Raw genomic sequence first — 1153433 nt, forward strand, 5'->3', positions numbered from 1 at the left:
ATTGTTGTTGTTGTTGTTTGTTCTCCAATTCATTATGTCTTAATGAGTACACATTGTTAAGCACAGCTTGCTGGGGACATAAATCATCAATTAATCTGGACCATCATTAGTTCATCCACTTTAGAATATGATGCTATTTGCACATTAAATGGAAACTAAAAGAAGAATATTAAATTCCAAATTTCTTGTTTAGTGAAAGAAGGAGAAAAGTGAGTACAGAAGAAAAGAAGGGCTAGAAGAAGGAAAGAAGAAAGAAAAGAAAGGAGAAAGGGAGGAAGAGGGGGCAAGACAACAGCTAATTAAGCTAATTGTGTTTGTATAGGAGGTTGATTGTGTCATTCTCCAAAACAACATACCATATGAAGCAGATGCACTAAAGTGGTGAATCGTGGATTTTAAAATTCTAGAAAATTATAGTTAGATAGTTTTTCATTTCTTCCTGAAGCAAATACGCCAGATCTTTAAATTTTACTGGACAATGCTCTTAAATTCTGGTCTAATAGAAAACTTGACCTGAAAAGCCCTGTTTCATTATAGGCTGGAGAAGGAGTGGTAAGTGAGCAGATTGCGGCAGGAAATTACAACAACTTCTAACCCAAATAATGATAGCTTAGTTATTATACTGAAGTCTTTTTTTTTTTTTTTTTTTAAATCCAGCACTTAATCCTTTCCCTTTTCCTATGAAGATGCTTAAATCTACTGCATTCTAAAAAAAACTATTTTCCTTTTTGCCTTCGTATCTTCCTCCCCAATAAACAGCCAACCTCTTACCAATGAACAACTCAATCCTTACCATCTCATCCCCTCACTTTCTTGCTTTCATTACCTTAAATCGGACCTTTCATTCCTGCCTGAATTCTTGGAATAATCTACCCATTGAACTCCATGTTTTCGGCCCTAAGTATTCCAAAACACCTTCCATACAGCTTTGGACCTTTAAACTTTTAATGTTAGTTAATTTTTTTTCAGTGATAATCCCTCCATTATCAGTAAGATAAAATTCACATCTATTGGCATAACATTCAAATATCATTATAAACCTGTTTCACTGATGCAATAAATATCATTACATGTTTATTTTATAAGGAAGAAACTTTGTTAGATTCTGTGGTTATAAGGATTAAAAGGCAGTTGCCACCTTCTTACAATAAACACCCAAGTGAAGACAGAAACGAAAATAATCAAAACTGATTGAGGTTATTTCTTAAACTTTAATAGCACTCGATGCCTCTTTGAGCAAGTCTTAGTCCAAAGAAAGAATGTTTTCTGTCATTTGTAATAATCTTTACATGTGTAATCATTCAGTAAGTATTTATTGAGTTCTTACTGTGTGCCAAGTACTGAGTTAAGGAATGGGAAATATATTTAGTACATGTTTGGTGAATGAATAAAGGAAGGAATTAATTATAGGTTAACTTCAAAAACATTTATATTTCATTGATGAATATACAGAAAGTTTTCAGAAGGCTGTGGTGCCATCTGATGTATCACCAGATACCCCATCAAGACTGATGGACATATTCCCCCAGCTACAAGTATTGCTTTCAGGCAGACAGCCCTCTACTGTGAGTCTTTTTGGAATTATCATGTTGGTGCAAAAGTAATTAGGTTGGTGTAAAAGTAATTACGGTTTTGCCATTTAAAAGTAACAGCCAAACCGCAATGATTTTTGCACCAGCCCAATACCCTGTCTAAAGAGAGTCGCCTCATCCAAGGGTTGCCCTCTTTCCAAAGCAGCCCATATCCAAGGACTAATCAATATGAGGAGAAAAAGCCTCAGTCCAGTTTCCTCAATTGAATGTCCGTCTTAGCCTCAACAGTTCACAGTGGAGTCAGCTGAGGACTTTGTTGAGACTGCACTGCAGCCCAACCTCTCCTTCTGCCCAGTTTCGCTTGTTTTCCTTTCCTGCCAGTGATGGTTATAACAAGAACATGTCCTAGTAAACCTCCTGTACATGCGTTTTTAACTCAGAATCTGTTTCTTATGGAAACCTACTTTCAACATAGGGACAACTCCTCCATTACCAATTATGAGTTTACCATTCAATGTGTACTTCAAATCCAGCAATGAGTTCGCAAAACTCTGAAGTGCCCCAAATAATATGACTCTGAATGGGCTAAAAGACGTAATTATGAAAATTTGAGTAATAGTTATTGAGGGTCGTCTTTATACATCTGATACCCCAAATTTAACTATATAGATGAGGACGACATAGCTGATGTTCATTGTGGTATACTGAAACTAGCCAATGAGATTTTAACAAAGTCATAAAGTCACTATTGTTTATGTCTTCCTTCGTAGTCAAATCACTAACAACTAGGTATTAGAAAATACAAATCTCTACAAATATAACAACTTAAATGTAAAAGTGTCATTGAATTTTAAAAGGTATGCAAACCATTTTTGTATATTCAAAATTACGAAGGCTACTGTAAATTCACAATGATTGAAATATTTGAAAAGCAAAGACAAATCAATACAGATATGTTTATGTGTTATATTTACTAATATTCATGCAAAACCACATAAAATGACTGCAGTAATATTCACTTACTGTGAAGTGTCTTTCCTTTTTGAAAAATAATATGTAATATTGAAAACTGTAGTGGGTAATGAAATACTACAAACTAAAATATATTCTATATTACAAAAAAACCTTAAGAAAAGTATGATGTGTTTATACTATTTTTTCGAACACGTTACTACTGTTCATGACACTTTTTATATGTATAAAATCATATAACTTTACATTAATCCCATTTAGATTCACAGTTTAAACCTTCACCAATAAAGATACTCATACATTTAATTACTGTTGCTACATTTTACTTACACAAATCTCCATGTTGTGTTTATTATACTGAAATTATATCGAAAAGGCAGATCTTTACTTTTCTGGATTATGTCTTTCTTTTTGTAAAAGTATTGCCAAAATTTAAAAATAATGTAAAAATTTGCCTCCTCTGGAGTATCTAAAAATTTTATTTTCAATTTGTTTTAAAATACTCTAAAATGTAATTTTTATAATATTTTAAGAAAGAAAAAAATTGCCTTGAGGCAGTCACCTATTAGTATTCTGCCTTACCTAAGTGGATTATGGGCTTTGAAACCAAACCTGAACACATCTTAAAACGGTGCTCAAGCTTAACTATCTTGTCCTGTAAATATGGAAGCCACTTTGACAATAATTGGGTCTCCCTAATACCCATATGGATTCAAATATTGCAGAAAGGAAATGGATTGTAAATTTTGGCAACTAAACTTAACTATATTTCCATCTGTATGCTTTACCAACCACAGGATTTGGAATTCGAACCGTTGTTACAAACCAATTTTGCTAATTAGAAGCGTCTTCATTTTTCACCTTCGCAAAAAATAGTTACAAGAAACTCAATGTTCGCCTTGCTTATCTCCAATTCCCATTTGGCAGGCACTGTAAAAGCTAACTCCCAAAGAGCTGTCATATGCCTGGAGTCTCCAACTTGGCGCGGCTACTAGCTTTGACCTCAGGGAATTTTCCTGTGTGAGTCTTCCGTGGTTTACCTCTGAGAGTTCTCTTTAAATTGAAAGGGAGCAAGAGAGATGGGTAAAAACAACAGCTCAACAAGCCAGGTTTATTTTAAGTGGTACACACAAACAATTCTCTTGCAGCACCAAACTGCTGCAACATGGTCTCAGGTAACTACTCTTTACAAAGTAATTCAGGAAGAGCAAGGCCAATTAACTTAACAATTAAAAGGTGTGCTAACAACAACACACACACACACACACACACACACACACTCATCCGAATTAACACCCACAAATGATTCTATAGACATCAACCAAAGTTACAAAATGTCGGTCCTGGAGACCGTGTCCTTGATTATCATCCCATGCCATACACCAGTTTAGCATCTGATCATTTCCTATTTCTGTTACAGTCATCATGGGAATTCTGTCTAACCTGCTTCTCTGTAAACAGGCCAAGATGACTGACTTGAACATAAAGGACATCTAAAATGCAGGATTTAACTATCATAAACTATTGATTGCATGTTTCGAGATGCCAGCTGGATCTCAATATTTGAGCTGTGTAATATATTCTTTCCATAAATTTTTCTGTAATGTTTCAGTTATTGCTGAATGTGTCGTATTTTCTGTTTTCATTGTGGGGGGCGTGCAGAGCTGGAATTATGTAAGTAAGCTTCCTGCTTACTTTCTGCCAGCTCTACCATCTACTAACTTTGGAAAATAGAATTAACCATTTGTGTGAACATTTGCCTATTTGTCCTCAGATTCATTTCCTAGTCTGCTCTTAGTCTGCTTTTCTACTGCAGAAAGCTATGTTTTTTTTTAGGCTCCTCTATTTTCTGTTTCCTGGGTAAGCGCAGCCAGCAGAAGAAATGGTAGAAAACCAGAGGACAGAATGAAGGGGGGAAAGGATGGTATTTCTCTCCCTTCCTCCCTCTCTCACATGGGCCTTCTGGCAGATTCTTCCTTGGATAGCCACGTTTTCATTGGGCATCCACAGGATAGACCCACTGTGGTTCTGCCTTCTGCAAGATGGCTCCAGACATAGACAAAGGTACTCTCTTCCTTTGTATCTCTAGACTTGAAGATTGTTCTTAGTTCTCTTATCATTTAGGTAATTAATTTCCTATATTAAAATTCCTTCTTTTTGCAATACATCCAGATTCTTGCTTCCCTGATTGGACATTGACAGTTGCACTTCCACACCACTGTTTCATGTCCTCATCTGTCAGATGCAGTTAATAATAATACTGAACATATAGAGTAATGCAAGGATGTTTAATGCAGCTGTTCTTAAGCTTCAAGGTGCATCCAAATTATCCGGAGAGCTTGCTACAGCGCAGATTTTATGGCGTTACCGTCAGAGTATCTCATTCATTAGGTGAAAAGTGCGACCCAATAATTTGCATTTCCAACAACTTCCCAGGTGTTTTGGGTGTTGCCAGTCCACAGACCATACTTTGAGAACCACTAAGTAAAGTGTTACACTCATTATAAGTATTCTATAAATAAAGTAATAAGAATTAATGTTCATTGTCATCCTATAATTTTCTTTTGTCTTTCTTAATTATGGTTGTACCCAGGATTTGAAGGAATTCTCAAATTCAGAATAGACAAAGGTATGTGAATATAACTGGGGATTTGGGTGTAAATGTGTTTGTGTCATTTTATGCAGGATAGAATTAGTTGTCCACATATTTCACACTGAATGTGGCAAACATATGTATATATCTCTATGTAGGCAGGTAGCTAGATAGCTAAAGGTAGATATATAGAGATACAAATATACACACATATATTTCTGTTCCTACTTACTGAACATGATTGGTAAATTCTTATAGTTAATAGAGTCCTTTTGGAGAAATTAAAACAGGCATTTGAGTTATATCCAAGAAGTAACTTTTTCTTTCCTATTAGGGAGAGTTTAACTGAATGCAAAGAAGAAAGAGGAGAGAGTGGAAGAGGTGGAGGGGCAGGAGTTATAGAGCGAGGAAGAGAAGGGTGATGTTATGTTGTTGTTGTTGTTGTTGTTATTATTATTATTTTGGAATCTTGCTCTGTCGGCTGGAGTGCAATGGCACGATCTCTCGGCTCACTGCAACCTCCGCCTCCTGGGTTCAAGCAATTCTCCTGCCTCAGCCTCCCCAGTAGCTGGGATTACAGGCATACACTACCACGCTCGACCAATTTTTGTATTTTTAGTAAAGACAGGGTTTCACCATGTTGGTTACGCTGGTCTCAAACTCCTGACCTCAGGTGATCCACCCACCTCAGCCTCCCAAAGTGCTGGGATTGCAGGTGTGAGCCACTGCGCCTGGGCAGTGATGTTATTTTATATGTGGCATTTAATATATAAAATAGCCTATCACTTTAAAAGGTTTCTTAATATATTAATAACAAATGCTACACAACTCACCACTGTACAGATATGCTGAAATGGATTATCCAGGCTTGGGAAGCTGAGCATATCTTGAACCTTGAACCTAGAACTCTAGTTTCAAACACAAAACAGCGGTCTTAACTTGTATTTCTATAAATATTGAAAGTGCTTTTACAAAAAATTGAATCTCCCTTATACCCATATAGCTAATAAAATAAAATTGATTGAAATGAGGAAACATAAAAAGATATATCTCTATATATACATATATATAAATCTGTATTGATATCTATATATGTCTATCTATATCATTAGAATGCAAAGAGGAATGTAAGGGCAGGAGAGCATATTTCATTCTAAATTCCTTCTAGATTTGGGGAATTTTTCTCCCATCCTAATCTTTACAGCTGACTCATCTATAATTAATATGACAGAAAGTCTCTTAACCTAAATTCTACCTCAAATAAAATTTTTACCTACAATTTTACTTAAAGTAGTTTTCACTAGAATCAAAATTTTATCCACAATAGTCTGTTTTTCATAGAAACAACTATTCGCTGATTTATGCTTTCATGTTTGTTGGATTTATATAACAAAGTAAAAAAGCATAAACAGCACTGGAAACAAATGTAACTGATCTTCATCACTCACACAACTCAATTGGAGGGAACCCAATGGTATGAATTTAATAACATGTGATCTAGCCACCAGTGTTTGTAGCTGTATTAGTTTTCTATTACCGTGTAACAAATTACCACACATTAAGCAGGTTATATCAGCATATAAGTATTATCTCACAGGCTTCACTGGTCAGGAGTCTGGTACAATTTAGTTGGATCTTCTGCTCAGGGTTCTAAAAGCCAAAATCAAGACATTGGCCAGCTACACTCTCATCTGGAGGCTCCACAAAGGAAAGATCTGATTCGAAGCTCATTGTGTGTTGGGAGAACTTGTTTTCTTGTGACTGTGAGACTGAGTTCACTGTTTTCCTATTAGCTGTCACCAGGCACTGCTCTCAACTCCTAAGACCATACTGAACCCCGTGCTACTGGGCTGCCTCCAAAGGTGATTTGCAACATGGCTCCTTGCTTCTGCAAAGCCAGCAGGAGAACCTCTCCCATCAGGAAGGCCCAGTTCCTTTTAAAGGTTCACCTGATTAGGCCTCAGTCTTACCCAGAATAATCTCTCTTTTAATTAACTAAAAGTCAACTCATATGGGGCCTCAACTGCATCTGCAAAATCACTTCACTTTTGTCATATGTCATAACGTAGTCACTGGAGTGAAATCCATTATAGTCATAGTTCTACTCATACAGAAAGGGAAAGGACTGCATAGGACATATTTATCAGGGGCTTACAATCTTGAGGATCATCTCAGAATTCTGCCTACCACAGTGCTTGTGAACATGATTTAGTTTGATTTACAGAGCTATTAGAGAGTGAGATTATAAAGGTGGTTAAGACAGCTTGCATTCTAGTGACATTTAGAAGGTATTGTTGACTTCGTCTGGGATACTGACAGATGTTATATGGATAACCATTTATAATAGTTCAGGAACTACAGAAAAACTCCAACAGGACATATTTTTATGTTAAAATGTTATTTTAAAGATTATGAAACAGCTAAAATTATTGTTTAAAGGGGAAGTAAAGTGCCAGTGAAGGAAAATATAAGTTGGCTAATAAATATAGATATTAAGAGGAGTACTTTGTTCTCAGTTATCTATATATTTATTATTTAATTATTAATGTAGCCATTCATTATTATTTTTTCTTTGTGTAGGTAAATTAGAGAATATTCTGAACCAAGGCTAGAAATCTTTTACTGTCCTCCATACTGAGATCTCAAGAGTTAAAAATCACACTTATCTCCGAGACCATTGAATCAGAAGAATCTTCTGCTTCTTCTAAAGAAAATAAATGGCAGAATCTCTAATTCAGGTAACAAGTTTGAAAAATCAACAGGTCTCTCTCTCTCTCTCTCTGTCTCTCTCTCATTCTCGCTCTCGCTCTTTCTCTCACTTGCTCACTCTCTCTAGCTCATGATTCTTACTACGTAAGAAAAATTTTATCCATGACTCCTTTGCCATCCCCAAGCTTGGACTTGTTTTGATGATGACCTTAATTTTTTATCCTACATCTATACTTGCATCTACAACTTAAGGAATGATCTTCACAAACATTTGGAGAAAAATGAATTGAGCAGCTGCAAATCTCAGACAGGGGAAAACCTGTGAAGGGTATGAGACGGACCTGGCTTCACATTTCAGCATCACTAATTTAATTGACCTTAAACAATTTACTCAATTTTTCCGAATTTCAGTGCAAAGATAATTAGATCTAACAGTAATATATTGTAAGTGCCTATCAAATATTGAATAAACAAACAAGATTTATTACTACTTTTTCAATCAACTTCAATTTTAATGGAGCCTATTTCTACTAAATCTTAATCTTAATGAAATCTTAATGAAAACAATTATTTTTTTCTACATTTTAAAATATTTCCCAGAGCATGTTTCTTGAGCCATTGGGCCCATGTGATGCTACTGGAGGAGAAAAGAAAAACAATAGTAAACGGCAAAAGGAAGTACACTGAACAGGGCTGGAAGAGTCACAATGAGCATTATCATAATAAAGGCTCTGACATGTCCCACATAAATGAAAATGCTTACTATTTTTCTAAAATTTGCTGAAATTACGTTGGATAAGCTGAGGGAAATGTGGTTTTAATGCTTTTAATACCTAAAGTCTAATAGAAATTTGTTTGTAATCACCAGAACTAAGAAAAGATACATAAAGATATCTACGAGAAAGAATACTACCACTACAGTGAAAAACAAAAAAGAAGTAGCATTGATTTGCTTTTATGGTAGCAGATGATCACTGTTACTGCCATTCAGCAATATTATTAATAATATCACAGATGACATTAAGATTCATCTATTACTGAAGAAAAATAAATTGTGGTTGCTGTTATTTAAACTAGGTGATACGTTGCAACATGTTATGGCCCAATCTTACTGTAGAAAATGTCTTAAGAATCAGGCCCTATGGAGTAAACAAGGGAGGGCAAAGATCTCCACCTCCAACACTGAAACCAAGAAGAAAATTCTAAAGATATTTTTGACTATGTTATCATCATGCTTTAGAGATCAACGGATAAGAATGCTAGCAGAAATATAGAAAAATAAAATCTCAGTTCCATAATAGAAGAGCAAGGCTGGTGAAAACTTCAAGAGTGGTCAGAAGGAGTTGAAAGGTAACATTAAGAAAAAAAAAAAAAAAAAAAGACCTTGTTTTTGATGTCCAGAGCTGTCCTCTGGGGTACAATCAATCAATATGTCAGTCTTCAACCACTTCAGATAGGCATGACACATGAATGTAGAAAGTTAGAACAAAAAGCACTGACTTAGCTTATGCTAGAATAACTTTAATTCCTAGCACTTTCCCTGTGATGCCCTAGAAAAAAATGGTGAGACACCGCTTCTCTCTTCATTCACACTTTGGGCTTCTTGTTGCCTGATGGGAAGTGGCAAGGTAAAGTAAAATTAGCAATAAGCAGTAATCGTTGGAGTGATTGTCTAGAGCTTTTTAACTTTCCAGAGCCATGGTTTTCCATCTGGCAAAAGAGTATTAAATGTTTCTTTTAAGGAATTTGTAAACTCAAATGTACAAAATATATACATTATTCCAAGTTCGACAAATTTCAATGTTTGACTTAACTAGTCGCACCCACTGATTTTGGGCTTTCTTGGGAAACTGCTTACACCATTGGTCAAACCGATCTGCTAAGACCTGAGACAAAATGTATTGGATGGATGATTGCCCCAAATAAATAACATATAATGTAGTTTTTTGGTTTGAAGAAACTGAGTTTTAGAGAGATGAACTATCATTCCCAACTCAGTGGTCCATCTAATACATGATGACTTAAAGCTTAGGTCTTCCGATGAAGTAGCTTATGTGCTTTCCATTGTACCACTGCTTAAGTAGGAGTCAATATTGATAAATACCAATAAGTTAGGTGAAGCCCTTTGACAGCATATTACAGAAGAGATAGGTTAGTATGTTAGTGTAGAGCTGAAGGAAATGGAAATGAAACTGGGCTTGCAAGAATGATATGCCACAAGGAAGAGAAAAGAAGATATTTATTGAAATTAATAGACCTTTAACAGAGGAATGTTTTAAGAGATTATCTTCACAGGATTCGTCTTTAGAAGTGGTAGAAAATCATGTTAAAGAATTAGGAGTATTAATAGTCCTTGCTATATGTCAAGTATTATATATGTATTATTTCATTTAATCCTCTCAATAACCCTTGAGGGAGGAATTATATGTTGATCTTACTTGCAAGGAAACAGATTCAGAGAGGCTCAATATCATACCGGGAAGGACTTTGCTGAAACAAATACATTAACACTACTATACACTTGAAGCTATTCTAAGCTGTTTGCAAATACTAATTTAAGCTTTGTAGTAGAGTTAGGAGGTAAGTATTATTATTTTTAGTTTACAGAGGCATTTCCATCAGGTGGCAGAGTAGGCGTCTAGGTGCCTCACCACTATGCCATGCTGCCCGGTAAGTAGTGGAGCTGGAATTCACATTGGCCTCAGTATGATCCCAGTGCAGATACTTCTAAGAACTAAGCATTTTTTCTTCCTCAGCTTCAACAGTCTTTACAGACAAGGAAATCTAGTCAAAGAAGAGGAAGGCGCCTGACTTTGATGGTGCATGATCGGAAGACACAGGTAGGCAAATGACAAAATATTTTTGTGATGTTATGTGAAACAGAAATTAAATGGTCACAAATGAAATCCATCTAGTCTTGCCACCTTGGTCTTCATGCCATAATAGTAGTAAAAATAATAATGAACCATTATTGTATGCTTACCAGGTTTTAGGTACCATAAAAATATTTTCGTGTTTTTCTTCAATTAATTCACCCAACCTAGAATAAGCACAACTCTCACCATTTTCTGGGTGAGGAAACTAAGATAAAGGGAGATTAAGTAACTTGCTCAAGGTCAAGCAGTTATTATCCTCTAGATTTACGTTTAAACCCAGGCAGGGTGACTCCAAAACCTGGATCCCTAATCCTTAACCTAGATTACCACCCCCAAAGCTTCAGGCTCCTTGTCTGTATGCATTGCAGCCCCAAAAGTGGCTTGTGTTTCCTCTCACCCTAGTACACACAGACTTTCCTTTAATTAGTGTGGTTTTTTTTCTGCAAATGACTCCTCATGATTTTTTTTTATTCAAAGTACATGAAAAAGATTCAACCAGTAGGAAAAAATGAAAAGTTTTATATATAATGTGAATGAAACTATGAGCATTTTCTAGCTTAGAATTGAAATTCCAGAAAACAATCATAAAGAAAGCAATGTTTTGCAATTCAAGTATTAATTAGCACAGCATTATATATTTTCCGAGTCTTAAAGGAATGTAGAATCATAGTCCTTTTGTATTAGAATGCATTTTTGAAAGTGTTAGCCAGGCCAGTCCTTTTATATTAGAATGTATTTTGAAAGTGTTAGCCAGGCCAGTGGTATAAATTGGCTATACGTTTTTTCTAGTATAGTTATTCTGGAGCAGTTTTCTAATTTCTATGTCCAGATAGTGACCAAACCTAATACTACTAAAGATCATAAGAGCAAAGAGAAAGTTATAATTAATCGAGCTTTGTTAAAGGTAAAGCGCAAATTCTCCATTTCTACTCACATATGCCTCTTTTTTTGAGTATGATTGTATGCTCTTTTGAACACTCAGTCAATGCAACTTTCATTTTAGGTCTAACAATAGCTCTATATGCAACTTTGCCAGGTTAGCTCAGAATACATACATAAGAAGAGCATTAGTTTCTCTTAGCTTCCTAAATCAAGTATTGCAATGGTCAAGGGAACTGATCACTCTTTGAACAGATGGCTCCCTTGTATGCCCCCCATTGTCTCTAATACATGTTAATTTCTAGAAATTCTGTTCCATATGAAGAAGGAAATTTAGGGAGTTGTTAAGGGAAAAGACCAAGAAAAGAAACTGAAGGTTAGCGGTGGCTCAAGCCTGTAATCCCAGCACTTTGGGAGGCCGAGACGGGCGGATCACGAGGTCAGGAGATCGAGACCATCCTGGCTAACACAGTGAAACCCCATCTCTACTAAAAATACAAAAAATTAACCGGGCGAGGTGGCGGCGCCTGTAGTCCCAGCTACTCGGGAGGCTGAGGCAGGAGAATGGCGTAAACCCGGGAGGCGGAGCTTGCAGTGAGCCGAGATCGCGCCACTGCACTCCAGCCTGGGCGACAGAGCGAGACTCCGCCTCAAAAAAAAAAAAAAAAAAAAAACAACAACAACAACAAAGAAGATGATGAGAGCTGATGAATGGAGAGACCAGGTAATCAACTCTGCAACTGAAGAACAGAGAACACTCTGGTAGCAGAGGAAATCACAAGAACATGAAATGAAAATAAGCTTAAATAAAATACGTTTTTTTCCCCCCCAAAGCAGGAGCTATTTTAAAAGAAAATCCATAAACTTGGAAATTTGGGTGGAAGTGTTAAAGATTTATTTTTAAAATTACCTTCTCTATATTCTTGTTTATTTCCACTTTCTTCTGTACAACAGGCTCAATAAACTTTTTACAGAGTAAGTTTTTTTCTAATATAAAAATACAATAATCCAGCAACACAACAAGACTGATGAGCTGTCACCAGACAGGAGTCTCTCCTCCCCCTTGCTCCTGGGATTTAAACCTATTAGACGCCCCCAGCGACCAGTCCTGCCCAGCAATCAGGTTCCATCCTGGTGTGGAATCTGATACCTTAATATATTAAAAAGTCAATTCCATTCACGAAAGTTGTCTTCTTAATTGGTAATGTGTCTTATGTGGCATAAATTATCAGTGCTTATCATGAATTCGTAGCCTAGAAAGAAAAATTAACAAGTTTTTCATTTCTTTTCATCAAATTTCATCTTGATAGATTCAGACACTTTAGGTAAAGTAATTTCCATTATCAGATCACTAGAACATTTATTTTTATTAAAAACAAACAAATTGATAGTCCAGGGTTTCATGTATTTCCAGAGCTGAGGTCTTGCGCACATTTGGAGACTGTGTGCACGACATTGGCTGGGGACCCGGGCAGCTGCTGCATTCTATCAGCAAAGCAATCTTACTGCCTCTGTTTCTGTAACTTGAAAGTATGGCCCTTGTGAGACATTCTGACACCATGAATTTGAAGTCTTCTTGTACTGTGACTGCCAGAAAGTTTAAAATGTTAAATAATCTCTCAAACTTGCCCTAGAAAGTGAAGTTGGCTTATTAAAGTTTTTTTTTCCCTGTTTGAAAAACTTCTTTGTTTCACTAACGGCAGGTCTCCTGTGTTTTGTAATGTTGTTATTGAACAAGTTTAATGATTTGCTGAGGACCTCATCTAGAGGCATTACCAAGCAGCTCGAGATTAGAAACGTATGGTGGTGGAGGCTCTCCTAGAATAAATGAAAATATTTTATTCAGCTACCGAGAAGGGTCTCCAGAGATCAAATTAGAAGCTAGCTGTGAAGGGAGATGTTTAGGCATGCTCTGGAATTATTTATCAGCATTTTCTGCTTGTGTGAGAATAAGCAGACATTAAGTTTAAATTAAACAAAGGGGTAAAGAAAACAAGTTTTTTCAGTAATTTGACTGCTAATGATATTTCTGAATTATTCTCAGCTTAATAGTTTAAGTAATTTGCAATGATAATAATTGTTCCTGCTAAAGCTCCAATAGCATCGATGTTTTTTTTTTTTTTCTTTTTGCCAAGATTAACCTCCTTTAAAATCTTTAATGGACATGTAATTGCAAATTTATTGTGGACTTTGTTAATTTTTAAATTTGTTTTCTTCTTGACATTTCTTTTAATTTAATTTTATTTTATTACATTCATCAACAATTTGAGAAACTCTCTTAAAAGTCCATTAAAAAGGAATAAATGTTCTTTATGTTGCACTTGTTTGTCTTTATTTATAATGAGGCTAAGCTTGTAGATAGAATAAAGGCCGTTTAATTATTACTTTCAACATTAATGTGCTTTTCTCATGTACTCATTCAAAATAAGTATGCTTTTAGGGTTTGTTGGAGTGAAGTAAACTGTTAACATGGGGTTGCAATTGGTCCTTAAATAATTAAATAAAAGACTAGACCGTATTCCACATTAACACACAGGTCTGTCTTTTAAATAATATCTAGGTGGTGAAGTTGTGCTAAAAGCCATTAAATTTTGTTCTTAAAGGCACACTGCATGTTATCACAAATGATTATAATTTAAAACATTTTTGTGTGAAATTCAGCAGGTTAATAAACTAGAAACTAAAACCCTAAGTGTTCTAGCTGCTTTTCATATTGAGGAAATGTAAATATATAACTCGACATTTTGTCAGCCAGTAAATCATCTTTCAAGTCACTATATTAATCATGCCTAGAGAAAGGACCAAGTCGGCTAAAACTTCCCTTGACACTCACTGTTTCAAAGGTGAAATACTTGGTGGAAATAATATTGTTCTTAGAAATTCATGTTGCGTATTTGAATATTCTTCATTCATATTAACTATTTTTAAAAGGATTTGGTTATCTATTCTCAAATAATTTCCATTAACTTATTCCATTGTGATTTAGAATTAAATTGTACCTTAGATTTTTAAAAGGAGTGAAAATAAAAGGGAAAAGAAAAAAGCGAGATGAGGTGAACTGAGGACTCAATAAAAGCATAATCCTTCTCTGGCCAGAGGAAAAATAATGCTTTTTAAAAACTGAATAAATTTATGTGTATACACATAAATACACACATACACATATACACACGAATTTTCTGTTTGTGTGATTTGAGAAGAGTGTTAATTTGCTGTAATTTTTTCTCTTAATCTGAAATGCCACAAATGTGAACAACTTTCAAACACTTTGCAGTGACATTGTCAACCCTCTGCTAATACTCTTTCAGTGCTTGGGAACCAAATAATTACGAGATGAGGCATTTAAAAAGTCAAGAAGGTGATACAATGCTGTGAATTAAAGTGAGAAAAAGAATTCAGCACCTCTATAAAAGAAGAGAACAATTCAAATAGATATTTTAGTAGAAATATAGCAAATGCCTTAATATTCGTTTCTTTAAAAGTATTCTTAAGTATTGTTTACATATGTATCTGCTTGATTTTTTCCCAAATTGCTTAATTTTCTGAAATGCCAGATGTTGATTTTTTCATGTCGTATCTAGTAGTGACAGAAGTGTCTCAGATTCTCCTCCCCCCAGCAAAATACCTATTTGTAATATATTGGATATCTTTTCCATAACTAAGTAGTTAGTGTGTTATCTCTTTCAAATGTATAAGGTAAAAGCATAGTAAAAGGCAGTTGCTTTTCAGTATTCTCACAGGTAGTGACAACTGCTTTCAAATATTTCTTGTCTATTTCTTCTATAAGCATTGTGTGGCTTTCTCTTTGTCTCTTTCCTTATCATGAGTCCTGCTACTCCAATCAGGGTACAGAAATTCCAACAAGAGTACATTCTCATCATTCATGATATAATTGATGAACCGGTATGGGTAACCACCATTAAATGCTTTGTGACTGCCTTGTTCTAACTGCTTATCTAAGTTTTTTAGTAAATACTCAAATTCTCCTTCAATGCAAATAATTGATGTCTTTCTGAGGAGTTATTTTTAGATAGCCCACATGGTATACTCAAAAAGAAAATAAAAATGTAAAGCTTGAAACCTGACACCAACAAATTCAAATATTAACACCACATTTGGATATAATAATTAAAACTGATGATCAGATATTAAAAATGAAAAATTTTCTAGAAAAAAGTCCTTTCAATATGACTCAACCTTTTTAGGAAGAAATTTTAAGGAAAGAAAAGGTTTTATACTCAACCTTTTACACTGTGGTGCAGTATAATTATATCTAGAGGTGGTTGCATATTATAGTAGATTTTTTTAGTTCTACTAGAATAAGAACTTGTATTATTTACTTCAGGTCTCTCTCGCTTAGCCTAGTTCCTAATGCATCATGAACATTTCAGAAATCAAAAAACCTGTAACTCAATTAATATAGAGAGAGGCATTGCCCTTATTGAAAATATATATATATTACATATTACATTATATACATTCACATAATTGTATGCATTAACATATATACATTATAAAAGTGTGCATCACTTTGATGTGATTGGGAATGTAATTATTTTCATATTATGTGATAAAAAGTATGAGTTATAGTTTTATAGTATTTACATCCAGGGAGAGCAAAGATGGACAGTACTGTTGAAGGATGGGCTTGAAAACCCATTGCAGATAAGGTAATTTTCTACATGAAAATCTTCCTAATACACATGTCTGTGCATCTAATACATGAGCTGCCAATCCTCTCTTCTTCCCTCTCTATATTTTCTGGTCTACATCTTCAACCATCTCTTGTCAGTACTTTTCATTCCTTTCATCATGCCTGCCTGGTGAAAGCCCTCCCTGTTCCAGTCCCACTATTCATTTCATACCTACCTGCACCTGTGATGCTGAGGATTACAGGGGAAGACATAACCACACAATCCAGTTGATTGGTCATTCTGAATTATATTGGCTTCAGACTCTAATAGGCCTTTCTTTCATATTTTCTTGCTTCAGTTTAAATCTTCTCTGCTTTCCTCAAGTATTTGGGCCCATGACTTCTCCCCTTATTTTGTCAGATGAGTAGATTCCTACTCCAAAGACATTTTCCCTAAGGAATGGTCTCTACATCTCATTACTAAATAGCAAGATTTCCTTTTTTCTTCCTTCCTGTTACAAATGAGGATGTGTCTTCCCTTGAGTTGATGCTAATCTCTCTGTATCTACTCTAGATACCACCTTTCCTGCCTGCTCAGAAAACTGAATCTCTTCCAGTTCTATTAGCTCCTTCCCTTAAGCATTTAAATATATTGAGGACTCTTTCATCTTACAAAACATACAGAAAAGAAAACAAACTAAAATCTTCCTCTATCTCAAGTTCCCCCAGCTACAATTTATCTTTTCTCCTGGAAATATCTTCATATGGTTCTCCTTTACAAACTATCTCCACTTCCTCCTCTTCCATTCACTCCTCCAAATGCTGCAACACTCTCAATACTTCAGAAAATATCCCCTTACCCAAATCCCCAGTGATGGCTTTGTGCTGAATTTTATGAATATTTATCGGTCCTCATTCAACTTTATCTTTTGACACCACTTAACAGCCTTGACTACTTTCTCCTTAATCAAACAACCTCTTCTCTTTGTCCTCCTGATACTGTGTTTCAGAGGTTGGCAAATTATAGCTCACAGGCCAAATCTAGTTCATTCCCCATGTTTGTAAATAAAGTTTTATTGGGACACAATCACACATACTCATTTATGCATTGTCTGTGGTTGCTTTTGGAGTCTATGACAGAATTGTGTAGTAGGGACAGAGATCATATGACCCACAAAACCTAAAATATTCACTATCTTACCTTCTACAGAAAAAGTTTGTCAATCTTCCTTAGATTTTCTAACTCCTTTAAATATATATATATATATATATATTATAATATATATTATATATATATATTAAATAGATATATATATATATCTTTAGCTACTGCAAATCAGTCTCCTTACTAGGACCTTCTTACCAAATCTTTTCAATGTTCATGTTTATCCAAGTTACACCCTAACATATTTCCTTTTTTTCAACCCACACAGTCTCTCTGAAAGTTTCTTTGGGTATGTATGACATCTTCACATACTATAACTCCCCAGTGTATTTTTCCAGCCCAGATATCTGTTCTGAGCTTCTGCTAGTCTCTTTTTACTTAGATAGCTCCTCAACTTCTAAAATTCAACAAATCCCAAACTGAACATACCATTTCACCCACTCTACAATCTGCTCTTCCTTTATCTTCTCACTGATTGGCCCCACTCAGTTATCTGCGCCATCCAACACATTTTTACAGTGACTCCCTCTTGCCTTTCACATGTTATCCACAGAATATGTTTCTAGTTGTCACCATACCCCAGGTTATCATCAATATCTCTAACCTGCATTACTTCAAATGCCAACCAATGTTCTCTTTGTCCAATCTTACCAATCTCAGCTATGTTCATAACTCAGCCTACACTCTCCTTTTTCTCCACTCCTACCCACATCCCCCTACCCTAAACACACACACACACACACACACACACACACACACACACACACACTTCAGTTGGCTAATTTGTGATACAGGCTTCCGTTTTCCCCCCTCAAAGGTTTTACTATCCCCAATATGACTATGACTATACTATCCCCACTCTAGACTGTGTTACTGTCTTTTTTTTAACATCACCCAATTTCCCTATGCTTTCCCTTGTCAGTATTTTTCACAATTTATTCCCTTCACTATAATGAAAGTTCAAAACAGACAAAAATTGTATTTACCTTCTTCAACAAGATCTACTCAGCAAGTTGCACAGTAGCTGGCTCAAGGTAAACACATAATAATCTAAACCGTATGAATGAATTGCAAAGTTTTGCCAATTTGAAAAATCATTCATCTTAAAATGCTTTCTGAAATAGCTAATAAATTTTTAAATAACTTGATTTCATGAATAGCCTTCATTTTAATTCTTACCTTTTGTTTTAAAAATACATAAGTCTGTGTGTCATCTGGTGCCACTATTAAAATGGCCAATATTGAACATAAGCAATGCTGATCTGTGTATCTTACAAAAGACATGACTTTATCCATGGATCCTTTTATTTTTGTAAGGACTTGCATATGGGCTTTAGATGTACAATATGATGCTGTGACCAAAAAAAAAAAAAAAAAAAGAAAAGTTAGCAACTGTAAATTTGAAGTCATTAAATCTCCATTTTCCAAATGCAGCTTGTATATGTGTGTAATCACCATGTTTTCTATCTTTAAATATTGTTGCCTTTAATTAATATATGTTTGATTAATGAAACATCATTTTATGAATTGTACAAGCATAATCAACCAATTATCTTACAGTAGGAGTTAAAGTGATGAGAAATATTTAATTAAAAATAATTTACTTTGAAGTTATTATTTTATAAGTATTTTAAAAATATTTTTAATCAAGCATAATGGTAAACAGCAATGGATTTTTTTCTCCACATAGGAAACCTATATTGTCATATTATCACTTGTCTGCTGAATGTATTTCTTTGAAGCAGAAAATATTCTAGACCATAAAAGCCTTTGCTTTTCACTGGAAAAATGCAGGCCATTTCAAGGCACAGAAACATAAGACAAAAACAACTTCATTTTTCCAATTTATATAGTTTATTCAATGTTCATGTCTAAATTTAAAACTTGAAGAAAGAAGGACATGTAATAAAAATTGGGGCAGACTCCTAACAGTAACCAAGTGAATAGATCTCCTGTACAGCTTCCTATTGATAATGAATTCTCCATTTACTAAGGGAGACAGAGTGAAGCAATGCTTGGCAAATTATATTCTCTTCTGCGCTGCTGCCAAATGAAATACTTGAACAAGTGTAATTCTGCATCCTGCACTTGATGCGAGTCTAATGTCATTATATTTGGAATGAAACATTGTGAAAAGTTGGTAGCATAAGTGTTTTTGTTTTTAACAGATCTTAAGTGATTCTCTTCTCCCTCATCTTTTGAAATAATAAGCATCAGTTTCTTATAGAAAGTGTTTCTCTTCTCCTCATTTTTTGAAATAATGAGCATTAGTTTCTTATAGGAAGAATCTGAGGAGGATTATTTATGATTTCTCTGTCATCTTCATCTGTGAGCAACCAGATTAGAGAGGTAGCTCCTCACAAAATGCCCATGCCCTGAAACATATTTTGTTATCCTTTTCATTCATAAAATACATCTCAAGAAATGTTTTCTATCCTGATGACAGAGAAAAGGAAATAAGAATCCTCCATGGCTTTGAGGCCATCTCTTCGCACAGCCACTGAATCGGGAAGCATTTACCGATGCTTGGAAGAGTCCAGATTCCGTAGATGCGCCAAGAGATAGTCTCAAAAAAGTGATGTTCACGTATTTATGGCCACACTAACTTTTCTTGTACACTGATTTTATCATACCAGTCTTCACTTCAGAAAACAGCATCTCTTCTTCATTCCTGTTACAGAAAAAAAAAAAAAAAAATTCTCCTGCTTGGGTTTTGGAGCTCCTGTGATCCTCCTTAATGTACGCCTTTCTTCAGCCCCATGGACCTCCTCAGTGTCCCAAGAACTCGTTATGCATTTATGGCAGAGGAGGCCAATGTAAAAGGGAGATATGAATAAAGTAAATGTGGTACCTAACCATAACAGGAAAAGCATGCACATAGGAAACAGAGAAAGTTGAGTTTAATCCCAGCCCAACCATTTAGTAGGATTAACTTTTGCTTAAGTAGACAGCGTAACTTTGGAGATGACAAGACTTAGCTGAGGTAGATGACATTTCAAAATAAGTTAACACCCTTTCCAATCCCTTTACTTACAGGATTTACTATAGGATGTTACAGGCACTAAACACTCCCTTTCCCAGATGCCTTTGTAGCCAGAGATGGCTATGTAAACAGAGCTGGCCAATAAACTATAAATAGGCTGGATGAGGTGGCTCACACCTGTAATCCCAGCACTTTGGGAGACTGAGCAGGGCAGATCATGAGGTCAAGAGATCGAGACCATCCTGAGCAACATGGTGAAACCCGGTCTCCACTAAAAATACAAAAATTAACTGGGTGTGGTGGTGCACGCCTGTAGTCCCAGCTACTCTGGAGGCTGAAACAAGAGAATTGCTTGAACCCGGGAGGCGGAGGTTGCAGTGAGCCGAGATTGTGCCCCTGCACTCCAGCCTGGCGACAGAGTGAGACTTCATCTCAAAACAAAAACAAAAACAAAAACAAAAGCTATAAATAGAAATCTGCTGGGCAGCCAATGGCAAAGCCTTTGTTTTCCTTATCATAGCGATAGATGTCATTGGCCTTTCCTTTTCTACTTACTCTTGCTTTGAACATGGATATAATACCCAGAGCAGAAGCAGTCACATTTCGACACTGAAATCATGAGACAGCATGCTAAGCCTGGGGTTAAACAGAGACAGCATTTAATATCTTATTGAACTGCTGCAACAGCACTGAACTGCTTACCTCCAGACTTTAAGAAACATGAAAAAATAATTACTTTTGTTTAATTCCCACAATTTAGAATCCATTACTTGTAACCAAAGTATTACTACTAACTGACATACTAACACAAATATTCTCCATTGAAGGCATTTAGTATTTGTCACAGCACTCCTAGGCCAAAAGTAATATTTAATACATTCCATTTATTAGCTAGTTAAGTCCAAAACTTAATACATACTTAGATCCTAACAACTTAGTGGCCTGTTGGTCATAGCACAACTTCTCAAATATTAGAATCAAACAGGACACTGCCACCATCATTTCTTGTTCCATATGGATTTTTGTGTGGCATTTTATTTTTAATATAGTAATTGCAGAAAACCCAGCTTCCCAAAGATACGATGTTATTGTAGCACTCTGATGTCAAAACTGTGAACTACTTTGAGATACAGATTTGTGCTTTGACATTCCCTGAAGAATACTCCTTCACCTTTTTGATTTTGCCTTGATGCACCATTTGAAAACAACAGCCCTAACTTTCAAAAACATTATGCTGATAAAGAGATAATAAATGTAAATAATACATGCCAGTAGCTAGTATATAATAGATGATCAATACATTATAGATGTAATTAGAAGTATAGTTTTGTGAATTTTTGAAAACACTTTAAAGAGTACCTCCCTATAAACAATTTCTATTTCTGAAAATAGGAAATACACTGTTCTTGTTCTTATGTGTCATAAACAATATATAGCATCACATTAGAAGCACCGTATTTAATGGATTCCACTGCACACACCTACACATATATGCACATTAATGTAAAACTGAAAGCAGGCACTGGGATCAGATGCTCAATATGGCAAACAAAAATACAATACCACAAAGATATTATTACCCCAAGCTAACTTGCCACTTAATTTTAAGAGGCTTTAGATAGAGAAATATATAAATGTATAGAACATTTCTTGCTTCTAACTCATAGTCAGATTTGCCATTGTGCAATTATTATTTCATTTTTCTTTCTTTTCTGCTTCTTGATCTTCCTCGTACATTACTCTCCCATCAGAAACACTCTCCTAATAGAATGCTTTAATTCTTACCCACCCTGTAAGGATTTACCCTGTAAATCTGAGCAAAGATTACTCCCAGTACAGCAAAACTCTAAAGGTCCTATCCACTCTCTATTTAGTGTGAACAGTGTTCCCTTTAATTTGTTTGTTCCACTTCAGTTTGATGAGCAATCACTTTCTCAGAAAATGCATTTTTTCTAACATCAGGAACTGGAATACAAGCCCTTGTTTTCCCGAGCTAAATTTTTGCTGCTGTCAGCTGGACAAGATGTACCAGTCACCCACATACCTCAAGCTTAGTGACTACAGAAAATAGCAGTCTATCTCACCCAAAAGGGCTTAAAAATCACTGAATACTTAACGTGAACTGGTCGATTTCTTTGAAGGCATGAGATGAAGGAAAAAATAAATCTCTATTTGCTGTGGTTTCTGTTTGCATGGAGAACTTTCAGACTTTCCGGATATAATGGGAGAAAAGTTAGACCATTTCCCAAAACACACTCCAGAACCACTGCTTTGAAGACTGTTTAAAAAGATCATGACAGGCAACAAAGTCATTTGCTTTTGGAAAGCAAAAGCATCAGAAAGCCCAATGGGATACATAGCAATGAGCAAAAGATCGCTCCTGTTTATGAGAAAGTATTGGGTAAGCTATGAAGCCCAAAACAGGGACCAACAATCTGGGTGATTGTAAACTACAAACATGCTCCTACCCATGTAGGAAACATACCTAACCTAGTAGGAAGTACTCTAGAAATTGGAGACACATTCAGGCCCACAAAATGCAATCACCTTTGCAGCATTTTCAAATGTAAATAATAATAGCTCTATATGAACTGACCATCTTCAGTCCTCAATTTCCTCAGACAGGTAAATTATTGTCCCACTTGAGATTAATAGGTTAAATGGGTGTAGCAAGTAATTCAAGCAGGGTAAAAATAGAAGTCATTCAATTCTTCCTTCTTTTATCTTTTAGTTTTTTTCTTTACTCCCATTTACTCTTACTCTCTTTAATGTTATTTATTCTCCATAACTTAGGAATAAAAATGCTGAAAATGGGAGTATTAAAATGTATCACTCAATTTGCTAAAATATATCATTTGATTTGCAATTTGCAAATCCTACCATGTCAAAAGGAATACCACACATAATTCTGCACAACAAAATTTCTCAAGGTAATTTGTCTCAATGGCTTGAATACTGCAAGGGGTGAGATTTTTGTCAATTTATGATCTTAAATTTTAAAACTACATTATTTGATACTGGGCCAAATAACACATTGACCATTTTTTTTTTTAATTCCTACAATTAGAAAAAAGTGTAATTAGTTGATTAAAATTCACACAAAGAAGAGTTAGTGAACACATCAAACCATATTAGTAGCTTAGAAATCCTGGACATCCATATGTTTTAAACTCATCCTATGGTTGGACTGAACCTATGTCTTCTATTTCTCCCTCTGTGAGCTAGCAAAATAACCCCTTTCACGTACCTGCTTTAAAGTGAGGAGTAATGAGACAAAATTTGTAATCGGATCAAAGTGTGCTAAATACGTACTCTAATTCTCAGGGAAAACATTATGGGTATTTATATCATATACAGTAGTGAAAATGGAAATTATTTACTCTGGGGACTCTGGCCACATTATCATTAAATTATTTGCATCCTGATAAATGATTTGCATGCTAATGAGAACGCATTCCCAGAACAGACTTTCCAAATGTTTCTCTATAGTTCTACTATCAGGTATATATGATACCATGTGATACAAAGATATAAAACCTCAAAAGGTCTGTGAAGTAAATTATCCTTTTTTCCCTTGTAATATGCTTTTGGGGGATTAGTGAATGTTTTATTTTAAATTTGCCAGCTTATTGCTAATGAGTTTTCCTTAATTCTATGGGATTTTTCACCGGCTTATATATTTATTTATTTTATTGCTTCCAAGATTACACCACAGTCACCTTCCTTGGTGTGAGCCAAAAGTCCTTTCTATCTTTGCTGGAATGGATAAAGATTCAGTCCCCTGATAGATGGTAAACAAAAAAAAAAGTACTCTAAATCAGAATTATTTTCCCACTCTAATGTTTTGCATTTGACTTTTATCCATATGCAACCAAAAAGGAAAATAGAAAAGAAAACTCTTCTTTAGATTGCAAATAAGGTTTTGCCTATTTGAGTGAATTTTAATTCATCTGCTCTTGTCTCAAGTAACACTCATTATTCTTATCTCCCTAGAGATGATATTCCCAGTGTCTACCTAGATTCGGCTACTGCAGTGAGAGCACACATTTGATCTGAGATTCTGTAGATATATATTGCAAATAAAAATAAGTTGATCCTCTCAAGGGTGTTCTTACACTAGCTAAAATATAACTTGAAAGGTTAGTGGGGAAGAGGTTAGTTCCCCAAGGGAAAGGCTGTTTCCCCACACTTGCTTGTTGGAGGATGAATACGCTAATTGGAAAACTAGAAGTTCTGGGGATTTGCAAGTGGAACAGGTGAAAATGTAACTGGTGATAATTAAAGGCTAATTATCTTCAACCCACAATTGGCCACAGGAGGTTCTTCTGAGCCACGTAAAAAAAGAGCCTCAGAGGGAAAATAAAAAAAAGACATACAGAAGAACCTACAATTCTTTTATACACCTGTGCTATTAACTATAGCCAGGAATTGAACCTGCGTACACTGATACCTGATGTCTGCCTTCCCCTACTATCACCTTCCCTCCCAAATCCGACCAAAGGATTTCTACATGTAACTCATATCATCAGCATTAGAATTTGTCCACTTTAAGTCTTTCTGGTGATTAGAAAGTAGATATTCCTGTGAAATCCCAAAGAAGACAATTTCTGACATGCGGAGTCATTGTACTAACTCTCCCAGAAAGCTTAGGGATGGAAACTGCTTTTATGGATTTCCTCTTTAACAATAGTTTATGCAGCATGAAGGGCAGAAAAACAGGCCCTTTTCACATTTCAGGCTGTGTCTGGTTTTATTTGGACATGTGTTAGGAGAGATTCCAGGAAACTTTCTCCTAGAGGTTTCATAGTTGTGCTGGGAGGAATAAGAGGACCGGCCATAGGCCAAGAGAAATGCATTGGCAGAATCATCATTCAAGGAGTGATGGCCTAGTAAGTATTTTTTCTGGGAAAGTGGGGGTACATGATGTATCTTACACTATAGCTTACACTTCTACTTCCTCATCAGCATCTAAATGTGCCAAGTAGCCTGCCCATCCTCTTTTTTGGAGCCTCTCCCTCCATACATGAACTTGCCCTCTCAAAGCTAACAAGTTCATGCCTAACTCCACTCCTAATTTGACTGGAGCTGAGCGATCCAGAAATAAGCACTGATGCAAGCCAGTGATATCGGGGAGCTTCCCTAGGATTTTATACCTGGATCTGAGTGACAGAGGTGATCTCTCTCAGGTGGCAGAATTTTATGGCATAAAACTCAGAACCTGCTGGCCACTGCATTTTCCATCACATAGAGAAAGCTGGTCTACAGTGAGAGAACATCATGTGGAAAGTAGCTAGGACTGGAGAAGAGAACACCTTGCTACCTTTTCAGTCCCTAGTACTTTTGGTTCCAAATGCAGCTATCCTCCTGTGATTTGGTCATCCAACCCTTCCTTGGATAGTGAGCCAAAAACTTCCCTTTTTAACTAAAATAATTTGTGTTAGGATTTTGACATTTAGAACTGAAAGACTTCCAAATGAAGGAACACATCATGGGATACAGTTTTTTAGTGTTGTCACTGCCAATCCACAGGCCTCTCATCATCAACAGAGAGCACAGCATCCTCCCTTTTGGCTGAGCCTGGGTTTAGAGAGACGGGAACAAACAGCAAATGGATCTGGAGAGGTTCAAGAACAATGGAGGCTTATTTCTTGCCACCTGGTAATGTCTGAGATGGCACCAGGACTTACGGAGGAGGCTCTGGGTAGTGTAGCTATTCAGAAAACAGTGTGACAATTCTGTGTGAAATTAAATGAACATATACTCCACTACCCAGCAATCTGATTCCTGAGTATAACATATAAACCACATCCACAAGTATGCTAATAGATGCATTGCCATGGTTGCAAACAATTGGCCACAGCCTATTTTTCTGTCCCTAGGGAAATGAGTAAGTTTAAGTTGGACCATATGAAATTGTGAATTTTTGTCCATTTTTTTACTACAAAAAAAGTCAATTTCATATAGTTCAACCTAATGCAACGTGGTAGATCTATACTATGTAGCAGAAACAAACAAACAAAAATCAAGATCTTCCTACGGCAACATGGATATATCTTAAAACTTAAAGTAAAAATATGTATATATAATATATATGAGTTTCATTTAAACAAAGTAAAAACATACACAAAAATATACTGCATATCTTACCAGGATAGATGCATATATAAGGATATGTGTCAAACACAATTAATGGGACAACTATTAAAAGAAGGAAAATTGGAGTGGGAATCAAGATGAAAGAGAAAAAACAACTATCCAATAGAGATGCTTTGCATGGCCTGCTGATGATGATAATATGCCACAAACTTGGGAGCAATAAACCCATTATTTTGCACCTGAGGGATAAGAAGAGTGGGACAGCCAGAAAGTCAAAGAGAAAGGAGGAAGAAAGCTTCCTGTATCAGCATGAGTCCTCAACAGAAGGCAGAAACAAGAGGGAACGTATTTAGAAGAGAGGATCTGAAACAATTCCCCAAGTTTTCCATAGCTTCAGACAAAAGCCCTTGATTTGTCAGAATGTTTCCAGGCCTTCTAGAGGTCTAGAAGGAACTAGAATTAGCTAAGAGAGAGGGTTGCCACACAATACAAAGTCTGTTTGTGGTGACTGAGGGACATTGTTAGTGTATGTGGCCTGGACCATATAAGTTAGGGCTATGGTCTACTGGGAATGGAGGTAACTGATGCTGTAGGAAATGAAACTCATAATCAAACACCTGACATCATGATTTATGTCTCTGCAGAGTCTTGAAGAGGCCAATGGGTGCTCATGGTCAAGACTGCATTATTGCCATTCACGGCCCCGCCGAGACATGTGGTTTGCACTTAGACCTACTTAAGTGCAATCTGGGTTTAAGAGAGGGATGTTCTTTGAGTAAAAACCAGAAATTTCTAAGTAATACTAATTCAACTGAGTTTACTTGGTAGAAACTTACATGAATTGAAAATACAGACTCAAATTATAAATTATGTTTAGTAACAGAAAAACGATGAAAGTTCAATTTGTACTTCCATGTTGCTGAGTCAAATTTGTACCATATATACATGTATATATGAACACCACTTGCTATCTATAACTCATTTCAACTATTTGAAATTATCTGTCTATAAGTTCATGTTCAATAAAGCATGTGATTCTCGGCTTTGAATACCATGTTTTCACATGGAGAGATATGGGTATGCTAGAAACAGAGTTGGAGGTTTCAGTTTAATAGACACTCTATTGGTATTTTAAAATAAATAACACATTCGTTAGAAACTGGTATGTCAAAAAGCTAATTACTATTCTTGGCTGATTCTTCACACAGGCAGATTTTTTTGTTGTTGTTTAGTTTTTGGAGTGTGCTTTGTTGCTGGAGACCAGTAGCTTTGCAATTGTGGGTAATACATTAAAGACAAAAGGGGCCTTCTTTTAATTAACGGCACAGCTCTAACTTGATCTAACCAGAGCAGTATCAGGAAGAGCCAGCAATGTCACCCCTCCTTATATTCGACAGCGTCTGTCTACCTCTTACAACATTTTCTCAGGAGAATTCATCCTGGAGGATAGGGATTCTGAGCCAAATGCAGACACTTAAAGCCTTGAACTAAGGAAAAATTCAGTGCCAAGTGGAAAGTATGGCTCATCGAGTGTAGTATTTGAAAAAGTAGATTTGAATAGAAAAACAAAACAAAGAGGCATCCCTAGAGCTACATTATTGGTTGACAAAATTATATTCAGCAGTAGAATCCAATTCAATCAAAATTCAGAAAACTCTAGTAAAGAGAACAGATAACTTCAGATTTTCTTTTTTCTTTTTTTTTTTTTTTCACTCTTGTTCTTCAGGCTGGAGTGTAATGGCACTATCTTGGCTCACCACAACCTCTACTTCTCGGGTTCGAGCGATTCTCCTGCCTCAGTCTCCCTAGTAGCTGGGATTACAGTCATGAGCCACCATGCCCAGCTAACTTTATATATATGTATTTTTTTTTTTTTTAGTAGAGACGGAGTTTCTCCATGTTGGTCAGGCTGGTCTCGAACTCCCAACCTCAGGTGATCCACCCACCTCGACCTCCCAAAGTGTGGGATTACAGACATGAGCCACTGCACCCGGCCGACGTCAGAGTTTTTCTAGCCGAAGTTATTTTGGAGGGTAATCAGGAGCCATGGTATTCAGACTCAAAGGCAGAGGAAGCCCCCAAAATGACACACTAGGACTTTCCCAAGCACACTTTAAGATGACTGAGTAGAGGTAGCTATAAAAATATAATAATAAAAGCAAAACTAATACCAAAAACTAATTTTTATTTACATCTTACTGTGTGCTAAACCCTAAAATCCTATCACCATCATTCTAGCAGCCAAATCCCCAAGTTACAGCTAAGCAAATTATGGTTCCAATAGGTTAAATCAGTTGCCAATATTACTAAGCTAATTATCGACAAAGTTGGGATAGAAACACAGGCGGTCTGAGTCTAGAAATCTGAGCTATTAATCACTTACACTGTAGACATTTACATTGGTTGACTTCTTGATCAGTGTCAAGATGCTGATAGAATGGAAAAGAAACTAAGGAAAGCAAAGATTTATTTGGAAGGGAAGTGGAGGTTAATAGTGCTTTAATTCAGGACACATTACGTGTGAAGTAATTGTGGGATTTCCAGATGGACTTGAGTAAGCGCTCGGACACATGAAACTAGCATACAAGAGAAAAGTGGAAGACACAGATTTTAAAGCAACGTATAGGAGACAGTTGAAGGCAAGAACGATATTACATACAAATATAGTACATAGGGAGAAAAATGTTAATAAAACCTCAGAGAACATTAGTATTTAAAGAATGTTTGCAGGAAGGAGAGAAACTGAAGGAAATCAGAAGAAGAATTTTCAGAAATCTAGGAGGAAGAATATGTAAGCACCATAAAGTAAGTGATTTTTTCCTTTTTTTTTTTTTGGTTCATTAATATATCTCAAGCACCAGAAATAATTTCTAGTATATAGTAGAGGTTTAAAAATAGTTGTATGCATCAAGTACTAAATAGAGGAGATTTGTTTTTGCAGTTGAAATGCTCAGGGTCCATATCCAGATAGGGTCTCTCAAATATTCTTATTTATTTATTTATTTAGCTTGAGACGGAGTTTCACTCTTGTTGCCCAGGCTGGAGTGCAATGGCGTGATCTCGGCTCACTGCAACCTTCGCCTCCCAGGTTAAAGCAATTTTCCTGCCTTAGTCTCCCAAGTAGCTGGGATTACAGGCATACACCACCACGCTCGACCAATTTTTGTATTTTTAGTAGAGATGGGGTTTCACCATGTTGACTAGGCTGGTCTCAAACTCCTGGCCTCAAGTGATCTGCTGGCCATGACCTCCCAAAGTGCTGGGATTACAGGCATGAGTCACCACGCCCAACTTCAAATATCCTTAAAACACTCATTTCCCAAACCTATATTGAACATTGTCTATATGCTTAAAAAATTTTAACCAGTTTTAAAAAGATAGAGAGGGTTAATCATATAATTTTCTATGATTAAAAAATGCTAAATATCTCTTTATGCTTAGATATTTTCAAACTAGTCTTTTTAATTAGATAATTGTATAGCTTCCTACGACTAACGAATTCTAATCATTACAGAAATTTCTTAACTAAAAATTTACTTCCCAATGAGACCAATGGTGGAGTTAACTAATTTTTGAAGAAATAAAAGGCTTGAGAGTTGTATTTGTTTTTAGCCTTAGATTTGCCTGTTTTAAACACACCTACATGTGAGAACGTTCTCATTAATTTTTCAGTTGGCCTATGATTTATGAAGCAGTTAATATGAATTTAGGAATTATCTTCCAAAAATGCATCATAATTTGTGTCTAAGTAACAACTGTTTCAAAAAAGAAAGCCACAGTCATCACTTGGTTGTGTTGGCTGACAAACCTGGAGTAATTAATCTTTGTTTTCAGTGAATATTTTATTAAATTAATTTTCAAAAATATGTGCAAATTACCATTTTAAGAGAAGCTTTTATGTGTGACAGTCAAATGTAATGAAATGACTCAGGCCCAGACAAAAGCCCCCGCCAAGATTTGAAAAATGATATACTTATATATATATACACACACACACACACACACACATATATATATTTTTTTTAACCCAAAGAAATCCAGGGGACTAGGAATTTACCAAATGAATACACATAGGCACATGTTTGTTATTATATACCCGAGCATATATTCACTTTTCAACTGAATTTGCTGATGGCATAAGATACTCAGGCTTTGAAGAGAGACAGACCTAGGTTTGGATCCTGTCTTTGCCATTTCCTAACAATATGACCTTGAACTAGTTATTTCACTTCTCTGAGCTCTTATTCATCCTAAATTAGGGCAACTTAGATACCCATTGCAAGGTGATTGTAAGTTCCAGGATGGTATAAACTAAATCTTTCTTGTCCAGTATCATATATCTGACTCCTGGCATAGTAAGAGTTTGAAAAATACTGGTCTTGTTTGGTGAATGTGCAGGATAACATATGCACTGCCTGGCATACAGAGAGTACTCAACAAACGCTACTTCACTTTCCTTTTTCCACCTACACAATTATTTGCATCAGCCCATCTCTCCCCAAATATTTCTGTTATTGGAACAAATGTGCATTCTAAGCTTGGATTGTCAGAATAATCACGTCAATCCCCTCATGGCTCTTTCCCTTTGGAGGTACCAGATCTCCTACACTGAAAATATTATCATTAGTCACAATTTAATGCACTAACATATGCTACCCAAATTCTGTCCCCAACTCCTCCATACTAGCAGGAATTACTTTCTTCATTTTCATTCATTTACATGACATTCATAATTTCAGAGTTTAATTATCATAATAGAGTTGAATTTTACCCGCATTTTGGTTAAATAAATGACAAGACATGTCAGGCATCCTGCTTTTGGTTGACATGCAAACATATGCCTCCTCCGCTGTAAATTCTATTGATGGTTCTGGTGTCCACAGCAAGTGGTGTAATGAAATACACGCTTATTGTTATTGAAATTAGGACAACCCACAAGAAAGATTCCAAAGCAAGTTTATTATTTATTGTACATTAGAACTATTATGAAATTGAAGCAGTGACATGATTCCATTTAGCTTTGCATAGAACTATTGATCTTGATTTTTGCACAAAGAAGTCCTTTTGGGCTAAAGCTCTACACAGAAAATCAATTTGCTTAAAATTCTTCCCTTTTACACATAATAGCTTACTCATCGAGGACTGAAATTCTGCATGTGAATAACACTGCAGTCTCCTTCTTGCCAATCACTAGAAGCACTATGTAAATTATAATTGGAATATTATGGCAAAAACCTAGAGGCCACAATCTTTCCACAAGATAATTGAATGTCAATAATGATCCAGAAAAACATTTAAAGCTGCACCTCAGCATGAGTATAAATGTCTTCAAATTTAACTTTTAAAAAGTGTTTCTGTTCATTGTGCACTGAAGATTTGTCCGAGTATGGAGAAATACAAGCAAGCAACTACACCTTGGAAACACTTTGGTCCATGTACAAGATAGCGACAAGGTTAGAAGTAAAATTCTAGTTCCAAAGGTGTCACTAACAATTAGATTTTTTTGTGTGGCTAGCTATTCAACCTCCCTGAATCTGAGGTTTTTTTATTTATGAAAATTACTCCCACATCTAAAGTGTTTCAACTTCATCAATAACTAAATAAACATTTTTTACTTTGAAACCATATTATTTAAATGTTGTTAGAAATGAGTAAAATACAAAAGTGGTGTACTAGAACTTCCAAAACAAGGCAGCAAAACAAGAATTAGGGGGTCTACATAGATAGGATTATCTCAAGCTTTTTTAAAATGTATCTTGTTTCATGTGAATTCATAAAAATATTTCTAATTTAAAACAGAAATAGTGATATAAGATCCTACATAATATTTCCATGTGATTTAATAAACGATGTATTAAATAGATGTCAGATTTCCAGAATGTGGCAAAGAAGACTTTTTTCTATATTGGTCTGTATCTGTCTCATATGAACTTTAGGCTATTAATATACATTCACTATTTTCTCTTTTAAGGTTTATATATAAATCTGATAAATAGAGGTATGACATTTCTGTTATAAAAAAACTTCCTATTGTGATGAAAATATGTTTCCATGATGTTTTTAGTTCATCTAGTATAGACCTAACTTTCCAAAACATGTCACACAAATTATATTCTAACTCTAAGGGAGACAACTCAGATTCCTTGAACAGATATAAAATATACTTGTTAATACTATGCTGGAGTGTTACAATTTGCCTATGATCTGCTTCCGTTCAATTTTCTTAAAGCTAATTTCAAAATCATTCTCCCGTAAAGATTTAATTGGGAGTGTCTCTCCACTACAGATCTAATTATTTCCTACTATACCATGAACACGACATACTTCCGGCCTCATATACCCTAAAGGATTTCAATTAATTCCAGCTATTGTGAAACATTAGGAAAGTAATTCCTAGACATTGTGCAATATGCCTAATTTGTACATATCTAAAGAAATGTGATCTAATATAATAATATTTTACTGGAGGCCAAATAAAGGACATAAATGTGTTATTGAAAGGCAAATCTTATATGATTGAAATTTGTTTTTCCTCCAGAGCACAATTTCTTCAAAAATTGTCAGAAACAAGGATTATTCCATTTTCTTATGCATAAGGGGGAGCAACTAATCTTTTTAACTATAGCAAATAATGATGCACTTTAATAAGGCTTTAAAATCTGCAATTAGCATAACATCAAAAAGAAATTAGACATTTTTTCATTAACTACATGTAATAACTTATTAATGAGAAAGTACATTTTTCTAAACATTTATTATTTTCTAAATAAATCAATAACTTGGTAAACAAATTAACATAGTCTAATAGTTTAGTTTAGTTCATACTTAACGATATCTGCTAAATTTTCAAAATACATTTGAATCAGTGTGTAGAATATTGGCTGAGAATATGGTCTCTAGAGTGACCTGCTTACTTGCTATGGCGATTTGGGTAAAATTTTGATCTCCAAAATCTTAATATCTTCAACTGTAAAGTGCCAATTGAAGTAATACCTTCTTCATCTTCCTTCCTAGATTTATTATAATGATTAAATAAGATAATGCATGTAATATTGTTTAAAAAGCACTTAGACTTACTCTGTAACACCGAGGTCAACAATGAGTAACTCTTATTCCACACTCAGCTATCCTAGAAGCCTTCCTGGTTTGCAGAGAAATTTGTACAAAGTGAGCATAATAGCATTAGCCCTTGACTGGGTCAAGTTAGTCTCTTGTGGGCTTGAAAGGTTTGAGGCAATCCCAAAACTAAATTCATCTCATGGCCATAATACTACGAGGCCCCACACTCTCATTTGTTCTCCATTCCGGTGGATGGGGGTTTTAACCAGATTCCCACGGCACACCTGGCTCACAAGCTCAACAATGAAATTCCTGCTTAATCATTGTTTCGCTGTATCTTGTACCCTTGGGTTCTATTCAGTATTACTTTGTCCCATAAAATTTTATTTTGATGCTTAACATTCCTCTCCAGCAGGAAATTATTCTCTATAATTAACCCCACTTTCCTGATGCAATTATTTGCTCTCTTCTTTAAAATTGATCTGGATAAACTGGTCAGCATCCTTGACATAAGAAGCTTTTATACATAAACACTAACATTAAGGATGCAACAGCAAACTTTCACAGAGTTCAACCTTAAGTAATTTTGGCATAGCTAAAAACACAATGGGAGTCTTATTCTACCCTTAATAATTCTCCAGACAAAGCCAGAAAAAGATATCCAACAAGTATCTCAAAATTCTCTTCGTTAGAAAGTTTTAACTTGCATACAATTTAAATCTCTTTGTCTGCAATGTAAGCCTATTTTCTCTGGTTTTGTTCTCGACAGATATGGAGAACAGCTACTCATTGTTTTGCCAGTAGTTTTTATCCTTCTGTAAGTTATTCCTCTTTTCTCAAAATCCCTTTTATCCTCATCTTCTAAAAGAGCTATTTGCCTTCTTTAAATTTGTCTATCTTTATAAAAGCTCCAAAAAGACACATGTAAGTCTGGATGCACTTTTTTTTAAATCTAATAAAAATACTGCAAGCAGATAGTACCTGTGTTGTTTCTCATTGTCTATAGCTAGTTGCTATTATACATCAAGAATTAGCTGTATACATATACTTGCTTAGCATTATGTTAAACACCGTTCATTTTGAGTTGATGATAACAACAAACTCACTTTATTTTTATGTTCTTCAACTGTTTCCTGAAATCATTTCTAATTTATTTACAACACATTATTAGCTTGATCAGTTTTATTCTTATAGCTTAAAAATATTTCCTTACATGTTGTGATATATATCCTTTAGAATATACTCTTTAGCAAAGAATAAAAGGACATCATTTGTTTTCCTTAACAGACAAAATTAAATCCCCTTGTAGCTCCAGTCTCCTGTGGTCTTTTTAGAAATAGAAGCATCAGGACTCAGTTCCACCTAATTAACCTTCCTTCACCCCTGACACCTGTTAACTCTACTCACACCTACCACACACCCCATTTTCCTTCATTTTCTGTAGTTGTCTCTATTTTCTGGAGATTCGTCTACACTATTTGTTTCTACAAGTAAACAGAAGACAAGCTGATCGATATCTGTCCCTCGAGTGTTTACTTTCAATTGAGTATTATACTCTTGCTCTCAGTCACTTTGAATTGGAATTCACATAGCCAGTAGCCCAGGTGATAATCAACCAAATCAACACCAACGTAGAAAATCAGAAGTATTCACTTTTCCTTTCATTTATCCTTTTATGCTAATCTTCCTTAATTCAAAAAGCATCCTCATTCTTTTATCAACCTTCCAAGAAAAGCCTTTAAAATTATTTTCTCCGCCTTGCTGTGCTTTACCATCAAATCCACTTAGATACCAAAAGCTGTTTTACTGTTGTTGTTATCTATTCTAAATACTTGTATTGTTTTTCTCCTTTCTTTCCATTTCTGCATTTCTAGTGTTCATACAGGCTTTGATCTTCCATCTAAGTAAGTGTACAACGAATATTGAAATGTTAATTAATATAAAGCCCTCCCCTGAATATGTTAACTTTCCAATGGTTTATTTTTGCACCATTGAACACACTTATACTTTTTTGAACAAAATTACTTACCTTGAAATTGTGTCCTTCAGCTGAGCTTTTCAAATAATGCAACTAGCTTTTCATCAATGCAACTATTATTTTTTCTACCTTTTTTCACTGTTTAGTTTTTTTGCTATATTATTTCTACATTGAAAGAATGTAAAACTTGTCAAAGAAAAAATTATCAAAAAAATTGATTTTCAAAGATCTAATTGACTTTTATTAGTGATTCATGAACTGGACAGCATCCAATTTACAAAATAGGAAGGAACTCCAATTCGTGGGTGAGTTTTTTAAGAAGAAAAAAGTGGAGAAAAGCAGGAATAAAGAAAAAAACAGCAGTTTGATAGTTTCAAAGCTACTGTCCTTATTTGAATATAAGTAAAATTTTGTTAACTTAATAGAATTTGCCTATCATTTCTCTCTTGATTTCTGGGAAGTTCAGATCTTGTAAGTAAACAACTTTGGTATCAGTTTGGTAATACAGAAACTTACCATGAGTGACTCTATTTGGATCTCTCTTTCTGTTTTTAAAACACAATTTTCCTTTCTTTTTCATTCTAATGTCTACATTTGCTTTAATTCAGTTCCATAGTTAAATATACTCTGTGCTCACCACCCATCATTTTCCTATCTACTCCCAGTCATTTATTGGTTGACAGTGGTTAATACATTGATTGATTGATTCTTTATGATACTGTGGTGAAACAATATTATCTGAATTCTTGTATATTTAATATTGGCATTTTTATAATTTATCCACTTGAAGGCCACTTGACAGGTTAAAAATTCTTGGCTTTACTTTGTTTGCTAGAATGTCTTGAGTATTTTATTCTATTTTTACTCAAATGTGTGTTCCTTTGTAGAAATCTTAGACCAACATAACGTTTTATTCTTAAAAGGGACAACCTGTAATCCCAGGACTTTGGGAGGCCGAGGCGGGTGGATCATGAGGTCAGGAGTTGAAGACCAGCATGGTCAAGATGGTGAAACCCTGTCTCTACTAAAAAACAAAAACAAAAACAAAAACAAAAATTGGCCAGGCATAGTGACAGGTGCCTGTAAACCCAGCCACTCAGGAGGGTGAGGCAGAGAATTGCTTAAACCCAGGAGGTAGTGGTTGCAGTGAGCCAAGGTCATGCCACTGCACTCCAGCGTGGGCCACAGAGCAAGACTCATCTCAAAAAAAAAAAAAAAAAAAGTGACAACAAATATTTCCAAATAATATATCTGATAATAGGTTTATAACCCTACTATATAAAGAACTTCTATCAACAATAACAGAAACATGATTTTAAATGAGCAAGAAAATTGAAAAAATATTTCTCCAAAAAATGCACAAATGGCCAATAAGTACATAAAACGATGTACAACATCACTATCATGAAGGAAATACCAATGAAAACTATAATAAGATACCACTTCAGACCATTTGTGCACCGATGTTCATAGCAGTATTATTACAATAGCCAAAAGGTAGAATCAACCCAAGTATCTATCAATGAATGACATACAGTGGAATATTATTCAGTCTTAAGAAGAATATTCTGACACATGCTACAACATGCATAAGCCTTGAAGGCATCACTCTAAATGAAATAATCCAGTCACAAAAAGACAATCACTGTATGATTCCATTTATATGAGGTATCTACTGTAGTCAAAGTCATAAAAACGGAAAGTAGATTGATGATCTCCAGGGACTGGATGGAGGGAGGAATGGGGAGTTTTGGTTTAATGGGTACAGAGTTTCAGTTTGCAGAATTAAAAAAAAAATTCTGGATATGGATGGTGGTAATGGTTGCACAACAATGTGAATATACTTAATGCCACCGAATTGAACAGTTAAAAGTAGTTAAAATGTCAATTTTTATTTCAAATTTTATAAAATATTATTTTTTAAAAGTATGCTGATGTTTTAAATTGGAACTTAATATTTTCTAATTAAATAATTCACTTCTAGTAACTGATAATAAAATTATTCACTCTAGGAAAATAGAGGAAAGGGACTCGACACACCTATTAGAATGCTAAAATTTAAAAATATTGACCAAATACCAAATGATGTCAAAATGTGATTCAGTTGCTACTCTTTCATATCCCCACCATGCTGGTGGGAGGTTAAAATAGCAGCCACTTTGGGAAAGGGGTGATGCTATCTTAAAGTAAAACGTGTACATAGCCTGTGACCCATCAAGTCCATTCTGAAGTCTTTACCTAAGAACAGGAAAGAGATGTACAAGAATACTCATGAAAATTTTATTCATATTAGCCCAAATCTAAAAGCAACGTAATATATATCAACAGGGGAACAAATAAACTAATTTGATATCTTTATACAATGGAATGCCACTTAGCAATGCCACAACTTGGATAAACCTCCAATATAATATCTTGAGTAAAAAATATCTGCCACAAAATAGTACATGCGGTATAAATCCATTATATGAAGTGCTATATGGTGATTAAAAATAAGAACAGTACTTGTTGTGGATGCTATTGACTAGAAAGAGGCATGAGAAAATTTTAGGTTGTAATATTCTATGTCTTGATTGGGGTGGTGATTGCAGGTGTATGAACTTGTCAAACATTATCAGATGGTACACATAAATTATCTGCATTTTATAGTGTATGAGTTTTACTTCGATTACAAGGTTAGGCACAAAACAAGAGATGATGATCTTTTGCCATGTTTGTTTAAATGACTCTTTTAATCTTAGAAATAGTTACTATTTTAAAGTATATTTGTATTAAAAGCCAGTATCAAATATGTTCTTCATAATGTGATGTGCTCATTTATTATGTAGATGCAATTATTTTTAATTTTAGAAAGATTTCATGAATTGCACATTTAAATATGTGATCTATTTCTTTTTGTTGGGTTTCTTCTTCAGAGACTTTGAACATGACTATGCTGTTATTTTTTCTAACTTAAAAAACTATATTTTTTAAAAATTATTTTGAACACATGACTCCTTCGATCAGACATACACAATTATTCCACTGAGATAGCTTTAGATAAAATTATAATAACTTTAATATCACCAGATCTAATGGATATTTGGTTTTTATCTAAATTGATCTGCATTTTTACCTCATTTTGGAATTAGTATCTTCCTCTTAGCTTCCTGAATAATGCACACTTTCAACTGTTCTCTGACCTTTCTGGCTTGTTTGTATCTGGGTCTTTTCAGGCTGATCATTCTCTAGCCAGTGATGAAATACAGAGCAAACTGAAGACTTTTCCTTAGTCCTATTCTTTCCTCATTCCATATCCTCTTCCTAGACGATCTCATCTATACACAACTTTACTTACCACTTATATTCAGACAACTCCAAAATTTATACCTCTAATCCAGACCTCCCCTCTAAATTGTGGACCTCAACTGCATTGTTGTACTCTCCATTTGGGAAAAATGAAAGGTAACTTAGAATTCATATTTCCAAAACCAAACCAGAGATGGACTTTCTTCCCCAATTCTTATTACTGCAATGAATGACTCCATCTTCCATCAAATTAAATAGGCCGAAACCTACGAAACATCCTTGATTTTACATAATCCACCCACCATAACAAATCTACTAAAAGAATTTGTTAGTTTTACCTATACATTTCTCGAGTTTATTTTTTTGTCTTTAAAACCATAGCAACTACATAACCATAGTAAGTATTCTAGTGTATACTCATTGTCTCTAGTCTGAGCTACAAATGCACTATACATATCCATTCTTGTTTATCTAGTCTATTTGTATAGAAGTCATAGTCATGTTGATACACACACACACACACATATATATATATTAGAGTCTCACTCTGTCACCCAGTCTATAGTGCAGTGGCACAATCATAGCTCACTGTAGTTCACTGGACTCCTGAGCTCAAGCAATCCTGAGTAGCTGGGCCTAGGGGCACATATTACCACACCCAGCTAATTTTTTTTTAATGTTTGGTAGAGATGGAGTCTTGCTACATTGTTCAGGCTTGTCTTGACCTCCTGGCCTCAAGTGATCCTCTTGCCTTGGCCTCCCAAAGTGCCGGGACTACAGGCACTTTGTGTGGTGTGTGTGTATGTATGTTTAGTCAAGTTACGTTATACATCATAGCAACACAAGAAATAGAGGGATGGAAAAATTTTCCATGGGTACATTATTCAAAAAAAGCTAGCCTACACTACAGTGTTAATTTTAGACACAACATACTCTAACAGTGAATGCAATGATAGAAATAAAGTGGATGTTAATACTGAAAACTGTAATAATACATCAGGAAGAAATAATAAGCATTAATTTGAATATGCATAAAGGATATACTGGAAGAAGCACTATAAAACAGTGATTTAAAAATGAATATTGACAAATATGCCATTATACTTGGAGATTTTAAAAAACCTCTATCAAAAACTGATACATCAAGCAGAATGTTAAGCACTAACAAAATATTTGCAAAATTTATGGACGGGCACGGCAGCTCATGCCTGTAATCCCAGCACTTTGGGAGGTCGAGGTGGGTGGATCATTTGAGGTCAAGAGTTCAAGACCAGTCTGGCCAACATGGTGAAACCCCATCTCTACTGAAAACAAAAATTAGCTGGTTGTGGTTGCGCTTACCTGTAATCCCAGCTACACGGGAGACGGAGGCAGGAGAATCGCTTAAACCCGGGAAGCGCAGGTTGAAGTGAACTAAGTGAACTAAGTGAACTAAGATGGTGCCACTGCATACCAGACTGGGCGACACAGTGTGACTCTGGTTTATATATATATATATATATATATATATGCAAAAAAATAGATCACTTAGTTGTTTACAAAAGAAATCTCAAAAATTGTTAGAATCAATATGATAGTCACCACCTTTTCTGACTACAATAAAATTTCACTTGAAATCAATTAATTAGAAGATCAATAAACCATATTCTAAAACTTATAAAATATTTAGACCTAGACAACACAAAATTTACTATATGGTAAAAGTTGTAGGATGAAGCTAAGGTGAATATAAGAAAACTGGAGCTTTAGTTTGTTATGTCCCACCCCCAAAAAGATCCTAAAACTAAATAAGCTAAATATTAAACTTCAAAATCCAGAAAAACAGTGCAATAAAGCAGACTTATGAAATTATGATAAAAGAAGGTAATAAAGGTAATGCCAGAAATTAAATAAATAGGAAAAAAAGATGCTCCATTAACTTAAGGGTTGATTCCCAGAAGGATTATAAAATAAATGAGCCTCAGGCAAAACTAATTTTATAAAATAGAAAGAAGGTATAAATATCGCTATCGAAAACAGAAACATAACTACAAACATATAATAGAAGAAAACTGAATATAAATATTTGCTAGAAAATGAAAATAAGAATTAATTGAACAATTTTGTAGAAGATATGAATTTTAAAATTGACAGGTAATAAATAGAAAACTAGTATAAATTAGTAACTATTAAAGATATTATACTAGTAATCCAACATCACTAATCTAACTCCCAACGAGCTTAAATTGCTTTGAAGAAAAGGTTTGTCAAATTCTAAAGAGCAAATTTTCTTAGCATATAGTAGTGTTCCAAAAGAAAAAATATATTTGAAATATCAACCAATTTCTTTCTTTTTTTTTTTTGTTTTTTTTTTTTTGAGACGGAGTCTCGCTCTGTCGCCCAGGCTGGAGTGCAGCAGCCGGATCTCAGCTCACTGCAAGCTCCGCCTCCCGGGTTCACGCCATTCTCCTGCCTCAGCCTCCCGAGTAGCTGGGACTACAGGCGCCCACCACCTCGCCCGGCTAATTTTTTTTGTATTTTTTTAGTAGAGACGGGGTTTCACAGTGTTAGCCAGGATGGTCTCGATCTCCTGACCTCGTGATCCACCCGTCTCGGCCTCCCAAAGTGTTGGGACTACAGGCTTGAGCCACCGCGCCCGGCCCCAATTTCTTTAATGAAATGAAATTATCTCGAAATTAAACTGGAAAATCATATTAAAGTTATTAATCAATTTTACTCTATAGGTCAAAAATCCCAAATAAATTTAACAAATAAAATAATGAATTGAAAAAGAATAATAACAGTAATACTGAATTTTAACCAGTGAGTTTTATCTCAGAAATGAAAGAATATATAAACCTCAGAAATGAAAGAATATATAAACATCATAAATGTGTTATTGCAATTCATCCTAAAGAAGAGAACATACCGGCTGGGCGCGGTGGCTCACGCCTGTAATTTCAGGACTTTGGTCGGCCGAGGCGGGCGGATCACCTGAGGTCAGGAGTTTGAGTCAAGACTGGTCAACATGGCGAAATTCTGTCTCTTCTAAAAATACAAAAATTAGCCGGGCATGGTGGCACGCACATCTAATCCCAGCTACTCGGAAGGCTGAGGCAGGAGAATCGCTTGAACCTGGGAGGCGGAGGTTGCAGTGAGCTGAGATCATGCCACTGCACTCCAGCCTGGGTGACAGAGCAAGACTCCCTCTCAAAAAACAACAACAACAAAAAGAACATACCATTTTGCTAACATTTAAAAAAATTAACTAATTAATTGGGGGGAGAAATAACTCTTAGAAGCCCAGGAATAAACGATTAACAACAAAATCAGACGATACCATATTTAATAGTAAACTATACATTGGAACAGGAGAAAGATTCCAGATATTAATGATAATGTTTAATATATTTCTGGAATTTTCAGCCAGTGTATTGAGACCAGAAAAATCAATACAAGTTATAAAGATTAGAAATGATGCTGTGGTTATTTTTATGAACAAAATTAAAATAAAGTAATTTTCTATATATCAAATCCAACAGAATCTACTGGCATATTTTATGACAGTTCCACCCTCGTTTTCAGAAAGAAAATTAATGCAGAAATATTAGAGCATTCCTGTTTACCCATATTAACTATGTGAAAATATAGTGGAAAACATGGTATTTAAATAACAGCAAAAGTTTTTTAGTACTTCAGTATAAATGTAATGAAAGATGTATAAAACTTTAAAAAATATGTAATATTTCTGAAGGATGCAAAGGAAGATTTGAATAAATAGAAAAGTTTATCATATTTATGACAGGGAAGGCATAATATCAAAGACATGTCAAATTTTACAAAATTAATCTATAAATTTCTTGCAGTTCCAATAGAAATCCACTGAAGATTTTTTATACTTGAAAAATTGATTCTAAAAATCATATATAAAAGCAAAGTGTCAAAATAACAATAAAAAATATGCAATACCAATACAAGGAAGATAATTTTTGCTGCTTGATATGAAGATTTTTATAAAGTTATAATAATTAAGACAATTTTATATTTGCATAGATGTAGAAAAATGATAAATGGGACAAAATCAGCAATCAAGAAGCAGAGCAAAATATGTATGGGACTGTGGCAGGCCACTGAAAATCTTTAGGAAAAATATAGCTGAGCAATTTGTTTACACATGAAAATATTAAATTTTGCTTTTCAAAACAGAAGCAAAAACAACTCTAGACAAGTTAAAGTATTAAATGAGAAAAAGAAACATTAAACACATTAAGAGAAATATAGCATATCTTTGTGCCATGAATGCATAGAATTACTTCAACACACACACACACACACACAAAATTACTATAAGACTAATAATATGAGTAAAATTAGTTTTTGGAAAAGTAAAACAAATAATGGTAGTAGCTTTGACTATGTTTTCTAAAGTAATATTTGGATTCTGTCAAATAAATAGCTTATTATTCAAAGTAAGTTTTTTAACTCCTAAATATTTGTAAGAAAAAGGCAAATGGCTCATTTGAAAAAAATAGCTGCAAACTGAACAGGCAAATAACAGAAATAGCAATGTAATGGTCAATAAACAGGGTGTTAATCCTACTACTAATTAAGAATATGCAAAGTAAAATAACAATAAATATTGTCTTCAATCCATCAAATTGGCAAATATTTTATAATTTGATGATAGGGAGAGTTTATGAAGACATAAAAAAAGATAATCTTTTGTATTTTTAAACCAACAAAAGATATTTTAGCCCACCAAACATAAGCTATGTATATTAAGCAACAACATAAAGCGTGGTTCACTTATTTTTACTCCTATAAATGCTGTGATCAATTATGCGCCATCGTAGATCTTCATTGTGTCCCTTTATCTTTCTTGTCTCTACCAGATAAAGGCCACCCGATGGCCCCTCCTCTTCATGATTAATCTCCCACCATTATATCCAGCCTAAGACAGCCTCCAAAAGCCTATAGAGGATAATGGTGGTGTTTTCTCCAGAGTTTTTCTTTATTATTATTATTATTATTATTATTATTATGCTTTATACTTTAAGTTCTGGGGTACATGTGCAGAACGTGCAGGTTTATTACATAGGCATACACGTGCCACGATGGTTTGCTGCATCCATCAACCCGTCATCTACATTAGGCATTAGGTATTTCTCCTAATTCTGTCCCTCCCCTAGCCCCCCACCCCACAACAGGCCTCAGTGTGTGATGTTCCCCTCTCTGTGTCCATGTGTTCTCACTGTACAACTCCCAATTATGAGTGAGAACATGCAGTGTTCGGTTTTCTGTTCCTGTGTTAGTTTGCTAAGAATGATGGTTTCCAGCTTCATCCACATCCCTGCAAAGGACATGAACTCATCCTTTCTCATGGCTGCATAGTATTCCATGCTGTATATGTGCCACATTTTCTTTATCCAGTCTATCATTGATGGACATTTGGGTTGGTTCCAACTCTTTGCTATTGTGAACAGTGCTGCAATAAATATATGTGTGCAGGTGTCTTTATAGTAGAATTATTTATAATCCTTTGGATATATATACCCAGTAATGGAATTGCTGGGTCAAATGGCATTTCTGGTTCTAGATCCTTGAGGAATTGCCACGCTGTCTTCCACAATGAGCTTAAACTAGTTCACACTCCCACCAACAGTGTAAACGCGTTCCTATTTCTCCACATCCTCTCCAGCATCTGTTGTTTCCTGACTTTTTAAATGATTGCCATCACAGGTCATTAGAGAAATGCAAATCAAAACCACAATGAGATGCCATCTCTTGCCAGTTAGAATGGCGATCCAAGGCCTTTCTTAAAACCTTTGGAGAGGAAATGTTCTCTGGGACATCTTAGGGAAATGTGATTTGGGATAGATGAAAATAAAATGTTTCCCTCCAAAATTGATATCTCCCAAAGCTTTCAGGCTTTTCCTTCTAAAACAAGGGTACGAAACCATTTTCTGTAAATGGTCAGATAGTAAGTATTTTAGGCTTTGCTGGCCACATACAGCCTCTTTCCCATCTAGTCTATTTTCTTGTTTGTTAGTATCCTGTAAACACAGAACAATCATTCTGTTTTATGGCTGTAAAATACACACACAAACAAAACCAGGCTGTGGGCTAAAGATTGACTCAGTGGTCATAGTTTGCTGACCCTGCTCTATGGCAGAAGAAGGAAGTTCTAGCAACTCAGCCTCAATTTGTGTATTTCTAGGAATTTGTCCATATCATCTAGGTTATCTAATTTGTTTGTAGTATTTTCTTAGCATCCTTTTTATTTCTTTGGTGTCTATAGTAGTGTTCTCAAATTCATTTATTTTAGTTATTTGTTTCTTCTCTATTTTTCTTCATCAGTCTAGCTAAAGGTTTCTAAATGTCATTGATTCAAAAAGACCAACTTTTGTTTTCATTAGTCTATTGCTATTACTTTTCTATTCCCTATTGTGCTTATCTCCACTCTAAATTTATTGTTATTTTCTTTCTACTAGCTTTTGGTTTAGTTAGCTCTTTTTCTATTTCCCTAAGGTACAAATTTCACTTATTGAATTGAGATTTTTCTTCCTATTTTTAATGTTGGCATTTATTGATATAAAATGTTCTCTAAGCACTACCTTTGCTGCATTCCATAAGCTTTAATATGTTGTGCTTTTTATCTTTCATCTCTATTTCGTAATTTTCTTTGTATTTTTTCTTTGAGACTTTGTGTTGTTTAATTTCTACATGTTAATTAATTTTTCAGTTTCAATTCTTCTATAAATTTTCAGCTTCATTTCACTGTGATTAGAGAGATATTCTGTATGATTTCAATCTTTAAAAAATGTATATGGCTTCATTTTAGATACATCAACTATATAGTATCGAGATTTTTGTAGCAAACTTTAGTAAACCATAGTCTATGGAATCAGAAACAGAAGAACAAAAATATGGTAATAGAATTGTTCTCTTATTAGAGATTAGCTAAAATGATATCCAGGGAGAATTAGGAAGAATACAGAAATGAAAGGATACTAACAGACTGGGGTTATCAAAGGGAGTCAAGAGATCACAGGTCATAAATGCATAAGATTGAAAGAGAAGAAAAACTGAGAAGTAAAGAAATTGGGGTAAAGAAGGGGTAGAATATGAGATGACAAACGAATGCTAGGATGATTTCAAGTGAGACTAAGTTCCTTCCAGCTCTGAAAAGAGTACTATAGTTAGATCACTTTGGATTTTAAACCTCTGGATTTGAGGACACATAAAAAATTCTACAGAGGTCTTCCATTTTCAGTCAAGATGGGATGATTGAAACCAGATTTATCCTATGACCTAAATTTTTAAAAAAACAGACAGAATACATGAAATGACAGTTTTCAGATGTTAGACAGTAGAGAGTGCCGAACAAGATTTCTAAGAGAAAGAACAACATTGAGAAGAGCTCTGTGATTGTCATTAGAAAGAGCATCTAGGTTGCAGCAAAGAGATGAAAAACCGACGTGTTGCTGACCATCATCCTGCCCCGAGGAGACAGAACAAGGAGGCTGAGAGTCCAAAGAAGCTAGAGTTGTGAAGCAGTTTACCACAGAGGAGGTTACTGAATACACAGAGAGAAAAACTCTAGAAATCTGCAGGTGCTCTAACTTTAGTCTTCAGCTGACTCAACACATGTATATGAGGACAGTACCTATGCTCAGGAGAACTACCCCAAAAGAAGAGAGGAAAAAATGTATAGATTCACAGGGATGTGAACAGTCTGTGTTCTCACTAAATCACAGTGGGAAACATCCTAATTCCCAGGGTGTAGGGTGGCATAGTCAGGAGATTCCCTCAGAAATCTGCCAAAAAAAACCAGCTGTACATTAAAGTTTACTGTGTTCTAACCATTTTAAACTAAAAAAAAAAAAAAAAAAAAAAAAAAAGCCTCAAAAGGCTCAGTTTCCAAAGTTGGAGGACAGGCACTATCTGATTTTGAGATCTTTTAAAACTCTACAGTAATCAAGACAGTGTAGTACTGGCATAAAACTAGATAAATAAGTTAATAGAACATAATAGACAGTCCAGAAATAGACCCACACATATATATGCAATTGATTTTTGACAAAAATGCCAATGGCAGTTCAATGGAAAAAGATCATCTTTTCAAGAAATAATGTGGGAACAATTGAAGAGTTACAAAAAATAAAAAACATTGACCCTGGCCTTCTACCATATACAAAATATTAACTTGGAATGGTCTTAGACAGGATGTAAGAGCTGAAACTATAAAACTTCTAGAAGGAAACGTAGGAGCAAATCTTATTGACCTTAGATTTGGCAAAGATTTCCTAAATACACCAAAATGCTTACTATAAAAGAAAAAAAATTGACAAATAGGACTTCATCAAAATGAAACACTTTTGCCACTTGAAAGACAATGTTAAGATATTGTTATGAAAAAGAATAAACAAGCCAAAGATAAAAATATTTGCAAAACATCACATATATCCAACATAAGATATGCAGCTAGAATATAAAAGAACACATATTTCAGTTAAAAGACAACGCAATGAAAAAATGAGCAAAATTACTGAGCAGCAACTTCACCAAAAAACTGTGTAAATGTTAGTGAGCACATGAAAATATGTTCAATACCATTGTCATCAGGGAAGTATAAATTTAAGCCACTATTGGATGTCACTATGTATACACCAACATAGCTGAAGTTAAATGTATGAACATACAAAGTGTTGCAACTGGAACTCTCATGAACGGCTGGTGGAACTGTAAAATGCCACAAACATTTTGAAAACAGTTAAGCAATTTCTTAAAATATTAAACATACCCAATCCTATAACCCAGGCTATGTATTTACCCCCCAAAAATGAAAGCATATGTCTATACAAACACTTATATGTGAATGTTCATAGTAGTTTCATTTGTAGTGAACAAAAATTAGAAACAACCAAATGTCCATCAGCAGATAAATGGAAAACAAATTGTCACCTATCCATACAATGAAATAATACTAAGCAATAGAATGAAGTAAACTATTGTTCTTACCATAATATAGATGAATCTCAAAGTTATTATGTTGAGTGAAAAGAAGCAGGCCAAAAAAGGAGAGAGAAAAAGAGAATGCATACTGCGTGATTTAATTCTGTAGGATTCTAGAAAGTGCAAATTGATCTATAGTTACAGATTGGTGGTTGTCTTGAGTGATGGGAGCAAGGAAGGGGAGCATAGTATTCCAAAGAGGCACAAGGAGACTTTTGGGCTTGATGAATGCAATATATTCATTATCGTGATTGTGACAGTTTCACAAATATATACATGTCAACATTCATCAAATAATACACTTTATATATGTGCATTTTAATGTGCATCAATTGTACTTCAATAAAGCTATAATAAAAAACAAACTGTATTTTGATGATAATCACTAATTTAAGTGCTGTAGTTGTACAGAGTATGGCAAGAACTGGACTGGGGAAGAAAAATATACATTTGTGTCCTATGAAGGCTAAAGTCATCCAGTAAAGTGGGATTACATCTGAGAGATCATTGGAAAACATTGAAAATAAAAATAAAAGGCCAGGCGCGGTGGCTCAAGCCTGTAATCCCAACACTATGGGAGGCCAAGGCGGGCGGATCACAAGATCAGGAAATCAAAACTATCCTGGCTAACACGGTGAAATCCCATCTCTACTAAAAATACAAAAAAAAAATTGGCTGGGCATGGTGGTGGGTACCTGTAGTCCCAGTTACTCGGGAGGCTGAGGGAGGAGAATGGCGTGAACCTGGAAGTCAGAGCTTGCAGTGAGCCGAGATCGCGCCACTGCACTCCAGCCTGGGTGACAGAGCGAGACTCCATCTCAAAAAAATAAAAAATGAAAGAAAAAGAAAGAAAAAAAGAAAAAGAAACAGAAAGAAAGAAAGAGAGAGAAAGAGAGAGAGAAAGGGAGGGAGGGAGGGAGTGGAAGGAAGGAAGGAAGGAAGGATGGAAGGAAGGAAGGAAGGAAGGAAGGAGGGAAGGAGGATTATTTCATCAAAGGAAAGTATGGAAGAGAGTTTTTGAAATATATTGGCAAATGTGAAAGAAAGAAGGGGCAATAAAAGGCATACAGATTTCACTAGTTCATTACTTAGGAAATGGACAGAAATCTTTCATTTTCTTACCTGAAAATGGATTAATAGCTACACTATACCTTTTGTTAAAATTAGTTAACATGAATATTTAACAGCTCATTACATTATAATCATGAAAGGCAAATGTTGTCACCATCTAACATGAGTGCATCCTTTATATAAAAATATTTGCTGTGTTTGTTATTTTATGCATTTATTCAGTTGTTTATACAGGTTAACTGTTATAAATACTTACTTTGTTTAGTGTCAGATTTACCAACCAAAATAATCTTAGTAGTAAACAATTTATTTTTGTAATCAACCATGTTTTTGAAGAGTTCTTATCATTCAAAAAAAGTGAATTTAAAACAATGTCAGTAATTCCTGCCTGATTACTTAACCTTAACAGCAGATTCTTTCAATGAAGTGCTAAGAAACTAGTATCTCATTTTATCAGTTAGATAGTCATATCAAGAAACACATTGCTGTCAAAACTATTTTTGGAGCATATTCAAAGATTATCTTTGTCTCAACAATGGGGTCCCTCTGACTCTCCTAACATGTATATTCTTTATTATGAAGCAAAGATATAGTTCGTGTGGTTGCATAAATACTCAAGTCCCACAAAACAGCTTGCATTAAAATAAAATACAGCTACGAAATAAGGTAGCAATTGCACCTTAATAAAATAAAATAAAACCAAATACAAGCATATACAAAAGAAGGCAGGAATTACACCTTAATAAAAAACATACTCAAACTACGAATAATAGAGAAAAGAGCAACTTTAAGACAATGAAAAGAATATAATTAATGAATAATTTAGCAAATATGTTTCAGGCACTTTACTTGACAATTGGGATAAATCAGCAGGAAAGAAAAGGGGTAGATTCCTGCTTTGAAGGAGTTATATTTTAACAGGCTGTGACTGATCAAAAAAACAATAACTATATTAATAAGCAAAATATAAAATATGCTAGAAGTTTATAAGTTCTGTAGGAAAAAAAATGGAGCAGGAAAAGGGGAACCACGAGGACAAGGAAGGATATGGAGACTGACATTTTGAATAGGATGAGTAAGGTAAGCGCTTTGAGAAGGTGACATTTGAGTAAAATCTTGAATGGAGTGAGGGATTTAGCCATACAGATCTTCAGACAGAGTGCAAAGACTCTAAAGCACCTGCAGTATTCACTCAGAGAATGGAGGCAGGATGGCTGAAGAAGAGGGAGCCATGAAGAGAACAGTATGTGGAAAGGTCAGAGAGGTTATGGGCAAGATAAGGTAGACCTTTGTGTGCCATTGACTTTTTACACTGAGTGAAATAGAAGCTGTTGATGGTTTTGAAAAAGGCACAATGTGATCTAATTTCCATTTCAAGAGAATAATTCTGGCTGCACTATTGAGAATAGAGTGTGGAGGGACAGAGATAGAAGTAGCAAGACAGGGGACCATTGTATAATCGTAATACAAGTGAGATTTTATGAGGTTGAGACTACAGTGAATGTCATAAGGAGTTGGATTCTGAATGTAATGAGGAGGGTTGTACGGGAGTTGCGTGTAGAATTGAGTATTTTATAATAGAGAGGTTGTGGGGTGTGAGGGAAAGATGGTAGTTAAGGATAAAGCCACAGGTTTTTGCCGAAGTGTCTGTAGAAGGATGGAGTTGCTATTAATTGAGATATGGGAGACTGGACGGAGCAGATTTTGGCGGACATACATTAGGAAGTCCAGCACGTGAAAATTTCCACTCTATAAAGTGGGTACTATATGGCTTGCACAGTTCCAAGTGATAGGTGCATGAGCATGAACAAAGCGTAGTTCCAGTCCCCCAAGGAGTTAACAGTTAGGTGGGCCAATTAATAAACCAGACTGGGGTTGCTCCAGCCCTAAAGGAATTGTCTAGGAAGGGTTTATGCCTAACTTCTAGAACATCATCAAATCTTGGAATACTAAAATGTAAAGAGTAAACTATAGAGTTAAATCTCAAACTAACTAGACCTCTTGACCCAATCGGTAGCATACTGATGAAGCTAATACAATCATTACTAATATTAAATAACAAGATAGTATAACATGAAACTATGTACTAAATATTCCCAATGGTTTTGTATCTTTATTTTATATATTTAAGTATTAGTGCAAGCTAAAACGATCATTTCCCAAAATGTTTAAATAAATGCACCATGCAAAATAAACATAATAATAAGTGAAATTAATACTTTGAGAAAATATTATATTCTTTTGATGTTGATTAAGCTCAGCAACCACGTCCATATTTTCTGAGGATGTTAGATTGAATGAAATATTGGTTTGACAACAATTACTGTCTTCTAGACCAAAATATTTTCTTTTGATTATGGAAGAAATTGAATGTTATAATAAACATTTCAGAATATAAAGAAAAACACAAAGAATAGCAAAATAGTAAAAAAATAATAATAATAATAATCCCCTTTTTCAGGGTTAAACACTGTTAACTGCTAACATTTTGGTATTCGTCCTAAGACAACATTAAAAAAACGCATATTTTAAGATAAATGTAAACATACACATTTACATTAACATTTACCAATTTCCCTCAGAAAGGATTTGGGAGAAAAGAAAGATTGATCTGTTTACAAGTTATAATAACAAGTCTTAGTTAAGGCAAAAATAAACATTCTAAAATAAAAGAATGCTATGGTCAAAAACACATTGTAGAGGAAAGCATATCTTTAAGATCAAAAGTTGATAATTCAGTGAAGAAAAGATTCACTATAGTAATATTTTTTTTCTACAAACTTTTGGGCACACCTACATCAAGTGAAATTTAAATTCAGTGTTTTATATAGGTCTTATCAGCATTGACTTTTTACATTGCAAGATCTTAGGATGCATGCTTTACATTGATAACAGCCATTTTCATCTAATTAAATTGTCATGATTTTATACCTGTATATATGCATGTATGTGTTTATATATTATGTATATATTCACATATTCACATGTTGACTACTTTATTCAGTCACTGGTTAATAGTAAGCAAAGGGTGACATAAGAAAATGCTTATTACAGTGAACATTATATAAAGCTTAACATGAGCTAGCACTATTCTAAGTGCTTCCTTACTTATCAACTAGCATCAACCTCACAACACCTCATTGAGCTAAGTACTATTAAGGTCTGAGCTAACTACAAAAGTACTAAGTACTATTGTTCCACCACTTTACTGATGAGAAGAAACAAGTAACAGAGAGGTAGAATACCCTATTTTTGCTTACTCTAGGTAACGCTGATGTGAAGTGGCACTGGGTTACACACCCTGGCTATTGGGCTCAAAATTTGTGCCCTTAACAGCTGTATTCTACAGCTTTGTGAACAATCATCCAGTCAGTTTCTGCTTTTCTAGATATATAGCTATTTAAAAAATTATTTTGGATAAATATACGTAATTGTGAATAATCACTATTACTTTTAATTTAAAAATTTAGATGTTTAGCCTGAATGTTCTCTGTGAACTTTTTCTCAGGCAATTTATATTTACCAATTGCATTTTACAATTATTCAGCCAATTTACATTTCTAATTTTTTTCCTAAGATCACAGAAACTTTTCTTAGACTCAGCACCTCCCATTATTTTCCAGTATTTTTATATATATATATATATATGTGATTTTTTCCCTCAGGCTTGAAAAAATAGTTTATTTGTAATTCAGCTTTTCTGGTAGCAATGAACAAGTCCCTACACTAGTTGGCCTGGTTCTATTGTTTCTTAGGGGACTACTATGTGCCTACACTGTACTTGATATTTAAATAAATCAATGACATGGATCTTTCCCTGGAAGAATTTATAGTCTAATTGAAAAGTAGACACTATATCCTTCACAAACAAAACTGCCATATCAGCGTTTCTTGGCTTTCTATCACCATGAAAAACATGGTGCAATTTCTCCTGGCCATACACTCCAATGAATAAACACTGTGGGTGATGTACAACTCATGTTTATTCACTAAAAAACATGACATTCTTTTTTTTTCAATTTGAGAGCAGGTACTGTTTCTTAACTGACCAGCTTAGAAAAATAATCATGGTAGACACCTTAGTTCATTCTTCTAAAAAACCTGTTGATCTGGTCCTCTCTGTTGCCAGCATCTCCACCTTCTACAAAATGGGTGGTCTTTTTCTTCATTCCGCCTCGTGGAGAAGATAATTCAAAGGGCCACAGAAAGTTATTTGCTTCTTTGAAGTGCTTTCCAACAGTATAGATCTCATGAATCAGATCCTCCATGCATATGATGCCATATTTACCAAGAGATCGAGCAATCCAAACGTTGTCTGTCAAAGCAATTCTCTTCCTATTGATTTTGTCATAACCACACTTGTAGATTCGTTCATTTACTGACTTCAGAGTTGGGTACCCCCATACAATATATGGTTCTACGATCCTCAGCATGTTAACTGAAGCTTTGTTGAGCTTCACAAAAGTTCCACTGAAGATTTGACGAAGGCGAAGAAGCTGCAACACCTTTCGGACATTTTGGCCACACCGTTGATACCCATGATCCTGACAACAAACACTGATTTGGGTTCTGCAGGTATATAGAAGTTGCCAACTTTTCTTGCCATCCTCACCATTCAAATTTCGCTGTACATCTGCCTATATTTCTTGTGATAGTGCTTCGCTTTTTCACAGATAAGCTTCCTCCTTGCCTTTCGAAGCATCTTTTGGACAAACTTTTCTCAGGTGCTTGATCTTCGGCTCTGCGAAATTCCTTCGCTTTTACTTAAGGATTTCTGGCACAGCAGGAACATTCTTTTTCTTCTCTTCAACGCCTAACACCTTCTACGGTTCCAGCCAGAAAAGAGTTTTTTTTTGTTTTTTGTTTTTTGACATGGAGTCTCGCTCAGCCGCCCCCAGGCTGGAGTGCAGTGGCGCCATCTTGGCTCACTGCAACCACCATCTCCCGGGTTCAAGTGATTCTCCCGGCTCAACCTCCCGAGTAGCTGGGATTATAGGAGTAGCTGAGATTCAGGTCCCGGTCATGTCTGGCTAATTTTTGTATTTTAGTAGAGTCAGGGTTTCACCATGTTGGCCAGGCTGCTCTTGAACTCCTGACCTCAGGTGATCCACCTGCCTCGGCCTCCCAGAGTTCTGGGATTACAGGCGTGAGCCACCGGGCCCGGCCTTTTTTAAAAATAATAAAGTTATCATATGACCAAATGGGAGCATTGTCAGTACAGAAATAGATTCAGATCTCTCATAGATTTTTCTTCTTAAAGTGTATCATGTTAAGGTTTCTTGATTTTTGTCATTAGTAACAAATTATTTACAACTATTGACCTTTCAATTTAAAATAACTTTTTGCATCTTATATAGTTTTTGAGGGCTTGTGTAGTTATGGAAGAGTTTACTGAGAAGATGAACCTTGAAGGATGTGTATTATTGACTGAAAAGATATCTTTAAGTTACTATGGCTTATCTTTTACTTAAATAAATTAATCTTCTTGAAATCTGTTGTTTTCTTGAGCAACAACAAAACAATACAAACTGCATTCAAGTTCACTGAGAGGATCCATTGGACTGGTTGTGTAGCTCCATAACCAAAATTGTATTGTATTAAATTTGTGTTTTATGGTTTAACTGGAATGCCTAGAATCAAATTTAGTTCTTCTAATGAGGTCTCATATCTAATTGGACAATATATTGGTCTTTATTTTTGCTACAAAATAATGGAAAAATGTATGTCCTCTGTTCCACTTCCCATATCTTATCTATCAGCATCTACAAAGGTTCTCACTCTCTATTGACAAGTAATTATTGGCCACCAAAAAAAACAATTTTAGGATAGTTTTCATGAAGAAACACTTATTTTAAAAAGAGGTAAATAGTTAAAACATTTTATCAATTCTAACTATCCCGGCTTTTAACTAAGACGTTTGTTTATATTATAAAACAAGCATTTGCAAATTACAAATTTCTAGAAAAAAAAATTATCTTTTCTAATGAAAGAAAATATTTTGAATGATGAAAATAGCAAGTAGAGAAGCATATCTACAGATTTCATATCTATACTGTGGTTTTCTTATATTTTGCAATGTATAGTCAAACACAAATTAGAAAACCAGCTGGATATGGTCCAAAGATTTTTTTTCTACAATAACCTAAAACCTGATTCTGAAATCTTTCACTGATAATTACACTTGTGTTTAAGGCAGTGTTTCCCTGTTGCTTAGTGATATGGTTTGGCTGTGTCCCCACCCAAATCTCATTTTGAATTGTAGTTCCCATAGTCCCCATGAGTTCTAGGAGAGACCCAGTGGGAGGTAATTGAATAGTGGAGGCAGTTCCCCTATGCTGCTGTTCTCATAATAGTGAGTCAGTTCTCAGAAGATCTGATGGTTTTATAAGGAGATTTTCCCTCTTTTGCTTGGTACTTCTTCTTGCTTCCACCATGTGAGGAAGAACGTGTTTGTTTCCCCTTCCTCCATGATTGTAAGTTTTCTGAGGCCTTCCCAGCCATGCTGAACTGTGAGTCAATTAAACCTCTTCCTTTTATAAATTTCCCAGGCTCGGGTATATCCTTATTAGCAGTGTGAGAATGGACTAATACATTTGGTCCTCATGGCATATTTTTTAATCTAGAATTTTCCATGGACTTTAAAGAATGCTAACCAAGCTAACAATGTTTCATACAGTACATTCATCACAATGGCTCAACAGTACTGTACTCTGTACTGTCATATCCAGGGCACCATTCACTAGGTTGAACTTCAGCTCAAAGACCTTGTTTGAATTGTTACTAACTTGCCTGGTCCTTAGGAGGCAATCATCGAATCTTTCTTCCTGTGGGGGCTCAATGTTATATAACCCTCCTATCTCTTATTCTCAATTGGTTATACCTTTCTTCTCAGCAACTCTTATGACCTGTTTGGCCCAATACTATAATATTCTTATATTTTCTGCAGCTGTAGTAAAAGTACATTCTAAACATTGATCAATTTGGCAGCATATTTATTAAATATTATAGCCTTTGAAAGGTGTAACATGGGGAATATGATGTTTCCTTAAACAGTTAGTTTTGTGGACAATTAGAGTTCACCCTATAAACATATCCAGTCCAAATATATTTTGAATATCCCTCATAAGTCTATTTTTTAATGTCCTAATTAAGTTTTCATTTTACCCAGTTTACGTTTTCCCCAGTGTTGAAATGTAAAGACCAGATGAAAGATTATTTTGTGGCTAATACTACCAACATTTATAAATTTGTGATACAAAGATCTGAATCCTAATTTAATAGAAAATAAGCCCTTGATCTTGGTGCTATGCTAGGCAAGAATCCAGTATCAAAATTTATGTAGGCCTGTGTAAATGATTTGAGGATAATAAAACACAGTTTCAAATTTTCATGAGAGTCATAGGAAAACAACAAGAACAAAAGATTTTTATAATGTTTAATGGTCCTCCTTATATGATGATATCCAAAATCAATATTATCTTTTCATTATTAATGCAGAATATATATCATTAAACTAATGAAATAATGCAATTATTGAAGAATGTTTTATTCCTCCAAGTCTCTGACCTTATGTTTTCATTGGCAATGAGTAACATAGTAGTTTCAAGTACCTCCATGATAATGAGAAAGTATACTACAGTTGTTGGTTAATGTACTTCAATTCATCTCAATAAATAGTTTTCAAGTATCTCTCACATACAATCTAGGTATATTAGATTACACAGAATAAAATGCTGGATAAAATCAAACTTTCCCCTCTAGGACTTAACACTATTCTAAAGACTGTAGGCCTAGGTAGTAGAACAAAGTTAGAATGTATCCTGTCTGTATTTATAGCTAAATTTCATATGCTTAATCTAAAATTGAACTTCTACTTATACATCAATCATGATTATGTAAGATAATATAAATTTTGGTTGTATCAATGATGATATATGAAAATACAAATCTTTCATGATTTCATGAAGATAATAGTTAATCTCCCCGAGAGAAGCAGGGTTGCCTTCATGAAGGTAAAGGCATTTAGGGTAGACGTTTGAAAAGGATTTCCCATTATGGAAAAATATAGCAAGAACAAAAGAAATAGAAGTGGGAAAGTATGGCATCTTACCATATAAGTAGTTATATTTTCCTAGAGATGATAGTACATAAACAGAGCAATGAAACAAAAAACAAAAAAAAAAAAAAAGAGAAAGAGTTTAAAGTTATGTGAAAGAAATATTGCTTTATTATTGAATTTAAACTTGGAAACAAAATTGGTATTTAATTCCATAGAATACAGACACCAAATTAGGTTTGAAAAGGGAAATGCTAGAATTAGAGTTGGGTTTAGAAACAAAATTAGTCTTGTAATAGTAACTATGCTCTTCTAGATTGAGGCAGTATGGTCATGGAGGAGAACTGCCAAGAGATTATTTTAATGATCCAGAAGATAAATAATGAAGGCTTAAACTAGCCTTATGTCGGTAGGACTGAAAAGAAAGGAATAGATTTTTATAAATAAAATAGGTGGAATCTATAGACATGTACCTAAATGTTGTAAGGCAAGATAGAATGAAGACTTAAAGATAAACATGAGGCACTTAATAGTATGTAACTGAGAGAATTCTGCTACTATTACAGAACCTAGGAAGTCAGGTGCAGAAACAGGTTGTAGGAACAAGATTGGCCCAGTTGATTTTAAGGGCTGACAAGTATCCAAGAAGAATTGCAATGTAAACTTTTAGAAATGCAGACGCTGATGCTATGGGGAGAGATAAGTGCAAGCAGTTAGATTCAGGAGTCACCTCCACAAGGGTCTCCTGTTGGGCATCTACCTGCTTACTGCCAAGCCTAGATTCAGTATTCGAAAAAAAACTCCCTCTGTCGGTGAATTTATTACAGAGCACCCCACTTATTTTCTTAGTGAAGTTTTAGCTATGATTTAAAACAGAAATTCCAATATCTCTGTTAGTTTGGTGAATGTTGCAGTATCTTTGTCAACAGTCTTAAAATAGGGAAAATACTACCCTTTCCTCAAATTGTTAGAAGCTCAGGAGATTGCATGAATCTCAGGAACATGTTTTCAGTCCCTGTGCTTACCCCACTAGCACAAGTAGCATGATTCTGAGTAGGTTGTTTCAGCTCCTTTTTAATTTATAAAATTGAGTAGTAGAGTAATAATTTCTACCTTGCCTACCTCATAAATGTGCATTATTATGAAATAAGACAAGATTAAGGCAATGATCAAATGTAAGGAGTGATTATTGAGTTCTTCCTTCACATCTTCCTTCATTCCCATGTGAAAAATTCAGTCAACTGGATGGTAAGGACATTGTATGTCAGCTTCCAGGCTGTGAACAGGCTATCTCAGAGTTTGGCGAATCAGGAAAATAGAAATCAAGTCTAGATATAAGGCATGGTGATGTGTCTGTGGGAATGGGCTCTGAGACTTAGTGTAATGTAACACTCACAATGCACCTCAGTTTCCTCTTCCGTAAAACTGGCATGGTAAGAGAAACTCTTAGATTAGATTGTTGTTAGTACTAAGTGTTTAGACACATTAGCAATAAAATATTATTGTAATAGGTACAGATTCTCAGTCCCAAGCTTGGATTTACAAAAATGTAATATTTCCTTGCCTGTAAGTATTAATTAAAAAGAAATACAGACAGGATCTTGCTGTTTTGCCCAGGCTGGTCTCCAACTCCTGGTCTCAAGTGATCCTCCCACGGTGACCTCCCAAGTAGCTGTGATTACAGGCATAAGCCCCTGCACCTGGCCCTAAAAATTAAAATTAACATAACTCTGAAGTCTCTATTTCAGCTATAGTCAAATGGCTCATCAATTCAATTGTCATTTCTGGTTTTACTGAGTTCAGTTCAGGATTTTGACTGAGTTAATTAAGGTTTTCACTCCTGTTCCTTTTGCATACCCTCATCTCTAGTGCTTAATTATAGTCCTAGCATCAGGAGAGAGGAGTCTGGCCCCCATACCCATATCCTCTAACCTTGCTGCTCTCCACGGTTGTCAACATGCTAATCCTGGCATGCATCATCATGCTCTGGCAATTGCTGCTGACATCCATGATCTTTGTGGCCTGTGACCAAGAAGTTCACAGTGTGCTTTTGTTGCACACATCTCTATTAACCAGCTAAGTTATGATACACTAAGAACACTCAACTCATACTTGTTTATAACAACAAATACTTACTTCTTGTTCTCACTGCATATTCATTGAAGTTCAGAAGCAGTTCTATTCAACATCAACCTTTTTAAAGCCTTTTAAAAATTAATTTCAATTTTATTTTAGATACAGGGGGTATGTACAGGTTTGTTACATGGCTATATTGCATGAAACTGAGGTATGGGGTACAGATTCTGTCAGCCAGCGAGTGAGCATAGTACCCAATAGGTCGTTTTTCCACCCACAACTTTTTTCCTTCCTTCTCCATCTAGTAATCTGCTGTATCTCTTGTTCCCATCTTTATCTTCATGTGTACTCAATGTTTAGCTCTCACTTATAAGTAAGAACACGCAGTATTTATTTTTCTGTTCCTGCATTATTTCATTTACCATTATGGTGTCCAGTTGCATCCATGTTGCTGCACAGGACAAGATTTAATTCGTTTTATGGCTGCCTAGTATTCCATGGTGTGTCTGTACTGTTTGCTTTATCCAGTCAACCACTGATGAGCACCTGGGTTGATTCCATGTCTTTGCTGTTGTGAATAGTGCTGAAATGAACATACGAGTAAGTGCATGTGTCTTTTCACTAGGATAATCTGTTTTCTTTTGGGTATATACTCAGTAATGTAATTGCTGGGGTGAATGGTAGTTCTATTTTAAGTTCTTTGAGAAATCTCCAAACTGCTTTCTATAGCAGTTGAACTAATTACATTCCCACTAGCAGTGTATGTGTTCCCTTTTCTCCACAGATCCTCCAGCATCTGTTGTTTTTGACTTTTTAATAGCCATTCTGACTGATGTGAGATGATATCTTATTGTGGTTCTGATTTGCATTTCTCTAATGATTAGTGATGTTAAGCATTTTCTTATATGCTTGTTGGTGGCATGTATGTCTTTTTTTGAAAAATGTCTATTCATAAACTTTGCCCATTTTTAAATGGAGTTGTTTTGTTTTTGCTTGTTAATTTAAGTTCCTTATGAATTTTGTATATTACACCTTTGTCAGTTGCATACTTTGCAAATATCTTCTCTCATTATGTAGGATGTCTGTTTACTCTGTTGATGGTTCTCTGTGCAGAAGCTCCTTAGTCTAATTAGGTCCAATTTGTCAACTTTTGTCTTGTTGCAATTGTTTTTGGTGTCTTCATCATAAAATATTTGCCAGGTCCTATGTACAGAATGGTATTGCCTAGGTTTTCTTCAATGATTTTTATAGTTTTAGTTTTACGTTTAAGTGTTTAATCCTTCTTTAGTTGTTTTTTCTATGTGGTGGAAGGAAGGGGTACAGTTTCAATTTTCTGCATATGGCCAGGCTGCTATCCAGGTACCATTTATTGAATAGAAAGTCCTCTTCCTGTTGCTTGTTTTTGTCAACTTTGTTGAAGATCAAATGGTTGTAGGTGTGCAGCTTTATTTCTGAGCTCTCCACTTTGTTTCATTGGTCTATGTGTCTGTTTATGTATGAGTACCATGCTGTTTTGGTTAACGTAGCCCTGTAGTGTAGTTTGAAGTCAGTAGTATGATGCCTCCCGCTTTGTACTTTTTGTTTAAAATTCCTTTGGCTATTCAGACTCTTTTTTGGTTAAACATGAATTTTACAATAGTTTTTTTCTAAATCTGTGGAAAATGATGTTGGTAGTTTGAAAGAACCATTTTAATGATATTGATTCTTCCAGTTCATGAGAATGAAATGTTTTTCCACTTACTTGTGTAATATCTCATTTCTTTCAGCAGAGTTTTATATTTGTTCTTGTAGAGATCTTTCACCTCCTTGATTATCTGTATTCTTAGCTATTTCATTTTTGTGGCTATTGTAAATGGAATTGTGCTCTTGATTTGAGTCTCTGCTTGAATGTTATTGATGTATAGAGATGCTACCATCTTTTGCATTAACACATTTATTTTATACCCGGAAACTTTGCTAAAGTTATTTATCATTTCTAGAAACATCTTGCCAGAGTCTTTAGGATTTTTTAGATATAGAATCATATAATCAAGAAAGAGAGATAATTTCACTTCTTCTTTTCCTATTTGGATATATTTTATATCTTTCTGTTGCCTGATTGCCTGGCTAGGACTTCCAATACTATATTGAACAGGATTGATGAATGTGGGCCTCCTGGTTTTATTCCAGTTCTCAATGGGGATGGTTCCAGCTTTTGACCATTCAGTATTATGTTGGTTTTGGGTTTGCCGTAGATGGTTTTTATTATTTTGAGATCTGTTCCTTTGAGGCCTAGTCTGTTAAAGTTATTTATCATGAAAGGATGTTGGATTTTGTTGAAAACTTTTTCTCCATCTATTGAGATAATCATATGGGTTTTTTGCCATTCACCATTGCTTATGTGGTAAATCAGTTTGATGTGCGTATATTGAATCAGCCTTGCACCCCAGGATTGTGGTGTATTCACTTGTTTTTTTTTTCAGTTTGTTTGTTTGTTTTTTCTTTATTTCTTTTTTTTTTTTTTTTTTTTTTTTTTTTTTTTTTTTTTTTTTTTTTTTTTTTTTTTTTTTTTTTGTTGGTGACAGGGTCTCTATCTGTCACCCAGGCTGGAGTGCGGTGGCGTGAACACAGCTCTCTACAGCCTCAACCTCCTGGGCTCAAATGGTCGTCTTACCTAAGCCTCCTGAGTAACTGGGACTACAGGCACACCCCACCATGATCAGCTAATTTTTTAAATTTTGGTAGAGACAAGGTCTCACTATATTGCCCAAGTCAGTCTCGAAAAGCTGGGCTCAGGTGATCCTCCTAGCATTCACCTCCCAAAGCGCTAGGATTGTAGGTGTGAGTCACTGCATCCAGCCTATATTAACTTTTTAACATGCTGTGGATTCAGTTTGCTAGTATTTTGTTGAAGATTTTTACATCTATGTTGGCCGGGAATATGGGCCTGAAGTTTTCTTTTTCCACTGTGTCTCTGCCAGAGTTTGGTATCAGGCTGGTGCTAGCTTCACAGAATAAGCTAGAGAGGAGCCCATCCTCCTCAATTCTTTTAGAATAGTTTCATTAGGACTGGTACCTGTTCTTCTTTGTGTGTCTGGTAAAATTTGATTGTGAATCTATCTGTTCCAGGCCTTTTTTGACAGTAAATATTTTATTACTGATTCCATTGCAGGACTTGTTTTTCATCTGTTCAAGTTTTTACTTTCTTCCTGGTTCATTCATGGGAGATTGTGATTTTCCTAGAATTTATCCATTTCCCCTACATTTTCTAATTTGTGTACATAGAGTTATTCATAATAGTCTCTGTGGATTTTTTGGTATTTCTGTGAGATTGGTTACAATGTCATCTTTGCCATTTCTGATTGTACTTATATGGATCCTCATTTTTTCTTTATTAATCTAACTAGCAGTCTCTGAATCATATTTATTCCCCCCAAAATGCCAACTTTTAGTTGATCTTTTGTATGAATTTTTGCATCTTAATTTAATTTCATTCTTCTGTAATTTTAGTTACTTCTATTCTTCTAGCTTTGAGGTTGTTCTTTTTTTTCTTTTTTTCTACTTCCCAAGATTTTTCTAACTTCTTGATGAAGGTATTTGGAGCTATAAACTATAAACCTTCCTCTTAATACTGCTTTGGGCTGCATCCCAAAACTTCGGTAAGTTGTGTCCCTGTTTTCATTAATTTCAAATTTTTTTATTTCTGTCTTAATTTCATTGCACACCAAGAGTTATTCAGGAGCAAGTTATTTAATTTTCACTTGTAATTTTAAGAGATTTTCTTGATACTGATTTCTATTTTTAATATACTCTGGTCCAAGAGTGTACTTGGTATGATGCCAACTTTTTAAAATTTGTGATTCAGCATGTCATTTCACTATGGTTAAGAACCATTGCTGGGGAGCTAGTGGGTTTGTTTGGAGGTAAGGGGACATTCTGGCTTTATTGCCAGGGATCTTGCATTAATCCTTTCTCATCTGAAAGGGTTGGTGTTCCTTTAGTGTAGCAAAAGTTGACAATAGTCAGTTGGCTTCATTTCTGGATGTTTTCAGAGGGTTAAGGGTCTGTACATAATCTGGATTTGTGGCTAGTGCTTGTCTGTGGTTCCACAGGGGTGTATATTAGCAGAATCAGAATATTTTTTGGTATTGTAGTTTGGGATTCAATCCAGTAGATGATGCTTAAGAGTAATGGCTAGTAGATAGGTTCTTAGCCATGCAGCTCTTTTGTACTTCCTCACATTCACAGGCGTGTTCTGCGGTGTAAGGGAAAGAGATGACCCCCTCACCAAGTTCATTCCTGGGCTTCAGGTGAGCTCCCTCCAATCACTGCTGGTGTGCTCACATTTCTTTTTTCTTTTTTTTCCCAAGAAGAAGTCTCGCTCTGTCACCCAGGTTGGAGTACAGTGGCGTGATCTTGGCTCACTGCAACCTCCAACTCCGAGGTTCAAGCAATTCTCCTGTCTCAGCCTCTCAAGTAGCTTGGGATTACTGGTGCCCACCACCACATCTGGCTAATTGTTGTATTTTTTTAGAAGAGATGGGGTTTCACCATGTTGGCCAGGCTGATCTCGACCTCCTGACCTCATGATCCGCCCGCCTCGGCCTCCCAAAGTGCTGGGATTACAGGTGTGAGCCACTGCACCCGGCAGGCATGCCCACATTTCTCTGTTAGGTGTTCCAGGATGTGGGGCTTCCTTGGATAGAGGCCACGGCAGGGAAACAAGCCACATTCTTTCCAGACCAGCCCTTCAGAGAGAAGCACGTTCCACTTCCATACCAGCCCATGAACCCCTGTGTGTCACCCCTCTCAGTGCCCTGAGAGTGTGGGACTCTACCCTGCTTAAGTGCTGAGCACAGATCTTGGCTTGGCATTCCTAAGCTTTGTGCCATAGCCCTGGAGCACAGGGATCAGCCCGCAGCTTGGGGTAGAGCTCCAGCTGCACTGGGGTATCCTAAGTGCTCCCAGGTTTCTGGGAAACTACGCAGGTGGAGCAAAGCACGCAGGCTGGGCAGTGGAGGCTGCACTGTGCACCACTCCTGCAGGACAGCCAGGCAGGGACCCTGAAGAGCTGGCAAGCAGGAGGGCCTACAGAAAAATATACCCCGTCCCGCAGGGCAGCCAGCCCCACTGTCTCCTAGCCCAGCAGTCAGCTGGGAGTTAGAGCTTCTCAGAGGGAAATGGGAAGCCATGGAGGGTGAGTGCCTATGTGTGCATCCCACCAGAGCTGTCTACACACAAAAGTCCCTGGGCATGGTCCACACTGGCTGAAACTCTGTCTCTACCTACTCTCTGGGTAGAGCCCCCTACCAGCTCAAATGTCCATAGGGAATGTGGAGTCTCCTATAGTGAGGATCCCAGAAATACATGGTAAGAGTGAGCTGTGACTCAACCCCTTCACTCACCCCTTCCCCAGGAGCCATTTGGGGTTGGGAACTAGTCTTAGCATTTGAGTACTCCATACAGGGTTTCCAGCTTCCTCCTTCTTCAGCCCCAGAGTCTGCATTGCCTCTCCATCTACTCTCCGTTTTCTCTCTGAATATCTGCTCAAATTGTGTTGGTTTACTCAATATTTTTGTCTCCCTCAATGAGAGCAGCACTTCCTGGCTGCCTCTACTCAGCCATCTCGTCCCCTTCCCCTCAACATTGATTTGTATTCAAGGTTAGAGTCTGAAGGAGAGGCTCCTGTCAAGGATTGGCCAAGCTCATAGTAGAAGAAAAAGAGAGATGATGGAGCCACATAATGGATCTTAAAGTTTCTGCTAGAAAGTGCTTATGTCCCTTTAATTTACATCTCATTGACAGAAGTCACATGAACTTCCAAGTCTAATTTCAACGGGGTGAAATAGTATAATCTTTTCCCAAAGATAAACAGCAAATATTTTGAATAATGTAATCTACCCCCACCCCCCCGCAACACACCAGGCTTCTCTGGGTCCCCCAGATCACTCTCTGGCAGCAGCACGAACATTTCACATACACCACCTCATCAAGGTATGGTGAACAGACATAGTAAAGAGTTCCAGATTGGTGGAAGGACACACAGCTTCCTAATGACATATCTCCAAACACATTTCAAGCTCAATTCTTACAGTTCTAAGAGACCTCCCCCTAACATTTACAAGGCTAAGTCAAGAATACAAATGGAGGCTCACATATTATAAATTTAAATATTTAAAAGTTGTAAGACATGCAACCAAATAATTACATAAAATATGCTCTAACTTCCACCCTGACAAATAAGTCTTCATTAAGACTTGAAAGTTTAGTTCCTCATCAGAACATGACACAGCAGAGAGAGCTTCCCCAGGCCCAGGTCTCAGGCCAACTTTAATAGGTATTACCTTCCCACTGCTATCTTTCTGACACACTCAAAGATGCCCATGCTGATACATTAGGACTTTCTAGCCAGCCGTCTCATGTTTTATCCACATCTCCCACATCTAAGGCTACACTCACCAGCAATAGTCCATAGTGTGGGAAAAGGCACACACAGTATTTGGGGAGAAGTTCAAAAACACATGGGCTGGAAACTCAGGTGCTGTGGACCTTGTAGCATGGTTTAGAAGGATACACATAGGCTCCAGGTGAGCAGATCTCCTTGGACCCAGGACCCCTCACCAATGGGGAAGGTAACCCAAATAAATGCCAAAATGGAATGGGGGAGGGGGCCTCTCAACTATGATCTAAGAGTACTAAGTCAAAATAAACTTTGGAGGATATACACCTAAGTGACATATACATCAGAGTACAATTTCACAGGTTTGTGTATGTCAGTAATAGAACCTAGTCATAAAATGATTCTACAGGAGGCCAGGTGTGGTGGCTCAAGCCACTTTGGGAGGCTGAGGCAGGCGGATCACTTGAAGTCAGGAGTTTGAAACCAGCCTGGCCAACATGGTGAAATCCTGTTTCTACTAAAAATCCAAAAAATTAGCCGAGCATGGTGGCACATGCCTGTAATCCCAGCTAGTAGGGAGGTTGAGGAAGAGAATTGCTTGAACGCGGGAGGTGGAGGTTACAGTGAGCTGAGATCACACTGCTGCACTCCAGCCTGGGTGACAGAGCAAGACTCTGTCTAAAAAAAAAAAAAAAAAAAAAAATTCTACAGGTACAAATTTATAGTTAGATCAGAGGAATAATTTCTGGTGTTCTACCACACAGTAACAATATTGCTTTGTATATTTCAGGATAGCTAGAAGGGAGGATTTTGAATGTTCTCAACACAAAGAATTGATAAATATGAGGTGACAGATATGCTAAATATCCTGGTTTAAGTATTACACAATGTATACTTGTATCAAAACATACATTGTACCCCATACACTGTACCCCATAAATATGTGCAGTTATATGTTTATATGTCAATTAAAAACATTTTTAAATAAAAATCATTTTAAAGATTCTAAAATATGTTTTAAGGCTATCTTCTCTCTCACTTCTGTTCAACTGCAGACACTAACTTCATTCTTTATGACTGGCCTCGCCTTTGAGCTAAATTGACTCACTCGGGGTATTTTAAGCAACTCCTGTCCATTTTACAGAATATCTATTTCTGTGGGAAAGAATTTCCTGAAATTTCCATGTAAATAAATGTTTTCTTTAATATTTTTTAAAGAGCTTTATTAACAGAAGTGTTCCATCTTTTAAGACCTCGATATCTACTACTTAAAGTAACGTTTATTTGTCTTTGCAAATAACTCAACACAAATTCTGACTTTTGTCTAAGAACATCCTAACAGATCAGGATGTCCAGGTCAGTGTGATGAGTCACTAGTGACTTTTCTTCCGTCTTTGGCATGATAACCACCCTGTGATCAGGGAGTTGTTTTTGGTACATAACTGGCCAAGCTTGCTTTCTTATTAGCAAGACTCTGACTGTGGCTAATACAAAAATGTTTTTTCCTAGGTGAAATTAAATGAGACTCCATCTGTGACCTCACTAGTACCCAAACCTCAATTTCTCTGCCGCCAACATCACTTCCACAGAACATGTGCAAACTATGAATAAGTACTATATCTGGTGAGGCTGGCAAGTCCTCTTTAGAAAAACAAAGGAATTACTTTACAAATCTGACTTATGACATGTGAGTTAGAATTTTGCCTGGTATGAGAATATCCAATTTTAAGTTACTTGTCCCTCACTAGCTAGGCAGTTTTTAAGAAAACTACTAATTTGCTTTATTTCACATGTACTTAATTTTTTGATTCTCAAACAGGGAAAATGTGAAACAGAAAACCTCACATGTAACCAAGCTGAAACAAGAAAGACAATTACTTTTCCCTGATGAAATGTTCTATTTCCTTACTTTGCTGTTTCATTAATTGCCCAACTTTATTTTATGCTGATCTAGATTTTAGTAGATTTCCCTGAACACAACTTGAGCAAAAGACGTTTGAATTAATTCAAAAAAAAAAAAAAATATGTATCTGTGGTGTTAGAGGTATTTTCATGAGCTGGGCAATGGTAAAAGGCAATATCCACGTTTCTCTGTCACAGAACTTGTCATTTTAGAGCTGAAGTGGTGTGGGAAGATTAAAACAGGCAAAAGAATAAGAATTAAATATAGTGATACTTATGACAAAAAGACAGAATGACTGAGGGGCACATAACTTTTCAAAAGCCCTCTCTGAAGACATGAGATGTGAGCTGAGAACTTACAAGAAAGATGAAGCAACACATGTGGACATTTGGAGGGAGGCTTAGCCCCCAAAGTTAACATCAATCACAAATGCTCAAGAAAAGAACGAGTTTGGTGTGTTCCAGGACTGGAAGAAAGTCATTGTGATGAGAGCATTATTATCAAAGGGAAGAGTGATAGGAAATGAGGAAGATTGATTACCCAAGGGTTGAATTAACTAGGCAAGTACAAGGAAAGTTACATTTTATTTTTAGCAGGAAGTCACTGGTGGAATTTCAGCTGAGAAGCAATGTGATCCAATATACACTTTTAGGAAATGACTTTGGTTGCTGAGTGTAGAATATATCTTGAGCTAGGATATGAAGGAATGGGTGACAGTGTAGGAAGGAGAGATACCAGGGAACCAGTTAAAATACTGATATTTCTGACTTCGAGTCTTTACATATAGACAAATAAGACACCATCCATACTCTATGTTCACTGACTTTTCTTCTTGGCCTTTTATCTGGGTTCATAGTTTGTGTTCCCCTTATTTTTTCACCTCTTTTTCACTTTATTAAAATATGTCATGAAGTCCCTTACATTGGCAGCATTGTTCAGAGCTCATCCTTTCAACCCTTGTGCAGAAGAATTTGCAGAATTTTCCTCTGATAAAGGCACAGAACAGTTTCCTGGAATTACCAGACTCCTTTGTCCAGAGGGATGACAGTATTCAAAGAAGCTATGTACTGTTTTCCAGAGGTTGCTAGATATTATCTATAAGTCAGCAATTCTAGATAATAGTAAGATTAATTTATTTTTACCTCTTTTTGGCTTAGTCATTTTAAGTTCTTAAATTATAATTGATGAGAAAACCAACTTCATGGACATGGAAATTCCTTCAGGCTGTGAAAGAGCAAAAAAAGCCAGAAACAAATCTGATTTTTTTTATTGAAATTATTGGATACTGGCAGCTGGGTAGCATTAAGAGGATTAGAAACATGCATGGTCTTCTATTTAGTTCTCTGTCCTTATCATACATGTCCAGTCTAATTTCTGGAACATTACTTTTGTTGTCAGTTATTAATCTTTCTGAGGTGGAACAGTTTGCGGTTTTGGTTCAGTCAATAACTTCTTTGGTATTAAAATCCTCTCTAAAATGCAGTGACTCATGTGTGTTTTTTAATTGCATTTCTGGCTAGGTATTGCAAGCTTTACTTTGGTAAAGCTGTGGTAGGGACCAAATCCATGCTGTTCACAAAAAAAAAAAAAAAAAAAAAAAAAAAAAAAAAAATCTCTGGTTTTAGTAGATAGAGGAAGGTGTTTCCCATTGCTGGGAGGTGTTGGATGATATTTACATTTCTTTTCTCCAAAAATCTCATCATTGTGCTTTCTGTGCTTTCAAGGGATAGGTTTAACAACAGAAATGAGATAGTGGTTTAGACTGAAAAGAATCGTAAGTAGGAAGAATATTACCATGTTTTCGAACAGATACTTTCTCTGCATCAAAGATTGAGTCTACCAAATTATTGAAAGGAGCATTTGCAACACCAAGCCTCAGTAAAGAATAGAAGAAACAAACAAACAAACAAACAAACAACAACAACAACAACTCAGGGCAATGTTACCAGAGGAGGGCATCTAAGTTCCTGGAGGCTTGAACAAAGAATTGGACAAAACAAACAAATAAAGCAAAGGATGAAGCAGCAAAAGCAAAGATTTATTGAAAATGAAAGTACACTCCACAGGGTGGGAGTGGACCTGAGAGTATGGGCTCAAGAGGCTCATTACAGAATTTTCTGGGGTTTAAATATCGTATAGAAGTTTCCATTGGTTACTTGATATGCGCCCTATGTAAATGAAGAGGCTGAAGTAAAGTTACAAAGTCATTTACTCGGTTTGCACCCTCTGTAAATGGAGAGGATATTTGCTGTCGTAGCTGAAGTGTTTCCATTTGATTTAGTTCTAGGAAGTCAACGTGAATCGGCCTTATGTTTCTTGCCTCCAGACCCTATTCTCCTGCCTCAGTATCTTTTTGAAAGATTTTGTGAATTTCGTTAACTACTACAATCAGGTGGACAAATACTTTTACGAGGAAAATTTTTAAAGTGTGTAGAGATTTTCTTGGATCTCTGTCGCAGTAGCCTTCCTTTCTTAAGACAGCTCCCTTATTCTTGAGTCCAGAGAGCCAAGCACTCACTTTATCTTCTCTAGGAGCTACTATCCTTGCTTTCGATTTAGTCACAGGTAATTTGATATATGTCAGTTTATGTATTAGATGCAAACTATGAATGTTTAATCCTAGGCAGCCCATGTCATCTTTGTGCTTCAAGTTTCTTGACCAAATCTTAGGTCTAGAACAATGCAATCTATGGCTTCTATGGCTGAAGATGTAGAATTTAATGCAAACATTGTAATGGGAAAATTGTTGACTATATCCTGTTTTAATAAAATTGTTTCCCATTTTCCAAACTAATTAATGCAGTGGAAAAGTCTAGATACTAACTGTGGACTCTGGACCAATTTGCTTCTATCAATCAGTAACTCTAATTCAGTCCATGTTCAAATGACCTTAAGAAAAGAAAATCAGTACCTATATCTTGTCAAATGCAGGGTTTTTTTGGTAATGAGCTAGGATAGGCTAGGACTGTCCTGCAGTAACAAACAGCCCTAAAATGTTAATGTCATCAAACAAGAAGAGCTTCTTTCTTGTTCAGACTAAAAGGTCATTGAAAGCACGCAAGGGGTGTCTTGCTCATTATACACAATATGGGATTCAGGCTGAATGAAGAGCCACTATTTCCAGCAGTGCCACTTCCTGAGTCCATGGAAAAAGAGCTTCAGGGAGCAATTAAAATGTTCTAGCCTAGATATGACATACTGGTGGCTCACTGGCCAAAAGTAGTCACATGGCCTCAAGGGGCAGGGGGAGGGGGCTATGTGGATTGCATGCCAATTACAAGAAGTACAATTCTACATATGTCCTAGAGGAGGGAGAACCAGAAATACTTTGATGAACAACTTAGTGATGACCACAGCACTTCACTACTGGCCTGCCTGAAGGCTTTCTGTGGACTGCTTCATTGAGTTCCAAATGCCTGATTCCTTTCTAGCAACTTAGCCTAAGGAATCAATCCTTCCTGGAAGACTAGCAGACAAACGCTGCTGATCCAAGGAAGGAGAAGGTAGCACATCACGTTGTCTTTTTTATCTGAAGTTCTGATTAGTTAAGACATACAGGCTTGTATTGGTATCAGTCTCCTTCCCGACACATGCACAATAGCAACTCCATGAACTGACCTGCCAACATACATCCTAACACTGGTAGAGATGGTACTTTGGTGTCCTATGTCTCTGAGATTTCCCACAGGGAAACTAAGTGTTCCTGGTACTTTCCTGGCATCCTTGAACTTCTGCTTCTCTGTGAAATACTTCCACACCAGGAAATCACACACCATTAATATTGATTTGGAAGATGAAGCAGCTAGAAAACATTTTCTGAGTTGTGCCCTGGTTTTGCTCAAAGGGTTTCTATTGATCCTTTCCCAGATATTCTATTAGGTTCCTCAGATTTCACCTCAAAAAATGTAAACCTTAATCCGAACTTCACTGTCTAGTGGGTGGATATGTATACTTTCTTCTGGCAGCATGGAATTGCTGCAGTTCAGACATTCACCAGAGATAGAAGCTTGCATTATTTGCTACCTAAAATGATTATGAACTCAGCTAAGCCTTTTTCTTTCTACCTTCATTTGTTTTAAAAGCCTTTTGAGGTGTAATTTACATTCTATAAACTACACATATTTAAAATGTACAATTTTATGTGATTTGACTTATATAAACACCAGTCAAGTCATCAATACAGTCACAGAATGAACACATCCATCATTCTCAAAAGTTTCCTTTTTTGATTCCTTTCTTTGGTCCTCATCTTCACCTGTCCCCAGGTAATGCATGATGTGCTTTCTGTCACTGTAGATTAATGTTCATTTTCTAGATTTTATATAAAGAGAATCACAGTGTACGCACTTTCTTGTGTGGCTACTTTCATTCAAGCATAGCTATTTTGAGGTTTACCCGTGTTGTTACATGTACCAGGGATCGACTTCCTTTTACTGCTGAGTAGTATTCCATTGAATAAATAGATCACAGTGTGTTTATCAATTTAGTTGTTAATAGACATGTGTGTTTCCAGTTGTTTAATACTACAAATGATTCTACTATGGACATTTGTATAATGGTCTTTGTATGGATATATGCTTTCATTTTGCTGAATAAATACCTACAAGTAAAATGACTAGGTAATTTGGTAGAAGTATATTTTTTAAAACTGCCAAGCTGTTTTCCAAAGTCCCATATCATATATTTTCAAAAGCACTGTATGAAAGTTCCAGTTTCTATAATTTATCTTCCAACACTTGGCATTGCCAATCTTTTCCGTTTGATAACATTACAATACATATGTAGTCAGATTTCCATCTGGTTGTGATTTGCATTTCTCTAATGACTAATGAGGTCATCTTTTCATATGCTTATTTGCCACTCAGATACCATTTTTGGTAAAGTATCTCTTCAAATCTTTTGCCCATTTCTTTCAAATGTTTGTTTTCTTATTGAGACTTTATTTTTTTGTGTAAAATATTTAGATTTTGAGACAATCACAAACTTATACAACACTTTATAGAAGTATATATACAAAGACACAATTGTCCTCCCATTGGAGAGTAAGTAGTCAACCTGATTCTGCATCACCTCTTAATACATTAATGTGTATTTCCTACGGAAGAGATTATCACACATAACCACAGCACATCCATCAAATCCAGGAAATTAACATTTGTGTATTATCACCATTTACTATTCAGAACTTACCCAAGTAAGTTTGGCCAATTATTCCAATAATGCCTTATAAAGCAAAAAAATCCAACTCAGAATCACATGTAGCCGGGTATTATGTAATAGCCATGTATTTTTAGTTTCCTTAAATCTACAACATTTCTTCTTTCTTTTTCAGCCTTTAGGACCTTAAAACTTTTAAAGAAGGCAGGTCAATTATTTTGTAGGATGTCCTTCAGTTTAGGTTTCAATTCTGGTTATACGTTTTTGACAAGAATATAACAGAAATAATGCTGAAGTTTCATATTTATATATTATTGTTTTTTCAAAACACCTTTATTGAGGCATAATTGATAAACAATAAACTACTCACACTTAAAGTATTCATTAAACTTTAACCTATGCATACATTGTTACCAAAATCAAGATAATAAACATACCCTTGACTTTCCCAAAATGATCCTGGAGCCCTTTGTTATACCTCTGCTCGGGCCTTCTCTCCCAACCCCAAACAACAAATGATCTGTTATCTGTCACTGTATATTTGTTTGCATTTTCTATATAAATGAAATTATACATTATGCACTATTCTTTGAATTCTTTCACTTGGCATACTTATTTTGAGATTCATTCATGTTGTAACATGTATCAACATTTATTCCTCTTTTTTTATGAGGGAATATTCTATTGCATGGTATACCACAGTTGTTGGCACCTGTTGATGGACATTTGGGTGGTTTCCACATTTTTACTTTTAAAATAAAGCTGCTATGAACAGTCATGCATGACTTTGTGTGGACATATGCTTTTATTTTTCCTGGGAAAATACCTTGGCATGAAATAGCTGAATCATATGGTAAGTGTATGTTTAACATTTTAAGAAATTGCCAAATATTTTTCCAAAGTAGTTGTGCCATTTTACATCCACCAGCTGGGTGAGAGATCCAGTTTCTTAACTTCTTCACCAGCACTTGGGATGGTCAGACTTTTAAAGTTTAGCCATTCTAAAAGGTGAGCAGTGGATCCCTTCATGGTTCAGTTTGCATTTCCAAAAATTCTCTACATTGAGAATTTTTCTATGTGTTTATTTGTTATCCATAGATCATGAGCTGTTAACAAATCACTCAAAATATGCTTGTTAGAGAAATTTTAATATTATATTCATAAAGAAAATGTGTGGTTCTGTATCACAATTCCCTATGGCTTTTTTTTCTTTAGAGATCAGAGGAGTTCAAAATGTGTGTTTTCTTTTTTTTCGTTCCTTATCATCAGTGGTACATGCCTCTGCATTGAAGAGTTGAAAACCTAGAGCCCCTTTCTTTTGGAGCTCTTCAAAATTAGTTATTAAAATACAAAAAGACCTAGGTATCTCCCTCAAAGCATTTTTTATGGATGCTATGGTTTGTTGCTACTTATTTATTTACTTCAGTATGCAAAGTTTATGATTAAAAGCAGAGAAAGGTTCTCAGAAATACAAAAGTAAAGACATTTTCCACATACTCTGTTGGCTTTCTTTCTCAAATAGCAGGTTTTTTGTTTTTTTTAATTTTTATTTTCTTTTTCAGTCAAGGCTATCTTAATTTCCTCCAAGGCACTGAGTTTCATGATGCTAGGTGCAAGGAAGTGATTCTGGAAATTAAATATCTAACCAATGCTTTAGATACTTTGGGATACAAATAATAACATTCAGAATATGAACAAACCTGTTTCCTCTTTCTCCTTTGCACACAGCTAAACTAGAATCCCAATTGCCCTTTGTAGTTGGCAATGGTCATGTGGTTAAGTTTGGGCCAACTGAATAAAAATAGATATAATATGTGCCACTTCCAGATCTGCTCATAAAAATTCATCCATGTGATCCTCAGCATTCTTTGACCTTCCAGGATGATCTTGTTAAAAGCATTAAAAATTATAGGTCAGCAAGATGGAACAAGACTGAGCACCTGAATCATCATTTGGAGGCAAACCACACATGGATCAGGAAGACCGATTTGGTGGATTATGTGAATAATTTCCATTGTCTTAAATCGCTGAAATTTGGGAACTTGTTTGCACAGCCACTAGAGTTATCTTTACTAATGCAGAAGTCACTAGGGTCAGAAAGATACATCAGTAATAAAGTTTCTGCATTTTTCTATCGGTACTTCTTTCTCCTTTTTCGGACTTCAGGCTTCAAGCCCTTGATGGAATGCTGAAGTCCACTGAGACAACAGTGCTTAGAGTTTAATTGAAAGGCATAACTACTGTGCAACAGTCCTTTTAATCAAGATGTTAAAAGGAAACTTTATTAAACTGTGATTGAATATATAAAATTAAGATGTAATGCATTTTAAATATATTAGCTCAAATTGTAAAATATTAAATTAAGATTTAATATATTAAATTAAACACAGATTAAACTAGATTGAAAAAAATGCTTTTAAAATCTCAAATACACCAGAGAAATTATTAACCATTTTATTTAAAAGTGAAAATCTAGCAAGTACCAAGTGACAAAATGGGGAGTTTTCAAGGGAAACTGGTTGCACTGGGGACATAGTAGTTGCTCCCTGAGGTAAATGAGACTATTGAAAGACTAAAGCTGACATTTGATTCTGGATTAAAGAGAATAAAAGCAAAATGTAATGATATGTTGAATTCCACCAGATCCCGTGAGATACTAGTGGCAATGCCAACCCTGATGGTGAGCACGTGGCTCATCTATTTAGAATTATTCTCTTTTCCCACACCAAACATAAAAACCCCTTGAAAATGATTTTGTTGTTTGTGTTTATATTTTTGTGAGATAAGCTGGCTCTCTGCTGACACCAACCCTTAAGTCTAGCAGGAAACTTTTCACAGGGGGAAAAGAAAATGGAAAGAATGGTATTTAAAACTAAAAAAATGACATGATTGCATTTTTCCTGTTTAACCCTGAAGATAAATGAATGCAAATATACTTTTTTACTAAATAAGAATAAGTTCTGGTGCAACCCTTTAAATAGATGTTGCTTCATCCAATTTTTACAATGTTCCTGTAAGAAAATTATTATTTGTCCAATTATACAGATGAGGAAATTACAAATCAGAGAGGAGAAGACATTTTCCAAGAATAAAACAGCTAGAAAGTGATGTAACCCAACCCAAGGCTTTATTTTATTCCAAATTCCATGCTTTTTCCTCTTCCCATTAATGCAACACTGTGTGTGTGTGTGTGTGTGTGTGTGGTGTCTATGCTGGACTATGACAGTGATGTCTACGTTGGGCTACAACAGTGGTCTATATTATGGCTGAATTATATCTGTGAAGGAAGTAAGACAATATTCTCAGAGGGACAAGTAATAATCTGTGCATAATCACAGATTACAATAGTAAATAATAATTATAGCAGTTACTATTTATTAAACACTAAATGATGTGAGACACAATGATAAATACTTTGCAATACTTCATTCGATTATCTGAACAATTTATAAAATCGGAGAACAGCATGGGGGAAACTGCTCCCATGATCCAATTACTTCCACCTGGTCCTTCCCTTGACACTTGGGGATTATTATAATTCAAGGTGAGATTTGGGTGGGGAGACACAGCCAAACCATATTGGCATCTATCTTATAAAAAGGGCTTAAAAGTATTTGTTGAATAAATTAGTCAACCAAATAGTTATCAAATGTCACATTTGTGCTGAACATATATTCATGCTAAAAAAAAAAAATGCCTAAAAAAATAGAAGACATGGTGTCTATTTCAAGTGGCTTACAATCATCCAATTTAGTAGTAATATAGAATAGTATAAAGGCATAGAAATAGATTCGAATTTGTAATTCCACATTTGCCAGTACCAAAATTGTGAACGTCATAATTTTTTTGGTATATGTCTTCACAGCCTCCCAAAGCCAAAAGGTTAGATTATGTAATAAAAAGCTAACTTCCCACTCTTACAATCTGTCACTACCCTCAAAGTAAGTCAGTTCGTGATAGCACTATGCAGTTTATATGTGTAAATCACTGGCATTTAGCAGGAATTGGTTTGAAGGATTTGCAAATTACAACATATTCCACTTCAGGAAAAAGGCGTATAAATCTGTTAAGATTTTTGAATGGTTATAAATAGCAGAAAGGTTGATCTAGTCATTTTACTTTTGTGATTTTATTTAATCCTAAACTCCGAGTTTCAGTCTTCTCATCTTTATATTGGAGATTCTGTGCAGAAATAAAAAATCTTAACCAGAAATAAGCACATAGTAGATGCTAGGCAAATGTAATTTTCCTTTTCCTTTCTGCCTCCAATTATTTTCTTGTGCCATCTAAAGACATTTAAAAATAATCTTTGTCCCTCTAATCCATTACATACAGACTGATGTTCAAAACATTTAACAACCAATAGAGCATCAAAACTGACCAGTCAAAACAGGACCCTGCCTTCTTATCAGAGATTCAGTACCAATCAGTCTTCGGGGGCTGGACAGCTGTGTTCATCCACTTACCTCACTGTGACTGAGCAATGGTATGGTATAGTAGCAAAGCTTTGATATTCCATCCAAAACTCCAATTTTAAAATTCAGCATTATCCTTGAGCTTCACACTTTTCTCAACACCAACTTTTACTGTATTTATTTTCATTAGAAAATTGAAAAATAAAAAAAGAATATTTTCTCTTCATTGCAATCATGAAGATTTAGCCCAGCAACAAATACTGATCAAGTGCCTATATTGTACAAGGCAATATAAAATTGACTGCTGGTAGAAATGAGAACAACTGGCAAAAACGAACATTCAGAATCTGTAGCTTGATTCCACTATAGTAAAATGACAAATTTCATCATCTATAAATTACCATAGAAATATAATTTCATGAAATTTTAGGTAGTGATCAATGGTTCCCAACAATTTATCAGCATAGATTATTTAAGTTTTGGCCAACAGCTCTAAAATTTGAAGTATGAGCCAATTAAATTATTTAAATAAAAGTGTTTTAGCCATAACATGATCAAAGAGAGTCTTAAACATTGTGGGATATAATACTCTTGATTGAAGATTGTATGTGTGTGACCCCTTAGGTTTTATTGTCATCCCACCAAATATTGTTTCACAAATATTTAGACTAATTTATCCAGGATATTTTTGTCCTGCTCCTCTACTGAATAACATAAGACAAAAGTGTTGCTAAAGAAGTTAACAAAAGACCATTGCTGGTTATGACACAAAGGCATTTCATATTTCTTGAGGAAAGGGATGATAAAGGAAATAAGTCACTAGTTGATCATAACTTGGCAGAAACTTGCTAAGTATACAAATACTACTTAAGAACAGAGAAAAAAACCTTATTAATGAAATGTCACAAAATATCACAGTTCATTAGTCCTAACTTCCTGATGTCTGCTGAACTAACTATAGACTTTAAAATAATTTCTTTCATGCATACGTATTTTAAAATACCAAAAATCTTAATCATCAAATTCACTATGAAAATTAATAATTATTGAAAAAGCAATTTTAATATATCTTAAAGCTTCTTACTTGAAGATTATAATGAGCAAAATATCTAAATTCAACCAAATTAATTATTATGAAGCAGCTTTAAGCTTTAATTTTAATTCTTGGATTTACTGAACTCAAGAAAGTATTTGGCAACCTGTTTATGAGTTATGTATATTGTAATTAAAGCTGTAAATGTATTCATAAGCACATTTATAAAAATTGTAATGGTGTGTGTTTAGAATCTTTGATTTTGTTAACCTTAAAGTTGCAAGAAGAGTAAAAATCTCTTGAAAGTACCATATCTTTATAACTTCATTTTATTCTTTATTTCTTTGTAGTACTTAAGTAAGAATTTTCTTGGTCGGTGGTAGCAGGATTTTTCTTATTGCACAAGCTTCCATGTAGATGAGACCTTTTTTATTCCTTAAGTGTCTTATTCTTTTTTGAGCTATTATAATTCTGAGATAGGCATTAAAATTAAATAAAACAATGGAAATTGTGTGTGGAAATACCCACATTTGGTTACACCAACATATTTTCTTATTTTTGCTTAGAAACAAAGGGAAAATAACGTGTTAGATTCCCTCATTTTCTATGTCTCTTTCTAAACCCTGGGTCTCTAAGTCAGCTGAAATGAAATCAAATAATAAATAATATGGTTTGGCTCTGTGTCCCCACTCAAATCTCATCTGAATTGTAATCCCCATGCGTCAGGGGAGGCTGGTGGGAAGTGATTGCATAATAAGGGCGAATTTCTCCCTTGCTGTTCTAGTGGTAGTGCATAAGTTCTCTGATAGTTTAAAAGTGTGCAGTATTTTCCCTGATCTCTCTCTCTCCTTCCGCCATGCCTTGCTTCCCCTTCGTCTTCTGCCATGATTGTAAGTTTCCTGAAGCCTCCCCAGCCATGCAGAACTGTGAGTTAATTAAACCTCTTTTCTTTATAAATTACATAGTATCCGGTAGTTCCTTATGGCAGTGTGAAAACAGACTAACACAACCAATAAACATTCCTCTAACTATAAAATCAAACTAAAATTCTGATCTTATAAATTATTTTGAATTCTACCCCAGCAATATTATTTTCATTCTAACATATGTTAGAGAACTAAAATACATCATGAATAATATTTCCCTTGAGGATCTTTCTGCATCTACTTTTCATAATTATTTTCTTGCATTTACCCCTAGGGATCATCCTTCTCATAAGGTTTATAATTATGAGCATCTTGCCTATAAATATTATATTTAAAAGATTTAAGCCATGTCTATATCCCTTCTTACACCATGCAAATGTGCATGTACTCGAATATGAATATCACAGTTCGCTAGTTGCTCACTTAACTAAAATATTTCTGTTTAAAACAACATAAATCATATATTCAGAATTTAAGCCTAGAGTTCTATAACCCAATGTACAATTTAAGTAATAGAAATAAAACTTTTCACTTGGCTTTAATAGGAATGCTATTTTCAGTTGATGGCACAGCATTTGCTTAGCAACAACACTAGCTTCCATTTCATTTTAGAAGACTTGATCCAGTTTGAACATTATGCATGTATTTTGGCTGAAAGAAAAGTTATCACAGGTGTATGCCTTCAATTTGCAAGAGTGCTTGCAAAAGCAAGCTATCTGAACTAAGACCGCCATATCAGATAGTGAAGATATCATCAAAATGTTTCCTTTGTGTTATGTTCAAATGAAAATCATTCTACCTACTGAGCATAAGAACTGGAATCTTCACCAAAAGTTAAAGGGGTTTCAGCCTTCTGATATTCAGGTTTGGCTTGTGGGATTAAGAAAGTAACTGAGGCTCAACTAAATAATAAATTACTAATTCAAATGTCAGGCATCAATGGTCTGAAATAAATAGTGTTTACCAAGAAATTCCAAGGGAGAGGCTGACATCAGTAGATGTTCAATAAAAAGTTTCTTGAATAAATGGGTAAATAAATACTCAAGGTCACAGGAGACAAAGTTTCATTTTCACAGGATATTTGTCACTGCTCTCTTTTCACATCTTCACTGTGGGAGCTGCACAGTACCTATTGATGGATAGACTTACGAAGGAGGAGAGAAACCACAGGCTCACAAAGCTCCCAGTTATATAGAGTCAGAAGGGCTAAAAATGATCAGAGATTTTTATGTACACCTTCGCACTTTTTTTTTTTTTGTAAAAGCAAAGGGAAGTTGTTCAGATTGTCAATGGAATTTTGAGATGCAAAAATTAAAATATGGTGAAAGAATACTGTGAAGTATGCAGAATAAACATTGCCAGCTATTGTCTTGCCCCTTTGAAATTTGACATTCGCCACTGAAACCAAAAAAAAAGAAAAGGTAGAAGCATTGTACATAACTTTGAACAACCAATTTAAAGACAGCAGACACAGAATTAAAATGAAGAATAACTTCATTTTTTAAAAATAGCAGTAGTCTTTTTCACAGTTGGGAATTTGGTGTGGAGTTGAATGATGAATAAGATAACATATTAGAAAGTGAGTTTGCAAGAAGGTGAAAATAAAAAGTTTAGGGAATATCTGTAAATACATAAGTTTGGTGCACAAAATTTGTACAAGAATGACAAAAAAGGTAGTACTGGTTGTGTCTATTTTTTAAGTCCAAAATGTTATACATTTTAAAAAGTAGGTATTTTAATTATTTTGACCAAAAAAAAGTCACATAAAAATTGCTATCAAACACTGTGAAGCAACACTGTGCAAGAGTTTGAGACACAAAGAGAAGAGGAATATATACAGTTGAAACTGAAGAAGGAACTGAGATGACAGAAAATAATTATTCAAATTGGAGTCTGTCCAGGATACTGAAACTAGAACAAGAGCCATGTGGAGCTCATCATATAGAGTTTGAAGAAATTGTATACAGAGGCTTTGTATGGAATAACGGAGTCATATACACATGTATAAGTGCTATGGAACACTAACACACGTGTGTAATTCCACACAAGGAGGAGGTGATTCTGGAGTCTATTATATTTTGACTCAGAAACTAAATGATAGACCATTATAGTCGCAATCACTATTCAGTAACTAAGAGTCATCTGATAGTGACTCCCACTCATAAAACAAAGCCACTGGATATTTTGTGAGAGATTGAATTTTCTTACTGAATATCAAGTCCTGCCCCAAGCTGATCTCTTCTTGAGTAACCAAGTATACCATATAAGGGAAGGGAAAAGAAAAGGAGGACTAAAATAAAATGTTCTCAAAAAAGCAGTGTTTATTTTTTATTTTGAATTATTAAGTAAAAAGGAGATATGCCATAAAATAAGATTTGTATATATTTTTCAATATTTCAACTTATTTAGCAATTTTATGATCACAAAAGTTTTGTAATTCATCTTCAGTCTCCAGAAGATCCTTTGATGCCTATGGTTCATGTTCTAATGGTCTCATTACAATATCAAATCTATTAAGCCTCTTTAATATAAGATGGAAGGAAAAATGCTGAGGGCTTTGGAGGCAGGCACTCTGAGTTTTCATTCCAGTTTTGCCCACCACAGACATGCAATCCAACCTCTTTGACCTTGAGTCTCATCACCATGAATGTTGGAATAATAGCATTTAGCCCCATAGGGTTGTTTCAAAAATAAATCGGCTTATGGCAGGTGCTCAATAGATGCTATATTGTGTATTCAGTTAGCAAATTGTTACTGGTGATGGGAACAAAAAAGTAAAAACGCATCATGTTCCTGCCCTTGAGTGAAAATAACAAACAGACAGGCAATTACAACACAATGTAATAAATTCACCAATGCAGACTTGCCCCTAGTGCTTAAGGGGCCTGGATTCCAAAAGGAAACAAAAAATTCCCAAAACCTCTTCCCACCATTGAATATTCCACTCTTCCACTTCCTTGTCTAAAGTAGTGAAGTGATCACAGTAGCAATGAGACTATGTAAAAGTCAAATGAGCTAAAGGAAATCATAGCTCCTTTGGAGGCATGAGGACATGGAAAATCTCCATTCCCAAGAAGCTGTGAGATCATGTCTGATTTAAGTCCCAATCCTAAACAAACCAGGCCTCATGCTGGGTTTCATGTGTAGAATTTCATGTCCAATCCCTGTAATGAGGTGATAAGGCCTGTGTCACAGTTAGTCAGTAGCAGGCGATGGCAATTAACAGGATTGCACTAACCTGGAGATGCGCCAAGCTGGCAAAAAAAGGATTAGAAAGTAAATGAAGTGAACAACCACGAACCAGCAAATAGGGCTTAATGGACAGTACAAGTCAGTGAGGCAAGAATGGGCCAATTTGCTCTCATTGATTTTCACTGCCCACTGAGCTGCATTCCTTTTTTTGCTTTCTAATGCATTTATCTTGGCCTAGGCACGTTCTCTGGCTGTCATCCTGAGGACAATTCCATTGACCGCAACAACTCAGTGAATGACTGAGGGGGACCAAAGTATGATTTGACCTCCAGAGCTCTCTTTCAGGCATCATGATGCAATGTTGTGATGACTTGGAGAGTCAGAGACAGAAATTCCAATGGGGCCTCATATTAGACCCAGAAAATCATACGGTTAAGGAGACTTTCATGAGAAGAATGCAAGTACAAATAGCAGAGTTTCATTGTGTGTTCTACTTGATTTATAAATAATTCACAAAGTAATGAAAACACTCTAACCTGTCATTTTCCATGGTTCTAAGTAATCTCTAATGGAAGCACCAAATGAATTCTGCTATCCAGAATAACTAAATGTTGATGACAATTTGTTGTTCACTAATTATAATAAGAGGAAAGTCATGCAGCTATTTAAACTCTAAGAATACAGAAATTTTAAGTGCCAGCTTGGTTGGGATACTGAGAGTATTTCAGTATTTCGGTATCCTCTGTAATAAACCCTTATTCTACTCCTTCTACTCATATTCATATTATTTTTCTCATCTCCTCTTGTCTCCTGGCCATTTTCCTCTTTTTTATTTTTCTTTTGCTGTCTCTTCTCTCTCTCTACTTCCTCCCTACTGGATGCTTTTTTACTTTTTAATTCCCTTACTTTAAATGGAAATGTACTCCAAAGGTAAATAAGCTATCCACTACATTGCAAGCCAATCAGGAAAATTTGCATCTGTCCACTGGATTATTCAAGAATTATGTTCAGAGTAATTTCCCCATACCCTGCCATTTGTGCTTACTCTCAGAATAAAGTGGCTTCTGAGATTTTGAAATTTCATCAGTTGCTTATGGGAGAAAACAATCTCTATCCAAGTTGCAGTGAAACTGACTGACTTGTGAACCTGAGTCAAGTTTCATGTCTTTAAAAGACAAACAAGACAGAAAACATGTGTCTACCCAGAATAAGTGCTGTTCTTGTGTTAAGAACTAAAAGACTGCGCACAGATAACTGTGGTTTGTATTTACCTCAGTATGAATTTATCTGTGAAAGGAATCACATTGGTACCTTCAGCAATTCAGATTCTTTCATCATTACAGAGAGGTTTAGTATCCTCCAATGCTGCTTAAGGAAGCCTCTGAGTTTTTCCAGGATGTGCTGAAAGGTCAGACCTTACTTAGCTGGTAACAGTTAATGAGTTTCCAACCTGACAAGGAATGACTGCAGGCCTGAAAAAAAGATTTTCTTTTTCAAGCTAATTAACAGGTATTTTTTATAAGTCCGGTAAGATAATTTATTTCTCTAGTCACCTTTGTAAATAATGCCTTATTTGGCACTAGTACACACCAAGAAATGATTAGAGATAGTTAATAAATCTACTACTTGGTCATAAATATGAGATACCTTTGTTTTTTGTTTCATTTTGTTATAAGCAATTAACAAACATAGTGGGGGGGGGTGGATGCGAAGAAGAAGATATGGGTAAATCTTGAATGTTACAGGTTGATATGATTTTTGGATTTGTGTCCCTGCCCAAATCTCACGGGTAATTGTAATCCCCAGAGTTGGAGGAGGTACCTGGTGGGAGGGGACTGAATCACGGGGGTGGATTTCCCCCTTGCTGTTCTCGTGATAGGGAGTGTGTTTTCATGAGATCTGGTTGTTTAAAATTGTGTGGCACCTCCCCTTTCTCGCTCTTCCTCCTGCTTGGGCATGTAAGATGTGCGTGCTTCCCTTTCACCTTCCACCACGACTGAAAGTTTTCTGAGGCCTTCCCAGCCATGCTTCTTGTACAGCCTGTTAAACCTCTTTCTTTATAAATTACCCAGTCTCAGGTATTTCTTCGTACCACCGCGAGAACAAACGGATATACACGTCATATTGCATTTGGATATTAGTTTTCTCCTCGCTTATGCTTTGCCTCCCAGTGGACCACTTTTCTACCTTCCATAAAGTAGCTTTGCATTCCTTAAATGCATACTGGGAATTACATGGCCAGCTGCTATGATGTTTCTCTGGGGCTGCTGTTACTGCACCCAGTAGAAGAGATACTGGGAACATACCAAACTTCACGAAAGTGTTAACTGCAGCTGCTTAAGAAAGAAAAAAAAAAAGCTGTCTTAATCTAAGTTATGCATTACATGGCACGTGCATTTGATGTTTCCTTATATGTTTCCAAAGCAGCAAGTGCAACATATCACACTCAAACTGTCACCATCTGAAACACAGAGCAGCACACAGGCAAAACGTTCCAGTAAGACTATTGCACATATACGCCCCACCTGAGGCACCTGGAAATAACTAAACTTCTAAACATAATGTAGTTTGTAGTTTGCTTTAACAAAATAGAAAGCTTCTGTATTGAAATCAATTTAATTTTAACTGGGATTAATTTATCCTGGTATATACTTCTAATTATTTCATATTTCCCTTGGATTACTTCTAAATATTCTCTGAATGGTTCTTCAATTCTCTGTTTCCTCCCTACCTCCTATTCATTCTCTCAGATTTTCTTCCTAAAAATGCACATTTTTTCCATACATCACTCTTCTACTTAAAAACTGTCAATGGTTTCTCTATGCCAAAAATAAAGCTCAAATGCCTTAGCTTGACATTTAAAGTTCTCTGCCGTCTGGCCTCAACTTGCCTGTGGTTGTTGCCTAGTTCCCTGTACATCTAAACATAAATCCTCTGTTTCGAAGTGATCTAATTACTGCTACCCCCCACTCTATTTCCATAGCTGCCAGCAAAAAATTCCATGAGTTTTCTGAATGCTGATTATCATTCTCTGTAATTGAAATGACCACTATCCCCTTCCCCTTTTTGTCACGCTTTATTCCGTCAACCTTCCAGATTCCATTTGCTCTGGAAGGATTTCTCCACATCTGCATAGCTCCTGGAATTAATGGAGCCCCCCTCCGGGAAGTGTGGTTCTGGAGAGGAAAACAGGTAAAGTCTATAAACTAGAAAGAAAGACTGAATTTTTGTTCCAGCACTCTTAAACAGCAATAACATGACCTTGAATGAGTCACTTGACCCTCTGATCCTTCATTTCCTCGTTATTAAAATGAGATTAATAACTGCTTTCTATAACAATTTCAAAGTAATATGTCTAAAAAGGTACTTTGAAAATAATAAAGTTTATTTGAATGTAACATATGATAATTTTCTTCTGAACTAGCATTTCCCATGCAATTATAATATGCCAGGACTATTCTGTCTAATTCATAATAATATTATGGTTGTTAAGCACATTTTTTCCATACATCACTCCTCTACTTAAAATCTATCTCTCTACTGGACTAGAAATACCTTGAAGGCAGAAAACATTAATTCCATTTTTGAATTCTCAGTGTCTAGCATGTAGTTACTACTCATACTGTTGTACACATTTTATAGATAATAGAGCAGAAAGGTTAAGTTAATTGTCTGTGCTAAAACAATGGGCAAGAAGAACTGGGATTCAAACCAAAATAAGTGGACGCCAGAGGCTGCTTTTATCGCACTACATGACACTGCCTCTTATGCTATCTTGTAACTAATTATTAACATGTATTTAGTCTTATACACTTCTAGAGGACAATCACCACTACTCATCTTCTTTGTATATTTTATATGACCTCCACTGTCCAGAATGCTTGTCACACGGCTCATTTCCTCATCTCCTTCAGACGTTTGCTCAAATGACACCTTCTCCATGAGATTTTCCCTGACATCTACCCATATTTAGCATTTAAAATACATGAAATTATAGGCCACAGCCTTTCCTATTTACCTCATCCTCTTTATTTTCTCCATACCACTTATCATTTGACAACATCCATGTTTTACATATTTATTTGTTTTTAATTGTCTTGTTCTACTAGAATGTAAGCTCCATGAAGTCATGAATTTTTGTCTGTGTCATTTACTCCTGTAACCCCACTGCCTAAAACAGTTATTTTCCTATATTACAAACTCAATAAATATTTGATAATACATTAGTAATTCAGCTTAGTATGTGATTGATCAAGTGATTTGGGAGTTTTCTCAACTGAAGGTTACTGACCTTTGTATTCAGTTGTATAGAACAAGAATACACACAATATCTACAATTGTGACATTCTCTTTAGATGAATCCCTGGATACTGTCAATTGTATTAAGAGGTGCAATAGGCCGGGCACAGTGGCTCACGCCTGTAATCCCAGTCCTGTTGGAGTTCGAGAGAGGTGGATCACGACGTCAAGAGATAGAGACCATCCTGGCCAACATGGTGAAATCTCGTCTCTACTGGTGGGCGCCTGTAGTCCAAGCTACTTGGGAGGCTAAGTTAGGAGAATCCCTTGAACCCGGGAGGAGAAGGTTGCAGTGAGCCCAGATAGCGCCACTGCACTCCAGCCTGGCGACAGAGCAAGACTCTTTCTCAAAAAAAAAAAAAAAAAAAAGAGAGAGAGGTACAGTAAATGCACCACGATTCGGATAGGCATGTTGGAATTGTGCTTTTTTAAAACTGCAAATGTGGCAGGCATGGTGGCTCACGTCTGTAATCCCAGAACTTTGGGAGACAGAAGTGGGTGGATCACGAGGTCAGGAGATCCAGACCATTCTGGCTAACACAGTGAAACCTTGTTTCTACTAAAAATACAAAAAAATTAGCCGGGCTTGGTGGCGGACGTCTATAGTCCCAGCTCCTCGGGAGGCTGAGGCAGGAGAATGGCATGAACCTGGGAGGCAGAGCTTGCAGTGAGCCGAGATCATGCCACTGCACTCCAGCCTGGGCAACAAAGCGAGACTCCGTAAAAAAAAAAAAAAAGCTGCAAATGTGTTTCTGGTTTTTTTTTTTTTAGTTTATAAGTTTATGAAAGCATATTTTATGAGATAAAAGCATCACTATAGGATAAGCTTCTATATTCTATGAAGACTTTGTCCATCATAATATAAATATATCCATGTTGATCACAGGGTAAAATGTAAATTCCTAATCATGAGCTATAAGTCATTTCAGGATGTAGTCTCCACCTGCATATCTACTTTCATCCCTTATCAGTCCCATTTCAGAGGCAAAATAGCACAGCAGCTATACCACAAGCTTTGGAGGCAAGCTACCTGAGATTGCATCCCAGGCTTATCATTAACCTTCTTCATGCCTCATCTTCCTCCAGTAAAATAAAGATAGTTACATTCACTAATTCACAGGATTGTTATGGAGAGAAATGAAACAATCCACACAATACACTTAGAAAACTTTCTAACACAAAGTAAGTTTGTGGTTATTGCTATTTTTATTAATGTCATTTTACAGTCCAGCCACTTTAAGTTCCCTAGCCTTTCTCATGCATCTATGTCTCTTCTTCAGGTTAGAGAAAATATTCATCCCTAACTTATCCAACTGGCAAATTTCTTCTTACCTTTGAGATCTCAACTCAAATGCTGCTTTCTATGAGAAGTCTTTCCTGACTCTGCCATTCAGACTCAGGGATTACTCCTCCAAAGTTCAACATCATATTGTGCATAACTTGATTTTGACAGTTAACATCATGCTTTATTGGTTTGCTTGAAATTCTCTCCTCTACTGGACTAGAAATATCTTGAAGGCGGAAAACAATAATTCCATTTTTGAATTCCCAATGCCTAGCATGTAGTTAACACTCAATGAATATGATTTGACTATATAAATTAATGATTTGAGTTTTCATTTGTATTTTTATATGGACATTTATTTAGAAATACATGTATTTGTACTCTGCCTAGTTTAAGATTAAATTATTACTTAGATTTTGGACATAAAATGTGAGTGGCATCCATTTTGGGGAAGAAACATTTTTCCCTTATCATGATGTTTTCCTTCTATGTGAAGAAAGCTCTATTTATGCAAATTCTTGGCCCCTCCACCCCCTTATTTATTCCTCCTCACCTGCGAGTTCTTAATCAGACTGAAGAGTTTGGAATGAAAACTGATCCTCCTAGGCCAAGCCCCTCCTTCTCTCTTTCAAGAATGGACTACCCACAAAGAGAATGGGTTCTGGGTTGCTATGGTCAGATAGTCAGCTTGGCCATGAAAACCCAGTCCTCATGGTATAAATTGTATCTTGTGCTGAAAATTTTCCCCAATTTTGAATTTTGATATCAAGAAGCTGGTTTATCTTTAGATATAATCCACATTGGCAACTGAGAGCAATATTCACAATTAAGCAGATATTTTTTCTTCCAATTGCCTTTCCCTTTGGTCTTATTTCTCAAGTGATTTAGAATTCAGGCATGGAACAATGAAGCTCTTTACTGAACCCTTGAAACTATAAATATCTTTCATAATTTAACTATGTTTGCACTATGACATAAATGAAAATGTATTACTCAACACTCTTATCGTGTCTACAGTATTGCATGCATGTATCTCAAGCAATGTTGGTGGGTTAAGGGTCTGTACAAGGAAGATGCTCACTGTGATTATGAAAAAAAAAAATGAAATAAACCTTTTCAATCTACTATGACACCAAAAGTAGCATGATCTTTTTTACCAATAAAAAAAATCACTCTTCTGATGCTAAAAAATTTCTAGGAGAAAGGAAGCAGAAAATTCATTCATCTGATTGGTACTGTCTTAGAATCTTCAGATACTCCAGGCAACCTCTTGCTTACAAACTTCATTTTCACAGACCCTAACATGCCACTTATCTAGTGAGAATTTCATATCTATGCATGTTTCATGATTCACTTATTTCACTTTCCATTGAAAATAAATCTTTAATGAATAAAATGGTTTTTTTCCACTTTATTAAGTAAAACATTTAACATAATGCAAAACAATTTTAAGTTGAAGTATCATATTAGATTGTGTTGATTTGTTAATCAAACATGATGATAGGTGACAGAAGTGGTTTGCATTTGCATTTTATAACATTATAATACTATAAAATATAAGAATAAGAAACTAAACAAATTACAGTTATATTAAAATATATTTTCAGGGAGAGTGGGAAAAATAGTTTCTTATCATTATATATAATTACAGTTCTAAGATTTCACTAAGGAACTATCCCAGAGTTTCAACTTCTATTTGGTAGATTTCATTTTCATATTCATTTTTATACAGATTTTATATATCTCAGTCACATTTCAGCTTATTTTATCTGGAAAAATATGAGCCAACCATAAATGGTACATTATTACTCATTTCTTTAGTCATTTCTTTACGTTTAGCTAAAATATTTTTTGCTAATATGGGCTATGATTTCAAATTTTGACAGACATTCATAAACACTTTATATAAAAATTATATTTTTCTTCTTTAAACCTAGAGGAGGTAATATAATTGATGAAATACTTGTAAACATAGAGCTTATAACATCATCCCAATATATATTGGATGACTTATCTTTAGAAGGCATTGTCCTACATCTATGAAATTACATGAGCCATAGGCGAAATGCTTAGCTTTCATGAAGTTTTCTCAATACCTTCAAAAACTTTATTAATTCATCCAGTTAACTAAGATACTATTGTGGCTCCTTTATATTAATCAGTATTCTGCCCCAGTATAGATTAATGATATCTGTCCATGATATGTATGTATTAGAAAATCTTTTTAACTGAATAAAATGTCTTGAACATCTGTCTTGCTCACACTCTTTTTTCTGTGTATATTTTTATCTATAAAATATATGTAGCAGCTATTGTGTTGTACTAAACAAAAACTTCAGTACAAATCTTACTGCATTTACCTTTGCATGCTCAGTTTAATGATACTAAAAGTACAACAACAAACGTGGGAGTCTGAAATTTTTTTAATGTTTAAGGCTGTTATATTGGAAAAGATATGATACAAATGGTATAAATTAATCAACACTTATTAAAATGATACTTCATATTTAACTTAAACATCACTTTTCCTGCCTCAGGAGGCTTGGTAAGAAACTTGGGAATTTTGAAAAATCTGTACATTTACAACTGGAAGAAAAGAAGATGTCATTGAAAGAAACAAGATAATCCTCATTCACTGAAAAGCCTCGACAAATATTTATCCAAGGGCTTGTGATGTACCTCATATTGTATTTTAGGAAATTAACCCCAGATAATTCCTGATTCTTTTTCTATTTTGTAGAAGTGTTTGCACTAAGTTACAATGTTTGAGATTCCATCATTTTGAAATTCACCTAAGTTAAGCCACAGACTTCTGTATCAAGAATCTTTTGACTTCGAGTTAATGAAATATTTCTCAAACTCTCTGAGACAAATTGGCACTCACTTTCCATTCCCACTTCTTTCTTAGTGCATTTTCTTCTACAGTAATGACTGAAATGCTAAAAACTACGTTTCCCAGACTTCCACCTTAGCTTCTCTATGAGAAAAAGAGATTCTTCCAATTAGTAGTACTGAGAAGCTGCTGAGAAGATGGAAAGGAGAAAAAAAAAATCCATGTGTCTATTAACATTTGCTATTTTTGCTGGCCAGCAAGGTCACGAAGTAGAACTTTTCTGCCTCAGCATTCCACTATGTCACGGCTAGTGATGTGGGTGTTAGAAGGCAGTCGGATTGTGGCAGAATGAACAGCCTGACTCCAGTGTGCAGACTCCAGCTTTGATGATGTCAAAAGAAGATTCTGGAGCAAGAAGCTCCCTGATCCAGATTCCTATTCCTGGATTTGTAGTTTTTGCATTGTGTTGCTGAACACAATTCCTCTTTACGCCACACTTTCCTCCTTACGCCACACTTTCTGATGTACCCAGTGTTATAGCTTCCTTGGCAGGACAATTCTGTAGTGTTCTGGAAGTCAATTCTAGAAGCCCGGTCCTCCAGGATTTCCAATCATTTGGTAAATATTTAATTCACTCTTTTAAATTTTCTTCTGCTTAAAATATCTTGTGATTTTTCTTTCATGCAATGAACCCTAATATACTGATATAAACTACACTGAGTTGTAAAAGGAATTTACTGGCTAGCATAATTAAAACTCCCTTGTGTAAATGTGACTTCAGACAGAATGAGTCCAGAAACTCATAGACTTCAACAACATAGCCCAATGCAACTCTCTGCTTTGTCATTTATTATCTTGGCTGAATCCTCAAGTATGGTGGAAGATGGCTGTGGCAGCCCGGCTTCTCACATTCCCAGGCTCCAGTCCTGTGCTGAAGACCAGCTGCCTCTCCTTGGCAATACCCGCAGAAGATTCAATGAGTCCTATTGGCTCTGATTAGATAACATGCGCATCTCTGATGTAGTCATTAAGGCTAAAGCAATTTAAAAGTCCCATTTACCAAATTTGCGCACTGCGTGTTACTCTTAGAATTGAAGCAGTAAGAATGAACTCTATCCTAAACATAATCTACGAGAACTGAGACTTCTTCAAGGAAATTTAGGTGCCATTACCACAAGAAGAACCACGTGATTCAAAGCCAAACAACAAATGTCCACTGCATATTTTTCTTAAAATATAAGCACTTCCTGAAGGATTATAATTTTATCATTTGCATATTAGTAAAAATTTATTCAATCAGATTACTTACCTTTCCATTTTGATAAAGAATTGTTAAATAGAAGACATTAACTTTAAAATGCTTACCTAATTTCTACTATGATGTAGTCTCTAATCTCTGCCCTTATGAATCTTCCAAAGCAATAATAAGGCAATTGCATAATTCATTACAAGTAGAAAAAACAAAGCTACCAGAAGACGAGTAGAGATAAAGTGCTGTCGACACTCAGAAGAAGGATGAATTATTTCAGTTGGGAACATTGAGAAAAGCTTCATGGAACTCATAGAGATGAAAAGAGATCAGTACAGGTAAAAGAGAAATGGGGAGAGCACAAGAATTTATTGAGAAGTTTATTGAAAGCAGTGTAAGAAAGAATTTTCTAAGAACTGTAATAATCTTTTCATAATTACCTTTTTTTTTTTTTTTGTGCAAAGTTCATATAACGATAATGCCAGAGGAATAGGCAGAAAGAGATGTCCTCACAATTGTTGGAGAGGATGATTCTCCCGCACTTGTGATTGGATATTGTCTGTTTCATAATTTATTTGTACTTAATATTTTTTTTTTTTTTTTGAGATGGAGTTTCACTCTTGTTGCCCAGGCTAGAGCACAATGGTGCGATCTTGGCTCACTGCAACCTCCACCTCCCGAGTTCAAGCAATTCTCCTGCCTCAGCCCCACCAGTAGATGGGATTACAGGCATGCACCACCGCATCAGGCTAATTTTATGTTTTTAGTAGAGACAGGATTTCACCATGTTGGTCAGGCTGGTCTCGAACTCCTGACCTCAGGTGATCTGCCTGCCTCGGCCTCCCAAAGTGCTGGGATTACAGGCGTGAGCCACTACGCCCGTCCTTAACCTTATTTTTAAAAGGATTTGAGATGGCTGACCTAGCAATTAATTGGATATGCGGGCCAGTGAGAGAGAAGAGATAAAGATGACATTCGATAAATATATGTTGAAAAATGAATTAATTTACTGAGCCTTGGTAAACAGAAGATGGAAATATCACTATGAGAGTTGAGCAAGTCAGGAAGGAGTTAATTTGTAGAGGTAATGGGAATTGACAGCAAATATATTACAGCAGGCACTTCTTGTGTTTGTAACTACATGGATTGGTTGTACCAAAAATAAAAAATAAAAAAGAAGAAGAGGAAGAAGAAAGAAGACAATTTACTTGCCTTGTGGCAGTCTTCACAAGCTGTGAAACATGCCCCCACTGAACTTCAGTTGTGGTTAGAAAGCGTAGTATTGTGAATCTCTCCCTAAGTAGACAGACAGCAGGTGGAACTGACTTTGCTTGTGATATCATGGGACTCCCAAATAGTCCATCTTCTGCAGCAATTGGAAAATTGCAGCAATTGCAGTAATCGGAACTTTACTTAGAGCTACTTGGAGTCAGGGGGCTCACAATGCATTCTATAAAAAGTATCACACTATCCTTCCTTTTATCTTCTCTCAAAAGGTGCATGAATGGCACTTTTCATGACTGGCCACCCTAATAATATCAGTGCAAAGATTGTCCAGAGAGGAGAATTGGACTCCCCATTTCAGAAACAGCTGTTTCAAAACAGTCAAAGCAATGCATTCATATGTTGTTGAAGTGCAATAAATATTTCCAGTATTCTTGTAGCATATATAAAAGATAGATATCATCTTGACTCTGTAGATTAAAAACAAATGAAGGAAGGAAAAAGATTGAGATTTGCTCACACTAGCAGACCACTGTAATTAGAAGCATAAACCAGAACTGGATGCTGCCTAAAATCAATGCTTTCAGCTTTCCCCAGCATACTTCGTGCCCATGTTATTCCCATAAACAGCAATGGAGAAAAGGTATACCCTTCCTGCCCTCCTACAAACAAAACACTTGCTCAAGTGTAATTCTGTTTCACCAGTTTAATATAGACATCACATATCTAAATTCAAGTCTACAGGATTCAGACAGTTCTGGCTGTACACTTGGATAGGTGACCTAAGCCCTAGTTTTCTCATCTGCAAAATAGAGACAGCAATAATAATTTGTTCATATGATAACTATTGTTTTCAGAGTACATACTGGGTTAGGTGTTTAGTACAAAGTTTCAACCCCGTGTGTCCTCTGAAACCAATACTTTTATTCTTAAGAAGTTCCTTTTGCTGATAAAAGACATTTGTTTTTTCCTGATAAGTTTCCACTTATAAATGCATTGTTTGCTTGAAAATAATTAGTATATTTGCAATGTTCAGTTGTTCATTTTAAAAGGTAAAGAAACAAGAGACTTTTTAGCCCTATGAAACTATTTTGAGAGTAATCTCTTTAATAAAAACAACACTCTGTGTTTTAAATCTTTCATTATTCACTTGTGTATGGTGAACTGAGATGGATATTTCATCCTCCTTGGATCTGAAGACCAAAATATGCTCAGCTGCAGACCAATTATGATATTCAAGTATTTTCAAAACTCTGAATGGGATATGTTGAGCTGTGCTTGTGTGATTAGCTTCATTGATTTCTATAGAAAATGTAGTGCTTAACTTCAATCAGTATAGTAGTTGAGTAGTTCAAGGAAGTTTACTCTTCCTTTGAAATTCACAAGGAACATACAGTACAAAGCCAGCCGTGTAAGGGTCACAATGACAATTTACCAAAATTAGAGGTCTCAGGATCATCTATAATCTGTCCATTTGAACAGATTTGTGTTTCATCAGATGTGTGTTTGCAGTCTTACCTTACTTACAGATTACACGGTGCAATTACTTGCAAACAACTACTGATTACTTTAAAAATAAATAGGAATCCATTACATGGGAGTCTCCACTCTTTCTTTTGTTCAGAAATATTTTATTGTCTTCTAGTTGAAATAGTGATGTCTTGTGCCTGGAAAATGATCAGGCATTCACTGAAAAATATGAAGGCTTTTAACACAATGAAAACACTTAAGTGGAAAATTGGTGGTTAATGGATCCTCAACAATAACAGACATAAAACTTGGCGAGCTCTTAATCTATCTTTCCACCTATCCAACTAATTATTTCTATGACACCTATGATCAAAGTTACTTAGTTGAGCTGAGAGAGATATTAGAATTTCAACATAATACATGATGAAGATTTTCTCCTGTCTTTACTTGGCCGGAACCATATTGGGATGTATTAGGATTAGTGATACAATGTCTGTAACGTACCCTGAGCTCCTTGGAAGGGAGTCAGTACAGAATTTGAAAGCTTAAAATGTTATGCTTATCTCACCCACACTTTGGAGGGAGTCTTTCCTTGGCAACTCAGGTGATATTTGGCCTATCAGTTGTTGTTGACAATTTATTCGCCATCATGTTCAAGACTTGGCAGGTATTTTGATTATACAGAAGACCAGCAACTTCAGGATTGTTCTGCAGTCTTCCAGAGTCAAAGCAAAGCTCTTCATGGAGATAATAAAAGAAGGAAATTACATGATTCTAATTCTACTTCCACTTCTCACGAAGACCGTTATCTAAAGCAGAATGGCATCAAAAATAGCCTGCTCATCCCTTCTGCCAAGTCCAAAATCAGGAGGTTCATGATCAATAGTGTAGTGACAAAGGAACAGTTCTGATATATTTTGAAACACTGTTTTCAAATATTTGCACAGAACAATTTTGAAAATGTAGAATTCCTTATTCTCAAAACTCTTCTGATAAAATGTAGATTTATTTTGTAAGATGATATTTATTAAAAGTATTCAAGATATTGTCCTAGCTGCCAGTTGTTGTTTCTTTTGCTTTCTGCCCCGCGAACTCACTGAAAGCTGTTTGTCTTTAAGGACCTGCAGATAATTGAGCTATACATGCAAGGATGATGGTCAAATGGCAGGTCAAATGTATATCCTATGAAAGGGTTGGTGGCTTTCAGTGTTCAATCTCACCAGGTCGTTGTTACAGAAGTAGTAAAAAATATTCTTCAAATATAATCCTTTCACACCATTTAAATAGAGTCAGGAAAGCTTTCTCAGCTTTTTGCGAGGTTCCATCAAGTAGAATAAACATAATATTATATATATAGCCATTGCATAAGGATTTAGCTGCATGAACTTTGAAGGCAACATTGTTCCAATGTTCCATTTGAGAATAAAAGAATATACTTGATTGAATACTGCAGATGATGTCCATAGGAACACAGGTAAGTTATCTCATTCATTCAGTGAGTCACTCGTGCACTCAATGAACACATATTTGCATTCAACAAATCCATTACATATTCATCTATTCTGGTAACAAGGAAACATTTGTTCCAACAGGAGATTGAGTTTTTGTGAAAAGTTTAATTTATTCTTTTGTCAAATTCTTTGGATCTAGACAATCAAAACTGACATATAAAAAATTGTAATTTTAATAAATTTTATAATTGTGTAAGTGTCGGGCAGTCCCAAATCTTATTTCCATCAAAGGATTCTTTGCAAGTTGATTTGACTGGTGCTTTTCTTTTCTTTTTTTTAACTTGTCATCATAATGACATATTGGAAGACTATCATAAGTGGATACTACTAAAAACACGTTATTTTACTTTTGAATTCACCAGTGTTTTTCAGGTCAACAAATTATTGGCAGTAGTATTTGGTAACGTATTCATTGCAATAACAGTGGTCCCCAACATTTTGGCAGCAGGGACTGGTTTCATGGAAGACAATTTTTCCATGGAAGCTGGGGAACCATTCCACCTCAGATCATCAGGCATTAGATTCTCATAAGGAGTATGCAACCCAGATCCCTCTCATGAGGAGTTCAAAACAGTGCTCGGACTCCTATGAGAATTTAATGCCACCACTGACCTGCCAGGAGGCAGAGCTCAGGTGGCAATGCTCACTCACCAGCCGCTGCTACTGGTCTGTGGCCCAAGGGTTGGGGACTCCTGCACAGCACATTAAACCCTTTTATGCCCAGTGTTCCATTATTGGAACTCTAAGAATGTGGGAGTTGTTTATATCCTACTGCTCAAGGTCATTGCCAAGCGCTGATTGCAAAAATTCAAAAAATTGCAACTTCAGGCATAAATGGGTTAACTGTACCCAAGGAGGAGGTAGATGCTTTGGTTTAGGATCTTGTCCAATCTGCTTTAACTCTTATTTGAATGGTAGAAGCAAACGTTTTTCCAAATTCTCTTGTGTCAAGCGACAGCCAAATATCAAATGTCAAAGCATCAGCATAAACATACTTCACATATTGACAATAAGAGTAATACCTGTTTTGATATGAGATTATATTTTCAAGTCTGTTGACCTGGGCAATTCTCTTGTGCATAATATCAGGCAACCCTCAATGTCTACCTCAAAGTGTCCCTCTAGACAGTTATTTCTGGAATCTGTGAGATATGATCATATACATTGTAAAGTTGCCCATCGCACCCTCAAGTCACCTCAGGTGTCACTTGTAAACCCGCTTTCTAATCATCCTCTGTTCTCTTTTGTTGTTAATTGTTACTATCCATTTGTCACAGATGAAAATATTTCCATTGCATAAACTCAAGGAGGTTAAAATGTTAGCTTTCTGCCCTCAAAAAAAATTAATTAAAGAAATGTAATCTAGTTTAATAAAAAAAAATGTCAAGAAGGCATTGCAGAATGCTAAAGGAAAGATTGCTCATGAACTTCAGCTTAGCAATTGGTCTGTTGAATCTCTTTGAAAGAAAAATGTGAACAGAGAATTGCCCAGGCTAACAGGCCTGAGTAGGGATGGCTACAAATCCTTATTTTTTTTCTTACAAAGAAAATGGAAATTGATGTTTAGAAAGCATTGCCTTTCCATGAAAAAAATTAATAAAAATCATTTTATTACATGCAGCATGCTTTAGGGGCTAAAATCTAGGTGAAGTTAAAAGTGATCCTTTTCTTTCTTTTCTTTCTTTTTTTTTTTTTTTAATTGTAAAGGACACTAAGAAGCAAAGTTTTTCCTGTTCTTTAGTCAGGAGGTGGGGCAGAACTCTGGAATGTAAGATTGCTCAAAAACATCTGCACTTGCCAACAGTTAACTTATGGGAATAAAACCTTTTTTGTAGAAGTGATTAGATTCTCTGAGCTTCAAAGAGAGTTGCGGCATCTTAATTACATGGAATATAAGTACTCCAGTTAAAAACAAAATATTCAAGGTGAAAACACGGTAGAATTAAGCAGTATGATTTCAACCTTGAAACTGAAGCTTTATCTTATCACTGTGTTGCCCCATAATGGAAAACTGAACTTGAGTTAATCAGTATTCCTGATTACAAATAGGAAAATTGAGGGGATTTTTCAGAACCTTCTTTTTATTGTAAAAGAAATGTCATGACCATGATTTAGATGGAAACATTTTGCAGAAGATAAAAGGTTTTTAAAATTCTGATAAACACAGGCTAACTTCTGAGATTTATAACTTATTGAACTTTTTATGCATAAAACATTTAGATTAATTCATTTAAATAAACGATTAGATTGTTCTCCTGTCACTGCCTCAGATGTACCTACTTGGTCTTTCTTTTTCATAAAGTAAATTTAGTGATTAGCTGAGTACATTTAAATACAATTTGTCTTGAATAAGAAAAATGTGAGGATAAAGTAGCTGTAAACAACTAAATAAAGCTATAACAATGCAAAGAAGAGACACAAAGCTGAATAGATGAGAGAGTTGCAAGCATTGAATATTGATTGAGACTCTAGTTCACAGTAAGTGTATCTGCCTATCTTACTTGTTTGGTTCATATTTTTAACTAGGCTGGGAAAAAAACCAACAAGACTACACGAATACTTTATCATTTTACTGTATACTTGCTTCTGTGTCATTCTAGCAAACCTTGTTGCATGATAATGACAACCCAAGCTCAGAGCAATAGAGACACAGAGTTTATTCACCAATTCAGTACACACCAAGCAAAATGGGGCCCATATATCTAAATGCTAGGTTAATTTTATAGCTTGTGTGACCCCAGTGTACACCAGAGTTCTTCCACATTACTCAGTGGCAGAAAACACTCATAGTTCAGGGCAGTTGCAGACCATTTTAGGAATCCCACCTCCTCGGAGTTCCATTTCAAGGCAAATCATTGTTCTGATTTAACTCAAAGAAGTAAAACAAGAAATGAAATCTTTGCTCAAAATCATCATGCTTTCCAAAATTTCTTCAAAGTAAGAATTGTATTAGGTTTGACCCAGAATGGGACCCGTTTCCTCTCTGTGTGCTCCGAGCTACCCATTTCACTGAGAGCTCCAGCAACCAAAAAATCAGAGTGTATCCTGACAGTTTGTGATAAAGGCCATAAGAAAGCCCTGTACTCATAGTTACTCCTGTGGGAGTTTTCCTCTTATAACCTCTGTCATTCACGTCTTCTGGCTGAATATTCAGCATTTATAAATATCAATGTATTTCATCATTTTCAGCTGAATTAGAGAGAGATTTATACAAACTGGAGATAAACGAGAACATGAGAATTACAAGAATAGTGCACTATGGAGCAAAGTTCCTGAGAATTAAAAATAGAATTACTATAAATCTATGTATGTAGAAGACCAAAGAAAGCAGGTTTAAACCAAATCATGACCTGCATTAGCCTTTCATTTTTACCATTTTTCTCCAATATATTGTTTCCAAAAGAAAAAAAAAGTAAAAATAATTCTGACATGTTGGAATAGTGCTGGAGAAGCATTAAGATGATCCATTCACTTTTTGTTTATAGACAAAATGTATAAAGTGCTAAAGTGCTGACAAAGGGACTAGACGGGGCTCAGTCCTCTGAATTAGATTCTAGTCAAAAGCAGTCTTTTCTTTTGGCATCAGCCCTACTTACTTCCAAAGACAAAAAGGGTCACAATTTTTTTTCTTCTGGAGATTCTTTACTCCTTTCTGATGTTTTATCCTGTTGTCCCTCTCCCTTGCTGCTATTTTTGAGTTAGTTATGCAGCTTAATTTGATCCTGCTTAGCACAGTGAGAGATCAGACTCATCTTGTGTTCTCCTTTTGGATCATTTACTGCAAAATGTTCTAGATCTCACAAAATTGCAGGATTCCTCTGTCAACTGCACACATAAAAGCATCCTCCATATGTCTTTGTCTTTAAACTTTCTTCTAAATATTTGAGAGTGAAAACACAAAACACATGGACTGGGAGATCAAATGCTCTCTATGAAATATAATTTCATAGCTATGTGTCATAATTAATTCCCAGTCTTGTGACATAATGTTAAATATACTTTGGATAACTCATAAATCACCTAAAGATATACATAGACATATACATATACACACACACACATACAGAGAGAATAATCTCTTCTACTAAAAAAACTTTTAAGACTAACAATATAATGTTTTTTAATGTTCTGTGTTTTCATCTGTTAGATGACTCAATTTTCTCTGAAAATTTGTTCTGCAATTATATATAATTGACAAGATATATTTATATAAGTTGGTTTATTTGGCAAATGCCTGGGTATTTGAGTGTGTTGCATTTTTGTTTTTTATTTGTAGTATGTTTGATGCTTGTGGTGTGTGTGTGTTTGTGTGTGTGTGTTCTGTCTCCCCAGTGATTATACATCTTAGAATTCTTGAGAGTTATGTCTATTTGATGTATAACATCATTACTATGCAGTTTATGCTAGTGTAATTCTTCAAAACCATCACTAACTCAACATAGACCAAGATAAACATAACTTCTTAAGTTGAAATGTTTCAAACTTATTCTGGCCAATTTAAGTAGGGTAGAAAGTTCAATGTTACTGTATTTTTTACACACAAATTTCTTTTATTATGAGCTAATACCTATATCACAAAAGAAAAATATAGAGAAGAGATGATAAATAAAAATAGCTGAAATCCTTTGCTCATCACTGTCAGCATTTGGGGGTGTCTTTTTTCCCACCACTGCGTTTGAAAGCAGCTTTGCTAGATGTCTTTATTTGCAACTATTCTGGGCACATAATGGAAAGAAGAGTAATAACGCTCATTTATATAAGGAAACTCAGGCCTCTCATCATGAGTTTTGGTGCCCATATGTAAACTGGCACATGATATCATGTTACATGTATTTCCTAGTCTTGCTCTGTTAAGTCATCTTTCTATGCCCTTCCAATTTGCCTAAATTAACAACCAGTTCAACTGACAGACACTGTAGGGCATGATAGTTATGAGAGAAGACTAACAAGGAAGGCTTGTGTGTCTCATTCTCCAGGTAATGATGTGTATTTTAAAGGAGGTCTTCCAATGTTAATGTCTTTTCTAATGCCACCTGGAGCTAGGATTCCCTGCAGAATATCTCTAATCACATTATCAGTGTTTATTGAAATCCCACAGGGTATAAAACCCTGTGCTAGGATCCTGTGGCACTTACGAAAAATATTCATAGTCCTCGATTTTACCCAGATGTCAATTTAGTACTAAAATATTGTATGTATATGTCAGTAAAAAGACAAGGGTTGGAAGGGGCAGGCTGTAGTATGAAGAGCTGCAGAATCAAAGTCAAACATACTTGCATTTGAATTCAGCTTTATGACGTTGCTACTCTGGGAATATCAGAGGGCTACTGAGATTTTCAGAGGCTCAGTTTCCCATGTATGAGAAACAGAAGCAGTAGCATCATTATCATGATGGGTAATACTTATTGAATGATTATCATGTTCCAGGCATGCTCTGTAGTACTTTGCATATTTTAACTCAGTTATTCCTTATAACAAACCTGAGAGGCAAACATTATCTCCCCATTTACAAATGATAAAATTGAGGCCCAAGGTCACATTGCTAGGAGATGAAGGAGTCAGGATTTGATCCTGGGCAGTCTGAATCTAATATCTGAATTCTTAACCTCTATTCTACACTGCCTAATGAGACTTTTGTAAGAATTAAATAAAATAACAGATATCCACTATTAGCAATGTGCAAAGCCATAACTTGTAATAGCCTCTGATTCCCAGATGACCTGAGAAGTTTCTCAAAGAGAAAGGTTTACTTGAAGGAGCAACTTGACTTGTGACTTCACAGAGGAAAAAGTAATGAAAAGTTGCTCTTTTTTTTTTTTTTTTTTTTTTGAGATGCAAAGAACATTTACTTGAACTTTACTGCACTTCTCTGGGTGTGAAATTCTTCCCTCTCAAAAAACCTTAATTCTGTCCCCAAACAGAATTAAGAATAAAAAAACAGAATATTTTTATTTTAGCCTCCAAATTTTCTGCTGAGAGTTTCAAAGGTAAAATCAGAGGTAAGGTCATTCCTTAGAAATAGTATAGCTGTCATACATGGATTTCAACATAGATTTCAGAATACAGAGTTTTCTACAAAACATACAAGGACAAAAGTTATTATGCCCTTTTTAAGTCTATATTCATCAGGAATGTTTACTCATTCAATAAATGCATTTTCATTAAGGCAATCAACATAAGAATCTACTGTATATCAGACATAGTACCAGACCCTGAGATTACAAAGGCGATTTGTTCGTATTGCATCACCATTGGTACATTCATAGTTCTTATTACTTTGCATCCTCTTCCTTCTTAGTGCAAGATTACTCTGGTTTGGTAAGGAGAAACCAAGTCCTACTCCCAACTTAGTGTATGATCTTTGGCAGAATCTGGTATCAACTCCTGGGTTCAATTACATGGAGTCCTGGCCAAAATAGTTTGTTCAAATACTCTTACTCAATCTGATTGAACCTCGAGAGTTTGCTGAGAATTTTGAGACAAAGACATTGGTTCTTCACACTAAGCAGCATCATGTGACTATGAAGTCCTTAGAGCTTCCAGCAGGCATATTTCCATCTTGAGGACAGCTAGTCTTAAGGTGAAGAGAACCCCACAGATGCCAGAGTGTTCAGATGGGAAAAAATTACAATAAAAACAGGTTCTTGATGCCATCATTAAACTGCTGTATTAAGCCACCTCTAAAATTTGACACTTCCAGTTGTTTCAGTTATATGTGAACCAATAAATTCCCTTTATTAGTTAAACCAATTGAATGTGGACTTTATGTTCTTAGAAGTAACAGACTTGTGATTATTATAAATTCCTAGAGTCAATGCAATCTAAAGTTCTATTTTTCATAACCCTGAGAATCAGAGCCCTGAGATGCACTAGCAAAATGAATTGCCCTTCGTACCAAGTGTACCTGGCATACATTTTGAGCTCCTTGGATCTTACTGGTACTCGGCTACAGAGCCACAAATGATCAAATAGTTTGTTGATTTGCCAAAGTTTTTAGCTTGTTTTGTTTTGTTTGGTATGATTGCCTAAAAGAAATCCAACAATTGGACAAATATCAGAGTATCTTTATAACTTGCTGCAATGGTTCAAACATAGCCCTGAGATGCACTAGCAAAATGAGTTGCCCTTTTTACCAAATGTATCTGGCATACATTTTGAGCTCCCTGGATCTTACTGAGCCACAAAGGATTAAACAGTTTGTTGATTTGCCAAAGTTTTCAGCTTGTTTTGTTTTGTTTTGTTTTGTTTGGTGTGATTGTCTAAAAGAAATCCAACAACTGGACAAATATCAGAGCATCTTTATAACTTGTTGCAACGGTTCAACCTGATTTAGCACTTTTGATAACCAACGACTGAATAATAAGAAATTCCTGGACTAATGCCTATGAAAATACCTTTAAAGACATTGCACTAAATCTAATATTGTCAAAATGACCTATAAAACACTGCATAAATTAGGAAGAATAGTAAACATAAAGGTGCAAACAAGTATTATTTCTTTATGTCTTCCATCTTCTTTAAATTTTCTCCTCATTTGCTCTACCCCACCCAACTAAACATACTGCTCTTCTCCAAATATGCCAGACACAACTCCAACCTCTGAGCTTTTGTGTTGGCTTTTGCTTCTATCTAGTAAAAACTAGGTTGATATTACCTTCCTAAAGTCCTTATTCAAACATGTCTTTTCTATGAAGTTTTCCCTGCCTACTCCACTTAAAAATATAGATACTTCCCTACAGACCAGCAATTTCTACCCCTTTCCTGCCTTGTATTCTCTGTAGCACTTATCACCATTTAACAGCCTATGTGCTATATTTTTTTGTTTCCTGACTGTCTCCATCACTGGAATGTACCCTTCATGAGGACAGGTTTTTGTCTAATTTCTACAAGAGTCCCTGACACTCTTTAGCTAATAAATACATGTTTGCTAAACAGAGGAATCTGACCTTTTACCAAAATAAAATTATATCGGTATTCCCAGATGTCACATTCAAGAAGGTGTCTAAGAAGAGAAACAATTAAGGTAGATATAATTACAAATGAGAAAAGATGAAAATATGTAAGGCTGTGAGGGGTTATGATTAAAAAATAAAACACTAAGGAAATACACCTTGATGTTTGGAAAAAAAAAAAATAACCTGCATTATTTGGTGTGGATAAGAAATCAAGACTTTAGACAGTAGAGCTTAACACTGTGAAGAAGCGCCTGAAAGGTGTAATTCCTGGGTGAATAGAGAATAGTTTAATGGGAGAGAGCCTGAAGATTTGCATCTGCCTTAAACCTTTCCAATGGTGAGCCAGGAGCGCTCAAGGAGAAAAATTGCATATCACCTACTCTGTAAATGGCTCAGAGGAGAAGTGACATTGGATCGGCCCAGTCTTAAAAATAAAATTACAGGGCAAGATTCAAAGGGAAGTTTCCCATTCCTGCCTTCAGAAAAGAGTCATGAACCATCAACAAGGGAATAAGACTGTAAGAACTTTGTAAGCGTCTGTGACTTTCATCACTTTCCCACGTTTGTTATTTTTATCTCTTCAGTATTTTCCCCAGAGGAATTAGCAGTGAAACCCTTAAAACAAAAGAGGTCTGTGTGATTCTGTCAGAGGTAGGTAAATAAAAGGTCAAACTGGCAAGACTTCACAAGCTTCTGCCTTCCTTTTTGGTGGATAACGAAACCCCAAAAGATAGAATGGGCGGCAGTGGCTATCAAAAACAGAGGAAAACTGAACTGAATGAGTCTTGCCAGCCTACAGTGAGAAAGAAGTGAGGAAGAATCCAGTATGAGACGGGCCCTGTGGCTGGGTTGCAAAAATGCCTTCCAGCTTCGCAACATTTAGAAATGTATTTCTTCTAAAATATAAGAGTTCATATACAAGTGGGTTCAAAAACTGTTTTAAGTACATTTGTGGTGCAACTATTTTAAAATGGATATTTTAATCAAATGAGAGATGCTTGGGATTCCTTTGGAATGTGATGTTATGCAAAGCATTTTTAAAAGCTTCAAAATAGATCTAGGTGAGCATTGGAGGCCAAATCATAGACTGGCTAGATGATTAACCAGTTTGACCTATCATGGCACACATGACCTTCTATGATTATGTTGAATAACTGCTTTTAAATGAATGTGCCATGGAAATCTAGGCTAGTATATCCCTTGGTAGTAGAAACTGTTTCTAAATAGGGCAAAATATCAAATGCATTTGATAATGAACCAAAACTCTACAGCTTGCCTCTGAAAATGTTCAAAATGATATGACACATTAAAACTTCTACAATGTTATCACTACATCTTGCCAAATATACTGAGTGTGTTAATGATGATACATCCCTACATAATACTGATAGAACAATGGTTCTCGATTTGGAGCAACTTTACCTTCTTGGGGACACTTGGCAATGTCTGGAACATTCTGTCTTTCAAGACTGGAGCAGCTGTTACTAGAATCTGGAGAGTAGAGGCCAGGTGTGCTGCTAAACATCCTACAATTGCACAAAAATGTTCAATGTTGTGGGAGTAGTCTCCACAACAAAGAAATATGAAGTTCAAAATGTCAATAGTGCTAAGCTGGGTATGGTGGCATGCACCTCTAATCCTACTACTCTGGAAGCTGAAGTGGGAGGATCGCTTGAGCCCAGGAGTTTAAGTCCAGTCTGGGCAATACAGCGAGGCCCCATCTTTTATATAAAGAGATTTCAATAGTGCAATAGTGCTGCAGTTGAGAACACTACTCATAAAACATTAGGCAGTGAACTTAGCAAAAAGAAGTCAAAACAGAACAAAAATCTTATGTATAAATGTTATGTTTCTATTTTAATTTTTATCGTAATTTTTACCATCTAGAGAATTTTTCTTAGGATCACACCAGGCAAAGAATGCAGTTACTGTCAACCTATGACCTAATATTTAACAACTGTACTGGAATTAAGCACATTATACACCCCAAAAACACCGTTACTACATTTTCATCTTTCTCCCCATTAATAGACAAATGATTCTGACTCACTTGATAGCATTCAATTGTGTTCTATCACTTGGCATTTACATTTTAATAACACATTGTAGACGACCAACAGCCTGTAGGTCAAAATGTTGCTCTCCTGTAAGCTTATCAGCAAAGGATTTTGTTTACTGACTTCTTAGATGAAAAGTATCCCCCCCACCAAAAAAAAAGAGAGATAGCAAGAAGTAAAATGAATGAGCAAAGCCTCACCAGGAACTGGTGCTTTGTTTTGGAATAAGTCTTCCATAAAGTGATGAGATGTCCCGTATGGCCAGCCAGACACATTCCTTGAATGATGAGACAGGTCTCCAACAATAGTGAAGTGTTCTATCAATCCCTGAGTGATGTTACCATGTACACATGCAAACATTCCATCCCCAGGAGAGGATTTCTGGTAAAACAATTTGGCCCACTCTCCCAATTTAAACAACTGCAGATACATTCCACTGTGTCATTTTCAATAAAGACAGGTGGCCTGCTGGTTCTTCATACTGGAACTCTTTTCTGTGCTGTGAATGATATGTAAGCTGCAATTTAACCATACATGTGTATAGAGTATTTATGGTGACATAAATCAGAGGCTCTTCAACTGGCTTTACATCAAGCATTCCTATTCTCTGCACATTTCATAGAGTGATAAGGCAGCACCTCTTTTTTTCCTAGAGTATCAAGTATTAAAATATGAGTCAGCTACTGGCAAGAATGTTATGAACTTCCTCACTAGCAACTGAATTAAGTGACAGCATTAATACAGAGATAAGCTACCCTGTGTTCCATTCCAAGCCCGAATGATTCTTTTAATGTTTGTCATTTAATGTGGCACCACTTGTGCACCCATTGTCATGTTCTTGCAGTAATAATTCTATGCTAGTAGAAAGCTTCTAGAAATCCAAACAGCAGTAGTCAATGTACAGAGGAGTTGTGTGAGAGGCATTCAAAATGTATGGTTCTGTGGTGCTGTGGTATCTTCACTTCTGGATATTAAAAAAAGCTATTGGTGCCAAGTTCTCTTCAATGAGGTTTATTTTATTTTATTTTTATTTTATTTATTTTTGGGACAGGCTCTCACTCTGTTGCCCAAGCTGGAGTGCAGTGGTGCAATCTCAGCTCAGTGCAACCTCTGCCTCCCAGGCTCAAGCGATTCTCCTGCTTCAACCTCCCAAGTACCTGGGACTATAGGCATGCACCACCACGCTCAGCTAATTTTTGTATTTTTTGTAGAGATGGCTTTTGCCATTTTGCCCAGGCTGGTCTTGAACTCCTGGACACAAGGGATCTTCCCACTTTGGCCTCCCAAAATGCTGGGATTTCAAGCGTGAGCCACCATGCCCAGCCAAGGTTAATTTTATGTTAACTTTGCCAGCAGATAAAGATGAAATACTTACTACTCTATAAAACTCAAAAAGAATTATGATTTTATGGTCTTGAATGTGACTTGATTATAAAAAGCTTTTTGCTGAAGTAAATATAACAAGGTTCCAAGAGAGAGGCTTTGCTTCCAGGACCCATCTCCTGAGACGAACAGTTATTTGCAAGCCTATATGTTTGTGATACTAGAGGACTAGCATCAAAATAAATGGAATTAAAAAAAATAATAAAAATAAATTTTTGTTACAATTTTAAAGAAAATTCCAGTCCCTTCAGATTCTTCCCACCATTATATGTTCACATATATGCCTGAGCTCTCTGACCTGCATTGTATTAGGATGGTGCAAATGTAATTGCAGTTTTTGCATTGTTGGATTTTGACATTTGATATTGGAATACAATTTTAAATAAACGTGGTTATGTTATGCATCATTTTAATGCACATTTCTCACTTTATATTTTTCTGCTAATAACTTGTTACTTGCTGTTTATATTATGTTTATTTGAGACCATGGGAATGACATTAGACAAAAAGCAAATTCGAGCAATTTTCTTATTCAAGTTGAAAATGGGTAAAGCAGTGGAGACAACTCTCAACATCAACAGCACATATGGCCCAGGAACTGCTAATGAATGCAGAGTGCAGTGCTGGCTCAAGAAGTTTTGCAAAGAAGAAGAGAGCCTTGAAGATAGGGGACATAGTGGCCGGCCATCGGATGCTGACAACGACCAATTGAGAGCAATCATTGAAGCTGATCCTGTTACAACTACACAAGAAGTGGCCAAAGACCATTCATTCTACCATCGTTTAGCATTTGACGCAAATTGGAAAGGTGAAAAAACTCTGTAAGTGGGTGCTTCATGAGCTGACCGACCATAAATCAAAAGAATCATCGCTTTGAAGTGTGGTTTTTCTCTTAAGAAGACACAACAACAACGAACCATTTCTCAATCGGATTGTGACATGGGACAAAAACTGAATTTTATATGACAACCAGCAATGACCAGCTCAGTGGCTGGACTGAGAAGAAGCTTCAAAGCGCTTCCCAAAGCCAAACTTGCACCAAAAAAAAAGGTCATGGTCACTGGTCTGCTGCCAGTCTGATCTGCTAAATCTTTCTGACTCCCAGTAAAACCATTATGTCTGAGAAGTATGCTCAGCAAATCGATGAGATGCACCTAAAACTGCAACACCTTCAGCCTGCCTTGGTCAACAGACAGGGCCCAATTCTTCTCCAACAAAGCCCAACTGCATGTCACACAACAAATGCTTCAAAAGTTGAACAAACTGGGCTGTGAAGTTTTGCCTCATCCTCCATATTTACCTGACCTCTTGCCAACAGGCTACCACTTCTTCAAGCATTTCCACAACTTTTTGCAGGGAAAAGACTTCCACAACCAGTAGCAGGCAAAAAATGCTTTCCAAGAGTTCATTGAATCCAAAACATAGAGTTTTATGCTACAGGAATAAACAAACTTATTTCTCATTGGCAAAAATATGTTGATTATAATGGTTCCTATTTCGATTAATAAAGATGTTCTTGAGCCAAGTTATAATGGTTTAAAATTCATGGTCTAAAACCGCAGCTACTTTTGCACCAGCCCAATAACCCTTAGGAAATATCCAGAGGTTCTTACAGGATGTCAGTTCTATATGAACTGCTTTCTATGAACTCTCAATATAAACTTTGGGGACTGTAATAAAGAATCCTACTCAAAATACGTAATTTTCATGAACAGCTTATCACAAAGTCAATCAGGGAGGGGATATAAATATGTTTTCCTGAATTGTTGCTGTGAGCCATGCTGTATTAAATTCTGAAGCCTCAGCCCTTAAAGAGGGGAAGATATTCCCCAAATCTCTGGGCACTGTAACAATTATAACTCCACTGGAGCTGATTTAAAACATTGGTCATGCCTCTTCCCACCTCCATTTGTGATGCTGGGTTAGGGAAAGGAGATAAGGGAGAGAGGGCAAGTATCTTGGTATATAAAAGAGCAGAATGTTGCTATTTTTTGACCAGTATTGACTAGCAGTGTCTTCCTTGCCCTAACTGTCCCTATAACTGACTCTCAGAGGTTACAAGTGTGCCTTTTAGGCAGCCTGGTAGAGCTTCCTCAGTACTGAGCCCTGACTCAGCTTTGAGTTCAAAATGTCGGCTCCGCGGCCGGGCACGGTGGCTCAAGCCTGTAATCCCAGCACTTTGGGAGGCAGTGAGGTGGATCACGAGGTCCCAGGAGATGGAGACCATCCTGGCTAACATGGTGAAACCCGTCTCTACTAAAATACAAAAAAAATAGCGAGGGCAGGTGGCGAGCCTGTAGTCAAGCACTCGGGAGGCTGAGGCGGAGAATGGCGTGAACTTAGGAGGCGGAGCTGCAGTGAGCGAGATCCGCCACTGCACTCCAGCCTGGGCGACACAAGCGAGACTCCGTCTCAAAAAAAAAAAAAAAAAATGTCGGCTCCAGGAATAAGCTGGACTGTCTACACCCAGCATGGGAGGTGGCCTAACTTAGGTGGAAGAACAGCAAAGCAGCCTTAGCTCAGTTACTGTCTGCGATGCCCTAGACTAAAAGGGAATTCAAGTGCCAGTGCCCTTGCCATGTCAGACAGGGCTGGGTCTGGAATGAGAGACTACCTAGCACCTTTTCTTTTCAGCTTTGACTCTAACCTAGGTAAAAGAGTCAACAGTATCTAAAATGTAAGTAGAAAAATGCAGAAGACACTGTGTAAAGCTGCATCAAGTTGCCTGGGATGCTCCAGTTTACTTTCTGTGAGACCTTGACTAAGTCACCTAACACGTCTGAGCCTAGGTTTCCTCAACTGCAGAATGGGATAATAAGAGTCCCTACTTCAAGATTAGCTTATCTAAATGGCTTTGTCAGCTAAATGCATTTTTAAAATTGTATTTTAAAATCCAGATATCTGTTTATGTGTTACGACTGAAACATCAGCAATATTTTTTAAAAGAGAAAAGTTTTCTTTATTTCAGAAGTGATTTCACACCTAGATATTTTCTACCAAAGCTATTTGTTCTTCCCTGAATACCCTTCTAGTAGGCTTTTTCAAATACTTCTCATTTTCTTGGAAAAATCATAGTTTTGAAGATGATGTACGGACATCAACATTTTCTATATCTCTTAGTCTCAAGCTTTACCTTACTTGTGTATTATTCATAATCGTATTAAAATAAATTTTTCAAGGTAGAACCCTCAGATATCTGACTTAATAGAACTATGGTGGGGATCAGTATAATTATAACACACTCTGCTTCCCAAGAAATCTGACACAGGTGATCCACAGACCACACATAGAGAAACATTGTTTTAAGATGAATGTGAAAATCTTTTGCACTGACCAATTCCTGGGAATGTTTGCAGCTACGTGCACTGTAGTTTACAAGGAATGCCTTGCACTAGACAAACAGAAAAAACACAAGGACAATTTGTCTAATTTTAAGTTTTGATTTGATCATGTATTCTATACTTATAGAAATTAAGTTATATTTTGAAATAACTATAGCATTGTATACTTTTTATGCATGGGTGACTCTATGACCAAAAAAAAAAAAAAAATGCTTTTTAGAAGCATGGAAGAGGAAACTGACCTTGAAAGAATGCAGCACAGAATTATAACTATATCTATGGGGGAAATGTCAAATCTCTATTTTTGTTGCACAAATAATGAACATAATAAAAGAAGCAAAGTCTAAAAAAGCAAATGATTTTTCCTAAGCAATATCTTTCTTTCTTAGAATTTTTATTACATTTTACTTCTTTATCTAAAATAAGATGGCATAGTCAAAATCATGTAATAACAGGTGTCATGATAAATATTTTCCTGAAAATATTGTAGATTCCTGATTTAAATTTGCAAATTTCTTCCTCTGTCTCTGGCTAATGTTCTCCTATTCAGAGCATTTTCCTTATTACCAAGAGCTTCTGGAAAAATTTATTTAGCCTTTTGATGCAAATGATTTATTTTTCTTTTTGCTCCTACCCCACCTTTCACTGTCACCCACAGCATTGCCATTCCCCAACAGGTGCAAAGAATGCACTATCCCTGCTTTCATGCAAGAAATATATAGGACTAGTAAGTGGCAATAAACACACCAGTGATCATAATATTGGAATTTTTAAATAAAATGATAGATCTAACCACTTTTTATGCAGCAGAGCCATGACACCACAAATGAGTAGGCACTTCTTTTTTTAAAGTAAACATCTCCTGTCTCTAATTCAAGAGAGATCACTTCATCATCCAGTCTCCTCTGTGTGGGGTAAATGTGTAAGTGAAATTTTGTTGGAGGAATCTTCTTTGCTTATTCGGGTGCCTGCAACAATCCATGATTTTGCAACGAGGCTTGTTTTCATTTAAAGTAATTTTAGATCTAAACTAGAAAAGGTTTGCTGTCTAGACTCAGTACGAATTCCCATAGTACCTCAAATCTGTATTAGGAGCATTATATAAAGACAAATTTGTTCTTGTGTCTCTTCATGTACAAAGCGTAATTCAGCCCTGTAGTGAGCTCATCGCATTCAGACAACCATGTGTGAACCTTATGTTATTCTGCCCTTTTCCAATATTTAAAAACTGATATCTATCTCTTTAGAGGATAAGTGTTTTCCTAAGTTGAAAAAATTTAGTTCAGCCTTGGCCTGCATTAACTCTATGGAATTCTTCAAATGCATACCAGGTTAATGAAGGCTAAACCACGGTGGGCTAAATTTTTTGATAAATATCGAAGTCTTCTTTGATCCTGATAACCCACAAATGTTCAGCATGAGTGAGTTTTCACGGTCAGCATGCAGTGATTTTGATATTTAACTTAAGCTCTAGCCCAATGTGGTTTATTTTACTTATGTGGATGGTATGCTTAGAACTAAGGAGCAGGAAAAATTAGAAACAGCACAAGGGTACATGACATATAAAGCACTTTTCCCCATTTGGCTAAGAGTCTGCATCATTTACTTGTGGCTTCAAGGGCTCTCTCTTTGTATGTGAGTTCGTTTGAAGTAAAACAAACAAAAGCTTAGGGAATGCTTCTTTGCTTTATTTGACCAGCCCCTAGCTGCTTTCTTGTATGAATTCAGGTCTCCTTTTCCCATCATGACAAAGCCTCTGACCCTGAACAGAGGCTAGGTGTCTTTCCATCACCTCGCAACAGGAGGTCCGAGAAGGATGAAATAACAATTAAGTAACAGCAAGATCAAGAAAAACAATGCTTTCAATGCTTAAGTAGTCATCAATAACAATCCTCATAAAATGCACTGTAGACCCAAAGTTCTTCAATTTTCCATGAGTCAGATAAGTCCTAGCTCTGACTTTTAGGATTCAATAAAAGTTAGGATTCAAATGGAAAGAGAGAAGTGTCTATCTAAATTACATATAACGTATAAGCAACTTACTTTGTGATTCCATTTAGATGCCCTAAGAAATCAGGATCATGGTTACCTTGCGGGGATAGTGGGTGGAAAGGAGCTTGGGAGGTGGGGGGGGCTTCAGAGGTATTGATCATCTTGTTTTCCTTGATCTTGCTGCTACTTACACGGATGTATTCTGCTTTTGAAATGTATTTAATCTGTGTATTAATGTATTAACGTACGTAACCCAGGATTCCTTAACCGGCCCTAGGGACATTTTGGATCATATGATTATTTGTTATGGGCATTTTCCTGTGCATTGCAGGATGTTCAGACATATTCCTGACCTCTACCCACTAGTTGTCAGTCGTATCTCTCCTCTCTAGTTACAATAATCAAAAATATCTCCCAAATTGCTAAATATCTCCAGGAAACAAAGTCTCCTGAGAACCTCTAAAGTAATCTATCATTGTTAAAGACTATAAGTCAGATGCCTATAGGAAATAATTCTTTAAGATAGGATTATTGCATCATAACAATGAGTAACATTACCAGACTTGGAGAAAATTATGTGGGTTGGCATTACTTGAAATTCGCACTGTCTTCAAAATCATCAAAGTTTATTATAGTTTGGATACACCATGTTTCCCACTGCTTAACTTTCATGTGTAGCTTCTATAAATCAAACACAGTCAACTCAGAAATGCTTTTGACAGCTGATTGATTGATTAATCTCAGTTTTGAGCAGAATAATTGGCAAGAAAAGGGAACCCATTATAGGACTACATTATTTATAGAAACAAGGGGACTCAAAATTACCTGCAAGACCAATATATGAGACTATTCTCAGTCCTAATAACAAAACCTGACTTTACAAATGGCTGTTGAGGCAGACAAGTAACTAATTGAAAGGAATGGAAGTTGTCAGGTCTCGAGGCATGAATAATTACTAATGTAAGTTCAGATTTTTCACAACCGATAAAATTAGTAGCATCTGAGTTACTACAGAGACAAGACAAACAAGAAACTATAAGATAAAGTACTGTGGATAAAGAGTCAAACAAAAAGATGTTTAAAAAATGAACATTCACATTCTAGGCAAACATTTTAAAAGGCACCAGATTTACAAATACCAGCAAATCCTGGTAACTCTTTTTATTAGGACAAAATGCTTTCTGTTTAAAGGGCATCCAACATGTTTTTGTTTGGCTTTTGTTTTGGTTTTGGTTTTTTTGCTATGTGTATTTTTTCATGATGACTTGTGACTTGAAAAGAAAAATAACGCCATCTGAATTCAATGTTTTACCAAGAACTGTTTATCAGTGTTTCATTCTGTGCACTCAGAGCATAAACGCTTTCTTTTTTCCTGAAGCCAGATTTGGATCACTCACTTGAGCTGGGCCTGGGGGAGAAACACAGTGTGTATGATGAGCTGATTAATTACCAGAAATCAAATGCCTTGCAGTCCAGAGCTCTGTGTTGAAAGCAAGCACCAGGACTAGAGGAATGGTGAGATCCATATGCAGGCATGGAGAGACAGTAACACCTCGGGGATTAAGTTTCACTGTGGGCTGAAACAAAGGATTTAAGAATGATTGTTTATCCTTGACAATGTCACCTGTGCCAATCTTTTTTTAACAAGTGCTTTCAGCATATGACTTTTAAAGTCAAAGAAATCCTGTTAAATCAACCTCAAGAGTTTGTCATCTTTAAAAAATCATTGCTTTTTCACCCTTTATGCACTCCTTGAAACTTAGGTAGTAATTCATAATTAAAGGCTAGGAGATGTCTTATTTCAAGCCTTGTACACATAAATAGAATCTTTTGAGGCTATCTCTCTGGAAGGGCTTCTTATTTAAAGTGGTGCCTGTGTCTACAAGGGAGATATAAACAGAGAGAAAATAATATGAAATGTTGGGAACAATATACTGCCAAGCTCGGAAGTCTTGAAAGGTATTAATAATCATAGATGGGCAAGATCAGCTAGTTGACAGACTTTTCATGTCTTCAAAGATCATAGAAATATGGAACTTCTTCCTTCAATTCACACTGGAGGTTGGTTTCTTTTCCATGACTCATAGCCATAAAAGCCCCATTACCATTACAGATCCATTTGCATCAGTAGACTAAGGTCAAAGGACCCAGTATTAAATTCCTACACAGGCAAGTCTGCTTTTTTAAAAAATATTTTGTTGGTGGGGGTCATTTTTTCCCCAGAAATTGCTTGTGCAATTTACCCTTTTCCTCCAAGAAGCACCCAGCGATGGGATCCAGAGCTGTGATGCTGTGGCGCTACTTTACATGAAGGGCTATGTCTCAGAAACGTGTGTTGTACACTTAGAATCTGTGGCTCCAGCTTTGCCAGTTCAAATCACTGAAACACCTTAGCCCTTCTTTAAAACAGGTAGATTTAAAAAAAAAAAAAAAAAGAAATCAAAGTTATTGATTCAAAAGAACACTAGGCCAAACTCTTTTTTTTATTTTTATTTTTTTTCAGATGGGGTCTCACTCTATCACCCAGGCTGGAGTGTAGCGGTGCAATCTCAGCTTACTGCAACCTCCACCTTTTGGGCTCAAGCAATCCTCCTACTTCAGCTTCCTGAGTAGCTGGGATCACAGGTGTGGGCTATCATGCCTGGTTAATTTTTGTACCTTTTTTATAGAGACAGGATTTCATTGTGTTGCCCAGTCTGGTCTCGAACTCCTGGGACTCAAGGGATCCACCAGCCTCAGCCTCCCAAAGTGCTGAGATTACAGGCATGAGATACCATGCTCCTCCAAGGCCAAACTCTTTATAAACCACCCAAGTTTGTCTGTCCCGGAAAACAAATGGATGGTGAGCTCTAATAGTAAAACATAAAATTACTCTTTAGTATTGACTTTCTTCTCAGTTTGCCTCAGAAAGCCACGTGGTTTTATGTTAGCAGAGAAAGTGAGACGAGAGTTATTGAGGAAAGGGGAACAAGTCAACTCTGTAACTATAAATATTTTAAGATTAACCAGTGGCATTAGTGGAATTCATTTTTAAAACTACTTACACCAAGAGGAAATCAACACCAATAGGGGAAAATGTGGGATAGAAACGTTTAAAATGTTTAAAATTTGTGGACTTTATCTACCCTTGTCCAATGAGCATTTTGTGCTTTGTAATTACCATCTTCTCTTGGCCCAGGAAGCTAGCATCCTGTGGCTTAGCAGGGCATTGGGCAGAGGTGGGCACGTCAGCCTAGAGGTTAAAAATAGAATCACTCTTACTTGGCAAAGCACTTACTAAGATTCCAACCGCCCATGAGCAGAGCAAGTTGCCTAAATAGGGGCCTCTACTGGTTGTCCTCCCCACAGGAACACCAAATTTTAACAAAAAACTACACACAAAAAACACCATCATAAGAACCAAACATTAGGTGAGCAATTAAACTACCTGTTTTAAGTTCATATCACTAAAAGAGGCATTGAAGAGGGTAAGAAAGATAGTCTTGAATTGCTGACACCACCCCTCCCCATCCCCCAGCAGTGGCCACATGGCGCAGAGAGAGAATCTGTGCACTTGGGGGAAGGAGAGCACAACGACAGGCACTTGGCATTGAATTCAGTGCTGCCCTGTCATAGCAGAGAAAAAAGTCATACTGGGCTCAGCTAGCACCAACCCACAGAATGAGCATTAGGACCAGTCCTAGGCAGAGGGAAATCACTCATCCCAGCTGTTGGAAATCGAGTTTCTCAGCAAGCCTCATCACCATGGGCTAAAGTGCTCTGGAGTCCTAGGTAAGCTTGAGAGGCAGTCTAGGACACAAGGACTATAATTCCTAGGTAAGTCCTAGTGCTAGGTTGGACTTAGAGCCAGGACACGAGGGTGGCACATGACTTAGGAAGACATAAGCCAGAGCAGTTAAAGGAGAGCTTGTGCCATTCCTCCCCCAAACCCAGGCAGCATAGCTGACAGCAATTAAAGTGACTTCTTCCTTCTGCTTGAGAAGAGGAGAGCAAAGAGTAAAGATGACTTTGTCTCGCATTTTAGTACCAGGTCAGCCACAACAGGATGGGGCACTGGGAAGACTCAGGGGCCCTCATTCCAGGCACTAGCTCTTCAACATTTCTAGATGCACCCTGGACAAGAAGGGAACCTGCTGCTTTGAAGAGAAGGATCCAGTCCTAACAGAATCTATTACCTGCTGACTAAAGAGTGCTTGGGCCCCGAATAATCAACAGTGATACCCAGGTAGTACGTCATGGACCTTGGGTGAGATTCCGAGAAGTGCTGGCTTCACGTGATACCCAGCACAGTCCCAGGTGTTGTGTCTATAGTGAAAGATTTCTCCTGTTTGAGAAAAGCATAGGGAAATGTAAGGGGTATTTTGTATTGCACCTAGGTACAGCTCAACCACAGCTGGGTAGAGCACCTGGGAGGTTGAGGCTGCAGTGTGCTGTGATCACAGCACTGCACTCCAGCCTGGGTGAGAGAGTGACACCCTGTCTCTAAATAAATAAATAAACAAAATGCTTAAGTAAAACATCCTTTACCCTAAAATAGTATATTCAGTGAAAATATCCTTCAAGCATAAAGGAGAAATAATTTTTCAGACAAACAAAACCTGAGGCATTTCATCAACACCAGACATGTCCTACAAAAAATGTCAAAGGGACTTTGCCAATTTGAAAGAAAAGAAGATTAATGAGCAATAACAAAATTTTCTGAAGGCACAAAGCTCACTGGTAATAGTAAGTATACAGAAAAACAAAGAATATCATAACACCGTATGGTATGTAAACTACTCTTATCTTAAGTAGAAAGACTAAATAATGAACCAATCAAAAATAATAACTACAACTAGACTCTACAATAAGACATAAAAAGAAACAAAAACGACTTAAAAAGCAAAAAGTTAAAGCATAGAGGTTTTTTAGTTTTCTTTTTGCATATTTATGTGATCGGTCTTAAGTACATCAGTTTAAAATAATAGGTTATAAGAGACAGTATTTACAAGACTCATGATAACCTGAAATCAAATAATAGATACAAAAAAGCAAAATGTTACTTCATATTATTGGAGGAAATTACTCACACTAAAAGAAAGATAGGAAGGAAGGAAAGAAGAGAAGACTACAAAACAAATAACAAAATGGAAAAAGTAAGTTCTTACTTATCAATAATAATATAATCAAAAGACATAAACTGACTTACTGGATTTAAAAAACAAGACCCAATGATCTGTTGCAGGAACACAGTTCATCTATAAAGACATACACAGAATGAAAACAAAGGGATGGAAAAAGATATGCCATGCCAACAGAGACCAAAAAAGATCAGGAGTAGCTAAATTTATATCAGACAAAATAAATTTCAAGACAAAAACCTAAGAAGAGAAAAATAGGTTGTTATATAATGACAAAGGGATCAATTCAGCAAGATGATATAACAATTGTAAACATATATGCACCCAACACTGGTACATATTATTATTTTAATAATATTATTATTAATATCTGGAGATTTTACACCCCATTTTAAACATTGGACAGATCTTCCAGGCAGAAAATCAACGAAGAAACATTGAACTCAATTAGCACTATAAAATAAATGGACCTAATGGATATTTACAGAAAATTTAATCCAACAACTGCAGAATGCACATTCTTCTCTTCAGCACATGGATCATTCTCAAGAAGAGACCATATGTTAGGTCACAAAACAAGTCTTAAAACATTCCAAAAAAAATTGAGATAATATCAACCATATTCTCTTACCACAATGGAATAAAACCAAAAACCAATAACAAGAGGAATTTTAGAAACTATACAAATACAAGGAAATTAAAAAAACATGCTCCTAGATGACCATTGGGTCAATGAAGAAATTAAAAAGAAAATTGATAAAATTTTTGAAACAAATGATAATTGGAACATAACATACCAAAACCTATGGGATACAGCAAAAACAATACTAAGAGGCAAAGTTAGACCTATAAGTGCCTGTATCAAAAAAGAAGGAAAACTTAAAATAAATAACCAAATAATGTATCTTAATGAACTAGTGAAGCAAGAGCAAACCAAACTCAAAATTAGTAGAAGAAAAAAAAAGTAAAGATTGGAGAAGAAATAAATGAAATTGAATAAAGAAAAAAATACAAAAGATCAATGAAATGAAAAGTTAACTTTTGAGAAAAGATAAATTAAATTGAAAAACCTTTAGCCAGACTAAGAAAAAAACAGAAGACCCAAATAAATAAAATCAGAGATGATAATGGAGACATGATAGCTGATACTGCAGAAATTCAAAGGATCATTAGTGTTTACTATCAGCAACTATATGCCAATAATCAGAAAAATCTAGAGGAAATGGAGAAACTTCTATACACAAACAACTTATCAAGACTGAAACATGAAGAAATCCAAAACCTAAGCAGACCAGTAATAAGTAATAAGATCAAAGCCATAATAAAACTCTCCCAGTCAAGAAAAGCCTGGGACCTGGTGGCTTCACTGCTGAAATCTACCACACATTTAAAGAACTAATACCAATCCTACTCAAATTATTTCAAACCATGGAAGGGAGACTATACTTCCAAATTCGTTCTATAAGGCCAGTATTACCCTAATACCAGAATCAGCCAAAGACATGTCAAAAAAAATAAAAATAAACAAACACATGCCAAAATCTCTGGTGAATATTGATGTGAAAATCCTCAACTAATTACTAGCAAACCAAATTCAACAGTATATTAAAAAGATCCTTCATCATGACCAAGTGAGATTTATCCCCGCAATGTAAGGTTGGTTCAACATATGCAGATCAATCAATGTGATGCATCATATCGACAGAATGAAGAATAAAAACCATATGATATTTTCAATTGATGTTGAAAAAAGTATTTGATAAAATTCAGCATCCCTTCACGAAACTGGGTATAAAAGACACGTACTTCAACATAATAAAAGTCATATATGACAGACTCACAGGTAGTATTGTACCAAATGGGGGAAAACTGAAAGCCTTTCCTCTTAGCTCTGGAACACGACAAGTACTTCAACACAGTACTAGAAGTTCTAGCGAGAGCAATCACACAAGAGAAAGAAATAAAGGGCATCCAAATTGAAAAAGAAGACAAATTATCCTTGTTTGCACGTAACATAATCTTGTATTTGGAAAAACCTAAAGGCTTCAACAAAAAACTATTTGAACCAGCAAACAAATTCAGTAAAGTTGCAGGACACAAAGTCAACATACAATAATCAGTAGCATTTCTTATGTCTACAGCGAACAATCTGAAAAAGAAATCAGAATGTAATCCCATTTACAATAGCCACAAGTAAAATTAAATACCTAGGAATTAACCAAAGCAGTGAAAAATCTCTATAAAGACAACTGTAAAACACTAATGAAAGAAATTGAAGAGGACATAAAAAATTGAAAAGATATTCCATGTTCATTTATTGAATGAGTCAATATTGTTAAAATGTTCATACTACCCAAAGCAACCTACAGATTCAGTCCAATCCCTATCAAAATGCCAATGACATTCTTCACAGAAACAGGGAAAACAATTCTAAAATGTATATGGAACCACAAAAGACCCAGACTAGATTAAGCTATCTTGAGCAAAAAGAACAAAACTGGAGGAATCATATTACCTGGCTTCAAATTATACTACAGCACTATAGTAACAAAAACAGTACGGTACTGGCATAAAAACAGACTCACGGACCAATGAAACAGACAACCCAGAAACAAATGCATACATCTACAGTGAACTTATCTTCAACACAAGTGCCAAGAACATACACTGGGGAAAAGACACTCTGTTCCAAATAAATGGTGCTGAGAAAGCTGGATATTCATATGCAGAAGAAAAAAAAGTAGACCCCATCTCTTGCCATATACAAAGATCAAATCAAAATGGATTAAAGACTTAAACCTAAGACCTCTCACTATGAAACTACTACAAGAAAACATGGGTGAAATCCTGCAGGACATCAGTCTGGGCAAAAATTTCTTTAAGAATACCCCACGAGCACAAGCAACCAAAGCAAAAATGGACAGATGGAATCACATCAACTTAGAAAGCTTCTGCACAGCAAAGGAAACAATCAACAAAGTGACGAGACAACCCACAGAATGGGAGAAAATACTTGCAAATTACCCATCTGACAAGGGATTTGTAATCAGAATATATAAGGAGTTCCTAACAATTATATAGGAAAAAATCTAATAATCCAATTAAAAATAGGCAAAAGATCTGAATAGACATTTCTCAAATGAATACATACAAACAGCAAACAGGCATATGAATAAGTGGTCAACACAATTGATCATCAGAGAAATGCAAATCAAAACTACGAGATATCATCTCACCCCAATTAAATGGCTTATATTCAAAAGACAGGCAATAACAAATGCTGACAAGGAGCTAGAGAAAAGAGAATGCTTGTACACTGTTTGTGGGAATGTAAATTAGTACAACCACTATAGAGAACAGTTTGGAGGTTTCTCAAAAAACTAAAAACAGAGCTAGCTTATGATCCAGCAATTCCACTGCTAGGTATATACCCAAAAGAAAGGAAAGCAGTATAGCAAAGGGATATCTGCACTCCCACGTTTGTTGCCCCACTGTTCACAATAGCCAAGATTTAGAAGCAATCTAAATGTCCATCAACAGATGAATAGATAAAGAAAATGTGATATATATATAGATATATATACACACACACACACACAATGGAGTAGTATTCAGCCATTAAAAAAACAACGAATGCTGCAGAGGATGGATACCCTATTTATCATGTTGTGGTTATTACCCATTTCCTGCCTGTATCAAAATATCTCACGTATCCCATAAATATAAACATCTACTATGTACCACAAAAATTAAAAAATAAAGTATATATTTAAAATTCCAACTGTCATCTAGATTGGTAATCCTTTTGTTGCTAATCAGAAAATCATGCATCTCTCCCAGGCTTAAACTTCAGGACTAAGAACATATACAAGTATATGAATTAGAGAGACAACAGATAGAAACTAGTTTGACTACAAAATAGAAAAAAAGTAGAAAATAACCAAGAAAATCCCAAAGGCCTGAAAGTTTACAGGATTTTTTTTTTAAATTCCACCTTTTACAAAACTAAATAACATGGTTTTCAGTACTCATCCACCTGCACCTTTTTCTTTCTTCCGTTCCTTTTTATTTTTTCTTGTACTATACTACTGATTTCAGCCTTGTAGTAGTCCTTGCCTATCCTATCCTACCCTCCATTCTGCAGTGATTTTAATGAGTCTTTCTCCATTTGTTAAGGGAATATGATGATAAAAAAGGCAAACAGTTTCTTTCCTCAAGTAGCTCATGCTTACACTTTTGATGCCCAATTTTCAATATCTATTCATTAAATCATCCCACTGTTAAATTATAATTATTCTCCCTTTTTATCTTTTCTACATTTTTTCTTTCAGATTTTTATCTTATAGATATGAAATATTTATAGAGTTCTATATATTTACCTATGGTTTTGCAACTCACTGGTAAGTTGAAGGGGTTTGTTGAATATTTTACAAGAAAGTACAGTTTTGGGAGACTTAAAAATTTTTCTTCAAAACTGCTCTACTCACTGGACAAATGATAATAGTTTACAGGTGATATCTAACCCTAGGCTTCTTTGAGATAATATTTTACAGAAGTATAAGACATTTTTTTTTTTTTTACAAAAATTAGATTTGATTTCAAAGTGCATTTTGTAAGTTCCTCTCTTTTGGCAGAAAATTTACCCTCCTAATTATGTTTACCTTAGGCTAATATTAAAATTGGTTTGCATTCCTTGACATAAAAACTGCCTCAGGGAGAGGGCACAGAAAGAGGGACTTGACCCAGAAACATGCAGACAAGGGAGATATCTGCCCAGGGGTGCAGATTTAACCTAGATAGTACAGCAAGTGGATAAGCCACAAACATGTAACCAAGAACTTGTCTCTAAAAAGTGAACTAGAAATCTTATTAAAACTTTTCATTCCTGCTAATTTTTCCTATTATTTTATTGTTTATGCTTTTTCAGATAAAGATAACAAAAACTATTCCTTATTCTCAACTTTCTTATGTTATCATTTTCTCTTTGCCTCTTTAGAAAAATAATATATAAGTTTTTGGTAATTCTAAAGCAGAAATAATTTAGTTGGCTTTATTTTAGTAGGAATTTTAGTTTTATTCTCTTTTTCTCATTTTGCTTGTGTGTTTTGATTCTAGCCTAGATGCATTTATACATATCTTGGATGGCATATCTTCCTCCCCTCATCATCATTAACTCTCTCTAAAAAGTAATAACAATTGTAATCAAATGGTGCTTTATTCCAATGAGCTTCAAATGACTTATAGCCATTATTTTAGGTGTGGAAATACATATCTCTGTGAAGTAGGCAGGAGGCAAGTGGCAGTATTCTCATTTCACAGACGGGAAAGTTATCTCATAGCGAGATTAAATAAATTGCCCAAGGTCACATAGAAAGCTATTGAAAAAGGAAATTACTGTATATTCAAGCTACACAGCCCGTCTTCAGTTAGAACCTATTACTTGAGTATAAGCCATATTGTATCTTATTAGCAATATATTTCATTGCTAATGGCAGTTTGATAAAGACTTCCATGGAACAGGCTTCCAAATATGTGGAAGTCAATAGTTACCTAAAAAGATATACAAAGAAAGAAAATGTATTCTTCCTAGTATTTGAAAGATAATAGCAAGGACTTCATTGGGCTCCTATTATGTGTCAGTTACTATATTCACAGTGAGATGTAACTGTGAAGACTCAGACTCTGCCTCAAAGGACTAAAAATTTTTTAAATATAACTGATTTTTAAGAGATAATTACATTTATATATAAGAAAAGAAATATATAAGGCTGTGTGTTCATACACTAAAAGAGTTCAAAATACCATGCTCTTTGACTTCCCTGGTATATGTTCCAGAGCTTTCTGATTTTCCCCTTATTATCCAAGTCACATGGTTCACTAGTCATTGAAGTTACCTCTAACCTCTTTTTATGGTGGCTACTTTTAACCCTCTAAAATATTACATTAATTGAGAACTAAATGGTAAAGACTGTTCAAATTAAATATTTTATTTAAAAAACGATTTTATAATTCTTATGTAATATAATGGACATTTTTCATGGTAGACGAATAAGCTTTAGAGTTCAGATCTTTTTGACATCCAGTTTATAGACTTCAAGATGTTTCTGTTTGACTGTACTTCTGTCAACATCAAGAATATAGTCTGTCTTCTCAACAATTATATTTTTATTGTCGTATTCTAATACATTTGTCACCACATAAAGTGAGTATCTTCATCAATCTTAGCAATGTTACTTAAGTCTTTTGAAACATTCTTCGTTTCCCTAGTCACCACCCAACCACAGAGTAGCTTTCAGAAATCACTCACCTTCATTGGTACTGCAACTCACCATTTGGAGACACTGTCCCATATATTTTATGCATAAGAGTGGGAATATTGCATGTAGAAATCATTAAAGATATTTCAGGCTGGGCATGGTGGCTCCTGCCTATAATTCCAGCACTTTGGATGATGGTCAAGATGGGAAAATCACTTGATCCCAGGAGTTTAAAATCAGCTTGGATAACAAAACAAGATCCCATCTCTACAAAAAAAAAAAAAAAAAAAAGTTTTCAAAAATAGCTGGGTGTGGTGGCGCATACTTCTATTCCCAGCTACTTGGGAGGCTGAGCTGAGAGGATTGTGTTGAGTCCAGGAGGTTGAGGCTGCAGTAAGCTATGGTTGTGCGATTTCATTCCAGTTTCAGCAACAGAGAGAGACCCTGTCTCAAATATACACAGTTTAGGTAGCTAGGAAATCAGCACATTCCCACGGCCTAAAAGACATCAAATGTTTGAATATAAATCAAAATCTAAAAATATCTCTTCACTATTCCCTTGCTTTATAGTCATATGATTAGGAAGTGTATATTGGTTAGTGTGAAGTTGTTTACGTTTTTTTTCTATTTTTAAACAAATTTTATTGTGTATGCTCAGGGTGTACAACTTGATACTAAGGAATACATATAAATAGTAAAATTGTTACTATAGTGAGGCAAATTAATATATCCATCAACCCACATGCTTATCCATTTTATGGTTTCTTTTTGTACAGTTAAAGTCTAGTCTTTTGTAGGAATCTCAAATACAGTCATTGCCTATAGTCCTCATATTGTACATTAGCACTATGTTCATTCTATCTTCTACTTTGTATCCTCTTACCTAGACCAGTGTCCTGCAGAGAATCTCTGATGTTGTCTTGTAGTAGTTTCATAGTCTTAGATTTAAGTCTTTAATCCATATTGATTTGATTTTTGTGTATGGTGGGAGATAGGAGCCTACTTTTGTTCTTCTACATATGAATATCCAGTTTTCCCAGCACCATTTATTGAAGAGACTGTCTTTTACAGAGTGTATGTTTTCAGCCCTTGTGTTGAAAATAAGTTCACCGTAGATATATGTATTTATTTCTGGGTTGTCTGTTCCATTGGTCTGTGAGTCTGTTTTTATGCCAGTACCATACTGTTTTGGTTACTATAGTGCTGTCATATAATTTGAAGTCAGGTAATGTGATTCCTTCAGTTTTCTTCTTTTTTCTCAGGATAGCTTTGGCTATTCTGGGTCCTTTGTGGATCCATATACATTTTAGGATTGTTTTTCCTGTTTCTGTGAAGAATGTCATTGGCATTTTGATAGGGATAACAATATTAATTTTTTCAATGAAAGAATGTGGAGTATTTTTCAAATATTTTGTGTCCTCTTCAGTTTCTTTCATTAGTGTTTTATAGTTTTCATTATGGAGATCTTTTACTTCTTTGGCTAAGTTAATTCCTAGGTATTTAATTTTACTTGTAGCTATTGTAAATGGGATTCTTTTCTTTTCTTTCTTTTTTTTCTTTTTCTTTCTTTCTTTCTTTCTTTCTTTTTTTTTTTTTTGTGTGTGTGTGAGAGAGAGAGAGAGAGAGACAGGGTCTCACTTTGTCACCCAGGCTGAAGTTCCATGGCATGTTCTTGGCTCACTGCTGCAACGTTTGCCTCCCTGGTTCAAGGGATTCTCCTGTCTCAGTCTCCTGAGTAGCTGAGACTACAGGCCCACACCACCATACCTGGCTAACTTTTGTATTTTTTGGTGGAGATGGGATTTCACCATGTTGGCCAGGCTGGTCTTGAATTCTTGACCTCAATTGATCCACCCTTCTTGGTCTCCCAACATGCTGTGATTACAGGAATGGACCACCACGCCTGACCTGGGATTACTTTTTAAATTTCTTTTACAGATTGTTCACTGTTGGCATATAGAAATGCCACTGATTATTGTATGTTGATTTTGTGTCCTGCAACTTTACTAAATTTGTTTGCCAATTCAAATAGTTTTTTGTTGAAGTCTTCAGGTTTCTCCAAATATAAGACCATATCATGTGCAAACAAGGATAATTTGTCTTCTTCCTTTCCAATTTGGATGACCTTCATTTCTTTCTCTTGTGCAATTGCTCTAGCTAGAACTTCTAGTACTATGTTGAATAACAGTGGTGAAAGTGGGCATCCTTGTTGCATTCCAGTTTTTTGGCATTTGGTAAAATACTAACTGTGAGTCTGTCATATATGGCTTTTATTATGTTGAAATATATTTATTCTACACTCAGTTTTTTGAGGGTTTTTGTCATGGAGGGATGCTGAATTTTATGAGATGATTTTTCAGCATCAATTGAAATGATCACCTTTTTTTCCCCTTCATTCTGTTGAGACGATGTATCATATTGATTTCTTCTTTAACCCACTGGCTGTTCACAGAAGCATGTTACTGAATTTCCACATATTTGTGAATTTTCTACAACTCTTCCTGTTATTGATTTTGAGTTTGATACCATTGTGGTCTGAATTGACATGATTTCAATCTTCTTAAATTTACTGACTTGTTTTGTGGTCTAACAGATGGTTTATCCTGGAGAATGTTCCATATGTGCTAGAGAAAAAAGTGCATTCTGCTGCTTTTGGATGAAAAATTCTGTATATGTCTATTTAGGTCAATTTGGTCTAAAGTGCTATACAAGTCCAGTATTTTCTTATTAATTTTTCTGTCAGGTTGGTCTTTTAATTATTGAAAGTAGAGTACCGAATTCCCCTTACTATTATTATATTGCTGACTATTTCTCCCTTCATGTCCACTAATATTTGCTTTATGTATTTAGGTGCTCCCAAGTAGGTTACAGATACACTTACAAGTGTTATGTACTCTTGATGAATTGACTCCTTTATCATTAAATAAAACTTTTTTTGTCTCTTGTAACAGTTTTTGACTTAAAGTCTGTTTTATCATATGTAAGTCGAGCCACCCTGATCTCTTTTGGTTTCCAAATGCATGGAATGTCTTCTTCTATTTCTTCATTTCCAGCCTGTATCCTTAAAGCTAGAGTGGGTCTCTTATGGTCAGTATATAGTTGAATCTTGTTTTTGTAGCCATTCTGGTACTCAGTGTCTTTTAGCTGAAAAATTTAACCCATTTATATTTAAGGTTATTATCAATAGATAAGGAGGACTTACTGCTGCCATTTTGTTATTTGTTTTCTGGTTGTTTTGACGTTCCTTTGTTCCTTTCTTTTTCTCTTGTTGTCTGCCTTTGTGACTTGATAATATTCTGTAGTGGTAAGCTTTGATATCTTTGTTTTTATTATTTGTTTATCTGCTGTAGTTTTTTTGTTTCTTGGTTGCCATTTGGCTTATGTAAAACATCTTATACTTTTAATCAACTACTTGAAGCTGATATTGACTTAACTTCTGTTCCATACAAAAACTCTAGGCTTTTATTCACCCCTCCCCATTTATGTTTTTGATATTACAATTTACATTTTATAGTGTGTATTCCTTAAAAACTTATTATGACTTTCATTATTTTTGTCCATTTAACTTATAAGCTTTCCATATTGGAAGTGTGGATGATTTAAACACTGCTATGACAATATTAGAGTATTTTAGATGCGACTATGTATTTACCTCTACCAGTGCATTTTGCACTTTTACATTAGTTCAGAATAATAATTCTTATCCTTTCATTTCTGCTTAAAGAACTCCCTTAAGTAGTTCATGTAAGGTAGACCTAGTGGTGATGAATTCCCTCAGCTTTTTGCTTGTCTCAAAAAGACTTTATTTCTTCTCCATTTTGGAAGAACAGTTTTGTTGAGTATATTATTATTGACTAGCAATATTTTTCTTTCAGCACTTTGAATATATCATCCCATTCTCTCCTGGTTTGCAAGGTTTCTGCTGAGAAATCTGCTAATAGTCTAATAAGAATTCCCTTATATGTGACCTGACATTTCTGTCTTGCTGATTTAAAATTATTTCTCTGGCTTCAACTTTTTACGTCCTCTTTGGGGACCTTTGAACTTCATAATTTTGATGTCCATATCTCTTCCAATACATGGGAATTTTTTTCAAAAATTATTTTATTAAATATGTTTATGTCCCTTTCTGTGCCTTTTCTCCTTTTGGAACTCCAATAATACAAATATTTGTTTGCTTAATGGTGTTTTATAAGCTGCGTGTATTATCTTTACCCTTTTTCTTTCTTTTTGCCCCGCTACTGAGTCATTTAAAAAGACCTGCCTTCGGGCACAGTAGCTCATGTGATCCAAAGTAAGAGGATCACTTAAGGCCAGGAGTTCGAGGCCAGTCTGGCCAACATGGTGAAACCTCCTCTCTATTAGAAATATAAAAATTAGCCGGGCATAGTGGTGCATGCCTGTAATCCCAGCTACTCAGGTGCTGAGGCAGGAGAATCACTTGAAACTCGGAGGCAGAGGTTGCAGTGAGCCAAGAGTGAGCAACACTACACTCCAGCCTATGCAATACAGCAAGACTATTAAAAAAAAAAAAAAAAAAAAAAAAAACAACTCTGTCTTCAAGTTCACTGATTCTTACTTCTGCTTAATCTGGTCAGCTCTTGAAGCTCTCCACCGCATTTTTAAATTTTATTAACTGACTTATTCAAATGCAAGATTTCTGTCGTATTCTTTTTTATATCTATCTGTTCTCTGAATTTCTCATTAGATTATGAATTATTTTTCTAATTTCATTGAATTGTCTATCTGTATTCTCCTATATCACACTCAGTTTCCTTAAGATCATTATTTTCAGTTCTTTATCAGATAATTCATAGATATCTGTTTCTTTGGGATCAGTTGCTGGAGAATTATTGTGTTCCTTTAGTGGTGTCATGTTTTCTTACTCCTTTCCTATATCACGCTCAGTTTCCTCAAGATCAATATTTTCAGTTCTTTTTCAGACAATTCATAGATTTCTATTTCTTTGGGATACGTTACTGGAGAATTATTGTGTTCCTTCAATGGTGTCATGTTTTCCGACTTTTTCATGTTTTTGTGTGTGTCCCTATATTGATTGCGCATCTGGTGGAGCAGGCACATCTTCAAAACTGTACAGAGTAGCTTTTGTAGGGGAAGATTTTCACCTGCAGATGTGACTAAAGGTGCTGGCTGAGGAGGGTACGTGGCCTTCGGTTTGGGAATGAGCACAATGGTATAGTCTCCATGCAGCTTTTTTGGTTGTGATCAATGTCAGGGCTAGCCCCTGGGACTTGAGGTGCAGGTTTACTCTTCATGGCATAATTGGATTCATTTATCCCACAAAGCTCTGTTGCTCAACAGCCCAGGCCCAGGGAGCAGGGATTGACCTGTGGCTCTGACTCTGTGGGCCAGGACACTGGCGTGGCTCCAAGGATGGGTGCTCTGAAAGCTCAGGGCCTGGGGAGCATGGCACATGTCTTAGTTCATTTTGTGTTGCTATAACCTAAAACCACAGACAGTACAAAAATTTATTCTCTCACAGTTCTGGAAGCTGGGAAGTTTAAAATGAAGACACTAGCATCTGATGTGGACCTTCTTACTATGTCCTCTCATGGCAAAAGACAGAAATGAAAGAAAGGATGAACGCTAAGTCTTCAGTTGTCACAGTGGTAGAAAAGAGAGAACCCACTCCCACAAGTTCTTTTCATATCTGCAATAATAACCTAATTATAACCTAAACACCTTCCATTAGACCCTGACCTCTAAACACTGTTGTATCAGGGTTTAAGTTTCTACCACACGAATTTAGAGGGGATGCATTTAAGCCATAACAGTGCAACTGTAATGTAAGACCCAGAATCAACAGTGTATAGCATCAATTCAGGCCCTGGCAGATAAACTATCATGCAATTGTGACTCTGGCCCTGGGATGATGGGGTGTGGCAGTAGCCCAGGCTTTGTGAGGCCTGAACAGCAGCAACAAGAATCCAGGAATGGCAAGCTGCATCTGTGGCTTGCACCTCAGGGGACAGGGAGCCAGCCGCACAGAGATGACTCTACTTCCCAGGAGTGTGAAGCACCTCAGCAACTCAGATTCTGTGCAGGGTTGGTCCAGTTACAGGAAAGTGAGTAACTTTGACTGTTCAGCCTGACGGACAGAATGGCTCAGCTCAGCCAAGGCTCTCATTCCCTTCGACATCAGGTGCTGCATCTGCTCAGCCCCAGAAAGCATGGCTACACAGGTCAGTTGAGGCTCCACAGGAGGTGATGTGCCATAATGGCTTGAGCACCAGGGGTGTGGCTATTCTGGCGTACCAGGGGTGTGAGGTATAGAGGATGAGACACCATGTTGGCTGTGATAACAAGGGGATGACTGTTCCCATGTTCCAAGGTCTAGAGTCTCCCAAGTGGCAGAGTGCTGGGTCAACTCAAGCACTAGAGGGCATGACTGCTCTGGTGTGCCAGAAGCCTGAAGTCCCTGGGGGGCGTGACACTGTGTTGGTTTCAGCACCAGGGACACAACTGTTCCAATGTGTCAAGGCTCAGGACCCCAAGGAGGCAGGCTGCCAATTCAGCTTGAACCGCAGGGCGCAGGGCACACCAGCAAGGAATAGGAAGATGGAACGCTTCGCAGTGCTTAGACCCAGAGAGCAGGGCATAGCCTCAGTATGGCTCAGGGATGGCTCACTACCAGGGGGGCATGGTGCCATTGTGGCAAAGCCTCAGGGGTGCACCCTTAGGTATGTAAAGTCTACTTCACCCTGGAGCAGGACATGCTCTAGCAATGGTTCCAGCTCTAAGACAGCATCTCGGGCCATAGAGTGATGGGGTATAGTATCAGCTACTTCTCTGGGGATAGCACAATGTGTGGACTCTGGGGATGTCCTTCAGCTGGGTTCAGAGCCTGTGAGGACTGCAGAAGTCCCCTGTAGTGAAGTGTAGCGACGTGAAGACAGCAGGTGTCCACAGTAGTGATGGAGGCTGCTGGGTTCCTCTATTTACCTTTTCCCATAGGGAGAAATCTCTCCTGGTTCCAAGCTGATCCCAATTGGGGGAAGGGGTGGCAGAGGCAAGGTGGATTTTTCCCCTTTCCTGTACAGCCATCTGGATTTCTGTGCTTGGCAGGCTTTCTGCTGCTCCTTTGCTGTTCTCCTGTGCTCTCCTTTAGTTATTTTGGACAAAATGTAGTTCTCTATTTGTTGTTTGGGGATTTTTGTGTGTGTGACAGGGAGGATAGGTAGGAACTCCCAGGTTTTATGTTGCTCTAAAATGAAGAACATTTATCTATGTGCATATTCTGATACATAAGTAAAAATTCACACATTTACAAATACATATAAAAAGGTAGATTTTCAAGCATGGCTTTTCTTTAAAATCCATGTAACATCTATTTCACCTTTAGTTAATAAATGAATTCATCACCTGCCTCCACTTTTCTATTTTTTTTTTTTCAGTTTTGTTCTATAAATCTTTTTATCTATTTTTCTTTTGTTACTCCAAGGTTATAAAAATATACTACCTTCTAAATAGATAAAAATTATCTTTATTATTTTATTGTTGTCATTTTGGAAACAAAGACAGAGCATAGCAAAGAGATTTGAAAATTTGCTTTAGAATAAATCAAATGTTCTAAGGTAAACTGCAATGTCTGTATTGACTGCATTCATTAGTCAGTATCAATTTTGGACTCTATTTTGTCTATCCAAACCTAAACTTTGATATTTACAAAAGTTAAGGGTCATATTTGTATGCACTCTTTAGTCTTGCTTGTGATCAATAATGTCCTTGCTCCTTAGTTATTCAAAAATGAATGTTTCAGGACACTGGGGACAATGTACCTTGAAGTGAGATTTGACTATATGCCATTGTTCACAGCACCTCCACTGACAAGCGGTAACTTTCTTCTCTAAGATGAATACAAAAATATTTAGTCGTAGTAATACAGAAATATTATTTCAACTGCTTTCTCTCCTTGGGGGGAAAAATGTACCTAAACTATTATAACCAAACAATCTTCCTTCACTGAGCTTATAAAGTAATTAATTTGGCATGTAAATCTTAAAGAGAGAAAATGGAGATTAGAAAAGAATCCATGATTGTATTTACTAATCATACTCATTTTCACATTTTGTAATTATTAAATCTCCCTTAAGAATTTGTTCTCCAAAGGAGAGAAACATAAATTATCAACAATTCTAAAAACAGGTTTGTTAAATGTCAAAGTATTCTTACCATTTTTTTCTTAGTTGTTGCTCTTGTGGCTAACTGTTCTCTTATTAAGTACACAGATATGCTGGAAACATAATGAAGGCTGACCTTTCAGTTGTAGGTGTGCCTTAAAAAGATCAGGTCTACAGGGCCTGCCATCCATTTTCTGCATGGTTGTTGAAAAGGTGGCAAAAGTCTTATGCAGAACAAAATTCTTTTTATGCTTTCTTTTTCACATTGCTTCTTGCATGAAATAGCAAGGCAAAGAAGTGCAGACTTACAAATCTCATTCACTGGGTGTGATGTATACAATATATATTATGCACCTATCATATGCCTTCACCGTTTTGTACACTGTGGATACTATGGGGAATGAGGATTCTTGATATAATAGAGTGTGTATTTTGGGGAAATGCAGAAGTGAGATGGAAAATATAAGGATTTCACATAAAGGCATACCTCAGAGATAATGCGGGTTTGGCTGCAAACCATTGCAATAAACTGAATATCACAGTAAAGTGAGTAACACAATTGTGTTGGTTTCCCAGTGCATATTGAATTTGTGTTTACGCTACACTACAGTCTATTACATGTGCAGTAATAGCACTTTGCCTATGAGGTAAACATGTACAAAGGTCAGGGTGGAGGCATGACTAAAATAAGATGTTAAGAATGATATGAACTTGTCTTTGCTATTTCTGCCTAATGACTCAGTCTGATATAAAACCCTTTCTTCTGGTAAATGGTGGTATAGAGTATGGGATGGTGTGATAGCCAATTTGACTTTTTATTAATCACAAAATAAAAAATCTCTAGCTTAAGTTTGGAGATTTCTCAAAGTACTTAAACAGAACTGTCATTTGATGCAACAAATCCATTACTGTGTGTATACCCAAAGAAATATAAATTATTCTACCGTAGAAACTCATGCACGTGTAAGTTTGTCACAGCCCTTTTCACAATAACAAAATCATGGATTCAACCTAGATGCCCATCAACAGCAAGGACTTAAATGAGGGAGGAGGGTACTAAACATTGAGTACACATGGATACAAATAGGGGAATCACAGACACAAGGACTTACTTGAGGGTGGAAGGTGGGAGGAGAGTGAGGATCAAAAAACTACGTTCGGGTACCATGCTCACTAACTGGGTGATGAAATCATTTGTACACCAAACCCCAGCAACACGCAATTTACCCATGTAACAAATCTGCACATGTACCCCCGGATTCTAAAATAAAAGTTGGAAGAAAAAAAACTAAAATTAAAAATCTCTAGCTTAAAAAATTCTGATTATAATTTTAAAATATAGCTTACCAATTTTATAGCTGATACTTGGCTTTGCATTTGTTATTTTGATTTGAGTTTCTCTGATTATTAGTAAATATGAACATTTATTTACAGAGTAATTAGCTACTTCTATTTTCTTTTGTGAATTATATACAAGCATACCTAAGAAATATTGTGGGTTTGATTCCAGACCATTGCAATAAAGCAAATATTGCAATAAAGAAAGTCACATCTTTGTTTTTGGTTTCTCAGTAAGTGTGCAACAGCATTGTGTCTAAAACATGTATATACCTTAATTTTAACACACTTTGTTACTCAAAAATGCTAACAATCACCTGAGCCTTCATTTCAGCCTTTTGCTAGTAAAAGGTCTTGCCTTGATGTAGATAGCTGTTGATTGATCAGAGTGATGGCTTTTGAAGGCTGGGGTAGCTGTTCAATTTCTTAAAATAAGACAACAGTGAAGTGTGTCATATGAAGTGACTCTTCCTTTCACAAAAGGAAGTCTCAACATGCAGTGCTGTTTGAGAGCATTTTATTCACAGTATAACTTTTTTCAAAATTGGAATCCTCTCAAACTTTGTTGCTGTCTCATCAACTAAGTTTATATAACATTCTAAGTTCTTTATTGTAATTTCTACAAGGTTCACAATATCTCCATCAGGAGTAGAATTTTATCTTTTGAAAATACTTCCTTTGCTTATCCATAAGAAGCAACTACTCATCTATTCAAGTTTTATCATGAGATTATAGCAATTCAGACACCTCTTCAGTCTCCACTTCTAACTCTAGTTCTCTTGCTTGTTTCTACCACATATGCAGTTACTACCTTCACTAAAGTCTTGAACCCTCCAAAGTCATTTATGAGGGTTAAAGTTAACTTCTTCCAAATTCCTGTTAATGTCGTTTTTTACTTCCATAAATCACAAATGCTCTCAGTGGCATCTAGAATGGGAAATCTTTTCCATAATGTTTTTAATTTCTTTTGCCCAAATCCAACAGAGGAATAACCATCTATGACAGCTATAGCCTTATGAAACATATTTCTTAGATAATAAGACTTGAAAGTCAAAATTACTCCTGATCTATGAACTGCAGAATAGATATCATGTTAGGAGACATGAAAACAAAATAATTCCCTGTACCTCTAGATTAGAGGTCTTTGATGACTAGGTGCTTTGTCATTGAGCAGTAATACTTTGAAAAAAAATTTTTTTTTTTTTCTGATTTGTAGGTCTCAACAGTGGGCTTAAAACATTCAGTAAGCCATGCTGTAAACAGATGTGCTGTCATCTAGGCTCTGTTGTTCCATTTATATAGCACAGGAGCATAGGCAGACTGAATTTAGCATATTGTTAAGGGCCTTGGGATTTCAGAATGACAAATGATCATTAGCTTCAACTTAAAGTCACCAGCTGCATTAGCCCCTAACAAGAGAGTCAACCTGTTCTTTGAAGTCTGGCATTGATTTCTCCACTCTACCCATGAAAGACATAGCCAACATCTTCTTCTAATACAATACCATTTTGTCTACACTGAAAATCTGTTTTTATTGTAGCTACCTTCATCAATTATCTTTGCTAGATCTTCTACAGAACTTGCTACAGTTCACCTTGGAAAAGGTGCGGGAGACATCAACACTGGCTGCTTTACCTAGCACTTTTATGTTAGAAAGATGGCTTCTTTCCTTAAATCTCATGAAGCAAACTCTGCTAGTTTTAAACTTTCCATTTGCAGCTTCTTTACCTCTGTCAGCATTCATAGAATTGAAGAGTGTTAAGGCCTTGCTCTAAATTAGACTTTGACTTCAGGGAATTTTTTGACTAGTTTAATCTATCCACAACACTAAAACTTTCTCCATATCAGCGATAAAATTGTTTTGTTTTCATTCACGCATTCACTGGAGTAGAACTTTTAATTTTCTCCAAGAACGTTTTCTTTGCATTCACACCTTGGCTGTTTGGCACCTGAAACCTAACCGTTGGCCTGTCTCAGCTTTCAACATGCCATCATCAGTAAGCTTAACCATTTCTAGTGGTTGATTTAAAGTGAGAGACATAAGGTTATTAACTGGCCTAATTTCAATATTGTGTGTCTCCAGGAATAGGGAGGCCTGAGGAGAGGAAGACAAATGCTGGAATCACCATAGCAGATATAATAATAATAATAAAATTTAAAATAGTGTGAGAATTACCAAAACGTGACACAGAGACACGATGTGAGTACATGCTATTGGAAAAATGACGCCAATAGACTTGCTCAACTCAGGGTTGCCACAAACCTTCAGTTCATTAAAAAAAAAAATTATTTGCTAAGCACAATAAAGTAAAGTGCAATAAAGTGACTTATGCCTGTAGTGACCATTGCTACGAAGAAAATTGATAATAAAAATCAGATAGTGTTAGGCGTGGTGGCTCATGCCTGTAATCTCAGTACTTTGAGAGGCTGAGCAGGGCTGAATGGTTGAGCCCAGGAGTTTGAGAGCAGCCTGAGCATCGTGGCGAAACCCTGTCTCTACAAAAAATACAAAATTTAGCTGGGTGTGGGTGACACACACCTGTAGTCCCAGTTACTCAGGAGGCTGGGGAGGGAGAATCATGTGAGTCTGGGAGGTCGAGCCATGCAGTGAGCCATGATCAGACCACTACACTCCAGCCTGGGTGTCAGAGTAAGACCCTTTCTCAAAAAATTAATAATTAATTAGTTAAGTAATAATAATACTAGGATGCAGCTTGATTGGGTAGGAGAGGAATCCTACTTTAAAAAGGGAAGGTAACTGAAGATGTAACATTGAGGCTGTCATCTGAATAATGAGAATGAATTAGTCAGGCAAAGTTCTAGCAAAAGAGTTGTCCAGACCTAGGGAATCAAATGCAAAGGCTCAGAGGTAATAACAAGCTTATCATATGTGAAGAAAAGAAAGATGGGGAGAAAATTGACAAACTGCAAGACATGGAGAAAATGAAGCCAAAGAGTTAATTGGAAGCCAGATTAGAAGGGCTTGAAAACCTAAATTAGAAGATGAGATTTTATTCAATCCAAAAGTCTTTGTATGGTTTTAAGCCAAAAAAAGAAAAAAAAAATGCCATGGTAGGGTTTGTATATTTAAAATATCCATTTGTTGATATGTTGAAGTGGGACCTTAGGGAAATGAAACTAAAAGAAAGATCAAAAAACTACAGAAATAGTCCAAAAAAGAGATGACAGTAACTTTAACTTTGGTTAAGAATGAAAATCATGAGTAGTTTGTTCAGGAAATGCTTTGAGACAGAGTCCAAAGAACATGCTGATGTATTGTGTGTTAGAAGAGAGGGAAATAGAGGAATCAAGTATAGCTCCTGAGATTTGTATACAAGCAATTTGGTAGATGATAGACCCATTAACTGAAGTAGAAAACAGTGCAGGAGAGAGGTTTAGAAAGATGGGAAAATCAAGAGTTCTGCCTCTTGAAATGGGGTTGCCCTTTCCAATTTGAAGATGATGTAGGCATAAACCTCTAGCTATGCTGGATCAATTTTAGGAGAAAAAAAAATTCGCTACCTTTAAAGGAGTACTAAGCACACTATACGCCTAATCACAATTAATTCTCACAACATTGTTATGAGGAAACTGCTGTTATCATATTCTTTATACAGATGAGAAAATTAAGATTTAGAGAGGATACATGCATTGTGAAAAAAAATAAAAAATAAATCAGCAGTGAGCATTGAAAATCTACATCCAAATCTGGCTGACCCCAGAGCCCAAGCTCTGAAATACTATGTGTCAAGAAAAGGGCCCCAGTACAGAAAAAGTTTACCAAAATTCCAAGGAAGAAAGCCATTTCCAAGTCTCTGGGAATGGATCTGGATTCAGGAGGTTTTCATCATAAGAATAAAAATGGGATCTAGAAAGTCGATCCTATATCAAAGGCAGACTAGTACCAAATTGTCTTTTGGCTCATTCCCATAGCCATTAGACTAAGGAAGATAAATTTCCTTTCCCTGTGAAGACTGTTCCAAGGACCAGAGATAGCACATAATTTGCCACTTGGCTGTTAAGTGGTTCCGGTTGCACGGATTGGAAAGATTCTGGTTCAAGAATCGGTCAGTCAGTCTGAAGGCAATTTCCTCCTTTATACTAGTCATCACTGTTTGGGCAGGACATAAATAAGCTGTCCAAGCAATTGCTTCCATCCGACCCTCGCCAGCTCTAATCCTGGAGAGGATATTGAGAAAAAAATAGTTAAACCAGCCAGGCGCGGTGGCTTATGCCTGTAATCCCAACACTTTGGGAGGCCGAGGTGGGCGGATCACCCGAGGTTGAGAGTTTGAGACTAGCCTGACCAACACGGAGAAACCCTCTCTCTCCTAAAAATACAAAATTCCACGGGCATGGTGGCACAAGCCTGTAATCACAGCTACTCGAGAGGCTGAGGCAGGAGAATCGCTTGAACCCAGGAGGCTGAGGTTGCGGTGAGTCAAGATTGCGCCACAGAACTCCAGCCTGGGCAACAAGAGCAAAACTCCATCTCAAAAAAAAAAAAAAAAAAAAAAAAGAAAAAGAAAAAGAAAAAAGAAAAGAAATAGTTAAACCAAGTTATCTTAAGAGTTATGGTTGAAGGAACACATTCAGCATTTTTATATTGAAAATAGCCTTTCCATATTTCTCACCAATTGGTAGATTATTTCCTCTTTGGATAACCTTTAGAAAGAGATTTCCTTCTAAAAGGAGTTTAAAATATATCTTTTAGGCTGGGCGTCGTGGCTCACGCCTATAATCCCAGCACTTTGGGAGGCCGAGGAGGGTGAATCACCTGAGGTCACGAGTTTGAGACCAGCCTGATCAGCGTGGTAAAACTCTGTCTCTACTAAAAATACAAAAATAAGGTGGGCATGGTAGCGCATGCCTATAATCCTAGCTACTCAGGAGGCTGAGGCACAAGAATCATTTGGACCTGTGAGGCGGATATTGCACTGAGCTAAGATCACGCCACTGCACTCCAGCCTGGGTGACAGAGAGAGACTTTGCCTTAAAAAAGAAAAAAAAATTCCTTAAATTATGATAAAGTGGAGACTGGTAATCACTACATCAGGCTAGACAGAGCACTGAGATTTGAAAGATAAAAAATCAATTTTACGACTAATAAATAAGGCCACAAGACATTTCATAATACTTAGAAGAGTAATCTCAGCTACCCCATAAAAGTACTTAAGGTCCTATTCCAATTCCTTAAGCAGAAAGACTTAAAAATTTATATCTGGACCATATGCTATAATTTATCAATATGACATAATCAATTAATTACTTTTTTTATTAATCTGATACTAATTAGTTAATTCATTTCACAGGTAATACCTAATAAGACGCAGACACTGTGCCGGGTGCTGGATACAATGCTGGAGAAGCTTGTTGACCTCTTGGAGTACACAGTTCGATGAAGGAGGCAAACAATGTATAATTGCAAATACTGATAACTGAGAAGAAGAAAAGAATAAAACTCAGTGGGAGAGAGTAATGAGGAAGACCTAGTTTAGATTGGTTAATCTAGGCAGGTTTCTTTGCAAAGGACCCAACTGGGGAAGAAGGAATGAAATGCAGGCAGTTAGAACAGCTCATGCAAAAACCAAGAACCTGGTGAAATTCAAGGAATTGAAAATCATGGGTGTGGCTGGAGAGAAGTGAAGGTAGAACGAGATGGATTTGGAGAATAGGACACAGATCATGAAAGATCTCATTAAAACATGTGAGCATTTTAATTGCTTATTTCTAAATGCAAGAGAAATCAAGAATGCAGCACAACCTGACAGAGATTCTTAAAAGACCATGCTGGCTATTATGTCAATAGTGGATTAACAGAGAGCAAGATTAAAGCCAGACAGGACATGTGCTTAGGCTATATTTTATATGGGGAATCTTGATGGTGGCTTAGCCTAAGAAGTACAGTTGCAGTAGAGATGGGGAGAAAGGTATGGATTAGACATTCATTTTGAAGGTAAAATAAACAGAGCTCGGTGATGTATCACAGCTAAAGAGGAAGAAGTGGGTAAAAAAGAGCAATTTCCAATTTTTAGCCTTGAATCTATGGGTAGATGGAATACAAATAAAATTGACATTGCTTTTATTATATTGTTCAAATTCAGTTATTCTTGTTTAAATTTTTTACTGTTTTGCCAAATAAAATGAGAAAAGTTATTGATTTCATTTTTGGCTGAGAGAATGAGAAGCACTTTCTGCAATGACCTCAGATAAAGAAAGCAGCCAAGCTTTCTATCTCGGAAGACTTTTCCTCTTTGTCTTCCTGGGGAATTAGTAACAGAATTCTTGTCCCATTCTTCAAGCCCAGGCCTGCAGAGTGAGCCTGCTCACAAAAGAATATTCTGGGAGGATGGAGTGCAGAGGGATAGGGGACTAGCCTGAGCTAGGAGGAGTGGAATTGGATTCCTCAGGAGTTGAAGGGGTTCTTTTGACAATACTGACAGACTCCTATTCACCCAGTTCCAAAAACAAACAGAAACTTACTGCGGTTCTTAACGTCTATCCGTCCATTCATTGCGACAGCAAGTCCTAGAAAGCAGTCTTCAAATTAACATTTTAGCATAAATTTAAGTAAGTTTATTTCTGATAATAAGAAATAGAAAATATAAGATCCATAAGAGATTAAAGAAAAGGTAGTGTTTGGCCAAAATAAAAAATGACTCAGGCAGGGCGTGGTGGCTCACCCCTGTAATCCAGCACTTTGGGAGGCCTAGGCGGGCAGATCACCTGAGGTGGGGAGTTTTCGAGACCAGCCTGAGCAGCATGGCAAAACCTTGTCTCCATTAAAAATACAAAATCAGCCGGGCGTGGTGGCGCATGCCTGTAATCCCAGCTACTCTGGAGACTGAGGCGGAAGAATCGCTTGAACCGTGGAGGTGGAGGTTGTGGTGGACCGAGATTGCGCCATTGCACTCAAGCCTGGGCAACAAGAGCGAAACTCCGTCTCTAAATAGATAGATAGATAGATAGATAGATAGATAGATAGATAGATAGATAGATAGATACTCAACTCATGTTTGATAAAATAAGTTTTAAAAGCCACTGAATCTGAAAAAAGGCACAAACATTTATGAATAAACTTTTGTTGATGTATCTTGATAATTTTGATAGTCCCACAGAAGATTCCAGTTACAGTGAAAATAATTGACTCTAATCTCTGCGGCTTTGGCTGTTACAAGTTCAGAACATTCCCAAATGGGCCCTGAGATCCCGGTGCTAACATCAAGCTTAACTCTGAACAGAAATATTTTTAAGGTAGAGAAAAGTAGAAAGTCTTACAGTTTAAAATGCCTTGAATATTCACTAGATCTTTGAAACACCTGAGGTCTTTATATTGCAGGGTAAGGCATAATAGCAAATTATGATAAGGGATATGTGTTTCTCTTACAAAGTGAAAAAACTACTGTGTATTCAGATTTCTTCTCTGGATAATCAGTTCTGAAAAAGGATGTGTATGGAAGTTGAGGTTCTGAAAACTGACTCCCTTAAAAGTAGCTATGCATGCAGATCTCTTAGAAAGTTTATACTTTCCACCAGTTTGAAGACTTTTCCTGTAGACCACACTGTCTCTAGTACACAATCTTCATTGTTGCGTTCCCAAAGATTGAGAATTTGATGAACTTGAGCCTTAGTGGTACTGTATTGTTATTGTGCTCTCTCTCAAGCTGGGGTCTACCTTTGAAGGTAGATATATTGAGTAATATTGAGTAATTGAGTAATACTGAGTGAATATTGAGACATATTGAGTAATAACATGCGGAAATACTTTAAAGCTTTGGTGTGAAAGATAATATGCATGATACAGTACATAGTGTATGAATACAGTTGAGGCAATAAATAAGTTGAATAAATACAACAATGTATATTAATCTACATAAAATCCTCCTCAGTATTTTTGCACATAAAAATATACATGTAAAATATTAAGAAAAACAGTTCTCTGCAGTTTCAATGTTATGCATTTTATGAGTTTCCTCAGGTTTCAGGATCCTGTGGACATTTCTGATATAATACTTGCATTTTCAAGTAAAGTAAATAGCATTCTTTCTTTCTTTTCCATCCTATCTTTCTTTTTGTGTGTGTATGTAACTCAACAAGGCTGTCTTAGAGCTACCCAATTACCAAAAGAAGAAAGAAAGAGAAGGAAAAAAAGAAGATATTTTTAGCGTAGTTATTAAGAGAATGCCAAAAAAATCTGTTTTTTGTTTAACAGGTTTTAGATTCTTCAAGAGAAGAATATATTAGAGACACTAACATTATATGTATGTGTGCATACACGCATACATATATATTTTATATATATAATATTTTAGTTTTTCTTTTTTCTTTTTTTTTTTTTTTTGCTCTTTTAGAAATGAAAAAATGAGCTTGGGTCCTATGAGGTAGACTATGGTTATTAAAATATGCCCCTAAACTTAACTTACAGTTTTTCTCACTCTTCTATTAACCTGGTGAGTGTGAGTATGTGTGTGTGTAACTGTGAATCCTGACACATGCACTTAGACTAATTAGAGCAGAGTCATTTTTATGCTCTACATTCTGCCAATTTGAAACTAACTCTGAAGCTGTTCCTAAATGCAATATATCTGATCTAAGTGTTCCATACATATACTTATCAACTGATATAGATACTGAACTCAAATATAAGATACTTAAGTTCGGTAGGCTGTTTTGCATAATGACTTCAAAGAGCCTTCCTTCCACCCCTGAGTATCTGACTTGAATTGAAATTCAAATTTAGCTTTATTAGGAAGATTTTATAGGGAGGTTAATTAAGTTTTGACCCTCTTGAACCCTTATTCTGGGAAGATTCTGTAAAATATTACACTTATGAACAGTTGGTCAGCATATCAACAGCATTTATCGAGCATATTTATGAACAGAACACTAAGGGCTATAGCTAATTGTGAATAAAATAAAGAATTTAATTCCTTTCCATAAGAAAGTTATTATCTAATGAAAAAAATACAATATATATTCAACTAAATGTCTCCCGCTAATATAACAATAACCAGAAACCATACACACAAAATCAACATAGTAAGAAATCAAGAAAAGTAGAAATTGAAAGGATTTTAAAAAAAGACAAGAGAAAGTGCCCACAGCAGGGCGATAAATGTTGTTCATGGCCGGGCACTGTGGCTCACACCTGTAATCCCAGCACTTTGGGAGGCCTAGGCAGGGGGATCACAAGGTCAGGAGTTCGAGACCAGCCTGGCCAACATGGTGAAGTCCTCTCTCTACTAAAAATACAAAAATTAGCCAGGCATGATGGCAGGCGCCTGTAATCCCAGCTACTTGGGAGGCTGAGGCAGGAGAATCACTTGAAACCAGAAGGTGTAGGTTGCAGTGAGCTGAGATTTTGCCGAGACTGCACTCCAGCCTGGGTGAAAGAGTGAAACTCTATCTCAAAAAAGAAAAAAAAAAAAAAAAAAAACAATGCTGTTTGCCATCTGCTTTGTTAAACGTGGCTTATTGGATCAGTGCAGTTGAAATCGGAAGAAATTAGTCATAGAGCATGTAATGTGTTGGCAGGTCTCTATTTTATACTAAGGGTGTTAGAAGACATTTTTCCCAAATCATTTTCCCAAATTAGAAATATAGCTGTTTGGGCCGGGCGCGGTGGCTCAAGCCTGTAATCCCAGCACTTTGGGAGGCCGAGACGGGCGGATCACGAGGTCAGGAGATCGAGACCATCCTGGCTAACACAATGAAACCCCGTCTCTACTAAAAAATACAAAAAAAAACTAGCCAGGCGAGGTGGCGGGCGCCTGTAGTCCCAGCTACTCGGGAGGCTGAGGCAGGAGAATGGCGGGAACCCGGGAGGCGGAGCTTGCAGTGAGCTGAGATCCGGCCACTGCACTCCAGCCTGGGTGACAGAGCGAGACTCGGCCTCAAAAAAAAAAAAAAAAAAAAAGAAATATAGCTGTTTAAGATTTCTAGGTAAAATGCAGAAATAGTTTTCATCAAGTTCAGAGTACTTCTCAAGTTATTATGGTAAAAGCTGTTCATGGTGGTATTTAATTATAAGAGCCCAAAACAATTGTTTTCAGAATTATTAGGTTTTTAAAAATATTTCCCCAGCAATGACCACTACCACCCACTCTCATCCTTAGACACACAAACTTACCCACATTCTTCAGCCTTATTTATCTAAATTCTTGGAGTTCATTTTAACCATCCACTGTAGTCCAATCATCTAATTTCCATATTCATTGCTCAGTAAGGAGTCTGATCACATTAGATGTTATACAACCCTCTTGAGCATGGAGAAAATAACTTTTTGTGTCATGACACCTACTTGAACTTAACACTGTGGGAGACACTCAATAAGCATCCACTTATTTGACTGGTGGAAGGAGGAGTCTGGAGCTGTATCTGGAGGCAAAATTGCATATTCATCACTTTTCCAAATTTGGATATATAGATGAATTTCTCAGTGTTTAATTGTTCAGTGAAGCCTTCCCCCAAGATTCCTGTGGAGTGTAAATGATGAAAAGAGAATTAAAAGATATCTTAAGGCTGTAAGCTTCCCTTATCTGGTCCTTCGCTTTAGCCGAAACTCTGTTATATTCAGAAGACCCTCTTACCACTAAGTAGAAATGCTGGGAAATGTGGATGAGTATGGAGCAGCAAGCCTCTCCTTTGCATAATTTGAGGTATGCATAAAAGGCATTTCCATGCCAGAATCACCCTGCAATAAAAAAATACTAAAAGACAATGTTAAAAGTTCTTGTGCATAACCTTTTAATAGGTCTGGAGGTAAATATAGTAGTTTCTGATTGGTGTTTTAAGAAAATGAAATCAAATATAATGTTGTACTGCATTATTGATAGCGTCATATTTGATATTAACTGGGTTATTCTTTGTTGCTTTTTTTTTTGAGACGAAGTCTCACTTTTGTCCCCCAGGCTGAAGTGCAATGGTGCGATTTCAGCTCACTGCAACCTCTGCCTCCCGGGTTCAAGCGATACTCCTGCCTCAGCCTCCCGAGTAGCTGGTATTACAGGCACCTGCCACCACGCCTGGCTAATTTTTGTATTTTTGGTAGAGACAGGGTTTCCTCATGTTGGCTAGGCTGACCTCAAACTCCTGACCTCAGGTGATCCACCCGCCTCAGCCTCCCAAAGTGTTGGGATTACAGGTGTGAGCCACCGCCCCCGGCCTCTTTGTTGCATTTTGAAGGGTAAGTATTCTTTCATGAAACCCTAATTTTGGAAAAACACATGTATTTATTACCTCACAATGTAAAATATATTTTTAATCTGAGCAGAGATACTTATACTTTCAAAACCTTATTAGAATAAAGTATCATATCTTTGAAATTTTCTTGTGGAAAAAAAAATATGTTGCCTCACCTTGAACCAAGAATAATAATTACAGAGCACTTCCTAGTGAAAGAATGTCAAGGTGTGGAGATGTATCACGGAGGCAGGTCTATCAGGACACAGCACTGGAGGCCTCTGAAGTGATTTTGTCACAATAAGAGGGGTGAAAAGATTGATAAAGATTCTCAATCTCTTGGCAAAGTACTGCTCAAGGGCGTCCAACCTTTTGGGTTCCCTGGGACACATTGGAGGAAGAAGAATTTACTTGGGCCACACATAAAGTAGACTAACACTAACAATAGGTGATGAGCAAAAAAAAGGAAAAAAAAAATCTCATAATGTTTCCAGAAAGTTTACAAATTTGTGTTGAGCCACATTCAAAGCAGCCTTGGGCCACCTTCAGAATGTAAGACTCAGGTTGGACAAGCTTGGTCTACATGATAATTTTGCTCTGGACCAAGCCTGGAATGATGACACAAAGTAGTTGCTCAACAAATCTTTCTTGAACAAATGAATGGCTAAAACCCTGGAAGGTTGTATTTTGCCCACAATCTCTAGTGTTACTTCAAATCAAACTCAGAACTAAACCTAAGTAAACATTAGAATAAATTTAACCTAATCACTTGGATTGTGAGGCAATTTTCCCTAGAGCTCTACATCTCTACATTTTTAGTCTTTACCAGTTCTCAGGTAGAACTAACAACATTGGCCAATAAAAAAAATAATTTCCAGAAATTGAGTTGGGGAAATAAGACCAAATTACTTGAAATAGTCTTTTTTTTTTTTTGAGACGGAGTCTCACTCTGTCGCCCAGGCTGGAGTTCAGTGGCGCGATCTCGGCTCACTGCAAGCTCTGCCTCCTGGGTTCACACCACTCTTCTGCCTCAGCCTCCCGAGGAGCTAGGACTACAGGCGCCCGCCACCACACCTGGTTACTTTTTTGTATTTTTAGTTGAGATGGGGTTTCACGGTGTTAGCCAGGATGGTCTCGATCTCCTGACTTTGTGATCTGCCCGCCTCGGCCTCCCAAAGTGCTGGGATTACAGGCGTGAGCCACCATGCCTGACCTGAAATAGCTTTTAAAAAATTAATTAAAAAATATATGTTAATCTAGCAAATTAACATATATAAAAAGAAATGAAAACAATGAAGCAAAAAGAAATTTTAGTTGTTTATATTTGTATTGCATACAGAGTAAGTATATATATTTATGGAATATATGAGATGTTTTGATACAGGCATGCAGTGTGAAATAAGCACATAATGAAAAATTGTTTATAATTTTTAAGAGGATTTGGCCTAGCATACCAGATTAGATCATGATTCCAGTGTTACACTTATAATTGATACATTTTTGTGTTTTACATTATAATGCTGTTTATAATCAGCATTAGAACATTTCAGAAAACCTAATACTTTACTTGTTCATAAATTAACTCAATTTACAAGAATAACCTAAATACTTAAGGTATGTTTCTTAGTCAGACACTGAAATATTAATCAAAAGCCAACATTTACCTGGAAATAGATGGGGCTAGGGAAGTGAAAGGAAAAGCCTTTATTCATCAGGCATTGAAATTCTGTACTAATTCCTGTAAAGAAATTAAAAAGTGATGCAAAACAAAATGAAAACCTAACTTTAAAATATCTCTACTTTCCCCTCAGCCCAGCAGCCTCCACTTTCTGTTCCAGTTGTGCTTTTTGGATCTTTTTTCTTTCTTTCAATCAACAGATTCATTAATCAATGTACAAAATTGCCACAGTTGTGGCTGGAACACAAATATAAATACATAGATTGTGATCTCAAGAAGCCTATGTCTTGATTAATTGACCTAGTTGAGGAGAAAAGACATGAAGTACTAATAAAAAATAAATATAAAAATGCAAAAGATAATCTGATAAAGTACAGGCATATGATAAGACAAGCTCTGTAGGAGGTCAGAGGTGGAGGCAGATTTGGGAGGCACTACACAGTTTGGGCCTTGCAACACTGATAATAATCAGAACAGTTGAGTCATAAGGACAGATAAATTCCAGGCCAGAAAAATAGAGGGAGTAAAAACACTGATGTAGAAATGCATTCAACATATTCAGAGACTAATGAATATATCTGTCTGAAAACTGCAAAGGATTTGTATAATAGGTATAAAAAAAGGATAGAAAAGCAGGTGAAGGAAGATGGTAGCTATTGCATCTAGCATATTGCACCTTCTCAATCTATTCTACCTATGTCTTTTTAAAGGGATGGCTTTCACCGACCTTGTTTGCATAGGGTTACCCAAACCTGCCCTTCTGCCTTTCTCCACCTCCCTCACCTGATTGGATCAGGAGTGGATACCTGAAAAGACGTGAATGAATCAGATTATCTGCTCCAGAAACTTGGAACAGGAACATTATAAGACTGAGCCATTTATCTCTGGGAAGTAAAACAGCAAGAACATGGAACCAAAGTCAGTGCTGTGGCAAACTAAAGGCATGTGTAAACTGTAGTTATTATGGGAAAGCAGAAGGAAGTGTCCTGCAGAGGAAATCTAAATGAAGCGGGAAATGGAGCCAAACATACAGAGAAATACATGAGAATGTCTAAACGGGTAGTCTCTGAGACTAAGCCACCAGGAATCAATCCCAGCTCTTCCTTTAACAAGAAAGGTAATCTTGGGAAAGTTACTAAACCTCCATGTACAACAGAAGATAAAATACAAACAGTAATTACCTTTGCATTGTTGTGAGAACTAAATGATATAATGTGTAGAAAGTATACAGAACTAGGCCAGGTTCCTGGTAAGCAATGTTGCATGTTATTATCATTAAACCATCACTTTCCATTTTTGCCTATATTGCTTACATGGAGTCTTTGCGGTCTTAAAAATTAATTCTCCCCTCCAAACAAATCTTATTTGTTTGTTGAGCTAGTTTGATCAGTCCTATTTGCCTTACAACAAAGTACTTTCTAACCTGAATGACTTAAAAAAAAACTTGGATCAGACTAGGAAGATCTTGAGTATTAAATAAAGAAGTGTGAATCCAGAATACTGAAATGTTCTTCTTGGATACCTTTTTTCCTCAATCAACCCATTTCCCAGAATTTATCCAAGCACACTGAACTCCCACTTGTCCCAAACTTCCAATTTGGTGAAATATGGTAAAATAGAGACCATCTGCTTTTAAACATTTCATCAATTCCTTTTAGTAATACATTTTTGCTCTCGAAAAATGCAGTTTAAATTCTGGAATTTTGGTAAGCTCTTCCTGTAATTTTCAATGTGCTTAAAAATAGAAGAACTTATACTAGGAACACACTCAGCCTTTTCTATGGGATCATTGTCAAACCCCCGCTATTCAAGAAACCCAGTATAAATTTTCATTCCTAAAAACCTCTAAGAAACTCAAGTTTTCTGAAGTTATCTGTTCAGAGATTTGTGCATTTTTCAGTGATCTGTAACACTGTGTTTTTCTTCCCACCGTCTACTCCAGGTAGGTTCACAGGTGGAACCTGAAGAACAGTTTGGGATTTTACCATGCAATTTTTAATTATTTTATTAAAACAATCAGTTTTAACTAGCTGTAAAAAGATATTCCATTGTAAGTAGATATATTTGCAGTTATTTTGGAGGGAAAACTTTTCAAGACTAAATTAGTTTTTGAAAACCATCTTAGATTTTCATGTGAATTATATTCAGGAAAGAAAACAGTGACTTTTACATGACCATCTGTAACAGTTTGTGGGTAAAACTGAAGTCTACAAAGTTGATTATTTTTGAAGAATGAAAAAATAGTAAGTTACCATATTTCTAGTATTACAACTCGATCTGAATATGATAATCCTAATTGGGATGTTTTCTCACACGTATTTGAATTGAAGAACAGTTTTTAGCAAGGTACTTTAAATTTATTTCATAATACTAAAAACAGAGAATTATTATTTCAAAAAAGCAAATGATAAAAATAAAACTGTATTTACGTTCTATATTCTGTTTCTAAATCTAAATCAAACTATAAGTTAGTAAATTGATATTTCTAATACAACTTTCTTAAATTTTAATTTTGAAATAAGTTTAGATTCATGGAAAAGCAGCAAAGATAGCAAAATGAAGTCCCTATATACCTTTCACGCAGTTTTCCTAATGTTAATATCTTACATAACAATGTATGTATGTAATATCTTACATAACAATGTAACAGTTTCTGAAACTAAGAATTAACAGTGGTACAATACTATTAACTGAGTTAGACACTTCACCAGGTTTTCCACGAATGTCCTTTTCTGCTCATAGATCCAGTCCACTATGCTGTATTGTATTTAGTTATCATGTCTCTTTAAGTACCTCAAAACAGTGATGGTTTCTTGGTCTTTTGTCATTTTTCATTACCTTGACACTTTTGAAGAGTACAGGTCAAATATTTTGTAGGATGTTACTCTGTTGTCTGATGTTTTCTCATGATTAAACTGAGCTTATGAATTTGGAGAACAATGCACCATAATATCATGTACATGATAGCAAAATGACTTCTTTCTGGTAAATATTAACTTTTATTACTTGGTTAAGGTAGTGTCTACTAGGTCTCTCCACGATTTTTCCCTTTCTATTTGCTATTCTTTGGAAGCAAGTCACTAAATTCAGCCCCTACTCAAGGAATGAGGAAGTAAGCTCCCCCACCTGGAGGAAGGAGTATCAAATAACTTGCAATAATTATTAAATATTTGAAGGTAGACATTTTGAGGCTATGCAGATATCCTGTTTTTCTTTAAAGTTCTACCCACTAACTTTGGCATTCATCAGTAAATTTGCCTACTTTAAGGTATTGCCTACTCTATGGTATTGTAATTGTGATATTCTATTTTCCTAATTTATTGTATATTTAGTACTTGGAATTCTTCTGTGCAGAAGATGTATCCTTCTCTACCACATATGTGTTTATTGCTCATTTATATCAGTATGAATTTGTGAGTTCCTGCATCATAATCTATTTTAGTCTCTTTTGTGCTGCTATAACAAAATACTGTAGACTAGGTAGTTCATAAAAAAAGTGAAATTTATTTTCTCATAGTTCTGGGGGCTGGGAAGTCCAAGATCAAGGACTAGAAAGTTCAGTTGTCCGGTGAAGGGTACTCTTTGCTTCCAAAATAGTGCTTTGTTGCTGCATCTTCCAGAGAGGAGAAATGCTGTGTCTTCATATGGAGAAAGATGAAAGGACAACAGGGCTGAATAATGCATGAAGACTCTTCTATAAAAGTCTTAATCTCATTTATGAGGGAGGAGCCCTCATGGCCTAAACACCTCTAAAAGGTCCCATCTCTTAATACTATCATATTGGTCATTAAGTTTCAACACCTGAATTGTGAAGGGAATCCATTCAATCCCTAGCATATAATCCAATACTATCATTATTTGTTTATTGCCCACAATATTGCAGCTTTGGCCATTGGTGTCTCTTTTCGTTTGGCTCGAATGTCCTTTCGACAGTACCCTATTCTTTTTTTCTTCTTATGTACTTCCTTACTGCACCAGGCTCACCTTGTATATTCCCTGCTCTGTCCCTAGAATCAACTATTTCTTTAAGAAATTTTATCTCTTTTTATTAGAAAATGGTGTTTAGAAACCAAGATTAGGGTGCCAGGTGTGCTTATTGCTACTGGGGTGTCACTGCTTTGAGTACATCTCAGTGGACAGACCTAGAAAATATATGTGTGAATATTGACCTATGTCTGAAGTTATTTCTGTATTTATCTGCCTGTATATATTTAAAATATACATGAAATCAGTGTGATATCTCTGACTCTGACAACATTTCCACATGCAAATTTTAAGTCAGCACAGATTTCATTCTAATATTTGTACACTTAGACTTGAAGGATTTTTTGTTTAACTTTTAGTTGTTTATTATATATATTTAAAGAGAACAACATGATGTTTTGATATGCATCCTTTGATTCACTAAGATATTCAATCGAGTTCATTATTTAGAACATCTTAAATTTTATACTGCATTGAGCTTATTTAACATGATTAGCAAATGTTATATTGTACCCAGATAATTACCCTTAACTATACGTTCCTTCCACAAGCATTTACTTAACACTTATTTAGCACTGAGAGAAGCGGCAATAGTAAGACTTACAAGCCCTCTTCTCTCATAGAACTTATATTTACAGAGTAAATGCATTATGTGCATTATTTTAATTGCCTGTAATTTATTGAGTTTTGGTGTATGCTTTGTCACAAATGTAGCCTCAAAGTTCTTGCTCTCAGAATAGTAATGTCTAAGTGGGCAATACAAAGGTATTATAAAAGTTTTGCCTTCATCACATGAACATATAGCATATCCATGTAAAATCCAACTTTTTTAGGTTTAGGTTTTTTTTAATACTTTTTTTCCCAGTTTTATTTTCCACTTTTCTTATTAAGTCCTCAATAACTAATCAAATAAAAGTACTGAAATGTTTATTACAATAAATATTTATCATTTATGCCTTTAAAAACAGATCACAACTGTCATGGCAACTTGCATGATAACAGGACAAACAGACTTTTCAACAATCTCAGTTGGAAATGAAGCTCTGATACCTATATTTGCTGTATGTACTTGGCCCCTTGGCTGCCAAACCCATACCCATCTGTTTAGATGGCAGATTGCCTACTTATATGTTGGCTGCTCTCTTGTACTATGACATGAGTTCCAACCAATGACAGCTAACAAAATACTTCAGGAGGCAGCTCTTCTAACAGGAGGTCCTTTCTCATGCCAGAGTTAGAGAAGCAATTGGCATCCCACATCCATATAAATTTTGTTACACCTGTTGACACTTTCGTGCCAAAAGCAGACAATGCGACAAATGAACAACAGAAAGCACAAAGAACTTAATGAAGCTAAAAAATAACCCTTTTTACAAATAGATGCTCAATTTCACTGCTGATTACTTGCACAGTTGACATTTAATTAGTGGCAAATAAGGATTGCCTACTAAGTGACCAGAAAACACTGCACTAAGGTATCCCACATCTCTTGGATTTTGGCCTTTATCACTCCATATTGTATAATGCAATGAAAGTCAATAATAACACTGAATACCTCTTTTGTCTATCCTTTAAAAAATTGCAGACACATGTCAGTCAAAGAAGGTCCTTTTTAAGATAGCTTTCCTTTAATGGAGAATTAAGGTAATTATTCCAATGATTGAAACTCCCAAAAGCATTGGATTACTTAGATTGTCTCTTTCCTAGAACAGGTGAAAGCTATGGGTAGGAGATAAGGGAGACACATTGTAATACTGTCCCAGGACCTCATTTTAACAAACATCAGGTGACCATTAAAAACATATATATTCCAATAAAATGTATGTTCAAATATAATTAAAAATGTTTACTTATGATTATATGTGTTATTTGTCTTATTTTCATTGCTTGTCATTTTTAAATTTTGTTGTATATCTTATCACAAATACACGCCTAAAATATGTCTCTTGTGTTTTCAAAAAGTGCTTTAATTATAACGGTGCACAATTCTCCTCTTCCTCCTTGACTCTCAACTCTTCCTTAAACTGACATGAGGCCAGCATATCAATTTTCTATTCAATATCATGAATATGATGCTGGGAAACAAAAAAAAGTATTCATTTGTAATAATAATGATAGAAAAATAATTAAACTAGCAATAATAATGTCTCAAAGACTGTCAGGAGTGGATGGGTATCTAGTTCCCTGACATGGCTGCAAGAATCATAACGATCTTTTCCCTGTTTATTTCACAAGTCAAACAACAACAGCAACTAGTATTTATTAAGGACTTATTGTTTTTCAGACCCTATACCAATTTTCTTTAATTCATACCTTATTGAATATTCAAAACACCAAGTGAGGATTTCACAGATTTCACAGAGAAGTAAACTGAAGCACAGAGAGATTAAATAGCACACCCCAGTACAGTGATGAGCGAGTGGCATAGTGAGGCTTCGAATTCAAGCAGTCTGTCATTTGAGTCCCTAACCTTAACTTATATATAACTCCATCTCTTCTCTCACTACTTTTATTTTATACCTCACATCACACTGTATACTGAATTTTTAAAGGTCTTCCAGCATACCATTACTTGACCCACTGCTTTTGCCTAGACAAATGCCCCTCTCCCTATCCCATTCACCTCTCAAGGTTAACTTCCACTCAAAATTCCAAGATTACTATCACTCTCTTTCTTGGTTTGATATCACTGTCCTCCTTGATCCCTCAAGTTTAGGTTCACTGTTTCTTCTGAATGTTCCTGTTACACACTATTTCTAACAGCATTTTTAAAGTTGTATAGAAATTGAGAGAATTAATGTCTTTCTTCTGATCTAGATCCCAAATATTTTGAAAGAGAAGACTCTATCTATCTTGGTCACTTTGTATCCATAGCACCTATCAAGGTGAATAACACCTAATAGATTCTCAACAAGTATCTGTTCATTCAGTCAGTCATTCAACACACACTGTATAACCTGAAATATTCTATGTCCTGGGGATACAACAGTGAACATCACAGATAAAATGCTTGTCCCATGGCATTTACTTTCTTATTGAGTATTAGGCTAAGTAGTAAATAAATAGAATAAACTATGCTGTAGATGATGAAAAATGTGAAGGAGAAAAATGAGACAGTGAAGAGGGTTAGAAATTGTGGCAGGGTTAAGGACTTTACATGTGGTGGTTAAGGAAAGCGTCACAGGGAAGGTGACATTAGAGAAAAGACTGAAAGGAGTGTAATTATATCTGGGGGAAGAACTGTTCAAAGCAGAAAGAAATTGAAGGCAAATGTCCTAAGGTAGAACTATAAAGTGACTCTTGGATTTAGCGATATGGCATTCATTAGCAACCTTCACAAGAGCAACTTAGGGGTATAGATAGGAGTACCCTGACTGGAATGGAGACATGAAGCAGAAATAACAAGGAGCTTATCCATAAAGAACACCACAGAAATGGTAGTTGGAGGAGGAAGTGGGTTTGTGAGAAGATTTTTTTAAGAGAGTAGGAATAACAGCATGTTTGTATGATGGAGAAATTCTGACTGAGAGCAAAAACCTGATGATACAGAAGAGTGAATAGGATTACCACAGGTATGCACTTGAATAGGTAGAATAAAAAGATGGCTTTAGATAGAAGACCCCAATTAGCAGTTACTTTATGAAGATATTATAGAAGTGTATTTCTCTTTAATGTAACAGTCCAGATGGAACAGATCAGATCTACGATGTTGGGACCACAAGGTCAAGATCACTGGCTCGCACTGGTTTCTTTTTAACCACCATTAAGCTTGTTCTGATCTACTTTGTACAGAATGGCTCCTAACCACATTATAGCAAGTGGGAAATGAAAAAATGGGTAGAAGGGTGTATATGTGCATGCTCTTTCTCTTCAAGGTCAAGACCCAGAAGTGGCATACATTACACATTCCATGATCCTATGGCAAAACTGAAATGCAAGCCCATGTCTAATTCAAAGGCCATTGGAAAATGTAATTATTATTCTGGCCTATGTGAGTTACTTAAAATTTGTAATTTTTTCCCATAGCAGACGACAGTATGGATTTGGCAGGTGAGAAATTAGATTAACGATTGTCTCCACTTCATGAAGGAAAAGTGTAGTTTGCGCGCCCAGAGAAAGGGGACTTTTCGATGCCTCAGGAGGTAAAAAATTAATAGGGAAATGAAATCAAGTCTACATTAACCCCCAAGCCAATAAATCCCTAATTCTGTCAAAAAATATGTTTAGCTCTCATTCATGTCAAAATGTAATTGATTAAATTATTTTGATCGTGGAATAACTAAAGCATGGGTAAACAGATCCTGGTTGGACCCCAACTACTGCACTTACTATGTGTGTGACCTTAAACAAGCTACCTTACTGATTTAAGCTTTAGTTTCCTCCTGTAAGAAATAGGGTTAACAATAATATTGGCCTCATCTGGTTGTTAGAAGAACTGAATATAAAGTAGTTGGGCTAGCCATAGTAAGTACACGGAAATCATAGCTATTATTTCCTTAACCTGACAAAAAATTCAAATGTAAAATTGGAATCAGTGGTTTTTATTTTATTTGTTTGAATATCTACACAACAATGAAAATATTGAGTCTATCATGTACTTTCATTCCAAAATTATTGTAGTGTAAGTTACAAAGAAATGCTAAGATGTGACAGTAATAATAGTTGCCCAATCATTCTTCTATGAAAGCTTTCTGACTTTTCCAGCCCACTTAGTAGCCCCTTCCTGAACCCCTAAATTCATCTTCTTTGAGTTATTTATACTTTAAGTTATTAATGTAGTAATTATTAATTTCATGGTGATTTTTCTGTTTACCTGTGTTTTCCCATTAGAGACAAAGAAATATTCTTGAAAAATATTGACAAAAAAGATAGTTAGATAGGCAGACAGACAGACAGACAAACAGTATAGTCTGTAGAGCTGTATAAAATTCATTCAAATTCTGGTTCTATTTTACACAGATTTGTGACAAATTCACTCTGAGATTCATTTTATCCATTTGTAAAATGGGAATGTTGATACCATCTTGTAACTATGTTGTGATTTAGTGAAATAGCAAATAATAATTTCTTTATTAGAATCCTAACATAATGAATTTTTGTTTAACCTATATCTCCTTTCACATGATTATATACTCTGTGAGGGCAGAGACCTTGTATTACTAACCACTGAATTCCCAATGTACATCCCACTGCACAGTACCTGGAATCCTAGGCGTAAATAAATATCTGTGAATGAAGGCATAATGCCACTGATACGGTTTGGCTCTGTGTCCCCATCCAAATCTAATCTCAAATTGTAATCACCATAATCCCCATGTATCAAGGGAGGAACCCAGTGGTAGGTAATTGGATCATGAGGGCAGTTCCCCCATGCTGTTCTCCTGATAGTGAGTGAGTTTGCACAAGATCTGATGGTTTTATAAGGGACTCTTCCCCCTTTGCTCCTCACTCTTCTTTTTCCTGATGCCTTGTCAAGAAAGTGTTTTCTTCCCCTTCTGCCATGATTGTAAGTTTCCTGAGTCCTCCTTAGCCATGTGGAACCATGAGTCAATTAAACTTCTTTCTTTATAAATTACCCAGTCTTGGGTGGTATCTGTATAGCAGTGTGAAAATGGACTAATACAGTCATCAATGACAGTCTGAATTTTTTTTCAAATAGTATTAAAACAAGACACACAAGGGGTGGAGCAAGATGGCCGAATAGGAAGAGCTCCAGTCTCCAGCTCCCAGCGCAAGCGACACAGAAGACAGGTAATTTCTGGATTTTCAACTGAGGTACCAGGTTCATCTCACTAGGGAGTACCGGACAATCAGTGCTGGTCAGCTGCTGCAGCCCGACCAGCGAGAGCTGAAGCAGGGCAAGGCATCGCCTCACCTGGGAAGCGCAAGGGGGAAGGGAATCCCTTTTCCTAGCCAGGGCAACTGAGACACACAACACCTGGAAAATCAGGTAACTCCCACCCCAATACTGTGCGTTACCAAGGGTCTTAGCAAACGGCACACCAGGAGATTATATCCCACACCTGGCCACGAGGGTCCCACGCCCACGGAGCCTCCCTCATTGCTAGCACAGCAGTTTGTGATCTAGCTGCAGGGCGGCAGCGAGTCTCAGGGAGGGGCAACCGCCATTGCTGAGGCTTAAGTAGGTAAACAAACCCGCTGGGAAGCTCAAACTGGGTGGAGCCCACAGCAGCTCAAGGAGGCCTGCCTGTCTTTGTGGACTCCACCTCTGGGGATAGGGCACAGCTAAACAAAAAAAAGGCAGCAGAAACCTCTGCAGATGCAAAGGACCCTGTCTGACAGCTTTGAAGAGAGTGGTAGATCTCCCAACATGGAGGTTGAGATCTGAGAACGGACAGACTGCCTGCTCAAGTGGGTCCCTGACCCCTGAGTAGCCTAACTGGTAGACATCCCCCACTAGGGGCAGACCGACACCCCACACCTCACATGGTGGGGTACACCCCTGAGACGAAGCTTCCGAAGCAAGAATCAGACAGGTACATTCACTATTCAGCAATATTCTATCTTCTGCAGCCTCTGCTGCTGATACCCAGGCAAACAGGGTCTGGAGTGGACCTCAAGCAATCTCCAACAGACCTACAGCTGAGGGTCCTGACTGTTAGAAGGAAAACTAACAAACAGGAAGGACACCCACACCAAAACCCCATCAGTACGTCACCATCATCAAAGACCAAATGCGGATAAAACCACAAAGATGGGGAAAAATCAGGGCAGAAAAGCTGGAAATTCAAAAAATAAGAGCACATCTCCCCCTCCAAAGGAATGCAGCTCATCGCAAGCAACAGATGAAAGCTGGAGAGAGAATGACTTTGACGAGTTGAGAGAAGTCTTCAGTTCATCAGACTTCTTAGAGCTACAGGAGGAATTACGTACCCAGCACAAAGAAACTAAAAATCATGAAAAAAGAATGGAAGAATGGATAACTAGAATAATCAATGCAGAGAAGGCCATAAACGAACTGACAGATAAAAACCATGACACGAGAAATACGTGACAAATGCACAAGCTTCAGTAACCGACTCGATCAACTGGAAGAAAGAGTATCAGCGATTGAGGATCAAATGAATGAAATGAAGTGAGAAGAGAAATCTAAAGAAAAAAGAGGAAAAAGAAATGAACAAAGCCTGCAAGAAGTATGGGATTATGTGAAAAGACCAAATCTACATCTGATTGGGGTGCCTGAAAGTGAGGGGGAAAATGGAACCAAGTTGGAAAACACTCTTCAGGATATCATCCAGGAGAACTTCCCCAACCTAGTAAGGCAGGCCAATATTCAAATTCAGGAATAACAGAGAACACCACAAAGATACTCCTTGAGAAGAGCAACTCCAAGACACATAATTGTCAGATTCACCAAAGTTGAAATGAAGGAAAAACTGTTAAGGGCAGCCAGAGAGAAGGGTCAGGTTTCCCACAAGGGGAAGCCCATCAGACTAACAACAGATCTCTTGGCAGAAACTCTCCAAGCCAGAAGAGAGTGGGGGCCAATATTCACACTTTTACACTGTTGGTGGGATTGTAAACTAGTTCAACCATTATGGAAAACAGTATGGTAATTCCTCAAGGATCTAGAACTAGATGTACCATATGACCCAGCCATCCCATTACTGGGGATATACGCAAAGGATTATAAATTATGCTGCTATAAAGACACATTCACACGTATGTTTATTGCAGCACTATTCACAATAGCAAAGACTTGGAATCAACCCAAATGTCCATCAGTGACAGATTGGATTAAGAAAATGTGGCACATATACACCATGGAATACTATGCAGCCATAAAAAAGGATGAGTTTGCGTCCTTTGTAGGGACATGGATGCAGCTGGAAACCATCATTCTCAGCAAACTATCGCAAGAACAGAAAACCAAACACCGCATGTTCTCACTCATAGGTGGGAACTGAACAATGAGATCACTTGGACTCGGGAAGGGGAACATCACACACCGGGGCCTATCACAGGGAGGGGGGAGGGGAGAGGGATTGCAATGGGAGTTATACCTGATGTAAATGACGAGTTGATGGGTGCTGACGAGTTGATGGGTGCAGCACACCAACATGGCACAAGTATACATATGTAACAAACCTGCACGTTATGCATAAGTACCCTAGAACTTAAAGTATAATAATAAAAATAAATAAATAAATAAAACAAAAAAATAAGTTAAAAAAAGAGAAATAAGTAAAACAAAACCAGAAAAAAAAAAAGAAAAAAGAAAAACAAAACACACAGCCTGAAATCTTTTTACTTTCTATAATTCTGTTATGGGGTAGCATCTGCCATGATGCACACCCTCCACTTCATTATTTTGTGCTGAAAATGGGTGATCTCCTATCTTTGTTTATTTTATGTCAGGGTGACCTAACATATCCTTTACAGGCCATTTGTACCAATGCCACAGGGCTTCAAGGGGTGCTGTGCAAAATTCTTGTATGCCTTCTGCCCATTGTGCTTGAATAACTCAGCAATTATTCTTACTGCACAATAGCCAGCCCAGTGTATCTGTTTTAATCTGAATTGTAGTGTGTATTGGTTAAAGAGGAAGCCTGGTCAAGCACCACCTGTTTCATGCTGAGAAGCTTTTACAATGAAGAAGAAAGACACTGTGATGCTGATAAAAATAACAGAAGACTGAATGCTTTTGTCTATGACTCCACCAATAGACCAGCAGCACTAAAGGATGGAAACTACTGCTTCTCAGTGGACTATACACTTAACTTTTTGTAAATGTTCTATTTACATAATAGAAATAAATTATTTTATATTTAGCCTTCATTCCCTTTGCTTAATCAAGATACTACATTCCATTTTGTGAGATAATATCTGATTGCTAGTATTTCTGAAGTGATATGAGACATTAATCCAGTGGACTGAGAAGGTTTCAATTTTTCTTGTAAACTACTTGTAAAATTTGTCTTCCATTGCATATCCCTATCTCTATTCCTTTTACAGCTCTGTTTGAAAATTAACACTAATTTCTTAAATGGTATCATAAAAAGAACATATTTTACCTCCAAAAGAAGAATAAGATATAAAATAAATTTCAAGGAATCTTTCAGAAAAATATTACACAAGTTTTTTTTAATTCCCAGCAGTTATAAATTACCAGTACTGCATTATAGTTTGGTCTGCTCTAAAAGAAAGGAGGGAACAATAGAAATTGTTTATGATTTATGCTTAGGTTAGGAAAGAAACTATATTTTAACAGTGTGTGCATTCCACAAATTTCACTTTCACTAAACACTTCCTCCCTTTATGAATCAGGATAAATCTCACTTTTACCCTGAAGGGAAGCTTTATATGTCACAAAAAAAGAAACTAGCTGAAAACAAGTGTTCTCTGCAACAACAAAGTAGTCTGTATGTCTGAAGGCTTTTAGTTTTTTCAAAAACTTTTTTTTTTTTAAGATGGGAAAATTTACTGTCTTGGTGGAGGTTTTATAGGTATTTTTTAGTCCATATTTGTTACACTTTTGTTAGCTTCAAAAATAGTTACCATGGTAATAGTTCCATATATATCTAATCTTAGAGCTGAATTATAGAAAATCTTCCCACAGGGTTGCATACAATGCCATTGACGGGTTTCATCTAGCCTATTATTTAAAGTACGAATTATTTTAAATAATATCAAATTGTTACATTCTATTCAAGACTTTCTTTTGTAACTCTCAAGTTGGTGAAATCCTTTGGTGTGTAATTTTGGAAGAACTGTGTTTAATTTCAATTTGTATTTTTAATCATTTTTAACCGCTTTTCTTTTTATGAATGCTATATAAGCTTAGATATAGATGATAGTTTATTTTCTTTTATAAATAAATGCTCCTAAGGACTTACAAAAAAATAATTATTTTAACATAAAATCTGTAGTAGATCATAATATTGGCAACTTCTAAGAACCCTTAGATATAAGAAACTCATTTTCTCCAACAGGTACTCATAATATATGAACAAGAGTTATAAATAAATGAAACATGACCCTAGATCCACAGGCTTTAAAGGAACTTTGATAAGCCATCCAGTTTAGTCTCCCAACTCCAGTCTTAACAGTCTTAACAGAAAATTAAATCACCCAGTATAGCAGTTTTCTAGAGAATATTCTGTAAAGATGACTCCTCTGCCCTCCACGATACTATACTTCAATGTTTCGCAGCTCTTATTTTTCAGATAGCCTTCCCCGTATTTAACCACTTTGTATCTGGCTGCATTTTAACTACCCCTCCTACGGCTCTTTGCCATATTTGCTCACTAACATCTATAAGATACTCCTTAGTCATGGAAAGAACTCAGAACTCAGGAAGTCTCTAATATGTTTTAAATTAAAATTTTGTTAACAATAGCAACCTGAATATGAAGAAATGTAAAAATAACATGCACTGACAATTTGAGATTACGAAGAACACAAGGATAAGTCTACCTACTGAATAGTTATTAAAAATGTTGGTTTAAAAGACTATTTACAAATGCTGAAAAGTCTTTTGTACATTGTAAAATAAAAGAAAGAGACAATGAAATTGTAATATTGTAACATAGTGTGATTATAACCAGATCTAAAAACATGTGACTATAGAGGCTTAGAATGAAATACACCCATTGATTACTATGTTATGGTATTGAAATGTGAGTTTTTTATTCCATTTACCAATTTTTGGCAGTTTCTTATTATTTTATAATTTTTTAAGGGAAGAAAAATAAAATACATGCATCAAGTCATACATGAAGCTAAACCTACACCCATTTTCAACTTTTTCTCTCTTGTTTGCCTTCATCTTGGAGACTGAGGGAGCTCAACACAATTTAGAGCTTTTCTCTCCCAACCTCGAAAGCAGGAAGTATGACCATGGAAAGAGCTCTGGAAAATGAGACATATGCAGACATCTGCTGGGATATATCTGAGAAAACACACTTTCCTTCAGAAAAGAAAGACTGATAACTGTTGGTAGTCTTTATCTTCTGTTCACCCATCTATTTTTGCAGCCTTGAATGGAAACTTCATTCCTAAACTGCAACTTTTATCTAAGAACCATGATTGAAAGTCTAATGCTGCTCTTGATATAATTTAGCTACTCAGCCAACACCAGCAATTTTGAGACTTCTGTAATAAAAGTAAAATAAATCTGTATTTGTTTCAACCACTACTGCCCAAACAATCTGGGTATTATAGCCAGAATATTTTCTTTTTATCCAATAAGGACAATATTATTGTGAGTCTGGTATCTTTAAGTCACTATGAGAAACGGTTTCACAAATTTAATCTCATTCCTCAAATTGTTGGATTGCAGAGTAACTTGAAAACTTTTGTTTTTTAATATATTATAGGTATGTTATTTGCTATTTTTACTACACAAACTTAAAGGAAAGTTTTTCTTTTTTTTTCTTCAACTGAAAAGATTTGTGTTGTAATTAGATGTGAATTAATATGAAGATTTTGATGCTGAACAAATAAATGAATCCCATCAATGATTATGTTTCCCCTATTATACCACTTTGTTTTACATATTCAGAGAAATAGTCTTGGCAAAATACAATTTTAATTTACAAAGAAAGCACCTGCATTTGAGTTTTTCTTGTTTTTGATTAACGTTTAATAAGGTTCCAAGTCTGAAATCATCAGCAAGCCTGCTTTTCAAAAGAAATTTAAGTGACTGCATAGCTGTTGTAACTGGCATTTTCATAGAAAATATTCCTCCTGATTATGTGTGCCTTTTATGTATTACCGGCCCATGTTACCAAGTTAGCTAATGCTACCTTCAAGAATAAAATAATTAAGGTATTTTGTGCATTCATAGACGGATCAAAAGCAGAAAGAACATAAGCCAAGGAAATGTCCTCATCTTTATACAGTCCCTTTGAACTATATTAAAATTTAGGATTGCTATTTTTATTTTAACAAGTAAAAGGAGATGCTGTCAGAATGAAGATAAGATTAGGATTCTACACCAAATGAAGTATTTCTGACTCCTAGTTCCTGTTCCATTCTTTCTGCCAGAAAAGCAGCAAAGATACCACCCACATTGCTGCCTTACTGTTTTTCTGAAGGTCATTCAGGCAAAGGATTTCCAGTGGAATTCTCTCTAATATAAATCTATCTATGATCACATTGTTTTTCTTGGTGAAACCAAGGATTGTGTTTCTTCATTAGAAAAGGGTTGCTCTTCCACTGTTGCGCTTCACAGAAGCAATATCTTCCTCTCCTTTTGCATGTGACACCCACGGGAACACTGAAATCCACAATCTCTGGAAATGTACAGAAGTTAGATCCAAATGCTTCAAAATAAAGAATCTAAATTAAAAGGTCTGTTGGCGCAGGACGTATTTCCACTAATAATTTTGAAAACTGTATTAATACTCCTCTGATGCTATCTTTTTTCTTCACAAAAGAACCCATTTTTCTTTTCACTTGCCTCTCAGTGGGGGGAGTTTACCATTGAAAAGTGGTTTCTTAGCCAGGGTGTAATAAACTTAACACAAAGGAGAAGAAAAGGGAACTATTGGCTGGGTTTTGAATTTATGCTCACAGTTAACACTATGTAGTATTTAAAATAGCTTCATTTAAAATATCACCTTTTAAAAATATTACTTTATAATTATATATTTATAATCTTACTTTTATTAAAATAAACAAGTTTAGCAACTAAGATCCGTTAAAATCATCTTGGACTCAACTACAACTCTCAACATTTCTCATATGTTGAGAAAATAAGTGAAAATAAAACTAACCAAAAAAGTAGCACTGCACAGGCAACAAAAACAAATGGGATTACATCAAACTAAAAAGCTTCTGCACAGCAAAGGAAACCATCAACAGAGTGAACAGACAACTTACAGAATGGGGAAAAACAAATTTGCAAACCACATATTTGGTAAGAAGCTGACATCCAAAATATATAAGTAACTCAAACAACTCAATAGCAAGAAAACAACCCAATTAAACATGGGCAAAGGACCTAAATGGACATTTCTCAAAATAAAACATAAAAATGGCCAACAGGTATATGAAAAATGCATAACATCACTGATCAGCAGGGAAGTACAAATTAAAAGCACAGTGAGATACCTCCTTATACCCGTTAGAATGGCAATTGTCTAAAAGATGAAAAGTGTTGGATGGGAAGTAAAGGGAACCCTTTCACACTATTGACAGGAATGTAATTTGGTACAGTTATTGAGGAGAACAGTATGGACATTCCCCAAAAAATTAATACTATATCTGCCATATGATCCAGTAATTCCATTTCTGAGTAGATATTCAAAATAAACGAATCAGTATGTTAGGATACCTTCACTCTCATGTTTATTGCAGCATTATTCACAATAGCCGAGATATAGAAGATATACAAACAACCTAAGTGTCCATCAACAGATGAATGGATAAAGAAAATGTGGTATACACACACAATGGAATACTATTCAGCACTAAAAAAGAAGGAAATCCTGCAGGTGAGTTAGCCAAGTACAAAAGACAAATATCATATGATCTCTTCACATATGGAATCTAAAAACCTGAACTCATAGAAACAGATATTACAGTGGTGGTTACCAAAATCTGGAAGGTGGGAAATTGGGGAGTTGTTAGTTAAAAGGTAAAAAATCTCATTTAGGAGAAATAAGGTCAAGTTATCTACTGTACAATATAGTGACTACAGTAAATAACAATGTATTCTATTTTGAAAATCACTAAGAGAGTAGATTTTAAATATTCTCACCACAAAAGATGATAAGTATGTAAGTAATGCATGTGTTAATTAGCTGGATTGAACTATTCCACAATGCACACATATTTCAAAGCATCATATTGTACATGATAAATATATGCAATTTTTATTTGTCAATTTTTTTAAAGCAGCAACATTAAAGAAAGTGAGAGGAAAAGGCCGCATATATTAATATTACCTATTTAGGAATAAAAATTTTCCTTACAACTACAACAAATTTCAACAGCAGTATCTTCAAAGATGTTTGTTAAGTAGCTCATATATTATTTGAAACTGTCCTTTTCTTCTTAGTCCTTGCTACAGAAAATTTTCCCTGTACTATGTAACCTAGTGAAATAGTTATGCCTTAGTAGGCATAAATAAGCTAACATATGTATGTTTGTGTTTCAGTAGGGATTAATACACTAAACTGATTCATTCTCTCTGTAAGGTAGAAATTCTTTCTTAGAAACAATTGGTTAAGGAAATATTTGATCAATTTGGCACAGGTAATTCCAGACAAACAAGAAAATAATCTTATATGTTCTTGCGAACAGATAGTGATAGTTGCAAGATATGAATTAAGTAAATTTTAACAAGCAGGATAATTATTTCTGTTAGATAATCCTTAATCTCATCTACGAAATGGAAAGGAAAGAAATACCTTCCAATAACAGGAAGAGTGAGAGAGTAAGAGGTATAAAAAATTGAGATGTGTCTCTTTTCTGGTTAGCTCAGTGCGAGAAGCCATGAGCAGCAAAGTCTCTTGCCACACTGTGTACAAGGTGATGCAGGAAGTCCTGCAAGGAAACCAGCGCAAGGACCCCAAGTCTGGAGACAGCGGAGTTGCAGATTAGTTTGAGGAACTGTGACCCCCAGAAAGACAAGCGCCTCTCGGTCACCGTCAGGCTTAAGTCCACTCCCCGCCCCAAGTTATCCGTGTGTGTCCTGGGAGACCAGTAACACTGTGACGAGGCCAAGGCCGTGGATATCCCCCACATGGACATCGAGGCGCTGAACAAACTCAACAAAAATAAGAAACTGGTCAAGAAGCTAGCTAAGAAGTGTAAAGCATTTTTGGCCTTAGAGTCTCTGATAAAGCGGATCCCACAAATCCTGGGTCCAGGCCTAAATAAGGCAGGAAAGTTCCCCTCCCTGCTCACACACGATGAAAACATAGCGGCCAAAGTGGATGAGGAGAAGTCCACCAACAAGTTCCAAATGAAGAAGGTGTTATGTCTGGCTCTGGCTGTTGGCCACGTGAAAATGACAGACGATGAGCTTGTGTAGAATATTCACCTGGCTGTCAACTTCTTCGTGTCATTGCTCAAGAAAAACTGGCAGAATGTCCGGGCCTTATATATCGAGAGCACCATGGGCAAGCCTCAGCACCTATATTAAGGCACATTTGAATAAATTCTACTGCTACCAAAAAAAATTGTGATGCCTTTCAGCAAAATAATTTTAGCACCTGTGTCATCTCTGGCATTTTTCAACATACTAGCCACTGAGGTAAATTGGAGAGTAGGGTGTGATAGAAGGAAGAACAACTTAAATATTTCTAAATTTTAATTATTCTGATTTAAAAGATTACAAAGTTGAAGTAGGTCAAAATTAAAACTCTGGGGAAGAGTTCCCTTTTTTTCCATGTATGGGAAATGAAACAGCATCAGGTAAAATGGGGTTTACTATGTTTGCAAACTTTATTAGAAATTAGCTGTTTCTAGGGAGCTGAAACATTTCAACCAGTGCCAGGAGAGAAGGCAGGAACCTTGTATTTCGAAAGAATAATGAAACTAAAGAGTTGCAGCCAAATTTTGAAGGGGAATCCAAATGCTGTTTGGGGAAAAGATGACTAAATGAATTACCAGCGGCTGTTTGTCACCTCCCAAAGCTCTGTTGCAGGAAGACATTACTGAATAGCTTTTATAATCTTTTTTTCTTATCCTTTTCTTTCAAATCAAGTCAAGCAGAATATAGTTAAAGGCTTAATTTTCACTGGAATGTTCCGTGTGAAATTAGACCTTCTGAATCCAACTTTTCCCAGCAGCCTTTTTTTTTTTTTTTTAAGCAGTAAGTAATCAGTGTTTAATTACTTGACTTTTGCATGGTACAACCTTTGAGACCTTGCTGACTTAGTGAGACTTCAAGGTGTATTGTTCAGAATGTTCAAAGACCCTGTATGTCCTGTTAGCATTAACAATAGTAAGATTAGAAATAGAGAAAGTGGACTGTAACATGCTCTTTGGATACACCATTGCACACATGATAAAAGCCTCAGATTACTTAACTTTTGATGTTACCAGGCACAAGGTAGAAAAGGAAACATAATTCTGTGCTTATGTTTTTACTTATGATTTCAGTTTTGTCCCTAATGACTGGAGCTTGAGGCCTTCAGATGAAATCTTTGTGACTATAAAACAGAAAATGAAGGCAAGAGTTGGCAGAATTTTTTATTCTATGAGAACAGACAAATATATAATTCAGAACCATAATATGTGCTTTAGTGATTATTTATGAGCTCTATGTATGTTAAGTGTATTCCCTCTTTTAAGGTTTTGCAGATGGAGTCTGTAAGTGAGAGACTTTATGCTAACCCAAATTAAAACTCATACCACTTTAAAATTGTTTTACAGACTCGATCTATGTAAAAATTATCATATTAATACAGTTTATTTCTTAATTTTTAATCAAATGTTAAGACACCAAATACATTAATATAAGGAAGAAAATTATAGAGTGCTCCATTTATACCAGTAATAAATTAAAGACATCTGTGTGATACATGGAAAAAATTAATCCGATGACCTTGTGTCGTTTTAAGCATACGCCATTTCTACCCTACCTACACCAAAAAAATTGTAAAAGAATTTGAGATTCATTTCTGCTTAGTTTACTTGCTTGTGCTGCTGTGACAAAACACCACAAACTAGGTAATTTATAAATAATAGAAATTTATTTCTCAGTTTTAGAAACTGGGAAGTCCAAGATCAAGCCACCAGCAGGTTGGTGTCTGGAGAAGACCTGTTCCTCATAGATGGCACAGTCTAGGTGTCATGATATGGCAGAAGAGAACAAACTCACTTCCTTAAGATCGTTTATAAGAGCCCAATCCCATCCATGAGAGCTCTTCTCTCCTCTTAATCATTTCGTAAAACCTTTTTATGCCTAGTGTTCCATTATTGGAATACTAAGCATGTGGGAGTTATTTATATCCTACTGCTCAAGGTCATCACTAAGGTCTGATTACAAAAATTCAAAAAATTGCAACCTCAGGCCTAAATGGGTTAAAGACCCCCACCTCTAAATACTATCACATGGGCAATTAAGTTGCAGCATATGAATTTTGGGGAAAGCATTCAGATCACTCCAATTGCCCACAAGCACAAATACATATATAATAAAAAATCAAAGAGAAATTTAAATTAAAAATTCTCAGAAATAATGACTGTCTTGGCAAAGGCTTGCAAATATGGAGTTATTGGTCCCTTATTTTGATCTTTCATGTTTGATTATTATTTAGAATAAGTTACAATCTCTTTCTGGTGTTTGCTTTTTCAAAAAAATTTTTAGCTTCTAGGGGAACATGGTAGTAGCCCATCCTACCATAGCGACTAACTGCATTCATAGTAAGTAGACAGCGTTGCTTTTTTTTTTTTAAAGATAAACTGATAATTTTCTTCTTAGTCCTCGTCTATACCAACAAAGAGAACTAATGTACATTAGATATATTTGGGTGTTGTCATAATTTTATTCCATTTTGCATTCCTATATTTTCTGATTTTTTGCAATAATTATGTATTTCCTTATCATCAGAAAAAGCAATAAACGTGATTCATATAAATAATTTTAAACTTTTTAAAAAAGTTTTTTATTATACTTTAAGTTCTAGGGTACATGTACACAACGTGCAGGTTTGTTACATATGTATACGTGTGCCATGTTGGTGTGCTGCACCCATTTAACATGTCATTTACATTAGGTGTATCTCCTAATGCTATCCCTCCCCCTTCCCCTCACCACACGACAGGCCCCAGTGTGTGATGTTCCCCTTCCTTTGTAAAACTATTTAAAAAGGAACAATCCACAGAAAATACATTTGTTTTCACCTAGAATTAGGTTAATTTATGTGAATTGAGAAATTTTGAAAGAAAAAAGTGCAAATCAACTAAAAATGAGGGTTTGACCATGCATATCCCTTTTTTAGTGTGATTTTTATAGCACAACCATTGATACAATGATAGCCACTTCCATAGAGTTGCCATGAGGTTCAAGTGAGATAGAATGAATGCACCTAGCACTGAGATTGATGGGATTCAGCATCTGAAAGGGGGAACAGGAAGAGAAGGAAGAGAAGATGGAGGTGAAGACAGAGACAGAGTCAGAGACTGTGAAGGAGACAAAGACGAAGACACAGGCCCAGACCACCCAGACCAACCCTAAACTGTACTGCATTACATATTGCTGCTTTTCTTTCCCCTTGCAGCTGTAAGTTATGTATCTGAATGATATGTGCAATTTTGAGTGTTCTTTACTTTTTATATATGCTACTGCTACTATTTATAGCTGTCTCTGCCAGTTTAGGCCTTTTTCACAAAGAGAATCTCATTTAATCATTACAGGTGCCATGTGAGATGGACACTTTCTCCATTTTTAAGAAGAAGCTGAGATTCACAGAACTTGACTAATTTGCCAGCATTCACACAAAAAAAATCTTAAGATAATTTCTATTTTTCCTTTAAAATCTATCTTTTTGTTGTTCTCAGGGCTAAAGTAAAAATTTTAAAAACATATATATGAGGAAGTAATATGCACAGCAGCAAAAATCTTCATCTGAAACTGATGTTACAGAAACTGAAAAGTTACAGAAACTTTTTTTCAGGACACAGTACAAATGACTGCATAATGGGGCAATGAATTTCTTTTGTAATGATTTCACCTAAAATGAACAATTTTATTTTAGCCATACTCACTTTAAATATGGAAATTCTGGCCCCACTAAAACAATTCTTTCAATTCTTTTAAGAAGGACACTCTAGATTATTTCATTGTTATTGATTTTGAAATGTAAATAAAATCAGGACAATAATGAGCAAAGCAATCTACACTTTTTGTTCAGAATTTGTTAGTTTTATTAAATTTATATCAGATATATTCTTTTTTCATGACATTGGAAAAAATATTTCTTCTTTTCTGCACCCTTTTTTTGTACCCAAAAGAACCATTTTGGCTGCCTAGTTTATCTGTACTTGATGAATAAAAGAAAAAAAAAACTAATTTGTTGTTTAACAAAGGTAGTAAAGCATCATTTTGCCAGTAGAACTTTTTAAATTTATTGAACAATTCTTCCATACTTTATAAATTATTTTTATTGAATTGTAGCTGCATTTAAGTTAATTTAAAGCATTTTCTCAATAAAAATGTAGTATTTATATTTTTCTATTACTTCCAATTGTTTTGTATCAATTTGATAATTGATTAATCATCAAATTTGGCAAATTGTCATTTTATCTGGCAATTTTCTGGAAAAAAAAAACTCATGTTTTTTTTTCCTTTTTTAAACAAACAAATGCAACTGGTTTACTTTAGTTTGAAGCTTGACCTAACTTGGAAATAAACAACTGGCCTAATCATATATACAGTAGAGATATTTAATTAAAACCATATAAAGTCTGCCTTGATGGACTATGACATAGAAACACTCAGCTGTGTTCTTGTGCTCATGTAAGAAGTCACTGAGGCGACAGCACTTTACATTAACCATCCGCCTAACACTAGTCGATCCTTACGTCACAATCCAAATTGGTGATAGAGGTTGTGCAACAGGGGAAGTAAATTAAAACGTTCAAAATCTCTCCTTAGTTTGCATTTCCTTTTTAAGAATAGTTGGATTTTGACTGCTACCTATTGTTTTTGTTTTTCTGCAGGGTCTAAGAATTTCCCCTGGGGATGGGGAGAGAGTGGTTGGCGGAAAGCAAGGGAGGGTATATATTTACATTATGAACAAAAATGAAGACAGATACTCTTTTCTTTCTAAACTACAATAGAGAAATACATATATATCAATGACTTGGAGTGCCCTACCTGAATGACCAGAAACAAAAGTTACCTGTACCTTTGGGCTGTCAGGCTGTGATAAACTATAAAGGGTTTCTGTTCAAAGATGATTTAATACTGTTAACAGGGAAAGAAGGCAGCAGGGCATATCCTTTGGAGACTAATATTCTTCATATCTGAAATGCAGTTTTGGTTAAGGTCTCCAAAAGAGACTTTTAGAGATTGGGAACCTGCATGTTTTTGCAATGGAATTTGACAAGCGTGGCATTTCTTACATAGCAGGCATGCCAGGTAACATCTGTCAGAGAATCTTAGTTGCTTGTGGTATTTGCTAAATTGTAAGTTATTTGATATACATAATTGTTTCTAAATTTTAAGTTGATATATATTTTAAAGTGTGTGTGTGTGTGTGTGTGTGTGTGTGTGTGTGTTGGAGAGAAGGAGATTGACTTATAAATTGAACGCTTAGAAAATAGAAAGCAGTAAGACCTTTCTCTTTTTTCCCAAAGCAGCTTTTTAAAGTTAGTTGAAATATTCTTAAATCCTCACAATGTTACCAATAAATTCTGAGTATATGTCACGTAAATGAGAGTTTCTTTCTCCTCAGGATGAATTTCCAAAAAAAATGTTTTTTGGTATATCCTATTTTGAGTTTCCTAATTTGCTTCCCACTGGATAATTTATAAATTTGAACCCAGAGCTGCTCAGTTTTAATAGAAACTATTAACATTTGTCTTAGTCTAGAAATAATATTATTAAAATTTACATGTAATATATATGAGTATGTATATATGCTATACCAATCTTAATTTGTGAAGAATGTCTTTTCCTATGTGTATAGGAAAGGAAAATAATATACCTTTTCAAAGTTTGCAAAACACAATTTGATATTTTGGTGATAAAAAAATAAGACTGTGCTCAATCAAAAGATGGCTTCCTAAATAAGTGATTTAGCTAATAAAAACATCACTTACTTTTGCCCTAGTTAGATACATGTAAAGAAAAAGATCACTTCTCATGTGAATAGGCAAATACAATTGTATCAAGGATAATTAAAAATATATTTTTTATTCAAATATTTTTTAAATTTTTCCAGAGGTGAAAAAAATGTTATAAGACATACATGAAATAAAATGTTGTACTGGAATGTCTATTAACAGATTACTTAAATTGGCTGCATGCCAGCAAAGAAACATCTTGTCTTAAAACTTCTTTTGGATAGTAAGAAATTTGATTCAGAAATAACAGAAAATTACATTTGGCTAATCGTGTTCTAACATAAAGCAATGCCATTCACATCAGAATTTATTTTGTAATTTTGTAAAATATATTTTGCTTTTCAGGCCAGTTTTGTTTGTTGGTCAAGTTTTCTGACATAAAGGCATAGAGCATTGTCTTTGGAGGCATCAAATGATCAGTGTCTATGGAATCTCCTGCTTCTAAACTGAGGAAACTCAGACTCAAACTATTATGTTCAGTTATTAGTTTGCCAAGGACATAGTAAATGCTATATAAATATTAACCCTTTTTTTAAATATTATACTTTAAGTTCTAAGATATATGTGCACAATGTGCAGGCTTGTTACATATGTATACATGTGCCATGTTGGTGTGCTGCGCCCACTAACTTGTCATTTACATGAGGTATATCTCCTAATGCTATCCCTCCCCTCTCCCCGCACCCCGTAACAGGCCCTGGTGTATGATAGTTTGCTCAGAATGATGGTTTCCAGCTGCATCCATGTCCCTACAAAGGACATGAACTCGTCCTTTTTTATGGCTGCATAGTATTCCATGGTGTATATGTGCATTTTCTTAATCCAGTCTATTATTGATGGACATTTGGGTTGGTTCCAAGTCTTTGCTATTGTGAATAGTGCCGCAATAAACATATGTGTGCATGCATGTGTCTTTATAGCAGCATGATTTATAATCCTTTGGGTATACACTCAGTATTAACTCTTTTATCTGGAAGCATTTGTTTTATAAATGGGAAATACTAACATCTAAATTAAGTTTGTTTTTGTAAATTCCTATTATTTCTGCTTCTTAGTTGAAACATGACCCATTAATTTATGTTTGCCTTATTAAATGTATTAATTCTACATATAAAAATAAATATGTGTTAATGATTATTTATTATATGGGTATTAATAAATATAAGAAAAGGTTCAAGAGTTAAACGTTTGACTAGTTTTTGTTCCATTCCCCATTCATCTTTCCTGCTAATTTTTCAGTCCCTTTTAACTTTGGGAAGAACTAGTCGATGACTTTTACCATCTCTCTGTCTGTCCATCTATTATTTATCAGTCTATATCCAGGGTGCCTATTGTTGCTGCACTGATATTCTATCTAGTGCATATTGCAAACTTCAGAGAAGCAGGCGCAAAGAGCAAACTAGCAGAAGGCCTTGATTTAGCAGATCGAAAGGGAAAAAATTCTCAGGCATGAGGGCCTTTGTAGTCTAGTGAGATAACAGAACAAAGAAAACACATGAGCTGCAAAAGTTCTGAGAAATAGTAAGTAACAAAATAGGATACTTAAGTAGTGTTGTCAAATTTCTGAGTATAGAAAGAAAATTGATGTCACCTCTACAAACCAGGTAGTTTCCAAAGAAGTTGCTTCTAATCGAATCTTCACTGCATCCAAAAATGTCTTTCAAAGTAACGTTTTGCATTGGTAGAGGCATTTTATACTATGTGTTTGTAAAATATTTATTTTGGAAGTCTCACATTTGGGGAATTTCATAAAGATCCTTTCTACCTGAGCATTTTCCGTAAGAGGATATAGGTTTATTGGATTAATAAAGGTATTTTAAAGCAAAGTTGTAACCCTCATAAATTAACTTAGCAAATGTTTTACCTACTTACTGATCAAATCATTGACAAAAAATTGTATGAGTTAATTAAACTATAATGAATGAATGAATTCCAGGTAACTGAGGCTCGTGAAGCATAAATAACTATATGACAATCACAGCTAATATATGTTCCATGGGAAAGATTCAAGTGCAGATCTAAGGAGATAAGAACAAGTTACAAAATGTGTGTGGGTGTGTGTGTGTGTGCACACTCAGAAACATGCAGGGTTGCAGCAGAGGGAGGTTGGAGGAAGATCCAAACAGGCAGACATAACCCCAGGTAAAAAGAAGGTGGTGAACTTTTGAACCCTACTGGCATACAGAGCATACAATATTACCCACCCACCCAATTCTGCAGGCAATACAATCACAGTTCGCAGAGTAAATGTTTAATCCCATTGGTGTGCACTTCAAGTAAGAATTTTATTTCATTGGTATTAGTTCCTTATTTTTCCAGTTGTTTTTAAGTTGTTAGAATATTTGTTATTAACAATATTACTTTGGGCTTCTATGCTTTTAAAGCATAAGGACCAACAGTTTAATTTTGCAATGAAAAACCCCTACTAATATACCAAGAATGTAGAGTTGCCTAATATATGTTTTTTAATTATAATGGCATTTTCTGCTTCTATTCCCCAAATGTAAATAAAATGTTTGGTTATTTAATTTAATATGAATTAAGTAGTTTGTGTCAGCTGTTAATGATATAAAATTGAATAAAATAATTCTTTTTAGAGATAAAAAGCCTCTAAAGATAAATCATTCTTTTTAGAGATAAAAAGTTACTTTGTTACACCTTTTACTTCGTAGGGCACAACTGAAAGAGAAAAGCAAATCATGCATTGTACTTCTGATATTCTTTGTTCTCTCTAGGATAATGTGCATGTTCATTGTATTTTATAATTTTTAAAAAATCTTCAGTACCAGTTAAATTTGGCAACTTATACCCAAAAGTAGGATAATCATTTTCGAGAAATTGTGGCTTAAAGAACATCTACTTTTTCTCCTTGTCTTTGTCAATAATATTACTAGAGTGGAGGGAAAGAGTGCTCATTCAAAACATGTTAGGTACACTGGTAAAGAGTAACACCCACTAATAATGCTAGTGTGTATTAGTAATAATTAGTAATGATTAATAACAATTGCTTCTGACTTTCCAGAATTTGCTGTGGATGATTTAATTTCTCTTCTCTGTTTACCTTCCCATTTTACAACTGAGAAGAGAGGTAAAGAGAAGTCATCCAGCCAAGATAACAAAACTAGTAATTGTCATAGGTACAAGGCTTATAGGAGGCCACGTGACTTGACGTTGCCTTCGTCTGTGGAATGTAATTCTTTGTGATTTAAACCAGTAACAATTGCATTTTCTATCAGTGTTCTTTGTTTTCTGCTTAAATTATTTAAAAATCAGAAATAATAATAAGCAAAACTATTAAAATTATGAAGTAAATTGAAGGGTTTCTCTATAATGCATGGCAGTCTTTTTTTTGTCACATGACCTCCGATTTATATATATTTATAGATTTAATTGAGAGCACACTGTACAATACAAAGTTGAAAATAGTAACTTAGAGGAGAAACAGTCACAGATGAATTGTGGTAGAAGATACTATGCTTTATGTAGCTAAAAAATATTAAAATTTAACATATTAACATCCTCATATCGACTACATTTTGTGTTACATTTAAGAATATTGAAGAATATTCAGAAAGCACATTGGAAGATTCTTATAAAATATATTCATGCTTCTAGAAAACTAGGATAAATTAGTTATGCAACATACACATCAGTATGAAGCAATTTGTGAAAGCATTTAAGTTATATTTCTGGAAAATGTGTGGTTGCTTTCACACACACACACACACACATACACCCAGTATTTAATCCTATATAATACATATTATTTATATAAAGTGCAAGCACACAATACTTTGTATAAATATATTATCTTTATTATTATATTATCACTATATAGTTAAATTTATAGAATATATTTTAAATATATGATAAATGCATATACTATAAAACTGCATATTTTATTTAATTATGAGTTGCTTTGTTTTTCAATTTAAATGTGATACATATACATCATAATTCAATGTTATATATAATAATTTTAATTAAATACATTTTTGTAACTGATCATTTTTTAAATTACAATAAATAATTGTCCGATTTCAGCATTTTTACTAGGAATATTTGTTATTTCTAAGTATCTGAGAAAGATTTTTAAATATTCTAAAAGCCAATCACAATGCATTTGGGATTTTCTTCAATCTAGTAGAAAAAGAGAAAGATTTCATTTATAACATTGCAAATGTAATCCTTGTAGAAAGACTTTTGGTAACCCTTTTTTCACTGTGTTAGTGTGCAGAATTAGCTTGAGTTTGTTCAGCTAATTCCCAGCCATCATAAAATGTTCCAGCTCTTTCCAATTTCCATATAACTTCTTAATTTAGTGACTTTTACTGAAGAATTCCAAAGATTGAGTTATAGCATAAGCGAAGTTTTTTATTTTGAATTCTACTAAGCACAATACATATTTGTGCCATATTAGAAAATAAATGAATTTTTTAAAAAATTAAGTGAACAGCTTTTCATTTGGTTATCACCAGTAGTATTTTAAAAGTCTTTATCAAGTATAAACCTTTACTTTTGCATACTAGTACCTAGTACAGAACCTGCTTGTAGTAAATACATAATAAATATGTATTGAATAATTTATTTTATGTGGATATTAATTTTATTGGAACCCAGATACACAGAAAAGTCTATAGATAGAATGCCATTTTTACTCCTAATGTAAATCTAAATATGATTTGAAAAAGAAAAGGCAAAATTTTATAAGTAAATCAAATTACATTTTTTAATAAGCTTCTCCTTTACAAACTTCTAAAATAACTAATAAAGCAATTATGAATAATGTTAAATTTTTCAAGAAGTTCAGATCCTTTGCAGCTAAGTTTAAACCAAATTACTTCCCATGAAAGACATTAAGGAATCATTCCCAAGCTAATCACTATCCATGAAAAATAAAATCATAATTGAGTAATATAGTCCATTAACACAGGAATTTTCCTTTCTTAACTACAAATTGCTATTTACTGTTACTTTGTTGTATATAATATTTTGTCAGGAAATGCCAAATGTCAATTCTGCATCTATATAACCTCTCCTTTTATTCCATAATAAAATTAAATACACATTTTGAGTCAATATAATCCTTACAGTCAAATTTCTGCAACCATCAAACACTTGTAACCTGAATGTGTATACTTACACATGTCCCATTGCTAAATAAGACACTATTTTTTTTTCTATTTCAAAAGACATGAAAGCCAGAAGCAATTATCTAGGTTTCATGTTAAGCCTTTAGCTTAATCCACACATTATGTACTATTGGTAAAAATCAAAAAGGGACTGGTGTTTTGAGTAGGGGAAAATTACTACGCTTAAACATAATTCTTCGTATTACAAACTCTATTTCCCTCTTTTTATTTTTCTTGTTTGCTTTGGGAAAACATATTAATCTCTTTTTTAATTTTTAATTTTTATGGGTACATAATAGGTATATATATTATGTGTTACATGAGAGACTTTGATACAGGCATGCAATGTACAATAATCACATTAGCGTAAATGGAGTATCCATCACCTCTAGCACTTATTCTCTTCATACATATTAGAATAAATTACAATATTTTGCATAAACCAAAACTGTATATTTAAATGTTGCCCATCTCACATTTTGCAGTTGGGGTCCAAATTCTACCTATAAATTTCTAATAACAAGCCCACAAATTACTATCACAAAAATATAATCCCAATTAATGTATAAGTTAATAGTCCTTCCTTCATAAAAATGGCTGGGTTTGCTTTAAGTCTCCTTTTCCTATGTTATTTCTCAATGATAATGATGGCAGCAGTGGCCCCTCTGGAGTGGCCACTGCGAGGACACTGGCTGCAGCAGGAGAGATGCGGCAAGGGTTACACAATCCATGGGGCCCATGGGAGCCAGGAACAGGCAGGAGCCACCCAGTCATGGCTCCGGACCCAGGCGTCTCTGCACTCTCAGGGACATGGGAAGCTCCTGCCCTTGCAGGCTCCAAAGTGCTTGCTCCTGCTGTCTTGCCTCTCCTGACTCCCGGCACCCACTCCAGTGCAGAGCAAAGTTATGGCTGAGCCTGGGCACTGTTGTGACTCGGCTGGGTGTGTGCATGCTCGGGGTGGCACTGACAAGACAGCCCCCTGACTCCTTGGGGCACTCCCTCTGGACTTTGGGTGCTGACAAGTGTGGGAGGGAGGCCAGGGGTGGCTGAAGGTGGCTTGATGAGGGCCTGCAGACGCCCCTCAGCACTAACAGCCTGGGCTCCATGGACAGCATGTTGATGGTTGAAGGCAGATAGGTGCCTGAGCAGAAAGGGGCGAATCCCTGGTAAAACCCCACCTTCAAGCTAGGGAGCCTGAGGGCAAGGCTGCCAGTTACAGATGGAGTCCACTCCCCAGAATGAGAGCTTATGGTGCTTTTTCCAGGCCTGCCCATGGCTGCCCATGGACTAATCAGCATGCGCTTCCTCCCTTCTGAGCCCATAAAAAAGCCAGACTCAGCCAGACTCACACAGATGTCAGGACTACCAGCTTCCAGGAAGGAAGGAGCTACCCACTTCAGGTCTCCTGAACTCACTGGGACCACCTGCCTGCAGAAAGGAGTTATCCACCATGGGTCTCCTCAGGGATGTTCTGTTGCTTAATGAAGCTCCTCTCCACCTTGCTCACCCGCCAGGAATCTGCATACCTGATTCTTCCTGGATGTGAGACAAGACCTCAGGACCCACCTAATGGCAAGACTGAAACAACTGTAACACAAACAGCTCTGAAACATGACCCCACTTGCCCCACTGCCAGCAATGCAAAGGAGAGAAGAGAGAAGGAGCAAAGAACTGTGGCCCTTCAGAGAGCCCAGACCTAGGAGCTCCCCAAGCCAGGTCTACGACACCCTCTTTGGGGCTCTGTGGTTCCTGGCATCTCCAAGCTTCTGGACACCACCAGGTTTCCAGTGCTCACAGTGGAAGCTGCTCACAGTATGCCTGGTCCAGCTGCAGCCTCACAGGCAGTCAACACCTATGCTGGTGCCGCCATAGCCAGCACACCTGGCTATGCACAGTGTTCAAACCCTGCACTCACTCGCACACCCCTTGCCACTCCATACCTGGCTTGTCTTTCACAGATGCGGGATCTGGGCCAGTAGCATGAGCCAAGCACAGCCTGATGGACTGAGTGGGTGGAATGAGCCCAGCAGCCCAAACAAAACTCAGGCAAAGGTGCCACTGGACACAAGGATTCTGGCTGGAGAAGCGATACCCTAAGGATCCTGTTACAATAATATTTTATGTTATTTCTTAGAGTCTCTTAGAAAATATTATCTTGTATTCAGGCACTATTTTACAATGTTTTAGAAGTTCCAATGTTTAATACTTCATTGAACTTTTAAAAATGTGTTAAAATAACTCATTTAGCACTTTCTATGTGGCTACACCCTACATTGTCAAAGTAGACATAATAATAATTTGAAGAGTGTTATGATTATTAAACTGTATGCTACTTCTTTCAAGAGAAGTGAAATGACAGAAGTTCTCTAACAATTTATTTAAAATCGCATTTTTATTGACATTTGATGGGTGGTTTATGTTTTCAAATGAAGGAGATATCCACTCAATGTAAAGATAGACCATTACTTTTCAGAAGAAAAAGTAAATCAAAGTGATCCTTTTAGAGCCACATTTCTGCAATCATCAGGTATTTATGAACTGAAACGTCTATACTTGTGTCGGTCTCATTTTTGAACAGGATGTTATTCATATTCCATTACTGAATAGGATTTCTAATTGCAAAAGACATTAAACTTATAAAAAATTACTAAGTTTTTAAGTTGTCTTTAATTCAGAAATTAGATTTCTTCTCTTTTCTTAACTGCTTAATAAATTTAGAAAACAATACTTTCTCAAATACTTTGTTACCTTTTAGAAATTGTTAAGGTCATTTTCTGAAGCATTTTGTACTGACAGAAAGTAAATATCTTAGAGACAAAATAGTTTATGCAAATTTACTTATCTCAGTGTCTGAATATTTTTCACAACTTTTGGGAGTTAAACTATAAAGTATAATCATAAAGCTGGTGCTTTTAAAGGATGCTCAGAAGGATTTTCATTGCCATTGTGTGGACTAACCATTTTTGTAGATTTGGGGTTTTGGAATGTTAATACAACTTAGAGGAAATAAAATAATCAATAAGATACAGAATTGACTGGTAGAAACAACCACAAATAAAATTCTGAAAAGTTGAAAGACTCTACATTTTGAATGTTGATCACCTTCCTAAGTAAACATTTCTTTTATCTTGTTCTTTCATGATTGCTTTGCTTAATGACTAGTATTAACTCAAGCTATGAAGACCATTGAATAGTTGGTTGTCTCTGGTTGTGGTTGTCTCTAAAGGAGACTACTCCAGAATGGACCCTTTCACTTGGTTTGTGTGGCCTTTCACATATCTGGCAAACTGGCTGTTTCAATTAGTATTCATGGCACCTTTACACTCTGATAAATCTTCATGAGATGTGACTTTATAATGTCCTGTAATCTCTACTAAATTAAGTGTCAAATGTTGGCTTTAAAAGTATATATTGGCCGGGCACGGTGGCTCACACCTGTAATCCCAGCACTTTGGGAGGCCGAGGCGGGTGGATTACCTGAAGTCGGGAGATCGAGACCATCCTGGCTAACATGGTGAAACCCTGTCTCTACTAAATATACCAAAAAAAAAAAAAAATAGCTGGGTGGTGGCAGGCACCTGGAGTCCCAGCTACTCCAGAGGCTGAGGCAGGAGAATGGCATGAACTCGGGAGGCGGAGCTTGCAGTGAGTGGAGATCGCACCACTGCACTCTAGCTTGGGTGACAGAGCGAGACTCCATTTCAAAAAAAAAAAAAAAAGTATATATTTAAGGCCAGGCATGGTGGCTCACGTCTATAATCCCAGCACTTTTGGAAGGTTAGGTGGGTGGATGCTTGAGCTTAGGAATTCGAGACCGTCCTGGGCAACATGGTGAAACTCCATCTCTACCACAAATACAAAAAATTAGACAGGCACGGTGGCATGCACCTGTAGTCCCAGCTACTCAGGAGGCTGAGGTGCGAGGATTGCTTGAGATTGGGAGGTGGAGGTTGCAGTGAGCTGAGACTGTGCCACTGCACTCCTGGTTTTTTTGATATCTCAAAAAAAAAAAATAAACCAGGTATATATTTAGGAAGACCAGATTAAACTATTTCTCTAGCTTTCTCACAAAGTGTCTTCAACTTTTCGTATCACGTTTTCCAAAGTCTCTAAAGTTTTGTTTTGTTTTTGTTTTCAGAAACATCACTCCCAAATTATTGATTTAACTCCTTGAAAATGCTGTTGTTATCTAAAAGCATATATATTTTTTAACATATGATGTTACTAACTTCGGTGTTAGACAAGACAAGGTATTTTCAGAATAAAGTCAAAGCTTAATAACATGATTTGAAACCCTTGGTGATTTAGATGTTGCTTTAGGCTCATTTTTCATGACTTCATCTGGAATTATATTCTGTTCATTGCTTGGAAGTTGTCATTTGCCTCCTAACTTCCAGTGACCGAGAACGCTATTGTCTCTGCTTGAGACAGTAACACCCCTCCCACCCCACTCATATCCTCACACATGCTTTCACTTGGCAAACTCCAACTTAGCCTGAGCTGATAAGGTACTTCTTCACAAAGAGTTCGTTGACCTTAAAAAAGCATGGGTTTAGTTCCCACCAAATATATCAAAATAGAACAATACAATGAGCTCCCAAGTAACTGCCGACTAGATATACAGTTATCATTCTGCCATTCTTCATCTCAGTTTCATTACAATACATTTGAATTTACTATATATTGCCTGTATTACCCCTGGACTCTAACTTCAATGTTGTATGGGATCAAGTCAATCTAATTCACTATTTACACCTATTGCCTAGCCAACACAGTGCCTGGCACAAGGCGAATTCTTTCAATATTTTATGAATTCAGAGCTTTACATTTTCAGTAGGAACAGTCTCTAAAATATATTGATATAATTTGTATTTGAGACTGGAGGTGTCTCGAAAGTAGGTTTTTTATTTTTATTTTTTTGAGATCACTTAATACATATCTAAAATAATTGAAGATCATGAATCAAGAAAGAAAGCAATATGCTAAGGATGTAACTAATATAGATATTTTGAATGAACACCAAGATTAGCTCTGAGCTTCTTGATAAGCACAGCACAAAGGAGTTCCACATGATATATAATTCTAATTATCAGGAAGAAAGATTCCAGTTTTTCAAGAAAGACAATTTATTTGATTGAGGGAAAGAGTCCTAAACTATAAATGTGATTTAGCTCACAAACTTGATACAGAGGTATCTGAAAGCATCAGTAATGATATTTTCAAAAACATGTATTATGATTTATTACTGCCTATCAAAGTCGACAATATATATGGGGTATACCTATATATACATGATATGAACATTTTCTGTTTTATAATAAGAATAAAGAAAGCAAGCATAATGATAGAGGTTTTACTTTTAAGTAAATTAATAGACATATATTCGTTGAAATACATGGACATTCCGCATGATTTTTAATAGTATTGGACAGTTCCATAACCCACATATCTTAGCTTTTGATCTCTCTGATTAACTTGTCTATACAAGTCACGCTAATTACCCAAGACTGATAATTGGCATTCAAAAAGGTAGCAGAATGCACCTGCCACTCTGACCACTGCCGACCTTCACCACGAATTAACTGAAAAATCCATGTCAGGCAGCTAATTGAACGAAGCTGTAGACTTGTAAGTGGTAATGGTTATGATTAGTGTGTAACATACCACATAACGGTAATGATGTAATCTAGGTCTTGATAGGCTTCAAACCGAAGTCTAAGGAGTCATATTCTAGATGAATAGGAGAATAAATGACAATAAGAAAACTTTAAATAGACAGAGCGCCCTTGCCTCTGTCTCCAAAAAGAGAAATATTCAATTGGATTTAAAAGGTTGGTGCGTGTTATGCGGCATCCTTGTACTTGATAGCTCGTTAAGGTAGATAGGCCTGTCAGCACTTCTTTCATTTAGGCCTGAGGAGTTATTCTTCATTTGCAGCAGGGAGTGAGGAGTCAGATTGGAACTGCTGACTGCTGCCTTTCTTAGCAGCCGGTGAATTGCACATTTCAATGAGGTGCATGCTGAGCATGGCACGCGTATGTGGAGGGGCTTACCAGTTACTTATTTGTTGCATGTTTTCAGAGCCATTACAGTAATGAGATTAGTGATGCACAAGCTGATCATGCTTTCTTTACACATTACACTTTGTATACAAGTGACAAATATGAAGTGAGCAGCCAGAAAATGTCATTTGGTGAGAGAAAGCATGATGTGTGGGTGTTCTGGCTTAAGCACACACTGTGTGCAGGATGGAAGAGCTTTTGTGGACTAGATGAATCCTGCTGGGCTCTCAGCCCTAGTGCTCACAGATAAAAAAGAAAGCTTGTCCTGTGTGAAATTTGCTCCTGACTCCAGAGTCTATCCCATGCTTATTAGAATATATGACATCTTATAAATATCCTCAGCAAGACACGTTACTGAACCTCTAAATGAGAAAAATGAAGCCTTTCATAGCAAATGCATCAGCCCAATGACCAGCTTACTCATGAACAGAAACTGAACATGTGTCCAGAAATGCAAAGTGAGGTTTCAGAATGTGCTGTCAGTCCAGGATATTCTAAATGAGGTTGGTGCTTCTGTGATTCAACAGTATCCTGTGGTGTGTAAATGGGTTACACTTCTGGTATTTGTTTCCATAGATTCATGTATTTTCTGTGTAAATGATACTTGAAGTTAATGGTGACTAGGAAACTGCTTAATGGAGCTCAGGAGCAGATCTGAGAAATGGCATAGGTCTACCAATAGAGCTATTAGAATGGTCACAGATTTGCATCACAGATGCTACATTAACCTTGCAAGTGCATAAAGCCTGGTGTGTTTATACTGTATCCTGCCAGTAGGTTTGCAAGCTGTCTGCCATAAAACTGAAGTCATGGTATGGGACTATTAGGGGTGTAGCATATGTCTACTATGTGTAATCAGCATGAAGGGTAGATGGAATGTTCTTTTACTTTGGTAGATACAAGTTAGGCTAAGAAATATGTTTTCAGTTTGAGTACAGATATTGATAAACAAGGGAATTCAAGATCTTGCATTAGAGGATTAGGAATATGCACAATAAGCAAAAACTGGAAAAGAGCATTATGATTAAGGAAAATATTGTGAGATCAATGGTAATCTCATTAACTCACAATGCCAAACTTTGTTTCCAATATATGAGTTTGAATTTATATTAAATGCTTTTGAATTCAATAACTGGAAGCCAATTCAAATTACAGATTTACCCAGTATCTGGAATTTTAAAAGAAAAGGAAAGGTCATGACCTGAAAATGATTTTAAAATATTTCCTGAAAATAACTTCCTGGAATTTATAGTTGGTATTGTAATTATTGATTCCAATCCAAGGGATTGAACACATTTTTAAAATAAGAGCCTACTCTATTTCCTTAATTAGGGTATTAGGGTGAGGTTTATATGGAAAATTGTGTGTATACAAAATTTCTCCTCTAGCACAGTGTTTTTTAAATCATCTATTACTCATTTGATCAAAAACACTGAGAAATAAGATTTTTCTACTAAAAAAGAAAATGTCTTATCAGCATTTTACTTTCCAAAATTTTAAAATCAGAATTTACAGGAGTATACTCAGATATTATTTATACTGATTTTACCTCATTATATTTTTTTCTCTGTTCTGAATTCGTAATACACATTCGTAATACACTCTGGCATATGCATATGCATATATGTACATGTATAAATATACATATGTATGTAATGTCATTAGTCTTTAAGATAAAATTGTGACAGTAAACGTGAACCAAAATTGGATAAGTATTGCAACCAAATGTTTCCAAAAACAATTAGCTTTGGCATTATAGCAGATATTTGTCAGTGTTTCCAAACAATTCATAGAGTCAGTTTGACCATCTTTATTCATAAGACACTATTCAAAGTTTTAAAATGCTTGCAATATTATAGATCAATGTGAAATATACTGATCTAGATGCTTAAACAGAGAATATTATGTTAACTATTTGTGGTTTTAGATCCTTTCAATCGTCTTTTCACCTCATGGGCCACAAATGTAGTTTGAAAACTGCCAAAATATATCTACTATTGCATTTAACACATAAAATTAGCATCCTTTGAAGCTCCAATTATTGTAACACACCTAAAGAAGGTCAATATTTAAACCTAAAATTTAATTCCATCATTGACTCCACTTTACCTATAAATTTCAGAAACCTACATATGCATCCTGGGATAACATTCACACTAGTTGAGCTGCAATGTATTTTATACAGAATAGTGCAGTAAGAATGAAAGAATTGTCAGCTATCATTCTAATTTGCTTATTTCTCTGCAATGTGTTACATTCTTAACAGGTTTGATGAAGAGGAAAAATGTACACATGAAAACTCACAAAAAAAGTATTCTAAAGATGGGTGAGGATGAGGTAGAAGAGTTAAAAATCCAAAAGAATTTTTTAATAAAACATGGTATTAAAAAGTTTGTATAAATTTAAATCACCTATGTTAACACAGAAAGAAACCTAATCTTTTAAAGGTATAGCTACAATCAGTATTAAATCTAATAGGGGTAAGAAAACAATAAATACCAAAAAGGTGAAAATTTCCCCATCCAAATACACTTATCTTCTTATAGCAACTTATTTCCCTTATCAGGTTAATTTAAATTTAAGTTCTATCGAGAGAGTAAGACGTTTTATATTAAAGGTTAAGGGTGAAAAGCAACACCTTCCTTTTTGTAAAGATTGTTTCAGGAAAACACTTTATTTCTAAAAGAAAATGGATAGAAGTTACTGGTATAAATTAATATTTCAAAGGGTAATAAATGCCCACCACATTAGGAATGGTTTAAAAATTCATACCAGGGCTTTGGGAATATGTTTCCATAACCTGGATATAAATCTGTTTTTTAAATATTTCCCATCATATTTATTTGAAAGCTTTTTAAAATGTTGAGTGGATAAAAAAAAAGTTTGTCCTTAAACAACAGTTTTGTATATTCATAGATGCTTGCATTATTAAGTTAATTTTGTTAGCATTTCATGCACAAAGGATGAAACACCATCAGCCATTCTTCAGAGCACATTAATGTAAAACATTAGGAAACATAAGGAAGTCATAGAAAAGAATCCATTTAAGTTATCACCATGCACCTAATCAAAACAACAAGGAACCACAATCACATCATGGAGCCTGGTTGATCACAATCACATCTGCATGGGGGAGAGAGTGGCAGTGATGTACTTTAGTGACCGAATGTTTAGATGAGACAAATCTGGCCTATGTCAAATTTAGTTCCATTTCATATTATGCATGACAAAGGCAGTGATGCTAGTAAAAGATTTGTTCATGGACAGGCTCAGCGTCTACCACAGCATCACTGCTTTACTGTTATAATCCATTTAAATGAAATTACATGCATAAGTTTAATGATCTACTATTGTTTTTAGAAACATGTCTTCTAAGAGCTTTAGAAAACACCAAAAAGAATATAATCATAATTTTAAAGTGGGTAGGTATTAACTTTGAAAAACCATGAAGTTAAATGTTTGCACTTTAAATTTTGAGTGAAGAAACTAGAAATTTTGTGGGAAAGTATATTAATTCAATATACTTTAAAGTTCTTAAGGATCTTAATAATTTTGGCAATCAGTCTGTGTCTACTTGAAACCAAAGAAACTGATTATTCACTGAAGTAACCAGTTAAGCTGATCATCTTCTATGTAATTAAAAAAATAATTGTTTCATTTTATTATCCAAAACCAGAGAAATAATATGACTACGTCTACTTGCTGCTGAACATAGGTAAAAATAGAAAAAATCTATAGACAGTTGCCTATATATTGGGAATGCCTAAATTTCTCACAAGAATAATTAGTTCTTATTTCTGAATAAAATGTCGTTATTAAAAAAACGTGCTAAGGATTGAATTTTTCCATATTTTCTTAACAATTTAAAATCTATTTAAACTACAATAAACAAATTGAAAACAAACATTACAATTTCTATCTTTTTGATGGCAGCTTCCTTTTAAAAAGTTTATTTTTGAAAGAATAGAATGTATTGGATGGGATTTCAGACTCCTTAGCTAAGACTTCTTGTTGATTAAGATTATTTTGAACTGTCTTAAATTTAAGCTTGTATGCTTCCTGTATTTTCATTCAATCTCATCTACATTTTATATTTACAATTTTTTCATTGTGAATATATAACCATACTGTAGATAACAAGTTCAGGGAAAATTATCTGTTAATTGTGATTTAGAGTGTGTATACTTAACGTTTAATATGTGATTATAAAAAAAGGAAGAATCATTCTGATTTTACTGCTACCAATGTATAAATGTATTACAATCGTTGTATATAGTTAGTGTAAATTGTTGAAGTAAAATACATTCATCTAGGCCAGGCACGGTGGCTCACGCATGTAATCCCAGCCCTTTGGGAGGCCGAGGTGGGCGGATCACAAGGTCAGGAGATGGAGACCATCCTGGCCAACAAGGTAAAACCCCGTCTCTACTAAAAATACAAAAATTGACTGGGCGTGGTGTCGCACGCCTGTAATCCCAGCTACTTGGGAGGCTGAGGCAGGAGAATCTCTTGAAACTGGGAGGCAGAGGTTGCAGTGAGCAGAGATCGCACCACTGAACTCCAGCCTGGCGACGGAGCTAATCTCTGTCTAAAATATATATATTCATCTAATCTGCTCATCTATATTTTTTGTTTTTTATTGTTTGTTGTTGTTAGCCTATAAAGACACTGTATGCTGTTTATTTTTATAAGTTTTCTGTAAATTTGACTCAGTACTTATCTCAACGGGTCTCTTTGTTAAAACCGGCAAAGCTTTTCCTTTTGGTTTTCTGAATGCAGATGTATGTCCACAATTCAATTCACAAATTTAGAAAAATATCTATTTCATATGTTTATTCAAGGTGCCTAACACTGAAAAAGTACATGTCATTTATATTATTCTCAGCTCTTTCGGGTTTGAGCCATAGATTGCAAATTAGTTTTTCATAGTAAAACTGTAAAATAGACATCTCTTCATGCTTACCTGCTAACTATTCCCTGACTTACGACTTAAGCGTGCCATTGAGGTAAACACGATGATTTATTCTTAAATACTTATGTGGATGGTAACAAAAATGAAACAGGACATTGCTCAAAAAAGAGGGGAAGGGAGGAGAAAGAAAAGGATACTTCCCTACAATGCTGCTAGCCAGGCTTTATCTTTATGACACTAACGATAATCCCCTGTGTAATTAACTGTAGAGTGGTTATGCATGCAGCATGCAGCCCATGACAAGCCTCATAGAAAATACATCAGTATTAGCCACAGGTGAATTCGTTTAGAAAGATTAATGACTGCACCTGAATTTTAATGTCTGAAAAGGGATGGAACACTGAATCCTTAATTAAAAAGTTGAATGACTGGTATGGTTTGTTTAACATCACAAAATTTCAACGGGAGGGTTTTGTATTCAAATGAAGTATGCAAAAGGAAACTTTCCTTAGAAACCGGTGAAGTAGAGGTGAAGAGCAAAAATGTTTTATGTGCCTTACTTTATGTAAATCGATACATGGATCAGTTGCTTTGATATGGATCAAATGTGGTGTAATTATGGCTCTTTTCTGTTTACAGTGAATGTGAAGCAAAGAATTCTTACAGAATATGAGCCGGAATTACCCTCAAACCAAAAGAAAGTCAGAGTAGGGAAGCTGTAAAACCAACAAGTGATCTTCTTCTTTCCTTAATGGGAAGCAGTTTCTTCTTCATTATTATTTTACAGAGTTTTTTAATGAACAGAAAGTAACCTTGAAAAACAAGTTGGCAATGCCATTCCCAGAAGAGTTTACCTCTGCTTTGCAAACTGTTGTGCTGATTGTGTTAAAGCTTATCACAGACAGAAGATTTTCAATGACAATTTTAACCTCCTCTTTTAGGACTTAGATGGGGACAAGGGGAAAGATGGCTTGGGCATGCTTCTATCTGGAATAGGAGGAAACAACTGAGATTAATCATCTGCCCTTGGGGTAAGAATAGCTAAAAGCAGATGTCCTAAGCAAGAATGACCTAGAATATTACTTTAGCTACTGGGTTTACAACTTATACAGTTTTTAAATTATTTTTCTATTAATCAGAAACAGTTCATATGTTCTGGATCTTTAACAATACCTCATTTGACAAAAAAAAAAAAAAAAAAAGAAAAGAACATACAAATAAAAAGCTGGCATAATACCATTAATCTATCCAGAGCCTGTTGACATATTCAGTGTAAATATATATCCCCATTACTTTTTTTAAAAAAACAGCAAAAATAACATGTTTTATTGTTATAATGTGGGATTTCAGAAAAATGAAAGCAAGAATGTATCTGGCAGTTTTGTTCTAACCATAGTTTATATACAGTTGTCTGGATTTTCTGTTTGGTCTTTGCTTCAAAATGGAAATTCCATTGAAATTTTAGTTTAGAAGAAATCAAAGCACATGAAAATTCCTTTGCCTTTTTATTTTCTAGGTCAGAATGCTGCTCACATCCATGGCAAAGTAGATTTTGATGCTTCTTAGCTTCACACATTGCCTGCTGTACCACTTTTTCCGCCAAGTAAAAGCATGGCTTTTAGTTCTGCCCGCTTTCCAAGGGAACACATTTTTAATGAAATGTCATTTAAGAGTTTTTGTTACTTCCTGTAAAAGCTTCTTTCATGGTTTTGTGTGTGTGTGTGAAGAAAAAAAAAATCAGCCTCTTAAAATGTTGTAGTTGTAACTGTTCCCAGTACTTAGAACACTAGTGAGGGGGGAAGGAAACTCTCCAGTTCTCACAGATGTATCAGATGTTTTTAATAATGAATTGAAAAAGCGTGTGTTCCATGTACTGTTATTGTCACTGAGATACATTATCGAGCAAGTTGATTACTGCCGATTTCCATTAGTTATAATTACATGTGCTAGAGTGCTAGACAAAGTTATTGGCACATGAAGTGTAAACCTTTTTCAGAGATTGGATTTAGTTTTAAAGTAAACATTGATATCTTTGCATTAAGCCAATACTGAAATGTAAAGAAATGGTAAAGCTTTGGCAGCTCTCATCTCCTGAATTCAGTTAATCCATTAGAAGTCAATCTGTAGGATAATGTTTGAAGGGGCTTAAGAATTGGTATTGTTAATACCAGTTAAAATAATTTACAAAGGTGTCCATTAAATTTGTCAGCAAGGTGTTGACAGACAAAAACAGGGCTGGCACGGGATCCACCCAGAGCTATTCACATTAAATGTCAGTTAATAATGTCTGTTATAATTTTAGTAAATAAATGTCTGAAAGTTCAATATTAAAGCTTTCTCCCAGTAATGTACCTAAATCTTTTACCAAACCTATTTAAATCCTCATCACGAAAAGTTAAGCATATTCTCAATGGGTTCATAAGCTTTGCTGGAAGAGTACTTGTAATTTTCTGAAACTTCATGGGGTCATGTTCACTCTCCATCCATTAAACCAGAAAGAATAAGACAAGTTCAAGCTAAAAAAATTAAAATAAAAATAAAGGATTAAAACCAGGAAATGTTTAAAAGTGCCTCTTAAATATCATATTGCCATTACTTTAAAACAATCATTTAGAGTGATTGTTGAAGGGTCAATTATTTTTTTAAAAAATGTCATTCACTGAAAGACTGTATTTGGATTATATTGTGAACTAGGATGAAAACTTATATTCACAAGTAGGACTTTGTAATATACACACACACACACACACACACACACACACACACACACACACACACACATCATCTCCTAAATTCAGCAGGTCCTAATAACTCCAAAAGGTAGAATACAACCTACATGGTACATAGTAAATTCTTGCATCTTTGATATCTTACCTTGTTCCTAAACCTGTCATATCCAGTGTCTTGATAGATAGAATTTGAATCACTTTCCTTGCTGAATGAAAGGATAATATGTTTGCATGTGAATTTCCCTCCCTCTCTCTCTCTTCAAAGTGTAACAAGGATTTTTGACATTGCATCCTCATATGTACATTGATTCTCAACATAGTTTAGAGCTTTTATAATATTTATAATCAGAAAATATACCTATAAATTTAGGTGAAATAATGTAAACCCATATTTATATATGTATATACAATCCATGTAGTTACTTATTTTGTAGAAATGCAATATAAATACAGCAAATTGTCATTTTAACCTTTCTGAAAAATAAAGAGAATGGCACTAGGAAGGCAGTACTAATATTTATTGATTATTTATTATATGCCAGACACTATAATGGAGGCTTTAAATGTTTTATTTTATTTCAAGGTGAAAATATGCTTTTGATGGAAATTTTGTTATCCCCATTTTGCAGATAAGAAATCTGAAGTTTAGTGACCATTTTGGTTTTAAAGTGCTATGCTGTGCTAAACTCACAATCAAAGACCTTTTTATTATTTGTCATCTCTCTGCCTACTCTATTTAACTATCTCTCATTGGTTAAATTCAAAGCTATTAAGTCTTCACTCTAGAATTCTAGAGTGTTTGTCCTGGATTTAATTTGGAGATTTGTTATGCAACTTGTAGACAAGACAAATCTGTGGCAGCAAAGTCATAAATAAGCAATTGTAGAACATTGTAACTGCTATCTGTAACTGATTGTGATAGAACTGGATGTAATGTTTGCAGCACTTACAAGCCACCCTTTCAGGGCTGCACCTAGAAGATAACAGAAGGTTTTGGCGACATTTATGGAAACAAAACTAGACAGTAAATTAATCAACAAATGTCTATTTTATTTAAGAACACATACAAAGCACTGCCGTTTGCTTGATTTTGGTTTGGGTTGCTGTAAACAGACAGGACAGGGATTTCACTTTCTGTCAAGGCTTCATTCTCTCTCACTCCAAGTTTTTATTTCACTCCATGTCTGAAGTCCCCAGAGAATCAGGAAAAATTATAAATGATAGTTTTCTTCCTGTGGAAGGATTCCTTTTCATCACATAGTCTTCATGTTTGTGAAATAAAAGTACTTTAAAGATTACAAAATAACAAGCATGCTTTTTTTTTTTTTTTTTTTTTTTTTTTTTTTTTTTACATTTAGAAAGCTTAAGATACAAAATGGTAAAATTTAATGTTAGAATATCAGTAGTGGGCATATGAGTGTTTATTGTAAAATACTTTAACTTTTCTGTATATTTGAACATTTTTGCCAAATGCAGCGGTTCATACCTACAATCTCAGCACTTTGGGAGGCCAAGGTGGGCAGATTGCTTGAGCCCAGGAGTTTGAGACTAACCTAGGCAACATAGCAAGAACCTGTCTCTAAAAAACGTTTAAAAAACAAAAATTAGTCAGGCATGGTGGCGTGTACCTATGGTCCCAGCTACTCGGCGGCTGGGGTAAGAGGATCTCTTGAGCCCCGGAGTTTCAGGCTATGGTAAGCCATGATCATACCACTGTACTCTAGCCCCTGGGTGACAGAGCGAGACACTGTCTCAGGAAAAAAAAAAAAAAAAAAAAAGAAAGAAAGGAAAGGAAGGAAGGAAGGAAGGAAGGAAGGAAGGAAGGAAGGAAGGAAGGAAGGAAGGAAAGAAAGAAAAGAAAGAACACTACAACAAACACAGGGGCTTTAAAGCCACAATTAAGTACAGTCTAGTAATCACACACCAACTACTATTTGTTGCTGCCAAGGGTAGGAATTAAAAGGAAACTTTACTTCCTCAGATTTATTTCTATTTCATGCAAAAGCTTGTGATATCTGACAGGAAAAATTATTTCCATTTTCTATATGAAAGAGTATTTGTAGAAAACTTTACCAGTAAAACAGAAAATGGATCGCTGAACTGCTTTGAAATTCTGGATCTCCTCGACGAAGAACGAAAAGGAAAATTATGCCCATCATGTTGGTGAGGTTCTTTCTCTCCCTGGGTTGTCCTAGAGCAACAACTTTTTAAATTTCATTAGGATCCAAAAAATAGAAAATGTAAAGAACAATCACAGATAGGGTATTGAAACTCTATTACGTGCAGTACACTGTTGGAAACATAGGAAGAATATGTGTGTGTGTGTGTGTGTGTGTGTGTATTCACGTAACTTTTCACTATCTTCAATTTACAGGTGACTCAGTCAGAGAGACAAAACTAACATAATGAAAGAAGAGACAATTTAAAACCAAACCCTCACTAAATAAAAATTGAGAGAAGAGGACTTGAGTAGAGTGATCAGACAGAATTAATATATTTAAAGAAAACTGCAGGGAATGGCCTGAGAATTAAGAAATCCTCAAAAACATTTCAACACTTAGTCATAACCCATGTTAATTAAGATCAAGATCATATTGCGTAAGTGATTTTGAGTCCATTTTATAAATATTATATTACATGATAACTTATTAGTATTTTTCTAGCTATGACTTTTCATTGCTGCCAGGAATTCTATCATATGGGCATATATTATTCTATTTTTTCAATCCTTTCTTGTGGACAGTCATGTTTGGTCAGCATTTAACTAGCATTCAAATAATGTTGATGAATAATTCTTATATTGAATATTTTGATATTTTTATATAGTCGAATAAATCACTCGTCTTTAATTGTGGGTTCTTCCTTTGCTTTTATCTTTGAGGTCTGGAATAATGGATGATTTTTAGATCACAGATGAGGACAACAACAGGTGTTCTGATTTAAGGAAAAATCACATATGAAAATCAATTTCTACAAGAGATTAAACTGAACAAATTCTTCATTCTATATAACTGATTTCCCACAATATCTCTAACTACAGATGTGCTTAAGATATAATTCCATTTTTAACAATTTGTTGTGTACATTTTAGTGAATAAATTTGGATTGATAAGTACATTGAATTTGTTTCACCTTAAATTAGATACATTTTCTAAAGGTAAAATTAACTATCACAGATACTGTAAACATTTGAGTATTTTAAGTGGATTTTATTAATATGCTGCAGAATATTCTATATTAACATTATGTTTAAAAATTATTTTAAGAGTTTCCACAATGGCATCCACAGACCAGACTATTTGTATCCAGCATATCAGAAATTCTGATAAGGTTTTACTGAAAAATAAATTATTCTTATAAATACAGAGAGTATTTCCAGGGTGAAAATGGATTGCTGCCACGCTTTCTCTGGTAGTATAAGTATTCTGTTTCCTTTGAAGATTTAATATTTTTCCAAATGTAGCTGTATGAAAAAGCTGAAGTGCAGCACTTCCTGAGGAAGCATTTGTCACTTACCCACATTTACTGTGTTTACTGTCCTCTGTGTATTGCTAAACTTCACTTTTAATAGGAGAAAATTGGCCTTAAACGGGAAGCAGTATTTTACTGCTGAGCAAGAAACTATCTGTATTCCTCTTTCAAACCCTGCCTTAGAAGCATGTAGAATGCTTCTTGACCAAAGGAGATGGTATGAATATTCATGTGTTTTATGAATCACAGAGTTGAGGCCGTATGGTTTTCCCATTTATCAATTACCGGTTTAGGATTATCCAGCCGAGGAGTTGAACTGATTAACAACGCTCTTTTTGTTTGCTCAGTGTTGAGGTGAAACAGCCCAGTGACAACTGTATTATTTCTTGCCTCTTCAGCTGTCCACACTTGTGCAAGAAGCTTAACATCCTGTCAGGTTTCATCATGTATCCTCTTTATTACCACGTTGTGAGAATTTGTATAGTTGTAAATCAGAATGACTTTTTAAAGTTTAATTTCTCATTGCAGAAAAGACCCCATGGTTACTATGCCTAACAAGCATGGCCAATCATGCCCATCATAAATGATCTCAGGTATGCTTGGCATCTGACTGGAAAATTAAAATTTTAAAAGTTAATGCTACAAGCGGTGGAGAATAGCAGCTGCAGTGAGAACTCGGCTGTTATAGAGAACGTGGAATTAATCAGACAGACACAAACTCACCTTCATTGACGAAGCTAGCATATTTAGTTTGGTTTTGTTTTACATTTGTTGTTGTTTTTCTTTCATTTTTCCTCTAACAGCCTATCTTAATTCTTATTTAAAATGTCACTGGGAGATTTCTTCTGGGACTGCTACTACTGATATTAAAATTTAAAAACCAAACAACAACAACAACAAAAAAAAAACCCCAGCAAACGCAGAATCTTTTTGTGGTTTGAGAACTCTGCTTTGCAGAAATTCTAAATTCTAAACTCTCTTTGAAAAAAGAAAAAATGTACTAACAGGATTGATCTCTCTCTCCTCTCTCTCTCTTTCTCCCCTACTCCTGCCTTCATCTCCCCCATCTCCCCTTCCTTCATATTTACTTTCATTAGTATGCAGTGGTACCTTTTAATGGGATAGTGTGGAAATGAGCAAAGCTTGAAAGGGCTTTCTTAAGAATATTTTCACTTTAAATGCTTAAGTAGCAATCTTTTTCAAGGGAACAATGAGCCTGCTGGTCTGCTATTTAGCAGCTTAGATTTAGATCCAAACTTTTCTTTTGCACTGTTACATACTGATTCTCCCTTTATCCCTTCCTCTGTTTCTCTGTGGTTTAGTTTTCTGTCTTTGACTGAGGTCTTCTATTTCAGTTTGTGTGTATATAAACATGCCCATGCTTTGTTCTCCTTTTCAGTGATGGGCAGCCAGCTTCAAAGCCACAGAATGCTGCATTTTTAAGAATATTTCAGTTATTGCTACACTTTTCTTTTATTGTGAATACACAGGCTATCAAGCTGCCCCTACAATTTACTAAATATCTCAGTAAAGTCAACTCCCTGTCATTTAGTTCTTTCTTCACTGAATCCAACTTTTACTATTAACCTATTTGGAAAAGAGTCAGAAAGGAGAGAAAGAGGGACTGCCCTGCACTTCAGTTGTTTAAAACTAACACCTCTGCCCTAGTGTGGAAGCATCTAATTTTCTCTGTGAATCTCGACTACACAAGAGGCAAGTTAGCACTTCTAACAGTAAGGAATCTACAGTAAGGAATCTCTCAAACTGCTTTTGCTGACGGTCTGAGCGATTGAATCATTTATCCTACAAAACAAAACTGATGAAAAACAAATCTACATATTTTAAGTGGGTGTAAAAGAAGTCTATAGTTTGGGAAAACAAACTGAACTTTTGGGGTTGGGGAAGTTAATTTGCCATGTAGGATGCTATCACATCAAAACAGACTACGCTTTTAGATTTTTTTCTCTCAGATCCAAGCCTATCATTCCATGCAGAGAGCGTGACTTTGGCTGTCTGAGATTCTGAAAATTCTGTTTGTGAAGCAATGAACAGTGTCAAATTCTTTGTTCAACATTCTGAACACCAAGTCTCACATTGTAAATTCTGTTTTTCTGGTTTCTAAATCCTGAGTGGTTGCATGCAATATACATATGGATGGAGATTAGAAAGCTTCCGTCTGCATAAGTTCTTACTCTTTGCAAGGCGTGTGCTTTTTTCAGTGAGTGTGACTCAAGTATATCCATGCTCATTTTTTTTCTGATGAGTGAGTTAAATTGTTTGATTTACATTTTATCAAATACACTTTCAACATATACATTCTCGAAAACTCTAACACTGCATCTCATTCTGCTTTAGATTTGGTATATTCTAGATCACTACATAGCCCCCCAAAAATTATGTATTCATTACCAAAACAAACTGAACAAAAGACAAGAATAGATAAATGAATGTGTAAGAGAGAAAAATAATGCATTTTATCTTTCAATTTTATGTCTTCAATGCTAAGGTTGTTTTCCAATAAGGTGGATCTCTCACTTATTCTATCATCCTCCTTTCTCAAACACTTTAGTCTTCTGTTCATTTTCTTTCCATATTCCAGCTCACATGCAAAAATATCAATGACAAGAATTCTGTATAGCTATACTGCCATCTTTATAATTCAAAATCTTGTCAATTCCAGTCACTGATTCAGCTGCTTAGGCTGAAAAATAATGTATAATATTCTTAAATTTTTCTGCATGGTGATTGCAACTTTAGGGAAAGCTGCACTCAGCAGACAACCGACAGAAAAAGTTGGCTTAAGATTTTTAAGTTCACTAAGTTATAAATGCACAATCATCAACAGGCAAGTCATGACAAATGTGAAATCAACCTGAAGCATGAAACCAAACATCTAAAAATAATATAAATATGTTGTCCCTATTTGTACAAAATGAGTATTTACTCAATCCCTTTTTAAATAGACTTTAGTTTTTTAAAGCAATTTTACGTTTACAGCAAAATTGAGCAGAAAGTGCAGAAAGTTTCCATATGCCTCACTGTCCACAAACATCAACAGCCTGCACCAAAGTGGCACCTTTGTTACAGCATACCTTTGTATTTGTTAGTGAAAAGAGATGACTCCCAAGTGTTGAATCCTTTAACACCCTGGGTCAAAAATCCCATTTTTAGCTCAAGTCTCAAGTCTTGCTAGAATGCATTATTTCAAGAGACAAGTCATCTTTCAGTGCTGCTAAATACATAGTACTAAATTAGTTACTGAAAACATGCTGTGTTCAGTATATAACACAGAAGGGATGCTAAAAGTAACAACTCGGTGTCAACAGAAGCACTAGTTGATTTGTAGATGTAAACTGGCAAATACCTCACCGGGGGTAAATACTGGATATGCAGTACAGCCATCATTGAGACTTCTCCTCCGTCTACTCTTGGCAGTAGTTCCTACTTATAGGTAGACAAAATTCCAGATGTAATCATTTCAACTTTCAAGCCCTGCTTCCTCAATCTGCTTCCTAGTGAAACTATTGAAATTGAAGCACTACAGAGAAATTAAAATAGAACTTGTCATTTCGAAAGTCTTATAATGAATTAAACTGATTTTTAAGCCAAACAAATCCTAATATTCTAGTGTAATAAAATAAAAAGAGACTTAAGGGCAGACTAAATTATCTAAAAGAGATGCTAATTAGGAACAATAAATGCTTGAATAGCCTAGGCTTTTTTGGGCTATCATAAGATTATAGACATGCTGATTCTGTAAAGTCAAATGGTGGATCTTTCTAGTAGCAATTCCAGTATGAATACCAATTCTCAGTATTAAATGCAGTGTGTTGCAGACACTTGCTAAGCTCATGAATCAGTAAGATTTCTATCCTATTTGGCCATCCAGCTCTTGAATAGTAAATACAAAAGCCTTCAAAACCTGGGTTCCGCAAGCCTTCATTGTATTAGAGACAGATGTATTTCTTTTAACGAATCAGGACTATGAGTAATGATTCTATCAAAGAGTTCTGGGAACATTAACAGAAAAGAGATTTCTTATGACATCATGTCCCTCAGTGTAATGTTTATGTATAATCCATGTGGACCATGTATATTTTATACAATTATTGATGAGAAAAGGGATCCCTTTAAGCCTTTGCTCATTAAATGATGTTTCTCCGCCATTCTCTTATCTTGCTGCTCTGAGGCTTCTCTAAGTGGTTGCTGGTGGTGTATCTACTCTGCCTTTCTCTGCAAGCATCTTCTCTGCTTCAAGAATACTTCCCAAAGCCAGTTCTTATTGTGATTGCCTCGTCGCTTTTGCCAGTATAGCCCTCGGCAGCCTACCCCCACAAACTGTTTACAAATAATGGTTGTTTAAGAGTCAGTTAAGCATTCATCATGCTCTTGCTTTGCAGGAAAATAGGCAGTAAAGTAGAAAAGCTGAGGCCATCATCAAATATTATAACACACTTCTGATTGGAGTTTTCCATTTCAAGGCCAACAATATAGAGCTGAGAATAAGTTGTTACTTTTTGTACTTCTTGAAACTACTTCATCATTGTTCAATATTTATTGAGCACTAGTGTTATTGAAGTCAATTTTACAACAATTTATTTCTATCCATTTTTGTCTTAATCTTTTTTTAAATTTTGGATAGGAATGTTCACATTTCAATCCTGACACACAAAAATTACTTTATAAATATTTGGTGTGTGGGTGAATGAAGAAAAGGTTTCCTTTTGGCATTTGTGGTTTTCTCTTCACAATTAAAGTATTTAATGAAATGAGGAGGGAGCAGCATGACCAAATCCATATGCACAACATATTTGGGTGTTGCTATTCCTTTAAGCGTTGAATTTTTTTTTCTTCCAGTGTTTACAAAACAGTAACAGGTTTTTTATCTTGGCGTAATGTTATCAAAAAATAAAATACTGTGGAAAAGAAAAAGGGAGCCTTTTTTCGTAGTGATACCCTAACAGAAGGGATTGGTGGTTTCAATCTGTGTGCTACTCGATTAAAGGCAGACAGTTACTTAGGGAACATTACGTGTGGTTTGAATGGCTAAGAATAGATGTGTTCAAAGCACAGATATCAATGTCTTAAAAGCCACTCCTGGGATAGACAACAGCTTCTTCTTTAAGCCACTTAATTTTTTGTCTGGAAATTAATATTTCATTATTCCTTGGAGCACTTGACGTGGTCTTTATGGTTTGAAGATGTGCAGCAACCACCAAACAACCTAATATTAAGCTGTGTCTTCAAAACCCATAGAGAGAAGGTGCTGGAACTAAATGCTTTGGCACATGACTAAAGTAATTAACTGTGGTAGACAGATTTAATGCTATAATGGTTTATTTTAATCAAGAGCAAAAGTAGGGAGGGACAGGGCAGGAGAAGGGATGGCTGCAGTGGGAAAGTTAAAAATTAAATAAATAAATGTCAGAGTTGCCTATGTCAGGAACAGCGGCTCCCTGCTACTTTCTGAACTATCATGTGCAAAGATGTTGATTTAGGCTCCTGCTGGTAAACATGCTTTTTTATAACCTCAACTCATCCATATTTCACACAAGAGACTTCATAAAAGAGACAGATTTATAATTTTCTGTCACTGAATTCAAGATTACCAATTATTTCTTTATTGAAATTTTTGCATCCTTTACTAGAATAGGTATTCATAGTTTTATAGACTCAATTTAGATTTATGAAGCCTAAGAGTTTTCTCCTGCAGCAACTCACAAAAACATTCTACTTCAAATATGCAGTGCTTCAATCAATGTAATTATTTCCAGGAACAAGCCACAAGTTTTAGAATTTAAATGCTTTAATAATTCTATATTCTTGGATTGTGTAATGATTATGCATGAATGAAAAATAAGGATTTTTGAGGGCAAAATATATGGGAATATTTAAAGTTCACTTTGTAGATTAATTGGACATTCCTACTTAAAATTTTAACTTTTCTCTGTGTACCATTCAAGATTTAAAACTTTCCAAATTATATCAATAGCATACTTTCAGAACACTAATTATATTGAAGTATGAAGAAATGACAGAGGATATCAACCCAAATATTATGCAGTAAAACTGCAAAAATGAGGGTAGGAAAGTCTAGGAAATGTGTGTTATCTTTTGACCCCAAGAGCTTAGGGACAGGGACGTCAAAGGCATAAATGACATGTCATATTATCTACAGGTAATACACTCTATCGTGTTGATGTAGCTTTATCTCTATAGTAGTTCTTATATGGTGGAATTTGTGGGGGTGTTAGAAAAATATAATCAGGCAAATTTCCTGTATAATAGTCTGAGAAATGGCTAGAACATAGAGAAAAACTGTGTAACGTATGACCTGAAGAAGCTGGCATTTCCTAGAAGGTTAAGAATGATCCTCTTCAGCCTGAAGAGATAAGTAGGGATCCCAAAGGAAGAGAGACACAGGGTTAACCCACACTTTGACTTTTGAAGATTGAGAAAGAGTGATTAGTTCCAAGTAGACACAGCACCTCTCTGACCAGGGTACATGGGCCAAGAAGCAGAGTGGAGGCTGGATGTCATCCCTCCAGCCACCAGGAGCACTGTACCAGCACCCCCATGCAGAGCCATTTCATGCCACTCCTGCCTAGATCTCAGGAAGCTCAACAGCAAGGGCAGGTATAGAAAGTGAGACCCATATTCCTCTTTTTTTCAGACGCTACACCTGTTTCCCTGCACACACCTTGGCTGTGAACTCATCACTCAGAATGGTAATATTCAAAAAGGTTTACTGAACAAATAAATAAAATAGGAAAAGGTCTCTATAAAGGCTAAAGAGACACACATAACTCTCAGAATGGAGGAATATTCAGATTTAATTCTTTCTGTCTAGCTAAAGATTGCTTGTATAGTGTCTGTTCATATCCTTTGCCCACTTTTTGATTTTTTTTGTTTTTTTTTTTTTTTCTTGTAAATTTGTTTAAGTTCCTTGTAGATTCTGGATATTAGCCCTTTGTCAGATGGATAAATTGAAAAAAATTTATCCCATTCTGTAGGTTGCCTGTTCACTCTGATGATAGTTTCTTTTGCTGTGCAGAAGCTCTTTAGTTTAATTAGATCCCATTTATGTGGCCAACAAACATATGAAAAACAGCTCATCATCACTGGTCATTAGAGAAATGCAAATCACCAGTGGTCATTAGAGAAATGCAAACCACAATGAGATACCATCTCATGCTAGTTAGAATGGTGATCATTAAAAAGTCAGGAAACAACAGATGCTGGAGAGGATGTGGAGAAATAGGAACACTGTTACACTATTGGTGAGAGTGTAAATTAGTTCAAACTTTGTGGAAGACAGTGTGGTGATTCCTCAAGGATCTAGAACCAGAAATAACATTTGACCCAGCCATCCCATTACTGGATATATACCCAAAGGATTATAAATCATTCTACTATAAAGACACTTGCACACGTATATTTACTGCATCACTGTTCACAATAGCAAAGACTTGGAACCAACCCAAATGTTCATCAATGATAGATGGATAAAGAAAATGTGGCACATATACAGCATGGAATACTAAGCAGCCATAAAAAAGGATGAGTTCATGTCCTTTGCAGGGACATGGGTGAAGCTGAAAACCATCATTCTCAGCAAACACAGGAACAGAAAACCAAACACTGCATGTTCTCACTCATGAGTGGCAGCTGAACAATGAAAACACGTGGACACAGGGAGGGGAACATCACACACCAGGGCCTGTTGCGGGGTGGGAGGCTAGGGGAGGGATAGCATTAGGAGAAATACATAATGTAGATGACAGGTTGATGGATGCAGCAACCACTGTGGCACGTGTATACCTATGTAGCAAACCTGCACGTTCTGCACATGTATCCCAGAACTTAAAGTATAATAATTAAAAAAAGATTGTTTGTATATACTAAACATAATGTTTATAGTTTATGTTAATAGTGCTTGACACTTTCACTTTCAAGATTTTCATGTTGATCCTCACTAGAGCCCAGTAAGATAGATAAAGCCAGATATTTTTATACAAATTTTAGAAATTAATGAACAATATTTCAGAGAGGTTAAGTGGCTTGTCTAAAATTATACAGGTAGTTAGATATGACCATAAGCTGAACTCACCTTCTGAGTGCAAAAGGGAGACAGAAAGTACTGTTGAGATTAAAATGAGACAAATGACATACCTGGGATAAGGAGATTGTATTAAATGATTGCTTTTCTTTGAGAAGATATTTTGGGATGATTATTTCCAACTTTCGCTGAATATTGATGGATAGCAGAACTCATGGAAAATATAGAGAGATTTTCCACAGCTGGATGAAATATTTCTCTGGTTTTCTTTATCTTTCAGGTATTTTCAGAAAATGCAGCAACTCAGATTAATTTTCCCGTGTTTCTCAGTTAGTGCTGTTTGTGAGTGTGTGTGTATGTATGTGTGTGAAGGTATATGAGTCATTTGATATTGGATGCAAGAGTAACTGCAACCCATTCAAGGAGGTCCAGAAGAGGATACAAGGATAATGATTTAAAAATTGATTTTTTGTGTGTGAAAATTGAGGATAGGTAAGTATTCATTGAGCACTCTTCAGGAAATCAAAAACCAGATATGAAGGCGATCTGGTTGTGACATCTGTCACCCCATTGATCACCAACTTTGATTTGGATTGATGTGGCTGGCTAGGCGGGCATCCCTTTCCTCCCTACCATGTCCCATGCATCCCTCCTGAAGCTGCATGTTTGGTCAAAGAGGATGACATTCCCAGATAGAGGAAGACCATTATTCTTGTCAAGAGTAGCTGTGCTCCCCTGCAAGAACCTGCAAACAGCTCAAAATAAATAGATAGATAAATAAATAAATAAAAGTCTATAACATAAAGGACTCCAGGTTCATTCATTTTATTTCTCTTGTCTTTGTCTAAAATTTTAAAAATTACATGAAAATCCTAGGCTAGCTGGGGTGGTCATTAAGACTCCATATTTTGTTAAGATGTCATGAAATGCAAATGTTAAGCATTTTTGAGATTCTTTAAGTAGTATAAGAATTGTAAACATTCTGTTTTATGAGTGATGTAAGTGCACTGTATGAAATGTTGAAAAGTCACATTGCCAATGAGTTGAAATTGTGCAATTCTGAGTTTCTATTTATCCTCAAGAGCATATTGTTTTTATATTTTAAAAACATAAATATAACAAAGTATGGTATCAGAGGCACTTTATAGTCAGATTTAATGGTGCAAACACTGAGTTGCTGTAATACCAAAAGTACAGTATAATGTAAAGATAACAATATAGAAAACCAGAGCAAGAAAGTACATTTTATGTAAAATATTTTGACTCACAGTATCCTAAAGCGGGCAAAAATAAATGCTAGACTGTAACCTTCACATACTAGTGTTCATAAACATACCAACAGTAAGATCTGGGATTCACAAAGCCCGTCTTGGTCCATTTATTTTCCATCAATGTGTCTGTCTTTTAAGTGATACATTGAACAGAAGAGAGACATACAATCAGTGAAGTTTTCAGGATTCATTTTGATGGAAACAAAATGAAGTAAACTCATATTTTCTAATTGTGAGCTACACCATTTTCTCTTGATGCATTGATGTTTATCCCTTGTTAGTATGGGATCCATTTCTAAAAACACAGTTTGCAACTACTTCTAAAGCCCAGAAATCCCACATCTCAATTTGCATCTGTTTTAGTGGCTTAAGAATATGCAGCAATTTTTAAGCACTGTTGAAACGAAGCTCATAAGAATGTAAAATGAACAATGAATGAGAAATCTGGGTGGTAAGACTTTAAAATGTCAATAGATTAAGCCCTCCTTGGTTTCTAATGCTACATTTTCAGATTTCTTTTTGAGAAGAAATTTCTTTTTACTTTATTTGTTTCCCTTTTTTCATAAGATTTAAGAAATCCTCCCAAGATTTTCCAAGTTCCTTTTGGGGACTTTCCATAATGACAGCTGCAGGCTGTTGCTTCAGGTGACTGTGAAATCTTCTTCATAGAAGTCACTTGAAATTATGCTCGTAGTAATCATATTGAATTTACCCTGAAAATAGAGCAAATAAATATGTATAGGATCAATTTTTACATTCAATTAAATATTTGCATTTTATTCAAATAATTAACATGAGGATGAAAATTATCTTGTGAAGCACATTATACACATTTCTATAGCATGCATTACTTTACTGGAGTTAAAATATCACCATTATGCCTGATAGCACATGTGGAAGCAAATCCTAGGAATGAATCATTTATAGTAAACATCCATATGTTTTAGTAAACACAATTGCAGGTTTTCCAGAGTAAGCAAATGTGTGAATTCTTTAAATGATACTAAAGAATGAAAATAGTCCTACTTTCATATGCCAAAAGGAAAAAAAAACCACTATGTCGCATAATTTGAGATTGTAACAAAATCATAATGATGAAAATAGTAACAAGTACTTATTTGGGTTTGATACATATATTTTATATGTAACTGTGACACTAAACTTAAAATTGAAGCTCTATTTTCCTCTTATTTTATAGAAGGCTTGCCTTAGACTAGTAGGCAAGTCAGCAATTTGGGGGCGATAGACGTGGTAGAACTTAAGATTTAGTCTTAAAGAACTGGTCAATTATAATAATAGCTAACCCTCACATAGTATTTACCATGCTGAGGCACTGGGCACTTTTCTAAGTACTTTCCATATATTAACTCTTATAATCTACCTCATTTGGTTGATTCCATTATCGTCTTCATTTTACTGATGAGGAAACTGAGACACAGAGTGATAAAATAAGTTGCCAAAGGTCACACAGCTAGTAGAAAGCAGCGGAGATTCAAATGCAGGCATTCTAGCTCTGGAGTCTGCTTCATGAGGCTTCATCTTAGATGCAAGTTCTGCAGCTTAAATGGCTCAAAGCTGACCTGACTGATCTAATTAAATGATTCTGATAATTCTGATTCTCAAAGCTTTAATTTGTAAATAGTCAAACAAATTAGATGTCACAGGAATCTTTTTGCTTTGCTTCCCTTTCTGCAGTACCTGTAGTACACTGGGATTTCTAGTGGCACTAACGGTGGTGGCACTGCCCCCCTCTCTGACATAGGGACTTCATTGTCCTGAGACCCTTCACATTTTCAGAACTTCGTGATCACATGACTTTGCAGAAAAAATTTTAGCCTTTATTACAAAAGGTTTTATTTGTGTGTAGCTGCCCCCTAGGGAAAGTATATACGTTTATGATACCTTTTACGTTGTCTTTTCAAAAGAGACATTGTGGGAGGGAAAGGCGGTATATGAAACCATTACTATAAATAGTAATGTAAATACTTTCTATGAAAAATTCATAGGAATGATCTCTGATGGATCAAAGACAGTGAACTATACAGACTTGACTCCTTCCTAAATATCCTCCCACAGTCCTTCAAGACAGCAGCATTCCGAGGCTACAAATCAGGAGACTCAGGAATCAGGTAGCAATTCAGAAATATACCAGCAGGGCTCCAGCAATGCCTGTTCCAACCACATGACCAACACAGTTAGGACATGGACTATTGCCTAACCCTCAAGCCGATAATACCCGGGCCCATGGGGCATCACAAAACCAACCAATTCTGGTATTGTTGCACTTCATTTTACGTAAGTGTGGCTACATTTATTCACAGCTGTGTGAAGAGAACATCCTAAGTTTCTTGCAAGTCTTAGCTGAAGTAAGGGGCCAAAAGAAAGAAAATGGCCTCTGTTTTTTTTTTGTTTGTTTGTTTGTTTTTTGAGACGGAGTCTCGCTGTCGCCCAGGCTGAAGTGCAATGGCACAATCTCAGCTCACTGCGAGCTCTGCCTCCCGGGTTCACGCCGTTCCCCTGCCTCAGCCTCCCGAGTAGCTGGGACTACAGGTGCCCGCCACCTCGCCCGGCTAATTTTTTTGTATTTTTAGTAGAGACGGGGTTTCACCGTGTTAGCTAGGATGGTCTTGATCTCCTGACCTCGTGATCCGCCCGCCTCGGCATCCCAAAGTTCTGGGATTACAAGCGTGAGCCACCGCGCCCGGTGAAAATGGCCTTTTTAATATGAATGACCAGGTGTCCTAAAACCAACAGAGCCCAATCCTTTCGTCTCTGGGCTGGGTTTCACCTATTACTTTCAATTTATAGTTTCAGAAATGCATTTTACAACTAGTCTCACATCTCCTAGCACTGGTTCCTAACATAATCACTTCTAAAAACCTCAAAATTTATCTTTGTCATTGAAGTTCTATAATACGTTGAGCATTTTTTAGACTTATTAAGGTAAGACACTAATATTAGAAAATGACTACCTGATTTTTACCACAAAGAGCGATGTTTCACTGACAAATATGTGAGCCCCACATTAGAATAACACCAAGTGACATATTGAATTCTACATCACTTTACAACTATTGACTCATGCACCAAGCTGAGTTAATATTGTGTGCCCTGTTTAAAACCTTGTCCACATTTTGGAGGCTTTCTAGTTAGTGAACCCGCTGCTTAGGGATAAACATTGGGATTTCCTATCAGCATCCCTTTCTACCCTTATACTGACATTAGTGACCAAGCTGAGGACAAGCACTGTATTTGACAATCCAGGGGAGCAGAGAATAAGAAGAAACAATGTTAGGCAAAAATCATGGTCTTGTTTCCTTTCCAAGAGGACTTAAGAGAGTTGTGGGAGTTAGAGGAAAAACTGGACTTGGCAATAAGAAGAGTCAAGGCAATCTGGAACCCTCTTCGCCAACTTGGACCTTTCCACTCATCTCTGCCCTCCTGGTCCCATCTTGAAATTCATTGTCACATTGTAAGTGCCTAATAAAAAGTGAAAGTATTGTGGAAATGTTAATAATAATGTCTTTACGTACCAGGACTCAGGGACAAACAATCCATGTTCCCATTTCTTCGTTTTCTTTCCCTTCTATGCACTTTCCCAGACTCTCCTTACCTTGCCTGGCATTTTTTTCACCTTGGCGCTGCATTTCTTCACAGACAGTTGTTCACAGTCCTTCCATTCTTAGGGCAAATATGGTTCCCAGATTAGCATCACATTCCCCTTAGTACTTGATGTATGTTTTTTCTTTTCAGACAAGACTTCTGATCACGAAAAACAATCTTGCTCTTGGGTAATGTATTAGTCCATTCTCATCCTGCTAATAAAGACATGCCTGAGACTGGGTAATTTATAAAGAAAAAAGGTTTAATGGACTCACAGTTTCACATGGCTGGTGAAGTCTCACAATCACGGTGGAAAGTGAAAGAGGAGCAAAGTCATGTCTTACATGGTGGCAGGCAAGGGAGGGTGTGCAGGGGAACTGCCCTTTATCAAACTGTCAGATCTTGTGAAATTTATTCACTATCTCAAGAACAGTACAGGAAAACCCACTCCCATGATTCAATTACCTCACACCTGGTCCCACTCACAACATGTGGGGATTATGGGAGCTACACTTCAAGATGAGATTTGGGTGGGGACACAGACAAACCACATCAGGTAATTTGTATGAAAATAAGCTGGCAGTTATCAGATAATTGCCACATCTGTCAAAATTAATTATAGTCTCTTTTGCTTAAACAGGGAGAAAATAACCTTTCAAGTCAGTGTCTAACTAGGATATACTTATAGATTCATTTAGCCTTAACCATTTATATCTCCAGAAGTAAATGGCTTTTATTCCACTTAAAAAGATAAATTCTTAATGCAAAGTTTCATCTTTGGTCATTAGTACAGTCTCTCATATGAAAGAAGTCTCTGTAATTAATCTTATCACATATAATGGAAAGACACTCTACAATTCATGTTTTTCTACACCAGATCGATTCTTCATTCTTTACAACCAAAAGTGATGCTTTTGATAACAAGGTTCAAACTGTCAGTCTCACTAAAATTATTCTATTAGCATTGACAAGAACGATTTTTTTGGGGGGGGGATATCTCTGGCTCTGTCGCCAAGGCTGGAGTGTAGTGGCACCATCCCAGCTCACTGCAACCCTCTCCTGAGCCCAAGCCATCCTCCCACCTCAGCTTTCCAAGGAGCTGGGACTGCAGGTACATGCCACCACGCCTGGCTCATTTTTGTATTTTCTGTGGAGACGAGGTTTTACCATGTTGCCCAGTCTGTTCTTGTACTCGTGGTCTCAAGCAATCTACCCGCCTCTGTCTCCCAAAGTGCTGGTATTACAGGCATGAGTCACTGTGTCTGGCCCAACAAGAATGATTTTTAAATCATCTATAATTCCAATCTTTGCACCATAAATACTGGCTAACATTGTTATTATCATCTTCTCATTGATATATTTGTAAGGTACTTTAAATAGTCCCTGACTTGTCATAAAGTTCATTTATTCCATCACTATTATTATCATCTGATTCAGGCATCACAGCAGACTAATAAATTAGAAAATATTAAGATCCCAATTTACAGATGAAAAAATTGAGGCTATGAAGTTAGGTAACTTGTCAATGATTAAACAGCTAGTGATTGGGGCAGTCAAAACTTAATTGCAAACCTAGTTAACTCTAAATGAAGGATATGGACGATTCCCCAAATTTTGAATGTCTTTCTATTATGCTGCCTGTACATCTGGTTAATTGCAGAAGAAGAAAAAGTAAAACTTGTCAGTAATATGCCTCCTGACAATGAGGAAAAATTAGAAGAAATGAATATTTGAATATATACCAATAGCTTTTCAATTATTTGATCATATTATAGCAAAGACTTCATAATCTACCTATTCTACTTGATCACTTCTTCCAGTGGAAAAGGAATTCAGTAATATGATAAAGTGGCACTGCCTAAGCAAGTTGAGGAATGAAGAAAGGAAATTATGTAGACATCTGTTTTAGCAATAGGGGGGATGGATAATTCATATTCAAATTAAGTACACTGGGATTCAATGCTTTGGGGATATTACAATCCAGAAATAATATTGGGCCAAATATACATGGCTACACACTGTAAGCTTAGTGATACATCCCATAAGAAAATAAAATGGTAATAATTAAGCTAACCTAAAAGTAATTTATAATTAACAAGCAAGAATAATAGCAATTAAAATTCCTCACCAACACAGACGTTTCTGATTCACTAATAACAAATTGTCCTCCCCTAAAACTGAAGGAATATTGTCAAGCTTTGTGAAATATTTCTGGGTGCAAAACTGAATTAGTCTTCAGTATGCTCTAGAAGCTTGTTAATTTGGGTATATAAATAACAAATGTTAATGTCCTAGGTTACTAGTAAAACAAAACAAAACTCTCTTAGTAGTTAGTTGGATGTGGTGAAGTGCACCTGTAGTGCCATTTTCTAGGAAGACTGAGGCAGGGGAGGATTGCTTGTAAGCCAGAAGTTCAAAGCTGTGGTGCCCTATGATGGGTGCCTGTGAATAGCTCCCACGCTCCAGCCTGGGCAACATGCAAGACCCGGTCTCTGACAAAAAAAAAAAAAAAAAAAAAAATCTTAGTTATAGATAAAGATAAGAATAAGACAAGTCAATGGAATAAAACCCAACTTTTCCTTAAGAATAAAGGGGAACATCTGTATATTTGAATCAATTTGAGATTCTTCAGGGGATTGCTTAAAACCCATTAACAAGTCACAGGACAATTTTTGAGAATCACTGCTATAGAAAATATCATGCTCATCTCAAAGGGAATAAAATCTATCTTATCTCAAGTATGCTGTTTACAATAGAAATTATTTTTAATTTCTCAGAACTTGCAGACTTTACGGGGAACTTGAGAAGATCACATCTCTTTCTCACTCTGAGAAAATCTTCCCTGCACTCCAACTTCTTTCTTTCAATTCTGCATTCCTCATTTGGTAAAATGGCATCACCATTCACACAGCTAGTTTTGCACCAGTCCTCTCTCTCTCTCTCTCTCTTTTAATCCCACATCTCACATCCAATTCATGAACAAACACTGTCACCTCTACCTACAAAAATACATCTCAAAGTCGGTCACTGGGAAGTTAGTCCATGTCCTGGTCTCCCCTGGGTTTCTGCAATGGCTACCTGATTGGGCTTTCTATTTCCTCTTGTGCTTCCCTCCCCTCACTACTCTGCAACATAATCTTTCCAGAATGCAAATCAGATCATAACACTTTGATCGTCTCAGCTATCACTGGCTTCCCATGACACAGAAACCCAACATTCTTCCCAGCCTGTCCACTAACTGCCTCTCAGTCTCCTCTCCCTCTGGTTCTCTCCTCCCGCCCTCGGGGTAGTCACCTGGCCTTCTTTGCTCTTTTGAGAACACATCAGAAATGTTCCCACCTCGTGGACTTTACACTTGGAATTTTCTTCCCCTGGAACGCTTTCCTCAGGAATACATACATGGCGGCTTACATCTTTGCTGCATTTTTGTCTTGTTCTCGTGCCAATTCATCAGAGATCTCATCCCTAAACAGCGTTTCCAAAATGCACATTCTGTCACTCTGCATTCTTTTACCCTTTGTGTTTTTCTGCCTCACAGTTATCGCTGTGTAGCACTATATTACATTTTCAGTTGCTTAAATGTTTATTGGCTATCTTCACCACTGCAATGTAAGTTCTATGAGACAGGAACTTTTATTTATTTTGGAATCCCCCAGTCCCTATCAGAACTCCTAGTATATAGATCATGTTCACAAATATTTCTTAAGTGAATGAATGTCTACATTTGCATCTACACTTAGGTCATCTTTGGGACCCATTTAGAGGACTGCCTAATGCCACAACCAGGTGGTCAACTACTGGAGAGCTTCTCTAGAATTCGTCTTACTCATTCGAAGTACTCCTAATGCTTTCGTAGGCATCCTAAGACCCAGTGACAGTATTCTGATTTAGGCAAAAGCAGAAGAATGACAGGATTGATTTCAATTTTTCCCACTCACAGCTGGCTGAACATTTAACATTCCATATTTAATCTCTTGTTTCTAAAAAAGAGTTATCTTCTCACAATCTTCCCACCCTAGTCCCACTTTCAGAGAGATCTAAACCTTCAACCAAAGTGCCTGCTATTCATAATTCTACAACTATTGCAACCACACTCTGCCTCCTAATTTTGCACTCCCAGGGAAGGGAAAAAATGTTTAAGAGCCCAAAACTTTAACAAGCCTCTCCCTTTATTTCGTACGTCAGACTTCCTAGTTAGAAGGATTGCAAGTTGGAACCTAATTATATTTTAAATGAACTAAATACATTCCAATAAGGGGAAAATTATTTAAAAGATATATCCTGGCAACATTGTGAAAATCTAGTCGCAATAAGAACTTTTTTAACTTTTCAAAATAGAAGAAGTTGAATATTTTTAGAAGCCATAACTCAGCTATAATATTACTGAACATAGTGAATAATTAACATCAGACTATGATGTCATAATTGTTGGAAACATGATGTAGAAAATAAGGATATCTTGTATTTTTTGTATTAGTGATAAAAATAATAATTATAATACTATGTGACAGGCAATGTTACAAGCACTTTATATGTAGAAATTGCTGCCTTCAACCCTAATCCAAGCAACATAAAATCTTGCCTGGATTATTACAGTACTTCCTACCTGGTCTATCTGTTTCTGCCCTTCACCTCTTACAACCTATTTTCAGTACAACTGCTCAATTGTGGTTAAAAAGATAGGATATGCCCTATCACTTTCTTGATCAACACCTTTGGATAGCTTTCCCTCTGTCTTAGAGTAAACTGCAAAGATCTAACCATGTCCTGCCAGGCCCTCCATAAAGAAGCTCCAATGACCTCTCTCATAATACCTCCGACTTGCTCACACTGGTTTCCCTGCTGTTCTTTATACATTCCAGGCAGGCACAGTCCTTCCGCTGGGCCTTTGGGCCTGATTTTTTGTTTTTTTTTTAGACAGAGTCTCACTCTGTCGCCCAGGCTGTAGTGTAATGGCTCACTGCAACCTCCGCCTCCCAGGTTCAAGAGATTCCCCTGCCTCAGCCTCCTCCCCAGTAGCTGGGATTACAGGTGCCTACCACCACGTCAGGCTAATTTTTGTATTTTTAGTAGAGATGGAGTTTTGCCATGTTAGCCAGGCAGGTCTTGAACTCCTGACCTCAGGTGATCCACCTGCCTTGGCCTCCCAAAGTGCTGGGATTACATGTGTGAGCCACTGTGTCTGGCCTGCACCTGATATTTCCTCTACCTGCAACACTTCCATCAGATGTTTCCATGACTTCTTTCTTTCCTCCTTCAACCTTTCCTCAGATGTTGTCTTCTCAATGAAGCTTCTCTGACTACAAAATTTAAAATTCTAGCCCCACCCCAACCGTCTTCTTTCCTCCATTTTCTTCCATAATAACATATCACCATCTGATATATTATATATATTTACTCACTAATTTGTTTATTTCCAGATTCCACCTCATTAGAATACAAGCTTCATGGAAGGCATTTTTGACTGTTTCGTTCACTGTTGCAATCCCAGTCCTGAGAACATTGCCTGGTACATAAAAGCTGATAAATATTTGTTTATTAAACAAGATACCAGTCAAACAGTGAGATAACATTACATATCCATCGGTGACTAAAATCAAAAACACTGTCAACACCCAGTACTGGTGAGAATGTGGAGCAACAGGAACTCTCATTCACAGCTATGGGAATGCACACAGCACAGCCACTTTGGAAGAGACTTTGGCACTTTCTTACAAAGCTACACATAATCCTACCATATGATCCAGCAATTACATTCTGAGAAATTTGCCCAAATGAGTTGAAAACTTATGTCCACACAAAACCCTGCTCATAAATGTTTATAGCAGCTTTATTCATAATTGCTAAAAACTGCATGCAACCAAGATGTCCTTCAATAGGTGAATGGACTAACAAACTGTGGTATATCTATGCAATGGAATACTATTCAGTGATAAAAAGAAATGAGCTAACAAGCCATGAAAAGGCATGAAAACGCATAGAGGAAACTTAAATACACACACACACACACACACACACACACACATTGCTAAGTGAAAACAAAAATGCCAGTCTGAAAAGGCTAAAAACTCTATGATTCCAACTATGTGACACGCTGAAAAAGACAAAATTATGGAGAGAGTAAAAAGATCAGTGGTTGCCAGGAGTTTGCAGGGGAAGAGAAAGGGATGAATAGATGGAACACAGAAGATTTTTAGGCAGTGAAACTATTCTGTGTGATAATATACTAGGGAGTACATGACATTGTCCATTTGTCAAAACCCATAGAACTCTACAACACAAAAGATGAACCTTAATGTAAATTATGGACTTTAGTCAACAATAATGTATCAATATTGGTTTGTCAGCTTTAATAAATGTGCCATACTAGACGTTAATAATGAGAGAAATTATGTGTCTGTTTGGGGCCTGTGGGTGTAACAAAAAACTCTACTTCTGAAGCAAATTTTCTGTAACTTACAACTGCTCAAAAAAGTAATCTATTCATTTAAATAAGTAAATATGTTTAGCTACTAATTTGGTACTAGCTAAAATATTAGCCTTTGAATCCCATAAAAGCACTTTGATGTAATTTCTATCATTATCTTCATTTTGAAGATGGGGAAACTGACCCATCCATGTTGGGTGACTTTTCTAAGCTCACACAGCTACTACTTGAGAGCTGCAGGTGTGGAACCCAGAATGGATCATCTCCAGAAGCAGCACTCCCAATTATTATGCCATGTTACACACTCCAAAGACATTAAATGTACAAGGGATATAGGTTGATAAAAGAAGAGCTTCTGGTGGGGCACGGTGGCTCATGCCTGTAATCCTAGCACTTTGGGAGGCCAAGGCAGGCAGATCACCTGAGGTCAGGAGTTCAAGACCTGCCTGGACAACATGGTGAAACCACGTCTCTACTAAACATACAAAAATTAGCCAGGTATGGTGGCGCATGCCTGTAATCCCAGCTACCTGGGAGGCTGAGGCAGGAGAATTGCTTAAACCTGGGGGACGGAGGTTGCAGTGAGCCGAAATCAGGCCACTGCATGCCAGTCTGGACAGAGCAAGGCTCTGTCTTAAAACAAAAAAAAAAAAAAAAAAAAGAAGAGAGCTTCTTTTTATGATATATGGTGAGAGAGTGAATGCATCTATATGATAGTTGTGCTAAAAAGAAAATTACCATTCAAGAATGAAGTTAGTCTCAGGGTTTTGTTTGCTGTCATTGTTTACTATTTTTGTTGTTGCCTTTGAGGACAATTTAATCGCTGTTGACATACGTGGTCTTTTGGTGACAAACATGAACTTTTAAAACTGCTGCGCAGATTTCAATAAGGATAGGTACAAAAGCATGTCTTTTTTATTTTGCTTTTTAGTCTATTTGTAAGGCTATATGTTTGCTGTAGAGGGAAGAATTGATTGTCTAATTTCTGTAAAGGATTTTAAAATATATCTGAAGTGCCATTTATGTAAAGTTAGAGATATGGCAGGACAAGCCATTGAGTGTGAAACAGAAAATTCCAGTCAACTGATGAGCCCCCCAGGCACAACACAGAGGGCTTTACAATTTTCTTCTTTAAAGTAGTTTCTAGATATTCCGTTATCATGACAGTTTTTCCAAGTCTGGATCCTCAAAGTTACCTGCACTGCCCAAAATAGAAATTTCAGTTCATCCCTGCCTGCCTGTGGCAGGAATAAAGCAAACCCAATATTCAGTCTCTTCCCAGATTACACAGTCCATAATAGAATATCATCATAACTTCTTTCCAAAGCAGAATATTCATCCAATTAAACTTGGATATGTTTTAAGAATGCACACAATAAAAAAGATAATTGCATGGTTGTCAAAAATTATGACTAACAAGATACGGGAGAGCCTCATAAGATAATTCTTATAAAAAGATTAACATTTACCATGTACTACTAATGGAACATAATTGTAAGAGATTTAAAAATAAATAGTTGGAAAAATAATAAACATTCATTGCATGTAAAATATGGAACCAAAATGAACTTTAAAATGGTAGAAAAATACATTAACACAATAAATTTGCGTATTCAACATAGGGATATGGCCTACTATACAGAAATTAGTTTCTTTAAACACTTGTTTTAAAAAAAGAAACGTTTTTCTTTGGACTCTGTTGTGTCATGAGGTTATTCTATAAACAGGTTTCTATTGTAGACCCTCACTAAAGGTCAAAACTTTTAAGATACAGTCCTCGCACACACACATAAAAAAAAGTCAGAGAAAACCTTTCACACATCCCGAAATAGAGAAAATTGCTAAAGAAAGGAAAAAAAGCCCCCTTGACAGATAAGCAATAACTCTGCTTACACAGTAATTTATGGTAATATCAGAAAGCTTTTGATAAAACTTCACACATATTGCAGGGTAGGACACTGGAAAAGATTTAAAAAAAGAAAAGACCCAAAGAGATAGGGGAAATTAAACTATTTATAGAGGGGGAAGTATTTTGTAAAAGAAAATTTGGCAATTGGTTTTGATAGTCATAACAATTTATGTAATTTCTATGTGCATTGGGGACTTGCTGTCTGAAAAAGTAGCAAGCCAACATTTTTCTCCATTATTACAAAAAGTCATTTTTGAGAACAATAAATATGAGAAGGTTTAAAATATATATATTTGTGTGTGCATGTGTGTGTGTGTGTGTGTGCGTGTCATAAACTATACACATAGTAAGACATCTGTTAATATTTGTGAGCCAAATAAATTTCTATCATTTGTTTAGTTTAGATCTTTTAAACTCTCATTTTTATTTTATTTGATAGCAAATCAATTTTCCAATAAAATAATTTTGCCTTTGGGGTATTATAATGAAAAAACAATTTAAAATATATTTCTATAACTACTGAAAAGTACTTTCATGCTAGATATGCAGTAAATAAATGAAGAAATATTCACATGAGTTGCACTTCCTTTCTTGTTATCAAAAAAATAATGAGCCTTAATTTACATATTTCTCCATCAACCCCTTAAGCCCTTATTAAGGTCAAAGCTTGAATATATTTGTTATTCTACAGAATTTTATATTTTGAAGTTTAAAGTACTATTTAGTGCTCTGATTTCACTTTCTATATTAAAAAATATATAAATGAAACCAATGAAGACTTTTTAAATGAATTTCCTCATATTCTTCAGTGACCATTTTAAATAAACTGTCCCTGATTTCCTCTGAACTTCAATACATCTTTGGCCTGTCATTGTCATTCTTAATCATTGATGTCTCAATTCAGTCTCCGACAACAACCACTACGAAACTCTTCATTTCAGGAAACTGAAAACATTTTGTCATGCAAAAAGAGCATATTATGGGAACTCTAGTTACTTGTTTTTAAAGAAGACTGACAAGAAAATTTGGATAAAGAAATGCAAGTCTGTCTCTGTTCTCCCTAATAAATCTCACTTGAGGCAGAGCTTCAGTGAGTAGTTCTGGAAACTTCTTAAACAATATACATATATATCACTGACCTGGATGGTCAACCATTTCAAGCTGGCCAATGCTTTTCAATAAAGATAATATCAGAATCTGAAGGAACTGGTTTGAGTTTCTAAAGTATTTTGAGGAAATATTTTGTGAGAATGGGAAGCATATTTTAATGCCATTCACATGTTTCCCTGATAACGAAAGCTGATCTGCAAGGGCGTTGAAAGCATTACAGGCTAATTTCATTGCAATGTCGGGGTCTGAGAGGGAGGTGAGGAGAACCAGGAGTTGGGTGGGGGTTCAAGAGCATCGAGGTGAACATGGTTGACCCACTGGAAAATCACTAAGTGCTGGAACCGACTCTAAAAGGTTCATGTTTTGAGCCTTTATGGCAATTGTGCAGCTCTCTTGAAAATTTACACTGTCGTTTTATTTATAGCAGATGTCTCTTAAAGCAAACATTTTTACTTCATACTATACAAATATTACGGAACATTGCAAGCATAATGTGGAGTTTTGGTTGTGCCGTAGAAATCTACAGTATTTTCTATAATGGATTATGAGCAAGGGGAAAAAAACTGATACTGATCTAAGGCTGAAGGATAAGGGGTAATCAAAACAAGGCTTCTGCAGATACTTTTATGAAACTTGTTTTCAAAGAAAAGGCAAAAGTTGAAACTGTGGATTAAACCAACTAAATTAAACCATTGTGTATTCAAAATACATTCGGCACTTTAGAATAAAATGACCAGAAGCCAGGGTGAGGCAATTCCACTGTCTGAGCTATTCAAACAAAAGAGTGTTTATTTGGATTTTCCTAAACAAAACTTGTATTTGATTCTTGTGCACACCCAGTGGGAAAAAATATCTAAATATATATTTCATTATTCTACCAGTTCTGAATTGTAGTTCTCTTGTGAACTGATTTTGATATAGTGACTAAAATGTATGCTCTGTGGCTGCTCAGTAATTGCTGAACTGCCTGATGGAAAAGTTTTAGATCTGAAATTTAGCTCTTAATATAAAATAATATGAAATATAATGTGCAATTAAAGGAGAAAGTAAATTCTGTTTAGAAACAGAATTCAAAAATAGAGAATTACATAAACTTTGGAAATCAAAATCCATATAAGTAAAACCTGTATTTCTGAGAATTCGCTGTTTCTTAGGCATGATTTATAACAATACACATTTCAAAAAGGAAGTCATTAAAATAATGTGGCTGTTATGTTTTCACAGGCCTTTTTGAGAGTTTAACCAGTACAACAGAATAATCTCCCTGGACTCTAAAAACACAAATCCGTGACAAGGACATAAGATTGATGGAATTTGTAATCATATATTTTTACTTATGTAATAAATTTGTAATTTCAAGGACATTATTCAAAATGACCACACTGCATTACAATGTGTGGATTCCTGTGCTGTTTTGCATTAATGTGTGCAGAAAAATTTTACACTTAATCTGCCATTGGTGCTTCAGTGGGTTGCTTACCATGATAATTCTGGTCACAGATGAGGGTTAAAATATCTCTAACCTTTACAAATGTATTATGTGGCACCACTGACATAGCTTTCATTGCAGATAAAATCTATGGCAAATTTTCTGTATGACAAAAGAAGAACATGATTTCATATTAAATTCTGATGATAGAGACATATTTCTCTACTTGTACTTCTGAAATGTTTTGGATATAGTAACAATGGACAACACTTCCTTTTCGAGTACATCAATAAAAACCTCAAAATCCACTTCATTTTTATGGGTCCAGAGCTTCAGTAAATATTTCTTAAGCAGAACTAAAAAACAGTGTGAAAAATGTTCAGAATTCAGCTCACTTCTAACCTTGCTGATCAAAACAGACAAAACATTCAACTGGTTCAACATAATGAGAAGCAGAAAGAGGAAGCCACAAAAGAGACTGGAAATTGAGTGTTGCCATGAAGGTGTACAAGAGCTCGAGCAAAAGTTTCTCAAATATAAGCATCAAGATAATAGTAGGTCCCTCTGACAATCATTTAAAAGAAAGAATAACGCCTATTATAGTCAGTTTAAGGAGTTATAAAAGCACTTGAGTTTTCAGGGAGTCATAGACTTGTGAAATGTTTCTGACATTCCATCAAAAAACTGATGTGATGACATCATTATAATACATAATCATACAGGCAAGGAATGATTAGAAGTAAATTCATAAGAGCATTTTTTAAAAACAAATTTCACATTGCATTCCAGACATCTTCTTTCTTCCTTCTTCCCTTAGATTGAATGATCAAGAGAAAGGTAGATAGAATTGTCTCCTGATTTCTTTTCTGGACAATTTCTTAACAAATGAGAATTCTATTGGTCCGCATTTTTTTTCATGTTTTGTGATTGTCAAGAACTTTACATAAATCTATGTCTGATGATACAAAGTGTCTAATATTGTACTGAACCTCTTCAAAATTACCTATTCAGGGGAAAGTATCCCTTTAAACTGCCAGGATGCCTCACAGCTATCAGGGGCTGTGTGGACTGTGTTTAAGATTTTTGGGGATCTGCTGAAGTTGAGTCTTCATTTTTTGCTTTCTCTGCATGCCACTAGGGACTTCCCTAGACTATTTGAGGAATAGGCCTTTAATTGCAAGATTACCAGAAACCAGACCCAACGAGCTTGGAGTAGCAAACAGTCAAAATGCAACCCCCTACGCAATAAAAAAAAAAAAAAGAACAAAAAAAAAAGTGACATGTGGCTTTAATTTTATTTCATTTATTTATTCTTTCAATTTATTTTTAAAAATTCTTGTCCATTGCTTCAGCCTTTGAGCCCATGTGCATAATAAAAAACATTGCTGGGAATAAATAATACATATTAACTCTGTCTATTACGATTCCCCCCCTAAAAAGTCCATCAAAATGACTTATTTTATAGTAAGGAGTCTCAATTGCAAGTCTATTAGTAAAATAATTCTATTAAATTGTATGATATTTCTAACATCAATTAATTACATTTATATCTAGCTCTATAGTGTAATGACTCATAATATTAATTGTGATTTTAATTTAGAAAGAGAACTTGTAAAGTTTGCCTCGAGTTTTAGTGTTTAATGATTTTTCCACATTTAGACTGTGTCTACAAATTGAGACTTTTCCATTTTTCTAGTTAAACAACTGGTCATTTCAAAGCTTCGTGTTGATTATTTTTCTCCACTGAATTGACCAATTTAATTTGCTCAGGGGCAATAAAGAAACACAGTATAATAGACAAACTAAAAGTGACTACAAAATAATGTTTCACTTTGGCTATTTACTGTTCACTTTTGGCCATATGACCAGAATTTTATTTTCACAAATATTAGAATAGGAGTTTCCAGTGGCTGAAGCCAGAGAAGTCCCAGAATCCTATTTGAAAATAAAGTATTGTCATGCCTGACATTAGTTAATAAAACCGACTAAGATGTCTATACTGGATCAGCAGTAAGTTGATTCTTTCCCACAATCAACAAGTTTTACATTCTATCATTGCACCGCAGAAAGTAGCCTGGCTGCAAGGTGACCTTGGCCTGGATCTCAGCGCCTCCATAGGCAAGTCACATACTTCTTTGTAACTCCATTTCCTCATCTGTAAGACAAAGATTGATGATGAAATGAGGTAGTAGATATAAAGTGCTTAGAACAGAATCTTTCTCAAGTAATCAATAAATGTTTGCTATTATTATTATTGTCATTCAACCTAATATTGATATTCAGATTTTTCACTTTTAACATGTTATGCCACTTGCCTGAAATAACCTTCTCTTTCTGTGTTGCCTTTGTAAATTCAGTACTTTCTTCATAGTTCAGCTGAACACCAGCCCAAGGTGATCTCTCTTTTCTCTCAACTCATATTGACCTTTTTTCCCAAATCATAGTTTGAGACATGTGTATATTCTCCAAAGATTTCTTACTTCCACACACAAAAAAAGTACAAGTTGCTTGAAGAGGAGGACAGCTTGCTACATTTCTTGAGTCTAGATTTGGCATGTGATGCACGCTGCAACCACGTCACAATTAACTCACAGAATCCAAAGAGTTAACGAGCCAGAGCTTATGACATCCTTTATTTTTCCTGGTCAAGTTAGAGAACTACATTGTTTCAACAGAAACCTACTTTGTTTCTTTGAATTTTTGTTTGTTTGTTTTTGTGTTATTTTTGCTTAAACACAACAATTGATGTTCCTTTAACGGTGACTTTATATAATTCTGCCTTTGAATTACAAAACACATTTTTACTCACTAAAATTCTTTGGATTGAGTCCAACAAACTCCAGGATTATATAGTGTTTTCCTCTATACTGCAGCCTTTCCAAAACAGGTTTTATATCTTAATGTCGCATTGCAGAATATACACACAGATTCTTGAAAATGTCTGTCAGGCTCTTTCAATTCCCTGAAGCCAAAACAAATATGTCTACTATTATTGGCACAATTAAGAGTTACAATTATTAGGCATGGCATTTATATACATGCAATTCTTATTGTTAACAATGGGAATTTCAAATATTTAATATTTGCGTATGGATTTCATTTGAGCCCACTAAGTAAGTGGCTTGGAAAAAGAGAAATAGTTGTCTGAATTATTACATGTCTAGAAAATGATCTTTAAATTTTTTAATTGCCTCATATTAGTAAAAACAATCTGTTTGCATATTAAAATGAAGCCTCGAAGAATCTGATTTCATTGCTTATTTCATTTTGTTACTTTGCTAAAATCATAGCTCTTATCTAGTTATCATTCATTTCTTCTCATCATAAACCAGAGTCCTTTAATTCTTTCACTGTGTCATAAAAGATTCAATAAATTCTGATTTGCATTTCAAATTCAGCTCTTTTTCCAGAAGGACATCAGATTCAATGACAATTACATCACTAATCTCTTTAGCACTGACAGTGGGAAGCCAAGCTCAAGCTCCTTCTGACTGAAGTCCTAAAGATGGAAGGACATGGAATGTTCCTTCTCAGCAAGAGTGAATTTTTATTTTGGTAAAATCTTCATTTTATTTTCATTAATGAATATGTGCTCATTTAAGCCACTTGCTTTGGTTAAGCATTTCACACTATTTGTCTCTTTCTCCTTTCATGAACAAATGAGCATCTTATTATTTTTGCTAAAAAAAGAGGAAACTTACAGTGTTGATTAAGCACAGTAATCTGTTGTTCTTGTTATTGGTGTTATGTTGGAAATATTCAGGAAATTATATTCATATAATTTGGGGAAGTATTTTTCCATTTTGTTGTTGTTTAACCAATTGTAATGACATAAATGTAAGTGTTCATGTATGTATATGTGTGTATACGTATGTATGTGTAAATAGTATCTACAAATATTATGACACCTAGTTTCAGAGACAAAGATAAATCTACCTCTTAAATAAATGTATTGTGAATTAATTATTGTTCTTCTAGATTCTATATACAATTTCCTCTATCTTCAAAGACTTGTCACAATTGGAGTCAATAATACTGCACAAATTACACACAGTTGAAGCAACTGTATTTCTGGTACTTTATAAATGTTGCTATCTCTGTAAAGGAAGAAACAATTTAAAGTAAATAAACATTGAAGTCATTATAACAATTTAGTATAGACTTTAATGAAGTAATTATCAAATATTCCGATATGCACATAACATGGGTAATGAATAGAAACTAAAGAGAATTTTCAAAAAGAATATCAACTTCCAAACTATTTGGTTATGTTATACTGAATTAAAATAATTTTCTTTAATTTGTACAGTGGAGATTTTAATGTATAAAATTTTCTGGCTTTTAGCATATCAACTTATTTTAAATCCTAATTATTTTACCTATATCACAATTTTAAGCTGTATGCTATTCAGATAATAGCTACTAGCCAATAAGTATTTTTAAATTTCTTTTTACGAATAAGACATTTTGCGTTAAAAGTACATTTTAGAAAGCATAGGGGTAATGATAGGTGGCAAAGTACAAGATCACAAAAACCAAAAGAATACATGTTATTTCTGTATTTTTTAAATTAATAGATCTGTTTTGACTACACTGAACCTAGTTCAGTCAACCAACTATTATAAGCACTTATCTTTTCAAGTATAAAACAGGTACTGAATGAATGCTTATTAAATTAAATTAAGGAGAAAAAGAGTCAATAAGTGACTCAACTTGTAGTGACCAAGAAATTCTGTAACTATGACAGGATAAACTGGTCAATTAACCAAATGAATTGTTTGATTCCATCGTTATTTTTTAATTCAAACATAATGGAGTTACAATGGAAAATCTTAGAAAACCTAGTATCAAAAATACATTGAAATCTAAAATAAAATCTACAACAAAATATGGATATATTTCCAGGTTAATTTAGTGAAAATTAATTTCCAGGTTAATTTAGTGCAAAATGTCTAGTTAAGTTAAGGACTTGGAAGTACGTGTGGGCCCAAGCATTCAAATTTATTTAAGGCGTATACATCTTGTACAGGGGAGCCTTCAGAATGAAGCCTTCCTAGGTGGAAAGAAGGAAGGAAGGAGTGAAGGAAGGAAGGAATTTAAAAATTGATTAAACAAATAAATAAGTATTCATTTGTCAAAAATAGTGTGTTGGCTGAGCTTGGTGGCTCACGTCTGTAATCGAAGCACTTTGGGAGGCTGAGACAGGTGGATCGTTTGAGCTCAGGAGTCTGAGACCAGTCTGGAAACATGGTGAAACTCCATCTCTACTAAAAATACAAAAATTAGCCAGGCATGGTGGCCCATGCCTGTGGTCCCAGCTACTTGCGAAGCTGAGGTGGAAGGATCTCTTGAACCCAGGAGGCAGAAGTTACAGTGAGCCAAGATGGCACCACTGCACTCCAGCCTGGGTGACCCTGTCTCAAAAAAAAAAAAAAAAAAAAAAAAAGGTGTGTTGATACTAACAATGTAATAAATAGCAACTTTTCAAGTATAAGTTAGGTAAATATTTCTTTTGCCCCTCCCCTTTCTTATCTAAATCCATTACTTTGCACATTTTTTGAGAGAATAAAACATGAATTTTTTAATTACTATCTTGGTCTATTACTGCATAATAAAATAAATTTTTCTTAGGTTGTAAAAACTGAATCGTGAATTATCTGTATAACTCTATATATTCAGTATGTGTGTGTATATGTACACATAATTAAAGGTTTGTTAATTCTGGAAAACAGTACAAAAATGAACTTGTGTGCTAAACTGCAACTAATATTTTTATTTTCTATAATCTGATTATAGAAAAAATATCAGTAATGAGCTTAGAGTACATAAATTATTCTCTGGGTGTTAATTGCACTCACAAAGCTACATCTGCTGACACCAAAATTGCTAAACGGAAAAAAAAGATATCTGTATTATCACCCAAACAATGCCCGTTTATACAGATATTAAGAAACAGTTGTTTGTTACCTTCCAATTAAACATATCTAAATGTTTTGTGTCATAACCACCAAATAACTGAATGACTGACTAAATTCTCTAGCAGGATGTTTGTGCATTATGTAGACAGAACCAATGAATTACTGTACTTTTACAACGCCTGGATAAATTCTCAGAAGTTTTTTATATGCACAAAGACAATGCAGTTGTATATGACCTTGTTATTACATGTGAAGAATGTTAAGTCTAGGAGAGATGAAACGTTTTCTGATTTTCAGGAGATAAATGTGTAAACACATTTTTGTTCAAAAATGATCTCCTTTTGTTCAATATGCATAGTCACTGAGAGAGACCAGAAAATGTCTCCTAGTGGAAAAATAGGGCAATGGGAGGACATAGTTGGCAAGCGAGAGAGGAGATGGTTGACGGGGCATAAACAGAAAAGATCCCAGAGGCAAAAATTGTATGGGAACAGCTAGTCATGGATGAAGGGGCATATGGGGAGTATACAAACTTGGAGAAGACAAAATTGTGCTGAAACTGACCACTTCTAGTTCCTGAATCTAAAATCCACACATTCACCTGTCCTGATGCCCTGGAATTTCAATACTCCAGACATAGCTGTTACCATGCTGCTTTAAAAAAGTGCAGCGAGCTAATGCAGTGTGAGTTAACATTCACTGAATTAATCAAAAGTTTTTTCCTAAACAATTGCCATTAAGAGTTTAAGAAAACATCACTTCAGATGCATATTTTAGGTGGAGGCTAAAATGAAAAGGTAAGGTTTTGAATAAGATACTACAGGGTCAAAAAACTATTGTAATACAACCTCAGTTATTCACCCTGTAATTTTTACACACATGTATATTTCCACAGAAAAATAACTAGGGAAAAAGCAACTCCTTAGTTGTGTCTTTAAGAGAATTTAAGAAATTAGATTCAGAAATAGACTTGAATACACAGACCATCCTGGCAATTCCTGTTTTTTCAAGGAAGTGTGTTGCCATTATATACGTTACTGTCCACATTGTCTGTTTCACTCTGAAGAAATCTTTTAAAAGCCAGCGTTGCTGCAAATCCTGCTACAACTAACCATTAAGCTTTTTTTTCAAAAGTATTGCCATTGATTTGTACTTACCAAAGTCTATTATATATCTCATGGGTAAGGCCTTTAATTGTATGCAAATAATAAAGAAACATATTGGAAATATGAATAAAATAAAATATAACAAAGTTCTATTAGGCTGCCTATTATCCTCAGTGGCTTTCTCTAAAAAACAAACAAAAAAAAAAAAAAACAAACACTTAAGCTTTTCCCTTATTTTCTTAAAATCATATTTTCGTACTTATACACCTAGAGGAATTAGTAGAGTAGACAACTGAAGGCCTTAAATAACCCAGAGAGAAGAAAATACATGGGACTATTCCTGAAAACACTAGAAAAAATTCTGATAGGTGTGGTTTACTATAATATTCAATAGTATTAAAATAAATAACTTAGTTTTAAAAATAATAATAATATGAACATATTGAACTGACTTTTTAGAATAACAGTTTCAAATGATTTTAGCCAGGGACTTCTCTGACATTCAACTAAATTTGATAGACTTGGCTTCTTGTTTCTTTTGCCTTTCATACCCCAAGGCCAATACTTAAAATAACTCCAGATTCAGGTTCTCTATATTTTCCTCATCTGTGTTCCCCAGGATATTTCTTCTAGCCCTTACTCTGCCTGCATTTCTCATCTATCAAAAGAACTATCCATCTCGTTTTTCATTTGTACTACATTCTCACCATGCTATCCTTGAAATCCATTCTATGGGACCATGTTCTATGTGAAAGTGCTATAATTAGATCCTTCTGGGTCATTTGGTAATGAACCCATCTGGATTTGATCCAACATACACTAGTTTTATACCAAATCTGACCTATTATGGCTAGAATTACATTAAGGTTCCATTCTAAGTCCTTTCTTATTAAAATTGTGAACTGTCACCCTAGGATTTTAAGCAACAAACTATGAAAACTAAGTTTACATAAGGATAATTAAGTTAAAGTACACACTTTCAGGTGTGACTTTCTTAAGAGTGAGCCAGAGACAAAGACAAATAGCCAGATTTTGGATCCCCTGCTAATTAGAATGGTAGCTCTTAAACTATTTTAACCAATATCCATGTAAACATGGCAAATAACCCTAAAAATCACTAGGAATAGTCTCAATTTCCATTGGAAGTATTATTTCATAATAGCAATGAAACGTCACTCATTGTATGAATAAATTTGGGAGAAGAGGCTAGAGACAGATGATATAGATGATTCACATTTGATTCACAATACACATCTGAGACATCAATGATAAAATTAGAGGGTGGGCCAGACCCAGTGGTATAGACCTGTAATCCCACCACTAGCGAGGCTGAAGCAAAGGGTCACTTGAGTCCAAGTGTTTGAGACCAGCCTAGGCAACATAGCAAGACCTCCATCTCCATACACACACACACGAAAAATTTGTTTTGAATTAGCTGAATGTGCTGGCACACACCTGTAATCCCAGCTACCTGGGAGGCTGAGGTGAAAGCATCACTTGAGCCCGGTAAGTTGATTGTGCAGTGATCTATGAGTGTGCCACTGCATCTAGCTTGAGTAACAGAGGGAGACTCTGTCTCAAAAAAAAAAAAAAATTAGTGGTAAAATTAAGCATTGCTACCTACTATAGAGTTAAACAACACAAGACAAAATGGATTATGATGAGACTAAATGAGAAGAAAATTATAAATAAAAGCCAAAGATAGTAACAATTGAAAATCAGCTTCACAATATTCAAGCAGCCTTCCTGAGGATGGTGGAAGTGCCACTCACGTCTGCAAGCTTCTCAGCATCACCAAGCACCCTGTGGGAGCAAGTGTAAAGAAAGGAAGAAAGAAAATCCTACAAACCTAGGATTAACAAAATTTGCCTTATAAACATTAAATCATTGTAACTGTGAATAAATTACATAGTATTTTGCTAGCAACCAGACTTTAATTGGATACGAAGATAATATTCTGTGGAATTACATGTCATTGCTCCTAAAGAACCAAAGAAAGAATTTAGCACCACTGTGGCGATCACAGCCCATCGCTGGGCCAAGGGACAATTTTTCAAACATGTGCTTCAGTACTGAGCTCTTAAAAAATTAGATGTATGTTTGGTATGGTAGCCTAAAAGTTTGTCAATAATCACATTGCAGATTATCTGGATAACAACTCACGAACCAAATACTATCTATAACTCACTTCTGGCTCACAATACACATCTATGTTTAGGTTATCACTGGATCAAGCTGTGCCCCTTTATTGTCTAAGGCTAATGAGAAGTATATTTCTTAGATAAATGAGTGTACCTGATAAGTAAAGGCTAACCAATATCATTTGAAATCCTGATGAAGATTTCTCTATAGTTTGACGGTAGAAAATTCTGAGAGAATTGTCATAGCAAGTGACAAGATAGCTTTGGCATTACAAACTGAAAAGAGCCTGATTGCCATTTATGTGGTGAACAGCAATTTGATTTAGACAAAACAACTTCATCTGTCCATTAAATTAATGATCCTAATTTAAATTTTATTAGTTTTGTAGTTTTTATTGACTTGAACTTGTAAAATGGTTTTTCTTATACATAATTATATAAAGCCAATAAGCACAGAGTTTATACCTATTATGTTTAAACGTGTTTAAGTAATACTATAATAAGAATAATTAAGTGAAAGCTTAGGGTCATTAAGAAACTTTGCTCTTAAACGGAGCCTATATAATGAGTGCTCTAGTTTGTGGCATTGAGAAGCACCTCTTTGGCCTGGTTAATCCCCAAGAGAACAAAACCATAAATGAATGGGACAGGATGAATCTGAGGAGAAAACAGGTACACAGTGATCGGGAAAGAGATTAGGAGACATTTCTGCAGTCAGCTGAAAAGATTATAATAGGAAACTGCTTACCAAAAAGCTTCCTCCTGCCTTTTGAAGAGTTCTAGAATAATACTTGCTGGGAAACCCAGGCAACTGGAACTTTCTGGTTCTTCTAAAGAATTCTGTAACGGCCACAAAATATCTCCCTCAAACTTCCAGAAATTTTGCTAATTTTTGTTTTGTGTGTGTGTGCCTTTTTTTTTTTTTTTTTTTTAACTTCCATACTCTTCTTGACTCAGAACTGTCCTTATTGGATTTTTGCCACTGTTGCCAGAAACAATGATATGATTCCTCCCTTAGGGAACTTGAGGTAATTCTTTCAGTGGTTCTTCAATGTGAACTCTTTCCATTTCAATGCATTTTACACCTTGTTCAATATTCCTACAGGAAAGTTTGGATCGTTTTTTGTTGCCTGCTCTAAAAGCCATGAAGGTTCAACATTGTCTATTAAATTAGGCATTCAAGGCAATCATCCTGACCTTAATGATGTTTTCTTATCTGGCTTCAATCATTCTTCAGAGCATGCTCCCCAACACTTTCTAAACTTCAACAATGTTACTAGATGTTCGTACCTATCACTTTCTGCCTCTGTGACTTTACACAAGCTGTTCTCTTAACAGAAAATATATGTGCCTCCTACTCAGGTGTCATATGACAGGTTTCCTAAGACTCCTAGACTCTGAAGCATGTACACAGGGTTTAATTGGGTAGTGCTCTCTAGAGTGGTACTGAGAGAGTGTATTAGTCTTCTCAGGCTGCTATAACAAAATGTTAAAATCTGGATAGCTTTTATAAACAACAGAAATTTATTCCTCACGGTCCTGGAAGCTGAAAAGGTTAAGATCGAGGTGCCAGCAGGCACAGTGTCTGGTGAGGGCCCTTTTCCCGGTTTGTAGATGAAGCCTTCTAGCCGTATTCTCACTTGGTAGGAAGGGCAGAGCAGATCTGCTTTCATGATGTAATCACCCCTAAAAGACCCTACCTTGTAATACCCTTACCTTGGGGGTTAGGATCTCAACACACGAATTTGGAGGGGACACAAACTTTCATACCATAAGAGACAGTGAGCCCCAAAGACTGAACAAAACGGGATTGTTTGGGAAGGCATTAAAGTTGAACTCAGATAAAATTGCAACAGTGGACTCTACTGATTATGTTGAGAGCTCTGAAGCTGAGAAAACTTCTCAGAGATGCCTCCAATCCAGGTAAAGCAGTCAGACAGGTCTGTGTACCTCTGTATTGACCAGTCATTGGAGGCTGGCTGCCCTGGAAATGGGATATAACTTTTGACAAGACATCTTTCTTCAACTGGAGGTAGGAGACAGATGAAGAAAGCAATGAACAGTCACAAGTAGTTCAAATCAGGCAGGTTCTGAAAGCAGACCTGCACAGTACAACACATCCGCTTCAGCCAATCCCTTGTGCCACTCAAACCACTTGTTTCATAAAGTAGGTTCACCCACATTGGAGAAATTCCAGAATTCTGGCTGGTCTCTTTCCCTGGGGTCTCTCAGAAAAGGAAAGTTGTGGGACAAAGTACAGCTGAAGACTACAGCTGATACTCATTGTCTTTCCTCTGCTATCCATTTTTGATTCCCCTAACCCTAGTCTAACACCTCTGCTGTTGTAAGTAGTTTATAATGTACAGCAAATTAGATCCTAATTTCTGAGGATTCTGATCCCCGGGTCACCATCAATTTCTCAGATCATGACTGCTCTGTTTCCTTTTACTATCAAATTGTACAAGACAGTACCAAGAAATACTCCAGTGTCTCACCTGGGTGCCCACTGTGTTCTTCTGTGCCCCCAGTGTGTAACAGCAACCCTATCTTTTCCTGCTTATAAGGTTCAATTAGCCTACCAGGGTCACTATTGCTCTCCTTGCCTATTGGTCTCTTGTCAAAAGAATCTGATATAACTGGATGGGATCCATAACATAGTTTAATGGAACTCAGGATATATCCCTTGGGGTCACCATTCCTCATCTAAGAACATTTCTAGACATACAAAACCTAGAGTTACAAATGTAGGAAGCACAAATTCCCCAAGTGGGTCACTGCAAATGAAGGTGAGTGAGGCCTCCTCTGTTTCTACCCCGTATTTCTAGACTCATGAAATCTACCCACTAGGGATATAGCATCCTACTATAGTCATTTATTTGAGTATTGCATTCCATGGGCTGGCACCTATCCTCACAAATTAGCACCTCAGTTGTACCTTCAAGAGACTCTTCAACCAACAACCACTGGGGGGTGCAGTATGTGACAGAACCAGTGTATCCCATTATCACGCACCTGCCGTCATATCTCCATGGTTGTAAAGTGGCTTCTTTAATCCAAGAAAAAGCTAGACAAGATTCTATGCTGGTGGATCAAACACTGTCAGGCAGCGGTTCTAGCTGAGGCTCTATAAGCCAGAAGTGGAAACTCGTACCAGGAATACATGATGATTTCCATTAAAATCAATCACTGCCCTTTCCAGAGTAGGAGGAATCCAGTGAAAACAGCTTGCCACCAAGTTGGTGGCTGGTCTCCTCAAGAGCTGATGACATATCAGGGGCTCATCATTGGTTTGTATGCTGACATGATGAACATTAGGTAACAACATTAGCAAGATCAGTCTTGGTAAGGAAATAGTCATACATTGGAGCTCCTACACTCCATCATAACTACTCCGTTCACAAGCCCGTTTTGCCAGAATTCAAGTGGTTGAAAACAAAGGCTGACTGATGTCAACTCTATAAGTGATCTGTCTACTTGAGTGTTTAGTAACTTTCCCACAATGAGTGCTCTCTGGTGGAAATTAACATGCAAAGCAAAGTTTGCCCCACTCTGTGCACACTCCCATAGGTCTATTCACGTGCCTCTTCTCTAGGCATCCTTATCTGCATATTTTGTTCTTTGTCATTTTTATTCACCTAACCAACAAGTGTAACCACTTGACAGTGTCCAGGAGCCCATATATGTTCTTAGTTTGGGCCACTTCTCTTTCCACACAAAGGGCTTACTAGGTGTACTAAACAAAACTATGCTTAATGGAGGAATTTATCGGTATTACACTTTGTTGAGACAATTCCGGAGCTCTAGTGCATCTATACCCACGTTCCAAGCTAACCCACCTGTAAAACACATTCAACATTTTTACTATTCCATCACCTAATCATAAGCGACACTCCTTTCTGTGGCCATAGGTGTGAGCTAAGGGAAAGATTCCAGTGCAACACTGATATGCCAGAGCATGGTGTTCTGAGAAACCTGCTCAAGCCTCTTCCTCATACTCTGTGGTTCACCTCACACTCCATCTCAGATGAACCATTTCTATCTCATGATGGTCTGTGGCTGGGCCGCCCCAGTCTTATGATTCAGTGGGTCTGCCAGAACACAAGTCACAGTGGGCGTCTCAGACCCCACGACATTTGATGTTTCACAATCAGATTCTCCACCTCTACCAGAACTCAGTAACATACTGAGATAAAGAATATAATAAAGAAGCTGTTTATTTCAATATTGTATACCTCTGTGCTGCCAAGGGCATGAGTGATCCCATATCTATGTTGCAAATACTCTTTTTAGGGTTTTACCCACCATAGATACCTGTAATACCATAAAGTATTATATAACCCAAGTGGCAAGATGCCTGGAATTGTACCCTGGATTATACAAGAACATATTTCTTAAAGGTGACAGCCTTCTGTTCTGTGCCAGTCAGGGAATGGGTTGGAGCAATAATCCTTTGGTTTTTTTTGTTTTTTTTTTTTTGAGACGGAGTCTCACCCTTGTTGCCCAGGGTGGAGCGCAATGTCATGATCTTGGCTCACCGCAATCTCTGCCTCCCAGGTTCAAGCAATTCTCCTGCCTCAGCCTCCCAAGTAGCTAGGATTACAGGCATGGGCCACCTCACCCAGCTAATTTTGTATTGTTAGTAGAGACGGGGTTTCTCCATATTGGTCAGGCTGTTCGCAGGTGATCTGCCTGCCTCGGCCTTCCAAAGTGCTTGGATTACAAGCATGAGCCACCACGCCCGGCCAGGACAGAAATTCTTAATGTGGAATATGATGCCTCCAGAACCTGAAGAAGCCTACCGAACACTATATTTACTTCTTAGTTGTAGAAGTATGAGTTGCAATGACTTGTCCTCTACTTTGAAAGTGATGTTCTGGCATGCACTAGACTCCTAAAAATGTCACTGATTAGGCAGGTCCTTGAATCTTTGAAGATTTTTATCTTCACCTCTTTGGAGTACACATACGTACTAAGGCCTTCAGTGTACGTGCTACTTTTTGCTCAGCTGGTCTGATTAAAAACTTCATCAATATAGTGGTCCAATGAAATATATGTGGCATGTATATAAGGTCCAGATACCTTCCAATTATCTTTTGATAGCACAAGATATAGATCAAGACAATAAATGTACACTCTTTTCTACCTTATAATAACTCACTTTTTTAGATTCTTCCTTCTTGATGAAGATGGAAAAGAGTGCATGCTTCAACTCAGTGGTAACATGCCATGTGCGTGAAGCCTCATTAATCTTTTAAGTGAAAACAGCGTGTTCGGCATTACAGCTTCAACCGGTGCTACTCCTTGGTTGAGTCAGCAGAAGTCTGCTGTAATCATCTAGGCACCATCTGTGTTTCTATAGGCTGGAGAATTAAGCAGGAGATATTATGGAGACCATCTTTCCTGCATCCTTCCAGTATTTAATAATGGTACTAATATTTATCTTTTTTTTTCAGGATGCAGTATTGTTCTTGATTAACTATCTTGGCTGAATTTTGAGGGGAGCAGTTTCAAAGGCTTCTGCTAGGCTTTTCCTGATAGTTCTTTCTCACTGGGTGAAGAAACCAACGTAAGGATTTTACCAGATACCAAATATGTCTCTTCTCGGACTGTATACATGTCCACTCTAATACACTACCCTTGATACCAAGACCAACTGAAATCCTGTATCCAACAGCCCTCAAAAATGTCTGAGCAATCCCTTTTCCCAATTTAGAATGGCCCAGAAGTACCTTAGTGGGAAGAACTAGGGTAACAGTTGGTGTATTTTCTTGCTGTAATGTTGCAAGGTCTTAAACCCTGGAACTTCTTCTTTAGTCAATAATGAATTCAGATATGAACATAGTCTCAGTTACAGAAATGCAAATATTATTTATTTGTGGTAGTCACTCTTGGCCTCCTGTTTTTTAAAAATTATATAGATAAGCAATACACTTGATGGTTCCTCATTTACCTAGAAATAAGATATTCTATTAATTATCTCCATTGCTCTCAGCAAATCAACATTTCCCCACATCCTGATTGCCACTCCAAACTCTCCTCCATCACATCTTACCTTGCTTCTAAAGTGCCTACTACATTGGGATCCTACTATGCCAACTGTTGGTAGGGCACAGTTATTGCCCCCTCTTAGCAGGTTTGGCACTTATCTGCCTGATTTCTTGTTGTGATTTAACCTACTTTGTCATCTGGTGATGAGGGGGAATGTAGGATTAAATACAGATGTTCTGTATTTAATAGACAATACAGATATTCTGTATGGTCTCTTGCAGAACAGAGACCTCTGCATCATCTTTAAGCAGCAGCCTTTAACCAGGAAGGGTAGGCCACTTCTGCAATCCCAGTAAGTTCGGAGTATCTAAAGATTTGAGAATTTTAACACATAAACTTAGATGTCCTTAACCCATTTCTCACCTGGACGTGGTAGGTTTGCTAAGTTGGAAAATGCAACTTCCTCTGGAAATTTATTACTCGTATGACTAAGCGCTGGGCTGATGTCTGCTTTCCAACCACAAAAGACAAAAATCCTTTTTATGTTATCCAGTAGGCCCTCTGGCTTTCACACTTTGCTTGTTATTGGTGATTAATCTCAGCCTTCCATTGACTTTCTCCAGTGTATATAGGTTCCCCTTTGGCAATAGCCATCCAATGACATGACTTTTTTGTTTTGTTTTGTTTTGAGACAGGGTCTCACTCTGTCACCTAGGCTGGAATGTGGTGGTGCAATCTCGGTTCACTGCAACCTCCGCCTCCTAAGTTCAAGAGATTCTCCCACCTCAGCCTCCTGGGTAGTTAGGATTACAGGTGGGCACCACCACGTCCAGCTAATTTTTGTATTTTTTGGTAGAGAGGGGGTTTCAACGTGTTGCCCAGGCTGGTCTCGAACTCCTGACCTCAAGTGATCCTCCCACCTTGTCCTCCCCAAGTGCTGGGATTACAGGCATGAGCCACCACACCTGGCACACTATGACTCATAATTACAATTTTCCTCAAACATTTCAAACATCTGAGACACTGTTCCCAGCAGTATATTCCTTCCATCAGCATCCTATTCTAAGTCCAATTCCCCACTGGTAGAAGTTTTATCATTGCCTTGCTATGGCGTGTCAAGAGCTAGCCACATTCCAACCACTACCAGTGATGGTCATAGTCAGCTGATTGGTCCAGCTCCAAAATTCTATTTTATGGTCTTCTTCCTAGCACCACTCCCAGTACCATCTAGTTCAAGTTGGGCTCTCCCAATAAACAGATACTGAGATTGAGATTTGTGTGCAGAGGTTTATTGGGTAGTGCTCTTGGGAACAACTCTGAAAAAAGCAAGGGGAGAAGGATTGGAGGAAATTAAAATGTGATATAATTGTAAGTGTAGCCTTAGCTCATCCCATTGGAAGCTCTGAAGCTGAGATGATCCTTCAGAGGTAACCTAAATAAACACAAAGGACCAGATCTTTGTATTGCCACATTAACTACTCACTGGATGAGGGCTACCTCTGGGAGGAGGCACAAACTTGGAGGTGGCATGTTCCTTTATGTCAAAAAAAAAAAAGCCTTTATGGAGCCCTTAGCATCTTATGCTCACAGGATCTCAGAGAATGAATATCTCAATCATACTCAAAAGGAGATTTGTGTGGTACAACACGGTATCCACTACACTATCACTTAAAGCCTACATCAAATTCCACCTTTGTACTTCCAAGCTGAAAATAACCTCATTTTCCCTCTGAACTCCCATAAAACTTTGTTATACTTTTCTCATAATGCCGTCTTCAACTACATTTATAGATAAATCTAATCTTTCCTTTTATATTTAAAATTCCTTGGGTGCAGACTTTGTAATTTATCTTCAAGTTCCTTACTAAGCCTGTTTCTGTTCTTTCTCATTGTGTAATCAATAATTGTTTTATCTTACAAATTTCTATTCATCTTCAGATCTCAGCTTACAAACCATTTCTTCCAGAAACCTTTTCTAAACCCCCAGACTCAGGAAGATTATACATGCTCATAACACCTTGTACTTGTCTATCATTACATTAATTACAATTACATTTAATTTGTCACAAAAGTAGTTATTTAATAGGCTTCCACTGCTAGAATAAAAGTTCATGAAGTCAAGATCAAGGTCTCCCCTGTTCACTACTTTTCCTACAGAAATTAGTACAATGCCTGGTGCATAATTCACAGCTAAATAAATAGTTATTGAACAAAAGAATGGATGAACTAATGAATGAAAAGGAGAATCTCCTTCAGTATGGAAGTAAAGAATAAAAATTAACAGTCACTCAACTAGTGGCCTGAATTTTTTCATGAGCTTGCTTTCCTCCAAAGATCTTTCTGGGATGGCATCAAGGGGCTGCTTTCATGAGGAGATAAAAGGATCAAAGTATTTCAGGCATTTGGATTGCAGGACAGAGCCTAGTGAGACCCCAGAGGGGTTGGCCTTCTGGAAGACAACATGAGGACCTTGAGTTTCTGAGATTTAAGACAGGATACCGAGGTACTTCTATACAAATGACAAATTTGGATAGTAAATATTAGTGTTGAAGCCAAACTTTGTCTTGCTTGCTATCTGACCCCATCCATCACCAATGATCAGAGGACTGCATTTGGGCCATCTCAAGACCTTTATAACTAAGCCACCACACTCTGCTATTAGAAAACAAGAGAAGTAATGACTGCACTGGCCTTTTCTGTCAAGTTCCTTGAACAGATAACACTGAAGCCAGAAAGGATCGAAAGGACTCTCTTTCCTAACCTCATCATGAATTTTCTATGAGGGTTGGCTCATTTTATACACGGTTTTATATGTGGATAAACATGTTTATTCTATGTGTTCATGTACCAATATTTGTTATTTCATTTTAGTATTTTTTAAACTTCTTATTAAAGAGTTTGCGCTTTGGCATTAGGTTATATAAGTTCAAATCCTGTCCAATCAGCTATCTTCAAAAAATCAATTGGCCTCAGTTTCCCCTTTTTTTTTTTTTTTTCGAGACGATGTCTCGCTCTGTCACCCAGGCTGGGGTGCAGTGACCGGATCTCAACTCACTGCAAGCTCCGCCTCCCGGGTTTACGCCATTCTCCTGCCTCAGCTTTCCACGTAGCTGGGACTACAGGCGCCCGCTAGTTTTTTTTCGTATTTTTTAGTAGAGACGGGGTTTCACCGTGTTAGCCAGGATGGTCTCGATCTCCTGACCTCGTGATCCGCCCGTTTTGGCCTCCCAAAGTGCTGGGATTACAGGGTTGAGCCACCGCGCCCAGCCTAAGTTTCCCCATCTTTAAAACAAAAAATAACAGAAAAAGCTGCCTCAGTGTTATTGTAAAGAACAAATTAAGAAGTCAATACAAAAGCTCTTTGTATGTGGTAAATCCCCACTTCCATGATTAGCTATGGCAGTGACAGGCCATTCTCAATACAGGACGTTGTCAGGCATTTATGCCATGGTGGTGAGCTTCCTTCTGTTGACAGTTTATTTGAGGCAGGTAAAAATATCATAATAACTTACATGATTATTTTGTTCAACAAATGTGCTTCAGAAGGAAGCACCTTATATTAGCATGTGCTAGCAAAGGCACTCAATATTTGACTGCTAACTGGTTGATGTTCATGAAGATCAGGCAAAAATTTAGGAGAAATTTTCGGTTGTTATAAAGCTGGGTCATTATCAGATGTTACTTACCTTGCCTCATTTTTACACTGTGTATCAAGATTTAGGAAAATAACTGGCTAGTTATTTTCTCAGTCAAACTATATATTCAGACGTAGTTTTAGGTTTTTTTTTTTTTTTTAATTTCTTAAATTTTTTGTTTTGTTTTGTTTTGTTTAGAGACAGGGTCTTGCTATGTTTTCCAGGCTGGTCTTGAACTCCTGGCCTCGAGTGATCCCCCTAAGGCACAGGAATCACAGGCATAAGCCACTGCACCTGGCCCAGTTGGAGTTTTCTCATAGTCATATTATCTATATTTTTATGTCATTTATTTATGAAGAAGTTCTTACAGCCCACAGGCCTGATTGAGTTCCTGCTAAGGGAATCTTCTGAGTAACTTTGCCACCATAGGGAGCCCTTTGACTTTCTGACAGAAGAATTGAGTGGAACGCACAGGCCAGGCCTCGGCAAAGCTACTTCCTAGCCCAGCTTTTCCAGGTGGCGTTACGAGTCTGGACGTGCCACATCATAACAATCTGTGCCTGTGTCCTCATTTATAAAGTTAGGAATTTCAATTAACATTTATGGAGCCCTCACTACAATTAAGGAATTATGCAGAGGAGAGACAGTAATTCCAGATGGCTTTTGATGGTAGCACAGATGTAAATACCTATATCAGTGTTCCATTTGGAAACTTGGGGATGCTCCTTTCCACTCTCAACCCATGTTCTGCAGGTTTCTCCTTCTTGCATTTACTCTCTTGTACTATATGTGTACATGCCTCGTCTCTCACCCAAGTAAAAGCTCCTTGGAATGCAGGGACTCCATCATAACCTTTTTCTTCTTTGGACCTCCTATTCTTACCCTTAGCATTTGAGAAAGCACTTACACGTAATAGGTGCTAGATGAAATTTTAAGTATATGAGAATATTAACACTTATTATCAAAGGAAGGATTGGGTAAATGTCATCACAAAATTGTAAAGAATTTATTCTGTATAGTGTTTATTTAGCTTCTAATGTATCCCAGAAGGCAACCTCATAAGGTAACAAAATATCTCCATTTTGCATATAAAGAACTCAGACTCAGAGTAACCTAATAATTTGGAGAAGACTAGATTCAAACATAAGCCCATCCAATTCCGAATCCTGTATTTCTACATAGTCATTTCCCCCAAGCTATCACACATGAGAAAGAATGCATCCTAGACAGAAGGATTGGAAAAAATTTCCTAAAAGTGGTAATGTTTGAGATGGATCTTGAGACTGAATAGAACTCTGACAAAGAGAAATAGTAGAAACATGCCTGCAAAGAGAACATTAATATGAGCCAGAGGCTGAGGATCTTGGAACATGATTGGGTTGGTAACCCAGATCAGCTCTAGGTTATGGTATGTGGCTAATAATTAAAAATATTGTGATAATATAATGCAAAATTATGTATATACTCTTGCTATTTTAAAAATATATGTATCAGGCTGGGTGCAGTGGCTCATGCCTGTAATCCCAACAGTTTGGGAGGCCAACGTGGGAGGATCTCTTGAGGTCAGGAGTTAGAGACCAGCCTGGTCAACGTGGTGAAACCTCACCTTTACTAAAAATACAAAAATTAGCTGGGTATGGTGGCACACACCTGTAATCCCAGCTACTCACTGAGGTTGAGGCAAGAGAATAGCTTGAACCTAGGAGGTGGAGGTTGCAGTGAGCCAAGATCATACCACTGCATTCCAGCCTGGGTGACAAAGTGAGACTACCTCAAAAAAATAAGTATATATATATGTAAAACTTCTGGGTCTCGAACCCAGAAGTTCGAGACCATCCTGGGCAACAAAGTGAAATCCCATCTCTACAAAAAAATTAAAATTAAATTTTAAAAAATAGCCAGGCATGGTGGCATGTGTGTGTAGTCCCAGCTACTTGGGAGGCTGAGGCAGGAGGATTGCCTGAGCCTGGGAGGTCGAGGGTGCAGTGAGCCATGACAGCATCACTGCACTCCATCCTGGGCAACAGAGTGAGACCCTGTCTCAAAAATAAATACATAAATACATAAATAAATAAATAAATAAATAAATAAATAAATAAAATAAAATGAAGAATGGATTAAGAAGGACAGAGACAGTGGTGTGAAGGCCAATTGGAGGATTAGGACAATGATATAGATTTCTTAAAAGTGAGACCTAAGTCAGGTAGTAGGCAAATAGAAGGACAAGTGCAAGAGATATTTTGATCTAGAAATATATGAGACTGAAAATTGATTTCAAGGCAGTGAGTTAGGAGGTAAAAGTAGATTAAACTGAAGTTATGAATCTAGATGACTAGAAGAATGTTAATATCATCAATTAAAATGAGGAATAGTAATTATTCTCTGAACTTCCTATACAGATGTTCAGGAATTCTTCTCTGAACTTCCTATCCTCAATTTGGGATCAATCCACTATGACTTTACAATGAGTTTGTTGGGACATAATCCTGTTGTAGGTTAAGAAGCATCTGTATATTCACATATTTCATTTGGTTGTCATAAGTAGCAAATGATACATAAATATAGAAAATCCTTTGAAAAAGTTAAAAACGCTCAACAAAATGTAAATTATTTTCAAATTTTTATTTAAAAATTTCTAAGTGCAAAGCTAGAACAGGAGAGTACATTATGCTGTCTCAGTGAATGCTTAGCTTTAGGACAGCATTATAAAAGTTTTCATCTTTTCATCTCAGGTGCAAAACTTTAACAGTAATAAACAAATTTCTTTAGAAAGTGTACTGAGACCTCTGCTCTCCACATCAGTCTTGGGGTTATTAAATGGTCATTATTACTATTACTTAGTATCTAGCTGAGACTAACATGTATGCAACCTGCAGAACAAATGAAAGGTATTATCCTGGAGCAAAGTAATTTTTTATGGTCAAGAGTTTATCATTAGTATAATGTATATTTTATGCATTCACAGACTTTTTTATCATCTCAATTGTGGTTTATAAATATTAACCTATTGATCTTTGCTGCTCTTTCATCTGCTACAGAAGTTTCTGATAAACATCATCGCTTCCCTTTTTTTTATAAGTGAAGGACAAAGCTTATTGCTTTTAGGAAATCTCTAGTTATTTGATGACTGGACATGGTTGTAGAAAGATTCAGAATCCAAGGTTGTCTAACCACATAAATTCCTCACGCTTCCCTGGAGGCTAACATTCTAGCCTACCCATAAAATCCAAACTGATATGTTTCCTTTTAAATTAAAATGTAGAATGAATACAATAACACCATATATATAATTTACCCACTATTGTGACTTGTGACTTACATATGCTTTTTAAATTATCAAATAACATACTAAAAATTCAGTACTTGGTTTGTTTCACAAAAATCTACTGCCATTTATTTTCTTTTCTGTTTTCTTTTTCAAGTTTTGGCAGCAGCAATTTGTTAGGCAAGAGTTCCTGAATTCTTCCCAAGAAATGGGTCTTTTCATTCTTTTGGGAGTCCGTTACACCAAATATCAATATGATTTCATTTAGGTCATGAAGATCAGCTCTTGGGATGACCAAAATAATATACCCATAAAAATTATAAAAGAATACATTTAGAGGAGTCTAAGAAATCCATTACTTTTCTTAAACTTTTTTTTTTTTTTTTTTTTACTCAGTTTGTATAGGTTTCCTGGTGGGAAGCTTTATTTAGTCCATTATATCTTTAATTCATTTTGCGAAAGTAAACTCGATACAAGACTGGGGCCTAGGATGAGCCTTAGAGTTATATTTAATGAAAATTTAAAACACAAAAGCACTTTAATTATTCATCTTTCCTGATTTATGTGGAAAAGTGGGTGCACATATGTGTATTCCTTTGATAGGGTTCAAATTAACAGGGAGCTTTTAAAAATATGGTCCTTAGTAACTTCAACAAATGTCCTTTTACCAGCTTATCTTGAGCAAAACAGAGACTTTCAAATCAAACTTCTATTTCATCTATTTCTTTCTTTATTACTGAAATGAATAAAGTAATTTTGCATGGAAACGTAAATGCTTATCAAAATTGGAAAGTAATAAGTGCAACAATAAAATCATTTGTTAGAAGCTTCATATATTATTATATTATATTATTATGACTGGAGTGATACATTTGTCTTTTCATAGGGAGTTACATGAACTTCTTAAGCTGCAAACCCAGACATAAGTCATGTGTGTGCAAGACAAAGGAGCAAAAATTATGTCCAGTTAAATCCACAGACATTTGTTTATGCAAAGAAGCTTTAGAACTGGAAACCAAGAGCCCCCATTTCTCCACTTGCAACACAGAAAAGACTCTCAGTAACAGGTTTGACAAATCCACATTTAGTTCCATATGGTCATTTATCCTCCCTATGTCTTTGAAAGTAAAATACTGTGAAGGCAGCATTTGAGTTTTTGGTGACAAATTACTTTTCTCAATAGAATCAAAGGCTGTGGCCATCTGCAATAAAACAGATGAGCCACAGCTGGCTTTCATAATAATCAATCCTGATTGCAGAAGGATCGTGGCACTTCTGGATTGATTGTGAGGACCTGCCGTGACAAACAATACTGACCAATTCAGTCATGTTGACAACCAGCTATTTCTCATGTTTAGATACAGACTCTACCTCATGTCATCAGAAGGAAGGAAGGGGAGAGTTGAAAATTATCCAATATATTTAGACAATAGTAGAAAACTCTGAAAATTCAGAAAATCCTTAAACTAGATTTGGAGATCTAAATCACTTACATGATCCGTCAATACTGACTGAGACTGCATCTATATTATATCAGTAAAGCAGGGAATCAGTTTACTAGGAACATTTATCATTGCCTCCTCTACCTACACATACATCCTAAAGGAAACTGCCTTTCCACAACTCCTGCTGTGTGAAAAGTGGACCACTTGATTCCAAATTTCTTCTTATGTTCCCCCAGGTGTAACTCTCTCTGCCAGGGATGGATACCTGATGAAAAGGCAGTCACTCCATGGACATGGCAGTGGCTTAGGACTTGTGGCGTAACCCCCCAAAATATCCTTCTTTGGGAATTTGGAATTGAGCAACTAAAATACTGAGTTAGTTAGCTATGGAAAACTAAGCCTAAAAGTTCTATAATCTCCACGGCTGGTTTATTGCAGATGGTTTACTTTATAGACCAACATGAGTGTCATAAAAGTAAAAGTAACAATGGCTAACATATGTTGAATATTGACTCTATGTCAAACAGTATCCACTATGTATTTTAAACCTCATACCATTAACACTGTTGGTAGATACTGCTATTATCCAGACAAAATTGATGAAAAAAAATCTGAAATTTGGAAAGATAAATTAAATTCCCCCCATCATATAGATGTGAAATGAAGAGAGAACTGAAGCTCAGTTCTGCTGGACTCCTCTTGACTATTTAGCTATAAAACTGGGGATCAATTGTGGGAATTGGAGGAGAGAGAAAAAGACAGAGAAGCAGATAGAAATAGAGATGACCTCACTTCATTATGTATGCAACCCTAAGCACATAGCCTTCTCTCCTTAAAGCTTCTGAGCTACAGTTCCCATAGGTCTAAATATTCAATAATCTCTGTCCCCGAGGTCTCATGAGCTCCCGCTATGTCTCCAGGTTGGTGTAGAGTACACAATACTGTCTGTGGTTAGAGCTATCGAGATAACTAAAGCCAAGGTAATATTTATCTTCATTTCTTCATACATTTCTTTAATTGTTGGATAATTCACTTTGATTTCAGAGATTTGATGTTAGTATTGCATTTTTCAGGGTATGGGATATATAAACATCTAGTGACTATGAGTCAACATGAAATTCATTTTTTCAGCCAATTTGCTAATTTTAAATTTATAAGGACCATCCAAGAAAAAAAAACAGAAAATATTTATTTATTTATTTAGTATTAATCGCCATGATATTTGAATATGCATGTGCTTCTTCCCTGTAGAATCACTTCATATTCTGAGATTTAAATCTGTTTCAAATAATTAAGTCACTAATGGCTTCAGCCCATTATAATGCCTCAATCTCATAAACAAAACCCTGGATGGCAAAGCTGGCCCTCTGCCCCACTCTTCCAGCAGCTAGGTAAACAATTATTCAAAAAATGAGGTGTTGTGGGATTTATACCAGTATTAGTCCATCTTTGCACTGCTGACAGAGATACCAGAGACTGAGCAATTTACAAAAGAAAGAGGTTTAATAGACTTACAGTTCCATGTGGCTGGGGAGGACTCACAATCATGGTAGAAGGTAAAAGGCACGTCTCACATGGCAGCAAACAAGAGAGTTTGTGCGGGTAGATCAGATCTCATGAGACTTCTTCACTATCACGAGAACAGCACAAGAAAGACCCGTCCCTATGATTCAATTACCTCCCACCAGGTTCCTCCCATGACACGTGGGAATTGTGAGAGTTACATTCAAGATGAGGTTTGGGTGGGGACACAGCCAAACCATGTCAATACCCAACATTCTCTTCTAAAAACCCAAATAAAACTGGAAAAGATGAAGAAGGCCTGGATGATTCAGATAGGCCCACATTTCTGAACAATGCTACTTTCTTATGTAGAAGTGACATTCAAAGGATAATAAAAATTGTATATTATCTTACAGCTTACATTTGTGCATTTTGGTGTCCTGATTTTCTTTGTCCTAGGCTTTGTATAAAGGTGGCAGTTTAACTCCATTGCCAAGTTTGGCAAATTCAAACTTCAACTTGTCCACAGCCCCGTTTCTCCAGTGGCCCCATCCCTAAGCATGTGGCTCAGTCTGGACAGGGCCTCCATGTTGTTTGGGAATCCATCAACCTTGGTTTGTTCCACATTGCACAAGCAGACAGTACAATCAGCTTTTTCTTTTTCAGAGAGTCAACTACTGCTATGTTTGGCAGTAGTTAACTGTTTAAGCAAATCTAGGATACTGGAACAGCAATTTAAGATGTATAATAAGGCACAGAAATAGCTCCTTCGCATTTTCCATTACTTTCGTAATGCTTCACCAACATTCTCCCTAAAATTGTTTCTCTTTGTTTTTAAAGGGAGGTGGGAATAAAAGGTTATTTATTGCAAAAATATAAAGGCTCCTTTATTCTCTTTGATATTGTTCACAAATTCTGTGTCATTACAGACAAATTGTTGAAAAGATTTGCAGATAATCTTGTCTGAATTGCCTTAAACTCATTCCACTGTATTTTTCCCTTAGAATAATGCCCTAACTCTAATGGAATTTCAAATATATTAGCAGATATTGCCATTGATCTTTCTTCATGTTAAATAACTATTAAATCTATGTGTTGCATTTGTATAAACAAAATATATGAACACCATTAAAATATATACACATTTATATTTCACAGGATTCTACTCATTTCTATGGGATATTTTTAAGGATTAATGATCCATTTTGCATTTCTTTGACTTGTGGGGCTTTTGCCATGCCATAAAAAAGGCCTACCTCTTTAATGTGATGCAAATATAATATATAAATTATGCATTTAATGTATGTGCAGTGGAATATTAAGTATGACATTCTCTTTTTTTCTAGAGTTTTGTTCACTGCTCCAAAGGCTAAGATTAGCAGATGCTAGAACATCTATGCAGGATATTTTAAAATGGTTTAGTGACTACACCTTGAGGGCAGATATAAGTCAAGAAATTTATAGGGAAACTATTTCTTTGAAGACAGTTGCAGATGGGCCAAATGAAGGAAGCTCTCAATAGCTGTCCAAAACACCTGGCATGTTTCTTCTGGACATTGAGAACAGGCTTGAGGAAACGTCTAAAGGAAAGAGGTTGGCTTAGCAGAGCAGGAAGAGTAGTAGTGCCTTTGGAGAGAGATGGCTGCTCTTCCACCGAAGGAGTCGAGGGAAAGGGTGGGTGTAGGGCAAGAATAAAGACATGTTCTTCTGGGCCAAGTAGACCTGCAAAGGAAAGCTGGTCTTGAGTCAATTTAAGGACCTAAAGGGAAATCCAGAGAGAAAGTACCACTGCATGCAGAAGCTAATGAGGCATTTTAGGCATTCAGTCAGAGCTAAGGAATAGCCTAGTAGGAAACCCTCAGATGGAGCATTTCTGAAGAATCTACAGAAGTTCTCTTTGAAATAGTTAATACGTGGGCATCTGCCACACCCAGAGGGCTCCTTTTTCAGTTTACAGTGGCACCTAAAGAGCCAGCACAGAATGCTGCTGGGGAAGAAAAGAAGACGTAGAATGATAAGACAGAGAAAGCATGAAGAAGCCAGCCATAACCCTCTCCACATTGCCATTGACTCAGCCGAATCGGCCCCAAACTGGTGGTTCAGAAGAAGGTTTAAGATAGAGCAGCAAATGAAACTTTGAGAGTAAACTAAGTTAGACTTTAAAATCTGGAAATAATTGTGTTATTTAAAGACAGTGGGCTGGAATATAAGGAGATATGTCCAAGAGTTCATACAGTGGGAAGGAGAAGCAATTCAGAAGAGGCTGTTTAAAACAAAATTGAGGAAAATAATAAAATTGCAACTTAAAATCCCACAATGTCCAGCTTTTTCAATGTAACATACATTGAAATATCTAATCAGGAATAAACCAAGGTGCACTGGTAAAATACACACACACAAACACAAACTCATATTTAAGAAAATGTGGTCATGGAAATAATACTGTATATTCGCTTCAGATGTTTTCAGAAATATAAAATGTCTGATTGTGATAAATATAATAAAAATAACACAGAGTAAGGGAGCTTGAGAGTGATGAAGGCAGATTGCTATCAGAGAAAGTGTCTATAACAAGGCACCATTTTAGTAGACACTTGCCAAAACCGATGGAATGTACGTTCAGTTTGGAGGAAGATTATTCCAGGCAGAGGATGCAAGAAGTAGAGAAACCTGAGACCAGGACATGCTGATTGTATTCAAGGAGCAGTGAGGAGGGCAAAGGGCTGGAGTGGCTAGAAGCAGAAAAGGGTAGTAAGGGTATGATCAGAGAAGTACCAGTCCAAGGAGGGCCTCCAAGGCAATGGAAGAGCCTTACATTCTAGTCCGGGAGATATGGGAGGGCATTGAAGGGTTGTACGCAGAAGAGTAGCATGATCTGACGTATATGCCTAAAGGCTCACTCTCTCATGTTTTTTGTTTTGTTTTGTTTTTTTAATTACTGTGTCTATTTTTGGTTTGAGCAGGGCAGGCATGCACTCTTCAGTTGGCCATGGCTCACTATGCTGGCTCCACTGTCTAATACCAGGCCTACTTCACTCTTGCACTTTGCTTTCTTGGCTTCTGATGGCACTTGAATTTGTAACCTTTATTCCAGGCTCTTACAGTTTCTGTCTTTTGCCACACAATAGGAAAACCCTCTTAAAGTATAAGCTCAAGCTGCCATCCTTCACATTTCCTTTTTTCTTTTGATGCACAGGTCTTCCCAGACATTGCCTTGTTCACATTCTGAATTATAAAGCAGTTCTAAAACCTCCGAGTTTTCTGGGGCTTACTATGCCATTCAAAAGTTTAGACCTAACAAACCAGACCCTGCAAAGTTCTTGAGCTTGTTGCCAACGAAAGACCACATTGGTTCTGGAGATCTTTTTAATTTCTCCTGAAGAAGAACCAGGCTGTACTGGAAGAGTACTCACAGCTAGGCCAGGTCATCCCTACAGAATGAGGAGTCCAGCCACGACATGTCATAAAATGTACTCTTTGGCTCCAAAGTGTATTGCTATAGAAATAAAATCAGTTGAAAATTCACTTCCAAGGCAGACTTGAAGAGGGAAAGAAATCTCTGAGGAGCAGCCTAAATATGTTTAGAAGTGGAAAGAAAACAGCATCTATTTGTTCTATTAATGGCAGCATTGTGAGGGTTAAGTTACGAGGGGGAGAAAAGGACGTTGGGTTTCTTTTCCTTATAACATCTCCTCCCTTCAGTTGCCCCCTTGAGTACCAAGCATGGCAGGAGAGTTTAAAACTATCACTACCAAACACAGAATCTACTACATACCCCCATTTAACACTGCACAGAAGATCAAGTATGTCATATCTGGGCAGATACTTTACTCTCTTATGGAATTCCCAGTCCCTACTCAACAGTACTCCAGAATTGAGCTCACAGTGTCCATAACACTCCCCAAGCACATTTAATTATTATTTGCTCTGTTTAATATGCATTACCAGTTAGATTTATTAAGCATGTACTATGTGTCAAGCACTTTGGGCCCTGACTATTAGGCCTTGAGTATAATGAGATTAATAAGAACTATTCTGTCCTTGACGAATGCACTTTCCAGTAGAGTAGACAGAACTATAAACAGACAAATGGTGTTGCCATCTATTAAGTGTTATTACTGAGGTAAAAACAAAGTGTGAATGCACAGGGGACACTATCATGTAGAAGAGAGAGGATCACATACAGAACTGAGCATCTTGCATTTTATTTGTCACTTTATATTTTAACTTGTACTAGAATCCAGAAAATAATTGTATGTATAACAAATCATATAAGTTTGTAAAGGTAAGATCGTAGAAGGGCTTCAACAACAATTTTAAGACCTTGAACTGCATGCTGTAGCAGTGGGAATCCACTGAGGGTGTTTAAGCAGAGAGGGTACTTCATTATAATCACATTTCTTCATTTATATTGCTAGGCCAGGCTACTCTAAGTACCTGATTCCTGTATCCAACGACTTATGTTCCTTACATCTCCCCTTGGAGGTAACCATGAGTCTCGCAAGCATAACGTGTACAAAATTTCTCATTTCCTTCCAATCCAGTTCTTTGCCTATCCTTTCCTATCTCTGAAAGTTACATCATTTACCCATTGCTAAAGCCAGAAACTTAGAAGTCATTTTTGAGTCTTTCTTTTTCCTCATGGCCCATCACCATGTCCTTTTATTTTTCTACCTTCTACCACTCCTGTTTGTTTCCCTTACTACCCCGCTTTGTACTCCATCTTTCTGATGGTGGTGACCTCCTCATTGGTTTCCCCACTCTCACTAGTGCCTCAGTCCAGGCCATCCTCTGCAGCAGCTGAGAGGAATCGAAAAATGGAAATGAGACAAAGTTGCAGCACCTTACCCCTGCCCCATCCTGGAGCAATGTGCAAACCCCTCTAAAGTCTTTATATTCTCTTCAGAATCTTTATTGTGCCTCTGGATGCTTGAGTGCTCCCACAGTCTTGCCTCTCCAACTACACCTCCCTCCACTTCCTTCCTCCCTCTCTAAGTTCCAGCCCCAACCCTCTTTTTGTTCCTAAGTGTGCCAAATATTTTCCCAAACCAAGGTATCACACATGATGTTTCCCCTTCCTGCAATGTTATTTTCCTCATACCTCATACGGTGACTTTTTCTTACTCTTCTGTTTCCTGCTTCAATCTTAAATCTTCCTTGGCCACTCTCTGTGATATTCTCCAGCCCCCAACTCATTTATATCAGAGTACCCAAGTTGAATTCATCATAAAACATATTGCAGACTATAATTAGATAGATGGTAATGATAGATAGATGATAGATAGATAGATAGATAGATAGATAGATAGATACATAGATAGATACATAGATAGATACATAGATAGATATGCAGACTGATGACTGTTTTCCGTTTTAATGTCTGCATCCCCTATTAGACCATTTCACTGCAACCTCTCTGGGATTTGTTTTGTCCATTGTATTTTCAAAATCAAAGTGCTCAACACATTTTTAATGAATGCCGTATACTTTTCTCTTTTTGTCGCAACATTTCCTTGAAATTATGTAACAAATTTGCGTATATTTCCAAGTTATTTTACTTAAAAGTCTAAAATCCCCCTGCCCAGACCACTTTCTACTAGGTGAGAAAAGCGTGGAAGAGGCATTTCAACCCCCTTTTTTTTCACTGCAAAGCACTAAGAGAACAATACTGCAGGAAATTTTTTAATGCTACAATGTGTTTTTTAATTCTCATTGAATTCTTCATATTCTCATGTATGACCAATTTCCAGATTTACTGGAATTTTTATTTAAATGCTTATCTATTTATTACCTTTTGTCATCAAACTGAAGCATATAGATAAGTCTGCTTTTCTGTAGTATATGTCTTGAGAAAATAAAAAAATTCACTCAAACCTTGTTTTAATACATAAACTAGTGTAGGTAACTTTTATTGCAAGTACGCATAAACATTTTATGTTATTTCACTCCCAGCTTCTAGCCAAAACATTAAAAAAAAAGTGGGGGGTTTCTTGCAATCTTTGCAGAATTTCAAGCCTTAGTCAAAAAAGAAAGTCACAAGAATCTTTTCAGAAATCCTGTTTGGGCGCTATTCCCAGCCTAATTTTGCAAACCAAGATGTTTGGGCAGTGCTGGTATGCCAGGGATAAGCAGTTGAGGATTTTTATCTGAATCTAACCCAAACTCCAGCCCTAATTAAAATACCACAACATTGTAAACTCCTTTACTATGTTAGACTTCAGTTTAGTTGAACTAATTCCACTTCTGGAATACAGCCTCTCATTTATGTTCCTGCTCATTGCTTATAATTTCATTTCAGCTCTCCTCTTGCTTTTCAAAGGACAGAAGTATTGTCCCAGTTTTTGTTGCTACGCAGACATCCCTGAAGTTGCATACTAAAGCCAAATAGCCTGGATATGGTGACAGGAGCTTCTGAAGCTTTCTGTTTTATCCATTTTCCTCTTCTGATGACTGAGGATGGGGCAAAAGATGCCTTATAATGCTTTATTTATATTGTCTCGTCTATTTTGGAGAAATAGGTACATATATATATATGCATACTCTATATCTATATCTATATAGCTATTTTAATTGCCAAATACATTTGATGTTGGGCTTTTGGTTCATAGTCCCCTATATAGAAAGCATGAACTGTAAAGGTTAGTGCAAACTCTGTGTGTTTATACTCCACGCATATATGTAATGGAGGCTTAGAAGCTATCAATCTCTAAGAATATGCCCTAAATTCTTTGAAATCCCATCAAAGAAAATCAGCAAAGGACACAGGTTCTCTGTCCCTCATCCCAAGTCCACTTTACATGTGTATCCACCTTTTCATCCTGTTCCCTTCGAACCTTCTAAAAAGCTCCTAAATTTCAACTTGCATTACCTGTTGCTAGTGCTGCTGCTATTCCCTCATTACTATTTCACTCAGAGTTCTGGAACCTAGCATGAAGTCAAATGTAAAGTGACAAGTTAAAACCAAGGGGCTTCAAAGTACAAATTGTATATGATCCTCTTGCCATAACAGAATAGTGACATTGTCCTGTAAAATTAGAGCATCTGTGCTCTTTTACTCCAGAGAATTAGCAGCATGAGTTCGATTCAGTCATTAATGGGAATTCTAGAGAGATTTGGAAATGTTTCCCAGAAGAAGTAGAGAAAGTCAAGAGTTTCCAGATTCTCCATATAAATAATTTCCTTACATTGTAAACATATTACTTATTAAATTGAACAGTTATTCACTGGGCATCTATCCTAAATGCTGCATATAAAGCAGTGAGGAAAAGTCAAAGATATCTCTCTCATGGAGCTCAGATTTTAGTTGGGAAGACACTAAACAAATAAATGAATAAATAGAACATGTATTGGGTCAAAGGTGATGAGGTTTGTAAAGAGAAGTAAGGCAGAGAAGATGGAGAGGGCTGGGCAAAGGATGGAAATTAGTGGGCAATGGGTGGAATTTTAATGGGGTGTTCAGGGAGGTCTTCACTACATGAAAGACATTTTTGGGGAAAATTCTGAAAGAGTCAGACAGGTAGAATATCCAGGGGAAGACCATGCTAGGCAGAAGGAACAATAAACACAAAGGCCCTGAGAAGGCAGTGTACCTTATGTGATGGAGGAACAGTAAGAAGATCAGAGAGGCTCACACGCTGAGAGTAGGGAGAGGGCTCCATATGGTGTCAGAGAGGTCAGATGTAGGGGCAGGGAGTCCAGGCATGGCCTTATGAGCCAATCTTAGGACTTCAGTGGTTGTGTTTTACTCTGAAAGAGATGAGAAACTTTTGGAAGATGTATTCGTTTCCTGGAGCTGCCATAACAGATTCTTACAAAGTAAATGGCTCAAAACCACTGAAATGTATTCTCCCATAGTTCTTCTGGAGGGCAGAAGTCCAAACTCAAGACGTTAGTAGACCTGTGCTCCCTCCAAGGGCTCTAAGGGAGAATTCCTCCTTACCTCAACTGGCTTCCCATGGCTCCAGGCATTTCTTGGCTTGGGACTATGTCACTCCAATCTCTGCCTCTGTGTTCTGGTGGCCTTCTCCTCAGTGTCACTGCATCCTCTCCTTCTGTACCTTATAAGGACACTTGTCACTGGATTTAGAGCCCATCTGGGTAATACAAGATGATCTCATCTTAAGATCCTTAATTACATCTTCAAAGATTTTTTTTTTTCAAATAAGGTCACATTCACAGATTCCAGGGGATCTGGATATCTTCTGGGGTGGTCGGGACAATTCAACTCACTACAGAGGGTTTTCAGCAGAAGAATGACATATAACTTGTTGTTTAGCTGGCTTTTTCTAGTTTCTGTGGTGGAAGTAGACTACAGGGAAGCAGGAAGTCTTTCTTATCTCAGAGACCACAGGACATAAGGAGCTGATTCAGGTGAGTATGTGTTCTGTATCTGAAAAGTAGTAGTGGGGATAGTGAAAAATGGCTGGATCTTAGATATATTTGTAGATAAAAATGACAGAATTTACAGAGGATTTTATGTGAGAAGTAAAAGTAGAGTCAAGGGCAATTTCAAGGTTTTTGGCTTGAGTATCTGCAGTTATTCCTGATGTATGTGGTAGGAATGCCTTCTTTCCTATAAAGCTTTTACATCACTGAGGTCAAGGTCATTAGCTAGCTGACACTCTGGCTCCATCCATCTCAGGTTGAATGTCATTTCCTTCTGGCAGACTTCCCTGACATCAATAGATTGGATTAACATATCTCTGTGCTCTGTGCCCTAAGTTTATTCCTATCATAGCTCTTTTTGTCATTTGTGGTAGTTTGCTTTTGTAGATGCCCCCAAAAGTTAGTGACTTAACACCAAACCAAACTTAAAACAAACAAACAAACAAACAAAAACATGTATTTAGTTCATGATTTTGCAGATTGATGACTGGCTTTGACTGGCCACTAGGTTGGGCAAGCTCATGCATCTGCAATTTGCTAGGGGGGGGTCAGCAGGAACTGAATAATTTATGATGCCCCAATCTGAGATTTCTGAGATGACTGGGGTCTTTCACCATGTTGTCTCTCATCCTTCACAGGCTGGCTTGAGATTGTTTACGTAGCAGCCAAATTGTTCCAAGGGAGTGAGCAGACGTTGCAAGACCCTGGGAAGACAGGTACAATTTAACTTCTGTCAAATTCTTTTGGTCAAAATAAGTCACAAAACCAGTCCAGAATCAAGGGATGAGAAAATAGACTCCACTCCTCTATGGAAGTTATCAATTATTGTTGCAGGTTTTGCAATCTAGCATATTATTTAATATAGTTACTTATTCCTTGCTAGCTAATAAACCCCACAAGGAAAGGAAACAAGTCTCTCTTTGTTCACCACTGTATCCCCAGACAGCAGATATTGAATACATATTTACTAAAGAAATAAATGAATGAAAGAATTGATTGGAAGAGAAACTAAAATACAGCTCAGTCAGAAAATGCCGTGATCTCTTGGTCTTCCTCCATTCTCTTAACAAACGAATCAGAATCCTTACACACTTAGTGTCTGTAACCTGCATTTGCAGGTGGAGCAAACTATGGCTTCAAATCAAAGATTAGAATTAGGATGGGCATATGCAAGACATTGTCAAAATGAGCATTATTTTTAAAATTTTTTGAACATTATAAATATTTGGAGTAACTTTTTAAGGGTGTTGGATTCTTATTTACTTAACCTGGAACAACAAATTATTGCAATTTTACTTGGGATAGTTATATCTGTATATACAAGTTAATAATATGCTTACTTCTTGAGTGATAGCAGGTGTTATGGAGACCCATTTTTTAGGGTTCAGAGTTCAGGTAGATACCTTCTTCGCATAAGTCACTTGGCTTTCTAGCTTTCTTTAGGAATGGCTTGCAGACGCCAAAGTTTTTCAAAAGGATTATTTTCCTCCTTATTGACGTTCATCTTAGAATCTAAAATGCAAGGGATTCTGTAATAGTGATATGCCTTTATTGTTAAGCAATGTCATTGTCTGGGAAACAGGTAGTGTTTTACAAACGGAATACAACGGCAAGTTATTATCCTTTTTGCAATGGAAACATGTAAGTAGCTTGGTAGTAGAGCTAGGAATTGAATTTAAAATCCCAGTGCCCAATCATTTTCACTAACAACTTCATTCCTAAAGCTTCATCCATTTTCTCTGTCACTCTTTATATCACAAAGAATTCACACTACCTACCAGCAAGATCCTTTTAGATTCTCTTACATCTTTCAAACCCTCCTTAATGTGAACTTCTTTCCGCACTGAACCTGAATGTCTTCCAGAGCCTTATTGATCTAAGTATATCAACCTGTTGTTTGTGCTGCCTGTCTGTCTGTTGCAGTTAGTCTAATAAGTCTGTTGGGGTATTCAATTCTGTGTTTGGTAGAGTGACTATGTTTTGTACTCAGTACATCAGAGGTGTGGAAACAAAGAAGTAATCTGAGAACCCATTCAGTGGGAGCAAGTCCTGAAGAACTTTTACCTCTGCAAAGAATATTGTTTCAGAATTAAGAATATCTGGGAAGTAGACATGGCTGTGGAGCTGTCTAGGAGTCCTACGGATACATGAGAGCAAGAACCCAGTTCTGTGAACATTGAAGTGAAGGAATGAGAAAAAAGGGTTGGTTCTGCGTCACATAAAAAATTGTTAATCGTTAGGAACTTGTGTCTGCTGGGAAGCAAACACTGAAAGGGAACAGGGATGTAAGAGTCTTAAGAGTTTGATCAGGGACCCAAACCTCTGAAAATCAAAACAGGAAAAAGTCAGGGGTTGAGCAGGTAAGCCTCAGACCACAATGCTAAATCTGAGAGTCTTGACCAACCCAAAGGGAACTAGGAATAAAAGCTTCCCATGAGAGGAATCCTGCACTGGGCGGAAACAGACAGGCCGAAAGAACCCCATTAATCTTAGTCACTATCTAAGAACTACCTGATAAGGTGAATTCTGAAGGTGGAGTCTGTTAGCTAACTTCATTCCTTGCCGGAGAACCACAAGGTTTCTTATTGAAGGGAAACTCAAATAGCACACCTCCCTGGCTGCTATGGAACTTTAAATAGTTTTAAAATATTTGGGAAAGAATGGAATGTTGAATGAAACCACTCTTTCAACCTTCGTTGTAGCCAGTGGGGGTGAGGAGGGAGGGCTACAATCGAAAGATAATTTAAAATAATCCTAATATATTCAGTCATTCTGTTAATCAGCATACTTTTTTAATCATTTGTGGTTTGGGTGCCTAAAAAAAAGGAGGTTTTACTTGTCATTGTGTTTATGGGAAATTGACAGTTATTAATTGTTTTTAAGCTTGAACCAGTCCTTATTAGAATTCAAATGTATTTCCCACTACTGGGTCCAATATCTATGTAATCATTTATCTTAGAGTGAATTTTACTGTAAGCGTAATATTTACAAGAAGCAATTTGTCATTCCTGGGTTAAGTATAGAAACTTCAATATTTTGTGGATAAATATGTCAAAATAACTAAAATTCAAGCAATAGAAGAGAATGGGAAGCTTATAATATAGTGTCTTATATTAGACTTGGGAGGTTTGCTATTTGGTTTGACTCTGTTATCATTGTTTTATAAATATAATTTTCCAATTATTACCCACCATTAGTATTAATGGCATTAATGCTGGTAATCTGTCTCACTAAGGTTTTCAAAGTGCGATATTTTTTCTAAGCTAAATGAGTTCCAGGACTCCAGCAGCAATTCCCACCTTGATTTGCTGCACCCGAAGTCTCCAAATACAATTAATTTTAATTCATATAAGAATATACCCATTTTGGGTTAGGAAATGGAGTGGCAGATACTCACAAACAATTTTGGCACATTTCCACTCCCTAAATACTTAGATCTCTAATCTAATTGGCACCATATCCCCCTTTTTGTCACGGTAGACAGCACTCCTTGTCATTTAAACATTTCTCTATGTGTGTGTTCCCAGGTCTGGAAGCCTGGAAGAACACATGTGCAAGCCGAAGGCTGAGGCCCAGGAGGTACAAATGATCCATCATGCTTATGCCCAGTGTTTCTCCTTTCTGTGACCTGCTCCCCAGTCGTGCCCTAACATTCCAGTTGGTCTGTCTCCGTTTCCCGCTGATCCTCTACTCTATGCTCTGAGCATATGCCACTGATTGCCCCAGCTCGTGGCGCTCTCTCCTGCTGCCCTGTCTCTGTCCTCGTGTTCATTCACCCTGGCCTTCTCCTCCTGCATCCCTTACTTGCCCAAACAGCTTCTACTCTGTCATCAAGAGTCACATCACGCATCATCTAGCTTATAGAGAACTCCTTAATTACCCCCAACCGTGTTTTGCCTTCTTTGCTTTCTTTTCTCTGTTTGTTTTGTCTTTGTACAGTTGTTCAATATTAGTATCAATCTGTTTACATACCTGTTTCCATCACTTTTGCCAAAAACTGAAGGCAAGTATCATACATTTTCATATATATACCCTAGGTACTTGCTGACAAAACACCGCATTTTTATTGAATGAATGAATGAATCCCTCCTGTTCATTCTAGTGAACCAGGAGGCCACCTCCTTCACAGTCACCCTCTGAGTTCCTGCTGCAGGGTCCCTCCCACACTAGCAGCACAGGTGGGGCACCATCCTCATTACCCCTACACAGTGCCACATACGCCAAAGGAGCTTTCTCTCTACCTTAACTGAAATCTGACCTTTCCTTGGCATGCTGATCTTCAACCTTGTTACTACAAAAAAGTATCTCTGATAGAATAATTAGAACTACTGTGAATTCATGTGTCACTCTAAGTGTAAATTCGTTCACGTGTTAATTTTGCCAGTAGTGAGTGAATTGAAAAAGAGACTGGGAAACCAGTAAAACATAGAAATGAACCCCTAATGGTGACATTTCAGGAAATAGGAGAAGACAGATGGGAAGATATTTCTGGACCAGAGTGCTTCTGGGTGCCCTTCACATGTACCACACAAGCCATTTCCATTCCTGTACAGAAGGTTGGATCTGCTGCTACGACACTTTCTGGTTCTCCTGGGAACAGTATTTCTATTTTTGTCTTTTATGAAAAGGTAAAAACACCTGTCTTTCTGGTTGTCAGTGAACAGGAAGGAGCCCCCTCTCATGTAGTGACCAGAAAAAGCCAATAACAAGCAGTCATCTTTTTTCTACATTCAGTAGACACCATAATAACACTTCGCAGTTTAGAGATAGACAATGAAGTTCAATGGAAACAGATTTGTAATAATTATAATTATACCTTACACTGATTAAGTGTTTACCCAGGTGCTATGCTAAGCCTTTTCCTTTATTTCTTACACCAACCATATAAGTAAGGTTATTTTATTATCCACATTTTATAAGGAAGTTACTTAACTTGCCCAGGGTCGAACAGATAAATGTCTGAGTCACAAAACTGGTGCCCAGAAAGTTGTGACTCATACCACTAAATATGCCATCTGGAAAGCATCCCCTGGTTTAAAGAAGGGGCGCCTAAATTATGTTTACATGTCGATATACAATCTAGCACTACTGGTACTATTATCACTTGCTTTATATGACAAGATATTTATATTTACCTTTCCTTTTCTATTCATGAGAGTACAGAAGACATCATAATTTCTGAATCCAATTTTTACCTTAAATGACAGGTATAGGAAATATAAACACTTTGCTGTTATTTTCAATATTTGTTCGGCAAAAATTTATGAAATATCTACAATAGGTAAAGGACAATTTCAAAATATTTAGGGAGATATTTTAGAGGAAATCATATGGTCCCTGATTCAAAAGTGTTTACAACCTGAAAAGTAATATTAAGACCTCAGTAATATTACAAGTCCAACCTGCGTACAAGCTGTATCCAAATAGATAGAAAAAAGCCTGAGAAGTCACCCATCCACTTAGAGAGCAATCAGACTATTGGATGTCAGAGACATAAAATAACTATTGTCTCCACCCTCTTACTTTCAGGCAATTGTTTCCTAAACACTGTTAAAGTCACTAAGTTTGCATACTTCAGAAACTCCAGATCTTCAGTAAATCTCATGGAAGTGTGTGTTGGCATTTTCCTTGAGATTTCTTTTAAAGTATCACTTCTGTCCATCAAGTCAGAGTTCTTACAAGTGTAGTGTATTTAAATTTTTTTTATCTTTCCTGACAGTCTGTAGAGTCCCAATAGCAGCAAAAATCTAACTGAACTCCTACTACTCTCTGCAAATATGCTCATATGTTTATGTTGAGAGTTTTAATGCCATTTGTTGAAATATATTTAACCTATACCACTTGGTTCACACCACATTAATGCCAGCTCCTACGAGGCTATAAGCAATGCAGCCAACTAGTTGGTTTGACTGATTTTTCCTTTGAATTCACCTAATTGCCAGGCTTTTTAAGTATCTGCAGACACCTTTACACAAAGAGAAGGCAGGCTTCACATTAGCTAGCTAAAAGAGGGTTATTATTTTCTTCTGAGATCTGCTATGGACCTATATTGAGTGGCTGTTGGCAAGAGTTATCATCGTATTTGCCCTCTCCTCTTTCCCATTTTTAAAACAAGAATATGAATATAAAATAACCCAGAAAACTCTAAAGATGCTAAATGAATAAGTTAATAATCATTGTTTATTTAAAGATACATCTGTATTGTTCAAAGAGAGGGATTTCTTTTACCCTGAAATGCCAATAAGAAGCAATATGAAAAACAAAAATAGCAACTTAAAGAGATTTTTGAAAAGCTCCCATTCAGTAGTACAGTTGGGTTCTTTTCAGATAATCATTAAGAAATATTTAAGTACTATTTTCTATTTACATTGCAGTACGTATCACTGGCTCTTTGAAAGTTAACAGGGATTAATTTTCTTTCAAAATAAATATTCCACTTAACTAATTGTCTGTGTTCTTTCACTGCTGTCTACGCCATTCAAGCCAAAACACTGATCTCATTCAAAACTCAGAATTTCATCCAAACGTGTTTACCTGGCCACTAATAAAAGATTTGGGGTATGCTGTCTAAAATCCTAATGACAAAATAGGGAGAATCATAACATGTTCATAAAAATCGGATCGGACCGAACATCAGCTAATTTGAGTATATTTTGCTCTATGATTAACCAGTTCTTAATGACAACATTTCTTATCTTACAACTGTGACATGAAGAGGGAGCTGTAGCTCTTCTGAGACACAGTTCTGCAAGAACCAGCTTATCCACGCTCTCCGATCTCGTGTCTGTTTCTCTTTCTCTCTCCCTCTCTTGCGCTGTCCCTCATTCATGCACTCTTCCATCTTTTTGCCATTGTGCCAGCTCAATTTAAATGTATCTGCTCTGTATCTGTTCAAGTGGAGATAATCCATGCAAATCAGGAGCCGTGGCTCTCAATGCCTGGTTCACAGAGAGGACTCAGCTTGAGGAGGTCACTCGTTCACAGCCGCTCCTCCCATTATATTTTTCCCCTTATTGCAGAACTGCTGTATGTATACAGTGACTGAAAGGACTCAATTTACTGCAACTGCTGCCTGGCTTTACTTACAACTTTTTTTTATAAAGGAACTTACCTCCATCTGTCTTTTCAAGGTAGGAAGTCTGATTCTTCTAAAGACGTGTGTAATGCCTCCACTGTCTGCTCATTATCAAATGTCACTTGAATGCTTTATATTGTTGCTGGCATTAGGCACAAATACTGTGATTCCAGGTGCCTCACGCTTTTGTTACTTAACCATATAGGTACAATTGTTTAAGTGCCGGTTATTATAATGTTTATTTTCCCTGCAGCCAGCTTCAGTTTTACAATGCCAGAAAGATTAGAGTATCCACTCTGTAATGTAGAAATATAATCCTCTATCAAGTTTTTCCTCTTAGAAAAATATTAATTTCTCAGTATGTTTTAACTTATTATGTATGCTGGCCAATAATAGCCAAGTGTAAAATTCAACCGTGTTAAGATTTTTTTTTTCCCCCCAACCTGGAGAGTCCTCCTGCAGCATTTTCTGTGAAAAATAACTAACTGTTGAAACGTTTCTAACAACAGCAATAAAATAATAGATTTTACTTCATTTTGCTGCAAAGCAAAAACCTGAAGGCCTTATTGCTAACAGGCCTGTCAAATAGATTTATTCTTCACCATTTTTAAATTGTTACTAGGCTATGCAGAAGTATTACAATTAGTTAGGATTCAGTTACTGTCATTATCCATGTGATTATTTATTGTTTTGAGATTGAAATTGTATTATGAAAAAGTTTAAATGTAGCAAGGCTTTTAAAAACCCTGATGTTTGTATAACACTGTTTGAGATCAATTTTTAAGAATGATTTCAATAGCCAAATGATTAAGTTTGGACTAAAAATGCATGTAAGAGGCTAGCAGATTTGACAACATACATGGTGATTTATGTAAGCAATTCCTGGGCTTACATTACTTCATATGTGTCTCCTTGAAGTTACTTATAATATTTTAATCATTCTTTAGTCACATCAATTTTAAAACATACTAAGGTGTCATAACATTATATACTTAAAAAATCTCTTTTTGACTAGTACAAATATAATTAGAACATTCCAGTTATAATTTAGATTTCAATAAATGTAATATGTCTTTGAAAGTACTCCTTATTAATATAATTTTGCATTTATTACCTTATTTTTCTAAGAAGGCTTTGACATGTGGCTATGACAAGGCAATTTAATCTCTTATATAGGATACAATTGAACATAAACAGTAAACAAAGTTGACAGTCCTGAAAAGAAGAAAAAATTATCCTCTGGTATACTGAATAGTTCTGATGACATAAATCTTACATTTCATCTTCTAGTTAGATACTTGTTAGTGGAGTTCGAGGGAAAAAAATTTATTATCCACATAAAATATCTCAATGCCAAAAATGTGCAGTTCTTTTTCTTTTTGATATGGAGTCTTCTATTGAAAAAAAAAAATGCACCCTGATTTTTGAGTACAGTACAGGGCATGAAGCCCTGTCATTGTTAGCATAAAGAAGACATCTACACAAGTATTACTGTGCAGAGGGCAATCTTTCTGTCTCTGGCATTTGTTAGGTTACTGTACGTAGAATTTAACAGATAAATATGTTCTGCTTCGTGGCATTTTAGTGATCCTATTGGTATGCAAGCTACTCAGCTAGGATAGCAACAGAAAAAAAAAAGATATATGTTTTATAGCAGTGGGTAATAAAAGCCCTTCACAGTGAGAGAAGAGGAATTTGACTTATTTCTTACGCAGTAATTAGAATTTCTTTAAAATTCTTTAAAATACTGAGTTGTAAAGTAAACTGAGGCTTTCCAGGAAGGGCTAATTGAATTTATCTATTTGAGCCATGTAGTTGTCCATGAATATCTTCTTCACAGACACTGTCCCTGGAGAATTCCATTCACACCTTCAGCATTACAGGGAAAGAAAAGGATCCTTTACTAACAGTAAAGGATGATAATTTCATATTTAAAACGAGTTTGAGAACAGCACCCTACACAGGAAAACCTTAACAGATGGAAAGGTGTATGGGATTGCCTGGTTATGTGAACTTGAGACTAGTGTGAAACTAAAGGATGCCCTTTCAGAACAAAGGAATGCCATGGAATACTCTGTCAGCAGTCAAGCTGAGTATAGATACAAAAAGTGGCCAAGGAGATCTTTTGGGGACAGGGAAAATGCAAACAACCAGGCATTCTCTTTTCAACCAAATTACTAGGGTTTGACAGGTATAAAGGCACTCCCCATGGACCCTCAAACCATCGTTTCACAGAGAGTTATTTCAAAAGCACATATTTTATAGACTTTCACATTTGTTTGCAAACCTCCAAGAAAACTCTCCAAAGACCTAACTTGTATGCCTTAAGTTAGGTTTTACAACTATGCATCCTAAATAAAATGGTCACAACCTTCAACTCCCTTGGGTTTCTTTTGCTTCATCTGTAAACTTGCCATTCCTCTAGTAACTCATTCAAGCAACTGTTCAAGATAAGTTACATTTTACTCCATTTTAGTGTGCCTTGCAGCAGAATCTATAGAACTGGTAAACTTTATGGCTATATATAATACCAGGTTGTTATTCCCACCTGGCTCTTTTCTGCTGCTTTTACTGAATACAGTTAAAAAGATAAATTATCATCTTAAAAGGATGCTATGGAAGGTGTTAATAAGTTCTATCTAACTTCAGGAGTGTTCACTGGGGCCATAGAAACTTGCAACCCTGCTTAAAGGGAAATGATGTGCGTCATCAGCAGACATTCACTGCCAATATCATCTGTAAATATTTTAAATTTCAGGAAGGATTCTATAATGGCACATATATTTCCTAAATCATGGAAGTTATTGCTGCATATGGATTAATTATGATATTGAGTGAAAACCCTACAGATTTTGCTTTATAGGTAATAACTTAAATTTGTACACCACCACTAAGGGGTCAGTGAAACCATCATCCCCATTTCAAAGATAAAGAGAGGTACAGAGAGGTTAAGTAACTTAGCCAAGGCCACACAGTCGGGGTAGAACTGGGATGTGAACTCATTTAGTCTGTTCCTGGCTTTGAAAAATCACACAATAATGCTTTCCTAAATCTCTGATGACTAATAGTAGGGACATTCCACTCCCCACAAATAGCAAAAGTGCTTCAATTTACCCATTTGTCATCTGGATTCATATATCTGATCCTGATTTTTCAACTCTTTTCAAAGCTCTTCACCTCAATCTGCATTATCATGATCACACAGTTTTTAAAAGTTGTTTCATTTAATGCATGTCAGGAATGGTTACTGTTGCAGAACATTTGTCTTTTACCTCAAGGAGTTAAGAACTAAATCAGATCTGTAATTGACTGACTTGTCTACTGACAGCCTTTGAAGAGCCACCACTCCCCACCTTGTTTTTCTGTCTACAGAGCAAGATTGACATCTCTTTATATGTTTAAAATTTGTCAGTGGTGTAAAGTGCTCAGTAATGATGGAAATTAACCTGAGGCTTTATCTGACTACCTTTCCTAGCAACTCCATTGAAGATCTGATAACAATTAAAATTTTGATGCAAACAACTGTTCACATCAGAAAAAAAATATTTTTTTTCTGTCTTGTCATACCTTTCTTCAAAATATTCTGGGTAGTAGTGGCTCTTTTCCTCACTTTTCACTGCACTGGATGCATCTGAATGAAAATTTCCCCAGCCAAAATACACCAGCACATTAGAAAAGGAGATAAAGAAAACGAAGTAACAATGCATGTTGAAACGGTCTGACGGTGAAACACTGAACATAATTTATCTCTTCTTGTGTCAGTAGTTGTTATCTCCTTAAGGAGAACTGAGTAAGAACAGGTCTGCACAGGGTAGCATTTATGGCCTTACTTCTGTTTGTTTATTTGGGATAGCCTTTGAATTGTCTCCCACTTTCTTTCCTCCCACTGTGAAAAGATGAACTATTATGTATGTAACCCATAGGGATGTGATTCAAAGACGGTGTTTATTTGACCTGTGGATATCAGATATCTAATATAAACCAAAACCCAAACAGCATCAACACATAATCAAGTGGCAGTAGTTTGCAGAACATGGGTCAGTAGCAATTAAGCAAGCTACACATTTCTCAAGTAACAAATGGAAAACAATTTTGATGGTCTTCTGTGATACCAGCATTCTTTTTAGATCTTCTCTGAAGTATCAGGCAGACAGACTGCCCTGTATATTCACAACCTCTATCTGCTGGCAGGCAAAAAGCCCAAGAACCTACCTTTAAAGTTATTTTAATATATCAGTTTTGCTCGGATTAGCCAAGTTAGATGTCGACCATTGGTATGGGAAAGGTTGGGAATTAATTTAAATTTGAGCTAACCTCGTCATCATCTCTTGCTGAGTGAGTCCCTTAGCCTGTGAGACATTCTTTTCAGATTTGATTTCTCCATTACTTGGTTGATACTCTCTCCTTGAAAGGAAAAAAAAAAAAAAAAGAAAGGAGAGTGAAGAGAAGAGTGGTGAGAAGAGAACAGAGGATGGTGACTTTGAGTCTGTGCTGATAGAAACATTTAATGGAGTTAAAACTGCCCTACAACCATTTGAAGAACGTGTCCCTCATTACTAAATTCTTTGGCTGCAATACTGAACTCCCTATCTAAAAAGATGTCAACTTCCTGCAATTAAATATAAAACCAAGGGACTTTTCTTGCTGAGGAAGGTGTGCAAAAATACTTAAACAACTTAACTCTGAAATGTACTAGCAATCAGTTCAGACTGGACAGTTAACATATTCAAGCTGAAAACTAAAACTTCATTAGATAAGACGTACATTTTGGTAAGCAAAACTTCATTAGATAAGATGTACCAGGATTAGAAGGTCCATTTGTTACTGTTGTTGTTTTATGGTTGTTGTTATATATAGTTCCTTCTATTTTCTCCCAGAAAAATTAATCAAGCGCCCTTTTTGCATTGAGACCTCTTTTCTGTGCATTCACAATGCCTGCAGTTTATATCACGCAAGTCAGCCTCTAAGTGTGTTCTTTTTTCATATTTCCCAGGTTGTTTCATGGGTCATATTCTTGTACTCCCAGTAGTTTGTAAACTACTTGAGAGTGAAAATCATACTTAATCTGTGTCCTTCACAGTCCTAGCCTCAGCACTGAGACTAGAGCCTACTCTTGATTAATATTTGAATGGTTGATTGAATTTTGTAAAAATTGAGTTAGCTTAGGTTATATATTTTTAAAAATTGTTTCAGGAGCAATGAGAGGAACATCTATCCATCCAACACATTTCTTGAGACTTAGCTATATTCCAAATACTGAGCCTATGCTCTCTGACAGCGTATTAAAATTTACACATGCTTAATTTTAAAAATTGTGACAAGAAAGGAAATTATTCCAATGGATAAAAAATATATACTACGATTTCTCTTTTTGGAAGTTAAAAGGAGAGGCAACTGGCAAAAGAACCAAGGTGAAAAGTTAAGAAAAGAAGGAGACCGAAAGACAAAGAGAAAAATAGAGAAATATAGAATATAGTGGGGGAATGGGGAAGAAAGATGAGGAGAGGAGGGTTTAGGAGATTTTAAAGAATTCAGACTTTGGCATTTTTTTTTATTAACTTCAGTTTTCAGCTCTTTAAACCTCTGTCACTAAATCTTCAGATACTATAAATGAAATAGAAATAATAATTAATCTTAAAGAGAAATTATTCTTCATCTTAAAGCTTTGACTTTCCAGGAATGAATATGTTAAGAGGAGTTAGGCTCCTAAGCAACGATGAAAGCAAAGAGAATGTAAGGTGGCTTTTAAGGCAAACTACGGAATAGTCAATCCAATAAGAAATCTACAGAAAGAGTTTACAACCATAAATCAGGTTCTAAAAGGAATTTTGCAAATCCAGTTTTACCCAGGCAGACACCATCACCCAACCAATGTGGAGACAGAGCCTGTTAGAGAAGTGGGTTTCAGGGCAGCTTCCAAGGTACAATGATCGCCAGCCAGCATGCTCCTGGAACAATGAGACGTGGACCTCAGGAGGCAGTGCTGGCAGGAGCAAAACAGAAAAAGCAGTTTGGGGTCCACCAATGTGGATAGAAAGCAGAACTTTCTATCCCTTTCTGGGTGCCAAGGTCCAGGGGAAAGGTTCCAGTTCCTCCAAAGATTCGGAGTAGGTAAAGGAACTAAACATATGGATTTTCTACCCATTGAGGTACTCTAACCACATGCTACACGCATTTTGTTTCTCAGCTCTTAGTCATTCCATTTTTCAGCCTTTAGCCATTGAGATGTTAGAGTATTTGTGAAATCCTTTTGATTAGCAAGTGAAAAGCCATTGTATACTGGCTTCTGGGGTGTTATCAGTTTCAGAGAGGGATGGAGCAGCCTACAGGTGACTGTGGATATGTATTTCTAATTGATGAGAGAGATGTAGGACCTTTGTTTAAAATTCTACATTCTTCATTGGAAAACAAAAGCCAAAGACATTTAAAAATCACGTAAACTGAATTTACAGAGAAAACATAATGAAACAGAAAGAGGACTAGTTTCAGACAGACAGACCTTGGTTGGAACACAATATATGGGGAGTATTATTGAATCTCTCTGAGCTTCAGCTTCCTTAGATGGAAAAAATACCCATTTCTCAGCTTTATAGTGAAGAAATAAAATAATGTCTGCTACATGCCCAAAACAATGCTAAGTTCACTGAAGACATTTGAAGTACCTCTTTATCCTCATTTTGTTTTCTGTTCAAAATCAAATTTATAGTACCCTGGATCCCACTCACAGACATGGGTATTTAAATGTTTCATGACTTCATTTTATTTTGTAGCTAAGAAAAGAAAAGAGATTTATGGGACATCAAAGTGCTGTTACTAACAAAGTGAGGCTTAAAATTCTTAGGTCTTCTCATAGGCAGTGAGCAGACCACAGTTGTAAATTAGCATATCCTTAAAGAAAGATGCTTCCTATGCTGGGGGTCACATTTATAATGTTGATTTAAATTAATATTTTCACCTAATTCTGCTTCTCAGGTCCTAATTTAATATCCTTAAGGCCTGATGCCTATGGATCAGCACGTGTTAATTTCTACGGCTCTTAAAATGGCATGCCTGTCTGTGCTCTTAGCCTCTCGGGTGATAGGTGCTAATTCAGAGCTTGCTGAATTTCCTTCTGAAAGTGGTATCTGTGCAGGCCACTATGAGTTTCCAGTCCCAAAGTTCAAAAGCCAGATTGCAAACTTTTGAAAGAGTTGACTATGAATCAGACAAATATAAAACTCCCCCTAAGAGGACTCTCCTTCTTAGCTTTTTGTGTGTGAGAGGAGAGCACATAGCACATGTCAGAAGAAAAGAAGCATCAGGACATGAAAAAATCAAGAGGGTATTTCACGGCTTTGTAGGATTTTTCTGATTTCTTTGGAAACTATGTAAATGAATTCCTTAAACACAGACTGCCATTGATCTTTTTCTGGTGTTCATTGATTCCCTCGTCATTGCTTCATGTATGTGCTCTCCCAAAACATCTAGTATTGATATTTCTCTCCTTCATACTTTGTCCCCAATCCATTATAAGTATATCATTCAAACCCATTTAATTTCCTATGAAAGATTATATTAAGTGCACTTTTAGTGTAATTATGTCGATAGTGAAAGATAAACATGTATTAGGCAGTGCAAAATGCTGATTATCTGTCAGGGTAAATCTGTTTATTTCAGATATAGCAATCTGACAACCCCCTGGTGTTAATCATGAAAGTACATGCTTGTGCCAGGTACTGTTTGGTGCGGTTCTGACAGTGAAATGCACTCAATGGCTTACTGCTGTGACATAATCTTCATCATATATAAACCCATATACATGTGTATCTATGTCATAAAGTGCAGACTGTGGATTATGTGTTTTAAGCATGTGTGATGCACTTATATTTTTATTTTTTTTGTATGTATGGAAAACAAAGTATAATTTGAGAAGCAACAATGTGCAGTTCGCATTAACGGCACTGTGTAAAATAGAATGGCTTGAGTGAGAGTGGATTATAGGATTAGGCTGCATTTTAGTTTGTACCCAAAGCTGGGTTTGCCCTCAGTAATATCAGCTCAGAACCATTTGTATTAATCCACAGAAAAAAAGAAAGAGCCGGTAGAAAAAAGGAGAATCAGGAGGTAGGTCTGGAACAGGATATTCATCCGATTCTCAACACAAACATGCTTCCTTTATTCTTTAACTTTTTTCCTTGAGATAGTAGTTTCTAAATATATCCTAGAAACACTACTGACTGCCAGATGCTATTGGACATAAAGTTCTTCTGTAACGAGATAAAACAGTGTCAGGAAGTCAACATGTTACACATGCTGTGGCAGAATTTCACCAGGCTTTTGTGCAGCAGAAAATGAATAGAAATGACAATGAATTGAATATTCAGGCACAGTTTGCCAACTCCTCTGAAAAAATAATCTTGTCTGACTTTATTACATTGTGATCATTTCCTGAATGCCATAAAATGCTGAGTAAAATAATAAAAATTGATATGTATATTGACATTTCAGTTTTCTAAATAGAAGCTGAGAAAATATAAACAGCATTTGGTCTTTGCAACTCTTCCAACCGACCATTTGTATGCTGACTAATTCACTTACCCTCAGATACCTCATTCAGCCTTAATACAAATGTCTTCTGAAATAATTTCTCACCAGTAGATTATGCACATCTTTAGTTTGATTCAGAATTTACATGTGTAGTTTGCATAATTTTGCATCAGAGTGTCTGCTTTAAATTACGCAAAGGTCACTGTCATTCATAATCAAAAAAAGAAGGTGGATTAAAGGTCACAATTCAATAAAAAAAATTGATTAGAGGTAGAGATTTGTTCATGTGATACAATATCATTGGAAAGTGGAAATATGAGTCAACAAATTAACCTCAGTATGAGGGGTGACCTGATTCTGTGCCATCAAAAAATCACATTCAGAGTGCTTCTTTCCCAATGTATAACTTGTTTTACTCTATGGGGCAGTGACAGTTACTTCAGTTAATACCTCTTACCATTGGGTGTCTTTTATAATGTCATTTGGTTTTAGAAATGACATGATGACAATTTTATCTCCAAAATAAAATAGTAAATTATAATGAATTAATAATAGATATAGATTAGAAAGTCCCTCAGGGCTCATGGTTACTTCTACCATTTTTTCCCTGAGGTAGTTCTTAGTTCTTCCACTCTTTTTAAAGGATGGAGCTGTCACAGCACATTTCTTCTCTTACGTCACTATTTTCTACCTCTCCCGGACGCTAAGAGCCCATGCAAACCCTCTGGAATTTTGACATCTACTCAGTATTAAAATAGGTAAGTTCAAAATAAATGTAGCTAGTGATTGGCAGTTAGGCTTTTTTTTGATTTGTTGAACTTTTCAAAATACGTCTGTTTGACAGTGACTTGAATAAATGGAAAGCAATTGAAAATAAACAAACACTAAGTTGCAGTATATATTTTGTCTGTAAGTCAACTTGAATACCTGAAGGAAGATAATTGATACACATTTCACTTGGAAATTTGGCATAAGTTCTGAGACATTAACATCAATACTTACTGTAAAAGAACTCATATTTATGTCCTTATCTTATAATATTTTCCTTCTCATGTGTGTCCTTGACTTAAGGAGAAATCTTCCTTTCTTCCCTTAGCTGTTTGTCTATTCTATTTGTTATATTGGCATCTTAGCATAGGATCATCTACAAAAAAAAAAAACAAAAAAAGAAGAAGAAAGGTAGACAAGGAGGCACCACCTTTTTAAAGTACATTGTTTATTTTTCCAAAGAAAATCAAACACTTTTAAAGGAACTATAAAGGTTAAATGGTTTAAGCAGATTATAATTAGTTAATTTTGTTAAACATATATTGGATCAATTTTACATTATTTTAATTACCTTTTGGAATAAATGGTTTGGTGAACAAATTCACTTGATGTTCAGGATCAAACAAAATTACCTTTCCTCTGGGTAGGCTTAAGTTTCACAAAATGATTTGAAAATGACCTCCTTTGCTTTCATCTAAAAATATCTTTGGATTTAGAAAATGATTAAAGTTGGATATATTGTGTTTTAGGTCAATCATATTTTATCATTTTCATAGCTTTTTCTTTCTTTAAAGAGGAAAATAATGAAACTTCACTAAACAGATGTTCCCCCTTTAAGGAGACTCTTGGAATTTATACACTAACATGGGATTTGCAAGGTTGATTCAACTCTTATTTCTGCCAGAAGGCATGTATTATATTCTGGAAAGTTTATAAAAATTTTTGCTGGCAATATATAGAAATGAAAGATAGATGATCAGTAAACATTATGGCCAAATCAGAGATGTTCTGATTTATGTCTTTGCAGTGTATATATATATGTGTGTATATGTACCTATACTCATGCCTAGAAAGAAATCTCTGAATTGTAAACATCCAGATCCCAGGTAGTTGGAGGATACATTAAAAAGCATACATAACTATCTCTCATCCACCTCAATTTAGAGCATCTAGAGAGCAGTGTTGGGAAAGTGCAAATGGAATTTGACCTTTCTTTGTCAATGTAAAGTTAGCAAGTTATCCTAGTGTCCAATGCTATCCTGTCTGTCTTTTTCCTTACAACAGTGGTTCTCAACTAGGGATGATTTTGCTTCCCTGGTGAACATTTGGTAATGTTGAGAGGCATTTTTGGTTCAGGTTGGGGGTGGGAGGTACTGGTACTATGGGTATCTAGTGGGGTAGAGGTTACATATGCTGCTAAACATTCTAGAATACATAATTCAACCCCCACAACAATGACTAATTCTTCCCAAAATGTCAGTAATACCAAGGATAAAAACCCTCTCCTGTAGCACAGAAGAAGATATTTCTTCACTCTATGTCTCGACTCTGTTGTGTCTCTCTCTCCAACCCTCAACCCCACATAATTCCATACTGCATCTGCCTCAATGCTTTTCATCCCTCAGAACTCTCCAGGCACTCATCACTTCATTCAAGAAAGTACCACTGACCCATCTGATTGTGATGCCATCCCGTAGTGTTACCATCCCACTGTATCCCTCTGAGTTCTGTTGACTGACTTTTCTATATCCCATTCTAGACTATACATATTTTGAGAATTGTATGTTGTATCACTAACATCTGCATAGTTTGTGGAACATAGTAACTCCTCTATTAAGATTTGTTGTTGAATAAAGCCAAGTTTGTCTCTAGAAACAGTATAGTACAGAGTGTTAGGGTTTAGCTTAAATTATACTTAAAATGCTATCTCAGGAATTGAGGGTTAAATAAGTAAATCATAGTTGGTGGAATGAAAATACAACTGTTCTTAAAATTTTTGAAACAATCATTTGTAAGTAGGAGGTCTGTCTGCATATTTATGTATATCTATATAGCTGAATATGTTTCAAAATGTAATTATATGTTTATGAAACATGGCATGATTGTGTGTGTGTAGATGTATGTGTAGATTTGTGTGTGTACATATGCACATAATTTCAATAGGTATACATTTTAATGATGACATTCCATGATTGTATCATAAATGCATACACATAACCAAAGGAAGCATTTTTATATTTACATCATGAAATTTTTCACTGTTTATATTTAATATACCAAATATTATATTTGCAATAAAATAGAAAAATGCACTCTCCAACTTTAAAGAACATAGACACTATACCTTTAATAAAGTCACTGTCATTTCTGTTTTATGCTTTCCTGATTTCTGTATTTTATGTTATGAATGTGATCAATAACAGTATCAAATTATAAAAATACACCTGTACAATCGAATAAGTAAATAATTTAGTTTATTGATACTAGTCAATGAGGCCAAGATTACATTCTACATCAATTGTTACACTTTTAAGAGTAGTATTTATAACTGCATTTTGACAATATTATTCCCCTTTGTTATTCCATAAAGAGGAAGTGAAGTCTAAAGTCAGGCTGTGCCATTTAGAAGCTGTGAGACCATAAACAAGTTATTTAATTCCTTAAGCCTCATGTTTATCTGTAAAATGGGGGCAATACTGATATGTACTAATAGCAACCTTACATGGTTGTTTCATAGACAAATGAAATGATATTTTAAAAGAATTCAGCCTACAGGCACAAAAATTAGTTGAATAACGGTGACTATTACTAGTATAGTACTAGCTGCAAAAGTAAACATGATAGTAATAATAGCAGTGATAAGACAGCATGAATCCAGGGATTCTTTAGTAATCTAGAAAATATACCTAATAATATTTCTGTAACTTAAAATTAAATTTATTTTGGAAAATGTTTTATAAAAAAAGATCTTCTTGTATTTTTTTTTCCTACTGGAGTCATAAAATTCAGCATTTCTGATTCTTATGAGCAAACTCACCTCTCTTAATGAATCCTTTCTTCAACTACTTTAATCATCTCTGTCTTCTTTTTTCTACTTTCATTTTTTCATTGCATGTAACAGTCATTTTATCCTCCATCAATTCTATGGTGATACTTGTCTGTTTGAAAGAATTTTAGAGCAAATTCCAGAGTTATACTTCTTTAATATATCCAACAGCATTTTTCCTACTCTTCTATGTCCTGCTCTGGCTCAACAGAGCAACATAATCTTAAATACAAACCCAGATTCTTTTCAACAGGGTGTATCATAGACAAGAAAGGCTGTGAAATATGCAAATTTCTCACGAAACTAAGAGAATTCCCTAACTTTCTCTCCCGGTGATCCCAATAGGCTAATGGGTCAAACTTGTCTTTGAGAATAGCATTTCTACAAAGCTGATCATAGGGGCGGGCCTCAACAAATGTTTTTTCAGTGGAACTGGAATTATGAATGTTTCTAGTGAATGGTTCTATAAAGGCTAAAATAATCATAAGTCAAATTATCGTGAGTTTTTGTTGCATTCATTAATTTCACTTCTTAGAACAAGGCAATAATTGTAGAGGAAAATAAGACCTATGAATCATTTCGTCTTCTAAGCCTTCTAGGTCAATCATCCGAGCTTTCAGCAGTCATATTCTTTTTGCTGGTAGAGGATCTTGCCTCAACATTGGTGACTGCTGACTTATCAGGATGGTGGTTGCTGAAGGCTGTGGTGGCTGTAGCAATTTCTTAAAACAAGGCAGCAAAGAAGTTTGCTGCATTGATTGACTTTTCCTTTCATGTAAGATTTCTCTCTATTATACAGAGTTGTTTGATAGCATTTTACCTGCAGAACTTCTTTCAGAATTGGAGTCAATCCTCTCAAACTCTGCTGCTGCTTTATCAAGTAAGCTTACATAATATTCCAAATCCTTTGTTGTCATTTCAACAATGTTCACAGCATCTTCACCAAGAGTAGTTTCCATCTCAAGAAAGCAATTTATTTGCTCATCCATAAGAAGTAACTTCTCATCCATTCAAGTTTTGTCATGAGCCTGTAGCAATTCAGTGACATCTTCAGGCTCCAGTTAGTTCAATTTGATAGTTCCACCACATCTACAGTTACTTTCTCCACTGAAGTCTTAAACCTCTCAAAGTCATCTATGACAGTAGAAGTCAACTTCTTCCAAAGTCCTGTTAATGTTGCCACTTTGACTCCTCCTATCAATCATGAATGCCTTAACGACATCTAGAATGGTGAATCCTTGCCAAAATGTTTTCAAATTACTTTCCTCAGATTCCCTCAGAAGAAACTCTATCTATGGCAGCCACAGCCTCATTAAATGTACTTCTTAGATAATAAGACTTGAAGGTCAAAATTCCTCCTTGATTTACAGGCTGAAGAATGGATGTTGTGTTCGCAACAGAAAAACAGCATTCTTCTCTTTGTGCATCTTCATCAGAGCTCTCAACTGACCAGGTACATTGTAATGATAGTAATATTTTGAAAGAAAGCTTTTTTTTCTGAGCAGTGGGTCTTCATAACGGGCTTAAAATATTCAGTAAACCATGTTGTAAACAGACATGCTGTCATCCAGGCTTTGTCATTCCATTTATAGAGCACAGAGTAGATTTAGCATAATTCTAGAGTAGATTTAGCATAATTCTTAAGGGTCCTAATGTTTCCAGAGTGGTAAATGAGCATTGGCTTCATCTTAAAGTCATTAGGTGCTTTAGCCTCAAACAAAGTCATCCTGTCCTCTGAAGCTTTGAAGCCAGGCATCGACTTCTCCTCTCTAGCTAGTTAAGTCCTAGATGACATCTTTTTCCAATATAAGGCTGTTTTCAATACATTGAATATCTTCTTAGTATAGCCACCTTCATCAATTATTTTAGCTAGATCTTCTGGATAACTTGCTGTAGCTTTTAGATCAGCACTTGTTTCACCTTGGAGTTTTATGTTATGGAGATGGCTTCTTTCTATAAACCTCATAAGCCAACCTCTGATAGTTTCAAACTTTTCTTCTGAAGCTTTATAAAATTGAAGAGAGTTAAGGTCTTGCTCTGGATTAGGTTTTAGCTTACTTAGGGCAATTTTGGGGCTGTTTTGGTCTTCTATCCTGACCACTAAAACTATATCAGCAATAAAGCTATTTTGCTTTCTTACCATTCATGTGCTCACAAGAGTAGTAGTTTTAATTTCCTTCAAAAACTTTTCCTTTGCATTCCCAAGTTGTCTAACTGGTGCAAGAGGCCTATCTTTCAACGTGTCTGAGCTTTTAACATGCCTTCCTCACTAAGCTTCATCATTTCTAGCTTTTGATTTAAAGTTAGAGAGAGGCAACCCTTCCTTTCACTTAGAGGCCATTGTACGATTATTAATTGGCCTAATTTCAATATTGTTGTGACTCAGAAAATAGGGAGACCCGGGTCGAGGGGAGAGGGAGGGAGACCAGTGGATGAGCAGCCGGAGAATACCCGGTTAGTAGAGCAGTCGGAACACACATATTTATCCATTAAATTCATGGTCTTACACGGGTGTGGTTCATGGCATTCCTCAATGATTATAATAGTGATATCAAAGATCACTGATCACAGATCACTGTCACAGATTTCATAACAATGAAAAAGCATGAAATACTGTGAGAATTACCAAAATGTGACACAAAGACATGAAGTGATTACATGCTGTTGAAAAAAAAAAGAAAAAATGATTCCGATAGACTTGCTGGACCAAAGTTTACCACAAACCTTCAGTTTGTAAAAAAACACAGTAGCTGCAAAGTGCAATAAAATGAGGCATGCCTACGTTTTTTAGACCACCACTCTTACTAACATTTTTACAAGTAAACACTGAAATTTAAAAAACAAGTTTACTTAAATACATATTCTTTAGATATTTTTGACATATTATTTTTTTCAATGTTCTTCCTTGAATGTACAGGACTAATTCACATATATATACACACACACACGGTATAAACAAAAATGTGTGAATCTTTGACCCTACCTGGGGGTGAAACACAAATTTCTACCTTTGGCCCTTGCATTTTGTACATTGAATGTGAACAAAGTAAATATGCTTAGCCAAATTACACGTGAAACAAACCTCAAAAAGATACCATATATGATATTTAGGAATAAAGGTAACAGGACGTGGTAAGTGCATAATGATGTACATCAGTTAAAAACATGAAATATACAATTTTAAAGGAGGTTTTCTAGCAAGGAACTTTAGTTAGGGAGAAAAAGATTTATGGTCTTCAATTAATCATAAGTTTAATATGCACCAATGGTGATAGGACTGCTAAAAAAGAATACCACCACCTTAGGCTAAATTAATAGACATTGTAAAAAGGACAGTAGAAAGAATGATCTCATTATATTCTACAATTATTAGATCATGTCTGGCATATTATAATTAGTTCTATACATTTAAGGGAGAACATTGAAAACCACAGTATATCAAAAATAAGGGGCCAAGTTGAAGAAAGTTTTAAAAAGCATGTCATATGGGGAATAGTAAAATAACCAAGTGGTTGACCTAGAAAAAAGAAGACTAATGGGAGATATCATAAACAATGGATATGGATCACTATGGATATCTTTCTTTTGCTGTTTTTTGTTTGTTTGTTTGTTGAGACAGGGTCTCACTCTATTGCCCAGGCTGGAGTGCAGTGGGGTGAACTCAGCTCACTGCAACCTCCTATCCTTGGGTTCAAGAAATTCTCCTGCCTCAGCCCCCTGAACAGCTGGGACTACAGGCGCATGCCACCACGCCCAGTTAATTTTTGTATTTTTAGTAGAGACGGAGTTTTGCTGTGTTGCCCAGGCTGGTCTGAAACTCCTGATCTCAAGTGATCTACCCACCTTGGCTTCCCAAAGGGCTGGGATTACAGGTGTGAGCCACCGTGCCTGGCCTATGCATATCTTTCAACAAATATTAATTGACATTTTGGCAAGCACTGTGCTTATGTATGACATAAACACAGAAAATAGAAAAGAAAATTCTTCTGGTTTTTTTTGTTTTTGTTTTTTGTTTTGAATCAGGGTCTTGCACTGTCACTCAGGCTGGAATGTGGTGGTGTAATCAAGGTTCATCAGCCTAAACCTCCTGGGCTCACACAACCCTCCTACCTTAGACCCCAGAGTAGCTGAGATCACAGGTGGGAGCTACTGCACTAGGTTAATTTAATCTTTTTTGTTGTTGTTGTTGAGAATAGGGTCTCACTATGTTACCCAGACTGGTCTTGAACTCCTGGACTCAAACAGTCCTCCCATCTCAGACTCCCAAAATTCTGGGATTACAGGCATGAGCCACCATATCCAGTCAAGAAATTGGTCTTTTATCCTTTTGTAAATGGACTTTATACTCAAGAGGAGAAGATAGACTTTAAATAATCACACAAAGAAACATTTGATAACAAATAGTGATAAGGAGGAAGAGCTGCAATGAAGAAATAAATAAGCTGATTGGACTTAATTGGAATGGAGCATATAGTCAAGGAAGGTTTCTCTGAAGAAATGACATTTAAATCAAATTAATAAAGATGGATATAGGGAGAGTGGTCATTCCAAGCAATGAGAATAGCATATGCAATCCTCATAATTAAGAGGCCCTTAAAGTAGAAAAGAGCTTGGTAAAATTGAGGACAAAGAGAACAGAAAAGAGGAACATCACAAAGAATCAAGAGAGAACGTTGTGAGAAGAAAATGAGGCCAGATTGTTGTAGCTCTTTGAAGCTATGTTCAGACTACTGTTGAAAGTGCCAGGAGAAACTACTGAAGAATTTAAGCAGAGTGAGGCAGGGAGACTCACTTTTGCAAAGATACCTCTGGTTTTGGCTGGCTAATGTATTGGAAGGAGGGAAGAGGTAGTGAGGGAGCCCTTTAAGAGGCTACTGTAGTAGGAAAGACAGAGATGAAGGTCATTAGGCTTCAAGCGGAGGAGATGGAGACTGAATAAGAAAGACAGATTAAAAATATTTTTTTAGGGCTGGACACAGTAGGTCACGCCTGTAATCCCAGCATTTGGGAAGCCAAGGCAGGGAAATCACGTGAGCCCAGGAGTTCAAGACCAGTCCAGGCAATATGGCAAAACCCTGTCTATACAAAAAACAAAAACAAAAATCGCTGGGTGTGGTGGCATGTGCCTGTAGTCCCAGCTATCTGGAAAGCTGAGGCAGGAGGATGGCTTGAGCCCAGGAAGTCAAGGCTGAATTGAGCCATGATTGCACTACTCAACTTCAGCCTGGGTGACAGAATGAGATCCTGTCTCCAAAAAAAAAAAAAAAAAAAACCATATATATATATATATAATTTTTTAAATTATATATATTAAAACGTTATATATATTTAAGTTATATATGTTAAAAATTATATATACACACACACAATTTAGAAGTAGTATCAAGAGAATGTGATGATGCATCAGGAAAAGAAAATAAGATGCCAATCAAGACCCACTTTTTCTGGTCTGAGTAACCTCCCTGAGCTAAGGGGGTGGTGAGGAAACTTCTTTTTTTTTTTTTTGAGGCAGAGTCTTGTTCTGTCACTCAAGTTAGAATGCAGTGTCTCAGTCTCCGCTCACTGCAACCTCTGCCTCCTGGGTTCAAGCAATTGCCCTGCCTCAGTCTCCCAGGTAGCTGGGATTACAGGCACCCACCAGCACGCTCAGCTAATTTTGTAGTTTTAGTAGAGACAGGGTTTCACAGTGTTGGCTAGGCTGGTCTCGAACTCCTGGCCTCAGGTGATCCACCCACCCCGACCTCCCAAAGTGCTGGGATTACAGGAGTGAGCCACCACGCCCAGCCGGAAACTTTAAGCTAGAAGTTTAAATGCCCTGTTTTGGCCATAGTAAGTTTAAGAAACTGGATCAGTTGGGTTTTTTTTATTTGAGTGAATATTTAGTAAATTGTCCAGTAGAAGAGACCAGAATTGCTTTGTGTTCTGTAGAAGAGCAGATCCACAGCCACAAATGTCAAGTTTACACAGAGGTCCACTTCAACCAGTTCACGAAAGAACTATTTTTAAAAAACTAGACTGTCCAGAAACCTGCCTTAGAAGAGGGTAAGTTTCCCCTCACAGTACCTCTTCCGGCAGAGTCAGAAGTGTACCCCACCTGTATTTAAAAGATGTCTGCAGTCTTTTTCAACGCTATTGTGTTGAATTTCAGCTATCAAGTTTTAAGACATTGAGAAAACAAAGAAGATTCTCTCTTAGGTCACTGCAGGTGTTTGGTAAGTCATTTAATTGTTGATTGCTACTGGGCACATCCCTTACACCTTTCTACCAGAAGGGCGATTGATTGCATCAAGCAGCTATTGGCTATTTACCAAAACATGCACACTTTCTCTCCCAGGTAAATGAAGGTCAGCCAGCCCCACACCCAAATGAGTCACAGAGGTTAGAAGCCAAGAATTCTCTTCCAATATAACTCTAAACTTGCCTCATGCAAAAGTCTTTAATTTATAATGGTTTGCTTTCATGTTGTGCTTAAACTTAGCTTCAAGCATCCCTCTCAACCCAGCACTCCCAGACAATCAATACCCACAGACGTATAGTCATTTGAGATGATATTCAACTCTGTTGTCATCCCTGCTCATCCCCAAGGCTCACAGTACCGAAGGGCTCTACCCCCAATAACTCCGTGGAGGATGAGAAATGGTGATGATTTCTTCTAGGCCCAGAGGCCCAGAGGATCTCACTAAGCATTCATACCACTTGCCAGCCAGAGCAATGATTTTTTTTTTTTCCCATCGGTAGTGCTTCAATTTTTCAAAAAAAAAAAAAAAATTCTTCAGAAATTTAAGAAGATTCTTTAGTGTGGACTATATAAATACACGCAGGTGGAAAGTTTAAGTTTGTCATATCTCGATGTGTGATTACATATGGAGAGTGGGAGAAAGAATTAACCACATAACTAACCTTCCCATGTTAGATACTGTGTTTAATCAGACCCAGAGATTTGAGGCAAAGTATCCCAGTCCTCCAGAAATAAAAAAGGCTTTTATTTTCTTTTCCATAGACTTTAGTCTTCAGTAATAATTGTGTACTTTGTGATTGTAGCTCAGGAATAGTACCTATCACATTAGAGTTCAATTTTAATATATCTAGAGTTCTTTAATAAGACAGTCTGTTAAGACTAGGGCACTGACTGATTAATAAGTTGGTTCAAGTAGACTTTCATTCAGGTCTCAGTAATAAGTGCTCTGTCTAGTTGATAAATTTCCACACTAAACATAAACGTTGTTATTTGTCATATACTAACTGTTTTAATGGGCCATTCTTCATGATCTTTAACAACCATCAATTGATCTCTAGGACTCAAATGTCACACTGCAATCCAGCTATGTTCAAATAATCTAAGTTTAAGTGAACTACAATACAAAAGAAGAAAAAAACACATTAATTTGCTCTAGGGACAGAAATATATAAAGCACATTAATGAAGATGTGAACAACAAGAAGTGACTCAGGGCTGTTATTTTTCTCCACAGCAGAAATACTGTAATCAATCCAGACAGTTATATCTTCAGTTCCTCAGGTTTTAATAAAGATAAGTCTAAGAATTCTATTTAGACTTTCAGACCATTACATCTTGAACCATCAGAAATAATCAGATATGTTTTAAATCAGCCAGGAGATAAACTGATCGATTTCATCCTTGTAAAACATAAACTCTAGAGGTAGCTTAATTTTCACATTCATCATTTGTGATTATTTTTCCAGTTCCTCTTTGCTTTAAAAACTACATCAAACTCACATTTCCCTGCAGCGGACTGGCAGGCCTAAGCCACTTAATACAAATAAAGCCCAAAATGCTTAGAAATGAAATGAGTTGTTTTTTAAAGAGGTTCAGGACATACACTTATGTCCTAAGAGTACAAAAGGATATGCCTACTTCTTTATCTGATAGTCTCCGGTGGCAACATTAGCACATCGATGTTTTATGCATTTCATACATAATGCTCCATGTGATTATAAAATGCAGACTGCAGAGCGGAATTAAGTTTGCTGAGAATGGAATGGGACGGGAGGAAGGACATGTGCTATTGAGAAAAATCATCCCATTCCTTTATCTTCTAGGAGATCTGCGGAAGCCTTTCCTTTGGAAAGTGCTCAAAGACAGATCAAATGTGATAATAAAGGTTCACTATCTGAACAGGCCTGCCCTAGAAATAGTGCTTTGGAAATTCGAGGTGGAAAGAAAGGCAGTCTGTGCCAGAAACTGATTAAATTTCAGTCATCTATCCAAAGCAGTCCCTGGTTGCTTGTAAAATGCTCCATATAATTACAGTAACTACGGGTTTTAAAAGAATTTACACATTAGCCTTTATCACGGGACTTTCTTTGTGGGTGCATTTCTACTTTAAAATCAATATCCCTAAAATAAACTTTAATAAGATTTATTAATTTTATCTATGTGGGCCTTTAAAAAGTCAATATCAAATATCTCTCTTCAGATTCTTCTTGGCATTTGAAGAAGCTTAGATATAATCAAATGTCATGCCCTCTGTATGTTAAATGATCATTGTTCTATGACTTTGCTCTTGTATACAACTTAGCCCTCTTTTAAACTTCGAAAGAGTTGTGAATCAATACTAAATACCATTTAAAATGTATAGGTCATCCTGATACATGATCTCAGTACCGTGGACAAGGCCCATTAGTTGCTTCTTGAGCTATTATCTTGCTCAGTGTTAGATTTGAATAACCCGCAGAAGTCATTCGACAGCCCCCAGCCAACCCCGCACCATGGTGGCTAAAATCACTTCTTTGAAATAACCTACAGGCTCAGGGAACAAAAAACAAAAAGGCTTTTAGAAAGTAGTGTCCCAGAGAAGAACACGACTACGCTGCATTTCATTCAAAGTGACATAAGGAGCATTGATAGGATACCACAAATTTGAAACCTTTTTCCTTTCAGAAGAGACTGAGTGTCAACATTTCTTTACAGTAATCTTCAAAAGGGAAGAATTCCTACCAACTACATACTCAGCGGTTTGTTGGTAGGTGGCTATAATCTTAATCCAGAGAGCAGTAAATTTATAATTTTCATTGGAAAAAGAATTTTGAGGAAACCATAGTTTAAGATCTTCCTTGACACCAGAAGAGTTCCATCCGTAAAGCATAGAGGCAACATCGAATTGTGTTACCCACTAAAAATAAAACCTGTTTTAATGTCAGACATTTGTAAAAGTAAAGGTCAAGTCAACCCCCATCCCTAAAATATAAGCCTCAGTACTAGGTTAGAAGTTTATTCATTAGGTCTCCTTTTTTCTGTCTTTACCCCTACTCCAGTGATAGTATCTTGGAAAACTTATTATAAAGTGAATTCATAATATTGAAACAGAACTTTACTGGGAGTCATACCTTAAAAAGATAATTTAATTAGCTGAGATAAACAGTGCGTCTTTCCACTCAGATAAAGAAGATTGGAGAGAACGTTCAGATACTTTAACATAGTTACCTATGTTAAAGTGCCCTGTGGTAAGGATCACCTCAATTCCAATATCTTTATTCACCTAATACAACAAATAAGCTAGCTCTAGCCACCCCACTCTTCCTCCTACACACAGAAAAGTGCTATTTGACACACAATTGAATCAAAACATCAAAGGGCACAGAAGTGCTTAATCATCATTTTATAGTCTGCCCTTTAACTGGACTGTTTAAGGGAGATTTTCATTTCCTTTGTTATTAGCTGGTAAAGGATATTTTACATGATCTGCAAAAAAAAAAAAAAAAAAAAAAACTATCAATTTATTTAGGATAGAGTTTAGCTGCTTTTAGTGCAAAATCCAATTAACAGTAGTAACTTAATTCAATTAGTGAATTCTTCTCTGACGCAAAAGAAGTCCAGAGGTTTCACAATTACGAGCCATCCAGATTCCCGCTGTCTGTCTGCTCTGCCACTCTGCATGCATAGCCTCCATTTTTTGTGAGTGCTTGCATGATAACACTAAAGCTCTAGTCATTATGTTCACTTTCCCAAACAATAGGAAGGGCAAGGGAGTAAAGGCCTGTGGAGTCATCCTACTGCATTCTTCCCAGAACACCCCACCCCCAACCCCACCGACCAATCCAAAGACTCATCTTTCTGTCTCATTATCCACCCCTATTTTGAAAGGAGGCTGAGAGACAGTTTAATGCAGACAGACATATTGCTGTTTCTGACAATATAGGAAAGCTGCTACATAGGAAGAGGAGAAGAATAAATATTAGGTGAACAATTAATAGTCTCTGTCCCACAGTCTTTATATTTACTCCTTAATATGCTTCTGAGGTGTCTTATTTTGCAGACCTGTGACCCAAAATCTAATGAAAATATTTCTCCAACAGCTAAACGGGGATTCTGTTAGCTAAGATCTTTTAGCTTCATATGTCTGCCTGAGCAGCATCATACTTTAGAAGAGAAAGCTCTAAATATAAAGTACAATTTTAAAATAATTTGATTACATCAAAACTGCCCAAACCACCAACTGTTTTTTAGATGCCAATTCATTTTTCACTTGTGAAACTTTGAGATGATAGGCATCTAACGTGTCAGCAACTGTTATTTCCAAAGCTTAAAAGAATCAGAGAGGAAAACTGCTGGTTTCACACTATAAAATGTCCCTATTCTGCCTCAACTGAAACATTATAGTTACCAGTACATTAATATATTGCTCTAGAATTGCAATCTTTATAGATTAATTTTCTGACAGCTCTGCTCGTGTAGATTTACTTCTTTTGCTTTGCACATTTCTGATGATCAGATTTTAATTTCAGTAAAGGTGAAATAGAAAGAAAACTGTTATTTTGATTAAATTGCTCTTAAGTAAATCACAATATTTTTGGTCATCCGAGAGGCTTTTTCATTTCTAGCTGGTATTTGTCATATGCTAATAAACTAGAACATCACAAGATTAATGTCTATTAAAATATGAGTTTTCCTCACCATGGTTAGCATCTCATCATCGTGATGAGGATGACCAAAAATATCTGAAATATGTGGATATTGTACAGAAAAATGGGGTCAGAAGATAATCTCAAATACTGACCCAATGAGGATTAATTCAAACAGATTTCTAAAACTCTCACATGTCACTGAATGAAACACATGTGATACAGTGCATGGCCCATGACATCTGCAGGTCATATCTGATTAAAGAAAAGCAAGGTCACACATTTCTATATCAACTTGCATGCACACTTCCTTGGGGAATGTTCTACTGCTGGGGAACCTACAGAGAACAAAACTTTAATTTCTCTAACTACAATCCAAAAATATCTAATGTATCTTACTTGATCAGAGTCAAAGTGTGCTTCAGGGGTCAGTTATCTGGAGAATTTGTATGTCCTTGGGTCAGGAATTATTCTTTTAAACTGGAATATCTTTATAATTCAGCCAAACGAATGGATCTTTCCTATTATACCATGGCATTATCATCTAAGTACACAAAAGCTGTTAACACATGGCATACTTAATCACCATTACCACAAGCTGCCAACAGATGCATCATTCAACAAATCTATTCTAATCATGTCCTGGAAAGAAGTGTTTCACGCCTTTGGAGGTTGACATCTGCACCAGGCAGAAGTGCAAAAAAGTGTTTAAGGTCCACATTAATTGATACCTGATAGGTGCATTTGAGAAAACATGAACGTTGCTCAAAGGATGTTTTGAAGAACACAGAACACATATTAATAACTATCACTGTTAACGTTTTAAAGTTTAACAACAGATTAATTTGGGTGATAAGTACATATGTGACTGAATCATGAATTCCGCAAGTGCTGGAACCATGTCTTAAACATATTTGCATGCCCCACAGTGCCTGGCACAGTGCCTGGTAAATTGAATGCTCTCAATAAATATTTGATGATAATGAGAATTCTATTTTACATCTACATCAAACCAAAACATCAAACTGACGGAAAGGGAATTTTTCACTTTTAGATTCCTTTACTCCCTTATACTCATACCCTATGTAATTGCTTTTTAAAAATCAGACAGTGTGAAACTTTCTAACTAAAAAGAAATATGCAAGAATGCAAAAGACGATAGAGAGAGAGGTACCACATTTGCAAGTAAAGAGGAAAGTTTTGGAAATATTTTATGTTATTACTTAGGCTCTGAAATAATGATTAGGTAAGTTTGACTCCTTGGGGGTATGTTACGTTTTCTTTCTATTTTGGGACCATGGCATCCAGGCAGTAGAAATATAGACAATGATACATCAAGTCACAGGCATGATACAGCAATAAATAAGTGCTCATCTTTTGCATAATTACTGCCATACTGTTTTGGTATTATATTTGCTTTCCTCAAATAATTATTAGCTATATACAAATAATATACTTTATTCCCTCGCTACTGGAAAATGGTGTTTGACATTAAGGAAAGGTCAGGTATTATGAGTGGGAAACCACAATGTGCATTGCCTTTAAGGATTATTGAATTAAGAGGTACATATATTTGACAAAGTATAGAAATCAAATAACTACCATGTTAGCAGTGCCATTTTACATGCCATAGATTTATTGACATTTAATAATATTTTTAAAAGTTAAAACTGTGAGTAGTTAGTATGCATTATGGTGTAAAATGTAGTATCACACCCTTGAAGATTATATGAGAGCATTTTAACCAGGGTAAATTAACCAATTCTTTGGACATCAGATTGGAATATAGCTTAAACAAAGGTGTTTAATTTTAGAAAGCACAAAAAATTAAGTCACTTATGTCGGTTAAGTTGTATCTGTTGACCTAGGGGACAAGTTAAATCAATATCACACCCACTTACATACATCAACACAAACTGTTTCCATGAGCCCAAGTTGTATTTTGATGTTTGGATGTGACAAATGGATTCTGCAACTCACATGGATGCTTGTGCTACAGATGTCATGGTAGAAGGTTTCCAGATGAAATGAGGAGAAAAACAAAAAACATTTTTTGTCCAACTCCATGCCTTTCATTGAAGTGTAAAAATCACAGCATAAGTTTCATATTCAGAAATATCACAGGAGTAATCAAAATAAGTACATGTACTCAAGGTTCTAGAATATGTACTCACAACTTCATTTTTTTTTTTTTTCCTGATAGACAACACAATTTCCACCCTTAATTCTGGAGTCTCCTATTTTATTAGTAGTATATTTGATCAGTAAATAAAATATTTTAGCAGAGCTTAGAAATCAAAAAAGCTTAAGAATCTTTATAGAACTTTCATAAAATATTTTATATGCCAATCAAGTTGTGTAAATACCTCATGGGGACAAACTGATTTATATTAATCAAATTTAGCAGTATCTATGTTCCAAGAGCTTTGGAAACATTAAATTCAAACCTGAAATGCAATTTAACCCCAGGTAGATGTTCTTGTTTGCCATTACCTGAATGATTACATGGCCTTTGAAACTTACACAAGCTTGAAATGTACCCAAAATGTTGGACTCCTCTGAGGAAACATGTATAGCAATGTATAACGATAATACTTTTATTTGAAATTGAACCAAACACCCATAACATATGTGCCTTTCGCCTTATTTTCTCTAGTAATACATCAAAGCAAGAAAGTTTTAAAAAGAGAGAGGGATGTAGAATTTCATATGAAATTTGAAAGCATTAGTTCAGTTTTTGTGTTGTCGTTTTGTGTTTTAAAAGTATGTTTTTCTCTACCTTTGTTTTATTTTTTTCCCCTTGGACAAAGATGTATCATCATAAGATTGTGATCTTTTACACTGAAATGAGTTTACAGTTTATACACTAGTAAGTTCAGCGACCTGGGAATTAGGAAACTCGTTTCTGAAATGAGCTGTACCACCATCTGGTCGTGTAACTTTGGGCAAATCATGAAACCTCTCTAGACCTTGTAGATGTTGTTCACAATGCTGTAAAGTGAGGCTATTGGAATAAATCATTTAAAAGGTGTTTATGTTAAAGCTTTCCTTAGCATCTACCAGAGTGTAACCACTACACAGAGGGACCCAAAGGGAAATACCCGGACCTGGACTTTTTATTGCCAACCTGGGCTTCTATCCTAAATCTGCTCTTCTACTTAAAAAAGTGGACTGAAAACAACATAGAATTACCAGAGACACCTTTCATGGTCCCTTCTTAGAGCCTAAGCATCCAAGCAGAGGACACAGCCCTTTAGCTGCATTTACCCTGGACACATCCTTCACTTTGTGTGTGTGTGTGTTTTTTTTTTTTGTTTTTTTTTTTGAGATGGAATCTCACTCTGTTGCCCAGGCTGGGGTGCAGTGGCTCCATCTCGGCTTACTGCAACCTCCGCCCTCCAAGTTCAAGCGATTCTCCTGCCGCAGCCTCCCGAGTAGCTGGGATTACAGACACCTGCCACCACGCCCAGCTAACTTTTTGTATTTTTAGTAGAGACGGGGGTTTCACCATGTTGGCCAGGCTGATCCTGAACTCCTGACCTTGATCCACCCGCCTTGGCCTCCCAAAGTGCTGGGATTACAGGCATGAGCCACAGCACCTGGCCTCCTTGACTTTCTTTTTAGCCTTTCAGTGCTGGGGGTTCCCTAAGCCAAAAAAAAAAAATCCTTACTTACAAATTTACTGGAAAGCTATAGATAGGATATTGTTCTGTGGTAGTCCACAATTATTACTGTGATGAGATTGCTATGATGCAGTGATGGTGGCATGGTTGTGGTGGTGATGACATTGACAAGAGTCTGGTCACTAGGAAAATACAAAATGCATTATTGGTAACTTCATTCAATTTACTTAGATGAGAGTTTGCTTTCAATCTCAGCCTCCAGTTGCAGCTTTTTTGACAGACTTGAAGGGAGCAGCAGGTAGAGGACCTACTACAATCTGAGTGTTGAAACCTAACCCCCAAGAGGTGGGCCTTTGGGAGATGATCGGGACTTAGCTTAGGTCATGGGAACTCCACCTTCATGAATGAGATTAGTACCTCCTATAAAAGACGCCTGAGGGAGCCTGTTTACCCCTTCTACTATGTGAAGACACAGCTAAAAGGTGTCATCTTTGAACTAAAGAAAAAGCCCTCACCAGACACCAAATCTGCTGGTACCTTGATCTTAGACTTCCTAGCCTCCATAACTTTAAGAAATAAAACAAATAATCCAGTTTATGGCATTTTGTTACAGCAGTTCAAATAGACCAACACAAGATTTCTCCTGATAGTTTCAGCATAGCATAACGGTTAATAGCACAAGCTCTGAAACCAGCTAGCCTGGGTTTCATCTGGTTCTACCACTTGCCATCTGTGAGCCTACATAGGCTGCTCATCCTCCCCGTATCTTGGTTTCCTCTTCTATAAAAATGATACTTACATCTTAGCCATCATGCGAACATCAATTCAATAATGCTTATACTACATTTTTTTCAGATAAATACATTCTCAAAAGGGTTAGCTATTATTAACTACCATTATAACCTATGATCCAGTCTTTCTGTCATATTCGTTTCATTTCTTTTAAACATTTTTCCAATTTCAGGATGAAAGGTTAGAAAATGATTTCTGTGTCGCAACTTTCCCAAATATATCAGGATATTACCATTTTAGTGGCTTTAAAAATGCCAATTTTACTGTTATGATTTTCCAGCCATTAAAATTGATGTTACATAAATATATATTTCTTCAAAGGTCTTAATAAAACAGTAAACAAAAAGCAATGAAAAAGGTTTGTTAACATTTACAAGGGCCACCTATGAGTGGCGAGATTTCTGGTAACTTTTCCTATATTCTTTCTTTGTGTATGACCTATTAACACTTTTATTTTCTCAGAATTGGCACTTGTAAAAAATAGTTGCTCACCTCTGCCTGAAGTCATTATCGCACATTGATTATCAGTCAGTACCTTAGAGGAATTAGTTGCCAGTCAGGGACACTAAGAATCCTCACAGGATAGATATTTGAAGGACAGCAGAAGCTGAAGAGCAGGGAAAAGTGTTTTCAGGAAAAAAGAAATAAAGGTGTAAAGGTGTCTTTGGTGTTGATTAAATACAGTGGGCTATGTCAAGGGCTTCACATGTTCCTTTGTTGCAGTATATTTTCTATTACCAAAAATGAGCCTTCCTTACTTGAAACTAACCATCACAAATTCCTCCTTTTAAAAATGAGGTTAAGTAACTTGCCCAAGGTTGCATCTATGAAAGAGCCAAAATATAAAATCAAATGGGTTTGAATCTTGCAATTCTTCCAAGGCCTTATGAATGATCTTATAATAATAAGATAAATATGTGTTTTTTAATATTTGCATATGCTTCTGCAGTTAAAAATATTTTTTGTGAAGGATTTCACCTAATCCTCACACATACACACACAAAAATTCCTGTTGAATATCATTATCCCATTTTACAGATGAAATTGGAAATCTGGGGGTGTGCAATTAATTTAAAATCATATTGCCAGAGCTGGATCTTAAATCCATAAATTCTGATTCGGTCCAGTGTCTTTCCAGTGTCCCACACTATTTTCATTCATTAGTTGATTACACATACAAGGTATCGAAATGAAGTCTACACAAGCCAAACCCTCACCCCCAAACCAAAACTGTGATTCTTGTTCACAAAAACACATAACTTAGTGTGAGAAATAAAATATGCATTCACAAAAGAACTAACCCCTTTCAGAGTACAGACGAACGAATACAGGATTAAACATAATTTGTATGTATGATTCCAACTGCCCCTCAAACATTCCCCACAACTCCATTTTCCCTAATATCTAAAACAGTTTTGGAAGGAGGAACATAATGTATGCATTTCTTTCACCATCTCTCAGTTTTCACAGATTTAGGGATTCATCCCTTCCTTTAGTTATTCTACACGTATTAAATCCTACTAGTAGCCAGGCTCCTGTGTAACATGCAATAGGGCTACAGTGTAAAATAAATGAATGAATGAATGAATGAATGAATGAATGAATGAATAAATAAATAAATAAATAAATAAATAAATAAATAAAAGCACGCTCTTTCCTTCATGGAGTTTACCAACACTTGCAGTGCTTAGTGGAAAACTTCTACTTCAATCGATAGCAACATTAGTTGGAACCTAGATTCCAAAAATTTCCTAACCCTTTCTTCTCTTCAGCAATTCCCTGTTTTAAGTGCAAGGCTGCTTTAAGTGTAGCTGTTTGTAAGACAAGGGAGATTATGATCATACTCCCATTGTGATGACCTTCACGTTACCATTCTTTTCACTCCTGATTAACGTTCAGTGGCCTTGTCGGAGATTCTCCTCTCCTATGCCAGCCTGCCACTTCCAGAGATGTTTCACCTCCCTTCTTTGCCTGCACCACTCAGAACAGGATTTCTGGAAACCTTTTGTGCAAGCTATAATAATGCTGCTTCTTCTAAATATACTGATAAAAATATGAATGCGACTGATTATGACACTAATCAAGGATTAGAAAAGGGAGTGGTTCCACAGTAGCCCATTTTAACCCTCTATTTCACTCATGTTGATGAGGAATAGTTTTCTAATTTCAAATATTAGCCAGGTGTAGAACCAAGTGAGACTGTAAGTCTTGGCGGAGCCAGTTAACTGTGTCCATTTCCTTGATCTTCCATCTGAGTTTGGACTGTTTCTTAACTGCGTTTGTAATATTCTTGTGCTGATTGCCCAGGTCCCTGAGGATTGCTGATATGAAGTGCACTAGACCTATATATGTATGGTTGTCAGTGCACAAAGTTTCTATTTCATACCATAATCCAAAGGAGCAGAGAGAGCACTCTAACTCAGCTGGGGTGTCTGGATGGCCTAATCCTCCTCTGGAAAGAGTTCATAAACTTTTTCATGTGTCATTCTGATATGGACAGGAGGCAGGGAAATACTGGGTAGAAGAGGGCAGTCCCCGGCGAGGGCCCCATCCTCAAGTCTGGACAAGTGGCCCAAAGTGAGAACTTTGCCTCCCCATTTTCCCACTCGAACGTTACCTTTTCAAAAACCACCCTGGCCTGCCCTGTCTCCCATCTTGTACCCATGAAAACCCCAGGCTTCACTGGCAGAGGAGCAGGAGAGAAGGAAAAAGAGAAGAAGGAGCCTGACAACAGCGAAAAGCAGCCTTGACTTCACAGGAACAGCTTGACAGCAGGACCTCAAAGAAGAGTTCAGCTGGGGGTAGTCGATGTCCAGGGGAAGACTAGCTTCCCACTCCATCCACTTTCCAGCTCTCCAACCCTTCCCACCGAGAGCCGCTTCCAACAGCAATAAAATCCCTGGCATTTATCATCTTCAATTTGCTTGTGCAACCTGATTCTTCCTAGATGCCGAACAAGAGCTTGGGATACAGAGGGCTGTCACACTGGGCTGTTAAACACGTAAGCCATCCACGGATGATGAAGCTAAAAGAGCGCACTGGAACACACACCTTCTGGGGCTCCAGAGATTGTAGGTGTCCCCCTAGATGCTGCCATGGTGTGGCACAGAGTTCTGCTCCTGCTGGTGCCCCGAAGCGCTCATCCCAGCCCCTGCACTCGCTCACCTGCATGCTCCCTGTCCCTTGAGGGATGGAGAGCCATGGGCTGAGTAAACAAGCCACCCCCTTTATGAATACCATGAAAGCATCAGACAAACATTGCCTGTTTCAGTTCTAGCATTATGAGAGCTCTCACAGAAATCATCATTTGCTTTATAGCAAAGGAGACCAGTCTTCCCTGTGTTTTCATGGTTGCTAGTATATGGTCTTCTTTCAAGTTCATCACCAAGTTCATCTCACTGTCCAGATCAACATTTTTGAAGACATCCATTAGTCTACAGGATTTGTAGCCAACCAAAAAATTGCTAAAGAGAGTTGCCATTTATCTTATACACTGGCAGACTCTTTTTTTCAAAAGTGATTCTTAAGCATTGGATTGTATCAAATAACCAGTTCCAGCCCTTTGAGGTTCTGTTAAATGCACTTTGAATTCTGTGAATTTGCTGAAGCCTTCAGTCAAATAATTTGAAGACAGGGGTACAAATAGGGTCAGATTCTTTAGGTCTGAAAAATATTACTCTCAAGTTTCAATTCCCATTTTTTCCAATAACTTTCTCTAAGTAGAACAATAATATACACGTTTATTTTATACAATTATTTTAGAAATTGTCTAAGCTAAAAGTGGTATTGACTTATTACAATTCAGGCTACTCTTGGCCAGGTGCAGTGGCTCACACCTATAATCCCAGCACTTTGGGAGGCCTAGGGTGGCGGATCACCTGAGGTTAGGAGTTCGCGACCAGCCTGGCCAACATGGCAAAATCCCGTCTTTACTAAAAATACAAAAATTAGCTGGACTTGGTGGCACAAGCTTGTAATTCCAGCTACCTGGGAAGCTGAGGCCCGAGAATCTCTTAAACCTGGGAGGCAGAGGTTGCAGTGAACCAAGATGGCACCACTGCACTCCAGCCTGGGTGACAAAGCAAGACTGTCTCAAAAAAAAAAAAAAAAAGTACTCTTAATATACACGCAGTTAACATTTTCTTGGTATCTCGTCTGGCTCAGGCACTAGGATATTAACCGATACCACAAGGATCAATGATTACATGGTGTCTAACTTTGAGATCACAGTAATGTAAATTAAGTGAGTTAACTCAAAAACAATCAAGAAAATACAGGATCCAAGAAGGTCCTTTACAACTGTAGAAGTTACTTTGTGCTAACTTTATCATAAACTTGGAAATTTAATAACAATTGTTAATAATTGCATAACATTCACAATGTACCAGATATGTTCTAAGTGATTCCTTATCCCTAGAAAACATTGCTATTCCTCTTTTGCAAATGAGGAAATTGAGACACAGAGAGATAATGCCACTGGAGTAATTCCAGACAACGCAGAAACTGAACCCAGGCAGTTTGGCTTCAACGTCCAACATCCTAACAAGTTCATGGTACAGCCTCTCACTAAACTCTGCTCTTGACCACTGGGTCTTCGACTGCCCTCTTCTTCCCCCTGTTTTGAAAGTTTTACACCTTTCTTATTCTCCTATCTCGTTACACTATTATAATTGCCTGGAATGCTCTTCTTTCATCTGCCTTGTGACACTCACTCTTACTCAGCATACAAAACTCACTTCATGGTTTACTCTCTCTCTTGAATCTTTAGTCTGATTTAGAGAACCTCTAGATTCCCATAGTATCTTGTGAATATGTATGTGTACAACTAATATTTGTTGAGCATTGATATATATTAAGAGATAAGGGCTTCCTATGGATTATTTTGTTCCATCTTTCCAACAACCCTATAGGGAAGTCACTCCATTTCACTGAAAGAGTATTAGGACATCATCATAATTAAGGAAATGGCTTAAGGTTAGAATTAATTAATTAATGGTAACTGACAATGTCAGGATTCCAACTCAGACAATCTGATTCCCAGTGCCTTGCTCTTAAGCATCATACCCATATGTGTGTTGCATACATGTGCACACACACACAAAATTACAATCACAGTACTTGCTTCATTGAGCGTCTCACCTTTACTGAAAGCACGTTGAGAGTCAGCCATGGCTTATTTTATTTTGTATTCCCAGTTCCTACCACAGTGCCTAGCAAATAAATACAGCATAAAATCTTAACTTCTGTTAATCTTTCTTATTGTACCTTATTGGTCCCTTGGGTTTTTTGTTTGTTTGTTTGTTTGTTTTGCCTTTAGTCCTTCACCTGATATTTGTTTTATGTTGTTTCCCAGGACTTGAAACCTTAGCCTTTTCAGTCTCTCAAGATTGATTACTATGGCATTAGCTCCCACCTGTTATACACATGCTTTCCAAATTCAAATACCTGTACTCTCTTGGAATTTATCCTTCTCCATACCTTTGTGCATTCTGAACCTTCTACCTGGAATTTCTTTCTTCCTTTCTCTGACCTAAAAACTCCCAACTTTTCTTCTGGATTCAGCTCAGCCATGAGTTCTGTTAAGTTCATATGTTCCTTCCTTTTTAGTTCTTATCTACGTATCTTAGGTAGCATATCTTGTGAATTGCATCATATTACAATTATGTTTACCTGTATCTCTCGACCTTAGGAGATTATCAAAAACAGCTATGCTATATTCATTTTGATGTCCTGGTTCCTGGAAGAGTGTATCACAGAAAATGTGCTCAGAAAATTCTTTAATAAATGAATGAATAAGAAATCTGAAGAATACATTTTTGGTGATACTACATTTGCAAGAGGGTGCTTTTTATTGGGAAGCTATGTGTTAACATTCCGTCATTTTATAATGAAAGTAATTTAAAGATAGCATAAACAAACAGTGTGTTATCTCTACTTCAAATATAGATTTAATGTAAGGAGATTAATATTTTATTCTGTCTTTTTATGCCTTTTCAATGTGTAATTAACAATAGGAGGACACATTAACCTTATCACTAATATCCAAGCTTCTGCTTTTTGAAGAGTCAAAATCCTTTGCCCAACTTGTGCTTGCCCCAGGTCACGAGTCCACATCAATGCTTCTGGTACAGAAGCAATTTTTTCTCTTTACTAGGGTAGCAGGGTCATCTGATTGGACTTTCCATGGTCCTGGCTGAATAGGAAGGGAATTAAATTGCAGTGTCAAAGGAAATTACTCATTCTAAGAAGCATTCACACATTATCTATGGCCAAAACCATCTCTGACACTCATTTATGATTAAAATTAAAAGTAAGAAAGAAGAGGCAGTTTGGCAGCACTTCTGTGAAAATAAAAATGTGAGGACCAAATTAAATCGATGGTGCTGGTCTGTGGCACACCAGATAAGAAAGTGGTTTTCTCAGTGGTGTTTTAGAATTGAGAGGCATACCCAGTGAGACAGGAGAGGAAATGTATGCTCCAGTGTGAGTTAGTCTATACAGAACTTACTTCTAGAACAAACCTTATTTAGGTTGATGGCCAATAAATTCAAGTCACCCAGACATTCTCTCATGGAAAGTTGTTAGGAAGCAAAGGGCTTTTTTTTTTTTTTTTTTTTTTTTTAATGGAGCTTTAAAGATCTTAAAGGAGAAAACTTCTCTAAAACAAGACCATTTTCCACATCGTCAATGGACACGCACTGTTCTCATTTTTTTTTTTTTTGCCATAGTCCCAATCATATGTTTGAAACCTATCACATGTCTAAGGTCATTGGTGGTTACAAGGAATGGTGGAAAACATAATTTCTTGATAACATATCCCTGAAATAACATGGAGTTGAGGTCAAAATGTATCCTTTAAGACATTTAAAAATTATGCAGCCTGGCTTTAAAACTGTGCTGAATCCTTTGTCTGTACAGGAAATAAAATTAACATGTTAGATTTAAAAGGAAACTCAATATTGATTATTAGAAGTAAAAATATATGTTTTGAAAGGCCATGGAACTATTTTAGTTTCTGGAATAAATATAGCCACAAAGACAGTTTAAAAGAGAAAGGCCTCTAGATTTATTTAAAGCCATGTCATCTCCGTGGCCTCTTCACAAAGGGCAGACAAAACAAAAATGATTTATCAGCAGGGCCATTTACCTTTTAGAAAACTGTGATTTGTTTTTTATGTAGGCCTATTTTTATACTTTTATTTTATTGCCTGGCACTTAAGCACTTAAGAATGTTTTTCTTCAAACATCAGTTTTCTCAACCTAGTAAGCATTTATATTAGCCTTATAAAAGCAAGCTCTTTTCAAATTTGAAGTAACAGTTTACTATTTATTTCATTCTGATTCTTTTTTTTTTTTTTTTTTTTTTTTTTTTTTTTTTTTGTTTTTCTGTTGCCCAGGCTGGTGTGCAGTGGCCGGATCTCAGCTCACTGCAAGCTCCGCCTCCCGGGTTCACGCCATTCTCCTGCCTCAGCCTCCCGAGTAGCTGGGATTACAGGCGCCCGCCACCTCGCCCGGCTAGTTTTTTGAATTTTTTAGTAGAGACGGGGTTTCACTGTGTTAGCCAGGATGGTCTCGATCTCCTGACCTCGTGATCCGCCCGTCTCGGCCTCCCAAAGTGCTGGGATTACAGGCTTGAGCCACCGCGCCCGGCCTCATTCTGATTCTTAAGCATTTTAATGGAAGGATACTTACACCACTCTCATGTGACCATACTACTAGATGGTTCTACATTTCTATAAAAACATGTTTGTAGAGCTCACTGGGAGTTACATATATTTGTATATCTATGATGTACCTGCCTGCTAAAGCTCATCAACACTAATGAAGAATTAGTATCAATTACTCTAGTAAATGCTAGTAACTGCACTTATTGTAGATCAACATTTGAACTAAACAAATACAAATTCAAATTCTAGGTTTTTATATTTTCCTTTAGGAAGTGTGAATTCTAATGAACACTATTTATTTCCTGAGAAACTAATAGAAGATGGGTAGTTGTTACTGTTTTTCAGGCAAATGTATTCAACGCAGACTGTGAAACTGACTGTGTCTATGAGTGGAACTAGACTTAGAGTTAGTGACAGTCAGATTTCCAGAACACTGAACCCGTGAAACAAAGATTTTTTTGGATCCTGCTATAGGGCTAGAATTATAATGTACCAAGCATAGGTATTTAACAACAGATAACCATTTTAAGAACAACCAAAATTTCCCGCCTGAATATTTCCCCTTGGTAAGATTATTGTAATAAATGCCCAAATTAATCTACTAAAATATTACTTAAATGTCCATATGTTTTAGATCCTATGTTGAGTCCATAGAAATTACAACAAATACTGAGGAATTAGAGTTACGGTGGAATTAATCAAATCAAATTAAATCGCCATTCCAATTGTATCGTGTACCTTTGACAATTTTCTGTGCGTTTTTTATGATCTTGAAAGAAATCAATTGATCTTGTCTGAATTTTGCTGTGCCACTAAATGATATGAATCTGTGCCATCACTATGATTCCTGGGTCAGTCTACTATTTTATAGCAAACGATAGCTGGAAAAATATTCCATCTGGCAATTTAGTGATAATTTTAACCAAGTATCAGTGGAATTCAAATTTACTTTGGTCATTCTAATAGTTTTAAAAAAAATCAAAGTAATCTGATAAATTTCAATTTTCCATTAAGTAATTTATTTTTCTTAATGTAGTTCTTGATACACATATTACGTATCTTACACTTAATATGTTCTTTTATCTTTCAACAGCATGGTGAGGTAAATATTTCCTCACCTGATAGGTGAAAAAATCAAGACTCATAAATTTAGCCAACTTTTCCTCTGACACACTGCTAATAGGTTGTGGGATTTAGATTTGGGATCAATTCTTTCTGTTTGCAAAGTTCAGCTGTTTATCCCAACACCAGTTTTTCCAAATTGCACTCTGTGTTTTTCTAGAAATGTCTGTCAATAGATACTCTGAGAAAAAAGTATGCAAGTAACTTTTTTTCTAAAATAAATATTTTTAATGTATACGTAAATAAGATAATAAATACATGCTTACTATTATTATACAACAATCTTTTTTTCTTTTTTTTTTTTTTTTTTTTTTTGAGACAGAATCTCAGTTGCTGGGATTACAGGCACGTGCCACCATGCCCAGATAATTTTTGTATTTTTAGTAGAGATGGAGTTTTACCATATTGGCCAGGCTGGTCTTGAACTACTGAATTCAAGCAATCCCCCTACCTCGGCCATCCAAAGTACTGGGATTACAGGCATGAGCCACCAGGTCTGGCCAACAATCTTTCTTTAACAATAAATTGTTATATTTATAATTGTGTGTATAATAAAAACATGTTTTAAGGACCAATGAAAGATTAGCACAAAATTCAGAACTATCATTTCCTTGTGTCTGAGCTTAGGCTACTATAACAAAATACCACATGCTAAGTGGTTTAAACAACTGACACTTATTTCTGATAGTGGGGTAGCCTGGGAATTCCAAGATCAGGGTGCCAGCATACTCAGTTTTGGTGAGGTTCCCTTCCAAGGCACATGGCTGCCTTTTCACTGTATCCTCACAAGACGGAGAGAGAGAGAAAGAGAGAGTGTGACACACACACAGAGAGAGAGAGAGAGAGAGAGAGAGAGAGGGTGTGCACTGGTGCTTCCTCTTCTTCTAAGGAAACTAAATCCAATTGCTGGGGGTCCACCTTTAGGACCTCATCTGAACCTAATTACCTCTCAAAGGCCCCACCTCCTAATACCATACACCTAATACATTTGGGAGTGGGACTTCAACATATAAATTTTGAGGAGATACAAACATTCAATCCATAACAGCTAAGGTGGCAAATAATTATGTGGTAGTTTAAGGGAGTAAAACACAAAAAACTGTAAGTTATTGTCAATAATCTGGTTTATGGATTTTGTGGTAGATTGACATGTGGTCATTATACTACAAAAAAAAAAAAATTTTTTTTTTTTTTTTTTTTTTTTTTTTTTGAGACAGTGTCTCCCTCTGTTTCCCGGCCAGAATGCAGTGGCCCAGTCTCAGCTCACTGCAACCCCCACCTCCCAGGTTTAAGCAATTCTCATGCCTGAGCCTCCCAAATAGCTTGGATTACAGGCACACATCACCACGCCCTAATTCGATGTTCTATGATAGCACATTGGTAGCCTGAGATTGGCCATGATGTAAGTATTTATACACAGAAATGGCAAATGTTATAAATCAGGTTTAATTTATTGTTTTGTTAATTGTCTGGACTTAAGAAAGTGACACAGAAAATGTTAATACAGCAGATTATAGACCGGGCACAGTGGCTCATGCCTGTAATCCCAGCACTTTGGGAGGCCGAGGCTTGCAGATGATCTGAGGTCGGGAGTTCGAGACCAGCCTGACCAACATGGAGAAACCTCATCTCTACTAAAAATACAAAATTAGCTAGGCATGCCTGTAATCCCAACTACTCAGGAGGCTGAGGCAGGAGAATCGCTTGAACCCGGGAGGCGGAGGTTGTAGTGAGCTGAGATCATGTCATTGCACTCCAGTCTGAGTGACAAGAGTGAAACTCTGTCTCAAAAAAAAAAAGCAGATTATATTTAAAAGTGTGTTTTGTCCAGAGTTGTTACAACATCAGTAACATAAATAATCAAGGAAATATTTTTCTCATATTTAAAAACTATTTATTTTCTAATTTGGCAAAGAAACAGCGAATGCTATTGATCAAGTGAAGTTCTAGCATACATCTTTGTTTATTCAACTTTGTGTTATTCATTAAGGTAAACAAAAATATTAACCAGCATTTTCATCAGAACTGTATTCATTCATCAATAATAAATTCATTCATTCATCAGACTTCTTTGCCAAATTGACTAGTAAATAAACTTTACTCAAAATCTGATTTTGTGACACTGTTGAAAAATTATAAAAACTGGCAATGAATTTTTGAAAGAAATAGCCATATTGAAGTATAGGTATATAAAATTTATAATCAATAATATTATATGTTTTATTATCAATAAAGTTAATGCTACACGGCATCTGGTTTCTAAGTGATCCAAGAGAGGAAGAACCAGAGGAAACGACATGCTTTTTATGACCCAGCCTTAGAACTCACATAGCGTCTTTCTTCATGAAACAAACCCAAATATAGGGTAGCTCTCAAAGAATGGTTGGTTATCAATAGATGCAAGTCACTAAGCCTGGGCCACCTCCAAGAATAGGCTGTATCCTCTCTCTCCCTCTCTCTCTCTCTCTGTCTCTCTCTCTGTCCCCCTCCCCACGCTGCACTTACCTGAGATGATACATTGTCATTGCATCTCAAGAACAGCTGCCAGTGTGCCATTGACACATATGCATTTTAAAGAACCTCTCTGGCCAAATAACTTTTGATAGCCATGCATTCTGCTACATTGTCTCATCTATTCTTATCACCACAAAATCCATCCCTTCCTCAAAGTAACTGGAAGATTAACCACATTTTTGTTAAAATATAAGAAAGACAAGTGATAAATTATCCATTAATACAAAACTAAAAAATAGAGATATAGAAAATAATTTTCACTTTGTAAATATTAATGCAACATAATCTGTACAGCACCTAGAAAATTCAGGCGAACTGCTTTTAGTCAACTAATCATAACTATCCTAGATTCAGAATTATTTTGTGAAAGAATGAGAGAAAAAGAGAAAGAGAAAGGCAAGAAAGAAAGTGGAAAGGAAGAAACTATATGTAAAAATGTAAAAATACTTAGAATATTTTTCATTCATACTTTAAAATTCATTAGTAAAAATATAGATATTCAACTATTATGAAGTTTGAAATATTCATGATGTATTATATTCACTTAACTAAGTACCATTTCAAAAGATTTGAGCTTTTGTTGGATCTATTCTGGATTCTGAATTTTATCAAAAAATTATTATTTAATATTTCTAGCCTCTATTGTATCACATTTGATTTTCTACGACAAGATATAAGACAGCAATAGCAGTACTTTGCTTTTCCATAACAGTTTCCACAGCGAGTTTGTAAAAGTACTGTCTGTTAACCCAAAGCTAATTTGCACACTGAGAAATGTTGACAGGTATTTGGGGAGCGGAGGATGAGGTAAAAGGGGAAAGAGGTGGAGACATTCACATGAGAATAAAATACTTTCTATAAAGGCTTGCAACGTGTTTGCAAAATGAAAATTATTCATTATGCTTATGTAAAAATAGGTCAGAGTCACATTTTTGCAATTGCTATAATCCTTTTGGCTGCTGTGAATACCCACTCCACATCTATGACATTAAAATCTCATAATCAGAAGGAATAATTTGTTAAACCATCTTTATCTCAAGAATAGGATCTTCAAGCTCAGTATAGTCCACATCCCAAATTTGATCATGTCAGCATCAGAGGCTACTATTAACTTGTGTCTCCTCAAAATTTATATATTGGAGCCCTAACCCCCTATGTGCCTGTACCTGGAGATAGGGACTTTAGTGAGTAATTAACATTAATTAAGGTGATAAAAGTGGAGTCCTATTTCAATAAGACTGTGGCTTTATAAGTAGAGAAAGAGATCTCTCACTTTCTCTCCCCACTTCCTACCCCACCACATGATGGCACAATGAGAAGATAGCCATCTATAAAGACAAGATGAGAGCTTATACTCAGACAAAGATCAGAAACTGAAGCAGCTGGTACCTTGATCTTGGACTTTCCTGCCTCTAGAACTATGAGAAATAAATTTCTATTGTTTGAGCCAAGCAGTTCATGCATTTTGCTATGGCAGTCTTAAGTGACTAAGATTTTGATACCAAGAAATGGGGTGCTGCTGTAACAAATACCTAAAAATGTGAAAGTGGCTTTGGAACTTGGTGATGGGTGGAGGCTAAAAGAGTTTTGAGGTGCATGCAAGAAAAGCCTAGATTTCCCTGATGCGACTATTGGTAGATATACAGACCTTAACACAATCCTGCTGAGGGTTCAGAAGCAAAAAGGAGAGCTGAAGAGAAAGTGTTCATCTTCTTAAGTGAAGATATAGTCACAAATAGAATGTTGGTAGAAATGTGAACATTAAAACCCATTCTGGGTTGGGTGCAGTGGCTCATGCCTGTAATCGCAGCACTTTGGGAGGCTGAGGCAGGCAGATCACCTGAAGTCAGGAGTTTGAGACCAGCCTGTCCCACATGGCAAAACCCCATCTCTACTAAAAAAAAAAACACAAAAAATAGCCGGGTGTGGTGGTGTGTGCCTGTAATCCCAGCTACTCAGGAGGCTGAGGCAAGAGAATCGCTTGAACCCGGGAAGTAGAGGTTGCAGTGAGCCTAGATCATGCCACTGCACTCCACCCTGGATGACAGAGCCAGACTGTCTAAAAAAAAAAAAAAAAAAAAAGTTTCTGGCAAGGTCTTAGATAGAAATGAGGAACAGTTTATTGTAAACCAGAGAAAAGGTGATACTTATAAAATACCAAGGAGCTGGACTGAATTGTTTCCTAGTATTTTGTGGTAGAACTTGCAAGCAACGCAATTGGATATTTAGCTGAGCAAATTTCTAAGCAAAGTATGGAAGATGCCGCATGGGTCCTTCTTATGCTTATAATAACATGTGAAGAAGGAATTGTTACACAAAAAGGAATCAGAACTTGGATGTTTAGAAAATTCCTCATATTGCAAAAAATGAGAAAGCTTGTTTTAAAGAAAATACTAAGGGCGTGGCTGAACAGCGAGTTGATAAAAAGATCATGGATGCATTTCACGGACTTAATCAGGCATCTCTGCAAAAGCCAGGAATACAGATGAGATTAAACCAGCAGAGACATTGACAGTTTTAACTAAAAAGGGCAGAGAAAGCAGGACAAATGCAAGAAGCCTATTGGGCTTCTTGGATTCTACAGGCCTTAGACCATAAAGCTATTCAGCTGGGAATGTGCACTTCTCAGAAAAGGGAAGAATGAAACTGAAGATGAATCAAAAATCATCAACATGTCGCTCCCACCACAGGCCCAGAGGGCAAGGGTACTTCCTCCTTTGTTTCAGCAAACCAGGTAGCCACCACAGAGGCCAAGTGAGTAGGGCCACCCCACAGAGCTGAAGAAGCAGAGCTGCACTGCAGAGCCATGGGGTGATGTTGACACCCCATAGGCCTGGAAAGTAAAGCCTCAAATTAAAGAGGATTACTCCCAAGCCTTAACATCTAATGGATCTTAGTTCTCCTGTAGCTAAGAGTCTCTAAAATGCACCTCCCCAACAGACACACACACACACACACACACACTTATATACAAACACACATCCCTGGTTTAATTCAGATGTTCCTGGTGTTTTAAAACAAGGCAACGACAAACTTACCCTTTTGTAATCAGAATCTATTTCTTGACAACAGCCCTTCTCCTTCCCATCTGCTCCACTTCTCTGACCATAAAAGATACAATTCGTATTTTAGTTCCAGAAAAGGAGCGGTGACATGGGGAGGGCGTTGTTGAAAACAATTTTATTAAACGCTTCAGATGATTTCTCTGAACTTGGCTAAAAGTAAACATGAATTGAGATGAAAATGCTTGAGTTTGAGAGCCAGACTTTAAAAATGTTAAAAAAAGAAAGAAAACAAAACCAAGAATAAATAGCACCACCACCAACAACAACAAAGAAAGGTCTAACAATGAACAGCTTTCGAGGACTACTCTTTCTTGCTGTCATTACAAAATAAAAATGTTTTAAAATTAGGATGATATAAAATATGAGATGGCTGACCAAGCCTTTCCAGTGTAATACTGGGACACAGTAAACAATTACATTATATAAACCAACCATCTGAGAAGAAATGATAATTAAAGTAATGCATCTGCATGCTTCATTGATTTATGAATTTGTTTAATGATTCCTGTTCAGAGTAGCAAAAGCTATTATGCATTCACTGATTTTAAGAGACAATATATAACTGCATGACCTTTTGCTGCACCACTGGAAGTAATCTGCAGTAATACTCCAGGAGATTCAGTCACACTGATTTTTGATTACACTTAAACCATATATATTTTTACTTCACTGAAAAAGTTTTATGACTGTATATTCATAACTATTGATTGTTTTGGAAGGAATCATGGAACCCAAGCAAAATTGCCTCCCAAGAGCTAAGGTTAGGCTTAAATCAATGCAAGCAAAGCCATTAAACCGTGTTGGGGATATTGGCACCAGGGCCGTCTGCATGTCTCACTCTACAGCACTGAAGAGGTGTCTGCTTGTAACCAGGTGCTGCTGGACAAATGCTGAGTGATAGGTGGCCATTCTTATCAGGAAATTTCTTTGTTTATATGGTGTTCAGTCACAAGCTGATCCTTCTATTCATGTTGTCTTGTGGTGTAAACTTTGTTTGTTTTCATTTTGTTTTAACCTGGGAGCCAGTAAACCTTGCCACACAGGCAAATCTGAGAAGGGAAAATGGAAACTTAAGACTAAGTGATCACAGGAATGGCAGGAATGTAGGGATGGTCTTGGTGCTCTGAATTTCGAGCTCTTTCAAAAAGTTTTTTCCTTCTACCCCACCCCCACCTACCTTGCACCAATCTCTTTTAAAAGTCAAAGGTAGAGATGTTAAAGACCTGTGTTGTGAGCTGCACACACACACACACACACACACACACACACACACACACACACACACCAGCATTCATTCTTTGGAATTGCTAAGACCAAGCATTCTCTCACCAGCACGTCCATGCTTTACTGGAAGCAGATACAAGAAAAATATAGGAACAGCAAATTTGCCGTATCAGATCAGACCCCATATTTATCTATTTCTGTACATTGCCTCTAGGAGTGACCAGGAGGTAATGTTTCATTAGGAAGGTGGGAGGGAAAAAAATCAAACAACAACAAAATACGTTCTATAAGCATGCTTTAGACACGCATTCCTCAGTCAAGAAAGCACTTTACAATCTTCAATTCTCATGCTCTTTCATCATTTTTTTCTCCTGTGCACCTTCCCAAGTCATATCAAATTTAACATAATGACTGCAAATGTCATCTGAGTGTTCCATAAAATATTTGGCAATCTTACAATTTATTGTTCACTTTTCTTTATTCCTCTTGTTTTGAGATTTACCTGTGTTTAAACGTTGATTGTGATTTTAGGAATGAATTTTTAGGGAATAAAACAAAAACTACACTCTGCGACAAATAACTAGCTTTGATTTCCTAAGTGCATAGCTATAACTTTGCCTCATATGACTTTATCATAGGATGCATTGTATTAAATGATACAGTGATTCATTCTACCTGAGAATGTTCAGACAATAATTTATCCGCTTACTGTTGTGAGAAATCTGCTCATAACACTGTAGAGTGAGGTTTATGATTGACCCAATGAACATTTGTAAAAGAGTTGTGTTCTATAAGCTAAGATTAAATTAGATCTTCAAGGATTTTAGTAAAAATTTTCCAAAATCATTTTGGAGGCAATTTGAAAATAATTGCTAAGATTTGAATCTAAAGAATAATTGGTGAACAAGCCAATGTAATGACAACTGATACTGAAGAGAAATCAGATGAAAAGATTTAAAGATAGAATTCCTTCAGAACTTGGGGCCAGATTTCACGGAAATACAAAGAAAGCACGTAGAAACAGTCTACCAACGTAATGTCTTTCAGTAGCAAAATTTAATGACAATAAAGCAGGGTTGTGATACTTGACAGGTTTTATGCCTCACATTCGGCAATTTAATATTTTTCAGTTTTTTTACATGTAGGTATTTGTTTATGCATGCATTTGGAGAACTTGACTGTGATGAGGCATTAGACAGTGTGACTTACATGTTAACATTATTGCAATAGCATTGGTTTTAGATGAGCATATCTTTGATCATGAAAAGAAGAATTTTGCTCATTTTTATTGACTTATGACTCAAAGAGATGGTTCTAAATAGGCAATGTTCATTATGTTTCCATTGATTTTCATGAATAAATGCAAAGTTACAGAAATAAAAAAATATTTAAAATCTGAAACATATTTCCCACCCCACCAGATTATGAAGATTTAAAACTTGATCAAAATTCGACCCTAAATTATTTGACAATGTCTCCATAAGCCTTTTAAGGGTCACTTAGCATTTCCATTACAAATCTTGACTTTCAGAGGTTTAACGCTTGGCAGTTTAAAGTTCCAGGAGCCTGGAACTTATACAAGTTGTCAGTCCAGATGTTTTTTATTTATTTGTGTGAGATTGTTTCTTTTCTTCTTCTTTTTTTTTTTAACCGTCTCTTTTTTGTTTCACTGAAAGTGTTTTTAAAACTGCTGGTAACTTCTAAAGCACACAAAAATTAAAAGCTTTAAGCTTTTGTTCTGCACCAGAGCCATAAATACTTTGATTTTGAAATATAAGGTGTAGGGAATTACACTTACTTCCCACCCTGTGATGAAAATAAGTCAATCCAATTTGATTCTAGAATCTCTTACATGTATTATGACAAGGATGATAAATAAAATAAATTGTAAAGTCAACAAGAAATAGAAATCTGAAGATACTAAACCAAATTGAAGAAATCCTATTAAATGGACAAGTTATTTGGCAAATGTACAAAGAAAAAAATGATTCCAGATTAATTGTTTTAAAAGAAAAAAAAAAAAAAGTCCTTGATGTATTTTACCCAGCACGTCAAACCAGCAAGTATGGGGAAGGAGGTTTGAATCCTAGAGGGAAGGTGCTGAATACTCAGAATCAAGTTCAAATTAAATAATGTTTTTAATGCTTACATTTTCTGTCAAAAAAGCATTCCTGTTAGCGACTGTGCTTGCTTTTTAAGAACCTGAATGACTACATAGGTGACAAAGTTATAAACCCCTTCAAAGAGCTGACAAGTGTCTAAGTCAGTTTAAAAAGATTAAGAGTGGCTCCCTTGTTCTAAAATTATACAAAAGTGCCATTTCACTTTTCAAGCAATTTGAAAGCCATTCATTTCAGTGGCAGGTAGCCAAAACACAAAAGCCAGAGAATGGCAGCAAAGATGTCATACCGGCATACACAGATGTTTTCCAAAGGTTTGTACTGCTTCTAACCTCAAAGGCACAGCCTCAATAGGTTGCACAGACAAAAGAGTCACAGCAAAGATCTGCACTAGGTGCACACACATGTGCTGGGTTCTAGCATGCCCCGACTCACCCACAATGCTTGTGATTCTGTCACTTAACTCTTGAGCCCGGATGCCCAAGTTAAAGAGTTGAGGGTGACGGAACAGAATTTGTATCATGCCATATATCTGATGGACAAAGCCTCAACATAGCAGTGGACGTTCTGATGGGCCACACCTAAGTTTTAGTTTCTGAAATCTTGCTGTTTATTTACCTCTGATGAATCAATGAGAATGACACAAAACCCAGCAAAATACACCCACCTGATGTATTGGAAATATAACCTTACACAACCAGCTTAAACTCTAGCTGTGAAATCTTGAATTTAAACAGCCTGAAATTGCATAAAGTTTAGTTTAAGTCTTAGGTCAGGCAGTATGCTAGTTCTGGGGGTTCTGGAGGATACTAGATTAGATAAGCAAGATAATCGTGGAAAATGAAAAATTCTGTTATACCTCAAAATTCTAGCTTCAATTCTTTAAGACAATGGCGATTAAATAAGGATTAGTGTTATTTGGCCTTTCTGTCAACTTAAGATAGGTCATGTGAGAGAGGAAAGTGGCTTTTAAAGCTCCCTTGGTAAATTTTATGCACCTGTTTAGTTCACAGCCATTCTTTTTAGTCGTGTAAACACTTTTGGTGTAGAAGGGAAACATATACATAAGCAATCAGGTAAAGTTAAAGCAGTAGCAATGGAATCAAAGGGAAAAGAGTGTTTAAGTCTGACTAGTAGAGTCAATTAACTCAGCGAGTCAATTAACTCTATTGAAGGGGTTAATTAGGTCAGGTCAAGCAGGGATTTAGGAATGGGATAGAAAAACAAAACAAATTTTTTGAATATTCAAAGAGATGGTAGTGTTGGAATATAAATTGAGTGTTGGGGGTGAAAAAAGGTTGGAGGTAACAATAGCTAATGTATAATGAATGCTTGCTTACTACATATTGGGCAATATTCTGCATATGTATGTAAGTTAATCATCACAAGAACCTGATAAATGGGTGTTATGATTAACCTCACCTTACATCTCAAGATTTGCATCCAGGCAGTCTCTCTTCCAGACCCATACATGTAGGCACCTCCTATACTGCCTGAGTGTTATAAACGAGACTGCATTGCCAGGAAAGGTAAGAGAATAGGATCCTCGCTTGACAGACAAACAGTTCAGATTGGGTCCTTTTATTCTATAAATATTAGGGAGCCTCTGAAGATGTTTGAGCAGGTAAAGGCCACAACAGATTTGCTTGTTACCTGAATCAAGGACAGAATGATGAGAGACAAGCCTTGGAGGAGAGGAACAAGAGTGTAGGAGAGAGTTCTGATGGCTGGACCTCAGAGCACACTGGAACCTAGAAAAGATGCAGATTCGGGGGCTCCACTACACCTGCAAATGAGAATTTCAAGGATGATGAGAGCTTTAAAGACCAAAACAAGGAAGTTAGAAAAAGGAAAATAGATTCGAAGACAAATTTGTAAAGGTTTTACAGGATATGATGATTGATTGATTGTAGAAAGGTGAAGAAGAGAAAAAAAATCAAGATTGATTCCAAGGTTGGCACGTGGAAGCTCAGTGAAGAGCAATGTCTTCACAAACTTAGAAAATTGAAGGGGGAGAAAAGGGTGAGTATGCCACATTTCAAGTGGCCCTGGGATGACAGTGTGAATGTGTCAAGGATGCTATGGCTCTGGATCTCACAAGAGAAGCCTTGACAGCCTAGCTGTTGGCAGTCACCAGCGAGCTAAAGGTAAGTGAAATCATGTGAAAGGGCGAGAGTGTCCCAGGTAAAACGAGTAGTGTAAGAGAAAGACTCAGGCATGAATCTTTGAGAAGTGTAGCATTTAATAGGTGACTATCAAATGACAAATCTGCAGAGTGTCACAGAAACTGGAGGGCTGAAAAGGGAAAGTAACAGCACCAAGGAACTCTGATATGAGAATTTGGAAGTAAGAAAGAGTGGCAATAAACAGCATAGACTTTGGAGTCCAGCAGACTTGGAATCTAATTTAATGGGTAGTTCCTATAAGCTAGGCATTCAAGAGTATTATATACGCATCATTTTATTTAATCCTCACAAATAACCCTACAAGAAAACTACAATTACCAGTCTCCTCTCGCTAATAGGGCAAATAAATCTTAGAGAAGTTTAGGAACTTGCTCAAGGACACTTAACTAGTTAATGATGAAACTAATATTCTGTTTCTTTCCCTACAGCCAAAATTCCTAATCAGGTTCTAAACTTCCTCAGTAAATTCATACTTCAAATGCAAAAACATGTGTATCTTGTTGAACATTGTATTTTCTTGTACCTAGCACACAACCAGAACCAGATTAGTTTTTCAATAAGCGTTTATTGAATGAAAGAAAGAACAAGAGTTGAAGGATAACTGTGCATGTTTCTTCTCATCATGTTATCCCCTCCCAAAATGCCTTCCCTCTAAACTTATTTGAAACCAGCACATCACTCATCTCTCATCCATATCATAAAGCCTACCCTGAAAACCCCATCCAAAGACAGGCCTCGTTTTCCTGTACCCATGCATTCATGTGTGCCGCTTTCATAGAATGTTTTCTATCTTGTCTTGTATCACTACTTCCCTTTTGGGATTCTTATATTTTGCTTCACAAGAAGGCAGCAATCTTGCAAGGACAGAAATATATGCCTGTATTCCTCGCTGTCAACTAGTCCCATGCATTTTACCAGATAGGTCTTAGTAATTGTTTGCTGATTGATTTAACTAATTAAAATCAGGGAATATAAAATGACATTTAACCCATGGCTGCATCGCAAATACAACGTTCTGCCCTTCATCTTTTCCAGACATATTTCAAAGGATGTAAAAAATAGACTTTAAGAAAAGCAACTGTATAGGAAAAAAAATACATGCCAGGCATTCAGTTACTCTCTCTGTAAAGCTCTTTGCTACTTACCATTACAATAGACAGGCTTTTTCTATGTTTTAATAAATCCCAATTTTCATAGCTTTTATGTCTTATGAATTTCAAGTTATATTTGGTTGAAACTTGGCATACTCTAGCCTGGCCAACATGGTGAAACCCCGACTCTACTAAAAAAAAAAAAAAAAAAAAAAATTCATAAAAAATTGACTGGAGTTTGGTGGCACTACTGCCTGTCCAGTCCTAGACCTGACCTCGGCTGAGGCTATGAGAATCACTTGAACTTAGGAGATGGAGACTGCAGTGAGCCGAGATTGCACCACTGCACTCCAGTCTGGGTGAAAGACCGTAAGACTCAGTGCTCAAATTAAGAAAAAATGTGTTCTTACTCCCATTGTTACATATTTTTTTCCTCCTGGTATTATTCTTTCTATCTCAGGGTATGAAAAATGTTAGCTTCAGAAACCCCAACCAAATGCTTACCAATTGACATGAAATTACCCTATCGGGTAATGATTTGCCAGTGGGTAGAAATAAGAAAAACCTGAGATGGCCCAGAGGACAATTCTCAAATGTTTCTCTGACTCCCACCTCTAATATTTATACAATTTCTCTCCTCAATTAGATTTAAAATGAGCTAAGAGACATGGTTTTATCTCTAACAGGAATGTTAAAAAATTAAAGATGCTAAATCCCACATAAAATTTCACTGAGGCTTAGGTTATACCTTGCAAAATGCTAATTCCTTTCAGGGAAGCCAAGATTCTCAATTCACATCAAAAAGGTGTGGATCAACGGAAACAATATGAGCTTTTCACCAGACATGGAATCAACTTCTGTCTCTTCTGATTACTATATGATGCTGGTCACATTACTAAGTCTGAAACTATTATTTTTTTTATTTTTTGTAAGAGAGGGAGAACTCAGAAAATTAGAAAGCAAGAAAGATTAAGAAAAAAGAAGTGAGAAGCTCTCATCCTCTTCTTTGTGAAGGAATCTCTGATTATTTTCTCTGCATTATGAAGCGATATGTACTCAAGACTTCTGACAGAAACCTTCTAAACATCTTCTCAGTGGGATGTTTCTGTCTATCTTCAGGAGAACATTAAGAAGTTTCCTTTTAAAACTCATTAAGAATCACACATTTCCCTTCATCTAAGATACTAGGTACTTAAAGCTTATCTGTCCAAGGGATAGCTAGATAATGGCTGCTAACATCCAAAGGCCTTATGAGACAGAGCATAAACACAGCAAGACACATCATCCTGGGCCTCTCCTCCTCTTCCTCCTGCTTCTTTGAAGGAGCAAATGTTGAAGGAAGAACACTGTGAGTCTTTGGACTTTCTCAGGCCTTGCTTACTCTTTGCCCCATGATTTATGTTCATAGGCTATGAAAAACTAATATTTTGTGATTAGGCTCCCAGATTCCCTCTCTCTTCAGTGTTTACAGGGTAAATATCCTACACCTGGGTATATAACACCTGCCTCCCAAACCCATAAGTTTTCATTCTAGGCTCCTTTACAGTCAGTTGATAGCTTTACCAAGCCCTCTATATCCACTAAAGTCATTCATCTTCACTCTTTTACCAGCCATTTCTTTCAAAGTGTTCAGCATATTTATTAGGATATAACTCAATTTTTTTACCTCTTTACTTTTTTGTAGTGTGATATCATGGGAAAAATTAATTAAACAGTTAAAATCCTAGCACCATTTTGGATAATTTTTCAAATTTCAGAAATTCCTTGTTATTTAATCTTTACAATAATGATATGATATAAATAATATTAACACCACCATTTTACAGGTAGAATAAAGAAAGCTTGGCCGGAGCAGGCAGGGTTGGGGAAGAAGGTAGGAAGGTGAATACGTTGCCTAAGGTCTCACAGCCAATAACTAATAAAATCTGTATATAAACCCAGGTCTCCTGGCTCTAATGTGCATGCCATTTTCACTAAACTATTGTGCCTCTGAAGTTACTTAAACTCCTTAAGCTTAAATTTATTCATTTACAAAATGAGGATATTAATCTCTGCGTAGCTCAGAATGCTCTTATGGAAATCAAATAAGTGAAAGTGCTTGATAAACATTCAAATGTTATGAGAATATGGGGTAATAATAAAGTAAATTAGCAAATGCTGAATAACAATCATTTTCCTATAAGTCATTATACACATTAAACTAAAAGACACTTATTAATAGTAGCCTTTTTTATTACAAGAATCAAGCCCCTAGCGTGAAAATTAGACCTCTAATTCCCTTGTCAACATAATTTGTTTTAAAAATTACAAAAGCTAATTTATGGAAACAAGGTAGATTTTAGACTTTTTAAACTGTGTGACAGAAGGTGAATTTCCAAGGCAATGTAGGGAAAGATGGGTTTTTCATAAGCATATATGAGAATATTTTTCCCACATCATCTGAATAAGGTGTAGTGAAGAAAAGATGTGACCTCGGCTCTCTTGTAATATATGTGCCTTGACGACTAAGTTGAAGATGCCATTGTATGCCCTGTGTGCTCAGGGTAAAGTACAAGTTTGAATCCAGATTTTCCAGAAGTTAATAGTGTCCTAGATTTTTGCTATATTAAATTCAGTCTGAGCCCCTGAATAATCCCATTTCAAAAATAGATATGTGTGCAGGAGAAACCCCACTTTTGTATTCTTCCATTTCTTCAGAGATACAGCATATATGAAATTTTCTTTCTAGTATACATTTCATTTATAGTTTGATTAACTTCCATTGGTACAGTTAAAAATCAACCTGAATAGGACATCTTTGTTTTTTCATCTTGCATTTTAGAGATTCCAAAATTCTTGTCATTTCGGAAATCATGAAAATTTGTGATTTACATTAAGTACCTACTGCTGTCCTCACCTAGATACAACAGTAAGTGAAACAGATGAGTTTGAGTTATAATAAGAAAGCAGGATAGTAATTAATCAATTACACAAATTTAAAATTAGAAATTTTCATCAGTTCTATGCAGAAGAATTACCTGGTGGCAGAGAGAGATCTACTCCGTAGAATGGAGGAAAGTTCCCTAAAGAAGTGGTTTGAGTTAAAATCTGGAAAATGGCCAGAAGTTAATTAGAGAAAGAGGACAGAGGAGGTGGAAGAGAGAAGCAAATCCAGGGAAAGGAAAATAGTGTATTTAAAAGTCCTGCTGTGGAAAGGCCTTGGGTTCTGCCAAAGAGGTTTAAAGAAAAAAAGAAAAGAAAAGAAAATCTGTGTAGTTGGGAGGTGGTATGGAAGCATGAACTATGCAAATGGAGGCCAGATCATGCTTGAGCATAGACATATCCTTGAGTAAGAACAATAAATGAGCAGGCCTTAAAAACGACAGTGTTCCTGTAATCCCAGCACTTTGGGAGGCCAAGGCGGGAGGATCACGAGGTCAGGAGATAGAGACCATCCTGGCTAACACAGTGAAACCCTGTCTCTACTAAAAATACAAAAAATTAGCTGGTTGTGACGGCTGGCTGAGGCAGGAGAATGGGCGTGAACCAGGAAGGCGGAGCTTGCAGTGAGCTGAGATCGCGCCACTGCACTCCAGCCTGGGCGACAGAGCAAGACTCCGTCTCAAAAAAAAAAAAAAAAAAAAAAAAAAAAGACAGTGTTAGCCTAATAGGTATATTTGATTACTTCATTCTGATATGTTTATTGAACATCTGCCTTTGTGAAGCATTATGCTACATGGTCAATTGGAGACAGAGTGGTGAATAATACAGACCACTGTCCATGTAGAGCTTACAGCCTATACTTCTAGTCCATCTTTGGGTACCTATAGTCTTCAATATGCATCACTATCCCTAGAGGTATATGGGAACAGGAGGCAAAACTAGCTTTATTTGAAATCTGTGCCTTAACAACTACATATAAGTAATGCCAACTTGGTACTTACTTGGTATTCAGTATATAGCATTAATATTTAACTCATTTTCTTAGTCAACATGAGTAAATCTTACTCACATAATAGGCATTGCTAACATGATTACAATACGATTAAGTTTTTATTTTTACCTTGATCTTGCCCGTGAGCTCCAGTATTATATAGTAACTACATACTTATCATCTCTACCTAAATAGCTAATAGACATCTCAAATTTAACATACCTCAAAGCAGAACTTTACATCTACCTACATAAATGCACTTACCCTCAACCTGTTTCTCTTAGTCCACATTCAGTGAAAGAAACCACCATTCACTTTCTGAAGCCAGAAATACTTATGAGCTAACCTTGATTCTTCTCTTTCCCTCATCCTTCCCACATCCAATCCATCAGCAAGTCCTTTTAGGCCTACCTTCAAAATATCTCCGATATTTATCTTCACAGCCTTTCTCACCTGCTATAATAGACAATAATCTATTCTTACACAGTAGCCAGGGTGATCATTCTATAACAACCGAGTTATGTCAGTCCTTAACTTAAAATGCTCCAATTACTTCCCATTTGAATGGAAACTGTGTATCCAACCAGGCCTTCAAGACTGTACATGATCTACTCTTTACCCAGTTCTCTCACTTCATTTCATGGTATTGGAAAAGTTTCCATTTTGTGTTAAAAGCTTCACTCTGCCTATTTTAATATTCCTTAAACAAATCAAGCACAGCCTTTGAACTTGCTGCTGTTTCCTCTGCTTAGAATTCTTTGTCCCCAGATCTTTCGTTGACTGTTTTCTTCTGTCATCCAGTTCTCAATTCTAATATTATTCCATCAAAGAGACTTTTTCCAGCCATAAAAACAAAGAATATACTCTATATACTTAAGAAAACACAAGCCAAGAGGACCAAAGGCTTTCCAGGAATGAAGGGCAGCACCAACAGGGAATGTGTTTCTGAAAAAAATAATGTGTATGCTCCTGGAACAGAGATTGTATGCTACTGGAACTCACATTATGAATATCTTATTCATCCAAATCATTCTCTACAGTTTTATGCAGTTTCATTTATGCATTGTTTTTACTATCTTTTTAAAAATGTGCTTACTTTCTGTCTATGCCAAGTAAAATATAAATCTAATGAGAACAGGCATCATAATCATCTTTTTGTCATGTCTGTATTTCCAGGACCTAGGGATGTGATCTATAAATATTTATTAAAGGAAAAAGGGAAGGGAAGGAAAGAAGGAAGGAGGGAAAAAAGGAAGAGAGGAATGAAGAAAAAGAAAATACACAGCGGTTTGTCCAACAAAAACAAGTTGGCATTCTTTATCTTTTTATATTCTTTCTTAAACTTGAAATAGTGTAAGAAAAAATATTTTGTATGAAGCATTTCAAATACGCTTTAATGCATCCTGGAAAGAAGACTTTCTTCCGACCTTGTATCTATGTGGAAAATTTGAATAGTAAATCTGTAGATAACAGAGAAATGAAAATGATAAGAGGAAACTCCCCTCTCCCCACTCCCATAAGAAGAAAGCCCCTAATCTTGCACTGTTGGGCAATGTTAGTTGCATTATCTTCTTTTCCATTTAGTCTTATATTTTAAAAGAAGCAGAAAAAAGGAAGACAACAAACCACAATTACAACTCAAATGCATGTTTATTCTGTTGGGCATCATTCGTCAGACAATTCACTGGGCTACATTCTCACAATATGTATTATTCCCTCTGAGTAGAGATCCACTGATTTCCAAGTCTCTAAGCTGCCATTTTGGAGACTGCTGAGTGCAAATATTATAACGCCATTTGGGATACTCTAATGTGCTTTTTAGAAAAGTAGTTTCTTAGCAATAGTCAAACTTATCCTGATTGGGGTTTGGGCTACGTTGTTGCTGAGAAAAGATGGCTCTGCTTGCTCTTATGCTTTATTTTTAGCACTTTAAAATTAACAAATTCTATCAGAGTTCTTGCCCAGAACTTCAATTATTCTAAGCAGGGTGGTCAAAGCCTTGAGGAAGTCCTTGAGTAAGTGCTCCTTAAGGATGGGAACACTATGCTATAAATCCCGGTATCACAAAGGACACTCAACAAATATTTGTTGAATGAATAGATGAATAAGTGAATGAATAAATAAGTGAAAATATGTTAATTTTTAATTTCTTTCTCAACTGCTTAGAAAAATAAGCAATCTGCTTTGCCAATCTGATGCTTCCACTTTAAGCAAAAGAGAGTGAAATAGAAACTTTCCTTAAAGTACAAAAGGGATAAACACTTTCTTTTCCCTGAATTTTTTATGCAAGAAATGCTTATTAAGTACCTATAATATACAGGGTATTGGAATGAACAAGAGCAATTTTTGAAATCTGTCCTCAAAAAAAATCTATTCAGAGAGAACCCCATGAAACCTCATAGCTATCTATAGAATTTTTTCCTCCCCCATTGACTAAACCTCTGTTCCAGTAGTATACACTATGGTTTTTTTTAGAAACAAATTCCTGGTTAGTGCTGCCCTCCATTCCTGGAAAGCCCTTGGTACTCTTGGTTTGTGTTTTTTTAAGTATTTAGAGTATATTTTTCAACTTTAATAGACACTATGCCTATATTAAGACATCCCAAGGTGCTAAATATTAGACAGCATTTCTTTGGCCCTCCATGGGATTGCTTCCTCCAAGACACTTTGGTATGATGTTCTAGGCTTTCATTAAGCATTCCTATGGTAAAACACCATAGGAATCTCATCTTGACATTTAACGTAGGAAATTTTTTTGAGGAATTTTTTTCCCATTATATGCCTCTGCGTCCCCTCTCCCTATGAAGTGTCACATGAGAAGATTTTTCAAAACTAAGAGCTGGTTAAATCCTTGTTTCTCCCAAAGAACTCTTTTCATTATGTTCAAGGTTAATCTTATAACTTTTGCAGCTGCCTTTTGATTTTTTTTCTTTGACTATCAGAAAGCTCATAGTTGGAAATGCAAAGAAACTTTAGTCATTACATGGGATTACATTGCCCTTCTATCATTAGGCTAATTCCTCCACAAGAAATGAGAAAATAAGACCCTCCAAATTTATGTGTAAAATTTTTAACAACTGAAGTTAATTTCAAAAATATAAGGTATATTTTTTCACTTTTTGTAGGAAATATAGCAGTGATCAATGCAGACTAAAAAGAATCTGTCTGCATAGAATTAATATTCCTTGTATTGGTCCTTACTGTTTTTTAACTGAAAGAAATGCTCACCATTTTACCACTAAAACGATCACATATAGCTAATGTTTTGTTACATTTCCTTATATTCTGTTTAAACATGAAACCTTTTCCGTGTTATTAAAATCTCTTCTAAAATAATCAAGTACTATTTCGTTCAGTGGTTAGCCCATGATTTACTTAACCAATCCCAACATCTTAAATATGCAGGTTGTTTTCTGCGTTTTAATAATTGTAAGCCTCTTGTGCTTTGGGATTATCAGACTATGGGACCTTCTAGCACTTTTTCTGTTGGATTATGACAGATGCACACATATATCATCATACTGTATTCACCATAGATTATTTTACTTATCAGAATTTACATACATATATGTATGTGTACATATATATGTATATATGTGTATGTATGTGTATGTATATATGTATATGTATGTATGTATATACATATATATGTATGTGTGCACTTACTAGCTATGTTTACATACTGGTAGATATTTATTAAGCAAAATGAATATCTTAAATTATTTAAGTATTTGGATGTAATTATTCACATAAAAAAGTGACAATAAGAAGACTTAAAATTTAGTAATGTGTAGTATTCTTGATAGTCTTAAAAATTAAGAGTAGGGAACATTGATTTAATCTTTGAGAAAGAGGCTTTCTGTGATATTTCAACAATTCCCTAGCTACAATCAAGCGTACGAAAGGGTAACTTAGTCATTATTCAAATTAGGCAATTAATGAGTCAATCCTATGGTAATCCAGCTGAATAATTTCTTCTCTAGAGGTGTCTATACATTGAACGAATTTTCCATAAAGTTTGACAATTAAAAAAAAAAACCAATGTGTTCTAGTACAGAATTATCCTCCCTTTGTGGGACTGCAGGACTATCCACTGGGTAGAATTATCGCATAGGAGTAGTCACCAGAGAATTCAAAGTTATATTAGCCCTAGGTCTAAAAAATTGACTAATTTGTCAAATAAATGACAAATGTCCTCCACTATGCTGCTAACCATCAAATAAATGACAAGTGTCCTCCACTATACTGCTAACTAATCAATTCATTTAAAATAGCATCTCTGTGTAACAAAATCATCATAAAAGATTGTGTTTTGTTGATTTTTTTTCCCCAATAAAGAGAGGGAACTTTCTTAGTTGCCAAGTCAAAAGATTGCAGAAAATACCTGAAACCTGTATAATCTCATTGGGAGATAAATTTCTGCTTCTATACATTGTACTTGGAAAACAACAATCTAAAAATGGAAGGCTGTACATACTTATACCATAGTATTTTCTGTAGGCCCTTCTGTAAATATCTACTGTATTAATGTGTTCCTTTCTCTACTTTGAAGTGAAGAAATTCTTCAAGTGAACTACACTGCAAATGACTTTTCTATGGGCATTTAATATTGCTGAAATGCTTCTGTATTTCTTTGTGAGGAAGAATAAATTTTTACATTCTGTAATAGTAAAGGACTTAAGTCATTTTCCAACACTTGCATTTGCCCCATTCTCCCTTACCCCCACTCTAAAATTCAATAGAAAGTCAGACTGAAAAAATTGGGAGAGGAATTTTTGAGCAAGACAGAGGAAGGTTGAGCCTTGAAAGTTTTCATTTTTTTTTTCTTTTTTTTATGGTTTTGCCTTGGTCTAGGATCGTTTCTTTCATTTAAGTCTGAGTCAAAGCCCACCATTTGTGTTATGACCAATTTCCTGTTCAAAGTACAGTTCTTCATAGGTATTTTCTGCAATTAAGATTTCAACCTATATAATCACTTCATAAGTAAAGACAGAGAAAGAGTGAAAACACTGATTATTTTTAATGTGATAGACCCAGGTATAGAACAATTCAATTGGGTAGGTACGGAAGGTTAACTCTGTTGTCTGAACCCAACCATTCCTAAGATGAAATGTGGTAAAAACAGTTCTTTGAGTACTTGAAAGTTTAAAACTGCACACGTTACTATGAAAATTACTGTGAAAAAGAGGGAGGATGTAAAATAATTAGCAAGAACTGAAAAATTGTAAGCAGTATATTTGTAATCAGCCACCAGAATTCTTCACAACCAGTAGTATCTTTGAGGAGTCAGGAACAATGGGATATTGGTAATTAATTAATTAATTTTTATTTTTTGTTTTTGAGACAGAGTCTTGCTCTGTTGCCCAGACTAGAGTGCAGTGGCGCAATCTCAGCTCACTACAATCTACACCTCCCGGGTTCAAGAGATTCTCCTGCTTCAGCCTCCCAGGGAATTTTTATATTTTTAGTAGAGATAGGATTTTACCACGTTGGCCAGGCTGGTCTTGAACTCCTGAGCTCAAACGATCCACCCACCTCGGCCTCCCAAAGTGCTAGGGATTATAGGTGTGAGCCACTGCCTCTGGCCGGTTTTTAATATTTCAAATCTGTCACTTATTTGAGTCTTGTATTGAGATAACCAACCGTCCCCTGCATTTATTTGCTTTCATTTGCTTCTCCAACCTGCCTGACAGCTGACCCCCTGAGGCTGAAGCTCAAGTGGGAGTATACTGGGCCAAGACTAACTAGGCTTCATGTCAGGACGTTCCATCAAAGAGGGATCCAAATCTTAACCAAAAGTCAATTTCTGTCATGTCAGTCCAACAAAGTCAAGCCAAAAGGGAGGCTAGAAGTCAGGAATTGGAAGATGAAATGGTGATTGAGACAGTCAGTCATACTGAACCAAGGTAGAAACCAAAGTGAACACTGTTAGAATAGAAAGGAGACATAAGGTGAAAAGTTGCCAAAGTGTAGGGAAAGTACTGGATAGAACTTATGGAAACCTAATCTTGTATTGCACTTTCATTCATATACAGTATAATACACATCCCACATTGTCCTTCAAGTCAGATATAAACAGAGGTCTTATATGCCATCCTCCCTCCTTAGGTCATGGTTATCTCCACTTCTGTTATGCTTATTTCTATCAAGACTTTAAAAAATAAAGTGTGTTTCTTCCTTCTGAAATCAAAATAAGTGAAACTACAGTTTTGTGACAGAAAGGGCATCTCTCTTCACCGCACTGAATTATCTAATAATATTGGTTGGGAAGTGTAATGGAGGATCATCACTTAACAACCACGATCCCCACAAGCATGATTGGGATGGAAACTATATTTTACTGCCCTGATTCAACATTAGCACTTGTTCAACCTTAGTTGAAGTCTACTGGATGTTAATACCATTGACATTGGGTCCCTCAACCTTAAGTGACATCTCTTTTACTGACTAGCGATCTGATTTTTCAACACATTACCCAATTTTCCCAAGGCTTAATTTCTTTAATGAAAAAATGGGATAAAGTATCTCAGTGTTGTTTTAAAGGCTAGATGTGCCCATTAACATATATGAACAGTATTAGCAGAGGGTGTGACTCCTCATAGGTTTTTAATAATGGTTTATTTCCATTCTCTGCTAGTCCAGTGATTTTCCTTCTCTTCTGCTGAATAAGGGAGACAACATTAGAGATAGTCTGTTGGTTCTCACAGACTATCATTCTTTTTATACCTTCCTCTTGAAAATGTCTCTGGAAATCTTTAGAGAGTAGCTCTTTCAATCATTAATTTCCTGTTTCTCTACTAAATTGTTTACTACAGTAATGTTTAAGAGTAAGCTGTGCAAGGAGAAGGAATCTTAGGCACCTCCAACACTTCATGAGCTCTTTACTAAGGAACTCACCAAGATATGATACATTTGGCTCCAGAAAAAAAAAAAAAAAGTAATTCTAATTTGGTAAGATATGTCCTTTTAAAAAGTCTTCTTTATTCAAAGAAGCAGGCTCAGTGCACAAATATTTATAGCAACATGCCAGAAACTCTACAAAACCACTGTAGCCAGAGAGTAGTAAAACAGAATTGTAAAATTAAACGCAGAACTTATTTGGTACAAATGGTAGATTTCTACCTAGTTTTCTAGCTTTACTCTTGCTCTCTTTATGCTTTTTACTGACCCAGGATCACGTACTGTTTAATATACACCAAAGTGATATTTCCCTGTTAATCTCTTAAACTCTCCTGCCCTTGCTTTAACATAGAAATAACTTGTCTTGACCAGAATTTCACACGTAGGCTGTGAATTTAGCTAATCCTCCTTTGAAATAAAATAGCATGAAATGCCTCCATATTTCAAGTTTAGTCTATGTACCTTTTTACACTCTCTAATGAATTTTAGTTACTTCTTTTCAGGTCTATGATTTTTGAAAACCTCCCAATTACTGGATTCTATGTGATGAGACTCTCTTCATTTTTCTGCTTCTTTGATCATTTCTACCTCTCCTCTTCTCCTGTCTCTTTAAGCATTGCTGTATCCCCAGCAGATTATCATGAGTTCTACATTCTCTTTTTATGCTACATACTTGCCTGGGATGATCTTAATCACCCTCTGAATCCTTAACAATTTATGAATTCTAGTACCATTAACTTTCTCTCAAGCTCAAGACCCGTATAATCCACTGGATACAGAACAGTTCCACCTGGATATTTCACAGTCACACAAATGTAAAGGATTCAGCAACTTTCTTGCTAGCCCTGTTCTTCCTCACATATATCTCGGTCAGTGTCACAAGTTTCTATGTACTTGAACAAGCCTGTTTCCAGGCAGTAACTCTTGTTTTGTTTTGTTTTGTTTTGTTTCATCAACTTTTATTTTAAGTTCCAGAGTACATATGCAGAATGTGCAGGTTTGTTACATACATAGGTAAAGTGTGCAATGGTGCTGTGCTGCAGGGATCAACCCATCACCCAGGTATTAAGCCCAGCACCCATTAGCTGTTCCTCCTGATGCTCTCCCTTTCCCTGACCCCCAAACGGGCCCAGTTTTCTGTTGTTCCACACCATATGTCCATGTGTTCTCATCATTCAGCTCCCACTTATAAATGAGAACATGTGGTGTTTGGTTTTCTGTTCCTGGGTTAGTTTGCTGAGGATAACCATTTCCAGCTCCATCTGTGTCCCTGCAAAGGACATCACCTTGTTCCTTTGTTTTCTTTTCTTTTTTTTTTTTTTTTTTGAGAGGGAGTTTCACTTTTGTTGCCCAGGCTGGAGGGCAATGGTGTGATCTTGGCTCACTGCAACTTCTGCCTCCTGGGTTCAAGCAATTCTCCTGCCTCAGCATCCCAAGTAGCTGGGATTACAGGCATGTGCCACCACACCCAGCTAATTTTTATTTTTAGTAGAGATGGGGTTTCACCATGTTGGTCAGGCTGGTCTCAAACTCCTGACCTCAGGTGATCTGCCCGCCTTGGCCTCCCAAAGTGCTGAGATTACAAGTGTGAGCCACCATGACTAGCCTGATCTCATTCCTTTTTATGGCTGCATAGTATTCCATGGTGTACCTGTACCACATTTTCTTTATCCAGTCTATCATTGATGGGCATTTGGATTGGTTCCATGACTTTGCTATTGTGAACAGTGCCACAGTGAACATACACATGCATGTATCTTTATAATAGAATGATTTCTATTCCCTTGAGTGTATACCCACTAACAGGATTGCTGGATAAAATGGTATTTCTGCTTCCAGATCTTTGAGGAATTGCCACACTGTCTTCCACAATGGTTGGAATAATTTGCATTCCCACCAACATATAGAACTGTTCCTTTTCCTCCACAACCTCACCAGCATCTGATGTTTCTTGACTTTTTAATAATCACCATTCTGACTGGCGTGAGATGGTATCTCACTGTGGTTTTGATTTGCTAATGATCAGTGATGTTGAGCTTTTTATCATATATTTGTCGGCTGCATAAATGTCTTCTTTTGAGAAGTGTCTGTTCATGTACCAGGCAGTAACTCTTAACTGGCTTTCCTTTTTCTTTAATCACTTTCTAAGTCTTGTCAACTTGTCTCTTTAATGTCTTTCAAAAGTGTTAGCCATCTCCACCTCCACTGGCCACTTCTTTAGTTAAGGCCTCCATATTTCTCCTGGACTCATTCATACTTGCCACATATCTGATGGAATAATTGATTTAAATGCACATATGGACATGTCAATCTATTGTTGAGAATCTTTAAATTATTCTGTGCCATGTATGAGATAAAGCCAAAACTCCACAAATGGCATACAAAGCCCAGTACCTTCCAATCTTTAATGATTTCAACATCTACCTTTAATGTCTGTTCTTCACATTTTACATTGCTACAGTTCTTAACTGCTCACTGACTGTCCCACTACCTCTATGCTGGCTGACTGTCCCAATACCTCTGTGCCCACACTTCCCCATCACACCATTGTTTTGCATCCCTCCATCCCATTTCCTGACGCATACTTTCCTGATGCATAAATGTGTTCACTCACATCTCCACATACTCATACACTTGAGCTAGCTCTTATTTCTCATCTTTTTTTTTACATAATTCCCTTATAAAATCCCCTCTATCACCATAAAATATCCTGCAAGACAATTTCCTCCTCCTTCTCTAAAAAATCAGAATCTTCTATATATTTCCATTATTGCATCTAATATATGTATTATTCAAGAATCCAAAGTGACAAGTGGTTGACCTTCTGAATATTCACTTTTGAAAAAAGTGAAAAGGAATAATAAAAGAAAATAAATGTTTGTAGGGATGCATGTGGGTGTGGGAGGGTTGGGAGAGTGAAAGATACATTGAGGCAGAGACAGAGACACACACAGGCAGAGACAGAGATAGTGATACATAGAGAAGACAAGATAAATGAGGACAGAAAGAGAAAATGCACAAGCATATATTTAGTGATTCACAGCATAGAATCCAGCAGTTGGGAGTTTTTCAAAACTTATATACTTGAAAAAATACAATCTATATATACATCGTTTTTTAAACTCCCTAATGAAATTTTGTGACTTCTTTTCAAGTCTATAGTCTATATGTAAATACATATACTTCTTACTTGATACTAGTAGCAACCTCCTACCATGCAGTATTTCCAGAGTTGTTTTTGTTTGAGTTAGGGTTAAAGGAGTTTGTACAAAACATTCAGATGTAGTCTACTGGCAAAATGCATGCCGCTCTATACGGGGTCTATTGTTCTGTTTCTGAAAGCAATCTTGCTTCAGCCGAATGGATGACCTTATTCTAAAGCGATTGGCTCATTTGAAAGGCCATGTATGCTTTTTTCCATGTGCAAAAGAAAGCTAGACTAAATCAATTTATATTTCCTCATGAACATGAAAAAAAAATCCCTTTGGCTCAGAAAAGCCATGGCAGAAAAACATGTTACATAAAACAAGGCATCATTGAATTTGAGCATTAATTTGCATGAAGCACTTGTAATCTTACAGGAAGCACTAGACGACATTTGGCATTGGAATTAGGTATTTTTACTTATTTATTTTTTATTATCACTAAGTTTTTTAGAATTGAGGTACTGCAAACTGGAGAGCAGCTTGTACTGATTTCCAAAGCCAGTGGAACAGCCTTGAGAGTTTCTTCCTTACAGAGTGATGTCATCAGTTAGTAAGTTTCCATAGTGCCCCATACCCTACCAAAGAAGTTCCTCTCTGTATTAGTTCTACCTCACCTGCCAAGAAATGAAAACACACAGCTTCCTTTATTCTACAGTGAAACAAAGTGGTTTGGACACAATTTGGAGGAGAACTGCCAGAAAAAACAAAAAAAAAAGTCTCTAACTTAATAATGTTTCCATACATTTAGGTGCTCTTCTAGAATATATAACTTTAATTGATTTTTTTTACCTTTTTTTATGGAATACAACTGGTATAGTAGAAATTGAACTTTGGCATTGACCCAGAAATGTAAAGAAAAGATATAAAACTTTATAAAATTCAAAACGATTAAATCATTGTTGGAGAGATTTTTTCCTTGTTGGCTTTCACGAAATAGTACAGTGCTTATTGCTAACAGAAAATCATCCTAATTTTATCTAGGGGAATGCTTTTGTCTGTTTTATCTCAGACAAAATTCTAAATAAGGTGATTCATTAAAACCATATTATATACCAAAGGAACTGAAATAAGTGCTATTGTTCCTACATGAAAATTATGCCCATAATATACTTTTTATAGTTAAATATAGGCATCCTAAAAATCCTTGTGCATTTCATTCTCAGAAGACCCCCTACCCTACAAAAAAAGTTTTCAGGTATTAAGACCTGAAGACAGTTAAAACTTATCTTGCCATCAAAATGCCTAGGACAGACTACTTCAGAAATTTTGAATGACTCGAATCCTTTTAGGAACACACTGCAGCACTTAAAATCATCTCATCCCTCATTAAATATGATTTTTGCCCCATGTGCTTTAAAAAATCTTCACTTGTATGTAATAAATTTTCATTTTGGAGATACCAAAAGAATTAAGTTACACTAAGTATAACAGAATCATTGATATTAGAGATGAGACAAACATATTAGGCTTATCTTTTGAAGTCTCATGAAGGACAGTTTTCAATATCGTGTGTGACTTAGTGAGTTCTCTAGTCTAGCGTTTAATGGGAATTTTCAGTGTGCTAATAAAATGCTTTTAAAAATCTATCTATTTAGGCCATATGTACCCGAGTGAGGCAGACATTACTGAAAAGGGGAATAAGTTCTCATTTTCTGTAGTTCATTAATAGCAGCTTTCAGTGGAAAAGGCAGCAGCATCTTTAGGGTCTCCACCATCCACAGAACCATTACATGAGCCAAGGCAACTAGAACCAACCACCTCACCCTCTTAATGCCTGTTTGAACTTTGAACTACAGCCATAGGAATAAAACCTCAGTGTTCTGTGCAAATTAGGGTACATATTTCCGCCAACTCTATTTTTATATACCAAGTAAGGTTGAAATAGCATAAGGCAGAGAAACAAATGGGAACTGGAAAAAGACAACTAAAAGATGGGGAGTAGGATGATAAGGAAAGAAAAGTATCAACAAAAAAGACGAGTTTGTGGAATGACATCTGGGTTTCCAAAACTAATGTTTCCCATTAAAAATCTTACACATTTCTATTAATATTGACAATTGTAAATACTTGCTTGCTGTGAATATAAAATAAGAAATGTAAAGCGGTTGGCGCAGCATAGGACAAATGTTCCATAATTAATCATTTTTCTTCCTTATAAGTGAAACTTTGCATTACCTACAAGAAGTAACCTGAAATATAGTGTAAAGGTATAGCCTTAAATCCCTGTGATTGTTTTTATCTTAATTGTTTCCTGGGAAAGACAGGCCATTTTTCAGAAAGTATGCCATGTTTTTGAACAAGAAAAATTATGCACTTCATCATGGGTTATTTGATTCACCCATCCATCCATCTAACCACTCATTCATCATTCAATAAACTCCTATTGAACAAATCATGTCTTGAGTATTGTGATAACTGCTGGGAATATTGAACTAAACAGAAAATCTAGCATGCTTAAATTACAATGAAAGTAACAGATGTAGTAACAAACAAAGAAAAAAGGAATAAATGCTAAAATGGAGGTCTGTTTTAGGTACAGCTGACAGGCAGTCATGTGAGAAGGGTCAGTGTAGGAGGCTTAGAACACTGAGATCTCTGTCCCGAGACTAGTAAGCTGTCGCAGAAAGATCTTAGATATCACATGTCAATGTGAAACAAACAACCTGTCCATTGTTCAGGTGAAATAGGAGGTCATTCTCAAATCTGCAATGTCAGTAGAACCTTACAAATTCTGCATCAATCAACTTTTTTTAAATGGGAAACTATTACAGTAGTACTTTAATGAATCATCTGAAAATAAAGATAAAGTCAAATCTTGCTGAAAAAAAAAGTGAACAAAAGTCTTCATAAATCATTCAAAGAATATTGGTGCATCTTAGAGCCCAGGTACCCATGTTACTTCTAAGATATAAAAATGTTAAGCAATGCCAAATAATCGCACATTATGTAAGGAGGACAGAGATGACAAACACGAGGGGAAAATATCAGTGCAGCCAAGATTGCTGTTCTCGTTTGTACCCTCATGCCTCCATTTGCTAGCACCTGTACAACCTGGAAAGCTTATCTGTTGCTGGATCGATTGATTATAATTCAGTATAAGTTTCACAGTGTTACCTCATCAGATGTTGGTTTCCTTTGCTTATGACTCTTGATTAATTAATTAGTTGATTAGTTTATTTTCTCTGTTACTCCATCTCATTCCAAAAACATGTTGAAGTACGAATTTTCTACTGGTTTAGTAATTAACTTTGCCCTCTGTTAAAACAATGTACATAAATAAGCAGTTAGAGAGACTTTTTCTTTCTGTAGGGAAGCCCTTGAAACGAAACTATACCTGTCTACTTATATGTCTGACCCAGGCACACAGATTGATGATGTACTCCCATATTATTTTGCTTAATCACTCCTCTATTCTCCAGAAGTGTGTTGGCAACAACTTGGTATAGCACTGTAATTATTTCTTTACATAAATGTCTATTCCAATGGTTCTCAAATTTTAATGTACATCATCACATTTATTCAAAGGGAGAGAGCTTGTTAAAACAGAGCTTCCAATAGTCTCTGATTCAGTATGTCTGGGTGCAGCCCCCAAACTTTCCCTTTCAACAAATGCCATAGTCATGGTAATGCTGCTAATTTGGGGGTCGCATGCGGAGGACCTCTGTCTTATCCAATATCTGGTAAATATCTAGTTGGTGGCAATTCAGTCTTACTTCTGTACAGAACCTTTTAGAAAGTGTTCGATAAATGTTGATAACATTGAATAAATGAGTGAATGATTGTTCCTGATTTAGTCCTCTAAGATGGAGATAATTAATAACTCCTGATCCCACTTCTCAAAATGTTAGCCTATGAAAAACCCTAAGCAGGATGAGCCTGGGGCAAAACCATACTTACAGCTGAAAACCTGGACTGGAAATGTCAAACATTTCCATCTTCAATTTTCCCAATGAGTTCCACATATATTCTTCGGAAGATTCAAATAAGCTTAATAACAAGATGGGTTATGAAAACTGAGAACGAGAAGGAGTAATTACAAAACTCCTGTGAGTTCATCAAGAACAAACAGAGCCTGACTGGCAGCATTTTTCCCTTAGTGATGTTACTTATGGTTCATCAGGGAAATATAACTAACATAAAGTATCTGGGACCACAAAACAGCCTCACTTCTCTTGTAAAATATGTAAAAAAAAAATAAGTTCAATGTCTAGAAAAGTACATAGATTAATAAAGATGAATGAATGAATATACAGAAGTCAGCCTGAAAGACATCTCTAGTGGTGCGGCCTAAGTGTGACACTTCATTGCTTAACCTTAAATGTGTGTTTTCACCAAGAGTTTGAATGATGACATGGAGGATGGGCTACCGAAATTGCAGATGATTCAAAACTGGGAAAAAAACAAGTGATTTAGGAGACATAATCTGAATCTGGCAGTATCTGGACAACATGAAGCAATGAACTGAAGCAAAAATTACATTTAATAAATGTGATCATGTAAAAATGTAGTAGGTCCAAAAATTAATCATATCACATAAATCTTAGATTTAAGGATACCGTGGATAAGAAAGGCGGATAAGCAGCAATAGATTTAACAGAAGTCAACAATATGTTGTGGCCACCTTTAAATACACACGTGCACACACACAAACATACACAAACACACATATTAATATATATAAGAATATACGAACATGTAAGCTTAGCTATAGATATATGTGCAGACATGTGGTACGTATGTATTCCATCCATTTATCCAGTTATTGACTCAAAACCATTAAAGCACACAACAAAGCCCCAACATGACACAATAAGTGGGGCAAAAATATTTAATCCCATAAAATACAAGCTGCCAGCCAGTCGCGGTGACTCATGCCTGTAATCCCAGCACTTTGGGAGGTCAAGGCGGGTGGATCACCTGAGGTCAGGAGTTCAAGACCAGCCTGGCCAACATGGCAAAACTCCATCTCTACTAAAACTACAAAAATTAGCTGGACATGGTGGCAGGCACCTGTAATCCCAGCTACTCAGGAGGCTGAGGCAGGAGAATCACTTGAACATGGGAGGCGGAGGTTGCAGTGAGCTGAGATCGTGCCACTGCACTCCAGCCTGGGCAACAGAGTGAGACTCCATCTCAAAAAAGAAAAACAAAACAAAACAAAACAAAAAACAAGTTGCCTTCCTAGGAGACTAGTGAAATGAGTAGGTCAAGTCTGCCTAGCTAATCCACTGACAATTCTGGGGCTCCTGGACAATTAAACTGTGTGTACTTCCTGGCTGCGGTAGCAGTTGTCTGCTCTGGCATACATATCCACTCTTGTGTCCACTGTGGCTCACATATCCATCAGAACAATTTAGGATCCTGGGATTTACTGAAAATTCCAGCACAGTGACAGCTATTTCAAGCATCTTCTAATTAGTTGGCACTCATTTCATTGGCCCTATCCAGGAAGATGATGCAAGACAGTACTGAAGACACAGAGATCCAATCTTTGCCTCCTGACTTCCTGAGTCCAGGATGTCCCTCCTTTGTCCAGATGGCTCTCATTTGAGACCACAAGTGGGTGGGATACCGTGCCCAGCACCAATCTTGCTGGTCTGCTTTAGGGCTTCCATGGGAGGCAGTTATCATGGAGTGTTGTTCCAGACAACATGCTAGTTTTCTGGCCCACAGAAATAGCAACACATCATGCCTGTCCTCAGTCAAATAAAAAGATGTGAGCACCTGTGAGCAAACTTAGCTTAATATCTGTCTTAATAAGTGTATACAAAGAGCAATGGCAGCAACATAGACCACTTAAGTCCAGCTCAAGGAGTCAAGGAAACTTCATAGAGGAAGTATTAGTATAGCCCAAAATTAAAGGATAAGTAGTTGTTTGCTGGAAAAGTTTGCCATTCAAAAGCCAGAAGAGGAAGTGGAGTGGTAAAGCAGGACCAAATTATGAAGGGCCATGAAGTTCATGGAAAGGTATTTAAGATAGCAAACAGCAGCAAGATGGATCATTTACAATAATAAATAGTTATAAATAAGAAGAGGGATTTTATCAATTAAGAAGCTATGAATGAATTAATTGTAGCAAGAAATATCAAGTGAACATTCGTGTTTTCAACACATTTATACAAATGTGAGTACCATATTACTGCTTACAAACATTGGAAACATTACCAATGTTCCAATTACCACTGGAAACAAACATTAGGTGTTTCTAGCATTCTACTATTGGCTCTAGGATTAGGGAATTTTGAAGTGGAATACTGCAAGGATATCAGTACTTGGAATCATCTTACGTTATTTACCAGTATCTTATTTTGGACGATTCCTTGACTATGTTCAAAGGTATCCCCTTAGTAAATGGAATTTTTGGACCCCCCCTCCATAGGACCTTGCACTAGATTCAAGCTATAACGTAGCGGCGGCCTCAGGGATAAATTCAGCTCTGGTTCATCGCTTAGATTTAATGATTTTTTTTTTTTTTCCAAAATGCTTGATGCTATTTTTAAAAGCAAGAATACATCCTTTGACATTTTGTTAATTAGAACAAAGCACCCATATTGGTTCTTATACTTACTAACTTCAATAAAATAAATTAATTCAATTTTTAAAATACAACTCCAGCATCATTAACAAGATAGCAATATATACCAGCATCTACCCTCAGGTGAGCTGGCCCCTGCCACTCCTGGCATGGGCCCTGTTGGCTCTTCCCCTTACTGGGCTGAATAATACAGATATATGTAGCCTTTCATCACATGTCAATTGTCAAACTTTGAGAAAAAGCTTATTTGTTCAATTCAAAACTGTAAAATCCAAAGCTGGACATACTAGTTATTGCTAACCTGTTCCAGAGAACCATTAGACACTTTCCCAGCTGCCTGTGGGGTAACTTTTACTTTTCACACTTTTCCAGAGCTGAGAAGGGAACAGCAGAGTGCTGCCAACCAAATAAACATTGCCAAGTGGCCTGGTATTTTGGGCACTTTTCCAGCCTGCTTTGTGGAGGCGGCCCAAACGCCATAATGTTTCTAAAATGCCTAACTGGGTTGACTAAACCCAAAGTAATTCCACACAATGGTGATATAACCTGGTTAACAGAATGAGTCTCACCATGTCCTTTTTTCCCTCCTTCCTTCTTTCCTTCTTTCCTTCCTTCCTTCCTTTCTCCCTCCCTCCCTTCCTTCCTCCCTCCCTTCCCTCCTTCCTTCCTTCTTTCCTTGCTTCTTTCCTCCCATCCCTCTCTCCCTTTCTCTTCTTTCCTCACTCTCTCCCTCCCATATCTCTTGTCAATTATCTACCCATCAATATTTTGTGATTTGGCATGAGGTCCACTTAACTCATGCATGATGGAAGAAGACACACACCCCAGGGGTTGATCAGCGTCTTCATTGAGACACAACCAGATTGAATACGGGCCAAGACTGTTGGAAGCTAGTGTGTTCAGGCAGGGGTTGTCAACACTAATAGCAGAGTGCATGGGTCAAGAAGATAAATTCATGACTTTTTATATTTATCAAAAACAACCAGGTTTGATGCAGTTGCTCACACCTATAATCCCAGCACTTTGAGAAACCGAGGAGGGAGGATCACTTGAGTCCAGGAGTTTTGAGACCAGACTGAGCAAAAAAAGTGACATGCCATCTCTCCAAAAAAAATTTTTTTTTAATTAGCTGGGCATGGTGGCAAGCACCTGTATAGTCCTAAACTACTCAGGAGACTGAGGTGGAAGGATCACTTGGGCCCAGGAGTTTGAGGCCACTGCACTCCAGCCTATGTGACAGAGAAAGACTGTCTGAAGAAAGTAAAATAAAACCACCAAACTAAAGCAAAGAACCAAATAGTATTTCTAGCAAAAAACATCAATTATCAGCAAGTATATGAAATAAAGATAACCGTAATATTGTGAGATTACTCTAAAGTTGAATATTCCAAAAAATGCAAGTGAAGTATTCAGTATACTGTCTGGCATTTAATCAGTTCTCCGTAAATGGTCCTATCATGATCATTATTACCCTCTTCATTCTTTAGTTATTGTCTGTAACAAAATTAGCAAAATCTTAACTTCAGACCTGTGTTGGTAAAAATCATATCCAGTTAGTGGCTGGTTGCTCTTTGGTACATACTCAAACTAAGAAGGCAGGAAAGGTATTATCCCAGCAGCAGTGTACGGTTAAAAACCCTCAGATTCATCGAGGCTTATACTACCACTGAGATTCCTGCAGGGGTCATGTTACACGTCACCAGTCTACATCCAAGTTGATTGTTAGGTTTCCTCTTTGTGTGACATGTTATGATTGGATAATTAGTGAGAATGTATTTAATTGCTAGAGAATTATTCTTCACTTAAAAATTTTTTTTAAATGTTATGCTCTAACTTTTAAAAACTTCAAAAAAAGTAAAACAGTATATTACCTATCCTACCACCTTAACACCACATCTCTCACCATTTTGTACCTAATTTTGAATTTTATGCTCTTTTAAAAATCACAATAATAATGTGCATATAGAATACCATGGTGATACCAGGCACAGTGGCTCACACCTGTAATCCACACACTGGGAGGCTGAGGCAGGCGGATCACAAGGTCAAGAGATGGAGACCATCCTGGCCAACATGGTGAAACCCTGTCTCTACTAAAAATACAAAAATTAGCTGGGCATGGTGGTACACACCTGTAGTCCCAGCTACTCAGGAGGCTGAGGCAGAAGAATCGCTTGAACCCAGGAGGCGGAGGTTGCAGCGAGCCGAGATCATGCCACTGCACTCCAGCCTGGCAACAGAGAGAGACTCTGTCAAAAAAAAAAAAAAGGAATGTCACAATGGTTCACAATACCTACACACATTGCAGTGATAAAGAGCAGGTTTTGTGATCAAGATGTCCAAGTTCACCAGGTATGGTAGCTCGTGACTGTAATCCCAGATACTTGGGGGCTGAGGCAGGAGGATGGCTTGAGCTCAAGAGTTCAAGACTGGCCTAGGCAACATAACTAGACCCTGTCTCTACAAAAAAATTAAAATATAAAAAATAATTAGCTGGGTGTGGCTGTGTGTGCCTGTAGTCCCAGCTACTTGGAGGCTGAGATGGGAGGATCACCTGAACCCAGCAGTTCCAGACTGCAGTGAGCTGTGATTATACCACTGCACTGCACTCCAGCCTGAACAACAGAATGAGATCTTGTATCTCAAAAAGAACAAAACAAACAAACAAACAAAAATGCCCAGGTTCAAACTGTAGCTCTGTTGTCTACTAGCAACGTAACCTCCCCAAGACTTAATCTCCCTTTACGTAAAAATAAGGACAACAACAACAACATGTATCTCATTAAGAAAACTAATTTAAGAATCCATGTAAAGTGCTTTCTGAAATGCTCAGGACATAGTACTCAATAAATATTATAACATTTTAATGGTTGAGAGTAGTCCCTAATCTTTTAACCCTCTTTAACCATAGTTAACATCCAATAACACAATATTATAAATGATGCTATAGATAGCAAACTTTCAGGTTCATAACACCCTATCAAGAGATGTTATTACTATTTTTAAAAAATTTTTGCTGAAGTGATCATTGAACGATTATGCTTGATTGCCATATTTGTTAATACTTCTCTTAGCTGTTTATTAGCGTTCTTACTTGAACTTAACTAGAGGAAATCTATCACTTTTGCCAGATTTCTTCTTTATCTAAGCTCCTCATTCTCTACCTCCTTCCCCACCACCAAGCCACCTGTGCACAGGGCAACTTCACGCGAGAGAACTACAGAACACAGCAGGTCCATATTGAAACGGGAAAGGTTCCCTTGTTCTCCTTGAAGGGCTGGTGATAGGAGTGTGGCTCACTTCTTCAGTGCCCAGCGGCTCAAACCCCTAGGGGAGCATACAGACGGGCAGGCTGTGGGGCTCCGACCCCATGGCAGTGTCTAGGGGTGAATGTTTACAGCTCCTGAGGCCCCAGTGGGCGTATGTTACAGGGTGCTCTTTTAATTTAGCCGTCTGTATGCAGCTGTGTTAGCTCAATGAGACCCCCTTTCTTTCCATAAGGAGAGAGAGATTTCTGTATCCCGGGGTTTCTTGCCTTGGTTACCGGAAGAAAGGGGTCACACATGGGCTTAGGGAATGAGTGCAAGGTTTTTTTGAGTAGAAGTAGCTTTCAGCAGATGGGGGAGCCAGAAGGGAAACGGTTTTCACCTGGAGTCAGACTGCTTGGAGGCCAGGGCTCTGCTCCGACTGCCCTGGCCAAACTCCACCTCCTCCCGGGCGATGGCCTGCCTGCATGCTGGCGTCTGTCGGTGTGCTCTTGTCAGGGTGCTCCCCTCGACATCCTCTCAATGTTCTCTACACTTCCAGCTGCTTGTCTTCTTTGGTTAATGTGCTCCCTTTGCTGTCCAGCAGCTTCTGTCTGTGCCTTGCTAGGATCTCGGGTTTTTATAGGCCCAGGATGAGGACATGGTGGACCAGGGTGGTCTTGGAAAATACCACATTTGGGCGCAAAGGCAGAAGTGCCTGTCCTCACCTAGGTCCGTGGGGGTGGAGCCCTAGCCAAGGACCACGCCCTCCTCTACCCAACACTTCCCTTCCGCCCTTCCGCCCTTCCGTATCATTTAAACGGACCTCGCCTTTCCCTTCCCAGCACTCTCTTATCAGTAAAAACCTGTCCTTCTCTGGTGAATTCATCTCTCACTTTCCCTAACACGCAAAAAATTCTAGGACTCAAACTCTTTCTATTCCCCTCCTTCTTTCAGAAGCCTGAGCTACAAACTCTAACTTTTTTTCTCCAATCTAAATTTTATTTGCATTTCTTTGACTGCTAATGACGTGAACGTTTTCCCATATGTTTGTTTACTAGTTGTATTTCCTCTTTTGTGAATTTTCAGTTCGTGTCCTGTGCCTATCACTTTTGAATGTGTATGGGCTTTTTAAAATCACAGAGTTCTTAACAACTTATTAAACGTAGAAGGGGATAGTCTTTTTGAAATAAGGATATTTTATATTTATAAAGCCAAATTTACTGGCATTTTTATGATTACTTTTTAATCTTTTGCAAATTTATATTTGTCTTCTAACCAAAGATCTAGCTATTTACTTGTTTTTTGTTGTTGTTTAACAGTGGTTTGATTTTTATTTTATTTTATTTTAACATTAATCCATCTGGAACTTATTTTGGAATATAATATGAGGTCAGGGAATACATGGATTTTTTCCAAATTGCTAACCATTTATCCAATACCATTTTTGACTAAGCCTTCTCCTCTCTATTTTCCTGACTTACAATGACTTTAACATACATGGAATTTTTACAAATAATAACATGCATTTCTAGGTTATTTATTATTTTTCATTCAGCTGTCTATTTTTATTCCAAAACCGCAGATTTATGTATTATAAGCTTATAATGTGTTTGGTGGTGGTGGTGTTAGTGCTTTCAAATTTACTTTGATAATCTTAACTGTTTATTCTTTTTAAATGAATAGTAGGGGAAAAAAATTGAAATTTCCCCCAAATTCTTATTTTATTTCAATTACATGAAACACATAAATACATGTGGAAACTACATGAAATATATAAATAAGTGAAGTTCAATCATCTCCTTTACAATTATGTTTTGTCCTCAAACATCTTATGTTATAGATTTCAATAAAATTTTAAATTTTCTTTATGTATGTTACTTGTATAGATTGGAACTGTATTTGTGATTTTTCTTTATATATGATTTAGAATTTCCTTTTCAGATTATTCCTTGCTTACCTTTTGTTGGTACTTTGACTGAAATCTCTTCTTTTAATTATATTGCTAACTTTATATTAGATATGATTATATTGTCAGTCAAATTCATGATCTTTTACTTTATAAAACTCTTCAGGGATAACTTTTCCCAAAATTTATACCCTATATTTGGTTTCATGTTACATTGGTTGATCAGAAATCCCTAAATAATAGTAAAAATTAGTGATGATAGTAGGGATCTTAATCTTATTCCTCATTTTCGTCATTAAATAATGGCTGTTGGTTCAAACTGGAAACTCTTCCCCTTGTTTAAGAAATAGCCTCTTCAATTAGCAAGGCATGGTGGCACACCTGTAGTCCCAGTTACTCAAGGGACAGAGGCGGCAAGGATCACTGGAGCCCAGGAGTTTGAGGATGCAGTCATCTGTGATCCACTGCACTCCAGCCTGGGGGACACAGCAAGATTTTGCCTCAAAGGAAAAAAGTAGCAAAATAGCCTTCTATTCCTTTTAATATTTTCATGAAGAATGTCTGCAGAAATTTTGTCTATTTAGTAACTTTTGACATAAATATGTTATTTATGTTCTTCTAATATATTGATTTGCCATTTTTGATGAATAGATTTTATAATATTGCATCATGTTTTCTCTCCTTAAATTAAACCTTATGTGATTATGGTAAATTATTTTTCATAAGACTCTGAGGATGGACTTATAATCCAAGAATTTAAACATAATAATTGTTGTATCAAACATTTCCCTAAAGTCCTGTTCCATAACCCCACTCACCTTTCTTAAGCTTGCCTGGCCTGATTTTTGCTGAAGGAGGTCACGCCCTTCCTTGTTTGCGATTCCTTTGTTCAACAGTAGTTTAGTTTTCTCCCTGAATATTTGTTCCAATGTTTCACTAATTATCAACATGCAAGAATCTTGTAGATATTCTTTCCAATTGTTGGACTAACTGAACCCTTCTGTGCTTCAAGGTTCTAAATGATTTTAAGCATAGCATGGCATATAATCATAATTATATAGTATTTTTCCAGGGGAGTTAGTCTGTTGTTCACTAACAGTTAGCAATATGTCAGCCCTCACAGCAACTCACATCAACATTCATAGCTATAATGTAGGTTTTGTTCTCCTCTGCCTGATTAAAATTTAAAAATCACCCAGATCGAACATATGGGATTTTTCAGTATTCCATTATTCTTGAGACTACTATTGCTATTTGAGTTTAAAATAATAGCAATCTGAATGTCCATTAAGTAAGGACTAACACACAATAGGGGTAGCTGCTGTGAGCCAACTACTTGTTAGGCATACTGTGTGCCTGGTGACCCACACATGCCAGAGATAAAAATGAACTATTTTCAATTGCGTGCCAATGTGTAGGTTCTTTGCTTTTTTAAAAGGAACTTTAACATTTAATTTATGACTAAGAGAAAGTTATGAAGCATGGAGGGGTGGGGGAAGCAGAGGCAAATAAAGAACGTAAACTAAGAAATGAGTTTGATCAGAGACAAAACTGAATTTAAAGACCCTGGTTCCACTGCCTGAGCTGAAAGTCAGCCAAAAATAAATAGTGACAGATGAAGAGAAACTTTGATTGATACAATTGTTCTTATCTTCAGATCTCAGAATTACTAGGAGTAATAGAAAATATGGAAGATTTTTATTAAGTGTGTAGGGAGACACTCCATCTTGCAGGTCTGATAGTTACAAAAGTTGAGTGTTTCCATGAGGATTTCAACTAACATTCGGGAATGTTTCTATTTATCAAAGAAAACTTCCAAGATGCTTCCTGCAAGATCTCCCTAATTGTTTTACTTGTATGCCTAGCATTTACAATTGTCCATGCGTTCATTCAGCCTGTATGTGTTATGCACATACAAGTCAGGCACTGCCTTAGTCTTTGGGGATACCCCAGGGTAGACAAGTTCACAAGTTTGCACTATTGTTCTCATATACACATCATGTGCTCTTTCCATTTACTACTCCAATGGTCTTTGTTGAGCCACATTACAGGAAAGCCTACATAAAGGAAAATAACTTTTCCCTTTAACGCTATTTTAAATGGAAAACTCAACTCTCTTCATATTTCTTTTAAACTGATTTTTCCTGTGTATCAAAGTGATTGACCTGAGCTGGTTCCACTGAAACATCTCACTTAAAATATACAAGATTTGCTTTAAATTAGCACTCACATTGATAGATTGAACAGGTAAAAAAGGCTTTCAGGTTGTAAGTATTCCATAAAGTGGGAGGCAGGAATGGAATGAGGAATAGATGGAGAGAGAGAGAGTCATTATTTGAGCCACCATGGGTGATTATATATTCCTCTTTACTTAACAACAAAAACTTCTCTAGAAAAGAGTTTGTCAAAATGCTCAACTTCTCGGATAATTTTAAAAAATGGATACACTCTGCAAAATTTTAAAGGCCTTTATATTACTCACTCTTGACCAAGTCTTAGGAAAACAAGCTCTCTCCTAAACTACTAGTTTAAAAAAAAAAAAAAAAAAAAAGAAGGCTGGGTGCGGTGGCTCACACCTGTAATCCCAGCCGAGGTGGTGGGCGGATCACAAGGTCAGGAGATCGAGACCATCCTGGCTAACACGGTGAAACCCCGTCTCTACTAAAAATTAAAAATTAAAAAATAAAAAAGAGCAGGGCCTGGTGGCAGGCGCCTGTAATCCCAGCTACTCAGGAGGCTGAGGCAGGAGAATCACTCGAACCTAGGAGGTGGAGGCTGCAGTGAGCCAAGATCATGCAACTGCACTCCAGCCTGGGCGACAGAGCGAGACTCTGTCTTAAAAAAAAAAAAAGAAAAGAAAAGAAAAGAAAAGCGGAAGAAATTTGGTACACGTTTGGAGACAAACTTAACAAGGTCTATCAAAACTAAAAAATGCACAAACTCCACTCCATTTTCCTTTTTAGGAATTCTTTTCTGTAGATGTGCAAAGATATACGTCAAACTGTACATTGTGGCTTTATCATAGAAAACAATTGGAAACAATCTGAATACCTGTCCATTAGGAACTTGTTAGAGAAACTAGAGTATACTCATATAATGGCATGTTATGCAGCCCTTAAAAATGAGAGTGGTCTATCTGTCCTGTACATGAGGAAGTATGTTTTTAGGTAATTAAAAAGTAGGTTGCTGAAGTATAGTACAATCTCATTTACATAGAAAAAAGGTGTACATTTGTGGGTGTGTGTGCACGCATGTGTGTGACTAGAAAATTGCCAGAAAGATATGGAGGAAAAAAATCTTAAAACTCATTACCTGGTTGGGGAGGGTGATAGAAAGGAGTGGATGTGTGAAGGCAGGAAAAAATATTCTTACTTTTCCCTTTGTGCTTTTACCTATCATTTGACTTTTCACCATTTTAAATTTATCTTTAAAAAATGAATCATTTTTCTTTGAATTGTGTAAAATAGCAGGTTTATAATAGACGTGAAATCAGAATGTCCTATTTCAGCCACTGTCACAATAATTTTAGACATTATGTGTTTTAAGGAAGTTTTACTGGTATATGACCTGAAACATTTGAATGCCTTCTGATCATTTAGAACACTCTAAGTAATAACGTATCCGCAATTACTAATATATGCTTGAAAGTATGACTGAGACAGGCCATTTCATTATGTACCTGGTAATAGATTAAGGTACAAGGAACAGCCAGGTTATCAATTTTACCCACTCACTTTAAGTACAGAAGGTTTTAAAAATAATTTTCAGACAAATTACCTTCTGTATCGATTGTTAATGCTTATGAAACAATGACTTTATCTTCCTCCTATTCACTTTGAACACCATTGCCTAATTGCAACCATAACCTTCACAGTTGTCCAACCAGACATCAAGTTGTAGTCAGTTCTACATATGTTGCCTGTAGTCAGGTAGTCTTTGATAAATATATAAAAAGGGGACATAGTATTCCATTCCTTTGTTCTTCTGCACACCTGGAAAGAATACTTAAATTTTATCAATACTATTTCCACATAGTCTTTGATTATATGGTCACATAAAAGTGATGATCTTATAAATTTATTTAAAACCCAGTATTTTTCTTTAGTAAGATACAGTTTTGGGGGCTTGGTGAGTACTGAAAAATCATAAAGCCATGTGAATATAAGCCTAGCAGGAAAATACATTTTTTCAGCTGGCTGTATTTTCCAAAGTTGTAATATATTCAAAAGGCTGCATGAAATGAGGGATAGAAAGATGTTCATATTACTACATTTGTGAAACATGAAAATTTGTGAGAATTTGATCTATCACAATTTCTGTTTACTGTCAAGTAAATGAAATCAAAGGAGAAAGGCAGATCATGTGATATATTAATGGGAAAGAATAGACCTGAGGGTAACTTAGGTAAAGCACATAGAAACATTTCCTAATACACAGGGCTAGTAAACATTGTTTTGGGGAGAGTGGCAAAAAAAAAAAAAAGCCCTAGATAATACTTAATGAAACTGGAATCCCTGCCCTGGAGTAAGAGAAAGCTATCGTGATCACTTCGGAGAACAGATTTTAAAAACATTCTTTGATAACTAACTATGTGCTATATATTTCATTAAGAACTAACATAAAAACTAAAGACACTCTGCAATATTCAAACCAAGAAGAATCCTTGGAAGAAAAACTAAGGAAACAATTCTAGTTTTCAAATCTAGAGTTGCTGCTAAGTAAACATAAAGATTTACCCAAGAAGATCCCTGAAATAATTCCTAAAGAAAATGAAAGATCTTTAGAAACCAGGAAAATAAGTGTTAACTTGAAGTCTGAGACCACATAGCTCGATATGTCTCTATAATTGTCTAATGTCCTTTAGGAACTTGTGGCTAATTTAAAAAAAAAATGGCTTCAGAGCAATTCTCATTTGTTTTCTGTTTAAATAGCGCAATCTATTAGGTTTCAATGTCTCTAACTTGAAAGAATTTTATTTCTTTTTCCTGAAAAAAGTTCTATTCTTTACCATAAAAAATGACAAGTACAAGGTCAAATTCAAAGGTAATCTAATGACATGTCTGACTGTTCCTCTATCTAAATGAAATAAAACAGACACAGTCTCTTTTATAAAGGACCTAATAGAATAAACCTAGTAAGCAGGAAACCATTTAGAGTAGTTGATTTGGCCTTGGTTTTAAAGGTGACCAGCATTCCTTGGTGTGTGGTAAGGTAACAATTGAATTGGTTTTGTTTGCTAGCCTCCATAATGCTTTCTCTTGCAGTGTTTTTGTATTGTGCACCAATACATCCTCAGGCTTCTTTTTCCTCCCCTGTTTGTTAGTCACATGGTAACAGATGTGTGTCCAATACCAGATGAGTATACTGTTACTCACAGTGATTTTCTCTGCAGCAGTCTAGAAGCATGCATTGCCTTTGTCCTGGGACCTTGTATTTTTGGTGGCCAGGCCTTACAAAAGAATATATTACCAAGCTAGAAAACATTAAAATAAATAGTGTGACATGTACTGTATTACTAACTTTAAAACATCCTTTACTAATCTGATGCAAACAATTGGTGCTAAATACATGTTCATTGAATTAATGGTCATTATAAAATATAGCTCTTGCTGCCATTCTCATGAATAGAACATACTTTCAAATTGCACCCAATTAAATCTTACATCATCTCTACTATTCTTTCTTTTTCTGCCAGCAGAAATGCATTAACATATGCTGTACCCATCACACAGGAGAAGCCTCAGTTCAAAAGTATTTCTCTCTCCTCATCTCTACCTGTTTTCAATGCTGTCCTCTTCCACCCTTTGTCTATCAGTATCATCTTTACATTGTATGAGGACAACTGAGACCAAGGTTTTGCCATTACTTTGAGGAATGGTTAGGCAATATGTCACAAATACTAGACAATCATGGCTTTTTAAAAGAAAATGTTAGTATAGTTCTAACTTTAATTGGAGTTGGTATTCATTTTGGAATTAACATTAGCTAGTATTGCTTTCTATTTGAGATCCTGCAGAAAGTTGCCTACTCTTCAGAAGACGGTAGTATTGGCAAAGCCAGTCAAGGAATGTTACGTGAAAACATTTGGACTTGTAAAACAAAATACCAATATTAATTGTTACCATTATTGCCTTTTGGACTGTGCACCAAACCTTGCAGGATATTTCATTTACCAAAATTTTTCTAAAATAATTCCAGATCACAGAGAAGCAGATTATGCCAGCAAAATACTTCTGTCATAAACTTTTAGAAAATTAGGAAAATCTTAAGTTTCATATATAAATTCCAAATTGCCCAAATAATCATCTTATTTTCTATATAATAACCAAAAAGGTAGATTGTATTTATGATTTGTTTTCCATAGAAGGCACTGTTCGCATGCTTTAAATACTTATTTCTTTCCATAATTGTATGAGGTAAGTACTGTTATTGTCCTCTTTTATAGAAGAAGAAACTAAAGGTTAGAGACTTAAAGTCACTTGGCCTATGTCATGTAATTAAACAAGGGAGTTTACCCTCAGAGCTCTCAATTTTAATTACCATATATCTGAAGTTATTCACCAACCAATTGTTAGATGATAGGCACTGTGGTTTTGGTTGTCTGGAGTTTCATAATGATGTAGGTAGTATGGCTTTCTCTCGATTAATTCTGCCTGGGGATAGGGGTGGCCTCTGGAGTTTATGGATTACTTTCTTCAACTGAAAAAATTATCAGTCCTTTTCTCTTCCAATAATACCTCTGTCTAACCCTCTCTCAACTCTCCTATGGGACTCTAACACATACTAGAATTCTTCCTTCTATGCTCTGTATTTTTACCTTTTCCTTCCTTCTTTCCATCTTTTTAGTTCTCAATGCTTTTTCTGAATGATTTCTCTGACTACAATCATCAGTATTTTATGTCTTGTTAAATCTGTTCATTGGGTTGTAGTTTGGTTTTCTGAAGTTTTCTAAAAATGTGTAAGGTGGTATTTTTTTCAAATGTTCTGCCACTTTTTTTTTTTTTTTTTTGAGACGGAGTCTTGCTCTGCCGCCCAGGCTGGAGTGCAGTGGCGCGATCTCGGCTCACTGCAAGCTCCGCCTCCCAGGTTCACGCCATTCTCCTGCCTCAGCCTCCGAGTAGCTGGGACTACAGGCGCCCGCCACCACGCCCGGCTAGTTTTTTGTATTTTTAGTAGAGACGGGGTTTCACCGTGTTAGCCAGGATGGTCTCGATCTCCTGACCTCGTGATCCACCCGCCTCGGCCTCCCAAAGTGCTGGGATTACAGGCTTGAGCCACCGCGCCCGGCCTTCTGTCACTTTTTATAGCTTCTGTTTCTTGCAGCTATTTTCAAACTTGTCTTCTAATTCTTTAATTATAGCAGTAATAGTTTCAGTTCCCTGACTGGTAATTCCAGTATCCAAACTCTGTAGCCCTGTCCCTTCTGACCGATGATTCTCCTGGTTTTCACACAGAGTGCTTTGTGTGTATTTAGTCAGGAGGATTCCTTGAGGCCTAGCATGGAAGTGCCTTCCTCCAGAGAGAATATATGTTGATTTCTGCCAGATGCCTAGAAGCACTAATAGTCTGGAATCTTTTCAAATCAAGTTCATAGATTACAGATCCCTGGGCCACCAAAACAATGCATAGTGAAGGCTGCAAATCAGTAAAAATACCAGCCACAACTTCGATTTTCTCTCTTGCTCTTCAATGTGCCAAACGACTATGGTCTGAATGTTTATCTTCTCACCCCTCATCCCACCTCGAAATAAATGTGTTGAAATTCTAACTTCAAGGTGATGAATTTGGTGGTGGAGCCTTGGGAGGTGAAGAGTGAGTGTCCTTGTAAAAGAGGCCCAAAGGAGCGCATTTGCCCCTTCAACATGAGAGGGCACAGATAGGGGAAACGTCTATGAGGAAGTGGGCCCTCACATCAGATCTGCAGGCACCTTGATCTTGGACTTCCTAGACCTATCACTGTGACAAACAATTTTCTATTGTTTATAAGGCACTACTTTGTGATATTTTTCAAAGCATCCCAAACGAACCAAGCAATACTCAGTGCAATCCTCTGTAAGCAGAGGATAGAAGAGTAGAGATATGCTTATTACTGATTCCCTCATCTTTTGAGGATTGGGGCTTTTTGGGCCCCCAGTTCAATGTAGGTAGATTGTCTTTTACAGTCCCTTGTTTGAAGACCCCCAAAGAGTCGGCCAAAACCGTAGCTTGAATCTGACAGAATTCAAAAATACCTTTGTGGCAAAGGCAACTTCAGCACCACGTTCTCAACTTGCTTCTCTGGATCCCCACCTTTTCGTTGATTTTGTCCTGTTGACTGTACTATTTTACCATCCCTTAGATGTGCTTAAGAAAACGTTTTTAATACAGTATTTTTAGTTGTTTTCAGCATGAAAATCTCTCTGAATAATATAACCTTTACTGAACTACTCAACATTCAACAATGTAACCATTATTAAAAAGAGAGGTCATGTAAACAATGGAGACAAGGTCTCTTTCCTTTTTTTTTTTTTTTTTTTTTTTGAGACGGAGTCTTGCTCTGTCGAGTGCAGTGGCCAGATCTCGGCTCACTGCAAGCTCTGCCTCCCGGGTTCATGCCATTCTCCTGCCTCAGCCTCCCGAGTAGCTGGGACTACAGGCGCCCGCCACCTCGCCCGGCTAGTTTTTTGTATTTTTTTTTTTAATAGAGACGGGGTTTCACCGTGGTAGCCAGGATGATCTCGATCTCCTGACCTCGTGATCCACCGTCTCGGCCTCCCAAAGTGCTGGGATTACAGGCTTGAGCCACCGCACCTGGCCCAAGGTCTCTTTCCTAATAGAGATTACATTCCAGTCAGAGTCATATCCAAAAAAAGTAAATCAAAACACAAAATGATTTTGAGTTATAATAAGAACTATGAAAAAATTCTAGAAAATGAGCTGAAAGAGATATTAATGAAGGAATGCATAGAAGGGAAATATTGAAAAATAGCTTAGTATTTTTCCTAAATTTCAAAGAAGTTTAAAAAGTTAACAATAGCATAGGAAGAAATTTAAGGTTATATAGAAATTAAAGTTAAATTAAATGACAGGTGGAAATGACATAGGCAACAAATGATTTCGGGTATTATTGAAAGAGGCCTGGATTGGGAACAGAGTTTCAAGAATGGGTCCCATGTATCATTCACCTGCTGAATGATCTTGGAAAAGTCATGTAACCTATTCAATATAATTCAACCACAAATACCACTAATTAACTGCGCATTTGTTGTTTATCTAAAATACGAAATACTCTGTTAGGCATTGGGTGGGAGTGGTCAGAGAGATGAGCCTAAAGCATGGTTCCTGCATTTCTTGCAATGTGGACATACTATAAGGCTAAAAAGAAACTACATCATAGAAACATAGATTTAATTTAAAAAACAAAAAAGAAAGAAAGAGAGAAAGAAGCTATATATACAAAATTCCATGTCTGCTAATCTGACTTTTAATCCCAACTCTGTAGCTTGTTTGAGCTTGAATAAATCTCCTAACCAAACGATCTGATAATACAGGTTGAGGTAGTGGTCTTAACATTCTATGGATTCCTCTTCCTCACCTTTCTACCACACACCTCACTGTAGGCTGGCAGTGAGCAAAACAAGGAAGAAGAGAAATTCTGAAACTTCATTCTTAAACCAACCAGAAGAGTTCTACTTTTATCCATTCTAATATTGAGCTTTCTTATAATATTAATATTTTATGAGCATGAGCAAAGAATGGTGCATCTAAAAAACATCTGAAACCCACTGATTGGTTAGTTGGTTTTGTTGAAAAACGTAAAAGAGTTATGACAACTGTGTAAGACTGATGTTCATTCTACTAACTGAAGAAACGGGAGAGCTGCAGAATAATTGCAAATGGTCTGCCCAAAAAGGCATGAACCAAATATTAGCCATTGGTACAACATACTGGTATTAAAGTGAAGATATGGATAGAGAGAGAGACGTAATGCATGCATAGATATGCAATTTTAATTTTTAAAATACAAATGATTCATACTTATGACAGGAAAGCTCAAATAGTATAATAGATAATAATGTGAACAGTAAATGCCCTCCCTCCTATCATTTGTTTCAATTTATTTTATATTCTTCCAGAATTTTTCCATACCTATCCTAACAGATTTATGTAGTTTTTCATACAGAAAGGGAATTATACTGTACATTCTGTACGGCAATTTGATCTTCTCTCTTAATATACCTTGGACATGTTTCTGTATCAGTACATATTGATCTACCATCTTCTTTTCTGGTACTGCAAAGTATTTCATTATATGAATGCAACAAAATTTCTTTCACCAATCCACTGTGGATGGACATTTATTATGTTTTCATAACCTGTTTTCAATTGTTTTTCTATTACAAAGATGCTGCCACACACACCCGTTACATTACCAGCTTTGAGTATATGTGGGAACTGCTTTGGCAGCTGCTGTGTCATGTATTTTCTCAATCAAAAGATAATTCAAATACAAACACTCATAGAAACTTTTGACACTTAAAGGAGATCCTCATATTAAAACCGTTTGGTAACTACTGAGTTAGAAATTCATTTTAAGCTTTAGTTTAGCATATGCTGTTTGAAGTGTAACTGGCAATCAAGTTTGTTAACAAATGTGATAAATAAATGCCCTTATCTGAAACTCACCAAAATTGATTCATTGATGCAGCAAACTCATTTTTTGAGCACTTATTCTGTGCTCCGGACTGTTAATATAGGAGTGACGTGTGGTTTGTGCTTGTGGCACTTGTGTTATAGGAGGCCTAGAGACTGCCATGCTAACATCAATTGCAACACCACTGTAGCAGGTGCTGGCATAGAAGAGCTTCCCTGTGATTTTACTATTGTAACGTAAACACTGAAAATATGAACTAGAGCTGCTGCTCTCTCTGTCAATGTATGTAGTCTTTCTCTAGGCATTTTCAAGAATTGTTTTCTGTAAGGAAAAAAAGAGAATTTGGCAAATAAACTTCAGTTTTTATATATTTTCCAATCATTTTCTATCTGCGGCTCACATATTTTTTTCTCTAAAATAAAGTAAGGATTTATCTTTCTATTCTTACCTCTCTAGCAAGTCCTGTGCACCTTTATTTATCTTTATGTGCCCTTTGAACATAGCAGAGGTTTATCCTTGCAAATGTCTGTCTATGGTAATTTCAGAGTAATATCTGACAATTTAGCCACTGACACTTCACTCTCCAAACCTGTGCCTCACTAAATGCTACTTAGTGTCTTTTCTCTGATCAAGACATGCCTATCTGGCTTTCTTTTCTGGAAAGAAGAAATGGAGACTATCTAGGCACAAGTATTTCACTCTGGTCAATGAAGCTTTGAAATGCATACATGGAATGTAATAAAAATATTAAGTACTACCATTTATGAAATCCTTACCATTGTAAGTACTTTACCTACTATGTTCTTTATGTGTATTGTCATATTTAGTTTTTGTAACAAGCATTATCTCCAGTTTACTTATGAGAGGCATGAAGCATGGGAGAAGGTAAGTCACAAAATCATACGACTTACAACTAATAAGCTCGATTTAAGTCCAAATCTGTCTATTGTCCACACTGTCAACCATTATACTGTACTGCCTCCACAGGTAAAGGGTGTTTTGAAATATGGATAGTATTGCTATCCATACACCATGTGTAAAAAAGCACCAAATATATGCCTCTCACCCTTCCTCCTACCCCACCCCCACAAAAAAAAAAAAAAAAAGAAGCAACATTTTTTGAGCTTAAAAAGAAACCTCCTGCCTGGATGCCATGAATAAAAATAAAGTTTATTTCAGGAGGAAGATTTTGAATATATTTGAAATATTTCAGTTTTGTACCTGCCTTCCATGTAACTTTGCTGCCTTAGGATCTTTATGGATACTAAGTCTCATCTATTTTTACCAATTTCTGCTAAATTATGCTGGAGGAGCATGCTAATGCTAACAAAGGAGCCAGCTTGACAGATAGAGCCCCAAGGAAGAAAAAAAATTATCTATATTAGAGTAGTATTAGTCTAATCCCACATCCCAAAATGCCATACTTGGATTAACCAATCTCCATTAGATAAGCAGGAAATAAATTAGCAATGGAAGACTTGGCCTAACCTCTCTGCTGGAAGCATATTATTAAGAGACCATGCCCAATAGTATTAGGGAGATATGTGTTTGACTATGATCTTGAAATCCAATGGGAAATAGAGTGCCAACTGGCAAAGTTTCTTTATATTAGTTCAGCCTCTCTTTTTTATATAATGCAGCGTGGGTAAAACTATACATATTTCATAAAGTCAGTCATCTAGTATAGACTGTATCTATCACTACGTTACAAAATTTCCTGCAAAATCTTGCTCTAATATAATCCATCTCATCTTACTGATTCACAATGTTTTTCTGAAAAATAATGACTGTAACTTTTTGTGCCCCATCCAACCAAACCATACTTCCATAAAATTCCTTTCCCCTTTCCTTGTTTGTACACACTTTTTTGATTGTTTGATAACATCTGAACATGAGAGTGTAAATTTCAACATTGTTGATGTTTCCTAATGGTTATAAGTTCCAGCTGTTTGTTCTTTTCTCTCCAATGGAGATCTAACATTACAAAGGAAAAGAGGAAAAAAGAAAATATAACTAGATCCCTACTCTCTCATTAGAGAGCAGATAAATTGGATGGTAAAAATTCTGTTAGCAATTATATTTTTTAGAAATCAGAAATTCTCAGCAAGAGATATTTAAACATCCCCAGTTGCCTCTATCTCTTTGGGGTAGGGATGAGATTGGTGAATAGAACCTGGTTATGTAGAAGATTCAGATAACACACAAAACTCCATGTCCCAGTGAGGAAAAAAAAGCATTGTACATATGTAGAATTTCATGAGAGGCATTCAAGAACATTTTTAAAGTAAAACACCAATTACCTCATATATGAGGCCCTCTACAGCTAACAGTTCCTATTCTTATTGTTCTCTAAATAAATCCTATGCCAGCTTAACTTTTCGGTAAGAAAAGAAGATTCTACAATCTTCCGTTCCCTGTTTAATTACTTAAGCATTGTTGTCTTGTTTTAATTTAGCAGCAGGGAAGAAATGCCAACGAAAGGCATATGTGAATCAAGAGGTAGGCGGATGCTACCATATAAGACCCTTATATAATCACCAAGCCAAAGTTTAATACTAAGAAGGGTTGTGCCAAATAAATGCATGAAAAGATAATAAACAAGGAATCTATACCATTTATTAAATAAACCTTAAACAACCAAATAATAGTTGAACATCTGCTATGCTAATATCATTGTCTGGCTTTTTTTTTTTTTCCTTTTTCTCCCAGAATGAAAGTAACTCATTGTTTTTCTGAATATGAAAGTATTAACATGCTCATTGTAGAATTTACTGATATTTGAAGGTAGCAAGAAAAAAGATACCATCCATGATCCTAACACCTTTCATGGAAAACTATAAAACATTTTCATTTCTTTCTAGACTTTTACTGCATACATCAATATATAGATGTCTGTTTTCTATTTTAAAAATGGAATTACAATATGTAGTTGCCTGTTTTTTAGAAAATGCAAGTTTAAGTGGCTCTATACTTTCTCCTATTGAATATAAAGGATGCCATAGATTTTTTGTTAATGATTTATCATTTATATATATGTATTATTATTTATTATAGATTCTGACTAATTGACAAATCTCTTATCCACTCTTCTATTTGAAAATATACAGTCAGTTGTTATTTATAGTCACTATAAATAGTGATGCTATAGAACACTAGAACTCATTCTTCTTATTTAGCTGTAATTTTGCATCCGTTAAACAAACTTTCTCTATCCCCCTCCTCCTGTATCCTTCCCAACCTCTAATAACCACTATTCTATCTTTACTTCTGTGAGATCAACTCTTCTGGCTTCTACATCTGGGTGAGAACATATGGTATCTGTCTTTCTGTGACTGGCTTATTTTATTTAATGTGATGTCCTCCAAGCTTATATATGTTGACACAAATGACAGGGTTTTATTCTGTGTTGTATGGTTGAATATTATTCTGTCATGTATATATACCACATTTTCTTTATCCATTTGTCTGCCATTGGGCAGTTAGGTTGATTCCATATCTTGGCTATTGTGTATAGTGCTGCCACAAACATTGGAGTGCAGATATCTCATCAATATACTGATTTCCTTTGTTTGGATATATACTCAGTAGTTGGATTGCCAGATCATATGGTATTTCTAGTTGAATTTTTTTTCAGGAACCTTCATGCTATTTTCCATAATGGCTACACTAACTTACATTCCCACCAACCAGCATGTAAGAGTACTCCTTTCTCTATGTTCTTAGCATTCTTGCTAGCATTTGTACTTTTTGTCTCTTTCTCTCTTTTTTTTTTTTTTTTTTTTTTTTTTTTGAGATGAGTCTTGCTCTGTCACCCAGGCTAGAGTGCAGTGGCATGATCTCAGCTCACTGCAACATCCACCTCCCAGGTTCAAGCAATTCTCATGCTTCAGCTTCCTGAGTAGCTGGCACTACAGGTGTGTGCCACCATGCCCAGCTAATTTTATGTTTTTGTAGAGATGGGTATTCACCATGTTGGCCAGGCTGGTTTTGAACTCCTGGCCTCAAGTGATCCACCCGCTTCGGCCTCCCAAAGTGCTGGGATTACAGGTGTGAGCCACTGCCCCGGTCAGTTATTTTTTTTCTCTTTGATAATGGCCATTCTATCTGGGGTGAGATGATATCTCATTGTGATTTCGATTTGCATCTCCTTTAGGATTAGTGATGTTGAGCATTTTTTTCATATACTGGTTGGCCATTTGTAAGTCTTTATTTACTTACTTATTTTGAGAGAGATGGTTATTCAACTCATTTGCTATTATCAAATGAGATTATTTGGGGATCTGTCAGAATTTTGCTATTGAGTTGTTCGAGATCCTTGCATATTCTGGTTAGTAATCCTTTGTCAGATGAATACTTTGTAAATATTTTCTCCCATTCTGCTGGTTGTCTCTTCACTCAGTGGATTGTTTTCTTTGCTGTGCAGTAGCATTTCAATTTGATATAACCCCGTTTGTCTATTCTTGCTGTGTTTTTGAGGTCTTCTCCATAAAATCTTTATCCAGGCCAATGTCCTGAAGTGGTTTCCCTTATGTTTTCCTCTAGTAGTTTTATAGGTTCAGTGTTTACATTTAAATATTTAATCCATTTTGAGTTAGCTTTTGTATACAGTGGAAGATGGGAGTCTAGTGTCATTCTTCTGCATACAAATATCCACTTTCCCAGAACTATTTATTGAAGAGACTGACTTTTGTCTAATAAATGTTCTTAGCAACTTTGTCAAAAATCAGTTAGCTGTAAATATGTGAATTTATTTCTAGGTTCTCTAGCCTGTTCTATTCTTCTGTTGTCTGTTTTTATGCTAGTACCATGTTATTTAGCTTTGCAGTATATTTTGAAGTCAGATAGTGTGATGACTGGCAATCCTTTCTGCTCAGGATTGCTTTGGTTATTCACAGTTCTTGTGGTTCCATATTAATTTTAGGGTTTTGTTTCTATGCAAAGTCATTGCGTTCCACTGAATCTATAGATCACCTTTGTCTGTATGGTCATTTTTAAAATGTTAATTCTAATCCATGAGCATGGGACGTCTTTCCATTTTTGTGTCCTCTACAATTTCTTTCACCAATAGTTTTAGTTCTCCTTGTAGAGATCTTTTACCTCTTTGGTTAAGTGTATTCCCAGGTAATTATTTTGTAGATATTGGATATGAGATTGCTTTCTTGATTTCTTTTTTACTAGTTCATTGTTGGTGTATACAAATGCTATTGATTTTTTCATGTTACTTTTGTATCTTGCAACTTTACTAAATTTGGTTATTGGCTGTTTTTGTTAGAGCTTTTAGGGTTTTCTGTGTATATGACCATGTTCCCACAAACAGGGAAAGTTTTACTTAGTCTTTTCCTCTTTGGTTGCACTTGTTTCCTTTCTTTTGCCAGGTTCCTGTGGCTAGGACTTTCAGTACTATATTGAGCAAGAGTGGTGAGAGTGGGCATCCTTGTCATGTTCAAATTCTTAGAGAAAAAGCTTTCAGCTTTTCTCAGTTCAGATGTTAACTGTGGGTTTATCATATACGGTCTTTATTGTGTTAAGGTACATTCCTTCTATAACTAGTCTGTTGAGGGGTTTTATAATGAAGGGATACTGAATTTAATCAAATGCTTTCTCTGCATCTATTGAGGACATCATACTGTTTTTATCCTTGATCCTGTTTATGTGATTTATCACATGTATTGATTTGTGTATGTTGAACCATCCTTGCATCCCTGGGATAAATCCCACATGATCATGTTGAATAGTTTTTTCATGTGCTGCTGAATTTGAGTTGCAATATTTTGTTGAGAATTTTTGCATCTATGTCTATCAGGGATATTGGCCTCTAGTGTTCTTCAATTGTTGTGTTCTTGTCTGATTTTGATATCACAGTAATGTTAGCCTCATAGATTGATTTTGGAAGAATTCTTTCCTCTTCAGTTTTCTGAAAAGGTTTGAGAACAATTGGTATTCATTCTCCTTTAAATCTTTGGTATAATTCAGAAGCCATCAGTTCCTGCACTTTTCTTTGATGGGTTCTTGTTTTTATTACTGATTCAATCCTGTTATTTGTGATTAATTTGGTCATGTTTTCTATTTCTTCTTGGTTCAGTCTTGGTAGGTTGTATGTGTCCAGGAATTTACCCATTTCCACTAGGTTTCCCAACATGTTGGCACAGAGATATTCATAATGGTTTCCAATGATTCTTTGTATTTCTGTGATATTAGTTATAATGTCTCCTTTTTTGTTTCTGATTTTATTTATTTGGGTCTTTTCTTTTTTAGATAATTATTATTATTTCAATTCTTTTAAATTTATTGAGACATTCACAGCCTAACATGTGGTCTATGCTGAAGAATGTTTTATGTGCTGATAAAAAGAATGTGTATTCTGCAGATGTTGGATAAAAAGTTCTGTAAATATCTGGTAGGTACATTTGGCCTAAAATGCAGTTTAAATCCAAGGTTTATTGGTTGATATTTTGTTTAGATAATCTGTCCATTGATGACAGTTGGATGTTGAAGTCCCCAACTATTATTGTACTGGAATCTGTCTCTCCCTTTAGGCTAATAACATTTGCTTTATATATCTGGGTGCTTGGCTTGGGGGTGCATATATTTTTGTAATTGTTATATCCTCTTGCTGAATGGATCCCTTTATATAATGACCTTGTCTCTTTTTACAGTTTTTTACTTAAAATCTGTTTCACTTGATATAAGTATAGCTACTTCTGCTTACTTTTGGTTTCCGTTTACATGGAATACCTTTTTCCATCCCTTCATTTTCAATCTATTTGTGTCTTTACAGGGTGACATAAGTTTTTTTGCGTATAGCTGAGTCATGACTTTTTTATACATTCAGTCACTTTATAACTTTTAAGTAAGGAATTTAATTTGTTTACATTTAAGACTATTGTTGATAGGTGAGGACTTACTCCTGTCATTTTTTTGTTTCCTGGTTGTTTTTATATCTTTCATTTCTTTTTTTTTCTCCCATTTCTATCATTGCAGTTTGGTGGTTTCCTATAGTGAAAGTGTGTGATTCTTTTCTCTTTTTCTTCTACCGATCTGCTCTACCAGTTAATTTTATACTTTTGCATGTTTTTGTGGTGTGATTATCATCTTTGTCCTTCCATATGTAGGACTGCCTTAAGCATTACTTGCAAGGCTGGTCTGGTGGTGATGAATTCCCTCAGTTTTTGCTTGTCTGGGAAAGACTTTATTTCTCTCTCATTTCTGAAGGGTAGTTTTACCTGAGTATACTTCCTGGTTAGCAGTTGGTTTTTCCTTCTTTTTCTTCTTCTTTCAGCACCTTGAATATATCACCCAATTCTCTCCTGGTCTATAAGACTTCTGAGAAATCTGCTGATAGTCTAATGGAGATTTTCTTACACATGACTTGACACTTTTTTCTCACTGTTTTAAAAAATTCTCTCTTTGTCTTTTACTTTTGACAATTTGACTAAATATGTCTTATACAGAATCTTTGGGATTGAATCTACTTGAGGAACTTTGAGCTTCCTGAATCTGGATGTCCATATCTGTATTAGTCTGTTTTCAACTACTATCAAGAACTGTCTGAGACTGACTGATTTATGGACAAAAAGAGGTTTAGTTGACTCACAGTTCCTGAAGCTTAGCAGGAAGCATGACTGGGAGGCCTCAGGAAGCTTACGATCATGATGGAAGGTGAAGGGGAAGCAAGCACATCTTACCATGGCATAGCAAAAGAGAGAGAGTGATGGAGGAAGTGACACACACTTTTAAACTATCAGGTCTCATGAAAATTTACTCTCTCACGATCATGAGGACAACAAGGGGGAAATCCACCCCCATGATCCAATCACCTCCTACAAGGCTCCTCCTCCAATTCAACATGAGATTTAGGTGGGGACACAAATCCAAACCATATCAATATCTCTCTTGAGATTTGGGGATTTTTCAGCTATAATTTTATTAAATAGGTTTTCTATGCCTTTTTCCATCTCTTTTCCTTCTAGAACTCCCTAATACTAATAAACAGTTGTTCACTTAGTGGTATCGCATACGTCTTGTGGGCTTTCTTCACTACTTTTCTTTCTACTTTTTTTTTCTGATTGAGTAATTTCACATGACCCATCTTCAAGTTCAAAGATTCATTCTTCTTCTTAATTAAGTTTGCTGCTGAAGATCTCTACTATATTTTTTATCTCGTTTATTAAATTCTTCAACTGCACAATTTCTGTTTGGTTCTTTTGATATCTATCTCTTTGCTACATTTCTTGTTCATATTATGAAGTGTTCTCTTGATTTTGATAAATTGTCTATCTGTATTTTCTTATATATTGTTGAGTTGCCTTAAGATTATTATCTTTAATTCCCTTTCCAGCAATTCATAGTTTCCTTTTCATTGGATCTATAACTAGACAGTGTCGTGTGGTTTTAGTGGTATTATATTTCCTTGCTTTTTCATGTTTCCTGTATCCCTGTTTTGATGTTGATGTCTGTGCATCTGGTGGAGTAATAACTTCTTCCAAACTTTCTACAGCAGCTTTTGTAGAAAATGACATTCACTTGCAGTTAGGTTTTAGGTTGCTGGTTGGGAAAGGTGTCGTGTTTTTCCAGGTAGACAGAATGGTGTTCTTAAGCTATATTCAACATTAACAATAACTGTGTGTGCCTCAATGGTCTAGGCTATAGAAGTCTGTGGCAGTGGTGCTGGTAGCATAGGTGATTAAGTTCCTCAGTGGTAAGGGCTTTGGAGGTTCCTTCTGTTCCCATTTCTTCCCAGTGGAAAGTCTTATCTTAGGGTATGCCACTTGTCTAGTCTGACATGACCTACAAGCAGCTGCAGCAGCACTGGGTTCCAGATGCAGGCACCAGGAACATCTCTGGGGACCATGTCAAGACTCAGAGTCTGTGAACCTATGGTAGCACCTGGACTTTGGGATTCAAGTTTGCTCTCTGTGGCAGAGATGAATGTAGGTTGCCCATAGAGCCAGGATCTCTGACTCTAAGGCACTGCCTAGAAGCTCAGGCCCTAGGAGCTGGATTGTAACTGTGATTTTACCCCTGGGAGACTGGGAACAGTACTGGCCTAACTCTAGGGAAGAAACTGTGCTCTGGAGGTTTGGGCCTGGGGAGCAGGGTATGGCTGTAGTTGAGGAACCTGAGCCAATAAGTCTCAGTGGCAATGTGGGTCACAGGGGATGAGGTGCTACATAGTGGTGACTCTAGACCCTGAAATAGTGAAGCTCAGCTGTATCCTAGACTCTGTTAGTCCAGGTGCAGCAGCAGCAAGTACCCCAGAATGGCTGGACACAGCTGTCTTTTGGGTCCCGGGAGATAGGGAGCAGAACAGCAATGATTCCACTCCCTAGAAAGAAGGGTATCTCAGCAGTTCAGACTCTAGGAAGCGGGTCCAGCTCCAAGGAAGTAGAATCCTAGAGTTATTTTGCCTTTAGAGTGAGATGTCTTAGCTAAGCCAGCGCTCTGTTTCCCAGGGATGCGAGGTACTGTGTCAGCTCAGCCCTAGTGTGCATAGCTGTTTAGTTCGGCCATGGAAGGCAACACTTTCTCAGGGAACAATATGCCTTCTTCAACTCAGGCCCGGGAGTGTGGCTGTTCTAAACAGCTCAGGTCCCATTTCCTTAGGAGGCAGGGTGCTACTTCAGCTTAGGTGCTAGGATTTGTGGCCACTCTGGGCAGCCAAGGCGTAGCTTCCTCGTGTCAGGGCACTGCTTCAGCTTTGGCACCAGGAAGGTGGTGGCCAACGTATGTGCTCTGGGTGGCCAGAGTATTGTTTCTCCAGGAGGCAGTACCACTTCAGCTCAGGCACAGAGGGATGAGACTGTTTTGGGATGCATGGTGCTGCTTCATATCCAGGCAGCTCCCTCAGCTGCCTGGAGTTCACACAGGCAGGGAACCCCAGTGGTGAAGACTGTAGTGGTCCAAGGTGCTGCTTTGGGCAACCGGGATCCTCTTGCTTACCTGTTCCCTGTAGGGAGAAGTTCCTCCGGGTTTCCAATTGATTCTAGCTGTGGGAAGATGTGAGGGAGGCCAGGTACTTCCTTCTGTTCTCTATGTGGCCATGCTGAGTTTCTATGCTCTCCAGGGTCTCTGTAGCTCCTTTAATGTATGTCGGTACTGTACTTTAGTTATTGTATTAAAATATAGTTTACTTGTTGTTTTGGCTGTCTTTGTTGGGGAAATGAGTGCTAGAAGCTTCTAGTTGACCATCTTGCTCTGTCCTCCTCATTTTGCATGTTTATGAGAGTGCCTGATTTCCAGGAAATTTTTTTCAGCCAGTCAACCTCAGGACAGCCTTAGTTGTCCCTGAAGTCACTAAGCAGCATCATTGCCAGATGCCTGTTCAAATTCACTGAGCATTAGGGGGTTACCTGTTAAGAGGTATAAAACCCACATAAGTGTGTCCGATTTTTAACTTTTAACTTCAAAATAAAATAAGCCCAAATATATATATTCTGTTTATATACCTAAAAACTTCCTCTCCTTTAAGTTACTAACTTGTTCAGTCATAGAGAAGAAAAGAATGAGAATATTTCTCTCTAAAGGATTAAAATTAGTAATTGTTTGCTTGTTCATTTGTTTGGCAATTCCAAGAGATGTAAACTAAATGGACATAAATTGGTAAGGAAAGATTCAGCAGCTGGCATACTTTCTTTTAAAATGGGTAGCCAAATTAGTCTATCTTCCTGCTTTCTCAAATACCACTGAAATCTAGCCTCTTGACTCAATGAGAAGATCACTATCTCCCTATACTGTGGGGTCCTGATAGGATCCTTGCTGTTTTTCTTAGCCTAGTGCTCTTACACACAAACAGACAGCACCATGGCTGGGAAATTGAGGTCAGGAGGGAATATGCCACTCTGCCTGCCAGGCTCCCTAGTATGTTATTTCACCTGCTGGGTACAGAAACTTCCCTCCAGAGTTCAACAGAGAAAGTACTTCCGTGATTAATCACATACAAGCTCCTGCACCCAGGGGTCACTGGGTGATGATTCTTTGATATATACCAAGAGAATCCACCATATAAAGGTGATATTACTGCTGCCATCAACCCTCTCGGTATACATTATTCTAGCCTATAGGTTCTAACCATAGCCAGCTTGTTTTAATAAGATTTCAGAAAGAGAATCAACTCAAAACTGCTACAACTACTGTGAAAAACAAAACAAAACAAAACAAAAATTCGCCCTGAACTTCCTACCCTCCTCTGAAACAAAATAACTCAGGTTTCTCTTAAGTCGACCTTGTTTTTCCTATTGTCTTCCATTTTCTTAGTATTATCTTGTGTCTATATTTTCTATCTGAAACAACCCTGAAACAGCACTGTCCACGGAGCATTCTTGTTCTCACAGCCTCCAACATGCCATGCATGTGTACCAGTCTTTATCCAAACTCCCACCATCACCCCCAAACAGCCCGTCAGAGGCCAGAGAGTTTTGTTGATTAATAAGGCAAACATTGACTGTGCAGCTGTCTCATTTTATGCTGCACACCATTCTAGGTGCCAGAGATAAAAGAATAAGCAAACCACAAATAATTATTACATTCACGTAGCTTTCGGTATAGTGGAGAAGACACGCATTTTGCAAACCACTTTTTATTAAAATATGTAATAAAAACTGTGACAAGCATAGAATGGAAAGGTTCACTCAGTTGAGAGAAAGCCTAACCAACAGGTCTTTATTTACTCAGACAGATCTTGGAAGATGTCCTTGATGAGAACCTTGGTAACAACAATTAATCCCAGTATAGTAACAATTAAAAAAAAAGGAGGGGAGCTATTGGAATGTACATAACACTTTTCCTTGTTTTTTTGTGTGTTTGTTTGTTTTGTTGTTGTTGTTGTTGTTTTTGATACAGAGTCTCCCTCTGTTGCCCAGACTGGAATGCAGTGGCATGATCTCAGCTCGCTGCAACTTCCACCTATCGGGTTCAAGTGATTCTCATACCTCAACCTCCAGAGTAGCTGGGACTACAGGCGTGCACCACCACTCCCAGACAATTTTTGTATTTTTAGTAGAGATGGGGGTTTCACAATGTTGGCCAGGTTGGTCTCGAACTCCTGACCTCAGGTGATCTGCCCACTTCAACTTCCCAAAGTGCTGGGATTACAAGCATGAGTCACTGTGCCTGGCCATAACACTTTTTCTTTAATGATGGTACCTCTAGGTTGGCATATCAAAAGTAGTGTTATTATCAAATAACTCAATAAGTGGGTACTCTTAGGAAAATGAGTTTAAAATTTAGAGATGCCAAAATGCACATTTACATACATTCTGCAGTGTATATGTTTCTATATTTGTACAGTTATCTACCACTCTTTCTAGGATGACAGAGAGAGATAGTAGTCAGTAAAGCCAATGTCTTTGATTTTTTTTTTTTTTTTTTTTTTTTTTTTGAGACAGAGTCTCACTTGTCCAGGCTGGAGTGCAGTGGCATGATCTTGGCTCACTGCAGACTCTACCTCCCAGGTTCAAGTGATTCTTCTGCCTCAGCCTCCTGAGTAGGTGGGACTGCAGGCGCGTACCACCACACCCAGTTAATTTTTGTATTTTTAGTAGAGACAGGGTTTCACCATGTTGGCCAGGTTTGTCTCGAACTCTTGACCTCATGATCCACCCACCTCTGCCTCCCAAAGTGCTGGGATTACAGGCTTGAGCCACCTCACCCGGGCGTCTTTGATTTTTATCAGAAGATCTGATTACAGTTTCTTACTTGTAGTTAAATATAAGTTCACTCTACAGCATGGTGAAGCTGTGACACCAGAATCAGATATACAGAATACCAACCCCCTTGCCACCATCTACTAGCTGTTCATCTTAGGCAAGGTAATCAACCTTGAAGCCCCAGTTATCTTTACTTTAAAAGGAAAATAATGTTTGTATCTTGGAAAGTTCCTGTGAAAATTAAATAAGAATATTTCATAATAAACCCTTGTAGTGTTTAGTACGTCCCAGACACTGTTCCAAGAACTTCCCAATATTTAATCAATTTATCTTCATAACAAACCTACGAAGAAGGTTTTTTAATGAGTTTTGAATCACATTTTATATATGAGGACATGGAGGCATAAGGAAGCTACTGGGCCAAGGCAAACAATTAGTAAGAGGCAAAGCTCAGATTCAAACCCAGAACTTAAGCTCTCAGTCACTTCACTCAGAAACTTTGAATAAGTATAAAGCAATGAAAAAAGTGTTTAATAGGTTGTAAGCATTTTAAAATGTGAATTACTTTCAATATAGCTAACTTTTTAATCCATATTCTGGTGAATAGTCGTTTCAAATTTCCTCAGACTAATACATTTCTCCAGGTGGAGATTTAGATCTCCTCTTCCTTTTCCTTAATTTCTTCCTCTTCCTCTTCCATCAAACTTATCATTGTTTTCTCTCATGTGCATTCTTATTAATTCCACCTAAAAGATATGTGGCATCTCCTTATCTTTAATTTAATTACAATAAAAGAGTAGACAAATCAAGATGACTTAATATTTATAGATTTGTATAATATCTGAATTGAATATAAATATGGCTTTTAGCAAAAATTCTAAAAGCTATGTTGACATTCTAGAATAATTTTTCAGGTATTCCTCAAGAGTGTTGAGGTTCTAATACATAAATTCGTCTTTCATTGTCTTCTCCACTTGGAAGTTACTATGTTGGCTTATGGAACAGAGTACATATACTACCCTGAATTTTATGGTGGTGCTGTAATATATGCAAGTGTAGCATGAGGAATGCCCACTCTGAGGAGCAGCGTGCTTGCTTTCACTTTCTCGGGGAAAGTCAATTTCACTGAGATACTATCCCTTATCCAACATCACACAAAAAAAATGGGAAGAATGAAGTCTTTTTTGTCATTGGCAATGATTCTGTATTAATTTAGAATTGGATGTACTGCCACGTATTCAGAGAACTGAATACCCCAAATGTGATATTGGAAAGTACTATTTCAGGCCAGGTGTGGTGGCTCATGCCTGTAATCCCAATACTTTGGGAGACAAAGGTGGGAGGGTTACATGAGCCCAGGAGTTCAAGACCAGATCCAGTCTCTATGAATAATTAAAAAATTAGCCATGGAGGTGTTGCCCACCTGCAGTCTCAGCTACTCAGGATGGGAGGATCACCTGAGCCCGGGAGGTGGAGGCTGCAGTGAGCTGTGATTGTACCACCACACTCCAGCCTGCATGACAAAAAAAAAAAAAAAAGGAATAAAAAGAAAAATACTATTTCATATATTGAACAAAACATACCTCACATTTTCAAAATAATAATAGGGATTATTTTCATAAGGCCTTTTATTTTCCAACAAGTTTAAAATCAGTTGAACAGTCTCCACACCTCCCCCAAAAAAGTCATTATGAAATCATAATTATGACATGTAAAGGAATTGTTTTTATATATAATGCCTATATATTCTTTAAAGGGAATATTTCATTTCCTTTTAAAATCCAATAAAGTATTATCTCCTCATAAAAAAATTATATAATTTTAGTCCTCTTGAAAAAGATTATAATTAATCTGAGGTTTCAGGCACATACTTAATCTATTAGTAGAAAAATTTCCCATCTTTACTGTAATTATCTTGAAAAACTTTGAGAAGAGGCTTTGAAAAATCTTAAACCATACATTAAAGTATTTTGAATATTGCTCTCTTTACTGAGATCAGACCAAGAGGAAGTACACTCTTAGCTGCAATATGAAAGATTCAGGCTAAAGAGAAAAATGGCCTCTGGTAAAGTTTTTACATCATGGAATTTTTTTTTTATCAGTGCAAATCACAGATCCTCTGTGTTAAGGGCTTCACAATAGAATTTTCACCTTTCAAATACAATTTAGGTTTAACACTGCTTTGAGACAAGGCGTGAACTGAGTGACATCTTAGCTTCGTTTGATCCTTCACCTTGAAGGACAGACTACACGGGACCATAATAGCACCAATCTTGAGTGAAGAAGTGAAACCAATTTTGCTGAAACATCTGAAATACACTCTTCCTAAATAGTAACATCTGGTGGTACAGAACGTCCCAAGGAGTCTTTGTTCCCAGGAGATTTCTCAACCCAGTTTTTTGCCACCCAAGAGGCTTAGGTAATACAGCTAGGGTCAGAGAAATGCAGCCATCCGTCCAGCCTCTGGGTTGTTCTTTAAATAAAATTGCTTCCCGAACTTTCTTCACTCTCAAGTTTTGAATACAATGCAGTTTCAACCATTGCTATTGATATTTTTCTGTTAATTAAAAATAACAAATGACATTGTTGTCTGAGAGGAGTTATGCTCTCAGTAGTAGATGTCACCAGAGCCTGGAAGTCACAGACTTTGGGGAAAGCACAACTCTACCCCCAAATCAGCAACATCTGCAATATGAAAAGGGGACTCTGGAGGTTAAAACCAATTTGAGCTTGTCAGTCTCTAGGCAAATACTGCAGAATCCTCAGGAACAGCTTGTGACGAGGGAGTGTTGAATGGAAATAAGCTCAATCAGCCTTCTGGTTTGGATCATTGAGAATACTGGTGTTTTAAATTTTTTATTTATTTGTTATTGTTCTGTTTCATTTCATTTTGAGTTACATTTGGGTTGAGCTCCTTATTCCTCGTCTGGTGTCTCTGGAAGAAATGTGTATTTCTGTGAGATATATTTCCTCCCGTCTCCAGAAATCTTCACGGAAGAGAAGTTCATTGCTACCATCTGTACTTGGTTTAGAAGAGCTTTGATTAATAAGGACCACCCTATTGTTCATTTGTTTGACATGTGGAAATATTTGTAATCTGTTTCTGGCGAGAGAGATTTCAGCAAGGACCTGGTTTGACTTTCAAACCCACATTGCCAATGAAAACCAGCCTCCTGGATCCAGAGGTCAGTGGGGGAACAAGCAAAGGTGTTTTATTCTGCCTTCACCCCCTCCCTCAAACACCAACACCTGTTAGAAGTGAGGTTAAAAAGATCCTGTTGGAACTCCGAGACAAGAGACCCAATTCCATCCTGAAAGAGACTCTGATGTATGGTGTATAATGAAAGCTGGAGACTGCCCACTGTTACACATCATTATCATTCAGATCATGAAAGAAAATGAAATGGTTCAAGCAGATAACAGCTGTTTTTATTCTGCTTTTCAAAGATTCTCTTAAACAACGATTCTCTTAAACCTGATCTCATGGCTTTTATTTAAGGGTGAACACCCAATTGTAAACACAGGAGAGATGCATTCTCATGATGTCAGTAATAAAAGCATGTATAAAGCAGCATGTGTATTCTGGAAAGCTAACTAATCATTAAACCAAGAAACATAGTCTGGCACAAATCTGATTATGTGTCCAAGAGGACTTGATGGTATGCACATAAGAAAATGTAATGAAATAGCGGGAAGGAGAAAAGAAGGGAGAGGGAGGAGCCAGAGGGTTGAAGGGGAGCTGTTTCATGTTTGTGAGATGTTAGCAAAATTAGAAAAAGGTAAAGCTGCCAAGATCATCTGAGAAAGGGGTTAGCACAGCAAGCAGAAATGTAAGCAATTTTTTTGTTTGTTTCACTATCTGTTGTATTACAGGCTCACCTCATTGCATTTTTATCTATTAGTTATAGACAATGAGGTTGTTACACAAGACACACACAGGAAAAAGGACGAGGCCCTGTCTTTCTTTAATCAGGAGTTCAGATCTCATTTGGGACGACGTACATCTATTGTGTTTCTAATTGCTGTGATCATTATCATAAGCATTAGGTCTAGCTTGCTTGAGGAATTCAGGACCACACATTCCTCATCAGAATTCTGTTTAAATAAAATAGGATGCAAAGGAATTTTGATGGAGTCAACTTTATACAAGCTAATCTAATAGATATTTGTTGTAATTTTTCATTTTGTAAAATTACAGCAAAAACATAAGCAATCTCTCCTAGATGTACTGTAAGATGGAATGCTCATTTAAAAAAATTTTATTCTTATTTCTTCACATAGTAGGTAGCATCCTTTATTAAATGGGTTACTGTATTAATTAAATATAAACCATTCCTTACTGTACTTGCTAAAAACTTTTGTTGTCTGAGGAAAATATTTGTATATATATGCATATAAAGTTTACACCTAATGTTAGCGTACAAACCACATTAATTATAACATTAAACTAAAAGATGAGTTCAACAAGCAGTTTAAAATTGGGAATCTGCTGTTTGTGTGCTTAGACTTGTACTTAAAAAAAAATAGAAGGCATAAAAATGTCAGCTCCATAGATTTGCTGCTAAAAGACCCTTGTTCACTCGTGCATAAAATACAACTGCCCCCAAGGGTGTGCACGTTTACAAACGCAAAGTAATCTTTACCTGCCCAACGCACAAGCTATAATGGATTTCAGAACTGAACAATATAAACTAAACATGAGATAATTTTTGATATCTCTGCTAAAGAAAACCATAATGCATAGTTTGGGATCCTAAATTATAGCTGGATTTTCTGCTCTTAAGTGTTCATTTGCTTACGTGGGAGGGGCCAATGAAATAAAGTAGCAACAATTTGTACCAATGCATGACTTTTTATTTCTTTAGATCAAATAGGAAGTGATGTGTGGACTTAAACTGTTTTCAAATGGCCTTTCCAGTTCTGTTAGAAGCAATGTTCAAGCTAAACTGCCAACATTTTTCTTCAGTGTGAAAAATGCTGACTGTGGGGCTTGTGTTAAAATACAGCACACACACACCTAAGAATCTAATGTCCTAACTATTGTTGGATATGACTCTATTAGCTTTGCATGTTGTGAATTATCTGGACTACAAACCCCTGTTCTTTTTCTTTCCTTCTCAGTATCTGTGTAGTGATCATTTTCCTGCTCACTGGTGTATCCGCTACTAAAATACAAGTGAAAATAAAAGGAGAATATAAAGGAGACACTTCCTACCTCTGGGAGGAATACAAAAAGCACACATTTGTACCAGTTAGCAGCCCTAAATATCTGTTGAATAAATAGTTTTAAACAATTGACTGAAATACATATTTTGAATCTGCAAATATTTCCTGAAACACAGAAGCTGTGTAGGTTAGGCAGCTACGATATAGCTCTAAAATTCAGAGGATCCCTTCTATTTTTGGCACAGAAGATAGTCACATGGCTATGAAACATGAATTTGGATGCCAAATGAATAACAAGCTTGGAGGCTGAGCTCCAAGTGACTTCAAACATCTGTGAAGTGAAAATATCCCTGTACCAAGGCGTGCTACTGTGTTGAAAACAATTACTGTTACTGATCATTTTCTTGCTTAAAATAAAGTACAACTCTTCTCATGGGAGCAGGTGTAAGGGTGACTTTGTGAATCTCCATTAATCAAATCACAAATGGACACCCTCCCCTATTCTTGTAAATCCATGCAAACAAAATTACACTTTTTAACATCTCAAAAGAAGAAGTGTGCAATTTGTTAGCAAGAAAGGATAAATTTCACCTTCCCACTTCTCCAGGATTCATAGTAATCCAAAATCAAGAGAGCACAGACACTTTGAAAATCTGCCCCTTTAGCCCCTGCCTTTGGTATATTAATGACTACAAGATGTTGGACGCATATTTGAGCAGTAAGAAGAACCTGCTTCCCAAAGGGAAAAAGAAACTGGGAACAGACCCAGAGAAACAATAACTTAGTGGACAGGTCTAAGAAACTCTGAATATCAGCACGTTCCAAAGCTTAGTAACAAAGCTTAGAATGTCATGTGATCTTTACTTGCAAGTCAGCGCAAACCTTTTCTATCATTATGACATCTAAAGCATGACTTATTTTTCATAAACAGATATTTTTCTTACGTTGGAATTTATCCTACGATGCTACAATTAGCATTCTGCCATTCTTTTTTGTCATAGTCATACAATGGTTTACTATCTACCTTTAAAAAGTAAAGAGTTAAGAGAGAAGGGAAATTGGTATTAGGTCCTGCATTGAATTTAGGTTCCTCTTTAAAGGATGCAGTGAAACAAAAATGTCCTCCTTTCAAAATGCTTCTTTTGGATTTGAAGAGCATTCTCACCCAGGTGCCATTCTTTCCGTCTTTTACTTTTCTTCCAATTGTCTTACCTTTCCTCCACACATCCGTGATGCAGATTAGCACTGGCCTCCAAGCCTCAGGCATCAAAGGAATTAGGTCAGACCAGAAGAAATCAGGTTGCAGGCAAGAAAAAAATGTTAATAAAATAGAAGCTATGCCAGCCTGGAGCTTCTGTACTCCTTCAGGCAGACTAACAAGCCCTGGTCTTAGGTAATTGATACGTGGGAGAAAAGCAGAGATGTTTGAGAGACCAAAGATTTGTATAGTATTAGCAACGTGATGATATGTTGAATTTATTTGAAGCCAGTCTGTACATAGTGCTCTGATGGGCTTGGTGTTCAGCCTTAAAACAATTGCAATTAAAAATAATTCCAGGAAAAGAGAAAAGATCTAGTGCAATATCTGTTTGCTATAATTTATGAGTTTTTAAAAGTCACTTTGTATTTGTATTCCATCTGAGATTAGTGGTCTTTTAAAGCATATATTAAGTGTACACAGAAAATTAATTTTATGTTAGCATGTTTAATGCTTACTTACTCAAACAGCATATTATCTTCTTTTGAGTTATTTTAAGGACAAAAAATAGAAAGAGATTGTACTGGAAAATGTTCATTCTCCAGATGACCATTTTAGTTGCCATTATTACTGGCTCCAAAATGATTGGAGGAGCAATTCAAATTCAACCTATCACATTATCCAAGGGCATTCTATGAATAGCTGCAACCCAGAGCAAGTTCTGGCAAAGATGCAAAGGCAGCGTATTGAAGTCAGCAATAGCATTCAAGAGTATTTTCCAGAGTTGGCGAATGCAGATGAGAATATTTATATGTCATCTCTCAAACTATAGAAAGTATTTTGGGAAAGATATTTTTCACAAGTCTTAGATTAGCCATTATAGCAATTTAAAGGAGGGTTTTTTTGTTTGTTTGTTTTTGTTTGTTTGTTTTGGATGATGAAACAAACCTTTGGGTGATGCCAGTCACATTTACACATCATCCCATTTAATCCTTGCAGCAGCCCCATGAGGGAGATATTGGTGTCTGCATTTGTGATGAGAAACTGAGGCGCAGGCATTAAGCAACTTGCTAAAGACCTCAAATTTAGAAGGTAGCAAAGACAGAATTTGAACTCAGGAATCTGAGGGAATTTCTAGAGGTTTTTCTCACTACTGGAAACAGTTTTAAAGTTTTAAGAAAGGTGAAGCCTCTTTGGTTTCTGAATGTAGTAAGTCTCAAATTCTGATAGCTCTCACACATCTCTTCAAAAAGGATCATCAGTAAGATCATTTTAACCAAGGGAAAAATATTATCCTACCTAACATGTATTCAGAAATTACTTCTACCAAATATACTTAAATTTTTCATGCATAAATTCACGTAATACTCACTATAAGATATACAGTTACCATCCCCAGTTGAAGAAAGGGAAACTGAGGCAGACAAAAGTTGAGTAATTTCCCTTAGGTTATCAGGTAGACAGAGTAAGAGCCAGGATTCGTTAAATGATTTTGTGAATATAAATGAATACCAATAATTAAGGACACATTTTGCATATACCGTGCTTTTTGTCTAGAATTATCTTTCCTCTTCACCATCTTCTCCTACAGTTCAACTTTAATGTCAGCCTTCCCAGATCCACCTCTCTAACTTAGAAGCCTTTCTATCTTCATGGTGTAGTGCTAGCATATCATCTATCACATAGTGTAGTAATGATATCCTTAACTTTCTCTCCACTTGGATGCTAAGCTCGCGGGGGGGAAGAGACTCCATCTTCCATGTCATTCTATCACTAGTAATATTACTTGCTATGTAGCAGCCACCTAAAACAGGTTGGATTTACAAGTGGAAGAAAGAAAATAATTGAAAAATACTTGATTGCAATAGATGGATAATTGGGTGAAGGATAGCTAGATTTATTGATGGATGAATACACGGATGGATGGAAATATAAAAGAATAAATGACATACACATAGGAAACATATGAGTCCGTCCAATGTGTGTGCCAGTTTTAAATAGAGAGAGCTTCCTGGGTGCATTTCTAAAAAGAAGAACTTTAAAAAAAAAAAATTCAGTCGCTTTTCTGCCTTATCTTTAATTACTGTTCTTTTTTCTATTGTTTTCTTTTAATGGCCATTAATAATGACCCAGCAAGCTGGTGATAAATTTGTTCTTGGACGTTTTCCCTACTTTTTTGTTATGTATATATCAAAGTTTTTGGCTTGATTTCACTCCTCTTAAGTAAAGGAGACTTTTATTCCTCTAATTACCTTCGAGATCCTGCATCGAATGCACTGCATTCCTGACTCCCTGGATGTAGCCCTCCACTCCCCTCAGCCATTTGCCTAGCAGGCGCTACTTGAAGTTTTGGCCTCTAGTATCCCTACTAGATTGAGCAATGAAAGCAGCATAAAATCCTAAACCTACTGTCAAGTGTGAATCCTCTACTTCAGAACAGATATATCATCCTGGCCCTAAAAAGAAACAGACCACATAATATTTCCAATATTGTCATAAATTCATCCACTTTGAGTATTTGTTATATTTACTTACTAGGCAGAGCAGGGGAAAAAAAATGTTTTTGTCATCAATAACCAAAGTATTGTAAGAAAACGTTAATTTCACTTAAAAAAAAAGGGCATGGAAACTGTAGGCTACCATTATGGATGCCTTATAATATAGCTTATAAATACAATATTATATTAAGAATGTAATTGCTAGAGACATTGCTCCATGAAAGATGTCGGGTTGTTTACAAGAAAAAAAAAAAATGTCATGTCCTCCTCTGAGAGTTTTTTTGGATGATTACTTATCAGGGTTTAAAAATATACAGGCAAATAAAGATTGGTCTTTCTACTTGAGGTCAGTAGTTCACTGATTTTTGTCAAGAAAAGGAGTTTACTAGATTTCCTTTTGCAATATCAGACAGCTTGTCATTTTTTATGTGATAGACTATGTAATTATTTTTCACGGTGGTATATTATCCATCTCTATATATACACACATACATTTACACTTACATATTTACCCTATGGCACTGCATTCACTGTGCAAGTGTACCAAAACCTATTTAAGATGCAAACATTAAAGAGGAAGGGGAAAAGCAGTCCTATTGCCACTATGTGTAGATGTCTGAGAAAGTCTCCTAAAGACCAATTGATCAATATACAAAAATCGTCACAACTGCTAAAGGCTGCCAACATAATCTTTTAAAGCAAATGTAAAAGTAGATACTGAAAAATGTGGGTTACCAAAGTGTTCTTTACCTCTGGCTCCCCACTCTGTGCTGTCTCATATTCTTGCAAGTCTCATTGGGATGCTTGGTAAACACACTTCACCTTTCTTTCTTCAGTTTCAGGGTAGAAAGGCTCCCTTTAACTCCTGAAGACAGTAAATCACAGTCTGTGTGGTGGTTCTCAGAAGACACTTAAAGGACTGAACTGGATGCTCTACATAGCACCCTTGCCAAAAGGGTTCGGAAATGACTTCCAGCTTCCCACAGTAATAAAATGGCACTGTTTGGCATCTTCGAGGTAATAAAAGTGAATTTTTTCCATTCTAGTAAATGAGAAGAGAGGCCTGGTTGTTTTAAAAACTGATTTAAATTCGTGTGTTTTCTTCACATTATAGAGCGTGATATGAGCACATTTAGGTGAACTTCAGACCACCTCAGAACATTACTATCCGCCGCTCTCTGGGGCAGAACTGGATGTGCTGGCGGGTGGTAGAAGGGAGGTTGGAAGGATGGCCAGGTGCCCTGGACACTGCAGCCGTGATACGATAGGTGGCGCTCTCCCCTCTGAGTCTGTGTGAAAGATCTCCAAACGTGCTCTTTGGAGGATATTATTTTGCTTGAAGGAAATGTCTTGGACGTTCATCAGTGTTTCTGGCACTGTTTAACAGCTGCTGAGTCTCATAGCAGACTCTGGCTGTATTTTGGTGATGGGAAAAGCTTTAGAAAACAGATTTCCTGTCTTTAAGGAGGAGGCTTATGTTAGGCATTATTGTCATTTGTATACAAGACTTTTTATAATTCAATTTCGCTGTCCTCCCAGTTGCAAAGGAAAATCTTTTGTCATTCCTGTTTGACTCATAGGGTCTAGGAAGAAGTTTGATCATCTTCCATTTCTCATCTGGTTATTCATAAGACACCTGCATCTCTGTGATTTCTCCTAGACTACACAATGCTACCAACTGACAACAGACGTTGTATAAAAAAAGGCCACCTTTCAGAAAAGGAACCTGAACATTAAAAGCTTGTCAACCAAACACACAGGATATAGCTTTTATTCCTTATTTCAACTGCACCAGAAGTGGAAATTATAACTCTTTTAAGCAGAAAAGACAAGATTGATACTTTTTACATAGAATCCAACCCACATTTGTCTTTGTTTATATTTTGCAATTATAAGGCTATTAGAAACAAATTAGTAGTATCACCGAAGAATTTTTAATGACTTGCTGATTTCAACTATTGCCAAATACCCTCATCTACTCATCACATTCTTAATTAAGAGACACCAGTGTGTGTGTGTTTTTATAATCTCTTTGTTAAAATTACTCAGTAGTGGCCTCAGTAGTTACAGACTAGTCCATTAATTTATTAGAGAGATTCAAAAGATTATTATAAAAGAAGCAGGATGTAGACACACCCAGCTTAACAATAGTGGGGAAGAGAGGGGTCCCTAACAAAAGATATGATAAGAGGAAAGGGAAATATCACTGCAGTTCATAATGATGGTTGGTAAACAGTTGAGTACATGTTTTTAAGTCTGTAACAACTTGGTTCAACAAAGTAAGAATTAGTTGTAAATGCTAATGTCTTTGACTTACAAATCCTCCCTGTGAGTATGACCCAACTCAGAGCATTTGACTTCAATAGGTGACCATCTGCGATAAAAAGGAGAGTGGTTCCTTCTGTGCTAGTCCTGAAATACTAATAGAGGCAGCATTCCTGCACATAGTAGGAAATCAATAAATACCTGCTGAACGGATGAATACATGACTAAACATGTGAAGAACAGTATCTCCTTTTTCTAAAGTACCATTACAGAAGTAATGGTACTTTCGACAAATATGTAAGGGTAAAAACAGTTACATTCTTGATCTTTAAAGTGTAATATATTTCTCCCCCATATTTCTTCTTTTTTAAAATATAGAAACTGTACTTTATGTACCCTGAACAACCTTCCTGCAAAAAAAAAAAAAAAGAAAAGAAAAGAAAACACAAAGCACATTTATCTCTGCCTCTTACATTAACAGGCTTGCCTAAGAGTTTTTATGGTTATACTTCAACTTGTTCCCTGTATGCTACCTCCTCTGTAACTTGACTTTAAATTATCTGTTTATCTTCTCATATTGCAAATATTATTGAATACATGTAGTAGATTAAATAATCAGTGTCCTTTGAATATTCTTAGTTGTGATTTCCTAGTTTAACATTCACATTTTGCATCCAAATGGTATTTGTCTTCATATAATTGATAAAATTCCATTTATTCATTCATTTAACATATATATTGGTTGAATGCCTATCATGTGGAAGATAACCTACTAAATGTAGAAATTCACCAGAAAATAATCAACTTCTCTTTATTCCCCAAATTCAGAGTTCCCTAATACTACAGATTTACTTTAATTTGGTCAGTGGTGCCAAGTAGTCAGATAGGTGAAATATTTCCTTTAGGAGGGTGGTACTGAAAGCTGTCCATTCTTAAGAAGCATCTGTGATTATGTATGTAGTAAAACAGGTTCTGAAATTAATTATCTTAGAATTGGGCTCAGTAGACCTGGCATAGATCCCAAGAATTTGCAGCATTTCTAACAAGTTTCCCAGGTAACTCTCAGGCACATAGTTCTCAGAACGTGCTTAAGAATTACTGCCTTAAAATTTAAAGAAAATTTTCTTTTCATGCCATGCTATATTCTACATACAAAAAGCATCTTCCTTTATTATTTTTCTATAAAATACTATTTAAACTTTCCTGAATTACATTTTATAATTACAACAAAATCTGTTGTGACCCATGCAGATTACTATACAATTCTTTATCCCTTTAAATGGAGTAGAAATACATGAAGAATGCTAAATATGATTTTTTTTAAAAAACTCACACTTTAATCATAAGAAAAATACTTTGATTGCCATTACGTGACTCTAAATTGGTAAATCATTACAATGATAATTTATATTTTGGTTCATTAACTTTACAAAATATTACTCAAAAGTTCCTGCAAGGTGCTTTTTCTTTAATACTTTATAATTTTTCCTTCAAAATATTTTATTAGATCACAATGAGTTTTTCATATGATTTTAGAGAATAGTAATATAAGTGATGTTTTCCTTCTTGTATTAGTAATACTTTACTTCTACCTTTTTGGAATGGATTATTTTTCTGTACAAGTTCCTTTCAGTAATATGGCACCATGTCATAGGTGGTGAACACAGTGACATTATTTAAGGTCAGGGTACAGAGAAAATATATTACTAGGCTCTACTTGTTGTATTAGGGTCCACCTTTCTTTCACAGAAACATTGGCTTGTTATTTCATAATTTGAGTTCCAGACTCAGTTTTCTTGCTTCTAAGGTTGGTAGGTCATTTCTTTAACAAGATTTGATATATTTCTAATCTTTTCTAATTTGAATATTATCATAGTGTGATCTGCTGATTTTTAAAAAAATAGATCAGTAGTGCCCAAGCTGCATTAGGAGATTTCAGCTGATATTAAATTAACCCCAACCGCCACCTCCAGTCAAATGTGGCACCTTTGCATGACAATATCACACCCACTTTTATTATATTTCTTCTTTTTTAAAAAAAAAAAAAATGTATTTTAAGGGGCTCACTTGAAAATAACTCATAATAGTAGGCAATTGTGAAATGTTTAGTTTCATTGAGTGCTCTAACCACTTTCACCTGAATAATCCAGCTCTCCAAAGGCTGAAATCTATTCTAGCTACTTTGAATACATAGTGTCCAATGGTAACTACAAATATATTCTAGGGCTCATCAAAATGGAATGAACCAGAATATCTACACACTCAAAACAAACAAACAAAAAGGAATAGATATTCATTTTTAAAGTTTTAAAGGGCTAAAAAAATCGCAACACTATTTTAAAATATATACACTTCCACATAATAATATGCCCTTGAGCCGGGAAATCATTATAATAAAATTTTGTGGCAAAAACCCTCCACTGTTTTTGTGGTGGCATTTCTGCCATGTTTCAAATTAGAACTCCTATAAATCTTGAAATTGAACAAACAGGAAAATAGAAATCTCACCTGTCTGTATTCAGACCTAAACAATGAATTGAAATAAGATTCCAGGCCCGGTGTGGTGCCTCAAGCCTGTAATCCCAGCACTTTGGGAGGCTGAGGAGGGCAGATCACGAGGTCAGGAGATCAAAACCATCCTGGCTAACACGGTGAAACCCTGTCTCTCCCAAAAATACAGGAAAAAAAAAAAATTAGCCAGGTGTGGTGGTGGGTGCCTGTAGTCCCAGCTACTTGGGAGGCTGAGGCAGGAGAATGGCGTGAACCCAGGAGGCGGAGCTTGCAGTGAGCCGAGATTGGGCCACTGCACTCCGGCCTGGGTGACAGAGTGAAACTCCAAAAACAAAAACAGACAAGCAAACAAATAAATAAGATTCCAAATCAAACTTTCTAAGTTGCTGAGGTTGATACATTAGTATCTGATTTCAAATATGTAGCGATTTAACTAAACAAATTCATGTTAAAACAGAATCTATACTTTGATCATTCCTTTTTAAATGAAATCATGATAATTTTGACACGATTCTCTATACTGAGGTATCCATTTCCTCACTGGAGTTCTGATAGATGCTACAAATAAATAAAAGTTTAAAGGGTTTTTCCACAAATGATGAGGAGGCTAAGAATCCAGGAATGCGATGCACTAGACTGGTAGCGGACCAAGCAGCAGAACTAAAGCTCAAAAGTAGGTGAAGGAACTTTCTATCAATAACTGCAATAATGAAGTATAAAGTGGAGCATATTTATACTTCTGAACTGTTTCTTTATTCAGCATCCTTATACAGAAAATCTTCTTTATCTTTTTTATTATTATTAGTTATTTATTTAGAGACAGTCTAGCTCTGTCACCCAGTCTGGAGTGCAATGGCGTGATCTCAGCTCACTACAACCACCACCTCCTGGGTTCAAGCAATTTTCCTGCCTCAGCCTCCCTAGTAGGTGTGATTACAGGCGTCCACCACCACGCCTGGCCATTTTTTGTGCTTCCTTTTAGTGGAAACAGTGTTTTACCATGTTGCCCAGGCTGGTCTCGAACTCCTGACTTCAAGTAATCTCCCTGCCTTGGCTTCCCAAACTACTGGGATTACAGGCAGGAGCCATTGCACCTGGCCATTCTTTATCTTTTTAAATGTCGTAGTTGCCTAATTGTAAATATTATGCAAATATCTACTTATTTGCCAAATGACAAATCCAAAATACCAAGCATCATCAAACTTTGGAAAATGCATAAATATCTCTAGGACAGTATTTTCAAATGATGCATTGAGGTAAATACGCATGCTTTTGTACTACGGGCAGTGCTTCAAAAAATGGATCTTTAAATCAGAAAATTCCTTGGGGAAAACTCTGGCCCTGGCTTTGAGAACCACAAATGCTACAGTGCAGGATGGGAGACCCACATAGTGGTTTTAGTCCATCTAATCCCATCAGATTGAACACCTCTAAGTATGTTTCTCACAGTGGAAACATCTGATCTTACTGGCTTCTCTGTCTTTTAGGAATATATTATTAGAAAAGAAAAACATGTTTGGCCTACTGTAAGCAGTCAAGGGATTAGATATAATTATAACTAGGCAGCAGTTGTTGTCCAGCAGGCCTGTAATTGTACGTTGATAATCCTTTCTTTTCCTTGCAAATCCTAATTTACAGATGTTAGAAGTTTAATCAAAAAAAAAAAAAAAAGGAAAAGAAAACCAGAAAAAAAATAGAGGCAACCTAACCTGTAATCTGCTTTTCAATCCCTCACCAATCATGCCAAAGTGAAAATAGATTATTAAACCACGAAAGGATTTTGATAGGAAAAATTGCCTTTACAGCATTCTATTTGATAACATTAATATTCCAATTCTCATCAGCATATTGGATACCACCCTCCTTCCAAAAGACTTCAATCTTGTTTGATGTCTGTCTTTTACACTTTAGTTTTCTGAAGGGCTTGTTTTCGTTTTAAGTAGTTTATTCATCCATCTATCTAAATATCTATATCTATCTAAATATCTTCTGAAACTAGAGGGAAAAAGCCTTTACAAATACCTTACCAGAAAGCTCCCACACTATTGAAAGCAAATAGAAAATGTAAGAAAATAAGTTTATCTTTCAGGTTTGAAACCAGGAACACTTCTTCCCTTTGAATTGATTTCAGCTCAGCATGATTTTTCATATGTTTTCTGAGTTTTCTCAGGGTTCTTTTGATAATGAGTAAAGAGCATTGTTTTGTCCTTCAAAGTTGCAGAGTGATGTTAACACAAGGAGTTTTGTTTTGAAAATCTTTATCTGGCATAATTATACATTCCGCCCAGTACTCTATTGATGGGAAGTAAACTGTTTCTCTCCTTCAGTTGTCGTGCTTAGGGTCTAAAGGCCAGATGGGTCCAGTAGCTAAAGCTACAAAAGAAGCCCTCCTAGGTCGTCAGTGGGAAGTTCAATATTATTGCCTCCCTAATAGCAGCTGCTTCTGTTTGAACTCAGGGTTATGAAAGATGAACTACATTAAATGGTAAATCATTAAATATCAGCTGAGTAAAAGCACTGTGGTGTATTTTCCTGCTTAAATCACCAGCATCTGTCTTCTCACATGCAAAGAGTTGCTCTTGACAATCATGCAGTGAAACCCTGACAGAAGGGCCAAGACTGAAACCACACAAAAAACCTCAAATAGCATCTTTTGGGTTTTCAGTTGGCGAGTAAATGATCATCATCAAATATTCCACAGTGAAACTAAAGCTCAACATTGCATTTAACACAGCCATAAAATATTTAGGAATGCACAATCCCTTTAGAGCCTCATTTTTTTCTCCTATTATGTGTTTATTCTTCGGGAAAAGAAAAACAACTGTTTAAATTACGTCCACCTAATACCTTAGGTTTATTGCAAAGCCTACAGTTTGCTGGGTTTCTTTTACTATTGATCCTCCTCTTACTTATGGAGGATGTGAACATCATAACCAGAGATAAAGCTCATACTGATTCAAAACTGAAATGGTGCAATAATGGATGCCTAAGGTAGTGTTTCAAGACTGTTACAAAAATTAGACCCTTTCATCGACTTACGTTAGGCAGCAGAATAATCTCAAGTGGCAATGACAGCTATAAAATCCCACACCTTACATGGCTTAGATTTATAGTAGAATACTCATAACTGCAAGCAGTTACCATGAGACAATGGTCTTTCTTTACCCTTATACTGCATGTGCTTTCATGGTGCTTTCCTCCACTGTGGATTTGTCTTGCCCACGCAAGTATTTGAGCCGCATGACAGTGTCATTTTAGATGCCACTATCATGGCAAGATGCTGAAGGTAACCACACAACATCTCAATGACATATTGTTTTTGCCTCCCCAGAATATATAGCCCTGCAATAAAAAGCAAATGGAAATCTGGAATTCACTTTTAGGTTTCCAATTAGTTGCCTCCTTTTGGCATACAACAGACTACATTCAAAATTTGGGAAGAAAACACAGAGTTTAACTGCATGTATTATGTTCTACCAATCATTTTTATGGCATGCTTATTTTTTATTTATTTATTTAATTTTTTGAGACGGAGTCCCACTCTGTCGCCCAGGCTGGAGTGCAGTGGCGAGATCTCCACTCACTGCAAGCTCCGCATCCCGGGTTCACACCATTCTCCTGCCTCAGCCTCCCGGGTAGCTGGGACTACAGGCGCCCGCCACCACGCGCGGCTAATTTTTTGTTTTTTTAGTAGAGGTGGGGTTTCACTGTGTTAGCCAGGATGGTCTCGATCTCCTGACCTCGTGATCCGCCCACCTCGGCTTCCCAAAGTGCTGGGATTACAGGCATGAGCCACCACGCCCGGCCAAATGTATTTTTTCATTGCTTTATTAATTAGCACCTATATCCAGTATAACATCACAGAAAACCTTACATGCACAAACTCATACTATTGTTTAGGGAAGAAACAATTACACTCTTTTAAGAAAGTATAAGAGTCTGGAAGACCATCTTATTGTTTGACTTTGGGCAAATTATCAGCTGTGCCACCATTTTCTCATCAATATACTGAAAATAATAATACCTATCTTACGTACGTGTGAGAATCAAATCAAATAATACATACAAAGTACTTATCATAATGCCTGGAATATATTAAAGCTTTTAGAATAAGCAAAATTTTTAGTTTTGTCCCAAAACATATACAATGTATTTCAAACCTATGCTGTGTCGTGTTTCATGTTTCCTACAGCCTCCACACTGTTCCCTGCCCCTTTATGCACTTACTGAAAAGGCTCCTTTTGCAACTTCTCATTCCATGTGTTTTATCCACTGGAAATAATTCAGAGACCAACCATTGAGACCAACCTGCAAATATATTAACAGAAAACATGTATAGCATGTGGTTACCTCTTTGGGGACATGAATAGACAAACAGAAAATGTCAGAGTGTCATGTTTTAGAAGAAATATAAATCTTCATGTACTGCAGGACACAATTTTGCTAACATGGAAAAGGAAAGACCACAATTTTGACAAAATTAAACTTAACCCTATGGGATATGGTTATCCCCACGTTACCTGCTTTTAACATTATATAGGACTGTACTCATATTCAGGTCAAACTACAGATAGCCAAATGTCATTTAGTGGCATTAGAGGGTGAATGGAGCTGGCAGGCAGGAATGCCCAGGACACTTTCTAGAACACAGATGCAGGACCTATACCTACTATCCAATGTTGTCTTGTCATTGTATTAAAATACACACATCGAGACAGCCCAGAATGTTCACTGGTTAAGTGAGGCCCTAAAATTTGAAAGGATCTGTGTAACTGAGAGGAAGAAAAATGAGTCAGTCATAGGGACTCTATAACTCTGATTTTGAATAGTGAATAAAAATCTAGCATAACTATTATACAATGTTGTTCAGCGCATTGTTCGACATCATTGTCAGTTTACTCTTATTTTCTTATTTCCGTAATAATATTATACACATATATGTACTGTATAAATAATGAAGATAGAAGCTTCAGTGTTTCATGTTAAAATGCTAACTGAGATGTAAAAAAGAACCATGTAATTAATCCGTGCACCACTAAGACAAATTCCATCACAGACAACATCATTCAACAAGCCATGTCATTACTGAAGCAAAGGTTAAATTGCTCTTTTTAAAAAACATAAAGCCAGTCTTTAAAGAGCTTTACAAAAATGAAAGAACTGACCGATCTTGCTCACTCTCATCCTGAAGAAAAAGTGGTCAATCTACCAGCATATCAAGCTTTCTATATAGTTGGTTGCTCTTATCTATAATAGTTAAGAAGCTACAAATGACAATACATTTTAGCATTATATGGCACACTTCATTTCATAAGGACACTTCAATTTCTCTTCATTTCTGGAGGAAAATTAATTTTGTCACTGAACATTCCAGGCCCGAGTTGCTTGAAAGGAGTCAGTGACACACCAACGTTTAAGGAAATCCCGAGCTCCGGTGTCAGAGAGCATCCCAAAAAGGATGATGCATCACTCTGCAACTGCCATCTGTTGAGTGTTTTCCCGACAGCTGTATCTCTTGACCATCACCAGTGCAGATAATCACAGGAGGCACGAAGGAAGTGCACAGCCGTCAGACACAGAGGAAAATTCCATGTTCGTCTGTGAAACAACATTGCTTTTAATTGCACCATAATGATTTTCTAACAGACACAATGGTATGTAGTGTAGTCTTAGAGCTGATTTAAAGCACACAATAAACCACAGTGCAGCTGAAAAGCCAATTGAGACTTCTTAGTGCCAGGAAGGTTTTTGTCTTACGTGAATACTTAAGAGCATTTCGCCAGCTACTCTGTCCACAATCCACTTTTACCAAAAATAACTGCCTCTATCATTGTGCCTGGGCAGTTTTTAAAAGAAAATGAACATTTTTATTTCAAATATCAATGAGGTTAAGTCTTCACTTTATTTTTAATCTTCATGATAGACAATCCTAAAATAAGACCACTTCATCGGGTGGGTGATGGTCCAAAGTCTCACTCTCCTAACTTTTTTAAAACCACTTAATGTTTTTATTCTTACCCTTCAGTGTAAAAGTCTGCCCAGCTACTATACGACTTTACCTCTTTCAAAACATTCTCTGACATAGCAGTTGCAAGGGTATTGAGATGGTGGAATTGGCTGGTCAGACATTGAAATCCTTGGTTTCTTCACAGGAGCAACTAATAACACTAGTAGCTACCATTATTTGAAGACCTGCTATGGAGCAGTCCTCTTCTCAGTACTTTATAAGCTTCAACTTAAAAGATTCCAGTCAAAATGTCACCTTGTGTGAAAGTCTAATACTCTGTTTCTGGGACTTCAGTTGTCAGAATATGATGGATTCATCAGCAGAGTCTTCTAAATCCCCTAGCTCCATTCCATTCTGGAGCATAAAAGAATGAGAGGGAGACAGAGAGAGAATAAAAGAAAGAAATTTCAAAAGATCTATATTTTCCTCCTTTTCATTTATTTTAATCATTATCATTATAATAATATATGTTGACCCTATCACATACATACACACAACACAATCACATACCCATGCATGTGTACACACACAGGCACTTACGTACTCTAAACTCTCATTTTCTTCATTTACTACCAGTTCGCACTTATTTGTGTACCGTCTTGTAGCTAACAGTTACTACTACTCTGAAGTGTGGCAGCAAGAACAGATATTAGAACCAATTTTAAAAATATCTGTGCTAAACATGCATTAGGTACACTTGGGCTCATAGTTACTTTTCAGGGGAAAAAACTATGTACCAAAACGAACCCCACATGTCTATGCCTGGCCCATGGCGAGCTTCACAGCTGAAACTCCTATAACAAAAGACACAAATGTTTTTCTCCTACTAATCTGAATTCAGAAAGCAAGGGACAAGGAAAAAATTTACCATCCATTCTCCACCAGGCATTATAGGCAGAGATCTGGGAGAACTGATCTTGGTTAAAAAAAAAAAATTCTTACTTTTTTGCCGGCTTTTGTCAATTGCTTCAAGATCTCAACTGTGGGCTTTAGAGCAAGTGGCGGGTGGGGGGGGATCTGAGTCACCCCATGTTGGGTACCAAAAACTATAGGGGAAAAAAAATAATACATTTACCTCATCCATTGCAAGATTCTTGGCTGACAACCATATAACAAAAGACAGCTTAACAAAAGAAAACACAAACTTATTTATGCATTTATTTATTTATTTATTTAAGACAGAGTCTTGCCCTATTGCCCAGGCTGAACTGCACAGGTGCAAATCATAGCTCACTGCAGCTTTGAACTCCTGGGCTCAGGTCATTCTCCCACCTCAGCCTCCCAAGTAACTGGGACTACAGGCATGCACCACCACACCCAGCCAACAAATTTATTTGACCAAAGTTTCATGTGGCAGAAAGGCTTCAGAAATGAAGACTCAAGGACCCAAGGAAAACTGTGTATTTCTATGGACAGGTTTGATGAAGAATAGACAGTCATGTAGAAGTATGGTTGGACAAAAGGGAGGTTTGACCTAATGATAAACTGGGCAGAGCTTAGCAAAGGGAGTTCACTTAGATTCTTCTTGGCCTCCAGGTATAGGGCAGGACACCTATCATGTGAGGGTCTTATGACCTACTTACAGGGGAGGTAGGTCACACAACTTCCCTATAACCATGTTTCGGGGAGAAAGGACAGAGAAAGTTAGAGAGGCCCTTCTTTCTTCTATGGTTTTCTCAATTTCCTTCAGGTTAAAATATTCAGCAGATAGTGAATTCAAGTTGGAAGAGGTGAGTCCGGTCTCAAAATGGAGGTAAAACTGCTGCCTGGTGGCCCCAAGCCCAATTCTGGCTGTGGCTATCACCGCCAGGGGAAGGGGGTCATGATCCAAAGGAAACAGAGTAGTTGAGAAACTGTTTATTGGTGGTCTGAGCTTTGAAACAACAGATGATAGCTTAAGAGAACATTTGGAAAAATGGGGCCCACTCACAGATTGTGTGGTAATGAGATACCCCCAAACAAAAAGTTCCAGGGGGTTTGGTTTTATGACTCACTCTTGTGTTGAAGAGGTGGATGCAGCAACATGTACTCAACCACACAGGTTGGTAGGCATCTATTGGAACTAAAGAAAATTGTTTCTAGAGAGGATTCTATAAAGCCTGATGCTCATCTGAGAGTGAAGAAAAATTTTGTTGGTGGTATTAAAGAAGATACAGAAGAATATAATTTGAGAGACTACTTTGAAAAGTATGGCAAGATTGAAGCCATAGAAGTTATGGAAGACAGGCAGAGTGGAATAAAGAGAGGATTTGCTTTTGCAACTTTTGAAGATCATGATACAGTTGATAACATTGTTGTTCAGGAATACCACACTATTAATGGGCATAATTGTGAAGCGAAAAGGCCCTTTCTGAACAAGAGATGCAGTCTGCTGGATCACAGAGAGGTTGTGGAGGTGGATCTAGCAATTTTGTGGGTCACGGAGGAAACTTTGGAGGTGGTGGAGGTAATTTTGGCCGTGGTGGCAACTTTGGTGGAAGAGGAGGCTATGGTGGTGGAGGTGGTGGCAGCAGAGGTAGTTACGGAGGAGGTGATGTTGGATATAATGGATATGGAGGTGATAGTGACAACTCTGGCAGTGGTCCTGGTTATAGTAGTAGGGGGGCTATGGTGGTGATGGACCAGGATATGGCCCAAGGTGGTGGATACGGTGGTGGTGGTGGAGGATATGATGGTTACAATGAAGGAGGAAATTTGGCGGTGGTAACTATGGTGGTGGTGGGAAGTTTAATGATTTTGGAAATCATAGTGGATAACAGTAATCAAATTATGCACCTATGTAAGGGGGTAGTTTTTGTGGAAGAAGCTCAGTCATCCCTATGTTGGTGGTTATGGATCTGGTGATGGACATGGTGGATATGGGAGAAGTTTCTAAAAACAGCAGAAAAGGTCTGCAGTTCTTAGCAGGAGAGAGAGGGAGGAGTTGTCAGGAAAGCTGGAGGTTACTTCGAGACAGTCATCCCGAATGCATTAAAGGAACTTTAAAAATCTGTCACAGTGGAAACAATGATCCACAGTCAGAAAAGTTACCGCAGCTTAAACAGGAAACCTTCTCGTTCAGGACTGTCATAGCCACAGTTTGCAAAATGTTCAGCTATTGGCTGGGCATAGTGGCTCACGCCTGCAATCCCAGCACTTTGGGAGGCCGAAGTGGGCAGATCATGAGGTCAAGAGATCGAGACCATCCTGGCTAACACAGTGAAACCCCGTCTCTACTAAAAATATAAAAAATTAGCCTGGTGTGGTGGTGGGCGCCTGTAGTCCCAGCTACTCAGGAGGCTGAGTCAGGAGAGTGCTCTGAACCTGGGAGGCAGAGGTTGCAGTGAGCCAAGATCATGCCACTGCACTCCAGTCTGGGTGACAGAGTGAGACTCTGTCTCAAAAAAAAAAAAAAGAAAGAAAGAAAAAAAAAAAGTTCAGCTATTGATTCATGCAATGTAGTGTCAATTAGATGTACATTCCTGAGGTCTTTATCTGTGGTAGCTTTTTCTTCTTATTTTTCTTTTCATTTCATCAGGTACATTGCCCTGTAAATTGTGGTAGTGGTATCAGGAATAAAAAGTTAAGGAATTTTTAGCTTTTCAATATTTGTGTAGTTCAGTTTTTCTACATTTTAGTACAGAGACTTTAACAAATGCAGTTTTGAAGGTGATTCCTTGTGCGTTAACAAGAAGATCATTGTTAATTACTGTTTTGCATGAATTTTGCTAAAGTTAACTGTAAAGAAACACCAACTGACTTGCAGTTTAAGGGGAATCTATTATCCCCATTTCCAAACTATAACATGAATGGGTGCTGACAAGTGGACAGAATAGATACTTACGTGTTTGCAATGTGTGTTTTAGATAAATAGGATTGGGTATTTAAATTAGCATTTGTGAATTTAATAGCATTAAGATTACTTTCAAATAAAAAAAATCTCAAAATTAAAAAAGAATACCTCAGTATGCCAAGATGCTATATTTTAGGATATCATGTTGTAGGTGCAAAAGGCACTTTCCTTCCACTCCCTGAAGGTTCAAGAATTTGAGCCTATAAGATAGATTGACAATAGACAGATTAACAGGAGAAAAGGTGTACACATCTATTAACATGCAGACACATGGGAGTCATACCAAGTATGAAGCTCAAACAAGGGCCAGATGATTAAAGCTTAAAGGCCCCCATTCATAAGAGAGAGGGGAGTGCGGGATGCAGGCAATTTTAGAGGATGAGTAAAGGATTTTTAGGGGAGATGAATGGACCTGAGGAACAGACCATAGCCTGAGGCAAAGTTTATCTGGACTCTGGGAGAGTGGTGTCAATGTTAGTCTTTTCTGCAAGTTATTCTGCTCTGTTTGGTGAGATTATAAGGAGGGGGCTCAAGACAACTGTGTTTCTTCTAGTGGAACTTCACTTGGTCAAATGAGGGAACTTCACATAAAGCACCTCTCCGTGCTTCAGGATAGGGAAAGGGGAGAGACAGGGAGAGTAGGAGGTCAGAGGGAGAGACCTTGTTTCCGAGGCTGCTGCTTTATTTCAAGGTACTCAGCATGTGAAAGCACCATATTTTAAGGTGTTGTTTTCTGAGCCGCCACGATGTTCTGAGCCCTGACGCCTAGAAGTAGTACTTTTTCAGGAAGAAGTCTGAACCACCTATTCACATTCCCATATGGCATAAGAAATTTGAAATTCTCACTTTTGAAACCTACTATCTATATTTGTGAACTATCCATGAGGCATTTCAGAAGCAGCTTTTTTTTCACAATGACCCACTCTTGTTAGTAGTAAGGTTTGTTTGTGAACTTGACTTCCTAGTTTTACCACTTCCTGGTTAATAATTATGAGAGATAACAGTTCTTTGTGCAGTTACCTAGAGGCTACTGTTACCTTTTTTTTAAACTTAAATGTCCAACAGATACTTGTACTCAAGGGTAGGTGAACATTCTCACACATGATTCCTGCAGTGTAAAAGAGCCACAGGCTAAGAAACAATGCCTAATCTCTAATTAGGTAATTTGAGCGGGGAGGAGGGTCTATATTCCTAAACAGCCTGCCTGTGTTTTAATAATATTTCTTACTCCTAAATCAGGCAGGCACGATTCAGCCCACTAGCCATTGGTTGCCTGTCCTAAGAAACATGAGTCTCCTGATATTTGAAACTGGTTGCCGTAAAGAATGCTCAAAGCAAATGCCTGCTTCCTTCAGTTCTGCCCTGAAGGAATGCTGCTAGGGGTTCTTCAATCTCTTTCTTAAAACAATGGTTTCCATACACCAAACAGTGCAGTCTCTGTGGACATTTCCTCTTGTCCACAATAAAAGAAGAAAAATAAACAGTCTGAAATGATACACATATATAAATGGAACAAGTCTGTAGTGAGAGCCTCCCATATGCCAGGCAACGTTTTGGGTCATGGAAGAAAAGAGGTGAACAAAAGATGGGAAACCCATGACCTCATGAGCTTTATATTGTTGTTTTTTTGTTTTTGTTTTTGTTTTTTGTTGTTATTGTTGTTGTTTTGAGATGGAGTTTCACTGTTGTCACGCAGGCTGGAGTGCAATGGCACGATCTCGGCTCACTGCAACCTCTGCCTCCTGGGTTCAAGCGATTCTCCTGCCTCAGCCTCCCGAGTAGCTGGGATTACAGGCATGCACCACCATACCTGGCTAATTTTGTATTTTAGGTAAAGACGAGGGTTCTCCGTGTTGGTCGGGCTGGTCTCCCAGCCTAACCCAACTTTGGGCCTCCCAAAGTCCTGGGTTTACAGGTGTGAGCCACCTCGCCCAGTCATGAGCTTTATATTGTAATGGGGGAAATAGACAAAAGCAAATAAATGATAGATAGCAATGTAGTAGCAAGTGCTTGATGAAACATGAAGCAAGGTTAAAGAATGGAGACAAATGGAGGTGCAGAAGGGGAAGGCTTGTCCACATGGGGTCTGTAAAGAGGGGGCTTCAACAGGGCTAGAGAAGCCCTGCCTCTTCTGGTTAGATGTGAGTGGAGAGCTCTGTCAATGCCCCAGGGGATCTGTTTCCAATTAGAGGATGGGATTGGCCCCGTGCTAAGGCAATAAGGTGAAAAGGGGCTTGGTGTGTTTCAGGAACCCGCTATTTCTGAAGGCTTTTGTGGCACGTTGGTGTAAAAGTTGCCAGCTCTTCATTTTTGAAAAGGCTGTCTTGTATTCCAAGATTATGTCTTTCCTCTCTCCCCCAGCTCCCCACGGATGTTAATATGTCCTTTCTTTTAAGAAATGATGTAAGATTTCAAGTTAGTTGTTGTTGTTTTTTAATAGCCTAACTTGGCAATATAAAATGTTGGCAGCAGTATGTTGTTCTCACCTTTTTCCCAAACTGATTCCTGAAATACAAAACTCTGTTAAGCACTGGCTTAAGACGTGCAGAAAGTGCCAATCCTCCCTCTGTGTCCATGGAAAACTCCATCTTAATGCACTCCCAAGTGTTTATTTGATTTGTTTTACTAATTTTGTCACGTACATATTTTCCAAGTTTGTCTTGAAAGAAAAAGAAGCACTGTGCTCCCCAAATTCACATTGTATATATTTGGCTTATTTTATTTTAACATGAAAAAGGAGTAGTAAACTTTATCCTTGATTCTTTAATAAAACAGCATGTCAGCAGAACAGGTACGGGAAATGGAGCCCTCCAAAGTTCTTTTATAGTCTGACATCAGAATTAAACCGGGACGTTGAGAACATCTGGGGCTCTCTCTGTTCTCTGTCTCCTCCTAAGATTTCCAAGGGATATCCGTGTTCGCTTTGTTTGTGTTTTGGAGGTAGGGTGGGGAGTTGGGAGCTGCTTTTTTTTTTTTTTTCTTTAAGAGAAAAGGAGAAAACCAGATATTTTCAAGGGAATTGACTACTAGTGGCCAGTATAACAAAGAAACCCCACTAAGCCTAACCACAACCTGACAGAATGAAAAGTGATTCCAGAGCTGCCACTCACCACAAATCCCCACGAACCATGCCAGGAAACAAGCTGAAAGAAGTAGAGAGGCTGTCGCTGAAGGGCCACAAACGTGGCCCCTAGAGAATCTTCTGGTCCCATTCAAATTCAAAGTGGTAGCGTGGAGGAGGGGTGGAAACTGAAGACAGAGAATTAGCAGCCCTGTGATCACTTTCAGGGTTATGATGGAACTGATTTAAAATGCGAAACCACATTCCGCTGTAAACACAGAAACAAACTGGAAGCAGAGAGGAAATAGAATTTTATTTGGTGATTTTCAATTTTAGGATTGAAATGAGGATGGGAAGAACTATGCTATTTATTTTTCCAGAACTGAAATAGGCTGTTATTTTTTGTAGCATAAGTGAATGCGGACTGATAGATGACTTCTTTGGGCTTCAATGCTAATAAGGCATACTTCCCACAGAATCTGACAGAAAGGATGAATACCTTGCCCTGCTAATGGTTAATTTGTAGTGGCATGTGTATTTCTTGAATGTTCATGAAGTTTTCTAATTCGTCAGCACACAATTGGGCTTTTTTCCTCTCTTTAAACAGAATGAAATGCCGGGAGGGCAAGAGGTTCGGGGGTGTTGTATTATCCCTCAGCCCCTGTATTTACTACCCAAAAGTTATCGCTAATTTTTGTCTACCTCGGGAACAAAATTGTTCTTCAACAAATAATTTAGTACTGACCACACTTTAAAATGTTTATTGCTGTTGAATCTGTCACAGATTGCATCAAGCCACAGAGATGCTAATCTATCTCATGTATTTGAAACTCCTCTGGGAAACATATATTTGGGCTTACTGCTGAGTGAACATGACTGTTAGGATTATGGAGACCATACGCAGTGAAGAAAGGCAGCATCGCTTTTCTGACTGGAAAGTAAACAATAGGGCGATTGTCGGCTTACACATGGGGCCAACAACCCGACCGCTGAAGAGCTGGATGTAAAATCCTTGATCAGCAAGCCGTCTTGATGTTTTCTTCTTCTTCGACTTGGATGTTGTCAAGGATTCAGATGAGCCACCCCAGTGCGTATGCAGGAAACAAAACAGGATATTCTTGTTTAAGGACTGTTTTCTGTAATTATGTTGATTTTTTTATGCAACACTTGAACTTTTAAAAACTCAAGGATGCATAAGAAGTACTCCAGAGGAGAATAAATGATTGGGATTTTGTCATAAGTGAAATGTTATCATGTGTTCTTAACAAAATTAACTTGTTTGTGTTTGTGATTGGGTCTATGAATTAAGTATACTGAGACCATGCCTGTTTCATCTTCCTGCCCCCGCCTCGGCGCCGCTCCCCTCCCCGACCCATTTTCAGACAGGAGGTCAAGTTGTCGTTGGAACATCATATTTCCTGCTTGGAAAAGGCACTGGATTGTATAATCGTCTGACAGGAAAGTTTCAAGAGTACCAGGAGCTTCCCTTGGAAGACTTGGGGCGGTGTGGGGAATGTGCAGCATCTATAAACGTCTTTCCTTTGAGCTATCATGGGCCATTCTATGGTTTTGTATACAGAGTTTCAATGTGGAAAGAGCTAAACTGAACTGTAAATACCCTGAGGAAAAAATGTCTGTGGAAATATGTACTTTGGGCTTGCCTGGTACCCTGTAGTTATGTGTCCTTCCTTGCTAAGGAAGGAACATCTGGCTGAACAACTTACTGCTTAATGCTATCAGGCTACAGACATCCGGTCACTCCTTTCCCATCCCAATATAAATTATCTGCCTTAGACAAGGGATGTAACATATTTGTATGCCAAGAAATTTGATTTTGTGACAATTATTTGCTCTTAATTTAAGAGAATTACTTTGTACTCTTTTTCTTTTATTTAATCAAAATGCCATGCAATTTCCTATTTCACTTGAATAATTCTCATAATTTTACAACACAATGAGAGGATTATAGATTAGTGCAGGTCAATCTCCTCCATGTCCTCCTTATTTTTCTTAAGATTCCAATACACAAAAGGTCATAGACAACATAATACTTCCGGACCAAGGACACCACAAGGTCCCTTTGAGAAAGCGATTATATTCCAATAGAAGTGTGCCCTGAGTTTTAACCACTGTGATTCAATGAAGAACATAAAATGTGAACTAGTCAGCAACTGCCAAGTTTAGTCAGGAGTGCCCTGTGAAAGCTGATCTCACTCTAGGGGTTAGGCTGTTTGGGGGAGAGTTTAAAATGATGCTTGCAGGACAGCCTGTCTGGGTTGGAATTCAGATTCTACCCTTTGGCAAGGAAATTATTTAACCCTTCTTTCCCTTGGTTTTCTCATTTGTAAAAGGAAAATTATAATGGTTCCAATTATTCTTTGCTGTATAACAAAACACCCTGAAATTTAATGGCTTGAAAGAAGTATGTATTATTATCTCTCACTTTTCCGTGGATTGACTGGACTCTCCTGGGTTGTTCTCACTCAGGGTTCATCATTCTGGAGCAGTCAGATAGCAGCAGGAACTGAAGTCATATAAAGGCTTCAGGGGGCTGGCCCCACAATATGACTCATTCATATGCTGGTTGTAGGCTAGAAGCTATGTTGGGACTCTGTTGACACCTGGTCTCTCCATGTTGCCTGAGCTTTCCCACAGCATGGAAGCCTCGGTCTGACTTTTTAATGGAAGCTCAGGGTTCTCAGAGAACAAGGCAATGTTGCCAGTCCATTTAAAGGCTAAGCTAGGACCTAGTATGCTATCTCTTCCACCCCACTCTATGCATCAAGCGAGTCAATAAGGTCAGCTCAGATTCAAAGGGAGAGGAATTAGACTCCACATTTCAATGTCTATTAGAGGAGTAGTAAATAATTTGATGCCACTCCTGATCTACCACAAATACAGTATTAACCACATAGAGTTTTGTGAGAATTAAGTAAATTAATCTTTGTAACGTACTTAGACCAATGTGTCACACATGTAATGCATTTTCAGTGAAAGTTAGTTATTATTTTCTGGGTACTTATTCTATTTTATTTTCCTTCACTGCATTTATCACCATCCAACTTTGCTTGTTTTTATATATGTCCATCGGTATGTGTTCATTGTCTCTCTCTTCTACCCAAATGTAAACTCCTTTACCATAGGAACTGCTTTTCTAAGGCCTACAAGAGTGTCTGGTACTTGATGAGGGCACCATAAATATGTGTTGAATTAATGAGTGAACTAGTGACTAAGTGAATGAGCCCAGTGAATACAAAACTGTAGGAAACAAACATCTCGGATGTTTGGTTATAGAAATTGGGAGTGAGGGAGGATTACAAGCAGAGATGTTGATATTATGATTTATTTAAATATATAAAAAATTAGGATAAGTATCATCTCTCATATGAAGCAGTTTTAACTGCAGCTGTCTGGGAAAGCACAAAATATACGACCAGCCCTACCTTGCAACCAAAATTGGGAAGCTGCAGGTGGTCATTCACTGGCCTTCGAATCTGATAGGGCTGGGCTCAAGGCCCTGCTCTGCTGTTTGCTTGCTGTGTGACATGAAAAATGTTTTAACTTCTCTGAGTTGTAAAATCTGTGAAATCAGACAACAAGGCACACTGCAAAGGACTCCTGTGAGAATTAAATACAGGTGACAAACGGTTTCAACAAAAGTACTGGACACAATTAATAAAAATGTACCAGTCCCCAAAAATATTAATGATAGGTAAACTTTATTGACATGAATTTTATTTTACTTATACTCTGTATTAAGTTAGACAGCTTTCCAGTTTTTGTTTTTCGAAAACTCCACTTACATTTCCAAACACATTAAAAAGTATTAAAATAATATTACATTTACTTTTTACTAACTCAACATTCAATCTGTGAGTATAATGACCCATAAACTGACCTTTCCGCTTCACCAGTAACTGGCAAAAGAATTGGAACTGAATATTGACTAAGTTTTAACAACCATGTTAAAAATAAATGTTTACGTTTATCAAGAGAAATTGTGACATCAGAGGAAATAAACATCATGTCCAAAGAACAACTTCCCAGAATTCAAGGGGAATTCCCCCACCCCCAATCTCTTTGTGAGGATGTCCAAATGTAAATTACTTAATCAACCAGATGGTGATTGTCGAGAGTTCAATGAATTCAAAACACTTGGAAGTTTGAGAAATTTTAAAAGGGAAACCACTATTTGTTTTTTGGAGTGTTTAGTATTTTAAAATAAACTTATAAGCGAAGATGAACTAATAAATATAACAATCCATTTTTTCAAAACATTGGGAATACATATATTTAATTCAAGTTGGTTAATTTATAGGTAGACACACATATTTATATAAATTAATAGTGGATACATTGAACAGAAATTTTGTCTGTTTCCTTGTTTTGCAAAAACTGTTGAATAATATTTCTTACACTGAAACATTTCTCTGGAACCTGGGAAATATGGAAGCTAGAAAAAAGGATGATGAATAAAAAATCATACATCTTGAGACAGGGCGCGGTGGCTCATGCCTGTAATCCGAGCACTTTGGGAGTCTGAGGCAGGCGGATCACCTGAGGTTGGGAGTTCGAGACCAGCCTGACCAACATGGAGAAACCCCATCTCTACTAAAAAATACAAAATTAGCCGGGCATGGTGGTAGATGCCTGTAATCTCAGCTACTCAGGAGGCTGAGGCAGGAGAATCCCTTGAATCCCAGAGGCGAAGGTTGCAGTGAACTGAGATCACGCCATTGCACTCCAACCTGGGCAGTAAGAGTGAAACTCCATCTCAAAAAAATATAAAAGAATCATATGTCTTCAAAAGGAAAATATTCAGCACTAAAGTTGCATATTACTGGCAGGTAGACAGTACAGCATATATTCAATTCTCCAATCAGCAAAACACCAAAGAAGCACAGGACAGGCACAGCTCAGTCCTCCAACGTGAAGGAGAATGTACTTGCCGAAGACATCACAGTACAGCATGGCAAAATTTGTTCTACAGGGAACTTACAAATATAAGACTCACTAACAGGTTTGATACCAGATAGGTAGCAACACTCAAATTACATCTATTTAACATACTTGACAAAAGGTAGTTAGTAAATATTAGTTTTTTTTCCTTCTTTCATTTGAACTATTTTTTTCCTCGCTTTTTTGTCCATTACCATAATGTCTGGGCTCTGTGACTAAGCATATAGCCATAAGTGCTGGGATTACTTGATGGCTCTTTGTTCCCAGGTAAACAAGCCTAGTCTGGTTATGTATTACTCAATGGGAGGTGATAGCCTGCATGAAGAACCAATATGGGGAAAGCAGAGGCCCAGATGAAATCAATATACAATAAATGTATCTGAGCCTTTCCATCCTTCCACTTCTAGTTCCTTTATGATCCATGATCCATTTTAAGAAGATCAGTATGCCAGGGACTGGTCTGCTCAGTGAACCTCACTTATGTGAAAAGGAGAAACTCTTGTTGTCCCCTGTCAGGACCTGATTGGATCCAATTATATAGGGCTTCATCTCTTTAGCAGATACGGTATTGGCATTCATGCCACAGCTATTTTTCCTATACAGAGGTGCTGACAAAAGTGATTTGGGGTTTTCCTTTTTTCTTTCCACACCTTACCCCTTCCAGAGAATGTCTATAATTCCACTCCTTACAATAGTAAATCCGGACGGCAAGAATTCTTAACAAAATGTGTTCATAAACATTTACCTTTTTTCTTTCATATTTGTGGTAATGATAACTAATGCCTACAGTTTGGATTGTAATTTGTTCAATTTATCCAACCAAGACAAAAGTCTTTTAGGGGAATTTCACTATCCAGTCTATTATTTAACCTCATGAACAAAATTGCTGTTTCTGCCTCACTTAAAAAGATTCATCATGAAGGTTAAGAACAGATGAGACGGGTGTCTGCAGTCTCCTGGAATCACAAATGTACAAACGAGAGAACTAATTTTTCTCTACTGTTTTTACAAAAAAAAGGAAAGCTTTTTTTCACACTAGGCAAACAGCAACTGGTTTAGTCTCATAAATTTACATGTCCTAAGTAGTGTCAGTCTTCAGGCAGATTAGATTAACAGGCTTTGTGTTATCATCCCAGGAAAAAAAAAGAAAAATAGATCCAAAGTCATCTGGTTAATTGGAGGAGGTGGGGAGATGAAGTTGCTTCCATTAAGTTCTTTTGGAGCAGTTGCAAGATCCACAAAATCTGTTTTTAGCTCAGTCATTCATCCTGTTGGATGTGTGATGTGTTTTCAATTCAATGATAATTGCCCTTTCCATTTCTTTGATAATTGCCCTCTCTATTATCATTTATGGAGATTCAAATTATAACTCAAGACAAGACAGCCAGAAAAATATTATGACTGTCCCTTCTGAGGCCACAGTAAAACTCAAGTAGCACTGCCAAAGTCTGAGAACTTAAGCTGTTTTCATTTGCATGTTTCTGAACATTTTATTTTAGGGTCCAGTGGTTTTCCTAAAGAGGAGGTTGCATGACAATAATAGAACTGAAAGTTAATGTGTACAGAGAATATAAATTTAGCTTTGATTCAAGTTATAAACTTGTATTTGAAATCAGAAACTTGCACTCCCGACTGTGTGCAAAGATGAGGAGTCGGCCACAAATGCCTGCTATTAGTCACCCATGTCCCCACGGGGGCCATTGTATAGCGTTGCCTCCCGGGAGTTCCCCTCTCTCTTTATTCTCAGCCTGTTTGGGGGGGGAAAAAAAGAAAAAAAAAAAAGCTGTATCCATTCCTTCTCACTGAATATGCCCCATGATCAACACAATGAAATGTGTAGAAAGACACGAGCAAGCTTTTATCTAAGATTCCTGGAACCATCTCCCAAAACAAAGCAGTATGATAAAAACGTACACCCCAAAAAACGCTCTTTGAGATGGTAACAACGGAGTTCTGGCTCCAACTTATACCTGCTCAGGAGATCCCATTATTAAATTTTCAGGAATTTGGCAAGCTGTTTGTTCCCCAAGAGAACCACTATTAATAATTACATAAATTTAGAATTAAAGAATTACATTTAAAACAAAGGTAATAAATACACACATTCATCACTTTCTAATTATTCTAGCACATTGTATTATTTTCTGTGTTGCTGAGGGTGTTTTTATCCATTATATCAACACGTTTGAAATACCACATAACGGTACAATATAGACTTTCTCTTCCCGATTCTGCATTCTGTGACTTCACATTAGCACCTAATATGATGAATATCAGTAAATAATACTAGGTATAGTATTTAAACCACCATATCAGAAAATGCTACAAATCAGTGCTTTTTTTCCCCAGAGAGCTGATCAGTAAACATTTTGCAGCTCAGCCCTGGACAGTAACATGGTTTGGTGGAGAAAGGACTTTGTAGCAAGAATGACCTGGGTTTCCTTTCGGCTCAATTAGTAGCTATATGAACTTGGGCAGTTTAAACTCTCTGAGGCATTATTTGTCATTTTCCTGCTTAATACACTTCAATATATTTCTATTACTTTTAGGATAAAGTCCAAAATCCTTAGGGTGTTTTTTCCCTTATCATTGCCCCAGATTTCTTTAAACTCCTTGAATCCCCAAGTTCCATCTGCCTAAGGGCCCTCAAATCTGGAGTGTTCTTCTTTTCCCTCTTTGCCTTGCTAACTCCTACCCATTATTTAGGTCTCTGTTTAAATGTCACTTTCTCAAAGTAGACTTTGCTGATAGAAACTCCCTTTACCTCCCATAAAACTCCCAGAGAACCTTTTGTACTTGTCCAAGTGTAACAAAATTATATTGCACATAGTCGTTTGCTTAATATCAAAACCCCGTTTTTCATTCATGTTTTCTCATGTATTGTTATCACTGCCAAGTTTAACTCTGTGCCCATGGAAAACCGCTTTGCAAGCCTAACTACTAACTTTAATTTGTAGGGTTTCTGTCTTATTAACAGCAAACTCCTATTTTTCAAAGTCACTCATTCTACCCAAGAGGTATTACAGCGTGGTTGGTAAATATGGGAACTCTGAGGCAGAGCACTATACGTTTGAATCCTGACTCCACCACTTCTGGGCTGTGTGACCTTAGCAATCTTTCTGTCCCTCTTATTCCTAATTTAGGAAGTAGAGTTAATAACAAAACCTACTGATGCAGGATTTTCTCAGCCCCTTCACTGGACTCGCGGCAGGGATACTCCCTCTATTAGGCAGGCCAAGGTCAACCCCTTGCAGGAGGGAGCACATGAACAAGTGAGTGCAGAATCTGGCCACTCCGGGTGCCGACACAGGAGCAAACTCTGTGCAGGGCCCATGGCCAGGTCAGGTGTGTCGCCTTGAGGGGAATGCAGCAGTACCCATGTGAGGTTGCCCACAACTCCGAAGCCCCAGAGGAGGTTTTACAGTGCTCCTTTAGTTGTGCCATTCACAGATGGCAGTGTGTTAGCAACTCAGTTGGCCCCTTGCCTCATCGTGTGAGGTGGCTGCCCTCTGCCGCTGATGGTGTGACAGCCTTTCTTGGTACCCGCACTCACTGGGTCCTGAGCTATTGTCCGGTGTCCAAGAAGAATGAGGTCACATGGGGATGGGGAAGGCAGAGAATTTTGTTGAGCAATGAAAATGGTTCTAAAAGGCCGTCTCTTTCCCAAAGTCAGGCCGTCTCCTCCTCTACCAACTGAGTCTGTGGTCTTTAAAGGCACAGGATGGGGAGTGCATGCTGACTGGTTTGTCAATATGCAAAAAAGGCTAAAGCGAAGATACCACTCAAAGGTGGGCATGACAGTGTAGAAAACCAATTAGGAAAGGGTAGGTATATGTAAAATAGGTGAAGGGTGAGGATCAACCAGGAGAAAGCACACCAAACAGGAAGACAAGTTCTTAACACAGTCTGATGATTTAACTTGTAGCTTGGCTTTCAGGCTTTAAACTGTCTTCGGCTTGAAGACGGGGTTTCACTGGGTACCCACCCCTAAGCATTTGGCTGCCTCCTGTAGTTATCACTACTTCCTAGACGTTGTGAAAATCAAGTAAATTAGCTTCTGTGAAGTGCTCTGTGCAGGATGATTGCGTAGGAATCAGTACTTAACTGTTGGACATTATTCCTACTCGCCTTAACTCTGGTTGAGCTTTCTCCTAATTATGCCATTTCCCAGAATTCCCACCTTTATGGAGACTCTCAGGCTTCCTTATGTTTGGTGAATTTAGACAATCCCACAGATTTTAACTACCCTATCCATTGGAAGGATGCCAAAATTTCTAGCTCTAGTTTCTCCCCTAATTTATAATCCTACAGTTCCAGCTACTTACTGCCATCTCCAAGACACTTCTTGACACATCAAACACAATGCACCACACCCAAATTCATTACCCGTCAGACTAGTTCTTTCTTTTGACATCCATATTTCTGTTAATAGCAACCCAATTTCTTTTGTGAGGCTCCAAGTTTCTAATTTATCTACGTCTCTTCCTTCTCCCTTACTGCACGTCTCAGCAATTGCCAATTCCTATTGATTGCCTCTGAAATACCTCTTGCATCTTTTTCTTCCTTCTAATTCCCACTGCTACTGCCTAGCCTAGGTTCTCATTAATCTTTTTCTTGTCTGGACTGTAACAACAGCCTACTATCTTCCTCACAGTTTTAGACTAAGCTTAAACATAACAAGAAGCATTCTTCTAGAGTTAGACATTCATAACACATGTTTTTTTCTCCCCCCTCTCTCAATCCCTGTTTGTGTGATGTTTTGTGTCTTCCCTCCATGACATCAGAGACTTTTACCAACTAGTTCACCTCTGTAGCCTCAGCACCTAATAGTACTACTTAATACTAGTTACTAGTAAATTTAGTACTATTATTAAATATTATTATAGTATGAACATGGCATATTATTAATATGGCTTATTGCTACTGAAAATAGTACTATTAAATTTTAAATATTGATAAAATTATTTGCTAGGTTAATTATTGAATAAATCCATTTTCAGCCCTTGTTTTGATCTATAGTGCATACACTTCATCTACCTAAATTGGATTTCTGGTTAATTTACTCCCTGCTCAAACATCATCAGTGTTCCTAATCGATTACCTAATGTCTAATATCCCCATCCCAGAATACAAGGCCTCAATTAAGAGTACAAACTTACTTCTATGAAAGTTCTAGCCCACACTGAATATTCAATTTTTGTTTGTTTGTTTGTTTGGGGGCTTTTTTGTTTGTTTTTTGAGACAGAGTCTCGCATTGTCACCTGGGCTGGAGTATAATGTCGCAATCTTGGCTCACTGCAACCTCCACCTCCCAGGTTCAAGTGATTCTCCTGCCTCAGTCCTCAGCCTCCTGAGTAGCTGGGATTACAGGCGTGTGCCACCATGCCCAGGTAATTTTTTGTATTTTTAGTAGAGACAAGGTTTCACTATGTTGGCCAGGCTGGTCTCAAACTCCTGACCTCGTGATCCGCCTGACTTGGCCTCCCAAAGTGCTGGGATTACAGGCATGAGCCACCACTCCCAGATTATAATATTCCATTTTTTTTTTTGAGACAGGGTCTCACTGTGTTGCCCAGGCTGGCGTGCGGTAGTGTGATCATAGCTCACTGCAGGACCTCCTGGGCTCAAGTGATCTTCTCACCTCGGCCTCAAGTAGCTGAGACTATAGATGCACACTACCATGCCTGGTTAATTTTTACATTTGTTATAGAGATGGAGTCTCACTATGTTCCCCAGGCTAGTCTCTGACTCCTGGGCTCAAGCAATCCTCCCTCCTCAACTTCCAAAAATGCTGGAATTATTCATTATGCTATTCATTGAACCTTACGAATGTATCTAAGCTCTTTAGAAAATATTAAAAATTCTTTGAATGCTTCATTTTCAAACATAAAGCCCTTTTTAAAAGAAGTCTGGCTATCAGTTCAAAAGCTATAACCACCACTTCAAAAATCAACTATTACTCAATTACCTTTGTCTCCTTAAAACGGACATAGTTAGATAGCCAGTGTTAATTCCTCCTACAAAGATGAGCTTTTTTATTACAAATGAAAATATCCCTCTTTCACAAAATTACACAATAAAATGTTCACCATTTATTTGAAATGTTAATATTACATCTATTACCTAATCATGAAATAAAGAAATTGGCAAGAAAACAACTGAAAGGCTACTTTATTTTTTGAGCATTTTCAACCATAGCCTAAGGTTTTATCCCCAGCTATAAATGTACTTAATTAACCAAGAGCGGTGTGAAACCTAAAAGAGTCTATCTAGGAAATTTTCGTTTGTTACTTGTCATAGAACCTTTATAGTTATGTTGGACCCTCACAATAAAACATGGTACTCAGGAGCACAATTCAGTATTAGTCAGATTTGCTTTGGACTGCATCCAATGACTGTCATTTTGATGCTGATTTGCCAAGAACAAGGACCTATCCATGAGCCCTCAGAAGAGTAGGACAGGAAGGTCACATTGTAGAAGAAAATAGGTCAATTTCCCATCTACCATTTTAAGACCAGGTTTCACAGCCTCACTCACAAATCTGATAGATAGCAAAGGCTATTCCTTGCATTCACAAGGTAGTTTTTTACCCTGTTTCAATTCATGTCAAACTTACAGTATGCTGACAAACTAAAAATTACTGGTCTCCAAAAACCTACTCTCTTGCTCTCTCAGCAGTAATTTAAACATGTAACCAAGTGTAAGAAATGCATATTCTTTACAAACTCTTTGAATTCAAGAAACAACTAATAACTAATCTATACTCTCAAATGTATAAATGTATAAATGGTTAGCCTATCTGGGAATTCTGCTGTTTAAAAGTTTACTGAATGGTGGTCGGGCATGGTGGCTTACTTCTGTAATCCCAGCACTTTGGGAGGACAAGGTGGGTGGATCACCTGCGGTCAAGAGTTCGAGAGTAGCCTGGTCAACATGGTGAAACCCCATTTCTACTAAAAATACAAAAAATTCGCAAGTCATGGTGGCAGGCACCTGTAATCCCAGCTACTCAGGAGGCTGAGGCAGGAGAATCGCTTGAACCCAGGAGGCGGAAGTTGCAGTGAGCCAAGATCATGCCATTACAATCCAGCCTGGGCAACAAGAGTGAAACTCCACCTCAAAACAAACAACCAAAAAAAGTTACTGAATGATATTTTCAATAGGTAGTTATATCTTGATTAACCTTACTCCTATTTTAGATCAGAGACAGTGCCTAATTTTCTATTGCTGGTTTGAAACCCACTAATAGAAATCCAGCCACCTACACACTGCTTAGTTAGGAATACATTTTAAGCATTCAGAACCTACATATAATATTTTGACTTTTGGAATGTAAAATGAGCAGGAGAGTAGTAAAGAGTCAACATGCCACAAGTTAGCTTCACCATCTCACTGCTTTGAGAAATTGTAACTGATTGCTGCATCTCACCATTCCTACCCTAAATTAGTATTTTATTGCTTGCAAAATATTTTTTACTAGAATAGGAATGCTCAAAGCAGGTAGAAAGATACCCCTTGTTAGCCAAATATTGCTTGATAGTAATAATCAATAAATAATAAATATGTATACTATAAAAATAAATGAGATAAATTAATATACTCATTTTGTTAAAAGAAAACATAGGTATTTATCTGCTACAAAGGTGGGATGATCTGGAGTGTTCTTATCAGGCGTCTATCTGATGCCCAGGTAGGCAGTGTCAGAGAACAAGGAAAGGCCCGGAGACCCACTTGTAGCTGGAGTTTGCAGAAGCCGAGAGAAGTAGACAATAGTGGTTGCCAATGTATAATAATCCCTTTTTACCAATGGTGAGCAGGTATTTACTTTGCCTTAGGAAATATGTAACATTAACCTTTGAACCTTTTAATCACTGGCAACTGATACTAATGCGAGACAGGTAAACCTTTCCTTATACTTTGGGAAAGAACAATTGACTACTGAAAAAGAGTCAGTGGTTCACAAAGACCAGTAAAGCAAACAAACAAAATGTATATTTAATATATGGCCACTGCAGATCTAAGGGATGTAATTACCTAACAGGAGAGTAAATCCCCTGAGTCATTTTATGTTTTTACATGTAAAATGTTTTTTTCAGTTTGTGTTGATATTAACTCTATAAACTACTCATATTTTGGTCTATTCATTTATTCTGCCTGTAAAGATTTGCGTTCTGATTTGCCCTCACATCTGCGTTTGCTGGAGGAACAGATGCTCAGTTCCTAAGGGTCAGAGTTTGGCCTTTTCACTCCCATCACTAAACCAGAAAGAAACAGGGTTCCGAAGAATGGTGGCAGCTTTCTAATGGTTGGCCTGCACGTTTACATTTAAAGTAAGCAGGTGGCATCAATGGGCTGTCTAATGACTAACAAGATAAGAGTGCAATTGATCTTTTTATTAACCCGTCTCCCCAGGTGGGTGGCAGCCTGCTCCCCGCTCTGGGTTCAGTCACATTGTTCAGTTCCAGGAATCATTTTAGATCTTTTCGCTTTTTTGTCTGAGCTGATACTTAAAACACAGGGACACAAGCGCTAATATCCATCTCACCTAAATTCTGTTCTCTCTGTATCTGCAAATTGGTAAATGCCTTCATCATTTGAATCTAATAAAAAAAAATGCACATGCTAATGCATTTTCAATTTCATTGATAATCTTTTCATGCTGAATTTGAACTGTGGCTTTGTTTGTCTCCCTTCTAGGTTACAGACCACTTACTCTAAACTTCACAAATGGTTCTGAAGAGTATGGAGCCTACGTAGACTCATAAGGTAAATGATTAATTTCGAAATAAAACATAATAGCTTCAATTATGTTATGAATTCAAGCACTGCCTAAATGTATTTGCTTTATCTATTGGCGGTTTTCTAAGTTCTGATATTGGATGATCTTTTATTAAACGTGGAAGATAAAATCATGATCCTGGGTGGAGATGAGAGAAGAAGAAACTACACGAATGGGTTACCTCTCTCCATGGGTCGGGTTATTCGTTGTATGTTGCTTAAGACTGGCTGTCTACCTATCTAGATTTCTTACAAAATTATGCTAGTGGTCTTAGGCATTTTTCTGCCTTGGAGTATTCTTGGACATCACAAATTACATAGGCAAGTAGAGATCAATTAAGGTAGCTATTTTCATAAATGAAGCCAGAAATTATTAGGATGCATTCCTTTGTAGAAGTAGGATAAGGTACAAAATATCCTGTGGTGGTGTTAGATGAGGAAGTGTGGGATGAAGGGATTTAGAGAGGATGGCCTCACATTTCTATTTCTCTGAATCATGGTCATCATTTGCTTTCCTGGTTATTACTAAGTAATTATACATTCCTAGAAGCTATGAATTCTATATTAAAGTGGACTCATACAGAATCTTTAATTCCACCTATAGCAAAATGATTAAAAGCCTAGCTTTCAGAGCCAACCTAAATTCAAAGTGTGATTCTGTCATTTACCAGCTATGTGGCTGTTGGCTCCACATTTCTTATTTGCAAAATGGGATAAATTGTCATACCTACTTTCAAGAGTTGTGGCATAGCATAAACAAATTAGTAGATGTAAAATGCTGAAAATATTGCCTGGCACCTAGTAAGCACTAAACTTGCTGACTTCACAAAGCTCTATTTTTTGATCTCCTCACTTTACGGATTGTTTGGCTAAATCTCTATTTTCAACCTCCTCACCTTACTTGCTTCAGGTTCTGAATTCCTCCATAGTCCACCAACTTGGAGGCTATAGGAATTATTAAGGGAACCAAACTCTCAATTCCATTTTAGCAGGCTCTCGCCTATATTTTCACGTAAATGCCAGGAAAGAAAATAATTGGCATCCCATTGCCCTTTGAATGGGTTCCTGGCTCGCTCTAGGTGGTGTGACGTGTAAAGTGACCTGAAAGTGGGGTGCCTGCCAGCTCGGCGCACAGCGCAGCGTAGTTGGAGAATCAATTACAAGGCTTGTCACCATTTCAGAAACATGCAAACATCAATTGGCATAGAGTTTCAGGAAGCAGAATAAAAAGGAACCTACAAAACAAAAAGCCTTTCAGGGGGATGCAGGCACAGTTTTTCCAAATCACAAACGGATGATTATGATCACCATTAGCACTTAATGAGCCTATATAGGGCTAATGACTTCATCTGCCCAGTAGATTTGCCAATAATCCATGTTGCCACTCATGTTCATCCTTCTCTTCTAAGAAACATTACCACGCTGTTAAATCATGGGATTTCCCTCTCCTCCACTAGCAAAAACATATTTCTCAATTCTACCATCCCCTAGTTTTCTTTCAGAAGTAAGGTAACAAATTAGATAAAAGAAAATAACACCCAGGGATGGCTTATACAGCCCTGGAACACCTGGGTTCAATCCAAAATTGGTCATTAACTATTCTCTGACCTAGTTTTCTCATCTTCAAAACGTAGTCACTATCCTATTTACATTTACATAGTGATATATCACTCTTCTATTTCCAAAGGTAATATTAAAGATGAAAATATGTGAAATTGATATTTTGACATAAGTAGAGATATCATTTATTATATGTAATTTAGGTATTTATTAAAAATGCTATAATTTATTATAGCTATATTTTCTTTTAATAACTAAAATGTGGAAAATGGCATGTTAAAGTTTAAATGAGTTATCTGCTGAGCTACTTAAAAAACTATTAATGAGAATGAGATATAAGACCTAAACTGAAGTTAGATCTTTTTACAATTAACCATACTATTATAATTTTTATATTAGTCAACAGTAAATTTTACTGTTAAAATCATTTAAAGGGAAAAATGTTGGCAAAGTAGAAGTGATATGGTGAAGAGCATATATTAATAATTGGTTATTTATTGAAAGAAAAAAGTTGTTATAATAGATACCATTCCCTATGATGATTCCTATGTGAATTTTTTTTCTTTTCCCTGTTTTAAAAATATAATTCAGTAAACATAGTAGATCTTAAAAGTGTATAATATATTGAGACCAAGGCAAGTAACAGTTACTGTGGAAGGGATAATATTAGATATTAAGAGAGTGCTTCAGGGTAATACTTCAGAAATTCAGAATTGTTTTATGTTAAAATATTTCAGCATAATTTCTCTGGCATCTTTGTGATATAAATAAACTTTATTTGCTATGATAGTGCAAGAAGCATAAATGGGTAATGTCTACTACCTATAACTAGCATTTCAGGAAACTGTCACTGTTTAAAATCCATGGCGGGGATTGCATTTTTGGGCTCTAGTCCCAAATCTGCATGTGAACTTCCTGAGTCATCTTGAGTAATTAGCATCTCTCTGACTGAAATTTTTGATATACAACTTGAAGAAATGGATGAAGGGACCTCAAAGAAAAAGGCTGATTTTTAGAAAAAAACTTCCAAGCAACAAAAATGGTTAGCAGTTTTTAACATGCACAAATTAACATTCTGCTATTTGTCTTTCCTTACATGTATGCCTATGCCTCTCATATGGTTTGTATCTGTGTCCCCATCCAAATCTCATGTTCAATTGTAATCCCCAATGTTGGAGGTGGGGCCTGGTGGGAGGTGATCTGACCATGGGGGTAGCACCCTCTCTTTGGTGCTGTTCCCCTGATACCATTCGCAAGAGATCTGGTTGTTTAAAAGTCTGTGGCACCTCTCCTGTCTCTCTCTTCCTCCTGCTCCGGCCATGTAAGGTGGCGTGCTTTCCCGTCACCTTCCACCATGATTGTAAGTTTCCTGAGGCCTCCCCAGAAGAAGATCCTGCCATGATTCCTATACAGCCTGCGGAACCATGAGCCAATTAAACCTTTTTTTTTTTTTTTTTTTTTTTTGAGACAGAGTCTTGCTCTGTGGCCCAGGCTGGAGTACAGTGGCTTAATCTCTACATACTGCAACCTCTGCCTCCAGGGTTCAAGTGATTCTCCTGTCTCAGCCTCCAGAGTAGCTGGGATTACAGGTATTCACCACCACATCCAGCTAATTTTTGTATTTTTAGTAGAGACAAGGTTTCACCATTTTGAACAGGCTGATCTCGAACTCCTGACCTCAGGTGATCCATCTACTTCAGCCTCCCAAAGTGCTGGGATTGCAGGCGTGAGCCACCACACCCGGCCAAACATCTTTTCTTTATAAATTACCCTGTCTCAGATATTTCTTTATAGCAATGTGAGAATGAAATAATACAGCCTCTACACCCCCTGATCTCATCATTTTAGGAATCGTGACCAGGTGTGGTGGCTCATCCCTGTAATCTAGCACTTTGGGATATCAAAGCAGGAGGATCACTTGACCCCAGGAGTTGAGAGACATGTCTGGGCAACATGGCAAAACTCTGTCTCTATTAAAAAAACAAAGACAAACAAACAAAAACAATGAAAGGGTTAGTTTAAATTGGACCCTCCTCATATTCCACAACAGTTTTTAAGTCACAAAAAAAGTCTAAGCTAGGTTTAACTTTTATTCTTACCCACTAGATATTTGGAGACTTTTTTTCTTGTCATTTAACTAATTTCACTGGGGGAGGGTCTGTATTACACCCAAAACTTTCCCACAACAAAGAAATATGAAAAGAAGATTAAGTGTGACCCCTATACTTTGCAGTTTATTTATAGAAGTAAAATTAACATATACAAAACTAAATATTAGCACCAGAAAAACTATACATATATGTTCATTTCAGTATAATAAATTATGAATTTTATAGGAATTCTGATGGAATAAGTGGCATCAAAGATGTGGTTTTAATAATGAATGCTTTGGATACATAGTGCTTTTGGGGGCTAAATAAACAGTGATACTATGGATTTATGTTATCCAGGGTCTGTGTAATATGCTGTTTGATCGCTAAAAGTAAGACAAAGGGATAACGTAAGGGGCTGGGTAATTCACTATGAAGGCAGGTGAATCCTAGGAAGTCTTTCACTCTTGCACATTCAGTGAAAGTGCCGATAGGCATCCCACCAAAATCCCCAGTGTGGCCAGAGTCTGAAGCTTTCTTCTTATATAGCAGCAGTGAGAATTTCAGGATGAGTGGAAAAAATTCATTCACTTCAGAGAGAACTACAATTACAACAGTTGAATTATGGCCTTTATTTGTTTTACTTTATTTATTTATTATTGAGACAGGGTCTCACTCTGTCACCCAGGCTGGAGTGAGGTGATGCAATCACAGGTCACTGCAGCCTTGACCTTCCAGGGTCAAGTGATCCTGCCACCTTAGCCTCCCGAGTAGCTGGGACTACAGGCATGTACTACCATTTTTGTATTTTTGTAGAGACAAGGCTTCACCATGTTGCCCAGGCTGGTCTCGAACTCCTGGGCTGAAGCCATCCTCCCATTTCAGCCTCCCAAAGTGTTGTGATTACAGGCATGAGACCCTGTGCTTGGCTCAGTTATGGCTTTTAAGACCCAAATGTTGGTCTTGTGTGCAAAGCTATATGAGTGATACAATTTCTCTGAATAGAAAACCAGAGTCTCTGAGGCTTATCAAGCATAAGCACTCCACCTCCAATGGCTCAGTTTCCCTAGTTCTCCCTGTTAATCCATCAAGTTGCTTTCTTTTGGTTTCTAACCAGGCTCAAAGTGAACCAGTTGAGAAAGCTGGTATCAGTGACTTTAACAGAGAGAGACTGGAGAGTATAGATGAGTCCATACCTAGGTCTAAGAATAAACCATTTGCCATCTGAGAAAGAAATGAGATCATTCTCTTATTAATAATCCAAAATTTGACTCACAGAAGGAAAACCAAAATTTGAGATTGGTTTTGAAACGTTAATTTGCATTGTGTTGAAAACCCATGAGTATGCCAATGACAATAATCATACTACCATTAGGTACTGAGAGTTTATTGTGTACCTGCCATTCTATTATATGCTTTAATTTATTATATGTCATTTAATTCTCACAAAATTCATATTAGACGGAAGTATTGACCCCAGTCTAAAGATAAAGAAATAGGCAGAGAAATTTACTTTGATGAAATTAACAAGCAGCAAGCGGCAGAGCCAGGATTTGAACCCACATCTCTCTGAGGCCAAAGGCTGTGCTCTTTCCATTATGTACACTACCTTTCTCACAGTGCTGTCTCACTGTCTAGTGATGCTTTTGTTATATGCTCAGATACCAGGAAGATGACTGAGTTGACAGTTTTATTGCATGTATGTACATTAACATCAACCAATACTTATTATTTAGTCCCATGAAGTCAGTGAATGTTTTGCAAGCAGATGGGCTACAGATTCAGAAAAATCAATGAATATTTGAGCAAGCAAGTGAATTATGAAAAGTAAAAGCATTATATGTGTTTTTTCCGGGAAGTAAAGGGAAAGCTATAGTGTTAATAAAACAGACCCAATGCTTATGACTTAGAGTCCCCCCAAAGTAAAAATCAATCTGACTGTAAGTTAGGTTGATTTTGTTCATTCTATAAACTTATTTCTCAGTGGAGCTTCTTAATTTTGACATTCACAATACAGAATCCTGTTCATGGCTCTTTACTTTCAAATTTAAGGCCAGTTTACTTCTTAATCTCTTCTCATTTATTATTCACTTTCATATAAGACTCACCTTGTTTTCACATACTTCATGTTCTTACACACTTGCTAACAGATAGCCCTCACTGTCTGGAAGATCTTCCATTGATCATACCTTTTTTCTTGTTCCTCAAATCTTTATTATACTCAGCTTCTAGGATCTGAAGTTCTGACTTTGCTCAAAGCCTTCCCAATTAATTAGATATAAAATACTACAGTCCTTCTATGGAAATCATCTTTCCTCTAGAGTCAAAGGCATTACCAACGGTGAAATGTATTCATTTTGTATATAGCAGTAATTTCAACAGTTAGATTGCACTTTTCATTGATTTCTTTTTGTCTGGTTATGATAGAAATACTATCGTAGAAAATTTGTAAATATCAAAATATACGAAGAAGAAAATGAAAGCCATTGTTTATGCCAGAGAAGAGCATTGCTAACATTTTTTTTTGTATTTCTTTCTAGCCCTTTTCTGTTTTCACCACATGTGGTTATGTTTAAACTTAAACTCTCTCTGCCTTAATACATTTTTATTCTGCTTTCTTTTCTCTAAAATTGGACCATCTAATATTTGGTTTCACCCAGTTCCTTAGATTCATGAGAGCCAAGTAACCAGTAGGAGATTTTGCCATTAAGAGGACTGGTCAAGCATTGACTCATAGAAGCCTAGAAGTATTTATATTTCTGGGCTTGTTTACAAATATAAATCCTATACAGTCTTATGCGCAACTCTTGAATAATTCTTCTCTTTGCTTCCATCATGTGTTAATTTTTTGTTAATTAAAATGACTCTATTTTATCTCATAGAAGTTAGAAAAATATATGAATATTACATTATAAAGACAGGGCATTATAAAATAACACATCTGTCTTTCAGATTTGTAAATTAAATTATAAATCTAAAAAACTATTTTGTATTCATGTAATGTAGTATACACCTTCTCTGGGTTCTCTCTTCTCTCCATTGGTTCATGTTAGTGTATGGAAGATTGTTTTCTTGTTCAGCTTTCCCTTTAAAGGGATCTAGCCCATCCCTCCCCACCTCCACCCCAGCTTATTTCAACAAGACTTTGTCAGTTTTTATCCAGTGAACATACATTGTGCGAAAACCTAACTTTCTCCTTACGACTTATCTGTCCAATTACGGGATTCAAGTTTTTATCATTTAGCTCATTAGGAAAGACTTTACTCTTAAATAATTACTATGCATCTCATTTCTTCCACCTATTAAAAATAATGTGTGATTATTCCACCCAGGTTTAGACATTTATCTGGTCTGGATTTGTTTACTAACCCAACTTTTAAAGACACCAACTTTTCCCCACAAAAGCAATTAAAATGTGACTCTCAAGGGAGAAACAGCTTTACATGATTTTACTGAACACCTTTCTCTCAACTGCCCTGATACAAAGTGTATCGTCAGCATCCAGCACATGGCTTGTCATCATTAGTTGTTGGTAAATGAATAAATAATATGATTCAACATATGAAAATCCATCCCCAAACAAGCAGGACTACTGACTTGTAAGGGCTAAAAACTTTCATAGCTTCAATAAGAGGTAAAAATCTTTCATTCTACAAAAATACATTTCTTTAAATACCACTTTTGAATCGCCTGCCTGTAAGAATAGCATTTCCTGCACTTTATATATTTTTCACCCTACCTAAAAGAGATATCAGAGACTATCCAAGTTAAATCCCAATTCTGGAACTATTGGGAAACTGCTAAGTATATTCATGCATTAGTTGAGTAGATTTTGCAGATGAAGATATGGAAGCTGAAGTATGAGCACCATTGAGAAGGAGTATGAGACCTGAACAGGGTGAGAGTATTGAAGTTCCCCAGGCAATGGAAATTCAAGAGGACAATCATGAGGTGTCAGGACAATCAAGACACAGCAATATTTTAAAATGCAGACATTCTACATCAAGGCAGATATTGCCAGCAAGAGGTCTGTGTTTTATTGAAGTCTAAACTAATTCCCCTTGTTTTATGCTCCTGAATGGTTCATTTGCTTTGGGAGCCTCAGGGGTAAAAGGGAAGGGAAACAAATTAAGTAAAACTGCAAAGACCTGTTAAAACTACACAAGGTGTCTCTAGCTCTCTTATTGTTATGTGATACATTGCGGAAAAAAATCTGTGGGAATTCCACTCTGACTAACTGCATAACAACTCACAGCTGATTAAGTTAACCTTTGAAACATGCAATGTAAATACAGAGAAAACCAAACTTAATATGCAATAGCATAAACTAATCATTGTTTCATTTTCTGGAAATTGCATTGGCACCAGGGTGAGAAGTAGATGAAAAACCGTGGAGAAAAACAAAGACATCTCTCGGTAAATCAGTAAGTTTACAGATTAATGGAGAACCAGACATTGCTGTTAAGGACTTAATATGCAGTGATTATGAGCCTGACCTTCCATAACAGCAGCCACTTAAGCGTTCCAGTGGTGGGGAGACTCACATATGCGCCTAGAGACAGAAGAAAAGAGAAACATTTATGGCTTTTGCACACCCAACATACACAAAAACACACCCTCTCTTAATCTCTGTCTATAAAACTTTATTTACATAGTTGTAAACTGGGAAATCTCAAGCATAAAACTCTGTCTGTATTAAATATACAATGGTTTAGTGGACTGGTGACTATGACTACAGCAGGCTTGCTGATTTTTGCTTTTCCTGGCAGCAAATGATAAAATGTCTTAGGGAATCCATATCTCTAAAGCCAAAAAGCAGCTCCCAGTCATTTGTGGCATCATTAGCAATGTTGTGATGTCCCTTAAGGACAAAACACATAAATGTTATGTCACTTACAATTGTGTCAAGGAGAAAACCAAAATGAGCTTGCAAAGTCATGCACCAGCTCAATTTTGGAAGGAAAAAAAAAAAATCTTCCTTTGAAGGAAACGAAATCAATCCTCAGTTCAAATTAAATTTGGACTATTCTCTGAAGCTCCAATACACAGCTCCAATAACAATCAGTACTTACGGACTTAAGGTGCTGGCAAATAATGTTTCGTTTAAAAGAAACTGAATGAGGATTACTGACAGAGAAAGTTTTGATGCTATTTTGTCATTAGTTAAAGTTAAACCATGGCATTATTGGCTCAGTCTTGAACATCTCAATCCTCACTCTTTTTTTTTTTTTCTTTTTCTTCTTCCTTTTTGAATACACTAGAAGTATTTGTCTGATTAGGCTTGTGACTTAACCTTATTAAAACTTTGTCATGCAAATGTATCATAAGTGTAGCATGAAGATTTCTGTCTCATGCAAAATTTAACTTAAATTCTATTGGCATGAAATTGTTATGTACAAACCTTCTGTTTGGTTTGCTGACATTCTTCTTAGTCTGCTCTCATGGTGATTCATTATCTTGTGATATAGATTTCCAAGTATCATCTTTGTATTGATTTTTGTATCTTTAATAACCACTCCACAGAAGATGGCTCCACTGGTGTCATTGATCGCATCAAAAATTCAAGGCTTACAGAAATACTAGAGGGCTAATTGGTAGCAGAACATTTCAGACTTAGTCTTAATGCAGTCTTAATCTTCTGTATTAAACCTACCTGAAGGTTTCCTCTTGGAATCGGCCAGGAAAAATTTAGCACTTCGTTGAAAAACACCTGGTGGGAGCAATGCAAGAACATTACAATCAATGGACTACAAACTTGAAAATGTCACAAAACATTTAGATATCAAGAGCGATCCTTTCCTCATCGGGTCCTCCATATCTGGAATGCTCCTTCCTTTTCTTTTCTATGGCCTCTGGCTCCACCAAGCCAGATTTGCTTATACATTTTAGAACAGAAACTGTCAAAGATAAGTTCCCATAATTTTAAAGTCTGTGCCATTCTGTGGTTTGATCAATAGGTGAGATTCCTTTGCAGAAAGTCAGGGTGAACATCCTGTTTGTGGAAATGACGAAACAACAAATTCAAGACCACAGGTGTAAGGCCAGCAAGCCCAAAGACCCGTTAGATGACCAGGTTTCTCACCCTCTAACTTGCTTCCCTCTTGTGCCCAGTTCTCAGAGCATACAGACCTGGTTTAGGCAATTAGAAACCTAACCAGGAGAGAAACAAGTACTTTCTGTAATGCTCAAGAGGAACTTGATCATGAACTTGAAACTTCGACTCGTTTTATTCTTTCCCAGGTTATTTTGTGAACTTACTCTGACAGTCAGTGTATCAAAGCACAGATTAGTATAACCTGGTACCTTCCCTAGAGGACCTTATTCTCAGAAGCCTGTGGGCAGAATGTGGAAAGGAAACTAGGACGTCTTAGAAAGATAAGGAGAAGGCAGGATGCACAAGGATGTAGGCTTTGGAACTGGCCAGACCTGAATTCTATTCCACCTCCAACATTGTGCTGTGTGGCACTTGGCAGATCACTGCCTCCCTAAAAAATGGCAACCGTGAAAACTTTCCTTCTCATAAGAATAAAATGCGCCAATGCACAGAAATCCCGGTACTGAGCTTGTTGTCTGTGTTTCACTGAAAAACACCTAGTGTTTTCAACACAGAAGTATGCTACGTATTAGAAGACCATAAAGAAAGAAGCCCTGTGTTCTGTTTATTTGTTTTTTATTTTCTCTCTCTAGGAGTTGAAGAAGTCATTTTTGAAAGGTGGAAAAGGGGAAGTAATACAAGAAAATTTGTATATGTTCTGTTTCTTAGCAGGATTTGAAACAAAGAACTAAACATATATGCTGTTCAGCATTATTGTAGATACAGCATCAAACACTCAGAGGAATTTGAAATGTGAAAGACATTGGAGTTAGAGTGATGATTTTAGAAAGACTGGAAATAGGAAAGGATGAATCAAGGATGAGGTCATAGTGAGATATTGTAAAGGATGTGGTGAATTTTTGATATTTAGATTCTTGAATCTTGAGTGAATCCTTGATCACCAGAAATTGGATGAATTCTTAAATCACCAGAAATTATAGTTGTAAGTTTCAAACTTTCTGATTTTAAAAAGGAGATTTAATAACCTCATAAACAAAAGCCTAATAAATGTGGAAGGGTCTTAGTAATTAATTTTAAGTATCAATGAACTCTTAGAATTTGTTACTGAAATTGTCTTCAAAGTGTTACATAACAACACAAGTGTGGGCCTCAGTTTACCTAGAATATGGTATTTAAGGAAATGGCAAATGCTTGTATTGTACGATGCTTTTTCTTTTCTCCTTTCTCTTTTTTAAGAGATGGGGTCTCTGTTGCTTAGGCTGGAGTGCAGTGACACCATCATACCTCATTGTAGCCTCGACCTCCTGGGCTCAAATGATGCATCCATCTCAGCCTTCTGAGTAGCTGGGACTACAAGTGTGTGCCACCATATCCAGCTAATTTTTTAAATTATTATTATTATTATTTTGTAGAGACAGGATCTCGCTTTGTTGCCCAGGCTAGTACCAAAGTCCTGGCTTCAAGCTGTCCTCCTGCCTTGGCCTCCCAAAGTGCTAAGGTTATAGGCATGAGCCATTACTCCTGGTCCAACAAATTATTTTTTTTACTCAAGTCATTATTTCTGTTGCATAATTATGTGCATCATAAAACTTAGTCATGTATTTGGCCCCATAAATCCCCATCTGCTTATGAAATTTTCATTTATACTTTCATCACATCCTCCTTTCCTAAACAGGCTACAGTTTTCAACCCAGGAGAGCAAAACCTTTTCAGGCAGTTTTATTATGGGTGGTTTGACCATCATTGTGTAACTACCTTTTGAGCTGCCCTCCCACAAAATCGTTCTTGATTTTGCTGCAGTTTATAAAAGAACTTGTTATCACACCTGTCTGCTCTTCCTTTTGTCTTGTTTTCTTCCTCTTTGCTCTCTTCCTCTCTTTTTCTTTTGTAACTTCATTCCTTCCTAAGTTTCTGCTTTATTTCCATGACTCTTCTCCCTTGCTCTCTTCTTCTCTCCCTTGTCATGTTATTACCTGAACTGAAGCCCAATGCACAGAGTTGTAAGTTTAACTCGAATTTTATTTATCCTTTGGATATTTACATAATACCCAAACGCACCCCCCAATATAGTGCTAAATTCATTTTCTATCTTTCACAAGAAAGGTGTAAAATATGAAAGGAAACAAAAATTCTGCCTAATGCCTAATACAAAGTACAGTGAAGATAATTTTCCAAGTGCTGAAAAATTTCTTTTTTTCCTAAACCTTTGCCTTTCTTTCCCCTACAATATAATAAAAAGGTGTCTTGACCACAGAGACCTTTGCTCAGTAGGAAGTTAATATGGAACATGAACATTAGTTTTCTGTTTCCTATTTTTAAAAACTTCAAAATACTTAAAAAAAGAAATTAATACATAAATTAATTTATGTATTAATTTTCTTTTTTGTATGCTGGGAAAATTTAGACACTCCATACTAATCAGCTTATTGTTTCTGACAATTTTTCTTTTCTTTTTTAGTAGTATTATCTATTCTTTACCATTCTCAGAGAATTAAGCTTTTGCTTATTAAAACAATGCTATTAAACAGTATTTGATTATTGACTAATAATCAAAGAACTGAAATATAGTAAAATGTCACTAGCAAAAAAACTTTTTTTCTTCCTTTTTGTTAAATTCCTCTTTAATAGTTGTTAAAACTACAAAAGGGGGAACTGACAAGATTTCCAGCCAAATGAATTTTTTTTTAATTTTGGGTTTGTCAACAGGTGCTGGAGAGGATGTGGAGAAATAGGAACGCTTTTACACTGTTGGTGGGATTGTAAACTAGTTCAACCATTATGGAAAACAGTATGGCGATTCCTCAAGGATCTAGAACTAGATGTACCATATGACCCAGCCATCCCATTACTGGGGATATACCCAAAGGATTATAAATTATGCTGCTATAAAGACACATGCACACGTATGTTTATTGCAGCACTATTCACAATAGCAAAGACTTGGAATCAACCCAAATGTCCATCAGTGACAGATTGGATTAAGAAAATGTGGCACATATACACCATGGAATACTATGCAGCCATAAAAAAGGATGAATTTGCGTCCTTTGTAGGGACATGGATGCAGCTGGAAACCATCATTCTTAGCAAACTATCACAAGAACAGAAAACCAAACACCGCATGTTCTCACTCATAGGTGGGAACTGAACAATGAGATCACTTGGACTCAGGAAGGGGAACATCACACACCAGGGCCTATCATGGGGAGGGGGGAGGGGGAGGGATTGCATTGGGAGTTATACCTGATGTAAATGACGAGTTGATGGGTGCAGCAGACCAACATGGCACAAGTATACATATGTAACAAACCTGCACGTTATGCACATGTACCCTACAACTTAAAGTATAATAATAATAAATAAATTTAAAAAAGAAAAAATAAATAAATAAATAAATAAATAAATAAATAAATAAATTTTGGGTTTGTATATAAAATGATCCAGAAGTGAAATATGAAAGTTTTGATATTTTCAGGATTGCTCCTTCTGGTCATCTCCATACCTGTTAACACTCTTCAAATGGAGGCCCCACATTATTTCATAGTAGAAGCCATAGTAGGAGCTTTAGAATCATTATTGATGTCATTCTGGAGAGCAAATTACATGTGTGCTTCAATTTGCCACTGTGGAATTTACATAACCTCGGATTTTGAATTGAATGAGCAGTGGACAAAACTGGCATGCTAACTTCCAATCAGATATTACCTGCCATGTTTTCAGCTACTATGATGCTTTCACTTGTATTGAATTATTACAAAGGCTCAATATGAAAAATATTATCATTTTTGCTTTACAGATGATAAAATTGAGAATCAGGGAAATTAAGCAATGTTGCCCAAATTCACAAACTCAGTAGTTATACCACATAGACTGTTCTGTTTGCCAAATAGACCTGAAAAATAGCAATTTACCAATGGTTGGTAAATATTGTTTGTGATGTTTTGTTTATTGTGGTAAGCTTACCATGAGATCCACCTTCTTAACAGATTTTTAAGTGTACAATAACATGTTATTACCTATAGGCACAATGTTGTGTGGCATAGCTTTAGAATTTATTCATCTTGCATCACTGAAACTCTATATGTTGATTAGCAACTGTTGCGGCTTTTGTAGTTTGGTGAGTGGGAGGGAATGGTGCCAGGCACGTTTTTCTCTTCTGTTGCAGCCAGAGGGAGGGTTAGTGTTACAGGATCCCTAGGGTGCCACTTTCCCAGTGGGAAATCTCTGCAGCCACAAGACCTCTGCCCAGGGCCTCACTCAGGCCCTCTGGGCTCATGCCATCCGCTTCAGTCCAGCAGGCTACACTCAGCTTGCACTACTGGCCCAGATCCTGTGCCTGCCATGGCTGCATACTCAGCCCGTGGCTGAACAGGGCATGCCACAAAGTGGCTTCCGTGTTGGACGCCTGTGTTTAGACGAGGGGGATGTGGTGGCGCCTGAAAACTGGGAGATGCCAGAAACCAGGGAGTCCCAAGGAGTGTTACAGCTTTTGCTCAGGGAGTCCTGAGGTCTCAGCCCCCAGGAAATGCTATAGCTCTCTCTCATTCCTGCTGACTGCAGCTCAGTGAACAGCAACGTGTTACAGTTCATTCGTTCCCACTGCCCACAGCTCAGCAAGTTCCAGATTCTTGCCCTGTCACCAGGAGGGGTGACACTGGAGAGTGAATGAGGCAGAGAATAATTTTATTGAGTGACAGAAGGAAAGCTCTCAGTGGAGAAGGGACCTGAGAGTGGGTAACCCTCTGTGTGAGAGGGGACCCAAAAGTGGATAGCCATCTGCGTGACTGAGTCCAGGGTTTTTAAAGGCTCAGAATAGGGTGCTGCGTGCTGATTGGTCTATGGGTGGTCTTGGAAAAAGCACCACTCAATTGGTTAAAAGGCAACAAGGAAGTTCTCACTCTGGTTGTGGACTCCACCCAGAACTGGCAGCTCAGTTTTCAGGCTTTGAACTGTCGTTGGCTTGAAGGTCAGGTTTCACCAGGGACCCATCCCTGTCTGCCTAGGAATCTGTCTCCTGTTGCTGTTACAACTCTCCAACTCCTCCTTCCTCCACACCCTGCCAACCACCGTTGTACTCTGCATCTGTGAGTTTTATTATACCTCAAGTAGAATCATGAAGTATTTGTCCTTCTGTAATTGGCTTATTTCACATAACATAATGTTCTCAAGGTTCATCTATGTCACATATTGCAGAATTTCCTTCTTTATTTAACGTGCAATAATATTTCATTGTATGTGCATACCACATTTTCTTTACCCATTTATCTGTCTATGAACATTCAGTTTGTTTCCACATCTTGGTTATTGTGAATAATGTGGCAACAAACATGAGAGTTGTAATAATCACTTTAAGATTCTGATTTTATTTCCTTTACATACATACATGTGTATATATATGTGTATATATATATGTATGCCCATATATATATACACACACACATATATATACACACACACACACACTAAGTAGCAAGATTGCTGCATCATGTGGTAGCTCTATTTTTAATTTGGAGGGTTTTAAAGACCCTCCATACTGTTTTTCATAGCCACTGCACCATTTTGCACTCCTACCAGCAGTTTGCAAGGGTTTCAATTTCTCCAGAGTCTCACCAACACTTTGTCTTTTGTTATTTTTGTAATAAGAAGCCTAAGAGGTGTGAGGTGATATCTCACTGTGGTTTTAATTTGCATTTCCCTGCTGATTAGTGATGCTGAATATCTTCATATACCTGTTGCCAATTTGTATTTCTTAGGTCGCTTTTTCACTCTGTTAATTACTTTCTTTTCTACACAGATGCTTTTTAGTTTGATGTCCTCCCACTTGTCTATTTTTATTTTTGTCACATAAATTTGTTATATTAATTATTTATATTAATTATATAACACTATATATATAGTATTTGATGTGATTGTGTTGGTATCTCCAGAATATTATTTTGTGTCCATTATCCAACATACCACATAACTAAAGTAGATATTTGTTTCATTTTATCTTTTATAAAGTCAAAATTTGCAACAACTGCTTGACCTCAGCCAACTTAAGAAAATCTTACAAATTCATGAATTTTTCAAAGTTAAAAAAAAATGCATAATTTTACCTTAAAGGGATGGTTATCCCTAAAACCTGTCTTTGACAGGTTATATTACAATCTCTTAAAACTTTCTTTAAAATTTCTGATTCCCTAGGCCTGAGTTCAGACATAAAGTATCAGAATCTTGGGCAGCATGCCTTGCAGAATTTGTGTATATTTACTGTTTCCCCATTGACTGGATATGCTCCTAGGAGTTTGAAGGGCCACCCCTTTTACTTTATTAACAAAGAGTAAAATGGTCAGAAACAAGACTAGAAACTTTTGATCTCCTGGGTCCTACCAAATTCCCTCTGAATATTGTTTCTAACTAGGCAAAAGGCATGCAAGGGCACAGACTATAAGAAATATTGCAGTGGACTGTCTTCCTTGCAAAATTGCTGGAGTTTTCCCTCTTTCAGTATCATCTATCTTGCACGTCTCTGTTAAGTGTACATTTTATATTAGTTTAAAGGAAAGAGCAGTACTTATGCAGATGTATGACAGCATATGGTCAGGATTTAGATGAGTGAATACTTGCACCTGGAAATCAAATATTAGTACAGGCAGAACCCTCTGCTTGCCCAGGGCAGCATCCAATGAACAGGGTAAGGGAAAGAGCTGCCAGATCAAACGTAATCCAGATGTCTTTTCCATCTCTTCCTTCCCCATGCAACCTTCCATTGTTTTCTCTGTCCTTTGGCGATATTTCTAAGTTTTTAAAGGAGAAATGAAGCCCCAAAAATATAACTAAATATGTTTTTAAAGCAGAACAAACATATTACCCACTGAGCAGTAAAAGCTTTTTTTTTTTTTTCCTTTTTTTTTTTTTTTGGTTTTAGCCTTTTAAGAGGTTTTATTTTCATTATCTTTTTTCAAGAACATATCAGATGTTTGTAGTAATCCTTGGTCAAAGATTTAGAAGAATGTCTTTTTTAGCTTAATTTTCCTATTGACTAGGGCAATTTTTGAGCAAGTGCTATCTCAGATATCACAGAGTGTCAGTAATGCCCAGTTGCCTGCACTGATTCGTTTACATAGCGTTAACGGTCCCTTTATTGCATTTTAATCTCAAATTGAGCCTGTTGCTTGGGGTAGGTAGTTCACTAGCAAAGGATCTTGTTTTATCTTTTCAAAACACTTTTCCCCCCTTAGGCATGTCATGCAAGCCCTTTGTACTTTAATATCTATATATACTTCAGAGAGATATAAAGAGGATACAATGTTGTAAATATGTTGATACTTTCTGATCACTCTGAAGCAGTAATTCATCATTCAAAATCTCCTGCATAAAGATAGCTTTGTAAAACAGACCAAAAAGCAGAGTGGGGTGTGGGAAGGCAGGGAAAACTGTCCAGGAATGAAGACATGAAATGAAACAAATTTAAAACCTGCCAGTATGCAAGAATTCTTCTAAACAGAAAAGAATAGCTGATAGTCTTACAAAGATGGAAGAAAACAAGAAAGGGGGGTGGAAAAAGAGAGAGGAAGGAAAGGAAAGAGGGAGAGAGTAAGAGGTGTAGCCAGCTGGGCTTCTGGGCAGGGTGGGGACTTGAAGAACTTTTGTGTCTAGCTAGAGGATTGTAAATGCACCAGTCAGCACTCTGTGTCTCGCTAGAGGATTATAAATGCACCAATCAGCATTCTGTAAAAATGGACCAATTACCACTCTGTAAAATGGACCAATCAGCACTCTGTAAAATGGATCACTCGGCAGGACATGAGCTGGGGCAAATAAGGGAATAAGAGCTGGCCACCCGAGCCAACAGCGACAATCCGCTGGGGTGCCCTTCCATGTTGTGCAAGGTTTGTTCTTTGTTCTTCCTAATAAATCTTGCTACTGCTCACATTTTGGGTCCGTGCCACCTGTGAGAGCTGTAGGCCGGGCGCCCGCGGCTCACGTCTGTATCCCAGCACTTTGGGAGGTGGAGGCAGGTGGATCACGAGGTCAGGAGATCGAGACCATCCTGGCTAATATGGTGAAACCCCGTCTCTACTAAAAAAAAAATACAAAAACTTAGCCGGGCACGATGGCCAGGACCTGTAGTCCCAGCTACTCGGGAGGCTGAGGCAGGAGAATGGCCTGAACCCGGGGGCGGAGCTTGTAGTGAGCCGAGATCACACCACTGCACTCCAGCCTGGGCGACAGAGCAAGACTCCATCTCAAAAAAAAAAAAAAAAACCTCTAGCACTCACCCTGAGGGCCTGTGGCTTCCTTCTTGAAGTCAGTGAGACCAAGAACCCACCAGGAGGAACAAATTCTGTACACATCAGGGAGGGAGGGAGGGAGACAAGCACACTTGATAAGAAATGGCAGATTCTGGTGATTAATTTTTTTCCTACATGACCTACAAACAATACAAGTGATGTAAAGTTACCAGGTAGTGTAATCTAATTTTTACTCAGTTATTGTTACTTGGCCCTTGTTCTCATTAACATCTTGCTCCTGAGATTTTCCAAGTATTTTATTAACTGTTTGATATATGACTTTTTAACACTTTTTGATCATTCAAGACCTAAGAAAGCTATCCGTATTCTTTAAAGTGGGTCATTATATTTATTTTGTAGAAAATCATTTATCAGGAAAAGGGTAAAAAAATTAGGACTGAAAAATAAGTTGGCTAGGCAGTGGCTCATGCCTGTAATCCCAGCCCTTTGGGAGGCCAAGGTGAGTGGATTGCTTGAGCCCAGGAGTTTGAGACCACCCTGGGCAACTTGGCAAAACCCAATTTCTACAAAAAATACAAAAATTAGCTCTGAAGGGTGGTGCACACCTGTAGTCTCAGGTACCCAGGAGGCTGAGGCAGGAGGATAGCTTGAACCTAGGAGGTTGAGGTTTCTGTGAGCTGTGATTGCACCACTACATTCTGGCCTGGGCAATAGAGTGAGACCCTGTCTCCAAAAATCAAAACAAAACAAAACAAAACAAAACAAAACAAAAACTTGTGTAAACTTTGTAGGAAATGCAAATGGTCATTGTCTTCAAATGTGTATGTATATGTAGTGGGGAGAGCTAGTGTCAGGCAGATGTGGGCTGGATTCCTTCCTCCTTTACTAGATGCTCCTCTGGTCTCTCTGAGGCTCAGATTCTTCCTCAGTGAAATAGACATAATTTTTGTGACATTTAAAGCAAGCAGAAGAGTGTAGACCCTCTTCTAGACTGAGTGGTACTCGGTCAGCTCTTGGTAAATATAAATTCTCCTTACTAAAATTATTTTCTTCAAAGTACTTCTGGTATTTGTTTTAGATGACTGTTCCCCAAATTGAGAACTTTTGTTCCAAAACTGTTCCAGAGACATCTTTTGAAAACCCCAAGGCTGCAACTATTGTCGGATTTCAGAGTGAAAAGAGGTTTTCCTCTGGCCTCTTTCACTCCTCAGTGGACTTTAAGGATGTTGGGAACAATTTGGCCTTGTTTTATGTGTCGTGGATTCTCTTTTTGTGAGATAGTTACCTAAATTAGTAAAACATATAGACAGCAAATGAACCAGACTCGCAATAACCCCCTGAGCAATTGGCTGTCAACTACTCACTTCGCAAGGTCGTGTTCAAGGCTGGGTCAGGAGATTGATGTGTATAAAGACAGTTTAAATTCTTTGCAGAAAAGTGTCCTTGGTGTCATTATTTATTGCCAGTAAGAATGAAAATATCACCACCACTCTCATTAAAAGAAAATTGTTTTAAAGCCTACTTTAAACTTGTTTCTCAGGTTTATCCAGATAATATGGAAGGAAAAAAGTTTCTTTCCCACTTCCTCTTCTTTTCCCTTTTTTTGAAAAACACAAGCAAACAAAAACAAACCCCACTAGTGCTCCTATATCCAAAGGAAATGAATTGCATACATATACATCATCATATTAGTAGTCTGCCCCAGCAGGAAATCTTGAAATGATTGATATTTAAAGTGTTACCGTCTCAAGTGGAAGCTCCCGTCAAATACAAATGTACAACAGTTGCATTTTTTCCTTCTCTTTCTTTTCTGTAAACATGTAATACAGCCCCAAAGAAATCATGCTGGCCAGCTTCCTTTCTCTCTCTTTACTGCCTGCCTTTTCCTCTCCCTATCTCTCCTCATTACCCAGCCCCAATTTGTACACACACGCCGTCTCTCCAACCCCCACCCGTCTCTAGTAGTGTGAAAATAGAAAAGCATCTGAGTATCTGGGCAGCCTATCAGTTTGCTTAGGTTCATTTTAGCTAATCCAGACATCCCACACAGCAGGGGGAAAACTGCTGTATCTAGTGAAACAAGAGCATGAATAATTAAAACTCTGTTATTAATGAACTTCCAGTCGTTATGTAAATGAAACTGATTTCAAGTCTAATTTGTCAGCCTGAATTCTTTCTCTGTTCTTCCTTTGTCTAGGACAAGAACTCATCATAATGGACTTGATAATAAAACACTGGTAGACATGTTGTGTGCACTGCCCATCCGAGTTAGGGCTTTTAGCGTGGTTAATTGATACAGTTACTCCAGAACAAGTCTATAAGGCATTTTGTATGGCTCTAAGTTTTAAAAGCCGCTCTTTTTCCTTTTGACAGGACTGCCTATTCTTTGCGCATACCTCATTATCATTTACCTTTACATGAGGGGTGGCATATAATTACTGCCTAGTAAATAGTTTCTTTTGCAATATCCATGATATTCAAAGACAGCGGAGTTCAAAAAGGTCCAGGGGAGGAGAAGGCTGTAGTCTTCAGAGAATGACAAATAGCCACCAGGGAGGAAAAAAAAAAAAAAAGAAAAGAAAAAGGAATACTTGACAAAGCGCAAGACCACTAAGAACCAGTCACCCACTGTTCCACCATCAAGTGTCACTCAAGCTGTTGGTGACATTGTCCAAGTGATACTGTGTTGTCGGTGGTCACATATTTCAGCTACATTGTTTGGATCTACTGTATTGTTTGTGAAATCATTCACTATTAAGATGACAATTTCAAATATCACAATTTGATTTCCTATAGTTGCAAATATTTTACACAACATAAAAGCAGTAATTCTTTCAATAGAAAGCTATTCAGCGGTGTCAAGTCATTGACAATTTGCTGAGTTCTGATCTTTTTACATTTGGATTTTGAGAATGCTTGTATTATTTTTAGGGAGTTGTATAAATTAGATATCAGAAATTAATTACTATTTTGAATATGTGACACATGATTTTGTCACTATAATATATAAATAAGTAAAAGAAACTTGGATTTTGGATCTGTTTGCTACATTAAATATTTAATTTCGTTCCATGTTTAGAAGGGGAAAAATGTTCTCCATTCAGAAAAATTTTGTTTCTAAGCTGTAAGTGTTAAGAATATCATTCTTGCTAATCTAGTAGATTTTTCATTATTGAAATCATAGTACAAAGTAGTATATTAAAAATGAAAAATGTTCTAGATCCCGCGAATGTTGGTACACTAACTCCTAGTGAGTTTTACGTCCTTATAATGGTATTTATAGTGCCTTTGTATCACTGAACTTAGAGAAATGTTGTCTCACTGTTTAGCTCTGCTATCTTTTGTTATTTTGCACCATTGCTTTGTTTATAGTACCAAAGAATAAAAGATATACTAATCACTTGTCCAAACAAAGAAAAATGAAAATCTCAGCATCTGCCTGAAAGATAATCATCAATCCTGCAAAGATCCATCATTATAGTTTGTTGTACACACATCTTTGGTCACCTGAAATGTGCCAGACACTGGGCTAAGCAAGGAAAAGGAAAATTTAAAACAGAGTAATTATTTCAAAAAAGTGAGGAAAGATCAATTAACCAATATTTACAATATAATATGAAAGGTACTATAAATGAGAAAGATATAGTGTACCACATGTGTACATGTGTAATGTGTCAGAGAAGTATTGTAAAGTAATCTGCAAGAAGCCAGAAGATAGAATGCTTCAGAGAAGACCATTGTGTCTGCTTTGTCTGATGGCTAAATATTACATGGCATAAGTCCACTGTCAGTGTTGTCAGGTATAAGGGTCTGGTTTTAATTTGATTCCGATTCCTTTTCTCCCAGATGCATTATGTGGCAATTCATGCCTCAATTTCCCAGCCAGCAAAAGGTATACAGTTATTCAAAAACATGTCTGATTTTCATGATATCAAAGTATATGCTGAAGGTACAGGTTAAATAAATTTGGTTCCATGCAGTTTTACAGGACTTTGACTAGACCATGGCATTACTGCAGGGACAGCACAATTTGAGGTCTCGTTATGCTCAGCTTGACCCTGTTCAAGTGACTGCCCTGCACATATCCGTCAGGTTTGCATTGAAGAGGTTTCATCTTTATTGTGCCTATGCCAGACCTTGTTATAACTACTTCTCGGTCTCACATTTTGATTAAACCTGGAGTTTCCCTGACTCAATCTAAACCTAGCAACTACCTACATTAAAAGACAAAAGCAATACAGTGATAAGTACAAGCCATGTAATGACACATAACATCTCACACACACACACAAACACACATACACACTATGTCTTTTTGTTTTCAATTGATAATATGGCTCATGGGGCTAGCAAGTCTGTTCATTTTAATTCCTAGCCAACTCCAGAAGTCATAAAAATGTGTAATCTGAAATTAAAGTCAATTAAACCACATTGTTTCTTTGGAAAGTTAAAAGGAAAATACACATAAGTAATAGAAATCAATTATTGTATATTCCCAGGCCTGTTCTTATAAACTGAAGAGGTAATCAATCACTCTAGAGATTTCTACAAGGTAATTACTGTTTATTCTTTAATGATAGTGCCGTCTTCCTTTCTTCCTTCACACCAGCCCTTTGCAGCTGCCACCTCTAAGAAAGCAAATAAGCTACAGTTAAAAAAAAAAAAAAAAAAAAAAAGAAACACGACTGGAAGAAAGTTAGTGTCCTGCGTAATGTGGGCAATAAGGCTGCTGAACTTCATCCCCTTCTGTGACCTGAGGCTACAATACTTTATGGCCCATGCTGTATATACACATCCTAACTGCTTTTCAGTAATAAATGCAGCCATGGCTTTGAGAAGGGGCACTGCTGCATAGGGAGAATTAATGAGAAATATCTTTCTTGTGGATGTTTAGTCATTTACAGGAATGAGGTACAAAAATAATAAGCAGCTAAAAAAGAACATGGACCAATTAAGAATTTAAAACAACTAGCATCCAACTAAATCTCGTCCCCCTCTTTTAAAAGACAGGGAGGAAAATAAAGAGTAAAAATAAATGCTACTGCTATTATCGAAAGCCAAACGCACTAACCAAGAGCTTCAGTCAGAGCCTAGCTAATGAATATAAGTTACCTTAGCCGGTTTTAGCTGACTTTGAAATTAAAGTCTCAAACCCTTGCATGCAGGGAGAGCTGGACTTGAGCAAAATGGACTTAATAAACTCCATTGTGCAGTTAGATCCCTAGTGAGATTTCCTGCCCATCCATGACCAATCGGTATTATTTTTTCAGTGACTGGTACTTTTGTGAGCAAGATTGGGGTTTCTGGGAGTGATTAGCACTTTTCACCCTTGATTGACAGGTTCAAACAGAAATGAGACAATAGGAAGAGTCATTAGGAATTCAAATGTAAGGTTGGTGTTTGCAGGCTTTGAGATTGATTTTAATAGAAAGGAACAATATATGTAAGAAAAGGAATTAACGTTAAAAATGTTAACTTATGAAGTATAAATTAATCTTTTCAAACTCAAAAAAAGTCAGAATTGAAATTAGTCAAAAATAATATGGATAGGAACAGCAAAATGTTAAATGTTTTTTTCTAAATACTTTGTAGACAATGGATATATTCAGTTCTTTGACTTAGCTATTTAAGATTTGAAGATTTAAAATTTTAGGGAAATTCTTAGTAGTAAAAGTTTAGATTTGGTTTTCTCGAAGATTGAAAATCCTATAGAAACAAATAAGTATTGTTTTTTCTAGGGAAAATAAAATATGATGAAGTTCTCCATTATATCTAGGGAAGATACCGCAGGGAAATAATTATGGAGAATGATTCTAGCATTGACCAGTAATTGATAATTGGCCACAAATAATTAGGGTAGTATCTTCACTGGTGTAAATTATGCTAATAGCTCAGCCTTGTCCCTAGGTGCTGATATTGGTTTCTTATAAGTAATTTTGTTTTAAATTCACATTATAAATGTAGCATACTATACTTGAAACTTTAATCTTGTTTGGCCTCAAAGCAAAGGCAGATAATTCAGAATTAAACAAGCCTAATCAAAGAAGAAAAATAAGATGTACCCCAGCATTTGTCAGAATTTTGAAATACAAGTTGATTTCTTATGGAAAAGAAGTTTTCTGTGACAACCATGAATACAAACCATGTTTTTATTTTATTTTATTTTATTTTATTTTATTTTATTTTATTTTATTTTATTTTATTTTATTTTTTTGAGATGGAGTCTCTCTCTGTCGCCCAGGCTGGAGTGCAGTGGCGGGCTCTTGGCTCACTGCAAGCTCCACCTCCCGGGTTCACACCATTCATTCTTCTGCCTCAGCCTCCCGAGTAGCTGGGACTACAGGCGCCCACCACCATGCCTGGCTATTTTTTTTTTTTTGTATTTTTAGTAGAGATGGGGTTTCATCGAGTTAGCCAGGATTCTCTCCATCTCCTGACCTCGTGATTCACCTGCTTTGGCCTCCCAAAGTGCTGGAATTACAGGCATGATCCTCCGCACCTGGCCCAGACCATGATTTTAAAAAGCAAAACTAAAGCAGAGCAAAATGTATTATTTGAAGTCACCTTGGAAATTCGAATGGAAGCATTTCTGATACCTCATAAGTTGTTAATGTTTAAAGGATGATAGCATAAATCCAATACCCTGTGCATGAAATAATCACTGCATCAGATTTTTATGCATATCCTGTGTGTAGCTCAGCATTCGAGCTGGATTTCTGAATATGTTGTGACTAATTTATGCCAACTTTTCATCAACCTAGCATTTTTCATTTTTCAATTGACATACAAAGTTCTGTAATCTGTGTGCTCAGTATGTTAATATACTGAGATGGTAAGAGAAAATCCAGTGCATCACAATCACAAAAGTAAACTGTGAGAGAGCCTCAGTGGAAGGAAAGGATGAAGAAAACAGTACAATCCAGTGAGGGGCTAGTGTTAGGTTTGATGTGGATTATTAATAAAGCACACTTCCCACATCATGAGATGATTTCTGTCCTTTTTTGACCAATCCGCCTAGCACCTGTTCTTCACTTTCCCTCCAAAAATTTAAAGCATGCTCAATCGGTGGTTCTCACACTTTCCTGCAATTGGAATCACCTGAGATTCTTTTAGAAATTCTAAGACTTGGCTTCCACCCCACACATTCTGATTTCTTAGTGTTTATCAGCAGTCCAGGAGATTTTGATGTGCAGCAAAATTTGAGAACCATTTCTGCAAATGCTTTCTGCCTCCGTTTTCTCTAATTTGGTCTGAAAAGGCACCAATGTCCTCTCCTATACATGGTTAAAAATGCTTCTCCATCTTGCGGTTGATTTCAGGGACACAGCTGCTTGAATTGTTGTCTTTTCTGAGAAGCGTCACATCAACATACCCAGTGCTTCTGTTAAATGTTAAAGTCGCTCACAGCCTCTCATCCACTCTCAACTTCTTTCTCATTTTCCCTTTTATACTCTTTCATCCCCTAAATTACTACAGATCAACTGTTATCCCTCTGAGTTTTCAGCTGTTATTCAATTTCCTATCTTTAGCTATCGTTGGTGTCTTATCCACCAGTTGAAGCGTGAAAAAGTTTCCTTTTCAACATTACCTATTTCTTTCCCTTTATCTAAAAAAAAAAAAAAAAAAAAAAAAAAAAAGCCACAAGCAGGCTCTATTCCTTTCTTCAATCTTCAGCCAAGAGCTAAGTTAAGACCCTTAGTGATTTTTTATCTCATTATAGTGGACTTCTGTTTGAGACTCTAGTTTTCTGTCTGTCTTCTCCCAATAGGCTCATCACTTCCCTGTACAAAATGCTACTGTCAGACTTCTTGTCATTTCCCTTGCTCATTATGAACACCTCATCAGTGTGCTTCTTAAACACATCCTATGCAATTCGGCTCCTTATTTTCTTTTCATAGGCTCCTTCTGTCCCAAGCTGACCCTAGAATTATGGGTCTGGATAGGAGTCAGCCTGTGGACTGATAGCCATGCTTAATAAATGTTTCTGCACCAAAGAGCTTCTGCAGAGGGTGGTTCTGCAACATGGATGACCAAGAGCCTCTCTACAGTTCCTGGAATTGCTTTAGGCCTTAGAAACACATGTGTTCCTTAAGTCATGTTCTTCTTCCTTTCCACAACCTGTTTTATTCTAATGCACACATCTGATACTGCACCAGGATCATTCAAAGAGCCAGGAGGGAAGATCTAGGACTGATAGTTGTATACATCTATAACTGTTCTGTTTTTCTTTTGATCAAGTTATGCAAATTATGTACTTATTTGAACAATTATAAAAAGAATGGCTGCTGCCCTTTGGCCTTCCACATCAAGGGCCTGTTTCCTGCAGCAACCGAACTCTGTAAAATCCATCATTACCCCTGCTTCTGTCCCCTGGTGTTCCTGCTCACCATTTCCCTTCCCAACAGATTCTACCCCCAACTGCTCCCTGCTCCCAGCTGGTCCTCTTACCTTTCTTGTTTGCTGGCCCTTTTTCAAGATCTACATTCTCATTTGCCAGGTCACCACCTTGAATTTTCTCAACTTCCTCTTGTAAATTTACTTCTTGCCATGGCACTTTCCTATGACAGCTTTTCAAATAAATCTTCTTTCAGAGGCAAAGAAACACACACAAAAACATTTTTTAAAGTCAAAGAAACATATACCAGTGAGAGAACCCTATCTTCTTTGTGGGTGGGTTGTATTTCTGAACTATTGAACACACATATATGTCACATGATGATGGATGTCAAGTCCTGGATGTAGAAACAAGTTCAAATTAATGTGCAGCAGGAATAATTGCTCAAAGATCAAAAAGCAAATTTCAGTTGTCACATAGTGAGCTTAAAATGTCACAAAGTGAGTTGAAAGGATTAATACAATTATTTTTAATTTATTAATTTCAAATAAAGTCATTAATGCACAAAGGTAGAAAGAAGCTTGGTTTCCCTGAGTTTGGACTTCAGGTTTGGTAGTTGTGTAACCCTCACAAATAATTTAACCTCTCATAGTCTGTTTCCTCACGAGTAACAGCAAGGTGTAAATATTTTATTTCAAGGATATTTTTGAGGTCTAAATAGGATATTTTTGAGTCTAAATGTGCTGTTAAGAACATTGCAGGATTGGGACATAGGTAGAACTCGGTAAACAGTGGTTGACATTATTATTTGCATGCCTTAGTAAATCTACCACCAAATATCTGGGTATATTTTATACACTTCTTGAGCAGCTCTGATATTATTCTTTCTTCAGACCACCACAGATCCATCCATGGCTTTTAACATGTCAGTACAAAGACATTTATATTTTCTTATCAATACCTTAGCATTATTTAGTATTATGTATACTTTGTCCAATTTTCATTCAGGAGATTTTTTAAATGGAAAACATATTAAGCTACTCCACATACTTTCAATATAGTATATCTGTTATCAGCCTCTGTAGCCACTAGATGTCAATACAATGTTTATCTGGAAGGTTTAATAAGGACTCATTAGTATCCTATTTAATGATTAAATAATGTACCCCCTTTGAAAGGCATTTTAATATTGAAGGGTTTCTGAGAATTTCGCGGTAATATTTATGGAATTTACTCCACTAACAGCTGAAATGCTTCACCTCATCCAGGTTTTAACAGTTGTTGAATAGAAACAGTTTTAAGCCTGAATCAAATTAAAATTGTGAAGAAAAATGCATATAGGTAGACTATAATTGCCCTGATTGACTTTCTGCAGGTACTTAACTTGTGGAAACAGCAATGAAATCTTTATTATTCAAAACTGGATAAGATCTAAATTTTATATTTCATTTTAAAGATGGTATCTTACCTTCTCATAGTTATGACAGTAATTCAGAGAGAAGAAATATAATCTAGGATGTTTCTAAAATCATTTTCTTCAATATTGGCTATTTAATTAGTGATTCGATTAAAGATAATTTAAAATGTTACCAAAAATCAGCTTTAGGAAGCTTGGGTATTTACTCTTCAATCTCCAACCCTCAAATGACAAGAAATAACTTTTTCCTGAACATACCAAGTAACTTCATTATTTTTTGAAGCACCATACCAGTACAGAGAAGTGTAATTTAAATATTTCCTTTGAAATTAGGGGGTCATAACTTACTTGAAAAATAGGGAGAAATTGACCTCAAAAACAAACAAATAAAAAGAAAATAAAGAAAAAATATTATCTTTATCCAGGGATGTTACTTTACTAGATGAATTTTTTTTCCCAATTCCAACTTTATGTGTTTTTTCTCTAGATATTTATCATTGAACCTATCTGTTTATTTCAGCCAAATAAAGAATAAAAGAACTTGGAAAATCCACTAGCCTAAAAGAAATCTTGCATTTAGGCCACATGCCATGGCTCATGCCTGTAATCCCAGCACTTTTCAAGGCCAAGGCAGGCAGATTGCCTGAGCTCAAGAGTTCGAGACCAGCCTGGGCAACACAGTGAAACCCCGTCTCTACTAAAATACAAAACATTAGCCGGGGGTGGCGGCACGCACCTGGAATCCCAGCTACTCAGGAGTCTGAGGCAGGAGAATCGCTTGAACTAGGGAGGTGGGGGGAGGTTGCAGTGAGCCGAGATCACACCACTTGCACTCCAGCCTGGGTGACAGAGCAAGACTCTGAAAAAAAGGAAAGGAAAGGGAAAGGGAAAGCAAAAGGTAAAGGAATCTCGCATTTAATCTTGAGTCTGTATATCTCTTGTTACATGCTCTAGTAAAATCCTATATTTCCAAACTCTTCCCTAAACAAAATGGCACCATAATGAAAATTTAGGATGAGAAATAAAATTTTAGGACAGCTTTAAGAAGATTCTTTTTCTCTTTGCTTGCCTTTCCACATTCATACTGCAAGTTGGCAACATTTTACATAAGATTATAATTTAACATAGTGAGTATTTTAGGAAGGAAGGGAATAAAATAGAGGAGGGAAGGAGGAAGGAAACTGAGAGCAAGAGGGTCTATTTGAGAACCCACTCATTTATTTCCCAACCACTTTATGGAAATTCTTTCCACAATTAGGACCCCAGTGCCTGCTATGTGAACTCGATGGATCAATGTAAGCAAATTAGAGATGGAGGGAGGAGAGAGAGAAAGAGAGCAGAAGGAGGATGAGGAGGAGGAGGTGATGATGGAGAGTGGGTGGGAGTGACAGAGGGGATGGTGTGATCGGCAAGAAAGGTTTGTGAAGGCTCAAGATGTTAAATTGACTTTTGCGATTGTCTCACAGTCTTGGCAGAGGTCGTGAGTAAGAATAAAAAGTAACTGTTATCCCACTTTCAAGGGAAAATTTATCCCTGCACTGTTCTGTATGGTAGGCCTTTGGCACAAGAGTCTACTGAGCACTTGAGATGTGGCTAGTGGAACTGAGATGCTCTGGAAGTTACATACACATTGGATTTCAATAATGTAGTGTGAAAAAAATGTGAAATATCTCATTAATACTTGTTGCATGTTGAAATAATAAAATTGTAGATTAATCCATTTATTAAACGTATTATTAAAATTAATTTCACCTGTTTCTTTGGACATTTTTAATGTGGCTACCACAAAATTCAAAATAATGTATGTGGCTTGCATTATATTTCTACTGAACACCATTCAGAAGGGGTTTGCTAATAGATAGCAAAATGGTGCTTTAACCCTTACCCCATCACCCATCTCCAGGTTAATATTGTGAGACTAGCTGGAGACTCAAGAATGCTTTGTAAAAGAAAAATGTAGGCCTCTCAAGGGTAGCACTGCAGCATCTTATTTCCACTGGGCAAGAGATGTGGGTTTTTTTCCCCCCCGCTTCAAGATGAACTTCAAAAGAGAATCATTTGTTTAGATGTGGATGCAGAGCTGAAGAGGAAACTGACACCTCATGCCACATGGATGTCCACGTGGTTGCAAACACTCTTGGGAGGTTCTTTTACTTGTTATGTGGAGTTGAGCATCCACAGAACTCTTAGAATAACTTGGCCTAGGCCTCCTGCAGTTGGAAAGACTCAGAAGCAGACGTTAATAAGGAGAATAAGAGGAAGAGCAAGGAGATAGAAGGCAGAGAGCTCTTTCCCTCTCCCTATCACAGGTCTCCCAGTGTAGGCAAGCTTGAGCTGGAAAAGAGAAAGGAACTTTGGATTGGATATGAAATGAACACTTGAGTTTGGATAGAATAGGATTTTGTAATAGCTGAAATTGACACTGTTAATACATGAAAAATACTAGAAAACCTATGGAATATGCCTGAGTTTAGGGGCAGAAAAGAATCATTATGTTTATTGTCTGTCTCCTCCATTAGAATTTAAGCTCCAGGAAGATAGGATTGTTGTGTATCTTTTGTGTTGTTTTGTTTCCACTTGCATACTGTAATGAGCCTTAAATGTACTTGGCCCGTAGTGGGTGTAAAATAAATATTGGTTAAATGGATGAATAGATGAATCTGACATGATATGATTGAAGGCAGTAGTTGGATGGGGAAAGATGCTTCCTTGTGTGCCCGCTGAGTCTAGCATGTTCAATAACCTGAACACTTGTGTTCAGAAAAGCAATGTCATTCAGTGAGCATGAAGTAGCTGGTACATAAGGGGAGGGATTGCTGGTCAGTTCAGCAAATGCAGTCCATTTTAGAAATTATAGAGTAGAGTCAAATCACTGCATGATGCTATACTATCAAGAACTCTTTTAAATTTTCCTTGCCAATAGACTCATATTAAGGCTTGTGATGCTTAAAATATTTCCAGTGCTTTAGAGTTATTGAACCTTTTTCAGTCAGTAAGATCCTTATGAAATTTCTTCCATCATTCATGGCCAATTACCTTTGTTTTTTCAATTACTGGTCATTTTGTTTGAGATTGAGTTTTGAGTACAATGAATACTTTTCATCATTATTTTATGTAGATTCAAGTAACAGTGAGAAAGATCATAACTCTGGTAAAGATTTATGCTGCCACCAGTATAGTTCCTAACCTTTTCTAAAACATTTTGGTAGGTGATATGTGACAACTGCACTAGGAACCCAGGGCCTAAAAGCAATCTGAGTCATCAGAATTCGTTCCTCAGGCCCCCCAAATCTTTAGCCTTCTATTTCCTTGGCTCTCTAGAGCTCATTGACATCAATTGTTGCACCTCGAAATCAACAATAAGGATAAAACACAATGCTAAGCATCTAGTTTTGTTTTTTTAAAGAAAAACTTGTATCTAAACACTTTTTGAAGATGACACTCATAGGTGTAAGTCATTACTGCCTTTCAAAATATAGGATGGTGGTGATTATTTTATCTGAGTATGTGAACTTAGCTAAAAAGATGGATGCATAATCAGCTTCTCCCCTGAGTACTGGTTCACCATCTCAGTTTTTATTACTATGGCTTATGTCTTGACAACTCTTCCTCTTTCTCTGCTGTCTGACATCTTTGCTCAAAGGCATCTACTAGCCTTTAGGCGACATAGATGAGCTCTTTCTCAAAAGATTTTTAAAGCATTTATGCAGATTTTAGAATAATTTGTGAAAAAGAATTAGGAATACCTATTTTACTATGTTAGCATTTGGCCAATTTTAGCCTAAGATGTTCCATCATTTGATGGATGAGGGAAAAAGAATGCTAAAACCTTTAATAATTTTGTAAATGAGTTCATCTTTCCTAAAGAGAACAACAATGATCTCTCTTACTAAAAGGATTATTTGAGGGGAGGAGATGGACAGAGAAGTACAACAGACAAGAAAATCTCTAAGGGATAAAGACTGGGACAAGTAGATCAAGATGATAGAAAAGACACAAAGAGTAGGGACGTCAAATTGCTGTCGACTTAAGTGTCAGCTTGGGTTAATAGTGCCCTTCCTGGAGGAGGATGTTCAGAAAAATTGTGAGGCTACTACAATGTGTGTAGGAAAACTGTCATGAGTAGTTAGTTATCTTTGCCATGGGTGCAAGAAGCAGGACTAGGGTGTAAGTGCTATGTATTTCCATTTCTGTTCCAGAAGGTAAAGTTCTCTGCTACAAGAAAACCAGTGAGTGTTCAGAGGAAGCAGCGCTTCCATAAGTGTCAGGGAATCCCAGCTATGTCAACATTGAGGAACCTACATCTGAATTTATATTTTCCACTGAAGAGAAAAGCCTTTACACTAGACACTTAAAATAAATATGTGGGTAGGAAAAAAAGACGAAGAAAGAAAGAGAAAGAACATGAGTGACAGAGAGAGAGAGAGAGAAAGAAAAAGAAAAAAAGGAAAGAAAGAGAAAGCAAAAAAGAATGAAAGAAGGAAGGAAGAAAGTACAATCTTTTAATTAGATCACATCCTTCAGGTCTCCACCATTATACCTTAAAATACTGAGAGAACTTGACAATATGATTGGTGAGGTACTCTAAGTAAAGCTGCAAAAATGTCTAAGTAAAGCAGCAAAATTGTGAGGAGTAGGAAATGTATCAGAAACTGGATATGAGCCAAATATTCTCCTAGTGCTCAAGGAGAAGAGAAAAAGATAGGTTGTATTTACCAAAGAAACAATGTCCCTTCTCCTTTCCAATGTGAACACCTCCACCTGTGCTCTTTCCTCTTATGCCCAGATCCTTCTTCTCTTCTCTTTCTAGAGGAATTTATTGAAACATTGTTGTGCCTGCTTACCTTCCATTTTCCTTCTCCCATTATCCTGTCAATTCCTTTCAATGGATTCCATTCTCTTCCATAGAAATCTCACAAAGTTGCTATTTAAAGGATTGCAAAGTGTCAACTTTCTAGTACATCATTAAACATGTCCCATTACACCTTCTTTCAGGTAACATTGTGCAAGTTAATCTGTGATATCCTGTGGTTTTTCTGCAGCCATTCTACCTTTTTCTCATTCTGGCTTCTCCTTCATTGACTATAGATATCCTCTCAGATTCTGTCCTCAGACTTAACATTCCATATGCTTGATCTTAGAAATTTTATCAACATCCATGGATTAAACTGTATTTTTAAATCACCCATATTTACCTGCCTAGTCCACGTACCTTAAATATTACTGGCTTTGCATTTTAGCTGTCCTGTGGAAATATCCTTGGATGTCCCACACATAGCTCATTTCAACTCGCCCAAATAAAACTTATCCTCTCTGTTCATAGAACTGCTTTTCCTTCTGTTCCTCAGATTGGCTGACCATTGCCACTGACCCACTCTGGAGCCAATACTATGTACCCACCATGCACTGTGCTATGGTTTACATGTGTCATATCACATAATTCACACACCAGCCCTCCAAGATGGATTATTATACCCATTTTACAGATGAGGAAATGGAGACAATAAGAGGTTAAGTAACTTGTCCAAAAGGCCACTAGGCTGATAAGTCATAAAGCCAGAATTACTCCTAACACCCGACTATCCTGACGGCCAATAACATTTTCATGCCAACCTGAAGGAAACATGTATAGATAAATAAGGAAATGTGGATTCATTGTGTTTCTACGGAAAACAGGGCTAGAGCAGTGAAGAGATATTATATGAATTTAGATTTCTGTCAGTTTATCAAAGAACTTCTTAAGAGAGACAGCAAAGAAACAAGTTTCCTGGCAAAGCAATGGCTTCCAACACAGGAGAGCTGCAAAATGATCTTTTGGATAATGAGAAAATTTAGACTACACAGACTCCTAAAATTCACAATATGCCCTGGCACTGCTGCAGTTTGTAGGATAGCTCTCCAGTAGTTAGCTTATTAATCCTGTAAAGAACAAAACAGATGCATGCAGCCATTTAGTAAATATACTACATGTTAGATAATCAATATATTTTTGTATTAAACAGTGTAAAGTCATGAAAACTTCGGTGATGAAAAGCTAGAATTTTAAATAGGAAGAAAGTGTGTTTTCTATTTTAGTGATTCAGCTGCTTCAGGTTGTGCTGTGTTCTCTGTTTTGAAAAGCAGCTACCACAGCTGCTGCAAACATTTTTAAATGATCCATCACTACAATGTCATCCTGGCTGCAGCATCATCTTGTGTGGCTCAGGAAGGAAGAGGGGAGAGAAGTGTGAATGGAACAAATGGCACACTGTGTTCCAAAACTGAAGAGAGCATTTCTTGTATATCTGAGAGTAATTTTTTTGCATTGTTTGTTTTTAGGGGTTTTCTTTAAACATACACTTAATGTATTGTCTTTTTTTAAAAAAAAAAAAATACTGCTTTCAGAGAGAGTGTGCTCAACACTTTGCATCATGCGATAATTATTCCTTGGGGGAGTCGATAAATAGGAGCAAGGGGCAGGAGGAGTCATTATCTCCAACTAAAACTACAGTGGGAAAATCGGAAAGGTGAGGTACCAGATAAGAGATGCTGGAATTCACGCTCGGTTCCTGTGGCCGGACAGGCTGGGCTATATGCCCAGGGCTCTAGATGATTCTGCAGAGGCCACTGGCAGGTGCCTACAATGAGACTCTGTTCATCCACTTTAATTAGCACCTCATCACTTTCAGCTTGGTGTCACCCAGCTGGCTACAGCTAGACGACACCTCCAGCTTGAACTGGGCTCCATTCCATTTTCTTGGAGCTTATCGAGACATGTGGTGCTTTCTTTAAGTGCAGCTGGTGCTGGCACTTTCATTGTAAATTTAAATCTCTGTTTGGAAAAAGGTGATAAGAACAGTTTGTTTCAAGTCCCTGGTGTTTAAGCCTTAAGCAATTCCCAGCAAATACATTCAAGGCTCCTTCTGGTTTGATCGGCTACAATTTGTAGTCATTTTATTAATAGTGGCAGTGTTCAGATTCTCCGTCATGCTATTCACATTAAGGAAGTCGCTACACTGCACCACGATTTCTCTGTGGTTCAAAGTTTGTGCTGATTGCTTTTAGCATTTTTGGTGATGCTTGTTGATCAGTGTAAGTTATGAGAAAAATACTAGCATCTGCATGCATTAAGTTGAGTTTTTTTTTTTTCTTGTTTCAATGGAACAAAAAATGAGATGCTTACTAGATGCATTCTGTTTTACTGCAGTTCTTTCTCAATAACTCAGGGTGCTAATATCCAAGACTGCACAGTGAGCTACATGTGAAAGCTTAATGATCTTCTGTTTTTCCATACAGTTATTGCACCTTCAGTATTTAACTCATTTATTTATAAAATTTCTTATTATATATTGTGTTTGAAAGTATTGTGTAAAAATAATGTCTATTAATGTATTTTGTAACCAATTTGTATATCTCTTGGCTTTTGTCCCCGAGATTGGCAGACTTGATTAAAATATTTTTTCTTTTTAAAAAAATTTCTTCTTGTGGGCTGGGTGTGGTGTCTCATCCCTGTAATCCCAGCACTTTGGGAGGCCGAGGCGGGTGGATCATCTGAGGCAGGAGTTTGAGACCAACTTGGCTAGCATGGAGAAAGCCTGTCTCTACTAAAAATACAAAAAAAAATTAGCTGGGTGTGGTGGAGGACACCCGTAATCCCAGCTGCTTGGGAGGTTGAGGCAGGAGAATCGCTTGAAACCAGGAGGCAGAGGTTGCAGTGAGCCGAGATCGCACCATGGCACTCCAGAGTACAACAGAGTGAGACTCCGTCTGAAAAAAAAAAAAGAAAGAAAGAAAGAAAGAAATTTCTTGTTAAATGCCTTTAGATACTCTCTAGGCATCAGATACCCACATTTTGGAGATAAGGAATGAAACAACTCAAATTAAAATTATTTCCTTTTTATATAGTATTCTCAGCAACCTTACAAGAGACAGGGAAAACAACCTCAACTGGATGACTATAGTACTAAAAAGAATGTTGATTACTGCATCCTTCTAATTACTTTCTCTTTCTCTCTTTCTGGAACTAACACATAACCCCAGTGGAGGAAACATTTCTCGTGTGATTTGACATCTGAGTGAATTTAACCAGGAGAGTCTTGTTTCTGAAGCTTAAATTTTGTGGAATTATTTCCTTATTGATAGTTTATGGGGTTTCCTAATTTAGATGTCTTCAATTGTTCTTTTAACTCCAAATCACACTTTTATTAGTAACATTTTAAGTCAAAATAATACCTTAAATTGCACCCAAAGTTTTATGGACATTATCTAATATAGTTTTCATGAAAATTCTGATTTTTATAGGTAAACAAACTTAATTTCAGACAAATTAAGTTATGGGCTGAGGTCACATAGCTGATGATAGAAGAGGCAGGTCTCAAGCCCAGTCTCTGTTATACAGCACAAGGCTAGAAACCAGCTAAATGGTTCTAGACTGACCTACCTTCAACCAGAATCTTCCTCCTAAGAAACAAGAAACAAGGGCAACTAGGAGGCTTTAGGCATTCGTTTCCAGCATTATTACCACTTTCCTTGACCTGGTAGATGAACTTTTCAGAGACTGATTTTATCATTTATAATAGACAAAATCATACCAAACTCACATGACTATTACTACCAACTAGATAAGGTAAAAAGTCAAGTATTTAGCACAGTAAATGATAAGTTACCTTCATTTCTTTATACCAAAAATATAGATGCCTAGTCTAGCGTTACCAGATGAAACTAAAATATTCTTAGTCCGTTAAGAACTATATGATGTTTATGTTGACAGTTTGTCCTGAAGCAGAGTAATATTTCACATTATAAGTTTTAATTTCAGAACATATAGCATAAGCCCACCCTTTCTCTGTATAAGAAAGATGGAAAATATTTTTTAAATTATATAAGATATAGCTGACCATATTGGGGAAAGGAAGTATACATTTTAAAAATTTACTGATTCATAGTCATCATAGACAAATATTTCTATTCATATGAGCTAGCATTCACTTATATAACTACTATGTGTTTTTTAAAAACTCATTAAAAACTCATTATATCCTAACAATGAGTTATCTGATGTCTAGTTTTCATTAAACCCATTTTCCAGATAAGGAAACTGAAGTGCAAAAAGTCGAGGTCATCTAGTACAGGAATTTACCCCACTCAGCTCCCACATTGAACTATATATGCTGTGTTAAAATAATTTAAATATTACTTGTTATGACAATTTTATCAACTTAAATCTTACAGTTATGAAGAGATTCTCCTGAAGTTCTGTATCCTTAAAGGATTAGATCATAAGTATATTTCAGCATTTTGTCATTTATTTGTTAAAATTAGTGGTTATCAATAAAACTACTCATTGGAGTTGAAAATAAATACAAATTAAAGAAATTTAATTTCAACGTTGGATAACAATAAAAATTGTTGTTCAGTGTTTTTCCATGCTTTCCATCAGTGTCTAGTAACAATCCTTTTAAACATAATAAAAATAACCACAGATACTAGTAAATTGTTTGTGAAAGCAATTGAGGAGCTAATTGAGATTTCTAAACTAAGAAACCCCAAAAACTATCAATAAGGAGATAATTCCACAAAATTTAACTTTAGAAACAAGACTTTCCCGGTCACATTCACTCAGATGTAAAATCACTTGGGGAATGTTTCCTCCACTTGGGTTATGCACTGATTCCAGAAAGACAGAAAGAAATTAGAAGGATGCAACAATCAACATTCTGTTTAGGACTGTAGCCATCCATCTGAGGTTGTTTCCCCTGTCTCTTGTAAGGTTGCAGGGATGATATGTGGCCCTCAGCACAGAAGCTCCCGGAGAGGTGGGCAACTGCCTGGGGCAGAACCAGCTTCAGCTGTGAGCCTTCCCCTCCCTGATTTGGAGGAAGACCAAGAGTCGTGTTTTGTTAATCTGGGTAACCTCATTTTCATCTCATTTAACTAGTGGAAGTTAATTGAACTACCTGCTGAGATCTCTGGCACATAGCTAAATAAGGTGAAATGAGGTTACAGTGTTCCCTAACCCACTTTTGGCCCCATTTACTGTATAGGCTGGTTTTCAAAGAGGGTCAGAAAACACTTTGAAAATGGCAGATTACATCCTACTGCTTTGTAGCTACGCCTATGTCGATTCCTTGTCATCCTGCTCCTTAACTTCACTTCCCCTTAAATATGTAGCCCTTCCCTGTTTCTTTGCCTCCATCTCACACAGATCCACTTCTCATTTTTTCAAGTCAGTTACCAACATATCCTTAGACCCTTCCCACCCATATCTATGGGCTCTATTGATGTTTCCGGCACATTGGGTCCACAGCTGCTCTCTACGGCTCTTTGTCTCCCAACAGATCTCACGAATCTCTCTTTTAATCTGAACAGACTATGTGTACCCAAGGTTGAAAGTTGCCTTGAAAAATAGAAATTCAACCCACCAACTGCTTAGACTCTTTTAAAACACCAGTTTGAGAATTTAGCACTGCTCTGATTGCATTCATTAATTATTTGGGCTTTAGTAAAAACAGATATTAGTTATTTCTGACATAGAGAACAAAACATAGTTTGTGGCAAAAAAAAAAAAAAAAAAAAGAAGAAAGTTTGAATAAAGCACTGTATGTTTCTGCATTGTTTTCTCTTGCAAAAGTCCTAATGGAGGATTCATTTCAGTGACTCATTATGTCCTTAAAAATGTAATTTTTCTTTTGCTCTCCAAGTAATACATGTTTATTATAGAACAATTTTAAAAAATAAAAAAAAATATCTTTGCTCTTGTCCTAAACCCACACATATAACTTATTATTTTAAAATAAGGCAAATAACTATTGATACCTCATTTTGCCTGTGCAAATCTGAGTGTAAAGCCAAAATGCCTGAATTAGTGATATATACTAACTGCCATAAATTTCTACTTCACTTTGAAAGAGCTCTCTAAGTATTTTTCTTTTACTTTTTTTTTTTTTTTTTTGAGACAGAGTCTCGCTCTGTCACCAGGCTGGAGTGCAGTGGTGTGATCTCGGCTCACTACAACCTCCACCTCCTGGGTTCAAGCGATTCTCTTTCCTCAGCCTCTGAGTAGCTGGGACTATAGGCGCCTGCCACCACACCCAGCAAAATTTGTATTTTTAGTAGAGACGAGGTTTTACCATGTGGGCCAGGATGGTCTCCATCTCTTAACCTCGTGATCTGTCCACCTCAGCCTCCCAAAGTGCTGGGATTACAGGCATGAGCCACCATGCCCGGCCTTTCTTTTACTTTGAACCTGTGTTTCTGTCGCTATCAGTGTTTCATTCTAGGTAGTAGTAATAATAAAACCATTAAAGTGTATTGCAGCATAAAAACATCTTTATGTTTATAAATACAGGAGATATTAGAGAGTTCCATTTGTACATGTGAGATAAATAATTTCTTCTTATAGGTTATCATTTTGTCTTATATCTTCATTACAACAGTATCCTTACATTTTACATTTTACATACGTTTTATATATTAAATAAATTATACATATATTTTATACATTTTATTTATATTAACTATATCCTTACATTTTACAGTGAGCACACAGAAACATTCTATATACCACACTAATTTTATTTAGAATGTTCACTTTCCCTTCCATGACTCCTCCTACTCTCTCTAATCTATTTATGTATGAATATACTCAAGTTTATGGAGCTATTTTCTTATTAATTTGTTCCTAAACATACTATAGAAAGTTGACAACTGCGTGATATTAAGAAAGAATAATCATCCTCAGAACCCGGACTCGCCAGTAAAACAACTCTTCATTAGCTGTTTTATGAAGCTGAAACCCAAACCTAATTTTGAATGTTGTAGGATTGTTTCTCAAACTGTATCTGTTTTACAGCTTCTAATGGACACTTTTTTAAAGTTCCAGTTTTAGAGTGGTAAGTCCCTTTCATATGAGTCTTACTTAGGCCCTTTAAAACAAAAAACACGATTGTTACAGCCTAAGAAGATAAGAGAGATGAACTAATCAAGATGAAGAAAATGAAGCAATCAAGATGAACGCTCAAGCAACTTTGTGCATTGAGCAACATAGAAGTATATTGACAAATAATGGAATATTCCTATTCCTGGAGTAAATAGGAGAAAGAGAGCAGAACAATGTATATATGAGCCAATTTTTATCTGACAAACAGCTCTTTCTATTTCAAGTAATTCATTATTTTAATAATAACACTATATAAAACTCAAAACTGCATAGGAATATATATACGTGTGTGTGTGTGTGTGTGTGTGTGTGTGTGTGTGTATATATATATATAGTTCCCCCAGAAGCAATTAAAAATGATTCAACAATGTACAAACAGAATCAAGAATCCAGGCATGGCGAAAGTCTTTACATTTCCAAATACTGTTAGTTATAGAATGATTAGATTATAAAAATGGGAGATATGTTAACTAGGTTATTTTTTACATTGGATGTGACTTTATGTTTGAGCTTAAACAAGGTGTTTTCAAGCATGTTTCCTTTCATAAAACTTTTAATAGACATGTGGAAATGGAAGACATATGTTTAACAATTATAAGATAAGCTCATTCGAAACTCTCCTGAATAAGACTGAACATTCCCTAAATCATGGTGTCTGACTTTCAAAAGACTAAATCAAATCTTCAAATGAAAGCAGTTGTGATGCAATAAATTAAAACAACTTTGTGGCTATGTTTGATCATTTTTAAAGGGTGTACATTTCTAAATGACATAGATTTTCATGTTTTAAATTGCATAAGTCGTCATTATAAAGATACCAGCTCCTGTCACCAGATGTACATATACCTTCTGGGGGCTACTTCTACACACATAATGTGAGTGAATAAATCCCTTTTGATCTTGCTTTTATAAATCGAAATTTAAGAATGAAATTCAAACATTAATTGGTCAAAATCCCACAATGAATAAAAAACAAATATATCTGTATTTCCTTATTAAATCTAATTATTTAAAGAGTACATTCTTAAATCTGAATCTCCTTTCTAGTTCCAACAACTAGTTGGACTACAGAGGAACAAAGCAGCTTGCCCATGTCAACAGATCATTTTATGTGGACTCCAGGTTTCTGAATGAACTTCAACACAGACCCTTGTAGACATCTGAACTCCATAAATCCACAGGTGTTTAAGTAGCCCTGAAGGCTGGGTCAGATAGCAGACTTGTTCCACTATGACTTTACAAGGATTTCGTACTATGTAAACAACACTTGCAAGGATTTCTCTTTACTGCTGAGTAAAACCAGTAGCAGAAAGGGCCACTTTTAGTTTTCTTCCCTAAAGTATGATATGGTTCAATTTTATTTCAGTTACGAGCTGTGTACATTAGGTTATCTTGTACACAATGTAGGTAGCATTTTAGTCCTTTGTTCATGAACAGGACAACTTGGCACAAAGAAAGGCCTCTTAAGTGGAAAAAAAGAAATCACCATCTTAGAAGGGCATTCTATTACAATGATTTTCTGTCTTTCCTTGTAGAATTTTGAAATATCTAAATATCATTTATTTGTTCCATTGATATCGGAGGATTTACATACCTCAGATAACCTTCCCATAAATAAATTTGCATGAGGTTAGTGTAAGCAAATGAGAGATTCTACGCAGAAGATGTCTACAAAATCCAGTTTTGTTTTCATTTTGCTGCTTTTGCTTTGTTTTAGTAATTGAGCCAGAAACCAGATGCAAAGGGCAAATTCAGAGGAAAAGCTAAAAGTTTCATACAATGGTAAATATACAGTATGCTTTGAATGCTGTGAAAAACTATGATATTCAAATATCTCTCAGTAGAACATTAGTTCAGCTTAGACTTGGAAATTAGGTCTAAAGAAGAAAAGCAAGGAATTGAAAAGAAAAAATGTGTGTTTGAAGAGAAAAAAGATTACCTGTCTGAGTGGTGTGCAGTAATCAGAAACAGGGAAAAGAAATAAAAATCACTAGGGAATTTTCAAGATCAGAAAAATTCAGAGGGAAAAATGTGGAGGTCTATAAGAGAAGATCTCCTGCAAATGCATAATTAACTCCAATAAAAAGCCTAGAGTCTCCATGTTGCTCATGTTTTAAGATTTTGAGTGATTTTTTGGACATGTTTATGATAAAAGTTTTCTATCACATATTAAAATTGTATACTTTGAAGTGTATCTGATATTAAAGCAGAATAAAAATATGAACAGCAAAATGTTTCTTTATATGGCATAAATGTTATTTCTGTGCCTTAGTTTAATATGCAATACTTTATTTCTTAAAAGCTGTTTCTAGGATGCCTCAAGAACAATGAACCCACTTCTCTTTAGTGAAATAATCAGTGCCTAGACAGTATTGCTGTAGGGTGTACACAGGTACCAAGGAGTCTTGTGACCTTTCTGAATTAGGAAGGTTGCTAAGAAACACTGCCCCTGCCTATAAGATAAATAAACAAACATTTAGGAAAGAGAGAGCCAGATCCACTCAAGTAAACATTGATTAGCAGTGCAGTCTGATTCACCTATCAATGAATCATGTATAAATGATGAATCAAGTGAAGGACTGAGGATCAAAGACCATCAGCAGAGAACTAAAGACTCAGACTTAACCTCCACAAGATCAGATACCTACTGAGCTAACACCTCTGCCCTACATATAGCACTCTCCTCATGCTTTGTGTGCACTTAACAGCTTCAAAAGTTTTTTTCTTTATCACCTTCTATGGACAAGCCACTGTGCTCATATTCTTGTAAAATCATGCTTAAATATTTCCTTTGAATATCCACAAGAAGAAGGGATTGTAATTTGTAAGAGGAGTTTGGCTTTGAAAACAAGCAAGAATTATTTGCAGCTTTGTTTAGCAAATCAGATGAGTAAATATGTCAGACAATGCATGCGTGGTCAAAACCCCTATGTGCACATTTTTCTCTCTAGTCCTTGCTGTATTTTATAGACATTGCCTGTTTACAAGATTGATATTCCCACTCGACTATAAGCTCCTCAAGGTCAGGAATCAAACTATTTTCATCTTTCTATTTTGACTTCTAGCACATTGCCCATTGGTTGGAAAGAGCCAATGTTTTTATGTGGCTCCTAAATTGTCTCTGAAGGCAATCCAAAAGAGAATTGCAAAGCATTGACATATTTGTATTAACTACTTTGGGAAAAAATATACACATACTGAGATTTTAAAAGCTAAATCTAAATACTTATAGGCCAATACAGAATATCCACTACATATTGATAAAACTTGAAAGAAAAAAAAAGCTGTATAGTGCTATTAGGTAGATGGGAATTATTTAAAACGAGTATTAAACTATACATCATTATTTCTGTGTTACTCCCAGAATGAAACTATGGATTCTGAATTTGTCCCTTGCCTTCAAAGTTAGAGAAATCTTCCACCATGCCCTTTGTTCATTTGAACAGCACATGAAAATGTATTTCTCATGCTTTGGACATATGAGTTAGAAAACCTACCTCAAGTTTGACAGGTTCCCAAATGATTATTTTCATTTTTAATTCTAATTTGTGATTATTGATTCCTCAGGGAAAAAATAAACAAAGTACATACCTTTTTGAAAGTATCTAAGACTTCACGAATGTAGCAGGAAGTGATAAGACTACCAGACGGAAGTAATGAGCAGGGTACTTGTATGGATTTAAAACAAAGAAATATAAAAGTGGGCTGGGCATGGTGGCTCATACCTATAATCCCAGAACTTTGAGAGGCTGAGGCAGGAGGATCACTTGAGCCAGGAATTGGAGACCAGCCTGGGCAACATAGGGAGACCTCATCTCTACAAAAAAAAAAAAAAACAGATGCGGTGGTGCTCATCTGTGGGCCCAACTCCCTGGGAGGCTGAGATGGGAGGATTGCTTAAACCCAGGAGGTAGAGGCTGTAGGATCGGACCACTGTACTTCAGTCATCATGACAGTGCAAGACCCTGTTTCAAAAACACAAAAGAAAAAGAAAATGAAATATAAAAGTGGCCAAATTACACCTGAAACTTGACATAATTAATATAAATATAAACTCATTTAAAGATATATTGAAGGCCAGGTACAGTGGCTCATGCCTGTAATCCCAGCACTTTGGGAGGCTGAGGCAGGCAGATCACCTGAGGTCAGGAGTTCAAGACCAGCCTGGCCAACCTGGTGAAACCCCATCTCTACTAAAAATACAAAAATTAGTTGGGTGTGGTGGTGTGCGCCTATAATCCCAGCTACTAGGGAGGCTGTGGTAAAAGAATCGCTTGAACCCAGGAAGCGGAGGTTGCAGGGAGCTGAGATCGCACCACTGAACTCCAGCCTGGGAGACAGAGTGAGACTCCATCTCAAAAAAAAAAAAAAAAAAAAAAAAAAAAAAAATGAAAAATAAGGAAAATGGGGAATATTACTGAAGTACAAAGAAGCTAAATTGTATATTCAATAATGCTGTCAACTTATATAACCATGTTAAGGTTATACTCCATGGAGTTTGCATCTGAATACTCACTCACTTGAAAAATGGACTTGCTGAGGAGGAGATGTACAAATATATACAAGTATGTCAGTCTAATGCAATTTTTCTCACAAATATTTAGAAACTGATGGTTTCTTAGATATACATAATAATATATTCAATTTAGTGATATATTTAGTTTAGTAAAAAATATGTGCATGGCACCCCACCCTCCAAATATCACAGATCTGTGCTCTCATCATGACTACTTCTAGTCACAGAAGTGCAGACAAAATGGCTATTGTTGCTGCACGCTACCCCCGCCCCCCCAACTCTGGCTAAGGTGACTTCTAGAGAATTTAAAGAGTGAGCACCATTTTTCCCCTGTATTTTTATTTTTTCCTTTTTTGAGGAAATTAAAGGCTAGGACTTTCAAAAGCAACTGAATATATTGGAAAAATTTGAAAGTGACTATGTATGCCCAGGGAAAAAAGCAGGCTCAGAAAAGTCCTGAGAAGACCTTAAATTTACACCTTAGGTGGATCCTTGGCACAGAGAGTGCCTACAACACAAAAATCACAAAATCGATAAATAAAAACATTGACAAAAAACAGCAAACTCTGGGGAGAGGGAAGAATCTGGTTTCCAGAGTTACCACATTATTAAATTAAAATGTCCAGAGACTGGGCACAGTAGCATAAGCCTGTGATTGTAGCACTTTGGGAGACCAAGGCATGCAGATAACTTGAGCTCAGGAGTTTCGAAACCAGCCTGGGCAACATGGCAAAACCTGGCTCTACCAAAAAAAAAAAAAAGAAAAAAATACAAAAATTAACTGGATGTGGTGGCACACATCTGTAGTCCCAGCTACCTGGAAAGCTGAGGTGAGAGGATTGCTTGAGCATGAGAGGTTGGGGCTGCAGTGAGAAAGATCATGCTGCTGCACTCCAGCCTGGATGACAGAATGAGACCCTGTCTCAAAAAAGAGGAAAATAAATCCAGTTTTCAATTTTAAAAAAACATGAATCATACAAAGAAGCAGAAAAGAATTGTCTCCCAAAGGAAATAAATCAATAAAATGATTCCTGAAAAAGACTTGATGGTAGGTCTACTAGACAAAGACTTTAAAATAGCACCTTAAAGATATTCAAAGTGAATTAAGATAAAGAGAAAGTCAATAAAATGATGTATAAACAAAATGGAAATATCAATTAAGAGATGGAAAATCTGGCTGGGGGCAGTGGCTCACACCTGTAATCCCAGCACTTTGGGAGGTTGAGGTGAGTTGAGATCACCTGAGGTCAGGAGTTTGAGACTAGCCTGGCCAACATGGTGAAACTGTGTCTCTACTAAAAATACAAAAATTACCTGGGCATGCGGTGTGCCCCTGTAATCCCAGCTACTCTGGAGGCTGAGGCAGGAGAATCACTTGAACCTGGGAGGTGGAGGTTGCAGTGAGCTGAGATCGCGTCACTGCACTCCAGCCTGGGTGACAGAGGGAGACTCCGTCTCCAAAACAAAAATTAATAGTAAAATAAAATAAAGAGACAGAAAATCTAAAAATAAACTTAAAAAAATCAAGAGCAGAAAAATACAATAATTTAAATGAAAAATTCACTAGAGGAATTCAAAGGCATATTTGAGCAGACAGAAGAATCAGCAAACTTGAAGATAGGACAATGGAATTATTGAGTCTGAGGAACAGAAAGAAAAAAGATTGAAACAAAATACACAGCCTAAGGGACCTATGGGACACCATTAAGCAGACCAACATACACACTGTGGGAGTCCCAGAAGTGGAGGAGAGACAGAAAAAAGAAGAAAGAATATTTGAAGAAATAATAGCTGAAAACATCCCAAATTTGATGAAAGACATGAACATGTACATCCAAGAAGCTCAAACTCGAAGTAAGATGAGCTCAAGGAGACCCACATGAAGACATGTAATAATTAAACTTTTGATTGAAAGACAGAGACAAAGAGAGAATCTTGTAAGCAGCAAGACAGAAGTAACCCATCGCATACAAGGGATCCACAATAAGTTTATCAGATGATTTCTCATTAGAAATTGTAGAGGTCCAACAGCAGTGGGCAATATATTCAAAGTGTTAAAAGCAAAAAGGCATAAATCAAGAAGTCTATGTTCAGCAAAACTGTCATTCAAAAGTTAAAAAGAAATGAAAGGATGGTTAGATAAACAAAAGTTAAGAAAGTTCATTGTCTCTGGAACTGCCTGGCAAGAAATACTTAAGAGAGTGTTGCAGGGTGAAATGAGAGACTGTATAATAACTGAAAGCCACATGAAGAAATAAAGACCTCAATAAAGGTAAATATATGGTCAATTATAAAAGCTAATATTATAGTAACAACATTTGTAAATCTACTTTTTGTTTTCTACATGATTTGAGCGACTTAACATATTCTTCTTTTTTTTTTTTTTTTTCTGAGACAATTTCACTCTGGTTGCCCAGGCTGGAATGCAATGGCATGATCTCAGCTCACTGCAATCTCCACCTCCTGGGTTCAGGCAATTCTCCTGCCTCAGCCTCCCAGGTAGCTGGGATTACAGGTGTGCACCACCATGCCTGGTTACTTTGCATATTTTAGTAGAGATGGGGCTTCACCATGTTAGTTAGGCTGATCTTAAGCTCCTGACCTCAGGTGATCCACCCGCCCTGACCTCTCAAGGTGCTGGGATTACAGGCATGAGCCACTGTGCCCGGTAACTTAACGTATTCCTAAAAGTTATTAGAAAAAGGAAGCAGCCTAATAGAAAAATGGGTAAAAGGCTAAATAGGCAAGTTATTAAATAGCATACCCAAATAGTAACAAGCTTATGACAATATTCTCAACCTCATTAGCTAGCAAGAAACTGTACATTAAAACTACAGTGGGATACTACTAACACCCACAAAATAATTTTTTAAAGAAATGTTTTAATAACAATACCAAGGATGTACAGGGATGTGGAGCAACTGCAACTCACACACAGCTGGTGAGAGCATACAACACAGTCGTTTTGGAAGGCATCTTGGTTGTATTTTCCAAAGTGGAATGTACTAGAAATTTTAGTCCTAAGCATATCCTTTACATAAATGCATACATATGCACATTAAAAGGCATGCACAAGAATGTACATAGCAACTTTATTCATAATAACACCAAATGCAAGCAACACAATGCCCATCAATAATAGAATGGATAATTAAAACAATGAAGTATTCTAAAGTAGGGCACTATTGACCTTGTGGGCCAGATAACTCTTTGTTATGAGAATCTAACCTGTACATTGTCAGATATTTAGTAGCACCCACTAGATGCCAATAGCATTTCCCTAGTTGTGACAAAATGTTTCCAGTAACCACTAAATGTCTCCTTGAGGGATTAAATCCCATCCCCTTGAGAATAACTTCTCTAAAGCAATAAAAATAAACTTCTGCTACATGAAACGTAGTGGACAAATATATAATGTTATGTGAAAACAGCTAGATACAAAAGAGTACATGCTATAGGATTTCATTTAAATAAAGCTCTAAAACAGGCTAAATTATATGATAGCTGTTGGAATTTTTATTACTTTTGAGAGAACAGTGACTAGGAGGAGGCATATGGAAGATAGTCTAGTCTAGGTGAGATTCTCTATGCATCCTAATCTGGGTAATGCTCACATGGGTGTGTTCTTTGTGAAAATTCATCAAGCTATACTTTTATGATTTTGCTATATATACCCTGCTTCAAAAAAAAGACTACTCAAGATTATATATTTGTGAACCTAGAGATGAAGAGACACATAATTCTAGAATATGAAGCAAATGTTAGAAAGTTACTTTAAAAATACAAACAGAAGGGATTCCGACATCTGAAATTGGAAGAGAGAAAAATCGAGCTTTGTTAGAACCAAAGATGACAGAAAGAGAAGTGACAACGCTGAGTAAAAAGAAAGAAAGGAAATCTTATTTCCACAGGGAATAGAAAAGATTCTAAAAGAAAACATTTTAACCCAGGACTAGAAAGTAAAACAATTTCTTTTTTTTTTTTTTTTTTTTTTTTGAGACGGAGTCTCGCTCTGTCACCCAGGCTGGAGTGCAGTGGCCGGATCTCAGCTCACTGCAAGCTCCGCCTCCCGGGTTCACGCCATTCTCCTGCCTCAGCCTCCCGAGTAGCTGGGACTACAGGCGCCTGCGACCTCGCCCGGCTAAGTTTTTGTATTTTTAGTAGAGACGAGGTTTCACTGTGTTAGCCAGGATGGTCTCGATCTCCTGACCTCGTGATCCGCCCGTCTCGGCCTCCCAAAGTGCTGGGATTACAGGCTTGAGCCACCGTGCCCGGCCAAGTAAAACAATTTCTATGGTGGTGGGCGCTGCTAATTATCCACTTGTTAATTTTTTCTCTCATTCTTTCTCAACCAAGAGAACCCCAAATTTATTCTGTGCAATACTGTGCACACGAAATGTTGCATTTTTCAGGTCTCCTTGTAAATAGGGTTGTCCAAAGTCATGTGGCCGTGAAAGCTGGTATTGCTGCAGTCACCATATAACACAAGATGACTGAAGATGGAAATTGGTGCCAAAATGTAGTTAAGCACAAAGAATGAAACGGAGTCTCTGATAACCATAGAGGCCCTCATCTTCACCCTGGACTGGCTGTTTCTGGCATTTTACATGGAAGGAAGAAAATCTCTCTTTTAATTTTTTTTGAAAAGGAGTATGTGCAATAATTTATAACCTTGTTTCTTTCTAGTTGGAAATAAAGACTGCTCATCTCCAGTAATGTTTCTGTCATCCTTTTTTCAGTCTAACATTTTTATTTTTTTGACCTAATATGTAGAAAACTCTCATGACTTTGCATATGTGGTTTGAATTAATGAAAAGAAGAAAAGCAAGGGGTAAATATTGAACACACAAAAGAGAAGGTGATTTTATGTAAATATCTTTGTAAAATAACCCATGAAGTGAAAAACACTTCAAATTCTACTTACTTTTTTTTTTTTTTTTTTTTTTTTGAGACTGAGTCTCGCTCTGTCGCCCAGGCTGGAGTGCAGTGGCCAGATCTCAGCTCACTGCAAGCTCTGCCTCCCGGGTTCACGCCATTCTCCTGCCTCAGCCTCCCGAGTAGCTGGGACTACAGGCTCCCGCCACCTCGCCCGGCTAGTTTTTTGTATTTTTTTAGTAGAGACGGGGTTTCACCGTGTTAGCCAAGATGGTCTCGATCTCCCGACCTCGTGATCCACCCGTCTGGGCCTCCCAAAGTGCTGGGATTACAGGCTCTACTTACTTTTTAAATATCAATTTTCAGATAGTTTTGTATGTTTCAAAAATTCAAAATTCAGTTAAATGCACAGAACTTTATTCTGATAATGACAGTCTGTTGACTGAGATCACATGGGAATGAGAAATGTAATAAAAAAGAAATGCTTAGATTATTGCTAGAAAAAAGTATGCATAAATGAGAAATATTTGGACCTAGACATACTACAGTACAATGTGTTTCTAATTGTTGAAAGTCATCACTGTGCAATATTTAAACTTAAACTAAGAATGCTTCATTTCTAAACTTGGAAAAACTGATTTCAAGTGAATAAAATCATCTTCAAAATTGGATATAATGTTCAATATTCTAAGTTCAGAAAGAAGTTTTAAACAGCAAGGCGTTTAATATTGCCATCCAGATACTATTCTGATCTGCTGATGTGGAGTTTACTACTGACGTCAATCAGAAATTTGCCTAAGTAGGGACTGATGAATAGAGTATACTTCCTTTCTGGATTTCTTCCTTTATCCCGAAACATAACAGGAAGGTCATCTGTTTTAGAACAGAAGAGTATGTGAGTAGTATAAAATGACCTTGAATTATGATCTCTTCTGACATCTAATGTGTAATATGTATTTTTAAAATCTAGGAGCAAATATATAAAACTACAGGTAAGTGATAGACAAAAACTGAAAGAAGGAAGAAAACTCGTTTTTAAATAACAGTGTAACTCAATCCAAGTACTAAGAAAAATATTTGTATCTAAATGTGATACAGTTCTAACCAAGAAGCAGAGTCATTCAGCCTCCAGCAGGTTTGTGAAATGTATTTCAGGAGCAAAGAAATTATCAAACAAATGTACTCCACTCCTGCCCCACAATAAAACTAAATGCAATAGCAAGATAGCTCAGCAGATGCAATGTGAGGTTGCCCTGCATGTCAGGATTACAAGACAGTGTATAACTCTAGCCAAAATCCAAACTTGTAGGCAAAGCATATTTGCTGCCCATCAAACATAGGCCCATGGTTGCAATAAATACTTATCTTCATCTCTCACTGGCTACCTGCCTATCTTTAATTTCAGGCCCTTGAAATTTTATCTCATTAACTATTAAGATACGCTTGTGCTCTCCTATTTTTAGGGCTGTTTCTCAAAAATGTTCTATTTGTATAATACATCAAAAAAGAAGACAGAGTGGCTGTATGTTTCTTCCCTTTGTTGGGATATTTGGAAGGAAGGGAGTGGAGGTTATTTTGGGCAAGAGTTTGTCTCTGGTCAGCTGAAACACATCAGTGAAGTAATTTCTATTTATGTCTTGGCTTTGTCACTCAGTCTGTAATAAGCCAGAACTATCAAACAGAAATCAGAACACAAATCAGTAATGGTTGCCAGAAAAAAAGAGACAGGAGAAGAAAAATTCGATTTATAAGGCAGGAGGGAGTGGTCAGTGGTCACTTGTAGCACAAGCCAACGGTTTCATCAGAAGTTTGGGTCAGTGGACGCTATACACTTATTCAAAAATCCTGTAGCTTACTTGGGGAGAGAGTTTATTAATTATTTAAAATGTGGGGACAGCTGTATTGTTCTCAATCTGATTCTCAGTGTGAAGACATTAAGAGGCAATGTGGGTGAGTAGGACAAGGTAGAGGCACTTTCTGAAACAATTTTAATATGCATTGCTCACTTCACTTTTAAATCAGCTGAATACTAGAATGTCAACAGTCACAAACTTATGTCTCCTTCATGTTTTGACAATGTTCAGTGATCTAATAGCACCAAGTTTTGCAAACTCTCCTGCCTAAATGCCAATTCTGCATATTAAGTTAGCTCTGTCTCAGTAGGGGTGTCAGAATCTTGCTGATTTTCACTCACTGAAGTGTAAGACTTGCTTCCATCAATCAGCAACATTCTCAGCAATTTATCCATTCCGTGTAAACTGAAACAAGATAATGTGTCCCATTGTTTTTTTTTTTTTTTTTTTTTGAGACAGGTCACGGCTCTGTTGCCCAGGCTGGAGTGCAGTGGCGGATCTCAGCTCACTGCAATCTCCGCCTCGGGTTCGCGCCATTCTCCTGCCTCAGCCTCCCGAGTAGCTGGGAGTACAGGCACCGCCACCTTGCCCGGCTAATTTTTTTTGTATTTTTAGTAGAGGCGGGGTTTTCACCGTGTTAGCCAGGATGGTCGATCTCCTGAACTGTTGATCCGCCGTCACCGGCCTCTAAAGAGATGCTGGGATTACAGGCTTGAGCCACCGCGCCCGGCCAATGTGTCCCATTTTTAAAATCTGGTCTATAGTCATCATTTTAAAAAGTATAATCTGGAGGCTCAGTCCCTTATCCTTCTTCTGAAGATGGACAGTTTATCTTGAAATGACTTTTCCCTGGACAAGAGCAAATGCCCATGCTAAAGCAACTGTCCCATCATCTGCAATCTGCTTCATGGGATAAATAATACAGGCACAAAATGTTACTGTTGAAGAAAATCTTAAAGATCACCTGTGACATTCATTGCATGTCACCACTGAGAAAACAGAACTCTGAGAAATTAAGTAACTTCCTCAACAACACAGCATTTTGGTGCCAAAGTGTGACCTGATACCCAGAAGTCTTGATTACCAACCAGTCCACCATTCTTGTTGTCACACCTACAAATATTACTGGAAAACATGGACATCGACACTTCTCTTTTACGAATTCTCTCTATATACAGTTTTACTTCATTTTACTTTTTCTGCACCTTGGAATCTTTTGTTTTAATGCATCAGTTCCCTTTCTTGGAAATGTCTGTGCTAAAGGCCATTAAAAAAGAGTATTCAGAGCTGACACATCCCAAATAATGAAGCTGCTAACCTACATTACCATCTTATACTTAATAAAATTAATTCGCCCATGTAAACCTTGAGTAGGCAAATTTGCACTTAGAACACACAGAGAACCATATTTGTGGCATAGATAGATAACTATTAACTCCTTTTAAGCTTTCAAATGCCTTAGGATGTCAGAGTAAAGAATCTGAAAACTGCAGCTCTAATTCAAATGAATCAGGATAGAGCAGATGGTTGAAGAAGGAACACAAGCAAGAAGGAAATCTCCTGTTCTCCCTTTCTGATTACTTTGCCCACAGAGGAATAACGATTCAAAGAAAATCAGTAATCATGGCGGATGTCATTAGCATATTCCCAATAAGGGAGCTTACATAAAAATTCCCAGAGAAAATGAATGACTACTTACAGATCAATGTGCAAAAGGCGCTCATCTCCAGCTGCCTCCCTTCTCCCAAAATGTGAATGATTTAAGACTTAAAAAATTGAAGTTTGTAAAGTTATGGGCAAATACTAAAGTTTGTTTAAGCTAATAATGAAGATTATTACAAGCACAATAGAGCAGGCATATTTTCAAGTTTGTCAGTAATTAGTAGTACCTAATGTTTCACATTTCTAATTACATTCCATTTGGGCTGCAACAAAATCCAAAGACTTATTAAAATATTGAATAACCCTCTCCCTCTCATCTCTTCATAATGGCTGATTAAGCAAACTGCAATGAAGCACCTTCATTGTTTTATTGTGAATCCATGTGGTAAAGTGTGTTTTTCTCCCTCTTAATTGATGAGCAGAAATCACGGAAACAGCACATCAACTCTATAGAAAAACTTGCATAAAACAATTTTAAAAGGGGAAAAATTTCAACTCAAGTAAGTAGGAATTTAACATGCTTTTGCTGAGAAAATATTTCAGAAGATGGGCTCTTAACTAAATGCTGTGCAAGAAAATGACAGATGCTTACTTAAAGTTATACAGAAAACACTTGATGAGTTTGTCATTGGTAACCATTTCTCACTGCTCTCCTGTACAGTTTCTAGATTTCTAGTTCTGGAGAGGGTACAGACATCCATTGCTGTTTGTCAAGTTGAATATTTAACCCTCAAACACAAGACAGAAGAATTCCCTTTTATAGGAAGAATAGCAGTTACCAAATATGCAAACACCTTTATCAATAATAAATCTCCGTCATAAATTAACCATGAGACACAATATTGGCAGGTCTTCTTGTTAAATAGAGAAGAGCTAGGTAATGCCATCATTGATTAGACCAGTAGGAAGCAGATGGTTAAATAACACAATAGGAAATGTCACAATCGTTTTAGTTTTATTATTGAAACCCAAACTTTCACTGGCGGTAGACAGATTGTCTTCATTTTTCATCCATAAAACAAGCATCTTGAACATTTTATCAAAAAGAACTTTTTCTTACACTGGCATTGCAACCAATAAAACCTTTTATGCATGGCAAGTTGACAGAAACTATTAATAAAATGTCTGTCAACTGCAGATCGCTCTTTTTTTCTTTAGCAAAAAAGGGGGAGAAATCATTAATTACAGTTTGTCACACACAAAAGACACTATGATTGTTCTGATGTCTTAACAGCCTGAATTCACCTAGTGACCACCTCTTCTGTGGATTTGAAAAGGGATGGGTCGTCATCCATCTAAACAAAAAGCTGCAGAGCTCTCCGAACACATTGCCTGTGTCTGCCTGGGCAACAAATGTGGTATTTTAGGTTGACTCTGAAAGAAGATTATGAATATGGATAGAATGCAAATACTTCATCTATCTTAATCAGAATACAGGAATTCAAGCTGTTGAGGAAAAAAAAAAAAAAGACCTTAGAATTCCCATACAAGGAAAGAAATTTTATAGTGCTTATTGGATTTAGAAGACAGAGATTAGAAATGAACTTAATGAATCTGTTCATCAGGAGGCAAGCAACAGACTTAGCAACAAGTGTAGATCAATTACCCTGATGACAAATAAATATAATGAACTTTCAAAGTGGGAAACAACTGTTTAACACAATTTAAGAAGAAAACAATGTATTTTTTTTCCTTTTCTGGGTTTGCTTCGTCCTCCCCTTTCTATCTGATTATTTTTTTCTTCTACTAACCATTTAAAAACCCTTTCCATTTCCCTGAAATGATCTTTCCTCACACAAGCTCCACATAATGAAAAGAAAGAGCACAACTACATAATTTCTGTAACCAAATATAAAGAGAACAAAAGGGCCAGGAATGACTTATATAGGTTCCTCCTGAATGTGCAACAAGATTTTTTGCAATAACACTGTGTAGAAAGCTGCCAGTTTTCTTTATTATTTCTATTTATCTGCTCCAAATACGTCAACAAAAAGGTCTAGATAGCTGAGTTCACCTGTCTTGATTTCCCATTTCCTTTCACTTTTAATAAATGCATTTGCTCCAGGCGCTAGCATTTTGAAATGCAAGAGGTTTCTTTGCTTGTATATTTAAAGAGACTTTTCAATTTAGTGAACTTCTTAATATGAAGACTAATAATTACAACACATCCATGTTGCTATGGTTTTATTAAAAAAATATGGACTATAATTATTTTATGAGGTTCATTCAAGGATATCTTTATGCACAGTAGGATATTTGAGGAGATGAAATAAGTCTAATCTTATAGAACAAAAAGGCTTTTTAATAATCTATAAATCTAAGAAGGTAAGAATAGTTATCAATTCTTAATCTAAAGTTTATTACAAGTTTATGTTGTGATATATCTAGATTCAAATCCTAGCACTACCTGTTATGAGCTGTGTGACTTAATCAAGTTGTTTAACCTTTCTGTACCTCAATTTCCTCATCTGCAGAAAGAGGAAACTACTGATAGATACTTCATATAAGAAATGAGGCCGGGCGCGGTGGCTCAAGCCTGTAACCCCAGCACGTTGGGAGGCCGAGGCGGGTGGATCACGAGGTCAGGAGATCGAGACTATCCTGGCTAACATGGTGAAACCCCGTCTCTACTAAAAATACAAAAAACTAGCCGGGCGTGGTGGCGGGCGCCTGTAGTCTCAGCTACTTGGGAGGCTGAGGCGGGAGAATGGCGTGAACCCGGGAGGCGGAGCTTGCAGGGAGCCGAGATCACGCCACTGCACTCCAGCCTGGGAGACACAGCGAGAAAAAAAAAAAAAAAAAGAAATGAAATGATGCAAAGTATGTGAAGTACCTAGAACACTATCTGGACAGAGGAAATGTTACGTAATTGTTAGCCATTATTAATTGGTCTATATTTGTTTGATCTAAAGCCAAAAGTGAAAAGATGTGAACTGCTTAAAAATTCAAAGGCTAAAGCATACAGTGGATCACTACTCATTCTTGACTGCTGACAGAATAAGTATGGCAAAAATTTGCGGTGGCTCATGCCTGTAATCCCAATACTTTGGGAGGCTGAGGTGGGCAAATCACGAGGTCAGGAGATCAAGATTATCCTGGTTAACACGGTGAAACCCCATCTCTACTAAAAAAAATAAATAAATAAAATAATGTAAAATGAAAGTAGGAACCCTCATCATGAATGAGCTACTGTGAAGGACTATGCCATTGGTAGATGGATGGTAAAGAAGACAGTAATGTTGTACTTATCAAGTATGTGTTGTTTTCTCTCAGAACAAATGGCTGCAAAAATCTAGCAAGTATCGTGAAATTATCTTGTTATAAAGTTGGAATTCAAGGTAAGAAGTGAACATGCTCTTTCTTACCGTATGCATATGTACCGTATGTACATATGCATATATTAGATACACATTATTTATATATACATATATATGCCATCTTTATAATCTTTGTTTTAAAAAACCCTATTGAGTAGAATTTTTTATTACCACTGGTTAAAAATGTCGTATCACAAGAATCTGGCAAGCATTCAGAACCATTTAATCTTTCATCAAGGCTTAATCAGAAGAGGTTTATATCTCTTTTGTGCATTGTCAAGTACCCACCACAATTTGTCTCCCCCATACTGGACCAACAGATTGAGCGAATAAGCAAAGAGCCAGAACAGTTGAGTGTAATTGCAGTGTCAGCACTGTTAACTGTATTTATGAGAAGAGAGTTAACACTATGACATTAATAATTTCATCAGATTACACATGTTTGCTTGACAAACAAGCAAGCTATTCTCTTTAAATTATCTGTGACTAGTGCTGTTTTCAGCTGGAGAACAGCCATGAATTCCAGTTTAAAAAGAAAAATAAACTCACCAAAACACCATTCAACTTACATTGTTATGTTTGGGGGAAGAAAAAAAAATTAAGTCTTTAAATATTTGCGTTGAGCCAGACTTTATAAATCCTGGTTTCCTGTCAATAAGAAAGAAAAAAAATGGTTAGGAACGTACAATAAAAAGGAAGGGCCAGGAAGCATAATAATTGTGTCTCACTGTACTGTAGTTCAAAAATAGCTTCAGGCAGAGACACGAAGTCTTTTAGTTTGCCTTGACTTTTTAAACCACTAGATGCTCACCTGCAGTGGTTTCTGTGATTTGTGGCAGCTTACCAAAGGCACAGGATAATAAAGACAGTTTGTTACCCTCTAATTTTGGAGGGGCATAACACATGAAGCTTGTACAGCAATCTCTTACCTACATATTTCACTCCATAAGGGGAAACAATAAGAGAGAACATGACATGTATTAGAGAAGTAAATTACAATGTTATACTCTTTGGTCCAATAAACCATTGTGGGCTGTCATGCTCCTGACTACTGAAGTGTTGTTTTATGCTACAGCTTAATCAGCTGGGTCTAGGCTCTGCTTTTGCAGGCCAGTGCCTTAGGCAGCATAAATGCTGTGATTCACACACGTGATCACAGAAGCCTATATGGTGAGATCCACACAATCTGCCATGTAAGTTATTGGCCTGAATGATGGATCTCCTTGCAGTTAATTTAGAAGATAGAATGGGACTTGAACCTGGTTGTTAAAATTATCACAAAACATTGAACCACCTGTTTGTCTTATTTAATAGGAGCATCTTGCTGGTGTTGGTTCTAACAAAGGTAATGTTTCATCATTTGAGCCTAGAATCTATGCCCTTGTGAGAACCCCACAAGCAGGAAGCATCTGTATTTATGAAGCTTACATGAGACAGCATGATGTGAACCTGAATGCAAAAAGTTAAAAGAGATATATTGATTTCATCACTAGCAAGCCCCAAAACGAAAGCTTACCACTGCTGTAAATACGTGCAAAATTGGGTGTCAAAAGAAAGTATTTGGCTTACTTGTTTTAGTAATTCAGATAGCCTTTTTATATTCACTTTCATTATTCTTATGACAGTATTGTTAATATAACGAAACCAAAAGAATGATAGTGATACATTTTATATCTATATGTACATATGTGTATATACCTAGATAATCTCCATTTATAAATATATATAATATCTGTTTAGAAAGAATGAATGATATATCCTTGGACTGAAAAAGAAAAAGATTCTTAACTCAGTGTCAGTCACTTAGGAATCATATTGCCAGAGTTTTGTACGGAATGAAGAGGATAAAGTATTTACAAAACAAAAAGATAAAACACATTTCCCCACTAAGATGGCTATTATTAAAACCAAAAACAAGTGTTAGCAAGGATGTGGAGAAATGCGAACCCTTGCCTGTTGCTAGTGGGGATGTAAAATGGGAGCAGCCACTGTGGAAACAGTATGGTGGTCCTGACAAAATTAGACAAAGAACTACCATATGATCTAGTAATTCCCATTCTCAGTATATACCCCAAAACATGGAAAGCAGGGATCTAAATAGATGTTTGTACCACAGTGTTGATAGTGGCATTATTCATAATAGTCAAAAGGTGGAAGTAACCCAAATATTCATCTACAGAGGAATGGATAAACAAAATGTGGTATATACATACAAAGGAATGTCATTCCTCTTCAAAAGGAATAAAATTCTGACCCATGCTACAACATGGATGAACTTCGAAGATATGCAAAGTGAAATAAGCCAGAAACCAAAGGACAAATACTGCAGGATCTCACTTATATAAGAGGTACCTGGAATATAAGAGGTACCTGCTTAGAGCTGCTGTGACTTGAAATTCCATTTTGGTGAGAGCTCGCATTCTGTTTTGCAAATGTGTTGTATACCTTATAAAGTTTGTATCCTGGTCCGGTCATCGAGGCACAGAGCATGTTTCCACATTAACATCATTTATAACAGCAGGAGACTGAAACCTAGAATTGAGAAAAATCTGAGTTTTATTTAAAAAAGCCACAACAAGTTTTTACTTTCTTATATCTACCTCAGCTTTTGTTCTTTAAAATGGGATCAATGTCATTACATAATTTTCATTAAAATCATGTAAAAAGCACCACACTGTGGAGAAGATGGGCCTAAATGCTCTGCAAAGATCATTGCACATAAATCAGATCCTTTCCCTCTACCTGTAGGAGTTTCTGTTCCTGTTCTCAAGGAGACAGACTGGTGAGCATGCAGAATTACAGGAAATGCAGAGAACAAAATGGGCAGAGCAACCAAAACCGTGGTGTTTGCATCAAAAACAGGTCAAGAGTAAGCTTATTTTCCTATGAAATTAAAGAACATGATGAAACTGGAAAGAGCAAGTCAGACTGGTAGCACCTTTTTAAGCCCAAGAAAGGCTGCCTCATTAAATATTAAGACCTTGGAGGAAAAAGGTGGATTTACACTGATAAAAGGTTCATTTAAACTTCCATGAGGTCAATAAATTACCACTTAAGATGCCATTTCCCTGCCGGGCGCGGTGGCTCAAGCCTGTAATCCCAGCACTTTGGGAGGCCGAAACGGGCGGATCACGAGGTCAGGAGATCGAGACCATCCTGGCGAACACGGTGAAACCCCGTCTCTACTAAAAAATAAAAAAAAACTAGCCGGGCGAGGTGGCGGGCGCCTGTGGTCCCAGCTACTCGGGAGGCTGAGGCAGGAGAATGGTGTAAGCCCGGGAGGCGGAGCTTGCAGTGAGCCGAGAGCGCGCCACTGCACTCCAGCCCGGGCAACAGAGCAAGACTCCGTCTCAAAAAAAAAAAAAAAAAAAAAGATGCCATTTCCCAAAATGGGTCCCGAAGAATGCTTGTTTTAAATGAGGGTGGGGGATAGAGGGAAAAACTCCCGTGGTGCAATTTATTTATGCACTGTATCTCAGATGGAGTTTGACAAGAAATGTTGGCCAGGCGCGGTGGCTCAAACCTGTAATCCCAGCACTTTGGGAGGCTGAGGTGGGAAGGATCACTTGAGTCCAGGAGTTTGAGACCAGCCTGGACAACATAAGGAGGAGACCCCATCTCTACAAATAATTTAAAAATTAGCCAGGTGTTTTGGTGTACACCTGTGGTCTCAGCTACTCAGGAGGCTGAGGCAGGAGGATCACCTAAGGCCAGGAGGTTGAGGCTACAGTGAGTTGTGATGGTACCACTACACTCCAGCCTGGGTGACTGAGTGAGACCCAGTCTCAAACAAAACAAAACAAAACAAAACAAAACAGACAATAAATTGTTGAGCTACCAAAGGCCCTGTTAACTCCTGCAACAAAAAAGGTTGCTGAATTTAGCTTAGTCCAGTCTTTTCCAAACTTGTTTGGCCTTCAACTCCTTTCCTCTTCCTCTGCACATTCATCTACATAACAAATGTACAGAGGGCCTCCTCCAGGCCAGTCATTGTTCTAGGTCTTGGGGATTCATCAGTGAAGAAAACAAAACTCTTCCTTGACAGACTGTGTAATTAGTAGGAGACAGAAAATAAACCAATAGATAAATCAAACCAGAAAATAAATCATTTATATAATATATCAGAAAGAGTGAAATGGAGGAATGTTTTTTAATGGCAAGGGGAAAAAATTGCTGTTTTAGAGAGTGTGATCAGGGAAGCTTCTCTGATAGGATGATACTTGAGGAACAGGTGAGATATGCTGATTTGGTCAATTGCTGGAGGACCAATGGAAGCCCCAGGGAGTATGAGAGCAATCATCACCTAGAGAGTGAGCCCCTCAACACTTTCTCCTGCAGAGAAGGAGACTTAATATTGATAGAAAGTTCTACAAGGCGGCACTAGCATTAAGCAGTTCTAATAAGAGATTGATTTTACCAGTGCAGATAGGGAAATTGCTCATCCTCTAAAAGCAAATTAACTCTTCGGGGCCCCTAGGGTGTTGTTCATTTACTAATTTATTTACAAATTGTTTGCTCCTTGGCCTCTAATTAGTGACATTTTGCATGGTGACCACGTGTTTTGGAAGTGTGCTACTCTCAAGTCCTCCATTTCACATTATATGGTGGCCGTTTATCTCGCTCCTCAAGAGGGAAGCAGAGCGAGGGAGCGGCTGGTCATACCTCATTTGTCATAACCAGAAAAGGATTCATCAAGCTGCTGAGCCACATTGAGAGGAACGATGATAGGGGACTGGCATGTTTGCTGCCTGATTCAATTCTAGATTTCTTACAAAGAGGCTCCACTGATGATTGTTGTAATTGAGATATCCATGATAGAATAATTTAGAAAAGGTAGAAAGTTTATGCTACCTTATACTACCTAAGGACACATCCCATTTTCCATTCTCCTGGTAGAAATATTTTCTGCTTTTAGAGCCAGCTACATTGTTTGTTGGGTTCTATGCAAAATGAAAACGTGAGATTCCCTTATTTAAAGACAGAAAACAAAATAGTGTTGAGACCATCCTGGCTAACATGGTGAAACCCCGTCTCTACTAAAAATACAAGAAACTAGCCGGGCGAGGTGGCGGACGCCTGTAGTTCCAGCTACTCGGGAGGCTGAGGCAGGAGAATGGCGTAAACCTGGGAGGCGGAGCTTGCAGTGAGCTGAGATCCGGCCACTGCACTCCAGCCTGGGCGACAGAGCGAGACTCCGTCTCAAAAAAATAAAAATAAAAAATAAATAAATAAAATAACAAAATAGTGTTAAAGGTCCTAAAATAGAAAACATTTCTTTTTTCTCTCCTCCCCAATCTCCTTCTCTTGACTTTATTTTGCCTTTTATTTGCTATTTAACATTATTCTAAGAGTTTAAGTTATTAGCATGAATTCTATCACTCGGCTTTATATTGTGCAATGCCAATTTCAAATGCAAATATAAGCATTTAAGGCACATGGAATTACTGAAATAACACAATTCATATTATGTAGCTTGTGTATGCATATGTATTTTATTCTCACCAGAATAGTGAAAACCCTCCACAAAACTTAATTGTTTTTGTCTGATTTCTTGATGCATGCATGTTCTACCTTCACTTTCTATCTTACTGATGAGTAAGGAAGACCTTAAAGGGAATAGAGCTGTGTGTTGCCTTATATTTTAGTTACCTTCTATGTTATCGTCATCACCCCTACCTCAGTCACAGACATAACACACCGATGTTGTACTCACTTTGAGACTCACTGACCTGCCAGTCATTATGGGTCCGCCAGTGTGCTCATAAGGCATCACAAATGTTATATGTGAATGAGGAGACAAGGAACAATAGACATATATATTGCCTGTGTCTCCTCTGCTCCCATGCATGCTCTATTGTCCCATTAGACTTCACTAACAAACACAAGTTGAAAGAGAAAATGATTAAGGATTTCAAGGTAGTGACAGCAATGCATGAAAGCAAGTGCCAGGCCCTCCCTGCATGAGGCCCTGTGCATGGGGTACATGCCCATGAGGCCAGCTCTGCCATCTTTTTACAGAATATATAATAGGAAACATAGGAATCACACACGAGGGTACTGCCATTTCATAAAGAATGTTCTCAACACTCTTCCTTCATTAATTTTCTAGATGTGCCCCTGACATAACCTTTAGAGGGTGAAATGTTTACCAAGAATATATATTATTAGTTGGAAAATAGCTTCAGGACTTGGTTAGAACAACTAACCTCAGAAAGTCCCCAGCCTACGTGCCCGTGTTTTTTAGGTTCAGTTCAAAGAACTGTTGATCCACTAATGGAATGGCTCATCTGTCTTTGAATGTATGCAGTATCATAGCTCATCTTTCCCTCTTCTTATGCTAAAATCATATTTTGATTAAAGTCGCTGTTCATCCTTCCTTTCAACCACTGACACATTCCTTGTGCATCAAATCCCTGCTTTTCAGAATGATTAAAATCTAGAGTAACGGAGTATGGTACTTCCACGGCTAAAATGAATTGGAGATCAATGCACAAAATCACACAAAGACAACAAGCCTGCCAGTAATTCTGACACCCCATTAACTGCATCTTAGTATCTGGTGGCCTTTGCTTCTCCTGGCGACAATGTAGCCCTCATTCTGCTCAAGACATACTGTCTTCCATTCATGGAAAATCACTTACAATCACTTCGGAAAAAATACCTAAGTGATATGGAAAAAAAAAAAAAAAAAAGCTGCTTCCTGGCACATTCCTTTTACCACTCTATCTGCCATCGGACCTTCTATTGACCTTCTGCCCTATTCGCATCCATGTTTTGTAACTGATGTGGAATATGCAGCATTTTGACAGACTGTTCGTACAGATTTACTGTAAACCTGGTGCCTGCCTGCTTTGTGGTAGAAATCATATTACCAGATTCCTAACAAGAAGGCTTATGATGTTAGAAACTGTTAAAAACATGAATGAAAAAAGGTCCCTTCAAACAGAGCCTGAGGAGCTAGTTCAAGTAACAAAGCCCTGTTTTCCATCTTTTATGTAAAGCAAATGGATTAACAACAACTGGCACGAAACTGAGCTGACACTCTGACTCGCTGTGCCAGGCAAGCGCTCTATTGAATTGTTTGCACCAGCCATTTCTTGTGTGCAAACAGGAGGAACTTGTTCAGGCAGCAGCCACGCTGAATGGTATGCGAGGATTTAGTGAAATACATGCTCAGGACAGCTTTCTTAATCCTTGCAAGTCTGCCCAACAGAGGGAATTCCAGGGTGACAGATGAAGGAAGCGTCCAAGTCTTTCACTGAATACAGTCAAGTCCAGAAAAGAAAGTTGAAGGGACTTTGTTATATGTTTAGTTTATGCTCATCCAACAAATACCTTTGTTAGGAAAAATAGTTTGATGAATGATGGTAATAAACAGGCTGGTACTACCCACTGATTAAAGTGTCATGATGCCTCTTTAGAAATCAAAGGAGTTATCTTGCTAATGAACTAAATTACACTGAACTAACGTTCATGTTAATAATTATTACTTACAGAGCTAGCTGTGTTAGGAGTGATAATGATAATGTGAAAACTGAATATAATAATAATATTTCTCAGGCACATATCCTCTAGTTTAAAGCAAATTTGACAGGAGCATGCAAGTACCTCAGTGGCCCAATTTTGAGAAATAGAGGGAATTTTTTCATCGTAAGGATGGTAGATTAGGTCCTAGGTGAGTAATGAAAAGAAGGCTGAAAAACAAAATTCCTTATTAGAACCAGAAGTGTTAACCTGACAAACACATTCATTCAAACTCTTTAGCACATGAAATATATGTATGAAATACATATGGTACTCATTTTCCCTTAAAATGAGCCATGGTAAAAAAAAAAAAAAATTACATTCTCAAGGTTAGAAATAGAGAAGATATGCATTGGCAATAATATTGATTTTTTAAAAAAAATCTGCTGAAAGACTATTATTAGACATAAATTATAGTTACAGTGAAAACTAGGAGCTGCTTTTAATCCCCTCGGGGGTGGAAAGTTATGTAGGGTCCTTTTTGTCATTGTCAAGGTGTAGAAAGAATGAAAAAGTCTTCGGTGTATTTCATTATTAGTACACATGAACAGTTTGAACTCTTCATTATTGGATTGTCTTTTTTCATAGTCAGTACCTTTTTCAGGCTCCTTCTAAGAAACTATTTGACAAGGAAAAAAATAGCCTTCTTGGTTTGATATGTGAGTATATACAAGTTCACACAGGTTTTCACAAGAAAGTAAATGAAGAGCATGGCCTGCAAGCTTAATCATATTAACTCTGAATACAATCAATGCTTCAATGTTTAACTCTATCTTAGTACTGAATGTGAATGGAAAACAAAGACTATACTATGAAGATATTTCTTAGTCTTGCAGAAAATTTTTTATTAAATACAAATTACTACCTCTCAAAGTAAAATTTACACTATATCTATAACAATATGAAATATCTTATTTAGCTACAACCAGATACTATTACTTGACTGTTTTGAACATAGAACAAAATCCTCCTAAAATAAGAAATCATAGACAAAATGCCACTGGTACATTGGAGGATGTTGTCTTTCTTTGAATTAAAGCCACTACTGACAAGTCATGCACAGTGGCAAGCACCTGTAGTTCCAGCTACTTGGAAGGTTGAGGCAATAGAATCCCTTGAGCCCAGGAGCTCAAGGCCAATCCAGGTAACATAGCAAGACCTTATCTCAAAAAAAAAAAAAAAAAAAAAAAAAAGCGCACACACACACACACACACATAGACACATACAAGAAAACCCCAAAGACCAAATACTTCTCAACATACAAATGATTAGCAAGATTAATGATTACCTCTTTAACATGTCAGTTCTCTCAAACTATTACTGTTAATAACTATGGGTAACTCACACCTTTATTTTCTTTGTGTAGCGGGGAAGAAGTGATCAAAGTATTTTATTTTAAGTTAGTAATCTCACTTTTTTCATCAGAGTTTTTTTGATATGATTCTACTTTCCACATGTTTCTTATTTGCTGCTTTGTCTTTTAAGGCAAGTAAAATGAGTCAAAAGCAAATCATGTTTCATGTGAATACTGGACTTTGACACTGTTTGGACCAAATTATAGAGAAAACAATATTCTGGAAATCATTTTTTTTCTTTAAACACTTACAAAGTGTCAATGTAGGCCTCAGTGAATCAACCAAGCACATTTTTCAAATTATTTCAGTAAAGGGTGAGAAGTTGTAAAAACACCTTTTAAAATCTCAACATTTTATAATAGCGTATTCCAATAATGGAATAATGTATTCCATTGTTCCAAACGGTAATGCTATCTCTTTATCTGTTTGTCCATAATGTATGTCTGTGCAGACTTAGTATGGGTTTTACCTCATCATGCTAAATGAGCAAATGGGAGATTTTAAACACGTCTACATTTTAATATGTAAGCCTGTAGCCTGCTACGCACAGCCTTCTACAGTTTATAGTGAGATGTTTCACATCAATTAAAAAAAAAGATGAGAGAATGGGTTATTTGAAGAGTTTGTTTCCTTGTAATCAACTCTAAAGAGACCAAGGTCATGTAACAGATTTCTTTTTCTTTCTTTCTTACAGGGAGACTATGTGAATGCAAATTGCTTTATTGGTGAAGGGAATTAAAATTATAAAAAGCCGGGCTTAAAGAAGTGCAAAATCAGGGCTGTGTGGAAGCAGGGACAATATAATTGTGGTATGGATTCCCATATGGGACTAAATTATCTAGATTTTAGTAATGTCAGCAGTTCTGTGTAGTTGCTGGAATGCGGCCAATGTGCCATATTTGCTTCATTTTTAAGATGGTTCTGATTCTACACAATGTTAAATATGCAAAAAGCTAAAATTGTTCGGGTATCATGGTGGCACTTCTCAGATACATGTCTTTGCATGTCAGAAATTTTATTTGACTGTTAAACAGGAAGTGACACCAATGTGACTTTATTTTTCTAAGCAAAATGCCATTTGTTATCATTTCTATCTAGGCTATAAAATCTTCCCAGTAGGGGAAAAAAATACCCTTTTCTGTGAGTACATATCAAGGTTGTCTTCCTTTACAGTGTACCATTCAGTAATACTGTTTTGTAGCAACTCAATAAAGCTGATAGTTTTTCTGGGTAATTACCCACAGTCCCCCTGCAGGACAAATTAGCATTCATGACCTGAATAATGCTTACTAGAAAGAGTTCAATGGAATTTACTTAATCAGAATCATTGCTTTCTCTTGGCTAATTTTTTTTTTTACCTAGTCCTCAACACCTGCTAATAGCAAATATCTTTCAAGCCAGTGTTTGGTACTTGGTAGAGAAAAATGCAGGAATCTTTACATTTTGTAATGTATTTGTGAGTCTTGAAAAAATAAATGCATGTTTTTTATATCAAGTGTGTGAAAAATTAAGATATCCATCTTCTTTAAAATTTCTAATTAAACTTACATGTTTATTTCTCTTTTAAATGCTTACTGATTTCAGAAAGACAGAGAGAGATTTTTCATTTTCCAATTATCCCTCAATTGTTTCTCAATTTGTTGAAGACAAAGCTAGAGGATTGGTCGTGATTTTGTGATAGATGCTTGGTAATCACCTTGTATTCTTAGGCATCAAAAATTAGGAGAACTTTGAACAGACAATGGGTGTTGTTTTTGACAATTTGACTGATTCTTACTTTGTTCTTGATGATTTATTTAACAATTTTATGATTTGAATCAAAATATATGAAATGTAGATACTGGGGTATTAGAAGAAAGGAGGAGAGAAAGTAATATTCACTGAGCTTCTACTACTTAGAAAACACTCTGTCAAGGAAACAGTATATTTTATTAATTCTTGAAATGGCTCAGTGAGGGAAGGACTAGTATCTCCATATTGTTAAAAGAGGAAAATGAGTTTCAGAAGATACTTACTCCCGGTTATACACTCAGCAATGAAGCAGAACCAAGACATGATCCCCAGACTGCCTGAATCAAAAGCTTATACTTTTTTGTTTTTGTGTTTATGCGCAAAGATTTTAGGTTTTTAGGAAGGCAAGAAGAAGAAGTTCTAAACCAATTGGTTCTAAACCAATTCCCTTGACTGAATCTTTAATTTGGAAAAGACTCCTAACCTGGAAGAGGAAATGTTTCTAAAATGCAGCTGCATATCAATGTCTTTGGAGGACAGCTCTGTAGACAACAACCAAGATCAGAGAGGCACAGCAATGGGGCCGTCCTCTAAAGTTTATTTTAGCTTATTTCTCCCCCCTTCCTGTCATCTTCTGTGAATCTTCACAACCCAGTGGAGTAAAAGGCAGGTGTGAACTGTTGAGACACAGGCTCCCACAATGGAGCATTACTGAGGGTTGGGAAGTAATCCAGTCAAATCAAGCTGAAGGACCAAAGTGTGAAATAAGATCCAAAAATAACAAAGTAAAAGCAGAAAGGTCCTTTGGGGTTTCTATGCACTTAACTCAGTGGAGACACGGAATTTCTATAGGATGGGGAGATTTGTCTGGGGGCTTAGTTTGTATAGCAATCTCAGTTTTTACCTAGGTGGTATGGTTGTTTTGGGTTGCATGTTATGTTTGTTTAGAGTACATGTTTATTGGAGGTGACTTGGGGGAAGGCTCTCAGAGATTATGTGGGGGAAGTTACAGCCCCAGAAAGAAACCTCTAGGCTTTTCCACTGATTCGATTGCATAGTTTGAATGAATTAAAACAGTTCAATACAACTGAAAAGGAGGATTCACTCGTTCAGGCCCTTGTGCCTTGCAGTGCTGAACTGAATTTGGTACTTAATTTTCCGGGGGTGCAAAATGGTTATCCCATCTCTAAATCTAAATAAATCAAAATGTTTTTTTTCAGTTTCAGGGGTTTCAGAAAACCCACAACACATTTTTTGCACAGATTTTCCTTCCAAACACTAGAATATTGCAAGGAAAATTCAATCCATATGTTTCAGAGTCACTTACAGTTGTATCAAAATCTTGTGTTGCAATTGACATTTGATGTTCATGAAGTTTTCTGAATGCTTCTTATTTGCCTTTAACTCAGAACATAAAGTTGATTTGTCAAGCTTATAAGTATCAAAAATCCCAAAATATTACGTTTGAGTTGAAGACAACAAACTTAAAATTCTGCATCAGGCATTAAATTTAATAAAGTTTTTGTCTTACCATCTCTACAGTGTTGTGTACTTGCAGATATGCACTATGCCTGATGACATGGAGTACAAAGATACAGTATACTTTTGATATTGACATGGTGAGGAGAAAGTGAAATGATAGAAAAACAAGGACACATATTTTTTATTCTGATATTCCTCTGTGATTTAAATATTAACAGCATATTGTTTATAATTTAATGCAAAAAATATGGGCACTGACAGCCCATATCTAATTTTCTTCTTCTATCCTTCAACAATCTCCATTTAGTTTCTGGCTGGTACTTGGCAGCTCTTCATTTCCTGCCAGTGTGCAGGGAATGATGTATCTTCTGGTCAGTGGGTCCCTCCACGTCATCACAAAGACAAGACAACACTGGGAGGAGGAAAGGCAAGAGAAAGAAATAAACCATTTAAACTGAAGCATCAGTGTCTTTGGGATGGTTGTATAAAAGGATCTGCATTAGTTGCTATTAATGCTATTTTAGAGGATTCTAAAATTATTATGTCCCTTTGTTCAAGGCTAATAATGTGGTTCTGCCTTTGCTTAGAACATGATAATGGTGCCTTCCAATCAGAATCAGCTCAGAGAGGAGAATCGTGTTCCTAAAGAGCCAGGAACCTCAGGGAAAAAAAAAAAAAAAAAGTCTTCTGTTAGCACAAAATAAATAACAGTGTTCTGACATTTGTTTCTGACAGTGTCTATACAGATGGTATAGGAGTGGGTCATTCACTTTGCTATGTGACTTGTATATGTGGGCTCTTTTATAGTTTTCATTATTCTTGTTTTCAATGTTTCTTCCCTTAGAACAAAAGTGATGCATGTTTATTGTGGAAAATAAGAAAATGTTTGTAACTAAAAGAAGAAAATATTTCTGAAGCCTCCCTTTCTAAAGATAACTGCTATTTACATTTATCATATGTTCCTTCATTGTATTTTATACAGAAACACTCATGCACTGTATTTTTTATAAATATGAGGTTATACAGCACATACTGTCACTGGCAATATAGAGTAGTAGAAGATTATGCTATACGTTTTTAAATCTTCTTCTCTTTTGATATGCTATATTTTAGATGGCTGTATGTAGTTCATTGTTGGAATGAAATATTAAATCAAATATTCAAATATAATTATTCAAATGACTGCATGGTACTCCATGGTCAGAATGAACTATTTAATCATCAAAATATTCAAACATAATTATTTAAATTTAATATTTCAATATTTTAATTTTCAGGCTGTCCCAATACACTGGTTACATAAACAATACTTGAAAATAAGATCTTTCCTTCAAATCTTTGCCAGTGTGAATAATTTTTTCCTTAGAATAAATGCCCATAAGTGAAATAACTAGTCAATGTTTTAAGGCTTTTGAAATATGTTTACAAAAGTAGCATGCACTTTACTTTTTTTATCTTTTCAGATTGACAATAGATATATGCCTCTGTTTCTATGGCCTTCACTTGATCCTTGTCAGGATAATTGCAAGAGGGCCAGAAGGTTGGGAATGTAGAATACGGTGGGTGGCCAAGAAAGACAATTACACTGAAGAGTACAAAGGGACTAAAATGCACGTCTTGTTCCAAGACTCTTTGTTATTTAGATTCCTGCATTTTCTTCCTGCATCTTACTCAACACCCCCTATTACTCCTGCAAACTATTACCTGACTTATAGTAGGAGCCCTACATGTTTTCCTTGAATAAGGCTAGTTTTATAGTGAGCTCTGATCATCTGACAAAATAATATTTAATTGTAAGAAATGTTTTCAATAATCATAAAAATTCTTGTAAGTCTAACATGGGTCAACTTCTATTTGGAAATGTAATCCTGTGTGAAGTGCCTATGGAGTACATGGGAATAATGTGAGTAACTAGGGAATGCAATCATTCTATCCCTAGTTAGGAAATGGGTGAGACAGGAAAGCTAAGTGGAAAAGTGTATAGACCCTGTGGGAAAAGGTGAGAGTTTACCCCCAACCCCTCCATTCACTAACTTTATGACTTTAAGCAAATGACTCGAGCTGCCGAAGTTTCATGTCCCCCTCTGTCAGGTGCTTATATACTCTACGTGCCATCTCAGTGGTGCAGACACACTATCTTGCATATAGTGGGTGGTTAATAAATAGTAAATACTTTAGCTATTTTTAGACAGAGAAGATGCAAGGTACTCACTGAAGGCTATTTTTAAATGTGTTTAGTCCATTTCAGCCAGAGGTCATATTGATTAAGAATCATGTTCTGCTACAAGTAACAACAAAAAAAGAGTAGTTCAAACTAATAAGTCTTATTTTCTTCACCTACATAATTCCACACCCAGAGGTAGACCTTGTTAGTGGTTATTGGTTTAAGAATGTCAAAACTGGCCAGGCACGGTGGCTCACGCCTGCAATCCCAGCACTTTGGGAGGCTGAGGTGGGCGGATCACAAGGTGCAGAGTTCCAGACCAGCCTGCTCAACATGGTGAAACCCCGTCTCTACTAAAAATACAAAAATTAGCCATGCATGTGGTGCGCGCCTGTAATCCCAGCTACTTGGGAGGCTGAGGCGCTTGAACCCAGGAGGTGGAGGTGGCAGTGAGCCGAGATCACGCCACTGCACTCCAGCATGGGGAGAGCGAGACTCCATCTCAAAAAAAGAAAAAAAAAAAAAAAAAAAAAGAATGTCAAAACCAAGATGCTTCAGATTAATGTATCGTTTCCTCTCAGCTACCAACATATGGCTGCTGCCACTGCTTTTGTCCACTGCTTTAGCCCCATGTCCCCATTTCAGGGAAGGAGAAAGAGGAAGTAACCAGGAGGGAAAGGAAGCACCCAGGTGAGAAATCTAGAGCAGACTGTGAATATCTCATTGGTGACTGCCACCCCTCACTGCAAGGAAGAGATGAAAAGCTGGGCACCTGCTTTTCTAAAGAAAACCAGAGTTACATTCCGTCCGCCAAAGATGCCTTTTTCCTTTCTCTGACCATACCTCTTTCACCTGTTTGCTTTCTGTTCGTGACAGAGTAGGCTCAGCTGGCATGGTTTGAGGGGAGTTGCAAATCCCACCCAATAATTCTCATCCACCAGTGTCTGTGAATGCCTAAAATTTCAGCATCAGTGAATTAAGCTACCACCCACTATATGTTAAAATGCATACATCTCTGGGAGAAAAGTTAGCACATTGCTTCATTTCCATACTTAACACCTTAGATAATCAATAAAAGCATTGATTAAATTCCCTTAAAGAGAAAATTAATTGAGACTAGGTTTTTAGCGAGGAAGGATGGAGAGTTCAGTTCTGCGTGACAGGCGCTAGCCAGGCAGGCAAGAGTAGGAACTCATGAAAGGACATTAAGTGCAGGAAGGGTAACGTGAGGCTGCAGAGAGGCAGTAGAGGCTGTTAGCAAATATTAGATAAGCACCTCAGAAACAAACACCACCTTTCATAGTGTGTCCTGGGAGGAGATCTGATTGCTCTTTTTCTCTTTAGTCCTCATCGTGTCTGATCACACGCAAAACTCTATATTAATACACATCGAACATTCCAAACCACAAAATAGATAACTAGCCCACCCTGTGCCTGATATTCTGTTAGACCTCACTTCAAGCTTCACATTTTGTGAAGCCCAATGTGGTTACATTCAGGAGCCACTAACCAGAGAAATGGGAAGTGTTGGCTATGCAGGCTACTTCTCAGGTGAGAGTCTTCTGACTTGATGTTAAGATAGCAGAAAGAGATGTCTCAACATTTGATAAGACAGACAGTGTAGCATTAATGTTCCGCTCATGATTTCTAGAGACAAACTGTGTCTTCGAAACTACGTGACTATGGAAGAGGTATTTAACTTCTCCGTGCCTCAGTTTCTTCACCTGTAAACTGGCCATAATAATGGTATTTAGGCTTGGCGTGGCCGAGGAGGCTTCTGTGAGCTGAGATCGTGCCACTGCACTCCAGCCTAAGTAACAGAGTGAGACCCTGTCTCAAAAAAAAAAAAAAAAAAAAAAAAGGTATTTATCTCTTTAGTTTGTTGTGAAGATTAAATGAGGTATATAACAAGAGCTGCAAACTGTGTCTGGAACACAGAAGTGTTTGCATTCTTTTTTTCTATCTCAGATCTTTTCCATAGATACTAATAATCATGTCTTATATTTCTATGGTTTTTTACAATTTCCAAAGCATTTCCCTGTGTATTTACTCATTTCAGGGAGGTGGGTCATTTTTATTATGTCCATTTTACAGATTGGGTGAATGGAGTCACAGAGTTTATGCTCATGCCCAAGGTCACATGGATAATAACAAGGCAGAGACCTAAATCCAGATATTTGAAGACAAGTTCAATGAACTTTGTTAGGCCACATTGACATATTTGGAAGCAAAAGTTTTGGAATCATGGCAAAATGAACATGTCTCACAGTTGATTCTATTTGTGTGTATTCCTGATTCCCAAAAGCTGAGTCTACCTATAGGTATTGTCCAGTGTTCTTGCCTGGGTAGGTGTAAGAAGTGTTTGACTTCCTCACTCATATGTAATTTGTTTACTATTCCAGAAGGATCACAATTTATTCCATTAGTATTGAATGACCCAGTAATTATAATTCTAGGAAAATACCCAAGAAAAGAATCTTTAGCAGTGAAAGAAAAAAAAAAAAAGTTGTATAACAAAAGATACTAATTTAGAGCTGTATGTAATAGCCAAGGAAGCAACAAATAATCTAAATATTCTTGGAATAGGATCAGTTAAGTAAACTCTCATACATCAACTTAATGAAATAATGATAATGATAATAACTACTGTATGTTGAGCATCCAGTATGTGCAATGCATTTTACTAGCTCCTTTCAAATGGCATCTCTTTTGATTTCCTGAGTTAGGCATTACTGTCACCCCATTACACACATAATGCCCCAAAGCCAAGGTGGTATGCCCAGGGTGACAGATATGGCTAATGGCTCATCCTTCAACCTTTCTTGCTTCTTTATTGCCAAGGAGCCTGATTTTGTTTGAGAAGAAAGGTACCCAGCACCAGAAGATAAATCAAGAATAGTCCAAGCTGATAAGAGCACTTCCTATCTCCTTGCAAGTAGTAAGTCTAGGGATGGGCATGTGGTGTAATTCTTGTCAATAAGATTTAAGAATAAATTTTCTTGGGGCTTCTTGAAAAATCACTTCCTCAAGTCTTTTTAAATTTTTTTTTCCTTTTCCCTTTTTTCTTGCCTTTGAACATTTTTATGAGAGTAGATAATGCAGGAGGCTGAAGCAGCCATTTTGGGATCATGAAGGGATTAGAAGCAAATGATGAGAAGGACAAAGTAAACAAGAAAAGTAATCTAGGCCCCCAGTGACTGCAATTAGCCAACAAGCTACTCGGGTATTGCCTGCTGCCTTTTGGGATTTTCTTTGTTTGTTTTTTTATAGAAACAATACATATCCTTTTGAGATAAATCACTATTCGTCTACTGTTTAGTACTAAAAACAATTATACTAGGTAGGATTTGATAAAGCTGTGAGTGACATAGAAACACCATCGCTGCCCCTCCTACACACACACACACACACACACACACACACACTAACTTGAACTTAAACACCTTTTAAAGTCTCCGATATGGTTTGGCTCTGTGTCCCCACCCAAATCTCACCTTGAATTGTAATCCCCATAATCCCTACATGTAAAGGGAGGGACCTGGAGGGAGATGATTGGATCATGGGATGGTTTTCCCCATGCTGTTCTCGTGATAGTGAGTGAGTTCTCACGAGATCTGATGGTTTTATAAGTGTTTGACAGTTCCTCCTTCACACTCTCTTGCTTGCCTCCATGTTAGACATACCTGCTTCCCCTTCTGCCATGATTGTAAGTTCCCTGAGGTCTCCCCAACCATGCAGAACTGTGAGTCAATTAAACCTCTTTCCTTTACAAATTACCAGTCTTGGGTAGTTCTTTAGCAAGGTGAAAACTGACTAATACAGTCTCTCTCATAAAAAGTCCATAATAGGCAGGATGGCACAAATATGGCATTCCACCAAGTCCTGAGAGACCCAAGCTTTTCCAGCTTTTCATTCCCCAATCTCAGGACTGTGCCCACCACAGGGACCAGTATGGCTACTTGATCTCTCCAGCCTTTGTGTATGCATTCCAGCCAACAGAAAGGAGGAAAGGGCAAAGAAGAACATATGCCCTCACTTTTAAAACAAGCCAGAAAGTTTCACACACCATTTTATTCACATCACATTGAATAGAACTGCTAGCTGCAGGAAAAGCAAGGAAACATCATCTTTATTCTGGAAGGTCATGTACTCAGCTAAAAATCAGTGATTCAATCAGTGGGGAAAAAAGTGAAGAACATACAGAGGGAAACACATGCAGTTGATGAATCCATATCTGTCTGACTTTAAAGCTATGCACTTACTGCTACATTCCACAGTCTCTTGTGGCTAATTATACCATATAGTGATGTGGAAAATGTTATATTATTTTCCATCCTTTAAAACTATTCACAATTAAAATATATTATAAAATGAAAAATGCTTTTAATATGTTATACAGGATAAAATTATATAATATATACAGATAAAATTATGATTTCAAAAGAGTCAAAGGAGTGGTTGTATTTGAATTTAGGAACATGAATGAATCACAGATTTCTTCCTACTTTTCTCTATTCTGAAGGCTTCTTTAATAAGGAAGTAATCATTTTGTAATAAAAATATCTCATACTTACCTATATATCATGTTAAAATCATAGAAACTACTCAGTCACTGAACCTTTTTATATATAGCCACTAAGCAGAGTCTGTAAGTGGTGGATTTTATGTAGAAGAAAAATGATAAATAGCATGTCATTTGATGCTTCATAATTTTTGGTTTTTAACTTTCTGGGTCACTGATTTCTCAAAGAGTTTTCATTCTTTCCACACTTTAGTTAGGTGATTGAGGAAGGTGTCAGGCTACTGAGACATGGGAGAAGATGATGTGGAGGAATTAAATCCTTCTTTTCTTTTGACTGAGTATACAAAATACACAGTATGATTTCGTAGTCCTTCCTCTGTGTATATTAATCTCTGTCTGCTGTAGGCAGTATTGAGAAGATATTGTTATTGGCATCTAAATGAGATACATACTTGTATAATAAATGCTTTTTTTTTTTTTTTTTTAAACGGAGTCTTGTTCTGTCACCCAGGCTGGAGTGCAGTAGTGGGATCTCAGCTCTCTGCAGCCTCTGCCTCCTGGGTTCCAGGGATTCTCCTGCCTCAGACTCTTGGGTAGCTGGGATTACAGGTGCACGCCACCACACCTGGTTAATTTTTGTATTTGTAGTAGAGATGGGGTTTTGCCATGTTGGCAGGATGATCTTGAGCTCCTGACCTCAGGTGATCTGCCTGCCTCAGCCTCCCAAAGTGCTGGGATTACACGTGGGAGCCACCGCACCTGGCCATAAATATACTTTTATATGTACTGATTTAATAAAATCAGTGCTAGGAATTGATGGAATGGTTAGAATCAAGAAACCTAAAAAAAAAAAAAAGGGAAAAAAGAATTGTTGGTTGATAGTGATTAAGGAATATATTGAGGGTGCTAGGAAGAAACATTACTGGAGGAACATTATAAATATAACACGTCAGTTCAAGAGCTCTTCTTCTCCATTTGGTGAGTGCACATGCATTGTTGGCTTATGTGGCACCGGGAGAGCCAGCAGCACAAATAAAGGAGGTGTAGAATCCCAGGATTGTCCTGTAGCATAGGTGATGCATAGCTTAAGAAGTTATGTTCTGTATGTGGTTTAAGCTATACTTTTTCTGTCTTTAATATGTACTTGCTTGTTGACTTTTTAAGAGGAAAAGGGACAAAAACAACATTGAAAATGATTTAAACCAGTGAAGTTAAATGTAATTCTAATATGACAGATAAAAATCCATATTTTATCTCTTAAATTATTAGGATGATAAAGCTAACTCTTGCTTGCTTGATTGCTTTGTATTCATTATCCAGTCCAATAAATTGAGTGTACAAATTTTACTCTTACTCAACTGGAAACCTATGGCTCATTTTTAGTAATTTATTTACATTCAAAGGCTCAGTAGGAATTTCATATCTGAATATGTTCTAGAGAAGACATCCTTTTTTTTGTTTGTTTCCAAATTATACAATTCAAGAACTGTAAAGTGGTTGAGCCTACAGTTAAAAATATGGCTTCTCAATGGCAATACAAAAAACAAAATACCTGCAAAAAAATTTGACCAAAAAATGAGCAAACACTATATGATGGAAGTTCAAAAACTACTGAAGAACAAAAAAACACTTGCATAGATAGAGAGGCATACAATTTTCTTGGATAAGAAGATATATCATAAAGATGTCAATTATCCTTAACTTTACCTATAGTTATTATGTCATAGTAATATAAAATACTGATTGAAGTATTTCTAGAACAAGATAAGCTGATACCAAACTGTTTCTATGAAAAAATAAACAACCAAATAGAGCCAGGAAGTCTTAAAAAGAAAAACACTGAGAGGGAACTAGATATTCCAGTTATTAAAACATCCTATAAAGCTTCAATAATTAAAGTATTATAATATTGGCATGCATAGACACACACACACACACACACACACACACGGAGAGGGAGAGAAGGAGAGAGATAGCACAATAATTTGAATCTATAACTCATCTATACCTTAAATCAATATTTTAAAAAATAACCCAATAAAACATGGGTAAAAGAAATGTACAGCTATCTCACAGAAAAGAAAATACATTTAAATAAGGCAAAAGATGGTTGATCTCACTCATAATCTGAAAAATACAAATCAAAATCACCCAGACTTTTTTCATGTATCAGATTGGCAAAGATCTGAAAGTTGGATAATACCCTATGTTGGTGAAGATTTGAATAAACTAAATCTCTTCCACTTCCATATAAATAAATTTGGCAATAACAGAAAAAATAAATAAATTTGAGACGGAGTTCGCCAGTTGAGTGTAGTGGTTGATTCAGCTTCACTGTAAGCTCATTCACAAGCAATTAGCCTGAGTAGTTGAGAGTACAGGCGCTCGCCACCTCACCGCTTAGTTTTTTTTTTAGGAGCTTTTAGATATCAAGTTTCACTGTGTTAGCCAGGATGGCTCTTGATCTCCTGACCTCATGATCCCCACTGCCTTCCTTAGCTGAGCCACCGCTACTCGCCTGTGCAAATAAATAAATTTCAAAAATCGGCTGGGCTGTGGCTCAGGCCTGTAATCCCAGCACTTTGGGAGGCTGAGGTGGGGATCTCCAGGCCAGGAATTCAAACCAGCCTGGCTAACACCGCGGAAACCCCGTCTCTACTAAAAAATACAAAAAAGTAGCTACTTTGGTGACAGGAGCTCATAATCTAAAGCTACTCAGGAGGTTGGAGGGGCAGGAGAGTCGCTTGAACCCGGGAGGTGGAGGTCCCAGTGAGCCAAGACTGCATTGCACCCGTTCGATGAGAGTGCCATAATCTATCTCAAAATAAAAAATGGGCTGTGTGGCCTCACTCCTGTAGTCCCAGCACTTTGGGAGGCCGAGGCGGGCGGATCACGAGGTCAGGAGATAGAGACCATCCTGGCTAACACGGTGAAACCCCATCTCTACTAAAAAAAAATACAAAAATTAGCCAGGCGTGGTGGCTGGGTTTCAGAAGTCCCAGCTACTCAGGAGGCTGAGGCAGGAGAATGGCGAATCCCGGGAGGTTGAGCTTGCAGTGAGCTGGAGATCCAGCCACTGCACTCCAGCCTGGGCGACCGAGCGAGACTCTGTCCCCAAAAAATAAATAAATAAATAAATAAATAAATAAATAAATAAATAAATGCATACAAACATACAAATCCTCTGAAACTGAAATTATGCCTCTAGAATTAATTTGAGAATCTATTTAGGATTATACACATACATGTGAAAAACTACATATTATAGCATGCCATTATAGTGTTTGTGTGTAAAAGTAAAAGATAGGAAAGAACCTAAATAGGATGACATCAATAGGAGACAGTTTAAACACATAATGGAACAACCATATAATGTAATATTTATCCAAATATGAAAGAATAAAAAAGGCTTCATGTATAAATATCAAGCATTTTTCAATTTATATTAACAACCACCACCAAAAAAACAAGATGCAAAACTGTATGCATAGTACGCCACATTTATGTTTTTAAAATGGGGCAGTGGGGAGGACATCATGACTCAGGCCTATAGTCCTAGCTACTGGAGAGGGTCGGGGGGCTGAGGCGAGAGAATCTCTTGAGTCCAGGAGTTAGAAGCTATAGGGAGCTATGATCGTGCCACTGCATTCCAGCCTGGGCGACAGTGAGAACTGGTCTCTTAAAAAAATAAATAAAAATATAGGTGATGGAATATATACATTTGTATAGAATATCTTCGTAAAAAAGTACAAAAGAAAGTAGCAAAACTGTTTATCTCCAGGGAAGAACATTGGGTGGTTAGGGGACAGAGGTAAAAAGAGACACGTCTCATACTTTTTATATCTTTTGAATTACAATCTTTTGAGGTCATTACTCTTCAAAAAATAAACTAAAATATAACAAATTTTAAACATCTTAGCTTGTAGCTCACAGGCATACCCCATAAGGGTGGCTGTCTCAGATACGTATTTTCTAATTGAAGGGAGAGTGGCTTACCTCTCTTCGAACAAGTAGGCTTGAAATCTAAATACAAATTAGAGAGTACCGGGAAGAAGCCTAACATTCCGCCTGTGTAGTAAAAATGTCAACATGGACATTCCAAAGTGCACTATTTTGCACTTTTTTTTTTTTTCTGGAGACAGAGTCTTCCTGTGTCCCCCAGACTGGAGTGCAGTAGTGCGATCTCAGCTCATTGCAACCTCCGCCTCCTAGGTTCAAGCGATTCTCATGCCTCAGTCTCCCAAACAGCTGGGATTACAGGCATGTGCCACCAAGCCCAGCTAATTTGTGTATTTCTAGTAGAGATGGAGTTTCACCACGTTGACCAGGCTGGTCTTGAACTCCTGACCTCAACTGATCTGCCCCCTTCGGCCTCCCAAAGGGCTGGGATTACAGGCATGAGCCACCACACCCCGCCTCTAAAGTGTACTTTCTGACATAATGTATAAAATGTCTTCCTAACTCCATTTTCAGTGGTATCGTGTTGTTAGCTTGAGATCTACTTTAGTGAGAGTATTTACCACAGGGAAACAGGAAACGCTACACATCAGGGCTTTATTATACTGTGGGGGGCAATGGTAGAGCCAGTAGTAAGACCAGCACACCACTGGCTTAAATGTTCTAACTTTTGCCATGATTTTCTTTGCAACTTTCAAATTACTTGACATTACTTTTCTAAAACATGGGTTGATATTTATCTGACAGTGAAGCTGATGAGAGACGCACGATTAGGAAAGATAAGCATAATGTGAGTTGAATGCTAATAAGTAAAAATGTATCCTCATCTTGGTGTGCAACCCATGACACGCACTGAGAAGACCAAGAAAGTGGAGCTGCCACTCACTGTGTCTTCCCAGTTTAATTGGACAAAGAATTTTCTCTGTTTCCTTTTTAGACAATTACATAAATGCTAAAGAAGTAAAATTAAGCAGATTTGCAAGCTTATTTTGTCTTCTTGCATCATATAGTGCATTTCATTTAATATTTGCCTGTTTTATTAATAATTGAAAGCAACTTTGCAACATATAGGCATGCAGAATAACTTTTGAACCTATGGGAATTAATGTCTAGTGAGAATGGTCTAGGAATAATAAAACTTATGATATAAAAACCTTGATCAGCTATTTTGCAGTTTAACTACTCCCTGTAGATATTTTCCTCACATTATTACCCTCCTTTCACTTGAAATTCATACATCAAATTCATGTCAATATTATAGCTTGATAGGTAGCAAACTACTTAAATATAGATATATATATATATATTTAGATACAATTAATTTAAACTTTTCAAAATATAAAGAAAGAAAAAGCAGAATATCATTACACATCTTCAAAAAAATTACTTTGAATGTAGAGAAAAGATATTTAATGTTTAACATCATTCTGTGTTAAACTTTTAGCCTCAATTAGGAATCTCTTCTATTGAGATTTTTCTCTGGGAGGGAGATTTTGCTTTTTGGGGAATGTTTGTATTTTTTCTGCTTTAAAAACAGTTTCTACTTATGTAAATATGCCTACCTTGCCATTACCTGTGTCAGTAATGCCCAGGGGAAAGTCTATTTTGAATATACACATTCTCCATATTTGGAAACTGTAAATTAAATCAGATATTTGTGTCTGTTATTAAAATTCTAGAGTAAGTTCGCCCAAGGGCAGAGCTAACACAAGCACACCTCCTTACACTGCTGTGATGCACTGATTGGCCTTATTTGAGGGAGTTGTATTGACCGTTTGGAGACACCTCTGGCTACAGCATTTCTCTGGCTATCAGGTTAATGGATATGTTTGGGTGGTATTAAAATCAAAATGATCTTTAAATTACATCTGGCTGCAAAGTTGCAAAAGCAAAATATAAAATCTATACATGAAAATCAGAACGTTTTCATTCAATAAAGTCGAATTCAGCGTTTCCTCTGTTAGGTACTGTTAGGATCACCAATAAAATACCAACCGGGTTCTGCTCTTTAGGATCCGCAAAAACAATGCAGATTATTTCCTCACTTGAGCTTGTCGCACAGCCTTCCTCAACCGGTTTCCTCATCTCAAAGTGTTGTCAGTCGTGGCCGTAGTCTTTGTTTAACCCCCCAAATTCATATTGAAACTTATTTCCTAATGAGACAATATTAAGAGGTGGAGTCTCTAAGAGGGGTTTGGGTTGCTTCCTAAACCAGCTCTCGTGAACGGGATTAGTGCCCTTATAAAAGTGGTTGAGGTCGGGTGCGGTGGCTCAAGCCTGTAATTCCAGCACTTTGGGAGGCCAAGGTGGGCAGATCACCCAAGGTCAGAAGTTCGAGACTAGCCTGGCCAACATGGAGAAACCCTGTCTCTACTAAAAATACAAAAATTAGCCAGGTGTGGTGGCAGTTGCCTGTAATCCCAGCTACTCAGGAGGCTGAGGCAAGAGAATCACCTGAACCCGGGAGGCAGAGGTTGCAGTGAGTGAAGATCACGCCACTGCACTCCAGCCTAGGGTATAGAGCAAAACTCTGCCTCCAAAAAAAAAAAAAAAAAAAAACCAAAAAAACGATCCAAGGGAGCTGCCTTGCCCTTACCACCATTTGAGGACAAAGTAAGAAGAGATCTTCTTGCAGGTAGAGAGTGAACCCTTACCAGACATCAAATCTGCTGACAGCTTTTGATCTTCCACCTCCATAACTGTGAGAAATAAATTTCTATTATTTATAAATTAACCAGTCTTAGGTATTTTGTTAGAGCAGTTTGGATGAACTAAGAGAGTTGGAGAAAAGAAGTAAGATACAATTGGTGCCAAAATGAGTGATCCCATGCTATAGGAATTACATAGAAGGTAGCTGAGATTCTTTAGAATAGAAACTGACCCTTATTCATATTGGTAATCTGAACACCTGGAATATTTCCTGGCATATAATAAAGACTCAATGAACATCTGTTGCAGGATTAAAGTAAATAAGTGGTTCATTGTTGGCTGATGCAGAGGAAAAATCTTATGGGTAAAATAGAATTTTAACTCTATCTTGAAGGATGGGCAGGATTTGTATTAATGAGGAGAATAGGAAAGGATACTATAAGTGAGGAAAATGGCAGATGCTAAACCCCAGAGAAGTAAGAAGTGTGTTTTAAGAGGGCGATGAATAAGATTTCCAGGCTAGTGCTAAGAGCACATGGAGCCAAAGTAAAACCTAAATGTTGCTAGGAAAGGTGAAAAAAGATTTATGAAGAGCCTTAAAAACTAAGCTGAGGAGTGTGGACTTTATTAGGTAAGTAAATGAGAAGTGGAGGAAAGGCATAATGAAAAATACTGTTTGAGGGAGCTAACCTGGCAGCGGTGGGAGGACAGAATCCAAGGAGGGGAGTATGAGCTGTGACCCCACAAGGGGAGGTGCATGCAGCAAAGCAGCTGTTGCTATAGCGCAGAGGTGAAGGACAGTGGAAAGAAGGGAGGAACTGATTTGGGAGAAACTGGAAAGTAAGAATCCAGAGCATTTGGTGACTTTTAATATGAAGCATGAGAGGCAGGAGCCAGGGGAATAGGATAAAGTTGGTACTAGTAATGGACCGCAGAAAGAATAAGCAGCATGTTTCAGATGCGCCCTGTGGCATTCTTCTGGGAATAATTGTGTTATCTGTTGCCATGAATTGTCCAATATATATTGGGTGCAATTAGGTACTTATTGAATGCTTATCTTTTGTCCAACTATACCAGAAGCTGTGGGAAATATACAGAAAGTAAGTCAATAACATGAACATCTTCAAAATGCTGGCATTATTTTTTATTGTGTTGTTATTTTATAAACATGTTTGAACCACTGTTGGTTGAATCTACAGATGCGGACCCCATGGATGGGGAGGGCTGACTGTACTATAATTTCTGCTCAATTTACTTACAGAAACACTGACTCTGACAGTGGCAAATTAACTTGCCCAGCATAACAAAGCCAGTAAACAGTAGACTCAGAAATAAAATTCCAGCAGTCTAAAGCCCAAAGCCTGCAGCTTCACCATCACACCATACAGGACTTACTGTATGGAAGTAGTTAATAAGGTTAAATAACACTAAATATTACTGAGGAACAAAACCTGTGGTAACATGAAATTTGGTTTAGGGCAGGAGGAAGAGATGAGGCTCACAAGAGAAACTGCATATGCAATAATATGCCCAGGGTCATTGACAAAAAGGCATAAATCTGGGCTAGATGATGGCTACAGGGTTGAATGGCAAGAACAGTGTTGTCACTCAATATGCACTGGGATCGATCAATTAAATATTTATTGATCACTGATCACACATCTAGTAGTGACAGGCCTAGCATCTGGTAGTGACAGGCCTAGAAGTTGAGGATGAATGTACCCTCTTCTCACATTTTCCAGGCTTCAGTTTTATCTTCATACTAGTACAGGCCCAGGATACAATTCATTCAGGCATGCATCATATTTCAGATCAACTCAAGCTGCCCCTTCCTCAAGGGGGCACAAATTCAGAAGCATTCCTGTGATTTTTTAAAATTATTATTTGTAATTTTTTTGAGACTCCAGTTTGGCTCTCTCACCCAGGCTGGAGTACAGAGGCAGTATCTCAGCTCACTGCAACCTCCACTTCCCGGGCTCAAGCAATCCTCCCACCTCAGCCTCTTGAGTAGCTGGGACCACAGGTATGCACCACCACACCCGCTAATTGTTTTGTATTTTCTGTAGAGATGGGGTTTCACCATGTTGCCCAGGCTGGTCTCCAACTACTGAGTTCAAGCGGTCCGACCGCCTTGGCCTCCCAAAGTGCCAGACTACAGGTGTGAGCCACTGCACCTGGCCTTGATCTTCATCATACTCAGCTTCATTGTGTTCAGCCTTATGACTCTGGACAAAGCCTCTAGAAGCTCTAAGTGACATGAGCAGTGTAGTATTTTTAGTACGTAGAATGAGCTGGAGAAGAAATAGAACAGAGTTTAGAAAGATAAATACCTCGGCTGGGCGTGGTGGCTCATGCCTGTAATCCCAGCACTTTGGCAGGCCGAGGTGGGTGGATCACAAGGTCGGGAGTTCGAGACCAGCCTGGCCAATATGGTGAAACTCTGTCTCTACTAAAAATACAAAAATTTAGCCAGGCATGGTGGCGCGCGCCTGTAGTCCCAGCTACTGGAGACGCTGAGGCAGAAGAATTGCTTGAACCTGGGAGGCAGAGGCTACAGTAAGCTGAGATCTCGCCACTGCACTTCAGCCTGGGTGACAGAGCAAGACTCTGTCTCAAAAAAAAAAAAAAAAAAAGAAAGAAAGAAAGAAAGATAAATACCTAGCACTTTATAAGATGCATGCCTGGTAGGCAATAAATAATTGTTAAAAGAAGAAAGAAACTTTAAAGAAGACATTCTAATAATCTACATTTGAGGAGAAAAGGGCTCTTGCTGGTAGAAAAGGAGAATTAGGAATGAATCAAACGAGTTTTCACAGAAAAAAAACAACATAATAGATTGCATGTATGGTAATGGAAAAAGAAAAGTCATGGACTACACCAACTTTTGAACCTATATACTGTGTTTGAGAAATTATATAACTGATAGATTCTGAGAATTAGAAGTTTCATAAGGGTAGGAATTCTCTCTCATTCTCTATTGTAATCTAGAAGCTAGCCACATACTTAGTTCATAGTAGACAGGCAATAAATAATGAGGGTGCTGAATAAATAATGTATTCATCTTAAGAAGAAAACCAAACTCTCATAATCCTCAAGCTGTGAGTCTCAACTCAGAGCAGTGACATTTACTGCTGGGAATCCATGTCTTAATGAGCCACACTTACAGAAGGCACTTTGTTACATCCTTTAATAAGTTAGATCAGGGGGAAAAAAGCCAGAGACAGGGAGATGTTTGAGGGCCACTGCACTAGCACAAATGCCTAGTGGCATTCTTGATTTCAGGTTAGGGCTAGGATCGTGTCTAGAATGAAGGGCCTATATTAGTTATTGACTGGATTCCTGAAACCAACTCCAAGATGAATTTATCAGGAAGGTCAGTGGACCTGTCACTTGCAGAAGCCCCTAAATTTCTTAAATTTTTATATACTTTAGACGCCATAAAACCTGGACCTACCACGAAACCATGGGTTATATACATTAGGTCCAACTGGCATAAAAAATGATCTGAATTTCCCTCTTGTCTTTTCATCACCCCAAATAACTGAAGTCTGTATCCTAAGCTTGGAATTAAAACTAAGTTTGAATTTTTGTTATGCCTTTACAAGCTCCATGACTTTAATACACTATTTAATTTCTCTGAGTTTCCGTTTCCTCATCTGCAAAATGGGAATATGAATAACTACCCTTCAGGGTTAGTATAAGCTTAAATGTGCATAAGAGTTCAATAAATTGAGCTACATTATTATTACTACTTTTCTGGAAATGCTGATTTGCAAGAGTTATGTACCAGATTCAGAATATACATTTTCTTTTTTTTAACTTCTGTTCTCTCAATATCCATTGAGTATGAATCTAAACTTAAACACTAAGCTTTTATGAATAATATTCTGAGCTGCAGAGATTACTGTTTCACCAAGTTATTCCAAGCAATTTTTCAGGCTGAACAAAAACCAAATTTATCATATAATTTAGTGGTCTTTTTTTAATCATCTGGAAACAAAAAAAAAAGTCATGAACACCGATGAATAGGCCTGCCTGGTGACTCATGTCTGTAATCCCAGCACTTTGAGAGGCCGAGGCAAGAGGATCACTTGAGCCCAGGAGTTTGAGACCAGCCTAAGCGACATAGTGATACCTCACCACTACAAAAAATAAATGTAAAAAAATAGCCAGGTGTGGTGACGCATGCCTGTAGTCCCAGACACTTGGGAGGCAAACGTGGGAGGATCACTTGAGCCCAGGAGATCAAGGAAGGCCACAGTGAACCGTGATTGAAACACTGAACTGTAGTCTGGGCCACAGAGTGAGATCCTGTCTCAAAACAACAACAACAACAAATTCTATCTATCTATCTATCCCAATGAATAAATGAACATGCTTTTGTACTGTAATAAAGAGTGGTTAGAATTTTATTATTTGCATAATCATATTTTAAATAAAAATGGGCAGGCAGGTGCTGTGGCTCACAACTGTAATCCCCGAACTTTGGGAGGCCGAGGTGGTTGGATCACCTGAGGTCAGGAGTTCAAGATCAGCCTGGCCAACATGGTGAAACCCCGTCTCTGCTACAAATACAACAATTAGCCAGGTGTGGTGATGCACACTTGTAATCCCAGCTACTCAGGAGGCTGAGGCAAGAGAATCACTTGAACCCAGGAGGCAGAGGTTTTTCGGTGAGCCAAGACTGTGCCATTGCACTCCAGCCTGGGCGACAGAGTGAGACTCCATCTCAAAAAGTAAATAAATAAAAATGAACTCTAACATACTTTTTACTGAGGGGAGCGCTCTCACATTCTTTTGCTCTTAAATATGTTCTTCTGAATGTGTCTTCCACTTTACTTACTCACATCATTCTGGCGTAGGAAGAAAGAAATTAGGCCAAATCTTCCCCAAATATTTAAAGTCTACAGGCTTCTTGTCCTTGCAGTTGTACTTAAGGATCCTTTAATTTTAAAGAAAATAAAATACCAAGAGCTACTCTGAATTCCAGAAGCATTTAGATAATTTTATCTAAACAATCTTGATAGCAGCTACCTGCATTGAAAGCATAGTCATACAAATGTGTGTAAACTATAATTTATTCTGTTACAGAGCTTAGTGTTCATTATTCTGGAAATAACTCCATATCCAGCTCCCTCCTCCCACCCACACCCTCACACTAGGAGTCCAAGGAGCACTAGTCGTGAATCACTATTTTAGGCACTTCAGAATCAGTGGTCAGGGTGTCTTTGCCCATTTGTGTGAGTCTTGATGGCTTCCTAGCCTAAAAGAAAATAGAATATGAAGAAGGAAAGCACCTGGGCTACATTTAGATCATGGGCTCTCCAGACAAAGCCTCCAGACAAAGTTCTCAAATGAACATATGAGAACAATCTCCTTTTCTAGACTGTCGTCAACCCAAATTCGAATTCCGGTTGTGCTGTTTATTAAAATGTGGGTGTCACCTAACCAAAACGGGCTTCAAAATCTTCTTTATCTGCTAATTACAAGTTATTTTATTTTATTTTATTGACTATTTACTTTTTATTTTTTTGAGACCAAGTCTTGCTCTGTTGCTCAGGCTAGAGTTCAGTGGTATGATCTTGGCTTACTGCAACCTCCGCCTCCCAGGTTGAAGTGATTCTCCTGCTTCAACCTCCCAAATACCTGAGATTACAGGCGCGAGGCACCTTGCCTGGCTAATTTTTGTATTTTTAGTAGAGACGGGGTTTCGCCATGTTGGCCATACTGGCCTCAAACTTCTGACCTCAGGTGATCCACCAACCTCGGCCTCCCAAAGTGCTGGGATTACAGGCATGAGCCACCGCACCTGGACTGATTACAAGTTATTTTAGAAGAAAATACCTTTTATCTGCAGCATCCTCTACCAGATCAAAGCACTCTCACATATGTTATCTCATATGAGCTACACAACAACTTTGAGCCAAGACAAGACAAAGAAAACTGTTCCCATTTTTCAGATAAGGGATATTGAGTCTGTGATCACATGGCTTTTTCAATTTAGATTTAATCAGTGTTTGAGACAGATGCCTAGCAAGGTTTTCTGATTCTTGAACTAGTTAGTTTCTGACTACCTCCCACTGGTTCTTCCATATCTATAAATCTATAATTCCAAGAATCATGGCCCATCAGAGAGACACACTTTGCAGGGCTTATGTCTGAGACTATTCGGTGGCTGGTAAGAACAGAATAATGCCACTATTCTTCAAGTTTTTTCAAAGGTTGCAGAATCAAATGCAAGTTATTTTTAACATTCTTTGTGAATTCAAATACCAGGTGAATATTGTGATTTTTATTTCGATGACAAGAACATCCATTTAAGTACCTTCCCTCTTTCTTCCCCTTCCCCCCCAACCTCTCTTTTTAACCCACAATCAGGGCCTGCTGGTACTAAGCCTTTTGGCATCTCTGGATGAATCTTATGTGATTTAAAATAGCTGCTACTGAGCTGTTGTTTAGTACTTTAGTCCAAGTCGGCTTTAAGTGTGTACAACGTAGAAAGAATTCTTTTCTGAGGACTGACTCTAAGCTTCAAGAAATGTTGAAGGGTTTTGTTTTCCCAGAGCTGTCAAGTTTCTTTGAGAGAACTGAAAAGGAGAGAACTGAAAAGATGCAACAAAGGAAGATGTGAGAGTGATTTTAAAAAATTTTAAATATCTCTTTGGTTCTCTATTTTTTTTCAAATTAAAGTTATATTGCTAACCATTCCATAGCTAAATGCCTTTACCTTTGGATTGTTGTACTGTGGTGGTATGACCCTTATCTCATATGTGTGTGTGTGTGTGTGTGTGTAAGAGTGTGTGTGTAAGTGTGTGAGTGGACCGATGTTCCTTTCTTTCAGCCTTTTCTCTGAATGGTAAAGGTTTATCAGAGACTAAAAACTTACCTTTTCAAAATTGAATTTGTAGTAAAAGTGGTTTGATGTAGAAGGGAGAAGGGGAAGTAGAAACAAAAGTAACATTGGAAGAATAATAAGAGAAAAGCAGCAGACAGCAGACCCAAATTGTACAGCACACCATGTTTATGTGATTTACTTGGGGTTATATGTTTTTAAAAGCAATATATAAATGCATAGCAAGATTTTGGCAGATGAAATTATGTTGTGTTTACTTTAAGGCACTCAATGATGATAAACAGTTATTTAGTACAAGTAGTATGCCCGATGGTGCAAAGAACACTGAATTAGATATGGCTCCTGCAAAGGAGGTTTGAAATCTAAATACAAATTAGAGGCAGGATATAAAACACCCAGGAAAAAAACCTAACATTTAAACATGTAAAAATGTCATCATGGGCATTCTAAATTACTTCTAGACATAATTTATAAAATTTCCTAACTGCACATACAAACAGTGTAAATAAAGTTATATTTACACAGATTCAATCTGTGCAGATGTAAGCACATGAATCTCAGACATACCATTTAAAAGTGATACAGTTAGCTGCTAAATATAGACATCCACCTGAAAAGTGCTGTCCTTACTGTTCATCTCCCTTACATTTTTAATTACATTCAATTTCTTTATAAATTAGAAGTTTGAATAAACATCCAAACATTTGTTGTTTCTGAATAATATGTGCCGTATATATTTCAGTAAAATTTTCTCTAAATGATTTTTAAATTTTCTATTTGGCTCCTGTAGTCTCTCTTCACTCACTTTAATAAAATATTTCACTGGTTTTTTTAAGTTGGCAAAATGGAAAATTGAAGAGCCGTTGAAGAAAAACAAACCAAATTCTTCATGTGAACAATCGTTTTACATTGATGTCTTGAAACAAGAAAGATTTCTCCTATTTATTTACCAGAGATGAGTACAGATAATTTCATTGTACATCGATTTTCTCTAAGGAGGGAGGAAATGTGGTCAGCTAAAACAAAGCACTGAAATGGGGAATCAGCTGCCACAACATCTATTCTCATCTCTATCTTCACAATTTGCCTGGACTCTTAGAAACTCACTTGGTTTCCATGATCCCAGGGTTTTTTTGTTTGTTTGTGTCTTTGTTTCTTTGTCGTTGTTGTTTTCCTTTGGTGGTTATTTTATTTTTTGTTTTGTTTTGTTTTTAATGAACATAATCAGACTTACAGTTAGAATTCTTGAGCTGTTTTGTTGAGATATTTAAATTGGTCTGTTCTATAAACAATATATTCATAAAATGGTAACCAATATAATCATACATCATTCAGGAATATAATCATATGAAATTCATGTAGCTAAGTGTTTAGTGAGCGCCTACTGCTTGAAGGGGACTGAGCTAGGCACTGCATAAGTGTATTTGGTCTTTCAATCACAACATACTTATGTAACTGTCATTATATGAAAATGTAAGGCTCTCAGTAGGAAATACTGTGTGAAGTAAGAATAAAATTGTCCAGAAGAATATTGCCATGAACTTTAAATACAAAGACCTCCTTTATTTTTGAGAAATATTTGTTAAACACACAAAACATTTCAACTCTCTTGACCTGTTTTTATTGTTTTTGAATTACTGTTTTTAAATTTATGGACTATGTCCATTGTATACATTTTAAAAATTGGCATGAATATGTATATTTACATATGTATCTAACTAGAAAAAAGCATCATTCTATACCAGAAACACATACATCTGTGCCTTTTAAAGTTATGAGTTAGGACTTACGGTATGACTATTTCTTTTTGTTTGTTTGTTTTGTTTTGTTTTGTTTTGTTTTGTTTTTGAGACGGAGTTTTGCTCTTGCTGCCCAGGCTGAAGTGCAATGGTGTAATCTCGGATCACCACAACCTCCGCCTCCCGGTTTCAAGCAATTCTCCTGCCTCAGCCTCCCAAGTAACTGGGATTACAGGCACACAGCACCACACCCTGCTAATTTTTTTTTTTTTTTTTGAGAGGTGGCGTTTCTCTTTGTTGGTCAGGCTGGTCTGAAACTCCCAACCTCAGGTGATCTGCCTGCCTCAGCCTCCCAAAGTGCTGGAATTTCAGTTGTGAGCCACCACGCCTTGCCCACTATTACTATTTCTAATGAAAAGCATATTATCCTTACTAAGAGTACTGCTATTTTTCCAGTTGCCAAGTTTCTTATGCTAGGCCTGTCTTCTTTTTATTTATGTTTTTTTAATTTATTTTTTTTTAGATGGAGTTTCACTCTTGTTGCCCAGTCTGGAGTCCAGTGGCACCATCTCAGCTCACTGCAACCTCTGCCTCCCAAATCAAGTGATTCTCCTACCTCAGCCTCCCAAGTAGCTGGGATTACAGGCGCCCACCACCACGCCCAGCTAATTTTTGTATTTTTAATAGAGACGGGGTTTCACCATGTTGGCCAAGCTGGTCTCAAACTCCTGACCTCAGGTGATCCACCTGCCTCGGCCTCCCAAAGTGCTGGGATTACAGGTATGAGCCACTGTGCCCGGCCGTGTCTTCTTGATTATGGGAAAAGATAGGAAAATATAAATAAAATGTCCTTTCAAGTTGTTGATTTTATAATCATGCTTTTTAAAAAATTATCATTAAAAATGTTTTGGTCTTGGGTATTTAACAAGAAGTTCTGGAGCTTTTACTAGGTTTTATTTATATTTTGCTCTTCTCATCTATATTAGATAGGAATTTTGTTGGGTTATGATGACATAGAAACTCTGAAACACAGTGGCTCAAACAAGACGCAGGTTAATTCCCATTCACGTAACAGTTTGGATAGGCAGGGTTGTTGGTGTGCAGCAGCTGTACCATCTTAGAGACATAGCCTCCCTCTGTGTAATAGCTCTGCCATCTTCAACTGCGGCTTCCATCTCTTAACCCACCATGGCTGCTCTGGCTCCAGCCATCATTTTTGTCATTAGCCGGCAGGGAGGAAAACAAGAAAGGAAACGCATGCCTCTTTCTTTTGAGGGTGTAATCTGAAATTTACACATGTAATTTCTGAAATTATTTATGGTAGATGTTCAGACACTACCACACTAGAAGACAAAATGAAGTAGTGAGATGCTTGCATCTATACACGGAATCTCTGGATACAATAACCACAAATACCGCCTCATACAAGGGCGTTATGTCGATGACTTATGATAGGCAGCATTGTAGATGATCCTCTGAAATGACGACAACTCAGTAAAGTTTGGAATAAGACAACATAAAGGGCCAGGCACTGTGGCTCACACCTATAAGCCCAGCACTTTGGGAGACCAAGGTGGGCAGATTGCTTGAGCTCAGGAGTTCAAGACCAGCCTTGACAACATGACAAAAACCTGAAAATACAGAAAAATTAGCCAGTCATGGTGGTGTTTTCCTGTGGTCCCAGCTACTTGGGAGGTTGAGGTAGGCGGATGGCTTGAGCCTGGGAGGCGGAGGTTGCACTGAGGTGAGATCGCACCATTGAACCCCAACCTGGGTGATAGAGTGAGACTCTGTCTCAAAAAAACCAAAAAAAAACCAAAAAAAAAAAACCAAAAAAAACCAGACAACATAAAATCTTCCCTTAATTTATTTTTCTGGAAAACTCAGTGCAAAATAAAAATCTCTGTGTGGGATGTGAACAGAATTAGGTGTGTATATTTATAAATTATCCAGGTTTTTACCAAGAAATGTCCAGCAGTTTGAAAGTCATGATAGATACAGATAAATTATTTGTTGTGTGAGACTGTGTCCTAAACTTTGTAAGATAATTACCACCTCTAGTCCTGCCCACTAAATTCCCTCCTTCAATTACTATGACAACCAAAAACAGCTCCAAAAATGTACAAAATGACGCCACCACCACCCCTCCCCACCAGGACTGTAAAACTCATATTGACAGCTCTAGAGCTACAAGGCATGTTAGCATCTGGTCTCACTTCCAACATACCACAGATAACAATATCACCAAACATTTCACAACGTTTGCATGTGAGTCTCAGATTTCCGCCACTAATATCTATATCACTGCCCCCGATCGCCTGATGCTGCACATTCTAGGCTTTTCTTAGGACAGCATTTCACTTTTAGGTACCAAAGCATATGGCATGTTATGAGTTTAAGCTGCTATAATAAAGGAACCCAAAACTGAACAGACATTTATTTCCTTCTCCTATAGAAGTCCTTCCAGCATTCTAAGACTAAGAAGGCAGACTGACAACGTGAGGACCCTCACTGCTACTCTCTTTCTGCTCTGTCATTCTCAACATCTACGATTTCCATTTCAGAGATCCAACATGACTGCTCTAGCTCTAGCCATCATGTCTGTATTCCAGCAATGAAAAGGGAAAAAAAAATGTTTTTTAAGGCATTTTTTCTTTCCTTAAAGGGCAAATCCCAAAAGCAGACAGACAATTTCTCTTACATCCCTTACTCTAGAACTTAGTGTTTTTATTTTTGAGATTCTAAAACAAAAAATGATGAGTGACTCTAAGAATCTAGTACGTACTTTTCTCCCAAACAGGTGGCATAGTGAAATGAACCCCAAACTAGAAATTCTAATTCTGGTTGTACTGCTAACTAGCTTGGAGATCTCAGGCAGGTCATTTAACTTCTATGATTGTTTCTCCATCTGTAAAATGAGAAAAGGGGAGGTGAATAGGTTATTTCTAATTTCCCAATTCCAGAGTATAATAGCCAGGACATCATTATGACTAGACAAAATCTTAAAACTTTTTTCCTACAAATTTTGCAATCTGTTCATTGTAGGTGATTGATTTTTCAGAACTCATTCCAATTTTATAAAGTAAGTTAGGAATGTGGAATTTAATGAAAAACATTTTACTTTAGATTTTTGTCATAATGCTTTTAAACAAATTTTAATGCTTTTAAACACTTACCACATGCCAGACACTGAATTAGACACTACAGATAAAATGCAGAGCAAGATTGGCACAGTGTCTTCCCTCATGGAAAATACAGACAAATAGAAAATAATGGAAATGCATAGCAAGTGCTTGAAGGAAATGTATAAATGTCTAAACGAGACACTAACAGAGGTGACCAGCTTTAGATAGGGTGATCACAAAGGCCAGAGGCCTTAGAAGCAAAGGAGCTGGTTGTGCACATTGTGGGGATAGTGAGAGCATTCCAGGCAAAGGGGGGTTGCTTGCATAAAAGTCCTAGGAACCTGAGAAAAAAAACTAAAAAATAAACACGGGCCAGGTCATACAGGTACTGACAGGCCTTAGTAAGAAATTTGAAAGTATTAAGATTTATTCTCAGGAAAAGGGGAAGGCAATGAAAGGTTTCAAAAATTATGTGAATTAGCTAACAGTCTAACATCACTTTTGCTTTTGTTGAATGGAAATAAAAGAGAAAGCAGAGAGACCAATAAAATAATCCAGAGAGAAATGGTGGCAGTTGAGACAAAGGGGTGGTAATAAGAGAAAGAAAAAAAAAATACCAGTATAAACTGCAATTTTAAAAGCTTAATTTTATACCTAATGGTATATACAATCAATCAATGAACAATCACATTTTGAGGTACTACCATAGGTCCAGATGGAAGTGTAAAGGTGAAGGGTATATTGCCCCTGCCCTCTAGGAACTTATAATTTATTTATGGGGGAGCAGCTAACAAATAGGAAACCATATCAACAATCTTATAAAAATTTCTCTGATACCTTATAAAAAGTGATTTATTTCTCTTATGTCTTTGAATTAACAGGGGAATATGTAGAAATCTTAAAATATTATGTCTGTGTTGTATCCTGCTATTGTTTATTATGTTTACAGACTGATTTTCCTGTGCAAATACCAGAATGCAACCAAATCTCCAAATGGACGTTTCTTTCTTTTCCACATATTATATTTTTTCTTACTTAGGCAAGCTCTTGGATGTGGAGTAGGTACCAGATTGTGCTGATGGTAGGATTAAAAGAACACTCCACTTACACTTTACCAGTATATGATAAGATCTCACTCACGCCTGCCTACAGAGATCCTGAACTCTCGCCTTTTCACACACCCACATTGGCAAACACCTCAGCCTAAGAGACAAACTCACAGATGGCAAACATAGGGTATTTGCTGTCTAGAAATTATATGAAACTGATTAAATTTCAAATAAGAAAGAAAGATCAAATGTAGCGAATGATCTCATTTGAAATAATCAGTGCACTGTATAGAAATATCTTTTCCGACCAGGCGCAGTGGCTCACACCTGTAATCCCAGCACTTTGGGAGGCTGAGGTGAGCAGATCACCTGAGGTTGGGAGTTGGAGACAAGCCTGACCAACATGGAGAAACCCCATCTCTAATGAAAAACACAAAATTAGCTGGGCATGGTGGTGCACACCTGTAATTCCAGCTACTTGGGAGGCTGAGGCAGGAGAATGACTTGAACCCAGGAGGCGGAGTTTGTGGTGAGCCGAGATCACATCACTCCATTGTACTCCAGGCTGGGCAACAAAAGCAAAACTCCATCTCAAAAAAAAATAAATAAAATAAAAAATAAAAAATAAAAAATAAAAATATCTTTTCCAAACAATATCTTGCAATAAGCTAAAAGTAACTTGCTTCAGACTTAAAGGTCCTCGATGAAAGGGGCTATAGTTTTGCTACTTAAATTACTCTTTCAGGTAAATTTTCAAAAATTATTGGCATTGGAGAACTTCACGTGAAAACCTCATGCCCATGGCCTAGGGTTCTCACCCCATACCACAGGTGTGAACACCATCAGACTTGCACGTTCACAACAGTAACCCCAGTTCTTGCGGATGGTAATGTGTATATCTCTCCAAGTCTGTCGACAGCAACAGAAATGAGGAAAGTAAAAGGATGCCAGAGGCCTAACACTCATGGCCATTACCATTCCCAGAGTGCCTTTTGCAGGAGTAGGGAATGGTAATTCTGATATCCTGGACACATTTTTAACTGAGTAATAACGCTTTGCCTACTTAAATGCCCCCTGTAGTTTCAATTAACTGGGCATGCTTCTGAACATTCTTTTGCTGTTAGGCGAGGCATGGTTACAGCAGACGCGCATTGCTTCAACAGTGAATAAAAGTGCGTTCTCATCTAGAACCAACTTTTCAAACCTGTGCAAGGGTAAGGATATAATTTAAACATTTAGGCCCTGATTTGCAAGACATTTTCAGAATAGTAAGGTCAATAACACTTGTATAACATTTCCACCCTGGGAAGAGGGCACAAAATCTAAGAATACAGTAGCTATTATTTTGATTATCAATTCAATAAGTAGAATCATGACATTATTGCTATTGAATGCCTAGTTAATAACCACATAAGAATACTTCAGAGCTCAATAGAAATATAAAGAATATTTATAATGCAGCAATGGATTATTCAGATTTTATAACAGTTATTTTTCGGCAAATAATGTTGCTTATAAAAATCATAGTCCCCTATCTCAACATTTCTTCCACTATTGTATGGGAAACTGTTGTCCATGGAAATCTTAATAGATGTCTGTCAACAACCATTTATGTTAACTAACAAGTTTAGAATATACTGGGTCGAAGTTAAACACTTTTTGTCTTGCTTTTTTTTTTTTTTTTTTTTTTGGTTTTGCTGTTTTTGCGAAGCCTTAATAATACGCTAATGTTTATTTTGAACTTCAACATAAGTTTTCTAGCATGTAGGGCTGTATTTCCACAATTAATGTGACTATAGGGCCCTGGAACATATATGCTACGGTCTGAATGTTTGTGTCTCCCCCAAAATTCATATGTTAGAATCCTAATTCCCAACATGATGGTATTAGGAAATGTGGCCTTTGGTAGGTGATTCAAGAATGAGGGCAGAGCCCTCACGAATGGAATTAATGACCTTACAGAAAAGTCCCAAGGTAGTTGTTCACCCCTTCCATCGTGTGAGGAAACGGGGAGAAGGCACCATCTTTGAAGACGCAGGCCTTTGCCAGATGCCAAATCTGCTGGCACTTTGACCTTTGACTTCCCAGCCTCTAGAACTGAGAGAAATACATTTCTGCTGCTTATAAGTCACTTATTTACAGTATGTTGTTAAAGTAGTATGAATAGACTAAGACAATATGTTAACATATGTTTTCTATTTAAAATGCATATTTATTTCTGATTACTTCTTACCCCTTCTACTGCTGCTACCCCAACTGGAATCAACATCACCTTTCACTGGCTTACTATGACAGCCTTACGAATTCAATTCACCTTCCTGCTTCCAGCCCTGTCCCTTGACAGTCTATTTTCAAGAGGCAGTCAACAACATCCCTTAAAAATCTGCAAAGAACTGTATGATGGTTTCCCATTTCCTTCAGAACAAAAGCCAAAGTCCTCACCATGTCCTGAGGAGCCATAGATTATCTCACCTCTCCCTCTCCTCCAGTTTTTCTAAACTCATCTCCTTTTGCCTGCTTGGTTTTAACTTCACAGGTCTGTTGAAAGTTTCTCAATACACCAGGAATGCTTCCATTAAAGCATATTTACACTGGGTGTTCTGTCTGCTTGGCAGAGCCTTCTCTAGATAGCCACAGGGTACATTCCCTCACTTCCTTCCAGTCATTTGCTCAAGTGGTGCCTTCTCAGTGGGACCTGCTCTCACCAATCCACCTGTTTCAGATGCTAACCTCTACCCTAACCTATCTGGCAACCCTGATTCCCTTTATCCCACTTTTCCCTGGATCCACTGCATTTATCATCTATGACCATGCTACAAAATTAAGTAACTTATTATGTTTATTTCTGACTCCAACTAGAAAGTAAAGTGCAGGGAGGCACAGATTTTATTTTACCCTAATGTAGCTCTAATTTCTAGAACAGTGGCTAGCATGTATTGGGTTCTCGATAAATATTTATTGAATAAAGAAAAAGAAAAGAATGTTCTCCATAGAGGTGTTTTTAAAATCAAAATGTGTCATAAAATGAAATGTTTCTTTTTTCCCTGTTATAATATTTATGTGGTTTGTTACAGTTACTTATTACTTCGAGTTACAGTTACTTCAAATCTAGGAAATATAAATCGGGGGATACTTGCATTTTTCCAAACTTGCTGCCATCAGAGTTAATTTAATATCTGGTAAAAAGAAGAAGCCGAATGTCATCTGTGACTTCTCTTTTTCTAATTTTATCACTCCTTTCTCTGTACCCAAAATTAATTTTTTGCCAAGTTGCCTAGCCCTGCCAACTGTATTTCAATAATAACGTCGTCATTAATTTCCTTCCCTCCTTCCCTGCTAGGAAGGGCACACATAGACAACTGCCAATAATCCTACAGGGGAGGCCGGAACTCTATCATAGGTGGCCTTCAAGGCAATTAAACTTTTCGTGGTAAACAATAGCAAGCCACTACCTTTTTTAAAGCAAGATCAGAATTTTTAGAAAGGTAACTCTGACAGTGATGTATCAAATGACCTGAAGGTCAGCAGAACTCTCATTTCTAATTCTGCACGAACTCTTGATCTCCTGCTATGTGATGATCTTTCCATCAGTTTCTCATCTGCTTTCTCTTTGGCCACCTACTCACATCTCAAACCTGCTCCTTCTCCAATAGCCTGGGTGTACAGCAAAGACCCAGATCACGAGACATCCCTGGTTCCATCACCTTTGCACCTTTGACATGTTTCTAGTCTTCTTACACACTCTGATCAGAAGAGAACAAAGGGAGAAAGGAGAGAAAAAGAAGGGTTCGACATTTATTTCTTATAATCTCTAAATAATCTCATGTAATGTGAGTTAGTCCCACCTTAAAGTAAGGGGATTGAGGTTCGAAACACTAAAATATTTTACTCAACATCAAATAAGTAGTGGTATTCAAGCTTATAGCTGCCCAAAAGAATAAAAACAGTAAGACTGATTGACTTTTTTTATTTTTGAGACTGATTCTCGCTCTTTCGCCCAGCCTGGAGTGCAGTGGTGTGATCTCGGCTCACTGCAACCTCCACCTCCCGGGTTCAAGTGATTCTCCTGCCTCCCCAGTCAGTAGCTGAGATTACAGGCATGCACCACCATGCCAGGCTAATTTTTGTATTTTTAGTAGAGACAGGGTTTCACCATGTTGGCTAGGCTGGTCTCGAACTCCTGACCTCAAGTGATCCGCCCGGCTCAGCCTCCCAGAGTTCTGGGATTACAGGTGTGAGCCCCCGAGCCTGGCCTGACTGACTTCTAATGAGCACCTAAGTTCCAGATACTGAAACATATCCTTTACATGAATTATTTAAATTCCAATAGGCTTATGGGGAGCTTCAGTTGTTATCCCCATTTTATAGAACAGGAGACCAAGATTAGGAAGATTAAGTAATTTTCCAAAATTCACATGGCTAATAAATGATGATTCTAGGACTAGAGTCCAGTTTTATCTAACTGGGGTGAGAGGTCCTAACCCCCACACTATCAATAAACTCCAGTGCTTCCCAGTGGGTCATCTTGCCTCCTGTGGTATGGAAAACAAGAGCCACAGGGCAAACACTGGCCTGGCCCCGACCATCACTACATGACGGTCTGTCAGCCTTAGGTGTCAGTGAGCCCCTGCTCTCTCTGCTGGCGGCAGGCCTGGCGCAGCTGTTTATCCTGCCACTGGGTGCCGGGGAAAAGGAATAGCTCTGGATGGATCAGTGCTCCTAAAAATAGATTTTTTTTTCTGTACTGTTTCCTGCTTTAACAATTTATATCCCATCCGCCAGTGCCACCATCACCACCTGCCCCTAGAATCGTGAGGAAGAAAGAAAACTCTAAAGCTTAAGATGCAAGAATTTTAGTTGAATTTCAATGGTGACTATCAAAGCAGAAAAGTCGTCTGTAAATATTAAAATTGTACCGTTATCTTTCTGCCCAGCACTATGGGTTACATGTGGACTTGGCACCATTTTATTTGGGAACACAAAGGCCGGCTTACTCCTTTTTCTTTTTGAATATTCACTTAGTGTTGGCTCAATACTTGAGGTTCTTGGGTAAAGGTTTCTCAATTAGATAGTTAATTTCAATCTAAAGAGTTATTACTCAAAATACTCTGTGATATGAAGACTGGTGTGAATAAAGACAGAAAAATTTCATTCCCATAGATATAGCATAATAATAATGATAAATTAGGAACATCACAGACGTACTCACTCCATGCTCAGATCTGCCAAGAAATGGCATTTATTTCTTTTTAATTGATTGGGTCTTCTTCATAATTCCACATCCACTGGGGAGCCTAGAAAAGTTATTTCAGTTACATTGTCGATTCCATCTGATTAGACAATTCAACCCATCTCTTTATGTAACTCAGTTTCTGCTTCCATGAGTAAGAGAAACACTTGTCAGATTTCCAGCCTCTCCACCTGGATTTATATGGATTTATGTGAAATGAGTGCGGTGAACATAATCTTAGGGAAGGTGGAGTCCTGGAGTTGAAGAGGTGTCCTCTGAGCTCTCCCGGTCTGGCCTTCTCCTGGAGGTGGTCATCTCACGAGGGACTTGTCCATCCCCAAGGCATTCTGAAGCCTCCGTTGCTAGAAACTGCCTTTGGTGATATTCATTCATGTTTCGTTCACTTAATTCTTACAGCGTTTCAGGGCCTCACTAGCCATCTCCCCTTGTTGATCAAGCCCCCATCTTCGCTTTTGCTGAAAATAATGATTCCCAGTGGGATCTTTATCTACCGTGAATGGCTTCATTTTCTTTAGACCACCTGCTTTGGCAAAGTTTCCAGGCAAGACCTTCACCTACTTCCTGCCAGATGTCCCTAGTTCATTTCACAGGACACTCAGAAAAGCTACCATACCATACAAGAGCTGAGGGAGATTCTGAGGGGTTAAACTCAGATCTTTCTACAGAAAACCACAGTAAGCCACTGAATTTAATTTTATGTAAAACCCCCAGTAGTTAAGCAGAAGGAACGTGTAAAGCGATAGCTTCCCATCCTCTTGAAGGGGCAGAAGGCCCTTTCCCCTCACCATTCCCCTCAAATTCTCTGCAACATCTCTATACTCTTCTGTCACTCAACCCGCACCACCAGGAATTGGTGAAAACTAGAGAAGCTGGAGCAGTATTCTCCTATTTCTCTGTCTTCTACCAAGAATCCAGTGGGAACTGAGGAGCCAGGCGTTTCCCGGCTTCTTCCTAACCTACCCTGCGCTCACTTTCATTTAAGACTCTCTAGTATTATTTGCCTGGCGGCTTCTCAATAGTTAAAGAAGAAATAAAGGAATTTAGAAAATCTTTTTCTTTCTTACAATCCAAATTTCATGACTATTGTCTTGGCAAAGAAGTCAAAGGAGCCAGCTTTTGAGATTCAAAACTGATCAATGGCTTCTTTGTTCTAATCTTGGGAATGCCTAGCTTCTCCTTCCCAGAGGCTATGTGCTTGGGAGGTAGAAGATTGCAACAAGGGAACTTGATTTAAGGGATAAGTGTCAGTGCTTTGATTTACTATCTCAAACGATTTCAAATAATTCTTGTTATAACTCCCACCAAAATAACAATATTAGATTCTTACTATGTCAGATATTGTGCATCAATGTTATTTTATGTTTTACTTAATTTTTACAACAACCCTGTTATGAAAGTCTTATTACACACATTTTCAGAGTAGAAAATCAAGTCTCAGAATGATTCACACAGCCTGGAAGGAGTTCTTTCTCTTATCCACTGCAGTCTAAAATAGTGTTTCTCAGTTTGACTACAGCCCACACAAGAAATATAATTTATGTCCCAATCCAAATACACACATAACTGAAGAAAGAGTTTCACATAACAATACTTAACTTGCACTCAATTTCTTATGTTCTGTGCAATTCTCTTCCTTTCTTTTTTTATTCTTTTTAATGCTAATCACAATCAACTAAATTGATTTCATGACCTACTAAAGGGTCATAATTGACAGCTGAAAAATGCTGCTCCAGCACCTGCAGCATCAATATTACAGAATTCTAGTAGAAATTACATCAAACTATTTAGCCATTTGGAAATCAGGCTAAGGTAATTCTTCATATACAAGTTATAATTGGGAGCGCTTCAGTATGAAAGACTTGAAGCAAGTAAAATAGTGAGTTAAATGTCAATTAAATACTGTTAGGTAGCTTTAAAATTACTTAGCAAGAGGAAATCCAGAAGCTGAACAAATATAGATTTGTGGTTGACTTGCCATTTTTAAGTAGTTTCACAAAATCCTCTTTGGGTTAGCCTCTCAGAACTTGTGTCTAGGTATTTTCACTCTTAATTTTGATCTGCAGGACATAATTGTATTCCAAGGTTTTTATTTTTCCCCAAGGATTCAGATTAAAATGTAGCATTGTTTTCATCCAAATTGTATTCCAAATCTCTAAATAATTTCAAAGAAGAAAAGCTTTCATGAGTCCCAAATTCTTGGATGATTAAGGATTTGAGTCAGTGGACATTCTGCATTCGGAGTGAGCAAGATAAACTCCAGGCTGATGATGTCAATTAATTTGGGAATGAGTGAATGGCATTTCAAAAAACAGAAAGTTGAGAAGGTGTTCAAGAATTTCCAGCCCGTAAAGGCTAGGAAAAGCCAACAGATTTCTGCCTTTCAATCCAAAGCTCATTACAAAGTTGTATGTTGGAGTGCTTTGCTTTAGGCAACTTTCAAGTAAATCAAGAAATGAGCCCTCTCCCATGTTTGCTGCACTTTCCAGTTCTCACTAAATTATACTTTTGACCTCTGAGACATTTGCAATGGCACAAGGATGTGGTTACAAATTGGATTAGTATTACCAAGCAGATCCTTTTGACATGCTGGAAGACCTAATCCATCAGTTACCTACTGAAGCCAAATGGATGACGTTAGTAGCTCCTTGGAGTAGGTTTTGAGAGACACAACTGGAGGACAAAACAGAAACTTTTGAAAATATGGAAAAGAAACTATGCAAAACAAAGGAAAGGAAGAATGCTCGAATAAATGCTGGGAGACCTAGATTCTGGCCCTGCAACCACCACAGAATAGTTTCGGAAGACTTACAAACTTTGACCTTTTTCGTTTTCAGATTTCTCATCTGCAAATGTCTTCTGTAGCTTATCACCTGCAAATGGTCTCCTAGTAACTACTGACATGCCAAACAGTTGGGATCTATTCTCTCCCTCAAATTGCACACAAGATTGAAATCATCATATTCTTCTATGCTCTCATTAGATAAATACAATTCAGAGATTACTATAAATAAGCAGTCCTCCTGGAATCTGGCACCACTGGGAAGATCCTAGCCACCAGTGGTTTTAGGAAAGAGTTAAGGGAGAAGGCATAACATGTTAACAAGATCAGGGGATGAGAAATTCACACAACCTGTAGAGGGCACTAAGGTACTTTTTAGAGAAAGAATCAGACTAATGGGCATGAGAGGTACCTGTTACCCCCAAATGAGAAGCAAATGGGAAGAAAAGATGAGTGAAAGAGGTATCTTCATTCATCGTTCCTCACACGGTTCTGTTAATCCCTGCCTTCTATCCCAAGTAGACAATAATCACAGTAATCAGTGATTACAAAAGATAAACTATTAACTGTTAGAAAAGGGAAAAAATTACAAAAAGAAAAGCTTTTTTGTAAGGATTTGATAAATGAGCCCTTGATACCTAATAACTTCAGGATTTACCATTGGTCTGAATTAGGAAATCCAAGGAGAAAATGTTTGAAGCTCTTGCCATATTGATTATTGGCAGAGCAGAGGTAAATTAGGGGGAAGATCCAAGGAGTATCATAGGGTAAGGTCAAAGGATAGCGTAGATGGAAGATGCAAGTCAATGCCTTATATTGCAAGATTATTTCTCAGGAAGGAATGAATAGGATTCAAAATGATGCCCAGAAATGCCCTCACTTTTGTATAATTCTTAACAATTTGCAAAACCTTTTGTAAACCTTTTGTAAAGCTGGAATCTCATTTGATCCTCATGACAGCCATTTACAACTGAAGGTGTAGAGAGGTGATGTGGCTTTCCCAAAGTAACACAGTAAATTTCAAAACTGGGTCTTTAATAGAAATTAATTTCCAGTGATTTTTAACAGAACATCGGGCTGTTCTACCAACCCAGAGTGCTTTTGGGGACTTATTCACAGTGGAAAAATTCTGTTACAAGCCCAAGAGATGTCAGTTTATGTTGTAAAGTGAAAATCAAATGGCAGATATTCACAAAGCAAAATAAAGACAATTTCTTATCACAGGCTTTGTAGCTCTAAGAAGCTAACAGGAGTTTTCACAACACAAATGGCTAATGTTAGCAGCATGCCGAGTTGGCAGTCATGCCGTCTGCCTGATCAACAATATGCCATTCTGTTCGAAATTTATCCTGTTACAATTCCTCTGGGTAAAGGTATCATTTCCAAAATGTCCCTATCAGAAAGTAAATAGAATTTGTAATAAAAGCTAATAGAAGAGGTGGGAGCATATATGCTTTCCGTTCTACTCCCCTCACAGAAAAAAAAAAAAAAATTCATTATTGCCTATATTCAGATGATTACTGTCCCAAGCCAAAGCTCCAGGAAGGGAATCTAGAGTCAAAACAGGAAGAACAAGTTTGGGTGTGAACTCCACAGGGAAGCCTCAGGCTGAGACATGATGATGTCATCGGCTTCAGGAGGGGATTTGAAGTCAGACCCAAGGTTGAAAGCCAGCTCTGCCTCTTAGAAGATGTACTGAGATTCATTGAGCTTCATTTTCTATGCAATGAGGATGAAATTCTGATCCTGCAAGTTGATGTAAGGATCAGAAATAATACATGTAAGTGTGTGTCACATAATAAATCCTCAATAGGTGGAAACTAGAATTTTTGGGTCCCAGATGCTTGATGGGAAATGGGGCACAGAGTAATGTTGAAAGCCCTAAAGACAGGTTTTCCCTCTTTTCAAGTCTGCTAAAGACTAGCCCTGACACCAGGTCTTGCGGAAGGTCTGTATATCCAACAGACCAAGGACTTTTTCAGAAGACAGCTTTTGTCGAATGTCACCTTGAGTCCCCAAGTGTAACGATTTATTATACTTTGATTTGTACAAGTCCTCCAAGATCAAAGATGGATTCTGAATGTTAGTTGTCAAATGAACAAACGATTGTGGAAATATAAAAGCAAAGCAATTCATGTTGCCTTAGGAATAGCTCATTTGCAAAATCTAATATGCTATTACATTGACATATTTCCTCATTTCATCTATTAAATCTTCCATTTTAGTAAAACTAGTTTGTCACAACCAAATGCTGTGATTATGTGCATTTACGTATACATCATATGGGTATAGTCTGCCTATAGTGTCTAAAGAATGCTGGGTCTGAGTTGAAAAAAGGAAATTAAGATCTAGGTGTGAATGAACAGTCTCTGCATTTCAAATATCTTTGAGTATGACTACCTTCTTAAAAATACTTCTGAAATACACAGCTTTTTAAAATTTTAGTTCTTCTAGCACATCAATCAATCAATCAAACTGTAAGTTGTTCTTTTTAAAACGTCCATTTGGAAAACTTACGAAAAATAGATCCCATGAATTGAAATACTCCCTGAGTTAACTGAAATGTGTTAGTGGGAACTGCTTGTGAGATATTATATTGGAGGTAAAGAATCACTTTCCTGTTCCCTGAGTTTTTGTTATCATCTTCCACCTTGGACTTGGCCTATTTTATTTGAATCTGCCTTTATTTGACCTGGGAAAAAAATGTTCATGTAAAAATTGACCCATCTCTGGCTCTCGCGGCAGCTTGTTTGTGGTATAGATGAGTGTGCTGGTTCAAATTCCTCTGTTCACTGTTGACTAAGACCTTGAAGAGTTCTTCAGGCTCCACTAGGCCTGAGAAGAGTCTATTGAGAGTCTCAGCCTTTTTCTTCCTGCCAAGTTACTTTTTTGTTAGGTAGATAAACTCCTGAATTGTTGAGAAACAGCTGTTCGAAGAAGGCTTTGGCTGATTCTCATGAGGTTTCTGGGTGCATGGGAGATATATTTGCGTCTGGGATCCATTGGTCCTTAGCACAGTTAGACCTGGATGACCTCTCTTTCTTGCTCTATAAAGGTTTCTGGAATGTGATGGAAATGCAGCACTGCTTTTCAGGGAAAGCCGCAGCCACTCAATCAATTTCCTTTTGCTTTCTGTCTCCCATCTAAGTGTGAATCTCTCTCCATAAATGTTAGTCTTTAAAATTAGGATTTCAGGCAATTTAATGTTTACTAGATGAATGCTAACCACATAAAGTATATGAAACTTTACTTAGAAAAAAAAAACAGAAAAGAAAGAAAAAGAACCCCCCAAAAAACCATGAGTTCTGACTAAGACTAAGCCTGGTCGGATACATGAAAGGGTTTAAACTGTTAATTTTCACATATTGCTCAAGTAAGCAAAACTAAAAGCATTTAATTTCTTTAATAATCTCAGACATGGTTTTCTTATAATGTACTACACAATCTGTATTGATTACTCTGTCGGTGAGATGCACATTTAATAAACATGTATTCCAAAGTGAAGCGTAAAATCAAAGTTGAAATTACTATTCTTGAAAGCCACTTTTCCCACCAGTGTGTCAAAACAAAGTGATTGGGGGACAACAAAGACTTACATTTCAATTGTTTCTTGAGAAACAAATTGATAATAGGCATTAAGATGAAGAGGGCATTTACAGACAGCAGAGGAATAAATTCCATACTTTTTCAAAACATGTTAGTGTGGAGATGACGTCCACCCAATCATTTGGGAACAGAAAAGAGCTTAGCTGGAAGCTGTAAAGGAAGAATAAATTTTTAGTGTTTCTGAAAAACACATAAAAATTTTCGGTATTATTTAAAAAGTATTGAATTGATAAAAAATTTAAATATCAAATTCGATCCACTATATGTACCATTTATATATGCATATAATAAAGATTAGATTATAAACTTTTACCGTTATTTTTGCAAAGGGCATTATTTACATATAAGAGCAAATTTCTTTGCCAAATTTAAGCACCCAGTTTTTGAAGTTTTAGTATCTCCCAAAGCAGTATTTGCAGCTATGCAAAATTTTTTCACATCTTTAATGCTCTTCAGAAGAGGTCTATAGAAGGCAAATTGTAAATGTGTAAAGTGGTAAATAGAAGGGGTGATTCAAAGGAAAAGCAAATTGACATTTGTAGTAGTAGAGGGTACTGTTGTTTTTGATTTGTTATATGCCTTAATCTGGTATGCTATTTCACCCTTCATGACACACATCGATACCTTCTTTATGTCTGGCTATTACCACTCATTTAAAAATCTATTTTACATGATTCTTTCAGCCAAAAAAAGACCATAATGACACAGAATACAGCATGTGCTTCATAAATTCTGTAAGAATCAATACTTTGGCTGGGGAATTTGTCAGTCTCTCAAAGTTATGCATCATTAAACTTTACTGTTATTACAGTGGACTCTTCCTCAAAGTTCAGTACCTTGCTCATATTGGAGAAACACTTTTAAAGCCAGGAAAGCCAGAGAGAGGCAAAAACTACTTAAGCAGTGGGATATATACCTGCAGATGATGCTTCATTTGCAAAATGCAAATAGAACCAACTCTGTTTTGCTTATGTATGGGCAGGTAGTTTATAAGCTTCAGGTTCCATCTATCTAAAGGCCCTGTAGATGATATCCACACAAGTTTGAAGAATATGGGAAATATTCTTCTACTGACCCGATTCCTCCTGCCTTCTAAAAATAACCTCTGACAATTCCAGCAGACAGGTTAAAAAGCAGATGACAGCTGGATTCTTCACTCATTTTACACTAGTTTCTGGATTAACTTGTAATGAGAACATGAGAGGTATTTGGTGTTTGTCATAATGACTGGTTCCAGTAGACACTTTCTTTTCAGCCACGCCTGTAGGGATTCCAGCTGTAATCATGACTCCTATGAATGGTCTCATCAGCATCAAAACCAAATATTGGCAGAGTGCCATTTGTGAGTTGTCTCCTGGTTTCACCCCAGTCTCATCAGTCAAGATCTCACTATTCTTCTAACCATATGAAATACATGAGGTTCCCAGAAGTGACTAAGCTCTTGCTGCTGGGTTCAAGGCCTTGGCTTCTGAAGTTCCTTTCACCTGTCCTGCTATTTTCCCCCCTTAGCTATTACTTTCTCTTTTTTGGGGGGCAAAAAACTTTTGAATATAATAAAGAAATGGCAATAACTGGTACATACATTAATTCAAAATATTTTCACTAAGCACCAAATAGAATAGTTCCCAATCTTTTCACCGAGAACCCCTTTGCAAGAATGCCTAAAACTTAATCAGTTTATGTAGGCTTTTAGTCAAGAAATATAAAGCTGCCAATCAGAGTTTCTAATGACCATGAGATGACCAGGTTAACAGCCTTGAGGTCATATTATATGAGCTTTTAAAAGCTTTGTTTAACCTATACATTATAACCAAGGGGATTTGTCGGCATCAGGCTGGTAATCACAGGTCCATGTGATTCCAGATACCATATACACACACAACAAAAAGAGAAAGACTATATGATCCCTGTATATTTAAGGGGAATAATGTCTGATTCTCACAGGTGTACAATTAGTGAGGGGCAGAGAGACAGGTGCAAAGCACTAGCCCACGAGGGAGAAGCAAGCAAGGGCAGTAGAAGAGATAAAAGTCCTGTACCCGTGGGATGCAGCAAAATGGGTGCTGGGAGGCTCCAGGGAACAGACACATGAGTGGATGTCAGTGCATGTAGGAAAGGGCCTTCAAGGCTGAAGAAAACAAAATGAGCCAAGGCACAGAGCCACAGGAGTACTGTCAGTCAAAATATAGTGAAGCATTTGTCCTGGGTAAAGGGATGTGATCTAATAAGATCTAGTAAGGGACTGTATAAAACTCAAAAACCTCACCCAGTGAGAGCCAAACAACGCTGGTCTGTATTTTTTTTTTTTTTTTTTTTGAGATGGAGTTTTATTTTGTCACCCAGGCTGGAGTGCAAATGGCATGATCCTGGCTCATTGCAACCTCTGCCTCCTGGGTTCAAGCGATTCTCCTGCCTCAGCCTCCCAAGTAGCTGTGATTACAGGCACCCACCACCACACCTGGCTAATTTTTATATTTTTAGTAGAGATGGGGTTTCACCATATTGGCCAGTCTGGTCTCGAACTCCTGGTTTCAAGTGATTCACCCGCTTCGGCCTCCCCAAGTGCTGAGATTACAGGCATAAGCCACTGTGCCCGGCCCTGATAGCCTCTATTTCTTAACAGCAATTCAACAGAGAATTTGAGGTGACCTGAAAACCAACAAGAAAGCAAAATATCCCCCAAAGGCAGAGGTGCCACATGCTCTTTGTGGAGGTTAAGTAGCTAATGATCACACTGCAGCCCCTCCTCACCCCCACTGCAACACCCCAGTCTCTTGGAATCAAATCCACTGGCAATAACCTTCCTTAATGGAAAATGTTTCCCCTCCCAAAATGTAAAACAAAAATAATACAAGCAAGCAAAACTCAAAACAGAAAGGGATGATCAGAGCAAGTTTTAGCCTCTCATAGCTCACCTATGCACCCATTGTCATGCTACTGAAAACAGCGTCTGCCCCATTAAACTTATTCATTACTGCAGAATGTGGCAAAATGTATCGTATCACTGCTCCTACTACATCCCTGTAAAAAAAAAGGAAACACCACACAAAATATAAACTTATCCCCAAAAGAAGTCAGCATCAACCTAAGGATCCTACTATAATATTACTACACTAACCCAAGATACTTTAGTCCTCTTCCGATTCATTTACCAAAAAATACCCATTCTGAGAGCTCTGGAAACATTACAAATGTTGTATCAGACTTTTCTTCCTGAGGTAGTTCGAAGTCTTGAAATAGAGGAAATTTACATATTTTCCACACACCACTGAGGGGTAATTATCATAAAAGGCCTACAACCAAAATCCTCATCCCCCAATTCTCAGGCTATCATAATTTTCTTTGTTTGTCTGTTTTGAGACAGAGTCTCACTGTATCACCCAGGCTAGAGTGCAGTGGTATGATCTTGGCTCACTGCAACCTCCACCTCCTGGGTTCAAGTGATTCTACTGCCTCAGCCTCCCGAGTAGCTGGGATTACAGGCATCTGCCATCACACCCAGCTAATTTTTTGTGTTTTTAGTAGAGACAGGGTTTCACCATGTTGGTCAGGCTGGTCTCGAACTCCTGACCTGAAGTGATCCATCTGCCTCAACCTCCCAAAGTGCTGGGATTACAGACGTGAGCCACAGAGCCCGGCCAATAATTTTTCCTTCAGCTCAAACAATGGAAAACACACATAAAAAGATGAAAAGTCATACAAAAATTAAAAAACAAGCAAAACCACCATTAAAAAGAAACTATGTTGTCACACTAACAGTCTAAACTTTGCTAAAGACCAAAAAAAAAAAAAAGACTTTTTTTTTAAACTGGTTTATCCAAGCTACAGACATTTTATAAAGTACTCAATAAATTAATAGCTTATAAAAATAGTGGAAAATTTTTCGATGACATCATGAAACTAAAATCGACTCATTCTCTGGCAAACAGTTCTTCCAAAATGTCAAGTCTACAAGGGATGTAGGCCTGGGGTGGTGGTTCACGTCTGTAATCCCAGCACTTCGGGAGGCTGAGGCGGGTGGATCACGAGGTCAGGAGTTCGAGACCAGCCTGACCAACACAGTGAAACCCCATCTCTACTAAAAATACACAAAAATTAGCTGGAGGTGTGTACCAGCCTGTAATCCTAGCCACGCAGAGAGGCTGAGGCAGAGAGAACTGTTTGAACCCGGGAGGCTGGACTCTGGTCTCAAAAAAAAAAAAGAAGAGATGTGTGGCAAACTCACGTGAAAGGTGCCCACTTTGCATTGATCTTATTCTATTCTCTGACAACATCCCATCCTCAAGAAAAACCAGGTGGACAGACAAGATGACAGACAGACAGAAAAGAGGAGGAAAGAAAGAATGGAAAAGAAAGAAAGAAAGAAAGAAAGAAAGAAAGAAAGAAAGAAAGGAAAGAAAAGAAAGAGGAAAAGAAAGAAAGAAAGAAAAGAAGGAAAGAAAGGAGGGAGGGAGGGAGGAGGAGGGAAGGAGGAGGATGGAAGGAATGAAAGAAAGAGGAAAAGAAAGAAAGGAGGAGGGAAGGAAGGAAGGAAGGAGGAAGGAAGGAAGGAGGAAAGAAAGAAAGAAAGAAAGAAAGAAAAAGAAAGAAAGAGGAAAGAGGGGAAGGAAGAAGGAAGGAAGGAGGAAGGAAGAAAGGAAGGGAAGGAAGGAAGGAAGGAAGGGAAGGAAGGAAGGAAGGAAGGAAGGGGAAGGGAAGGAAGAGGAAGGAAGAAAGGAAGGAAGGAAGGAAGGAAGGAGGGAAGGGGAAGGGAAGGAAGGAAGGAAGGAAGGAAGGAAGGAAGGAGGGAGGGAGGGAGGGAAGGGATGAAATATCTTGGAACAAGGATACACAAGGAGTGGAAGCCTGGAATGCCTTCTGAAAAGTATGGATATGTCCTGGATCAATGGAGGTGCAGGAATTTAATGGACAGTGAAGGAGTATGTGGAGCATGGAATGGGGTGGCTGCCTAGAGAACATACCCACTAGCGGAGCCACTGTGTCTGGAATGGCGTGGAAGGAACCCACTCTTAGCTGTTACTTTCTTTATAATCTCTGAATATTTGTCACCTTCCGCGAGAAGTCCTCCCTGATTACCTTACATTGAGGATGGTGCACCTCTGTTCTGGAGAGCACCCTGTTTTGCTCTACGTTATATTTATACGGTAATGAAATCGCCTGTTGATTGTCTGACTTCTCTATAACAGTGAGAGTTTCAGCGGGGACTGCATCTATTTCCCATTGTACCCCATCACACAATTCTGTGCCTGGCACATAGTAGGTGCTTAAACAAATCATCAATGAATAAATGTCTATAAAATAAATAAATAAAAATGTCTTCTATGTGCAAACTAGAAGGTAAATACTAGAAATCTCAAAGAAGTATAAAATTTAGCCCCTATTCCGGAAGGGTTTACAACAAGGTAGGAAAAACAGCATGAGCATAGTTTTTTTTTTTTTTATAAAGAAGAAAAGACTAATAATAAAAATTATTTTCATTAGCTGCAAGAGAGTGATAGTTTGTGATAATACTAAAAAAATTATTTCTCACATGAATCAGTAAGAAATAAACAGTCATTTGAATGTCCGAATCATATCAAATTATAACACCTTTCATAGTATGTTCTCCCTTATATCTGTGGCTGAAATGTCTCACCCACTGGTTTGTTGACAATGCCTTCAAGGCCATATTGCTACATGGGAGAAGCTGAGTGCAGAGAGTCCTTCATATTCATTCTTCACACAACTTTTCAGCTCCAGGTATTTCCAAATTTTGCCTCAGCTATTGAAATTTGTTATGGAAATAACAATGAAAAAAAAGAAAACCCGACTCCCACTTTTTAAAAGAATGTTTATATAACATAGTGTTTATAATAGTACCTGGTACCTGGTTAACTTTCAATACATGTTTGTTATTCTCATTTCATACCCTTTGATATCTTTACATTACCCTTTCTAAGGCACTGAATCTAAGCCTGAAAGCAAGTACAGATGGAAAAGAAAAGCAATGTAATGAACCTTGCACCATATTCTTGGACTGTGTCATGCATTTAAAACCACAGTTCAGAGTTCAGGCATTTGAATTGGCTCACAAACAATAAGGAATTGTGCCTGGTCTGGGTCAGGTATGAGCAAGCTGGAATCTGGCATAGGTAGGATGTTTACTAGTTTGGTGTTCTGGTTGTGTGCTTTCTCTTATTCTTATAATCTTTACCTCCAATTTTTGTCATTTTGTAAGGAGACTTAGATTTGGTCATCTTCCCACCATATGCTAACCTAGCATGGTGGGCTTTGGAGTCAGAAATTCCTGAGTTTGGACCTGACCTCACCATTAGCCTCCCTGAACTTCCTTTTCTTTATCTGTAAAGGTGGAATTAATAACCAGTCCTGCTTTAAAATCTCTTAAGGATAAATGCTAATTAATATAAAATTAATGGTATAGGTATACTCTAATCTTGGTGAGAGAAACAAGCTCCTCTAAGTAGGTAACTGATTAGTGTCCGTCGCGATGGATATAAATACGATGAAGAATTGGTATCATGTACAGTTCAATAGGGCTCGAACACATCACAGTACATGTTCTGTGCCCAATAGGCTGTGCTCCATGTTTTTTCAAAATGTTCCTACCACACCGTTTTGCAGTTGTTTGGAATTCAATATATATTTTTGAACTAAATAGAATTGATAAGAATAAAAGGTAATCCCTAAATAACGGCACAAATATCCTCCTATAACTTTAGTGTCTTATTATTATTCAAATATTAATTTTCAACATTGCTGAGTTATCTAAGTTTATGTGGAAAGGTTTTGGAAGAGTCTATCAGTAAAACTCAAAAAAGTATTATAGAAAAGTGATTTTCTGACCCAATGCAGGTGTTATGTTTCTCATCTCTAGGGAGTAATGTTTGATTATCTTTTATTTGGTTCATCCGGGGGCATTATGCCAGGAGCATCTTCAGGTCATGTAGTACCTCTCACGGCCACCACATCTAATGGGCATTATGTACATGATAGACATCTTTCATAGTTTGGCTTTCATATTTACTCTACCTTTGGACTTAAAAAATTGTGTATTTATTATGACAGTTTTTCAGCTTCTTTTAAAAGATCAAAATATTATGATAATTTACTGACAGAAGAAAGTAAAAGGCCTCAAAGAAGAAATAACTTTTTTAATCCAGACAAAGGTACCATAGAGGCTTGCAGCCGTCCTGTCTTCACAATGCCTAACAGTGATGACAGACAGTAGGATGTTAATAAATGCTTGATGAGTTAACAGTGAATAAACAAAACATTTCAAAGAGTACGGGTCTTGTGAAGGATTATGACAATAAAAGACAGTATTACAAAGAGCCAAGAACACAGACACTGGAGTCCAAAATACCTGAGTTCAAGTTTTGGTTCTGTGGCTCACTGTCGGTGTGTCCTGAATGAGTTATTTATCCCTCCTCTGCTTCATTCTCCTCATTTGCAAAATGGGAAAATTATAGCATCCATTTCACAGGGTGGCTGTGAGGACTAAGTGAGTTAATATACATCGAACGCTTAGTGCTGTATCCTGTTCAATAGCAGCCTAGAGCATCGTATTCCATAGTCAGCGTCCAATAGGCAACAGCCTCTATTTTTAAAACAGAGACTAAACACACAATTTTGCACATATGTGTTGGGAATTCAACACATCTTTTTCGGTTGAATAGAACTGATGAGAATAAGAAAATTGTGGAAATACACTCTTAAAACTTTGGAATCTTATTATTGTTTAAATCAAGATGTGTTAGATAAATGCCTCATCAGTGAAGATGATCATGGTGAAGAAGGAAGAGGAAGAAGTGGAGGAGGAGTGGGAGCGGGCAGCAGAGGAGGCAAAGACAAAACGCTGGTCATTCGGGAATCAGTAAAAGTTAATCCTCACGATGGTCTGCAAGTCCCTAAATGGTCTATCTGCACCACCGCCCAGTGCTCCAGACACATTCTTCTCTGACCTGTCCCCCTTCACTCCTCGTTTGCTGCCTCCGTTCCAGCCATTTTTGCCTTCTTGCTGTTCCTTGAATGCACCAGACACGATCCTGCCTTAGAGATTTCAGTGAAGCTATTCCCTCTGCCTCAAATGCTTTTCCTCCAGATGTTTGTTGGGATGATTTCCTCACCTCCTTCGAGTTTTTGCTCGTATGTCACGTTCTCCGCTGAAGACCTACCGTTACCTCCTCTCTAACACCGTTCCCCTCTCCCTTCCCCTCACCCTTCCTCCAGAGCGCACACTCTCAACATCCTTACGCTGCTCTCCTCTTTTCTACTTGACTCATTTCACCTTCTAACACATATATTCATTATGTTTATTATTTATTGTCTCTCTCCCTTTATCTGAGCGGCCCTCCCCAACTAGAATTGAAGCTCAAGACAGTGGGATTTTTAGCGATTTTGTTCACTGATATAATAACTCCCAGACCTGGAACAGTGCTTGCCCTATCATAGGTGCTAAATACATATTACTGCAAGATTTCTCTTTTTTATATATGATTTTCTCTCTTGCTGTAAGTTTTTTTCCTTTCAGTTTTTTGTTTTGTTTTGTTTTGTTCTGATTTTTTTAGACGGAGTTTTGCTCAGCCGCCCAGGCTGGAGTGCAGTGGTGCGATCTTGGCTCACTGCAACCACAATCTCCCGGGTTCAGGCTATTCTCCCATCTCAGCCTCCCGAGTAGCTGGGATTACAGACAACCGCCATCATGCCCGGCTAATTTTTGTATTTTAGTAGAGACGGAGTTTCACCATGTTGGCCAGGCTGGTCTTGAACTCCTGACCTCAGGTGATCCCCCCGCCTTGGTCTCCCAAAGTGCAAGATGTGTTGAATTCCCCCACAAAGTGCTAGGATTACAGGTGTGAGCCACCGTGCCCGGCCTTTTCTTTCAGTTTTAATCATTTTGCACTGATATCACTTTGATTATAGGATTTTCATGAAACAATTAATGTTCTATGTCCTGGCCCAGATCTAATATGAGCAAAGAACAAACATACAGAGCTTAAAAGAGCAAGATTCTGCTTTGTTTCGTTGTTATGCTCAAAAAGTTAGTATCATTTATATAAAAATACTCCTGACTAAAATCTTTCTTTAAAAAGCTAAAATACTTTAAAATTATAATTTTTAAGGTAAAAGACAAGGGCATAAATGGCTTCTCAAGTAACCCAATCAACATTCACAATCATCAATACATAGTTCTGGTTGCAAGGAGAAGGACAATTTTTTAAATAATAAGTAGAAGATAGAGATTATATGAGTAGGGAGGGGAAACCAAATTGTGCAAAAAGAGGCCCTCAAGGAAGAAAGTGGATAGTTAAAATATAGATTTGTTAAAATTGTTTGAGACTCTTCGGTAGCTGAGAAAGGTGATTTGATTAAAAACACCAGTAATTTTGTTCCATATGTAAAGTGACAAGTATGCCTATAAATCCACACCACCCACCCATATTTTCATTTAAAGGAAAACTAGGAAACAGTTGCACCTAGATTGTGTATATTTAATGTACTAAATTACTATCAAATAAAGATTGAGACATTAACCTTTTTTCTAATGCCAACTTTTTTATATGTAAATTTAAAATGTTCTTATAAAATGTAAGTAAATTTTGTTTCCACTTAGCCTAAAATAATAAGTTGCCTAGCCTCAGCTGGAAAATATCAATTATACAGTCTTTGTTTCTTTGCAACTACTTCCAAGTGGATTTTTCTATTATTTAAAATTTTAGCAAATTTAATTTTTAATTTTTATAAACTGTAAGATTCTTGCAGGTTTTTTTTTTTTTTTAACTGATACCAACACCCAGTAACTATTAGGAAATAATTTTTCTATTTACTACCTGTCTAGTATTTAGAGAATTGCTTTCTCTATTTTGGTTTAATCATTGTTATTTCCTAAAACCAAGGGATTCATATATAAAACCTTAAATATTAAAGAAAAATTAATTATTTTCATTATGATTTCTATAATATTTCATACAAACCTATAATCTTGACAAGCATTTCATTCATTTATTCATGCGCCCATTCAACAATATGTCTCTATTTCTTTATTACCAAAACTTGACTTTTTTGACTTTGATTTGTGAAAGCTTATTGCTAGGTGGATGCCATATTGTGCCTGGCGCTGTGATACATTGTATTTAACTGTCAATATCTATAAACATTTCTCAATATGACCTGTGAATGTTAGACTGTTTACAGTATTTCCTGCAATTATCTCTTCAGAAATGTGACAGAGGAAATGGGCTCGTGTCACCCACAGGATTTGAGAAACATCTAGTGAAAATCATTGTAACTTGGCTTCAATTTGTAAGACATCACACATCAGTTATTACCATGCACTTAGATTATTTTTGTGTCTTGCAAAATATTTTAGGATGATTTTTATTGTTTTTCCTTGACATCCTTCTGGTGTTTGTGTCACTATTATTTCCATTTTTAATGGAGTTCTTTGATTACTTAAGGGATAGGCCAACATTTGGGGTTAATTAGCAACCTCCTTTGTTAGAAAGCATTACCTAAAAGAGGAAGAAAGAAAGGAGATAAAGAAAACAGAAGTTCAAGGAATGGGGAATAGACAATCGACTTGCATTATTTGTCTTATTCATATGGCCTGTATGATGTAGATGGCATTATTTTATATGTACTTTGGTGATTCACAAGGTAGACAGAAATATAACAGATTTTTATATCTAAAAACTCACTCTTTTTTTGTTTTTCAGTGAGGAAAGAAAGATCTAAAAGGAAAATAAAATTGAAGTCTCCTAATTCTCATGCAAACATTTCCTCTATTTCTCCTGTTAAATCTCCATCCTGCCTATAAGAAGCATAACATCTCAAAACAGGAACATCACATATAAATATAAGTACTGAATTTCCTCTCCCTGTACAAACATGTATGTGCATAAGCAAAAATTTCAATTACACCCAATACACATAGTTGTAATAGCTAACACTTTCTAAGTGCCTACTAGGTACTAAATGTTTTGTTTTGTCTTCATCAACTCATTAATAAAACACACACACAACCCTATAAGGTAGTTCAGTGTAGGTAGACTCTTTTACAGATGAGGAAATAGAGAACTGAAGAGATTAAATAGTTTCCTCCTTATCTTAGAGCTGGTAAATGGCAAATCCAGACACAGCTCAGATGTTTCTAACGCCAAAACAATGATCCCAGCCACTATGCACATATTCATAGTCACTGATGTCAAATCCTTTTTCAAAATTAAGTGTGAATGGTGGGAAGGGCATTGTGTACATAAAGGGTAGACGAAAGGAATTCTGTTAAAGTCAATGTATTAGTGACACATAGCTGTGTAACAAATTACCCCCAGAACTTAACAGCTTAAGGCAACAGACATATTATCTGTGGGGTTAGGATTGGGCACAGCTGAATTGGGTTCTCTAAGTCAGGCTTCTCATGAGGCTGCTATCCAGGTGACCACCAGGGTTGTAGTTATCTCAGGGTTAGACTGGAGGAGGATCCACTCCCAAGCTTATTCACATAGATGTTGACAAGATTCAGTCCCTCGAGGGTTGTTGGACTAAATGTCTCATTTCCTCATTACCCATTGGCCAGAGCCTCCCTCAGTGCCTTGCCACATGGGCCTCTCCTTAGGGCAACCCAGAGAATGGCATTAGATTCCATGAGGATGAGCAAGGAAGAGTGCAAGTGAGGGTGGACAAGACAGAAGCCAGAGTCTTTTTATAGTCTGATCTCAGACATGACATCTCATCTCTTGCCATATTCTGTTCATTAGAAAAATGTAAGTTACGAGGTCCAGCCCATGCTCAAGGGGAGGGAATTATACATGCATACCAAGAGGAGGGGATCACTGGGAGCCAGCCACCTGAGAAGCTGCCCACCACAGTCAAGAAAGTGTTCTCAGAGGATATTGAGGACTATGTTCAGTTGACTCTAGTCTATATGTCTGGCTCCAGAAAATTTCCTGAATGAATGCCTTTTGGTAGCCTCCATCCTAATTCAGGCAGAGCCTAACATTAGCCAGAATGAGCATGCCAACCTCCAGTACTGCCTGAGAGAAGCCGTAATTCTGATAAGAAGTCATCTAGCACAAAATTAATTTATTTCAGAATTAAATTTTCATTTCAAATACCAAAAATGTCAGTGGATATAAATAACTATTTTTATATAATATAGTGGTAAGAAGATGGGTTCTGAAACCTTCTGACTGTGTTTACACATACATCTCAAAGACAACAGCTGTTTGAACACAGGCAACTGAGGCTCTTAACCTATCAGAGCCTCAGTTTCCTGACTGCGATTGAGGGACACAGTGCTACTATGAAGTTTAAATAAGATGATGTATAGGACAGGATTTTGTTAGCTAGAAAGTGCAACATATAAATACAAACTTTGTTTGTACTCTCCTTAGCTACAGAACAGGATAGAATGTTAAGGACAGCACTTACCATGCTATTTCACTATCTTATTAGAGCAATAAATATCTTTGGAATATGGATGATGAATGAACTGTGTTGTTAACAGTATTCGAAGCACCATTAGTAGCCACAATTTGCTGTTGATTTACTAAAGAGAAAAAAAAAAAAAGATTTCCAGGTAGTTTTGTTTCAAAGAGGCACTTGTGTTTTTGAACTGCTTGCCTTGACCACACTGCAGAGGTTTTGAGGCAATGCACAAGCTTTCTGCTGCTTTGAAAACTTCTGCAGCATGTGCTTCCCTCAGCCATTTTCCTTCATTTCATGTTGCCCCTAGTTAAAATGTTCCTGTTGTGTGTGTGTCTTTGACTTGAGAGAAAACATTTTCTCATATCATGTAAGAGCTACATGGAGTGTAGGCCCCTGATGGACCAGAAAAGCACATTAGCCTTTCTTCTTTAGTGGCCCAGATTGAAATCTCATCTGATGTCTTCCCATTAGAAATGAGATGGTGAGATATTTTCTGGGAAGTGATTTAGGTACACTAAAACAATCTATAAGGATCTATTGATTAGAAGTAGATGACTCAAACTTGATTTGTGTGCAGTGAAGTACCTTGGAAGGTGATGTGATTGACAGACTGTGTGGAATAGATTTGGGACTGGAATAGTTAAGATATTGCAGCTTTGCAGAGAGGTACAGAAGCAGAGGAGTAATTTGTGGAAAGCTATAAATGGAGAAAGAAAATACAGAATTTAGACTACGGAAAGCTCATATTCTATTTTTAGTAATATATCTATAAATTCAAACAAACAAAACAAGGAGTTTTCATACCGAGTTATAAGAAGAAGGAAATTTCAGGGTGTTCTATAAACGTTGAAAATATTCCTATTCCCGCAAACATGTATTGGTTGCCATTAGGTTTTTCCTGATTAGTTTTTGTCAACCACATAGTTTTAAAATAACTTAACAGCAGATAATAATGGTATTACCCCTCTAACTAGAATCAAACAAATAAACAAAACCTGAATCCAAATGATGTGTTCATAATCTTATAGTAGTACATCGTAGTTGAGACTGGAAAATAATAAAGTGATGATTTATACTTGAGTAATATGGTTAAAATGTAAATTAACATAATCAGTCAAACTCTAGCCAACTCTGAAAATGCAGGAGTCTATTGAAAATTTTGCATTCATTATATTCTGACTTCCTCCATACTTTACATGGATCTCTATTCCACAAATTAACTTGGAACTGAAATCATCATGTAGGCAATATTTAAGATAAAATGATATTAGGTATCTTCCAGGTACATTTGCTTGGGACAAAGCTTCCCTCTGCTTCAGGCAAATATGAATATGCCTTACAGGAAAGCCTAAGAAAAAAAGAACAGGAAAAGAGTGACTTCTCTGAGCCTAGCAGGTGATGCTATTAAGCTAAATGTTATCCTTAAAATATTTTACTTATTTTATGTAAATAGGAAATTATGATCTGATAGCGTTTTATTTATTCTGAAAATAATTCTTGATACTTCAGTTTGAAGAAATTTTGTAATTAATCATGGTGTTAAGGCAATAAAGACATTCAATTATATTAATAAATCATAAATTTGAAACAAGTAAATTTAAATTAAATTTCATCTGAGCAGCTAAACTTATCACTAATTAGCTAAATAAATAAATTGTGTAGTATCTATATATGCAAATTACTTCAAGGGGCAGAAATTCTCTAGTATACTTAACGTACAGCATTTGAAAACAGCTTAGAGATTGATCTTTTTAGACATTATTAACAATGTTGGGATCAGAGTGGCATGAGCTAACAGCTAAGATACTTGCTGTGGAATCAGCTGTTCTTTTTGAAGATCTAGTCACAAATTATCTAGTCCTGCACTGTTCAACATAGTAGTCACTATCAGCATATGCCTATTTAAATGAATTAAAATAAGCAAAATTTAAAATGTAGTACTTCAGTCACACTAGCCGCATTTCAAGTGTTCAATAGCCATATACAGCTGTTGGCTACGGCATTAGAAAACACAGGTATAAAACATTTCCATCATCACAGAAAGTTCTACAGTACAGCACAGAATTCTACCTCCCATTTGTGTGCCCCTATATCTGATCTATATAATGGATAGAATAAGGAAAATATGTAGGGCATTTGATACCCTATCCCAAATGCTGAAAATAACATAAAACTTATCTTCTTCTTCAAAAGTTAATGAACACAAAACACTTCATGGCCCAAGATGTTCTATTAAGCCATGAAAGTTACAATAAAATTAGGGGTGGAAATACTGAGAATTACATATTATATTCAATGAAGCACTAAAATATACTTATCAAGTCCCCATTTGTCCTCTGTGTTTGGAATGAAGTAAGTGGAAAAGAGCATTTTTGTTAAAAAGCTTTTTACAGGAAACAAACAATATTATGAAAGGTTCTTAATGTGTGTAAAGATTAAAATATTATTGAAACAAACTAGTTGATAGAGTAGAATGGGTTTCACTTTATTGGGAAAAAGATATTTTTCTCTCTATGATTCCAGTAGTTTATTCCTGCAAGACTTAAACTGAATGTGTTTAAATGTTCAAGGTCATAAATAACAAGGTAAGTCATAGTATTTCTTTGTATCTGAGAACTTACATGTATTGCATTACTGTAATACATTTTTTTTTATTATTATACTTTAAGTTCTAGGGTACATGTGCACAACGTGCAGGTTTGTTACATACGTATACATGTGCCATGTTGGTGTGCTGTACCCATTAACTCGTCATTTACATTAGGTGTATCTCCTAATGCTATCCCTCCCCCCTACCCTCTCCCCGCAATAGGACCTGGTGTGTGATGTTGCCCTTCCTGTAATACTTTTTTTTTTTTTTTTTTTTTTAAGTCGGCTTGCCCAGTTTTTTCTAATTTTTTTCTGTTGGTTGTATGTTGAAATACAATGGCTTTGAAAAAAAATCTAGAATTCTGAAACCTCAAAATTGACCATTAATATGATGGCTAAAATAGAAGGCAAATTTTCTCTTTAAAAAATTATCTTGGTGTTTTCCACTGTTAGGAAAAGGAAACTGAAGGAATGGCTTTTCTTCCATGCAATGTAGTTCTAGAAAGAGGGATCATTGTCTCTGAACTTTCTTGACCTTAGCCTGTTCTCTTTTGTTAAAGTCATTAAAATGATTAGAACCTCAAGGAGGGTTACAGTGTTATATACTTTTTCTCTTTTTAACTTACTCTGAGCTGAATCAACCAGGTTTAAATCCTACACACATCCTATTAATCCCATCTAGCTCTTCTGTCTGCCTGGATGAGTTTCTTCTTCAACAGATTCTCTGAATATGCATTAAAAAAACATAAATCACTGGATTAAACTTGTAGAGAATGATGAAAGCTAAATTCGTGTATATACATGTGGCAGGACAAATGAACCCTTTTATTATTTAACCTGAATGAAAGCAATAAATTTGAAACAGGTTTAACTGACGATATTAGTAATCCACAACAGATTTTGTAAGTGTTTTTGAATGAACGTTGGTTTTGTTCAATAATCCCTTGGATTAAAGAAGGGTTAGATAACTCAAACAATCTGCAAAGAATCATATCATTTTGCTATTTATCTTTTATTTTTACCAAAAAATGATATGTATGGTTTAGGCTTTAGCAAATTGGACCAAAAACTGAATTATTCGATTCATTTTTTAAAATTTGTGGCTAAGATTACCCAAGAACATTTTTACCTATGTTCTTGGATAGCAGCCTGTTCTCCATCCTCTACTGTTAATACATAGTAGTATGTAGTAATAATATAGATCTTATTTTTACGTAGACTGACAATAGCTTCTTAATTACTTGCTTTGCTGATCTATCACATTTACTTTAGGTCTTCCAAATTTTACAAGCTTTAAAATGTAGGATAAAAATGTTTTAAATTTCCTCTATATAGCCACTTAGTTCCCTACCTCACTCTGCCCACATTCAAATAAAAGGTTTGAAAGAATTATTAGGTGGGTACTGGGATTCAGTTCTAGTAACAATTAAAAGTGATTAATTGTTTGTTTATTTAGCAATTACTAGATGCTAGAAAGTCTCTTCATCCATTATCTCATTGAATTCCTCACAAAAACACTGTGAGACAGAGACAATTTTTCCCCATTTTTGCACATGAGACAATTAAGTTATATGATAAATTAATATACCCAAGGTCACACACCTAGCAAGTGGTAGATCCAGGGTTCAAACATATCCACACCCATACTAGTTATCTATTACTGCATAACAAATTATTCTAAAAAGTAATGGCTTAAAACAGTAAAATTTGTTACCATAGATTCTGAGTCAGGAATTAAGGAGTGGCTTAGTTGGATGGTTCTGGCTCAAGTCTCTTAGGAGATTGTCATCAAGATATCAGCAGGTAGTCCAGGTGCAGTGACTTACTCTAATAATCCTAGCACTTTGGGAGGCTGAGGCAAAAGGATCACTTGAGGCCAGGAGTTCGAGACCAGCCTAGTCAACCTAATGAGACTCAGTCTCTACAAAAAAGAAAAAGAAAACGTAGCCAGGCATGGTGGTGCACATCTGTAGACCCAACTACTGAGGAGGCAGAGGTGAGAGGATTGCTTAAGTCTGTGAGTTCAAGGCTGCAGTGAGCTATGATTGTGCCACTGCACTCCAGCCTAGATGACAGAGCCAGACCTCGTCTCTAAAAACAAATTTAATTTAAAATTAAAAATTAAACCAAAAAAGATGTCAGTAGAATCATCAGCCATCTAAAGGTTTGACTGAGGCTTGAAGGTATGCTTCTAAGATGCCTCACTCACGTGGATATTGGCAGGGTGCCTAAGTTTCTCCCTGGCTGTTGGCAGAAAGCCCTGTTCCTTGCTCCATGGACCCTTCCAAAGAGCTGCTTGAGTGTCCTCTCAACACATCATAACTGATTCTTTCAAAGCAAAACAGAAGGCACAATATCATACTCCCTCAGAAGTCACTCCAAAATTTCTACAATATCCTATTGGTTACACGAATCAGCCCTATTCTCTGTAGGGTGACACTACACAAGGAAGTGAATATCAAGGAACAGGGATCGCTTGGACCATCTTGGAACCTGGCTATGTTCCCAGCACAAAATATATTATTAGAAAAGTTAGACAGCCCTGGTTTCTTTGTCTGTACTTACTGAATGAAGAAACAGCACTGAAAAGCTATATCCAACTGTAATTGCTACTCATTTGTATCTTTAACATGGAGGATAGTATGTTTGTTTGCTTGTTTTTTGATATGGAGTCTCACTCTGTCGCCCAGGCTGGAGTGGTGCAGTGGCACGATCTCGGCTCATTGCAATCTCTGCCTCCCAGGTTCAAGCAATTCTCATGCCTCAGTCTACCAAGTAGCTGGGGCTACAGGCGGGTGCCACCACACCAGGCTAATTTTTGTATTGTTTGTAGAGATGGGGTTTCACCATGTTAACCAGGCAGGTCTCGAACTCCTGACCACAGGTGATCTTCACACTTCAGCTTCCAAAGTACTGAGATTACAGATGTGAGCCACTGTGCCCAGCCTGGATATTATTTTTATTGGATAATAATTCCTAGAATAATATTTACCTCGTATTCAAATATAGAAACAAAATTATATCCAAAGAGAGATCTTTAATTATTTTCAGTTATCAATCATTTTGCTCTCACTCAAATTACAATTTTGCTGTAGTACAAATTACCAAGCACTATCTAGGCAAGACATTCACACATTACTTCTGTAAAGGTTCATACAGTAAATATTTCAGCTGCACACCAGACAATCCATGTTGCAACTACCTAACTCTGCTGTTGAGGCATCAAAGCAGTCATAAACAATATTAAGTGGATAGGCATGGCTGTATTCAAATAAAGCTTTATTTAAAAAAATATATGGTAGGCCAGGCTGGGTGCGGTGGCCAACGCCTATAATCCCAGCACTTTGGGAGGCTGAGGCGGGCAGATCACCTGAGGTCAGGAGTTGGAGACCAGCCTGGCCAACATGGTGAAATCCTGTCTCTACTAAAAATACAAAAATTAGCTGGGCATGATGGCAGGCACCTGTAATCCCAGCTAATCAGGAGGCTGAGGCACGAGAATTGCTTGAATCCGATGGGCAGAGGTTGCAGTGAGCCAAGATCATGCCACTGCATGTAGCCTGGGTGACAGAGCAAGACTCAGGCAAAAAAAAAAAAAAAAAGTGTGTGTGTGTGTGTGTGTGTGTGTGTGTGTGTGTGTGTATATATATATATGGTAGGCCAGATTCAGTAGTTGGGTGGACTTTTCAACAACTATCTTGATTTCAGGTAACTAAAATGACTTTAAATTTTATGTGACAGAGTGATGTTAAGTTGTTTGTCCTGGCCCATAAAATATTGCACAATTTTAGGAAAGCTGACAGCACCATCGAAATAGAAAAGATGAGCCTCTGTGAAAACAGAGCATAATAGATAAGACAAAAATTTTACACATCAAATCATCACTCTAAAAGTATTAAGTCATTCTAGAAAATAAACAGAATTAAGGGTGGATAAAATTTTGATAATTCTTAATTCTGTCTGTATTACGAACACTTCATACTTTCAGCTGACCTTGAATTCTCCAGACTTTATATATTGTGTCCAACACAGAATAGACACTCGATAAATATTTGTTGAATGAATTTCCACATGCTCCACACCCCTCAGCCTTTGCTGCCTTTTCTTGTCCCATCAATAAGCTTTGCAGGGCATCTTGAAGTTCACTGTCAGTTTTGCTTTTACGAAGTCATCCAAAAAAAGTAAATAGCAGGTAAGAAGTAGTTATTGGAAGATAATTGAAGATATAAAGACTTAAAAACAAATTGAAAAATTATAGAATAGAATGAACATTGACTTAGACTGGCTAACAGCAGCAATGAAACATCAGACAATAGAGTAATTGGTGAGGACTTTATTGGCCTCTGAAAAAGCTATTAAAGATAAGTTCCATTTAGTCATTCTCACTTTTAATGCAGTTATTTTTACTTTAAGGCCACGCATTATTTTTTTTTAAACCCATATTTTAATGTGGTTATATCTATAGCTTAAAACTTATTATATCTACTACAGTGTTCATTCAGTCATCCCAACAAATATTTATTCATTTATTTCTTGAGCACTTACAATGTGCCAAGCACTAGGTAAGTTCTCAAAGATACAATGGAAAACAAAACATGGATCCTGCCCTTAAGGTGCTTGGAGGCTGATGGGGGATACAGAAAAGTAAACAGGTATGGTAAAAATGCAGTGTCCTAAGGTACAAAGCTCATATCCAAGTTTATTAACTTCACATTAAACAGACATATTAAACTTTAATATTACAGGTCCCAAAGAAACACCTACTGTGCATTTCAGCTATTTCTACTTTTCAAAACAAGAGTAAAAACAACAAAATCATAAACACCATTACCGGAATGTACTGCTTTATTACTGTATTACAGAAAATGCAAATTACTAAAGTGGTTTAAGGAGAAAAAAGTTTCCTGGCCAAATTATTTTGCAAAATGCTGGGTTCAACAAAATTAAACAGATTTCTTTTTTCACTGTAGAACTTTTCAGCACTTATAATATGGTAATAAGCATTGTGACTCACTCAGAGGGCAAATATGATTTGCAGTGTTTTGAAATATATTTTGATAAGGGCATGCTTTTTAAAGAACCTGTCACTTAATATCTAGTAGGGCATGAATGTTTATTGGAACATAGTTTGACGAATACTACCAAATATAGTTTGAGAAATATTACCAACAACAATTTCACACGTTTTAATCAAATCATATTCATTATAATCTAGGAGGGCTAACTCTTTAAGTGAAATATTAAATAAATCCTTTTGTTATGCAACAGAGTATTTTTGCAAAGCTCTCTAATTTCATATCTTTCACATTCAGAATTTAGTTGATTTGTTCTTTTTAAAAGAAGCATTTCCCTGGGATACCATTAAAGGCTATCAGGTTTTGCTAATCCTTGGCTAATTATGTGACAGCATTCAGGAGAGTCCAGATAGGAAGCAGAGGAATCTGTGATCTCAGCCTGCAGAGGACAGCCAAAAGATGAGTAGATGAAGCAAACTGATGTCCCCAATTTAGGCACCGTCTTTTTTTCCCCCCGTCCTCTAACTTTTTTCCTCTCCTTGTTTCTTTATAACTTATGTTTCCCTTTCCCACTCTGTTTCTTTGCTTCCTCTCCCTTTTACTCACCCCCTCAATGACATAGGTCTATGATCACCAAAGATTTAAATTTAACCCTACTAATGGCCATCCCAGCAATAATATTGCAATAGTGTTTTATAATTCATGTATGGGAATGAAAATAGTGAAGTAGGCAGCTTTACTATTTTCATTCATAGCAATGGAAGGGATAAAGAAGCTGTCCCCTGTTGGGGACAAACTGACATCTGGTTTCCCAGTTTCCTCTCTACTGGCTCTACTGGTACTGGCTCCATCCTGTACAAAGTGGTTTTGAAAGATAAGAACACACCATATTAGTGCATGTGTGTGGAAGAGAACTTTTGAGATAGGATTGAATGGTGCAATATTTGCCTCCAAATCAGGCACCTCATATTTGAATCCTTATATTTGACTTTCTCTTATTATAAAGTGATCTATCAAGTCTTATTTTATATGATTAAATACTGGTTGGAGAAGACACATAGTCTCAAAGACTCAGACAACAATAGTTTTTCAATTGTTAGAGAAGTCTCTAATTGAACTGGTAAAAATAGGAGACAAAGAAAGCTAATACAGACAGTAGCTATTCCTGGGGCGTCTGCTTCATAATTGCAAGTGTTAGAATATGTTGTAAACATGCCTTTATTCAGATTACTTGGAAAAGCATTACAGTAAGTTACTACAAAGTGGATATCAAGCAGACACCTACAAAATGAATTTGTTTTAAGTTATAAGTACTTTCAAAAGAAGCCTAAGGGAATTCCTATAGGCTTAAGCAACAAAACTATCTAACATGCAGTGAATACTTACAGAAACGGGGGGTGGGGGAGGGGGAGGATGAAAATGAAAATAGTTTAAGCTGCAGAAGGAGGAAAAATCAGAGATTGGTGACTGACCAAAGGAAGCACCTGCTTTCCGGAAATTAAAATCATGTATTAGGCAGCTCTGACTTAATTGCCAAATGGGGTGAAGCCCAGACTCTAGTGTAAAAGGGTCCCAAATTATAATTGGGCATCATGGATTAAAATTCAATACCTGAAAATTTCCTCAGAAATGAATGGACAACTGGGACAGACTGCAGAGCCCAGTACAATATGCTTCCCGCAGCTGACACTGGCAGGTCACTTTATTTGGCACCAAATAAAGTTCCCAAGTGGTCTTTAAGGGCATTCAGCTGCTGAGTGCTTATTTCATTCATCCCTTATTGTGCTGCCAGTAGCCGATCCAAAGAAGTAGCATGAATCAGCTCTGTGGATAAAATTTTCTCAGGCTGCGTGGAGGAGATGCAACTGGACTCATTTCACTGCTTTAGTGGGACCTTCACTAGCGGCAATAGCCTGAATAGTAACAGCTTTCACACAATGTCATTCAACAGGAAATCCGAGGGAAAGCGGGACAAAATTGAACATTAGGAAACTTCCAAAATAAATGCCATTTAGCGAGGAAAACAAAAATCTTAATGAGAAACATTTTATACTTTTGTCATTACCAGACAATTTAGAATACTGTGAAATAAAGCTCGTAGCTCCCCTCCATGTGTACTTCCAGCTGCAAAGTAGAGGTTAGCACCAAAATTTCCTACATTAAACATAAAACTATGGCATTATACTTACCTCTCTTTAGTTGCTTCTGTTTAAAGTAGCTAGAGGATTAAAAGTCAATCCGTACAATACCTTTGGTTTTACACGGACTAATTTCAAAACACATACTCAATGGCGAAGTGTGTTTTCTTGTTTCTGTCAATTCTAGTAAAATTTTCTGATTATAAAATAATATTTAGTGTCTTCCCCCATGCAGGTTTAAAAACTGCAGGAGCTATAGTAATTCTACTGAGGTCATGAACTTGTCTGATGAAGTACAGATGAATGTAAAATATTCTTCTAAGCGTAATAGGTCTTATTAATGAGTAGTTCCAGTACACATTTTTTAATTTAAATTCATGGAAAGGTTAAAAAGCAGTAGTTTTTATTATTGTTTTGCCTTTGGTTTAGCACAAATTTTGCACATACCCACAAGAGAAACAGTCTCCTAATCATTTCATATATATCACTGTTAGCAGCAGTATCTAATAGTGCTACTATCACTGAATAGTTAAGAGTCTTACATTTCCATTAGAATTAGGAGCAAGGCCTAATTATTTTTAGTTAAAGTTGAATTTGATCTAAATGGGAAGCATATTTTGGCATTTAGTCTGGAAACCCAGGACTATTATAAAATGCCTGCTTGTAAATTCAGAGACTAGAAAAATACATACAGATTTTTTTGTTTCTCGGTTTTGGGAGAAGTTGGTATAGTTATAGTGAGATCATTAACATAAATATAGTAATATAATATAATTAATATAAGATGTTCTGTTCTTGTGTTTATGGCCAAATTTGGCAGCATAAAATGAATTAATTAACCCAAATAAATATGCACTAGTATCTGAATGCTTCTCTAAATTGAATTTCTTTTAACTTTTTAGTATGGAAAATTCCAAATTTATACTAAACAGAATAGTAAAATAAAACCCCATGTACCCACTACTTAATATCATTGATTAACAACACATTATCCACTTTGTTTCATCTATATCTCAACCTCTTCCCTCTTCAGAATTTTCTTCTTCAACAGATGAAATAGTATGGGATTTAAAAATTGATGGAACTTATTTTATAAAATCTCTTTCTCAGGATTAAGCATTTTATTTAAGAGGTTTTTGCTTTCATTTTACCCAGGAAAAGACAGGTGTATCCCACACACAACATGAAGTGGTGGATGAGGTAGGTATTTAGTAAACTTATACCTCAAACACCAAAAATTCGATGATCTGGATTTTTGTTTTCTATCGGTTTTCTAGGTAATTAAAATGTTGCTCTTTTTCACCAGTGGAATTTTTAGTCTTCCACTTCTACCACTCCTCGAAACCTCTCAGCTTTTCTGCTTTCTTTTTTCTTTCTCTCTTTATTTATTTTTGCTTCCCTGTAAATCATAAATAATAATAGTTCCCACATCATAGCTTTTTAGATTTTAATGACAGCCTCCAAGGACAGGTGCCAGTTAAATGAAACATATAATTAAAACTTGTGCTATTCTAAAATTGGGTTACTTGGCAATCCTCAAATCAGAGGCTACCCCCATTCAGAAGACAGGCGTGTAGCATTTATCTGGGTTACCGGGTGTGCAGCAGATTCAATCAAGGCCAGTCTTCGCTAGGTGCCAAAAATGTGGTGGAATGTTTAGTTCGGCGCATCCCCATTTCAGGTGTCTCTGCATGGCACCAGAGTAAGTGTTCTGCAGCTTGCAACACTGGCAACCAGTGTTCTTAACTAAAACATTTCAGTAAAGCAATACGCTTACCAAGCAATTAATTTAGGCATTTGCGCACATATATGTATGTATATATGCAATTATCATACTTATTGCATAAGTTTTATGCTTTTTTTAAAATAAAGTTTATAAGCTTTTCTTTAACTTCCAGTACTTTCTCACTAAGAAATAGAAAGACATGATCTCAGTCTCAGTCGTAGTCTTGGACGTAGACATCATGTTGTTGGATCCCATGTTTGTCCTTTCAGGCATGGTTATCATTTTTCTACAAGCAGTATCTCTTGAAGTAGCCTTGCTTGCAGATGCTCCTGAGAATTCTTCCACGTTTACTCAAGAGCAAGCTTTCTGACTCTATTACTGTCCCTGTTAATTCTACTTTGGTAACTCTTCAACCTTTCATTGATTTTCCTCTCTTTGGACTTGTCATTTGTGCCCTGCACCACACTGCTGACTGGGGGAGAGGCACTCTCTCTGCTGAGTTGGAAAAGTCATGATCTTTTCATCAGTAGCACTTGACTCTTGATATCCTGCATGAATTTGGGCTGGGCTCTAGTTCTCTTGGCCGCACTCACTGTTGAGATGCAGTCCCTGCTTTCATCCCCCTCTACTCTTGGACTCCTTGAGTCCTTCTACCTTACATCTTAATTCTGTATGCTTCACATGATTTCCCCACAAAAGTCTTCTCTGTGTGTGCATTGTCTCTCAGACAATATGACATTGCTGGTGAGTTTCCTCTAATGTCTCACTAGGCTCCTTGGTGATACACTGACAGGCAGACATACCAACCAGACTCAGCTCTGTTTTATAGCTGTGCCTTGGAGTCACAGTGATGCCTCTGGCTTGTCCTAACTCTTAAACCTCCGCCTCTGCAAATCAGTAGTCAGACAGGACAATTTCCTTTCCCAAACCAAGTGTCACTCACAGGATTATTGTTGGTAAATTAGCCCCTTCTCTATGCTCATGTACCCAGTTTCCCATTTCAAATATTTCCCATAGTTTCAGAGCACTAGGCAAAAAATTCAAGTTGATACTGTTTAACCAGGCACACCTTTATTTTCAAATTATTTAATTAGTCAATCTTCCCTGCCTCACTGTGTATATGGGTTTCACTCTAACAAATGTGCTATATAAAAATTTGGATGTATGTTTAATTTGATTTTCTTCTGAATAAATCTGAATTTTAAAAAAATCAGTAAGAAAAGGTGCAAGCCATTAGGAAAGCATTTAAAGTAGATTAATAGCTTATCGAGTTTTCATTCTCTCTTCAAACCATATTGAACCACTTGTTTTACATGAATTTCAAAGGCTGGCACTAGCTTTCACTTCAAGAAATAAATGACACAGGGTATTATATTTTAAGCACCATTAAAACCTTGAAATTGTACAGTGACTTAGAAAACAATAAGTTAGTTAGCTCTGATAGCTTTGTAATGGTTATACGATGGGGAAATTCATTGTTAAATGACCCTCCCACTCTTACCTCACATGTAATGCTTGTCAGGAAGAGGAAGGAAAAATGAGACTGGTATCCAGGTACACAGGTATAGGAAGATCAGAGAGAACGTACCAAATATTCCTAGGGAATCTGTTGTTCACTGATCCATGGCTAGTAATTGGAAACTATTTTTGCCAGGACAGAGAAGTCTAGCTCATCACTGTCGTCCTAATTCCTAGCTTCTATAATCCACTAGTAAAGTTGTTCTTATCTGTATTTTAATGTGTTTGAACAGAGGGTGGTTGTAATATTGTTAATGAAACAGTTTTAACATAAATGATTTAGGAATTACATTAAGTGGCATTTGAATCTGATGCTTCCACTGCCTAATCTATCTCCTTTCTAACCTTTTCTTTTACACCTTCATTAGAACATCTATTAAGGTAATGTAACCTAGCTACCAGATTAAAAGGCAGAATGCTCCAAGTTCTAAAATAATAAGAACGACAGCATTTTAAAAAATGTTTTTGAGCAAAATTTCAAACCAGTGAAAACAACAAACAACAAACCCCACCTGTTTTTATGATGCAACTCAAACAGCATCTGAGTCTATAAAGAGGCAATAATTGGTTAACTAACCAAAGTGATACAGTTCATTATTTTTCTATTGCACGTTTATGTAGTTCCCCCCTGAAGCACAAGCATAATTTGTTTTTTTAAAAAAAGATACGATTTACATATGGCACTTGAAGAGAGATGTTTTAGAAAATCATATAAAGTGTTCCTCCTTGTAAAAAGCAATGTCCTTTCCTTCTTGTTAATGCCAAGGATGCTTTTCCCCAAACACTCATTCCCTGCTCAGAACAGTGTAGCCGCTAATGAGGAAAACACAGCTAGTACCTCAGTTGAATGTTTCCTTTGTTTACCTATGGGGAGTTCATTCTGCAACGGGAAGAATCTCTTACTATCAATGAGTCTGAAAGTACTCAAATTCTGCCAAGGGGAAAGTTCTAAAGTTTTGCGTACCCATGGTTCAATCTGAAGCAATGCAAAAGGAACTCTGTCATCTCAGAGAACATCAACCACGCTGCTTACATTGTCTCCATTTATATAATACATTCCATCTTATTTACGTGGGTTCCATTTCCAGTTACAAGATCACTGCTTGGCAATGCGAGGCGACGTGCATCTAAAATGACAAACGGATCCTGGCACTTGCTACTTATTACAGGTTTATTATGTGTTTTCAGCCTCTCGGGGATTTCTAGAGTAGTTCCAGTTACTGGCAATCAGACCTTGAACACTACTCCATGCCCAATAATAATGAGATCTTCAAATGGATTTTTTAAAGACAGCATTAATCCAGAATATAAATTAAGAGAATATATTTGATGGTGAAAAAGTGCAAACCTACCCGCACATTTTGGTTTCATGTATAAAATATAAACAGCATATGAATTCTCCCTTGTGTCTTCAGAGAGATCTGCAGCTTTTTTTCCTTCTGAAGGGTATTCAAAATATGGTATTTTAAGCATAATAACCCATAAATAAAATACAGTGCTTGCCAAAATTATTTTTTTCCCATATATAGGGCCTTTAGATACTGTTCTGAACTCTGATTTTCTCCTGAGATGCAATTTAAGAGCTTTAAAAAAAGTCTTTAAAAGACTTCCTATGAAATATGCACAGCTTTTTTTTTTAAATTTGTGTTTCTAGATGGCCAAATTGCTCTGTTTTTATAAATACTGTACGTAAAATTACCAGATTGCCTGGCATTCCATTTTTACAGGGGATACTGCATCGTTAAGCACAGAAAGAATATAATATAACTATTCAAACGGCTTAAAATATTTTGTAACCATAAATTATTATCCAAAAATATTTTTCAAGTAGATAAAAAGAGTTGTCAATTCTACATAGTGAATGCCTCATAAGGGGCTCGTTTGTGGTTGAAAACTGAATAAAAGCAGTAAATTAAGACCAGACTTAACCATAGAGAAGCCATAATCCACTGCAGATTTCCTTGGTGAATGAAGTATTGTGATGTGGATTTATCCTCCTTGCTTGTACAGTTAACCAGTCACATCTGTGACCAAAGTGCTGTCTGTGCTCACAGACAAGGTAGGTTCACTAACCCCAAGGAGGTAAGCCCATGCTGATTTACATTGTATTGATAAGTACAAAACAAATACAACTGTGTCTTGGGGGCTGCCTGTGAAAGGGCAGATAGTATGCTAACGATAAACTGGTGTGAAGAGAAAACAGGGATATTGGAAAATGGGTGGGCAGTTGAGAAACTGCCGGTGATGCTGGGTGCCCAGCTTTTGAACAGGCGTGAGGCTAGAGGGGGCCTTGATGAAGCCAAGGGAATGTGGGTATGAAAGAAGATCAGGAGTGCTGAGAGCTGACTGAAATATGGTCTATGTTAAAGGAGTATCACTCACTATAAATATTCAATGTCAGGAATTTAAATGGCTTACAGACATAGAAGCCCTTGATGATTATGTTATCCAGCATTGTTGATTTCCTTCTGTTGTTTGTCAGCAGCCACCACAATGAATGAATAAGACCCTGGAAGTCTCGACAATGAGTCGTTTTGCTCTTAAGTCTGTGCATTTTTCTTTGTGATTACATGCCAATATAATAATTGATTTGCCTTTTTCAAAATTAAACTAAGGGAGCCAAGTATGTCATATCTCTGTTGTTATTTTCCTTTTCTTTCAGAGCCCAATGTTTCCAAAGGACATTAATTTTGATTTCTCTGATGAAGGCTTGTGGCTGTTCTTATGCTTTACAAAACATTACCAAATCAGAGTCGAAAAGAAAACTGTGAGTGAACATTCCTTCCAAACAACTATTTTTCATTATTTAAGAAAAATTTTCTCAGACTTCTCTGTAATTCATTCCAATATGCTCCTTTTGTAAAAGATGTGGGAAAAAGAGAGAACACACAAGTGAAACCCTCTGTAGAGGGTTGACATTTAAATATTTTATGAGTCACTCCAACACCTTTCTAAAACAGCATTTTACAATAAGGTCAGCTTTGCAAGAAAAAAAAGTTTATTCTTGAACATAAGCAGGTATTTGTACATTAATGTTACACTAAAATGTATGTAAAGTAAAAACTGCTAGCTTGTTATAGTGTTTTAATCCTTCAAATCAAAAACTTTTCCTTGGAATTTTTCAAGATTGGAATATCAGTTTCTTTAAGCGGGAAAATATTTAAGCTAATGAAATCTTTATCAGATTCAGCAGCTCCACTAAACTGTAAACTAGGCTATCTACTCAAGAAAAGGCCATTGGGACTTAAAGTAGTGTGGATATCTTTACCAATGTTAAAAGATCCCAGAAAGCATTAGCTTTTCTAAATATGTGTTAGATTTGATTTGATTCCTAAAGAATAAAGTTTATAATTACCATCTCCACTTAATTAAGGATAACCACGACTTGATTATACTCATTTCATCTTTACAAATGTGTGTATTTCTGAGGAAAGCACAATCTTAAAATCTCTAACATTACATGATATATATTTCATGAATACTTCTGGAGTTTCAAAGCGTTTCTTTCTAGTTAGTGGAAACAGGTACTGTGCTATAGTTGCACGTAGGTTTAAATCAAATTGCCTACAAATATTGCATAAGTGCCTGAACTTTCAAGACAAAGCTTTTCCAATCAAATACAGTATTTAACCCCCCACTACCACACACACACACACACACACACACACACACACACACACACACCCTTCTGCCTCAGAAGTTAAGGGGAAACAGGACAGGCGTGGTGGCTCACACTTATAATCCTAGCACTTTGGGAGGCCGAGGCAGGCAGATCACCTGAGGTCAGGGGTTTGAAACCAGTCTGGCCAACATGGAGAAACCCTGTCTCTACTAAAAATACAAAATTAGCCAGGTGTGGTGGCTCACACCTGTAATCCCAGCTAGTGGGGAGGCTGAGACAGGAGAATCCTTTGAACCTGGGAGGAAGAGGTTGCAGTGAGCCAACACCATGCCACTACACTCCAGGCTGGGAGACAGAGTGAGACTCTGTCTCAAAAAAAAAAAAAATTTTTTTATTAAAAATAAGTTAATGGTAGAAAATGTCAGTAGAAACTTGTCATTAGCAGTAAATTATTCTTTGGTGTTTTTGGAGTTAATATTTTCTAAAATGGTTGCAGATTGATCAAAATAACTATTTTTATACTTTTGCATGGCTTCTGTGTATTGCAATAATTTAGTAATAAGTAATAAGACTCCCCCTTAAAAGAAAAAGTGTTCATTAGTGATTGCAATTCCATATCGTGTGGCACATTCCTTACATGTTGTGAAAAGGTTATGGATTCACTCACTGTAGCATCAGAAGTATAAAGGGGAGAGGTGAGATTCTTTGTTGCAAGTGCTGAGAAATAATCATTTAAAGGTCAGTTGCCCTAAAAAAAAAAGAACATTTGTTTAATAAGTAACTCATTTTGGGATAAGCTGCAATTGTAAAGGTTACAGAATAGACCAATTTGCCAGTGATGTCAGCAAGAAGTACTATTAAAGTCATTGGTCCTATTAAAACAATCCTTCGTAAAAGTCAGATTGCATGCCTCCTCACATATCCCACCACACATCCAAAAAGTGCCTAAACTATTTATAGTGTGCTTTCAAAGACACATTGCCCTGTGCACTTTACCTTAAGTACTCAGCTCCTCTTAAAAGCAACAATGGAGTGTTAGATGGGAAAATACCTTGGCAACCACACAGCCTCCCCAACACACAACACACAACCCACTCTCTCCTACATCTGATTCATCCTATATTGCTTCATTCTTTCAGTTTTATTAATGTATAAGAACATTCTCATGTGTCATGGGTTGAAGGATTTCTCACTGGGTATTCTGCTGTACCGTACACCAACAACTATCTTGCTAGAAACTCCTATATAAAAGAAAAAACTATCGATTCAGCCATGTGAAGGATAAACTCTAAATTTGTATCCTTTCCTATTCCAAGACCAACTTCCTTCCCCTACTATTCTCTAAAAAAGCCTAAGAGAATTTGGTTTGGCAATAAATTGGAATACTAACTTGATATGTAGAAGTAACAATATTTGTACTAAAAATCTTTTAGTACCTGAAAGGTTATTTTTTTCAAGATCTGAATAAAGGTGGTAGTTTATTTAATATAACTTTTATACTATTAAAAAATTTTTGCCTTTAGGGAACTGATGTACAACAAACAAAAGTTGTTTGTTGTTTTTATTTTTTCTTTGTGAAGCGGTATTTTAAACTGACTACAATTTTCCCTAGAAGATTCGCTCTTTGAGATGAGTATATGAATAAAATAACTTCCAGAAAAACCTCTGTAGAAAGCAATCCCTTCCGAGCACTCGACTGCTTAAGATTTATGTATACTGTTTTTACTCTTCGCATTGGTTGCAAAGCTTCTCCTCATTGAAGGTATTTTGCTGAAGGTAAATAGTGAGTTCTCAGATTTTTATAATGAATTGATTTTTCACATATGTTGCGTCAGAATTTTAATTACAGTTTAAAAACAATACGTTTTCAAGCACACTTCTAAGGTTTGCTATTTAGATTAAAGGAACTAGAAAGCTTATAACTCTTACCCTATTGTAAAGTAAGAACTACCTCTGTCTATAAGACATTTGCAATTAGAAGAAATTACGATACTCTTATTTCAAGCAACTTAGCTAAGAATCAAGTTATTCTCTTAACTTGACTTGCTTTTCATTTGAAAGAGGGCAAAATCTATTTCCTGGGTAATTTTGCAGAGCAAAGATATTAATACGTTGGGGTTTAATTGTATCCTGTGTTTAAATACACTGTGGGTGAAACCCCAGACCTCTGCTTAATTGCTGTGAGAAAATAGCCTGATTTCTCTGAGATTAGGCACACGCTTATGTATACTTTGACCTAAGAGTGCCTCCTTCAGAATTAATCTTCTAAGGTAGAGGGATTTGCTTTTATATGTGCAGCAGGGCCATTCGTGACAAACAGGGCCTAATAAACTAACTTCACCCCCTAGACCTCCCTTTTGCTGTCAACGTTTTTCTTCATCTATTCACTTCACACATCTCTTGTCCAGTGGCTTATTAGCAAATAACCCTCACTGGGCAGGGGGACTAATTTTAATGGCATTTTTAAATTAGAGGACTTGGAACTTAAATGGGATACTTCAAAAATAAAACTATCTTGAAAACTTTCGTTTTTACTAATGAAACATAAAGTACTCTAAAATAACTCCATTTAAGTAAATACCATAGCCCTTTGAAAAGACAAACAATTCATATTTACTTAAAATTTGGTCTGCAGCTGTATTTTGTTGGATCTGTCTAATGTATGAAAGCACTTTTTCTTTCCCATCAGCTATATTCGAATTGTTTTTGTAAGATGTAACAGAACGTTCTGGTTTTAAAATATTTATATTAATCAAAGTTAGGGCTGTTTATATTTTTTGGCAATCATGCTTTTCTTTAAAAGTGATGCACTCCTCTTTAACTAAACAAAAGTGTTGAAATGGCCTGTCATATAAACTTCAACATAGCACAGTTGGTAATACAAATTCTGGAGACGGAAATAAATGGGACGTAGTTTCTAGCTTCAGGTTAAACATGGACTAATAAAAAGAGCAACAGTGATAATTTCTAAGATTTTCCTGAGGAAATGTCATTCATTGCTGCTTATAAACTCTAGAGTTACCTGGTGGAAAGGTTTGTGTTCAAGTTTCTTACTCTATTTTCTTGGGGCATTAGGAAGTAAAGCCTAAGTGCTGACTGAAAAATAATAACAAGCCACTAAAGCTGGAGGCTTAAATAACAATCAATTAATTTTAAAATTCCTTTATATTTTATATATGTCCAAACTCTTTTAGTAATGATAAAAATACTTACATGCTACTTACCTGCAATCAACTGTATTTGTGGGCAGAAATAGCTAACAGGAAAGAGCTGTTTTTAGAAGTCGAGCCTCCCACTTTTGTTATTGCTACAAGCTTTTGTTGGTGAATCTTAAACTGTATGATCTATCTAGACTCACATAAGGAAAGTGGAGTTTTTATGAAAGACATTTTAAACTTCAAGCCAACCTTAAATTCATATATAGTTATATGTAATTATTCTGTAGTATGGACACTCCCAAATATTCTGGAAGTTTAATAAGACATGGCTTTAGGTAGATTGGCCTATTTGGGGTTTTTGTTCTTGTTGTCATATTCATTCTGTAGTTCAAACTGCACTGATTCACTTCTGTGGAAAATAATCCTAAACAGGAAGGGTGGGGACAGAAGACTTCGTCCCTAATATGGAAGTTATAAGTGTTTGTTCTTTCAGAGTATGGTAAGGACATATCAAACAAACAGGAAGTATTATTATGCATCGCAGGCAAAGGGGCTAAAGGTCTCCTGTTCGAACTTTTGGCCCTTTTAGAATCCCTGATCCTTCATTATTTTGTTTAACTTGATGTAAGTCTTGACCAGTAGCTGACTCTGAGAAAACATTTCCTGACATCATTTCCAGAGGTGATGTGGGATTACTGTGCTTGCCTTCCCATGTTGGGTTGAGAATGAAAAGTCTAACAGTGGTTCCTGGTTAATACTTCAAGCACGGTCTTTTAATTAATAGGTCAGGTTAATTCATTCCTTTGGCCTTTAGCATTACAACTTCATTTTCACACTTTGGTTAAAATGATCAATGCACACAACACACACACACACACACACACACACATTTACATACACACAAACACATTTAAGGGGGCAAAAATGTTTTGGTTCTGCTATAGCAGAACAAAAAATAAGTAGACTCCTTTTAATTACCTCATTCGTAATACAAGGTGGTGAAGGAGGAGCAAAAAGGTCAGGATATAATAAATATAAAATTTAAATCTCTAAACTAATTTACCTTTTTTTTTTTTTGGTACCAGCTAAAGTCAATGAATATAAACATGTATTCTATTATGTTGCACCATTACGGATTATTGTTAATGTCTTGTTTCCAATTTTATGCAATTTTTGGTATAATCCAAATCTATGTATTAGCCAGGGTAGGAGGTTTTGCTTGAGGTAATTGACATTATATAGTCCAAAGCACAGGAAGAAGTAAAACATATCTGTAATCTTCACCCATTTCCAAACAGAAGGGGATAATTGGGCCAATTCTTCTATTGTGTACCCTCCCTCTTCATGCAGAGATTCCTTTGAAGTCAGAGGGAGATGAAGGAGCTGAGGCTGAGAATGTGGCTGGAGGAAAAAAAAATGAATATTATCAGGCCAGAGTCTCATAACCATGTTTTATGCCACATTAACCATTGGGTTTGCTATAATGCAGGGACTTTTAATTATCATTTTTACCTTCTAGTTTAATCAAGGATCACTAATACAACTTCTAATAATATACTGGGGTTAAAAAAAAATGTGTTTATTTTAACTCCCTTAGGTGAGATTCACAATCCAGCCCCTCAAAAATGTAAAGAAATAATTTTATTTAGAAAAAGCTAAAAATGTAAAAAGCATCACTTTATGGTTATATGTAAATTTAGATGAAGCAGAAAAACTGACCAATTAAATTGGCATTCAGAGTGAGTACAGCACAGAGAGGAAGTTATGAAGGAGGTGGGGATTTATTTACTTGTCAAGCAATTTTCTCTCACTTTCTCCTTACTTCTTACCACCTTCAAGGAGAGAGAAAATGTTAGCTTGCATTTATGTCACCAAGCTAAAAGTTTATTTCTTAACCCTCCTTTGTTACAAATCACAGGGAGCATGAATGTATTTGAGTGCATAGAGGGAAAGTTATATAATTCAAGCAATGACGGACTGACGCCGTGGAGAGTCATTAGACTTAGGTGAACAGACAGCTGTCCAGAGACTCTTCAGTTTCAAAATCGCCAACAAGAGGGAAATGACTGAAGACAGGAGCAAGGACAGAACCAATCAACTTGTCAGGCTGTGAAGCTATCTAAGAAAAAGACAAGTTCTTCCTTCAATTAATACACATTATTAGATGTACAAAGACAAATCACATGATTCTTGGAACATTCAAAGTTGTGTGGAGGTGAAAAACATGTTAATAAACAATAACAAAGAATATGACAAGTGTTATAATACAGGTGTGTACTTAGTGCTATAAGAAGACAAAGAAGGGAGTTATTAGTACTTCTTTGGGTTTGGAAAGAGGTACTGGATTGGTGAATAATAATTTCACAAAAAAGTTAATAAATTAGGGTGCATCTTAAAGTATAAGTAGGTATTCATCAAGCAGAAAACCAAGAAGTGGCCATTCCAAGCAGAAGAAATAACATAGATTCAAACCAAAGCATGTCTTATTCAAGGAAGAAGAAGTTGTTGACTATGACTATAGCATATGGTATACAGGCTGTGTGGTAGGAGGAACAGTCTATCATAATTCGGCTCCAAATTGCAGCCCAATAAACAAAGCCTTGTATGTTATGCTAAAGAGTGGGGACCTCATCCAGGAAGCAGTGGAAAGTCACCAAAATGTTTAATCAGGGGAGTAACATGATAAGAATCGTGTTTTAAAAAATAGCTGGCATCAGTATAGAAGAAGGCTGGGAGAATGACAAAAATAGAATAGTTTTTATGAGTTATAGAGAGGTTGAGAATTGAAAATGAGAGCCTTTGCTATGATCATAAGTTAAGGAGAGATTTTAGGTTCAGGAGGTAAAATTAAAAACAAAACAAAACTGGCAACCTCAATGTATACAACCTTTCATGTGCATACTATCAGGTTTGGGTCAGAGTGATATGGATAGAAAAAATATGTTTCCAGTATAGTTAATAGTAGAAGATGGGTGCTTAAGTCAGAATCCCTAGAAGCAGGGCCAGAGATTAAAGTTGTTCTGAAAATGATTTACAAAGCGAGTGTTCTTGGGAGGAGGGAAGCAAGAGGAGCAGAATAGGCAAAAGCAGGGACGAAGGTAGCTAAGAAGGATGAAAACTGGCCTTAGCTGAGCCTGCTCCTTCGGGGAGCTCTGAAGCATATATTGTACTACAGAGTTAGCTCCTCTTATCTCCAGGGAGGATAATTCTCAGGTAAGTTAGTTTGGTTCAGCTGAGGGCTAATCTTTGGGAAGGAGAGAACTATGAGCTGTTAGCAGCCAAAAACACTTAACAGCCTCTGGGGAGCAAGAAGGATACCAACAGCAGCCACTGTAGGCCACCCTTTGCAAGGCTCAGAACCACTTGCTTCTGACATTTAGTTTACTCCATTCAGGCACAACAGCTTCAGGATTCTGGTTACTCACATGTCCTGGGCTCCTGTATAAGACAAAGATGAGTAAAACAAACTGTAGCTTCCACTGCTGCAGTGTGTCCCAAGCCCATAACATAACCATCATCTACCCCTTCATCACTCTTCCAGATGTTCCTCCTTATGGGCGATACTTCTGCAGGTCTAGATGGATTGCCTGAAGGCATAAGCCAAATTCTCAAAACTTAGTAGTCTAAGCACCTGATTACCAGGCCCTAATCTGGTTATGGTTGCTGTACTTGCCTATTACAGTTACACAAGGCATGAGAATACCAAGATGCGGCCCAACAGATCATTTGAGTGACAAACACATTGCTCCCTGTCTCTAATATGTAGCAGCATTTCTGCCTCCTCATGATAACCGGGTCATTTACCCTGCCAATACAGTAACTTTTTGTGCCAGCCAGTCTATTGGCACAAGGAGCTCAAAGTAATCTGGCAATAGCCATAGCTTTAACTTTACTGAGACTTTTCCTAGATCCCCTAAGTGTAAGTTTCCCTCCTCTGGAACTTAGGACCTCTAGACTCACAAAACCTGTAGTTGCAGGAATGGGTCCCTGAGAGTGATGGTTGAGTGGAGTTCTTATTTTTACTCTTTGATTCCTGTACTCATATATTCTAATTATTGAGGACAGAGAACCGTATAGTATCTGTTGCTTTAAAGTGCACACTATACTCCAAAAGATAATACTTATCCTCATAGGATGCCATCTCTAAACTGGTGCTGTAACTGGGCCAGAGTGTGGTAGGACCAGTGAACTCCACGAGCATGTGCCCATTGCCATACCTCCTTTTCTATAAAGTGAGTTCCTTGGTCCAATTAACATGATTTTATCCATATGGTCCACAAAGATGATGCCCTGTAGAATGTCTGTACAGTCCCAGTCCTTACAGACTATATTTGGACTAAGCTGGAGAACTCACATAACACTGGGACAGATCATGACTCTTGTTATTAATCCATATGACTGCAAGCTGCTTCTGATCCCCCCTCCCTAATGGGTATTAAAAATAACACATTTGCCAGAACAATAACCACATATCTTGTATCTGGTTAACTTGCCCTAGTAAATATATTACATGCAGCATAACAGCTGTGATAGAAACTACAACTTGGTTCAGTTGGCAGTACTCGGCTCAGAACTCCATGATCTAATTTGTATATGGTCTAGATTGCTCAGCTACATGCAGATAGAGGATCCTCACCTATGTATCCTTTAAATCTTTGAGACTATCTATTTTGGAGTAGTATTTATTTATTGCACTAATCTGTACAATTTTCCTCAGGATGTGATAACTGGTTTTGATTTACTAACTTGACCATAGAGGATAGTTTCAAAGACTTTCCACCTTGACAGTACAATAGTTGGTCAAGAAAACAATGGGAGAATTCAATCAACCTTTAACTGGCTCATGCCAATTATACATTCAAGGACTAGAAAAATGATCATTAAATGAGTGTGTAAACCCAGTAAACCCACTGTGAAATAAGTCTAGATCAGAACTCCTTTTATTTCCTGACACTTACATGTCCATACTCTAACAAGCGGCCCATGGTGGTGCTGTCAGCATCAACTCATATCTTATATCTACCAATCCTAAAAAGATCTGAGCATTCTCTTTGTTCCAGTGTACAGTTTTCTGAGTAAATACCTCTTGGTCCTTTTGGGGAAGAACTGAGGAGTCACACATTTACTATAATGTTGCAGTTCCTGTCTCATGGAGACCCAGCATCTCCTTCAGTCAATAGTTTCTGGGTATGAGAACTCACTCAGGTATGAAGACAAGGCAAGAAATTATGACTTTTCATTGAGATATCCGAGTCAGCCTTTTGCTCATTATTTTCTATCGCTTTTGATTATGTGTGTGAACCAATACCCTTGTTGGTGACTCATCTGTCTTGCCATTTCACATAGTAACCATTTCCATGGATACCTTGGGACAGTTCCCACCCCCACCCAGACAGCAGCCATTTCAACCCAGTTTCCCATTGTGGTGACTGCACTCCCTTTGCTTCTGACAATTAAGTTCTTCCCTGTGGCCCCTGTTAATCTGGAATCCTACCATCCCCCTTGCTACAATGGACCCCAGTCTTTTAATCACATGTCCTTCTATCCCTGGTTTAAGAAGAACTATGCTTCCCCACAATGTTAGAATCTGCCTGATCAGCAAATTCCTCATCATGTTAATAAACAACATGTCCTCCAAGCTCTCCTAGGGAACATAGTCAGATATGGATATTTCAGTCTTCCATAATGAACCCATTTTTGTATGCTCATTTTTTTTTATTGGTTTATTTCTTTCTCCACAATCTATTACTATAGTGCCAGGATCTCTACTTCATTTCATGTGACCCATCACTTTTTCCAAGCTACCAAGAGCTATCCCAGTCTTACATTAGACCTATCATATAAGACTTTGCTAGGTATTAAATCCAGTTTCAACAGAACAACCCCATATGAGAAAACTGTCCATTACATAGCTTTATATTCTGCCAGGACCCTCAGGATCCCTCCCAGGCATACTCCTTGAGCATATATGCAATCAAGTCCTAGATATCACGTGGAGTATGTAACTCATTTCCTTCCTTAACAGGCCATCAATTCCCTAGCTGGGTCATGCTGAAATGTGGCCCAAATTATCAGTGTGACCTCCATGAGGGAAAGCACAGGCAGATCTGAGGATTGTCTTATAAGGCATCTGCCTCATTTGAGACCTTGGCATAGTACTCATGAAGGAAGCTTTCACTTCCAACAAGAGAAAAGGGGGCTTACTAGCCATTTCTGTGAGCCACACATGTTCAGGGGACGATGTAGTTGTAAGGTGATCATCTACTCAGATATCCCTATCCCAAACTTCAGAGTACCACTCCTTTATTTCAGAGCCCTAAATTTTGCACAGGAAACTTGCCTAGGCTGAGAATTTAGCCTCCATTAAAGTTATTCCACTTACAAATGAGCCATGAACCTGATCTCCAAATCTGTCTGCTTTCTAGCTACAAGAGAAGGATGTCTCTTTAAATGATGCTAATGAGGTTTTCTGACTCTCACTTTTTGCTTTAAATGCCATATAATAGAACTGAGTCTGTGTATTAAGCAGACTGTAAGATGGCTCCCAGTGAGCTTTGCCTTGTAGTGTTCATGACGTTGTGTAATCCACTCCGTTAAGTATGGGCTGGCTTTGTGATTTATTTTTAACCAACAGAATATGACAAAAGTGATGGGACATCACTTCCATTATTAGGCTATGTAAGATTGTCACCTCCTTCTTGCTACCAGAATCCCTCTCTTGCTGGCTTTGATCAATTAATCTGCCATATTGGGGTGACCCATGTGGCAAGAACCTGAGGATGGCCTTCAGCAAATAGTTCACAAGGAGCTGAATCCTGTCAACAATCATGTAAGCTTGAAAGTGGATACTTCCCCAGTTGAACCTTCTGTTGACACCCTAGCCTTAAATGGTACTTGGATAGCAGCCTTGTATAAGACTCTAAAGCAGAGGACTTAACTAAGACATCCCTGGACTCCTGACCCATAAGAACATGGAGATAATAAGTGTGTGTTGTGTTAAGCTGCCTAATTTGTGACAATCTGTGACAAAGCAATGGATATCTAATACATCCTATTATTTTATCTCTTCAATGCATCAGTGATATTTAGCAACAATTAGCCATATCTTTAGAGTTCCAATTTCCCCATACCTCTCAAAGGCAGAGACATTGCAACAGCTACTGCATCCCCTTCTACCTGTATTTCAACCCAGTTTGCCATCATGGGTGAAAATTTTAGCCAGAGGCGGCAAATATTTTCTGGAAAGAACCAGATCATAAATGTTTTAGGCTGTGAGCTCATATGGTCTCTGTCTCAAATACTCAATTCTGTCTAAAATTTGTTAAATGAATGTGTTCCAACAAAACGTTATTTACAAAAAGAAGTGAGTTGGGTCTGGCCCACAGCCATAGTTTGCTGACACCTGATCTTAACAATCACCCTGGTATATGATGCCAGGGATTAATAATGCACCTACCACCAGGGATAAGAGCCTTATTGCCATCCACCTCCCGAATCTCAGCTTAGTTCTGCTTCTTAGGACCACTTCCAGTATCATTCAACTTGACTTGGGATCCCTAAATGCGGAAACTAAGAAAATGATTCTTATAAAACTGATTTATTGAGGGAGTGCTTTGGGGGAAGGGGAAGGAAGGACAGGTTAAAGGAAGAAAGCTAAATAAGAAGTATATTCAGCTGAAAATTGTGAAAGCTTGATTCTACAGGAAGCTCTGGAGCACCAGAGGTCAATTCGCCCTTAGAGTATGTGTGTAGGGGTGGGGAAGGGGGTGCAGGCAGGGACGAGGAGCTTTCATATTCCTTATATCAATAAAGTATTGACTGTTGGCTGCCTGGGTGGAGGAATGGCTCAAGTAAAGCAATTTCCCTTCTCAGGGAAGGGAAGTAGCTGGGTATAGGTATTTTCCCATTCCTTCTTTGGGATAACCCATTTACCCCAATTACATTTCTGTTTGTGACCTGAACGCATTTTCATTAATTTCCAAGGAATGGAAATAGGATGGTCAAAATACAAGAATATTAATAATGCCAAAAAGGATGCAAAATAATACCTGCTCATTTTGGTTTTGTATTTGAAAGGTGTTACCACTTTTCTTTGCCCATTTGTCAAAACTAGAACCAACATAGTCAAAGTGAATAGAACGGAATGACAGTTTGGGGAGCAATTACAAAAAACATGTGCAGTAGCAGGATAAAACACAAATAGCTCAAAGTTCTCATATCACCTGGTGCTCACTATTAAATAGTGTAATAACAATCACCCTAGAGACCAGTTGCTCCAGTTTCTATCCCACGCTATCCTTTACTGGAGCTGTAAACTTGGGTAAGATATTTAAATGTCTGTGCCTCCTCAGTTTCCTAATCTGTAAATCGGGGTTAATACTAGTATCTACCTCATGAGATCACTGTGGGCAAAAATGAACTAATACATGAAGTGTTTACAATAGTATTTAGTGCATAGTGTACACTGAGCCTTAGCTTGATTATTGTTGATGTTGCATTATTTGTGATCACTCACTTATCTACTATCTTATTTAAATGTAGCTTTTTCAGTGCACCTTAATTTGGGTTTTGGGCTCCATTACCTCTTATTCCTATACTTTGAAATATTTGAAAATATAATTAGAATAGTCTACTCTCAGCAAAAATTCAAGTCTCTTTCCTAGACCCCAAGGAAAATTCTGCAAATAAGCCATATTCTTGAATTCCTTCTGTAGACAAAAAAGTGTACCTATGCTTTTAAGCAAAAACCATTAAAAAAGAGTATCTCTATCCACAACTGAGATGATTATCCTTTAGTAATGAATCTAAAGAGGCTCCAATTTTTTGTAAGGTAAAATGATGCCTAAATTATGCAAAGTTTGTTGGCACGGCTGACCATAAGCAAGAAGCTTCAGGGAGTTCAAAAATAGAGGCTTCTATATATTTCTGTACATAAATAGACAACTATGTATGTACGTAGAAACACATAAAGAATATTCTTTATTATATGTTTATATACACGGGCTCAGGAGAGTACAAGCTTCCAATTTTTAGGTTTATAAATATACTTTTGAATCTATAATAATGCAGAGTACGAGATTTTGTACGTTGGAGACAGATGAAATATATCCGATCCCCATCATCTGCCTGGCACTTCTCTTCGTCTTTATAAATCACTGCTCAATAAACAAGAAAATAGGAATCAAGCAACCATGGCGATTTGGAAGAAAGATCACAATTATTTGACGAATGAAACATCTGGAAAGGGATCACGGCCTCATTATCTTTCAAAAATCGTTAATGAAACTCTTCTTTTAGTTCACTGAAGAATTCAAAGTGGAAAAGCCTCGTCAAACATTAACTAAGAAAATGTATGCCAATGCTTTGGATAAGTCAAGTTGTCATTCTGCTCCATAAATATTTATCCTGCAGATGGTTTTTGAAACTACCAGTTTCCTTATTATAAGGAAAAGTTAAGTTGGTATATTTGTTTTAGATTATATTACAGAACTTTTCAACAGTTGGGATTTTTAAAAACATTTATTCCATTCCTTTTCCTATTTAAAATCAGTGGCTTGAATTGAACAAATCATAATGTAGTAGGAATTCTCACACTTATCAGGTGAAAGATTGGTCTCACCTATTATGTGTCTTCTTGACAATGTAAAAATCCATTTTAAAAAATTAGAAATCTTTTGAAATCCTACTTTTCAGAAAGAAAATATTTAAAACTTGATAAGCCATTGGATAGCAAACAGCTTTTGAAAAACAATTACATTGAAAAAGTAACCCAAATGTGATTGTGCCTTTCTGGTCTTAAAATGTATTATTTTATAAGAATATAAGTATAATAAGATAAGTAGCAACTGGTGTAAAGTGAAGCAGAAAACACATTTAATATAAACACACTGCATTGTGTCTATTTGATTCAATCACCAAACACTTATTGAGCACTGACTAGATGTCAGGAACTGACAGGTGCTAAGAAGGCAAAAATGAAATGGTGGTTACTGCCTTCAGGGAACTCCTAGTCTAATGGAGGTGACAGACACTTCTACAGCTATCTATAATAGAGTGTGACATGTGCTATGCCAGCAGCACCAACTAAGTATTACAGGAGCAGGGGGGCGGGGGGTGGGAAGTAACCTCCTGAATCCAGTTTGAAATTGAGAAATGCAATACTTTTTATGAACTAAGGATCACAAAGAAAGCCAGTCAATATATAAATGAGGATAAACAAAAGCCTTTGAGGGAACAAATTTAGAGGACAATTCTTAACTGTACCTTCCCAGTAAACATGGGAGTAATAACACTTAGCAGATTGAAAGATTGTGAACGATGTGCCTATTTTTACATCTCAAGAGTATTTTTGCAGGAGGTAAGTTGTAACTGTAATGACAGACTTCATTCTGTGCAGTGGCATTCCCGTAACTGCTGTGAATGTACTCAACTTCATTAAAATTATTAACAATTACCAAAGATCGTTATTTCAACATGGCAGTCAACCACACGCTAAAACTAAATTTGCACCGAAGAATGTTCAGTACTGGGGCAAATGTGGTCAAAATTGATTAACATTTAAGAAAATTACAATGTCACAAAAACTGAAGTGCCAAGCTCTTCATTCTGTTAATAAAACTTATTTAGTTTGGCAAGATACAAATAATTACATGAGCCTGCAATATGAATGTATTGCTTTAGCATTTGCTTTCATAGCTCTTTGGGCTATTAAATAGTAGTTCTACATCTGAGTGTCTTAGTCCATTTGGGCTGCTATAACAGAATGCTATCGAGTAGGTGGCTTATAAGCAACAGAAACTTGTATCTCACAGTTCTGGAAGCTGAGAAGCCCAAGAGCAAGGCGCCAGCAGATTCAGCGTCTGGTGAGGGCTGCTTCCTGGTTCATAGACAGCTGTCTTCTCCTTGTCCTTACAGGTCAGAAGGGGTGAGGGAGCTCTCTGGGGCCTCTTTTATAAGAGCACTGTTCCCATTCATGAGGCCTCTACCCTCATGACATAGTCACCTACCCAAAGTCCCACCTCCTAATACCATCACAGTGGGAACTAGGATCTCTCTCTCTCTCTCTCTTTTTTTTTTTTTTTAACAACTGGTAATCAATTTATTAAAATAGTTGACTTAAGCATCCGCAGTGGTGACTTCCACTTCAACTCCTGGCTCAATATTGATGGAAGTGATCTGCTTAACAATCTCAAAAGGACTGTGCCAGTCAATGAGTCGCCTGTGGATTCTCATCCCGAAACGATCGCATGTCTTAGAACCAACCTTCACCACTAGTGATTCTCAAACTCTTGGTAGGCATTCGAACTGGTCCTTTCACGTTGAGATTCTTTTCCTCTCCTCCTCTGATCAAGTCAGCTCACACCTTCCCCAGAGATGTTACATTGCAGCTTGTTAGAGTGATTCGAATTCAGTGAATTGCCACCTCCAGCTCCAAGGGTGTTTTTCCTGTGTCCTTAAAAGCTACGGCTGCTGCGCGGCTCCCTGACCGACTTGTTCCTTGGCACGAGCTAACAGCAGTGAGTCGGGAGAAGGAGCGGGCGGATCAGAGCTCCTCACCACCCACCACCTACGACTGTGTTTTCCTCAGAGGGAAACTAGGATCTTAATCTATGAACTTTTATTTCCAGAATCCCTGGATTTTACCTTTTTTTTTTTTTTTTTTGAGGGGGACCGAGGGGACAGGTTTCTGAGTGAGGTGATTAAAATGTATCAAACTGCAGAAACTCTGGGCACAACAGATTTTTTTTTCCTGAAAAATTCCCCACACATTTGCTTTTGAGAGGTAACACACAGGATTAAGCAGTCTCTAGCTTTCTGCCTTAATATTTGTCTCGGCTTTTGGGTGATGAGTGGAGGCGGCTATGTACAATTGCTGCTTCTTGAACTCTTCCCTCTGTCTGTCCCCCATCTGTCTGTCTTTGGTTAGTAAGACGGTTTTGCTTTATCTTTTTGAATATTTGAATAACCAGATTAAATTTTTAAAGAACTCTACAAAATAAGGATTTAAGCACAGTCCCTGCCCTGTGAATTTATGAGATAATGAAAAGGTACCTTCCAAACAAAGAAAAGATGGAAAGATATTCTTCCTGAGAAAAGTATGTAACAATAGGGAAAAGCCAGTCGTCTCTTTTCTAATCCTTTGCCTTTGACATCTGTCATTTGGGGGAGAGGGTTATGTGGGTGTTGGGTGGTGTTACAGTAGCAGTTGAAAAGTTCTCTTCATCCTGTGGTACTGATTCTCTACCCTTTGTCAGTAACTTCCTATCTTACATATTACTTTCAGATTTTTTTTATCTTTAGCTTACCACCAATGAATTATATTTGCTAAAAAATATAATTCTTTCTACAAAAGCAGAAAGTGCATATGAAAAAATAAAGAAAAAAGAATTATATTTGCTAATATTTTACGTTTGAATTAAAGTTTAAAAAACACAATAGCAACAGCAGTAATGTTTAAAACGTGAATTTATTTAGTGTTTCACAATTTTCAAAGCATGTGTACATATATTATCTAATTTGATCTTCATAATAACCATGCGGATAGGTAGAACAGGCACTGTTTTCATTTTACACATCAGAAAATTAAATACTTTAATGGGTTCCCCCAGAAATGTAAGACAAAGATTCAAATGCAAATCCCATTGTTCCTCGACTTACAATGGGGTTACATCTAGATAAACCCATCTTAAGCTGAAATATTATAAGTCAGAAATGCATTTCATACCCCCAATAAACCCATCAAAATGTTGTAAAATCTTAAGTCAAACCACTGTAAGTCAGTGACTGTTTGTACTTTAATTGAGTTGATCCCCAGAAACTTTGATAGGGAGTATGGAATGAGACAGACGGGAAGAAAGCCAATAGAAGGTGTGTTTTCAAGGTGGTTTCCAATTTGACATTTCAGTCGTGCTAGGGAGCCATGAAAGCTGGTACAGAATGCAGCCCAGTGTTAGCTCAATTAAGGGGTAAAGAAGCTGGAATATTTATCTGCCAACTCTCCACCTATCTTTGGTTGAAGTCTGCCTTCAGAAGTAACAACTGTAGGGTACTCTGGTTTGCATTTTTTGGTAAACTGAGCGTATTCCCAGAGCCAGAAAAAAGTCCTCACTCCCAGAGTTACAGATGTTCAGAGTAAGCAGCTTTCAAGGTGCAGAGCTGAATGACAGGTAGGGCAGAATGGTCTCGGTTAGCCAAACTCAACAAGGTTAAGCAATTTATCCAACCAGAAGTCACACAGCTAATATTGGCAAGGCCTTGAAGGAACTTAGGCCTTTGGCTGTTTCGGTAGATTCCTTGATAGAGTAAAACAGGTGTCATTTCTTATTCTCAAAGTGTAGGTTAGGAAAAAGAGTAGAGAGGAGAGAATATATTAAGCATGAAAAAATATTGCTTCTAAAGGTCTTACAATAATTGAGATTTGTTCACCCCATACATATATAATACAACTATTCAAAACCTGAAGCTTTTATAGAATGCAAAGAAATATCAATACATGGACCTTTACGTAGCACACATGCTACTACTTTGCCAATATACATTGCCAAGGTTTTCAGTCCAATTGGTGGTATTTTGCTGAGGACGCTGGAACAAATTTTTGTATTTACAAGTGCCATAACACCTTTAAAGGACATGTATATTGCAGAAAATTATGACACATAAGTGGTCAGGCAAACATTATGTGGAAAAGTCCCAGCTGATGTGTATGTTATTGCTAAACAGCCTCTTCACATCAGTGGCACTCACGCCTCAGTTTCACAGTTGTGAAATATTTGCATACAGATGTGAAGGTATTCTTGTGGCTTACTCAATAAACCAGAATGGGGCTTTATGCACCCCTGAGTTTTCAATTAATGTTGTTGACAGAATGAATGGCTATTTATGCCACCAGCCTTTCATGTTCATTCATGGTACACAATACCTAAGTCTTAAAGAGCTCATCTAAATGCCTCCCCTCTTGGGAGGGTGCTTATGGATTCCATTGTATATATAGGGTAGCATAAGGTTCAATGATTCTATCTAATCAGCAGAGTGGACCTTACATTTTAGCAAAGGCCACTGAAGCCTTTGTTCTGCAACAGGGCATTATCCTACAACTTCTACAATAAGTTGAATGTCTGTCCAAAGATCTTAGGCAACCAATGCCTGAACTTCACTTTCCCAAGTATGCCTTTCTGTCCTCACCACACTCCAACACTCACATTTTTGGGAAAAGGATACCTACACAGGAAAATTATTTTTTGATATGTAGTGAGACTTGACTACACTCATTCATTTGACTGTGGTGAATAAGGACCTGGAACATGGTTGGAGCCCAATAAATGCTTACTGCATTTAATCCAACAAGAAAGAAACAGCAGTACCAGTCCTGGCCCCTGTGTACTCTAAGATATCTGTAACAGGGTACAGTTCCTGGAGATAGAAGGTAAGCATGAGTCCCTCCTTTACTCCACCTATTCAACAGTCTCCTCAAGCAAAAGGAGTGTGTAAATGTTGTCTGAGAAAGGTTTTCACGGGAGATGAATGAAATTCCAACTTTCTTCTCGGATTAGAAATAATTCCAGTGATAATGGAATTAGAATTTCATTGGGTTTAATCATTATTAGTTAAAATCAACATAATAATTCATCTTTCCATACAGTTTTATTTTTTAAATTCATCATCTATTGTTAACCGCACATTGGCCCTAGGAAGCAGCTAAGGATTGCTGTCTGCATTTTTCAGAGGAGAAAACCAAGTCTCATTAAGCTTAAGTGATGTCCATTCAGGTGATATCAGAGACAGGGATACAAATGCAGGCTTATCGGATATAATCTAAAATAACACATTTTAAAAGTTCCAACTATGTTTCCCAAGTTTTGAGACTCCAAATGAAAAATATAGGCATGTTTGTTTACTTCTGCAAAGCAAATTAAATGTGTAGCCCATGCATTATTGATGTCTGTTATTTTAGTTCCTAAGAAGTATGTGTATCAAATTGCCTTTACAAGAGAAACTGTATTAAAACAACTTGTATTTACATGCCTTTTTAGTTTGCACTTGAGCGTTTATTTTTCTAACTTTAGGACAGTAATATGTGACGCTATTTTCAAAATCAGACATGCTGGTGACTGTTCCGGAGCATAGATCAGTGTTTGTACTTAAGATGTCCAGCCTGGAATAGGACTGTACCATTAAGGGCACATGTGCAAATAAGCAAAGACTGCCAGACCAAATGGACGCCAAAGCCTTGAATTGTAAGCTAACCCCGGAGGAACTTTTAGAGTTGTTAGAACATTTGCCCATTATTTCTAGGAGAATCTCAGTGGCTCTAATCCATCTCAAACTTTTTATTCTTCTCAATATAGCTCATTTCCTCTTGAAATATTTCTTCTGTTCTATGGCCAGCATAGAAAAGAAGGGGCAGACAGGACTAAAGTAGACCCCAGGCCTCTTAGACCTAACTGAGGGCAAGCAGAGCGATGCCCCAGGCAAATATGCAGAGGGCTCTCAGGAAGACCAGCAGCAGGGCAAATTGCTGCCTGATTTGCAGTTCTGCACTCTATCAGATTTTTATATCTGGAAGATAATAATTTAGAGACTAATACAGCATGCTCATTGCATAGATTAGGAAATGTGTTTCTCAGAATTTGAATGGCTTGCCTGAGTCCAGTGCTAGAAAGAGAAAACACACCACTCAGAGTGGAGTAAAATATATTTGTTTGTTTAAAAACATGACATTAATCAAGACAGACTAGTGGTATAGCTGGAGGACCAGACTTTACATCACAAGATTTCTAAGTAAACTTTGATTTACTTAAAAGCCTTGAGATAGAATATAAGTCAGTTTGGCTACCTTGCCTAAATAATGAAGTTAATATTTATTTCTGAAAAGGCTTGGATCTATCATCTAAAGTCTTAAATCATAGTCATTCAATGCCATGCTTAAGCAGTACAGTAATGAAAAGGAACAGTCAGTCTGAAAGAGAGAGCTGCTGATAGATACTCAAGTAATGAGTGTGCTTCCATCCGGTGCATAGGTGATCACTGGTGAGAGGAGGGCATGACTAGCAACTGCGTTTTCCTTGGCGCAGTGCAGAGTTGAGCAGGATGATTTATAAACCTCAACACATTGAAGACCAAAAAAAAAATAAATCATTAAGTAGCATGCCTCATGATTCTACTTGCTTTTTTTTCCCCCTAACATGGGTAATAAATTGTGTGGGCTTTAATAATTTATAGGAGATGTCGTTATAATGTGAGAATATTAACTTTGGTGAGTCTTTTAATTTGCTTGTGATGTCAATAGTGTGCTGAAGTGTTTCTTCTACAGGAGAGCAACACCACTAATGCACAATTGTATTCTGACACTTCAGCCAGAGGCTCCTGGGGACCAGAAGAGACAGTTCACTTTAGCACTGATCTTATCAATTTGGTGCATGTCCCTCAGGAATTACATGCCACAGAGAGAATTAAAAGGAGCAGTTTGAAAGCACTTAGAATCATATTAGCGCATTCACATACAACCCCGCTTCCCCATGTCCTTGTGGAAAGATAGCCTGACTCAAGACATTTTATTTCTGCCCAGGATTATGCCTCAGAAAAAGAGAGAGAGAGAGAGAGAGAGACAAAAGAAAAAATTTAACTAACAAAAAAACAGCACAAGGAAAGCCCCCAAAATATTCTAGATTCATCTGGGAATGTGGCCAATTTCTTTCCAGTTAATAATGTCCTCCACAGATTTTCCCTTAGATGTTTTCTTGTCATTTCACAAATGTGACAGTAGCGACCCTCTCATATTTCAGAAATAATTCCTCTCTGTCCTGCCTATGTTTTCAATCAGGAAGGAAAGAGTTTTGTCACAGTTTAGTGAACATCAGAGCCAGAAAAGCATATATAGGGAGAAGAAAGAGGCAGAATGAAAGAAAAAGGAAGGCAGAACAGTTCGAGAGATGATGTTATGGGAAAAGAGAGCTTCTGCAATAGGGCTGAGTGCAGAAGAGCCTGACAGCATCAGCCAGGCACCATTCCGAATTTTAATTCCAATCTAAAAGCCGCAAACAGAAATGAAGACCTACCCCTTTCTGAGTCTCGAGCAAACCCCTCTCCATATATAGATTCTACCACTTAAAAAAAAAAAAATAAAACACATGAAGCAGTTAACTGGAGATATTAAAATGAAGTGACCAGTGACCAGGCACAGTGGTTCATACCTGTAATCCCAGCACTTTGGGAGGCCGAGGTGGGCGGATCACCAGAGGTCAGGAGTTCGAGACCAGCCTGGCCAACACGATGAAACCCTGTCTCTATTAAAAATACAAATATTGGCTGGGTGCAGTGACTCACACCTCTAATCCCAGCACTTTGGGAGGCCAAGGCAGGTGGATCATGAGGTCAGGAGTTCAAGACCAGCCTGACCAAGATGGTGAAACCCTGTCTCTATGAAAAATATAAAACATAGCCCAGCATGGTGGTGGGTGCCTGGAATTCCAGCTACTTGGGAGGCTGAGGCAGAGAATTGCTTGAACCCAGGAGGCGGAGGTTGCAGTGAGCCAAGATAGCGTCACTGCCTTCCAGCCTAGGCAACAGAGCAACACTCCGTCTCAAAAAAAAAAAAAAAAAACAAAATACAAAAATTAGGCTGGGCGCGGTGGCTCATGCCTGTAATCGCAGCACTGTGGGAGGCTGAGGTGGGCGGATCACCTGAGGTCAGGAGTTGGAGACTAGCCTGGCCAACATGGCAAAACCCTGTCCCTACTAAGAATACAAAACTAGCCGGATGTGATGGCATGCGCCTGTAATCCCAGTTACTCGGGGGCTGAGGCTTGAGAATTGTGTGAACCTGGGAGGCAGAGGTTGCAGTGAGCCAAGATTGCACCACTGCACTCCAGCCTGGGCAACAGAGCGAGACTCTGTCCCCAAACAAACAAAACATGTGCCCAATACATGCAGAAACTAGCAGCATGAGAGACTGCAGTAATCACTGGTGGTAAGGTGAGGAAGGCTGGTGTTAATACCTTAGCACGTGATGGTAGAAGGTCAATGACTGAGTGGAAAAAGGAACAGAATCAAAGACTAGATCCCTCTCTCTTTTCTCTCTCTTTTTTTTTCCTCTCTCTCCCTCACACATCTCATGTGTTTAGTGGCTAGTCCTAATTCTTTGAATTTTCATTAAGCATTTTTTTCTTTGGCCTAAAATATTTAGTTCCTCTCTCCAAATCTTAACCTGAAATTCAGTTTTTCTCTCATAACCCAAACCAGAGAAATCTCAGTTGGCTATTTGTTCTTTAACCTCAGCACTTTATTGTACTTTCCTTACAGGTTCTAGTTCAAGATCTGGGTCTTTCTAAAGAAGTGTATGTGTGTATGCATGTGTGTGTGTGTGTTTGAACGCAGGTGTGTGTGATGATACATGCACTACAGCACATAAGTACTTATCTTCCAGAAAATATAGATGCATAGCTGTGTAGTAGATCTCTTTCATGACTAAATCAATCTGTATTAACACCAGGTATGTATGTCAATGCCCAGGCTGACCTACAGGATGCCAGAAAGTTCTGACATACTAAGACAAATTTTAAAACTGCAAACTTTCACATTTTTTTTCTTATATTTCACAGTGCCATCCATTCAACTCCCAACATTCTGAATAATGCTCACATGGTAACTTGTGCTATCAGCAAGACTAGGAAGACAGCTCAGGAAGAAAGGACAATTGTGGAAAATATTTTATAATTACCAACATGTGACTATTTGTACATCATGTTTTACGCCCAAAAAAAAGGAAGGAAAAGAAGCAAAGGCTCTGCCATTAAAGGCGAGTCCTGTTCCTCATCTTTTCTTAAATTGTATGGCTTATTTATTAGGGTCTAAATAACGTTAGTAACTTGCCTAGGGGTATGGTTCTTGAACTTTGTTTAACAAATGAATGAAATGAATCTCTTTTCACTAGTCAATCTTTTCACTAGGTCATAAGAACCTAATTTTTTTCTTTTTTTTTTCCGAGCCAGTGTCTTGCTCTGTCCTTCAGGCTGGAATGCAGTGGCACAATCTCAGCTCACTGCAACCTCTGCCTCCCAGGTTCAAGCAATTATCCTGCCTCAGACTCCTGAGTAGCTGGGATTACAGGCACGCACCACCACGCCCAGTTAATTTTTAATAGTTTTGGTAGAGACGATGTTTCACCATGTTTGCCACGCTGATCTTGAACTCCTGACCTCAAGTGATCTGCCCACTTTGGCCTCTCAAAGTGTTGGGATTACAGGCGTGAGCCACTGCTCCTGGCCTATAAGAACCCAGTATCTTAAACAGAATATAGATGAGCCACTTTGGTTGAAGTAGTGAGAGGTGACAATGTGCTAGCGGACCTCACTCTCAGCGCCTCCTTGGCCTCCGGCCTCGGCTTCCCTGGGAGCTCCTCTCTGGGCTGGCTGAGGCTGGAGCCTCCTCCCTCTGCTTGCGGGGAGGTGTGGAAGGAGAGTCGCAGGTGGGAAACGGGGCTGCACGCGTGCTTGCGGGCCAGTGCGAGTTCCCACGGGCGCTCTCGCGGGTTCTGCAGCCCCGCACACTGAGCAGCCAGTCAGCGCCGCCCGCCCAAGGCAGTGAGGGGCTTAGCACCCAGGCCAGCAGTTGCAGAGGTTGCACCAGGTCCCCCAGCAGTGCTGGCCCCTGGGCGCTGCACTCAAATTCTCGCCTGGCCCTAGCTGCCTCCCCTTGGGGTAGGGCTCGGGACCTGAAGCCCGCCACATCTGAGCTCCTCCCACTGTGGTGGGCTCTGGCTCGGCCTGGCCTGAGCCTCCCCCATGGGCGCCGCCCCCTGTTCCGTGGAGCCGGGTCCCATTGACAGCCCAAGGGCTGAGGAGTGCAGGCTGGGCTCGGGACTGGCAGGCAGCTCTGCCTGCAGCCCTGGTGCAGGATCTTCTGGGTGAAGCCAGCTGGGCTCCTGAACTGGATGGGGACTTGGAGAGCTTTTATATCTAGCCAGAGGATTGTATGTGCACCAATCAGCACTCTGTGTCTAGCTCAGGGTTTGTAAATACACCAATTGGTACTCTATATCTAGCTAACTCTGTATCTAGTTAACTAGCACTCTGTGACTCTGTGTCTAGCACAATGATTGTAAAACGGACCAATCAGCTCTCTGTAAAATGGACCAATCAGCAGGATGTGGGTGGGGCCAGATAAGGGAATAAAAGCAGGTTGCCCGAGCTAGCCAGTGGCAACCTGCTCCCGTCCTCTTCCACGCAATGGGAGCTTTATTTTTTGCCTGTTTGCACTAAATCTTGTTACTGCTCACTCTTTGGGTCCACGCTGCCTTTATGAGCTGTAACACTCACCACGAAGGTCTGCAGCTTCACTCCTGAAGCCAGTGAGACCACGAACTCACCGGGAAGAACGAACAACTCCAGACGCCCTGTCTTTGAGTTGTAACACTCACCATGAAGGTCTGTAGCTTCACTCCTGACAGCGAGACCACCCACCAGAAGGAAGACGCTCCAGACACAACTGAACATCTGAAGGAACAAACAACGGACACACCATCTTTAAGAACTGTAACACTCACTGCGAGGGTCTGCGACTTCATTCTTGAAATCAGTGAGACCAAGAACCCACCAATTCTGGACACAGTTGTGAGAGGAGGCCTGGAGCTCCTCATCCTCGATTCCCCATGCGGGGCATTGTGTGGACTCCTGCAGTCCAGTGAGCTACAGCTTGAAAACCTCCCAGTTTAGAACATAGCACAAAGGGAAGTGCCAGTTGCCTTCACAAGACTCAAGTAAATATAAGACTAAATCAAATTATCAGAAACAGACACAAGTGCCAGCTGCAAGCTACTGTCTTACATTGTTGAGATTTCATAAGTACTAAGGACTGAGAGGCTTTCAAACCTTAGAAGTGAGAGATTTCCTGGGATACAAGATTTTCAGTGCTAAAACCGAGACAGTCATGGGCAAATCAAGAGAGCTGGTCACCCTACCAAGGATATCCTTTTTGAGAGTCTAGGTACCATGTCAAATCTTGTCTTTCAGTACTCAGAGAGTAGCAGCAGCATCTTCTCGTCGAGAACACAGCACATTAGGATTCAGCTGAGCCATGTGTGTTTGGCATTGGAGAGCTCTAGGTTCTCGGATAGGGGAAAGAGAGGAGAGATAATGAAAAAGTAGCCCTGTTCTAAACCACAACACAAGACAGCAGGTATACAAATGCACACCCACACACTTTGAGAAAGATATGTTTGTTTATTTTTATCACCATTGGTTCTTCTTTAGATGTCAAAGCATTTACACATAATCTCTTTTCAGCTTCCGAGATAGGAAACTTTACAGATGAAATAATGGCTCAGGTCTTTTCTCTCAAATTCAGTGTCCAGAGTCCTACTAACCACATAACCTGAGGATCTAATTTAGGGTCACAGATGAGGACAGCATAGGAGCAGCAATTCCCTCAGATGCTATAACACCTGCCATCCAAGGTCAACATAAAGAGCCCTTCCCCCAGTCTGCAAATTCCTTTGCATCAGCCCTGCCTGTGGAGATTCGGCCCTGCTTAATTACAAGGCTGAATTCTAAATGTGCTTGGTGTTTGTCAAGTCAAGAGAGAGAAAACTACTGTGCCTGTGATTTATATGTGGCCAATGACGAACTGTATTATTCAAGAGAGAAGAGCAGATGGCCCCCAAACAAGACAGTTATGGCCCACAGTTATAATAGTTATAGTACCCAGTGGATCTCCAGGATACCAAGAGAGCAAGAAATCTAACAGTCATACCAAAGACACTTGAAGGAAAAGGAGTTTAAACTAAGCCCCCACATAATAATACAAGTCGAGACCCTTCTTCATCACAATGAAAAGGTTTATTTCCTCATGGTAGAAGATAGCATGAGTGTGTGCCGCGAGTAGACCATGGCCCCAGGCAGGACTTGCAATTTCTCTGATGATGCCATCAGCTACTTCCATGAGCATCCACTTTGTGAGCTAGGACCTTGCAATGATTTAGTTTATCTTGGGAGAAACTTAACACATCAAAGGCTGATTTACATCAGTCATTTTTGTCCCTTATTTCCATTGCCAACAGTCTGGTTCCATTGTCTGTGACGATTAGATTTTGCAGTCTTGAAAATAGCCATGCAAATTACCAAAATGTTTTCCATTTGAGACCTTATACATATTTGAATTAAATCAACTCTAAGCTGTTAAATGGAATTAAATGAAATAGACTGAATTTGATGACTAAAATTTTAAAACTTCTGCAAGGAGCTTTCCTTATCCCAACCTCTTTATTAATGGCCAACTGGAAATGACTTTCACAAATGGAAACACCATTTGTCACTTTTTTTAACAAGTACTACACTGTACTGTCTTAACTCCCCCCATTCAATTTAAGCATCAAGATTTATAGCTTGTCGTGAGCTCCTCTATCTTTCTGTTCCTTCTTTGTACCTCTCCAAATGCTCAAGTAGCTTTTTTTAGAATGAAGTGAAGATAATTTGTAGTGAACTCAAACTAGCATTCTGAGACTTGACTTTCAAAAATTTGTATTCTTCCCTATTCCCTTGATTCTACTCGAAAGACTTACTTGCTACGCAGCAACAAACTACACCCAAAGTTCTAAACTCTTTCATTTCCTTTGATCTTTCTGTAACGCACAGCCAAATTTTGGTCATCAGCAAATTGCTTTAGTATTTCTTTGTATAGTGGTGAATTTTATCAAAGATTACAGACACTTGAAACAACTTTTAAATAGGCCAATGAACATAGTACACTACCAACAAATGACCCACGCAGATACACAGGTGCATGCACACACGCGCACACACACACACTCACACTACACTTTAGTTTATATCAACCAAGTATTTGCTTATTTTTGCTTGGTTAGACTATTTATATCAGATACCCAAGAATTTGGCTGTGAACTCCATTTCTTCCCTTTCTGCCTATGTCTTTATTTTTCTTTCCTTTTTTTCTCTTTTCATCCCTGTCTCTCACACACATACACCCAAATACAGCAAAAGCACATGCAGAAAAATTTCTCAAGAGGATCAACGTGTGTGTATATGTGTGTGTGTGTGTGTGTGTTTATGGCCTGGGTCTTTCATTTATTTGTTTATTCACTTGTGGCTTTCATATAAGTACTTGACCTCTGCAATCATGTGACCATAAAAGCACAAAGTTAACTGTTGTACATTTTGATGAATCGAGCATTTTAGACAATGAAATGCCTCTCGATTATTTAATGTTGACTTTAAAACCAAAAGCAACCCTTTCATGAAGTGAATCATTTCTGCGAACTTTCAGAACTCAAGATCTCTTCACCAACTTTATTTCTTAACTCTTCATTTTATAATTTTTGTAATTCTTAAGCTAAGCTCTTCTTTGAATCCTGGTTATAGTACCCTGGACTCAATCCCAAGAGTGTATCTTTCTATGAGTTACTATGACTGTTAGTATATGTATGGCATAGAATTAATGATTATGCTGATGTAGGTTTCCCTAAATGCAACATTGGGTATCAAACACACTCAAAGTTAAACCAAAACTATATTAACCAACAAACTTATTAAGTACCTATTCCTGCCAGCAAATGCATTAGGCTCTGGGGACTTACCGGTGAATGAGATACATGTAGTCTCTGTCATCATGGAATTTATAATCTAGCAGCAAAACAGCAATTAAATACACAACTCAGTGTGATAAAGAAAGTTACAATGGAAATACCCAACCAGGGTTTTCTAACCTAGACAAGGCCAGTGACTCAGGAAAGGCTTGTCAAGTTAAGTGTTATCTAAACTGTACATGGAAGGATGAATGGCAATTAGTGAGGTCAAGGTGAGACCAAAAAGTTCCAAGTTGAAAGGACAAAACATGAAATTCAGGAGGTAAGAAAGAACACCTTTCCTTTGTTTTTTTTTTTTTTTTAACTTTTGCATCATGTATTCATTTATCCCTTACACTGTTGAAAGATTTAGCTATGTAACTATATGCATTTTAGAATATTTATATTTTAGGAATCTCTCCTAAAATATAATTGCCTAACTTCCTGACATGACTTACTGAGTTTAGAAAATTTAACTAATTCTGATGTTTTAGTTGCGGTATTCTGGAAAGGTGATAGAGACAAAATCCATTAAAAGTAGCTTTCTTTCCTCCCTCTGAGTCCCTAGAGTTTATTCTCAAGGGCATTCTCAAGGCCATAAACTCATGAACCTTACTAAAGTGAAACACCTTCATAATATTTCTCTGAGGGCCAAGGAAGGGAAGCATTGTGCATGTGTGAGCATTAGGCTGATCTTTAAAAGGATGTAGTAAGTGGGTTTCACTGTACTGGCAACTCTCATGGGTTCATTTTTTCTGCTACACTGAGTGGCACGTTCATATCTGATTTTCAGTGCATTTGCTCCTAGTTATTTCTCAGTGTTTTCTGCTTCAGGAAGGTTCACTGTTCAGTCCATCTTCCTTTCTCTGGGTGAAGGGTGGGTCAGAAGGTAGAATCTGACCGCCTCAGAAGCCAGCTGCAGATGTTCTCCATGCATGAGGCACCCGGGAAGGGATGGTGAGACTCTCTCTCCAGAACCAGCTTCACAGCATAATGAAAGTATGGGTATTTTCTTTGCCAGTTTCATGTCCACATCTGTTATACTTTCCTAAAGTCTTTAGATCTCATTAATAAACATCACAGGGAAAAAGAGGCCTATACTCAAATAAGTTTGGGAAATACTGGATGAAACAAAATTAACTAGGCCTGTGTGTGTGTTCCTTAGAAATGCCTCTCATAGTCTTTAACATGTTCATGTGCATTGTGGATATTTAAGAGAAAGAGATTTAAGTATCCCTTACTCATCTCACTTAGCCCCTAACTATGTTTTTCTTCATAGCATCTCTCAGGGCCAGTGTTCCAGAAAACATACTTGGAAAAGCACAACTCTGCTACTCTTCTCCATTGCCTGTTTTGAGACTAAGAATTATTTCATTAGCTGACTTTCCCTTGTACGCACCTGTTCCTCATTCTTCTCCCCAGTATTACTTGCTCATTTCTCTGTTCTATTCCTTCACCCTTCCTTCTCTTCTTCCTTTTATTCTCTTTTTAGAAATTTAAAATTACTATTGAGTGCCTGAAAAGGTGCCTTTGAGATCTCAGGCTCTGGTCAAGACTCTGCGAAGAGATCACCAAAGCTCTCTGCTCTCTTGAGAGGTTTACATTGAGAAAGAGGAGGCAGAATGGCGAGGAGAACTAAATAAGTAAGCAAATACATGTACAAGCGATTTTTTTTTTTTTTTTTTTTTTTTTTAGGCAGAGTTCTCGCTGTCTTACCCAGGCTAGAGTGCAGTGGCGCAATCTTGGTTTTAAGTGATTTAAACCTCCCGGGTTTCAGTGATTCTCGTGCCTCAGCCACCCGAGTAGCGAGAGTTACAGCCGCGTGCCACCACACCTGGCTAATTTTTGTATTTTAAGTAGAGACTGGGTTTTACCATGTTACCCAGGCTGGTCTTGAACTCCTGGCCTCAAGTGATCCACACCCCTTGGCCTCCCAAAGTGTCGGGATTACAGGTGTGATCCACCACGCCTGGCTCATGTACAAGTGTATTTTATCTACTAATTCTTGTAAATTAAACCTAAGCCCACTTGATACAAGTAACTCTTGGGTTCTTTTTGTTACATGATATTTATAATCATCCCAAGTTTTGAGATGGAAGAAAGTAAGCTCCTCCCCGACAACCTTGTTTTTGATGAGAGCAAGACTCACAACAAATTCTGCCACCCATAAGAACTTTATTAAATAAATCGTACTAGCTCACAGGCATGACAGAGTTGATAAAACCCGTTCTGTGTCTTGATGGAGCGCCACCCCTCTGTCCTTTCAGGTGTTCCCTCCACAATCTTGCATGAATGGTTCAGTCAAGACTGATGTGACAATATTCCGGAAGCAGTATTCTGCCACCTTCCCTGTCAGCATCAAGCAATCCAGAGTATTTTAAACCAATGTCTGCACATGGAAGAATCATAGATGAAGCTTTGTGTTCCAGTCCTAAAAACAAAGCGTTTTCTCTCAATATCGTGTTCATGTAGGTTGGAGAATATAACCAAAATATTTTTGACACATTCACCTTGAATTTTTCTAGCAGTCATATGCTAATTAATAAAGCACTAATTTCACCAATAAAAGTCCACTTCTGACATTCACTATGCTAATTAGTGCAATATCTTTATCAGAGATAAAGATAGCTGAAGTGCTTGCTTGTAGTAGCCTCCTCTGGAGTGTAGCCTTTCACCGTCAGCTAACAACCTCCCACCTGCCTCTTGGGGAGTGAATTCCTGATTAGAATGCTAGCTACACCAGGGGTGCAACTTCAGCTAACCCATCCTTAGATCATAAGATCTATTCTGATACATTTTATGTAAATTACAGTGTGGCCTTTCTAAGTCCTATAAAGGAAACAAAATAGATTAGTGGCTTGGAGGTTTTTTTAATTTTTATTTTTTGGAGGTCTCTAGGAGAAGGACAGTGAGACAGCAATACCTAAAGATATTCAAGCTAATATCTGAGTTTAGAGAGCAGCTAGACTTGAGAATTATTTTGGTGAATTGCATTCCAGACAGAGGTAAAAGGAAGTGCAGAGGTTGAAACGCAAAAGTGAGCTTAATGTGTTCAAGGAATCGGCACAAGTCCAGTGTCACTACTGCAGTGAGACACCATCAGAAGGAGAGCAGATGGGATCAGGAATATGAGGAGAAACTTGATCACTGAAGGCCATGTTAAGAAGCTTGGATTTTATTCCAAATGTAATGGGAATTTATTGCAGAGTTTTTAGTAAGGGAGTAACATCAAAGTTATATTTTAAAAGAGGTCTCTGCTGAGTGAAGAGAACAGATTGCAGGTGGGTAAGAGAAGAATCTGTGAGACCACTTAGGAAGCTTTTGTGGTCCATAAAAGAGATTATGGTGGTCTAATTTAAAGTGGTATTAGTGAAGGTGGAAATAAATGAACAAAATTGGGGATATCTTTGGACATAGAGCCAACAGAACTTAGAGATGAAAGAAATTAGGAGACAGAATGAAGGTAAAGAAAACAAAATATTGGTTTTGAGCTTCTGATAATAGGTTGCTTGTGGTACCATCTACTAAGTGCGGAGGATTGAGGGAAATGCATGCTTTTGGCAAAAGGGTGTGAATAGGGGATTAATATCATAGAAAGAGATCATCAACATGTATATTAGGAACTACGTGTTAGGTCATAAATTCTAAGCCAGTGGTTTTCAAGCCAGTTTCTTCCACTAAGGCTAGTAAATTTTTTCAGAGTTTGTAGAAATTTCTAGAGAAACAGTAAAGCCTTCAGTAGCATCATGCTATCCATGCCTTTCAGCAGTTCGGCAATTGATAATCCTATCCTTCTTAAGACTCTGAAAGCTTTGTGAAAATGAAATGTGGTTCTTCATATAAAGACCAGAAGCCCTACTAGAATAGTCACAGGCCACATGGCAATTATTGAGAGAAGGGATATATCACAGCCTTCAGTCACAGAAGATATGGGATCAAATTCCATCTCTGCTCCTGATTCACTCTATGACTTTGGACAAGTCTGGAAGTCTCAGTTCTCTCATTTGTAAAAAGGAAATAATCTACAAAGTGAACATTGAATAATGTATGTGAAACTTTTTAAACTGGGTGAAACTGCTATAATCTTTGTTACTACTTTTATTACTATTAAAAAATTCCCAACAACACAAGCCTTATTTCTGAATGTAGTAAATATGAAACCCACTCACGGAGACCACTATGTGTAAGGCCCTTATTTTACAGGCTTTTCTATGTATAATTACCAATTTTAACAAAAATATATTCTTCTGAGTCTTCAAGAAGTGAGCCTGGATAATAAATCACATTATCTCTTAGCTAAAAATTATTCAATCTGAAATCACTCAATCTTTACAAAAATTCACTGCACCAAAACTACCTGGGGAGCTTTAATAAAACACATTTCCTAGGACTTACCCTAGACCTGCTGATATGGTTTGGCTCTATGTCCCCACCCAAATCTCATCTCAAATTGTAATCCCCATGTGTTGAGGAAGGGATCTGACAGGAGGTGTGTGGATCATGGGGGAGCTTCCCCCATGCTGCTTTCGTGCTGGTGAGGGAGTTCTCACGAGATCTGGTGGTTTGATAAGTGTCTGGCAGTTTCCCCCATGCTCTCTCTCTCTTGCCTGCTACCATGTAAGATGTGCCTTTCTTCCCCTTCACCTCCTGCCATGATTGTAAGTTTCCTGAGACCTCCCCAGCCATACTGAATTAGAGTCAATTAAACCTCTTTTCTTTATAAATTACCCAGTCTCAAGTAGTATCTTTACAGCAGTGTGAAAATGGATCAATACACCTGCGGAACCAGAGTCCTTGTGAATAGGACCCAGGAATCAATATTTACCAAATACTCCCCTGGTGATGGTGATGCAGCTGGCCCACAGTCTAACACCTGAGTAGCTAGTTTGTAGGTGAGAAAATGGAAATGCAAAGAAGTGACTGACCCAGTAGCACAACTAGATTGAAAGCTTTCTTTTCAATCTGGATCAACATGCCTTCCATTGAATCTCCTGGGCACCATCAGGGCCTGGATCTTGCTAATCCTCCTAAATAAGAAAACCTTGATAGGTAACAATAGCAAAAGCTAAGAGAAGAGGTGCCAACAAAAGTATGAAGTACCAAAAATAACATGTACCACAAAAATAAAAAATACTCTGTGAGACTAAACTTTAAAGAGAATGGCTCAGTCAAAGTGGGTCAGCAGGATTAATGCAAATTTGTCAGAGCATACATTATGCACATAGTACTTGGTCTCTCCCATGTGTTTGAGGTGGAATTTGTTGGCAATTGTTTGTTGTGGAACGCTATGGCTATAGTATGCCTATTTTCTGTCAGATGAGAACGCAAAATGATGTATCAAAAAGAAAAGGACAAAACAACAATGACGACAAACAAACAAACCCCTAATAGCTCAATTAAGAAATGGGCTAAAGACATTCTTCCAAAGAAGACATACAAATGCCAACAGGTATATGAAAAAATGTTCAACGATACTACTCATTAGATAAATGCAAATCAAACCACAATGAGATATCAATTCACACCTGTCAGGATGACTGTTAATGAAAACACATAATTGGCACTCAATAAATGTTAATTATCTTTGTTGTTATTATTAAGATTTGTGTACCATGAAGGGTAGTATAGATGCTCGATGATCATGACATGATCCCTGTCCTCAATAAGGGAGAGGCAAGGAAGCAAATTAGTATAATAGTACAATTTTAAAAGTATGGACTCTGGAAGCAGTTTGAATCCCAGTTCTGCCACTAAGCAGCTGTTCAATCCTGGGCTAGTTACTTAACCTAACGTGAAATTACCTTATCTATAGAACTGAGATCATTTTACTTGTCTCCTAAGGTTGTTGGTGATGATTACAAAGACAATGCATGTAAAATACATAGCACAGAGTCTGGAACATAATTAAGCGCTCAGTAAATATAGCCATCATCATTGTCAACTTGTAATGTTAGAAGTGGCCAGTGGGTGTGATGGCAGTGCCAAGCAAGGCACCAAACAAACTCAGGGGTGGGATGTTTCTGTGCATGAAAGCCTGGGAAGGAGGTGAGGCCAGAACTGAATCTTGAAGGTCATATGGAGATAATCGAGAAAAGAGAAAGGAATGGTGCTCTGAGCAGATGGTGCTGTTAGTAATAAGGTGGGATGCAATCAGGGAGCTGCAAATAATTCAGCCTGCAAGCAATGAAGAGTGCAGGGCAGACAGACTTCTGAAAAACTGGGAAGATGGACAAGAATAGTGAAGAAAAGGTCTCCTACTACAGGACTAAGAAGCTTGGGTCAGATCCTATAGGAAACTCGAGATCTTTAAAAGACTTCAGAGAAATAGAATGATTAGATTGTGTTTTTAAATGATGGGGATAAACAGGGTGATCCAATGGTATAAAAATAGCTAGGAGTGGGGAGGGGTTAGCACTTATAAATGTGAGCAATGCCTATGAACATTTTCTGAGCTAAATGACTTTTAAAACAATTTCCATTGCTGATTTAAGATACTTTGCACAGATGTGAGAGCGCATTTTTTTCCTGATGGAATCTCATTTCTGTTCTAAATTCTTTATATCCTTTTGTTTGCCCTCATTTGTGTTTACACCACCTGTCAATTTAGTATAATCTGTGATTTTAATGTGTTTTCCCCCCTTCCAGATCATTATTAAATGTGCTAAATAAAACCAGACCCATCACTGCCTCTGGCATTTCCCTCCCTGAACACTTCCATTTAGTTCAATATGCCAATTGTTATTGGCATAATACCTCTAAACTCCTTGAAATTTCCTTCCTACTTCTAGTTCATATATGTGAACAAGATAAATAGACAAAGAAATGCTTCCTCTTTGGGCAAGACCTGGACCTTCTAGTTTGGGCCTGTGAGCCTTAACCATCTACATTTATCCCTTATGAGGGTACATATATGAAGTCCAAAAAAGATGTTACTCGATGAGACACATGTAAATCAATGGGTTTTTGCTCTTTGTTCTTGCTCACTGTGCTCTTCAATACGAATGCCCTAATGGATAAACCTAATCAATCTCTTCATTCCATGGTATAGTAACTGGGGAGTGTGTATATTGAGGAGAGAGGCTTCTGAAATCAGTCTGCATGGCATTAAAATCTCTCCTTTATTGCATGAAAGTAGGTCTCTCTCCAGTGGTCCAGAGATTTTTTTTTTCATGTAAATCTGGAAATGCATTAAGTCACAGACATTTTCTCAAGCATGCCAATCACCCACACTTCTCCATCTCTCAGCTCCATCTGCAGTTCTACCCCTAGATTCCAGTTCTGCAGGAAGTCAAAGCCAGGGCTCATGGGCGTATTGGAATGACATGTGTAACAAACAGGAAGAGGCTGTCACCACTGCAGGAGCAACTCTAAAAACAGATATCAGGACAGGCACAGTAGCTCACACTTGTAATCTCAGCACTTTGGGAAGCTGAGGCAGATGGATTGCCTGAGCCCAGGAGTTCAAGAACAGCCGGGGCAACACGGTGAAAACTACAAATTAAAAAAAAAAAAAAAATTAGCCAGGCATGGGGCATGTACCTGTAGTCCCAGCTACTCAGGAGGCTGAAGGGGGAGGATCACTTGAGCCCAGGAGGCAGAGTTTGCAGTGAGCAGAGATCACACCATTGCACTCCAGCCTAAGTGAGAGAGTGAGACTGTGTATCAAAAATAAAATAAAATAAAATAAAATAAAATAAAAACAGATATCAGTAAACCAAACAGCAGTGAATATAAACAAAATTTTGTAGACCATTCCTATCTTGGTTTCTAGATTTTGCTTTTCCATTCATCCCTTCAAGGAGCATTACTTGAGGTCCCACCTAAGTGATAGACACTGCTCTGGAGACCACAGAAAATCAAAAACCAATCATGAAAAATGAAGAATAGTTGGTCTCTATCTTCAGGAAGCTAAAACCTAGTTGGGATGAATGGTTAGGGGGAAGTGATCCAGTGCTTACAGTTTTTTGTACTTTAATATTTTCCACATATCCAAAATGGCATCTCAGAGGGTGATTCTATTATAGACACACTTTCACCTGATTAAATTGGGAGTTTTGAAGCAGACAGCTTCAGACTACAGGTATCAATCATTTCACCATATCCATGCTTTATGCCACTGTGCACTCAAGCCTCACTCTTCCCCACTCCCACCCAACGTCAAGGCCTGAAACAGAGTCAGCCTCATTCCCCGGCACCACAGTCACCTGCAGAGTCATCCTTACTACTGTTTGGAGCCGCAGCATCTCAACCAGTGAGGGAACTACAAAATCACCCACAATATGCAAAAAAGCCATACCGTGACAATTCTCACAGGCTTCCCAACAGAAACTTTTGAAACAGAATTTTAATGGTGTTCAGAAAGGAGGAATAAGGCACAATCCCTACCTCTCTCCCCATCAACAGGTACCACACACAGGACCCAGAGGAGCTGCCTAGGTTGCCCTAAACAAGAGGCAGGTCTAACCATCTGAGTTCATCCACCTTATTTGGAATTGTGCAAATCTGTCTGTTACTGGTCACTGGTTGCCTACTGGGGCTCGATTTCTTCTCTCAGATACTGAGCCTTCACGTTCAACTCAGTGAGTGTAGAATAGTTTTCAGAAAGACTGTACTTGTCTGATTGTTCATTTGTTAAGGCCAATCTGCCTCAAGTGCTCTATTTGACTAATTCCAAGTGTTCAGCACTATGAGTTCTTTCACTTTCTATCTGAGGCTACCTACTCATTAGTATCCAGTTCTAGTTTTTTTTTTTTTTTTTTTTTTGACACAGGGTCTCGCTCTGCTGCCCTGGCTGGAGTGCAGTGGCACAATCTCAGCTCACTATAAACTTTGCCTCCTGGACTCAAGTGATCCTCCAACCTCAGCCTAGCGAGTAGCTGGGACCACAGGCACCTGCCACTGCATCTGGCTGATTTTTGTATTTTTTGTAGAGGCAAGGGTTTCAACATGTTGCCCAGGCTGGTCTCAAAAGCCAGGGCTCAAGCAATCTGCCTGCCTTGGCCTCCCAAAGTGCTCGGATTACAGATGTGAGCCACTGCGCCCAGCCCAGTTCTAGTTTTTATAGAGGTAAGGCGTTCACTTCCATGGGCAAAATCATTGAATATCAATCTACATGATGATACGTAGTCTATATCAGAGGTCCCCAACCCCCAAGCCACATACCAGTACCAGTCTGGCCTGAGGCCTGTTAGGAACCAGGCTACACGGCAGGAGGTGAACTTCTATGAGCCAGCATTGCTGCCTGAGCTCCACCTCCTGTCAGATCAGCAGGGCGTTAGATTCTCATAGGAGCACGAACCCTATTGTGAACTGTGCATGCAACGGATCTAGGTTGCACTCGCTACGAGAATCTAATGCCTGATGATCTGAGGTGGAACAATTTCATCGCAAAACCATCCTCCCTATCCCTCCCACCTCCACCCATCCATGGAAAAAAATGTCTTTCATGAAGCCAGTCCCTGGTGCCAAAAACACTGGGGACTGCTGGTCCATATGACTCTTGGAAAAATAGCAGGCAACACCACTCACACGCATCCTCCACTTAGGTTATCTGTTGCAGTCTCCCCAGTTGCCAGCAGAGCAGCTTTCTTTCACAGCTTTTGGTAATAGTCTTAGTTTTTCATTTCCTGTTTTGCTTTTGAGTACTTCCTTTCCTCCTGGGATGTGAACAGCCATGGATTTACAATTATGTCATTGATTCGGGACACACTACTTGCACACGGAATCTTTTCCTTTTCAGGAACAGAGTTGGCTTCTTAATTGTACCAGGAAGACAGCCGAGCTTGGATGCTATGTCAGTGTTTCTTTATATGGCGTTTTTCCATTGCAAGCGCCATTCCTGTAGCATAATCTAAAATATTCCCCGTGGAATTGCCTCCGCAAACAGACACGCTTCAGCAAGTAGCCCTTTGCTAGGGTCATTGGAACTAAAATGAACAACAACAAAAATTCCACCCACTCTTATTTCTGATGGTGACCTAATGCTACCCTTGAAATGTGGAAGGAGCAACACCCCAGGGCATAACCTTAGATGGTTATGGACCTTCCTCTTGGTTATAGCCCTCTTTTATTTTCAATTGCTGAATTTTTACAGCTACATAACAAAAAGCTTTATTGTTAAAGGTTATGTTGGGTTTTGTTTTGTTTTGTTTTGTTTTTTTCCCTTCCAATTATAAGGAGTGTGTCTTTGTCTTTGCAGCCTAGGGAAGCCAGGGAAAATAAAACATCATTAAATTGGTATATTAAGTGATTTAATTTTAGTCATAGATAATTTGTATTATGGCACTTGACATAGACATTTAGCTATATCAAATCCTCCAGAAACAAAGCTAAAAGGTAAAGTTTTAGTAGAGAAATCAGTTATTGGTGACCATGTAATGGTTTTGTGGGTCTATCGCACCTGAATCCCTTGCCATAGCCCATGATACACTGTTCCCTGTCCACTCAGAGGCTTCTGTCTAAACAAGATTGACTATTACAGGGAAAAAAACAGAAAGTTTCCCATGTAATGTCACCAAATTTTTTACATTCTGAGAATCCTTCCCCAGGCACCAGCACAGTTTTAAAGGCATAAAAGTGACCATATTTTTATGACAGTTTTTTTTTTTTCTCCTTGGTCTGAGGTTGGAGCACAAGAACAAAATAGCTCTTTTTGTTCATTGTACCAAGAAATTCCCTCCTGGATCTATCAAGTGTGACTGTTCACATAGCAAATAGCTTGGACATATCCAGACATAAACACCATATGAATAAAACATGTTGCAATTGTTGGATATAGTTATGTTTTTACAAAGACAAGGTGTTCTGTTCTACAGTATCTGCAGAAGTTCACTGTAATCATTCTAAACTGTGACATTTTATCTTATTAACTGAATAAAAATACTTTTAATTATCTCAGTTAACTCTGTTTATTATGACAGTATATACATCATTAATTTGGAGAAGTTTTTTTTTCATTATTTTTTTTTTCCACTGTTACTGTACCATAGTGGCATGTCTAGATTGAGTTCTGAATTGGGTTTTAAAAAAGGTTGAACATTTGGTTTCCACATTTCCACTCAGAGATTATCTCTTTTATTTTCTGTTAACTATAAAATGGAATCCTTTAAAATGAAGGCTGTTTGGAAGGATCATTAATTAGTCAAATTTTGATGTTTTACTGATAATCCAAAGTTCCACAGAATTTGGTCTAATCTCAATTGCTGTACCATGTCTAAAGAAAATATAATCCTTAAAATGAAATTAATTCAGACCACACAATGATGTATCAGCTGAGATCAGCACCTTGATATACATGCAGAGGCTGAGAAAGGAGCTGAAACGTATCACTGTTTATGGGTGGAACACCAAAGCCCAGCACCGTTGTGGCTTTTTTTTTTTTAAGGTGTCTGCCTTCAAACCACCTGCCGTGCCTTTAGTACCTCATTGCCCTGGGCACTGACCCAGTGGAGATTTCCCTATTCACCAACAACCTACAGCAATTTGCACTTATTGACACCATAGCAACTAATTGGTCTTCACGACCTGCAAACTTTCAGGAAGGTCAATTTAAGCCACCTTTCCTGTGTCAGGGATCAATGTAAAATTCCACAGATCAGATGCACTTCTGCTCCCTAACTCCACTGGAAAATTGGAGTTTTCTTAGTTGCCTCAATGAGAAGGCCTCAGACTTAACCAGTCTGGGGTTTAAAGATTAATATAATACCATTTCATGATCTTAATGAAAGGATGAAATAACATACACTGATATGTCTTCTAAAAAGATTATTAATTTGTATTGAATTATTTCTATAAATTTGGGCTGGTGCTAGAAGAGGGGTGTGTGTGTGTGTGTGTGTGTGTGTGTGTGATGTTTTGTTTTGCATTTAATCCTCATAATACCAGGTTAGACCAGGTATTATGGTCTATAGCATATAGCAGTGTATGAAGTAATTAAGGAAACAGACTCGGGAGTCAGACTGTTTGGGTTCAAATCCCTGATCCTTGTTTACCAGATGTGTGACCTTGAGCAAGTTCCCTAGCTTCTCTGTGCCTCAGTTTCCATTTCTTTAAAAAAAATAGAGGATGGTAACAGGGTTGTTTCGGGGATTTAGTAAATGAATACTTATAAAGAACTTAGGACTTTACCTAGCACTTGATAACAAACACTAGCTGTTACCATTGCTATCCTTATACTATGGTTTAAGGCTCAGAGGGCTGAGATCTGAAAGAGGGAGGGCCAGGTTCAGAGACTAGAAATGTTTTGCACCATAGAGGTAACTCTCAACAAGTTGTATAAACACTATTGGTGGGACAGGATATAATTGTAGGCAATACATAGGCAGTACTGGTACATATGTACAGTAGGTACATCTCACATTTTTCAATTTCACATGCAAATACCAAAAAAAAGGTAGAATGTACATAATACATAAATCATTTTTGCATGTGAAATTAAAAAATGTAAAATGTACAACTAGCATATGAAATCCATGGTTTTATGGATTCTATTATTTAGGGTTAGGTCAAGTAAAAAAGTAAATTTAAAGAAAAATATTGTGTAAATGACAGCACATGTAATACACAAATATGGCAAGAAATTAGTGTTTACATGAATATCTAAAGTTCAGGAACATTCCACCATAACATACTATCTCCAAGTATAGTGTCATCTAAAACAGTTTTCTGAATCCAGGTACCACAATGAAAACTACCTGTTCTCTGACTCTATTTTTTTAGTTTGACCAATTAAGGAAACTAAATTATATACCTGTGCTATACCCAACAATGTGCTTTAGAATAATAGGAGAGAAGAATTCTGCCCTTGAAAAAGGAACAGTTTAGTTGAGGAGAAAAATCCAAAACATGTAAAAGAGAGCTCAAAAACATACTAACCTGTGTGGTAATATAGATAAGCAGATTTTCAAATGTATAAGTTCAGGGTAGGAAGAAATTCGTATTCACTAGAATAGGCAGACAAGGCCTCAGATGAACACGGAAGCAGAGCAGGGCTAAATGTGAATAGAAAAGGTAAAGCCTTCCAAGTGTTAGGAAGTACCGAGCAGCTCATCAGAATCAACTTTGAAACAACGGAAATGCCAAGGTCCAGACTTTCCTTCAGAACCTGGACAGGAAATCGGCAGAAGTGTTGTGTCTTTTTCCCTCATACCAAGGTGCTTTTGCTATATATGTGGCTGTGTCCTTTTGTAAGTACTTCTGCCTTCTGGAAGCTGAAGCGCTTTCCTCTCTTTGGCCATCTAGATGAGCAGCCCCTGTCTGAAAAGGCCGGGGGAGGGAGTGGACTAGGTTTTGGGATAGTCTGTTTTCCTTGCTTTTTCAATTTCTTGGAGACTACTCAGTGTATTTTGATTTGTGAGGTAGGCAGATTCCAAGATGGCTCCCATGGGCTCCATGCCCCAGAGTTATGACCTCTCTCTGCTCTTGAGGATATGCAGGACTCTGACTTGCTTCTAACCAAGAAAACACAGAAAAAGTTGTAGGTTGTCATTCCCACCTAAGATTCCGTCTTAGAAGACTGGAAAGAGAGATTTTCCAGCTGTCCTGGAAGCCATGTTGTGAACTCCCTACAAAGAGAGGAGTACCAAGGAACACAAGTGGTGCCTAAGGCCTCAGGGCATCCTTTAATTCACAACTAGTAAGAAACCAGAGCTCCTAGTTACACAGCTGGAATGAAATGAATTTTCCAACAACATAAATGAGCTTGGAAGTGGATTCTTTCTTCTTTAGTTGAGTCTCCAGATGAGACTGCAGCCCAGCTGACACCCAGATGCAGCCTTGTTAGACCCTAAGAAGAGGGCCTGTCTAAACTATGCCTGGATTCTTCATCAACAGAACTGTGAGATGACAGATGCCTCTATATTTTAATCCTTTAAGTCTGAGGTAATTTGTTATGCAGCAATAGAAAATTAATAATCTGACTTTAGCTTGAACAAATGCAGGGGCAAAGTCATGCTGCTATCTGGATCAAAGACACAGCTTGACTCCCTCACTTCCTCTTCTGCTCCTAGTTGTAGTTTATCATATATTTACAATTTTTCCCTTGGTGACTTGCAATAATGAGTGGTTCCACTGTAGGTTGAAAGCCTCTTCCTCTTCAGTTATCATTTGAAGTCCTATCCAATTCCAAACATAGCAAATGCATCTTAAAAAGTAGAAGGATAAAAATGTGGATAGATAGGATAGAAGCTAGGATTTTTTTAATGATAACTTTTTTTCTCATCATTACAAAACTAATATGTGTTCACTGTAGGAAGTAAATCATAATGGAGGTGACTCATCCAAATCAATAGCACAAGAAATGTGCACTAATACTGTCCATTATTCCACTGGTCTTATGTATATATATGTATCCAAAATATGGCACAGTGGGTCCTTTAAAACCTATGTTTTTTTGGTGTAGCATGGTGGCTCACGCCTGTAATCCCAGCACTTTGGGAGGCTGAGGCGGGGGGATCACGAGGTCAAGAGATAGAGACCCTCCTGGCCAACGTGGTGAAATTTCGTCTCTACTAAAAATGCAAACATTAGCTGGGCGTGGTGGTGCATGCCTGTAGTCTCAGCTACTCAGGAGGGTGAGGCAGAAGAATCACTTGAACCTGGGAGGCGGAGGTTGCAGTGAGCCAAGATCGTGCCACTGCACTCCAACCTGGGCAACACAGTGAGACCCCGTCTCAAAAAAAAAAAAAAAAAAAAAAACTATGTTTTTGGGGGCCAGGCATAGTGGCTTAAGCCTGTAATCCCAGAACTTTGGGAGGCCAAGGGAAGAAAGTCACTTGAGGCCAGGAGTTTGAGGTTACAGTGAGCTATAATTGTGCCACCGTACTCCAGCCTGGGCAACAGGGCGAGACTCTGTCTCTTAAAAACAACAACAAAACCTACATTTTTAAATTAGCAACATATCCCGCATGTTTTTCCAGTTATTTAGTGATCTTAAACACCATTGTTAATTTTGTTACTATTCTGACATGGTATTTCATTTTACAGGTATGATTTAATTCATGTAATGAATCTGGATAGGGACAGAATTTGAAGCAACTGTAAAAATGTCCAACATATTGGGCATTTGGCAAATATTAAGTGGTCATCAATGTTACTCTGAGCCACATTAGAGTTTTCAACTTTAATGAATATCACCTAGTGATCTTAATACAGATTCTGATTCCAAATGAGACTTGGGTCTGTGGTGAAACAACAATTCTTTATTGCTCTAAGCTTATAGCTGATACTAATGCTCTTGGTACTTGTACATACTTTGAGTAGGAAGGGACTATACAAGGGAGACGCTAGAATCAACAGACATAACTTGGAACTGAAAATCTGGACCACAGGAGATGGAGTAACAATGAAAGGTACAAGACATTAACAGATATTTCAAAGAACAAACAAGAGAACTTCAAGACAAATTAAATATGGAGCATAAGTGTGACAGAAGATTTGAAAATTATCTCTGTTTCCTAAATTAGAAGACTTCAGGACTAGTGGTGCTATAGACAGAAATGTAGTCAATTTTAAAAGACTGTAATGAGGCTGATTTTAGCCATGTTGATTTTAATATAAGAATAGGTCATTGTTGTGGTTTAAGTTGTGTCCCTCAGAAAGACATGTTGAAGTCCTAATCCCAGGTACCTGTGAGTGTGGTTACATTTGGAAATAGGGTCTTTGCAGATGTAATGAAGTTAAAAGGAGATCATACTAGGTCAGGATGGGCCCTAAATCCAATGACTGATATCTTCCTTTTTTTTTTTTTTTTTTAAGACAGAGTCTTGCTCTGTTGCCCAGGCTGGAGTGCAGTGGCGTGATCTCGGCTCACTGCAACCTTCGCCTCCTGGGTTCAAGCGATTCTCCTGCCTCAGCCTCCTGAGTAGCTGGGATTACAGGTGTGTGCCACCACGCCCAGCTAATTTTTGTATTTTTAGTAGACATGGAGTTTCACCATGTTGGTCAGGCTGGTCTCGAACTCCTGACTTCATGATTCCCCTCCTCAGCCTCCCAAAATGCTGGGATTACAGGCATGAGCCACTGTGCCCAGCTGATATCTTTCTAAGGAGGGGACTGATACCTTCCTAAGATTTGGAGACACAAAGACACACACAGGGAAAGAGGCTATGTGAGGATGGAGGCAGAGATTGGAGCAATGCAGCAGTAAGCCCAGGAGCAGCGAAGACCATCCACAACAACCGGAAGCTAAGAAGAGGCAGGGAAGGACAGTCTCCCAGAGATCTCAAAGGGATACCGATACCTGGATTTCAGACTTCTGTTATCCAGAACTGTGAGAGAATACATTTATGTTGTTTTAAGCCACCCAATTTGTGGTATTTATTATGGAAGCTCTATGAAACTGTTCGGTTGGTGCAAAAGTAATTGCGGTTCTTGCCATTAAAAGCAATACAGTTATCTGGCCGGGCGCGGTGGCTCACACCTGTAATCCCAGCACTTTGGGAGGCCGAGGCAGGCAGATCACTTGAGGCCAGAAGTTCAAGACCAGTCTGGCCAACAAGGTGAAATGCCGTCCCTACTAAAAATACAAAAATTAGCCAGGCGTGGTGGCCCACGCCTGTAATCCCAGCTACTCTCAGAGGCTGAGGTATGAGAACCGCTTGAACCCAGGAGGCAGAGGTTGCAGTGAACCAAGATTGTGCCACTGCCCCACCCCCCCAATAAAAAAGTAATACAGTTACTCAAGTGCTGACATTGTGAAAACAAATAGAAGTATGAGACTGGAGAACATACTGGTCAGAAATAGAGATGCCAATTTTAGAAACTTCAGAATAAAAACTGTAGTTCAAGTTTAAATAGTTCAAGCCATAAAGAAAATAGGCATATATAGAGAAGAATTAACTGTATAACCTTGAAATCCCCTCCCAGTTAAGGAAACTGACTGTGAAGTATGGCAACCCCCCAAAGTTTTTTAATGACTCTAAGCCGCACTCTCCAATTCCGTATAAAAGAAGAGGCTCAATGAGACAAGCATTGAGTTGCTGTGCAGTTCTATTATTTTACATCCGTCATTAAGCTTATACTTTGTCTAGACACTGGGAAGCTAAGAAGCAGTAAGAGCAAAGTACGGAGTCTCTTTGGTGATCATGACAATAGGAATACCTTGTGCTGTGTCTTTCTGGGAGAGTTCAAAACATTTTTATCTATAATACACAATTAATCCCAACACCTTCACTCTGAAACAGAACAAGCATTATCATCATTAAAGGATAAAGAAACCAAGACTCGGGAGAGTGAAATGAAAAAGCTCCTTCAGTGTAATATATTTCCTGAATGAGACAGAATGCTTATCAGGAGAAAACCTAATGAAAATACTAAGAACATAGAAATACTGGCAAGAGACACATCACATTCTCTCCCTCTCCCTCCTTCCCTTTTTCCCTGTTCCATATCTTCCTCCCTCCCTCTCTCTCTCTCCTCTACATTTCCTTGCCCTTATTTGTAAAAATAGATTTTCATTACAAAATATTTAACACTTGACAAAGGGAAATAACGGGTATGTCGGCTGACCAGGAAAATAGGTATTTTTCTTCCTTATATGTTTTTTCTTCCTCGAGTTAATGGGTAAAGAAAAGTTGTGTTAGATACTCTATCATTTCTGTAAAGCTGTCAGTTTTCTCCAGTCTTTGAGGACTGGAGCAGTTATCAGTGGTGTTTTACTTAGGGTAAGAAACTGCAAGGCTGCCAAATTCATGTCGTGAGAGTGGAGCCTCATTTTGTTCTCTCGGAAAAACCAATTCTTAAGCTGTCTTACCCCTTTAGAAGAGACATTTCCAATATGCTTCAACAAAGTATTAAAATTTTGCCTTTTCTTTACATTACAGTTGCATTCTTTGTGGTGCCTTTACCTAGAAAGTTGAAAAACAAAACCACCAACATCAAATAGTCTACATTAAAACAGAAGCTCCACCAGCAACCCAAACTTCTTATTGGCAGTAAGCATCTTTAGAACAAACCACACTTCAAAATAATGGCATACTTGGCACAAGTTGAATTGTGGACTATACAGAGTCAAAAGTCCCTTATTTTAAAAAGCTGTCAGAGAGGAATTTTCATTCTTTCATTTGCCTTTGAAGAGTGACTAGCCTGCAGCAATCTCAGTTATGTTTTTCCTCGGTGACACAATAACAATCCCAAGTGACACACCTCCTGAATGACTACAAATTGTGTTAGGCTGCAGGCACCTGAGACCCAAAACACAGGGGCTGAAACACTGTGTCACAAAGCCCCATCAGGAACTGCTTGCTTTCCAGCTGGCTTTTCTAGCAGTACTTCCCTAGAGCTACTCCACCCTTTTCCACACCTTGCCTGGGAAATATCAAAGACCAACAAACAACACCAAAGACAAAGATCGGAGTGTAGCTACCAATCAGTGAACATGAACTTTTGCTTTAATGATTTCTATACTTTTTTGTTTGTTTGTCTGTTTGAGACAGTGCCTCACTCCTGTCACCCAGGCTAGAGTGCAGGGGTGCGATCTCAGCTCACTGCTGCCTCAATCTCCCGGGCTCAAGCAGTCCTCCCACCTCAGTCCCCCAAGTAGCTGGGATTACAGACGCAAGCCACCACACCCAGCTAATTTTTGTATTTTTTTTTTTTGAGACGAAGTTTCACCACTTCAGTAATCTGCCCCACTCAGCTTCCCAAAGTGCTAGGATTACAGGTGTGAGCACCACGCCTGGCCTGAATGCTATACTTTCACATAAGCTATAAAACAGGACAAGTGTTGTCCTTATTAAAACATGTAAAAACTGACACATGGGCAGTTTAGCTGAAAAGATTATTCACTGTAACAGAGTTAACTGGCCAGGGTGGTGGACGTGGGAGACACTCTGAGGCCTCTGGACTAGGTGATCTGTGAAGGAATATTCTACTTCAGTCCTTCGACCAATGCCTCAGAGCAGGAATTTTATAAATATTTGCTGATGTGTGAATAAAAGCTTTTGTACCTATACTTTACCAGTGGGAGGAGAATATTGGCAGTTAGAGTTTAATGATGTCTTACATATTAGTGAACACCAGAATGGTAAGGGGCGTGGGTGGAGGGTGGGTGGGGAGAGCTGAGTTAAAAATAAGGAGAGGGGCTAGATCTGTTCTTTTTGCTTCAATACTTTATTCACTATAGTCACGCCAAGCCAGGTACACATCCCACTTCAAAGGGTTTTTGTAGTGCCCCTAGTAATTTTCAGCAAATGTTAGCTATTATTATTATTATTACTACTACCTTTATTATTGTTATTCTTGAAATGGATAATGGGTTCAGAAGTCATGAAAACCAAAACCATATTTCCATAGCAAATGCATGTGTAAAGGCCCATGAACATTTTTTTAAAAAGCCACATACTTAAATGTATATATTTGATTTATCCAACTAACTTGGTGCCTTCATGCCTGTGTCTTTTCCCATCATCTGAATTGCAGACATTTTGTAAAAGGTTCCCTGCCCCAGAATAGTTGTTCAGCATCAACTCTTGGGTAAATCTAAGAGGGACAGGCCTTTGATTGAGCTGACTTTCCAAGTCATTGAGCTGGACACTGAGGTAGGTTGAGCCATATTTGCTGCTATGAATAATAATAATAATAGCTCCATCATTTATTGAGAGTTTACTATGTGCCAGTTACTCCATTAAGCCCTTTATTTTCACTACTTTATGTAATCTTACAACAATCCTACTAAAATGTACTTTTACTACCTCTATTTTCCCTGTGAAGAAGCTGAGGCTCAGAAAGATTAAACATAATAACTTTTCTATGATCATCATGGAACTGCATCATTTTCTGAGTGGAAGCAGCCTGAGAAGTGTGAGCAAATTGAAAATAGTAAGACAGAGAGCTTGAACAGGATCAGAACTATAAATCCAGGCATATCTCAGCTAAAATAGTCAGAGCAGGGGACTTTGAGAGATCCTCTGAAGCTCTAGAATGCCACATTCCTGGCCTTAGCTCAGCACAAGATGCCACAGCCTGGCCATGGCCCACTGCTGTGCTTAGATCCTGAGCAGCCAGGAGCCATCCTTGGCTAGTTGATTCAAGAATCACCATCAGTGGTTTGTATCTTCTTGGCTTCCTGAAGAGCCAGGCTGATAGTCTAACAGTCGTATTCATTGCAGCCAATCACAGCATTTTTGGAGCTGCTCTTTCAATGTCACCTTCAGGCCCTGCATCACATTGAAAAAAATATACATATTATCCTTTCAAGGTTGAATTAGACTCTTGGACCCACTCAAAGTCATTGAGATCTAAGCTTGATGAGAAAGGTAGAGAGCCAGCTAGGTAAATAATATTGATACTAAATGACATTAGTCACAAAATGTAAGTAAGAAAATGTATTCTGAGGGCAACTTGAAAAGTGAAGAATCAAAGACGTTCAGAGTGAGGACATCATTACTGGACTCTACACGTGCCCTCTCAGAGCTATCATGTGGGTGTGTAAGTCCCAGTAAGTGTGTTAAGCAACCACAGTGGATACTTTGTAATATTTTCTTACGGTCCTGTAGCTTCTCTCACCAGCTAACTAAATGTCCAGTCTTGATAAATGTTGATTGGTGTAAATCAACATTTACTAAGTGTCTGTTGAGTGACAATGAGCCAGTCACTCAATACGTTAACATATTTTTTTCTCACAACAACCCTGTGAGGAAATTGAGATTATAATCCCATTTACCAGATCCGGAAACTGAAACCATAACCTTAGGGTTCTAAGCTACCAATTTCCTCAGCAAATTAGTATTTAGACGAAAGTGATGCTGAAGAGAATGCTTTCTTTCCACCATTCACAGCTGCTTCAGTCTTGGCTTTTCCAAGATCTCTCCAGGCAGAATATTTAGGGAAAACAGAACTTTCTCACTTCTAAATCAATCAAATGGCATACATATGTTATAACCTCTTCTCAAATAAGAGAATGAATTTTTTAGGCAAAAAAATCTAAAGTTGTTTTACTTTACAAATTCTTATATGAACTGTAGATTTCTTTACTTCTCTAAGAAATAACAAGAAATAATATGATTTATTTTAGATAAGGTTTTAAGATTATTTAAAAGCTCTTACATTTTGAGGATAGTACCTGAATCACAGATTGTATATTATTCCCAAGTCTCATTAGAGTTTTCAAGGAGAAAGTCATCCTTACATCTACCAGCTAGTAGAATATCTGCCAATAGAATTTATAGTGCAAGAGTGACCATTAACTCCTCCATCTTTAAAGCACATTTCTCTTAGAGACCTTGACAGTTTAGACATAGGGCAAAAGCTTCATTTATTGACTTCTACTTGAAGAAGATGAAAAGGGTATTTTGAAAAGAAATAGTAATAAAAATAAAGGTTGAATCCTAAAAGCCTTCAAGGAGGAAGATGATAATACCATGCATATGGCAGTTAAATATATTTTTCCTTAGTATTAAATATTGTATCACATTGAACGCCTGAAGGTATTAACAAAACCATCCCTATACCTTATAAAATCAGATGTGGCACTATCTAAGGCAGTATTTTTAAACTAATGGCTACAACTCTGAAGCACATTGTTAAATCTATTTAGTGGGTCATGAGCAGCATTTTTTACAAAAAATGAATAGAGTAGATTATTTTTGAAAATAAAAGATTAGAATAAAATAGAATGTATCAGCCTCCATAACACATTGTAAAGTTTTATATTATGAATGTTAATTCCATATGCACTACTGTTTCCTTATCAAATAGAATAGTGCTTGGATCATAACAGGCAACAGAGGAATATTTGTTGTTGAATGAATGAATGCATATATATATATGTGTGTGTGTGTGTATATATGTAGTTATAGGTATATATATGCATGTGTATGTATGTATGTGTTTGTGTGTATACATATATATTTTGTAGAGATTGGATTTTGCTATGTTGCTCAGGCTGGTCTTGAACTCCTGGTCTCCAGTGATCCTCCTACCTCAGCCTGCCAAAGTGCTGGGATTGCAGGTGTGAGCCACCATGTCTAGCCTAATTTGTTATTAATCCTTTATACTAAATCATAATGTAAAATGTATTTCTTACTGTAGGACAGGCTATAAACTTTGGAAAACTCTGTGTGTGTGTACATATCCATATGTATATATTAATATATATAGGTACATATATACACACACACATACACATATACATATATAATACATTATAATTGCACATACATATATCTAATGTTTTAGGACAAATTTTCTAGAAGCAGAGCTGAGATAGGGATTTTAGCGCAAGTGACATATTGAGAGAGTGCTGGCAGGAGACACCTGTAAGGCAGGGACATTAGCTGAATAAGACAGTGGAGAGAAAGCAAGGCAAAGCTGTGGTTTCAAAAGTCTAATCTCCCAGCCTTCTCCAGGAAAGGCAGCTCCCATCAGCCAAGAGCAATCCCCATCCAGAGGAGTGGGTAGTGACAAGCCTGACTCCTCTCAGCTAATAACTTTTTATTCATTTAATCATCAAATACTTTTTGAGCACCTACTCCATGCCCAGAACTGAGGGAAGCCCTAGAGTCTGAACCAATCTCATAGAGATTATAGTTTACTAGATCAAAGTCCAATTGCAATTTTTTCAAAAAGGTGAAATACATATGATAGAACACTTTGTAACAGGAAAAGTGGTTATTTCCATCATAAATCGAATTCCTCATATGACCTTTGAGTTTCTTTTACGCCTCAGTTTTCCTAGAATTTTAAACTTTCTACAACGAAGCCAGCATATGCATTTAAAATGAGGTGATATGCATGTGGAGTTACATATGGAGCTTGATTAGCAGCCTAAAGGAATTTTTAAATATACCAATATTTTTCAAAAATATGTAAAATATGCTACAAGTTTAAAGTTTGCAATCATAAAAATAATTATATGAAGTGGCAAAAACCCTGTCAACTATGCTATTGATATGGAAATAAAAAGTTATATTTCTGAAGAAGAGAATTTAGCAGAATCTTAACAAAGCCAACCAAGCAAAACAATTTCTAATCTACTGCTGGATTCTACATAGTCTCCTAATTTTAAACGATGTTTTAAATATTTGGGTGATTACAATACGAAGCTACACAACCTGATTTTATAAGACTTGTGGAAATACATTAATATTAAAGAACAGTGAAAAGTCTCACTTATTCTCATTCTTGCACTATCCTATCCTCATATTGTTTTTTTCAAGAATGCATCAAAAATTTCTACCTTTCCAATATGAGTCACAAATGCAGATTGAATCATGTCACTCACTGGCCCCAACATCCTCACTACCTCCAGCTTATTTACAGTTTGGAACCAGCCCGCATTTTTTTTTTTTTTTTAGACAGAGTCTTGCTGTGACGCTCAGGCTGGAGTGCAGTGGACCTATCAGGGCTCATTGCAACCTCTGCCTCCTGTGTTCAGGCGATTCTCCTGCCTCAGCTTCCCAATTAGCGCGATTACAGTCGTGCACTACCACGCCCGGTAGCTGGGATTACAGGCGTGCACAACCACGCCCAGTTAAGTTGGGTAGTTTTAGTAGAGTCAGGGTTTCACCATGTTGGCCAGGCTGGTCTGGAACTTCTGACCTCAAGTGATCCGCCTCCCAAAGTGCTGGGATTACAGGCATGAACCACCACGGCCAGCCAGGAGACCACACTTTGAACAGCAAAGTCTAGTACCTTGATTCTCAAACTTGACTGCATTTGGAATCACGCACCGATATCTAGATCCCATCCCCAGATACTCTGACTTTTCTGGTACGAAGTACAATGGATCATGGAGAGTTTTAAAACTCCGCAGTTGGTTCTAATGTACAACAAAGTTTAAGAAACATTGGTTTAATATATACCCCAGGTCTAATAATTAAGTCCTTGATTGTTCTACTTTGTATGAGATCTAGTCTCAAAAGTCTACATAACATAATTATTGCCATTCTCATTTCCCCCTGCCTGGACCTCCACCAAATCACACACTGGAGCATTTCCTTGAATGACTGGTAAAGATCTGCTAAATTGGGAAAATTTTCCTTGATGCTGATTATAGTGCCTGCTTGCCCGAATCTTTAAATCTGGGCTGTGACATTGTTGGCTCTGAGATTTCCTATCACGGCATTTTTCTCCTGCCCATCAAATATTTATTATGTAGCATTCTATAGCCACATAAGAAATACTTGATGGCATACATTTAAAAAGAATCATTCGTTTATTTATTCAAGTAAATCCTTTACCAAGTACCTATTATGTGTCAGGCAATGTAATAGAATCTGGGGATACGGCATTAAACAAAACAGACAAAGTAAAGCCCCTAGCCTATTGATACCCATATGCTAATGAAAGAGACAACTACAGGCCAGGCGCGGTGGCTCATATCTGTAATCCCAGCACTTTGGGAGGCCGAGGCGGGTGGATTACAAGGTCAGGAGATCGAGACCATCCTGGCTAACATGGTGAAACCCCGTCTCTACTAAAAATACAAAAAATTAGCTGGGTGTGGTGGTGGGTGCCTGTAGTCCCAGCTACTCGGGAGGCTGAGGCGAGAGAAAGGCATGAACCCAGGAGGTAGAGCTTGCAGTGGGCCGTGATCGCGCCATTGCACTCCAGCCTGGGCGACAGAGCAAGACTCCGTCTGAAAAAAAAAAAAAAAAGAGACGACTACAAAGCAAACAAATATTTAGACTGAGCTTAAGTAGTGGTAAAAATTATGAACAAAAACAAAATGAAAGGATAAAGAGTGACAGAGTCAGATATTTCACATGGGATGGCCTTAGTAGGACCTCCTGGGCAGGAACCATTGGAGCAAGACTAAAATGAGGGTAGGGAAAAAGCACGCACATCTGGAAGGAAGAAAATTTAAAACAGTGGGAAGAAGGGCAAAGGCTCTGAGTGTGCAGCTTGGAGTCGTAAGAAGGTCATTGAGGGCAGAGTTGAGGGAGCAAAGGGGCTGTTAGGAGGTGAAAAGGAGGGCAGGGGCCGGATGAGGGACAGCCAGATCAGACATAGTAAGGTCTTTTATTCTAAGTGGGATGGAAGTCGTTGGAGGGATTTGAGCAAGGGATTTAAAAAGGATTGACTTAGCTATAATATATTTTTTTATATACCAAAGTCTATTTGACAATGTTTGTCTAGACTTTTCAATTGCTAACCTGACTGTGAATGTTTTAGGATATACTACAGAGGAGGTTTATCAGACCAGATGGTTCTCCACTCCTTTCAAATGTTTGATGGTTAGATAACTGTTCTTCAACTCTTTAGTCCTAATATACAGAGAGAAACTGTGAGCTTTTATATGGGTTGCATCTTTGTAAAATTCTAGCTTGGCTTTTTAAATAGAGATATGAGTGAATGGATGAGGTAATCTCTCCTTTAAAAGGAGCAATCAAATATCTCACACATCCCATCTGGATGCCAGCAGGTATCTCAAACATAATATAGTCAAAAGAGAACACGCTGGGCGTGGTGGCTCATGCCTGTAATCCCAGCATTTTGGGAGGCTGAGGCTGGCAGATCACTTGAGGTCAGGAGCTCAACATCACCTGGGCCAGCATGGTGAAACCCTGTCTCCACTAAAAATAAAAGCATCAGTCAGGCATGGTGGCACACGCCTGTAATCCCAGCTAATCAGGAGGCTGAGGCAGGAGAATCACTTGAACTGGGGAAGGGGAGGTTGAAGTGAGCCAGGACCACGCCACTGCACTCCAGCCTGGGTAACAGAGGGAGACTCTGTCTCAAAAAAAAAAAAAAAAGAGAGAACCACCGATTTTTCTCTACTAAATCTGCTTCTTTTGATTTCAGTAAATAGCACCACCATCTAACCAGTTGTTCAGGTCAAAACTGAGTTGCCATCTTAGATTCCTCTCTCATCCTCATCTAATCCATCATTAAGTGTTGGTTCCACCTCCAAAATGTTTCATCAATTTACCTCTTTCACCCCCTCTACTGCTACAACCTTGATCTCTACTGCCATTTGAAAGGCTAAGGATAAGGTCAACCAGACACCCAAATCATGATGAAGACGGTAGTAACATAAATGACTCTGGACTTCAAAGGAGCGTTCTGGGCTGGAGATAGCATTTGAAAGACTTGTGGGTGCCAGTAGTATTTAAAGCCATAAGACTGCATGAGATAACCTAGGGAGTATATAAAAATAGAGAAAATGTTCCCGACCCAAGCCCTGGAGTACTCCAAGAAAGAAGACTGGGTAAGAGTCCCAGAGAGATAGTAGAAGAATCAAAAGAAAGTGATATTCTGGAAGCCAACGCAAGAGAGTGTTTCAAAAGGAAGAAGTAATCAATTGTGCCAAATACTTCTTATAGATTAAGATGAGGACTAATATTAACCACCGAACCCAATTGACCTCTTGCCCAGACTACTACAAAAGCTTCCTAATCTATCTTACTGACTCTCATTAGGCCTCTTCATGGGCTGTCTTCCACAAAAAGTCCACAGTGATCTTTCCCAAGCTTAATCATATCAGACCACTTCTCCACTCAAACCCTCCAATGGCTGCTCATTCCACGTGGACTTTAAAAAGGCAAAGTTACACATCATCTGGCTTCTGCCTGCCTCTCTGAATTTATCTCCCTCCATGTTCCCCCTGCTATGCTCCAATCATGTTAGCTTTAAGTTAGCTTTCTTTCTTTCTTTCTTTTTTTGAGATGGAGTCTCGCTCTGTCACCCAGGCTGGACTGCAGCGATGCGATCTTGGCTCACTGTCACCTCTGCCTCCTGGATTCCAGCCCCAGCCTCTGAAGTAGCTGGGATTACAGGCACAAGCCATCACGTTCGGCTAATTTTGTATTTTTAGTGGAGACGGGGTTTCACCATGTTGGCAGGCTGGCCTCCAACTTCTGACCTCAGGTGATCCACCCGCCTCGGCCTACCAAAGTGCTGGGATTACAGGCATGAGCCACCACGCCTGGCCTATGTTAGCTTTAAGTTAGATTCTGTAGAAGACACACACTGTTGATGGCCGGTCCTTATCCTGCCTGGAGCTGAAGAGTTTTCAGCATTCTGACAGTTTCTCATCTTTAGAACAGTGTCTCTTTTTGCGTTTGCCTGAGGGCTTTCTTAAGGGGTTTGCTTGACCTCCACAGGCACAACCTAGAAGTGCTGGGGCTTAATACACAAGAATTGTACTCAGCCAATGAGATCGGGGAGAAGGCAGATACACAGCCCAGCCTCTTGGGTCTCCGGTAGGATGATCCTGAGTTAAGCTCCAAGTGGTTTATCAAAGGAGCCCCAGGGCCCCAGGGGAAATGAGCCTCCGTCATCCACAGCAGTAACTTACTTATAACATACCCTTTATTGGTTTTTCTCTCTCCCTGTTCACCTTCTCCATTTCCTCTCTGGTGCTTCCTGGGGTGACTTCTTGAATAAACTACCTTCACTCAGTCCTTATCTCAGGGTCTGTCATAAGAAATTCAAAGGAAGACGCACGCCCAGACTCTTCTCAGCCTCTAGCTTTTGCAGGTGCTCTACCTTCGACTTAGAAAGCACTCCTCTCAAACCTTTGCATGTCTTCTTCTCATCAGTGAATATCTTAGTCCCTTTGGGCTTCTAGAACAAAATGCCAGAAACTAGTAAGCTTATAAACAACAGAAATTTGTTTCTCACAGTTCTGAGGCTGGGAAGTCCAGGATCAACATGCCGACAGACTTGGTGTCTGGTGAAGAGCTATTTCCTGGTTCACAGATGGCATCTTCTAGCTATGTGCTCATATAACAGAAGGGGTGAGAGATCTCTCTTGAGTTCCTTTTATAAGGGCCCTAATCCCATTAATGAGGGCTCTTGTGACCTAATTACCTCCCAAAAGGCCCCACCTCCTAATATATCACATTGGGGCATAAGATTTCAATGTGTGGATTTGTAGGGGGCACATTCACACCACAGCAGTGGGCTTCAACCTGAATGTTTCATCTTTAAAGAGCTCCCTGTCCCTTTGGTTCAAGTAACTTCCATCAGTCACTCTATCCCTGTTGCAACTTCTTTATAGCATCAGTCAGTGCTAAAAGTTATCTGATTTAAATTCCATGAGTTTATCAGCTGCCTCACTTCTTCTGTCCTCACACTCAGCACACTTCCCAGACACAGTCATGAGACACAACATTGTAAGAATTCCTTAAAGGCACAGACTGTCTCTTAGCTTCCTTGCTCAGCCCCTAAAAGTATCGAGACTAGAGGACCCAGTCAACATCTGTAGACTGGCTGACCTAAGGCCTTGCTTCTCATAGTGGGGTGTATGTACTCCTGCCCTGGCTGCTTGGTGTTACATCAGAGAGTCTGCATTTACATACCCAAGAAGCATAAAATATAACACATCTTCTAGAAACATAAACTTGATCAGAAACAAAGTGTGTGTATATGTGTACATTTGTGTATGGGTGTAGGAATGTGTATGTATGTAGGAAATAGTTAAATCATTTACTTTTAAATAATTAAACTTTTATTTTTATATTTAAACAAACATATCTTATGGAGTAACATGGGAGATTCTCATGGGCTTTTATGGTAAAATAAGTGTTCACTGTCCCTTGCTTTAGGGGTACTTTGATGGGAAATTCTAAAAGCCTTCCTCGGAGGGACCTATACTCTAATTGGAAAATGGAGGAAACTCTAATGGGAATGGATGGCTACACAAACTGTCCCTATTTTTTTTCCCTAAGTTTTTATCCTGTTCTCAGGAGCTTTAAAGCCATTACCCATCCATCCCCATTTTCTGGCCCAGTTTTCCCCAAACTGAGCTCCCCAGAACCATTAATTTATGTTCTCTAGAGATTAATGAAAATCTGTACTCAAATAAGACTGGAAACAGCAGATTAAACCTCCTTAGAGCCCTTAATAAATGCTAATGTGCATTTTCATATACCGAAGAAAGAGTGTGTAATATACTCTTCCTCAAGATTTATTTGACCCTATAATCCTTTTTAGAGTTTGTTGTTGGTGTTGTTCAAACAGAGTCTCGCTCCGTCACCCAGATGGGAGTGCAGTGGTATGATCTTGGCTCACTGCAAGCTGTGCTTCCCTGGTTCAAGCAATTCTCCTGCCTCAGCCTCCCGAGTAGCTGGGATTACAGGTACGTGCCACCACATCGGGCTAATTTTTGTATTTTTAGTAGATTTGGGGCTTCACCACGTTGACCAGTTTGGTCGGTTGGTCTCAAACTCCTGACCTCAGTGATCCACCCATCTCAGTCTCCCAAAGTGCTGGGATTACAGGCGTGAACCACTGCACCCGGTTTGTTGTTTTTCAAGTTGGGAAACACTGCACTGACCCAAAAGGAATAGGATGGTATTCCAACCCTGAGCACATTTCCAGGTCAGATATCCTGCAAAGTGCTTTTCACAGGAGCTTGTACACCTGTGAGGTAAAGGAATAATTATTCCTTTAATCTTCAAAAAAGCCTTCCAGGTAGGAATTAATCTTCAATTTCTGAAGAGAATATTGAGAGGTGAAATAATTTGACCCAGCTTCCACAGCTAGTAGGTAGTAGAAAGAGGATTCAAAACCATGTTGATCTGGTTCCAAGGGCCCTTTCTTCCACTTAGCACAGCTGAAAAACAACTGAAATGTTCAGAAGTAGCTTCTGTTAAAGCTACTAAAGAAAAGGATTTCTAGATTTCTAGATGTTCTTCTCAAAAATAACGAATGTAGCAAAGGGGGTGGGGAATAAATATTTAATATTTTAAATGATTGTTCATTTCAACTGATCTTCTGGGCTTATTGTTTGTAAAATATTGTTTTATATTCTTAGAAGTAATTATTTTTAGACAATTGCGGGGAATTTTGAAGAAAACTATTTCTGTTTGAATGCACTCTATATAATTAGTACACAGATGATTCAGTACATGGAAAATTGAAAATTTTTTCTATGGCAAGATTTAAGAAAGTAATCATACACATTTTTGAAGCAATTGTGAACATATTAACTTAAAATTCAGCATACCATAAACCTAGTGGATGTCCAGTTTGTGGGCCAAAGGAAGCATACTATAAAAGGTATTACATTTGTCTGCCTAACAAGTAGACATTGACTAGGTAAACTCTTTGTTGAATTTGAATTGGGACTTAAATATAGAGTCATTCACCATATAACTGTGTTTTGATCAATGACAGACTGCATATACCATGTTGGTCCCATTAGATGATAATGGGGCTGGAATTACATCCAACTTCCTCTCAGAGACCACGCAAGCAAGAGGAGAGTGGAATAAAATCTGTAAAGTGGTGAGAGAAAAAAAACCTCACCAACTTTGAATTCTGTACCCTGCAAAATTATCCTTCAAAAGTGAAATAGAAATAAAGACTTTCTTTGACAAACAATAATAGAAGGAAATTGTTACCATTAGACCTGCCTTGCAAGGAATATTCTTTAGAGAAAAGGAAAATGAGAAAGGTCAGAAACTCAGATCTACATAAAGAAAGGAAAAGCATTAGGGAAGCAATAAGTGAAAGTAAAATAAAAACTTTTATTTTTCTTATTCTTAATTGATCTAACAGATAACAGTTTGTTCAAAACAATAATAGCAACAGCATATTTGACTGTGTATATGCATATATATGGCTATTTATACTTGTATAAAGTGCAATAAATAACAGCTATAATAAAATCAATGAGAGGGAGAAATTAGAATTATTTTAGTATTATAAGGAACTCATACTACCCTAGAAATGACATAATGTTATTTGAAAGTGGACTTGGATTAGTTGTAAATATGTACACTGTAAACTCTAGGGCAGTCACTAAAAAAAAAAAAAAAAAAAAAAAAAAGAAGTATAACTGATATGCTCATAAAGGAGAGAAAATGGAATCATATTATTCAATTAAAACCACAAAAGGCAGAAAAAGAATGGAAGACAAAAACAGGGACACAGAACAAGGGCAGCAAGTAGAAAACTAACCTGGGCACATGGTGAAACTCCATCTCTACAAAAAATACAAAAATTAGCCTGGCTTGATGGCATGTGCCTATAGTCCCAGCTACTTGAGGAGCTGAGGTGAGAGGATCACTTGAGCCCAGGAGTTCAAGGCAGCAGTGAACCGTGATCGCCCACTGCACTTCAGCTTGGGTAACAGTGAGACCCTGTCTCAAAAAGAAAAGAAAAGAAGCAAGAACCAAGACCCAATTCTATGCTCTCTGCAAGAAAGTTACTTCTTTTATTGTTGTTGTTGTTGTTGTTGAGACGGAGTCTCATGTATTGCCCAGGCTGGAGTACAGTGGTGCCATCTCAGCTCACTGCAACCTCCACCTCCCAGGTTCAAGCAATTCTCCTGTCTCAGCCTCTCAAGTAACTGGGATTACAGGCACCTACCACCATGCCTGGCTAACTTTTGTATTTTTAGTAGAGATGGCGTTTTACCATGTTGACCAGGCTGGTCTCAAACTCCTGACCCAGGTGTTCCGTCCACTTCAGCCTCCCAAAGTGCTAGGGTTACAGGCATGAGCCACCGGGCCCCACCAGAAAGTTCCTTTAAATATAAAGACATATATAGATTAAAAGTAAATGGATGTAGGCCAGATACAGTGGCTCATGCCAGATACAGTGGCTAATTGCTGAGGCCAGGGTTTCAAGATCAGCATGGCCAATGTAGTGAGACTCCATCTCTACAAAGTAATAATAATAATAATAGATGAAGGTATACGAGACTAACATTAATCAAAAGAAAGCAGTAGTAACTATATTAATCTCAGACAGAGCAGACTTCAGACCAAAGAAAGTTATTAGAAATAGAGGACATTATATAATGATAAAGGGGTCTATTTTTTCCAAGAAGACATAACAATCCTTAACATATATGCACCTAACAACAGAATGTACCTTAACATATATGCAGAACAACATGAGACAACCTCTTTCACTTCACAGCATAATGCTGTGGTAACTATTTCACAATCAGTAGTTTCTGCAGATTATTTATACTCACGGCTTTAATTTAATCCAGGATGCTAGATTACCTACTAATTAAACAGGGAGGAATCTGTGCAATTGATGGCACTTCTTCTTGCACATAAATAAAATACATTGAGTATTATAGAGCAGACCACATGGTTAAAATGAATAGACTCCTTGTCTGGTCATTTGATTTTAGTTGATTCAGTTCATGAGGACTCTGGCTAAGGAACATATTTCAAATTCTTGGTATTATACTCCTGATAGTCATAGTAGTAGTCTCTCTGGTGCGCTGTATCCTCTCAAAGTTTTAAATGTTTCCATACAGCCATCTGCCTAATGTCAAATGGTCTCTCCCCAGCTGGAAAAACAGAAACTCAAAGAAAACACGTGATAATGAGGAGGCCACCATTACCTATAAATGGCATGCTGAGACCAGAAACCCAAAATGATGGTAACTGAGAGTAGTCCTAATGCCCTAAATTTTGGTCATGCTCTCAATGGGGAGGAGAGAAACCTAGATGAGGATGACCAAAAGGGGGAAATTGTCAAATAAAAAATTATGGGGCCAGGTGCGGTGGCTCACGCCTGTAATCACAGCACTTTGAGAAGCCGAGGCGGGTGGATCATGAGGTCAGAAGGTCGAGACCATCCTGGCCAACATGCTGAAACCCCCCACCGCCTACTAAAATACAAAAATTTAGCCGGGCATGGTGGTGTGCACCTGTAGTTCTAGCTACCTGGGAGGCTGAGGCAGGGGAATTGCTTGAACCCGGGAGGCGGGAGGCTGCAGTGAGCAGAGCTGGCGCCACTGCACTCCAGCCTGGTGACAAAGCAAGATTCCGTCTCAAAAATAATTAATTAATTAACTAATTAAAAAATTATACAAGTCCATTGTTTTGGACTAAGCTCCTACACTAGGCCCCAACAGACCAGGCTAAAAATCAAAATGAAGTCACTCATGCTAAAATTCCACATTACCGGACCTAAACTGCTATCCAACCTTCCAAAAATCAGGAGAGAGAGAACAGCCGATTTCCCAGATAGGCAAGTTTAAATATCCAATTGACATGAAAATAAAGTTTCCTCTGTTTTAGTCCTTAAAAAAACAAAACAAAACAAAACAAAAAACAAAAAAACAGTAGCCTAAAGGGAAGTTACCTGATGTTAACTAATTAGTTATTTTTCTATTGTTCTCTCTTCCTGTTCCTGCCCTACAAGAAACAACTTGCAAAGGATTAATATAGTCTGTTCCTTGCTTCTGCTTCTTTAGCCCTTCTCTATCTATAAAGCCAAGCTTTTCTTCTCAGCCCATTGGAACACTAATTCTATTTATGGAATGAAGTGTTGCCTGATTCTAGAATCACAAAGTCAATTGAGATTTTTTAAAAAAATATATATGAGGCAAAAATCGACAGAACTGCAAAGAGAAATAGATAATCCACTATTATAGTTGAAGACTTCAACACCCCTGTATCTGAAATGGACACATCCAGTAGGCAGAAAATCAGTAGGGGTTTTCCGGATGATACTGTACAGTGCCAGTGCCATCAATCAACTAATATAATCGACATCCATAAGCTACTTTATCCATCAATACCACTACACACATTCTTCTCAAACTCACATTGGAATATTCACCAACTGAGACCACATTCTGGGTCATAAAACAGACCTTAACAAATTTATGAGAATAAAAATCATACAGTATAAGTCTGATCTTAGACCAAAAGGGAATTAAACTGAAAATTGATAATAGAAAAATAGCTGGAAAATCCCCCCAAAAACTTAGAGATTGAACAAGCACATTTCTACATAGTACACGAGTCAAAGAAGACATGTCAAGAGAAATTTTAAAATACTTGGAACTAAATGAAAATGAAGACAAAGTTTTCAAAATTTGTGGGATGCAGAGAAAGTAGTGTTCAGAGGGAAATTTATGGCATTGAGTGCATAGATTAGGAAAAAGGAAATATCTAAAATCAATCACCTAAGCTTCTACCTTAGGAAACCAGAAAATGAAGAGCAAATGAAATCCAAAGTAAGCAGAAGAAATGAAATAATAAACATTAGAGCAGAAATAAAACAATAAATTAAAAATAGGAAATCAGTATGAAAATCAACAAACCAAAATTTGGTTTTCTAAAAATACCAATGAAATTGATAAGCCTCTAATTGGACAAACTAGAGAAATAAAGAGAGAAGACACAAATATCAGAAATAAAAGAAAGCACATCACTACAAATCCCATGGACATTAAAAGGATGATAAAAGAACACTATGCAGCTTGGCCAACATGACAAAACCCCATCTCTAATAAAAACACACACACACTCACACACACACACAAATTAGCCAGGCGTGGTGGTGGGCACCTGTAGTCCCAGCTACTTGGGAGGCTGAGGCAGGAGAATGGCGATAACACGGGAGGCGTAGCTTGAAGTGAGCTGAAATCACACCACTGCACTCCTGCCTGGGCGACAGAGAGAGACTCCGTCTCAAAAAAAATAAAAAATAAAAATAAAAAAAATGTATATATATATACACACACACAAAACAATTAGCCAGGCATGGTGACGCATGCCTGTAGTCCTAGCTGCTTGGGAGAATGAGGCACGAAAATTGCTTGAACCCAGGAGACAGAGGTTGCAGTGAGCTGAGATCATGCCACTGCACTCCAGTCTGAGTGACAGAGCAAGACTCTGTCTCAAAAAAGAAAAGAAAAAAAAGTAATAATAACAGACCAATTCCTTCAAAGATACAATCTGCCAAAACTCATACAAAAAGAACAGAAATTTGAATAGTCCTATATCTATTAAAGAAATTGAATCAATAATTAATAACCTTCCAAAACAGAAAGCACCAGGCTCAGATGAATTCACTGGTGAGTTTTACCAAACATTTAAGGAAAGATATTACAAGAAAAAGAAACTACAGACAAATCTCTCACATGAACCAAGATGCAAAAATGTTCAACAGAATATTGGCACAGCAAATCCAAAATGTACAAAGAGAATTCATACCCAACCAAGTGGGATTTATTTCAGGTATGCAAAACTGAGTCAACATTAAAAAATCAATTAATATAATATTCACATGAACAGGTTAAGAAGAAAAATCCCATGATCATGCCAATAGATGGCATTAAAAATTCTGATAAAATTCACTTCCAATTCATTATAAAAATTCTCAGAAAACCAGGTATAGTTAGGAAGTTCTTTGGATAGGATATTCTTTGATCAAGAATATGTACAAAAAAGAAATCCTACAGCTAACATCATGCTTAGTGGTGAGAAACTCAAACCTTTCTCACCAAGATCGGGAATAAGGCAAGGGTATCCCCTGTCATCACTGCTTTTCAATATCATACTGAAAGTCATAGCAAATGCACTATGACAAGAAAAAAGAAATAAAAAGTATACATATCGGGAAGGAAGAAGTAAAGCTCTCTTGTTCATTGATGACATGGTAGTCTATGTAGAAAATCCAAAAGAACTGACGCACACGAAAAGACTTCCGGGGACTAATAAATGATTATAGCAGGGTTGTAGGATACAAGGTTAACACACAAAAGTCAATCACTTCTCAATATACCAGCAATGAACAAGTGGAATTTGTTTTTGTTTGTTTGTTTTTGAGACAGGGTCTTGCTCTGTTGCTCAGGCTTGAATGCAGTGGTACAATCATGACTCACTATAGCCTTGAACTGGGCTCAAGCAATTCTTCTGCCTCTGTCTCCTGAGTAGCCAGGACTACAAATATGTGCCACTATGCCTAGTTAATTTTTAATTTTTAGAGATAGGGTCTCACTATGTTGCCCAGGCTGATCTTAAGCCCCCAGACTCAAGCAATGCTCCTCCCTTGGCTTCCCAAAGCTGCGGGATTATAAGCATGAGCCACCATCCCCAGCTACAAGTGGAATTTGAAATGAAGAACTCAATAGCATGTGTGTTAACACTCCCCAAAATTAAACACATAGGTGTAAATCTAACAGAATATGTACAATATCTATATGAGGAAAACTACAAAACCCTGATGAATGAAATCAAAGACTAAATAAATGGAGAGAGATTCCACATTCATGGATAAGAAGACTCAATATTGCCAACATGTCAGTTTTTCCCAACTAAATGCATAGATTTAATGCAATCTCAATTTGTCAGAATAATTCTGGCAAATTATTTTGTGGATATCAACAAACTGATTCTAAAGTAGCCAACATAATATTGAAGGAAAAGAACAAAGTCGAAGGACTGATTCTACCCAACCTCAAGACATACCATAAATTTACATTAATCAAGACACTGTGGTATTTGTGAAAGAATAGACAAATAGATCAAAGAAACAGAGTACAGCCCAAAATAGACCCACGGAAATATAGTCAACTGATGTTTCCCAGAGGAAAAAAGGCAATATATTGGAAGAAAGTCTTCTCAACAAATGGTGCTGGAACAACTGACATCTACATGTAAAAAATGAATGTAGACCCAGAGCACACACCCTTTACAAAAATTAACTAAAAATGGATCATCAATCTAAATGTAAACCACAAAACTATAAAACTTCTAGAAGATAAAATAGGAGGCAACTTGATGGTATTGGGTTTGGAAACAACTTTTTAGAAGGGAAAAAAAGGCATAATCTATGAAAGAAAAAATTGATAAAGTGGACTTCATTAAGATTTAAAATTTCTGTTTTGCAAAAGACACTGACTAGAGAATGAAAAGATAAGTCACAGACTGGGAGAGAATATTTGTAAAAGATGTATCAGATAAAGAACTGTTACCTAAAATATACCAAGAACTCCTAAAATTCAACAATAAGAACACAAACCCGATTTAAAAATGGGCCAAAGACCTTAACAGGCACCTCCCCAAAGAAGATATACAGATGGCAAATAATCATATGAAAGATGTTCCATGTCATATGTTATTATTATACACTCATCCAAGTCCATAGAAGGTACAAGACCAAGAGTGACCCCTAATGTAAACTATGGACTCTGGGTGACGATGTATCAAGGCAGGTTCTTTTTTTTTTTTTTTCTTTTTTTTTTTTGAGACCGATTCTGGCTCTGTGGCCCAGGCTGGAGTGCAGTGGCGCGATCTCAGCTCACTGCAAGCTCCAGCTCCCGGGTTCACGCCATTCTCCTGCCTCAGCCTCCCGAGTAGCTGGGACTACAGGCGCCTGCCACCACGCCCGGCTAATTTTTTGTATTTTTAGTAGAGATGGGGTTTCACCTTGTTAGCCAGGATGGTCTCGATCTCCTGACCTCATGATCCGCCTGTCTCGGCCTCCCAGAGTGCTGGGATTACAGGCTTGAGCCACCGCGCCCGGCCTAAGGCAGGTTCATCAGTTGTAACAAATGTACCACACTGGTGCAGGATGCTAAGAAGGGGGAAAGTTAAGCATGTGGGAGTATAGGAGGGTATATGGAAAATCTCTGTGCCTTCTATTCAATTCTGCTGTGAATCTAAACCTGCTCTAAAAAAATAAAATTTATTTAAAAACAAAAACCACTTAGACCTCTTGTAGCTCTCACATTCATATATTGTTGATAGGTTCACTGCCATATAGTTTTACCATATATGATGTAGTCCATTCATTGGTATTTGGTTGTGTCTTATTTATTTTTTTCAGAAGATATTTAATTTTCAGAAGTCTTAGCAATTAAGTATTAATAGTTGTACTGTGCATTTTCTCTCTTTTTTTTTTTTTTTTTTTTGAGACGGAGTCTCACTCTGTCGCCCAGGCTGGAGTGCAGTGGCGCATCTCTGCTCACTGCAAGCTCTGCCTCCCGGGTTCACGCCATTCTCCTGCTTCAACCTCCCGAGTAACTGGGACTACTACAGGCACCCACCACCACACCCGGCTAATGTTTTTGTATTTTTAGTAGAGACGGGGTTTCACCGTGTTAGCCAGGATGGTCTCGATCTCCTGACCTCATGATCCGCCCGCCTCGGCCTCTCAAAGTGCTAGGATTACAGGCCTGAGCCACCCCGCCCGGCCTTTCTCTCTTTTTAAATACATGAGTACAGGCTGGGCATGGTGGTTCACGCCTACAATCCCAGCACTTTGAGAGGCCAAGGCAGGAGCATTGCTTGAGGCCAGAAGTTTAAGACCAGCCTGGGCAACAGAGCAAGATATGTCTCTACAAAAAATAAAATAAAAATTATCCAGCCGTGGTGGTGCGTGCCTGTAGTCCTAGCTACTTGGGAAGTGGAGGCAGGAGGATCAGTAGAGGCCAGGAGTTGGAGGTTACAGTGAGTTATTCCAGCCTATGTGGCAGAGTGAGACCCTGTCTCAAAAAAATTAATTAGTTAATTAATTTAATTAAATGCACGAGTACATTACAATAAAAAATTGCAACATTGCTTTCTAAATTATTCCTCAGTTACTACCTTCAATCCCAGAGGTAGAGGCCATCGTCATTATCCAGTTTGAGTGTGCCTTCCAGAATTTTTCCATGCATGTCCATCCATATATGAACATATATAAGTATATTCTAGAGGTTAAAGGAGAGAAGCGTCTTTTTTTAACTTCACAATAGTTATTAGCTATCTTTCCATGACAAGGTATATTGATTGTCCTTATTCTCTACAATTGCTACCTAGTGTGTCATGATATGAATGTACCTTATCTTGTGAGTCGTTCTTCACTTGCTGAACACTTAGGTGGTTTCTTTTCCATATTTCCCCTCCTCTAATAAATACTGATGCATTGCGCATCTTAGCATGTGTCTCTTTGGTCGTATGTATGATGTTCCTTTCATGAGATAATGAGATGAAATTTAATTTTAGTATACTGCCAATTCATCTTCCAAAGTTTCAGTACCAATTCATGCTTACCATCAGCAAAGCGTGAGAGATTTCCACACTCTAGGCAATACTTGATGTTATCAAAAAACTTAAGTCACTCTAAGGGATAAAAATGTTATTCTCATTCATACTTTTACTGATTCTTGTATGTGCTAGATCTTCTCACTCATCACGGTGTCCTTCCCAACTCCCATATGGCCTGGTGACCTTTGTGGGGTTGTTTTCAGTGCTCTTCCCTATAGCTAAGTGTTTGCTCAGAAAAGAATCTGGTATCACTTCTCTTAATGCTAATTTAAGTCAAGTGGTTACCATTCCTACAGAAATTTACATTTCAAATGTCATCTCCAGTTGCAGAATAAGAGAGTGTATCAGCAATTTAAAGAATCATATAAGAGAAAAATTATTTCTTGGACTAGGAGGTTTTCTCAGCTCCAGATATCACACTATTGAATAAAGGCCCTGGTCACGATCCACTAGCAATGACTTCATGGGTGGAAAATCGTAACATTCTGGTGAGAAAGCATTTGTTTATGCTGATTGCTTCTCAAATAACCTCAGTCAGAGGATTTTTCAAGTAGCAAATGTGCTAAGCTCTGTTCTGAAAGGTGATGTGGTATAGCTGGGGAGGGAAGATGAGATACTGGAGTTCTGCAACAAAATTCATTCATATTAATTAACAGGAACCACATTGAGGCATGGGGGTTGTATATTTATGGGTCAGAAATATCTTCCTCCAAGTTTATGTGTAGAATCAGACATCTCAACCAGTCAGTAGGTCCTTTCTTAGAATAATAGATGTCTTCCTATTTTTTCATCAGCAAATATGTTGCCTCTGAGGAAGGTCTTTGAGACCAGGATTCATTTTGAAGAAATGTCTGACATAGCCCTGCCATGCCAGCCTCTCTTGGTCTCAATTTTCTTATAACTTAAATGAAGCTAAAATGCCTTCACCAGCCTTACAGGATGATATGAAATTAAAATGTTATGCCTTATGTGAATGTACTTTTATCAACTCTTAAGTGGAGGCTGTAATTATTAAGTAAGTCAACAAATAAAACAACATTTTGAGCACGTATGTGCCTCATACTCATATTTATAGTCACAAAGATCTTGTGAGAATAAATATTATTGTTCCCAAGAGAAAGTATCAGCTCAAAGAAATTGAGTTTCATGCTCAATGTAAATTTGGCACTAGCAAAAAAAATTCAGACAAAATCTTTCTGAGTCTAAAATCTAGGTTCTTTTCAGCAATAATCTGCCTTCATTCTTTGACAGCATATCACACATAGTAGGTACTTAATCACTGTATCTCAAATGAGTGCAAAAACAAAAGTTTACCTTGTGTTTGAATGCAGAATTTTGAATGTGATGAGATTTCACCTTATTTAAATATGCAGGTTATCTAAGCCATAATTATCAACACAACTTGAGCATCTCTAATCTGAAAATTTGAAATCTGAAATGCTCCCAAATCTGAAACTTTTTGAGCCCCAATGTATCCCACAAGTGGATAATTCCACACCTGACCTCATGTGCCAGGTCACGGTCAAAACGTAGGGGCACAACAGTTTATTCAGTGTCCCCAAGGGAAAAATAAAATGACCTTCAGGTAATTTTACATACCTACAGGCTATGTGTATAAGGTGTATATGAAATATAAACGAATTTCATGTTTAGACTTTGGTCCCATCCTCAAGGTATCCCAAAAATCTAAAACACTTCTGGTCCCAAGCATTTCAGATAAGGGATATTCAAACTCTATTAGTCATAATGCATAATAATTTAAGGTGCACTCTCAACAAGACAACATCTATTGGTGGGTAATGTACCAGAATTTTGACTTAAAAAAAATGGATGGTAGAACTGACTAAACAGGAAGTTGCTATTCCATGCAGTTTCCCCAGGCTGGCGCCAGTATACATTCTGGGCAGATGCGATAACAGCACATTTTACATCTTTATGTGTTGAAACCAATAAATCTTAGCCCTTCCAGAAGCATGGCCCTGCTTTGGGTAAAATTGCAGCCTCTGATCTATAAGTCAGCTCTGACTTAACTTTCTGCCTTTTTTCTTTTCAGGCAACCTCCACCTATTTAGATGTGGGTCACTAGGTGGCAAAATGGAAAGAAAACCAAATGTGGGAGATGATAGGAGCAGCTGATAAACAATTATTTTGGGATTTCTCCTTTTAAATAGAGTCTGAAAGAGAGGGATTTTATAATAAATGCTGGTTTATATCCCAGAGCCAGCAATGAGATCAGAACCAAGAGGCTATGGCTGTTAACTTAGAGCTGAACTAAGAACCACCTTTCTATCAGCAATGACTGTATCATGTCAACTCACAGGATTAGAACCACAGAGCAATGAATCTGACTCCCTCATTTTATAGATTGGAAATTGAAGTCCCAACAGGGGACACAGCTGGGATTCAAACTCACAACTCTAGGCTCAGAGGTCTCTGCTCCAGTGTGCTGCCTTCTGCTACCCACCTCCTTTTCAGCTGCAGCTCTTCACCACTGAGTGCATTGACATGTTGGAGCCTAATGCTTTATAATCCTCTCTGTTTACTGCAGCAAAACAAGGAAAAGACATATCTTTCTTCTCCCAGAACATCGGGCACAAGATCATGCCCAAATGCCATGGTTAATTACAGTTAAAATGTAATGCCACGAGAACGGATTGCACTAGACGGGAGAGGGGATTGAAGAGTTCATGGGTTTTAAAGAGAATAAAATTTCTGATCCTGCTTGAAGGACAGGTTAGCTTCGCACAGCTCTTAGCATATATGTTACATAGTGACATTTCTACAAAGCCTCAGATTTCATTCTAACCAACCCATTTGGTAATAGTGGGGAAGAGACTGCCTAGCCTGAAATAATTGAGAAAAGACGTTTAAAAGGTGTAATTTAAATATGAATGAAAGCAGGTTTCAGGGAGCATATCAGCTCTGCACTCCCAGGGACTTTAAACTCGGCTTACTGTACAGGCCAAGTGTCTACCTGCAGAATTTTTTGGACACTTGGAACCGGAAAGTGCTGTGTAGTATCACAGGGTTTACCCAGACCAAGTATTCCAGCTCAGGCATTAAAACCATGCCCGGGGTGGCGAAGTCAAACCAGGAGATCATTTTTATTGACACCAGGCAGTTAACAATCTCAAACTAAATCACCAAAGAAAGAAAGTTCATTTTGGAACTCTCCCACATTTTCCAGACTTCTTCCCTCTTCTGGAATACCCTACCTCTCCTCACCCAAGTATCTAGAGCCCTAAGGCCTCTACCATGCCAGTCAAAGGTATTCCGCCTTTCACCTAATCCTACCTCTTCTAGACTTACCCTATCCCAAAGTGTACCAAAAACGTTTTCTTGCTGCTTTCACTGCAGGAGATCTCAAGCGAGATTATCTGATTCAAAGAATTTAAAACAGGGTGAAATCACTGAGAACCTCTATCAGCTTGTTTTTCCTATCCCCAAGGACTTACATTTTAAAAGGTCTGTTACCTTATCCTAAGGGAAATCTTTTAATATGTGGAAAAGTTATTTTTGAGCTGAGGCCCTAGGCTTCTTGAGCACTACCTACTCCCAACACTAGTCCTGACTAGGGTACACTAAATGGTTGATTTCCATTTCCATTTCTATTCTCCTGGAATATCTTGTTTCTTTTACTCCACCTCAACTGGATTGTCTTCTCATTCTTAAAAGAGGTCTACAAGAAAGCTGACAACCCTTTCTGGGTCTGGACTTGTGCTAAACACAAGTATTCTTTACTCCTTCTTTCCCACAACCCCCTGAGGGAGCTTTATCATGGTTCCCATTTTAGAGAAAATAGGCTTGAAGGGGTTAAGTAATTTGCCCAAGGTCATGATGAGGAGCACAGCTGTGAGTCAAATGCATTTTCAGCCACTGCATCTGATGGAAGACTCAGAAGGCTCACATCTGAATTGTAGCTTCGCCACTGAGGAAAGATGATCACTGACAGTCTTAATCTTTCTAAAACTCCTTCCTTAACTGTGAAATAGGGAGATAACAGTAGTATCATGCTGGGCTAAGGTGAGAATTAAATGCAAAATCAATTTATACAATTATACCAAGTTTGTGGGGTTATTTCTGGGTGATAAAAGTATGGTGCCTATTATTAAAAAAAAAAAAAATCACCTCCCCTGAAGGGAATTTTATTTCAGAGTATATGTGAATTCTACAAAAGATGGACTTGTAATAGATGATAGTAAACTGGGACCCTTTCTGTCTTGTTCTTCACTCATGCTCTCAACAAATTCTGTTAAATAAATAAATGATTGTTAATTGAAAAATTGTCGGCTGGGCCCGGTGGCTCACACCTGTAATCCCAGCACTTTGGGAGGCCGAGACAGGCAGATCACTAGGTCAAGAGATTGAGACCATCCTGGCCAACCTGGTAAAAAACCCCATCTCTAATAAAAAAAAAAGTACAAAAATTAGCTGGGCTTGGTGGCACGCACCTGTAATCCTAGCTACTCGGGAGGCTGAGGCAGGAAAATTGCGTGAACCCAGGAGGTGGAGGTTGCAGTGAGCCGAGATCATGCCACTGCACTCTAGCCTGGCAACAGAGCGAGACTCCACCTCAAAAAAGAAAAGAAAAGAAAAGAAAAATTGTCACTGGTATGAGTTTTACATGTGACGATCAAGCCCTATGGAGCTAAGTAGTAGCAAGATGTATTTAGACATCATGCTAAAATGAATGAAATCTTGTATTAGATTTAAATAGGTCAATCAAATTTTTAAGATTTTTTACTTAAAGACCTATTCAGCAACATTTAGGCTTGCTAGTGCTACCTTAATCCTACTTGAACTTTTGTACCCCATCTCCCAGATATTTGCAAGTCTTTTTAAAATTGGCCTTGTGGAGAGTATATTTGTTTAGTCCAGTTTCTTTCCCTGCCCCCACCTCCATTTTCTATTTGCAGTTTTCGCCCTCCCCTCTTGTACCTGGCATGTTTCCCAAGAAGTGCTTCAGTTGCAAAGAAGGAAAATACTGACAGTGCATAATTTAAATGAGAGAGATGTGCCATGCCACATTTTCATTAAAATTACAGAAAAATCCAAGCTGTGTAGAGTTTAAGGGAGATCAGAATAGAGTCCAAAGTGCTATCATTACATTTTGTAGTGTTTTTTTAGTTCAATAAAGCAGCTGTCCTATATTTGCAAAATAGCTTGGAAATTGTTGGTCGTAGAAAAGGAAAGATGCACATTGGGTTTTTTCTTTCTTCATTTCAGTTTACATTTTCTACTAGTTACAAGAATTAGAAAAAAAATCAAAATGTATGATTCCTATCATCTCTAATAGCATTTAAGTATCAAACCAAGAATATGTTGAAAAGAGTTTCTAAAAGTAGATTGGGACACAGTCTTGCTAACAAACCAAGAAATTCTTACTCACAGATCAAATACTGCACTGGTTGAGAAGTGTAATAAAACAATGGCACTTGCTTATAATGGTCTTTCAGTAAGCAAAATTTTCTGCGAACGTACACAAAGCAACCAAATTAAAATGTTATTCTTGAAAAAATGACCTGTAACAAATGTGGAGAATAACGAATGCCAAAACAATACTATTTTTCTCAGTAATTGTAGGGTTTCACCATTCTTGAACTCAATCATCCTTTAGACCTAGAGGAGGTTCATTATACGTATATGGCATCAGTTCATTATATTTTGGTATAAGTTAGAATAACAGAATCCTCCTGTCAACCAGGAGATTTTGTTCGTTTGTTTGTTTTTAGAGATAGGGTCTTGCTCCATCACTTAGGCCTATGTGCAAGTGGTGCAATCATAGTTCATTGTAACCTCCAGCTCCTGGATTCAAGCAATCCTTCTGCATAGCTAGGAATAGAGGCACACACCACTGCACGCAGCTATTTATTATTATTATTATTATTATTTTGTAAGGACAGGGGTCTCACCATGTTATCCTGGCCTCAAGTGAACCTCACACCTTGGCCTCCCAAAATGTTGGGATTACAGGTGTGAGCCACCACACCCTGGCCCAGCTGAGATTTTCATCTCAGTAGTTAATAACTTTTCTCTACATGGCTAATGCCCATTTTGTTATACTACCTTAGAATCTAGACCCAATAATCCATATCAAATATTACAAATGATCTTTGCTATTTGAGAATCCAATAAAAAACCAGCAAGACTATTTAGCAATTTCAGAGAAAACTAACTTAAAAGCTAACTTGTTTCAATTGTTCTCCAAATAAACTACATTTCTATGGTTTCCCAAATGAAAATATTTAATTCTATATCTCTGAACACAACATCCTTATAAATGTAAGTTAATTTTCAGCTTTGTCAGTAAGTGGGATTTTTACTTTAACATAGACCTAGAACTTTCATTCCACCAAATCACCCTATGTGTTGTTTCTATTTTTTCACTTTTAATGATATATTTAATTATATAAATAACACATGAACAATTAATGTAAAAAGAATAAACAATATAGAAGAATACCGAATAGAAATAAAAATCCATTTGTGCCTACATTTCATATATAACTAATGTCATTAGTTATTTGTTGATGCTTCCAGACTTTTTAGTTTTTAGTTTAAAAATATACAAACCATATAATGTTAGTGTTTTTATTTGGTTTCTCAAATAAGGTCATAGTAACAACCTTCTTTTCTTTTGAAAAATGTCAACTTTTTATTGTTAATGCAGCACAAATCAGAAACTATATGACACAAATATGCAACTTAATGAATTTACCATAGTATACTATTGACATCACAGGGCACCCTACAAGCTTCCAGATGCCCTCTTCCAATCAAAGCCCTCTCCCTCTCCCCAGAGTGAGGGGCTGATTTATTACTTAATGGACATCCTTGAATAATATGGTTTAGTTTTGCCAGTTTTGAATGTTTAAGTCTCTTTAAATCATATTCCCCTTCCAGCTCTTTCTCATTTTTTATCATTGTAATTTGTTAATTAAAGTGAATCATTTGATCATTTGTCCTGAACAGATCCCACAGTCTAGATTTTATTAATTGCATTCCCTTGGTGTTATCTAACATATTCCTCTGGTCTCTGTAACTCCTGTAAATTGGTAGTTAATCTAGAGGCTTATCCAGATACAATGTCAAGTATACGTATATACATATATATTCAAAACACTTTATAAGCAGTAGGGTATTTTTCATCAAGATGTTGTCTCTTGCAACTTACTTTTTTACCTAATGTATTTTGGAGATTCCTCCTCGATTACTCAGTACATATAGGTTTATCTTAATTCTGTATTCCACAGAATGATGTACCATAATTTCTGTATCTTTCCCTTTCTGATAAACTTTTAGGGATTTTTTTCACCTTTATCAACAATGTTACATTGAACATTCTTACACAGAGACCTTAGTGCATACAAGCGAGAGTTTTGCAGGACAATTACGTCTTCAGTCCTTTTTCTCCTGTGTATACCATCAAGAGATCCTGAAAAGGTGAGAATTTCATTCATGGAAGAAACAATAGATCATTTTGTTCAGTGAAATGTGTTTAGGCTGCTCCCCAACACTGGAAAGGGACCTAAGATATAGCAGCAATATCCACAATGGGGTATATATCTACCAGAGGGTAATCAAAAACATCCATTGGTGCATAGGGAAAAAAATAGAATTTCTATTTCTATTCATTATTTTCTATGTGCATCTTTTTTAATGTACAGAAGCGCATGAAAAGAATTTGTAAATACATGTGTGTATGCTTGAAATATTTAATCAATAGGGATGTTCTGAGAAAAAAAATTTAGATACTGTTGCTATATACATATTTGTTATGTAGAGCTCAGATCCTGAAAAGATGATTGCCTGCTACATATCTCCACCTACATGACTTGTCATCATCTCAAACTCTACCTGTAAAAAAATGCAATCTGTAATTTCCCCCCCACCAAGGTTCAGCTTCTTTCTTTCTTTCTTTTTTATTGAGACAGAGTCTTATTCTGTCACCCAGGCTGGGGTACAGTGGAAAGTGGTGTGATCTGGGCTCACTACAACCTCCACCTCCCAGGTTCAAGCAATTCTCCTGCCTCAACCTCCCAAGTAGCTGGGACTACAGGCACGTGCCACCACGCCCAGCTAATTTTTGTATTTTTAGTACAGATGGGATTTCACCATGTTGGCCAGGCTAGTCTCGAACTTCTGACCTCAGGTAATCCATCCACCTTGGCCTCCCAATATGTTGGGATGACAGGTGTGAGCCACTGTGCCCAGCCTCAGCTTCTTTCTTGATGCCTTTGTTTCCATTAATGACATCAGCAGTGTTCTCTCAGTCACCCAGCCTCGAAACCTTGAGTCATCTTTTGTTTGTTCCACCTTCCATGTCAGTCTTTACAAGAGCTTTTACATCTATGCTTCAGCCTTTCCATTGCCACCTCCCTTATTCAAGCCCATTTAATGACTGTTACAGTGAAGATCTAATTGGTCTCCACTGATTCTCTCTCTTTTTAAGCCCATGCCTCCTAAAAGATGAATCTTTCTAAATTAAGCCTCTTATCACACTACAAATTTGTTGCAATCCTGCATATAATTGTGAGCTGCCAACTGAAAAATGTCAAAACTACTCCTAAGTATTCAAGAGCCTTCCTGCTTTGGCTTCAAACTCTTCCTCTGCCTCATCATCCTCTGCCTTTTTTATGCTAATATTTATTCAATTGAGTCCTTCCTCTGTACCTAACACTAGGTTAGGCATATTGCAGGTGTTAGCTCAGTTTTTAACTCTCACTGTAGTCTAAGTCTATGAAGTAGATGGCTGAATTTCATTATAATGGATTTCTGAAACCAGAATGCCTGGATTTCAATCCCTGTCTTGCCAATGCTATGACAAGTGATTTGTTGGACAGGTCTGTCTGTTAATGTCTCTTGCCTCAGTCTCCTCACCTGCAAAATTGCTCAATAAATGTTACTCTGCTCATTCTGGTTTTGCTTTGTTTTGTTTGAGATGGAGTCTCACTCTGTCACCCAGGCTGGAGTGCAGTGGCGTGATCTCAGCTCACTGCAACCTCCACCTCCCGGGTTCAAGCCATTCTCCTGCTTCAACCTCCCAAGTGGCCAGTACTACAGGCTCCCACCACCACACCCAGCTAATTGTTTTTTTGTATTTTTAGTAGAGACAGATTTTTACCGAGTTAGCCAGGATGATCTCGATCTCCTGACCTCGTGATCCGCCCGCGTTGGCCTCTCAGAGTGCTAGGATTATAGGTGTGATCCACTGTGCCCGGCTTCATTCTGTATTTTTAATATTACTAGTAACACCTCCATTTTCCAGAAAAAGACACTGAAGCTCATAAACGCTAAGTCAATTGCCCCTGTTCACACAACTAGTGAGTGTGGGAATAGGAATTCAAACCCACATATGTCAGATTCCAAAACCCACATTCTAAAAACAGTCTTTTACAGGCTCCAGTTTCCTGTTCCATCTCTCCTACTTTCTACACGCATCCTCAAAGTTCCAGTTAAGTCAAGTTACTGACAGTTCTCCAAGGTACTTCAGACTCATTTCTTTTCTTTCTTTTCTGCTTTTACATATTTTACCTTTCTTCCTGAAACATTTCCACTTAACATGCATTTCATTTCTCTCCTTCCTCCTCAAGGGTGATCTCAGCCTCTTGAAATTCTACCCATTCCTATGAGAAGCTATCTTCTTTGTGAAACCATCCTTGATCTTCTTTTTCCCTCTTCCATGAAACCATCGGCTGTGATCTCTCTCTGCCCAAATGGACATATATTGTATGGCTATTATGTGTGTGTGTGCTTTTACTGCAGATATTTGTGCCATCTGCAGTAAAAACCAGGAGGACATTATATTTGAAAGTCCCCCAGAGATCATCTTGTCTAATGGCTGTTTTCAGAGCCCCAAGGTTCAAAGGTTCAGGACTGCCAGAGGCATTTGGGAAAGGCTGAATGGGTGAATCTGTGTCCTTCTCATATGTACCCACACTCCTTCAGAAAGAGTATACCCTTTTTACCTCTTTTGTATATTGGAGTAAATGTCTAAACACATTCCCATGATACGTTATTGTCTTCTGTCTCCCATTGGATCTCTAATACTTTGTGCGAGGAGAGAGTCTTATGGAGAGGATGTCTCCTGCAATAACTACCTTATGGACTTCACAGAGTAGCTGCTTATTCCAGGCAGGTTCTTGTGCTCAGCACTTTAACATACCCTGTCTCAAATATGTAACCGCTAACCTCTCAACAGTCCTGTGTAGTAGGCAACCTCTCCATGTCAAAGATGCCGAATGGAGATCTACTTCACTGAAGTTAAGAAGTCTGCCCAAGTTCATATAGGTCGTGAGTGATAGAAGTATAATTCACACCTAGATGTGATTGGCTCAGATTCTGAAGTATGGATAGACCAAGATTCAAATTTTTGCCCACCACTAACTAGCTCTGTGGTCTGGGAAGTTATTTAATCTTCCTGAATCTTGCCTTTATAAGGGTGACAGTCACATTTCTAAACATTGTCCTTAGGATTAGACACTATGTGCCAGATGTGTGACTTTCAGTCAAAGTTGGCTAATGTCATTTTCACTCTCCTAACACATTTTCCCAAGAAAACTCTAGGTATCTTAACCTGTGAATTTTCTTCAGCAACAGGTACTAAAAAGCAGCATCCTGAGATATTCTGTCACTTAGCCTATATGATTTTAAAAATATTCAGGGTCAGGAATGATGGCTTATGCCAATAATACAAGCACTTTGGGAGACTGAGACGGGTGGATTGCTTGAGCCCAGGAGTTTGAGAACAGCCTGGGCAACACGGCAAAACCCTGTCTCTACAAAAGATACAAAAATTAGCTGGGTGTGGTGGCACATGCCTGTGGTTCCAGCTACTCAGAAGGCTGAGGTGGGAGGATCACCTGAGCCTGGGAGGTCGAGGCTATCATGAGTCATGATTGTGCCACTCCACGCCAGCCTGGGTGATGGAGTGAGACCCTGTCTCAAAAAAAAAAAAAAAAAAAAAAAATCAGAAAGCCATGCAATTTATATCAGGGAAAGATGACAATTCAGGGCTCCAATATGAGCCAGTAATAGAACAAGTTTCATTTCATAGCTTGGTGCTATGGTCTAAATGTTTGTGTACTTCCAAAACTCATATACTAAAACCTCATCCCTAATGTGATCAATTAAGAGGTGGGGCTTTGGGGAGTCAATTAAGTCATAAAAGGGGAGACCTCATGAATGGGATTAGTGCCTTTATAAAAGAGGTCTGAGGGAGTTTGTTTGCTCATCCCTTTGGCTTTGTATGGACAAAAAAATAGCGCCATCATGAAGCAGAAAGTGAGCCCTCACCAGACACCAAATCTGATAGCAATTTGATCTTGGACTTTGCAGCCTCCAGAACCGTGAGAAAGGAATTTCTGTTGTTTATAAATTACCCAGTCTAAGATATTTTGTTATAGCAGCCCAAACAAACTAAGACACATTGCATGTACTAATGAAGGCATTCTCTCATGGTTAAAATATCCTAAGAGAAGTAGCACTTCTGCTCCCTTCCCACTGAGCCCCCTGGCCCACAGATCTCACTTCTCCTGCCAGGAGAAAGAGAGTCAATTACAAGAGGGGTGTGTGCATGTGCGTGTATATGTAGTTTTTAGAAGTATTACTATGGAAAATACCCCATTAATATTCTGCATGCAGTCTTAAGAAACCCTGATGTCATTTTTCTATTTGTGTACCTTTCTTTGGTAAGTGGGCAAGCTGTTTTGTGAGTATAACCAGAAACTACAGGATACATCAAGAAATGAAATTTATTTTAAAAAATGACATAAAGCCTATTATAACTATTATATCTTTTGTAACCCTATTACCACATATTATTTTCAATCATAGAACTTTTGTGTTCTTATTTTACTGTTATAAGGACATGTAAATTACTTATAAAGCATAAAAATAAAAAGGATGGCAAGTCAAAAGGCTTATGTGCCACTGGAGGAATATTGTTGATTGGTTCACTGCCATATAGTTTTACTATATATTATGTAGTCCATTCATTGGTATCTAGTCATGTCTTATTGTTTATTTGTATACATAAACATTAGCTTTCTTTTTTTTTTGGTTGGGTGGGGGATGTAGTCTTGCTCTGTTGCCCAAGGTGGAGTGCAGTGGCACAATCTCGGCTCACTGCAACCTCTGCCTCCCGGGCTCAAGTGATTCTCCTGCCTCAGCCTCCCAAGTAGCTGGGATTACAGGCACGCATCACTGTGCTCAGCTAATTTTGTGTTTTCAGTAGAGACTGGGTTTGACCATGTTGCCCGGGCTGGTCTTGAACTCCTGACCTCAGGTGATCCACCTGCCTCAGCCTCCCAAAGTGTTGGGATTACAGGTGTGAGCCACCGCACATGGCCACATTGTCTTCTATTTAAAAAATGGTTTTATTTTTATAGACTTAGGGGAATAAGTGTATTTTTGTTAAACAGATATATTACACAGTGATGAAATCTGGGCTTTAGGTATACCCATCACCCAAATAGTATACATTGTACCCAACAGGTAATTTCTTATCCCTCATTCCCCTCCCACCTTCCCCAATTCTGAGTCTCCACTGTCCATTATTCCATTCTCTGTGTCCATGTGTACATATTATTTAACTCCCTCTTACAAGTGAGAACATGCAGTATTTGACTTTCTGAGTTATATTGTCTATTTTTAATTCCTACTGTTAATATGCAACTAGCTCTATTGAATGCCTGCTAGTTACTATTTCTTTTTTGAGATGAAGTCTCACTCTTGTCCCCCAGGCTGGAGTGTGACGGCACAATCTCAGCTCAGCAACCTCTGCCTCCTGGGTTCAAGTGAGTCTCCTGCCTCAGTCTCCCGAGTAGCTGGGATTACAGGTGCCCGACAACATGCCCAGCTAAATTTTGTATTTTTAGTAGAGATGGGGTTTCATCATGTTGACAAAGCTGGTCTCAAACTCCTGACCTCAGGTGATCCGCCCGCCTCGGCCTCCCAAAGTGCTGGGTTTACAGGCGTGAGCCACCGCGCCCGGCCTTTTTTTCTGTTTTTGTTTTATTGAGACACAGTCTTGCCCTGTCATCCAGGCTGGAGTGAAATGGCGCAATCTCGGCTCACTGCAACCTCCGCCTCCTCGGTTCAAGCGATTCTTCTGTCTTAGCTTCTCAAGTAAGTGGGATTACAGGCATGCACCATCATGGTGGCCGATTTTTTGTATTTTTAGTAGAGACAGGGTTTCACCACGTTGGCCAAACTGGTCTCGAAATCTTCACCTCAAGTGATCCACCTGCCTTGGCCTTCCAGAGCACTGGGGATTACAGGTGTGAGCCACCATGCCTGGCCCTAGTTACATTTTTTTTTTTTTTTTTGAGACGGGAGAGTCTGGCTGTCTTCAGGCTGGGAGTGCAGTGGCCGGATCTCAGCTCACTGCAAGCTCCGGCCCCGGTTCACACGCCATTCTCCCGGCCTCAGCCTCCCGCTGGGGACTACAGGCGCCACCTCAGCCTGGCTATTTTGTATTTCTAGTAGAGACGGGTTTCACTGTTAGCCAGGATGGTCTCGGGACTCTGACCTCGTGGATCCGCCCATCTCGGCCTCCCAAAGTGCTGGGATTACAGGCTTGAGCCACCACGCCCGGCCTAGTTACATTTTTGAGGAAGCAGTAATGGATATTTGTTGCGCCTGTCCCCCAAAGAGCAAGCCAATGGAATGAAAGGATAAACCCAGAGGGGAATTATTCTGAAAGAAAGTTTAGTATAAGGCTTCTTTCCTGTCTAAGTTTTCCCTCCAGTTCTTATCTGAAAACCCAGTCAAAATAATCAGTTGCTTCTAACAGCCTTCCCAGAGAACACATTCATTTAAAAAATGGATTGACTACAGGATGTGTAACATTGATGACACTAGAACATTGTCATATTGTGCAAAGACACTTAATAAGTATCAGTTCATGATTGCTTAATGGCTCATAGATGGCTGTTAACATGTCACCATTACCTTCTTTATCACATTTTCTTTCAGTGCATCCAACTGGTATACCACATTCTCATCAAATGCCCTGTAACTGAATTTAACATAGTCTAATGTATTATCAAAAATATTTATAAATTATTCTATTTTTTGGCATTAAGTAGTGAGCTGTGATTCAATGTTTATTGAAAAAACAGAGTTTCATAGATAATGAAATGTTTGTGTGTGCAAAAGCACATTTTGCAAAGAAAACCATTATTTCAATATACAAATATTTTCGGAATCTATCACCCTCCCCACCCGAAATACCAAATATGATCACTACTAATGATTTTCATATTGATTTTTGCCCTTTTGACAATCTATCACCAATACCACATGGCCATGTTTTCTTCCCTTCAAGCAGAGGTTCCAGTAATGAACTGGGTATATTCTAAGAATTCGGCTTTAAACTTTCCTTTTCTAAATATGCCCATTTAAAGCTGTGGAAAATAGACCCAGAGGTCTAAGGGGATAGATGACAAAAGTACACTTCTTAAGTTTACAGTGGTTTGATGGGTTCAATTTGTTTTAGCACTCTAAAAAGTAATAATGTGCTGTCTTTTGTATATTAGATCTGCCATCAGTTGCTTGTTTTCCAAACTGTTAATAGGTTGTACTGAGTAATCTGCACTCTCTTTGTGACCCAAGACAACTCACGGAGGCTGGAGGCACAATCTGTGACTCTGAGGCAGTTTTTCTCTGTATAAAGCTAATAAAACCAGCAACCTTACCCTTATTAGTGCTGTCCTCTCACCAACTGACCTAACACCTCCAAAAGTAAATAGATGATTTGCACAGAGCCACATCCACATTCAATCTCCAAACCAGTTCTTCCTGTGACACAGTAGAAAGGCATCCTATGGTGAAAATTTATAGAACTTTTAGTAGTTCTTAAAAGCTTCCTTTTCTAGGTTTTAGTGGTTTTCCTTTTTCAAAGGGGACCTTTGAAAAAGATCAAACAAAAAAATTTAAAAGAAAACAGAACCTGGCAAAGACCAAATTAGAGATTGTTAATATTCACATAGAGATATCTTATTCTATTTCTCTAAATTGTGATAAACATTAATGAATTTGATAAAAAATATGTTTTGAGTACCTACTTTAGGTCAAACAGTGTGCAATTATATGACAGATAAAGCATAGTTTGGTCTTGCAGGGCATACAATCTACTGAGAAACATAGAAAATATTTAACTGTTAGAGGAGAGTTCAGGGTGAAGTGGACTTTGGGAAGGATTTCTGAAATTCTTAGCAAATCATCACGGGCTGAAAGTTGCCCAGTCAGAAGGACTTTCCTTTCCTTTTATTAACAAATTTTTCTTTTCATTATTTTAACTATTAATACTGTGTTTAATTCTATGCTAAGACTTTTTACATCTCCTCTTTTACCTTCTTTATTGCTATAAAGATTTAGGAAAGAAAATGTTCAAATTTAAATATCTTAGGTGTTTTAAAGTATTTCCATAAGCATTTTTTTATTAATCTTTTTTATGCCCCTAAAGAAATTAACAAGTGATACCATCACCTTTGTAGCAATGAGAAAATGAAGGCAGAAAGAAGTTACGTCCAATTTGTTAGTAACATTACAGCCAAAGCAATATTCCAGATGCCTTGATTCAAACCTTATGCATCTTACTTTTTAATCATTACATGTTTCTGGTTGCTCAGGACATTGTATTAGTGTAACAATTTTAGATTATCAAAACTTATAGAAAAATAAAGGTGGGGATGGTTAATGGGCACCATGTTGGGCAGGTTGGTCTCAAACTCCTGACCTCCAGTGATCCACCCGCCTTGGCCTCCCAAAGTGCTGGGATTACAGGTGTGAGCCATGACACCCAGCCACGTTCATTTTTTTTTTTTTTTTAGACAGAATCTCACTCTGTCACCCAGGCTAGAGTGCAGTGGCCCCATTTTGGCTCACTGCAACCTCTGCCTCCCAGGTTCCAGTGATTCTCCTGCCTCGGCCTCCCGAGTAGCTGGGATTACAGGCACTCACCACAGCACTCGGCTAATTTTTTTGTATTTTTAGTAGAGACGGGGTTTCACCATTTGGCCAGGCTGGTCTTGAACTCCTGACCTCCTTATCCACCCACGTCGGCCTCCCAAAGTGCAGGGATTACAGGCGTGAGCCACCACGCCCAGCCTCATTCATTCTTTTTAACTATTTTTTTTTTTTGTGCCCATTAACCATCCCCATCTTCCGCACAGCTTAAACGTTTTTCAGGTAATGGTGGTGTTGAGGTTCAGAAAGCCATGCCCCAGAGACTACCACTTTGACATGCTGAGAGGCCTTACAAACTGCCTTAGAATCGAGGTACCTAAACCTTATCTTGTTCCCCAACCCCTCCCTCCCACCCCCACCATTCCCCCTGCCACACCCCCCACCACTGTAAGGAGCACAGGGAGGGACTCTGGAATTTCCTTATCTAACCAAGAAAGCTTCTTTCCAAGAGAAATGCAATTGTCTCATCAAATAACCAGTAAAGATCAACTTACAAGCAGAGAGGAGACTAGGAGTCTTCACCACACCCAAATAGACTTTCCTTCTCTTTTTCTGAGGGTAGCACCAGACTTTGTCTACATAAGACAACCTTTGTTCTTAGACAGCTCCATCCCTCACCTACACCTCCCGGATCCATACATCTCTCCCCTACGAATAGAGTAGGTAAGCTTTTATCAGCTGGCCCTTCTTTGAGTTCATATTTTGTATGACTCTCGGGAATGTTTGTGCTAGTTTTAATGAATTTTGGATGCCTTTTCTCCTGTTAATCTTCCTGAGGTTAGCTGATTTTCAGCCAACCTTCAGAGTGCAAAGAGGAAGTTTTCCTTGCCCCCTGAAGTGGCAAAATTACTTCCATGTCATTTGGTAAGAGTGTGCTGGTCCAGTTCTTCTTAACCAATTATTGTAATTTGGTCATTTTGTTAGGTTAGGCCTGATTGATTACAAGAGGGAACGAGCAGGTGGTGACCACTGTGGCCATTTGGTCTTGCTATTAAATCTCCCATTTGCAGGGTGCAGGCATTTGCTGGCCATGCTAATCATTAAAGTCATGTTTAGTAGCATGATAATGGAAGAGAATATGCCCTTCAAGAATTGGCTCCTTGTTCTCACAGTACTTCTTGTATATGATTTGTAGACTTTTTTCAAGTATGGTAAATAGATATGGTGGATAAAGGCTGTTTAGTATGGTTTATACTTTTGAGGGGGAAGGATGTCCATTTTTGCTTTAGGTTTATCATGTGTTTACAAAGCTAGAAAGACCGTTGGTAAACTGTAAATCCTGCTGCCCTCTGGTACACTACAGGTTATAAAATATCTCAGCTGTCAGTTGCTTTTTTGTTTTTATACTTTCTACATACTATTTCTTTTTAAATTTTTATTTCTAAATTATCCAGATCTGGAAAATCTTTGTATCCTCCGTGCCCAACACAACGCCTTATAACTAATTCTCAAAGAAATATTGATCAAATAAACAGATGAAAAGACAAGTATTTTCTGTATCTTTACATACATCTCAGACATCTAGAATATAGTAAGGTAAACAACATCCTAGATTTATAATAAGAATATTTTTCTACATTCTCATAATTCAAGGGCATGTTAAGATCTGTGTGCATGTGGACACCCCCTCAGAAAAGCAATTTTAAAAAGCTCAAGTAGAGAAACCCATAATTTTACTTTAGTTTCACTATAATAGTGTTGATGTGCTTCCTTCTGAAACAATCAGTGGCATTTCCTTAAAAAAAAAACAGCATGCAGTGATTGGAATATGCATTCCACGAATGGTACTAAACCTTTTTGTGAATCAAATTCTTTCAATTCTCAAGAGTTTCCCTACCCAGGCACAGATTCAAGAAATTTCTTTGATTGCCTTGCTTACCAGAGAGTGATTCAGAAAGAACACACACTGAAGTTTCCAAAATCTGAAAAGCTATCTGAGGGCAAAGATAATTGAGACAATTTAAGAAACTATTTTTATTTTAGTCTCAAATGATATAGCATTGCGATATTATTTTCTTCTTTCTGTCCCTCTATAGTCCTAGAATATCCGAAAATACTGTGTCTTTGCTTAAAATAATCTTATTTGGATATTATATATATCTGGGTAGAATTTTAGACTGAAACTGACTTAATATGTGTGTGTTTTGGTCATATTCATTTATTTTTTATGTATTTATTGAGTTACTATGCTGTGTCCAGGTACTGAACTTGAGGCTAAGAATACAATAAACAATGAATCTGACATTGTCCCTCCCCAAGAGGATCTCATAGTCAGAGGAGGCAGACATGTAAAGAAATAATTAAAATAAATACTAGATTGGTCAGACAATAAGCAAGTGCTGATCAAGGCACAGCGATGGCAGAGAGAAGAAAGTGACTCATAATGAACTCTGCATGGCATTTTCAAAAAAATCTTCAAAGACAGATGGATAAGCTGATTCTTTAGAATTAGTAGAGTTTGCCAAGTAAACATGTTTATGAAGACCATTCAAGGTAGAGAACATGCAAATATACATGATACAAAGAGCATAAGTACCTGGAAATCACAGAGGAAGTGTCCTGATATCAGTTGTATTTTCCTTTAAAAATTAGTATCTTATGTGGTTTCTATGTATATAAACATCTGTTCCTTTTTGGCCATTCTCTTTAAATAAACTAATATCTAAACTGAGATACATTTCATTTCTTTATTAAGCAATATAGGCAATAAATTCTCATGAAGGTATTACTAATCCCAACTCCAATTTTAAATGTCATTTATCATACAATTACATGTTGTCACTGGAATGAATATTCAGAGTTGACATTGGGTCTCATACCTCTGTGGCTCTACATCTGGGAAATGGAAGTTAATATTCCTGTTGAGAAGCATGTTAGGTAAATGTTATATTATCCCTATATGAGTACCTCTAGATGTTATAATTCATAAATTTCTGAGAGAGAGACTATATCTAGAAGCCTCCAATATTAACAGCAATGCAGGTCACCCTCTACATGGAGATGTTCAAGGTACCTTTCATTTCTAGGATACTATGACTGTAACAAATTCCTTTATGAACCTTCAGAGAATGATGTTTATGTCAATAACCTCTAGGATTCTCTCTGACACTCTGGGTGGTTCCGTGTAATTCTCCACATGCTGCATCATAACTGCTGATCTGAAAGAAAAATGTTCTCGTGAATGATCTCAACTGTTAGGTCATGTGTCTTCTTCCAATCAGAAAATAAAGTTCCTTCTCTAAAGCTGAATAGCTGGACTAAGGCAAAATTGTGGAAAATCCTTTGTAAACAATCAAACAAATAAATAAGCAAGCACAATCTAGTAAAGCTCCTCCCCTGCCAAAATGTCATGTGTCCCTTTACATCAATTTTTAAATAGGCTCTCAAGGAAAAGAAATGCTACTGCATGTCACAACATCTGTTTAAGTGCATTAATTTCCAACAGAAACAATAAAGTAACTCCATGTGGTCCATAGATTACTGAAAGAGACCAAATTGCTCAAACGATGCAGTACCATAAACAGACATTTGTAAAGGTTTGTCAACTCCAATGAAGTGGTTTCTGTGGACTCTGCACTTTTCCATGCCCCTCTGTATTTCCTCACTCCTGCTGAAAATAAATAAATACAAGGAGGATGCTGCTAAAATGATGAAACCTTAATATAACCTTTTCAGCCAGAGATAGAAACATATTGATTGGTAACTGCTGAAGGACATCATCAAACTCTCAATGTTTGATTTCATTTCTTCTTCTCTTATTAATTAATTTATTTATTATTGGGTTGCCCACAGGCATCTCTGTACTGACTGACCCTGCTAGTTCAAGTATTAAAGAATTTCTCTCCCTAAGGAGGCCTGATGTAAACATGATAATCTGTTTGGCGGCTCCTATGATGGCCCATGAATAAAACATATGACAACCAGGTTAGAGTTGAAACAGTTCACTGTTTGTTACTAAATAGAATGTTTGGAAGCTCCTGGAAAGCCTCAGCATGGTTAATCTCAGAAGTCTGGAATCTCATTCCTGGCTCAAACTGACCCACAAGAGCTGTGACTAACCGTTGGCCTTATGGTCAACCACGTTATAATAACTTATTAAACAGAAGCTAATGCTAGGGATCGGATTTGAACAATTCTCCTCTAATGATGGCAGAAAGTAAGTCTCTGCTTTTAGAAGGTGTACATTGTGTCCTTGAAAACAAAAGAAAATGTTCAGTAGGTGAGATCTGGAAAGTGGAAGAGTTAGAAAGTGGTCACATCTATTATATTTAATAGTGCACACACTGAATTCAAAATGCAAAATTACCTACTTGGTTCTTTATAATATTACAAAAAAGCAATTGGATATTTTTGCCTCTGATTACCTGTTGAGACCAACACGAATTTATAACTCTAACAAAAGAAAGGATGTGCTAAATAATCCCTATATTGGCAAATCAAAGAAGCAAAACCTGTCCCTGGTTAGGTGGATGTTGTTGGGCCTAAAATCAGACAGGAGTTATTTAATGTGACCCTTCCCACACAACAAGAGAACAATTGCTATAATTCATGTTTGTTTTCAAAAGCACAGTCATTAAAAAACTGCTTTTAACACTTCTTTTCCTGAAAATCTCTCCCTTTGTACATTGGCTTTGTCCATTAATCCTCTAATTATGGTCCTGAATATATTTAATTTTTGATCTTCTATAGAAGGAGCCATAAAATGAACATCTTATATAAACACAGTTTTATAGTGCTACATAACAGCTATTGGCTAAAGAACTTAACTGGGAATGTCTTTCGTCTGTCAACAATTTCTCTTTACCACCTCTGACATACTTTGTACTTTTTACCTTGTTGTCATTATTCCCTATTTCAGTGAAAAAAAGATGTAATTCTGGATACTAACACCATTTGAAAAATTAAAATATATTTTTTGCATTTCTAGTATAAAGTAAGCATAAAAATTAAAAGAAATAAAGTGAGCATGATTTTGAGAGTGTATGTAAGTACTTTTTTTTAATTCAGCATTCTCTAAAGAGCATTGTCAAAATACAGAGGTATAATTAATGTAAAATTATAAGTTAATGTCCAAGACACATCTACTTTTAAAATATTATAAATAATAAAATTTCCATCTACTGCATATTTATAAGATCTATATGATTTATGCATCTCTGTTGTAATATTTAGATAACTTGATTTAAATATAATGTCTAACTCTCTCAGTGAATCATTATTGAAAAAAAGTGTTGAATTTTTAAACTTTTTGAAATCATTATCAAATCTCTTTTCTAAAAATTATCTTTAAAAATCAAAGCTAAATGCTCCTAATAGAATTTAGTGAGAAACTGTAGTAGCACCTAATTTATCAGCTTCACCACGGAATGAGGTATTTCATATAAGCAAGTTTTCTGACCAGGAGCAGTGGTTCATGCCTATAATCCCAGCACTTTGGGAGGTCAAGGGAGGCAGATCACACACAAGGTAAGGAGTTCGAGACCAGCCTGATCAACATGGTGAAACCTTGTCTGTACTAAAAATATAAAAATTAGTCGGGCCTGGTGGCGCATGCCTGTAATCCCAGCTACTCAGGAGGCTGACGCAGGAGAATCGCTTGAACCTGGGAGGCGGAAGTTGCAGTGAGCCGAGATCGCTCCATTGCACTCCAGACTGGCAACAGAGCAAAACTGTCTCAAAAAAAAGCAAGTTTTCCTGGTTATTACAGCTTGCCCCCTTGTGTATGTTATGAAAATCAAATGTGATAAAGTATACAAAAGTGTTTTAGACGCAATATAATTATAATTTCACTTGCTTGGTTTTTTGTTTTTGGTGGGATTTTTTTGTATTGTTTTTGTTTTTTTGAGATAGAGTCTCACTCTGTCACCCAGGCTGGAGTGCAGTGGCGTGATCTCGGCTCACTGCAACCTCTGCCTCTGAGTTCAAGAGATTTTCCTGCCTCAGCCTCCTGAGTAGCTAGGATTACAGGCGTGTGCCACCAGGCCCGGCTATTTTTTTTTTTTTTTTTTTTTGTATTTTTAGTAGAGACTGAGTTTCACCATGTTGGCCAGGCTGGTCTCAAACTCCTGACCTCCAGTGACCCACCCACCTCAGCCTCCCAAAGTAATGCCAGCCTCCCTGGCATTACAGGCGTGAGCTACCGCGCCTGGCCCACCTGCTTGTTTCAACTAAGATTGATAACGATCAACACTAACTGTAAGAATCCCAAGTTTGTTACAAAGATACCCTCCTCAATATCTTGCTCCTAATACTAGCACCACATTGTTATGTCCTTCTAGATTTTATCTGTGGTGTTCTGTCTTCTTGCTCTGTGAAACTGCCTGTCAAGCTGGCCTTTTTTATCACTATCTTATTCTCCTCCCTGCCTTCTCTTTCTAGTTTCAGATGGATTTGTTTATCTATTTTCCCAAATTCCAACAGAGACAAGTTGAAATTTGGGAAAATAGATAAACAAATACACCTAAATTACATCTGTAATGTAAATAGGTCTGGGTGAGGATCTACTAAGTTCCTGTAAATTGAGGTGGATATGCTTTTATTATAAGACTTTTAGCCAGCACAGAGGCACACACCTATAGTCCCAGCTACTGGGGAGACTGAGGCGGGAAGATCATTTAGAGCCTAGGAGCTCCATGCTGTAGTGTGTCATGACTGCACAGCACACTGCACTCCAGCCTGGGCAATGTAGCAAGACTTCATCTCTAAGAACAAAGACTATGGGAGTATATATTTAGACTACTAAATGTGTATTCATTGAACAAGTATTTATTAAGTACTTACTGTGTTTCAGTCACATAATTAGACAGACATGGTCCTTGTCCTCATGAAGCTTATAATCTACGTGAAGAGACAAACATATTATAAAAGACATGATTACTCAACTATTTAATGAGATTAGATGGGTGCTATGAAGAAAAAATGCAGGATGCTCTAAGAGCATTTAAAAGAGGACACCTGGCTGGGCGCGGTGGCTCACGCCTGTAATCCCAGCACTTTGGGAGGCTGAGGTGGGCCGATCACGAGGTCAGGAGATCGAGACCATCCTGGTGAACACAGGCAGGCGCCCGTAGTCCCAGCTGCTCAGGAGGCTAAGGCAGGAGAATGGCGTGAACCCGGGAGGCGGAGCTTGCAGTGAGCCGGGATCGCGCCACTGTACTCCAGCCTGGGCAACAGAGCGAGACTCCGTCTCAAAAAAAAAAGAGGACACCTAAACTAATCTAGGAAGGCTTCCCATTTAAACTGAGACCTGGGGGAAGGATAGAATTAAGCAGGTCAGAAAAAGGAAACAGTGTGTAAGAAAAGTGTGTGGTGTTCAGATACTTTTTGTTTATTTCCAGAATCTTTCAAGTAGGTGAGATGGCTAATTTTGAAAATCTCTTAATAAATGGGTCACTTACTATATACTTGCTTTCAAATAATTTACAAAATTCTTTGATGACTGATCGTAGTTCAACTTATTTTCACCTGCTTCTCCTTCCAGAGCTTGGAGAGATTCTTCTCTAAATTCTCAATGCATTTGCTGTTTCATTGTGGAGTGTGACTCTTCCATAAGCAGGCCACTTATGCTGACTTACCTTGAGGACAAATTTCCAATTCTAGACTGTACTCTGTTCTCAATCTGATTGTAGAACTCCCACTGATGGCAGTAGGAGCTGTGCTTGTATATCTAGGAAAGTACACTGCCCTCTGTGTCATTGTCAGACTCCTCTGGCACGAAGCCTAGAAGCTTGAGTGTAGATGTGAGTCTCTACGGAAACGGAGCTCCCAGCAGTGCCATGCTGGCAGTAGTGTGAATGGAGGAAGAAAAAACAGGTAAAAAAGAAGGACATGGCATCTGGACTGGCACCCTCTAACCCACCAATCAGAGGCAGTAAGGAGAGGGAGAAGGAATTACAAAAAAATTATTTTTTCAAAAAATTTGAAAAGACTGTTTCATAAAATCATCAGTATAGCCATATATTTATTTTGAGACAGGGTCTTGCTCTGTTGCCCAGGCTGGGTGCAATGGCACGATCTTAGGTCACTGCAGCTTTAACCTCCCAGGTTCAAGAGATTGTCTCACCTCAACCTGCAGTTAGGACTACAGATGCACGCCACCATGTCTGGCTAATTTTTGTACTTTTTGTAGAGACCAGTTTTGCCACATTGCCCAGGCTGGTCTCAAACTCCTGAGCTGAAGTGATCCACCCGCCTCAGCTTTCCAAAGTGCTGGCATTACAGGCTTGAGCCATCACACCTGGCCTCACAGATTGATTTTTAATAAGCCATACCTGTTAACATTTGCAAGGCCTGGGCAAGAGTGCAAATGGAGGCCCCAGCTCAGGACCAGCCCTAATCTCTCCTCTTTCTGCAACATTCTGTAGGGGAAGGGGCCTCCCAAGTATGTGCCTAACCTTCATCTCTCCCCTGTTCCTCACCCCAGACAGTCACACTGGTCAGGAGAACTGAGCCAGAGAAGAGGCCCACACTGGCCCTAGAAGTGCGCTCCAGGCCATTTGGACAGGAAATGTTTTTGCAAGTACTTGCTCTTAACCACTCACTAAACTGTACTGCCTTAGATAATGAGGAGATTCATACAGGTTTTAAATTAAGATCCATAGGTTTTAAGGATGAGAGAGCTATGCATCTTCTAAAGCTTGTTTTTAAATCAGTGCTTCTCAAACTTAATGTGCACAGAAATCATCCAGGGATCTTGTTAAAATGCAGACTCAGTCTGCAGGTCTGGAATGGGCCTTGAGATTCTGAAATTCCTTTTTTTTTTTTTGAGACGGAGTTTTGCTCTGTTGCCCAGACTGGAGTGCAGTGGTGCAATCTCAGCTCACAGCAACCTCTGCCTCCTGGTTTTGAGTGATTCTCCTGCCTCAGCCTCCTGAGTAGCTGGGATTACAGGTGTCCGCTACCACGCCCAACTAATTTTTGTATTTTTAGTAGAAACTGGGTTTCACTGTGTTGGCCAGGCTGGTCTCAAACTCCTGACCTCAAGTGATCCGTCCACCTTGGCCTCCCAAAGTGCTGGGATTACAGGCATGAGCCACCATGCCCAGCCCTGAGATTCTGAAATTCTAATGAGCTCTCAGGTGATGCCGGTCTGTAGACCACACTTTGAATAGCAAAGCCTATGTCAATGTTACTGGTTTCAGTTGTGTATGGGTATGTTTGTGTGTGTACAGACTGTTACTTTGGAATGGGAATTTTAATAGTGTGCGTAAAAAGAAAAATCATGTCAGCTTGAGTTAAAAAGACATAGCTTTTCAACCTGTCATTATTTAAGATTTTTGTCTCAGATGATGTCCCAGAAAACAGCCTTTCATACTGATTCCTCCTTCATATTAATCCATTATCAGTGGTGTCACAATGTCTTATCTTAGGATTGGGCTTTCAAATGTTGCTTTAGCAGCCTTCTGTAGCCTTCTAAAACTCTGCAGATTTCTAAGATACCTATTAGAGCCAATGGAAGACTAAATGTCTCCTGGTGTAGAAAAGAGTTTTTGATTAGATTTAAAAAGCTGTCATTTCTGAAATTTCCCTCCCTAAATCATTTTCAGCTTTCAACAAGCTCTTATATGTTGCTTTCTTGGATGGATGCTGCTTCCTGGTACCTTTCTAACTACTCATGTTAACAGTGTCCTGTGGTACGGAACTGATACATATTTAGGAACATCTTTACAAACTAAAAAAGCACTTGGCATAGAGAAATTTTACTCTGGCATCTTCTTTGCCATAATAACTATTTTTTCTTATATTGAGAAAAATTCAGCTACTTGAGGAAGGACAATGATACCACAGGCTGAACTGCTAAAAGCAGTTTTGAAAGCTGTCATAAAGGTTATCGCTTTTCATTTAACCTAAATGAAATGTCATCCAAAGTAAGTGTGTTTTCAAAAGCAAGGGAAATGACAATTAAAAAATGTTGACATTGAACCATGGTATCATAATGGAAAACTGACTAGTGTTTTAAGGATCCATATATTTCTAGATTGCCTTATTCTATGTTAAAAAAAAAAAAAGTGAAATAGTACACTGAGTATTAAACTGAACTTTCCCTTGATAATTTATGGATTATAACTGAAATGGCGGTTTTCTTATTAGTCATGATCAAAGTGATTTGGAAATGTTTGAAAACATGTGAAAGTTGATTACACATTTTATTGCTGGCACCACAATGACTGGCCACCCATACGATGGAGCAATTGTGACTGTGTACTAGTTCCAGCTAGCCTCAGGGAAAGTGCACGCTGGGCTGAAACCTTTAGGAAGCATTGCTGGCCTCGTTTAATCAAGCGACTTTGATAATTTTTCAGCTTTTAGTCTTATTTATTTCACACAATGAGAAAGAAAAATATCTTATTTCCGGCATTTAAAGAAAGAATATCCATCATTTAAAAATTTATTTCAAGCCACACATACCTACCTTTTTCATGAAATGTATCTGTTTTGTTTTTTAATGAGACAAAAGACATACTTAAGCAGAGTAATTCTATTTGATCTGAAAGTAACCAATATATCTTCATTCAAACCTACCTTTTAAAATCCTACCCTTTTTTCAAGGCCCAATAAAATTCCTTCTTTTCAGGGATTCTGTATTCCTCTAGTCAGAATTATTGTCTCACTTTTCTGTGGTCTAACAATAGAATTTGTGCATATCTGCTAACACGCTTTGTGTATAATATTTGTAGCATTATCATATATATGCTACTAAAAGGTGAGTCCTGAGGAACAGAAAAAATAATAGAAATTTCTTCTATTAATTTTCCCATAACAGCCTAACCAGTACTTTCTAATAATGGAGGTTATAATGATTGAACTAAATTGTTATAATGTCAGTAACTATGAATGAATGCTCTGTGGGATGATCCACTTGTTTATTAAGATCACCAAATCACCATATTGACCTTTTAAGAAATGACCCATGTAAACAATTTTTATAAATTATTTGAGTCCTGGCAACATTTCCAAATTTAACACTTGAATGCAATTTGGATAAAATAAAATCACATTTTAAAATATGTGTTATGTCTAATGAATCTCTCTTTAATATAAAAATTTTAAGAATTTTAATAGTGTTTTTCCTACTTGTAAAGTTTCATGTAAAGTTTACCTTTTTTGCCTTGAAACATAAATAAAACTTGGGTTCACAGACCAGTTCTAGGACTTAGTAGTTGAATGACCTTGAGAAAGATTCTTAAAATCTTTTAGACCCAATTCTGTAATCTGAAACTCTGGAAAAAATACCATGGCTTACCTCATAGGTCCTCCTAGGAGGACTCTAATGCATGTAGAGCACTTACCACTGTGCCGGGCATACAGCCCATCTTGAAATTGCCAGTGCGTGGTGCCTGGGAAGATCTCTTTCCTGACAGCCCAAACTTGCAATCCATCAGCTAGTCAGGCACGCGCACTGGTGCGCCCCCATGTCTTTTAACCAATTGTTTCTGTTTTTATTTACACCCAGGCAAAAGGGGACACCAAATTGTTGCAATTAGGAGAGAAAGCAAGAGCCCTCAAAGTTTGAGAGAAAATCAAAGCAAAGACTTAGTCACTAAATCTTCCATAAGGAGGAGGAGAACGAGCAGCTAAAGTTTGATGGATTGAATTCTGAATGTAGTTTGTTAAAAGGAATTTTTGTGGTAAGAGACAATGGAAAGATACCAAGTTACAATACAAACCCAAGGGTAGGCCTCATGGAAATCAAAGAGATTGGCACTACAGGCACATTGTAGAATAAGAGAATATTTGAGAAGAGAGGGCTATGTATTTACCATTTTGCTTGATCTACATATCAAAGGCATCTTCCACTGTATATAGAAGATCCTTGCAGGAAACTGTTTCATATGAAAAATAAAATAAAAAAAGAAAGAAAGAAGAAAGTGCTGGAGGCCAGGTCATTTTCTCTTTTTCATCCTTTTCCCTTTCACAGATTTCAGGCCAGGTGAAAATATCTCATGCAAACGAATACCTTCCCAAATCAGTACAAAGGCAAAAAGAAGATCCTGGGAAATAAAGCATCCACCACACTGAAACAAAATAACATAACTGAGAAGTAAAGATAATTGAGGAAAATTAGGTGGTCTCAACACAAAAGAGCATAACATTTTTTGTTTCCATCTAATAACCTGTTACGTAATAAAAGCCTACCATGCTGTTAGGAAAGAAGAGACTTCTGCTCAGTTAACTTTAGAAATATTTTAATTTGACAATATATCTTCCTATTTTGAATTGTTAATACTGAAAAATTGAAAGTCAAGTCTCCAATGAGCTGAAACCTAGGTGATTTACTATTTGAAAACTTATGTTATTCTACTCATGTATGAGGGTTAATTCTAACGGACTCCTTTATGGCAAAGATTTTTTTCTTAACAAAGAGGTGTCACTGTTTTTTAAATTATAAATAAGTTAACAGATTTAAGCTTATTTTCTGGGTTTTTGTTATTGTTTTTAGCAGCAAAGAAATTTATCCAGGCATTAGAAAAATAAAGATTTTTGTTTGTTTGTTTGGTTTTTTTTTTTTTTTTTGAGATGGAGTCTCACTCTGTTTCCCAGGCTGGAGTGCAGTGGTGTGATCTCGGCTCATTGCAACCTCCACCTCCTGGGTTCAAGCGATTCTCCTGCCTCAGCCTCCCGAGTAGCTGGGATTACAGGCGTGTGCCACCACACCCAGCTAATTTTTGTATTTTTAGTAGAGACAGGGTTTTACCGTGTTAGCCAGGATGGTCTTGATCTCCTGACCTCGTGATCCACCTGACTTGGCCTCCCAAAGTGCTGGGATTACAGGCGTGAGCCACTGTGCCCGGCAAATAAACAGTTTTAAGAAAATGATTTCACTCAAAATGAAGGTTTTAAATTGGTCCTAACACTTACTGATCAAATTTATGGTTTACTCTGATTCAAAAACCCATAACAAGGTTTTTTGTTTTGTTTTTTGTTTTTGTTTTGAGATGGAGTTTCCTTCTTCTTGCCCAGGCTAGAGTGCAATGGCGCAATCTCGGCTCACTGCAACTTCTGCCTCCTGGGTTCAAGAGATTCTCCTGTCTCAGCCTCCTTAGTAGCTGGGATTACCAGCACCCGCCACCATGCCTGGCTAATTTTGGGTGTTTTTAGTAGAGACAGGGTTTCACCATGTTGGCCAGGCTGGTCTCCAACTCCTGACCTCAGGTGATCTGCCCGCCTCTGCCTCCCAAAGTGCTGGGATTTCAGGCATGAGCCACTGCGCCTGGCCTGCTTTGTTTTGTTTTGAAACAGGATCTCACTTTGCTGTCCAGGTTGAAGTGCAGAGGTGTACAATCACAGTCCAACTTCCCAGGCTCAAGTGATCCTACCACCTCAGCCTCCCGAATAGCTGGGACTACAGGCACACAGCACCACACCCAGCTAATTTTTTTTTTTTTTTTAATTTTTTGTAGAGACAATATTTCACTATGTTGACTAGGTTGGTTTTGAACTTCTGGACTCAAGTGATCCCTCTGCCTCAGCCTCCCAAAGTGCTGGTATTACAGGCGTGAGCCACCATCCTGTGCCCTCATAACAAGGTTTTAAGAGAGAAATTTCATGTATGTTACCTGGAGACTGTGGAAATGTGTGGAGAACTCACTGGATTTTTTTTTTTTTAAGACAGATTCTAGATCTATCGCCCAGGCTGGAGTGCAGTGGCAAGATCTCAGCTCACTGCAAGCTTTGCCTCCCGGGTTCATGCCATTCTCCTGCCTTAGCCTCCCAAGTAGCTGGGACTACAGGTGCCCGCCACCACACCTGGCTAAATTTTTTTTGCATTTTTTAGTAGAGACGGGGTTTCACCGTGTTAGCCAGGATGGTCTTGATCTCCTGACCTCATGATACGCCTGCCTAGGGCTCCCGAAGTGCTGAGATTGCAGGCGTGAACCACTTCACCCAGCCAACTCATTGGATTTTTAAATTTTTTTTTAATTTATTTTTATTTTTTATTTATTTTGAGACGGAGTTTCACTCTTGTTGCCCAGGCTGGAGTGCAATGGCACGATCTTGGCTCACCGCAACCTCTGCCTCCCGGGTTCAGGCAATTCTCCTGCCTCAGCCTCCCAAGTAGCTGGGATTACAGGCATGCGCCACCATGCCTGGCTAATTTTGTATTTTTAGTAGAGAGGAGGTTTCGCCACATTGTCCAGGTTGGTTTCAAACCCCTGACCTCAGGTGATCTGCCCATCTCAGCCTCCCAAAGTGCTGGGATTATAGGCATGAGCCACCACGCCTGGCCCAACTCATTGGATTTTTAAACAGAAGACTCACGTTCAAATCCTGGCTCCTTGTGATCTAGTTGTGAGATTGGGCAACTGTCTTAACTTTCCTGAGCTTCATATAGCCAGAATAAAACTACCTATTGTTTATATCACATTGCTATGGTGAGATTTGAATAAACTAGCATACAGGAATAACTCAGTACAGCTCCTGAAATATTTGGGATGGAGTGCAACAAAATGATAGTAGCATTTTTCCCTTAGAAGCATCACCATCTAGAAAACTGTTCAAGTTGACCTCTCTCTCTCACGTGTCGTATTAGTTATCAAGGCCTGTCATTTCTATCTCCTAAATATCTCTCAATTATATTTTCTTCTTTTCATCTTCCTTTGTACTGTCTAAATTAAGCCCCTCGTTACCTCAGGCCTTGACTAAAATAATGACCATGTAATTCACTCTTACCTGAAGACTCAACTACTGCCAACCCTTTCTTTATGTTGAATTCTCTTTCTAGAGAATAAATGCAATCACATTATCCTTCTGTTTAAAACTTTCAATGACTTCCTGATGACCATAAAACAGAATTTAATCCCTCTAAAGTGATACACAAGGGACTTCATCACTAAGGAGTTTAACATCATCTTCTACCATTTCTCATCATATACCCTATGTAACAAATACACTATATACTATTATTTTCTCTGAACTTCTATCTTTGCGCTTGCTGTTCCCTTTGCCTATGATGTATTTCCCACCCTCTGACTGTGAATAACCATTCATCTTTAAGACACAGCTGAAATGTCACCTCCCATATGTAGCCTTCTCAGAGCACATAGGAAGAATTTATCATTCCTGTTGGACTTATAATTATATCCATTATACCACACCATATTTCTTTAATAACTTGTTTACATGTCTGTCTCTACTCTGAACTCTGAGTTCCAGTGTATAGCACAGAGTCAAACATGTGGCAGTATTTGATAAATACTTACTGAATTAACAATTGAGAGCAACAAAAAAATCGATGGTGTTATAATGGGTTAGCTCATAAATTAATAAGTCCCAAATTTGAAAGTGGCCTTTTATTTTTATAGTGTAGTTGCAGCCTCTGTCTACACAGGCAAGCAAAAGAAACAGAAATTGGATAATTATTTGGGGATGTCTACAAAACAAAACAACCTTTCTGAATCAATTATGTTGATATTACAAGCAACTGTATCTTTTGCCTAAATTTTGAAGTTTAATAGTCTCAATTTACTCTGCTTGTTTAGACACAGCATGAACACAGAGGTATTTTTGTTATTCCTGGAAAATACACATTTCAGATTGTCCATTCTTCTCTTTCCATGCTAGCACAAAGGAAAGCCAGGAATGTGTATAACAGCAAAGTGACCTTTATGTATGACTTTGCCACTACCTCTCAGAGTTCGCATTGAGCACACTCTGTATCTTGTCTCCCCTTCTATTAAACAGTATGGGCCTCTCTCTTCAGGGTGCTGTCAATTTAATGAGAAGGTTCCGAGGTGGTCCCATTTTTTTCTTTTTGTCGGGAAAATAAGAGAAAAAAGGCAAACATCCTGGTGTGCAAAGGTTAGAGCCAGGTCTTGGTAATTAACTGCAGTTAGTGCCTAGCATAGTGCTGACAGTGAATAAATGTTCCTTGTTGGTGATGAAATACTAAATATCAGAACCGGTGTTTCTGGTTCTGCACTGTCATAAAGCTGCTATTATTCAGCATTTATTAGGTAGCCACAGAATATGAGGCATAAACATGACAAGGAGAAAACACACAGTCCCTCCTCTAAATTACAAAAGACAGATGCACAGGAAAGTAGGTGGACCTCGAAATTGTTTCCAAATGGCTGTTTGTAGGAGGATTCAGAGAGTAGGAAAACTAACAGGGAGGCAGGCTGGCTGGACAGGATGGAGTGTAAGAAAATGGGAGGTGTAAGAGGAGTCAGTGTTTTCATAAGGGGAGTAGGGTAGGAGGTCAGGACAATTTCCAGAATCTTAAGAGTCAACATGAGAGATCCACTGGTGGTAATGAAGAACCCAAGGGAATAAAGAGGGAAGAGTGTTTATCTTTTGCCTCTCTATGTCTTCTTGGCTAATGAGGACAGGTTCTCCAGCTTCTCTGGGTGGTAGTAAGAAAAACAAAACAAAACAAAACAAAAAAACAGGATTCTTTTAAAGTAAGACAATTCCATACTCAATGAATAGTTCTTCCATTTACTAGCCTCGGTTTCCCCGTCTTTAAAATGGAGCAATAATACCTCAAAGTGTTGACCTGAGAATTAAAAGCCATGAAGCCTATACATGGTCCACACCAGTGCCTTGCACATAGTTTTAGGAAGTAAATCCAGGAGGCCCTGGAACCTTAGCCTAGTGTCCCATCCTTTGCTATACTGGGTTTCTTGCTTTCTCCTTTTTCTGTTTATCAAAGTAGTAATATTTTCTAGAAAGAGAAGATAGGGTTTAAACAAGAAATATTTGTTAATAAATATGTAGACTGGAAGTACCTCATGCTAAAGATCTGTTTACTACTGAATTTGGGGCCTGCGAGATTTTAATTTAGTTAGTAATATATATATATATATATTTTTTGTAGCAGTCACTAGACAGATACCAAAAAAATCACAGTGGAAACCTTGTAAAATGGTTCTTGGGACCCTCAAGAGCATTTCTTTCAGTCTTTTCATCAACTGAGCTGGTCTATATTGTAAGTCTTATTTATAAGGAGGCTTTCAGGCAATTTCACACTGCTTTTCTCTGATGCAGCCCAAAAAAACATGTAAACCCAAGGGATTAGTAGCGACTTAAAGGGAAAATAGTGTAAAGTTACACCATGAACCGAGGCAGCACAGCTGCCTTGATGCACTGTTCCCTTGGGCTCCTATAGTGAATGAAACTTATCTAAGTGGCCCAGTCCACTCCCACACTGCCAGATCCGCAGCCCTTTGTTACAATGTGCACGAGAATTGCTCAATCTCAGGGGGCAGCCGAGTCTGTAATGACCTGCATTGTAGAAACACACAGGAGTTCACTATCTAGGAATTCAAACTTAAATCTCTTTTTATATTTCTTTGTTGACAGTTGCAAAGCAGGTCTGCGTAGTAAACAAAATGTTTATTCCAGCAATGTTCGTTTCATAGGCGGTTCAGATACATTTATTGAGTAGGGCAGCAGCCTAAAATGGAAATGAAACTGGAATATCATCTCAAGGCTATGTAGAAATCTGGAAAAAGACTGAATATTCCCCAAATGCCACCATCATGAGGCTGGCATACTTACATTGATGATCTCATCAGACCAATAATTAATAAGCGTGAATTAGGCTAATGAAATCAGATGGGGTAATGAAAGGCAGCCTTCTACTTGTTAGCATTGCTATTTTCTCCATTATTTAATCTGTAACAGAAATTGAATTTGCTGCTTGAGGTTGAATTCAGCCTATTTGACTTTTAGAAAAAAATTGTTTTTAATTGTATCAGAGCCTTAAAGAAGGGGCAAGTGTGAAAATATTAAGAATCTATACAATGACATCTGCAACATTGGGAAAATAGATCAAATCAGAACAACTGCATGCATTTCCTGCTCCTTGATAAAACTAAAGAAATTACAAGTAAAAGAAATGATGAAGAGGAATATTTTTCAAGGCTCGGTTTTTTTAAAGGCAGAGATTCTCCATCCCCCAATGGCAGCTTCTTGAATTTTTTGACACACATCGTTTACTAAATAATTAAACTATAATACATCTTCCCTCCAAGGATAAGCACTATAGTAAGGCCTAGGGAAGTAATGAGGATCAAGAACAAGCCCTTTGGCCTGTAGAACAGAGCTGTGAAGACTTGACCTGGAAATGAAGCGAAGAGACTGCTTGTGAGTGAGACTGCTTGCGGTGAGAATTCACGACCTGCCTCTATGTCTTAAATCTGTATGAGAAAGGTAGATGTGAGTCTCATGTAATTTGGTTCCTATTTGAGTCTTTATCAAAGAAAGCTTGAGAATCTGCAGAAGGGATGGAGGGCAAAGGAAGCATGTGCTTCTTATTCTTCTAACCAGTGAGCAGCATGTGGATAGCGGGAGCCCCCATGTGAACTGGAACTGTTTGGGACCCATTCCAGTGACTTCACATGTTCTCCTGTCTTCTGTTTGAAAGCCAGTGCCAAAAAAGAGACAGAAAGAATGCATGTGTGAATAAAGGGTTAAACTCAGCAATACGTGTGAATAAAGTCCCAGTATATTTCCTATCTGATATATCAGATCTATTTTGAGGTTACTTATCAGTTGATTATTGTGCTAATAATTGCCATTAAAATTAATACTACAGTTTGGGAATTAGGCAAAGAGCTAACAAGTTTGCTTTTACACAGAGCTTTCCAAAAGCAATCTGGGTAACTTGTTTCTGGAATGCAGCTGTGTAAGTTTTCATTAACATCTTGCAGGTGGAGCCTAATTTTAGTTCAGCCTTGAGAAGGGGGAATTGTTTTCCTCACCATATGCGCAGCACTACAACAGCAGCAAAGCAGGTGGGGCTTTGCCAAGCACTTGTTTACTTTCTTGTTTTTTTTAAAAAAACGATGATTCATATTGTTAATCATACAGTTTCTATTTGATTTTAACATGTCTTTAACAGAATAGTCTGGAGTACATTTGACCTACAGTTACTCGAATGTGAAACAAAAGCAATGAAATGGAAAATGATAAGAAAATGAGCAATGAATCCTAAATATAGTGGAGGAGAAGCCAGTGAATGAAAGGAAGTAAAATTTAGAAATACATCTGTTTGGCTACAAAAGCATTTTAAAAAGCAACCTTCAAGATTTTGGTTTGGAAATTTGAAGTTGGCTCAGTTAGAAAGTTCCATATATATATGAAACATATATATATATACACACACACACACACATTTTTTTTCTTTGCCATTGCAAGAAGGAAAGTATTACAGGAAGGAAGCTGTTGCTGGAAAGAGAGGAGATGAGGGGTCAGAAAGGACAACTGAGATGCATGCACATTGTTTTCTCATGCAAGTTCTTCCCTGGCTTTGAATCTCAAGGAATGGCTGGTAATCGGCTTAAATTTTAGGACTAAGGAAAAAAATATTGTTAAGAATCAGAGAGTGATTAGTGACACAATTTCTTTTTTCATTTGTTTAGGACCTATCTTAAGATTGACGTTAAGCTTCAAGGGCACAAACTCCATACCTCTACTATGTTTTATGTGCTTCACTGCAGTGAACCTACTGTGTGTGTCTCTTTGGATGTAAGGCTAGTGTGGTCTGGCCATAACACGGCTGCATGTCATCTAGCTTAAACAAGCGCCTTTGAATTCTTCTACCCTGTGGGGTGTGCATGAAAATTCCATTACCTCCACAGACAGGGGGCAGCTCCATGTGCATATTTGTTTCTTTCAATTCAGTCTCTTGGAATGGATGGAATGTGTGATTATGCTATATAGGAGTCTATTGTTCTGAACTTTAAAATAAACCTTTTCTTAAAAGCCCTCTTCTGGACCTTGAAGGTCACCATTCAAGTGCTTTGCCTTTATGAAAGTTCTTAACCTGGTACACAGGTTTGTCCATGAAAGTGCTTTATAGTGTTTGTGAAAAAGGGTTGTTTTGGGCCGGGCACAGTGGCTCACGCCTGTAATCCCAGCACTTTGGGAGGCCAAGGTGGGTGGATTACCTGAAGTCAGAAGTTCGAGACCAGACTGGCCAAAATGGTGAAACCCCGTCTCTACTAAAAATACATAGATTAGCCGGGCGTGGTGGCAGGCACCTGTAATCCCAGCTACTCAGGAGGCTGAGGTAGGAGAATCGCTTGAACCGGGAAGGCAGAGGTTGCAGTGAGCTGAGATAGTGCCACTGCACTCCAGCCTGGGTGACAGAGTGAAACTCCGTCTCAAAATAAAAAATAAATAAAAGAAAAATGGTGTTGTGTTTTGTTTTCTGAATAGACATGAATGTGCATATTTCTCAGGAAAGAGTCTATAGCTTTCTTTGGATTTCTAGAAGTATTTTTAAACCCCCAAATATTAAGCACTATTGTCTCATACAGAATATTTTCAAGTACTATTTTTTTTCCATAAGTTATTGGAGTACAGGTGGTATTTGGTTACATGAATAAGTTCTTTAGTGGTGATTTGTGAGATTTTGGTGCATCCATCAACCGAGCAGTATACACTGCACCATATTTGTAGTCTTTTATCCCTTGCCTCCCTCCCACTCTTCCCCTTAAATCTCCAAAGTCCATCATCATTGTTATGCCTTTGTGTCCTCATAGTTTAGCTCCCACACACCAGTGAGAACATACGATGTTTGATTTTCCATTCCTGAGTTAGAATAATAGTCTTCAATCTAATCTGGGTCACTGTAAATACTGTTAATTCATTTATTTTATGGCTGCATAGTATTCCATTACGTGTGTGTGTGTGTGTGTGTGTGTGTGTGTGTGTGTGTAGTGACATATATCATAGTTTCTTTATCCATTCATTGATTGATGGGCATTTGGGTTGGTTCCACGATTTTGCAATTGTGAATTGTGCTGCTATAAACATGCTTGCGCAAGTATCTTTTTCAAATAATGACTTCTTTTTTCTTTTCTTTTGAGATGGAGTTTCGCTGTCGCCTAGGCTGGAGTGCAGTGGTGCGATCTCGGCTCACTGCAACCTCCGCCTCCCAGGTTCAAGCGATTCTCCTGCCTCAGCCTCCTGAGTAGCTGGGATTACAGGTGTGTGCCACCATGCCCGGCTAATTTTTTTATTTTTAGTAGAGATGAGGTTTCACCATGTTGGTCAGGCTGGTCTCGAACTCCTGACCTCGTGATTTGCCTGCCTCCGCCTCCCGAAGTGCTGGGATTGCAGGCGTGAGCCACCACGCCCAGCTGAGTAATGACTTCTTTTCCTCTGGGTAGATACCAAGTAGTGGGATTGCTGGATCAAATGGTAGTTCTACTTTTAGTTATTTAAGGAATCTCCACACTGTTTTCCATAGTGGCTGTTCTAGTTTGCATTCCCACCAGCAGTGTAGAAGTGTTCCCTGATCACTGCATCCACACCAACATCTACTGTTTTTAAATTTTTTTATTATGGCCATTCTTGTAGGAGTAAGGTGGTATCACATTGTGGTTTTGATTTGCATTTCCCTGATCATTAGTGATGTTGAGCATTTTTTTTGTTTGTTCACCATTTGTATATCTTCTTTTGAGAATTGTCTATTCATGTCCTTAGCCCACTTTTTGATGGGATGGGTTTTTTTTTTTCTTACTGATATGTTTGAGTTCACTGTAGATTCTGGATATTAGTCATTTGTCAGACATATAGATCGCGAAGATTTTCTCCCACTCTGTGAGTTGTCCGTTTACTCTGCTGACTGTTCCTTTTGTCATGCAAAAGCTCTTTGAATTAGGTCCCAGCTATTTAGCTTTGTTTTTATTGCATTTGCTTTTGACTTCTTGGTCATTAAATCCTTGCCTAAACTAATGTCTAGAAGGCTTTTTCCAATCTTATCTTCTAGAACTTTTATAGTTTCAGGTCTTAGGTTTAAGTCTTCAACCCATTTTGAGTTGATATTTGCTTAAGGTGAGAGATGAGGATCCAGTTTCATTCTCCTACATGTGGCTAGCTAATTATCCCAGCACCATTTGTTGAAAAAGGTGTCCTTTCTCTCATTTTATGTTTTTGTTTGCTTTGTTGAAGATCAGTTGGCTGTATTGGGGTTTATTTCTGGGTTTCTATTCTGTTCCATTAGTCTATATGCCTATTTTTATATCAGTACCAAGCTGTTTAGGTAACTATGGCCTTATAGGATAGTTTGAAATCAGGTTATGTGATGCCTCCAGATTTGTTCTTTTTGCTTAGTCTTGCTTTGGCTATGTGAGCTTTTTTTTGGTTCCATATGAATTTTAGAATTTTTTTTTTCTAATTCTGGGAAGAATGATGGTGGTATTCTGATGGGGATTGCACTGAATTTGTAGATTGCTTTTGGCAGCATGGTCATTTTCACAATATTGATTCTACCCACCTATGAGCATGGGATGTGTTTCCATTTGTTTGTGTCATCTGTGATTTCTTTCAGCAGTGTTTTATAGTTTTGCTTGTAGAGGTCTTTCGACTCCTTGGTTAGGTATATTTTGTAAGTATTTTATTATTATTTTTTTTACAACTATTTGAAATGAGGTTGAGTTCTTGATTTGATTCTCCACTTGGTTGCTGTTGGAAAATCTGACAGATTTTCCTTTATAGGTTACCAGATGCTGCTGCCTCACAGCTCTTAAGATTCTTTCCTTCGTCTTAACTGTTCGTGTATAGAAGAGTTACTGATTTGTGTGCATTAATTTTGTATCTGGAGACTTTCCTGAATTCTTTAATCAGTTCTAGGAACTTTCTGGAGGAGTCTTTAGGGTTTTCAAGGTAAACGATCATATTGTCAGCAAACAGTGACAGTCTGACTTCCTCTTTACTGATTTGGATGCCCTTTATTTCTTTCTCTTGTCTGATTGCTCTGGTTAGGACTTCCAGTCCTGTGTTAAAGAGGAGTCTTGTTCCCATTCTCAGAGGGAATGCTTTCAACTTTCCCCATTTTGTATTATGTTGGCTGTGGGTTTGTCATAGATTGCTTTTATTACATTAAGGTATGTTCCTTGTATGCTGATTTTGCTGAGAGTTTTAATCATAAAAGGATGCTGGATTTTGTCGAATGCTTTTTCTGCATCTATTGTGATGATCATGTGATTTTTTGTTTTTAATTATGTTTATGTGGTATATCACATTTATTGACTTGTATAGGTTAAACCATCCCTGCATCCCTGGTATGAAACCCACTCGATCATGGTGGATTATCTTTTTACTATGTTGTTGGATTTGGTTAGCTAGTATTTTGTTAAGGATTTTAGCAACTATGTTCATCAAGGATATTGGTCTATAGTTTTCTTTTTTGGTTGTGTCCTTTCCTGTTTTGGTATTAGGGTTATGCTGGCTTCACAGAATGAGTTAGGGAGTGTTCCTTCTTTCTCTGTCTTGTGGAATAGTGTCAAAAGGATTAATACCAATTATTCTTTGAATGTCTGTTATAATTCTGCTGTGAATCTTTCTGATCCTGGAGTTTTTGTGTTAGTAATTTTTTCATTACCATTTCAATCTCGCTGCCTGTTATTGGTCTGTTTGGGGTATCTAATTCTTCCCGATTTAAGCTAGGAGGGTTGTATTTTTCCGGGAATTTATCCATCTCTTCTAGGTTTTCTACTTTATGTGTATAAAGGTGTTCATAGTAGCCTTGAATGATCTTTTGTATTTTGGTGATGTCAGTTGTAATATCTCCTGTTTCATTTCTCAGTGAAGTTATTTGGATTTTCTATTTCCTTAGTTAATCTTGCTAATGGTCTATCAATTTTATTTATCTTTTCAAAGAATCAGCTTTTTGTTTCATTTAAATTTTGTGTTTTTTGTTTGTTTGTTTCAGTTTCATTTGGTTCTGCTCTGATCTTGGTTATTTCCTTTCTTCTGCTGGCTTTGGGTTTGGTTTGTTCTTGTTTCTCTAGTCCCTTGAGGTGTGACCTTAGATTGTCTGTTTGTGCTCTTTCAGACTTCTTGATATAGGCTTTTAGAGCTGTGAACTTTCCTCTTAGCACTGCCTTAGCCGTATCCCAGAGGCTTTGATAAGTTGTATCATTGTTGTCATTCAGCTTGAATAATTTTTTAATTTCCATCTTGATCATTTTTGACCCAATGTCATTCAGGAGCAGGTTATTTAATTTCCATGTATTTGCCTGGTTTTGAAGGTCCCTTATGGAGTTGATTTCCAGTTTCATTCCACTGTAGTCTAAAAGAGTGCTTGATATAATTTCAGTTTTCTTAAATTTATTGAGGCTAATTTTATGACCTATCATATGGTCTATCTTGGAGAAAGTTCCATGGGCTGTTGAATAGAATGTGCATTCTGTGGTTTTTGGATGAAATGTTCTGTATATATCTGTCAAGTCCATTTGTTCCAAGGTATAGTTTAAATCCATTGTTTCTTTGTTGACTTTCTGTCTTGAGGAACTGCTGTCTTGATGACCTGTCTAGTGCTGTTAGTGGAGTACTGAAGTCCCCCACTGTTATTGTGTTGCTGTCTATCTCATTTCTTACATCTATTAGTAATTGTTTTATAAATTTGGGAGCACTAGTATTAGTTGCATGTATGTTTAGGATTGTGATATTTTCCTGTCGGACAAGGCCTTTTAGCATTATATAATGTTCCTCTTTGTCTCTTTTAACTGCTGTTGCTTTAAAGTTTGTTTTGTCTGATATAAGAATAGCTACCCCTGCTCACTTTTGGTGTCCATTTGTGTGAAATGCCTTTTTCTACTCCTTTACTTTAAGTTTATATGAGTCCTTCTATGTTAGGTGAGTCTCCTGAAGGCAGCAGATAGTTGGTTGGTGAGTTCTTATCCATTCTGCGATTCTGGATCTTTCAAGTGGAGCATTTAGGCCATTTACATTCAATGTTAGTATTGAAATGTGAGGTATTGTTACATTGTGCTCTTCGTTGCCTGTGTACTTTGTTTTTTTCTTGTTTGATTGTTTTTTGCTTTTGCTTTTTAGCTTATATTCTTGTTTTACAATTTCTGTGTGACTTATGCTTTAAAGAGGTTCTGTTTTCATGTGTTTCCAGGATTCCTTTCAAGGTTTAGAGCTCCTTTTAGCAGTTCTTGTAGTGGTGGCTTGGTAATGGCGAATTCTCTCAGCATTTGTTTATCTGAAAACAACTATATTTCCTTCATACATTATGCTTAGTTTTGCTGGATACAAAATTTTGGGCTGACATTTGTTTTGTTTGAGGAGGCTGAAGATAGGGCCCCAATCCCTTCTAGCTTGTAGGGTTTCTGCTGAGAAATCTGCTGTTAATCTGACAGATTTTCCTTTATAGGTTACCTGATGCTGCTGCCTCACAGCTCTTAAGATTCTTTCCTTCATCTTAACTTTGGATAACCTGATGACAATGTGCCTAGGTGAAGATCTTTTTGCAATGAATTTCCCAAGTGTTCTTTATGCTTCTTGTATTTGGATGTCTAGGTCTCTAGCTAGGCTAGGGAAGTTTTCCTCAATTATTCCCCCAAATATGTTTTCCAAGCTTTTTAAATTCTCTTCTTCCTCAGGAAAACCAATTATTCTTAGGTTTGGTTGTTTAACATAATCCCAGACTTCTTGGAGGCTTTGTTCATATTTTCTTATTCTTTTTTCTTTGTCTTTGTTGGGTTGGGTTAATTCAAAGACCTTGTCTTTGAGCTCTGAATTTCTTTCTTCTACTTGTTTAATTCTATTACTTGTACTTTCCAGAGCATTTCATATTTCTAAAAGTGTCCAAAGTTTCCTGAATTTTTTATTGTTTTTTAAGTTATCTATTTCCTTGAACATTTCTCCCTTCATTTATTGTGTCATTGTTTGGATTTCCTTGCATTGGGCTTTGCCTTTCTCTGGTCCCTCCCTGATTAGCTTAATTACTAACCTCCTGAATTATTTTTCAAGTAAATCAGGGATTTCTTCTTGGTTTGGATCCATTGCTGGTGAACTAGTGTAATTTTGGGGGGTGTTGAAGAGCCTTGTTTTGTCATATTACCAGGATTCATTTTCTGGTTCTTTCTCATTTGGGTAGGCTCTGTCAGAGGGAAGGTCTAAGGCTGAAGGCTGTTGTTCAGATTCTTTTTCCCACAGAGTGTTCCCTCGATGTAGTACTCTCCCTCTTTTCCTATGGATGTGGCTTGCTGTGAGCCAAACTGCAGTGACTGTTGTCTCTCTTCTGGGTCTAGCCACCCAGCAAGTCTACCTGACTCTGGGCTGGTACTGGGGGTTGTCTACACAGACTCCTGTGATGTGAACCATCCATGGGTCTCTCAGCTGTGCAGAACAGGTGTCCACCAGCGTCTGTTCTGGTGAATATGGTGGAGGGTGAAATATCAAATACTATTTTAATGTAACAAAGACACAGTAGTTTATTTGGCTAATGATTATAAGTAAAATGTAGCATTTATCAGCTTTCTTCTTATAGTGAGTCTGCCTGACTTAGGAAAGTTTACACAAGTTGGCTGAGATTCTTTCCCTAGGATATCATAAGTCTTTCCCTATCTCTGACCTACAGCCATGCTAAAAGAACACCTAAAAGAATATTAGATTTTCTAAAGATTTGTTCCTTTATTTGACAGAGATCTGTTAAGCACCTGTTATATTTGAGGTACTTTTGGATTTCAGAAATATATGACTCAGCCTCTCTCCTTAAGAAGGACCCAAGCCTGTGGCAGAGACATTCAGCTACAAAAAGAAACTCAACCAAATGGTCTATTTGTAAAAACGAAAAAACATTTTGTGAGGCCTCAGATTTTTCACATCATATTTCACGCTCTCATTCTGCGATGTAAATGAAAAGATTGTTTAAAATGACTGTGACCCTTTGGCAAGATGACAAGAACCACACCACACCCAAACCTGTTTGTTCTGCTGTCTTCGTCCACCCACCGGCAGATGTGGCTGCAGGGGGCTGTGTGGGTGACAGAATGCAGGGATGGAACTTTAGAATTGGCTCCCATGAGTGGAATCGGGGAAAGGTTCATCAAAAGGCAGGAAGGAGCCAGTGTGTTTGAGACTGAGGCTAAGTAAGCATTTTTGACTGATTTGCTCTTACAGATTCCCTAAAGCCTCATCAGATTGTGATTTTGCAACTCTCTTGACGATAGTCCTAGTTTTCACAACGCCCTCTCATTTTCACTGACAAGACCCAGTCTTTGGATGAGATCTCTCTCTCCCAATCTGGAACTCAGACTCTGTTACTATTTCTTCCATTTCCCAACATCCGAGGTGCTTCTCACTGAATCCCAAATTTTCCTTTGACCCCAACTTACTTACTCACAGGAGTAGGAGGACAAAGAGGGAAATAATTTGATGGGAAGCAGGGATTGACTACTTCCAATTCTTTTTCACTGTAACCCATACTATCAATAGCAGATGCCATCGATTTGATCTTCCCAGTATTATTTGTTTTTAGCCTCATTCAGAATGTAAAATTTAGGGCCAGGCATAGTGGCTCATACCTGTAAGCTCAGCACTTCAGGAGGCTGAGGTGGGCAGATCACTTGAGGTCAGGAGTTTGAGACCAGCCTGGCCAACATGGCGAAACCCCGTCTCTACTAAAAATACAAAAATTAGCCGGGCGTGGTGGTGCATGCCTGTAGTCCCAGCTACCAGGGAGGCTGAGGCTGCTGGAGGATCACTCGAACCCAGGAGGTGGAGGTTGCGGTGAGCCAAGATCACACCACTGTGCTCTAGCCTGGGTGACAGAGTAAGACTCTGTCTCAAAATAAGAAGAATGTAAAATTTAGTATCCAACTTCTATTCATCATGTAATCCGGGACTATCTTGGAGAGGATGAAATGAAGTTGAAGCCCTATTTCTAAAATGTAAAAGAGTTGTTTTGGCTATCTAAACAAAGGGCTCAGTGTTTTAATATTCCAGTAAAAAAAATCACAGGATTGGCCACCTGCTTTACTTTTTTTCTAGGTTATTCATTTCTTTGTAAATGTTTCCTACTCTCTTTTCTAGGCAAACCTACACTTTTCCTGCTGAGATTCCTTAAGTTATAGAGTAAAATGTCACCAACAGGAAGCATGTGATTCATTTCACTCTTGCTGGTAGGTGCATTCAGAATATGACTTCAAGAGGTTTATTTCCCGTTTGTAATCTAAACCTTATTGGGCTGCCTGCAGTGGAAGCCTCAGCTACAGTTGTGGAAATAAAGTCTTTACAGAAACACTTAAAGAAGACCTGGTTGTTCTGGTACTGCTTCTGAAGAAGTTCCAATCAGCAGCAGGGGAAAATTTACAAGATTCATATGAGATTTTGGTTTCTTAAAAGAGTACACATGCCACAGAGAATCTGAACACATTCCACGAAAATCATACAGTCCTGTCAACCAGCACAAGCACATGTGCAGAAAACTTGAGAGGTCACTGTTTGGCAGGACCACACTAAAATCATCTGAGACAAATGCGATAAATCCTGTTTAAAGGCTTAAAGTGAAAGAAAGAGATTCTGCAACTTCATCTGGGGAGCCCTGATAATATCTAATTGTTCTCTTTAGTTCTGGGACCCATCTTTAGTAGTCATTGGTATCAGTTCTGCTTTTTTTTTTTTAGCCTATAAATTGTTTAAAGATAAAGCATTAACCAAAACCTCTGTAAGTACATGAGAATCTCTACTTTGTAGAAAAGAAATAATAATAATTTAAGAATACAGAGTATTTTGATTGTATATACCAATATGCCTGGCTAATGTCTACTGTTAGTTTTCTTTTTAGGACTTTTGGTTTTTTTTTTTTGAGACAGAGTTTTGCTCTTGTTGCCCAGGCTGGAGAGCAACGGCACAATCTTGGCTCACTGCAACCTCTGCTTTCCGGGTTCAGGCGATTCTCCTGCCTCAGCCTCTTGAGGATTTGGGATTACAGGCATGTGCCACTACACTTGGCTAATTTTGTATTTTTAATAGAGACAGGGTTTCTCCATGTTGGTCAGGCTGGTCTTGAGCTCCCAACCTCAGGTGATCCACCCTCCTAGGCCTCACAAAGTGCAGGGATTACAGGCATGAGCCACCACGTCCGGCCCTCTTTTTAGGACTTTTGATTATCAAGAGTTGTGTAGGTTGAGGTAAAATGGCACATACACACACACACACACACACACACACACACACACGTATATACACACACACAAAGCCATTTTCATATACAGTATATATGATATATATACACATACACTTTCATATACAGTATATATGATATATATATTCACACACATGCACAAATAAGCCATTTTCATATAGCATACAGAAAGCCATTTTTCCTCAGTATATATATATGTGTATAAAATCAAATTAGGCCGGGTGTGGTGGCTCACGCCTGTAATCCTAGCACTTTGGGAGGCCCAGGTGGGTGGATCACCTGAGGTCAGGGGTTCGAGACCAGCCTGGCCAATGTGGCGAAACCCCATCTCTACTAAAAATACAAAAATTAGCTGCACTCCAGCCTAGGCGACAGAGTGAGAGACTCTGTCTCAAAAAAAAAAAAAAGAAAATCAAATTAAATAATGTGTTTTTAAAGTGTTTATACCCATCCTACTGCCAAGAGAAGATCTAATTACTCAAATTGATTGAATTATGTGGGATAACAGAGATGCCAACCCATCTTGACCCCACAGTGTTAGGCCAATTCCCTTGATATTAGGCCATTGTATGCTAAGCTGTTTTTTGAATTACTGTTAGAATAAAGTAAAAATAAAGGCCAGGAAGAGCAAGCAAGACACAAGTAGGCTTGTGGGGAAAATGAGAGTTGGTGACATTAATAAAAATAAAAATGATACACAAATTGCTATATAGTACATCGTAATTTTCTAAGTGTTTATCTAAAGATGATTTGATCTTTTTAATAATCTTTTGAGGAAGATTGAACACTTATTATCAAGTCATTTTATAGAATAGAAAGTTAAATCAGGTGTTATAATTTTTTGTAATAAAATTTTTTGTAATATGTATTTTTTGCCAGTATAATACTTAATAAAACATTGAATTAGATGTCAATAGTTTAGAATTTGGAGATTTCACATAAAAGCTCAGATATCTGACTTATCTAGAAAGTTGAAAGTTGTGGTACCACTGGATGACACTGGGCCAATATTCCCCTGGCAACACAGTAGCACTTCCTATTGTCTTATACCCACACTCCTCGCTCATTAATCTTTACTAGCTTGGTCATTTTAGGCATTTGATTTTGAACCCCTGGTGTAAAAGGATTTGCATACTGCCATGCCCTGAATTCATGACAGAGGTAGGCCTAGAGTGCAGGTCTGTGACTTGTATTCTTTTACCATAAAATGTTTACATTGGACTGATATATGGCTAACATATCCTTCCTTCCTCTCCTCCAAGAGCCTTCTGCTCCCCTGAACTTCTCACAATTGCCCAAGAGCTCCTGCGTTCCCATGTCCCCATATGCTTGATGCTGTTCCTCATGCTTTTCATCCTGTCTACGTGCCACATTCCCATCTCCTGACTAAATCTTAGTCCTAGTGCTTCACTTAAAGTCCCCTGCTCTCTACAGCTGTCTCAGAGCCTATCTGTAACCTCCCTCCTCTCCCTCAACCATCATTTATTCAGACTCATCATTTGTTCAATAAATGTCAAATAAGAGAATGAAGAAGGATACAATAGTTTTAGGCTAATGCATTTGTCTGCCCTGGGTTTACTTTTTTCCTGAGGTTTATGTTGGGTGACACATTATGACTTCCCTGTCTGTTTAAACTATCAGTCAAATTACTTCATAATAAAGATTTTGGAGAGAATGGCATTGAGCCACATCTATCTCAGGGAGTGTGGACAAAGTTTGGGCAACTTCTTTTTTGAGGTAGTTCAACATGACACTAGATTCAGCATTTTAAACTCATTTATTTATCAAAAATGTTCCTTGCTTGGAACATGAGTTTCTTTACCACTTTAGTTTGGTAAACAAGGAAAACATTAATTCAAAGTCCAGAGAAGACAATACTCTGTTTTACCCCAGCAAGAAACAAATCAGTGGCTGGCAGGGGAAATTACACATAGAAAAATGACACAGAGAAGATAAGGACTGGCCAGAGAGGATAAGGACTGGCCCGAGTTGTTGATTCAGCCCAATAACATTTTTTTGACATTTACTGTGTTCCAGACAGTGAGCTAGGCCCTGGAGGTAAGCAGATATATAAATACATAGGTGCAATGGATATTATGGGCATCTGTACATTATATGAGGGATACAGAGGAGATAACAACTAATTCTGCCCAATGAAATCAACAAGATACCTAAGTAAGTTGAACGGTTAGCTGAGTCCTAAGGGACCCAAGTATATTTTGTACTCACTTTGAAGATGACATTAAAAACCTTAGCATTACAAAATAAATTTGGAAAATGGATCCTTCCTTCCTAAGGGTATAGATCATATGAAAAACACTTGAGAATACAGTATGTGCATTTAAAAAAAACACCCAGAAGATGCAAAATAAATGAATAGGAATATAGAGTCTCCAGATTCTACCTGAATTCAATCTTGGTTCAATTATTTGCTAGCAGTGTGATCCTGGAAAAGTTACTTAACTTCTTTGTGCCTCAGTTTTCTTCTCTGTTAAAATAGATGATAAAACTATCTACTTCACAGAGATATGGTTAGTTATAGATGAGATAATATATGTAAAATGCTTAGCACACTTTTTGGTACATAGTAATAAAAAAGTTAGTGATTAGCATTACTATAATATAACGTAGTATAAGCCTGTGCACTATTTTTCTTTGAAATAGCCAGCATCAAAATAGGATCATTTAATTCAAAGCACTTATTAATAAAAACTTAGATAATTAAAACAAAAGAAGAAATCTCAAACCTAATATGCCTTGCATCATTTATGTGTCAGTTTTGCATTTTATTCTCACTCATCTTAGATAATGAAATGAGACCAGGTCCCATAATTGCCTTTCTGTAACTAACTGTTCAGCATTCAGTTTCTTGAATTTTTCAGTGAGGTTCGTCTTCCCATTGTAATGAATTAGTGTAATGCTATTGTGCTGTAGCTTCCAGTACTGCATATTACCAGTGAGAACCATTCTCAGCAATAAATTAACTTTCTAACCTTGATGAAAATCGTGAATCCTACATTTTCTTACATTGTGAATCTTAAATAAGCACACACATACGTATGTACATATATACATCCCTTTTAATAATATGTGTTATACTCTCCATTTGAATTGAATGTGTTATACTCTCCATTTGAATTATTTTTATTGATACATATATTTATTTGACTAAGAACATTTTAGGAATACTGAAAATAATATCAATATTCTTCTGGAAAAGTCTCAAAAGTCTTTTATTTCCTATTAATTCTTTGGTTATTCCTATAAAATTCAGATGAAACTGATTATTCAGTCTCTTCTAGATAGGGTAAAATAAACTTTCTGAAAATCTCTCGCAAGCGGGGACTCGACAGTCTCGATAACATACCGTCCTTTCATTCTGTGCTTATGTACCAAAAGTAATCTTAGGCTTTTCTATGTAATAAAATATACTAATATATAAAAAATTATTTTTAGTAAATAAATTTATTTATTTTAATAAATAATAATACTTTATTATTTTCTAATACCCACTCAAACTGGAATAGTAAAAATTACCAAATAGACACTATTTTCTTTTCTAAAGATATTTTTTATTTTACTAAATTGGGATCATTGACTATATTTCCATCTGGAAGGAAAGGACCTTGCCTTATATTACTATTTCTGTGTCATCCCTTGGATTAGCACAGGGCTGAGGCAGCTATGTTTTGAGAATTGAGTGTGAGGCTGGGTATGGTGGCTCATGCTTATAATCCCAGCACTTTGGGAGGCCAAGGTGGGTGGATCACTTGAGGTCAGGAGTTAGAGACCAGCCTGGCCAACATGGTGAAACCCCATCTGTACTAAAAATGCAAAAATTAGCTGCATGTGATGGTGTGTGCCAGTAATCCCAGCTACTTGGGAGGCTGAGGCAGGAGAATTGCTTGAACCTGGGAGGTAGAGGTTGCAGTGAGTGGAGAGATTATGCCACTACACTCCAGCCTGGGCAACAGAGTGAGACTCTGTTTCAAAAAAAAAAAAAAAAAAAAAAGAATTGAGTGTGAGCTGCTTGAAATTCCTCCCTGGCTATATTCCTCTGTTGTGTTCTGGGCTTTCTGCCATGTTCTTGGGCAGTACTTCACTTCCATTCTTCCCATTTCCAAGTCTTCTTTTGCAGACTGACGAATTTTTGTAATTTATTATAGAGAAATGTAGCTCTCTCGCTAGCCAGTGCTGCTTACCAGACCACACCCAGAAGGACCTAGACTTTCTCAACTTGAGTGTCTCCTCTAGATTTATCTAGTTATTTTCCTCAACAAAAGAACTATTAATAAGTGATATACGTGTTGCTCCTCCCAAGAAGGCAAAAAGTCATCTTTTTTCATTTTTACAAAACAGCATAGCAGGATTTATTTTCCCCTCTCGGCTATGTAGATATTTTTTCAACAAATATGTTTAGAGTATGTTGTCCATGTAAAGCTTTATATAGAAGAAGTCATTATTTACTTCTAGAAACTCCCATCTCAGGAAGTGAACCCCAAGAAGGTGAAGCAGATAGCTACATAAATAAGTTCTAGTGTCTTCAGGAAAGAAAGAACTTTGGATGTGCTTGTGGAAACTCTGACAATTATGTTTGAGATATCATGGAGAATGGGGCAGAGGCAAGAATAGAGAGGAGTTGATGTTAACTCGATTTTACCAGAAATTAAAGATTCTGAGAACTCCAGAACTTCAGAACAAACCAATGAGTTTGACATCAGTCTCTAACAAACTTTAGACAATTATCAAAATAAAAGTAAGCCTCTTGAAAAATGGCACTGACTATTAAGAATCAGCATGGCGTCGCTAAGAACAAAGCAGCCACACGTAAACTAGTTTACGTTTCCTCTTCAAAAGAGAATGTAACTGGATTTTTGCAAGTATTTTAATCAAAATACTCATATGTTCCTAGAAGATAAGTTAGAGATACTTTAGAATATGGTTAGGAACTTTCCAAAATGGCGGAATTATCTCTTTAAAAGTGATTAAGAATGAACTTTGGAGTCAGACGGCCTTAGGGGTTCAAATTGAAGCCCTGTACCTTATCAACCATGTAAATTTGTGAAAATTGTGTAAGCTTCCTGAACCATAATTCCCTCAACTATAATAAGGATTAAAAATTATCTATGTCATAAGGATACTGTGTTTCTTGTGACATAATTTACATAAAGTGCTTTTTACTCCTTATTATATAAGTGCTCAATACAAATGATAGGGGTTGTGTTTTATTCCCATTATCTAGGGTTGATTGATTGTTGCCAATCTGAAGAGAGGTCTCTGAGACATACACTGGCACTTTTTTTTGCCAGTGATTTGAAGGAAAGCATTGAAATAATATTGAAATAATGAAATATTGAAATAATGAAATAACAAAAATATTGAAATAATGATATTGTCAGGCTCCTTGCCAGGCTATGTGCTTTTTCAGGAAAGGGACCTGTCTTCTTGTCCTTGGTATGATCATTGCCTGACCCATAGTAGCCACTCGGATGTCTTTTAAAGAATGACACACAAAGAAATGTGGTAACCAAGACATTGGATAGCAAAATCAGGAATCCAAATATCTCAAATAATTAGAACAATGAGCCAGTACCAGAGATAAACTCTAGAATGGATGGAACACATTGTAAGAGGCTTGATTAAACAGAATTTGGTATGAAAAAGATTTAGATGCTTTGAGATGTTTTAGTTTTATAAAAATTCGAGCACTAAGAATAATATGATGCCAACCCCTCCTCAGAGTGCATTTCCTGCCTCCACAAAATTCTAAATTATTAGAAATAGAGTCCAGAACAAGGCAGGCATCAGTACCCATGTATTTTGCATAATTAGACCACATTTCAAATAATGCATTCAGTTCTGACTGCCACATTTAGGAAAGGCATGGACAAACTGGAATCTCTCCAACATGGTGATAGGCCTTAAAAGCCATATCATGTTATAATGATTAAAGGAATGTTCAGTCTGAAGAAAGAGGAGATGTAGAGAAAAATGATAGCCATTTTTCAAATACTTGAATAACTTTCATGTGGAATAGGGATCAAATTTATCCTCAGAAGCTTTAGAAAAAGTTCATATCAAAGAACAGAAAATTCAGGAAGGTATTGGTCAAAAATAAGGAAGATCTCTATTTAAAATGAAACTAGATTGTCTTAGAGGTAGTAATGTATTATCTTCAAAGTTATTTAATTTTAATTTACTTGGGCAATGATTACTGCTCACATATATGTGCATCCCATGTATACATCCTATATATGAAAGAAGCCTTCAAGAGTTTGCAGGTTAGTTGATTTATATAATTTATAATTTCCATATATGTAGTTATAAATGTACCTGTAAACATTTACTGAGCAAATATTTATTGAACTCATTACATGTCAATCTTGTGCTAGATGATGGGCAAGTTGAAGCAAAGGCAATATTTTGTAAGAAATTTTTGCTTGGGTGAGATATTGGAAGAAACTTTGATATTTGAGAACAAATCAATCTAAAAATAGCATAGTTTACTTGATTTAAATGTCATTAAGGAATCAAGGGTCTGAGAGAATTAAAATCCCACCTCTAGAGTACAGTACATTGACAAAATGGGTTGAAATTACAAGTCAAATGCATGTGCTTTCCATCTATTTAGCCCTATATTTTTTATACTTTGTTTTGATCATGTTATACTTGCATGACAAATAATACATATAATTTTGGCATGTTTCTAAAATCTTGTCTTGCTTCTTCAATACCTGAATTCCATTTACATACATAACTATAAAGAGATATGTAGCCAACCAACTTTTTTTTTAATACCACAAACAACAATAAAATAAATTAACTGTCTACTGCTCCTTAGGGAGCAAAAATGATTCCCTTTCCTTAAGAAGTTTACTTAATGCTTTTCCTATTATCCTTTTCTCTTCAGAAAAAGTAAAAGGATCATAACTAACAGATGTATCTGATTTGCTATCAGAAAATTTAAAAGCAAAATGTGCAACATACAACATACACAGCGATGTTCATTTTGTTCATCAGAGTTTGAGAACTCTGATTTTATTTTCTCCCTCTGCCTTTTGTTTTGCAAACAGTTGCTTTAGAAAAGGTGAAAATACAGTAATTCTCTATGTTTAAATAAAGCTATATTTTTAAGACAGGAACATAAAAAGAGCCTATTTTTATTAAATGGTTAGATTTAATTAGAAGAGGGTGATTCTAAAAAGGAAACAAACAGAAAGCTGTAGAACAGCCCAGTCCTGCTCACTGCAGCCCAATCCTGATTCAGCAAATAGGTATTTGCCAGTAGCAATGAGCATTGTGTACTACAATGACGGTGCTGCTGAACTCGATACTGTTCCCACACCTCAGTTAGTCGGGCCCAGTGCGTGGGTAAATCATGAAGTCACCGGGTACTTGAGCAAAATATTGAAAGCAATGGAGGTTATGAGGGTTTAGAGACAGGTGGAACTGGCTACCTGATCACAGCCACGCCCAACTTTTAAAATGTACCTGGCAACAAAATTCATGCCAATATGACACCTGTCTGCTTAGGAAATTCCTGACGAAACACAGAAGGGCAGGCTTGGGATCTTAATAGTGTTGTGACTGTGATTTCCTTAGGAGCCTCTCTGGAAAAGGCTCAATACTCTTTTCTCACTTGTTTGCCAGTTGGAATTTGAAGGGAGCTTGATAACTGTGTTCTATGTGGATCCAGCATTACAACTGATAAGGTAAGGGCAATTATATCTCTTTGTTTGATCATTAAAGTCAGAGTATAAAGAAATCTCCTACTACTCCATCTTCTCTTTCAAATGTAGATTACTAGGGCAATCTTGCCAGTGTATTTCAGGATCTTGAACTTGAGGGATAGAATTGTCTGGTGCCTGCTCTAAAAAGAGATAGCCAGCCCCTGCAATAACTGTCGGTACAGTTTCTGGCTAATGAAATGCAGAGAAATGAGGAAGACGGTGAGCTGTGCTTGTGTGGTAACAGGTGATTTCAGAGGAAAATGTCAAAGCAGCTCATCTCCCAAGGCCCTACATGATGATGTTTTAGTAGCCACTTTTATTCAGAGATTTAAATTTATGAAAAGAGAATCATAATGACATCTTAATTGCTCTGAAGATGTCTTTTCAAAAGAATTGTCACAGGAACAGTTCCTTCAGAGGAACAGAGAAACCAAAGGTGTTTGGCTTTTTGTGAAAGAGTTGAGGAAAGCCTTCTGTCCTAGAAGTTAACATTTATGGATCTCTCTGGCAAATAATAGTCTCCGTTTCAAGTCCATTATGTTTGATGAGGATTCAAAAAGTCTTAATCGAATCTAGCAGTCATTGCTGCTTCTTTCTTTCCTAATCTCCCTGATTTTGAATTATGAGATCTTTATTTCTTAAAATAAAACATCATTTGTTAAAGCCTTTTCAAAATTAAGACTAAAACCATCACAACTAATTGTTTCTTGGCATCAAATAAACAAATTTTTAAAGTTTGATAAATTGTTTGTAAGCTCTAATCAAGTGGGTAGAGTCATAAAAGAGGGGAGGGAACCCACTGAAACAATATATGTAATTTGTTTGCATTAGTATTTGAGATAATTATAAAGCAAGTGTTCAAAAGCTGTCCTTTATACCAGAAGGGGGAAAGATAGGAGAGGAAAAGCATAAGAACACCCAGCCATTGTCAGCTGCTCTCTAAAATATTGCTGGATTCACAATTGTCGAACATTAGCATTACTAAGAATGCCGGGGACAGAGTGTCACGTTGAATGTAGAATGATGACTTCATAGGAAGGCAAAGCTGAGGATATGACCAGTTTGCAGTCACAGAAAAATCAGCTTTAATTAATTTGAGTGCCAGCTCTGTGTATAATTACACAGCATGAGAGTTTGCATGCAAATGCAGAAATGCTGATTGTTCAAATACTTGCACTTGCTCATTAATACGTTGGGACTAAGCAGGGCTGGCAAGCAGACAGGGTACGGCACACACGGTGCCTGCAGGCTAATTTGTATTATACTGTAGTTAGCAAACAGATTTCAGATGTTTCTCCTTTCTTTAAATAATAAGCACAAAAATATGTATGTCATTTTCATCGGTGACATACCTTGTTTTCTTTTTGATTAAAATAAAATGTTTTGGGTTTCTGCAAAAGTGTTGAGGGTACATTAAACATAACTAGAACACTGATTTATAACCATTTGATATCAGTAACACTGATGCCAGGTCTGGGATATTTCTATTTGACATTTCATGTAATTGTCCAAACTGATCATATTTCATAATTGGTGAAACTATATTCAAACAATATAAGTTTATGATTAAATCCCATGGATGAACAAAGGGAGAGACACAGCTGTATTGCCTACTTGTCTGTCAAATCCAGTATCTTGTAGCCAGCATTGGCTAGGTCCAGAAGCTTCAGTAGGACTGATTTCTTTGTGAAAGTACCTAATCCTAAAATGTCCTGTGGTGAGATTTTCCATTCTGACCACTGAATCTTTTCAGAGATCAGCTTCAACCAAATGCCCAACTACCTTGACAACACCCTAGGGGAAAAAGTCTGCCTAAATCACTATGCCAGGAACATCTGACAATTTATTAAGGAAATTGCATTAAAAAAAAAGGGATTTGCCCAAGTTCTCCAAATCTGGTACTACTATCAATGCTGTCAGTTTTCTTGCCAACATTTCAATGTGTTTCAGTTCTACAAATATTTATACAGCACCCATTTCTGTTAGACACTGGAAAGCAGAGGATATACCATAGTAAGCCAGATAGATACAGTCTCTGCATTGGCTATCTCTTTTCTCCCAGGAATTGTCTCAGGAAGGAACCTAACTCAGTTCCCTGGGAAATACATGCTTTTAGCAGTCATTACCTTGGGGAAAACCCACATTACAGAAACTTGAATCTATGGCCTTCCATAAATACAGTTTTCATGGTCCTTCTGGGAGCCTGACTTGCTCTCTGATATTCTTTCAACCCTATTCTTGTGTAAGATGAAGGAAGCTACCTCTGCCTTGAGGGTTGAATGGAAATTTAAAGGATATGTGAAAGAGTCAATCAGGCAAGCCCAAAAGTTTCAAAGGAATAGATTGAAGAGGAAGGCTGTCATAGCTTTCCCTGAAAGCCTATATCTGTAAGAATAGTCATTTCTCAAGGAAAAAAAGGTGAACATGCATGTACGTGGATATAGGGCACTTTACACGATTGGGTCTAACCAAAAGTAGGCAGGCATCTACCTACGTGTTTTCACTATGACTAGATGAGGAACACCAGCTAGACAGCATCGCCCCTTCTTTCTAAAAAATCTGCCAATGTACATGTACAAAGATGGAAGGTGACAATAAAAACACTCATACATACCACCTAAGCTTCCACTTCACTTTCAGAGTAGTCATAGCCTTCTCATGCCACATATCACAAATATGCAACAAGGAAGAAGAAAATCCAGGATGGTGAAAGAACTCAAGGGTATCTTCATGATGTACAACACAGTAATTTCAGAACAGTGGTTTTCAGAGAATAACTATGAATTGCAAGTACCCTGAGCTCAAACAACTTTTCCATATAGCTATGTCATGGTCAGACACACATGATTAGGAAACAAAAGAAAAAGAAAAAGAAATTTCCAAAATATGTATGAATTAAGAAAATAACATCTTGCTGGAATCAAAATATTAAAAAATATTTGCTATGTGGATTATTGGTATCTTTACCAAGGAGAGTTAAAAAACATCATAGGGGTTTTTGCCTATAAGAAATGAATTCTAATGGGGTTATGGTAATATATGAAAGGAACCATATTCACAGATGATGCAAGTAATTTAATAAAGCTATTAAGGGATAGGAAAGAAAGATAATATATTTGTAAAGAAGAAAGAAGAGAATTTATTCTGGAGCTAGAAAATTTTCAGGAAACCTGAGAAAACTCTAGCTACAGAGATCAAGAAAGCATGTAACCCAGTGTAGAAGCACAACACACTGGGGTAGTTCAGGATGGTCAATCGCCCTGATTAATACAGCGTGAGAACCACAGAAAGAATGAAAGCAGCCAGTGAGTCAGCAATGATTAGGTCAACAAGAACTGTTTCCTGAGATTTGTGGGCTGCAATATGTATTCCATAGAAGACATATTTCAAGGACATGAGAAGAATGAAGGGGAGAATAATTGAAGATAGCAAATGTGAGGAATCTGTACCCAGAAAGTGAAGCGGAAGAAGTAAGCAAGGAAAGTTTTAGGCAAGTGGAGATTTGACGATGTTTGTAGAAGGGAAGAAATTAGTGGAGCAGGGGCAATTCGAGTTGTTAGGGGAAATGTGTCATTAATGGAACAGGAGTTGGGGAGAATCCAGGTAGTTATATGCTAGCTAGAGAGTTTTGTTTTCTGTTGTTGTTGTTGTTATCTTATTCCAAGAGAGAAGGACAGGAAAAGAGGATGGTGTCAGGAAATCTGAGGTGGAGGCGAGGAAAGTTATGAGAGTATGTGCTAGATGCCTTTGGTCCGGTGTGGACATTGGTGAGATCATCTCCTGGGAAAGTAAGTATAGGAAAGGGTGGAAATGACATAGAGATAAAAACAACTTCATTCTCGTGCTGAAGAAAAGGGAGAGCAAAATAATTTAAAACAATTTACAATGAAAATGGGTAAAAGAAAATGTAAGGAGAATGAAGAAATGGAAACTGGTTATTGTAAAGTTTCACTTAAACATTAACTTGTGCCAAGGTTAAATGAGTAATGAGTCTGGACTTGGGATTACCTAACAGTCTCTAAGTTTACATTTTCCAATATCAGCACACCAAAAGTAATGGGTTTTTTGTTTGTTGTTTGTTTGTTTTATTTTTAGTTTAGTGCTCTTGTATTCTACACTAAGGAAGGAAGTGTGGGGCAGATATCTGCATATGAAATACAGGAGGCCAGTAAGCCACAAAAGAGCTTAGTCTTTAAGGAAAAACCCATCATCTCTCTGGAGCTACCCCTTCCCCCTGCTTATCTTTGGCCTTGCTGGTAACAGTAAATTTATTTATTTAACTATGTGAGACAAGCCTGTATGGGGATGCTTAGGCCTCCCTTCATCATCATACTTACCCTCTTACACAACCCAGATTCCTGTTGGCTCATACCACCTAGGTGAAACACCAAATTCAGGGCAGCTATCTCCTAAAAAGCAGTTAAATCTAATACCTATGCATTGCTTGGCAAAAAAGGAAGGCCCCAAAGGTCTGATTGTCTGCTTAATGCATCTGGAATTACCATTAACATTTAGGATAGGTGCATTCTTAGGCTTAACTGGCTAGTCTGGTTTTCCTGCCTCAAGACAGAGCATAGCATATCAGTCACTAAGTGGCTGCCAGTGGACACAGGGCATCCCCTGGGAGTGGCGGGCCTGGGTATGGTCTAACAGGGGCGCTGAGCATTGAGATTCCTGGAAGATTGGTGGTAGTGGTATGTGGATGTCTGGGCCCTCAAGGACCAGATAGTAATCAGTAGGAAAAGGAACAAGACAAAAATGGTCTCAGAATACGTCCAGCCTGCCATTTGCTGCTGCTTCCAATTTCCTACATCTTTGGTCCACTTTCTCTGCTTTCCTCTTCCCCACCTTTCCCAGATCCCAAGTCTAAGGGTCCTGTTGACCAGGTAAAAGAGTTTGTAACATATAGGAAATAGAGAATGTTGAAGATTTTTAAACAAAGGAATGAAACTCACCTTAATTCAAAACCAAGGATTTCTTGAGGAGCTACTTTATATCAGGCACTGGAATGTATATGGGGGATTTGAAGATAAACATGTCAGGCCTTTTACTTAAGGAATTTATCATCTAATGGAAAGACAAAACTGTTAAACTCAAATGCTGGATGACATAGAGGCACTGAAGAGAGGAAAAGAGGATGATGACAGCAAAAGACACTTCTGCAGAAAAAGAAAAATATTAGCAAAAGAAATATCTGAAGCAAATGCATGTATATATGGGAATTCACATAAATATGAACAAAACCGTGGTTTTTTTTTTTTCAGTTTTATTTATTTATTTATTTTTTGAGACGGAGTCCCGCTCTGTCGCCTAGGCTGGAGTGCAGTGGCACCATCTCAGCTCACTGCAACCTCCGCCTCTCAGATTCAAGCAATTCTCTGCCTCAGCCTCCTGAGTAGCTGGGATTACAGGCACCCGCCACCACACCCAGCTAATTTTTGTATTTTTAGTATTGGCCAGGCTGGTCTTGAACTCCTGACCTTGTGATCCACCTGCCTCAGCCTCCCAAGGTGCTGGGATTACAGGCATGAGCCACCACGCGCAGCCCTGTGTATTATTTTTCTCACTGCAATGTATAATGTTATTTGGATGCAGAAAAGCCTACAGGTGTGCATCACCATGCCAGGCTAATTTTTGTGTTTTTAGTGGAGACAGGGTTTCACCACATTGGCCAGGCTGGTCTCAAACCCCTGACCTCAGGTGATCTGCCCGCCTCTGCTTCCCAAAGTGCTGAGATTACAGGCATGAGCCACTGTGGCAGGCTAGGAGCAGCTCTTAAATGGCTAAATTCCTGTAGCCAGGTCAGCCTGTGAAAGAACAGCAGGAAGTCAGCCTATAGAAAAGAGGTGATGGGCTGGGCGTCATGGCTCACACCTATAATCCCAGCACTTTGGGAGGCTGAGATGGGAGGATCACTTGAGGCCAGGAGTTTGAGACCGGCCTAGGCAACAGCAAGATTCCATCTCTATAAAAAATGTAAAAGGTTATATAAGCATGGTGGTAGTCTCAGATATTCAGGAGGCTGAAGCAGGAGGATCGCTTGAGCCCAGGAGTTCGTGATTTCAGTGAGCTGTGATCATGTGAGCTATATGCACTCCAGCCTAAGAGACAGAGCAAGACCCTGTCTCTAAAAATAAAAATTTTAGGGCCGGGCATGGTGGCTCACACCTGTAATCCCAGCACTTTGGGAGGCTGAGGTGGGCAGATCACGAGGTCAAGAGATCGAGACCATCCTGGCCAACGTAGTCTCTACTAAAAATACAAAAATTAGCTGGGTGTAGTGGTGCACGCCTGTAGTCCCAGCTACTTGGGAGGCTGAGGCAGGAGAATCACTTGAACCAGTGAGGTGGAGATTGCAGTGAGCGGATATAACGTCACTGCACTCCAGCCTAGTGACAGTAGAAGACTCCATCTCAAAAATAAAAATAAAATAAAAATTAAAAATTTTTTAAAATGTTTTTTAAAAGGGATGGAAAAGAGGATATAAATGGTGGAGATACCTTAGAGGAGAAATTGACAGAGTTTTGCATATTATTGCAGAGAGAGACAGGAAAGCTGTCATACTTGACTTTAAGGTTTCAAACCTTGGTGATGACATTTTTGAAAAAATAGGAAACAAAGGAGGAGATGTAAGTGTGAGAGGGAAGATAACGAATCCAATTTGGACATAATGAGTGTTTTAGGTGCCAGAGCTTGTCTTTCCAGAGAAGAGCAGAGTGCAGGTGGAAACCTGTATTTAGCACTGAGGAGACTCAGGGCTAACAGCAGAACTGTGGGCATCCTCTGCAGACAAGACCCAAAGGATAGGTGAGATTGTCAACGAAAGAGAGAACAGGCGAGAAAAGGGCTAAGGAACAAACTTTTAGATCACATACACATAGAATGCAAAGAGGAAAGAGACAGAAGTTGCAGTCACACAGTTAAAAAGAAAACTGAGAATGTCCCAAGAAAGGAAGAAAGGGTGGAGAGTTTCTGGAAGCAAGGCCTGATCAGGTAACAAGGAGGAGACACAGACAAGGAAGATGGAATATGAGAATATTAGATGTCACAATGACTTAGTCATGGATGACTTTCAGGAGAGAAATTTCATGAAGAGATTTCTCTTCATAGGAAGAGAAGTCATAAGCTGGGTGATAAGGACGTACCAAATGGTTCTAATGTATTTTAATATTGAAACAAAAGCAAAGCATTAAGCTTTCCAGGGGTTTAGCCCTAAACTGGAGGAACAGAAGATAAGAAGTAGGGATTACCTCAAAGGGTAAGGGAAGTAGTACCAATTTAACTTGGTCTGCTGCACCATTTTACCCAACCAGAGGCCTGTTGTAATCCTGGTTTCTCTCAAGCTGTTACTTCCCATCCTCAAGTGAAGGTGGGTGGTGGTTAATGGGGAAAGACTTGATGACTAAGGTTAATTATTAGAAAAATAAATACAGTGTACAATTATCTGGGGGGAAAAAAAGGATGACTAAGGCCATAAATCCACAATTAGGCTCTTCCTACAATTCATGCTTAGGAATTAAAGGAATTTTCCCCTAAGAATGTCATCTCCACTCCACCCACTGTTCATGGTCTATTTTATCTTTCTGAATACAGTCTATCCTCATAGGAGAATGTACAAATTTCTTGTTTAGTATGGCCTGCCCATAGGAAAAGAACTTGATGATAATCCTTTCAGTGAAGGTATGTTCCTTGGCTCCTGGTAATTTTTAAAGGCTATAGAATTCTCACAATAGCTTTGCTATCTATGTACCTAATTCAGTGGTCAGTCTCCTGACCTTATTATACTCAGTTTAAAAACCATGATGATCTGGACAATCCTAAATGAATGTGCATCTTTCCTTGGCTTTTGCTTGAATGTATGTCGTTGTTGTTGTTGTTGCATCCCCATGTTGGATGCTCAGTGCTCAGGTCTACCCCAAGCAATCTGATAACAAATAGCACCATATTACCTGTGAGTAGAATATTATTTTTGCCCTATTCAAATACTTTTTTTATTAGCCACCCACAAACCCTCTTCAACTACATACAGATACCTGTTTAACTGTGCAGCTGAGGTGTGGTATCTAGCTTGCTGGAAGAGAATATAATTATGTTTTTACCTAATAGGTAATCTCTGTGTTATCCAAGAGTTATGTATGGGGAATATGAATTATCCATGTGCCACATGAACAAAGCATTCAATTGCACTTAGCTTGTGTTCTTCTTTTCAAATATAAGTAGCTATTTTAAATGCCTACGCTTGTTCTCTATTTCTTTTTAGTTGTAAGAATATCTCTGCCACTTACATAATTTTTGCAAACTTTTAATTTTTGTGTATATGTTTGTGTACATATACACAAACACACACACACATACACACACGCTCTGAAGCACTCAAGGAGGCACCTTCATAAACTTGCCCTGCATGGTTGCTGGTTTATCCATCAAAGAAATCATTACCAAGAGAATGCCTTGCTTTATATGCTTACTAAATTTTTTAAAAATGCTTTTCATTATATTTATGCAAACATAACTTGGCTAGCTCATAATTTACCAAATGCAAGCATTTGTCAGGGTTATTTCCAATCACTCAGAAAAATGTGCCTTTGTATATTTTGATTATTTAAAGCAATATTGTTTCCATTATGCGTATCTGTTGCCAGAACAGCATGACTGTCTTGACTGAATGAGGAAGTGGGAATGCTCTTAATTTTCATACATGCATCTGCAGAAGTACTTTTGATTGTTTAGCCAATGCACAGATAATGATGTAGGCGATGTAGGCATAAATGTTTTTGCACACATTTATTTTCCTTGGCACTTCAGAAGAGAAGGGTAATGCAAAGGGTAATTACATATACTATTTTTTGCATTAAAATTTACATATATCTATAGATATATATATTCTAAATTGTAAGCTGAGGAAATGTTTAATATTTTGAAGCATAAACATTAGGATGGACTCCTTCTATAGAAATCTCTGTTATGTGATCACATTTTATTTATATACTTCAGCTAAACAGTTTTCTTTCTTTATGTTTAGCTTTGGGCTTGTATAAGCTTTCTACCAAACTCTAAAGTTCTTAGCGATCAAATAGTGCCATTCAAACTTGCTTACCTTGCCTTGAAACACATCAACTTACTTGCTCATTAGATGGGTCCATTATTTTCCAAGGGGACAGGAAAGGAAAACAGACAAGGTATTAGAGACCACTCTTCTGAATATGGTCTCACCATAATTATAGAATCAAACATTTTCTTTCTGGGTTACTATATTTCATTGAATCTAAGATGCTATCAATGGTAAGATGTACCCTTATTTTATATTCTAAAAAGAAAAACTAAAACTCTGCCAATGAAACTATGATATACTATTGATTGAACAAGTTATCCTCATTTCAGTGAAGTCATTAGGGTAATACAAAAGTAATTGTGGTATTTGCCATTAAAAGTACTGCAAAAGCAGCAATTACATTTGCACCAACCTAATGGGAGACAAGATCCATTTTACAATGGATAAAATAGGCTTTATGGAATAATTTAGAGAGCTTTAGCTCTTGGGTATAGTATGTTAACTATATCAGCCAACTCAATGGTGCTCCTTTCCTGCAAGAGACTATCTCCTCTATTCAGTGAGATTAAAAAAATGTACTATGGATTCCAAATTGATTCTGCTGTTTCCCATGTACAGAGTTATCAAGAAGATATTTTATCTTTTAAGAGAGATGACTTTGGCTTGAAGGAAGCAGAATAGTATAAAAAGTAAACACAAAAAACAAAACAAAACAAAAAACCTTAGTGTTTGGAGTTTTGTTTTGTTTTTTTTTTTTTTTTTAATTTAAACTTTATTCTTGTTTCTGTGAGTCCTTAGGCTATGGGTTGATCTAGCTGACACATGATTTCCCTACTCACTGTCTCCTCAGTTCCCAGTTTTTCTGCCCATCAGTCTGTCTTCTGCATACCATTAAGAGGCATTTGAAATTTTGAGGGGGGTTAAATATGCCTTAAAATATCATTATAAAACAATATTAAAAAATGGTCAACCAAGCTTTAAAAAAATTTTCAAAACATGTTAAAAACTATGCTATTCCTAACAAATTATTGTCAAATGTATACATTATAATGAAAGAAGTAAAGTCAATTGTTTGGCTATCAGAGAAGGGACTTACAGAGAAATAACTGGTTCCCGACCCCCTCACCACTTCAACTTGATTTAATTAGTTGATTAATTATGGCTGAACAACTAATCACCTGTGGCCTGTCTCCTTATCTGTTTTGGAGATAGGCATTATGAGGCAAGAAACAAAGCTAGGGGGAAATATTAAATTGCAATTTAATTGTTTTCACATATTGCATATCAAGATATTTTCTAATGTGTCAGATTCTTCTGGCATTATAGGCAATATTCACTTACTCAACACTCATCCATCTGTTAAATAAACCCATATGAAGCACCTCACGAGTCTCAGGTACTCTGGATAGAAGGATGAACAGTGCTGCTTCCTATAGCAGTGGTTCTCAAACTTTTTGAGCTAAGAACCCATTTCTACTCTCAAAAATTATTGAGGATTCCAATAACTCTTGTCAGTCACGGTGGCTCATGCTTATAATCCCAGCACTTTGGGAGGTGGGCAGATCACTTGAGGCCAGGAGTTTGAGATCAGCCTGGCCAACATGGCGAAACCTCATTGCTACTAAAAATAGAAAAAATTTGCCAGGTGTAGTGGCGCACACTTGTAGTCCCAGCTACTCAGGAGGTTGAGCTATGAGAATCACTTGAATCTGGAAGGTGGAGGTTGTAGTGAGCTGAGATCATGCCACTGCACTCCAGCCTGGGTGACAGAGAGACACTGCTCAAAAAATTAAAAAAAAAAAAAAATCAAGAACTTTTATTTTTTGTGAGTTACATCTCTCAATATTTACCACATTAGAAATTAAAATGAGAAATTTTAAAATATTTAATTGTTAACTCAATATTTATGAAGAAAATCAGCCTTGCACAGATACTACATGCAAAAAAGGAAGAATATTTTAATAGCCTTCTCAGATAAATGTGCTATTCTTCTTTGATACTGAATAAAACTTTGACAAATAGTTTATTAAAGGTTAGTTGCGAGGTGGAATCTGAAACCATATCAATGAACATTTAAAAATCTGCTGCATTAAAACACATTGGTTAATCTTACATTTTGAATAGATTTTTAACCAATATACTACATGCATGATTTTGCAACATCATGCATTGGTCATTTGGAAAGTATTGTTTCACTGAGTTATGTAGATTTCTCATATGTCAGCATATTTCATAAAACATTTTAAAGGAATCACCACTGTTAATATCAACACAAAGCTTATCAGAAAAGTCTTTACATATTAGGAAGCTATAAAGTTCACAGTGACAGGTACAAATTGTTCTTCAGGTTACAATTCTTGTCTGCATGTTTGGATTTTATCATTGGCAATAAGTACTATTGATTATTTTCCTTGAAGTGATTTGGCTTGCTTTCATTCATTGTTTAAAAAATATCTGCACAACACCTAAATCTGAATAACCATCATTAGTCTGTCAGTTGCTTTTTAAAGTAAAAATGGTATTTCATGAAGAGAGCAGCTATGTCAGGTTATAACTCAAACATTTATCGTGTAAGTGCTTTTCCTCAAGACAGTCAGACTTTGGTAGTCAGTGAAAGTGCTTTTTGCATGCATCCATTTTGTCATATAGAATATTAAAGATGTATATTCAGATATTTAGATTTCATAAAATTAACAATGATTTCATTGTTTTTAAAAAGACATCCTTAATTAAAATTGGTATTTTTTGTTTGTTGTTTGTTTTGTATTGTTTTTGTTTTTGTTTTATTGCAAGTGTGAGGTGGCTATATGACTATAGTGCTACATATGGTTTGGTGCCACAGTTTTAATTTATGCTAAGATGTTAGCAGTTTTTTTCTATCATCATTGCAAATGTCAACAGAGTGAAAAAGGCAAATAATGTCTTAGTATGATATTGAAAATAGATTTGACTTTATAAATCCCCCTGAAAGTGTCCAGGGACCCCAGAGGATCTGCTGACTTCACTTTGGGAACCTACTCTAGAGATTCAAAGGTTAAGGGAGAAGATAGATTAATAAACATGAATTTTCAGTGATTTGTAATAAGTACAGTGAAAGAGGAAAGCGAAAAAATATTTTCAGAGCACTTTCTAAAGGAGAATACATCTGAGTGTGATACTGAAGAACACCCAAGTGTCAGCCAAGTAAAGAAGGAAGTCTTTGGCTAATCGAATCCTGTGCCTGGGAATATGATTTCTGTTTTCATTTTACCAATGCTTTCTAAAGTCTAAAGACATCTCAACCATATGGTTTCTATATGGCAATTGGATACAAAAAAAAAGTATGCCCAGTCAAGTAAGGCCATTAATAAACAATTACCATTCAAGGTTGAGTTGCTATGGGAATTTGGAAGGAAGGACCTGGAGAGCTGCATGAGATTCCATGTTGTATTTCATAGACATTTTTATGTGGTAAGCCAGATGTCATCTTTCAAGTACTTTTGGGCTCTGTGTCCCAATAGAAATGAATTCAAATCGGTCTTCATCAATGTGACCTGACAAGATGTCATTGAACTATTTTAACTAACACTGAAAAAAGGTGAAATTACTGACATGGATTGAATTCCTAACATATGACTTGGTGACCTTACAGATATGATTATATTTAATTATCAAATAATTCAATAGGTATCACAATATCCCTATATTTAAGACCAAGAGACTGAGGATCAGAGACATTAAGTAATACGCCAAAGGTTACAAAAGCACATAGTATACAGAACTGGCCTCTAAGCCAGCTGTGTCTAACTGGGAAATCACTGTTCTTTCTCAAACTGGGATATATATAACTGGGAACAGGCAGAGTTATATCAAGTGTAAGATAAGCCCCAGAAAACACACTGCTTATCATGCTGGAGCACCAATTTACCTGGATAGTGGATTTTTTTTTTTTTTTTTTTTTTTTTGAGACAGAGTTTCGCTCTGCTGCCCAGGCTGGAGTGCAGTGGCATGATCTCAGCTCACTGCAGCCTCTGCCTCCCGGGTTCAAGTGATTCTCCAGCCTCAGCTTCCTGTGTAGCTGGACTACAGGGATGCACCACCACTCCCAGCTAATTTTTTGTATTTTTAGTAGAGATGGCGTTTCACCATGTTGGCCAGGCTGGTCTCAAACTCCTGACCTCAGGTGATCCACCCACCTTGGCCTCCCAAAGTGCTGGGATTACAGGCATGAGCCATCATGCCCAGCCTGATAGTGGATTCTTATAATTTTTTTTTAAATTAAAAAAACCCAGATATATAATGAAATGGAATGAAAATTATTTGAAGATGGAGACTTCCAAGGCATTCCATCTTGAGAGGGAAGGACCTAGGATCTTCCTAGAGCATCCAAGAGTCAGAGTTCATAGTCCTCTGCATTGATGGAACTTTTGAGACACATCCTGAGACATGCATTTTTATGTCAGACAAACCATGTGTTTTGCTCAGTAACTAGACCAAATGCTGTTCAGTTAGTGTGCAAAGCAGTCTAAAAGTGCTCCTATTTCCTGATTGTTGTGGGTATAACACACATTTCTAAGCATGTTTCACAGATGTGACATCAGCATGTACCAGAAGAGGTAAGGTTAGAAGGGAAGAAATGATTAACTCTAATATTTACAAACAGCCACTAATGGTCAATGATAGTGATGATGATGAGAATGAGTATGATGAAAATGATATTTTCTGAGTATCTACCATGTGCTGAGCACTATGCATAAATTCATCATCTTAAGTAAACTGCACAACGATCTTGCAAGTTGATCTTAATGTCCCCATTTGTATATGTACCCAGACATAATACTATGCATTTGTGTTATCTCAACAAGTCTGTGAGCTATTATTATCCATATGCTGCTGACAAAAAATTGGTCTCAGAGTGGATAAGTAATCGCCCAAGTTTATACAGTAAGTAAATGATGGAAATACGCAAAGACTCGGAGGTGCCTGTCTCAAAAGCCCTAGATCATTCCATGCCATGCTGCCTTGATATTAGGTAGAGATACTGTATTAATCTGTTCTCACGCTGCTAATAAAGACATAGCAGAGACTGGGTAATTTATAAAGAAAAAGAAGTTTAATAGTCTCACAGTTCCACATGGCTGGGGAGGCCTCACAATCACATGGCGGAAAGTGGAGGAGGAGAAAAAGCATGTCTTACAGGGCAGCAGGCAAGAAGGCGTGTGCAGGGAAACTGCCCTTTATAAAACCATCAGATCTCATGAGTCTTATTCACTATCACGAGAACAGCATGGGAAAATCCTCTTCCGATGATTCCATTACCTTCCACCAGGACCCTCCCACGACACGTGGGGATTATGGGAGCCACAATTCAAGATGAGATTTGGGTGGAAACACAGCCAAACCATATCAGATACCTATATAATTTATCATTTAAATTTGGATACTTTTGAAAGTAAAAGTAGATACTACTAATAATTGTGCCAGAGCAAGAGACATAAATTAAGATTGCCTCAGAAAATAAGGAATAGTTACCTCACTATTAGGCAAAGATAGAGGCTGAGTGGTATCAAACTTCTTAAAAATATATGCATCAAGATATTTCTTTATTTTAAAATATTGACTAATCATTTCACCTCAAGCAACCTTTTATCGTATGGGGCAGAGCAGGGAGAAAGCACATATGTATGCTTAATACTCAAGAAATAATTTTTACCTAGCAATTTATAGAGTAAAAAACCTGCATCATTTTGATACATTTTTATACACAATATAATAGAAGTCAGGTACAAAACTCTAAAGGCATAAAGAAGATTTAGAAAATCCTAATTCAGTTTTAGAAATTAATGAATGTGGCACTTACTATATGCTGAAATATTATAACTTACTGACGGAGGGGAAAGAATTTTGAGAAGTGTGTTACATACTTGAATATTTCCTATTTCAGAAATAATCCTGTAACAGTAACTTGAGACAGTTTTACGTAATTGTGGCAAGTAGTCACTCCACCTTGATTCAAGTACAGGTTTGGGCACTTTTTTTTCTTTTGTAGTTGCTTCTACTCAATGTATCATAGGTGTAAGTCCTTAATTTCTCTCCAGTAAAAGAAGAATAGCTTATAATTTCTTTTGTTTCTTTTTCTTTGATGCAAGAGTTCTCTCCTCCCAGTTTTTAACCTGCTTTATTCAGACATTTTTTCTGCTCTTTTTTTTCTTTTTTACTCCTCAGTAGATTTACATAAAGTTAAGTGACTTAAGCTGTTTGTGACATTATTTTTGGATTTTACTGCTTCTTGCTTTGGCTGCTCCTGATCATATCCAGATTTATTTTCTAGAGGAAGCTAATTTAGTAAAAAAAAAATTTTTTTTTTTTGTAAAATAAGTACTATAAGCTTTCAACCAAACAGGGCACTCAAATGTACAGAAGAAAAAGCCACATTTATTCACAAACAGATGGGTTTTTCTTTTTTCCTTTTTTTAATTCTAAAGAGACATATATATATTCTTGAGTAATACAATATGTACTAGCTTTGAACAAACATTTTATGCAGACATTAGGTCTACACAGGAGAAAAAGCACCAGCTCAAGTAATATAATTTACCACTGTGAGATTTTTCTGTTAGTGTGTATATGCATCTTGTAAATTCTTGTGCTTCAAGTTGCCTTTCAACCTTTTCAAATCATCCTTATGAATCTTTTCAGTTGGCTGGATATAAGAAAAGGAGACTTTTCTCATGAATGAATATGAGAGTTATTATGTTAAGCATGGAGTAAGAGTGTGCTGAGCACTTAATGCGACATGACATGCCTGGTACTCCCCACAAGCTTACCTTCAAAAGGATGAGACAGAGACAAATATAGCTCTGCATACATGTCAAATGGCCAAGTGCTGAGGGGGAAATATCTCTTATCCCCCTGCTTTTTTTCCATTGTCTCTTCATGAGACCAAGGTCACAAAACCTAATGAGGAACAGAAGTCAAAGGAAGTCGAGTTCTTAGGTCCCCTGTACAGTACCTGGATTATAATTAATAGCTGAAGTTTTGAGGCCAACCAGATCAAGAAAGGCATGATGTTCCGTTCCCACAGGCACCTTTAAGCTTAGCAATGCTAAAGTTAGGGATAGTTTGCCTCTTCAAAGCCCCACAGCATCGTAATTGCTCAAGGTACTGAAATACATGATATCATTTCATATGAAAATGGGGCAAGGGCAGAGAGAAGAAAGACTCAAGTGCTAGAAAGAGAAGAAAGAGAAGCATTTTACTATTATATTTTTATACTAATGACCTTCACTTGGTCTCTAACACAGTCTGTCAGATCTTAAAAGTTTATTTCTAGCCTTAAAGAAAGTAGCTTGAACAGTTCATATTTCTGGATATGGCAGGCAGTGTGGTAAAGGAAAAAGCAAAGTCCCTGCAGGCAGAGAGATGTGTGCTTGATCAGTTCTGCTATAGACTTTGCATGACCTTAAGCAGCTTTCTTAGATTATTCGAGCTCTATTTTGTTATCTGTAAAATGGTGACAATAATACTTATTTCCCGGTGTTATTCTGAGTACTGAATGAGTTCTTATACCCAAAGCATTTAGTACAGGGCCTGCACGAGTTTGTGTTCATTCACTGGGTATTGCTATTGTCATTAAAAATTTAATTTTATTCTCAGAAATTACATTTTATTACTGTCATAACCTTATAGACCAAAAACAAACAGGGTAATCTGTACCTTCTCCTCCCTGTGTGGCTGGCACTTTCAGAGAAAAATCTCTTAAAAGGAAATTAAAGCAGTGCAACTACCTGTGATTTGTCAGGGTCATATAAAAGAGCTATACACCACCACCACCATCAACAACAAAATCAGTATCTAAGAACTGGATTAATCCAGGTGTAAAACCATCAAAAGAAGCATAAAAGGGTAAAACCACAAAAATCATTACATATTCTGAAAAGTATGTACAGAAGGTAAATTACATTTTGTGTGTGTGTGTGTGTGTGTGTGTTTTGCGGTAATAAGGAGGATTAAAGTAATATTTAAAGTGGTTAAGAAATCTGGACATGGGCTCAAATGCAACTCCACTATACAGCATTTGATCTTCAAAATAATAAAGTGTTATTTAGTTTTTGATCCTCAGTCTTCTCATCAAAAAATGGGAATAATAACAGACTTACTTCATAGGATTGTCATGAGGCTTATATGGGATACTGCATGTAAAGCAATCACTAAAATCCTGCATTAAGGATGAAATCTTGTTATTAGCATACACGAGCCTTTTGCCTCTATTTAGCATGGGTTAGTCATGTTGTCTCCATTTTCTCTTCTGGCTGTTTCTCTAAATTATCAGGACTTCCCAAAGCCAATGCTTGGGAATGTCTGCTTCTGGAACATTTGAATGCACTTGAGAACTCCCTGAGAAAGAAGCATTCTAGAGTGTAAAAGTCATGAGCCAGTTATATATGATTCTCTGGTTAAGTCCACAGGAACCCAGTCTGGGCTTCTCTCCTTTGGAAAGAGGTACAGCATGGCTCCCAAAAGGCCAACTACAAGTCAAAGGCCATGCATGATGTTTTGACTTTTCACCATCAAAATTCATCTATCAGTGAGGCACAGTTCATATGACTAATCTTGTTTGATTTGGCAATGAAGTGAAATGTCAATAGGCTTCCTATTTTGACTGAAATTATTAAATATACCAAAGGGAATATTACATGTGTGTTAGTCATCCCAGAATAAAGATGAGCATACATCCCTGAAAACTTCAACTCCGCTAATGGGATAATGGATCACCAGAATATTTTATATTTCAAAATGCATACTTTGTTCACATTCTTGCTTCACTTGGAGAATTGTGTCACTGTTGCCAAAGTCTTGGGTTTCCTTTACTCCATGCCTGGATTCTCCATTGACACTAATGGGAATTTCACCTTCCAGCACAAGACAATATATGGAACTAAAATGACAATAGCAGAAGGAAAATAATACATTTTGTACATTGTGCTACAGAATATTTTTTTGACTGTTTCTGTTATAGTCATTGACTATTGCTAAGAAAGAGCCATTTGGAAACCCAAAAACATATTGTCTCTGAGGCTAGTCTTTTGAAAACATACTTTTACCCTTACATGTCATCACAAATTACATAAAAGAATAATTATAGATCAATCTACATAGTTTTAATTTTGTGGCTGGTTAATTATAAAAGCATACCTCTCTGGCACTGCCATTAGTCTATAAGTACGTGTGTCTTGCTCTGTGGCAAGGTCGGAGTGCAGTGGTGTGATCTCGGCTCACTCCAACCTCCGCCTCCTGGGTTCAAGTGATTCTCCTGCCTCAGCCTCCCGAGTAGCTGGGACTACAGGCATGCGCCACCATGCCCAGCTAATTTTTGTATTTGCAGTAGAGACGGAGTTTCACCATGTTGGCCAGGATGGTCTTGATCTCTTGACCTCATGATCTGCCTGCCTTGGGCTCCCAAAGTACTGGGATTACAGGCGTGAGTCACCGCATTTTGGGAGAAAAGATTGTCCATATTTTCTTAAGGAAACATAATGCAAAATCTGCCATTTACTGAAATTAAAAGTATGATGAAATTTTTGTAGTTCATGTTCACACATTAGCAATAACCTGTAGAGCTATGATTTGATAGAATGTAGCATTAAAAAAAAAAAAAAAAAAATCCTCTGTGAAAGAAGAACAGATACAAACCCCATTTATATGAGTGACCAAATGTCAAAAATGTAGTAAAGTGGTTTGTGGACTGTCCTGTTCATTATTTTGCTGACTTGGAAACCTTAAAGTGTTTTGTATCCTTTTCATTATCTATAAAATTATGAATTGTAATGGAATTTACACAAAAATCCTCCTGGAGAGTGGAGACTTTACTGCATAGTCAGCTTTGCCTTATAATCCAATCTTCCCCAATGCAGTTGGTATGGCAGTTGCCAAACTCAAACAGCAGGATCTCTTTTGTAAAGAAAAGTATGAATTTGAGCTACAAAATGAGCAGAATATTTTTCTATTACTCTGGATGTTTCCTCTTGCTGAGTTTACATGAGAAGTCTAGCAGGAGATGTTATTAAACAGCCTCAGAAATTAGCCCCAAAACAATTATCTTGGTTTAGCTATGGAAAAAGACACCAGAGGCTTAATGAAAAGAGCATTTGAATTTTTGTGATTGAATATCTGTTGGACACCTCTGTAGTTATTAACCCTTATGGATAGGATTTCAGATTTTTAAAAATTATTTTTAATTGAATTGGTTTTGGAAAACTGGAGATTAAAAACAGTTTTCAAACCTGTGTTAAGAGATCCCAAAGCAAACTGAGAAATAATGGATTCTTTAAAAGTTTGGTTTAAACCTTGCCTCCTGGCAAGGAATATACCCTTTTCAACATAAATCAGAGTTTTCATATTACAATAGATTTATAGAACTAAGTAAGAAAGAATATCTCTAGTCATATAGACCACCATACGTTCCTTACAATCATTATCTTCCAACATCCATGGCTTTCTTTGTGTTTAGTAGTAAATTTGCTATGAATTAAAGCTTCCTACAGATTCCTTAAGACAATATTCCAAAAGTTACTATATTTTTCAGTTTTTTATATTTCTCTACACATAGCCAGAACATCAGGTTTCCCAATCCTGCTTCTTTCTCTGCGTTCTTTTACCATCCCAAGTAATTTCTCTATCTTTATAGTATTTGCTATTTTTAAATATTTGTTGGCTGTTATCATGTCAAATCTTAAGTTACTTAGCCAGTTGCTTTAATCTTTCCTCCCAAGCCCCTCTCCCAACCTCACCTCCCCAGTCACTTCATCATTTTTTTTTCTTTTCTCTTTACTCTCTCCAATCTTCCACATATTTCTGGAATTGAGTTTATCTAAACCGAATGCACTTTTCCAGGTGCATCATATATCATCCCCTAGGTCTGGGATATGATGGTTCTTTGTATACAGCCCAATGCTAGTGGAGTTTGTCTTTTTTTCTGATCACTGTCAGCATGTTGACTCAGAGTGTTTTTTGAACATCTCCCGCTGATTCCTGAGGGAGCCTTTCTGCAAGTGGGCTATCCTCTACCTGGTAGTCTATTTTTAAAATGTGATATGGGAGAAAACATGATTTTGTGGACTGTGTTAGAAAGCATGTCCAGGTACCACATTCCACCCCCTGCCATTTTTAGAAACAAATCTATTTTCTTGGCATTTATTTTTGTTTAACTATATTTTATTATGAAAATGTAATGGTAGCATATGCAGACAAATTGCTGCTGAGGTTGCCAGAGTGAAAACAGAGATTCTTCTAGCGGTATTACAGACGTTTTTAAAAAAGTAGTTGAAAAGGCCAGCACTGAAATTAAAAGCATTCTTTTTTTTTTTTTTTTTTTTTTTTTGAGACGGAATCTTGCTCTGTCACCCAGACTGGAGTGCAGTGGTGTGATCTTAGTTCACAGTAAGCTCTGCCTCCAGGGTTCAAGCGATTCTCCAGCCTCAGCCTCCCGAGTAGCTGGGATTACAGGCCACCACGCCTGGCTAATATTTGTATTTTTAGTAGAGACGTGGTTTTACCATGTTGCTCAGACTGGTCTCAAACTCCTGAGCTCAAAGTGATCCGCCTGCCTCGGCCTCCCAAAGTGCTCAGATTATAGGCATAAGCCACTGCGCCCAGCCAAAGCATTCTTTATTTAATGTTAACAAGTGAGGTCTTTATATTTTCTTCACCTATTCATTTTTTTAAACTGCTTCTTCTGACCATCAAACTAGTTCACAGTAGGTACAAAACTGAGGGTGAGAAGCAAGAGAAAAGAAATATAAAATTAAATATGAAACTACAAAATTTTAGTAATACAAATTTCAGTTATACAATTTTTTTCTATATCATCATAAGGAAGTACTACTCAATATAAAAAGGCTATTGTAGCTATTAGATGGAAGTAGGCTACACCGAAATCAACCACAAGTCACTTGAAGCAGTGTAAGAAAAGATTATGTAACACCTATATATCAATAAAGCAAAACTGGATAACTTGTGAGTCTGATGAACTGGGGAAAAACGCTCACTTACATATTAACATATATTTATGTTTTATATATTACATATGTTTTATATGTTAACATAAATAAATAAATATCCATGGAGTCTAAGGGGTTATCAATTATGTAAACCTACTGCCATTGATCTGATAACAGCTTTTCAGAAAATGAACTATATAAAATTTAAACAATTTTCTTTCTTTCTTTTTTTTTTTTTTTAAATAGAGCCGGGGTCTTGCTATGTTGCCCAGGCTGGTCTCAACCTCTTGGACACAAGTGATCCTCCTGCCTCAGCCTCTCAAAGTGCTGGGATTACGGGTGTGAGCCATTGCACCCGGCCAGATTTAAACAATTTATTTTTGCTAAATGACAACAGCATACATTTATCTGTATAATTACATGTCACTCTCATCTTTGAATTACAACCAAAATTTAACTCAAAACCTCTTTTAATATACTTGGAGTCACTTTTGAGGCTTTATGATGGTATCAAAGAGATAACCACACTGCTTTTAGTTCATTCACTTTCAATTATATATCTCAGTTAATACTACTTTAGTTATATATCAGAACAACAGAGCCAAATTAATCTTGAAGAAAGAAATTTATTGGCTTTTGTAAGTTAAAAATATGCAGGTAGGCCTGGCATAGTGGCTCACGCTTGTAATGGCAGCAATTTGGGAGGCTGAGATGGGACGATCTCTTGAGTCCAGGAGTTCAGGACCAGCCTGGGCAACATGGCAAAACCCAGCTTCTACCAAAAAAATACAAAAATTGCTTCTGTGTGGTCACGCCAAGCCAGCACCTGGGCCTGGAACTGGGCCGCAGCCCCTCAGCTTTGCCCACCGCCTCCCGACCATGGACCCCCGCAAAGTGAACGAGCTTCAGGCCCTTGTGAAAATACGTAAGCAGGATCTGAGCATTCTGCACGCCGAGGAAATGCGCTTCCTGAGGAAGGGGGTGGAGAGCATGGGGGTAAAGTACTACCTGCTACTCAGAAATCTAAATCAGAAGAAAATACCAAGTGGAAAAAAAACCTGACAGTAAGAAGGTGCAGGAAGACTTAAAGACAGACAAACCATCAAGTGAGGAAAGTGATCTAGAAATTGATAATGAATGTGTGATTAAACCAGACACTGATGCCCCTCAAGAAATGGGAGATGAAAATGCAGAGGTAACAGAGGAGATGAGATCAGGCAAATGATAAGAAAGTGGCTGCTATTGAAGCCCTAAATGATGGTGAACTACAGAAAGCCATTGACTTATTCACAAATACCATCAAGCTGAATTTGCACTTGGCCATTTTGTATGCCAAGAGGGTCAGCGTCTTTGTCAAATTAAAGAAGCCAAATGCTGCCATCCGAGACTGTGACACAGGCATTGAAATAAATCCTGATTCAGCTCAGCCTTACAAATGGCAAGTGAAAGCACACAGACTCCTAGGCCACTGGGAAGATGCACCCATGATCTTGCCCTTGCCTGTAAATTGTTTTACGATGAAGATACTAGTACGATGCTGAAAGAAATTCAACCTAGGGCACAGGAAATTGCAGAAGAAAGTATGAGCGAAACGTGAAGAGCCAGAGAACAAAGAACAGAAAGAGTTAAGACGGCTGGAGAAGAGCGTGAGAGAACCCGGGAGGAGGAAGAAGCCAGACCACAGTAAGAAGCTCAGGATGGCTCTTTTCCAGGTGGCTTTCCTGGGGGAATGCCTGGTAATTTTCCCGGAGGAATGTCTGGAAGGACCCAAATGCCTGGACTCAATGAAATTCTTAGTGATCCAGAGGTTCTTGCAGACACGCAGGATCCAGAAGTTATGGTGGCCTTCCAGGATGTGGCTCAGAACCCAGCAAATACATCAAAATACCAGAGAAACCCAAAGGTTATGAATCTTATCAGTAAATTGTCAGCCAATTGGAGGTCAAGCATAATGCCCTTCTGATAAACAAAGCCCCTGCTGAAGGAAAAGCAACCTATATTACCTTATGGATGTCGCAATAATACAAACCAGTGTACCTCTGACCTTCTCATCAAGAGAGCTGGGGAGCTTTGAAGATAATCCCTACCCTTCTCCTCCAAACGCAGCTGAAGCATTTTACAGTGATTTGCCATTAGGGTATTCATTCAGATAATGTTTTCCTACTAGGAATTAATCCCTACCTCTCTCCCCCAAATGCAACTGAAGCATTTTACGGTGATTTGCCATTAGGGTATTCGTTCAGATAATGTTTTCCTACTAGGAATTACAAACTTTAAACACTTTTTAAACCTTAAAAATATTTAAAACAAATTTAAAGGGTCTGTTAATTCTTATATTTTTCTTTACTAATCACTTTGGACTTTTTTCCTTTGAGTTATTGGGAAGGGAAGATATTTATGTATGGAAGATTATTGCTCTAATTTGAGTGAAACAAAAGTTTATTAGTGCGAGGCAAACAACTCATTTGAGGATAAACTTTGTGTTGGATATGTGGTTCCTGAAGCATTTTTGCTTGTCTTTTTAAATGCTTTATCCTTTTCTTTAAATACTTGTTTCAATAAAACTAACTGGGACCACTAGTATTTCAGTAGGACCTGGGTAGGGACTGGAAGTACTTGGCAGGGCAGTGGCAATCTTGCTGTACTTTAAATAGCATGCATCCTTGGGCAGATTGCCCTTAAATCTTACCCAGTGGTGAAGGGATTTTTCTTGTAATGCTGCAGCAGAGTTGGAGTACTTAGTTCTGTTCTTGTCCAGTATATCTAATAAATGTTTCATATTATTTCCACATAGGGAAAATAAGGGAATATTTTTCTTTTTGTATTTCTATGCTTAAAATTCTCTTTCCTAGTCAAAAAATGCCCAGCTCTGTGTCTGCTTTCTGCTTGTTACATTTTTCTCCCTTACTTTTCTTGGGCTAAAGACAGGCTTTTTCCACCAGCATCATCACTGCTATCATCATTAACAGCATAATTATACAAGCATATTTAATGCTGAGTTTAATTTAATATGTAATACATAGAGTAATTGTAGGGTAATACCCACAACAACTGTAGTTTCTTACTTGGCCATGAGAATGCTTATTTAAGTGTTAGACTTCCACTCTGGCGAAATCTTGTCATATCAAAAGACATTGGAAAGAGGGACTCCCTTTGTTGTTAGGTCTTCTACTTAGAAAATACCTATTGGAGTCAGAGTTTATCTTGTAGTATTCATCTTTGTATTTTGAAGATAATAAAGTTTGAATTACATTGATATGCACAAAGGGGAACCAATTTTTTTGATCCAATGTGAATTATAAATGAGATAATCCAGTTATTCATTGTAGAGTTGTTGAGACTATAAAAGACTCATTGTCTTTGTATTCAGCTCTTCCTTAAATAGTGTAACCATACCCCCAGCTCTGCTTGCTTTCTTTCCCTCCCCTCCAATGATAAAGAAAATGATAAATTTTCTGTTGTGCATTCAATTCTTATTTTAAATAAGACTAAGTATAAACATTGTACCTGATATTGCTACCTTTCTACCAATGTTTCAATTTAAAGTGCTAGTGCTTAAAAACATTTTCATTGGATAAGACCTTCTGTACTTTGCTTATTTGAAGAATCAGTGGTAGGAGCAGTGAAGTAAATTCTATGGAGTACATTTCTAAAATAGCACATTTCTGGAATCATAAATAAGTTTATTCAGGTTCCTACCCTTTGCTGTACACAAGCAGACAGAAATGCATCTGTTCCATAGATGAGAAAAAGCTATTATGCTGATGGAGCATGCTTTTAAAATCCTTTAAAAATACTCACCATATAAACTTGCATTTGACGCCAGGCGCGGTGGCTCATACTTGTAATCCCAGCACTTTGGGAGGCTGAAGCGGGCAGATCACAAGGTCAGGAGTTGGAGACCAGCCTGGCCAACATAGTGACTATTGGTATATTTCTCATCATAATTCAAACAGCCAAGTATGAGATGACCCATTTCCCTAAATTCTCCCGCAGAGGTGGGAGAATCTCTTGAACCTGGGAGGCGGAGGTTGCAGTGAGCAGAGATCACTCCACTGCACTCCAGCCTGGGCGACAGAGACAGACCATGTCTCAAAAAAAATAAATAAATAAAAATAAATTAAATAAATTTTTTTTAAAAAACAAAAAAACAAAACAATCCGCAGGAAGTCTTTAGGCACTGTTGGTTCATGATCTCAGAAAGAATCTCAATGACCTGGTTTCTCTCTGTTTGTAGGAATTTTCTCTTCCATACAGTGTCCATTCTCAGCAGGGTTGTCCCTTGGGGAAACTGCAGCAGCTCCATCTCCTTGCCCCTCTTTTATTCCAAAAGTCATGAGAACTTCTCTCTTACAACCCTTACAGAAATCCTCAGCCTGGCTCTTACCTACCCGAATTGGGTCATACATCCTTCCCTGGACTCATCCCTGTGGCCAGTCACATGGGATTAATACTGGGTTACTGAAACCCCTGGGCATGGTCAAAGAAAACTTTGTGTGATGATGGAAATGTTCTATAATCTACTATGTCTTGTACAGTAACAACTAGTCATGTGTGGCTATTGATTACTCAAAATGTGCTTAATGCAACTGAGGAACTAAAATTTAGACTTTCTTTTAAGTCTTTTAAATTTAAACTAAATAGCCACTACTGTATTGGACAGCACTAGAGTTGAGAGTGTGGGTCAAACCTACTTAAATTACATGGATTGAGGAGTCATTCCCCAAAGAAAAGGTTTGGGGAGGAGGAGGTCCTATTTTACCAGAAATGGGAAATATAGATGCCAAGGGGTAAAAGTAACACATGTTCACTACACGTACTCTAAAACTTCAACTTTTTATTAACACCTGTTTGACTGATAGTTTCATTTTACATTATACAGTGCACATCGTATTACCTACAGTTTTTCTAATGCTTTGTTTTTACTTCATTAGAATGCATACAGTAGGAACTTTGGACAGATAACTGTTCAGGCCTGAATAAGAATCCATCCTAAGCTATCGTTAGGGATTCACTGCTTTTAATTGAATTCTCTTTTATGTACACTGTGTTCATCTTTCAGAAGATATTTTAAATGACATACATGGAACCAAGTTTATATTAAATTTCATGCGGCATTTTTAATACAGGTAACTGAATGACAAAGTAGTAATCAGATTATAGATATTGCTGATGTCAAACATGTACAGTTACAATTGCACTACAATGTTCTCTTTTGACTGAAGTATGCAAATTTTCTCTTTGATGCTGACTTATTCATTGATTCAACCAACCTTCCAAGACAGACAGGGTTCTTGCCCTCATTGAGCTTCTAATTCTCAATTTTGTGAAAATATGAGATACCATCCATGTTAGACTTGAAACAAAATAGACCAAATTAATACTGGTTTATTGCAAAATTTTTAGAAATATGAAGACATAATTAGTGGAAAATAAAAAGTATCTAAAATCCCATCACACAGAAACAACTACCATTGCCGGGCGCGGTGGCTCAAGCCTGTAATCCCAGCACTTTGGGAGGCCGAGATGGGCGGATCACGAGGTCAGGAGATCGAGACCAGCCTGGCTAACACGGTGAAACCCCGTCTCTACTAAAAAATACATAAAAACTAGCCGGGCGTGGTGGCTGCGCCTGTAGTCCCAGCTACTCGGGAGGCTGAGGCAGGAGAATGGCGTAAACCTGGGAGGCGGAGCTTGCAGTGAGCTGAGATCCGGCCACTGCAGTCCAGCCTGGGCGACAGAGCCAGACTCCGTCTCAAAAAAAAAAAAAAAAAAAAAAAAAAAAAAAAGAAACAACTACCATTAATGTTTTAGTACATATTTCTTTAAAAAGTATATGTATATGAGTACTTACAGTCATTTGTATAAGGATGAGAACCTGCTATAGATAATCCTTTAAAACTTAATTTTTTTTTTTTTAAGATGGAGTCTTGCTCCATCACCAGGTTGGAGTGCAGTGGCGTGATCTCAGCTCACTGTAACCTCCGACTCCCTGGTTCAAGCGATTCTTCTGCCTCAGCCTCCCAAGTAGCTGGGATTATAGGCATGCACCACCACGCCCAGCTAATTTTTGTATTTTTAGTAGAGATGGGGTTTCACCATGTTGGCCAGGATGGTCTCGATCTCCTGACCTCATGATCCGTCCGCCTCGGCCTCCAAAGTACTGAGATTGCAGGCGTGAGCCACTGCTCCTGGCTGAAAACTTAATTTTTACATAATCACATGGACTTTAAAAACATCGTGTTTAATGGCTGCATAGCATTCCATTGTGTGAATAAAATATATATCTCTCTCTCTAAAAAGTACAACTCTTAGGTAAAAAGTATATGAACATTTTTTAACATTTTAAAGATTTTGGAAATTACAAGTTCCATGTAGGCAAAGGTTTTTGTCTGTTTCGTTTACTGCTAAATACCAGTGTGTAGGACAATGTCTAACACCTAGAGTATATTTAATAAATATTTGTTCAATGAGCAAGTGACTATTGGTATATTTCTCATCATAATTCAAACAGCCAAGTATGAGATGACCCATTTCCCTAAATTCTCATCAACTTTGGGATTTACATTTTTTTCTTTTCAGTTTTTTCTCTTTTTTTTTTTTTTTTTTTTCTTTTTGAGACGGAGTCTTGCTCTGTCGCCCAGGCTGGAGTGCAGTGGCCGGATCTCAGCTCACTGCAAGCTCCGCCTCCCGGGTTCACGCCATTCTCCTGCCTCAGCCTCCCCAGTAGCTGGGACTACAGGCGCCCGCCACCTCGCCCGGCTAGTCTTTTGTATTTTTTAGTAGAGATGGGGTTTCACCGTGTCAGCTAGGATGGTCTCGATCTCCTGACCTCGTGATCCGCCCGTCTCGGCCTCCCAAAGTGCTGGGATTACAGGCTTGAGTCACCATGCCCGGCCTTTCTTTTCAGTTTTGTAGACAGAAGATGGTATCTCATTTCAGCTTTTGTTTTAACTTATTTACTTTGTCCAGAAGTACAAATTGTGTCCAATCATGCTTACTTAGGCAAAAACAAGTTCTACAGGGTAAGAAACTTGTAGCCTGATTTTGGCTGAATATCTCAAAATCTTAAAATTTTGACTAAGCAAAATCCAGCAGGATTATGGGTTTGGGAATCATATTTCAGTCCACTAAGAAATCATATGACTAGAGAAGTCACTAAGCCTACTTTATCTCATAACATATTAACATATAAAAAGCCTTTAAATGCAGGTATTTGTGTTTTAATAAATCACCAAACAGAGAAACCTAGAGAACTGTGATGACTCTACCTAATATTTAGCTCTCCCTATTCTCTGAAGAACTTTTTTTCTTCATGTCCTAAATGTAACTCGTAGTCTAACACATAAGCACAATCGAAGTTTATTATAAAAACTACAGAGAAAATTCAAATAAACCAACATTGGGAGCTCCAATCAAATCTCATGTGGAACTATAACTAGGACCTAGAACACGAACGTCTCATGGGGGCTGTCTCCTCTCACCGAGCATCTGCTTTTCTTCTCTTGCTCTTGCCCCTACTCAATCTCTCTCTGTCTCTCTTTTTCTCCTCTCTCTCTGTTGCAGTGCCTGCCCATGTCCAAACATGGCTCTGCACTGGCTTTAGATCCCTTTCCTATTCAAGCACTTAACTAACTGTGCTCCAGTTCCAAATAAGAGAATTAGATTCACTTCTCTTGGGGAGGTAACTGTCCTCCTTCTCCAGCCCAATCTGCTATGACCCTAGGGAAGGATCCCCTACTTCAAATATGGGAGCAAGGATGCCCTACTGATATGGGACTAGTTAAAGAAGAGGGGTGAGATCTGATAAACATCCTAAAAGGCATATGTCACAATGTGCCTGCACTTGTTAGATGCTAGGATACAACTATAGGTAGAAAGTGGCTCCTATTACATAATAATTCATTAATCTAACTTGAGTATACAATTTAAATAATCTTCCAGCCATCATTTAAAAATCATTTATGATAATCAGCAGTTTCTACAAATCTAGTTTTAATTCCATTGCTAAGCTTCACTGTATTTATTTTTCAACTTAAGTGTTTTACCATTTGTCCATGTCAGAGATCTTTGATTCCACAAAAACAATTTTTTAAGTTTATTTTTTGTTCTACTAAGTGTAGGTTCTTATTTCTAGTTATTTTTAACTGAGCTGCTATATCTTGCAATTTTAGTACTTTCTTGCAGTACTGTTTTTCTCAAAATTACCTGACTTTGCAAAAATTACATAAATGAACAGAACTACCTCTTGCAATGCCACATTTCAAGCATTTTTGAGATAATCCATTACCAACTGTGCTCTCTATACTAAGCAAAATGATTCATCTAAACTAGTGATTTGATGATGTACACATTTTTTCCATCTTTTTCATTTTCTTTGCATTTCATAATTTTATATTTTCCCCCCTTCAATTCTGTTGCAATTCAAGTCTATTATGGAAAGAATTAAATCATTTTCTCTTTCTCATTTAACTAATTTCTGACAGTTAATCTTTCCAGTTCTAACTAGGGTGATTTTGAGGAAAGAGAAAATAAATTACGTTTAAGTTACACCTACGAACAATAAACTATTTAAATCAAGCCATCTCCATCATTAGTATCTATCATTCTGGCCATATACTCCGGGTCTTGCAATATATGATATATGGCTAAATTTACAGGATTGGTCAAGTTGCAGTTTCATTACTTCTCCTATTCAGATGTATCCTCAAATTGTGGCAATATGCATGACATGACAGCCTTCCTTAATGACTGATGGAGATAGTTTCATCATGGTTCAGACCACCGTGATGAGCATCAATCACTAAGACAGCCAAAGATGTCAAAGCTGCTAAGATGCTCTTTAATCCAGCGATCCTAGGAAGTCACAACTGTCAGCACAGATCTAAGCAATTGTCTAGCTCGGTGGTCCCTAACTTCTTCCAGTTAGAAAACCTGTATTAGACCAGAAAACACCCTTGAAGAATTCCACTTTTATTAAATGCATATACATTGGCCATCACCAGGTATATTGTAACAAATACCATTTTCAATGTTTTACATATTGCCTTGACCCCTTTTACCCATTTTCTCTGAGAACTGCTCCCATTCCTTTAGAGGTGGCCACTTGTCCTATATTTGAGGTTAGAAATCTTTGTAAATAAATTTTAAATTTACTAATTATAGTAACACTTATTCAAAGAAATAAGTGTAAAACATGCTATTTATTCAGTCAACAGATAGTGCTTAGTGCAGGGCCGGGCATAGTGGCTTATGCCTGTAATCTCCAGGGAGGCCGAAGCGAGTGGATCACTTGAGGTGAGGAGTTCACAACCAGCCTAGCCAACATGGTGAAACCCCATCTCCACTAAATTACAAAACTTAGCCGGGTGTGGTGGTGCATGCCTGTAATCCCAGCTACTTGGGAGGCTGAGGCACGAGAATCGCTTGAATCTGGGAGGCAGAAGCTGCATGAACCGAGATTGTGCACTGCACTCCAGCCTGGGCAGCAGAGTGATACTGCGCCTCAAAAAGCAAAAAAAAATAGTCCTCAGTGCTTCAAACAAATTGAGAACCACTGATCCAGAAAATATACTTGTTATAAAATTCACTCTTACCTTAATAATTCAGATAATTGAGGAAGAAGTTTTTTGTTGTTTTATTCTTTACTTAACATTATTGATCAACCTGATTATCTACTTTAGCTAATATACACAGACAAAACCTGTAATTTTATAGGAGGCCATGTCTAAGGTATCACAATTACCCTCCCATGATTCAGGTATGGTAAAATTATGAATATATTTCTCTGAGGTGCAGTAAAATAGTTTATTTATTACTTCCTTAACATCTCACTCATAGGTGGTTACATTTTGAAAGATTATTAACTAGGCTGTGTAGGCAAGCACAATAATTTGACATCAGGAAGCTATTATCTGAGCTAGCCTCCCTCCTGCTAGGGTCCAAGGATATTATTTACAGAAATGAACCAGTGTACTATGTTTAACACATTCTTTGAACATTTGTGCCTATACTATGTTAGGTTTTCCTGTTTAAGTGTTTCTAAGTATGAGTTCATTAAAAATTTTTTCCCACCTACTTTTTTTCCCTTAATTCCATTAGGCTTTTTAAATTCCTACACTGGCTTTCTAATATATCAATTTTGTACTTATCTATACCAAATGAGAATTCTCACCTTCTTCAAAATCTGATTCAAAACTTACTTCCTTCAAGAACTTTTCAGAATAAATGCCATGACTTTGCACTTCCTCTAGAGACTCCCTAAGATTTCAAATGTTCTATCATCTTTTTTTGTTACAGCATATATATCATGCTTATTATATATTCAGTTTGAACTGCTTTATGCTTTGCATTTTTTTTTTTTTGTAATTGCAGTTACTTCCGTATTTCACAGATGTATGTATGTGCTTGCTGCTCTCTACATCTTGATAATGCTTTGCTTCAGCCTGATGCAACATGGCCTGTGCGTTTTTTGTTTTTTCTTTTTTTTTAATTTTGTTAGACAGTGTTCAGTACCATTTATAACTGTTGACTAAGCAACTAACAAATTTTTCCCAAAGAAGAGTGGCAATGCACTTTGCGGTTTGTTAATTCATTAATTTACCCTTTAAAGATTATGGATTGATCAACTCCTGTGCTCCTGGCACTGTGCTAAGCACTTGAGATACATCAGAAAAAGAGAGAGACTCAGCTATAGAGTTGATAATATTAACCAAGACAATCTGTTCAAGGCACTTGAACCATTACACTATCCAAACATTGTTCCAATGTTCACCCTATCCACAGAGACTAGAGTATCACTAGTCCCTGTCCCTTTTTCTTTTCTCTGTAACCTACTTATTGCTATTAACACAGTCAAGGGACAGGTAGATAACTGTGAGAAATCTATATATTTTCAAAGGGGAAGTGAGTAGTGAATCACATATTCATTATCTTGACCTTGGAGCAGGTCAGAGTAGATACAGAAGAAAGGAATGTTACCTGCTGCCAACTATTGTTAAGAGAGTACAATGTGAGATCCACCCCTAGTGCACTAGTTGATGTATTGCTGTAAAATCTCTAGGTATTCCAGCTGTAAGAAATACATCAGCTAGATATCTCAACAATAAATATATTTGAAATTATACTTGTCAGAGAAAAGCTTGAGAGAACTACATGTTTTTTAAACTCTATTGTTCTTCCTTTATGTCTTAGAGTTTACCAGTATCATTATTAATATTTACTATTAATTGCCTATGTATATTATTTAATGCCAGCACAGCCTTACAGAGGTGCTGTTTTAAATGACAAATATAATGATTAGTGAAATGATGATTAAACATACACTATAAGCCTAGCACCTTCATAAAAATCTCAGAGCTCTTTACAAAAGCAATAAAACAACAAACTGAAATAACAGCTGTGCAAATCGTAAACTAGTTTAAAAAGATGACACTTAGGAGTTTAAGGGTTTTTTGAAGCCCATAAATAAAAAGATGCAAAGTTTCATGCTCATGAAAACCAGCTTTTAGAAGTTGCCAATGGAGGATAGTAGACTAGGTGACCTAACATTTATCTTCAAATCACAATGGCTATGTTGAAATGGATGGAATACCATATATATGTCTTAAGACTGTTATTTGATTTTCTTAGGCAGAATTGTTAATTGACCAATTTTTTTACATTTAACTTACAAAAAAAAATAGATCATAAGAAAATAAGCTTATGATAAGGATTTTTATTTTGAAGAAATTTCAAGTACTCTTAATCTAAATCCTCTATACCTTCTATATTTTACGATAACCATAATATTCACTGTGATGATCTGAGATACTGTAGAATTGCATTTATCAAGCTACTTGACTATATTCACTGTAATTCACTTACTTCAGCAAGAAAATCAAACAAAAGTTTGCTATAAAAGGTGATATTGGCTGGTGCATGAGGTAGTATCTGAGCTCCCTTGACACTGTAAGGTCACTGCAACCAAAGGTTCATTACCACATTGTGAGGAGTCAGCTTCAATGTATAAGCTGCTATCCAGAGAAAACTAAAGAAACTAAAGAAAGCAGACCAATCATTAATTGTATGTGTTGTATTAGTTTGCTAGGGCTACCATAACAAAATACTACAGACTGGGTGGCTTAAGCAACAGAAATCTCTCACAGTTCTGGAGGCTAGAAGTCTGAGATCAACATGCTGGCAAGGTTGGTTTCTTCTGAGCCCTTTCTTCTTGGCTTGCAGATGGGTGCCTTTTCACTGTTCTCACCTGGTCTTTCCTCCGTGTGCACGTACCTCAGGTGTCTCTCAGTGTGTCTGAATTCCTCTGTTTATGAGGGTACCAGTCAGGTTAGATTAGGGCCCACCCTCAGGGCCTCATTTTAACTAATTACCGCTTTAAAGGCACTGTTTCCAAATATAGTCACACTCTGAGGTACTGGAAGTTAAGGTATTAACATATGAATGTAGGGGATGGGGCACAATTTAGCCCATAACATATGTTGTAGTGAGTTGAACAGCGTCCTTCTACCCCCTGCTAATAGCTCTGTCCACTTGGAACCTCAGAATGTGACCTTATTTGGAATAAGGGAGCTAAATGATTTGAACACATGGATACAAAGAGGGTAACTGCAGACACTGGGGCTGACTTGAGGTAGAGGGTGGGAGGAGGGGGAGGATCAGGAAAAATAACTAATAGATACTAGGCTTAATACTTGGGTGATGAAATAATTTATACAACAAACCTCCATGACACAAGCTTACCTATATAACAAAGCTGTACATGTATCCCTGAACTTAAAATAAATGTTAAAAAAGGCCGAGCTTGGTGGTTCACGCCTGTAATCCCAGCACTTTGGGAGGCCAAGGTGGATGAATGACTTGAGATCGGGAGTTCGAGACCAGCCTAACCAACAGGGAGAAATCCTGTTTCTACTAAAAATACAAAATTAGCCAGGCATGGTGGTGCGTGCCTGTAATCCCAGCTACTCGGAAGGCCGAGGCAGGAGAACCACTTGAACCCGGGAGGTGGAGGGAGGTTGCAATGAGCCGAGATCACACCATTGCACTCCAGCCTGGGAAAAGAGCAAAACTCCACTCAAAAAAAAAAAAAAAAAAAAAAAAAAAGTTAAGAAACATTTCTTTAAATAAAATTTTTAATTTTATAATGAAAGGAAAGAAAGAAAGAAAACATGGAGGGGAAGGTGATATGAAGATGGAGGCAGAGATTGGAGTGATGTGTCTATAAGTCAAGGAAAACCAAGGATTGCTAACAGCTGTACAAACTTAGGAGAGAGACATGGAACAGATTTTCCATCAAAGCCTCCTGAAGAAACAAAACTTACAACTTGATTTCGGATTTCTTGCCTTCATAACTGTGACAGAATAAATTTCTGTTGTTTTAAGCCACCCAGTTTGTAGTCACTTGTTAAAGTAGCCACAGGAAACGAATACAGTTATTGGTACTGGAAAATAATAAACACATCTACCACATACCAATGACTTCCATGTACAAGGCATTATTTAGGTATATATTGTCTCTCTAATCAATGAAGAAACTGAGGCTTAAAGAGGTGTAAGGTAGCCAGGCATGGTGGCTCACGCCTGTAATCCCAGCACTTTGGGAGGCTGAGGAAGGTAGATCACTTGAGGTGAGGAGTTCAAGAGCAGCCTAGCCAACATGGTGAAACCCCATCTTTACTAAAAACACAAAAATCAGCCTGGCATGCTGGTGGGTGCCTATAATCCCAGCTACCTGGGAGGCTGAGGCAGGAGAATTGCTTGAACCTGGGAGGCAGAGGTTTCAGTGAGCTGAGATCATGTGACGTACTCCAGCCTGGGTGACAGAGTGAGACTCCATCTCAAAAAAAAAAAAAAAAAAAAAAAAGGTGTAAGAAGGAAACTTCTCTGGTAGCCACAAATAATAAATGTCAAGCTAACAGTCAAACTGACAATCAATTTGACTCTATGTTGTGGTCATTCTATGATGCTGTACTGAACTGGCAGACAAGAGTATCTTGAGGCTATAATGAATTAAAGATTTTGTGCTTAAATGGTTCATTTCATTGAACTTAGACAGTGACTCTCGGAGGCGGTTATAGAAAAGCACAAGAAGCAAGTAGAAGAGGTATCTCCCCTTGATATTGTAGGGAATACCTGCACCAGCATCATCCCGTATCTTTCTCTTCTAACCATCCTACACCTAATGGGGTTTCTCTTATTTATTTCCTTCCTAAAGGCTCTGCTGAACCCACTATCACCTGTAGTTTAACGTTAAACAGGAATGTACTCTTCCTTGACATGGACCTAAGAGGCCAATTTCAGTTTTTAACCTTGATTTTCCCTTAGATCCACATCTCTATGCCTTGTAACCAAAATATGATTCCTAGTTTGCTTCTTTATTGTTTTTGACTCTGGAAATCCTGAGCAGAGCCTGTGTTCATTGTGGGTAAGTAGATGAGGAATGAGGACTGAGATGCCACCTGGAATTTTACATGAGCATTCTTATCCCATCTATTTATAAGGTTTGCCTTTTCTCTATTTATAGCCCTAGAGAGACTCCCTCAATCTTTTTTTTTGAGACGGAGTCTCTCTCTGTTGCCTAGGCTGGAGTGCAGTGCCACAATCTCAGTTCACTGCAACCTCTGCCTCCCGGGTTCATGCCATTCTCCTGTCTTGGCCGCTGGAGTAGCTGGGACTACAGGTGCCTGCCACCATGCCCAGCTACTTTTTTGTATTTTTAGCAGAGACAGGGTTTCACCGTGTTAGCCAGGATGGTCTCAATCTCCTGACCTCGTGATCTACCTGCCTCGGCCTCCCAAAGTACTGGGATTATAGGCATGAGCCACCATGTCTGGCCAACTCCCTCAATCGTAACCTCTTACCAGGCTCCAACTAGTAATCTTTGTCATTGTATTAGTCCATTCTCACATGCTATAAAGAACTACCCGAGACTGGGTTATTTATGAAGAAAAGAGGTTTAATTGACTCACAGTTCTGCAGGAAGTATGGCTAGGAGGCCTCAGGAAACTTACAATCATGTCAGAAGGGTGAAGGGGAAGCAGGCGTGTTTTCACATGGTGGCAGGAGAAAGAGACAGAGAGTTAAGGCGGATGTGCCACACACTTTTAAACAACCAGATCTCATGAGAACTCACTCACCCTCACAAGAATAGCAAGGAGGAAATCTGCCCCTATGATCCAGTCACCTCCCACCAGGTCCCTCCCCCAACACTGGGGATTACAATTCAACATGAGACTTGGGTGGGGACAGAGTGCCAAACCGTATCAGTCATGTTCATGGAGCTCAGTTTTCCTAACTTACAAGTCTGAACCATAAAAGAGAGAATATTCTTATGGCTTAGATTATTTTTGTATATATATTTTAAGGTCAGGGTATGTATTTATTTTCTATCACCTCAAGAGCCTACAGAATTGTCAGTATCATCTGAGTGTGCAAATAAAAGTTGATTAAATAACCAACAGAATGGTAGCTGTGGAACTTCTGGAGTCATCCTGGCAAGTAGAACCTTTCAGGTCTAGCCTTTAAAATTAAAACAATGCATGTCTCTTTTTAATTTATAGTTGCAAAAAACAAAAGGTGTCCAAATTCTACAAGACAGACAAGATACATTTACCTCATAAAATACTTTTGCTGAATTATCCAACTATCCTTTGATTCTCTGGATATAACTAGACTTGTGAACAGACTGAAACCTAAATTAGAATTCAAAATTTGATACAGTGTGGTAAGACAGACCACAGTGGCCTCACACCTAAATTTAAATAAATAATGAAGTTATAAAATAAACACACTCTATGTATCCTGCATTGCAAAAAATGTATCAATATTGTCCAATTATGTCTTCATGGTACCATACAATTTGGCAGGATCTGGATTGAGTCCTGTGCTAAGTGATAAGCAATGTACCAACCAATGTCTCCCTTTCCTGGGGTCCTAATTCTCATGATCGGAAGAAAGGCAGATTCTCTGAGCGAGCCTTCATCCTTTTACAAGGGTGTCTAGTGTTACACTCAGCAACTATTGAAGAAGCTCTCCAGTCTCAATCTGATTGCTCCGGAGCAGGGACAACTCAACAACAAGGAAGGTCACTGAAGCAGCAGACGGAAAAATGAAACGTTTCCACAAATTTCTAGAGGTAGCCCAACCAGTTTAGGAACCTAAAACTAAGACTGGGACATAGTGACAGTAAACATTACTGTCATGATATCATAGTGTTTATTGTCAGGACCTTACAGAAAAAGCAGACAGCCTGGGCACAAAGGGGCTGACATGGAAGTTCAGGTGAGGTGAAGAAGAGACCCCTCTAGTGGGGTATCCTTTTTCTGTTACGCATTGGCCAGTTTGGCCTCTCCCCATTCCACACAGTGAGCCTGAAATGTGGTGTGATCTTCCTACCCCCGTTTTCCAGATGCAGTCTGGCATTCTAACACCTGTGTTGCTGACCTAATTTTCTTTATGCTTTCTTGACCTCACCTCAGCCTCTGAACTGTGCTCTTTACCTGAGGCCCTTGGCCTGGTGACCTAAGTGATCATTTCTCTGGATTCTATTCACAACAATTAACCTGCTTATAAAGTTCCAGCCAGCAGGACTTGGGCTACTTCTGTTGTCATTCATCCCACTGGGTGCTTCTCTATGCCTGCTACCCCAGAGACAAGTGGCCTAGTGCCCTCCTGATAATGCCGGGTGCTTTTGCTTTTAGAAAGAGCTTCACAAAAAGCTTTTGTGCTGGTAACTGTAGACAAGGCAATCTATTCAGTAAGAACCAAACAGTAAAGCAAGCCTGGCAGGCAGAAAACAAAACAAAACAAAACAAAACAAAACCACAACTTTAGACAACAAGAGTTGAATTAATTAAGTCAGTTATCCTAGGACAACTTTAGTTGCTAAGAATGCAGTCTCTGGAGTCAAATTGCAGGGTTCTGCCCCTGGCTCCATCACTTGCTCTGTGACCTTATGCAAATTATTTAACTGATTGATGCCTCAGTTTCCACATCTGTGAAAAGAGAATAGATGTGTTGGAAAGCTAAAAATGAGAGTATACATGTATACATCTACAACAGTACCGGCATATAGTAATTGCTCAATAAATTATTCATGGTTTGACAGAATCCATGGGCCCATTTCCTCTACCTTAGACACAACACCATCAGCTTACTTAAGAAAATGCCCTGGTCTGGAGTAGGGAGAGAGAGCCAAGGTGAGCTCTTATTAACTGTTTATGTTAGGACATTATGTGAACTATTCTGTTTCCTACCCCAGCCTTATCTTATGGTAGGAAAAGAAAACTAGCCTAACCTGGTAACAATGACTTAAATATTAAATAATAACTAAAGCAGGTAAATTGAGCAAGAGATACCTGCCTCAGCAGAGGCCTTACAAAAATCAAAGTCAGACTCGGTCTACCCAGCATGCCAAGCAAATCTCCACAATGCTGCAGTGTTTCTAAACAGGGGCATTCTTGGCTTTATTGATATGACAACGCCCTTTCTTTATCCAGGCTGTTGCAGGCATTAGGGGTGCCTTAGCACGTCTAGGTCCTTCCCACTAAATGCCAATAGCATTCCTCAGTTATTCTGATAATACCAGACGCCTGATACAACACATACATGCACAAACACATAAATACACAAATGTACATGCATTTCAGAAGTCCCTTTAGAGAAGTGATACCAACCCAGATTGGGAACTGCCACTGTGACAATATAATCACATGGATTGTTCAGGAAATAGGCTTTCTGGAAGGAAATATGTACTATGATGTCAAAGGAAGATGAGGGTTGGCTAAACTCACTTATTAGCCCACATCTGGGAAAGTAATAGCTAACACATTAACACTGGGGTGAAGTCACTTTTAAGAAAAGATGGTAGATTGTGCATGCATTTTTGTTCCAAATTATTTTACAAAATGCTGATTATTCTGTTTTTATTCATTAAACAAGGGTTTATTAAATGCCTACTGAGTACATACCATTACTATATGCATGTCCACTTTAAAAGGTTTATTTGAACCAGGACAGAGCACAATAAGTTTCTGGCATCCTTGAATATAATTTCTAGTTTATTTAGTAGCCATGTCTGAAATGACAACTTAAATTTGAGTTCCAAGTAGTGACCGTTACCAAATATAGCTTAAAACCATTTTTTTACTTTTTGTTATTTTTGTGAAGCTAAGTTTAACTTGGCAACATTTTCGTGAAAGCTTCAATGCTTTTTGGCCTGAACAATTGCACTAAATAATCCTAACAAGGTTGAAGCAAGCACGTGGTTATTCAGACACAGAAATAAAATCCAGACGTACACAGGGACATGCCTCAAAGGTTTTGAGCTCCCATAGTGCTTACTGTTTGTGCTATATAGACTTGCCACTCAGAGCTCCAGCCAACATTTAGTATATGAAAGTTAAACCATTTGGTGGGCTTTCTCCTCTACATTATCTCTACAAATGGAATATCTAAAGCCTTGGCTGCTGTGAATGGAAATAGGAAGCTTTTGAGAGAAGAAATGTATGCAATATAGCAAAAGAGGTGAAAGAGGTTCAGACCTCAAAGAAAGTAATAGAGAAGGAGGGTCAGAAACTGCAAGTTGAGTGTGAAAAAGCAGAGTGATGGATTATAGAGCAGAATGGGGAAAGACATGGTTAAAGGATTCTATTACCACAGGAGGTAAGGAAATTACTTTTTCTTATAGAGAAAAGAAATATTATAAACCAGAGTGTTATGTTTTCAGTATACTGAATGGTCTCATGTCCTTTTTGTGTATTATAGGCCAGAGGCAAATCACAGGTGAAGACGAGACAAGGGAATTCTGAAAAAAAAAAACAAAACAAAACAAAAAAAACCAGACAGGTTATAGAATAAGAGTAAAGAAAATGGGAGTAAAATGAAGTTGAAGAGTGAGGCCAAAATAGAAAAACAAAACATGGTAAAGGAAGGTATAAGAAAAAGAAAAGAACTTAAAAAATAATTTTATGCTTTCCTAAGAATTTAGAGTCATCTTATTTTTAGAAAATAAACCTACTGGGCAGTACATTTTACATTTTTAGTGCTACCCACTGAGATACTAAAACATAGTTCGGGCAGATCTAGTCTTTACATTTCACCATTCACATTTTGAGATCAACTTTAACATAGTAATGATCATACTAGAACATCATACTTGGATATATTTAATTAAATTTCATAGAGTATTACCTTTACTTCTCATAAGGCTTGGGATCTCTTGCACTTAAAATTTAAAGGTACATGTGAATTTTACACAAACCTATCTACTTTTCCTCTAAAAGATAATGCAGTAATAGCCCCTGACAGAATTTCCTTTGGAAGATATATTTTTCTTAGTAAGAGAAATCAACCAAAGACAACTTTTAAATATTTCTAACCAAGAGGACTGCAATATTCAATCAAGTTAATGTTATCAGTGTGGTGATTATTTGAATATCTTTGATGTCAGAGCCATGCCTCAGAATTTCAAAATTCACTTGACTTTGAAATCAAAGCATACATGCTTTTTTCCTACTGTAATATAAAATATATATTAAAATTTTATCAAAAAATTGAACACACAAAAGGAAACTGCAAACTTTGCCAAGGATTTTGATAAAAATTTAATTTGTTTTCAAATATCTTATTATCTATGAAATATATAAAACATAAGCTAACTGTGAATGTGGGGTATATTTTACTATTTGTATGACAAAAGACTGAAGTTTTCCTGCCCTAGGTTTACATTAGCATGTGCATTTTTAAAAGGCAGTAGTATGTATTACAATGGGGAAAATATTGGTCCAGGATTTGCACATCCTGTTTAGCTTCAATCCTGGCTTTGCCTACTAGCTATATGATTTCTTTAAATTTTTTCTCTTTTCAACTAGGAATAGTATGTTTCCTACCTAGCTGGTTGGGCATAAAAAGATGTTTTAAACCAAATCTATAAAAACATATGAAACATAATCTGTTCAACTGTAGTTTCCTTAGGAATCATAAACAACTTCACTCATTAAAGGTTTGTTATCTAATACATGGTTATCCCTCTTTTCTTCATATTGCTAAACTTTTGTACTGTTCTTCCATTAGTGGAAAAAACAGGAAAGGAAAAAGAGAGAAGAAAACATTTCAATTTTCAAATCCATCCCTTTACTTCAGACTACTCTGAATTAAAGATTTTGAGAGTGATGACATTGAATTCAACATTTAAAATCAAGTGTGTTATGTCTTATTTGTATCTTTTGCCTATAAAAGATGCAAATTCCTTCTTTTGGCATCATGTGAAGAGTTAAGAATGCAAGGAAATAACAGAAACAAAAAGTTATTCCATAAATGAACACTCCAGAAAAGAGACATTTTTCCTGTTGTGATTGTTATTATCATTCCAGCCCCTAGTGTACTAAGAGATTAGGAAAGTTTATGATATGAATGAATGCATAACTGAATGAATGACTCTATATTTGCAAGAAAAAAAAAATTCTATTCTTTTTATATTTAATTATTAATATTTGCCACAGAGTTAGTCTTACCACAATTTTTTCTCTGTCTCCACGTCATTGCTTTTCCCAGAATTTCTAAATTGTGAGTTGTTGCTGTTTTATCAATTATAGAATAGTCATCACTTAAATTGTTGGGCAAGTTCAGTACTAACACTTATCTCTTCCACTTAATCTAGAGGTGAGATTTGCACAAGTATCTTAAGGACAGGAGGGACAGGGCTTAGAGAATTTGTGTTTAAGGCACTGTTCTTGCAAAAGAGTGATGTAAGAGGTAAGGAAGCTAAGAGACAAAACTGAACAAATGAATTTAGGGAGAAAGCTAGTCTTTTACAGAGTAAAAGGAAACAGAAAGTTTGAAGTACTTTCCTCCAGCCTAATGAAGGGTTTTGAAATTGAGGGTCCTTAGAGCAAACCTGGAATTAGAACAAGTTAAAGAAGTAAAGAATGCAGGGAATGAATGGAGAGGGCTTATTTGTCTAGAGTTGGTGCCTTAATAGAAAATGGCAGGTCAGCAGCAATGGCTGCAGCTGATAAATTGGCATGTGTAAGAATAGGGACATTCTTATGGGGGCAGGAAGGCACAGTGCTAATGACAGAAAGTTGTTTTTTTTTTTTTTTTTTTGCATATGTATTAATCCAAAGAAGTTATTTAAAATTACAGTTCACATTTTTTTTTCTCCATTTCTCAGAATTGTTTAAAGAGAGGAAGGAGAGGAAAAGGAAAGAGATAATTTATAGGATGTACCTTAGGAACTATTATTAGAAGAATAAAAAAGACTACTACTGGCAAATGTAAGTGCATTAGAAATGAAGTAATTAAAGGTTCTATAAGAAAATGAGCAAATTAGAGCTAGCAGTCATCTATTAACCTACTGTGACTTATAACTCACATTTTACTTTTTTCTCCCAGTACAAAGCTCCCCATTACCGTGTATGATGTTCACATGCAATTTTCAATCGTAATCACATACATGTGGTAGTGAGTGGATCTTAGTTTGTTTTTCTATGTGTCTCTACTTCACCAGCTTTAATCGTAGGGCACAGTTTTTCTGTACTTTGAAAAGTGCCCAGCATTGCTAACTTGTGTTAGCATTTGATGTCATTTTTGTAATATAGCAGTCATCATAAGTGATAAACAATGAAATGCATGCCAACATCGAAGGAAAGGAAAGGACAAGGATAGACGTAGCTGGTGATCAAATGTATTTACTGTAGGAAAACTAAGATGGGATATAAATGGTGGGAAGTGGGAAGCTAAAGATATACCTAGGAAATAAAGTAGGAGAACAAGATACTTGCAAGGAGTGTGATGAATCAATTTTTAAGGAAATGAACCTAAATTCCTGATAGATGTTTAAGCATTCTATGAGCAGACAAAAACACTTGCGTTTCTAAATCTTAAATTAAGACATGCTTACAATTTCATGAGAAATCACTATCCATTAAAATATTGAGCATGTTTGGCAACATTCTAAATACTACTTACATTATCCCATTTAAAGTACTTGTAAACTATACGGAGTAGGAACTAATATAATTTCCATTTCACAAACGAAAAACTGATGAATAGAGATACAAAACAACTTGCTCAAAGTCACACAGGTAGTTGAGTGACAGAAGTTTCAAACACAGTTTGTGTCTGATTTTGAACACAGGTTGGCTCCTGATTCAGGCACTGGTAACCACTATGCCCTCTGTGTCCTGGAGAACCATAAGGATAAAATGTTACTATTGCAGGTGGAATTTTTATAAAGAAACTAGCAATAGTATTTAAGTACTTCTTTGGAAAGGCAGCACATGCTGAGAAGCTAAGAAAGATCTTAGTGTTCTCTACTCCAGGGCTGAAGATTGTCTCTCCTGGACTTATTTCAGTGCAACAAATACTGCTCAAAGTTAGTGTATCAAAGTGCCTCTTATTACAAGGGAGAGGATGACACACTCATGAAAATAGAGTGGAGAAGCAAAACAGAACAACTAGATGTCCGTATTTAGGTTCCTCCTTCTTTTGCTGTGTATATTTTCTAAACTGCCTCTATTTCCAGCTCAAATAAGCTCATATGAAAATATGTTTGAAGAATATGTTTTGTGTACTACTTGAGAGATGATAATGTTTCATTTTTAAAATATTATTCCCAATAGCCCTTGCAACTCATTTGTTCCAAGCACAGAAGGAAATAATTTGAGAACGGACCAAAGTACTCCAGTGCCTCATCATTGAGGGCTGAGTTGACAACAGAAAAACAAGGGATGGGGGATTGCAAGTCACCCTGTCATTTCAGAGGCGGAATCATCTCGGAAGATGACAAATATGAGAGACTTCTGTCTTGGTAACTAGTGGCATCCTTCCTTGGTAATCCTTGGCTATTGGGCAATAAAAGACCCAACATGGAGTTAGGAAGAAAAGACGTAATAATAACAAAAATAGTTTAACTTTTTCACAGCGCAATGAAATTTACCAAGTGCCTCTGCAGATATTCTCTCTCTTGATCTTTCTCTTTGAGAAGCACATAGCTGTGCATTCTTGGAAAAGTCACTTATGCTTTCTTGAGCATCAACTTCCTCAATTGTAAGATAGGAAAAACAACTATTCTTCTAACGCAAGTTACTCAGTTTCCTCAATTGTAAAATGGGAGAAATAGTGGGTACTAGGTTGAAACAGAGTTTTGCCGATAGTCTACTGTCTTTCACCTACAGAAATGGCAATTTCATATGGTTCAATCTAATACCTATCCTATAGAGTCATAAGGATTAAATGGATCAATGTACGAAAACAGAGCTGAGCTGTTAGTACACTCTCAGGGTTATTCATGTAAATACGATCTCATTTCATTCACAATAACACTGTGACAGATAATAGGGTTCTACCTTTGAATAAAAATTTATGTGAAAAGCATAAATATTATTTATGGATTTATAAGGGGGGAAATGTAGCTTTACAACAAATACCCTGCAATATAATGCTTTGTTATGTGGTTTCTAGGCTGCTCAGTGAATATTTTATTAGCTGGCTTGTAAATTCTTTGGCTTGCTTTTCCCCTCCCATTCAAGTTTGCCATCCAGTGGGTAGTTGGCTAGTTTTATAGGTGAGGTCTCAGTAAATACACTTGTGACTTTGTTTATCTTATAAAATGACTTGAGGCCAAAAGAATGAGTATTGCTAGGCTTGTCAATTCAGAGAGGGGTTTAAAAGCATGTCAATATGTCAGAAGAAATTTTTTAATGGATTCAGATACTGCTTGATCAAAAAGAAATAAATAAAATGTAACTTATAATGCATGGGGATAAATAAGAGGAACCTTCAGAGATATTTGTTTTTATAGTCTATTTTGTGGAAAGTTTTCATTTTGATTTTTATTTCTAAAATAATTTGTAAGTTCCTTATTAAACATTGTGCCTTTGAAAATATGTGTGTATTATATATTAAATTGGTATATATTAAAAGAATAATGTATTAAACTTGAAGGTACAGGATGCCAAATATTATGGAGGCAATTTTAGTAAAATAAAAATGTATACATTTTTTAATTTTTTGAGACAGGGTCTTGCTCTGTTGACCATGCTTGAGTGCAGTGGTGTGATTACAACTCACTGCAGCCTCAACCTCTCCAGGCTCAGGCAATCCTCCCACCTTAGCCTCCTGAATAGCTGGGCCTACAGATGCCCACCACCACACCTGACTAATTTTTCTATTTTTTGTAGAGATGAGGTTTTACCATGTTGCCCAGACTGGTCTTGAAATCCTGGGCTCAAGGGATTCATCTGCCATGGCCTCCCAAAGTACTAGGATTACTGGGTGTGAGCCATGACGCGCAGCTGAAACAAATATATTTAAAGCTGTTTAATCTATATTTTATAAAAAGCATTTGAGAATGAACTAGAAAAATGATATGGCTAGAGTATATATTATTTTATCCTGTGAATAAATGTTACATAAACTCAAAGTATTATTATAATTACCAAAACTTTATTGGATTCTTTTTAAAATAATTTAATAAAACCATTATTTTGGCTCTTCTTCTCTCTGAGAATTAGTATACTAATTCCCTCTCTCTCTCTCTCTCTCTCTATATATATATATATATATATATATATATATATATTTTTTTTTTTTTTTTTGAGATGGAGTCTCACTCTGTCGCCCAGGTTGGAGTGCAATGGCGTGATCTCGGCTCACTGCAACCTCCGCCTCCCACATTCATGCAATTCTCCTCTCTCAGCCTCTGAAGTAGCTGGGATTACAGGCACATGCTGCCATGCTCGGCTAATTTTGTGTATTTTTAGTAGAGATGGGGTTTCATCATGTTCCCCAGGCTGGTCTCAAACTCTTGACCTCAGGTGACCCACCAGCCTCCGCCTCCCAAAGTGCTAGGATTACAGGTGTGAGCCACTGTGCCTGGCCTCAAATTATACTTTAAACATTATTTATTTGTAAATGGTAATATAGGATGTGTTCAACATAGTCCTTTATTTGACTGAAAAATAATTTTTCCTTTAATATTTGTGTGTGTGTGTGTGTGAGAGAGAGACAGAGAGAGAAAGGTAGAAAGAGACAAAGTATGTGTAGAAACACGTAAGACTGGTAGATTTCTGTTTATTGGATTTTTTCATTTATTTTAATTCTGGGAATCTTATTTCTAAATGCTGACTTTAGACAAAGGCTGACATTATCCTCATTTTACCAAAAAGAAGACTAGGTGTAAGAAAGTAGGAGTAGCTTGCCCAAAATTACATCACAAGAACTAGGAAGACTTTAAGCCAGGTTTCAAAATTCCTTGTTCGGTGCTCTTTCTTTTACAGATGGATGCTACTAACTTCTGCTTACAAATATATCCTAGAATTTAACTGCTTTCACATTCTTACTTTTCTATTCTTTTAACTAATAGTATCAATTATTTATATTATAATGGTATCATTGGAACAGGTAGACATCTATTAAGCTAAGGACTAAAATGGCCAATTTTTGTTTGAAAATAATAGCAGAGACCGGGTGCAGTGGCTCACACCTATAATCCCAGCATTTGGGAGTCTGAGGTGGGTGGATCATGATGTCAAGAGATCGAGACCATCCTGGCCAATGGTGAAACCCCATCTCTACTAAAAATACAAAACTTAGCTGGGCATGCGCCTATAGTCCCAGTTACTCGGGAGGCTGAGGCAGGAGAATCGCTTGAACCCAGGTGACGGAGGTTGCAGTGAGCCAAGATCGCACCACTGCACTCCAGCCTGGCAACAGAGGGTGACTACGTCTCAAAAAAAAAAAAAAAAAAGAAAGAAAATAATAGAAGAGTTTTAGACTATATCTGCAATTTAAATTATTTAAATAGAGTCACTATTTGAGGGAGTTAGTGAAACATATTTATCTGAAAAGTGGCTAATGAATAATTTTTTTGTTTATCTCAGTCTCTTATTTTTCATTCATTTGTTTTTTTGTTTTTTTGTTTGTTTGTTTGTTTTGAGATGAAGTCTCACTCTGTCACGCAGGCTGGGGTGCAGTGGTGTGATATGGGCTCACTGCAAACTCCGCCTTCAGGGTTCAAGTGATCTTCCTGCCTCAGCCTCTCAAGTAACTGGGATTACAGGTGTGCACCACTATGCCTGGCTAATTTTTGTCTTTTTAGTAGAGATGGGGTTTCACCATGTTGGCCAGACTGATATTGGACTCCTGACCTCAGGTGATCCACCCGCCTTGGCCTCCCAAAGTGCTGAGATTATAGGGGTGAGCCACTGTGCCCGGCCTCATTCTTATTCTAGGACATTTGAATTATTCCAGCATACTGTTTGAAGTAGAACAGCTACAATGAAAATATTTTTTAAAATAAAAATAGATTTTAAAATTATGAAGATAATGTAACACACATGGAAAATCCAATCAATATAAAAATTTTTCTTTTTTACCTTAGCAATTTCACTCAAACTGCCACCTCAACTAACTTTTTCCCTTCTACCTTCCCCAATTTACCATTTTGATTGCTATCTTTCCAGTCCTTACAAAATGATTTAGACAGTTAGGAGTTTGCTACATATTTGACCCAAACATATGAAAGAAAAACAGCAAACAAATATGAGAACAATGTATTTCTCATCCTAATAGACTCTTACCAAATAAACGATAAACTGATGACATGAACAAACTAAACTAACCATTGAAGACGGCATACCTACCATTACTTCTACTTGTTTGTGCTCTGTTCTCTCATTTTTCTTCATTTTCCTTCCTAGTACCATTAATAACCTGGCCTACTACATATTGCTATTGCTTGTTGATTGTCTTTTTTCCTGTTACTAGATGGTAAGCTCCATCAGAACAGGAACTTTGAGAAATTTTTATTTTCTTGAACAGTGCCTGGAATATATTGATGTATTATAAATGTTTGTTAAATGAATACGTAAACTAGAAATTGGATGCTTTGGGAATATAATTTTATGGTTAATTGAATAAAACTATGTTTGTCGAAAAGATTTTTAAAACGTCTGTAGTTAGCATAGCAATATTTCAATAGTGAGTTTCATAGTCTTTTTTAGGTTCATAATTTTGAATGTCATTTCTCATTATATAAGGTAATATATAAGTATGGGAATTAGAGTAAAATTCATACTGACTTCATGACTGACCCTGTTTTGAATAAATCTTCAATCTGAATGTAGTTGCTTATAATTGGCCAATTTCCCTGAAAAACAAGCCAGTAAGTAAAATATATATATATTGATTAATTGAGAACTGCAGTTAATTGGGTTTTTACTAAAATTTATTATACTGGCACAGAGTAGGCACTCAATAAGTATTTGTCAAATATGTGAAGTCTAATTAGTTAGAATTCTTTAGTTTTTAAAATAAAACAAAAAATTTTCAATTAAATATGTGATATGCAATAGTATTAGAATCTACAAAGCAGACAAGCTTTTTCAAAAGCATCTCAACTTCTTCTCATTCTCTTCTTTTTCTATCTTTTTGTTCACCTAAACCTATGAAGTTGGGACAAGTAAGTTGGAAATCTCTAGGTGATGTGTGAGCGGAGAGCCTCAGTAACTTAAACAGTGTCGGAAGCTCAAATAGGCTGAGCAGAGCATCTGAATGGGAAGGGTCAGATGTTTAACAGCAACAGGATATTGGTTACACGTAGGATGGTTGATCAAAAAGTAAACATACTAAAAATAACAGGAGACAGATGTTTCATTGTCAGACAAGTTGTTACACATATTAAGAGAGAGAAACTATGGCTGGGCCAGGTGGCTCACGCCTGTAATCCCAGCACTTTGGGAGGCCAAGGGGGGTGGATCACAAGGTCAGGAGTTCAAGACCAGCCTAGCCAAGATGGCGAAACCCCATCTCTACTAAAAATACAAAAAATTAGCCAGGCTTGATAGTGGATGCCTGTAGTCCCAGCTACTCAGGAGGCTGAGGCAGAGAATTGCTTGAACCTGGGAGGCGGAGGTTGCAGTGAGCCAAGATGGTGCCACTGCACTCCAGCCTGGGCAACAGAGCGAGACTCCGTCTCAAAAAAAAACAAAAACAAAAACAAAAACAAAAAAAAAAAACAAAGAGAGAGAGAAACTACACTGGACCCTGTGGTACTGGTTTGGAAATGGAGGAAGCAGTGTTTCATAGATATAGACACATATGGAAATAAATATCAAATATAATATGTGGATGGAGAGATAGATAAATGGATTTTTATATACATATATCGCCTTGGTTCTGGATCCTGAGAACAACAACAGCCCCAAAACAATGGGCACACCTACATCCCAGATTTTGGTTTCTCAATAACGTTCTCATCTAAAATAAATTAAGACTCCTTAGAGAAATAGCTGATTCCAGGTCTGGGGCTTAAAAAATACAAAATAAGCCTGGAATATATTACTGTGCTGAAATATGGAAGTATTAAAACAATGCCAGGGACATGTCAAAGAAAGAGGTCAGACAGAAGAGGATCATACTGACCGTATCTGAGACCATTTGAAAATTACAGTTAATAATAATAGTAACAAGGCCGGGCGCGGTGGCTCAAGCCTGTAATCCCAGCACTTTGGGAGGCCAAAACGGGCGGATCACGAGGTCAGGAGATCGAGACCATCCTGGCTAACACGGTGAAACCCCGTCTCTACTAAAAAATACAAAAAACTAGCCGGGCGAGGTGGCGGGCGCCTGTAGTCCCAGCTACTCGGGAGGCTGAGGCGGGAGAATGGCCTAAACCCGGGAGGCGGAGCTTGCAGTGAGCTGAGATCCGGCCACTGCAGTCCAGCCTGGGAGACAGAGCAAGACTCCGTCTCAAAAAAAAAAAAAAAAAAAAAAATAGTAACAGCAAGTTATAATCTATTGGGTAAAAGGAATATCCATGAGTCCACTCTGACACATATATGTAGAGAAAGTTACTCTACTTCCCTGCAATATACTTATAAAAAGGGAGAAAAGAGCGATTATACAGTGATCACCTTAATCATGAGATCAATATTCACATCATGAGTAATGTGCCATCTGATAGGTTGCTATGAAATGAACATAGCATCGCTTTTGTGATTTTTCTGCCAAAGAGAGGAAACATGAATCTAATAATGAGAAAACAAAAGAGAAACGTAAATAAGGAGTATCTTACAAAACAAACTAACTCGCAATCTTCAAAACTGTCAAATTCATGAAAGTCATGGTAAAACTAAGGAAATCTTTCAGATTGAAAGACTGAAAATGCATAATAATTAAATTTAATGCTTGATTCTGGACTGGATCCTTTTGCTATAAAAGACATTATTAAGATAAGTGGCAAAATTTGAAGGGGATCTGAGGATTATAGTGATGTATCCGTATTAACTTTCTGATTTCGGTGGTTGTATTTCAGTTATAAAGGAAAATATACTTGTTTGTAGAAAAAAATTGTTAACGTATTTGGGAATAATAAGTATCATATCATGTTGACAAATTACTCTCAAATAATTCTGAAAAAATGTTATTTGTCATTGCAACAGTTTTGTGATTTAACATTGTTTTAAAATAAGAAAATAATAAAATTGTATTCAAATTCAACATCTTCCATGAAATGTTGTCATAATTCTGGAACAGTTTTCAGGTTTAGAGAAAAGTCTTTTATATGCTATAAAGTTTTATAATACAGTTTGCTGTGGTATGAATGTTTATGTTCCCCCCCAAATTCATATGTTACAGTCTTCACCTTAGATGTGATGGTTAAGAGGTGAGGCCTTTGGGAGGTGATTAGGTCATAAGGGTGGAGCCTTAATGAATGGGCTTAGTGGCATAATAAAGAGAGAGATCCGAGCCCCTTCTGCCATGTGACATTAAAGTGAGAAGGAAGCTATCTCTGTGAGGAAATCCAAGAGGAAGGACCCTTGCTAGACACTGAATGTGCAGGCACTTGATCTTGGACTTCGCTGCCTCCAGAACTTTGAAAAATACGTTTCTCTTGTTTATAAGTCACCCATTTGATGACATTTTGTTATAGCAGCCAAAATAGATTAAGACACATTTTGAGGTGTAGAAAGCAGAGGGCTCTCCCCATCTCCACTCTTTAAAACTACAGCATTATAATAATGAAAGAAAAAAGGCAGTATACTTTATGACAGTTCCAATGAAAACAATTATGATCTCTTAGACATTTGGTACTGATAGTGATAGTAATGGTTTTCCTGTTCCTTTCCTTCTTTTTTTTGAAACAGTCTCACAGAGTGCAGTGGCATGATCACGGCTCACTGCAGCCTCAACCTCCCTGGGCTCAGGTGATCCTCCCACCTTAGCCTTCTGAGTAGCTAGGACGACAGGTGCTTGCCACCACATCTGGCTAATTTTTGTAGTTTTTGTAGACACAGGGTTTTGCCATGTTGCTGGGATACAGCCATTCACCACTGTGCCCAGTTGGTTTTCTGTTTTCTTTTGTTTCATATTAAAGGCCTTTTAATATACTTCCTTTAGTATGAAGAAGCTAAATAGCTACAGTAGGTATTAAAATAGCAACAAATATTATCTAAACAAAAAATGATACTTCCCTAGAGAAAGAAAATTTAGTAGAAATAATATGTGGACAGGTACCATTTTTATATTACTTACATTGCTATAATACAACTATTTTAAAAGAGCACAGCAAATAATAGATTACATTGTTTCCTAGCTATGTAAACTTACAGTGAATTCCAACAAGAGCAGGCTGTGCAGGCCATACATGAGGAATGTGCTAGAATGGTACTGAAGACATCGCTGTATCTATTCATGTTATCAATATCTAGGTGTGTGTATTAGTCCGGTTTCATGGCTGCTGATAGACATACCTGAGATTGGACAATTTACAAAAGAAAGAGGTTTAACTGGACTCACAGTTCCACGCGGCTGGGGAGGCCTCACAATCATGGCAGAAGGCAAGGAGGAGCAAGTCACATCTTACGTGGATGGCGGCAGGCAAAGAGAGAGCTTGTGCAGAGAAACTCCCGTTTTTAAAACCATCAGATCTTGAGAGACTCATTCACTATCACGAGAATAGCATGGGAAATACCCGCCCCCATGATTCAATCATCTCCCACCGGGCCCCTCCCACAACACGTGGGAATTATGGAAGCTATGAGATGAGATTTGGGTGGAGACACAGAGACAAACCATAACAGTATATAACAAACACAGGTAAAATTAGACCATCAAGTAAATGTATGGTCTAGGGTTGAATATACTATCAAAGATTTATTTGCCCAAAAGTATAATGATATGTTTGAGAAAATACAATAGTTTTCTTTAAAACAAAATACAAAAGTACATAATTTCAGAAATTATGATATTAGAATATCCAGTTTGTCGATTTGGAATTTAAATATTAAAAATTTAGATTAGACTGTAAACTCATAAAGTGGAATAAACAAATATTCTATTTGGTTTTGATCTGTTTTTCAGTTGATCAGTCAAATAATAATTTATATCATATCAAACACTTCAAATATCTGGAAGGTTGTCATTATTACTCCTAATACCAGCAAGGAATCCCAGAAGCTGAATGTCTTTCCCTAAAGGCAAATGTTTAAAGGAGACTATCTTTTGAATACATGATGGTGCATGTTTTGGGGGAATATTCTTTATTCTATTGTGAGATTGAGTTGTGGTCTAAGGGATTTGGAGTGTCACTGGAGAGAAGACAAGGAGGGTGGGGCCCTTCATAGAAAAGAGTTTACCCCTTGACTATACATCTGCCAGCCAGCAGGTACTTCCTCCTGATCTGGCATGGTGGTGTGCTGATAGAAACTAAAAAATGACAATAAGGCTTCTTGGACTTCACAGACTCCCTCCCTCCCTTCCTCCCTCCCTCCTTTGGATTTCATAGCCTGCCTGCCTGCCTGCCTTCCTTCCTTCCTCCCTCCCTCCCTCCTTGCTTCTTCCTTTATTATTATTATTATTATTTTTTAGATGGAGTTTTGCTCTTGCTGCCCAGGCCGGAGTGCAGTGGCGCGATCTCAGCTCACCACAACCTCCGCCTCCTGGGTTCAAGCGATTGTCCTGCCTCAGACTCCCTGAGTAGCTGGGATTACAGGCATGTGCCACCACACCCGGATAATTTTGTATTTTTAGTAGAGACAGGGTTCCTCCATGTTGATCAGGTTGGTCTCAAATTCCCGACCTCAGGTGATCCGCCCGCCTCGGCGTCCCAAAGTGCTGGGATTACAGGCATGAGCCACCATGCCTGGCTTTTTCCCTCCCCTCCCCTCCCGTCCCTTCCCGTCCCCTCTTTTCTTTCTTTCAATAACAGAGTGTAGTAGGTTCAAAATCCAACTTTCTTGCTTTGTAGCTTTGGAAACTTAGACATACTAATTTATTTGTGCCTCTTTCTCTTCATATATAAAATGGGTGTAGTAATAATACCCAAATTATTATGAGCATTAAATGAGACAATGCATGTTAATTGCTTAAATTTGTACCTGAGAGATAGGAAACACTAATTGCTAGCCATGGTCATAATTATTGGAGATAAGGAACAAAGATGAAAATACAAGCAAAAATAGAAGCCACACTAAGAAATCTGTGACTTCTTAGAACACATTGTGATGATTCTCTGAATACATATATTTACTGGTATATACCCAACACAATATTAGAATATTAGGGCACACAAGTTCTCTTTAAAAATAGATTTAAGAATAAATATACCTTTAAGATTTAAAGATACATATATGTATGAAGATACAGATACATATATATATATCTTCATACATGGGGGTGATAACTGTATTTGTCACGGCAATGAAATAAAGATTTCATTATAAAAATTATTTAGCTATTTGCCTGGCACTACTAATAAGCGCTCAAAACACTAGTTTGCTACTATTGCTAATTCTCATTATCATTATTATATATGTGAGAGATACATATAAGGGCATAATTATAATTCTGTACTATGATAAGAACAGAAGAATTAACATTTCAAGTCTTTTAAAGAATGAATACAGTTTTTCCAGATGGAGAGGAGGGAAAGAGCATTCATGGATCCCCCATGTGTTTTACCTAAACTTGACTTGTTTTCAAAAAGTCGCTGAGACCACAATTATTTTACCGAGAAACTGCTTTTGAATTGACCATGTCCGCACAAACTAATCATTCAACAGATAATTGAGCACCAAATCTATGAAATATGCAGAGAAAGTGTAGACAGGCTCTCAGCTGGTTTTCCTATTCCACATTCTCTCTTCTTTAGCATACTTTTCATGAGGTTGACACAGTAATCTCCCTAAAGTGCAGTTTTCATCATGCTGTAACTGCTGGAGGACATATAGTGGTTTTTGAATGCTTGCTGTATCAAGCCCAAACGACTCTATCTAGCTTCAAGGATCCTCGACAGTCTTGCAATTCACAGTATGGCCTCAGCACCAACATCACCTGGGAACTTGTTAGAAATAAATAATCTCACACCTCAATCTGGACCTATTAAATTAGGTTCTTCATTTTAACAAGATCCCCAGGTACGCATATTCGAGTTTAAGAAACATTTCTTTACAATATCCTTTAATCTAAACCAAACAAAATCACTAACCCATACACAACCCAGTCTTATCAAGAAGAATTAAATCTTTTCATTAATTTCTCTGCATCCAAAGCAATCCCTTTGCTCATGCTCTTAACTCCACTGGAAATACCTTATTTACTTCACATCTACTATCTAACTCTCATCCATTCTTGAAGACCAGTGAAGTCTTACATCTTCCATGAAACTAAGACCATTTCAAAGTACGCTAATCTGTTGAATACTTCTTGCACTTAGGACAACACCAATTCTATTCTTCTTTTATCATTCATTCATTCATTCATTCATTATTCATTGAATATGCATTTTCTTAATGCTCTTTATTATTTACCTGACATTGTTGCATTGGCCACAATAAAACAAGAATGCAAGACTTCCCCTACTCTGTCAGTTCCCAATGAGAGCTATCATGGTTCAGTAGAGATGTCTTAAGTTCCACAGGCAAGAGGTACAAGTGGGTAGATGTGAGGGTGCAGGACCATATTGCATAAAGCCACATAATTTTTGCTTTTTTGTTAAAACTACTTAATGGAAATAATACTGTTAAAATATATTAAAACCTTTTGTAGTTTGAAACAGATGAACTACTTTAACTCTTAGGGACATGACAAAGAGATGTTGTGTTTTCATTGTTCCATGTTAATTTTCCCTCCTATAGATAGTTGTGATGTTTTTTATAGGCCAGCAATATGTCTTTCTCCATTCATTCAACAAATAACAGAATTTTAAAATAGCTCCTATTTGTCCTTTTTCTGACTCCTTAAATTTTAGACAGATAGGCACTAAATAAATACTTGTTGATTGAAGACACTCTTTGATCTCAAGTTGGGGACCAGGTTTACACATGTGGAACAACCATTGCAGAAATGCAGTCGCCCTTTCATCCTACTGTTATTCATGACATAAGGAAATGTTCATGAAGTTGTAGTGACACTTTGGTTTACTAGGAGTGTCTTTTGGATCAAAAAGTTCCTCCAGGGTGCCATGGAAATTTCTGTTTCTCTGTAGCTAATGTTTGCTATCACCAGAGACTGTGTTGGAGTACAGCCAACCAAATGGAATTGGCTAGTAAAAGCTTTTGTGGGTGAGCATTTGGAAACAAGCTTCATGACCATTTGCTAGCAAAACCTCAGCAGGAGGAATTTTAACCAACCTAAGTTAATGTAAAGGTTTGATTTGAAAGGGTCTGGAGGGGCAGGGGAAATAAAATGCTTAATGAAGTATGTAACATCCCATATTCTTTAATAGTAAAAATAAAAGCGTTAAAGCAAACTAAATATGGCCTGAGAGGGACCCTGTACTTCTATATTTGAGTCCTTGTGGATGAACTGTAACCTAGATTAATAGTCAGATAAAATTGAAAACCTAACTTAGGAGTATGAGCCTGTAACAATAACTGAGCCTTGGCCAATCACAGTGGCCAAATTTCAGCCACTCACAGACTGCTAAGTGTTCAAACTGTGTTCAAATAAGGTAAACACCAACCTGTAACCAATCCAGCTGTTTCTGTACCTCACTGTCCATTTCTGTACCTGATTTCCGTTTTTTGTCTATCACTCTTCTTCCATCACTTGGCTACGCTGCAGTCTCTGTGAATCTGCTGTGAATCTGGGGCTGCCTGATTCACGAATCGTTCATTGCTCAATTAAACTACTTTAAAGTTAATTCAGCTGAAGTTTTTATTTTGTCAAAAGTTAGCTTTTCTTGTTGCAAAACTACTCATCAGCTCTTTAGGTAGAAACAGATGCTTAGGCAGATAGCCAGTCTTTGAAAAGGCGGAAACTCCAAGCAGCTGCACTGGAGTACATACAGTAAGGTTCAATACTATGCAAGACCGTCAGTGAGTCCCTTGGTTCCTTCAGTGTGATTCAGGAGTGGGGTCACACAAGGAAACTTCAAAACCAAACTAAGTAAAAACACAATTTCCAAGGAACATAAACTATAACTTTATGCGATCTAATGTTACATGAAAAATGCACATTACTTTGATTCAAAAATCAGCAATTACTTTATATTTATAACCTTCAAATTGGTTACAACATTCCTCTATCTTATTCAGCATTCTTGCTGAAGATGAGCTTTCCCACGTGAAGTGCAATTTTGTCTTCAACTTTTAATTCCTCTGGATACAGAAGAAAAGCTCTGGGCCCTTAATTGAGCAATTACTATTTCTTAAGTGAACACAGAGTTTGAGGATGGTGCCAAAATCTTCCTTTCATCCAGAGAACAAGTCTAACATAAGCAGCAGCATAAGTGTTGTCTGGCGGCACCCCAGTTTTAGGTACAAGAGCCAAGTCAAGACTGAAAGGGGAACTCATTCCTCACCTCTACTCACTCCCTGGCATCTCCTGAGGTTCTTGAATGAATGCCAGCTAGGGCCGATTTGTATGTCTCCTTAGAGGTTTTAGATAACTTCACTAAGACTTATTTGTTTTTCTCATTTAGTCTGTTTCTCCAGAGTAGGATTTGCAAACTTGCTGCTGAATATGCTGTTTGCAGTTCATTGCTAGGTTTCCATACTGACATAAAGCATTGGTATTTGAAAAATTCATTAAGAAGTGACTCACCTTAATTCCTAGATCTAAATCTGTGGTGTGGTTCTATCACCTTTTCTACAATGTTGTCTCAGAATTTAAGAAAGGAAAATCAAGAGTTCATATGCTAACATTTCATGGAGTATGCCTACACAAAGGATTGCTGCTTCATGGCTTGTGCTATTGTTTAAGCTATTCTAATTGTTTTCAAGTTTTAAATACAGATCTGGAATTCAATTCTTAGGAACTCCTATCATTTGTCTTAGTTTTCTAAGACGTTTACTGTCTCTATTACATAAAAAGACCTTCAAATATTTGAAGATAGGTTCCATGCTTCCTTTATATGTATATATACTTTTAATTAAACTTCTCTTATTCCTTCTGCTACTCCTAAGGTTACAGGGCTTCCAAACTGTAACATTAATGAGAAGTTAGCTTTTTCAATAAGCACATTTTGAATACAGTCTGCTAATACTGACCTCAATTATAGTTAAAAATATATAAGACCTGCACTTTAAATATAATCTTTTCAAGGTTTGATTAGATTTTGATTGCTGTAATTAGTCATCTGTAATACATAAGACATAATCTAGAATTTGCTCTTTAAACATCAGAGTGATAAATCCAGCTACAGAAAGCATCTTTTTGGTTGCCTCTTAATGAAAATATTACTAGACCCTACTAAGTGGTGATTGAAAAAACATGCTGAAATATTACTGTCAGCTACTGGAGTAAAACTTCTCACCAGAGAACTATCACAACTTCAGGATAAAAATGATTGCTATCTAAATACAAATTTTAGCAGCCATTAAAACTGTTAGAAAGACCTTAGATCACTTTGCTTCTTAGAGTTTAAAAAATTTTTACTACACAGTATCAAATTAAAATGTAGTCACTGCTTGCAAAATTCAAAACATTTATGAAAGTATAATTAACTAATACTTTAAATCAGAATTCAGGACAGTTTGAATAATCCTTATATGCCCACAAAAATTTTTTCTAGTCTTTTACCAAATACTAAAGTGATGATTTGTCCAACAATGTAGATGTTTAATATTCACCAGTATTATCAACAACTTAACACATCATGCTTTTACTTCTCATTAAAATTGCTGTATTACTGAAGCTTGACCAAATTTCCTTCATGCTTGGACATCTTTTTAGGTATAATATTCTACAGTTTTCCTCTTCTATCAGATTTTGCTTTATCTTTATTTCCCTTCCTTCTCTGACCTGTATTCAAGAAATAGAAAATGGCTCTTTGATGTGCCACTCCCAAGTATGTTCAGATAAAAGGTAAATAATTCAATAGACTTGTTGATGAGAATTGACATTTGAACACTGGAGGTTGTTTCCTTTACTTATACACTCTCCTAGTGAGGATAGGGGACCCAAGGTAGTGACTGGCAGGAGTGAGTTTCAAACTGGTGAAAAACTTCTAAAAAAAAGAAATGGTAGAGAAAATAGCAAAAAAAATTTCTTTTTTAAATCAATGAAGTAGGGAAGTCCAAACATATATTCTAATCAAGTCTTATACTTGTCCAATAGTTATAAGACTCTCTGAAAACATTTATATATGTGGGTGGAGGCAAGTTGTCCATTAAATTGTAAGAGGTGTTATCAGATTCATCAGGACTTGGTTGTAAATTTGACTACACAGTTTGGCTCATAGAGAAATGAGGAGGAAATATCTGATTAAAGTGTGCATTGCTGCTGAGGCAACTGAATGTTGCCATAGCAATTGAGATGAAATGTGCAAGAAGTGAGATAATTAAATCTAACCCCTTTAGTAGTTTTGACAGTCAATGCACTGCCAATAGAAAAAGTTATCTACAGTATTAAGATAAAACACATTCTTCATGGAACGTCTCCTTACTAGTATTTTGTTGTTTCTTTTCTAAATACATTGCTTTAGGTGTCTAATTTGAATGTTCTCTTTTAATAATCAAATACAGTTTTGACCTTGGTCTGCCTAGACTTTCTGCTGGTTTATTATATCATGGGAACAGACATCTATAAAAAATAGCCATTTTTTTCCCCTCTAGTTCTTAAAAAAAGTATACTAAAGCCAAAGCTGTCACATTTGAGCTTAGAATTCAATAATATCTAGAACGTGCTGCCCTCTTCAGGAGCTGGTGCTTAAAAATACTCTTTTTTTTAGCAGATTGATATGAGTTATAATATCAAAATTGTATTGATAATTCTTTAGAAATAAGTTCCATGTAAAATAAAGTATTTCTATGTTTAAAATTTTTTACATTAAGAGCTTGCATTAAAAATCAATACATACAACATTTTGAAAGAAATTGTTAATATTTATAATTAAATACAAACTAATGATTTCCTTAAACTATTGTCATAGAGAGAATTCCTGAATCATTACAGAATTTGACTCCATATTTAGTATTCAAATATTTTAAGACAAAAATTGTCTAAAAGAGAAAATATTTCCTATGTGAAAATCTAAGTAGGACATCCTTCAAATCCCACTTTTATTCTTCAACAACAAAAACAACAACAAAAACCAACTTTTTAATTTGGGAACATTAGTGTTTATAGTTTGAAATTTTAGCTAGTTTTCATTTACAGAAACAATATATTTCTTGGGAATAATGATTCCAAAGATATCTTAACACATCATAATGTTTATTCAAAATTACTTCACTAGAGAAAACTTCTAAAGGTCTGAAATATCACTATTGAGAAAATTCAAGCAAATCTCTTTCATATATATCTACTAAAATTTCCTCAGCTATTATATAGTTTTGACAGAGAGAAATGAACTCAGTGTATTTTTCTCCAACTTAGGTTTTTATACTTTAAAAAACTGATCAATATTAATAGCATTAATTATCAGGATGTGAGAAAAGCGTATTTTCCCTTAAAGAGTTTTAGGTATAGCTGTCTCATCTCTATTAATAAAAAATTCAAATGAGCTGAAGGGCTGAGTGAAAAAAATATATATTGACAATGTTCTCCTAATTCTACAATATTTCTTTTGTGGAAAATAAAATAGTTTATTCCTGTATTTGAAAGTACTTATCAAAACAAGTGCTTAATCCTATGGTAGCTCTGTCCATAGTCATATATGTTCAAGAATTCTTAGAACACTGATTTGTGTTTTCTGTTATAGATTTACTTTATTTTTGTTTTGCTGCTGATGCATTACATTTGGCAGTTAGGATCCCTGTGGATGGAGGTATAATAAATAATAATATTTTCTTTACTTTCCAGGGTATTTATGGCACAATGAAAAATTTCATCTTTCCCAGAATGGTAAGTAAAGAGTTCTTTCTGTATTTAATAGTACTGAACACAAACAAGAAAAGGTGAATCGTTATAATAAAACTGGAGTATCATTCACTAAATGTATTGAGTCATCTGATAATTATAATGTAGCTTATACTTTTGCAAATAAATGGATGCTGTATTCAAATTCTATAATTATTCCAAAATTCTCACCAAATATACAACAGGATTTTCACAGGAAATATAAGGTTTTGCTTTCTCTGTTGGATTGCAGTTGATCACAGTAGATCCAACATTTTGTTTTCTGGGGTAATTCATTTAAAAATATATACAGATATAGAAATAAATGTGGTTTACATTCCATGAGCAGAAAAAGAAAGCGTTATCTGTGATACAAATTGAGAGTTGGTAAGAGTCCTTTGGAATTTTTACTGTTACATAAAAACTGATTGTAATTTATGGTTGACTGGGGCTTTGCAGAATCTGTGAATTTTAAAATATTTATTTTCTAAAAGTATATATCATAACTTCTAGGCAAGCTAGCCACTATATGATTTTGGTTAAACATAAAGTTTTTTTGTCTTTATATTTGTATGACTTAAACAGGAAATAGTTTTAGTCTTTATCATAACCTCTTTACAATTCAAATACTAAAAATTAATCTTATTAAATGGGAAAGGTCAGTGTAAAATGGTATTTCCTAGGTAGTTATTACTGTCTCCTATGATGCTCTTTATTTTTCCAGTGGTTTAAGAGTATTCCCTATAAAAAGAAGGAATTTCTCACTGTAGAAAAAAAATTACTTTGATATCAGAGTGATACGTTAAGTGAAAAAGCAGGGTACAGAACTACATACATTACATGTTGTGTGCATGTGCGCTTATATATGGAGAGGAGAGAGACTTGGTAGTATATCTTAGGCTTAGAAAAAAGACACAAAAGGCCGGGCACGGTGGCTCATGCCTGTAATCCCAGCACTTTGGGAGGCCGAGGCGGGTGGATCACGAGGTCAGAAGATGGAGACCATCCTGGCTAACCTGGTGAAACCCCGTCTCTACTAAAAATACAAAAAATTAGCCGGGCGTGGTGGCGGGCACCTGTAATCCCAGCCGCTAGGGAGGCTGAGGCAGGAGAATCGCAGGAACCCCGGAGGCGGAGCTTGCAGTAAGCTGAGATCGCAGCACTGCACTCCAGCCTGGGCGACAGAGCGAGACTTCGTCTCAAAAAAAAAAAAAAAAAAAGAAAAAAGAAAAGTAAAAGGAAAAAAGACACAAAAGGTACACAAAAGAATGGGAATATAAGTAGTTTCATAGTCTTAATTCTTCATTTTTTGCATTTCCTATAATTAAATATATATATATTATTTTTATAACTAGAACAAAAACATTATTTGAATAATAAGCTATTCAAAAGAGTGTATTACTAAATAAATACGTATATATAAAATTGGGAAATACCTCTTTGTGCCAACTGCATAACCAATTAAAAAAAAAATCTTCAGCTGGGCATGGTAGCTCACGCCTGTAATCCCAACATTTTGAGAGGCCAAGGCAGGTGAATCACCTGAGGTCAGGAGTTTGAAACCAGCCTGGCCAACATGGTGAAACCCCATCTCTACTAAAAATATAAAAATTAGCTGGGTGTGGTGGCGAGTCCCTATAATCCCAGCTACTTGGGAGGCTGAGGCAACAGAGTCGCTTGAACCCAGGAGGCGGAGGTTGCAGTGAGCCAAGACTGCACCACTGCACTCCAGCCTCGGGGACAGAGCAAGACTGAAAAAAAAAAAAAAAAAAAAAAAAAAGGGCGGGTGCGGTGGCTCACGCCTGTAATCCCAGCACTTTGGTAGGCCGAGTTGGGCAGATCACAAGGTCAGAAGTTCGAAACCAGCCTGGCCAACATGGTGAAACACCTTCTCTATTAAAAATACAAAAATTGGCCAGGCTTAGTGGCGCGCCTGTAGTCCCAGCTACTCAAGAGGCTGAGGCAGGAGAATCGCCTGAACCCAAGAAGTGGAGGTTGCAGTGAGCTGAGATTGCACCACTGCACTCCAGCCTGGGCAACAGAGTGAGACTCCGTCAAAAAAAAAAAAAAAAAGTAGATAGCGAGGCAAATATAAAGAAATTTTATCAAAAAATTGCTTTTAACCTAAAATAATGTTAATAAATCATTTATTAATAATAATAAATGGCACTATTAGAATGTTTTTGATATTAAAAATTCTGCTCCAGCAATTTATTATAGGGCAGTACTTAGCATAAATGTATAAATTTTATTTATATCTCTCTTGACACTTTAGTTCTCTAGAACTAAGCCAAAAATTTTAGAAGAAATTTAAGAAAAAATCTCTAGCATGCATCTAATATTGCTCACATAAATGCTTCCCAAGTTTTTCTTTCCATCCTATTAGTTCTCAGTTTACATAAAATTATAACAGAAATGTTTCTCTAATTATGTAGCCAAAAACTAGAAGGATTCTAGGAGGAATGCATTGAGGAGTTAAAGGATATTTTCAGCTACTCACCAACAGTAAGAATTGAGGGACCAAGATTGGCTGTATGATTTTCAGTAAGATACATCATATATGTGGGTTTAAAATTCCTGAGTGGTTAGAGGGTTATACTATAAGATTTTTTAAATAAAATCTTAAATTTCTTTCTAGCCCAAGAATTTTACAATAAAATTACATATCCTTAAACTGAATATACATAGCATAAAATAACATTGAGAGACTTGGAGTCATTAGAATGAAAAAGACTGTAATGACTAAAGGGGTAAATTTCATTCATTTGTAAAATTCACATAAATGAAAGTCTCATCCATATTTCGCTGAAAGTCTTGTCCAATTGTATTGTGTAAATAAGAGATTATATATTGTGTATTTTGATAATATTCCTTCCATATTACTATGTTTAAAATGTACCAAAAATTTTAACCTGAATTTTCTCACTTTACTCTGAATGAGATAACATTGTAAATGACCTATAAGACCTATAAGATAAAATCTAGCATCAATCTTTCCTAAACAGTGGGGAGCCAAATTCACACTGATTTGTATATGGAAATTTATATTTCTTTCTTTTTTTAAATTTTTTTATTTTTTTTCAGACGGAATCTTGCTCTGTTGCTCAGGCTAGAGTGCAGTGGCATGATCTCAGCTCACTGCCAGTTCCGCCTCCCGGGTTCACGCCATTTTCCTGCCTCAGCCTCCCAAGTAGCTGGGACTACAGGCACTCGCCACCACGCCCAGCTAATTTTTTGTATTTTTAGTAGAGATGAGGTTTCACCGTGTTAGCCAGGATGGTCTCCATCTCCTGAACTCGTGATCCACCCACCTTGGCCTCCCAAAGTCCTGGGATTACAGGCATGAGTCACCACACCCAGCTGGAAATTTATATTTTTAATAGGTTTAGACTGCCAGATTACTAATTTGATATGCTGGGATCAAATATTTAAATATATAATTTCTTTTTTTGCATCTACTTGGTAAACTCTTTAGTCCAACATATCATGACATTTGGGAAGAAAAATGAACGAAATTAACCTCTTGTCTATAACCAAAATCAGGGACAATGTAACAAATTATTTGATTTTTCTTTTTTTTTTTTTTTTTTGAGATGGAGTCTTGCTCTGTCGCCCAGGCTGGGGTGCAGTGGCCAAATCTCAGCTCACTGCAAGCTCCGCCTCCCAGGTTTACGCCATTCTCCTGCCTCAGTCTCCCGAGTAGCTGGGACTACAGGCACCCGCCACCTCGCTCGGCTAATTTTTTGTATTTTTAGTAGAGACGGGGTTTCACCGTGTCACCCAGGATGGTCTCGATCTCCTGACCTCGTGATCCGCCCTTCTCGGCCTCCCAAAGTGCTGGGATTACAGGCTTGAGCCACCGCGCCCGGCACAAATTATTGAATAAATAAAATATTGCTCATTCAAACTATTTATTTCTGATTTGTAAGTGTGCTAATTTAACGAAACAGACAAAGTTCTGAATACTATGTAAACTAAATTGAAATGCAAATACATATTTTATTGACAGATATTATTAAAGCTGAACTTTAAAACAGAATAAATCTTCAGCCATCCAATTTTTTCTAAGATATTGATGAGAAAATAAAATAAATATTATAATGTAATTAATCTACCCTTCAACAAAATAGATCCTTTCATTTCCAATTCTGGTTGTACTTAATGAATAAAGGTTGAATGCATATTTATGTTAATAGTCATGATATATACACTTCAAAGAACAAAAGTAAAACATACTTTATTTCTGAAAATGTTAATGATGATTTATTATCTTATTTCATTAAGGACAAAAGCTCCACATTATAGTCAGTTATAGCCAATAGTCATTTTGTCATTAATCTTAAAATTTCACAAGTTTCCAATTTATCAAGTGTTAATTTTTAGGTCAGACAATAATAGTATAAAATAATTGTTAATTGGCCAACAGGTTGATTACTTTTAAGATGTGAAAAAAGCAAAGATAAAAACAGTCTTCTCCTTTTCCTTCAATTAAAATTGCATGCAATTATTCTTGTAGATTACAGATCTCTTTTGGGATTTCTGGTTTCATACAACTTTTTGGTTCATTTCACAGGAATAATATTCATTTTAATTAGCAAAAAAACAATTGATGAGCTTTTTTACAAGAGGGAGTTCATTCTGACTGCTGATCACTGCCACTAGATTATCCTGTGGTTTTTTTTTAACGGTCTTGCTTTTAAAGCAGTTAGTTGAATACGTTATCTGTTAGTAGCCATTGCCTTTGAAGACAGAGTATCTTTCTTGTTGAGTGGTTAGCCCATTTTGTTTTATTCTCCCAACTTTCCTAAACAATATCGTTAAGTTGGCTTCTGAAATGATTTATTGCCATTTTATATCTTTGAATATACAAATCAAATTTTTTAAAAGTAAATAGATATTTTTGATGCATTACTGAATTGTATTACATAGTTTAGAAGGTTAAACTACTTCCTTTGAAATTCTAAAAAATATTTAGTAGCTAAAAAGAATAAAATTTCTAATACATATATAAGAAATACAGGGCTGGGCATGGTGGCTTATGCCTGTAATCCCAGCACTTTGGGAGGCTGAGGTGGGCAGATCACCTGTGGTCGGCAGTTCAAGACCAGCCTGACCAACATAAAGAAACTCTGTCTCTACTAAAAATACAAAATTAGCCGGGCATGGCGGCACATGCCTATAATCCCAGCTACTCAGAAGGCTGAGGCAGGAGAATCACTTGAACCCAGGAGGCGGAGATTGCAGTGAGCCAATATTGTGCCATTGCACTCCAGCCTGGGCAACAAGAGCAAAACTCCGTCTCAAAAAAAAAAAAAAAAAAGAAAAAGAAAAAGAAATACAGATCATGAATACCTGTGTACCACCAACCAGTTCAAGACAAACACATTAAAATGCCCTTTCAAGCTTTCAATGTACCCTTCTACAATTCTTTAACCCTTCTTTAATCCGAGCTAAACATTATCCTCAATTTTCTCTATCCCTTGCTTTTCTTTATAATTTTACCTCATGTATTTGCATCCTGAAATATATAATTCTTGTTTATGTTTTGCCACAATATGTAAATAGAAAGTTCTATTTATCTATGACTCTTCTACTCAACATTAAGTTCTTGAGTTTCAACCCTTTGAAGCACATAGCTATAATTAGTTTACACTTGTATAGTGTTCTAGTGTATGATTTATTAGTCTTCCTTTAACACTAATGGATATTTGGGTTGTCTTCAGTTTTTATTTTTATTATTATTACACACAGTGCTTCTATGACCAGTATTGCAAATTTATAAGTGGATATGTGCAAAAATGTATACAGGGCAGTGATTCTTAACCTGGGATGATTTTGCTCCCTAGAGAATACTTGACAATATCTGCATTATTACTTGTCATAACTAGAAAGTGCTACTAAATGTCTCCAGTTAATGATAAACATCCTGTAAAGCACAGGATAGCCCCGCAAACAAATAATTATCTGGCCTGAAATGCTAATAGCATGAGGTTAAAAGATCAGTCTCTAGATGCCTGGTTAAAAATGAAATTGCGGCTGGACATGGTGGCTTACGCTTGTAATCTTAGCACTTTGGGAGGTCGAGGCAGGAGGAGGTCGAGGCGGGAGGATCACTTAAACCCAGGAGGAGTTCAAGATCAGCCTGAGCAACATGGTGAAACCCCATCTCTATGAAAAATACAAAAATATGCCAGGCATGGTGGCAAATGCCGGTAGTCCCAGCTACCTGGGAGGCTGGGGTGGGAGGGACAATGGAGTTTGAGAGGTCAAGGCTGCAGTGAGCTGTGATCACACCACTTCACTTTAGCCTGGATCAAGTGAGATCCTGTCTCAAAAAATAAAAATTAAAAAAAAAAGGGAAAGAAAAGAAAAGAAATTTGCTGGGTCATGGAGTATGAAAAATTTCAAATTTATTAGATAATTCCCAGCTGTTGTACATAGTATAAATGTTACACTCCTACTAGGAATATAAAGATAAATATTATGATTTCTCTATATCCTAGTTAGCACTTAATATTGTAAGATATTTAAATGTATTTATTTTTATTATTTTTAGAGACAAGATCTCACTTTGTTGCCCAGGCTGGAGTGCAGTGGTGCCATCTCAGGTCACCATAACCTCGAACTCCTGGGCTCAAGTGATCCTCCTACCTCAGCTTCCTGAGTAACTAGGACTGCAGACTCGTACCACCACAACCAGTTAATTCTTAAGTTTTTTGTGTAGACAGGGGTCTCACTATGTTGCCAGGGCTGGTCTTGAACTCCTGACCTCAAGCGGTACTCCCAGCTATAACCTACTGAGGTTATAGGTGTGAGCTACTGGACCTAACCACAATTTTTATTAATTTGTCAATGTGAAATAAATACTCCTCATAGTTTTAATTTTCAATTATTTGATTACTAATCAGATTGAGCACCTTTTCTCATTTTGTTGACAATTAGCATTTCCTGTTCTATGAGGTACCTCTTTTTTTTTTTTTTTTGAGACAGGGTCTCACTGTATTGCCCGGGCTGGAGTGCAGTGGTACAATCACAGCTCACTGCAGCCTCAACCTCCAGGGCTCAAGCAATCCTCTGTTGTCAGCCTCCCAACTGGCTGGGATTACAGGCGCGTACCACATGCCCAGCTAATTTTTAAAATGTTTATGTAGACAGGGTCTCACTATGTTGTTCAGGCTGGTCTCAAACTCCCGAGCTCAAGCAATCCTCCTGCCTTAGCCTCTCAAAGTGCTGGTATTACAGGTGTGAGCCATAGCACCCAGCCTTCTTTTTAACCAATTTTAAAAATTAGGCCAGGCGAGGTGGCTCACGCCTGTAATCCCAGCACTTTGGGAGGCCGAGGCAGGCAGATTATTTGAGGTCAGGAGTTTGAGACCAGCCTGGCCAACATGGTGAAACCCCATCTCTACTAAAAAAAAAAAATACAAAAATTAGCCAGGCGCATGCCACCCAGGCTGGAGTGCAATGGCATGATCTCAGCTCACTGCAACCTCCACCTCCCAGGTTCAAGTGATTCTCCTGCCTCAGCCTCTGAAGTAGCTGGGATTACAGGCACCCAGCTAATTTTCATATTTTTAGTAGAGGCAGGGTTTCACACCATGTTGGCCAGGCTGGTCTTGAACCCCTGACCTCAGGTGATCTGTCTGCCTCAGCCTCTCAAAGTGCTGGATTTACAGGCATGAGCCACTGCACCCAGCGTTTTATTTGTTGTTGTTGTTGTTGTGTTTTTTTTGTGTTTTTTTTTTGAGACGGAGTCTCGCTCTATCACCCAGGCTGGAGTGCAGTGGCATGATCTCTGCTCACTGCAACCTCTGCCTCCTGGGTTCAAGCGATTCTCCTGCCTCAGCCTCCCAAGTAGCTGGGAGTACAGGCGCCCGCCACCATACCTGGCTAATTTTTGTATTTTTAGTAGAGATGGGGCTTCAGCATATTGGCCATGATGGTGTCGAACTCCTGACCTTGTAAACCACCAGCCTTGGCTTCCCAAACTGCTGGGATTATAGGCACAAACCACCGTGCCTGGCCACCTTTTTTCAATAATATTGTGCTTTTTCTTTTTTCTTTCTTTTTTTTTTTTTTAGATGGAGTTTTGCTCTTGTTGCCCAGGCTGGAGTGCAATGGCGCGATCTTGGCTCACAGCAGCCTCCACCTCCTGGGTTCAAGCAATTCTCCTGCCTCAGCCTACTGAGTAGCTGGGATTACAGGTATGCGCCACCATGCCCAGCTAATTTTGTGTTTTTAGTAGAGATGGGATTTCTCCATGTTGGTCAGGCTGGTCTCGAACTCCCGACCTCAGGCGATCCGTCTGCCTCGGCCTCCCAAAAGTGCTGGGATTATAGGCGTGAGTCACTGCCCCCGGCCAACAATGTTTTTCAAAAAGGTTTTATTCCCACATAAGTTTGTTAGATTTACTCTTAATTACTTGTTTACAAAATATTTTTAAATTATATATGTGTAGTTATTTATTTTTAAAAATAATTTGCTTCCATACATAGAAATACAATAAATTCTTATATTTTTATTTTCATTTTTATTTGGGAAACCTAAGCTTTCTTATTAATTCTCAAAACTTACGTGTATTTTCTCTTGAATTTCCTATATTAACAATTTCTTTCATGCTAGCCCTTATACTTTCATTTTTTTCTACATACTCTAGTAACTAGACTTCTAGTCCAGTATTGTATAGAAATGATGATTATGGAAAACCTTGTGTTTTCCTGATTTTTAAAAGAAAGTATTTTGAACAGTTCACCATTAAGTTGTTGGTTTTTTGTATATATCCTTTATCAAATTAAGGGATTTTTCTTTTATTTTTAGTTTGCTTTGAGTTTTTTTCTTTAATGAATATTGAATTTTATCAAATGTTTTCCCTACACTGATTTAGAGGATAATATGATTTTTCTTAGAAAGAATTGCTGAGCACCCTCTTTCACCTTAAAGACATTTACTGAATGTTCAGGGTGAATCTGAATTTCAGTTTTCATGTCCCTGCTAGCATAGGAGGAAAGCCTCAAAATCCAGGGCTTAGTGCTGGGATGCAAAATAGATATATCCTTATCATTAACCTTATCTACAAATAAATGCATCGCATAGAGGAGCGCAAGGAAAATTGCAAGTCTGACTTCAATGTATAATTAAAGAAGAAAAAAATTCTCTTTTGAAAATTCATGATCATAAACCAGCCTTACTGTGTATTCAGCAAGAATTCACACATTCTCAATGGTCTAAAGAGTCCAAGATAAGAATCTAGTTACACTGGTCCTCAGTTGTGCCTTTTGAATCAAAAGAAAACCCCTCAGGAGAGTCCAACCTTATCCTATCCCTCTAAGAATTCTCACAGATAAAATTCCAGGAGTATAAGCCCACAGTTAGAAATCACAAACACATTGGAAAAAAAAAGGGATGGTAAGTGAACAAGAATTAGCTGAAAAGATTAAATGCAGAATCAGACTGATAAAAGACTTCAAACTTTGGAATTCCTTCATTCTTTTTTGCCCTTTTGCTTTTTTATTCTCAATCCCTTTTGCATGTAAAACTACATTTTAAAACATTTTATCCTTGGCTGGGCGCAGTGCCTTATGCCTGTAATCCCAGCACTTTGGTAGGCCGAGACAGGCAGATCAATTGAGGTCAGGAGTTTGAGACCAGCCTGGCCAATATGGCAAAACCCCGTCTCTACTGAAAATACAAACATTAGCTGGGCATGGTGGCAGGCCCCTGTAATCCGAGCTACTCAAGAGGCTGAGGCAGGAGAATCACTTGAACCCAGGAGGTGGAAGTTGCAGTGAGCCAAGATTGTGCCACTGCACTGCAGCCTGGGTGACAGAGCCAGACTCTATCTCAAAAAAAAAAAAAAAAATTATCCTTTAGTGTTTAATTTCATTGTTAATAGCATATAAGCACCTCTTTGTGATAAAGTTAGAAATTAATAATACAGAAAAGTTTAACCTGTAAACTAAATGTAGTTGCTGACATGGATTCTGATTATGACATTTATGTACCAAGCTATACAAGCTTCGGTGAAAAAAAAAAAAGTACAGGCTGGGCACCGTGGCTCACTCCCAGCACTGTGGGAGGCCAAGGTGGGTGGATCCTCTGAGGTCAGGAGTTCGAGACCAGCCTGACCAACATAGTGAAACCTTGTCTCTCCTAATAATACAAACATTAGCCAGGTGTGGTGGCAGTCACCTGTAATCCCAGCTACTCAAGAGTCTGAAGCAGGAGAATCACTTAAACCCGAGAGGAAGAGGTTGCAGTGAGCTGAGATTACACTACTGCATACCAGCCTGGGAGACAGAGCGAGACTCCATCTCAAAAAAAAAGGGTAGAAATAAGAATAAGTCCTTTTTTGTTTAGCTTAAACAAACAAGTAAATATTTTATTAAGTTAAAGATAGTAAACCATATGTTTATAGCTATTACATAACTATAAACTTTAATATTTTTGTTTTCAAACTTTAATATTTTTATAGACAGAAACCATTTAGCACAATACTAGAAATGATACATATTATAAATTATTAGAATATGTTTTATTTCTGTAGCACATTTTTGCCCAAATCTCCCGGACTTTCAACTTTCTATTTGTGTTTTGACATTTTTTTTTAGAAAGGAGTTGTGTTCGCACTTGATTCCAAGCCCCGGATGGCGCTTATAGTGGGCAGTGGGCCAAAGCTGAGCTAATTGTAGTCTGTCTTATAATTTTTTAAACTGGAATTGTGGAACTGACTTTTAGGCAAAGGGAGAATATATCAATTGATGGATCCCAAGCAAGGCTGATTCCGAGCCTTAATTCCAGTTATTAAACTTCCTAGGGATCCATGAACCAGTAAATTGCCCGTGCTGAAACTTATTTGAGTTTCTGTAACTTGCCACCAAAATGGTCCTGATAACTACACTTATATAAAGAAAATTAAATTCTGAGATGGTTTCCTGCATGCTGATAGTCATAGAAGACAATGAATTAATAATACCTTGAATACCTTTTCCACCAAAAGAGAAGGGAATTGGGAAGAGTTTCTGGATGAGTTATTTTGAAGCCTTGCCTTGACTAGAGTGTACCGTCTTCCTCTGTTTTATTCCAGAGGCAAGTCAAAGGAAGAAGGATTGCCCACAATTATTTCTTATGGCAAGGTTAGGACTACCAGTATTTTGACAATTAAGCTTCTGTATCTAGAGGGATTCCATCAAGAAGCTCTTCCTGGATATCGTATTATTTTCCAATTACTTTCTACTTGAGCGTTCACATGACCTCAAAAGCAATGGAAGGGACTGACATTTAGGTGTAGAATATAATAATTATTGAGCATTTTACTCTATGGTAGGTACCCGGTTGGTCGATTTAAATTTATTTTCTAGTTAAGTGGTATGGGCTGAATTGTGTCCTCTCAAATTTATGTGTTGATGTTCTAACACCTAGTACCTCAGAGTGTGACTGTGTTTGGAGACAAGGTCTTTAAAGAGGACACTAAGATTGAATGAGGTCATTGGGGTGACCCCTAATCCCATATGACAGGTGTCCTTATAAAAAGGGAAGATTAGGACATAGATACCCACAGATGAAGAACATGTGAACACATGGGAGATGATGGCTATCTACAAGTTGAGGAGAGAGGCCTCAGAAGAAATAATCCTGCTGACACTTTCCTGGAGTGTTGGACTTCTAGCTTCCAAAACTGGAGGAAAATTAGTTTGTTGTTTAAGTCGCCCATCTGTGGTATTTGTTATGGCAGCCCTAGCAAATGACTACATTAAATTATATATATTCTCCTTACTCAGTACTAGTCAATCATCAAGGGCTGGCCAATCTAACCCTAAAATACATTTCAAATGTCTGCTCTCCTCTCTCTTCCTTCCATTACTATCTTAATTTAGGCTTTATTTGTCTTACTTGAAATATTCCAACAACCTTCAGGTTCTCTTCATTTTAATAAAAACATTCATACTCATGATGGCAAACACATTAGATTGTGAGGCTGCTGAGAGCAAGGTGTGCTTTGCACTGCCTACTTAATCCAGATGGAGTCATGGTTCCCAAACTTGACTGTGCATCAGAATTGTGGCTGGCATTTTTAAAGTTACAGATTTTCAGACTCCTGACCATGTGTATTGAATCAGAATCTGTAGGCATGTGGGTTAAAATACTGGTATTTTAAATATGTTCACAAGTTGATCTTATGAGCAGTATACATCGTTGCTTATTGTTGTCCATCTTTTTATTAATAATCATGTGACAGTGTCTTCCACCATTGTTACCTCAGTATTTAGTACTATGTCATCCATTATCACAGTAGTTTTTGGAATAATAAATTTAATTATACTTTTTTGAAGTAAAATAGTGATTCTTTTACATTGATTATGTATTTCAATAATTTTCTTGTTGAAGTTATGTTTATTGTAGGTTATGATATATCCCATCTCGTCAGAAGCTATAAAATGTCATAAGTATGCTTTAATAGGTATAACAGTAACAAAAGATGATGCCTACCTAATTTGTTCACTATAAAACTGATAAGTAGGTTCCAGCACTAGGATGTACCCTTCAATATGTCCCAAATTAAGTGAATAAAATTTGGAAAAAGCTGGCAGATACATTTATTTTTCTTGTAGTTGTTTTGTGACCTAACACTATTTGCATTGACACAAATTGTGTGGTAAGACCACAAGTAAAAGACAACATACAGTTCACCTTGGAAAAGGAGGAGGTAATGTCTGAAATTTTATCTGGTCTCTCATATTAGAAGCTCAATTCATGCTTATCATTTCATAAAAATTGACAACTTTATACCCTGCAAAAAAAAACCATACTGCTTTTCTTACTTTAAACATAAAAAGTCTCCAACGCTGAAGCAGTGGGTCTTTGTGTCTACTCATAGATAGGAAAGCATGATCCTAGAAAAGGGTAACAAATAATGGCAGTTGGTCCTCCCAAATAAACTCTGCTGTAGTCTGTGCTGTACTTGAAATCAAAGGCAGTCTTTCTGTCTATACTTAGACAACAAAAGGAAAAGTTGCTGAATATACCTGCCAAAGTCACTATTTCAACATATATTTGTTTTGAATCTATTATAGCAAACATATAATCTGGGGAGATCAAAAGAGACATGATTCTTGCATTTGTGGAGCATTCAGCTTGGGTAATAGAAGTCCTGGTTTAAAAAAAAAAAAAAAAGTAGGATGTTTACAGGAGCCTGAAATGGAGGCAAACAGGTAGAGTGTGTGAGAAGAAGTCATGCCCAAATGACACTTCCTAGAGGGACCAGTTACTCTGTGCTCAGATGTCAACAGCCAGGAGTACTCTGGGACTTGAGCAAACAAATGAACATGACATTTCAGTTCGGTCTTTACTGTCCATGCATACCTTGTAAAAACGTTGGTACAGAAACTAAATATTATCCTTGGGCTACTTCTCCTTTCCTAAATGTATACATTCATGTATTCATTAAACAAGTATTATATTAAAAGTTTTTCTAAAATAAGGCCTTTTTAGCTGACTGAAAGGCCTCAGTATGAAGTGATATATGAACTAACTAGCTAGTCCTTGGGTTACTTTTTTCTGGTACATATTTTAAACATTCTGGATCTTTCAGATTACAATCTTGACCACAAGTAATGATTTACTATTAGTGCTTCCAAATTTCGGTTAGCATCATCAGAATGGGAAGTTAGCTATTTCTTCTATCATGATATTGCCTCTGAAAAATTCTGAATATAAATATTGTGTTTTTAAACTGAACTGTGCCTCACAGTACCTTAAAGCATATTTCTTTTTTTTTTTTTTTTGAGATGGAGTCTCACTCTGTTGCCTAGTCTGGAGTGCAGTAGCATAATCTCTGCTCACTGCAACCTCTGCCTCCCGAGTTCAAGCAATTCTCCTGTCTCAGCCTCCCAAGTAGCTGGGACTACAGGCGCACGCTACCACACCCAGATAATTTTTGTATTTTTAGTAGAGACAGGGTTTCACCATGTTGGCCAGGATGGTCTCGATCTCTTGACTTTGTGATCTGCCTGCCTTGGCCTCCCAAAGTGCTGGGATTACAGGCATGAGCCACCACGCCTGGCCAGTAGGATTTTTGTAAAATTAAAATAGGCTTAGTAAAGAGGATTTGGGAAATTGAAAAAATAGATAAAGAAAACATTGCCATATTCCCAGTACCCAAATACAACCACTCTTAACACTGTAATAAATATATTTCTAGTCTTTTTACTATGAGTTGTTTTGATTGTTATTTTATATAATTTTGTCATCACATATGTAAACATATACATACATATACATACACAATACAACTTAGCTCCCTGCTGGTGGGAGAAATCTTCTGTAGAGGATAAGTTAACAGCCACTGGAGAAAGATTGACCTGGGTTCCAATTCAAGCATTATCACTTGCTGGTGTTTATTGCCTTAGACATATTACTTATGTCTCTCAGACTCATTTTTCTGATCTATAACATTAAAATAACCTAGAACCTACTTCTTAGGCTTATTGCTAACAGTAATTAATGTAATTAACACTGTGGTTGGCACAGTGTCTAGAAAATAGTAAGTTCTTAATGATGATTAAATTATTATGCATACTATTCTGATATAATCATCAAATATAAAAATTTTCAGGCTAAAAATTCCCAATTCTTTCAGCCTTCTCTCACATGAAATAGTTTTAAGTACCCTTACCATTCAGGCTGCTAACTCCTAAGAGTTCTAAATTCTTCCCATCTATATCTTCTGCAAAATACTACTTCCAGAACTGAGCATGGTAATGTAAACAATTTGAAATGGAGTTAGATTATATTCTCCATTATTCTATACACATCCTAAATTTATTAATGCAGCCTAAACCACTTCTTCCTTTGTTTGTTGTTTGCTTTTGTAATTGTATTATACCACTGATTCACTGCTAAGTTCTTCATTTCCCCCCCAGGAGTACTGTTGCTAAGTCACATAACCGTTAAACTAAATTTAGTCAGTTGGTGTTTTGGTCTCAAGGCAAGACCCTACAATTATTCCAACCAAATGATGTAGTTTTAGAGTTTGTTCATCTTTTTGTTGTTAAAACATTTGGCTGGGCATGGTAGGTCACACCTGTAATCCCAGCACTTTGGGAGGCAGAGGCAGGTGAATTGCCTGAGTCCAGGAGTTCAAGACCAGCCTGGGCAACATGGTGAAAACCCATCTCTACAAAAAATTAGCCGGGTGTCATGGCACATGACTGTAGTCCCAGCTACCCAGGAGGCTGAGGTGAGAGGATCACCTGAGCCCAGGAGGCATAGGCTGCAGTGAGCTGTGATCATGCCACTGCACTCCAGCCTGGGTGACAAGTGAGACCCTGTTTCAAAAAAATTTTAAAAAGGACATTTGGATCTTGATTTTATCATACAATGTATTTTCTCACCTTCCCTAGCTCATATAACCTATGACCTATTTTTAATAGGCATGCCTTCTCATAGCTTTATCTCAGTCACTGATAAATATGTTCACATTAGCCAAGGCCAAAGACTAAGGTCTGTGGTATACCCCTTGAAAAGCCTTCCTCCAGGCTGACACAGATTTATTAACATTGCCATTGGGTATAATCATCAACCAGTTACGAACACACATAATACTATCCCTAGGTCAGGTGCGGTGGCTCACACCTGTAATCCCAGCACTTTGGGAGGCCAAGGCGGGCATAGTATGAGGTCAGGAGATGAAGACCATCCTGGCTAACATGGTGAAACCCTGATGGAGACCATCCTGGCTAACACGGTGAAACCCTGTCTCTACTAAAAATACAAAAAAAATTAGCCAGGCGTGGTGGCGGGCACCTGTAGTCCCAGCTACTCAGGAGGCCGAGGCGGGAGAATGGTGTGAACCCGGGAGGCGGAGCTTGCAGTGAGCCGAGATCTCGCCACTTGCAATGAGCCTGGGTGAGAGAGCGAGACTCTGCCTCAAAAAATAAACAAACAAACAAACAAAAACAGCTATCCCTAAACCTGTATTTCTCCATCTTGTTCATAAGGACATAAATAAAGACCTTATTAAATGCTTTGCTAGAATCTACAGATCTGTATATCTATTGTTCTGATATACCAGCTTAACTCTGACAGAAAAGAATATCTAAGAGTAGGCTGAATAGCTTACTCTTTTTGAATTTAGACTTTTTCCTAATAACCACTTTAAAAAATGTTCATGACATCATCTTTTATAATAAATATTATATAAGCTATTCCCCACCTCTCACTGCCACCAAGCAACATCCATTTCATGGATAGAAAGTTTGCAGACTGACATTTTTTGAACATAAGGCATTCCTCTCCAATGCCTCCCTCCTCCCCATTTTTCAAAGGTAATCGGTTGAATATTTCATAATCTCATTTAGAAGTTCTCCTTGTAATAATTCATAGAGGTCAAGAGACATTTTGGCAGCTATACCAGTCAAGTTCTCCCAGTAGAGCATACAGGTGAAGTATTCAGACTTTGTACCTAAGTTCTTGCTGCAAATTTTAGCTCTACACATTTGCAGTTGTATGATCTTGGGCAACTTATTCAACCAAATAGTAACATATGCTTTATAGGGTTGCTATGATGATTAAGTGAACAAGTGCATATAAATACTTAGTATATACTTTATATCCTTATTTATCCTCCATAAATGCTATCTACATTATAATCCCTTTATTTTGTCTTTCAATTTTTAGTTAATGTCCAATGCTCTTGACTTCATTCATCACATATTTATTGAGTATACTTGGTATATACAAGGCCCTAGAGATAAAGTAGTGAACAAATCAAAGTACCTGCATTCATGGAGCTTATAGTCCACTACAGGAAAACAAAAACAAAAACAAAAACACTAAAGTATGTAAAATAATGGCAATCAGTGATGGGAAGAATGAAAAGTCTAAGGGGTTGGAGAAATCTGAGAGGACTCTTTTAGAAAGGGTGGTCAGGGTCTTCTCTGAAGAGGTGACATATGAGCAGAGATATGAATGAACCAACAGGAAGAAACATAAAAGAATAAAGATGCTTTGCTTTCTCTTTTTCATGAATGAATTTTATGTTTTTGACTTAAAAAAAAATAAGTCCATTCCTTTATTGATCGCCCTCCTCATTTCATACTAAGGAAAAGCATTTTTCATTATCTTTAGTATATTTCACAAGCCATAGCTCATTCTGTGCTTTAGTCTTGCTAAGTTTTTATAGGTCTATGCTACCTTCATATATTTATGCTTGATTATGTGTCCCCTTTTACCATCTTTTGCACATGCTGTTTTAAATTCAGAGCCTGTCAGTAAGTCCCTATGCAGCACACTGGTTTCTTTAGTTTCCTCCCCATTTTCCTGCTCATTAGAATCATTTGTGTTTGCATAGGCAGAACACTGCTTAAATCAAACTCTAAGAGCGTATAGTTGCTTTTCCCCAAGGTTCCAATCATTTCCATTCTACGTACTGGTTTCTGTCAGAATGGGTCCTGAGCAGGAGTTCCCCTTAATGCTTACTCTGCCTTCTGGGAAATGAAATTATCAGCAAGGCCAGTCAAGAAATTGTCACCATTTTGCTTTCTGAGGTATGAAAGTTTCTGCAGATACTTGGAGACCTAAATCCCTAACACTAAGATATGTTGCAGCTCTGCCATCATATCTGAGGTCTGCACTAGAAAAGCATCCTATCTTTCGTTCTGACCAGGAAGTCTGTAGTGCAGTCACATAGTGCTATCATTTCTGTGTTTCTCATTTTATGTTCACCTAGATTTTTCTCCAGTGTTCCTCCAGCTACAGGTTCTTGGATTTACATGTAGGTTCATAACTTCTAATCAGCAAGGACTATATACCTGGCCTTCCAATCAGCTTGATTGAATTATAATTAAAATAAATTGGATTAAAAATTAATTGTTGATATGACCAAATTCTATGCCCAGAAAACCACAACTTTCCCCTCAGTTTAATATTAACAAGCAGTATGAAATAGTAGAAAGCTTTGGGATGGAAGGTGAATTCTAGCTGGGAGACTTCCTACAAGCTACAGATTCATCATGTATCAGAACTGAAGGACCCTGAATGGTGAAAAATCTGGACCCTCTACTCATCTACTGATGGGCAAGTTGTGGCCTGAAAAGGTTAACTGACTTGCTTAAAGTGTCACAGCTAGTTGGGGATAGTATCGTGACTGCAAGACAGGGTTCTTTTCCTTGGGTCAGTAAGTTTCATCCCAATATGTTATCTTCCATTAATAGCCCCAGAATTTCCTACTATGAAATGTAATAATAATATCTGCCCTTTCTACCTTACAGGGTTGTTGTGAAATAATAGGTATATAATAATAATGGTTGTGTAAGGTGGTATTATGATAATGATTTTAATGATTTAATCTGTAGGTTTCCTGGACTTTTCCTTCTCATTTAAGTGATATGCATTTGAAATATTAATCTTTGTTGAAATGTGCTTACTTTGTTGTAGGTTTAGGACGAATTGCAGGCTATGTCTCCCCACAGAAGAAACAGTTTTTGACATCCCTAAGACCAGGGTGGTAATCCTTGTTCTGTTATTCAAGGGATGCATGACAATACATCCTCTTAACCTTTCTGATTTTAGTTTTCTCATTTGTTAAAGGGTTAAACATTCCTATCTCTTATAGTTGTGAAAATTGATATAGAAAAGCTAAATATCAGTGGCTGTTTTTGTTTCACTTATTTATTTATTTTCTCTTTTCCTCCTCCCTCTGTCTATGAGCTGCTTGACGCCAGACACAATTTATATTTATTTATCTTTGTATTCCTACAGTCTGGCACTCAATAGCTACACAGTATGTTTGTTGAATGAATTATTTACCAAGGTGAATAACATGGAGTGGGTCTGAGGATGGCAGCATTTTGTAGGTCAATGTTTTCCCATCTCTGCTCTTAAGAGTACAACACTGAGCTTTGTGGAGGTGCTGCAGAATGTGCCGTAGTGATGAGGGTGTAGCTGAAGTTTAATTCTGCCCCCTATCTTGCTTAATCAGTGCAGACATACTTGTTCCTCATTAATATGTACAACTGTTTTTAGAGGAAAAAGTTTTTCAGCTAAAAAAAAAAAAAGTTGAAATGAGATATGTAGCTAAACAGAACCTAGGCTTTAAAAGGAGTTTCAAAAATCCAGCTTTAAATACTTCTTTTACAATTGTAAAACCTTAAGCCAGCTAACATCTCTATATCAGAATTTCCTTGTTATCATAGGACTGATAGCATTTCAGGTTGGTTACAGATGGGAGGAAGATGTCACATACACACCTGCCATTTCCCAGTGTATTTAGCCAAGGATATAGAAGTTGAATCCAGGTGACCATGGGTATCAGAAGCAGGTGCATGCAGCAATCTTGGCTTGATTTTTCTTTTCCTCTGGTTCCTCTGGGCCACACAATTGCCAGGGACACTACTGCCAGCATTGAAAGGCACAATTTTTTTTTTTTTTTTTTTTTTTTGAGACGGAGTCTCGCTCTGTCGCCCAGGCTAGAGTGCAGTGGCCGGATCTCAGCTCACTGCAAGCTCCGCCTCCCGGGTTTACGCCATTCTCCTGCCTCAGCCTCCCAAGTAGCTGGGATTACAGGCGCCCACCACCTCGCCCGGCTAGTTTTTTGTATTTTTTAGTAGAGACGGGGTTTCACCGTGTTAGCCAGGATGGTCTCGATCTCCTGACCTTGTGATCCGCCCGTCTCGGCCTCCCAAAGTGCTGGGATTACAGGCTTGAGCCACCGCGCCCGGCCTAAAAGGCACAATTTTTAAAACTCAAACTTGTTACTCTGGAAGCATTTATATTTCACGGCCTAGGCACTTCCATGCAAGGAAGTGTTTGCACATATAGGGCTGTCCCACTTGTAGAACCAAATTGGCACAAAGAAAACCTGCAGGCAGGATGGGGAACAGCACACAAAGTCAGAGCCATGGATCCCTGAAAAGTGTCTCTGCTTCCAGCTCCCAGTGTTCCCGTATTTCTGCAGGTTTGTTTTGAAGATTAAAGCAGGGTAACACTAAAATATTTAATAATGTGTAAATGGTTGGGCTTGGGCACCAATAGATCAGAACAGATGCTGGTCATAAACTACCAGCAAGCCCTGCCAGTGCCTGCCAGCCAAATGCCAGCCTTAAAATAAAGTAACATTAAAATGTCCTCACAGTATCTGATACATAAATGGTGCTTGATTAATGTTGATCCCCTACCCTGTTTCCTTCTTATTCTTCTTGAATTAAATCCAGTAAAACAAAAAAATGGCAAATTCAAGAACACACATCTTCAAGTAACCTAAGAAGTCAATCTTATTATTTTATCAGTATAATATATTTATGAGGGGGTATTTTCTAATGCCAGAATTCATTTTTTGGTCTACAGTAAAATGGATATACTTTAAAAAATTAATTATAAACTATTTACTGAATTAGAACCTAGCTGTTAACTAGTAATAGATGCTAGTTACACCCAATGAGCCTATTCTCTCTCTCTTCTAAGTTTACCATTTTTCCTGCAAGAAAGGGTTAATTATATCAGGTGCTTTGAAGCCCTGTTTCTCTGGAATTGATAGTGGAAAGGGAGACCAGTCTATCACAACCACTTGAGTCTTTATCTCCACTTCCCCAAGACATTCCAGAGATTTAGATATCCTCCTTCCTGTTTAGAATCTTTGCCAGAATGAGCATTGGAAGTAGGTGTAGGGTTTCTCAGGTAAGTTAGCTTTTTAAAAAATGTTGAACTAGCCTTTGGAGAGTTTTACTGGTTGGGAAAACAGAGTTTAGAAGGAAGGACATCTTTGTAGCCAAAGTAAAACAGGACTGTATCTATGTGAGTGTCAAACAAGACAAGGCAGGGGGAAGGATCAGTAGTAGGGAAGGGATGGAAGGACAAGTAATTGGCAGGCTTTACCATTTAGTGAGTTCTCTCTGGCCTTATCATCAGGTGATGCTTTTGCCATGCATTGGAAATCTGTAATAGCTCTTCTCTTTGTGTGGCTTTTAGAAAGCTTAAAGGCAAACGAAGGGCTTATGTCCAGCACGTATATAGGCATACTTTGCTTGTGTTCACCTTTCTCGCTATTTATTTATTCATTCATTTTGAGACAGAGTCTAGCTCTGTCGCCCAGGCTGGAGTGCAATGGCGCAATCTCAGCTCATTGCAACCTCTGCCTCCCCAGTTCAAGCAATTCTCCTGTCTCAGTCTTTTGAGTAGCTGGGACTACAGGTGCACACCGCCATGCCGGCTAATTTTTTTTTTTTTGTATTTTAGTAGAGATGGGATTTCACCTTGTTGCCCACGCTGGTCTCGAATTCCTGAATTTAGGCAATCCATCCATCTTGGCTTCCCAAAGTGCTAGGATTACAGGCGTGAGCCACTGTGCCTGGCCTCTTTATTTGTTTTTTAATTTTCAATTTTTATTTTTTCCTTGCCTCTACGTTCTTATTATTTTTATCTCTTCTTGTTTGTAAGTCTTCTTAAATCCCTTTTAAAATATGAAAGAAAATAAATAAATAAGTAAATAACTCTATAAACATAACTAAGAGTGAGTAGATCCTTCAAAATGATCATTTAAAACATTACAAGTACAAACAACAATACTAGCATACGTACGATGATAGGATTTTTATGTAGTCAATATAAAGCTATATATTTCAAAATGTACTTACAAAATTCTTTGCTATAATACAACCCAGGAAGTAAGAGAGAATGTTCAAAATTGTTTCATATGAGCTTATACAAGTTTAAGTATTTATATAACAGCATTAGAAAAGTTGTCAACTATTTTATGCTATTATACTGTTTTATGCTCTTAAAGATACTAAAATAATAGCAAATATTCGAAGAGTTGTTATGTGCCAGGTACTATCTGTATTAATTCATATAACCCTCACCACAACACTATAAGACACAGGTAATGATCATTCTCATTTTATTAATTAGAAAAAACAATTAATTTAAAGTTGAGCTTCCATAACTTGCTTAAAAATGCACAGCTTGAAAATGGTGAAGCTGAGATCTGAACTTGGGTGGTCTCAATGAAATTCTAAGCTTTTAAATTATATTGCTTTTCTAAAAATAATATAAAAAAGCATCTTAATATTAAATTAACCAGAGTTAAATGACCTTACACTTTATGAGGACTTTTCAGATATTTTCAACAGATCTTTTTCTAGGTAATGGAGAAGAAAACATTAATCTTTAATATAGTTTTTACTTTAAAAAAGTAGTATCTGTGACTTCTTTGAAAGCATGTGTCAAGTTCAGTGGTGGTGTTTCAAAAACTTTCACAGAGCAAAGTAATCTCAAATGGTATTTACCATATTCTTGACTGTACCAAATTGTAGAATTTTAAGTAAGAAGTGAATATAAAAGATTACAGCTCTCAATAGTAAGGATTGCAGCCTTGGCCAGGTGCAGTGGCTCACAACTGTAATCCCAGCACTTTGGGAGGCCAAGGTAGATGGATCACTTGAGGCCAGGAGTTCGAGACCAATCTGGCCAACACGGTGAAACCCTATCTTTACTAAAAATACAAAAATTAGCAGGGCATGGTGGTGCGTGCCTGTAATCCCAGCTACTCGGGAGGCTGAGGCATGAGAATCACTTGAACCCGGGAGGTGCAGGTTGTAGTGAGCTGAGATCATGCCATTGCATTCCAGCCTGGGTGATAGAGTGAGATCCTGTCTAAAAAAAAAAAAAAAAATTGCAACTTCATGGAATGCTTACTAAGCATCAAGAAAAAAAATTCCACTTTTCAATGTATGTGTTTTGTTAAGGGGCAAAAAATAGTAAAAATGTTTCATTTTTTAGTATGGACACAGATTAAGTTAATTGGTATTAATTATCCAATTTTATGAATTAACTATATCTTTTTCAATTTGGCAGAAGTAAAAAGGGAGAGAAAGCAAAATTTTTGTAAGCTAAATACTATGAATACGAGAAGCTTAGTTTTACTTTTTTCATTTAGAAGTGTCTTGCTTAGTGGGAAAAAAAAGAGAAAATTTCTGTTATGAAGGGGATCCAATCATATTTGCCAACATTAGTTTCCAGGCTGTACAGAGAATTATTTGTGATGATTTTCATTTAAATGGATTATATTCCATCAATTGACAGACATTTGTTTTACTAAAGTTTTAATAGTAAAGTTGCTTAGATAATTATTTAATAAAGTGGTAGGCAGGAGTTTGTGTGCCCTAAGACAGAATTAAGAAAATTACAGTTGATTAAAAGATGTATAAAACTGTTAGAAAAAGGAGAGGAGTGTTTCAATGAGGCTACTACAATGTGCACAGAGAGTATTTTCAGAAATTACATATTACTTAGGATTTTAAGCTGATAATAAAGAATATTACGCAAATGATAAAATTTATAGAAAATTTTCAAACTAGCATGTTTAGGCCGGGTGTGATGACCCACACCTGTAGTCCCAGCACTTTGGGAGGCTGAAGTGGGAGGACTGCTCAAGCCCAAGCGTTCCAGACCAGCCTGGGCAGCATAGGGAGACCCTGTCTGTACAAAAAATTAAAAATCAGCTGGGCATGATGGTGCACACCTGTAGTCCTAGCTACTCAGGCAGCTAAGGCAGGAGGATTGCTTGAGCCCAGGAATTCCAGGAGGCCTTGAGCTATGATCATGCTACTGTATTCTAGCCTGAGCAACAAAGTGAGACCCCGTGTCTAAAAAAAAAACAACAAAAAATCATTCCAAAACCGAACCAGCATGTTTAATATCGATGATTCTCACCTTGTGGAGATGAGAATTTAAAATACAGTTATAAGCTGCGTGTGATGGCTCACACTTGTAATTCCAGTGATTTGGAGACCAAGGCAGGAGGATTACTTGAGCCCAGGAGTTTGAGACCAGCCTGGACAAAATAGACTCTTGTCTCTACAGAAAAAAAAAAAAAAAATTGGTGGGTGTGGTGGTGGTGCATCCCTGTAGTCCCAGCTACTTGGAGGCTAAGGTGGGGGGACTGCTTGAGCCTGGGAGTTGGAGGCTGTAGTGAGCCATGATAGCCCCATTGCACTCTAGCCTGAGAGACTGAGGGAGACTCCATCTCCAAAAAATAAAATTAAATAAAATAAAGGGTTATATTTCATGAGAAAATATGTTGGCCTGTAATCATACTAAAAATTTGTATATGAAGATAGAAAATACAAAAGAAAATTAGGAATAATGATAATGTACTAATAACACTCACCAATAAGAAATACAGCATAAAATTTGGCATATTAAAAAATATTCTTAATTTAGCCAGGTACAATGGCTCATGCCTATAATCCCAGCATTTTGGGAGGCTGATGTGGGTGGATCACTTGGGGCCTGGAGTTTGAGACCACGCTGAACAACATACTAAAACCTTGTCTCTACTAAAAACACAAAAATTAGCTGGGTGTTGTGTGCACACCTATAATCCCACTAGTCATGAGGCTGAGGCATGAAAATCACTTGAACTCGAGAGGCAGAGGTTGCAGTGAGCCAAGATTGTGCCATTGCATGCCAGCCTGGAAGACACAGTGAGACTGTGTCTCAATAAATATAAATAAATAAATAAATACAAATAAAATTTAAAAATTCTTAAACTCTGGAAGTCATTCCAATTTTAAGCAAATATTCCTCTTTGAAAAGTATAATCTTAAGGAAGAATTTTTTAAACACCTCTGGGGCTATCAACTACTTCTGGTAACTTTTAGTGAAGGCTTAGCTTGTTTGCCTTAAAACATTTTGTGTTTTTGGCGGTTTCTGCTCTATTGTGTTTTTATTTAACTACATCTATTAAACTGTATGTTAATTCATCAAAGATTGTTTACTTCCATTTGCCTGACTGAAAAAGTCTGTGATATGGTTTGGCTGTGTGTCCCCACTCAAATCTCATCTTGAATCGTACTCCCATAATTCCCATGTGTTGTGGGCGGGACCCGGTGGGAGATAATTTGAATCATGGAGATGGGAGTGGTTTCCCCCGTACTGTTCCTATGGTAGTGAATAAGTCTCATGAGATCTGATGGTTTTATTAGGTGTTTCTGCTTTTGAATCTTCCTCATTTTTTCTTGCCACCACCATGTAAGAAATGCCTTTCACCTCCTGCCATGATTCTGAGGCCTCCCCTGCCATGTGGAACTGTAAGTCCAATTCAACCTCCTTTCCTTCCCAGTCTCGGTTATTTCTTTATCACCAGTGAAAATGGACTAATGCAGTCTGATTTATTTCATGTCATCTCTTGGTGAAGTATAGTTATGGGATATTAGGTCATACCAAAATAATCAAAATCATTATTTGTTTCTGTCAAGGCGCCTTTCCATGTAGGGAAACTAACTGAACAAGTCACATAAAAATGGCTGAGTGTGGTGGCTAACGCCTGTAATCCCAGCACTTTAGGAGGCCAAAGAGGGTGGATCACCTGAGGTCAGGAGTTTCAGACTAGCCTGGACAACATGGTGAAACCCCGTTTCTACTGAAAATACAAAAATTAGCCAGGCATGGTGGCACATGCCTGTAATCCCAACTACTCAGGAAGCTGAGACAGCAGAATCACTTGAACCTGGGAGGCGGAGGTTGTAGTGAGCTAGGGTCGCACCACTGCACTTCAGCCTGGGTGACAGAGCAAGACACTTGTCTCAAAAAGAAAAAAAAAAGTGTAAGATAAAACATCAATAGAAGAGTGGTGGGAAGTGATGACAGGTGGGGAGAAAAAAGAAAACTGGTGAAAGTGAATATAAATAGAGAATAGACTAAGTCAATCAGTACAAATAAAGGGGCAATATAATTTCAATATGATCTATGACGTAAGAACACAAATGAGGTAATACATATACAAATCCTTTGAACAAAGTAAAGCACCATTGCTACTATTCAATATATTTTTTCATGTCTCATAATGTTTATTGACAGTATAATTCACACTTTTTTTCAACATAAAAATTATTGACCACCAGAGCTCAAACATAAATGTTTATAGGGGCCAGGAAGAAAAATAATGGGTGAAGGGCAGCTGGGTGAAAGATATAGTCCTCATGATCTATCTTCTATTTTCCACTTTATAGAAATATGGGTGATGACACATTTCAATTTCCTTTAATGCCACTATTAAAATAGAACATAAAACATTACACAAATGGAGTGATTCATGGCACAAGATACTTTGCCTTGGTTTTGAGGAGTAATAAGAAATGACAGAGAATACAGGGAGTAAGAAAGGGTGATAGTTTGGATGTTTGTCCCCTCCAAATCTCATGTTAAAATGTAGTCCCCAGTATTAGAGGTGGAGTCTGGTGGGAGGTGTTTGGGTCATGGGGGAGGATCCCTCATATATGGCTTGGGGTCCTCCCCACAGTAGTGTGTTCATGCAAGATTTGGTTGTTGAAAATAGTCAGGGACCTCCCCCATCTCTCTCTTGCTCCCTCTCTCTCCATGTGATAAGTCTGCTTCCCCCCTTTGCCTTCACCATAATTGTAAGCTTCCTGAGGCCCTCAGCAGAAGCAGATGCCAGCATCAAGCTTCCTGTACAATCTGCAGAAACATGAGTCAAATAAACCTCTTTTCTTTATGAATTACCCAGTCTTGGGTATTCCTTTATAGGAATGCAAAACAGACTAACACAGAGGGCATGTTTTGTTTAAAAGGTAAAGTCTCTCCTCCTGGATGTTGCTATGACCTAATATATGCCAAATGCTGCCAGATCTTTCTATTTTTTCTTCAGAAGTTGGAAATCCATACTTTTTTTTTTGAGATGGAGTCTCACTCTGTCACCCAGGCTGGAGTGCAGTGGCATGATATGGGCTCACTGCAACCTCCGCCTTCCAGGTTCAAGCGATTCTCCTGCCTCAGCCTCCCAAGTAGCCAGGATTACAGGTGCCCGCCACCACGCCCGGCTAATTTTTTGTATTTTTAGTAGAGACAGGGTTTCACCATGTTAGCCAGGATGGTCTCAATCTCCCGACCTTGTGATCCACCCGCCTTGGCCTCCCAAAGTGCTGGGATTACAGGGGTGAGCCATGGCGCCCGGTCTGGAAATCCACAATTTTATGGAAATCTCCTAATTTTTAAGAGTTGACAGACGATAGATTAAAAAATGAAACAAAACCAAAGACAGTGTGACCCACTATCTATGGTGCAAACAAACTACATTTGTGGGGTAGATTTTATACAGGTCACAGCAGTTTGAGACCTCTATTTTATGCCTTGCTAAGAGCTGGGCATATAAAGTTTAGAGAGATTCTAAGGAGCTTACAGTCATGTGGGGAAGAGGACAAGTAAACCAACAAATACAGTGATGTGTAATAAATTCTATGATAATCAATGTTCATTTTGATGATTCTTCAACACTGAAAAATTGCACATCATCAAAGAAAGATAAAATGATATTTAGTATAATTTTCTTAAATAGCGAAATACTGTACTAACATATTTTGGAAATTTTTTTTAAAAGCAGGAATGTTGCTGGGCACAGTGACTCATGCCTGTAATCCTAGTATTTTGGGAGGCCAAGGTGGGCGGATCACGAGGTCAGGAGATCAAGACCATCCTGGCCAACATGGTGAAACCTCGTCTCTACTAAATATACAAAAATTAGCCAGGTGTGGTGGTGAGCTCCTGTAATCCCAGCTACTTTGGAGACTGAGGCAGGAGAATTGCTTGAACCGGAAAGGTGGAGGTTGCCGTGAGCGCCTGGGGACAGAGAGAGACTCCGACTCAAAAAAAAAAAAAAAAAGTGAAACAGGAATGTAAACAAAAAGAAACAGCATTTAAAGTGCCAGCAAAAAATCCAAACATCTCCTTTTTTGGACATTTCTATTAGTTTACTCTTCAAGATAATATTAATAAAAATTTTTCTAGTGATCTGGCAGGGAAAAATTGGTTGAAAAGGCTCTTTGGTTGTTGGAGGTAGGGTTCCAGGCTTTGACAACTTAGTGAGTCATAAGTGAGCTACGATGGAAATATGGTACTTTTTACCATAATGTATAATTTGTCGAAGATGTTTTCCCCTTGAATAAAACCAAAATACCAGGGTGCAAAACATAACCCTTGAAAACTTAAATGTAAATCCTGTTGATTCTAATTTCTGAGGTTCCCTGGACACATCTTTATCTTATCTAAGTTGTTGGGACAGCAAAGGTATAAAGGAGAAGAGTGTTCTAGGGAAAATGTAATTGACAGCCAACATTTCAGCTTTTCTGAATTCAATAATTCACATGCCTTAATTTCCTGCTTTCCTTGAGATATTTACCACCTATCCAATGCACACATACACACACACACACACAAACACACACTCAGGATGATTAGTAGTACTACAAACTCCTTTGACAATCTGTCTACATTTTTGTTTCTTTTTACTTAAAGCACACACAGAAATGTTGTTATTCTGGAAAATACTCAAGTTTTCATTGTAATTACTAATTTATGCAGGTACTAAAATTTGTTTACATATGCCCTACAAAAATATTTCAATTAACTGACAAAACAAATTTATTATTAATGTAAATTTGTGTGTGTGTTTACATGTGGTGAGTACATTTGTATAAGATTTCTAGGTTATTCAACTTGCAATATCTATATCAGCCAAAGCAGTGCTGCAGAATATGGACAATACACTGAACTAAATATTACAATGGTATTCATCATCATAGGAATCTAACTCTCATCTGTTCCAGAAATACTTTCCATCAGCCATCTACAGCTAGACACTGAAAAGGTCACTGTTCTTCAAAAAGCTTCCGAGAATAAGTGAAATGTTTCAAAATTACCTCAGTATGATTGGTGCATACCATTCTGAATAGTATAATACTTCCTATGCCATACAAAGTTGGGAGCCATTTCTAGATACACAGATGTGAGCAGGCAGCCTAGGCACATGGTGAAACCCTGTCTCTGCCAAAAATACAAAAACTAACCCGGCCTGGTGGCACATGCCTGTGGTCCCAGCTTCTTTGTGGAGGCTAGGGTGGGAGGATCATTTGAGCCCAGGGAGGTGGAGGTTATGGTGACCTGAGATGGCACCACTGCACTCCAGCCTGGGTGACAGAGCAAGACCCCATCTCAAAAAAAAAAAAAAAAAAATGTGAGTAGGGAGGGTGGTGCTTCCCAAGAGGAAGTTCTAAGTTCTAGAAAGGAGTTTGAGGCGTCTTTTTTCTTTTTAATTAAAATTTAAAATTTAAGGCATCTTTTAAAAATAGGAACTTTTAAAAGACCATTATCTCCCCAAGAGTCATGAGCTATTTTGGTAGACCAGAGACTTTACAAAATTGTATTAGACTGCTGAGAGCTTCTCATACCTGCCTCCTAAGGTTTGAGTATTGTGGGTAATTGGTATAAAATGGATGGCACAGTGTTATAGCTGGGTTTGTGGCCGGTTGGATGAAAGTGAGAGGACCGAAGAAGTTGGAAGCTCAAAGTTTACTACATGCCACAAAAACAGACTGAGATATTATTATGTGTGAAATTATGTCCTCTTTAGTAAATTAAGGCCAAAGGAAATTTGTTGATAGGATGGGTAACAAAATTGAAATAAAACCTGAATGAATCGACCCAAACCTAATATAATGGGGCAGTGGAACAGTGGCACACAGGAAAAAAAAACTGGATGGAATTTCCAAAAAAAAAAAACCAAAAAAAAGGAGATGAGCAGGTAAAAAAAAAAAAAAAACAGATATATATTACCTATTATGTTCTGTGTAGGATATACTTAAGTGAAAGCTAATTTTCCTGCAGGTTTAAAAATAAAATTGATAACTTGTCAAAAATTTATTCTATAACTTCACCAAAGTTGGAAAATTATTCATCGTTTTCATTATTTTTCTGAGTAAAAGTGTATTTTCAGGGAAAAAGGAACAAGAATAAAATGCATTTGAGAGAAAATTTTGTGAATAGTCTGTGAAGAAATAGTATATAGTTAAAATTTCAGAATGTCATGCATATTAAGCATAGTCTATAAATCCTTATGTCCTAATTAGTTTTGTGTATTAACTTATAAATAATTTTGTATATTCTTGTTTCCTTTCTGTGCGTATTTCTCCTTTGTTTCCACAGATGATTTATTTCTCTGGGGAGGGAGTATGTTTACCATTTTCCAGCAGCACCTAGAGGACTGAATTGAGGAAAGCAGGTTTCTATGACTGCTGAATAATTGCCTTTATTATCCTTACATTTTGAAAAATATGTCAGCCTACAATTTTAGTAAAACCGCAAAATTAAAAATGAATATAGAAAATCATGTGCAAGTTTCCCCTGACATTAAATTACCCTGTTGTGCCAAATGTAGCACAAATGGCCTTCTAACAGGGGTCCTATGCAAACAGTGGGTGATCACAGAACACATCAGCAGCAACACCAAGTCACACTGGTGATGTCAAGGACAATGTATTCTGAATTCCATTTTGTATTTCTTATGTGATATTGTGCCAGAACACAAATATATAGACACAGATATATACATATACATGTGCATATATATTTTTTACAGAATTTAAATAATTCATTGAAATAAATTATTTAAATGATTTAAAAATTCCTTTGTCAAACAGATTAATGGAACCTTGTTATTCAAAAGATAAATCATTTTATATGAAGTGGCAAAGACTTCAAGGGCTAATAAAGGTTTTATGAGAGATAAACTTTTAATGAATTAATACTTTCTCATGGGCTTATTTTCTATATACATAAACATGTACACATATGCTTATGATGATGTTTATATCAACATTTCCTGGCTGATTTTTAAGGAAACAGTATTTACAATATTTAAAATAAAGTATTTGTACAGATTTTATTTTTAGCAGCTGAAGTATAATTCACCAAAGCAAAGGAGAAAGTTTAAATAATGGTGCTGTACATGTTATTATTTGTGTAATGAGATAAAATAGACCTTTTTTTAATTTGCAATTTATATGAATCTAGTAATCATTAGTCCTGAACAATTTTACTCAGGTCATTCTCTGACTTAAAATTTATTCTGCACTCAAGTCTTTTTGCTACATAGGTCTTAATCAGAAGATGTTTTGCTCTAGAAAATGATGGTGAACTAGTATTTATACAACAAGACCTTACGACCCTGGGAAAAATTTTAAGGATTTTTATAAGGCTCAGTACACATTCTTCAGCTAAATTTTGGCATAGTTTCAATTTTAGACTCCACTGAAATTCAGTTGGTTTATTTTATAATTAAAACAAGAAAATCATAGTAACAAAAATATATAATGTATAGCACTCTTGTTTATAATAGAAACATCCATAAAGAAAGAAACATGCTCTAACTTTTCTCATTACCCCAAAGGGAATTGCATCTTTAATCACACAAAGCACAACTGCTTTCTAATTTTGTTTAAAGTGTTTCAGTACTTACAAAAACCAGATCAGGTTATTGTAAATCTAGAGCAAATTAGAATCATTGGCCTCTGCTCAGCTCTATGCAAGGGTTCTATGTAAATCATAAATTTAATGGCATATTAAGACACACATCTGTTTCAGTTTTGTAGAAGTTAATAATCTAACTACAGAGTATTTAAACACTTCTCTCACTAACTGAAAAATTCAGGCAAAGACAGACTTCCCTCAGTATATAAGGTATAATATTTTACTTCCAAATTTTGATAAGCTGTGAATATTCTTAAGGAAAGATAGTTTTCTAAATATTCAATCTAGTATCTATTTTTGACCTTAAATAATTTCCTCCTGTACAGAAATATTCAATATAAGCAAATAGGGCAGCATTATCATCTCAAATCTACACCTGCATAAAATATTTTGATTTATACATATATCAAGTTTAAAATCATTTTGCAACAGGGCATTGGAGAGAAAGTAAATATTGAATAATTATATGAAAATGTCAAAATTCGTTCTTCTAAATATTTTTCAGGTTCTTTATTTGATTACCCACAAATTTATTTTTAAATGATAAATGATAGTCTTCTTGGGATTCAGATTATTTGAAAATAATTCACATTCTTGGGTTCCTCAAACATTTACATTTCATAGCCAGCATTTTTACTCTGCTTTTCTCTAATTTTAACAAACTATAAAAATTGTTTTTATGTTATAACTATTACCTCTTTCCTTGACACGTCTCCTCATATATAGCAGTAACCCAGTATTATAATGAATTATTGTGTTTCAATTGTCATTAGATAATAAATAAGAAATTAGCTTTTCTTGCTGTGTATTCTACATTGTTTGAACAATTAAAAATATATAGTTTGAATTTGAGCTATTAATTAGGGTAGTAAGGAGATAATACTAATTAAGTTGGCGTTATTATCAGGACAACTAAAGTTGCCGCTGTAATGAAGGGGGCACTCTTAATGCACTAATAATCCTTGTTAGTTATATTGTAGATAGGTGATTTCGGTAACCAGGACAATGGACTAAGAGGGTGGATGGTCAGTGAAACACATTTCCATCACTAAAATAAAACCACTCAAAGAATACATTACCCAGGTGATGGTTTAGCAACATCTTTTTAATGTATAATGACTGGATAGGTTATTTATGTGTTTGTATTTCTAACCTAAAACAAATTTTTTCCCCAAATTTTTCATTAAATATTACCTAACAAAACCTTATCATTACTGAATCCTTTCAGTACTCCTTTGAGATATGAATGACATTTTAATATGATTCTAAATTTGGATGCTAATTTGAAAGAAAACTGATTCTTTTGTATCACAAAAGCATATGCCTATTACATCATTGTTTGGTCTAGGATCTCAGTGATTGATTTCATACTGACCTTAAGAATGCATTGTAAAGAGTTTCAATAAGTTGAAACCTGAATGATACTATTCTATTCTTTTATTAAGAAACTATGCTGATGGGAATTAGGTTTATAACACATTATTTTACTTTGCAAACTGCTATTCTACTTTCCAGATGCTCAGACATATTTATTTTTACTAAAATGTACATGACAAATAAAGGTCTTTAAAAAATAAAGCAGCAAAGTGGAGTAAAAGATCATAGTTATATTGATTAGAGAACAAAATCATGAAAAATATTAGTAAGAGTTAATTTATAGATCAGAAGGATCAAGCAAAGTCAAAGTCAAACATCTCATGTTACACAATTTTATGCTATAAAAGATTTTCAGAAATGAAACAGGCCCAGGAGCGGTGGTCCACGGCTGTAATCTCAGCACTTTGGGAGGGCTGCTTGAACTGAGGCATTCAAGACCAGCCTGGGCAACATAGGGAGACCCCGTCTCTAGAAAAAATAAAAAAAATTAGCCAGGTATGGTGACACTCATTTGTGGTCACAGCTACTCGGGAGATTGAGGTGGGAAGATTGCTGGAGCCCAGGAGGTCAATGCTGCAGTGAGCCATGACTGTGCTACTGCACTCCAGCCCCGGCTGGAGTGAGACACAGTCTCCATAAATAAATAAATAAATAAATAAATAAGTTTTTTTGTGTCTAAAAAATACTAAGGAATTACAGAGTATAATTATTTTATGCTGTATAATTTTGAAAACTTTAATGTATGAAAACATTATAAGTGTTATACACACTTGAAACAATATGAAAACATTATAAGTGTTATATAATTGTAGATTTGATTGACTTTCTAAAATGCAGAGAGGGTGTATGTGAGTTTGTTTCCTGACTCTTAAAAGCCTTTGCAAGTTTTGCCATACTACCGTGAACTATGACATGAATAATCAAAGTCATATTCTCAGAGGCACTAAAAATTCAATTTGGACTATTCTGTGAAATTGCTACTTGGTTATCTTTAAGGATTCAGATTTGATAGAGTTGCTTCTACTGTTAACCATCTCTTTGCTTTTGTTCTGTACCTAAGCAATACATGATACTTTATCAAGAATTGCCCATTCAAAGAGTTATAATTTTAGATTACCCTTAGTTTACCTTCAACAATTTTAAAGAAAGTTTAAATAAATTTAATCTTCATCGTTGACAGTGGTGGAGGTTTGTAGGCACTAAAAGGGATCAGGAGGTGTTTTGTTTTGTTTTGTTTTTTTGAGATGGAGTCTTGCTCTGTGGCCCAGTGCCCAGGCTGGAATGCAGTGGCACTATCTCAGCTCACTGCAACGTCTGCTCCACAGGTTCAAGCAATTCTCCTGCCTCAGCCTCCTGAGTAGATGGGATTACAGGCGCCTGCCACTGTGCCGGGGTAATTTTTGTATTTTTAGTAAAGAAGGGGTTTCATCATCTTGGCCAGGATGGTCTTGAACTCCTGACCTTGTGATCCACCTGCCTCAGCCTCCCAAAGTGCTGGGATTACAGGTGTGAGCCACCGCGCAAGGCAGGAGGTGTTTTTTTAAACTGTGTACTGTTAATGAGAAAACACGATTATGAATATTTATGATGAACAAAATTATTATAATTTATAGACAGCTTTGTATAAAATGAGTGTTCTTTTGCTTACACTTTGTGGTCTGACAGAAGCATTGATAAAAGATCTGTAAGACCCAACTGTAGAAAATTCTCAAGGTGCAGAGATTAATGAGAGTTATAGGAACAATCTATGAGAAAGAAAAACTCTGAGTTGTTTAAGACTCAGTGGAACCATAATTATAAGAAATATCTTTCTAAATTTGCTTACTTTTGAGTATCATAATGGTAATGACATAAAAATTTCCTAAATCTTTATATACAATTATGCATATGTTAACACTTGCAGTGCACAGAAAAAGTCATGTTACCAGTTGAACTAGTGGATGCTTTTTTTAAAAAAGTATTAATTACCAAATGATAGGTATTAATAATATATGTGATTATATACTTCTAAATTATACCATTAAACACAATATGCCTTAATTATATTTATATTATACTTTAAACTGTCATTACTTTTGGAGACTGCATCTCTACATTGTGGATAGGGTTTGGCCTTCCTGGACAAAATTTGCTAAGCCTATAGAGCAGGGAGAATAGCTGAAACCTTACTGGCTTTGCCAAATGCTTGCATATATTTTTGCTCTTATGGAAAATGAGTTTTGATGTCTTTTCAGCCTACATGCATGGCAAGGCAAAAATTGAAAACAAAGCTAGCAACTTTCAACAAGTTCTAGTTAAGTTTGGCATTCATATATTGCTCTGATCTGCTCTAGAGCTTTAACATAGTTTATTTTCTAGAATAGGAAAAACTAGTTTCAGCACCAAGCATCATTGACAAGTAATGATAAAGAAAATGGAACTGAGTTAGGTTTAGGATATAATCTAGCTAATTTTATTTGTATTTCTGAATTAGAAATGAGAGTCATTCCACGTGTTTTTTTGTTTATTTTGAGAACTTTCACAAACTCTAACCACAGGCAAAAATACACTCCCCATAATAGATACAACTTTCCCTCCTTAATAGTTTTCTATAACTGTGTTGCTCAAACTTAATGGCAGTTTTTGGGCTACTCTCAAGCCTCAATATCTCTTCCCTTCAACCCTGACCCTTTTAGAAGTGTCTTAGTTATAGCCATTTGCCAGAGTAGGGCAGTGAAAGTGATACTGTGTTCTATTGGCTTACACTAATCACAATATTCTGCACCTGTGTCCATTTTCATACTATTTCAGATTCTTTGTTACTCAAACTACTGTTATTCTTATGTATATTTTAACAAGTGCCTGATCACTTCCCTCTAAACACAGATACTTAGATGATAAATCTTGGTTTAAAAATTAGCATAATTTCTGTACCAGAAACACATGAACCCATTGAATAAAATAATCTTCAGTTTCTTAAGGTTGCTTAAATTAAAAACATGAGTTTCTACAGTTGGAAGAAACATGTATGGTTAAAATGTTTGAAGCCCATCAATCTCTCTAACCACATAAGCTAATGAGTTCCTTCTGTTTTCTTTGAATGAAATCACCATGAGTGGTTATATGTTGATTTAACATAAAACAAATGGAAATGGGTGTTTCCTTTGTCCTTTGTAGAATTTATTTTAAAAAACAATTAGCAACTATTATGAATAAGTCAATGATTTCGTCATTACTTAAAGAATATAGATTGAGTAATTAAATTGATTGGATTGCAGGGAATGCATAACATACTCCAACTCTCCTTAACTTGCACATGTCTGTAGATATTATTAAGCTTCTCATTTTGTTTTTTTTCTACCATAACACCTGTATTGTTATAAATTATGTTATGAATTGTCAGACAGTGCCAGGAAGATTACATTTTTTGAATGTAGATATACTCTATGGTGTGCGTCTTTTACGTGTTCCTTTGTAATGGCAGGTTTGTGGCTAACAGCTTAATTTTGAATCTAGCAATATAATTAAACACTATTTCAATTCTTCTTTGTAGATATACAAAGAAGGTTGAAGGATTATTTAAATATTTAAAACATTGTCTTACACAAAGAGTATTTTTATATGTAATTTTAAAACATAGCAAGTCTATTATATTTTTAGGAAAAAAGTGTGGAACACTTTGAACTCTATAGAATACACATCCTATTGAAATAAGATTTGAAACTTGTATGGGGCATTTTTCTACTTTGTATAATTTTAATTCACTTTTGATAAATTCGTCCCCCTTCCAAGCATCCTCCTTTTTTGTGTCTCTTTAAGAATATAGTGAAGAGTGATTCACTTACGTCCTGAGCATCGAAGAATATCAAATATATGATGCAGATAGATAATGGGGTTTTCCAGAGATTATTTCTGAGAGAGTTAAATAAATAAGTAAATGAGCCAACATATGGCCAGCTTAATTCAGGCAAAAATGTCTACTGATTACTTACTAAGCTTACTAAATAAAAACTTCAGCCTAAGTTTTGCTTCCCAAAAGAAAATAGGATTAGACTAATGTATGCACTCACTGGGGCTTCTTGTGAATGGTGCCCAGATGAGTGAAAACCTTCAAAGATGAACAAATGTAAGGGCTAAAATATCTTGGTAAATGCAAGTTACTATTAGTTTTACATACTCTCTTTTGCAATCCTGAATGAAATAATTTTACATTCCTAGAGAGATCATAAAATTACCTCTGAGGTCTGAGAATTAGGTAATTCTGTCTTCTTTTCAACGACTTGAAGTAGCCTGATTTAATTTTCCTAGGTAGATCTGTTGTATGTATGTATTTTGACATACGTAAAAACTTAGGTATGTCATAAGGTTTCGCACCAGCTTTGCATAAATGTACTTTATCCAGACTAGTTTATATCCTGCATGGTTAATATTTGAATTATGTAAGAAATTCCAGATGGAAGTGTGTATGTAGTTTAAAGCACCAATGCTCTAAGTTGCTCCTCTATCTTTTGAAATAGTGAGAATGTTAAAACATCAGTACATCAGGTAGAAGAAATTAGATTATCAAAGGCTCTTTTTTAATCTGAGAATTACAATGAACCCACCAAAAGAACATGTTCTAGTTATTTGGACACATGTACATTTAACCTATGATTTCCTACAAGTCAAGAACAAACTTGACCAGTAGTTGGATTGGACTTACTTAGTACTACACCTATCTGGCTTTTTGACAAAATACGCATAGGTATTTAGGATCTTCGTGTCTTTTGAACAATCTGCTGTTGACATATTAATAACATTGTTTGGAATGATTCCTGAAGTGTGATGCCTGCAACATTCCTGCAGCACCAAAGAGTACATATTGTTTCTGAAAGCAACGCAGCTCAAGTTTTATACTAGTTTCTAGGTTTTAAATATTGGAGAAGCATTTTTTTTCTTGAAAACCAAGGTAAATATGCTTCTTTAATTGATAGCTGCATTCATTAGTAGAATCAGTGATTTACAAATACATTTGAAAACATAGCTGCTTCCATCTCAGAAATTTTGTAATTAAAAAAAAGAAATCCATGTTTGAATTTTCTGGCATGCACAGGACACTTAACTGACTTTTAAACGTTTTTCCAGCGTGATTCGCACTGTCCTGCTCTGTTCCTTTCAGTTTAGGTCCATCGTTGGCTCTGCCTGGCTGTTTGCTCACATTGCCAACGGAGAGGGGCAAGGAAGTGTGTTCAGAGGACAAGAGCAAAAGCAGTTTCAATGTAAGGAAATGAGGGAAACAGACCTAACAGCACTGTGACTATACTTGAGAGTAAAGAGCCTTGTAGTCTCCTTTCCTTCCTTTGCTTATCCTGGTGAGTTTAATCAAAAACAAACAAAACGCTCTTGTGAAATATAGTCAATAAAGTCAAAGTTTCGCTGGCTCTACGTAACTACAAAGAAAAAAATCATCGCAATTTAAAAAAATGTAACTTTCATTAACGAGTGCGCCGGAAATCTCAGGTATCAAAGACGCATTAACCCTGGAGCGTCCCCCGCGCGCCGCAGCCGGACGGAGGCAGCCGCGGCGAACAGACGTTCTTTCTCCTCCAAGCAGTTACACAAAAGGAGGGCTGCGGAAACTAAAAGTTTCGGGGCCTTCGGCTCGGTGCGTGGAGAAAAGAGAAAACCTGGAGACGGGGTGGGTAAAAGACACATCCCGGGCGCCTCTCCGAAGTCCAGGCCGGGAGCAAGCTCCTGGGCCTAGAGGGGAGGGGGCCCCGAGCCGCCGGCCACCCCCCTGCGCCCAGCCTCTGAGCGCCGCGCTGCGCGGCACTCTCCCAAATACTCTTCACCCCGCTCCAGAAATAAAATAAATGTTTTTAAAGTACATGTGTGTGCACAGGATGGAGAGCGCGCGCCGGCGGAGCGCGCGGAGGAGCCAGCGCGCAGTGAGTGGAGTTTTGGAGTGGGCTGGGGGTAGCGGTTGAATGGGTGTGTTGATGGGGGGAGCTGGAGGTAGAGCCTGGGGACCTGGGGGTAGGGGGAGCGAGAGCCGACGGGGAGGGAAGAAAAGGGGAGGGGCGCGAGCTGGCGCAGGCCGCCTCCGGGGCGCGTTCCACGGCCGTGCGCGCGCGTCCCTCGCCGCCGCCGCCGCCGCCCGGACAGCCCTGCGGCCGCCCCGCCGGCGGAGCCGGGGCCGGCCTGGTCCTCGGGCGGCTGCTCGGCCACCGCCACCGCTGTCCCAACGGCTCGAACCCGTAAGTATACCCTTTCGCTCCCCCTCCCCGCCGCTCGGGCGCACGGCAGCTGCAGCTGCTCAAATGGAGTGGAAAATGGCCATTGGGCGGCAATGAGTTATAGATTATCTGCTCCACGTTTTGTACTTAGCTGCCTGTAATCTTTTGAGTTTGCCCGAGCCCCTTGCTGGAAAAATCAGGAGGGAGAGATTTGTCCTTTGCCGCTGTACACGTTAGTATGTTTATATGATTAGCCCAACTGGCGGGGAGGGCGGATTTGGGGGGAGGAGGAGGAGGAGGAGGCTGGAGGTGACTCCAGTTCAGACCTCGCGGAGAGTCTGTGTCAGGACTTCGCATTCCCCGGTCTCTCCCTCTCTCCCTCTCGCTCCCTCTCGCTGCGTCTCACTCTCTCTCCGCTCACACACACGCAGAGGTGCTGGAGCGAAATCGGGAGCTTACCAGAGAATTCCTTGGGATTGTTGGGGGCATCTCCACTCAGTTGCTGTGCGTGGCGTGGCTCTTCCCGGCTCCTCCTTGCTTCCCCGAGTCCGAGTCTGCGCCGCCAGCCTTGCTTGGGGCAGTGGCCACCGCTCAGCCCCGGCCGGGAGATCCGAAATGTGAGGAGGGGTCGCCGCCGCCTCCCGCCCCAGGCCGCAGGGTCGGCGCGAGGGATGCCAGTCCGGCCGGGCGTTGTGGGGGCTGAGGGGCTTCGCCTGACAAACTGAGTTGGCTCGCGCCGCCGGCGCTCGCCCGCCCGGCGCTTCGAAGGGACTCCCAAGTCTGCGCACCTCTGTCAGGCTTTTGCCTCCACCACCCCTTTCGCTCTGATTCCCGTTTTTTTTCTCTAAGGGAGCGTGCGGTCTGGGGGTGTAGTGCGTGTGTGTGAAAGACCTCTCGAAGAGCGGCGTATGGGAAACTGCGGGAAAATGTTGACTTAACCCCAGGAGCCGCCCGGCGCTGGCTGCTCGGCTGGAGGCGGCGGCGGCCGAGCAGGAGGACGCGCCGAGCCGCGGCGCAGTGTCCGGCCGGGGAGCCGCAGCGTTGCCTCCCGCGCGGATTCGGCGGCCGACGACCCGCTCGCGGCCGGCCTCGGCCCTCTCCGGCCGGGGTCGCCGCTGCCCTCCGAGCCTGTTTCCGCGCGGCCCCCGGGCCAGACGGCCCTCCGCCGGGGCGCGCTCGCAGACGGAGGTAAGAGCCGCAGGAGCGAACAATGTGCCTCTGTGCCTGGCTTCGGAGACCTGTTTGCTTTGCGCCTCCGGTCCGGGGGTGGATGCTGGAGGCAGAGGGAGCCGCGGGTTAGTGGGACTCGGCTGTTTGTTTATGTTCGTCCGGGCCAGGGGGAGACCCGCGCTTGCTCGGCCGCTCGCTCCTTGCCCCCCAACCTCCTCTCGGAAATCGATCCGCCGAACTCTCAGTCCGGTCCAGCCGGCTTCTCCTTTTCTCGTGGAGCTCCTGTAACGCTCTTCAGGCATCAGTCTAGTTGTTGGGGGCGCTGGCAAGGGGGGTTAGGATGAGGCTCCGGTAGCCATGCATTTTTAAATTTCCTAAAAGCCTGGGGTCGGAAGGTTCCGCCGCCCGTCCTTTCACTGGTGGGCTGGGGAGGAGGACTGTGAAGCGCGCCCTCGACCGGGCTTATTTGCTCCGGGTGCTGGGGCCCGGGGCCAAACCACTGCCCCGCTCGCCTGCGCTCTGAGCGGCTGGAGCGAGTTCGGGGGAAGTGGACGGTGGGGGAGGGTTTGGACGAGTTTTTACGGGTTGCTGTTTCTTCTCTTCGGTGGTTAGGTGGTGTGGGGAGGCGAGGATGACAGCAAAGCGCAGCCAGATGTGGTCGGGCCGCCGCCGGGGCTTTCTACGATTGGGAGCGGCTGGGCTGCTGCTGCCAGGGCGGCCTCGTGGGGCGGGAGGGTGCAGGGGCCAGGGGCCCGGTGGGCCACGGGGAGGGCAGAGAGCCTCCCGGACCCGCAGTGAGAGGGCAGCAGCGGGCCGCGTTGGGCCTGCAGGAGAAGTTACGGGGTGTATGCTGCTGGAGTGGCTGTGGGGCAGGGAGCCTCGGGAGCCTGGTTTGTAGGATGGGGGTGCCATTGGGGAGTGGCGGCTAGAGAAAGGCGTGGGAGGAGCGCGAGGGAAGGGGAGACCCGCTGGCTGTCCGAGCGTGGGCTCCTTGATTGGCTGGGGCGACTCTCAGGCAGAGGGGGCGAGGGCGAGCCAAACCATGGAAGCGCCCCAGCAGTGTGGAGGCGCGCCTGCGAGACTTCTGCGCTTGGGACCCGTAAAGTTTGTTCCTTTCGCCAAACTGCGGGGTTGGGGTGAGGGGAAATCGCTGGAAGCTTTACTTAATGCTAAAGTGTTGCTGAGTGGAGGCTTCTCCCGCCCCCCCCCCCCCCCCTGAAATCCTCTGTTCACTCTGCTCTCAAAGTATAGTTGGAGGGACAAGTCCTGCGGTATCTATCATAGCCTTTCTCTTTTTAGGGACTCCTCCCCCTCATCTTTTTTCCCTCTCCCCGCCCCCCATTCCCTTCTTCCTGATACAAACTGTTGTCTCAGATTCAGACCAAGGAAATGTTTTCCTCCTGTTTCTTGAAAGGTGTCAGGCTGCTTCTCCCAAGCAGCCTGGGAGCGTCTGAGCCGCAGCTACCAACCATATGGTTCCCGTTACAAAGGCCAGGTTCTAAGGCGCTCTCTTCCCCACCCCGCCCTCAATTCTGTGATTTTATTCTGTATTCTCTCAGTACGTGCGCTTCTCTTCCCCTTTCCAGAGGCACAGATTTAACGGATATGGTTGATTCATTCATTTCCCTGTCACTATGTCTGGAACGGATCCCACCGAGTTTGCTCTTTGCTCAACGAAGTTGCACAACTAAGAAAGTCACATCCTTTGGTAAATAATTACCTGTTGGGATGTCTCTTGCTAAGTTAGGTTTGATCTTGGGCAGACCTTAGAAGATAGGCAATGTGCATCCATAGCAGAAAAATAGAATAGTTTTGGTACTCATCTGTGGCAACATTCCAACTTGTGATGGGACTGTTTTGACCTAAGTAAGGGTACTTTGTAACTTTACATTTTGTATCTTTGTAATGCTTGAGAAACCCTTTAAAAGAAAATTTACTTCTGTCCAGGTGTGTTATGGGACTTTTTGTTGTCTCTCCCTCCACCCTTCCGTAAATTTATGCATAATAGAAAGAATACTACAGAACAAATGTTCTGTTGTTTAGTTTCTTCAGACATTCCGATTCTCTCCTTTTGTTGTTTGCCTCTAAAAGAGGTGCCATTTCACATCATTCTGCACAAATTGTTTGAATTAATGCAAGTGTGAATTCTTACCGTTTGAAGGGGACTATTAGCATATCAAAGGTTTCTTAGCTTTAGCTCAATTGAGAAAACTTCAGCCTGTCTTCCTTTTGCTTCCAAACGGAGGCCCAAAGGGCAATGAGAATTGTAAAGGGTGAAAATAGGGAGGTGGATTCAGGCTGTGTTTCTGAACTTTTACTGTTTTGTAATTATGTGAGCCAAAAACATTGTCTATTGCTGTGGAGCCCTTGCAAATGGCAAGACAATTATTTTCTATTGAAAAATGGTTTGTTCCTAGAAAAAGAGTGACCTTTTGTTTTATGATAGTCACTGTTGCCTGTCTTTTGGGGTCCCTTCAGTGTAAGAGAGTGAGAAAGCCTTTCCTTCTAACTTAATACTTTTTCAGAAACTACACTGTTTTATTAGTAAAATGAAAAGGGCATTTAATTAGTTTTTAATTACTCTCTAAAACAATAGAAATTTTGTCATTAAAAGACTCATTTGTACACGTAGGAAACCGCTTTTTTTATGTGCTAAATTAATAGGGAAAAAGTCAGTGGAAGATGTTGAAAATTAAAACCTCAAATGAACTTGACACAACTTCTGTTGCAAATAGAAGCTTGGAAAAGTTTTTTTTAAGTGAAGATTCAATTTTTTTTGTGAATTCTACTTAAATAGAGATAATTCTGTTTAAATATTGTTTTGTTTCAAAATTTTTGTGTCTTGTCAAACAGTAAACTCTAGTATTCAGTTGGTTTATTTTAAAAACTGTAGTTTATTTGTTTTTGCATTTTTATGTTTACAGAGAGATATGTTCTTTGAATTTCTTTTAACAACTCAATATCCATGAACGAAAAAAACAAGAACAAGTGCTTGGGTCATTTTGGTTAGTTATCAAGTGCAGATGGGCCAAGGGGGAACTTTTATCTTCAATTTCTTGGGAAGAAGTAGTTTTATTTATTTGACTTACGAATTTACAAAACTTAGTTCTAAGATGGAAATGAATTTCAGGGGAGGTTTTTTGGGAGATATAAGCTCATACTTTTTATAGTTTTACCTTAGTTGGTTGGTTACTTTTGAATATGAATTGATAACCTTTCATTTACTAATGTTCAAACTTCTTGCTTTTATTTTAACAGTGAAAATGAATTCCAATATAACAATTTCAGAGGGGAAAAACTATCATTAATTGCCTAGCATTTTTAGCTTCAGTGTAATAGGATGATACTTTTTTTATGGATTACAATTTTTTTTTCTTTTTTTTTTTTTTTTGCCATTGAGATTGTATATCATTATATCATTACCCTGAAATTATTTTATGGTAGTTTATCTGATCCCTTCACTTGTCTAGGAAGTACTTTAGTGGTTTAAAAAAAAAAAAAAAAAAGCCACATTGATGTAATTGCTATTATTGCACTTAAGTTGCTGTTAACTAGTCTGCTTTGAATGCAGAGTGTTATAAAGAAAACATTATCCTTTAGAGCTATTAGTGATAATCTAAAAATTGTCTTGAAAACATTGCTCTTCATTTTATATGAGGGTGATCTTGAATTCACTAAATCTCTAAAGGTGCAAAATGTAGTGAAAAGAAGATTTTTCAACATTTAGATGACAAAATTGGACTACTTAGGGAAAAATTAATGTGTTGTAGGAGCACTTCAGCTGCCATTTTCAATCACTGGGTTACTATGTGTTGGCAACAGAAAACGAATATAGAAATGGAGATAGCTCTGAGAGCAGGTAGTTGGGGAAATCAGAATATTGAATCATGTGGGGTAGAACAAACCAATTACTTCAAGTTTTGACTTGAGAATTTCCAATAAGTATAATTTTCCAGGCTTTTGCCTCTCCGCTTTATTAATGGACTAACATCAAAGCAGGCAACAAAACTTCCAAATGTTATAAAAACCAATGTAAATATACAGATCTCACATGCAGTAATACAAGTCTCAATTTAAGACAAACAGTTGGGGTTTTTATTGCTGTAATTTTCACAATCAGCAGAAACATTAACACCAGGCTTCTGGGTGTTTCCTTTTTTGAAATGAGCTGGAAGAGAGCTTTAAAACTAAGGTTTACTTAGGGTTAATCTTTATTTGATCATCATTGAAGCTTTCTGTGTTTCATTAAATTTAAAATAGCGTTTTAGTATCTTAATATAAGAATATGTGAATTGAGATTGAGATGTCATGAAGGTCAAGAGGTAACTAGAAATCTACAAACCATAGTAATAAAATGTTATTGCTTTATTTTCTATCAAAATATTTATTTGACCTCACTTTTGTGAATAAATAATTCAAATAACACTCAGTTTATTGACAGGTGTAGGTGGAAGGAAGAGAGCATTACAATGTATTCTAAGATGTAGGTTAAACATACTTGTACCTACCTAAGAGAAATCTGTTTTCATTTTAATGAGAATCCATACCACTTGCCCAATGCTGACATTTAAGAACATAGATGAGGGTTACTTAGATTAGGAATGGAAGATAGCTTTGGAAATGGAGGAATTTAGTTTCACATAAGATGCTATTTTTACAAAACTTTCTTCAAAGACTAGCTCTTTTGCCTCTTACTGTTTCACCGTATCTGATTTTGAGTCTTGAAGGGAGAGATGCACATTTGACGTCTGTCTGCTTTTGTGCGGAAAAGATTTATGTAAAAAATAAGTGCAATTATTTTCAAGGTAATATATTTTGCAAATAAAATGCATCATTACAAAAAATGGTTCCTCAAGATTATTTGCAAAAATGCCTAGCTAAAAATGATGCAAATTGATAGATTTCGATAAAGTATTAAAAATAGCAAGTTTAGCTACTAGACCTGAAAAGGAGTTGAAGTTCTGTGAATGTGTTGGTCATATCAGTTCCTATGGGTTAAATATTAGTTAATGTAACCTAAATGGATAACTTTTGTTGCTATTTTTTAACGAAGATTGAAACATTTCTATTTCCAAGGTAGATTAAAATCATAGGCTAGTTTTCTTCTGTCTTACATAAGACTAATTATTCTATAGCCCCACCCAAATATTCATCTCTTCAAATAATCCTTGATTGAAGGTTGAAAGGTTGAAAAGTATTTAATCACTCAGATTATTGTAATTAGGCTTGATGCTATCACAAAAATAAATTGAGACTATTCTCTAAAATCTTTTTGCTACTTGAGATGCTCTCAAAGATTGGCCAGGTAGTGATTATTTTTTTAATGCTTTAAGAAAAAGCTTAAGGAAATAGTTTCTTTAACACAGAGATGAATAGTTAATTACTGGAATTAGGGAATTATAATCCTTGACCTAGTGTGAGAACTTCTAAAGGAGTAACAAGGGTCTGTCAACTCTAAATTTTACTCAGGACTTTAATCTGGTATTTTGAGTTTAGTATATAGGTTTTGTTAAGCATGTTAAGTATGGAAATTTTCTTAATGTTTTGATTGTTTCGATGTAAGCATTTTTTTTTTTTCTTTTGTGAGTCACAGTGTCATGAGAAAAGGGAGATCCTAATAAAAAATATTACAATTTTTTTTCCTGAGATCATATATCTGCTGCACTAAGTAGGCAATAATTTATAGATATTTTTTGAAATATTCTCATCCAACACTTTTTTAAAAGCTTATTTTATTTTTTTAATAAAAAACCTCCTATAGTTGACAAATAAACATTATCTAAAAGAAAAAAAATGTAGATTGAGTAAAGGAACCAAGCGCTTAATACCTGCAAGTAAAGTGCAGCTTATAGCAATGTACTATTGATTGCTTCAGAAGCAGAAAGCAAGTTTAAATACGATTTGTTTCACTACAACGAAAATGCAGTTTTATGAAGTAATATAGTTTGTTTTCACAGATGATTTTATGCATTGTCTGGTAGTAAGTAAAATCCCATCACACTTACATAAATTTGTTCAATTACTAGAATGACTGAAAGTAAAAAAATCAACTTAGGTTGAAAAACAACAGAAATTAGATTACCTTGGTTTATAGGAACTTGCCAGTAGTATCTGCATTGCTTGATAGTATCAAAAGTTACCATGTTCACAGTGTAAGGATATTGGCACCTGTTTTAATGTGCATACATTTGTTTTCTTGGTGACTTGTTAGATGAAGAGTTTTTTCTTTTTGCTTTTCATTTTTATTTTGTTTTTATGAAAGCTATTGCATGACATACGGGAAACTATTTCCACTGGCATATTCTCATTTATTTTAGAGGTTTGTTTTTAAGTAGTTGCTTTTCCATATTCTTTGGATTTATAATCAGTTGATATTTTAGATTAGTGAAATATCAGGTATAATGTTAAGAATCAAAGAAACCTACTCCATTATAAGATATAAATAGGTTATCGGCAATGAAAATACATTTTGGCAATTCTTATTACTGACTCTAGAATTACATTGAATTCTAAATACCAAATTCCTGTAGCAATAAAGTAGCATGGGATTCATCGTAGCAGATAGCTGGGCACCTGTTTTATTACCACCTTGATTAATTCTGGCACCCTGATTTACCGAAGTGCAGGAACAAGCACAACCGCTACTCAAAGCCACCCGGCTGTTTTTAGGTCATGAAGTCAACTTCCTGGAATTTCTAGGGAAAATAGTTGAAAGGGGAGGACAAATGTCACTTTAAATAGAGACGTTTAAATCAGATTTCTGCCTGAGGGTAAAATTTAGGTCTATTTTAGCCCGGATGTAATGTCTCCCTCTACAGAGCACAGCATTAATCACGACCTGACAAGAAAACGTATGCTGAGCAAAACGGGGCCCCTGTTGGTTTTGTCATTGATTTTTTCCAATCTGTGAGGAGTACATTATAATCATTAAAATTCAAACACAGGGATTACACCTTAATCTTTGAATTTCAATGTTGAAATTAGTTATCTTAAAAGAAGCCTGTTTAAGACTGAAAAGTCTTTGGAGGACTTTTTTTTGGGTAGATTTAATACTTTAATAAAAACAGAAATATATGGTTAAAAATTGGGTAGGTTAAGCAGATGTTAACTTCCTGAAATATGTGACCAAGTCTTAATGCTGTTTTAAAACGTGTTAAGTAATATTTCCATTTAAAAAAAAATCTGATAGAAAAAAAGAAATGGAGGTAAAAATGAAGTATTAGTTCTTGGCTATGAGAGATGGGAAAAGTTGAAAAGATGGTTAACTTTAGACTTAGCACCAATTCAAACACATGTTAATTTGTTAGAACAAAACCAGATACAATCCTGTCTTTTTTTCTGGATGAATAACAAAAATCTTCAGCCATCATACTAGCGAAGAAGAATGCACCACAAGATTCCTAATAAAAATGGACTTAATTTTGCTATTTTCAATTATTAAGTAATACTCATTAACCCGTTTCTTAGCCACACATGTGTACATACATAGACACACAATTTATATTCTGTTCCTCTGTATATATCAATACTTGTTAGCTATTGGCTAAAAATTAGGAAGTTTAAAATGTAAAATACGTATGATTAAGGTATCTCTTTTAAAACTGATTTTGAAAATGGTATGACATAAGTATCTGTTTTGCTGTCAGATATATTTCCTGCATGTGGACTGAGAAATGCTTCTACTATCCATACTTTGCCTCCTTTTGTAGGTATTTTTACGTCAGTCCACACCTCAAACTAGTTATTGCTCTGGATTTAGATGACAGAATAATCTAACCTCAATTACTGTCAAAAATGGCACTTGACTGCTGGGGGTGGGTTAGGTGACCTTGTTTTGACTAATGCTTTCTCTTGAAGATGATAGTAAATGGTGTCTATTTATAGAGCGAACAATAGAGAATTCTGTTTTCTCCATGAAGTAAGTTCTAATTCTAATCATTTATTCTTAATGTTATAAGTACTATGACAGTAGTTCTCCATATAATGGGCAAACCATTACAAGATTTTAGATAAAATTTTTAGTTGATACAGTATTTCTGTTTTATGCAGACCACATTTACTTAATCAGTTTTCAACTTCAATTTACATAAAAAATCATGTTGAAAATGAATTTCCCTGTGTCTTTACTTTGCAGCAAAGTATTTCTATGTGGAATTATTATTTGTTTATTAAACTGGTACCATCCATATGGAAATTTTATTCCTCTGCATTAAAAGCCTACCATTTTATAGTGTTTGCTACTGTGGTTATTGATTAGAAATTACAGAACACATTTGTTATGTACTATTTTCTCCACTCATCTTTTGTTCTTAATGTCAGGATACTTATGGTGTATTTTAGTTCTTATAATTCCTGACTTTCCTATGGTTAAAATCTAAGACATTTTGGGAAACATTAATTTTGATAATATTGTATGCTTATGTGTTTTTGTCCTAGTAATTGTGCATATGTTTTTAGTTTGATGAAGGCTTGATGTGTTAAATGACAGAAGATATACTGAAGATATCATGTACTGAAAAATATTAATATATCTTTCCATTATTAAAGAGATGAGCATAATTCTAAAACACTTCACTTTGCCTCATATGCATCAACAAATAAAAATTACACTAAAATTATAATGTCCTAGACACGTTCACTTTTACTAAGGACCTTTAACTTTTTTGCGCTTTTCAGAGTTATGTCTGTCACAAAGAAGATAATGTTTGAATACTAGGTGCTTCCTCTTGATAGTTCAATAGATGAATAATAGGAGTGTTCTCCCACTTTGCTTTTTCTGCTGCAAGTGCTATGATACCCATAGCTTGCACGGAAATGACTTTTCATATTGTTACAGGTTTTAAACTAGATCTACAACATGAATATCTTAAAAATATACATGAAACAAAATTTGATTACTTTTTCTTAAGCAGAAAACCCCACAAAAAACACTGCTGATTTGCTGTTGCTGTTCCTCTTACCTCATTTGTTTCATTGGGAAAAGATGTAACTGATACCTCAGTATGATATTTCTGTATGTTTTAGCATATCTTACAATTTTCATTTGTTCAATAAGAACCTTAGTTTTAAAAAGTTCAGTTTTCATAAGCCTGTCAGTTCATTTTTAAGTAAGTCAAACTGGCTTTGCCTCAAATTTCCAGTCAGTATTTACATGTTATCAAGGTGTATGTATGTTGGAACGGAGACATTTTGAGGGAGAGGGGCATCATCGTTCTGCAGTAACACATTTTATATAACACATTGTCCCCGAGACTTAGAAACTGTTCTTAACTTTCTGATTTTTGCTCCTTTGGCAGAGATACATCACATCATATCTCTGTATACTTGTGGAAAGGAATATGGCAGAAGAGCACATTGTGTAAACAGAAATCTAAAACGAATTCTGAAAACATGTTAAAGAAGGGTAAAGAGCATTTTGCAACCCTGATCAGTTTTTCTTTTTTTTTTTTTATTGAAATGAAAATAGACTTTTCATAAATACTCTCCAGGCATAAATTTTAGAATTATTCAGAATAAGAAGAAAATACAGTTATCACTGCATTCATTTAAAATTGATCCTTTATCTTTGATTTTAAATTGATCCTAAGATGCTACCTTTGTTTACTTTGTGTTCAGAAAATGAATCAGATAAATGGGCTGGGCAGCTTTTTTTTTTGGAGTGCTCTGTCATTTCAGGCTGGTGCTGTGTAAGCAAGGTAATGTTTTCTTTTTCCTTGAAATACACTATGAGTAGCTCTTGGGTAACTTTGTGAAAAGTTTGTGTATCCTGTCTGCTCAAGTTGCCATCTTAACCAGGATGGAGGGCAAGAATAATCATGTGGAACCACGGATTTTCAAGAGCAATTATTTTAATCAGGTAATTGATAAGGAAGAGAGAAAAATGCTGGATAGTAGAGTAGTATTTCTATAAAATTGTGACCTCTGCATTTTTACTAAGGCAACTGCCTTCATGTTTCAAATATTTTTGCTAACCCTTGTTATTACCTGCAGAGGGAGCTTTTATATGCAATAAAATAATCAAAGCAGTATACATTGACAGTTTCTGTTTGAAAGTTATATTTTATTAAAATATTTTTTATTTTTGTTTGAAAAATTGTTCTAAAGAAAGTAAGGCATTTTGAGATTAGCCAAATTATAGTGCAGTTTAATGTACTAAATGCCATGTGTTTATCATTTCCTTTATTCACAGATTACAAATGTGCCTTTTTATATTTTTGATTAAAAATAAAGTAAAGATATCAGATCCATTTTGAGGTTACAGTTTTTTTGTTTATGATTGTCTAAAGCTTAGGGAGAATGACTGCAGAACTCTCTCGTTTAAATGTATAGTAGTTGTTACAGGAGAGATCCCAGCTTTTTAGGTAATTTTCCAGATATGTAACATATTATTAAATGAGCACTAAACATATCACAGTGTATTGTATTCCTCTACATTTAATTAATAGACCAGATTAGATGAGTTGCATATATGCTTTTCTAAACACAGAAACGATCGCCTTGGCTTAATGACTTTTACTTGCAATAGTGGACATTAGTTCAATGACACTAAAACACGGGAACGACTAATAAGGACCTACTATTACATGATTTAGAAAACTGCTGACTAGGGAAAAAAATGAATGCAGGCAGAATAGATGGTACTTGATTGAAACCTGCCTGAATTCTGTTTATGACTCTGTGCCAGCTGAATTTCTAAGGAATTGTAAGCCAGATACTTAGAAGTACTTGAGAGTTTTTCATTCGGGTCTTTAGGTAAGCAGGGTGATAAGCTTTTAGGGGCATTTGGATCTTTTTTAGTGAGTAGAATTTTTCGTATTGCCTGCATACACTTATTTGTGTCAGAAAATTTAAAGGTAGGATATTATATTAAATTTTATTAAATCAATTCCAGTCTTTTCATTTTTCCATTTTGGTATAGTAACATTATTTTAGAATTTGCTCGTTGGTTGGTAAAAAATAGAAAAGTTATCCATTATGTATCTTTGGAAAGGGATGTAATAGTTCATTTCTCTTATTTTATCAAGTAATAATGTGACAAAAATATTTATTTTGCATTTTAAAAAGCTTTGTTTCTTAATGAAATTCCTTGTTTTGGATTTATTATTTTAGTAGCTAACCTTTACTAATGTGAAACATTGGATTGTTTCTGTGACAGAATAATCCTCTAAGTAAGGAAACTTGTTTAATAAAGAGATTTATGGTACTGGTATGGGCTTTTTTATAAGTATTATTTTCTCAGCGTGGCCCCGTGTTATCTTAACAAGTGTGTGCCACATTTACGCAGAGCATTTTTGTAATGGGGTAAGAATATTAGCAACAGCAATTGTATTTCAGTAGGATTAAGATGGTATGTTTTACAAAAGTATACAAATGCTTCTTTTGCATAGAATTATTGATAGATACCCTTTTCTGTCAAATTTATGTCATTGTCTTAAATAATATGATAAAAAGATATTTCTTATCATAGTTTGTTTTTAATATAATAGGCACTGCAAAGTGGGATCTGATGTTATGGTTCATTACCTTTTTCCCCCAATACTACAGCCTCCTTCACAGTGAGGTAAGGGTTACTGGAGAATTCATTCCAGGAAAATGGTTATATGAGGCACAGTAACTGTCACAGAGTGCATAACTTCTGTGAGGTTATTGGAAAGGCGCAGCTAGGGTAAGTTCTACCTGTTTTGTCTTAAATTTGAAGGTAGACTACTGAGTGATTTTTAAAATAGTGAAATCTGAATCCATTGAAAAGAAATTGTACTGAAAAGTTAATCAGATTAATTGTTCTCATAAAAGTATTATTGGTATTTTATTAGAGATGTTTATGACAATGAAATTAATTGGTAACTGATTTTCAGTTTAAAGTAACCATGACCTTGGTAAATTGTCAAAGAAAATTTTATCAAATATTCTTGAATTAATAATAAAAAAGAATATGAATTTATGATAAAACATTCTCTGCTCGTTTGTATATACATTATTTAAGCATAGATGTATATGTATTAATTGTTTTTGCATCTTTGTGAGCAGACTGGTTTTTAAAATAAACTATTATGAATAGTATATATTACGAAGAGTAGTCCTCCAAGTGAGGGTATTATGTATTAACAGGATAGAATTGAAATAATATTTTAAATATAAATTTTATAAGAATAGGAGTCAAATATTTGAACATGTTAAACATTTTAAATGGAAGTTACCAAAGAATATAGTAAACCCTAAATAAGATTTGAAAATTTGTATGTGTATATGAAGTCTAGAATGCAAAATTACAAACCTGCATGTTTTAATAACTGTATTGGAAAAAATTATTTTAAATTGCCCTTGTTATTCCCAGGATTTAGAAATTAATATTTTTATTTTAGGAACAAAAATAATATTAGTGTCTTTTTGCCTGTTGTGTGTTTCAAAGCCATTTCTTTTGCCTATTTAATAGATTTTCTCAAATCAAAATCTAACAAAGATATAAAAAGAATACTTTTTATTATCGACACTGTATGTAGTGGATTTTGTGGTGTTCACATAATGTTGTTAATTCAAAGCTGATCTTAGAATATAAAATTTGTTATTTTAAAATGAGAAAAAATTATAAAATTTCGTGCATTTTCTTCAAAAATGTAAACACAATGGCATTACCTTTATATAAAAATAAACACAACATCTAAAGAAATACCTAAAATTCAGAACAAAAATACTCATGCTTTCTACTCAAGGGTTAACATTGTCTCTAATATTTCTGTTATACATTTTAATAGGAATATGATTGCTAAAACTATTTTTTTTTGAGATGCATGTTTAAGAAGGGAAAAAACCCATTTGTTAAAATACTTGATCACTGAGTTTTTATGTCACGGTTTAAAAAATTTATTAATTTTTAGTGCTGTTTAAATCAGATTGTTGATTTAAAAGATACTGTTATTTTGACCAAACTTAAGTCAAAGCAGAAAGGTAGTTGTTAATACTCATGTGAGAGGCCTTAACTAAAAAGTCAGCTATGCTCAAGGAAAAGACTTTGTCCAACATTTTACTATTTGACAGAGCATCGTGCTGTGTTATCTCTTAGTAGTAGTTAGCGGCCCACAATAGCTTTAGCTAATGCAAAAATACCTGTACTTTTGAAAGTATTTGAATTTCACGTCGAGAAAATCTTTGTTTGATCTCTTTGCTGTATGGGATTCAGATAACAACTGTAACACGGTAGGGTATTCAAGAATACATTCCAAAAGCGCTTTTCTATCATTGTATTCTCTGTAAGAATTCAGGGTTGAGTCTCATCAGAATCCTTATTAGGATTATTAGTGCTTAAAATATTTTATAGAATTATGGTGACAATTTGTACAAATAGGGTGACATAGAATTATAATGAACTTGATAGTTAAACATAACCTTTACCTATTTTAATACTGTAGTCACTCCCTCATACCTCATGTGTTTTATGTTTTACTAATTTTCTTGTACTGTGTTACTAGTAAGTCCTCTGACATTACCTAAGTCCTCTGACATTTCAGCCTGGAAACTTGTCATTGGTTTCTTAAAATTAGAATAGATTTAAAACAATGATTATTTAGTTAATATTATATGATTGAAACATCCGATAACAAAGCTGAATATCTTAGAATTCACATTTTCTGGAGTTGCATTTCTCAAAAACAAAATGGATTGGTTTTTAATAAGTTTGAGTATTTCTAAAAAAAAAAATGAGGTAGTAGGAATGAGCTCTTAGAACAATACTAAATTGAATAGCTTGTAGTGCAAGCATCACTTAAGTATTTTTAGAATATTGAGAATCTTGTAGATTACATACACTAATGGCCTCATTCTCCTTATGGCTTGTTAATTCTGTGAAAATCAAGAGGAGCATATCAAGGTTGCAGTTAATTCACCACAATGTTAACTTTTAATGGAAAATAAATGAAAATATAGCTTTCATTTGTTACTTTATTCAAGTCAATTTTGCCTATTTATAAAGAATAAATCACCATAAACTCTTACGTATGTTTAAAATTGATGTTATCAGATGTTTATAGAATTGATGATATTACTAGACATTTTTGCACTGTTCTTAAGAATACCTTTCAGTATTTTGTATGTTGCTTTAATACTTTTAATATTTCCTTTTATGGAATGTTTTCTTCAGATGTTTTAATAGTTTGATATTATTCATTTCTGAATTGATGGTTGAGGGCTTTTTTCTTTTTAAAGAACATTTTTCACTACTTGCCATGTAAACTGCTATTTGATCTTCTAAAGAGAACCAGGATATAAATTTAGTAATTAGTATCAATATATGGGTTTTTTATTTAATGTGAAATTATTATATGGTGATGTTCTTTGGAGTGCTTTCATCTGACTTAATGTATATTTAAGCCCTCCGTAGTTAAAAAGATATTTACAGTACCTTCATGTTTGGCATTATTCAACTCTTTCCAAAGATTCTTTTAATGTTTTGTATGATTATCATTTATTATAACCTATGAATGATCTTTTTATGCTTGCCTACTTTTATTCAACCTACAAAATAAAACTTTATTGCATGTACTTTATTGAGTATTTAATAAGCTTCAGTATTCAGTATTGCCAAGCACTTATTAGAGCTTCAACATTTTCTTCCTTTATTTCGTTAATGGTATCTTAGGAATGTTGAATTATTAATTTTTTGGGGGGTACAAGCGCAGACTTTTTACATGCATGTACTTTAGTGTACCCATTATCCAAATAATGAACGTTATACCCACTAAGTAACTTTCAGCCCTCACACTTCTCCCACTCTCCTACCTTTTATAGTCTCCAGTGTCTGTTTTTCTATTCTGTATGTCTAAGTATTTTTCATCATTGTAGCATACAATCAAAAATTGGTAAAATTTAAGTGTCAGATTCCTGGTTAAAATTTTTTGAAATGATAGCATAGAAACAGCTTTTAAGGTAGGCCTTCCATCCCATTTTTTTGGGGTAAGATTTATGAATAGATTGAAAAACATAAAAATTCAGTGGAAATCAGAAGCTAAGTCTTCAGTAGCGAGCTTCCTTTCTATTTTATTCTATTTTATTCCTCTCAGTAAGATTTGAGTTTTATTGAGTCTTCATTAGCACAAGAGATCATGATTATCGTCTACACCAGTGCAGCTTTTGGTTAATATATGTAAATAATACAATTTTTTAAAAAAATTGAAAATTGTTCTTAGTTCTAAGTATAAAAATCAGAAATCTGTCTTGGTCTTTAAAAACAGTACAAATATCTAATGATGTATTTGGTTGTTTAGCTGAAAGGCAGATGTTTCAGTCTTTGGAATTCAAAGACTATATTAGTCTAATATTCCTTAAACCAACATTTTATTTGTAGGGTATAATAAAAATCATAAAGTTGTATTTGAATGAGTAAAATCTTGATTTGTGACAGCCTAGTTACCCTTCTGTGTTGTGCATTTATAGTTTTCCCAAGGCCACAAGATACTACTGAGCGAGAATGATTCAATTTTTACCATTATCTACCTCTCACTCCCAGTTTATTACTTTATTGAGACGCACACCACTAGGGAATTCTTGCTATGTGAATGATTTCTTTTGGCCAGGTGTGTTGTCTCATGCTTATAATCCCTGTGCTTTAGAGGATGAAGTGGTAGGATAATTTGAGGCCAGCAGTTTGAGATCAGCCTGGGCAACATAGCAAGACCCGTTTCTACCAGAAATTAAAAAAAAAAAAAAAAAAAAAAGCCAGCGGAATAGTGCGCACCTATGGTCCCAGCCACTCAGGAGGCTGAAGTGGGAGGATTACTTGAGCCCAGGAGTACCAGGCTGCATTGAGCTATAATCTTGCTACTACACTCCAGCCTGGGCAACAGACCTCTAGGGAAAAAAAAAACCCTCTTGAGAGTCCTATTAAAATAAAAATCACAATCAAATTATCTTGAAAAATCAGATATTTCATATGTGGTTATAATCTCTTGAAGTATGTTATACTTTTGTAGTTCAGAGCAGCTATTTCCTTTTCTTACAGGTAAGGGCTTGTATTTACTTTAATAATTCACAGCATTTATAATGACTTGGATTTTACATTCAAGATGTTATTTTTGGTTTCCTACAATGCCACAGAGGTTTTTGTGGCAGCACGTGTGGTTTTAAAAATTTGACAGAACTTCTGGTACTGAATTTGCCAAAATTACCAGACCAAAAATAACGCATTTGTTTGCATTGGTCTTAAAGGCTGTATTTTGAGATGTTGATTGTATTTTATCCTTTCCAAGAGCAAGCCTACTTATAAGCATATTACATCTTATCTTACCATTACTTCTGGGCTTAATTCTATTAATTTTGTTTAGATCGACAGCCATTTATTAAGGCCATGCCAGGAAAACTGTACTGTTATGTAAGGACTGTGCTCACTAGGTTCACTAGGTTGTGAAATATTTGCACAAATAATTCTTATAAAAGTCATACTGTGATATCATGCCAAAATGAAGTGCAGAGATAAGGTTGTAAAAATGTAGGGTAGGTAAATTCAAAATGAGTGGTATGGAAAGAGAGACCCCATTATTTAGAATTGAAGGCAGGGGAGGATTGTAGGATATGTAGTCTTTTTTGAGGAAGATAAGAGTTCAGAGGTAAAGGTACAGGAAAGGTAAAAGTATAGTGCCTTGGGGAAGTGTGAAGTGCACAGAAAGTAGGAGATGAAACAGGTATGTTAGTTTAGGACATGATTATAAACAGCCTGCTCTCTTAAGATTCTCTTGTAGGCCATAAAATGTTGTTGATATTTTCAGTTGAGAACATATTATACTTATTTGGTAGCATTCAAGGTGGTACATCCTACGAACTGGAGTGGAGAACTAATGAAAGAAATAGGAACCTAATTAGAAGGGGTGGATGACAGTCCTTGGTGTGAGGCAATGGCAATAGATAGATATGATAAGTTTTGTAATGGTGGGTTAGAATTTGGCATTTGATTGAATGTGAGGTAGAGGAGGAGCGAAGAATCAAAGAGCAGAACCAAGGTTCTAGCCAAGTCTTTTGTGTATTCCATTAGCCTGCTTTAGAGGAAGGGAGAAGGAATGAGCCCATTTTCTGATGATACTTTGAGATGCATGCATTAAAAGTCCAAAGAGTACCAGCTGTTGAGAAAGTTGCTGCTTTAAGTTGGTATGTATATTTTTAAATGTGGTATTTGTAAAAAACATATTTTTTGTTCCTTTTAAATGTTTTTAAATGTTTTCGAGTGTATACCTGCATATGTTTAAGTGATACTAATTTTTTAAAATACTCACATAAAGTGAAAATTTTTGTTATGCGATGTTCAGGCTACACGATCTAGGTTTTTATTTGTATTTTGGATGAGATTTCTGCTAGGTAATCAAGACTGTATAAAAGTCAGCTGTTGTAATCTGGCTAGAAATCTTTATTTTGCTAAAGAATAGTTTTGTGATTACTAGACTGTTGAGATATTCTTCATTGTTCAGGGCCATTTTAGTAACATTCTTAACAGCTCTTTAAACAAATAATTTGATATTCTTTCGTTTCCTTAGATACCAGCCTGCCCCTTTTCAGAAGGCTTAGGGATATCTATGTCCTCGAAGATTAAAAAAAATTCATTGCAATTTATCTTTACTGCAGCTTTCTCTTTTGTTACCATGAACTTCTAATATTATATATTTATTTTATTGGTACGTGGGGAAATTTCCCTGCTTCACCTTGTTCTTTAAAAGAGTAACAATCATTTCCTCAATAGCTTTTCAGCTCTTCATACCCAGCAATAGTTCTTAGATTTTATAGCTGATTCTTTGTATCATGTTAATTATGGGTGACAAGCCTGAGCAACAACCCAAAGCATCTATCAGCACCTGTCTGTCAGTGATTTTAACTCAGAGTAGACTCTCAGTGTATTTTTTGAATAAATGGTTATCGATGATAATGAAGATCACAATAAATTGTGCTGGAACCTAACTGGTTATAGATTCCTTGCATGGATATAAGAATGATAAAAGTTACAATTAAAGTGTTACAATACTGAGTTGTCTGTCCTAATCCGAAAGAATAGAGAAAATTTTTGTGATGCAGTTACAGTGCTTAATAAAGCTTCATGCATGGAAAGCTCTCAGTAAATGCTTATTGTTATCATTATTGGTGTAAACTAAATCTGAATATTAGTTCACATATTTAAGTGGCCCATGTCTTTTGGTATCCATTTTCCCTCTTCAGATTTTTTTTCTCTCATTTTTTTGGGGGAAGACTCTTTTTTTCACTGCTGCTCAAAATTTTCTATTTTTTAAATTACAGAATTTTCTATTGTTGTTGCTACCTTCCTTAGATGATAAATCAGTGGCTGAGCTGACTGGTTTTTGTCAACGTTGATGTTGTGATATTGGAAACAGAAAGTGTTGATGTTGACCTGTCTGAAAAAAAAAATAAATAAAAACTCTTTGCTTACACTTTCACTGGGCAATTATGTAAAAAAGATCAGTAGTTTTTCCTTGTTTTACTTTTATAATCTGCCTGGTGAAATAACCACACAGAAAACAGAAGTAGGAATCTTTTTTGTAGTTCTCTGTGGCGTATAATCCCTGCCCCCAAATCATCCCAAGCGTTAGGATCCGCCCATGTATTAACAGCTTTAAGAGGAAGTCAGTAGAGGATCCTTGTCAGAGCTGTCCTGGTGTGTGATGGCTTGCTTGCTTTTTATGAAAGGATCAGTCATGCCGAAGACATAGGTATGCATAGGGTAATCAGCATGAAATAAAGGGAAGTTAATTAAATATGGTTGTCGATACTGTAGTTGTGAATTTTATTTAACTAGTTAAGGAAACTAAAAGTATGACATCCTTAAAAAGACATTTTTAATGTTTATAAGATAAAATACGTAAAGAAAGTTTTGACAATCTTAACAAATCCATTGTCAAACTATTACCAGGCTGTGTAACCATCTAGTTACTTAGCAACCTAAGTGAAGCAATAGCATTTAATATTTTGTATAAATTTTTAGCAAAGCCGGCCCAAATTTTTAGCATTAGAGACATTTTCTGATATGCAGTGAGCTGTTCCTGCACAGTTCCTTTCTTTAGTGGGTAATTACGTATCACAGGTGATTATGTTTATCTTTTAATGGTGAAATGATAGTTTTTTTTTTTTTTGGTGAGGGAGCTGGTTGTCTGCCTTCCAAAATGTCTTCTGGTGACTTCAAGATCTGATTAAAATATCATTCTGTTCTTGCATTCACAGTAGAAGACTAGTATAAATTGCATTCTATGAAACTGAATAATAACTATGGTTTAATTTAAAGTAGAAATAAAATCTAAATTCATACATTCAAGCTGTAGGGTTTCAAGATTTTAATTTAGTGAAATGCCAGAACAATTTATTGTATTTAGTTTGAGGAGTATTGCATGAGAAGTGCATCTTATCAAATTAGGGCAGAAACATATACTATTTATACAGTCTACTAAAGCATGTTAAATTTCACAGTTAATATTCAGTATATGAGTTGCTGAGATTTATTGTCTATGTTGTTTGATTTGTAAAGTCCATTAAGTTGCAAGTGCTGATTTGAGGAATGGTGGAAAGTTAGAATTTCAAAGTAGCCTTTTTTTTTAGTAGCCTCTGTAAATCGTTAATACTAAAAAGAAATAGCCTGCAATGCTGTTTATATTATAGGCAGTATCAGATATATATGTATATATTTTTTTTTGCAAAGTATGGCTGAAGTTGAATTCCCAGTGTGAAACTTACTGATTTTTCATATAGAGGTGAGATAGCCCACAATTGGCTGTTGAATTGCCGTGCCGTTGTCTGTCTTATAATTTTGGAGGAGAAAAAAAACTGGATTTTAATTTTTACATTCTTTGTTTTGAAAGTTGATAAAAGTGTTTCCTACACGTTTCCTGCTGTTAGAAAAAAAACACTGTTAAAAGGATATTGCTGATGGAAACAATGTTTTCTTAAGTTCAAAATATTGCCAGGGAAATATATAGATGTGGAGGGCTACCTTGTCAAAAAGTTGTGCAAGAAAAATCTTTAATTTTTGTATTTTAATTGATAATTTAATGTTTATATTTTAATATTAAAATTCTAATATTTTTAGTGTACTTTGAAAATGTCCGGTTTGTACATTTATATAATCCCTGGGTTTTATTTTTAATTTTTAAATTTTATTTATTTTTACTTCTTTTTAATATGGAATCTTTCTCGGTCATCTAGGCTGTAGTGCGGTGGTACAGTCATAGCTCACTGCAGCCTCAAACTTCTAGGCTCTAGCTATCCTCCCGCCTCTGCCTCTTGAGTATCTAGGGCTACAGGCCTGCGCCACCACACTTGGTAACCCAGTTTTTATTTAATAGCAAAATTAGCAAGTATATTTAATATCGTTTCATATAATTTCACATTTTGAGGTAAGTTTGAAATTATTATAAATTGTTTTTGTAGATACTATTAAATTCCTAAGCATTTTAAAGACGACTTCATGGAGGAATTATTCTACTGGATTTGGGCTTGAGTTGCAAATTTTGTTTCTGCAGTAATTATGGACCTTTCTATTTCTTCATTTTTATAATGAGGAGACTGGTTTTAAAAACTCTTTCTTGAGGGGTTTAATGATGAAAATGATAAGATTCTGTATGTCAAACAATGATAAATTAAACTTCTGGAAGAAGTAGTCATTTTTGTTTTCTGCCTTATAGATTGACACTCTTTAATATTTAATTAAGCGTTTAATTAAAACATAGTCTTGCATAGAAAAAAATCTTGAAGATCTCTATTTAGGAGGTCTCTGAGTTAGTTCCCAGTTTTTTTAAAAATTTAAACTTTTTTACACCAACAAGCAAAGATGGAAGTTTCCAGTTTTAAAAAATTCTGTTCACACGAGTTTCTGAATTCCATCCACTTTGCTTTATTCTTTCCCCTATTCATGTTACTTTCCATAAGTCAGTTTATTTATTCATGCCTGCCTCCCTTCCTCTCTCCTTCCCATTCTTCCTTCCTTCCTTCCTTCCTTCCTTCCTTCCTTCCTTCCTTCCTTCCTTCCTTCCTTCCTTCCTTCCTTCCTTCCTTCCTCCGTCCCTCCCTCCCTCCTTCCCTCCCTTCCTCCTTCCTTCCCTCCTTCCCTCCCTCCTGCTTCCCCCTTTCTTTTCCTCCCTGGCTTCCTCTCTCCTTCCTTTCCCCCACCTCCGTCCCTCTCTCCCTCCTATGTTTCTTATTATCAAAAACATTTATTAGGTGCTAGCTCTTTGCCAGGCATTGTGCATGGGTTATACTCACTGGTAAGGTAGCACTGAAGTCATAGACATGAAAGCCATCTTTCATCATAACTGTGTTCAGTTAGCTCACCATCTTTTGAAAATGTTACTTTGTGATAGGGATGAGCACTCTGTACTGTGGACAAAAATGACACTGTACTCCTGATGTGTGGTGGAGGTTTAGGGAAGCAGTCAGACAGTCTAGTGATGGACCCAAATTGAAAAGGAACAGTAGTTAGCCAAGGGACAAGTGGCAGAGGAGATTCCAGGCAGAAGAAACAGCATAACTATACCAAGAAAGAGAAGTGAGAGTAAGCTTCTATGACCCGAGAACGTAAAAGCGAATTACATAATACTTAAACAAGAAAACCAGGAAGGAAAGAAAGGACGGTCTTTCTCAAGTGTAGGTATATTTGCTAAAATAAATCTTTCAAAAAATTAAATATTTTCCAGAAAGTTTATTAATATATTTGATGTATCTTTTTAATCACCAGGATATTATACTAGTCATGAAAATCACAAAGTGATCAGCAAAAGTCATGGTCCATAAGGCGCACTTACTCTCTTAATTACATTACGTAAATTTGTGACATTATTTGTGCACTTGTGTCATTTCTGTATCTTCTGAATCATTGTATTGCTTGCAGGTTAAGCCTCAGTGCCTTGAACAAAGTGTATACCCAATTCATTTTTAGGCTTGGTTTGAAAAGATTTATCTTGAAGAAAGATAAACGTAGAAAATTTCAACAAAAGACATTTTATTTATTCATTTATTTATAGACAAGTCTTTCTTTTTGTTGCCCAGGCTGGAGTACAGTGGCCTGGTCATAGCTCACTGTAGCCTGGATCTCCTGGGCTCAAGCGATCCTTCCGTCTCAGCCTCCCAAGAAGCTGGAACTACAGGCACATGCCACCATGCCCAGCTAATTTTTTTATTTTTTGTAGAGATGGAGGTCTCTTTATTGCCCACTCTGGACTCGAACTCCTGGTCTCAAGCCATCCTCCTGCCTTGGTTCCCCAAATTGCTGGGATTTACAGGCATGAGCCACCGTGCCTGGCTGCAAAAGACATTTTAAAACTAGTTTAAAAGCTTAATTGAAGAGGACTCAAGATTACTCAATAGCAACTACTGTACAAATGACAACAGATAATGGCAGTAAGAATCTAGAGAGGGACAGGTTTTTTTTCAGTTTGAGGCAGTCAGGTTGGCTTTATGGCACAGGTGGTTTTTAAACTCTCAAGTTTATTCTGAAGTTTATTAGGTGGAGGGGAAAGATGTTTTCTATGTGAATAAAAAATCTTGAGTAAAAGTCAGTTTCAGAGGTATATTCAGAATTACTGAGCAAGGAAGTTTGACAGAAACAGAAGGCTGAAGTATTTTTGAAGTTTGATCTGTTTGGGCTCTGTTTCCAGTTTCGCTTTTTAATTTTCCTCTTTCTTGCTCTGTCTTTTAGGTTGTCAATTGCCATTCCCCTTTTATTCCAGCCCCAGTTGCAACTTTCCTGTTAAAATAGATACAATAGGGCTGGGCGCAGTGGCTCAAGCCTGTAACACCAGCAGTTTGGGAGGCCAAGACGGGAGGATAGCTTGAGGTCAGGAGTTTAAGACAAGCCTGGACAACATAGAGTCCTGTTTCTATGAAGTACTAAAAATAAAAAATAAATAAATAAATATTTGTGTGTGTGTGTGTGTGTGTGTGTGTGTAGTGGATATGTCTGTGGTCCCCACTCTCAGGAGGCTGATGTGGGAGGATTGCTTGAGTCTAAGAGTTGGAGACTGCATTGAGCTGTGATCATGCCACTGCAGTCTTAGCTGAGCAACAGAGGAAGACCCTATCTCTTTTTATTTTTTCTGAGATGGAGTCTTGCTCTGTTGCCAGGCTGGAGCGCAGTGGCGCAATCTCATATCACTGCAATCTCCGCCTCCCAGGTTCAAGCGATTCTCCTGCCTCAGCCTCCCAAGTAGCTGAGATTACAGGCATACACCACCATGCCTGACTCATTTTTTGTGTTTTAGTAGAGACGGGGTTTCACCATGTTGACCAAGATGGTCTCGATTGCTTTACCTCGTGATCCACCCGCCTCAGCCTCCCAAAGTGCTGGGATTACAGGTGTGAGCCACCATGCCTGGCCAGACCTTGTCTCAAAAAAAAAAAAAACAAAAAAATCCAAAATACCAGACATACTAGATTACTAGATTTGTTGTGCTAAGTTAGAGTGAAATAATAATACATGTACTTTTGGAGACATTTTAGAAACATTTCTGAGATCAACCTTTGTCAAGTCACAACCCCAGGTGTGTTCTTCCATATAAAATTATTTTTAGAGTTTGTTCCAGTTTTATACACATTTATGGTTTAGAGTGAAATTAGGAAGATTACTAGAGGCTGGCAAGATGGATGGAAGTTGAGAAATCAGCTTTGAGATTTTTGCAGATGTTCAGAAAGAAAGATGTTAGGATAGGGATTGAAAGCAATGGGAAGAGGATTAAGGTATTTCAGGGTAAGAATCAATAGAACAGTGAATGTGTACCACTTTAAAATGAAGTACCTTTTGTATTGACAGAGCTGTATTTTACCTAAACTTAAGATGAATAATACTCCAGAGGATTTTTGGTTTCAAAACTGTTGAAGACCAGGCTAATTTCATTTGTCTGTGTGTGTATCCATGCACACATGCACATATATATGTAGTAAGCTTGGTTTAAAGAAAATCTGTTATTTCATAGTAGATGTTATTTTCTTTTACCATTTCACACGAATGCATTTCTTTGTTATTGTAAGTTAGCAATTGAAGAATATATATATAATTCATGCTAAATTAGTATATTGGTCTAGAAGGTTTCTCAGGAGACTAATAATGGAGTAGAGGCTTCTTTAATACGTATGACTATATAAAACATTATTTGTGTTAACAGATGTTGCACTTTAATCCCCTAGAATGATTGTTTGGTACCAGCAGGAGATTTATTAAGCCTGAATTGTGTGAAATTGTGTGTGCATAAGCTGCAACTTAGATTGTAAAAACGTTACTGAAAACCGTTAAAAAGTTTTAGCTGTAATTTGGCAGAGAAGTATTAACTGTGCTAAAAGAAGTATGTGTGTATGGTTGGCCCCTGCGCCTTAACCTTTTTATCATTTATCTTCTTGTATTAATGTCACTGAATTATTAATTCATGAGCCAGGGTGGGAAGGGTGAAGGCACCATTTAAATGTGTGGCAAATTTATCCTTATCACCAGAGACATGAAAAAAAGTCATTTTGTGTTATCTGTAAAATGGAAAGGAGATTTTAAAATTTCATTTACAGTAATTCACTTCACTTCCAGTCAAACACCTAGATTATTACTACCATAATGTAATGTTATTAAAAATTTGTAACCTTCTCCACTCTTTTGTCTTATATATATAATGTTGATAGAAAAATTTAGTCTTGATTTATTTCAATGTGATACTTGTTAATTGTAGGTTAAAAATGTTACTTTTACGAATGATATGTTACAGTTTGACTTAAATTTTAAGGAACAGTAGACTTACGAAAAATAAAAATATTTACTGTAATAATAACGGAATTTTCATTGGGGGAATCTGCATATAGGGAATTGGAAAGCTCTAAGTATATGTTTCAAAGAAATGTTTGCATTTACTGTGACTTCATAATTATTTGGGAATAAGATTGGTGATTTTGGCCTTGTAGAACTTTTAGCTTTATACAGGAAACCTAGCAAATTAGAATTTAACATTTTCTTGTTGAATGTAATGTGGATCTGGGATATATCCAGTATTTCACATGGGCAAATAGCTATGGTGACAGAAATTTCAAGAGTTTGAAGCCACTTTTACCAGCAGCTCTTCGAAACCATCATGATAATGGAAGAATACCTCAGGGGTCTTGTCCAGACCTCATCACTTTTCATTCTCCCTTTACTTAATATTTTGATTCGTTTTATATACTCTCATGCCAAACAAAGTAGTAAGATAAGTTACTGTGGTAATGTCCTTTGTTTTCTTTTCTAGAATTTTCCCCCAAACACTCTAAGGTGTACATATGGCTCTGTTAACACACACTGAAAACACTAATTTTTTTTTTTTTTTTTTGAGATCGTCTCGCCATCACCTGGGCTGGATTGCAGTGGTGCAATCTTGGCGCACTACACCCTCAGCCTCCCCAGTTCAAGCATTTCTTGTGCCTCAACCTCCAGGTTAGCTAGGATTACAGGTGGTGCCACCATGTCTGGCTAAATTTTGCATTTTTGGCAGAGATGGGGTTTCACCATGTTGTCCAGGCTGGTCTCAAACTCCTGACCTCAGCCAATCCAACGGCCTCGGACTCCCAAAGTGCTAGGATTACAGGTGTGAGCCACTGCACCTGGCCTGAAGCTCTAATTTGTTTTGATCAGTAAATAATGCTACTTTGTTTTATTTTTCTTATTCTAGTATGGTTAATTTACCTTTATATTAACATTTAGTTTCTTAAAATAATAGACTGAAGTTGATTTGATTATTGTGGCAGACATGAATAGTTGTTAGTTCATTATGTGACTGAACTGCATCCAGATATCTTGGTCTTAAGATTGTTCATCTATAAACAGGAGTTGGCAAACAATGGCTAGCCATCTGTTTTGTAAGTAAAGTTGTATTGGCACACAGCCAATGTCATTGGGGTGTGCATTGTCTGTGGCACCTTTCACACTGCAGTGGCAGACATATGTAGTTATGGCACAGACCATATCACTCTTAAAGCCTAAAATATTTACTGTCTGGTCCTCCATAGAAAGAGTTACCTAACTTCCGATCTGATACTTATAGTATTGGTCTGCATAAAATGCTGGTTCTAATCTTTACAAATGTAATGCAATATAATTTATAATTTTAAGCTCAAGAGATTTGAAGATTCAGTAGTTTTTATCATCACTGATGTTTTTTTAAAGCAGATTTTTGTTTTTCTTTATATGCGGAGTAGCAACAATAAGTGATAATTTTCCTGAAAGTTTTCTGAATTGAAACATTTTAAAAACCATTAAAATATTGCAAAAATACATTAGTCTGTTACCAGATGAAGGAGTCTTGGCAAGTAATTCAGGCTTCTAGTCATTTTTCTCTGATTTTTATAACCTATGTTTCTTTTTTTTTAAACATCCCAGCTTTATTACTACTTTAATGTTATTTGAAATTTTAGTAGGTTATAAAATTATATTTTAAAGTTGAGAAGCTCTTTTCTAAAAACCACATACCTCTCCTCCTCCATGTTTGAGTAGTAAAGAAGCACTAAAACAGAAATTTTAATTTTTTAATGGAAGATGTTTTGGTTTTTAATTTTTTCATACCTAACAGCCATTCAAAATGACACAGTCTGTTACTGTTTCTTAATAGTTGTGTCCATGAATATTTTTCTTACCTTCTCATGTAAATCTCCTAATTTTTTTTTTTTTTTCTTTCTTTCTGGGAGGAAGTCTCACTCTTGTTACCCGGGCTGGAGTGGAGTGGCACGATCTCGGCACACTGCAACCTCCGCCTCCTGGGTTCAAGCGATTCTCCTGCCTCAGCCTCCCGAGTAGCTGGGATTACAGGCGCCTGCCACCATGCCTGGCTAATTTTTGTATTTTTAGTAGAGTTGGGGTTTCATCACATTGGTCAGGCTGGTCTCGAACTCCTGACCTCAGGCAATCCGCCCGCCTCGGCCTCCCAAAGTGCTGGGATTACAGGTGTGATAAATCTCCTAATATTCTTAGAGGAATCAGCTACACCAAACACAGAATTTCAGGCTGACATGGGAAGCCAAAGAATCTATTCTGTTCATTCACTTAGACTCTAGCTTTATCTTTAGTACTATTAATTAAGTTAGGTATTTATAAATAATTGGTATATTCCTTTTCTGTACAACTCAAGAAAATCCTTTTATTTTGAGTTTTACTTGTAGACACAGATATAAATGGTATGGAACATTCGGCATAATCGGGACTAATCCCAGCTAAGGCATAGAAACTTGTTCTTTCTTGAAGAAGTCCCTGATGTTTTGAATTTTGATTATCTGTAGTTTTCCCAGGAAGGCGAAGTGTGAAATATGTGAGTTAAATGTTTCAGTTTATTGTATTATGTCTGTCAATATAATAATTTGTAAGATTTCAAAAACAAAGATTTTCTGAAATAGTTGCTTCTTTTAAAGATGTGAATTAGAATAATTGCCGACACATATTTTGATAGAAGAAACAAGTCCTTAGTTAAAGATATTGCAGAAGCCCCCAGATGGCTTCCTTAACGTTACTTAAGGTAGAATCAGAACCATAAGTTTATCATTGGGAAAATTGGAAAATGATGGAATCATAGATTTATAATCTCTTCCTACCTTTATATGGTTGCTGAACTTGAGACCTAGATGCTTCTTAATTACCGCAGTCCTCGTAGGGGCAGGTTGAGCTACGATTCTATATAGTGTGCTCTTGATCCAAATCTTGACTTCTTCATTAAGATGACTGATTGATCTAGGTACACGTCTCAAGGAAACACAGATTCAGAAACTTCTGTTAGTTACTTCTCTTATCTTCTCATCACATTTATTACCATTAAGTTTTGGGAGGTTTAGTAATTATTATTTAATGCTTATTGTGGATCTTGGTCATTTTCTTGCATATTTAATTCTAATAAGATTATTAATTTCTTGAAGGCAGTAGCTGTATCTTAATCTATTTTATAATACCTTTAGAACCTAACACAGGACCAGTTACTACATAAAGTAAAAAAAAGTAATGAATAACACTTATTTTAGCACTGGATATCCATTAAAAATGTCTAGGAAATACTGGATATTCATTGACTTGAATGAACATACATGAAATTACAGTGCTAATGTGATCACTTTATGTTAAAGGCAAGAAATGTAAGCTTAGATAACACTATATTGATGTAGTTTGCAAATGAATTGTATCATTTATTAATTACAAAGGCAGTGTGCTATAGCACTTCACAAAACTTTCTTCAGCTTCTTACTGTGTATTCTTTATAGTTAATTTTTCACATATGTATATAATTATTATTATTATTTTTTGAGATGTAGTCTTGCTCTGTCTCCAGGACTGGAGTGCAATGGTACGATCTCGGCTCACTGCAGCCTCCACCTCCCGTGTTCAAGCGATTCTCGTTCCTCAGCCTCCTGACTAGCTGGGATTACAGGTGCCCGCCACCAGGCCTAGCTAATTTTTGTATTTTAGTAGAGATGGGGTTTCACCACGTTGGCCAGGCTGGTCTCGAACTTCTGACCTCAGGTGATCCACCCACCTCTGCCTCCCAAAGTGCTGGGATTTACAGGCGTGAGCCACCTCACCCAGCCAATTTTTCGTGTTTGTTTTTAAGATCATTTGGCACATTTTACTCAGATTACCTCATTACCTCTAAGAAACCTCTGACGGTGATATTGATGATCTAATATATGACAGATCCTGGGTCATTATTATTTCATTTAGTGGTTGTATATATAGACCAAGAGGGAATTTGAATATTGATTCAGGGAATGGTTAGTAACAGTGATTTATGGACAAAGGATCCAGTGCAGTGGGCCAAACATAAGATTGCATCTTACGGGTGAGCCACGTTGAGTTTTTTCTGTTATTCTTGCCTAAATGATGATTAGTCCATAATCTTATAGATGTTAATATTAAAACATTTGTTCCATGACTATTAAAGATGCATTGCTAGTTATATTGGAGGAAATATTTATATATTTATTTTTTGACTTACTATGAGCACCTTCTCTAGTAGTTTGGTTGATAAAATTTATCAGTGTAATTAGTTAACTTATAACGTATAATTTAGGCACTTTAGGAATGAGTAAATTAAGATAGCTCAACTGGAAATAGTAAAAATTAAGTTAATATTTAGCTGTTATTAAAGGGATGTTTTGCTCATGTAAACATTTTGAAAATCAACTCATTATTCTTGTGGTATTTCCTCACTTTCAGAACAAGATGATTTTGTTCTGTATTCATTTTTTTATTCAAAAGGAAAAGATAGTAAAATAAGTTTATCTGGTCTACATAATTAGTAGTGATTTTAGAACATAGGCTTATTTCTCAGCCCTTCTGCTTCCTTACTGTCCTTGAGTAGGTTAAGTTTTCTGCTTTTAAGATAAAATGGAGGCAATATATATTTCTTAAGGTTGTTGGGAAAATTACATGAAAGAGTAAGCACACTGTTATCTGTCTAGTTTAGCTGTAATTTTTTTGGGAGCCTAACTGTGTGCAAGGCAGTTACAACTTTTTATTAGGATGAGTTATTTTTAAACTACAGTGTAATCTCCCTGTGGATGAGAAATTTTCTTTCTTTTTTTCCTCAGTGCACAACATATGTAATAGGTGCTCAGTAAATATTTGTTGAAGGAATAGTTTGGTGAATAGTGGAAAGAATGGCTTTCTAGTTAGCCTTGATTGGGATCTAAGCTCTGCTACTTATTAGCTGGGTAATTTCGTTTGAGTTATTTTACCATTCTGAGCCTCAGATTTCTGACCTTTATGATACTGATCCTGCTTTTTTGGTAAGGATTAGTGATATGTTTCTGATACAGTATTTCAGACAACACAGAAGTTAGCTTTTTCCCAATTTGGGGGAAAGAAAAAGTTATTTTTTAGATAGCAGTCCTCTCCAATTTTAAAAGACATTGTATTGCCTCTGAACTTTTTTTTTCTTTTTTTCTTTTTTTTTTTTTTTTTTTGATATGGAGTCTTGCTGTGTCACCCAGGCTCACTGCAACCTCCACCCCCTGGGTTCAAGCAATTCTCCTGCCTCAGCCTCCTGAGTAGCTGGGATTACAGGCACGCACCACCACACCCAGCTAATTTTTTGTGTATTTTTAGTAGAGACGGCGTTTCACCATGTTGGTCAGGCTGGTCTCGATCTCTTGACCTTATGATCCGCCCGCCTTGGCCTCCCAAAGTGCTGGGATTACAGGAGTAAGCCACCGTGCCTGGCCTGAACTTTCTAATAGTCTAGAGTCCTCATGCGTTTTTTTTTTTTTTTGAGTTGAATTACAAGTACTATGACTAGAAATATTTCCTGAGTGTCTACTATGTCTGTGAAACGAAGAAATTTTAGTAAAGGGTGAGACCAATGATGAATGTTAAGGGGACTTTTGTATAAATAGTTTAATTAATGTCTTCTAGAGTTGATAGCCGTGCCTGCAGAAAGAAGATGGAGAAAGAGGGTAGTGACTAGTGGCTGGCCACGTGGTTCTAAAATCTCTATGAGCATTGCCAGCTCCAACCTTAGCCTGATGAAGGAAAGAAAATAAACTCAAACCCCAAAGAATGCTGAATATCTGAAGCTTCTAAGAGCCTTTCTGATTAGCTGACTAACTGAAGGAAAACTCCCAGGGGTAATGATGTGTTCTCTGATGTTAAGAAGGGGAAATCTAGTCTGTAAAGATTACACATAAAATATTTCTGAAAAGTGAATAACCTGATTGAGGTTCAGCTAACGTGAAATAAAACTGTAATTTATTTTTTATTTTGTAAGCCTTTGCATAGAAAATGAAAAGGCAGGGTTGGGTTAGTATCATCCTTTTGTGTGTGTGTTTGTTTTGGTAAAATATAGAAAAGTGACTTTTGTTAGTAAATTCTGTCTCATAATGATTATAATTTTATGATGCAAATAAGATCAGAGACTGATTTTGTAAAGCTGGCTTCAGTTTTCATTTAGAGTTGACATATATTTAGTACATAGAATTTAGGCTTACCTAAAACATTAATGTTTCATTTTACACAGCACTAGTGCATAATAACAAGGATGGGTGACTGGTAGTTCTCATGCTTAGCTGGCTCTTTTCTTTTCCTGTTCTCTTGGTGCTTATAATTGTTTTGGGCTTAATATCCAGTGTTTGCAGTAGTTCACTGTACATGAGTAGAAACCAAAAATAAAGCATTAGCTAGCACTCCTTATGGTGGCTTTGCTCCTAGTAGAATATCAACATTAGTTAACCAGTTTTAGAAAATTGTAGTTTAATTTTCTTTTGCCCTTATTAATTTGAAATGTGTTATACTCTATTTCTTTCAATGATGCTTATCAATAAACATTTTATTTTTTCTATATTTGTTAAATAAGCTTCATCACATAATAAGGCTAGATGTGATTTCCTGGTAGTGTAGTGTAAATATGTGGCTTAAAATTAGTTAACAGTGTTGTCCTTTTAAGGACACACTGCACAGGATATTTAATGCAGCTAATAAATGGAAGCAGGTTACTGTCTGAAAGACTACAGCTGACTGTACGTTGCAAGTAGTGTATAAAACATTGAGGTCTGTTGGGATATACACAGCTGAAGCATATTCCTGGAAGTCACTGCTCAGCTTTGGAAGGTTTGGTAGTAATGATACATTAGTTGACTTTTTACATGACAGAGTAATAGGACATTAAGATTTTAAAAAATGACAGAGGTTTGGTAGACAATGGTTTGTGGTTTATAGGAACAAGGTTAGGATGAAATTGTTTGAATCTTATTTGAAGGATAAGGAAAAAGCAGAGGTGGGACTAGGTTGTACGTTAGAAGTGGTTTGGATTTTTGACAGTCATAGTCATTTATAGTTTAAGTAGAAATCGGCGGTATCCTGTTTTACTAAGAAGTGAACCATTACTTAGCAAGCATTACCAGGAGCTTCACCATGCACTACACCTCTACTCTCCCAGTTCCTCCCCCACTTCATCCTAAGCTCTTTGATGTTCTTGGAAAAAGGTTTTCTAAAACTCAAAAGAAAGTTATTAATGTGGGAATCATTTGAAGTAATCTTTTCTGTTTTTTAAAAGGAAATTTAATAGACCTTTTCTGGTTTTGTTACTTGTTTTTGTTTTGCTTTGTGAAATGCTGTTACTGAGCTTTTTGCAGTTACAGAATTTGAAGGACAAATATTAGCTGTATCTATGCCAGTGGTTTGGCTCCAATATGATTTAGAAGGAATGCCTTCTTGGGATTAGTGTCATCATATTTGATTATTTATTCGTTCTATTCTTAGCTGATTGTGGTTTGTTAGGTATTTCAACTTTCATTAACATTTGTTTAATGGAAGGTTGTTTAAAACTTGGGTCACAGCAATAAAATCGTTTGATTTAGTTTCCAAATTGCACTTAAAGCTTGAGGTTTTGGAAATTATAGTATTTGATGTAAAAGTGATTGGGCACAGGTTGTAGAATGATAAAAATAAATTTGATATTCTTTTTACTTATTCATTACACAGGCAGATTGACTTAAGCTTTATTTTCATAAAAGATGCCACGATTTTATACATTCTAGAACCTATTTCCATTTGTCTGAAACAACCACTTACACTGTCTCATAATTGAATGATATGTACTTTTAAAATTGTGTTTCACATTCTCAAACCGTCAGAATACACTGAATTTTTAGTATATAAAAATTTTCATGAGGTATTCTTTCCTGGCCAGAGACCACAATAGAGGTCTTGATTATGTGGTTTCCTCCTCCTTTTTCCCTTCACTAACAGAGGTTTTCCTATCTTGGCAGCTGTTTCCTACAAGGCAGTCATCAGTCCCTGATTTCTTCCTTCCTCCTCCTTCCCACAAACAAGGGCTCTTTTGAATAGTGGATGACTGAAGACAGACTGATCTTGGATCACTTTAAGAAAGTGGAAACGTGTGCAAGAGTTGAGCATGTGGGCAAGCTGCCTGTATGCACTAGCTCATTGAAATCAAACAATGAAAACTTGGACAGTAAAAATTCTTTGCTTGGAATCTAGAGTGGTCCAAAGGCTGACTTTATTTTACTTGTAGCAGTAATGCACTTCGTCTAAATTATTCTGATTGCTGATCAGATCATTGAACAGACTGTAAGGATATAAGGAATTGTTCATTGATGGCCTTTTGAATGTGACAAGCCATGAGATTATCTGATTTTTTAAAATGCTTTACATAGAATAACTTTCAGTTTTAAGGCAGGCACATTGCTACAGCAGTTGTAAACTGCAGGTTCACTTTTGGTTTTGGTTACTTTTGAATAGTGTATGGGAGCTCAGAGTGAAAAATGTATAGAGCCAGCCAGCTAGTTTTGCAGGGATGTGTGCCATGTGTCTCCATCAGATTAATTTTGGATACATCATTCTTCTTTTTGAGGAAGTTTGCATTTTCCTTTGTTTCTTTGGACAGATAAGCATCTGAGGTGTTCTTAAATAGTATACTACTGATGTTGGTGATGCCCCCCTCCCCTGTGTCTTCAGTGCTTTCAGAGAGACCTAAAACTTGGACCAATTCATAGCAGGATCCTTAGGGAAGCATTTACATCTCTGAAACTATGGGCCTGAATGATTTCAGATTAATTTCTTACATTATTTTTGTTGTTCTTAATAAAGCAAGATATTACCTTTATAGGTAATAAGTGTTTCAAACCGTTTAGCATCTGCCTACTTTTCCATTCAGGTTACATTATAATGAACTGATAGTAAAATGTAGTGTACTGCTAATAGCATCTTGTATGATATGCTATATGAAGCATGTAGTAAATGCACAGTAGGTCAGATAATGTGCAAGAACTCAAAAGTTATCAGGAAAATTTTGTTTTCTAAATTTTCTCTGTGGTTTAGTGACAGCATCGAAGTGATGTAATGAGTTTGTTTTACTGAGTTATATATATATAACCTCAGAAAGGGAGGGAAGAATTCCCTCACTGCTGCACTTTATAGAACTCTTTAGTTGCAGGAGGTTAAGAATGACTGGAGAAAACTTGGTGTAAGAGTATTACTTAGAAGAAAATAATAGGAAACGAACATGAAGAAACTGTAAGATGTTCCTTTAACAGAAAAGTTTGTAATTTCCTTTCCCTCAGAGGCTAAATGAGGAGGCTAGATATATAAATGCCTTCATTTTATGTGTATTATAAGGCTAATGTTTGCTGTGATTCCTCACACAAGCTCAGAAAGAAGTAAAACACTTGGACAGAACCCAGCAAATGACCTGGTCTCATGTGATCCTAGAAGCCGAGAAACACTAAGTCATACTTCTGAAGTTTTTGTACACTCTCCAGTTTGGAGAACTGGATCCATAGGGGCTATGAAAACCTAGCAGTCAGGGAAATAAGTTTGACTTGGTGATTAGGAATGTGGCATTTCCAGAATCCCTTTGTATATGGCATTATTTTGCCATGTAGAAATTTTGGCAATTTCACTTGTCAAAAAGGCAGTCAACCTTTTTGGGCTTTGACTGTTTTCAGAATGTAAGATTCAGATATCCAGTGTATAGGAGCGGCTTCCATAGTGGACATAGAATCAAAATACGTTTTATATTCAGGAGAGAGAGAGAGGAACGGAGAGAGAGAATTGTCATTTCTGCAATTTTTTGTGATGTAGAAAGACCATAGAGTAAATGATGGATTTGTTTGTTTTTCAGATATGAAGATCAATGATGCAGACTGCTGGTTTTGATGAAGCTGGGCATTTATAACTAGATTCATTAAGGAATACAAAGAAAATATTTAAAAGGATCAATAATGGTGTCTTCTGGTTGCAGAATGCGAAGTCTGTGGTTTATCATTGTAATCAGCTTCTTACCGAATACAGAAGGTAAGATCCAGTTTACATTTTGTTTTTTAAATCCAGAAGAACTTGAACTATACAATCTTCTTTATATGGAAGTACCTAGAATATTCATTTATTATTTTAAAAATAGTCATTAAAATGATTTCCTGAATATTGAATTCTTTATTAGGTGGTTGAGTTCTTTTGGTAACACAGATACGATATGGAAAGTGCTAGATATGTGAGTTTATATTTTATATACATTTATGAAATATAACCATTCTAAATAATCCCGAGGGAACTAAATGAAAGCTCTGTTTTTTTTTTTTTTTGGTATACATTTTGCATTTATTCACTGCATTTATTTTAGTAAAATGGAAAGTATTTTGTGGAAACTCTTTCATCTTTAGTTACATTTGCTTAAGTGTGGGCATAATTCTAAAATTCCTAAGTTAAAATTTTTAATCTTTTATGAAAAGTTACTTTTTAATAATAGTTCATCTTTTTATGTTTATATCTTTAGCTATATATATGTGTGTATATGTATATACTTTGTAATGTTAAATTTGCAGAAATATAATAATTATTTCTTTGTATTTAAAAGTAGATGTGGACTTTTTCTTAAGCACTATTGCATTAAACATTTTTGTAAATCTAGGAATAGTAATGAGTGTATTTTTTAAGACAGACCTGAGTTTTAAAGAAATTAATATACTTTTGAAGCCTAATGAAATAATTGGAACCATCATTTATTAACTACTATATAGATTTCTGGTATCCGTTGTTTTCTTAGTCTTAAATATTATTTCCGTATGAAAATAACACACATGCAGGTGTTTTTTAGAGTAGGCTAGAAGTTAATATGGAGCTAAGATGTATAAATTTTATAGCTAGTTGATAGTGGCAGTTATTGGCATGAAAATGTATTAATCTTGTAAAGTGTGTGAAGGGTATAAAATCTCTGAGAAATGCATATAAAATATAATGGATTAAAAAATTCCAATTAAATATTCTTGAAAAAATGTTTAACAATTAAAAAATTGCTTTTCTATGTACTTTTAAGTGATCTCACTTATACCTATTATTAAAATGATAGGTGGAGAAGGGGCATACTGTCAACTAATAGAAGTGTATTATTCCATTGTCTCTGTAATAAGCTTCAAAATAACATTTTAATTTTGCTGAAAGAATTTTACTTGAATTGCTTGTTCCAGAGTTACATTTTATCATATTCTCCTTGTCCCTCTAGTCCCCTACCTTCAGTATATTGATATAATGTAATATAATTTAAATAAATAACAAATTTAGAAATACTTAAAGTAAGAATTTCTGTATTCAGAAAGTAAATAGTGTTCACTTGGGTTTAAGTCACACTTGGAAGTTACAATCTTTGGGTTAATATTTTATTTTCAGATGACATTGTTCTTTACTTTAGAACTGAAGATGCATCGTATCTAACATCATATGTAATCTCTCTGAATGAATAATACTATCATGATAAACAGTGAACAGGAATTGTGTTTAATAATATAAATTTCTGGCTTGGATTGTTGTGAAAATCTTGTATGTAGTCTGATGATTTTGCGTCTCATTTTTGGCGGGAAAAAACCTAACTGAATTCCTGCTGTTATGTTTGAATTTTTTTTTACATTTAAAAAAGATTCCAGGTGTGGACCAATGGCTCATTAGTCCACATAATGAAAAAACTTCTAATCAGGTTAGAGACCATTTTGCTTGCACAGTAGCTTAGCTCAGTGAGGGGCTAGCAAACAGAGACTTTTTTCATGAGATACTGCAGCTTTATTTTCAGTATCATCTATCAGGTCAGGATTCATATCTGCTGTTAGGAGAAATTTCATTTTTGGCGCATCAGGCCAGGGGGTATTGCTTCTGAAGCACTTCCCTCCTACGAGTAAAAAGAACCTGGGACGAACCCATACTGCTAACTGTAAGAGTATACACAGTTAATACACACTGTTAGAACATTGATCCAGTATCTCATGGGTTTGTTTTAGAAAGAGAAAGTCTTACATGACATGATAGTCGTTTATTGCCAGAAAGCAGATAATGCTCTGTGAACATCTATAGAGAAAGCCAATCAACGTTAGGTAAGAAGGCATAGGAAGGCAGATAAATTTCTTTTAGGCCCTTACATGATTGTAACCTTTTAACATCTTACAGAGTTTAGTTCTTTTTGTACCAATTTCTAGGTTCTTGCAGGTAAACTCAGATAAGTTTTCCTGAGTGATTTCTTCCCTGTTTCCTCATGTATTGAGTGATTAAATTGAGCTGCATGCTTAGGATTCAGAAATACACAAGGAAAAATAATGCATTAGGCACGGTTCTTTTTTTGTTTGTTTTATTTTATTTTTTATTTTCCCATAAGTTATTGGGGCACAGGTAGTATTTGGTTACATGAGTAAGTTCTTTAGTGGTGATTTTTGAGATCCTGGTGCACCCATCGCCCGAGCAGTATACACTGCACCATATATGTTGTCTTTTATTCCTCACCTCGCTCCCACTCTTCCCCCTAAGTCCCCAAAGTCCATTGTATCATTCTTATGTCTTTGTGTCCTCATAGCTTAGCTCCTACATATCAGTGAGAACATGGGATGTTTGGTTTTCCATTCCTGAGTTACTTCACTTAGAATGATAGTCTCCAGTCTGATCCAAGTGACTGCAAATGCTGTCAGTTCATTCCTTTTTATGGCTGAGTAGTAGTCCATCACATATGTATACACATACACACCCCACAGTTCCTTTATCCACTCGTTGATTGATGGGCATTTGGGTCAGTTCCATGATTTTGCAGTTGTGGTGCTGTAAACATGTGAAGGCATGATTTTTACTCTTGAGAAGCTCATGGTCTTGTGCAGGGATTGAAACCTTAAATACCTGTTGGTGTCTTGAGGGCGGCGGACTTGAGGTCAGATAAGAAAATGCTTGTCAGAGGACCTGTGATTACCATTCCAGTATTTAGCTTGGTTTTTCCAGTCTTCTGCCTTTCAGTAGAAATCAAACATTAGGATTTTTAAGTAATGGCAGCTAATTAAGATTTTGTTTAAAAAACAAGTGTGTATGTCGTAGAATAGCCATGGGTTATGCCTTTCTTTTTAGATCTTTTTTTCCCTCCTGTTACAGTTGTATTTTACCTTGGTACGTGATTTTAAAGGCTTCACATAATTTTGGATTTGCTTTACATCTGTACATGGTGAGATATACATTTCCAAATTCATAAGGACTTACTCTGTGTTCAGGCAAACATTATAAATGTCATATTTTGTGTACACATAAAAGGGCAGATCACTAAGTATTTTTAAAGTTTGAACATGGTAAAAGCTAATTATACAAAGGTTTAATTGTTAACATCTACCTATCTCTATCTTGAATCAAGTCTTATCCATTAAAATTTACCTGTTTCTGTAAAATAGGATTAATATTTTACATATTCTCTAAGCTTTTCCTATAACGTATTTTGGGGAAAGTTATATTTAGAATTTCCAAATAAAAATGATTTTATACAGACCATCTTTCAAAATATTTTGTAAATTTTTCTTATAATTGATTTTATTTCTAGAGAACTAATCTCAGATGCTTTAAAAGTCAGTTTTGTTGAGAGACTGGTGTGCTTTGATTCTTTTGGCCAGTTTTTATAAGCATAGTACCCACTGTGGAATCATGTATCAGTAAGTAGAAAGTAAATTGAATTTTTGTGTCCTAGAGAATTAAATTATGCTGTATAATGGAGCCTTGGCAAGCATAAGTTAGACACATGAAGGCTTGCTCAAGTGACAAGTTACAAATAATAGTACTCCTTCAGCAAAATCAGTAATATGGATTTCAGGTTGAATTCTTTATGCAATGAATATGTAATTAGATTTTATTAGTCAAAGTTTTACTTAATTACCTGAAATTACCTTGTTGCTTATCGTTATTTCAAAGAAAAATGTTATGCCAGGTATAAATGTGAGAGATGCCACAAATAGCTTTATGTATTTATTTTATATAAATCAAGAAAATATGGTAAACATAGTTGTAGAAATAGTTTCTTGCTAGTTTTTACTGTACTTTTAAGTTCTCTAAGTACATTTTATAATGACCTGAGTTAATGTTATCTCTCTAAAAAATATGTGTCTGTAGGGTCTTTTCACTATTTGGGTAGAAGAAAAAAAGGCAGATTTAGGGGTTAAATATGAAATAGTGAAAACTGTTTCTGGCATATTTCCATAGATATTTCCTTCAGAATGGGCTGAATTTGGTGGAACGATTAGTAACTTTATTCTCCAAGGTTAAATGTAAGAAAGATTGATATAATTCAGACTACTGTATTCATTCCTCCTTTTTTCTTTCATTCTTTGATTTACACACGCATATAACAAAATCTGTATATATATACACATTCTTGTGTATATATATATGCGTGCACACACACACACACACACACACAACATGCAGTATACTAGTTTCACAAGGGCAGGGATATTTTTTTGTTGTTCATTGATGTCTTCAAGTGCCTTAACAATGCCTGGCTTATAGTAAGCACTCAATCCATAGCTGTCACATAAACAGAATAAATCTTTGAAGAGGTTCATAGTCTGTGTAATGAGGGAAAAGACAATGAGCAGTTGTAATAAGAATGTGATAAAGTGCCATAATAATGATATTCACAGAGGCATTGGGATGAGCGGTAGTTGGATGGTTGGATGTATGTCAGGAAATGCTTGTAGCTGAAAGTGTCATGAAACAACAGAATCACCTGGAAGATCTGCGGTGGGGCCCAAGCATTAGTTAGCATTTCTGACAAATTGCAGGGTGATGCTGATAGTGTTACTCAGCATCACACTATAAGAGCCACTGCATATTGTATGTGTGTGGGAGTGGTTGTGGTGAGGGTAGGGGTGCATGGGTGTAGACATGGTACAACTTTTTCGAAAGTATTTTTGGAAAAAATTATAAGTTGATTGATCATGATTCAGAAGTTAGTAACCAGTTGTTTCTTGGGAGCTAGTGGCTATTTCTTTGCAGATTGTTCTTTATTCCCCTGATTAGGCTTCTTGGGAATAATTTTAGTCTTCAGAAAAGGATTTTTTAATTTTTCCCGCTTTTATTTATTTATTTATTTATTTTGAGATGGGAGTCTCGCTTTGTCTCCCACGCTGGAGTGCAGTGGCGTGATCTCAGCTCACTGCAACCTCCACCTCCTGGGTTCAAGGGATTCTCCTACTTCAGCCTCCCAAGTAACTGGGATTACAGTCATCTGCCACCATACCCAGCTAACTTTTGTATTTTTAGTAGAGACGGGGTTTCACCATATTGGCCAGGCTGGTCTCTAACTCTTGACCTTGTGATCCACCCACCTTGGCCTCCCAAAAGACTGGGATTACAGGCATGAGCCACCGCACCCAGCCTTTTTTGCTCTTTTCAACAGTATACTCAGAAAAAAAATTTGAAAAATTTACACCAAATTGGAAAAAAACATGTTTTTCCTCTTAGGAATAAATGCTCCATTTAGTAGAGCTCTTAAAACTCTTGTTTCAATTTATCTCTTTTCACTGTAATACCCTGGTTCTTTTCTTGTTGAGAATAACTACATGGCCAATGCTGTGATAACACTGATTTGACTTACTGTGGGGACTTCAGATTTCCCAATCTAACAAAATTGACTACTTTTGTTCATTTCAGTATATCTGATTAGTTGACGTCTAGGAGGTAAATTTTCAGCAAGGTACTTGGGGATTTGGCTGTAAACCTAATGGGAGTCACAATTCCCATTAAATTAATAGGAATTGTGTATCTGTGCTTGCTGCCTAGCAAATGTAACTGTTTTTTAAATTCACAAATTATGTAAATTAACATCCATCTAAAGCAATGCATTTTTAAACAATTACTATTATTATTATTATTATTTTGAGACAGTGTATTGCTCTGTTGCTCAGGATGGAGTGCAGTGGCACAATCTCAGCTCGCTGCAACCTCGGCCTCCTGGGTTCAGATGATTCTCCTGCCTCAGCCTCCTAAGTAACTGGGACTACAGGCACCCACCACCATGCCTGGCGAATTTTTGTATTTTTAGTAAAGACGGGGTTTTACCATATTGGTCAGGCTGGTCTCGAACTCCTGACCTTGTGATCCACCTGCCCTGGCCTCACAAAGTGCTGGAATTACAGGTGTGAACTACCGCGCCCGGCCAAAAAAGTGATTTTATTTAAGAAAATACTTAACTGTATTGCTCTTACGACACTTTAGATATTATTTTGTTTCATGAGTATATTGTAATTTGATTGCAGCAGCTTTCTTCTCCAGAGGTAGCGATAATTCAGTTAATTGTATGATGTTTCTTCTCTTGGAAAAATCAAATTATTATAGTATTACTATCAGCATTCAAAATGAAGGTAAATATGTTCCAAATGTGACTCAAAGTTGCCGAAAATAAAATTAAGCTTAATCAGATACATTGGGATCTTTTCAATAGTTAATTTGAATTATACTTTGGTCATCTTATATACCAATATTTAGTGTCTGAATATGCCATGTTTCATAAATGAAGATAAAGTTCAAGTGCTTGATTGTCAATTTTTTTTCTTTCCACTTTTCCTCATGCTTTCTTCTTGATTCCATCCTCTTTTGCCTCTTTTTCATTTGTGGAAAAGGTTCGTTTATCCACAATTTGTGTTGATTCACCAGTAGGTCTGTTGCTGGTGGAAAAAGTGTTGCAAATATGTATGTCATTCACAACAGTCACCCTGCAGACCTCAAAAATGTTATATTACATGACTGTTTAATTTCTGTAAACCTCTATTTTTCTGACAGAAAATAACATATCAAATATTTAGTAAATAAATTTGTTTTTAAATAATAATTTGCTGAAATTAAAGCGGTTATTAGCTCGTCCATACTAGAGTAAATTTTAGAAATACTGATTTTACATGCATATTTGACATTTACACAGTTATTGTTATATTTTGAAAGAATCAATAGTGTATTACAGGTAGTTTAATTAAAAGCACAGGAGACATGTAAAGCACCTTAATTTTGTGGAACTGTAATTCTGTTAATTTCTCCTTACCCATTAATTTCAGCATTGATGAAGCTCTTCAATTTTTGAGTTAATACACTTTTTAATTTTTTAATATACTATAGCTTGTGATACTAGAGAATAAGATAATACAAGTGATTGAACACATCTGAAGAACACATCTGAAGACTATTGTAGAACGTGCTGTGTCTCAAAAAACTGATTTATCTGCCTTATTACTAAGGGAGTGTCTTACTAAAACATATGCTTGGTACCCCATGGTACTCTTTATATTCTTTTCCCCTCCTCTGCAAGACAAAGAGTGACATATGACAGCCATACAGGCTACACATATTAGACATCAATGTGGATTAGTGAATATCTCATGGCATCTTTCAACCTTGTTCCTGAACTCCTTTTGTCAACTTGACAGAAGTGATTCCAGGAGAATACCTACTCCCAGCCTTGGGATCTCTTGGCTAAAATGTAAAGCTGAGAAGGGAATATGTATCAGCACTTCAGGAAGCAGAAACAACATTTATAATCTCTTCTTATCAGCATGGGACTCTCCTGAGTTTGACTTTTATGTCTGCCGTAATTCTTGCTTTGAGGGCTTATTTTTCTTAAAAGTGCTTTTTTCTTCTGATTTTGAATGTATACATCTTCATGAGAAAAGAGAAAATTTAAAAAATTAAGATAAGACTTTTAGAAGGTTCATAATTCTATGACTTTGTTATGCCACAGCACATTTCTGTTTTTCTACCTATACACATACTTCATATGGATAAAGCCAAATTATGTATAAATACAAATTTAGGTTATTCATCTACATACACTCTTATATTCATATTTTCACTTTTAATTACCAGAAACAGTATTACCATGCCATTATATTTAGATAATGAATGTTAACAGCTGCATTATAATTCATTATTTAATTATACAAATTTAATACAAATTATTTAATCCTCCTTTTCTACTTGCTAGCCATTTGTACTTAAGTTTTTTCAAGTATAAGTAAAAATATGTATCTATATAATTATTTTTCTTTCACAACTGGTTATTTCCTGAGGCTAAAATTCTAGAATTCTGATAATTTGACTGGAAGTATAGACATCTTTCAAACTGGCTTTTTTGAAGGGTTAAGCCTATGTTCACACATTGATGACCAGTATGTAAATCCATGTACTTTACCAGCAATGATTTTAAATTTTAAAAAGAATTAACACTTTGATTTGTAAAAAAGGGTATCTAATTATAAATTAATTTTGTAATTTGGGGGATACTTCTGAGGACAAAAACATTTTTTGTACATTTATTTAGTGGTCAGTTGTCATTTTGATATGAACTTTTTGTTCACTGTTTTTGCCAGCTTTTTGTATTGCTAATACTTTTCTTATTTTTTTAAATTTATTGATGATACCCCCTTTTTTCATTTTTATTATGAAAACATATTTGTTTGCCTTTTATTTTAATTTACAGTGTTTAAATTTTTAATGAAAACTTCAAACAGAAGAGAGAAATTTGTAGTACAACACTAATCGCAGATTTAACAATTGTCAAGATATTGTTACATTTGCATTATTGCACCCTTCTTTCCTTTTTGTTATATAGCTATTTTCTTTTGTGAGATCTTCCATTATTTTTATGCTTAAAAATGTATATCTTGATCTCAATTAAATATTTATTCACTTTCATTTCCCTGTAGCTCTTAAATATTTTTTATTTAAATTTTTAATCCATCATGAATTAATGTTTTTATACGGTGAAATCTAAGGTCTTTGATCAGTTAATTTAAAATGAAGTGAACTAATATTAAACCAACTGGTAAGAATTAAATTTTAACCAACAAAGTAGTTGAAGTTGGAACATAGCCAAATTAAAAATGGATGATGGATGGTAGTTGAAAAAACAAAAACAAAAGTAAAAAGAGTAGAAATCAACACTTATTTGTATCTACACAGATTGAATTATGAATGAAAATGTCACTGTTCTGATTTCAGTAATATATCAGTGGTCTTCTCTACTTAAATGATTTTTGTATCCCAAATGTATTTAATAAAGTTTATTTTTAAGAGTTTTTATGTTGTTGTTAAACAGCCGAGAGAAGCAAAAACATGACTGTAGAGACGGATTAAAATATCCCACCATGAAGATGAAGTTCTGCATTTTAGGAGTTTTGGACTTTCAAGAAACATAAAGAATTTCCTGGAAAAAAGAAAGGAGGGATTCATACGAAGCCTGGTTAAGTTTTGCACAGGGATTTAATCTAAAAAAGGGATACAAGTAAAATTCTTATTTTGTTGTATATTTACAGGATGCGTCTTACTATTCCTGTACCCATCTCTTTGTATCTAATTGGTGTGTGTGTGTGTGTGTGTGTGTGTGTGTGTGTGTGTGTATTAATCATTCATTAGTTCTCTTTTCCCTCACTGATTCATATTTTTATCTTTATAGTACTAAAATCTAAGCCAGGTGGTAGTTATGCCTATATTAAGTTTAGGCTTTGGTTAGAGGCAATATAGTAGGATAATACAAGTCAGATACTTCCTTATTTTAGTTATGCATTACAATAGAAAGCCTGTTGGATTTTAAGAGGCCACTTTTATATGGTAGAATGCTGTGATGAGGTGATGTTGACAGGCTTTTTAAAAAGTGGGTAAGGAGACAGGTGTGTAGGTTAAGTTTATTTCCTTGTTTAAGGAAAGTTTTTTATTTTTATTTTATTTTACTTTTTTTTTTTTTTACAGTTTTCTTGTTTGGTTGCTTTTGATAGATATGCTGAATATCTGAACATTTCTCCAAGTGGAAGGAAGGGAAATGGAACCCACTGCACTGGTAGGAAGGCTCATTTAGGGAAGGAAAGACTGTATATTAGTATCCAGAGAGAGGGAAGATTCAGGAAGAGATGTGTACAGCCGCAGAAGAAAGATGACGGAGGTCACGCTGGACTTCAAACATCTTCTTTATCTAGAACAGTGCCCCTCAAAACTTAATGTGCATGTAAATCACTCAGGGATCTTGTTAAAATGTAGATTCTTGCTTCAGTAATCTGGGATGGACCTTCTGAGTCAGCATTTCTAATAAGCTCCCAGGTGATGCTGAGGTTGCTGCTCTGTGAGAGAACGTCTGAATTAGGGAGTTTGGGTTATTAAAATGTTTAGTCTAGAAAATGAGATTTTACATGACAGTGACTTCCACTGTTAAAAATCGAGGTTTGTGTTAAATCCAAACAACCATAGTTGAAATATAGAAATGACATCACTTTCAGTTGTATAACTCATTTTATTAAAAAAGGAACTAAGCTACCTTGAAACTTTACTGAACATTTTTGTATTTTGTTGCACTTCTAATCCTATTTTATATGCTTTCTATTGACCTTTTATCTGGTGAGTTGCTTTGAAAAATCCCTGAGCAACAATGCAGCCTGACCCTTTCTCCCTAATATTTCCCTTTATTCCCTATTGATCTGTCCTACTTTCATTCTATCATACACAGAAACAGTGTTTTTAATAGCATTTTGATACAAATATTTTATTATTTAAAGTAACACTATAAAGTCATGTAGTGCAAAGTGTATGTTTGTCTTATTTAGAAAAAGTTTATTTTTATTATACTAATTTTTCAAAGTCAACATATTTAAACAAGAAATAATTGTCGTTTTTGCCTAAGTATTAATTCCTTGACTTATTAGCACCATAAGAGTATAGGATGGAAGTACTTGATTGTTAATTGGTCATTAAAAATGGCTAAATATATTTTATCTGCCTAAGGTTATCTAGTGATTTTTCTCCTTTTTGGTGTTGTATATAATCAAAGATTTTCTTCTTGTTAGTGGGCACAATCTCCTTTTCCCTTTTCTTTCAGAGGCAAAGATATAGGGTACTTATATGATTTGTTTTAATTTTACAATAATACCAATTGTAAAGTAAATGTATTTCTTAATGAAGTTTATTAGACTCTTCACGTGTTTAAACCTCTCAAAAGTAAGTTAGTAGCAAATTTTAAACATAGAGTTCTATATAGGCACCTGAGAGGTCGAAGTATTTTTATTTTGATTTTTTTGGTGGAATTAAAGAATTTTGGACTTTGAATCACAGCTTGGATATTAGCAGTGAGAATTTTTCATTTTACAGATGAAGAAATTAAGGCCTGCAGATTGTTTCTTTGTCAAGCTCTACTTAACTGCCAGTCCAGTTTTCTTACTGTAGAACTTAATATTTAGCTTCAGATCGTTAGTATATTTTCCTATCTCAGGAGGCTGTTACTCAAGAATATTTAAAGTATACTTTATATTGCTTAACATTGCATTACTTAATGGTAATTATCAAAAGAGCTAATTTTTGTCAAAGTTTTCTTAATGTTTACTACCATTTTAGATGAAAAACTATGTTAAGATTTACTTTGTTTTTCAGTGAAAATTATATATAGTATAGGAGGACCAATCATGCTAATACTCCAACTTTCAAATAATCTTCAAAAGTTTACAGCCATAAGCATACATTTTTAAAAAGCACAATTTATCTTTGAAGTTACCAGCTGTTGCTGAGAATCATTAACTGTCAGAACACTGAACAAGAATTGTAACTCTTACTATATTTAGTTATCAGTTCACACAGATTATCGGTCATCATTAAAGTATTTAAAAGGCATGTGCTTCCTGAGCCCCTCCTTCAGGTATGTGTTTTGGACATTATCTTTTCCCTTTTGTTTGCTTACAACAGGAAGCTCGTTTAATCCTTTGCTTTGTTTTAGAGTTAGGCAAATAGAAACCATCCCTGTTAGCTTTCAAAAGCTCTTACTTTTGTTGCATTAATGGCACTCACAGTAGATTGTGTGATCTTGCTTTATTTACCAGAAAGCTTGCCTTTGAGAGCTGTCACTCCATTCTTTCAACAGTGTTGTTAATTGACTGATAGCACTGATTGAGTGGAAAACCTTCAGTGACAAAAGACTGGATATAGGTGTGAGTCCATTTGAAAGGCTGGTGAATCTTTGTTTCTTAATCCCATTTCTATTTGCACTGAAATACTAAATACAGACTAGAAGAACAAAGTATATTTAAAAGCATTCAGAAATGTTAAGCAACAATAAAACCCCTTAACTGTTTAAATGACAGCAGCTGACTATTTGAATTAACTTTGTGTTTGGCTTAATTTGGGGCCCTAATTATTCCTAACTTACGTGAGTAGATTTCAATTATAGTATCCTGCAGGGATTTGTAGCTAAGGCAACTAAAAGAATCATTTTACATAAAGTACTTTTGTTCAACTGATTAGACGAGTTAAAACGTAATGATGTAAAATTGAAACCCTTCTGACAAGGTCCAAACAAATGTTTCTAGTAATTTTGTTCAAAAAAGATTAATCTAAGTTTGATTTTAAATAATATTTTGGTCTTTCAGGACAATTGACTTTCTTGTAATACTGATAAGTATATAAAATGCCTTAAGATTGCATGTTTTGGTAAAGGAGTAAGACTTTAAAGGGAGGACAGATTTGTCACAGTGGATGGACACCGTCCTAAGTAATATTTATTTGCTTTATAATCTTCGATACACAGTTTGACAGCTTTAAATACATAGATTTAGAAGAGAAATACATACAAATAACATGAATGACTAGTACCTGTTTAATTCTGTATTTTGGAATACATTTCAACTGAACACAGATCAGAGGCTCCATTTATGAATTTGAAATGCTATATACCAAGAAGTACAGGGACACAATATGGTTGACATTGTGCTATAGTCAGTGGACAGACTGAGTGTTAGACTTGTCCTGCCGAAATACTCCTCCCCACTACAAACAACCACATTAATTTTAAATACCGTTACCAGAATGAAAGCTACTTTAAACTTAATTACTGGTGCTGGAGCACAATATTAAAAAAAGCATTAGCCAGCATCCATCGATCATTTTGAGGCTTAACCATAACGTTTCACTGGAGTCTTACCACTGTCTAATATCAGTCTACTGTAGTGAGTGAAGTTAACAGGCAGCAACTCTGTTCTACACTTGTCTTACCACTGATCTAAGTTCTCTTCATCATCATCTTTCTCCCCCTTCTGCTCCTCTTTTACCCCTTCTTTCAGTTTTTGAATATCTATAACATGTGAGTCGTTATATTTTCACACTTGGTATTTTCATTATTTCCTTTAAGCTAGTCAATTCTATGACCTGTTTTTCATTAAGTGAAACAAAATCTAAAAGGTATGGTGTAAAGTTCACAGACCTCACCTTTTTGACTTCAAAGTGAGGTTTTCCTCCCATAGCACAAACCAGGCTGTACAACTGTTTCTTGAAAACAATGCCAGTAAATTCATTCTTTGACCTATTCAGTTCCTTTTTGTTCTGTAGTATACTTTTTGAACGCTAGTAACCTTTAGGAGGCTTTTTCTAATCTAAACAGGAATCCTCTGAATTTGTATAGCAGCACAGTCTGATACAGTAAGCCACAAGTAGTTATTGAACACTGGAAATGTGACTAATATGACTGAGAAAATACATTTTTATTGGTCAGAGCAATTTGGTAGGTACTACTTTCCTGTAAGGCTTTGTTGTTGCTGCTGTTGTTACCTCTTATACCTCTTTTATGTGTTTTAGCTGACTCCTGGAAGTTAAGCACAATGTTTTATTTATTTATGTATTTTTCATAATGCTTAGACACTCAAAACTATTTTAAATGATTGAGAAGCACATTCAAATAGACTTAGTACCAAAGCTACATTTTAAATATGTACTTAATTTATGGGGCAGGGATTTCACTAATGATCACCCAAAACCAATATGGTTAGTTTACGAATATCGAAAACAAAGGAGTGTCCATGCATGCATAGTGTGTATCTTGCAGGAATTCAGTCCTTAGGATTAACAGCTAAGTATACTTTAAGCATATTTTAATACTTAATTGTAGCAAACCCTAGTTACTGCAGCCTCAATTCTTATTATGAGATTTTGATAGTTGTTTAAATTATTTGGATGGTAATAACCTACACTGAAATCAGCTAATGTTGGCTTCTCTTCCCTAAATATGGAACTTCCTTCTTAAAATCCTTTGATGAACCCAGCTAATATTGCCATTTGCTTTTTATGGTTTGAGAATATGTTTTAGAATATAAGTAATTATGAAGGCACCAGTTAAAAATGATGAGTAATGAATATCTCTAGTCATTTAGAAAATTCTCGTGATCTTGTCTTGTGAATTCTTTAGTAACTAGAAAATCCTCTGTGATTTTAGCTTAAATATAAGGAGGACATTTTATCTTCATAATGGGTAATGGTGTATTTCATTATAATGATATTTTATATAGATTTATGCATCACACCTGAAAATATATTACTTTTTTGGTTCTTAATGACTTTTGGCTCTTTTTCTTAATTACTTTACTGTTAAAATGTTTATAGCTTGTAATATATAAAAATTCATAGCTTTTTGGGGAAATTGTCGTAAAATGCCACTTACATTTGTGTGTGTGGGGGTGTGTGTGTATTCTGGCAGTCAGGATTTCTTATTTTCTGTTTACATTTGCAAATGAATTTCTGACTTACCATTCTGTCTCTGTGGCAAATTTAGAAAAAGAAATAGCAAATTCTATATTTAGTAGAAATTGAGGTACATACACAGTACAACTATAGGTTTTTTATATATTAATTTTGAAGAGGAAAGCATCTGACTTAAAATGGCGATTTAAAAAATTATTATATTCTGTACAATGATGAACTATTCTAGCCTCAAGTACTTGGTAACTAAAACGTTTGCTCAGTAAACGTAAGAATTTTTCATTGACATGTTCAGCATGGATTTGAAGTTTCAGAAGTGCTAGTTTCTAATCCTAACATCTAATAGTTCATTACCACCTCATTTTAAAACAACAGTGGCATCTCTCAAATGAAAGCATTATTTTGTCAAACTTTATTCCTGAATGGTTTAAATTTGTTTTAGAAAGTCAATCCACTTTAAAAATGAAAATTTGGCACCAGTGAAAGTAAAAGAATGTATTGCTGTTTGATAAGTCAAATAGAAGAGGAGTGTTGCTGCATCCTTAGAACAAATGATAAACCTTCCAGGTAACCGCCTGGTAAGAGAAAGATACAGCTTCTTTTGGGAGATATTTATGAGTCTAATCTGATATGTATGTGGAAAACAAATTTTTAAAAAGCCGTATTCTGTAAGCATAGTTGCTATGTTTATCATTTAATAATGAAGAGAATAAGAAAATTCTCCCGTGATACAACATTGACTTAATTGTCCTTTTATAATACTTATTCAAAGTATAATCATTATGAAATGAAAATGTGAAAAGACTTGGAGGAAATGAACCTCCATGGATTTGAGTAAAAATCGATTTTCCTTTTTATTTAGCATTTGCAAATGTATACCTGATGTGCCGTGCTGTCTCTAGCTGTGTGTCTTGCTGGCTTGTTTCTGTTCTCATCCTCTCTGTCAAGTTAGAAAAAAAATTAGTAAATTCTGTGTTTATTAGAAATACATACTTTCATGGTTTTGACAGCTGAGAAGTCTTGTACTATGCAAATAAAGATACGCCAACATAATGAACTTTTTAGCTTTATTAAATTATTTATTAACTGTGCTTAAGAAAAATTTTATTGGTATTTAATCTGTTTGAAGATCTGATACTTTAAATTTAACCTATAAAAGTCAACATTTTTTTGGTATAGTAGAGAAAAGAACTGAACTGTCAGTTCATTCCAAGAGCGAAGAGGCAGCTGCAGCTGGTCCAGAGGAGAGGGTCTGGTTGGTGCATAAAAAATACATGTCAGCATTTTGACACTCATTCTTTTGGGGTATCTGTTATCACTGAATAGGAAACTGTTTCAAATTGACAGATAGACAGAATGTTGTGCTGAATGTGTAAATTGGAATTATCACATCTAGCAGTTCCCTTCACCAGGTGCTGGCTTGGAGCTTGGTTCTCTGCTAATGTCGAAAGAGTGCCAGGAATAGTTTTATTTGCTAATTATCCTTCATCTCTTCCAATGTCTAATTTTTTTAGTAAACAGCTTGCCCAGGTGTTTTTAGGAATAGCTAGCAGTACAGTGTAAGACTGCAGGTGCTTATGTGGCAAGAGGATGCCATGTGGAACAATGAAAACACCTATATCCATCTGTGTGAAAAAGATGATTGCTTTCAAGGGTTTTGCCCCTAATGTCCTGAGAATGATACTTGTCAGTAGTTTGTTGTCCCAGAGATCCTGGTGAGGGCAAAAAAGTGGACGTTGGTGTTTTTAAGACAACTGGAACATTTTCTTAGGTTTTATCTTTGAATCTCTTTAAAAACTTTGTGATTTGCAACCTATGTGAGTAAACAGTGAAATTTTCAAAGACTGTAAAAAAAGAAAGCAAATCATGTATTAATAAAGAAATATTAAAGATGAGTTTTTTGTTTCTTCAAGCTTTGTGGTCTTACTGGAAAGATTTACTATATATAAGGTTAAGGTTTTTATTTTTCTGTCATTTTTTTCTAAGAAATTCTTTCATAATACCATGATGTTTGAGAACAAAATTTAGATTTTTATGCTTTATAAATTTATGTCACAAGATGTTACTAAGTACTGCTGAAATTAAAGCAATATTTGAGCAGTATGCTCAAATTGAAGCATTTTAACTGTTACTTTTCTTGAAATTTAGTAAGTTGGATCACAGAATTATCTTTTAATTAATTCTGTTAATAATGTTTTCTTTTTTGTCATAAATATATTTTTAAAAGAGTTTGTGGCCTGCCTTTTGCCTGTTTTATGAGCAGTGGATTTTCTTAATAAATTTTCCAGTGTAGGTTGCATTTTCTGTTGCTGTTTTCTAATCATCATTGCATTATAGCAAGATAAATGCAAAGTGCTCAAAATGAAGATTTTATGAAAATGTTTTATAGTTTTCCTTGGACTCTGAAAGTTGCCATGGCATTTCTACAGCCACTCACATTACAGTGATACTGCTGAACCACTGGATTTATCCTGTCAGCTTTGATTTAGGATTAGGCAGTGTAGTCATTTGTATTGACTTGGTCTCTGTTTTCTTTCACCAACATATCCCGTAGTGAAATTACATTTGTACGAGTCTCTCACAAGAAAGCCTGAAAGTATAATATACTCAAAGGCAGTAAGTTTTGGTCTAACGTCCAATGGTTCAAATTCTGACTCTTATCAGCTATGTGAACCTGTACATAGGTTCTTACTTATTATAAAGTTGGGAAAATGCCTCTATTTTACAACTGTTGATGCTTAGAAATGAAATGTTTAAACATTTATTCATCAGTGATTGTTGAACATTTGCCATGTGCTCAGACTATGCAATGTGCTAAGTATGGGTATTGTCTTTAAGGAACTTAACAATAATGGTGGTACCTTATGACACATAAAGGGGAACCTAGAGAGAGCTGCATAGGTGGCATACTCAGCTGAAACTCAAACAGCAGAGATACCTGAATGAGCCAGAGGTGACCAGCTGAGAAAAGTTCTGCTGAACTCCAGGAGAGGGAGTAGAGTGTGCAAAAATATTGCCACTAAGAAATGTGGTGAATTGCTAATAGGTCAATGTGTGCGAAAGGTGAGGGGTGACAAAAGAGAGCTCAGGATGAAGTTGGAGCCAGATCACGCATGTGGAAGAGTTAGAATTTGATCATGTCGGTGAGAGATAATCGTTGAAAAATTTCAAAGGTGATTATAGATTTTTATTCTAGAAGTATTTCTTTAGGCTGGATGGGGTTGACTATTGAAAGCGGTGAGAATATTGAACACGTTCCTGTGGGACCAGGGAATTAACATAAACAAGTGAAGTAGACAGGATATAAAGAAATGATATAAAACTAGAAAGTGCATGCTTGTCTAAAGTAGGGAGAAGCCAGGCACAGTGGCGCATGCCTGTCATCCCAGCACTTTGGGAGACTCAGGTGGGAGGATTACTTGAGGCCAGGAGTTAAAGATCAGCCTAGGTAACATAGACAAGACTTTGTGTCTACAGAAAACTTAAAAAATTAGCCAGGTATAGTGGCATGCTCCCATGGTCCCAGCTACTCAGGAGGCTAATGTGGGAGGATCACTTGAGCCTAGTAGGTCAAGGCTGCAGTGAGCCATGATAGTGCCATTGCACTTCAGCCTGGGCCACAGAGCAAGACCCTGTCTCAAAAGAAACAAAAAGCAAAACTGAAACAAAATCATGTAGGCAGGTGCTATTCAGCTTCAGGTGATTATTTTATCAGTATTTTGATACCTTTTTTTCTTTCTTTTTGTTTTCTTTTATATATTTTTCCTTGCAAGCAGGAAGTTATGATACGTTTTCAGTATTAGTATGTTGCCAATTGAGCTGATTTTTTTCCCCAAGAAAAGGCAGACATTGGATTTGAATGTTACATCCCTATATTCTGAAATGTTGGCAGCTAATTCAGATAGACACTGAGGGGGCAAATGAAATAAGCCTGTGAGCTGAATTCATCCTGTGGTCTGCCCATTTGTGCCCTTTTTCTTAAAAAATAAGATTGTTGGAGTAATCCAAGCAAGAAAGAATGAGAAACTAGAAAAAAAATTGGATGAGAGTAGATAAAAGGAATGAATTGATGAAATTTCAGAAGTCATATTCAGAGTAGAAGTGAGGCAATTTGGCAGATCACTGGTGAGGGGAAGGGTAATTTATTCAAGTTTGTTCGTGGTAAGGGACAGAAGCTGATGTTTGGGAATAAAGTAAACTGGACTTTCTTGCAGGCTTCCAGGGAGGTCATATTGCCCAGCTGGTCCTTGTGGAGTTTGGAAGGTGGTGTGGAAACTGGTCATATATAGCACAGATCCATAATCTGAAGCAGCAGGTGCTTCTGGGACTCTGGTTACTTGCTTAGTTGTTTGGCTCATGGATTCCCTTTGTATCTGCCTGCTTTCGCCTACTTTCAACTAACTGTTCTTTTCCTCAACTCAGTCTTTTTATTTTTTCCCCCTTGCAGTTTTGTTTTAGGATATCTGGTGTACTTCACCCAGTCTTGTGCCACCCTGTCAGTTGCAGCTTTTTCTCTAGCTCTGGAATTGCTTCATGTTTCCCAGTTCAAATTCTTGAGAACAAGAGAAACTTAAGGGCTTCTTGTTTTTGTGTGAAGCTACAGCCTACATTGCTCTCAGGATCATGGGCTGATTGCCCTTGAGTCAAAGGACCATGTCTTTTTTGATCAGCTGTTTCTGATTGCTGGTAGGGTCTCATAGGCTAGCTTTGCCCCTTTAGCAGTGCCTATCAGCAGATCATTTGAGTTAGAATGAACTGAGCACCAGCAGAAATGGTGATTTATTAAATATATCTAGGCCTAGTGAATGATTAATGTCAGGAGTCAAGGTGGATCAAGAATTCACCAAGATAAGAAATACAAGGTAAATGGATTTGATGGCTAATTTGTGAGCTTAGTTTAATGAAGTTACTGCCATTAACAATATAATTAATACTAGTAATATGCCAAAACTTAGCCACGCTTATTTGTGGGGCATACTTAATTACAGAATTAAAAAAAAATTAGGGCCTTAATATTCCATGATTTACAACAAGCATTTAATGTGAGGCTTGCTTTGATCATTAAATAATAAACATGTTTAATCATTAAATGATAAACGTGAGTAAAGTTTGAGAAACTTCTGTTATAGATATATAGAAATAACTAGATTTTAATGTCTCTCTCATTTTGTGCTTTTAATTTAAATCTAAAAACAATGACTGCCCTTGTCAGTCCCTTACTGGATATTAATCACTGTAGTAGGTGCTTTTTATTCATTCTCCTGGATAATGTTTCCAACAGCTCTGTGAGGTTTATGTTGTTTTGTTACTTTTGTAGCCAAGAAAACTTATGCACAGTTAGGTGACTTAGGCAGGGTTAAATGAATAATGAAGTGATGAGATCGATTCATTCCCAGGTATGCCTGACACAGAATTCATGATGCTTTCAATTTGAATAATAATGGAAATCCATTTTTATTTTTGGATTTGAGATATTTCTAGATGTATATACTGTGGTGTTTGTGGTTTAATCATGCATAATTTTAGCAATGCATATATATGTAAAAGGGAAATGACTTTAAAGGTTTATAAATGTATAAGCACTGTTCACACTTGAGCTGGGTCTACTGCAGACAGCCAATTGAGAAAGTGGAAGATGTTCCATTCAACATATGTTTTTGTCTTTGGTGCCAGACATCTTACTTAACTCTCTATTATAATTACATTGACTAGATATTTTGGCATTGTGTAGACACCTCAGTAGAAAAGCCTTTATCAGCCCACAGATGGTTCTTTTATTGGCAACTTTCACATATCAGCTTCTTCTCTCAAATCAGCATCCATTGACAGCTTTTGTATAGAAAGGATTTTGTTCCTGATCTATAAATATGTAATTGAAAGATTATATTGTGATTTGAATATAACACTTTTTATTTTAAATTTCTTGGTTCTTGGTATATGACAATATTAAATAAATTATTGGATACACACACAAAAATTTTAAAATCCATTTTCTGGCATTTTTGGAGAGAATATCATTGCCTTGTGTATCCCATTAATATAATCATCTTAGAATTTTTATCTTATTTATACAGCAATTAATCTTCTTTATCCTTACTGCTGTCAACCAAATCTTTATTGTTATATTGATATTTTTAGAATGGCCCTAGAAAATGTATGAGAATGTATTTTATCTCAAATGTGAAATTAAAATTTATGATTAGTTGCAATTAGGGAAATAGGAAAAGTTAAAAATGACTACATTTGGACCAGCGCAGATAAGACTAGAAATCAGAGAGGATAAGAGTTAAATATTATATAATCTCTAACACTGAGGTATAAGCAGTTAGTTCTGGCCACTGAAACTCAGTATTATTCTTTTGGGGATAATAGCAGTGTTGGTTTAGATTAAGGCTACATACATAAAATTTGAAATTCTATAAAGGCATGTCACAATAAGGAAAGCCAGATCCAATAACACATAGGATATAAAATTAATAACTGAGCCTATAGTACTACTATTCCTTGATTTGATTTATTCATGAAGTCATTTGTTATTTCATTTAGCAAATGCTATGTTTTTATATTTTTTACTAAATACAACTTTTTTGGTAATTGGTGGTGTGAAGAACTGAAACTAAGGACAATGAATATCATTTTACTGTTCCTGTAAAATTCCTCTTAGGGCAAGAACAAAGGTGATACAAAAATGTTTAGAACCAAGACTTAAGACAGTGTATTTCTTATTCCTATTTTTGCTGTCTTCCTAAACATGATGCATCCTTACCTGTTTAGATGTTCAGCTTGAACAGACTGCACAGGGTCAGTATTTGACTTGGTGTTTTTTCTTGAAGTATCAGAATTGGGGTTGAGTACTTATATCAGGAACCATGAAAATTTAGCACACTGTAAAAATGATAGCAAGTATAAAGGTCCTGAAAAAAAAATCCTTTGCAAAATGTAAACATAAAAGACACCAAAATGTAGACATATTTACCATTTTTTTCCCGAATGTAATACAAAGTGTGCCATTTGTAATTTAGAGTGCTTATTTCCTATTGGCTGTGGTTTATTTTCAGCCTACTATGGAATTTTTATGTTACGGCATGTTAACATGCCATTTTATGCTCGTATGACAGCTATTATTTATTTTTTCTACATATTGGACAGTGTTGATTGAGTAAATGTAATTTTGATATATACCTCTATGAAATTGTTTAGAATTTAAGTAATCATGTTTGAACATTCACATTATTCGATAACTAGAAAGATTAAGAAGATGCTACTATTAAAGGTTGAAAATAATGGACAGTTTAAGATGGTAAAGGAAAATTTTGTCACTGAGTTTTACATTTTAATAATTTGAGCATCAGATTATTTTAAAACATTAACCACTTCAGTTCTGACATGGTTTTGTATACATGTATTTATTTGTATGAAAAGAAATAGTGTTGTTTAAATCATTATGTCAATTCAGTGCTGTTTTATCTCATTGTGTAGTGTATTTTGAGTGTTGAATATTGTAGTTTGTTTTGTTCTTCTATATTAGAAATTCTCATGTAAGTAAAATGACCATAGAATAAAACTTTTTTTTTCCTTTTTTTTTTTTTTTTTTTTTTGAGACAGGGTCTCACTCTGTGGCCCAGGCTGGTGTGCAGTGGCATGATTTCTGCTCACTGCAACCTCCACCATTTTTGTATGTTTTTTGTAGAGACAGGGTCTTGCCATATTTCCCAGGCTAGGCTCAAAATCCTGAGTTCAAGCGATCCACCCACCTTGGCCTCCTAAAGTGCTGGGATTACAGACGTGTGTCATCGTGCTTGGCCCTGAAATAAAATTGTTAATGTTATTTAGTTAATAATCATTTTATGTCATTTATACTTTAATTTTTTTATGAGGCTTTTTGAAATGAAAACATTTTTAAGGACTTTATTAAGTCCTAAGCAAATTCAGACATCATAGAAAATTGGAAAGAAAATGAAAAATTATTAGAAATCCTTACTTCCAGAAACTGACATTTTCTTGAAACGTTTCACTGTTTTTTTCCATAAAAAACGGGCCAGGCGTGGTGGCTCACACATGGAATTCCAGCACTTTGGGAGGCCCAGGCGGGCGAATCACAAGGTCAGGAGTTCCAAACCAGCTTGACCAACATAGTGAAACCCCGTCTCTACTAAAAATATAAAAAATCAGCTGGACGTAGTGGCGAGTGCCTGTAATCCCAGCTACTCAGGAGGCTGAGGCAGGAAATAGCTTGATCCTGGGAGGCAGAGGTTGCAGTGAGCCGAGATTGTGCCACTGTACACCAGCCTGGCAACAGAGTGAGACTTCATCTCAAAAACAAAACAAAACAAAAAAAACACTTGACTGGTATTCCATATTTTAAAGACTAACAGGTAATTCCTTTGAATTATTTTTTTAAAAGACTTTTATTTTTATTTTATTTATTCATTTCCTATTTTTGTAGAGACAGGGTTTCTCTGTGTTGCCCAAGCTTGTTTTGAATTCCTGACTTCTGATGATCCTCCTGCCTTGACTTCCCAAAGTGCTGGAATTAAGTGTGAGCCACTGCACCTGGCCTCAAGTATTTTTAAGTGTACATTAAAATTTTAAATATGCACTATCACTAGCAAATTTTATAATTCATGTAATGTATGAGTTCAGTCACTTAGATCTCTGTTAATTGGAAAAATACCCCATAGTAACCTGACACAAAAGGTACTTTGGGGAAATGTAATTTCTAGGAATCCAAGATTTGGGATTTTGGATTCTCTGAGTCTACCTTTGTGTCAATTAGTTACTTTCTCTGGTTCAAGCTCCCTTATCTTAAAGATTAAGAAATTATTTTAGAAGGGGGCCAATATTTATGCTGACTTCCAGCCGTGAAATAAAGTTATTCTACTATAGGAGAATATTTGCTTCTAACTTTAAAATTTTCCTTGCCTTTAGTTTTCTTTTTATTCTTTATTGTTTTTGGTTTTATCTTATGAAACTACTTTCAGCATGTGATAGGTGATTGTTCTTAAGTATGCAGTTGTCCAGTTGCATAACTTTGGCCTATTTTGATAATTTTTGTTACATGTCCTTATTAATTTAGGATATGTACATATTTCACTGACTTTTTTTTTTTTTTTTTTTTTTTAAGACAGAGTTTTGTTCTTGTCGCCCAGGCTGGAGTGCAATGGCAGTGATGTCGGCTCACTGCAAGCTCCACCTACTGGGTGGGTTCAAGTGATTCTCCTGCCTCAGCCTCCCAACTAGCTGGGAATACAGGCGCCTGCCACCAGGCCTGGTTAATTTTTGTATTTTTAGTAGAGGTGGGGTTTCACCACACTGGTCAGGCTGGTTTCAAACTCCTGACCTCAGGTGATCCACCCACCTTGGCCTCCCAGAGTGCTGGGATTACAGGCATGAGCACTGCATCCGGCCTCACTGATACTTTAATTGGATGATAAAGTAGCAAAGTATTTTTATCATTGCTAGTTTTGTAAAGGTTTTAATGATTTCAATAATATTAAGTTAATTTAAGAAATTCATCTAGCTCTTTATAAGAGATGTCAGAATATCATGGCAGGTTCCATTATGTTCCATATGTTTGACTAAAGATGTTACTGCGCAATGTTATACTAAGAGAAATTTATGTTTTACTGATTCTGTCAGTATCAATTCTAAAATGTCTTTTAACATTTAATGCCGTTCTTTATCAATAAACACATGGGCCACGCACAGTGGCTCACGCCTGTTTTCCCAGCCTTTTGGGAGGCTGAGGCAGGCTGATCACTTGAGGTCAAGAGTTTGAGACCAGCCTGGCCAACATGGTGAAACCCTGTTTTTACTAAAAATACGAAAACTAGCCAGTTGTGGTGGCGCTTACCTGTTATCCCAGACTCGGGAGGCTGAGGCAGGAGAATTGCTTGAACCTGGGAGGTGGAGGCTGCAGTGAGTTGAGATTGCGCCACCACACTCCAGCCTGGGCGACAGAGCAAGACTCCATTGCAAAAGAAAAAAAATGAAAAAACAAAAATACATGAATTTGCTTGGTTTAATCCTTAAATATTTTTCATTATGTGTTATTTTGTTATAGAAGAATTTTTAATTTGTTTTCTCAATTACATCAGTCTTTTTTGTCATCGTAGAATATGGCTGAAGATACTTTATAATAAAAGAAATATTATATTTACTCTGAAATTTTGTTTTGCTTGCTGAAGTTAAAACAAGCAAAATTTGTAACTAAAGGTTATAGAAAATTAATATGGTAAAATGTCAGATTATAATGTGTACACCTAATATGTTAGTTATTAAGGAATTTAAAAGAGAGACTAAGATAGATGAGACATAAAACTTCTTAAGTTTCAAAAATAGATAATTTTAAAGAATAGATTAGACATACTGTTTTTACGTTATGAGTAAATTTCCCAGAAAAAACAAAAAACACAACTGATTCATAATGAGCCAACCACTTTTAGGGGGTAGCTCTTGCGGCCCTTTTAATTTGTGGCCTATAAATTTTAGCCCCTATCAACTCTGGCAGTTACTAGGTAAGTACTCTTTTCATTTAGCCAATGACTCTGTATTGATATCTAATATTAAGATAACAGACCTTGATTCAAAGCTAGTCTTACATGGCCTTGTTACATCTTAACAAAAGCAGGTACCATGACTTTGCCACTTATGAATGAAGGAATGAATGAATGGATTAATGAAAAAATGAATTTCCCAGCAGATGACTATGCCAATAGAACATGAGTAAGCCCATTTTTTTTTTTTTTTTTTTTTTGGTTGCTGGATTTGTATTTTATAAACTCTAGGGAAAGAAGAAGAATATTTAGTTTTTTGTAGTACTTTTACTCTTTTACCAAGCAAGTTTACTTACCACTTTCGCCTCTACCAGTGTCTCCCATGCAACAAAAAGCGTCTGATACAGAGGAGATAATAACTGTTGGAGGAGTGAATGAGTGAATGATTCATACCCCATTCACACTATTGTAAACAAGAAAAGTTTTTTCGAAACCAAAATGTGTTTTGAAAAATTAAATTCCCCATAAAACCAAATACGTAAGCATAATACTGGTTTCTGCATACTAAGTCACAAAAAATGAACAAACACTGGAAGGCTGAGAATATGATTTTTGGCATCATACTTATACTTTTTCAAGGGAATATTCTGTATAGACTTTTTAAAGACAAAGGTTTTTAAAAATTTTATGGGAGATCTAACAGTGCAGTGAAGTTAGACGATGCTAGCTGGTGTCAGACATGAATTAGAAACCTGGTTGTTTGGTTCCCATGCTATTGATCTTTGCAGGATTGATTGCCTTCTCACTTTGGGCCTTGTCATATATGAGTTGAGGGTGGGCAACAGACAGCTCAGGTTCATCTTCATTCAGGTTCGTCTTATAAGCTTTGGAGGCACCCAAACCATAACCATTGTTGGAACTTGGTTGCTTGGTTGCTGCATTTCCCTGTTGCCTCCTAAATATTGCATAATATTGCCCAAGGGTCCTCAGGCTTTATGATGGTCCCAGAAAGGATCCTTTTTCAGAAACTGAAAAAACTCTCTAAAATCATGGTTGGCAATCTCTTTGCTCCACTATCCTACCCCTCTAACTTGAGGATTCTTTGCCCTAAATAAAGTGACTCCCTCCTGTGATTGTTGCTGAGAGTTGGTTGTAGTGAGCTGATGAAAAGATGGCAGGCAGATGATGGGAAACCTTAGGATCTTGCTGTTATTTAAATTTGATTTGGTATAAAATGAGATTTAAGTGTTTTAGGGCTAATTAAGGGGTGAACCCAAGAAACCAGGTATCATATTGAGAGCAAGCTACAGAATAAAAGAGCATGTTTTCTCACACTCAAAGATAGATAGTTGATTTGTACGTGTTTAGCTGCAGAAAGAGATTAAAGTCAATACATCTAACCCAAACTTACTGAATTATGTGTCACAAGTTTTACAGCACCCTAGACTCCTGTAATTCCTTAGTATCAAGAATTGAATTAATCTGAAGAGCAGTAGATATTTTATTTTTCAACAATTTTAAGTGTTTATTGGAACAACATTAAAAATAATTACAATTTTCTGATACTAAGTGGTAATCTATTGTGGAGGAAGAGCTAAAAATGCTAGAATTTAATTTTTCTTTATAGATGCTAAAATTATGAAAACCACGTTAAATTTTTAGCATTTCAGATATTTTAATTTTATACTTTATTATGGACATATTTAGCATAGATATGGGCCAACAATCTTATCGTAACAGTCATAAGTGTTCCTAGTAGTAAGTTTCAGTATATTTCATGGTTTAATTCTGTGTATCCATCAATTATAAGAGACTCGATGTGAGCCTCAGAATTGTCAAGCACGCTGTTTTTTTTAAATGGGGAATTAAGTGCCAAGTCATGTGTCTGAAGTCAGCATATCAGTTGGCAAATACGTATATATTTAGTGAGGACCTATTTCTGATTTAGAAAAAAAGTGAATGTAATTTCTACAACATTGAAACAGTGTCTAGAACAATCCTTTCCCCACACCCAAATAGCTATTATTGACATGTCCAGAATACTGCACCTAAGAATGAATCGACCAATGACATATTAACGGTAATTTTTTTTTAAATCAAATGATTATTGCATTGTTTCTATTTAATTTGATAGCCTCATTTATATCTGTTAATATGAAAGTTTTAATCATCATAAATATATTTACGATGAAGTTGGAAAATGGGATTTCCCCACTCCTTTGGATTTGATTTTTCTATTTTACTTTATTTCTAAAAGTTATGAAGCTGGGCATGGTGGCTCACACCTGTAATCCTAGCACTTTAGGAGGCTGAGGTGTGGAGGTCAGAAGTTTGAGAAAAGCCTGGCCAACATGGCGAAACTCCATCTCCACTAAACAAACAAACAAAATTAGCTGGGCATGGTGGTGGGTATCTGTAATCCCAGCTACTTGGGAGACTGAGGCAGGAGAATCCCTTGTGCCCGCAATGCAGAGGTTGCAGTGAGCTGAGATCACACCACTACACTCTAGCCTGGGCGATAGAACGAGACTCTGTCTCAAAAACAAGCACCCCTAAAAAACAAAAAAAACCTTACGGCTTCCAGTGTACCACTTTGTAGGTAGCAAATTGTCTGTATATGTTGATGTCTCTACCCTTTCTCTCAATTCACTAAACAGGCTTTACTCTTATAGAGACTAAGTTAGCAAAAGTGCCCCATTGTTTTTCAGATTTCTTGTACATTTCCAAAGCTCTAACCTTAAATTACTTTGTTTTTCTAAAATTTAACGTAGTTCTAACTGTTGACAAAGCTAGTTGTGACACTGGCCAACATTTTCTTTATTGAGAGTTGTTGAATGACAGCCATGTCTGAAATCTCCAGTCAGACTCCTACTGATATAAAGATAAATGTGAAATATTAGAACTGGAAGTATTTCAGCAGCTTTCACTACATTGAAGCTATTTCTTGTCAGTTTTATTTGGGGATATGGAATGTTCACATAAATTCTACTTTAAAGATGTTTAAGTTTTTAAAAAATATCCTCTTACCACCACAGATGAGGAGCTACCTATTCTAGAAAGAAAAATTGTCTCTAATTCTTAATTTATTATATTTTCTCATGTGAGATTAGTAGTTTTCATTACTAGTTTTTAGCCAATGGTACACTTCTCCTGAGAGATACCCAGGGAGTCAAGTGGCCTTTGTTAGTAACCTTTGCTACTTGCCCTGCAGACAAGGAGAACAGAACTCCTGGGGAGACAATTCATCACCCTAAAGGGAAGTGACAGAGAGGGGTTATATCACAATTGTCCATGAAAACCTGATCATTTTAAGTAGCATTGAAAATTTTGTTGGAAATAGTTTTATTAAAAATGTTCTGCATAATTGTGAAATTTAAAGAGAAAACAATTTGTATCCTTTAAGTTAAGAAAGGTAAAAGCGACAGCAGTTTTGAAGAATGAATTGAGCATTTTCTGTGTGATGAAAACTTGTTATGCCAACAGTCATAAAATAGGGATCTTATTTTCTCCATTAAATAGATTAGAAAAAGGGGCTAAAAATGTTTTGTAACTTACTGCCCAAGATCACATAACTGCTAAGTTAGAGCTGAGACTAAAATCCAACCTTCCTTTCTCAAGTCCGTGGTTTATACTGTTAAGCCTTGATTCTCGTAGCAGAACAGGAAAGAAATAACATTTCATGCTCTTTTCTTCTTTCTAAAACATGTTACATTTTTTCTTGCCTCTGGAACTCATTGCTTGGCTTGTCACGTCACTGACTTTTTCACATCCTTTAGGTCTTGGTTCTAATTAATGTCAACTCCAGAGAGGCTTTTCATAGCCATTATATGGAAAGCACCTCCCAATTACATCAGCCTGTTTATTTTCTTCTTAACATTCTTAGTATCTGTAAATACTTTCTTTTTATGTCTCTCCCACTATTAACTCTATATAAGGACAGGGACCTGTCATTTTCCTTTTTGCTCAAAGTTTTGTTTCATAGAATAGTACTTGGCATATATTAGTATAGTAGGTAGCTGTTGGTTCAGTGGATGAATGCAACTTTTTATATATTCTGGCGTCCTTTTAAGTAATAGAGATTACGTACTATTTCCTCAAAGAATGTTTAAAATAAATAATTGAAATTTTACCTTCAGTTTTAAATTTGAGTTGTTACTGTGGCAGGCAAAAGTTATTTTGAAAAAATAAGTTATATATAAATTTCCCTGAAAATTATTGGAAATTCTTATTGAAATGGTGTTTTACTAAGATGACGTTTGTAACTTTGTATCTTGCAAAATGCTAGATAATCTTTCATTATTCATACAGGATTCATTTCTACAAGCATATCTTAGTGATTCAGTTATTAACTTCATTGTATATCTTACCCCAAAGAAACTAATCTCTGATATTTGGGATGTATGGGATTTTTTGGGGTGTGTGCATAAAATAGGTGCTCTCTGGATCTTGTCCATAACATGGAATCTTAGGTGACTTTTAACAAACATTAAGCAAGGGTGATCTCAAAGCACAGAATTTAACGTGGCAAGTAAGTGCTTCATTACTGGAATATAAGTTATCTGTGATTACAAATATATTGTACAGAGTTAGAAAAATTGCATTATGTTTCTAGACACAAGAATTTGAGGTCTATGTTATTTAAAATAGTGGTTACTTTTAAAAGTGGGTAGTATAAAAAGTCCTTTCTAATGTTCTTAGTCATCTTACTTGCTGTTGGTTAATAAATTACTTTTATGATTAGTTGTTTGATTACTAAAATCTTAGTGTTTTGAAATGTCTGCTTTCCCAAAATTACAGCCAAAAAAGCCTGTATATAAAGTGCTTTGCTATACTGTTGAACAACGTAGCATTGTTATTGAACCCCATGGGAAAAGAGGAGTGCTGTTTTGGGTGTCTATAAAAATGAACCAAACTTCTTCCCTGGAGTGTTCTGACTGCTGTTGCTATGTGCTTATGGGCTTACGCCTTGTGGCTCTTTTCAGATTGTTTCAGAAAGTCAGAAGTTAGGAGACAGCTCTACTGACACATGAGAGAAAAAACAATATTGAAGCTGATGAATGAGTTTTATGTTTCTGTACTTGAAAGTATTTAAACTACTGTGCAAAATAATATCTGATTATCTGTAGATTAATTCTTATCTATAAACATCAGATTTTTAAAAAGATGATTGTGAACTACTTTTGTTTACATGGAATTGCTAATATTAAGTACCTAAATGAAATAAATTTATAAAGGAAAACCAAATACTTCATTGCAAAGTCAAAAACAAGTAATATTCAAAAAAATTTTAATTCATAAGGTATTTGTTCTGTATTTGTGTGAATAATCAGGAGTTAACTTACCCATTTATGAAGAACTTAGATTTTATTTCATTTTCTGTTCTATTTTAGATTATTATCTCTTTATGTCTTATGATAACTCTACCTTACAGTGTTAGTTGTTCTTCAAAATTTGGAGCTTATAGACTCTTTGAAGAATCTGACAAAAGCCGGGCAACCCTCCCAGATAAATACGTAGGTCAGTATAGGCACAAATAATTATGCCATTGTAATCCACTTAATAAAAAAGCTCCACTTTGGGCAAGGCTGTGTGTGTGTGTGTGTGTGTGTGCGCGCGCGCGCGTGTGTGTGTGTGTGCATGTGTGAGATAAAAGTTACTTTTTCCTTTTACATTGAAGAGGTGTTATTGTTAAAATCCGTGCCACTGCTATATGCTGGGCATTGCAGTAGGCAGTACTAATACTGTTGAAACAAAACTACTCAAAGTTCTTGCCTCCATGGAACTTATACTTGGTTAAGCGGTTGGGGAAACATGCATTAACTAAATTACAAATAGAGTATGTTCTACAAAGGTGGTTGCTTTGTGCGGTGACTACTTTCATTTTTGTCCACTTCTTTTTCCATTTATTCCCCATAGCTTAGCAAAGTGAACTTTGTGAAAAATAAATTAGATCACTTTTCCTATTAAAAACCCTCAGTGGCCTCAGTAGGCACACCACTCTAAGCAATTTGGCCCTGGATCCTCTCTCCAACTTGCTATGGAGCTACCCTTTGGTAGGCTCTCCTGGCTTCAGCCATACTGGTCTTATTTTGGTTCCTTTAAATGTCTCAGTATCTTTATACATCTTTGCCTAGGATCGTTGTCTCCTTCTCTTCTTATGATAGCTTCTTTTTTAGAATGATATTTAATTTTTCCTATTTCAGAGAAGCTACCTTCCCAATTAAAACACCCTTCTCCCCTACAACATTCATACCTACAATACTCTGTTAACTTTGCTTCTTCATTAGAACTTACTACAAATGTGAACCTGTTTATCTATTTTACATCTTTTTTGGGGAAAAGGTCCCTGTTAGTTGCACTAGAATGTTGGCTCTCTCTGGGCAGGAATACTGTTTTTGTTTTACTCAGCCACTCGCAGGTAGGATACTGTCCATATTCAGTAACTAAAGATGCATTGGAATGTGTAATGTGGATATTCATACTGCATGTAAAGTATTTGCAGGAGATTTGAAAGGATGTTGTGAGAGCAGTAGAATAAACGATTAATATGTGGATTATCTTGCTACAGTAGAGATAGTGTAAAAAAAAAAGTTTAGAGAGATGCTTGAAACATTGAAATCAGCCAGACTTGGAGATGGGAGAAGTGATGTCAAGGATTACTTACTCTTGGGTTTCTGGCTTGTGCAACCTGGATGAATGTTGGTGTTGTTGATTAGATAGAAGAGGACCAAATTATTGTTAAGGTATAGTTATAAATCACTTGGGTCCTTTTCCAGGTCTTTTTTTTTTTTTTTTTTTTCCTTTTTACCTTTAAAGTTTCTTTTTAGCTATTTTCAAAGACTGTTGAGAATAAAAAAAATTAGACCTATTACCTGATCAAAGTTCTGATTTTTAAAAACACGCTTAAAAAAAAGAGACTGGAAGGCCCTTACTATGTTACTTTAAACTACAGTATAAAAGATACACAGATCAGTTTATTTTCTTAATGGGGGCTGTAATCTTGCTGTTCCTTCCTTCAAAAAATCCACTTAATATTGACCACCTGTTAGTATTAGATCACCATGTGTAATGACTTCCAGCCATTGTAAACATAACTAAGCAGACACATAAAAACATCGTAATAGGAAAGTACTAATATATGTGTATAGTTTGAATACTTTAGTCTCTTCACAGTTTATAAATAATTCCAGTTTCTCACTGTTCTGAAAATGAAGGGTGAATGTCAGTCACATTGATAATCAAAACTGTTGATTAAATATATGTAAAAAATAAAATATAATTTGTGACTTAAAATTGAGTAATATACATTGTATATTCAGATACATACTTTAGGTAGAAATGTTAAGATTTTTTAATTTAATTTTTTTAGATTTAAGTTGAGTCTTCAACGAGGTCAAGTGTAATTTTGAATTCCTTTGTATTCACTTAAGTGTTCAGATCTCTTTATGAGAACTTGTTAGCTATTTGATCTACATTGTAAAATATGTTTAATGGCTGTACATCTTAAACAGTAGCGCTATATATCATGTCAAAATTTAAAAAGTAGGAAATGCACATTTTCCTTACGAAACAACCAAAAAAATAACACTCATGAGATTTGTGTGGAATTAAAGACTTAGCTTGTTACAACCAATTATTCAGGTTAAGTTTGTACATATTAGTATATATATCTGCAGATAGAACTTACACATTTTCATGAGAGTTTTTACAAAAGGAGAATAAAGTGTCATTATTTTATTATAATTTTTTTTGGTAATCCAACTTTTGTTGAAATAGATGATTTGCAAACAAAACAAAACATTTTTATTTGCTCCTAATTACATAAATTGAAATACCTGATTCCCTAAATTTTATTTCACACATCTACGGTCAGTCCAAACACCAAGAATGACCAGTGATCCTCCTCCATTCATGCATTTAAATGTACTAAAATCGAAACTAAATATTCCTGTTTATTCTTTCTTGAAGCATTTTGATATATGGGAACAGAATATGAAACTTAATAAGGTCACACCTCAAATTGCAAGGATCAGTTTTAAAATAAAACCAAGGTAGATATGGAAACTTTTATCTTAGTCAGTTTCACATTAAAACTTCACATTTTGAGTTATACCCATAATGATAATCTAATTTTGACATAGTTGAAAATGATCGGCATAGGAAGTTATTTTCAAAATACAGGAATATAAACTACATTATAAGTTGCCAGAACTTACAATGAAATTATTTTTTGCAGACAAAAAGTATTATGAAACAGTCAAGCTTTTGTTTTTTATTGGCATTAATACTGTTGAAATAAAAATGAATTTTACCTGTATTTTATTCATTTATGTGTTAGCATAGTTAAAACAACCAAAAACATACTTTTTTTTTTGTGGTTCTCTATTTTTCTGCTCATGAAAATTTTAGTGTTTATAGTGGTTGGTATTATTTGTATAAAACTACTTTTTGAAAACTTTGTACTCTACCTAAAGCATTAGTAGATGTTAATCTTTCCCTTTTTTTTGAAGACAGTGTTGTTTTCTTCTTATTATTATACTTTAAGTTCTAGGGTACATGCACACAACGTGCAGGTTTGTTACATATGTATACATGTGCCATGTTGGTGTGCTGCACCCGTTGACTCGTCATTTACATTAGGTATATCTCCTAATGCTATCCTTCCCCCCTGTCCCCACCCCACGACAGGCCCTGGTGTGCACCCGTGTGTGATGTTCCCCATCCTGTGTCCAAATGTTCTCATTGTTCAATTCCCACCTATGAGTGAGAATATGCAGTGTTTGGTTTTCTGTCCTTGCGACAATTTGCTCAGAATGATGGTTTCCAGCTACATCCATGTCCCCGCAAAGGACATGACTCATCCTTTTTTATGGCTGCATAGTATTCCATGGTGTATATGTGCCACATTTTCTTAATCCAATCTATCATTGATGGACATTTGGGTTGGTTCCAAGTCTTTGCTATCGTGAATAGTGCTGCAGTAAACATACGTGTACATGTGTCTTTACAGCAGCATGATTTATAATCATTTGGGTATATACCCAGTAATGGGATGGCTGGGTCAAATGGTATTATTTCTAGTTCTAGATCCCTGAGGAATTGCCACACTGTCTTCCACAATGGTTGAACTAGTTTACAATCCCACCAACAGTGTAAAAGTGTTCCTATTTCTCGACATCCTCTCCAGTTCCTGTTGTTTCCTGACTTTTTAATGATCACCATTCTAACTGGTGTGAAATGGTATCTCACTGTGGTTTTGATTTGCATTTCTGTGATGACCAGTGATGATGAGCATTGTTTCATGTGTCTGTTGGCTGCATAAATGTCTTCTTTTGAGAAGTGTCATATATCTTTCACCCACTTTTTGATGGGGTTGATTTTTTCTTGTAAAGTTGTTTAAGTTCTTTGTAGATTGTGGATATTAGCCCTTTGTCAGATGAGTAGATTGCAAAAATTTTCTCCCATTCTGTAGGTTGCTTGTTCACTGTGATGGTAGTTTCTTTTGCAGTGCAGAAACTCTTTAGTTTAATTAGATCGCATTTGTCAATTTTGGCTTTTGTTGCTATTGCTTTTGGTGTTTTAGGCATTAAGTCCTTGCCCATGCCTATGTCCTGAATGGTATTGCCTAGGTTTTCTTCTAGGGTTTTTATGGTTTTAGGTCTGACATTTAAGTCTAATCCATCTTGAATTAAGTTTTGTATAAGATGTAAGGAAAGGATCCAGTTTCAGCTTTCTACATATGGCTAGCTAGTTTTCCCAGCACTATTTATTAATTAGGGAATCCTTTCCCCATTTCTTGTTTTTGTTAGGTTTGTCAAAGATCAGTTGGTTGTAGATGTGTGGTATTATTTCTGAGGGCTCTGTTCTGTTCCATTGGTCTATATCTCTGTTTTGGTACCAGTACCATGCTGTTTTGGTGACTGTAGCCTTGCAGTATAGTTTGAAGTCAGGTAGCATGATGCCTCCAGCTTTGTTCTTTTGGCTTAGGATTGAAGACAGTGTTATTGTCTAGTCAGATGGTAAACATAAGTGACTATATTATTGCTGAAAGATGAAAAATAAAATATACTTTTCAGTTCACATATTTCAATAGCTCTTACCTCATTTCTCATTGATTTTAAGTATTAATTTGTCACTGGACAAATTAATCTCTCTGATAATCAGAGAGAGATTAATCAAATGTTGGTGCTGATTGGACTTTTGTGTTTCAGTTTGGCTGATGTAATACTCACATGTCAGACTAAGTAGAAGGAGGCATATGCCCTTGGAAATTATTTTAATTATTTTATATCATTATTTCTAAAAACTCATTATCAAGAGAGGACACTTAGCTATACATATCTACATAGATATTTTTCTGGATTTTTAAGGACTAGTACATGAACAGTATAGTCATGATTTTCCTATTGTGATGGTGTTAATGTCTTTTAGTGTTCATCAGTATAAAGGAGAGCTAAAAGGTTTGTTGTGTGCAAAAATAAGTAAAGTTAAATATGAATATCAGAAACACAATTTCTTACTGGCTTTTTTCAGCTATATCAGCTTAAATAATACTTAACTTTCTGAAGAACATGGATTAAAATGAGCAAATTTATAGTATGAAATCAGTATATAGAATGTAGATTAAAATGAAAATGAAGTTAAAGCTCACGTTTGTTTTTAATTCAGGCTCTTGACATGTAAAGTCATTTTAAGCCACCTACCTAGTTCCGAAATGGTATTGACCACCTGCTGTTAACATGCTGTAAGGAAAATGGAGAGATGTAAATGAGTTTTGGTGATTTCTCTGCTTTGAATATAAATGAAACTGAAAATCTTCTGTCCTATACTCTTAATAGTGAACTACAAGAGTGTTTAAATCTTTCTGTGAAAGTGAAGGCTGTCATAAAGGATTATCATTAGCCTCTTTTTAGTTTTTTACTATGTGAATACTTGTTAGCACTGGATAATTTGAATACAGTTTAGTTATAATACTTATTTCTTTATGTCTATAAATTTGGTACTTTGTAAATGTGTTTTGACAGTAAAGAGGTAATTCTGACTGAAATGTAAAAAACCCATTTTACTTGAACATTATAAATGATAGATCAGAGTGTATGGCTAAGAATTACAGAAAATGGAGTAGCCCTTACAAGGTATATAACATCAACCCAGCTATGGTAATCAGAACAGTTTTAGAATTGAAATTCCTTCCACATGAGACAAGAACTGGTAAAATCTGCTGATCATGTTGGATGGAGGGAGGCTGGAAATTATTTAAAAACTTGAATAGTATATTCTATTAATATTATCATAATCTTTGAATAGAAAATGAGGTCAATTAAGGTGTAATCAATTGATTCTTAGTCCCACCCCTCATATGGAAATATCTAATTCTTACCAACAAACACATCCAAAGTGCCAAAGTTGCTGAAAAGAATTTGTTTTATTTTAGTTAAGCATTAATAAAATATTGAAATTTACTATTGACTCATATTCCTTCTGATGGTAACATATCAAGATGAAAAATTTACAAAGCTCTCTAATTATATATGTAGGTAAAAAAGATGGAGGAGTGATAAATATTTGTCAATAACTATTTAACTTCAGATTTCTATGTCATGTTTAGGGAGTTTTATCCTAAAAATGTGTAAAGAGTTTCTTAGATCTTTTCCCACTCATAAACTTTCAAAATCACAAAATCATGATTTGTTTTGGTTGGGTAGCTCCTGCAACATTCCTTCTTCACATTCTTCCATGGCATTGAAAACTTGCCATTTCAGTCTTCATGGCTCCCTTTGGAAACAACTTAATTGTATGAAATTGTAATGTAGCTTTAAGCCCTTCCGAAGATCATAGGTCAAGCTGAAAATTAAAGGGGACCCTTGCTTTATAGTGTCAGTTGTACCTTTTGGAACCTTGGCGGAATATTGATTAAACATTTTACCTATAAGTTTCAGATTGATTTATATATTGTGTAAAATTTATCAAAAGTAACAGTCAACATCTGATGGAATTATGAAGTTGATGGAATTACGAAGGTACTTAGAGGTACCTGTCTGTTTTCCTCTTAATGAAATTAGTCATAAATTAAATTTTTATTGAAAGTTAAAACCAAGATAAAGCTGAAAGTGTATCCTTGAGTTTTTCCGAAATGTTTCTCCACTTGCTTTCTTCCTGAATCAATCAATCCTTCCTTCCTTCCTTCTTTCCTTCTTTCCTTCCTTCCTTCCTTCCTTCCTGCCTTCCTTCCTTCCTTTCTTCTTTCTTTCCTTTCCTTTTCTTTTCTTTCTTTCTCTCTCCCCCTTCCTTCCTTTCCTTCCTTCTGTCTCTCTCTCTCTCTTTCTTTCTTTCTTTCTTTCTGTCTGTCTGTCTGTCTGTCTGTCTTGTCTTGCCTCCTCCCCTCCCCTCCCTCCCCTCCCCTCCCCTCCCCTCCTCTCGTCTCCCTTTCATTTCTTCTTCTTTTTTTTTTTTTTAGATGGAGTCTTGCTCTGTAGCCCAGGCTAGAGTACAGTGGCGCCATTTCAGCTTACTGCAACCTCCGCCTCCTGGGTTCAAGCGATACTCCTGCTTCAGCCTCTCTAGTAGCTGTGATTACAGGCACACACCACCATGCCCAGCTAATTTTTGCATTTTTAGTAGAGACAGGTCTCACCACATTGGTCAGGCTGGTCTCAAACTCTTGGCCTTAGGTGATTCACCCGCCTCAGCCTCCCAACGTGCTGGGATTACCGGTGTGAGCTACTGTACCTGACCTTCTTTTTAAAGTTTTAATTTGCTTGTGCTGCCAGAGGAAAAATGGCTGGGTTGACTGTGTCTTAAACTCTTCTTTCTATAGGCTGCACACGCTTTCTCCCCAAAATCTCTGCTGCAAGTGACCTTGTCAAACAAAAGTGTGGAATAATGGGAGGCAGCCCAGTGATGCTGGGTCATTTTTAAGTAGTTGTTTGCTACCGTCAGAACAAAGGCAAATCAGAGTTGCATTAAAGGGATATGACAGAGTGAACAACTGCCGGCCCGCTTCCCTAATAATGCTTGTCTTATAGTGTTGGGTTGAAAACTGAGTGACTGGAGTAGTTATTCGTATGGGTTTGGGATGAAAAATGTATAGGAAAATAAAGATCTATTTCTGTCATTTAACAAAATACAGAATTTCAGAATTTAGGAAGCAAAATTTGATTAAAACAGCTTTCTAATGCTTTTCAGTGACAGAAACATTATGAGTATGTTATATTCCATTAGATTGTTAATAGCATTGTTCATTGTTATGTAGGATTTTTAACTGTGATATGTTTGAATCTATTTATATTGTACCATGTTGTGACCAGATTCTTGATGTACTTGGATAAATTTGGAACAACAGTTAAATCTTACTCTTTAAAATACTAATTAAGTGTAGCACTCTTCTTACATGTCCATAATGGAAAAACACTTGCCTTTTATTTGTAGCTTGATATGTAGTCTGTCCTTTTGTTATTGTTTTTGGAGGGGGCTTAGGGTTTGTGTGTGACTTAGGTGCTGCTGTGAAGTGGAAAGCATCACCTGTATCTGGCATTTGCATTTTTGTAATCATTGCTTTCAAAATGTTCCAGAGAGATACATTTTCCTCCACCCCGTCTCTCTAATGCACAGTTAATAGTATGTCCTTCACTTGAACTTTTTCCCTTATAAATCAATTATGCATTTGCTATAGTAGTTCAACTTTTTAAAGTGCATAAGGAGAATACTATATAAAAAGTGCTTGTAAAACAAGTCTACTTCTAAGAGTCTAGACCTTGAGAATTATCATGTTTTGGCTTTTCAATAAATGGTTAAGGTATTGTAAAAAGTTGGACATTTTACCAAAGTTACCATACTTGAGCTAATTTTTAGAATATTTTTTAAAGAGTTATCAGTGCTTTATATTTCATATAAGACTTTATATGAAATAAATACATTAAAAATGTAGAGTTTTTGATGCCTGGTCGAAAGTGGAATTAAGATTGGTTTTATTATATGCTTTGAATGTATTTCTGAAATATTTTTTGAAGAGGATACTCGTAAGTTAAATACCTTTTATCATTTATTTTTATCATAATTTTATATATACTCTGTCATGAAATAATACTTAAGAATCCCAATATTTGTTTTTATGATATATCTTTACATTGTAATCTGTAGTATTTTAATTTCCTATAAACCTCTTAATAATACTAGACAATATGTGACCTTTTACACTCATTCTATGTGCTATAAAATTACTGTTTCCGCTGATTCTGTTAAATCCTTTCAAACCACTAGAGAACTCCCTGATTTGTACTTAACAGAGCTTTTCATGTATTAATAAGTAGAGTTACCTGGCTATCAATAAGTACTTGTTTAACTAGAGTGACTAAGTTAAAGACTTGTAGAAGTTAGGGCTTTCTGAAGCTAATAATCCAACACCCTAATTTGTGACTCGAAGGATCAGATGCAGAGTAGTTCAAGACTTGATGTTTTTGTTCAGGGTAAGGTAGTAATTTAGTGACAGAATCCAGGTAACTCAAATCCTCAAACTAGAGAAAAATTATTAAGATTTCTTGACATTTATTGTTATTCCCTACCTTTAGCTTTTACACAGCTAAATCTACTTGTGGAAGTTCAGCTTCAAAAACTTTTAGCCATAGTTTCCAAGCTGTGGACTGTGGCTGAGGTTTATCAACAACCTCGGTTTTCTAATGTAGTGGAATTCAAAGTAGATTAGATCCCTTCCCTGAGCCAGGAATCTCTGAGTGCTCATCTTAACCACTCCTGCCCAACCCCTCATTCTACAATATTAACTCCTATTCCTGTCTCCCTGGCCATCCTTTTTAATAGTTTTGTATTGAAGTGTCCATGAATTAACAACATTTTGTTTTAATAGATATTCTCACGTCAGGGTGGCATAAAGTAGTATATATTTCTCAGGATTGACTTTCCCACTTAAGAATATTTGCCTTCACCTCTGTGCATTAAAATTTATTGCTGCGATTGACATGACTAAGGTGGCATAACATAGTGCTATGAGCATAATCTAGAGCTAGTCTGAATAAGTCTGAATCACAGTTCTTCTATTCATAACCTTGGGCCACTTAACCTCTCTTGCTTTGTTTTATATATCTTTAAAATGAGTATTAAAATATTACTATTAGGAGGATTAAAGGAATTATAATATTATTCATAAAGTACTGAGAATCTTGCCTGATACGTATAGTAAGATGCTACATCAGTGTTAAGTCATGGAAGGAGCCAGTAAATTGTTTCAGTATTTTAATGTGTGTGTACTTGGGGTTCTGGAGATACTCAAAAAACAACACACATTCCTAGTTTGACCTGAATGAACCAGGAATATTTAATTATGTAGCATGTATCACATTTATTTTTAGAGCCACATTTTACTGAAATTAAACCTGGGAACAATACATGCAAAACATGGCTTTTTTGTTTGTTTGTTTGTTTTTGGTGGTTGTTTGCTTTAAAAACCTTGCTTTGTTAAAAAATAAAAATAAAAGCTCTTGGTATTTTGGGGAAGGCAAGTTAGAGATAGACCTTAAAAGAAACCTAGCTACTGCCATTTATAGGTAGTTATATGGATACCTTACCTTTAGAAGTTATTGAGTGTGACTTATCTGCTTAATAGCAATTAAATCCGTTTAAAATGTTTATCAGGTGTTAATCATAAGTCAGGGTTGACATAGCCAGTTTAATCTTATTTGAAAGAAAAATCTCAGTAAATTCATGTTTACAGATTTTTAAAAAACTGGCTACGAATGTTTATTATAAAAATCCATAATTTTCCATTTGTTTGCTATACTAGAATACTATGCAGTTGTAATGAATAAGCATTTATAGTTTCTGCTCCTAAAAATTGGACTACAGTTTCGTAAGTTTACTCTCATCTGGTAAGCTTTCCAGAGATTCAGGGAAGCCATAGCTTTCCAAGTATGCAAATCTTTCATGTTCAAAGAACTTCCCTCAGGCACAAGAAGAGTATTTCAGTGACATGCTTTGCTCTTTTCCCTTAACGTATCTAACATGAAGGAGTTTCTCATTAGGTACACAGCTTATGCACTTACTGTAGGATCCACATTTATACATACAGAGAAATTACCCATAATTAAGATCAGATATCTATTTATTAATTAATTTGACATTCCTGTAATAATTTATTGGTAAATAAATATCTCTTAACTCATTGAATGTGGATGGCATATATTTTTGGAAAATGTTTCAAAATACATGAAAAAAATAGCAACCTGAGAAATTTAAGTTACTGTGTTTACATTTTTGAAATCACATGTTTGAAAGGTATTTATGATGGGGACAGCCTATCTATGTTTAAATAGATGTTGAAGAAATTAGAAGAATTGATAGGAAGTTTTATTTTTAATTGTTTGCTTTGTAATATATTTCTTGGGTGAGTGTAAAAAGTAGATTTCAGAAGATTTATTTATACTATCAATGCATGTTTTAAAATGCTGTTGTTTGAGTTGTAAGTAAATAATGAAAAAGGCATTTTACTTGGCATTGAATCAATCTGTTTCAGTTGTTCACCCTGGATTTCTTTCATTTAGTCATCTTCTTCTTACTGCAAAGGAGGACATTTGTTCATTACTTTGCCTAAATAATACTAACATACTAGCAGATGGTCACTTTCCAACTGGTTTGTCTTCAGAAAAGAAATTAAAATATTATAGTGCCAGAGAGAGATATTATAATGCGTCCCTGTCAAATTAACAGGTCATTCTTTTCAACTGTTTTATAACTGCAAAATGGCTCAATGTCATATAAAAGGCTAAAAGCTAGAGTAAATGGTATCATGGGAAATATGAAATAAACACAGTGTAATGATTTATAGTCTTTTCTTGAACACACTAGGAATATGTCTTTTCTAAAAAGACACAAATTATATGCTACGGTAGTATTTTGGTTGTACTGGATTCTAGTTTAATTAGTTCATATCAAAAGATGGCATTTGTTTTAAAACATGTGTATACATTCTGAAAGAAGATACTTCCCCTAAAACATTTAAAAATACCTTGAATATATTTTTAAACGAATATGTTAGCCTAGCAAACAATGAAATGAAAATCAAATATGAAAATAATGTATCTTCTTCCTGCCCTTTAATGAATGATCTGTAACTCTGATAAAAAGCTTAGTTTAGAGACTATTGAATTATTTTAATTCTAGGACCAGACTGAAAGTAGCATTGTACATTTAGAAATGCAACATATGAGTAGAATTGGATCCCTGTGTGATTGGGAAATAAGCTGGAGAAACTGAAGTATGCTTAAAACACAGAGTAATTAGCGAGCAAACTCAGGAAAAAAAAAATCTAAGAATACTTAGAAGTAGTGTTTGAAGAACTAGGATCATCACAGTTTAAATTATTTGTTTTGAACTTTCTCTGTCACTGAATTGCTGTGTATCTTTGGGCAGTCACTTAGATCATTTCCCCAACTAGAACATTAGCAAGTTGGCTTAGACAGCTCTTAAGTCCTTTTTTTGAAGTGTTACAGCTATTTGGTTGGTGATCAATTAAAAAAAAGTATTTGCCTAAGTGAGCCAAGTAGATTTATGAGAAAGAAGGAAGTTATTATAATGAGTATTCTTTATAATATTATTTATTCTTCTGAAAAAATCAAGTGATAATAGAAACCAAAATATAAAATATCAGAATTCGATTTGCATTCCTTCTAATTACTAGCACTGTGAACAAAAATAGGTCTTTGAGGTCATCGTTGTGAGCCCGCTATCAGCGGCCAGCGCGGGCGCAGCCGGAGACCCTGGGGCCTGCAGTGGCCGCCCCCTCAGGAGCCACCATGTTGGTGGCTTCCGGACTGAGCGAGGAAGAGGAGGCTCTGCAGAAGAAATTCAACAAACTCAAGAAAAAGAAAAAGGCACCGCTGACTCTGAAGAAGCAAAGTAGCAGCAGCACAACCAGCCAAGGCGGTGTCAGACGCTCACTATCAGAGCAGCCTGTCGTGGACACAGCCACAGCAACAGAGCAGGCAAAGCAGCTGGTGAAGTCAGGAGCCATCAGTGCCATCAAGGCTGAGACCAAGAACTCAGGCTTCAAGCGTTCTCGAACCCTTGAGGGGAAGTTAAAGGACCCCAAGAAGGGACCAGTCCCCACTTTCCAGCCGTTCCAGAGGAGCGTATCTGCTGATGATGACCTGTGAGAGTCATCCAGACGTCCCTAGAGGAAATCTCTGTATGAAAGCCTTGTGTCTTCTAGTGATCGACTTTGAGAACTAGGGCCAGATGGAGAAGAGGCAGAGGGCCCAGGGGCTGGTGATGGTCCCCTCGAAGCTTTGACTGGGGCTCTGAAGAACGCAGTGGTGGCCACTCCTCAGCCTCCCCTCCCCGAAGCCGCAACCATGAGAGGAACCGGGACAGAGACCGAGATCGGGAGCGGGATCGAGACCGGGATCGAGATAGAGACCGAGGGCAGGACAGGGATCGGGATTGGGATCGAGATCGAGACCGGGAACGGGACAGAGATCGGGATCGGGATCGAGATCGAGACCGAGATCGAGACTGGGAACCGGACAGGGATTGGGATCCGGAGCGGCATTGAGACCGAGACCGAGAGGGTCCTTTCCGCAGGTCGGACTCATTCCTTGAACCGCGAGCCCCTAGGAAAGGGAATACTCTATGTATATGGAGAAGACTTGATGCCTGCCCTTCTCTGTGGGGCCTTCTCTCCTTTTGGAAACATCATTGACCTCTCCATGGACTCACCCAGAAACTGTGCCTTCGTCACCTATGAAAAGATGGAGTCAGCAGATCAGGCGGTTGCTGAGCTCAACGGGACCCTGGTGGAGTCTGTACAGCTCAAAGCCATCATAGCCGGGAAACAGCCCATGCTGGATGCCGCTACTGGCAAGTCTGTCTGGGGCTCCCTTGCTGTCCAGAACAGCCCTAAGGGTTGCCACCGGGGCAAGAGGACCTAGATTGTCTAGAGTGATGACGTCTACAAGGAAAACCTTGTGGATGGCTTCTAGGGAACAGAGCTGGATTCCTTGTGCCTCATATGCCCCAATGCTGGTCTCAGTAAAACACTGACGTGGAAGCTTAAAAAAAAAAAAAAAAAGAAAAACAGGTCGTTTAAATATGTTGTATGGGCTTGGCGCGGTGGCTCACACCTGTAATCCTAGCACTTTGGGAGGCCAAGGCGGGCCAGTAACTTGAGGCCAGGAGTCCTGAGGGCCAGGAGTTTGAGAACAGCCTGGCCAATGTGGTGAAACCGTGTCTCTATTAAAATTACAAAAATTAACCGGGCGTGGTGGCACTCACCTGTAATCCCTGCTACTCAGGTGGCTGAGGCACAAGAATCACTTGAATCCAGGAGGCAGAGGTTGCAGTGAGCCAAGATCTTGTCACTGCGCTCCAATCTGGGCGACAAAGTGAGACATTATAAATAAATAAATAAATAAATAAATAAATAAATAAATAGGATTTTGGATCCTCAATAAATAAATTGTATTTTGGATCCTCATCTGAACAATGGAAATTATAATTCTTCTGGTTATCTCACTGTATCTAAAGCAATGTCCTGCTGTGTTGCCTTTTTCAAAGAGTGACCATTTGAATATTCTTATAGGAGCCCTTACTGGAATGCTTTCTAGCATATTATTTGCCTCAGATACTCCATCTGTTTTTGGAGTTCTCAAATAGTTGGACATTTTTTTCTCTTCTTAAGGGTGAAATATGTGAGACAACCTTTTCTAATTTGTACAGAGATGAAAAATTAAGTCAGCCTTAAGTTCTTTCTTAACTGAGAGTCTTTCCCTATCTGCCTAGGCATTTGGCTGTCCCCTGCCTCTATCAGTATCTTTTTGTCCTTCCCTCTCAAATCCCTACTTTAACCAGCGAAGTGGAATATTTGTCTTAAGCATGGTGGTGTTATTTCTCATCCCACCCCATTTCTTCCTATATTTGTTTGAAATGCCAGTATACTCATATTGCATAATATAGGATAAACAGGTTTGTATGCAGAAGTGTGAAATTATATATTGTTATGAATGGTAGGGGAATTGGTAGATATGGGACTCAAAATTTTTGCTAGAACTTTTTGTATATATATTTTTGGTAAGGCATTAATTCACTGAGTACTTCAAATATTGATCCCATGTTCACGTTTGAAATCGTTTAATCAAAATGCTTTTATTTTCAAGTTGTTACAAATAGTACTGAAAAAAGAAAGAAACCTGCCCTTATGTTCTCGCTTATGGTTATCCTCTCTGTTATTTCTGCTCATCCTGCCAGGGTAAGCTGAGATCTGCTTTCCTTCATAATATATTTTACAACTCTAGTTCTCATTAGTCTTGCTTTACTGTCATCCTACACCGCTTACAGTCTGCACCACATAATTGAATATTTACTTATATATCCTTCCTTGTATGGATTGGTGATGTTTCCATCTGTTTCTTTGCTTCCCCCGTAGACCTCAGAGTATACAAGGTGAAGACAATATTTTGTTTAATCTTTCCCCAAATCTTCTAAGAATGTTAGAACACCTAAGTGGTGCTCAGTGAATACTGGATTAATTTGTTTTTTCCTTTTCTCCATTTCCTTTCACTGAGTGTGAAACTTGCTAGAAATCACATGCCATCCCTCCTTTTTTCCTGAGTGTATCTTTTTTTTTTTTTTTTTTTTTTTTGAGACGGAGTCTCGCTCTGTCGCCCAGGCTGGAGTACAGTGGCGCGATCTCCACTCACTGGAAGCTCTGCCTCCCGGGTTCACGCCATTCTCCTGCCTCAGCCTCCCTTGTAGCTGGGACTACAGGCACCCGCCACCGCGCCTGGCTAATTTTTGTATTTTTAGTAGAGATGGGGTTTCACCGTGTTAGCCAGGGTGGTCCCGATCTTCTGACCTCGTGATCTGCCCGTCTCGGCCTCCCAAAGTGCTGGGATTGCAGACGTGAGCCATCATGCCCGGCCCCTGAGTCTCTCTTTTTAATGGGCCTCTCTTCTTTCCTGGTATGCCAAGATAGATGTACTACAAAAGTCTATAGATTATATAGAATTTGTACAATTTGTTTCTTGATATTAAGTATCTGAGGAAAAATGTGGACATAGAGAAATGATGATTCATAATATGTTCCAATTAGAAATGTAAAAGTTGGTTAAACATTAAAAAATCAGCTTGGTGCTACGGACGTGGGTTTTTTTTCCCTTAATCGTTAGAAGTTTGCAGAATTTACTGTTTTCTACCGTTACTAAGAGATAGTGCTTTCTAGCAGACCTATTGTATAATTTAGTTTATGCCAAATATACTACTAATAATTTAAATGTCCCACATAGTTAGGATCTTTTGGTATTCAGCAGAGTAAAAATTAATTTTATCTTAAAAACTAGAGTAAAAAAACTTTTTTTAAACAGTAAAAAATCTGCTTTCTGCAAACTGTGTCCACATAACCGGAGCTGTTTAGATGGATAATGACACAGTAAATGTGAAAGCAGTTTGAAGAACATATACATTAACATTATGGTTAGAAGAGTGAGGGATGGAATGCCTTTTGTATCCATGACATGTTTCAAACTGAAAAATATGCAGTCAGTTTTTGTAGTTCATAAGATGTTCCACAATCCCCTCTCAACCAGTTCTGGTAGATAATTAAGACCTAACACATTCATTGTATGTAATGAATCATTTCTCTAATGCTTCTAGAATTCAGCAGAATTGGGAAATAGCCCTCAAATAATTGTATGTAGGGCTTTATTTTCTTGTGGAACCCTAGTTGAGAAAGGCTGTACAATCTCTTTTAACCTCTATTTGAACAAAATCTTATTTTGCCATGTATATGTTTGAAGACCTTAGCCTTTCCAGATTACTTTTACTTGACCCAATTACTTAGTGGTTAAGAATGTATTGACTATACAATACAGTCCAAATCTGGTTGGCCCTATTTGTTTTCTAAAGTTTTAAATGTAGCTATGTTTTATTGACAGCATTTTTCCTACTTAATTATGTCTTTTGTTGACAGCTCAAACTGTCTCTATTTACTCTTATTTAGAATGCAGCTGGCAACAGCAGTTGGTTTGTGAAACCCAGGCATATAATTAACTTCCTCAGTTAAGGTATGGTTTGTTTCATTGGGAGAGAAAGGATTTTGGGGGTATGTTCCTTTAGTCTGAGAAGTGATGCAGTTTATTTTCAGTATAGTGTATTTTATATGACAGAACATAAGCAGAGAATTTTAAAAAAATTACAACATTCTAACATTACTTGAGCACTAAAGTGCTACAAAAAATACTTTGTTATTATTTGAACCATGAAAATCAGATATTAACATTCAGTGTAAATGTCAAATTAACACAGGCCAGTAGGAACATTTGTGATCATGTTCTTCTCACATCTACTTGCATGGATAATGAAGCTTTGACTATTGCTTTGATGTAGATTCTTGAAGAAAATCCTCCTCCTATTTCCAAGACACTTTGTAGTTACTAATTCTAAAAGAGAATATAAGTGAATCCATTTATTTAAAATAAAATAAAAATGGGGGAAAGATATTTAAGCAATAAATTTCATACCATGAGATTTTTTATGCCCTGGTTACTTTATAAGCCAGTAAGCTACCCTGGGTTCTCTCCTGATACTGCACAGAACTTTTGTTTTTCATCCTCATCTTCCTAGTATTAGTTCAACTATATTGTTTTTCTGTTTCTAACACTCTTATCTAGATTTTTATAATTATTACTGTCTTCCTTTATCAGTGTTAAAAGTTAAGATACATGGTATTTTTGAGATCAGAATTGTAGCCATAATATTGATGTGCTGCAAATATTAAGAGGAAAAGTCCTTAGTTGCCAGTTTTTTGTACACTCAAGTGTTGTGGATTCTTAAGAATAAATGTTTCTTTGTTTTCATATGAAACTGGCTTTTTTTTTTTTTTTTTTTTGGATACATGTCTTACTTTGTCACCCAGGCTAGAGTGCAATGCTTTGGTTCCCTTCAGCCTTGATCTCCTGGGCTCAAGTGATCCTCCCGCCTCAACCCCCAGAATAGCCGGGACTATAGGCACGTGCGACAACTCCCAAGTAATTTTTGTGCTTTTTGTAGAGACGGGGTTTTGCCACATTACCCAGGCAGGTCTTGAACTCCTGAGCTCAAGCTTTGTAATCCCAAAGTACTGGAATTACAGGCACGAGCCACCACGCCCATCGCAAACTGCCTTCCTTTTTGCCCAGCCCATAAGAATGACCTATGCTAATGAATGATTTTTAAAGAATCTTGCTACTTCTTTCTGCCTGGGATTATGTGTTGACTGAATATAGTTTCCTAAAAGATACCGTTGATTTTTTTAAACTAAACTTCTACCAGACTTTCTGCTCTCTTGTTCCAAAATTGGTATTTTATTTTTAAATTGAAAATCGGAAAATTGCTAATGATGTTGACAGCAAAAATGGTATTGAATGCTTTCTGACTAAACATATATTGAACAAAGTAAAACACTATATATCTGCTCTTTCATGTAACATTCGGAAACTCTTATGACATAATCAGGGCCATTTTCTGTATAGATGGGGAGATAGGCTTATAAATATGCTAGGTAAGTGGCCAGCTCTAGAGGAACCTGATATGAATGTGACCCCATACTGAGTTTAAGTAAATAAAACAAATAATGAGTATATAGAATCATGGCCCCTCCTGCTGATGAAGAAGATAATTTTGATTTTTGATATAGACTGATAGAATGAAAACTATATTGGTAATATTGTGTATATTATATAGTAGTTGAGGTGAGTAGAGATAAATTTTTAATTGAGTGATCTATAAAAGAGTGTTCCAAAATAACATATAACAAAATTAACTAAAGGAGTACTTTTGAAAACAAATAGAATTATGTTGGAAAACAAGTGTCTTTAATGGATTAGTTAAGGAAGTAAAAATAATTAATATAAAGCAATGGAAACAGCGTATGGAGTTAGAGACATAAAATTGCCAGTTTATTTACTGATTTTATTTTATAATAGTTATTATTTGGAAAATGACCAATATGAATAAATAGAAGTAGGGAGGGGAAAATGAAGGAAAACTGTTTTTAGCTGGTAACATCTATTTGGCAATGTCTTTACTGTTATGCTTGTAATATTTGATTTATAAATGTTAGCTGTAACATATTAGTGTAAATATTTGTGTTTATTTTATATATGACTCTTTTAACCTGATGTCCCATTTCTATTTTCAGAGGAATTAAAAAAAATGTTTAAACATTAAATTCAGAGGAATTAAAAAAATGTTTAGACATTAGTGATTACTGGTTCAAAAACAAGTCTTCTGATGATAAATTAATAAATTAGTAGAAACTTCCCATAAACACAGCTGCTAAGGCCTGCCAAAGCACCTTGGTTCCATTTCTTATCTAGGGCTTGACAAGAATATACTGTTCTTACTTAGTTAATTACTGCTCACAGATAGAAAAGGAAAGGCCTTGAATTCAGCATTTGTGTCATCACACGGCCCTGTTCAGTCAAGCTCAATGCATGTTACATGACTGCCTGAGAGGAACAGAAAAGCTAGTTTCTCAGTCTCTAACCAGAATGCATGATAAGGCTTGGTGTCAAAAAGGGCAAGATGGGGATCACAGCAATTATGGCAGAGGCAAAGTAGTTACTTTGACAACCAGATTGAGGATTCATTGCGATTTATTATTTACTACTTGAAAACCTCATTCTGTGATTTAATTAAGGGTTGAGATTTCCATGAAGTCTGTCTTTTCCAAATTTGAGCACCCTGTTACTGTTGTTTATGTGTACACTGAAATAATCTCAAACTGATTTTACTCCAAAATTGTGACGAATTAGGCTTAACATATAGTTTTTTGATAATTTAGACAGGTCACTTAGATAACAGTTGACTGAAATTAACTGGATCTTATATTGGGTGACGGTAATCAATACTCACTAGTAACTTAGTAACAGTGACCCCCTGGGTATCTTCAAAGCAGCATGGTTGTAACAAGTGAATTTTATCTTTTTTGTTGAAAGCAGCTTTAAATAATTTATACCTGATTTGTATTTCACTGTATCATTTTAGATATACACATGTTATTTCTTTGCAGTTACTTAATGGTACACTTTTTTTGGGAGGGGAGACCGAGTCTTGCTCTCATCACCTGGGATTATGTGTTGACTGAATATAGGCTGGAGTGCAGTGGTACGATCTCAGCTCACTGCAATCTCTGCTGCCCAGGTTCAAGCGATTCCCCTACCTCAGCCTCCCAAGTACCTGGGACTACAGGCACGCACCACCATGCCCGGCTAATTTTTTGTATTTTAGTAGAGACAGGGTTTCAACACGTTGGCCAGGATAGTCTCGATCTCCTGACCTCATGATCGCCCATCTTGGCCTCCCAAAGTGCTGGGATTACAGGTCTGAGCCACAGTGCCCGGCTGGTATACCTTTTATATTGTCCAAATTACAGTTTTTAAATTGTGATTGTAATCAGATAATTCTTTGCCAGAAAGCAAAAGTTCACCTTCTTAGAGTGAGTTAACTATTAGGTAATTTTGTATTTTATGTTTTTTTCTTCCCAAATATTCCTGAAATGCTTTTTACCTTTGCAGATGTAACTCTAAGTTGACTACTTGTTCAGCATTAATAAATAATAAAATATGATAAGCTTTTCAGCCTATGGTTTTTATTTAAACAAAACCTTTCAAATAAAAATAATTTTAAACGTTTATTGGATTTCTATTTAAAATAGAGTGTTTTCATGTACTCTTTTAAATTAAAATAGTGTCTGCTTAGTTCGTTTACATTCTTTCCGTCAGAATATCTGCCTGAGGATTCTATATATAATTAATGTAAGAAAAACAAGAGGGTAATCCCTTGGTAGAAAACTGGTAATGGATTAGAAGTCCATAGCTCTGAAATTCCAGGAATGTGACACATTTTCTCTGAAAGATGCACTTAGGCCTGATGTCTAGAGATATTAAAAAGTGCCCCCTAGTGTAATTAGGTAAAGATAGACATTCCTAAAATATTTTGTTGTATGTTGAATATGGAATATTGTAAGTAAATTCATAACTGATACTAAATATGATTTGAGAAGAATTACTACTTTGGTGAGAAGAGAGCGCTGAGTGTCACTTGAAGCTTCAAATTTCTTACTGAACTAATTGATATAATATACAAAATATGTACTGAGAATGTGCAGAACAGCCATGCAGGTAGTTTGATCAGTGTCTTTCAATATAGTGCCTAACATGAACTAGTTTAAGAAACTTGAGGAATCCACGTAACTATCCTTGGTTCCAGTTTTTTAATTCAAAAGTTTAGACTAAATCAGTGCTTTTCAAATTGTGATTTACAACCCATTATCAGTTTCTAAGCGCAATATTTAGTGGGTTACGGTCATCATTTATGAAAGAGAATAGCAAATATCAGAATACAGTTTATATAATGAGGATTATTTCATGAAATTTGCATTAATTATATGTTCATATCTTAAGGGTACAATGTTTTGATGTAACATGTCACACTTAAGGAATGTAGTAAAAATATATAAAAGGAAACACTGGGCTGCGTGATCCTAAAAATCTCTCCCAGTTCCAACATTCCCAAGTGAAATTTTAAACATGTAGCTCTTCCTTAAGTAGCATTATATCATTATGTTGTTTAAATAGAATTTGACACATGCAGATGCATTTTGGGAGAAAAAGAGGAGAAAGGTGTAAGACTTGATATTCTGAGAGACTAATACCTATATAAATTGTAATTATTCCTAATTGCTATGTGTGATAATTCAGACCTGCACAAAATCGCTGAGAGCACATCAAACAAATGATTAGTTCTCATTGTCAGGCCCAGAAAATGCCTCATGACTAATATTAGAGTACATCCTTTAAAGATGAGTATGATTTCATTCATTTGGGATAGAGAATTCAGGGAAAGAGTCTGGATACTTTGGATGTGGCTAGACAGTCAAGAGGCCTTGACCTGTGCCATACGTAGGCATTTGGAATTTATCTTAAAAGACCAGGGAAAGCTGTCAAACCCATTCAACCTGCTAGGATTAGCTCCCCTTTTAGAAGGATGAAGGTAGTAACGTGATTGTTGAACTCAAGTAGAGAAAAATTCAAGGTATGGAGATAATAAGTTACAAGAATTTCAGAAGGTCAGCTATAAACATAGAAACTCCTCTTTTGATAAACAGTAAAATACACTAGCTAGCTTAACAATACTCATACAACATACGAATTGAGTTTCACTTTAGTATTTTGGAAATACTGGAACAGCTTTCAATACCTTTGCAAAATACCCAAGTAAATGTATGAAATGTTGAAGGACTTACATGAGTCTGGCATATAGGAATACCTTGTTTTATTGAGCTTTGTAGATACTGCATTTTATTTTATTGTTATGTTATGTTATGTTATGTTTTGTTATGTTATGTTATGTTATGTTATTTTAGATGGAGTCTTGTTCTGTTGCCCAGGCTGGAGTGCAGTGGCGCAATCTCGCTCACTGCCCGCTCCACCTCCTGGGTTCATGCCATTCTCCCGCCTCAGCCTCTTGAGTAGCTGGGACTACAGGTGCCCGCCACCACGCCCGGCTGATTTTGTTTTGTATTTTTAGTAGAGATGGGATTTCGCCTTGTTAGCCAGGATGGTCTCGATCTCCTAATTTTGTGTTCCGCCCCCCTCAGCCTCCCAAAGTGTTGGGATTACAAGTGTGAGCCACCGCCCCGGCCTGTATTTTTTATAAATTAAAGAGTTGTGGAAACCCTGTTTCCCACAAGTCTATCAGCACCATTTTTCCAACAGTATGTGCTCACTTCATGTGTCTGTGTCACATTTTGTTAATTCTCACAATATTTCCAGTTTTTTTTATTATATCTGTTATGGTGATCTGTAATCAGTGATCTTTGATGTTTTTATAACTGATGTATGTTATTGTAATTGGAGTGCCATGAATCATGCCCACTCCAGACGATGAACTTAAGGAATGTTATGTTTTCTGACTGCTCCACCAACTGACCCTTCTCCATCTTTCCCCCTCTCATCAGGCCTCCCTATTCCCTGAGACACAAAAATTTTGAAATTAACCAATTAATAATCCTACAACGGCCTCTATAAGTTCAAGTGAAATGAAAAGTTGCACATTTCTTCATATTAAATCAAAAGATAGAAATGATTAAGCTTAGTGTGGAAGGCATATCAAAAGTTTAGATAGACCAAAATCTCGGCCTCTTGTACCAGTTAGCCAAGTCGTGAATGCAAAAAAAAAAAGTTCTTGAAGTAAATTGAAAGTGCTACTTTAGTGAACACATAGATGATAAGAAAGTGAAACAGCTTTTGTTGCTCCTATGGAGAAAGTTTTAGTGGTCTGGAAAGAAGATCAAACCAGTCTCAACATTCCCTTAAGCCAAAGCATAATCCAGAGCAAGGCCCCAATTCTCTTCAATTCTATGAAGGCTGAGAGGTGAGGAAGATGTGGAGGAAAGTTTACAGTTACCAGAGGAAAGAAGCTATTGTTCCCCTAACATAGAAGTGGGAGGTAAAGCAGCAAGTGCTGATATAGAAGCTGCAGCAAGTTATGCAGAAGATCTAGCTAAGATCATTGATGGAGGTGGCAGCACTAAACAACAGATTTTAAACATAGACAAAGCAGCCTTCTGTTGGAAGAAGATGCCCTCTAGGACTCTTCATAGCTGGAGAGAAGTCATTGTCTGGCTTCAGAGTTTCAAAGGACAGACTGTCTTGTTACGGGCTAATGCAGCTGGTGACTTTTAAGTTGAAGGTAATATTCATTTACCATTTCAAAAATCCTTGGGCTATTAGAAATTATGTTAAGTCTGAGGAATAGAGATGTGCCCGCCCTTCTCTCTACCTTTTTATCAAGATTCAGTGTACAAGGATTGCATGTGTGGGTCATCTCAGTCTCCTCTGCTTCAGTGCTCATCATCTCTGGCAATAAGTTACTTCTCTTTGAAAAATTTCACATTTGTTAGTGTGAATTTTGGGATCTTATGCACATAATTTATACAAACACAAAACTTGTTGTTGTGTCTCTGAATCGAATCTTTTGATAGTTTCCTGATACAGTTTATGCTGTGTCTTCTGTTAGGGGAGACTTTAAAAGGAGGGAGCTCTTGATCCCGATAAAGGAGAGGCAGAGCAGATAGAGGAGCATTCCAAGTGGGGAGAATACTGTGAAGAACACTACAAAGACAGGAACTCACGAGATTTTATATAGTGAATATTTAAGACTCCATAGTGTAAACAGATTAACTTTGTTATTTAAATAAATTATGTGGAAAAAGTTAATTTTGGAATTTTCTACTATAGCACCTTGGTGCCACAGGTACCATTTGTTTCTTTTATAGAAAATTTATTTTCAGAAAAATAGTTCATCCATCTACTTTTCAGCATGTCAAGGTTAACTCAACAGCCAAGTGTCAGCCATGGGAGATACTGGGAAGAAACTTGGACTAAGTTGAGGGTGGGGGAGAATTTGGAACGAACAGCAAAAAGGTAATTATGAATTGGGAGAGGTGGGGATTAGGAAAAATGTATGCAATATATAGGAATATTTTGCTTGAGCAAAATATCTCTTATTGAATGAATGTGTTACGGCACACATCACCCAGGGGAAATGTATCTTAGCTGTGATAAGGGAACTGCCGTGTAGGGTGCAGAAATACATGCAGTCTTTGAAAAAACTGGCCCATCTCCATGTTCACCTACGTCTACAGTCTGGTAGCTGAACCAGTAAGATTACAGAAATCTTGATATCTTCTCTTTGGTTCTCAGGGTGAGAAATTGTATATTTTTAGATTGTTCCCACAAAACAGACAGAATTTCTGTTATTCTCCTGGGCCGAGTGCCTTTTTGTTCATCTACTCACCTTAACCCAAGTCCTGTTTCTTGGTACCTCAGGGTTGGCAGCCATCTTCAGTAGCTCTTATTACTGGGCCTAGTTGGTTTAGATGAACTGGTCAGTGTTACTCCTAAAAGCGTTTCCATTTCTTGTTTTTGTTTTTGTTTCTTTTTCCCCCATGCATGTATATGGAAGTATAATTTTTATTCTTTTTCATACTTTTCTGGGAACCCATTCCTAAATCACTAAATATTTTTATAGTATTATTGGTAATACTTGTTTTTACTGTATTTATCATATTATTTAATATTGTTTTTTATTTTATTATATTGTTTTATGATGTTTTGCATCATATTCCATTTTGTCAGTATAGTTTTAAACTACTTCTTTACTTTGGACCTTTACTTTGTCTCAACATTTTTATTAATAAATTTTATCCAAATCTTTATCAAGTTTTTGGCTATTGTTGGAATATGTTGTTCTTGCGGATGGGATTTGGTAAGGCTCTTCTCAGAAAGACTGTACCACCTCGTAATTTCAGAAATATATGATGCTGTCTGTTTTACAACAGCCATACAAACAAATTGTAATTTGATAGGTGAAAATGTCACCATATTTTAAATTTTTGATGCCTCTTTGTCCTTACCAATTAAATCAAGCATTATGTGTTTATTTTCTACTTATATTTATTTCATTTTCCTTTCCATTTCTTACCTACTTTGAAATTGATACTCTTGATTTGTAAGCACTTATATGTAGAGTATTTAACCTTGAGTTACTCATTTAGACAGGTGGGTTTGTTTTTGATCTCCTACATGGCTTTTCAATATAGAATGCTTCAGTTTGAGGTAGATTGATTTATTTGTCTTTTGGTGGTTTTTATTTCATGAATTCGAATCTGTTGCTATTTTGAGATCAGATTTACCCATATTTTCTTGTTAGTAGTATTGTTATTCCAACAATGAAATTATTAATCCATTTATGTTTCGAGGTCTTTTGTAACCAGAACTTAGTCCTTTGCAGAACATAGTAAGTGTGGCTAATAAGTGTGTGTGTGTGTGTGTGTGTGTATGTGTGTGTGAGTGTGAGAGAGAGATTTTATTTCAGAGTTGCTTTATTTTAATTGATGATGAATTTCAGTTTCTATTAGAGTAGTGCTTTTAGGTTAAGATACATTTTTTGTATCCTTCGATCTTTGTATCAACACTGTGAATTAATTTAATATCATGCCTACTTTTCAAATGAAGAGATTGGGGACTGATATTTGAAGTGATTTATCCAATGTCACAGAGCTCTTTAAGGGATACAACAAGGATTCCAAGCCAAGTCAGTTAACTCCTTGTCCAGATTTATTTTTTGCTATAAAATAATTACCCATTTTAGAATTAAACACTTCAGATTTAAGTAGTGTGATTTCAATAACATCTGTACAGATTAAATTAATATCTTAGGGGGAAGTAATACTTAAAGGAAGCATTTAAAAAATGTAGTTATTGACCTAATTATATCCCCACCCACCATACTCCCTGTAGGATTTTCATAAGCAGAGAATTATATTCTAAGATTGTGTTCTTATTTTATTAGCACTGTGATAAGCCACAAGAATCGTGTTTTACTATCTTTAATCTGTTTCTACTCAATATCAAAACATTCATTGACAAGAGACTGTAGTCTGTTCACTGATTTTGTCCAAACCGATTGGAATAGTGGTCAGCAATTGTCTTCTATAAATGGCTAGATGGTAATTTTTTTAGACTTTGTAGGCCAAATTTGAGGGTGTTTTATAGATGTACATATAATGAGAGAAATGGATATCCAACACATTTATTGACAATATTCAGATCTTGTTACCTGACATTGACATTTTAATTTCATATATTTTTATGTGTCATGAAATATTGTTCTTTTGATTTTGTCTAAACATTAAAAGATGTAAATGGACCATGGAAAAACTAGTAGTCCAGCCCTTATTTAGAATGGACTGTTAATGGGTATCTCGTAGACCAGATTTGAATACCATTTGTGAAACATTTGAGTATTTACTCTATAATAATATTAAATATAAATTAACATCACAGGTTTCTGAGGAAACTGAAGTTCATTTGTAAAGAAACTTGTTAAAGTTTTGCCAAGTAGGTAAATGGCAGAACTAGAATTCAAAACCTTATCTGTTTTTTAGTGCCTGGGTTCTTTCATGTGTTTGTTGTTATATCTTCTGTGCCAGGCATGGAGATAGGCACAGTGCATACTGGCATGAATTAGATGAGTTCCTGCTTCTACATAGTTCTTAGGATGCTGCACAGATTTGGGAAATGTAATTTTCTAAAATCTGCCTGTCATTATAAATCAGATTCACCTACACTTACTCTCATTTTCTGATAAGAAGTATTGGCTTGTTTTTGTGACTCTTATCAATCCTTTTTTCTATTTTTCTTTTTTCCTTCAATAGTACAGGAACTTTTTGTCTGGTAACATTCAGCTTCGTAAGGACGAAATTAAAACTATTTGAGGTTGTAAGGGGAAGTCAACATTTAAAGTACCAAGGAAGGGGCATTAGAGTAGTGCACCAGGGCATAGCAACAGTGGCTCTCAAGCAGGGTTCCTATGAACCTTTTTTCCTGCAATTCCTTGTAATTTGTCAGAATCTGTGTATCCAGAAGTTGGAACTGCTCTGTTTCCTTTGCGCTGTTGGTACCTGTAGGGAACAAGTATGAAAGACTACAATGGGCTGTAGTGTGTAGGGGCAGGGCCTGTACCATTGGATCTGCTGCCGTGCTGTTCCTTAGTTCTCTTGATGTTCAGCTTGCAGTTAAATACAAGAAAGGATATAATTTTAACTCTGCAGAAAAGTAGTATTACTTTTTTTTTTTAAGGTAACATTTTGTAACTTTACAATGTTAAATAAAACTCCCTCCTTCCCCCTTTCCCTAAATGTTGTGTTGACAAGATTTGAAAATAGTTTGTGTTCTTTCATAAAAACCTCATCATTTCATTAAAAATTGAACAACCCTTAATAGCAAACACAAAAATGATAACACTGAAACCAATGACGAAATCAAAGTCATTACATTGTCATTTAAGGAATGACTTTATAACCTTCGTACCATTTTTGGGAATTGGTTTCTGTCCAACTCATAGTTTCACAGTTAGACTACTTCTATAGATCATCTCTTGGCTTCAGGAAGAGCTTTTACAACTGGATGGACTTTCTGTAGTTTCTAGAAGTGGTGGAGTTGTCTCCAACTTGTATTGTTAGTTTCTTTTGGTTATTCCAGCATTGTCTAATGGAGGAATTAGAATGTGTTAAGGACACAGATATATAATGAATGAAGCAAGAAATAAGTGCTATTTTCTGTTTGATGGTGTTTTTAAAAATTATTTTGAATTTGCAGCTATTGTGTTTTGAGGTAGAGTTCACAGAGTGGGTTCCTTACTGCGTTTTATTTTATTTATTCTTCTATTTTGCAAGTTTTAATTGGACCAACAGCATTAATTGAGAAAAGTAATAACACAATCGTCACAGTATTCACTAGAGTATTTTTGTTTGTTTTGTATATATCGTATTATGCATTTGATTAGTTGTTCCCACAAGCTTTATATATCTGTTGGAAATTTATCTTTATATCTGCAAGATAAAAATAATCTTCAATTATTAAAAAGTCTTATCTATGTGTAATGACAGTGTATATTTTGGAAATTTCATGTATATAGCATCATTGAGAATCAAATATGAAACATTGTTTAAAGGAAAAAGAGTAGAAATTTAAAAAAAAACTTTAATTCTGTAAGTTATTTTTTGAGATGAGAAATTATTTCAATATGTTTTCTTTTTCTCTAGAAACCTGTTGGAAAATGCCTTGTTACTCCAGCAGAAAATTATTTCTGTTATTATCAATAGAATTCGTGTGTTCAGAAAAAGAAAAGGCCTAATTTACAGCCTTTTGAAGTTTTAGGGAAACTTCGTTTTTTGAAGTACTCAGGAAGAAAGACATGACATCAGGGCCTTCAGTGGGTAAAAGGTTACATGGCTGTTACTTTTTAAGTGTTTGAATTATTAGCATGGGTAACAAATTGTGGAAAGTCAAGAGGTGTGACTAGTTTCAGTGTGTTAATCTTTCCCACTTGAAGTGAGAAATAAATACCTCATAGGAATATATATGGGGATATAGTGTCTTTCCTTTCTAAGACACTTGCTTGAGTCAGCAGTGGTTGCATGTGGTCACCTTTGGATTTGTCTTGGGATTCAGAGAAATGAGTGGGTGGTTTCAGTGCAGTTTCAATGTTGTTAACCCAAATAAGTTCTAGAGTTGGTATTAATTGGCCCACTCATAGAAACCTTTGAGGAGGAAGCTGTTACACAGGTAACTTGATACCTTTAGAGTTTATTGTTGCCTAATAAAATTAATATGGAAATATAAAAATTGGTAGGGAAATCTTTCATTCATCTATATTGTGGTTACTCATGTGATTCAATTTAAATATATCTTCTTCTTTTTTTTTTTTTTTTTTTGAGATGGAGTTTCACTCTTGTTGCCCAGGCTGGAGTGCAGTGGCGCAATCTCGGCTCACTGCAGCCTCCACCTCGTGGGTTCAAGCGTTTCTCCTGCCTCAGCCTCCTGAGTAACTGGGATTACAGGCGCCTAAACCTAGCTAATTTTTTTTGTATTTTTAGTAGAGACAGGGTTTCACCATGTTGCCCAGGCTGGTCTCAAACTCCTGACCTCAGGTGGTCCGCCTGCCTCGGCCTCCCAACCTGCTGGGATTACAGGCATGAGCTACCACCCCAGGCCTAAAGGTACCTTTTTAAAAAGGAAATTTTGGTTAAGAGTTTTTTTTGTGTTAGTGTTTTTAAAAAATTGCTTATGTTTAAATACAACAATGTATTAACTAAAAAGACTTAAAATCCAAATTTTTACTCTTTGATCTGGGAGACCTGCCTGGGAAATACTTTAAATGAAGTCTCCACTCTAATGAGTTTTAGCATCAACCACAAAAAATGAGTGGAATCCTTTACCCAGCAAGGTTGGAGTGAGTCACTGGATATGGGAACAAATAGCTCATTTCTGTGTTTTTGCTTCTTATTTAATTACTTTTAAAAATAAATACATACTTATGCTGGATGGAGGTGGGACTGAATTAATGAAATTTCTAATAACAAAGGGGTACTAAAATTATGAGATAGAAGATTATATTAAATAATGTAGAGTTGGAAATAAGTTACACCTGAGGAGATGATGAAATTGTCGTTTAGTTACTTATTCTGTAATTGTTTGCTAGTTTCTTTGTTGACAGTGAATACATTATACAGAATTATTTAAGAATTTTAATTTGCTAGGACAATGCGAATGACTTCAGATATTAAATTTTTACTAGAAACTTCTTGATGTTAAACTAGTTTTAACTAGTTAATAATAATTATAAAGAGTATTTCCTATTTCCCTGGGTGGAGGGGGAGAACTCTGGGATGATTGTGAACTATAGCAGATCATCAGTCATTTAAGAGCATATTTTCATAGTTGAGTCCCACTGATTAGGGGACTCTGATGAAAATGTCATCTTTGTCATGTTTATATTCTTTATCTCTTGATACCTGGATTTTTAAAAACCATTTTCTGATGATGTTCATGTCTTAAATGTATAAACTCAAAACTAATATATACATAAAAGATAAAACTCTGGAGTTTTTGTTTCTTTTCGTCTTAAAACAGCTTTTATGTTCCTGAGTATGTTTAACATCTTCTGGTACATAAGAATTATAGTAGTAAATAAAGCATAAAGTAAAATAAAGTAAAAATAAAATGCCTACTGTGTCCCTGAATAAATAATACTCAATTTCTGTTGAAAAGCTCAGAGTCCAGTAAGGAAGGAATATAAGTAGAAGGACCCTTAGAATGTGTTACCTTCTCTGATAGAGGAGCTCATAATTGTTCATTCATTCATATATCCATTTATTTAACATCTTTATTTTGTCACTCTATAAAAGACACTGTAAGTTGGTCCTTTACTACATTTAGGCATTGTACTAGTGAACCAGATAAATGACACTTGTCCTGAAGGAGGTCTCATCCCCCTTGTTTGTTACTCAGGAACAGGGATTATTGTATTTTTGTTCCTTGTATCCCAAGTGTCTAGAAGAGTGCTAGGCACATAGTAGGTTCTCAGTAGATGTTAATTGAAAGAAACAAAACAAATGACCCAAACCTAAGCTCAGGTTCTCCTTTCCCTGTTGTCAGGGGTGTCTTGAACTGGGTTTTGAAGAGTAATTGTTGCCTAACAGAAAAATGAGTGGAACATCCTGTGCAGAGGAGATAGTTTAAACAGAGGCACTGAGTAATTGGGTAATATTGAAGCTTAGTGTGAATGTCACTTTTTTTTTTTTTTAAAGTAGATCAGAATAAAAGTATTCTGCCTTTGTGAACTTAGAAGTTCTAACTATATACTGAGACTAATAGCGTCTTTTTGTGGCATATATTATTTTTAATAGACATGCTTATCAGGATTTTTTTAAAGTATTAAACAGATAGTGTTTTATAACTGAAATACGTTTTCATGGTACTTGTGAATTATTAATTACTGATAATTTAGAAGTTTTTAGGTAGAAGTTAATTTCTTTCTAGTAAGGAATTTAACCTCACAGTATTTTTGACTCATAATGTGTACTTTCTTTTTAAAATGTCAAAAGGCTTTTCAGAAGTAGTAGTATTTGAAACTATTAGCTAATGGTTTTCTAAAAGTATATTTTTACCTTAGAGCATCCAGAGTGTCCAGCATTTTGTGACTCTTAGCAAATCCCCAAGTTGAAGATTTTTACCTTGTAGGTTACGTAATTGGGTTTAAATATGTATTTTCATTATGTACATATTTGTTAGAAAATATTGATGTATTTCTCAATGTAACAGTATTTTGTATTTAAGTTGATTTTACTTAAGATTTCAAATAAACTGTAAACATTCTTCTTAGAAAAAAAATTTTTGAAGTACTTCATTATTTAAAATGTTTCTAAAATAACAGCTTATGTAGCTGGGCATGGTGGCATGAGCCTGCAGTCCTAGCTACTCAGGGGTAGGGAAGAGGCTGATTTTGAGCCCATATGCTTGAGCCTAGAAGCTTGGGGCTACAGTCAACTTTGATTGTACCACTGCACTCCAGCTGGACAACAGAATGAGACTCTCTCCCTAAAGCAGACAAACAAAAAAACAGCTTCTAAACCAAAATGACACATGAAACTAAGGCATATCACTTATTTGGACTGAGTTGATGATTGTGTAGTTATATGATCTTAAATTGTTGGAACACTTTCTTTTGCAACAGTTTCATATTTCTGTAAGCATTTGTTGGGTGTTTCATGCTCACCCTGCTTATATACAAATTGCAGCATTTTCTAGGCCAGTGTTATTGTTTTGGAAAATGGCATTGCATTCATTTATTTTCTGAATTATTTGCATAAGAACAATTTCAAAGGTGAAAGTAGGTAGGTCTCTTTTACTTTCCACACGTAGTTTAGGTTTGTAACGTAATACAGACAGGTGAAAAGAATTACATATAAGTAAGCACAAAAAAGTAGATGTTTTAGAGATTGATTGATAAAGGCATTTCTGAAGTGGATCTAATTAAATAATTTAAACAAAAGGATCTTCTACAAATTTACACAAAATAGGTTTTTAACATTCTGCCTTGTGGTATAAAAAAGCTTTATTATGCATCCTTGATTTTTAAAATTGTGCTTAGTTGGCTCCATGAATATGCAGAGATGAGTGAAAAAGTTGGACTATTAGTGACAACTTATCATTTAGGTTTACTTTTAACACTTTATTTTCATCTAAATTAAGGTGAAATTGAAATAAGCTTTCTGGATGCTCTTAAATTTCACTTTAGCCTGGTTGAAATCATGTCCCCCCCTCCTTAAGTATTTTTCTCATTTCCATTTTAGGAAGAAATGTTGCTAACTATAAACAGGAATAATGAAGAGATTTCATATGCCAGCACTGGTAACAGACTATGGCTTGAGTTAATGTTTCAGCATGGCTTAGAGTCACAGTCTCACTCTCATAGAGGTCCCTGATAATCAAAAAGCATGGTGCTTCCTGGGGCCCTTAAACAGCATGGGCAGTAGCAAACATGACAGTATTTAGTTCAAAGTAATTAAGAACAACAGGACCAGAAAAGTTGAATTTTTTATAGTACAGCCTAGTAAGAACACTTTTTATGGGAATGTGTGATTTTACAGAAATGTTTTAAGGAAGAGAGTTAATGGAGACTTTGTTAGAAAAGCAAATGTTCCTCAACAAGCACTTGAAGTTTATCACAACAAAGGGCACTATTTGTTGTCAGAGCAGCATATTTTCTTGCAGAAATGCTTATAAATGATGCCAAATTTAATGATAGAATTTCAATTCTGGTCTTACAAATTCCCATCCAGTAGCAGTGCATCTGTTTGTTAGGAGTTACCCCTGAATGTGAATAATTTCAGTCTTAAGTCGCTGCACCTGTTGCCAGGAGATATTATTCCAATCACTAGCCTAAAGCACAGAGAGTTACTGCTTGACATTTTATAGCTTGGGGGGAAAAACTGTCTTTTCAAAATCATTTGTTCAGAGAGGAGAAAATGGAGCAAAACAGTTCATTTTACTCTAAGCACCGCTATTTGGTAGTATTCACATTTGCACATCACAAAGCTGCAATATTGATTTTTTGCTCACAGGGCCTCCCACCAGTTCTTTCTTCAATTGTCAGGGTTGCCAGATGGATTGGATTACATTTTGCTGGTTGGGATGCTTATTTTTTTTTTTTTTTTTTTTTTTTTTTTTGAGACGGAGTCTCGCTCTGTCGCCCAGGCTGGAGTGCAGTGGCGCGATCTCGGCTCACTGCAAGCTCCGCCTCCCGGGTTCACGCCATTCTCCCGCCTCAGCCTCCGAGTAGCTGGGACTACAGGCGCCCGCCACCACGCCCGGCTAGTTTTTTGTATTTTTAGTTATTTTTTTGTTGTTGTTGAAATAGAAATAGATTGAAAAACGGCTTGGAATGAATATCACAGTAATAGTGTGGTTAAAAGGCTTTAATTTGGGGATTTATTTATGTTGATTATGTTGACCCAGCCATTTCCCTGAAAACTTGACCATCAGACACAGTTTCCTTTCCTGTTCCTTTTCTTCCCCCAAGACTAGTAGCAGCCAGCATACCATAACGATGTTCCTTACAACTCTGTCCCCAAACCTGCTGCTGATGGCCATCATCATTTGGAGAGGCATTAAAGTAACATTTGAGAACATGAACCCAGGAGCTGAATTACTGGGTTTGAAATCTTAATTTCATTTTTATTGGATATGTGACTGTAGAAAACTTAAGCTTTCTCTGCCTCAATTTCTTCCTCTGTAAAATGGTGATAATATTACCTATCTTGTATGGTTGTTTTGAGGATTCATAATCAGGAAATATTTATAAAGTCCTTAGAGGAACTTCTGAGGGTGGTGAATTCCCTCTAAAACAAGTATAAAATTAGAATTGTCAATAACAACCATTTTGGGTGCTGGAAAGTAACCAGAACCAAACAACAAATGGGGAAATATTATTTATGAAAATCTACTAGAACTTTGTTATGAACAGCAGATGTTTAAAGCCTTCTAGCATGGGGTTGCTCCTTATTCCCTGCAATCCCTCCATCTCTTACTCCTTAACTATGTAATTGTGGAAGTTTCATCAGGGCAAGATTGGCCTTCAGAACCAGTGACTTTACTGCCACGAAGAGCTGACATGATTTGGAGTAGAGGGTGGAAACTCATGCCCAGCATTGTTGTCAATGAAAGTAAACACGGTAGGGAAAAAAATGGGGAAAACCTGTAGCTCTGCTGTCCTTTGGTTGTAGTTCCAGTTGGGGTGACTGGAGACCAGTCTGAAACATAACACGGAAATCTTGGACAGGAAGAAGCCATAAACTTTCTGTGCATTCTTAACTAACTGGGAAGCTAAATTTACACATATACAGAGGAGACATGAGAGGACTTGGCAGAAAGTAAAAAACTGAGACTGTCTTATAAACTGCTTGATTAACACTCTTTCTAACATACAATCTCATCAGCAAAGAGTGGAGACCTAATCATGGGCCCATGGTTTTTGTGCAAAGTCTCTGCCCAGTCATTAGCTGACCACTAAGCCATGCAAACAGAGGTGATATCTAGGAGCCGAGGCTAAAAAATAAAAATAAGAATTCAAACGAATTAAAACAGTGAGCAAAGACATAAGCAGCCACACACTGTGGGGGTACAGATTCTGCATATTAATACAGCTGAGATATTAAAAAGAAACCACGACAGCAGCAGCAATTCTCAGGGGAAAGAAATCTGAAACAGGAGTTGCTAATGGTGTATTATTTAAAATGTATAGTTTTCAACAACAGAACATTTATAAGATACATAAAGAAAGAGAAAAGTTGACCCATAAAATAGAAATTGCCTTTGATATGGAGCCAGATGTTAGATTTAGCGTATAAAGATTTTAAAGCAGCTATTACAAATATGTTCAAAAATCAAAGTAAAACTAGCTTGTAGAATTAAGAGGAAATATGATGACAATGACAACAAATATGTAGTCAGATAGAGAAAAAAAACTATTTCAAAGGCATTGGAGACATTCTTTGCACATCTTAGTTATTATATTAGTGTGCTATAAGTAAATTAACATTTTGTTGTATAAATTACAGATAGTGTAGCTTCATCTGACCCAGAGATTGTGATTCAGTAGGTCTGGAATAGAGCTTCAAGATCTGTCTTTATCAAAAGTTTAGGTGATTCTGATGTAACCATATTTGGGAATCAATTATGTAGATTTGGCAAAGGATTAAAGAAATCTAGATAGATAGATAGGTAGGTAGGTAGATAGATAGATAGATAGATAGATAGATAGATAGATAGATAGATAGATAGATAATAGACGATTTCTTCCCGTGAGTCAGTATTCTAGATCATTAATGTGATATAAATAAAGGGGTAAATATATATTTTCAGGAATAGGTTTTTACGTCTTTCATAAGATTTATTTAGTGAAAATGTTGAGTTTTAAAAATTGATACTAATTGCAATAATTTTATTAAAGGCATGTCAAAGTTTCTTTGAAGTAGCATTGTTGGTAGAAGAGGTTGAGCTGTATCCCTTGAAGTTTTCAGGAAAATAGTGTAAAATGGCCAAAGAAGGCACAACAATTTATGTTTTTCTTAAAAATTTATGTAACCTTTTTATTTTCCATCAGTTATTTTGCCAAGATTAAGGACATGCCCGTGACACAGCCTCAGGAGCTTCTAACAACATGTGCCCAAGGTGGTTGGGCTACAGCTTGGTTTTATACATTTTGGGGAGACATAAGTCAAAAATCAGTACATGAGTGATGTTCATTGGTTCAGTTTGGAAAAGTAAGACAACCCAAAGGGTAGAGTTAGGATTCCAGGTAATAGGTGGACTCAGAGATTTTCCGATTGGCAAGTGGTTGAAAGTGTTTGTCTATTAATAAAGACCTGAATCAACAGAAGAAAGTGTCTGGGTTAAGATAGGGGTTGTGGTGACCAGGGTTCTTGTTATGCAGATGAAGGCTTTAGGTAGCAGGTATTAGAGAGAATAGATTGGAAATATTTCTTAATCAGATTTAAAGAGGCAGTTCTGGCCAAACGTGGTGGCTCATGCCTGTAATCCCAGCACTTTGGGAGGCCAAGGTGGGCAGATCACCTGAGGTCAGGAGTTGAAGACAAGCCTGGCCAACATGGTGAAACCTCGTTTCTAGTAAAAATACAAAAATTAGCCGGTTGCGCTGGCGTGCACCTGTGGTCCCATCTACTGGGGAGGCTGTGGTGGGAGAATCACTTGAACCCGGTGGGTGGAGGTTGCAGTGAGCCGAAATTGCACCACTGCACTCCTGCACTCCAGCGTGGGTGACAGAGCAAGACTCCATCTCAGGAAAAAAGGGGGGCGGGGACAGTTCTGTCAGTCTTAAAGTCTCTGTTTTAATGTTAAAGATAGTCAGCTGTGCCAGAATTCCAATGAAAGGAAAGTATAATGAGGCGTGTCTGACCACCCATTCCCACCATGGCCACAACTAGAGAACTTTCTCATAATTGATTCGTGTTTATTTTCTCTTTTCCACTAAGTCATTGATTAAAATAGTTAACCTAGGAAGGTGTTTTCCTGTGATTTGTGTGAACCCTGCCTAGTTCGTCACAGACTTTTGAGAATTATTTGGACAGTACCTCATCATCTATATGGATGTGCACAGCACATCCATGTTAACAATGTCGTTATCTTTATATTTTAAGAAAACAGAGCAAGTCGTTTATTAATTATTGATCACTTGAAATGTTAGAATAGCATGTGTACTTGATTAGAAGGAGCTTGCCTGTTTAGACTTACAGATTGGGGAAATTTTATAGGACTTTGAAATAACTTTAATTCTTCAGAAAAGGTTTTAATTAAAACCCAGAGAAGTAAAATGACTTTGCCCAAAGTCACAAGGCTGACCCATATACTCATACTTCGATGTTCAGTGCCCTCTCCATGTGTACCTACAGGATAGCATTTGCTCTCTATATTTATGGTACACATGTTTATGTTTCTACAAAGACGATTTTCCCTACTATTCATATAGTTTTGTGAACGTCTACAATAATTTCCTGTCAGTTTTACTAATATATTCTTTGGTGATTTTCAGATTGTATGAAAACTTATAAAATAAATCTTGTTACATTATCAGAAAATGGCTGGAGTAGTCAGAGTTGATCAGAGAAGGGTTCTGGAGTCTAAGCTCCCTGCATGGGTTAGAATCTAACTTGTGGTTTAGATTGAGACCTTAAAAATGCTACTATTTGATGCCTTAGTGTCATACTCTGTAAAATTGGTATTATAACAGCAACTATTCCATTGTTTATTTTTTATGTTGTTGAACATAAAGTGATCCATATAAAGCATCTAAGCCAGTGCCAGCACATAGTAATTGCTTTGCAAGTAATATTTATTTCTCTCTTCATATTTGTTTTTTAATGAATTTATATATTCATTATATATATAATTTTTTTGGTTGGAAACACAGAGTTTAGATAAAGAGAAATGTATAAATATGTAACCCATCTGTCTTATGACAATTCCAGTGATACATACATAATAGTAAATTGACAATTTAAATTTTTTTTTGGGGGGGGAGATGGCAGATAATTTTCATTGATAAGTAGTTTGCCTTGTTTTTAATGTTCACCATTTGTTTTCACTACCAAAGGAAATAGACATTACAAAGGAAAGCACATTGCAATTTATATTGTGTTAAACAATCACTAGTTTAATTCAACAATTTGGTTCCACATTTATAAGAATTATTGTATCGTGTGCTATTATAGGCATTGAGATTATAACTAAAAGCCTTACTACAGTCTAGCAGGCTGTGTGTGTGTGTGTATATATATATACACATACACATTCACTAAAAGTGAATGTGCACTGTATCACATGTTAATAAGCACATTAGTAAAGATATATCGTCATATATAAAGTTTAATCAAAACAGGTAAGAAAGAATTTAGAAAAGAACATTTATGATTTAAATCAAAACACATTGTAGGATTAAATTTCTGTTGCTATAACAAAATACTCAGACTGGGTAGTTTATAAAGAAAAGAGTTTTATTTAGCTTATGGTTCTGGGGTTCTGGGGTTGAAGGTGGGCAGCCACATCTGGTGAGGGCCTCACGCTGCTTCCTAGAATGGTTGAAAAGTGGAAGGACAAGGGAATGCAAAAAACTAATTCATTCCTTTGAGAGCTAACCCAGTCTTAAAACATAGACTTTGGGGCTGGGCACAGTGGCTCACGCCTATAATCTCAGCACTTTGGGAGGCGGAGGTGGGTGTATCACGAGGTCAAGAGTTGGAGACCAAGCTGGCCAACATGGTAAAACCCTGTCTCTACTAAGAATACAAAATTAACCTGGTGTGATATCGCATGCCTGTAATCCCAGCTACTCAGGAGGCTGAGGCAGGAGAATTGCTTGAACCTGGGAGGCAGAGGTTACAGTGAGCCAAGATCTTGCCACTGCGCTCCAGCCTGGGCAGCAGAGCAAGATTCTGTCTCCGGGGGTGGGGCAGGGGTAAAAGAAAGTGTTTGTCTTAAAGACCCAGTCACCTGTTAAAGGCACGACCTCCCAATACGGCCACACTGGGGACTAAGCCTCTGCTTGAGTTTGATGGGAACAAGCCATATTCAAAGGATAGCAAGTACCATGATCTCTTTTCTCCAGTAGACTCTGTATTGGTAATCTACTAAATTATTAAAGTGTGCTGATCTTTCCTTTCTTTTTCCTTACTGTAGTACTTTTTTTTTTTTTTTGAGATGGGAGTTTGGCTCTTTTTGCCCAAGCTGGAGTTCAATGGTGCGATCTTGGCTCACTGCAACCCTTGCCTCCCAGGTGCAAATGATTCTCCTGCCTCAGCCTCCCGAGTAGCTGGGATTACAGGTGTGCGCCACCACACCCAGCTAATTTTGTATTTTTAGTAGAGATGGGGTTTCACCATGTTAGCCAGGCTGGTCCTGAATCCCCAGACCTCAGGTGATCCACCCGCCTCAGCTTCCCAAAGTGCTGGGACTGCAGGCGTGAACCACAGCGCCAGACCTTACTGTACTTTTTTGGATGACTGTGACTAAAGCCTTAAAACTCCTCTCCCTGAATTATCAAAACAGTAACATACTCAACTATGCCAATTCCCAAATAGGTTTCAAAAGCAGAGGAAAATTAACTTCGAAACTAACAACAACAAAAATTAAAGTGGTCGGGTTTTAAAAACCACAGTGCTTCATAATCAGTTCTGTGTTTTTGACAAAATAGTAAGCATTGCGAGTATGGCTCCAAGCCAGTCTTTTAATAATGTGTTCTAGTATTTCTAGCATTTTCTAATAATATGATTTATTCTGTTTTATTATAGAATTATAATTGCAAATTGCCTCTATTTAAAATAGGTTGCATTTCAAAATTTTATTTGATGTCATTTGTTTGAATTTTCACATACCCTTTGCCACAGGAATGTGTCAGCTTCTGAAGCCATAAAAATATTTTCTATTAAAACAAATGTGATAATACTAGTTTAAGCTTAATTGTTTGTATAGGTAGTACAGTACAAGATCAGGAGATGGAGAAAAAGCTCTGTGTGTGTGTGTGTGTGTGTGTACACATATAAAAGTTTATGAACCTGTTGGGGAAGAAACACCTTTTGGAAGTTTGGCCTGTGTACCATTTGTCCTGACATTTACCCAGCTCTGTTTCTGTATCACATTTACCCAGCTCCGTTTCTGTATCCCTTCTTCATTAGTAGTGCACCTCTCCACATACTACAGTACTCTCAACATACTATAAACCTTTTTAGTGAAAACCTACCAAGCTTGGGGTTTGCCACAATCTCCTGAAGATTTCTGCATTGCAAATTAGGTATTCATTTCTTCCATCTTCAGTCCAGTTACACCTTTAGTTTTCTCCGAAGAACTGAGAGCTCAGCCAGCTTTGAAAATTGCTGCTCTTTAAAATCATACCAGTGTGTCACCCAGTACTGCTTTGGAAGAATATACTTACATCTAAGAAAAGATCATGTTTAACCAGGTGACTTTCTATTTTATTGAATTAGTGAGAAACATTGTTCAAGAAAGGTAAAGAGAACAACTGTTGGCATTGGATTGGCCTGGGCACAGCCCAGCTCTTCAGCTTGGAAATTTATAACTTGGAACAGTTTATTCTGAGTGTAATTTTTTTTGTATAAAAGGCAATATATGAGATAATGCATATAATACAGAATGATGAAAATGATAGATATAAAAAAATACTGAAAGTGTTGCTGTTTTTTTGTAATAGGAGTGCTATAGATGGTGATAGGTTAGAGACCTGAAAAAAGTTGAAACATTGTAGGAGAAGGTTTTGCTATTGTAGCTAGCCTGATGGTAGCCCACCAGGTTAGCAAGGATGTCCTTGTCACACATAGTTCTTGGCTGTTCTTGGCTTTCCTTGCTTTTGCGCTTGTCCTGTGCTCTGTTACTACTTTGGAAACTGATTTAAACTTAAAATGCTAGTTATTTCATTCAGTAATCTTTTTTAGAACACTTATGAACAGTGTTTATCTCTTCTCTCTACCTGATGTACCATACATAAATTCATATTTATGTACTTTAAGCATTTTTATGGACATTATTTTGTTTTAGAATTGTACAGGTAAGAAAAGTAATGTCTTAAATGTTTCATGTCAATTTTGTAGTTGACGTAACTGATCGTAGAGAATTTTGTACTTTTCATTTGTTGACTTTGCATTTGTTGAGTTGGATGGGAGCAGTGCTGGCTCCTTTGAATGTCCATCTGCTGATTCCTTTCAGTGTCAGTTTTAAATAAAGGGTATTTAAATGGAAATAAGTTATTGTGCCATAAGTATCTTACTGTCATAAATATCTTAGTTGTTGTGGGGAAAAAACTGCTAAGATGAAGGTATTTTTTAAGATAAGGCAATAGCAATTAATGTGTATACATTAAATAAGAAAGTAAGGCCAGTGGGTGTAGCAGAGCTTTCATTCCATTGCACAAATGAAAATTCTTTCTTGATTAGTGCTTCTATTTTCTGTTTGTAAAACTTGTCACCGTTTATAAAAATCCATGATTAAATTTGTCATTATTTGGATTTACTAAAAAAGCCATTTAGTTTCTGATTATACAGAAAGTAATTTGTTAGGGTATTTCGTAAAGATGAAGAGTCCAAATAAAGATGAATAAAAATAATTTTCTGACATATTGTAGAGAACCAAAAATTATTTAATAAATGACTGAGTTTATGACTGATGATAGACATGAGTCATGTTACTTGAAAATGCTTTACCAAAATAATTTATCTTATAAATGAGTCACAGTTTAATTTTCTTTCTTTCTTTTTTTTAAGGTTTCAGCAGAGCAGCTTTACCATTTGGGCTGGTGAGACGAGAATTATCCTGTGAAGGTTATTCTATAGATCTGCGATGCCCGGGCAGTGATGTCATCATGATTGAGAGCGCTAACTATGGTCGGACGGATGACAAGATTTGTGATGCTGACCCATTTCAGATGGAGAATACAGACTGCTACCTCCCCGATGCCTTCAAAATTATGACTCAAAGGTAAATATTCATGTGTTAATGTCCCATTCGAGCTGTTGTAGCTAAATTAGAAAAATTATTACAATTATTCCAAAGCGAATGGATATAGGCCACATCTGAGCCTATTTATTAAACTGAGTTGGGTTTTTACCTGCTAATGTTGATTTCTACACTTTATATTTTCATCAACATTCAAATATGTAAATCATTCTAATATAGCTCGATGTATCAGAATATGTAATACATTTTTCTTTGTGTTATATAAACATAAAATAAAAAACAAGAATAATATTTGAAATGTAATCTTAGTTTTTAAGGCTTCAAAAATCTGAAATACTTTTTGTAACATCAAGAATGTTTAAGTGACTGGGTCTTTGGCAGTAGTTGCTCCGTACCTTTTTTTTTTTTCTAAATTAATAAACTTTGTTTTTTAGAGCAGTTTTAGGTTCTTAGTAAAATCAAGTAGAAAGTACAGAGATTTCTCATATGATCCATATCCACACACACACAGCGTCTCTCACTGCAGATACTTTGCCCCATAGCAGTACATTTGTTAACAGTTCATGAACCTACATTGACACATAATTATCACCCAAAGTCCATAGTTTACAGTAGGATTGGCTTTTGGCATTGTACATTTTATGAGTTTTGACAAATGTATTCACCATTGTAGTATCATACAGAATACCGTCATGTGCCACTTAATGACTTTTTGGTCAGTGATGAACCGCGTGTACCATGGTGGTTCCATGGATGCTAATGGATCTGAACTGTTGCCTAGTGACCTCTTAGCCATCATAAAGTCATAATGTGATGTATTATCTTTTCTATTTTAAATGTGTTTAGATGTACAAACACTTAACATTGTATTATAATTGCCTATGGAATTCAGGACAGTAATATACTATTCAGGTTGTAGCCTAGGAGCAATAGACTACACCTTATAGTCTAAGTGTGTAGTAGGCTATACTGTCTAAGTTTGTTTAAATACACTCATTGCTGTTCATGTAATGATAAAAGAAGCTCTGACAATGCATATCTCAGAAAGTATCCCTTTGTTAATGATGCATAACTGGTTTCACTGTCCTTGGCCTGTTCATCCCTCTTATCCTCCTAACTCCTGGTAGCCACAGATATTTTCCAGATTGGCTTATTTCACTTAGTAACATGCGTTTACATTTCCTCCATATCTTTTGTTGGCTTGATAGTTCCTTTCTGTTTAGAATGGAATAATAATCATTGTCTGGATAGACACAGTTGATCCATGCACCTACAGAAAGACATATAGGTAGTTTTTAGGTTTTGTCAATTATGGATAGAGCTACTGTAAACATCAGTGTGCAATTTCTTCTGTGAATATAAGTTTTCAGTTTATTTGGACAAATATAGTACAATTGCTGGATTGTAGGTTATGAGTATGTTTAGCTCAAAGTGGCTATACCACTTTCCATTTCTACCAGCAATGAATAGAAGTTCTTTTTTCTCTATACTCTTGCCAGCATTTGGTGTTGCCAATATTTGAAATCCATTCTATTAAGTGGGTATTGCTGTCTCATTGATGTTGTAATTTGTAATTCCCTAATGACATAAAATGTTCAACATTTTTTATATACTTATTGTATTCTTATTATCATCTGTATATCTTTTTTTTTTATTTTTATGTTTTTTTTGAGACAGAGTCTCGCTCTGTTGCCCAGGCTGGAGTGCAGCGGTGTGGTCTCTGCTCACTGCAATCTCTGCCTCCCGGGTTCAAGCAATTCTCATGCCTCAACCTCCTGAGTAGCTGGGATTACAGGTGCACACCACCAAACCTGGCTAATTTTTCATATTTTTAGTAGAGACAGGGTTTCACCATGTTGGCCAGGCTGGTCTCAAACTCCTGACCTTGGGAAATCCACCTGCCTCACCCTCTCAAAGTTCTGGGATTACAGGCGTAAGTCACCATGCCTGGCCTTGTATATCTTTTTGTATCTATTTATTCTTAACCCATTTTTAAAATTGAGGGTTTTTTTTTTTTTTTTTTAGTGTTTAGTTTTAAGAGTTCTTTGTATATTTTTAGATAGCAGTCCTTCGTCATATATCTCTTAGTCAAATATTTTCTCCAGTTTTTGGCTTGTTTTCTCATTCCTTCCAGTTAAGAGGTATCGTTTATATAGTTAGTTAAGACTTAAAACATACAAACAAGCAAACAGAATTAAATAGCAAGTTCAACTTAAGAAAGCATACAGCTAAGTATGGAATTCCTTGTACCCTTCAATGAATTATAGATAAAGTATCATTTTAACAGATTAAACACTTTCTGGCTTTTCTTCCTAGCAGATTTAGCTTTACTCAGTAAGTTAGAGAAGTCATAGAGAAGGCTATCAATATGACAGATGTGTTAAGCCAAGGTGGAAAGTATGTTTTTGAATATTAAGTGGGAATTTCTGCCATCTTCAAATAGTATACAGATAGTTAAGGTAAACGTATTCTGATTTGGTTGTATTCTTTCTAGTTCATACCAATGCTTGTTGTTGTTTTTTTTTTTTTGTTTTTTGTTTTTTTACCCTTGTATGTTACCCAAGATGTTTTTAAAAATAAGGAAGAGACCAGTTGTCTTTTCTTTAAAATTTAGATTTAAGGAAAATTTTCCCAACATTCAAATTCAAGACAGTATAAAATTTGACATCATTGTTTGAATGGTTCGAGGCACTGTAGTTTATATTAAGTGTTAAAGATGGTTATAAATTGATGTTTAGCCACTTTGAAAATAGTACAATTGCCAGATGCAGTGGTTCATGCCTGTAATCCCAGCACTTTGGTAGGCTGAGGTAGGTGGATCACCTGAGTTCAGGAGTTCAAGACCAGCCTGGCCAACATGGTGAAACCCTATCTGTACTAAAAATATAAAGATTAGCTGGGTGTGGTGGCAGGTACCTGTAATCCCAGCTACTTGGGAGGCTGCGGCAGAAGAATCTCTTCTGCCTGGGAGGCAGAGGTTGCAGTGAGCCAGGATCATGCCACTGAACTCCAACCTGGGCAATGGAGTGAGATTCTGCCTCAAAGAAAAAACAAAGAGAAAATAGTACCATTGAGTAAGGTAGAGATGAATATAAAGTATACATATGTCCTAATATGATAGACTGCCTCAATTCCTGAGTTGAAATGTAAACTCTGATAATTTCTACTTTATTGAATTTGAACAGTTTTCTTTCTCCACTGAGCCCCAGTTTATTAATTATAGAAAGTAGATAATACATCATTGGTTAATTTTGTGTTTTAAAAATGATGTATTTGAGAATATGTTATAAACTTTAAAGCTATATAGATGATACCTCTTAACTGGACTCTTGCCTTCCCACATGTAAATATAATACAGAAAACTGCTGAGAATGGATATCATTTTTCTGTATTAGATACAAAACACCTAACTCTTGGCATCTTTTTTTTGTTTGTTTTAATTGTGGTACTCCGAGCATCTTAATTAGAATTTTCCTGTATGTAAGGTAGTATCAATAATTATAGCTTATATAGAAGAACTTGTCCTTTTTATAAAAAAAATTTAAAAATCCCAAAACCCTAATAGTTTAGCAGATTTTCCGCTTTATATTCCTCAAAAAATGTGATATTCAGTCATGTAGTTAAGGGAGACATGTTTATTTCTTTAATGTAGAAAGTTTGTCTTTGAAAATCTCACATTAAAACATTAGAATTTTTGCATTAAATTTGAAAGCCCCCCTTTTTTACATGTAATGATAGAGATGGGCATAGAAATTTCAGTACCATTAAAATCTGTTTTCATTGTATTTTGCTCCTCTCCTTTTGTTTTTCACTCCCTTTCTTCCACTGTTACCTCTTCAGCAGTTGAGAATCAAGTAAATAAATACACTTGTAATTTAGGCTGTGGACATGGTAAAAGTATTGTATTCACTCTCCATTTTCTATTTCCTGTTCATTTAAAAGTGTGAAACTAAAGGCTCTAGTAGTAACTGATTATAGTATACCGTCTTAAGTATTCTGAGTGGCTCATCCTAAAAAGTGAGAAATGAAATGCTTTCTTAAAATGATATTTGTTTTAATATTTTATGGAACAGTCACCATTTAGTACTTATTAAAGGTAATTGTTGGGGGGGGGCAACTTAAAAATATATAAAAGTTATAACACTTTGAATTCATTAACAAACCAAAAAACAAATCCTACTATTACTTTGAAGTATTTGATTAACAAATACATTAGAATTTTGCTAACAGTATTGTCTCTTTCCAGGCCTTGGGTACAAACTAGTAGGTGTCTTAAAATGATATGCTAGATTATACCTGAAGATCCTCTTCCCAAATTGTAACTGTTTTTTTACTCTAAAAACCTGCTCACTGTTATCAAGGTGGTTTTGCTGCTTCGGATGATGCTTTATAACATGACCAAGTTTTTAGCACTTTGGCCTAGAGATCTGAAAGTAATTATGTAAATATTTACTGGTTTATTTTTCAGTATTAAATGTGAGTTTCACATGCATAGTTAGGTCTTGTACAAAGCAATTTGTAGACATGTGAGTGTACCTTTGTATAAATACAAAGAAGTACGAAACGTAATACGTACCATGTGAAGAAGATGGAGAAAATATGTGCTTCAATTAGTCCCTATTGTAGTAAAGTGTATTTTGTATAAAATAGGCCCCCTACCTCCATTTTTTTTATCGGGGGGATGGATTGAAATTGCCCAAGGAAAGTAAGGTTATAGCCTAGGTTTATGGAACTAGCCTGGCTCCTTCAAAGCTTTTAACCAAAAAAATTTTTCTTAAGCACAGTTAAAGGTAGCACCTGACTAGAACCTCATAGCATACTTACATTATGTTTCTTTTTTTTTTTTTTTTTTTTTTTTTTTTTTAGACAGGGTCTCATTCCTTCACCCAGGCTGGAGTGCAGTGGCAAGATCTCTGCTCACTGGAGCCTCCGCCTCCTGGGTTCAAGCAGTTCCCCATCCTCAGCCTCCCAAGTAGCTAGGATTATAGGTGTGCACCACCATGCCCGGCTAAGTTTTGTATTTTCAGTAGAGATGGCGTTTCACCATATTGTCCAGGCTGGTCTTGAACTCTTGGCCTCAAGTGATCTGCCCACCTCAGCCTCCCAAAGTGTTGGTATTACAGGCGTGAGCCACCACACCCGGCCTATGTTTCTTATTAAGTAAAATTCAATCTATTTTTAGTTGTTATACTATCCATTTAAATTCCTTGAAGTTTATTTTAGAACTGGGTGGCATATAAATAAATAGTGCAGCAAGCCATTGTTTATACAGGTTTGGCACTTAAAGAGTAGTCAACAAAGAATGTAAAGGAGAAACAAGTGTCAACATAAAGTTGAATAGTTGCAGGTGAATAAATGATATCACCCACAGAGATTATGTAATTTGAGCACGCAAAACCTGCTAGACAACACCTGCATTTGAGGAGCAGAGGTAAAATTGCCATCAAAAAAATGAACACACATGGGAGAATTAATGTCTTAGAAGCCAGTAGCAAATTACAAAAGAGATACATTAATTTTCTTGATGATGTTGAAGATTTTTATTCTATTTTGACAACTCAAATAAAAGAACATGTTAAGATTCTCAAGACAGGAGAGTTTCAAGATAGAAATCAAGAAATAGCAATTAGCCTTGCCTTGCATAGACCAGCAGGAATTAGGTAGTACTCTGGTCACATGGGACCAGATGGTGAATAAATATAAGACCTGAATTTACAAAGTAGGGATAAACTTCTAGGATTTTTATTCTATGAGAAAGGGAAAAACAATCTAGCTTTAGAACTTTAGGTGTAGTTTAATTAACTTAAGCTGTATAAGCAACAAAACTGATTTCAAAGCTCAGTGTTTTCTGAAAGGTTGGGATAATGGAAGTAAGCTCTAAATGTAGGCACCAGAATAATCTATTCCCTTTCTATACCCCATTCAATAACTTTTCTGTTCTTGAATTTCCCTTTTCTAAATTTACCAGTATCCTAACCTATTATCTCTAAGTATAATAATTATACTTTATTTTACTTTCTAAACTCGAGAGCATGTGGAGTGGTGACAACTTCTTGTGTGCCAGAGGGTTTGAAGGAATGTGTTGTTGCACATGTATGTGTGTTACTTTGTTCTGTGGTTCTTTACATTACAGTGGATGCAGAGTGAGACTGGAAAATTTAGTGCATACTTCCACATTCAGTTAGAAGTAAGACTACATGGAAAGGACCATGTATGCCTTAGTCTGGAATAAACAGAATGATCTTATCCTCTACCATGACACCTCCCATTCTTGCCACCAGGAAAGGCATATAAATAGGGACTTTCTTTAGGGAATGGGAGAGTTTATAGGCTGTGGCTTCTATTCTAAGGGATTTATTGAATACCAGATTGTTAGAGCTACAGAGGAGCTTGAGGCTCATCATATTCTAATTCCCTTTAATTACACTTGGGGAATTGACTGTCATTATAGTTGGTACATTTTGTTCACATAGCTACATGTATATTCTCCTCACTTTTTAAAAAATCTCCTTGAGAAGGAGTGGCAATTTGATATTCTTTTTACTTTGCAAGTCTTTAGAAAAAGGTTGGATTATTTTCCGCAGGGGCTGAAACCTCAAATCGCCTGTACCTAGAACCTCATTCGTTTAATACCTTACTGGCATGAAAATGTATTCATAAATAACTTTGAAGTTCAATTTTGCTATCTACACTTTTAACATATCTGTTATTTTCAAATATACTAATAGATACTAATTTTATATAAAATATTTAAACAAAGGAGATACTTAATGCACACACACACACTCCCCTTTACTATGGGAAGTGGTGAATATTGGAAGCCTTTCAGAATTTAATCAAGAAAATTCATTAAAATGCAGTCACAGTTCTGCCAGTTTACTCTGGGATACTTCATGATTATAGATTTCAGCTTGTGTATACCCTCCTTGACATACAATTCTCTCAACTTTTTACATTGATCATTCATTCTTCATAAAGAAGATTTATGTCCAAGTCACAGCTATATGAAAGATACTTTTATTAATATTTGTTTTCTGACTTCTTCTATAGGTAACAATAAACTGTAAACTCATCTTTCTAAAATCTTCATATTTCTTCCTCATTAATGGCATTTTCCAAGCGAAAAATTAGTGCAGTATGTCTTTTATGGTGTTTCATAATATTTTGGGGTTGGTATATTTTATTCCTGAATTATTATGAATGCTTACTAGTCAGGGTTACTCTTGCTTAGCATATGCATTCTCATAGGATTTAAACCTGCTGTGTCTCAGAAACTGCATTCTTACCCTTATGTTATTTATCCCAAGTGTTTTTATCTACTTGACATGTCAGGTTTATCCACCACTTGTCCATTAGGGTGAAATACATACGGGGGCAATGAAGTAACTCAGCTGCTCCTAACCCATCATGTCTATGCAGTCTACTTAGGTTATTTTCTGTTGGTTGATGGATTTCTACTAATTCTCTCACTCTTGGCCTAGTTGTTTCAAGACAACTAACTGGTACTACAAGCACATCTCTGTGGCCAATCTACTAATATAGATTCTTGAACTTTAGTACAGTAATAAATAACCATTAAAGCTCTTACTGGTATACCTAATTGGATACATACTTTGGATGTCACTTACTGATGGACATTTAAAGCAAAGCACTCATAGGAAGGGGAGACTATTGCTAGTAATAAACATGAACCATATTAAACATTCACATTTAGTGTGCAAGAAAGACTAATCAATTATGAAATGTTTTAGAAGATAAATTATCTAAATATCTTTTATGACCCTGCTTATCAAATGTAGAAAAGAGAGAAATAATGTCACATCAAAAATTCTGCCCCATAGGATCCTTGGTTTCTCCCTTTTTTTTTTTTTTTTTTGACTGGGTCTTACAGCTGGAGTGCAGGCTCTGCTCAATGCAACCCCAGCTTCCCAGGCTCAAGTGATCTTCCCACCTTCGTCTCCCACGTAGCTGTTACTACAGGTGCACGCCACCACACCCAGCTAATTTTTGAAAAATTTTTGTACAGACAGGGTTTCCGCCATGTTGCCCTGGCTCGTCTCAAACTCCTGGACCCAAGAGATCCACCTGCCTCAGCCTCCCAAATGCTAGGATTACAGGTGTGAGCCACCAGGCCTGGCTCTGTATCTCCTTTTAAAATGAAAATTAGTAAACATTTCTACTAGATGTTGAAAACTGCAGATACAGATGTGAATTGGCTCATTTTCACTGGTACTTCCCATTAATTTAGGGTATTTTTACCCTTTATATTATGTCCATTGATTGGTTGAGGAAACCAGAGTAATTTTTCCATAAGGAGGTTACATTATTGGTCTTAAGTATTCCCTAAGGATTATTCAGTGAAATTCAGAAGCTTGAAAGATACTTTGAAAGTTTGAATTTTATTTTATTTTTTAACAGACATAGACACAGACTAAGGGAAATTAGTTTTTGAAAGCAAAGCCATATCTCATTTCAACTTTGGTAATTTTGCTTTAGTTTTTTATTTTTAGAAGTTATCTTTAGTTTTGAAATCAAAGCGGAGAGATGAAGAAATAAGATCAAAATCAGTAGAAGTGAACACAAACATATTTGACCTCTACATTTCAATATGATCATAATGATCTTTTTATAGTGCTTTTCATATCCTTAGGGATTATTATGTATTCCGCCTTTGTCATTTGAAAGGTGAGTATTATGGATGGGATGACAATGGTATTTCTGTGGTGTCTATATCATCATATACCTTGTAGTTTTTTCCACTCACCTACAACATTTCTTCCTGTACACTAAAACATTGGTTTCTATTTGCAAAGTGTGACATTTAAACAAGTTAATTGACAGAACTGTGTATGATACCTCTAAAATGTACTAAACAATCAAGTGTTAAATTTACTTGCTGTCTAAGGAACATTATTGTGGGTAATTAGGTTCGTGGTGGCATTTTACTAATACACATTTATCTAAATGAACGACCATGAGATCTGCTTTCATAAGACTATTTTCAGATACCTGTTCAAGGACTTCATTGTTCCTAAGTATGATTTCAGTATGGATCTGCTTGTTGATGTCATACTGATAGTATAAAAATTTTGCTTACAAGCATCATTTTTAAAAAGTTATGCTTTGAACAGATAAGAATAGATGTTCAGTTACAGTTGTAAAGAATGGAAATGAAATTTTATTTTAAGGTTTCACATCAAGGCAAAGTCACTGTTTTTGCTTGGAATTTGGCATTTTCTTTTTTTCTTTTTTCTTTTTTTTGACACCAAAATTCATAGACAAATGCTACTGAAATGTAATATAATGCATGTTTTCTACCAGTTAAAAAAAGAACAAGTTGTAAAGTATAATGTCACTTAAGAATTTGGAATTGTTTTTAGTATGCTGTAAAATTTCCCATTGGCATTTTTATTAGGAAAATAATAAAGTTTATTAAAGCTCTGGAATAATGTCACTGAAATATGCTGTTTATTAATACTTTTAATTTAATAATAAATAATAGCAAACATAATTTGGGGTAAAATTGAGACTTTTCCATTCTAATTATTCTTGTACATTTTAAGGAGATTTCTAAGTAAATAAAATGCCTATCTCTATTTAATAGAGAAAACATCTTCCTCATTGGTTTACCCGAAATCCATATTTTGTTTTCGTACTAGATTAGGAACACAACAGCAGTGATGGGTCAGTATACTGTATTGACTAATTTTATTGAATGAAGAGAAAGTGAAAAAAAAACATATGTACATACAGGTCTGTTTTTTTCTTTTTGTGGGGAACAGGGTCTCACTATATTGCTCAGGGAGATCTTGAACTCCTGAGCTCAAGCTATCCTCTTGCTTCTACCTCCTTAAGGGCTGGAATTACAAGCATGAGCAATCACTCCTGGTGAGAAAATTTGATATTAAATTATTTAAAGATCTTAAACTGTCATTTATTATGGCCATATTAGTTTTCCATATATTCTACACTGAAATTGCATACCAAAACTATGATAGTAACAGCAGCAGCAACAACAACACAAAACACCAGTATCTACTTTGTACATTGTCTGCGGAGAATAATTGTGAGTAATTAGGTTTCTGATGGCATTTTACTAATACATATTTTTGTGCCTTGCATATATTAAAGACCCATTCTTTTTTCTCTGCTATATATTTTCTTTATATTATAACAATGTAGTTAGATTTTTTTAGTGCTGTTTGTTACTCCACTGTTAGTTTTAGAGGTAATACATCTCTTTTGGAAAAATCTCATGAAAAAAATAGAAGTAAATGATTTTGTAGTCTTTAACACATTTAAATTTTGTGTAAATAAATCAAATATATTTTGAAACTAACACGTCACAGTTCTCTCAAAATTTGTTAACATGTCATATATGAAGACCAAGAAAGACATGGTTTTATAACTCATCTATCTGTATTACTCGTGGCTTTAAGAAAGTATCTGAAATGAGAGTTGCTCTGTTTAAGTTGGCTTGAGACGATTCCAGTGGTCTTTCTGTTTTTTTTTCAGATTGCAAATCTATTATTGTTAATGAATTCACCTGTAATTTGTGGAAATCTTACTCTGTCTCTAAAGATAGATTCATGGTAAACCCATGAAGGTAATGATTCTTAACACATCACAGCCCTTCACTTGCACAGGTTTCTTCTAAGGCATTTGAACATGTTCATGGGATCAAATATATATAGTAAAAATTTGCAGAAATACAATATTTAAACACAATCTTTAAAGGCTTTGATTTCATTCTCTGACTTTTCTGTTAGACTTCCCCTCAATTATGGTGGCTTAGGAATAGCCAAGCGCATTTAGAGATCCAGGTAGGTGGAAGTTCAGTTGGTGTTAAATTCAGTCTAGGTTTAGTGGAGTTATTTTTACATGGTTTGTAGACACTTGTGTACAGTTTTGTTACTGCTAACTGTTCTGGTGAAGAAATGGCCTCTAGAAATACTTCTGTAACTCATTATACTTCCTTCCTGATCGTGACATAAATGTACAAAGCCAGATGTCATATTGCAATTTAAATATGTCTTATGACACCTGAGATATGTGGGTAGTGGAAGAGAAATAATGTCTATAGTGTACGGAGCCAGAAGCTAAGTCTAGGGAAAAATCGTTTCATTCATTGCATATATATATAACATTAAGGGGCATTTGGTTTTCATAGATACCTAATCCAAAGAGAAGTTTTCTCCAGATATTCTTGGTGGAGTATGTAGAGTACACAGAACACATGACAAGGGTAGTACTTAAAATTACAAATGTACCATACTTTCCCCCTCCTGATGAGTATAATATCAAATAGAATTTGTCAGAATGCCAGTGTTTGTAAGGCACAGGCTGGAGCAGTGTAGCAAGCACGAGCTCTTGTGGCAGTGTGGGTGCATGTTTTATGCATCACAACTATCGGTAGTAAAAAACAAATTTGGATCAACTGTTCATGGGAAAAGCAACATTATAGAAAGTAAATATGAAATTTTTACATGAAGAGATAGCCGTAGACTATGTCGCTAAAAAAAACTGAAGTATTAGAAAGGAATGTCAGGCAGTTAATTAAAATGTTATTTTAGCTTTCTGGATTTTGTTGGTTGCGGTTCTTGTTGGCTTTTACAAATTTATTTCTTGTGATTCTTTTTTTCTAAATAGCCATTCACTTTGTTATCTAATTTTCTATATGTATTTTTTCTATTTTGTTTTTTATAGAAGGACTCTTAAATTTTACAAGCTATAGACCCTACAAAACTTGAATTCACGCCTACCTTTTTTATTTATCAGGTGATAGTTTCAAGAAATTGGTATAGCATTCCTCTGGACATTCATTGGTTGATGTGTACATTTTAGGACATTTCATTGTATCTTTAGATATCTTCTTTGTATTTCAGAGATTTAGGATTTGGGAGAAGAGAGACTGAAAGATTAAAAATTAAATTCATTTTTTAAGGGGCATTAATTAAGTTTATAAGCTAAAACATTATTTAGTAAAAGACTTGAGCTAGAATAACCCATTTTCACAGTTTATATTAAATACTTGGCTTAAACCCCTCCTATTATAATATGGACAAAACTAAATGGAGGAATAAATGTATTTTAAATAAATTTCCCTAATATATTTTGCTTTTATACTCTCCTCCCCCTACTTCTCCTCCTTATTTTTGGAAGTTTCCCTCACCCTCAACTCCCATTACAGACTTTATGTGGAGAAAACTATTATTTCAGTTACTTTTTTTTAGTAATGGTGTTTCTGCTAGATCTATAATAAAAAAAATCTTTTAGTAAATGAAAGCTTTTTTTTTTAAGTATTACTCTTGGAACTTACAAAAAATGACACAGGAGGAGAACGTATGCTGATTTTTTAATGATATTTTATAATTTGGTAAATTTTTTCATACATTTGATTATCTTACGACATCCTAAAATGTTCCTATCATTAATAGAATTCTATATATATAACTTGAAAGAATGTAAGTAACTTTTGAAATCCAATTGTGAAATGTGTGAATGAGACTATACCTTTGAAAATGCACAAAAACAGGTATGTTAGATAGAGAGATATGGTCATAACAAATATATTATCTAATAAGTTAATTCAAGGCACTTATATATATCTTGCCATTTATTTCATCCCTTGATGAGTAGACCTTTATTAAGCTGTGATGATTACTGAATATAAAATGTAACCAAGATTATTTTTTATTCAAATATAATTTAAATATTCATCAAAGAGAAGTTATGCTTGAGACTGACAGAGACTATTAACATCAAAAAATATAATTAACTGCATTGGGTATCATGAAGCAGAGTTAGCCAAATAGCCGAGAGGTCTAATTGCTCTAGAGTTTGAGAAGCAATGGTTTTATTTTATGCTGTAGCTGTGGAATTAATAGTAATGCGGTTTCCTATGTGGGCCAATTAACAGCTGCCTGTTAAGGTTCATTGCTCTATAGGAAACCCATTGAATATCGCTTAGTAAACAGGATTGACATGTCAGTGTGTACAAGAAGATAAAATAGAATAAAAACCATGAAAATGAGAAGTAGTATTAAAAGAACTGTCTTTGAAAACAGCTCATAAAACTCTTTAACATTAGTGTTATAGTGGGTGTTGTGAAGTGCCTCCCACATTTGCCTTTCAGGATCAGGCACTCTTTCTTCCAGCTGTCAAGAGAGTTGCCTGCTGCTGGGCTCACAGCTGAGTCCCTCCACAGGAACTGTCACGGGCTGAAGGGATCTTAAACTCTTCTCCCCAGAGGCAGCCCCCAGTGAATCCCAGTGAATGCCAGAGTACAAAGGATTGGCCTCCTCATCTTTTGCTTCATTTCAGGGACATCTCTGAAGGTCTCTCCCAACTCCAGAGCTCCCTCCCTGAGGAATTTGCTGGGCTTTTGTTTCGACTGCACTGGAGCTCACCTTCTCACTCTCCCCAACCCTGCATCTGTCATGGCTTCACTGATAGTCCTAAGAGCACTCCCAGTAAGCGTCTTAGAGATCCTGCCTCAAATCATACTTCCCTTGTTATCCAACCAAAGAAAAGTACTAACATTAAATGTAAAAATATTGGCTATATGCATTATTGGAATCTAGTAATTAAGTATAAAAACTAAAGGTTTTAAAGGAAAAAAACAACCAAAAAAAGCCCAATTCAGGTCTAAGAATGGCTTTTTTCACTCAAAAAGTTTATCTTTGTCTTATCATCCTTTTTCTTTAATAAAAGTAATATTTTGACCTTTGTGACTCTATTAAGCTTTTTAACTGAATACAAAAAGAAAGTGCTTCTGATTGAACCCAAAAGATTTTGCCTTGCCTTGGCTGTAGAGGTTTAGAAGTGGGCAGACGTTCTAATGGCAGTTTGACATTAATGAGGTTGCTGAAATGGAAAAGTTTAAGGGTCAAAGATAAGAGCAGCGGCAAGTTCTTCTAGTGTTTCTTTTTTTTTTAAATAATGTCATATCAAATATGCTTAAGAAGTTGACCATGATTCCTTATATAGAATATGTAATGTTATATATGAGTGTACTACTTTAAGTAGTATAATACTTTTTGCAAATAAAAAAAAATTCTAAGACTGTAACTATAAAACATGTCCCCTCAGTCCATTAATATGTTTAGTTGTAACTTCTGCAAAACATGTAAAAAATCTTAAAATTGCTTAATAGATTTTATTGCGTACAATATGATAATGCATATAGTGCGTCTTTAAACTGCAGTGATAAAGCTGTTTTCCTAGTCATTCATTATTTAACGTGCTTACTCTGTTTATATCTGTGGCATAAGAGTGCATGTTAGCTTTCAGAAGAGCACAACATTTGCTGCTTCACAGCACACAGCCCTCCACTCCCAAGCCTACACATGGTGTTAGTGATAGTTAAAGCACTCAAGTCTTAACATTTTATAGATTTTGATGAACTGAGCCTTTCAGACAAGTTACTGATATGAAGTTAATTCAGGCTAGGAGTATAATATGGGAATAGAGGCTTTTTGCATTCACTGTCACTTTTAAAAACTTCTACAAACTGTTTATGTAAACTATAAATCAGATACATTTTAATTCGGTTTGTATCATATGGTTATGGAACCATGCGTGGCTTCTGAAAATGATATCTTGTCTTTCATTGATTGATTTGCTGCCGAATCATTACTGGGTTCTGAGACATACAAGCAAATGTGCCAAACACTCTAACAGTATTTAGTAACAACTGATAAGAATATATTAATATATTTGTTAGAGTACAGGCTGATGTTTATGGAGTTAATACATTTTAAAATAACGTAGAGTGTTACCCAGTGCATATGATTCAGAGATTCTTAAAACAGTGACTAACCCCTCAAAGGCTCTGTAGTCTGGTGAAGAAGAGGAAATAATGTACAGAAATAACTGTGATACCAAATCTCCCTTGTAGTGTAACAAACTTTCAAAACCTGATGGAGAAGGGAAAGTGGTAAGTTACGGCCTGAGAGGGGAAAAATACTGTATGCTCAGGGGATACTGAGAAGGTCTGTTCAGGGAGCTATTCAGCTTCTGTCCCCCTTCTTTCACACTCTGTAACATGCGGCATCTTCGCCGGCTTTCTTCTTCCTTTTGGGCGTTGTGAGTGAATTCCCTTCTTTCACTTAAGCTAAGGAGGAAAGGATCTTTCAAAGATTGTGTTTATATAGATCTCAAAAATTATGAAAATAGTCCTACAAAATACCATATTTAAAAAATTATTTTTAACTCTGTAATGTCAGCATGGAAAATAGCACTAGGATTTGAGTCCTTAATATTAACTCCGAAACAGTAAGGAGTTCAGTCTTTTTATAGCAGAGAATAGTAATGTACAGTTTCATGTTCCCTTGTTAATTTTTATCTGTATAGATATTATTCAAATATGGCATATTTATGGTATTACTGTTTCCAAAATTACAGGTATTTCTACACTTGAGGATATAACGGCACATAATATCTTCTACCACTTTTTCTAAAACCAGCATCACAGATGAATAAAAAGTTATCTGGCTGGGCTCAGTGGCTCATGCCCATAGTCCCAGAACTTTGGGAGGTGGAGGCGGGAGGAATGCTTGAGGCCAGGGGTTTGAGACCAGCTGGACCAAAATAGTGAGACCCCTTCTCTATAATAAATAAAATATAAAATTATATTTCCCCTCCCTCCCTTTCTTCCTTTCCTACTTCTTCCTACCTGTGATCAGTTGATCTGTCCATGTATCTGTCTGTCTTTTTAAAGATAATTTCTTTTTGTGACTGCGATGCAGCAAAAGGACACTTCCCTTGATTTGTGCTTTTTAGAAAGAACTCATTGGGAAATAGGCTGTAGACTGAATGCTTATGAGTTGGTGTTCAGTTATCAAGAATGCCATCAGCAATGCCTTGTTGCTTTCTTATCAGCTACTTCCTGCTGTCAGCTTGGCACTTATTTCAATAGAAAAGGATTTGCATCAAATGTAATGCCTTATTATATACGGCTAACATGGGGTTTTTAATTGTGCAAACACATGAGACTCCTGCAGTGGTAGTCAATTTGATAAAAGGATTAGATTATGCATATTTTGTCATGATTAAAGATTAGTTGAGATTTATCAGAAGTAAGCCAGTGAAATTTGTCACATATTTATCAGTCAGGTGAGACTCCGTTAATCTGAGAGTATATGAACCACAAGTAGCCATTTCTTTATAAAAAAATCTGCTGAATTTGATTATTTATGTTCAGGTGACAAGTGCTAAGGATTGTTTTTGGCCTTTGCTGCTTGCTCTGCTGCTCAGAGTATCCCAAGAGTCTATGTCTCTAACTTTTGGTCATTATTATTATTATTATTATTATTATTATTATTATTTTAATTTCATCTTATAGAATAGTTTGGTAAACACATACACAAAATTTCTATAGTTTTTATTAAAGAAATGACAACTAGTATATATCTCAAGACGTTTTGAGTTGTTCCTTTGATTAAAAAACCTTCAGTAAAATACAGAAGATTGAGATTTCCAACTTAGAAGGTATTTAAATTGAGTACATCTTGCCGTAAACAAGACTAGGCATTGAGATAGATTGAAAAGAAACCTGACACAGCAGAAAGGTGAAACTACAGTCCTAGACACAACTAAAATCACTGTATGATGCCTGATACAATAGTACCCACCATTCTTGGAGTGTTTGGGAAATAATATACACAAGGTCGTAAGTTTACTGTGTAATTCTAGACATGGAAAATAATTAGTGAGTTTAGTGGCAACTAAAATGCAAAATATAGAAGCGATGCCATAAAGCAGAATGTGATTCATTTCCAAATTAATTATACAGAGCTGCTGCTCTAGGAAAAGACTACTTCAGGTTTGGGTAGTCAGGGAATATAATCCTGTTTGTCCAGCATCGTTTGTATTGGCTTTCTGTGTACCACCTGTGTGGCTGATGAATCCTGCTTATGTGTTTGCCTCCCTCAAGTACATAACAGGGAGATCCTGTTATTAGGATTGCGTTGAGGGCACCACTGGGAGTTGGAAAAGAGCAGTTCCTCAGACTAGAGGCATAGTATCCTAAGCTCTGATAATTTTCTACCTCAGGGACTTAACAGTCCTTCAAATGGATCTTCTTATTAAGGAAGAGATAGTTCAAGAAGTGTGCATAGTCATTTATGTGAGAACTCAGTTCAGAGGATTTGTTAGTGTGCTGGCTGTTTAAAATTACATAGATACCAAGATTCTCAAAGTCTGCGTAGAAAATATTGCCTTTGTTAGAATGATTTTTGTAGGGATAAGTACTAAGCCGTGCTTATGGAGTAGATAATATAGTAGACAGATGCTTAGGAGAGAGATCTTTCAGTTACAGTGATTCCTCTAGCCTGTGGTGTTAGTAAGTCAATCAGATTCTCTGGGCCTTAGTATATCGAACCTGTATTAATGAAGAATTATATTAGATCAGTGATTTTTAAACTGGATTTCTTGGAGAAAACCCTCAGATTGAGGGGTGAGTGAGGTATATGGGAGGAGAGAGCAAAGGGATTTTTCAGTGGTTTGGAGCCGAATTTCACTACTTAATTCCAGACCTGTCTCAACTTCTATTTCAAATCCATTCAATTAAGCAGGATTTTTTTGTTCATTTTTTAAGTAAAATTTTTCATGGCAAAGAGATTGTATTGCCAGAATCTGATACTGATTTGGTACTACTGTATTTGATGATGATATATAACTTATGCTCATATTTGTTATTAAGCACATACTTGCTAATAACATTTTTTAAATTAAGGGAGAAGGATCCTCTATTAGAACAGAATACTTGTATGAAAATTCCAGAGGGGAGTTGGGATGTAATTTGACCATGAGGGTAGACTGTCAATAAGTAGATGGTAAGGTAAATTCCTTCTGTGTGGGAAAGAAGGACATAAGGAAACAGATCAAATTTGAAATTCGGTAGTTAACAGAAAAAGATTCATGACTTTCTAAATAATTACGTAGCACTTTGTTTTTAGAATAAGATTTTTCACTTTGTTGAACCTTTGGAGAAACATGAACTATATATTTCCCTTGCCCTCCAACATTAACTTATTAATTCAATTCATATATTCAGATATTGTTTGCTCATTCTTTTTCACTCCCTTCTACACAAGATCCTATGAGTTTGTTTATAAATTATGTCAAATATTTTACTGCCAAGATATTTTAGAAGTTGCAAGAGGAAGAGAAATTACTTTAAAATTAAAGTAATAATTAGTAGTGTTTATTCGGCTGAAAATTAAGCTTATTGAAGAAATACTGTATGTGAATATGAAAGTTGGGAAAGATCCAGAATTTGTTTTGTGTAATGAATAACAGTGCTTTCTCACCTCTTGATTAAAAAAAAAAAAAAGCACTTACAGAACATAGAGTCATTTTAATAAAAAATGGGAAGTATTTCTGAGTCAGTTAAATACTTTGACAAAGATGCGTATTTTAAAGCCACAGTTCAAAAGTCTTATGATTTTATTTCTATACTTTCAGTTTGATTTGTATAGGAAGTTCTGTCAGCATATGTTGGCCGTACTGTAATCAAAATGAGGTCTGTAAAAGTGGAAATTGTATTAGTTATCAATTAGAATAGAAAATCGTTTGTTTTGTATTCAGAGATTTATAATACTGACTAAATGACATCTCATCAAACATCTCAGGAGTCAGAATAAAAATCTTTATGGCATAATTTTCTTCTTTTCAAAATGATATCCAAACCAAGGGAGTAATCTTTAAGGTGGAATTTAAAATAGCAACAACACAAATCTAGTTTACTCAATTCTGCCCTCTAAAACTCCTTTTAGTTGCAGGTTCTTTTGCATTATTTCAAACTCTAATCCTCTGAGCGGGTAATTAACGGACCAGAAAAGCCATTTGTGGAAAAGAAGAGCCATAAGGGTGAAAATATTTCTTCACTGAATGATCTTTAAGAAGTAAATAATTACAAACGGAAAGGATTTGGGATGACCAATCTAAATCAGAGGATAATTAGAAGGAATAGAGTATGAAAATCGAAATGCTTGGCATGTACAACAATTCTCATATCATAACAAGACTAATTAAATATTTAGAAACCAAAATCCCCTCACAATTTGAAGAAAAATAACCCACGACAAAAGGGTCTGTAACTTTGCAGATAATTAGCAAGGGTTATAGGAAGGAAAAACATCACAGATTGGCTCCAAGGCTCTGCAAGGTCATGTCTTATTACGCTGTGTCTTTTATATAGTCTGGTAACAAGTTTCTTGCTAATTTAATCTAACTAGGGCATCCCATAGCGATTTCCCATTTCCCTTGTTAAAAAAAAATGTGATAGTTTCTGCAAGTGCAAACTGCAGTAGGTTAACATTTTTATAAATAATTGCTCTTAATTGATACAGGTTGTAATATTTTTAGAATTATTAAAAGTGAAGGCTTTGAAAATTAGACACAAAAGCATTATTTTTTTAAGTATTACAAAATTTTATGGTTTTTATTCCTACTTAATTTTTTTTATTTCTTTCATTAAGTAGTTAGACCTGACAACCCTGTGAATGAAACAGTCTCAGTGGCATGCTTTGTAAATAAATACTTCTTATCTTGCTAATAAAAGCAAGCACATTTATGTTGAATGTGCATTTCTGCAAACAAGAGATTTTGTACTGGATTAATAAGGCTCTGAGTGAGTCAAGCCTAATTTGCATTAAACTGACCCCAAGGTCTGGTAAAAACTGCAAGGAATTTCAAAGGTTTCCAAAACATAGAAAGTTGTTTTTAGAAAATCAGCATTGCCATTTCAAAATGCTTATTTTCGTAATTAATGTGGTATTTTTAAGGACATTTTTGGAGTTTCTAAGTTGTAAATGAACTAAATATTAAAGTATGCATGCTTTGTGTTTATAAATTGTGGAATAATATTTTACTGAAACGCAAAGACCATGGGAAGATGTTATTCTGCTTTCATCGACTGAAAAAAAGCATGACAACCTCCTAGAGTTGATTTTCCATAGGATTTTACTGTCAAGCTTTTGTTGACTTGCCACCGGTTACTTGATTTTTACTTGGGGAGTGAGGACTTTCTGTTTCTCTTATACCTTGTACTCTTTTTCAGTCAAATAGATTTATGTTTACACATTGAAAATACAGAAAAACATTTTGCATTTTTGCTTATGATTATCATTTTAGTAATAAATATAATTTTAAAATAATTTTTATAAATGCAATTTCAAGGATTTAATCACAGGTACAATTTTAAAAATCAGGATTATATTTAAAACTGTAAAAAGTAGGAAATTGAATGTAATAAAAATTATATTGTTTATTTTTCCCAAATTATGTATCTCTGAGTATACCAGTATTCACACTATGCTAGAGATTCTGAAACTATATTACAGTAATGATTTCAAAATACTTTAAATAACACAATATTCTATAATGCAAATTGTATAATATCCTAACATATCTATAGAATTAAATTCTATATGATGGTTAGAAATCTAGTCTACACAAATTATTAAATAATGAGCAAAAGCTGTGTGACAAATGGGAACATTGTTACAGAACTCCTCTTTTTTGCCACATTAATTACACACCATTTAGCTTCCTAATGTTATGTTTACCTAGCAATTAGTTAAGCTCACAAATCATCATTAATAAATATTTAAAGAAAGCAAGACCCACTTTCCCTAGCTGTATAGAATAGAATTTAGATGATAAAATGGCATTTCATTATAAAATAAAAAAACTTTTTGTAAAGGTTTGATTTAACATTCAACTCCGTTTGTCTCTTGTATCTGTGAGGGTGATTGTAACCTTGTATCTTGAAGCATATTTCTTTGTATTCCCTCTCCATATACTTGATTATTTTGCCTGAGCAAATCTATTTGCATTGGTGCCTACCAATTTATGTTCTAAAGTTATGTGCTGTGTGTATAAAATTTTGTTCTAAATTTGGACTAAAAAAGACAGTGGCTAGAGTACTAGGTCATTTGGAATTTGCTAGTGTATACAGAGAAGTGATTGATAGTTAAAGAGTACTTATCCCCCCTTCCTTTTAAATAGATAATCTATTTCATAAGAGTTTATTATTGGCATTCATAATACAAAGCTATATCCAAATTGACAGAATTCTGTGAGAATCAGGTATTGCTGATTGAAGCAAAATTGTATGTCTGGTGTTTATTTTCTATTAACTATGTTTATTTATGAGCAGAAATAGCCAGATAATCATTAATCATTATTTAATGTTTTCAAAAACACCAGATTCTTACATGCTAGGCATATAATCACCTCCAATAAGAATTTATAAGTTGGCAGCTTCCTTTTTCTTTTATTCTTTTCTCTTAAACTCCCACTTTCTAGTAGTTGCTAAATTTTTTAAACTTGTGTACCTGAACAGAATATAATTTACTTTTAATGTATAATTTATTTTTACTTAGTAATTGAGACTGAAGAATGAATGTAATTCCTTGAGCCTCAATTACTAAGTAAAAATTCATATTGCAGTAATTCATCTGTAGATATTCTGTTGTTTAGCGTATACAGTTCACCTAAGGATGTGGTTTAAGCTCTTCCAGGAACTCCTGTGTATGTTTTGTTTATACTTGGCACTATGAAAAGGAGTATCATTACATGATACCTTGGTACCTTGAAAACATTGATTTACCTCCAAAAAGTTAGTACTTTTAACTGAGACAGAAAGTAGTAACTCAGGGAGGAAAAAAAAGTCTTACCATTGCTAGTATTTTGTAATTGAAGTTTAATAAATAAATAGCCACTAAAATATTTAAATTGATGAAGCAATCTTCATCAAACATGCAGACTCAATAAAAGATTGCACTAATTCTTTAATTAATAATTGTATAATTTCAAATTTAAGCAAACTTTAATTTTTTAGTTTCTGTCATGATATACTGAGCTTTTCTGTTGAATGCTGGAGTATTTGTTCAAGGCGGTAGATTTTGCATTTTTAATCTTCCTTAGAACTGTGGTGAATAATGGCCCCTGGCAGGAGATAATGAAATTTTCTTAATTTATATTTTCAAGAAGAAGCTTCAATTGAAAATGGCATCCTATGGCCTGGAGACATAGCTCTAGTGCAAGTTTCAGGGGAACTGCAATAATACTGCAGTGCCATTGGTGACGGGGAACCATGGGACAGTGAAGAAGTAATTTAAGGAAGAAAAGAAAATGCACCAAAGCTTTATTGTAGCATATCTAATGATCTGCTGAAGATTCCCAATGGTTTTTGGAGCATGACTGGAGAAACTAATGTTATCTTGCCAAAACAGAAGCCCCTGCTTAATCAGCAGAACAAGACTATTGATTAAAACACCTCTCACAATAGATTACACATGGAATCTCATCTCCATACTTTGCACTTGGTAAAGTGTAATAATGAGCATAAGATAATCAAAAGAAGAGTAAAAGCAATTTGTTGGGCATTGTACAATTCAAGATTAGAGTTGGAATGGAAACAAATTTGCATGAATAGTTCAGCCTGTTTTTAAAGCTGTACACAGGAAAAGAGTATGCACAATGCAGGGACTACTGTGGAAGAGTAAAAGATGTTCTGTTTCTTTAAGGTTTGCAAATCTGTTCATCTTACATAGGGGATATTGTTATTATTGGTATTTTTGCTGGTAATGGTAATTTATATTTCTTGATGTTCGTTATCCAGGTATTGTGCAGAGAGTTGCCTGCACTATCTCCTTTAACCTTAACAAACTTCTAAAGAAGATGTTAGGTTTTACAGATGATAAAACAAAGGTTGAAAGGTTTAATACATTGCTTATGGACTCACAATTAAGTAAGCAGCTGAGCTGGAACTTACACACCTTTTTTTTCTGATTCTAAAGCTTCTGCTTTTAAACACTAATCTTCCTAATTAGCAAATGATTTTGCTTTTGAACAGAGATAAACAGTATGCTATATTGTTTTTTGATACAATTTATTCTGAGAGTATAAGTAATGTGTGCTTTGTGCTCTCTTTCACTTAGAGTTTTAAAAGAGTAAGGAAAGGGAACATATTAATAGTTTGTTTTCATTAATATTTCATTAGTAATGAGGCAGTATATCTCTAAAATAAAGAGATAATCTTTCTTGAAAATACTGTGGTTTATCTGTGCATGATATTTTTCAGAAATTTCCATATACTAGTATGTAAATTAGTGATAATACACTTTTATAAAATGCCTTTTCCTCCTTTACAGTAATTTTTTTGAGAACATTGATCTTAATTTCAAAAGATACTTTGGATGCCTTAAAAGTTAATATTGAGACCTGAGAACATTGATTACATTTGGAAGATAAAATATACTGTTTGTAATACTTTCACCTTCTTGCCATTTGCAAATTGGGATGGTTAAGCGATGCGTTAGCTGTTTTTTAAAATCTTTTTTGAAATATATATTGTGCACAAGCCTGGGCAATATCACCAACTTTAAATACTTACCCTAATTTTTGTAATCAGCAAATATATTGGTAGGAAGTAAATTAATAAACTGTTAATCTCCAAAATTATTTGTTACACTTCAGCTTTTATAGATGCATATTTGGCTTCATTCCAGAATTGAACCATTGAAACCCTCACCCCCACACCTATAGGGTAGAAAGACTGTTACAGGGATGAGTTTTTAAACCATGTTTTAAAATTCAGTATTTTGGGCCAGACATGGTGGCTCACGCCTGTAATCCCAGCACTTTGGGAGGCCGAGGCGGTGGATCACCTGAGGTCAGGAGTTTGAAACCAGCTTGCCCAACATGATAAAATCTTGTCTCTACTTAAAAAAAAAAAAAAATTATATATATATATGTATGTGTATATGTATATACACACATATATATGTATATACACACATACATACACACACACACACATATACACACACACAAAAATTAGCCAGGCGTGGTGGCACATGCCTGTAGTCCCAGCTACTCAGGAGGCTGAGGCAGGAGAATTGCTTGAACCCGGGAGGCAGAGGTTGCAGTGAACGAAGATCGTGGCACTGTACTCCAGCCTGGGGGTGACAGAGCGAGGTTTTGTCTCAGAAAACCAAAAAACCAACAAAATTCAGTGTTTTGTCCCATTTAAACTAGTTTATGGCCTATAAAGCAAGACTTTGGATTTTCTTTGTTGTGGTTGATGGGTTTTATTAATGTTTTATGAATTTTAATGTCAGAAATAGTACTTTTATTCTGGCATTTGAACGTAATAATATTAAAAGGTTTTATTAATGGGTTTATATTAGTTATATTTGGAATTCTCAGGTTGAGTGTTGTACTCTATATACTTTAGAATAGTAAGAAAGTTCTTTAAAATAGGAGTCAGAAAGTTGCAACCAGAAATTATATATAAGTGATATTTTGTGCATTTTCAACCCAGTGATGTGAAATAATGATTAAATCTTTGTCTTTATATGCCAAATTTGAAAATTTTGGAAATGTGACTAGAAAAATATTAAAAATGACTACATGTTTAGAATTTGGGACTGAGTGTTTATGTAGTTTTATGTTTATTTTCTACTTAGTATTTAATCATGAACTATATCCCGGAAATGGTTTTTGATCCTTGTTTTTGTTTTTGAGACAGGGTCTCATTATGTTACTGGGCTATGCTTCAGTGGTGCAATCCTCCCACCTCAGTGTCCGCCAAGTAGGTGGGACTACAGGCACATACCACCACACCTGGCTAAATTTTTTTAGCTTTTTGTAGAGATAGGGTTTTGCCATGTTACCCAAGCTGGTCTTGAACTCCTGGGCTCAAGAGATCCTTCTCCCTTTGCTTCTGCCTCCCAAAATGCTGGGATTGTAAGCGTGAGCAATAGCTCCTGACCCCGAAATTGTTTAGACATTATTTGCAAGGCCTGCTTATGCCTCTGAGTTCTCTCTAAGGCATCTCTCTGAGTTGAGCCACTTTATTAAAATTTATTTGAATAAATTAAGAAGTCAAAGGTTGAATATAGAAAAATTTGCAGTGATTACAATGGGTCATATCTTTCTGTTATTTTTAATGACATACTTCTGTAGAACATAGTATATTTTTACAGATTCTCAAAAGTTTTATTTCCAATTTTAGTGTTTCATTAGCTAGCACATTTTTAGCAAAACATTATACTTCTTATCTGTTAAAAAAACTGGTTCATATGTGATGTATACATGTACTCAGATATCTATTGTACTTATTTCGATTCTCCATGTTAGGAATTGATGAACAACTAGACAGCTTGCTCAAAATTAGAGCAACTAAAACTCTTGATTTCTACACTTAGAATTAGCAAGAAAACATATTAACATTGTAAACTGTATTATGTACTTCTTGCATAAATTGTACTCATCACTTGTTTTCTATTTCACTTGTTTTACTAAGTTTTATAGAGTAAAATCATGTTTTGCCATTCATATTTATTCTTTAGTAAAGTATCTAAACCTATCTTGGTTTAACCCTGCGGTTCTCACACAAGTTACACTGATCAGAATCACCTGCAAAACTTGTTCAATCTGAGATGGCCGGGTATCCACTTCCAGAGTTTCTGAACCTGCCAATTTTTGGTGGAGCTTAATAATTTGTATTTCTTTTCCTTCTTTCTTTCTTTCTTTTTCTTTTTTTTTTTTTTTTAAGATGGAATTTCACTCTTGTTGCCCAGACTGGAGTGCAATGGTACGATCTCGGCTCACTGCAACCTCCACCTTGTGGGTTCAAGCAATTCTCCTGCCTCAGCCTCCCGAGTAGCTGGGATTATAGGCATGCGCCACCATGCCTGGCCAATTTTTGTATTTTTAGTAGAGACAGGAATTCTCCATGTTGGTCAGGTTGGTCTCAAACTCCCGACCTCAGGTGATCCACCCACCTTGGCCTCCCAAAGTGCTGGGATTACAGGCGTGAGCCACCGCGCCCAGCCAATAATTTGTATTTCTAACAAGTTTTCAGTTGATGGTGGTGCTGTTAGTATGAGGACCATATTTTGAAAACTACTGCTTTCACTATCTTAACTCATCTGTTCATCTTTATAAATATAAAATGAAATAAGACCAGTTATTTGAAAGCTGTAGTGTTCAAAATATATTCTAGTATCTGTTTCTTTATGATGAACAGTAATTGTAGTTCCTTCAAATTGTAATAAAAGGTCTACTTATTAAACCCTATTTTTTCTCTTTTGCCTTGTTCTCATTCATACCGATTTTTTATGCTTAAAGTTTAAGAAAATTGTAGGTTATTAACGTAATAAACCCACATGGTATTACCAAAATATACTGATATTTTGATTGTTTAAACAATGATACCTTTATTGGTAAAGAAATTTTCTTCTGTAGAGAAGGAGAGAGAAAGTCATGCCAGGAACTATGCCTAGTACTGAGAATACAAACGACTAAACATTTTTTCTTTCTTGGCTTAATCTACCTTTTCGCTTTCATTGGTGTGAGAACTTGAAGCTGAGCCCTTGGCGGGAATTTACTTTGCTTCTGTGGATAAGTAATTGCTTTCTTTCTGGATCTTTTTAAATGATAGCAATTTACAGTTTTATAATCTTACCAACAGCATATTGTTAAGGAATTTTTAGATTATTCTTAGTATTAATAGCTCACATTGGGTATTTCCCAATGTTTTTCTTGTCTCCTCACTCTCTATTTGGAAACTTAATGCTGCTTGCATCCTTTATAAAGGAATATAAATGTCTGTGTTTTTATTTCTCTAATTTGGGCCTCTAAAAGCTTAGATTCATTTCCATGAATCAAGACCCTGGCATGCAAATCTCTAATTTTCTTGTACTTTTTGCAGTTTGGGTTTCTCTTCTTTCTGACCCTCAACTGTTTTAGCTCTAAATTTTCCGTTTTTCTCAAGATTAATTTCTTTCACTTCTGATATCTCTGTGTATATAAATATATGAAATTTTTAATGAACATTTTTTATATTTTGGGAGGCCCTGAATTCCAGAATTTTTTAATAATTTTATTGCAGGAGCTTCATTAAATCAGTTTTGCTTAAGATTACAGTTGTAGAATTAATACGTTTTGCTGTCAAAGTGAATGCTCTGCGTAGTGTGATTATTTAAATCAATAAAAATTATGTGGTTGATATAAATAATCATAATTGCTTTCACATTAATTTGAACCTGTAATTGGTCAAAGGACTACTGCAAAGTTGTTCAGAAAGAGAGTAAATATGGACAGTTATTTTGTATTATGGTGTTGGTCCTCTTTCAAGCAAAATGTAATGGAAACCAGAATGCTTATATACTTCCTGCAGAACATACCATGATATTAGAAATACACAGTAAAAGATCTCTAACCCTGCACTAGTTATATTCATTCATCCAGTTACTTCTGGTGGAAAAAATCTGTGCAATTTTCAATGTATTCTTTATTTTTGAAAAATGATATATATAAATTGCCAAATTCTTTGAGTTACTTTCTCCTTCACCTTGATAACAAAGCCCTTCATGTTGTTGGTCCATTTCAACTTTGAGTACAGCTCCCTCTCTCTCCCACCAGTTGCTAGTTTGTTAATATGAGAGGAGCCTTTTGTGAGAAGTGAAGGGTGATAAACTAAATGAAGAGTTTACTCACAAGAGAAACTGTTATTTGGAGGGGTTTCTGTAATCATATTTAAATACCATTCAAAACCTAACAGAGTTTGGTTGAGTAGTTATAAAATGTATACTGTGGGAGTATCTGAAAGGGATATCTAACACACAGTTGTTTATCTTTCTTCATTTCTGAGAATTGTGATGTGTGATAAAAGGAAGATCACTGTAGGTATGAATAAATACAAAGAAGGAAATGAAAGGACTTTTGTTTTTAATGGGACCAAGTTAGTGATTAGGATTTCTGTTAGATCAAGAAATTAAAAAAGCAGTGAACTGTCTTGTTGCTGCAAAAGTTTAAAAAAGAAGAAAAATGAAACATCAGAATTACATTTCTTACCTGGGAACATTAGTTATTGACCTGTTGAGAAACTGTAAACCTGCCTCTTGTCTTGAATTTTAGGATGTGAAATAGGTTCTGTGATTCATGTTAAAATAATTCGTTTACACTAAGTGGTGAACTACTGGCAGATTTCTTCAGATGAGTGAACCCAATTAGGAGAAATACAGAATAATGACAGGAAAACATATGTTACAGAAGACTGTGACACTGTACCATTTACATTATTTATGTTCTTGAAAATTACAGTATATGGTATATTTCTAAAAAAACAATGCTATCCTGTATTATAAAGTAATCATGATAAAAGTTACTTATAATTTATTTAATATTTAAGTCTTGTTTGAAGTTCATTGTAGTATACTTTGAATTATAAAATTTATCTATTTAATCCTGTAGAAGTTTTCAGGCTTTGCTGCTGTTCAAAGAGAAAGTCTAGTTTTGAGTTGAAAGGGCACCAAAGTATATGACTGTTCCTACCCATCTTTAACATGGTTCACCTTCTACTGCCCTTAGTTAGTTGTGCTAGAAACTGGGATGCTTTTTCAAAATTCTTTATAGTGCTATTTTATAGTTCAGTTATTTTATGCATTGTAGAATATGTGGTATTCCAACTGTTAAATAAATGTTGTTATAATGTTCTTGTTCTGCTTGCTTTGCCTTCTTAATGTATGTGCTATCAGAAAATACAATAAAAACCCTGAAAACATTTCACTCATTAGGCTATAATCAAATCAAATTATAAAAGAAATAGTTCTTGCCTTTGCAAAGGTTATAAAAAGAACTTTTGGACAAATTCATAGAACTTACATATCATTTTATTTGAAATTCTAACATATTTCTAATGTTCTTGGTGAATTAATGACAATGCAAAAATAAGAAAATAATTCCTTATAACAATAATTAGAACATTCTAGGCATCATGTTAGTACAACATTCTTTCTAATGTTATATTTTAGGGAGTACCGGTGTTGAACCAAGGTACATAGTCATCTCATTAATTATATAGGCACATTGGTCTGTGAGTAGAAAGAGTAACAATAATGCTTAGACATTACATACGTGCCAAAGCATTTTTCTAAATCCTTTAAATGCACTTTATCATTTATGTGGACCATAGCATATGAGGTGAACACTACTAGCTTAGTTTCTGGTATTCCAGAAAGTATGTACAATAAAGAACTTCACAACCAACTGGATTTCGAGGATACAATTAAAATCCTGGCTCCTTATTTGTTTTGTGTTGTCAAAAACTTCCTGCTGAGAAATTCAGGTTTTGACTCATACATTTCTGTGTACTTATAGGACCATTTTTTTAAATTGTAATTTTAACTCTTAAGTATGATGTCTAATATCCTGGTAAGATATTTGTTGTTGTTGTTATTCTTGTTGTTGTTCAATTCATGTTGAATACGTCAAAAATTAAAATTAAAATGTGTAACAGAATAATAGGAAACTTGGCCATTTTTTTTTTTTTACTTCTAGTTGAAAGTTAGTGTGACCCATACCACTGTATTACAACATAAAGAAAACAAAACTCTTATAAAGTATTTAATAATGTAGAGTAACTTAACATTACTTGAATTTTTGTTTCATGTTTCTAGTTACTTGAAGAAAATGCGAAAAACTTCTGTGTTATATTTAAGTAAAAATAATCAAATAAATTATGTTACACAAGTTTGATACATTCTGTCTTTCAGGTGCAACAATCGAACACAGTGTATAGTAGTTACTGGGTCAGATGTGTTTCCTGATCCATGTCCTGGAACGTACAAATACCTTGAAGTCCAGTATGAGTGTGTCCCTTACAGTAAGTATGCAGTTTATATTGTTTTACACTTTCCCCAGCATTACTCGTTGATGCTGAAAGACTACACATGTGAAAGAAGCATATGTTTATGGCCTACACAACCATTATGCATGCAGAGCACTAACAGACTTGGGCCTCCAATTAGCTTCATGAAGTGTGGAAGGAAGCCATAGTGTGATGCTGGCCAAGTGTCTGTCTGTGTTCTTAAGTGTTTGGCTTTTAAGGCTAGTGTTTTTCCAGAAAACAAACTTGAATTAGCTATTCAATACGGCTGATAGAAATCTGTACTTTTGCCCAATACCAGTTGCTGACAAATTGGTTTGGCTCACAGTTTTCTAAAGAAGGAATTGACTTCGGTTTTAATCGTGAGCTACTTGAATGGCTACCTGCTGTTGTAGTAACTTTAGTGCCGAGTAAAAGCTACCATTGCAGTAACTGAGGCAAGTGCTTTACTTTTTGTTCTGTTGTCTTTAAGGGAGCATTTCTTTACGGGATTCAGTGATGAAATCTTAATGCTTAATAAAATAGTTAGATATAACATAACCTTGCACATGTTTCTATTTTTAATTTTTTAGCATCATTGTTAAGATCCTACAGACAGATATTTAAAATTCAATTGAAAAGTTTGTAGGTAGGCTTCTGCCAGTAGTCAAATTTTGTGTAGTTTTCCTTCTAATCTCAGAATTCGTACTTCAAAATTGTATTCTGTACTTTAAATTTTAAAAATCTTAGCATTTTAGGCAACTTAAAGTTTGAATATTACCTGATTTTCATAAGCTAGTTTGATAGTATTGTTGTCTTCTTTGCTTTTTAAATTATAGAAAAGATAGAGATGTCATTTAGTCGTTAGTTCATAGGCATTTGAATTATGTTTATCAGCAATTTTGCTGATTTGAGACAGTTTTTGTACACTTTCCTCCTTTAATAAAAAAGGATTTGCCAAATAATGAAATTGCTCTTTACAGAACCTCAAAAGCTAGGTCATTAATTCTGACAGATGCATATGTTCAAGCTATCAATATTTCTAAAACCAAAGGGCCAAATTCTGATAGATCTGCTATGTCCGGTATGGTAGTAACACATTCTGACACATGCTGTGAAGGCACTCTCCATCTTTTCTCTGACACAGTTTTGACAAATTGGCTTTTTATGTTATCAGTTAAAGGCCAAACACAGATTATCTTTTCATCCCTGCTCTGTGTTCCTGTGTTACTGTGAAATGGATGCTTTTTATGTTTTCAGTATTTTCTATACCATTTGTAGGATTGGAAGCCTACTGAGTACACTGATCTTTATATCATTTCTCCCGTGTAGTGTTGGTGGCTTACGTAATCATTCTCCTGTGCCACTAGAGGAACATTGTATTCTTTTGACCTAACCAAAATTTTGTTCCATAAAGTCACTTTCACTTGAATTTAGCATGATTTCTGTCCTCAAATTAGAGAAGAAATACAGCATCCATTCCCAAACAGTGGAATCAGTCAGAGCTGCCAAGAATTGTCTTTCTGGAGCCAGTTCCTGTAACCTAGTCTATAGACCAAGAACAGTGTTAAGCAAATATTATTTTCAGATTCATAAGTTATTTCTTGTGCTGTTTAAGAAAGGAAAATGTGGATATCTTCTGGAACATCTAACTTGCAAAATTTTACTTTTTCAGTTCTCCAGAAGTATTGTACATTGTGCACTAAACTTGCAAATAGCTATACTCAGAGAAGTATTTGTTTCTTTTAGATTCTGTCTTTTAATTTTAAAAAATCAGTAATTAATTTGCTGTTACCTTTCTAGATGTTTGCACGAGGCAAAAATAAGTCTATGGTTTTTTTATTTTAATCCTTGCTAAAGAATAAAAGTAATTATAATTCCTATATACTCTACAGTAGTGACACTCTATAAATTGCACGGTTTCAACTAATATTAAAATATAATGCAAAGAGTCTTAAGTTATTCTAATCATATGTAGGACAGTGTCTTACCTCTCTTTCTCATTTTCTTCAACTTTTGTTTCTTTGTGCCTCTGTCCATTGTATTCATTCCTTATACTTTATTTATTTATTTTTTTTTGAGACGGAGTCTTGCTCTGTAGCCCAGGCTGGAGGGCAGTGGCCGGATCTCAGCTCACTGCAAGCTCCGCCTCCTGGGTTTACGCCATTCTCCTGCCTCAGCCTCCCAAGTAGCTGGGACTACAGGCGCCCGCCACCTCGCCGGGCTAGTTTTTTTGTATTTTTTAGTTGAGACGGGGTTTCACCGTGTTAGCCAGGATGGTCTCGATCTCCTGACCTCGTGATCCACCCGTCTTGGCCTCCCAAAGTGCTGGGATTACAGGCTTGAGCCACCGCGCCCGGCCCTTATACTTTCTTTTATTGTGAGCCTTTAACTTTCACTTTCTCCTTGATTTAGTAGTGTTTTTATATTTTATAATATTTGCATACCTCTTTTACACGTTACTTAGTTGATAAAATTGTCACCATCAGATAACATTTATTATGTATTTTTTACCACTTGGCTTTATACCAGTTTCTATTCACAGTAAATCCTCCAGGATCTTATATATTCCAATTAAGTCCTATTATAAAACAATTTCAGAAAGTTTTCATGACTTCTGAAATTTTTAAAAGAAATTTGCTCAACAGAGAACATTAGAAATGCTGTTCCTTTAGTATGTTTATAAACGGCACATGCATTATATGTGATGCTTGTACTTGTCCAGTTAATATCCATGTCAAAAGTATATGTATATGGGGTATCCATTATTGCCAGACTATTAGGAATTGCGTATATTTATATTTGAAAGAAGTCATAAAGATCTTGGAGGATAAAGGAGAGTAATCAGATCAGAATTTTGCATCCTACAGGCAGGATTTGGTTTTCATTTTTGTACCTCTTATTTCAAAGTATCATTGTAAAAATACTGTAATATTAACCACAAGTTTTATTTAATATGAAAAATAGCCATTCTTATTGATTAAATTATTATTAATGAATAAACATGTAAGATTATTCAGTGAAATCGTGTGTCACTTCACATACAGAGTATGTCGGCTGTGTAGTTAGTGTGGGTTAATTTCTTGTCTTGCATATCCATGTAGTCCTCCACTCATGTTGGTGGTTCATATACTTGTATGTTTGATCTGTAGAAAAGTAAGTGTATTGTTAATTCATGCAGTCTCTTAAGACAAGTTGTGGTATATTTTTGGCATGTGATAGAGAATGCTGATTATATTAATTTTATTGTATTTTTGTACTCTTCTACTGATAGAATTTTGGCTGCTTTGACAGATGTCTGGCATTTTCATAAAAATAATAATGTTTTTTGTTGTAAAGAGCCATATATTCCTTGTATGATTCATTAATTATCAAAGATTTATAATATTTTTAATCTTTACTTTTGAGTGTTACTTACTTTTCAACAGAATTATAACACATATACAATATATAATTTATATTTCTTTTCCTTTAATATGTGATATCAAATCTCATGTAAATAAAGGCTTTGATATTCTGTTCACTAACTACATTGTAATTTTAGTTTATCAAATAGTAAAATTTAGCCATTTTCTTTTTTTTTTTTTTTTTTTTTTTTTTTTGAGACGGAGTCTCGCTCTGTCGCCCAGGCTGGAGTGCAGTGGCCGGATCTCAGCTCACTGCAAGCTCTGCCTCCTGGATTCATGCCATTCTCCTGCCTCAGCCTCCCAAGTAGCTGGGACTACAGGCGCCCGCCACCTCGCCTGGCTAGTTTTTTGTACTTTTTAGTAGAGACGGGGTTTCACCGTGTTAGCCAGGATGGTCTCGATCTCCTGACCTCGTGATCCACCCGTCTCGGCCTCCCAAAGTGCTGGGATTACAGGCTTGAGCCACCGCACCTGGCCTAATTTAGCCATTTTCAATGAATGGAAAACAAAATATACTTTCTACATCTTTTATTGAACTTGTTTTAAGTTCTTTTTAAAATAAACATTTTAAAATGTATTATTTCCATCCTTTACATTTAATTTATTTCAGTAAAATTATCCTTTCCTTAGGGGAAAAAAGCGTACAGCTGTATATAAATGTAGTTTGAGTAGTCACAATGCTAATGATTTCTCTTATCCTCATTTTCTCACCACGCCCTTCCATTATTGATTCTAAGCAGGTATAATATTGCTCTTCGCTGAGGAGTAATTTTAGGACTAGTGGTTTATACAAAAGTGTTGTTTTCAAGACAGTAATGTTGAATTTCTTGTTTTTCAGATGTAGTCAGAATTACACATTACAGAGCAAGTATGTTTCCTGAAAGTGGTTACATAGACCAGGTTGACTGGGGAAAGTTGTAGCTTAATGTGGAAAGTTGTTGTATGCCATTCTTATGGTAAAAATGTCCGTGTGATGTTTTTTTACTGTAGGTGTTTCAGAAGGTCAACATTTAGTCTTAATGAATTATTGTAATTTTTTATAATGAATCAAACTAAGATCTTAATAAAATGTGCACTACTCTGAGTACATTTTGGAAATGCAATATTAGCACATCCTAATGCATTTTAACAACAGAAAAGGGAGAAACAGACACCATGATGTCTCAACATTTTATGAATTTCAGGCAACATACTTCAGACCTATATACAATGTAAAGTATTTTATGGTTTGTAAGTATTAGAATACTGTTTACCAACAAGGATCTTACATAGCCCCCTTCCTAACTGCATAATCCATTTCTTGAAACTGTAGTTTTGTTTTGTTTTTTTCTCATATAACTCTACTAATCAGGTTTGTTTTATGAAAGCATTTACTTTTTATAAGGTCTGTGGAGTCAAGGTATTTGTTTTGAATGCTCGGTATGGTTGTTGTTGCATGCTAGCTTGCTTTCTGTGTAAATTTATGATGGCAGAATTGTCATAATAATCTAACCATAATTCTTTCTTCCTTTTTCTCCTTGCCTACTGTGCTTGCTTTTCCCTTGTATGTATTTTGCTTGCTTTTTTTATAGACTTAGTATTACAAGTTTGAGATATATAATATAGAAAATTTAATCAGAATTTTATAATAAAATATATGTGTAAACCTAAGTAAATATACTAGTTCTTAGTGGGGAAGAAAGGTATTACCTTACCCTACTCTTCAAAATCTCTACTGGTGATGGGGGGATATTTATATATTCCTAAAGAGGAGGCTTTTTTAATGGTTAAAATTTATCTAGGAATAGAAAATAATAGAAAAACAATTGAAACATACTGGGATGCATAATTATATATTTCTTCTTAGTAAATATCTATGAAAAACATGTAACCACATCAGAATTAAATTTGATCTAAACTCCAAAATTAAGTTGTGATTTTTATAAATGTATTTTTCTATTGTTATGCTTATCTAAAGTTAGTTTAATAATTGAGTTCACATAAAATAAATGGGGATGATGTAACTATGCATGCATTTATGTCTATAGCATACATATAGAAAGTAAAACTTGGTAAGAATGCTGAGTGACTTTGGAAAGGCAAGAGTATGTATACCATGCATTAGTGAAGAGTTTCATTATTTATTCAGGTACACTAAGTGAAACAACATGCCAGCATATTTGTATTGCCTCCTTAATCTCCTAAAATGATTGATCTATGTTCTTTTATGTAACTTTAGAATCTTTCTCCTGCTAGGTTTTCCTGTTGTGTGTTTCTCTTTATCCAAAGTAGTACAGCTCTTATTCTTCCTGTATTTAGCATCTGTTACGAATTCAGTCTTAGACTAATAGTCAATTTATTTTAATCTTTTTTCTTTTTTCTTTGCACCTTTTTTATTTTTCTTCCGATGCTTAAAATAGAAGTGGAGCAAAAAGGTAAATAATGTATACAGTCTGAACCCCAGCTCCCTGTTATGTGCCTTATGGATGTTAACCTCCTCCCTCCCCTCTCCCCACAACACTCCTGTATTAAAATAATCAGCAGGATCTCATAAATGCCACCTCATAAGGAAGTCAACTGTTTACAATGAAATTGTATGACTGCTAAATCTGGTGATGGGGTAAAAATTTTGAAGTCGGCGAGGGGGAGCTGCCCTTTCTCTGTTTCTTTTTTACCCTTTATCTCTTTTTCTGACACCCTTGGATATTTTCTTATAATTAAAGTGTCATCTTGCCTGGCTTCCAGAACCCTCTCCATAGCATGCCATGGTTACAGGGTCTCCTGATTGTTTCATCACTGCTTTTCTTGTATTTACTTTTCTGTGCTCCTAATTGCATTTTCCGAATATTTATGTTCCTCAAATTGAAGCACCTTTGTTTTCAGTCTAACTTATGTAAAAGTTCTAAATAAGTCTTCACATTGGATTTTCTGTTTTATTTGCCTTATTTCATAGTTTTGCTTTTGGGGGCTCATAGGTGAAGTAGGAGGTTGAAGGGTATAATGTTTGGAATAAAATAAAATATATACTGTTGTGCACAAGCTCAGACTTTTAAAACATAGGTTAACAGATTATAAAATGAAAACATAGCAAAAAATTAAATTGTCAGACCACTTACGAATGATCTTAAACTTAGGCTTTTGCTAGTGAAAATAAACATAAACTCCAGTTACTTTGTACCCTGATGCACTTATTATGCTAACTTTAGAAAATAAGGGTAGTATTTGTATTAAGTATAAATTTTGGTAAAATTGAATGCTAATAATATGAATTTTTCCCTTTTGATTTGTGACCACTGAAACGTGTTTACCTGTGTAATTTTTTAACTTGGTTTAATTTTTGTCTTTTCTCTGTAACTGTTAGTTTTTGTGTGTCCTGGGACCTTGAAAGCAATTGTGGACTCACCATGTATATATGAAGCTGAACAAAAGGCAGGTGCTTGGTGCAAGGACCCTCTTCAGGCTGCAGATAAAATTTATTTCATGCCCTGGACTCCCTATCGTACCGATACTTTAATAGAATATGCTTCTTTAGAAGATTTCCAAAATAGTCGCCAAACAACAACGTATAAACTTCCAAATCGAGTAGATGGTACTGGATTTGTGGTATATGATGGTGCTGTCTTCTTTAACAAAGAACGAACGAGGAATATTGTGAAATTTGACTTGAGGACTAGAATTAAAAGTGGCGAGGCCATAATTAACTATGCCAACTACCATGATACCTCCCCATACAGGTGGGGAGGAAAGACTGATATCGACCTAGCAGTTGATGAAAATGGCTTGTGGGTCATTTATGCCACTGAACAGAACAATGGAATGATAGTTATTAGCCAGCTGAATCCATACACTCTTCGATTCGAAGCAACGTGGGAGACTGTATACGACAAACGTGCCGCATCAAATGCTTTTATGATATGTGGAGTCCTCTATGTGGTTAGGTCAGTTTATCAAGACAATGAAAGTGAAACAGGCAAGAACGCAATTGATTACATTTATAATACCCGATTAAACCGAGGAGAATATGTAGATGTTCCCTTCCCCAACCAGTATCAGTATATTGCTGCAGTGGATTACAATCCAAGAGATAACCAACTTTACGTGTGGAACAATAACTTCATTTTACGGTATTCTTTGGAGTTTGGTCCACCTGATCCTGCCCAAGGTAAGAATGTTTACTTGCTAATGCTTATGTCATTTTGTGAATAGCATTTTTTTTTTAAAAAAAAGACTTCTTAATTTCTTTTTCCTATTTTCTTCACCTTTTCATAGTTAAAGCACAAAGGACATTGTTGTGGTACATTTTAGCCTTATTATGGTTCGTTTTCTTTTTCTCAATTTCTTCATTTTAATGTTGGCTTCAAGAAATTGTGGCATTATTGATCAGTTTAGTTTTCATTGCTAAAAATATTATACCAACCAGAAATCTGTTAGCAATCTTTTTTTGTTTGGTTGTTTTCCCCTACTTGACTGCTGAATTGATTACAATCTATGTGCAGACCTTTTAACTTCTTGGCGCCAGTGGTTAAAGGAAACGTGTGTTAGGAAGTCACAGGAGAATGGCTGGGCTTAATGTACAATGCCAGGTATATGCGTTCTGAAGTTTTGGTGTCTGTTCTCTGAGTAGAAGAGGGAGCCATCCAATATTTTTCTAGATTATCGTGTAAAATTACATGTTTTTATTTTCTGATAAATTAGTGACAGTTTTAAGTCAATATTTCTGTGACTTTAACAATCACATGAACTAAGCTTTAAATGATCCCAAGTGATGACTTACGATGACAGATATGCTAGATTGTGTGATTTGTATTCTCTTTATGCAGGATCATTACTTTAGAAAGTAATGCTCAATTTTTGGAATTATACTTTGGTTTATTAAGTGAGTTCAATTTTGTGGGAAATAATTTTTGATGATAAATGAATATTTTATTAAAACAAGATTATCTCATACTCATGATGAAAGAATAACTTGTTAATGTATTATTATAGAACTTGCACTGTTTATAAGTCTTTTATTTGAACAGTGTGTGTTTAAGATCTGAATTGATATCCTAATTTACTGAGTTAATCTTGAAATTATTGCATTATTTCAAAATTTTAGGAACTAGAAAGTTCTTTGGAGTGATTAAATTAATGTCTTCAATAGGGTGGGGCAGACACTAATATCTTTTTTCTTCTGCTAAAGCAATGCAAGTACACACAATTAAATATGTTCATAACAAACACCCCTACATATTTTAAGATATGCTGTTAATCAGTTTTAAATATTGTCATACGGTCAGGACCTCAAAAGCAGAAGTCACAGCTTTTTGTCATGGAATTTCTAATTTAAGTCATTGTAGGATACCAAAATATGTGAGTTTTGTTCATATAATAACAATAATGATCCATTGACTTAGTGTACAGTCCCTTTTTCCCTAAATCAGGTTATGTTTGTATTTTTTGGCTTATAGTTATAGCAGTAATGTTCATTGTTAAATTTATAACACTGAAATCTTCTTTTAGGGCATTGATAGTTTTATTTGATAGTATCTTGGAATCATTTATTTAAAAATGTATACATATGTTTGCTCATGAGGCAGCAGTTTGGTTTGTTTCATCTATTTCAATTGTTTTTCCAAAAGCTGCTACTACAGTACTGCTTTTTTATCCTATAGGTTTGTCAAAAGGCAAACTTATATTGGCATTGGCTAAAATTATATTGATCCTCATGTTAACCTTTTTGTAGCCTGTATTAGTCTCATAGTTGTTAGATTTGTCTTGGGTAGCAGTAAATTTTTTGTCATCCTCAGAAAAAAAAGAAAGAAAAAAATATTTTACAAATTGCAAATTCATAATCAGGCAACAACTCGAAGAACTGTGAATAAAGTTGAGTATAATTCAGTTCAACAAATAAAAACATTACACATCTACTTGCCACAAAGTACTTCAGTGAATACAAAGACGGTTAGTAATATCATCCTCCACGTGTCGTATATTCTAGTAAATAATTTGATCCATTTCAGATGAAAAGTCTTTGATAGTTTAGATACTTTTGGAAAGAGCAGTTAACAGGCTTAAAAATTAGAAGCTTTGGCAGATGTAGCAACTGTATGTTCCTACAACTATGTTTTGTCATCCAAAATAGCTATTCTTAAATAGTCCCAGAACATGAAAATTCATATTGACCCCTTATTCAGCCCTTAGTGATGAAAGCATTATCTGACCTAAATTTCTCTCACTGCTGTTTGACCCATATTCATTCTCTCTCTCTCTCTCTCTTTCTCTCCCCTTGTAATTTATATTATGCTTTTAGAGACTCCCGTCTCTTTCACCCAAGATGTGTGCTACCTATATGCATGTAGGTGGGGTCTTGCAGAACTGTTCTGGCCCACAGATTTAGGTCAAACCAATAAGCCACTGTCCGCTTTTCAGAAACAAGATCCAAGAAACCGATAGAACAGAGCAATCAGAGAAATGAGGTCTTTTGCCTGTCATAAAGCAGTGATTGACTTATTTTGCTGAAATTCATAGTTCATCTGTACTGGATTTGCTATCACGTATATGGCCAAGGCATAAATTGTGCTGTAAAATTATCCATTCGTTTTTTTTCGTTATCCATACCATTTTTCATTGTGGACTGTTTAATAATATATTAGCTTCAATACTTTTTCCCATTTATAAATCCAAGCCTTTTCATTCCTAAAAGCACACACATACAATTTTTGTGCTCTGATTTTTTTTTTTTTTTTTTTTGGTGAATTTTGAGCTTGATGTGATCCCTGCGTAATTCATTTGCTCCACTCCCCTAAACGAGGTCTGGTTTTCCTCTTTCACCTTCTCCCTCTCTGGAATGGCCTTAGAAAAAACCCTTTCCAGTCCTGTTTTAACTCTTTTTCATTTCTTAATCTGGATTGCTTTATATTTACTTAATCTATCTGCACATTTGAGATCCCAAATATTATAAAGAAAATGATGTGTTTTTACTTGGCTTTTGGCAGTTCCTCAACGTTTGTGTTAGACTAATTAATGAGGTGATATACTTCTGTAATACCAGGAAAAATTTTTTATCAGGAGAGCCAGTTTTGTTTATACATAGCATAGAATACATACTTCCGGAAATACCTTTTCACTGATAAAGAATGCTGTGTAAAAGATGATCAGTGTTTTTAGACAGTGAACAGGGACAAGTTGAATAGGTGCTCATTTTTGCTTTACCAAGCTGCAGACTCACTCTAGAGTTCATTTCATGAACAGTGGGTGAGGGTGACTTCTTGGACCTCAGTGAGGAGAACATTATACTTGGCATAAATGGCTATTGTCTTCAAACCCTTTCATGTAGGAAAACCTGGTAATAAATAGAAGTTCTTAGTACATAACCAGAGTAAATTGAACCATTCTGTATGTGTTAGTTAAAATCTTCATGGGTACTTACTAAGCATGTTTATTAACATCATTTCTTAAGTATTTTGTTTCTACTCACGTGATAAATGGTAGGTAGAATCCTAAGTCAGCTAATCTGAGTACATGATATGACATCAGGATAAATAGAGCTGTATAAAAAGGGTTTGGATTAGAGTTATAATTCTATTGTGAGTTGTGTTTTCTATTATTATTTATAGGATATTCTTGAGTTTTGAACCTTTTGCTGTGTTTCATTATGGACCTTCTCATTGTTTGTTATTCTAGTCTTATATTTTCTTTCCAAATTGTTATTCTTTTAGAGATTTACACACAACACCATGTCAGTTAAATATTCCCAGATAACTGCAAGGTTACTTGTTGGATGCCATATTTTTCTGGAGTCTGTGAAAATCTTTAGGAAAGTAAGATCATAGCATTTAAGAGTATGGGACAGTGACCTTAAACAAATTACTTAACTTCATCGTTCAGTTTCCTTATCTGTAAAAGGAAGATAATTATAATGCCTACTTCATGGAGTTGTGGTAAAGATATAATAAAATGATCTGATTATCCATGAATGGTGATTGGCATAGCACCTGGCACATAAATGCTAAGTCAACATATGCTTTTATCATTACCAGATGCCCTATTGGGGCCATTTCCACCTGTGGAAATAAATAATAATTTTTAGAAATATATCTGCATTTCTTGCCTTCACATGAGAAAAAAAAACGTTGCTTTTCTTCTAGTAATGCTAAACTTAAACCTTCCAAAATACCAGAAATTCTGTGTGTCCCTCTAAAAGATTTAGTTTTGTCACTTAAGCTTTATGATCATGTTTCTTTTCATGATATCCCAGTATTTTACTCATTTATCTTTGAAGAATAAGTTGATTCCCTTTAATCTATTTTGGTGATCAAAAGGCAAAAAGGTGGCTGGGCACAGTCGCTCACGCCTGTAATCCCAGCACTTTGGGAGGCCGAGGCAGGCGGATCATGAGGTCAGGAGATTGAGACCATCCTGGCCAATATGGTGAAACCCCGTCTCTATGAAAAATACAAAAATTAGCTGGGTGTGGTGATGAGTACTTGTAATCCCAGCTACTCGGGAGGCTGAGGCAGGAGAATGGCGTGAACCCACGAGGCGGAGGTTGCAGTGAGCCGAGATCACACCACTGCACTCCAGCCTGGAGCAAGACTCTGTCTCAAAAAAAACCAAACAAACAAAAGGGTGAAAAGGTATAAAAATAAATGATCAAAAAACAATGGAAACATGGCTGTAGAATGTTGCATGAAATTTTGCACTTTTAATTGAGGTCTTTTTATTGTCTGTCTTGACTCGGTTATTATGAATCTCGACTAATGTTTAGCTAACAAATCACTAATTGTAGTATTAATACATATTTCAGTGATTAAATGTGTACTAATTAGTACAGTGTTCAGGGATATATCAGAGAGTGTAGCACGCAAGCATTTTGCTCTGCCCCCTTCTTTTTTTTGTTCTGATTCCTGACTCCCCTTTAAGACTTGATTCAGCAGCAGTCATTTGACACTTCTGCAAAAGATTGTGATGCTTTTGACAAATGTTAATTGAGAAAGCACTGAAAGCCTGGCTGCATTGTAATCAAAAGAAAATTACAGAGGTTTAACAAGATGTCAAGCAAGTGCTTTACAGAAAAGATAGGCAGGTTTGAATAGGTTTCTGCAGCAGCTGGCTAGACATGATGTTTGACTAATGTACATAGTCATCTCTCATATGGTCAATAAATTATGCCCTGGAAATAAAACACATGCTTTAGAAGTTTCTCTTGAGATAGAGGGGGGAAAAGGAATAAAACATGTATAATGTACTTATTGATAACAAGAAGGATGTAACTACTAAAGAACTAGAAACATGTCACACTACTTTTTCGTCATATACTCTCAATAGTATCAGAATTATGTAAAGAAAGATTGATGGACCAGAGCTTAAAATAGTAAACATATCAGTGATAATATGAACATGTTTTCTAATAAATTCTAATATCATAGCTTATTATCATGTATAGATAAAGTATAAAAATAAGTTGATATTTTTTAAGATGATTTGAAAACAGCTATTTTTCATTTGCTCTACAACAATTTAAATTTAAGGCATCATATATGTAAGGTTTTAAGTGCCAATAATCTGTAAATGTTGATACAACTTTTGTGTGATTTCCTTCAATTTTTAAGTGGTAGTATTAAATTTTTACTGACAGATTTTTGTTGTTTAAATTAATTCAGTGGTGATTAATGGAGGAAAGGAAACACTGAGCTCCATTATTTCTTAAACTTAGTGGATTTAGCAGTTTGGTAGTAACATTGGAAGGCAAAAATAACCTTTAAAAATAGTGAAAACATTTTTGCTTTTAAATGTGTAATGATAGTTCTTTTATATTCTCTGTTAAGGGTCACTAAGATATGAAGGGTTGTTTTGAATTAGGCATGATTTGATCTGATGCTTTATCTTGGTAAGAGATTCCACCTCTGACTGCAACTAGCTGCTTCTTCATACCTACCTTTTCCAAGGAAACGATGCCGAAGCCTGAGATGTTTCCTTATTAAACAGCGCAAGCATGCCAAGCTTATCTTCTGTTTGGATCTAATCAGGCATGCTGATCATGCTCAGGCAAGAACGGCTGCTGGGTGGAAAGATGTCACAGTATTTATTTTCTTGCAATATGTAAAGTGGGTGACTTTAAATTTTTTTATCGTCCTAATTATATATAATCATCACAGTTTTATTAATGCTTTGATTTTGATTGCTTATAGAATGTGAGTTTATACAATAGAATTTTTCTAAATTAAACTGTCCCACATTTCCTGTTAAACAGTATGTGATGAAATTATACTTAAACTGTATTATCACATATTTCATTGAGAAATAAATCTAAGAGTCATACAGCAAATGCTATAGTAAAGCCTAAACTACCTACCTTCTCTTAGCCATCAGTATGAATAAATTGGAACATATGAAAAGATGTATTCTTACTCACGAGTGATATTGTCAGTAATTCTCATTTCCTTGGTTTGGAGACAGACGGATGGGTAGGGTTTTGTGTGTGTGCGCATGCACACATTCCACGTGTGCGTGGCTGTATGTGAGTGCAAGTGTGTGTTTGAGATTAATATACTCATCTTTTTTCCATAGTGCCTACCACAGCTGTGACAATAACTTCTTCAGCTGAGCTGTTCAAAACCACAATATCAACCACAAGCACTACTTCACAGAAAGGCCCCATGAGCACAACTGTAGCTGGATCACAGGAAGGAAGCAAAGGGACAAAACCACCTCCAGCAGTTTCTACAACCAAAATTCCACCTGTAACAAATATTTTTCCCCTGCCAGAGAGATTCTGTGAAGCCTTAGACTCCAAGGGGATAAAGTGGCCTCAGACACAAAGGGGGATGATGGTTGAACGACCATGCCCTAAGGGAACAAGAGGTATTTTCTATAAAATACCATGCATACATTTTTCAGTTTAGTAACTAGGTTCTGTATTACAATGAAGTGATTTTATTTGAAGAAAGTGATGTTTACAGTAGCTAACTTTATTTTTGTGCTTTGGTAATATAACATCTATGGACAAAGTTTTTTAAAATGTAGAAGTCATTTAAGATCAGGCACTATAAATTACCTCTCCCTTTCAGAGACCTAGGTCAAGCCTGAGATTTTTGCCCCAAGACTCTAGTGAGTCTTCCTTACAGCTGCCTTTCTCATTATAAGCATCACTTTGGACGAATCCCAAGGAAATCAAGGGCTTTTTGTTTGTTTGCTGTAAATATATGATATTTCTATGCTGACTTCATATTTACCATTTATAATCTGCATTATACCCTACTTTTTGTCAGTTATTGTCAAATACTTGCATTAGAGTTTATTCAAAATTTAACATGCAGAGCAGGATCATCATAGCTGATTTCCCGAATGCATGCAGAAAAATGGTTTCAATTTCACTGTTGTTTTCTACATCTGTTGTAGGAACTGCCTCGTATCTCTGCATGGTTTCCACTGGAACATGGAACCCTAAGGGCCCCGATCTTAGCAACTGTACCTCACACTGGGTGAATCAGCTGGCTCAGAAGGTTGGTTGGAACCTTTTAATATGACACATTTGTGATTTAGGGCATTAACTTCTAACATAAATAATTTAGCTTTGTGTGTTAAAACCAGGTTTATTGCTCTTTGTTCAGTATAAAAGTAAAAAAAAAAAAAAATTATGCATAGTTTTGTCTGTAAACTGTTGACTGAAAGTTACATATGTTTGGGGGTATCCTGTTCTCTTTGTTAAGGTTTTTAGTGAGTACATGCTTGTTAATTTCATTCATATTTAGTTCTGTTTCTTTTGATGTTCATAAGACAAACTGCATTGGCCTATTAAATCAAATAGGGATCATTAAGTTGGCAACTGAATCCACAGAATGCAAGCAGATGTTTATATCACACATGATTATGGTAAAATGAGTAAACTACTTTAAAAGGCATTAGTAACTTTAATATTACAGTATAATGCAATGCCATTTTATTTTCTCCTCCGTCTACCTTTATGACGAATAAACATCAGATAATAACCCTCAGTATAATGCTGATTACATACTGATTTAAATTCTGGATCATTGGAATAAATAAGACTTTAAAATAACAATTTTAAATGGTTGCACTGAAATGAGAGAAATGGCTGAAATTTTTGAGAAAGGATTTTTTTTTCTTTTTTTTAAATGCCTGGTTCAGAACTGTATGTGTGTGTGTTGATGATCTAAGAGCCTTAAAACTTCTAAGATAAAGTTATCGGTTTTAATTAGTTGGAGAATTTAACATTTGCAGATTTTTTTCACCACAATAAAGATACTCAAGGAGAACTAGCAGCTGTAAACAGAACAAAAAATTTAAATGAGGTAATACAAATTGTCATTTCAGATCAGAAGTGGAGAAAATGCTGCTAGTCTTGCCAATGAACTGGCAAAACATACCAAAGGGCCAGTGTTTGCTGGGGATGTAAGTTCTTCAGTGAGATTGATGGAGCAGTTGGTGGATATCCTTGATGCGCAGCTGCAGGAACTGAAACCTAGTGAAAAAGATTCAGCGGGACGGAGTTATAACAAGGTAGGGAGAACTCTTCTGTTATTTTGAATTAGACACTTGGTATGGCAGCTCTTGTCTTACAGCAGTTGAGAGCCAAATCTTTGGTCCTGGGGCATATATTTAGAGGCAAAATTTCTAATTTGGTTCATTTTTCCAAGGAAGAGTCACAGTTGAGAAAAGAGCAATGTGTCGTGCCCTCCCAAAAAAGTGTAAATGATGTTAATTACCTGATAGAGATCTTAGTTGGTGCCAAATTTTATCCATCTGATTGTGGTCAATACTGTCAGTTTATAATGCATTATCTGCACTTGGAGAGATTACATGTTATACAGTCGATATACTTTGTATATTAATACATGGAACTCTTACAGTTGCAGCAAAATTGTGACACATATAGGAATATTAGCCACTGAAATATTTCTTTCAATGGCAGCTTTTGGAAGAAGGACAAGTTGCCGTCTCCAGGAACATATTGTTATCAGTGCCATTAATTTTTCCTATTATGACAAAAGTTGGATTGCTACTTTTCATCACACTATAAGTGTTTATATTAGGTTCATAGGAACCCAAAATCTATGCCTAATGTGGTTCTACCTGGTTAAAAAATTGACTTTTTTTTTTTTACTGCAGTATATATTTTGTCTCTTTTTGTCAACATATTTTAGATTAGTATACATAATAAAATAGAATAAAACACTGTAAATAAGCAGTTTTGGTAGTCAGTGCAGACTCAGACTCCAGAGGACTACTGCATATAAACTTCAACCTCTGGAACACCAGCTTAATTTTTGAGGATTTCTTCTTTCCTCATTTTCAGCAGATAAAAATCTAACCTCTGATTTTCTTTTCTTTTACTTAAAAGCTCCAAAAACGAGAGAAGACATGCAGGGCTTACCTTAAGGTATCTCTCCTGTGCTGTCACCCTGCTTTCTCCCTTCTTCAGCTACCTGCCACGCTTTATCATCTTGCTGCATGATCCAATGTATTTCAGTCTTTGATAATTATATAATGTGCCCCATATCAGCTGTACAAATGTTGGCTTTTCACAGGTATATTACTCTCAGAATAAGCAAATGATTTACTTTTAATGATTTCTGCTGTTTTTCCATTCATCCAAAAGTACACGAATTTTAATGAAATATCCTCTTAATTGGAAAGTAATTATGTAGTCTCTTTGTTTCCTGTTGTCATCTCTGTGGATTAAAAAACAACTTGAGTAAAACAGCTATGATATATTCTCGGCAGTTTATCATATCAAAGACTGTATAGTCATAATGTATGTGCATGAAAAAGTCACTGCTTTCTTATCTTTGTGGTATACTCTTAAATAAAATAGGCTTTATTCTGAAATTTTTAGGAGTCAGTTCTAGAATCAAGTTGATATGGGGATGGGTTCCTAAAAATGAAACATAAATAATTTGACTGTGATATCTGTATATGTTACATACTGTTTTTTATCAAGCTAATAGGAACAGAAAGTCACTGTTGAGCTCAGAATCCCTGTCCACTCCAGCCGGGTTTTCTCCCTGGTATATCCAAGTAATAGGAAACATGCTGAGGCTAACAGTGGAATTATGCCATAGTGGTTCTGTGTGATAGATCAAAATAATAATACCAACTTGTATTTTGTTTTGTTCTGTGAATTTTAGAAGTTCCTTTTGGGGAAATAGTTATTTTCTAACCTTACTCTTCAGGGGACCATAACAGTGATAAATCAAACCTTGAAGAACGAATCCATTATATTGTGACAGTAAAACAAAATAACTTTTGTACTTTCTTAGACTAGAGATTATTAAAAAGCCATGACTTCACTGATTTTGGTTGGCAAGGTCTAGAAAAAAATGACGTCTCACTAGTTAGTATTAGACATTTTTTTTTTTTTTTTTTTTTTTTTTTTTTGAGACGGAGTCTCGCTCTGTCGCCCAGGCTAGAGTGCAGTGGCACAATCTCGGCTCACTGCAAGCTCCGCTCCGCCTCCCGGGTTCACGCCATTCTCCTGCCTCAGCTTCCCAAGTAGCTGGGACTACAGGCGCACGCCACCACGCCCGGCTAATTTTTTGTAATTTTAGTAGAGACGGGGTTTCACCATGTTAGCCAGGATGGTCTCGAACTCCTGACCTCGTGATCCACCCGCCTCGGCCTCCCAAAGTGCTGGGATTACAGACGTGAGCCACCACGCCCGGCCAGTATTAGACATTGTTGAACCTGAGAACTTTACAAGAAAAGGTGTAGTAGGAAAGTCTGTTTTTAGGTAATAATGGTCTGAAAGTCCCCTTTTAGCCTGTTTAATAGGGGCAGAGAAATAACTGCTGAAATCTATAGAATTTTTTAAACTTCGGTGTTCAGTTCACCTTTAAGGTATTAGTGTATGAAATGTAATAATTGGTATGTTGCCCAGGACATATATCTCAGTTGGAAAAGAATAGCTTTTTTTTTTTCCTTTGGCAGAAAGAGACTACTTCAGGAATATGATTAGGCTAATGATCATTTTGATCCCACTAGACAAGTACAAATAGTAATAAATAAGGAGTGTTTCAAATTAATAAAAGCATGCCATTAGCAAGTTATGTGTACATGGAGTAAGTTTCAGCATGACCTTAATTTCTGACCAGTGTCATTTTCAGTATGTCTCAAGTGAGCTTCTCTGTTCAGATAAGACTAATGAAACTCTTTAAATTACAAATCAGAAGCTGACTTACACTATGCAAATGAAGCGAGTTCCCACTTTGTGACAGAGGATTCATTTGTGACTTAGATTAGAGAGAGGCTCCAGTCTGTATTTCTTGGTGACTAATGAATCTGGCCTCCGCAGACCAATTTCTGTTACACTCTAGTTAATGGCTGCAGCAGTATCAGTGTGAGTATTTTGACTATTCTGTCTCCCATTAGAGGGAGAAAAAAAGCCTTTAACGCCACTTGGAAGTATCTTCCACCTGCCAGGAAGGTCGTGGTGGCTCACAAGGCAGACAGAACGAGGATATTAAGATGGATTAAGCTAATTAATCTTACTCTGACAGTAGCTTCAAACAACTTTCCCCCCATTCATATAGTACCTCACACTAGCAATTTTTATTGTTTTTCTTTTTGTACAATGTGTGTTCTTTTTCTTCAGTGATTACCAGTATATCAGAACTATGTGTTTATGGGCATAATGACACATTATGACTGGGTGAATGGAATAGAGTAAATAAACTTAGTGATTTCACTTTTCCAAAGCACAGTGCGTAGCTACAGAGTGTATTAGTATAAGATCCTGCCTGCAGTTGATTAACTGAGTTATATTTTATTTAATGTTATTTTGTGTAGCAATAAATTAAACCTACATATGTGAATATTTACAACTTGGGTGTTTTTATGAAGACTTGATTCTACTTTCCTGTTTTCTTTAACTTATCAGTAGAGGCTTTAATTTTGATTCCTTTCTTTATCCCTTTAAAAGCAGATCGTTGATGAATTAAAGTATATGCTCAAGTGTTTTTTAGCTGGACAGAGAATTGGAAGAGTGAAAATGTTCACAGATAATTGATGAACTTTAATGCTACCTTTTTGTTTTGTTTTGTTTTTTTCAAATGATTGTAAGTAGACAGTGTCTATAAGGAATAATTTTGGTTACTATTTTAGTTGAGATTCCAAAAAATAATATAGTTTAATTTTCAAGCATACATATTAATCTACTCCAAAGAGATTAGTATTTTTGGTTTAGAATATTCAAATCTTGAGATTATAAATAGGATGACTTTAGTAGTTTTGACTCTACCTGTAAGAGTAATGTCTCGGATTAAGAGCTGACACAGGTGGTTGTCAACTGTCAGCAGCTGAGGTGTGATTAAATAAATAGAAACAATCCACCTTTCTACACTTACTCTTTGTAATCAAATAGCAGTCTGTTAATCTTCAGTCAGTCCTGTTTTAAAATGGTCCAGGTATATTTTTAAATGGACCAGATATATGTTGTCTAGATGTTCTTCCATCTTGAAATAAGAGTAAATCATCATGACAGATAAATATTACAATTGTCACTCGTCAGCAACTGAAAATCACTTTGGTTCTAAAAGCAGTCAGAACTAATGATAGTTTTCTAATGGATACAGGCAATTGTTGACACAGTGGACAACCTTCTGAGACCTGAAGCTTTGGAATCATGGAAACATATGAATTCTTCTGAACAAGCACATACTGCAACAATGTTACTCGATACATTGGAAGAAGGAGCTTTTGTCCTAGCTGACAATCTTTTAGAACCAACAAGGGTCTCAATGCCCACAGAAAATATTGGTAAGTGAATCTACTGTCAAGTTTAATTTTGATTTGGAATATTCATATCTAAGAGGATGATGTTTCCATTCCGAATCTATTATTTCCCAGTGCCGTACTTCTTTTTTGTCAAATTATTTTTGTCTGTTAGCAAGAGAAATTATTGTTCACACTTGCTAAAATTAATGCAAAAGCCAAACTCTATCCTGTGTTTTACAAGTTGGTTTTGTGTATGTGTGTGTTTCCAATTGAAAAATCATTAACGAAAAAGTATTAGAGTGCTTAAATACTAGAATGTAGATTTTTTAAGTAATGAAAGTGCTTGCTATGAAACTGTGGCAAATGCTTTACCATTTTATATAGTATGTTCCTAATGAATTTAAAGTATTTTATGGAATGCATGCTGTCAGATATTTTAGCACACAGAACTTGAGTCAGATGTTTATATTAAACATAACTGTCTTCAGGTGAAAATGTGGTCAGTGAACTACATCTCCCACAATGCAGAACATCCATGCTTCATGGATTGCAGAATAGCTGCAGATAGTGTAGCATAATTTAGAATTCAAATGCTACCATTGAGAGGTTGGGATTCACTTGTGAAAAATATTTGAAAGAAATAGAGTAAAATTTTATTAATTTAGGTTTGAACAATTTAGAATTGTTAATTATTCAGTGAGGTTGAATTCAGGTGAAGTTAACAGTATACCTTAGTTAGTGAAGTAAAAAGCTTCCCAAGCATAAATGTAGAAGAACTCAAAAGGGACACAGACTGCATTTCTACCAGAAGCAGTGCTAACTTCATTAGGGCAGCAGATATTGAATGAAGACTTACTATCTGGGATGCCATGTCTTTAATGCCTAATTATGCCTTATTGTGCCTGCCTAAGTCATGGGACTTTATATAAAAAATGCAGATCAAAGGGGTATATAGAAGAAATGGACATAAATCAAATTGGCACCTATATTTGAATTCAAAACCTTAAATTTATTTTATGTAAGTGAATTTTTAAAAGGAAATGAAATATTTTAAAACTAATTTGTTCTTATTTACTTCGAGGTTTGGGAATGAAAAATCAGTAATTACTGAAGTGGCATATTATGACCTCAATTTGTTTTCTAAATATTCTGAAAATTACTTAAAAAAAAAAAAACAAAAACAAAACTAAAATTCCCTTGTTATACCTCTTTAATTGTGCAAGAAAATTTGATGGGCCAGGTTCACATCTATGCTCCCATCAGCCTTACATACATAGAACACACTGTAGTTATAGATCCAAGATATTTTTATCCCACTTTGAGATATATTCTGAACAATTAAATGTCCAGGAATACATTTTTTCTAGTACCTATGGTTTTCAGAGTTCTAAACCATTATTTTTCACTGGGCACAGTGGCTCATGCCTATAATCCCAGCACTTTGGGAGGCCGAGGCAGGCACATTGCTTGAGCTCAGGAGTTCGAGGCCAGCCAGGGCAACATGGTGAAATCCCATCTTTACAAAAAATACACCAAGAAAAAAAAATAGCCGAGCATGGTGGCGCATGCCTGTAGTCCCAGCTGCTTGGGAGGCTGAGGTGGGAGGATCACCTGAAATCCACGGAGGGAGAGGTTGCAGTGAGCTGAGATCATGCCACTGCACTCCACCCTGGATGATAGAGTGAGACCCCAACTCAAAAAATAAATAAAAGTTAATTAAATGAAACTAAAGGATTATTTTTCATATTGATCTTTTTCATTTTTAATTAAAAAACACTTTGGATTGGGAGGCCGAGGCGGGCGATCACCTGAGGTCAGGAGTTGGAGACCAGCCTCAACATGGAGAAACCCCGTCTCTACTGAAAACACAAAATTTAGCCGGGTGTGGTGGTGCATGCCTGTAATCCCAGCTACTTGGGAGGCTGAGGCAGGAGAATTGCTTGAAGCTGGGAGGCGGAGGTTGCGGTGAGTCGAGGTTATGCTATTGCACTCCTCCAGCCTGGGCAACAAGAGTGAAACTCTGTCTCAAAAAAACAAAAAACAAAAAAAGAAAACACTATGGAGAGATTGGCATCTCTAAAATAATGCCTGGTATTTACTAGACTAAATGCTGATTATCCAACAATTACCAATATGAAAGTCATTTTACGGCCAGGCACGGTGGCTCATGCCTGCAATCCCAGCACTTTGGGAGGCCGAGGCGGGCAGATCGCCTGAGGTCAGGAGTTCAAGACTAGCCTGCCCAACATGGTGAAATCTCGTCTCTACTAAAAATACAAAAAATCTGGGAGGCTGAGGCAGGTGATCCTGACTGCCAGGAGTTCCCAGCCTGCCCAACATAGCGAAAGCCTGTCTCTACTAAATGTACAAAGAGTTAGCCGGGTGTGGTGCGGGGTGCCTGTAATCCCAGCTACTCAGGAGGCTGAGGCAGAAGAATCCCTTGAACCTGGGAGGCAGAGCTGAGCTGTGATCACGCCATTACACTCCAGCCTGGGTGACAAGAGGAAGACTTGGTCTCGAAAAAAAAAGTCATTTTACATATTCTAGTAATAGTTTTGTCTTTTTTATTTCCAAAGTATAAACAGTTTTGGGGTGGGGGGGGAAAGGGCCCTGATTTACTATGAGAAAAACATTCACCTTTTTCCTAGGACTTATTCTATTTTCAGACATGGGGACTAAAATAGCCTATTATTTCTCTATGTTCCCAGTCCCCTGAGGACATGGCTATAATGTCTTAGGTTATTAAAACTATTTGATTTTCCTCCTTAGTGATTTCTTCTTAAATTCTTGGTTTAACTTCATAACATGATTTGCCCTTGTAATACATGACTCCATAAAAATGATATAATTTTATCTATTATAATGATATCTTATTGTGACATTTGAAAACTTGGAGGTATAATTTAAAATATGCAATAAGAGCACCTGTTTTAAGTGTATAGTTTGATGGAGTATGGCAATTGTATACTCTCATAATCATCAGCGTGGTGATATTTCTGTGTCCTCAGATGGGCCCTGCATGCTCCTTTGCAGTCATTGTCCTCTGGCCCTAAGCCATAAACACATCAGAAACCACTGATGTGCTTTCTGTCCATGTAGTTAAGTTTTGCGTTTTCTAGGTCTTCAGTTGAATGGAATCATACGGTGTGTAGTAATCCTTCTGATCTTACTGCTTTTATGCAGAGGAATATTTTTGAGATTTATCCATTTATCCATATACATGGGAGTGTCCATAGTTTAATACTTTTTATTGCTGAGTATTATCCATCGTGAGGACATACCACAATTTGTATATCTACTCACTTGTTAGACATTTGGATTTTTTTCCACTTCTTGGCTGCCATTTTTCCAAGTGGTTGTACCATATTAAACTTGAACTGCAGCATATGAGAGTTCCAGTTGCTCCACATCCTCACCAATATTTAGGATTAACAGTCATTTTATTTTTAGTGGTTCTTGGAGGCATCTCATTGTGGATTTATATTGCATTTCTGTGATTGCTAAGTAACATTTTGCTGATAACTTCTTTTCATGTGTTTATTGTCCATTCAAATATCTTTTTATGAAGTGTTTGTTCATATCTTTTGCCCATTTTTAATTGGGTTGTCTCATTAAATAAATTATGAAGATTTTTTGTATATTCTTCTTGTAAGTCTTTTTGTCAGATACATGCATTCTGGATGGTTTCCCTCCAGTATGTGACTTTATTTTCTTTATATCTTGAGAAGAGCAGAAGTTTTTAATTTTGATTTTAAAAATTCCCCTTACTGAGCTTTAGCAGCATCTGGCTAATCCTATTCTACTTACTCCTCTCACTCTTGTAATGTTTTAAAGCAAATTGTAAAATCCTATCATGATTACTATAAGAAACCTTATATGGATATATCCAATACTCTTTAGAAAACCACAATATCATTATCACACTTTAAAAAATTAACAAAAACATTTCAAAAGATAACAAAAGTGTGTTCACATTTTCATAAATTTATTAATACTTGGTTGAAATCAGGATACAAGTCCAAGTAGTAAATCTGATAGATATATCAGTTGAGGTTTTTGGGTTTTTTTTTTTTTTTTTTTTTTTTGAGACAGAGTTCCACTCTTGCCCGGACTGGAGTGCAATGGTGCGATCTTGGCTCATTGCAGCTTACGCCTCCTGGGTTCAAGTGATTCTCCTGCCTAAGCCTCCCGAGTAACTGGGATTACATGTGCTCACCACCATGCCTGGCTAATTTTGTATTTTTAGTTGAGACGGGATTTCACCATGTTGGTCAGGCTGGTCTCGCACTCCTGACCTCAGATGATCCGCCCACCTCGGCCTCCCAAAGTGCTGGGATTACAGTCATGAGCCACCACGCCTGGCCAAATATCTTTTCATTAAAAGTTATTTCTCCTTGCATACTAAGAAAAATATTTTTTAAACATTTTTTGTTTTTCTTGAGGAAGTCAGGTGGATGATTTGCCTTGTAGACTTTGTTACATTCTTGGTTTGGCTTATTTCATCCGCAGTGCATCATTTAACTCTGCCTGTTATGCTGATGGTTAGATTTAGAGGCATGATCATGCTACGTTTAACTTTTTGTTTTTTTAATTTAACAAGAACTTTCTATTGCATCATATCAACAAGCACATAATCTTTGGTTTTATTTCCTTGTGATTTTCAGATCGGTTCCATGGTTTAGATGTTATCAGCCTGATCCATCCATTGTAAAATTCCCTTTTATTTATTGTCTTTTTTTTTTTTTTCTTTTTTCTTTTTTTGAGCCAGAATCTTCGTCTGTTGCCCAGGCTGGAGTGCAGTGGCATGATCTCAGCTCACTGCAACCTCCGCCTCCCAGGTTCAAGTGATTCTCCTACCTCAGCCTCTCGAGTAGCTGGGATTACAGGTGCCTGCCGTGATGCCCTGCTAATTTTTGTATTTTTAGTACAGACAGGGTTTCACCATGACGGCCAGGCTGGTCTTGAATTCCTGATCCGGTGATCCACCTACATAGGCCTCCCAAAGTGCTGGGATTAAAGGTGTGAGCCACCGCCCCGGCCTTACTTATTGTTTTAATGAGCTGAGTGGCCAGCATGATTTTTATCATCACTTTAGACTTAGTTAGAGTGTGGTAACAAAAACCCCAAAGTCACAGCTGCTTACAACAACAAAGGTTTACTACTGCTTTGTGCTGCATAATTGTTGAGGCTGGGCTTCAACTCTGCTTCCTGTCATCTTCGGTTCTGCTCTATGTTGTTTTTCTTCTGGGACCCAGGCTGATAGAGCAGCTCCTGCCCATAAAGGTGCAAGTCTCCTGGCAGAGGTCATAGTTCTTCCTCTTTCCTCTCATTACAGCCACTACTTGCTGAGAAATTTGCAAAATAGTAAGATAAATATATTAAAATTCTGTCTACAGTATTGGCTGAGTGAAACTCTGAATGGCTCTCCAATGAACCAAGTGTATTCATGTTCAGAAAATCTATTGAATAACGCATATATTATTTCAAGCATACAGAAAGTACAGAGGATAGCATAACATTCGTGTACCAGTTACTCAGCTGAGCCACATATTGATATTTTACCATATTTGCTTCAGATTTTTTTGGAAAAAGAAAAATCATAGATAATGTGGAAGTTCCCAGGATTGCCTCCTTCCTGATCATACCATGAAGGAGGTAGCTGTCATCTTTATTATTTAGCATGAATAAGCTTAAGAAAATTTGCTTTGTAGGTATGTACATTGAATACTTTTCAGGTTTTTAACATTAATTTCACACTATAAATGTAATTGTACAATTTTCTTTGTTTTTGAGACTTGAGTTTTGCTCTTGTCATCCAGGCTGGAGTGCAATGGCACAATCTCGGCTCACTGTAACCTCCGCCTCCTGGATTCAAGAGATTCACCTGCCTCAGCCTCCTGAGTGGCTGAGACTACAGGCATGCATCACTACGCCCGGCTAATTTTTTTGTATTTTTAGTAGAGATGGGGTTTCACCATTTTGGCCAGGCCAGTCTCAAACTCCTGACCTCAGGTGATCCGCCCGCCTCAGTCTCCCAAAGTACTGGGATTACAGGCGTGAGCCACTGCATGTGACCATAATTGTATAATTTTCCGTTAGCATTCTATTTTTTATATTTATATATGGTGACATGTGTATCTGTAGTTCATTTGATCTGTTTCTAAGAATGTACCAGAATTAACTGCTGATAGACATTTTAGTGGCTTCTGCTTTTTTCCTGACAGAAGGAAAACTGTAATGAAAGTTTCTGTATGCCTTCTTGCTCCAATGTGTGCCTTTCTAGACGTACATGCGCACATACATGTGCGCGCGTACACACACACACACACACACACACCCCTAGAAATAGAATTTTTGAGCGGTAGAGCATACCCACCTTCAGCTTTACTAAATGCTGCCAAATTGCTCTCTACCTTCTTTTACCAATTTACTTTTTCACCGGTAATACCATTACTAGTTTTGCAAACACTTTATTATTGACCTAACTTTTGTTAATCTAATGAGTTTGAATTGGTTATGTTATTGTTCTAATTTACAGTTTCCTTGATTGCTTCATGTTGATTTTTTAACAGATTTATTACCTATTTTAGTTTTCTCTCCTATGAATTTATTTACAACTTTCTCCTTTTTGATTTTTTCTTTGTATTTCTATGTATGCTGGACACTAATCCTATAAAGATTATATGGTTTACAGATATTTATTTTGTCTGGGCTTTCTCTTTTTATCTTTTTAAAGGAATCTGTTGTTTTACATAATGAGTCAGATTTATCAGTCTGTTCTTTTAGTGTTGGTACTCTTGGTATCTTGTTTAAGAAATATTTTCCTTTTGGCTTTCTACTTAGGAAAATATTTTCTACATTAAGTTTATAAGGATCTTATACTTCCTTATAAATGATAAACCTCTGCTTTTTACAGTTATGTCTCTAATCTACCTGAAATTTATTTTTAATTATGATATTATATGAGACAGGCAGCTAATTTGATTTTTCCCCACATGAATAACCAGTTCCTTGTATACGTTTAGTGCGTAATTCATTTCTCTCCCTAATGATTTTTAATGATGTCTTACATGTTAGCAGTGTCTATTATTTGCTGCTTTGGTTTTTTCAGTAATATTAATATCTGTTGAGTCTTTCAACCTTGCTCCTTGAGGAACTGCTTTGGCTGCTTTTTGGCATGTCTCTTCTATATGAATTTTTAAATCAGTGGATCAAGTTCCAGACACAAAAATCTTGTTGGAATTTTGATTAAAATTGGACTGAGTTTGTAGATTGATTTTGAAAGAGTTGCCAGATTGAACTGCTGCATTCTTCCAAATAAGACCATTATGTAATTCCTCATTTTTTCTTAGGTCTTCTTATAAAGTTATATATTTTTCTTATTTTTAGTGTCTTGCGCTTTTTAAAAATCAGATTTGTTCCTAGATAACTTATACACCTTGTTTTTATTATAAATAAGATCACTTTTTAAATTACATATTCTAATTGTTTGTTGTTTGGTGTATAGAAACACAATTGATTTTGCTCATAGCAGCCTTGCTAAATTCTTAGTACTTCTGATAGTTAAGAGTCCCTCATGATTACTAGGTAGTTAATTGTGTTTACTGTAAATATTACTTGTTTTTTCCTTTATACCTTTTATTTGCTTTTCTTGAATTACTGCATTAAGCTAGGTCCTCTAGTACAATGCTCAATAAAACCTGTGATAGAGATCATTTTGACTCTAAAAGCAATGCTTCTAGAGTTTTTCAATATTGTTTGCTATATACATTTTTGAATACATAAAGGTGTAGCTTTTATCTGATAAGAAAACTTCTGTCTGTACAAGGAGATTTTTGTTTAATTTGTCTTTTTTTTTGTAAAGTTTTTTTTTTACATTAAGTGGATGTTGAAATTTATTTGTGTGAATACTTTTGAAATTTTTCTCTATTTGATGAATTATATGAATCCATTTTCTAATGTATTAATTTCTATATGTTTTTTAACTTAATTTAGTAATAAATTTAATTTGTTCAGGATATTATAAAGTGTGTGTATATTTTATTAAAGATTTTTTGCATCATTTTAATGACTGAAAGTATCCTATAATTTTTTGTGAAATGAGTTAGGGATACATCTTTTTCTATTTTCTGAAACAGAAAATAGAAATCTTATTTAAAATTCAGGCCAGGCGCGGTGGCTCAAGACTGTAATCCCAGTACTTTGGGAGGCCAAGACGGGTGGATCATGAGGTCAGGAGATCAAGACCATCCTGGCTAACACGGTGAAACCCCGTCTCTACTAAAAAATACAAAAAAAAACTGGCCGGGCGAGGTGGCGGGCGCCTGTAGTCCCAGCTACTCAGGAGGCTGAGGCAGGAGAATGGCGTGGACCTGGGAGGCGGAGCTTGCAGTGAGCTGAGATCCGGCCACTGCACTCCAGCCTGGGAGACAGAGCGAGACTCCGTCTAAAAAATAAAATAAAATAAAATAAAATTCAGTATGTATTTATCAGTTGAGTTTTTTAATGGTAATAAACTATTATGGTTTTTAATTTATTTTAGTCTGTTTCATTTTTCTACAAAAATTTCTATTGTCTTTTAAAAATTTATTGATATAAATTTATCTATTTGTTGGTATAAAGTTCAGTATTGCATTTGTGTTTTTTTTTTTTTTTTTTTTTTTTTTTTTATAGGGGGTTTTTTTTTTTTTCCCCCGGCTGGAGTGCAGTGGCCAGATCTCAGCTCACTGCAAGCTCCGCCTCCCGGGTTTAGGCCATTCTCCTGCCTCAGCCTCCTGAGTAGCTGGGACTACAGGCGCCCGCCACCTCGCCCGGCTAGTTTTTTGTATTTTTTAGTAGAAACGGGGTTTCACCGTGTTAGCCAGGATGGTCTTGATCTCCTGACCTCGTGATCCGCCCGTCTCGGCCTCCCAAAGTGCTGGGATTACAGGCTTGAGCCACCGCGCCCGGCCCCCATTATTGCATTTTCTTATGGAAGTAAATAGCTTGAAATATCTACTGAGAGCTGTAGTAATGGTCTTACTATTATCAATTTAAAGCTTTTTCTTTACTATGAACATTATTTTTTAAATTCTAATAAGTAAATTTCTGTTTAATGAAATTAAAGTTTGATAAGTAAATATTTGTTTAATGAAATTAACACTTTGTACATGTATATCTATATTTGGGATGATTCATGAAAACTCAGAGGATTTTCTTCTTTCATCACGTCTTGTTTTAAGATATGATAGCCTCTTTCAATGTGAGGAAGAATCAGTTACTTTCATCAAACTTCTTCCCCTTTTCCTCCCTGCCCCAACCTAGAGACTGATATGAGAACAGTTTATCCATTTACCCACCTGCTTAATCTTTCCAAACATGTATCAGTAAAATAAGTGTATCAACCAGTTTCTGCAGCTGATAGAATTTTAGCAGTTACATGATGCTCGTTATAAATTTGTATTTCAGGGTTTGACATGTGGTTTCATTGCTTATAAAAATTTATGAATGTTATTATATTTACAACCTAAATATAGATGTATTTTACAAAACAAAGTTGCGGAAGATAAAAAAAATTAGTATCCAAGAATTACTGTACAATGGTATGAAATGATTTTTGTAAAAAGAAAAAGGGGATTGTAGGTGAATAGCTGATAGGCGATACAGACAGTAGAGACATTAAAGAGGGTGACATTCAGAAAAAAAAATATGGACTGTATTTTTTGAACATCTTTGTAGAATACATAGTTTTAAAATTTAAATATCAGAAATCAATGAATTTTCCATATAATTCCTTAGATTTCATCAATAAAATATTAATATTATAATTATTAATATAAGATAGTTAACTCCTATAAAAGCAATATACTTTTCCATTCCTTTTAAAATCTAAATAAATGTTGATGTAAAATAATGACAATCTGTATTGGGATTCCCAGTAGACAGTAAGCATTTATATTGTTAGTGGTTACTATTAATTATGTTTTTGAAATGAAGTTAGTATTGGCATGTTGATCAGGTAGATGTTCTCAGTGTTTTGTATTGACTTGTTTTCCTTAAGTGTTTTTCAATTTCGATACTTGGTTTGAATATTTGAAATTTGGTTTAGACTGCAGTTGTTGTCACACTCTTGCTGTAAAGGTCCAGATAGTATATATTTTATGCTTTGCAAGCCATGGTGGTCTCTCTTGCAGATATTTAACTGGTATTGTAGCACTAAAGAAGCCACAGGCAATATACAAACGAATAAACATGATTGTGTTCCAATAAAACTTTATTTACAAAAACAAATGGCATGCCAGGCTTGGCCTGCAGGTTCTATTTTGCCCAATTTGAATATGTAAAGATTGAATAGTGAGAATTAATGGGAAATTTTAACATAATGGCATTTTCATAATAAATATATTCTTCTGGGCTATTTTTAGAAATTAGAAAAAAGTATTACTGCAAACTTGACCTGTGTAATTTTTCATATTAAAGTGGATCATAGATAGAAATAGATGTGTAGATGCCATAGAAGCATTCAAATTTGTACTTCATATTAGTTTTACCACTGCCAAATAATGGTCATTGAAAAGTTACTTAATATAAAGAGCCAAAAAATATCAGTTTGAAATATTTTTGCTTAGCTTCATGATTTAAATACAAAACCTTGAAAGTTACATACTATTAATTCATACACTGTTCATACTTATAGGCTAACAGATTGGTATTAGTTCATGACAAAAGAGATAAAAATATGAAGAAGGTGGTAGAATGACAATACAAATTTTTTTTTGAGAAGTGAATATTTAAGACTTGAGTAATTTGGTTTTTTGTTCATGATTTTTGTTGAAACCTAACAGTAAAATTTTGTAAGTAGACAAAAAGAAAACAGTAGTTTCTATACAGTTATCATTTGCCTCCTTAGTTAAATCTAAAGAATCATCCCCACCCCCTTCCTTTATCTTTTCCCTCATCCAGTCCTGGAAGTTGCCGTACTCAGTACAGAAGGACAGATCCAAGACTTTAAATTTCCTCTGGGCATCAAAGGAGCAGGCAGCTCAATCCAGCTCTCTGCAAATACCGTCAAACAGAACAGCAGGAATGGTAAGATGGAAGTCTTTTAAAAATTGACAGTTTCTGTTGTTGTTCAAAAACCTATTAATTCTAAAATGCATTTGACTCCTTATATAACCAAAAGACGACTTACCATTTTAAAAGCAGATTTAAAACAATGCCTTAGGACTTTATCATTTCATTCCTATTTTATCTTAATTTATTATCATGCATGTTTTTTGTACATCATGTGACTATTTTTAACCTCCTAGGGCTTGCAAAGTTGGTGTTCATCATTTACCGGAGTCTGGGACAGTTCCTTAGTACAGAAAATGCAACCATTAAACTGGGTGCTGACTTTCTTGGTCGTAATAGCACCATTGCAGTGAATTCTCACGTCATTTCAGTTTCCATCAATAAAGAGTCCAGCCGAGTATACCTGACTGATCCTGTGCTTTTTACCCTGCCACACATTGATGTAAGTTAATGTATGCTAATGAAGTAATGGAAGGTTATAAAAGCAGAAAGAAAGGAAAGCAAAACTGAGGTGCTGGGGATGGGGAGAGAACTGGGGAGATGGGAGGGAGGAAAGACAAGACCTTTCCATTTGAATTTTAAATGTTGGACTAGGTCAGAGACACAAGTTTATTTAAGTCTGTGAACATAAAATTAAATGAGCTTGGTTCAGTGATTATTAGAACTTAAGTGTATTCTTAATGAAAGCTAATTCAGTAATCAACAGGAAAATGTAAATGACTCTAATTTGTTTTCAAATGAAAATTAACCCTTACCTTACTTAGCAGCAGGATAGCTGAGTATTAACTCTTAGGACTCTGCCTTTCTGTGTGGCAAAATTTTTTTCATTAGTTTTACTGATCATGTTTGACACAACTGTTACCAAGTACTGTGTTTTAAAAAAAAAGTTGAGGAGATGCGATTCCTCTGCTGTGCCTTAGAATGCAAGTTGATACTTAAGTAACTACACTGTATTGGAAGATTGTCTACAGAATGTTTGGCTGTTATAGTAAATAGAGTGAATAAATGCCCACAGATAAAAAAGTGGATCTCCAAATAGGCAAAGAAAAATAAATTTGTGTGGTTACAGTACTCATATCTGCTTCAGTTGATTGACTCTTAAGAGCTTTTAGGTACTAACAATATGATTTACATTGTTGCTAGTGTATCTCTTAGAACTAACCAAAAATGGGCCCAAAATAGAACATGGATTTTTAAAACATTTGGTCCTTACAGAATTTTCTCAGAACAAATTTATGGCTCTAATTTTATCAGAAAGGAAAAAAAATGATTCTAATGTACCATCAATATGTAAAATCATAAAATGGAAATTGTAATTGTGTAAAATGGGTCTTGGTAATTTAGAGTACACTTTCGGACTATAAAGCCCCTTTTAAGCTAGGTATCTGCCTCGTATAACATAGTCCACAATTTTGCTGATGAAAAACTTTATAGTCTGAAACATGCAAAGTTTAATCTAAATTACCTTTTACATATATTAAACAATTGCTGTTGCCATCTTAGAGTATAAAATCCTAATTTTATCTTGTCATTTTATTTCCCAGCCTGACAATTATTTCAATGCAAACTGCTCCTTCTGGAACTACTCAGAGAGAACTATGATGGGATATTGGTCTACCCAGGGCTGCAAGCTGGTTGACACTAATAAAACTCGAACAACGTGTTCATGCAGCCACCTAACCAATTTTGCAATTCTCATGGCCCACAGGGAAATTGCAGTAAGTATTTGCACTTCTAATTAGTAGCAGAGAGAAACCTCAGAGATTCAAAAGAGCTTGTATAACAGTCCGGTTCTTTGGGTGCTTATCGTAACTAAAAAGCAAACAAAGTAATGTTGATTTCTAATTGTTTCTACACTGTCCATAAATTTTAAGAAGTCTTGGCACTGTTACTGTTACTTCTCAAAATCATATGCTGTAACTTTGTAGACTTGTAAGTTTTCCTCCTTGGGGCAGGTGCTTGGTAGAGGCAACAGAAGATTTAAATAATGAGCAGCAGTAGGTCATACAAAAGAGACAAAAGGCTCTGGAGTTTAACATGCCCTTCCCATCTTGAATGTTTGAATCTAATTTTACAACTTTTGCTTTAAGTTTCCTAACCACTTTGCACATTGTGCAAAGCTGCGTCTTTTGAAAAGTCAAAATGGCTTCTGGAATATGTCTCAATGTTCTTTCTTGTGATTAAGAGAATGATAGCCAGAAGACAGAAATATTTTAAGAAGCGTAGCATTTCGGTCTCAGATCTGTTGTGTGTGTCAACTCTCAATATGTAAGCATACAAAACCCCAAGGAGAAAATAAAAACTTAAAACTTGGCTTATGTGTTAGTTTGGAAAAATCATTAAAATGTCAGTTGTTTTTTAGCATGAATAAGTATTCTTTATTCTGTCATGTAAATAGTCTCCATGTTTATGTAGTTAATTCAGCCATACTCTGAAATCATTAGGCTCTTTTATTGTTTTCTAGGTAAAATCTTCCTCTCTCATAGATCACTTTTTTAAGTATAAAAGGCAGTAACATTGAATGCTATTATACGATTAAAATTTAGTTTTGGTATTGAGCCTTTTTTGAACACATATGAATGGTATTCTTCAAAGAGTTCAGTAGTAAAAGATGAACTGTACATGTGAAAGTGGTCTTTCTTCTAGTTGATGTAATGCAGGAATACTAATGTTCCTCATATCTTTTTATTTTCAGTATAAAGATGGAGTTCATGAATTACTTCTTACAGTCATCACCTGGGTGGGAATTGTCATTTCCCTTGTTTGCCTGGCTATCTGCATCTTCACCTTTTGCTTTTTCCGTGGCCTACAGAGCGACCGAAATACTATTCACAAGAACCTTTGTATCAACCTTTTCATTGCTGAATTTATTTTCCTAATAGGCATTGATAAGACAAAATATGCGGTAAGCACCAGTTGAGTTAATTGACCTTAAATCTCTGAAAATTATTTTATTAGGTGTGAGGTGACATATGATACTGATATTAATGTTTGACCTTGTAACTTGATACAATTGATAGGGCAATATTAAAAGACAATTTGTAGTAAATTAAAAGGCCCAATTATTAAGTAATATTATGAATTAATTCATTTTGTATATTAAGAGACAGTCGAATTTTTCTGTGTTTTTGTTAAGACATATAATTTTAATAGAAGAATGCTAGGGATACAGAAATACAAAGATCCTATTTTAAAAATTCTTATTTTGCTTACATAGTCATTCTGACCAATGATCCTTTCTTTGTATTCACGGCAATTTATTCATCATCATGAGTTCTTAATATCAGAAAGAGAACTTAATTAGTTAATGCTTCACCCTATATTCATCTGCACTTAGATAATTTAAGAATGCTCCAGATATGACAGGAAAATAATCCTAGGTAATTAGAGCTAGGATTTTGTCATTAGAGCAAAATTTTAAAATTCCTTTATAGAAAAAAATAGAAACAATAGATCTGCAAACAACACTTCTAAAGACTTGTGAAGCAAATAATCTACAAGTGGAATATTCAGATTTCATAACAGATAATTCACAAATTATGAAGTTTTCTTATTTGATATTTAATCTCACTAAAAAATGTTATAGTAATATTCTACCTTGAAACCTAGTACACTTGGCGTTATACTCTGTGAACATGATAATCTCCAGATTTGGCAGGGTTTTTAGCTTGTTTCCACTTACGAAAAAAATATTTTGAGGAAGCATTAGGTTACTCTGAATAATGTATTTTTGAAATAATAGCGATTTCTCTTAGTGAGTATTTTATAGTTTTGGAGTGGGCTATTTTTATTCATGAGTGTTCTTTGTGTTTTTTGTTCTTTTCCTCTGTAGATTGCATGCCCAATATTTGCAGGACTTCTACACTTTTTCTTTTTGGCGGCTTTTGCTTGGATGTGCCTAGAAGGTGTGCAGCTCTATCTAATGTTAGTTGAAGTTTTTGAAAGTGAATATTCAAGGAAAAAATATTACTATGTTGCTGGTTACTTGTTTCCTGCCACAGTGGTTGGAGTTTCAGCTGCTATTGACTATAAGAGCTATGGAACAGAAAAAGCGTAAGTAATTGCAAGCGACCTGAGTGTTTTTCAAGTGAATAATTTTTTAAAGCCTGTTAGCTGTCAGTGAGGGTCCCTGACAGATTAAAATAGCATCTGAAAGCTTTATTGGTAAGAGAATGGGCATACCATGCACAAATTACAATCAAGTCTTTTGTAATTTTCTGGGTTCAGAGGATTTGTACTCTGGCAAAGCAGATTCTAAATTATGGACTTTCTTTTTAACACAAAAGATTGACCTGAAACAAATTGAAAAAGTAAATAACTTTTTGGCCTTAGAAAGATATTAAGTAAAAATTCTTCTGAACTTAAAGCATCTGACAGGTTTAACTACTCAGTGTTAAGCTAATGCTTCATTAGCTCTCTTTGTGCAGCCAACCCTCTAGCTAACTCTCATTCTGAATTGTGACAGTAGCACATTCCATCCCATATGTTTTACTTTGATAATATTTTATCAGGCAGTTTGAAAGGATTAAAATAAGTCACTGTCTTTCGTTTATAAAAGTATAGATATTTACAGAAAGTGACAGAAGGTAGACATAGTCATGTTTCTAAGGATTTTATTTGCTAGAGGCATGAATTTTCCTTCCAATTCTGTTTATTTTTTTCCTTTGATAAAATTAGTTATATAAAGATTCTTTGGACTAAAGAAAGCTTTTTGACTGTACAGATGATGAAAGACAAATAAAAGAAATTCAGTGGGGATTCCATGTTATATGAAAAATGAACCACTAAGTAAAATCTGTCGTAATAAGTTTATGCATCATTTACTCTAATACTGTGTGAGTTCTGTGCTTTGATTTCCTTTTCTAGTATTTATCCATTCCTAGTGAAGGTGTTACATTTCTGCTATACTGTTTTGCAACAAACATAACATCTGAACAGTTTTTGGGGAGTCTGTTATGTTCCATAGGGTTGAGCACTTTAGCTCTGACAGATCTGAAAGGCAAATTTTGAAAATTATATGTAGGACTTTAAAATGATGAGATAATTTGTAATACTGAGTTTCAAGTCTTTCTTAGAGAAATCTGAAGTCTTAAGGATTCAGTGGTGGAGTGGTGTTTATTGTTTTCCCCATACAAGCACGATTTTGTATGCTTTTATCAAATACGAAACCAGCAGGTCGAAGTAAATAAATTACTATCCTTTGTTAAGTCAAAGCCAACTCAGAATTATTAGAGGTCTTGCACATGATAAATGAATTTTCAAAGGCAAATGTAAAGTTAGTTTTGTTAGGTTTTTAAAATCCTATTTTCCTTGTAATGGTGAGGTTCCATAGAAACTACTAATGCATATTCTATTCTTTTCATAATAGTTGCTGGCTTCATGTTGATAACTACTTTATATGGAGCTTCATTGGACCTGTTACTTTCATTATTCTGGTAAGCAGATTCTGTTTTCCCTTGCTTTTTAGCTTGCTGCTTTAGCAGTGCTATTCAAACAAGGATAATTTGTTTTATTGTTTGTTTATCTATCTATACAAAGATTTACAAATATGCCTGTCTCACAGGATAATAGTATATTTTAAATATTTTTTATATACTTGCTAATTAATATTTCTGAAAATCTTTAAGAAGTACTTTTTCTCATTTCTAGTTTAATAAGCTAAAATATCACATCATAATCTAAAAAATATACTTACATATAGGCCATGTTATAAATATGTCAGGAAAGTGAAAGAACATTACCTTAATTTTTATTATCTTAGTTTCCACATAGTAATTTAATACTTCTAAATGAATGTCCACATCCTCAATTCTTTTTAGTGTATAAAAAGTTGTTTAATCTTGCATTAACGAATGACTATTAAATCAACTTAAAATGTATTAGAAATAAAATTACTTCTATAAGACTGAAGATACCAAATGAAAATACTAGTTTAAGAAATACTATTTTTAAATGAATTTGATACAAGCTAAGGATAGTGACATTAAGCTATTTTTAAATGTCCAACATTACCCTTAGTCACATTCGAAATATAGTTGAAATAAAGGATTGTAGCTACAGTATCTAGACTTTAGTATTTAAAACTTTCAACCAGGGCTGGGCATGGTGGCTCGCACCTATAATCCCAGTATTTTGGGAGGCTGAGGCGGGAGGATCACTTGAGGCTAGCCTGGGTGACATAGCAAGACCTCCTCTCTACGATATACTTTTAAATTACTTCAGTGTAGAGGCACGTGCCTGTAGTCCCAGCTACTCAGGAGGCAGAGGCAGAAGGATCTTTTGTGCCCAGGAGCACAAGACTGCAGTGAGCTATGATTGCACCACTGCACCCCCGCCTGGGCAACAGAGCGAGACCCTATCTTTAAAAAAAAAAAAAAAAAAAATTGCTCAGTTGTAGCAGTATGGTGATAGAAATGGTGTTATTAACTCTGAAAAGGAAACATAAATACTTCCTATTTTAAGGAGTTTTTCTTTTTTTTTTTTTTTTCCCAAAAACGTAACACAAATGAGCTCCTTTGGATCTTTTCGTGGTTAAGCAGTGTTTCATAAAATTGAGAAAAACTTTCAGTAGTTGAAGGAAACGTAAAACTACTTCAAGTGTGTATTTGTCATTAAATTAATTATTTTGCACAAATACATAGTGAAGTGAAAATTTGAGATGAATACCTGTATGAATTAAACCAGTAAAACATTCTCAAGTATTCCTCGGAAAGCTGATTTCTCATCAGAATTATTAAATCTGATGATTACCCAAGTTTTTATTCTTGGTGTTCATATGTTAACACAGCCTAAGCCTATCTAGAGTTAAATGGCTGACATGAAGAGGCATGATCCTTGAAGACATAACCTTTCATTTTCCCCTAAGACCTTCGTCAAAGACATATGTTGAAAAATATAAAGACTGCTTTAGGGATGTTTGGCCTATGAGGCTATCGTGTGTTTACTTCTTTTATATTGTAGTTTTATTTATTTGATATCTGTGAAGATAAGTACTGACTTTAGATCATTAAAAAACATTTCACTTAGCAAAATACTCAGCTTTTAGTAAGAAAAAAGGTTAAGGACATTTTATTATGTTGTTCATTTATAGTAGAGCACACTATTGCTTTGTAAGTCTTGTCATTATTTTCCTCTACCAAATCCTTCAGGTTGAGATGTGAAGGGCCTTTTCAAGAGCATTCTCAACTTAAAAACAAACAAAAACCCCAGTAGTTAGCAATCCCAGTACAGTTCTTGTTGGAATTCTCCTGCAGTTGTTTTGCTGTCTAATTTTCCCAACAAAGAGCGATTAAGAGTGGTATAGGAATACAAAACAGCGTCTTGCAAAAGAGTATCTAACTTAAATTGAGATATGATATGATTATACAGTGTGTGTGGGGAATATATATATATATATGTGTGTGTGTCTCCCTCTCGTGATGATAAGGTATTTAAAACTCAATTCTCGTACAAATCTTAATATAGATTGTATTGTATACTGTCCTTTTAAGGAGTATTCTCGTAACAAAAAATACCTATTGCTCTTCCTAGAAAGTATAGCTTTGCATTTTCAATTTTTCTGAATTGAAACTGTTTCACTTAGTTGTATTAAATAGGTGTACATTCTAAATAATAATCTATGAAGAAAAATAATATGCTAAGGAAAATAAAACTTCCTACTTCTGCATTTCTATAGAATATCTTGCCTACAGGCACCAGAGTAGTTATATCTATGAGAAAAGTGCTGGTAAGTAATGAGCAGTGGGAAGCCATTAGTATGCCTGAAATGGTTTAATGAAAGCTTGGATCATGACACGTCAGGAGCTGTTCTTATCATTTGGACAGCTCCATCTGCATCGTTAATAATTAATTCAGTTCAGTAAGAGTTCAGCTCACACACTCATTTAGAAGTCTTCTTCAGAGAACACCTCTCTGGCTGCTAGTCCCAGGGAGAAATAGGTTTCTGCTTGGCTAACAGCAAAGATCTGGTGATACAAGTATAGCTTTAGAGCTGCATTTGCCAGGTAGCAAAAGCTCCAGGGAGGACAAAAAGGGTCAGAACATGTGCAGTTCAGCTAGGTTACTTCAGAGTGATGTTTCTGTTCTTCTGTCTTATCATATCCATGTCAGCACTGCAAGCTGTGGAATGAATTTTAAGCTGCTAAGCTCAGACGGATGTGATTCAATTGAGCAGGTTGATGACCATAAAACAAACTGTGCACTCCTATAATCTGTGGTACCTTTTTCTTTTTTTAAACTTCTTTGTATTTTTATGTGCATCAATATGGCTGATGTTTAGCTGTGCTATATCATTAAGCAGTGTTAAATTTTATCAGCAAATTGGCAGATTATTATAAATAATTTATGAAATTATTATTTGGGGATAGGTAAAAGAATGATCTTTGTCAGTGGGAGAGAAAAAAATGTCCCAGTTTGATGACTTACTCATTTTGACTGAATAAGGGATTTTTTTTTTCTCAATTTGCTCTCACTCAACAGAGATGTCTCTTAAGAGATAGTCATCTGTTTACCTGTACACACACACCTGCCCACACACAAGACACACACACATACACGCCAGAGCTAAGCTAAAATCTGGTTAATTCTTGAATGAGTTGTTTCATCTCCAGAATTAATTATTAGCATGGACATTTAGCCTGGTGGGTTGTCGTACATATGTACCACAAACCTAATAGCCTATACTTACTAGTAGTGGCTTCTTTGTGGATAATTGAGTAACTGCATGTACTTACCAAGTTTAAACAAATGTTTGTGTGCGCAGCTGTAACTCCACCTTTTTCCTTTCTCACTGATGCATGGAGCCTTTCAACCTATGCCAAAATACTATGTTTAAACTTCGTACTATTTACACTGAAAAGAAAAAACAAAGAGCAAGAGGGTCAAGAGTGGCTGCATTGGAATTCAAGGGAGAAGAACAGCAATTGGATGGTAGAGACATTGTTCTCTCCCTCCCTCCTTGCCTGCCTTCCATTGAGAAATAGGGGAAATACCATGTTTGACTATTGTGATTGATTTTGTAAATGTATATCAATGGCAGAAAAATAAATTGAGCAAAAGTAAAAGTAAGAAGGAGAAAGAAATCACTTCTTATAACCAGTGGGAGCTGGGTGTGGGGAAGCACAGAAGTATATGGCTGGGAAGAGAAAAATGCAAGGAAGAAAGGAATTCAGATTTGCAGCCAGTAGTTTATTTGAAACCTACCTTTTTTGTCTTAAAATGACTATAGATTTTTATCAAAGATGTGTTTATTTGCCCCTCTACCTCTTATTCTCATTTCCACAGTTGTATTTTAAGAAAACGAGAAAGAAGTAAGAAAAGGGAAAAAATTTTTGAAATAGTTTTCCCTGCAAAATTTTATTTATCAGAATGTATTGTCTCCTGAAAGGCAGTGACAATATGTATTCTGTCAAACTAAAATTTAGCATTACTTTTTTTTAACATTGGAGAAAATAAGATAACTGTAAAACCACATTTTTAAAAATGTACCTATGCTTCAGTATATATTCTATTTAATTCCAGAAGATATTTTATTGTCATATATGTTGGTGGTAGCATAAATCGTTGAGCCATCTAAATGATATAAAAGTTTTTGTATTTCTCTAATAAGACTAGTAATACGTATTGGTGAATTTTTTTTATTGAGTTGGGAAAAAGAAAAATCTTATTTAGCGTTTTTTGCCATCTTATATTATGGTTTACAATATGTCATATGCTTTATTTCATAATTTGTCTTGAAACGATGGTATTTTGTCCTCTTCCATGTACCATTGCCTCATTATTTGTATGCCTTCAAGTCGTGTTTCAGAGGCTAAGTTAGTGTTGGGTTTAACTATAAATTTCTTTACATCTAGATGTGAGTGCATTAGCTAAAAGTTTTATTTTCAGTTTCTTCAAGTTGGAGAATTCAGACACTTGTAATTTGAGTGCAAAAATCCCTCAGTGATGATTATTTTTCCAATGCTTTTAGTTGTTTTTAAAGAAACTCACTTTCAAGTCTTCTAAAACATTCCATTTTAAGTATGTTAGAAACAGCTTTTAAAAATTTCATTCTTATATTTGCACTTGGATTCATGAGCTTATGTGTGATATTTAGCTATGTAAAAGTATAAATGACATAAACAGGTTTGGAAAAAATAAACTGTTATTAAGCATGCAACTTGACTAGTGGGAGTAGAAGTGTGGGTGTTTTGGCCAGTTGCTGATTGTGGGATGGTAGTGTTTTACAAAGGAAATGGAGAATTGGTTAATTCTGGCAAATCCATCAGGCAGAAGTCATTTGATGAGCATACCTATTATGTAAATAACATAAATAGGATTTCTTTGAGGCAGTATTTTATATGTTAATTTATTTATCTTCAATTCATTCATCTCTGAATGATTTTTAAGTTGGATTACTTTTTATAGAAATGGAACCTTTTAAATATGGACTTAGTATATCTTTGTTAGGAGACTTCTAATCTTTTCACCCAGAATAAATTGGTTAATTTTATATGGGAAGTCTGTGGGCTGTAGAGTCCAGACCACAGTATATTGAATCCCAGCACTGACAATATAGTAGCTAAGAAGTCTTTGGAAAGATACATCTCAATTATTTCTAAAATGAGTATACAAGTACTGCCTGCTGCCACTGGATATAGGATTGTAGCTGTATTTTTCCTCTGTAATTTTCTTTATTTTCTGAATTTGCATTGTGAATGTATTGTATGTGTAACTAGAAAGACACATTAAACACATGTAATGTAAAAACCTCAGTTAAGTGAGGGGAGCAAAAGAGGAGAAATGTATTGAACAGTCTGTTTTTAAAGGATTAATTGAGATAAGTTTTGTATGGCATATTCACCTTGGTTAGTATTATTAACTAGGAAAAATGACTTTATCATACTTAAGCCTTAATTGTATTTTTATATTGGTAGATTTCATTTTAGTATGTCAGTTTTACTGGAAAGTTGTCCCTGATTTTTGCCATTGAAAAATATTTCTTCTGAGTTGACTTCCAAGATTTTATCATTTTCTACTCTTCTTTTTGCAATATAATACTTTATATGTTCACATTTTTCCACATTCACATTTTTTAGTTTCCTTATAAATTTTATACATTGTAGTGAATAATGAATAACTTTCTTTCCAGAATGTTTAGTACTACTACTATTTTGTTCCCACAGGGATAACTAATATGCTTAGAAAATTATGAACACCAAATTATGGTCCTATACACTTCAGGAAATTGTTTAAGAAGAGGAAGGAAAAAAACCCTTATGTTCAGAAGTTTGGGATAAAAGAAAGCAAATTGTTCTTATTAGGCCATTCAAAAACAAAGATCAGAAACAAAGGGAGAACGATTTAAAGGATTTAAATTGTGAATCTGCAAAGCAGCCATCTTACCTATTATAGTCAGTTTATTTGTTTACTTGGGTTTTGGTTACTTTTTTTTTTTTTTTTTACAACGTTTATAGGGTTTTTGTTTTTAACCATTCTTGAATTTTACTAGTTAAAGCTAGTGTTGCATAAAATTTAAAAAAAAAAAAAAACCTCTTGATTTTTGCCTTAAAAAAAAATTAGAGATACACTTTACCATGATTCTTTAAAACCCTAATCAGATATTTACTACTATACTACCAGAAGGATCTCTCTAATTTCTCAAAGGCAGAAATTGTGTCTTACTCATTCACAATACAATAAGCACATCCTTTTATGGAACAAGAATGAAATGTATCATATTGTAACATATCCAAAAAATTCAAGCATTTATTTATATTGTGACCAACTAGAATGTTATGGAAAATAAAGCCAGATAATGTTTCTACAATTGTATTTACTTTCTCTCTAGATGTATTTTAAGAAATTAAAAAAAAATTTTTTTAAACAAACTGTTTTTGCCCTTAAGTAATTAACATCAAAGGACAGAATGTTACCTGCCAACACTTGTAAAGTTTTGCCCAATTACCTCATTTTATCCCTTAAGAAGGAATTCTCCATCTAAGAGAAATCATAGGGCGCGGTGGACAAAATAACTTGATAGATACATAGCCTACATTAAAGCTTTTCTTAACACTGCTTCTAAACTCATCATGGGGAAGGACTTGGAAATTTTTATTTATTGCCCTTTATCACTTTTCCTAATTATAAAATCAGAAGTAGTGAATGATGAATAGTGTTACCATTTGATCATGTGATATTGTGACTCAGTAAAAATGATCATGTTACTGTAACACAGTTATGCTGATTATCTGCAACAAGGATTTAAATTCATCCTTACCTATAATAGGTGAAATGGGTCCTTTTCTGAATATACTATTTCTGGTATTAAGTCATATAAAGCTCACAAAATAACTTTTTTTTTCCTTTTAAAAAGTAATCTAAAAATAAAATGGCAAAAAAAAAAAAAATCCAGGAACAATGTAATTTAGTTCTATTTTTGGAGCATAAAAATGGAACTGCCTCCTCCTCTTCTTCCAACATTCTTCCAGATGTCTGTAGAAACAAATGCAAATTACCAACCTTTGTCTCTTAGTCAAAACACAGCTCCTCTTCCTCTGAGCAAGCTCAGGTTGACCTCTTGGAATCCACTCACTTTCCTTCTTGTCAGATTACATCTTCCTCATTTTGCTTTTGTTTGCACCTAGATTCTTTGCATAGCTGAATGTTTAGAAGGACTCAAAACAGCCTTTTGTCAGAATGTATCTACTTCCTTACACTACAGAGACATAGAAAAAAAGGACTGATGGCTTTTAACAGTTAAATGGCAAAACATACCTATATAAACTTTATCTTACTTTATTATAACAAACATTTATCATATGTTATTTCATTTGGTCCCCACAATTGCCTTATGAATAGATCAGACAGATGTGATTGTCCTCATTTAATCAGTCAAAATCAAGAGCTAGACTCACAACCAAGACTTATGGTTCCAAACCCAGCAATTTTGTAGATTACATGATGTACATGATGTAAATACTCCTTCTAAGGAATTCACTTTAGTGTTTCCATCAGATGGCTTTTAGGCCCTGGAGTACATCTAGCTAAAGAAACTAATTTAGGTTTTCTAATTTATTTAATCATTACCATTATAATAGTGACTTAATGAGGTTCAATTTGATGTCAAATGATCTATTAAAGAATTGATCATACATAGCCAGAGTATTTTTTAGTAGACTCAACTTGATCATTGCATACATAAAAAAATTGTATCAGTATCTGCCATATAAACATGGATTGATACATTTGCAAGAACTATTCATTTTTCAGCTGTTTGTTCATTGTGGTCTAATTCTTTGTTTGTTACAACAGCTAAATATTGTCTTCCTGGTGATCACATTATGCAAAATGGTGAAGCATTCAAACACTTTGAAACCAGATTCTAGCAGGTTGGAAAACATTAAGTAAGTATTTTGTATTTTAATTTTAATACTTGGCAAACTAAGTAAAAGATACTCTCCACAGGGAACACAGGGATTTCTACCTTCTGTCAACTGTAGAAATTATTCAAAATGAAGTTTTACTGCCCTCAAGTTGAATCTCAGTGTTACTGTATCACCAACACTGGTCAAAGATTAGATAATAAAATTGCTGTCTTGATCTAGAACCATAAATTGTTTCAGTGGCTTCCTGGAAATTCCGTATCATTGTAGCAATTTCATTTGAATTTAAAATGCAGTTCAAAATGATTTTCCTATTTGCATGGCTGATATGATTATATTAAGTTTGTTTTGTTAAATGACTTTTTGCTTTAAGGATTCTGAGCAGTTTCCACTCCTAATCCTGTTTTCCTAAGAAAATTTACTCTATTACTATTGTTAACTTGAAGATTATCTGTTGTTTTCATGCTAATTAAACAAATATTTACTCTATCTTAATGTTGAATAAAAGCTGCAATAGTCTGTCAATGGAGAAAATGCTATCTAATTAACAAAAAATGATAGCTGTTCATTAAATCATCTTATGGAAACATTTTCAGAGTTACCTTTAAAATATCTGAGCCTTTTAATTTAGAACTTGAGAAGGTATTATTCAAGTTGGTTATAATGTGATTGTAAAAAATACTATTTTTAGTGTCAAAAATGGCAGATCTATAGTAAGGGTAAAATTTTTTTTTTTATTTAGATGTTTTAGATAGGTTAGTGCCAACTTCATTGCATGTTGCATGGTAAGAGAGAGAGCTAATCTTTAGCATCTCTCTCTTTTCTTCCTTTTCCTCTTTCTGTCTTCTCATCTACACCAGTAATTACCGTGTTTGTGATGGCTACTATAATACGGACTTACCTGGGTAAGGTAGAACCCTACATTAACAAATTTATAGCATGATTTATATTTTTTACAAATCCGTCAATATCATGAACTGCCCTTAACTTTTATAATTATTTTGAAATATCTAGTTTGCTATAGTATTTTAAAACTATAATATGCCTTTATTTTTTAATTGCTTGCCTCTGCATTTTGACTTTCTTAATTTTGACTAATTTATAAAATATATAAATGCTTTCTTATTACTTTCTATTTTAATTCTGTCTAATAATTTTGTTTCTCTTTTCTGCTTATAATGCTTTCTAGCTATGAAGATAATAAGCCATTTATCAAGTAAGATCATTAGTTAGACATGGAATGCACTGACTTTAAATCCTTCTCATTCCGTCCTATTTCCTACAGTTCTTTTCTTCTTAAGCTATTCATGATGAAATCTCTCCAAAATTATTTTATTTTGAAGTTGTTCTCATGTTTTTGTCCCATTTCAGCTAGGCTTCTTCATGCTTTAGTTATAAAACCTTAGGTTCACCTAAGACTAGTTTATTAGAATCTGAAGTTTAGGTGTTAAGTGATTATCTGCCATTTAACCTTTCTGTATGTGTCACATTATTCAGCGTCATGTGAGTACACCAAAGGAATAAAAATACAGAAGTAAATTAATTAAGCACTCCTTAATTTCTTTTATGAAAATGCACATAAAAGACAAAGTCATAGGGGATATATTACACCTTGTATTTTAATATAGTTTTGATACTTTGTTTATTCTGGAATAAGAAAAGGTCATACCTGCTGTTGCTGTTTTCACTGGAGGCTGCAGTACTAAATGCTATTGTTCTTTCTTAATCAGTGAAAGGTTAAAGCCAAAATGCTGTTGAATTTGAATGTGAACATAGAGAAAGTCAACTGCCACTACTGATATGTTAACATTTAAGCGTGATGCGTGTTTTTTGCTCATTGAACGTGTTAAAAAAGTTCACTTTATTTTTCCAGGTCTTGGGTGCTTGGCGCTTTTGCTCTTCTGTGTCTTCTTGGCCTCACCTGGTCATTTGGGTTGCTTTTTATTAACGAGGAGACTATTGTGATGGCATATCTCTTCACCATATTTAATGCTTTCCAGGGAGTGTTCATTTTCATCTTTCACTGTGCTCTCCAAAAGAAAGTAAGTAATTGAAAACACCTAGGGGCTCAGATTACTCATTCTTTGATTTGAGTATAATAGATATAGTAAAGAATATTTTAAGTCACATCTGGCATATTGTTAAAGAGCATCATATTTTTAATTATAAGTTAATTTTAATACCTGTCTGAAAATTTAGGTTCATCTATAAAATAATACCAGTCATCTTTTGTATCTCAGTTTGGGAATGTTACAAACTAGATACTTAGGTTAAGATCTCTTCCTTGCTTGTAGGGTCTATAAAATGCTAGGTACAAAGGGTATACAAGGTAAAATAAAAGGTTAAATAAAACTCATTCTTTGTTTGCTGAAGGCATTGCAGTGGCTCACACTGAAGTTGAGTAAAGGATAAATGATGTTAATTTTTAAAGCACCAGACATACAAAAAATTAATGTTACCTTTTGAGTAATTTTGAAGGATCTAAAAATCAATAATTACTACCTTACGTCGTACTGTTTTGTCCTGATTTTATGTTAAGTGGAGTCAGCAAAAATGATTCAAAACTTACAGATGAAAAGCTTTAATCTGTAGCAAGAAGGTGTAAACCTAAGGGAATTGCTTAGGTGCTATTTAAGTATAAAATTTCCATACCTTTCACTAGGTATCATCCTTTTTCTGACTTCATATCTAATGTAGTCGTTTTATTCTGTTATTACTAGTTGGTCACTAAATTGAACAGAGAAATAGAATTGTGAAAGTGAAAACTATTATGTTTTCAGTCCTGACAAGATGATAGTGTTGTTACTTCCATCAGTTTTGAATAAGCTATAATTTTGAGATAATGACAGTGGAATGTGCAATACTGACAGATAATGTACATTCACAGCAATATAGGCATTAGGCAAAACCAACACTGGAAGGTATTATTTGGATAAAATACCATTTTGATTGCCATTGTCTTGGTTATGCAGCATTTCATAGCAGTTAACACCCATTAAATGTGTTGAAATTTTTTGTGAGGTATGATGTGTTATTTAATAACAATGAACTTTAACTTATAAACATTGTACAGGGGTAACATTAGTAATTACTTTGGCTTTTATATATTTCCTACATAAGTGAGCATTTTATATACAGGCATATTATTGTATTTTCATAATTTTTGTGCTGTTGTGCCAAGCATCTTTGACACAAAGCATAGACATAGCAGAAAACGAGTGAGGTAGTCATTATTTCTTCATGTATGAGAAAAAGAAGTATAACTTAGTCTCGGATACATCCACTTGGGTGCACCAGGATGAGTTGTTAAGAATATGATATAAAATGGTTAAGTTAAAATCATGGTTATAACTGCTTGAATGAGCATATTTAGGCCAAGAAAATGCTTTGAAGCCTCAACCACTTTGTTACTTGTTCTAATAGGTTAATTAAATAAAGCTAAAAAGATGAAAATGCAAGTGCACTTAGATTTAAATGCCGTCTACTGATTTCTAATTTTCTAATTTTGCAAGCAGTAAGTGTCAAAGTCATGGTCTTTACAGGCAGTTACTGCACATAAACTTCTGAGTTGAGGGAAAGCCTTTGAGTGTTTCTGTAACCTATTAGAAAAAATGTTTTCTTACGCAGTTTCTTCTTGTCTGTCTTGTAATTTCACAGTCTGGCTCTAACCCACAAGAAAACATGTATATGCCAGTATAGCTGCAATAGTCCAACAGCACCCTCTCCCTCTTTACTTAATTCTGTAACACTGCTTTAGATGGGGCCCTATTATTTAACAGTTGTTCGGACTTCACTTTTTAAAGTTTAGTTGAAACTTTTTTTAGACCTAACAACTTTTTTTTTGCATTCATATATTCAAGCTTCAGGGGAAAAGGGGAAATTACATGGGTAACTCATTAACGTGAATGGAAATTGCATAAATAGTTCCCTTGTGTGCTAATGAAGTGAATAGACATCTTAAACTCTCTACACTAAAAGTTAAAGCTCGACACATCAGAAAATGAAGAAAACGTTCTGTCCTAATTAGTGGCAAATGTATCAAAGTACTTGTTTTCTTTATTCTTGTGCCAAAGTAGTCTTGTCATTATAAAGAGGTTACCCGCAAAACTATGCAAAAGAGGTTTCTGTGTTGACCTACCTAAGAGGACATGAAGCATATAAAACTTCAACAACTGAATTACAGAGTGGTTAAATGTAATTAAGCAAGGAAAATGCTAAACTTTTTGTCCCGTTTTTTTAGCATAAAATAAAAAATTGGAGTTACTAAGTATAAGAGAATAAAACTATAAATATATTGCTATTATTTAATAACTAACATTTATATTATAACAGGATATAGAGTATTTCTTCATGTTGTATCACATTTTAAAGATTCTACTAGCCAGTCTAGTGGACAGAGATATTTTTCTGATTACTATTTCAGCAATTTTAATTGAACTTGATTTTGCAAGTTCAATTTATTTTCTCCACGGATAAGTCTTAGTGGAACTTTTAATTCTTTTCGGTTGTCTTCACTGTTCATTTAATTAGAGAGAAGCAAGTATGTTCATATTAATCCCTTGGTCTCGTGATTATTCAATGCAGGTACGAAAAGAATATGGCAAGTGCTTCAGACATTCATACTGCTGTGGAGGCCTCCCAACTGAGAGTCCCCACAGTTCAGTGAAGGCATCAACCACCAGAACCAGTGCTCGGTATTCCTCTGGCACACAGGTAACAAAGAGTTTGACAGCATCTTTAATTAACCGTATTTATAGAAAGCGTACTGAGACATGTTCTGTTCAGATGCACTAATTGTCTCCTCATTATAATGATCTAGATAGCAAATACTTGCTTTTTTAGTATTTTGGTTTTAATGTCTTCTTAAACATTTCTTCAGTGTTTCTTTATATGTGAACATCCTTTTTTGTGGAGAGTTACTTAAGAAGTATATCATAATCGTCTTATAGCCTAAGGCCATATAGCACAATGCTCATAGAAGGCACTCAATAAACGTATATTGAATAATCAGTGATCTCCACTTTTTAAAAAAAAGACAATAAAATAACACGTTTTTAAGAGTGGAGGATTAAATATCCCTTAGTTGCTTAGTAAATAAACAATAGACATTGTTAGTTTTAGACCAGAAACAACACACATTCTTTAAAAGGCCACCAGATAATCCTACATAGGTTGTTTAGGGTAAATCTCTGTATGTCTTTAATAAGGTAAGCTTGGGGAAACTAACAAAACACGTTTGTCTCGCTGTTTTGTATTAATAGAGTCGTATAAGAAGAATGTGGAATGATACTGTGAGAAAACAATCTGAATCTTCTTTTATCTCAGGTGACATCAATAGCACTTCAACACTTAATCAAGGTCAGTTATCAGGAAAATTTGAATTATTACCATTTATTAAAGTACATATAAATTCCTTTTATTCAATAATATAATGCAAGAAATATAATTTTAAACTGCATTAACAGGATGTGACTTGAAGGTAATTATTGAAAATATACCTTACCACAGATTAAAAATATTATCCTAGGGAGTACAGATTTATTCTTTCTGACCAAGACATTTATGAAGGTTTTCTTCATAAAACATTAATAAAATTAGAATAATTACTATTCACATGAAACAGTACCATGGAAATTATGTTTTTAATCTTTCTTTCAAAAAGTGAAAAATAAATGCTAAAATCATTTGTAGAAATCTTCATAAATAAAAACACATGAAAGTTTATAAGCAACTTTTTCTATATTGTTTGATGTGTCTACAGTGGCAGCTTTAAATTCATCAGTCAATACAGTTCTTAAAATATGCTAGGAAATGAAGTAATTTAGAAAAGAGTATATGCACACACATGTATTCTTGAATAAAAGCTTAATACATTCCAATTTAGTATGAAAAATTATATGGTATTGTATATATCCTTGGAAGGATAATTTAATCACGCTATTTTCAGTTTGATATGTACTGATTTGTAATACAGGTTAGAATTTATTACAATGAAATATAATGACATTTTAAACTGTTGACATTGTTCTAGTGAGATTCTCATTTAAAATGAAAAAAAGGTGTATGTGTGGTAGCGATACTAACCTGAATTTTAAGATATTTTTATCCAAATTACATTAGCTATGCAAAACATAATCAGTAAGTATTTAAAAGTTTGTAATTTGTCAGTTAGAATGAAAGACATGTGCATTTCTTCTGTTGCTTTGGTATTTTACTTCGTTCTGTTGGCTATCAAAAAGTAAATGCATTATTCAATGATTCATTTTTGAAACCTGGCAAATAATATTACATAATGAAAATTCTTGTTATGTAGAATTTGTGAATGACCTAATAATTCATTGTATAGTCTTTTTTTTCTCAGCATGTGTGCTTTTGCATTTACTAAGAGCAGCTTTTTGCAGTGTGTCATACTTTCCACCTGTTTGTGAAAGTTGTTTTTCCTCCTGCTCGTATCAAAGTTGGTATTAACACAGATGTTTTCATGAGAGATAATCCCACACCTGTAAATTCTGAAAGTTTGAGATTCCCTCTTCTGGGCCTCAGTGGTTATGTTTTTAATATTAAGCAGTAACATCTTGAAACATAATGTTGATTTCTATGCATTTAATTGCCATTTTTGTTTAACAGTGCTTTTGTATAAATTAGTAAATGTCATCCTCAGCAGGTGTTTACTTGGGGGATTTAGAAAGCACCTGTGAATTACTGAAATTTAACTTCCCTCTCCCTTCTCTCCTGCAAATTAGTAGTTCAAATACAGTCAGAATATTTCAACAGATTTCCCATTGCCAACTTGTCCACTACCCTTGATGAATATAAAAAAAATACTTTACTACCACTGTAACGCTAAAATAAGAGACTGATGTACTTTTTTCTGTGTTTTGTTGTTGTTGTTTTTTTTTACTTTAGGAATGACTGGCAATTACCTACTAACAAACCCTCTTCTTCGACCCCACGGCACTAACAACCCCTATAACACATTGCTCGCTGAAACAGTTGTATGTAATGCCCCTTCAGCTCCTGTATTTAACTCACCAGGTGTGCTTTACTTACAAATAAAACTACCTTTCTTTGCTGCTAAACAGAGCTATGATCTTTGCCCTGTTTCTAAAATATTCAAGTTGCCATATATTTATTATTACATTCTTAATTTATCAATTAAAAAAAATTACGTATTGCCTATGCCAGGCTTCTAAAACTGCACTATATTATAGTAAAAGCTCAGTCATGATAGTATTTACAATAATTATCCATGTTTTTAACACAGGTGGCATAAATCTTAATATATTATTACAGGACTGACATCACATGGTCTGAGAGCCCATCTTCAAGATTTATATCATTTAGAGGTATCCTATCTATATAATATACTGTTCAGTTAATTCTAAAGCTTGCTGACAAAATTTGCTTCTGGAATGAATTAGCTAATGAAGATAATTTGGATGCCTAGCTATAGAAAACCACATTCAGCTTATCAATATATCCAAACTATAGTATAGTGCAGCTTTATGTAGTTTTCTTTTTTCTTAAGAAAAAATTCAGAATAAAGTTAATATTAGTCAGCTTATACCTATAGTTTTTAATTGGGGGAGGGGGAAAGATTGTCACTAACCCATCTTATATTACTATGTTGTTTAATAGCTTATTTTAAATAAAAGCATATATATATTTAATATTAACAATTTTCAAGATTTTGGTAAAGTTTTCACATAATTACTGCTAGCATATAATCTTTATTTGTGATGAATATTTGCCACTAAATTAAACACAGAACTTCGTTTCCATTTTTTTCTTAAAATTATTTTTTAATGTAACTGCAGCTTCTCTTTTCATTCTCTTGTTTTTTTTTTACTTTCCTTATGCTTTCCTCTAGCAACCTACAGAGAGACAAGTATGGGAGTAAAACTTAACTTTGCCTATCAAATGTAAATTTTTTCAGCATGATTTTTAATGGGCACAATTAAAACATAACTAGCAGTCATGAAGTAGACTCAGCGGGCAAGTGGTTCACAATTTGCAACTAAAATGTTACCAAATTCAAACAGTACATCCATCTGTACTGCCTTTTGTCAGTAATGGAGGTCTGTAGCAAATGCTGTCCATACTTAAGTATACGCAATGCTGAAATAATTTGCTCTATAAAGCCTGAAGTACTGTCAACCAAAATGCTTAATAATTGATTTATCATTTCTGCATTCCCACAGTAATCTTGCTACAGGCTGTGGAAAATCTTCAAGTGAATTACCTGAACTTGGGCAGAAAAAGATACCTCTTCAAAACCAGTCAAAGATGGCTTAAATCTGCAGTATATCATAGAAAAGACCTTTTGGATTATATCCAGTATATAGTGTTATATTTACCAAGCAATGATAAAACAAAAGAAAATCTTTGAAAACAGTGAACCTCTACAGAGGAAACAAATGCTAGCAAGTGAGCCATGTGTCACTCATACCTTTAAGTGCCAAATGTTTTTTTTAATAATCTTACGAAGATTATAGCACATAACATGAATTCATGAAGCTAAAGAATTGTGTCTACCAAGTTAAAGGAAGCCTTACAAATAACTATCACAATTTCATTTTGTTGCACATGGAACATGATACAAATTTGTCAGTTTTTCAAATGTGGAAGTTGGGACAGTCTTTAAACAATACAAATCACTAACAAATATAATCTTCCCTCATTTTCTCGTTTTTTTGCTGATGATAATTTGCCCAACAATGATCACATATTTATTGGTCATGAAGTTTGTATCAGGCAATACAGATTTTTTTTTTTTCTGAAGGAAACTGCATTTTCTAGGATATCTGCAGCTTTAAGAGTGGAGTGAGCACTAAAACGGGAAATTTCGTATTTTTTTTCCAAGAACTAAATTTTTTCCTAAACTCCTCCAAGCCTTGCATACAATGCAGCAGCCTCACAGTGGTCAGTTTCATTTCAATAACATCATTTCATTCTTTTTTTTTTACAGACCTATCTGTAGACTGTGATTTTTTTTTTTTCTCTAGGATTTTGAGAATGAATAACCTAACTTTCCATGGTGCAGACCATTTAATTTTCTCTTGACTTTTTTTTTTTCATTTGCTTGCGAAGCACTGTGATGTCTTAGTTTACATGTTTATGTGTCTGTGGAAAATACAACTCTGATTCCAATAGAGCATGTTACCATGTTTTTTTTTCCCCCCTCCTAAACCTCTTTTCCTATCTTCAGCAGACTTATCCAATCTTTCATTCCTTTAGAAATAAAAATATATTAGCCAAGGCTGCCACCCTTCTCCCATTCCATAGTTAATATTTATTCTTGGTTTAATTTCTGTGACCCATACTTAAGAAATCTCTAACATTTCTGCTTTTGACCTCCATGGCCATGGTGTCTGTGGGCCAATCTCGTACAGTGGACTCTGCTGGTTCATTCGGTGCTGTCACTGTGACTGATGCAGACTGCAGGGCTGCAGGCAAACTTTGACCACTAGAAGCCTGGGGCCATTGCTATTAGAGAGATTATTAGTACCAAAAACTCAAAATAATAAATATTAAATGAAAAATAAAAGGCTGCTATTGCTGGTAATCTAATTTGTTGAACCCTTGCTCTGACTAAGTTGCTGAGAAGCTTAGAAATTCTTCATCATGTTACAATAAATCATTTTACTTTCTTTTATATATCAGCTACTCTTAGGCCAGATAGCCTGAGCAGACAGACATGATGTGAGTTGTCCAAAGTGAGTCATTCCACCTGCTGTCTATCGTGATGTTGGATGGTGCTTGTGGACCCCTGGTCCAGTCAGTATGAGAGATGGCTGTCTTTGTTTAACATGACTTCTTTGTATCTGTCCATGTTTTCATTCTTTTGTTTACTTCATCTCCAGAAAAAAGGAAATGTTAGAATGTTGTTTAAAAAGTTGCTTGCCAGTTATGTGGGTTTATGTTGTACATTTTGCCTTTCAGTTTTGTATTGTGACTTATTCCTTTTTAATTTAGTGTTGTTTAGGACAAATTCTGTTAATTTTATTTTTATAAACCATAGTCTTGTACTTTAAAATGTAAATGTCACTAATGAATTGCTTTGCATTAACTATGCAAGGGCATGGAGTGAAGTCTTCTTTGTGTCAGAGATTTGACCAAAATCAATTGATAAGTACTGTCTCCCGAAATTGACAAAGTATTACTGTGTATGCCATTTTCCCTCCCTTGAAAACAGTATTATTTTTAACACTTTTTCCTGTTATCTGAGGGGTTGCAACTGTTTACAGTTGGGAATGCGGGAAAGCCTGGCACTTCTCAAGTGTTAGCTTTCAAATACAACTTTGTCCTGAACGACATTAAAAAGTTTTGTACAAAAGAAATAGAGTTTCTTTGTAAAGGAACAGAGACAGTAACGGTAACTCCCCCTCTTCTGTTTCAGGACATTCACTGAACAATGCCAGGGATACAAGTGCCATGGATACTCTACCGCTAAATGGTAATTTTAACAACAGCTACTCGCTGCGCAAGGGTGACTATAATGACAGCGTGCAAGTTGTGGACTGTGGACTAAGTCTGAATGATACGGCTTTTGAGAAAATGATCATTTCAGAATTAGTGCACAACAACTTACGGGGCAGCAGCAAGACTCACAACCTCGAGCTCACGTTACCAGTCAAACCTGTGATTGGAGGTAGCAGCAGTGAAGATGATGCTATTGTGGCAGATGCTTCATCTTTAATGCACAGCGACAACCCAGGGCTGGAGCTCCATCACAAAGAACTCGAGGCACCGCTTATTCCTCAGCGGACTCACTCCCTTCTGTACCAACCCCAGAAGAAAGTGAAGTCCGAGGGAACTGACAGCTATGTCTCCCAGCTGACAGCAGAGGCTGAAGATCACCTACAGTCCCCCAACAGAGACTCTCTTTACACAAGCATGCCCAATCTTAGAGACTCTCCCTATCCGGAGAGCAGCCCTGACATGGAAGAAGACCTCTCTCCCTCCAGGAGGAGTGAGAATGAGGACATTTACTATAAAAGCATGCCAAATCTTGGAGCTGGCCATCAGCTTCAGATGTGCTACCAGATCAGCAGGGGCAATAGTGATGGTTATATAATCCCAATTAACAAAGAAGGGTGTATTCCAGAAGGAGATGTTAGAGAAGGACAAATGCAGCTGGTTACAAGTCTTTAATCGTAGAGCTAAGGAATTCCAGGGGCCACATGCAAGTATTAATAAATAAAGACTCCATTGGCCTGATGCAGCTCCCTCAAACTCTGCTTGAAGAGATGACTCTTGACCTGTGGTTCTCCAGTGTAAAAAAGATGACTGAACCTTGCAGTTCTGTGAATTTTTATAAAACATACAAAAACTTTGTATATACACAGAGTATACTAAAATGAATTATTTGTTACAAAGAAAAGAGATGCCAACCAGGTATTTTAAGATTCTGCTGCTGTTTAGAGAAATTGTGAAACAAGCAAAACAAAACTTTCAGCCATTTTACTGCAGCAGTCTGTGAACTAAATTTGTAAATATGGCTGCACCATTTTTGTAGGCCTGCATTGTATTATATACAAGACGTAGGCTTTAAAATCCTGTGGGACAAATTTACTGTACCTTACTATTCCTGACAAGACTTGGAAAAGCAGGAGAGATATTCTGCATCAGTTTGCAGGTCACTGCAAATCTTTTACATTAAGGCAAAGATTGAAAACATGCTTAACCACTAGCAATCAAGCCACAGGCCTTATTTCATATGTTTCCTCAACTGTACAATGAACTATTCTCATGAAAAATGGCTAAAGAAATTATATTTTGTTCTATTGCTAGGGTAAAATAAATACATTTGTGTCCAACTGAAATATAATTGTCATTAAAATAATTTTAAAGAGTGAAGAGAATATTGTGAAAAGCTCTTGGTTGCACATGTTAGGAAATGTTTTTTCTTACACTTTGTCATGGTAAGTTCTACCCATTTTCACTTCTTTTCCACTGTATACAGTGTTCTGCTTTGACAAGTTAGTCTTTATTACTTACATTTAAATTTCTTATTGCCAAAAGAACGTGTTTTATGGGGAGAAAAAAACTCTTCCAAGCCAGTTATGCCATGCCTTGCACAGAAGTGGTGAAATCTAGAAAAGATTGTGTGTCACCCCTCTGTTTATTCTTGAACAGAGGGCAAAGAGGGCACTGGGCACTTCTCACAAACTTTCTAGTGAACAAAAGGTGCCTATTCTTTTTTAAAAAAATAAAATAAAACATAAATATTACTCTTCCATATTCCTTCTGCCTATATTTAGTAATTAATTTATTTTATGATAAAATTCTAATGAAATGTAAATTGTTTCAGCAAAATTCTGCTTTTCTTTTCATCCCTTTGTGTAAACCTGTTAATAATGAGCCCATCACTAATATCCAGTGTAAAGTTTAACACGGTTTGACAGTAAATAAATGTGAATTTTTTCAAGTAGTTAACATGTGAACTCTTATGTATGATACATAATTGGCTTTAACATGTTGGTCCCTTCCCACCCCTTCCCACCTTGGTTTAAGTAATGTCATACCAAAGCCCAGGGATATATGAAAGGATACAATTAAGTTGCCTGTTTGTTCTTTATGCTGAAAAGAATGTATGTCTTCTCATTTCCCACTACATATGCACAAAATCTGTTGGATAAGTTTTAAGAGGGATATATTCTGAAAGCATTTTTGTTTGTTGCATTGTAACAGGACTAAAAAAAAGAAGGGTTGGAAGTTCTACCATCAAATTTAGGCATCATAAAAAGTTTTTAACTGATTTTTCAGCAGTATTGGGAAATTTCTTAAACATACTTTAAGGATTATAAATATCCCTACAGATAGCTGTGAATACCAATATTCATTACCCTGGAAAAGTTTTACTCCAAGTTCAAAAATCATATAATTGAATATCAAGAAACAGATTTTTTCTGTTTGTATCATAAGCGTTTATACAAAATTATTCTAAAGCTTAATGGTTCTAATTCTCAGATACTGCCACCAGCTTATAAATCGCTTACTTTTATGTAGACACACACATGCCTATTGAATTTAAAAAGCAATTAGAGTTAAAAATTAAGTGCATATATATATATATATATTTAATTTTTTTTTTTTTTTTTTTTTTTTTTTTAAGAGTGTCCCTTTGTCACCCAGGCTGGAGTGCAGTAGTGTGATCTCGGCTCACTGCAACCTCCACCTCCCAGGTTCTCAGATTTAACAATCCTCTGAGAAAGGTACTCATTTCTTTGGCTAAAATTCTTCTGGGATTTATAAACTTTGCTTGCTAAAGGAGGGCATTAGATAATCAAGTATTTTTAATTTTCTATCTTGTTATACTTATTTTGAATGCCTAAAACCATACAGTATTGTGTGATGTGTACTTCCTAGTATACAAGCTACCTAGAGTCAGGCTGGTTCAGTAATAAATTTTTTAAAGGCAACACTGATTATTCAGTTAGCCCTGTTTCTTTCTCTTGAGGCAGTTCTCAAAACTCTAAAGACATGAACAGTGCATAGTACCTAAATGGCTACTGTTCTCTAATGTCTTTATCCCATAGATTCAATTTGGAAATCATCATTGATCTTTGGCCTCAAAAGAAGAGTCATTTTAAAGCATTTCTTTTCAAAAATATATAAATGTTGCCTTAAATTCCATCTAGGATTCCCCTAGTACAAGATAGTTTCTTAGGTTTATAATTATTAAACTACGGTTTTAATGCAGGTGCATTATTTTATTTATTAACCTAGTTTCTTGGGATCTGCCCAGACTTCACCTGAATGTACAGTTTTCACATTCTTGATTGTTTTCTCTTTGTGATAGTCACAACTGTGAACTTACAAAGTCACATTATTATAGTTCTTCCTAGGGACATTCACTCTGTTAGTCTTCATTTTTAAAAAATAGTCATAATATTATCTTGTTATGTTGGTCAAACTGGTCTCTAACTCCTGGTCTGAAGCAGTCCTCCCACTTGGGCCTCCCAAAGTGTTGGGATTAGAGGTGTGAGTCACTGCGCCAACATTAGTCTATTCACAATAAGGATGTTTGTGTTAATTTGTTTTAGATGTGACTTGACACAGGTTACTCCAAATTGACCTCCTCTTGTTTTTTAAAAAAGGCCGTTCTATTTGCAAAACACACACAAGACCAACTTATAGTTTATCCATTTATATATTTTCATCTTAGAGGCATTTATATTCATTTATGTGGAAGAATCCATACAAATCTATAAATCACTTAAATATGTCCTCATTTTCCACTCATCCACATTTGAGGGCACTGACATATAATATTTTAACCAGTAAAACATTATTTGACAGAAAATCACTATCTTCTCCCCAAAAAGAAGAGAAGCGTCATGCACAAATTTATTGCTAAATTTCAAAAAAAAATGTTCACTTGTTTTATGAATGTGTTTAGGATGCTTTATGTATTATTTCAATGAGAAAGGAGAAAATGTGTTTTTTCCTTCAATTCAACATTGAACCTCAGGCTTAAAACTGACTTTTTAATGTCCTTGTGGGACAGGGAGTTTTGTAAACAATTTTAACGCAGTAAGTTACAATGTTCTAAGTAGAAACACTTGAAGAAATGTCCACTAGTTGAATTTTTGAAATGAAAATAGCTCTTTGTATTTTCTCAATACTGAAATCTTGAAGGGCAGTCCTTCCTGCAGAATTTTACAAAAAACTTAGTACCTAGAGTTTACACAATCCTGTGTTCCAGCTATTTCTCTTTCCCTGGAGTTATTTCATTAAATCTCAAATGTCAGTATGAAAAGTTACTGGCGTGTTGAATGTAGATGAGAATTGCTTCTCAGCATAATAAAATTAGTTTTTTGTTTTTTTTTTCTTGGTGAAAATGCCATATCATATGCTTCCTGCTAGTGAGCACCAAGTTGATTTGGAGTAGTCCTTAAAGAGCATGTATAGGGAGACTGGAAGCATTAGTGTTAAAGAATCATGAGTGAATAGTAGTGAGTCTGGAGATTAATTCGTGACAGCCTTAATTATCATTTGAATGGTTTGGAATTAGAACTTTCAGTTATGTCAGTTTTATTCTTTCTCCAAATGATTGTAGAAATGCATTGTGTTAGTCAAATGCACTAAGCAGGAAATTTTAAATGTTTAAGAAGGATATTGGACCAGGTGCAGTGGCTCATGCCTGTAATCCCAGCACTTTGGGAAGCCAAGGTGGGCGGATCGCCTAAGAGCGGGAGTTCAAGACCAGCCTGGCTAACATGGTGAAACCCCATCTCTACTAAAATACAAAATTAGCTGGGCATGGTGGCATGCGCCTGTAATCCCAGCTACTCAGGAGGCTGAGGCAGGAGAATTGCTTGAACCTGGGAGGCGGAGGTTGCAATGAGCGGAGATCACGCACTGCACTCCAGGCTGGGTAACAGAGTGAGATTCCATCTCCCAACAGAAAAAAAAAAAAAAGATACACCACATTTTTAACCAAAATGTACTTTATATGTATTACTGATGCCTTGTACAACGTGTGGGATCAGTGGGAACTCCTGGAAGTTATGCAAGTTCATTTCAAGGCGCTGTGGCCATTGAGCTTTCAAGGCCAGCATAACATATCTCTGTCAGAGGGCATTAATAAGCCTAAGTGCACCGTGTAATTAGGCTAATTAAATGTACTACAAGCATTTTTCAAATATTAGCAATAGACCACTCCTCAGCTCTTAATAAAGCTTCTCTGGAGTCTTCCTTCTCCTGATGGCATTACTTTTACTGAGTGTTCAGTTTCTCAGAAAGAAGCCTTCAGAAGCCAGTTTGATTTTTAAATCTTTTTGTTTTTACTGGCGAAAATGTTCTGAATTAAAACATTGTGAAATGCTGCTAGGTATACTGGCATTTAACATTATGGATCACAATGAAATAAGAAACAACAAAAACAGGTAACTTAATACAGTTGAGCTCACCAAAACCTTTACCTGCTGTGGGAAAAGAATACTGCCCCATGAATCTTTCACATATTTCTCTATTATGTACTTATCAAATCTGTAAGACCAAAGTCTCTTAGAAATGTTTAAAAGGCACAGTTAAGCAAGCCAATGTTGTGTGGGCATAAGAGACTAGTGATGAATGATCAATTGATGAATAGTTTTCTGAATGTGTTTTTCACAAGCATTTTTAAATCACATGTTAGAAGTAAGCTTTTTTAAAAGCATGGAGGAAATCACAGCAACATGGCTTTCTTGTTTGATTTTATTAGGGAAAAATGACGGATGGTTTGATACTCTCTTAGAAAGGCTGACAGCTACTATATAGAACCACTCAGGAACAATAATGATAGGTATCAACGATACTGATTAGATGAAAGACTCATTTATGTTTTTCTGCTGAAATATCAATCTTAATAAATAGATGGCTTTTAAACCAAAACGTAGTACTAATATACAATAAATTCTTTTACCACTGTAATAAAGGAGCTACAAAACAAGGATTGCTGTCTAGTTTTTTAAAGATCCCTCAGACTAAATGATTTTGTCCCATTCACTAATTTTGCACAGTACAACAGAAATAAAAGCGCTAGCACCTACCTTTTGACAGATGCTTAAATATATGCCAGGCTCTGTACTAAAGTTGTTGTTTTACTGCACTTAATCCTCAGTTCTTTGAGTAGGGTATTATCTATTTTTTGCAAATAAGAAAAATAGTTTGCTCACGGTCTCGCAGCTGGTAAGTGGCAGAACCTTCACTAGAATGATTTATCTTTGACTGCATAGTTTGAGCATTTAACCAACATGTGTCACCTCTAGTTTTACTTGGAGTTCCAAGAATGTTCTTTATACATCATGGACTCTGTCTCTGCTGCCAGTCATAAAGGTTTTTTTGTTGCTTTTGAGTCTATGGAGAAAAATGGAAATTAAGTAAGGAAGTCAAATAAGTCAAAGTGTTGCAGAAGAAGAAACCCCTGGTAAAAGATAATCTATTTACCTCTAAAAGGTAAATCTTAGCAGAAGTGGGCCCAGTAGATTGGGTGACAGTCATATGTAAAGTTGATTATTGGTTACTAATGTGTCCCCTTTGGAGATAACACATGGTTACCAGGAGGGAGTTCGTAGTGGGGGAAAAAAATCAAAAGAATTTGATTTAGGACATCCAAATTGTAATCCTCAGCTGAAAAGAATACTGGTTCACCCAGTCAGCAGTGGGACTGGTACCCTCAAAAAAATGAGAATTTATTTAAGTATTTGGTTTTTATTTCCCTGTACAACTAAGCTATAACAGCAAAATTTTTTATTTATTTATTTATTTATTTTTTTGAGACGGAGTCTCGCTGTGTCACCCAGGCAGGAGTGCAGTGGCGCGATCTCGGCTCACTGCAAGCTCCGCCTCCCGGGTTCACGCCATTCTCCTGCCTCAGCCTCCGAGTAGCTGGGACTACAGGCGCCCGCCACCATGCCCGGCTAGTTTTTTGTATTTTTAGTAGAGACGGGGTTTCACCATGTTAGCCAGGATGGTCTCGATCTCCTGACCTCGTGATCCACCCGCCTCGGCCTCCCAAAGTGCTGGGATTACAGGCTTGAGCCACCGCGCCCGGCTAACAGCAAAATTTTTAAAAAGCCATGTGAAAAATAAAAATTTTATAGTTTCCTTCCTTTTTTTTTTTTTTTTTGAGACAGAGAGTCTTATTCTATCGCCCAAGCTGGAATGCAGTGTCATGGTCTTGGCTCACTGCAACCTCTGCCTCCTGGGTTCAAGAGATTCTCCTACCTCAACCTCCTGAGTAGCTGGGATTACAGGCACCCACCACCACACCCGGCTAATTTTTGTGTTTTTCGTAGAGACAGCGTTTCACCATGTTGGCCAGGCTGGTCTCGAACTCCCGGCCTCAAGCAATCCACTCTCCTCGGCCTCCCAAAGTACTGGGATTACAGGCATGAGCCACTGAGCCCGGCCAGTTTCCTTACATTCTTTTAAAAGTTAATATTGTTTTAATTGTAAAGGATGTGTATGTGTGTGTGTGTGTTCAGGACTTTTAAAGTTCATGATTTAACTCTTGCATTTGGCCAGAGACCTAATCTGAAAAGTGAAGAATTTGAACTAAAATAACATTATCGTGTTTTTTTGTTCCAAAATGTGTTCTGCAAGGCCATAGAGTTACAGGGGGAAGCTCAGAAAGACAAGCTGGTTAGTGGTTCCCTGTGTTAGGGGGTTGGAAATGTCCACTAAGGCAGGCATTATGCTGACCTTTATGATTTATTGCAAATTAATTCTCACAATGTTCAAAGGTACATATTATTACACAGAAGGAAACTAAGTACCTATGTACTTCAACTTAGCCAGCTACAGAGTGGTGGGGTGGGAATTCGAATTTAGCTTCATGCTTGATCCCAAATACTTCAACACTGTTCAATTCTGGCTCTGGAGACAGTCTGGCACACCTAGAGACCCCAGGAGTTCCACAGCAGTTATTAGCACCAAAAAGCCATGTGCACTGACTGCTGCAGATATAGCTGGTCCTGACATCACAGAGTCCCTAAGGAAGTTGAGTCTGTGTACTCCAGGCTCCTGCCCAAGACACACACTGTCTCTTCTGGCTACTCCACCTGAAGACTGTCTGAATCGCCCTGTTGGTGCCGTTCACTTCTGTCCCCGGCCCCTGCCTGCTTTCCTGCATTCTTTACTTTCTATTTCTTTCCTCTTCAAGCTTTTTGTTTTTCTATTAATTTTCTCCTCATTTTTAAATGTCTGTTTAATTTTAAAAACTAATTTAGTTCTTAATCACATCTACTTTTATATATCATCTTCATTTTATGAATTTAGCCTTGTTTTCTTATTAGTGTGTGTGTGTGTATATATATATATAATTATATATATGTATATTAGTCTGTGAGTTTCTTCTTTCATCTCATTCTGACCTCAGATACTTTTTTAAAAATCTCATATAATGTTATTTTTTAGTATTAACCTTTAATTTTTATTGGAATGCAAACTTACTTATATTTAAATTTCTTCTTAATTCTACTTTTTAATTTCCTTCTTTTATTTTTGCCCTTCACATTCTTTAAAAAACAAAAAGATGCCTCTGTGTTTTATTTTCTATTTTCCTCTGAATGTTCTTTTTCAATAATCAGTCTGAGGTATGGCCATAAAGATGGTAGCATTGAAAAAGAGTCTCCCGCATTTCAGTCCTGGGCGTAATGCGAGTGCCATGAAAGGTGGGAGGCCGCCTGAAGCTTTAGAAGCTATGTAGAAGAAATCCAGAGAGAAGAGCAGGGTGGAGAATAGGACACAGGGAGGTGATTTCAAGTCTAGTCTAGTCCTGTGTCTTTCACAATGACATTTTTGTTATTTTTCTCTAATCCTTTTCTGTTATCTTGCCCACATCTAACCCAGCAGTAAATTTTTAGCGTTTTATCCCCATTGGGTCTTTTGAAAAGAGTTGTCTTAACAACGCTTTCCTTTCCACAGTCATTTAATCAGTTTACATAATATTTAATGAAACTTTATAATTAAAATAGCCGGCCAGGCATGGTGGTTCATGCCTGTAATCCTAACACTTTGGGAGGCAGCGACAGGAGGGTTGCATGAGCCCAGGATTTCAAGACCAGCCTGGGTATAGCATGACCCTGTCGATAGATAGATAGATAGATAGATAGATAGATAGATAGATAGATAGATAGATAGAATTAGCTGGACATGGTGACTCACACCTACGGGCCCAACTTGTGAAGCTGAGGCAGGAGAATAACTTGAGCCAGGAAGTCAAGGCCCACTGCACTCCAGCCTGGGCAACAGAGTGAGAGCCTGTCTTAACAACAACAATTACAAAAGCAGGCACAATGTATTAAAGTTGGCCCCACATCATGGTGAACTAAAGTGGGGTTTTATCCTGTCCCTATCCTCAGAGTTATGCTCGAACAATATGGATGCCTCCAGAGAGGGACGACTTTCTGTGTTCATTGTCATCTTACCAGTGTGGTTATTGAAGGAACCCTGGCTTCCAATTAAATGCTCTAGGACATCAGACATAGATGAACTGCTTTGAGCTTCAGTTATACCAAATCTAAAACAAAACCAATTGCAAACCTTGGATGTGTCTGTTAACTAAAGACGATGTTAATACCTTAATAGCTCTCCAAACTGATCCCCAGGTTACTAACCAATCTTTTAGAATAACCTAAGCTTGCTAATCTCTTTTAAATGCACTGACAGCCCTTAGTAGGCTGAGCACAGCCCACAGGCTGCTCACTAGTTTGCTCTCTTACTTCTCTCACCTTCTAAGTTATATGTCTGCAAGGACTCAGTTGTATTATTTTTGTTTTCACCAAACACATTTATGGTTGTACTGGCTATTCTCATTAAATAATTTAAACAAATATTATATACTGATTAAAAGAGTGTAGGGGAAACAAAAAAAATAAGCATGAAACACTAGAAATTTGCTGCTAAGTCAGCCGTGGACAAAACCACTGAAAAGGTTTAGACAAAATAATAATAAAACTCTAAAAAGAATCTGCACTTAGATCATTCCACAAATATGTGAAGATTTGGGGGCCCATTTAAAGAAAGAGAAACTAAACATTGTAAGTGTTGCGTTCTGGATAGGGTATATGCAAGAAAAACAGTTTCAGACTCTAACCAACAAACCCATGCTTAAAGAAAAAACCTTGACCTTGCATAAACTGACTTGTTTGATTAACCCAGCAATGTCTTATTCACACTGAATCAGAGGTCTTTTGCTGACTGAGAAATCGATTTAATAAAATAAATATACCTTCAGTTAATTATTCAATACAATAATCATAGTATCTAATGTATTTATCACATATTTAAACATAAAGTGAAGGTAAAGCAGCAAATCTTTGAACATTTATATCCAGCTCATATATTTATCCCAATGTTAGTGTTCGTTTTATATGATAAGATATTCTTGTAAATAATGTAATGAAGGACTGGTATTATGGTTATGGAAACTTCAGATTCACATAGACAGGTTTAAGCCTTTGCGCTCTCTCGGGCAAATTACTTAACCTCTCTCAAATTGTTTCCTCCTCCGTAAAATTGGAATCAGGCTACCTTGCCAAGGGTTGCTGTGAGGATTAGAAGTAATGTATGTAAAGTGCCTCACTGCCGTGGCTGGCACGTGATAGGCTGTCAATTGATAGTAGCTTTTTTTTCTTTAGGAAGATACTGTAACATAAACATCCTGTGACTTTAAGTTTTAGAAAAATAACTTCAACTGGATTGTCATTATCTTCCTGAAGCCATGTGTCCAGGATATATCAGTTACACTTCTATGAACAATGCACCTATGGCCACCAGGCCCGGGCCTATCAGAGATGGGCTTCCAACCGGGACTGCGGACTCCTCAGCTTTATGCAGTGATCCAGGTTAAAGAGAGCAAGGGGGAGCAGGCCTCTGAGTCTCCTTCTGGAATATGCAGTCAGCTAATTTAAAAAAATATATTTATCTTATGCAGAGAAGTGTGGCACTCAGTTTTTCCACTTCTCTGTTTTCTCTTTTCCTTCCTTTTGCCTTCTCCTTCTTTCCTACAAAGCCATAGGCAAGTTGCTTGCTGTACTTATTTGTTTGTTTCATCTTTCTTTCATCTCATAAATATTGATGGAGCATCCACTATGTGTTTCATATATAAAAATGTGGAACACAGTAATGAAGGATGTCCCTGCCCTTGAATTAATAATGGTAATGACTAACATATATTGATCACTTACTCTGCTAAGCTCTGTCTCTAAACCCTTCATGAACATTATCTCATTTTTAAAAACCCCAATTCTTTTAGCAATCTCACAAAATAAATACTATGATTATCTGCCTTTTATAGGGGAGGAAACTGAGGCTTAGCAAAATATGTAGCTCGTTGAAGATTAAAAATCTAGTCCGTGGGGCACCTGAGAGCTTATATTCCTAAGGACCTTATTATGATACGACTGACATGGCTTGAAACAGAAACAGATATCTTAAAAAGATAATTACAGCCCAATAAAATAAAATCTTCCCTATTACGAGAGCACAAAGGAGAGGCCGGGCGCAGTGGCTCACGCCTGTAATCCCAGCACTTTGGGAGGCCAAGGTGGGTGGATCATGAGGTCAGGAGATGGAGACCATCCTGACCAATATGGTGAAACCCTGTCTGTACTAAAAATATAAAAATTGGCTGGGAGTGGTGGCATATGCCTGTAGTCCCAGCTACTCAGGAGACTGAGGCAGGGGAATTGCTTGAACCCTGGAGGTGGAGGTTGCAGTGAGCTGAGATCACGCTAGTGCACTCCAGCCTGGCAACAGAGCAAGACTGTCTCAAAAAAAAAAAAAAAAAAAAGAGAGAGAATAACTGCCACTGAAGGAGCACTAAGAAAGGCTTTATGGAGGAGACCTACTTATGAAGGTTAAGTAGGGGTTTTCTAGGCGAATGAAATAGAAAAAACTTTTAGTATTCTAAAAGACCATAAAGTATGTGAAAAGCAAACAGGTGTGGCAAAGCATTAGATAATCTGGAGGAGAAGTTCAGTGTGGTTTGAACAATATAGTGTGTCTGATGGAGTGTGGTGGACCAAAAAAGTCTGAGAGATAGATTGAGGCCAAATTGAGAGAGGCCTTGAACATCCCTTGAGCTCTGGAGCTGATGTCTGCCACTTTATACCCACTGACATAAGGAGAGAAGGGAAATAGGTATTAACTTTTAGTGAGTTTTCTTAAATGCCAAGTACTATACTTCATGTCTTATTTATATTATTAATAATATTTCATTTAATATAATGAAATAGTTCTCACAACCATACAAGGAAGTAGGCTCCATTCATCATCATCATTATTATTACTCAGAATATACTAATCATAAAGATAACATTCACTGGATTTTCACAAAATGAACATACCAATGTAACTAGCATCCAGATTGGAAAACGAATGTGGAACCCCAGAAGCTACCTTGGGTCCTCTTGTAGTTATTACACTTCCAAGAGTAACGCTACCTGACTACTAACCCTGTAGTTTACTGTTGCCTATTTTTGAACTATAGAAGTAGATATTGCACTTACATGATTCAAAATATTATACTGGATAATATTTTATGTATAGTGTATTTTCTTCAGTGGAATGCTCGTGAAATTCATTCATGCAGGCATATGCAGTTGGAGTTCACTCCTTTTCCTTGCTGTGTGATATTCCATTGATGACTCTGTCTAACACTATTTATCCAGCCTTGAAGACCTTATTATTATCTTCCTCTCAAAAATGACAAAACCAAAACTTGGATAGGTTAAAAAACTAGTTTTAAATCACAGAACTAGAGAGGGGCTGAACTAAGTCTAGTCTAATATCATCTTATTCTAAAGGCTAAATGGCAATATAATATGTGGTTTGAATCACTTAATCTCTAGTCAACAATAATTTATTTAGTGCTTGCTCAATAAATCACACAATAATTTATTGTGTTCCAAGTACCTTTCTAGCTTCCAAGAGCATAATAAGAAACAAAGCATATTCTCTGCCCTGCTAAGAAACATTCAAACATACAAAAAGATAACTTCAGTTCCCAATAAGTGCTATGAGGAAGATACTCATAAACATACATGGAACGCTGACTTTGTAGAGGGTCCCGTTCTGTTCTGAATACTCGACCTGTATTACTTCATGTAATTCACAAAACGAATCCATGTGGCACGTACAGCAGCTATTCCTGTGATCCTTATTTTACAAAGGAAGGGCTGAAGCATGGAGATTTGAAGTACCCAGCGTTGTGTCCCACAGATAGTAAAGAGAGGAGCCAAGTTCCAATCAGGACAGTGGGGCTGCAGGCCCTGCACACATAGCCACACCTTTATGAAGGGTAAAATAATTTGTGAAGGGTAAAGGGATTTAGAATGAGAGGCAGATTGTTAGGAAAGGCCTCCACAAGGGGGGAATGTTTGAGCTGGAAACTCAAATAGTAAAGAGGAGGTATTTATTCAAAGATCTGGAGAGAGAACGACCCAAACGTAAGAAACGGCAAGTAGAAAGATAAAAACACCCTGAGTCAGGAATGAACTTGGCATATTTAAGGATCATAAAGAAGGCGGAAAGTGGAGGGAAATAAGACCTTGGCCAAGTGCATGTTGGGAGCTCTAGAGACATGGGTTGGAACACCACCTTGAGCCTACACCAAATGCCATTTCTCCTTCTACATTTCTAATCAACTGCATTGGTTTCTTATGTGGAATGGGTATAATGATGCACATAAAGGCTTAGAGGCCGGGCGCGGTGGCTCAAGCCTGTAATCCCAGCACTTTGGGAGGCCGAGGCGGGTGGATCACGAGGTCAGGAGATCGAGACCATCCTGGCTAACATGGTGAAACCCCGTCTCTACTAAAAATACAAAAAAACTAGCCGGGCGTGGTGGCGGGTGCCTGTAGTCCCAGCTACTCGGAGGCTGAGGCGGGAGAATGGCGTGAACCCGGGAGGCGGAGCTTGCAGTGAGCCGAGATCGCGCCACTGCACTCCAGCCTGGGCGACAGAGCGAGACTCCGTCTCAAAAAAAAAAAAAAAAAAGGCTTAGAACACTGACAAGAGAAGTCACATGTATTCAAAATTTGGTGTCTTCCTGCTCTTGCTCTTCTCCAATGTCACTCCTACCCTGATGGTGGTGGTGAAACCGGGAACAGAATAGGAGGAGGCGGTGGGTTGTGTAAGAATGTGATTAACTTATATTTTCTCAGAGTTGCCCATCTGCTATTTTTCACTACTGATCACACATTGCCAGCTGGGGTTTGGAGCTGTCATGAAGGGCATCTCAGGTCAGAATCCTTTTCACATTCATGTGTCAGATGTGACAAGGAGTCAGAGTGAAAAAAAAAAAAATAGAGGACAGGAAGAACATGAGGCTCAATGAAACTTTCCCAGGACACCTCTGCAGTCTGGAGCTGTGTTTCCAGGAAAGCCAGAAATCTGTTGGGGTTCCCTTCAGATGAAAAAAAAAAAAAAAAAAGCGGCCCCTGTTTAGGAGTAGTTATTATTTGTGAGATAGGATGCTCTACACTGTCTCAAGGTGAGAAAATGTTATGTGCTCCTTGTAGTTATGAGCCTGTTCTAATTATATGCCTCCTTAATTATTGTTCTGCAGATTGATTAGAACCAAATTCAAGACATTTGTAGATCACGGTTCCTGGACACTTCTATATGTTAGCAAATCAAGTATGATTTATCCCGGGAATTATTGGTTAGGGACGGCTTCTTTTTTTCAATGCATGTTCTCCCTAGCTTATAATTTTAATTAGCGGTTGTTCCCAGTTCACACTGAGAATGGCGATGATTGTCACTTCAGCACTGATGCACAGCCTTCGCTTGTAATGCAACTTTGACTTTTGCATTCAGATTCCTTAATCAATGCTGGATGGAGGATAAAGGAGACTGCTGAATTAAAGTTGCAGCGCAATAGGAAATTCAATAGCCTTCAATTTAGGAGGTGAATTTGAATTAGATTACTGCTAGGCAAAGCTGGATTTAACAATCCAGGGATCCTTATCCACTGCACCCAATTCTGGGTAGAGATCATCCTTCTCTCACATCCCAACCCAATGGCAAGGGACTAGACCTATATGCTGGAGTGGGTCCAGCACACCTGGGGAGACCCTGCTGTCGCTCTTCTCTGTTGCTTGTAGCTTCTTGAAAAAGCAAATTGCAGCTATCATTGTTGTGCTATTGTTGCAGCGTTTTCTGATTAGATCATCTCAGCATCTTTCTTCCTGGCACATAGAAACATCAGATTTTCTCCCTTTTCTTCTTTTACATTGAGGGAGATAAACAGTGGCTTCCTTGGAAGTTCCCTATCTTTTGACTGTGGCATATGTCTGTGTATGAGGAAAATACAATGACTTCCTGAAAATGTAAAATAGTTGTGAGAAAAACCTGCTTTGAATTTCTGATTACCCTCCTTTTACCCAAGATAATATTGTATTGTTTCTTGAAAGATCTAGTATCTTGAACAAGATGATTATATTTCTTCTGATACTCGAGTAGTTTCCCTCTGTGAAATACAAGAGAGGTACCTATTTCAGAAAGTTTTAAGTTCAAATTTAATCACGTTGTGTCTGAACTTCGAATGAAATTTAATGATCATCATCTTGACTCACATTGACTAATATACAAACAGAGCCAACGAGAGTGGAAAAGAAAGAATGTGCGCAAAAGAAAATAAAGAGCTGAGGGGACTTTGACAGAAATTTGAAAGCTTCAAGAATGCAATCTGTTCCAGCAAGTTCAAGCTTTTTTTTTTCCCTAAAAATGCAATTGTTATTAAAATACAGTATTGCTTGGCAGTGCAAAATATGAATATTTATCAGTAACAAGTTGATGCAGTTTAAGTGTTCCCAGGCCCAGGTTTATCAGAATATTGTAAGGAAGATTTACTTTCATGAAGTGAAAGTAAGTGTTTGAAATGAAGTCGAATATCCTTGAGGATTTTTATCACCCAATAAAGCTTAGAGAGGCCGTTTTATCCTAGAGTTGAGTTTGGTCATCAGAAACCAGTATAAACTTTGCCCTAAATAAACAGTTCAGGTAAGGAAAGGATTCTTCTTGGTAAAATTAATGTTTTAATATTGTTGTATTATGGTTCTAGAGAGAAGCAGAACCAGTACAATGTGTTTGTGTGTGTGTGTGTGTGTGTGTGTGTGTACACAGAGAGCGAGAGAGAGAGAGATTTATTTTATGGAATTGACTCACAAGATGACGGAGGCTCGGCCGGGTGGGGTGGCTCACGCCTATAATCCCAGCATTTTGGGAGCCTGCGGTGGGTGGATCACTTGAGGTCAGGAGTTCAAGATCAGCCTGGCCAACATGATGAAACCCCATCTCTACTAAAAATACAAAAATTAGCCAGGTGTGGTGGTGCACGCATGTAAACCCAGCTATTCTGGAGGCTAAGGCAGGAGAATGGCTTGAACCCAGGGGGCGGAGGTTGCAGTGAGCTCAGATGGTGCCACTGCACTCCATCCAGCCTGGGCAACAGAAGGAGATTCTATATCCAAAAACAAACAAACAAACAATAAAACCATAGAGGCTGGTAAGTCCAAAATCTGCAGGGTGGGCGGCAGACTGGAGACCCAAGGGGAACTGAGGCTGCAGTTTAAGTCTGAAGGTCGTCAGGCTGAAGAAATTTTTCTTGCTCCGGAGAGTCTTTTGTTCTGTTCAGGCTTTCAACTGATTGGATCCGGCACACCCACATCGTAGAGGGCAATCTATTTCATTCTTTTTCAAAGTCCACTAATTTAAATGCCCATCTCACCCAAAGCACTGCCGTAGAAACATCCAGAATAATGTTTCAGTACTTACCTGGGCATTGCAGTTCAGCCAAGTTGACATGTAAAATTAATCATCGTCGTTGTTGATGACAGGTTTTATCTCTACATTCAGTTTGAGACATTTTCAAAGGATTATTCCATTGGCTTTTAGGTTTTGCTTTATTTGTTAAATATTTTAAAGTTTAGGACTCTTTATGTCAGATTCAATAATAATTGCTGTGTAATGGGCTGGGATTTTAGGAGTAAAACAGTGTTAGAATGTGGATAATTAGGGCTATATGGACAGGGAGAGCTACTCATAATAAAAAGTGTCCAGCTGCAGAGGTCTCTCTGCTCTTCCCATTCTTCACCACCTGCATCTGATAATTTGCCAAACATTGGTTTAATTCTTTTTCCATGAAAGAAGATAAAACTGTTGTTTATTCTTTGCAAAGGCACACTGATAAATCCTTAAACACAGTATTTCAATTCACGCATCTTAAAATCGACCCCATCTTTTCTATTTCTGTTACCACTGCCTTGGTGTGAGTTCCATCATATCAGTTCCTACAGAACGTCCTGCTCCCCCTCCACTCTCCAATACAGACACTGTATTAACACCACATTTATTTTTTCCAAGACTTTGCTCCCCTCTTTCCACTCCCTTGCTTCCCAGTGACAGCAAAATAAAATCTTCCTTCTTGGCATTCATGACCTGACCCCATCCCACCTGACCAAACTGTTCACAAGCGCTTTATTTGTTCTTACCTTTTTTCTTTTCTTTTTCTTTTTTTTTTTTTTCTTTGAGACAGAGTCTCGCTCTGTAGCCCAGACTGGAGTTCAGTGGCATGATCTTGGCTCACTGCACCCTTAGCCTCCTGGGTTCAAGTGATTCTCCCACCTCAGCCTCCCGAGTAGCTGGAATTACGGGCGCCCATCACCATGCCTAGCTAATTTTTGTATTTTTAGTAGAGACAGGGTTTCACCATGTTGGCCAGGCTGGTCGTGAATTCCTGACCTCAGACGATCCACTGACCTCCACCTCCCAAAGTGCTGGGCCCTGTTCACACGCGCTTTCCACTGCTATTCACCACTAGGTTTCCAGTCCAGTTGGGCTGCTCAGTGTCTCATTCCAAGCCTTGCTCTTGCATGTTTCCATCTATCTAAATCCTACCTGCCATCCTTTCTCTGAAGATTCTCTGATTTCCAGACACCAGGATCTACAATTTGATGGACTCTTTAAGCAACTGTTATCTGTTTCAGGCATTTTATCCCAGTGTAAATGAAAATTAAATATTTGTATACCTGTATTTCTTGTTTGTAATTTTAAACTCCAAGAGAATATAATTTTCATTAGGGAATGTAACATGACTGCCTTTTCTCCCCTGTACCCCTAGTTTCTAGCAGTGTTCTTGACACATACTAAGCACACATTAAATGTCTCTATATATTAAATATATAAATGAATGAACATCTGTTTCTGACAGTGGAGGGCTAGATATCATATATAAAACTCCCACTGAATACATCTAAAAATGCAAAAAAAAAAATTTTAAGGTGCATTGATGAGCTGGCAAGAAAGTAAAGTAAATAACTAAGAGAAAGATGGAGGCTACAGAGGATAAACTAAGTGAAACACTCAAACTAAATCTTACCTCTTCTCTCAGGGCATTTACTGAACCTGGAATATTTGGTCTTTGGTTTTCACGGTATATGGAGGCACAGGAATTAGAAGACAATTTCCAGGGACCTCTCCTGAGAATTAGTAACTTCAAGTTGGTTTCCATGTGGGTTTTTAGCTCAGATTCATACTGGGAAAATCTCAAGTTCTTAAATGTTTTTAAAAAGGCCTGCTTACATGAAAGAATAGTAAGAAGTTGTCACTTTCTAAATATATATATGCTGAAACCACTCAAAATACTGAAGGGCTTATCATCTAATATTCAGGCCATTTTTTTAAAAAAAAAAAGCATCCCGAGTAAGAAACCCATCCTCATTTTTATTTCTCTTTCTAAATTCATCCAGTAAAGAAATAACAGAATGTTTAAATGGTAAGAGCACATTGCATTTGCAATCTGGGAAATACATTATCCGTAAGTATGCATTTTTGTGGTCACAGGGTCAGAAAGAACCGTGGTATCAGTGTGTCCTGGAAACTGTTGCTTTTCATGAACCCCATCAAACTAAAACAACAGAGATCCTGTTATTACCTGGTTTTGCTTCAGTCTAGGAGAACTGTTTCCTAATAATACATATTAGTTCTTGGAATCTGGGCTAGGAATTATTTATATTAACCTGCTCACCAGTTTAGGGACTCAACGGATTGCCTCTAGGAAGGCAAATGACTGGAGCCAATGACAATTATACACCCTATAGAGTAAATGGAAAAAAACAAAAACAAACAAACAAAAATGACCTGGCACCATGATAAAGTGTTACAGCATAAGGAGAAAGAAAATATCGGCTTTGGTTGGGTGCAGTGGCTCATGCCTGTAATCCCAGCACTTTGGGAGGCGAGGCAGGCAGATCACTTGACGTCAGGAGTTCAAGACCAGCCTGGCCAACATTGTGAAACTCCATCTCTACAAAAAATAGAAAAATTTGCCGGCGTGGTGCCAGATGCCTGTAGCCCCAGCTACTCGGGAAGCTGAGGCAGGAGAATTGCTTGAATCAGGGAGGCAGAGATTGCAGTGAGCTGAGATCACACCATTGCACTCCAGCCTGGGTGACAGGAGTGAGACTCTGTCTCAAAAAAAAAAAAAGAAAGAAAAAAGAAAATATCAGCCTTCTTTCTTATTAAAAATGTATTTATTTCAGCTTGGAAGATGAAAAAAGTTCTGGAGATGAATGGTGGTGAAGGTTGCACAACAATGTGAATCCACATTGAATGGTTTAATGCCATTGAAATTAACACTAAATTTTATGTCATGTATATTTTACCACAATTTTTTTCTTTCCAACTTTTATTTTAGGTTCGGGGGTTTATGTGCAGGTTTGGTACTTGGGGAAATTTTGTGTCATGGGGGTTTGGTGTACAGATTATTTTGGCACTCAGATAATAAGCATAGGACCCGTTAGGTAGTTTTTTGATCCTCATCCTCCTCCCAGCCTCCACCCTCAAGTAGGCCCTGGTGTCTATTGTTCCTTTCTTTGTGTCCAGGTGTACCCAATGTTTAGCTCCCACTTATAAGTGACAATATGTGGTATTTGGTTTTCTGTTCCTGTGTTAGTGTGCTTAGGAAAATGGCCTCCAGTTCCACCTGTGTTGCTGCAAAGTACATGATTTTGTTCTTTTTTATGGCTGCATGGTATTCCATGGTATATATATACCACATTTTCATTATCCAGTCCACTGCTGATGGTGTTGATGGGCATCTATGTTGATTTCATGTCTTTGTTATAGTGAATAGTGCTGCAATGAGCATAAACGTGCCTGTGTCTTTATAGTGGAACAATTTACATTTCTTTGGATATATGCTCAGCAATGGGATTTCTGGGTCAAATGGTAGTTCTATTTTAAGTCTTTTGAGAAATCTCCACACTTTTCTCCACAGTGGCTGAACTAATTTACATTCCCATCAGTAGTGTATAAGCATTTCTTTTTCTGCACAACCTCGCCAGCATCTGTTATTTTTTGACTTCTTTATAGTAGCCATTCTGAATGGTATGAGATGATAACTCATTGTGGTTTTAATTTGCATTTCTCTAATGATTAGTGATGGTAGGCATTTTTTTACATGCTTATTGGCCATGTGATGTCTTCTTTGAGAATTGTCTATCCATGTCCTTTGTCCTTTTTTAAAATGGGGTTGTTTGGTTTTTTTGCTTGTTAACTTGTTTAAGTTATTTATGGATTCAGAATATTAGACCTTTGTCAGATACGTAGTTTACAAATATTTTCTCCCATCTGTAGGCTGTCTGTTTATTCTCTTGATAGTTTCTTTTGCTGTGTAGAAGCTCGTTACTTTAATTAAGTCCGATTTGTCAATTTTTGTTTTTGTTGCAATTGTTTTTGGAGTCTTCATCACAAAATCTTTGCCATGGCCAATGTCCAGAATGGAATTTCCTAGATTTTCATCTAGGGCTTTTATAGTTTTAGGTTGTACGTTTAAGTCTCTAATTTATCTTGAATTGGTTTTTGGACATGGTGAAAGAAAGGGGTCCAGTTTCAATCTTCTGCATTATGGTTAGCCAGTTATCCCAACACCATTTATTGAATAGGGAGTCCTCTGCCCATTGCTTGTCATTGTTGGCTTTGAGGAAGACCAGATGGTTATAGGTATGTTGCTTTATTTCTGGGTTTTCTAACATGTTCCATCAGTCTATGTGTCTGCTTTTGTGCCAGTACCATGCTGTTTTAGTTACTATATCCTTGTAGTATAATTTGAAGTCAGGTAGTGTGATGCCTCCAGCTTTGTTCTTTTTGCTTAGGAGTACTTTGGCTATTCAGGCCCTTTTTTTGTTCCAGATGAATTTCAGAATAGTTCTAATTCTGTGAAAAAATTAATCTTTAAGACAATTTTAAGAAAGTTATCTAGACTACTTTCCTGTTTATTATAAAATATCAAGTATCAATTAAACATTTGTTGAACCTATTTACAACTGGTATAAAATAGACCCAGAGACCAATTGAAAATACTTTTTTCTAAATAAGACCGTTGGTCTTTAAGAGGTGTCAGTGTATAAAAAGTAATATCATACAAATGTAGGAAATATGTTGATTTTTGAGAGAAAAATAGAGTCTCACCTGAAGTGACATGCAAAAAGCAAGCAGGCAAATAAAAAAATTATGGTCATTAAATATTTAAATGTAAAAGTTAAACATTTTAAAGTTAAGAAATATAAACAAGTTATCTATATTTATAGAAAGATTTTATGTTTATGGGAGCAATGAAGGAAGGCATGATATAAATGATTAGATCACATGAAGTCATAAAATTGTACATAGAAATAATGAAAAAGTATGAAATAAGCAATATCCAATGAATGCATTAACATATATTCAAGCTTACTGGTATCAAAGAGATGTAAACTATTACCAGGGATAACTGATAAGTTAGTAAAATAGGCAGTTCCACATCATGGCAAAATGTCGAAGTGAAGCAGCCTAGTTACTATTTGTGCTAAGTTTACCAATAGTGAAACCAGGGTATTCTGTACTGTTTTGACCTTCACTAATTTATGTGGCAAATTTATGGACAAGTTCATGAAAAGATACAGACATAATTAGATTATTAAGACCTACACAGCAAACGCAAAGAAACTGGTATTTATTTAATCTAAGAAAATGATGTGTTTAAAACTGTAAAAGTATAATTATTATTATATCAAAGGGTACTAATTGGTTTCATTTCTATAGAAGAAAAAACAGGAAGTAGATCTTATATGATAATTTATATTACGGTCAAATGTATTTGGGATATTCTGAAACACCAATTTTGTAGTAAGTTAGAAAGATAGTTTGAAAATCTTTTTGGATGATTTAAAAACAAAACAGAACAGATTTTCTATTTCAGATGATTCTGTTTTAGGTTAGAAGCTCTGCTGAAAATCTTCCTCAAGGACTCCTTTAGAGTCGTGATTCCAAATCCAGACTTTATACAATGCAGCTTTTAAAAAGCATGTTTTAAATATATATCACCGCTGGATAAAACCAGCTTTCATGCTCTCCGCTGAAATACTCTTCTAATGTTATGGGGTTCACTTACACATGGTACTTGATTTGTTACAAGATCAAGTGAACGGAGCAAGTTATTTGCTCCACCAAAAGAACGCTCTTGGGGTCCGTGAAAAGTAGGTATTCTCTCAGGGTTTATGTGAAGCGGATTAAATGAGTTAACAGTGTGAAAAAGCGTAACCCAGAGCCTCATATTAGGAGGTCCCTTAGGAAGAAGACTTGGCATACTAGCAGAAAATGTAATTGAGAATTAGAACATATATATATATATGTATATATATGTGTGTGTGTATATATATATACACACACAGGTATATTCAATATATATGAATATATCAATATATTCAAAACTGGCCTTACATTAGTGCCACAAATAATAATAACAATAACAATAATACAGATAATTTTTACTGCATGCCGGACATTTACATAGTCTTCAACAACCCTGTGAAGGAGGTACCATAATTGTCTCTTTCTAAAAAGAAGAAAGTAAGGCACAGCATGGCTAAGAGAAGTATGGAGATATGAAGCGACTAGGGGGAATCCGGCTGGAAAACAGCCTCAGGACAGATTCTGGGAGATTTAAGGCATTGTGATAAAAATGTATATTTTATTCTAGGTAGCCTTTGTGAGTTTTTGAGATGAGGAATCACCAATTACAGTTGTGCCAGCATTGTACATAGTTCTTATGCCAATGGTGAATAGGGGCAGGGAGTGAGAATTTAGTCTTGAGATATTGGAATGGTTCAGATATTAACAAAGAGAAAGGAGTGGGATGGGAGGGAGGCCTTAGTTTGGTAGATTATGGAGAAAGGATTTACATGACTTGATTGCTAAGTATATGTCCACAAGAGGGAGAGAGAAGTTGAGGACATTTTCTCTTCATAAATTAAATTTTAAAAAGTAGGATTTCATTTCATGACTGGTATCCACACACAGTGGACTATAATTTGTGAAATGTGTTGATTATCCCGGTTGTTAACTTTCATAAGTTGTTATTTTGTTTTTGGGACTTTCAATATCCTGCCAAACCCCCAGGTCTCTCAATATATAAAAAATAAAGCCAAGCACAGTTGTGAATATGTGACTAAATAACAAAGAGATTCAAATCAATTTGGGTCGTTAGTGAAATAGATTAGCTCAATAAATATTTCTTGAGTCAAGCAGGTAAGTGACCACCTCTCCCAGATCATTATGGTCAATTTTTTTAAAGTTGAGAACTTCTTGGCAACTTTTTTTGGAATCTAATCAAAAGTTCAAATGACAACACCACTAGTCACAGGATTTTGATCCTTGTAATTTCCAAGAAAGTAGAAGAATAGAAGAAAATTTGAGAATCAGTACTTCTAAATCTGCATACGAGGAAATGGCACCATACAGATTGGTAGTGTAAGCAAATTAATAAGAACCTATCCTCTCGAGTGCACCTTCTTCCAGTCATTCTAGTTATTCTTGGCCTCCTGATCTCACAACCCATTCTTTCCTCTCTTCCCATACAAATCTCACCACTCAATTCAATTTTATGCGCTTCTTTCAGTTCCTGCTGTCCTTCATTCTGGAGACACCTTAATTTTCTTCTAATTACACACCTTTATGCCTTTCTTTCCCTGTGTCTAGAGTGTTTCCCCTGCCTGGATTTGCCAAATGCTTTCCCTTATAGCCTTTAAAGATCTCTTTCATTTTTCCTTCCTCCCTGTAGCCCATCATGACTAAATGTGTGTGATATGGAATCTCTCCTTTATTCTAACAGGCTATTTGCTCACTCCACAAAAACCACAGCCGCTGAACTGAAAACATAATGTAATACTTATTTAGAGTAGGCTTGCTTTTGCTCTAATCTCACTCAGGTTGGATAATTCTATTTTGACCACATTAACATTGTGTGGTCTGAAATGTAGGCATGTAGACAATGGAAACTGATTCTATTTGACTCACTTAGAAAAGCATAAGCATAACACAATGTGTCTCACTGCACTGTTAATGAGTTCTTTAGTGGGTACCATTTTGTTACACTGATACTAGGAATCAGACTAAGGTGTTGTATAGAATGGCCATCTCTGGCTGCATATGTATTTGTGTTTTACGGTGCAAGGTTTGAACCATGGTCATAAAGGGAAACCCAAGGTCAGCGATTGCAGCAAGAAAAAGGAAAAAGAAGATGAAAATCACATATGTCTTACAAAACTCCACCTAGTAAGTCTGTCCTCTTGTCCCCCCGGGACTGTGACCATTCTCCCCTGGTCGATGATGCTGTCATTATTTCTTCTCACGTGCTCTCCCCTCTGCTTCATTGGCTAATCATAGTGCAGGAGCCGTTCCAACAGCATGCACTGTTTCTTCTAACTCTGCAAGTAAAGCTAACACTCACTGCTTAATCACTTTTATCTCAACAGGTAAGGATAATAAAACAGTGGGGAAAATGACAAAATTTAGTGCACCATTTTCTATTAGGAGCCATGGACTAACTTTTTCTTTGACATTCAATCACTTACTGTAGCACAGCATGAAACTCAGGCAGGTGCGACCTCAGCATCCTCAGTTCTGACATAGGAATAAGCGGTATCCTCTAGTTCAAACCCTGGGCTTACTGTGCCTGCAGTACTGACTGCGAGATGGCAGCAGAGGATCGAGTAAAAAAACCCTGGGCCGTCTCTTCTAGGACCTCAATTTTTCCCAGTGCAATTGAGGCAAAAATGATGAAATGGAGATCTGGAAGGGACACTTATTGATGCCATCAACTCTAATGTCTTATTTATAGTTTAAGCAACCAAGGCCCATAGGATTGAAATGGCTTTCCCAAAGCCACACAGTTGTATTGGGAATTGAGTTACTCTGACTCGTGTGGCAGATTTTTAAGTTAAGTAGCATCAGTGAACTCTGATAACACTTCAGGGTTTCTTTTTATTATATTCCTGTAAACACATTTTTTAAACATAAGACATTAGCAAGCAGTAACCACCTCATATGTGTAAATTAGATTATGGTAGACTTCACCAGTGTTTTTCAATGTAAAGTTCTCCTCTTTCTAAGACCACTGAACACTACTCTCACCAGCCTTTTTGCAGCTGGAGGAAGCTATGTGACTAAAAATGTTGTGTTCCTTCAGAGGTGAGGCAGTGAACATGACGTCTGCATGATTTTTTCTAGCTCTTTCTCTATCCCTTCGTTGTCTAGGGTGGAGGCAATGGACCAAGACACCTGAGCCACAGGATCGAAGCAGCTTGGATCACTTAGTAATCCCATGGATCACTGGCTGCTCTAGAGAATTGCCTAAAGGAGAAAAAAAGAACTATTATATTTGAAGTACCTGAGTTTTTAGCACAGTTTGTTACTGTCACATGAACATAGCCCATTCTGACTAACGGAAAGATACTGGTATTTTTCTGCATTTTCTATTATTCTCACTCTTCGATATCATTTTGTGCAGATGAGATTTGTTATTATTTATGTCAGATAAATAGTGTTCTGACAGAAATTTCCCTTCACAAATGATTTCTGGTCTTCTGTGGCACCCTACTGAGTAGATCCTTGGCCTGGATTCTGTGATCTCCCATCAGGCCTGCTTCCCTGTGTGCATGGCTTTTTCTTAGCATGGGTTTTCTGGAAGACAAAACCTGAAGCAAAAGCATAAGTGCTAATACTTTATGGGAGTGTTGTGATCGGCCGACTGCTCAGTTTCTCAGAATATCTTCCGAGAAGCTGAATGAAGCTATTGTGACTCCAAACAGTATGGAAAGTGGAGCAGGAGAAAGAAAAATACATTAAATATATTTGATCCTCTCTGATCTCACACCGGTCTTTGGTTGCCCCATGGAACGTGAACCCCCTGACATTTCTGATTTGCATATGCCTGGGTGTGGCAGCATCTTAGGTCTCGGTGATAACAGAGAAGCACCAGAGCATGAGTTGAGTTGATGTTACCCTGCTGTGCTGAGACCCCGCTCCGTGGTGGGAGGAGCAGCATCGAGCCATTGCTGTAGTCACTCCAGCTAGACAGCATGGCAAATGAGCAGAACATGGCTAATGCAGAAACCAAACTGGTTAGCTTTATAATTAAAAAAAAAAAAAAAAAGACAATTCTATAGCACGTTTAAGGATTAAAAGATATAATGTTTCTAAAGTGCTTATCACAGGGCCTTGCACAAACTAATAATTGGAAGCCAAAAATTAATCAGGTGATAATATAGTTCGTTAAATGTACATAGGATTTCACACTTTTACTATCCATGTTCTTTTATTAGATCCCTGAGCAGTAGGAAGGGCAGCTCTCAGTCGTATTTTACTGGTAAGAAAATAGAGGCATTAGAGGCGTGAAATTACCTTCCCAGGCCACTCAGACGTGGGCGGTCGAACTGGAAGGTCCAGAAAGAGAGGCCAGATTTCCCATTACCAATAGGTTCCATTCTTTTTCTATTATACTACTTTAATGTTTAAGTCACCATAACATTTTCCAGTTATTTAATTGAGAAACAAAAGAGCTAGACAAGCAAAAAATGAAAAACAAAAACAAACAAAACAACTCCTCCCAAACTCCAAAGACAAAAATTAAAAACCCAAGAACAAAATAAAACAAAAAAACAGAACCAACATGACTGCTCTGCTAACATTTCCTATTTTACTCAAAACCTAGATGTTTGGTAGCCATAAGGCATCAGGAGCTGAACTCTCTCCTAAACAGAAAGAATTCATTGATTTCTCTTATAGCTTGAAGAGCAGTTGAACTATCAATTCATATCTGATATATAAGGTTGATGTGTCTGGATAGATTAATAAAATAAATATTGTGGAAAAGTAACATTCAGATTTACTTTCTAGTCAGCTTTTCATGAAAAAGATTAAACAGAAATCAGTAACTACTTTTTTTGAGCAAGTAAACAAATGAAAATCTTGGGATCTGACAAAAAGATTTGATAAGAATTCTGGTACTATGGATATTTCTATAGAGATCAATTTTTTCATAATATTTTTTGCTTATGTCATATACGGTTATACAGAAAATAGGCAGAAATAAGCCAAAAAAGAAAAGAAATTGATAGAAATCTCAATAGCTAGAATTAAATACCTCTAAATCAATTTTGTCTCCTCCCCACTTTCCTTCCTTTCTCTTTGTTCTCTTCCCCCTTCCTCCCCTTCTCTCTGCCCTCTATCTCTTGCTCTTTCCCCCTTTTCTCTTCCCCAAATGAAAATCTGTTTTTAACTGGCTTTTTATACTCAACATTATAGATACTATAATATTTTGAATTCAGGCAAAAATTTCATTTTTATAAATGTCTACTGCTTTAGGAATTTTGACTAGTAATTCTCAGAACATCTCTTTTTTAAAAAAATTTTATTTATTTATTTATTTATTTTATTATTATTATACTTTAAGTTCTAGGGTACATGTGCATAACGTGCAGGTTTGTTACATATGTATACTTGTGCCATGTTGGTGTGCTGCACCCATCAACTCATCATTTACATCAGGTATAACTCCCAATGCAATCCCCTACCCCCTCCCCACAATAGGCCCTGCTGTGTGATGTTCCCCTTCCCGAGTCCAAGTGATCTCATTGTTCAGTTCCCACCTATGAGTGAGAACATGCGGTGTTTGGTTTTCTGTTCTTGCGATAGTTTGCTGAGAATGATGATTTCCAGATGCATCCATGTCCCTACAAAGGACACAAACTCGTGCTTTTTTATGGCTGCATAGTATTCCATGGTGTATATGTGCCACATTTTCTTAATCCAGTCGGTCACTGATGGACATCTGGGTTGATTCCAAGTCTTTGCTATTGTGAATAGTGCTGCAATAAACATACGTGTGCTTGTGTCTTTATAGCAGCATGATTTATAATCCTTCGGGTATATACCCAGTAATGGGATGGCTGGGTCATATGGTACTTCTAGTTCTAGATCCTTCAGGAATCGCCATACTGTTTTCCATAATGGTTGAACTAGTTTACATTTCTAAATAGCAGATTGCAATTTGCCAGTTGTACAACCTACATTTAGGGCTTGTTTTGCCCAAGGCCACATAGTCTGATATCCTAAGGACGTGTTTGAGCTGGCTCATACAGTGGGAATCATCAGTGCAGTCGGCAGCACCTCATCTGCCCTGCTCAGGGACTGACACAGAAGTATGGCCGGCCGTAGTCACATACCATTAGGAATTACCCCAGGGATTTGTATTCTTTGAAGATTAAATGTTGATTCGTCCAATCACAGTATCGTAAAGTTGCAGGTATGTTATCTTCCGAATTTCAGAGGTATTGAGACTACGACTAAAATTGATTGAACATGCTCATAAAAAATATCACACCCTTAGAAGATTTTGTCAGCAGAAACCATCAACCCTGCAGAAAAGATATGATTTAAGAAAAATCCCCAGATTTAAAAAGTGACCCCTGGAATAAGTTTGGAGTAACACATTGTCTACTTTGTTTTTATAACTGTGCCATTCTGTCCATGGTCTGTGTGGACAAGTAGCATCAGGAGAGAGCAGCTCTTTCATTGCAAAGGTGCAGAGGTGTAATTTATGACTCCTCTGCAGACACACTGGGGACCAGGACATCATTTCACTTTCAGCTACTAGCATGCAGGAAAAGCAAAGGAAAAGTATTAATGTGATACATCATTGCCTTTGGAAATTGGGAAAATAATTAAATTCCTTGCTGATTCCCATTAACACAGTTTGCCGTTTACTATAACAATCCAGCCCCGAAACACACCTTGGAATGATTACAAAAGAAACCATGAAGAACCCCAAAACTTGAGGCAAAAATTTCCTAAAGTGTGACCTGGGTGTGCTATGAGTAGCCCAACAATATTTTTGATGGCTCCCACCGAATACCACTTAACGGTTGCAAACTGCAAATATGAATTGCATTTGAATTTTGTCTAATCAATTCAATATATCAATCAGCCATATTGCTAAAAAAAGAATTTGGTTGAACAATTTTGTCAATTCCGTCAAAATGATCAAACTAGTTTTAAATATAACCATGATCAGGGGCATGTTTCTTCAGGCTCTTGTGCAGTTTCTGTTGGGGAAAGCCAATTCAAGAAGGATTTATCAAGTGTCTACTATGTGTCAGGCACATAGTAGCACTACTTGTAGTAGAAGTGTCTATATAACACATTATCTTTCCTCAAGGAACTTTCAATTAATATTTAACAGAAGTATTACAAAATAGTTGTAAAGAATACATTTCAAGATAAGTCCCAGACAAGTAGGAATGTTGGAGGAATTTGGAAGCAGGTGAGAACAGGTATTATGAAGTGGTCAGAAACACCTTATCAAAAGACCAAACCCTGGGTAGTAATTGGGCTGGTCCTTAAATTACAACTATAGTTCAGAGGGAAAAAGAAATGGCAATGGAGAATGGAGGCAGAGCAAATGGTCCAGTGAGAAAACAAGAGAGAGCAAGGCATCTATTAGTTGCCTCGATTAACTTGTCAAATATTTATCGAGTGATCTACATGTGCCTTCCATTCTGCCAGGTGCTGGAGAGATGAAGTCAACAGGACAGACATCATTTCTTATGGAGATGTTAGGTAACCATGAGAAAGTCATGCTGGCTGCTGAGGAGAATGAGATGAAGTTGGACAAATAAAGGGAAAGTCAAGAAAACTCGTATAAAATATCTCATATTATATTTCATCTTTTCACCCACAGCCAGGTAATGAACACCTGTGTGGATTATAAAAGCAAGTCAATGTTAAAACTGGGAGCAGACCTACATCACTAGGATATGGCAATGGGCTTACATGGAACATATGACTTAGGGTGGGACATATGGCACTGTGATCTTGTGTGAACTGGTTCTCTGAAGAGCAGGTAAGCCTGGCGTGGTGGCTTACACCTGTAATCCCAACACTTTGGGAGGCCGAGGCAGGCAGATCACTTGAGGTCAGGAGTTTGAGACCAGCCTGGCCACCATGGTGAGACCTCGCCTTTACTAAAAATACAAAAAATTAGCCTGGCATGGTGGTGAACACCTGTAATCCCAACTACTCGGGAAGTTGAGGCAGGAGAATTGCTTGAACCAGGGAGGCGGAGGTTGCAGTGAGCCAAGATCGCACCATTGCATTCCAGCCTGGGCGACAAATCAAGACTCCATCTCAAAAAAAAAAAAGAGCAGGTAGGTCCCACTCGAAGGCCATAATGGTGGTGAAACTGAAGAGAAAAGGGGATTATTTGAACTACTATGCATAAGGCACTGTGTTAAATGTTTCACTGTCACAGCAATCTAATTATTAATATCGTTGCAACAATACTATTTTTGCATTGGATGGACAAAGAGACCAAATCTTAGATTCAGTGGCTTCTCCAAGAACATACAACTAGTTAAATGGGGAAGCCAAACTTATAACTCAAATATAATTTCTCTGCTCTTTTAGTTACTGATATTGTTTGACTCTGTTCCCATCCAAATCTCATCTCAAATTATAATCCAAATTATAATCCCCATGTGTCGAGGGAGGAACCAAGCGGGAGATGATTGATTCATGGGGGCGGTTCTCCCATGCTGTTCTTGTGATAGTGAGTGAGTTCTCATAAAGTCTGCTTGTTGGATAAGTGTCTGGCACTTCCCTCTCCATTTTCCTTCTTGCTTGCTGCCATGTAAGATGTGCCTTGCTTCCCCTTTGCCTCCTGTCATGATTGCAAGTTTCCTGAGGCTTCCCCAGCCATGCAGAACTGTGAGTCAATTAAACCTCCCTTCTTTAAGAATTATGCAGTCTTGGGGTCAGGAGCTAGGGCCCACACCTGTAATCTTAGCACTTTGGGAGACCAAGACGGGCAGACCACCTGAGGTCAGGAGTTCAAGACCAGCCTGGCTATCATGGTGAAACCCTGTATCTACTAAAAATACGAAAATTTAGCCTGGTGTTGATGACGCATGCCTGTAATCCCATTTACTCGGGAGGCTGAGGCAGGAGAATCACTTGAACCTGGGAGGCGGAGGTTGCAGTAAGCCAAGATTGGACCACTGCGCTCTAGCCTGGGCAACAGAACAAGAGTCTGTCTCAAAAAAAAAAAAAAAAAAAAAAAAAAAAAAAAATTACCCAAACTCAGGTAGTATATTTATAACAGTGTGAAAATGGACTAATACACCTACCCATGATTGCTATACTGCTATATTGCTATTGAGAAAAATGAGGATGTTAGGATCAGAAGCCATTTTAAGAAGAAATATAATGAATTTAGCAATGAAATTTCGAATTCTATTCTCCATTCTCAGATATAAACTTGAAGTGTAAGAGATCTGGGTTAATAATAATAGGGATATAAGAAGAAATAAAAAGAAAAATTAAAGAAAGACAACCCTAAGGGTAGTAATAATTAAATTTTAACAAGAAAGGCCTATGTAGACAGAAACCAATTACATTAAGCAAAATATACTTGTGCCTTTTGAAAGAATTTAAAAAGTATGACTTTGGCTTTGAACAAAACCCTACTGAGGGCTACTGTTTTTTGTCTTCTTCCATTGGTAGAAGCCATATGTCATAGGCATAGTAATGGTCCCCCAAAGATGTCCATGTCCTAATCCCCCAAATCTGTGTCTATGTTAATTTACACGAGAAAGGAGGGTTTTCAGATGGGACTAAGGTAGAGATCTTGAGATGGGGAGCTTATCCTGGATTATTTGGGTAGACCCAATGCAATCACAACGATCCTTACAAAAAAGGCAGCAGAAGGGTCAAAGTCAGAGGCGGCAATGTGTCAGTAGGAACAGAGGGAGTGAAGGGGATAGGATGAACTAAGGAATGCAAGTAAACTCTAGAAGCTGAAAAAGACAAGGCAACCTATTCTTCCCTAGAGCCTTCAGAAGAAATACAGCACCTATCAACCCATTTTAGACCTCTAAGCTCTAAAACTGTAAGATAATGTATTTGTATTGTTTTTAACCATTAAGTTTATGGTGATTTGTGACAGTGGCAATAGGAAACTAATTCACTGTAAGAAATGCTTGGTAATAAGTAGTGAATTTGGGGCTGCAGTGACTTCTGACATCAATACCTGGAGCTGGGCTACACTTCACAGATTAAGGGCACAGTCCTCCATGAGGCTAACCTCACTTCATCCACAAGCTAGGGGTCCACAGGCCACCCTCACTTCTGTCCAGCTGGCTACAAAGTCAGGAGTTCCCACGAATCCTCCAGACTCAATAATTCACTAAAATAATCTACAGAACTCAGGAAAGTGCTATACTTGCGATTACAGTTTTATTAGGGTGAAGGGATATATACCAGTGCTAGCCAAAGGGAGAGATGCATATGTTACTGCAGGTGAGGTCTAGGAGAGTTCCAGACTGGAAGCTTCTATTGTCCTGTCTCTGAGGAGTAAGGATGCACTAACCTCCTATATAGGCATACTGAAACTTGGTTTATATTAGCAAGATTATTTCTTCAGCTGGGGAGCTCACTGATCTGCCAGCCTTGGCTATGATTGGCTAAGTGCTCAGAAGAAAATAGATGAAGAGTAAATTGTTGGTAGCCGTGGCATGGGCAGATAGGGACTGCACTTACAGGCTCTCCATCTTTTGGATCAGTTCTCAATCTTGTCCTGAGATATAAAATAAAATGCAGTAAAATATCCCAGTGGTAGGTTACATAAGCGAAAAGGGTTGAAACTCTCCCTTTTATTTTGCCTACTTTAAGTGCATGAAAAATCTTAAATTGGAGCAAATATGGTAGGTTTTTTTCAAACGAGGGTTTGTTATTTGAAGAGGTGATACTCAACACACTGTCCCAGAACAATGGAGATCTTTTGATTTCTGACAGAAGCCCGGACTTAGGGAAAAACAAAACAAATAAGAAACTCAAAAAACTTCTAAAATCAACCTAATAAAGGAAGGATGTTTTCAAGGCAGACAGAAGAAACAAGAGAGGGAGGACATGATAGTTGCTGCTGAAGTATCCATAACAAGAGACACATATAGTTAGTAAAACTCCTAAGAAACTAGTGGTAATTGATGCCCTCACTCAGGACATCAGCAGTGTGACACTGGGTCTTCCTCAACAAAACTTTAGTGTATGGAAGTTAAAGATCACTCTTTCCAGAGCTTTATCTTCCCAGTCACATGGTCACTGTGAGTGGGACTTTGAAATGCCACCAATAACTCGGAGTGTTATAGTCCCCTTCCCCTGCAGTAACAGTACAGAAGAGCCATTTAATGGTGGGAGATATGAAGAGAAAGCTTCGGAAGGTGACTTTAACAGATTGAATGATGCCCCACCCCAAAAAGATATGTCTATGTTCTAATCTCACGAGCCCGTGAATGTGACCTTATTTGGGAAAAGGGTCTTTGCAGATGTCATTAAGATAAGGATCTTGAAATGAGATCATCCTGGATTACCCCAGTGGGCTCTAAATTCAGTGACAAGTGTTGTTATAAGAGACACAGGAGAGAGATGCACAGAGAGGAGCAGACCACGCGAAGACAGAGGCCGAGACTGGAGTGATGCAGCCACAGGCTAAGAAATGCTTCGAGCCATCGAAAGCTGGAAGGGGCAAGGAAAGATACCATCCTAGAGCCTTTGAGGTAAGCGTGCCCTTGCTAACATCCTGATTTCAGACTTCTGTCCTCCAGAAACGCGACAGAATGACTTTCTATTCTTTTAAGCCACTGTTTGTGCTAACTTGTTATGGCTGCCCTAGAAACTAATATGGTGACCACGTAAATATATAAAGAAAAGTGGTTTTGAAATTTTTCCCCTTTGTTATAAAATGTGTTAATTAATTCACTTTCATGGATTTCTGCTGGCAGTTACTCTTTCAGTTCTAACAACTAACTATTCAGACTATAGTCATTACCACAAAGAGCAAAATGTGCTATCAAAAATGAAAAGTTACAATAATAAGACAAGAGGAATAATCTGTTGTTAGTACTCCACAAGATGTTATCTTTATAATATCTGTAAAGAGTCACACGAAAATCTTGAGCTGGTTTGAATTTACTTTGTAAATACACATATCTTCTAAATGCAGAATGAAGGAACAGAATTATTGGTATACCAGTCAATAATCAACCTTGAAACCAAAATTAATATTTAAAGTTTGTTAAAAATAAAGCTTTACAATTCACAATTAATATCAACCATAAATATGTGAACCAAAAATAAGTACAAATTTCACAATTATTCAATAAGCTCAAAGTAAAACATTAACCTGAATAATTAATGCTGCCAGGAGTATATGGGTTATTTTGGTAGCCCAAATTACTCAAATTTATTATCTACTTGAGCTATGCTTCTTTTCTGACTTCCTCTAATTTTCTGTTGATTAATTATTCTTTCCATTTTAACATAAGCAGTAATTTCCTTCCATCTTCCAAATCTTTGTTAAATGTCATGGATAAGAGTTTACCAGCTACTCTCTAGGGCAGCCTCAGAACAGTGCCATGCTCTGAGTTATCTTGTTAACTTCATGTCCTTCCATGCTATGAAGCTGGCAAGAAACTACTAAGCCTATATGTACAAGAGGAGAGGTAGATCAAGTTAGTGAATAATCTTTTGTTTCACGTAGTGTACATGTTTTTTAGGAAATAACAGTTTATATTATATTTTAAAATTTGCATTAAAACCTAGGTTTCATTATTTTGATAATGTGTGTGCCTTGGTGTAGAGGTTTATGATGGTTAATTTTAGGTGTCACTAGATTAAGGGATACCTAGAAAGCTGGTAAAACATCATTTCTGAGTGTATCTGTGTATTAGTTCATTTTCACACTGCTGTGAAGAAATACCCGAGATGGAGTAATTTATAAAAGGAGAGAGGTTTAATTAACTCACAGTTTCGCATGGCTGGGGAGGCCTCAGGAAACTTACAATCATAGAGAAAGACACCTCTTCACAGGGCAGCAGTAGAAAGAAGAGCAAGCAAAAGCAGGGAAAACTGCCTTATAATACATTCATATCATGAGAACCCACTCACGATCACAAGAACAGCATGGGGGAACCATCCCCATGGTCTAATCACCTCCCTCCAGGTCTCTCTGTAGACATGCGAGTTGGTGCACTGAGTGGGCAAGATCTGCCCTCAATGAGGGCGAGCACCATCAAACTGGTTGGGGGCCCAGGTAGAACAAAAGGGCAGAAGAACAGCGAATTTGCTTTCTCTCTGTCTGCTGGAACTGGGACATTCTTCTTCTCCTGCCCTTGGATATTGGAACTCCAGGACTTTGGCCTTCAGACTCTAATACTTATACCAGCATTCACCCTGATTCTCAGGCCTTTCGTCTTGGACTGAGAATCATGTTATTGGCTTCCCTGGTTCTAAGGCCTTCAGACTTGAACTGAGCCATGCTACTGGCATCCCAGGGTCTCCAGCTTACAGACAGCCTGCTGTTGTGGAACTTCTCAATCTCCTTAATCTATGAGCCCATTCTCCTAACAAATCCCCTCTCATGTCTCTCTCTATCTAAATATCCTATTGGTTCTGTCTCTTTGGATAACTCTGAGTTGTCCAATGGCTCAAATGGTGGATTTAGGAATAGGTACACTTGGGCGGTTTTGCCATTGATAATCCACGGTGCTTTGGGTAAAACCTTTCGGTATGGTAAAATGACAGTAACTGAATTCCTAACACTCAGGATTTTCTTTTAAGGCTCTAGGAATAGAAAAAATGTGATAGCACTGTTAAATAATAGAGATTATTGTCATTTGACAACGAATCTTTGAAACCAAAATGCAACGTACTTACTTTCAGAACACTCTCCATTCAGCATATTTATTACATCCTCAACCGTGATGTCTTTCATATTTAATAAGTCAATTGTGATTCTTTTAAAAACTCATCATAAGAACCTGAGTGAACTTTCATTTAAGCTATTTTTGACAGCAGTGAGTGACCAAAACTCCAATAGGAAAATGAGGACTTCGATTAAAAGTTTTTCATGCAAAAATCTGTGCTACTCCTGGTTCTCCAGTACCTTTAATATTCACTCTCAAATTACACTCAGTAGGTTTTTTCAGAAAAAAATTTGGCTTGCAGGCAAGAGAGTCTGGGTCTCCTCATTGTTCTAACCACTCTCTGATACATGAGCCAGATACGACCCAATTGTTCCTGCAGATACCTTTTATAATCACAATTTTAGGAAGGGAGATCAAACCCTGGTGGATTTACAACATGATTTTTATGTCTTCTCCGTGGGGTATCATCTTCCTATTCTTCTACCTCTGAATGGTGGTGAGTCCACCAAGGCTCAACACCATTCTTTGCATAGCTTTTGCTTGTAGAATTAGACACAAATGCTTCCAGATGTTCCAGATGTTCTAATGCTTCCTGGGTAAATCACTTATCAGCCTATATTTGATTATTCATTCTTATTCCTGCCTCTCTCTTTACTCTTTGAGGACAGGGCTTGAGTCCTTTGTGTGTGTTTCCCTGACAATGACTCCAGGGAAAGATAGGCCCAGAAATGAAGACTGAATGAATGAATGAATGAATGACTTTTGATTTTATAGAAGCAATGTATTAGGATACATTTTTGACTTAGATCTTGTTCCAATTCATTTAATGACTGGCTGAATGAAAACAGATTTTTGATATTTTTAAATTAAAGCATAACTATGAAGGTAATTTTTATTTAAAAAAGTCAATGAAGTACAGTGCCCCAAAGTAATGATTTTGATTCTCTGATATTTTAGATTATAGCTTCAAAAATAGCTAATGCAACGTCTTATTTTCTTCAGTCAGGCAGGAAAGTAATTTTGATTCCTGATGACTTTAAAAACAACACAAACTATAATACCTTAGGCTCCCAATCAAACAAGATAAGCTTTCATCCCGAAAGTGGAACAATTCTTCAGAGGCTAAAAGTTTCAGCAGTCCTCAGGGTGGGTACAGAGAGTGATAACCCTTTTAAATATGTCAGCCCCTTCCTAACCAACATGAAAACTGGCCAGGTCTCCTCTCTGCCCCAATACCTCTGCCATTCCTCGTGTTGGCCACTACTGTTCTGGGACCTGGCAAATATCCTTCCTCCCCTTCTCTGTCTGTCAGATACAGGAGCCCCATTGCTATCTGTATATCTTCTCCCATTATTCACTCTACTATACCCTTTCTGGCCCCTGCATCCATGTGCTGGTGCAGTGGAGTAAAGCTTTCAGCCCTTAGGAATGCACCTTCCTACATCACCTCTCCCGGACCTGAGGTAGTATCTGCAGATGGCTCAGGATGAATCCATGAGTTGAGCCAAATGGGGGTCAGGGTTTTAAAGGAGCTGCCAGTTTTCTCTCTGAAATACAAAGCTCCAAGCCACAGAAGGCAGGATTGTCCAAAGAACTATTGAAATTTCTCAACCACTGAGCACAATTTCCTAAAATTCTGCTGAGCTTATTGGAAAAGTGTATAAGCCTGCCTTAAACCATTTGGAACATGCCATTCCCATCTTCTAATAGGTTTTTAACTCAATTTTCACATTAGAATGTATAATATTCTATAGGAAAAAGGCAGCCTTGCCAATATAATTTCAAGGTGACTGCATCTTTTATGTAACATATGTCTAATGCCCTGGGTATAACAACTACCACTGTGTAACATCCCCTAAATTTCCATGGGTAATTAATTGATAACTGCTCTGTGGGTGTTATATAAACCCTTTATTAAAACACATAATTCAATAAAGAGGGTCTAAATCCGAATCACAGTGAAGGACAGCATTTGGGCTGCTCTCATTCTATGTGCAGCTAAATTGAGACTGCCAAGTTGAGGCCATTGCCCTCTTCAAGGATGGGGTGGTCAGTCCCAGGGAAAAGAAGGAAACTGAACATCAGTTAATTTAGGTAACCATTTCAAATTAAGCTGTAAAAAGCACAGCTATCCGGGAGGGCTGTTTTCTGGCTGGGGTTAGCCTCTGTGGTTGGCACTTGGAACTTTCTGTAATGAAAGACAAATTAGCACACTGCACATACAAACAAGGGAATCAATGAAACTGAAAAAAAAGAAAGCTGTCACAGAAACATAAAGATTAAATGGGAAATAAAGAATGATGTTCTCAAATATTGGAAATAGTCCTCACTAGACAAAGGCGCCTTTGTATTGTTTTGCTAAAGTGGACCATAATTTTGATGTTTCATAAAAATTTAAGTGGAGATTTTCTTTCTGTGGTAGATATAAATCTCCTGGAGGAAAGATTTTATATGTAATTCCAATTTTGTGGTGCTAAGACAACAAAGAACAGGTGAAGATTTTACTGCAGGTAATTTTGTAAATTATTAAAGACAAAACCTCCCACAGTCATGCTGTAAACACGCTCTCTATCAAAATCGAAAATAGCAAATCAACAATGCCTGTTTTAGGTATTGTAAGATACAACCCTCAAATCCTAAACTGGAAATAAAGCTACCTATAAATATTTACTGGTGAGATGACTCTGTGATAATAAATAGCTATTTCAAACAAATGCAGAACATTTCAAAATACTGAAATGTACCCGTGACTGAATATGCAAAATAAGTGGATCTATGCAGCACATAGCAATGTGCATGCTAAGGCTTGGATGAAAACTGCATCTCTGGGAGTTTAAATTATTTAAGGGACATAAAATAGTTCATTACAAATCTGGTTTTAAGAAAGTACAGAATTAGTAGTATAATGGGGTCTATTCATCAAGTTTAGGAGGTAAGTCAAAAAAAATTTTTTTTTTTTTTTTTTTTGAGACGGAGTCTCGCGCTGTGTCACCCAGGCTGGAGTGCAGTGGCATGATCTCGGCTCACTGCAAGCTCCGCCTCCCAGGTTCACGCCATTCTCCTGCCTCAGCCTCCGAGTAGCTGGGAATACAGGCGCCCGCCACCACGCCCGGCTAGTTTTTTTTTGTATTTTTAGTAGAGACGGGGTTTCACCATGTTAGCCAGGATGGTCTCGATCTCCTGACCTTGTGATCCACCCGCCTCGGCCTCCCAAAGTGCTGGGATTACAGGCTTGAGCCACCGCGCCCGGCCTCAAAAAAAATTTTTTTTAATGGCATGTGTACAACTCAAGGAAGTTCTTTACCATGTGTGGGAAACAATGTCTGCACTTGGCTTCTTGCTAACTTTCACCTTTCCAAAGAAAGCAGAAGAAAATTAACAGGAAGAAATATTGCTTGAAAGAAATGAAAATGCTTTGTAATTGTTTGGTTGATCAACATCTTTTATCTTTTGATACAAAAATTCTTTGTAGTAGATTGTTTATTTCCCTCAATTTATTAGAGAGCAATAAAAGGAAATGATGTTGGAGGCTTATTTTATAGCTGGAAATAGTTTAAGTCTGAAAGTGTATGTCCTACTTTGGTTAAGAACCGCTTGGCACCTTTCTATCAAATGAAGCCATTATGCCAATGATGATGTTTACACATCTTACAGGATCAACGCAGAATTTTGGAGAAATCAGGCATAAACTAAGACAGAGAGAAAGAGAGAAGGGAAAGTAGCGTAACAGAGAAGACAGCCAGAGAGGCAAAGGGCAAAGGGAGAGCAGGCCAAGAAAGGCCACGGAGGAGGCAGAAATGGGGATGGACAGACAGGGAAGGCAAAAATCTTCCTGGTGAGCTACAGAGGGACTATTGTTGCTTTCAAGGTTAACTTAACAATCCTTGCCAAGGTAGCATGAATTTAATATGATCGGTGGCCTGCTTCCCATTTTTGGTTATCATACGATTACAAATACATTTCATGGGCAATTTGTTATGTCAGTCTTTTACTCACCATTCTTCAACTTTGGCTTCATCTGCACGGCAGAAAATTTAAAAATAAAATGAAAAGTGAAAAAGATGCTCATTCTGCAGCCCCCTGCCACCCAGGCCCAGAATCGAGCACATTGCTCAGTGGTTTAGCTTAAGACCCAGAGACGGCAGCTCATTAATGTGAAATCTATCTAGTCCATGGCTTGCTTGGTCAGGCCCCTGGGAGTCTCATCAGAGGCTGGCAGTCATGGTGCTTGAAGAGAGTGCTGCAGCTGCTACTGGGAAAGATCCCATGGAGACTGGTGCCAGCCTGAGTCAATCTGTTGGTGGTTCCATCCAATCTAGGGTTACATTCAAATCATGCTAATCAGCATACTTCACCCTCATTCTTTCTTTCCTTCACCTGCCAACACACAGGTTAAGTCAGAAGACTAGGAGGAAGTCCCACAGGCTGCCTCAGAAAGTCTGTGTGGAGCTGGATCTAGAGCATGTCACAGAGTAGCTAGTGTTGCACTGAAATGGAATTACTCTTTGCCCCACTTTAGAAGTGGGTTCAAGCCTAGAAATAGAAATGCTACACTATATGCCATCTTTCTGGGTATTCTTGATTCCATTAATGTGTTCATGAATTCCAAGTGGCTCTCCCAAAGCTCAACTCTTGCTAAAATCTCAGGGTACGCTAGTGCTAAGACCGGGGACACAGACTGTGTAAGCAGAGTAAGTAGATCCAATTTCACTATGAGGAGGTCAGTCTGCTCCATGCTTCCCATAAAGACAATGCTTTTTAACTCTATCCTCTGACAGATTTTATTGGAGGAGTGATTTCATGTGCTTTTTCTCATACAGATTTTGCTGTTTTGTAAATATTTTACTTTTTCATGTGGGAAAGGCATTTGAGAATTTTCTAATGGTTCCATTTGAAAAAAATGAGTTTTGGCTACAACTTAATGCAACCTGTGATCTCTCTCCCAACTCCCTATACCCCTCCTTGACCCTTGTATTCCTAAATTTAAAATTTCAGGCTAAACTGCCTTTATTTGTACTGCTGTATCTGCAAAGCCTCACCTCTCAGCCTGCCTGGCCATGCCTACTCATCTTTGAAGACATAGATTCAGCTTCACCTTCTCCTAATATTTGTTCTGACTAGCCCTCTTTCTCCCCTCATTGCCTGGGAGCACAGAGACTTGTATCTCTTATAGACTCTCATCCTAGGATAGGGCGCTCAACTCCCTGAGGCACGGACTATACCTTAGAAGTATGTTCATTCCTAGTACAGGATCAGGAACACAGCAGTTATTCAATAAAATTAATGAATGAATGAGTAAATGAAACCAGTGAAAAGAGTTTGGACTTAGACTCAATCAGATCTGTGTGTGACATCTAACTTGATCACTTATTAGCCATATGACTTTGGGTAATTAGTGTTTCTTAGTTTCATTATAGACATTTGTGAAATGAGACTAACGATAATATCTTCTTCCCAGGGTTCTTGTAAATTTTAAATACAATAAATATATCAAGTGTCCGGGTACATCGTAAGCACGAAATTAAGTACAGTTCTCCTCCCCCTGTGAATACATAAGTGTGTGAATTTGTGTCTGCATGACAAAGGCTGAAATAACCAAGACCAGTAGAAGTATGTATAATTTGACCTTTTCTTTTTTTTTTTTTTTTGAGACGGAGTCTCGCTCTGTCGCCCAGGCTGGAGTGCAGTGGCCGGATCTCAGCTTACTGCAAGCTCCGCCTCCCGGGTTTACACCATTCTCCTGCCTCAGCCTCCCGAGTAGCTGGGACTACAGGCACCCACCACCTCGCCCGGCTAGCTTTTTGTATTTTTTAATAGAGACAGGGTTTCACTGGATTAGCCAGGATGGTCTCGAACTCCTGACCTCGTGATCCGCCCGTCTCAGCCTCCCAAAGTGCTGGGATTACAGGCGTGAGCCACAATGCACGGCCTAATTTGACCTTTTCAGGAAATCTTCCCTACTGCCCATCTTTCTACCCACCTACTTCCCATCTTTCTACCCACCATGAGGATTCTTTCTCATGATGGTTTGCAATATTTGTCTAGTTGAATGTAGTCTTGGAGATTTAGTGCGTTATCTATAAGGCTTGAATCAATTCTTATTGGTTTTCCCATTTCCAACAATGGCGAATTAAGAACTAATGTATTTAACCATCTTTAGTCATTTACTTCAGACAGTTAATTAGTATGCTTTTAATTTTACAAATGTCATGATCAATTTTCTTGTCACTTCCACAGCTTATTCTGTCATGTGTGGCTTCTGGAAATGTTTATTACTGGACTGACACTACTTAGAATGTAATAATAATATTATTAGTAGTAATAATATGAAAAAGTAATCAGTAATACACAAGATGAAGCTAGACAGAAGGTGTTTCAAAAGAAACAATAAAAAACAAATCTGAATTTGTAATGTTTCATTCAACAACTAAAACATCCAAATATCTAAGAGATTTAATGGCTCATCTTATAGGTGCTGAGAAGAAAGAAATAACCTATTCATATGAGTCCCTGAATACAGACTAGTAACGACACAAGGCATTGTAATATTTCAAGCATCTTTAGTTTGTGTTCTGGAAGGCAGAAATTGGGCTTTACGTTGTTCGTCTAACATGGCAAATATTGGAAAATGAGAGTCTGAATAAGCATAATTAATAATAAATTCTTGCAATTACAAAGCATGTTTCATCTCAACATCCCTAGGAATTTAGTATTTTTCCCAAAGGCACTGTTTAATGCTCCTCTCATGCAATTGACTTACAACATACTGACATGGGGAATCAAAGGCAAAATAGCACTTAACATTGAAAGAATGAGCCACTGCAGCAAGACCAAACACAAAGCTCATTCTAGTAAACTGCTTTTTCTTTCTTTAAAAAATATTGGTTTTTTTTTTTTTTTAGAAGCTAATAAAGCCAGCCAAAGCTGTTAGCCTCATCCTACAGTCATTGCTCTGTAGCTTGGACTAGCCCTTTTTGTTGCCATGAGAGGTCAAATTAATTCTTCATTTTTATGCACAATCATGACCCTTCTCTTTGCTGGCCCACTGGGACATATATTAATCATTTTTTAATAGCCCATTAAATATAGTCATATCCTGTGGCAACTAGGTCTCTATTAATTTCAAAGTCTTTAGCTTTATGCAGCATATGCAATAATACATTTTTTTCCATCTGTTTATGTAAAGAGCAAGCTTGGAGATAATGGTCAAAACAGTGCTTTGTAAATTTTCATTAGATCACACATTTTTGGGGGGTGGGGGTGGAGGGTAATACTCTAAATTATATGAGTTAACTCTACAGACTGTATAATAGGATCATTCTGACAAGTAAGTACCAGTAGATTATTCAATGCATAGTTGGTAGTCCAATATCTGTGTACTGATACAAAGATGAATAAATATGCATACATTACATTCCTGTTTGGACCTTGATAGACCTGTTTCTAATAAATAGCAGTCTTGCCGCATCTAGACAGCTTCCGTTTTCTGAAACCTGATGCCTGGAAGGAATAATGCTTAATATTCACAAATAGGATATGTTATATATTAAATTTGGGCATGGTAGCAAGAACTTGATTCTAAAAACTGGCATTTATTGAACAGAATCATGCCTGGCATGTTACCTCTGGTAATTGTCACAATGAGAAGTAGGTATTCTTTTTCAAATTTTGAAATAAGAAAACTGAACTTCAGAATGGCAAATGATCCAACTGACGGAATTACGTGCCCACGGTTATTCAGTTAATAAATTAAGCTGAAATTTTACTTTGTGGTCAAGAAATTTCTTAAAAGTGATATAAAATAAAAGAAAATTTAAACTATAACTCATATATTAAAATACTTTAAATTAGAGTTTTCTACTCAACAACTAGTCTGCAGTCTCCAAGATGGCAGGGGTCATATCCATTTTATTTATCACTATCCACCATTCCCATGCAGTTTCTGTCACAGAGCAGGTGAATAAATATACGTAGAATAAATGAGTGAGTGAAAGCCATCATTTATGGACATGCCTGTCACCTTAAAAATGACCACACATATAGATGTATCCTAGATTGAGCTATGCCTTGATTTTATCCTCTAGGGAGAAGTAAAGTTCATTTATTATGTTAGAAATATCAGAGCAAATCAATCTTCATAAATTATATGAAACATTGCTGCTCTCTTTGAGAATGCTCAACATGTTTCTGATGAATGGCACACTTCTACAATTTTGATTTCATGAATTCAGCAGATATTGCTTTGTTGCTATGCTGGATGGTAGATACATAAAAATGAATAAGATAGTGACTCTATCCTCAGTAACTGGCATAACGTAATGGCAAACAGTGGGATCAGAAAAAAAAAAAAAACCTTAGAAACCTGTGACCTTGGGTGTATTACTTAGCTTATTTGAACTTGGTTTTCTCATTTCTTTTATTGACTGTTTACTTTTGGTGTATTTTAGGAGTGTCTCTTATAAATAGCATATTGCTGGATTTAAAAAAAATCTAGTATGATAATATTTATCTTTTATCTGAAGAGCTTAGGCAATTTATTTTGATATATTTGAACTGTTTCTACTTTCTTATTTTATGCCTTCTATTTGTCCCTCTTTGTCTGTTACTTTTTTCGTATGCCTTTTTTGCCTTGTTTTGTATTGGATGAGTTTCCAACAGCCCTCATTGCCCCACTGATCTTTCTTCTCTGCTACCATTTAAATGTATCCCCTCTTGACGTTTTAATAATATTCATTCTGACTGGTGTGAGATGGTATCTCATTGTGGTTTTGATTTGCATTTCTCTAATGATCAGTAATATTGAGATTTCTTTCATATGCTTCTTGGCTGCATGTATGTCTTCTTTTGAAAAGTGTCTGCTTATGTCCTTTGCCCACTTTTTAATGGGGTTTATTCAATGTTATTCCTATCAAACTACCAATGACATTCTTCACAGAACCAGAAAAAAACCATTTTAAAATTTTAATCGTACCAAAAAAGAGCTTCAATAGCCAAGGCAATCCTAAGCAAAGACCAGTGGAACAGAATAGAGAGCCCAGAAATAAGGCTGCACATCTCTGACCATCTCATCTTCAACAAAGCTGACAAAAACAGGCAATGGGGAAAAGACTCCCCATTCAATAAATGGTGCTGAGGTAAGTGGCTAGCCATATGCAGAAGACTGAAGCTTGATCCCTACTTTATACCATATACAAAAATTGACTCAAGATGGATTAAATACTTAAATGTAAAACCCAAAACTATAAAAATCCTGGAAGGCAGCCTAGGCAATAACATCCTGGACATAGAAACAGGCAAGGGTTTCATAACAAAGACACCAAAAGCAAAAATTGACAAATGGGATTTAATTAAACTTAAGAGCTTCTGCACAGCAAACGAAACCATCAACAGAGTAAACAGACAACTTATAGAATGGGAGAAAATGTTTGCAAACTATGCAATGGACAAACGTCTAATATCCGGCATCTACAAGGAACTTAAATAAACATACGAGAGAAAATGTTGTTGAGAATGGATTTGTCATAAAAGTGAGTGTGGCTCCCTTTTGTCGTCTCACCCTCTCTTACACTCCGTCTCATGCTTTCTCTCTCTCTCTCTCTCCCTTGCCATGTGATACCTTCTCCTACGAGCTGACTCAGCAAGAATGCCCTGGACAGATGCAGCCCCTTTCCTTGAACTTCCCAGCCTCCAAAACTATAAGAAGTAAGTCTCTATTCTTTATAAATTGCCTAGTCTCAAGTATTCTGCTATAGAAATGCAAAAATAACTAAGATACCCTCTCTACCTTCTTTGGAAGGTATGTGATTTATACCTATTTTTTAGTGGTTTCATAATTATTTTAACTTGCAGACTTAACTAAGTCTGAAGTTATTCATATTTTACTCATTGCACCATGCAATAACAGACTTTAGAAGGCTTTAACCAATCAACTCGCTTAACTGTAATGGTTAAATTTATGTTAATTTTTGAGTGGGTGACAATTGTAAACATTGTTTCTGGGTGTGTCTGTGAGGGAGATTCTGGATGAGATTAACATTGGAATCAGTGGACTCAGTAAATTTGATTGCCCACTGCCCTCCACAATGTTGAGTGAGCATCATGCAGTTTGTTGAGGGCCTCAATAGAGCAAAAGATGGAGGAAGGAGGAATTCTCTCCTTTTTTTCTTGCTTCACCACTTGAGCTGGAACATCTCATCTCATCTTCTACCCATGGACTGTGCTTTATACTATCAACTCCTCTGGTTCTCAGGCCTTTGAACTGAGATTGAACTATAGCAGGTTTTAAGATAACATGGTTTTGTTCGACATCATTTCATTATAACATTGAGAAGAAAAAAAAAAATCAATTCCATGTTGGGGCCACTCTCTGAATTTACATATTATCCCAGTATCTGGGTGGGTTTTCCCTGGATACTCTGGTTTCCCTCCATAATCCAAAGATGTGAATGCTAGGTTAATTGGCATGTCTAATTTGTCCCCGTAGAAGTGAGTGTGGGTGTGTGAGACTGTGCCCTGCCATGGAACTTCATCCTGTCCAGGGTTGGTTCCCAACTTGCACCCTGAGTTGCTGGGATGGATTCTGGCTACCTACAGTCCTGAACGGGAATAACTGAGTAAATAATTATTCTAGCTGTTTTTTACTTATCTTTTTAAGTGTACGTACAGTTCACATTTATTTCAATGTTTTATATTAGAGGTATTTTGGTCTTTCTTTAGAAGTTTGGTAATGTTTTTGTCACCAGAACCACGCCATGGGAAGTTAAATTTTGTTTATATCAGTTAGCCTATGGTAAAATTGGCTTTGTTGTAAGTCATTTCACTTAAAGTTGCAGTTTCCAAGACTGTCAGTGGTGAGAACTTACTGTACACCACTGGCTTTTCTGAGTTTGTAGCTTGCAGATGGCAGATCGTGGGACTTCACAGTCTCCATAATTGTGAGAGCTTATTCCTCATTATGTAAAGATCTCCTATTTGTTCTGTTTCTCTGAATATCCCATATACAGCAACCTACATGCCTTTGTTTTGAAATACTTTAGATCTAGCTTATTTCTTAATGTCTTTACCTTCAGCAAATTAGTTATCATTATTGTTTTATATAGTGTTATATTAGCCTGGGCTCCCCAGAAAGCAGAGCCTGAGACAAAGGTTTACCAGTCAGTAATATGGTTTATTTGAAAGTCTGTTAACTGAGGAATGGTGAAGTGCAATAGCGAAGAAAGGAGGGCCAGTGCAAAGAAGGATTGCTGAGTTAACCACCAGTGGGGTAACTGGGTGTGTGGTTTTTTAGGACTATAGGATAAATCTTATCAAGTGAGTCATACATTTTTTTCTTCCTCCAAGTGGGAGGTGCTACTGGCATGTAGTAAGCAGAAGCCAAGGATACTGCTAAACACCTTACATTAAACAAGACAGCTCCTCACGAAAAAGAAAGTTCAATTTTTTTTTTTTTTTTTTTGAGACGGAGTCTGGCACTATCACCCAGGCCAGAGTGTAGTGGCAAAATCTTGGCTCACTGCAACCTCCACCTCTCGAGCTCAATTGATTCTCCTGCTCCAGCCTCCTGAGTAGCTGGGATTACAGGCGCCCACCACCATGCCCGGCTAATTTTTGTGTTTTTGATAGAGATGGGATTTCACCATGATGGCCAGGCAGGTCTCGAACTCCTGACTTCAAGTGATTCGCCTGCCTCGGCCTCCAAAATGCTGGGATTATAGGCATGAGCCACTGTGCCTGGCCTAAAAATCTTTTTAAAAAATGTAGTCTAAAATCAATTCTGAAGAATTTTTTTACCCCAAAAGTTAGCGTTGAGATTGATAAACATAGTTTACACAAAAACAATTAATAGTATCCCCCAACTGAACAATCTCAAATACTCATCAACAGGTGACTAAATTGTGAGGTGTTCATGAATAATAATCAGCAATAAGAAGAAGCCAGCTACTAAAATCGGCAACAATATGAATGAATTTAAAAAATATCTTGCAGTTAAAAATGGAATACATAAAATACCACGTCTGTTCGATTTCATTTATTTGAATGTTTAGGAAAAACAAAACAGACAGCAGATCAGTGGTTGCAGGAAACTGAAGGCAGAGCGTGGTGTGATTGGTTGCAAAGAGGCACGAGGGAACTTTTGGAATGATGGAGAGGCTTTGCACCTTGATTGGTGGTAGATACATTGCAGCATACTGTGTCAAAAATGTTTTGAAATGTACCCTCAAAACGTATGCATTTTATTGTATGTTAATTTTTCCTCAGTAAGTTGATGTAAAAGAAGAAAAGAGTCTCAGACTGAAGTGTTATTCACTGGCTCCCAGTTCCTGATAGGAAAAACTTTTGGCTATCCCTTGGGACATTGATTACCTTCTAGTCCTGGGTTGAATAAGTGTGAGAATCCCCATGGCAGCAGGTGACAGGTGCAGTGCTGTCAGGCTGCAGCTATGTGAAATTGATTGAAGTCTTTATACAATTGGTTGGTGCAGCTGTAGCTGGAATCAAAGATGTGGCAAACGGAAGTTGAAGAGGTACACAGAAATGTTCAATTTGGAGGTCAATATTCATGGATGTGTTTATATGTTTACAATACTTACATATTTACCAATAAAATGTTAATGTTTCTTCTTGATTCTTGGATTATTTCCTTCTAAAATTTTCAAAATTGATGAAGCAACACAATTAACCAGATATAGGAGGCTTAAAAAATTCCAAGCAGGAAATTATAAGAATATTACACCTAGGCAATTCCTTTACAGAAAATCCTTGGCAGATTCCCTTAGTGAAGATCTTTTTTTGTAGTAAAAATCTCAGTTTTTGTTTACCTGAGAATGTCTATTTCTCCCCTACTCTGTTCTCGAGAGATTGCTTCCATATTTCAACATAGTTAAAACTCTACGCTGAAAGTTGTTTTCTCTCAAAACATTAAAGATACTGTTTTATTATCTGTGACTTCTATTGGTGATATGTGATTTCAGCCATCAATTTAACTGCCTTGGTTCTTTGTAGATGAGCTGTCATTTTTATCTGGGTGCATTTATGTTCTTTTCAATTTGGTGTATTACCATTTCATTTTGATTCATCTAGGTGTGATGTCCTTCTAATTTTCTGTTTGAGATTTGTTGGCTTCCTGCATCTGATAATTATTATTGCTTCATCAATTTTGGAAATTTCCCAGTCATTATCTCTTTGAATATTGTTGCTTTCCCATTCCTCCTATTAATTCTATCTGGAACTTTGATTAGATTGACTCATTTTTATTTCTGTCAATCTGTATTTATATTTTGTTTCTTTGTCCCTCTCAAGTGCATTCTTGATAATTTTTAAAATTTATTTTCCAGTTCACTTGTTCTTTCTTCAGTGGTATCTATTCTACTGTTTAACCCATCTATTGATTCCTTTACCTTAAATACTTATTTTTTTATTTATATGAGTTCTATTTTGGTTCTTTTTCACATATGCTTGATTTTTGTAATCTGCCATTCACTGCTAATATTTTCATGCTTTTCTTTTTTGTTGAAACGGATCAAAGTTATTCATTTTTATATTCTGTGTGTGACTATTAATTTCTGAAGTTCTAATGGGCATAGCTTATTTCTGTTGCTTCTCCTGATTCTCATTCATAGTCTCTTCTCTTTAGGTATGTTCTGTGATTTTTTTTTCATTGTGGATGGCCCATTTTTCACATGCCTTGTAGATTCTATGCTATTCTCCAAGTATTAGGCTGCTTTCAATTTCCTTAGAGAAAATTTATATTTGTTTCTGGCAGTTACCTGTTGACATTATCCACTTTAGAACCTTATACTAAATTAAGTTATCCACCTCTGTATTTTATAATCATATATGTAACACACATTTAGAGCCAAAGAAACAAAATATAAATTATCCCAAGCGACACAGATGGGTGGTGGCACCACGCCCTGTCCCACCAACCTCTTTGTGGGCTAGTTGCATTTATAAACTCTCAGGAGATATTTTTTATTTTAACCATCCAGAACCAAGATTATGGCAATGAAGGCTCTTTGCTGATCACTACTGCATAGCATATTCTATTTTGAACTTAATCTTATATCAAGTGTAGAAACCTTTGAGATTCCATTGAATGCAAGTATCTTCTACTAGATCCTTTACCTTGGATCACCTTGGATTTTATCTGCTAACTGCTGCTTGTACTGCATCTGTCAAAGATGAATCCCAAGATTTCCAAGGCTTGACAGAAACTCTCAGGGCAAAAGCCAAATTTGGAATCTACTTTACTCCACGGTTCTGTGACTTTGCTTTTAGTTCTACAAATTCCTTAATATTGTGCCTACTCAATAATACATTTTAAAATTATTTTGCATTTTATCTGGCATCTTGATGGTTTCAACAGGAACATTTAGAAATCAGGAATATAGTCTTCATAATATTAGAAACAGTTCTTGAATCTCACTTTTTCCCTAAACTTATCTTTTATTCATTTTAATCATTTAAACTTAATTTAAGCATTCTTCTCTTTCTGATTCCTTTTCTTCTCCAGGTTGTTATTTCCTTTATCTCTGATTCTATTTCCTGGCTCTTACTATGTTTTCCCTTCCCTGATAAAATAAAAATTGGAGAGAACATAGTATCAACCATTTACAGTTCTTGGTGATAGACTGATTTATTACATTCTAATGTAATTTTAATCTTTCAGTCACTTACCTTTTATCTTTTCCTGCTATATAAAAAGAGAACTTTCTCCCCTTCTGTTTGCAGACATTTGAAATTCCTCTAATAGGGGACAAACTGCTTTTGGACATAAATACTACTGAAACTCATTTTCCACAAATCTATGCTGATGGTAAATGTAATTTAATAGTCTAGCTATAATAATAGCCCCCTTCTATTGAACACCTGGTATTTGCCAGGCACTATGTGAAGTGCTTTATGTACATGAGCTGAAATTGTCACAACCACCTGGTAAGGTGAATATTATTGCCTTTATTCTATCAATGAGGAAAACTGAGGCTCCAGTGGGTGAGGCAATTTATCCAAGTTTACACAGTGAGTAAGTGAGATTCTTGTCTGGTTCCCAATCCTGTCTTTTCTTTCCACTGTCTTACACTGGTTTTTTTTGACTAGCTTAACTTACAAAAACTGGCTTATGATCTCTCCCCTTGGATCACTGCTAACTTTTATGTGGAAAAAATAGGAAGGTTTAGATCTAGTTGTATTTCTGTGAGACTTATTTCCAGTTTCTGGGTAGAGGCTGGAGGTTTCAAGACAGGACCATTGGGTCATATGTTTTTGCTTCCTGTATGCATTTCTTCTAACATAGAAGCCTATCTGATAACTTCTCTGTTTTCAGACTTTCCCAAACCCAAATTTTACCCCTGCTTTAGCCATAAGACTCTCTGAATTATAATTTTAATTTTGACAGCATTTGATATTATTTCAGTTAGTGTCAATACTATGATTGGTTCCTTTACTGACATTCTAGAATATATCCCTAATGCCTCATATATTTTAAGCTCTAGTAATAAAGTGTCTGACAATAAAGTATGCTGTTTGAGTATAGCGTCTTTATTAATAGAGGTATGACTCTCTTTCCCTCACAAAATCCTTTTTGGATGAAAGCTAAGGCGGATCAACCTTATGCTAAAATTTGCATATTCTCCAGAGTAGTTCTGGAGTACTGCTTTTAAACTCAGTCATTGCCTTATGCTCTCTTTTCATTTCAGATAAATGAGAATCATACTTTGCTTCCAATCTCCCTAGATGAGAAGGGTGTTAAGTGGGTAGATAGGGAAGCCAATTAAATGCTTTGAATTCCTAAGACAAACTCTTATAAGTCAAGCTATCATAATTATAAAGGAGTTTATTGCATTTGTAAAGAACAAATTTAAGTAGAGTAGCAATTGAGTGTACCATGCAGAGCGTATAAAAATACAGTATTAAACTGTTTGTATATTTACATCTGTATAGTGTAAACCACTGTAAGGTTATAGCTTTCATGTTTTACATGTGTAAAATAATGTCTTCTAAGTTGCTTACCTGGTTAGCTATTTTCTGTTTTCTAATGAATAGTTCCATGTGAGGGAGACTTATGGAAAAGTCGAAGGTGAGAAAGCTTGGAATTGGGCAACAGAAGAGCATTCTCTGGGTGACCATCCCCATTCCCCATTGTATACTTAGCAATCACATGCAGGAGTACTGGTATAAATCTCAGGACAAGCAAAGATTTGCCAAAATGGCAAATCTGATTCTACAGTGTTGTGGCTGTTCAAGTTGTATGCTATTTATTAATTTGGGAAGAATTAATAATTTAGTTATTCCATGCTCAGAGCTGGGGGTTCAAAGGTGATTAAGTTACAGTTGTCACCTGGAGAGAGAGATGACACCAAATCACAATAAAGTGAGGGTAATCTCATCACAAAACAGTGGACACACCAGACCCATGGGAGGGAGGAAGGGAAAAATTCTACCCAGGGATATTAGGGAAGGTGCACATTACTAGGACTAAAAAATTATCATAATACTAAAGTAAAATCTACTATTCCTTGGTTGTTGCATAGTTTGGTGCACTTAGCACTAAGCAATAAGTGTTGTATAGTTTGGTGTACTTAGCAATAAGCCCACATTTAAATTCCCTTAGCTTCAATTCTGGGAAAATAAAGTAAGGAAAAACAACTGCAACCAAAAACTGTAAAAATTCAAACCCAACGTGTGTGTGTGTGTGTGTGTGTGTGTGTGTGTGTGTGTAAGAGAAAAATTCCACTTTCTGTCCCCACTCCTTCCTCCTCCAGCCCCCAAACCTCTCAAATTGGAGCTCAGTCTGCATAAAGAAGCTGAAATGTGACATTTTCTCTAAATAGTCTCAGTAGGTAAACTATAAAACAAAGCGTCTTTGTTGGCATAATTTCTCTGTTGTGTTTCTGCAAGGCAGATCTTCTCATTATGATGGCATCCATTCACATCCAGGGAAAAAGGGAGCCCATGACTGTTCACACACCTTCCTGATGGCTCTCTCTTCCTTTCTATTCCCTTGCTCAGTTATGTTTAGTTGTGGCACTTTGAAGCCTTTCCCCACAACCAGATTTCGTCAATTCACTGGATCAGAGGAGCTTTTCTCTCTTCAGGTGTCTGGCAGGAAGTGCATTAAACTGGACTTTATGAGCAGTCTTTAAAAATGGCTTATTTGGTGTGAGGATATTTCAAAGAGGAATCGAAGTTGCTAATTTTAGCCGCTTCCCAAGGGAACTTGTTTGCATGGCCCAGGGTGACAGCTTTAGATGTGTCTTTGTAAAGCAGAAGGCAATGGTGCCATTTGCAGTCTGAGCACCTGGGCTCTGCCCCACTTGTCTTGTAACCTGCAGTGGGTTATTGCTCTCCCTTAGATAAAATTGACATAGCATCTTTTATTTCTGGCTGGAGTAGACCTGGTACAAGAAAGGACATTCCGGGATGTAAATAAAGGTCCACTTATCTGATACTTATTTTCAGAGGGATCCTTGAGACAGTTCATTGCTTGTCTCTAGAGTCCCGGTGTCTTCTTTCAGCAAGGGCTGGGTGTTTGGATGAACTTTAAAGCTTCCTGAGTTTTGATGTGGTGCTGAAACAGAAGCTTTGATGCTTCAAGCTGCTGACTGCAGAGGAAACACAGGGTTTAAAGCTTATCAGCAGATGCACAGAACCCGCAATATCCAGAAACATTTCCCTCTATAGTAGAAACACTGGGAATTGCATGGGTTCCATGATAGCAAAGGAGAGGCTCAATATGTTACACAGAGACCTCAAGAGCTGCTCCCTGACACCCTGACCTGCCCCAGCACCCAGCATTTCCCTGCCCCCACCCTCAGGTTTTCACCATACTGAACCCAAACCAGCCATGAGAAAGCATTTTATTTCTAGGTATCCTGCCCTTTGATTTTCTTTAGTCGGGATGCTTTTTTTGTTTTTGTCCTGGTGTGTTAGTTTCCTATGGCTGCTGTCGCAAAATATAGCAAGTTAGGTGGCTTAACACAACAGAAATACACTATTTTATAGTTCTGAAGTCTAGAAGTCCAAGATCAAAGTGTCTGCTCTCTCTAAAACCTGTAGGAAAATCCTTTCTTGTGTCTTCCTAGCATTTGGAGGTTTATGGGCAATCTTTGGCATTCATTAGTTTGTAAAGGGATCACTCCAATCCTCTGTCTTCACATGGGATTCTCCCTGTTTTCACATTGTCTTCCCTCTATGTGTGTCTGTTTCTGTGTCCAAATTTGCCCTTTTTATAAGGACACCAGCCCATTGGATAAGGGTCCACTCTAATGACCTTATTTTGACTTGATTTTCTCCGTCAACACCTTATAATAAAATAAGGTCAAATTCTGAGATACTGGGGGCTAAGACTCCAATATATCTTTTGTAGAAGGATGTTAAACTCATAACACCTGGCTAATATCTTCTGGGGACTCAGTTTCTAAGCAGTCTTTGTGTTCCCCACAATGAGATTAAATACTATTTCTGTGAATTTCTTTAGCCTTGGTACTTACCTTTTAATGAGACTTTATGTATTATGTTGTCTGCTTGATTGATTGTCTTCCACAATCAATGGTAAACTTTTGAAGCCAAAGACTCGGCTTTGCCTCCCTAAAAGTTACCACAGTGCCTAGCGCGTTGCTGAACCAGCAACATAGGAAGTGAGACAAAAAATTTCTGCACATCTGATTTGCAGAATGTTTAGCATTTTCAGCGATATTCAATAGGATATAAGAAAACAGCCTGTCAATTTACTAAATAGATGATTCGATCTGAAAATGACCAAATGGCTATACTTTGCCTCAATAAGGAGAATTTACAATGAGCCAAAATCATATTTGAGAAGTGAGGAGGGTGTTTTTAGCCTTTTCACAGCCTCTTTTAGAGAAGATGAATTGGACAGGGCTCTGGGACAAGTGTCTCTGTAATAATGGGGTGTGTGAGAATGAGTGCTGTTGAGGTGATTAGAGCATGGGGTGGCTAGTTTGAACAGCTGGCTTCTATTCCTGACTCACCCTGGATTCGCTGTGACCTCCGGCAAATCACTTACCTTCTGAGGCTCTTTTAAGTGAGCTTTAAAATAAGGATGGCAATTGCGATCATGTAAACATATGGAACGTGATGAGGACTAATTTTTAGGATAAGGCCTTAAAGAGATTTTCATAAAAGCTATTATTTACGTTAAGTGTTGTGAACATTATGAACTGGCAAACTGGCCACGTTAGCTAAAACAAAGAAAGATAAACTAATTCAAATTAGTAGACTCAACCTCATTAAGTTTGGATACAAATATCTTTTTTCTCTGGTAAATAAAGCCAGATGTATAGAAAGCAAACTGCTTTGTAAAAATAAATCATGAATCATTTCAACTTTTTTTTTTCCTTGATCCATTTGTTTCTTTCTATAGAGAGTTAGCTGGGAAGTTGATCGTTGGAGAGAGGTTGGATATGAACCAAAATAGCAGAAGGAGAGAGTTTAAGGGAAGTAGAGTTGACTTCACCAGTCCCCAGAGGATTTTGAAAGAGAAAATAGAACTAGAGGCTACACTCTATTATCTACATGAATTACAGAGGAAAGTAGCAGAGCAGCTCCAGAATGTCTATTTGTGGGGCTTAATGGTGGTGGTATTGTTGGAATGGGTGCTGGTGGCAAAGATGCTTGAAGTTACACTTGCAGAGAAATTTATTTTAAATTATAAAATTAAAGTTAGATATTTCAAAGGATGATGGGACAGAACTGATTGAATTACAGCCTAAAACCTCCAGTTTCGCCTTTAGCCATGCTTAGCTGCCAGTAGGTACTCAGGACAATGAAAGCAAATCTGTGAAGCAGAAAGGTACAACCATAGATGCAGACACATCCCAGCTGAGAATGATGCCTCCTCCTTTATTTTGGAGCATTAATTCTGAAGGAAATAAATAATGCACTTGGATTCCTGCAACAAGTTTCTGATTTCCTCTGAAACCATGAGACTAGTCAATTGATCCATATATCCAGATGTAGATGTTGACCAACTACTGTTTTCTCTACAGTGTGTTAAGTGGTGACGTGGGGCCACTCAGAAAAGGGAATGGTGGGAAAGTATATGATATTGTCCCTGCAGCCAAACTGTTTATGGTTTGGTTACTGAGGCCAGCTGTGCTAGAAAGAAACAATTGGATGATAATACAAGAAATGTATTTTCTGTGATACAAAATGCTGTGGTTGGCTATGAAAGGAGAGACATTTAGGGATAGAAGTATTTAAGAATATTATGGAAAATATGAAGCTTCAGCTGGACCCTGAGAGAGATTTAAGTTAGCAGAGAGGAGGAGTAAGCCAGGAATGGCAAATATGTATAGCTGCACACTGTCTCTTTCCTTTGTCCATGGCAGACGTTATTAATCAATCACTCTGGAGCGGATTTGTCTTTCCTCAGAGAACTACCCACATCCTGCTTTCTGGGATTTATTTAAGTCACTAGTTCATTTCCCTATTTAACTACAGACTCCTCTAGTGTTCAGGTAAGCCTTGTTTACTTCTGTATCTACTGAGTTTGGCACAGAGAAGAGGTTCATTGTGGCAGTCACAGAGGTGCACTGCTGGATCTTGCTTCAAGAAAGAACTTCTCATTCAGCTGCAAGGAATGCGGTGAGCTCAGAGTCTCTTTCGGGGATCTGCTGTTGCAGTCTTTGAACCGAGGCCATGCTCTTCCAGGCAGCCCCCTGTCAATGACTGAGCACAGTGGGGGAGCGAGGGTGTGCCCATTTGCACCACATGTGGGACACCTCTAAAGGGCAGTCTGCTCTGGGGCTCCCCATTGGGTTGGCTGAGTATTCGTCAGATGTGTATTACAGTCTGAGACTCTCCCTGCCCAGTCCTGCCTCCTCTTCGTTTTTCACAAGTGTGACCTCCCAGTTAACCTCTCACATTCCTAGCTGGGTTTCCATGTCTGCTTCCAGGAGGACTTGGCACTGACTTAGCAAAAGTTTACGGGACTGAATGGACTTAGTGATAAGTTTTCATGGAGTACTTCATGGCATGATGTCTACTTCCAGGTTGGAGCTTCATTCTTTTATTCTGTAAACATCCTGAGCACTGACAAAGTTTTGGGCTCTGAGATAGATGTTGGAAAGTCAAAGATGAATAAGGCTGATCCTCAACTTCCACAAGATAGACTCACAGACATGGATGTAGAAACTGAGACTCGAGAGGTGAGCAACTTGTTCAAGGCTTTCCTAAGTGGCTAACATATTTAGAATCCAAAAAGGGTTTTGGTTCCAAAGTATGAATCCTTTCCACACTGATTTTCTGCTCTGTAACATCTGCAGTAGAACCCTGCAGTTAAACACACTAGTGTTCACATGACTTGGTCCTGGTTTTGTATTCTTATAGTTCAGTGTTAACGGTCTTTGGAACACTAACCACTCAAGTGTGCTTCAGGGAATGAATATGTTAAATATATTAAGAGAGGTTTCTTGGTTGGGGTTTGGGGGAGTCTTTTATATGCCAAGGTACATTGTACATTTGCAAGAACAGGTCAAGTAGTTCGTATTATACAAAGTTGTATGGTGTACGAATTATTTTACAGAACATCTTTGAGGAATGCTATTCTACCCAGTTAAATCAAATGATGGAATATTATTTACTACAACATCCATTCAAGTTTTTCTATCTGCTAGTCCCTGCTAATCCTGTGAAGGAAGGACTCTTATTAACCCTATTTTTCCGATGAGAAATCTGAGGCATAGAGGTTGGGTAATTTATCCCCAGCTACACCGATGGGCAGTGGTACCATGACCTGTCCCACTCCCCTGCACTCCCCTACTTCCCACCGTCTTTGATGTGCTGAAACCATTGAGCCTGCCCCTTAATTCACTAAGGGTGTATCCTCAGAGCATGTGAAAGAATGAAAATTGCCTGGTTCATCCACAGAGACCATGGATTCTGTGTAGTTCAGTGAGATGTACGCACAAAAACCTGAGAAGAGGCCGGGCGTGGTGGCTCACGCCTGTAATCCCAGCTCTTTGAGAGGCCGAGGCTGGAGGATCACGAGGTCAGGAGATTGAGACCATCCCGGCTAACATGGTGAAACCCCATCTGTACTTAAAACAACAACAACAAAAAAACCCACAAAAAATTAGCTGGGCGCAGTGGCGGGCACCTGTAGTCCCAGCTACTTGGGAGGCTGAGGTGGGAGAATGGCGTGAACGTGGGAGACGGAGCTTGCAATGAGCCAAGATCTCACCACTGCACTCCAGCCTGGGTTACAGAGCAAGACTCTGTCTCAAAAAAAAACAAAAAACAAAAAACAAACAAAACAAAACAAAAAAAAAACTCTGAAAAGAAGACTGGTTTGAATGGTGTTTGGTGGGATAAGTCAGCCCAGCATTAATGCTTCTCTCTGGCAATCTGGCAAAGAGGGCTTCTCTCCTTAGAGGGCATACCTGCGGCTCATTCTCCCCTTTCACTGTGCCTCTTCATATCCCTTTTTATACTCCCTTCTGTCTTCAAAAGCCTCAAGACCTGTCTCCCACACCCCAGAACGTACCATCAGATAGAAGCAGACAGATCATAAGAGCAAGGGCTTTACACTCAGACACCTGGATTTAGATCTTCCCCTTATCATTTGCCAATTGTTCAAGTTGCTTAATCTTTCTAAGCCTCAGTTTTCACTTGAATAACATGGGGCCATAAAAAAGTCGACATTATAAGGCTATGGTAATCATTCAAGAAAATAATATATGTAATGCACTTAGTACATAGTGGGCACTTAATAAATGGTGTTGGCTGTGAAGGCTTCTCTCTCTAGCTGTTTCTGAAATTAGATACTGACCTCTTAAACTGAATATACTTCCAAATGTGAGGAGGGAAAAATCTAATTTCAGGCACCGTGCAAGTAGTAGGAAAAGGAGAAAATATATTTCAAAAGGGATGGTGGCATCTAGACCCTCCCCCAAACATAGCCCCTAAAGCCAGGACTGCTGCAAATCACTCTCATCTGTAAAAAGGACGGTGTCTTTAGTTTATTTGTGATGACTTCAGGCTCCGCAGTACCAGGTAATCCTCATATGCTTAGCGGGTTTGTGGGCCAGTGGCCTGTGTTTTCTACTGTCACCTCAATACCTAGCTGATAATTTGAGTCTTTGAAGAGGCAGACAATGAGAGTTTTAGTTGGCTCTAATGTCTATTCTGTGGCTTTATTTGCCTCTTTCCCAGAGATTGAGCATTTGTGTCTACGGGCATAAGATCGATTACCGCATTGTGCCGTGGAAATGAAAGGGAAACATTCTTTCTTTCCTCTCAGGCTCTGCCTGGCATTGACTGCCCCCCTTTGCTTAGCAAATGGCCTAATCCGAGCGGTCGCATGGCCCAAACACGTGGACACAGCAACAGTAATTGCACACTTATCTCAGACAAAAAATAAATGAAGTTGCTATCTAATTTATTCAGATGGCTCTTAAAATGAGGCATTTCATGTAACGATTTGATTTCTAGGAACTCAAAAGTAACTATGCATGCTTTGTTAGGAAAATTACTTCAGCACAAAATGAGGCTGCTTTTTTTTTTTTCCAGCCACAGTAACTAATAGCTTCAGATATAAGATAAAAATAACGTATTTTGTAATTAATATTTTAATTTACTAAGAAGGGAGCTAAATGGTGACTAGACTTCTCTTCCCCTTGATAATAATGAACCCAGGCAATTTCAAACAAAGAAGAGCAGCCAAGAGTTTAATACCTTTGATTAAGAACATGTTTCCACAGTGGCTATTATGTTCCTATTTAAAAGAGCAAAACAAAACTCAGGCTTATTTTATTTTGGAACTGCAGGGGGTCTTATGGCATCAAAAGAAGACAAGAAAATGTTTAGGGGTAATTAAAAGCAATTTGCCTCATCAGGCCTTTTTCCTCCTCCTTTTTCCTCTACTCCTCTTTCTCTCCACAGTACTTCCTAATTGCCACTTCGGTGACCTGATAATTTTTTTTTTTTTTTTTTTTGTTTGCCTGATGTAACTTACCTATTTGACTGTTGCTCACACTTATCATTGACTGCCTAAATCAATGAATCTCTATTAGTTCATTTTAAAAACAGAACATTTATAAGACACCCTGTCTTTAAGGAGAGCTAAAGGCAAGAAACTAACAAGCCTGAGTACTAACCGTATACCAGGTGCTTTACACGTGCTGATGTATTTCATCTCTGAAAGAATGCCATGAAGTCCCTATAATAGAACTGGGAACAGGAGCAGTTTGCTTGGGGTCCCACTGCGTAGGGTGAGATTAGAACTCCAAATTTTGTTTTCACTTTATTACCTGTTTTCCTTAAGTCTTCTCTCTTTATTCATTTTTTAAAGTTTCCATTTATAATTTTCATTCATTCCTTTTATTTGAACGCCCCTGGCATGCATTTAAGCTGATAATACTTAGGTTGCAAAAAGCGGACTTGGAGACTCTCAGAAAAGGCATTGTGAAAAGTCATTCACAGCAGCTTCCCCGGGGACTGAGAAAACTCAGTTACCTCCGGGAAATTTTTAGCTAAAGTTTTAAAATAATAGAACTCGGGGTAGGAACTGGGCACCTGAAATGGAAGGTGTTTTAATTCGACATCGTGTTTTCAGCCCTGGAAATTGATAATAAATGGCATCACACTCTCCGGCAAAGTGACCTCCTGGGAAAAGGGGTTGTCTAGAAACTTTTGACCTCAAAGTTTACACAGGTTTTCTTTAAACTCAGGTCAATTGAACAGCATGGGCTAAAGTGTCACACGCTGAGTAAGTGTAGGAAAAGTGATGCTGAATTAAATAAAAGATTAAGTTGTATATTTTGATAGAGAAACCCGCAATGACCATAAGTTTGGAATAGGGTGGTTTTCCTGCTGGCTTGGAAGAGGGGTGGCACAAGAGATAATGGGGCAAAGAACAATAGTTGCACATTAATTCTTCTGCTAGATAGAATATAGAAAAAAGGGAAAACATTTCAATCTGATCAAATATATGAGCCTTAGATAAGTAAGAAGTAGCTTTATTTCCCCCTTTGGGTTTGCTTTCTACTAAACTCCTTACTAACCCCCAAATCGCAACACATACACACTCCCAACCAATGTGTGCCCAGAGTTTGGGTTTTCAACTTTTGTTTTTATAGCTTTGAGTTTTAACTTCATTTTATATGCAGAAACAGCCAAATATTTGCATGTAAAGCACATTTGGTCCAACTTCTAATTTCAAGAGAATTTAAAACAATATTAGAGATATAGAAAGACTTTGGAGAGTAAAACAGATGAGGATTAGTGGAACATCCGGAGAATGTCCTGGCAGTCAGCTTAACCTGCTCCTCAGCTTCTAAGGATGAGGAGGAAGGGCATAACTTTTATCCTGAACATTCTCAAAAAGGGAGAAAGCTGAGTAAACTAGTTTTTAGTTCTATTTCTCCACCACCCTTTGTTCCTGTGTCCTGGGAGATGTTTGCAATCCCTAGAAATCTGTGTCACTGTATAGCCTAGGAACTCTACTTAGTTCTTGACTACTGATAAAAGTTGATCCAATCTTATTTGGTGAAAACATTCAATAACTTGGGATTAGAGTTGAAGGTGAGCCTGTGGATTGAGAAGGTAAATACTTTTGAATGATAAACTGCAAAGAAATACAAAATTCTAAGTTTGTGTTAATTTTGAGGTCACAAGCATCCTACATATGACATGGTTTTGGATAAAAGTATTTTTATGCCAAAAGGTGGATGCAGTCCTGTGGACTGAATATTTTCTGTTTCTTCAGCCTGATCTCCTGTGATTCTCCTCCTCACTCACTTGGATCCAGCCACATGGGCCGTCTTCCTGCTTCTCTAACCTGCTAGGCTCCTTCAGACCCAGCCCTGGCACACATGGTGCCTTCAGTCTACAACACTTCTCCTGTATCTCTACAGCTTCTTTTGGGGCTAATTACGGCTCATTTGTGAGACTACTAACTGTTTCTTGTTTTGTTCTTATATGTTTCTTTATAGGACATATAACCATAATTGGAAATTATTTGTGTAATTCCTTCTTTAATATCAGTCTCTTTCAGTAGATTGTAAGAGTCATGAGGGTAGAGGTTGTAATTATATTGCTTACCATTATGTGGTAGTTGTAAGCTGTAGCCAGTCCTTGATAAGTCATTACATGAATGAAGGTATTACCAGTACTGAGGCTTCAAAAATAGGATAAATACTTAACTGCCTGAGGCAACTGAAGTGAAAGTCACATCTTCATATTGAGGATGAACTAACTGAAGGATTCTAAATGCTAAAAACAGAGGAAAATGGATGTTGAATATGTATTGAGTAGTGAGGCATGCTGGAGAGACAGAAAATAAGCAACATTGACTATCTGATATTTAGGCAGAGAACAAAGACTGAGTTTTACCTGGGATCATTGCATGCAGGTAACAGAAGGGGATTGGTAGACAGAATCAGTTTAATGGTATCTTTTAGAAAGTCCCTAGTATCAAACATGCTATCCATGGTAAGACAAGTCTGTCAGTAATTTCTTGACCTTCCGACAAAGGCTGGGAGCTAAGGACACAGCATTGTCTACTCACATGCACAGAATGCAATATTTCTCATCCTTTGGGTTTCTCGGGTTTACACCCTTCTCTGGGTGTAACATTTACACCCTTCTCTGGGAAGATCGTTCTGAGTGATATGTCTTTCCTTTGTAACCCCATAGTGGCCTCTATAATTATCATTACATATATTTACCTATTTGTTTCCTCTGCTAGACTGCAGGCTTCTTAATGGTAGTGATTTTTTCACTTGCCTTTAAATTCCCATGACTAGTTTAACTCCTAGCATGACATACCTGATTGCCAAACTTATTTGAACTAATTTTAATTAAATATTTGTTTCATTTTTCCAAGTAAATAAATTGGTTGGAAAATGGTTGAGTTCAAGTAAGGGTTGCCTAGCAGGGTAGGTTATATAGTTAAAACTTAGTACGTTTTGTTGTTTGACCAATTTCAGTCATAGATACTTTGGTAGATTGATTACAAAAATCACCCAGTTGTTCAGATCTCCCTGTATTTATGTCCTCCACAATGTAACTTTACAGGATCTCCCATCAAGAGATGGAGTGTCTCTACCCAATTCTTAAGTCTTGGCTGGCCTTAGAATTTACTTTAGTTACAAGAATGTGACAGAAATGGTGGTGTGCCAGTTGCAAATCTAGATCTTTAAAATTCTGCTCAGTTGCACTGTGAGCAAGTCTAGATAGCCATAGCCATTCTAGCTGAGCTGAGGTCGTCCTAGATCAACCAGTGCCCAGCTGACCTGATAGCTGACCACAGATGTGTTGACTAAACCCAGTCAGGACCAGAACTACCCAGTTACACTCAGCTCAATTTGCTGACCTGCAGAATTGCGAACTAAACAATTGACTGTTGTTTTGAGCCATTGCATTTTGTAATGTAATGCAGCAAAAGTTAACTGTTACTAATATGCTATTTTTAATTTGCTTAGTTAAAATAGCTGACAGTATATTTTGCCAAAAAGAAAGGTGATGAGATCTGACCCAAGCATAGTACATCCCTTGGAGAGTCCTAGATGGAATTACCTTGGAAGTAGAGGACTTGAGACATTAGACACCTTGAATATTTCCTTTAGCGACAAAGAAAAACATCTTTCTTAGAAAATAAACAATAGGCCTGGTGTGGTGGCTCACACCTGTAATCCCAGCACTTTGGGAGGCTGAGGCCGGTGGATTACTTGAGCTCAGGAGTTCGAGACCAACATAGACAACATGGCGAAACCTTGTCTCTACTAAAAAATACAAAAATTAGCTGGGTGTGGTGGCACATGTCTGTAATCCCAGCTACTCAGGAGGCTGAGGCTTGAGAATTGCTTGAACCTGGGAGGTGGAGGTTGTAGTGAGCTGAGATCTCATCATTGCACTCCAGCCTGGGCAACAAGTGAGACTGTCTCCAAATAAAATGATATAAAATAAAAAAAAATAAAATAAAAATAAACAATGGCTAATAAATAAGCAGACCCTATGAGGCATCTCAAGAAGAGTGCAAGCTTCCTCAAAATTGGAGGAAGACAATTCTGAGAACAGATCAAACATAAAGGTGAGATGACTTGATGTCTTGATACACAAGATAAGCTTCTTATACAATGGTTGGTAGGAGTCTGCATGAGTTAGTGATGATTACAATCTATTGGCATTTGAGAACAATAAATATCACAAACAAATATTTATAAGCCATGAAATAAAAATCAAAAGCAATTTCAAGAAAAGATAATTAAGGAGCAAGATCTGTAAGGATGAAGAATGTAAATAGCCCTTCTTCTGTGAAGTGTGGAGATCTGAATTTGCTTTCTACCATCACTACATTTTGGTTTGAAGAAAGTCACTGATCCTTAGGTTCTTCAGGTGGAAACTGGGTTACTATAACTCTGTTTTACTCAGAAAATCATTTAAGATAATGGACAGGAAAGCTAGAGAGCTGGCACAATGACTCCTAGTATTTAACTTTGACATTACAATAGGAGTGGTGAGAGAGGGCATCCTTGTTTTGTGCTGGTTTTCAAAATAAATGCTTCCAGCTCTTGCCCATTCAATATGATATTATCTGTGGGCTTGTCATAAATAGCTCTTACTATTTTGAGATGTGTTCCATCAATACCTAGTTTATTGAGAGTTTTTAGCATGAAGGGATGTTGAACCCAAAGGCCTTTTCTGCATCTATTGAAATAATCATGTGGTTTTTGTCATTGGTTCTGTTTATGTGATGGATTACGTTTATTGATTTGTGTATATTGAACCAGCCTTGCATCCCAGGGATGAAGCCAACTTGATCGTGGTGGATAAGCTTTTTGATGTGCTGCTGGTTTTGGTTTGCCAGTATTTTACTGAGGATTTTCACATCGGTGTTCATCAGGGATATTGGCCTGAAGTTTTCTTTTTTTGTTTTGTCTCTGCCAGGTTTTGGTATCAGGATGATGCTGGCCTCATAGAAGGAGTTAGGGAGGAGTCCCACCTTTTCAATTGTTTGGAATAGTTTCAGAAGGAATGGTACAAGCTCCTCTTTGTACCTCTGGTATAATTCGGCTATGAATCCATCTGGCCCTGGACATTTTTTTTTTTTTTTTGGTTGGTAGGCTATTTATTACTGCCTCAATTTCAGAACTTGTTATTGGTCTATTCAGGGATTAGACTTCTTTCTGGTTTCGTTTTGGGAGGGCGTATGTGTCCAGAAATTTATCCATTTTTTCTAGATCTTCTAGTTTAGTTGCATTGAGATGTTTATAGTATTCTCTGATGGTAGTTTGTATTTCTGTGGGATCAGTGATCTATCATTTTTTATTGTGTCCATTTGATTCTTCTCTCTTTTCTTCTTTATTAGTCTAGCTAGCAGTCTATTTTGTTAATTTTTTCAAAAAACCACCTCCTGGATTCACTGATTTTTTTGAAGGGTTTTTCATGTCTCTATCTCCTTTAGTTCTGCTCTGATCTTAGTTATTTCTTGTCTTCTGCTAGCTTTTGAATTTGTTTGCTCTTCCTTTTCTAGTTCTTTTAACTGTGATGTTAGGGTGTTGATTTGAGATCTTTCTAGCTTTCTGATGTGGATATTTAGTGCTACAAATTTCCTTGCTAACACTGCTTTAGCTGTGTCCCAAAGATTCTGATAGGTTGTCTCTCTGTTCTCACTGGTTTCAAAGAGCTTCTTGATTTCTGCCTTAATTTCATTATTTACCCAGGAGTCATTCAGGAGCAAGTTGTTCAATTTCCATGTAGTTGTACAATTTTGAGTGAACTTCTAAGTCCTGAGTTCTAATTTGATTGCACTGTGCCTGAGAGACTGTTTGTTATGATTTCAGTTCTTCTGCATTTACTGAGGAGTGTTTTCCTTCCAATTATGTGGTAGATTTTAGAAAACGTGCCATTGAGAAGAATGTATATTCTGTTGATTTGGTGTGGAGAGTTGTGAAGATGTCTGTTAGGTCCATTTGATCCAGAGCTGAGTTTAAGTCCTGAATATCCTTGTTAATTTTCTGTATCGTTGATCTAATTTGACAGTGTGGTGTTAAAGTCTCCCACTATTATTGTGTGGGAGTCTTAAGTCTCTTCGTAGGTCTCTAAGGACTTGGTTTATGAATCTGGGTGCTCCTGTATTGGGTGCATATATATTTAGGATAGTTAGCTCTTCTTGTTGCATTGATCTCTTTACCATTATGTAATGCCCTTCTTTGTCTGTTTTGATCTTTGTTGGTTTAAAGTCTGTTTTATCAGAGATTAGGATTGCAACTCCTGCTTATTTTGCTTTCCATTTGCTTGATAAATATTCCTCCAACCCTTTATTTTGAGCCCATGTGTATCTTTGCACGTGAGCTGGGTCTCCTGAATACAGCACATCAATGGGTCTATTTAATTTGCCAGTCTGTGTCTTTTAATTGGGGCATTTAGTCCATTTATATTTAAGGTTAACATTGTTATGTGTGAATTTGATCCTGTCATCGTGATGCTAGCTGGTTATTTTGCACACTAGTTGATGCAGTTTCTTCATAGTATCATTGGTCTTTATATTTTGGTGTGTTTCTGCAGTGGCTGGTACCGGTTTTTTCCTTTCCATATTTAGTGCTTCCTTCAGGAGTTTTTGCAAGGCAGGCCTGGTGGTGACAAAATCCCTCAGCATTTGCTTGTTTGGAAAGGATTTTATTTCTCCTTTGCTTATGAAACTTAGTTTGGCTGGATATGAAATTCTGTGTTGAAAATTCCTTTCTTTAAGGATGTTGAATATTGGCTGCTACTCTCTTCTGGCTTGTACAGCTTCTGCTGAAACAATGACTAGGTAATTTTCGATGATCAGCTCCTTGACAGTGATATAGAAGATTTTTTTTTTCCATCCATGGTTTCTGTCATTTATGTCAGCCTCTCCCCTGCCATTGTCCTTCTCCTCACCTTCCTCCAGAACAACCTTGCTTATTGCAGACAGTGGTAAAGCTTTTTTTTTTTTTTGCTGAGGTTGGGATGTTCAATCACCCTATGAATCAGGGTGATGATACAGCTTCACCTGTTTGTGAATGTTTCTGCTTTCATATCCCCCTGATATACTCTACACCACTGAATGGCAAAGGTGTGTTAGAGAACAGATGTGCCCAGTGCTATTTTGTTACCATATCTTTGGAATTAAGTTTTTTTTTTTTTTGTTTTTTTTTTAAAGACTAGGGACCAAAAAGACATGATAATATTTTGAAACTTTCTTTTCTGTATTTTAAAGTCCCATTAGTTCATTCTGCATCACAGTCCCCACCCATTGAGTCATGACATTCTTTTCTTCAGGGGTAGCCAGGAACAAAGGAGACCATGTTCAGTTTTTGAATTTCAAACCCTGCTCTTGAAGCTAATTTCGAAGGCAGTGGGAGTGAAAATCCAAGGCATTCACTTGCAATACCCAGGTTTGTTGAAAGAGAAATTGGAAGCATTCCTTTAAATATTAACTATTTCCTTAAAATATTAAGAGGCTAGAGGACTGAGGTAAGAAAGATTTACTATAAACCACAGAACAGAGACTATGTAGAGTATGACATAAAGATAATTTCCCATACTTGGAAAGAAGAAAACTAATGGAGAGGACTCTGGGGACACAGTGAGAGGCAAGCGAGATGACTGAACCCAGAACTGGGGCAAGTTCCTGGGCCTGGGCTGTATAGAGACCCTAGATGATTTTGAAAATCAGTGATGAGAGGGGGCTGGGTTAGCACACATTGCCTGGAACTCTAGATGGATATTATCACCTCAAAAGGGGCATCTTTGGTAGAGCAGTGATTGTGTTGCTATGTGTTTAAGATGACCACGCCTGAGATAGTCTCCTTCTGCCACCCCTGAGTCTCATCTGGATCCAGAGAGGAGACCCAGGAAAGTCCCCAAAACTGTCCCTGAGATGGTGTTTGAGAATTAGAAATCAGCATGGCTGTCAGGAGGCTGCCACAGCTTTAACAGGAAACCAAGGATTGGCTAGCCCAAAGCAGGAACCATACATAGGACATGGCTAAATCTCAAAATGTCAGCTGTGCACTTTAGTGCTGAGGTGAAAGCCTGGTGGAGCAAGGGAGGGAAGTTAGAGCTATTTGAAAGCCATCACCTCCATGGTTATGCTAAGAGATCAGACCACAGATCAGCATCTCACACTTTAAAGCAGTGACAGAAGGCAGTCAGTGCTCAGACAGGGCAAGTGCCAGATGTCCTTTGTCTAATGACAGGACATTCATGAGCCCCCAAGGGTTAGGAGAATGATGTTGGGGAAAACCCTGGATTTGACAATCCAAAGTGATTAAGTTTTAAAAAGAAGAGCATAAGTTAACTTTAATAGCAAGATCTACTTTTTGCTTCCTGCCATCAATGGAAATGAGGGCTCATGAGTATAATAGTCTAGATCTGTATCTTACTTTAGGGGTTTTGACCCCACAATATGACTATTCAGAGATGTATGTGGAACATATAATGCCAATTTGGCCCCCCGATGTGGGTTAACCTCTTTTTTCTATGAGCCTCATCTCAAATCACTCTCTGTGTTGTATTATGTGTGTATGTGTTTGTTTCCTACACTTGATGGTAAACTTTATAAGGGTAGGGACCATATCTCATTCCTTTTTAAATCCCCAACTGTTGGCACAGGGTCCAGTACCTAGTTCTCTCTCAAGAAATGACTGTTGAATGAATCCATGATGGAAAACAAATTGGGAAAATTGTGAACATTGTTATAAAAAACCATGTGTGGGATTCTAGAAAACCTGATGAATCTTGAACTGATCAATTTTGTCTGTACTATAGAGACATCCCATTTGTTGATAGTGGAATGCCTACAGTATGCATCACCCTAAACACCTTTCACATATAAATCATTGAAGGCGCCCAAGAACCATATGATGTTGATCTTGTTGTCCTTGTTTTACAGATGAAGAGACTGAAACCTGAAGAAGATAAGAAACTGATTCAAGATTTCAAAGTTACTCAGTGGGCAAACCAGGCATTCAGTGTGGCTCTAGCCTGTGTTTCCAGCCCCTATGCCCTGTGTGACTCTAAATGTGTATAACAGTGTCCTCTTTTGAAAGTGGTCAGAATGGTTGTGTTAGGGAACAGCTACATGATAGTATTTTCATGTAGAATGTATATTATCTCATAAATGTGTATACTCAAAGCAATGTTCAGGAAGGCTAGAAAGCGTTTCAGCAAATGACAAGAATCTTCCCCAGCGAGAAGGGAAAAATTACATCTATGTTTCTTTGAAACGTTAAGAAATACTAACAGGAACTTGTCAATGTTGGGTTGTTGTTTCTTTCAGGTGTGGGAGGTCTTAGTGAAGTCAGACAGAGGTGAGAGCTTCCTCTGTAGTTCCTTTTGGGAGCTTCTTCTTGTCAGTGGCTTGGAAAGTGGCCCTGGGCTCCTATACCCACCATGATTCTGCAAAGAGCTCCAGCTTTCTGTTCATTGGGTAGGGACTTTTGGAAGGGAGAGAAGGATCAAGGTCCCGTGAAGGTGGAACTGCAGCACTGGACTGCCTGTCCCTGACCTAGTCCCTTTCGGGTATGCATACATAAGTGAAGGCTGCTACCCCCATGGGGATAATCAGTGGGACCATGTGACTTTTTCACTCTTTAGCAGAGTTCAGAGTGCGGAGTGGAGTGACAATCTCTCTTGGGATAAATCCAGGTCTGGAGTGTCATGTTGAAGGACTGCTCTTGCATTGTGTGTGTTGAGTCTGACTGGGAAAGTGAATGATTAGCAGAGACCTGGGAACCCCTGAAATATGAAAATACAGCAGGAGCTACAAGGACCTTCAGCATATATTTTTATATAACTCTGGAAAACAAAACTAACTCTTTTGATTTACCCCGAAACAAAGTAGAAAATGTTCTGGAATATTTGGGGGTGACTTTAGCATGGCTTTAGCAGGTGCTCTGCCAGTAGGCACCAGTGTAACTGTAATTGATTTTTATGCATTTGAATTCATCTATGCCTGTGCCACGTTGGCGGTTTTTCATGTTGAATATCACCTTCAGGCCTTAAGAGAGGAAAGAATATTGCCAAAATAGAACTAATTCTGCAAATATATTGAGACACAGTCTTTGTTTCACTTAATTTTTTTTCATTGTTTTTCTAGCTTCAGCGTAGGAAGGTAATAAACATCAAAGCCGGCATAGTCAATAATCCCTTTCCAGAGATGTGACCAGACAAGCCTCCTTTCACTGGGCACTTGGGGGAAGTACATTCCCAGGAGGGGAGAGGAACATTAAACCATGTGTCAGTCATTCTGCAGAAATGGAAATGTTGGTTTCTCTGGCTGTATAATTTAGGAATTAAATGTTGGATGTGTGACCACACGAAGGCTGAGATTTCTTTCATAAATCATGCAATCTTGTTTACATTGCTCATCCTGCATTCATCTCCCTTGGAAGGCCATATAACTTGTCCAGCACGCCATTGTGTGGAATTGTGTCAGTGAGTTTGTGGGCCTCCAGATAAATCGTATCATGTAAAGAATATCTTCATAAGCCAATCCCCCACCTGGCCACAGTCCTCAGAAAAAAGAATGTGCTTTGTTATATGTGATTGGAAGCTTCCAAATTGGTCTTGGCTATTTTCTATTACTTAGATGCCTCTAACTTTCCCTTAGCTATTGTGGGAACATTGCCTTTCCTAGGTTCGCCATCATTCTAGTGCCCTGAAACTTTATCAGAGGGAATACTCTCTAATCATTTTCAATTGTACGAAGGCTTGGGACTTGACTTCTGATCACCTGCAATCCTCAATACCATGACTGCCTTTTGTTTTCCTGCCTACTCGTCACATCTTCCTTGTTGGAACCTAATATGTGTGGCTCACAGAATCCCGCACCTAATCAAGTGATGGATGTCCTGTCAATGATTAATCCACATTTCTATGTAGTTTTGAGTCTATTGCTTTTCTATTGATTTGTGCTAAGGGTTGAGCAACTTACCAAATGGCTGTTAAGGTTTGATTCTTCACTGTGATACTTTCCCTGAGTGTTTGGCTCTACATTCTCTTGACCCTGCTGGTGGTCAGATGGGCTATTATTCTAAAGAAAACCCAGCAAAGCAAAGCAAAAGAAAACAGAAAACTCTGCATAAACTAAGGAGAATATACAGTTTAGTTAAACATTTGTCATTACTAAAGAGGGTTTCATCGATATCTCCCTCTGTTGTTCTCTCTCTCTTTGGGATCTCAGATACAGAGTCTTTAGTTAATTATGCTCTTTGAGTCCCAGAGGGCAGATTAGCATCTGTCTAGTGCAAAGACCCTCTGTTATTTATTTGTTTCAACTTTATTCCCTTTTATCTGTATCCCACCCATTCTTATCAGAGCTGAGGTAGATAGACGGAAAGGGTTCCAGAATCTTACATTTGGGAATCTTATCTATGTTCTAGGACACCAAGAATAGGATTGTTCACTCAGGATAGTCTCAATGGCCCTCAGCAAATTTTTGAGTCATTCAGATATTTTATTAAGTTGTTAACATTAGTTCTATTAGCATGGGCAAGTGTTTTGATGTGCATCTTTTTGTTTCATGTTGTTTTTTGTTTTGTATATTTTTAATTATGCAAATGATATTAAATGTATATCTCATTCTTTTCCTTATTTTTTAGGGTCCAGCCATGTAGCTATAGACATGCCTCATTTGCTGTGTTTAATTACCACACGATGCTCTGTGATGTGCATCCAGTACATTTTGCTCATCCACTTCCAGTGATTGACTCCCTTCCCCAACTTGTACAACTAATGCTGCAATGACTGCCCTAGCTCAATATGTTTACCAGTTTACTGATGGAGTTTTCCTTTCATCTGTCTTATCATTATGAAAAACCGAATTTATGAGGTAAATTTTAGTTTTTGTTTCAATTCTTTTTTTTTTCCTTTTTTGAGATGGAGTCTCGCTATTTCACCCAGGCTGGAGTGCAGTGGTGCAATCTCAGCTCACTGCAACCTCTGCCTCCCATGTTCAAGTGATTCTCCTGCCTCAGCCTCCTGAGTAGCTGGGATTACAGGTGCCTGCCACCACGCCTGGCTAATTTTGTATTTTTAGTAGAGGAGGGGTTTCACCATGTTGACCAGGCTGCTCTCGAACTCCTGACCTCAGGTGATCCGCCTGCCTCCCAAAGTGCTGGGATTACTGGTGTGAGCCACTGCACCTGGCCTCAATTCCTTTTCACTCCTTTAAAAAAATTCATAGTATTTTATACATCTCCATTGTAGAAAGGCTACTTATAGATTCATCATGCTCTTTGCTCATAATTGATCTGTTTTCTCTTTCTCTAAAGTTACGGTGATCATAGTTTTCTGTTGTGCTCACTAGGTGACCTACATGTTTCAGATCATAACTCAGTTTGCATTTTTGTCATGGCAACAATACAGTTTTTATAATAATTATAAGCATAAATTAAGAAAATCCAGTACTATAACAAACAGTCAGTGAAAATCTGTAGAAGATTGTATGTATCATTAAAAAAATTATATGACCAACAGAGTAAGATGTGGCTTCAAGGCATGTTTTTCACATATTTTTCTTTGTTTTAAAGAACTGATCTGTTAGCTATGCCATTGGTGACTAACCCTATGGGTCAATGTTTTACTAGTCTCTAGAATACTAAGCCAACACTAAACTGAAAATAACAAATATAGCTCTATTTACTTAAATAATTTCTTCACGATGCTACCTTTCAGAGAAATCTGTAAAGCTGTGAGACTCTGCTACAACCAAAGCTATCTTTTGAGCTAAGCTGACAGGGGTGAGTTATACAGTGCAGGGTGTCACATGACCTTCAGCAACTCTGACAGTGCCAGATTGTATTAGGACTATGTCAGCGACCAACACAACCATATATAGACTGAACAGTGATCTATGAAGGAGTCCCACATGATGTGGCCCCAAAGAGGTGCTACAATTGGAAAATGATTAACAGAACCAATTAGATGATCTTTATGGGGGCTCTTGAAATATACAGAGAGTTGGGAGGCCGAGACGGGCGGATCACGAGGTCAGGAGATCGAGACCATCCTGGCTAACACGGTGAAACCCCGTCTCTACTAAAAAATACAAAAAACTAGCCGGGCGAAGTGGCGGGCGCCTGTGGTCCCAGCTACTCGGGAGGCTGAGGCGTGAACCCGGGAGGCGGAGCTTGCAGTGAGCTGAGATCCGGCCACCGCACTCCAGCCTGGGCGACAGAGCCAGACCTGAACTCAAAAAAAAAAAAAAAAAAAAAAAAAAAAAAGAAATATACAGAGAGACACTTAGAATAGGAAGAAACAGCAGATAGAAAGAGAAATAAAGTAGCTAAGGCAGGAAATGATAGGTTGATTTAATTTCTGTGGTATCCTAAAAGAGACTCCAATTTTCTTTAGATCTATTTGAATATTGAGACAGTTATCTGTGTATGATTCTGTTTCTAGACTATATATATATTAAAAAAATCAACACAGCCCAAATAAAAACATACAAGAAGCCTCAAGCCAAAGTTGAAAGGGAAGGTAAGGACAAAAAGGGAATGCAATTTTAGTAATTTGTATTCTAAGTATAAGTAAGTAAAGAGGTTACTCCACCAAAGAAAGTTCATGGACCTCTGAGTGACCACAGAGGGAATGAATATTAAACTCATTGCATCTATGTGTTAAAAATGGAAGGAATGATTCACAACTTATTTTTCCAATAGAATCGCTATTGAACTCTGCACTTGGGACACCACAATATGCTAATGGAAGGTAAAGATATTTCCCAAGGCAAAAAAGCTAAAAAGTGGTAGAGGTGGTTGTCACAGGAAGCACTCACCAAATATTCATGTACTCCACTATATTTTACAAACTTCCTTGTTAGGTGAGTTATATGATGACTTCTGGCCAATGACCTGTGTACGAATGTGAGATATGTCATCTCCAGATATAATGCTTATGATCAGTGTGAGTTCTTTACACTTTCTCCTCGCCTGAGGTCTTGAAGACCCCAGAAGCTGTGAGTTGAGATGACGGAGTCACAAAATAGAACCTGGAAGAAAACATACTTAGCTGCTGGGAAGTGAGCTGCACTGGAGAGTATCTAGACTTGCAGAGGGTTTGGTGAGTGGGCAATACACTTTTATGTATAGAATGACCAAGATGCTTGCAGTTATTCGTTACTGCAGAGTCATACTAGGTGAGATTTGAATTCTGACCAATCTGTTATACTAGAAATATTTCCCTCTTCTCACCATACCGTGTTGGTTTAAACAAGATGGAAGGCTCTGAGATAGATAGAGGAGTCTTAGCTTTGTCATCTCAAAAAACGGAAAAAATGAACCCTAGACTACAGAAGTGTTAGAAAGTGAGAAGACTCTTGAAATGTAAGTTTTATTTTTATTCGAGTTTGCTAAGGTCAACAGACGAGAAGATGATTGGCATTGAAAATATAATGTGTTACTCACAGTTCTCAAGAGAAGGGGGCATGCCGCACCACACAGGGCCACACAAAAGCATCAGGGTTAGTTAGGAAGAGGGAGTGAGGAAAAAATGTGGGCAAAAGTCTTTATGGTTGTTTCTGTGGGAAAGAATGAGCAAGGCAGGGTAAGCAAGCTTATGATTGGTTAGTTTGATTAATTTCAGTGGGCTCTGAGGTGTAAGAACTTCTCTAGTTGTCTGGTACCTGGACATGGGGTGATTAGGACAATGGGATCCTGGCTAGCTTGAGAGAGAAAGGAGGCAGATGGGGCCTGGGCTCTGGATTGGTTGATTTGCGTATAAAAGGCACAGGATAGGTACAGGATCTCTAGGAATTGGCTAGCCCTGGGAAGGGCAGTTTCTCCAGGGTGGGCAAGGGCCAGATGTGAAAATATCAGGTTCAAAAGACATGCTTAATACAACATATAGAAAAAGTACCTAAGTGAGGGTCTGACCCAGAGTAGAGGCTGAGATTAATTTAAAAACAAGTTGGAAAGGAGTAAGTCAGAAACTTAGGAAAACAGGAAGCATTGACAGGGTGCACTATTAATCTATTCTCTGTAGTGCAAAAAGATTCCTCTGAAATGTGTTTTTGATGATGACACTTCTCTTTTAAAAACTCTAAATTAATGCATGCTCTTCTCCCTGTTTGGGTCATTCTAGCTTCCACATGAATCATAACAAAAATCCTACTCATTTTGCAGGTCTCAGCAGATGACGTTTCCTCTGGGAGAACTCCCTCAGTCCTGCCCACCCATCCTCATCCAGTGACCCCTTCCCCCATTAGGTCTTCATTAAGGGACCTGTACACCTGTATTAGCCAGGAAGCAACATAACGAGAGACATATTTAGAGAACTCCCTTATCTAACATGGACTAATTCCCATATTATGAGCTCTGTCTGTTCCTATAGTTCTCCTTTGTAGCACTGACAAGTTTTTTTGGTAATGATTTATTCAGTGTTTGTCTTGTCTTCAACTATTGGCTACAAAACGTTCTATCTTGATTATTGCATTAATCTTAGCACCAAGACATATGGTCCATGCTCAGTGCATGTTTGTGGAATGACTGACAGGCAGAACTTGAATCTGTCTTGTTCTTCCTAATGCAGGTGCCTTTAAAACAGTGCTTGGCCCATTACAGATGCTCAGCAAAAAATATTTAAACAATAGCAACTATAGCTCCTCATAAAAATCCCATAAGTTATAGCAAATAGATAGCAAGGAGATGAAGACTTATTTGCCCAAGGTGCTCTGCAAGAAGGAGGCAGAAATTGAATTCTTCTGACTCCAATGGTTGTTTTCCCTTTGCACAATGCCCAGTCTTAACAAGCAGGCTGATTTAACAACAGTGCTGTAGTTTAGTGATTATCAAAGTTTAATGTGCGTATGAGACACCTGGGAGTCTTGATCAAATGCACATGATGAGTCAGTGGGGCTGGAGTGGGGCCTGAGAGCCTGCATTTCTAACAAACTCATGAGCGATGCCCAGGCTGCTGGTACAACAATCATACTTTGAGTAGCAAAGATGATGATGGCCCACGGGTTAATTTTCCTTTTGTATATACCTCTAGCTTCAACACAGAAATAAAGAAGAACATCAACCAGTATAAAGGCTTCTTCTTACAAAGGAAGGAGTAGTCAAGCAAAATTGGTTATCTAAATGGGATCAAATTTCACAGATAATTGTTCAGCTCTATTCCTTCTGGGAGGAGAGGGTCTATAACTCTGAAACCAGGTCCCTACTTTTGTTTTAAGCAGTTGAAAACAACACAACTTCAGGCAAAATAAACTCTACATTTTGTAATGATTTCTTATGTAATGGTTCAGTTACATTGTCTTAGTATGGGTTCTCTGGGAAATAGACTTTGAGATAGAGATTTGCCTGTAGGAGGTTAGCTGGGGAATGAAGGAAGCAAGATGGATCCAGGGAGAACTAGACCTGCAGTGCAACTGCTGCGGAGCTTCAGCTGACCCTGCGGGGAACTCTGAAACACAAACGGCTCTCAGAGTTGTCCCAAATCAAGGCAAGCACACTGTGTCCTTACACCCTTACACTGACCAGTGACTGGGGGCAGACTTCCGCCTCCGGGAGGAGCGTAACTCGGATGGGCCACTTTGACCAATGGCGATTCACAGAGAATGGCCTGGGCCGTGAGCCAGTCCGCAGCCCTTATTCCCAGAAGCTGGGGGAATAAGAAACTCAGCACTGGCAGGTCATCTGAATGGGTTTCACAGCATCTACCACACGTTGTTCCTAGCACTTAGACAATTCTAAAAATATCTTCTGCACTATCTCTGAGTTTTGTAAACATCAGCTCTGTAGCTTCTCCGGAGAAACACGCTTTTAGATGCTGGAAGGCATTAGAAAATAATGGGGGCAGGGAGAATGAATTAGAAAGGATAGCAGTTTTCTGCTACCTAGACCTATGAGTGATCATACCCAGAGCCTTCTGAAATAATTACAAATGCAAAGATTTCATTCAACACACAACATGTCCTTTGGATCTATCCACTTATCTGCTCTTTATATTTTTCTAGCTGTATCTTTCTCAGTTTCTCTGTCATAAAATGTGAGGTTTCAAACGGATCATCTATAAAATCCCAAGCAGGTTTAATAAAATTCTGATTATATAACTCTTTCTCCTTCTAAATCCCTGCCCTTATCAAATAGCTCAGAGAACAGAAACTTGGCCTAATCCAAATATGTTTTTTGCCCACAAACATCTATTTCAAGAATCAAGAAATACCTAACAGGGACAAAGAAAAATAAGAATTGGAATTAATATAGATCTTTTTATATAATAAATCTCTTAAAAATTAAAAAATTAAGCAAAAGAATAATTTTATAGAAAATCTGGAATAAGGAGAAAAGACTAAAAACACAGTTATCTTAACAAATATGTAATATTCAACTGTATTTCTATTTTCTACTTTTTATATATAGTTATAATCACATAGTTATTCAAGTTTGCATCCTATTCTTTTCATTTAATATAGAATATCCAAAGCATTTCCACATGTATTGAATGATCTTTGCAATATTTGAATATTTTTATACTATGTCACACAGAGAATAAATTGGAATTTACTTAATACTTCTAATTTAGAAGATTTCTATAATAATTTTTTTTTGTTTAACAAATATAGATTTGCCCTCAACTTTTTTCTAAAATTTGGATCGTGTTTTAGGGTAGAATCTCAGAAGTGGAAAATAAAGCAGGTTTCAAGGTCAAGGAAAAGCAACTGAGATGATCAGAGAAACAGGAGGGACAAAGCCTGGAAAGATATTGTTTTATCAACAAGGCCGCCTTGTTCTCTACATCTATTTGAGGATGACATTTATTAATGACATAGACTATGACCTGATTCCTTTGGAAGGTCTAAGATTGGCATTAAATATCATAAAAAAATTAAAAGAGGAAAAAAAAAGGAAGAAAAGGAGGAGGGAAGAAAAAGTACAAAAGAATGACCAAACCTGAATTATTTTTATACATTTATGGGTCTTACAAATTGATCTGTTTTTCTCTGTGAATGACACTTACCTAATTGGGGAGAACACAATCAAGCAATATTGCTTTCCACGCTATTTTTGCAAAAGTCTTTGTTTGATGAACAAAAAGGCCGATTATGGAAGTCATTTTACACCGTAGGCAGAATGTTATTATTCTAATATGTGGTTTGGAGCTGGGGTGTGAAATTCCTCTTTACTGGAGATAGAAGAGAATGGAATGTTATTTCTCATTTGGGAACACAATTTTGGAAGAATGACCAACTTTTTAAAACGAAACCTCTACCACTATTAAAAATCTTAAAAAATTAAAGAAAAAGAACAAATTCTTTGATTTCCTTTTGTATTTTTATTTTATCAAAACTTCCTCATGTTCTACTAAACTTTCTTTTTATCAGGATGTCTATGTCTCTATTTCCCAACTCCCCAGTTTTGTTTCCTCTTTTGCTTCTATTTGGCAAGGGTGACCAGTTAACCTTTGAAAAACAGCCTGGGAAAATTTCCAAGGGGCTTAGCCATAGATAATTTCATAGATTCCCTATGCCTAACTGAAATAAGTAACAGGTTAAATCTGGAGCCACTGCGTAATGTCTAATTGCTTTTTGGCATAACTCAACCAAGGCATAAGTGCTCCTGGCTGGGTCTGGGTTTGATATTCACAGATGAACTATTTTTCTTTGTATATATTTTTAATGTAGATCAATGCAAATGAGTCCAGAGAAGTAAAATCAGTTTCAGAAAAAAATTATGTATTTAGTGGTCAATCATGGCTGCTCGTAATCATTCAACCATTGATTCTGTCACATCATTGGTTTTAGAGGGACAGTAGGTTTAGGTGGGCTAAGAAAAGCAGGGAACGTGAGTGTGAGTTTTTCAGCAGCGGAGATAACTTTCTTTGTGTAGAGCACTTAATCTCTTAGAGTTTCAGTTTACAGTTCTGTAAAAATGAGTAGAGCGCAGCAATACTAACTGACCTCTGAAGTGATTTGGTGGAATACTAATAAAAATTATGGAAAGTAAATATCAAGTGCTAGACAAACATTTAAGAATAACCCTTTTCTCTTTAGTGGTTTCAAGTCCTGAGCTTTGCTTTACTTTCTGAATGATCTTTTTCCTTTTCTGCATCATCCTTTGTATATAATGTACAGTGCCTCAGCAAGGCCAGCTGAATGTTTGTGTTGTAGATAAGTGCTCCTTTTCAATGCTCTGAGCCTGCATCCTATAACATGCCCGTGAATGATCTAATTCACTAGTACACAACTCTCAGGAGTATGTGTTTTCAACGGAGTGAGTAGTACAGGCACAACTACCTACAGACCTTGCTATCCATATGAATAAACAGAAAAGATACTTGATTCTGGTAATAGCATATTTTAAATCATTTGGATTCTAGAAAATGCTTATTTCTGAAGCGTTACTTAATTTATTTATCCAACAATTATATATTAAGTTTACTGTTTGTATTCCCTGCTTTTTAGTTTGGGGAATTAATAGAGTATTAAAGAAGGGAAGTAAGTTCTATGTTCTTAGTTGGAAGACCTGTATATAAGTAAACAAATTATACAATAATGTCAAAAAAAAAAAAACCACCCATAAATGCTTTATAGATAGTAAAATAGGGTTGCTTGAGACCCCATGAAATGGAGAGCTACTTAGATTGAGTGGCCAAGGAAGGCTTTTTGAGTGGTGGCAATTGCTTAAGAGCTAATGATAAGAAAATATAAACCATCAGATGAAACATTTTCATCTGCTGCCACCACCGCGTCTCTCCATCTCGGGAACTCTGTTCTCCTCCTTGTTGCTATTGATGACCTCTCCCTGTGTGTCTCCCTCCCTTGTCAATTGGATTCCAGCTTCTCTTTCCCACTCAAGGGAATCACACAATTATTTCCTTGCTTTTCTGCAAAATCAAATATTCATTTTCTAATAGTCCATTCTTATTGAGACCTAAGCATAATTGTAATTTTTCTTCTATCTTGAAAAATATTCTGACTCTACATTCCTTTCCTACTACAATCTCAATTATCCACTTCTTTTTATTAAAAATTCCTCGAAAAATTTCCTTTCTGTCTCTATAGTCTGTTTGGGAGCCACTCCAATTATGCTTGAACCCTCAAAACTCATTGAAGCAGCTCTTATCAAGGTCACTGATAACCACAATGTTGACAAGGATGCTGCTCATTTATCTAAACCTGACCGATGAGTAGCAGTTAACAGAGTGGATCACCCTCCTTGAAACACCTGTTTCAACCTAAACTAAGGACACCATGCTGTGGAGATTCGTGCCCACCTCACTGCCTGCTCCTTCTCCCATCCTTGGATCGCTTCCTCTCATTTTCTCCTTTCTCCACGTGTTGGGGTTCTCCGTGACTCACCTCACACTCTTACTCTTCTCCATTTATATTCACCACTTAGGTAATTTCATGGATTTAAATTCCATCTCTATATTGGTGACTCCCTAACCTATCTCCCCAGCCTGAAGGCCTAGACTCTTTTATCCAAATGGTTGCCTGATATGTCCAAAGGCATGTCTAATAGTATCTCAACTTAGCATATCCCCCCAAATCCCTGCAGCCTTCGAAAATAATTTGTTCCTTTGATTAAAAAGGGAAATGAGAGATAAAATGGTTTTATGAAAGAAACAAGTATTCAGCTTTGGACCGCTGTCCCCAGGGTCACTGGCAGGCTGGGCAAAATTTCAAGAGGCTATTAGGGCCAGAGTCAAAGACTTAGAGAAATGCTTCTTATTTTCACAGCATTACAGCTGTTAGAGATAAGATTTTTGTTCTTCTCTTGGCCATCTACCAGTGTGAACTTCGGAATCTAGAAAAGAACAAATTTTTTTTTTGGGTGTGTATGTGAGTGTGAGTGCGTGTTTATATTACATTTTGAAACAACTTCTATCATTTTGGGTGGGCAATATATGATGAATAGGTCTACCCAGCCTACTTATACTATAGCAAGCTTTCAATCATTTAAGAAACATTAAATTACTTAAGAAATATTAGTTGAGCTGCAAATAACCACTAACATTGTGATATATATTGGAAATATCAAATACTATGATATATTATCTGATATTAAAAGCTATAGTCTCTGAGAAGACTTATAAAGTAAATAGTGTTATAAATGGAATATACAGTAGTAGGTATTTACCAAATGTGATTTGAAATGAATAAGTTTTAGCTCTAAATACTGATAATAATATAATATAAGGCTATAGTCTTATATTGCTTGAAGGATGTGAAATTTGCTATTGTAAGTCAGTTTAACTAAAACGTCTCCTAAAATAATTCGACAGAGACAAAAACTGATATGCCAAATTTAGATATTCTCTTGGTTCATTATAAAAATTAAATTTTTTTTATTGGTTAGGTTGATGTTGAATATGATTTCAATTTGGAAAATGTCAGGGGAAAACTCAGAAAATAAAACTTGTTAGGTATATATCCCATGTAATTCTAATTACAGGACTGCTTTGTATTCTATTTATATTTAATACAAAACAAAACAAAGAACATTAACACTTTTCTGCATGAAAAGATTTAAGGTAAATAAATAAATGCGAACCTTATACATAGGTGAGTTTACGTCTTTTAATTATAATTTTTAAAGGAAAGATTCAATTAGAGTGCATCGAGTTTAAAGAAACTAAAACATTTGGATACCACATTTGTGTGTTTATTTAAACGCTTCAAGCTCCCCAAGTTTATGAGCCCAGGACAAACACAATTAAAGTCATTGGAAAAAAACACAGAGCTATTTTGAGATGAACTTTTAATAAGTCAAAGTTTTATACATTTAGGGAACAGCTTATAGAGACGTATGGTTTTAAGAGGATGAAAATGGGGAATGAGGAAATGTGAGGAAATAGAAAAGTTTGTGACCGCTGACCAATGCATTACTGCCCCCATGCTCGACAAAGGGTTCATGCTTTACATTTACAAAGACTAAGGCACTTAGCTAAGTGGAGAATCACCTGCTAAATCATGGTGAATTCTTGGTTTTCTGGTGGACTCTTCATTATGTTTGTTTTCTGGGGTCAACATGCCTTCCTTTTCTCACTTTCTGCTACTTGTGGGTTTGCAAATAATACCGAACTCTTCTAGAAACCATTTCCAGAAATGGTTTCTGTTTTCTGAGCCAGTAAAGAAGACTTTCAACTTTCTCTTGTGATAAATGTCTTCCTTGGTTCTCCTTAGAGACTTCCCATCTCTGGTGCTCTCCTGACAGCCCTCTTGACATCTGCTTCAAGTCACTGCTTTCTATCTCAGGAGGGAAGCTGGGAATTTTGATTTGTAAAAGGGTGCTTTTCATTGAAGCTAGGGTTTTTTCACGGCTTTTGTATACAACCTTATCTGTCTCTGGAAATGTGATCTGCATGATAGATGTGAACATATGAGTTGAGTAATCTGTTCCTTCTTCTCTTTGGATCATCAGTTTTCTGCATGTTGACTGGGAAACTTGCAGATATCTATAGAGCTGACACTTCCAGTGGAAAGGAAGAACTGAGTCCCAGGTTGTACCTGGCTGGAAGCCTGTAGTGGGCCAAACATTATGATTGATGTTGGAAATGCATCATATAAGAGAAAAACATTCTCCTCTAAGGGTTACGCTTTTATTGAATTGCCATTTGCTTCCTGCTGTCCCTATCCCACCTCTGTCTAAAGCTCTATTTCTGAAATAGTGTCTTTCCTCTCATTTGTCTCAGAGAGCCATAGTCAAACATCATGAAAAAGCATTGGAAACTAAAGATGCCTTTAAACTGAGAGGACTACTCAGCAGGGATCCACGATTTCAAATCTCTGCCAGGAAGTGGCTTCAGACGCTTGGAGCCTGAAGATGGAAAATTCTAACCCTTGGTTTTGCTTCAGGTTCCAGCAAGTAGGAACAGAGTTCCCGTAAAATGAAGCTAAGGTCACTGGCAGAGTGCAATGGGTTAAACTGACATGACCGGAGTTGGACAGTGAGCACTGCTGGCCCCATCTCGGAAAGGAGGTAATTAGCAAGTCCTGTTCCAAGTCTCTCCTTCGTCCTTGTGACTTTATATTCTTAATTGTAAATTATCATTCCTCCTCTCACTTTCCATTGTGTGTGTGTGTGTGTGTGTGTGTGTGTGTGTGTCAGTGAAGCGATTCAAGGAGAAGTGCTGGGACTGAGCTCCTACTGTAAAAACAAAAACACAGTGCTCAGTGCCTGCGAGGGCCCGCTCATGCCGGGCACTGGAGCTGGTGACATTATGGAGCTTGTTAACTCCAAATCTTCTTCGTTTTACATTTTTTTGTGATACGTTTTACAAAAACCCACCCCGGGGAGAGAAGGGCCAGTTGCCTCTTTATTACACTGTGGAAGAGGCACATTAGCGTTCCAGTCTATATATTATGAAATTAAGTGGATACCCTTGGGGTTAATTCCTTGTTGTAATTGTAATGAAAAGAAACAATTTCTAACTCTCCATTTAAGATCTATAACTATTAAAATCCACTAGTCTTAGTGACTCCTGGGGCCAGTGGAGTGCTTCAGTGTGTACGAAAAGGGCACTCCTACAGTGTCCAATATCAGTAATTTAAAGAATAACCACCTCCAAGTGGGAAAACTAACAAATGAGTTTTCCATTTAGCCCCTCCCTGCTGTTTACCCATGGTGTGTTATATTCATCAGCTGTGTGAATTTATATGCGTATTAAAATTTCGGTCCTGGGTTCTAGGATTTTGGTTTGGTAAGAGGAGGGGAAGGGTACAGCGTGATGCTCTTCAGAAAGAAGTTTAGAGTGAATCATCCTAAAGGACAAAGTTGAAAGAACTGAGAAAGAGGACCAAGTTAGAGAAAACCAGCATGTTGCCTGCTCCTCTGCCACCTCCAGAGCCTTTTCTGCTTATCTTAGAGTGGTTTTCACATGTGCTTTCAATTGCAAATAAATACATATTTTTGCTCTCTAATATTTAGCCTGCTATAATTCAGTTTATCGTTAGTGGCAAAAAAATGTACATTCAGTATATGACATCTGATTTAATTTTTTTATTACAGCTATTAAGGCCATTAAAATACCAAATTTACTAGTGTATTATCATCTGACACGGTGTAAATCACTGGTTGGTACATGCACAAGTGGATGTTGACAATAATTTAAAATAAAAGAAAGGGACGTTTCAGTTTATAATAGAGTTAGTGTGTGAGAAAGACTTTGTGAGGCTTCTAAGATTTCTGGTGGGAGTTCTTTTTTTTTTTTGAGACGGAGTCTTGCTCTGTCACCCAGGCTGGAGTGCAGTGGCCGGATCTCAGCTCACTGCAAGCTCCTCCTCTCGGGTTCACGCCATTCTCCTGCCTCAGCCTCCCGAGTAGCTGGGACTACAGGCATCCGCCACTTTGCCCGGCTAGTTTTTTGTATTTTTTAGTAGAGACGGGGTTTCACTGTGTTAGCCAGGATGGTCTCGATCTCCTGACCTCATGATCCGCCCGTCTCGGCCTCCCAAAGTGCTGGGATTACGGGCTTGAGCCACCGCGCCCGGCCGGGAGTTCTTTTTAATAAATGTATTTGATCAGTTGTGGTTGATATGATCATAGCCCTTTTACTTCTCTCCTTTCACTCATCATAATTTGAACTGCTTCAGAAGAAAGAAAACGTAGTTGCATGCTTGACAGAAAAAGAGCAAACTAAGAAATAATTGTTGTATTTTTTAAAAAATTCCATTCTATTGCCTCAGGAAATGTGATAAAATGTTCTATTTAGAGAGTTTTTTTTTTTTTTTAAATAATGCATCATATTATATGTCACAACTTACTGGGAAAGAGTTTTATTTTGGGTGAATAGTTCCTGTTAATTTATGCAGCATTGCTCCTGGTGACTTTCTGTGTATGTGTGCATCTCAGAATGCTCATGAAAAGTCATTAATCCTTTGCTGTTCTTTTGCCATTTGCACATCTTGGCATTCCCAGATTCGACTCCTATGCAGTCATTTCAGAATGCCAGCAGAGGGCTGGTAATGGCCTATCATGTTTAGGTCACTGGCTTGTATTGAACCAGGCAGGTGGTCTAAATGAAATTAGCAGGCCTGTCTCAAGTCAGTTTCTACTTTCCTCCAGTCCACTCAAACAAACCATTTTGCCAGTCTCATTTCTGAACTTCCCACTCATCCCTAACTGGCCACTTTAGAGAGGAGATTTTGAGACACTCCAACATGAATATGGCAGTAGAAGGAAGAACTGCTTTGCGTTGAACTCTACTTGGGACTATCTAACTCCTAATATGATTTTTAAATTTTGAACTTTTAACTTTTGAAACACTTTTAGACTTACAGAAAATTTGCATGCACTGTACAGGCAGTTTGTGTGCCCTTCATCCAGCTTCCCCCTAATATTAACAGGTTACATAACCATGATACAATTATCAAAACCAGAAAGTTAAAATTGCTATAATAGTAGTAAATGAATCATGGTATATTCAGATTTCTTTAAATCCAAGATTATTCAAATATTGGCAGTTTTTTCCTTAATTTTTTTTCTGTCCCAGGGTTCAGTCCAGGAATTCACATTGCATTTAGTTGCGTTTTCTTCTTATTCTCCTCTAATCTGTGACAGGTCCTCAGCCTTTCCTAGTCTCAGTCTCTCAAACTTGGCTTGCTGATATTTATTCATCATTGGATTAAGGTTATGCATCTTTAGCAGAAATATCATAGATGTGATGTGTCCTTCTGTGAATGCTGAGTATGCTGTACATGATGTAGGTAAGTCTTATTATTAGTGATGTTGACCATGATGGCTTGCTTAAGGTAGTGTCTGCTGGGTTTCTCTACCATAAAGCTGCTATTTTCCTGATACAGCAGTTTTAACATTCAAAATTATAAGGCCTTTCCAAGGAGGTATCTGTTTGTGTCTATATTTCAAGAAGGAAAAAGGAAGAGCTGCCCTTCTCTTTAAGTCTTGCATTTACAAAAATCTAAACTTATTTATTTAAGCAGTCTTCATTTTTCTATCTAGCTACTATTGAAGGTGCTTGTCTTAGTTCAGGCTGCTATAACAAAGCATCAATTGGGTGGCTTATAAACAACAGTAATTTGGTTCTCACAGTTCTGGAGACTGGAAGTCCAAGAGCAGGGTGCCAGCATAGTCAAGTTCTGATGGGGTCCATTTTCTGGATACAGATTGCCAACTTTTCACTGCATCCTCACATAGTGGGAAGAAGGCGAGAGAGCTGGGTCCCTTTTATAAGGGCACAAGTTCCATTGCTGAGCACTCCACCCTTATTACCCAATTTCTTACAAAGGCCCACCTCTTCATACCATCACATGGAGGGTTAGAATTTCAAAATGTGAATGTTGGTTAATCCATTGCAATGTTCAAATAGTTGAAGTAAAATTATCCTTAGTTCTGTCACCCTACAACCATAATTGTAATACTGGAGCATAAGAACAATGTAATGTGTGGTCTGGGCTTAGAGGCAAGAAATGTATAAACCTGGGCCAGTGGAATCTATTGACATTAATTGCTGGGCCAAGCAAATGAATGAAATTTAGGGTACAATTTGAGCTGTATTCCTGAAATTGCTTTTTAATTTCACTAACATTATGGACTGAATGTTTGTCCTCCTGTATTAGTCAAGGCTCTCCAGAGAAACAGAATAATACACACACATACATGCACACACACACATCCCAAAAGTATATATGTGTGGGTACATATGTGTATATATATACATATATACATATATATCTTTCTCTCTCTCTCTCTCTCTCTCTCTCGACTGAGTTATACTGTGGGCTTTCTCAGGCCTTGCAATTCAGACTGAATTATACTATGGGCTTTCCAGCTTGCAGACAACCAGTGGAACCACTTTGTCTCTGTAATCAGTCATGTGAGCTAATTTCCTAGAGAGGTAGATTATGGGAATTAGCTCACATGATTTGTTACAGAGGCTAAGTGGTTCCATTGGTTGTCTGCAAGCTGGAAAGCCCATAGTATAATTCAGTCTGAGTTGCAAGGCCTGAGAACCAGGGCACACAAGGTTGTCAGTTCCAGTCTTTGTCTGAAAGCCTGAGACCTGGGGTGGGAGGGTGCTGGTGTAATTCCTAGAGTCTGAAGGCTCAATAACCAGGATCTTCAATGTCTGAGAACAGGAGACAGTGGATATTTCAGTTCAAGAAGAGAACAAATTTTCCTTTTTTCTATCTCAATAGATTGGATGATGCCCTTTAACACTGGTGAGGCCAGATCTTCTTTACGTAGTCTACAGAGTCAAATGCTAATCTCTTCTGGATACCTCCTCACAGGCATAGCCAGAAATATACCAGCACCCTCTCACTCTCTTTCTGCCATGTGAGAATACAATGAGAAGTCAGCCTTTTACAACACAGAAGAGGGTTTTCACAAGAACCTCTTGTGAGGGTACGTTGGTACACTGATTTTGGACTTGCAGCTTCCCTAACTTCCAGCCTCCAGGGAGAAATATATTTCTGTTATTTATAAGCCACCCAGTCTATGGTACTTTGTTATAGCAGACTGAACTAAGGCAACTACTTTGTGTAATTTACAAAACATGTTTCTATCCGTACCACTGTACTGTGATCCCCAGGAGGTTGGGAATTGTGTGTAATCTCTCTTTGAACCTGCAATATGTGGCAGAATACCTGCCATATTATGTGATTAATATGTGTTTATTAAATAGAAGAATACATGCTCAGTAGGGAGAAGGCAGAAATTAAAGGGACCAGCATGTAGCCAAAGAAACACATGACTAGACTAAGACAGCCACAGGGATCTATAATCATGATATGTGTCACCATGGAGTGTATCTTGTATCCTGTACACTTGTTGTGGGAAAAGACCATGTGCACCCTGTTTACTGTTTTATTCGTAGTTCCTAAGACAGTTACATGGAACATTTTAGGCAACTAATGGACATTGGCTGTATTAGTTTTCTATTGGTACCATACAAATTACCAAAAATTTAGTGTTTTAAAATGGTATTTCTTATCCTACAGTGATGTGGGTTAGAAGTTTGACACAGAGATCTCATTGAGCTAAAATCAAGGTGTTGGCAGAGCTGTATTCCTTTATGGAGGCTCATTGAGGTTATGGGCAGATTTCCGTCCCTTGTGACTCTAGGATTGAGGTTCTTATTTCCTTTCTGTCTCTCAGTTGAGGGCTGTTTACAGTTTCTGAATGCTTCATCCATCCCTTGGCTCATAGTTCCTTCCTCCATCTTCGAAACCAGCAATGGCGTATTGAGTAGGAAACTCTCCTCCCTCTTCTTTTGTTGTTACATCTCTCTGACCCTTCTACCTTTCTTTTCCACTTACAGGGTTCATGTGATTCCATTTGACTCACCAAGACAATCCAGGATTACCTTTATAGTTTAAGGTCTGTGTGGTAAGCAGAATAATTATTCCTCAAAGATGTCCATCTCTTAATGGCTGGAATCTGTGAAGATGTTAAATTATATAGCAAAGGAGAATTAAGTTAGAAGAAGAAATCAGGTTGTTAATCTGCTGTGTTTAAAACGGTAAGAGTAGCGTGAATTATCCAGGTGGGTCTTTAATCACAAGGGTCTTAAATGTGGAAGAGGCAGTCAGAAGAGTCAGTGTCAGGGTAATGGGCTGTGAGACGCTCCATCAGCCGCTGTCAGTTTTGAAGAAGAAAGGAAGCCAAGAGCTAAGGACTGCAGTTAGCCTCTACAATCTGAAGAAAGCAAGAAAATGGATCTACCCTAGAGCAGCCAGGAAGGAATTCAGCCCTGCTAACACCCAGGAGACCCATTTTGGACTTTGGACCTCGAGAACTACAAGATAATAAGCTGTGTTGTTTTAAGACACTAAGATTGTGGTGATTTGCTATACCAGCAGTAGAAACCAGTGCAGTCCATAACCTTTTTTCCATCTGCAAGTTTCTTTTTACCATGGAACATAGCATAGTGGGACAGTGGGGGGTGTCATTATTTGGCTTACCACAGTAGAAGAGGGACTAAATGAGATTAACATTGTTAGTAGAAGAAGAGTAATAGGAACAACACAGGAGGCAGTGATCTCTTTCTACGGTATTTTGAGGGCTACATGCTACATTCTTGTGCTTATACTTTAATATTATAGATTAGGTTGATTTCATTCTGTTTTTCAGATGTGGAAACTAAGAATCAGAGGGCTTAAGTAATTTGCATAGTCGATAAATGGCAGTTAGTATTTTATTCTTTGATTTTCAAATCTATTTCCTTCACCACCACCCCCCACCCTTTAAAAAATTTTGATCTAATACTTGTGGCAAAGAAAACAAATTGAATGGTAAAAATTTCCTCTGGCCCAATTCCCTTTCTGCTTTTCTATTAAACACTAGCCTTTGAAGTCTTGCAATGGCAAATCAGAACTAAAAGGTAAAAACAGCCAAGAATAGATTAAATAGACCATAAACTGAGAAAGTAAAGATACATTGAGACACTTATTAATATTTTAAAATGAGAAAATAAATATGAGAGCAATAGAATCACCGAATTTTCTTTCTTGGAGCTGTAAAGTTTTCGACAGTTATGTTTACCTCTTCAAATTACACAGGTGGCCTTAGAACCGATTTGGATTTGGAACTGAATTAGTAAAAGAGGCTAATTATGAAATGAGTATTACTGCAATTGATTATCACTGGGCCAAGGGTAGAGAAAAATTCTGAGAGATCATAAATTTAGAGAAATTATGACCACATTAAGAACCTGCTCAAATTGTTATAGAAACTCTTAGAAATGCCCTCAAATGAGGTTACAACCACAGGATCACAGAATTGTTACAACTGAAGTTACATTTATTAGGTTGAGCCAAGATTTTCTTGCTTTTGGACTAGACCACTGACAAATCATGACTTCCCTCAGACTTTCCTGTTTCTGCTGGGTTATGTATTCTTTGTTACTGTGGTGCTGTTGACATCCTCAGGGCCAGCAATCAGTGAAATCCATCCAACCACTGAACAAAGATCCTTCCGAGAGCAGCTAACAGATTATGTGTCACATCATTCCTGCCTCTGATATTCTGCCAGATCCACTGTATAGAAACCTGTAGATATCTGAAGGCTGCCTTTCATTTGTGATCCCCTTATTCAGGGTGTAATATTTCTGATGTGTACTTCCACTATTAGAAATTGTCTCAGCTTCCAAATATTAGGGCTGAAAAGTTATTCGACTTTTCCAACTGCTTCTTGTTCCTCAGTGCTCCTTTACAAAAAAATCATTAGAACTTCTTAAATGAAACTTTTGATAAATGTACTTTTATACTGAAGTTAAACCACTGACATATATTTTAGATTAATCCTCTCACCTCCTACACCCACTTTTCAGGTATAGATGTTTGATATAGAAGGATATTATTGCTTTTGGGGTTTGAAAGGTTGATTAAGTCCATTTCAGGATTTCTTTATCCTGATTAAAGAGTCCAGGAGAATGAGAAGTCATGTTCAGACTTTGTGACTAGTGATAATGTTGAACACTATTGGGAATAACACATGTTAATCCAAACAGAATTACAGGTGATGCTTGAACAACGTGGGGGTTAGGGGTGCTCACGCCTGTGTAGTCCAAAGTTCACATATAATTTTTGAATCCCCCAAAACTTAACTACTAAGAGCTACTATTGACTGGAAGCCTTGCCAATAACATAAGTTGTCAAATAACACATGTTTTATCTGTTACATGTATTATATACTATGTTCTTAGAATAAAGTACGCTAGAGAAAAGACAACATTGTTATTAAAATTATAAGGGAAAGAAAATACATTTACCATTTATTAAGTGGGAGTGGATCATTATAAAGGTCTTCATCCTTGTCATCTTTGTGTTGAGTAGACTGAGTAGGAGGAGAGAGAGGGGCAGTTGGTCTTGTTCTTTCATGGATGGCAGAGGAAGAAGAAGTGGAGAAAGTGGAGGGGGAGGCAACAGAGACAGGCACACTCTGTGTAAGTTTAATTTTAAAAAATCATGTATTAAAGGACTTGTGCAGTTCTTTTTCTTTTCTTTCTTTCTTTCTTTTTTTTTTTTTTTCTGAGATGGAGTCTCGCTCTGTCACCCAGGCTGGAGTGCAGTGGCGTGATCTCTGCTCACTGCAAGCTCCACCTCCCAGGTTCACGCCATTCTCCTGCCTCAGCCTCCCAAGCAGTTGGGACTACAGGCGCCCGCCACCACACCCGGCTAATTTTTTTTTTTTTTTTTTTGGTCTTTTTAGTAGAGACGGGGTTTCACCGTGTTAGCCAGGATGGTCTCGATCTCCTGACCTTGTGATCCGCCCGCCTTGGGCTTCCAAAGTGCTGGGATTATAGGTGTGAGCCACTGCGCCCAGCCTAACTGTTCTAACCCATATTATTCAAGGGTCAACTATATTCTTTCTGATAATTCTTGAGTGGTTTAATTCTTCTTGATGGCCATCAACTTTTCTCAGAAATGGTACTGTCTAAGTAACTCTGGATTTATAGACAATTGAAAAGAATAAGAAGCTCAGAAATGAATATTATTAGCTAAGTACAGATGGAGAAATATAGGACTTATTCCAATTTATATTATAATCTCTGCAGGAGTTTATAAATTAGGACATATCTTCTGGACTTATCTCTGAACACAGCTTGTTTGACCTTTAAACTGGCCACTTCATTCAATAAAACCAAACGTTTGATGGTTGTTTTTCTAGATTGATTGGCCAACTTAGTGAAACAAGATTTTGTTCACTGTACATGCAGACACTGCCCACTAAATCAATGAGATGGGGAGAGCCATACCCTTTTTTGAAGCAAAGACATCTGTATTAGTGTTCTCCAAAGAAACAAAACCAATAGGAGATATATAAAAAGAGATTTAAGGTAAGAATTGGCTTATATGATTACAGAAGTTGACAAGTCTCAAAGTCTGCAGGATAAGTCAGCAAGCTGGAGACCGGGGAGAGCCAATGGTTTAGTTCCAGTCTTAATCTGAAGGCCTGAGAACCAGGAGCGCTGATGGTGTAGTTCTAGTCTGGTGAATGGCAGACTCAGGTAGAGCTAATGTTTTTGTTTGAACCCAGAGGCAAGAAAAAAAAGCCAGTGTCCCAGTTTAAAGGCAATTAGGCAGGAAGAATTCTCTGTTAATTGGGGGAACTTCAGCCTTTTTGTTTTATTCAGGCTATCAACTGATTGGATGAGGCCCACCCACATTATGGATGGCAATCTGCTTTACCCAATCTACTAATATAAAGCTTAATTTCATCCAAAAAAACTCTCACAGAAACACCCAGAATAGTGTTTGATCAACTATCTGGGTATCCAGTGGCTCAGTCAAGTTGACACGTAAAATTAGTCATCAGTTTTCAAAAGTGTAGAGTATTTTAAAGTGCTTTTAAAAATATCACATTTTACCAACTCTAAACTCAACCCCAGTCATCTGTCTGGGGTACTTTTATTATTATTATTTTTAAACATAAGAAAGTGTGTGTGAAAGGGTTCAGATCATACCAATAGTTGAAGACACAATGAAGGTCAAGATATTTGCTTCCTTGATCTACATGAATCTCAAAGACTAGCACAAATATTGATCTGTGTTATGAAAATTTCAGAGGAGAGGTGTGGAAATCTATAGCCTATGACATTTTCTTATCGATAATTCCTTCTCAGGGTGGCCCTGTGCTCTTGATATGCCATGTTTGTGCTGTAGCTCTCTCTGCTGCATGGAAGTCTTCTTGTGCCAGCCTGTGATGGCTGCCCTCAGCATATTTTCCGCAGTCACCTCTCCTGTGACTCTATCAGCTCATGTTGCTGCTGCTTTGTCATTCTGTTGGCATCTGAGGAGAGGACATCACAGATCCTGTCCCTGAATGCTGCAGAAATGATGATTAGAGGGAGAAGTGTCAGTGAGTCACTGTGGAAAATGATTTTTTCTGTAAGTAATAAGGAGAAGTGTGTTGTTGAAGATTATAAACCCCACCATAGCATCAAAAACCTGACTAAAGTATACATGGCAGTTTTCAAAAGAAGAGATGAGCTCAGTGGGATTCCTGGTTGTTATGCATTCAATCTTAAATGGATGTGGGGGGAGAAAAAATACCATTTGGTTATTTTAAAGAGTTTAAGGTGCTAAGAAAAAGAAATGTTATTTATAAATACTTAAACTTTTGAATATTCTGCCTACATTTTCTACCTTTTACTTCTATTACTCTTGTTGATCAGCTTATCTTCTCCCTTAGAAAACTTTCTTAGTGATTTTTTTAAAGCCTTAAATACCATATTGCCACAATCCTGCCACCAAAACAAAATTAAGTTTTTGTTATAATCCTATCTAAAATGTATTTTTATTATGTATAATTCTATATAGCTGTAATTAAAAACTCATATCATTTTAAGATATCAATTGTTAATATTTGGCTCCATTGAAAGGAAGTTTTTCTTCTTCTACCTTTGGAAAAGGTTTCTATTCCATCTCCAGTCTATCCAATGTCAGCCGTGAGTATATGGTAAAACTGGCAGGTGTGATAAGCATGATTTCAAGTAAATATAATGTGATGTATCTGTTGTTATAGAGGCAATCAAAATGCTTGGTCAGATTCATTCAATGATGAAGATTGTTGAGATGAACAGGGTGATAGAGTCTTATAAAGTATTACATATTTGAATATATACATGTTTTAAAATACAAGAGTATATTTTAAACTACACATATTATATATAATAAATATATAATGTATGTAAAATGTATTATATTATATATAATATATGCATTTTAAAATATACTCTTGTGGAAAATAAGTTAGATGCCATGGTAACTTTTGATTCAGTCTTTAGGAGGGGCTATTTTAATTAAACAAGAAGTCGTTCAGAATAGTCTTTTAGTAAGTAATATGGCAAACTCTGTTATCTATTTTTAGGACAGTGCGGTTTGCATGACAATGATTGAACTTCCCAGGCCCAGTGATGTTTGTGTGCTTAGTGAATGCCTCTAACTTGGCAAATATATTTTAAATAAAACAAATTTTGATTTTGGAACTTGGTGCCAGAAGACATCATTGAAGGTGGAAACATATGGCCATGACTAGAGTCTGGTTCAGGGCTCTGAAGTTTTAAAATCCTAATGCTTCCTGCAGAAATGGAGCTCTGAGAGGGGAAATGAAAGAATTGTCCTTTCTTGATACCCCAGAGTACTGCACTATCAAGTGCATTATGGTGGTTTTATACATTCTCAAGAGGGTCATTAGTCTATTTCTCTACAACAATTTTTATGTTTTTTAATGTACATCAGTGTGGAAGGAATATCTAACTAACCTATTTATAAGGATCATAAAAGATTATTTTTCCTCTTAAAATTGTGTTATAAAAAAATGAGTCTTCACATAGCTTTATTGCTGATGTGTTTTCAAGATTTTTTCTTTTTGTGAAAAATATGTTTTCTTTTAAAAATATTAGCCATTTTACTTGTCTTTTCTCATTAATGAAAAGAAAGCCATTGTTAAAAGTCAGTTGTGAAGACAGCAAACTCCCAAATTATCTCCAGACATGATGAATTTAACTCTAAAGCTACCTACAAAATCCAGTACCAACTACAACAGAAAGACAACTATTCACAACTGAAGACGATTTTCTATAGCTATAATCTAAGATAATTATTAAAAAGGTTTAAAAATTCTAACTTGGCAGTAAACCAATCGTGTAAAAGACCTCTCACTATTCCTTTTCTAGTTCTGCCTAATATGCTTCTTTTAGTCCCCTAATATAAGCACAATGTATCCCCTAAGGAATTAACTTTATGCTGTGATTTTTTTGTGACTTGCTGTGCTACCCATTGATAACATGTACAGATATGTATCTGCTAGGAGGGTCAAGTTATACTGTAGTAACAAACAATCTCTAATTCTCATTGGTTAAATACATCAAAGTTTATTTCTCTTCCAATGCAGGGCAGCATAGAGCTCTGCTCATTGTAGTTACTCAAAGACCCAGACTAGGAAGGTTCGATCTCAACCATGTGGCAGGAAGAAGGGAATGTGGTGAATTTGGCACTAGCTATTAAATCTTGCAGCTGAAAGGGATGCATTTTACTTCCCCTCACATTTCACTGGACAGAGTAAGTAATAAGGTTATGCCTAAATTTGAAAGAGTCAGGAAAATAAGAAATACGGTGAATGGTCTTAATGACTGTGATAACATAATATCTATATATGCATGTGTGTGTGTGAGCATGAATCTATGATGGAAAGCAAGCTGGTTTAGGTAAGATAGAGCTAGGATTATGATGGAAGGCAACTGCCGACAAACTCCATGGGTTGTAGAGATTAAATATTTTAAAACAATTTTCGATTTACAGAAAAATATGAGGATATTACAGAGTTTCTGTATACTCTACATTTAATTTCCTATTATTACACATATGTTAGTATAGCAACTAATAATCAAATACTGAAACCCTATTTTTAACTAAAGTCCATACTTTATTCGGATTTCCTTAGTTTTTACATAATGTGCTTTTTCTGTTCCAGGATCCCATATTGCATTTAGTAGCTATGTCTCCTTAAGGCCCTCTTGACTGTGAGAGCTTCTCACAATTTGCTTGTTTTTGATGACCTTGACAGTTTTAAGGAACACTGGTCAGGCTTTCATGGAATGTCCTGCAAATGGATTTTGTCTGATGATTTTCTCAAGCCTAGACTGGAGTGATGGGTTTTGGGAAAGGTGATCACAGAGGTAAAGTTCCATTTTCGTTATATAGCATCAAGGAAAATAATATCAACATGATTTGTCACTATTGTTATTGACCTCGATGACCTAGCTGAGGTAGTGTTTCTCGTTTCTGCACTGTGACCTTTCTCTTCTTTCTGTCTTTTCATATTGTACCTTTGAAAAGAGTTACACTGAGCAGCCCAGCCTTATGGAGTGGAGAGTTATGCTCTATTTCCTTGATTGGTATGTATCTACATTATCTATGTAAATTATTTGGAATTCTTCTGCATGAAAGATTTGTCTTCTTCTATGTATTTGCTTATTTCTTATTTATTCAACATTTATTTATAGTAATATGGACTCATGTGTATTTATTTTATGCTTTGGGTTATAATCCAATGCTACTTAATTTTTGTTTTCTCAAATAGTTCCACCTTCAGCCACTGGGAGCTCTTGTGTCTACATAAGATACCCCATCAGCATTTATTTTATTTATTTAGCATTTTCTTACTTTCTGCTGCAGTTGCAGAGATCATACCTCTAAAAGTTGAGTTCACAGCCTGAATGAGCCATCTGTTAAAATAATTTCAATAATTTCATGTATGTTCCTTTTCACTTTGTTGCCTGGTCTTTGCTAAGAAATGTAAGAAGGTGTCAAAACTCCTGTCAGATAAATTGATCCATTAAAACTGGCACTGACTTGAAGTGCAATGAACAACAAAATTTCTTTTTCTTCAAGAGATTACAGAGTCCAAAAGGGAAAAAATGTGCCAAGGGCTAGGTTGGCTAAATCAGTTGTTTCTGCCCTAGAGAGACTATCTTCTTTCTAGCTGTAGTAGCTGTAGGAATAACAACCCAATGGGCTCCTTCACTTTCTAGCATAGTTGCAGGAAAAGGGAATCTAACCTGCATTAAGATATTCAGTGTCCTAATGACTTTTTTAAAATACAGCATTTATTTAAAATTTAGCTTTTGTGTAAGGTACAACAGTTGTGTAATTAAGTAGCTTATTTATAATAGTGGTAATCATTTACATTTTTGCTCTGGAAGGCTAAGGTTTAAAAAAAAATCATTCCACCACTTTTGCCCTATGGTACTAGCAGAATGTAATCTCTCTCTCTCTCTCTCTCTCTCTCTTGCTCTCTCTGTTACAAAGGAAGCAATTGCTACTGTTCATAAATGAAAGGCTTTTTATTAAGTATTCACTTAAATTGTGATTTGGTTTTGTTGTCATAGCATGGACTGTCACTATCAGTTCGGGCCATAAAGCTTTTGGATAACTGGTAGACAGTAATCATCACCAATCTGGGCTACATGTTCTAATTGTCAGTTCAGGCCTAGAGAACTCCGACTTGCTTTCCATCTGCCAGCAGACATCCTTAGGCATGGGAATATCACTGCTATTGGAATATGTCAGCTTTTCTGTGCAAAAATATTAGAAGTATACCAAAGGAACATGAGATAAAGTGACTTTTATTTTAACTGGGATAAAGGACATTGGATGGAAACATGATGAATGGTCAAAAACAGTTGGATTCCTTGTTTACAGGCAAAGTAGTTCAGAACTACTTCACACTGGAGAGTACTCTTGGAATTGGGTGAGATTGGACATGGGCCAAGAATAGACTCTCAGGCCTGCAAGCGAACATTTCTAGAAAGATTTATTCTTCCATGTGTGCTGTAGAAAAGCAAAGGGAATGTGACAGAACATGTGATATCAGTTGGTTTCTTCCATAACTGAATCCCACATCATTAAGGGCCAGCTTTGAAAATGAAATAGCACTTTAAATTGGCTGCTAAGTTGTGCTTGTAACTAGCACAGAGAACAAAGATTTTGGGCAAACGTGTTCTTGGTGGCCTATGCTACCTTGTAAGAGGGTTAGTGTTTTCTACACTGTATAAAAATTCTCTGTGACCACCTGTGTTGTATGCCATTCCCAATCCCCTCAGCACCAGGAACACTTTAGCTGCTACAAAAGACCTCTTTACTACCCCTGGAATTCAAAAGACTTGAAAGGCCTACAGGAGGCACTGTAGAGAGAGAATTTGCAGTTAGAATTAAAAACCTTTTAGTTGAGGAGAACCAGTTTCACACTGGTCTCTGAACTTGGAAATCTTAGCATTATTTTCCCCTGGGAGATGGGGTGTTGAAATCAGATTGCTGAAGCTGTGTTACATGAATGAGAGCTTAAAAAAAGATTAAAGAAGTTTAAGGCAAAGTTCAGATATATCTTTACTATCTTCCCCAGCACATTGACACAAAGGATTAAATACAGTTTAGCAGAAAAATGGGAAAATGATTTTAATAGAATATGGTCAGAATTTGGAATCTCAAGGATTGTTATCTATATTTCTGGAAGTAGCATATTCTCCATAAAATTGAGAAGTCATTGAAGTTATATTCTTCCGTAACGTCGTTCAGAAAAATCCCTATTTATTTTGACCTGAGAGAAGGAGCTGGAAAAAAAATGTCTCCTAGTAACCAATATTTTATTTCATTTTCTTCCTGACTCACACTGATACCTGATTTATTGTTACATTTGCCAGTAGCTGAGGTTGTTAAATATCCCAAACTGTGCTTGAACTCTCTTTACGATCAACACAAACTTTATATAAAATAAGTATTTCTCACTGATATTAGTACAACTGGGCTGGAAAAAAAAAACTACTGTATGGGAAAACGTTTAATACCTTATATATGTACAATCAAGGATTTAAATGAGTTTGCTTTCTTGGCACTTCCTTTTCGAAATTAAATTAAGACTGAGATGACACTTTAAGACATTGTACTTTGACAGTACTTGGTAGAGGGAAAAAGGTCCCACAAGTACCTAACTTGAAGAGCCCCATGAGATTCTGAGAACTATAATTTTTGAATGCTTCAACTTACTAGTATCTTTTCGGTACTCAATTAGCATAATTTGACACAATTATAGGTATAAACATTTTATAGGCACTTGGTAGCAAGAGTGTTAAAAAGTGTTGATCTCTATTCGCTTCTATTGGCAACATTCACCTAGTTCTAGCATGACACTTGAATGAGCACTGAAATATGCTCCATACTATTAATAAAATTCAAAGCATATTTCATCTTGACACCATATCACAAGTTTGACACTGTGGTTCCTCTCTGAGGAATTTTGAGTCATGGAGACATCCCCTTGCTATATCCCCATCTCAACTAGATGATAATTTGATTCAGACTATTTCAATACATGCCAATATGTATATCTTCCCTGCAAAATGGAGTCATACCCACAGAGAAAAAAAGATAGAACTAACAGGTCAACATCATTTTTGTGAAGCAGTACCTCAGTGGTTTAGAAAAAATACTTAAGTATGACTTTTACCAATTCTCTTTTCTATCATGCTTCATCAACAGGATCTTCAAGAATATGAAATTGAATGAAAGAAAGAAATTATGACTTTTAACTGTCTTGATGAGGTTCTATTTTTAATGAAATGCTTTTCAAGATTTCAATAACAAAGGAGGTGGTTTAAACAGCTGTAAACCTTTTCCAAATCCCACAGCATGGAAATTTATAGATATCAACAACTTCACACGAGTGTTTTTGGTTTGATTTGTTTTCTAAATAGCTAGACCTTTTTGTATGTGTACTATCTAAAATATTTGAAAAGAAAAATTAAGAAGTGTGGGAGAGAGAAACTCAAACATTAGAAAAAAAGATAGAAATGGTGAGATGTGACATTTCTTCAGTTATATTTTCCCTCATTGTTAATCATTACTTTCAGCTTTCTCAGAATTAAGATGATGTCCATTTGGTTTGGTGCTATTTTACCAGTTCTGATTAAACTTTATGCCCAATAAAAATAATCTGATTCATCTTAATTCTATTGAAAATGGAAAATAAGCCCCGTCTCAGTTAACAGTAATTTTTTGGGAGTCAATGTAATTAACCTTACTAGTCATTTTTATTTTTCAATGGTAGTTTCTGATTAGAAATGGATTTTTAGAGATGTATTTTCTTAAATCTCCTGTGTACAATCATTTTGCCTAGTCTAAGGTTTTTTTTTTTTCTTGATTTTAAATATATATCACTCAATCTGATACTTGTAATAATAGTATTATGATAGAGACTTTTAAAATTTAATATCTCTAAAAGTAAGAATGGTGAAATAATGTGAATAATATTCACTCATATATGTATACTTTTATACAATTTTTGACATATTTTGACATGTTATTTCAGTTGATATTCACAATAACCCTTATAAGTAGGGAAAACAGGTCTCAGAGTAAATTGAACTATTTTTTAATAATTAGGAACTAAATACTCTTGTAATTCTGAGCACATTATTGAATTGTACCACACATTTATGTATACCTTCTAAGGCTGGCACAATTATTCTCCCCATTTTATGGATGAAAAATCTGAGGCTTCTAGTAGTTGAGTAATTTGATTAAGATCATGAGTTGTGTCAGAGTTTGAATTTGAACTCAATTCTCTTTGCTTCCAGAGTTCAAGTTTTCAACCTTTAACCTGTGTTGTTTGAAAGCAGTTCATCCCACTCTCATTTTTTAGATAAACTAAGTCTCAGAGGAGCTAAGTGTTTAGAACCAAATTTCCCAGTCATTTAAAAGTAAAACGAAGGGCCTGGGCTTGATGTTAGCGATCCTATAGTACCGAATTTCTGTGGCTACATTGTTCTCTCAATTGTGCAGTTCTATATATGGATCACTGCATAGGTGAAGTAGTTACTTAACTCAAATGCATTTGATAATTAATGGCAACTAAAGGTGATTTCTTACCTGTGTTTCATGAATGAGATGTTTCAGAGCTGACGCTAGTGCAGATTTATTCTCTAGCTCAGATGGGATTTAAGCTTGCAGTGATCACTAAGTTGTATGGATCAAATCATACTTTCTAAATGCCATTCCCCCTTGATGTGCTATCCCTTTACCTACACTGATCAATGGGCTTCTGGTTATAAAGATAGGATTGGAAGTGGTTTCTTTGATTTCCCTTGATGATTTCAAAGGCATGAAAGGATACCGCCCCTTTTGTGGGCCCCCGGTCTAAGGGTGAGGGGATGGTGCACATTGTGATAGCCAGCCAAGGCCAATCCTGACCTTTCTTTGCTGTTCCTTGAATGAGATTTTGAAACAGAAAGAGACAAAGAGGGAAGGACACACTGTAGAACAATATAGCTTTTAACATTTATGTCGCACTTCAGGAAGATCACAGGGGAGCTAAAGCTGAGGGAGGAATGGCGACAGTGATCCTTTCAGAGTGAAAGGTGACAAAAGTGGAGAATACAGAAGGGAAGACTGCAAGATGGGATGAGATGCCAACAAGATTATATAGTTCAGTGAGGTCCTCCAAACGATTTGTTCCCCATCTCCATGTTTTCTTGTTTGTTTTCCTGGAAGAAAGTAAATGACAGCACAGAACTAGCTTTGGGGCATCAGTTGCTCCACAATGAGCCCATTCTCAAAGGATAATTTTTCAACTAAAAAGTTTATATCGATGACTTTAAAACAGATGGTGGGCCAGAATGACTGACTTAGAGTGCTAGTGATTTATATTGAATGATTGATTGGAGTCCCTTTTGGAATTCTATTAAGTGCATTGAATTTTTCCCGATGAAAATAAAGACATGCCTGTACCCCATTTTTTAAATATATAATCTTCAATGTACAGGATCCTTGAACTCCTGGTTAAACAATGCTCAGTTTAGACAGTCATGCCAGACTTCATAAGGAGAGCAGAGAGAGTGCGAGAAGATAGGTAAGTTTGAGATAGGGAGAAAGATTAAATGTGAGACATGAACAAAGTACTCAATACGACTGGTGAAATAGAATGGATGATTGAGCTAAGAGAGTTTTTCCTCCAGCTTTCAGCCTCTCTCCCTCTTCATTGTTCCACTACTTAAAGATTCAGTCGCCTTGGTAAAGATGTGTACCCTTCGTCACCCACTTTCTTTTCCTTGCCTTATTCACCTCTGAAGATCGAAACTCTGCTAGGAACTAGCAGTCAGACTGGAAATGCCTCCGAGCCTAATAGCTACGTATGTCAGCCACAGCAATAAAATGGTTACAGCAACCCTATGTTTCTGGGAAATGTGTGCTCAGCTTTAACTGAACAGCCCATCTTTTAGGCCAGTGCTTCTGGAACTGTAATGCACATTTGTCTCCCCTGGGGATATTGGTAAAATGAAGATTCTGTTTCTGGAGGTCTGGGGTGAGCTGGGGTCTGCGTTGCTAACAAGTTCCCAGGTGATGCTTTGCTGCTGTTCATGGGCCACACTATGAACAACAAGGTTATGGTTTTCCTAGGAAGCTAGCACAACTGTCTTCATAATTGTGGGTTAATTTTTTAATGTGTGTCAAATATTCTGTTTACTTTCCTCAAAAATGCTAATTTTAAAATGTGATACCAAAAAATAAATTTTTGAAGCAAACAAGGAAGTTGAAAATCATTTTCTAAAAATCTGAATTTTTCAGAGTATTGAAAAAATCAGTTCTTTGATCTAATTCAATTGAGACTGACAACATATCCTGTGGCACAGTCTGGGGAGTAAGAGTAATATAGATACCTGTCCCTCTCCCCATGAATGTCAACCAGAAATACCTGGAGGAAGCCTACTCTACTTCCATAACAATATATCATTTATACACATACACACACATTGTACACATGCAATTGTATGTAAAGGCTAAGTAAATTTTATAAGATGGAAACTCTTTTCTCATACACATTTCAAGAAGTAAAATAAAAACTTGCTGTGTTTCATTGGTTTTATACACATATTGCTTCATATTTTAACATCCCTGAGTTAGGATGTGGCTAAATTCGATGGAGTTTTGCAATTGATGTTGATCAGATGGCAGCAGTAAGAAAGGTGTCATTGTGTGTACATGTGTGAGCTTAACTGTTATTCTTGGTGGCATGACCGGACCATGGCAGCCTCTTCACATTTCAGCCAAAACCATCGGTACTATCTGAAGAAGAAATATGAGTGCAGAATGGGTGTCAGTAGCTTAAAAGAAAATCATGGGGACAATTTTAAGAAATGCTGCATCATCAATGCTCATGATGGCATAGAGGTTAACATAGTGTAACGTGCTCTCTGTGGCTCTGAGATGAAACATAGCTCAGAAAGGTTGGACTCTACACGTACAGAAGTTTTTAAAAGTATTAGTTCATACATTTTTCGCTTATATTTTCCTTTTAACTTGTGAATAATAGTAATGACAAAAATCCATGTGTAAATGAGACTGAAAGAACTCTTTTACTAAGTATGAAATAAAAATATTAAGTAGCAAGAAAACACCACTAGGAAATCAAAACATAATGCTGGTGCATCTTGCATCTTACAATTAATGGCAGCTTAATTTGATGACATATTTCATTTTCAAACTTGCATGTTGGGGAAATAAAGTTATCTCAAAAGCAAATCCAAGAAATAACCTTCATTTAGTGTGTATCTAAATCAACCACGACACATCAGGCCCAAGAAAACAATGGAGAATAGTGAATGTTGCTATAAATTAGAAAATCTAGGTAGTAGATTTGTTTTTGATGCTGAGCATATGTGTGACCTTGGGTGAGTCCTTTTAACTCTGTGAGTCTCAGTTTTCTAACTTAGAAAGTTTGTCTTAGATAATCTCCAACACACCTTCAAGCTCTTGGTTTACATACGTTAAAAAAATGTAATGGATAAAAGGTTAATCTTACTCACTATCCATTGTTTTATTCCCTTTACTATAGTGAATTTTTTCCTGATGAGGAACTGATTTTACTTACATTTTAGCTTGTACTGAGCCAGGGTTCATTTGGCTAAAATCTGTTCAGCTCCTAGTCAAATATGGAGAACAACTGGTCAATCTCTTCCTAGCAATTCTGTAGATTCTTGGAAATCTGTAATGTGTAGCTTTCATGGCTTTCTCTTTTCTAGAGAAAATAAACCTATTTTTCTAATATGTCCCAAAATAATAAGCTTGCAATCCTGTAACTAACTCTATTACATAAACTCACCATTTGGTTTTTTGACTGTCCAACAACCCTTCCTCTTTCCAAACAGTGCCCAGATTTCTTTTTAAGAATAACCTGTCTAACTCTGTGTAGTCTTACCAGGGCTATAAATCAAGGTTTCTGCATGCCCTTAGCCCCAAATGGACAGATTTCTCAGACAAAAGTAATCTCTTTCTTTTTTTAGGGAACTCAGAATCCAGAGCCAAGTGTTACAAGGATGAAAAAGACAGTTGAGTTTACTCATGTGAAATGTCCTGAAGGTGGTCAAGGTGGTCCTGTGGCCTCGATGTCCAAAGCTTGTCTGGTCCTTCATTTGGTGCTGAGCTGCCTCCAAGCCTGGCTTTCAGCCTCAGTTCCATTTTGAGCTCCCCAAACTTGCTCTATTGAATTCTCTTTTTTGTTTAAGTTAACCAGAAATTCATTTCTGATGCTTACAATCAAGGAAGCCTAGCAAGTACAAGGACAGAATTTGTGTGAGGAGTTCCAGGACTCCAGTATTAAACCGAATTCACCACTCCCATCAGCGTCTTGATGCACGAACTGTGGAGAGGGTGGAGGGATTCGTTCAGAATTCCAGCATCTCATGGCATACCACATGAAAATGGTCCAAATTTCTCCACTGCTGTCAAATGGATATAATATAAAAACATACTGTTTTCACTTTTACTTTGGATTTAGTCAGTGTGTTGGGGTTTGGCTTTGATTCAAATTACATCTACAAATAGAATTTTGAAATGCAGTTTTTCTATCTATCCTCTGTCCACAATTAAAAGTAACTGAGTCCCTTCCTTGACTGATCACTAAATGTAGTGTATGAAGAATATCCAAGAAAAAAAACCACTAAAAGTCTGTTTTATTCTATTTGAATGTCTCTTCATACAAGGAAGGAATATAAACTGGTTTTTTTTGGTGCTACCATGGTTCTATTGATGCATTATAACGTTTTGCTGTTTCCACAAGCCAACTCGCTGTTTCTTTGGAAACCCATTACCTTGCTGATACCATGCCATATTTTAGAAACTATTCACTATTGAAATGAAAATAAATATGATGGCAAAAGACAAAAACACTTAGAGAAAGCAACTCTGGCTCTCCAAGTTACCCCTCTTGGAAACATACACTCTGAAGGATCTCAGAGGCCTGTTCATGTTGTCCTCACTTCCTCCCCTGCCACTTCCAAATGGCTCCGACTTGGCTTTCTCTGCTGTCACTTCTGGTTCACAAGAAACATTCCTGCATATATTTAGGATAGCAGTTCAAAGTTTGAGCTCCAGAATCACATTTCTTGTGTATAAATACTAGATTCATTAATTATGTGATCTTGGGCAAATTAATCAATGTCTCAAAAGTTAAATTTTTCTGCGTATAAAATAGAGTCAACCAGAGTACATCCCCTTCTGATTACTAAGAGGCTTGTTTGAGAAAACCGATGTAACACACTTAGCATGCCATCTGGCACCATTTTAGACCCTTGATATCTGTTATTTGTTGTGCCTATTGTTTTTTTTAAGTTATACAATGGACAAATGCAAATACATAATCTAGGTAGAGTTTTGAATGAATCAACATGGTGTGGCATCTGGTGGACTGCAGAGGACAGGATGTGAAGCATCAAGGTTAGTGAGTTTCTTTTGCAGTAGATGTGACGTGATGTTTATAGGGTCAGATATGGTAGGTAATGGTGCAAAAGTAATAATGCAAAAGAAGGGACAAATTAAATAAAGGGTTAATGGAAAAGTCTTGCTGATGATCAGATGAGAGTACAAAAGGAAGAGTCATTCCTGCATGGTTGAAGGTGAGGGAGTCAGGAAGGAGATAAGATGCAGAGAGAAGAGGCAGGTATATTGTTGTGTGTAGGAGAGGTGTTCACATAGAAATGTCCAGTGAAGAGGTGGAAAGCTTGGGAAGGGCTGAGCTGAACTCTGTGGTAGGTCTTTCGTATGAGTAAACAGAGCATGCCACCTTTTTCTGTTCTGTGAGATACATCAGAACATTGTAGAGAAGCAGTGGCTTTTGAAAAAACACACAGCCTTATTGAACCTCAGTTTCCCAATCTGTAAACCTGATATTTAAAGATCTCTCTGGGCTGCTTACCAAATGGAAATGGAAATGCAAAGTACAAATATAAAGATTAGCTGTGTTGAAGTGAGAGTTAAAAGTGTACAGGATACTATTCTTTACTCAGTTTCTTTATAAAATTTTCGTTTTTGTTCTGGACGTTAGAAATATTTAAGATATTATTGGAAAATGAAGACAGTATGTCCAAAAGGCAAGAATATATATCTCCTTCCTCACTCTACTCCACAGAGCTACCAGATTGGATGCAGAGTACACAGATATAACCAAAGTAATTGGCAAACAATAAATGCATAGTCTAACAGCCTAAGGGTCTTATATGACAAACATAATATAGAGAATAAGATTAACTTCAAAGGAAAAACACACAAAGGGAGTATTCGTCTCTATCAGAAATAAAAACCGTAAGTGTGAGAATACATAGCACACAACCTTTATAATTTGTGTGTTTGTGTGTAAACCATTCTCAATGAAATACAAATACGATGATTAAGCATGTCAGGTTGGATTGCGAACACAGAGTCTAATTGTGCTCACCTAATCATCCATTATATACACAATTTACCAATTTGCATGCTCAACTAGAAAGGCTCCAATATCTTCTAAGTGTCACCTAAATATCCATCATTTGTAAGTTTAGAGTTGTTCATAATAAAAAGGTTCACTTCTCTAGTAGACATACCACTTTACCTTGCTTATATTTTAATGCAACAAAGTGTTTATAGGTTATTTCTTCCAAACTTCTTTTTAACTTATTTTTTTAATTAAACAATTTTAATTTCAAACCTCTTTATGCTTTTAGTTATATACAGCTAAGTTTGCTACTTTATTTGGCCTGCTATAAAGAAAATTCATTTTATTTTATTTAGCTGATAATGAGTGTGCTGATTCATATTAGGTTTTTGTATCCATTCTTGTTTCACAGGCTGTGGAGTTTGGTGTAGCCTTTGAACTCAATTATACTTTAATAGTGTATTTTACCTTTTGATATCTTAATTTATAGAATTGTATCTTTCTATTGTGGGGCATTTGAAACTTTGAGAAATAGTTTTATGTTAAAGATTGGACTTGAAAATTTATATTCTTTCCCCAATTTTCAATATCAAGTATTTATTTTGGTATCTGACATTTTCTTTGTCTCTAGGTCATCTGGTGCTGGGTGCATGGCTCTGGGCAGAAAATTTTGGTTGAAGAGATGTGTGCTAGAATGGTCTTGAGGTTAATTGTACTGACAACTAGAAAATATCTGGAAAAATATGTAAGTTATATTGTTGTCTTTAGAATTTTATACAAGAACAGCTTTCTTTTCCTTTGTCTGCACCCACCTGAAGTATTTCTTTGGGGTTATTTGTACCTACCCCCATGTAGATGTTTGTCTGTTTGTTTGTTTTTGAGATGGAGTCTCGCTTTATCGCCCAGGCTGGAGTGCAGTGGTGCAATCTCGGCTCACTGCAACCTCTGCCTCCCGGGTTCAAGCAATTCTCGTGCCTCAGCCTCCTGAGGAACTGAGATTATAGGTATGCACCACCACGCCCAGCTAATTTTTGTATTTTTAGCAGAGACGGGGTTTCACCATGCTAGCCAGGCTGGTCTTGAACCCCTGACCTCAGGTGATCTGCCCACCTCAGCCTTCCAAAGTGCAGGCGTGAGAGCCACTGTGCCCAGCCCAGATGTTGACAGCAGGGTGGTTAAGAGTTCAGCCCTGAACTCAGGACTTTGGGTTCAAGTACCAGGTATGCTAATCACTAGCTAGGGAATATTGAGCATATTTTCTAATCTGCATAAGCTTCAAATTTTTTGCTATTTTTCAAAATAACAATCCTATAATGGGTTGTTAATGTTTGTCTTATAATGGATATGATGCACTTAGAAATAGTAAACAAATGTTTATATTTGTTATAATTAATTACAAATATATTATTTTTTATTTATATTTGTTATAATTAATTACAAATATATTATATTTATACAAATATAAACATTTGTTATAAATTAATTTTTATAATTTCTAGAGTTTCCATTTCTCCCTGTGTATGTTGTTGTTTCATCAGAACTTTTATTGGCTCAGCCAAATGGTACCTTTTTTTCCAAATGCAAATCTATTTTGAATTCCTTTTTTAAAAATATTTTTTATTTTTCCATAGGTTATTGGGGTGGGGTACAGGTGTTATTTGGTTACATGAGTAAGTTCTTCAGTGTCAGTTTGTGAGATTTTGGTGTACCCACCACCCAAGCAGTATACACTGCACCCAATTTGTAGTCTTTTATCCCACACCCCTCTCCCACCCTTCCCCCCAAGTCCCCAAAGTCCACTGTATCATTCTTATGCCTTTCTGTCCTCATAGCTTAGCTCCCAAATATCAGTGAAAATGAATGATGTTTAGTTTTGCATTCCTGAATTACTTCGCTTAGAAAAATAGTTTCCAGTCTCATCCAGGTCGTTGCAAATGCCATTAATTCATTCCTTTTTATGGCTGAGTAGTATTCCATTTTTGTGTGTGTGTGTGTGCATGTGTGTGTGTATATATATATATATATCTCACAGTTTCTTTATCCACTCATTGATTGAAGGGCATTTGGGTTGGTTCCACAATTTTGCAATTGCCAACTCTGCTGCTATAGATATACGTATGCAAGTATCTTTTTCGTATAATGACTTCCTTTCCTCTTCCTCTTCATATAGATACCCAGCAGTAGGATTGCTGGGTCAAATGGTAATTCTACTTTTAGTTCTTTAAAGAATCTCTACACTGATTTCCACAGTGGCTAGTTTACATTCCCATAGTGGCTAGTTTACATTCCCACCAGTGGTGTAGAAGTGTTCCCTGATCACTGCATCCATGCTAACATCTACTGTTTTTTATTTTTTTTTTGATTATGGTCATTATTGCAGGAGTAAGGTGACACCACATTGTGGTTTTAATTTGCATTTCCCTGATCATTAGTGATGTTGAGCATTTTTTTATATGTTTGTTGGTCATTTGTGTATTTTCTTATGAGAATTGTCTGTGCTTAGCCCACTTTTTGATGGGATTGTTTGTTTCTTTCCTTGCTTATTTGTTTGAGTTCATTGTAGGTTCTGGATATTAGTAGTTTGTCAGATGTATAGATTGTGAAGGTTTTCTCTCACTCTGTGGGTTTTCTGTTTACTCTGCTGACTGTTCCTTTTGCTGTGCAAAACTCTTTAGTTTAATTAAGTTCCAGCTATTTATCTTTGTTTTATTGCATTTGCTTTTGGGTTCTTGCTCATGAAATCCTTGCCTAAGCCAATGTCTAGAAGGGGTTTTCCAATGTTATCTTCTAGAATTATTATAGTTTCAGGTCTTAGATTTAAGTTCTTAATCCATCTTGAGTTGATTTTTGTATAAGGTGAGAGATGAGGATCCAGTTTCATTCTCCTATATGTGGTTAGCCAATTATCCCAGCACCATTTGTTGAAAAGGGTTTCCTTTCCCCACTTTATATTTTTGTTTGTTTTGCTGAAGATTAGTTGATTGTAAGTATTTGGTTTCTTTATTCTGTTACAATGGTCTATGTGCCTATTTTTATACCAGTACCATGCTGTTTTGGTGTATATGACCTTATAGTATAGTTTGAAATCAGGCAGTGTGATGCCTCCAGATTTGTTCTTTATGCTTAGTCTTGCTTTGTCTATGCAGTCTCTTTTTTGGTTCCATATGAATTTTTCAATTTTTTTTTCAAATTCTGTGAAGAATGATGGCGGTATTTTGATGGGGATTACATTGAATTTGAAGATTGCGTTTGGCAGTACAGTCATTTTCACAATATTCATTCTACCCATCCAATGAGCATGGGATGTGTTTCCTTTGGTTGTGTCATCTGTGATTTCTTTCAGCAGTGTTTTGTAGTTTTCCTTGTAGAGGTCTTTTGCCTTCTTGGTTAGGTATATTCCTAACTCCTATTTTTTTTTTTAGCTAGTGTAAAAGTTCTTGATTTGATTCTCCACTTGGTTGCTGTTGGTATATAGAAGAGCTACTGATTTGTGTGCATTAATCTTGTATCTGGAGACTTTGCTGAATTCTTTAATCAGTTCTAGGAGCTTTCTGGAGGAGTCTTTAGGGTTTTCAAGGCAAATGATCATATCATCAGCAAACAGTGTCAGTTTGACTCCTCTTTATCAATTTGGATGCCCTTTATTTCTTTTGTCTGATTGCTCTGGCTAGGACTTCCAGTACTAGGCTGAAGAGGAGTGGTGAGAGTGGGCATCCTTGCCTTGTTCCTGTTCTCAGAGGGAATGCTTTCAACTTTCCCCATTTTGTATTATGTTGGCTGTGGGTTTGTCATAGATTGCTTTTATTACATTGAGGTATGCCCCTTGTATGCTGATTTTGCTGAGAGTTTTAATCATAAAGCGATTCTGAATTTTATAGAATTCTTTTTCTGCATCTATTGAGATGATCGTGTGATTTTTGTTTTTAGTTCTGTTTATGTGGTGTATCACATTTATTGACTTGGATATGTTAAACCATCCCTGTATCCCTGGTATGAAACCAATTTCATCATAGTGAATTATCTTTTTGATATATTGTTGGGTTTGGTTAGCAAGTATTTTGTCAAGGATTTTAGTATCTATGTTCATCAGGGATATTGGTCTGCAGTTTTCTTTTTTGGTTATGTCCTTTCCTGGTTTTGGTATTAGGGTGATGCTAGCTTCATAGAATGAATTAAGGAAGGTTCCCTTTCTCTATCTGGTGAAATAGTATCAATAGGATTGGTACCAATTCTTCTTTGAATGTCTGGTATAATTCTGCTGTGAATCTGTCTGATCCTGGACTTATTTTGTTGGTAATTTTAAAATTATCATTTCAATCTCACTGCTTTTTATTGGTCTGTTTAGGGTATGTAATTCTTCCTGATTTAAGCTAGGAGGGTTGTATTTTTCTAGGAATTTATCTATCTCTTCTAGGTTTTCAAGTTTATGTGCATATAGTTGTTCATAGTAGCCTTGAATGATCTTTCGTATTTCTGCGGTGTCAGTTGTAATATTTCCCATTGTGTTTCTTATTGAGGTTATTTGGATTTTCTCTCTTCCTGGTTAATCTTGTTAATGGTCTATCAATTTTATTTATCTTTTCAAAGAACTAGCTTTTTGTTTCATTTATCTTTTGAATTTTTTTATTGTTTCAATTTTATTTAGTTCTGCTCTGATCTTGGTTATTTCTGTTCTTCTACTGGGTTTGGGTTTGTTTTGTTCTTGTTTCTCTAGTTTCTTGAGATGTGACCTTAGAATATCAGTTTGTGCTCTTTCAGTTGCTTTAATGTAGGTGTTTAGGGCTGCAAACTTTCCTCTTAGCACTGCCTTTGCTGTATCCCAGAGGTTTTGATAGGTTGTATCACCATTGTCATTCAGTCTGAAGAATTTTTTAATTTCCACCTTGATTTCATTTTTGACCCAGTGATCATTCAGGAGTAGGTTATTTAATTTCCATGTTTTTGCATGGGTTTGAGGTCCTTTTTGGAGTTTATTTCCAGTTTTATTCCATTGGGGTCTGAGAGAGTGCTTGATATAATTTCAGTTTTCTGAAATTTGTAGAGGCTCATTTTGTGGCCTATCATATGGTCTCTCTTGGAGAAGCGTCCATGCACTATTGAATAGAACATGTGTTCTTCAGTTATTAGATGGACTGTTCTGTATGTATCTGTTAAGTCCATTTGTTCCAAGGTATAGTTTAAATTCATTGTTTCTTTGTTGACTTTCTGTCTTGATGACCTCTCTAGTGCTGTCAGTGGAGTACTGAAGTCCCCCACTATTATTGTATTGCTCTCTGTCTCATTTCTTAGGTCTACTAGAAATTGTTTTATAAATTTGAGAGCTCCAGTGTTAGGTGTATATATATTTAGGACGGTGATATTTTCCTGTTGGATGAGGCCTTTTACCATTATATAATGTTCTCTTTGTCTTTTTTAACTGCTGTTGCTTAAAAGTTAGTTTTGTTTGATATAAAAATAGCTAGCCCTGCTCACTTTTGGTGTCCATTTGCATGAAATGCCTTTTTCCACCCCTTTACTTTAAGTTTGTGTGAGTCCTAATGTGTTAGGTGAGTCTCTTGAAGGCAGCAGATAGTTGTTTGGTGAATTATTATTCATTCTGCTGTTCCGTATCTTTTAAGTGGGGCATTTAGGCCATTTACATTCAATGTTAGTATTGAGATGTGAAGTATCATTCCATTTGTTGTGCTGTTTGTTGCCTGTATACCTTGGGTTTTTTTGTGTTTGTTTTTGATTTTTAAATCGTATTTTTGTTTTATAGGTTCTGTGCGATTTATGCTTTAAAGAGATTCTGTTTTGATGTGTCCAGGATTTGTTTCAAAATTTAGAGCACCTTTTAGCAGTTCTAGTACTGGTGGCTTGGTAGTGGCATATTCTCTCAGCATTTGTTTGCCTAGAAAGGACTGTATCTTTCCTTCATATATGATGCCTAGTTTTTCTGGATACAAAATTCTTGGCAGATAATTGTTTTGTTTGAGGAGGCTGGAGATAGGGCCCCAATCCCTTCTAACTTATAGGGTTTCTGCTGAGAAATCTGCTGTTAATCTGACAGGTTTTCCTTTATAGGTTACCTGGTGCTTTTGTCTCACAGCTCTTAAAATTCTTTTCTTTGTCTTAACTTTAGATAACCTGATGACAATGTGTCTAGGTGATAATCTTTTTGCAATGAATTTCCCAGGTTTTCTTTGTGCTTCTTGTATTTGGATGTCTAGGTCTCTAGCAAAGCCAGAAAGTTTTCCTTGACTATTCCCCCAAATATATTTTCCAAACTTTTAGATTTCTCTTCTTCCTCAGGAACACCAATTATTCTTAGGTTTGGTCATTTACCAGAATCACAGACTTCTTGGAGGCTTTGTTCATATTTTCTTATTTTTCTTTGTCTTTGTTGGATTGGGTTAATTTGAAGATCTCATCTTCAAGCTCTGAATTCCTTTCTTCTACTTGTTCAATTCTATTGCTGAGACTTTCCGGAGCAGTTTGCATTTCTATAAGTGTATCCAATGTTTCCTGAAGTTTCGATTGTTTTTTTTCCGTAAGCTGTCTATTTCCTTGAATATTTCTCCCTTCACTTTCTGTATTGTTTTTTGGATTTATTTGCACTGGGTTTGCCTTTCTCTGGTGCCTCCTTGATTAGCTTGATAACTAAACTTGTGAATTCTTTTTCAGGTAAATCAGGGATTTCTTCTTGGTTTGAAGAGTTCTTTTTCATAGTTCTTATTAAAAAGTCTCCTGAAAATTAAAAAGCTCCTAGAAATATATGTGTTTTGAAAATACTAATGCACAAAAAAAGAAAGGCAACTAATATATACTCCTGGAGAGCTGGAGTACCAGACTATTGGCCCATTCTCATAATATTTGTCAGGTGCTATATTCCAGAGTAACAGAAGTAATAGTCTATATATAGATACATAAGAGAAATTTATCATGGAAATTGGTTCCCACCATTATAGAAATCAAGAAGTCCTCCCATCTGCCATCCACAAACTGGAGAACCAGGAAAGCTGGTGGTGTAATTCAGTCCAAGTTCAAACCTTGAGAACCAGTAGCTCTGATGTCTAAGGACATGAAAAGATGGATATCTCAGCTCAAGGAGACAGATAATTTACCCTTCCTCTGCCATTTTGTTCTGTTCAGGCCTTCAACAGATTGGGTAATGCCTGACCACATGGGTGAGGGCTGATCTTTACTCAGTTTACTGATTCAAACGCTCATCTCTTCTGGAAACACCCTCATGAACACACCCAGAAATAGTGTTTTAGCAGCTATCTAGTCAAGCTGATACATAAAATTAACTATGACAACTGCTTTTCATGAAATATAGATTTTAAATCTTTAATCTATAATGTCGATATTATTGTTATTATTTCCATTTCATTAATGAGAATATTAAGACTCACTGAGGTCAAATATCTTTCCCAAAATCAGAGATCTAAAAATTGTGTATTATAGAATTCATCCCTTGTACAAAATCTGAGTTTTTTGTATTCATGAAGTTGCTTTTTTACTTGCATTAAAAAGTGCACAGCCTTTTTTTGGAATTAAACAGAAAAAAAAAAAAAAACACCAAGAATAACTATGCACTCCCAGTTTCTGACAACACTAGGTTAAATATATTTATTGATTCAAAATATTGCAAAATGCAATATATGTGAAAATAATCCTTCATCAATTTTAAGAACATATTCTTATAAAAAGGAAAAAACCACCTTTTCCAAAATTTAATTACTTCCTTTAAATCATACTGGATTTTTATTCTTTAGCTTTGTCTATTCACTCACTAAAATGTTATTAGATTGATTATCATTCAAACAAATAAATAAGCCTATGTCTTTCCATTAACTTGCCAACATGTAAAAAGGCTAGGAGATTGATTTACTCCTGGAATTAATTTAAAGGGAATTTTTCTAGATCTAGTGTAACTTTTGATTTTTTTAGTCTCTCTGTCAAGCCAATAACTTCAGTTTTGTTTTCCTGACCTTGAAATTCCCCCTGCCCCAACCAGCTTTGGTGACATGAACTAGATACAGTTCTATCAGGTGTTTGTTTTAGCCAGAAAGTTCTTGAGGTAAAGGCAAAGCAGAAGATATAATCACAAAAAATTGCTCAACTGTTGTTAGACTTTGCTTTCTACAGCATTTAGAAAAATAGAACAAATACAGAAAAGTCAAAAGTAAAGTCTCTCAATGTAAGTGTGATTGTTCAAAGAGCAATAGTAAATATATACATTTCAGAGGTATATATGGACAGAAAGAGAAAGATAGAAGAAAGGTGGGGAGGGAAGAAGGAAGAGAGAGAGAATGGGGGGGAGAGAGAGAGAGAGAGAGAGAGAAAGAGATATAGGTGGAGAAGAAAATGAAGAACTATGTCCTAGAAGCTGAATTTTATTTCTTTATTTGTAGAAGTGCCCACTACCTTTATTTCTAATTTATGTGCTGGGACACTATAGCATAAAACTTTGTGTGTGCTTGCAAATAGACTACTTCAGCAACATAATGTCACATAGGTATTTCATTTCATTCATGAGTATAAAAAATCTTATTCATTGCAGTAGTAACACAGATGTTAGAAGACTCCATCAAAAAATGGCTTCTTTCAGGCAAGGTGTGGTGGCTTATGCCTGTAATCCCAGAACTTTGGGAAGCTGAGGTGGGCAGATCACAAGGTCAGGAGATTGAGACCATCCTGGCTAACACGGTGAAATCCCATCTCTACTAAAAAAAAACAAACAAAAAATTAGCTGGGCGTGGTGGCAGGGACCTGTAGTCCCAGCTACTTGGGAGACTGAGGGAGGAGAATGGGGTGAACCCGGGAGGTGGAGGTTGCAGTGAGCAGAGATCGCGCCACTGCACTCTAGCGTGGGCGACAGAGCCAGACTCTGTCTCAAAAAAAAAAAAAAAAAAAAAAAAGGCTTCTTTCAAAATGTGAAAACATTAACCCCACCAATTTACTCATTACTCTTAACAAGATCAAATCATGGCAATATCCAACTCAGAAGGCATTTGTTTATTATTGTTATTTAAAATGTCTGGCATTGCAGAAAAAATAAAGGATTTGTGAAAAGAGTGATAAAAACAACAATTCCCTGGGAACCTACTATGTGCTGGAATTTTACAAACACTGTCCTTAAATACAAGAATTCTGCAATGAAGGGGTTATTTTACTTAGAGAATTTAAGCCACTTTTCAATGTCTTTATAGTAAGTTCCTAAGGGAGGATATGAGGTTCTTTTGTTTGGCTTAACAGACTTTGCTTCTTTGCCCCCTATGTTGAGCTACTCCACCTGAAATCAAATGGTATCAGTATGAAATCATATACATATCTAATCTTGTATATACAAAATAAAATGCTGTATGTTTAAACCTCGTCCAGATCTATATCTATACATACACTTTCTGATACCCATACCTCTACCTATTCATATACCATCTCTTTCTCTCTGTGTCTATATCTTTATCTGTGAATTAATTCTATTTTAACATATAAAATAATTTAAAAATGAAGGCATAATATGAACAAATAAAGTACACTCTGAACTGAGTAGAAGGTGTAACTGGTCAAGAAGGAAAACGATTCAGAGTGCATTCATCTGAATTTTACTCAGAGGTACTTATAAGTGCATGTAAACTATCAGATAATTGAAGAGTTTAGAAATAAGCAAAATGGGACAGAATTTACCAGATGTCTAACAGGCCAGTCTGACAACACAGAATATAATTTGGACAAATTTAGAAATCTAATGTACAACTTGAGGACTAAAGTTAATAAAATTGTATTGTATTAGGAACAGTTCAATAGATTTTAGCTGCTCTTGTCACAAACAAGTAACTACGTAAAACGATAGACATGTGGATCTGCTTCACTATAGCAACCATTTTACTATCTCTACGTATCCTATAACATCAGGTTGTGAACCTAAATATGCACAATAAAGTTAATCTTTTAAAAAAGGACTCAGTAAGGTTAGGTTAGGAATTTCTCACTATTCTGAATTACGTGCAGGCTAGAGAGATGGAGATCCTAGTATTTTTAAATGAGTTCACATGTACTAATTCAATGGAATTATACTGGTGTGGAGTCTTGAGAGTGCTCAAAAATGTGATTGCTGAGCAATTTTCAGTGGTTTTATTATTAAAAATTTCTGGAGAATGGGAATTGGCAAACTGGAGATAAGCAAGTATCATTTTGAGTTTTGAAAAAAGGAAGAAATATTTTTCAAAGTAGAGACTGCCAAGCTTTATTTACCTCTTGCAAGACAAGAATGAACTAGAGGAGAGTGGTTTCACACCTCTGTAAGAGGAAATGATGGTCGTTAGGTCCCAGAATGGACTCACTGAGATCAAAGCATGAGAGAATAATGCATTTCATTTTTGAATGGCGTTGAGTTTCTGGGAAAACAGACCAATGGAATGACATTTCATTCACCGAGTTGCCTGATTATTTTACATCTGCCCTGTCTGCAGATATGCAATATCCCACCCCATTCCTAACTCTTTCTTGATGACTGTATATATATATTTTTTCACTGAGAAAATAAAAGCTATCAGAGGGAACTTTTGTGTGTTCCGCCACCTGAATTTTCCTCTTTCTGCATCTGTGCCTACATGTCTGCCTTTCCTCCTGTCCTGGAGGTGAAGTGTCCTGCGGCAGTGTAAGGCTAGCCCCTCTCCTGTGCTCCCATGCCCTTTAGTTTATTCAAAGTCATCACAGTAGCGAGTATTGCATCTTTCTCCTATGATAAAAACTTCTTTTCTATTGGATCATATCTGTCAACACACAGATATGTTATAGTATTTTCCATCTTTAAAAACAGATAAAACCCTAAAGCAAACAAATGAAACCAAACCTAAACAAATAAAACCTTCCTTTATTTGTCAATCTACTTCCAGTGATTACTTCACTTCTCTGATTCCCTTTCATTGAACACTCCTTGAAAGAGTTACTCGTATTTTCTGACTCTCCTTCCCCCTTCATGTTTTTCCTTAAATCCACTTGTTTCAAGTTTCGTTAGCTTCAGTCCAATGAAACTGCTCTTGAAAGAGGTTTTGACTTAATTCACCTGGGGTGGGCCCTGGGTCTTGTTATTTTTTATAAGCTGTCCAACTGATTATAAAGTGTGTGCAAGCTGAGAACTGCCCTAAACCTTCCAAGTAAGGATGAGGTCCCTCAGTGTGCTTACTCCATCAAAGAGCTGGATGCACACCTCTGAGACCTTACCTAGATATCTAGTTACCTCGATCATCATGTACCAAAAAAGACTGATTCGTGAATGTTCTGAAACATAGCTATTGCATAAGACCCAGTACATGTTTATTTCCTTTTGTTGGTGCTTGGGTGCATTTATCAACTGATAATCAGAAAGACTATGGAACATAAGCAAATAATAATAGCAACTTTATTTTGTCTTGTGTGAAGCTTCTTCTCCTAAGCAATTTAAAATAGTTTACATCTTTGTAGGACAATTCTCGAAATGTTGTATTCTTGAATTGAAATATTTGCCCAGGCTGCTAAAAATTCATGTGTCCTTAAGCTGAGGGTTCTTTTGCTTGTGTGCACAAAAACCTTTGAGGAGTTAAGTGTTATGTGTTGAAAATGTTAATAGTGGGTGAATTTTCTATCCATCAATCTCTGGGTTTGTCATCTACTTCTACAGTGCTTATCGCCCTATCATCTATTTGCTACATATTTTCTCAAGATATGCAGTTTATACTTTTCTCCATACTTATGGCACATAATGATTTTTGATGTTTATTTGTCCCTATTTCTCTTCTGAGGGAGAGTAAGATAATATCAGTGCACAGTAATGGAAAGAAAGAGAGAAAGAGTTGACTTTTCAACATTCCATAAAAACTTTGAAGATCAAATCAGCGGTTGAATAATCTGAGAACTACCGGCAATCACAGGAGTGAGAAGAGATCAGAAGTGATACGAAACTGGGTTTTCAGTCCTAGGTTGGCCACTAATTAGCCATACGACCTTGAATGAACCTCTAACTGTTCCAGGCCTCAATTCCTTTAACCCTAAAGGAGTCTAACTTTTGTTATGCCAAAATGCTTGGGATTGTATAATGCTTTTTATAGCTATACCTGTGAAAACTGTAATCTATCCTTGAATGAGGATTTTATTCTTTAATAAAAAATGAGAATAGTGAACGTCATAATAGCTGTGAATAAGCCCTGTTTTAGTGAGTGTTAAAATAAATTAATTTGGTAATTTTTCTTTATGAAAATTACCAAAGAAATTAGATCTGTCTTTGAGCACAAACATGAGAGTCAAAAGAACAGTAAATGCAATTTCAGCTTCATTCATCTCCTTTCAGAGACTGGAGACAAACTTGGACCTCTTCCAAAAGACCAAAGTAAACACAGAGGAAATTTTGGAAGATTGAAGCAGAGCCAGAATAAACTAGGATTTCTAATGTTTAAGTTGAATATTGCAAAGGGATCAGAAAATGGTTCAAAGAGAAACATTTAGATCTGAATACCAGGCCAAGTTGCTTTAATTAATAATTTTCAGAATTAAGAAATTAAGTTGTATCAATATCAATCTGTATGATGACTACTAAGGATATACAGAAGGGACATTTGACTAATAACTTTTTCCTCCCATAGCACCATTGCCTATTTCAACTAAGTGAATAAAAAATTCAAATGAACTCCGTGTAACTGCTTAGTATATGAATATAAAGACTGAATTTAAAACAACTTTATAGTTGTTTTGGTTTTGTCTTTGAATATAAGTGAAATAGAAGCAAGTGTACTTTTAATAGAATTTCAGAAAAGACCATGAGTTGTAGCAAATACACTCAAAGCAATTAAAAAGAGATAATGACCAATAAGGTCAACATACCATTAAAATAGGTCTTAATGTCTGGTGTTTCATTGGTCCAACAGAGAAAAAGAAAAAAGGATCAGTGATATTATCCATACTATAGCAGAGTTCTGAAAGAGCCAGCACTCACTCTTAGAATGACAAGTGAGCCGTATTGTTCAGGTTAGCTTTATTACTTGTTTCTGGACAGATTTACTTAGAGTCATTTCACATTCACAACAATGAGTCTTCTACTTTGTAAAGTCTGATCAATTGACTAATAATACAATATTATGGAAAGAATGAGTGAGTTGTTCCAAATTTTAGAGAACTGCAGATGGATGAAATACTGCATTTGGATATCTCACCTGATACTAATGTGATTAATAAGAATTGTTTTTTCTCTTGATTTTAAGAAAAATGATAGAAACTCTTGGATGAATAATATCGTAAATAGCAGTAGAAAACCCCTCTGATTTTAATGCTTTAGAATGTTTGGGGGATTCTGTAGGGACTCTGGCACCAATAAATAGCACAATGTGATTTGAATTCTGGAGTTATTGAAAAGGAACAGAACTACTTTCAAATCTATTATTCATCTAGAGAGACACTAATCAGATAACTGAAGGGGTGAAAATTTATAAGATATTACAGCTGTTATTTAAAAAAATTATTTAATACAAGGTTTTAGCTAGATATTTATTTATAATTATTTATAATAACCATGGCAAGATATTTCACAAAAGAGTTACCCTTCAGTGGAATGTGTTCTAATTTACAGAAGTAAATATAAACCTCATTCGTTTATTCAATAAATATTTACTGAGTGCCTACGATGGCACGGTACTTTGCTAGATGATGAGAATTTTTCTTCCTATTTTTGCTAAGTATAAAACTTATATTTTACTTTTCATACTCTCCATTAAATGCTTTTGATTTTATGTTAGGATAAAAATGGAACACATGAGGAGATTTTTTTTCAAGATAGGTTTTAATTTTTGTAACTTGTACTTTGAACAATGTATTGGATCATCAGTTTTGTTTGGGGTTCCCTAGAATTCTGGCAGACTCACCTGTTCCACTGACTTCATAGGCAGCATTGCTCATGTGGACACGGAAGTGTCAGAGTTTTGCAAAGGTCACTTGGAAGTGACTTTCCTCTTCCATAGTAACATTAGAGCTCATATCATGTACTAAGTAAGGATGTTCATTAGTAATTGAAAAATAAAGTGGGGAGTACAAAAAGTATTTGGAGCAAAGCCATGTTCATGAATTTGTTTGCCTCATATAGTTGTACCTGTACGATTGTCAGTGTTGACATTTTGGAATCACACAACTAGAAACTTGGCCCTAAGAAAAACACAAAACTTCACTGCTGGATAGGGCCATAGCAAATCCACTCCAATATTTGGTCTCTTTTAGTAGCTGAGAATATACAGTTAAAGGTGCTTCAAATCACAAGGCATTGAAATTTATAGTAACACATATCTGTGTTTGAATTCAGATTTTACCACTCACCAGTTGTAGGACCTTGGGCAAGGTACTTAACCTCTGTAAACCAAGAAAATAGTGGTAAATGGGGTATGATAATCTCAACTTCATATAATTATTGAGGACTAAATGGAATACCGATTGACAAAGTATTTATCACAGGCTTCATCTGTGGCCTTAAAATGTATTGATCGAATTCCATCTTCATAGTATGTATTCATGAATGCAACTACCAAATATTTGTTTAGCGCCTTTATATACTAGAGTCTTTGTCATGTGTTGGAGGTATAAAGTTGAGCACCTTCTGGTGGGAGGGAGAAGAGATAATCAATAGCTATGAAAGAATGTACATATACAGGAGATATACTGAACTTCACTGAATGTATATTTCATGTAGCGGGAAGTTTCCTTTATGGGAAGGAAAGTATTTTCTGTTATTTAAAAAAAAAAAAAAATACTTCTCGGGGCCAGGCGTGGTGGCTCATGCCTCTAATCCCAGCATTTTGGGAGGCCGAGGTGGGTGGATCACCTGAGGTCAGGAGTTCGAGACCAGTCTGACCAAGATGGTGAAACCCCATCTCTACTAAAAATACAAAAAATTAGCTGGGCGTGGTGGCAGGTGTCTGTAATCCCAGCTACTCAGGAGGCTCAGGCAGGAGAAATGCTTGAACCTGGGAGGCGGAGGTTGCAGTGAGCTGAGATTGCGCCATTGCACTCCATCCTGAGTGACAGAGGGAGATTTCATCTCAAAAAAAAAAAAAAAAGAAAGAAAAAGAAAACAAACAAACAAAAAGAAACTCAAAAAACTTCTTTTGGTAAAGCCATGAAAATATTTGTTTCACATTATAATACCTACAAAGATGAGAGCAGAGAGATTAAAAACAGAGCTCTGAAATTAGATTGCCTGGGGTTCAGTTTTGGCTGAATGTGATTAATAAGAACCATTTTTTCTCTTGATTTTAAGAAAAATCACTAGCTATGTAACCTCAGACTATTTACCTTTCTCTGTCTCTCTTTCCTCAATTGAGAAAAGGAGATAATATATTATCTGTGATGTAGTTGGATATTTGTCCCTTCCCAAATCTCATGTTGAAATGTAATCCCTGTTGTTGGAGGTGGGGCCTGGTGGGAGATCACTGGGTCATGAGGGCAGATCCCTCATTCATGGCTTGATGCTGTCCTCATGATGATGAGCAGGGTCTCGTGAGATCTGGTCATTTAGAAATGTGTGGTCCCTGCCCCCTACTCTCTCTTTTCCTCCTGCTCTGCCATGTGAGATGCCTGCTCCCCCTTTGCCTTCTGCTGTGACTAGTAGCCTTGTGAAGCCTCACTAGAAGCCAAGGAGATGCTGGTGCCATGTTTCCTGTACAGCCTGTACACCATGAGCCAATGAAACCTCTTTTCTTTATCAATTATCCAGTGTCAGGTATTTCTTAACGGCAGTGCAATAACGGCCTAACACAACCTGTTACTTGAGATTGTTGTCAGGTCTAAATATTAAAATAAACATAAAATCCTTAGAGCACTTTCTAGCACATAATGAACATTCAGTAAGTGTTGATTGTTACAAGCATTATATATTACAAACTATATATGAAGACTATTTGTGTGTGTGTTTATGTGTGTCTGTGTGTGTGCACGTGCGTGCATGTGTTAGGGCTTAGAACTACAAAGTACTATATCAGTCAAAATAATATTAGCATTCTGTATTCCATTCATTTGTCTTTACCAGTTTTAATAATATAACCGATAACTATATTCAGTAATATTGCGTTTAGTCATAGGAATAACAGTGTCAGGTATAAATGGCACAATTAAAAACACTACAGGAGCTAAGTTGCTCAGAAAGTTTCAATGCAAATGTTCCTTTCTAAGAGTTTTGCAAATGCAGAATGAGAATAAAATGAGGATATCTTATTTTATTCCCTGGTGGGAATTTATTCACATCAAATGTACTATATTCTGCACGTGAACAACTTCTGCTGAGACTCCCTGCCTCATCATCCAAGCCTTTCAGAGAAGAAAATTGATGGACATTGATTTCATTTTAAAGGAGTCAATAAATTATAGTGTAAAAGGAGAGGTACGTCATGTAATTCTCAGAGATATTTTGGAATATATCTAGTTTAAGAGAACTAATATTAACATACACTTGGAGTTAAGATTAAAAATCATTGTCAAATGATATTTCTATTACATCCAAAACTGTTTTATAATGACATTCACTCAACCTATTTCAGGACTATGAAATTAATTCACTCACTCATTTATTGAAAAATTGTGTGTTAAGCACTCCTGATACATTAAGCACTGTACTAGGCACTGGAATACAAAGACTGATTATCTTTCACTGACCTCAGGGGCTTATAGTCTAATAGGGGAGAAAGGGAAATAAAGTAACTTTTAAGCAATAGATACTATGTTAGATTCATACAGTGGGATTTAGAGGACAGAAAGGAGGTTTTTAATTAAGACCAGGGTGAGTGTCACCAAGGGCTTCCAAGAGTTGAGTCTTGAAGTGCTGGCTGAGTAGGTGTGGGTGTGTATGTTTGGCACCCTGGTATGGGGTGAGTAGTGAGGGAAGGCACAGTTTATCTAAACAAAGAGAACGGCTTGAGTGCAGGGACCAAGGTATTAACAGCAAGTGTTCCCTGTGGATGGAGCACAGGGATCAACGAATTTACAGAAAACTAGGAGTTGCCTGGGAGGGGACACTGGACTATGGGATCTTGGGTTAGGAGTAGGGATGGGAATGTCCCTTGCTCATGGAGCACAGTGTTCAGAGCACAGAGGGTGGTTAGGGAGGCCATACTTTGGAGAAAGCAATAAATGAAATGGACACAGGGTAGGGAACATCACACACCAGGGCCTGTCGTGGGGTGAGGAGAGCGGGGAGGGATAGCATTCGGAGATACACCTAATGTAAATGACAAGTTAATTGGTGCAGCACACCAACATGGCACATGTATACACATGAACCAAACCTCCACGTTATGCACATGTACCCTAGAACTTAAAGTATAATAATAATTAAAAAAAAAAAAAAAGAGTGAGCATGTAGCAGTTGCTGATGTTGGGATATTCTCGTTTCTCTTTGCAGCTCTCTTTGCCCTGTTGCAATTAAAAATTCAGTTAATACAGTAAAAAAAAAAAAAAAAAAAAAAAAAAAAAAAAAAAAGAAAAAGAAAAAAAAAAAGAGAAAAGCTAGCAGATCAGAGGTCTGAGAAGGCAGTCAGGTAGCATTCAGATCACAGGCAGGGACTAAGAAGAAATCAGGGACCTGTGATGAGAACAGAGGCTCAAAGCTGCAACCGACCCACGGGGTGTGATATGGAGCTTGGAGGAAATTCCTGAGCAGCCGGAACATCGTGGCAGCAGATTTTTATAGGGCACTTGCAGTCTCCTGAATGGGTGGAAAGGGAGCTGTTAAGGGCACTGATCTGGCTCAGGCAGAGGGCCTTGAACTACGCTGACGAGTTTGAACTGTATCCTGAAAGCTTTGGGGAGTCATTGCAGGGTTTTAAGCAGGGCAATGGTGTCATCAGATTTGCGTTTTAAAAAGATCTTGTTGACTGCTGTGTACAGATGGATTGGACGTTTGTTACACTGAAGGCACAGAGATCTGGTAGGAGGGTTTCTGCAGAGGAAAGAGGAAGGGAGGCTGGTCTAAGGTGCTGCTCTGGAAATGGAGTGGGGAGAAGATGTTCTGGGAAGATGTGGAAAGTGGAATGAAGACTCATGAAGAGGAAGAGAAGAGGAGAAAGAGCAGAGACTTTGTGTCATCTAATTTGTCTGAATGAGGGACCTCGTGCCTAGTATAGATGTCTGCCATTCCCTCCCAGGGGAGGTGCAGGGGAGGAGAAAAGCTGATTTCAAACGTAGAAGTGTTGAATTTGAGGGTCCTGCTGAAAAGCTAGGTGGGGACAATCTGAAATCTGTTGCAAAGAGGTCTAAAACTTAAAAAAAAAAGATCTGAGTTAAGGGTAAAGATATGGAATTCATTATTGTTTAGATGGTGATTGAAACTGATGGATTTGGATGAAGTGTGTAGAGTGAAAAGGGGAGAGTCTTGGTAGACACTGACATTTAGAAGAGAATGGAGGAAAAGGATTCATAACATTGACATATGATGGCCAGAAAGGGAGAAGGGAAATGGAGAGCCGGGAGCGATAGGGAAACTAAGTGAGAAAATAATCTCAGGACAAAGGAAGAGTTGTAGAAGAGTCAAGCACGATAAGGGAACTATATACACATGCAGGGCAAAATAACAATTGTGCAAATTTGCCAGACACTTTACATATGGGAGCCCCTCTGATCCTCATGACAGCTCCACGGGTTGGATGCTGTTGTTATGCTTGTGTTTCAGATGAGGCTGTGGACACACAGGAAAGTTAAGTGACTTGCCTCCCATTATAAAATGAATATTCAAACCTACAAAGTCTGACTCCTGAATTCAGACACATTACAACCAGCTCTGCCAATGCTGAAGTACTCAAAAAACAAAATAGAAGGCTGCATTGCAGTGAGCTAAGGAAGGTCAGAGGAAGTAGGCAGTAGAAGAAATGAGTGAATACCTCTCTTAAAAATTTTCGTAAGGAAACTAGAAAGGCCCTCATTAGAGGGAAAGCAAAGGTAGGGTGGAGGGGAGTTTTTTTTTTTTTTTTTTTAAGATTGGAAAGACTTGAGATATTTATGCATTGAGTTAATACAGAGGATAAAGATGTGGATAAATGATAACATGAATCCTTAGAGACTTCAGAAGGGGTTAGGATCTAGAATATTGGCACAGACATTAAGTTTGAACAAATTTTTGTTGAACATGAACTATATACTTGGCCCTGTGTGGGTTCTGGGGATACAAGGTGTGATATATGGTAGTTAACCTGAAAGATCTCAGAGCTGAGCTGGAGGTAGACATTTATAGCATTATATCATATGCTGTTAAGAAAGGGAGTTTGATGGACTGACTTTGAGGGGATGGCAGCAAGATGTTTGGGAATAAAGCTCATTTCCCACAACCTTAGTAAGGTTTTGGCTCCAGTTACCTTGGTCTGCTTTTAATTTCTGACCATGCCAAAGGCCTTTTAGTCACTTACCTGTCCCTTATCATCCTCAAGCTTCTGTTGTAATGTTACCTCTGCAGAGGGGCCTTCCCTGACCACCTTGTCTAAAGTTATGTTTCCTCATGCTTTATTCTCTCTCCCATCACTCACTGACTTCCTTCAGGGCTGTTTCCAAGATTTGTAATTGTCTTCCTTATTTATGCATTTGTTTATATTGTATCTTCTCCAGGTGTAAGCTGCATGAGAGTAGGGGCCATCCAGTGTGTAGATGACACCTGGCTCATTGGTGATTGTCAATACGCTTTTGAGTAAACGAGTGAATAAAATAAATAGTGCTTGGACCATCTTTAAAAGTAGGCATTGATTGTGTAGAGAAGATGGAGAGGTCATTTCAGGTAAGTGGGAAAGTATGTACAACGTTACAGAAGCATGAGCCAGGATGGAATAGTTAAAAAGCGGTCAGTAGCTTGGTATGTTCATACCATACCATAAAATAACTGAGTGGCAGCGGTAGTGAGGGTAGAGGGGCAAGGGAGAGGTGCTGGCAGAAGAATAGTACATTAGGGCCATATAAGGAAAGGTCTTATATGCTAAGTCAGTGATTCTGCTGACAATGGAGAGTCCATTGAGAAACCAAATATTATGGAAATTAGATCTTAAAAATAAATTCCGTATGAATTCAGCTATTAACATTTATGCCTGAATTTTGAATAATTAGAATATATTCCCTTTATTTTGTCCTCAAAATCTTCCACTGAGTTCTGTCTTGATGTAATTATGATCATACAATACAAACTAGTGACCTAAATCCTTCACCAAAAGTTTGATTTCTGTGAAAAATCAAAGATACTTGTTAGTGTGTATTATATGTTTCCTTGTGATTACTGCCTAGTAATTCAGTAGCCAGAGAATAAAGGGCTTCATCATTATATGAAGACATCAATATTCATTAAAACAGTTGGGCTGGTCTTTGTAGGTATGGTAATGAAAGTCTGCAAACTGTTTAGCCAAAGATCAAACAACGTAATTAAATGTTAGTCAGTAATAATAATAACTTCATAAAATGGCAAATGGTAGAAATACAGCACAAAAAGCAAGCAAGCAACATTTCCTGAGAAACCTGTCTTTGTTTTTTTATTAATTACTAGATTAGGGAAATGACATTTACTGAAGAAAATAACAGATCATTTAATGGAATTGCCAAAGGTCTTTCGAACCTCCAGAGAATTGGAGAAATGAGCTAAATGATCAGAACTAATGTTTGGAGCCAGTACTGTAATACTTGCTAACATCTTTGCTCGTTTGATAAGTTACATAAGCTTCTAACCAATATAATAAGAACAAGGAGAAGACTGTGATGGGGACAAATATGTTTTACAGCACTGTTTGGTGCTTTAGATAACTGAGGTTATTACCCTGAGATGAAAATAAAGATCAAAATAAAATCAAGAGCACAAGTAGTATCTTTTCAACTTTCTAGCACATCAAATCAATATATTTACTTTAATTCTGTTTTTGAGGTGTATATTCAGCTCAATTCTTTGCACTTGCTTGGAAATGTATAGCTGTTTAAAATCTGTATTCTTGTCCTGGATCATCTACAAAACCATAGGTGTCTACTAGTGCTGAGCTGATTGTGGCAGATACCTTAGCACTTGAGGTGTCTTTTCTCTGCATGGTTGAGAAAAATAGATAATCACTACCTGCATATGCCTTCTCGTGTCAGAGTGAAGCTCAAGGAAACTCCTCGTGGTCATTGATCCCTGAAGAACACTTGAAGACAAACCCTATTGGATAAAGGTGGTGGATTTTTAGCTTCTTTACTTCCACTTCAGGGGTCGGCAAATGATGACCCCTGGAATAAATCTGGTCTGCTGTGTTTTTGTTAATAAAATGTTATTGGCTCATAGCCATAACCCTTCATTTATAGGTGTATTCAATTACAGCTATTTTCATGCTGCAAAGGTAGCATTGAGTAGTTGTTACATTGCAAAACCTAAAGTATTTTCTATCTAGTCTTTACAGAAAAAAATTTGCCTACCCCTTCTCTAGTACAAGATTTTCCTAAATATTTCCATATGGCAATAGTTAAAGGGGATTTTAATGGTTGGGACTAGTCAAAGGTCAAATAGTTAGGGAAACTGTTTAAACAAATTTAATTTTTTCCTTACTGCTGGAATTCTCAGAGTGATTAATATATGAATGTATATTTTGACCCTTTTAGAAGGAAATATTGTATTAGTATTTCCCCAAATTATTTGACTTTCATCACTCTTATTTGTGGGCTGCGTACGAGATTAGTGATCTTTGAAACACACTTTCAAAAATGCTAAAATACATGTTTTCTTCTTGACTTTCTATTTATAAATTCTGCTCTACTGCCTAAGAGGACGGTCAATTCCCTATTTTCTCCATAGTGTAGATATTGCAAGAGTTTTTTAACTTAGTATCATGTGTACCTTGCTCCTTCTATTTCAATAAGATTCCAGTAAGGATTATTTTGATGTCTGACTTCATTTAGAACGGGATTTTTTTTTCATTCTTTTGAACAATTTTAAACTTAACTTGAAAAAAAGTGTATATTAAGCAGTTATGTAAGTGCATGATTTTTTTCTTCACACCACTGCCCTCAGAAAATATTTGGAATCACGCCATATAAATTAGCTGCTTTGGAAAATTAAATGTACACCTAGCGTCTTCTTCACAGTGGACAGTCTGAATTAATAACTTATCCTTCCTTATATGGAAGTAATTCTTTACAAAAGAAGAAATGCACATGGGGAATATAACTGTGTGGTTCTTTCCCCCTTAAGCGCAAGCGTTAACTTATATCAATAAAAAGTAGTGATTGAAGGTTGTGTTATGTGTTTCAATTAAGCCAATAAACATTTGTGGCTTCTGTTTGTTTTTGTATTCTTCTGTTATGTTATACATGTCCTCAAAGCAGAGGATATAAAGGTTGCGCATTCCTAATTCAAAAATCCAAAATCTAAAATGTTCCAAAATCCAAAACTATTTGAGTACTGATATAATGTGACACGTGAAAAACTTTATACGTGACCGCAAGTGACAGGTTGCAGTCAAAACGAAGCTGTGATATATCTTTTCTGCACACACCCAGATGCCCCCGCACAAACACACCTACAAGGCATAATAAAATGGCACGTGCGTAGGCTGGATGTGCCAGGGACAGGTTCTCCATGATGCCCCGCATAGGGCCAAGACCTGTGTGCATTCCTGGCTGTGTTTTTCTTCTTCTCTGCTCTGTAGTGTAAAAATATTGTTGAAAATGTCAGAAAAGCCTACAGATACTCCTAAGGGTAACAGTGATAAGAAAGAGAGGAAGCATTCCTTACTTTTAATGACAAAAACTGCAATTGCTTTTGCACCAACCTAATATGTTCATCTGTAGCCACAGAAAGTCAAGTTGTTGGTGAAACTGGGTGGTGGTGTAAGTAGTGGTGTAAGTGTGAAACATCTCACAGAAGAGTGTGGTGTTGGAATGACCACCATATGTGACGTGAAGACTTAGAGAAGTTGTGTCCTTGTGTCTTAATGGTAGTAATCTGCATGATCTTCTGCGATCCAATATAAAACAATTATGAAACTCCATCATTTAAAATGAGATCAAGATTGTAAAATACAGGGTAATCACATACATTTGTCTATCAGCTAATTCTAGGTCTATTTCTACCTTTGAGCTGCTAGTCTACAAATTTATAATTTAATTTGCTCAGCTTTACCATACCATTAGAATATTTTGATTGAAAGCTAAGTTTTCAATTTATACCAAATTAAATAAAACAATGTTGAAAATCATAGTTTTATTTAATTTTGATTTATAGTGTACATTGTAGGTGATGGGCGCTATCAATTTATTTGCATAGTTATTTATTGACATTTATTTCATAAACTGGACTATAATTTCCATGAGGGCAGAGACTTTATATATTTGTATAGTGTGCTTGGTACACATTAGAATCTCACTAATATTTGTTGAATGATGAATTTCAATAACCTTTTATAAGATTTTTAATTGATCTAAATGATGTATATATTTAAAATTTATCCTGTACAGGTAAGTGTATCTGTATATATTGCTTTGATTTCGTAATCATTTTAAATCAGGAGTTGACAATCTATGGCCTGCAGGCAAAAGCTGGCCCATTAGGTAAAAAAATGGGTATGTTGTTTTTCAATATTTGAAAAAAATTAAAAGAAGGGTAATAATTCATGATATGTGAAATTGTAGGACATTCAAATTTCAGTGTTCATAAATAGTTTTATTAGAATACAACTATATTCATTCATTTCTATATAATCTATGGCTAAGTTTGTCCTAAACAGCAGAATTGCACAGTTACAACAAAGACTATATGACCCACAGAGCCTAAAATATTGACTATCTGTCCCTTCATAGGAAGTTTGCAGGTACCTGTTCTAAATAACACAAATAAAAAAGACACTATGCAGTTTGAACGTTTGAAATAATCGAGATGAATGACTACATGTATATTTTAGTCTTCTATTTAACTATAAATTATGTTTATACAATTTAGCATCAATCGTGACTCTAAAGTTATAAGCTATACAATTTTTAAAACAATATCCCTACAAATGAATGAGTATTAGATTAAACATATTCATTGCTAAATGTCAAATTAGCTTATTTCAAAGCTCTATGTTTCCAGTTGTTTTCATTTATATACCCTTAAAAATGACTCATATATGTGTGCAGCTATGAGTTTTTTTTTTTTTTTTTTTTTTGAGAGTAACGGACTTAAAACCTAAATTCTAAATTCAGACTTCTTAGTAGTGTATTCGACTAATTTCAGAAATATTATTTTGTTCATTCTATTATATACTTTTTCTGTCCTCTGTATCTCAGCTCTGAAGCTTTAGGTCAGTAGCTGCAACAAGTTGCAAAAAAAATCTCTGGAAAATAAGACTGATGATGATGATGATGATGATAATAATCCTTTATATTTTATAGTTTATTATATTCTTTTAATTTTTTTCAAAAGCTTTCATATACATCATGGAAACCTACTAAACTTATATTAAAGCCTTATATGTTTCACTCTTGAAATTAGTATGCATGCAACTATAATAGAGGTAAAGGCATTAATAACCCTACCTTTTTCTAGTCTATTTATTCCTATGCTGATGTCAGAAACTGTTGACATAAATATATAAATAAAAGATGAAAGGTTTTTCCTTAATTTTAGTAGTTGAAAGTAACACTATAGGTAATTGGAATCAGATTTTTAAAAACTTTTGTAAAGAAATTTATCGAATAACGTAGGGCTATTTTTTCACTTTCGTTTGGAGTAAATAGGCACATATAAACTATGGTTAAATTAGGCGTTTCTGGTAGTTCCAGCTGTACACAATTTCTCATTTATTATTTTTGATAAACACTCCCATATTTTTTTTCTCTTCCTAATAGGAACTTTGTTAAATTGGGTATAGGATAAATTGCCATAAAAAAGAGAATCCAAACTAGTGTTTTAACATGATAGAACTGTTTGTTTCTCTTCCGGTAATCCATAGTTTAGTGATCCAAAGCTGATAAGGAGATATTGTCATCCTCAACACATAGCTGTTTTCTCTGGGTCCACAGTGGCTGCTCCAGGTGTTATTATCTTCCAACCAGAAAGAACAAAGGCCTGGGAGCACACACATTCTTTTTTAGAGGGAAGGCCTCACTTTGGCATATGTATTGCTTCTGGTCTCAGCCTATTATTTAGAATGCAGGCATATGGCCATACTAAATCTAGGGTATTTGGGCTAAAGCAGAGAGGATGTGTGCAAAGCTTAACTCAGTCCTATTGTCAAAAAAAGAGACAGTAGATATTGATAGATAACTAATAATCTTTATTGTATACACGGTGCTGTCAGTTTTATCTGTCAATCTCTACCTATCTTGATCAATCAATATAAATAGACATAAATATAGACACTTTTCCCTTTTACTAACAGAAAATTTTATTAGATATAAATTTGCTCAGATTGACTTGATTTTCTGATACCAGTATCTCTATAGTATTGCACAGAAACCACTGAATATATCTAAACACTCTTTCCATAGCCATTATGTATTTCTTGACTTCAAACCATTTCTTCTGAAACTGATTTGAATACAGAGCATTGTAAACTACAAAGGATCCATAACTTTAGGTCAGCTTCCTGGGCCCTCGGATGTGCAAGAGGAAACCTATAGTTTCCAGTTCACTAAGTAAAAAAAAGAAGAATTAGAAATTCTCAAAGCCAAAAAGATTTAAAAAGTGATAGATATTTAAAAAACCGTTACTAATAATATATTGTAAATGTGGTGTAACAGAAGTCAACACAGCTAATTTGATATTATGAACAACCTAGCTTGAAACTGAGTTGATAGAGGGATGACGTTGAATAAAGTGTTAGTGACTGGTAATTCTATGAGGTTTAGTTTCAAATGTTATTTAAAAACTAGCTTGCAAATATTTAGAAAACCTAGGATACTGTATGCCCAATTACCACATATTTTAGGTGTCATTTCAATAATTTTCAAGGATAAATTCAGTTAGTAAAATTCATTAATTTCTAAATTTTAAATGATTTGCACCCTCTATGCCTCTTTCTTGGATGAGTAGTTCCTCTAGTAAGTACCCTAATATTAGACTGTCTCTTGAATTTTTAAATGGACTTATTAAAAGTAAAGGCTTGAGTGAGACAATTACAAAGCCATCCTTTCCACTTACTATTAAGCTAACAATGTAAGCCCAATATTTAATGTTATTAACAATGCCCAAATTCAAAGGTTTGTGATTAAATGAAGGATACAAAAGGACTGCCATATTTAAAACATCATTTAATTTTTTTAGAAGAATACAAATCAAAGACCAGAATTAAAGCCCAAGAGAAAATTTTATTTAAGCATATTTGAATTTCTATTGAGTTCCATTTAACCCTGAGGTTTTTTTCTCCCCTTCTGATAAACTTTTGCCCTCTAGCCTGCTGTGAAAAGAACAATGAAGCAGCCACTAGTGCTCCCTAAACTCTCTGTAAGTGACTCTTCCTGAGTCATTATCCTTCAGCTTCCGTAAGTAGCATGAAAAATCTCCTTTCTACCTCTCCCACTAGGAACCTGGTGCAAAGCGTTGCACTTGATGTCTTGTAGAGCAGAAATAAAGAAACACAGGGCCCATCTGTGTCCATTTTGCATATTGAATGAAAAACATTACCACCATTATAAATTAATGAGAATCTTTTATCTGGCCAGTGCTCTTTCCCCACACAATGTGAATAATGTGGCAAAGATCTGAGACTTCCATAAAAATGACTGCTCCGAGTCTGGCCTCTTCTAGTGTTAAAGAAGAATGGGAACCTGGAAAATTTTCACTGACTGACTAAGGCTGTGAATCTGCTGCTGGGCTGCGGAAACCTTTGTGCTTTGTACTTTAAGTTTTCAGCTTTTCATCAAAAGAAGAAGAAAGGCAAAAAGGGAGAAAAGATTCAAAGCAGCAATTTAAATTTCAGAAGTGAAGAAATTCTGAAACCAGTATTAATACTGGTTTTCTATCTCTCCCTCTTCTTTTTTGTCAAGTAGCCAAACTCTCATTTTCATATGTAGTTTCTCTGCTTCTTTGTCAATTCATTAGCCTGTGAATCCAGCGTAGATTTCATCTAGGAATCGGACTTCAAAATCCCAGGAACCTGAGCGATTCCATAAGGTGATAGTGCCATTATCCAAATGCTGCTTACTGCCTTCTGATAAGCCTGCTCTCTCCTTAGGAAATCCCAGGACTTTGCTAGTCACTATTGTTTTACGTGCTTGGAACAGTATTTATTAGCACGTGGAGTCATTCATTACTCTATCAGAATCAGGAGGGTAGGATTCCAAAATAAAAATGGCAGGGGGTACACACACACACACATACACACACACACACACACCCCCCCACACACTCTCCTGCTTTAGCCTGCTTACTAGCCAAGGTTCATGACTTATAGGTGAAATACCTGAATATCTTCTTTGAAAGATACTTCCCCACTTCGTCTTATGTCTTCCACTCACCTGCTTACCTTCTTTTAATTAGCCAAATGGCCACTTCTAACTTTTTCTCTTGTTACTCTGTTTACTTGCTGTGGATAAATCTTCTTCTCCCATTTCAATCAGTTTTTACAATGACTTCCTAATTAACACATAGTAAGTCTCCTCTACGAAATACCTATTTACTAAATTAGACGCAGGCGCTTTGTCTTATAAGTCTTCAAGGTGGTGAAGGGTTTCTGTTATTTGTCACGTAGAAGACAATAAACTTAATGACAATTGCCACATCACCTGTGGTGTTGCTGCGTCCATCATAAAGAGTCATTTATTCACATTTATGCTGTACATTTCTGTGGATAAACTCATATTTTTCTTCCTGGAAAGAAAAGCACCCATCCTCTCTGGTCTTTATCTTCCCATTTGCTCTATTTTTCTACTTTCCATCATCATCTTTCTCTGATTTCTAATTGAGATAGAAAAGATTAAAAAGCTCTTTGAATAAATCCATCAATTTATACAGGCATTTCTGCAGGCATTTCCTTCCCTTCAGCAGTAGGTTATGCTAAACATTAATTTACACAAAAGCAACTGTAACTGCATCTGTAACTGTTTTGCATCATAATTTTGGCTCAGAAATTACAGCTTCCATAAAAGTCAATTATTAAATGGCAGAACTTGAAGCGATGTTGCTTAATTAGTGAACGTGGTACAGATTGACTTGGTCTTCCAATACCAATACTTCTACCGGATAGAGATGCACAGACACCAGTGAATATCCCTAACTGTTTTTATGCTTCAGTGAAGCTATATCATAAGCAAATATAACCTAATTGGCATTTGGCATAATGTTTTTGTGATCTGTAACTTCCTTGTTGCAGAAGTTTGGTCTCAGCATCTTTTTTCTGTGTTGTCTTTTTTAACTTTTGAGGGGTGGATAACCCAAAATTAAATGGCAATGCCCAAGGACAGAGAAACCAGAATGAATGAGAAAGGAGATTTCTATGTGGCAAATTCTCTAAGTGTGAAAAATGTATCAAATATCTAACTAGATATTCCTGTTGCCCACATAATTCCCATTAAAGCCAAGCTCCTTGCACAAAGACAGAGTTTTTGGTTACAAATGTTAGCCTGCTCACGAAAGTCTAGTTAAGGTTGTTAAGGCTAGAAACGAGTATCTTGTGAAACTTAAAACACATAGTTTTTCTGGTTGAAAAATCAAACTGAGACTTTGAATAGTAGTCATTTGTCTCATTCTTTAACTGCTAATAAGAAACATGGCATTTGAATTTTAAACTTGCTTATAGGAGCTTCTGTATGTTTTTAGCATAGGGAATGGATAGTTTGTATCAAAATAAATAACATTAACACTTGAAAGACAAATAACCAATACAAATTTTAAACAATTGTTAAAATCACAGTATTGCAGTATTTTGATTAAATAAAAAGTGGTAGATAAAGCAATAATGTGATAACAGAATATTGGTAAAAGTATCATTTGTTAAATTGCTGGTTTGTGTGAAAATTTAAAAACCCCTAAATTTATAATTCATCTTCTCATGGACTCACTTCCAAGTTACTTTTAATTAATGCAAAAACTACATAAACTAAACAATTCAGAATAGGAATGTAGAATTCTGTTGCAAAATTAAATGTTTGTGTTGTAGGCTAATAAGTTTGCCATCCAATTAGATTAAAAATGAATACAGCATATATAGTACCTATTTATAGACTAATTTCCAAGCAAGAATTTTAAGATAAATTACATAAACATAATTAAAACATGCATTGCCCAGAGTATACCTAAGAAAATTAAAATCTATTAAAGTTTTTGAAGTTTTGAAGTCCATTATATCCCTGGAGAGGAAACTTCATGGTTGAAAATCTTTTAATAAAGTGACAAAAAAGGAAATATGTATTCATAATATCTACTTGGCATCAGAAACTTTCCAAAAGGAAGATTTTTTTTAAACCAAGTGGGTAATGAGAGAGTATTTGATAATCATGTGTGTCCTGACTCTTAAAGCAGTCAACAAAAACACACATGAATACAGATAACTGAGATTTAGTCTATTTTAATTGCCATTACTTTCACTTGGTAGAAGGTTAATGTATAATAAATGTATTACTGGGAAATATTGAGAAGTTGGGGACAAATACCTGAAAAGTTCCCAGTGAATAAACTTCATTTTCTATAAGTATTAAGGCAAATATATGAATAAAATGAATTTGGTTGCCCTGGAAGTTTAAGTCAACAAATATTAAGTGTTTTCAAAGTCTCAGAAAATGTCTTTTAATTTCCTCTTAACAGGTTTTTCTGAAGATATGCAAAAAAATCGTAAATACCTAAATTTAAGAAAATATGCATACAGTTAGAAATGTTTGTTGTCTTTATTGAGGGTGATAGATACATCCACGAGTGGCATTTTCTTCTCAAAGACAAGTGAATGGTGTTGGCTGAGTTTTGGAGAGAGAGCTGTTACACTCCACAAATAATTACACAAGCACAATGAATAATGATGCTTCTCTCAGATGTACTTTAATTATTTACTTTGTACCAAGAACCTTGTCCCTGTTTGGAATACAGTCACACTTCTATTGACACATGGTCACAGCCAATATTTCATGAAATCATTGAATGAAAATAACTCTTCAGAAAGTGAAGTTATATTTTATCACCGTTCTTTAATAATATGAAATACCTTTGTAATTACTTTATATTGATGTAACTTGTATGAATCCTTTTATTTTCAAAAATTATATTATTTATTTGCATTAGGCTTCTAAAATGCAAAAACATAGAAATAATTTTTTTTCCCTTTATGGTATTCAGCAAAAGCATGAGGTTTGGAATCAGATACTCTGAGTTAGTGATCCACAGCTGTCACCCTTCTTATGTGATATTAGACAATCTACGTAACCTCTAGTCCTGGGGTGCTTTGTCTTTCAAATAGACACATGAGGTTTATCTCACAGGACTGGCGTGAAGAATCAATGAGGACAAACATGGTAGAATCTTGCCAACTATTAGGTTGGTTCAAAAGTAATTGGTTTTGGCCATTAAAAGTAATCGGGGCTTCTAAAAGGGGCTATTTGAATGTAAACTATTTTAAGTGTCTTGGTTGTGGACGTGTGAAAGATTCCCAGCATTTATGGGGAAACAACGTTGACTCCTGAGATAAAGATGTGTTGAGAAGGGAGTAGGTGGCGTGCCAGTTCTGTAACTGGAAATGTGGACCATGAGCCATGACTTCTGCCTGAGGGGATGACAATGTGAAAGTAACAACAGACAAGAAAAAGGCAAAATATGAGATTTTTTTCATGTTGATAGAATATAATTTTCTTGGGAATTACATGTATCTTCCCTCTATGTCGTACTCTTATAGAACAGACACTTATAAAAATGGACTAAGTTGTGAAGATCTTCTTCTGGATCATAACAACTTATAAGGAACACAGGAAAGTTGGAGAGATTTTTAAGGAGGGCCATCAATATAATTGAATGATTTAGGTATAGGACCTGTGGGGGAAATGTTCTGGGATTATTCAGTATGCTAAGGACAAGGTTAGATGTAAAAATGTGGGAATGTGTAATACACTAAGGATAAAAGAACATCTGTTTTCTGTGTCTAAGAAAAATCCAAAAGGACCTGGGCTTAAGGTATAAGATAACAAATTTAAATTAGAAACAAGAAAGAATTTCCTGACAGTGAGGGTTGTTGGGCATACAAGGACTTGCTGGAATCTCCTTTGCACATCTTTGAAAAAGTGTTTTCATTTAAATGGAATGGTGTAGGCTTTGACCTTCCTGAATGTAAGACAATGGGTCAAATAACTTTTAAATAACATTTCTAATTCCCTTGATTGTGAAGTACTGTGAGTCTGGCAAAATAGAGAACTGCAGCAGAAATTGTACAAAATAAAAGGCTTAACTATTTGCATGGAGAAAGAGAATATACATTTGATCCTAGTTATCCTACATTGTATTCTTGTACAAAAACTAAGTGATTGCTTGGAACATTCTAGAATATGGAACATATTTCAAAAAGATTATATAGAAGTCTCCTTGGAAATTCTTTTTTTTTTTTTTTTTTGAAATTCTCTACTTCTGAACTCTGTGAACCCTGGATTGAGTGTAATAGGATATGCAAAGTGTGCGAAAGACTGTTAGCTTTTCATTAGTTACTTATTTCTTATTTTTCCTGTGCTAGACTATCTTTTCCAACCTCCTTTGTGCTGATGTATAGCTCTATGTTTGAGTTCCAGCCAGAGGAATATGAAAGTAGTAGATGCGATGTGTACCATTTCTGGGCCAATGCTTTTCAGAAGAATGTATGCCCATTTTTACAGACCATGAATAGTACTAGGGGATGGGTGAGCCACAGTTGGAAGGAATCTGAGTTCCTGAGTTACTACATGAAGGGTCACCTGCCAACTAGGAACATCTGCCTCAGTTGTTTATGTGAGAAAGAAACTTCTGTTTTATTTGAATTATTCTCCTTTTTTCTAGATTTATTTCTTTTGCAGGCTTGTCCAAGACATTGAGTAGCCAAGTCCATATTCTTCTGTTTATTTCTTCTCAGATCTTAGTGAAATACTTTTCTTCTTATTTAGATTTCTCTTCCATTAAATGGTGAGAACTATGAATTCACTTTTTTGGGGGCCATATTGGAATGATGGATCATATTGCACCTTGAAAGGTAGTTTTATTATTTAACCTAAAGAGTGAAAATATTTTTCTAGTGGTTGAATAATCATATCAGAATGTACTTGATACAAAATAAAGATTAACAACCCACCCATTTTTACTCTATCTCAAAAAAAGAAAACAATCTTTAAAATACAGGAAGAGGGCCAAAGATTTACTACACATTTCTAACAATATTTGTTTAAAATGTGGTATCTTTTTTTACTGAGAGCATTTTCTTCAGTATGATTAATGAATCACATATCAGAAAGCTGGATTTAAATTCCACCTTAGTTTGGGCAGCTATAACAAAATACCTTAGCCCAGGTAATTTATAAACAACAGACATTTGTTGTTTCTCATAATTCCAGAGGCTGGGAAGTTCATGAGTAAAGCATCAGCAGATTTGGTGTCTGCTGATAGCTTGCTGTCTGCTTCAAAGATGGTGTCTTGTTGTTGTGTCTTCACATGATACAAGACCCAAACAAGTTCCCAAACAAGTTGACTATGTAGTCAACATCTGAAAAGTTATCTCATTAAATTCTAACTACTCCTCTATGAAGTAGGTATTATTATGTTATTGGCACCGATTAAGTAAAAAACTCTGAGAGGTTAAGTGACTTGCCCAAAGTCACAGAGTTAGCAAATGGTAAAGCCAGGATTTGAAACCATGTCCACTAAATTTCAAGGAATTGCGCATTGGTTGACAGAAGTAGGTGCAAAGACAAAAATGATAAATTAATTAAAGATTAAAGATAACAATGATATATTTCTTCTTCTAGAGAAAAAATCAGTTTAGTCAAGGCATAGATATTAAAAGGTATGTTCTTGCTAAGTGTTAAAATGATGGTATATAAAATAATAAAATGATAGCTGTGGGAAGAAACCTGGTGTGTTTTTCCATTGCAATTATTATAAAGCACTGGATTTTCCTGACACTGATTGGTTGGAAATTGTTGCTAATGAGATAATTGTTGGGGCTTAATTATTGACTAGTCTCCTTTGTGCTCCTTGATACCACTTCACATGACTCCCCTATCCCTGCCAGTTATCTCATGAACATGTGTCTTGGGTGCAGAAGAGCAATACAGGCATCTTTGGGTAGAACTGAGCAAGGGCATCATTGCTATTTGAAAAGCCACTTAATATGGACATGTAGGTCAACAGTGGAATATTTAGATGCACATAGCCTTGTCCATTATGACCCAAATTTGATGTATCTTTGGCGGGACTCTACATTGGGACCTAACTAGATTCTAGATAAAGGTAACATTTGGAGTTCTCTAATTACACACTTCTGTTTATGCACAATCTAAAACTTCCCATCACTTAATTTTATTTCTCTGCTGCAGTTGAGCTAAAATAATTCAGTCATTTATTCAGGTAATTTGTTTGGAGAGATGAGAGGAGGTAGTGACATTAGATAATCATAGAATTATAAAGTTAGAAGAGACTTTGGGAATTGTCTGATCCAGTGTCCTCAGTATACTAGTGAGGAAACTGAATTTTAGAGAGCCAGTGGCTTGATCTGGGCCACTGTCTGCTGTGTGCAGACTTTCCTCTTGTGCAACAGAGCTGGGCCTGGTTCTGACTCCAGCCAGGCTCTGTGCTGGGTCTGTTACCACTGGAAAAATTAAATACTAATGAGAGAAACTGCTTTAAGGGAAGAGAGGGAAGACACTAAAGAGAAGCTGTAACAAAGTTTCAGAATGTCAAAGCTAAGAGGAATCTTAGAGATTATCTTTTCTACCTGTCTCATTTATAGAGGATGAAATTCAGTCCCGGATACGTTGAGTGGCTTTTGAGGCCGTATAGAACTGGGGCTGGAATTTGGTTCTTTATTACAAATAATTCCTTCATTATACAAAAGCCACAGTAGGTAAATGTACTGAGAATATACTTTGTGGCAGGCGTTATGCTAATGCATGTATTATGTTATATAATATATATTATCTTATATAGCATTTAAAGGCTGGCTCCACTTTACAACTGAGTAAACTGAGGCCTAAATAATTCAAGTAACTTTCTTAACATCACATAATGAATATAACAACAGAACTGGGATTCCAGTGTGGGCCATGTCAAGAACTTGAAGTGTCTGAAATTTCCATCTTCTTGAAAGCTAACAAGTTAGCCTGCTATAGTTTCATGGATGCTGGCAGAACACCTGAGACTCGAGTCAGAGACAGAAGACTTTATTATTACTCATATTAATAATAGTGGTCATAGTGTCAGCAGTTTCCGGAGCCCCAGTTCTTATAGAACGCTGGGAAGAGGGCTGGGGGTCACTTGCACACGCAGTGAGGTGTGCTTTATGAGAGGAACCCTGAGTTCAAGAGACACAGATCTTTTATAGTGGGCAGTAAGTACGGGGGCTTTTTGTTCTGGAGGGAGACACTATCTTCCACAGCTGTTGCTATGTAAACATTCTTGAAAAAACAGTTTGGAACAAAAGCAGTCGGTGCCACTGCTTGCAAGACATGCGGAAACATGAAAGAGTCATGGAGAATTGCCTCCCAACATACTTTGACGGTAAAACTCATATTATCAACCACTCACGCACTGGCTCAGTAGCGGTGCAGCTGGCAGGAAGACGTGATGTTGTAATAGTTTGCTGTTGAAATGGAAGCATTTCAATAATACAAATTTCTGCCATTGAAATGCCCATCGGTAGTCAGCCCATTGCATCCTAAGACAGGTGCATATAAAGCCACAGATGTGTAATTGGGGCTGATTTTCTAAAACATTTCCTGTCTTTAGGCATTTTTCTCCCTTACGTAAAAGCTTACTTGAAAGAAGGAAGAAGTACAGGAGAGAAGAGACTGGAAGTGCCGTTTGAAGAGAACAGGGTCTCCAGGCTTTACACAGTCATCGACTGCCAGTCTTCACAGGTTGTTGCTGATGTTGCACAGGTCTGTTCACAATACAAAAAGAGGGTAGCTGCTAGGGTGGAAGGAGCAGGGCCTTTGATGTTTTGTCTCCTGAATTTGAATACATTTTGCTTCTTTACTGCTGCCCTTGCATAAATTTCACCCCCATCTCTGGAGGTTTCATTAGTTCTAAGGTGAGAGTGACTCTTGGCAACTCATAGTACACGACCTGGCAAATAATAAGCAATAAGTTAACATTAGTTACTATGACTAAAATTAGTAGAAATCTCACATGCATAAAAGTAATACTGAAAGACACTTTAATACGTAAAACTCCAAAAGAAATATCACTTTGAGCTAAAAGACAATGCAAGGAGGAATTTTAAATTGACAAAGTGAATTTTTATTATTTAAAAATGTAGAAATAATATTTGTGGTGATAATGTTAATGCCGCTGCCTTTAAATCCCAGAGTGAAACTCAACTGGCTTCATTTATGCATTCCAAGAAAAGGGAACCCTTTTGTTAAGCCTCACTTAGTCCATCTTAAAGTACCTTTCAGTCAAAGAACAGCTTCTCATTAAGAGAAAAATGGTTATTAACGTCCTCATTTTGCTTCCTCTCGTGAATTATTTGCATTCAGAAATGTGCATGGCATTAGTTTCAGGGTAAATGCAAATATGACAGCGGGATTTCTCACCAAGCTCTTTTTTATTATTAGCTCTTTTTATGTACTCCATTTATTATTCCCTCATCATTTTTCACATTGTATTAAAATGTTAGATTTCTTAAAATAATAATATTTCTTTCATTCGGTAATTGTCTCAGCCCTGTCTACAACAGTCTACATCATAGAGTGGCCATCTATAATTTGGAATGGCTTGTAATGACTGTTCATTTTTGCTTAGGGGAGGCCCAGGAATTAGCTATCACGTAACTGAATCCTCTCTCTCCCACCGAGAATGTGATTAGTACAGGTGAGGTTCATGGGCTCACAAAAGAGGGCAGTGGTGTGAGGAAGCCTTCTGCTGTGAGAGCTGCCAGTATATTTACAGTCTGGGGCTGGAAGAGAAATTAAGATTTTTTTTCTTCCCTCAGCTTCGAGCAATGTCCATCTTCAATGCTTTTTAAATACAATAGTCTCATACCGTATTTTTCTCTGATGTTGTGAAGTCATTATGTGAGAAATGTTTGCTTGCTGCATCCAACATCCTCCTTACAAGGAGTGAATGAATCGGGAAGCTAAGGGTTCTTAGTCAGAGGGTAGTGGGCACAGCCTGACTGGAGTGGAATCAGGAAATCAGGAACATACTTCCCATGAGGGTCTGACTTGACAAACTGGTTATAATTACTTTGTTTTTCTCTGGTTATTAAAAAAAAAAGGTAATAGATCTGACTAATAAAACCAAGCTAATAAAATCATTTGATCATTTTGATTCACTGCACTTCACTATACCAAGCTTCCCTGTTGACTCACAAATTGTTGCTGTCAAGTCTTTCTGCTTTTTTTTTTTTTTTTTGGATATGACTTAATGTCTCTTGTTCTCTCTCCTTGTTACTGTCTGTCATTTCTCTTCTTCCCTTCAGGGAGCAGGGAAATGATCAATGACCAAGGCTCAAAGCAAGCTATCCAGCAGATCACATAATCATGTCTCTATGGTATATTATGCAACATGTGGATACTTTGATAAGGCTTTTACAGTGGGATCTGCTTCTTAGTGCATTATGAAATATAGGATATAGCAACCAGTGTTCATACTTGGGTGCTATGTAAATTTTTCCTTTCTAGAGTATGAGATGGAAGACAACTGACTTCACCATGACCTGGAAGATAGAAGCAGTAGCAAGCTTCTGACTCAGGGTTCAGTGGGTACCGGTCTGGGCTTAGACACATTCTTTCATATATCTTATACTGTCTACCTTGCCTCAATTTTATTAAAAGTCATGTAGTGAGTAGTGGGTTAGCATAGATCAACTTTGTGTTGTGGGTGGGAAGAGAGGGATGAAGAATTTCTCACAACTTCCAATGGGCTGCTGAGTAACACACACCATTTAGCCTAAAGCAGATAGTGTTAATTGTGAGCAGTTACTATGTGCCTGACACTTTGCTAAGTGCCACACACACATTTCACTACATTTTTACAACAGTGCTGTGAGGTAGTTCCTATGTTACCAGCATTTATAGAAAAAGGAAGTTCAACATCAAACAAAGCAATTAGAACTTCTCAACATAGAAGGCCTAAAATGTTATATCCTGTTGTCCGCTGAACAAAGTGGATGAGGATGCCTGGCATTGGGGCAATTGACCAAAGGTCCCAATCAAGCCAATATCTGGGCAAACCAGTAACCCACGGCACAGCCATATGCATTATGATGGCGGTTTCAAGCTACCATTGTTGGTGACTTTTCCTTCTTTTTTTTTGGAAAGTTATTTGTATTACTGCTTTCTAGAATCATCAGTTCATATACTTGCCATGTTTTCACCCTTTGAAAAAAAAAATTGTCTTTTCCTTATTGATTTACAAAACTGACTTAGATATGGAGAGGTGGACAAAGTCTCAGACTGTGGATTCAAACTTCCTGGGTTAATGTACTGGTACTGTTCATGCACTGCTCATGTTAATGTTCAGTCACTTGTTAACTGTGGCTACTGGCAAGTTACTTAACCACCTTTGCCTCAGTGAAATGACAATTATAACAGAACCCACCCCCTTAGGGTTCTTATGAAACAATACCCATGAGCTATTGAGAACACTGCCTGTTACACAGGAAGCACTCATAAATGTTAACCATTATGTCATGGATACTAGCACTTTGTTACATACACTGCAAATATTTTTCCAATATGTCTCCTTCTTGTCAACTTTGTGTGATTTTTGATATATATTTAACTTTTGGTGATTAATGACTTTAAAACAAACTCACAAAAGTTAAAAGTAAGTAACTTGTTTAAGGGGAAAGAGGACACTAGAGGCTGGGAAAGGTAGGAGAAAGGAAAGGCTAGGGATAGATTTCAAAATTACAGCTTGGTAGGAGGAATAGGGTTTATTGATCAATAGCACTATAGGATGACTATAGTAAACAATCATATATTATATAGTTTCAAATAGCTAGAAGGAGGATATTGAGTGTTCCCAACACAAAGAAATGATTAATGCTTGAGATGATGAATATGCTAATTACACTGTTATAATCACTGATGTGGTTTGGCCCTGTGCCCATCCAAATCTCATCTTGAATTGTAGTTCTCATAATCCCCACGTGTTGTGGGAGGGACCTGGTGGGAGGTAATTTAATCATGGGCGTGGTTACCCTTATGCTGGTCTTGTGATAGTGAGTGAGTTCTCATGAATTTGATGATTTTATAAGGGGCTTTTCCCCCTTTTGCTTGGCACTTCTCCTTGCTGCCACCATGTGAAGAAGGATGTGTTTGCTTCCCCTTCCACCATGATTGTAAGTTTCCTGAGGCCTCCCCAGCTGTGCTGAACTGTGAGTCAATTAAACCTCTTTCTTTTATAAATTACCCAGTCTTAGATATATCTTTATTGGCAGCATGAGAATGGACTAATATGATCACTCTACATTGTATGTATCAAAACATTAATATGCTTCCCATAAGTATGTAAAATTATGAGTCAATTAGAAATCAAATTTTTTTTAAAGTTTGCTTAAAATAGATATGTATAGTTAATAGTAGTGATAAAATACACACGTAGAAGAAGACACCTACAACTATTCTGATGACACTTTATATCAGTCTTTTATCTATACATCCCAATGATTTTCTACAATAGAAGAAAGCAAATAATCTATATTATATTTACTAGTTAATTTCTTCAGGCTTTTCCCCCTACCCTTGTTCATCTTTTGGCGGTCTGAAGTGGAGAAAGCATTTTCATCATCTCCAAGGAACTGCAGAGCTCGGGGATGCTTGAGTTTGATACCCTTCCTGTACAGAACCGCACTATCACTGTAATGCACTCAGGGTCATCATTCAAAACCTTGGCCAATTGAATTAGGAACTCTGGAGTGCAGAGGTTACAGCAATGATTTAACTGCCAACCAGGCAGCCACCCAGGGGGACTGGACCACTAGATTGAGAGATGGTGCCACCATTGAAGGATGGTCCCTATATCAGTGCTATGTGTATTATGTGAATGACAGGCTAATACAATTCCTCATCCACAGAGAGTTGGTAAGAAAAATGCACTCGAAATGGAACCAGTAAGAATTGTTGTTCAGTGAGAAGACAAATTGCCATGACTTTATTTAACCTAAAGTAATGATCTCTTTCTGATTTTTATATTTTTTTCTTGGAAGGATAACCATCCATTAAAAATATAACCTTGACAGAGTCTTGCTGTTGTTTTATAAATCATATTATATATGATGATTTTTACGACCAGCTATAACTTTATCAAAGGAAAAGTTGAAAGGTATAGATTTTTTAAAAAAGAAGAAGAAATCAACAATGAAAAGCATAAATATCTCACATACCTCAGATCTCTGAAAGTAGTGATCGTGTTGGCTTGAATCTTGGTAAAATAGGTTATTGCTTAGAGACCCCAGGGAACTTAGAAAGGTTCATATCACATCAGTATTCAACACATGATTTGTATTATCAACAGTTATACATGCTAATAACGGAAACTATATGTGCCAAAATGTTACATGCCAATAAGGAAAATTACAACACTGGTACAATTTTTAAACATGTTCAGAATAACTAAATGTATTCTATTAACAAACACAGTTAATCAGTGTTTGGATGTTCTCAATTCTTTAGGTGATTCCAGCATCTGTTGATCAAACTTCAGGCCAAGAACTCCTTCAAGTCATGGGTCTGCCAGAAGGGAACTGGCAAAGATTTCCTCATTTTGCTACAGCCTGGCTGGAGACTAGTGTGAAAATCTATATAGATGAACATACAAATAAAGCTACCATCCATATTAAAAAGAGAGATCTATCATCAGCTTAATTTTGGTCCCTAGGTGATGCCTGTCTTAAGCTTGTTATGATAATGTGGCTGGCGTTGAGGAGAATATTTGGCTAATGGTGCACTAAAATATAGTCATTCATATATTAAGAAGTTAAGGGAATATTATAATTATTGAGATAACTTAATAAGCATCTGTCTGGATTGGTATTAATGTGTGCTAGTGTGTGCACATTTAAGTTAAATATAAACAGATCCTTCATCCTCTAAAAGCTTAATATGAGTGGCATATGCATGAACAGACTGACATACACAGATGCCAGCATCAACCAAAACAGTAAATTGAACCAAATATTTGCATGATGTACAGTTGCTTGACAATGCTTAAAGATGAAATTTGGAACATGAAATGTGTCTATCAGAATATTTGCTCTTGAGAGAGAAATTATCTCATTAATTCCAGTTACTCATGGAAATTTTTTAATAGGATAGTCCTCCATAAAATATGTGTCTATGTTTTAAGGGGCATCTGGATGATAGATGCTCAGTAAATTTTTGCAGAAGGAAGGAAAGAAAGGTAAGTTAGGTTTGGAAAGAAAGTCTCAGGTTTGTGTGGCGAGAAGATTTAGAGCCTACAAAAAGTAGACAATTTGATTGAGCGTTCTTGGAAAATATATTCGTTAAACAGACAAAAAACAGGCAAATAAGCAGACACCTTAGGGTGAGGAGAGATGAAATGGAGATTTAATTATAGTTTAATGCTTCTCAGATTTTTATAACATTTTCCTGCTTATGTTTGGCAAACATAATAATGATTGATTAATTGTATCAGATGAAAAGATAACAATAGAGCTGCCTGTCTTGTTTTTAAAGTTCCCCCCGCCCTGCCCCAACTTCTATTCCCACTTGTTTGGAAAGGTGGAGCTCTTTTGCTCAGGAAGATATAAGACTGATGTGGTGACATTTGGCTTTCTCTGGTCTGATGTCATGACTACGGAAAAACCTACTGAAAAGGTTTTTCTGATACGAAGTGAGAACCATTAACTTTCTCTCATCAGATTTTGATGTGTACGATCTTTGTTTCAAATCAGTGGGCTTCCGCACTGCCAGGTAGGGTAGTGTGTGTTTCAGTAGGGCTGTGTTCAAAAGAAAGTGTGGCCAATCAGAATGCCAGGGTTGTCTTGATTGTGATGTTGAGATATTCAACCTGGCCAGACAACAAGGACAGTGAGAGCCCTGTATTGTTTGGGCAGGGACCCTTCCAACCCTCCAGAAGGGGCATAGTCAGAAAAGAAGTGGAGAAAACCACCATAACTACTTTGAAGAAAAAAAGAAGGAAATCACAACACAAGCCCATGACCGGGTAATCTGATGACAAAGAAATGAATATAAAACAAAATCCCATTTCTCAAAGTGGGCATTTAAAAATCATATGTTTTATGATCTGAATTTTTCGTTTCTGCCAATTAGTGGGTTTGGTTTTCAGTATTCTGAAAGGAACTGAAGTGTAGTAAGTGGCAAGCCATTCCCCACCCACAGAAGCATGCAACCTGCTCTAATAAAGATAGCAGGGTCTTTGGAATTGGGTCCAAGTTTAAATCTAGCTTTGTTCTTTACCTGTTATGTGATTTTGGACAAGTTAGTTAACCTTTTGGAGACTCACTATCCTTTTCTGTAAAATGGAGATAATGGGATCTATTCAACAGGATTATTGTGAGGATTTGATGCTATAAAGTCACCTGGCACTACTGCCTGTGAAATGTTAGTTTTCCTGCTAATGAAGAAAGTGGGGAGTAAAGAGAACCTACGTCTGAGAGAGAACCCATTAAAATCTCCATGCATTTTTGTAGTTTCAGTAATGTAGTGATGCTCAGTAATAAACCAGATCTGAAAATTTAGCCAAAGGATAGAATCATGATGTTGTACAAATATTTATCTAAAAGAATGTTACTTGTAGGTTTGTTCATAATGGAGAAAATTAGAAATCATCTACATGTTCAACATGGGATTGCTTAAACAGATTATACCAAGTGTACTTGATATAATACTAAGCAGTCGTTAAAAATGTCTTGGAGCTGGATATGTAAAGTTATGGAAAATGTTTACAGTGTTTCACTGAAAAAAAAAAAACCTGCCACATTGCATTACTAGAGGATTCTGGTTTTAAAATAGAAAATTATGTAAGTATTAAAATAACAGAGAATAATACATCTGCATGTTAAAACTTGGTCTCTTTGGGGTAATATTGTGGGTGATTTAGTTCATGTCTTTGGTTAATTTTGGTATTTCATGATTTTTAATAGTAGTCAGAATTTAATTTTGTGATGGAAGTGTACTTTAAAAATATTCTTAGGATTATATTTTAATAGAACAATTGGTTGGTGACACAGTTTAAACAATTACAGGTTCAAAAGACAAAAAATAGTGGAATAATTATTAGATGAATTATTTTTCTGCATCTGTCTCAATAAAACAGGTGAATTTGTATGGTTGATGATGCTTATCAATGTCTGGTTTATTTCTGATTTTTAGATATTTTAACGTCATTTCTATATTAATATTTTATCTTTATAGTATAGATTAGGAGGGTGTGGTATTTTTATATTTTATATATAAAAATTATTTATTTATTTTTATTTTTAGAGACAGGCTCTCACTCTGTTAACTAGGCTAGAGAGCAATGGTGAAATCACGGGTCACTGCAGCCTTGAACTCTGGGCTCAAGTGAGCTTCCCACCTTAGGTTTCCCAGTAGCTAGGACTATAGATGCTTGCCACCACACCCAGCTAATTTTTAATTTTTTTGTTAAGACAGGGTCTCACTATGTAGCCCAGGCTGGAACTCTTGGCCTCAAGTGATCCTCCTGCCTTGGTCCCCAAAGCTCTGGGATTACAGATGTGAGCCACTGCACTCGGGCTATTACGTTTTATAATACAAAATATGTTTATATGATACCTTCAACAACCAGAAGCATTTTAGTTTATATTATAATTAGCTCCTTTAGAGAGATCAAGATAAAAAGTTTAGGTAGAGCACTTGGTTTTCATCTGGTCACTTACAAAGGGAGACATTTTGGTTCTTGACTGAGCAAATTAAGACAACAGATACTGCTTTTAATTAGAAAATTAAATATATAAATGTTTAAATTTAATTCACTGAAAAATAATAGTGGTTTTAAAAATGCACTACTCCATGCATCCATTTATTTATTAGTTCATTAGTTATACCTTTCTTCTATTCAAATATAGTTGGAGTTTGAAATAAAAATATGTAATATGACATTTATAATATGGTTCTAAATATAATAAAATAGTGTAGGAACAACATTCTTACTGTTCTTCAGTCTCATTTTAAACTATTCAAATTACAAAGCTAAAAAAACGAAAGAACTAGCTATGCATTTGCTTAAAATAGATTCCATAGTTTATAATAGGCCTTTGCTGCAAGGAAAATAATCCAATAGTTGCGTTAGGATAGTTAATAATTTTGAAGAATTTAGAGAATCAAATTTTATTATAATGAAAGTTATAAGATCTCTGTTTAATTCGAATCTGGAGTTAGCTGATATATAGCTTTTTTTTTTTTTGGTATCACGAGGTTTATATGGCAGATACTTTGTCAAGAAAAGTTGTCTTCACAAGCTTTTGCATCAACTATTTTTAGTTATTTATTTTCTAGGCGATATCATGATTTATTTCTGCAAAATCACTTTTATTAATTATGAAGTGGATCTGATTTGTCCACTTGGGAGAGTAAAAATAGATGAACCTTTTGAAATTCAGTACATTGACATATGTTTTAAGAGTAAAGATAGTGATTAAGAATACACAGAATGTGGACATAGCTCCCTAATGTCTTATCGCATCATCCTTTGATAAAGGATACAAAAACAGAATTCCTGGGTGACATAAACTCTAAGACTGCAATTGACTTCAGTGGTCATCAATGTTTGGTGCTGATTTCAGGTGTCAGTGAACTATTAAATGTATTTTAAAATGTATTAAGTTCCTGCTTTATATCCACATAATATCATATCATGTAATCAATTATATCACATAATATGATCTCATACTATTGGATACGTAAATATATCATTTTCCACTAAGCATTTTTAATGACTGCATAATACTTCCGTATTTGAATGAAGTATGATTTACTTGACTGTTGATTCTGTTTAATATTCAGGTTTTATTGAATATTTTATTTACAAATATGATATTCTGATGAACACATTTAACTTAAATCTTTATCTATTTCTGATGATTGCAGTGTCAGAGTTTTGAATATGTATAAATGTGTTTAAATACATTTTCAGGATCTAAATTAACCTCTTGCAATGAGGCATGACTGACATGGGGCATGCGTGAATCCTTCTTCAAATGCACTTTAAGTAGAATGAGAATGCTTCTTCGTTTGTTTGTGTCCATTGAGTGCCAGCCATATGTTAGCACTGTTCTAGGGGCAGGAGATGGTTTATACTGATGCCACTGAAACTGCTCTTGTCAAGGTCACTGTGAACCTATCAGTTGCAAAATCAAATAGTCAATTTTCATCTTTTTCCTTGATGGATTCATTAATAGCATTTGGCACAATTACTTAACTATGAGGTTGGTGCAAAAGTAATTGCAGTTTTTGCTTGCAGTTTCCATTACTTTTAATGCAAAAACCGCAATTACCTTTGACACGGCCATGACTGCTCCGGGAATAATTAAAGAATCCTATACCTCTGTTTTCTTCATATCTGAGATGCCATTGAGTTGTCTAATGGATTCCCCTCTCAGCCTTAATTGACTGTTCTCTTCTTATGTGGCATTAAAGATCTATCATTTTCCTGACCTGCACATCTTAGAGTGACCCAAGCTCACCTCTCAAATTTCTCTTCTTTGTGGTACTCACAACCTAGATGGTCTCATCTACCCATAGCTTTACATTCCATCTATTCCCTGATAAGAGCCAAATTTATTTATCGATCCCTGACTTTTCCCTAAACTCTGAAGTAACAAGCACAACCATCAATTTGGCCTGCCCCTTAATATCTAATAGATATTTCAAACTTAACATGTCCAGAACTGAACTATTGATTTCGTGCTCTCCTACTAGCAAAACAAACAAATAAATAAACCTGACTCTGAAATTGTTCCCTTCCTCCTTCGATAAATGGCAACTCCAGTCACATAATTTATCTGTTCAAAATCTTGGGGCCACCATATCTTTTATTCAACAAATAATAAATGAGTGGCCCCAGGCTCTATGTAGGTGTGGGGGATTCATCAGGGGTACATACACACACATACATAGTCATACTGGGAGCTTACATTCTGCGAACTTGATTTTTGTCTCTTTATCTCCATCGTTCCATCAGCAAATTCTGTTGATTCAGAATTCATAATGTTCATGTTTCATAATATATCTGAAATTGGCCACTTTCCATAATCTCTGCCGTTTTCCACCCAGTCAAGTGCATCAGTCTATTTCCTTGTACTGGTTGACATTAGTCTGTCTAACCTGGCCTTCTATTGCATCCTGTTCTTTGTCTCTAGTAACTCAAAATGCCAATTGAGGGCTTAGTTCGATGCTGCATTTTGGTTTTAGAGACAAATCCGGTAGAACCATAGCCGAGAGCAGAAAATACATTATGTCAGGGCCACCTGTTAAATTTGAGCCATAACCTTTGGACTGGGTGACAATTTTGTGGTTTTTAATTCTACTTTCATGTCTTTGAACTTTAAGCTGCTTCTGTGAAAAGTCACCCTTAATTGATATACTTAATGCAAGAAAATGTTTCGAATCGAAGTGCTATTTGTTATTACTACCCAAAATATATGTATCCATCCCCCAAACATAGTCAATAAAGAAACTCTGATTCATCTTTGGAGAAGAGAAAGAAAAAGAGAAAAAAATACATCAGTGGGTAAAGACTCTAAGCAAAATCACATTTAGTGATCAGATTCTCTGTTTTCTAGGCTGCTGTTGCCAAGGCACCTGTGATTATTATCCTTTTTGTATCAGGTTGAATACACAGAAGCAAAGAGAGCTTGTACTTAGCAAAATGAAATATAAGAATCGTTTGGATGTAGGTGTAAAGGAAGTGATAGAGTTCAGAGGAACAGATGTTCTAAGAGTTATTAAAACTTTTCACAATGAAATTTCATATCCTATCTCTAATTACTGCATTGCTCTTCTTGGAATCTGACGAGTCAAACCTGTTAAAATTCTTGAGGAGAGTGAAGGGAAATGGCATGGAAAGGCCAAATAAACTTTCACCCTCCCTCTGACAACTTTCAGCCTAAGACAGCTGATCAGCCACAAGTCCACAGCACTGCCCAGAGAAATGCCGGAAAAGAGCACTTTTAGCTGCATGTTTTGCATTTTTAAAGTAAGTATGTTATTAGAATTTCTCTGAAAACCTCCTGCTATATCACTGTGCTCAAAACAAGTGCTCTTTGATTTACTCAACTTTGTGTTTGCAATACTCTTAAAACTCAGATTCCATTTTGTTTTGCAATGCCAAGTTATCTAAGCATGCATTTCTTTCCATGCAAAATTAGGTTTTCTGCACTCATAGATTGGGAGTTAATGCTTCATATTTATTATCTTTAAGGTGCTGTGTTAATGAAAGAATTTTAATCATTGACATTGCTCTGTGAATTATGTATTACAAAAACCCCTGCTGGTGAGTTAGACAAAATTAACCTAGTGTAAGGGGCATTAAAAAAATCACAGCTAATTAGTAAGCCAACAGGAACAAAGAGAATATAAAACAAAGATGTTGAGAACAAGACATTGAGGTAGGAACCGCTGTCTTCTTTTCAGATGTGGCTCCTTCTTTCACTGGGGCTACATTTGTAATACTGCCTGCCATTGCTGGAATCTTCCTCCAATCTGATGTGTTCCATTAGACTTGAGCATTTTTATGTTTTGTAATTAGCTTTCTAAACTATAGTCTCTTCACTTTTTCAAACTGTGGAAATCCAAAGGCTCATAATAGAAAATGGAAGATATTTTTAAATGCTTTTAAATTATTTCCCAGGCGAACTATATTAGAGACGTAAGGCAATTCACAAGGATTATAATGGGAAATGATTTCTATCGCTTTTTTTTTCCCTTGAATCACTCTGTATGCTCATCATATATCCTGTATCCATTCCTGTATTTTAAAGAAGCAAAGCTTTGTCCAGGCTCCCTTCCTGATGGAGTTCCATGTGGAGCGGACAAAGTCAGGCATGGGTTTAAATCACAGGCCGTTTGCCTCCTTTGCACTTCCTCCAGCCGACATCCAAGGGCCATGCATCACTCTGCTGGTGCAGGAGCTGGGAGGAGACAATTGACCCTGAGAGGCTGCCAGAGAGGTGCTCATGCTGGGCCCCATTTGTTTATAATTGCTCTTTCTAAGTTATAGGTGGAGATAAAGCAACCAAAATGGGACAAGCAGAGGAAAGAGACGACAATAATGTCTCTCTCAATTTTTCCCTGCTCAACAGAGGCCCCAAGCATTAAAAAGGATAAGGCAGTTCTTTGACCTTTTGTTTTCTTCTGGATGATTTCCTTTATTTTTTTTTCTTCGTGTTGAAATTTCTCTCCTTACCTAACAATAACCAAGACCATTGTGTTTCTGATGAGAATTTGATTTGTTGGTTTTTAGAGAAAGACTCATTAACCTTTCCTCTTCCATCCTGCTAGCTTACTGTCAGAGTAACCTCCAACTCTTGGACGATTTAAAATAAAAGCAAACTGAGTAGTTTTGCATAAGTCTTGCGTTTTTAGGCAAAAGAAAATGGTCAAATAATCCACAGCAAGGGCGAGATTCATATTTTAGAAGGGACTTAAAGCTCAGAAGGATACAGAAAGGCAGCAATAAGATGTGAGCACTTCCTGTGGAAATTTGGACCCCTGCTACATTCAACTTTGAGTAGCAGGCATCTCTTTCATGTCATTCTTCACTGCCTTTGCTGGGCTTAGAGACCTTAAACGATGTTCCATGTTTAAATTCAGATGAGTTTCTTTTTTATTACAAGCTCAGTGAAAACAGGTTGGAATCCTGTAAAAAGTTGGAATGTTCTTGAGTCTAAGAGTTCTCTTCCCTTGCTTTCTACTTTCCTCATCTTGATAAGAAGAGAAAGCCCCAGGAACCTACCTTTCTCTCCTACAGCGTCTCCACCACCATCTCTTGGAACCATCATGCTCCTGTTTCTATTAATGTCAGTCAACACAGGAGCCCCCAGGTCCCAGGTCTCCTTTTTTGCCCTGTTTCTACCACACTCTAATCCCCACGTGACTTATCTTAACCTACCTTCAAACATCTGACATCCTTCCAATGCGACTTCTGTTCCATTATAAGCAAAATACCCTGTATTCTTGACTTTATCTTTAAATATTCCCTTCATTGTTTCATTTGAATGGGAATCTAGTGCTCCTCTGGGACTTAAATCCTGATATCCCTCTCGGGTGGTAATTTCCGTGGCCTCCCCACAGCTTCTGCCCACCAGCTGGAGGTGGAGCAGCTGCTCTGGCTTCTCTTGCCACTTCCAGAGCAGTTTCTTTCCCCTCCACTCTAAGAAAACCCAAGCTTCATCTCAGTCTGTCAGCTGGCTCCATTGTGGCTGACATCTACTGAGGTCTGGATGGTTTTCCTTCTTTGTTTGAGGACCTTTGCTCCTGGTTCATGACCACTCTGTTCAGGATTACCTCTGACTTCATGACTTCATTCGTAGTAATTTCAATATGGCAGAGTTGATCTAACACCTGGCTCCTCAGTTCCTTGACCTTCTCTCTGCTAAGAATGCTTATGTTCACCTTACTTTTGTCCCTTCCTTCTGAGATCACATGCTTAGAACTAGATCTAATCATTATCAATCACAGCATCTCCCAAGAATCTGAATTTCCTGCCTCATGTTCTCTGAACACCACCTCCTCTCCCAGAGAGAGTTCCAGGCCTTTCTCTCTCTCGCTTTGTCTCTCTCTCTTTTCCCATCCTCAATGATCTTTAGGTACCACTGTGATGTCTAATCTATTGGGAGGATTGCTTTGCACTTTCCTCACCAACCCAATGTTCTTGACAACCAACTATTATAGTTATGCTTTGCAAACACCCTAACCCCACCCCACTCTTGCTTTGTGATATTCACTTGAGAAAACTAAAATCTTGATTGTATCCAACACTTTGCCTACTTTACGCCTGAAACTATACAGATGTATGTGATTAGAAACAAACACAAAATCACACATCATTATTTATTTCATGTTCATAACCAAGAACAGAGAAGTAGGCTTTTCCTGCTGCTGAGTGGTAGTAGTATATGTTTTTAGTGCATTCACTCCCCTATTTTCCTGGGCCATTTACAAATTCTCCTTTTGTATTTAATCTCATACATAATGGATTACACTATATCAGACTCTTGGACAGTTTATTAATATACTATACTCTTTAAAGCTTTCCTGAGAGCTCTATCACCTTATAGCTGTGTGATCTTGGGCAAGTTGCTTAACTTCTCTGTACTGCAACTTGCTCATCTATAAGATGAATATATTGTACTTATATCATTGGATTTTTGTAAGGATTAATTGAACTAATATCTATAAAGTCCTGAGCATACCACTTGATACATAGCTGGGACCCAATATATATTAAACTATTACTGCATTTACTTTTTTGAGCCAGGAATTCCATTTTCCTACTTCTATAAACTCCTACTAATCTTTGAAGCCCAGGAAATAAATTTTCCCTTCTGAAGAATTTGTCATGCCTTGTATCTTTCTATAGCATCCTGTGCAGGTCTATTGCAGAAGTCATTACATTGTATTGTAATTGTTTCTTATATAACTGGCTCCTCAGCTATAGTATCTTGTCCTTGATAACACCCCATATGTCTTGTTTGAAGTTGCCTCTTGGGTGGATCACTTGAACCCAGGAGTTTCAGACTAGCCTGGGCAACAGGGTGGAATCCTGTCTTTACAAAAAAATACAAAAATTAAAAGGGCATGGTGGTGCGTGCCTGTAGTTCCAGCTACTCAGGAGGCTGAGAGGTGGGAGGATCTCATGAGCCCGAGAAGTCGAGGCTGTAATGAGCCATGATTATGCTACTGCACTCAAGCCTGGGCAACAGAGACCTTGTCTTAAAAAAAAAAGGAAGAAAAAAGGCAAGATATGGTGGCTCATGCCTGTAGTCTCAGAATTTTGGGAGACCAAGGTCAGGAGTTCAAGGCCAGCGCAATCAACATGGTGAAACTGCATATCTACTAAAAAAAAATATATATATATATATATATATGTATACACACACACACACACGTGTGTATATATGTATATATAGAAACAAACACAAAATCACACAGCATGATTTCATGTTCATAACCAAGAACAGAAAAGTAGGCTTATATATACACACACATATATGTGTACATATATACGTTATACATATATACGTATATATTATATACTTATATATACATTTTTATATATAATATATAATATAGATTATATATAATCTATATTATCTATTATATATATATATATATATATATTAGTCAGGAGTGGTGGGGCATGCCTGTAGTCCCAGCTACTCAGGAGACTGAGGCAGGAAAATCTCTTTAACCTGTGAAACAGAGGTTGCAGTGAACCAAGATACTGCCATTGCACTCCAGCCTGGGCAACAGAGCGAGATTCTATCTCAAGAAAAAATAAATAAATAAAAAATAAATAAAAATAAAGTTGCCTCTGAATCATCTAGCTTAGTGACTGGCAAAAAAATATGCTAGTGCTGTGAATAAAATAGTTAATAAGTTAGTTAATATTTTTGGTAAAATGTGATACCTCTCATGTTTAGAAAAATTGTCAAAAATTATTCTCAAGTAACAAATTAGTTTTGTTAAGAATTACTTGAAGACAAAGACAATGGTAGAATTTGAATACTGCTTAATGTCCATACACATAAATATTACGTCTAATTAGTCCAGAGCATTGAATGGATATTATCAGTTGTGTATGTAGCCCATTATCAGGGCTGATGCTAGACCTAGGATCCCATTAAACACCAACCCGGATATGGTTTGGCTCTGTGTCCCCACCCAAATCTCATGTCGAATTGTAGTCCCCATGTGTCAGGGGAGGGACCCGGTGGGAGGTGACTGGATCATGAGGCGGGATTTCTCCATGCTATTCTTATAGTAGTAAGTGAGTTCTCATGAGATCTGATCATTTAAAAGTATGGCACTTCCCCTCACTCTCTCTGTCTCTCTCCTGCTTTGCCATGGTAAGACATGCTAGCTTCTTCTTCCACCACGATTGTAAGTTCCCTGAGGCCTCCCCAGCCTGTGAAATTGTGAGTCAATTAAACCTCTTTTCTTTATAAATTACCCAGTCTCAGGTAGTTCTTTATAGCAGTGTGAGAATGAACTACTAGAACGCCACTTTCCATCACAAGGTCCTGTCAAACTAGCCCAGTCTTAGGTCTGTGTGTGTTGAGATGCCTTTCAGAGTTCATGGTTTATTCTGCTATGGATTTGACAGACAAATGTATGAATTGGTTCTCCACATAAGCTCAACTTCAGACTTCAATGTGAAAGGCTTCCATCTTTCTGCACCTTGGGAGTTCTATGGTACTCTTACCTTTTCCTTGAAAAACTCACTTGCAAAGTTGCCCAGGATCATAAAATGCTGGAAAATTAAATGTTTGATTTGAGACTGGCGGGACAAATGACTATCTTACTGCTATTGTTTTTGATGCATTTGTCCTACAAGTTTTTATCTTTACCTCTTAAAGAAGATTTCTTAACAGAAAACATATAAGCAGATATTATTGTATGCATTTTACTGATGAAATGTGAAAAACGAGGAGTAGGTTGCTTATCCTTGTGTAAAAGTGAGCCATCCTCAGGTCTGGGAATCGTTGTTCTACAGCCTTAACACCCTTTCCCTTGCTCTTTGAGTTGCCATCACTGGGGCTTGACTCATACAAGAAAGAGCTACTATTTCAAGTTTATGTTTGGACATATCACTTTTCTAAGAGAAGGTGGGAGAACAATGAACAAACTGTCTGTAGATGTTGTCACTATTTATAAACAGTTTTGCTGAGGGCATTACAAAGTGCGAAGAACTGTCAGCTGAAAGAAGATCTATTGGTTCTCTGGCTTTCTAGCATCTGGGAAAGAACTGAGATGCCAGTTGAAACCTCATACGATTCAAAATTATATTACATTTTTCATGGTTAGCTCGTTTCCCCTCCGTTTTTGAGTGGAGAACCCCTACAGGGGCCTTTCCCCACCCTCTCTCTACATCCACCCTAACGGGTCATCTAAAACTCTCTTAGGGCAATTTCTCAAGAATTACACAAAGAAATATTATACATGTAAAAATGCTAGAAGGGAACCATACATATATCTGCATTCATTTTGAAACTTAAATATCCAGGGAAAGCTGCTTTATAGATTTAATTCTTCAGGTAAGTTTTGAGAAACTGATTGTCCTTATGGTTGATTAATCTGTTACAAAATAGTGAAAACATGCAAAGTACAAGGAATTCTTTAACAAGGCAGCCCTTTGTTACTTGTAGACTACTATCTTCTCCCTTGAAACTGCAGTATTTGTACAATGAACTATAGGATAACAAAAGACGCCTAACAACAGAAATCCAGAGCTATGGAGCACAGACCTCAAGCCAGTTGTCTTTCTACTAATAATGAGAATAATATTATTAGTAGTCATCATTCACTACCAACTGATTTCTAAGTGCCAACTCCTGTGCTAAACAATTAAATACACAGATTTGTCTTGTTTAATTCTTCTAAGAACCCTGTGAGATTGTTCTTTTATTACCACTTTACAGAAGTGGCAATTAAAACTCACAGAGGTGGCCAGGTGCGGTGGCTCACGCCTGTAATCCCACCCCTTTGGGAGACTGAGGCAGGTGAATCATGAGATCAGGAGTTTGAGACCAGCCTGGCCAACATGGTGAAACCTCGTCTCTACTAAAGTTATAAAAAATTAGCTGAGCGTGGTGGTGAGCGCCTGTAATCCCAGCTACTCTGAAGACTGAGGCAGGAGAATCACTTGAATCTGGGAGGAGAAGGTTGTAGTGAGCAGAGATTGCACCACTGCACTCCAGCCTGGGAGACAGGGTGAGACTCTGTCTGAAAAAACAAACAAAAACAAACAACAACGAAAAACAAAATGAAAAACAAAAAAAAATCTTCACAGAGCCTGAGTCACTTGCTAAACTCACTCAGAAAGTAAGGAAGTGTGAAGACTCAAAAGCCTGTATTTACTTCATCCTCTTTTACTCCTACTTCTCAAATCAGCAGATTACAAATCTTTTCCCAAAGCTACGCATTAGATGTGCTCCACAGCCAAGAAACAGACTTGGAAAGCCCGAATAACAGGTACAGTCATGATTATGTCAGGGTTTTAAAGTCAGCAAACATTTGAACTGAACAAGTAGGTATGGATTGCATTCTAATCCCAAGCTCAGTAATGTGTTAAACTCTAGATGAAAATAAGTGCTTGCGGTTGAAGAAGCTTGAGCCACTCTATTCTTATTCTCAGTCCTCTGCCAAAGAGCAAAAAATTCTGCCCCCTTGCCATCTCCCACCACCCACAAGCATTTTTTTCTGTCACCAAAGTCCTAAGCATTCATTTGGGTAGGGAGACTATGTGCTCCAGTTCGCCCTGGGTAGTAGTGGGTTATACCCATTGTTCTGATGTTTTCTTAATAAGCACCCACTAGCACTCTCAAAAGTGTTCTGGTTTGGACAATAATTGGTAATGAACTTTCCCCACGCATTATCTTGTCCCTGGAAAACCATTTGGGAAGGAGCATGAGAAAAATAAGGAAGAAGCTAAAAAAGTTTCTTCAACACATGGAGTGCCTCGACAGTCTACACTGAATCCTCTTCCATCCCCTTAATATGTTCTCCTGGGGGTTGGCTCTTTCAGCTGGTAAGTGTGGGGCCACAGGAAATTGTGTACTTTCTGGCTTTCAAGCTCTGTGGGGGAGGGTTATTTCCTAGGGTGGAGGTCTTTTGATTAAATGAAGTTCAAGGCGCACAGTTTCTGACGAACCACTCAGGCCTCAACATTAATGTCAAACCCCTTTCTGAATTTGAAACTTTGGTAGCATCTGTGCTCTTAGAAACAAGCAAGCAACTAGACATTCCACTGCTTCCGCACAGCAGCTGACACCACAGCTGGGAGCAGGCATCCTGCCTCGGCCTCCTGTGCTGGGCACCGGTGTCAGATGGAAACAGTTGTGAGGCTTGCTAGACACCTTCCTCCTTCCCTTCCCCACTTGGCTCTCGGCCCCTACTTCTTCATAAAACCCTGAGAGAGTCTGAAAGGGATGACCAACTTATTTGTCAATTTTAATGAGCATGGTATTTTCATACATAGAAATGACTGAATGAATTAAAACTTAATTTAGTTTGTGAAATTCAAAAGTAGCTGTGGTGCTGCCAGAATGCCACCTTTATTGGAGGCTTTAGGTTGATGTATCAGGATTCTATTTGCAGTCTGGGTGAATGTTTTGAACCATAACTAAGTCACCTCTGTGACTGTCTTAACGTGTTTTCATAAAGCCTGGCAAAATTATATAAATACACCATCTTCCAGATTTTCATCCTTGCTCAGCTGTGTTGCAAAGGGGTTATGGGCCCCCACTGCAAGCACTATGGAAAAACACAGCTCAGCTGACAAATTAGTGGTATTTGGTGCTAATATTACTAATTCACCATTTGGAAGGGTTGCTCACTGAGGAAAAATAACATGTTCTATAAGTCACAGGAGAAACTAGGGAGATAGTTAATGGGTGTTGGCTCCTCTGCACATCTTGCTCACAATACTCTTCAAACGGCTGCTGACTTCCTGCCAATAGACATGGAAGTAATTGTCAACAAGATTTATTGTTACTTTCACATTTACACAGTGAGAGAGGAAAGGTTGAAAGAGTTCTGTGAAGTTCAGTACCGACTTCTACTGAACCGTAGCAACGCACCCTGATTATTGCTAATGTGTGCTACAGAAAGGATTTTGCATCATCTGAGGCTTTAAAGTCATTCTTCTTGTCAGGAGCAAATTCCCCCACCATCCTCAGTAATTTTTCCTAAGATCAATGAGCTGAGTGTCGGTTTGTTTTTTTCCACAGCGAAACGGTTGTTTTGCACGTGGTGAAGCAGAATTCTTCAGTGACAGAACTAGGAGTCGGATTTAGAGTGTGACCAACTAATCCCAGCCTGTGGAACGAACAGAAAACCTAACTTCAGAAAGAGGAGGCAGCTATTACAGAGTTTTCAAAGGGAAAGGTTTTGCTGGCTAATTTAGAAAACGTCAGTGAAGGAATGTACTTGGTTAGAGAATATTCAAGAGCTTCTATAGTAACATAGTTTTTTTTCCATTTCAGTTCTATTGTTGGGATACCTGGTTTGCATGGATTTATGAAAGATTTTTTTCTCTCTTCAAATGGCATCTAGATCTGCAGGAGTAAAATTAAGATGATGAGGTTGCAATTTTCTGCTATTTGGATACTTTTTTCTAAGAGTGAGGAGCTGGTGTGAGTGTCAAGAAATATTTGAGCAGACTGTAGGCTTCTCAAACCACGCATACAATTAAACCCACACACACCACTAAGGCACACAGAAGATTATCTCTTCCTTGAATTTCAGGATGGCATTTCCAGGCACAAGTAGCACCTGTTGGTGGCATTTCTCCCTGTAATGAAGGCCATCTGGATAGGAGACAAAAGTTGGGTATGAGGACTCTGGTAAGTGGAGAGAGAGCCACTGGTACTGACTGAGGCAGCAACTGCTCTGAGGACTCTTAACAACTGTGGGGAAACAAATACATTGGACAAGGAGTCATTTATCTAAGCAGTATTTACACAGGCAGCAGGCATCTGAAAAGGAATGGATTTAGATTATGAAATCTTTTTTGTTCCCTATGCAAAAAATAGGCATGATGCAGGAAACCTGAAACCTTGTGACATTCTTCCTTGTCACTTGAACATTTACCATGGCGATGGTTTTCGTACCATTGAGCGCTTATCCCTTGATTATTTTTTAGCAAGGGAGGAGAATAGATAAAAGGAACCTATAATTTTAAATGCCACCTTTGAAAATTTAGCTACTAGTGGGGCAGTAGCTGCGTTGACGAGTAATGCTAGTCACAGTGGATGTCACAGAAGAACATAGCACTTGCTGTACTGAAATGACGAAGTGGCCCATTCAGCTTTGTATTTTGCATCTTAGAGTGGCACAAAGTATTTCCTGGAAGGCCATGGTGGCTTTGCATGGTATGATCCTTGAAGCAACATGGATATAGAATTCTTTGAGGATTAGTTATCAGAAATTCATGAGCGCTTTTGTCTTTTTTATACGTTTTGCTTTCAGAGCTCAGTACTTTTACTAGAAGATAATCATTAATTTATTTAACAAATATTTACTGAGTATCTACTCTGTGCCAAGTGCATTGCTCCAGGCACTGAAGATCCAGCAGGGAGGAGAATGGCACAGAACAGGAGATAAATATCTGCTCCCTCCTTAGGCTCATATTCCAAAGAAAAGATCGTCATGGCAAAAATATTAAAATAAACGGCAATAAGTGAGCCATGGGGAAAGTAAAACAGGAAAGGAAGTATTTGGGGTGTGTGGAGAGGAGGATTTCAGTCTCAGATTGGGTGGCCAGAGGCAGCCTTATCAAAGGTGGCATTTGATGGCTGGGCGTGGTGGCTTACGACTGTAATCTCAGTACTTTGGGAGACTGAGGGTGGCGGATCGCTTGAGGTCAGGAGTTTGAGACCAATCTGGCCAACATGGCGAAACCCCGTCTCTACTAAAAATACAAAAAAAAAAAAAAAAAAAAAAATTAGCTGGGCGTAGTGGCATGTGCCTGTAGTCCAAGCTACTCGGGAGGCTGAGGGAGGAGAATCACTCAAACCCAGGAATTGGAGGTTTCAGTGAGCCGAGATCGCGCCACTGCACTCCAGCCTGGGCAACAGAGCAAGACTCTGTCTCAATAATTAAATAAAATAAAATAACAAAAAAAGGTGGCATTTGAATAAAGCCCAAAGGAAAGTGAGGAGTAAGCCATGTAGGAGAAGAAGGTTCCAGGTCGAGTGAAGACGGGGTGCAAAGGCCTGGGCTGGCCTGGTACTTCAAGGAACAGCAAGGAGGCTGCTGTGCTGCGGAGATGGTAGGAGAGTGGCAGTAGATTATGGCAGAGATAACTGGGGGCCTGACTGTGTAGCATCTTGCTGGCCATTTTAAGGACTTTGGCTTTTCCTCTTTGAGTAAGATGGGAGATCACTGGAAGGTTTTAAGAAAAGAAATGACTTATTTGAAACAATTTGCTGGCTGTGTTGGGAAAACTTCATAGAGAGGCAAGACTGGAAGTAGAACAGCCAATTAATGTATTACATTGCCTTTGGACTTTATCTGTACCATTGGCTCTCCTGGGTTTCCACTTGCCAGTCCACTGCAAGTGCAGATTTTGGACTCCGTAGCTTCTATAATTGTACAAACCAATTCCGTATATGAAATCTCATATTTTTATGGTGATAAAGTAGGTGTGTTTCTATCTATCTATCTATCTATCTATCTATCTATCTATCTATCTATCTATGTATCTATGTATATCTATGTATCTATGTATATCTATGTATCTATGTATGTATCTATCTATCTATGTATTTATCTACTGCTACTGAAATAATGCAGGCAAGAGAGAATACTGGCTCAGATTCGAATGTTAGCAGTGGAGGTGGTGAAAAGTGGTAGGATTATGAGAATATTTTAAAGGTAATGGGTCAAGGAGATTTGCTGCCTTATTGGATGTGGAGTATGTATAGTGAATTGTCCTTAAATAATCCTTTTACAGCTTCTAGGACTAGACACACAAACTTTTGCATTTGTTGGAGAAGTCCCAGTTCACCTCACCTACAGTTTTCTTGGTTTTTAAAACTTGGATCATAGTTTTCACCAACACTTTGCTAGACAGAAGACTAAATACTATTCTCATACAGTAAGCTTCTGCCTGCTCTCCTCTTGACCTCCTTCAACTCCATTAGGGTGACCTAATTTAGGTGAGTGCAGTTCTCCATGTAAGTTATGCCGTGTCTTGATGTGCAAATCAATATGACATTTATCCAGAAAAATGTATTACTATTCCACCCTCTTTCTTCCATGTTCCCTTCTCCCTGTACTGTCAGGAACAATGTATCTAAATATAATATTGATCAGTGAATCCCAGTACTGAATACACTTTATTTACTTAACTGGATAATGTAACTACTTCTGGTCAGCAGGATTCTTTCAATAATTCTAGTAATGGTAATTTTAAATAATATTTAACGAGTCTTATTTGTAGCAAGGGCCTATTTTGGGCATATTATACTTATTTTCTCATTTAATCTTCACAGCCATTCTCTGAAGTAGGCACTAATAAGGAACTGAGTTTTAGAGAAACCACCTGCCTTCCTTAAGGTCCTATAACTAGTAAGTTTCAGCTGAAATCTACCACTAATTATTTGGCATCCTTGTTGTATACATTTTACATGTTAACTTGGAAGGTGGTTTCCATGACATTAACATTTAAATCAGTGAACTTTGAGTAAGCACGTCACCCTCCATAATGTAGGTGAGCCTCATCTAATCAGTTGAAGGCCTGAATAGAACAAAAGACAGGCCTCTTGAAACGAGAAAGAATTCTTCAGCACATTGCCTTTGGACTTCATATGTGCCATTGGCTCTCCTGGGTCTCCATTTTCCAGCCCACTGCAAGTGCAGATTTTTGGACTCCTTAGCCTCTATAATTGTACAAACCAATTCCTCATACTAAATTTTATATTTTTATATTAATAAAGTAGGTGTCTATCATCTATCATCTACCTAAATGCACACATACTCAAACATCCTATTGGTCCTGTTGTATGGAGACCCCTCACTGATACACTTGGAGTTAAAAAAAATCTTATTGAATAAGACTTATCTTCTGAAGTGCAGTCATCATTAGAAATTCAGTTTAAGGCTCTTTAAGTCTAAAGGCATTTAATCAGTTACATCCTGGGATATAGAATTTCTGTTCACGTAAGAACAATATCTGCCTCCTCTCCATCACTACTGTTTCTATGCTAATTTGGGTTCCAAATGACCAAGCTCTGCCACTAATGTTATACCATTTCAATCCTGTCGAATAATAACCACCCTGCATATCTCTACTGCATGAATTAAAAGCAACTCTTTCATTCTATCTTTCTGCTTAATAACCTATAATGGGTATTCTTTTTTTTTATTAAGTTGATAGAACACCTTATAATAGTTTTTTTTTTTTTTTTTTTTTTTGAGGACTAATGAAAGCACGATTAATTCATTATTCTGAAAGTGTTGCATGGTTCTCCAACTTAGAAAACTCAAGGAATGATTTCTAATTACTATTGGATATAAAACTGAAAAACTTATTTTTACAAAGTTTTTAGATTAGAAAACACCAACACAAAACTAAACCCTACTTCCTGGGAACAAATTAACCTTTCCTCAGCATCTAGGTGAAGTTTCCGGGATATTGTTGCGTCCTGCCCACCATTTCTTTAAAAAAAGTTTGCTAGTCTAGATTTTCAAGGCAGATGCCCTTCAGAGGTGCCAATCCTGGATATTCTCAATAGAGATCAGCAGCGTGTACTGGAATAGAAATATCGGTAGAGGAACTAGGAGAAAATGGTAAGATTCTGTATTGTTTTAAAAAGATTACAATATAATTACTATTTTATTTGTACAATTATACAAGGATAAAAAAATTTTTTACTTAATTCCAAGTTCAGTTCATTTAAAAAAGGTCAGTGAAATCAGTTAAGTCTATGAGTAAATTAAACATCATTTACCAAATATATAATGAGTAAATGTAATTTACTAAAACAAAGTAAAACAAATATCATAGTCTGGAGGTTGATAATATATAATCTTTCAGTTTAAGAAGTCAGAATTTCATAAGACAATTGTCATGTAAATGCACTAGTTTGAATTTAATGTCATAATGGCAAGACACAGATTAAGTATAAAGCTGACTTTAAAAAAAGGGTTTTGAACCCAAACTAGCTATTAATTATGGCCTTATGGTCCTGAGGTCTCAGACTGGCATGCATTTATTCTCCAGCCTTTCTTTTCTTTCTTATGTATTTATTTTAAGACAGGGTCTCATTCTGTTACCTGGGATTGAGCGCGGTGGCGCAATCATAGCTCATTGCAGCCTTGAACTATGGGGCTGAAGCAGTCCTCCCACCTTTTATATATCAGGCAGAGTAAGATGCAGAGGAGAAAGCAAGGAGTATGTAAACAAATGACTTGGGTTTATTTCTTTGCTTTATAATTTCTCCTTAACTTACCACGTTTAACCTTTGTCCACTTAACCTGCCTGAGCCTTTTTTGCATATGTAAGGACTGCTGGGATAATTAAATAAGATAATTTATGTTGGGATAAAGTAGCAGGCAAAATGCAAAGATTCGAGAATGATTTGGTCTGCAAAATTGTCGGCATTACTATAAAGCAAGCATCAGTAAACCACAGTTTAAGGACCAAATTTGACCCACTGCCTGTTTGCAAATAAAGTTTTATTGACACACAGCCACACCCTTTAACTTTTTTATTGTCTAAGGCTGTTTTCACACTGTAAAGGCAGCGAGTTGACTAGTTGTGGCAGAGGCAGCCTGCAAAGCTTAAAATATTTACTATTAATATCAGACAGTTTACAGAAAGAGTTTGCTGATCCTTGCTAAAACCAGTATAAAGATCACCATTAGGTAGATAGTTGACATTCCCTTAACAAATCATTTGAAGATTCCATGGAGTTGGAAGCAAAAGATTGATATTTGAGAAAAATTTTGGTCCTCTGTCTATAAAACCTGCAGGGAGACAAAAATAGAATAACAATCAATAACAAACTAAGAACCCTTGCCACCCAATTCTATGGCAGAATACAACACCTATGTTGCTAGAGGCAAGGGAACTCAGAGCCCACTAAGTTTGGAGCTTGGGGTTCGATTTGGCGTCTCTAAAGTTCAAGTGGTTTAAAATGCAACAGTGTGGTTTCTTCCATAGTGATATATATTTGTCTTTTTGCCTGAACTGCATGGTGAGTATTAATTAAAGTACTTTTCTGCACAAATTTGTTCCTCAGGGAGGAAGAGAATACTTTCACAATGATTTCACTATGCTGAGATTTAAAAAAAAAAAAAAAAAAAAAATAGCAGGGGAGCATAAAGGTCCATGACCCATTTCATTAGATTTAATCTGTTCTTTTTCTGTACCTCACAGAAAAAGATATTTCTCCTTTTCTCCCTTAATCTGCCATAGCTACAGTACAGAACAGCAGTGAAGTGCACGGACTTTGCAGCTGATGCTGTTGGTTTCAAATCCTGCCTCTGTCACATACCAGCTGTGTGACCTTGGGAAATCACTTAACTTCTCTCCCCCTCAGTTCCCTTATTCATTAAGCAAGAATAATAATGGTACCTTCCTTGTATGGTTTGTCGAAAGGACTACATCAGTTAATGCATGTAAAGTGCTTTTAACAGCATTTGGCACATAGAAAGCACAAAAATGCAATTTACTGTTATTATTATCATCATCACTATTATATTGCTTTCTTCAGAAGACACTTATTCCAGTGCTTGAGACATTTTGAGTCGTGTTTTAGGTAAGATATTGCTTATACTTTTAGTAAGAAAAAAAATACACTTCTGTCAATGGATATAGTTATTTCTGATTCAACTAAATGCATATTTATATTGCAGATATTATTTGCCTAACACTGTACTAGATTGTTGGCATTAAAAAAGTGACATCATGCCTGCTCTCAAATAATTTACAATCTAGAAGAAGAGGTAAAATATATGCATATGAAACAATTAGAGATATGGCTGCATTATCCTCATTAGCTCATCACTCAACTTCGATTTATTGATCACTTATTCTTGCCAGAGTCTATATTTGCTGTTTTACATACATTACCTTAGTGAATTCTTACACACTAATCTTGCAATAAAATATTCTTATTCATGTTTAACACAGGAAACACATGAAGAAATGGCAGCTCAGAGAAGTTATATGACTTTCCCAAAGTCATATGTACAATAATACTCTGTCCCTATAGCCACTAAAAATATATGATTTCAAAAATTCTTGATCTCTTTACATAAGCTTATTAAAAGGCATATAGTCAGATTCAAAACAAGTGTTACGTGCTACATGGTTTCAAAGTTAAAAATAAGAATGTGAAAGGCTAGAAAAAAGGGTGGGGCAGACTTTGTGAAGGTTTCAGTGATGATTTTTGGTGGTTATTTTAATTCAGCACTACTGCTTTTTGTGTTCAAAGATTTATTCTTGGAGATCAGACATACATGCATTTATTATATTAATTTTTTCACATTAAAAAAATTAAAGTGGCATTTATTTATGGGTTACAAAGTTATGTTATGATTTATGAATACAATGCAGAATAATTAAATCAACCAATTAACATATCCATCACTTCAAATACTTATTTTTTCTGGTGAGGACATTTGAAATGTACTCTCTTAGTGATTTTATCTTATGTTTTTTGAGACAGAGTCTCACTCCATTCACCCAGGCTGGAGTGCAGTGGCATCATCATGGCTCATTGCAGCCTTGAGTTCCTGGGGTCAGGTGATCCTCCCACTTCAGCCCCCTGAGCTGCTGAGACTACAGGCACATGCCACTATCCCTGGCTAACTTTTTTTGTATTTTTTTGTAGAGATAAGGTTTCGCTATGTTGTCCAGGCTCCTGGGCTCAAGTGATCTGCCTGCCTTGGCCTCCCAGTGTTGGGATTATAGGCTTGAGCCACCATGCCCAGCCTCTTAGTAATTTTAAAATGTACAATACAGAATTACCAACTATATTCACAATGCCATGTGATATATCTTTAAAAAAATCCCAACTTACTCATCTTGTTTAACTGAGCCTTGGTACTCTTTAACTATCATCTCCCCAGTTCCTCCACCCCCAGACTTTGGTAACCATCATCTAATCTCTGCTTCTTTGAATTCAGTTTTTAGATTCCACATGTAAGTGAGAACATGTGGTATTTGTCTTTCTGTGCCTGGTTTATTTTAGTTAGCGTAACGTTCTCCAATTTCACCTAGGTTCTCACAAATGACAATATTTCTTTATCCTTTAAGGCTGACTAGTATTCCATTGTGTGTATATACTACATTTTCTTCATCCATTCAATCCATTCTTCTGTTGATGAACACTTAAATTGATTCTATAACTTTGCTATTTGAACAGTGCTGCAATGAACATGGAAGTACAGATATCTCTTCAATACACTGATTGTAAATTTTTTGGGTAAATATCCAGAAGTGAGTTTACTGGATCATATGGTAATTCCATTTTTCGTTTTTTGAGGAACCTCTGTAGAGATTTCCATAATGGCTGTAGAGATTTCCATAATGGCTGTATTAATTTACATTTCCAACAGCAATGTATAAGGGTTCCTTTTCTCTGCAGACATACATTTAAATACATGCCAGAGAGCCTGTAAATGTCACTATGCCATTCTATGTGGGTATATTTTGCTTTATACAATAGATTTTTTTTTTTCCAATATGGAGTTTCGCTCTTGTCATTCAGACTGGAGTGCAATGGCACAATCTTGGCTCACTACAACCTCCAGCTACTGGGTTCAGGTGATTCTCCTGCCTCAACCTCTCGAGTAGCTGGGATTACAGGCATAGGCCACCATGCCTGGCTAATTTTTGTATTTTTAGTAGAGACGGGGTTTCACCATGTTGGCCACGCTAGTCTTGAACTCTGGACCTCAGGTCACCCACCCGCCTCCTCGGCCTCCCAAAGTGCAGGGATTACAGGCATGAGCCACCATGCCAGGCCCACAATAGATGTATTTTTAAAATAAATTGAAACATCATATCTTGGCATGTTGTGGGTACTTATTAAATACTAGCTAAAAATTAATGAATATATTTACATTGAATTTACACTGTATTTTCAGAGCTGCCTTATTTTTATTTCTGACAGATATTTAATTAGTTGTGTTCTTGCCACTCTACCTTGAATTATGTCTGTTCCAACAGACTCTACAGCAAGTAGTGTTACGTGAATACACACTTAAATGTCTGAGAACCCACTAGTCAAAGAACTCCAAAGTACATCCTTTTGAAAAATACTATTTTAATGTAAAAAAAACAAACAAACAAACCAAAAAAACCCCTTGATTTATCTAATCTCTAGTTTCAGTGTTTTGAATGTATTGTATTTTCTTAAAATACATTTTATAGAATGTTAGAGATAAAATTCAGCAAACTTGCTATTAAAATGGCAAAAAATAAAAAGTCATATTTGTATGTGTGCTTAGGGGCATAATTTTCTCAGCTGTAAAAGATGTGCTTGGAGAGAATATGTGGGATTTTAAGAGATCTACACTCAATTTTGTAATTCTATTGAGAATTTTACATAAAATGGAAGCAAATATTATCAATTGTTCCTTTAGTCCAATATTTTTCCAAGTGAGCTTTGAGACCTACCTGCATGGGCATCACCTAGGACATCTATTAAATGCAGCTTCCTGGGCCTCATTACAGACATATCAAATCAAAATGTCTGATGTGAGGCCCCAGAACATATATTTTGAGCAAAGATGCCAGGGTATTTTTACACACATTAAGATAAGAACCACTTTTTCAGTCCTGAAGAAGCCTGAAAAACATTATCTAGACTACTTAAGTTTTTGAAAACTGACATTTAAGTTACATAGTTACTAATATGAAATCTACAGAACACAAAAATATATATCCAGAACATCACAAGTCCTTCCCAATTAAAAATTTTACACTTTAAAAATGGAATATAGGCTATCAATTGAACAATGAATAACCTAATTGAGATGGTGGTGTAATCGTTAACATTTATCTCTGAAATTAAAAATATTATGAAGTTGCAATTTGTGCCTCTTTACCAATGCTGGAGTGAGGTGAGCAGGAGGAATGAAATGTTTAATTTTAGCAACTGATAAGATTTGTAGTCTTAACTCCTATAAAAGCTGCTATGTTTTTCTAGAAGTTCATAGTCTTTAAATCAAACATATTTGAATTCTGCCCAATATTTTCATGATTACTGTGCAATATTTAAAAAATTAAAAATGATGGTAGCACTACCATTAAGACCTTAGGTCAAAGTCAGAATGTAATATTCTTTCCTACAAATCCTATCTTTGGTGGCTCAATTTTTTCCCACTAATACTTACAATAATTTTTGGCAACCCCCCAAAATCAAGAGAAAATGATCATGTCATGTTTATGATGTAAATGTCTGTAAATACTGAGTGCTTATGTTGCATCAATCTTTTTGCTTTACATATTGTTATTTATGCATATTTCTCAGAGAATCCTCAAAATCAGCTTCCAGTTGGTATTATTACCGAGATTTTGCAGATGAAGTTATTGGACTGGATTGCTCTCTAGATAGGTTAAATAACTCATTTGTGTCACACAGATGGTTAGTGGCAGGGCTGGGAAGTGAGCTCAGGAACATCTGAGTTCATAGTCTGGGAGCTTAAAGAGCACCTTACCATATCTGACAACCCAGTCATAATTCGGTAACATGAGTAGTGGCATGAGATATTAATGAACCAAAGTAGAATATCTATTTCCTTGTGTGCTTAATCCCTTTGTCTGCTATTTTTTTTTTTTTTTTTTTAATCTTCCTAATGATACAAATACAGAGTAGAAGAGGGCAGTTTTCTGGCAAAGGCCCCACCCTCCAGCCTGGAAACTGTGGCCCCAAATGAGAACAGTGATCCCTCTTTTCCTGCCCAAATGTTGCCTTTTTGGCCTGCCCCGCCCCCCTGTCCTGTGCCAATATAAATCCCAGACCTCAGCTGACAAAGAGACAAGCAACTGAACACGGAGAGGAGAAGAAGCAACTGAGCACCAGAAACTACAGATAGATGCAGCTTAACTTCAGACGGCACGACCTCGGAGATGAGCCTTGCTGCAGACAGCTGGGCTTCAGGGAGAGATCGTCTTCTTCCTGCTCCATCCTCTTTCCAACTCCCCTTTTGCTGAGAGCCACTTCTACTGCTTAATGAAATCCTCCACATTCATCACCTTTCAAACCAGTCATGTGACCTGATTCTTCTCAGATACTGGACGAGAATTTGGGATGCACTGTGTGTGGGAACCCAAAAACTCTGTCACACTGACTCTTCACTGAACTGTTTAACACTTAAGCCATCGGTGGGTGGCAAAGCTAAAAGAGCATTAATTGTAACACACCCCTATATGCTGGAGCTGAAGCCCTAAAGCTCTCTTCCTGGCTCTGGCACCTGCTTGTCTGCATGCTCCCTCCCATGAGGGGTTGAGCCCAGTGGGCTTGAATGAGTGAAGTTGGTACTGAAGTGGCTGGCTGAACCCAGAGTAGGTGCACTCCAGTTCCCACTCATGAAAGGGTCAAGGCAACTATTCCATTTCATTAGCATATAGGATTATTAGTTTCATTAGCCAACTTGGGAATTCATCATGTTTGACTCGCATATTTGGTGTCTAACATGCCTAGGGTTTGCACACATCCAATGATGCATATGTTAGGCTGCTCCTTCACTGATACGAAGAAATAACTGAGTCTGGGTAATTTATAAAGAAAAGAGGTTTAATTGGGTCATGGCTCTGCAGACTTTACAGGAAGCATGGTACTGGCATCTGCTTGGTCTAGGGAGGCCCCAGTAAGCTTACATTCATAGCAGAAGGTGAAGCGAGAGCAGACATGTCACATCGTGTGACCAGATCTCATGTGAACTCAGAGCAAGAGCACTTATGAGCAATGGGATGACCCAAGCCATTCATGAGGGATCCACCTTCATCATCCAAACACTTCCTACCAGGTCTACAAAAGACCTCAAATAGCCAGGGAAATCATAAGCAAAAATAACAAAGCTGGAAACATCACACTAGTTTGGCTTCAAAATATACTATGAAGCGATCGTAACCAAATAGCATGGTACTGGCATAAAAGCAGACAAACAGACCAATGAAGCAGAATAAGAAGACCAGAAATAAGTCCATGAATTTACAGTTATTTGATTTTTGACAAAGATGTTAAGAACACACAATGAGGAAAGAACAGTCTTTTTAATAAATGGTGTTGGGACAACTGGATATCCACACATAGAAGAAGGAAAGTAGACTCCTATTTCTCACCACATAAGAAAATAAACTCAAAATAGATTAAAGACTTAAATATAAGATCCAACTGTAAAACTACTAGAAGAAAACATGAGGAAAAAGCTCTACGATCTTGGTCTGGGCAGTGGTCTTTTAGGTACAGGTAATACAGCACAGGCAACAAATGCAAAAATAGACAAATGAATTACATCAAACTAAAAAGCTCTGCACAGTCAAGGAAATAATCAACAGAGTCAAGAGACAACCTACTGAGTGGGAGAACATATTTGTGGACCACACATCTGATAAGAGGTTAATATCCAAAGCATATAAGGAACTCAAATAACTCAACAGTAAAAAAACAAACTGCTTTAAAAAATGGGCAGAGGATCTGAACATATACTTATCAAAAGAAGACATACAAATGGCCAAGTGTATAAAAACAGGGTTAACATCAATAACCATCAGAAAAATACAAATTAAAACCACAATGAGTTACCACCTCACACCTGTTAGAATGGCTAATTATCAAAAAGGCAAAAGATAAGACGTGTCATAGAAGATGTGGAGAAAAGGGAATCGTTGCATACCGTTGGTGTGAATGTAAATTAGTACGGCTATTATGGAAGACAGTATGGAGATTTCTCAAAAAATTAAAAATAGAACTACCATATGATCCAACAATCCCCCTACTGGATATGTATCCAAAAGAGATAAAATCAGTGTGTCAGAGAAATATCTGTACTCTCATGTTCATCGCAGCATTATTCACAATAGCCATGGTATGGAACCAACTTACATGTCATCAACAGATGCATGGATAAAGAAAATGTGGTGTATATACACAGTGATAGACTAAAATTTAAAAAGGGAAGTCATCAGATTTCAAAAGCAGGAAAATCCAGTACAGAAGAATTGTGAAGTGAAATCCCAGATCAATAGGAACCCTAGAGAGAAATGAGTTCAGATTGGAGCAGGTCAGAGCACAGAATTTCATTTTAAGCTTTTGATTGATGGAACACAAGCTATGATATAAAAGGAGTTTCCACTACCTATGCAAGTGGAGAATTCTTAAGGCTGAGAGTGTGAACCTTGAGCAGGAACCATGAACCTTCAAGCAGGCAGGAATAGGACTGGATTTAGAACATACCTAGATTCCTCAAGGACACAGTACTTATAGGAAGAGGGATGGGAAAAGAGCAAGAAGATGGAAATGTCAGCAAGGCTGAGTAAAATATCTAAAGCAAAGAGGACTTGTTTGGAATTCTAGAAAGAGATACAGACATCATATAGAGTAATAGAAGAGTCAGAATTTTGTTTGTTTAGGCAAAGATAGGGCTTACTACCTCATAATTTCGTTCAAGTGGAGGATAGAGTAGAACAGGCCATAATTTTCCATGCTTCTCTTTAGGAGATGCCAAAGGTAGTGCTGGGTGGTGAATTTATCTAGATGGCTCAACTTCTAAATGAATGGAAGTGCTGTGTTTCAGGGAAACTTCTCAGGCAGAGTCTTCAACAGAATTTGAAGCCAGACCTCAAAAGATCTCTCAAGATTTAGTCATCAAGGGAATGTACTGAGTCCCCTGAGCAAATGGCTGAGTTCTCCGGCAGCAAAGATCTTTACAGAGCACTCATCTTTACAGAGAATAGACTCAAGTTGTATCTGAGAGAATTGTGTGTGTGTGTGTGTGTGTGTGTGTGTGTGTGTGTTGTGAGTGAGGTATGTGTGCATATCTTTGGGACCACAAATATTTGTTAGTGAATGAGAAGAAGCACAGAAGAAATGCTAAAGAGAAGCACTTAGAAAGGCATACTAAGGACAAGAGAAAATAGATGACTTTGATAGGGTGCCATGTCCAGTTTATTATATTTTATAATATTCCTATAAAGGACATATTATGATGTTGCATTTTTACAACATTTGGCATAAAGAACAATATTATTGTTTGAAATTTGATCCAGAAATGGAATAAAATTAAATTAGGACCGGCCAAGATTCAACTCTTCAGAAAATAATTTCCCATTCTTGTTGCATATAGGCTAACTAGTTCAGAATATGTTTCTACTTGCATGTGGATTAGTGGTTGCTGAAAAATAACATAAATTATCTTTCACAGGATTTAAGGAAGACTACATTAAAAGATGAAAGAAAACATTTTGTTCCAGGTCTGAAACATAGGCCATAAAAAGCTGGGATATAAGCCAGAAAAATATTGGTCTGAGTATCAAAAAATAGGATTATTCTGAAAGGTTAAAGACCAAGAGGCAGTATTAGAACTCTTGATTGAAGCACAAATTTTAACAATGAAGGGTGGGAAATAATAGAATTTCAGTCAATAACTTATAGCCTGGGCTAAGATCCAAAGTACATGTGTCAGAATATGGAAAGAAAACTCTATATAATTAAAGAATTTTTCTCTCAGTGGAGACTATGGAGCCCTCAGGATTTTATGAGACGTCTAGCGAAATTTTTGGGGGAAACTAAGGAATTTTCAATTCAAACCCATTGAGATTTGTTCATCAGTAGTTGTTAAGCTTTCAATATATTTTGACAATTGAACATAATAATAATTATTGTATTGCATGCACTTGCAGTGGCCTCAACTAGGATATAAAGAAAGTGGGGAAGAGAAGCAACCATTTTATGTATTTTATTAACTCATTCATTATATGAGGTGACATTGGTTATATCAAGATTGTATAATAGTCTATTCTAAAGTATGGATTTTTTTCATAAAACAGCATGAGAGTCTCATGCCAAAGTAATATGAATGTGAAAGAATATCCATCATAGAATAATAAAGGAAGGATAAAATCATTTTGCAAAATGAGACACAGAAGGCATTCACTCAGGTAGCTGCCAGTGGTTGTCTGATAAAAGAACTAATACTGTACACAGAGTCAGGTTGTAGACATTTGTATTGATGGTAAAGATGGCACTTCAGCCTTGCAGGTGGTATGCCGCAGGCACTACAAAGTGTATGGAGAAGTTGACTTTTAAATATATTAGTTCTGCCTGTGGTCTGGATTCTGTTCCACCATCTTCACTGTGCCATTTTGATGATCCCTAATTTTATCTTTTTGGGCCATAATGAGCCATAGTTTCTTCATCTGTGAAATAAGGGGGTCAGAAAAAATCTACCCATAGTTTTAAAATATTATCATATTTTGATAATAAAATATGATTTGAACTAAAGGAGATGCATGGTTAATTAACTGCAGCTCTGAAGGTTGACTACTTCTGCTGATCAGTTTCAAGAGGTCAATTTCTACCTAACAGGAAGCATTATGGAAAATGCTTACAATGATTGTGTAAAAGATGTTTGAGAAGGAAAAAGTGACTCAGAGTGTCTGTGACTGCTGGCTATGTGGAGCTAATGGGGAGTATTTCAATCAATTGGCTAACCTTGGCAGTGCTATACTGTGAGGAGGTCATTTAGAAAGCTGTTCCCGGATTAAAGAAGAAAGAAGGAAGGAATCTATGATAAAGAAAGCAAGTAAGGGAAAAGAAAGCAGAGTGTAAAGTTGTGCATGTGTGTGCACGTATGTTCATATGCAAGCAGCCATGTTTCTGTGCACATATATGCATTCCATGTTCTCATTTGAAAGATAAAGAGCTTTAACCAATCTATGGTTCCTCCCTTTCTCAATATTTCTTAGCTGAAGTTTCACATGAATATTCAGAATTGAAAAAAGTTTGATACTTCTTGCCGGTGAAACAGATATGAAGATAAAAGTTTCCTGTTACGTTCAGATTATTATAAGACTAAAATCCTGAGTTTTAGGAATATGGTTTTAAATCTGTCAACCTTTTAAAAAAGCTATATTTCTGCATTCTTTGTACTACATTAGGGAAGTAAAATATAAACTTACAATAATAATACAGGGAAATATCTTTAAAGTATAACCTGTAACAATGGACCAAATCAGTTAGCAATTTAAGTCCTGAGCAATGAATTGGTCAGAGATACATTGAACTTGAGGTTATGAGAGTAAGTCTGAAGGAAGAGATATAGCGTTTAAGGGTTAATAACATAGATTTTAGAATCAGACAGATATAGTTTGAAATCTTTCCCTATCCCCTCAGCAACTGTTTGACCTTGGGCTATTAAAGTTTTTAAGCCATAATTTTCTGATATGGAAAAAGAAGATTATATTTCCTATCTCCTGGTGTTGTGAAATTGAAAAAGATTATGTATAGAATGCATTTAACACAATGCCTGGATCAGAGTGCACGATACATGGTCATTATAAGCATTTTAAAAACTTACTCTCACATAGTAGGTGCTTAAGAAGAAGAAGCATTTGTTTTTATTAATATTCTCTATAGTCATAGGTTCAGGAAACAAAAAAGTCATGTTTATTACTGGTATGACTAATTACAACTGCATAAAAACTGTTAGTCCCTTTAAAAACCCACCAATGAACACATCATTATGCTTTCTTCTGTAAAATCCTCTGGGAGTAAATATACATTATACTTGATCAAGCTGCTAAGAGTTATGGGAAAGGGAAGTTCAATAAGTCACTGGTGGTAAGGCTTTGCCAAGGAGCAGGCCTGGGTGGAAGGTGGATGACTTCAGAAGTAGGAGAAATAGAAATTTAAGAGTATGGAAACATCACTGATCACAAAGCACTAGCTCAAGATGGTTCCCCTTTCTTCTCCCTCCCTCCCTCCCTCCCTCCCTCCCTCCCTCCCTTCCTTCCTTCCTTCCTTCCTTCCTTCCTTCCTTCCTTCCTTCCTTCCTTCCTTCCTTTCCTTTTCCTCCCCTCTCCTCTCTGCCTTTCCCTTCTCCCCCATCCCTTTTCCTTTCCATTCCCTTTACTCCTGTACTCAAGAAGTGATTTCATTTAGGAAGTGACAAACCAGACTGAGTATGTCTTATGTTAGGCTAGGCATTTTTGAGATATATGTGCACTTTCACCTGCTTTCTGTGAAACTTCAGGCTTCTCTTCAAGTTTATTTAAATTTTAAATAAAAATTTTAAAATATTTTATATTAATTTTAAAAGTTGCAACCCAAACCAAACAAAAGCAGAAGCAAAAACAAACCCCCAAGACCCAACAACAGCAGCAAACACTAATATGCGATAGTTGCCCATTTTCAGCACTTTAGAGACTATTAAGCACCCATGTGCACTGGGTTTAACTGGCTTTATGCAGATTTCAGTCTGTGGCTCCTTTTGTTTATTTATACAAGTATGTGACCTTTCTACAAATGTGTAATTGATTAGGAAGAAGGGGGTTTTGCTCTGGTCTTTCTTTGAATTCAAGCCTGCACACGTCCACTCATGTAAAATTATACAAGTGAGTTCACTAGTTCAGCACATGTCTACTGTGTTCAGCTAAATGCCAGGCAAAGCTCAGGCACATCTGCTCAGCTCATGCTCTTATCATGGCTTATTAGACAATTGTGCAATAAGGAGTGAACTCTACACATTGTATCATGACCATATTGTACTAAAGATAGTGTCAGATGTTAATTGCCTAACTTAAATATACTCATAACTGTAACTGTTAAAATTGAGGTGAAATAATTGCTATTCAAACCAGAATCTGATGGCTAATTAAAAACAGGAAATTTCAAAACAAAATAAAATTTCATGGTAGATATCATAAAAATGATCAGGAGCAGATGACACAAGTCAAGTTATATAGTGCTCTCTGCGCAAACTCCTCATTGTGTTTGTGAAATTAAAATTTGCAATTTTTTTTTTCTGTGAATCCTGACAAGTTCTGAGGTTCTGAAATAAAATCTTGACCTTGAATATACATCTCTCAGCATCTGTTAGTACAATTTGAACCACTCAATGTTCTCGAAAACGTATACTTAAAAATGTAAATGTAAATGTCAATAGTGCCATTTGAAGCTATCATGTTGTAAGTAAGGGAAAAGCACAAGATATCAGGAAAATATTCATTCAACCCCCTGTTATTGATTTTGCGACAGTCATGGTAGATGAGCAAGCAATGAACATGCACTTATTGCCATTATTTTAAAATTCTATGTGAAAAGAACATTAAGAAGCTGCTCATGAAGAATTGTTTATTTTAAAAAGTGAAGCTTTTGCAATTGAACAGTTGCAAGTTGTAAATACTGTGCATTACACCAATTTGTTGGTTTTTATAAGAACGGACCATATAAGTAAATATATAGAATGTAAACTACTGGGTCAAACCATTTAAGCACATACAATAGGAAAAATGCTTAAGCTTTATGCTAATTTTTAAAAAATGGCATCAAATAAGTTGTCAAGAATGTATGGGTGTTGAAATTAGGATTGAGAAAGTAATGACTGGAAAAACTATAAGAGCTGTGATTCATTTGAGAGCGGTTGCCAAAATGGGTTTAAAGAATTGTGGTATGTTCTGTAGACAACTACTACCTATTAAGAAGATTAATGAGCATCTTTCAAAACAGTGTTTGGGTTTGTGATAGGAATTGCCAAATCTTTTTTCTTTTTTTTCTTTTTCTTTTTGAGACAGAGTCTCGCTCTGTCGCCCAGGCTGGAGTGCAGTGGCCGGATCTCAGCTCACTGCAAGCTCCGCCTCCCGGGTTTACGCCATTCTCCTGCCTCAGCCTCCCGAGTAGCTGGGACTACAGGCGCCCGCCACCTCGCCCGGCTAGTTTTTTGCATTTTTTAGTAGAGACGGGATTTCACCGTATTAGCCAGGATGGTCTCGATCTTCTGACCTCGTGATCCGCCCGTCTCGGCCTCCCAAAGTGCTGGGATTACAGGCTTGAGCCACCGCGCCCGGCCAGCCAAAGAATGCAGAATTTTTAGCATTATTTGTGGCTATATAGATGATGAATTCCAATATTCGCTTTTCAGTTGAGGACAGTTGGTTCTGCCAAGGCGAATTCGTGACACAAATCTTTCAAATGCGATAAGATTTGAACATGAAGATTGACGATGAAGGTAAGATTGAAGATGAAGAAAACTTTTCTTTTTTCCTCCGGATAGTACCACCATTAGCCAAACCTCTCTTAAAACATGATTGTGCTTGCTTTCATCTCTTGCTGACATTGTTAATAATCTGAAGGGACTCAATATGACAATGGTGGCCTGCCATGTTAATCTCGTTTACAGCTGCACAGAAAGTTCTAGCAAAAAAAATCGAAACAAACTTTGGATTCAATATGCAAAATAAAATAAATACAATTTTTATGAAACTCTGAGTGAATATATATATATATATATATAAATAAAAAATAGAGATGGGTATTGAGATAATAAGATACCTTAATGATATTAAATATTTCAAGATATGCATATCTTTTATATAGGCATATATATTTATATATATTAATAAATATTTAGATTTACTGAGAAAACTGTTCATCAAATATAATTCTGAGATACTGATAGCTGTTCGAATTTCAAATAAATTTTATGCTACTCTTCTTCCAAGTTTCCGGATGTGTTTAAATGAAGACTTCTGAGATGGCAAAGTGAAATGTTAAAAAATTTAACAAGTCAGCCGGGCGCAGTGGCTCACGCCTGTAATCTCAGCACTTTGGGAGGCCGAGGCGGGTGGATCACCAGGTCAGGAGATTGAGACCATCCTGGCTAACACGGTGAAACCCCGTCTCTACTAAAAATACAAAAAATTAGCCAGGCGTGGTGGCGGGGACCTGTATTCCCAGCTACTCTGGAGGCTGAGGCAGGAGAATGGCGTGAACCTGGGAGGCGGAGCTTGCAGTGAGCTGAGCTCGGGCCACTGCTCTAGAGCCTGGGTGACAGAGCGAGACTCTGTCTGGAAAAAAAAAAAAAAAATTAACAAGTCATCTGTGTAAATCGGGATTTTCTCTATCCTATGCAAATGAAACAAATGCAGAGATAAATTGAATATTTATGCTGAAATCAGATTAAAACCATCAGTTATAGCACCTGGTTTCAAAGTTTCATTTACAGTTTAATAATTTTATTTATTGACTTTTTGAGTAAATGTTATGAATTTAAAATTGTAGATGCTTACTGAAACATACACTTGTTTATTTTTTAGTTTTAATTTTAATTTATTCATTTATTTTTGAGACAGGGCCTTGCTCTTTTGTCTAGGCTGGAGTGAAGTGGCACAATCAGGGCCCACTGTAGCCTCGACCTCCCAGGCTCAAGAGATCCTCCTGCCCCAGCCTTCAGAGTAGGTAAGACTACAGGTGTGCACCACCATGCCCAGCTAATTTAAAAATTTGTGGACCTGGGGTCTCATGATGTTCCCCAGGCTGTTCTTGAACTCCTGAGCTCAACAGATCCTCCTATCTTGGCCTCCCAAAGTATTAGGGTTACAGGTGTGAGCCACTGTGCCCAGCCATGTATATTTTTTATATTAGAGCATCTGTTCAAGATTTTATTTCTTTTTTTTCCTTTCACTTTTATAACTATACTGTCTTTCATTTGTATTCATTGAACATCTATTATGTACAAACAATGTTCTAGGTTCTAGGGATTTAAGGATGAACAAACCAGACAAGGTCCCTGATTGTATGAAGCCTGTACTCCTTTAGTAACAAAATACAATTGTTAATTTTTAAAAATGATATAGTTTTGTTTTTAACAACATGGTGGTTCTGTCCTGAATTTGCAAATTCTTCTTTTCCTACAGACTCTTGGCAATGGAGCAGACCTTCTGGAGAAACTTGGAATGAGCAATGAGCAGACTTTAGAATTAAGGCAGTGAGCACACGGAATATATTTGTTCAGAGTGAGTTGTTCAGAACCTAAGCTTGAAAGTTGGGATTTACTGTGTGGGGACAGAAGAAAAAGTGCAAAAACAAAAAGAAACAACAACAGTAAAAAAACCCACAGCACATGTAATAGCTGTGGTGTAGCTATTCATAGTAGTGTAAAAGTTCTAAACCTAAAAATCAACCAACAAATATTTATTAACCACCAGCACCTTCCAAGGGACGCCATGAGAAATAAGTAAGAAATATTAGATATTGTCTTAATCCTTAAGAAGTTTGACAAACAATTTTGAAACAAAATTAGTCAATTAACAGACACAAACAGATGGAAACAATCTGTAAAGTGCCATTTAGAATCTATAGATAGATTTAAAGTGAGACTAAAGTAAAGCAACTAATTAAACTTTGTGGTTTTTTTGCCCTATTTTTGAAGTGAAAGTTCAAGAAAAGAGTGCCAAAGAAATATCAATGTAGTATGAAGGAGTCCAGGAACATGGCTAAGGATAGATGTAGTCAGAGATCACTGTACAACATAGAATATGATAGAGCCATAAAATAATGAAAGTGTGTGTGTGTGTACCAGCAAAACTTCTCTGTTCATACAAGTAAAGATTACAAAACTCTACGATAGGGATTAGCAAATTTTTCTTGTAGGAGTCATATAGTAAATATTTTAAGCCAAGCTTGTTTAACCGGTGGCCCACAGGCTGCATGGAGCCCAGGATGGCTTTGAATGCAGCCCAACAAAAATTCATAAACTTTCTTAAAACATTATGAGTTTTTTGTGGTTTTTTTTTTTTTTTTTTTTTTTTTTTTAGCTCATTAGCTATCATTAGAGTATGTTATGTGTGGCCCAAGACAATTCTTCTTCCAATATGGCCCAGGGAAGCCAAAAGATTGGACACCCCTATTTAGGCTTTGTGGGCCGTGTGGATTCTGTTGCAACTACTCAGTTCTGCCTTTGAAGCACAAAGGCAGCCACAGACAATATGTACATAAATGGCTGTAGCTGTGTTTTAATATAATTTCATTTGCAAAATCAAGTAGCAGGCTGGATTTGGCTCACAGAGCGTGAATTGTCAACTAGTGTTATAGGAGATGCCTCAGATTTGGGTATTTCCAACCCGTTGCAGGACATCTGTGTGAGTATACAAGGTTGCCATGAGAGCTGGTAGAGGACTGGGATTAAGACAGACAGACCATTGTTTTTGGGCAAATGGTGATTGAAAACTAATGGCTGGGTCCAACATGCAACCTCCACAACACCAGAGTATGTTTCAGGCAATAGTACCCAAAAGACCAGAGTGAGCAGCGAGTCATTGCAAAGGGTCCCGAGGATACCACTGAGGTCTCCTTCAGGTGCTGAGCTTTGAAATCATGTAAACGTAATCACCTCTGTGTTGTCCACACCTGCTGCTATGACAAAATGCCACGAAAATGGTTGATTTATAAAAAAGTAGAAATGTATTGCTTATAGTTTTGGAGGGTGAGAGTCCAAAATCAAGGTGCCAGCAGATCTGGAGTTTGGTGAGGGCCCAGTCTGGGCTTCCAAGATAGCACTTTAAACGCTGTGCCCTCACATGGTGGAGGACAGAAAGGCAAGAGGAGTAACATGTGAAGTCTCTTTTATAAGGACATTAATCCCATTCACGAGGGTGGAGCCCTTATGACTTAATCACCTCCTAAAGGCCCCACCTCTTAGTACTATCACATGGGCAATTAATTATTAATATATGTGTTTTAGGGGACACATACAGACCATAGCAGCTTTCTTGGCCACTACACCCAGGCATCATCCTGCAGAGAAGCAGAGGAAGAGGAGGCTATCAAAAAACTCAGCATTTACTAAACAGACCTTTAAGCTACCCAGAGGGTATCAAATTGCATTACATTTAGCTCTCTACCCCTTGCTACCCAGGAGGGAGAGGGTAATGGAGAGAGGTTGGTAGCTTATGAGAAAGTTAATGTAAGCAATAGGAAAATGAAGAATCTATTCTCTTTGCATGTCTGTGTGTAGTGTGAGTGAATTGTTATCTTACTAGTGGTATTTTAGTGTTGGAAAGCTCTCCTTTTGATAACACATGGCCATGTTGATTCTTACCCTACTCTTACCCCCAACCCATATTTTAATACTCCTGGAGGAAGGGCATGAAAGAGGGAGGAGGAACAGAAATATCTTTTACTCATTTCTACCAGCTAACAGTACCTTGATGAGGTACTGAATACTAAAAACTTTCTAAAGATTTTGTAAAACTAAAAACAGAAAGTATTACAGATAGTTTCTTTTTCATACTTCAAATACAAAATTCTAATGTGTAACACAGTGAAAAAAACAACACACACACACGCCTCCTTTGACTCTGATTTTGATACTTACCTCTAGCAGATATTTAGTTCTCCCCCACCAACTCTTCCCTAACCTGTTCATTCACTCACCCCTACCTCAGCTAGTTAAGAATCACTGATTCATCCATATGCTATTCAATTAAGGGCCAGTGATACTGCATAGTAAAAATAAAAGATTTTTCTAGAAAACATACTTCTATTTTAAATAGATCATTGTTTTTGGACATAGTTTTATCCCTGTTAGGGGTTAAATTATTTGTTCCCCAAAATGTCTCTAAAAATGACATATGGAAATAGGGTCTTTGCAGATGACCAAGTTAAGTTGATATCATGAGGGTGAGTCCTAATCTAATATGACTAGTGTCCTTATTAAAAAGATGCAGAGATAGATTGTTACAGAGGGAAGACAACGTGAAGATGCACAATGTGAAAACACCATCTACAGGCCAAGAAATGCCTGTAGAAGCCAGGAGAGCATCAGAAGCCAGGAGAGCATCAGAAGCTAGGAGACCAACATAGAATACATTCTCCCTCACAGCCCTCTGAAGGAACGAATCCTGCTGACAACTAGATTTTTGACTTCTAGACTCCATAACTGGGAGACAATATACTTCTGTTCTTTGTTTTGTTTTGCTTTGTTTTTCACCAGACTGGAGTGCAGTGGTGCGCTCTCAGTTCACTGCAACCTCTGCCTCCTGGGTTCAAGCGATTCCCCTGCCTCAGCCCCCCAAGTAGCTGGGACTACAGGCGTGCACCACCACATCTAACTAATTTTTTGTATTTTTAGAGACAGGGTTTCACCATGTTGGCCAGGATGGTCTCTATCTCCTGACTTCGTGATCTGCCCGTCTCGGCCTCCCAAAGTCCTGGGATTACAGGTGTGAGCTCCCGCGCCCGCCCCACTTCTGGTTTTAAGCTACCCAGTTTATGGCAGTTTGTTATGGCCGCCCCAGGAAATGAATGTAACTTTAATTCAATGTTTTCATTTGAAAATGTAAGAGCCAAGGCTTCCACTGAGCATGTATGACGAAACTTTCACCCCGAGTCGCCCTGTATTTCCTAGGTAGCCCTTGCCAAACATCTTATTGAACATATTGAACTAATTCTACATATTTCTACCCACCTCTGGAAACAAGTTCATTTCGAATGGCAGTCATACACAAGTATATATAAATCACAATGGAAAAGTATCATCAAATGGCTTCTGCTGTTTTTTCAGGGCAAGACCCCGGTTGTGGATCTGGCTTTCCTCTGTTGACCCCCAAACCTTGGACACATGCCTCAAGGCAATGAAGGGAGTTCCCAACCCTGATATTTTCCCCCTCTATTAAATTCTTAGCATTTCTCCCCTGAAGCCATAAGATAAAGGTTGTGTCTTCAGAGCAAAAGAGAAATTCAGAGTGGGTAATTATCCTGTTAATTTTAAGGGTATAATTTTAGGCTCTGAGGTGGATAGTTTTTATTGGAATTATCCAGTTTGGTCGGGTAGAGAAAGCCAAAGAAAACACAAGTGCGACAGACTTTCATTTGGTTCCAAATCTGCGGCTTCTGCCCTTTCAGAGAGTGGTTTGAGCTTTGAGGATGAATTCCCTCTGTTGCCAGGTATTCCATTAGCGTACAGGATATTTTTGTGCTATTCTTTAGCATGCATGCATGGTATTGTGTAAGCTGTACCATAGGGAACAAGGCGTGATTAAAAACATTCGTGGCTCATCTTTAAATATAGAAATCATTATAATTGGATTAATTTAGGAAATACACAGTGATGCCTGAGTTTCCCCTCGAGAGCCAAATGTACATTAAGAGCTAAAATGTTCAAAAAGCACAGAGTTGACTTTCTCTCATATGAAAAATATGGATTCATAATTCAGACTCCCTTAATCCCAGGCTGCACTAAAGAAAGCATAACAGCTACATGCCATGTTGGGTGATAATTTTACTTGAGTCAAATCCATCTTCTCTCAAAACTGTGAATATGGATTTCTGCAGGCAAATCTAGCACTGAAAATTTGGTCCTAGAGGTACAACTGGACTTTTGAAAATGCCACTGGAAGCAGTTACATCAATCCTCGTAGAAGAAAGGGGAGTAGCTGGTGCAGGAAATATAAGTGATGGAATAGTCATACAACAAAATTTTCAACATATCTTTTGTATTGTAATGTTACTCATGACATGCCTATCAGTAATATTGTCAGAGGCTGTAATTGAAAAGATATATTAATTATTATCAGTCACCTCCAGCACTCTTACAGCTGGTGGAGTGATGCCTTCGTAAAATGATGACATAGATGTTGACTGGTGTGCAGGAGGCTGCAGAGACAAAATTTTTTGCAGTAGGTTAAGATACTTTGGATGGGTTGGATTTCATTTTAGCACCATTCCTAAATTGCTGGGTGGAAAAACTGCTGGAGATGAAATGTCCAGCTTTCTCTCTCTCCCCTCTGCCCCCATTTCAATCTGCTTTGGGAAAAGAAAAATGAAGAATACATTTGTTAACAAGCCCGGGGTCCTGGGCAGGAGAACTGGTGTGGGTTTTGGCTCTTTGACTGGGTTCCCTCTTCAGTGTGGCTTTCTCTTGGCCTCCTGCCCCTTCCCGAATTCTGCACCACAGAACAAAACAAGTTGTGATCAATTAAGGCAGCTCTGAGTCTGTCCCTTGTTTTCACCATCACGTCCCTTACAAGCTGCAATTTTGTAGAGACAGGGAGTGGGCTGTTACAAGAAAGTAATAGACTCCCAACAAGTTGGAAAAGGCTTTTTAATATTCAACTTTTGTTTGTAATTGTAATTGGGGAAATATGTACAGAATAAAACTTGGCGATTTTCAACTTCATTCTTTTCCCAATAATTTGAGATCGTCCCCAGAATTATAATAACCTCTCTTGTAGCCCCTGTCTTAGGTGAGAGTCTATCTGGCAAAGGTAAGAGGCAGAATAATTCTTTTAAATCAGCAGCAACAGCGTGACATCAATGCTGCTCTGAACATCTTGCTAGATTATTTGAAATGGTTCTAGCAGGATGAGGTGGAAAGTGGAAAAGTGCTAAAAGGAGGAATCTGCACCAAGGAATGGAGGCAACATTTGGAAAAAATTTGTAATTTTTCTTTAGAAGATTCTATTTAGGTGTATTTGGATTTTATGTCATTCTGTTACTCCCGACAATTTTCAGTTATTGAAAACTGAGATAAGTGTTCACTTTTCTTATATGAAACAAAGCTGGAAGAGAAAAAAAAGCAACTAAGAGTTGGCTCAGGACTAGCTCTTGATGAGGATCTGATCTTGGTCAAATGTTGTCTAATTTCCTATTCATGGCATTTTTTGGGGTTGTCAAAATTTCTAGCTTAGTTTGTTCAGAATATTATATCATCAAAATTTGATCTCCATTATTTCAAGCCTTTGATAGTTATCTATGAGAACTACATTTTAAAAATTACAGATTCATTTATTTTGAGGACATTATTTTCAAATTGAAGCCTTATGTGCACATGTTGGAAATTCACAACTATCTCAGTTATCATTTGTGTGTCTCAAGTTATCTGTGCGTAAAGGTACTATTCTTCTTGCACATCTTTCTTTTCTCTTTGTCTTTCATCATTTTACCCATGCTCACACACAAGCACATATAACCTAACACGATTGGAATGTTATGCTGATTTTTGCCTATAAATTTGAAAATGTTTTCTTCCTTGCCCACCCAGCTGCAAAATGTTTTGTTGCTAAAATTTATTATTAACACCAGAAAAAGACAGTGAGATTTTCCCAAGTATTTCATACTGGGAAATTTTTTTGGTAAAGTTGTTAAATTTCCTAGTGAGATCTGTTCAGTGTCGTTAAAAATATTAATCCACTACAATCTTTCATGTCTTCCAAAGGAATTTAAAAAGTAATTCTGTTCTTTAAAACCTCAGAACATTGAATGTTATAACTCCTATTTAAATCTTCACTGTAAGACTCAAGGAATTGAAAAATTAAGTTGCCTAAGCTATTTTTAAAAATCTCACCTCCCTATGTGAATACTTCTTTTTTTCCATAATACTCTTACCTTTTATGGACTAATTTCTGGCAATACACAATTTTCCCTCAGTGTATGTAAAATACCATTTGAAGAATTTGGAGCAGTCAGACTTAGCCGATTATAAGGATTCCTATATACTTCACCCTCAGTGCAGGGCTTTAGATGGCCACTGACTTTCCATCTTCAAATTACATTATGGCAATTCAGAGGGGCCAAGAGGGAGTATAGCACAATGGTTAACAAAGTGGATTTTGAGGTTTGAAAGACTGATTTAGAAATGCTGGTCAATTCATTTTGGGCAAATTACTTAGTGTCTCTCTTCCTTCATTTTGTCATCTGTAAAAATGAAGATAATGATAGTATCAAACTCATTGCCATGAGGATTAAGTGAGATATTATACGGAAAGTATATCAGACATAATAAATACTCATGAAATGTAAGATATTAATAAGGTGTTGGTTTATCACTGAAAAGGTGCCAGAGATTCTGTTCAAAAATAGCAGGCTTTTTATTGTTGTTGTTGTTGTTGGACACGTTATTTTACTTTACTTTCCCAGTTTAATTTTTGATATAGGTGTTTTCTACTTGAAATGTGGAAATCACAATTTATCACAGCATATGCACAAAGATAATGGGATTAAAAGGGACCTGAGAGGTCTCTAAGGGAATGTGCATAGGCATGTTGCCTGTATGGTTTGTGTGTGTGTGTGTGTGTGTGTGTGTGTGTGTATGTGGCGCTCTTGCTCTGTTGCCCAGGCTGGAGCACAGTGGCATGATCTTGGCTCACTGCAACCTCCGCCTCCTGGGTTCAAGTGATTCTCCTGCCTCAGGCTTTCCAGTAGTTGGGATTACAGGTGCACGCCACCAGGCCTGGCTAATTTTTGTAATTATAATAGAAATGGGCTTTCACCACGTTGGCCAGGCTGGTCTCAAACTCCTGACCTCTAGTGATCTGCCTGCCTCGGCCTCTCAAAGTGCTGGGCTTACAGCCATGAGCCACCTCACCTGGCCATTTTTGTTTTTTATTTTCAAATTTTGAATTCAAATCCTACAACTACAACTTCTGAGCCCGTTTTGGCTCATGAGTCTGCAATAAGCCATCTTGCTGGCAGTGGAAGGGAGTTCTGGGGAAGTGGAAGGCACACTGGGATTAGATTCAAATTCTAACTAGTCACCCCAAATATGGGTTTTTTTGAATAAGTAATTTAACCTCTTGGACTTCAGTTATTATACATATAGATTGGGTAAGAATATAGTACTTCATGGTGTTGTTAGAATTAAGTGAGATAGTACATGTAAAATTAGTCAGAACCATATTTGCTATCAATAAGAATATTAGTTAAGGCTAAGAAAAAAGGTGTGCTTAGTTTTGTATATATACTTTGCAACTCTCCTTTTTTGACACTCAGACTTACTGGTATCATTGTGGATATGGACTTGCTTTGGATAAAGGATATACATATTTGAAGTTTCTACTCAGATAGTTCTTATGTTAAGATTCTCTGCAGCTCATTCTACCATTGTCAGCCAGCAGATCTGTCTGGAAGATGTGGAGAATTTTATCCAGTAGGAATTGCTCTGTCATGCTGGATAGATTAAAGCACAATTAAGTTAATTTAATAAATTGTATCAAATCTATAGTGTCTTTGATTATAAAAAGATTTTTAAAAGACATCCAGATTTCAAAAAATGTACATTACAGACTTGAAGAAATATGGTAAATATTAATCCTCAAGTATTCGTTCTCTTAGGGGGCTGAATATGCTATGTGATTCAAATTCCTTCTTCCCTCCTCATCATTAGCCTAATGGGCTGATTGGCACTTACAAGGATAAGAAGGCTTAGGGAACAAGCTTTGACAAATATATTTGGATGTCTTTGTTGGCAGAGCCAAAAAATTCACATCCTTTCAAAAACAGCTATTCTAATGCTACATTAGAATAATTTTATTTTTTAAAAGACAGTGTAATAATCTCTTTTATTAAGTATAACTGAATGTAACTACTTTATTGTGTTGGAGGATAGAATATAACTTATAATTATTGATGTTATATATTTGTTAAAAATAAACATATTGTTTATGTAGAAAATATTTATGACTTTAATGAGATATTTGTGTAGTTATTTGGAGTGTCATATTACTATTAAAATCAATTCTTTATTATAATTTTAGAAAACAACATAATGTTTTAACATATCTGTTATCTCACAGCCAATCTCAAAAATTATGGGAGTACATGTATTTTTAACAGAAAAGTTTTATATGGATGAAAAATGCATAGTTTGTAGGAAATCTGGGTCTTTGGTTTCACCATTGCTTATTGGTTTCAGATCCACGGTTCTTACTTTGTGGAGTTTCTTTTCATTCTTGATGGAAATCTGTGTTGTGAGTGATTTTGCCTTCAAAATTCTCCATTTAATCCCATGTAATTTGCTGCCTACATCTGTAACTTTAAGATGGCCAATGGACCTGACATATTGGCTTCACTCTGGAAAACAAATGCATACAGAATTTAGAATTTTTCTGTGGAATTATAAACTAATTTATTAAAAATGATTATAAGGTATAATATATAACAATATTATCCCTATAAGGATATCATATAACAATACTATTCTTATAAAATAAGGATATTATATATGTCAGAAACATATATAATATTATACTTCAAAAATTTAACACCCACTTTTATAAAAATAAAATATTAACAGCACTCTGATTAGATGCATCCATTAGGATGGGTATTAAGGTGTGATATAGTGAGCCTAATCTAGGCTTCAAGTCAGAGAGATCTAATAAAAAATCCTAGCTCTGCTGTGAATTAGCTATGATCTTAGACAAGTCACTTGACCTTTCTGAGTTTCAGTTTTCTTATGCATAAAAAACTAGTAAATACCTTTCTTATGTGTTGAGAACTTGGTTGAGGTATGTGAAAACAGGTAACTCCATGTCTCAGATGTACTAAGCACTCAAAATTGCTTTGGCTTCGTTTCTTCTGAAAATCAGTATTGTGCATTGATTATTGTGTAAAAGAATGTATTAATACATGCAATGCGTAAAATATGATTCTGTGATCAAGAACACCAAACCTGTGTACGTATGGGTGAGGGGCTTCAATGCTTCTCCCTGTGTTCCATGTATCCATTGGCAGGACTGAAGAAGACACCCGGCTGCCTGCTCATTTCTCAACTCTTCATTGCTCCTGCCTCACCACCATTATGGGAGACTCTCAGATCAATCTATGTTATACTTTTTATTTCTGTTTCTGTTTATCCTCATAAAAAGCCCTAGAAACCCATGTTATTCTTTGTCTCCGCACTCTAGTTTCCTTATATCAGTTCAGAATATCCTGACGTAGGACCCTCTGGAAATCACAGGCAATTGTTTACAAAATACTCCGTACGGTCCGCACCTTCTCTGAACAATTGCCTCACCTTCTTGCTCTAACTGGAAACCTGGCTCTGAACATACCTCTGCAGCCTCTCCATTGGGCATTGTTTCCACTCTACTTCATTATCTGTGTTAGAAGTACGGTAGGGGTCCACCTTGTTTCTTGTTACTGTTTCAACTTCATTTTCTCACCTTTCTCCGTAAATCGTCTTAGCTTTGAATCTCCAGTCATCTATCTTTACCACCATCCTCCTTGTTGCAATCACCTACTAATGTCTGGGTCACTCCTCTACCTTACTTAAAGATTTTTCTCCAGGCTCATTGCATCTCAATCTAATACTGTCATAACTCTCGGTGATTTTAGTATTCTCATACGTGGTCCTTCCTATATGACAGCCTCTCAGTTCCTTGACCTCTGCCTCCAATGATAATGTTTCCTTTCAGACTGCCGCCACTCACTTACTCCCAGGGTCACACCTTAAACCTTCTCATTACCAGAAGTCTCTCCATTACCACAATTGCATGCATCCTATACAATGACCAGCACCTCTTACTATTTTTTTTTTTCAGCTTGATTTCAACGATATTTAAGTCCTGCTGGAAACTACGTTCATGGATTCTCCCATTTTCACTGTCCTTTGCACATACCATGTTTTCACTTCTCTCCTCAGACAGCTAAGATTTTATGTTTCGTTAATAACATCCTCTCCTACCATTCATTTTCAACGCTCTCAGTTGATTATGAAAGAGTTGGTCTGGTAGTACTGGGGAGATGTCTCACATCCCCCTTTAAAAAAGTTATCCACCACTGAGGAGTATAGTTAGCTGACAGCCTCCAGCTTTTAACACCTTTGAGTCTGCTGTCAAATCCTTGGAATGGTCCCAGCTGATGACTAAGCAAGACCCTGGCACTGAGATGTAGCCACTGCCAGCCAATAGCTACATTTCTAATGGGCTTCCTGATCCAGGGGTGGCATTTGCCAGTCAGCATTGCTGTCTGCTGGCTTCTTCCTCTTTCATTTTGGAGGCATACCTCTCCAATAATTCTTTGATACTCCACATTCCAAATCAATAGCTGGTACAGCTGGCAAAAGTACAACCTTGTCTATTTCATACCTACATCTGTGCATTGCTGTCTGGTCTCACTTTAAATTTATCAAGCAGATTAAGTGGGCCCTTTTTGCTGCCAATCACTAAATTTTTTTCAGTCCATTTACTACCTGACTTTCATAGAACATTATTTGATATCTTTTAGTTTTTCCCTCATTATCTATATAATGATAACTCTCAAATTTGTATCTCTAGGCCAGATCTCATGCCTAAACTTGACTCTCATCTGATGGCCTCCCACCATCCTTATGAGAAAGTTTAACGAGTACCTTCAGTGAGTCTCAAATGAGTTGATTTCCTCCAGCATCCTGCTCCAAACCTGCTGCTTCTCTAGTATTCCAAAACTCAGTTAATAGCAACTTCATTATTCCAATTGATTAATCCAAAAACATTGCCATCATTCTTGAAGCTTTACTTTTTCTTATAATTCACATTTGAGCTATTAGCAAATTCAGTGGCTTTGACTTTGAAATATATCCTGAATCTAACCACTTCTCACTATATCTTATGCTATCATCGTATGCTGCCACATCTTCTCTTGCCTGGATTGTTGCAAGTGTCTTTTAACTGGTCTCCCCGCTCAGTCCTTGTACCCACAGTCTACTGTTAGCACAGAAGCCATAGTGCCACTGTAGAAGTATAAAAACCAGGTTCAATGGTGACATTCTTGTGCTCAAATCTCTTCAGTGGCTCCCACTCAGAAAAAAAAAAAATGCATAAAAGCCAAAGTCCTCAAAAGTGTTAAGAGTTTGACATGATAGGAGCACCTGTTACCTGTCTGGCCACTTTCCTTTTCCTTTCTTTACTCTCGCACAAAGTCTTTTTGCTGTTCCTTGAACACCCTAGGGATTTTTTCATTTCGTAGTCTTTGCTTTTGCCAGGAATTTTCTTCCTCCACATACTTATAATGCTCACTCTTGAACTGTCTTCAGATTGTTGCTAAAATGCATAACCTTGCTCTCCACCCTATTTCAAATTAATTGCCCACTCCCGCAATATTCCATATTGCCTTTTCCTGCCTCAGTTTACTACATAGGACTTATCAGCATCCTGCACACCCTCTATTTTACTTATGTATTTTATTTCTTGTCTTCCTCACTAGACCATAAACTTAATGAGAAAAGGAAATTTTTCTTGTTTTCTTTACTTCTCATTTCCAGTTTCCAGCACAAAGATGACATATAGTAGGTACTCAAAACCATTTGCAGAGTGTTAAGGAATAATGAATTATATGTTCATTATAGGTTTTGCACATCTTGTTCATGGTTCTAGGGACTAGAAAAGAAATGCATATCTAGTTTATGCTCTTGACCTTTTTGTTACCTAGCTGAACAGTTTTTACTGCCTGTGCATACACAAATGAATTAATCTTTTAGTATTGCCTCTGCTAACATGGGTTGGAAAGTCGTAAGTGTATTAGAAATACAGACATTCGTCCACTTCTAATACCACAAAGCAGCACTTGTTTTTTTGTATCATGCCTTTTAAAGCTCAGTAATGTTTAATTCAAAGTTTAATTTATATGTTTTTTCACGATGGTTTAATAGCTTCATGAGGGTAATTCTCATTTTCAACACAATAACATAACAGTCTGGTTGAAATCAAAACTGTGTTACTTAATCTAGACCAAGGGATGTTGCAGGCATCCAGATTCTTGAGTATTTGAGTTAATTAAAATGATTTTTGGTAGTAGCAACTCTGATTAAAGCAGAAGGTCTAAATAATTAGCTTTCGGCATGGAAGTTTAAACAGAAAACAATTCATGAAATTCCTTATTGCCTGATTACCATTTATATAATTATGACTTATCAACCTTTATCTCTAGCCCAGATCTCTACTGATGCCTGACTCAGATTCATATATTCCTCTAACTACTTCAAACTTCTATCCAGTTGTCCCTTGGCATCTCAAACACATAATCTATGTGTCAATGAATGGTACCTTCATCTACGTAGATGCTCAAGACAGAAACTGGGCGTCATCATAGAGTGATCTCTATGTGTATAGTACTATAATGCCCAGAGTGCAAAGTTGATTAAGGTACAGATCCTGCCCTTGAGTAGTTTCTATCGCGTAGGGGAAACTGACACAAAATTTTAATTTCACTTCTTGTGATCAATGGTAAGAATGATATAGAAGAAAAAGTCCTTTTAGATTAAAGGGCTACTGAAAAATTCCCTGTACTGAGAATTGAAGGGTGAATCTTGAAGTTAAAAAGCAGAAAGACTATATCAAGCAAAGAGAACAATCAAAGCAAAGACATAGATGAATTACAAAGTTTAAGAATTGAAGTGTGGTATGAACATTTGTTTAACAATAATGTATAACACAATAATATAATGTATAAAGGCATTAAAGTGGAATATGAAGGTGGAGGGGTAGATATGGACAAGGTTACATTGAGCCCTGCATACCGTGCTAAGAAGCTGTGGGCAGTAGGAAACTACTGACACATTTTTCGTAGAGGAATTGATGGTCACACTTGATTTTAGATTTCGCACTTCAGGTTTTGTGGGGAGGATGCAGCAGGAAGTAGGAGAGCATGGAGGGAGACAAATTAGAAAGCTATTGCTTTTGTCCAGGAACCCAGGAGAGACTGACCTAGAGGGGTGACAAGAATAGGAAGCAGGTGACAGATACAAGAAATAATCAGGAGATAAAAATCTAAGTATCAGGTGGAGTTAGAAAGACAGGGTTTTTGTTTGCTTTTTTGTTTGTTTTGAGATATGGTCTTTCTCTGTCACCCAGGCTGGAATGCAGTGGTGTAATCATGGCTCACTGCAGCCTCGACCTCTGGGGATCAAGTGATCCTCTCACCTCAGTTTCTGACTACAGTTGTGCACCACCGTGCCTGGCTAATTTTAAATTTTTTTTTTTTAGAAACAGGTCTTACTATGTTGCCCACACTAGTCTTGAACTCCTAGACTTTAGCAATCCTCCAGCCTTGGCCCCCCAAAGCTCTGGGATACAAGTTTCTTTGGAGATTGAAGAGATTTTTATGCTAATATCAACAAGGAGCGTGAGCACTTCTATGAGTTAAGATAAGACCTATTTAGGATGTGCTGATTTAAAAATGACTAGGAGAAAGGTGACATCATATATACAGCTGTCAGGTGCACATGCAAATCTGAAATTTAGAGGTAAAATCAAGGACTTAGCAATGGGAATCATCAGTGTATGGGTGATTTTCAAAATCACTGGAGTGGATTGCCCAAAGAGAAAGTGTAAAGAAAGAGCCAGTTATCAAGAATGGAACCCTGAAGAAAGAATCAGGATCTGAATAAAATAGAAGCCCATGAAGGATATAAAGAATAAACTTTCAGGTAGAACCGAGAGGGAATAGAATATTTGATTACTCATTGAGAAGCCATTAGAGATAAATCCCATCAATAAAGTCACTAAGATGTGGGCTGAAATGTGTCTGTTGAGTCTGTGATTAGAATTTATGGATAACATGGGCAAGAGTAGTTTTAGTTGTGAGACTAGAAATGGAAGCTAGATTATAATGGATTGATTATATGAACTAGTGTAGAAAAATGAATAAAGATTACTCATTTAAGAGTCTTGGTTGATAAGAAATCTTAGAAAACTGAGTTTTGTTTCAAGGATTTCCAATTTATGAGCATTTTATAAATGAGGAAACTAATGCTTAGGAAAGTCAAATAATTTGCATAAGGTCACCTGCTTGTAAGTGTTGCACTCAAAGTCGTAGTTTTTGACCCCTTAACCTGTTTTTGCTTTAAGCCAAATAGACAATGTAATATTAACAGCATAAGTAACCAAATGATCATTAGTATCATCACCCTAATATTCTATCCTTTTCACATAGTACCACCTTTCCTTGTAGCTGCAGTTGGACCTTATTTTAGCAAAATAATTATGGAAACAAGAATGAGGATGGATTGAAGAGTAGGGACATTGTAGGCAGTGGAAAGGAGGCAAGGGAGGGAGAGTTGTCAAAGATGACTTCAGGGTTTGTAGCTCAGTTGATAGAATTAATGATGATGCCATTAAAAGAAAAAGGCAGCCTCAGAAAAGGAATTACATATAGAGAAAGGAAGGAGAAGGAGGTGGGTTGGCCAACATTGTGGTAATGAATCTTTATAGCTCCTTAGCATCTGCCAATCCTGATATTCTTAACATATACAACAACACCTCTGAGAATTCTGTAACACATGACCAATTTCTCATTAGTAAAAATAATTTCTATATTCAGTGTTGCATCAACTAAAATATAAATGAAAAACCAAATTTTACCAGAAACTGCCTAATTCAGGGCCAACTTAGCTGATTACTGGTATCACTTAGCTAAGATTTTAAGTGGTAGATTGTTCTGAAGAGATTGTAAACAAAGTGGGTTTTTTTGTGGTATACATTTATTGAAAGATAAATTTGTGGAAAGTAATGGATGGCTTGGATGAAACCACCGGGGAAAGTAGTATGGTCTAGTTTTTCAGGCAAAGAGCCTTGTCTTTTTTTCTAGAAAGAGAAATTTTATATTTTAGTCCTCATGGCCTCTTTACAGTGCAACTATGATATGAAATGTCTTACCTGGAATTAGTCTACATAGCAGTTGGAAATTTGCAGAAAATAATTAAAGAAGAATTGATAAATGAAACTATGTAGTTTGAATTCACTATTTCATCAATATATTTGGGAGTTAATTTTTGAGTTTATACCTATTTATTTTGATTCTTGAACCTTAAAAGTAGTTATCCATTTAAACACTTTGGTCTACATGGCCAAGGAGAGGGAATCAAGATTATAGACTACCATTAAATGAAAATATTTGATAAACCTAATTTTCATTATTAACTTTAATTAGGGAAATGGCATTTGAATAGATGGCTCAAACATTTTAGAAATGAATTTGAATAAGTACTAATGTCTTCCTTATGTTTGTTAAATGTTTGTGTATCCTGATGGCAACGTCTGTACTCATGGCCTTTATTTCCACTACCCTGAACTATTAAGGTCAGAGCAGAGGCAGAAATCATTTGTAAGTTAAAAGCCTGGGTTATAAAACTTTCAACTATGCATTGTTCTCCTGATATTCTTCCCTAAAAATTGCCAGGAGAGCTACCAGTAAAGAGAGGGTCAGTATTAATTATAGCAGCTTTAGTTTTCCTGCATATTGCATGAGACACGAGGATAATAATAGTCTCCTACCTTCGTACTTTTGTGTTATATTAATGATCGTCAGTAAGGCAATGTGCCAAGAAGACTACACAGTCTTCTACTTCTGCCGGAGGTATCTGCGTTTTAATCCAAAATATCTATGTTTAAATTTCATCTCCCAAAAGAGATCCCATTGAGTCTGCTCTGTCTTTTGAAACACTTCATTGTGCCAGTGAGTGGATTTTCATGCTGTGGTGCAGTCAGATGCACTAAACTCTACAGCAAGTGTTCCTTAAAGAGATGCTTCTGTACTTTGCTTCCTCCCTGGATATAGCTTTGGCAATGGTCCAGTGAGACTGAGAAAATACTCTCAAATTAGGCATGGGCTGGTGATAATTGTTAATTATTGAATGTTGCCGGATGAGGAAAAATGCATGCAAAGGCAGATAGATGGTATGCGAAAATAGCAACCACACTGTCACGGTATTCAACCCATCAGTCTTTATAGATAAAAGGCATATTCAATTAGGCTAAGTAGATGGTTATTTAACAATAGTCAATAAAATATTTCTTCACCGTATAGTAAATAAGGCTTGTATTTAACCATAGCTTAGTATATTCCAATGTTAATACCAGGGCAGTTTGTTTTCATAGCTTGATCTAAACAGCACTTTATGTTGACACTTCTATTGCGTATTTAATGAACTCATATCAAATATGCATGGCAAATAAATACTATGTTCCTGGTAAACCTTTATTCTTTCCCCACTCTCTTGATCTTCTCAAGTGAAGTAACACACTTTTCACAATCTATTTCTTCTCTCATAAAAATGGATATCACAACATTGTAACTAAATCTTATTTCAATAGTTTTGCAAGACAGGAAAGAGAATTCTAGATCATTGTAAGTGCAGACTGCTGCTATTTTAAAATGCAGCTCTGAAGTCTACCTCAGTTTGCCTCTGAGCAACCAGTCTATTGAGAAGTATCCTTCTGACAAAAAGGATTAAGCCTTCCTGAAAGTCCTTAATCTGCTGCCCATACGGAAAAGCACTGTGGCAATGCATATGATGCTGCCAATAAGAATCAGAGCTGCCAGTGATGGCTGCTGTTAGCCCTCTATGTGTAAATGCATACAGAAAATGGAGCCACAGTGTGGCTCCACGTTTGGACATAGGAGCATGGTATTGTTAATTTCACCCAACAAAAAAGTGAGGAATAATATTAAAATAATCAGGGTTGTTGGGTGTGCCTTCACTGTCCATGAGGTTGATACAAAGCAGTAGTACAAGTGACTTAAGTTTCAGAGATTACAAAGGGTCATATAATTGACAGGTTCCTAAATCTCCTGCCTAAGCCATTAGTTAAAACATAAATAAAAGCTAAGTAGTGGAGAGAGAGATGAATCCGTCAGTATATTGCTTCTTGATTTCTGGCAAAGGCATATTTAGATTGTGATACTGCCATGAGCATCACTTTCACAGAGGGAGCAGAGGGTGGCAATCTGCTCCCCAGGTTTTTAGAACTGTCATGTGGTTCAGCAAAACAGAGAGCAAGACAGTGATTTCTTCCTTTTTTGCAGATAAATATGAAGACAGAAACTGCTATGCAGTGTTTGCCTTGCCCAGAGAAGGAATGTGTGATCTATAAGGGTTTTCCCAGTAATTAAATTTGGTAAAGGATACGAATCCCTTTATTTATACTGGGTAACTTTGAGACCAGAAATAACAAATGTTTGATTCTTTAGCTCAATGGACTTTGAAATAAATGCTTATTTTTGTTCATCTCCAGCTTTGGGTATTTTTTGAAATTCAGCTTTAAAGCCAGCCTTCCTTGTAATTCACTATGGGATGTCTTTATACACCACTGACAGTAATACAACTCATTTTGGGTGATTAACTTAACCCCCAGTATTGCAAGTGTCATGCTGCATTAGCATATCTTTCAAGGAATAGTTGCAGTGTGAGAAAATTGCCTGTAGGATTATTTGCAACTAGGAACCTGTGAAATGTAAAATAAAATTGAAGACTATAAAGTAAAACATCAAAGCCACCTAAAATATTAATAGCCAGCACTCTAAAAAGTAATTTAGAAGATTGCATGAGGTAGTGAAAATTACTAATTTAAAAACAGAGTTAAAAAAGGGCAGGAGTTTTAGAACAAACAACAGACAATATAAATTCATTTTGTTCACACTACAAAAGGAGTTCAAGAGATATTGAAACCCTAATAGTTGAGAGGGTCCAAAGTTCATTATTTGGCCATTCTGAACTAAGAAAAACAAGGAAAGCAAAACTGGCATTTCCCCTACTTGAAAATCGAAAGGAAAATATAAGTTACCCTTAGGAAAATATTGTGGTAGATCCAAAGAGCATTTTCAATTCTCCCTGGAAATTTTGTTTCATTGAGACATTTGTTTTTGAACTTGCTCTGTGGTATTCATCTGTGGCTCAGAGGTCATTTGATTGGCTATTTCTTAGGCAATTTTCATGTTCAAAGCCAATTCTTGACTATTCTCATTCTTGGTCGGTTTTTGTTTTGAGAGGAAAAGTATCAAATTACGTGTTGAATGTATCTCCTTTTCTTAGAGGATAGAATTGGTTTTTAAGGTATAATACATGTATTTTGAAGTCAAGCACACCTGGGTTCAAGTCTTGTGCCTGCTACCTCCCAGCTATGTGACCTCGGGCAAATTGTTTAACAACTTAAACCTTGGTTTTCTCATCTGTAAATAGGTCATAATATCTACTTCAATGTGTTATCCAAGATTCCATAAGATAATGCCCATAAAAGTTTCAACATATTGCTTGGCAAATAGCAACACCCAATATATTTTAGTTATGTTATGATTCATCGTTCAATCTGATATTTCAGAGGTGGTCAACAAGGCCCAGCAAGATAGCATGGAGCTCTGTGTGCAGGTTGTGACATGGCAGATGAGGAGGGGGGCTTTTATGGTCCCTTTCACACTAGGAGAAAGGTTCTCTGCTTACATTAGTAAAGGTAGAAAGGGGCTGTGGCAGAGAAGAGATGGGAAGTGGGAGAAGGGGAGAACTGCATTTCTCGCCTCTAGGGAGTGGTGGCTCAGCGCTTCTGCTGGAGTGCCTACATGGGTTGGGATGCCTACCTAATGGAGAAAAACTAAGTTAAAACTGGGCATTTAAGTAAAAACACTGTGTTTCCAAATATCTCAAGATCTCTAGTAAAGTGCAAACTGTACCCAGGATTAGAAGAGCGAAGTTAAAGCAAGATTGGCGCAACTAACATGCATAGTAAAGAAAAGAAAAAAATAATAAAAACAATAAAAAGAAAGAAGGAAAGGCAGAAAAAAGAAAGAAATTGCACACAATAGACAGGTTAAAAAAGAAACAAAAGAAATAACAACTTAGAATAAGGATGTTGAAGAAAATAATGAAAATGATGACACCATTTTATTAAAACTGACTGCATGTCAGGCTTTATCCCAGGCATTTTAGTTATGGTATTTTTTTTTTTTTAACTCTTGAGTCTTGAACAAAGATCTTGTTATTTCCTATTATTTCCATTTTACAAGTGGAGAAATAGTTTTGGGAAAGTTATGTTTGTCCAAGATACATAGTATTTACAAAGCCAGGAGTTCAGAAAATATGAGTTAAATGTTTTGTAAACCATTGGCATCAAATGAGATCATGTTATATGACTTGAAGAAACCAGAATATGATATAGGAAAAAATACTGTGAAAGCCACTGTGAAAGTTGTACTTAAATCATATAAAAGCTATCAAATTATGATGGTTATTATATATGTAGTATTTTATGGCAGTTCACTGTTGTTGTAAAACATTATATATGTATCATTTTATTCATATCATGTATAGCATGCATTTATGCACAATGAAAACATATCTTTGTCTTAATTATTATGCATACAGTCAGTATATTTTAATATTAACTGAGCATTATTAGAAGCATACCACTTAAAATTTGCCGAGTAATGAATAAGACAGATAACACAATGCCTTCCTTTGTATTTAGGTGTGAACATCTAGTCCTTAGCAGGTTGTATTCTGTATTCAGCATTGTGCTACGACTTTATGTAAATAATAAAAGAAAATGTGATCCAGTTTGTCATTGAGCTCATAGTTCAGCTAGGGATCATGAGATACGCGAAACAATATAATATAACATTATTACAAAAGCAAATAATTATAATAAATGATGTGGCTCAATCTGTGCTATAAGAATTCAGAAACAAGTCGTTGTGACTGGAGTATTCGGGAAGAACACTAATAAATGCTGGTAACTAATTTGTAAGACGTTATATAAATAAAACAATAAGAGTACTAAAAGAAGACACTGGGGAAATCCTTTATATTTATAGAATTAGGAAGGGTTTAACCATAATTAAAAATTTAGAAGTCAAAAAATGAAACATTTTACTATACAAAAATAAATATCTACTGGGTAAAAACGCTTTAAGCAAGGCTATAATTTAATGATCAAATAAATGCTCAATTCAACCAATATATGAGACAAATGGGTCACTCTATTAACTACACAGAGAGCTCATAGGAAATTTTAAGAGTGGTACACATAATCCCCTCTCAAAATGAAGCCAGGATATGAATTGACAGCTAACTAAAAAGCACATATAAATTGTTCTTAAGCATATGAAGCTTCACTTAATCTCACTCATAATAAGAAAAATGCAAATTCAAACTACATTGAAATAGCGTTTTTCAATCATCTAAGCCAGGAGTGGACCCCCAAATAAACTACATGGACTAGTCAGGAAGACTGGTTCCCCAAAATAATTTTGGTTTTATCTCATACAAAAAGCAGAAATAAATGCTGAGTTGTAAGTGATAAAAAGAATTAACTACCTAGTATAAGTGCTAAAACTATACTATGTCCATTTCATCTTGATATGAGTGCTTCTAATGAAGAGGTTATATACTCAGGAAATATTCAGAAGAGTTTGTGTACTCAAATATGTTTTAAGACTTTTACTTTCTGTCAAAATGGAGTAACACGGCATGATATTTACTCCCTGACTTGAAATAACTAAAAACAGTGGACAAAATATACTAAAGCAGAGTTTTCAAGACATTGAACTTTAGAGAATGAAGGATGGTGATCCTGAATTCAGAAAACAAAGTAAGCCCTAAAATTGTCCCAGTTTATTGCCTTAAAGGATTTTCAGACTGCAAGTATATGAAGAGGGAAGTGCCCAGATGACTTCCTAGGGCTTCCTAAGAGAAGGAGCTGAGATTTTAGGGAGATGACCATAGCTAGAGTTCACATTGCAGAGTACTGGAAAGAAGGGAGGTATACAACAAAACAGAAAACAAAACCTCCAGGTATCTGCAAGGGTTCCTCCTCAAGTAATCAGCAAAGCACTGCTCCGACAATACGTCTGAGGAAATTACTGGAGGCCAGGAATCTTAAGAACTACCTCATAGAATTGAGAGCAGCCTTATTCAGAGCTCACACAGGGCTAAGGATATTGCTTATTCTCCAGCCAGACTGGGAAATCATGTAATTTACAGTGAATTGGGTAAATACTCAGAAGCGTCTTGCCTCAATAGAGGGGAAAAATTAAACATAGACTACTGTTTTTCTTCAGCCTAACAAATCTTAAAAGCAAGACCCAAAAGAATCAAACCATTTCCAAGTTATTTAACAGAGTCCCAGAACAATGTTCAAGAATTTTAGAGGAATATAAAATATCCAATATCCCACAATGTATGATTCAAAATTTCTGGCATGCAATCAACAAATTAGTAGGCATGAAAAGAAGCAAGAAAATGAAATTCGTAATAAGGAGAAAAATTAATCAATTGAAACCAACTCAGATCTAAAACAGATGTTAGACTTAATAGACAAAGACATTAAAAGAGTTATTATAACTGTACTCCATATATTCAAAATCTAAAGAAAAGACTGAAAATGTTAAATAGAGACATGAGGAATTTAAAAAAAGACCAAAATCAAACTTCTAGAGATTAAAATTATAATGTTTGAGATTAAAAATACACTGAGTGGAATTAATGGTAGATTAGATATTGCAGAAGAAAAGTTTGCTAAACTTTAAGATTGAGTAGTAGAAAATATGCAAAATAAAAAACAGAGGGGGAAAAGACTTAAGCAATACAACAACATATGTTTGCTTGCTGTTTGTATGTCTTCTTTTGAGAAGTGCATATTCATGTCCTTTGCTCACTTTTTAATGGAGTTATTTTTTTTCTCATTGATTTGTTTAAGTTCCTTATAGATTCTGGACATTAGTCCCTTGTCAGATGCCTAGTCTGTAAATATTCTCTGCCATTTTGTAGGTTGTCTGTTTACTCTCTTGATTGTTTCTTTTACTATGCAGAAGCTTTTTAGTTACTTAAGTCCAATTTGTTAATTTTTGTTTTTGTAGCATTTGCTTTTGAGGTCTCAGTCATAAATTCTTTGCCCAGGCTCATGTCTTGGGGAGGTTTTTGCTGGGTTTTCTTTTGGGATTTTTATAGTTTGAGAATTTACCTTTAATTCTTTAATCCATCTTGAGTTAAATTTTATATAGGGTGAGAGGTAGGGGTCAGGTTTCATTCTTCTGCATATGGCTAGCTCGACATCACTAATAAAAAAGCAAACTAAAACTGCAATGAGATATCACCTCACACCCATCGGAATGGCTATTACTAAAAAGTAAAAAAATAACAAATGTTGGCGAGGATGCAGAGGAAAGAGAATGCTTATACACTATTTGTGGGAATGTAAATTAGTTCAACACCCTGTGGATGGAAAACTGTATGGAGATTCCACAAAGAACCAAAAATAGAACTACCATTCCACCCAGCAATTCCAGTATTAAGAATTTACATTAAAAAATGTTTTGTATCTTAAAGAGAATACAAAGACCATCAGATACACACACACACACACACACACACACACACACACTTTCTAATATGTGTGTAATTGGAATCCCCAAAGGAGTGGGGATAGAAATGTTTGAAAAAACAACAGAAAACTATAAACCCACAGATGGACCGAAGAAGCTCAATAGACACCAAATTGAAAACTATACACAGGCACAAAATAATTTATTTACTCAAAATGAATGATACAATGGAAATCTTAAAAGGAGATAAAAAGACATGTTGTCTACGGAGGACTGAAAATGAGAATGGCAGATTTCTTGCTAGAAACAATGCAAGTGAGAAGACGGTGGAGCAGCAGTTTCATAGTACTGAAATAAGAAAAACTGTCAACATGGAATTCTGTAACCAGATGAGTTTCCATTTCAGCTTCAAGATGGAAAGGCCTGGAAAAAGCACTGCAACAAGGAAAATGCTGGACAAACTGCAAATTAATGACTTTTCTTGAACTTATCAGAGAGTTGCAATGGGAAATCTTGGGATAGTGAGGCATCTGAGAGAGAAACAGGATCCAAGCATTTGCTTACCGAGGCAGACACCACTGGCTACTATAAAAGCTGGTGAGAAGACAGAACTAAAAATCGCTAAAAATAGAATGTGTGGGCTGGTATGAGAGTGCAAAGCCTCTGGAGACTTCAGAAATAATAACATTTTCATATTCTAACATTCTTTTAGAAAAACCTTGACGCACAAGGCTCCAATGGGATGATGGGAAAAAAATGCTGTGATATATTTTCTCATGGTGCTTGACGCAGGAAGGGAAGAGCAGCTACCAAAACATTACCCCTAATTATTTTTTCTGTCTCCCTTTCAGATCAAATGCCTTAATCTTTGAGGGTGAGTGGTGGTGGTGAAGAGTAACAAAACGACATTGCTTTAGGGCACTGGTAGAAACCCACTGCAATTTGGGGAAGGAAATTTTTATAAAAGCACTACCCTTGAGGAGGAGCAAGAATAAGTTTCAGGCTCAATACTACAGCAAGAAGAGAGGCAAGAGCATTTGTGAAGGACACTGCTTTGTTGGACTCACAGGCACTGTAGTAGCCTAAGATTGAGACTTATTTAAAACAGTAGAGAATACCTCCTTTTCCTCCTCGGCCACTAGGCTAACAGCTGTTGAATAAAGGTAACAGTGGAGTACAGTTGGAAGATCTGCAAGAAACAGACTCTCTCTGAGGAGCAGTGCAGTGGAAAAATACCAAAGGGGAAGCAAACATTTAAAAAATTACCTTAGTCAACCATCCCACACCCTCAGCTCAAGATACTACTAGAGGAATTTGAAGCCTGTGGTGAACTGAGGCTAGCCATAGCAACAACAAATCTCAAACAGAGCCCAACTCTGGACTAGATCAAAGTAAACCCCTCACTAATGGGCTACCAGAAAAAGAGGTGTGTTCTTACCCAAGCATAGAAATACTTACCTCAGTCTGTGCTGTCCTATGCAAGATGTCTGGTTTTCAACAAAAAATTATAAGGCATATAAAATGGCAAGGAAAAATATATTCTGAAGGAGATAAGGTGATCATCAAAAGTAGACTCAGATATGACACTCATGTTGGAACTATTTGACAGAAAATTTATAATAACCGTGATTAATACCTTAAAAGCCCTAATGGAAAAGTTAGATTGCATGTAAGATCAGATGAGTAGTTTCAGCAGAGAGACAAACTAGGAAGTCTTAAATAGAAATGCTAGAAATGAAAAACATGGTAACACAGATGAAGAATGTTTTTCATGGAATCATTCGTAGATTTGACTTAGCCACAGAAAGAATCAGTGAATTGAAGAGAGGCCAGTAGACTGCACAAAGTAAAACATAACATGCAAAGAGTGGAGGCGGATGGCGGCAGGGTGAAGGAAGAAAAGAAAAACAGAACACAGTCTTCAGGAGCTGTGGGAGAACATTGAGTGGTTTAATATGGCCATAGTTGAATTTCTTTCAGGAGAACAGGAATGGGTGGTAGAAATATTTGAAGAAATAAAAGCTGAAATTTTCTAAAATGATTGAGAGATATAAGCAAATTAGTCCAAAAAAATGAGAGAACACCAAGCAGAATCAATACCATGTAAACCACACCTAGAAATTTTATATTTAGACTGCTGAAAGTGAAATATTAAGAGATGATTTTGAAGGTAGCCAGAGGAAAGATACATTACCTATGAAGGAACAAGATGCTAATTACAGCGACTTACCAGAAACCATGTGATCAAGAAGACAAGTGAGGAGCACCTTTAGAATGATGAAAGAAAATCGAAAACAAAAACAAAATCTGTCAAGCTAGGATTCTATGCCCAGTAAAAATATTCTCTAAAAGCGCAGTAGAAGCAATACTTTCTCAGACACTGAAAAATGGAGAGAATTCATTCTTGGCAGCCCCACTTTACATAGCATTTTAAGGGAGTTGTTTTTTTTTTTTTTTTTTTTTTTTTTTTCAGGCATAAGTACTATAATCTTTATCAGAAGAAATAAAGGGTGTAGAAAACTAAATAAAGTTAAAATGCAATTTATATTTTCTTAGAATTTAATAGCTCTAAAAGATACTGTTAAATCAAAAATACCAAAAATATTATGTATGCTTAGAGTATATTGGAAAACCCTATGGCAACCACTAAGAATTTTAAAAGGTACAAATAATAATTTAATATAAGAGGCAAAATGAAATCATTAAAATTGATCAACTAACCCAAAAGAAAGAAGAAAAGAGAAACAAAGAAAAATATTATTGAGACGTTCCACTCCTAGGTATTTATCAAAGCAAAATGAAAACATGTTTATTGAAATATTTGTATGTAAAGGTTCATAGACGTTTTATTTGTAATTATAAAAACTGGGAAACAACCTGAATATCCACCACAGATTACTGGATAAGCAAATTGTGGAATATTTTTTCAGCAGTCAAGAGGAAGCCATAATTGATATATAACAATTTAAATGGATCTCAAAATAATCATAATGAGTGAAAAAGTTGGTCAGAAAGGGATATGTTTTTATTTGCATAAAATTCTAGATGAGGCAAACTAATCTGTAGTGACAAAAAAGTAAATTGATGCTTGCCTAGAAATAGGGGCTGGATGGGTAGGGTTTGGGAGATGGCAATGTGACAGGAGGAAGTTTTGGGGGTGTTGGATGAGTTTATCTTGATGTGATGGTTTCATGAGTGTGTGTATATATAAACATCAAACTGTAGTCATTAAATAGGTGCAATTTGTTCTATGTGAATCGTACCTTAATAAAGCTGTTGGGAAAATATTTTTAAAGCAGACATTTATTATATAGCACCTCCTTGTTTGAAACAAGTGTATTTTTCATTTCCTTACAACTTTACTGTGCTTCCATAAATGTGTTCTCCTATTAACACTTTTTGGATTCAGGATCAGAATATCAAGGCTACCTTCTGTTATACAAAAGTTGTGGCCCCAGAATATTAATAGATTTGTGTTACATCATATGCTACTTAGTAGTATCACAAAGTCCAACATTCTGACCCTTAATTTCCATCTTGTTTTCTTCCCACTAAGTCATTATATGGTGAACAGCTCACCAAATCCTTTTCCTTTTCTTCTGTGCACACTTTATTTTCCATCCTCCCTTGCAGTTAGATGTGGCCATGTGACTGAGTTCTAGCTAATGGCATATAAACTGAAGTGATAGGTACCACTTTCAGACCTGGCCCATAAACACCTGTTGTACCCTTCTTGTCTTTCCTCATTGTCTGGCTGAGTGAGGACTCTGCTAAGACCTTATAAAATGGCAGAGCCACAGTGTAAAAATGTCTTTATATATTGAAATGTGAAAAGCTGCCTGTTTAGCTACACAACTAAACTGTTGTGTAGTCATGATTTAATTTTATTGGAACAAGACATGAAATTTGGTGAATAGTTTGTGACAGCATTCATATTACCATAACTAATATCATTGTTAATTTTTACGGAATTAATGGTGGTGATAAAGGTGACCCTTAAGATGGCAATGTCTTTTCCAAAGTGTCTTTTTTGAGCTCTTTTTATACATGTTACTCTGGTGTCAGACTCACAATAGATACTTAATAAATGCTTTTTAAGTTTATTGACTTGTTTTTTTCCTTTCCTTTTTGGAATACAGCAACAAAAAAGAGACTATCCTATTATTTCTTTCAATTAGCATTTCATTCTGATAAAATTAAAAGTAAATTTTAGAAGTTTTGTCAATACAATTGTCTTACAGTAGCTTTCTCTATTATCTGCAAGAATAAAAATATAACATTGGGATTGAGGGAAATAATTACTATTGAAATAGAGCGTATATAAGGATTTGTAGTTACTTGCAGAAAACTTATTCACACTTTTGATCAAAATTCCATTATACAATTCTGAATTATGTTTTCAAAAACAAATTACAAAACAAAATATTCTTCTTCACTGCAAAATCATCTTGTAAAAGGATTATTTTCATGAATAGTGATATTTCATTTCAATTTGTGGGTGTTATTTCTAAAGAAACTATTAACTGGCTCTACTTCTCTGCAGGATTTACTGAAACAAACCCGACTGCATGAATATAGAAGAAATGTAGTTGTTTGGTTTTACTGTCCAACTAACTGGTAATTGCAAAAAGTCCATCCCATGGCATTCTATTTTTGTGACATCACCTCCACCAGACACTTGCTCTACCTCGCATGTGGTATAACCACAGCTTCTAAATTCAACACACACCTCAGAGGAGGAAAAAAGGAGGCTTTTATCAAATTGCAAGAAATAGCCTTTCTAGAGAAATTACTTCAATCATAGAAGAATTGCTATTGCTTTAAGGAATGAAAAAGGAATGTATGTGCATAGTTGGGTCTGGAGTTTAGAGAGGGAGGTGTAAAATGGCCGCTCAAAGATGGAGATAAAGCCCCTCTTTGGCAGCAAATTGTTGAATGGAGTCCTTGCTTGACAAGTTACAGATGGGCTCTGAAAAAAATGCAAGCTAATTCAGTTCAGAGGGTAGTATTACCTGGGGCTATGCACTTTACACACTGAGATCACAGATGTTCAATGAACATCAAGATATTCTTGATGAAGCTCTGTCCTATGACTTTATTTGCTTATTTATTAGATATAACTATTCACTAGAGAAGTAGACACATGTTTGGTAACTAGTAAACTCATTTCATAAATACTTAAAATAAAATCTTTATTCAAAGAGTGGAGAGCTTAATAGCTCAAATAGATTGGGAATACCCCAAAGAGAGGTTGAAGAGAAAGCCTTAAGGCAGTTCATAGGTCACAGACCTTCAGAGGAGTGAGGAGTCACTCAAAAATCCTCCTCTATACCTTATTCAAAATATATCAATGGACTTAATGTGAATAAGTCAACTCTATTCCTTTTCCCTGGAAGATCATAAATAGAAAATCAAAGAGCTAAAATCAGAGGGCTAAAAAGGACTTACAGAAGTCACAGAGTTCACCAGTTTGCCTCCCAGCATAGGATGGCATCTAAGTCTAACAAGACAGGTGATGAATATTCTTAAAGGCAGCCGATGGTTCACCCTGTTCAAATGGATGTCCAACTACTGTTTATTAGAAGAAAGAGCCTTTAAAAAACTAATACTAATGGCAAAACCCTTCTAACTTAAACATGTGTGAAATATCAGAAGCCACCAATATTCTCATAGAGTTTTAGATTTCTTGGACTCCTCACCAACCCTAGGCAGTGTCATTTAGAATTATAAGTTTTGAATCACTTATCTGTGGACTAATGGGACAGATATTTTTTTAAAAACACTTTTGGCCTTTACTTTTCTCCCCATTCACAAGCAGTTGGAACTAGGTTTAACAATGTTTTCCTGTGTCCTTTTCCGCTCTGCTATAGTTTGGGTATTTATCCCCTCCAAATATCATGTTGACATTTAATCCCCAGTGTCATGGTGTTAGAAAGTGGGGCCTAGTGGGAGGTGTTTGGGTTGTGGAGGGTGATGCCTCATGAACGGCCTGGTGGTATTCTGGCGGCAGTGAGTGAGTTCTCACTCTCATGAGAATCAGTTGGTTCTTGAGGACATAAATTAGTTTCCCCAAGAGTGGGTTGTTATAACGCCAGGACACCTCCGGGGTTGGGCCCCTGCTTGCATGTGATCACTTTTCCTTTGACTTTCTCTCTCATGTTCTGATGCATCACAAAAACCGTCATTAAAAGACAGAAGCCAGTGCCATGCTCCTTGTACAATCATCAGAACTGTCAGCTAAAGAAACCTCCTTTCTTTATAAATTACCCAGACTCCACTGTTCCTTTATAGCAACACAAAATGGACTAAGACATTTTCCCTCTGTCTTATTCCCGGGGTCATGATTTGCAACTAGAAAAATCTGGTGTAATAGAGAGAACTCTGGACAAGAGTCAGGAGTCTCAGATTCTAGTGTTACTTGTGTGATGTACTTTGAGGCCTTGGACAATTCATTTGGCTTCTCTGAGAGTCACTTTAATTCTATCAAATGCTATTTGTTGAATACCTATTATGTGCCAGTCCCTTTACAAGTATGCTGTTATTTAATCCCACAACCCTTTCAGATATTTAGTAACTTGTCCAATGTCACCAGGTGGGCCCATGGCACTGTGGGATATGAATACTTGCTTTACCTCTCAGGGTATCCCCCAACCCTACTGTTAGTCTGGGAATGAAAGGTACTATGTTAGGGGCATCTGGGAAGACAAATTTTTGCCTTTGACTAATGCCATTTCTAGCATGAATCAAAATCATCAAAAACAAGGAAACAACTTTTTTCCCTATCTAAACCCCCAGATACAGAAGACTGTGGTCTACTGAGAACCAGATTTCGGTTTTTGGGGACACTAACCTATTGTCAGTGATATAAAAGGAGTTGTAGAAAAATGTTAACTGCTTTCTGGCTTTACTATGTTTAAATTCTGACACCTTAGCCGTCTTATTGATAGCAAATAGGCATTATAATCTGTTCCAGGATTATTGTCAGCAGTGGACAATAGTTGAGGTGAGTGGTCCTCAGTTGATGGCAATTTTACACCCCTCCTCACCGCTGCAATATTTGGCAATGTTTGGAGACATTTTGATTGTCACATCTGTGGACTGGGTGCTCTATTAACATCTGGTGGGCAGAAATCAGGGATGCTATTAAACATCTTACAATGTGCAAAACAGCCCCTATAACAAATAATTATCTGGTCCAAAAATGTCAATAATGCTGAGAGAAGAAACTCTGGCTTAGTTTAAAAACATCTCTTTAATGCCACCTTTGTGCCAGACAGTCTGCTAGTTGTTGGGGATGTGAAATGAATAGGACATGATCTGTGTTCCTGGGAGATGTCTGTCTATAGGAGGAGCGAGTCAGCAGTTTCAAGGTAGTGTGGTAGACGCTCTGCGGAGGCTCATGTAGCAAATCACTGATGGGCCAGTGAACCCTTATTGGAGAGTCAGGGAAAATATCTTGGAAGTGATTTGGCCAAGTGGAAGGAGATGGAGGTAGGTGAAGAGTGATGGTGCTTCAGGCAGAGGAAATACCATAACCAGTCTCAAAGCTGTTAAATAGCATAGTCAATTAGTCATTACAGAAGACTAGAGAGGGGAGCATAGAGAACCAGAAGATAAACCTGGAGGTATAGGTATAGGCCAGGACACAGGGGCACTTATTATGGGGAGGATTTTGGATGTTGTCACTGGCATGTTATCAGATCTTAACCTTTCTGATGGTCCTTTTGTTTTTTACACGTGAGTAATTCAAGAATGAGCTTGCAGGAGATGAACAAAAGCTTCAGGTAGGGACTGCTATGAACAGAACTGGGAGCAGAGTGGTAGACCACTGAAAAGGGAACCAAAGAGGGAAATAAAGGCCCTTTGACAACCCCGCCCAGCTGTGTTTTCTCTCAGTGATGCATTCTGATGAGCCATCCTTCTGCCCAGAAGAGTGGTCATTTCTAAGGTTTCAACAGCTATGTCTGTAGTTTAGATTTTGATGCCCAGACCCACTTTAATTCAGGTCAAAGGTTGACCTGAGATTAGGACAGGAAGATTAGGCAACCGGAAGATTAGCTGGCAGAGTTTTAGGGTCATACAAAGCGATGTCTGACACTGTAGCTGTCAAACCATTCAAGAGACTACTTATTTTTCTACTTATTTGGTCTGAAATAACTAATTATACAGTGTGATAAAGGAGATTTATACATTTTTTTCTCCCAGCAGTATTGTGCTGAAGGCACAATTTCCACTTGTGACCATAGCCCTTCCCAATCCAGTACAATTTATTATTATTGCATTACTTCCTTCATATGCTGACAAGGGTCACATAGCGCTGATACCTTTATTGTCTGAACTAGCTTTTCCTCAATGCTAACTTGGGCTACAAAGTTCCAACATTATTTAATCTTGTCACTAGTTGCAAAGTCATTCTCCCTTAGTGGTGGTGTTTTGGGGCAGCTTTATTCCATAAAAGAGAATAAGAATAAAAAATTGAAAATGGGTATTTGGGAGTTCATGTAGCAAAGAAGCGGAAGGCCACGTGAACTCTTTCACAGACATAACAGCAGCAGTAATGTTGAGAGGTCTGTGGTCAGTACATCAGTTGGTGTTCATTTGGTATTCATGTTCATCCTCAGGTACAGAGGCTCTTCCCAGGCTAAGCAGGGATGTGCATAGTGAAAAGGAATTGTACAATGTCAAGCTTGTCTACATCTTCCCCAATGATTCTACAGCCATTTGCATTTTCCCAAATATAACAGTGCTGTGCCAGTCTGGATTCAAAGCTGGTAAAGAAAATAAGATTGCCTTC

The 1153433-nt window shown here is 36.8% G+C and overlaps 2 protein-coding genes, 1 long non-coding RNA gene and 5 pseudogenes across 39 annotated transcripts; 5 read left to right on the plus strand and 3 right to left on the minus strand.

The window, feature by feature from the left end:
* Positions 1-52835: 52835 nt before the first annotated feature.
* LOC110744128 lies at positions 52836-56980 on the minus strand (annotated as a pseudogene).
* Positions 56981-163787: 106807 nt separating this feature from the next.
* LOC110742573 lies at positions 163788-167366 on the plus strand (annotated as a pseudogene).
* Positions 167367-202535: 35169 nt separating this feature from the next.
* Positions 202536-233043, minus strand: LOC103886272. 3 transcript variants are annotated; one of them, XR_001906400.3, is made up of 6 exons: positions 231470-233043; positions 225626-225742; positions 221083-221243; positions 219956-220108; positions 206282-206483; positions 202536-203381 (listed from the first exon to the last, which is right to left on the minus strand). It is a non-coding gene; the product is annotated as an uncharacterized LOC103886272 (long non-coding RNA). The 3 variants fall into 3 exon arrangements; XR_649771.3 differs by lacking the exon at positions 231470-233043 and adding an exon at positions 227060-227090; XR_001906399.3 differs by lacking the exons at positions 202536-203381; positions 206282-206483; positions 231470-233043 and adding exons at positions 218434-219301; positions 227060-227090.
* A 24256-nt stretch (positions 233044-257299) lies between these two features.
* ADGRL2 (adhesion G protein-coupled receptor L2) lies at positions 257300-941771 on the plus strand. Of its 35 annotated transcripts, XM_031654239.1 has the most exons (29): positions 270917-271400; positions 364897-365077; positions 395394-395462; positions 529170-529274; positions 708410-708451; positions 783084-783256; positions 854963-855176; positions 884732-884841; positions 890633-890644; positions 891571-892371; positions 898761-899054; positions 899592-899695; positions 900528-900713; positions 901555-901593; positions 904784-904967; positions 915867-915992; positions 916214-916419; positions 917522-917695; positions 918673-918882; positions 919810-920030; positions 921346-921412; positions 929268-929359; positions 930199-930243; positions 930528-930554; positions 931212-931380; positions 933923-934051; positions 934600-934696; positions 936245-936373; positions 939738-941771. In XM_031654239.1, exons 6-29 carry the CDS (start codon positions 783184-783186, stop codon positions 940490-940492), a joined length of 4464 nt encoding a protein of 1487 aa, XP_031510099.1. In that variant the 5' UTR covers positions 270917-271400; positions 364897-365077; positions 395394-395462; positions 529170-529274; positions 708410-708451; positions 783084-783183; the 3' UTR covers positions 940493-941771. The 35 variants fall into 35 exon arrangements, with proteins under 35 accessions (XP_017818344.1, XP_021780848.1, XP_031509926.1 ...); XM_021925156.2 differs by lacking the exons at positions 930199-930243; positions 930528-930554 and adding an exon at positions 937540-937765 and having other exon boundaries at positions 270913-271400; positions 890630-890644; positions 939738-939820; XM_031654066.1 differs by lacking the exons at positions 930199-930243; positions 930528-930554 and adding an exon at positions 939002-939054 and having other exon boundaries at positions 270916-271400.
* On the plus strand, positions 376073-378032 carry LOC101024966 (annotated as a pseudogene).
* On the minus strand, positions 544354-544823 carry LOC116274489 (annotated as a pseudogene).
* On the plus strand, positions 669473-671327 carry LOC103886306 (annotated as a pseudogene).
* NELFE (negative elongation factor complex member E) lies at positions 822339-827299 on the plus strand. Its single transcript, XM_031654284.1, is given in 3 exon segments — positions 822339-826503; positions 826506-826857; positions 826859-827299. Coding segments are annotated over 3 exon segments (1182 nt in total). The 5' UTR covers positions 822339-826025; the 3' UTR covers positions 827211-827299.
* Positions 941772-1153433: the final 211662 nt, after the last annotated feature.

The sequence above is a fragment of the Papio anubis genome, chromosome 1 (assembly GCF_008728515.1).
Source record: "Papio anubis isolate 15944 chromosome 1, Panubis1.0, whole genome shotgun sequence".
Lineage (NCBI taxonomy): Eukaryota > Metazoa > Chordata > Mammalia > Primates > Cercopithecidae > Papio > Papio anubis.

Bases quoted from the DNA above. Each gene is read 5' to 3' on its own strand.
- ADGRL2 (XM_031654239.1), top strand. From the start codon at position 783,184: ATGGTGTCTTCTGGTTGCAGAATGCGAAGTCTGTGGTTTATCATTGTA. The intron at 892,372-898,760 runs GTAAGAATGTTT...TTTTTTCCATAG, and splicing joins TCCACCTGATCCTGCCCAAG to TGCCTACCACAGCTGTGACA. The intron at 931,381-933,922 runs GTAAGTAATTGA...TATTCAATGCAG, and splicing joins ACTGTGCTCTCCAAAAGAAA to GTACGAAAAGAATATGGCAA.